Consider the following 1,153,433-nt stretch of genomic DNA (forward strand, 5'->3'; position numbering starts at 1 on the left):
TGCCAGGGAAGCTTACATCTTATTAACACAGCAGCTAGCCCAGCCGCAGGAAACTGGGAGAGGTCTGCCAAAACAATGAGACCACAGCAGAATTTAATTATTGATGTCAGTTAAGATTTTTAGTTATTTGTATGATTTTATGAAATTTTGTTCTTATACCAGATGGTTTTATTGTACATTGCCTTGATTTGCAATGGTAAAAAAGCAATTATTTATTTATTTATTTAGGCCTTTTATATACTGACATTAGTGTACAACATCGTACCGGTTTACATTGTAACTAAAAGGGAGTGGAAAGTACAAAAAACTGTTGGGGGGAGGGGGGTTAAACGAGAGAAACGATAGGCAGAAGAAATACAGAACAAAAGAGGAGTAACGGGAGAAGCATCTAACAGAGGTTATGCTAACATAGCAGATAAACTAATTACAAAAATGTGCGGAATTGATGGAGGAAGAGAAAGGGAGGGCTCAGGGGAGCAGAGGCAGGGAGGCTGAGGTCTCGTCAGGGTAGGCCTGTCTAAAGAGCTATGTCTTTAGTTTCTTCTTAAATTTGTTGGAGCAGGGTTCAAGCTGGAGCGAAGAGGGGAGAGAGTTCCTGTTACGGTATGTGGACCCTTAGTCCGGAACGAAGAATGGTACTCACCGAGGAACAGCCCCGATGAACTCGCCTCCGGAAGGTGGTATGGAGAATGGCTCTGCCACGAGGAGTTCCACGGAACAGCTAAGACCCCCGCAGGGGGCTGGATAGTCTTGGAGCGTCACGGCGTCCCCGAGGAGCGGTTACGAAAGACGGACCTACCAGTATGGGAGACCAGCAAGGTACAGTCCAGGGGTCCAAGCCAAAGGTCTGAAGCTGGCAGCTAGGCGTGGAGCCGAAGTCCAGTCAAGAGGTCCGGGGCCGGCGGCAAGGTGCAAAGTCAAACGTCCAGGCTGAAGATCCAGGGCAGGCAGCGAGCAGGAGAAATCCAAAATCAATCTGAAGTCAAGCCAGAAGTCAGGAACACAAGCCAAGGGTCCGGGGCAGGCAGCGAGCAGGAGAATCCAAAATCAATCCGAAGTCAAGCCAGAAGTCAGGAACACAAGCCAAGGGTCCGGGGCAGGCAGTGAGCAGGAGAATCCAAGATCAATCCGAAGTCAAGCCAGAAGTCAGGAACACAAGGGAAGCAAGGCAAGAAAACCACTAGACCTTGTTGCAAAGGCAACTTCCTGAACCCAGGGAGAGGTTTAAATCTCCCTGGTTGATGATGTCATCTTCCGGGGCCGGCCTGGCTTTCGCGCCGCTGTCCCTTTAAAGGGCGGAGCCTGCTGCGCTCTGTCCGATGCTGCCTGCAGGGACGCCGGAGAATTCGCGCCATGAGCCGTGCGTGGTCTGCCTCGTCGGGGGGGGGGGTCCCCGAGCCGGCGAACCGATCGAGGTAGGGGGGCCTGGCCACGGGCCACTGCTGCCAGGCACCACAACAGTTCCAGTGCTTGGGGCCAGCAATGGAAATGGAGCACTCCCGAGTGCAAGATAAGTGGGCCTTTTTGAGGGAAGGTACTTGAAGAGTTCCTGCTTTGTCTGTCCTGGTGGGCCGGTTGGAAAGTGTGAGGCAGAAAGGTTCATCTAGCCAGCTGGAGTTGTGACTATAAATGGTTTTGTGGATAATAGTGTTTTGAACAGGATATGTGAGGGGATGGAGGTCTTTGAGTATGGGTGTGATGTGGGCGCTTTTTCTAGTATTGGTGATGACCCTTGCTACTGCATTTTGGAACATTTGTAAAGGTTTATGGTAGAATAGGGGAGCCCAAGCAGGAGGGAGTTGCAGTAGTCGAACTTAGAAGAGAGGGTGGCCTGGATGACTGTCTGGAAATCCTGTTGGTGGAGTAAAGGTCGGAGTTTTTTTAAGACATTGAGTTTAAAAAAGCCCGCTTTAAGCGTTGAATTAATGTGCTTTTTTAGGCTAAGTTGCTGGTCTAGGAAAACCCCCAAGTCTCTTACACTTGTTTGCGAGCATAAGGAGCTAAAGGCTGGGTCTTTGGAGATGGTGTTTAGTTTGGGGGATTGCTGATGAGAAATGAGGATCATTTCCGTTTTGGACGTGTTCAGGGCCAGGTGAAGGTTGGTGAGCAAGTTGTTTATGGCTGCAAGGCATTTATCCCAATGCTTAAGGGCTTCAGATAATGAATTATGGATGGGGATGATGATTTGTACATCGTCCGCATAAAGATAGAACTTCAGGCCAAGAAGTTGGCAGAGGGGTGTAAGATATATATTGAATAATGTGGAGGAGCGTGAGGCACCTTGGGGGCCTCCTTGGGACAGGGGGTGGGGTGCAGATTCAGCGATTCCTATTTTGACGGCAAACTTTCTATTGGATAAGTAAGATTTAAACCAAAGGAGGACTAAACCTGAAATGCCTATTTCAGATAGCCGGGAGAGGAGGAGGTTATGGTTGATGGTGTCAAAGGCAGCTGAGAAGTCGAGCAGTGCCAAGAGGAAACAATTACCCTAATCCATGCCTCTGATGAGGTGATCGGAAAGGGTAAGGAGGAGAGTTTCGGTGTTGAGGTGCTTGCGAAATCCAAACTGGGATGGGTGCAAGATCTTGTTGTCTTCTAGGTAATCAGTAAGTTGGGAATTCACAATCCTTTCCTTAATTTTGGAGATGAGAGGGAGGTTTGAGATAGGATGGAAATTTGATGGGTCTTTGGGGTCCAGGGTGGGTTTTTTAAGGAGTGGTTTAATCACGGCTTGTTTAAGGGGGTCAGGGACAATGCCTGAGGAGAGAGAGGTATTAATGAGTTGACGTCATCATCGCTGTCTCCTCTCACGCTCCGGCCCGCCCACCGCTACTTAACATTTCTATAGCGCTACACGACATATGCGGTGCTGAACAAACAACAGAGCTTACAAAATAATCAGATGTACTGTATAGACTAACCAATTTAGCGAGGCATGGGCTTTCAAGACGCATCTGTCTCTAAAGCTCATGCCTCAATAAATTGGTTTGTCTACCAGGTGTCACTCCCCATTTGACATTGTTGCTACATCGAACTAACACAGCTATCCTTCTGATCATAATCAGATGTAACAAACATAACAACATAAGCATAAAATAAAGTTTGTTGGTCCCTTCTTGCTTGAACCCATTTGGTACACACTGCCTCTGAAACTGAGGTTTTAGGGGCAGGAAGGAATGAGGAACCAAAATGCAACAATATTCTGTGTTATGACCCTTTAACACAAAATGCACACCTTAAAACTCCAGCACACTTAGACCTGTGCGCCCAAAGTGAAAACTAAAGTTAAAACCAATATCTGCTAAAAGCGTCCCCTAATGGCTTCGAAAATAGCTGCAGCTCCAAAGCCAAAACACAAGGACCTTTCGGTCCCACGTGCAGGAGGCGGGCGGGAGCAACGTCACGGCGCAGGTTGTGGACGGGGGGGGTTAGACGGAGAGCGCCACCGTGGCGTCCTGCCGTCACCGGCGAGCGTCAACGTCACAAAAGGAACGGTGGGCGGGCCGGAGCGTGAGAGGAGACGGCGAGTAAGAGCTGCCTCCGTCACTAGAGGAGACAGCGGAGCGAGGCCAGAGCCTGAGCGGCCGCCGCCGGAGCCGGCAGGGCCCCGGGAACAACCGAGGCGAGACCCTCCCCCTCCCCACCCCGGCGCCACTTTTCCCACCTCTCCAACTCAGCCGTGACACACGGGACTCCCACGGAGCTCCGGCCCACCACCTTCTTCTATTCTCCGCGCCAGACCCGGCGGCCGCTTCTCCTCCCCTCCCCCTCCCCTCGGTGGTGGCGGCGGGGAGGGGGTGACGGTTTTCCTATTGGCGGGGAGCGCGCGCTTGCTTCCCCCCCCCCCCTCCCCCGCCAGTGGGAGACAGCAAGAAGACACAACAACAGTAGCAGCAGCAGCGGCGGCGGACGCCCACCCTCTCACGGGGGAAGGGGAACTGCTCGGCCCCGGCCGAGCTTTCCTCCTCCTCGGAGGAGGGTGGGGGACACCGCGGCGGCTGAGAGCCCCCCTGCTTTCTACCTCCCTGCCTGGTTGGGGCCCCGCTGCCTCCTCCTCGGCGGCTCCAACCTGCCGCTCTTTTCTTCTTCTCTTCCTCCTCGTACTTCCCCCCCCCCCTCCCTATCTCCACTCTCCCGCTACCCCCCCCCTTTATTCTGACCCTCAGCGGGCTCCCCTCCCTCCCCTTGTCCCGCCATGGCCCAGCAGCAGATGACGAGCTCGCAGAAGGCCCTGATGCTGGAGCTGAAGTCCCTGCAGGAGGAGCCTGTGGAGGGCTTCCGGATCACGCTGGTGGACGAGTCCGACCTATACAACTGGGAAGTGGCGATCTTCGGGCCACCCAACACCCTCTACGAGGGGGGTTACTTCAAGGTAAGGGAGGAGAAAGATCGGGGGGGGGACCTCTGGTTACGTGTCTGGCTGGAGATATTATATATATATATAGGATGATCTGGAGCGTGTGGTTGAAGCGTCACCGGCTACTTGACTTCCCAGAGACTTCTTTTAAAAATACTAAACACTTTTTTTTTTCTTTTGCACTTCTAGGAATATGCATGTAACCTGTTTGTGCGCTCTGATTCTGTATTTATGCTTTTGTCGTATGAGCTGTGGAGAGACGAAGTTGCTCTTGAGCTCTTTTCATTTGCTGTATCGGGGCTTCTCGTATGTTTTCATATAAAATAGAAATCGCGAGGAACGCTTTTCCAAGTCAGGATACTAAAAATGTTCAAAAGTACTCAGGAACCTAAAATATATTAAAATTAAAACTATGCAGTACTTTAAAACAAACGCAGAGACTTCAACACTTTTTTTTTTTGCTTTACCACTCCTTTTTTGAAAACAGTGAATCAGAGCACGGGTCGTATGTAAATTGGACAGTCTTGGGAAGCAGGAGGGTATTTTGGGGTCCTTATGTGCTGTTATATTCTATTTCTAAGTATATTTCGGCAGCATCTTCCTTGGTTCACTTTGCACTTACCCGATGAAGGGAGGACAGCTTGCCAAAGCTAGTTACAGATGTATTAGTTCAATAACTAGGTAGTGGCTCTAGTTAACGACTTTTTTTTAATCTTTCCTGAGATACTGATGTTTTTTATTGGAAAACCACTGTTCATTGTAAAAGGAAATATAGCTCGCTGCATGTGACACTACTGCAATCAGTACTCTTGTCACTTTTATGTTTTGCTTCATAATTGTTTTGAAGGCCTTGGCTTTCATAGTGTTGTGTTTTGAGGACACTAATGGATGCCTTTCCTTTTTTTCTTTTTGTTAGAAAGGCAAGTAAAATCTTGTGCTTACTGAACTGTTTTTCAGACTAAAGTGTGAGGAACGAACAGTTCCTGTCTATCATGACAGGTGTAGATGAAACATTTTAAGCTACTATTTTACATCTCTAGGAAGCAAGAGCCATATGTGGTATGGCGTTGCTATTCAAGAGATGTGTATATATCATACACAGAAGCTTTGTAATACTAATACTTAGCCAGTGATGTGGTAAATGGAGACTTAGGAAGGGTATTCCCAGCACCTGCTAACCAAGAATTAGGAGGTGAAATTCATGTATGAAATCTGTATCTTGGATATGCTAGCCCCAACTCCTTTTCAAGTATTCTGCGTTGGTCAGTGCCCATATAAAGAAAATATTTGGTGAGGCTTTTGAGTTGGATGTCTGAGATCTGCTGATGTGAAAAGGCAAGCAAAAGTAAGAGGATTCTTATTGCAGTTCATACAATATTTTCCTCTTTACCACTTCAACCTTTACTCTATAAGAATAATCCATTCCACTTAAGGTGAAAATTCTATTTTGTATCTAAAAAAACCCAAAACTAAAGGTACTTTCTTCTTTATAGGACCCAAGAATGTTTACCTTTTACTTGCTGCCAAGAAAGATGGAATTAAAACAAGGCGTCTTAATACTAGCAAGTATTGTTGCAGCAGTTGAGACATTGGTATAACTTCACTGATCATTTTCCTACTTCTGTAGCTTTTGAGACTGTACTTCACTTGGCCCGTCATATTTAGGTAGTGGTGATAAGGATTCTAGGCAGGTTGTATGAATATATTGGCAATTGGAGGGAGGTGGAGGTTTCTATATTACTGTGTACGTGAAATGCTTTTGTAATTGACTGAAATAAGCAGGTGTTAATGTGGTTGGTTAAGTTGAGCATAATCTGTTCCTTTTTGTGTAGCATACACTGGCCTACCTGCTTGACCTACATTCCATTTTTTTTCTTAGAAATGGCCTTACTTTAAAATAGGTATTATCCCTTTATTAGGTTATGATACTGAGTCATTTGTAGTTGAGTAATATTGTTGTGAAGGGAGTTAACACATAACTTGACATCACTTTTAAAATGTTAATCATGCAGGTCTGTGCTATGTATATTGGTACTCTACAGTGTTTTTGTTTTGTTTTTAATGGGTGTAGCATGAATGGCAGCTGAGGTCAGTCTATTATGTTTAGGAGTTCTGAGGGCCTTTTGCAGTAAGGGTGTTTGTGGTGAGTTGTCAAAGATTTTGGCAGCTGGGATTCAATGCCAAAAAGTGCAGAGTCATGCATCTGGGGTATGGTAATACAAAAGAACTGTATGTGATGGGGGGGGGGGTGAAAAATTGAAGTGCATGGACCAAGAGAAGAATCTGAAGATGGCGAAGCAATGTGATAAGGCAATAGCTAAAGCATAGTAATGACAGCAGAAAAAGACCAAATGGTCCATCTAGTCTACCCATGATGATGGTAGCTGCTGCTCCTTCCAGATTACCCCTAAGTGTTCTGTTAAGGGTAGTAACTGCTGCTCCGTGCAGGTTACTCCCATGCAGAAATATTATACTATTCCTTTCTTTAAGTCTTTAGGGATCTGCAGTGTTTGTCCTATTCTCTCTTGAATTCATTAACTGTTCTTGTCTTTACCACCTCTTGTGGGAGAGCATTCCAGGCATCCACCACCCTCTCTGTGAAGAAATATTTCCTGATATTGGTTCTTAATCAACCCCCCTTGGAGTTTCATATCATGACTTCTAGTTCTACTTTCTTTTCTAACTGAAAAGATTTGAAGTTTGTGCATCATTGGTACCTATCAGGTATCTGGAGGTCTGTATTAAATCTTCCCTGCACCTCTTCTCCAGGGTATACATATTTAGATCCTTCAGTCTCTCTATATAGGTTTTCTCAAACAGACCCCTCACCATTTTGATTGTCTTCCTCTAGACAGTTTCCATCTGGTCTCTATCCTTTTTGAGATAAATCTCCAGAACTGAACACAGTACTCCAGATGAGGTCTCACCAAGGTTTTGTACAAGAGCATTATTACTACTTCCTTCTTCCTGCTAGTAATACCTCTTTATGCAGCCCAGCATCTTTCTGGCTTTAGTTACTGCCATGGCAAACTGCTTTGCAACCTTCAGCTCATCAGGCACAATCACACCAAAGTCCCTCTTGTTGCACGATAATCTTTCACTCCCCATCACATACAGCTCTTTTGGATTTCTGCACTTCTTGGCATTGAATCGCAGCTGCCAAACCTTCAACCATTCTTCAATTTTTCTTAAATCACTTTTTGTTCTCTCTACTTCAGGCATGTCCACTCTTGCAGATCTTAGTATCATCTGCAAAAAGGCAAACCTTTTTCCTTCTAACCTCTCCGCAGTGTGTCTCATGAAGTTATTGAACAGAACTGATTCTTGAGGCACGCCACTTAACACCGTTCTCTCATCAAAGTGGGTTCCATTTACTATTATTCATTGTTTCCCGTCGGTCAACCAGTTAGTAATCCACTCCATCACCTTGGAGCCTAAGCTTCTCATTTTATTCATGAGCCTCCTATGTATTTCTGTATCAAAAGCTTTGTTGAAATCCAAGTAAACTACATTGAGTGCTTTTCCTTGATCCAGCTTTCTCATCACCCAATCAAATAGATTTGTATGACAGGACCTTTCCCTGGTGAATCCATGCTACCCGGGGGCCAACATCCCACCAGATCTTAAATAGTTAACTGTCTTTTCCTTCAGCAGAGTCTTCATTAACTTTTCCACCACTGAAGTGAGGCTAACCAGTCTGTAGTTTCCAGCCTCCTCTTTGCTGCTACTCTTGTGAAGCAGGATCACCACCGCTCTTCTCCAATCACTTGGCACCACTCCCATTTCCAGGGATCTGTTGAACAGGTCTTTCAGCAGACCTGCCAGCACATGAGAGAAACCTACAAAGGAGCACTACAACCCCCACCTTCTAAAGCTACACGACTCATCTCTACCAGAGACCGAGCTTTTTCCACAGCAGGTCCAGCCATCTGGAACAACCTACCTGCAGAACTCAGAATGGAACCGTGCCTACCAACATTTAAAAAAAACCTCAAAACTTGGCTCTTCTTACAAGCCTTCCCTGATCCTTCAAACTTTCACTAGACAACTACAACTACTCAGCATTGAATTTGGAACTTCGCCCCTTCAATATTCTCATCAGTTACTAGTCTCCTAGTATTTTAATTTAATACATTCTTAAGGTTTCTCTTTTTCCAGCTGAATTCAGCTTCCTAGTTCATGGTCCTTGTTATTATGTAACTTTCTTACTTTTCTGCTTTACCTCCACTAATTATAAAAAGTTGTTCCTTTGTTATGTTATGTTACACTGATCTACCCCTGTTCGATGTAAACCGACCTGATATGGTATTTAACCTTGAAGGTCGGTATAGAAAAATGTTAAATAAATAAATAAATAAATGTGAGCTCCCTTTGTATTCTGAAGAATTCTGGGTTTAATAGAGAAATAATCAGAATAAGGTGGCAATGCCCTTATGCAGGTCCTTGGTGAGGCCTCACTTGGAGAACTATGTTCAATTCTGGAGTCTGTATCTCAAAAGGGACAAAGTCAGGATGGAGGCGGTCCAGAGAAGAGCAATCAAAATGGTGTGAGGTCTGTTTTAAGAAGACCTATGAGGAGAGGCTGAAGGATCTGAATATGTATACCTTGGAAGAGAGGAGGTGCAGGGGTGTTGTGATACAGACCTTCAGTTTCCTGAAAAATGTGCATCATTTAAACCTAACAAACCTTTTCCACTGCAAAGAAATCAGTAGAACTAGGGGTCGCAAAATGAAACTCCAGAGAGGATGACTCAAAAGTTCCAGGAAATATTTCTTCACGGAGAGGGTGGTGAATGCTTGGAATGCCCTTCCAGAGGAGATGTTGAAGATGAACAGTGAAAGAATTCAAAGGGGTGTAAGAACACTGTGGATCCCTAAAGGTTAGAGGATGGAAATGAAGAAAAGAATGCATGGGGGTGGCTTGCTGGTACTACCGTTAACCCAGGGGTCAGGAACCTTTTTGGCTGAGAGCCATAAACGCCACATATTTTAAAATGTAATTCCATGAGAGCCATACAATATGTTTAAAACTAAATACAAGTAAATGTGTGCATTTTATGTAAGATCACACTTTTAAAGTACAATAAGTCTCTGAAAATATTACACCAGGCCTTAAGACACCAATACATCTCCTATTAGGAAAACGGACCAAGTCAGGCTGCTATAGAGTCCTACACAGAAACTACACGCCAGCAGAAAACCTCACCTGAATCACGTGCTGTCCCTCACCTAACATAGAATAAAGAGACCAAAACGCATAACAAAAAGCATGCAGACAAAAACTGAATTGGAAACTGCAACAAGCCAGAGTCTATGCAGTGTAACAAAGGAAAAAAGAAACATCACACATCCTTATAAAACAAATCAAGAAATATAAAATCAGCAGTAAAACTGTACTAACAAAAAGAACATATTTCGAAACAGCTGATGAGTGGAATATCCAATAATTAAAAACTCATATAAAACATTTCCAGATACCAACAAAATATTTCAAAATAGCAGACACAAAGATCCAGTAATGAAAAATAATAAGGATACAAAAATTTTTTTGCTCTGCATACCTGGGAACGTTTGATATCCAGGTGTCCTGAGATTGTTCTGAATTAGCAGGAGGTGGGGTGGTTTGCTTGGAACTTTCTCCTCTGTCACATACCAGCGCTCTCTCTCACACTGGCTCTCAATGACACACCTATACACACATGCTCTCAGTCACTCACATATACAAATGTTTTTTCTCTCTCACTTATATAGGCTCTTAATTACACATTTACACACATGCTGTCTATCTTTTCCCGCTTACACACACAGGCTTTCAATCACATAAATACATGCTGTCTTTTTCTCTCACACACAGACTCTCATTCACATGCTTACAAACATGTCCTCTCTTTCTCTCATTTACACACAGGCTCTCAATCACATACTCAATCACATACTCAATCACATACTCAATCACATACTCAATCACATACTCACATGCTCCATCACCTAAACCAGCTGTCAGACACAGACACACATGATCTCTCTCTTACTTATACACACAGGCTCTTAATCATACATACACATGATCTCTCTCACACACAAAGGATCTCAATCATACACACATACTCTTTCAAACAAACAGGTTTTCAATTACAAACTTACACATACAGGGTCCCAATGGTAAACTTACATTCATGCTCTCTCTCTCACAGGCAGGATCTCAATCACAGACATACTCTCTTTCACATATACAGGCTCTCAATCATTCACATACATGCAATCTCTCACACACACAGGATCTCAAACACACATGCTTGCTCGCTCATTCACTCTCTCTCTCTCCCCCTTCTCCCCCCCCCCCCCCGGGAACTCGCGGCAGCAGCAGCCACCTCCCAACGCTAACCTCCTTCATTTTCAGCCCTCGCGGAGGCGAAGGCGGAGTCCCATCGGCCGCGGTTGAAGATTTTCATTTTCCTCCGAGCCGTGCTGCAGTCTTCTTCCCGTTGGACACTAGCGTGCCTGCGCGGGTCTTCCCGCGCAGGCACCCGATGCTCTCCACTTCCTCTTCCGGGCCGCGGGAAGAAGAGAGCACTGGCGTGCTCTCTTCTTCCCGCGGCCCGGAAGAGGAAGTGGAGAGCATCGGGTGCCTGCGCAGGCACCCGATGACTCCAGCGCTGGCACCCGGCTGACACCCGATGACTCCCGCGCAGGCACCCGGATGACTCCAGTCGGCGTGCTCTCTTCTCCTCCCCCCCCCCGCGGCCCGGAAGAGGAAGTGGTGAGCATCGGGTGCCTGCGCGGAAGAAGAGACCACGCTAGTGTGGTCTCTTCTTCCCGCGCAGGCACCCGATGCTCTCCACTTCCTCTTCCGGGCCGCGGGGGGGGGGGGGGAGGAGAAGAGAGCACGCCGGTGCCGCTGACTCCAGCTGTCCTGCCGCGTTCCGCCCGGGCTGACAGCATTTTAAGCCCGGGCTGCGGAGGACCAGGGAGCAGCTGGGTCAGCGGGGAACCGCGAAGTATGGCGACACTTGTCTGCGAGCCAGATGCAGCCCTCAAAAGAGCCATATCTGGCTCGCGAGCCATGGGTTCCTGACCCCTGCGTTAACCAATAAGCCGTCACACTCTTGGATGCAACTCCATCATGGCTCTCCACTTCAGTGGCAGGAGAAAAGGGGAATTGGATTTGAACAGCAACCAATGAGGGCCCTCACTTTTACAGTCTGGGGAAACAAGTATGGAGGTAACTTGCTGATGTGCCAAGTCTGATACTTTAATGCAACTCCCATACTGCTCTCTGTTTCACGGCAAGGCTTAACGGGGAATTGGATTCAAACAATCAATGAGGAGTCCTGACTTTTACAGTGTGGGAAATCTACATGGTGCAGCAGATGCTACCATAAGTTTGGGCAGATTTGGTCCTCTTCTGCTGTCATTTCTGTTTCTATTAATTTCACAAAGTCCATAGCTACAGTACATAATTAAAGGAGCCAGTGTAATTAGCTTGTTAGGAAATTAAGTCATTAATGGGAAAGGTAATGTAAAAGATTTCTCATTTTGGAGACAAACCTAGCTAAGGTTTTGTTTCCATTCTCTCTCCACCTCCTCTCCCCAAAATCTTGTATGCCTTGTGCAAGTCAAATATTGTACTTCCTAATTATGGAAAATGTGTAATTCTCCTGCATCTGCTTTATTTTGCCCTTCCTACAGGTCGATACAGTACAGTGTGCCAAAAACACATGGCCACCCCCCCCCACCCCTGAAACTAATAGCACCCGCAACATGCAAATGCATGTTGATGGCCCTATTCCCACGCGATACAGAAAGTAACACCTGCCCAAAGGCTGATGTTAATTTCTGCTGGCACCGGGAAAGTGTACAGAAAAGCAGAAAAAAATGCTTTTCTGTACACCCTCTGACTTGATATCATAGCAATATTAAGTCGGAGGCCCCAAAATAAAAACATTTTTAAATTGGCCCGCAGGTTGGAAGACGGACGCTCAATTATGCCAGCGCCTGTTTTCCGAACCCGTGGGTGTCGGTGGATTTGAGAACCGACGCTGGTAAAATTGAGCGGCTGTCAAACCCGCTGACAGCCGCTGCTCCTGTCAAAAAGGAGGCGCTAGGGACATGCTAGAGTCCCTAGTGCCTCCTTTTACCGCAGGCCCTCATTTGCAAACTCAATCGCGCACCCAGGAGAGTGAGCGCTTGCCTCGGAGTGCCGGCCCTCTCGTGAATTTTACTGTATCGGCTCGCTAATTTGCTATGTTACTGACATACACATTCCTTGTATTAAAATGAGATTACCAGAATTGTAGTCTGCATTTGAATTTATTGGAAGTTAGGGTTTCAACTTGAATAAAAGGTTTCTCAATCTCCCTGACTTTTATACAGTTTTGCAGTCCCTTGTCCTTTAAAAAATAAATAAATAAAAATTGCTGTAATTCAGTTTCATGGTCTATGTCCACTATAAAAGCATTAAAGTGTATTGAGAACTGAGCCAAATTGTTAAATGGTGCTGCTCTCAAAGATCATATACCTAGGCTACAGTGATGGAGGATAAAGTTTTTAAAATTAACTTTAATTCATAAAGCACTCAGCAATGACCCTCCACCATATACAGTGGCTTGAAAAAGCATTTGACACTTTAAAAATTCAGATTTTTGTGGATTACAAATGACACACAGATTGTTGCAAACTACTTAAAGTAAATTTTTAGTCACAATTCATTATTTCTCTGTTTTTTGTAAAGTTAAAAACTGAAAAATGCTGCTTGCATAAGTATTTAACCCCTTCAGACTCTACTTGGTAGAACCACATTTTGCTACAATAAGTTTAAAATTTTTTTTTTTTGGGGGGGACGGGGACATTTCTACCAGCTTTGCACACTGGGTGTTATTTTTGCCTGCTCTTCCTAGCAGATTTGCTCCAGGTTCAGTTTGGTTGGATGATTCTTATGGACTGCAACTATGAAATAATGCTACAGATTCTTGATTGGATTGAGATCTGGACTTTGACTTGGCCATCGTAGAACATTCATATTTTTGTGGCTCAACCATGCCTGTGTTGCTTTTGGCCTTGTGCTTGGAAGCATTGTCCTGCTGAAAGGAGAACGTTCTCCCAAACTTTAGTTTTTTAGCAGACTGCAGCAGGTTGTCTTGCTGTATCTCCCTGTATGTTGCACCCCCCACAACATGATGCCTCCCCCCATACTTAACTTTTGGGATGGTGTTTGCTGCAGAATGGGCAGTTAGCTTTGCTCAATCAAGGAAAGAACGATCCTTTTTAATAAAATTTGTCCCACAAAAACAACTCAAAACATTTATTCAGACAGTATCAGTCTTGTAGTGTGCTTCTATATGCATCCACCATCTCCTGCTACACAATGGGCCTCAAGCGATACCAGAGCACTCAGTAGTCTTTCACTTGCGAGTGACTTAAATATGAATAGTTGAGATTGCAGGATCTGAAGAGGTTCTTATGGCCTGGATTGGCCACTGTTGGAAACAGGATGCTGGGCTTGATGGACCCTTGGTCTGACCCAGTATGGCATGTTCTTATGAATATATGACACTAAAGATAAGTGGATTTTTAAAAACCTGTTTCTATAAAAATAAATTAGGAAGAAATAGGCTGTGACAGGCAAGTGAATAAGAGTGCTTGAGGCCCACTGCATGGTGGGAGGTGGTGGATGTATATCATAGAAGCACAATACAAGACTCTGATGCCATGTTTGAATGAGTTTATTTTTGTGGGACAAATGTTTTATTGACAGAATCATTTTCTTAATTGAATAAGCTTTGAGTGGGAAGTTTCTGCTAGTAATTGTATGCAGTGTTAGGTTTGTGCCACACATAGCATCTTGAATTTTGGCCAAAAAGCTTCATTTTTGTCTCATCTGACTACAAAACCTTATCCTGCATTTTAGCTGGGTCACTCTTTGATGTGGTTTTTCTTCAGTAATGGCTTCTTTCTAGCCACCCTCCCTTGCAGGCCAGTTGTATGCAGAGCTCTTGATATGGTTGACTGGTGCACCTCCACTCCAGTCTCAGCCACTGAACTCTGAAGCTCCTTCAAGTGATTGTTGGCCTCTGTGGCTTCCCTCTCAAGTCTCTTTGCTCAGATGCTGAGTTTTGAGGGACAGCCTTGTCTAGGCAGTGACTGGGTTGTAGGATGCAGTTTCCATTTCCTCACAATTGATCCAACAGTGCTCACTAGGCTATCTAAGCACTTGTTTGTTTTTCCCATCTTGTGCATGTGTAACTTTTATCTTTAATTTCTTTAGAATGCCCTTTGGTCTTCATTTTCACAGCTTTGCTTCAGGTTCACAGTCTGACCAATGGTAATGGAATTATGGTGTCTTTTTATCCAGAAAAGCTGACCATTTTTAATGATTCACGGGTAGAGGCCAATTGTAAGCCAATTATTAGGGCAATGTCTTTTGTGTAAACTTGGATCTTCCACAGCACAGGGGTTGAATACTTGTGCAAGCAGCATTTTTCAGTTTTGCATTTTATTAAAAAAAAAAAAAAAAAAGCAGAAAAATAATGAATTGTGACTTTGAAAATGTACTTTAAGAGCATACTAGTTTGCAATAAACATACTTTCTGGAACTATCTGTATAAGTGTCATTTGTAATCCTCACAGCTGCTGATTTCTTAGGGGGTTGAATACTTTGGCAAGCCACTGTATCAATTTGCTACTGAAAATGTATAGACCAACCAGGGTTATAATGTCCATTGGCCACTGTTTCCTGGATGTACCTACAACACTGTCTATTCAGCTTGCAGAATTCTTAAGATGATTTTTGCAGTAGTGGGCCTCTAGCTGTGGGGAATTCCCTACCCGAACAGCACCAGAAAGAACCATGTTTCACAACTTTAAGGAAATTGTTGAACATTTCTTTAAATAAACTTTTAGACTATAATTTTGCCCTGAATGTAATCTGCTTTGACATGCCAAAAAGAATATAAATAAACAAAATATAAACTTGACTAAGCTTTGTTTTAGCTGTATTAGAATCATGTTGGGAGTCTGGTAACGTAGCATTGTTTACAGCACTGTTAAAAGTTGCAATCTCAACAGATTTTGTCCTTGTATTGAGTATTTTTTTGTGTGCCATGTATCTTTTAAGTCACCTAGAATGATGAATAGTATGGCTTAAAAATATTTTTATTAAAATACATGGAAACCTGATTTTTTAAATTCTTGAACGGTTAAATTTGAATTTTTTAAATGTAAACTGTGGCTTTTCTTTGTGGCATATGAACAAACCTAAATGATATATTTTTCTGTAGTAACAAGTATATTTCCTGGGCCTTTTTTTTTTTGGGTGTGTTAAAATGTCAAAGCAAAAGTCAGTATGATCAGCTTCTACTTTTCTGATGGATAGTTTTCTACTTGGGGGGGGGGGGGGCTTTATAGGATTGGAAAAGATTTGAATTTACCCATACTCTAGAGGATTTCAACATTTGTGTGAACTTTTTTAAATGATCAGTTTCAAAATATAAATTCAAGATAATCTTAAACAAGATCACACTGGGTTTTTTAGTACAGTGTTAGTATTTTTTTTCAGGATATTGTGTGCAGAAACAGTGGTATGACTTGCCAGTTCAAATCCCACAGTTCATAAATACAGTGAGTGAAAGGAAAAATGAGTGGTCAAACAGGTGACAAAGCAGGCATAGCATGTATGGGAGGAGCCATTCATTTACACAGTTAAGGTTCCAAAGCTAATGGAAGTGCCATTTTGAGGCTAGCATAGCACTGAAACTAGTGACATAAAGTAAAATGTTCACCAGTGAACTTTGCTTTAATTGTGCTGGTGTAAATGTAAGACTTTCCTTACTACTAAGATTGTAAAATCAACTGGATGTGTTTGTCTACAGATGTAAGGAGCTTACAATAAAACAGCAAACTTCAGTTTTAATTCCATAATTGTATATTCCCCATATGTAGCTTTTTAATAAAGTGGATTAATTTAGCTTTTTTCTTTTTTTCTTGGGATGGGCAATACACTGTATCCCACTATTTTATATACCATAATTCACATTTACAAATCACTTTGCCAATGTCTAAAAGCGATGAACAACCTTTACTATAAATATAGCATAAAACCAAAAAACCTAAAGCAGGAAGAATATAACTTTACCAAAATAACTCCTCTGCATGCAGAGCGCCCACTGCTGGGCATTGGGAGAACTTCATACACAGAACCAGCACTTGAGCTGAATGATCAGCTACTCATGTAATTATTGCCAATAGTCAGTCTTAAATTTTAACACTTTTTTTTCTTCAAAATTTTCTGATGCAATAAATATACTTAGACTAATTTTTTCTTCCAGTCAGATGTCCATAAATATTTACAGAACAACCTAACATAGTCCATTCTGAGTTGCTTTCTACCTTGGCTATACTTCCAATACCTAGCAGTGTGTGTGATTTGCACATTGTGGTTTTTGGTAGAACCTTTTTTTTTGTCATAAATATAGCATAAAACTAATACAATAAAAATGTAAATTGTTATAATTGCCAAACTGGTTTAAAAATCATTTTTATCAAATTTGGTGGCTAAGGTGAGGTTTTTTGTTTTTTTTTGTTCTGTTTCTCTTAGCTAGGTGTGCTTTACTTAAGAGTCTGATAAACCATCTGAGAGGAAGGGGCAGTTTCCTGGCAGATGGACTTGGATGATAAGGCAAATAATTGGCATCTATTTCAGACCCATTGCTTTGTTGTATAGCATTCATAGTTATAGCTTTTTGAGGTATGTATGGCCTCACATCCTCTAACCTGGAATACAATTTTTGTCTCCCTCCTAGTTTAACCTTATATTTTTAGTTCATCTTAGCTTGTGGTTTGTGTGTGGTCAGTATAAGTGATATGGTAATGTTATACTAACTTTTCTTAGTACTGTGAATTATGCAGTTAGTCCTAGCAAAATTGGTTCCAAATTGCTTTTGGTTAATACATTTTGCTAGAAGTAGAAATCAATAAAACTGTACAGAAAGGTTGGGATTGTAAAGTGAAAACAGAACAAAGCACTATTTTTGAAGAGAACATCAACAGACATTGAACACATTATCAGCTCTGCAATGCTTTTAGTTTGATGGGCTGTTTGGTCCCTGACCAGTGATTTTCCATCAGAGTGGTCAGTGTTTACTTTGATTTTTGTCTATTGTTGTGAGTTTGACTGGTTTTGCAAATTTTGACAAACCTACATTTTTCCATACTTCATAACATTGCAGTCACTTTTCTAACACAAGCAAGTGTCCCTCAAGGGGGTCCACACATCAAACCTATGGTGAGTGGTGATGTAACTGGTGTTCTATGCCAAATATTTTGTTAGGTTGTGCTATTCTTGTTCAGGTGGCTTCATTTACAAATACAGTATTAAAATTATATAGTGATACAAGGTATATTTTAATTGGTTGTCACTGTGATGTAAGAAATTATGCTGATTGTTATAGGTTCAGTTTTTCTTAACGTGGAATATAACACTTAAAAGTATTTAAAGTTCATGTTCTCAGCTTTTTTTTTTTTCCTGTGGTCAACTTTGTCATTCATTTCAACCAAGTGATTGTGGAGAAGGGAGCCAGTTTTACTTCTGCTCTGGGTATCCTGAGCACACAAAACCAAAATACTAAATTCTTACTTACTTATCCTACAGTGACAAAATTGAGACATGGTTTTTCTAGCTCTGGATTCTATAGATGTGAATACTGTTCTACTGTCAGGATGATTTTTGCCACAGAGCTCATGAGACCCTGCAGATATGTAGCCAGGAAACTGAGATAGCTCTTTTATTAAAGATTTTATATACTGTCGTTTGTGTTTACAAAGAATAAACTACATCAGATATAAATCAAGAAAATACATTATGAAGTAGAAAATTATACATTATTTGTCTTTAAAACAGCTAAGGTAGCTTAAGAAGGAAGTACATGTAACTGGAAAAGAGGGAACAAACATTCTGGTCTCATGATGTTAATGTCCTTTAACAAGTGACTACAGAGTCGCTGCAGTTGTACATCAGAAAACAAACTTCACCAATGAAACAAAGAATAACTCATCTATGGGACTGCCTTCTGCCAGCAGTGATTTCTCAGTAAAGACAAAAGTAATTTGATACACTTTAGACCCCCTGTAAATGGAGAACTGCTTTCTTTTTTGTTTTTTTTTTAAGAACTCTTTACACAATATCCAATGACAATGTACATGCAAATACACTATACAACAAATCTAGTTTCAGTATCAGTACAGCAACATTCAAGTATACAACTCCTATAAAGCATCATCCCTACCAGATATCTGGTGACTTTTCATTAGGAACATATATCTAATCTTTTTTTTTTTTCCAGCATTTAACCCCTCACTCCATTCATCCTACATTTACTCTCCCACCTTCCACACACAATGTATGCTTCCATCTATGCTTCTTACACAGCTATTAGATTGTAGTTTCTAAATTCCAACGGAAGATCTTATAAAAAGGCATTCCATCTTTTACACAAACTTGGTTTAAGCTCCTTTCAGACTTGATAATATGGATCATTGTGCACATAACTTTTCTGATTCCCTTGACTAGACTAAGATTGCCATTCAAGCTGGTAACAAGACTAGAGGTCAGAATGAAATAAAAGCAGAGCTATTGTTCAAATGCAGCTATTAACTAAAAGGAAGCAAATTCATACTCTGAGTCACATGACTGGCCATTTGGCATAAGGCACAATTTTCCAGAATGCTTTTGAAAGGCAAAAGCCTTCCACACATGAACAGTTCCCCTTTAGTTCATTTTGTCCACTGGGCACCATGGATGTGCTCTTTGTACAGCCCTGCAGAACTTCAGAAGTGGCTCTTTTTTCTTTTTTTTTTTTTTTTTGCCAAGACCCTCTAATATTACTGTAGATTTTGTCAGATACCTTATCAGTTCTGTTGAGCCAGCTCATGGTTTGTTTGTTTTTTTTCCCCTTAAATGTGGCTATGCCAGCAGGCCACCCAATTGACATTTTTTCTTATTTCAATAAATAAACAATAAATAGAGAAATTATTCGGGGAAAAGACAGGCACCGACCCAGGGTACTTAGAACTTTACAGTAGATTAGTCTATGAACTTTACACCACAATAAGCTTAACTATAAAACTATGTGTGATAAAACTATCCATGTAAGTACCTTGGTACAATTGGTCATGAACTACTTTGCTAAATAACTGTCTAATGATATATTGTAACCGATCCTTCGGCACCTGTTAGAATGTACTATAGTACACTTTCACCTACATTAAATATGTGCCTACATGTAAACCGTTGTGATGGTATTTAAACTTAGCAACGGTATAGAAAAGTTTTTAAATAAAATTTTTTTTAGAGATTGCTATCAAGAGAAGCTCTTAATTTCACCTTGTCTAGTCCCTTATGTCTAAACAAGTTAGCAACTTCAAGTTTTGACCATAACCAGGTTTGCCAAAAGTGTTCAGAATAAGCTCACTAATTTCCAACTGTAATATGCACAATGAAGTCCAAAACGGCTCAGATGTTAGTGGGTATGTGCCAAGCTGCCTTTGCCGGTGAACTGAAGTCCAGCTCCTGAAAGTGGTGTCTAAGGTATGATCTAAGGTCAAGGCAGCTGTACTGATAGCTAGGCTGCATTGAAGGGGCCCTCAATCTTTTTGGCGCCTTGATCTGAAGATAGGTTTGGGAGTTGAGAAAAATCATTCCCCACCTTGAACCAAGATCTGGAAGGAATTAATGACCTTGGTATAGCAGGAAGTGATCCTGTAGCTAGTACTTTCCTACAAGGTAGTGAGCTCCTGCTTCATACTAAGGATGTCTCTCCAGGGACAAGTACCTATGTGGGAGCATAAGAAGCTGCAAAGTGCATGCATACATATCCTTATGTATGTCGGGGAGGGGCATAGGTGTTCTGAGTTGGGCCAAAACTGGTGTGTAAGTCCGCGCTCTAAAAAGGCTGACCATGGTGTGCATCAGCTTGTTAGCCATGTACCTTTACTTCTGGCCCTGATGAGGAACAAGTCTGGATCTAGAGTTTTAGGGTGTTAAGCACAACATGATGCATCTGGGTCAAGTGGAGTGGGGGGCCTTGCAGCATGAATACAAGAATATATACAAGAATGTCGGTATATAAAAATTAAAAATAAAATAAATGAAGAACCAGAAGGAATTGGAAGACCTTGTTATGAACTGGGTAAACTAGTGGACTACTTGGGGGGGGAAGAGTGGTTTTTCCCCAGGTGAGAGCATTTCTTAAAATCCGCCTGCATATGAATGTGAACGCTGCTAAAGCCCTAGTCAGAATACACATGGGAGAGGTACTTTAAATGATATGCATGTCCTTGGCAAGCACAATTTAAAATTGCATCTCTCCGCTTGTGCAGTTATGCGCGATTATGGACGCACGCGTGTTTGTATTAAAATTACCCTATAAGTTTTGCCATACTGGGTCATACCAAAGATCCAGCATCCTGTTTCCAACAGTGGCCAATCAGGACACAAGAACTTGGAAGAATTCCTAAACTTAATATATTCCATGCTGCTTATCCCAGGAACAATCAGTGGATTTCCCTAAATCCATCTTAATGGCTTATAGACTTGTCCAAACTTTTGTTAAACCCAGCTACACTAACAACTTTACCACATCCTTTTGACAATGAATTCCAGAGTTTGTGTTGAGTAAAGGAGTATTTTCTCCTATTTGTCTTAAATGTATCACTTATTAACTTCATTGCATGTCCCCCTAGTCTTAGTTTTTTGAATGTGTAAACAGATGCACTCATTTTATAGACTGAAACAAATCATTTAATCTTTGCTATGACTCTGTCCTGTTTAGTGCATCTCTTATCCCCTCAATCATCTAATAATCCAACTGACTCCCTCACAGGCACTTTGCTTCAAATGTACCTGACAATTTTTATTATGAATTTGTCTTCAGCAAGCTTTTTAAATTCTCTTAATCTTCCTTGTCAATGCTTTGCATCTAACTTGCCAGTGTTTATGCTGTTTCCTGTTTTCATTTGGATTCCATATCCATTTTTATTTTTGAAAATGTTGGCTATAATAGCCTCTTGCCTTACCTTTAGACCATGCTGGCAGTCATTTGGCCTTCCTTCCATTTTTTTAAATGCATGGAATACATCCAGTCTGGGCTTCCAAGATAGTATTCTTGAAATGTGCCCATGCCTGATGTAAAAGGGTGTGTTTTTTTTTTTCAACCTTTGCAGTTACTGCTTTCAGTTTATCCTAATAGCTTTTTCTAATTTTTTCATACTTTTCCTTTTGAAAACTAAATCCTATCACAGATTTCCTTAAGTCACATTAGATCATTATAATTGCTTGCCAAGTGGATCCAACATTACTACATCTCACACCAATTCGTGTGTTCCATTAAGGATTAGCTCTCTCCCTTGTCCTTGTATCTCTTGCTTCATAAAGCAGTCATTTAATCTAAAAACTTTAGTTCCTTGGATGTCCTGGTGTGATTTACCCAGTCAATGCAAGGGTAATTGAAGTTGCTAATTTTGTTAGCTTCCCTAACTTCTGTTTGCATTTCATTATCTGTTCATTCTGCCCTGATGGCCGGTAATATACCACTGCTATTTTATTTCCCTTTGGAATTACAATCCTTATGGATTGAAACTCCCATAATGCATTTTGGTTCTTACAGAACCCAATGTTTGACTCTGTGCCATCTTTAAAATACAGCGTCGCACCTCCCCCAATTTGAATCATCCTATCATTGCAATATAGCTTATATCCTGGTTATCAGGGTGACCCACTGGGTCTCTGAGATTCCCAATTATATCAGTTTCAGGGCTATATATTCCAATTCTCCCACTTTATTTTTCAGACTTCTATCATTTGCATACAGACACTTCAAATTGTTTGTTTCCATTAATCTGTGTATTAGTTGACAGGGGTAATCGGGGATCTTTTTGCTCTGTCTGCTCTTTACTTAAGGTTGCTAGGTTACTTTCGCATTTAATGCAACCTCTCTATCAGAAATGCCCCAACATCCTTTTTTGTTAGTATCCTCTAAAGGTGCATTATTCCAAACCATGTGCTTGAGTGATTGTTGGCTTTCCCAGATTTTAGTTAAAAAAAAACAAACAACCGTTTTAAAGGTTAGTACCAGCAGCATGATTTCACTCTGGTTAAAGTGTTCCCCCAGTTTCTAACAAATCTAAAACCCTCTTTCCTGTATCATTCTCATCCATGCATTGAGACTTTGGAGCTCAGCCTGCCTCTGGGTCCTGCAAGTCGAACAGGGAGCTTTTCTAAGAATGCAACCCTGGAGATTCTGGATTTGTTTCCTACCTAAGAGCCTAAATTTATCCTCCCAGAACTTCCCTCCTGCACCTTATGTCAAACCTTATCTAGGAGGCGTGTGAAATGTTTCCTTCGAACCAGGCAGGCAAGTTACCAAATGATCCTCATGCCCACCAGCCACCCAGGTATCTACATTTTTTTTTTTTGTATAATATCTTTATTCATTTAGCAAAAAAATAAAAGTACAAGCCATTGTTTAGTCAATCACAGAATAATCCAACCATGAAAAGGGCTCAGATGTACATCCAAATCACAAATCAGCAAATGCAGACTTCCTCCCCCCCCCCCACCCCCACCCCAATATTTAGGAGCTGATCAGAACTATATAACCTGAATAATGGGAGCAACACAATGACTGATTGGACTAATCGCAATGCTATTTGTGGCTGAGCTAGTATGGCGTGAGGTAATTCTCCGTGTCACAGGAGACTTATCCTTAAGGGCGAGAGGCAGACTATTGATTGCCCCACACACTGAGGAATCGCTTACTGTTCTTCCCTCCAACACCTGAGCACCAAGTACAAAAATCCGTAATAGGCAGTGCTATTGTTTCCGTGTGCCACAAGGTCAATGTAGGAGTGTCCCCCAACCACCCATCTGGACAGTATACAGCGCCTAGCAATACAAAGACTGTTGGTCAGGAACACAATCTCTGTATTTGAGCAGCCATCCTTGGAGCATATCTCTCTAAAATACATGTAGTTGCTTTCGCTGGGATCCGGATTTGTATTTTATCAGATAACAAAACCCACAGGGCTCTCCACTACCCTCCACGCTCTTTAATATATACCTGTTACCACCCTGCCACCTCCTCTCCAACCTTGGTCTTAAGTTTTTCTTATATGCAGATAACGTCCAAATCCTCATCCCTATTCAAGAATCCCTCAACAAATCTCTTAAGTTTTGGGACACATGCCTTGCCTCCATTAACACCCTACTCTCTAACCTCCACCTTGCTTTAAACTCCTCCAAAACTGAACTCATCTAGATAAATCTCCCATTGACCTACAGATCCCTCTCCGACTACACAATTCGTCAAGACCGACAAGAGATGCATACAGGGGATCGCTACAGGTACCACCGTCCAAATCCACCAGACACTGCACACTAAGAGACCGGGCTTTCTCTACAGCCATTCCACCGTTATGGAACTCCATCCCGTCAAATCTAAGAACAGAACCATGCATCTCAACTTTCAAAAAAAGACTAAAGACCTGGATATTCACACAAGCTTTCCCGGACGCCAATTGATAGAACACCACCAAGCCACCCCTAATCTCCAACTATACCATGGTTAACTAATCTCCAACATGGTTAACTATTCTCCAACTCGGTTAACTAATCTCCAAATACACCATGGTCATCCTTATCTTCTATCGTTTACCTGTGTGAATTTTAATAACCTTTCCTTTCTCTTCCTTCTCAGCCAAGTTCTTATCACCCTGTTATATGTAACTGCCTTTTCAACACCATTGTTATAGTTATGTTTACTATGCACCCCTGTTTTATGTGAACCAGCACGATGTGACTGCTGTCTCGAATGCTGGTATATAAAAATCTGAAATAAATAAATAAATAAAAATAAGATTTTATAGTGCTTGGGAGGAACCAGGTATATTATATCATAAGTGCCTTATTGGATCAGACCAAGGGTCCTTTGAGTCCAGCATCTTATCTCCAGCAGTGGTCAATTCAGATCTCTAGGTAATAATCCAGCAGATGCCAAAGAGTAGACTTTTTTTTTTTGTTGCTCATTTCCAGAGATAAATGAGTTTACCTGGCTAATCATTTTTATAGACCTTTTTTTTTTCAAGGCAGTTCAAACCATTAATTCCTCATTCAGTCAGACCAGTCTAGACAAATGGATTATGAACACCAAACAGCAGATAAGAGATGGAATAACTAGTTTGGCATCAACCCTTATATGCATCCATGCTGACCTCAGCCTACCAGTATTCTACCTCCAGCAGATAGTAGGCAAGTGTCCCATGCTGTAGGCTAATCAGGAAATTGGATGCGATGAGGCTAGCTGTCCCTCCCTCAGCTGAGCAGTGTCTTAGAAGGAATTTGAAGAGTTAAAAAGGTAAAGGCAACTCCTAAAGTGTAAGCCATGGGCTCTACCTTTACTAGACTGTAACCAGGCTGCTGGTAGTAATGTTTAAAAAAAAAAAAAAAAAAAAAAAAAAAAACCAACCCAAATCCCCCGGCATTTAAACTAGATGAGGGAAAGCACAGACACTTGGGAATGCATGGTTCAGAATTATGTATCTTTTGAAGGATACTAACAGAACAGAGAAATTAGGGCAGTGGTTCTCAACCTTTCTAATGCCGTGACCCCGCAATACAGTTCCTCATGTTGCGGTGACCCCTCGCCCTGCCCTCGCCCCGCGAGGGTGGGGTAAGGGCGGGGCGAGGGTGGGGCTTTGGTCATATGGGGGCGGGGTTATGGATGGGGTTGGATTTTAGTGCATACTTATTTATTATGACATTTATAAACAGAACCACCATTCCTCATAAAACAAAATTAAACATAAAGCATCAGTTATAATAGTAAAACCATACTAATAAAAGAATATTTTAAAATTACTGATAAATAGAATTTCTATTAATTAAAATCATATACATTTTATAATTTCCCAAACACCAATAAAATATTTCAAAACAGCACATATATCAAATAACACACAATAATTAAAACTAATAAGGATTTTAAAAAGCCCCTGCTGTCCATACATGGGAGCTCTTGATTTCCAGTCACCCTGATATTGTTGAGGATTAGGAGGTTATCCTCTCTCTCTCACACATACTCACATGTCCATTCTCTCTCACACATACACTGTCACATACATACACATTCATGCTCTTATACCCACCATAACCTCTCACTCTCACAGACACTGATACACTGTCAGGGTGTAAGACACTCTCTCTCCCCCCCCCCCCCCCCCCCCACTCACACACACTCTTACTCCCCTGGATTTTCTCATACACACTCATGCTCTCACTCTTACTGGCTCCCTCACAACCTCAGAGCCTCTCAGATAAAACTCTATGCAGCAGAAATAATGCTGAATGTTGAGAATTGTGTTATGCAGACTAATCTGGAAAATGCACTAATTTCTACATGAGTCATAATGAATCAGTCCTCAGCTGCAGGCATCAATTGATTATCCTGGCTCCCTTAATGTTTGCCAAATACAGTTCATGTGTAACAGCAATCCTAATTCTCCACCAGATCAAGCTGATTTCACATCCCACTTCATACTTTGTCACCTCCAGCTGAGTCAAACAATTAATCTAATTACTGCCACGTGGCTATTGGGGAGGCGCTGATTGCTGCTATTGGCACTGAAGCCCATTCTGCTGCCTCCTTTGTGCAGGCCCCGTGGGTTTCCACTTCCATGTTGATCTCGTACATTGTGAGATCCGCCATAGAGAAAGTGCTACTCTTGCACATTCCCAAAGATTACATGTACCAATCAGTAAAAAGTAATTTATTTTTTCTTTTACATCTGCTTCCCTTTCTTATTTTTTTGCCATTGCCTTTTTTTCTATTTCTTTTCTCTCCACCTGTCGTCTTCCCTCAAACAGTCAGGTTCTCATTCTCACGTGCATTTCTCTCTCACACACATACACACACAGTCTCTCACTGGCACAGGCTGTCTGTCTCACACACAAGCTCTCTCACACCCCCACATGCTGCCTTGCTCAAGCACAGGCTCTCACTCTAACATGCTGTCTCTTTCACACACACAGGCTCTCACATGCTGTCTCTGCAAACACACACAGGCTCTCAACTCACTCACACATAATCTCTCAACTCATCTCATACTCGCACACACCTCTCTCTCACCTCTGGGCCTCTTCTTTACGGGTTGCCACAGGATGGGCTCTGTAGCGGCCCTAGTCTTCCCGGCCCCGCTGCTCCTCTTCTGCACGTGGCTGAAACACCTCTTCTACCCACGCGGCTGACGCGCCGCCTCCTTCCTGCCCGTGTGGCTCCGGCAACATTTGTCTTCCGGGGCAGGGCGGGCAGGAAGGAAGTAGGAGGAGCACCTGCAGTGGCTGATACACCTCCCTCCTGCCTGCGCGGCTCCAGCCACATACTTTACTGCGACGCGCTAGCTTTTTGGGCCATTTCTCTTCCAGTGGCGTAGCCAGAATTGATTTTTTGGGTGGGCACAAGGTTAACATGGGTGGGCTATAGGCATGCAGGTCTACTAGTTGTTTTTTTTACTGATAAATAATGCCAAATTATGCAGCATAGCATTCGCATCTACGCCTAAGTATGAGGTTTACTTAATGATACAAACATAATTCACGGTGATTTGTGGTACTTTAGCCTTCTTATTATTACGATTTTATACACGGCTCCTACCTGTCTATAAATTTTGAGAGAGAGGTTGTGTTGCTTATATTTAAATTGCTAACATCTCAAAATATAGATATATATTTTTACCTTTGTTGTCTGATCTTTGTATTTTTCTAATCAGTTGGTCCTGGTCTCTTTTTCCCATTTTTTCCCTTATAGCTCATTTCCTAATTCCTTTTCAGTGTCTTTCTTCTATTACTGTCTTCTTCCCTTCCACACACACACACACACATACACGCTTTCTCTCACAGACTCCCTCTCACACACTCAAGCTGTCACTCTCATATGCTCTCCCCCCCCCCCCCCCCAACAAGCTCACATTCTCTGCAGACACACATACAAGTTCTCACTTTCTCACCCCTCCCCAGGCTTATATTCTTATGCACACACAGACGCACATCCAGGCACCCATTCTCACCCACACACATAAACCCAGACTCCCATTCTCACCCACAAACCCATGCTCCCAGTCTCACCCACACATATTCAAGCTCCCATTCTCATCCATACATATACACATTTAAGGTCCTATTCTCACCCACACATACACACATTCAAGCACCCATTCTTATCCACATATTCAAGCTTCCATTCTCACCCACCCACACAAACCCAGGCTCTCATTCTCACCCATATATACACACATTCAAGCTCCCATTCTCACCCACATACACACCCAGGCTCCAGTTTTCACCCACACACACTCCCATTCTCATCCACACATACACATTCAAGCACGTGCACAGCTTCCGCTTTCTCCCCCAGAGCAGGAAGATCAGCTGCCTCTCCTGCTGCCACCGGACTCCTGCTATCGTCGGGCGGTATGGCCCACCGAACTTCCTGTCGGGGGGGGGGGGGGAGCGGAAGCGCAGCGCACAACGTATGCTTCCTCCCCCCCCCCCCCCCCCCCCCCCCCCCCAAGCAGGAAGATCGGCGGGCCATAGGGCCCGACGCCCGAAGATAGCAGGAGTCCGGTGGCAGCAGGAGAGGCAGCTGATCTTCCTGCTTTGGGGGAGAAAGCGGAAGCTGTGCGCGGCGCTTCCGCTTCCCCAAACAGGAAAATCGGCGGCCGTTTGGCCCGAAGATAGCAGGAGAACGGGTGGCAGCAGGAGAGGCAGCTGATCTTCCTGCATTGGGGGGAGGAAGCGGAAGCTGCGTGCGGTGCTTCCGCTCCCCCCCGAACAGGAAGACCGGTTGGCCATACGGCCGCAGCAGCGCTTCCCCATGTGTGCCGTGATGGCGCGCGAGGCGTGGGTTCTCTTGTTCGCTGTCGCGGGGATGGGATCCCGCGACAGCCTTGCAGTTCCGGTGCCAGTTGGGTGGGCACCTGCCCACCCGTTGCTACGCCACTGGTCTCTTCCCTTTTGGGGTTGGAGGAGGCAGGTCTCCAGCTTCACCCCGCCTCCCCGCAGCAGCCGCGGCGCCACGGACCGGCAAAAAACTCCAACGGCCCGGTACTGGTCCGCGGACCGGTGGTTGGGGACCTGCTTTAGGCGACCCCTGTGTTTTGGTCGTTCGACCCCCGCCGGGGTCGCGACCCACAGGTTGAGAACCGCTGAATTAGGGCATCCTGTAGAGAGGTTGCGTTAAATGCTAAAGCGAGCCAAGTATCTAAGCAAAGAGAAGACAGAGCAGAAAGACTTCAAATTACCCCTGTTAACTGGTAAGCAAGTTAATGCAAACAAAAAAAAACCCAAACAGCTTTGAAATGTCTTTGCTTTGGTCTTCACTGAGGAAGTTATAGGAGACCCATGCCAGAGGTTGATTCAGAGGAACCGAAACAAATCTGTTAACCTGAAAGACATAAAGGGCACGTTAACAAACTAAAAAATAGCAAATCATCTGAATCAGATGGTATATGTACCAGAGTTTGAAAACTGAAAAATATTGCAGTCCTATTGGTAATCTGTAAACTATCATTAAAATAGTCTATGGTATTTGAACACTGGAGGGTTGCCAATGCAATGTCAACTTTTAATAAGGGATCTGGGGGTAATCCAGGAAATTACAGATCAGTGAGTCTGACATCTGACAGGCAAAACAGTAGAAACTATCATAAGGAACAAAATTACTGAACACATAGATAAGCATAGTTTAATGGGACAAAGCCAACATGGATTTAGCCAAGGGATTTCTTGTCTCACCAGTCTGCTACATTTTTTTTTTTTTAAACGGCGTAAATGAGCATGTGTAGTTCATATAGTGCTTTCTGGAAATCCAGGTACACTTGATAAAGTCCCTCAGACTTAGGAAATCAAAAAGTCATGAAATAGGGGGCAGTGTCCTATTTTGGACTGGGAACTGTTAAAAGATAGAAAACAGAGTAAGGCTAAATGGTAAATGTTCTCAATGGAGAAAGGTGAATAGTAAGTGCCCCAAAGAGATTATATTTGCAGGTTAAGTTGAAAAGGGTTGTTAAGGCAGATCACTGTGGAATGAGGGAACTAGTTGGTTCGTAATGGTTATATGTGGCAAACTTGTCATTTCTTAAATAGTATTCGGAGTTTAAAGCTAGCATAAAATACTACTTCTCACAATTCTGCTATGGCATTTGAGAGCGCATGTTGCCTATTTTTTTTGGAGCATCTTCAAACGACCAGTTGCATATGGAGTGTTAATCTCTGTACCCTTGGCGCTTGTGACTCTTCTGCCATAGGAGAAGCCACATGATTGAGTTGTTGCCACATAATTGATAGCTCATCTGCATAATCAACAAACTCTGTAATTTTGACTTATCTGAAGAAACCTGATGGTGCCCTCAGGGCTGCTTCAAGGATATTTTATTTTAGTAAGCAAGACTGAGCTGTATTCTGATTTGGTTCTGCACAGCCAGCAAACTTTCATCATTAGGGCACTAGCTGGTTTAAACAGCAGTGTCCTGACACTGGATTAATATTGCTGCTGCTGCTTCCATCTACTGATGAAGAAATAAAATTGCCTACTTTCCCTGCTATCCTTGCTGTTGCTGCCTGAATTCCAACTGGGATGTATGTATTGCACTCTTAAAATTTTTTTTATTTTTGTTGCTTTCTCTTTAAATTATAATTTTATGAAGTATCTTTATCCTATGTCCCTTCTTAATCTTTTAATCTATATTATGATTTTAACATTGAATCTCTCACCCCAGCCAGTATGTCTCCTGTGATGCTGTGGTAAAGGCTGCAAAATTCTGACTTTGCTGCAGCCATGTCTGTTAAGTTTTTATTTAAGCAGTCAAACACAATATAGGGCAGGAAAAACCACACTGTCCACAAACTTATGAGTCAAGTTTTTTATACAAAAGATCCAGATGTATCCTGAGATATCCAGACTTAGAAGTGAAGTTGTAACTACAACCTTTCAAAGAAATCATGCAACAAATATGCTACCTTGTTAAACAAAATCAATACACTAAAAATACAATTCTCCACCTACTTAAAAGAACCTGAAGAAAATGTGGTCAAGGGAAATGGAACTCATTCAAACCAGTATCTAAATTTTGAAATAAACCAAATCACAAAAATGGAGCCTATTACCCACTCAGCAGACTCCCTGCAAGTGCCCTGAAAACAGTAAACGGCATAACTCTGATATTCACAGCCATAATAAACCACTCGCTAGCAGGTCTGTTCCCTGATAGGGCAAAACAAGCTGTGATTAAACCAACCCTAAAAAATAAAACTAACAATTGATGATTAGGACAATTACTGACCAATATCCAACCTGCCTTTCGTTGCTAAAGACCTAGAAAAAGCAGTGTTATCCCAATTAGAGAACCACCTAGAAGACAATATACTATACCCAAACCAGCTTTGATTCAGAAAAAAATCACCCTTCTCTCCCTAGCCAACCCTGTACTTACAGGGGTTTGACAAAAATGAATCATATATCCTGATACTAATTGATCTAACAGCAGCATTTGACACAGTTGCTCATACCCTGCTATGCCAGAAATTGGAAAAGATGAAATTGTCAACAAATGGTTCTTTTCTTCCCTAAGTGATAGGACATTAAGTCAAACTGGGCAATCAAGTTTGACACCTTCCCAATCAATACAGATGCCCCCCCAAGGTTCAGTCAGCACACTCGGGGCAACACTATTCAACATTTATTTACTGCCTATATGTGTACTACTATCAAATCTAGGAATCAACTTCTTCCTGTATGCAGATGACAAATACTTCTACATCCCCCTTCGATAAAACATATTGAAAAGTGTCAACATACATGAAGGCTGTACAAAAACTTTCTCAACTGAAGCTAACTCTAAACCCCCAAAAAACTGAAACGTGGTAAGGAGAGAGACCACGATAATCCAACCACCAACCTTAGACCTAGGAATTATAAATATCACCCCTCTTGGATCAAGTACAAGACCTAGGAATTCAGATCGATGAGAACTTCAATATAAAAAAGCATATAAGCAAATTTAATGTATACAGGATACTCCAAGCTAAGAATATTACACTGGCTGAAACTCTAATATTTTCAAACTTAGACTACTGCATCTCCCTATTACTAGGCCTACCCTCAGGACTGTTAAAACCCCTGCAGTTACTTTAAAATGCCTCTGCTAGACTCTTTCTAGGGACAAGGAAATCTTTTTTTTTTTTTTTTTTTTTCTCCCCATTTATACTTTATTCACACAATAGCAATATATAGTACCAATAACTACAAGTCAAAGGCGTACACTTCAATACTGTACCATAAACAGGTTCTCAGGTAAAACAATATATAAATCGAGGGACAAGAACATCTGACTACATCACCCCTTCGCTGATAGCACTACACTGGCTTCCTGTACAATCCAGAATTCATTATAAAGTAACTCTAATTTTCAATATCAGCAATATTAATCCATGCTTAAGAGTGACACTTCAACATTACACACTGCAAAACAAAGGACTTCTAATGGTGTCTTCTATTGGAACATACACCTAATGCGAATAAGAGACTGAATGTTCTCCTTAGCAGGCCCCAAGTTGTGGAACTTTCAGAGTCATTACGTCAACTTCAAGCATGAACCAAAAACATGGCGCCTTAGAAATGCATACAGTTAATGTAAAACACCAATATGCTGATATCTTCAACATCCATACTGGAGATAATGTTGGTGAAATGAACAATAAGCAATGAACGAAGTAAAGTAGATTGTTAGTAGAATTAGAACTTGTATTTGCAGTTGGGTTGATCTAGAAAATGTATGAATATTTATTTAAGGTTTTTATATACCGGCAATCATGAAAACATACCTTGCTGGTTTACATAAAACAGGTTTACATAAAAAAAAATCTAATATGAATTAGATTAGCTGTTGCCCTAGAACATGTATGGGTATGAACTAGAATATGTATTTGCTGTGATGTTGACCCAGACATGAATACAGTATGTAAATGCTGGCCATGAATATTAATGCTAACTTTTGTAAACCATTGTGATCCTTTGGAACATTATATAAAATGCTTAAATATACAAATACAACAGAACTAAGAATTTTAGGCAGCTAGCTAGATCCCCAGAAGACTTTGTGATGGATCAGAGCAGGCTCTAATGATTGATTATTGTATATAAGTTGAGTACAGGGTTTGCATAAAAGCATGATACTATCATGTCATTCTAGAGAGCTGGGATGGCCCTGCAGAACGTCTGGGGAGATCAGACTAAGACATCTGGTGTCTTAACACCTGGGAAGATCAAATGCTAAAAACTAGTACCAATACCAATGAGCTGATGAGTTAAGAAGACATTTGGTGTCTTTACAAATGGGGAGATCAGACTAGTATGGAAATACCTTCCTGGATAAAGTGCAAATTGAAACTCCTAACTTGCAGAGGGATATATATTTAAGGCATTGCATTTGTTTGTTTTAGTTGGATGATCTGAAAGGAACAGAGTAAATCAGCTGGTTCTTTTTAGGGTCCCCGAGCTTAGTGTCTCAGGTTTCCAAGGATACTATGTTATAGATGGAAGTGTCCTTTAATATTCTTTGCTTCCTATTTACCTGTATTGTACAGCTTACTGTATTCAATTTTGATATTACATATCTTTGATTTATGTATATATTTACAACTCCATCCCCAGATTATTTAAGGCAGATATCACAAAGAATAAAAAAAAACCTAAAGACATTTATTTTCTTTAGTGTTCAACTCACTTCTACATTATAAATTCCTCCATGCTTTTCCTCAGCACTTAATTAGCAGAAATCCAGCTTAAACCCCATGGCACTGTCTCCTATATTGATTTTTTCCTTTGTGTTTGTTTTATAATGTATTGTGTTAATTATGTAATTTAATTTGTAAACTGTTTTTTGACCGATGTATGTTGTAAAAGCAGTATATAAACATTTTTAAATAAAACATGTTAAGTAACTAAGATTTTTTTTGCTTTCAGATTTAGTGTTCTGTGACATAATGTAAAATATGGCCACTGCACACAACCACCAAAGCTATATTGGTCCCTACCAGATTGTAGCAGGAGACCAGGTCCATACCAGAGAAGCAGCAGGACTTGGAATGGCAATGGCGTCCTTACAGATAGGACTGAGGCCATGCAGGCCTTGGGCTGCGTCCTCTGCTGCTTGGGCCATTGTGTTGAGGGAGTAGGGGGTTTGAAGGGACTGCAGTATGTGGAGGGGAAGTAATGAAAGGTATTGTGGAGGAAGATGAGAGGATGTTGGGAATGGGAGATCCTGGAAGAGGGAGCAAGGTGATCTTAGGAATGGATGGAAGAGTAACTGAGGGGAGTATGAGAAGGTTGCAGTGCTAGGGGAGGAGGAGCCTGAGGGATTGTAAAGGGTTTGGAGGTGGGAGCATGACAAATGAGAAAGTGAGGGATGGAATGGGGAAGGTGAAGAGATTAGAGAGGGGGTGCAGGTAGTGATGAGATTGGAGGGGATAAGGGCTTTGGAAGGTCGGAGTGAGAGACTTGGTGTTAGAAGGAAGTGGATCTTCCCTCTCTCCTTTTTTTCTTTAGTCCAGGATACTCACTTTCCCCTTCCCCATTCTGTTTTTTGACCCCCCCCCCCCCTTCCTCTCCACCTTGAGATCCTTTCTCCATCCCTTTGAAATCTCCTTTTCCTACCCATCCCCTTTCTTCCCAGCACTGGTCACAAAGTTCATTTTTCCTCTCAAAAGAATCAGACAAATGTCAGACAACTTAATTGTCTGCTTTATAAAAATAAACATTTCATATGCAAAGTGCTATAATTGCCAGAAAGTTAGAAAAACCTAACATAAGAAATTGCCATACTGGGTCAGACCAAGGGTCCATCAAGCCCAGTATCCTGTTTCCAACAGAGGCCAAAACCAGGCCACAAGAACCTGGCAATTACCCAAACACTAAGAAGATCCCATGCTACTGATGCAATTAATAGCAGTGGCTATTCCCTAAGCAAATTCCCACAGAATTTGCTTTTGTCTTGGACTATTAAAAAATCTGCCACAGGAAGCTGGGGGCTGTGGTTATGCTTCACTGTGTAGTATTAAGTGTTTTGAAAGGCATTGGAGCTGGCTGTCTTAGGGCAATGTCAGTTTAAATATGTTCTAAGTAGGTTCTCTTGGTAAAGCTGCCTTTTAAAGGTCTTTCCTCTACAGTGTACCAGGCAGAGGGCTTTTTGTTGGGTGGCCCCCACATTGGTGGAACATGTTTCTAGTAAAGCTTTGTACATTAGATGACCTGCTGTGTCAGTGTAGAATTGAAAAAAAACTTACTATGGAGGGAAGCCTTTGGTAAAGATGGAGGTGCTTTTAAATTGGGGTATTCCCAGATCTATCATGGATGAGATTTTTTCTGGCTTGCTTTTAGACTTAGGAGCAGATCTGCTTGAGAGAATAAGTGCTTTGTTGAGTACATTATATTGTGTACTTGTTTTTTTTTTTAAGAACTTCTTAGATATTTTTGCACAAATATCTTGCCTGGCATGTGATACAGGAGAGAAGTTTAGTAAAACTTGTAAGTCCTGAGTTTTTCTGCTTCCTAACTTCTCGCTGAACCTTTAAAAGCAGATGTCATATTATTCTAAGGTGATGGGTTTCCAGAGGCTCAAGATTTGAGGTAGAAGCAAAAAAAGTCTTAAGCATAAATGGTTTCAGTTGGTTCAGAATGAGCATTTTTAAAATGTTAGTTTTTCTTCAACTGTTTTTGTATTCCAGGGAACAGAGCTGTTAGCAAGCATTAATTCAGTTTCACCTAGCATCTAATGGGTTCAGTTTAAGATCACAAATCTGTGCAAACTCTGTAAACCAATGAGATATTACTATGGTGGCTCCAGAATTACTAGGGAGCAATATAAACGAAACTTTAAAAAAATTGGTTTACCTTGTATTGATGAACTTTACATGGCTGCAAGTGGTAAAATGTTAACATTTGAAAAATATGAGGTGGTTGCTAGCTTCTTTAGATACTGTTTCAAGAATTCCTCAAAGGAAGAGTCAACCTTTATGTTAAGGAAACAGACTCTGGTAAGCTGGTACCAGTCCTTGAATTTGGTATTCTCGATGCATGGTCTCAAGTTTGTAACCATGGAAACTGTCCAGGGAGGGTGCTCTGTGTGCATCTGTAATGAAAAGTAAACTCTTAAGTGAGCTGCAAGAGGTTTTAACATTGTAGTGAGGTTACTCAGCTTATGTTCTGGGGTGGTGTCCTTCAGTGGTTATAATATGAACTGAAGAAACATTTTAAGATTGTGCATTTGTTTAAAGACAAAAACAAATGTAACACTAAAAAAATTTGGCTAAACAGCCGACTTACAGAAATTCTCAGCTTGTCTATTGAAGAAAGCTTTTCTAAAACCTGTTAGCTAATACCAGTGTGAGAGGTTTTGCCATTCATGATCTCCCCCCCCCCCCCCTTGCTTTGTATTTTTTTTTTTGTAGGAGAAATGCACAAACCTGGCAAGTCAACTTTCTCTCACCATCAAGCTTCACTTACATTCTCTTGTGGGGCAGTGTCTCCAAATGGGTTTATTTTGTGCATACCTGCACAGGAATGAACCTCATTCATAAGCTAGAGTATACTGGGAGTGATCTCAAATTCTCACTTTTAAATCCTTTAGTACTTGCATTGTGCCAAAGAACTGCCTTTAGGTGTTCATAAAGTGTAATCTGTATAGGCAGTGTATCAAGGTATGTTTAAAATTCTTCTTAATCAGGCCGGTGGCGCCCATTATAATTGGGTCTATTTCTATATCTTACTGCCACACTTTCTTGATCTCTAATTATATCTCTTGGTACTTACAGATCTTTGCTTTTTCCATTCAAGCCACAGAATAGTGGTTGGGTATAGACACCTCTATCAGCAATGATGTTCTCGTGTGTGTGTGTGTGTTTTTGTTTTGTTTTTTCCTCCTTCACAATATTCAGTTTTCTAGCATTGATCTTCTTGTCTGGACTAGAAATGTCCCAGGTGATCATAACTACTTTATTCTCTTCTATTCTGTTAAGGCTATGCTCCCAATGGTTTTTTGGTGCATCAGTGTGTTTACAGAGCTTCCAATGAATAAGCTTGTGCCTTTCTGTATACAGGTCATCTGACAGTCCATTACATTCAGCAATGAGATGTGTAACAGTTTCCATTTGTCAGTTTTACTATTGTTTTTCTGTGCTAGCAGTGAACTATCTTCATAGTCCATTGTGTGCTGTAATTCACTCTCTTTCTAGGTTTAAGTCCACCTCTCCTTAGCAGTTGCTCTGGTGGTTCTTGAAGTAGCTTTGTACTTCGCACTATATTTGTGTTTCTGCCAGTTATCCAGGCCCAGATTTAGGCCAAAGAGGTGCCTGCTTCTGCTTGACACAGAGCCATGTGCTGGCACAGTTTCAAAAGGGCACCACATAGCACTCTGCAGTTATCTCCTTGTTTGCTGGTCTGATTCTTTAGTTTTTTTTTTCTCTTGTATTGCACATTCTGTTGCTGCTTTCCTCTTGTGCACTGGTAGGTTCTCAGTCATTCCATCTATTTGCCAGAACTATTGTCCAAGCTTTTTAGACCATATTTACAAAGAGCTTGAAGTTGCTAGTGATATGTTTTTGTTGATCTCTGGTGAAATGTAAGTATCTGAGACCAAAGAATAGGAATGTTAGTTGTTCCAAGACTAGCATTGCTGCACTGAGTGTCCAGTTTCTGAGCTCGGTAACTCTTCAGAAAGGCTAGTACAGCACAATGGCATGTAATCAAGAGCTTGGCCCATATATGCAAAAGGTATTGCTTCAAAATGCCTTATTCCATTTTTAGTATATAGGTGCAGCAATACATAGTCCAGATAAGGATATAATTGTTTAACGTGAGATGAATAACAGAACTACTTTTGAACTCTGGTCTTGCAGATGGGAGCAAATTATCCCTATTGGTAATATTTTGAATAAATGGAAATAGGTACACAGACTTAAACTGAGGTCATCACTTGGTCCCATGGAGAAATTTGACTTTAAGGACGGGATAAAGTATTATATTCTGACAATTTTCACACGTCATTAAAGTTTAAGTAGTTGGGACAAAAGGGAATGCAGACGGTTCGCTTTTTTTGTTTTTTTTTCTACCTTTATCTGCTGTGGTTTTGCTCTGAAAAGAGAACAGGAGGATTTACTTAATTCTGCAGTGTGGCACACCCACATTTTTTTCTCCTCTGATTAGAAAGGTCCCAAACTTCTGCTGCAGGAGATGAGTGCATGGTAAAACTAGCCTTGGATGCCTTTACCCTAGACTGGAATTGAGGCCCTTCTGTACATGTATTCTAATTCCTCTGGTGGCACTTGCTAGAACTTTGAAGAGATCAGGGAACTAAGATTTCTCATCCTTATTTTCCTATTGGCCAAGACAGACTTAATTCCCACTCCTGTGGGAGATGCCCTTCAAGAATTCCTAAACTCATTTCAGATGGGGGCTGTTGCCCTCACAGCCTCTATGTTGAAAGAGTAGCCCTGTAGCACTTGAATCTGTATGAGGATCTCTCTCTCTTTCTGGCTTAGAAAGAAAGGATTCCATGAAGAAGCCCTATGAGTAAAAATGTAGGTTTCACTTTTAGTGTGAGAGGATCTAGGGCCTTTCTCCTGCTCCATATAAAAACTGCTAGATTATCTTCTACATCTTTCTGAATCTGGTTTGAAGACCAACTGTTAGGGTTCATCTCTATGCCATTGGCATTTATTGCCACCATGTAGAAGGTAAATTAGTCTCCGTACAGCCTTCAATTGTCAGTTTCGATAGGAAGCAAGTACTGCAAGAGCTTCCTGCTTTGTCATGGGACTTCAGTGTGGTACTGCCCTTGCTAATGAGAGCTCTCTGAGCCACTAGACTCTTGAGTTGAAATACCTGAACTGGAAGGTTGTAGCTTGGTGGGGGTCACTTCACCTCCAGGCCCTGCTGACATATAAACACATTTTGAAAAATTTGTTTGATTTACGTTCTGCTTTCTGGCACTTCAGAGCAGATTTTACTCAGGTTCTGTAGGTATTTCCCTATCCCCAGAGGGTTTACAGTTTTAAGATTATACCCAAGGTAATAGTGATTTGTCCAAGGTCAAGGAGTGGCAGTGGGATTTGAAACTTGGCTTCCCTGGTTCAAAGCCTGCTGAGTAGCAGCCTAGTGGTTAACACCATTTCCTGAGAGGAAGAATCAGATGTAGTTTTTTTTACTAGTCATCCTAATGTTTTTCCTAGGCCACTTGTCCACAAGAGTGGCTGGATTACAAAAGACTAATCACTAATATACCACTCAGTGCGGCTTGTCAATCACCAATTGGAAACCCAGTCCCTATTTAAACATCAACAATCATAAAGGGACACTCTTTCCTATTTACCCCGCTATTATTGAACGTGATGTCATTAGACCATCATAATAGGCATCATAGTAAGGTATGATTATACCGGAAATACTCAGCCTTATATTTAATCATAGGTCTAAACGCAGAAATTTTTTTTCTTGTTATGCGTGATCACACTACTTGTGTAAAATTCCCAATATTCAAAACTTCATCTTCTGAATATAAACTTATCTGTATGCCGCTGTTACGAAGATTCTTGTTGTCTTATTATCTTGTTATCTTGAGTCAAAACTCGCCAGCTCAGATGCCCGAAATATTAATGACATCGCACAATGTTTCGGACTAATGTTCAGTCCTTCTTCAAGGGCTAAAGTCTACATCACAAAAAAACAAAAGATTAGTCACTGCAGTCATGTTGTTTTCACACTTTATCAACCTCTTCTTGTACTCACTATTCGAATAGCATGGCAGCTCACGGCGTTTTTCTTCACATTCTTTTCCGGTTAGCTAGCACCGCCCAGGTTTAAATGTCCCGCGGAAATGACGTCAAATTCTACGTCATTTCATGCTTATAACGAATGCCATTCAATAGTGTTATTTAAGCCTGCAGGCATTACCGTATTCATTTTAAAGATCCACTGTTGCTCTCTAAGATTTAAGCGAAAGTTTGGATCTCTCCCGCGTGGACTAGCAGGCACTACATCCAAAACCCTCCATCTTAGTTGTTGAAAAGAATGTCCTTTATCCATACAGTGAAGAACCATAGGGGCTGCCACTTTTTCTGTGGAGATGCAGCTTTTGTGTTCTGTTAACCGCGTTCTTATCTGACGTTTTGTACGTCCAATATAGTACAATTCACATGGACAAATAATCAGGTATATTACGTTTGTGGATAAACAATTCGTAGATTGCCATAATTTATGTGTAATCCCAAACTTATCTAACCATGTTGTGCCTTCTATTGTTTGGGCACACATGGAACAGTGATTGCATTGCCAGTGACCTTGAAGTCCCGACATGATGCTGACATGTCGGGACTTCAAGGTCACTGGCAATGCAATCACTGTTCCATGTGTGCCCAAACAATAGAAGGCACAACATGGTTAGATAAGTTTGGGATTACACATAAATTATGGCAATCTACGAATTGTTTATCCACAAACGTAATATACCTGATTATTTGTCCATGTGAATTGTACTATATTGGACGTACAAAACGTCAGATAAGAACGCGGTTAACAGAACACAAAAGCTGCATCTCCACAGAAAAAGTGGCAGCCCCTATGGTTCTTCACTGTATGGATAAAGGACATTCTTTTCAACAACTAAGATGGAGGGTTTTGGATGTAGTGCCTGCTAGTCCACGCGGGGGAGATCCAAACTTTCGCTTAAATCTTAGAGAGCAACAGTGGATCTTTAAAATGAATACGGTAATGCCTGCAGGCTTAAATAACACTATTGAATGGCATTCGTTATAAGCATGAAATGACGTAGAATTTGACGTCATTTCCGCGGGACATTTAAACCTGGGCGGTGCTAGCTAACTGGAAAAGAATGTGAAGAAAAACGCCGTGAGCTGCCATGCTATTCGAATAGTGAGTACAAGAAGAGGTTGATAAAGTGTGAAAACAACATGACTGCAGTGACTAATCTTTTGTTTTTTTGTGATGTAGACTTTAGCCCTTGAAGAAGGACTGAACATTAGTCCGAAACATTGTGCGATGTCATTAATATTTCGGGCATCTGAGCTGGCGAGTTTTGACTCAAGATAACAAGATAATAAGACAACAAGAATCTTCGTAACAGCGGCATACAGATAAGTTTATATTCAGAAGATGAAGTTTTGAATATTGGGAATTTTACACAAGTAGTGTGATCACGCATAACAAAAAAAGAAAAAAAATTTCTGCGTTTAGACCTATGATTAAATATAAGGCTGAGTATTTCCGGTATAATCATACCTTACTATGATGCCTATTATGATGGTCTAATGACATCACGTTCAATAATAGCGGGGTAAATAGGAAAGAGTGTTCCTTTATGATTGTTGATGGTGGATTACAAAAGAGCCTTTACCTTTTATCTGGATCGGATTGAAGCCCTTAGTGACACAGCTTTATGTGGTGTTTGACTCCCCCGTCCCAAAAACAAAACAAAACTGTGTGGCTGCTGTTGCTCTTAAATTGGCTAGCAAACTGTATCTTCCTCTTATGCTCAGGCAGTCTCTAATCTGGTGGAATGTGTTGAGGCTCATAGTGTCAGCCATTGCAGCATTAGTATCCACCCGAAATCAGCCTCTGGAGATCTGCAGTGCTGCATTGTGAAGTTCTTGGCACACACAATCAAATGGCACTTATTACTTGGACAGGGACACCTGATATGAGAGTAAGTTTCGCCAGTCCTGGATAATCTCTTGAGGTGTAGAACCCATTTTTATCGCTTCAGCCTGTTTTGGTTTCCAGGCTGCCCTGTATTAAAAAAAAAACCAAAAAACAAAAAAAACCCAAACAATAAAATAGCTTGTGGTAAAATTTAGCCTGTTGGCACAGTTTGTGGGGTTTGTTTTTAAATATTTTGGGGCAGTGTATAACTGAGGATTTTTGCCATCCTTTTCCTCCCAAGGAAAGCAGAGATGCTTTCCTACAATAGATCCTTCAAGGGCAGCAGGATGTTGGGTCTCGCCAAATACTCCTCCTTCCCCCTCCTACACCCCCTTGGAGTTGGTTCTCAAGGTATGTCTTTTTTTTTTTTTTTTTTTTTTTTTGTATAGACTGAAAGCCCCCATGTAGAATGTGGTTCAGGCTGTACAGCCTAGTCTAGACATGTCCAAAGCTTCTAGAAGCTCTGAAGTAAAACTTCCTTGCTAGGCTCCATCTGATGCCTCCCATGTGAGGACAAACATCTGCTGTCCTCAGGACACCTGTTACAGGAAAGTGACTCTAACTGCCCATATTGTTGCACTATCTGGGAGTATCTCTTACCTATAGACTTTAAAGGTAAATTTCATGCATACTTTAAATAATTTATCCCATACCTTTTACTTTAAAAGGTGTAAATACACAGTTTATTTTGTGTTGGTAGTTCTGAGAGATTGCGCTTTAAAATTTAAGACATGTGCAAACTTCTTCCCCTTTCTTGCAGATAAAATTCATGTGTAAGGTGACCTGTATGCAGAAGGGCAGGCTTCTAAAAGCCCATTTCCACAGGTGTACAATAGAGAGGAGGGGCAGGGAGAGATGATACAGGCTTTTAAATACCTGCAGGGTATTTAATAATGCAGAAGAAGCAAGCCTTTTCCAATGGAAAGAAAGCTGTAGAACTAGGACATAATATGAAACTCCAAGGGGGTAGACTAGGAACAGCATCAGGAAATATTCTTTCGGAGAAAGGGTGGTGGATGTATGCAGCGACCTCTTGGAAGAGATAGTGAAGACGAGAACAGGAACGGAATTCAGAAAGGTGTGGGATAAATAACTAAAGGATGGAAATGAAGAAAAGCGGGAGCCTGTGTAGTTACTACCTTAAAAAAAAACAAAAACAAAACTTGCTGGGCAGACTGGGTGGACCATTTAGATCATAAAGAGCATAAGAATTGCCATACTGGGTCAGACCAAGGGTCCATCAAGCCCAGCGGCCAATCCAAGTTGCACGTACCCAACCATTAAATCTCAAGCTACTATTGCTCATTAATTAATAGTTTGTTTTTTTCCTCTAGGAACTTACCGGTATCCAAACCTTTTTTAAACCCAGTTACCCTAACTGCTGTCAGTTATTACGTTATGATATAAAGCACTATTTTGTCTGTGGAAATGGCTCTTAAAATTCTTCATATGTGCTTTAATTTAGAACATTTTAAATATGGAAGCAAGTATCTCTTTGCACTATTTAATAATTTACCATATTAGGACACTAAATATGTAGAGCAAACTTTCTACACCAGAGGTTCCTAAATCTTAGGGTCCCCCCAGCCAGTTTCAGTATATCCACAGTGAATATGCATGATATAAAATGTGCTTGCTGTGGAGGCAGTGCATGATCCCTTTCTTACATTAAAGGAATAAGGTAGTTTTTAAATTTGTGGTGTTGCAAGTAGTTTGTCAGTTTCCTGTGAAAATGCTTTGTGCTGCTTTCTGCTGGTAAATATTCCTAAGAGAAAATTACTTATTTTATCTGAAATTCTAAACTGATTTAAAGGATGGTATTTAAGGATCTGTGGCAGTTGTTTCAGCTATACTGTTTATAAATAACTTCTTGAAATAATAGAAGGTGGACTCTGTTTTTGTGTGTGGTTTTTGCAGTCTTGGCTTTTTCTCGGAATAGCTTTTTTGTTCCTTAGGTCTCTGAGGTATGATCTCATTACAGCTTGGCACAAATTCCTCGAATGCTGGAAAGTGATATGGCTGCCGGGTTCAGTTATTTCTTAAATATTTTTCCAATAAAATATATTGCCCTCTCTGAATCTTTAGGCACATTGCATTCACAAGCACCTATTAGTTTCAATAGGTCACTCTATCTGTCCATCCATAATCACTTATTTGTTGTGCTCAGCTTTAATGCATTAATTTGTATCAATTTTGGTATGATAACCTAATAGTAAAATGAGACAATTGTTTAGAGAGAATATGTAAAATGCTAAATAGACTATTCTATATGTGATCATATGACTATCTACTAGTTTTTGTAATATTGCTCCTCAAGGCTGCTTACCCAATGTAGTAATGCTCGCCCTTCCCATTAAACAGGGATTCTTGCCCACACCAGGTATTATACTGTGAGCTTAGTGCAGGAGCAACAAAAACATTAAACTATGCCTACTTCATAATATGCAAGAAGCATTCATATCAAATATTTTACTTCTATTCAGTATTGTTTCTGTGATGCAGCTTAAAAGGCAGTGTCAGAAGTAGAGGTCCAGATGAATGCAAGACAGGTAATTTGATCAGGTAAAGATAGAGAAGAGCACTTGTGCCAAAGCATTAAGATATGAATGTTGGTGTGCACAGATGGAAAAGTCTTGGGGGTCACTATTCCCATTGTAATATCAGACATATAGGACTGCTAGTCAGTGGTGTAAAGAAAAAGATGACATCTTTAAAACGGTATTCTTTGTTCTAAGTAATCACATTTTTGGTGGGCCAACGCCATACTCATTCTGCTTTCTAGAACTTTATTAACCAGAGTTAAATTGCTAAGCTGCAGTTTGTGTAATATCTAGTCTTTGTAAGGTAAATACAATGTTTTAAAGTGTTCTCACAGGACAAGCAGGATGGTAGTCCTCACACATGACTGGTAAAACATAAAAGGTAAACTACAAATGGGCAGAATTAGACTTGACTCTGAAACACAAACATGAATGAGTCTATTTAACTAACATCAAATACAACATATCAATATATAAATACCCAACCCTACATACATATCCCACATTCATACTAAACCACCCCTCATTGTAGAAAATAGTACAGATATTTGATCAAAAGTGTTATCTAGTGCATATAGATTAACCAATCAGATTCTTGTATGGGTTCAAAAATATGATATGCAAGACTGCAGGTTTATGGATACAATTGCAACACATGGTATTAGCCTAGCAAGATACATTTATAGTGTCTTAGTGCAACAGAAGCAAAAACAATGATGGTATATCATAACTTTTATAAATACAAAAATGTTGCTACTCTAATATACAAAATCTACATCAGTGATCAAGAGCTTTTATGATATTAATTAGCATATAGATGTTATATAATATCCCAAATTATAAGCAATCTATCATAAATGTTTACATGTTCTTCCTCTATGGAGACACTCCAGCATTCTTTTCCAATGAATACTCTGATCAATTACTTTGCCCTTATTACTCCAGACACTGGCTTGGCCTTTCCTTTCCCAGTTCAGCCACTACTGCTTTCTTTTTTTTCCAGTGGCTGAACAACTAGGAAAGGAAAGGTCAAGCCAGAGTCTGGAGTAATAGGGGTAAAGCAATTGATTGGAGTGTTCATTGGGAAAGGACGATGACGTGCAGGTTTTTGGGAAAGAAAAGGCTATACAGTAGTGATTGAACGATTTGGTAAAGTTGGAGTTTGGAGTGATCAGGACAAAGTAATTGATCAGAGTATTCATTGGAAAAGAATGCTGGAATGTCTCCATAGGGGAAGAACATGTACACATTCATGATTGCTTATAATTTGGGATATTATATAACAGATATGCTAAATTTTAATATCAGAAAAGCTCTTGATCACTGATGTAGATTTTGTATTTTAGTGTAGCAACACTTTTTTATATTTATAAAAGTTATGATATACCATCATTGGTTTTGCTTCTGTTGCACTATGACACTATAAATGTATCTTGCTAGGCTAATACCATGTGTTGCAATTGTATCCATAAACCTGCAGTCTTGCACATCATATTTTTGAACCCATACAAGAATCTGATTGGTTAATCTATATGCACTAGATAACACTTTTGATCAAATATCTGTACTATTTTCTACAATGAGGGGTGGTTTAGTATGAATGTGGGATATGTATGTTGGGTATTTATATAATGTTTGGTTGAATAAATATAGACTCTCTCATTCATGTTTGTGGTAACAAAACATGCCATAAACTTTAGCCTGCTTATGATATTAATATTTGTGGCTAACTTGCCTGAAAGTTGGAATCGGGGGTGATATCCCTGTTCTCCTCTGAAGCAGGTTCTGGCAGGGGAGAGGCTTGCTTCCTGGCTTTGGAGCTGACAGAGCAGGCAAGCTGTGCAGGAAAGAGGCCAGCTTCTGGCTCGGGTGCTTGCCAGCTGTCTGGGCTGGCTCTCACCCTTCCTTGTCTGTCACTCCTCCCTGCACCTGAGCCAGGGGCTCCTTTCTCTGATCACCTGGGCACACTTAGTCTTCTCCCTTCTCTATAGCATGGAGAGTTGGTTTCCCTCTGGGCTCCCCTTTTGCTTCCAGGGACACCTCAGCAAAGGTTCTCTCTGAGTTTTCTCCCAGGGTTTGTGCCTTCTTTACTGCAGGGAGTCTGTTGCTTGCCTCCCTGCTCCCTTTTGGTTTGTTCCTTTCTTTCTCTTTTTTCTTATCTTAGAGAAAATCTCCCCCCCCCCCCCCCCCCAAGCCACCCTATCTCAAATCTGAAAACTCCTTTAGCATTCGGGGGAACAAACACACAATACCCTGCATGTCCACTCTTTATTCATTAGGGGCCATTCAAAATCAGACTTTCGAGCCTTACCAGAAAGACTGTTATCCCAAGTATCCAAAAATCTTTTTTTTTTTCCCCACAGTGAAGAGGTGCGAGCAGCTAGCGATTCTTCTATAAACATCATAAGCATTGCACCACTGCCAAAATGGAGGACTTGTTTCCTGCTGAACCATCAAAATGGACCTCTTGCCCTGTGCCTATTTCTTTACAAAAAACCTATCCCCCATACCTCTTTATATACTTATGTAGGTCCATTCCAAACACCAATTCTGGGCTCAAAAGGATGTTACAACCCAGCAGGTCATAGATATGAAGCATGGTAAGAATAACTTGCCAGCTTTATTGCTATTCCGGTAGAATTTACATTTATAATTTAAAATACTATTTATTTTTTTGCCCTTTGATGCAAAAGTGTATTTAAAGCTATTTGGGTGGACAAATAGGCTGCCTTATTAGCTACTATATTTGCTCTAGCCAAATTTTTTTCTGTTTCTACAAATTGGCTTCCAAAGCTAAAACTTTCTTGTCCATGGCTCTCAGTCTCTGTATAATAAATGCTATATCACCTTGTGAAATGGCTTTTGTCATATACCAGGATAAGACCGGATCCCCTGTAAAATGTAGGCCATTATTGGCTACATTTTCGGACCATTGCTCTTTCAAATACTCCTGAAAAGACACATCTGTGGCCAGATAGTAAGGGAACCTCTAATAAATATTACAGGTCCTCCCTCCTAGACTTCTCGATGTAATTCATGTAGAAGCATGGTCAGATATTTTCCTTATTCCAGTCTCCTCTTTATTAGTAAATGCACACTGATGTTAAAATATCTATTCTGGGAAAATGTAGTGTGTGCCCTAGATAAATGGGTGAAATCTTTCTCCAACGAATGGAAAGACTTCCAAGGATCCATGAGGTGTAATTGAGAGTTCAAAAAGATACCCCTTTTGTCTCCAACTTTCTTTCCTTTTGTGGGATGGGATTTATCCAAAGCAGGATCCTCCACTATATTAAAATCTCCATCCATGATTGCCATGTCTTCTATACTTGGAACCAACTTTTGCATTAAATGAGTGAAAAAAGCATGTTCATATTAGGTGAATACACATTACAAAGAGCCACTGGCTTCCCATCTAATTCTTCCAATAAAATGACACAGGTCCTGCAGATCTTTAATTTCCTTTCCAATCTTCAAAGGGGAAATTTTATGGACTAGGGTCGCCACTCCTGACTTTGTATTAGCTGAAGCATAACTAATTTGCCCCACCCACCATTGTTTAAACTTCTGGTATTCTACATCATTAAGGTGGGTCTCTTGCAGAAATACTATATCTGCGGTCAATTTTTTCAAGGCAGTGAATAAATGCCACACATTGCATTTGCTTTTACCTATCAGGATCCCAGCATCCCATAACAAACAAAAAAAAAACCCCCTTCCATTTTAAACAGGCTCCTATCCAGATTTGCTATCATTTGTAAATGTAGAGCCACTCAAACACATTCATATCCCTTACAAATCACTATATACACTTGCTTCCCTCACCCACCAACTCCCCACCTCCCTTCCTATACATCATGTTGGTTAAGATCCTTAACCCCTCCCCTTCTGCCATCATCCACCTCCAAAACCGCTCCCAAAATACTTCCCAATACTGCTCGAAGTCTAGTAGATAATCCCCCACAAACCTAAAAAAATTTAAGAACTCCTATTGCCAAACATACCACCCAAAAGTCTGTTAGGGTCCAGTTCTCTTATGCCACTTATAGGCTGTGTTCCCGGTACAAAGCCATCCGTTTGTCTCCAGCAGAAACTGTACATCAGGTAAATCAGATACTATAAAAAGAAATTACATGTCCCTTGTTTGAAAATCCTGGCAAATGTTCCCAGTTCAAGGATTGCTTAATCCTTTTAAACTTCGTGGTGTACATCTGAGCTCATCAGCAGACTGTTCAAATGCTGCCTAGCTATTGTTATTGCCCAGCTTCTTCCAAGCTGTTTCTGGCTTTCTTCAGATTGTCAACCAGTTTCATAGCTTCCTCCACTGAATGCAGCGATCTTACTCCCTCAGGAAGGGTGACTCTGAGTTGAGCTGGATATAGTAATACGAAACTCAGGCCTAGTGCATGCAAATGGGAGCACACCGGGGAAAACTCCTTTCTCTGTGCTGAGTTTAATTGAATTGTCCTGGAAAACATTTTTTTTAATGATTATATACCAGTTTCTTCCTAGATCTTAATGCCTGCAGTATCTCCATCTTGTGTGCAAAATCAAGGACTCTAGCAATCACCACTCATGGCCTTGCCTGCTGTTCTTGCCGACCTCCTGGACGGTATGCACATTTGATGTGCTAGGGGCCTTGAGTCAGCGACAGGCCTTGTTTACTCACCAGCCAGGATTCAAGGAAAGAAGCCAGATTTTTATCTTCCAGTGAGTCTGGCAACCCAACAAAGCAGGGCAGTTCTCAAGTTCTAATCTTTCCTCCTGTCTGAGTATTGCCTCTTTCGCCACACAAGTCTTCCCCGACCGCAAGAATGGTGTCCTAACTATCTGAAACCCTCTGCTAGACTTCACCAAAGTGTTTTTCATATGTTGCCGTACAAGTATTTACTTCTTCCAACTTGTCCATGATCCTTTTTTTTTTTTTTTTTTTTTTTTTTTTTAACTCAAGGGCAGTGACCACGGCTATTCTCAGCTCTGTAATTGCTCTCATGTAGGGGCTAATGCAAAAAAAAAGGCGCAGAAAGCGGGTGCTGAAAGGCCATGCTATATTAGGGGGTCGCGTTAGCAAGGAGCTTGCGTGACCCTAGGGCCTCCTTGCTAATGCGATCCCATGGTTACCGGCGGTCTGCCGGTTGTGAACACCGAGTTTATCGGTGTCTGTTTTCATAATGCAGCAGGTCGGTTATGAAAACAGATGCTGAGCATATCGGCGTCTGTCTACTTAATGTGGGTGGCTGAGTTTTTTTTTTTTCTTTAAAACTTTTAAAAGAAGTACAGAAAAGCAGTTTTCTGCTTTTCTGTACTTTTCAGTGCGCTCAGGTATTAATGCCTGCTCCAGGCAGGAGTTAATAGCTGAGCGATAAATGTGCGGAGACCCACATTTATTTTGCATTTGGAGTGAATGAGTAATAGCCTCATTCACAAGCATTTGCATGTGATGAGCGCTATCCCATTCACTCCACGTGGGATGCACATTAAATAGGTGCTAATCCCCTAATTGCATTAGGGGGTGGATTAGCACCTATTTAACCTGTCAGACTGTGGGTTATATAGTGCGCTCGGCTGAGCGCACTGTATTGCATCAGCCCCATAGTGTGGTGGTATTTGTGGCCTGCTGTGCATCTGCCACTTTCCAGTTTCCAGTCTTGGATTTCTCCTTTCTCTTTACCTATTTTACCAGATGGGCCGACATGCCTTGATGGCCACTCTATCGTGATGCTGATCCCTTTAGGTCCTATTTGTGACCAAAATAAGGTCCAGGAAAGAGGATGAGGGTGGATTCACAGAAGAGGTGATCAGAGCAAAGTGGATCATATCCCACCTTGCTCAGTGCATCATGTGATCTCCTCTGGCCTAACTTATCTCCCTGTTCAGGGGTTTTGGCTAGTGATCCCATTGCCTTTAATCTGAAACTCTTGATGCTATCCTGTATGGTCAGCTATGTCTGGTGCTTTAGCTCGTAGGTCTGTCAGAGCTCTGCCATTGCTGCTGATTATTCTTCCAAGTATTGTTTGGGTGTTTCTACCCATTGTGCTTAATAGCCAAACATGGGCATGTTTCTGCAGATGAATTCTGTCCTTTGGATGCCAGTGGAATGAAGCTTTTCTGGGAGCTCTCAGGGCCCCAGTTGGTTTTTTAGTTGTCTTGCAACAATGAAGGAAACTATATGATCTTCATTTGAGGAGTTCTCTTGTTTAATTCTTTAGACTTTTTCCTGTATCCAGGAGGTTCTAGACTTACTGTCAGGGCTTCCTGATCCAAAACCCTGTTTGGTTTCTATGATGCAGAGAATGTTTCTTGCTGGCACTTGCATCACTCATCTGCCTTAGGCACTCCTGCTATGCATGGGGATTTTTTCTGTCATTTCTATGGCTTTCTCTTTCTAGAACCCAGCTCTTTTCCCACATTGACCCCTTTGTGGGTCAGCTGCCTCACAGGCAAAAGAAGAGAGGTGGTGCTTACAGCACAGTGCAGTTTCCTGCTTTGTTCTGCTTAGGTGAATCCCAAGCTATAGGCTGTCTATCTGTGAGGACTACCATCCTGCTTGTCCTCAGAGCAAGCAAATTTGCTTACCTGTAACAGGTGTTCTCTGAGGACAGCAGGTTGTTAGTCCTTATGAAACCCACCTGCCTCCCCTGGACGTTGGTTTCCATGTATTAGCTGTATCATGGACCGAGGAACTCTGCTTAGGGGGCAGGGTGATGACTACGGCTGCACATGCTCAGTAGGGCATGTTTCAAAGTTCTAGAATCTTTGAGATCAAAGTTCTGAATCCAGGCTCCACCTAAGTGTGAGGACACCTCAAAACACCTATTACAGGTAAGCAACTCTGCTTCATTCATCAAACATGTTTCTTTCCCAGAACCATTTTCACCTCCCCAAGAATGGTTTTGGGTTATCTTTGTTATATGAACTCCTGATCAGACTCATTGGGGGAAGAGGAGAAGGGCTGGCCAAGAGCAAAGAATCCTAAGAATGACTGCTAGAAATAACTTTAATGCATTTTGAGAGAGAGATTCATGAAGAAATGCTTCAGCATAGTCTTAAGTTATGGAGAAAATTAACTTCATTGTACACTTTAAAAATCTTGTTTAGCAATTTTGAAAAGATTTGGAAGGTTTTTTTGTTTTAATAGTTTGACGTTGATGCAGTCCTGTTTGAGAAAGTGAGGCTTCTTGGAACCTTAGTGATAGGTTTTTGTCTGCAGTCTTATATGGTTCCTGGTGACTACAGTGTGTGTTCTTTTTCTATATTTTTTTATTAAATATAGAAAGCTATAATTGAAATGGATGTTTTTCATTCCAGCATTACTTGCTTTGAATGTTGGGCAATATATAGTAAAGAAGTAGTTCACACAGTCTGGTCCAGAAATGATGCATCAAGTGCTGGAGCAGACAAGGGACCCCTCTAAGGTATCATCCCTACAAGCTGAGTGCATTGATATCACTGTTTTCATAAGGTGGCGAGACTACAGAAAATAGGTTACAAACCCAACAGAAGCAAAATACATTTTGAATACGTAACACTTCTCTCCCTCTGTGGGCTCACACTGGTTTTTTGAACTTTTACAAGTGAGTTTTATAATCAATCTTTGTGATAATTGCTTGGCATGTACTCCTCACATTCCAAGCTCTTGACATCCTCAGACAAAACTACACTAAACGCATTAAATTATATCTTCTCCCTAAGGAATGTATCAGCTCAAGGGTCCATAAATTGTGGGCTGTGGTCCAGATGCAGCTCTTGACTGAACTTCATCTGGCAGAAAGTATTATAGAAAGTATAACTTGCAGTAGTGATGACAAAAAGCTTAATCTGACTTGCAGTGGTGATGGGAGCACATTCCATAACTAATGCCAGCTAAAATACTTGAAGTCAAAAGTGCAATTGTCAGCAAGCATATGTCAGTGTGGCCAGAGCATGCTTGTGCAAGGCCACTACTGATTGGCTGTTACGCATTGTTGGTGTTAGTCCTGCTTGTACAGGTGGAAATGCTTGGAATGAAGACAGAAGCTGCAGTACAGTCAAAAGTACTCCTGGGGAGTTCTGTGCACAAAACTTTAAAAATTCTGCATACTCTATTTGTCAAAAATAATGTAAAATGTAACGTAGAAAATTTATTCATTTTTATATACAGATATTAGATCAAAGATGTCACATCAGTTTACAGAGAATGAAATAAGTGAAGAGGTTCTTATTTCTTACAGAGAAACATGGTAACCATATAAAACATGCATCTAACATGAGTAACTTGGTAAGGTGGAAACTATATAAAACATGAGTAACATTGGTGAATTGGACATGGTGGGCTATAAGTCACTGGGGGAAGACTTATTCAAAGATGCAGAGTTATAAATATTTTGAGCAGAATTCCCCTAAAAGTACACTGTAAAAATATCCCTTCTACCTCTTTCCGTACTCTTCTGGCAAGACCCCTTTCACTCTGCTCTCATAGGCCCCAACTCACTATCTCTCCTGTTCTCTCCTCAATCAGCCCCTTCCACTCCCAGAATTTGATTCCTCATGTAGCCCCTCTCACAGGTTCCCTCTCTATTGCGCACACACTGGTTCCCTCTGTCCCTCACACAGGCTACTTCTCTCAAGTACACATACATTCGTTTGCACATACACTCAATTTCTCTCTTTGGTGCGCACAGTACCATATTTATCTCTCACCCAGGCTTTCTTGCTTCTCCTGTCTTCTACTGTGAGCAGGATGGGCTCTGCTCATATCCCGAGGACCTTTCTCCAAATTTTGCACAAAATATACAAATTTTTGCAAATTCTGCAGTAGCACAGAATTCCCCCAGGAGTACATAAAGAATTTTCAGTTGCTGTAGAGATCAGTGCAGACCACAGGGAAGCAGACATAGTCAGTACAGAGCCATGGGTTCTGAAGGGCTGCCAAGTAAGGATGTGGTAGCTTCTGGAGCTTCCAAACGTGCAGCTGTTGTGGAGCTGAAGGGAGGGGACACAAACTTTGTCACATAAGGATGCGGGATTTAGAGATGCAGAGTGCAGAGGTCCTCATTATAACCTAAATACCAAGTCAGTCTATTTTCTACCTGTTAGGATCTCCATAGATTGCTTTGTTCATGCTACAAATCCTGCTATGTTGCAGGAGAGGAAGTTAAAAAGGATATGAGAGGGGAAGGGAGTAGAGGGAGCAAGAGTTCATGGGTGTGCAGGTGAGAATGCACCCCATCTTGCCATACAATCACCCTCTATCTTCCCCCCCCCCCCCTACACCTTTTTCTCCTAGGTGGCAGGTAATGGGGATAAAAGGCCAGGGGGCGAAGGTGTGTTTTACTTTTGGAAAAATGTAGTAAGTGTCAGTATCTGCCACACTACTGGGAACCCTGTCTTCCCAGGTCCCCAGCATTTCAAATGATTTGAAAGGGCCAGATGTGATCCCACATCCATCTTTCAAACCCTTCTCAACAAACAACTCGGAGGTAAGGTATGCTCTGGCGGCTCCCTCTTCCTCCTCAAACACCCCCCCCCCCCAAAAAAAAAAAAAAAGCTCAGCAAACTGAGGACAACCTCCCACAGTGACTTCAGATGTCCTATGTGGCCATTCCCTTGAAATTATTTAGGGACCCCTGTATCAGCTGATGTGTGGTATATATGAGACTTCAGCTTGTGAACACAAGTTTAGAGACCGACTCTTTCCCTAAAAGAGAAGCATCCTACAAACTTGATGGTGGTAGCAGTTTTCAAACCAGCTTTCTAGTGCTTCTGATGTCATTTTATATTCAATCCTTCCCAAACAAATTCCCGGTTTCCCCGAAAATAAGACATCCCCCGAAAATAAGACCTAGTAGAGGTTTTGCTGAATTGCTAAATATAAGACCTCCCCCGAAAGTAAGACCTAGCAAAGTTTTTATTTGGGAGCATGCCCGTGGCACAGAACACCAGAGCATGCAGCTGTGATTATTTTACCCTGCAGGATTCACAGTTAGTTGTCATCACAAACCAGCATAACCAGACAACTATTCAGAATATAATAAATGTTCATTTTTTTGTTCAACAATATATGTGAATTCTTCTTCATGGAAAAATAAGACATCCCCTGAAAACAAGGCCTAGTGCATCTTTGGTAGCAAAAATTAATATAAGACACTGTCTTATTTTCGGGGAAACACGGTAGTTAAGGGTAGATTAGTTTTAAAACAAAAACTGCGTTCAGACATAACGTAAGAGACACAAATCAAACTAAAATCAGTCTGCAGTCATGAGTGGTTCAGTTCAAAATGGTTTACAAAACTAGTTGTGCGGTGATCAGTAATCCTAGGTGTTGCGAACAGCTCCTGTACAGGTAGTTGCTTATGGCTCACAGTTGTGAGATGGAACCATTCTATTTCTTGGTTTATTTTTGTAACTGTTGAAATACTATGTCATTGTAAAATCTTTATAATTATAAGATGGAAAACGCATTTCTTTGGCTGCTGGAAGTATTGTCTTGAATGAACAGTACAATCTGTAGAATTTATAGAGCAGCACAGTGTGTTTACACATGAAATACCACATTATACCATGTATATGGATTTTCCAGTTTCTGATTTGTTATTTTACAAAAAATGCAGATATATAAAGAATTGTGACTTTGAAAACTTTTATTTTAAGAGCATACTGGTTTGCAATAAACATGCTGTCTGGAACAATCTGTGAAAGTGTCAGTTGTAATCCACACATCTACTGATTTTTAGGGGGCCAAATGGTTCTGCTAGTCTGTCTATACGCATATAGTGGCTTGCAAAAATATTCAACCCCCTAGCATGCATGTTTTATTTCATGCATATTTTATTGTGGATATCCTGAAAACCTGACTGGGTGTCCTCCAGGACAGGTTTTGGGAACAATCAATGACCTGCCCACTAGCTGTTGTCTGAACACTGCAGACACTCTGCATTAAGTTCAAATCAGTAGATGACACATGCTGTTTTGTTTTTTCTCAGTCTCCTCCCTTTCGATCTTGCTACATGGAGCACCCTCATTTTCACCAATGATGTAGCAAAACAGCTGCTTTTCCTGTGCTGTTGGGTAGGTTTTATAAGAGTCATTCCTTTTCATCACGTGGCTCACACTTTAACAGCTTCCAATATTTTACCTAGTTTATCCCTTGGTTCCCAGTTTCATGTAACCCTGTTCTATGTAAAGCTCTTTGCAACTTTTGTGTTTCACTGTAAAGCGATATGATATGTATTTTTCCACATGAATGTCGGTATATAAAAGTCATAAATAAAATAAATATAACTTGTCCACTATCAGAGCCCAGAACCAATTTTCTTGTCTTATTTTGTGGAGGTGTGGTGGTTGTGGTGTGTTTTTTTTGTTTTGTTTTTTTTAAGTTCTATTTCCGGGGAAACACATACTTTAATTCAGTTAAGAATGTGGGACATCTGCAGAATCACATTGGATCCTTTTTCAGGGTGGAGAAAGGAATGTTTCAAGCTGATGGTTTTTTAGAGCATTTTCTTCAAATTGAGGAAAAGCACCTATTAGTTACTCCATGGGTGTATTTTGCTGATGTTTGATAGAATCTTCAAACTTTGCCAAATGTCGTCAAAATTATCTGCAGAGCACTACCCTGATACCTGCAATGGATTAATTCACATTAGTGGGGTTATGCTTGATGCAAGGCAGCTCTGATGTAATGGCCAGTGAAACACATCCCACCTGCTGCAGTATGGCTGTGTGGCCAGCACCAGAAGCTTTTTCAAACCTTGCAGGTTGGCATTTATTGGCTGTGCTGTTCATGTGCATTAAGATCAGTGAAAGTAGCCTATGAGTTTTGAAAATATGGGGTGTAGCAAATGCTGTCAAACGTTTACCCAACGCTGCTAAATCCTTCAGCAGTGGGGAGGGGGTTAGTATGTTTTGGAGAGGAATTAAGGGGAGAATCATAGGAAGGGGAAATAGGAATAAATGCACATCACATGTGCTTTTCCACCCTTTTTCTTTTAGGGAATGCCAGGACCTAATCTGATAGGTTTATCATGTAAGTATAACATAACAAAGTGAAGTCAGATTGACAGGATTAAGAGTTAAGATTCCAGAGACTTCAGCAAAGTAGAAAACCCTGGAACAGCATCTCATCCAGTTATCTGATAAATACAAAAGTCAGTCTAGTTCTTTTCTTCTGCATCCTAATACCCCCCTCAAACATTGATTTAAAAAGCTGTTCAAGAAGCTATAATGGAATTTATCTTGTATGGGTACAAAAGACATTTTCTTCTAATTTAACTTTTTTTTGTTTTCACAATTTTTCCACTCATATTGCATGCTTTCACTTTGGGGTAGATTTTCAAAGGGTTGCGCATGTACGATACGCGCCCTACCCCTGCCTCCCTTTGCGCATGCAGAGCCTATCTTGCATAGGCTCGGCGGCACGCGCAAGCCCCGGGGCTTGCAAAAAGGGGCGGGGCCTGAGCCTCCAGGCACAGTGGCAATTTGCCGCTGTGCCCGGGATCGCGGGTTGGCTGTTAACTGGCATGCGTAAGTTACGCCTGCCGGGAGGCAGGAATAACTTCAACAAAGGTAAGGGGGGTTTCTAGGTAGGGCTGAGGGGAAGGTGTGGGGGTGGGGGGGGAGGGAACAGGCTGTGCGGCTCAGCGCACGCAAGTTGCACAGTTGTGCACCCCCTTGCACACACTGACCCTGGATTTTATAAAATCGGGCGTGGATTTGTTTGCGCCGGGTTGCGCGAACAAACCTGCGCCCGCGCGCAGGTTTTAAAATCTGCCCCTTTATGCAGTTAGATTCAGAAGGTCATGTACTAAGCTGTACTGTTCTGCAAACAGTTTTTTGAATTGTGCATGCTATTTTTCTATGAAGGTAAATGAGCCAGATAGCATGTGAAATTTCACCTATAGGTAATTTGGCAAAAAAACCACCCTAACTTTGAAGTTTTGCAAAACTTAGTCTGAAGTAAATTTCACATGTAGCTTATGCTAATAGTTTAATGAACTGCTTTGCACAATTTTGCATCATGATAGCAACTCACTGATTTGATTAAAATTTAGCACATGGAAAATGGCACTTTATTTGTGGAGAACTAAAACTGCAAAGATGTCTTTGTACACAATTTGATTAGGTATGCAATGTTACCCATACTTTCTAAATGGCAGTTTAGCACAAGAGATTTGGTTTAAAAAAAAAAAAAAAAAGCTTGGGTAGTGATAACTGCTTGGTCCCTGTTTAATACAAAAAAAAAATCCATTCGCCAAACAAGACTCGACCGGTGGCCAGAGAATGCGCCTTTTCAGTTGCAGCTCCTACTATTTGGAGTTCCCCTCCTGAAGCCTTTTGACACATGGACTGTTTGAAGACATTTAAGTCAACATTAAAAACATTTTGTTTCCAGTTGTTTTTTGTTCAGAGCTTAGGACAGTAATATTATGCAGTTGGTTTGACATGTTTTGTGATTAAAAATTTGTATTTTGTTCTTGCAATTTTTTTATGCATATTTTGTATATTGCCTAGGACTTTATGTAAGCAATATACAAAATAAAAAGGGGTGACTGATTTTTAGGGTGGCCAAAGCTAGAGGGATAAGGTGCATAGGGAAATAAAGCACATGAAAAGTATGAGTTTTTGAGATCTCACTTATGGTATCTAGAATGGAAAATACCTCACCTTTCAGAAAGGTAAACACTGGAGATGTTCAAGAAGAAGGTCTGTTAAGTCCTATGAGGTGAAACTTAAGAACCTAAATATGTATACCCTAGAGTAGTACAGGCCATACTCACATGCATAACATACTGCTCATTGCAGTTCATGGTGGTGGGGGGAAGCCCAGTACTCTTGTTAAGAATGACACAAGGGAAAGATAAGTACTCTGAATAGAAATTGCATAAATAGTAAACATCCCATACCAAAAACACCAATTTCTAGCACTCAAACAGTAACCACCTTACCTAAGAAAAGGCAACACTGAAAATTACACTAGGCCTTAAGACACCAATACACCTCCTATTAGGAAAATGGACCAAGCCAGGCTGCTATAGTCCTACACAGAAACTACACACAAGCAGAAAACCTCACCTCACTCACATCTACAGAATCTCACCTAACAAAAGAATAGACATAAAGCATAACTAGAAACATGCAGACAAAAACTGAACTGGAAACTGCAACAAGCCAGAGACTGTTGAAGGTAAAGAGCTGCAGGTTTCAGAAAAATGAGTGGGTAATAATGGTAGGTGAGTTTGTTAGAGTGCAAATTAATGTTCATGGGCAAAAAGGACCTCTAAATGGTTACTTACTGTAATGGGCTTTAGCATGCTCAATTGAAAAGCCAGGAGGTAAATTCTGGAATTTGCAGTTAGTGCTCTAAAAACACTCAATATACAATAGAGGTAAAGACAGAATGTGGGGAATTAAAGGAACTGAAAATTAAACCCTTAACTGTATACATTTCACAGAAGTGCAGCAAAGATTATGAAAGAATTTTCTGTTGATAAGCAGACTGAATTAGCCATTATATGTGGGTCATGTCATTGGGTGGCATCAAATGGACTCTTCTTTCCTGGCTAGTAGAGCTTTGAGCTTTACTGAACATGGGTGGGATTTTCTGCAAAGGCATTGCACCTGGTGGTCTTAGAACATATATGGCGGCAGCAAGCCATGTGGTCCTGCTGACTTGTCTCCATATTTGCCTTCAGTGGGGTCTGTTCTCAATGGGATCAGCCAACTCAACCACTGAGTCACAGGGGACATGAAGCAAGAGTTGCAGTGGTGGCTACATCCACCAGTTCTCCAAGAGGGAGTTCCTTTTTGAATGCTCCTCTATCAAGTAACACTGGTGATTGGATACTGTGACCAGAGGCTCACATAGGATTCTTTTGTACCCAGGGCACCTGTCTCAGTGTTTCAGATCAGATTATTGGAGTTAAGAGCATTAGAATACACTGTCAGTGTTCACACATTTTCAGGGGGAAAAATCCTGATTCAAATAGAACATGGCAACTTGGTTGTCTATGTCAGCAAACAGGTTATGGCCTCTCTGCCAGGAGGTGCCAAAAAATATGGGATTGGGTAGTCTAAGAATCAAGCTGTCCTACAAGCCACTTATTTTCCAGGGTTCTCAAACACATTGGCAGATTGAGTGCTTCATCCACATGTGACTTCTATAGCAGTAGTAGCTGACAAACTGAGTTCTGTGGTCTGCTGTCAGTGGATCTGTTTGCATCCAACAAAACAAGTCAATTTTGCTCAGTTTTACTGAGCAATCTGACTAGATTGGGATGCTTTTCTGCTTGACTGGGGAACAATCATGTACATTTCTCTGCCGATACGGTTGCTTGCCAGAAGTGTGCAGAAGCTTTTCCAGGTTCATGCTAGTCTGATCCTCATAGCACCAGTGTAGCCCAGATATATGGCTTGCATATCTAGCACAGCTCTCCATCAGTCCTCCCATACATCAGGGGACAAAACCTACATTAACTCAAAACAAAGGGATTCTTTATTATTCCAATCCCTAGAGAAACTGTAGGCATTAGTCTTGTCTAGAAAGATATAAACTAGAAGAATTATGCCTTCAAATGAAATAGATATTCCAAGTGGTGCCAAAGGAACACTTTGGACTCTTGTGAGCATAAGTATTTGCTACAGTACTTCACCTTTCTGATTCAGGTCTTGCCAAATCTTGTGTCCATCTTGGCGGCATACCATGTTATAGTTGACAGTAAACCAATTTCCACTTATCCACTGATATCTAGGTTCATGAAGGGCTGTGGCATATCAAACCTCCTGTGCAAAAACCACCAGTTCCCTGGAACGTGAATATTGTCCTTTCTCAACTCATGAAGCCTCCTTTTGAACTGTTGGGAATTGGCTTCACCTAAGTTCTTGACATGGGAAGTAGTGTTCCTGTTGCCATTACATCAGCTAGAATCTAACTCCAAGCTCTCATTCACTGTCCTCCATTCATGCAGTTCTTCCACAACTGTCGTCTGAAGGTTGTCTTAACATGATAGATTGATGGATCTGAAAAGCTATCTATATTCTTTCCAAGACCTCATGTGCATGAAGGAAAGAATCATACCTTGGACTGCAAAAGAGCTTTTGCTTATTTCAAGGAACTGTGACCACATCACTAATCCTCTCAGTTTGTCATACAATCCTAGCAGACTGGTTGTATCAGTTGCCAAGCATGCTCTTTAACTGGATAGCTGAGTTGATGCAACACTGCTACCCCTTAGCAGGATTGCATAATAGACTCTGAAAGCTGATCAGGTGAGAGCTATGATTTCTTCTGTTCAAGAAGTATCGTAGTCATTTGCAAAACTGCAACTTTATCAATTCACACCTTTACATCACATTGTCTCAACAATCTCTCAAACACAACTTGGGCAGGCAGTTTTACATAGTCTGTTTTTGCAGTAGCCCACTTTCCATGATGGAGTTCAGGTTGCACATAAGAACCTGCCATACTGGGTCAGAGGGTCTATTGAGCCCAGTATTCTGATAGCAATGGCCAATCCAAGTCACAGGAACCTGGCAAGATCCCATGCTACTGTTGTGCAGGGATGAGTAGTGGCTATTAAGTCTGCTTGGTTAATAAGTTTGACAACTTCTGAAATTTCTCCAAACTTTTTTTTAAACCCAGCTGCACAAACAACCTTAACCACATCCTCTAATTCCAGCACTTGTGTGAGTGAGAATTTTCCAGTTTTTATTTTGAATGTGCTATTTAGTAACTTCATGGAGTGCCTCCTAATCTTTGTATTTTTTTAAAGCATAAATAAGATTCGTTTACTTGTTCTATTGTACTTAAGATTTTATAGACCTTTATCATATCATTTCAGACAGATCTTCTGTAAACTGAACAGACCCAACCTCTTTATCATTTTCCATAAAGGAGCTGTTCCATTCCCTTTATCATTTTGGTCACCCTTCTCTGTGCCTTTTCCAATGCAACTATATCTTTTTTTTAAGATGTGGAGACCAGTACCACACACAGTACTCTTAAGTGCAGCCTCACCATGGAATGATAGAGGCATTACAACACTTGCAGTCTATTCTCCTTTCCTTTACGAATTCCTAACATTTTGCTCACTCAGTCTGCTGCAACCCTTAGCTTGGGACTCCCAACATGTAATGGCTAATTCAGTCTTTATCAATGGAAAAAGCAAGGTTGCTTACCATAAATTGTTTTCCTTAGGATGAATTATCCATGGAATATTTGCCTGCCTCCTCAGAGTACTTAGTCTACTTTAGAGCTAATTCTAGCTGAGGAGGCTCACGAGGCAACACCTGTATGGGGAATTCCTGTATATGCTCAGAGCACTACTAGCTTGGAGGCTAAAGAGGTTAGGACTCTTCAGTCTGTAGAAGACTGAGGGGAGATATGATAAAGGTCTGGAAAATCAATGGAGTGTAACAAACAACCAGTTCTTTCAGAGAGAACAAAGACTAGGGGACACACAATGAAATTAGGTGATACATTTAAAACTAATAATTTTTTTACTTGACACCTAATTAAACTCTGGAATTCATTGCCAGAGGATGTAGTGAAAGCTATTAGTGTAGCTACATTTTAAAAGTTTGGATAAGGTCCTGGAGGAAAAGTCCATAAAGTATTAAGATGGAATTGCAGAAATCCACTGTTTATCCCTGGGATATAAGCAGCATGGAATCTGTGTATCCCTTGGATCCTGCCAGGTACTTGACTGGATTGGCCACTGTTGAAAGAGAATAGTAGGCTTGGTGGACCCGTGGTCTGACCCAGTATGGTTAATCATATGTCCCTATGTACTTAGACGAGTCTGCTGCTGAATGATGTCATCCACATGAAATGGCTAATTTATTCTGATATCTAGAGAAAACACTTTCTGGTAAGCCAAGTTTTTTGAAATGGAGGAACCTAAGGAGCACATGGCAGCCACAGAATCTTATTTTTTTTTCTAGCAATATGGAAAGTGTTTACTATTTTCTACATTGTACATATTAAAGACAACTGTCTTGCAAAAAAACATTTGCTTAAATTTGGCCAAACAGGATTATGACTAGTTCTAGTTACAAGAATTTTTGTCTGTATTGTACATAACTTAAAAAAAAAAGCTTTAAAAACATTGGGCCGGATTTTAAAAGCCCTGCGTGCCTATTTTGCATAGGCCGCCGGTGCGCACATAGCCCTGGGATGCGCGCAAGTCCCAAGGCTTTGTAAAAGGGGCGGGGGAGCGTGTCAGGGGCATGGCGCCGGCCCAGGGGCATGGCCAAGGCCTCCAGACCAGCTCCCCGGGTCGGGTGATGGGGCGTGCAGATTTACACCTGCCTCGTGTAGGCACTCAACGCACAATTAAACTCTGGAATTTGTTGCCAGAAGATGTGGTTAGTGCAGTTAGTATAGCTGTGTTTAAAAAAGAATTGGATAAGTTCTTGAAAGTCCATTACCTGCTATTAATTAAGTTGACTTAGATAACCACTATTACTAGCAACGGTTATTAACATGGAATAGACTTAGTTTTTGGGTACTTGCCAGGTTCTTATGGCCTGGATTGGGCACTGTTGGAAACAGGATGCTGGGCTTGATGGACCCTTGGTCTGACCCAGTATGGCATGTTATCTGCCAATTTGATCCCCTCACTCTTTGTACCCCTTTCCAGATCATTTATAAATATAGTAAAAAGCACTGGTGCAAGTACAGATTCCTGAGGCACTCACTGTTTACCTTTTTCCACTGTAAAAACTGCCATTTAATTCTACTTTATTTCCTGTATTTTAACCAGTTTGCAATCCATAAAAGGACCACCTCCTATCCCATGACCTTTTTAGTTTTTAGAAGCCTGGGGGACTTTGTCAAATGTCTTCTGAAAATCCAAATACACCATATCTACTGGTTTGCCTCTAACAAAGTGTATGTTCATCCCTTCAAAAAAAAAAAGTAGCAGATTTGTGAGGCAAGACTTTCTTTGTTTAAATCCATGCTAGCTATGTTGCATTAAATCATGTCTGTTCTGCAATTTTCTTTAACATTTTCCACGATTTTTCCTGGCACTGAAGCCAGGCTCAGCAGTCTATAGTTTCCCAGGTCACCTCTGAAGCCCTTTTTATATATTGGGATTACATTAGCTGCCTTAGTCTTCAGGTACAATGGATAATTTTATTTATAAGTTACAAATTACTTGTAATGGGTCTGAAACTTCATTTTTGAGGTTTTAGAACTCTGGGGTGTGTATACCATCCAGTCCAGGTGATTTTCTACTCTTCAGCTTGTCAATCTGACCTACATCTTCCAGGTTCATTGTGATTTGGGTCAGTTCATCTGAATAATCACCCTTAAACTGTCTCAAGCAGGTATCTGCCCAACTTCCTCTTCAGTAAACACCAAAGCAAAGAATTCATTTAGTCTTTCCACGATGACTTTATCTTCCCTAAGTGCCCCTTAACCTCTCAATCATCTAATGGTCCAATCAACTCCGCAGGCTTTCTGCTTTGGATATATTAAAGTTTTTGAGTTTTTGCCTCTACAGCCAATTTCTTTTCAAATTGTCTTAGCCTGTCTTATCAATGTTTTACGTTTAACTTGCCAATGCTTATACTTTTTCCTATTTTCTTCAGATGGATCCTTCCAGTTTTTGAAGGAAGATCTTTTTAGCTAAAGTCTTTCATTTCACCTTTTAACCATACTGGCAATCGTTTGGCCTTCCATTCACCTTTCTTAATGTGTGGAATACATTGGGACTGTGCTTCTAAGATATTTTTTTTAAACAATGTCTATGCCTTTGTAGCTGTACCTTCCAGTTTTTTCTAACTTATTTTTCTCATTTTATCAGTTTCCCTTTTGAATGTTTAGTGCTACAGCCAATTGATTTTACATATTGTCCCCCTTCCAGTCACTATTTCAAATTTGATCATGTTATGACGGCTATTGCCAAGCAACTCCACCACTGTTACCTCTCTCACCAAATCCTGTGCTACACTAAGAATTAGATCTAAAATAGCTCTCCCTCTGTTCCTGAACCAGTTGCTCCATAAAGTTGTCATTTTATTCCATCCAGGAACTTTCTCTCTAGCATGTCCCAGTTAATTTGGGTAATTGAAATCTACCATTATTACTGTACTACCAATTTGGTTAGCTTCCCTAATTTCTCTTAGCACTTCATCTCTCATTTTGGCCAGATGGACGGCAGTATATTTCTATTGCTATATTGTTCCCCGCCACACATGGGATTTTTACCCATAAAAATTCTATTGTGCGTTTAGTCTCTTGAAGCACCACCTGCATCAAGTTGTTCCTATCATTGCAATATAACTTTTACCCTGGTATAGCACTATCCCATTGGTTATGCTCCTTCCACCATGTCTCTGAGCTGCTAGTTATGTCTCTCATTATTCACTGCTATACACTCTAACGCTCCCCATCTTACTGCTTAGACTTCTGGCATTGGCATGCAAACATTTCAAAGTTTGTGTTTTGTTTATATTAACAACCTGCTTTTCAGTTCACAGGGATAATTTGGAATCTTTTAGCTCAGGTGATTCTTTGCTTATAGGTACATGGACTACTTTTGCTTTTATTGGAACCTCTCTGTTGGGATGTCCTAATTCTCCTGTTTCATTAGTATCCTTAGAAGATACCTTCCTCTGAACCATGCGCTGCTGAGTGACTGTCTGCTTTCAACTTCTGGTTTTAAAAGCTCCGCTATCTCCTTTTTAAAGATTTGTGCCAGCAGCCTGGTTCTACCTTGTTTAAGGTGGAGCCTGTTCCTTTGGAAAAGATCCCCCCCCCCCCCCCCAAAAAAAAAAGGTTGCCTAGTTCTTACAAAACTGAATCCCTCTTCTACCGTCATCTCATCCACACATTGAGACTCTGGAGCTCTGCATGGAACAGGGAGCCTTTCAGAGAATGCTACCCTGGAGGTTCTGGATTTCAGCTTTCCAGCTCTGATCCTAAATTTGGCTTCCAAACCTCCCTCTCATCTTCATATGTTGGTGCCCACATGTACCACAACAGCCAGCTCCTCCCCAGTGCTGTCTAAAACTTTATCTAGGTGACACTTCTTTGCACCAGGCAAGCATGTTACCAGGCGATCCTCACGTCCACCAGCTACCCAGATATCTACATGCCTAATAACTGAATCTGACTGCTAACCTTACTCCTTTTTTTTTTTTTTTTTTCTCCTGGGCAGTAGCCCTGACACACACATTCTCGGTATGAGGACAATGCATTACCTGGAGAGCAGGTCCTTGCTATGGGATCACTTCCTGCTGCACTAGGTTGATGCTCTCCAACCAGGAGACATTCCTCCTCCAAGGCAGCACCAGGGCTGTCAGACTGAAGTTGGAATTTGGCTACTATGTCCCTGAAAGTCTAAACTATATACACCTCTGATGCCTCAGCTCCAATGTCTGCAGGCTAGGTTTGCCACTCTAGCCTCCAGACATTGGACTCCTTTGAGAGCCAGGAGCTCTTTGTACCAGGTGCACACATACGATCTCATGAGCGGGTAAAAAAATCATACAAGTGACATTATGAAAGACTGGAAGGCCCTGCTTTTTCTGTTGGACTGCTGCTGCTGCCTTAATTTTGTTGAGCTCCTCGTTAAGTTTAGATGGCTACTTGAGTAGGAATGTGTACAGTTTTAGAGTCCTTTAAATTTATTGGCATATTTGCTATTCTGGTAGTGACCTGCAACTGGATAATTAAACTTTTGATAAGGGCTGGGGCAGTCCTGTGTGTTAGATAAAAGGCTGATTTTTAATTTGAAAGTGTTCCTTGCCTATAAATCAAAGGAACTAAGGGAAGGGTGGAAAGGTGTGTGTGTGTGTGTGTGTGTCCACCTTTTGGCTTGCTATTTTATAACAAGCACATACTAAAGAATATACCCCAATAGTTTACCTCTCTCCAAAACCTTTTAAGTTCCAAGATTTCCCAAAGCAATATTTACCACAATCCTTTTCAGTTACCAGGAAAATGATCCTATCCTCTGTGCTCCCAGATAGGTGGATTCCTTAGGCTTTCAATTAGGTGAAGATAATTCCACACTTAACAAATGTTTATACTTTCAGCAACCATGGGCTCCTCTAAGCAGCTGCCTGAATATTTGAAAATAGAGAATTCTCTTACAAAGCAGGGGAAGGCTATCCAAAAGCTCTCTAAAAGTTTCTAGCAATCAATTTCATCTGTCAGAAACATTTGTTAAGGAATGGAAGTTACATGGAACTGTTGAGGTCAAGGCAACACCTGGAAGACCAAGAAAAATCTTATAGAATTGCCAGAAAACTGGTCAGATCTGCAAAATAGAGCCCACACACGATCTGCCAGAAAATTAAGCTGCTACATAAATAGCTGTCCACAATGAAGTGTTGCTTACAAATGTGAATGGTAGAGCTTTCAGAAGGAAACAGTTTCTGTGATTCCAGGACAAGTCATTGTCTAAAGTATGCAAAACAAAACCTTTTAAAAGCCTGAATCGTTTTGGAACAAAGTGCCTTGGACTGATGAAATTAAAATTTAACTGTTTTGGCTACTGTTTGGCAAGAAAAAAGTGTGAAACATTTGAAGAAAAGAACAGCTTGCCAATTGTTAAGCACAGTGGTGGATCCATTATGTGTTTAGGATTTATATTTTGCCTTTTGTGACTGATAGTCTGGTCAACCACTTACAGTAATCTGCTGTAAAGAATTGGGGTTGTGTGGCAGTCAGTTGCACATGAAATATTGTGGTGGAAGGAAGAGAAGCTTCAATTAAATATCTGCATATCCTAGAAACTAATGGCCCATGGTCACTGAAGGAAATTATTTGAAAAAAGGTTGATAATTCAGCAAGACAATGATCTGAAACATCTCCAAATCCATCTTTCCTGTAAGTATTTCATGGTTAAGGTTTTGGACTGGCTTTCAGTCCTCAGTATTGCATAATATTGAAAAACTGTGGGGAGATCTCAAAACATGTAGTGCATGCAAGGAGACCTAAGTATATTTCTGAGCTGGGAAAGTGGGAAAAAATTCCAAAATTGAGACTTTCTATTCTTAATTGGCTACAGGAAATGTTTAGAAGTTTCTTCTCAGGAGTGTCTAAACTTTTGCATGTGACTCATTCACTTTTATTTTGAATCTGGGAACAAATAATCTTGCAAACAGATTTATACATTAAAAATTGCAGAAAGTTGTCCTGTTTAGCTGGGTATGGCTACCCTATGAAATGCTAAAGAAATTAGGGCTGTTCAGTTTGGAGAAGAGACAACTGAAGGGTGATATGATAGTCTACAAAATCATGAAAGGACTTGAACAAGTTAATGTAAATCAGTTATTTACTCTCTCAGGTAATAGGACCAGGGGGCACTCCATGAAGTAAGCCAGTAGCTCATTTAAAGCAAATTGAAGAAAACTATGTGCTAAGTGAAAGAATTAAGCTCTAGAATTCATTGCCAGAGAATGTGGTTACAGCAGTTAGTGTAACTGGTTTTAAAAAAGGTATGGATAAGTCCCTAGAGGATAAATCCATAAACTGCTATGAGAGATCATAAGCTACTACTGCTTATTAATTATTATCTAATGTTTTGGTACTTGTGACTTGGATTGGCCACTGTTGGAAAAAGGATACTAGGCTTGATGGACCCTTGGTCTGACCCAGTATGGCATATCTTATGTAACTGAATACCACGTACCCGATGTCATTAGGGCACCGGGCTAAGAGGGACAGACCTTCACAGGCGCTGCCACGTGCAAAAGAAGTATGTCAAAGGGGCCTTCCCCTTTGGACAAGCTTGTGTAAATATGCTATTCAAAAGTAGAACTTTTGCAGCAGTATACAGTCGGTACACTCTTTCTGGACTTATTGGATAGTTTATCACCTTTGTCTTCCTTTGACTTTAGTATTGTAACGTGAATTCTCACAGGACAAGCAGGATGGTTGTCCTCACAAATGGGTGACATCAAGGATGGAGCCCAATCACGGAAAACTTCTGTCAAAGTTTCCAGAACTTTGACTGGCCCCTACTGGGCATGCCCAGCACGGCACTAACCCTGCAACCAGCAGGGGTCTCCCTTCAGTCTTCTTTTTTCCGCGCAGCAGTAGCCACGCGGTGAAAGAGCTCTTAACCATGTTCCTGACAGGAATATAGAATTTATTATTCTGAAGAAAATTTGCCCCTCAGGGGTCTCCCTTCGTTGAATTTTTTCGTCCGCGGAACTCAGGTAAGTTTTTTGCCGTTGTTTCATCGACTTTCGTCGACTTTGGCCCTCGGGGCCCGTTAGCAGTCGACAGTCCCGCGGCTAAATTTTTGGCCTTCTGCCATGGCATCGGGTTTCTGACGGTGCCCGGACTGTACCCGGACTATGTCTATCACAGACCCTCATGGAGTCTGTGTTTTATGCTTGGGTAGTGAGCATGATGTCCTGACTTGCACCAAATGTGCCTTAATGACACCAAAAGGTCGCAAAGCAAGAATGGAGAAGATGGGGCTCCTCTTCCATGTTCGCACCCCACCGCCATCGATTGCATCGACGTCATCGGAACCGGCACCGTCGAAGTCTTCCTACCATTGACAGCCCTCCGGTGACCGTCCGCCATCGACACCTTCTCGGCCATCGACTCCTGTCCCTTCCCCCGATCATCGAGGAGATAGGAAGGAGAAACATCGCCGGTGGCCCTTTGCCCTAACTATGTAAACGGGCAGCCACCCATTGCTCTTACCATGTGACAGGGGCCAACCAATGGCACCGGTAGCCCCTGTGACATAGTAAGGGCAAAGGGCCACCGGCGCAATTTTGATTACTGGCAGCCGACAGCCCAAGAGCAGGAGATTGCTCCCGGACCACCAGGGACTTTTGGCAAGTCTGGGGGGGGGTCAGGAGGGTGGGGGGTTGTAGTTATTAATTTTTTGATATTCGCTCCATAAGTCGCACAGACATTCCCCCCCCCTCCCCCCCCCACACTCTTAGGAGGGAAAAAAGTGCATCTTATGGAGCGAAAAATACAGTAACTTTTTTTATGAGAAAAGAACCTTCATACCACCCTGCAGTATTTGAATTTAAGATTAGTTCAGTGATTATACCTAGGGTCACTTATCGGTCCCAAATGTCCAAGTACTGATTTATCAAATGTTTGTAATTTCTATCACACACACATGCTTAACTTAATTTAAAAAGCAAAAAGGTATACTCCCTTTGGGTGATCCGACGAGGAAAGTGCTCTGCTTCCTTCAGACAATCCATCTAGAGGAGAGCCAGACATGCCATAATGTATTGTAATAGAGCTGCTTCAGGGCCTCTGAGCGTAGAGTCTTTATCGGGAATGACGGTTGCTATTTTTCTGTGAAGATGCATTTAAATCGCTACAAGAAAATCAAGATTGAGAGGTTCATTTGAAAAGGCTGTTTTACACAAAGGACAATGTTCATATTGCAACCGGGGAAAACTTATTCAAAAGCTGATTCTTAGGTCCGCCACTGGGTCATTATATTAAACCTGTGTTGTATGTTTATTTGTACATAATATCTATCTTCATAAGAAAAATAATTCTTTCTTAGGGCTTGAGTGAGTGAATGATGTATGCCGTGGGGATTTGATGAGGCACTGAAGATATCTTAGTAACAGCATCTACCGCCTGATTTTGAGGAATAACAGTATTATAGAGATTCTATATCTATCGTTGCTAGTATCCATTCTGGTTGGACAGTTAATGTATTCAAAAACTCTGACATGAGTAGTATCCTTAATAAATGATGGAGGGGAGGAGACTCAATTAGAACAAAGATGTATATACTGGTTGCAAACAATTTCCCCACAAGGTCTCAAAGTAATTGATTGGGGGTTTTTTCTAATTCATTAAGTAGCATGATGCCATAATAGCCTTGGGATCTACAACATTTAAATATGAATGATGGATACCCATCACATATGTATAAATGTCCAACACAGGTTTAGTATAATGACTCAGTGTGGTGTGCCTAAGATGCATCTGCTTTTGAGTAAGTTTTCTTCGTTGCAATATGAACATTGCCCTTTGTGTGAAACAGCCTTTTAAAATAAACCTTTCATTATAATCTTGATTTTCTTATAGTGATTTAAACGTATCTTCACAGGAAAATTAGCGACCTTCATTCCCGATAAAGAATCTATGTTCAGCGCCCCTGAAGCAGTTCTATTACATAACATGTCATGTCAGGCGCTTTCTAGTCGAATTGTCTGAAGGAAGCAGGGCATTTACCTCATGGGATCAGCCAAAGAGAGTATACCTTTTTGCTTTTTAAATTAAGTTAAGCATGAAAGTGTAATAAATTACAAAAAAATGTGGTTACTCACAATACTCAACATTATGCTTGGACATTTGGGACAGATAGGGGACCCTAGGCTGGTATAATCACGGAACTAATCTTAAGTTCAAATACCACAGGGTGGTATGATCCTCTTTTTAATATAATTTATGAAAAAAAGATATTGCATACAAGATATCAAAACATTATATGCATGTTTTCATTTGTATTAAGGAAACAATTTAGCCAGTAAGTACACTTAAATTGTGCAGATATGTGAATTATTCAAACATAGGAATATTTTGGGGGTCCAGTCTACAAAGGTTTTTTTGTGTGCCCAAAACCCTTAAACCAGGGTGTTGTATTTCAAATTATGTATAGGTACAAAGATGCATAATGTGAGAATTTACTCTCTTGAGTTAGTGTCATAAGGCAAATACATCACTGAGTAAATGATAGCAAGTAAGGACTAAAATGATCTGCCCAGTTAGTAATTTGAATGAGTTTGCAGGTGGTGTCAGTGCAGAATGTGAACTCTCCTTTTCTGGTTTTCAGCTCATGTTGGAGCTACTAGAACACCTTCCAGCCTTGTAGATCAGGTGTGGGCAATTTGGTCCTTGAGGGCTGCAAAACCAGTTGGGGTTTCAGGATATCTGTAACTACTCTGCCTGTTTTATGCAAATCTTTCATGGATATTCATTAGGGATATCCTGAAAACCCAACTGGTTTGCGGCCCTCGAAGACCAGTATTGTCCACCCCTGTTGTAGATACTGTATAAATGCCATTGGTAATCTATGAATGAAATTGGGGAGCTGATATCTGAGCCATGCAGTAAGTGTAGTGTTACAAGCAGTCTGGCTTATCCATTTGCTAAGATTTATGGTAATATATTGTGAGTAGCCAGTTAAATTACCTGCTCCATCTCAGCAGTTGCCTAATGAGGCTCAGCGATTTCTTCCTGGCAGCTTAATCATATTAAATCATTTAGAGGTTCTGAGCCACATGCCTAACAAGATGTTTCTGTATGTGTTGGTTTTAGATTTTGGTCATCCTCTAATTGCAGAGGTTTAATCTGCACTTCATAAGTCTTTAGTAATGTGAACTCCTCCTCCTAAAAGGTTATGATGTTGAACAGTTCTTTGCAGGTAGGAAGAAGTCTGGATTGGGGGTTACTATATTACATGACAAGCAAGAAAACATGTTGTGCTAGTTAGCTAATTCCCTCATGATGAAAACAAACATCACATGGTCAAAGTTTATGCACTTAGTCAATTGGTGACTTGATAGCCACTCCATCTATATCTTTTTCTTTCTAGGCATTAGTCCAAAATACAAAGGTGGTGATTTGCATGCTGGCCTAAATGGTGGTAAACCATTTTTTAAAAATATTTTACGAATGCTGATTATAAAGTAGTTCAGTGTAGTACAGGATTGTAGGTATAATGCACAGCACCATTATAAATGCTGGTTACCAGGCATGTACTAGCTTTTCAGAAAATGAAGAACAGCTTGAGTACCTTGTCAGTCTCTCTCTAAAACAAAGATTAGAGCAGCTTTTGAATACCATCTTTATTTTTTTTATAACTGCATACCATTCATTTTCTTCAGCATATAAGGCATAAAATATTTGAAATGGGAGCAACAGCAAGAGCACATCTGGACTGGGAGGTTTAGTTTTATTTAGCCTTCCTCTGTAGTACAGTGTGCTAGGTACTGTATTAATACTGGAGAAAACTTTTTGATAGCAAATAGGTCGTCCTGTGGTCACATCTAGAAAAGATAATAGTGGATGATGGGAGATAAAGATCCATTAGCCTGTTCAGTTTGTTTCTCTGCTCTGTAATGTATCCCACCTGTAGAAGCTTGACTGCTTTTAGGATGTTTCTTCCTCATTTTGGTTCTTTACACCCTGTGTAGACGAATATAGAATTTCCCATACTCTGTCAAATATCTAGCACCCCATTCCCTGGCCCCAGGTTCCTACCATCAAGTTGTGTAATCTTTACAGCTACCAAAATTAGTGAGGATGTTGCCTGAATATCTGGCTGGGTGGTATTCGGCTGCCATCATTTTGCTGGCATCAACATGATTGGTATGAGTTGTAGTTCTCTTTAATGCCAAGCCAGCTACTTCATAGCATGCAGTGTTCTTCCTTTTTCTGTCTGTGTGGTCTTTGAACCTAATACACATGTAAGGTGTCAAGAAAACATTCCTGGTATAAAAATCAAATTTGTATAATTTTGGTCACTTTGAAATGCAGATCTGGTCAAGGGTGTTATGAACAGTTTAGGGGGGACCATGTTGGGGCTTTTACATTCCTAGTGTTACTTTGGATTTGTATTCAATAATAGGAATATTTTAAAATCTGCTATAAATGTATTAAAGCCAACAATCCCAGAGAGCCATACTACTCTAAGCATCTAAGCCACTGATTTTATTGTGAGAACTTAATTTACACAGAACACGTTGGTCAGCTTATGTTCCTGGGAAAGTGCCGCAATATAATATACCAGATGTGGTCAAATGTTCTATATAAGCTGTGTAGGTTAATCTTCAAATATTTTTTTCACACAGATAAGCAGGCTGAATTAGCCATGCTGTCTGGGGATGTCTTCCAGGCAGGCCAGGGCAGTGCTTCACTAAGATGACAGAGCTTTGCTCTGCGTGAGGCTGTGCATCCTTTCACGCAAAGTGCCATTTTCCTCTGTCACCTGCTGTGTTGCAAGCTGCACATGGAGCTCTTCACTCCTCATCGTAGTTTTTTCTTCATCGAAATCTTTATTTTGATTCTGAACATACCTCTGCGGCCACCAGGATTCAAAATTTGCCGGTGTGGCAAAATGGTCTGCCATGGATGGGTATGACTGTTGTTTGCCTTGGCCTGGAGCACGACATGGCCAACTGCCGGACTGCAGCTGCATGTCCCCCCTGGGCTCAGCGGGAGCGTGCTGCTAAAATAGAGAGGCTCAAAGAAGGAAAATCTGGCTCTTATGCCCCCCATCTAGGAGTGCATGTTGGCCCACTCCTCCCCCAGGGCCCAGACTGGACCGACCAAAGCAGTCTGAGCCGCCTCCGTGGGACCCCCAGCACAGCCTTGAGGCTCTGGGGGTAAGAAACCCGACCCACAGTACCCACATACAGCACAAAGAGCGGCGGGAGATGTGCCGGCACGGGACAGCCAACGCACTCAGCTGAGGCATTGTGCCATCTGGATGTGTAGCCTGGGACTAAGCGCAAACAGCACGCCACGCATGCATCGGAGCCGCAGCATAAGAGAATCGGCTCATCGCAGCAAACCGAAGCATAGGGATACATCGACACGCCGCATCCACGGGTGCGCTGATGCAAGTACAACGCAGCTCGACGCAGGACACCTCGTCTTGCCTCTGGAATGGCTCCTCCAAAGAGTTGGCCCCACAGATAGATCCTCAAAGGGGGCATCCTCCCAGACTTGGGTCTGGTGTTTTCCGATGAACATGTGTTGGTCATAAGTTCCAGCTCTTCTCGATCCTCCGATCCAGTCTTCAGACCTGTCATCTGTTTCCAGGCATAGAAGAGACACCGCACCTATAAGAATCTCTCAAATGCCACAAACCATCCCCTTTGGCAGAGCGCATGCCAGCCCAGCCCCAAGGACCAGTCTCCGACATTCTCCTGGTGGCACTGCCACTCACATGGCCTTGTGGGGGGGGGGGGGAGAGGACACTAGCATCCCAAGCAATGTCCCAGTTCTCAAACATCCTATCCAAATTCCTCTCCTCGGTAGAGATCAAAACAATGTTATACCTTGTCTGCTTCCACAGGAGGCCTTTCCCAGGGGGAATTGCCTTCATCTCCAGGAGGAGATGTCGGCCCGGACCATCGATCCAGCAGTCCAGTCCTGGGTCACTCTCCTTCTCCACCTTCATCTCTGGGTTCTTTGGGGTACCCATAAGGGCAGCTGGAGCTGACACCCCCCCCCCCCCCCCCCCGAAGATCTCTCATACTCCAGGTTTGTGGAGAAGGTGGGACCAAACTAAACAGACATGGAAGGTACTAGACACCCCCCCCTCCCCCCTCCCCCGACAGAGGTCTTAGGAATCTTGAAGATCTTTGAGATGCCCGCTGCGCTGACAACTGCCATCGCTGCTGTTTTGGACGCATTGTTGACAAAGAACTGGGAGTCACCTTTCTCTGGGTTAGTGACCTCCAGGAAGTTGGACCTCAAATTCCCAATGAGGCCGCCTTCTTTCTACAGCACAGTACACTTACCCCACGTGTCCATGGAAGTAGAGTTGGCTATGAAGAGAGCCAAGAAATCATGTCTCCCTTCAACTATCCCTCCAGGGTGTGACTCAAAATATGACTGGCAGATGGGCATTCTAGGCGGCAATGCTGAATGCCAAAATTAAACATCAATTTTATATTACTCAATACTTAGTGCCTACATTCCCTTAAGCCCTTTGTTGCTACCACCTCACAACTGGACACAATGCCACAACAGTTTCATGACCTAGAGGAAGGTCCGCGACATCTCCTGTGTATGATCTATGAGGACTTTGAGACATTAGCTCACACCAAGGCAGGGGACATCACTGCTTGGAGGATGGGGTGGCTCAGAGCTAACACCATTCGTGAGGATGTCCATGAGAAATTGGTCAACCTCCTTTGTCTCCCAGATAATCTCTTATGGGATAAGCTCCATGAGTCTGTGGTGCAGTTGAAGGAGCAGAACACTGCAGTGCTGTCTCTAGCGTCCCCATCGGACTAGCCTGCATCGAAGTACTACCCAACATACAGGAAAACCTATTTTCAGCAGTGGCCTTTTCGGCCATATTCTGCATACTGCCTGCCTATCTCCCACCCCCCATCCCCAGCAAGGCTACAGCAACAGCCCGGTAGTCAGCAGAACCAGAGGCAACAATGTCTGCAATGGACCAACAACAATTCGAAGCCCCAACAGGGTTTTTAGAAACACAGGGACCACTTTCACTATGCATATTGGGGGGGGGAAGGATTTCCTACTTCTATGAATCTTGGGAAGCCATCACTTCTGACCGTTGGGTCCTCTTCATAGTCTAGGGCTACTCGCTTAAAATTAAAGATGGTGCCCTGGACTGGATGGTATGCATCCTAGTGTTCTGAAGGAACTAAAAAATGAAATTTCTGTTCTATTAGCTAAAATTTGTAACCTATCATTAAAATCATCCATTGTACCTGAAGACTGGAGGGTGGCCAATGTAACCCCAATATTTAAAAAAGGCTCCAGGGGCGATCCGGGTAACTATAGACCAGTGAGCCTGACTTCAGTGCCGGGGAAAAATAGTGAAAACTATTCTCAAGATCAAAATCGTAGAGCATATAGAAAGACATGGTTTAATGGAACTCAAGTCAACATGCATTTACCCAAGGGAAGTCTTGCCTAACACATCTGCTTCATTTTTTTTGAAGGGGTTAATAAACGTGGATAAAGGTGAAACCGGTAGATGTAGTGTATTTGGATTTTCAGAAGGCATTTGACAAACTCCCTCAGAGGCTTCTATGAAAACTAAAGTCATGGGATAGGAGGCGATGTCCTTTCGTGGATTACAAACTGGTTAAAAGACAGGAAACAGAGTAGGATTAAATGGTCAATTTTCTCAGTGGAAAAGGGTAAACTGTGGAGTGCCTCAGGGATCTGTACTTGGACCGATGCTTTTCAATATATATATGATCTGGAAAGGAATACGACGAGTGAGGTTATCAAATTTGCGGATGATACAAAATTATTCAGAGTAGTTAAATCACAAGCAGACTGTGATACATTACAGGAGGACCTTGCAAGACTGGAAGATTGGGCATCCAAATGGCAGATGATATTTAATGTGACAAGTGCAAGGTGTTGCATATAGGGAAAAAATAACCCTTGCTGTAGTTACACGATGTTAGGTTCCATATTAGGAGCTACCACCCAGGAAAAAGATCTAGGCATCATAATGGATAATACTTTAAAATCGTCGGCTCAGTGTGCTGCAGCAGTCAAAAAAGCAAATAGAATGTTAAGAATTATTAGGAAGGGAATGGTTAATAGAATGGAAAATGTCATAATGCCTCTGTATCGCTCCATGGTGAGACCGCACCTTGAATACTGTGTACAATTCTGGTCGCCGCATCTCAAAGATATAGTTGCGATGGCGAAGGTACAGAGAAGGGCAACCAAAATGATAAAGGGATGGAACAGCTCCACTATGAGGAAGGCTGAAGAGGTTAGGGGTGTTCAGCTTGGAGAAAGACGTCTGAGGCGGGATATGATAGAGGTCTTTAAGATCATGAGAGGTCTTGAACGAGTAGATGTGACTGTTATTTACACTTTCGAATAATAGGACTAGGGGGCATTCCATGAAGTTAGCATGTAGCACATTTAAGACTAAAGGAGAAAATTATTTTTCACTCAACGCACAAAGCTCTGGAATTTGTTGCCAGAGGATGTGGTTAGTGCAGTTAGTGTAGCTGGGTTCAAAAAGGTTTGGATAAGTTCTTGGAGGAGAAGTCCATTAATGGCTAATCAATTATGCTTAGGGAATAGCCACTGCTATTAATTGCATCAATAGCATGGGTTCTTCTTAGTGTTTGGGTAATTGCCAGGTTCTTGTGGCCTGGTTTGGCCTCTGTTGGAAACAGGATGCTGGGCTTGATGGACCCTTGGTCTTGACCCAGCATGGCAATTTCTTATGTTATGTTCTTATGCCCATTCTTCCCCACCAAGTGAGACAGCATCAATCCACTGTGTAGAATCAGAGCTGCTTGCAGGAAGACACTCTATCCGAATCCCCAAATCACAGCTGGGTCGGGGATTCTACTCCCAATACTTCCTCATTCCTAAGAAGTTGGGAGGACTGTGCCCCATCTTGGACCTCAGAGCCCTCAATAGGTTTCTTGTCAAAGAGAAATTCAAGATGACATCTCTCAAATCTGTCTTGCCCTTTCTTCAACCCAACGATTGGATGTGCTCGCTAGACTTCCTCATTGTGCTACCTATTTTCAGGTCAACAGTCACCATTACCCATACAAAGTTCTCCCCTTTTGTCTGCCCTGAGAGTCTTTACCAAGTGTCTGGCGGTAGCAGTGGCCCACTTCAGGAAATAGGGAATACAGTTATTTCTATACCATGATTGATTGCTGGTAGCACCCTAACCCAGCACTTTGCAGAACAAGCTGCTCACAAGGATTCAATGCCTAGGATTGGGATTAATAATAAACTAGGAGAAATCCAGCATTCCACCAATACAGAACCTCCAGGTCATCGGAGCCCATATCGGCACTACTCGAGATCAGGTGTTCCTACCAGTGGATAGGGCCCATGTGGTACTCACTCTAGCTCTGCAGATGAGGGACTCTGTTCACACATCTACCTGACAGCGCTTGACCTTGCTCGGTCACATGGCGGCCATCTACGTTGTGCCCCATATCTGTTTGTACATTAGTCGACTGCACAGGGCCTCTGGTCTCAGTGGACATAGTTCTCCCAACTGTCATCTCGCCGAATTGACTTCCCCCAGCATGAAATCTGGACTGGTGGCTCCACCCTGTGACCCTCTCATGGGTGTCGCTACGCCCCCTGGCTCATCAGCTGATTCTCACCAGACACCTTAACATGTTCATATGCAGGGACTCTGGTCCCGGTGGGAGAAGACCCAGCAGATAAACCTCCTGGAGCTCCAAGCAATTGGCAACGCATTATGCACGTTTGAAGGATTCCTGCGAGGACGAGTGTTCATAATCCACATGGACAATCAGGTCGCAAGGTTCTACATAAAGGAGGGTCAGGTTGCTGGATGTTGTGCAAGGAAGTGGGCAGAGGAACGCTCAATCATCCTACAGGCAACCTACCCGGGGTGGAGAACGCCGCTGCGGACAAGTTAAGCAGGATCTTCCACCCACACTAGTGGGAATTGCACCAAGATGTGACTGAGTCCATCTTCCAGATCTGGGGCCTCCCACACGCAGACCTCTTCGTGACAGAACAAAAAGGAGCAAGCATTTTACTAAATATACCCAAGCCGGATTCGCCTGGCATCTGACGCATTCCCCCCCCCCCCCCCCCCCCCCCGATACCGCTCATCTCAGACTGTACAGAAGTGCATGCTAGACTTAGCAGATCTCATCCTGATCACGCCAATGTGGCCCAAACCATGGTACGCCTATATTGTATGCGTCTCCACAGAGCTGCCCACTCTGCTGTTGCAGAACAGAGGCACTCTGCTTTACCTGTTGCATGCCTCCCTTCACCTCACGGTGTGGAGATTGAAAGGATGGTGTTAAGTCACCTTCGGCTACCCTAAGAGGCCTAGGATGTTCTAATATCTTAAGTTCTCCACCAGGCGCAGCTATCAAGGAAAGTGGCTGAGGTACACAACTTGGTTCGACACCAAGGGAATAGACCCCTTCTTGTGCTCCCTGAAATCAGGAGTATATCCACTCCCTATTTCAGTTGGGACTGGCCATGTCAGTGAGGGTTCACATCAGTGCGCTTGCGGCTTGTTGCCAGTTTCCAGCCATCCCCTGGTCTCACTTCATGAGGGGCATTCTATGTCTTCGACCCCTGTTCCACAAGCCACCGTCCTGTGGTATCTCAATATCATTTTGGAGCAGCTGCTGCCCTTTAAACCCTTGGAATCAACTCAGCCGATATACCTCTTGGAAGGGGCTATTCTTGGTTGCTTTAACCTCCGAAAGGAATCTGAGCTGCAGGTGCTTGACCACTGTTCGCCATACCTGGAATTCCATCATGACAAGGTGACCTTACGGACCCACCCTTCCTTTCTGCCCAAGGTAGTCTGATTTCCACATAAACCAGATCACCCTGCAGACCTTCTTACTGAAACCAAATAAGAATGAGGTGGAGAGGCCGCTACATATGCTGGACTGCAAGCGAACCTTGACGTACTATAAGTGGAGAACACAGTCCAAAACCAGAGCCTCGCAGCTGTTCATTTCCTTCAACCTGAATGCTCCGGGTCAGCCAGTTTCCAAGAGAACCCTCTCCACTTGGATTTCGCAATGCATTTAATACTGTTATGCCAAAAGATCAGAGAGACTAGTTCATCAAGCCAGAGTGATGGCAGCAGCTGTAGCCTGCCTAAGTGAGGTTCCGATCCAGGACCTTTGCAAGGCGGCCACAAGGTCCTCCCTGCATACGTTCATGGCTCATTACTGCATAGACCAGCAAGCTGCGCCAGATGCAGTGATGGGAAGAGCCATACTCCATTTCGTCACCAAATAGACTGTCCGCTGTCGTAAATGGGATTGAGCGCAGCTCGTCAGACTCAAAACATCTTGAAGCCGTCCAGCTATCTACGAGGACCTCTTATGACTGCACTCACCTTCAGCTGCGGACTCTCAGACAGCATAGTTAATTCAGTCTGCTTATCTGCAGGAAAAAGTTTGCTTACCGTAAATGGTGTTTTCCGTAGATAACAGGCCATACTGGCCTATCTGTCTCCCCAAAGAGTCTCCACCTTGCGCTTTGCGGATCTGCTTTGAAATGCACTGAGGAAGATGGCGCTGCGCAGGAAAGGACACGCAGCCTTACAGAGCAAAGCACTGTCAGTTTTAGTGAAGCTCTGCCCCGTCTGTCCTGGATGACATCCCCAGATAGCATGGCTAATTCATCCTGCTATCTTCGGAAACACAGTTTATGGTAAGCAAACTTGCTTTTTCTGCTGCTTTGGATTTCAGCTTTCTTAGAAACTAGAGCATATTAAGCTGAGATGATGGATTTTCTATTTGTGCTCCATTTTACCTTTAAAATACCAGCTTGGACCTGGGGAGCACCCTCAAGTTTTCTCTCCTCTCCCTCCATGAATTCCATGTTATTTCTTTGCCCTGCTGGTTGATGTACCTGGGTAATTTTGCACACTATTTTTTTAAGTCTGCGTATTTTGTTTGTCAAAGTAAGTGTCAGAGTATTTAAAATGAAATACACAATGAAAAAATGGAGAATTCTCACAGGACAAGCAGGATGGTAGTCCTCACATATGGGTGTGACATTAGGATGGAACACTTTTTTGTCAAAGTTTCTAGAACGTTGACTGGCACCACTGAGCATGCCCAGCATGATACCAACCCTGCATCCAGCAGGGGTCCCCCTCAGTCTTTTTTTTTTTTTTTTTTTCCTGCACAGCAGTAGCCTCGCAGATCTTGGAGCTCTGAGTTTACCTCACAAACTTTCCTCACAAATTAAACTTAAATTTGTACTTTTCCCTATCTGGGGGTCCCCCATCGACTGCTGACCATCATTGATGCCGGTAAGTTTCTTCCCTTCGTTTTTCGGTCTGTTCCCAGAGATTTTCTCTCACGGTGTTCGGTCATCGATGCGTGACAGTTTTATTTTTCAAAATCATGGCCACCAGGTGTCCGTAAGTGTCCCGAGTGCCCAAGAACTGTCCCAGTTCTTGGGCACTGTCCAGACCCGCACGACGTGTGTGTACTGTCTTGGACCTGTTCATGACATGCAACAGTGTACAAGCTGTTCACAAATGACTCCAAAAGGCTGGAGGGGCCCGTTTGGAGAAGATGGAACTCCTTTTCAAGGTTTCTCCATAGACTTCTTCTAAACCGGCATAGAGTCTATCCTTGAAGACTATCCTCTATCCTCCGTCGCCACCGAAACCTAAACGGCAAAAATCCACCAGTGATGTCTCCTCACCTTCCTCTTCCCGGTCCAAAGCATCGATGTTTTCAATGCCAGACAAACAGCGGACCATTTATCGAGAGAAGCATCGACAGTAGTCATCGAAGTGTCTCCTCCGATATAGGAATCGGAAAGCTATCTGCGACAGAGCCACCGACCAAAAATCCCCAAGATGAGGCCCTATCTCCGTCTGGACTCGGGGCATCGAGGCGTTCCCCCACCAGTATTGGTGCCAGGATCCGGAACTTCACCGCCTTCAGAGCCTCCACCCCCCCCCCCCCCCCCCATCCCCCATAAGCCGGCTTCTCAGGCAGAATTGGACAGGATTGTCCAAGAGGCGGTGCTTCAGGCTTTACGATCATTCCAGTCTCCACCAGCACCGATCCCCCATGCAGATGCCTGATCCCACGTCTGATGCTAGTTCCTCTTCTTGATAGACTGAAGAGGCTCTTCCTGCGGTTCCAGCTGTGCCACAGACACCAATGCCGATACCTTTATCCTCGGACGAGGAACCAGATCAGCCGATGCCTGGACCAACACCAGGACCATCGGGTGTCATACCATTGCACCGGCCTTCGAAAACATAGATGCCATCGATGCCCTCACCATCTTCAGTGCCTCCATCGATGCCATCTCTAGGTCCGGCTGGATTTGCACCTCCACACAAACTTCAAGGTCCTGGAGTGCTGGCGACCACCCTTACAATCCATGGGGAACTGACACTTCTCACCTTGATTCAGATGATCTTCCTTCACAACCTTCACCTCCAGATGAACGTCGATGTTCCTCACCTGAAGACTTGACCTTGCAAATTTCATTAAGGAAACGTCAGAGACAATTTGATTAGCAAACAGAAGAGGATGCCAGACATAAAATGCTTGAAGTGCTACAATTCGTAGATGCACCCAAGGAGGTCATGGCAATTCCTGTTCATGAAGTACTACTGGACCTTTTAAACCATAACTGGGAGCATCCTGGCTCAGTTCCTCCTATGAATAGGAAAGCTTATGCTATCTATTTGGTACAATCAGCCCCAGGTTTCCAAAAAGCTCAACTACCTCACCAGTCAGTAGTTGTGAAGTCTTCCTAAAAGAAATCTAAAAAGGCCAGACCTCATTACTCAGCACTTCCAGGTAAGGAACAGAAATCCTTAGACTCCTTCCGACGAAGGGTCTTCCATGGCTCAATGCTTATTGCTCACATTGCAGCATACCAGTTATATGACTCAGTACTCCAGAAATCTCTGGAAGAAGAGTACAAGAGTATTCTGAATCTTTACCTGATGAATACCAGGAAGGCCTTAACATCCTCCTCAAGGGTTTAGATGCTGGTAAGCATGAGATAAGAGCAGTCTATGATATCTTTGACACCACCTCCAGGGTTTCTGCAGCAGGTATCTGGGCACGACGGGCATGGCTTAAATCCTCTGACTTGCGGCAAGAGGTTCAGGATAGTCTCTCAGACCTGCCATGTACTGGTGACGACTTATTTGGTACCAAAATCCAAGAAACAGTTGCACAATTAAGACCACCATGACACCCTACGTCAACTGTCTGCTTTTCCTTCAGATTATCCTTCCACTACAAAGTGATCTTTCAGACGAGATCCTCGATGGTTTCAATATAAAACCAGAAGGTATTATCCACATCAATCTCGTCCTCGACAATCTAAACCTCCCCAAAGAGGACACTCATCAGACTAGAACACCAAAAACCCAACCTGCCCCGCAAACAGGGCCAGCTTTGGGTTTTTGACTCTCCTCTAGAGAGCAACAACCAATCTCTTCCTTCCCATGCCATTCCAGTGGGGGGCAGTTTGTTCCTCTTCTCCACTCTATGGCACACCATCACGACAGATCAGTGGGTACTCTGTAATAAGCTAAGGATACCATCTAAACTTTCTCACTGTACCACCAAACAGCTTATTCCCTCCTCTCACAAATCCAAACATTCACTCCCTGCTTCTCAAAGCGGAGCTCTTCACCCTTCTACAATCCAATGCTGTAGAACCAGTACCTCAACAGCATTGGGGTCAAGGATTCTACTCCCACTACTTCCTGATCCCAAAGAAATCAGGAGGCATTCGTCCTATTTTGGATTTGCGTGCCTTAAACAAATATCTCAAAAAGGAAAAGTTCAGAATGGTAACCTTAGGAACCATGCTCCCACTGATCCTGCTGATTCAAAGAACAAATTGGCTTTGCTCTCTGGACCTGCAGGAGGCTTACGCACACATAGATATATCCGCCTCATCACAAATACCTCAGATTCATAGTAGATCAGTCTCATTTTCAGTACCATGTACTACCATTCGGACTGGCATCAGCCCCAAGGGTTTTCACAAAATGCCTGGCAGTTGTAGCAGCCCATTTAAGGAAAAACAACGTCCACGTCTATCCATACCTGGACGATTGGCTTATAAGGGCTCTGATTCAAAGGGGAGCATCAGTCACTCCGTTACACAATCGATCTGCTCCAATCACTGGGGTTTCTTATCAACTACCCCAAATCCAATCTGACTCCATCTCAAAAAATCTTGTTCATTGGAGCAGATCTTGACACTCTCTCCCCAGGCAAAAGTGTTCCTCCCACAGACCAGGGCATGATTCTTATCCATCATGCAAGGTTCCTTCAATCTCGCCAGACCACTATGGCTCTTGACCTTACTGGGCCTCATGGTGTCTACAGTTCATGTAACTCCCATGGCCCACTTAGTCATGAGTGTCTCAATGGACTTTTAAAATCCCAATGGTCCCAGTCAAGTCAAAACATGTCTCACATTATCCACGTCACCAATCAGTTGCGTTTCTCCCTGAATTGCTGGATACAGGAGTCCAATCTCCTTCTAGGACTATCTTTTCAGCCTCCACAATCCCAAATTATACTAACCACAGATGCATCTACCCTGGGTTGGGTAGCTCACGTCCGCAACCTCCAGACCCAGGGTTTGTGGACCAAGGCGGAGTCTAAGCATCAGATAAATTTTCTAGAACTCCACGCAATTTGATGTTTCCTCTCTGCCTTTCAGAATTGCCTATCAATCAAAGTGGTCCTCATACGAACAGACAATCAGGTTCCAATGTGGTATCTAAACAAACAAGGGGGCACAGGATCTTATCTACTATGTCAGGAGACTGTGCAGATCTGGGCCTGGGCTCTCTCCCACTCCATATTGCTGAGGGAGACTTATCTAGCAGGCGTGGACAATGTAATGGCAGACAATCTCATCCGCACTTTTCATTCCCACGAATGGTCCCTGAACCCCACAGTAGCAGAACACATTTCACCAGTGGGGCCATCCGCAAGTAGACATCTTTGCATCAGTACACAACCGCAAAGTAACTTTCTACTCTCTCCACTGCAGCCACGAAGCTCCCCCACAGGATGCCTTAGCCCACTCACAGTCAATGGGTCTACTCTATGCTTACCCTCCACTTTCACTCATCAGCAAGACTCTCGTGAAGTTACGGCAGGACAAGGGAACAATGATTCTCATAGCCCCTCACTGGCCGCGTCAGGTCCAGTTTCCCATCCTTCGTGACCTATCAGTTCAACATCCCATTCGCCTGGGCACAGACCCAATGCTAATAACTTAGAACTACAGTCTACTGTCATCCCAACCTCCAATCACTATCCCTGACAGCTTGGATGTTAAAAAGCTTGACTTTGCAAGCTTTAAACCTATCTGACAGTGTTTCACAAGTCCTCGTAGCTTCACGAAAGCCTTCTACCAGAAGATCGTATCATGCAAGTTGGAAAAGATTTTCCTCGTGGTGTGAGACAAAGGAAATAGACCCCCTTTTCCTGTTCCCTAGAAAAATTCCTGGACTACCTTTGGCATCTTTCGGAATCTGGATTACAGACTTCCTCTATCACAAAGGTATAGACAACCACTCATAGCTCGCTTCATGAGGGGTTTACTACACCGTAAACCTCCCCAAGTCCTCCGGTTCCTACCTGGGACCTTAATGTTGTTCTAGCACAACTTATGAAGCCTCCCTTTGAGCCTTTGCATTCCTGCGAACTTCACCATCTCACTTGGAAGGTGATCTTTTTCATAGCTATTACATCCGCCCGCAGGGTTAGTGAGTTACATGCATTAGTCACATATGTACCTTACACTAGGTTCCTTCACAATCACGTTAGTGCTCCGTACTCTCCCTAAATTCCTGTCAAAGGTGGTCTCTGAGTTTCATTTAAATCGGTGTATAACTTTTCCAACCTTTTTTCCCACATCTCACAACCAGGTGAGTGAGCTCTACACTCCTTGGACTGAAAACACACTCTTGCTTTTTATTTAGATCGTACTGCAGCCCACAACACCCACCCAATTATTTATCTCTTTCGATAAAACCAAATTGGGTAACTCCGTAGGTAAGCAGACCATTTCCACCTGACTAGCAGATTGCATTTCCTCTTACTATCATCAAGCAGGTCTTCCTCTTCAAGACTGTGTTAAAGCACACTCTGTAAGAGCAATGGCAACGTCAGTGGCTCACTTCCGTTCCTCTTGCGGACATCTGTAGGGCTGCCACATGGAGCTCCCTCCATACCTTTGCAGCTCATTACTGTCTTGACAAAGCTGGTAGACAGGATTCCATCTTCAGCCAATCTGTCCTCCGTAACTTGTTTCCCATATAATATCCCAACTCCTTCCTGTGACCCAGGGAGATGATCAGGCTGCCCAATTCATCAAAACTACTTCAGTTGTGCCGCCTGCACGTCATTAGGTATTTTGGCCATCACGTTCGGGCATTCTGTAGCTTGCTAATCACCGACATGTGAGGACTACCATCCTTACCTGTAACAGGTGTTCTCACAGGACTGCAAGATGTTAGTCCTCATGGAACCTGCCCGCCACCCTGCGGAGTTGGGTCAGCTATGTTTTCTTTTATTTTTCGCTCAAAACTTTACTACAAATGAGACTGAAGGGGGACCCCTGCTGGATGCAGGGTTGGTATCATGCTGGGCATGCTCAGTGGTGCCAGTCAGTTCTAGAGACTTTGACAAGTGTTCCGTGATTGGGCCACCCAATGTGTCCCAATCACCCACATGTTCCTGATGTCACCCACATGTGAGGACTAACATCCTGCTGACTTGTGAGAATACCTGTTACAGGTAGGCAACTCTGCTTTCCCCCAAGAGTACACTCAGGCCGATGCAATATCTGTGTGTGTGTGTAAAAAAAAAAAAAAAGTGCATCCAAACCATGTGCATGTTTTTTGAACATTGGCACAATCATCTCTCCTGGGCGCTTGATGTAGTAGGCAAATGAGCTGACATGCTAAAAGGGACATGCAATGGATAACTTATGCATTCCTAGCACTTTGCATTGGGTGTCCAGGAGAGTAACTGTGTCCACAACAGCCTGGCCAGAGCTCACCCCCCCCCCCCCCCCCCCCCCCCCCCAAGACAGGGCTGTTCTCAATTGGTCCTTTCCACTGACACTTGTCAGTGTAAGGACTGATCCCCTTTCAGGACAGCCTTCTGAAAAGGGATTGGTCCTTTCACTGACATGAAAGTGAATGGACCAATCAGCAGTGAGTGAAGGCATGAACAAATTAATATTAACTACCCGACACTTAATGTTTGTTCACTCCATCAGTCGGGCAGAACTTAAGGATGCTGCTTTCTGTGGTTCTTCCCATTGTATCATGATACTAAGAGGAATTGCAGAAAGCAGGCTTTTAATGCCTACAAGGTGCAGGTGTTAAATTTGCTGCTTTAAAATGGGCGCCTTGGCTGTGGGGCAATTTTTAGTATTGCAGGGTAATAAGTGATAGCCTCATCTATATTAAATTTGCATGTGATGAGCACTGTTAGCTACGCTCTCAGACATGTTTTGGATGTGCTGGTCCCCATATTGCATCGGGCATAAGTCTAACGCATCCAACCACATGTTAAGCGGTACGCAGACCTGAGTGCCCAATATTGCATCAGCTTGTATAAGAGCACATCCTAAGGCTGGCCTTTCTGCTTTCTTGCCTGATCCCTTGCCCCCACCCCCAACTATTCCTTAGCTTCCTTCCCACCACTGTGGGCCTATACTGACACTGCTGTCTCCCTCTTGCTACAGGGGCCCAATGTAATGCCATAGTCTTCCTTTTGTTCGACCACTGACCCATGGTGCCAAACTCTGTGCAGATTCTACATTGTAGTTGTGGAGAACTCCCTAGGATTAAGGTCTGTTTTGCTGTCTGCTCTGAGATGACATGAGGCAGTTTATATAGGTCACACTCATTGTGCTCCATGTCTTCAGGGAATTACTACTGGAAAACTAAACTTTTGGGCACACTTTACCATATTTTTTGGTTTGGAAAAATTGGTATGAATGGAGAAGTAGTCTGATGGTTAGAGCAGCAGGCTGGGAACCAGGGAAGCCAGGATTCAAATCCTGTTGCTCCTCTTGACTTCATCCTTCATCACCTCTGGTACAAACTTACAGGCAAAGTAGGTTGAGCCTTCTGCACACTTTGTGCAGATAAAGCTTACTTCCTATGCAGGACAGAGTTTTACTTGCACAAAAATATATATTTAAAACTGAGTAACATCTGGTGCCCTTACATAATCTATATCTATCCAGTTAAATGGTGGCAGCTGCTGCCACTTACATCAGCCTGCCAGAGCACGATCTACCTGTTGGGGGACTCACACCTCAGTTAAAATGTGCATTAGGCCTATGCCAAATGCACATTTTACAGGCAACTCACTTTTTTAAACTCCCAGTGCATTTGCATAGCATTAGCTTATTGCATTGGGAGTTATTTTTTTTTTTTAATCTGAGCGTTAAAACCATGTGTTAAAATAAAGCACACTGTTTAACACTCAGCTTTCTGCATCAGTCTGTGGGATTGCATGCTCTCTGGGACAAATACCTAACCTGCATGTAATGTGCTTTGAAATAAACTGCATGCAGCACTTGTTTTTTTAAACAGATATTGTTTAAAAACTCAAACACTTATTTTATTTAAGTTTTTTTCTATACTGGTGTATGGACTTAACCTTCACATCTGTTTACAACAATCGTTTAAAAAATAAAACCATATCATACATAAAACAATAGCAAATAAAACTACAAAATTTCTTATAACGAATCTTGCAAATATCAAAACCTATTCCTATCAATCAATGCTTTAGTATGTTTGCGCAGTTGTTTTCACCATAGGCTTGCTTGAATAACCATGGTTTTTTTAGAGATTTTTTTCTCCACACGGTTGACACCACTGCCAAACCCACCCCGCCCTACACACACCTTTATCTCTGCCAAACATTCCCACACTACTGCCAAGCTCCCCAGCCTCCTCATGCACTCACTGCCAAATCCTCCCCCATACACATACACATACATACATATACATACATACATACATACATACATACACACACACACACTGCCACCACAACTTTGTCCCCATCGCCACATGGGGTGAGGAGATGGGGATAAAGTTGAGTGCACAAGGGCAAAAGTGTCCCTAGCTATACATACACAAACCCTCACAACCTCCCCCCTTACTACATACATGTTGTGCCTATATCCCTCTTGCACCCTCTTCCCCCCCCCCCCCCCCCCCCCCCCCCTTGGCATAAATTACCTGAGTCTAATAGTTAAAATCATTTGTATGCTTTAGAAAGTCAGATCTGCAAACATTACTGAATCTAGTTCTGTGGTATGCAGTATTTGTGTTCTGCTAATAACTATGGTACTTGTGAAAGATACTATGTTACTAGCATGGAAATTATAATTTGCCTTTTTGTCTTTAAATATGGGCAGTGAAATTATTTTTTCTTATTATCCCATCCATGTATCTTTTTCCTGATTAGAATGAATCTTACAGGGATGGGGTGTGTATTTGGTGTCCATGTTGGACACCAAATGTACACCCCATTCTCAACTCAAGAGATGAGAATTCTTTGTGCTACCTATTTTAGTAATGTAGGTACTTATCCAGTACTTATCTAAACAGAAACCACCAATTTATGGATGTTAACATTTTCAGAATAGCTGTTATAGAAGCAATTTCTTGTTCTCAAACGTTTATGCCTCATAAATCTGCTAGTATGTGTGTTGTTTTTTGGGTAATTTATAAATCTGAATAACTTGAAGGTAATTTCTAATTTGGCTAACTGGACATCCCACATTAAGTATGTCTGTTTTGTGGACCCTGTTCCTGTACCCATTTTGTGATGCAGATAGTTCATTAGAGATCAGCTTTAACTATAGGAAGCATGCTTAACAATTACATCCCTTTTGATAAGATTTGTATCTCGCTGAGGTTTTACCAAAGGTGGCATTAAGGAGACAAGTATGCCAAACTGACATGGCAGTTTTCTTTTCATTGTAGTCTGCAGTGTGTTGAATATTGCATTGTGAATGCTCCCTTGCTTCTTGGGATATGAATGCAATAACTCTGTCCTGTCAGGTTGGTCCAACTTCATAGAGAAGTAACTTGTAAATCTTTTTCATCTGCTGAATTCTCACCACAGACTCCCTCGAGTTTCTTTGCTATTTAATCGCACAAAGGTGACATGCCAAGTTTTATTTTCAAATGCAGCACTAAATGAAATGATTGGAGGTGGGAGTAATGCTTCTTTTCCTTGGAATTGAACTGATATTGCATAAAACTGATTTTGATTATATGCTGAACAAAATAGCATAAATAGTGTGTTTTGCAGGTTTTATTAAAGAACTAAATAAATCCCCTATTTTTCCTTATGCTTCCCTGGCATACAGGAAGAAAAACATTTCTCCTAGGACAAGCAGCATGGTAGTCCTCACACATGGGTGACATTGGATGGAGCCAGACATGGGAAAACTTGGGCATACTGAGCATGCTCAGTATGTCACTGTCCACACAGGGTTCCTCTTTAGTCTTGGGTTTTTCCACAGAGCTTTCGTCTCGTGGGTGTGGAGCTCTATTTTCATTGTAATTTTATCGTAACTTTGTTTTTCCCCAGTCGATTACAGACTTTCTGTGCCAGGGTGCCTCAGTAGGATGGTGTGGTAAGCTTTTCTCCTTTGCGGTCAATTCCCAGCTGTGTTGCTCCTCAGTGGCTGCCACTCATTGACCGCTTGCTGGCTTTTTATGGCATCCAGTGCCCATGGACCATGCCTATCATGGATCTGCATGAGGTCTGCATCCTTTGCCTGGGGGCATTGCATGACGTCCGGGTGTGTGTGTGTGTGTCATTTTTGCGATCAAATGCCTCCCCCCCCCCCCCCTCCCCAACAGGTTGTCATGCCTGTCTGGATAAGATGGAGAAACTTTTTGGGTCCAAAATATCTGATCCATTGGCTCCAGTGTCAGGGGTGTCCACGCCTAAAGGCTGCAGGGAGCCGATGGACACAGAACTCTGTGTCCACTCCTCCGCTGGGGGCCTCTCTCGAGGCCCTGGGGATAGGCCATCATCGGTGTCACACTCCAGGATGTCAGGATCATCTCCATCTTCCTCAGCCACAGGGAAAGACCAGGCCAAGCACAGAGGGAAGTCTTGCAAGCATCACCTCTGGTTGCTGTTACATGATGCTGGGCTTGGGTCAGCACCAGTAACTGCCATGATTAAAATTAGTTAAAATTTGTAACCTATAATTAAAATCATCCATTGTACCTGAAGACTGGAGGGTGGCCAGTGTAACCCCCAATATTTAAAAAAAAAAAAAAAAAAAAGGCTTCAGGGGTGATCCGGGTAACTAAAGACTAGTGAGCCTGACTTCAGTGCTAGGAAAAATAGTGGAAACTATTCTCAAGATCAAAATCGTAGCGCATATAGAAAGACATGGTTTAATGGAATATAGTCAACATGGATGTACGCAAGGGAAGTCTTGCCTAGCAAATCTGCTTCACTTTTTTGAAGGGGTTAATAAACATGTGGATAAAGGTGAACCAGTAGATGTAGTGTATTTGGATTTTCAGAAGGTGTTTGACAAAGTCCCTCATGAGAGGCTTCTACGAAAACTAAAAATTCATGGGCTAGGAGGCGATGTCCTTTTGTGGATTACAAACTGGTTAAAAGACAGGAAACAGAGTAGGATTAAATGGTCAATTTTCTCAGTGGAAGGGAGTGGGCAGTGGAGTGCCTCAGGGATCTGTATTTGGACCAGTGCTTTGCATATACATATATATATAAGCGAGAGAGCGCGAGACTGAGAGAGACTCTCCCTAGATAGGGATCGAGGTGACAGTCAGCGGAAAAGTCCTAACCGCTTCTGTCTTTCCTCATAGGGGAGCTGTTCCATTCCCCTGAACATTTTGGTAGCCCTTCTCTGTACCTTCTCCACCACAAAGATATCTTTTTTTGAGATGTGGCGACCAGAATTGTACACAGTATTCAAGGTGCGGTCTCACCATGGAGCGATACAGAGGCATTGACATTTTCCATTTTATTCACCATTCCCTTTCTAATTCCCAACATTGTTGAACCAATGATTTCAATATGTTATCCATTATGACACCTAGATCTTTCTTGGGTAGTAGCCCCTCATATGGAACCTAACATTGTGTAACTATGGCATGGGTTATTTTTCCCTATATGCATCACCTTGCACTTATCCACATTAAATTTCAACTGCCATTTTGATGCCCAATTTTCCAGTCTCACAAGATCTTCCTGCAATTTATCACAATCTGCTTGTGATTTAACTACTCTGAACAACTTTATCTGCAAATTTGATTACCTCCCTTGTTGTATTTCTTTCCAGATCATTTATAAATATATTGAAAAGTAAGGGTCCCAATACAGGTCCCTGAGGCACTCCACTGCCCACTTGGTCTTATATGATTTTTCCAATATATCCATTAAATTATCAGAGGATATTTGAAGTTGGTCCTGCTTTCTCTCCATCTTTAGAGGGCAAATAAAATATTTTAGAAATTGGCAGGATAGACAATTCCGAAAGTCCCAAAATATTAATTAGATGGCTTTTAAGAAGGTCCTTGAGTGCCATCCACCTGGTCCTTGGGAAGTTTAAGAACCTCAAATTCCATCCTTCTCGAAGTCTGAATTTCAGATTTAATCAGATTGCATTGCACTTCTTTGTTATCTCAGTCTCAATCTGGTTTACCATTTTCTACTGCCAAAATCTTATTTTCCATTCCCTGGACTTATTCATATTTTCCTTTACAACAGTAGTCAATTCATTTATAGCTTTATTCATAGTGATTAGTGCCTTCCATATTTCTTCCAGGGTGATTTTTGCTGGCATTTCTACAGGAACATTGACAATTACTTGTAGATCAGGTTCCTTACCTCCTAACTCCAAGGGATATCTCCCCCCTCGCTTCAAACACCGTTTTTCCTTGCTCTTGCCTGTGGAGACCTGGTATGAAGGGTTCTCTGAAATATTTGGCTGACCGCCTACACTTCTCAGGGCTAAAGAGGTCCTTGGCATCGCTTGTTCCAATGAAGCTTCCAAATGTTCTCTCCCCTCTCCTCCTGGGGGGGCCATATGGCAGGGAAGGGGTTGCTGGTGCCCCAGGGCTGAGGGATGTCTCCTCTTCCATAGCTTCCAGCGGCTGCTGTCTGCTGGGCTCGCTTGCGGCTCCTTATTCCAGTCCATGGTTTGACCATTTTTAACTTACAGAAGGCAGTCTTGGCCATGCTCTTTAATGCGAGGGACCATTGAAAATTTTTGAGTCTAGGATAACCCCATGACTTCAGTGCTGACAGTATTGGTATTAAAATCCCTTCCTGAGTTATCTGTAAACGTTCTGGGGAAGGTGTTTTTCCTACCCACAGGAGTCTAGTCTTGTCCACATTTAAGACTCTGTATAGCTCCCCATCTGCATAAATAAAATGATAGCTGTTTTGTTTCCTCCCTTTTAAATATGATCCAAAACATTTTGTTGAGGTTCGCTGAAATAATGCATAAAACCAACAGCTGTGGAGAAAACACACTTTTATTAAAATGCTACAAAATAATATAAGGTATATTTTGGAGAGAGAGGCAGCATGCAATGCAAAGCACAGAACACACACACTCTCAAGTGATACACAGTCTTATTTCATCCACCCCTAAACTAGATTACATAATTGCCCAAATTTCTATTGATTTTCTATTAAAAACAAATATTCTGAATGGTCATATGATGATTTGCTCTTGGCTTCCATGCTAATTATTTTCATCTCATATATACTTCAATTTATCTATGGCTTGCAATTAGATGGAATGTCAACTGGCCTCATGTCTGCTCAAAAATGTTCTATAACCTTGTAGTTTAGCATGTTTTATCTAACGTGTAGCATCTTTTGTCTAGGAAATGAGTATAAGGCTGAGGCTATAATGTTAGTACTTAAGAAAACTGCTTATGACTAAAAATAAATTTAGCACAACAAGAATGACTTTGTGTGGTGTCAGTTTCACTGCTGCTGCTTCTTCACCACTTTCCTAACTAGCCAAAATGGACATTAGTCGAGGCAAGAGCTAGACTGTATAGTCCATCAATAATTGACTTTTTTTTTTCTGAAACAGTATCAAACTCTGTCCATTTAAATACAGTGCTATTTTTATCACCATTACAAACAGGAAGAGAAATCAACATTGAGTAGTTAAGATTTTGTCCTCAAAATAGTCCACTAGTATATCACATGCAGTAGCATCATCCTGTGGTTTGCCTACTAACTATGGCAGCACTTGAAATGTGCAAGCATGTCATGATTTCTAGTTTTTCTTGTTTGGCATCAAAATTTGCACGTGGCCAAAAAACTAATAGCAGGACAGCTTTAAAAATAGTTGACTTTCTGCAGATGACTTTCTGCATGAACAGTGATGTTCATGCAGAAAGTCATCTGTTCAATTCCTATCAATTCTTCCATTTCTTGGGTAAGAAGGGAATGCTGTACAGGCAGTGTTCATAGTTTCTGGGGGAAGAGAATCCTGATTTGAACCCTGGCTTACCTCATTCAGTCTAAATACTAGGCAGCTATTCCTCCAATATTGGGATATGACTATGCAGTAGTAAGAATGTTTGTTCTCTGCTGCAGTATTTGGAAACAAGTGGCAAGTGTAGTGTTTGCCATGTAATTTAAAATTTTTCTCTCTTGTAAATAAAACATTAAAAATTCATCAAGGCAAAAAAAGTCAAACATATCACAATAAGACTCCATACAAGTTCTGTCAAGTAGCAGCCAAAAGCAAAATTTAAAATCTAAATCAAAGCATGCTTTGTATTTCAACCAATTTTTATCTGACAATGGCAAAATATTAAATATAAACTCTGAATCACAATACAAATAGTGATTAACACATCAAATTTTTTTTTTAAATCATGATATAAATTAGTCATGATCTAATGTATTGTCAATTTTACAATACTTAATTACAATTGGGCGATTTTCCATTGCAATTGCTACCAATAATCATAATTTATAGTAGTCTTTGTACAACAATTTAAAATGTTCCAATCAGCTTCTTGCCATTCCAGTGATCAAAATTTATATTTAAGTCATTTCTTTTCAGTATTTTATGTTTATCAGTTTTTTGAAGCTCCAGGGAGGAAGACTCAGAACCAATGTCAGGAAGTATTTCTTCACGGAGAGGGTGGTAGATGCCTGGAATGCCCTTCCGGAGGAAGTGGTGAAGACCAGAACTGTGAAGGACTTCAAAGGGGTGTGGGATAAACACTGTGGATCCATAAAGTCTAGAGGATGTGAATGAAGAGTGGGTGGCTCGCAGGAATGATGGTTACTACCTGGAGATAATACCCTTATTCAATAAACATACACACGGTTAATGCGACGCCAACATTGCTCTAAGCTTCAACGGCAAGAGGAAATGTGGAAAAAAGGATTTGCATTCATAAAAAAGCGGGGAGTAGCTTGCTTGTTTGGCGGTTACTACCCCAAACCAAATAAGCCTGATACTTCACTTTCAATGCATATCCAGCATAGCTTTCTACTTCAATGGCAGGGGGATAAAGAAAAGTGGATCTATATACAGACAACAACCAACAAGGACTGAATTACATAGTCTGGGTAAACAAGCATGGGTGTAGTTTTGCTTATTGCGGCGTTTACTACCCCTAACTAAGCTAGATATTTCACTTAGATGCAGTTCCAACACTGCTCTCTACATTAATGGTGGGGGTGGAAGGGAAATAGAACCAAAAGGTTACTAAGAGCCAAGAGTAACAAGTATATGAGGAAAAAAAAAAGTGTGAAACTTGCTGGGCAGACTGGATGGGCCGTTTGGTCTTCTGCCATCATTTCTATGTTTCAGTTCTATGTTAAGCTAAAATAAAATTTTATAATGAAACTCCCAATAGTTGGTTCATCTGACATCGACAGCATTTGCCATATAAATGGCTGCATCAAGGAATATCAGTTGACATCACATATTACTGAATTTTGTGAAATCTAAATACCGGTTATATCTGTGATTTCCATAGATTATAAAAAAGATTAAACATCTAGAACTTTAAAACCATTTATCAGAAATTTAACACACAGATCATGATCTTCTCTATCTTAAAAACTTAAACGTTTTCCCTCATCACTCACACTGTCCTCTAATAGCAATTTTTCATCATTTAATCCTACAAGTAGCAAAAGTGTGAACTATTGATATTCACATTTTCAAAAATCAACTATTGTAAATGCTAATATATAAAACGTCCAAATAGCTGCCTTCTCAGAACACATCTTTTCGTGGTGTCAAAATGCCTACTATTCCCTCTAATAGAGATTTAAAAATAGCGCCAGCATTTCAAGCTTATATACTATGCTGCAGAATATCCAACCAATTTCATCAGTGAATACAGAACTTATAACATTTAAACCAATTGGCATTGTGTATCTTACCATTTCATACAATCATTTAAAAAGCATAAATGACAACTCTAGCCTCAATTTCAGAAACAAAACTTATGATGTAAAACAAAAACATTTGCAGAGCTTTGGTACATAGCTTACATTCTACTCTTAATAAAATAAATGCCAATCTGGTTCTAAAGTATTGTGCCAGATTATCCGTTTTGTTCCCAACGTCTTTTCTCGTGATCTCTATAACTCTCTCTAGAATTCCTCACTGTTCCAGAACAAAGAATTGTAGAATACCCGAATGTTTTTTCAATATCTTCATGATATTAGACAGATGTGAATATTTAAATATGCCAATGACCATACTTACTGATTAAACACATTATTTTAGTATCCAATGGTAAAGGTCTTTGCAAATATAAACCTCTTTAAGCATTAAGAATATAGCAGTATAGATAACCACGTTCAGTCAAATTTAAAGTTAAAATCTTAGAATTGGCATTATCTACATCAGAATAGATTCTATGAAACTTTGAACTGATGCATAGTGTGTTCTTGTTTTTTGTTTTTTTTTAAGACTTTGGATATGCATTAGTATAATGTAAGAGCATTCCTATTGGTCATCTTTCTAAATACAGATGCCTTAATATGTCCAAAAATTGATAATTTCCACATTTTCCATCTAAAATTTAGTAGGATAGCGGTATCCCGGAATGTCTGTGACGTTATCCAGCTAACTCCAATGTTCAGAGTTCAGCTGGACCACTTATCAGATTAAAACTGTACCATAGAGCAGTCCTAAAGTTAGCTGGATAACTTTATCTGGCTATCTTTTATTCAGTAATGCGGCTGCACCATTAAATATCCAGCATGAGCCGATCAATGGTTGAATATTACCCCAATAGGTTTTCTCGTTTCTTGAGTTTAGTTTACAAAAGTTAAAATGATATCTTTCTGTAGTTTTTTAATGAAAAATTGCTTTTTGCTGATTTTAACAGATTGACAATAATAAAAGTGAATGTCAGGTGCAAACATTTGGATACCCTTCCAGTTGATTCATTACTACAGGACTTTTTTTTTTTTTTTAAGGCCTAAAAAGTTGGCTGACTTTTCAGATCTGCAAACAGAACCAACAGATGGGTGCAAACAACCTGCTGAAACGTTTAGCTGACTCTGGAATAGTTGTCTATAGGTATACAGTTCAGTGTTGCTTATATATAGACCCCTTCAATTTCCACTGTTAAGGAGTTTGAATTAGTCATTACATGTGGGTGATGTTATGCAGCGGCACCGAATGGACTTCTCTCCAAACTGTAGAGCTTTTAGTTCTACTGAGCATGTGCAGGAATTCCCAAGTGGGCATTGCATCATTAGCCTCTTCTTCAGTCATCTTTTTTTGTCTGAGCTAAAGCATGGATGTGTACTTAGTATCTCCATTTTTCTCTTCAAACTGTATATTTTCTTCAAAAATGTCCTGCCTCTTCTAGCTGTTTTGGCAGCCACACAAACAGCACTTTTTAGTGCTACCAAAAAAAGAAACAGCTGAGTTCATCTCCCTCATTGGCAGTCCACAAGTAAAAAGCAACCATGAGTGGTTTTAAGATTTTCCAGTGTGGAAAAATAGTCCCTCACAGATGGACAAGCTTTTCTATTTTGAGACCAAATCACGACCAAAAGAATTGTTCTGTACTCACAATGTTCCAAGGCGCTGCATAAATCTGAGGTATAGCAGTCATTTCTCTCATAGTGCTGTCTTCTGCCTCCTTAGGGGAGTTTTTGATTGGCTTTAACTAGTGGGGCTTTCCTGTCTGCAGAAGCCATGGGGTAAAATTCAACTGCCCAAAAAGCATCCACACACAAATGGCACCACTCTTGAGCTAGTGCCTCAATGTGCCAAAAAAAAAAAACAAGCATATGGGAACATTAGCTCCAATGCAATTCCCCATTGCTAGGCACAGATGTGGCGTGATGTGCACCCAGAATACCTATATTTTATTTAAAGACTTTTTAAGCCATTGGAATATTGCTCCATTGTGATAGCTCCATTGTATGTGTCTACCACTCTCTCTCCTTTTGCATTTGGAAGAGACTGGTGGGGCTTCTAGTGTCTCCTTAGCTGTATTGGCCAGTAGAGTTCTCTCCCATGTCTGCACTTTCTGCTCTTTGGGGATTGGTATGATGCACACTTTTTAATGTAGACATGTGCCTTGGTCTTGAAAAAATTGAAGAAATGCTGCCCTAACATCATATTAGGGATATTGATCCATGACAACAGGTTTTTGTTTCATTTATTCTATTTTTTTGATTTATATTCCACTTTTCACACATCTTTCAGCACTTCAGATTGGATTACATTCAGGTACTGTAGGTATTGTCGAGATAAGGGTGTACCAACACACCCTCGCGTTGTAACGCTGCCACCGCCACCACCACTACTTTGGTGAACATGCAAGGAACCATTAAGTTTCTATTCACATACCTTGAACATATAGGCCACATGCACCAAACTTGTCTTTTTTCACTAAAAAAATCTTCAGCTAGATTGCTGGGACAAAAATCTGAGACCAGCAGCTTCAAGAAGTGCCCAGACAGCAGTCAGAAAACGATTATTGCCAACCATCCCAAGTGTGAGTGAAGATCGTAATTTTGCTAACTGCAGCATCTGCATAGAGATGTTAGAGGGTCATAAGAAAAGATGATCACCTTAAATAGAAGTCCTGTTTCACTTACATGGTGCAGATGCCTTTGATGCACAAGGACATGGAATTGCACCAACTGCTGGAGGCGAGCTGTTGCCAAAGGAGAACAAAACTCTTGATACCTATGGCTAGGATCTCCTGTATGATTCATATCGGTACCTTCTGTTAGCCCCCTCCCCTGAATTAGGTCGCCCGAGACAGTGAATACGATTTCTTTACCATACTTTTCCTTGAACAGGTATTAATGTTGACATAAGGGAAAGATGATATGAGATACAAGAGATTTTTTTTTTTTTTACAATCTGCTCCATAGTACATCACAAACCTAGAGACAGCAAGAGCAGCAACTCTCTTGAGACAGTGGATTGGCACTTTCTAGCAGTACACTGGGTACCACAGCAGGTTGAGAGTGGCTGCTGTGAAGCAGCCCATCAAAATGATTTACTTGTAGGTATGCAGTATTTACAGCCATCTAATTCAGTTCAGTCGATTTAGTCTGATGGTAACTTTGCTGTAAATTAAGCAACACTTTGTGCCTGAAGAAGTTGCATGCTGGATCGGATCAAGGCGGGTACTGCTAGAAACAAAAGCAAACGTTTACTAAACCTTCTCAAAACCTTTAATCTCTGCACCACTTTAGGATTACATCCTAAGTATTTCACTTTTTGCTTTTTCATGGAGTCCTTGCTAGATGGTAGTTTGAATAAGATAAGGGAAATACTTGGGCTGCAATGCATTGGCTTTCTTTAATAATAAAAAAAAAAAAAAAAAAAAGTCCAGCTGCTTTGTTACTGCAAAATGAATACTGCCTGCCTTCTCTATAGAATCATGCCAGTTTATTTTATTTACAATAGGGTTGATTCGTAGTTCTGTGAATCCTTCAGACATTGCACTAGTAAGAACTTGCTCTGCAGGCCTTAAATTGTCCTGCTACTTGTATCCACTTTGAAAATAAATCTAAACTCTACATAGATTTTGAAAAATAGCAAGAATGGTGACTTGAAAACAGCTTTAGTTGAAGCTAGAATGTTAGCAGTAATTGCAAAAACTTGAGTGAGATTTTCTTTTTTAGTTTTCTTTTTATAAGAATTTAAAGATGGTTAATTTAAAACAGGCAGATGGGGAGAAGCTTTTTTTAAATCTAGCAACAGTACTAATTAAAGCTTGCTTTTGCTGCTTCATACCTTTTTCTGGTCATTAAATTGCAGTTTGCAAACCTAAAATAGCAAGTGTAATTGGCAAGCAAAATCACCTACTGCACCATTTCTCCTTAGGAAAAGCTACCAGTTTTGTTTGATTGGAGCAGTTAGATAAAAGGTGACCCTCACTTCTGATGCCTCTGGCAAAAGAGATTTTTGGACAAGCAAAAGTCCACATTACAGATCAGATCTCCACAGTAGCTGCTGTTTGACCCTGGCTGTTCTTTGTTTAGAGGAGAAGCTTGCTTTGTAGGTGGGTGGGGTGGGAGAGGAGGAAGGAGGGAGTAGTGGCCATGTGGTTCTGGAAGCCTTGTTCTCATTGGTCCCTGTGCTGCTGCTGTGCCCAGGGCCAATAGTTGTGATAGCAACCTGGTACTTGGTATTTCTGCAGTCCTACCGTGTTTCCTCGAAAATAAGACATCCCCCAAAAATAAGACCTAGTAGAGGTTTTGCCAAATTCTTAAATATAAGACCTCCCCCGAAAGTAAGACATCCCTTGTAAACAGGGGTGGATTGACCTATCGGGGGATCGGGCTTCCCCCGGTGGGCCGGTCAATCCTGTGACGTCATTTTTAAAAAAATTTTTTTAAATAAAGTTTCCAAGGTATTAGGGGCAGACGCGAGCAGTGGTATCCGGAGGGGAGCCGATGCCCCCGGGCGCAAGGAGGCTCATGCGGCCACTGAGCCTCCTTGCCCGAAGAAAAAGATCGCGTTCAAATGCACTGATGCTCTTTCTCCTTCCTGCCTGTTCGGCCCCCGGAAGTAAACGTTGCCGGAGCCGCATGGGCAGGAAGGAGAGAGCTTCAGCGCGTGCAGAAGAGGAGCCGCCGCGGGCTGCTGCGAATCCCAAGTCGCAGCGGCCCAAGAGGAAGAAGAGGCCCGGTAGCAGGGCTGAGGAAGAGGCCCGAGAAGTTCAGGGCCGCTGCAGAGCCCATCCTGCGGCGACCCGCGAAGAGGAGGCCCAGAGGTGAGAGAGAGGCTGAGGGTCTGTAGAGGGTGTGTGTGTGCGTGTATGAGATGAGTTGAGAGATTGTGTGTGGGAGTGAGGATCTGAATGTTTGCAGAGGCAGCATGAGAGAGCCTCTGTGTGTGAGAGCGTGTGACGGTGAGAGCCTGTGCTTGAGCAAGACAGCATGTGGGAGTGAGAGTGAGCCTGTGTGAGAGCGTCAGACAGCATGTGCCAGTGAGAGACAGTGTATGAATGATTGTATGAGACAGCATGTGACAGAGCCTGTGTGTGTGTGAGAGAAATGCATGTGAGAATGAGAACCTGACTGTGTTTGAGGGAAGAAGACGGAGAGAAAAGAAATACGGAAGAAAAAAGGACAATATAAAAGGAACTGGCAAAAAAATAAGAAAGGGAAGGTGGAAAAAAAAAGCCTGACACCAACTGATTAGAAAACTAACATCAGCCAGCAAAGGTAAAAAAAAAAAAATTAGTTTTTAGTGATTGGCACATGTACTCTTTGGGAATGTGCAAGAGTAGCACTTTCTCTATGAGGATCTCACAATGTACGAGATCAGCATGGAGAAAGTGGAAGCCCACAGGGCCTGCACAGAGGAGGCAGCAGAATGGGCTTCAGTGTCAGTAGCAGCAATCGGCGCCTCCCCAATAGCCATGTGGCAGCAGTGACGGTGGCATCAAGATTACTGACATCTGGGGATGGTGGAAGTACCAGTCGGGGGACCCCTTCCAAGCAGTGTGCAGAGGTTCAAAAGCAGCAGAGTCAGCCCAAGCTGACTACCATGAATGCTGCACACTCTTACCTCTCTCTGACAGCACACTGGTGAGGCATGGCTGAGGCAGGGGCAGCCAGCAGCTCAACGGTATTAGACATCCCCTGAAAACAAGGCCTACTGCATCTTTGGTAGCAAAAATTAATATAAGACACTGTCTTATTTTCGGGGAAACAGGGTATGTTAAGGTTTCTTAAGTAATGCAACATACACATCTTAGTCATGAGTAGGGAAGCCTAAGAAGTGAATTTGGTTGCATGAGCTCTTGCTATTAGAGAATAACAGCTGTTTAGTGCCATAGGGTAGGTATTGAATGCAAATGACCCCTTTTAATCTGGTTTTCTACAAAGCACTGACTTGAAATGAGACTGAAAAAAAAAAATTGGCATGGCATATTTCTTTTAATCAGACTTTACACACTGCTCCATTGCAAATGGGAGCCTTGGTAAATGTGCATTGACATATTTTGCAACTTGATAAATAGGCCCCCCTTTTGTGTATTAAACAAAACTATATATATGTTCAAATGTACAAAACTAGAACTCTGTTTAGTTTTTCTAGGACTATTAAAATCAAAGGAATCTTATAAGATAACTTGATGGCTGACTTGTTTCCTCCTTACTTGCTGAGTAGCCAAAATGTGTATTTCTTTAAATTGCCATCTAGAAACAAACCCCAAAGAGTTGGGGGGGGGGGGGGGCCCTTATTTGCTTTTGCCTGAGTTTTATTGAGAAATATTTGAGGCTTTTCTTTCAATTTTGCTGTTGAAGGGCCATCTCTGGCTTTGATTTGGAAGAGCTGCATCACCTGCATAGGCAGCTGCATTGCAGTGGGGGAAACATGAGGAATATGCATTTCTTCATTAAGACTTTTGTTAGAAATAAAGTTCTCATGTCAATAAAATAGTGAGCCACCATTGGGGAATCAAAGCAGCCCTTTGTAGCTGAAATCTTTCTCTTGTGAAGGAGGGGTGGTCTTTTGCGCATTCAGCTGTTCTTTCAAGTAGCATTTTTAAACTTTAACATGGGTATTTTACATGAAATTAGACTGAAAATTTGCTCATATGTGGGAGTTTATTGTAACCATGATAATTCAAAACAGAGAAATGGTACTAAGATTATAAAGTTCCTGATTTTAATGCCTGGATAATAGGTCGTTGTGCAATAATGGATTGTAGGTTTTAGCTTATATGGAAAGAACATTCAAAACAAGTCATCTTTTTCTGCCTGCTTTTTTTTTTTTCCCCACTCCAGAACTGTTAAAAGTAAACTTTCCTAGGTATTCCTACTAAAGAGCTGAACCCTGCAGGAGGCTCTGATAACCTCTGACCCTGTTTGGGCACACTATATTTTCCTTTTAAATGTAGAGTGAAGAATAAAATGAAACCAAAAAAATTGAAGTACTTGGATTTTAGCACATTATATAAAGATTATATAAACAGGAAGCAAGCAAAAATAGCATGGATCCTTAAAAAAAAAAAAAAAAAAAAAAAAAAAAAAGTGTGGCCACATTCCTAAAATGTTAACAGTGGCTCCTTACTGTAGGAATTGCCTGTGAGAAGTGAAATGAACTTTGTCTAGTGGGTGTGATACAGCAGAAGCAGCACTGAGATTCCCTTCTAATATGAAAGAGCCAATCTGAGTAAGTGACTATTACAGTAGTTTGCAAACAGAGTGAAAGAGGCTTCAGATATTGTCCTCTTCAAAAAGATTTCTGATGGGTGTGGTTTTTTGGTTTTTTTGTTTATGGGTTTTAGGATGCAACATAGTAAATAACAGGTAAAAAACAAAAATGGTCTAGTCTAGAGCTTTCCAAACCTGTCCTAAGGACACCATGGAGACAGTATATGCAAATTACTCATGCCATATTCATTGTGGATATCCTGAAAACACAACTGGCTATGGAGGTCCCTAGGACAGATTTGGGAAGCCATGATCCTGGGTCCCCAGCAGATGCTTTGGGTTGCTGCTCTGTGAAGATTACCTTGAGCAGAACAGCAGCTAAGCATTTGCATTGTTTCGGTAAGATTGGCTTCTGCTGGCCAAATAAACTCCAAATTATTGGTTATCATCCACTGTTGGATGTTTAAAGATTTTTCATTTTTCCTTAGTGCTTTTTTGAAAATTTGATGTGGTACGCAAGCAGTTGTGGGTTTTTGGGTTTTTTTTTAATTTCCCGAATGAATACAGAGCTTAAAATTGGAGCACTGTGCATTGTCCTAATTGTATCCCACCAAGTTGAAATTTAACACTACTGTAAAAGTTACTAGTTGAATGAGTTAGTGGTGAGTGATAGAGAATTTAAATAAGCTGCTTCAAAAATCCCTTGCCCAGTGACTGGGTTGTTGCCAGGCAAACCCAGGAGTAGGTGAATTGCCAGGCCCACTTCAGGAGAGGATAATGATTCTCATTTTACCAAGTTGAACATTTATTTATTTAAAGTTTTTCTATACCGGCATTCGTGATACGATCACATCATGCCGGTTTACAGGTAACAGGGGGTGTAAAACAGAACATTGAACAAGTGCATAGAACCGTAAAGTTACATTAAACAAGGTTTTTTCTAACTGGGAGAAGGAGAGTTAGATGAACAGAGCAGATTTAAGATTAATTATTTACATAATAATGTAGTGAACATGACTCTGAAAGGGTTAATTAGGTTTTGTTGTGCTAGAGGAGCATGGAACATTAATGGTTTTAGAAATGTTATGTCTCTATCTTACATAATTTTTCTTTGATAGAAATGGTGCCGCAGTGCAAGCTACCAAAACATTTGTAATTCATAATTTAAAAATGAATAAATAATAGAATTTGGGAGACTAAAGGTGGCATAGCATGATGTAAACGGATGTCATAGAATATTTTCATTTCTCCCAGGGCAAGCAGGATGGTAGCCCTCACTTAGGACTCCATCCCGATGTCACCCATATCACGGAATACTTTTGTCAAAGTTTCTAGAACTTTGGCATACTGAACATGCCCAGTATGCCACTAACCCTGCAGCCACCAGGGGTCCCCTTCAGTCTTTTTTTTTTTCTTCCCCCACTCAGCAGTTGCCTCACAGTTCTTTGGAGCTCTGAGAATTTCTCACGTTTTTTTCCTCACGGAACGTTTTTTCAATATTTTCTAAAAGTTTTAACACAGTCCCGGGGTCCCCCATCATGTACCGACCTCTGCTACTGTTCCGATAAGTTTACCACATTCTTGCGGTCAGTTCCCGGTGGTTCTAACCGGTGCCAGATGGCCACAGACCATGCGCTGCGCCCCCCCTTTTTTCAATGGTGACCGGGTTTCTGAAGTGCCCTGAGTGTCCGCGGACTATGTCCATAACGGACCCTCGTGACGTCTGCGTTTTATGCCTCTGGCCTTCCCACGACGTATAGTACTGCACTAGTTGTACTCAAATGACCCGGAAAGGCCGCCTGGAGAAGATGGAGCACTTGTTTGCCTCTAAGCGCTAGTCTCCATCGACTCCGGGTAAGGGTGCATCGACTCAGAAGATTTCCTCGTCTTCGACCACTTCTCCATCAACGTCTCAACAGGATTGAGACACAGGTGACAGTCATTCACCGGCTTCATCCCATTCAGAGACTTTAGCGTCCTCGTCCTCTGTGCCGGAGAAAGGCCGAGCCTCTCAAGAAGCATTGACACAGGCGTGAATCTTCATCCGGTGCTGGCATCAACCTCGACTAAGTCACTGCAGAAAAGTCCCAGGGAGAGGAGCCCCCATCCTTCTCTGGACCCGGGACCCTGAGGCGTTCCCCACCTACAATGGTGTCGGGTGCAGAGACTCCACAGATTCCTGTGGGCCCTCCGTTAGCACCTAGCCAGCCTCCAACCCCAGGTGCCGTGTTACCTACGCCAACCTTCCGGGAAGAATTGGACCAGATGGTCCAAGAGGGCAGTACTTCAAGCCCTTTGGGTCTTCCATTCACCACCGGCACCGGTTTCCATACCGACACCCGATCTGGTGCCTGTTACTTTGGCTCCGCTCCTCGAGCGCTTGGACACTCTGATCGGTGCACTTCCATTGGTGCCCATCCCTTTGGGTACTTGCCAGGTTCTTATGGCCTGGATTGGCCACTGTTGGAAACAGGATGCTGGGCTTGATGGACCCTTGGTCTGACCCAGTATGGCATTTTCTTATGTTCTTTGGGACCATCGGTGCTTCCCCAGCCATTGATGCCTCCTCCGGCATCTATTTCTGGTGTCTTCGGACGATGAAGATGTGGACTGTGGCTCCTCTCCACTACCACCAATTCCTGGACCGACGGGCTCCACCACCCTCTGTGCCACCACCACCGATCTCTATGCCTCGTCATCCTCCATCGGGACTTGGACTTCTGCCTCCAGGTGAAGGAGACCCTCCATATGACCCTTAGGGGGGGACAAATCCTCTGACTCACAAGATTCTGAAGACCTTTTTGTCAGAGCCTTCACCCCCAGAAGAGAGATGCCGCTCCCCTCCAGAGGACCTCGCCTTTGCTAGTTTTATCAAGGAGATATCTGAAGCAATTCCTTTCAAATTACAAAGGGGAGGAGGATGTCAGACATATATAAAATGCTGGAGGTGCTTCAATTCGTGGATGCCCTTAAAGAGGTAATGGCAATTCTGGTCCACGAAGTTCTCCTTGACCACTTACACCGAATCTGGGAGCACCCTGGGACTGTACCTCCAGTCAACAGGAAGACTGCCACATCCCTAGTTCAGGAAGCCTCAGGTTTTCAAGTCTCAAATATCCCCCCCCCCCCCTCCCCAATCCGTAGTGGTGGAATCTGCCCAGAAGAAGGCAAAGATCTCGACCTTTAGGCCGAAGAGTTTTCCAGGAATCCATGCTGATGGCCTATATAGCAGCGTACCAGCTATACATGACACAATACACCAGAAATCTCTGGAAGCAAGTCCAGGATTTCACAGAAACACTACCTAAAGAATTCCAGGAAGGATTATCCACCATCCTCCACTTGGGATTTGGAGCTGGAAAGCATGAAGTCAGGGCAGCATATGATGTTTTCGACACTGCTTTCAAGGTTTCAGTGGCCGGCATTAGCGCCAGGCGCTGGGCTTGGCTCAAAGCTTCAGACTTATGCCAGGAAGGTCAAGATAGGTTAGCAGACCTTCCCTGCACAGGGGACAAAATTCAAGAGGTAGTGGCACAACTCAAAGACCACCATGAAACCTTGTGCCAATTGTCCACTAGCTCCTCAGCCAAGAGGTTTCAGATAAGCCACGTAGGTACTACCCTCCTCCATCCCGTGCTAGACAACCAGACCTTCTCTCAGAGGCCAGCCTAGTAGTCAGCACAGATTCCCGAAAACTCAATCAGCCCTCCAGACTGGTCCAGCAGCAGGTTTTTGATTCCCATCTCGAGAGCAGCAGTCAACCCTTCCCCAACCTTTCTTCCTGTGGGAGGCCGCCTGTGCCACTTTGCCACCAAATGTCCCTCAATCACCACCAGCCAATGGGTCCTTTCTATAGCAGCCCACAGTTACCCTCTGAATTTCCTTACAATACCCTCACTCTCCACAGTGTCTGGCATGGAGTCTTCCTCGAGGCAGAGCTCTCTATCCTTCTGCAGTCCAAAGCCGTAGAACTGGTTCTCCAAATGCAGCGAGGAAAAGGGTTCTACTCTATTTTCTGATTCCAAACAAATCAGACAGCATATGTCCCATATTGGACCTCCGAGCCCTAAACAAATCTTTGTAAGGAAAAGTTCAGGATGGTTACCTTGGGCTCCATGCTCCCTCTACTAAAAAAGGGAGATTGGCTCTGCTCTCTAGATCTTCAGGAGTCTTATGACCATATAGCCATATCCCCCTCATAGAAAATCTCAGATTCATAGTAGGTCACAGACATTTCCAATAGTGCTGCTGTTCGGCCTGGCATCTGCACCCCGAGTATTCATGAAATGTCTGGCAGTCATGGCAGCTTACTTGAGACAACAGTATCCATGTCTACCCATATTTAGACAACTGGCTACTCAGGAGTCCATCCAGGGAAGGAGTGGTTCAATCTCTCCATCTTACCATACAACTACTACAGTCGTTGATTTCTCAAACTACCCCAAATCTCATCTGACATCCTCTCGTTCATCAGAGCAGATCTAAACACTATTCAAGCCAGAGCGTTCCTCCCAAAGGACTGAGCACGCATGCTCTCAACCTTGGCAAAAGCAGTAAGACTGACAACTTCAGCTCATCAATTGCTAACCTTGCTAGGGCACACGGCACCTACAGTTCACATTACCCCAATGGCTCGACTAGCTATGAGTGACACAATGGTCTTTAAAGTCCCAGTGGTCCCAATCAAACTAAAATCTGTCTGTGACCAGCCAGCTTCACTACTCACTAGCTTGGTGAATACAAGAGTCCAATCTCCTGATAGGACCTTCCAACCACCAAATCCTCAGATTACATTGACCACATGCCTTCAACCTAGGCTGGGGAGCCCATGTCAACCAATTACAAACCCAGGGAACCGGACCAAGGAAGCAAACCACCAGATAAATTTTCTGGAGCTCTGGGCAATATGGTATGCCCTATTCGCATTTCAGGATTGCCTATCCAACAAGGTAATCCTAATTAAAACACATCACTACCTGGTTGTCTCTCAACAAGCAAGGGGGCACAGGCTCTTACCTGCTATGCCAAGAGGCGGTGCAGATCTGCGCCCGGGCTCTCCCATTCCATGCTGCTGAGAGCAACCTACCTGGCAAGCATAAACAATGTGATGGCAGACGCTGGACCTTTCATCCTCACGAATGGGCCCTAGATCCCACTGTAGCGAACAATTTTCCACCAGTGGGGTTGCCTGCACATTGACCTCTTTTTGTGTCATTTCACAACCGCAAAATAGACATTCTACTCTCTCCACCACAGCCGCAAGACATCACAGATGGATGCCTTCGCCCACTCGTGGAGCACGGGTCTTCTTTAAACATACCCTCCAATTCCACTCATCAGCAAGACTCTCATGAAGTTACAAGACCCCGGGGCACAATGATCCTCATAGCACCTTACTTTCCGTGACAGGTTTGGTTTCCAGTACAACGCGACCTCTCAGTCCAGCAACCAATTTGACTGGGCATGGCACCAACTCTAATAAAGCAGAACAATGGACTGTTGCATCATCCGAACCTCCAGTCTCTGTCTCTGATGGCATGGATGTTGAAAGGTTGATTGTGCAATCCCTTAACCTTTCTAATGATGTGTCCCAGGTCCTCGTAGCTTCACAAAAGCCTTCTACTAAGAAGTCATTACCATTCAAAATGGAACAGATTCTCCTTGTGGTGTATGACAAAGGGAATAGATCCTTTTTCCTGCCCCACAACACTATTCCTAGACTACTTCTAGCACCTTTCGGAGTCTGGCCTACAAACTTTCTCCATCAGAGTACATGTAAGTGCTATAGCCGCTTACCATACAGGTAAGGGAGATGCCCCAATTTTGGTGCAATCCCTTGTAGGACGCTTTCTGAGAGGCTTGCTACAACTGAAGCCTCCACTGCGTCCCCCAATTGCAGCATGGGACCTCAGTGTTGTGCTAGCATGGCTCATGTGACCTCCGTTTGAGCTACTACACTCCTGCAAGCTCAGACATCTCACTTGGAAAGTGATCTTTCTAGTCGCTGTAACATCAGCTTGCAGAGTCAGTGAGCTACAGGCACTGGAAACATACCCATCTTAAACGAGATTTCTCCATGACCGTGTGGTGCTCTGCACTCGCCCTAAATTCTTGCCAAAGGTAGTATCTGATTTCCACTTAATCTATCCATAATACTACCCACCTTTTTTCAAAACCTCACTCACTCCCAGGTGAGCGGGCCCTGCATTCCTTGGACTGTAAGCATGCGCTCGCCTTTTATATAGACCGCACTACAGCCCATAGGAAGTCCACCCAACTTTCTCTTTCGATGAGTCCAAATTGGGAGTTGCGGTGGGCAAGCAGACCCTGTCCACCTGGCTGGCGGACTGCATTTCCTCCTGTTTCCAACAAGTAGGCCTTCTGCTAGAGGGACGCGTGAAAGCGCATTGTCAGAGCCATGGCAACGTCAGTAGCGCACCTTTGCTCTGTACCTATTGCTGATACCTATAGATCTGCGTCTTGGAACTCTCTCCATACCTTCGCAGCTCATTAATGTCTCAACAAGGCTGGCAGGCAAGACTGTATCTTTGGCCAGTCTGAACTGTGTAATTTGTTTCCAGTTTCATAATCCAACTCTTCCTGCCTACAGCCCACTGTGAAATTCAGGCTGCCCTCCATAAACAGCACCCCTGTTGTGCCTTTTGCACATTGTTGGGTGTTGCTTGGTTGACTCTATTTGTGCATCCTGTAGCTCACTATTCACCCATATGTGAGGACTACCATCCTGTTTGTCCTGGGAGAAAACTGAGTTGCTTACCTGTAACAAGTATTCTCCCAGGACAGCAGGATGTTAGTCCTCACGAAACCCACTCACCACCCTGCGGAGTTGGCTTAGCTTACATTTTATTTTATTTTTTCGCTTGTACTTTTTTTTGCTACAAACGAGACTGAAGGGGGACCCCTGGTGGCATGCTGGGCATGCTCAGTGTACCAGTCAAAGTTCTAGAAACTTTGACAAGTGTTCTGTGATAAGGCTCCATCCTGGTGATGTCACCCATATGTGAGGACTAACATTCTGCTGTCCTGGGAGAACCCCTGTTACATGTAAGTAACTCTACTTTTCCTCCTGCTTTGTGCTGGAACCTAATCAGAACCAGGCTGGGATCTTGTCCCCTGAGCTTTCTTTTGTAATTACCCAGGGATATTCTTTTTTTCCTTTTTAAGTAGTCACCAAGCATAGTTCTTGCTGCAAGAGTCCTAGGCCAAGGATCCTGCAATCATGTATCCTAAATCCAGCCATTGCATGTCACCTAAGTCTGTGAACTCTGCTTCTGATATATGGAACTCTTTCCCAGAGGAGTTGTGCCTAGCAGACAATTCAAAAACTTTCAAAACACTATTAAAAACATGCAAGCAGGCCTTCTAATAGGCTTTGGTATTTTTATATGCTTTTGTTGCTCGGCCCCTGTATGTCCTTGCTTTTCGTGGAAATTATGTATGCTTGACATTTTATGTATGTGTTTACTTTGTACATCCCACTTAGGCAACTGATAAATTTGAAAAAAGATGAAAAAAAAAAAAATCAAACCCAGGTCTCTGCATGGCAGTGCACAGTACCTACGGTAATTCACTGTTTAGGATTTGAATGTGATTAGTGTAACATTAGGAATCTGAATACTTTTGGCAGTTAATGTAGGTTTGGTATTGAGGATACTTAAATAAAATGTTTTATCTGATATAAATCTATATTAATAGGGAGGTGGCATGTGCTGACAATGTAGTGAGTTTTTCTTGTTTAAACAGGTTCTAGATTAAAAGCTATATTAAAAACTTCTATGGATCTTTTTAACTCTTTGCTTCATTTTGCTAAGAAATGTTTAGACTTGACTAGAAGTTTTTATTTTATGGTGGTGGTAGACTGTCATTAAGTGTATGAAGTTACTTGCAGTAATGTACCAATTTAGAGTGATTTCTTTCTTGATCTGTTAACTATCATGTTTGCTTCTAAATTAGAATGTCTTTTTACTATAGGATAATGGGTCATGGTAAAACTATTTTTAACTAGCAAATCAAGCAGATATGACCTAAGTTGTAGAAAAGCCTTGGAGAAAACCATGCAAGTGTCCATATAATGCACTGTCCTTTTTTTTTGTATTTGTAGGACCCCCTTCAAAAGTGTTAGGCTTCATTTTTATGTGCTTTGTGTGATAGAGGATGCACCCTAAGGAACCAGAAGTCCCTAAAGGAACTTAATGCTGAACCCTGTCGTCATACAGTTCAAAGTTCTAGTAACTCTGGTCCCGGATATATATATATATTATTTTAATTGTACTGCATTCCTCATGTTTTTCAACTTGGATGGAGGCAGACTCCTGAATGCTTTTGCTAGGGATATTCTCATGTTTTAAGACTTTTCCATTCTGGATGCAGCAGAACAGTTGTCAGGGTAAATCTCTAATTTGATTGAGAAGGGAAAAGCATTGTCCATTGTTTAATTTGTGAATGTTGTCTGAGTTAATAGCAACCCTACTGGTCTGGCAGCATTCATTGTTTGTGTTAGCAGCCATTGGGGATGGAGTACTCTACTTTTTGTAAGAACTAAGTTGATCTTCTCTCAGCAATCTGCATCCACAGGTAAAATCTTTTTTTCCAGCATGCTGTACTAGATGAAAGGCATAATTTTATGTGCAAATGGTATGTGAAGGAACCTAGTTTTGGCTGTTTTCCTTTGCTGATGGCATATAGTATCAGATATATAGTATAAATCAGTCTAAATTGCATATAAGCTGTAAAACTCCAGAAATGTTGCACTTATATACCTTCATTAAAAAAAATAAAAAAGCGAAAGTGTTAGTAAATGGCCCAGCATCAAACTGATGAATTTGGAATGTGGGCTGCAAGGGTCTAATTACAAAAACAACCCTTGTTCCAAATAGCCTTCTGAGCAAAAACATTCAATAAATGCAAAAATAGAACTTATACAGTCTGATAGAAGCCATGTATTTGTTAAAGCCACGGTTTATATTTTGAAGAATGTTCTATTGGAGGATTGCTTCAGTCACATCCTTGAAGAAATGCCTGACTTGAGAAATGCAGTTATACCAAGCCTCCTTAATAAACTGAGGAGAGCTGTAAACCCAGAGGGATCATTCGCAAGAGATTTAACATCCATTTGGAGCACAAAAAATGCCTTGCAATAAACTGACTACTGAATGTTAACATAACATGACAATATTTAGGTCAGAAGGACATGGGATAAACACTGCAGATCCCTAAAGGCTAGAAGTTGGCAATAAAATAGAGTGCATGGGGGTAACCTGCATAGAGCGGTAGATATTACCCTTTACAGGAGGCATAGAGATTACCCTTAACCAATTAGCCTTGATATTTTTGATACAACTGCGACATTGCGCTCAGCTTTGATTGAGGGGAGGGGAATTGGATTCAGACATCCAACACTGCCCCATCTTTTACATTCCGGGGTGCTGATGTGCAGACATTACGGTAAAAACACAGGACTGCTTCTATGATCAAATCCAAAAGCAAAGCACGTTCAAGCAGTATTGTCTGAATTATCAAGAAGGGTGCTAACCCCATAAACATGTTGCTAGCAGTAATTTTGTTATGGGTTTGATAATTGCTTGGTTTTGATTTATAAAAAAAAATGTCTAACATAACTTACCAGCAAGGAGTAGTAGTTACTACCAAAAGAAACTTGCTGGGCAAACTGGATGGATAATTTGGTCTTTTTCTGCCATCTTTACTGTTAGGTTCCCATATCCAATATTATATAACATATCCAATGTTATATGTAAACCGAAATGATTAGCAACATTGTTGCTAGAATTTCGGTATATAAAAAATGTTAAATAAATAAATGTTAAATAAATTTGAAACTAAGAAATTTTGGAATTTCATACCACTATGATAAATGTGTATTGGAAGGAATTTAATTTTTTTTAAAAAGTGTTGGTATTTCATGTTGTAAAACACTTTTTTTTTTTGCCTAGAAGGCTATGTGGAGCAAGTATGTGTGTGTGTATCTATTAGACCTAAGCAGCCCATTTTCCAAATTTATCTGTTTAATGTTTGGCTGTCTGAACATTTTTCACTTTTTTTTAATGGAGGATCTAAAAACGACAACATTTTGGAATAGTTTAATATGGTATTTAAATTGATTTATGTTGGTATAAATGGTGACTTGCAAAAGTTTTCAACCCCTAAAAAGTCAGCAGTTTTGTGTGGATTACTTTCCCTTATACAAGTAAAGATAATTGCCATTATAATAGGCACTCCTGGTCATAGACCTTCATTGCCTTATCAATCATTTGATATGCATATTTGTGCAAATAAGTTTTTAATGCATAAAACACATCTCGATGTTCTAGCGAAGTCCCATTCCCTGACACGATCCACGTTTTGAAACTGTTTCTGCATCAGGGGGGGGTCTTCAATCTGGTCATGTTGGTAATATGCCACACTTCTATGAAAATTAAAACTTGAAAGTTAATTTGCTGAAGGATGGATCAGTATTATTAGTCTTTTCTCACACACTCTTATCCATATAACACACACAGAAGCATCCTTTGACAGTTTTGGTTCGAAATTTAAATGAAGTGTCAACCAACCGGTAGCTTATATCATCCAGGAAATCACTAACTATATCAATTCAAGATTGTCAGGCTTATTTGTCAAATAACTTTAGGAAGTCATATATTCAAATCACAGTATACCATTCAATCTCTAAGTTTAATCCCCAAAAAACTACCATGTTAAGAAATATAAAACTGTTCTTGTAAGTTTAACCTCCTCTTGAGGATGCTCTAATTTGTTCTATAATACCCCAGGGCAAGTCTGCAAATGAATGATTATTATCCAAACAGTGCATAACCAGGGGAGCTTGTTCTTTTTTGGTTGCCACACAGCTGCAATGTGCGGTAAGTCGAGTACAGATCATCCTTAGTCCTACCTATGTAGACCTTCGAACAAGGACTTACAAGAAAATAAACCATAAAAGATTTACAGTCTGTGGATGCAGTTAGTGTGAAAATTCGACCAGATTGTGGGTCACTCCAACTAGTTCCTGTGATATGTTGAACAAAATAGTTGCCATTGGGCTGATGACCTCTAATTGACTCCTTTTGCGATTCTTCCGTTGTGGGGGAGATGTGTGCACAAGGTAATCTCTGAAGTTTTTGCCTCACATGTGTGATCATAGGTGGTGGTGGTGAGAACACTGGGTGTAAATACCTACCGTACCTGAATGAAATCCACTTTGAAGTGCTGAAAGTGCAAAAAGTGGAATTTAAATCTAAATAAAAATAAATGTTTGAAGTTTCCAATGTTTAAATATGATAGTTCTAATTTTTAAAGTGTTATGGGAGTATCTCAGCATACATATGATCCACTCTGTTTTTTGTTTGATCGCAAAGCAGCCTTTGCTCATCAGCTTTGTTTGCTTTTGTGTATACTTTCTTGATTGAAAAAGGGTAGCCTCTCACTGAGAGACAGGCATTTAGATCTCCTGTCTGTTTAATGAAATCTTTTTTGGGAGCAAATCAGTTTTATCTGTAAGAACTGTCCCACTGCTAGGTGAAGTCTAAGGTATAAAAGGGTTTGATTGTAAATGCTACCTTTAGCGTAAGGCTTACCCAGCAGCAGTTACTACCATAAGAATTTTGTTGGGCAGACTGGATGGAACATGTGGTCTTCTGCTATCATTACTATGTTAGATTCCCGTGTTTGAAACTAAAATTTGGAATTTCACACCACTATCATAAACGTTTTTGAAGGAATTTGATTTGTCAACTGCTTTCTGAAAATCCAGATATGTATCAACTGGTTCACCTTTATCCACATTTATTTACACCCTCAAATTATAGCCAGTTGGCATAGCAAGGCTTGCTTTGACTAAATCAATGTTGGCTTTGTCCCATTAAACTGTGCCTATCTGAATTAAATTTGTTCTTTTTGATAGTTTCTACCAATTTGCCTGGCATGGACATCAGATTCACTGGTCTGTAGTTTCCTGGATCATCCCTAGATTTCTTAAAAAAAAAATAAAAAAAATTGGCATTACATTGGCAACCCTCCAATCTAGTCTGCAGGTACCATAGACCAGTGGTTTTCAACCTTTTTTTCTGTCAGGACACACCTGACCAATGGTTCTTACATGCGTGACACACAACACATGATGGTCACAGGGCTAAATGTAGAAATATTCTCTATCTACAGGATCCAGTCTGACCTCCCAACAATGGCTACAGAACAGAACTAGGACATTCCCCATTCAATTTACCTTACAAAAAAGATATTTCTGGTGTCATCTCAGTAACAGCAACATAAACACTCTCTCCTACCAGGTGCAATAGCCCTCCTTATGAAAAAAACAGTAATTTACCACCAATGCATGTTCTATTGAGAAAACACAACAAATAAAATTGATACAAATGCCTACATGCTAGTAAAATACTTCACCTCGGTCACACACACAGAATCGACATTCACCAAGTACAGAAAGACCACAAATTACAAATATGGAAACCCAAAAAAGCCACTGCATTCTGTGCAAAACAGAAATATAGCACTTAACAGACTTCCAAAATCTGCAATAATGTACGCAAATTAATACGCACAAAGTTATACCTGCATTATGGAACTCAAGTAACAACCCTACTTATGAAAAGGCAGCACTGCAAAAATTATACCAGGCCCTAAACACAGATACACCTCCTATTAAGAAAACAGAACAAGCCAAGCTGCTATCGATCCCTACCAAGAAACTACAAGCTCGCAGAACACCTTTAGCTGGGTCACACATGCAGAACACAGACCCTCACTAAATACAGAATAAAATGAACATAAATTTAATGTTTTTGTTTTTGCATTGTTGCACTGCACACAGTTTGGCTTCTTGCTGTTTTCAGTTCGGTTTTTATCTCCACGTTTCTATTTATACATTCCTCGAAATATAAAATTCTAAAACTAGAATGTTTCAAAACTGATAAATGGAATAACATCCAATCATTCAAAATTATTAAAAATTCTCCAAACACCAATAAAATATTTCTAACAGCAGACACATCACATAACCAATAATTAAAATGGCAGTTAATCAAAGAAACTTAAAAAGCCACCTTTACTTACCCTGTTCAGTAACTCTCTCCTACTCCTTTCCCTTGTAGACCAATAGCACATACCAGAAGCAGCAAGGGCTGCTGAAGCTCTGTCCTCACGCTCTTTTTCCTAAGGGCCCATGACTAGTCTATCTCATACACACACACTTTCTCTTTCTCACACGCCAGTCATCTCCCTGACCAATGTTTCTCAAACACGTCACCTCCTTGACCAATTTTTCCCACACATAACAAGTCACCTCCCTGAACAATCTCACACCAGTCATGTCCCTGACCAATCTTTCTCTCACACATACCAGTGACTTTCCTGAGCAGTCTCTTGCTCTCATGTGTTCTCTCTTACTTACACACACATTCTCTCATACACTTAAACACATGCTGGCTCCTAGATCCAGAAAATTTGTCATGGTTTGGACTAATTTTCAGTTTAGATTTAAAAACTCCAGCTTTACAATTTACATCTTATTTTGAAGACATTAACAAAGCCATCTTTTTGAGCTGTTGGATTTTCTTACCTTATTTCATGACAAGTGTTTTTTCCTGGTGGCAGTATGTTCAGCATGAAGCATGAGAAAGCAGCAAACTTTTTCTTTATATTGGCTGCTCATTACTTTTTTCTAGTTTAAAGAACCATTCCTAGTGTCATAAAATGAATTAAATGTTTCCATCGATAAGCAGGCTGAATTAGCCCTGCTATTTGGGTGACGTCACCAGCGCACTTTAGCAGACATCTTCTCCAAGATTGAAAATGTTTGTTGTGCTGTGCCTGCATGGCACCTCCCCTGCACAGCGCATCATCACTCTCTTCAGTTTGTTTGTTTTTCCACACTCAAGCACAGACATTTTTTCTCCATTTCTCTCTTCAGGAATTTTTCTTCATGCTAGCGATTCCCAAACAGCACTTTTCAGTGCTAACGTGTCTTCATAAAAACCGGGCTTTAAGTATTGTCAGTGGCGGACACATTTTATTTATTTATTTATTTATTTATAACTTTTTTTATACCAAAGTTCAGGTAACAGAATTACTTATCACTCCGGTTTACATTATAACAAGTAGAAAACAATGACAACATATGTCTTACAATGAACAAGGGAGTGAACAACCTGGATAATATAACATAACTAGGAACAGTAGCAGTATGCACTATTAGAGTGAGACTAGCGCATGGGGAGGGAGGTTTGTTAATGGGGGGGGGGAGGGGGAAGGAAGATTGTTCGTGGAGGGGGGGAGGAGGGGGAAATTTCTTATTGATGAGTAAAAACATGAGCATAGGTTCTGGACGTCAACAGTATGAAAACAGTCTATGGGAGCTGTGGAAGACTAAGTTAAGGGAATGCTTGACACATCCTAGTGACTGTCGGAATCCATGGCAAGACATTTGCTGGTGATTGAATCCAGAAGTTCTAACAGTGGGAGCTCCTTTTCGGGATCAGGCCACAACCTAGTCCTCACCACAGATGGCCTCCATCCAGGGTTGGGGGGGGGGGGGGTGGGGGTTCATTTCCCTCATTACAAGACACAGGGTCAATGGTCACAAGTCAAGAGGGCATATCCAATAAATCTCTTGGAACTCAGATCCATGAGGCATGCTCTAAAAGCCTTTATCTATTACATGGTCATGCCCTCATGATTCACACAGACAATCAAGTTGTCATGTTTTATTTAAACAAGCAAGGTGGGTCAGGTTCCTGAATTCTTTGCAGGGAAGCAGTTTGGATCTGGGAGTGGGCTCTCAGCAACTCAGTACTGTTGAGGGAAACTTATTTGCCAGGGATAGCAAACAGATTCTGCTGAGATATTGTTTCATCCCCACAAATGGTTGCTCAACCACTCAGTAGCAAACCAGATTTTCCTGTGATGGGTCGACCTGGATAAACCTTTTTTGCAACAGAACAGAATCGAAAGGTTTGACAATTTTTTGCTCAGTACACCCAAGCCTTCTCAGGAACAAGCAGGATGCCTTCCAGATGTCACGGTCTCGAGGTTTCCTTCTTGCCTTTCCTCCAATTCCTCTAATCTCAAGGACAGTTTAATTGATTTAAGACCGGTCTCGCACGATACTCATAGCACCTCCATGGCCAAAACAACCGTGGTTCGCTTATCTAGTACAGTACTCCAAAAACAAACCCTTGGACCTCTGTCAAGACCCAAACCTATTAACTCAGGAGGGGGGGCACTCCTCTTCTTCACCCTCTTCCATCTTCCCTCCACCTGATGACCTGGATGTTGAATGTGAAATCTTACAAGGCTTAACTCTTACAGCTGATATACAACAGATTATAATAGCAGTGAGAGCCATCAACAAGAAGAAAGTACTCCTTCAAATGGAAGAGAGATGCCAAAAGGAGTTAAAACTCAGTTTCTCCATTTTCCTTGATACCTACAGAAATCCTCACTCACTTGCTTCAACTCTCCAAATCAGGCTTAGCTACTTCATCGGTAAGAGCACACCTCAGCGCTATAACGGCATATCATGACTTCTTGATAGTGTGAGGCTATCTTGTTTCATAAAAGGACTCCCTTTTTTTTTTTTTTAATCTTCATCCTCCAGTCCGGAAACACCCAGTTCCCTGGGATCTGAACGTATTCTTATCAACCTTAATGAAAGCTCCTTTTGAACCACTGCAGTCTGCTCGTTTGAAAAGTAGTATTCCTAGTAGTAACGTCAGCCCGAAGAGTACGTAAACTACAGGCCTTAGTTCATTTCTCACCTTACTATTTTGCCATTACAAGGTAGTGTTCCAGCTCATCCTAAGTTCCTTCCAAGGCAGTGTCAGCTTTTCATATTAATCAGGACAGTACACTTCTGATATTCTTTCCCAGGCCTCATGCCAACAGAGCATCTGTGCTCCATACGTTAGACTGCAAAAGAGCATTGGCCTACTATAAGCAAAGGACTCAGCCTCACTGCAAGTCTTCTCAATTGTTTGTATCATTTAACTCAAACTCTCACTAGGGGTGGCAGTTTCCCAAAGAACCATATCAAACTGGATCACAAACTGTATTCAATTCTGTCATACTTCAACACAGAGTCCCTTATCAGGTTCAGTTTCAGCATATCAGCTGCAAGCTAAGGCTGCTTCTGTAGCGCATCTGGAAATGTTCCCATAGAGGACATATCTAGAGCTGCCAGTTGGTCCTCAGTCCATATGTTTATTGCACACCACTGCCTGGACCATTTAGCAGCTGTGGATAGTGCACTGGAACAGGCAGTATTATCCAGTATGCTAGATCAGAAAATAATGTCCACTGTGGAGTTAAAAAAAAAAAAGGGGGGGGGGGGGGGAGTGAAATGTAAGGTATGTTATAACAGGTGAGAATAAACCATCACCTATATTCCATGCCTTTGTTTTTTTTTTTTTTTTCTTTATATGCTTGGGACTCCAACTAGGAGGGCTAATTCAGCCTGGTTATCAATTGGAAAAAGGCAAGTTTGCTTACCATAAACAGTGTTTTCTGTAGATAGCAGGATGAATTAGCCATGCATCCCTCTTTGGACATGTTTCCTGCTTCTATATAATAAGGCTGCTTCCTTCTAGCTTTTTTACTAACTGAAGAGTGACGTGCTATGCGAGGGAAGTTTTGTGTAGCACAACAAAACTTTTCAGTTGTGGAGAAGGTGTCCACTAGAGTGTGTTGTCGGTGACGTCACCCAAATAGCAAGGCTAATTCATCCTGCTATCTATGGAAATCGCCATTTACAGTAAGCAAACTTGCCTTTTTTTTTGTGTGGTAGTATTGGCTTCTTAATTCCTGGAGCCTAAATCTGTTAGAATTTTTTTTTGTTTATCTGGATATTAGGTGTCTAGAATTATAATTTGGAGAGGTTTTGTTCAGGGAATGCAAAGGTAAACTACTTTCTAAAGCATTTCCAGATGAATAAAAGTATTGTCTGTTTGAGGCTTACAAGTTGGGGTGATTTTTGGCATCAACTTTTTGAGCTTACTTGACAAGCTGTACCAACTTCAGGCAGAGTGGATATATCTTATGTAGATATTTGTGAGGCCATTTGGTAGGCTGTAACTTTTTTACTAAAACTTTCTTGTCTTTACATGTAGGTATTAGAGTTCAGAGTAATTCTGGGAGCTGTGTATAACCCACCTAAGTAGAGCACTGCTGAGGTGCATCCCTATGTGGTGCAGATTAGCAGAGATGCGATAGAGGAACTTCTTACCTGTTGATTCTTTGTTTCTTGCCAGTATGGACATATCCTCCCTGGTAAAGGCAAATTGTATGAATAGCTATGTACTTGGGATGTTCATAATGTAATAGGAGCATAAACTCTTAACACCAGCTTTCTTCTTTTTTTCCCCCCTTCATATTTTTAAGCCTACATTATTGCTGGGGGCAGTACCCTAACTAAGGGAGGAGGCACAGAAGGGATCCTGGGAGGGAGGAGCCATGGGAACTCTAAAAGAACTTACATTGGTTTTCCAAGCCAGCAAATGGTACCATACCTTACTTTGTCCAGACTAGAGTTAGTGCATGCCTCCATGTCATAAGAAACAGGCTAATCCAGTCCTGGTTTTACCCTATTACATGCAGGGATGTGTAGTTCTGATTTTCCCATTGATTTTACCTAAGAAAATCAGAACTACAATCCCTGCTGCAGTAAAGTAAAAACCAGGACAGGATTAGCCAATTTCTTATGTTGTGAAGTCAAGTTTCAACCATAGTCAGATCGGCAAGAAACTAAAGAATTATCAGATAACCTAAAAACGATGAGTTTCTCTTTGTCAACTGAGCAGCTTGTACCATATAGAAACAGTGGTGTGAATTGTTCTCTCTCCTACAACTTTAAGGGATCTGAATACATTTCTTCATGGTTCCTTTTGGTAGATAATATACTCCTTGTTTTTCACTCTTAATGAAACAGATTTCAGGGGAGGGGAGAGAATTTTCAAATGAGAAAATATGAATTTAGCAAAGCAGAGTATAAACTGTTGTGTAGCTGGTTATACCATGTTTTCCTTTTCTGCATTGCTTTTTATATATACAGAAATGTTGCCTGCTTTGCCACAATTAGATCCTTGTTGGGAGAACAGGATTGCAATTAAAATTTCAAAATGTAATTTTTATGACACTGCGGGTGTGGTACATAGAAAGTGTTGTAGAGAATAAAGTGCATGATAATTCTCTGCCATTCAGGCATTAAACAGCACATATTTAAACTTTTTTTTAAATTTTTGTTCTGCACAAATACGGAAGGACTATTTTAGACAACTTCAAAACAAACATTGAAATAGAATGCAAGAATGTAAATGGAAGAAATATGGTAAAATGGGGGAACAAGACTGTTTTAGATAGGTTAGAGATAGAAGGAAATACAAAAACGATATTGTGAGACTAAGGTGATGGGGAGGAATATGTAGAAGCTGATGAGGAAAAAGCAAAATAGCTTAACAAATATTTGTTCGGTGTTCTTGTGTAAGGACCAGGATCACACAAAACCAGCACAAATAAGATTGGAAGTGAAGTAAAGTTCAGTTGATTTTCAGAAAGCTGTTTGTGAAGAGCTAACAAAACTTAAAGTAGATAAGGCAATGGGTCCAGATGGGATATATTAGAGGGTACTAAGGGAACTTAGAGACGTTCTGGCCGCCATGCTGGCTGACCTTTTCCGTTGCTTCTTTAGAGTCTGGAGTAGTTCCAGAGAACTGGAGACAGGCGGATGTGGTTTCTATTCATAAAAGTGGAAGTGAAGAGGAGGCTGGGAACTACAGGCCAGTTAGTCTGACCTATGGGATGAGCAAATTAATAGAATTGCAGTGGAAACAGAGGGTAGTACAGTTTCTGGAATTCAATGGATTGCAAGATCTGAGGCAGCATTGTTTTACAAGAGGTAAGTCCTTGTCAGAGTAATCTGAATTTTTTGATTGGGTGACCAGAGAGTTGGATCAAGGGAGAGAGCTAGATATAGTGTACTTTGATTTTAGTAAGGCCTTTTGACACGGTTCCAAAGAAGCGGCTTATAAATTGAGTGCTCTTAATACAGACCCTAGAGTATCTGTGTTAGAAGCTGATTTGAGTGGGAGGTGATGTAAGGTAGTGGTAGTAAATAGTTCCTTTTCAGTATTTTTATCAATAAAACTGCAGAAGGATTGTCAAAGATGTCTTTTTTGCTGATACCAAAATCTGCAACAAGATAGACAGCCAGGAAGGTGTAGAAATGAGGGATCTAGTAAAGCTCAAGAAATCCATCTAGAGACTGAAAGCTAAGATTTAATGCTACAGATTGCAGTGTGTTGCATTTAGGCTGCAAAACCCAAGAGGCACAGTATAGAGGGTGGAATTCTAAGTACATAAGACTAGAATTTGGAGGTGATCATATTTGATCTTAAGTGGCCAAATTGGTGGATAATGCAACAGCAAAAGCCAGAAATATGCTTGGCTGCATAGGGAGAGGAATGGTCAGCAGAAAGTGATGATTGGACCCTGGTGAGACACTTGGAATATTGAGTGTGATTTTGCAGAGTGTACTTTCAAAAGAATATAAATCAGTTAGTTGGTCCAGAGGGTGGCTACTAAATAATCAGTTGTCTTAGTTATAAAGCATATGAGGATGGACTTAAAGATCTAAATATGTGTATCATAGAAGAAAGGCATGTTAGGGGAGATGTGACTTAATACCTTCAAGTTTCCATGTACAGGAGTCTGGCCTCTTCAAATCTTCTTTTTTTTTTTTATTTGAAGGGTCATGAAATCTAAATAAATGAGATGGTGAAAGGGGGTCAGAAGACTCCAGAGTAGTTAGGAAACTATTTCCTGAGAGAATAGTGGATGTATTGAATAGCTTCCTAGTGGAGGTGATAAGAGACAAAAGCAGTATCTGAATTCAAGAAAACATGAGACAGGGGATCTCTGAGGAAGTGGTGGGAATTGTAAAAATGAATTAGTTGGGTGGGCACACTGTCATGTCTTTGACATGAGTACAGGTTCCCCGTACTTGCCTTAATCCACTGTCCTTTTTAGCAGAATGTGTATACTCTAGGATATGGCTGAGACTAGCTCTAAAAATCGAAGAAAACATTGCTGCTTAAAATCAGTGAGCTGTTTTTGTTTGAAATCCTAACAATTGAAATATTTTCTGCCATTTCAGAAATTAGCTGTGGCTTTACCAGCTTAATTAGCAAATGAATGTTTCTTGAGTTTTTATTTTGCTAAATTTAATTATAGCAATTAAGTTTCCTATCTTCTGAGTTCTGAAATAGTTTGCTATTTGTAAGAATATTCTGTGGCACAGATGTAGAAGTAAACATCTGCATGCAGATTGTGGGAACTGAGCTGAGGAATACTGCAGCAGAAACTCTGGCAGCTGTGGTAGTAGTTTGGCTTATGTGTAGCTCTATAAATAAATCTACCTATGTTGCTTAGGGAAAAGGGAGGCTCCTATGAAAGAGGAGACTGCATGGAAATCTTTTTGTTTTTAGCTGATCATTTGACTAGTGGTCTCTTGGGGAGTAGGAGAAGAGAACTAAGGAAAGTACTCTAGCTTGTCTCCATGTAGATCCTGAATTGCTTATTAAAAACAAAAAAAAAGTGTAGAACTAGTTGTTGCTGGAGCTTTTAATACAACTCATGAGACACTTCAGTTTTTCTGTCATTACTGACTTTTTTGCTGTATTCTGCCTACTGCTCTCCTTCGTCACACAGGGAAGCAACATTTGAACAGCTAGTCTTAATACAGCATGGACATGAGTGGCCCATGCAGTTATATTAATGGTATGTAGCTTTGGTTGTTTTGACTGCCTAACCTATTGCCATTGCATGTTTGTTACAAAATGCTCATAATGATATGCTTACATTTGGGGGTGGGAGGAAAATCAGTTGAAAAGTTTGAACAGTGTTTTCAATTAAAAGTTAATTTACTAACATCTTGACACCTTGCTCTGTACACCAACTTGATTCTGCAGTTTCAAGAAATGCTGTTTACTCTAAAGCAAACAAGTGCATTGGGGAACCAAATAAATATCTACATCAAACTGTCGCAAAAAAGCATATTTAATTCCTGATGTCAAATTTTAAGTCTCAAACTAGTTGTGATACCAACTTTGTGCCGAGAACAAATTCTGTCTTGGACTCTTTCACTTTTGGACCCTTGTTCTCCACCAAAGCATGAGGTGTGACTTCAGCAAACAGAGCTCTTTGACTCTGGACAATGATATGGTTTCTACAAGATGTTGCAAAATATTTTTTTCTTTAGCCTGGTTGTTTTCTTGTTCTTTGTGCTTCCTACATAATCAGAACTGGCTCTTACTTGGACAGTAGCGCCCATGTCTGGGAACATTTAGCTTTTGCTCACCCTAAGGTTGCTGATGAGTGACAAATATGTAAGTACTAATGCCTGTAAGAAAGGAGTTTCAGCATTTAAACAGTGATTTTTGGTCACATTTTCAGCCTTTGTGTTGTGGGTGATAGTAAAAACTCTGAATACCATCAGCTAGTAAGAGAAAATCTTTAGTATTTTATTATGATATAATAGCACTGCTCCTATCAAATGCAGAGGAAACCTTTAACTCTGCTCTTCTGAGTTGTTAGCACTCTGTTAAATATGTTGCTGCTTCTAACTTACACACCAATGAGTTAGTTTGCATAACATTTTCCTAATTGGTTGTTGTTTTATCTAATATTCGCTAATAAAACTGAATTCTTGTAAATTGAGCCCAGATGGAGAATTGAAACTTAATGATGGCCTTTAACATACTCTTAAACATTTAGCATACATTTTAGCATTTCAAAGCCTTGGCTGTTTTCCTTGACTATTTTTACAAGTCTTATCAATGAAGTCTCAATTTGTGGACCCAAAAAGCACGAAGGAAGGCGATCTATAATAGCCGTCAGGATGAAAGAAAAGAAATAGATGCCTGTAGTCTTAAAACAATCCTTTATTGCAGTGGAGACACAAGGGTAGCCCGACTCTGCTAGTGGAGTTCTGCTATCGCGAATGCTTCAAGACGCAACATAAGAGATCATACAGCTCTTTATATGATCACACTATATTCTTAGTCGATATATAACTAATGAATTCAAGAAGATTATTGTAAGCCCCTGAGGCAGCCGTTTTGAAACGGCGAAACTCGGCCAGAGTCGGGCTACCCTTGTGTCTCCACTGCAATAAAGGATTGTTTTAAGACTACAGGCATCTATTTCTTTTCTTTCATCCTGACGTCTCAATTTGTGGGAAATTCTTTCTTCGCCACAACCAAACTAGTCTAGCTTCATAGAAAACCACCTGAAAGCACTCTTCCATCTAGAAACATAGAAATGACGGTAGAAGAAGACCAAACGGCCCATTCAGTCTGCCCAACGAGCTTCACACATTTTTTCTCATACTTATCTGTTTCTCTTAGCTCTTTGGTTCTATTTCCCTTCCACCCCCACCATTAATGTAGAGAGCAGTGATGGAGGTGCATCCAAGTGAAATATCAAGCTCAATTAGTTAGGGGTAGAAGGGGAAGTAACCGCTGCAATAAGCAAGCTACACCCATGCTTATTTGTTTTACCCAGACTATGTTATTCAGCCCTTATTGGTTGTTTTTCTTCTCCCCTGCCGTTGAAGCAGAGAGCTATGCTGGATATGCGTGAAGTATCAGTTTTTCTTCTCCCCTGCCGTTGAAGCAGAGAGCTATGCTGGATATGCGTGAAGTATCAGTTTTTCTTCTCCCCTGCCGTTGAAGCAGAGAGCTATGCTGGAAATGCATTGAAAGTGAAGTATCAGGCTTATTTGGTTTGGGGTAGTAACCGCCGTAACAAGCTAGCTACTCCCTGCTTTGTGAGTGCGAATCCTTTTTTCTTCTCCCCTGCCGTTGAAGCAGTGAGCTATGCTGGATATGCGTGAAGTATCAGTTTTTCTTCTCCCCTGCCGTTGAAGCAGAGAGCTATGCTGGATATGGGTTGAACGTGAAGTATCAGGCTTATTTGGTTTCGGGTAGTAACCGCCGTAACAAGCCAGCTACTCCCCGCTTTGTGAGTGCGAATCCTTTTTTCCACATTTCCTCTTGCTGTTGTAGCTTAGAGGATCTGAGCCATAAGTTAGAGATGATCTTTCTTAGCCTCTTAGTTAAGAGAATTTGAACAATAGAGCTGAATATGCAGAAGGCTCTTGCAGACTATTGGCCATGTGCTTGCTTGCAGTGTAATAATCCACAGAATTTTGCATGGGAAGGGAATCTATCTTGCCCAGTTGTGTAGAATACTCCCAGGTTTAAGGGGTGGTCCTGCTTCTGAGAGCCTGTGTGTGTGTGTGTTTTGGTTCTTTTAATTTAGTCCACTGTAATTCCCAAAAATCTTCCCACCCTGATATTGCATCTTCATGATCTTTCCCCATTTTTCCCAAGTCGGTAGTCTGGAAATCCAGGACCTTGACCTTTTGTATGATCTCTCCCTGCCTTGGCTCTGATCACTAGAGCTCAGATGACCACCCATCTGGGCATTATCATTTGTATTGTAACAGATTTAGGCAGCACTACAGAGTCACAAAGTCCTTCCTCCTTGGAGTCTACAATCTAGGTAAAACAGGATGCAAAATTAAAAAAAAAAAGACTAGAGTTAAGGCAACAAGGCAATGTGTTAAGACAGATAAGGTTAAATTGTGACAGGGCAACTTAATTGAGTATTAATATGAAGTTTAATATCTGGAAATATTTCTAGGAGAACACAGGTTTATCAGTTAATCAGCCTTTCTTAAATGGCATATCAGCCCATTTTGTCTAAGACCAAGAAATGCACTCCTCAGTCTCGAGTCCAGATTGACCTGTTTACATGAGCAAGAAGTGAGGTTTAAGTCTTACAATCAGCGAGTGGTAAGTAAGGGGGGAGGGCGGGGCCCTGAGGCATGCTTCTAGGAAGGCTGCTCTAAGCATTTGGTGCAGCCACGCAGAAGATGCAGAGACGAGATTTGGGGGAGGAAGGGCATAGAGAACAGTTAATGGATGAGCAGAAGTTAGGAAGAGGGTTATTTGGGGACACTTTCTCCATTTGTAAGTATCAGATCAGAATCCCCCCTCTCCCCCCCCCCCCAGGTTCCCATACTAACTAATAAATACAGTTTTTGCCTGCAAAAAGCCATTTAAGGGGAGTATGGATCTTTCTGTTTTTAACGGATTCCACAGATGGGACAATACTTGCTTTTATAGTGCTTCTGTGCATGTGCAGTAATGAGTATTCAGATAGAAGTACCTGCCCCCAAGATCTTAACATAAGTGGGTATCTGAGGCAATGGGAGATGATTAGCTCAGTTCACAAGGAGTGTGTCAGTAAGACGAGCAGGATATATCTGTCAGTATCCAGCAGACTAAAATCTTTCACTAGCAAGAAATGGTAGGCTGTCGGTATCCAGCAGACTAAAATCTTTCACTAGCAAGAAATGGTAGGCTGTCGGTATCCAGCAGACTAAAATCTTTCACTAGCAAGAAATGGTAGGCTTTGCCCCTGAAGCTTAGGATATAAACTTTAACTGGAGATTGTAACTTGAGGGAACTGTAACTGTTAGGGTTGGAGCTAGGGTCTTCACCACTCTCTCTCAAATCCAGGGCATCTCATGATTTTTCCACTCAGCTTTGTTCTGGCGACTAAAAATGAAGTGTATTTGGGAAAAATGGCTTGAGGCTTGCTTGAGATTTCCACGCTGCTGCTTTCTTCTTAAAGATTATACAGCAGAATAAATATTCCGTTGAACCAGTACTTCTCTTCATGTTCTTCTCATTTCAAATGTTGAAAATGTGTAGAACTGTGAGGCTTGTTTAGTTTTGGTGTGTTTCATGTTATGTCAAATGTCTTAGCGCAGGCGTGGGTGTTCAGGCTGTTTTTAGCCTTGTGAATTTGTGCCGAGTCATCGCTCGTGTACACTAGACCTGTTTATGGCTTGTAGCTGAACTGTAGGCAGGCATGTTGCTAAACAGTGCCCTCTGCTGGCTGAAGGCAGGCAGAACAAAACATGCAATTCTCTCACGGATAGGAAGTTCGGGACATCTGGATGACGGCTTCTCAGTTGCTGTTGATGAAAGCACCTTCTTTAAAACTTGGTATTTTTCCCATTCTTTTTTTTTTTTTTTTTTTAAAGAAATGCTACGCTTGAAATCAGTTTAATGCATGGTTGAAAGGATTTTTTGTCCTTTCCAGCCATGAAATATGTGAAATTACTTTTGGGTAATGTATACCTTAGGCATGCTGCAGTGATTGGCATATTGTAGTGTATTTTGTATACTGAGGTGCATGGGTTTGGCAGCAGTGCTTTAAGAATTGTGTAAGTAAAGTTAATTAGACTTGGATTTTTTGGTTTTGTTTTTTTTTTTTTTTTTTTGGAACAGGTATTCCTGTTTAGGTTCCTATTCACCTTGTAGGATTTATGATTAGCTTTTACTTTTACTTCGGTATACTCATTTTGAGAATCTAGGAAAATTTGCATAGTTTAGAGAAGAAGCTCATTCAACCAGGAAGTTCAAGATCACGAAACTCAGATTTTTAATTTCTAGCATTAAAGCTATGAAAATCCCACACATTTAATTTGGATTTGAAGTGACTACTATAAATGAACATTGTAAGGTCAGATGCAGTTTTTAAATGTGGTAATGCAATAAACCTGGCTTCTGAAACCTGAGACATCTGAAACCTAGATCGCCACCTATTGCATTACTGTTGTAAACAATTTCAAGTAGTAGGTTAAACAATTACTTAGGATGAATTTTTAAATTCTGAAGTAGCCCAGTGGTTAGAGCAGTGGGCTATGAACCAGGAGACCAGGGTTCAAGTCCCACTGATGCTCCTTGTGACCTTGGGCAAGTCACTTTACCCTCCATTGCCTCAGGTACAAACTTACTGGGGATAGGGAAATACCTCCAGTACCTGAATGTAATCTGCTTTGAAGCACTGAAAAAAGTGCAAAAAGCGGAATATAAATCTAAATAAATAAAAGATGCCCTGTTTGAACACACTGCCTTCTGCAGTGTCCATTTAAACTATCTTCACAGACTGGCAGTTCCCCTAGGTTTATTTTACCATCAATGCTGTTATTTTTTTAACAGCTTAAGTGAGTTATGGACAGAGAATGGGAGCCACTGTAGTAGTAAAAACATGAGTTTTTAGGTATGCTGGTTTTTAGGTATGCTGGTTAAATGTTTTTTTTCTCCTTAAGTTCTGGCAGAGCTGTTACTTTCCATGAAGTTCAGTAATCAACTAGCCAAATACAGTGGCTTACAAAAGTATCTGACCCCTTAAATCAGCAGATTTGTGTGGATTACAAATGACACTTAAACAGATTGTTCCAGATAAGTATGTTCATTGCAAACCAGTATGCACTTAAATTAAATTTTCAGTCACAATTTGCTTCTCTGTATTTTTTGGTAAAATAAAATTAAAACTGAAAAATGCTGCTTGCATAAGTATTCAACTCCTGTGCTGAGGAAGCTCAGTTTACACAGGTGAAAGATATTACCCTAACATAAGAACATGCTGGGTCAGACCAAGGGTCCATCAAGCCCAGCATCCTGTTTCAGACAGTGGCCAATCCAAGTCATAAACTGGCAAGTACCCAAACACTAAGTCTATTCCAAGTTACTGTTGCTAGTAATAGCAGTGGCTATTTTCTAAGTCAACTTAATAGTAGGTAATGGACTTCTCCTCCAAGAACTTATCCAATCCCTTTTTAAACACAGCTATACTAACTTCACCAATTTATATTTATTTATTTATTTTTATATACCGACATTCGATCTCAATTGAGATATCACACCGATTTACATTCAGGTACTGTAGGTATTTTTCTATCCCCAGAGGGCTTACAATCTAAGTGTGTACCTGAGGCAATGGAGGGTAAAGTGACTTGCCCAAGGTCACAAGGAGTGACAGCAGGACTTGAACCCTGGTCTCCTGGTTCATAGTCTACTGCTCTAACCACTAGGCTATTCCTCCTCCCTTATCCTCTGACAACAAATTCCAGAGTTTAATTGGGTTTATTATGATGAACAAAAACAGGATAAAATCAGTGGGGAAAAATGCCTTTCTCAGGGGATAAATGTCTGGGTTTATTTTGGTAGATATAAGCCAGGATAGTAAATATTTTATCCCAGGACAAGCAGGATGCTAGTCCTCACATATGGGTAACGTCATTGATGGAGCCCTAGGCGGGAAAACTTCTGTCAAAGTTTCTGTAAAGCTATGACTGGCACCCGGAGTGCCTACTGAGCATGCTATGATATTCTCTGCCACAGGTGGCTCTCTTCAGTCTTCGTTTTTCCACGCTGCTGTAGGCATGGCGGGATAGGAGCCGTTGAGATTTCTCTCAACACATTTCTGACTGAAAAGTCAAACTATTTTGATATTCTCTCTCGCAAGTCTCTCGAGGTACATTTTTTTACACCGGCTGGTGAGTACCTCTGTCTCAAATTTCCTTTTTTGTGGAAATATTTTCTCACATTTCCAATTCCTTTTCGGCTGATGTCGACGGGAAGCATGGCTACGGGTTTTAAAAAATGCCCGATTTGCAGCCACAAAATGTCTATCACCAATCCGCACGTCATGTGTGCTATGCCTCTGAGAAAAACATGAGATAAATTCTTGCCCGCAATGCGCCGAGATGACGCCGAAAAGTCGCAAGACTCGACTGGAGAAAATGGAACATCTGTTCCAATTGCAACTTATACCGTCTGCTTCGACGTCATCGAGATCATCTCCGGCCGGAACGACTCAGCGCCTTTTGCTTAAAAAACCCTGTCCGGGACCGTCAGGGGATCGTTCCTCACCGTCTGCGTCTTCAACAAAATCCATCGATTCCCAGAAGTCCAAGCATAAACATCGACATCGAAGGTCATCGACGTCCGAAACCGCGGCCCAGGAACCATCGATGGCGAAGCGGCCGCATACGGAGGAAACATTGGCGTCTGGGCCTAATCCTCCGTCCTCTATGCCAGATCCTCTGCAGGGCTCTGCACCGGATCCTACGCCTCAGCCTCCGCCATCGCTTACAACTGTTCTACCACAGACAGTTGTAATGCCGGAATTGTGTGAAGCTATCAGACAAGCGGTATTACAGGCTTTCAAGGAGCAGTGCGTACCGACGGGCTCGTCGATGCCGGCAACTCTACCGATGCCGGTGGGCTCACCGATGCCGGTGTCAATAATGACACCGACAAGAGACGCATCGATGTCGACACCAACTGCAACAGCTAAGTCGACATCGATACATGTGCACCCGCCATCGACTTCCTCGATGCTGACGGCCGGAGTACCATCGACAGTGATTCCATCTTCGAGGATCCCACTATCTGCATCTATGCCTATCGATATTCCATCGAGACAAACATCAAGGGAAGAGCCAGAAATACAAGATCTGGCTTCCTACCAACGTCTCATCCAAAATTATCAAAATGTCATTGACACTTTGCCAAGAAAAACAGCAGATGAAATACCTACCTCACGGCCTATCGATGACCCTTTACCAGGCCCATCAGGACTCCATTTTCAATCAAGAACCACCACAAAATCCCCTTATAGGGATGATGAAGAGGATTCTTGGGATGACCATGATACAGACACGTCTTCTGAGGACTTCATGTCAGACCCCTCTCCACCAGAACCGAGGAAAAAGTCCCCCCCAGCAGACCTATCATTTTCCAATTTTCTTCAGGATATGGCAGACACCATTCCTTTTAAGTTAACAGCTGAACAAGACACTAGGCAACATACCCTAAAAGTTCTGCGGTTTGTGGATCCCCGCAAGCAAGTTTTAGCCATCGCAATTCATGAGGTACTTTTAAACCTCCAGCATAGGATATGGGAGCATCCATCTACAGTGGCAGCAGTAAACAGATGGGTGGATTCCACCTATCTAGTGCAACCAGCACCTGGTTTTCAAAAGGCACAACTACCACACCACTCAGTGGTAGCTGAATCTGCCCAAAAAAAATCAAAGCGTTCACGCCCTCATTCCTCAACTCCACCTGGCAAGGATCACCGCTTCCTTGATTCCTTAGGAAGGAAAGTCTATCAGGCTGCAATTTTAAACTCCAGAATCTCTGCATACCAATTGTACATGACACAGTATCAGAGAGATTTATGGAAGCAGATGGAAGAACTTACAAATTCTTTTCCTGCACAGCTTCAAGAACAGGTACAGGCCATAATTAATAAAGGCCTAGAAGCAGGGAAGCATGAAGTGAGGGCGGCTTACGATAACTTTGACACTGCCTCCAGGACTGCAGCTGCAGTAATTACAGCTCGCAGGTATGCATGGCTAAAGGCATCTGATCTCAGGCCTGAGGTCCAAGAAAAATTGGTAGATCTACCATGTTTGGGAGATAATTTGTTTGGGGACAAAGTCCAAGAGGCAGTTCAACAACTAAAGGACCACACTGAGACATTACGTCAGCTGTCCCAGATGCCTCAAGATACTTCTGCTCAACCACAACGTCGCCTACCCCGGAGGGAACCTAGGCGTCCCTACTACAGGCCTCGTAGATACTACGCACAAGCTTCCAGAAGTAGATCTACTAGGCCTCAGCAGCAACGCTCCCAAGCAAGACAAACTAGAGCTACTCGCACGCAACCTCCACCTCAGTCAGGTCCAGCGGCGGGGTTTTGAGATCTCAACCAGAGAGCAAATTCAATCCTACAGCCCTCTACCGAATCTACCGGTAGGAGGAAGAGTATCCCAATTTCATACAAATTGGCTCAAGATTACATCAGACCCATGGGTACTTTCCATAGTGTCTCGGTTACCAACTAAATTTCCTCTCAATTCCACCAGAATCTCCACAGAGTTTCTTCCCACAACAGAATTCTCATCTAATTCAATTACAAACAGAATTATCCACCCTTCTGAGAACCAGGGCCGTTCAACCAGTACCCCGGTCTCAGCAGGGCAGAGGATTCTACTCTATTTCCTCATTCCAAAGAAATCAGGAGGCCTACGTCCCATCTTAGACCTCAGAAATCTCAACAAATTTCTGAAAAAAGAAAAGTTCAGGATGGTTTCTCTAGGCACCATGCTTCTACTTCTTCAAAAAGAGGATTGGCTTTGTTCTCTGGATCTTCAAGACGCTTACGCTCACATTCCAATATTCCCTCCTCATCGCAGATACCTTCGCTTCATGGTGGGTCATCAACATTACCAATACAAGGTACTGCCATTCGGACTAGCCTCTGCTCCCAGAGTATTCGCCAAATGTCTGGCAGTAATAGCAGCACACTTGCACAAAGAGAGTCCATGTCTTTCCATACCTAGACGACTGGCTTATCAGAAGTCAATCTCAGCAAGAAGCTCTGACTTCCCTCAACCGAACAATTGCTCTACTTCACTCCATGGGTTTTCTCATCAATTATCAAAAGTCCCATCTCACACAGTCTCACCTGCTTCAATTCATAGGAGCAGAATTGAACACCATACTCTCAAAGGCCGTTCTATCCAAAGATCGAGCAGAAACACTTTCCTTACTGGCAAACGCAATCCACTCAAAGGAACAAACAGCTCATCAGTTTCTAACCATACTAGGCCACATGGCCTCTACAGTTCATGTCACTCCTATGGCAAGACTTGCCATGAGAGTAACTCAATGGACACTGAGATCACAATGGATCCAAGCCATTCAACCACTACACTCCCCAATTCAAGTAACCCACCAGCTACGTTCATCTCTACTATGGTGGGCGAACAAGGACAATTTGTGCAAGGGCCTACCCTTCCAACAACCAGTCCCACAGATAACCTTAACTACAGATGCATACACCTTGGGTTGGGGAGCTCATATAGACACTCTCCAGACCCAAGGAACTTGGACAAAACTCAAAGCAACATTTCAAATCAATTTCCTGGAACTTCGAGCTATACGTTATGCTTTAAATGCATTCAAGGACTGCCTTTCACACAAGACTGTTCTAATCCAAACGGACAACACAGTAGCCATGTGGTATATCAACAAACAGGGAGGTACGGGCTCGTATCTCCTCTGTCAAGAAGCTGCACAGATTTGGGACTGGGCCCTGAAACACTCAATGTTCCTCCGGGCCAATTATCTGCCAGGCATTCACAATGTAGTGGCGGATCGCCTCAGTCGTCAGTTCCAACCACACGAATGGTCCCTGGATCCCTCAGTAGCGACCAGGATCTTTCAACGTTGGGGTCAACCGACAATAGACCTCTTTGCATCACACCTGAATCACAAAGTAGACAACTTCTGCTCGCTACACAAGCAGAATACCCAGCCAGCCAAGGACGCCTTTGCTCGCCCTTGGAACTCAGGCCTACTATATGCGTATCCTCCAATACCGCTCATAACCAAAACTTTAGTGAAGCTTCAACAGGACAAGGGGTCCATGATTCTCATAGCCCCATATTGGCCTTGACAGGTATGGTTTCCCACACTTCTAGACCTCTCAATCAGGGATCCAATTCGCCTGGGTGTAGATCCCACCCTCATAACTGAGGATCAGGGACAGTTGCGACATCCCAACCTTTAATCCCTTTCCCTGACAGCATGGATGCTGAAAGCTTGATCTTGCAACCACTCAATCTTTCATCCAACATATCTCAAGTGCTTATATCTTCACGTAAACCCTCCACACGAAGAAACTACGCTTCCAAATGGAAAAGGTTTACTTTGTGGTGTAGACAAAAAAGCATTGATCCTTTTTCTTGCCCCACGGTTTCTCTAGACTATCTATATCATCTTTCAGACTCTGGTCTTCAGACTTCATCTGTTAGAGTACACTTAAATGCAATTTCAGCTTACCATAACAAGCTGGGAGATGCACCTATTTCCACGCAGCCTCTCATCAATAGATTTGAGAGGTTTAACTCAACTCAAACCACCAATTCGGCTACCAGTCACACAATGGGACCTGAACCTGGTGTTAACAAGACTCATGTGTTCTCCCTTTGAACCCATAGATTCCTGTGATTTTAAATTTCTCACATGGAAGACTATCTTCCTCATAGCCATTACATCAGCTAGAAGGCTTAGTGAGTTACAGGGCACTTGTCACGTACGAACCCTACACTAAGTTCCTACACGACAGAGTGGTTCTCCATACACATCCAAAATTCCTCCCCAAGGTAGTCACGGAATTCCACTTGAACCAATTTATAGTTTTACCCACATTCTTTCCAAGGCCTCACTCTCACCCAGGAGAAACAGCCTTACACACCTTAGACTGTAAGCGTGCTTTAGCATTTTATATCAATCGCACAGCAGTCCACAGAAAATCCACTCAACGTTTTGTTTCTTATGATCCAAACAAACCAGGGAAAGCAGTGGGCAAGCAGACTCTATCCAATTGGCTAGCAGATTGCATACAGTTTTGCTATGAAAAAGCAGGCCTTCCTCTCCAAGGGCGAGTAAAGGCACATGCAGTAAGAGCGATGTCAACTTCAGTCGCACACTATCGTTCAGTGCCCACAATTGACATTTGTAAAGCAGCAACATGGAGTTCTCTTCACACCTTTGTAGCTCATTACTGTTTGGACAAATAAGGACGACAAGATTCAGCCTATGGACAATCTGTCTTAAAGAACTTGTTTCCAGTGTAATCCCAACTCCTTCTACATCCAACCTGCTGTGATCTTCGGCTGCATCATTTTCACCAACAATACATCCCTGTTGCTTCAATCCAAAATGACTCGGCCTGTAGCTTGCTAATCACCCAAATGTGAGGACTAGCATCCTGCTTGTCCTGGGATAAAGCAAAATTGCTTACCTTGTAATAGGTGTTATCCCAGGACAGCAGGATGTAGTCCTCACAGAACCCACCCGCCACCCCCGCGGAGTTGGGTATTTTACATTTTATTATTTTTGCTAAAGCTTAACGCTACATACGAGACTGAAGAGAGCCCCCTGTGGCAGAGAATATCATGGCATGCTGGGCATGCTCGGTAGGCACTCCGGGTGCCAGTCAAAGCTTTACAGAAACTTTGCCAGCAGTTTTTTCCGTGATAGGGCTCCATCAATGACGTCACCCATATGTGAGGACTACATCCTGCTGTCCTGGGATAATACCAGTTACAAGGTAAGCAATTTTGCTAAGCAGGTTCTCCCTCCCACTTAGTCAACAGTATGTCCCTTTCTCCCTGCCCCCAGCACATTGCAATAGCATTCCTCCTTACTGGTGCTGGATCTAGGCTCTTCCTCCCTTCTTTAGTTGCTTGCTTGCTTGCTGTGGCTCCTCTGCTCTCTGGCACTGCACTTCAGCTTTTGTGCAGGGTCAGGGAGCCTGCCAGAAAGTGGTTCCCACGTAGGGGGAGCCACTCCAAATGCAGCTTTGATAGTACCAGACAGGAGGCACTCTGGCTAGTTGGGAAAGGAAGGCAGGACTTGAAACCTCACATCAGTGTGGGGATGGGACTTTAATCTCAGCATGTGCTTTGGCCCGCACTGGTGGGGAGGTCTTATAGCACCGTATCCACAGCTCGGGAACTGCTCTTTAATCTGCCTAAAATTAGGGTGAAAATTGGCTTAAACAGATTGTCAACTTTTGGGGGGGAAAAATCCAGGAATTTATGGATGAAAATTGGTAAAAATTGAAAATGAAGGACTCCACGTATGTGGTGGTGATGCATTGTATTGGAGCATGTCTAGTTACACTTTTTTTGTTTTGTATACATTGCAGGTATATATTAAAAGAATGTGACTAGTCATGGCCTTAATAAAAGCATATTATAAGACAGAAAAATCAATTTTACTGTTAGCATTATCAGGTGTTAAACTTTTTCTGGCTTGCAAGACTACAGTCCTTGTGTGCTCTATCATAAAACAAGAGAATTTGGTAATTTCATGTACCTAACAATTTTAAATGGATACAGTCTGCCACATAGGTAATTGGAGCAAGGCTCAATTTAATGGACTTTCCTCTGTCTGCAGTGTGATTTGGCTGAAGTGACCTAGTGATAAGCCAAGAAAGCTGCTGGAAACAGGTTTAAGTTCCAGTAATATTTGACTTGACATAGCTTGCAGTTTGACAGTGATGAAGACAGTATTGAAAATCTAATTTGTTTCTGGTCCTGAATCTTTACTCCTTGCTTTCTTTTTTCATTGGTATGTGGTAGGAAATAAATAGCCCTGGTTTTGGGGAAAAGGAAAAAGGGGAAATTATCTTGCAGTAATTGGGTAAAAAATGAGTCCTCATGCAGTGAAACCAGACTGTCACATAGTAGTTTAAATGTATAAAAAAGTTGCTGGTTGTAAATAAACTTAAAGATTTGTTAAATATTTTCTTGGTTTTATCTGTTAATTTATATTATGCCTTTCGGCCACTTCAAAGCAAATTACATGTAGGTACCGTAAGTTATTGGGAAGTCTGTGATCCAGTTTGATTTTAAAGCTAGCTTGGAGCTCAGATGTAAACAGTTCATCATGTTTACTTTCTGCTGGAGTTGCTGATATGAGATTTGCTACTCAAGTTTGTCTTAATCAAAATGTTTCCTGTTTTTGGTCCAATCATGCAGTTGAGACTAATGTTCTGCAGTGTCAGAATTTGTCTTCCACTCAGAATTGCTCAAATAGCTCTCGTAATTCCTGCCAGAGTAGCACTGAAAAAAGCTTAAGGCTGCATGTGTCTTTCAATGATAAGAGCTCTGTGCTTTGCATGTATGTTTGAGAGAACCTGAAAAAGATGAAGATGGCACCAGATGGACAAGGAGTGAATGACTTTGAGGCGACAGACCAATGGGGATAAAATTGCTTCTTTATATAATGCTTTTGCACTAAGTATCTATATTGCAGTATTTCATTGAAGTTGCTTCCATGTATAGGAAATAAAGGTTTTATAGAGCAGGAGAGATGGAAGTCCAGTCCCTTGAGCCACAAATGAGTCTAGTTTTTAGGATATCCGCAATGTATATAATGGAGTCAGTGTGTATAATCTTTTTCCATTGGAATTGGCCATGCTGCATGGGTGTCGTCAGGTGGCATATTGCAGAGTTCTCTCTCAAATCAGCATGCATGAGTATTCCAGCATGAATGACCATTTCAGAACTCTTCAGTCTTTTATTCATCTGTGCTTTGCATGATCACAGGAAATTTCTATACCTTTTTACTTAACTGATTTTCCCTTCAAAACAAAAAATACCCAAATCCGAAGCACTTCATTACTATAGTGGCTCTGTGCCCTACAGCAGGCTTTAAATACTATGCCTACAGACACACACAATAGCTATTTCTGGCAGCCATAGCTGTTTCTATTTCTGCCTGGGCCCAGACCTTGACCAGGAAAACTGCAGGGACTTCAGCTGCATGTTCTCAAGAGTTTAGCGCCAGAGGGCTGAAAAAATAAACTGCCTATGGATGGAATGCTAGCAAGCATGTAATATATGATTGGGCAGTCACAGAGCACCAACGGGGACAAGTGCCATGGTTGAGTGTGCGCCTAGACCCACACACTAAAAAAATGCTGTATGGAGCATGCAGGTCCTACTACTGTGCATTTGGCACAAAATGCTTCCAAGCACCCTTCCTCCAGCCGTGGACTCAAAAGACAAAGCAGGTGCTGAAGAAAGCACACAGCACATTGAAGGTGCACAGTGCATCAACACATGTTGCATCAGCAATACACAGCACACTATCAGCATATGGAGCATTAGCGGTGCATGGCATATCACCAGCACACAGCGCATCATTAAAACAATCTCTAAGCCATCAACTCATGGTGCATCAGTCGACAGCACAGAGTGCCACTATAAAGAAGATATATGGGGCCAAGAAGTTAGATGGAATAGAAATCCAGGCGTGGATGCAGGGAATGATCCAAGTCCTATTCTATTAAACCTCCTTCCCAAACATATTCTTCACCCTTTGAAAGAGAACTCTTATACAGCAGGTTATGAGTAGCCATTCCACCACTCAGGATGCCTATGACTACGTACCCATCAAGTGTACCTATCTACCCTTACCCTGTCACTGTATCAAGGCCAATATTGGCAGCCAACATGTGATACCAAGGCTTCTGTCTGCAGACCACTTATCCAGTTACTTTCATCATATTCATCTCATTAGTTTAGATCTGGACCAGGTATTAGTATTGGAAGAGGACTCCCTGCTGGGGTTACCAGGATAGTGCTCACATCAAGCTGTGGAACACATTAGAGAGGGGGGTTTTCACTAATCTCTTGGTGGTGGATGCCTGGATCGCCCTTCCGGAGGAAGTGGTGAAGATCAAAACTGTGAAGGATTTCAAAGGGGTGTGGGAAACACTGTGGATCCATAAAGCCTGGAGGATGAGAATGAACAGAAGAGGGATGGAGGTGGCTTGCGGGAATAACTGCTAATACCTGGTGATTAATACCCTTATTCAATAAACATTCACATGGTTAATGAGACTCCAACATTGCTCTAGGCTTCAACGGCAAGAGGAAATGTGGAAAAGAGGATTTCATTCAGGCAGCAACCAACAAGGTAGCACAGTCTGGATAAACAAATAAGCATGGGAGTAGCTTGCTTATTGTGGCGGTTAATACTCCTAACAAATTAAGCCTGATAATTCACTTTGAATGTATATCCAGCGCAGCTCACTGCTTAACGGCAGGAGGAATGAAGAAATAGGATTTACATCCAGCCAACATCTAACAAGGCATTGATCTGAGCAGTATGAGTATACAAACATCGGGGTAACTTGTGCGATACAACGGTTACTACCCTCAAACATTAAGCCTTATACTTCACTTTGATACAGCCCCAACACTGCTCTCTGCATCAATGGCGGGGTGGAAGGAAATTAGAATCAAAAAGCTACCAATAAGGGCCCTGAACTCAGCGGTCGGAGTAACAGATAAGTATGAGAAAAATAAGTGTGAAAGCTTGCTGGGCAGACTGGATGGGTGTTTGGTCTTCTGCCGTCATTTCTATGTTTCTCTTCCTATATATACCATTGCCATCCTTTCTGCCGGCCTATCGAATTTGTCAGAAGGAAATACTAATTTGTCTTCAGGAAACCTGGTGGATCTGCCACTTCCACAAAGTCCACACCTGTTTCCCTGTTGCCTTTTCTGCCTTCAAACACTTCTCTGGGGAGTCCCCCAGCAGTTCCATGGGGCTACCATTGGAATCACCAGAATATACTTCGCCCCTGGAGGGCCTGACCTATTCCAGGTTTGTGGAAAAGTTGGGTGCTGTGCTGAAGTTAGAAGTCAGAAAAGAGTCGGATCCTTGAGCAGAGGAAATGGGTTTTCTCAAGATTCTGGGCATTCCTATGGGACCCTCAATTCTACCATCCCCCCTCCCTTCTACTGTACATAGTTAATTAAAAAAAAAATCCAGTTCATTCTGTAAAAGTCATGATAAGCATATTATATCTATAATACTATCTTATATAGCTATTATTTGTACTTAGCTAGTTATCCAATTAAGCTGTTATACTATATCAGGTCATCAAAAGGCTTGCCTTAGACCACGCGTTATATGTAATCCGATGTGATATGGCAAATCGAATGTCTGCATAGAAAAATAAATAAATGAGGTGCACCTAAAGAAATGGGAAACACCTATTCTGGATCCAGAATGGCTCAAAAAGTGGTCTTAAAATTTAAGTTGAAGAATTCTCCAGGTAGTAGACTGGTATAGCTATCCCACAGCTCAGTGGTGGTCGAGTTGGCAGAGTAGAAGAAAGTCTCCTTTAATGGTCTGCCAGGGAGAGACCAAAAGCTCCTTGACTTCAGGAGGAAAGTTGTCCAGAGAACGATGTTGACTGCTAAAATAGAAAAGCACCAATTCTACACTGTACAAAGTTTGAAGCCATATATATGCTCTGAGTCAGATGAATCACACTCTCTCCTATAAACCACTTCACGAATCAAGGAAGGTCTTAGACATTTCCTTCGCTTGATGTATGAAGTCTTCGACACCATGACTAAGAACCTCTGCAGCATCTATAGCTACAAGATGGATGGCATGGCTGAGAGCAGGCAACATCAGGGATAATGTGCATGATAAGCTTGCAGATCTTCTATGCTTGGGGGGTGACCTTTTTGGAGGTAAATTGAAAGAAATGGTGGCACAAATCAAGGAGCAGAACATGACAGTTTAATCCCTTTCATCTCAAAGTGAGCAAGGAGCTACTGACCACCTATCCTACCTACAATACAAAAGGCCTTACTATCCCCAGAAGTAATTCTGCTCTTACCAGCTCTGACTGGCTTATTACGAGTAAAGCCAACAGTAATCACAACACCCCCACAAAGGGGGTGCTCTGCAGCCTCCCTTAAAGTCAGCAAGGTTTTCAACTACACAATTGCAACTAATATCTGTCAGGGCAGAGTAACATTTTCCTCAGGCTTGGAAGATCACCACAGGCCAATGGGTCCTCAAAATAATCCAACAGAAATACTTTCTCAACTTCCAGTGCCAACCCTTCGTTGCCTCATTTGGCTTTACAACACAAATCGCAACCACCTGATTCTTCTAAACCAGGAGACGCAAAAACTGCTCAACCAAGGAGCAATACAATCCATTCCATCCCAAGAATGCAGCAAAGGATATAATATTCCATTACTTCCTTATTCCCTAAAAGACAGGAGATCTCTGACCCATTCTAGACATCCAGTCCCTAAACAACTATCGAAATTCAAGATGCCATCCCTGGGCACCATTTTACTCGTCATCCAGCCCAATAACTGGATGTGCTTTCTTGACCTGAAAGATGCATATGCTCACATACCAATTCACCCTTCCTGTTTGCATTTCCAAATGGGAGGACTTGTACTGGTACAAGGAGATTTCCAACCCAAAAGCAAAGGTCTCTCCTCTGCCCTCATGGTATGTTTTAGCAGTGGCTGTGATGCACCTCCATCGCAGCAGGATACGTCTTATTCCCTTACCTAAACAACTGGCTGATAGCGCCAGGTGAACAAACCCTTCAGTCTTACACCTAGCAAACAATTAGGTTTTCTAATCATTTACAAGAAATCCATCTTCCTCCCCTCACAACACACACACACAGGTCAGTCACACAGACTCAATCAAATCTAGAGCATATCTCCTCCTTTACGAATGAGCACTCAAATTTCATATAGCAGTGAATAGACGTCTGTGGCACAGACACCAGTTCAACATGTCCTAGTGTTCTTGGGTCACGTGGTAGTGGCTATTCATAATTCCTTTTAATGAAGCTGCATATGTCACAGTGGGGTCTCAAAAGTTGAGGGTCCCAATATCTTCAACCACTGTCAACCAAAATAAGATTGACGCAAGCCATGACCAAGAAATAAGATGGTGGCATATTAAAACACTGTGCTCCCTTGCATCCACACCAAGTAATTGACAAACGATGCTTCCATGAAAGGATGGGGAATGCACCTTCTGCAGTACAAGACTCAAGTCTTTGGAATCAGGAAGAACAAAACTACTATACAAATCTCCTAGAATTTGGACTATGTGAAATGCCCTCAATCTTCCAGCACCTCCTCCAAAGGATAGCCCTAATGAACCACAAAAACAAGTTCTACACAAACAAGCAGGGGGAGGTATGCAGTCACAAGCCCTCTGTGAAGAAGCCCTGACTATTTGGGAATGGGCCTCCTAAGCCAATGTTACTCTACAATGGCAGGGGAGAAAGTCTGCTACTTCACTTTCAATGCATATCCAGCATAAATCTCTGCTTCAACGACAGGGGGAATGAAGAAAAGTGGATCTATATACAGACAACCAACAAGGACTGAATTACATAGTCCGGGTAAACAAGCATGGGTGTAAGCTTGCTTATTGCGGCGGTTACTACCCCTAACTAATTAAGCTAGATATTTTCACTTAGATGCAGCTCCAACACTGCTCTCTACATTAACGGTGGGGGGGTGGAAGGGAAATAGAACCAAAAGGTTACTAAGAGCCAAGAGAAACAGATAAGTATGAGAGAAAAAAAAGTGCGAAGCTTGCTGGGCAGACTGGATGGGCTGTTTGGTCTTCTTCTGCCGTCATTTCTATGTTTCTACAAGCCACGTATCTACCAGTGATTGTAAACATGGGAAGTGGATTATCTTAGCAGAATATTCTATCCCAATCATTAGTGGACATGCTTTTCAGCCAGTGGGTTCAACCATGGATATATCTCTTCGCAACAGAACAGCAAAGTTTGCAAATTCTCTTCATTTGTCCATCTCCTTCCTAGAAGCTCAAGATGCTTTCCTGTTATGGGGGCAAGGGTCTACTGTAAGCATTTCCCCCCAATACCATTAATTCTCAGGATGATTTTGAAATGAATGAGATCAGGCCACAATGATTCTAATAGCTCCTGCATGGCCTGGACAGCCATGGTATGCATGTCTCATGTAGTACTCACACATCCCTCCACTGAGACTTGAGTGACCCCAGCTTGTTAAATAGGAAGGATGCTACAAACCTTTGCACTCCAATTTGAATGTAACTGCATGGATGTTGAATGTGTGACTATAGCGCATTGGAATCTTCCTGAACAAATCCAAGATGTCCTCTTCTTAGCATGAAAATAGTCTACCAGACGAAGCTATAGCCTCAAATGGTGTCACTACTCCAATTGGTGTGCCTGACACGCTTTAGACCCTTCTAAATGCAGCCTCTAAAATTACTTTCGTAGGTATATTACCTCTTAAATATGGGACTTGCAACCAATACACCAAAATGTATCTAAGTGCCATAGCAGCATACCATCATCAAAGAAGATGGAGTGTATTTCCATACATCCTTTAATTTCCATATTCATGCAAGGTCTTATTCATCTATGCCCTCTGCTAAAGCAGCCCCCTCCTACCCATTGTGGGACATAAACATAGTTCTGGCATCTCTGAACAACCTTTGAACCCTTGTGGTGTGCATCTTTAAAATTCCTCACCTGGAAAGTTCTCTTAATGGTGGTGACCTCTGCTCAAAGAATAAGTGAGATCCAGACCCTAGTACACTTTCCACCTTATCGCCAGTTCTTCCACGACAAGGGTTTTCTCCATCCCCACCCAAATTTCTTACCAAAGATCTCGTCACTACCAAAGTTCTTCCAAAGCCCCACAGTCATGAAAGGGGAGAAGTTGCTCCATACCTTAGATTGTAAACATGCCCTAACGTATTGCAAATGCATGGACACAAGCTCATTGCAAAAGTTTGCAACTATTCATTTCCTATGATCCCAAACAGACTGGGTTCACCTGTATTTAAGTGAACACTTTCTAATTGTGCAGTATAAATGTCATTATCCAATCAATCTACCAGATTGTCAGATCACCCCAAGTTTGAGCAACAGCTGCATTATTGGCACATTTAAATGTTGCAATTGAGGACATATGTTAAAGCAACTACCTGGTCATCAGTACATACCTTCGCGACGTGCTATTGTCTTGATACTACTGACAGCGCAGTGGGAACCATAGTCTCAAGTATTGCCCCATCCTCCTAGTTGGATGTCCACAGGGGAGCCCTGTTATAAGAGATTATATTCTCAGAAGAACCAAGAGATTTACTGCAAGGGGAACTGATTTTAAATAGCAGCCCTCAGCTTGAGACTCCCCATGGAGCATGGCTAAATCTGTCTGCTTATCAACAAAAAAGCAATTTTCTTTGCTTACTGTAATGGTGTTTTCCAAAGGATGAATTAGCCATGCAAACTGACCCACCCTCCTCCATGGACAGCATCCTCTATTATGAATTCAACTAGCTTTAACAACTGAACATAATTCTGGAACAATCTTTCACGCGGGAATACCCGCGCATGCTCAATACAAACTTTAACTGACTTGAGACAACTCTGCAACGTGCCACCTGATGAACATCACATATGGCTAATTCATCCTGCTATTTACGGAAACACTGTTTATGTTAAGTAAAATGTGCTTCTCTTTCTCATGCATATTTATTACAAATATCCTGAAGACCAGGCCTATTTGTGGTACTTGAGGACCAGCGTTGGCCTTCCCTGTTGTAGTGTGTGTAAGGTCAGGGGAAAGAAGTTGTTGGTACACTGCATGTGTGTTGTGAATGCTAGCTTTGGAATACTATTTATTTATTTTTAATATCTGTTTTGGTTGCAGGCTCACATCAAATTCCCCATCGACTATCCATATTCGCCTCCTACCTCAGATTCCTGACCAAAATGTGGCACCCGAATATCTATGAAGTAAGATGCTTTTCTGTTGATTAAAACTAAAGCAGATGTTTGTTTTTTATTTATTTTTATTTTTTTTATATACAGACATTCGATCTGAGATCACATCGGTTTACATTCAGGTACTGTAGGTATTTCCCTATCCCCAGAGGGTTTACAATCTAAGTTTGTACCTGAGGCAATGAAAGGTAAAGTGACTTGCCCAAGGTCACAAGGAGTAACAGCGGGACTTGAACCCTGGTTCCTGGTTCATAGCCTACTGTTCTAACCACTAGGCTATTCCTCCTAAGAACAGCAGCCAGCTGGATCTGTGAAAGCTGTCTTCCACAGTTGCAACACTGGTTAATGTGTAACATTAAACTTTCCCAGTAGGCTGGGTTTTTTACTCCTATTAACCACTAATCCAATCCAGGTAGGACAGTAAATAAACATAACTTTAAGTTGCAGGCTAGGTTAATGATTTTTTCAACACTAGACTCATTTAAAAGTATTAAATGAAAAGATGCTTTTTGTGTTACATTCAGTTGTACTGTATTGTACACAGGAGTTACTTATAAAAACTAAAAATAAAACCTGGAACCAAGAATTACTTTTTCACTTAGCACAAACACTACATTCTAATACATTTAGCTTTTATCCTTCCTATATGATTGATTAATTTTTGCAGCTTTACCATTTAGTTGAATAACACAGGGACTATGATTAAGACATGGATGCCTCAAAAGGTGTAAATGGACAAGACCTGCACTTTTCAGAGGAAAAAACTCTAGAACAAGGGATCTTGATATGAAGCTGAAGGAAGGTTGAATAGTTGCAAAGCCTTTCCTGGCAGAAAGGATGGTAGATTCATCTAAACCTGCTAGGATCAGAATTCCAAGAAAATATGGCATGAGTACAAAATCCTTGGCAGTTAGCTATGGCTTTACTCCTGTGTAATGCCCGGGCAGGTATAGTCTTAGAGAGGGACTAACGGGCACACATTCTGTTCACATTTTGAAAGACCTAATTCTCGCAAGGTGCAAGTTCAGTGTGTCCGGGTAGAGATTAATTTCTAGGCCCTTCTGTGTTTGGCTTTTAAACTGCCCCTTTAGTCCATTGTAAACAGCTGGAAGCTGGTCTGGTTTCCAACTCAACTTTACTGATAATTGACTAGATGGATGAAAAGTTCTTTAAAGCTCATGGATGTTAAAAGTCAAATTGATTTACAATTTGGATTCTGAATAAATTTGTGACCTTAAACTTCCAGCAAATGTCTTTAATAAAATAATAAAGGAACTGGCTTTATTCCTATTCCATGCCAGTTAGTGAATTTAATTATAGTTGATTTTTCCTATTGCTAAATGGTTAGAAATTTGATCCAAATTACTTAAAAGTCCCTGTTCTCATACCTCTCCAGCAGTATTCCCTGTTTCTAGCGTCTAGACTAATTAATCCAGAACCAGTGGGTTATGCACCTCTGCCAGCAGATGGAGACAAAGCAAAGCTGACAACACAGGAAATATACCCCTACAGTGAAGACAGCCAACCAGTATTCTGACTCCAACTGATGGACGTGCATCTCCCTACTGGGGATTGCTTTAAAGTTTAGGAATAAAGGAAATTAATTCTCCCCACTCTCCTGTGGTGATACTTTAAGGTCCCTCCGTCAGTTTAGAATTCTTGAGGTGATTTCCTGGTCCTTCAAATGAATGCCTTGGTCTGGTTGCTGGCTTTTTAGCTGGTGTGGACTTAGCTGTGGGGGGAAAAAAAATCTGAAAAGGCAAACGGGTACAGGAACAGAGCTCGGCGGTGAAGAGAGATACCCTCTCCCCCCTGCAACTGGAGGACCATGCTTATACTCAACTGGGATAAGCTGAGCTCAGGTAAAAAAAAAATAAATAAATTGAGAAGGGGAGTTGAGTAGGATTTCCCCCCCCCAGTCTCTGTGCTTGGTGAGCAATCTGACAGCCTTTCCACCCTTGCTGGTGTTTAGGATGGGGGGGGCAGTTTGGCGGGTTGACCAGCCCTTGGTGCTAGGCCCCGCTCCAAGGCTCGGCTGCTGCAGCACCTTCGCGTGCTTTTTGTATGCCGTACACTATGCTTTTCAGTTCTGTGTGCCCAACTGTTGACCTGGTTGAGCATAGCACTTGTTTTTAAGCCCTTTCCCTAAGCATCCTGTCAGAGCTCAAGTTGGGTGCTTTATTTCAGCACTGTTATGCACCTTATCTGATGATGCCTATAATGAAGAAACCTAGGCACCTTGCCCTATGTGTTGTCATATTTGGGCATCACATTCTTGACATTCCTTCTAACTTGGAGTGAAGGAGTAGCCTAGTGATTAGAGCCAGCAGGCTAAAACCCAGGGAATTCTGGGGTTCAAAGCACACTGTCACTCCTAAAAGTGGAATGTAAAAATCTAAATAAAATAAACTTGTCAGCGCTGTTGGAGGCTCAGGGGGGAATTGCCTCCCTCTGATTTACTAAGCCCAGGTCTTCCCAGCCTGGTGCAGGAATGGAGAAGAAAAGCTGCCAGGGTCACCTGATCCAGGGGCTCTCCTAACAGGTTTGTCAGCAGGGGAAGGTAGCTCAGTGGGCACAGGATGTCTGCCCCAGGCTTTGGCAGGATCCTTCAGCTTTTTCATGGCTGGAATTATTTCAAGGACTGCAGTCTTTTTTTCCCTTCAGGCACATTCCTTAGCCTGGTACTGTAGGTAAGCGTCTTACACCTGGAGCCGGTTTTTCCGATAGGGATCCAGATGGGCATGGATGATGAGACCAATCCTCACTCCCTGGTGGATGGGGAGATTCTTTCAGGATGGGAACCTTATAGAACTATGCTGCGATTCTTTCATAGAGATGAGTTACTGGATCTCATTTCCCAGACATTGAAGATGCTGGGAGTACCTGGGGCTGAATCCATGTCTAAGCCAAGGAAAAATTCCATTCTGGTTTCCTTGCATAAAGTCTCATGTTTCTTTCCTACTATGGAGGCTATTTTATAAGGTTTTATACACAGACATTCGTGTGGAATATCATGCCGGTTTACAATTAACAATTAAAGTTGGAGAAATTACAATGAACAGGGAGGGGGAAGGGGGAGAAGGCTAGAGGGAGAGTGGCAGAGGGAAAAGAGCTAGCAATGGAAATTTAGAGGAACAATTATATAAGAAGTGGAGAACATAGCTTCTATTAGAGATTACAAAAAACCGGAATGAGTAAAGTGCAAAACTTACATTATATACAGTCTTATGATTACAAAATAAAATGGATAAGTAAATGCACTCTTACACAATGTATTATCTTATGAGGTCACAGTGTTGGAATACTGGTGGGAAAGAGGGCATGGGGGCTGGGGGGGATAACAGGGATATAATGGGGAGTTAATGGCAGACTGAGGGAGTGAAAGGTGGGAGTTGGGCTAGGTTTGGTTCGAATCGGGGTAGGCCTGTTTGAAAAGCCATGTTTTGATTCCTTTTTTGAAGTTATGAAGGGAAGGCTCTAGATGAAGATTAGTGGGTAGAGAATTCCAGAGGGAAGGGCCAATGATGAAGGCCCTTTGCCTTGTGATGGCATGGTTAGCGGTTTTGAGTGTTAGGCAATGAAGGATACCTGCCAGGGAGGTTCTGGATGGGCGGTTGGATGTGCAGAAACGTGGCATTTCCTCAAGCCAGGTGTGGTTGTGTTTGTACAGCGTGTTGTGTAGAATGGTGAGGGTTTTGTATTGAATACAGCAGTGAATGGGCAGCCAGTGCAGGTCCTTTAGAAATGGGGTGATATGGTCCCTTCTACGTGTGTTATTTAAAATCCTGGCCATAGCGTTCTGCAAGATTTGTAGAGGTTTTATGGTGGATGCGGGAAGGCTCAGGAGAAGGGAATTGCAGTAATCCAGTTTAGATAGGAGGGGTGGTCTGAAGTACTAGGTGGAAGTCTTGAGCATGCAGGAGGGGTTTTGAGTTTTTTGAGAATGTTGAGTTTAAAGAAATCCCCTTTTAGGAGAGAATTGATGTGGGGTTTGAAATTTAGATGTTGGTCTAGGGTGACGCCTAGGTCTCTGAGTGCAGGGTGGTGTTACTAAGGAAGGTGTTGAGAGGTGGCTTGGGAAATAAGGTCATGTTGATTAGAGATTAAGAGGATTTCTGTTTTGAAGCGTTTAGTGTGAGCTGGAGGTTGGATAGCAGGGCGTTGATGGAGGCAAGGCAGGACTCCCAGAATTGCAGGGATTCGTTAAGGGATTTTTGTATGGAGATGAGGGTTTGGACATCGTCTGCATATAGGAGAAACTGCAGGCCAAGGTCCAAGAGGAGGTCTCAGAGGCAGGAGATAAATATTGAAAAGGGTGGAGGATAAAGAGGATCCTTGGGGGACACCTTGAATGAGGGGGATTTGTGAGGATTCACGGTTTTCAATTTTTACTACGTATTCTCTGTGGTTGAGATAGGAGGTAAACCATAGCAGGGGTGTGTCAGATGCCTATCTCTGCTAAGCGTGAGATCAGAAATTCGTGGTTGACAGTATCTAAGGCTGCTGAGATGTCTAAGAGGGCAAGTAGATATGATTTACCATGGTCCATACCTTTTGAGGATGGCGACTAGGACATTTTCAGTGTTTCTGGCTTTACAGAATCCAAATTGTGATGGATGTAGAATACAGTGGTCTTCTAGGAAGTCTGTGAGTTGTATATTAACTACCTTTTCCAATATTTTGGATATGAAAGGCAGGTTGGAGATTGGACCGTAGTTTGTTGGGTTGGAGGGGTCGAGGGTGGGTTTTTTGAGGAGGGGTTTAATGACTGTAAGTTTGAGAGGGTCTGGGACTTTTCTGAAGGAGAGTGAGCAGTTGATTGTCAGTTAGGGGTTTGGCAATGGCGGCGGGAATAGCCAGGAGAGCTTTTGTCAGAGGTGTGGGTAGCTGGTTTAATCTTTTTTAAAATGGATTCGATCTTCTTAGTGGTTGAGGTCGAAGGATGCGAAGGTAGCCTTGTTGGTGAGTGATGTGATAGGGGTGGGATTGGTAGGGAAGCATAGTAGTATACTGGTATCTTTAATGAGATGCCATAGAAGCAAATTTTAAGGGAGGACATGTTTTGGATGGACTGTACCCCCTGGATCTGGTTGTGAGAGAGAACAATTGTGTTTTCTGATGGTGGATGTGCTTGTCTGTGCCGTTACGAAGTGGTCATCCGTTCCCATTGAAGGATGCACAAGATAGGAGGATTGAGGCTATCCTTAAGCAGGCCTTGGAGGCAATGGCAATGACCTTGCAGATAGCTTCTTGTGAGCCCTTGGTGGTTCACTCTTGTTTTCTGCTCTCTCAGGAGGTCGATGAGTCTGGTGTAAATTCCAGGGCAGTGATGGAACCAGCAGCTATCTTTTTGGCAGATGCAGGCTGCAATTTTGGTCTGTACTTTGGCCAGCGGGGTGGCTTCGGTAGTTGCAGCTAGGTGTCAACTAATGGCCGAGAAATTGGCCAGCTAATTCAACCTTGAAATCTAACCTTATGAAGATTTCCTTTAAAGGCTTGCTCTTGTTTGGGAGTGAGCTGGAAAAAATGACCAATAAGTGGGATGAGTCTCCAGTTCCTCAAATTGCCAGAGGATACATAGAAATGACGGCAGAAAAAGACCAAACGGCCCATCTAGTCTGCCCAGCAAGTTCCCACACTTATTTTCCCATACTTTTCTGTTTCACTGACCACCACGTTTCAGGGCCCTTGTTGGTAATTGTTTGATTCGAATTTCCTGCCTCCCCCTGCCATTGATGCAGAGAGTAATGGTTAAGGGTAGTAATCGCTGTATCGAGGCAAGTTACCTCGATGCTTGTTTACTCCGACTGCACAGATCAATGCCTTGTTGGATGTTGTCTGAATGTAAATCCTCTTTTCCACATTTCTCCCCCTGCCATTGAAGCAGAGAGCAACACTGTATATGCATTCAAAGTGAAGTATCAGGCTTAATTGGTTTAGGGTAGTAACCGCCACAATAAGCAAGCTTACCCCATGCTTATTTGTTTACCCAGACTGTGTAGTTCAGTCGTTGTTGGTTGTCTGAATGCAAATCCTGTTTTCCACAATTCTCTTTGCTATTGAAGCAGAGAGCAATGTTGGGAGTTGCATTAACCATGTGAAGGCTTATTGAATAAGGGTAGTAATCACCAGGTAGTAGCCACCATTCCAGCAAAACCACTCCCCATGGCTCTTCTCCTCATTCCCATCCTCTAGCCTTTATGGATCCATAGTGTTTATCCCATGCCCCTTTGAAATACTCACAGTTTTTAGTCTTCACCCACTTCCTCCGGAAGGGCCATTCAGGAATCCACCACTCTCTCCATGAAGAAATACTTCCTGACATTGGTTCTGAGTCTTCCTCCCTGGAGTTTCGAATCGTGACCCCTAGTTCTACTGATTATTTTTTTTTTTTTTCCCAACGGAAAAGGTTTGACCATGGATCATTAAAACCTTTCAAGTATCTGAAAGTCTGTAATATATCACCCATGCCCCTCCTCTCCTCCAGGGTATACATATTTAGGTTCTTCAATCTCTCCTTATAAGTCATTTTATGAAGACCATCCACCTTTTTGGTCATCCTGTCTCTGTCCCTTTGGAGATACGGTCTCCAGACCTGAACACAGTAGTCCAGGTGAGGCCTCACCAAGGCCCTGTACAAGGGGATCATCACTTCCTTTCTCTTACTAGATATTCCTCTCTATGCAGCCCAGCATTTTTCTGGCTTTAGCTATCGCCTTGTCACTTTGTTTTGCTGAATTTAGATCGTTAAACACTATCATCCCAAGGTCTCTCCTGCTCTGTGCACATCAGCCCTTCACCCCCCATCAAATACAGTTTTCGGATTTCCACACCCCATATGCATGACTCTGCACTTCTTGGCATTGAATCTCAGCTGCCATATCTTCGACCACTCTTCCAGCTTCTTTAAATCCCGTCTCATTCTCTCCACTCCTTCTGGCGTGTCCACTCTGCATATCTTAGTATCATCCACAAAAAGACAAACCTTACCTTCTATCCCGTCCGCAATGTCGCTCACAAAGATATTGAACAAGGCCGGTCCCAACACTGATCCTTGCAAGTGCCACATTCCTTCAGCCAAAGAGATCATACTCAAGGGGCTGACTTTTTCAGTGCTACAGAGGAGCAGCCTTTCAGGGGATTCGACCTTTTGGGTAGATCTGTCATTTTGTCCCAGGCAGCCCAGAGAGGGAGCAGGCTCAGATAGTGGAGCACCCTGAGTCTCCCAATGAACAGTGTGCTGACAGACTTCCAGGAACAGGGGAGAGGTTGCGCCTCTTTTTTTTAAATTGGCGAAGGATTAAGATCACTACAGACGGGTGGGTTCTGGAGGTGATACCAGATGTCTGTGCACTGGAATTTCGCAGTGTTCCTCAAATGTGTTCATGGTGTCTCCCTGCAACTTTCTGTAGAAACAGGCAGTGGAGTGTACATTGTCCCAATTCCTCAGCCTGCAGGCTGTGGTTCCAATTCCCATGTCTCTAGAAAATGCAGGCAAATATTCACTTTTGTTGTGCCCAAGAATGAGGGCTCGTTTAGTCCCATCCTGGATCTCAAAGGAGTCAGCAGTCATTTTCGCATGGAAATCTTGAGCTCAGTGATAATGGCAGTACAATCAGGGAAGTTCCCATCCGACTAGAGCATCAACAATTTCATGGTTTTGGAGCGTCGTCATCAGTTTCGAGCACCTCCTTTTCCAAGGTTATGGTAGTGGTGGAGTTGAAAGAGAATGGGATCCTGGTACATCCGTACTTGGACGACTGGCTGGTTTCGGCCAAGAGTCTGGAAGAGAGCCTCTAGGTCTCTTGTAAGGTGCTCTCCTTGTTGGAGTTCGGTTGCTTTTGGCCAGGTTCACAACCCAATCTCTGGCCATTTCAGTTGCTAGAGTATCTTGGTGTTTGGTTCGACACAGGGCAGGGTGTTCCTGCCAGAGGACTGTATTCAGAAGCTGATGGCACAGATGTGTCTGCCACACACAATATGCCCAACAGTGTGGTCCTATGTGCAGGTACTTGGCTGATGGTGACTTTAGAGGTGGTGCCTTGGGCAAGAGTGCATATGCGTCCTCTTCAGAACCCTCTGCTGTCTCCTTGGAGCCCACATTCTCAAGACGATCTGATTCAGCTCCACCTGCTGATGGAAATTTGCACTCAACTGCAGTGATGGTTAATAGGGGATCATCCTAAGAAAGGGTTTTCCTTAAATTCACTGGACTGGCTAGTACTCACAACAGATGTAAGCCTCCAAGACTGAGGAGCTCACTGTAAAGAGCTGATAGTGCAGGGGTGCTGGAGTGCAGAAGAGTCATTCTGGAACATCAATCGGCTGGAAGCTCGGGCAGTCCACTTGGCATGCTTGGAGTTCAGAGACAGGTGGCAGGGACGAGCGGTCCAAATAATGTTGGACAATGCAACAGTGGCCTACATCAGTCGGCAGGGAAGAACCAAGAGCCAGCAAGTGTTGCAGGAAATAGACCAACTTACGGAATGGGTGGCGTCTGCTGTTTCTGGAGCTGCTGATGACTTTTTGCAGTATGAAGGATCCTTGATTCTTCAGTCATAGGAGAGATCTGAAGTCATTGGGCATAGACGCTCTTGTGCAGGAAGGATCGGAGGACAAGCTGCTGTATGTCTTTCCCCCATGGCCCATGTTGAGCAGGATGGTGCTTCTGGTGGCGCCAGACTGGCCCAGGAGACCATGGTAGGCGGATCTGCGAAGGCTCCTGGTAGACGCCCCCTCCGGTTTCCAGCATGCAGGGATCTGTTGCGGCAAGAGCCTGTTCTAAGATCTGACTCTATATTTTGTCTTAGGGTATGGCCCTTGAGAGGGCTTGCTTGCTGAAGCATGGATGTTCTACTGCAGTGAGTGCCACCTTGTTACAAGCTAGAAAGTTCTCTACTTCCTTACCCTATGTGCAAGTTTGGTGAGAGTTTGAGGCTTGGTGTTAAGATCAAGGGGGTTCTTCCTCGTTTGGCTCAAATCCTGCTCATTGTGGAATTTTTACAGGATGGTTTGAATAAAGGATTGGCCCTTAATTCTTTTAAGGTATAGGAAGCAGCTCTTGTCTGTTTCAGGGGTCATGTGAATGGTGAACTCTTGTTGGCTCATCCAGATGTGACCCATTTCTTGAAAGGAGTGAAACACCTTTCATCCTACCTTGCAGTTAGTGTCTGGATTTCTTAGCAGGCCCTACGTTTTGTCCAATGCGTAACCTTTCTTTGTGGTTACTGACCTTGAAAATGGTGTTTCTTGTGGCAATTTGTTCTGCATGTAGAAAATTTGAGCTGCAGGCCTTGTCTTGCTGGGAGCTATTCCTTCGAGTGACTCCAGGGACGATACAGCTGTCTACTGTTCCTTCCTTTTTTGCCAAAAGTGGTCTCAGATTTTCACTTGCATCAATCCATTTCCCTGCTGTCTCCAGATAGATGTGGAGGAATTTTGCCTGTTGTGGTCCTTGGATGTTGAGACACATCGTGAGGTATCTGGAAGCTTCTAAATCTCTCAGGAAGACTACCTGTTTTTCCTCAACAGTGGAGATAAACAAGGTGACCCGGCTTCACTGGCTACAATAGCTTGCTGGATTGAGGTAGTCACGACTGCCTATGTGGATGCTGAGCATATGTTGCCTAGTCCGGTTAGGGTTCATTCCACTAGGGCTCTGGCAGTGTCATAGATGGAGGTTAGATTATCTCCTGATGACATTTGCCGAGCTGTAACATGGTCCTCCTTACACACTTTTTCCAGGTATTATCGACTGGATATGCAGGCTTGGGAGGACACAGCCTTTGCACGAGTGGTTTTGACTGGACCGCGGGCAGCCTCCTGCCCTATTCAGGAGTAGCTTGGGTACATTCCACTGGCTCTGGATTCAATGTTGCGATGCTAAGAAATGAGAAAATACTATTTACCTGATAATTTCCTTTTCTTTAGGAAAGACAAATGAATCCAGCTTTCCCCTCCTTGGTGGCCAAATAATTGTGCTATGGTCCTCTTGCGTTACTATGTAGTCCAGGGGTTACTGATAGTTAATCCAGTCCCTAGACTAGTGTTAATACATTATTTGTATGAACTCAGTGTTTCCTGTTAACCAAGTACTGGAATGGTTATCTGGTGTTAAGTTTTTTTTAGTCTGTCCACAGTTCTCTTTTGCAGAGAATATTGGTGGGTTGATGTCACTGCAAGGGTATATGTACTGTGACATTAGCTTTGCTCCAAATCATCTGCTGGTAGAGGTGCATAACCCACTGGTCTGGATTCATCTGTCTGTCCTAAAGAAAAGGAAATTATCGAGTAGTAATTTCTCATTCTCCCTTCTCCTGGCAGTACAGTTGGCATATCTTACTGCCTCCCAAATGTCTCACCTGGGTTAGTAGTTAGAATACTCTTGAATAATATTCCATAAACTCCTTTCAGGTTATGGATGTGAATCCATTCCTCCTTGACCAACTGCTGTTCAGGACCTTTCTAGGTGAAAGCTACCTCTTCCTTTAGATGATAAAATCTGAGTCCCTGGGTCCTAGGACACTCCGTGAAAATAAGGAAAATGTGTATCCAAATAGGGAAACCAAACCGGCAAGAAGGATAGAAAAAACTTACTCCTTACAAATTAAGGTCTCCATAACCTGGACAAAATTAAGGGTAAGGCAGTCCTTCTCAAATTATTTATCCAGGTCTCTGTCCACAGAACACCAGGCCTTTTTCCAGCAAAAACAATCAGAAGTGGGGACAGCACAGATAGGCTATCCCTACAAAGGGTAACTCTGAAAAATCTAATTTAGAAACCACACACTAAGATAGTGGCAGGGGTTTATAAACTGTTAGAGCATACAATCTGAATCTCTCACATAGGGAAGCCAAAACCCATAACCACTGCTACTTACATCACTCTGCTCCCCTCCCAAGGTGTTTAGATTTATATTCTGCTTTTTGCACTTTTTTCAGCACTTCAAAGTTGGATTACTTTCAGGTACTATAGGTATTTCCCTATCCCCACAGGGCTTACAATCTAAGTTTGTACCTGAGGCAATTGAGGGTAATTTATTTATTTATTTAATGTCTCTTATATACCGATGTCCGTTTGCACATCGCATCGGTTCACAGTAAAACATGAACTTTATGGGCTGTCTCCAGATAGATGTGGAGGAATTTTGCCTGTTGTGGTCCTTGGATGTTGAGACACATCGTGAGGTATCTGGAAGCTTCTAAATCTCTCAGGAAGACTACCTGTTTTTCCTCAACAGTGGAGATAAACAAGGTGACCCGGCTTCACTGGCTACAATAGCTTGCTGGATTGAGGTAGTCACGACTGCCTATGTGGATGCTGAGCATATGTTGCCTAGTCCGGTTAGGGTTCATTCCACTAGGGCTCTGGCAGTGTCATAGATGGAGGTTAGATTATCTCCTGATGACATTTGCCGAGCTGTAACATGGTCCTCCTTACACACTTTTTCCAGGTATTATCGACTGGATATGCAGGCTTGGGAGGACACAGCCTTTGCACGAGTGGTTTTGACTGGACCGCGGGCAGCCTCCTGCCCTATTCAGGAGTAGCTTGGGTACATTCCACTGGCTCTGGATTCAATGTTGCGATGCTAAGAAATGAGAAAATACTATTTACCTGATAATTTAATAGTTGAATCCTTTAGGTTTACCACACCTGTTTCCCCAAATAAGGTCTATGGTATTCCAGCTGAAGGGGAAAATGGACAGACTAGAGGGGTCTCATAAAATTTGTCATCTTATTCCTATGTTTTTCAAAATTTGTGGCACGTGCATAGTTAACATAGGGGCCGATAAAGTACAGTGCACCAATGTCAGCTTTGCTTACTCTAAAATGTGTAAAATAATAATATTGGTGTGTGTGAAAAATAAAGGGTTTTTGCCAAACATTTTTTCTTCCTGCCCAAGAAGATACACCTGTCTTGGTATAGCTTCCCATTTTTGTTTAAGGCAATCTAAAGCTAGGGAATTCCACTTGCTTGTCTTCAGAGAAAACAAAGTTTGACCAGGTGTTCTCCAAAAGACACCAGTTCTGGAGTCTCACAGACCTCCCTTTCTCCTTCATGGAGGGATTCTCCCCCCAGTCAAAGCTGCAATATCAGAACTGAGAGAAGTAATGGGCCATGGAAGCATAGAAACATCTGTACACGTGTACTTAAGACCTTCAGCGGTTCAGTCTGTCAAGTGTGACTACATGACCCACTGGTGTGACTGAACTGTCTTCAGAAAATATTTCATAAGTAACAACTTTGTTTTTTCCTTTAATCATTTATAGAAAGTTTAGGATTAAGTTAAGTCTTGGCTTTTTTCATGCCTAGTAATTCTCCTTATCCACTGCTTAGGTAATCAGAATGCAAACATCTTATTCTGAGCTGTGGTCTGGAGTTTGGTTTTGAGCTCTAAAAATAGTATTTCTGTAATTGTAAAATGCCTTATGTCATCTGGTAGCCATTTCACTGGATTCTATCTGCAGTGTTTTTGAGTGATGCATGTCACTCAATTTTGTCTTGGTTTTTTGGCCTCTGTTTTTACAGCCCACCTATGGCACACGTTTGCTCATGTTAGTATTCTGTTCTTAGTTACATCCTGGGCTTTTATATTTTTTTGGACCTCTGACCTTAAATTATGGAATATTTTTAGGGTGGTTGAAAACATGCTATAAGTGGAGCTTTCACTTGTGATCTCCTTTTGCATGCCTGTTTCACTAACTTAACCTTAGAATTCAACTTTTGGTTTAATAACTTTCCAATTAATTTGAAGAATTTAAATCTTTCTTTGCGTTGTATGACTTAAATGTTTCTGTATGCTTCTTAAATAATATTGATTAAGAAAACATTAATAGTGTGTGGCCAGTAGGACTAGAGTAACTGTTTTTTGATGCGGGTTACCCTAATGCCCAGGAAATCCCTGAAGAGTGTCCAGGACATAAAACTGTCTCCAAGCCCCCAATATCATCCCTCCCCTTCAAGTTGTTGTGAGCCTGCATGGTCAATTCTTCTAGGGTTGATGGCCCCCCCTTTAACCCCAATACTTAAGGAGTTACATTGCCTACCGATCCTATACCGAATCCAATACAAAGCCCTGACCCTCATCCATAAAATACTCTACAATGAGAATATAGACTGGTTCAATGCTACTTTACACTTTCAGATGCCACAAAGGAGCTTACTTTCCTCAAACATTGGATATCTTCCAATCCCCTCCCCAAATTCAGCACACCTGAACTCAGTCTGGGAGCATGCACTATCTTTGGTGGGACCCATCTTATGGAACAACTTACAACTGAGCTAAGGATGGAACCCCTGATACAAACTTTTAAGAAAAAACTAAAGATGTGGCTTTTTCGAAAAGCATTCAGGTGAACATAACCAGGCCTACAACAATCACCATACCCCATACTAAATCTGCCATTCTCCCATAATGCATTCTGTTAAGAAATGCTACACTTCTCTTTGCCCAACAACTGACCACCCGGACGAAGTCTATATCACGCGACTAGACCTGTTTTGATCAACTCCTGTTTATAATGATGAAGTTAACGTGTTATCTTCCTTTCTCCCTAAGATTAATAGTCAATGTTTGTTATGCCAAATGATTCTACCTCTAACTCTACTTCCAGCTTAGCTCTCTTTATGTTCTATCATAAGAAACTCTGTTAAGATGCCTTTTGTAAGCAACTTTGTTTATTTTTTGTAAACCGATGTGATATAGTAGTTCGAATGTCAGTATATAAAAATAAATACCTCAGAGGTCTTACTCCTAGTCAGAGTACAATGGTTTTTGAGTCTCCGCTCTACAATAATTAATCAGCTTTTGTTTCATTTCAATTTGAAAACAAAAGAAAAATTGTCCAATATTTACATTGGGTGAGAAACCTGGTATGTCTAGTTGGTCTTCAGACCAAATATTTGTTAGGACACTAATAAACCTTGCAATAAACTTGTCTGCAACAGTGCTATTTGATAAAAGTTAGGGATGATAGGTGGGAGGTTTTAACTTGCTGGATCTGGATTAGAGTATCCCAGCTGCAGACTTGTTTATAAGTAGAGAGATTCTAGAGTCCCTTCAAGGGGCTCTCCTCAGACCACTAGAACCCATGAGAGGTTGCATATGTGCACTAGGTGCAAACAGCTCCAAGCCCTCAGAACGAGCCTGATCTCTGGAAGCTAGAGTAGCAGACCTGGAGAAACCATGGGAGACAAAGGTATATAGTCATGGGATAGGAAGCAATGTCCTTTCATGGATTACAAACTGGTTAAAAGACAGGAAACAGAGTAGGAATAAATGGTAAAATTACTCGGTGGAAAAGGGTAAACAGTGGAGTGCCTCAGGGATCTGTACTTGGACTGGTGCTTTTTACAATATATAATCAGATTTGCCAATACAAAATTATTCAGAGTAGTTAAATCACAAGCAGATTGTGATAAATTGCAGGAGGACCTTGCAAGACTGTGGAAGATTGGGTATCCAAATTGCTGATAAAATTTAATGTGGACAAGTGCAAGGAGATGCATGTAGGGAAAAATATCCCATGCTGTAGTTATACTACATTCTTTTTCACTCAACACATAATAAATCTCTGGAATTTGTTGCCAGAGGATGTGGTTAGTGCAATTAGTGTAGCTGCATTCAAAAAAAGTTTGATAATGGACTTTCCTCCAAGAACTTAACTGCTATTAATCAAGCTTACGTAGGGAATAGCCACTGCTATTAATTGCATCAGTAGTATGGGATCTTCTTAGTGTTTGGGTAATTGCCAGGTTCTTGTGGCCTGGTTTGGCCTCTGTTGGAAACAGGATGCTGGGCTTGCTAGACCCTTGGTCTGACCCAGCATGGCAATTTCTTATGTTAGATTCCAAAAGTAGGAGCTACTACCCAGGAAAAAGATCTAGGCGTCATAGTTGATACATTGAAAATGTTGGCTCAATGTGCTGCAGCAGTCAAAAAAACAATGTTAGGAATTAGGAAGGGATTGGTGAATAAAACAGAAAAAGTCAATTCTTCTGTATCGCTCCAATGTGAGACCACAACTTGAGTACTGTGTGTAATTTTGGTCACCGCATCTCAAAAAGATAGTTGCACTACAGAGAAGGGGGACCAAAATGATAAAGGGGGTGGAATGGCTCCCATATGAGGAAAGGCTAAAGAGATTAGGGTTGTTCAGCTTGGAGAAGACTGCTGAGGGAGGGGGATATGATAGGTCTACAAAATCATGAGGTCTAGAACTGATAAATGAGAATCAATTTACTCTTTCAGATAACGGGACTAGGGAATACTCCATGAAGTTAACAAGTAGCACATTTAAAACAAATTGGAGAAAATTCTTTTTCACTGAATGCACAAGTAAGCTCTGGAATTTGTTGCCAGAGGATGTGTTTACTGCAGTTAGTATAGCTGGGTTTAAAAAAGGTTTTGAAAAAGTCTTGGAGAAGTCCATTAACTGCTGTTTATCAAGTTGACTTAGGGAATAGCCACTGCTGTTACCGGCACCAGTAGCATTGGATCCACTTAGTATTTGGGTACTTGTTGGGTACTTACCAGGTACTTGTAACCTAGATTGGCCACTGTTGGAAATGGGATGCTGGGCTTGATGGACCCTTGGTCTGACCCAGTAGGGCAACTTCTTATGTTCTTCTATTCTAACAAAGCCAACACACCAAGGTATAAACTAGCTAATATTTCAGTATGGCACGTTACTTTAATGGCAGTCCTCAATTTGAAGCTTATATACTCTAGAGGTGTTAGAACTCATAATTGCTTTTATGTTATATTTATACATAAAGAAATTCAGTGCAGTTGTCCAGTGTGACCTGTATCTGAGCCATGATGGAGCAGCAATAATGCTTTGATCTTGCAAGTAATCTTCTGTAATACTTCAGAATGCCAACATTTTTCATTCATTTTAGACAAGCGACAATGAAGTCAGGATTTAACCTTATGGTTCATGCTTTTTGCTTGGGCAGGCCCAGTACTGTTGAGATTTTCATACAATCTGGCTTGGCCTCATACATACAAACTGTTTTAGAAGGGAAATTCTTGCAAACTACCTAATGACATACATGGCCTTTAATATATAGCTGCCAGTCTTTCTCTTTTGGGTTTCCAAGGACCTGAGTTCTGATGGGACTATTGTACCATGAGCTTTTGTATGGTAGGAATCCATCCCTCCCAAGGACTGTGAACTTTATGCATCTTTTGAATTCAGGAAACTTCCCCATTTTCTGCCAGAGCATTTACAGAGCTGTGCAAAAAATATTTCATACGCGACTAAACTTGCTGCTTAATGCCCCACAGAAGCTTGTATAATTTATTTTTGAACAAATATAGGAGTGTCAAAATGGGTGAATCATCAACAGGCACAAAGACCATAATGTGGTAGAAGACTTTATTCTCTCAATATAGTTATCAGGCAGACATCTTGTAGATAAATACAGTGGCAAAAGAGTTGTCATTGAACTATTGGTCCCCCAACACAGCCGTGTTTCGCACTGGCTGCATCAGGAGGGGACAGAACAAGAGATCAACGACTATCTTCATGCAGTTATAAGGCAAATCTTTGTAATTCAGGATACAAGGTTTCAAAGGAGCCGTGCAGGCACTTGATGAAACAAAGTTGCAATTGTCTTTAACAAGGGTCACTGTCCAGAGTGAGTGTCTGCCCAGCAGTTTCCTTTAGCTCAGCTGGAAGCAGGGCCAAGATCCAGCAAAAGGAGTACTCATTTACAACCACCTGGGAAGTTCTCCCTGCCTAACTTACACTGCGTTAAGTCTTTGGCCAGAGTTCATGCACTAGGATTTCATCTGGAACCCTGCAGTCATGGGCTCTAAATCCAGTCACTAAATGCTGCCATTGTGAGATGACTCTGGGAAAGGAAGGCCTGAGTCTGCATTGAACTACATCCCTCTGAACGGTAGTGCAGCTTGTACAATTTTACTGGAAACTGAGCTCCTGTATATCAAACCTGTTTCAGAATATCTCCCTTGAAGCTTTTTGACCTTTGGCATGGTTAGAGCAAAGGGCTGTAAACCAGGGAATCAGGGCTCAGATTCAGCTTCTTCCCCTGCTGGTTCTTGTGATCTTGGGTAAGTGATTCTCCCATTGCCTCGGGTACCCACTTACAGGCTGATACAGAAAAACGCGCGGAAGAGCAGGCGAGCACACAGGCTACTCTCTTGGGCGCACGATTCAGGAGGGTGGCCTATGAAAATTAGGGGCCCGCGGTAAAAGGAGGCTGTCAGCGGGTTTGACAGCCGACGCTCAAATTTTGCCGGCGTCTGTTCTCAAACCCGCTGACAGCCACGGGTTCGGAAAATGGACACCGGCAAAATTGAGCGTTTGTCTTCCGACCCGCAGGCCGATTTTTAACTTTTTTAATATCGCTATGATATTAAGTCGGGTGTACAGAAAAGCAGTTTTTTCTGCTTTTCTGTACACTTCCCTGGTGCCGGCCGAAATAAACGCCTACCTTTAGGTAGGCGCTAATTTCTGAAAGTAAAATGTGCGGCTTGGCTGCACATTTTACTTTCTGTGTCATGCGGGAATAACTAATAGGGCCATCAACATGCATTTGCATGTGTTTGACGCACTAGCTTTACCCCTTATTCAGTAAGGGGTAATAGTGCGTCGAAAACGCACGTCCAAACCTGGGCTAACAGTGCGCTCCACGGCCTTGAGCTTAAAAAAAAAAATGGAAAGACAGTCTAAAAGTGAAAAAAAAAAATCCTTTTCAGCTTATTACTATCTGAATCCATTGGAAAAGAAAATCACTTTCCTGAAATTGTTCTTGAGTGTTTTCATGGATTCACACAACTCATTCTTAGCTTTAGAATTGTTTGCTTAGTTCATTTTGACCCAGGGAAACCTCACTCAAGCGAGAACTAGTAGTAATTGGCTTGGGATCAAAATGTTTCTAAGTCCAATGATAACAAGGTTGGGAAACTTTTCACAGCTCTCATATGATCAAGTTGTATGAATTTCTGAAAATGCTACCTTCTAAAAACATTTGCCATTGGTACATTTTTCTTTGCTTTTCTGAACTGTATTATTGAGGGCTTTTAAACATCAACTCGACAATTAATAGCTTTTAACATGGATCTGTTTTGTAGAATGGAGACGTGTGCATCTCAATTCTTCACCCACCTGTCGATGATCCACAGAGTGGAGAGCTGCCATCGGAAAGGTGGAATCCCACACAGAATGTCAGGTAATGGTATAAGCAGAGTGTCTATGTACTTGTGGGGAGTAAAACCAGTTTACACTGACCCTGTTAGCTAACTAAAAGCACATAAATTAGGGCCAGTGACTTTAGACATAGTGGATCATCTATTCCCATACAAGGATTAAAATCCTACACCTAACACTGTGGACCATTAGAGTAGGTTATTGTTAGAAATTTTGGTCCTTTTAGTTATGGGCTAAATGTTGCAACTGTTAAATAATGTTTTATACTAATGTATTTGTATACAGGAACATGCATTCTCACAGGTTAAGCAGGATGGTAGTCCTCTCATATGGGTGACATCACAGGATGGAGCCCAATCACGGAACACTTTTGTCAAAGTTTCTAGAACTTTGACTGGCACCTACTGGGCATGCCACGGATGGCACTAAACCTGCAACCAGCAGGGGTCCCCCTTCAGTCTTCTTTTTTCCTCGCAGCAGTAGCCACGCAGCTTAAGGAGCTCCACAGAGATTCCTGACAGGAATTTTCCTCACGGAATTACTATACAACTTTCTACCCCACAGGGGTCCCCGCTTTCATTTTTACGTCTGCGGTGATCCGGTAAGTTTTTTACACGATTCCTGTTGAGTTTGGCCTTCACGGCCTACTGGCTGTCGACCGCACTGCAGCTAAATTTTTTCACAGGCCATGGCATCTGGGTTCCGTCGATGCCCGGACTGCACCCATACAGTGTCCATTACTGACCCTCACCGGGTATGTGTAATGTGTCTGGGTAGCGAGCATGATGTCCTTACTTGCACCAAATGTACCCTTATGACACCTAAAGGTTGCAAGGCTAGAATGGAGAAAATGGAATTCTTTCACTCAAAAACCCCAACGCCGTCCATAGCATCGACGTCGTCTGAACTGACAGTCTGCGTCGCACCAGCCAGAGTCCGACCAGCATCGACTCCACGGCCATCGACACCCTCTGTTCCCCCTCATGAAAAGGACAGAGGTGACATTCGAGAAGAGCATAGACATCGCAGGTCTCAGATCGTCGATACAGGCAAGGCCTTGATGTTGTCATAGTCTGAACTGCCATCGAAGAAAGCCCGTCCAGAAAAGGCACCGTCCCTATGTGGTTCAGGGTCACTAAGGCAACCTTCACCGGGACCGGTGATAGGAGCCGCGATTCCACCGCCAACGGTGGTCCCTCCGGCTATGCCTCCGCCTCCTCCGGCATCGGGACTCCATGCTCCAGGTCCCGATACTGGAGGAAGATGCAAGGCTTCAAGGTTCCATTGACACCGATACCGGTACCGATGCCTGAACCGGTAGCTGATCCCATTCCAGTAGCACTAGCACCGTTACTCACAAGAATGGAAGCGCTGATTGCTGCTTTTCCTCCGAGGGATCCAACGATTCCAATGGACCCGGTGCCTTACTCTCAGATTCCTTTCATCGGCAAACGAAGGAGAAACACTGTTCCTTCCGCCATCGGGAGTGCTTCCGATGCCTAGATCATTTGTTTCACCGATTGCGTCTTTGTTTCCTTCAGTGCCACCATCCCGTCCATCGATGCCTTCGGTGCCTCGCCTGAGACCTTCAGGTATACCAATTTTTCATCCCTCCAAGGACCCTGGGGTGCTGGAGATGATCCCTACGATACCTGGACTGACGATTCATCCCAGGATACCGATGACTTGCCATCGCCCCCCTCTCCTGCTGAAAGCAGGAAGCGTTCTTTGCCAGAGGACTTGTCCTTCATTAATTTTGTGAAGGAAGTGGTTCCTTTTCAACTTCAGACAGAACAAGATGATAGTCATCAGATGATGGAGCTTCTTCAATTTTTAGATGCTCCTAAAGAACTAACATCTATTCCCATCCATGATGTCCTCCTGGATCTTCTCAAAAGGAATTGGGAACATCCTGGTTCTGTGGCACCAGTCAATTGGAAAGCGGACACTCCATACCTAATCCAGTCAACTCCTGGTTTCCAGAAGTCCTAATTGAACCAACATTTCAGTGGTGGTTGAGTCAGCCCAAAAGAAAGCCCGAAGAGCCAAGCCTCATTCTTCCTATCCTCCAGGAAAGGAACAAAAATTCCTAGATGCTATAGGTAGTCATATCTTTCAAGTGGCTATGCTTATATCCTGCATCGCCTCTTATCAACTTTATATGACCCAGTACAACAGGGTCCTCTTTAAACAAATACAGGTCTTTGCTGAGTCCCTACCTCAACAGTCTCAAGACCAATTATATGCCCTAGCTCAAAAGGGTTTAGAAGCGGGCAAGCATGAGAAGATCTGCCTATGATTTTGACACCACTTCCAGGGTCTCAGCAACAGCCATTTCTGTAAGGCGATGGGCCTGGCTAAAGTCTGACCTACGGCCTGAGGTCCAGGATAGACACTCTGATTTGCCCTGCACTGGAGAATCTTTTTGGTGAGCAAATACACAAGACAGTAGCGCAACTCAAGGATCACCATGAGACTCTTCGCCAACTCTCCTTGCTATCTTCTGAATATCCTGCTAAGCAAACATTCAGAAAGGAGCCCAAGAAATCCTTTTACTGCCAAAGGAAATCTTATCCTCCTCCGTCCAAAGGTCGCTCTACTAAGCCTTATCAGAAAGGCCAGTTCAGGCAACCTCGCAGGCAAAAGCCGCAAACAACTCCTCAACCAGGTCCAGCATCTGGTTTTTGACTTTTTCCTAGAGAGCAGCATTCAGACTCCACTAAACCATGTACCAGTGGGAGGCCGATTGTGCCACTTCAGCCACATCTGGCACTGTCACCACAGACCAGTGGGTGCTCACCATAATAACTCAAGGTTATCATCTCAACTTTCTTGCCATTCCACCGGACTCCCCACCTTCACTGACATGGTGAACATCAGACCATTCACCACTCCTGGAACAGGAGATTTCCCTCCTCCAGTCCAGGCAATAGAACCAGTGCCCTACTTCCAACAGGCCCTCTGATTCTACTCTCTGTATTTTCTAATCCCATAAAAGCCAGGTGGTGTACGCCCGATACTAGATCTTCGGGCCTTAAACAAGTTACTCCAAAGAGAAAAGTTTAAGATGATGACCTTGGGTTCCCTCCTCCCCCTTCTACAAAGGGGAGACTGGCTTTGCTCTCTAGACCTCCAGGACACTTACACACATATTGCAATAACTCAGTCTCATCAGATTTCTGCGATTTCTCATAGGCCCAAAGCACTACCAATATTGAGTACTACCATTTGGCCTTCCCTCTGCTCCACGAGTCTTCACCTCGTAGTAGCAGTATTCTTCAGAACACAAGGTGTCCATGTCTAACTCTCTCGATGATTGGTTGATCAGGGCTCCCACACATCAAGCTGTTTTGACGTTCCCATCATTTCCAGTACGTTTGCGCCTTTGAAATGGGACTATGGACTATGTTTTTAAAGTCTCAAACTTATTTACCATACAGGGATAAGCCGCGGGTCATAATGCTGTAAAAACACAGATATGGCACATTTATAAATTCATTCTCACAAACGAGCTGGCTGGACCCCTGAAGGAGATTTCTCCGAAACCCTGCAGAGTCAGGCGACTCTACAGCGAGCATGAGAAGGAAGACCTGAAAGAGACCTTCAAATACTGTGTCAGTACGGGCAATTTATTACCGCATATGAAAAGGAAGACCTGAAAGGAATCTTTCAACATGGCATCAATACAGGTGATTTAACAAGCAAGCATAAGGAAGACTTGAAAGGGAACCGCAACTCGGCGGCATTCATTCCAGAGAAGTTTCATCTCTACCAACATTGAGTTAAGTACTTTATCAGTTTATTTGGGACTTTGTTTATATATTTCCAAAAGCAACCACAGCACAAAGAAGCTTTTCAGCTCTTGAGGGGTACCAGGTTAATATCTCGGACCCTGTGCTAGATGATGGTTGCTGAAAAAACAAGCATATTGTTTTCCATAGTCCATTATTTAGTGAGAAATCGATTCATATTTTTATTACCACAGCACACTAGGCTGACTATTTCAACATATTATCCACTATAACACCTGGATCTTTCCTTGGTGGTATCTAACATTGTGTAACTTCAGGAAAGGATATTTTTTTCCTATATGAATCACCTTGCACTTGTCCAATTTAAATTTCATCTGATATTTGGGTGCCTGGTCTTCCAGTCTCGCAAGGTCCTCCTTCGATTCATCACAGTCCACTTGAGATTTAAATATTCTGCATAATTTTGTCATCTGCAAGTTTGATCACCTCACTTATTGTACCCCTTTCCAGATCATTTATAAATATATTTAAAAAGCACCGGTCCAAGTACAGATCCTTGAGGCACTCGACTGTTTACCTTTTTCCACTGTGAAAACTGACCATTTAATCCTACTGTTTCCTGTCTTTTAACAAACTTGCAATCCACAAAAGGGCATCACCTCCTATCTCATGACTTAGTTTTCTTAGAAGCCTCTCATGCGGGACTTTGTCGAATGCCTTCTGAAAATCCAAATAGACCATATCTACCAGTTCACCTTTGTCTACATGTTTTACCCCTTCAAAAAAAAAAAAAAAGTTGATTTGTGAGACAGAAGAACATAAGAACATGCCATACTGGGTCAGACCAAGGGTCCATCAAGCCCAGCATCCTGTTTCCAACAGTGGCCAATCCAGGCCATAAGAACCTGGCAAGTACCCAAAAACGAAGTTTGTTCCATGTTACTGTTGCTAGTAATAGCAGTGGCTATTTTCTAAGTCAACTTAAATAACAGCAGGTGATGGACTTCTCCTCCAAGAACTTATCCAATCCTTTTTTAAACACAGCTACACTAACTGCACTAACCACATCCTCTGGCAACAAATTCCAGAGTTTAATTGTGCGTTGAGTGAAAAAGAACTTTCTCTGATTAGTTTTAAATGTGCCACATGCTAACTTCATGGAGCGCCCCCTAGTCCTTTTATTATCCGGAAGAGTAAATAACCAATTCACATTTACCCGTTCTAGACCTCTCATGACTTTAAACCCTCTACCTTATCCCCCCTCAACCATCTCTTCTCCAAGCTGAATAGTCCTAACCTCATTAGTCTTTTCTCATTGGGGAGCTGTTCCATTCCCTTTATCATTTTGGTTGCCGTTCTCTGTACCTTCTCCATCGCAATTATATCTTTTTTGAGATGCGGCGATCAGAATTGTATACAGTATTCAAGGTGTGGTCTCTCCATGGAGCGATACAGAGGCATTATGACATTTTCCATTTTATTCACCATTCCCTTTCTAATAATTCCCAACATTGTTTGCTTTTTTGACTGCCGCAGCACACTGAGCCGATGATTTCAATGTTATCCACTATGACGCCTAGATCTTTCTTGGGTGGTAGCTCCTAATATGAAACCTAACATTGTGTAACTATAGCATGGGTTATTTTTCCCTATATGCATCACCTTGCACTTATGCACATTAAATTTAATCTGCCATTTGGATGCCCAATTCTCCAGTCTCAGAAGGTCTTCCTGCAATTTATCACACTCCGCTTGTGATTTAACTATTCTGAATAATTTTGTATCATCTGCAAATTTGATTACCTCAATCGTCTTATTTCTTTCCAGATCAAGGAGGGTGGGGGGTTATTTGATTTAAAGGGTTGGGATTGGGGGTTGGTTTTTTTTAGGGTGGGGGTTCCCATAGAAATAGAAAGACAAAAGTTTTCTGATCTGAAGGGTAGGCAGTAGGCGGGGGGAGGGAGAATGAGGGGGGAGGTGAGTGTGAGGGGAGAGAGTTGGAGTGGGGACAGGGGAGGGAAGGGGGGGGGGGGAGTGACCAAGGGGGGGAGGAGGATGAGTGACTGAGGTAAATGAGCAAGGGGGGAGGGAGGGAAAAGAACCTGACTCTGCCACTGCAACGCGTGGCGGGGGTACCACTAGTAGGTATATAAAACACCCTGGTTACCGGAGGTATATTTTCTTCTGGGATTTTCAAAATTTCTTTAAGATTGCGTTTATACATATCTTTGGGAGATACAAAAGGTAGTTGGGGAAAGTTTATGAATCTCAAATTTTTCCCTTTAACAATATTTTCTAGATTTTCCACTTTCGCATTCAAATACATATTGGCTTTCATAATAGCTTCTTGCAAGTTCTTATTTGCTTCAAGGGTGTTCTTATTCTCCACAAATTGGTTAGACAGATTGCACAGAGTTTTCAATCACTTGAATGCGTTTTTCTTGTTGCTGTGATTCCAACACATACTGGTTAATTTGTCCAGAAAGAAATTGCCCCAGCTCCTCTAGAGCTCCCCACAAAGACTCCATTGTTAATTGAGCAGGTTTGGGCATTTGAAAAGTAAGTAATATCTTACTCTTAGGAGATATTTCCTGTCTGTCCATTTCTACTTCTCCTCGAGTTGTGTTGTCGGCGTCCTTGCCAGCTGATCACATAACGGCTCTGTCACGGGTTTCTTCCGAACACTGGTTCCCTGGTAGGCCTTGCTTGCTTCTCCAGCAAGACTGGTGACCTCCTCAGCATCCGGGTCCCTATTCGACGCTGGGTTCACCGGCGGTTCTCTTACAATCGGCGATAGCGAGATGTCTGAGCCCGGGGAGAAACTCAGCCCTTCCGCCATAGTTCCTCCCCCCAGTGGCTCCTCTGCCGATCTCAGCCCTCCTCGCAAGACATGCATGTCCATCGGTCCGGTCTGGGCGGGGTCCGGAGTGGCTCCAGTGGCACGCCGTGACGTCACGCGCGCCCATCTATGTGCTTTCATTGGCCGGAGTGCCCAAATCGGGCGCTCCGGCCAACGAAAGAACGCTTCACTCCGCTCGTGCCGGAGAGGGCACAGAACAGTGGGCTCTCACCTCACGCCGAGCCAGGAGAACCGGGACCTGCGCGGGTGGGGGGAGGAACGCTGCAAGCCGCTTCACAATTTGTCCGAGCCAGGAAGGAAGGAAGGATTTGGGTGGATGGAGCCCTAGCTGTTGTACTGCTGTTGCCGAGCCAGGAGAACCGGGACCTGCGAGGGGGGGACCGCTGTGAGCCGCTTTCGCCGCCGGCTGCCCCCTCCGGAGGGCGGCAGAGAAGGGAAGGGGCTGAAAAGCAACAAAAGGTAAGTTGGCACATGTCGAGCCGCTTCGGGAGGAGGGGATTTTCGGTTTTTAGGTTTTCCTGGGTTAAAGTTGGGATCCACTTCTGGTGCCTGTCATTTCAAATGTCATTTGAAATGACAGATACCAGCGCACCCAGGATACTGTATAGGCGCTGTATTAAGCGCCTATACAGTAAAATGGTTGCGCGGGCCTAATGCTTCGCCTAACGCTTTGCATACGCGACTTGCATTTGCAAGCAATTTAAATAGCGTATCGAGCGGTATGTGATCAGAACAGTGCGTGGGGCAAACGAGGGTGCGCCCGGCACTGCCGCACTCTTTCTAGCGCGGCCTTACTTTATCAACCCGTGTATGCAGCATATTCTGTCAAAGATAAAGTTCTCAATGAAAATCCGGATATGCTGCTTCAAGCATTTGCACTACATGGCCATCTTGAATCCCCTGGAGTCCTTTTTAAATATTGGGGTTACATTAGCCACCCTCCAGTCTTCAGGTACAATGGATGATTTTAATGATAGGTTACAAATTTTTACTAATAGGTCTGAAATTTCATTTTTGAGTTCCTTCAGAACCCTGGGGTGTATACCATCCAGTCCAGGTGATTTACTACTCTTTAGTTTGTCAATCAGGCCTACCACATCTTCTAGGTTCGCCGTGATTTGGTTCAGTCCATCTGAATCGTTACCCATGAAATCCTTCTCCAGTATGGGTATTTCCTCAACATCCTCTTCAGTAAACACCAAAGCAAAGAAATCATTTAATCTTTCTGCGATGGCCTTATCTTCTCTAAGTGCCACGCTATCATCTAACAGTCCAACTGACTCCCTCACAGGCTTTCTGCTTCGGATATATTTTTTAAAAGTTTTTACTGGGAGTTTTTGCCTTTATGGCCAACTTCTTTTCAAATTCTCTCTTAGCCTGTCTTATCAACGTCTTACATTTAACTTGCCAGTGCTTATGCATTATCCTATTTTCTTCTGTTGGATCCTTCTTCCAATTTTTGAATGAAGATCTTTTGGCTAAAATAGCCTCTTTTACCTCACCTTTTAACCATGCCAGTAATCATTTTGCCTTCCTTCCACCTTAATGCATGGAATATATCTGGTCTGTGCTTATAGGAGGATACTTTTAACAATGTCCATGCCTGTTGCACACTGTTTACCTTTGTAGCTGCCCCTATCAGTTTTTTCTAACTATTTTTCTCATTTTGTCAAAGTTTCCCTTTTGAAAATTTAGTGCTAGAGCCATGGATTTACATACTATCCCCCTTCCAATCATTAATTCAAATTTGATGATATGATTGCTTTTGCCAAGCAGCCCCACCACTGTTACCTATCTCATCAAATCCTGCACTCCATTGAGAATTAGATCTAAAATTGCTCCCTCTCTCTGTTCCTGAACCAGTAGCTCCATAAATTATTCCATCTAGGAACTTTATCTCTCTAGTATGCCCTGATGTTTCACTTACCCAGTAAATACTGGGGTGATGGGAGATTTCAATTACTGTATTACCAGTTTGGTTAGCTTCCCTAATTTCTTAGCATTTCACTGTCTCATCTTGACTAGGTGGACGGTAGTTATACTCCTATCACTATTGTCTTCCCCAACACACAAGGGATTTGTACCCATAAAGATTTGATTGTACATTCTCATGCAGGATCTTTATCCTGTTGGACTCTGTGCCATTCCGGACATAAAGTACACCAAGATGCTCCTCTGTCATTGCAATATAATTTGTACCCTGGTATAGCAATATCCCATTGGTTATCCTTTCCACCATGTCTCTGAGATGCCAATTAAGTCTGTCATTCACTGCTATACTCTAATTCTCTCATTTTACTACTTAGACCTCTGGCATTAGCATACAAACATTTCAAAGTGAGTGTTTTTTGTTTGTATTTACATTCTGCTTTTCAGTTGACAGGGATAAATTGGAATCTTTTAGCTCAGGTGAGTTTTTAATTATAGGAACTTGGACTACTTTTCTTATTATTGGAAACCTCTGTTGGGATGCCAGAACTCTAATGCTTCATTAGTATCCTTTGAAGATACCTCCCTCCGAACCATTCATTGCCGAGCGACTGTCTGCTTTCCCCTTAGAGCAGCTTTTAAACTAGAACAATCTCCTTTTTAAAGGTTAGTGCCAGCAGCCTGGTTCCACCCTGGACAAGGTGGTGCCCATCCCTTCAGGAAAGACTCCCTCTTACCCAAAAGGTTCCCCAGTTCCTTACAAAACTGAATCCCTCTTCTTTGCACCATCGTCTCATCCACGCTTCGAGACTCCAGAGCTCTGCTTGCCTCTGGTGACCTGCGCGTGGAACAGGGAGCATTTCAGAGAATGCTACCCTGGAGGTTCAGGATTTCAGCTTTCTACCTAAGAGCCTAAATTTGGCTTCCAGAATTTTCCTCCCACATTTTCCTATTATGTTGGTGCCCACATGTACCACGACAGCCAGCTCCTCCCCAACACTGTTTAAAATCCTATCTAGGTGATGTGTGATGTCTGCCACCTTTGCACCAGGTAGGCATGTTACCAGGTGGATCCTCACGCCCACCAGCCACCCAGCTGTCTAGATTCCTAATAGACTGACCATCTATTACTGCTGACCTAACCCTTCTCGCCCATCTTACATGTGTCACTCAATGTAAAAGACTGGGAGGTCCCCCTCTTGCTGCTGGACTGCTGGCTTCATCTTAAATTTGTTCAGTTCCTAGTTAAGTTTTAGGTTGCTATAGGTGTAGGATTGCATATGATTAGGGTCTTTTAAATGTATTTGTGTATTCACTATTTCTCACAGGACAAGCAGGATGGTTGTCCTCACAAATGGGTGACATCGAGGATGGAGCCCACCACGGAATACTTCTGTCAAAGTTTAAACAGAACTTTGACTGGCCCCTACTGGGCATGCCCAGCAAGGCACTGACCCTGCAGCCAGCAGGGGTCTCCCCTCTAGTCTTCTTTTTTCCGCGCAGCAGCTGCCACGCGGTGAAAGGAGCTCTTTTACACGTTCCTGACAGGAATTCGGTTTTTTTTCTTTCCGAAGAAAATTTGCCCCTCAGGGGTCTCCCTTCGACAAATTTTTGTCACCTTCGCGGAATCCGGTAAGTTTTTTGCCGTTTTTCATCGACTGCCGTCGATTTTGGCCCTCGAGGCCTGTTGGCACTTACCGATCCCGCGGCTAAATTTGGCCCTAGGCCATGGCAACGGGGTTCCGTCGTTGTCCGGATTGCACCCGGACTATGTCAATCACAGACCCCCATAGGGTCTGTGTTTTGTGTTTGGGAAGTGAGCATGATGTCCTGACTTGCACTAAATGTGCCCTAATGACACCTAAGGGTCGTAAAGCCAGGATGGAGAAGATGGGGCTCCTCTTCCATGCACCCACCCCAACACCATCAATAGCATCCACGTCATCGGAACCGGCACCGTCGAAGTTGCACCACCACCGTCAACCCTCCGGTGACCGTCCGCCACCGATGACTTCTCGGCTGTCGACTCCTGTCCCCTCCCCGGATGGGCGAGGTGATCGGAAGGACAAGCATCGCCATCGGCACAAGTCTCGGCCCGTCGAGGATCCACAGTCATCGACCTCTGAACAAGCCGAGCCACCGACTAAAAAGCCTCGGTCAGACCTGGCACCGTCCACGTCTCGTTCGCAGGCATCGAGGAAACCCTCACCCTCTCGGGGTGTGGGAGCCGTGATCCCACCGGTTACGGTGGTCCCTCCGGCTCTGCCTCAGCCTCCCTCTCCCGTCGAGCCGGGTATCCTTACCCCTGGTCTCCGGGCAGAACTGGACCGGCTGGTCCAGGAGGCCATCGAGAAAGCGATGCAAAGGTTCCAGCCTCCACCGGCACCGATTCCTGCACCGACTCCGCCACAGATTCCTGCACCGACTCCGCCACAGAGGAGGGAACCGACCACCGAGCCTCTAGTGGAAGCGCTGGCACCGCTACTGCATCGCATGGAGGCACTCATGCAGGCCCTTCCATCGGTGATTCCAGTAGCACCGACTACATCATCGTCTCCAGCAGGATTTTCATCAGCAGGAGAAACACCATTTCTGATTCCCCCGTCCGGGGTAGTCCCATCGGTGCCTTCGCATACCTCTCCACCGATTTATCCCTCGGCTCCATCGCTTCCAAGACCGGCACCGATTCCATCGGCGGCCCCGAAGCCCTCTATGCCGTTCCCAGTTCCGCTTGCAGCACCGATTCCATCCAGATTTCCATCGATGCCTTTGGATCCTCAACCAGGTCCTTCAGGGCTGCAAGCCCCACCTGACCCGTATGATACCTGGGGTGATGATACATCTTCTGATACAGATTTGCCATCCCCACCATCTCCTACAGAGAGTAGAAAACGATCTCCTCCTCCTGAGGATCTCTCCTTTATTAATTTTGTAAAGGAGATGTCAGAAATTGTACCTTTTCAGTTGCAATCTGAGACCGATGACAGGCACCAAATGATGGAACTGCTCCAATTTTTGGATGCCCCAAAAATCATCGCTTCCATCCCCATTCACCAGGTATTTCTGGATCTTTTAAAGAAAAACTGGGAATCTCCTTCATCTGTGTCACCAGTTAATAAGAAAGCTGACTCCACATACCTCGTCCAGTCCAGCACAGGATTTCAGAAGCCTCAACTGGATCATCGCTCTGTTGTAGTTGAGTCTGCGCAAAAGAAGGCCAAGCGCCTAAAACCACACTCTTCCACTCCCCCCTGTCAAGGACAATAAATTCCTGGATAGTGTGGGACGGAAAGTATATCATGGGGCTATGTGATATCTCACATAGCTTCATACCAACTTTACATGACTCAATACAACAGAGCCATCCTTAAGCAGATGCAGGACTATGCTGACACGTTACCGGACCAATACCAGCCACAGCTTCAAGCCCTTCTTCACAAAGGATTTGAGGCTGGGAAGCACGAGATCAGAACGGCCTACGATATCTTCGATGCTTCCACAAAGTCTCAGCTACTGCCATCCTCAGCCAGAAATTGGGCTTGGTTGAAGTATCCAAACCTTCGCCCAGAGGTCCAGGATAGTCTAGCCGATTTACCCTGCTTAGGGGACAATCTGTTTGGAGAACAGATTCAACAAATTGTGGCAGAATTGAAGGATCACCACGAGACGTTTGAAGCAACTTTCGTCTGTTCCATCTGAGGTATCCTCCAACCACCACCTAAGAAGGACTCTAAAAAGTCTTTCTTTCGGCCACGTCGTTACTATCCTCCGTCGGCTAGGCCTCGTCCGGCTCGATCCTCCAGCAGACCTCAGCCACGGACAGCCTAGGAAACAAAGACCTGCTGTAGCCCCGCCCCCTGGGCCTGCGGCGGGCCTTTGACTTCCCGGTACGGAGCACATGCCACATCCCGCTTCCCGACATTCCTGTGGGAGTCGCCTGTACCACTTTTTACAGCGTTGGATACAGATTACCTCAGATCAGTGGGTGTTGGCAATTATTCGCACAGGGTTACCCACCTCAACTTCATAACTCTTCCGGAAGACTCCCCGCCCTCTTCAAGCATGGAGTCTATCCAGCCATTTGACTCAATTACAACAGGAAGTATCCCTTCTTTTGCAATCAAATGCTATAGAACCTGTCCCTCCCTCTCAACGAGGCAAGGGATTCTACTCCAGATATTTCCTAATACCAAAGAAGTCAGGAGGGCTACGTCCCATTTTGGACCTTCGGGCCCTCAACAAGTACCTTCAAAAAGAAAAGTTCAAGATGGTAACCCTGGGCTCCTTGCTCCCTCTGTTGCAAAGGGGGGGATTGGCTGTGCTCTCTCGACCTCAAAGACGCTTATACCCACATTGCGGATAACACAATCCCATTGCAAGTATCTGCGTTTTCTGGTAGGCCGCAACCATTATCAATACCGGGTCCTACCTTTCGGTCTGGCGTCTGCTCCACGAGTCTTTACCAAATGTCTCGTCGTAGTAGCAGCATTCCTCAGGAAGGAAGGTATCCACGTCTACCCCTACCTGGACGATTGGCTAGTCAGGGCCTCCACCCCTCAGATGGCTCAATCCTCCCTAAATTTGACAATTCAGACACTCCTTTCCTTAGGGTTTCTTGTCAATTACGAGAAATCTTGCTTAGTCCCATCTCAAACCTTATCCTTCATTGGGGCAGACTTGGACACCTTACAGGCAAAGGCCTACCTTCCGCTTCAAAGGGTCCAAACTCTCATGTCCCTAGCTCGCCAGCTCCAGTCTCAGAACACTACCACAGCTCGCCAATTCCTCATCCTTCTAGGACACATGGCATCCTCGGTTCAAGTCACTCCCATGACCCGCCTAGCCATGAGAGTTACCCAATGGACTCTGCGACACCAATGGATTCAAGCTCTTCAGCCTCTGTCCTCCATAGTCACAGTTACACAAGCGCTACGCCTGTCTTTAACCTGGTGGACGACTCAAGTCAACCTCCTTCAGGGATTGCCTTTTCTCCTACCAGATCCACAAGTAACCCTAACCACCGACGCTTCCCACATCGGTTGGGGAGCCCATGTGAACGATTTCCAAACCCAAGGGTTATGGTCCCCAGAGGAAGCCGAACACCAGATAAATTTCTTGGAACTTCGAGCAATCCGCTACGCGCTCAAAACTTTCCAAGATCATCTATCGAATCAGATAATCTTAATCCAGACAGACAACCAAGTGGCCATGTGGTACATAAACAAACAGGGAGGCACAGGCTCCTTCCTTCTGTGTCAGGAAGCTGCGCAGATTTGGGCAGAAGCCCTCTCCCACTCCATGTACCTCAGGGCCACTTACCTGCCGGGAGTAGACAATGTGTTGGCAGACCAACTAAGCCATGTCTTCCAACCACACGAGTGGTCTCTCGATCCTCTGATAGCGACCTCTCTGTTTCACAAGTGGGGTTATCCCCACATAGACCTCTTTGCTTCTCCACAGAACCACAAAGTGGACACTTACTGCTCTCTCATTTGGAGCCAGCACTCTCGGCCGAGGGATGCCTTCTCCCTCAAGTGGACGACCGGTCTGCTCTATGCATTCCCTCCACTTCCTCTTCTGTCAAGGACTCTCGTGAAGCTTCGCCAGGACGGAGGAACCATGATCCTTATAGCACCCCACTGGCCACGCCAAGTGTGGTTTCCCATACTTCAGGATCTCTCCATCCGCAGGCACATCCCTCTGGGAACGGATCCGCATCTGCTCACTCAAAACGACGGATGCCTCCTCCATCCCAACCTCCAAGCCTTGTCCCTGATGGCATGGATGTTGAAAGGTTAGTCCTTCAGCCATTTAACCTTTCGGATTCGGTTTCTCGTGTCCTGATAGCTTCACGAAAGCCCTCCACCAGAAGATCCTATTCATATAAATGGAAAAGGTACACATCATGGTGCACGTCTCAGTCCCTTGATCCCCTTTCCTGTCCAATCTCTAAGTTCTTGGACTATTTATGGCATCTATCAGAATCCGGTCTTAAAACCTCTTCCATTAGGATGCATGTCAGTGCGGTAGCTGCCTTCCATAACGGTGTACAGGGTGTCCCTATTTCAGTACAACCCCTGGTAACACGTTTTCTTAAAGGCTTGCTCCATCTGAAGCCACCCTTACGTCCTCCGGCCCCATCTTGGGACCTTAATCTGGTTCTTGGTCGTCTAATGAAACCACCTTTCGAACCTCTGCACTCCTGTGACCTAAAGTATCTCACATGGAAAGTGTTATTCCTTTTGGCTATCACTTCAGCTCGCAGGGTTAGTGAGTTACAGGCCCTAGTTACCTATCCGCCTTACACTAAGCTCCTGCAGGACCGGGCGGTACTCCGCACTCACCCTAAATTTTTACCTAAGGTAGTTTCTGAGTTTCATATTAATCAATCCATCATACTACCTATCTTTTTTCCCAGGCCCCACTCCAACTCCGGGGAACAGACTCTGCATACCCTAGACTGTAAACGAGCTCTAGCATTTTATCTAGACCGTACAGTTACTTACAGGAAGAGCACTCAATTGTTTGTCTCTTTCCATCCTAACAAGTTAGGACAACCTGTGGGTAAGCAGGCTCTTTCCTCCTGGTTGGCGGACTGCATTTCTTTTTGCTATCAGCAAGCTGGCATTCCTTTTCAAGACCGTGTAAAAGCACACTCTGTGAGGGCCATGGCGACTTCGGTGGCACACCTTCGATCGGTGCCGCTTCCTGACATCTGTAAAGCTGCAACCTGGAGTTCTCTCCATACCTTTGCAGCCCACTATTGCTTGGACAAAGCTGGAAGACAGGACTCCATCTTCGGCCAATCTGTCTTGCGTAACCTTTTTCCAACATGATGTACCAACACCCTTCCACCTTCCTGGTAGGGTGCGGATGCCCTTACCAAATTCCACCCCAGTTGTTGTGCCTGTTGCACGTCATTGGGTGCATTTGGTGCAAGTCGGGACATCCTCAGCTCGGTACTCACCCATTTGTGAGGACAACCATCCTGCTTGTCCTGTGAGAAAGCAAATGTTGCTTACCTGATGTAACAGGTGTTCTCACAGGACAGCAGGATGTTAGTCCTCACGAAACCCGCCCGCCACCCTGCGGTGTTGGGTTCGTTTTGTTTTTACTTTTTAGGCACTGCCTGTAGCTTTGAAAATCAGACTGGAGGGAGACCCCTGCTGGCTGCAGGGTCAGTGCCTTGCTGGGCATGCCCAGTAGGGGCCAGTCAAAGTTCTGTTTAAACTTTGACAGAAGTTTTCCGTGGTGGGCTCCATCCTCGATGTCACCCATTTGTGAGGACTAACATCCTGCTGTCCTGTGAGAACACCTGTTACATCAGGTAAGCAACATTTGCTATATCTGGGAGTTACATACAAGGGAATGATTAAACTCTAAGGTGTGGGAATTGGAGTTTAAGTTAAAAGGCTGCTTTTTTTTTTTGTTTAAATGTGAAAGTGACACCTGTTTTATAAATTAAAGGATGAGTTAGGGGTGGGAGAGTTGGGAAATACAAACACACAAACTTCTGTTTATTGCCTGACTTTCTGACTACCTATTTAAAACAAAACACACAAACACACTAAATAATATACCCCAATAGTTTACTTCCCCCCCCAATACTTTGAAGTTTTAAAAATTTCTCCAAACAGTACTTACTGATTCTTTCTAGCCTCCAGAAAGGTGATCCTTTCCTCTCAGGTGGATCAAGGAGTCGGGGCATTTTGAAAGCAACAGATTTTTTTTGCTTGGACCAAGAGGAATCTGCAGTTGTTGGTTCTGCATATAGCAGAACAGGTGAATGTTCAAACGGATTATCTCAGTTGGAACGTGAAAGACCCTGGTGAATGAGAGTTGTCAGGAGTCTTACCTTCAAATAGTGCAAAGATGGGGGCTACATCAGATCTAATAGCCGGGCAGAAAAGAATGGTAAGAAGGTTCTATAGTCGGGGCAGAGAGGTAGGGAGCAAAGAGATAGATGCTCTGCAGTAGAGTTGGAAAGGATATGGGCTTCTGTTTTCCTGTCTTGGCCACTAATAGCGCAGGTGTTAAAGAAAATAGAAAGAGGGAGTGTTGGTGGTTCTAGTAGCTCCAGATTGGCCATGAAGACCATGGTATGCAGATCTAAAAACATTAATAGATTACCCTCTTTCTCCTAGGACAAACAGGATGGTAGTCTTCACGCAGGTGACATTAGATGGAGCCCGGCACGGAAAACTTATGTAAAAGTTTCTAAAACTTTGACTGGCACACTGAGCATGCTCAGCATGCCATTATCCGCATGGCCATGCAGGGTCCCCCTTGAGTCTTTTTTTCCCGCGGTGCTGTTGTCTCGTGACTTGTGGAGCTGTGCTCTGTTTTTCAGAGTTCTCTTTGGCTTTTTTGTGATTTTTTTTTCCCCCCTCATTTAGTTAGGGCAGTGCGGTAAGTAGTTTAGTTTTATTTATTTATTTAAAATATTTCTATCCCGTCTTAACAATATATAATTGACCAAAACGGTTTACAAAAGTGGTTAAAAATAAAATATAGTAAGATAAAATAAAAATTGCATAGATTTCACAACTTAAATCTCTGCATAAACATAAAATAAATGACTAAAAATCAAAAGAAACATAATAAAGGTTGGAGAAAAATACAGTTTACGTGTTTAAATCCCTATACTTCTCTAGCATCTTGATATATCATAGAACTAAAAACACTCCCTACTATGCTTTACAAAAATCAAGATCAGAGAAAACGAAGAAACAAAAAACCTAAAAGAGGGATTTACAAACATATAGGCCTTCACTAGTTGGCAGGATTTTTTTAATGGTCTGTAACTGCAAATGCTTCTTTGAAGAGAGATGTTTTTAATGACTTTTTGAATTCTTTGCTATTGGAGATTTGTCTCAAGGCATTTGGAAGAGGTCCATAATATGGGACCTGCTACAGAAAAAGCCCTTTCTCTCGTTATGTTCAATCTGGCTAGTCGTACTGTGGGAACTTCAAGCAGGTTCTTACTGATGGATGTAAGGTTTCTTGTTGGTTTATAGAGGTGCAAGGAGGTGCACAACCATATGGAATCCTGGTTGTTTAGGAGAGCATGTATTAATGATATATTTAATTCTGTATTTTATTTGGTAACCAGTGTAACTTATATAAGATAGGGTAGATATGTTGCTTCATTGGTGTACCGGTTAATATACGGGCTGCTGCGTTCTGAATCAGTTGCAGGGGTTTAATCGAAGAGTCAGGTAGACCTAAATATAGACCATTACAGTAGTCTAAACCAGAGAAAATTAGGGATTGGAGCACAGTTTGAAAGTCAGACAAATAGTAACGGCCGCAGCCATTTCAATACATGTAACTTAAAGAATGAGTTTTTAACAGTTTTGGAGATATGTTGAGTTAGTGATAAATGTATGTCCAATAGGATTCCTAAGTTACGAGCCACTTTTTTAATTAGAATCTTTTCTTTGCGGTTGGTTCTGGGGAATTTGGAGTTAGTGTCTGCCTTGCACAGACCACTAGCCAGCCCGAAGAATGGCTTCCTCCAGTTTCCGTCTGTCTCTAGTGCCTGCGGAGCACATCTCTGACTGATCCACGTGAAGTTTGTATTCTTTGCCTGGGGGCATTGTACGATGTCCAGGGTTGCTGGCTCTGCAACCAGATGACTGCTTCAGGCTTCCCTTCTATACATGGGGATTTCTTTTTCTTGGCATTCTTTGTAGAACCCAATTTTTCTCCAGCCTGGTGGGACAGCTGCCTCACAGGCAAAGGACAGAGGTAGTGTTCCAGCACTGTGTAGTTTATCACTTTGTCCTGCTCAGACAGCCTATAGCTTGGTATTCACCCATGTGTGAGGACTACCATCCTGCTTGTCCTAGGAGAAAGCAGAGTTGCCCACCGGTAACAGGTGTTCTCCTAGGACAGCAGGATGTTGGTCCTCATGAAAACCTCCCGCCTCCCCTAGGAGTTGGTTTCTATATCATGGACTGAAGGACTCTCCCTAGGGGGCAGTGTGATGACTACAGCTGCACATGCTCAGTAGGGCATGCTGAAAGCTCTAGAATCTGAGATCAAAGTTCAGTGCCGGGCTCCATCCGATGATGTCACCCATGTCTGAGGACTAACATCCTGCTGTCCTAGGAGAACACCTGTTACAGGTAAGCAACTCTTTTTCAGCATTTCTGTTTGTGGTCACTTATTTTTTTCAGGTTGGTTCTATGTGCATGACTTAAGTGAGCTGTTCTGCTCTGATGTAGTTCTGTTTTCTCTATAGGAAGTGTATTACTAAGTTGGATTTTTATCTTCCTTTCCAAATATGTAAGGCAGCTTATATATTTTTATTCAGATGCAAAAGGTCTCTGTTCCAAATAGGTACCAATCTAGATCGTAAACTGGGTCAACAGAAAATAGCTATTTGCCCAAGGTCAAAAGGAATATCAGTGGTATTTGAACACTGGTTTCCCTGATTCTCAGCCTATTGCAAATCACTACTGTTCCTTGTTGGGAAAAATTAGTAATGCTGTTCTAACTCCCAGTGTAATATTTGCATTGCTATCTTTTTATAGGCAGAGTTGTTGCTTTTTGAGTTCTGGGAGTTAGTGTTGTGTTTTGGTATGGCAGGTGGGGCCAGGTCTTCCATTGGAATAATCCTGTAAAACAAAAATACTAGCATACATAAAGGGCGGAGTTAAAGGCACACACATTTAGGTAAATCACAGCAGAAGAATGTGCGGCAATCAATTAAACTGGACAAAAGCACTATAAATGAAGCATAAACAATTTAATGAGTGCACACACCAATAGTGCACAAAATTTGAATACTAAGCGTAAAAACGTAGTTATACAAAGCCCCGACACGGCCGTGTTTCGCGTCAGGCTGCGTCAGGGGGATGAATTCCAAAGTTCTATGAAGACAAAATCCATACAGATATTGTACAGTGTGGCAGGCACAATGGTAACATTAGTAAAAGGTTAAAGATAAGGCACTGTAAAAAGCAACAAACAAACTAACAACAAAGCAGTCTGAGGCACAGAAATAATCTGATAACATGTAAGTGAACCCTATGTGGATGGGGAAGGGGGGAAGGAAAGGAAGGAGGGGATTGGGGAAGGGAGGGGGAGGAAGGGGAAGGGAAAGGAATAATGAAAAAAGAGAGGGGGAAGAAAGAAAGGGAAGAAAAGCAGGGCTAAAAAGGAGACACAAGAACAAGAAAAGGAAAGAAAAGAACAAAGACTGATCAAGAAAAGTGTTAGAACAAGCGCAAAATTTCTGTATAGTACCTTCAATGAAATAAGGGTGAAGCTCTGTTTGCAACGAGGATCGCTAAATGTCAGATACTAAAATAAAGAATAGGCACAGGAGCATTAAAGTATCATAGTGTTGCCAAAACTTCCAATATCTTATGAAATTGCACAGGCAGCAAGTTTACCTTCATATATATAGAGTCCCAAATTATTTTATCAGTGACAAGCGTCTGAAAAGTAAATTGAGTCCACCGGGGACATCGCGACAGGTTGTGGAAACTTCAAAGAATGGACCCGAAGGTCTCAAACACTACAACACAAAGTGAAAATGGATACGGCAGTAATTATACAAGCAGAGCCGAGTAATAAAAAACCACGGAATATTGTAAAAGTAAATTACCATATAATTCTACCAGGTAAAAGTGTGGGTTGGAGACAAGCTTCTCACACTGTGCCCGACATGATAGAAAGCTAAAAATAAACACGAGGGAAAATCAGCAAGAGCTTGTAAAGAAGATATCACAGCAAGGCAAGGAAAGGGTAAACTTACCAAGTTTACTTAAGGAGGTTGTCAATAGTGTAATCGCGATGTGGCTAGCTCTACCTTCCTCCCTACCACCACCCCCACCCCTTTTTCTGCTCTCATTTATTTTTATTTTATTTTTTATTTTCATTTCTATTAATATTTATTATATGTACATTTATTCCAAATAGTGCACACATTTCCTTACCAGTTATCTATTCAGTTCACTTGATTTGTCATTTACAGTTATTTCCAACTTGGTTTCACCGAGTTTTTGCAGTTATCAAATATCAGTCCTTTTGGCTAGTGTTCATCTCACACTATTTATTCATTTCACACACATGTCCTTTTTCTTCCCTGCCTTTCCCCTCCCCCCCCCCCCCCCCCCTTTGATTGTTTACATATGAATGAGAACTCGTTGGGGGATCCCCTGCTCCTCGGCAATCTGTCAATCTTGATCACATGACTATCTTCCCGCGCATGTTCTTTTTAGAGCTAGCCTTTTTAAACGCTCAATTTTTCAGCGTTTCCCTCTGGGACATCGCGATTACACTATTGACAACCTCCTTAAGTAAACTTGGTAAGTTTACCCTTTCCTTGCCTTGCTGTGATATCTTCTTTACAAGCTCTTGCTGATTTTCCCTCGTGTTTATTTTTTAGCTTTCTATCATGTCGGGCACAGTGTGAGAAGCTTGTCTCCAACCCACACTTTTACCTGGTAGAATTATATGGTAATTTACTTTTACAATATTCCGTGGTTTTTTTATTACTCGGCTCTCTTTGTATAATTACTGCTGTATCCATTTTCACTTTGTGTTGTAGTGTTTGAGACCTTCGGGTCCATTCTTTGAAGTTTCCACAACCTGTCGCGATGTCCCCGGTGGACTCAATTTACTTTTCAGACGCTTGTGGCTGATAAAATAATTTGGGACTCTATATATGAAGGTAAACTTGCTGCCTGTGCAATTTCATAAGATATTGGAAGTTTTGGCAACACTATGATACTTTAATGCTCCTGTGCCTATTCTTTATTTTAGTATCTGACATTTAGCGATCCTCGTTGCAAACAGAGCTTCACCCTTATTTCATTGAAGGTACTATACAGAAATTTTGCGCTTGTTCTAACACTTTTCTTGATCAGTCTTTGTTCTTTTCTTTCCTTTTCTCGTTCTTGTCTCCTTTTTAGCCCTGCTTTTCTTCCCCTTCTTTCTTTTCTTCCCCCCTCCCCCTCTCTTTTTTCATTATTCCTTTCCCTTCCCTCCCCTTCCCCCCTTCCCCATCCACATAGGGTTCACTTACATGTTATCAGATTATTTCTGTGCCTCAGACTGCTTTGTTGTTAGTTTGTTTGTTGCTTTTTACAGTGCCTTGTTTATCTTTAACCTTTTACTAATGTTACCATTGTGCCTGCCACACTGTACAATATCTGTATGGATTTTGTCTTCATAGAACTTTGGAATTCATCCGCCTGACACGAAACACGGCCGTGTCGGGGCTTTGTATAACTACGTTTTTACGCTTAGTATTCAAATTTTGTGCACTATTGGTGTGTGTACTCATTAAATTGTTTATGCTTCATTTATAGTGCTATTGTCCAGTTTAATTGATTGCCGCACATTCTTCTGCTGTGAAACAAAAATACTAAACATGATTGGACATAAGAGCATGCTTTCCCTTTGATCTGCATGTATTTCTAGGAAATTTTAGGGTAGTCCATTTTCAAAAGCCTATTTACCTATATAAATGGCTTGAAAACTGTTCATGTCCAGTTGTGTTTTCACTAGATTTTAGGAGGGATAGTGGTGGTGTCATGATAGTTAAATTATCAAAATCTTGGGGGGGGTGGCTTGTGGGCCTGAAAGTTAATTGGGAGGGGGTGCAGGCAAAGCCAAAGATTCACTAGGGTGCCTAATACCTTTCCACTGGCCCTAAGGACCTGTCGCCTGGGGAACAAGGTTCCAGTCTGAGGTAATTGGAGTTCAGGGGCCAAGATCCCAGTCCTGACTGGGTAGGTAGGAATATGTTTTTCCTCTATTTTAAGTTACACTGGCTATTCATAAAATATAGGATTGATTATAAAGTTCTTTGCCTAATACATAAATCCATCAACAGTGTTAACACAGAATGGTTAAATACATCCTTACAAATTTGTACCCCACAGAGAAATTTACGGTCTATTCACAATTTCATTGGTGAAATCAGCCCTTTTGACTAGTCAGAGAGCTGTGTCTCTCTAGCTGAGCCAGGTTTATGGAACTCTCTTCCTAGCAAATTGAGATTACAATCTAATTATCAGACTTTCTAAAAAGACTTAGATGTGGCTCTTTATAAAGGCCTTTGGAGACTATTCTAAGGGAGTGTTTTAAAGACTGTTAACATTGAGAGGCTAATATTTTTTACTGACGGTTCTTAATTTTTTCGTATGTTTTGCTTTTAATATTAGATTTTATTGTACATTGTATATGATTTTACTATTTTTATTGATTTCATTTGTTTTATTATATTGTATGGTTTTGGAGTTATTTTATTGAAAATGTAAACCAGTATGATTGATCACTGAATATCTGTATGCAAACTAATATAAATAAATAATTATTGCTTTTGATTCCTGGGCTTCATGGCCGCTTCCCATACAGACTGTTCCTTGGGCAGGAGGTCTCTATTAAAACACCGCAGCATGAGCTTTTCAGTGGTCTTAGCTGCCCAGGTAGAATTAACAGTATATCTGGCTTTGGAATCAGAGTTGGTGTTAAAGCTTTTCCAATGGCATAGGGACAAGTTCTAGAAGTCAAAAATTAGGACCTTCCCAAATGCAGCAGAGACCCTTCAAAGAAGTTACAGATTGGGGAGGGGGGGTTTCTTTGAAATATCTTTGTAAATGCATAATAGTATATCAGTGCTAGTTTTGCTTTAATGAACCCTCTGCCTCCCCCTCCCCCACAGCTTTCCCTTTTTTCTCTGTGATAAGGTTACATTTCTAGTCAAATTCTGGATAATGTGGTGCGTATTATCAGTTAAGTTTGCTACTTCTCTTATGTCTCCCTTTCTTTTTTTATATACAACGTTTTATTTTATTTTCGCTTATGTATTATGGTGTTACCTTTTCATGCCAAAAGCACACCTATATTATCAAACGTGTGGCACACCAGCCTCCATGGAGCAGTATGGACATGAAGATACAAGCACTAAAATCCATACCACATTTTAAAATGGGGAGAGGGCAAAGACACAATCCAGTAATGATATGCCAGCTCCCTCCTATAATACAAGTGCAGGAGAAGGGAGAAGTTGGTGTGGCATGGGTGTTGAGGTACTTTGAAAAGACTTTTCTTTGAAGCCATCATCACTGCACTGTGAAAATCACACTAAACAGACTTGTAAAAACTAATATAGGGATGCTGACATGAATGAACATGCTGAAATGCTAGAATGTAGGCCAAAAGTCAAAGTATCAGTTCAGTTTTATTCCTGCACTCTGGACTTAATTTACAAGAAATCACATGACTTTCAAGAATCCTAGCTCAATATATATGAAGTACAGTTAAATACCCTTATTAGGATGTTGTGTTAATGTGAATCAAATAAGAAAATGTTATGAAAACTAACAAACTGGCTTATTGGTGTATAAACTGTATTTAACCTATTGTGTAAACAATGCTCTCTGAGACTGCTTCTGAATTGCCTTGCTGGTAATCTCACGTTCTCCTGGAATATTCCAGTATTTTATCTAAAATAAGATCTTATGTTGCTGGTATTAAAGGGCGGATTTTAAAAGACCTGCTCGCGTAAATCCGCTCGGATTTACGCGAGCAGGGCCTTGCGCGCTGGCGCGCCTATTTTCCATAGGCCTGCCGGCGCGCGCAGAGCCCCGGGACTCGCGTAAGTCCCGGGGTTTTGTGTCGGGGGCGGGGCCGATCGTGGCATTTTGGGGGCGGGATGCGGCGTTTCAGGGGCGGGCCCGGGGGTGTGGTTTTGGCCCGGGGCGGTCCGGGGGCGTGGCCGCGCCCTCCGGAACCGCCCCCGGGTTGTGTCTCGGCGCGCCAGCGGATTTACGTCTCCCTCCGGGAGGCGTAAATCACTGGCCAAAGGTGGGGGGGGCGGTTTAGATAGGGCCGGGGGGGGTGGGTTAGGTAGAGGAAGGGAGGGGAGGGTGAGGGGAGGGCGAAAGAGTTCCCTCCGAGGCCGCTCCGATTTCGGATACGCGCGTATCTACTAAAATCCAGCGTACTTTTGTTTGCGATTGGTGCGCCAACAAAAGTACGCGAACGCGCATTTTCTTAAAATCTACCCCTAAGTGTTTTGATTAAACCACAACATGGAAAACCACCTTAGTTACCTTGGCTGTGGCATGCAGCTGCCAGAGCTCTTTCACTGCTGCTGCTCCAATATTCTGTCATATCCAGTTCTCTGTGCACACCTTCAGCATGGGGATAAGAGGCCTCCTATTAATTACCACACTCTGGGGCTCATGCTGTAACTAGGAAGAGGCCTATATGACTACACATTCACAGAAAAGGAATTCCAACAAGTTTGAGTCACCAGCGGTTGTCTTGTTGCTGTGAGCAGAACCCAGGTGATGGTCTAAATCTGAGCATCTGACATTTTGACACTTTGACTTTTCATGGCACCCTCGATTAAGTCTGAAGGCACACTGGATGGGAAATGCTAGTTATTCCTGGGTGAATTTTGTGCCCAAAACTTAAAATTCTGCAAACTTTTATATTGGTCAAAATAACACAACTTACATGACAGTCTTTAATTACATTTTAAATTAAAGATGCAGAATTTCCCAAGAAATTCCCCTCGTGCTCTCTACTTCCCTGGCCACTTTGCCCTCTCAGGACCCAACTCCTCCACTTGCCAGTATCTGTCCCCTCCTCCTCTAGGATCAGTCCCCTTCCACTCTATCGTCACTCCCAGAGTTTGACTCCATTCTCAATACTGCCCCTCACACACATGCTCCCTCTCGCTTGCATACACACCCACACAAGCTCCCTTTCTCTGTCACGCATACACTCTCACAGGTTACCAATGTTTTTCTCACACCCCTTCACACAGGCTCTCTCTCTCTCACACGCACAATCCCATCATACCGGCTAGTACCTTTTTCATCACACCAGCTCCCAGTGTCACATACATGCACACTCCTTCACAATCTCCTCATATAGGCTCCCTCTCTCTGGCACCCACACTCAAGCATCCTCCTGCTTATTCTCCTGGTCTTTCACACTTCCCTACTCTCTCACAACCTCCTGTTCACCCCCCCCCCTCCCGTACACACATTAACTCTCACTGGGCTTTCATCTTTGCTGTGAACTGCAATTCTGCACGGGGGGGGGGGAGTTCTGCACAAATTCTGCACTCCGCAGTAGTGCAGAATTCCCCCAGTACTAACTAGTGTATTAGATCTTCTCTTTTTTTTTTTTGTGAACTGAAGTTACAATTGATTTATTTTCCTTTTTGGATTTGTTTCATATCTTAATTGCTGATTTCCAATAAAGAAGTATTTTTTTGTAATTTAAAAATTAGCAAACTTTTTTAAAATTTTAATATTTATTGTCAAATGTCTGAAGTTCTACTTGCACAGAACCAGTTTTTTTTCTCTTCGTCAAATAAGGCAAAATATGCATTTTAGGTATTAAGTGCTATGTGGTAAAGAATTAGAGGTTTGGGCCTACAAGATAGGTAATCATCAGATGCTGAAATTTGTGAAGGCTCACGCTACTCTGGATACTTACAAGGCAACTAAATGAAAGATGGTAGTGCATTCTTTGACTAAGTATTCACTTTCACATGTAGGCATCTCCAAATAAGGGTTTTAGGCACAGGGTTCTCCAGGTCTTGATCATCCCTTCCTAGATGGAGACACTGGTAGTAGGTCCCTCGTGACGTGACATGTAGCAGAATAGTTGCAGACCTGAATGTTAGAATTGTGGATATGTGATTTTATTTCACAAGACTGCTGTGCAAGATGACTGGTATGATGCTAGATAGGATGCAAGGTCACTGTGAATGGAGGAAGGGGTTTCCCTATTCTGGGGAATCCCCAGCCAGTCAGGTGTGGAGGATATCTGCAATGAATATACATGAGAGATTTGCAGTGCTCATAGATATTCATTCTGAATATCCTGAACCTGATGGGCTGGTAGTGCCCCAGGACATGTTGGAGAACTACTGTTCTCAAGTTTATTGCTGTTTACCTCAGCAGTGATGCTATACCCAGGGGTCTGCAACTCTGCCTTGAGTGCCTCAATCCAGTAAGGTTTTCAGGATATTTTACAGTGAGATGCATTTGCATGCAAATGAATTTCATGAATATTAAGTGTGGGTATATTGAAAACCCGACTGGACTGTAGCAGTTGAAGACCAGAATTACTACCACTGTGCTAGACTTGCATGGTCCCACCTGATGTGAGACTTGCATAGTTATTAGATAAACCAATTCTTTCTCCATTCCTCTCCTGTCTTCTAGCCCCTACATTTTTGTTTTTCTCCTCCCTGCCTCTTCTGCATCATCCAGCCAGTTTTTCCACTTCCAGACCAACAGCAGAATATTGATTTTGATGTCATTAGTAATCAATATGTGCATAACTGAAAGAACTGAGCCAGGGACCAGCACTGAAGAATAGGTACTGAGACAGCCAATCTTGTCAGAGAATTTATAAGCCCTATGCACCTTCATAGGAAATTTAGTTAGAGATTTATAACCTGCATATTATGTTGCAATTCATGGCAGTTCACAAGTGTTACATAGTCAAAATGTAAAAAGTAGTACTGCAACAGATTTAATAAAGGATAAAAGAAAAATATAGCTAACAAGCATTTAGAAATGATAAAAGTTGAAGAACCATCATATTCCTTAAAAGCAAGTGAACTATGTCAATAAATTATTTGTGGCAGCATAGATCTGCAAAAATGAGCTTGTCCTAACATTATAGGACTTTACTTAACGGAAACGTGTCAGAAATTGCATTTTAGCTCATAGTTCATAAACATTTTATTTGGGAAGAAACTTTTAAAAAGATAAGCTTGCTAAATTTATAATTGGATAATTTAATTCACATTTTGACGTTCTGACAAGATAATTAGTCAGAGCTTATCCTTTAAGGTCAACTGGAGTCTGAATACATGAGTGGATTATTAGGGAAGAGTATGTCTTGGGGAAACTGGCAAATTTTGCATAAGAGGGGTATAACTATGAAGCAGTGCTAGTGTCTTCCTCTCAGTGGCTATCAGCACTGCCTCTGTAGAACTCCTGTTTTTTTGGCCAGGCTGAGCAGTTATTTGTTGGGAATTGAACTGTGGTCACATGTCTGGCTGCATATTACTGTACTACTGGGCCAGCCCAAAAGAATGGATCCACTTCTGTCTAGTGTAACACCTGCACCTACATTGGCACAATGAAAGGACATGCTGTGATCACTTATTATATTAGAAATTCTTAGTTAATGTAATGTGCTGATGCTATCTATATAATAGTACTTTTGAATACTGGTACTCTGAAGATGCAGGCATAATTTCATGAAATGTTAGAACTCACCTTTGTATTCTTCTTTCTAGGACTATACTGCTGAGTGTCATCTCCTTGCTTAATGAGCCCAACACCTTCTCTCCTGCCAATGTGGACGCTTCAGTAATGTTTAGAAAATGGAGGGACAGTAAAGGGAAAGACAAAGAATATGCTGAAATCATTAGGTAAACTGCATGAGATAAATGGAATGAGTGCTCAAAAATTGTAATGCATTTATCCAGCTCACCGACCATAGCAATTGGGTTTTCCCAAACAATTAAGTGCTAACAATGGCAATTCTGAACCCAACTGTTTGTTTTTCAGCAATATACCACTTTTTTTTTTTTTGTTCAGTGATCTGAATCAGCTATGTTTTTTAGACATCTTATGGGCATGCTAGGGGTCAGAAGTTCATGTGATGGTCCTCACTGTACTCTCAAAAGCCCAAGAACACAAAAACATAAATCATGGTTTGAACTCCCAAATTTCCTCATTGCCATGGTCCTTCAAGTCGCTTTATTCCCTTCGTACTCTTCACCCAATGGGATAACGAGTTTCTCTTCCCAAATATTGTTAGGTCACCTGCCTTAGAATATAGAGCCTAAATCCACCTCATAGGGATAAATGTTTTCAGGGAATGGGAAAGAGTAAAATCAGATTTTAATACAAGCCATTTTGTTTAAGTTTGATTTGCTTTATGGGAACATTGAAGAAAGATACTGAATAAAGAAACAGGGCATGAAGGGAGTATTTGCAGTATAGTACTTGGAGAGTGGAAAAAGGTAAGTAATGCCAGCATGGATATTATGCATATAAATATATTAGCAGCATTAAACTTTATCTACAATTATAACATGTTTACTTTTTATTTTGACATGTTAGTATTGGTATTTAACTGCTTATGGTGTTTGTAGTTACTGGATTTCCCTCAGATAAGCAGGCTGAATTAGCCATGCTGTCATGGGACGTCCCTCCGAGGCAGCTAGGCAGAGCCTCTCAAAGATGACGGAGCTTTGCTCTTTGTGTGGCTGCGTGTCCTTTCCCACACAGCTCAATTTTCTCCTCAGTCTCTTCTTTCTGTGCTGCAGGAAGAGCTTTTCTTCTCTCCTCAGAGAGCACCTTTGGGTTTAAAAGAAAAAATGCTGAGACCGACTGGCTTTAAATTCTGCCAGTGAGGTAAGATTGTCCGCCACCGGGCATAATTATTATTTATGCCTTGGCCCGCATCACAACCAGGTGGCATGCAGGGTCTAGGGCCGCATGTCCCCCTGGGCCCAGCACCCAGCTGCGAGAGGGAAACTTGGGATCTTATGCCCTCAGTTCAGAACACCTGTTGGCCCACTAGTCTCCAGGGCTCCATCTGGATCGCCCTAAAAAAAAATCCGCCTCCATGGGACTGCTGGACAAATGGGGTCAGGTGGACCAGCCTCCCTCAGCACTTAGACTGTGCAGGAACGCAGAGCATTGGGGAATGCGCCAACACAACCACAGAGGCAATTGGCATCATCTGGAGTTGAAGCCCTGACGCAGCCGGCTGACAGACCACGCTGTGCTTATGCACCATACATCATGAAGCGCTGTCGATGTGTTGAAGCGCAGGGAAGAGTTGCCGTTGGGATCGACGCACCATTGCCGAAAGTCATAGGTATCAACATGGGACAGCGCGTTGTGCACATTGACACAAATAAAACGTGTACAGGTAGCGGGATCCACCCACCTTCAGCCTCTTGACTGGGAAGTCCTCCCAGAAACCACCTTCAGCTATGGAACTGCAAGGGGCCTTCACCCCTGACTTAGTGGATCTCGTTTTTTCTGATGATGAAGCCGGCATCTGGCTATGTATTCATGGGCTCCTTGGAGCGTATCTACTTCGATTTGTCATCTGTCTCCAGACAGAGGTCAGTGGGGCAGTTGCAAGAGCCCCTCCGAAAGCAACACGCAAGGTCTTCCTCAATGGAATGGGTAAAAACCCGGCCCAGAGGTCCTGACTCAGACATCCTGCTTGATGCACTGCCACCAACAAATCTCCCAGCAGATGACTCTCCTTGTCCAGGTTGTGGGGCCTTGGCCACACAGGTGATGTCACAAATATCCAAGATCTTGACCCAATTCCTCTCCTCTGTGGAGGATCAAGGAAGCAGCAAGTTCACCCTATCCTACACAAAGATTCCCCCCCCCCCCCCCAGGCAAGACCACTTTTTCCTTCGCAAGGGGACATCAGTCCAGCTCCTGAGCAATCTCCACAACCTGACGTCTCCCTGCAGCTCTTGCCTCCGTCGCTAGGTTCCTCGACAGGGTACCCATGAGACCCACCAGAGAAACAGCCTGAGCCAGCCTCCCCTACAGAAGATCTCTCCTATTTGAAATTTCTGGAGAAGGTGGGCATTAGACTCAACATTGAAAAGCGAAAGGTGCCAGACCCTCACACTGAGGTCTTCGGGATCCTAAAGATCTTCAAAGCATTGGCCAAGCCAACCGTCTTGCATTCCCACACTGTGCTAGATGCAGTCATGATGAAGGCTTGGGAGTCCCCATCCCCATCCCCCCCCCCCCTTCTCGGGGCAAGCAACCTCACAGAAGACAGATCTCAAGTTCCAGATGAGTCCATCTCTGTTCTTCAGTGTGGTCCAACTCCATATGCCTCTGTAGTGATTGAGTGGGCCATGAAGAGGGTTAAAAAAAATGCCTTCATTTGAACCCCCCCATCCCCCCCAGGGCGCGACTGTAAATACCTGGATGACTTCGGCAGAAGAGCATTCCAGGCGAGTATGCTGAACGCGAAGATTCAGCAGCACCAATTCTATATTGCTCAGTATCTTTACGAGTGCCTTCAGTTGCTTAAGCCCCCCTTTACCACCACTGCACCGGATGAGGCCCCACCACAAGCTTCAAACCTGGAAGAGGGACTAAGGCACTTATTGCATACAGTATATGAGGCCTTTGAAACCTCTGCTCGGCAGATGGCGTGGCTTTGGGCCAGTGCCATTTGAGAGGATGTTCACAAGAAATTGGCAGACATCCCCTGTCTCCCAGACAGCCTCTTTGGAGACAAGCTGCATGAAACTGTTGGTCCATTAAAGGAGAACATAGTGATCTTGGTCCCTGGTGTCTCCCACTGAGCAATCCTTGGGCAAGAAAGTATTACCCATCATACAGAGACCTATTGCCAAAGATGGCTATACAGGCCATATTCATCATACCGTCCGCCGCCTTGTACACAAACCTGGCCACAGCCATCACAACCACAGCAAAGTTGTGCATGCAAAGGAACCAGACACAACAGTGGCCTGCCCCCGAATAATAACATGAAAACCCAGCAGGGTTTTTAGAGGTACCTGGGCCACTCTCACCGCTACAAGTAGGAGGGAGACTTTTCCATTTCTACCAGTCTTGGGGAAACAATCACCTCCAATCATGGGTACTCAATATTGTCAGAGAGGGGTATCCCCTGAACTTCAAGAACATGCCAAATCTCCCCCACAAAGTAAGGCCGCATCAGCCCATCTCAGAACTATCGCTGGCTACAAGAGGAGTCACCAAACTACTCCAACATTCTATCCAGTGAGTTCCCAGCACTCAGCTGAACCAGGGATTCTACTCCCATAGTTCCTCATTCCTAAAAAAATCAGGAGGATTCTGCCCAATCCTCGACTTAAAAGTTCTCAAATCCATGAAAAGGGAGAAGTTCAAGATGACATCTCAAGTCCATCCTTCCCTTTCTACAATCCAATGATTGGATGTGTTCACTGGACCTCAAGGATGCATACTCACATCCTCCTGGCGATACTTGTGTTTTCAGGTCAACAAACACCATTTCAGTACGAGGTGCTCCTTTTCGGTCTTTCATCTGTCTTGAGTCTTCATCAAGGTGCTTAGCGGTTAGCAGTGGCCACCTCAGGAAGCAAGGAATCCAGTTGTTCCCTTTACCCTGACGACTGGTTGATAGTGGCACCGCAACATGCAACTCTGAAGAGCAGCATACAGAGCGATGCCTGGAGGGACTTGACTTGGTTATCAATTACAAGAAGTCCAGTCTTCAGCCAATGCAGAACCTGCAGTTCATTGGGGCCTGTATAAGTACCCGCGCAGGGCAGAGCATTCCTTCCGGCAGACGGGGTCCACCTGCTGCACATCCTGGCCATTCAGTTTGATAGACTACTCCCACCTTGGCCCACCAGATCTTGACCCTGCTGAGCCACATGGCAGCAGCCTTCTATGATGTGCCGCATACCTGTTTGCACATACAGCGCCTGCAGTTGGGGCTGAAGGTGCAATGGACATAGTTCACATCTGCTGTCCCGGTGAGTAAATCTGACCTGAAACATGACTGGATTTAGACTGGTGGTTGCGCCCCACAACTCTTTCCAACCATGCATGACTTTGCACCCCCAGTTCATCAGCTGATCCTTACCACAGATGCCTCAAGCAAGGGGTGGGGAGCCCATTTGGATCAAATACAAACACAAGGACTCTGGTCCTGCTGGAAAAGAGACCAACAGATAAACTTCCTAGAGTTCTGAGTGATTGGAAATGCCATACTCAACTTCGAGGGATTCCTACAAGGGAGAATAGTCATGGTCCACACAGACAATCAGGTTGCACAATGTTCTACATAAACAAGGAAAAGAAGGGTCCAGTTCCTGGATGTTGTGCAGGGAAGCGGTGCACATCCTGGAATGAGTGGAGGAGCACTCCATTCCTACCCGGGGTGGAGAACTCCAGAACAGACAAACTAAGCAGGATCTTCCATCCACACAAATGGGAGCTTAGCCAGGACGTGTCAGAGGACCTCTTCCAGGCTTGGGGCCTCCCAGCAGACAGCAACTCGTGCAAGACGCGTTTCTCATATCATGGATCGGAGGGCTTCTTTGTTTAACCCCCCTGATCCCACTCATCTCGAACAATAGAGAAGTGTATCGCCGATGTTGCCAATCTAAACCTAATAGCTCCTGCTGGCCGAAACAACTGTGGTATGCCTATCTATTGCATCTCTCCATCAAACCACCTATTCCCTTTGGTCACAGTCAGAATCTTCTGATGCAGGACAGCAGCATTCTGCTCTACCCCATGCACTCCTCGCTGTATCTTACAGCGTGGAGGTTGAAAGGACAGTATTGAGTCACCTACACTTGCCTTTGGAGATCCAAGAGATTCTGGTGTCGTTCAGGAAATCTTCTACCAGAAGGAACTATCAGGGGCAAATGGCTTAGATACTCGGCTCGGTGGCGGCGACAAGAAGCATAACCCTTTTCCTGCCTCACTGGAACTCCTTTTCGAGTATCCCCATTTCTTTTATCAGGCAGGTCTGGCGACTGCTTTGGGTGAAGGGTCCATGTCAGTGCCATTGCAGCCTACCATCATCCCTACAATGGCCTAACATTCTCCAACCACCCACTAGTCTCCCGGTTCATGAAGGGCATTCTATGATTGTGACCACTGTTTCACAGACCACCGTTCCTTGGGATCTCAACCTAGTTCTGGGACAGCTGACGCTTCCACCCTTTGAACCTCTGGAGAGTAGTCATATGAATAGCTGTCGTGGAAAGTTCTGTTTTCGATCACTGTCCTCTGCAAGAAGGTGAGTTGCAGACTCTGGTTCCCTGTTCACCATACCTTGAATTTCATCATCAAGGTGACTTTAACGGATTGGCTTTCCACATCTAATCAAACCATTACGCTGCCGACCTTCTTTCCGAAGCCACACAAAACGAGGATGAGGCAGCTCCACAAGCTAGATTGCAAGCAAGCCTTGGTCTATTACAAGCATAGAATCACTCCGAATTTAGAACCGCACAGCTATTGTTTCCTTCAAAACCAAGTGCCCTGGGTCTGCTGGTCTCCAAAAGGACTCTCTCGACTTGGATTTCACAGTGAATTCAGTTCTTTTACAATAAAAGATCAGAGACCCTGACCAGTTCACCAAAGGCCTATTGGGTGAGAGCAATGGCAGCATCATTAGCTCAGTTAAATGAGGTTTCCAAAAATGGACATAGGCAAAGTTGCTGTGTGGTCCTTGCTCCATACTTTCACTTCCCGTTACTGTTTCAACCAGCAAGCCGCTGCAGATGTTTGTGATGGGCAGATCCATACTCCCAGTCAGGGACCACATAGACTGTCCACTATTCTGGACCAGGTTGGGTGCAGCACGTCATACTCAGCCTCAGGAACTGTGCTACGTAGACCATAAGAACATGCCATACTGGGTCAGACCAAGGGTCCATCAATCCAGGCCATAAAAACTTGGCAAGTACCCAAAAACTAAGTCTATTCCATGTTACTGTTGCTAGTAATAGCAGTGGCTATTTTCTAAGTCAACTTAATAGCAGGTAATGGACTTCTCCTTCAAGAACTTATCCAATCCTTTTTGTAAACACGGCTACACTAACTGCACTAACCACATCCTCTGGCAACAAATTCCAGAGTTTAATTATGCGTTGAGTGAAAAAACTTTCTCCGATTAGTTTAAATGTGCCACATGCTAACTTCATGGAGTGCCCCCTAGTCTTTCTATTATCTGAAAGAGTAAATAACCGATTCACATCTACCTGTTCTAGACCTCTCATGATTTTAAACACCTCTATCATATCCCCCCTCAGCCGTCTCTTCTCCAAGCTGAAAAGTCCTAACCTCTTTAGTCTTTCCTCATAGGGGAGCTGTTCCATTCCCCCTTATCATTTTGGTCGCCCTTCTCTGTACCTTCTCCATCGCAAACTATATCTTTTTGAGATCGGCAACCAGAATTGTACACAAGTATTCAAGGTGCAGTCTCACCATGGAGCGATACAGAGGCATTTTGACATTTTCCATTTTATTCACCATTCCCTTTCTAATTCCAACATAGTTTGCTTTTTGGACTGCTGCAGCACACTGAACAGACAATTTCAATGTGTTATCCACTATGACGCCTAGATCTCTTTCTTGGGTGGTAGCACCTAATATGGAACCTAACATTGTGTAACTATAACATGGGTTATTTTTCCCTATATGCATCACCTTGCACTTATCCACATTAAATTTCATCTGCCATTTCGATGCCTAATTTTCCAATCTCACAAGGTCTTCCTGCAATTTATCGCAATCTGATTGTGATTTAACTACTCTGACTTTGATAGTTACCCTTCATACTGCGCTCACAACCTTCAGCTAGGGACTCCCAGACAGCATGACTAATTCAGCCTGCTATATGCAGAGAAAAAAAGCAAGTTTGCTTACTGTAAACTGTTTTCCATAGATAGCAGGATGAATTAGCCATGCTGACCAGCCCACCTCCCTGACAGCCTCCCCTTCTCGCTTCATACACACTCTTTGGAATATACTGAGGAGAAAATGCAGCCACATGGGAAAGGACACGCAGCCATGCACAGAGCAAAGGTCTGTCATCTTTGAGAAGTTCCACCTAGCCACCCCGGAGGGACATCCCCCAGCATGGCTAATTCTGCCTGCTATCTATGTAAAACTTTTTGCTCTCCCTTTCCAAAAAAAAAAAAAAAGTCACATTCAGAGAGCACTATGTCTTTGGGGAGGATTTTTTTTTAATGAGGCAATACAGAATTCACTGTCTAAGGTAGTCACGTTTGTCTGCCAGCTGGAATATATCCTTAGGGGTGTAGTCCAGAATAACTGGGAAAACCGGCTAGGCAAATCCTAGTGTCATCTGCTCTGATGCTATGAAATAAGTAGAAGAAATGGCTGAAGCTATTCTTTCACATCTGTGGTTTTAAATGCTGGTAAGGAGATGTAATACATTTGGGAAACTTCTTTGGCATAGATTTCATCCTGATTATTAAAGTCTTCTGTACCAAATGGACATGACTCTGGGATATCATACTGGTCTTAGGACTTCCACTGTAATATGTTTTCTCAGTGGACAAACATAAGCAAAGCAGACCATACAAGTGGGTGATGTCATCCAGTGGTACCAACATAGAAAAATGCATAGCTATACTGAAGTCTTTGAGCAAGCACAGGAGTTCCTGCATTGCTGCCACTGCAAGATCTCTATCACTTTTCATCCACTTAGTGATCAAATGGAAATTTTCATGCTCTCTCCAAAAGTAGCCATCACACATCTTTTTCTCAGTTTTTTTCATTATACCTTCTAACCTTGTTCTTGTTTTTGTGCCAAAAAAATCCTATTTTTCACAGCATCGTTCTTTATAACTTCTTAGCAATGTCCTCTAAATCGCCAAGGGTTGGGAGAAGAGCCATTTTAAACTCTAAGTGCCAGCATAAGATGAGGGTTTGGGATCTCCACTATTTGTCTTCAGTGCTTTAGCCCAAATCATGATTCCAATTGTGGACCTAGTGGAAGGATGTCACCAAGAGGTAAAAAAAACAGAAATTGAAACTAAAATATAAGATCTCATCTGGCGAAAGCTTCTCAAAGCCCAATATTGGATTCTGGTGAGTCCAAGCAGGCTAGTACACGTTCTCTAGAAAATGGAAGTTTGTTTTTCCTTTTTTCTTTTTTTTTTTAATCAGAAATCGAAATAGGGTTTATGGCACACTCTATGCCATCCTCGAAATATTGACACAGTGACTAAATAGAGCTGCACTGAGGGCACAGTATTGTTACATAGTGCAGATTAGTGATTGCCATAGGAGACCATATCTATAGATGGACACCAGTTGTAGGAAATCACCATGCTTGGCAGCTGGCACCATCCAGCCATACTGAAAGCAGTATGGCGCTGAGACACAAACACCACACGGATGTTTTGGCACTGAAGATGATATAGATGCTATGCAAGTAGGCATCAAGTGCTTTAGACCCAGAAGGTTCTAAAGCTAAAAAGTCATCTTGGATTGATTCCAGAACCCAACAATTCATCTATAGTGGCTTAATCCACCCACAGTCTTTACCTTCTTTGCCAGCCCTTTATTCAAAGAACATAGGAAGAATTTGTGAAAAATTACATGCTCATTCCAAATCAACAATCTACATCATCTCAGTAACAGAGCATTTAGTCTGTTTCCAATCACTTACTTTCAAGGGCTTTTTCTGGAAAAGGCAACTTCAACATTCTCTACCTACAGAGTCACCTATCGTTTCTGATTTCAACAATTCAGATTTAGATTCGAAAAGTCTTTTGATTTAGCGGAACCATCTCTGTCTTTAAACAAGTAGCATTTCTCCTAAGGGTATGTCTTATCCCATATTCCTTCAAAAGATGTCTAAGAATCTTCCTTTTCATCTAGATGAAAGCTTTTATCAGTTGAATGCCAAGGGATATTCAAATGCATTTAGCCTCCCAAACAAATTGTCACTCTTCACAAGGCATTGCAAGATCTTTGGTCCAGAAATTGGCAAAACTTTGATTACGCTTCTAGTAGTAAGAACATTGATTTTAATGTCTGGTATAAAGTTGTCCAGGTCTCATCTAAGGTACAATTCCCTCATAATTCCTTAGTGGTAGTTTGTGATGAAGGCTAAAAAATCAAAAGCATTTTCTTCTGTAATCCCAGGGAAAAACAAAAATATTAGATGTGGTAGGGAGAAAAGTTTCTGCTGTATTCAAGTGATTCTAGCTTACCAACTGCAAATGGCTTATTTATAATATGGTACAAAAATCAAGAAACTCAGCTCTTTAAGTCAGGAAGATAAAACAGAATTTATCTCCCCCCCCCACCCCCCCCAAAACCTAGAAAAACTTTGACGTAACCTCCAACTATTATCTAAAGCTTTCACTGTTAAATCTTTAATCATGATTTTGGTTGAATATTTTAGTTTCTTGGACTTTGATATCACTGTTGAAGATTTACAGAGAGAGTTGTTTAATCGTACACTGGATGTTATAGAGAACTTCTAAGTTTTCATCTGCCATTATGAAGAGGTTTTGCTGTTTTTCATCTTATATAGACCCACGTCGTAAAGTTATAAGTGGAGATGTTTTTGAGGGTGTGTTTGGGTTTGAATTTATCAAGTTATATTAATGTCAGACTTTTCACTTTGAACTTTTTTGTTGTTGTTCTGGCTCAAAATGAATTTAAAGTAGCATTGCTAATGGAACAAACTGTTAGAATGAGCCTTTTTCACTCAAATTTTTATTAATGGTTGAGTTTTTTTTACATTATCCCAGGACAAGCAAGTTGCTAGTCCTCACAGATGGGTGACATCAGATGGAGCCCGGCATGGAATACTTTTGTCAGTTTCTAGAAACTTTGACTGGCACACTGAGCATGTCCAGTATGCCACTAACCCCGCAGCATACGGGGTCCCCCTTCTGTCTTTCTTCTTTCCCCGCGGTGCTGTCTTGCGGTTTCTGGAACTCTTCACAGTTTTTCCCCCAAGGAAGAAATTTACCCTTTTTTCAGTTTTTTCCCCCGCTTCGGGGTCCCCCTTATGAATAGGATCCTCTGGCATTTGGTAGGTACTTTTTTTGCATTGTTGCGGTTGGTTCCTGAGTGTCTACCCCCCCCCCCCCCCCCCCCGTGGCCACAGACCACGTGCCATCTTTTTTTTTTTTTCAATGGCAACCGGTTTTCGGAAGTGCCCCCAGTGTCCGTGGACTATGTCAATCACAGACCCGCACAACATTTGTGTCCTCCGCCTGAGGCCTTTCCACGATGTCAGTCTGTGTCCCAGCTGTGCTCAGATGACCCCCCCAAAGGCCGGCATGCCCACTTAGTCAAGATGAAGCACTTGTTCAGTTCCAGACAATCAGCTCCATCAACTCCAGTACCAGGTATGTCATGTTGCGGGGATCGGTCTGACTCTGCCTTCTCCCTCAGTGCCCCACCGCAATGAACATGGTGCAGGAGATTGCCTTTCGCCAGCATCTAGCCAGTCCAAGGCCTCAGTCTTCCTCGGCACCAGAAAAGGACCGGGCTGTGCACAGTGGGAAACACCGGCACAGACTATTATCATTGTCTGGTGCTGGCACCAATGCCGGAGGGGCAACGGCTCCGGCTGAACTCCACCAAAGCAGCCCTGAGGTGAGGAGGCCCCGTCCTCTAAAGCCAGAAGCCCAGGGCTTTCCCCACTGATCTTGGTGTCAGATACTGTGCCTCCGTGGACCCCCATGGAAGCTCCAGTTATGCCTTGCCTGCCTTCTCCTGTGTCTGTACTCCCTTCACCCGCATTTCAAGAGGAGTTGGACTGCATGGTCCAAGAGGCAGTGCTCAGGGCCTCCAGCAAGCACCAATGCCAACCCTCATATTGGTGCTGGAATCGACACCCTCGATGTCGGCGCCTTTGGAAAGGTTGGACGTGCTGCTCGGTGCCTTACCGACACAGCCAGCGCCCGGAGGTCCTCCGGTGCCCCGTCCGCCACCAGTTCCTCCCTCCGACACTATCCCGATTCTGGGCTCCTCTGAGGCGGAGGAGGATGTGACTACGCGCTTGCCACCATGGGCAGCGCCAACATTGCTGGAGCCCGTTCCTGAGCCATCAGGTGCCCCGGCTTCCATCAAAAGTCCTGTTGCCCTTGACGCTGGCGTGGCCATTATCAGGGCCCTCTGGCCATCAATGCCAGTGTCCCGTAACCTAGGGTTTGGACTCCCTCCTTGACTCAGTTTGGTGAGGAGGAGGCCCCTTATGATCCATGGAGCGATGCTTCCTCCGAGCTTTTTTCGGACACCTCAGACTATCGCTTTTGCTTCCGAATAAGAAACACTGCTCACCCCCAGAGGACTTTTTGCCAGTTTTGTTCGGACGATGGCAGAGGCCATTCCCTTCCAGCTATTGACAGAAGAGGATACCTACCATTAAATGTTGGAGGTCCTCCAATTCGTGGACGTTCCTAAGGAGGTGGTGGCTGTTCCGGTAGGTCCTCTTAGAGCTCCTCCTCCTGTTATGGGAGCACCCAGGCTCTGTAGCCTTGTTCAACCGGAAGATGGACACCATTTATTTGGTGCAACAGGCCCTAGGCTTCCAAAAAGCCAGCTCCCACACCAGTCTATAGTGGTGGAGTCTGCTCAGAAGAAGACCAAGAGGGCCAGCACTCATTCCTCCAGGGAAGGACCAAAGAGCCCCTTTGGAAGCAGGTCCAGGAGTTTGCTGAAGGTCTCCCCCAGCAGACCCAAGTAGGCTTAGAGTCCATTGTACAAAAAGGGTTTGAGGCTGGCAAGCATGAAGTGTGAGCCGCCTACAGCGTGTTTCAGACAGTGGCAAGGGTATCAGCAGCTGGTATTAGTGCCCGTCACTGGGCCTGGCTTAAGGCCTCCGACCTCCACCCTGAAGTCCAGGAAAAGCTGGCCAACCTCCCCTGTACAGGGGAAAACCTGTTTTGGGATAAGATCTGAGACACGGTGGCCCAGTTAAAAGATCATGAAACCCTATGTCAGTGTCTACCACCTCTGACCCCTCCTCAGGGACCCGCAGGGTGCCACGTAGGGACCCCAGGAAGGCTTTCTTTAGGCAATGGAGATACTATCCTCTGGCCTCAGTGCTCGACCGGCTCGAGCTGTCCTGAAGGGCCACTCCTGCCAACAGCAGGCACATCAGGCCCAGCCCAGGGCCATTTTTTGACTGGCACAGAGAGCAGCTGCCTAATCCCGGTGCCCACAGCTTCCAACCCTCTGGTTGGGGGCCACCTTTGCTTACTCGCTGGTCCCCCATTACCATCCACCGATGGGTGTAAAACATCGTGAAATGGGGCTACTGCCTGAATCTTCTCAGCATCCCATCAGACTCCCCTCCCTCTCAGGGATGGAGCACACATCGACCCTAGAGTTAGAACTCTAGGCCATGTTGCAGTCCAAAGCTATCAAATAGTTCCCCGTGCCCAACAAGGCCAAGAGTTCTACTCCAGGTATTTTCTCATTCCAAAGAGAACAGATGGCCTCCATCCCATCCTCGACCTCCGGGCCCTAACAGGTTCCTCCAGTGGGAGCAGTTCAAAATGGTTTCATTGGGCACCTTACTCCCACTTCATCAGATTGGCTGTGCTCTTTCGATTTGCAGGATGCCTATGCACACATCGCCATATTTCCGCCTCATCGGAAATACCTGCACTTCATGATAGGCAAGCGGCATTTCCGGTACAGTGTTCTTCCCTTCAGGCTTGTCTCTGCACCCCGAATCTTCACCCCGAATCTTCACCAAGTGCCTGGCGGTGGTGGGATCACACCTGCGCCACAAAGGAGTACATGTTCCCCTATCTAGACTGGCTCATCAGGAGTTCCTCAGGAGGGAGCCCTGCAGTCCCTGAACTTGCTGGTCAGGGGCCTCCAATTGCTAGGGTTTCTCATCAACTTTCCAAAATCTCAGCTGATGCCATCCCAGCAGCTCAGCTTCATCGGGGCGGACCTGGACACCACAGTGGCCAGAGCATTCCTCCCCAGCGATCACAGGACCACCCTGGTGGGTTTAGCCAGGGCAGTTCGCCACAGGCAGATGGCTTCGGCCCACCTGCTTTTGAGGTTGCTGGGTCACATGGTGTTATCAGTGCATGTCACCCTAATGGCCCGCCTGGCCATGAGGGTAACACAGTGAACCATGCGATCCTAATGGCACCAAGCCTCTCAGGAACTCTGCGCTAGTCCAGATCACAAAACTGCTTCTGCTCTCCCTCACCTGGTGGGCACAGGTGAGCAAGGGACTTCCCTTTCAGACCCCTCCTGCCCAGGTGATCCTCATCACAGATGCCTCCAGTGTCAGCTGGGGTGCCCATGTCAACTGCCTCCACACACAAGGGGTGTTGTCGAAGTCCGAAGCAAGATGCCAGATAAATTTCCTGGAACTCCGGGCGGTGCAGTATGCCCTCTATGCGTTCCAGGACTGCCTGTCCCACAAGGTCGTCGTCATACAGTCAGATGGCCAAGTGGCCATGTGGTATGTGAACAAACGGGGGCATTGGCTCCTATCTCTTCTGTCAGGAGGCAGTGTAGATTTGAGCCTGGGCCCTGTCACGGTCCATGATCCTGTGTGCTGTGTACCTGGCAGGGACAGAGAATGTGGTGGCGGACCACCTCAGTTGGTCGTTCCATCCTCACGAGTGGTCTCTCAACCCCTCCATGGCAGACAAGATATTCCGCAGGTGGGGGGGTCTGCTGGACATGGATCTCTTCGCATCCCCTCAGAATCACAAGGTGAGCCCCTTGTACTCCCTGTTCTGGGAGGACTGTGAACCAACCATGGATGCTTTCATCCAGTCCTGGAGGATGGGTCTCCTATAAGCGAATCCTCCGATTCCACTCATAGGCAAGACCCTCATGAAGCTCCAACATGACAGAGGCTCCATGATCCTGATAGCCCTGCATTGGCCGCAGCAGGTTTGATTTCCGATCCTGCGCGACCTATCGATCCAGGAGTCCATCTGGCTGGGCACCTCTCCCGACCTCATCACACAGGATCAGGGCAGGCTGTGCCACCCAAACCTCTGGTCACTGGCCCTCACGGCCTGGAGGTTGAAAGGCTAGTGTTAGTCCCTAGACCTTTCGGACCATGTCTTACAGGTCCTGGTAGCTTCTCGTAAGCCTTCCACACGGAAGTCCTACCAGTTGAAATGGAAGAGATTTTTGGTCTGGTGTGCAGAACAGGGTTTCGACCCTTTTACCTGTCTCACACCTCCGCTCCTGATTTACCTGTGGCATCTGTCGGGATTACAGACTACTTCGATCAGAGTTCACCTGAGTGCCATCAGCACCTACCACCGCGGAGTGGGTGACACTCCGATCTCGGTGCAGCCCTTAGTGGGGCGCTTCACGAGAGGCTTACTTCACTTGAAGCCTGTACTGTGTCCTGTTGTGGCCTGGGACTTCAACTTGTACTAGCATGGCTCATGCTGCCTCCATTTGAGCCTCTGCACTCCTGCGAGTTTAAACACCTCACCTGGAAGGTTCTCTTTCTGGTGGCAATTACGTCCACTTGCAGGGTCAGTGAGCTGCAGGCCCTAGTAACCTATCTGCCTTACACGAGGTTCTGCCATGACAGTGGTGCTGTGCACTCACCCTAAGTTCCTGCCTAAGGTGATGACTGATTTCCATCTGAATCAGTCCATCATGCTGCCCACCTTCTTCCTGAAGCCATACTACCACTGAGGTGAGCGGGCTCTGCGCATCTTGGACTGTAAGCGTGCTCTCGCTTTTTATCTGGAGCACACTGCGGCCCACCCAAATCTTAGTCGTCTTTGATAAAAAAAAAACAGACTTGGGGTTGTGGTGGGCAAGCAGACTCTGTCCAAATGGTTGGCGAACTGTATCGCTTTCTACTATGGGCAAGCAGATCGTACACTAGAAGGCCGAGTGACAGCACACTCCTTACGGGTGGCATCCGTAGCTCACTTCTGTGCAGTTCCAATTGCTGAAATCTGCAAGGCCGTGACGTGGCGTTCCCTCCACACATTCGCTGCCCATTACTGTCTGAATAAGGTTGGTCAACAAGATAGCGTCTTTGGCCAGTCTGTCATCCGCAACCTCAGTGTGAGAACCCAAATCTCCCTGTCTAGAGCCCCTTCTGTGGATTAGACTGCCCTGTTGCCAACAGCACCCCTTTTGTGCCTGTTGCACATTATTGTGTGTCTGGCCCAATGTATTCTGGGGGCAGCCTGCAGCTTGGTATTTGCCCATCTGTGAGGACTACCATCCTGCTTGTCCTGGGAGAAAGAGTTGCTTAACTGTAACAGGTGTTCTTCTAGGACAGTAGGATGTTAGTCCTCAGGGAACCCGCCCACCACCCCGTCAGAGTTGGGTTCGTCTGCGGTTCGTTCATTTTTTTTTTTTTTTGCTAGTCTTCCTGCTTTGATACAAGACTGAAGGGGGGGGGACCCTGCGTGGCTGCGGGGTTAGTGGCATACTGGGCATGCTCAGTGTGCCAGTCAAAGTTTCTAGAAACTTTGACAAAAGTATTCCTTGCCGAGCTCCATCTGATGTCACCCATCTGTAAGGACTAACATCCTACTGTCCTGGGAACACCTGTTACAGGTAATCAATTCTGCTTTAAGATTTTTGGTTGAATTTGATTAGTGAAAGCTTTAGTTAATAGTTGGATGTTATATTAAAGATTGTCTAGGTTTAAGGCATTGTTTTCTTTTCAGTTTATACTGTTGGGATAGCTGTTAAGCTAACCTGTATAATAAAGTGAAATTTTATTTAGTTTTCTTAAGTGTCTAGATCTTCAGCCATTGCCATAGAGATGAGATAGCTAACTTGATTAAAAGCATCATGATGAAGAGGATATACACAACAGAATAGCAGATTCACCATGCACTAGAGATCTATTTGGTGACAGTAGCAATGACTAAGCATGCTTCACAGGAAAGAAACCTTCAGTATGCCTTTAGAAAACCTTAACTAGATCAAAAAAAAATTCTACCTCATAAACCTGCTGTAGGCAATGTTCCTATGGATGGCACAAATTTCAGCCAGAACAGCTCTCTCAACCAGCTCAGGCTAGAAACAGGCTCCAGTAAAAGCAAGCACCCCAGTTGTCTTAAGACAACTCAAGGTTTTAGACTACCAGATGCTTCAGACCCTTTCCGTTGGGATGGGGGGAGGCTACAGTTTTTCTTACTGCAATGTTCACACACTACAGACCAATGTGTTTTGTCTATAGTAAAGTTGTTGCCTTATTTTTCAAATTCTCCCACCTTTTAACACCTTGCCATTATCACCATTTGCTCAACCAATATCAGTACTCAGAGGAAGCATGTTCCCTTTTGCAAGCTCAAGCAATAGAACAAGTCCCAAATATGCAAAGGAAAGAGGTTTTTACTCCAAATATTTCATTGTCCCCAAAAAGCAGGAGAGCTTTGTCCTATCCTAAGAATATAAGCCTTGCCATACTGGGTCAGACCAAAGGTCCATCAGGCCTAGTATCCTGTTTCTAACAGTGGCCCATCCAGGTCACAAAACCTAGCAGGTCACCTGGTAGGATCCCAAGGGGTAGATAGATTCCAAGCTGCGTAGTTTAAGTTCCTGAGGTCCAGGAGTGTTCACACCTCAAGAGAAAAATTCAAGATCTCAATAGCAGCTGTTCTCCTTCAGGAAGAAATTGGTTGTCCACCTTAGTTCTAAAGGCTACAAATCTTCATATCCCTATACTTCCTGCGAGAAGGGTGAATCTCATTTACAGTATAAAATCATTACCAGTATAGAGCCCTTCCTTTTGGTCTAGCCTCAAATCCCAGGGTCTTTACCCAGTGTCTGGTAGCATCGCATCTCAGGAAGAACATTCTAGTCTTTCCCTGTCTGGATGATTGGCTAATATCAGCAAATCTTGTACTACAATTCTTTGTTCTTGATATATAGAAGAAAAACTAGGTTTCATAATAAATTTTCAGACATTCCACTTAATTCCTTCTCAGTGCCTGGAATTCATTGCTACTAAAGTTTCCTGCAAGCAGGAAGAAGTTTCTTCTACTATAAAGGAAGTGCAGCTTATGAAAACAATTCAAACAATTTCAAGTCATAAGTCATGGCAAGGAATTTTATGAAGATATTAAGTCTCATGGTGGCCAGGCTGTACATTACATTTCTAACACAACTTCACATGAGGCAACCCCAGTGGCATCTTAGATCTTAGTGGAAACATCTTTTTGGATGCTTTATTCCTGCTTGTTCACAAAGAATACAAAATTTCTTACCTGTAATGGGTGTTCTCCATAGACAGCAGACAAACCAGCCATTCAGTCCCACCCTCCTCTCTTAAGTTGACGTTAGCTTGGCAAGGACTTGCTAGAGCTCACTTGGCGACAGCACAGGAATTCCTGAGCATATCAGGAAAGAGTTTTAATCTAGTTGAGCTTGAAGAGAGCATTTTTCTATATTGGTGCCATCTGATGACGTCACCCACTTGTGTGGCTAGCTTCTGCTGTCCATGGAGAAACACCCATTACATGTAAGCAATATTCCTTTATCATTGTTTGACTAATATCAATCTCAAAATGTCAGAAGGTGCTGGAAATGTTTTCCATTTTATTAACATGTTCCATACAGCAAATGTGTTCTACTTCAGTAGCAAGCAGGAGTTTGTTCCTCATCACTTTTATTTGGATCTAGTTTCTCTTTCCACTAAATATTTGGCTGCAGGTGTAAAGTCCATCAATATTTCTACATCTGACATCCATGGGAAGCTTTATAGCAGTTCTCTGAGAGGTGCTTATAAGCTAGCCCTTTGTTGTAATGCTTAGAATACTTGTAGTATTTTAGCATTTGAGGCCTGAAAGGTTTTAGATGTGTGATCAAGGCACTTGTGAGGGCACAAATGCTGCTATATGGTAATATTCGATATTTAAAAATTATTTTGCTGATTAAAATTTGCTCAGCCTCCCAAAGTATCCTAAGTTTTCCTGGACAACTAGGGCAGCAGTTATTCAGGAAGCTAAAAGTGAGGAAGAAAATATCTGGATGTCTGAAAAAAGTGGGGGCAACTATTAGATATTGCATGCATATTACGGAGGAACCTATCATGCTACAGTTCCCCATCTCACAATAACCTTGGGCATGGATGGATGACATTTAATTGTCATTCCTAGTAGTTAGGCAGCAGTAAGGGACATTGAGCACAAATATTGTAGACCATAAAATCAGTCAGTAGGTGAACAGCTGTTAGACACCAGTTTGTGATCTTCCTTTCTTTTGGCTCCTTTTGTATAGGAAACAGGTTTTGGCTACTAAGGCCGAAGCGGAAAAGGATGGCGTGAAGGTCCCCACCACACTGGCTGAGTACTGCATCAAAACTAAAGTGCCTTCCAATGACAACAGTTCAGACTTGCTTTACGACGACTTGTATGATGACGACATTGACGACGAAGACGAAGAGGAGGAAGACGCCGACTGTTACGATGATGACGATTCTGGGAATGAGGAGTCGTGACCTGCTGAGAGCGGGCCTTCCCCCCCCAACCCTTTCCCCCCTTCGCCCTCACCCTGTACTGCCCTGCGTACTCAGGCCGAAAAGGAGTAGCAGTAACCAAGCAACAGTCCAGCAAAAAAAAAAATATATATGGGGATAAAAACAGAAAACTGTTTGCTGCTGTCTCCTGTTGTGTGAGATTTCAGTTTGCTCCTTTTATTTTGTTTTTGTTTTTTTGTTTGTTTTTTTTACGGACCTCTGATGGAGCATGCCAGGAGGTTGGAGGGGGAACCCCTCTGCAGAATGATTAATTCTTTGCATTCTTTAACCCCTTCATCACTGTGTTATGATTCTTTGTTTTTGTGTCTTTTTGTTTTTTTTTTAAGAAATTCTCCCTTTCCACTTTTCTTTGCAAAAAAAAAAAAATTGCACAGCAAACTTTTTTTTCCTGAGTGTTTTAGAGCCGTTGATGGCCCGAACACGTATGTCTCACGACAGAATGTGTACTACAAGCATTTTGAAGCTGGAAGCCCTCATGGATGCTGGGTCGAGATCTCATAAGTGCAACGTTCAGTAGCAAAAAAATAAAGTAAAGCAGAACAAAAATTGCCAAGGTTTAGCTGATCCATTTACTATAACAGTGTGCTCATTTTTTTATTTTTAAAACTAGTGATGGTGAATGTTTTAGAAGGTTTTTGTTTTCCTTTAAGGTGTGGGGTGGAAAGTGGTAAGCTGTGTGTTAAGCTTAATGGAATGTGTTACTGGAAGGTACAGTATTCCTTTTTAAAACTTATATACATATATATCTATGCAAATAGATATATATCTATATATCTCTCTATATTTAGCTACAGTTGAGTCCCAGAGAGGCAATACATTCTTTTATTTAATGTTTGTAATGATTGTCAATTTGAGCCCTGAAATAAACGTTTGATACTTATACATCTTCTCCAGCTGAGCCCCTTTGGTTGGTTGCTTTTTTTTTTTTTAAGTTTAAAATTGGGTTAAAAAGAATTGCTATGTTACTGGTATGTTAGTGAAAACACATTTATTAATGTTTTAAGAATAACAAATGGAAGACCCATTATGTAAATTGTTAAAGGGCCTGGTTTCAAAATGTAGAAGATTGAATTTGTCAGTATTTAATTTCTGGTTAATAAAGCTGTTTTGGCTCGGATCAGCTTCTCTGCTGCAGGCAGGACATTCTGTCGAGTAGCAGCATGCATCTATAGAGGGTTGAGGTAAAAATCTTGCAGAACTTGACATTCGTTCCAAAAAGTCAAATGTAATTGTCTTCTCCTTGGCAAGTTTCTAATGCCTGTGTAACGTAGACAGGATCATCTCTTCTGTGGGTGGTTGTTGCATTAGGCCCCAGCCAATGTTAGTGTAACTAGCAGGTAGCGGATAAATGTATAGAACAGCTGGGGAAGGAAAGGGGCAGGAAAGAGGTTCTGTTTACACTGAGCTGTGGCTTTTAGATTCTTGTGTATAGAGTTGAAGAAGTTGGTACTTGGTTGGTTATAGGCACCAATGTTGGTCAGAAGATACGAGCTTGCTAAAGGAGAGCTCTTATACTCCAGATGCAAGATGGTGACTCTTTGTCTAGCTGTGTGGAAATGTCTGCCTGGCTGGGAAACAGCTTTTCAGGCTTGACTGGCTTCCTAGCTAGCTTACTTTGGGGATAAAAGCTGCCCTGCTACTCCATCTGTTGGGACTCTGTTTTGTACCCTAGCAACAAAGACCTAGACGGGTGAACGCTTTTCTTTTTGCTTTCCAGTTCTGTCTGCTCCAACCAGCACAATGTTGGCACTTCTCATGCCTTCTTAAGACACCACTCCTGTTGACTCTCACTTCCCCCTCCTCTCCCCTCCCCCACTACTTGCTGGTATAGTGGATTTAAATTTTCCTGCACAAGAGCACACTGAGTGGTAAGGCAGCAGTATTGACAGGCAATATTGATTGATCATTATTTGATTCTGTATGGATCTACTATTAGGAAACAAGGTGGTTAAAGTAGGGTTGGTGTTTTAAAGCTTTTAAATTTAAGAGATGAACTGCACAAGACAAGCAGTGTTCTTTCATATTTAGGAAAGTTAAACTGGCAAACTCAACCCAGTTCATTTAAATGTCACTAAATGATACTTTGGGGGGTTTTTTTGGTGTTTTGTTTTGTTTTTTTTTACCTCATCTGATTTGTTTTTAGCTTCTGAAATCATTGGTAGGTAAAGCTCTAGGTTCAGAATCTTCTAGGATGGCTGTCGATGCAGTTGCTTTAGGCAAAGTGCGTTTTTACATTGCAGCATCAACACACAAGTAGCTGATGGTGGGAGTCTGCAGTCCTTCAGCAGGCTGACAGTTAATGATTGCTCTGCTAAGTGGCTGTATCCAGATGCACTATGCGAAAGGTAGCTGGGGAAAAAATGGATGTAATGAGTTAAAATACCTTTTGTTGAAACTAAAAACATCTGTTCCAAATCTTGTAAAACTTTGCAAAAGGTGTTGCATTAAGAGCCCTGCAGGGCCCTGAGTCTCCACTGAAGTCAAATATTTCTGAGCTAAATTGTGCATTAGAAGACATGTCTAATGCTTAGGAGGCATATTCCTATTCCTAAATAGATGCCACACTACTGTTGTGTATAGCAGGCCCTGACATTGCTGCTCTGGGCTACTTTTCATACTTTCAAACTTGCAATGCAACCGCTGTTCTGAAGAATGGGTTCTGGCAGAAATGCAACTTTCAGTTTAACTGTGTGGGGCTGTATGCTTATAAATATATTTATATGCTCCCATTAGAAAATGAGTCTGTTTTTGATAAAAGGTTTTCCAGTGAGCACAAAATGGGATTAAAACTTCTATTTATTCTTTATTAGCAAAAGTGAAAAAATCCAGCCCTTGCTATATATAGAGAGATCAAACAGTTCTGTGTAACACTCCATGCATTAGCATGAAAATATCTTTGTTTATACATGAAATTGATCTTCAAACTTAAAGCCCATATCCATTCTAAGTGCTGTGCAGTATCAGATGAAACTATTATAGATGGCAGTAAGAAACGCCTGTCAAGCTCATGCACTATAAGTAAACAGTAAGAATGTTAAAACATAGTCAGCTGAGAGCATCTCTTAGTAGTACCAGGCACCTCAGTTGCATGCAAGAGAGATGTGAAATGTTTGGATCTGAAGTTGTCATTATTTTCAGCATATTTCAAAGGGGAAGCCATATTCTGTAGAACTATCCCTTTCTGCTCTGGGAATGAGGGATTTTCCCATTATAAAAACTTCCTGTATTTGGAACTTTGGATCTCTTACTTCCTCATACACACATTGGTGTTATAAGCTTAGCACATTTCCTGCAAAAAGTTACATAACTCAGTGTAAATACCCCCATCAGCAATGCTGCTACCTGGTCCATGGATAAATGAGGTTCCATTAATGAAAATAACTTATTCTGAAATTTGTGTCTTCAGACAGGAGTTCCAGATATGTAACTGACCCTTTAAGGCCACATTTTATCTTAAAGATCAGGAACATTTGGGGATGCCTGTTCAGTCTCTACTCAGTTTTTTTTTTTGGCAATGATTTTTCTTTAATTCTAGTGCAAGTTGTTGTAACCTGCAAAGTAAAAACAGAAGACCCATACATGAGCTGCAGCAATAAAATAGAGCAGCCTAAGGCTGAGATTTAAAAATCCCATAAGCCAGGAAAAATCAAGCTCCAAGCAGCAGGGGAGACTGGCAAGAGGAGCAGCCCAAGTGGGGGATAGGTTAACCCTGGGCTTGCAGTTTTGCTGATGAATTTCAGAACAAGGATACTGAATCTTTCAGGATACACTTCCCTCTTAATGACACTTTACTCTCCAGTGATGCATATTCTCAAGCTTGGTTGTGTTAAGGTACATTATCATGATCCTCCTAGGGAGAGGGGGCTATTTGATTTTTGTTCTATTCTGGTCTTATTTTTTTTTTTCCATAAGACCCATTTGCTATTAGCCAGACCGGCTTCCTCCTCCTAAAGTGTCATTGTTTCATTTCTTTCTGGTTACCCTTCTTGAACATAACATAACTGAAATACAAAAACAAAAAAAAAATTAAAGATTTTTGAAGAAAAGGATCATTTGATCTGTGTATTTTATTTCTTGTTCCAAATTTCTTCCCCCTCCAGCATTGCATTAAAACAAAGGTTTACATTTTGGTTTGAAACAGATTTGAAATGGAATTTACATTTTCTTTTCCAGAAACCAGTATGGTGCACTAGTGGCAATCTTCTTGATTTTCCTAGTGAAATTTCCAGATGTCACTTTTTCATGCTTTATTTTCCACAAAGCATTACCTGATGTTTGTGTTGCCTTCCCCCTTTTCCGTAGTCTTTTTTTATTGTCTTTATTGCACATCTGTCTATTAATGAAATGTGAAATAAAATATTCCTGTATTGCTAATTCTGTGCTTGACAATCCAGATGTATTTTTTTTCTAGGGTAAAGATGACTACAGAATGAATCACAAGTTCTGAGAAAGATGGCAGCCTGTATTTTTAAGTTTTACCCTCTTTCTAAGGCTTTGCTTCAAAGGATCCAAACTTTTTTCTCTTGAGAGGGGATTTCAGGCTTGTAAGCCAGCTCCAGTGTTTCTATCATGCTTGGTATTTGAAAGATCAGCATTTCAGCCCTTAAATGCTACTCGATCCTTATTGGCTGCAAGAATATTAGAATTCAGTCACCTGGCAGTTTTAGCATTTTATGCTTTGTATACAGTTGGCTGTCTAAAAAAAAAAAAAGAAAAAAAAAAGATACCCCACAATATGCATACTTGGTTACTGAAGGCCAAAATTTTCAAAACCTCATCCTCTATGTAAATGTAGCTTTCATACAGAGAGGGGAAGGGAGGTAGGCGTGTTTTAAAATGCCTCCTTTGTGATATGACTCTTAGAGGTTTTGCATCATGCTGCCAGCATGGCCAAGGATACTCCTGATGAGATTTTTCTCCTTCCCCCAACCCCAATATGAATAGCAGCAAAACACCCCATACTGCTTAGGGTTTTTCCTACCTGTACACATCCAACAATACATATAAAACATGTACTCAGTGCTAGCACCTATAACACAAGCATGTGCATATATATGTACATGTATACATACACAGTGGCTTGCAAAAGATTTGACACCCTCCCCCCAAACAAAAGTCAACATGTTTGTGTAGATCACAAATGAGACACATTGTTCCAGACAGCATATTTGTTGCAAACCAGTATGCTCTTAAAATACAATTTCAGTCTCAATTTATTATTTCTCTACATTTTTGGTAAAATCAAAACTGAAAAATGCTGCTTGTATAAATATTCAGTCTTTCAGACTAGTACTTGGTAGAACCACCTTTTGCTGCAATAACAGTTTTCTCTGAGGTAAGCTTCTACCAGCTTAATACACAGTTTGGTGATTTTTGCATGTTCTTCGTGACAGATTTTCTCCAGGTTGTTCAGGTTTTTTGGCTGATGCATTGCAATTTTCAAATAGTGCCACAGATTTTCGAATGGATTGGGATCTGGACTTTGACTTGGCCATTATAGAACATCTACCTTTTTGTTCAACAACTGCTGTGTTGCTTTGGCCTTGTGCTTAGGATCATTGGCCTGCTGAAAGGTGAACTTTCTCCCAAGTTTTTTTTAGCAGACTGAAGCAGTTGTCTTACAGTATCTCCTTGTATGTTGCACCATCCATCTGTCCTTCAATTTTTACAAGATGTCCAGTCCGTTGCTGAGGAAAAGCTTCTCCACAGCATGATGCTGTTACTGCCGTACCTTTGTTGTGATGGTAATTGCTGAGGAATGGGCGGTGTTAGGTTTGTGCCACACAGCATTTTGAATTTTGGCTAGAAAGCTCCATTTGTCTCATCTGACCACAAAACCTTATCCCACATTTTTAGATGGGTCACTGTGATGCTTTCTGGCAAACTCCAAACTTGCTTTGAGGTGGTATTTCTTTTAATAATGGCTTCTTTCTAGCCACCCTCCCATGCAGGCCAGTTGTATGCAGAGCACTTGATATGGTTGACTGGTGCACCTCCACTCCAGTCTCAGCCACTGAATGCTGAAGCTCCTTCAAGTGATTGTTGGCCTCTCTGTGGCTTCCCTCACAAGTATCTTCCTTGCTCTGATCCTAAGTGTTTTGAGGGATGGCCTTTTCTAGGCAGTGGGTGATATGATGCAGCTTCCATTTCCTCACAATTGAGCCAACAGTGCTCACTGGGATATCCAAGCACTTGGATATTATTTTGTAGCCTTTTCCTATCTTGGACATGTCTATACTTTTATCTTTAATTTCCTTAGAATGCCCTTTGGTCTTCATTTTCACAGCTTTGCTTCAGATTGTCTGACCAATAGTAATGGAATTAGGGGGTCTTTTATCCAAAAAAGCTGACCTTTTTTCATGATTCACAGTGTAAGCCAGTTAGGGCAATATCTTTCATTCGTGTAAACTTGGAGCTTCCACAGCACAGGGGTTGAATACTTATGCAAGCAGCATTTTTCAGATTTTATTTTACAAAAAATAGAGAAATAATGAATTGTAACTTTGAAAGTTTATTTTAAGAGCATACTAGTTTGCAATAAACATACTGTCTGAAGCAATCTGTGTCCTTTGTAATCCACACAAATCTAACTTTAGTGGGTTGACTACTTTTGCAAGCCACTGTTTATAAATGGGCTTTTACATCTGTCTTAGGTGCCTCCTTTCTTCTTTCTAAAGTTGTGAAAAAGGGTTCTTGCACTAGAGGAATGTTAATTACGTGAGGTGCTATGAAATCACACATCCTGGAAGTTGATATGCCTGCCATCTTCACCCTGTTGCACCAAGCACCTTATAAAAATATTCTGCTTAGGGAGAGCTATCAATTTGGGCTATAAGGTAGGAAACAAAGGGCAATGGCAGCATTGGGTTTGAATGAAACTAAATGCATTTTATAATGTGAAGGCTTTCTAAAATACATGTATGTGTACCAGTTAACGTGGAGTAGATGGCTCTGTGAACTGTATGAAATAACTCTCCAGAATAAGACATTTGAAAAGTTGCTTTCTTTATTGAGAATATTGCTTCCTTTAAACTGTAAATGTTGCTTGTATATTCTGTTGAAAAGTAAAATGCTATTTTAATGAGCTTATACTGAAAATTTCTCAAATTTCTGTGTTGCCTTCCTTTTACTCAAGGCAGTTTGACATAAATACACAATATGCAACTAATCATACACAAAATATATAAAAGATATGTTCAATGAAATCACCAGTAAAAAAATTATTCTCCATGTTAACTGAATTATGTATTGGTATTGCATAACATTTTGAAAGGTTTTATTTAAGTTCTTAGTTATGTTGATTAAAACCCAAGTAGATATCCTTCTAAATAAGTTTATAGCCCTTTTAAAATGGCATTTGGCGTAATAACATTTCCACTTAGTCAAGTCTTGGTTTTCTAACTCATTTTATTATATTGTGCACATTATTCTCAGTTTTTAAATAAGTCTAACATGATAGTGCATTGGTGTGGAAGGTAGGAAATGGTACTTCACTATAATTCCCATTAGAAATGGAGCTGGCAAGTATTTCATTGGCTGAAGTCAAGCCATTTTGTACTAGAGCAGCAAAGCAGGACAAAGGGGTGTCTGAGCAACTGTGCTTGTCAGCTGTTGAGACAAAGCCAAGAGCAGTGAACTGATCTGAGAGATGTGCAAGCAAAAATCATTTATTGTATTAATTGTTGGTTCTAAATATAAAAAAAAAACTTGCAGAGCAGAAAATATGACTCCAGAAAGCATTCCATGTTTAATAGTTAATTGTTTAATAAAACATTAATGGGGATTCAGCATGTTTAGTTTCGTGTTAAACTGATGTAATGGTTAGAACATTCAGCAACAATGGACTGAGTTTCTCTTCTTGTTCTCCCCACCACCACCAATTATGTGGTTAAATTGGTCACCACGGTTTTGGCATGTAGATTGGAGATGGTCACCAAAACTACTTCATAGGGACCAGATGGGTTTCATTAAAGGCTAACAAGGATTAGATAACATTTGGCACATTGTAAACCTGATTTAAAAGTATTAAAAATATGAAGTTGAAATTTGCTTCTCTGCAGAGTTTTTGATCAGGTGGAATGGCTACTTAGGTCCCAATTTCAGTTTTTAGTGTTTCAGTCAAATGGGTGTTATGTTTTTACATTTAGATCCCAGAGTGCAGGTAAGGATTAATGGTTCTGTTTTGTTTTTTTTTTGGGGGGGGGGGGGGGTTCCCCTAGGAAAGAATGTTCTCCCAGGGCAAGCAGGATGATAGTCCTCACATGGGTGACATCATTGATGGAGCCCTATCACGGAACACTTTTGTCAAAGTTTCTAGAACTTTGGCACACTGAGCATGCCCGGCATGCCACTAACCCTGCATCCAGCAGGGGTCCCCCTTCAGTCTTTTTTTTTTTTTTCTGTGCAGCAGTTGCCTCACGGTTCTTAAGAGTTCTGTGAGAATTTCTCACTTTATCTTCACTGAACTTTCCCTCAAATTTTTCAAAAATTTTTCACATCCCGGGGTCCCCCATCAACCGCCATCCTCCGATAACACTGGTAAGTTGTTTTTTTTACCACGTTCTTTGCAGTCTGTTCCCGGCGGTGCTTCCATCGGTGCCAGACGACCACCGACCACGCACTGCCCCTTTTTTCTCGAAATGGCGACCGGTTTTTGGAAGTGCCCCAGGTGTCCAAGGACTATGTCCATTACAGACCCTCATGACATCTGTGTCTTATGCTTGGGGCCTTCCCATGACGTCCAATGATGCACAGTTGTGCCCAAATGACCCCAAAAGGCCGCCGGGCCCACTTAGAAAAGATGGAACACCTGTTAAAATCTAAGCGCTCGTCTCAGTCTACTCCAGCCAAGAGTTAGTGGAGGCCGTTTGAAGCCATCTTCTTCATAGACTCCGTTGCCATCGATGTCTCAGCACCATCGAGACACCGGTGACCGGCTGTCAACGGCATCTTCTTGCTCAAGGGCATTGACATCCTCGTCCTCTGTGCCGGAGAAGGACCAGGCCGAGCATCGAGAAAAGCAGTCATCAACAGTCATGATCCTTTGACATCGACTGAGCTGCTGTCCAAGAAGTCCCAGGGAGAGGAGTCCCCATCCTCCTCTGGACCCAGGACACTGAGGTGTTCCCCCACCTGCACCAGTGCCTGGAGCTGAGACTCCACAAATTCCTGTGGACCCTCTGGCAATGCCTGTTCAGCCTCCACCCCCGACTGCTGTGTTGCCAACACCAGCTTTCTGGGAGGAATTGGACCGGATGGTCCAAGAGGCAATTCTTAAGGCACTTTGCGGATTCCAATTGCCACCGGCGCCAACTCCCATGCCAATGCCTGATCCGGGGCCTATCATACTGGCTCCACTCCTCGAGCACTTGGATGATCTGATCGGTGCACTTCCATCAGTGCCTGTTCTTTCCAGACCTGCAGCACCTCAGAGACCATGGATTCCTCCACCAGCATCGATCCAGATTCCTTTGTCTTCGGACGAGGAAGAGCCTCCACTAATGCTGGAGCAGATTCCAATACCATCAGTGCCACCACTGTCCTCGGTGCCGCCGCCTCCTGTTTCGGTGTCTCCATACTTTCCATCGGTGCCACCTCCAGATCCAGCTGGTTTTCGACCTTTGCCTCCATCTGAAGGCCCGCAGGGTGGAGGAGATCCAGCATACAGTCCTTGAGGTGATGATTCCTTTGACTTTCAGGCCTGTGAGGACCTTCTGTCAGAGCCCTTACTCCCAGAAGAATGCTGCCGCTCCCCTCCAGAAGACCTCACATTTGCCAACTTCATAAAAGATGGTCAAACCATCCCTTTTAAACTACAAACGGAGGAGGATGCCAGGCATAAAATGCTGGAGGTGCTTCAGTTCATGGATGTCCCCAAGGAGGTGATGGCAGTTCCAGTCCATGAAGTTCTCCTCTATCTGTTACACCATACCTGGGAACACCCTGGTACAGTTCCACCAGTAAACAGGAAGACTGATACCACGTACCTGGTTCAGTCTGCTCCAGGTTTTCAAAAAAGCCAGCTACCCCACTACTCTGTGGTGGTTGATTCCACCCAGAAGAAGGCTGAGATCCCTGCCTCATTCTTCTGCTGCTCCTGGCAAAGAGCAAAGGTCCTTGGACGCCTTCGGCCGAAGTGTTCCAGGGATCTATGCTTATGACACGTATATTAGCCTACCAGCTATACATGACGCAATACTCGAGGAATCTCTGGAAACAAGTCCAAGACTTCTCTGAGACCCTGCCAGAAGAATTTCAGGAGGGATAGACTATGATCCTCCAAAAAGGGCTTGATGCTGGAAAGCACGAGGTCAGGGCAGCGTGTGACATCTTCGAGACTGCCTCCAGAGTCTCAGCAGCGGGAATAAGTGCCAGATGCTGGACATGACTCAAATCTTCTGACTTACGCCAGGAAGTTCAGGACAGGTTGGCAGATCTTCCATGCACAGGAGACAATCTGTTCGGCGAGAAAATTCAGGAGACAGTGGCACAACTCAAAGATCACCATGAGACCTTGCGCCAGCTGTCCACTGTTCCCTCGGACTTCTCGTCTACTGCCAAGCGGCCATTTAGACAGGAACCTAGGAGATTATCCTATAAACCACATAGGTATTACCCTCCTCCGTCCCAGACTCATCCCACCAGACCCCCTCAAAGAGGTCAGGCTTGTCAGCACAGAACCCCCAAAGACCCAACCACCTCCTCAGACTGGTCCTGCCTCTGGGTTTTGACTCCCTTCTAGAGAGCAGCAGTCAAACCCCCTTCCAACCATCTTTCCTGTGGGAGGCCATCTGTACCACTTTGCCAACAAATTGCACACAATCACCACCAACCAATGGGTCCTTTCAATAGTGACCCACGGTTACCATCTAAATTTCCTTACATAACCACTGGACTCTCCACCACGTCCGGCCACATTCCACTTCTTGAGGCAGAACTCTCAATCCTCCTGTAGTCCAATGCCATGGAACCGGTTCCCCAACTGCAGCGAGGAAAAGGGTTCTACTCTATTTTCTAATTCCAAAAAAGTCGGGCGGCATACGACCTATACTGGACCTCCATGCCCTAAACAAACATCTCCACAGGGAAATGTTCAGGATGGTTACCTTGGGCACCATGCTCCCTCTCCTACAAAAGGGAGATTGGCTCTGCTCTCTAGATCTTCAAGGGGCATATGCCCATATAGCCATATCCTCTCCTCATTGAAAATACCTGAGATTCATAGTAGGTTACAGACATTTTCAATACAGGGTGCTGCCGTTCGGCCTAGCATCAGCACCCTGTGTTTTTACGAAATGCCTGGCAGTAGAAGCAGCTTTCCTAAGGCAGCGCAGTATCCATGTCTATCTGTATCTAGACTATTGCTCAGAGGTCCATCCAAGGAGGTAGTACTTCAATCCCTCAGTCTTACCATACACCTGCTACAGTCCTTGGGGTTTCTCATAAACTATCCCAAATCACATCTGACTCTATCATGCACCCTATCGATCATCAGAGCAGCTCTCAACACCATTCAAGCCAGAGAGTTCCTCCCAAAGGACCAAACTCGCACACTTTCAACCTTAGCCAAAGCAGTACAGACTTTCCACCCTACTACAGATAGCTGCTCACCTTGCTAGGACACATGGCTTCTACAGTTCACATTACCTTAATGGCTTGACTAGCCATGAGAGTAACACAATGGACTTTAAAGTCCCAGTGGTCCCCAATCACATTTGTCCCACATTGTCCATGTCACCAGCTAGCTTCGACTCTCACTAGCTTGGTGGATACAGGAGTGAAGATTGGACTACTTTTTCAACCTCCAGATCCTCAGATTACATTAACCACAGATGCTTCCAACCTGGGTTGGGGAGCCCATTTCAACAACCTACAAACCCAAGGAACCTGGACCACAGCAGAAGCAAACCACCAGGTACATTTTCTGGAGCTAAGGGGGATACGGTATGCCCTATTCGCTTTTCAGGATTGCCTATCCAACAAGGTAATCCTAATTCAAACAGACAACCAGGTAGTGATGTGGTACCTCAACAAGCGAGGCGGTGCAGGTCTGGGCCTGGGCTCTCTCCCATTTCATGATACTGAGCGCAACCTACCTGGCAGGTGTGGACAATGTGATGGCGGACAATCTCAGAAGGACCTTTCATCCCCACGATCCTACTGATCCCCCTAGATCCCAGTGTAGCGAACACAATTCTTCACCAGTGGGGTCGCCCACATATAGACCTCTTTGCATCAATTCACAACCACAAAGGAGACAATTCTACTCTCTACACCACAGCCGCAAGACACCTCCAAGGGATGACTTTGCCCACTAGTGGACAACGGGTCTTCTATACATATACCCTCCAATTCCGCTCATCAGCAAGACTCTCGAAGTTACGACAAGACCGGGGCACAATGATTCTCATAGCCCCATACTGGCCACAACAGGTTTGGTTTCCCATCCTATGCGACCTCTCAGTGCAGCAACCAATTCGCCTGGGCCCAGATCCAACTCTAATAACGCAGAGCGGGCTGTTGCGTCATCCAAACCTCCACTCCCTATCGCTGACTGCATGGATGTTGAAAGGTTGATTCTGCAATCACTTGAACTTTCTAACAATGTGTCCCAGGTCCTCGTAGCTTCACAGAAGCCTTCTACTAGGAAATCTTATCAATCCAAGTGGAAAATATTCTCCTTGTGGTGCCCAACAAAAGAAATAGATCCCTTTTCCTGCCCCACAACAAGGTTCCTGGACTACCTCTGGCACCTCTTGGAGTTTGGCCTACAAACTTCCTCCATCTAAGTGCCATAGCCGCTTACCACAAAAGGTATAGGAGATGCCCCGATTTTGGTGCAACCCCTGGTAGGGCGCTTTATGAGAAGCTTACTCCAGTTGAAGCCTCCACTGCGTCCCCCAATTGCGTCATAGGAACTCCATGTTGTGCTAGTACGGTTCATGTGACCTCCGTTCGAGCCCCTGCACACCTGCGACCTTAGACATCTCATTTAGAAAGTGATCTTTCTGGTTGCTATAACTTCAGATCACAGTCAGTGAGCTACAGGCACTGGTCACATACCCACCTTATACCAAATTTCTCTACAATTGTGTGGTACTCTGCACTCACCATAAATTTCTGCCAAAGGTAGTTTCTGATTTCCATTTAAATCGGTCCATAATACTTCCCAACTTTTTTCCAAAACCTCACTCACCCAGATGAGCGGGCACTGCATTCCTTGGACTACAAATGTGCATTAGCCTTCTATTTGGACCACACTGCAGCCCATAAGATGTTCACCCAACTTTTTATCTCCTTTGATAAAACCAAACTTGGCGTTCTGGTGGGCAAGCAGATCCTGTCCACCTGGCTGGCGGACTGTATTACCTTCTGCTACCAACAAGCAGGCCTTCTGCTGCAGTGACACGTAAAAGCACATTTAGTCAGGGCCATGGCAACGTCAGTGGCGCACCTCCGCTCTGTACCTATTGCCGACATCTGTAGCAGGCAGGATTCAGTCTTTGGCTGGTTTGTCCTACGTAATTTCTTTTCATTTAAAAGCCCAACTTCCTACCTACGACAAACTATGAAATTCAGGCTGCCCTCATAACCAGCAGCACCCCTGTTGTGCCTGTTGCATGTCATTGGGTGCTTTGGTTCACTCTATTTGTGCATCCTGTACCTCGCTACTAACCCATATGTGAGGACTACCATCCTGCTTGTCCTGGGAGAAAGTTGCTTACCTATAACAGGTGTTCTCCCAGGACAGCAGGATGTTGGTCCTTACGAAACCCATGCACCACCCCGCGGAGTTGGGTTCACTAGCATAGAAAATGATGGCAGGAGAAGACAAACAGCCCAACCAGTCTATCCAGCAAGCTCCCACACTTTTTTTTTTCCTCATACCCATCTGTTACTTTTGGCCCTTATTAGTAACTTTTTGTTTCCAGTTACCTTCCACCCCCGCCATTGATATAGAGAGCAATGCTGGAGCTGCATCTAAGTGAAGCATCTAGCTTAATTGGCCAGGGGTAGCAACCACCGCAACAAGCAAGCCACTCCTACGCCCATCCGTTTACCCAGCCTGTGCTAACCAGTCCTTGTTGGTTGTCTGAATAAAAATCCTCTTCTTTATTCCCCCCTGCCGTTGAAGCAGTGAGTTGTGCTGGATATGTATTCCAAGTGAAGTATCAGGCTTAATTGATTCGGGGTAGTAACCGCCGTAAATAGCAAGCTACACCCATAATTTGCATGTTGAGGGTGCTATTAGGTTCCGCGGGTTGGACGTGCGTTTTCCACCCCTTACTGAATAAGGGGTAAGGGAAAAAGCGCGTCCAAGGACAGGTTAACAGTGCGCTTCGTCAGCATGCACTGTACTGTATCGGCCTTTATGTAATTCAGACCTTGTTGGTTGTTGCCTGAATATAAATCCCCTTTTCCTCTTTCCCCCCTGCCGTTGAAGCAGAGAGCTATGCTGGATATGCATTGAAAGTGAAGTATCAGACTTATTTGGTTTGGGGTAGTAACTGCTGCAATAAGCAAATTACTCCCCTGCTTTTTTGTGAATGCAAATCCTTTTTTCCCACATTTCCTCTTGCCATTGAAGCATAGAGCAATGTTGAAGTCTCATTAACAGTGAGTATGTTTATTGAATAAGGGTATTTATCTCCAGGTAGTAGCTGTCATTCCCGCAAGCCACCCCCATGCCTCTCCTCTTCATTCATATCCTCTAGACTTTATGGATCTATAGTATTTATCCCACGCCCCTTTGAAATCCTTCAGTTTTGGTCTTCACTTCCTCCGGAAGGGCGTTCAAAGCATCCACCACCCTCTCTGAAGAAATACTTCCTGGCATTGGTTCTGAGTCTTCCTCCCTGGAGTTTCAAATCGTGACCCCTGTTTCTGCTGATTTTTTTTTCCAACAGAAAAGGTGTCATTGTCTTTAGATCATTAAAACCTTTCAAGTATCTGAAAGTCTGTATCAATCACCTCTGCTCCTCCTTTCCTCCAGGGTGTACAAATTTAGATTCTTCAATTTCTCATAAGTCATTCGATGAAGACCTCCAGGTTTTTGGTCGCCCTTCTCTGGACCGCCTCATCCTGTCTCTGTCCATTCGGAGATACGGTCTCCAGAACTGAGCACAGTACTCCAGGTGAGGCCTCACCAAGGACCTGTACAAGGGGATTATCACTTCCCTTTTCTTACTCGATATTCCTATCTCTATGCAGCCCAGCATTCTTCTGGCTTTAGCTATTGCCTTGTCACATTGTTTCGCCGACTTCAGATCGTTAGACACTATCACCCCAAGGTCTCTCTCCTGCTCCGTGCACATCAGCCCTTCACCCCCCATCGAATACAGTTCTTTTGGATTTCCACATCCCATATGCGTGACTCTGCACTTCTTGCCATTGAATCTCAGCTGCCATATCTTCAACCACTCTTCCAGCTTCCTTTAAATCCCGTCTCATTCTCTCCACTCCTTCCGGCGTGTCCACTCTGTTGCAGATCTTAGTGTCATCCACAAAAAGACAAACCTTACCTTCTATCCCGTCCGCAATGTCGCTCACAAAGATATTGAACAGGACCAGTCCTAACACCGATCCTTGTGGCACTCCGCTTAACACTGCTCTCTCTTCAGAGTAAGTTCCATAACGTTTTATTTTATTTTTCGTTTGCACTTTTTGCTTCAAACGAGACTGAAGGGGGGACCCCTGCTGGATGCAGGGTTAGTGGCATGCTCAGTGTGCCATTCAAAGTTCTAGAAACTGACAAGTGTTCCATGATAGGGCTCCATCGATGTCACCCATATGTCAGGCGTAACATCCTGCTGTCCTGGGAGAACACCTGTTACAGGTAAGCAACTCTGCTTTCTCTTTACTTTTTCTAGAGCCATTAGCTGCTAATGTGTTAATGAACTGAATGCTGGTTATAAATATTTTAAAAACTTATACAGCAGAAAAGATGGCTCTAGAAAGCATTCTATGTTAATATTAGAGTACTAATGGGGTTTCAGTGTGGTTAGTGTGATAGGCTGATGCAATGGTTAGAACATTGAACGGTGGACTGAATTCAGTTTCTTCTGCTCTTCCCCTCCCTCCATAACACTGCTGATTCACTATATGAATTATTTGAATAAGTTGCTCTCCGTAAATCACAACTTTCATTTATTATAATCAATACTCTACAATGCTTGCCTGTAATGTAATACTTCCCAATGCCTCCTAACCTGTAAGTGCTCTAACTTAACTAACTTTCATTATGTAATCTACCTTGACGTAGCTGAGAGGCTGTGAAAGGTGGAATAAAAATACTAAACTAAATTAAAATTTAATAACTTTCTTCACTGTCTTGGGTGGCCTTTAAGGCCAGAAAAGAGTATTAAGAATTATGAAATGTAGTGGTATTCCTTTGAATTGAAGGTGCTATCTAAATCCAGATTACATTTGTAATTCTGGTGCAGTGATTACATGGCTATGTATATTAATCATGGAATCTGTACCTTAGATTTTTGGTGTTCCTATGATTTTTGCCTTGTTTATGTTTTTGGTTTGTTTTTTGTTTTTTTTGGAACATCATGTGATAGCTGCTGGAACTGTTTTCAGTTCCTTGGAGATGTGGCCTAGTATATTCTGAGGGATAAAAATTGCTGCTACAAATCATAGATCTCAGGAAGAAAAACAGCTTCTGTTTTCTTTGTTTTCACATAACCTATAAGATCTGGGGTTTTCATAACATTTGGCATGCTGAAGAATCTCTAGGCATTAGCTTTTGGCTGTTATAGGAGATTTCATTGCTGAAGATGGAGACCAGACTAAGCTTATATTGGACCCATGTGGCTAGACAGGTGCTTGGTGATGCTATGATGAGACCTTTGTGACATAGTAGAAATATGTAGCTTAAAGTTAAAATTTAGCATCAACATTCAAATGTGTATATATCACCTGATGCATATGTAACCCCTCCTAGCTGAGGAATCCACAGACCACCCTCATTTCCAAGGATTTAAGACATTCAAACTTCCCATACGGTTCTCAAGTTTCTCTCTGAGTTCCAAGATTCCTTGGACAGGGGGAGAGGGAATTATTTTTCTCCAACACCCTGAGTGTTGACAGTATTTGCATATGGCAGTAATAATCATGCTGGAAGTTGTGGATTCCAATTTAACTATAGTGACAATTGATGGTAGAATAGTGAAAATGACTATTTACAACTCCTTATGCAATCCAATCCATTTACATGTTTAGCTCCTCAATAAATCTGTGACTTTGTGCAATGTTCAATGCATCTTTTCTTTCATTCCCCTACTTTGTACTGCTGTCCTGATTCTTGCCAATTTAAAGTAGTTTAGAAGTTCCCTACCCAAAGTTCAGGTTTCTCTAATCCAATTGAGATTTGCTTTAAAATCCCTTTCCTAGCATGTAGCAGATGGATTCAGGACCAATGGGTATAATGTGCTCCTGATAGCAGTTGGAGACTGAGTCAGATTTCAATCTGATGTCAGCACCAGTACATATACCCATGCAGGAAGCTCTGCTCTTCAGTATTTTCCATCTTCATAGCACTTTGGACTCTGTACACGCACAGCATTAAAGTATTCAAACCAAAGAGAGAGAATTCCAAACAAAGAAGAAATTTTACCTTTCCAGATGAGCCCTGCTCTCCTGCAGTGATACCTAAGGGTCCCTCCCCCAGTTGAGAATTCCTAAGGTGATTTCTGAGATCCCTCAGAGGTAGGCCTCAGTCTGGTAGCCGGTTCCCGGTGTGGACTTAGCCCCCAGCAACGGGAGCGGCTGAGAGGCAGCGGGTGCAATACAGAGTGCGGTGGTGAAGGTACTTCCCCCCCCCTTCCCGCAGCTGGAGACTGCCCGGAACAAAACCGGGAAACACAGAGACAAGGTAAGATAGAAAACGTTTTCTAAGTCTATGGTCTCCGAGGCTCGGATAGCCGCACAGATCGCCAGCTGGCGTCTGTACCATCGGGTTGATCAGCCCAGTCTGGGCTAGACCCCAATCGGACACGAGGGCCCTCCCACATGGAGACCCTCTGGGGTGGTCACCATCTTGCTTGCGTGATCGCCGCTCCGTCTGCCTAACTGAACCATGCGCACAGATGAGCCAGACGCACAAATTGCTTGTGCGCACAGCGGCACGTGCATAGGTGCCGTACGCGCACAAGTTAAGGCTGTGCGCAAAGTGGCGCGTGCATCTCAGTGAGCACGCATACCGGTCTACACGCACATCTTTGGCACACCCGGCGAGCATAACTAAGCCTCCCGGCGCGCACTTTAAACACACAGAGGTTTCAATGACCTACCCACACAAAACCATGGCACCACCAGCCAAGAAAACAAAGGCACAAGCTCTCTGCCCAGCCTGCCACATAAGAGCTGTGCAGCGCGAAGAGGCCACAGCCTTGTCTACAGTGCGAGGAGGCCCTGGGTGAACCTGGACAAGGCCCTCCCCAGCCAGTACAGGAATCCGGATCCACCGATAGTACCCTGGACCTCTCTATCCCCAGCATGACCCTCCCTCAAACGGGGGTCCCTGGGGAACACAGCAGTTTTCAATCTAGACCCAGGATCCTTCTCTTGGGTAGAATTCTTTAAGGGTCTACACACCTTTGTCCACACGCAACTGCCACCGATGACACAGACATATCCTCCACCAGAGGACCCTAGCCTCCCAGAGACGTGCCCCCCCCCCCCCCCCCCCCCCGGCCAAAAACCTCACCATAGGGGACACGGACACCTCGGACGAGAATCAAGACTCCCTGGAGGAAGGGGAAATCCCTCCAGGAACGGTCAGAAAGGGCACTACCATTCCAGTTGAGGGGAGGGGCGGCACTCAAGGATGCCCAGGACAGACATTAGGAATCCATCCTTAAACAGTCATTCAACATAGCCATGTCTCTGCAGATTGCGGCCTGCTGTGCCCTGGTGACACGTGCCTGCTTATCAATGACCAGGAACGCTACCTCGCCCGTCAAAGCACTAGAACCAGCAATATCCTTACTCACAGTTGCGACATCTGACCTGGTGCACACCTCAGCCAGGGGCATCTCATCCCTAGTGGCAGCCAGAAGGCAACTCTGGCTCTGAAGCTGGTCAGCCGACGTAATTTCCAAGACTAAACTCATGAGAATGCCCTTTAAAGGAGCCCTCCTGTTTGGAAGCAAGCTGGAGAAGTTAGCCAACAAATGGGGCGAATCTCTAGTACCTTGGCTACCAGAGGACAAGAACAAAAGAAGCCAACACCCCTCTCCCCGATTACCTAAGGGCAGAGGATCACAGCATTTTAGACACTACAAGAGTACATATCAAGCACCTCGCCCTACAGGCAGGGGCCAGTCCTTTCAGCACAAACACAACAAGAGGGGAGCCGGCTCTGGTGCAGGCCCCAGCTGCACCCCACAATGAGAACCAGCCAACCCATCCACAGGAAGAAGCCATAGGAGGCAGGTTTGCCCTATTCTACCAAAGATGGGTCGAGATAACGGACAAGTGGGTCCTAACCATCATTCGAGAGGGATACTATCTGGACTTCCACAACATTCCTCCGGACAAGTTTGTGAAATCTCCTTGCCATGCACCCTCCAAGAGGGCGGCAGTGGAAATCACACTGGCCAAATTGCTCACCCTAAGGCCATAACGCCGGTGCCCACGCAACAACAAAATACTGGGCACTATTCCATTTATTTTATCGTCCCCAAGAAAGAGGGAACGTTCCGGCCAATACTGGATCTCAAGTCTGTCGACCGCTACCTGAGGGTACCACGTTTCCGCATGGAAACCCTGCGCTCGGTCATAAGGGCAATACGGCCGGGAGAATTCCTTACATCCCTGGACCTGTCAGAAGCCTACCTGCACATCCCGGTCCATCACGAGCACCAGCACTTCCTATGCTTCACGATCCTGGACCACCACTACCAGTTCCGGGCGCTACCCTTCGGGCTAGCCACAGCCCCCCCCCCCCCCCCCCCCCCCCCCCCCCCACCGGGACATTCACCAAAATCATGGTTGTGGCGGCGACACTGAGGAAAGAAGGAATCCTCGTACATCCCAATCTGGACAATTAGCTGATCAGGGCAAAATCTCCAGAGGAAAGTCATCAGGCGACCACCGGAGTCAAGACTCTACTGGAGAACCTCGGGTGGGTCGTCAACACAAAAGCAAGAGCTGTCTGCAGCCCTCCCAATCTCTAGAATATCTGGGAGTCTGGTTTGTCACCAAACAAGACAAGGTAGTCCGTCCTCCTACAAGGAGAAAAAAAACTGATGAACCAATTGCGAAACCTGCTGGAAAGTCTCCGCCCCAAAGTATGGGACTACCTCCAAGTCCTCTGCCTCATGACATCAACCTTGGAAGTGGTCCCATGGGCAAGAGCTCACATGCATCTGCTACAGCGCTCCCTACTGTCACGATGGAACCAGATGTCCCAGGACTACTCCAGCTCCCAGAGGAAGTGTGGAACCAGCTCCAATGGTGACTTCAAGAAGACCGTCTAAGCAAGGGAGTAAGGCCAGCCCCACTGACCTGGATTTTGCTCACCACGGATGCAAGCCTATGAGGGTGGGGAGCCCACTGCCAGAAACTGACAGCCCAGGGGCAATGGGACAAGGAAGAGTTGGGGTGGAACATCAACAGACTGGAAGCCTGGGTGGTCAGACTAGCCTGCCTACGATTCAGTCACAGACTCCGGCGCAAATCTGTCAGTCATGTCAGACAACGCCACAACAGTTGCCTACATCAACCGCCAGGGAGGAACCAGAAGCCAACAGGTGTCCCTGGAAATAGATCCCCTAATGGCGTGGGCGGAAGCAAACCTACAAGGGATCTCAGCCACCCACATCGCGGGAAAAGACAAAGGTCACTGTGAACTCTCAGCAGAGAAAGTCTAGACCCAGGGGAATGGATGCTGTCGACCCACAGCCTTCCAGTTGATAGTAAACCGCTGGGGAACCCCAGCCATGGATCTCTTGGCAACCCAGTCTAACGCCCGAGTTCCCAACTTCTTCAGTCGCAGACGAGAACCACAATCCCAAGGGATTGATGCCCTCGTCCAGACTTGGCCACAGGAAGACCTGCTATATGCCTTACCCCCCATGGCCACTACTAGGCGGGATCATCTGCAAGATAGAACACCACAGGGGGCTAGTACCTCTAGTGGCCCCGGACTGGCCAAGAAGGCCGTGGTACGCAGACATGCGAAGACTCTTGACAGAGCCCTCTCCCCCTACCTCCACACAGGGATCTGCTCCAGCAAGACTCTATCCTCCACGAAGACCCAACTCAATTCTCTTACATTCTGGCCATTGAGAGGACATGCCTGAAGAAGAGCGAATACTCGAGGGTGGTGATTGACACCTTGCTCTGAGCACGCAAGTTCTCCACATTGCTAACCTATATATGAATATTCGAAGCCTGGTGCGAAGACCACGACGTTCTTCCGCGGACAGCCAAAATTCCCACGATCCTGGAATTCCTGCAGGATGGCTTACAGAAAGGGTTGTCCCTCAACTCCATCAAGGTTCAGGTGGCTGCATTGGCCTGCTTCAGAACCAAAGTGGAAGGCATTAGCCTAGCATCTCATCCAGATGTCTCCCGCTTCCTGAGAGGGGTCAAGCAGATTCGACCACCCTTAAGGTGGCCGGTACCCCTATGAAACTCAATCTAGTACTAGACTTACTAGCAGAAGCCTCCTTCAGACCTATCCACGGTCTGTCCCTACGACTCCTAACCTTGAAGACTGCATTTCTAGTGGCAATATGTTTGGCCCCTTGCATCTCCGAACTTCAAGCACTATCCTGTCGGGAACCTTTTCTCAGATTCACACCGGGATCCATACAGCTACGCACAGTCTCCTCCTTCCTTCCAAAGGTGGTTTCTCACTTCCATCTAAACCAAACCATCTCGCTGCCATCTCCAGGCGAGCAAAAAGGCTCTGAAGAATCTCGCCATCTTCGCCACCTTAACATCGGCAGACTCCTAGTCCGATACCTGGAAAGGTTGGAATCCATACGAAAGACAGACCACCTATTTGTCCTTCACAGCAGGAAGAAACAAGGGGAAGCGGCCTCGCGGGCAACCATAGTCCACTGGATCAAAGAAGTAATCAAGACGGCCTACGTAGAGGCAGGCAAGCCTCCACCGCTACAAGTCAAAGCCCATTCCACTAGAGCCCAGGCAGTGTTCTGGGCGGAAACCAAGATGCTGTCACCCACAGAGATCTGTCAGGTGGCGACATGGTCCTCCATTCACACCTTCTCCAGGTTCTACCGCCTGGATGTTCAAGCTCCGGAGGACACAGCATTCACAAGGGCAGTACTAAGTGGGCCACGGGCAGCCTCCCACCCGGTTCGGGAGTAGCTTTTGTACATCCCATTGGTCCTGAGTCCATCTGCTACACGCTAGGAAATGGAGAAATTACTTACCTGATAATTTCGTTTTCCTTAGTGTAGACAGATCGACTCAGTATCTCGCCCACAGCTGCCACAATACACGAAGACCTTGGGGACAATTCCTGAGAGCAAGATAAGCACGGGTAAGCCATGCTTCCCTTCAGCTAGGACACCCATAGTTACCAGGTGTTGGCATTTCTTGGTTGAGGGCACTGGTGGTCTCCAGCTATAGTCCAAGTCAACCAGTTCAAGTTAATCGTTTATCAAATTATTCAAGTTAAACAAAGTTAATCAAATTATCCAGGCACACATATATCCACAATTGCTTTTTGAGGAGAATACTGAAGAGCAGAGCTTCCTGCACGGGTATATGTACTGGTGCTGACGTCAGATTGAAATCTGACTCCGTCTCCAACTATACCCATTGGTCCTGAGTCAATCTGCCTACACTAAAGAAAACAAAATTATCAGATAAGTAATTTCTCCAATAAAATGAATAGAGCACTTAAATCCAAGTGCAGTCTCCTCTTTGCTATACAGGTGATCGCATAGAGGTTAAAACCAGATGGGTGCCACTGGTCTTCACTCAAGTCAAACTTCTCCCAAGAATGAAGATTGATTCTTTCATGAGTCAATGGGGTGTCTCAGGTGAGTCTCCTTATTTAGCCTTGTCAGCTTCGTGAATGTTACCCTACATATAAGTTTTAAAAAATAATTTACTTGTCCCTCCCGACGCAGCCTTCGGGCGAAACATGGGGTCCATGTCGGGGGACCCAAAAGAGAACTACCATGCTTGACACTTGAGCAACGGAGTCGCCATTTTAAAATAAAAGAAAAATTTGGTATTCTATGCACAATCTCTTAAGTTTGGACCTTTTAATTCTCCTGCATCTCCTTTGATGACTGATATTGAATATTTGGAGTGCATATTTTGGCTGAGTTTTTGTGATTTTGGATTTCTACCATTACTTTGGAAATGAACTACATGATAAATCTTTGAGTCATAAGTAGCAGCTAATATTAAACTTGCATAATGTGGCATACCAGAAATATAATCAAAGCAAGAGTGTGCTGCATAATCAAACTGAGGTCTGTAAGTTCATACATTTTTTTTTATATTGGTTAACACCAGTCCAGATTAACAGATTCCAAACTCTTGTATACAGTGAAACAAAAAGCATTCCTCTGTCCCCCAACACAGACGGTGTTTCGCATCAAGCTGCATTGGAGGAGCAAATTTACAATAAGGATGAAATGTCAAATTGTGTGCAAAACAGACCATAATATGGCAAATAGAGCAGAGAGATACATACCAGGTCAGTGATATATTAAGCATAAACAGTAAACTAGTCTGAAAGAAAATAACGCAAATTTAAAAAGTTTGGAATCTGTTAATCTGGACCGGTGTCAACTAATATAAAAAACAAATGTATGAACTTAGACCTCATAGTTTGTGCAGCACACTGTTGCTTTGATTATTCCATTTGGTGTGCTTTGCTTTTTGTTTCTACATCTATTGTGGTATATACCAGAAATATAAACCAGCTGTGCAAATGAGGGAACTACTCCATAATATATCGCATTAAGGAACTCATCTAGGAATATATCTTGTCACTATAAATCAAACTAATCAGTATTCAGTTTTTACACACATTCTATACACTTGGCAAAAAGCTGAGATCTTGCAATATTCTCATTTTAATCAGCATTAAGTGTAGATCTGCCCATATAAATTAAGGCCTAAAGAATAGGTCTATACTTGAGTAGGTCAGGTCTAAGCTACCTAATATCTGTGGTATCCATAAAGGGAGTCCAGATTGGGGTATAAAACTTATAAGCTGTCCATCCATTTGTGCCTGCTTATTGTGCTTTAGCAACAAACGCAAGGAGTAGAATCTGTATAAAAATGGACTTTATTGAATCTTGCCCGACTCTGGCCGAGTTTTGCTCAACGAGCTGCCTCAGGGGCTATTGCAAACAAGACACATACATATATATTTGAAACAACAAATAAACTGAAACAAAATGTTGTACAAATCATAATAAACAAATATAATAAAAAGACATACTATTATATAGACATAAATTGAATTGACTTCAAACATGCACACAAAAAATTGTCAATCACCTCCCCTCCAATTTTTAGATGTTTTTTTTAATGACACAGATCCTATAATCTTGAAAAGTATGACCCATTTGTACATTTCATCCCTTTATTTTGTTTTCTTCTCCTTTCTTCTCTTTTCTCCTTTGGTTTCTATTAGTTTTTAAGTTTATACACGTTTTTCTTTAATTCCAGTATACATTCATCTAATATCTTTGATACACATGATGGTAATTTGCTATATATCTTTTTAATTAATGTTTTAATTAATTAATCCCCTTAAGGTTTTATCAAGTTTTTTGTATGTATACACGTTCTTCCCTTTGTATTTTCTGTCCATTGTATGCCATTTGATATTTGTACACACACATACATTTGTTTTATTGAAATAATAGCATATAGATTTGTACACTTGTGTATGTGTGCATGTTTGAAGTCAATTCAATTTATGTCTATATAATAGTATGTCTGTTTTTATATTTGTTTATTATGATTTAATATGATTTATACAACATTGTATATTTCATTTTATTTGTTTCAAATATATATGTATGTGTGTCTTATTTGTTTGCAATAGCCCCTGAGGCAGCTCGTTGAGCGAATCTCAGCCAGAGTCGGGCAAGATTCAATAAAGTCCATTTTCCTAGCGTGTAGCAGATGGACTCAAAACAAATGGGTATAGTGTGCTCGTGCTAGAAGTTGGAGACGGATCTGACGTCAGCACGGGGTACATATACCCCCACAGGAAGTGCAGCAACTCAGTAATTTCCGTCTCCAAAGCAGTTTGGAGCTACCTAACACTCGCTGAGCGTTCTTCCAAATCTTAACGACTAAACTCTAAGAATCCTACCTGAAGATCGAGCCCCGCACTCCTGCGGTGATACCCTCGGGTCCCTCCCCCAGTTGAGTTTCCCGAGGTGATTTCCGTGGTCCCTCGGAGGTAAGAGCCTCAGTCCGGTGGCCGAATCGCGGCAGGGACCTAGCCCCCGAGTGAGAAGGGCTCAGACGCGGCATAGAGGCAGCCTCGGTCCCGATCCGTTCGCGGTGAGGACTTAGCCCCTGAGAGAGACGAGTTCGGGCGCGGCTTAGAGGCAGCAGGTGCACTTCCTCGAGCGTGGCGGTGAAGATAATCACACTCTCCCCCCGCAGCTGGAGACCGCCCGGGTCACAACCGGGAAGCACCGAGGATCAGGTAAGGTGACATCTTTGCTGGGTCTCCAGAGAACGAGGATTAGCGGGGTCAGCCTCCGTGGCAGCCCGCCATTTTGCCTGCCTGCTCGCTGTAGTTAGGCGCACGTTGTTACGCGCACATTGTTAGGCGCATGTCGTTACGCGCATGTGGTTCGGCGCGCGTAGTTAGGCGCACATTGATAGCGTTGCGCGCACGCCGATAGGCGCACCCTGCTAAGCGCATATTTATAGGCGCACATTTAAAGGTGCACGCTGATAGGCACAAGCTAACAGGCGCTCATTGATAGGTGCACAGCTTTCGCGCATTTACAGGGTGCATAGCGATAATATGCAATGGAGCGTATCAGAGCCCAGGCGTCCACAGAATTGGCGCCTCCAGAATCGGGCATACGAGCTCTAGGCCTCTGCTCAGCATGCCACCTCAGAGCCACACAGAGCGAGGAAGCAGACTCCCTATGTGCCCAATGTGAGGAGGCCTTGGGAGTCCCAGGTCAGGGCCGATCCCAGCCCAGATTAGTGGCCAGTTCCTCAGGGAACACCCCGGAACTAGCAGGCCGAAGTGAGCAGCCGGGGAACCCTAGAGACCTGGTGCCCCTGAGGCTAGACTCTGCTTCACTTTCCTGGGTGGAATTATTCAAGGGGATTCATGCCTTTGTCCAAATGCAGTCTGCTCCCCGAACGGACCCATACGTACCAGATGACCCTGCCCCTGGACCCTCCGGGCCTAGGCACGGCCACACGGAAGCCCCACCTATAGGGAGTCAGACTGCTCTGAGGAAGAAGGTGAGCTTCCCGAGCAGGGTGAACTTCCCTCGGGGATAGAGCCGTATCGAACCATGAGACGCTTCTTCCTCAAGGAGGATCTCCCAGACCTAGTCTCTCAATGCCTGTCTGAGTTGGCTATCCCGGGCCAGGGCACCCTAGGGGAACCTAGAATGAACCCCCTGCTAGAGGGCCTTCGTCAAACGGCTCACCATTTCCCCTCCTCCAGTCAGCGCAGCAGTTAATCGATCTGGAGTGGAATGCGCCGGAGGCCTCATTCAAAGGGGGTCGGGCCCTGTCCAGCATGTACCCCCTGGACCCGGCAACTAAGGAGCTGCTGGCGTGCCCCAAGGTAGACGCCATAGTCTGCGCAATTGTGAAGCGCACCATTCCAGTGGAGGGAGGGGTGGCCCTCAAGGATGTGCACGACCGGCGCCTGGACACCATTCTGAGACAAGCCTTTGAGGTGGCAGCCATGTCCCTACGAATCGCGACCTGCTGCACCGTGGTGACGCGTTCCTGTCTGTCACAAGCCAGGAACAATACCCCGGGAGAAGAAATGGAATCGGCTCTCTCGTTCCTCACTGATGCTGCCTCCGACTTAGTTCGTACGGCAGCCAAGGGAGTGTCATCCTCAGTGGCAGCAAGGAGACAGCTCTGGCTCTGAAATTGGTCTGCCGATTCCTCCTCCAAGGCACACCTCACAAGGATGCCTTTTAAGATCTCTCCTGTTCGGCAGTGACCTCGAACTTGGCTAATAAGTGGGGCGCCTCTCCATAACACCGTCTACCAGAAGACAGGTCAAGGAGGAACCAGCGCCCTCTTCCTAGGCCATCCAGAGGTAGAGGCTGTCAACGCTTCAACCCCTACAGGACCCGCTACCAAGCACCTCGTTCTCAGACCAGGAACCAGTCCCTTCGGATCAGGCACAACAAGAGGGGAACCGGCTCTGGTTCGGGTCCCAACTGCACCCCACAATGAGAATCAGCCGACCCATCTGGGGGACGAAGCCATAGGGGGCAGGCTAACCCTATTCTACCACAGATGGGTCGAGATTACTTCGGACCAGTGGGTCCTCGCCATCATACGAGAGGGGTATTACTTGGACTTCCTTCATCCCCCTCCGGACAAGTTTGTGGAATCTCCTTGTTCACCTCTCAAGAGGGTGGCACTGGAAGCTACCTTGCGTAGGCTCCTGTCCCTAAAAGCCATAATCCCAGTACCTGCATGGGAGATAAATTCTGGACATTATTCCATTTATTTCATCGTCCCCAAGAAGGGGGGCACCTTCAGACCTGTCCTGGACCTCAAGTCAGTCAACCGGCACTTAAGGGTCCCAAGATTTCGCATGGAAACTCTGCGATCAGTCCGAAGCGCAATACAGCCAGGGGAGTACCTCACATCCCTGGATCTATCAGAGGCCTACCTGCATATCCCAATCCATCGGGATCACCTACGCTACCTGTGCTTCAAAGTCCTGAACCAACACTTTCAGTTCCGGGCGTTACCCTTCGGGTTAGCCACCGCACCGCGAACCTTTACCAAGGTAATAGTGGTGGCGGCGGCGTCCCTCGGGAAGGAAGGAATTCTCGTCCATCCCTACCTAGACGATTGGCTGATCAGGGCAAGGTCACCGGAGGAGAGCCACCTGGCAACAAACAGTCATATCTCTTCTGGAAAGCCTAGGATGGGTAGTCAACATGAACAAGAGTTCCCTACAGCCTTCACAGTCGCTGGAGTACCTAGGAGTCCGATTCAACACCCAGGAAGACAGTCAGCCTAACCTCCAAGAGGAGATCAAAACTCCGGAATCGTTTGCAGCCCCTGCTGAGCACCTCCAGGCCCACAGCTTGGGATTATCTACAGGTCCTCTGCCTCATGGCATCCACTCTGGAGGTGATACCATGGGCATGGGCTCATGAGACCATTACAACACGCCCTCCTATCCCGGTGGAGCCCACGATCACAGAACTACACCATACACCAACCTCTACCAGCCAGAGTGTGCGGAATCAGCTACAGTGGTGGTTGCAGCCCGGCCACACGAGCCGGGGGTCAAAAATGTCCTCCCCAACCTGGACCCTGCTCACTACAGATGCCAGCCTGAATGGATGGGGAGCACACTGCAAAGAACTAACCGCCCAAGGGCAGTGGAGCAAAGAAGAGTCTGGGTGGAACATCAACCGACTAGAGGCACGGGCAGTCAGGCTAACCTGCCTGTGATTTGCCCACAGACTTCGAAACAGGGCGATCAGAGTGTCGGACAATGCCACCATGGTGGCATACATCAACCGACAGGGCGGAACCAGAAGCCGACAGGTATCCTTAGAAATAACCCCCCTGATGGCTTGGGCGGAGGCGAATCTCCAGGACATTGGAATTTCTAACGGGACCCGCCTTCAGACCCCTTCGAGGCCTGTCCCTCCATTTGTTAACCTTGAAGATGGTGTTCCTGCTGGCCGTATGCTCAGCACGCCGCATCTCAGACCTACAGGCGCTGTCCTGCCGTGATCATTTTCTCAGAATCACTCCAGAGGCTATCCATCTTCGCACGGTTCCTTCCTTCTTACCCAAAGTAGTCTCACACTTCCACCTCAACCAAACCATATCCTTGCCAACCACGGAAGGTTTGAAGAAGTCTGAAGAAGGTCGAATACTGCGCCATCTTGACATAGGCAGGCTGCTGACCAGATACCTGGAAATGTCAGAAGCGGTACGAAAGATGGACCACCTGTTCGTCCTTCACAGCAGGAAGAAGCAAGGGGAAGCGGCCTCACGGGCAACCATCACCCGCTGGATCAAAGAAGTTAAGGCGGCCTACGTAGAAGCGGGAAAACCACCACCTCTATGGGTCAAGGCTCACTCTACCAGAGCGCAGGCAGCCTCCTGGGCAGAAACTAGGATGCTGTCACCGGCAGAGATATGTAAAGCGGCAACGTGGTCCTCCCTCCATTCTACCATCTTCTCCAGATTCTACAGTCTGGACGTCCAGGCCAGGGAGGACACAGCATTTGCGAGGGCAGTCCTAAACGGACCTCGGGCAGCCTCCCACCCAGTCCAGGAATAGCTTTTGTACATCCCACTTGTTTTGAGTCCATCTGCTACATGCTAAGAAATGTGGAGATTACTTACCTGATCTCGTTTTCCTTAGTGTATGCAGATGGACTCAGCCTCCCGCCCGGCTGCCGGTATACATGGGGATTCACCGACTCACGGTAAGCCATGCTTTCTTATATAGGGCATCTACCCTGCCAGGTGTTGACGCCTTCTGGTTGAGAACACTGGCGGTCTCCAGCTACTATCAATCGGTCAGGGTAATCCTGTTCATTTAATTGATCGGTCAGTCACACATATATCCATAAAGCTTTTGCAAGGAAGATTACTGAGTTGCTGCACTTCCTGTGGGGGTATATGTACCCCGTGCTGATGTCAGATCCGTCTCCAACTGCTAGCACGAGCACACTATACCCACTTGTTTTGAGTCCATCTGCATACACTAAGGAAAACGAGATTATCAGGTAAGTAATCTCCACATTTTATACCAATTCTACTCCTTGCGTTTGCTATCAGCCATCTTGGATCGGTTGCCGGTTTGTTTTCTTGCTTATTGTGCTTTTACACGTATTTCTTAATTATTCCTTTATCCTCGCCCCTGCCAAGCCACAACTTGGCTCTTAGAACCTAAACTATGGCAGAATTTATCACTTGCTCTCGAAGTCTGAGAAAATATTCTTGTTTCCTTTTGAGCTTTGCTCCCTTCTCCTTCATCTGATGATACCTTATCTTTGAGATTTTTGTTCTACAGAAAAAACAACTTTCTGTTTAAACCTACTAAATATTTTGAATGTTTGTATTTTCTCCTTTACACTTTTTCTTCTAGAAAGTACATCTTTAGTTCCTTTGGTTTCTATGTATGATTATAATTTGGACCAGGCACCATTTTGTTGATCTGTTTTTGCAGGAAGCCATAATGCTTTTCTATTGATCCATGGTGTAACCACACCTTGAGTATTGTGTGCAGTTCTGGTTGCCCCATTTCAAAGGTGTAAAAAAAATTAGAAAGGGTACAGTAAAGGACAAACAAAACAGTAATGATGGCAGAAAGACCAAATGGTCTATCTAGTCTGTCCAGCAAGTTTCTTATAACTGCTGTTCCGTGCAGGTTACCCCCAAGCATTATGTTAAGGGTAGTAATATTAACAATCAAAATCTAGCAACTGTCAAACCCATAAAATTAGTTAGCAACACTTTTATGGTGTTGGCACCCTTCTTGATTATTCAGACAATGCTGCTTGAATGTACTTTGCTTTTGGACTTGGCCATAGAGGTAATCCTGTACTTTTCCCTAATGTCTGCGTATCAGGATCAAATTATAGAGGATGTAAAGCAGAGTTTGGAAGGCCTAAATAAAGTGAATTGCAGTAGTCTAAGACTGTTAAAGATAAGGCTTGTATAACAGAATGGAAATCTTCGGAATATAGAAGGGGTTTTAGGGTTTTTAATAAGTGTATTTTGTAGAAGGAACCTTTTGTTACTGTTGAGATGTTAGACATTGACAAGTTGGAGTCTAAGATTGATACCTAAGTTACATGCCTGTCTTGAAATGGGAATGATATTTTCAAAAGTAAATTTTGGGGGGGAGCACAAGAGGAGTTGGGAATGGTGGATATATGATTTCAGTTTTCGCAGCATTGTTTGTCTATTATGGGGATAGCCATGTATTTATTTATATATAGATTCATTAGGGATAGTGTGGTGTTCCAGGAGGTAGTGTAAGGCAGGATGAATTGCATATCAGCATATATTTTGAAATCAATGCCAAGACCGGAAAGTAGGTGGCAAAGTGGTAACAGATAAATGTTGAATAGCAGGGCAGACTCTTGGGGAACACCAGAGTTAGCGCAATACCAGTTGAAATACAGTGCCTGAGGTTAAACTGCTGACAACATTACGATTAGAAATGATTTGAACCATTGAAGAACAGTACCATTTAATGCCAGTGTGTTGGAGATTGGTGTAAAGAATTTTAAGGTATCAAATGCTGCAGAAATGTAGCTCTGAAAGATATTAAACAGAACTGGTCCCAAAACTGATCCTTGTGGCACTCTACTTAACACTGTGTTCTTTTTTCAGAGTAGATTCCATTTACCATTATACACTCTATTCTGTCAGCCAGTTTGTAGTGTACTCCACCACCTTGGCTCAGAGTCCCAAGCTTCTCATTGTATTCAAGAGCCTCCTATGTGGGACTATATCAAAAGCTTTGCTGAAGTCCAAGTAAATTACATTAAGTGCTCTTTTCTTGATCCAATTCTCTAGTCACCCAATCTAGAAAATCAATCAAATTTGTCTGACAGGACCTTTCCCTGCTGAAGCCACTCTGCCTTGGCTCCAGTAACCCACCAGATTGTACATAGAGTACTATCCTTTCCTTCAGCAGTGCCTCCATTAATTTTTCAACCACAGAGGTGAGGTAACCGGCTGTTAGTTTCCAGCTTCCTCTCTCCCCCCGCTCTTCTCCAGTCACTTGGCACCACTCCCATTTCTTGGGATCTATTGAACAGGTCTTTCAGCGAACCTGCCAGCACATCTTTGAGCTTCCTCCGTATCCTAGGATGTACCTCATCAGGCCCCATGACCTTGTCCATATCATTTCCTAGCTCTTCCCATAATTTCTCTTCTGTAAATGGAGTTTCATCTACCCCACCCCCATTTACGGTCTTCTCAACCAGCAATGGTCCTCCGGGCTCTTTAGTGAATACTGAACTGAAGCATTTGTTTAATATTTTAGCCATTTTTTGTGTGTCTCCACACATTGCTCCTTGCCACCTTTCAATTTCACTATACCACGTCGGGCTTCCCTTCTTTCTCTTATAACTGCAAAATATTTTGTAACTTTGCTTTACCTCTTTGACAATTCTTTCTTCTGCTTGACCTTTTGCTTTCCTGATTTTTCTTCATCTCCCTCAGTTTCACCAGGTATTCTGCCCTGTTTCTCTTTTTGGGTTTCTTTATACCTGAATGCTGTTCTTTTTAATTTTAGTATATAGTATTTTTTACATTTTAGCCTTTTTTTCCCCCCCCAGCCACCTCCTATAAGAACTAGAATGCTTTCTTTTTCTTTTATTTTTGTTTACTTTTCTAACTTAGATTTGTTGCTTTTTATAATAACTCCTTTTAATTTGGCCTACTATTCCACCCTCATCCATTTTCTTCCAATCTTCTAGTTCTTCCTTCAGAATGGAATGACTCACCTGAGAGAGGAAGCCATACCAGTTAGGGCTCTCTAGCTTGGAGATGAAATGGTTGAGAGGAAATGAGGCCTACAAAATCATGTGAGGTGAGACTGGTAAATAGCAAATGGTTATTTACTTTCAAATAGTAGTAGGACTAGGGGACTTGCCAAGAAGATGATAGCATGTTTTGTTTTCAATTGGTGCACAATTAGACTGGAATTTGTTGCCAGTGGATGTGATGAAAGCAATTAGTATAAATGAATTCATAAAGGGTTTGGACAAGTTCCTGGAGAAGTCTATAAATCATTATGAGCAAGAAGGATTGGATCTAATTTTTGGGATCCTGCCAAGTACCTGTGACATGGATTGACCACTGTCAGGAGACAGGATGCTGAGCTTTGATGGACCTTTGGTCTGACCCAGTCTGGCATTTATTATAGAAATGTGATGTCAGACGTATGGCCTATCTAGTCTTCCCATCTGCCCAACTAATTAAGCTTTACAATTCCCATCACTCCTTCAGATACCCCCTTTGTTTATTCCATGCTTTCTTCAATTCACATACTGTTTATGATGTTAGGGCTGTGACTAGAATTATGTGCACCCTAGGGCAGATAATCAGATTTATGCACTTCCATTTCATTCTGCTAAATCAGTCTAGTTGAGTCTACTGGTAGCTTATGTCCCCCTAGCAACAGATGAAGGTAGAGTACATAAAGTTCCTCCTACATTATTGCCACTATATAGAGATGGTAGAGCACTGAGAAGCCTGTATCTTTTTTGCCTCCAGCAGATGGTAGTATTTACTGGTGTAGCAGGATTTTGGCTTAACACTGACATTGCTTTGGTCAGGCCACTGGTTCTTCCAACAGAGTGAGCTCCCTGATTGAAAGGGTTCTGAGTCCCATAGGGGCCTTGGTTAAGCCACTGGGTGGTGGGTGGCAAATCTAGGACTTGAAGCTGTCTTAAAGGCAGCTTTTTTTATTAAGCTTTGGTTAGCAAGATGCCCATGATCTCCAAAGATTTTTGTTCTGTGGCCTGGGTATTAATTTGTCTGCCTTGGATTATTGCAATACCATTTTTTATCAATAAGCAGGCCTGAATTAGCCATGATGTCATCTGGCAGCACCAAACAGACCTCTCGGCTAGTAGAGTTTTTGGTGGTCTGAGCATGTGCAGGAATTCCCCCTTGCCCATTCTCATGCGCCAACTTTTTTCTTTTTGTCCAAGCACCAGCATGGAAGTAAATATCTACTCTTGTTTTTCTGTGAAAATGTTCATAACTTTTTTTTTAAATTGCCTTGCTGCTTCAGCAACTTCCAGACACTACTGTTCATTGCTACCCCATTTAAAAAAAAAATACATTCTAAAACTCACCCCTGTTTTCTGGCCTTAAGCCTTTTATTTTCTCTTATCTTTCTTAGCTGCCTTGGCAGCCCCTCTGCAGCAACTGTGCTGCCAAAAAAGAAATGGAAATAAAGAAGAAAAGAAATGACTTGTACCAGAGGGCTGCAGCTTCTGAGATGGCTTGGGAGCTCTGGCTTCCATGTTACTAAGGCAAGTGGCTGATCTCGCTCAAAGCTCCCCCTCCCCATGGCATTAGATTCCAGATCCATCTTGGCCTCTGAGTTGAGCAGGCTGTGAGAGCACAATGCACCTTCCAGTGCTTTGGGAAGTATGGTGCTGTGCACTCCAGCCCTGTTGACCAGGCACGCTTGCATGAAGTGCCGTAACAGCAGCAGACTCTAGGCACTTCTTGGCAGTTGGTGCATTTTGGCTTGCAGCGCTGTTGAGGCATGGCACCTAGCCACGTGCTGTCAGGCCCCAATCAATGAGTCAGCACCATTGATACTAGAGCAACTCAGCACTGTTCATGCAGGTGCTGTTGACACAGACATCCCCACTGGATAGGGACCTGTATACTAGGAGTGGGTCTAAGATGGATGTCCTCTAGATCTGTGCAAGCACCTTGGTTGCCTCTTCTGTGTTACAAGGGGAACTTCCCCTCTGTATCCACTAATTAAACATGTTCCAGTGAAAGGTGGTTATTTACTCCCAGAAGGGTGAGTACCAACCTTTCCACAGCCTTGACCCCAAGAGCCAGCCCATTTCAGAAGGTCATCTTCAGTATAAAATGTGGAGCATGACACCTTGTTCCTTTTTTTTTTTTTTTTTAACTGAAATTTTTCCCCTGGATGGAACCAAGGTCTCTATTCTGATCCCCCATCTGCCTCAAATGGGTATGTGGGAAGGAAACTAGATATCAAATATAAAGTATAGAAATCCTTGCAGTTTGGGATAGTAAAATTACCCTCATTGCAATTATAATAGAATCTGTGCTTAAGAGCAAAGCAAAATTTTCTATACTCAGATCAGGGAAGGATTCCCAATTACAAACAATTTCAGTAAAATAGTATTTCAAAGCTTGATGTTTAATGCACAGATATCTGCTCACCAATTCTACATGGTTCACTGAAGAGTGTATACAAAAGCTTAAAGCTTTTTCTTCCCATTGGAAAAGGTGGAACCATATACCCTCAACTACTCATAGATGCTGAAGAATGCATATCCCATCTTACTCGAGCACCTCCATTGAGTGATACAATGCTTGCAAGAATTAGGATTGGTGATCAATTTTCAGAAATCACACCTACAACCAACACAACAGTTACAGTTCATAGGAGCATGCCTGGACACTACATGCAACAGAGCATACCTACCAAGCGACAGAATATCATAATTCAGTCTTCTGTTACATACCTTGAACCATACTCAGACCTTCAGCGAGACAGGTTTTAGTAGTCCTCGGCCACATGGCAGCGGCAAATTTCATGGTTCCCAACACCAGGCTACACATGAGACGCCTGCAATAGGCTTGAAACGTCAATGGAAACAGCACTCTCTCAACCATTGACATAGAAGTTATCATTGACCACCGGAATGAGAGAAGACATAACCTGGTGGCTCCTAGACTCCACCCTATCCAAGGGAGCATTGTTCAGTTCCCCTCCTCACAACGCAGTCTTAACCACAGATGCGTCTCGCAAGGGCTGGGGTGCACACCTCGATTTATGAAACACAAGGGTTATGGACAATCTAGGAACAGAACCTGCAAATAAATTTATTGGAACTCAGAGCGATTCGCAATGCATTACGAGTGTTCCAAGACCACCTGAAAGGACGCAGGGTCATGATCTACACAGACAACCAAGTCGCAATGTTTTACATCAACAAACAAGGAGGGTCCAGTTCATGGTCCCTTTGCAAGGAGACCTTGACAATCTTTGAACATGCTCACCGAAATTGCATACATCTCCAGGCAACGTACCTACCAGGAGTTGCAAACACAAGAGTGGACAAGCTAAGCCGCATCTTTCATCCTCACGAATGGGCACTCAATACAGAAATAGCCCAAGACACATTCATGCAGTGGGGGACACCTTCAATAGATCTCTTTGCAACAGAGATCAATGCTCAAGTTCCCAAATTCTGCTCAATAAGACCAAGCCAATTAAGGATCGCGCAAGATGCCTTCCTCATTCCGTGGACGACAGGCCTCCTATACGCCTTTCCTCCCATACCACTCATAACAAAGACAATTCAAAGTGCATAGCAGACAAAGCTCAACTGATACTCATCGCCCCAGCCTGGCTGAGACAACCATGGTACAGTTTCCTTCTCCAACTATCTAGCATGGATCCAATTCGGTTACCGAATCACCAAGATCTTCTCTGCCAAGATCAAAGGACGCTCCTACATCCACTACACTCATCTCTCCACTTGACAGCGTGGAGATTGCGAGGCTCCTTCTAACAGAACAGGGAGTCTCCACTTCGGCACAATTAATTTTGTTAGAATCCAGGAAACTCAACGAGGAAGAATTATAGCTATAAATGGAAATGTTACTCTACCTGGTGTACATCCAAGGGTGTACCACCATTGGACTGCTCACCTGAATTGCTCATTGATTATCTTCATACACTATATACAGCTGGTCTAGCAACATCATCCATCAGAGTTCATCTCAGCGCCATAGAGGCATATCATAGACCAGTTAACAATATTCCTATATCCAATCATCCCTTACTATCTTGTTTCATTAAGGGGTTAACTCACCTTCGTCCTCTGCTCTCTAAGCCTCCAGTTCCATGGAACCTCAACATAATTCTGGAACAGCTCATGCTTTTCCCGTTCGAACCCATGGTCTCGGCACATATTAAATACCTCACGTGGAAGGTTGTGTTCCTGGTTGCAGTAACATCAGCACGAAGAGTCCGTGAATTGCAGGCCTTGGTCCATTATTCTCCATACTTGCAATTTCATCACCAGAAGGTAGTTCTCCGAACGCACCCATCCTTCCTACCAAAAGTGGTTTCTCAATTCTATCTCAATCAGACCATGGAATTACCAACCTTTTTCCCTAAACCTCACGCAAATGGTAGGGAAAAACTACTGCACACACTAGATTGTAAAAGAGCTTTAGCATACTACAAAGAAAGGACAAACTCGGACTCCCGTGTTTCTCAACTCTTTGTCTCTTTTGACCCAAAGGCACCTGGACTACCAGTGGCTAAACGCACCATCTGTGGATAGCACAGTGCATCAAATTCTGTTACAATAAACAAACTACAACTACATTCAGAGCCGAAAGCTCACCAAGTCGGAGCAGTAGCAGCCTCATTGGCACCCCTGAAGAATGTGCAGCCCATAGGCTTTTGTAAGGCAGCTTACATGGTCCTCGCTCCATACCTTCACATCTCACTACTGTCTTGATCAACAAGCAGCCACTGATGCGAAGATAGGGCATGCAATCCTGCAATCTCTATCCTCCTGTCCACGGTGAGTGCCACACTGTCAAAGATCACGTACAAACATATATCATAAACAACGTCATCGGGAGCTTGGGACTCGCATGGCTAATTTAGCCCTGCTATCGACGGGAAAAAGCAAGTTTGCTTACCATAAACGGTGTTTCCATAGATAGGATGAATTAGCCATGCTGACCCACCCTCCTCCCTGGCAGTCACCAAGTCTTCGACTACACTAAGGCTTAATCACAGACTGAGGAGATTCCGTTACTTTCCTGCGTGGGAACACAGCCACAGAGAGCAAAGCTCTGATCTCTGCTTTAGCAAGCTCCGCCTCCGGACCTGATTGACAGATCCCATGACAGCATGGCTAATTCATCCTGCTGTTTACAGAAACACCGTTTACGGTAAGCAAACTTGCTTTTCCAGTTGTGAAACCACCTGTTCCATGGGACCTAAACATGGTTCTGGCACAGCTAATGCATCTGCTATTTGAACCAATGGAGTCTATTTCTCAAGTTTCTAGAATGGGAAATGAACTCAGTCTTTTGTTCATTGTCTGCTTTATATGCAATTCTATAACAGGGTTATACTGTGCACACACTTAGTTTTCTGCCAAAAGTAACTTAAGCATTCCATCTTATTAAAGGCATTGTGTTACCTACATTCTTCCTTTGGCCATGTGCATATACTATATCTATTTGGATATGAGTATGTCGTCAAGTGTCCTACATGCTTTGGATAGACACATGGCTTCACAGAATAGCTCCCAATGTATAGAAGACACTGGTTTTAAAATTGACCAGTCATAATAGGCTTCATCATAGGAGCAAGATCGCTATATGACTCCGCCTTATTTTTAATCATCGGTCAATATTGATATAAAAAAATTTTTAGATTTTTTTTTTTCACATGCTTAGTGGACATGGGTCCATGTTTTGAATGATACTGTTCTTTGTCAAGTGCTTAATATCAGCATTGTAGTTGTAGTCTTTTAAATCTTAAGTCTTTAAACATGGCATTCACGCGTCTGTTTAATATTTGGAAAGGTGTGTTTGTAAGAATTGCCCAGTCAATATTGGGGTAATTGAAATCTGGTGCAAGAAAAATTGTATCACCACCAAAAATTCCACAAAAGTCTTTTATGCAAAATCAGGTGAAACAGTGTTGCAGTGACGGCAACTCCATGAATTAAAGGACACATACTTTAAAGCGATCCCCCGACACGGACCGTGTTTCGCTAGGCTGCATCGGGAGGGACCAGCATGTACATTAAAGTCTAAAATATAAACACAATAATATACAGTCATTTCACGGGGTGGTGAAAAATGGCCAAACAATTTTCTAAAACAAACTTACATACCTTCTCAAATGTACAATGGAGCGCAAGCGCCCTCGAAACTGACAGCCATTTAAAGCTAGGAAAAGGCGCGAAAGCTGACATTCTCGCGTGAGCTGTCAGAGTTGATTGCTGACACTCTCGCGAGAACTGTAAAGGAGGAATGCTGCAGCCAAGTTTGCGGGCTCAGTGAAACAAATGCCACTCAATATCCTTGTTTAAACCTTTAGGGTAAACTGTATCCAAAGTGAAGATCCATTTCTGTTCCCTCCGACCCAGCACCTCGGGGTAGTTACCCCCCCGAAGGGGACGGCAAACCACTTCGAGGACCGAGAAGGAGAGGTCCGAAATGGAGTGGCCGTGTTCCAACCAATGTGTGACCAGGGGTTGCTTTGAAGTGCAATAAAAGACTTTTGTGGAATTTTTGGTGGTGATACAATTTTTCTTGCACCAGTGTACTCTGTTACTTGCGTATGTGCAAGGCTTTTTTTGCTTCGGTCTTTTCTGGATACACATCAGCTTATTGAAGCGTTTGATGGCCACTATAAATGAGAATACCTTTAGCTACACGGAAGCAGCTGTGAATGCTGTTCTCACTGCTACGCCATTTTTTGAAGACTCAGTGACAAATATTGCACCTGTAATCTCTTGGACTGACCTTATAAATACTCAGAAACGTCTTACGCGTGCAGAACTGCACTCTGCCACTCTTATCGAGTACTGCCGTGTTCACCGGATTCCCAGGGGTCTCCGCATACAAAAGGAGCCCAGGCTTCATACCGAGAACTCAGCATTTATTACTCGTTGGAACCAGATATTGAACAAGTGTTCACTGGACTTAATGGTCCTAATCATTGAGTCCAACCGTGATCTTCTGGAACAACTAAAGGAAGAAGTGGATCAGAAAACTGCTATTCTGAAAAACGGTCTGTCCAGTGAACTCTTTGACGCACAACACACTGAGTTTCAAGAGAACCTTACCAAGTTCCGTTCGGATTTGAAAGCAGTTAAATTCAGCAAATTTATACGGGACGAAACTGACTACACGTCCGGCTACGTCTATAAATGGATGAACCAGAAACCGTCAAGGAAAGTTACCTTCGCCGAGGACTCATCCTCCTCAGGCGATTCTATGGCGGAGGACCAGCCTGCTCAGCGCAACCAGGGACTCCGGAGGCGCGGCAACCCCCCGCGAAATGCCACTTCAGCTTCTGCGACAGAGCCCAGCCGAGGTCAGGGACAGATACCACCTCAAGACACTATGGGTTCACATTCCTCTGTTGCATCTCGTTATTCCTCAATTGCGGCCACTTTTTTAGACTCGGGCCACCCGCCCCCGCGGGACACCCGGACTCGACCTCTGGGCACGAACAAACGTCAGCAATATACACAGAGACCGGCTCGGGTGACCCGGTCACAAACAGATCTATGGCAATAAATCGGCAGACAGTGTTTAATCTATCCTCACGCCCCCTATCCGCCTCAGAAACTCGTGTACTACATCAGGGACTCTCGTTTGTACCGACTATAAAGGGAGACATGTTTGACTTGTTTATACATTTACACCGGTTCTTTCGCCGGTTAAAACTTAGGCTCTTTTTTGCGGATTCACCACCTACAATGGACCTGTCTGTCGTTCACCCGAAATCAAGATGGTGTCCGCCGGGACCCGTTGATGTATCTTTAGGTGCTTTTGAGCGCCTGGTGTGTAGAGATGTTCGGTCTATCTGTGCTAAGAAATGTTATGCTAGATACAACCTGTCAAGGGAAGACTCCCAGGCTATAGAAACGCTTGCCAGAGACCCCACTATTGTCATTAAACCAGCCGACAAAGGGGGTGCGATTGTGATACAGAATCGTAAGGACTACCATGCCGAGGTCCTCCGTCAGCTCAATGATGTCTCCTATTATAAGTTATTAGCCACTGATCCGACTGAGTCTATCCAAGGCATTATCAAAATGACTGTTCAGGCGGCCTTTGACCAACATATGATCACTAGTAAGGAATACAAGTTCTTATTGACACCACACCCGGTCATGCCACTCTTTTATACCCTTCCAAAGATTCATAAGTCTTTGGAACAACCTCCGGGCCGCCCGATTGTCTCGGGCATAGGGTCTCTTCTGGAACCACTGTCACAATTTGTTGACGTGTTTTTGAAACCCTTTGTTCCCCTGATAAGATCCTATGTCCGTGACTCCGCACATCTAATTACTATCCTTGACCAATTGGAGATTCCACAGGAACCATTCTTTCTAGTGACCTTAGATGTAGTCTCCCTGTATTCCAATATCCCGCAAGATGAGGCACTGTCAGCTATTTTACAAATACTGGACACGCGCCCCTCGCCACACCGTATCTCGACATCCTTTTTGATTGAGCTCTGTGAGATTGCATTGACAAACAACTTTTTCCAATATCAAGAGTTGTTTTATCAGCAAATTAAAGGCACGGCTATGGGTGCCACAATGGCCCCTAGCCTGGCGTGTCTATTTATGGACAAATTTGAGCGAGATTTCTTATATCCTTCGGAATGGGCTGTCTTTATTTATGAATGGCGTCGGTACATAGATGACGTGTTCCTCATTTGGAAGGGTACTGATCTTCAATTTTATATGTTTTTAGACTGGCTCAATTCCCTCCATTCACACATTCAATTTAATTTTTGTCTACATGCCTTAGAAATTGCATTTTTGGATGTCCTGATATCGGTAGCTGGGGGCCGCTTCCATACCACGTTATTTAGAAAAAATACTGATCGCAATACCCTTCTTCAGTATCAGAGCTGTCATCCCAGACCCTTAAAAGATAATATCCCCACGGGACAGTTTTTGCGGCTCCGCCGCCTTTGTTCTTCTCGACAGGAATTTTTGACACAGGCACAGGGTCTTACGGCTCGCTTTCTGGAACGGGGTTACCCTCCTCGGGTGGTCAAAAAGGCTTTTAAGAGAGCTCTTTATACACATAGGGACTGGTTATTCCTTCCCCCTACCGAGTCGGATGAAGCTGTGAATAATTGCATTCTTCCTTTTTCCATTCTGGGGAACACTATCGCCACCATGATTCGCCGCCACTGGGGTTCACTGGCACTGTCGGAGCTATTGCAAAGTCCCCTGCGTTTCACTTTTCGCCGGGGCTCCAATCTTCGTGACAGGCTTGTGCACGCAGCCTCTTCTCAACACATTACCCACTCCACGGCTGACTCTTCTATGCTTGTTACCCATAGTCCGTGTGGACATTGTAGTATGTGTTGCCACACTGAATTATCCACAGGGTTCATTCACCCCTCCACGGGTCGGCTGTTTAAGATTCGCACCCCATCCGATTGTGTCACAAAAGGTGTAGTCTACGTCATCAAATGTCCCTGCTCTCTTCTGTATGTTGGGAAAACCACTCGGATGCTCAAGACCCGTATTATCGAGCATTGCTCGAACATCCGTCTGGGTAGATTAGACGAACCCCTGGTCACACATTGGTTGGAACACGGCCACTCCATTTCGGACCTCTCCTTCTCGGTCCTCGAAGTGGTTTGCCGTCCCCTTCGGGGGGGTAACTACCCCGAGGTGCTGGGTCGGAGGGAACAGAAATGGATCTTCACTTTGGATACAGTTTACCCTAAAGGTTTAAACAAGGATATTGAGTGGCATTTGTTTCACTGAGCCCGCAAACTTGGCTGCAGCATTCCTCCTTTACAGTTCTCGCGAGAGTGTCAGCAATCAACTCTGACAGCTCACGCGAGAATGTCAGCTTTCGCGCCTTTTCCTAGCTTTAAATGGCTGTCAGTTTCGAGGGCGCTTGCGCTCCATTGTACATTTGAGAAGGTATGTAAGTTTGTTTTAGAAAATTGTTTGGCCATTTTTCACCACCCCGTGAAATGACTGTATATTATTGTGTTTATATTTTAGACTTTAATGTACATGCTGGTCCCTCCCGATGCAGCCTAGTGAAACACGGTCCGTGTCGGGGGATCGCTTTAAAGTATGTGTCCTTTAATTCATGGAGTTGCCGTCACTGCAACACTGTTTCACCTGATTTTGCTTTGAAGTGCAATAAAAGACTTTTGTGGAATTTTTGGTGGTGATACAATTTTTCTTGCACCAGTGTACTCTGTTACTTGCGTATGTGCAAGGCTTTTTTTGCTTCGGTCTTTTCTGGATACACATCAGCTTATTGAAGCGTTTGATGGCCACTATAAATGAGAATACCTTTAGCTACACGGAAGCAGCTGTGAATGCTGTTCTCACTGCTACGCCATTTTTTGAAGACTCAGTGACAAATATTGCACCTGTAATCTCTTGGACTGACCTTATAAATACTCAGAAACGTCTTACGCGTGCAGAACTGCACTCTGCCACTCTTATCGAGTACTGCCGTGTTCACCGGATTCCCAGGGGTCTCCGCATACAAAAGGAGCCCAGGCTTCATACCGAGAACTCAGCATTTATTACTCGTTGGAACCAGATATTGAACAAGTGTTCACTGGACTTAATGGTCCTAATCATTGAGTCCAACCGTGATCTTCTGGAACAACTAAAGGAAGAAGTGGATCAGAAAACTGCTATTCTGAAAAACGGTCTGTCCAGTGAACTCTTTGACGCACAACACACTGAGTTTCAAGAGAACCTTACCAAGTTCCGTTCGGATTTGAAAGCAGTTAAATTCAGCAAATTTATACGGGACGAAACTGACTACACGTCCGGCTACGTCTATAAATGGATGAACCAGAAACCGTCAAGGAAAGTTACCTTCGCCGAGGACTCATCCTCCTCAGGCGATTCTATGGCGGAGGACCAGCCTGCTCAGCGCAACCAGGGACTCCGGAGGCGCGGCAACCCCCCGCGAAATGCCACTTCAGCTTCTGCGACAGAGCCCAGCCGAGGTCAGGGACAGATACCACCTCAAGACACTATGGGTTCACATTCCTCTGTTGCATCTCGTTATTCCTCAATTGCGGCCACTTTTTTAGACTCGGGCCACCCGCCCCCGCGGGACACCCGGACTCGACCTCTGGGCACGAACAAACGTCAGCAATATACACAGAGACCGGCTCGGGTGACCCGGTCACAAACAGATCTATGGCAATAAATCGGCAGACAGTGTTTAATCTATCCTCACGCCCCCTATCCGCCTCAGAAACTCGTGTACTACATCAGGGACTCTCGTTTGTACCGACTATAAAGGGAGACATGTTTGACTTGTTTATACATTTACACCGGTTCTTTCGCCGGTTAAAACTTAGGCTCTTTTTTGCGGATTCACCACCTACAATGGACCTGTCTGTCGTTCACCCGAAATCAAGATGGTGTCCGCCGGGACCCGTTGATGTATCTTTAGGTGCTTTTGAGCGCCTGGTGTGTAGAGATGTTCGGTCTATCTGTGCTAAGAAATGTTATGCTAGATACAACCTGTCAAGGGAAGACTCCCAGGCTATAGAAACGCTTGCCAGAGACCCCACTATTGTCATTAAACCAGCCGACAAAGGGGGTGCGATTGTGATACAGAATCGTAAGGACTACCATGCCGAGGTCCTCCGTCAGCTCAATGATGTCTCCTATTATAAGTTATTAGCCACTGATCCGACTGAGTCTATCCAAGGCATTATCAAAATGACTGTTCAGGCGGCCTTTGACCAACATATGATCACTAGTAAGGAATACAAGTTCTTATTGACACCACACCCGGTCATGCCACTCTTTTATACCCTTCCAAAGATTCATAAGTCTTTGGAACAACCTCCGGGCCGCCCGATTGTCTCGGGCATAGGGTCTCTTCTGGAACCACTGTCACAATTTGTTGACGTGTTTTTGAAACCCTTTGTTCCCCTGATAAGATCCTATGTCCGTGACTCCGCACATCTAATTACTATCCTTGACCAATTGGAGATTCCACAGGAACCATTCTTTCTAGTGACCTTAGATGTAGTCTCCCTGTATTCCAATATCCCGCAAGATGAGGCACTGTCAGCTATTTTACAAATACTGGACACGCGCCCCTCGCCACACCGTATCTCGACATCCTTTTTGATTGAGCTCTGTGAGATTGCATTGACAAACAACTTTTTCCAATATCAAGAGTTGTTTTATCAGCAAATTAAAGGCACGGCTATGGGTGCCACAATGGCCCCTAGCCTGGCGTGTCTATTTATGGACAAATTTGAGCGAGATTTCTTATATCCTTCGGAATGGGCTGTCTTTATTTATGAATGGCGTCGGTACATAGATGACGTGTTCCTCATTTGGAAGGGTACTGATCTTCAATTTTATATGTTTTTAGACTGGCTCAATTCCCTCCATTCACACATTCAATTTAATTTTTGTCTACATGCCTTAGAAATTGCATTTTTGGATGTCCTGATATCGGTAGCTGGGGGCCGCTTCCATACCACGTTATTTAGAAAAAATACTGATCGCAATACCCTTCTTCAGTATCAGAGCTGTCATCCCAGACCCTTAAAAGATAATATCCCCACGGGACAGTTTTTGCGGCTCCGCCGCCTTTGTTCTTCTCGACAGGAATTTTTGACACAGGCACAGGGTCTTACGGCTCGCTTTCTGGAACGGGGTTACCCTCCTCGGGTGGTCAAAAAGGCTTTTAAGAGAGCTCTTTATACACATAGGGACTGGTTATTCCTTCCCCCTACCGAGTCGGATGAAGCTGTGAATAATTGCATTCTTCCTTTTTCCATTCTGGGGAACACTATCGCCACCATGATTCGCCGCCACTGGGGTTCACTGGCACTGTCGGAGCTATTGCAAAGTCCCCTGCGTTTCACTTTTCGCCGGGGCTCCAATCTTCGTGACAGGCTTGTGCACGCAGCCTCTTCTCAACACATTACCCACTCCACGGCTGACTCTTCTATGCTTGTTACCCATAGTCCGTGTGGACATTGTAGTATGTGTTGCCACACTGAATTATCCACAGGGTTCATTCACCCCTCCACGGGTCGGCTGTTTAAGATTCGCACCCCATCCGATTGTGTCACAAAAGGTGTAGTCTACGTCATCAAATGTCCCTGCTCTCTTCTGTATGTTGGGAAAAACCACTCGGATGCTCAAGACCCGTATTATCGAGCATTGCTCGAACATCCGTCTGGGTAGATTAGACGAACCCCTGGTCACACATTGGTTGGAACACGGCCACTCCATTTCGGACCTCTCCTTCTCGGTCCTCGAAGTGGTTTGCCGTCCCCTTCGGGGGGGTAACTACCCCGAGGTGCTGGGTCGGAGGGAACAGAAATGGATCTTCACTTTGGATACAGTTTTACCCTAAAGGTTTAAACAAGGATATTGAGTGGCATTTGTTTCACTGAGCCCGCAAACTTGGCTGCAGCATTCCTCCTTTACAGTTCTCGCGAGAGTGTCAGCAATCAACTCTGACAGCTCACGCGAGAATGTCAGCTTTCGCGCCTTTTCCTAGCTTTAAATGGCTGTCAGTTTCGAGGGCGCTTGCGCTCCATTGTACATTTGAGAAGGTATGTAAGTTTGTTTTAGAAAATTGTTTGGCCATTTTTCACCACCCCGTGAAATGACTGTATATTATTGTGTTTATATTTTAGACTTTAATGTACATGCTGGTCCCTCCCGATGCAGCCTAGTGAAACACGGTCCGTGTCGGGGGATCGCTTTAAAGTATGTGTCCTTTAATTCATGGAGTTGCCGTCACTGCAACACTGTTTCACCTGATTTTGCTTTGAAGTGCAATAAAAGACTTTTGTGGAATTTTTGGTGGTGATACAATTTTTCTTGCACCAGTGTACTCTGTTACTTGCGTATGTGCAAGGCTTTTTTTGCTTCGGTCTTTTCTGGTAATTGAAATCTCCCATTATTACTGCACTACCAATCGGGTTAGCTTCCCTAATTTCTCTTAGCATTTCACTGTCTCTCACCATCTTGGCCAGGTGGATGGTATATACTCTTATCACTATACTCTTCCCCAACACACAAGGGATTTCTACCCATAAAGATTTGATTGTGCATTTAGTTTCATGCAGGATGTTTATCTTGTTGGACTCTGCCATCCCAGACATAAAGTGCCACACTGCCTCCTGCATGCTCCTTTCTGTCATTTTGATATAATTTGTACCCTGGTATAGCACTGTCTCATTGGTTATCCTCCTTCCACCATGTCTCTGAGATGCCAATTAAGTGAGTCATCAAAGTGTGTTTTGTTTATATTTTTGTTCTGCTTTTTAATAGGGACAAATTGGAATTTTTTAGATCAGCAGAGTTTTTAGTTACAGCTACTTGGACTACTTTTCTTAGTAAGGGAACCTTACTGTCGGGATGTCCTAATTCTAATGCATCATTAGTATCCTTTGAAGATACCTCCTTCTGAACCATGCAATGCTGAGCGACTGTCTGCTTTCCCCTTTGTTCTAGCCCCAGCTTTGGTTACTCTTCAGTTTTCCTGGGCCACATCAAGGTTTTCTCTCATATACTAATTCAAATGGGGAAAAATTGGTTCAAGCTTTGGGCAACTTCTTGAACCACTAACAATATAAGGAGTGAAAACTATTCACTGTTTGCTGTTTTCTCTCCTGAGCTTCCTTAGCATCCGCTTGTTTTTGTTAGTGGTCCATGAGCCCATCAGTGGCAGACCAAGGTTTGGATGGCGCTTACTCTCAGTAAGGCATAAACTTGTTTATCACTCTAGATATGAATGGGGTCCACTGGTTGGGCAATCTGACTCCTGAAAAGACCTCCTAGGGAGTTGTTTTCTGGGTCTGCAGATTCTCTAGGAGTATAGCCTCTGGATATTAGGTGGCATAGTTGAGGAGGACTAAAATATATATATTTCCACAAGTGAACCTCTCCAATGGTTCCACCAGGTATATAACAACTCTCTCTCTTGAACGAGGTCTCTGATAGGTAGTGAAACAAAGGGAGCTGCTCAAATCCTGTTGGGTTTTGTTAGCTGGCATGTAGGACAGGACCTGCAATTGTCCTGGAACTGTCTGTACAAGCCCAGCCCATAGAACTAAGCCAGGATTTTCTCCCAGGTCTTCTTTTCCTCAAGTGGAAAAAAGATCAATGTGAAGAAAATAGGAAAAAGCATAGCATTGGCAAATAAAATATAAATTTATTGATGTTTTGGAAATTTTTAAACTATAGATGGGGGGGAGGGTGGTGCCAAGTACTCTCAGTATGCCTTTCCCTCTGCACCCAGCGAAAGCATCTGAGTCTCATCATGGACAATACTTTGAAATCCTCGGCCCAGTGTAGGGTGGCAATAAAAAAAAAAAACCCAAAAAAAAAACAATGTTAGGAAAGACATGAAGAATAAGCAAATGGAAAGAACCATCAATTTGCACAAATGAGGTACAGAGACCTTCCTATCAAGTAAGCAAAGCAGAACTTAAAACCATTGGAACTTTGCTAAATAATCACGCGCTCTGCTATCCTCTATCCTCCAATGGATGACTTTTTAATTTATTTTTTTAAATTGCAGATAAAAATGAGTATTGGACAGCTTAATAAAGTGGCATACAATGGCGGTGATGCAATAAGACATGCACTAAAAACAGGTGCTGCTATTGAGGGTCTTGTTTCCCCCTACTGCTTGCACAGCCACATCCCCTGGGCACCTGATGCAATATTTAAATGAGGGCCTGCATAAAAAAAAAGTATGTGAGGGGAGAGTTGTGCATCCATAGCGTTCAATTGCATCGGGTGCCTGCAATTGCAACGGTCGCTCAATACAAACATAGAAACATCAGCATACAAACAAACATCAATACAAACATAGAAATGACAGCAGAAGACGACCAAATGGTACATCCAGTCTGCCCAGCAAGTTTCGCACTTTTTTTTCCCTCATACTTATGTTATTCCTGGCTCTTAGTAACCTCTTCTATTTCTCTTCCACCCCCACCATTAATGAGAGCAGTGTTGGAACTGCATCTAAGTGAAATATCTAGCCCAATTAGTTAGGGGTAGCAACCGCTGCAATAAGCAAGCCACACCCACGCCCACCCAGACTAAATAATTCAGTCCTTGTTGGTTGTTGTCTGTATATAGATCCACCTTTCTTCATTCCCCCTGCCATTGAAGGAGATAGCTATGCTGGATATGCATTGAAAGTGAAGTATTAGTCTTATTTGGTTTGGGGTAGTAGCCGCCATAACAAGCAAGCTACTACCTGCTTTTTTGTAAATGCAAATCCTTTTTTTCCACATTTCCTCTTGCCGTTGAAGCTTAGAGCAATGTTGGAGTCACATTAACTGTGTGTATGTTGATTGAATAAGGGTATTATCTCCAGGTAGTAGCCGTCATTCCTGTGAGCCACCCACTCTTCATTCACGTCCTCTAGACTTTATGGATCCACAGTGTTTATCCCACGTCCCTTTGAAGTCCTTCACAGTTCTGGTCTTCACCATTTCCTCTGGCAGGGCATTCCAGGCATCCACCAACCTCTCCGTGAAGAAATACTTCCTGACATTGGTTCTGAGTCTTCCTCACTGGAGCTTCAAATCGTGACCCCTGGTTCTGCTGATTTTTTTTTTCCGACAGAAAAGGTTTGTCGTTATCTTTGGATCATTAAAACCTTTCAAGTATCTGAAAGTCTGTATCATATCACAAGAGAGAGAGCCTTTTCAATTGCTTCACCTAAACTTTAGAACACCCTACTTAAATTCCTGAGAACCCAACACGATCTAAAAATATTCAAAAAGGACCTAAAAACACTAATGTTCCGCAAATTCTACACTGACCCTCAGACGTCTGATCATTCCAACTCTCAACTGAACTCTGTAATAAACCTCTTAATACATTCTCTTCACCCTGAACTGCATACCCTCCTCTTCCAACCTAATAATGCTCTCTGGACTTGATATGCTTATTTCTGATATTGTTCAAATTGTTTTTTATTGTTGCACAACTGCTAAGAAAATGTATAACGTTCACATTGTTTTTTCTGTTACACAACTGCTAAGAAAAATGTATATTTTTGTAAACAGTTATGATGGCTCTACCAAAAGACGGTATATAAAACTCATCAAATAAATAAATAAAATAAATATCACCTCTGCTCCTCCTTTCCTCCAGAGTGTACATATTTAGATTCTTCAATCTCTCCTCATAAGTCATTCAATGAAGACCCTCCACCTTTTTGGTCGCCCTTCTCTGGACCGCCTCCATCTTGTCTCTGTCTCTTTGGAGATACAGTCTCCAGAACTGAGCACAGTAATCCAGGTGAGGCCTCACCAAGGACCTGTACAAGGGGATAATCACAAGCGTCTCTCTTTATCCCGCTGCCTCAGGCAGATTTTTTTTTAATTTTTATTTTGCTGAGATTGCTGAAATGTTACATAAAGCGCCTCTTCGTATGGGCGTCTAAGTTGTGTATCCATAAATTTTGTTTTAATTGTCTAATTTATTTTTCAACACTATATGCTGTAAATTTAAGTGTCACCATGATACTAAGTAGGACGACACACAGAAGACTATCTTTATTTTGCATGAACCCTTACCTGCAAACTGACACTACTTCACCTCTGTGGCTGCAGTTAAATTTACCACGTCAAACAGTGTGCATTGGGTGTCCAGCAATTTCCTGCATGGGGGAGGGGTGGTAATAGCCTTATGTACATGAAATTTACATTTGATGAGAGCTATTAGCTCTCACCTATGCATTTATTTGGGCATGCATTTTGGATACACTAATCACCTTATTGCATCGGGTGCTAGCCTAGTGCAATCAAACACATGCCCAACCTCGCAAAGCCCTGTGCATCAGGCTGAATGCACTTTATTGCATTGGCTCCTAACCTATTTGTCCTTGTCTTCTAGGAGACTGCCAGACCCTTCTTCAATCCTACTATGGGGCTTGCTGTGTTTACAACATATGGCAGCAAATTCCACAGTTTAGTTAAACTGCTGACTAAGGAAATATTTTCTTGTTAGTCCTGAAACTGAACATATATACTTTTGTTAGATGTCCCCTGGCTCTAGTATTGATGGATAGGGTAAACAATTGCTTGCATGTGTCTTTTTTTTTTTTTTTTTTTTATTTTCCCTCATGAGCGCTTCGACCTTACTTATGTCTCCCCTCAGTCTTCTCTTTTCCAAGCTAAACAGCCTTAATTTTTTAGTCTTTCTTTGTATGGAGCTGCCTTAATCCTCTTACCATTCTGTTGTACTTCACTCCTGCCACATCCTGTTTGAGATACTCCACCCATAGTCATACCAGCCCCCTATCTAGAGGCTTGATAATGTCTTCAACTTTGTCATCAATGCCTGGATTTCAATTTTGCTAAGAAACTAAATTTGTCTTCCTAAACCTCTTTTCTTCTTCCTTTTGTCATTAGTACCACCATGTACCATGATGTCCAGTGCCACCTCTACACAGAATTATTTGGGGGTAATAGGACCAGGCATGATGAGCTTCAGTCTTATTTTACCACACATTCCATCACATCCACCCTCCACCGCATGGCCCCCTGGCTTTTTAAATTTGCTATAAAAGATGCAGTAGGAAAAACAAATCCTAAGGCCTTTCTGTGCAATTTAAATTCAAACTGACAAAAAAAAAATTGAAATGTGATAGCATCCTTCCATCTTCTATAGGGATAGGGGAGTAAAGTCTAGAGTCTATGAGAGATGCAATCTCATTATCAACCCTGCCCTCCAGTTCTGTACTACAGTCTGCCTCCACAGTGATTCTCCCAACCAGAATGTTTCCCCTTACAACTCATCATATGAAAAAAAAAAACCCCCCACATTCATATTCTGGTGTCACCTGGTACTAGCAGCACAATCACTTGCCACTGCCAGCCACTTTCTGAAGCAACACAAAACCCTGAAAAAAAGATATGCAGAATTTATCTAGCAACCCAGAACCAAAACAGTACAGTTCTAACTGAAAAGACAGCCCTGCATCTTACACCCAGGGCTGCATTTAGGATTTTTGGGCCCATACGCAAGACTAAAGAGTGGGGCAAGAGAGCCACCTCCACCAGAGATCGAAAGTTGCATTAGCATACGATCCTAAATGAAGCTGGAGCAAGCCCACTTATCAATAAGCTTTCAAAATGTGGTGCCCTAAGCAGTTGCCTAGGCCTAAATCCAAGCATGATTTATACCAGGTCCTAGAATGCCAATGCATGCCTGCTGGGGAAACAGAACAAACTGGAGTGCTATAGCTTGGATCCCTACATCGATACTTCATGCTAGAAGACTCCTCCACCTTGGTCATGCATGCAGAACATGGACAAACCTTCACCTAATATAAAATAAGGGACCACAAATTAGAAACAAACATGAAGACAAAAACTGAAATGAAAACCATAGAAGTCAAACTATCAGCAGTACAATATTGGAGAAAGAGAGAACTTGAAATGCCAGAATTCAAAGGGGCATGGGATAAACACTCTGGGTCTCTAAAAGCTAGAGGATGGAAATGAAGAAAAGGATGCATGGAGGTGACTTGCTGGTGTGGCGGTTACTTCCCTTAACCAATTCACCTTGATGCTTTTGATGCAACTGCAACACTGCTCTCCACTTCAACAGGAGGGGGCAAAGGGGAGTTGGATTCAGACAACAACCAATGAGGGCACTGATGTTTTCTGTCTGGGGAATTGATAAGCATGGTGATGATTTGTAGGGAGCAACAATTACTACCCTTAACAGAAGGGAAGGGATTATTACCCTTAACCAATAAACTTTGGTGCTTTTGATACAACTTGAGGAAGCGGAAACAGATGGCTGTGCCGCCGTGAAAGCAGGTTTTGAATTCTAATAGAACTGCCTTATGAGTTAAAGTCTCGCATGAATTTAAGTTTGGATTGGACAAGGAAGACTCCGACTTTGTGTGAAGAAAGTTCTATACCCCCTGAGGAAAAATCCGTGAAGGATTTGAAACGCGGCCACGTTGGGAATTGGAAAGGCTGTACAGATAAGTCGGGACATATGCAATTAATAAGTTGGTGAGAATTGCTTGCAAGGAGTATTGCATAGTTACAACTTAACTCTTTGAACGAACATGTTTATGAAATGGCAGATTTTTTAATTCACGCACATAAAATTTCACAGAAAAATACATTGGCTGGTGGAGGTCAGTTTATGATTACAATATAAACGATATCACCCGGTTGGGGATAAAAGTTGGTATGAAACTTTCCTCTTCAGCTAAAAATATTTTTTTGTTTTTACAAAAAAAGTTATAAAATATTTGCACTAGATACCCATTTGGGAGATTAAATTATTTTTTGAAAGCTCTAAAGTGGAGAAAGATCATTTTATGAGGTGATTTTGTGGTTCAATAGTATTTGATACAACTTTAACATAACTCTCTGCTTTGGTGGTGGGGAGGAGAAGAGGAATTAGATTCAGGTGAGAACACACTGGCCTATGTTGTGCACATGTTCCCTCAGTTTTTGCCTGATTCTCACCTCTGCTGGGATTCCAATGTGTGCCCTTGCAGTCACTACTGTGTCGGCTTATGAGAACCAAGCATGCAGTTATCTACCCTTCCCCCTTTTACTGTCTGTTATATTCCTATTATAAATAGCAATAATACTCGGGGTAATTATAGGTAAAAAGTGGTTATGTTTTCTCTTAGCTATAATAAGGTAATATATTTCTTTTAGCAATAATGAAATAGATTACAATAGAACATAATATAAAACACAAATGGTAATAGAGAGCATATAGATAGAGAGCTAAGCTGAGCTATGTACAATCGCTGGCAGTTTTACTTCCCTGAGCGATCTCTGAATCTGAATTGATTGTCCAGTCCAGCAGGCTCCCCGTCAAGTAGGCAGGTATAAGCAATCGTGCACACGAAAGAGGTCACTAGGCAGGTGAAGAGTTAACTGCACGGAAGTAGGAGTCTGGGTCAGTCCTGGGAAGGCCTTCCCAAATGAGCCTGTGGGTTCAGTTCCAGGGCTCAATTCCCACTTTGGTTTCCTGTCTTTTGTCTCAGTCCTTTATACAGACTGGGCGTATCATCCTTGTCCCAGCATTCTGCCCTTCGCATGCAAATTATTTTGCTCCTCTTTTTACCTTTCATTGGTGATTACACATAAGTGCACAACCTTGTCCATGAGAACCTTTTCCTCTTTCTCTTTTGCCTCCTTGTCTGTCTTTTAGATTCATTTCCTGGCATTGCCATGTTACCTTTTCCAGTATCATTCATAGTTTAATCTTTTTCCCAACTATGTATATGATTATAGAAGTATGGAAACGTGTTTTCACTCTCCTGCTTCTTTGTTCACAGTATTAGAAAGTATTTAAAAAGTGATGCAATGCATGTATTGCATAGTAGCCATTCCCTACATACTGTTTCACAGAGCTTACAAAAACAAACAGCAAATCAGCACTAATTACTGTGAACAAAGAAAAACTCACACCAGCTTCAAAGACATTGCCTTGCTGGGGGGCCGATGCAATAAAAGCGGTCGTAGGCAATATTTAAATTAGGGGGTCGTGTTAGCAAGGATGCGCTAAGGGTCGCTTGCGGCCCTTGCCGCATCCTTGCTAACGCGAATCCAAACGTTTTGTGTGACCTCCGTACGCCGGTTACGAAAACAGACACGATAAACCCGGCGTTGGTTTTCGTGAGTTTGCTGAAAACCACCGCCGATTTTATCGGCGTCTGTTTTCGTGACCGCCGTATGGCAGAAAGGGAAACCGACGCCGGAGGGATTGGTTGGGGCGGTGCCTGGTGGGGAGGGCCGCAGCACAGAAGTTGCCCGGGAAGAGCTGACGTGCGACTTCTGATCTCCCGCCTCCCCCCTCTCCCCTCACACAACTACGTCTTTTAAATTAAACGGAAAGCGGAAGGGAAGAGCGGCGGCGCGGTATTGGGGACCTCTCGTGGTGGGTGCTTGCCGGGACGGGTCCAATAGGTGTGGGCCGCTGCTGAGGTGAAGTGTGTGTGGGGCTGTGGGCGGTTTGGCAGGGAAAGTTCCGCTCCTCGCCCTGGATTCGGCTGCTCCATGGTTATGCATTAGACCTGAGAGAGTTGGGGTTTTTTTTTGGGGGGGGGGGGGGGGGTTGGTAGGGGGATTTGGTTCGGCATTGTTTTTTTAATCTGTGTCTGTTTTCCTTAGCAGCGGACAGCCACGAAAACAGACGCTGATAAACTCGGCGATGGTTTTCAGCGACCTCACGTTAAATTTGGCGTGTTTTTGTGATGGGCCTGTCGTCAAATCTTTTTTTTCTTTTATTTCTTTTATTTGTATTCTTTTTTTCAATGCGCACATCTATTAACGCCTGCTCCTGGCAGGCGTTAATAGATGAGTTAAATGTGCGTCTCCGACACACATTTTGCTTTTTGCATCGGGAGTGAATGCTTAATAGCCTCATTCACATGCATTTGCACCATGCTCAGCGCACCATATTGCATCGGCCCCAAAGTATTTAAGGCTTTTGTTCCTCTTTGTGATCAAGCATTCTTTAAATATAGATAATTGTCTTCCCTGCATCAAGCATTTTTAACCCTTTGGGCACTATACCTGTTTCTCTGAACTCTCTGCACTATATATGGCCCTGACTTTTGTGGTCTGGGGTACTGATACGCAGACATAAGTAAAAACAAAAGTACAGGACTGCTTCTAAGCCAAGTCCATAAGCAAAACACATCAGCAGTGTCTGAATTTTCAAGAAGGCTCATCACCCAGTAAAAATGTTTCTAGCGGTAAACTTTTATGGGTTATCATAACTTAGGAATAACTGCACACAGAAGCAGTTTTTATCCTTTGAGAAAGATGGGCGTAACCTGCGGCAAATACAAACGAAGAAGTGTGCTGGGCAGCCTGTATGGGCCATTTTGGGCCTTTTCTACCATCATTACTTTGTTACTACGCAATGTATTTTATCCTGTACTTTGCAAAAACACAAATATAAGGAATGCAAATTTCCCAAAGCTGACTAATGCCAATCTCTAAAAATTTAATTTTTCTTCTTTTTTTCTGGATATTTTTCTAATTGGATTGGTCCCAGTTTCTCTTTTCCACTTTCCTTGTGTTGGTCTTCTTCCAATTTATTTTCCAGGATTTCCTAACCATTTTTCATTTCTTCTCTTTTCTTCCTTCCTTTTCGACAGCTGTCTGATATTGATCTTTTCATCTTTTTATCAATTTCTCTTCTCTGCCTCTGTTTACTCAAACTGAGATTTTACCCCTCCTTCTTCCTTTCTTTTTTCCCTTGCAGTCTCCTTTCTTCACCTCTCACTTACCTACCTCCTTTCCATCTCTCACGCTCTCCTGCCTTAGCCCTCAGCTACAACCCTCTGACTTTCATTTCGTCATAAGCTCTGTTTCCATTATCACTCATCTACTCCTGGCATACAGTCCCTGTAACTTTTTTCCCTGCTACTGCCTTCCCATCTTCCCCCTTTACCTCTTCCTTGGTCCTATTTCCACGCTGTCTGCCTTCCACAATCCTGTCTCTTTATTACCTCTCACTCTCTTCCTAGCCCCTCCAGATTCTTCACACCGTCTCTCCATTTCTCCCTCCCATGTATTCTTTCTCTTTATCACTTCCTCCCACCCTCCTGCCTGCTCCTCTTCTCTCCTCCTTCCCTCCCTCTAAGCACTCTTTGTGAGACTCTTCCTCCCCCCTCCCCCTTTTCTGCACTGGCCTTGACTGGGCCTAGCCTAACAGTCACTGGAGCATAGATCCTTGCCCTTCTCCTAGTGCTGTGAATAAGCATTTTAGTAGTCAAAGCAGGAGATTATTTGTCCTTTACCCCCAGCACTGCCAGTGCTTCTCAAGCCCCTCAAGAACTCAAGACCAGTGATCACCCTCAGTCTACTCCCTCTTCTTTATTTGGATAGTGATGTGGCCACAGCACCCCCTTATCCTGCTCCTAATGGGCTGTGAGCCTTCCTCCCCAGTCCTTCTTCTCTTTCCCTGGTAGTCACCAACTCCACCTACCTCCATGCAATAAAAAAGAATAAGCCACCCATACTTATCATGTTTTCGTTTATTTCATTATTACGCTATTTAGCCACATTCCCACAATTTAACGTCCTTTGATATTTATAGTTTAGTCTACAACATTTTAGAATACACTGCCATTACTATTGTCTTTCTTCTTTATATATAACGGTTATCATTCTTTTACTATTTCATGATTGTACTTTCCTTGTTAAATGATTATAAACTGTTGTGAAGGTTCCCACGGCTATGACGGTATAGAAAAAAACAAATAAACCATAACCTTATCCTCCATAAGCGATTTACATTTGTTTGAAACAAATTCATAAAATGCAATAAATAATGCCATTTTTTTCCTTCATGGACTCTAAAATGAAGGAGCGGATCCATGAATTTGAACAAAAATGTTGGTATCAGTTGTTTGTTTCCCACTGAAGGCAATAGCACCTTTAAGGCTATGGCTAAAGACGGCTGCAGAAACAAACTGGCAGCCTGTGTGAGATGAGAGACTCCTACCCGCTGAAGCAGGGCAACTTAGCAAGGAGACCAGATACTGGATAAATCACAGCGAAGTATCTTATTAATTAGGCTATACCTGCCATCTGGATCAAGTGATGCTGATAGCTTCCCCTGAAAGATCTGAATATGTGCAAGAAACTCTCTATTTCCTCTCTAGTAGTTGGTCAAGAAGGATCTGTTTTTGAGAAGCTCTGACTTTTAATAAAGCTTTAGAAAAGGTGGCTTTGGCACTGGTAAAAAGCTGTTTCTGATCTCTGCTGCAGCAATCTCACACAGTGGGACAGACAGAGGCAATGGTGCTGCAGTGCTTGCTTTCTCTGTTCACTGGGGTAGGGTAGAAATAGAGCAGAGGTTGGAGCAGTGCTAATGATTTTTTTTTCCTTTAAGTGTCTGACATAGCATAGTATACTGTATTGGAGTGAGGTTACCAGAGACAGTGAATTAAAGAAGAGACTTGCCAAACTGCCAGCCTTTTTGCTTCTGTTTACAATGTATTTGTGTGTGGGTAAAAAGAATCAGCACTCCTCACATGTACAGTGTGTGTCAGGCATTTTTGTACACATGAGACTGGTACTGTGAGTAGTGGTATAGTATCAAATTAAATTCCTTTGTGATATCAAAACTGCCAATGGGAACTTCAAATTCCACCATGGCACTGAGAGGAAAGGACAAAGCATGTGCTGCAAAGCCAGCCCAGCAGTGTGAGAATAGCCAGTCCTGCCCCTAAACTGAAAAGGGACTTTATTTGAGATATAATATGGCAGGAGTGGGAGCCAGGTCAAGGCAGAAAAAACTGAAATTAAGAGAGCATGTCTGACCACCATCTGTTCTCTTTATTTTGGAGCAGAGGGAAAAGGTGACCAAGCCATTCAAGGCTAACATTAGCAGGGCATGGGCATGGATAGGGGCAATAGATGTGCAAGAGCTAAAACCAGCAGTCCATGCCTCTGTGGTTACTGCTTCTCAGACACTATTTTCAAAACATATGCTAAAGAATAATCTTGTTTAGGATTCCATGAATCAGAAATTGAAGAGTTAATAACTGAATATGTGGGAGGTTTACAAGTCATCTCTTAGCCTTCAGCGAGGTGATTGGGGAAATAGATGATAGAGAGGGCAGTGAGAGCAATCCCGTGTGAGAATAGGCAGTGTAGGTAGTAAGCATAAGTGATACCCTGAGCCTTTTTAGTCAGGGTCCATCCTCAATCTCAACTCTAGTGCCAGCATTGGGCCTCAAAGAGGTAGAGATGTAATTGGGCAAAATATGCCTGCCTTGGAGGCCCTTTAACCTGAGCGAGGACCTGTGTCTTGTGCAATATATTCACTACAGTAAGGACATCAGATAAGGACAGGGATGAGGCGCCTGACAAATGCTGATATGTGGCATTACCTGCAGAAACAGTACCTCCTAGCATCAATATTAAACTGATGTGATGTGTTAACGAACTTTGTTATAAAAAAAGCTTTAAATATCAAGGAAGTGTAGCAGTCCTAGTCTGAGGACCTTGTCTATCACTGTATTAGAGTTAGGGGACAGTGGACCTGAAGACATTGTAGTGTATAAGTAGGGACAGGTGCAACACTGCCAAAAGAAAGACAAGAAACTGCTTTGCCTGAACAAGCAATGATGTAGCCTAAAGGAACATAGTGCAGAAATATTAGATTTAGGTATAAGAAATTGCTTTGCCTAGATAAGTCTGAAAAGACATAGTTTAGAGGTAAGGAACCATATGTTACGTTGGTAAGCAATGAGGTAAAGAATGTATATATGACTTTTACTGTGTAGCTGCTTCAGGCCTATATTTCCTGATTGGGGTGGTGGTGAGTTGTAAAGAACAAAGAGGCTGATACAGTACAGTGCGCTCCGGTGAAGCGCACTGTTAACCCGCATTTGGACACGCGTTTTCGACGCACTAGCTTTACCCCTTATTCAGTAAGGGGTAATAGTGCGTCGAAAATGCGCGTCCAACCCCCCCTGAAACTAATAGCGCCCGCAACATGTAAATTCATATTGATGGCCCTATTAGTTATTCCCGCGCGATACAGAAAGTAAAATGTGCAGCCAAGCCACATATTTTACTTTCAGAAATTAACGCCTGCCGGGGCCAGGGAAGTGCACAGAAAAGCAGTAAAAACTGGCGTCCATTTTCCGAACCTATGGCTGTCAGCAGGTTTGAGAACCGACGCTGGCAAAATTGAGCAGCAGCCGTCAAACCCGCTGACAGCCGCCGCTCTTGTCCAAAAAGGAGGGGCTAGGGACGCGCTAGTGTCCCTAGCCCCTCCTTTTACCGTGGGCCCTAATTTGCATAGGCCACCCTCCTGAATCGCGCGCCGGGAAAGTGGGTGCTCGCCCGCTCTCCCGTGCGTTTTTCTGAATCAGCCTGAAAGAAAATAGGATTGCGCCTATACAAACCTTATCTGATTTAGAGAATACAAAGGAAAGCGAAGTGCGATGCAAAAGTGGAACAGATGAATGAAACCCTTGCACTGATTTGTACTCCACCCCTGAAGTCTTTTGTTTGCTGGGTCCTGCTCATAAGTGGCCTTATGCAATCAGAATTGTGCTTGTCAGACTATAATCTTTGTAGATATTGCATTATAACCACAGCTTTTAGCAGAATACATATATCTAGTTCACCGTGTGCTGTATAACATCAGCCAGTACTGGGAACGTGTTACAACCATTCAAAGTACAAGCCAGAGGAAAGAGGTTGAAAATGGGAAGACTTTTTCCTCAAGCTGGTCAAATAGCCTCTTCCATGAATTAGGTTGCAATTCCGCAGCCCCTTGCTATGCATCTGCAGTGCCAACCCATTTCGAAGAAATGGTGGGTTGCCCCCCTGCCTCTTGGCCTATAATCATTGTGGCGGGGCCCGAGGCAGCCAGGCTCTAAAGAGGCAATGAGGATAATCGTCAACTGATGGCCGTGGATGACCTGACCCTGCAGGTAGCAAAGAGCTTGGGCTCTAAGCATCTGCTGCACCTCTTATCCCCCATTTACAAAGTGCCCTCCAGGACTACATTTAGTAGGCAGGTCATCCTCGCCCTGTATAACCGGTGCTGTAGTCACATGCGGGCCCACGTAGCTAAGAGTAGTTTGCATTTTACCAGCGATACCTGGACCAGCACAAATGCCATGGACTCTTACCTCTCCCTGCTGGCACACTAATGGGACCTGGCTAAGGCAGGAGTTCTAGATGGGATCAAGATTAGGATGCGGGTGACGGATAGCTCTCGTGCAATATTCCATCAGCCATAAGAAAGGTGCTGGAGGGGTGGCAGCTCGACTGGAGAGGTGGGAATCTTCAGGCAGGTTTCTGTGTGACAGGCAGTGGGGAGGGGGAAAATCCTTCTCCTCTTCTCTGTCATGGGCAGAAAGAGTGAAGAGAAACTTCCTCCTAAATAAATTCACAAAAGTACTCAAAACTTTGAGATCTACCTCCTAACAACTGGGTGTGGTTTTCTCACTGCCTGACCTACTCAGCACAGGGTTGTACTCATTACTGGGCAATGATATAGGAACTAAAAAAGAAATCAGACCCTTCTTGTCCAATCCAAACCAGAAGTGGAAAACTAAATGAGGGGGTGATCACTTGCTTCTATGCAAGAAAGAAACTAGCATTGCAGCAAACTAGATGTGCAGTGATAAAATGGTACATTCCTCTCACCTACACGATTTGCTCCTCACTCTAGGCCAGGAGCACCAGGGGAGAACCCCCACGAGGTCTCTACATGTCTATCCTCAGCTTTCCTCCATGTTTCCAGGTCTTGGTCAGCTTTCCAGTCTGCACTGTGATTTCCTCTCTTGTTTTCCCCTCGGCTCCACCTTCTTATACTAAATTGCCGATAGGACCTCAGAGTACATGACCAGCAAATCTCATTACCCTTTTGACCGGATATTGGGTCAGAGATCTTCCACCTCCCACCATCTCATGCACCCTTCCATTTGAGGTCATGTCCTTCCAGAAAATATTCATGTTACACATACCAAAAGCCTCCATTTTTTTTCCTCTGTAATCCCTTTACTATTGGGCAGATTTTCAAAGGTTATGCGCGTAACCTGAGGAAATCTGCCCCTGCGCGTGCCGAGCCTATTTTGCATAGGCTCGGAGGTGCGCGCAAGCCCCGGCAAAAAGGGGCAGTTTGGGGGCGTGGCTAGGGGGCGTGGTGTCTGCTTGGAGCATGTTTGGGGGTATGGTGGCGGTCTGGGGGAGTGGCCAAGTGCCCCGACAGCAGACATTTGGCGCGTGCAAGTTAAGACTGCCCGGAGGCAGGCGTAACTTCCTGGATAAAGTTTAGGAGGGGGATTTAGGTAGGGCTAGGGGGGTGGGTTAGATAGGGGAAGGGAGGGGAAGGTGGGGGGAGGCGGAAGGAAAGTTCCCTCTGAGGCCGCTTCGATTTCAGAGCGGCCTCGGAGGGAACGGGCAGCGCGCAAATGTGCACCCCCTTGCGCGCCGACCCCGGATTTTAAAAGATACGTGCAGCTACGCGCGTATCTATTGAAATCTGGCGTACTTTTGTTTGCGCCTGGTGTGCGAACAGAAGTACGCGCTCGCGCTTTTTTAAAAATGTACCCCTATGAGTCCATGTTCCTCTGCCATTGCCTACCCCTGGGAAGATGAACACGCTCTGAAGGCTTTTCTTTAACTTTTAAACTAAGTTCTTCCTTACAACATCAAAAATCATTTTTAGCTTTCCCAGTTTTTTTCTGTTTACTTCTGTTAAATATTTTCCATCTTCTGTGAGCCAGCTGCCTAGATATTTATATTCTTAGATTTGTTCTAGCTTCTCTCCTTCAGTAAATACTTTCAAGCTGTTGGAATTCTTTTCACTGATTAACATCATTTTTGTATTCTTGGAGCTCCAGCTCATTGCTCAGATCTTGCAGGTTACACATAACTTACTTATCATGGATTTTCTTTCCCAGAAGCCATTAGGACTGTGCGATCAGCCTACTAAATCTTTCCTAGGAGGTGTGCTGACCTTATAAAATGACATGAATTTATCAACAATATTTATTTTACTGTTTTGTCTCATTTTCCATCCAAAACAACACAAAACATTAATGAAGTGGCAAATGTTCATTTCTGCAGATCTAGTTACCTAATGCTTTAACCTATGCACCCGGCTCTTTCGAATAGCTACCGGTGCATGCATTAGCTGTAGGCACAGGATAGTTGTGTATTATTTGACCCTAAAGAGTTTTTCTGCTGATCTAGAGACAGTTTACGTCTCATCTGGCTATGAACATAGGACTTCTTGAAGTGAGTGTTAAGTATAGTAGTGAAGTATGTGGATTTTAAGCTTAGTTTATATCCATCTTCTCGTATGTAAGAAAGCTTTCTGCCTAGGAGTGTGAATGCAAAGGTAACCCTTTTTTGGTGGGTTGGAAGTGTCCCAAAGGGCCATAAAGATATTTATAGGTGGGGCTTGTTTTCCCCTCTTTGCTTGTCCCAAGGTATAGATCTTTTCTATTTGGGGGGGGGGGGGGGAGGATGATCTTCAAGACCCAGGTGGTAACGTGAAATTCCAATTGTTTTGTGCTACTGTGCTGGCTATCGGTGGTAGTGGTGCAGGGAACAGACAGGATACAGATGGGGTGTTAAAATTAACTTTACTGTGATTGGTCAGAAATAAATAAAGGTCCCATCAAGTAGATAACTGTTACTTTACATCTCTACTCCTAATGGGTATTTACAGTGCAGACCCTTCTTCCTTTCCTCTGTGCAGGTGTCCTTAATACAAGGCCCTAAGCTCAAGCTTATCCCTCGGGGAGTAAAATAAGATATCCCAGTTGGGCAGGGAATTTCCGTTAGTCTCAAAAATTGTATGTGAGGGCCACATGCGTCCAGCTCATCACCATCCTGTGTCCCCAAGGGTGCAGATCCAGATGGGGGTCTGCAAAAGATCTTGCCTCTGCTCCTCGGACTCCTCCTAATGTGACCTCTCTTTGGGGAAAGGTCTGTTGCTGGAATAATAAGCTAATATAGCCCAGCAGCAACTGTGAGGAGAGCTGGCACTAAACCTCACAAACCAAATAAAGGAAAACACTTTCTAAGGCCCAAAACGTCCTCTGAGGTGAAACTTCACTGCAATCCCTCACTTGCAGGAGGAGGAGCTCACAGATTTTCCTACATCTGGTCTCTGGATCCAGGGCTTGTCCCTCACCAGACTAGAGCCGGACCTCACCATAGGCAGGACAAAAAATAAATTACCCAAACTCTCACTAAAGTCTTTTAACTACAAAATCTGGAGATAAGCAAGGGGATGCAGTACAGGAAACTCCTTTCAAATCAACCAAATAGCATCCATTCATAGTGGAAGTAGATGCCTCTGCTATCGGAGCCGAGGCTGTCTTGAGCCAGCACTCGTCCACAGGCAAATTAACTCCATGCTCCTATTTTATACAAGTTCACGCCCACGGAACAATGATACACAGTGCGCGATCGTGAACTATTGGCAGTGAAGTTAGCCCTTCAACAATGGCGCCCCTGGTTGGAAGAGATGCAGTATAAATTCACTATATTCATGGATTACAAGAACTTAGAACACCTCAAGGAGGCCCAGCTGCTAAATCCCCAGCAGGCCCGCTGGGCCCTATGCTTCGAGAGATTTGATTTTAATCTCTGTTTCCTCCCCGGTTCCAAAAATCAGTGAGCTGACATGCTGTCCCGTTCCTTCGAACCCGAAGACTTACCAGAAAATCCTAGCTATATTATTGATCCCGCCTGTATAACCTTAGCAGCGACCACTATTGCCCCAGTCAGGAAGACAGTAGTTCCTCATCGACTCCGTGAACGGGTCTTACAATGGGCCCATGATTTGAAACTAGCCAGCCAGCCATCCGGGCCGTGCCAGGACACTGGAGATGTTGCGACGCCACTACTGGTGGCCCACTATGGTCCAGGACTCTCTAACATATGTGGACTCCTGTCCCACCTGCGCACAACAAAAGCCGCCCACAGGAAAGCCCTGGGGGTTGTTACAACCACTCACTGGTCCAGTATTTCAACTGATTTCATCATGGATCTTCCTCCCTCACAAGGCAATATGGTAATTTGGGTCATAATCGACCACTTTTCAAAAATGGGGCACTTTATCCTGTTACCGGGCCTCCCGTCAGCCCTGGAACTTGCAAAGTTGTTTCTGAAAAATATCTTCCAACTTCATGGGCTCTCCAAGGAGATTGTCTCCGATCGGGGACCACAGTTTGCCGCCATGTCAGAATTCAATATTTAATTGTTATACCTCAGCCTACCATTCTCAAGCCAATGGGCAGGCCGAGAGGACAAATCAGACCTTGAAAGCGTTCCTACGCTCATACGTCAATGATCAACAAAATGATTGGTCAGATCTCCTCCCTTGGGCTAAGCTGTCTCATAACACTCATCTCGCAGCAGCCACCAATGTGTCTCCCTTCTCAGTCTTCGGAAGGCAGCCCCGTCTGCCTGTTCCTGTTACGGTTCCGTCTCCTGCAGCACAATCCATGGCTCAAACCATTCGCCAAGTATGGACTCAAGTAAGAGAATGTCTCTCGCAGGTTGCTGAATGGGCCAAGTGCACTTCAGATCTTCATCGAAGACCTGCTCCACTCTTCAGACCTGGCCAGAAAGTTTGGCTAAGTGCCCGCCATATTCGTCTCTGACTTCCATCCCATCAGCTGACCCCAAAATATATCTGTCCTTTCCCAGTCATCAGAAGAGTGGGGGCTGTTTCCTATCAGCTCCAGCTACCCCGGCCCATGGGCATCCATAACACTTTTCACGTGTCCCTCCTGAAGCCGCTTGTTTTGTCCTGGCCCTCTCGCAAAGACCCTCCAGCTCCACGCATCTTGGCAGAACCTGACACTTCTCTGCAGATAAGGGAAGTCCTAGATGTCTGATGACGTCTGGGTGTATGGGAGTATCTCCTCATCTGAGAGGGCTATGGGGCCGAGAAGAACTCATGGGATCCCTCTCAGAATATCCTTGACAATAATCTCCTGAAAACTTTCCATAGACTAAATCCTGAGAAACCCCAGCCGCGTAGGGGGAGGCCTAGAAGGGGTGGGGTACTGTTACGTGCCCTACCCGCGGTCGTCCCACCCGTGGGACTGCTCAGTTTTGGGGTCACCCAGTTGGTCCTGGTCCTGTCTCCCTTGCGGCTCTCGCAAGCCCGGCTAGGCCCCGGCGTTCCATGGCGGTGGTCACCGGGCCTTCACTCGCATGCCAGGCCTCACGCTGGGCCTCAGCGTCTCAACAGTCAGCCATGCCCCTACGCGCGTGCGGACCAGCTCAAGGGCGGGTCCTAGTTCCATGGCGCACCCTGATTGAAGGGATGTTAAAAGGAAGTTCCTGTCCTCACTTTCTTGCCTTGGCAATTGGGTCGGTTTGTTCCTGAGATTTCCCTTGCTCGTGTTCCTGCTTGCTTGTTCCTAGTCTCATTCCAGGATCCTTCTGTTCCAGTTCCATTCCTGCTTGTACCTGCTTCCCTGCCTGCTTGTTCCTGTCTTCGTTGTTCGTCTTCCTGGTCTTATCTCAGACTGCTTTCTGGTAAAGACCCTAGCTTGTTCCTGACTCGTCTGCCTGCCGCCTGCCAAAGACCCCAGCTTGTTCCTGACTCGTCTGCCTGCCGCCTGCCAAAGACCCCAGCTTGTTCCTGACTCATCTGCCTGCCTGCTGCCTGCCAAAGACCCCAGCTTGTTCTTGACCTTGTCTGACCTCTGGATCTTGACCCTTGCTTTGTTGACCACTCCTCGGACTGATTCCTGGACTTTGACCTTGCTCACCTGACCTTGCTTGATTCTGGCTCTGTTCCTAGCCTTGCCATCACCAACACTCTTCTGGTTCTCCTATGTCCAACCTGTTCCTAGCCTCGAACCTGATAGCGCTCTTCCTGCCTCTGTGGGCACGCCGCACTCTGATACTCCCAGGAGATCCTACGAGGCCCACCTCAGTCCCAGTGGCCCGGGTCCCTAAGGGCTCCTCCCGGGGGGGACCACGGGCTTCCAGTGGTGAAGATCAACACTGCCTCTGTTTCCTCTCATGCTCCGCCCCCTGTGGGTGGTCTCCGCACTACCACAGGCCAGGGGTCCACCCCTGAGCGCAACATTGTTAATATTTTTTAGCTTTTGTTTAAGAGAAATGTTCTTGGTTTTTCAATTCCAAGCTAACATCTCTGCTAATTATTCTGTTCAAAAGCATTGGTTGTTTGTATATGTAGCTTAATTAATTGTATTAGCATACAAAGCTAGTCTTTTCAAAAGGGCTGTTTACCAGTTAGGTGTGGAGCAGAGTGGATAGGACATCTACCACCCTATCCCAATTCCTGCTTTCTTTGAGGGCATGGGTTAGGTCTTTCTGAAACCTTGCTCAAATAAATTATGTGACCATGCAAGGGAGTTTTGGTAGCCTTTACAAAAATACAGGCATTTTCACATAAACATAAAAGATTTAACACAGTGTCAATTATTCAGTGCAATAACGACCGAATTTTAAATGCCCGGAGCACGTAAAAATCGGTACTTATGTGTGTGGCTGGACCCTGCATGCTCCGCACACATTTTCAAAAGGGCCAGCCACGCGGAGAGGGGACATGGTCTGGGCAGGGAGGGGTGGGATGGAGGCCAGTAGATACAGCGGCCATTAGCCGCTGTCCTGGGGAAGCCCGCATGTAGCTTACTTCTGCAAAAAAAAAAAAAAAAAGCTACTTGTAGTTAGTATAGGGGTTGGGGAGGAGAGGGGAAGGGGAAGGAAGATTAGACAGGGCGTTAGGGACCTGGGGAAGGCCCAATTTGTGTTGTCACGCGTCATTTATAACATGAGCTCGCATGTTATAAAATCAGCACGTCCATGTGTGTGCGTGCCAGGAATTGTGCGTATCTTTTAAAATCTACCCCAGAGTGTTTACTGAAGTACTTGGTGGCAAGTGATACCCTGACAAAAACAAAGTTCCTGTGTGCTACCCCCAGAACAAAAATCCTAGCTTTAGCCACCTCACTGGCTTACCTCATTGACTTGAGTGGGATTTATTTCAGCTCATCCAGAAAAATACATCAAGAAGGCAGAACATAAAACACGGAAAAATTAAGTGCTCTGTTCATCCCAAATCATTTGGGCAGCCATGCATTGAGTTAAATCACTGGGTCACAGGCACTTCATGCACGTCTTCTCTGCGGGATCTTTGGTTTGATGCTTTATGTATCTCTAGTATTTTTCATTTAGGTTATTTTCCAGAGGATGAACTGATAATCTGTGTGGGCAAAACTCCCTTATGCATTTTGTCTTTTACTAATTCTTCAATACCTCAGTATTTGGAGATCCTGGCTAGGGGACTGGCTCTCATGTTGCAAATCGCATGCGAGTCTCCTCTCCTTCTCACTGATTTTTATCAGGTGGATACAGTGAAAGCAGTATGCAGGTGAGCCAGGCTCACTGCAAGATCTGATCTCTCTTTGACATCTCTTTGCATCTCTCCCTAAGGGACATAAGAACATAAGAAGTTGCCAAACTGGGTCAGTCCATCAAATCCAGCATCCTGTTTCCAACAGTGGCCAATCCAGGTTATAAGAACCTGGCAATTACCCAAACATTAAGTAGATCCCATGCTACTGATGCCAGTAATAGCAGTGACTATTTCCTAAGTCGACTTGATTAATAACAGCTAATGGACTTCTTCTCCAGGAACTTATCCAAACCTTTTTTTAAACCTAGCTACACTAACTGCCATAACCACATCATTTGACAAATTCTAGAGCTGAACTGTGTGTTGAGTGAAAAAGAATTTTCTCTGATTTGTTTTCAATGTGCTACTTGCTAACTTTATGGAGTGCCCCATAGTTTATTTATTTATGCAGTTTTTATATACCGTTACCCGGAACACGAAGTTCCATCTTTATGGTTTACAATCAATTAAGAACAAAATAAAACAATAAAATCAGTTAAAAGATAAAATAGTAAAATTATTAAAAAACATAAAATTATCATTAATATAAATAAGAATATAAAAGAAAATCAATTGAAAGACTGCAGACAAATATCAATCTGAGTGTTACTTCCGTACGCTTGTGAAAAGCACCATGTTTTTAAGTCTTTCTTAAACTTCTTTAGATTGACCTGCAGTCTCAGTTCTAATGGCAAACTGTTCCAGAGTTTCGGACCCGCAACAGAAATAGCCCTTTCTCGTACTTCACTCAAATGTGCCAATCTAACAGTAGGTATCGTTAATAATCCTTTATTAGTTGATCTTAACTCCCGTTGAGGTACATGGAGCTTAATAGTCGCATTCAGCCAGTCTGTTTTTTCACCGTATATGATCTTGTGAATCATACAGAGGGTTTTGTGTTTAATTCTGTATTCCAATGGAAGCCAGTGTAATGATTTCAAGACTGGCGTAATGTGGTCATATTTTTTAGTATTGGTCAGTATCCTGGCTGCTACATTCTGAATTATCTGAAGGGGACATATCGTGGATTTTGGGAGTCCCAACATTGTAGAATTACAGTAATCAAGCCATGAAAACACCAGCATTTGTAAAACATACCTAAAATTGTATGTAGATAGCATAGGTTTCAAACCTTTTAAAAGCCTCAATTTATTAAAACAGTCCTTCTATTATCTGAAAGTGTAAATAATCAATTCATATTTACCCATTTTAGAACTCTCATGATTTTATCAAGGAGCTGTTCTACCCCCTTTATCATTTTGGTCACCCTGATCTATACCTTTTCCAGTGCATCTATATCTTTTTTGAGATGCGGCGACCAGAATTGTACACAGTATTCCAGGTGTGGTCTCACCATGGAGCGATACAGAGGCATTATGACATGTTCTGTTTTTTTCACCATTCCCTTCCTAATAATTCCTAACATTCTGTTTGCTTTTTTGACTGCTGCAGCACACAGAATCAACAATGTCAATGTATTATCCACTGTGATGCCCAGATCTTTTTCCTGGGTGGTAGCTCCTAATATGGAACCCATCATTGTGTAACTACAGCATGGGTTATTTTTCCCTATATGCATCATCTTGCACTTGTCCACATTAAATTTCATCTGCCATTTGGATGCCCAATTTTCCAGTCTCACAAGGTCCTCCTGCAATTGTTCAAAATCCACTTGTGAATTAACTACTTTGAATAATTTTATATCATCTGCAAATATGATTACCTCACTCATCATATTCTTTTCTAGATCATTTACAGATCCCTGAGGCACTCCACTGCCCATTTCCCTCCACTGAGAAAATTGTCCATTTAATCCTACTCTATTTCCTGTCTTTTGTAATTCACAAAAGGACACCGCCTCCTATCCCATGACTTTATTTTTCCTAGAAGCCTCTCATGAGGAACTTTGTCAGAAGCCTTCTGAAAATCCAAATACACTGCATCTACCAGTTCACCTTTATCCACATGTTTATTAACCCCTTCAAAAAAGTGAAGCAGATTTGTGAGGCAAGACTTGCCTTGGGTAAATCCATGCTGCCTGTGTCCCATTTAAACCATTTCTTTCTATATGTTCTGTGATTTTGTCTTGAAGGTACCATTACAGTCCCTGTACTAAAGATTTTCATTTTTGTGAGGAACTCAACCAATCCCCATATATACACTGTTTATTCCTAGTTTGCCTGCCCCCCCCCTATAAAAGATGTCTCTATATAGGCATAATGCATTTGATACAGAGTCCGTGTGTGTGTGTGTGTGAAAATCTCTATCAAGTGCAATGTTCTGCTTTATGGTGTTTGGAGCATGCATACTATATTAGAATGCATCCCTTAGACCCTTCCCTTTTCATTATCAGGACTCAAAGTATCGATTGGATCAGCACAATAAATTATGAAAATATTGACCAGAGCATTTCTCATCTCTTTAAAGAATAGGAAACATAGAACAGGATGCAGATAAGGACCATAAGGCTGTCTTTGTCTGCCCAGTTTCTTCCTTATCCAGTGCTATAAACCCCAACTGATCTCTGGCTTTTCTTTCATTACCTCACAGCTGGGGATCCTCTGTACTTATCTTTTCTGGAATTCCATTAACGTTTTTGCCTGTAACATCTCTGGGAGGCTGTTCCATGCAACCGCCAGCTTTTCCATATTTCTCCAGAGTCTACCTGCTTAAAGGCTCCTGTCACCACCTCTTCTGTAGTTTCCTTTTAAGTGTATGCTGCTTGCACATTATTTATAGCTTTAAGATATTTGAGGCGGCAATGGTCAAAACAACCTGGGTGCTTGCAAAGTCCTGTAGGAATAACGGGCCCAAAAAAATCTTTTAAAGAACTTCAGGATGCTAAGAAGGGGCGCAGAGAGAAATCCAGTGGATTCTGGGTCTATGACTGCCTGCCCTAAGAAAGAGCACTGTTTACCTTGCAGTAATTAAGAATTATGCTGCTGCAAATGTCTGCATCTGAAACATTTTACAGATAGGATGATAGTTGAACCAACCAGTGCCTGCATCCTCATGTACAGCTTCAATCTGGGCCATTAAAAAAAAAAAAAGACAATGTGTCTTGAACCAGTCATATTGCTGATCTTGCAGCCCTGCTGTTTGCATGGATTAAACTGAGAAATGCAAATTTGTGCCTTTTAAAAGATGAGAATAAAGAGGCCAACGCTCATCACTAGAGACCAGTGGGCTCCTATCATTGCACTTCAGCCTCACTTTGCTGGATTGGCGCTGTTCTTCTCTTAAAGACAGAAAGCTGACCTCCGTGCTGGCCACAATAAAAGTTTCTGGACTTTTGCTGGTTACAGCTAAGAAGACTGATCAGGATCTGATTTTCCAGAGAATCTTTATATTTGTAAGATGTGGACTGTTCAATGATTATTGATATTATTGTTATTAATAATAATGCTAGGATAGTTAAGTTGTCTTACCTTTGCAAACTGCATGTTTGTTAGTTTGAAATGCTAATGCCTTATTCATTTTCATATAGCACATGAATGTATATTTTTCTTATGGGTGATAATTGCTGAATGAGTAAAATTTCAATGTAACGCTGAGAGCCATTGCATTTAACATTCTAAATGTAATAAAATCCAATTAATTTTGAGAAATAAAAGGAGCTTTATAAACTCTGGTTTATTCTGAGAACTTAAACGGCTCAGAAATCTGGGGCAGAACTTTCCTGCAGTCCCTGAGTAATTTGCATCAATTCTCTAAGGAAAAGTATGTGCAGAATGATTTATTTACCTGTTTGAGTTTCTAGCCTGCCTTCCTCTGCAAACAACCAAACAAAAGGTTGCAAAACAATAAGATGCATTGGCAAAATGCAAACCATGGTGGGGTAGATAATTTAATTACCTGAGATCTGCCAAGCTTCGCAGGTTGCTTTTACCCACTGGGTTTGCTGCAATAATCTAAGCAAAACTATGCAGGAAGATTTGCTCTGATTATTGTGTCCCTCAAAAGAATAAACCACCTAGTCAGTATTTCATTTAGGTGGCATATATTATATATAAATATATATATATATATATATATATATATATATATAAATATATATATACACACACACACATACAGTAGTTTTGTGTTGGTTGGGCAGTCACATTGTCATGTCTGTCTGTCTGTGGCCACAAGATGGTGCCTGGAACAGTGGAAGGCACTGCATAAAGAGAATATGATTTGTCTGCAAAGCCCTTTCATAGACACACACATATATACACACACACGCACCCGCCTCCTACACGTTCACAAGCTCCCATACACACACAGTACTTCCGCTACAGACATACAGGCACATAAACAAAAACTCCCACATACACAGACTCACACATAAAAGGCTCTTCTCTTAATTTGTTAATATATTAAAGACTATTTATCTTTTCCACTTTTGTTTGTTTTTGAAAATGTACATCATTTGTGAACCAGACAACCCAATCAATGCTGGTACTTTTCGTTAATATACTCTGCTTGCAAAGCCCTGTAACTCAGGCTCCTAGACACAGGCACAAGCATGCACACACACAGAGATACACACAGATAGGAGCACATGCACACGCGATTCCCCCAAACACACATACACAGGACGTCTTCTTCAGCCGCTGCTGGATGGGGTTTGCTGAAGTCTTCTCCTTTGGCCGCTGTGAGATGGGAACCATGGTGGCTGCAGTCCTCTTCCTCTGGTGTCAGGCAGCCCTGATAGTGTGAGCCTGAGATCTGACGCATCGATTTTAAATCCCCGGCGCGTGCAAATACCGGGAGATGTGTGCGTGGCCGGGCTGTGCGCTTTTTCCAGGCAGCCCGGCCACGTGTGTATCTCCCGGTATGCACGGAAGGGCCGGGTTATTAAAAAGGGGGCGGGCTGGGGGAGGGCCGGGGCGAGGGCCGGTGCGCGGAACTTATGTCTGCTGGTGAGAGCAGGTAAGTTTCAAAACGAAAAATATTTAGGAGAGTTGGGGAGGTTAGGGGTTGAGGCAGAGAGAGAAAAAAGGGGGTAAGGGAACTGGGGAAGGCCCGATAGCGTCACTGCTCGCTTTTAAATAAAATCCCCCCCCCCCCTCTGTGCGTGCAAATGGGTATCGGATTTTATAACAGGTGCGTGGCGACGAACGCATATTATAACATGGGTGCATCCTATTTTTTTAAATTTACCTTTTTGTGGGTGCACGTGACCCACCCTTGACTGTTGAGAACTGAGAACTAATAAAAGACAGGAATAGAGAGTAAGACTAACGGGTCAGTTCTCTCAGTGGAGGACTGTAAATAATGCAGTGCCCCAGGGATCTGTACTGGAACTGGTGCTTCTTAATCTTCCTCTGCATCTAGTGTCAGTGTAGTTTTAAAGAGGTCCCTCCTGTGTGCTTTCTGTTAATTACTTGACAAAATAAAGCAAATATTCATCATTTTCACTTTTGCTCCATTTTAAAGTTTATAGCTGTGATGGATCACACAAGCTGAGCACCGCTGGGCAGTTTTCGCTAGCACTAAAGGAAAGAAAATAAAACCTAAAACTACCTACACAAATTTGTGTCTGCTTTTTGCACGAGTACATTTTTTAGGCACAGTAATGTGTGTGTAGTGTTGGATAGAGTGGCTTCCCCCGACCTACGCCTGCCCTGGGATCGCTGCCAGAGATGCGGGTAAGATTGTGCAAGTTGTTGAGCTGCACGCGTCCTTTTACCCCCATAGGGGGTGGGCAATAATCAAACAGCCATTTCTGCAACTAAAACAAAGCCTTCCCCCTGGAAATGGCTTTCATTATTGTCCTCGATAATCAGCAACAGGACACCCAGAACACCCCCCATCCCAACAGGACAACAAAAACCAAACCCGTCACAAAGGAAAACACTGGCCCTATCAACAAAATGAATCTTAAAAGAATATCTACAAAAGGAAACCAGATCAGTACTAAATAAACCATTATCCACAGCCAGCAACGCTCACCATCCTGCAGTCTGCATCCTCTCCAGCAGCACTGCGGAGGCAAGAAGTACCTGCAGCGATGGGAACCTGCTTCTTCCGCAGAAACTGTTTCCCTGCCAAAGAATGTGCTTCGTTTTGCAGATCCCAAATGAGGCACATTGTGGTATTCCCTGCCCTAATCCGCCCCAAGGAACAACTCTGCTCAATTTCAGGCAGCAGATCTAGGAGGGCAAATAGCTGGTTACCCCTATAAAAGACTTTTGAAAATCACCCTCTGAGTGCCTCTGTGATATCCCCTTTATCTGTCCTCTCCTCTAGGGTATGAAAGTTTAGGTTCCTGAGTCTCATCTCACAGGGTTTTGGGTGCAGACTCTCTGGCTTGCCTCTACTTGATGTGTTTTTGGAGGCATGGTTTCCAGATTTGGGTGCTATACTTCAGATGTGATATTACTATTTATTTTATTTATTTAAGACTTTATATATACCGAAGATCATGTACTGGTACATATCGCTTCAGTTTACATATAACCAGATTTGGAATTACCATAGATATGATGTACATAGAACAATAAACAATAATCAGAAATCAATAAACATTGAATGGAATGCATAGAACAATGAATAATAATAGTAATAAATAAAATACTAATAATGCATTGTATTATTCCTAGGTAAGAGAGAGGTTTTCCCTTATAAGCAATATCTCCAGAAAAACTATTCAACATTTCTGTGCCACCTAAGAGGTTGGAAAGGAGCTAAAAGTGGAAGGAGAGTAGTCTGAATTGGGTTATGAGATTCAGTTGTACCTCACCTCTGCCTATTGAGCTCAGGGATGCCAGCCATGAGTCATTTCCAAGCCCAGAGAGGACTGCATCCATAGCTGAGGGGCACACAGGGTGTGACCTCCCCAGCCTGTGTCTCCTGCAGGGAGCCCTCACCTGAGGTCCACCTTTGCTGGGAACTCATTCACTTGCATCAAGTGATGCCCTGTGAGGGCAGCTGATGGCTCCAGTCTCAGACCTTCCCCAAGGCTTCAGAAGAAGAGTGATGGACACTCAGTGGGTTGCCTCACTACCAAGCTTCCCTCCACAAGTGAAAGGGAGTGCATACTCCTCTATATATACCACCAGAAAGAGATAAGCAGGTAAGTTAGGGTGAGACAAATGCTACTGCATAGTTAAAGCCTCCTGAAACAGATGCACAGTTAACATAGAAAGACAAAGGAAGAAGGCTCTTAAAACTGAACTTAAACTTATTTCTGTCTGTCCAAAAAGAAAAGAGCATAAGGATTATGTTAATTAGAAGGCGGGAATAAACAAAACTTCTATCCTCTCTATATTCATTTACTAATGTTTTGTACATCTGAGAATAATAAATGTTCTTTAAAAGTTATCTGTTTACGATGACCACTTTCTGGGGAATAATATTGGAAAAGTAGTAGCAGTAACCATTTGAACAGCAATTTGCACGCCTGGCAATTCTGTTCTCCGAGTTTATTGCGACTCTTTAAGCCTGTTTCTTATTTCAAAGCCATTTCATTTAATAACATTTATTAATCGCCTAACACTAAAAGGCCTAGGCGATATACATAATATACATACATAATGATAAAAACGAAAACACAAATAACACAATCAAATGTGTAAGGTTTCATAGAAACCATATCAAGTTATCAAAAAATCTAAGATTAGAGACTTATCCCTACAAGGAGATTCACTGAGTAACATTCCTTATGGTAGATCCAACAGGGAGATTCAACAAACAACACTCCATGAGTTCACTTTAACATATTAAAGACATTCACATTGTGTTGTACAATATTAAATGCGCGAGTAAGCAAATAACTCTTAAATGAAATCTTAAATTTTTTAACATCTTGCAACGCACGGATTTCAAAAGGGATGAGGTTCCATTGGACTGGAGCCGCTATAGAAAAGGACATTTCTCTAGTATTAAAGAGTCGTGCCTGTCGAACTGAGGGGATCTCCAATAAGTTCAATTGTGAGGATCTTAGGGATCTAACGGGATTATAGATTCGTAAGAGCGCATTAAACCAGACGGTTGAATCAGAGGCATGCAGTTTAAACACTATCATAGGTATCTTAAATATTATGCGCTCATGAACAGGTAGCCAATTGAGTCTACATAACACAGGAGAAATCCTATCAAAGCGTTTAGAAGAAGAAACAACTCTAACTCCAACTTATCGACAGGATCGATAAGTTGGATCGAGTGAATTACAATCTTAGGTAAGCCAATATATAGGCTATTACAATAATCAATGTGTGGAAATATGGGTTTATATGCATAAATGGCTGTTCCACCATTGCCTGCGTTTTATGCATAAAATTCTCTCTGGAATCTGATTTGTAATGTCCTATGGGGAGGGGCTGGACAGAGTTTGCATTTCAGCACAGGGCTTGTCAATGCACGAAGCCTTGCATGCCCCAGGCTGAGCTTTCCTGCTGAAGTTGGTTCTGCTGCGGGATCAGGGCTGGGTCCACTCTATAGGACCAATGGCAGAGGTGAGGGGGAACATTGGGAGAAGGAAGATCTGGACTGAGGCAATGGGGAGTTTGATCTGCTCACACTTCTGATGACTTCTGAGAGGGAGGGTGGACAACACTCCCACCTCTAATTATTGAGGTGCACCAAGGGGAAACCCTCCCACTCTTGACTAAGGGTGTCCACATTTTAAATCCGGCCATGTTTATGAGCTGAAATAAGCATGCATTTGTAAGAAGGCAGAGAAATTAGAATTTTAACTAGTAGATCAGAAATTTCATTTTTTACTTCCTTCAGTACCCTAGGATGCATTCCATCTGGTCCAGGTGATTTGGTACTCTTTAGTTTGTCAATCTGGCCTACTACATCTTCCAGGTTCACAGTGATTTCGTTCAGTTCGTCTGACTCATCACCCCTAAAACCATCTCCGGAACAGGTATCTCCCTAACATCCTCATTAGTAAACATGGAAGCGAAGAATTAATTTAGTCTTTCTGCAATGGCCTTATCTTCCCTAAGATCCCCTTTAACCCCTCAGTCATCTAATGGTCCAACGGACTCCCTCACAGGTTTCTTGCTTTGGATATATTTTAAAAAGTGTTTATTATGAGTTTTTGTCTCTAAGGCCAACTTCATTTCAAATTCTCTCTTTGCCTGTCTTATCTTCACAATGCTTATGTTTTATCCTATTTTCTTCAGATGGATCCTTCTTCCTCAGCAAATTTTAAATAGAAATATGAATTTTAAGTGGGATACGTATGATTCTAATGCTTAGGAATACTGATTGTATTGACTGAAACAAGGTTTACCCCTGCTTTTTACCATGGCAATCATCACACTGGATGAAAGGTTATATCTTGCAATGTTAGATTCTAATTACAATGTGAAAAAGGATTAATTGTAGATAAAAGTGGAAGGAGAGTAGTCTGAATTGGGTTATGAGATTCAGTTGTACCTCACCTCTGCCATTGAGCTCAGGGATGCCAGCCATGAGTCATTTCCAAGCCCAGAGAGGACTGCATCCATAGCTGAGGGGCACACAGGGTGTGACCTCCCCAGCCTGTGTCTCCTGCAGGGAGCCCTCACCTGAGTCCACCTTTGCTGGGAACTCATTCACTTGCATCAAGTGATGCCCTGTGAGGGCAGCTGATGGCTCCAGTCTCAGACCTTCCCCAGGGCTTCAGAGGAAGAGTGATGGACACTCAGTGGGTTGCCTCAGCACCAAGCTTCCCTCCACAAACGGAAGGGAGTGCATACTCCTCTATATATAGCACCAGAATGAGATAAGCAGGTAACTTAGGGTGAGACAAATGCCACTGCATAGTTAAAGCCTCCTGAAACAGATGCACAGTTAACATAGAAAGACAAAGGAAGAAGGCTCTTACAACTTAACTTAAACTTATTTCTGTCTGTCCAAAAAGAAAAGAGCATAAGGATTATGTTAATTAGAAGGCGGGAATAAACAAAACTTCTATCCTCTCTGTATTCATTTACTAATGTTTTGTACATCAGAGAATCATAAATGTTCTTTAAAAGTTATCTGTTTACGATGACCACTTTCTGGGGAATAACATTGGAAAAGTAGTAGCAGTAACCATTTGAACAGCAATTTGCACGCCTGGCAATTCTGTACTCCGAGTTTATTGCGACTCTTTAAGCCTGTCTCTTATTTCAAAGCCATTTACACAGTGGAAATATGGGTTTATATGCGTAAATGGCTTGTTCCACCATTGCCTGGTGGAACAAGCCATTCTGTCTGGAATCTGATTTGTATATTCTATGGGGAGGGGCAGGGCGGAGTTTGCATTTCAGCACAGGGCTTGTCAATGCACGAAGCCTTGCATGCCCCAGGCTGAGCTTTCCTGCTGAAGTTGGTTCTACTGCGGGACCAGGGCTGGGTCCACTCTATAGGACCAATGGCAGAGGTGAGGGGGAACATTGGGAGAAGGAAGATCTGGACTGGGGCAATGGGGAGTTTGATCTGCTCACACTTCTGATGACTTCTGAGAGGGAGGGTGGACAACACTCCTACCTCTAATTATTGAGGTGCACCAAGGGGAAACCCTCCCACTCTTGACTAAGGGTGTCCACACTTTAAATCCGGCCATGTTTATGAGCTGAAATAAGCATGCATTTGTAAGAAGGTAGAGAAATTCGAATTTTAACTAGTAGATCAGAAATTTCATTTTTTAGTTCCTTCAGTACCCTAGGATGCATACCATCCGGTCCAGGTGATTTGGTACTCTTTAGTTTGTCAATCTGACCTACTACATCTTCCAGGTTCACAGTGATTTCGTTCAGTTGGTCTGACTCATCACCCCTGAAAACCATCTCCGGAACTGGTATCCCCCCAACATCCTCATTAGTAAACACGGAATCAAAGAATTCATTTAGTCTTTCTGCAATGGCCTTATCTTCCCTAAGAGCCCCTTTAACCCCTCAGTCAGCTAATGGTCCAACGGACTCCCTCACAGGTTTCTTGCTTCGGATATATTTTTAAAAGTTTTTATTACGAGTTTTTGCCTCTATGGCCAACTTAATTTCAAATTCTCTCTTTGCCTGTCTTATCAATGTTTTACACTTAACTTCACAATGTATCCTTCAGATGCATCTTTCTTCCTCAGCAAATTTTAAATAGAAATATGAATTTTAAGTGGAATATGTATGATTCTAATGCTTAGGAATACTGATTGTATTGACTGAAACACGGTTTACCCCTGCTTTTTACCTTGGCAATCATCACACTGGATGAAAGATTATATCTTGCAATGTCAGATTATAATTACAATGTGAAAAATGATTCATTGTATTTAAAAGTGGAGGGAGAGTAGTCTGAATTGGGTTATGAGATTCAGTTGTACATCACCTCTGCCATTGAGCTCAGGGATGCCAGCCATGAGTCATTTCCAAGCCCAGAGAGGACTGCATCCACAGCTGAGGGGCATGACCTCCCCAGCCTGTGTCTCCTGCAGGGAGCCCTCACCTGAGTCCACCTTTGCTGGGAACTCATTCACTTGCATCAAGTGAATGAGTTCCCAGCAAAGGTGTTTGTTACAAACTAAGACAATATGTTGAGTTATACAATCTGTTATGTTATAGTTACGATATGTTATTGTTAAGCTATACGTTATAACAAGTTGCTGTTACGATAGGTTAATTTATAACTCGTTCCTTATTTAATTGCCTCACTGTTCTATGTAACACTCCTTAGCAAATTTTTGTAGTTACATTGTAAACCGGTGTGATTTGTATTCTTACAGGAACTTTGGTATAGAAAAATTAAAAATAAATAAATAAATATAGTGCCCTGTGAGGGCAGCTGATGGCTCCAATCTCAGACCTTACCCAAGGCTTCAGAGGAAGAGTGATGGACACTCAGTGGGTTGCCTCAGCACCAAGCTTCCTTCCACGAGTGAAAGGTAATGTATACTCCTCTATATATACCACCAGAAAGAGATAAGCAGCTAACTTAGGGTGAGACAAAATATGTTTCCTAGTCTCTTAAAAATTAGCACTGAAAGACAAAAAAATAAAGGTTGAATATAAACTGAACATGAATTTTTTTCTCATTCATATTCCTAGGCAGAAAGCTTTCTTACATATGACAAGTTAACAAGTTTATTATAATATTTATTGATTACTGTAAATGTTTATTATAAAGTATATTTTCATTGCATATTTTCATTAACAAGTTTATTTAAAGTTTATTGATTATTGTAAATGTTTTTTGTAAAGCACTGTTGCATATGTTCTAGTTCGCACTGCTGCAATGTTTCTGTTATCTGTGAACCGATGTGAGGTTACTAAACAAATGTCGGTATATAAAAAAACTGCAAATAAATAAATAAATAAAAATATGAGAAAATGAATATAAATAAAACTGATAATCTGCATATATTGCATTTATTATACTTATTACCTCTGAGACTTCTAGTGCAGACTTTCTTTATCAGAAGAAAACGTCTTTAGAATCCAATGTACTAAGAATTTTCTGCCATCCTGTGTCTGTGATTAATACACTTGCAAGTACATTTTAAAAGGAGCGCACGTGCGCCCAAAAATGTGAGTATTGGGCATACGAGCAGAAATATGCTCAGTTTCAATGTAACACCGCCCCTCCCCCAACTCACCCTGTGTTGAAAGTGCCCCTCTTACAGTGGGAGAGTCTCTCTCTCTCTCCACCTCGTCAAGACCATCTGCCTCCTTATTCTTAATGTATGCATGTACTTCCTGGCTTCTTAAAATTCATGTTGCTCGTGTGTTTAGGGCTGTTTTTGTGCAAGCAACACTTTTTAAAATCTACCATTTAGGGGGCAATAATCAAACTTGTATGCATTAGTTCAAACTCTGCAGTTAGGGATGTGCAGGAGAAAAAATATTGTTTTGTTTCAAAATTATAAGAACATAAAATTTGCTATAACGAGTCAGACCAAAGCACCATCAAGCCCACTATCCTGTTTCCAACAGTGGCCAAGCCAGGTTAAAAGTACCTGGCAGGATTCCAAGGGGTAGATAAGATTCCAAGCTGCTTATCCCAAGAATAAGCAGTGGATTTCTGCAACTTTACCTTAATAATTGTTAATGGACCTTTCCTCCAGGAACTTGTCCATAATGTTTTTTTAAACGCAGCTAAACTAATAGCTTTCACCACATCCTCTGGCAATGAATTCCAGAGCTTAATTATGGTTTGAGTTAACAATATTTTCTCTTACTTGTTTTAAATGTATTACCCAGTAACTTCACTGTGTGTCCCTTGGCCTTTGTACTGTTTGAAAGAGTAAATAACTGATTAACGTTTACTCGTTCCATTCCACTCATTATTTTATAGACCTCTTTCATATCTCCCCTCAGCCATCTCTTCTCCCAGCTGAAGAGTCCTAACCTCTTTAGTCTTTCCTCATAGGGGAGCTGTTCCATCCCCTTTATCATTTTGTTCACCCTTCTGTGTACCATTTTTAATTCTGCCAGGGCTGATGCTAGCTTTTATGCTGCCCTGTGTGATCAATTACTGTGCTGCCCCCCTCCTCCCACCCCAGCTTCCACATCATTCAGTTTCTGTCCAGCACCCATCAAAAAAATTATTTTTGAAAACTGATACCTCCCCCACAAACAGAACCCATGGTCAAAGTTAGGCCTTTCACGCGCGCACACCCACACACACACACACACACACACACACACACACACACACACCCTCTACAGATGCACACACACACACACGCACCCTCTACAGATGCACACACACACACACCCTCTACAGATGCACACACACACTATTCAATTATGCATTTATAACAGATTTTACATGAAAAAAGAACATTCAAAAGTACTGTCTTCAGAGGCAAAATATCACTTACAACATGCATATTATATTTACATGCACTGCTGTGGTGCCAACCAGAAAATCTTGCAAAAAAACCCCACTTGGAACCCATATGGAATTACATTTTTTGTAATGTGTGCTGGGTGTGAGCTTGACCCTCAGAAAGCCATGAATAAATGGAATTACCATTATAATATAAGAACATAAGATATGCCATACTGGGTCAGACCAAGGGTCCCTCAAGCCCAGCATCCTGTTTCCAACAGAGGCCAATCCAGGCCACAAGAACCTGGCAAGTACCCAAAAACTAAGTCTATTCCACGTTACTGTTGCTAGTAATAGCAGTGGCTGTCAACCTAATTAATAGCAGGTAATGGACTTCTCCTCCAAGAACTTATCCAATCCTTTTTTAAACACAGCTATATTAACTGCACTAACCACATCCTCTGGCAACAAATTCCAGTGTTTAATTGTGCGTTGAGTGAAAAAGAACTTTCTCCAATTAGTTTTAAATGTGCCACATGCTAACTTCATGGAGTGCCCCCTAGTCTTTCTAATATCTGAAAGAGTAAATAACCGATTCACATCTACCCGTTCTAGACCTCTCATGATTTTAAACACCTCTATCATATCCCCCCTCAGCCATCTCTTCTCCAAGCTGAAATGTCCTAACCTCTTTAGTCTTTCCTCATAGGGGAGCTGTTCCATTCCCCTTATCATTTTAGTCGTCCTTCTCTGTACCAGAATTGTACACCGTATTCAAGGTGCGGTCTTACCATTGAGCGATACAGAGGCATTATGACATTTTCTGTTTTATTCACCATTCCCTTTCTAATAATTCCCAACATTCGGTTTGCTTTTTTGACTGCCGCAGCACACTGAACCGACGATTTCAATGTGTTATCCACTATGACGCCTAGATCTCTTTCTTGGGTTGTAGCACCTAATATGGAACCTAATATTATGTAACTATAGCATGGGTTATTTTTCCCTGATGCATCACCTTGCACTTATCCACATTAAATTTCATCTGCCATTTCGATGCCCAATTTTTCAGTCTCACAAGGTCTTCCTGCAATTTATCACAATCTGCTTGTGATTTAACTACTCTGAACAATTTTGTATCATCTGCAAATTTGATTACCTCACTCGACATATTTCCTTCCAGATCATTTATAAATATATTGAAAAGTAAGGGTCCTAATACAGATCCCTGAGGCACTCCACTGACCACTCCCTTCCCCTGAGAAAATTGTCCATTTAATCCTACTCTCTGTTTCCTGTCTTTTAGCCAGTTTGTAATCCACGAAAGGACATCACCACTTTTCCCATGACTTTTTACTTTTCCTAGAAGCCTCTCATGAGGAACTTTGTCAAACGCCTTCTGAAAATCCAAGTACACTACATCTACCGGTTCACCTTTATCCACATGTTTATTAACTCCTTCAAAAATGTGAAGCAGATTTGTGAGGCAAGACATGCCTTGGGTAAAGCCATGCTGACTTTGTTCCATTAAACCATGTCTTTTATATGTTCTGTGATTTTGATGTTTAGAACACTTTCCACTATTTTTCCTGCCACTGAAGTCAGGCTAACCGTTCTCTGTAGTTTCCCGGATCACCCCTGGAACCCTTTTTAAATATTGGGGTTACATTAGCTATCCTCCAGTCTTCAGGTACAATGGATGATTTTAATGATAGGTTACAAATTTTTACTAATAGGTCTGAAATTTCATTTTTTTAGTTCCTTCAGAACCCTGGGGTGTATACCATCCGGTCCAGGTGATTTACTAATCTTGTTTGTCAATCAGGCCTACCACATCTTCTAGGTTCATCGTGATTTGGTTCAGTCCATCTGAATCATTACCCATGAAAACCATCTCAAGTACTTCCCATAAACAAATCAATCCTAACTGCCAGCACTCAAACAGTAACAATCTTATCTTTGAAAAGGTGTAAAGCTGCACATATTACATCAGGCCCTAGAACATAAGATATGCCATACTTTGTCAGACCAAGGGTCCATCAAGCCCAGTATCCTGTTTCCAACAGTGGCCAATTCAAGTCAAAAGTTCCTGGCAAGTACTCAAACATTAAGTAAATCACAAGTTACTATTGCTTTTTAATTACCGTAATAGTAGTTTATGGATTTTTCCTCTAGGAACATATCCAAACCTTTTTTATTTATTTATTTCGTGATTTTTTATATACCGCGGCACGTTAATAACATCACCTCGGTTTACAATAAACAATAAATCAGCAACAAGCTTTACAGTCAATAAGAATTCAGGTGTACATAAAAAATATCAATTAAGAATAAATTAAGAACCAATTTAAAAATTTTAAACCCAGTTACACTAACTACTGTAACCACATCCTCTGGCAATGAATTCCAGAGTGAAAAATAATCCATAATATATCGGGCTTGGTAGTGTGTCCGTCAGTGTTCGCGCATGTTCTCCAGCCTGCCGATAGATGGCGCAGGCAGCTCTCTGGTCGCATTGGAGGCTCAAACACGTCATGCAGCGGCCATGTCACAACACCAGCTACAAGAGGTATTCCTGGGGGAATTCAGCGCTACTGCGGAATGCAGATTTTGCGCAGAATTCCTACTTCCCACAGATTTCCTCCCTCACCTCGCCGATTTCCTCCCTTACTGGAAGACTATTCAAAACTGGAAGGATAGCGGCCATCACGGGACAGGCAAAAATTGCAGAGGAGACCCTGGCATGCTGCAAACGGAGTGTGTCCCATGGCACATGCTCCATTCACGGAGAAGATGAAGGCCCACCATGCTGTTCGCGGCGAAAATGGAAGGCCCTCGTGTTCCGCGATCGGTGCGCCCGGGCCTTCATCTTCGCCGTGAACGGAGCGTGGGCCGCGGGATGCGCTCCGTTCGCGGCATGCCGAGGTCTCCGATGCTATTTTCTGCTCAAGGTGTTAAGCATATAAGTGTACGTCTAAGTTTAGATGCCCCATAGAGCAAGTCTAAGCTTAGCTGGGTAGACTTATTTGGTGAAGTCGCATATTTATGTGTAAGTTCAGTGGCCTCACCATGCTGCTGAATATACATTGTAACTTAGCCGGATAAGTTTTGTCTGGCCAGCTTACTTAAATGGCCAACTTTGAATATTGACCTCTGGAAGTCTCAACTGGGTATAAACTTAGAAACTTTGAGAAGTAATTTGCAAAGTAATTTAAGTATGCAGATTAAAAGCTTTGTTTATGTCTTCTGTTATGTAAGCAATCTTTCTGACAAGGACTGTGAATGAAAGAAAGTAAATTCATGTTCAGTTTAGATTCATCATTTTTTCTGTCATCTTTCAGTGATAATTCTCAAGTGATTGCAAAACCTATTTTGGCTCACCCTGAGCCAACTGCTTACCTCTCTATGGTGGTATATATAGAAGAATTCACACCCTGTATAATTGTGGAGGGAAGCTTGGTGCTGAGGCAACCCACTGAGTGTCCATTACTCTTCTACTTGAAGCCTTGGGGAAGGTCTGAGACTGGAGCCATCAGCTACCCTCACAGGGCATCACTTGATGCAAGTGAATGAGTTCCCAGCAAAGTTGGACTCAGGTGAGGGCTCCCTGCAGGAGACACAGGCTGGGGAGGTCACACCCTGTGTGCCCCTCAGCTGTGGATGCAGTCCTCTCTGGGCTTGGAAATGACTCATGGCTGGCATCCCTGAGCTCAATGGCAGAGGTGAGGTACAACTGAATCTCATAACCCAATTCAGACTACTCTCCCTCCACTTTTAGTATTCAATAGTTTTCCTGGAGATGTTTCATACAAGGAAAAATGTTTCTCTAGCATTTAAATATCACAATCAACATTGCTGAGATCTCATTTTGAGTAGGGCACAGATCTGGAGGCCATACCTCCAAAAAGATATAGAAAGAGTAGAGGCAGTTCAGGGAAGGGCTACTAAAATACTACAGATGAGATGAGATTTTAGGACCAAAAATTGCTGTCAGAAAATACATTACACCTCCTATCTGACATCAAGGCTGTGTGGCTTTAGACATATTTACCTCACTAGTAAGGGGCAATTTTAGGATCTCCTTTCATTTACAGCTATTAAACTTCATAACTTCAGAATCTTTGATTGCATCCATTGTGTTACAGGGGCTCAAATGTATGTCCATCATCTATCCCACTTTAGACACCCACTCCACATATGCTGGACCCAAACATCCTTTCCATTTCCTAACTATTACAATTTTTGCTTCCAAAAGCAATTTTTATGGGTTACCATAAGGCTTGGGGATAAGTGCATGGTGTATTTGGCTCTTTCCTGCCATCATTTCTAAGCTTAAGAGTGATTGTTATGCTTTCCATACTGGCCACATTCTGAGTCTCTTCTCCTTTTTTCATTAGGATAGACCTACTGGCAACACGAGCAGAACATTATGGTCTCAGCCTGGGAATTTGGAATGTTCCATGGATTCACTCCCAACAGGGCTACAATAATTGGTGATCTATAATTTTTAATTGTACATTATCTAGTATAAATTATCTGTACTGAGTAGGAGTATATATTGATTAATTTCAGTTTTACAGTGCTTTTCATACATTCATTCGTCACTTGCATTTTGCTCTCTCCTGAAAATATTATTTATTTCACTCACTATCTCACCTTTCCCACAGAATCAAAGACCTTTGGATGCATATATACACATTTAAACAATTTCTATTACAAGAAATGTCTGTACAAGACTGGGGAGTTACAGAACCTTTCTTTTGTACCAGGATGAAGATATTGTGATAAATCCTGAGGCTAAGGGTGGCATTATTGTGATAAAGAGACACCTGGCATACAACAATTGAGGTGAACTGAGTACAAAAATAAATCTAAAAGTTCAACCTCAAATACTTACATAAAAGTAGCAATGTATAATATCAATGTATCAAAAAGTTTTATTATATCTTAACTTTAAATTAAGAGTTAATAACCATGACTGCAAGGTTGTTTGTGGGTATGAGTTGAGCTCATTGGTATGCTTGGTGTGCTAAGGTGGATTGTTGGTTAGGGTCATAGATGGTCAGTTTTGGTTATTAACACTTAAAGTTAAGTTATAATAAAACATTTTGATAAATTGATATTATGTATTGTAACTTTTATGTAAGCATTTGGGGTTGAATTTTTAGATATATCAAGGTTTGACCTCAATTATCAGAATCATCCTGTTTGGAAAAGGCTTGAATCCTCATTGGTGTAGGCCAAGCTGGGAGCTTTCTAACAGAGAAGAAATGTATTTATTTTAATGTCAAATTCTCCAGGATACTAGTATTGAAACTATAACCCCAAATCCACCAATCACTGCAACCCCTGGCATTTACAATTATTCTTTTTTTGATGAGGTCTCTTTTGGAATTACTTTTTTTCCTGTGGTTTACGTTTTCAAGACTTTTTATTTCAGAGGTTCTGTCATATGTAAGAGATTCTTCTGTGTTAGAAAGTTTGCCTTTGTTCTTGGGAATAGCTTTTGAATTGCTTCTTGTCACTTTAGAAATTGAAGCTTTATATGCTAATATTCTGCACTAGTTGATCCTCTCTCATCCCCCAACCTTTCGCCTCATCCCTTTGCTCAGTCTGCTCCAGGTTCACCCTCTCCCCTCCTGTCCCTGAATGACTGGGAGGTGCTTGATTAGGAAGCAGGGTAACTTTTTTTTTCTCTCTCTCTGCTATGCCTGCTCCAGGTTTCCCCCCTCCCCTCTTGTTCTCTGCAGGTCACCTGGGAGAGAAACAGGATCAGGAAGCAGAGGGCCACTTTGCTGAGATTCAGCACAGGTAGCAGGCAGCTAATCTTCAACTATTTATTTATTTTATTTACTTATTTGCTTTTATATACCGACATTTGATCAAGATATCACTTCGGTTTACATGAAACTGAAAGGGCAAATAAGACATGGGCTGCTTACTTTTATAGAATAACTTAGAAACTTAACATGGAACTCATTTTTTTTTAAATTAATAATTTTATTAACTTTCAATATAACAAAGCTATTACAATAGCAATATGAATACAGAATAAATCCCCAATTCCCCCCTCCCTCCCCCACCCTCCTCAGTGTAGTGGAGCTCTAGTCGCTCTGCTACAGAATCCCCCAGGATAAATGATGATTTCTTACTCACATACCAAAATAATCTCATACCCCATATAATTGTATGTAAAAAGAAAGACAAGGTACTTTGAAGGCACATTAAAATACAAAAGGTAAGGATCCACTCCCACCCCAGTTGTCAAGGATCAGCTAATCTCTTAATCTAACAACAGATTACATTTGAGAAATATATTCCACAAACGGTTTCCATGATGCAAAAAAGGAGGACATTCTCCCGTATTTAGTAGCTGTTAAGGAGGCCAAACGGTAATATAAATGTAATTTATCTATGACCTCCGACAGCTGCGGTACCTGTTCTGTTTTCCACTTTGCTGCTATCAAAGTACGAGCAGCTATAAAAGTATGAGAACAGAAGCGCTGCTGGTTTTTATGAAGGGTATCTGGGAACACATGCAGCAGTGCCGTTATGGCGGAAACCTGAACAGGCACACGGAACAGGTCACTCAGCCAGGCAAAGAGGAGTTCCCAAAGGGTTTGGATTTTCGGACAGGCCCACCAGATATGGAAATAAGTACCTCTACTTCCACAGTTGCGCCAACAGGAATCCGAGGCAGTCGGATATATCCTATGGATTTTATCTGGGGTGAGGTACCATCTGTATATCATTTTATAACAATTTTCTACATGGAACTCATTTTTACAAAGTGCCATAGTTACCTGATGGCTTGAGGACTTAAACATGATAACTTAGTTGAAATTAAACAAACATTATAACTTAATTTCTTTAACTTTAAGTTTAACCTAAATTAACAGAAAGGTGCAAATATGAATTAATAGAGAAACTGAGGAAATTACTGAGACATTTGTAAATAACATCGAGGGTGAGAGACCATCTGGATATAATGGGCTTGATGATGTTGTTTCTGTCTGCGAATATTAGTTTGGATTCATGTGGCGGGTAGATGGAAATCCAGTGGTTGTCGGTGGGGTAGGGCTAGGTCTCTGGAGGGAAGGCTTTCTGGAAGAGCCATGACTTGAGATGATTTTTGAAGGTTTGAGACGAGGGTTCGGTTCTGAGTTGTGGTGGAAGAGAGTTCCATAGGGTGGGTCCAGCTACTGATAGGGCGCGTTTCCTGAGGAAGCCTGGATTTGGTGGACCGGAGACTCCTTTGGGGGGTGTAGAGGTGGAGGGATGTGTTTAGCCAGACCATCTTGTCATTGTTCAGTTTTTTGTGGATAAGTGTTAAGGTTTTGTATTGAATTCTGTAGTTGATAGGTAGCCAGTGTAGGTCCTTGAGAATGGGTGAGATGTGGTCGGATCTTTTGCTGTTTGTGAGGGATTTTGTGGCAGCGTTTTGTAGTAACTGCATTGGTCTGAGGGTGAAAGCTGGAAGGCTGAGGAGAGTGTTGCAGTAGTCGAGCTTGGAGAAGAGTAGAGACTGGAGGATGGTTAGATAATCTTGGGAGTGGAGAAGCGGTTTGAGTCATTTTAGGATTTGTAGTTTGAAGAATCCGTCTTTTATCACTGAGTTGATGTGTTGTTTGAGGCTCAGTTCGTTGTCAAGTACTACGCCTAGGTTTTTTACTGAGAGGGTGAGTTGGGTCTCCGTGTGGGTTGGTGCGGAGTCGAGGGAGAGAGGTGTGGTGTGGTTGTTTGTTAGATACAAGGTTTCGGTCTTGTTTTGGTTGAGAGAGAGAGACAGTTGTGAGAGTAGCTGAGTTATTTTAGCTAGATGTTTGTCCCAGATTTTTAGTGTGGTTTCGAGGATTTTATTCAGGGGGTGTACGATTTGTAGGTCATCCGCATAGACATAGTATGAGAGGTCTGATTCTGACAGGAACTTGCAGAGGGGAAGGAGATATATGTTGAAGAGAGTGGATGAAAGGGATGAGCCTTGTGGGATGCTGTGTGGGAGGGGTATTTGGGAGGATTCTGTTATATTTATTCTTATTTTGAATGTTCTGTCTGTGAGATATGATTTGAACCATTTAAGTGTGGTGTCGCATAGTCCGATTTCTTTCAGTCTGTTTAATAGTGTTTCGTGGTTGATGGTGTCAAATGCGGAGGAGGGTGTTGATTATTTGTTTAAAACCAATTGCAGACATAGTGTTGAGGAGGAGCTCACAGGTTGGAGAGAGTGTCGTGTCTAGGTGGAGATTGAAGTTTCCTGGGATGATTGCAGGTATGTCCATGTTAATGTTGTTAGATATGGCTTCAATTAATGGAGATAGGTTGTGTTGGAGTAGCCGGGGGGGGGGGGGGGGGCGGTTAGAAGAGGATTTGAATAGGCTTGTTTTGAAGGGGGGGGGGAGGTCGAGCAGTTGGGTTGAGAATTTGAATTTTTTTAGTCCTAGGAAAAGCAGACCACCGCCTTTTCTTTTTGGTCTGGGTATGGAATAGATGTTGTCTATTGCTTTGGGGAGTTGGTTGAGGAGAACAGCATCAGTGCTTTTGAGCCAAGATTCAGTGATACAGAGAACATCTGGTCGATTGTCTAATAATAGGTCATGGAGGATGGGAATTTTCTTGGTGATGGAATGGGCATTGATTAAGAATAGGATGAGGACACTGAGGGCAGACCAGGGGGCATTGGGGTTAATGGGGATAGAGGTGAGCAGTCTAACTAACCTGCTGACCCCAGATTTCTAGCAGTAGGCACAGTCCTAGTGTGCCTATTGACAAATCCAGGCCTACCTTCACTCTTGGCTCTAGGAGGTGCTATGCCAAAACCAGTTGCTGTAGGAGACACTCCTAGCAATGTTACAAGCTCTTTTGGTACCTTTTGCTTACGCAGGAGGCCTACAATTGTGCAAGCTTTGCCAATAGAAAGCAGCTTTGATTCTAGCTGTGGTCACTAAATAGCTGGAGTTATTGGCTGAATGAAACAGAATATGCAGATCATTCAAACATTCCAGTATGTAAGTCCTATGAAGACTACAGTTACCAAGGACTCTGTATCTGACCCTATACCCAAGGGGGTGGGGGACACCTCCTGCGGAGACAGTGCCTAGAGGGACTGCAGCTCTCTGACCCTTGGGAGGCACTAGATCCAACTGAAGACCTTGCAGATACCTTCCCTCTACACTTGTCTCCAGAGGGAGTTTACTTGAGTACCAGCCACATTGAGGGTCATGCCTGAACTTGCATCTGAAGGAGATGCTCCAACAACTGCCAAACCTGTTCCTGATCCAGACCCAGTTCTGGCTCAGCCTGCTACTGAAAACATGAACAAGTCTGTGAATATCTTATAGAGGAGCCTAAGAAAGAGTGGAGTGCCATAAACAGGACTGGTTTTCAGGATATCTATAGCCTGCATGCAAATCTATGTCCATTGTATGCAAATATAACTCATGCACATTTGTTGCAGATATAGCAGAGTTGCTTACCTGTAACAGGTGTTATCCCAGGACAGCAGGATATAGTCCTCACCTATGGGTGACATCATTGATGGAGCCCTATCACGCAAAACTTCTGTCAACGTTTCTAGAAACTTTTGACTGGCACACTGAGCCCACTGAGCATGCCCAGCATGCCATGATCCCTGCAGCCAGAGGGGTCTCCCTTCAGACTTGTTTGTAGCAATAAGTGCAAGCGAAAAAATAAAACAATAAAATGGCAATGGACCCAACTCCACGGGGTGGGTTTCATGAGGACTAAATCCTGCTGTCCTGGGATAACACCTGTTACAGGTAAGCAAGTCTGCTTTATCCCAGGACAAGCAGTATGATAGTCCTCGCGTGTGGGTGGTTAGCAAGCTATAGGCTGGCTCATCCTGTAATAGGTCAATGGCACATAACCCGTGCAACAGGCACAACTGAGGTGCCATTGATTAAGATGAGGCAGCCTGAATCACAGCAGGCGGTTGTGGAAGGAGTTGGGCATTACACTGGAAATAGGTTTTGCAAGACAGATTGTCCAAAGGCAGAGTCTTGTCTTCTTTCTTTATCCAAGCAGTAATGAGCTGCAAATGGATGCAGAGAACTCCAAGTTGCAGCTTTACAGATGTCTGCGATAGGTACAGAACAGTAGTGTGCTATGGATGTTGACATAGCCCTGAGTGCGCTTTTACTCGCCCCTGGAGAGAAAGGCCTGCTTTTTCATAGCAGAATGCGATACAGTCTGCGAGCCAGATGGAGAGAGTTTGTTTGCAACTCCTGGTTTGTTTTTATCAAAAGAAACAAAGAGTTGGGTGGACTTCCTATGGACTGTAGTACGGTCTAGGTAAAAAGCAAGTGCACGTTTACAGTCCAAGGTGTGCAAAATTCTCTTGCCCTGGTGACAGTGAGGCCTTGGAAAGAAAGTGGGTAAGACAATGGATTGGTTAAGGTGAAAATCTGTTACCACTTTAGGCAGAAATTTGGGATGAGTGCAGAGAACCATTCGGTCATGCAGGAACCTTGTGTAGGGGGAGTATGTGACAAGGGCTTGTAACTCACTGACTCTCCTAGCAGATGTAATGGCTACTAGGAAAAGGGCTTTCCATGTAAGAAATTTTACATCACAGGACTGCAAAGGCTCAAACTGAGATCGCATGAGCATTGCAAGAACTACTATAGAGATGTGAATCGGAACCAGAATCTGTTCAGATTTCAGTTCCGATTCACATCTCTATAGATGTGAATCGGAACCAGAATCGGTTCGGATTTCAGTTCCGATTCACATCTCTACGCCGGGTTACGGTCCCATTCCATAACCGGTGGTCAAATGGGAGGCTTAAGTTGAAGTAAGCCCCTCATAAATTGACTCACTAGGGGTTGTGCTGTTATTGGGGCATCCCCTATACCCTTGTGATGTACCACAATGGCACTTAGATGTACACACACAGAAGCAATCTGGAGACTAGAATCTGAGAGGTGGCATAGTCTAATAGAGATGGAGTGGGACAGGAGAAAGGGTTGATACCTTTTTGAGTGCATCAGTTGGTAAATCTAGTCCACTTGGAACAGTAAGATTTACATGTGGAGGGCTTTTGTGAAGCTACGAGAATCTGAGAGACTTGAGTTGAAAGACTGAGCGGTCATACGATCAAGCTTTCAACATCGAAGCTATCAAGGCAAGGCTTTGTAGGTTCAGATGGCATAACCTGCCTTGGTTTATATTATTTATTTTATTTATTTATTTAAAACTTTTCTATACTGACATTCAAGGGAATATCACATGGGTTTACATTAAACGAGGGTAACCAATAACTTTGGAAAAAAGAAAAAGAAGTTACAATTAACATAAGGAAGCTAAATTGGGGAGAGAGGGCTAGCGTAGCAGAGTCAGGAAACCGGAGAGGAATGGTTACAGCAAAGAGGATTAACACATTATTTAACAAGATAAGATGATATGAAAAATAAATGTATTTATTTATTTATTTTTAACTTTTATATACCACTGTTCCTGTATAGGATACATATCGCACCGGTTTATGTACAGTATTTACAGATAAGAACCAAATTTACAATATGTACAGTATGTTCAAAATGAGGAAATTGAGGGGCAATTACTTGGGTGAATTCCAGGAGGAGGGTGTATAGTTAAGGGATAGAAAGGGTGTGGGGGGGGGATCTAGGGGGCTATGGAAGGAACTGTGCGTTGGATGGTGTGGGGGTTAAGGGAAGGCTTGTGAAAAAAGCCAAGTTTTTAGGTTTTTTAAAGGTTTGTGCCCAGTGTTCTTGGCACAGGTGTGGGGGCATGGAATTCCAAATAGTTGGTCCAGCGTTGGACAAGGCCCTTTTTTTTTTTATGTTTACCAATTTTTATTGGTTTTGCACAAAAATACAGAACAAAGAGGGTTGTTCCTGAGCCCTCCAAAGGTTAGTCAAACCAACAAACAGATACAACTTTTCTCCCCCCCCCCCCAAATTCCCCCCACCCCTTCCCCCCCAACCCATCCCCCCTGAAATACCGTATAGTCCATAATATTGAAGACAGACGGAGTGGCCGGGCAACTTGTCTGGATCCATAAGCAAGTCCGAGGAGGAGGCGGCAGTCCCCACTCAGTCATTCAGCGCAAGGCTACGCGCCCGAGGAGGAAGTCGCTGAAGATAGGGATTCCAAATACTGGAGAATAGGTGGCGCCGCCGCAGTGAACCCCGAGCCGCCATACTCTCCATGGTCATCATGGCGTGTAGTTGATTCCTCCACCCCCAAAAAGATGGGGGCTCCGGGGAACGCCAAATCAACAAAATAGTTTTTTTCCCCACCAAACTAGCTTTTTGTAATAAAAGGCGCGCACCAGGATCTCGAACTCTGATGGGGGAAATGCAACCAAACAAAAACCACATGGGCGAAAAGGGCAGAGCCACGTCCAATAAATCTGCCAGATAGTCTGCTATTTTACGCCAAAATTTGCGGACCGGCGGGCACGACCAAAAGGCGTGGGACAGCGTGCCCACCGTCCCAGGACAGCGAACACAGGAAGATGAAGCAGCTACGGCTGAGTTATACGCCATCTGGGGAGAAATGTATGCCCGACTTAAAAATTTAAATTGCATTTCCCTAAAGTACATATTAGCTGAGATCCTGGCGATGCGCCGGAAACAGTTGCGTAAAATCAGGCTTGTAAGACAAAAATCCCCATCCCTATTCCACCTCTCTACGAGATAGGAACAAACATCCATCCGGAGCCGGTTCTGCAAAAATTTATAATAACTAGATAAGGAAGGAGCCCTAGACTGCTCAAAGTGAAAAAGGCTGTCTAGTGTAGTAAACAGGGAAAGCTCCTTAGTCGCCGCCGGCAAAGTATTCACATAGTGGCGGACTTGCAAGTATGGGAACATATGGGGAGCCCTTAAATGGTACAAGTCTCGAAAAGCCGCGAACTCCATGAATTCCCCTTCACGAGTCCACAGATGTCCCACGTGTGTAATGTCTTTGGCCACCCATTCCTTAAACATAACGGACTGAGACCCCGCAGGGAACTCAACATTCCCCCTGAGGGGTAAAAAGTAAGCACATGTTGAGGGGACCTGTAAAAGCCGGGTAGTACGCCGCCAAGTAAGCCGAAGAGGCTTAACCAATGCAGCCTGGGACACAATGGCGGGAAGGCGACTGGAACCCGCCTGCAGCACATAGGCCGGGGCCAGAGGATGCAAAAGAGCTTGGTCCACTGATAGAGATGTATAATGGGAGGTCTCCATCAGCCAATTACGTATAAGCCTCAAATTGCAGGCTAAGCTATAACGACCAAGATCAGGCACCCCTAAACCACCCATCCCCCAAGGATTTTGTAGCCACCGTAAAGGAAGTCTAGATTTCCCGCCCCTCCATAAGAACTTACGCAGGGAGCGCTCCAAGGCAGCCAAATCCTTACGTTTCAAGAACAGAGGTACGTTCTGCAGGAGGTAAAGCCATTTTGGCAAGATGGTCATTTTGAAAAGCGAAACACGCCCCGCAACCGAAAGGGGGAGAGACCCCCAGGTTTTCAGAGTGTTTTGGGTCTGATGAAGCAAACGGGGTACATTGGCTTGATATAAGTGTTCCGGATTCCCAGGCAAATGAACCCCTAAATAACGGAGATCGTCACCTGCCCACTGTAAGGGGAAGGGGCCTACCCAGGTGTCCCTCAGGGTGCAAGGGAATGCCAATACCAAGGATTTGGACCTATTAAGTCGCAGCCCAGAAAACTTCCCAAAGTCCTGAATCAAACTCAGCAAGGGGGGTAGGGACGAATGAGGGTTAGTGATAAAGACTAAAAGGTCATCGGCAAAGGCAACTTGCTTAAAAATGTCATCGCCCATGCGAACACCTCGAATCTCTCGAGACCCATTAATAGCAAGTAACAGAGGCTCTAACTGTAAAAGGAATAGGAGAGGGGAAAGAGGGCAGCCCTGTCGTGTACCCCTGCCCACCGGGAAGGGGTCTGATTGTGCCCCATTAGCCACTATACAAGCCGTCGGATTACTGTAAAGTAGTTGAATAGCCTGTAGAAAGAAACCTCCAAAACCCAATCGTCGCAAGACATAAAACAAGTAGTCCCACTCCACCCTATCAAACGCTTTTTCAGCGTCAAAACTAATAGTCAAGTAGGAGTGGGACATCCATTGGCTCATTGTCATAGCACTCAAGATTTTCCGAATATTATTGAGCGCATAACGGTGGCGGACAAACCCCGCCTGATGCTCCCCCACCAGAACCGGAAGGAAACCAGCCAATCTGTCCGCCAAGATTTTTGCCAACAGCTTGTGATCATAATTAAGTAAAGAAATCGGACGGTAAGATTCCGGTAGGAGGGGGTCCTTACCAGCCTTCGGGATCAAGGTGATATGGGCCAAATTCGCATGAGCCGGGAAAGTTCCCTGAGCCACCAAAGCGGAGAACAGCAAAGACATCGGCTTGGCCACCTGATCCGTCAACAATTTAAAGAACTCCGCCGTGAACCCATCCGGTCCCGGGGCTTTAAAATTTTTTGAACTTCTAATAGCCAGCCGTATCTCCGCCTCTGAGATGGGAGCGTTGAGCCTAGTACATTGATCCCGGGTCAGGCTAGGAAGGGACACTTGATCACAAAACCGCTGGCAAGCGTCCTGATTCCACCCCTCCGAGGTATATAGGGAAGAATAAAAATCACGAAAACCCTTCAGTATAGAGGGCGTGTCTCTGACCACTGCAGTTGGAGATTTACGCAGCGCAGGGATAAATCTACTGACCCCCGAGGACTTAATAAGGTTAGACATCATTCGCCCTGTCTTGTTACTGTACTGATAGAGTTTAAATTTATAGTAAAGAAGGCTTTTCTTTGCCCTCTGATGTAGAAGGGAATTAAGAGCATGCTGCTTAGACAGATAGGTCGCTCTCGTCTCCTCGGATTGGGCACGAATCAACCGACTTCTAGCCAGGCGCACCTGGGCATTAAGAGTCAGAATACGTTGATTAAGGGTTTTCCGGTGGTGAGATACATAAGAGATGATTTCACCCCGCATCACTGCTTTGGCCGCACTCCAAAATAACACTGGGTTAGACTCGTGAAGCGAGTTATTGGCCGTATAGTCTTTCCATTTTGTTAAGAGAAACTCTGTAAATTTCTCGTCTTGGGCAAGAAAGTAGGGGTATCGCCAAATTTTGGGGGAGGTGAAAGGAGATTGAAATCCCATATCAACCCACACGGGGGCATGGTCCGAGATCACAATACTCTCGATACCCGCCTCGACAACCCTATGAAAGGCGTGGGTGCTCACCAGAAAGTAATCTATGCGTGAGAAGGAAGAATGCGCCCTGGAAAGGTGTGTAAAATCACGCTCAGTGGGGTGCAGGTCCCGCCAAACGTCCATTAAATGGAGGCTAGATTCCAGCAGCGCAGGGCCCCTACCAACTCCCGCTTCCCGCCGACGACTCTGAGAAGCATCCAATTGAGGATCCCTAATGGTGTTAAAATCCCCCCCAATAATTAGAATATCAGACAAATATGGAATTAAATGGGCGTACAAACTACGATAGAACCCAGGATCATAAGTGTTGGGGGCATACAAATTACAAAGTACTACCGTTTGATTATAAAGTTCGGTCACCAAAATCAAGTAGCGTCCCTGGGGATCTTTTATTTCCTTGTTTATGACAATGGGGAATTGCTTACGAAAAAGAATCGCCACGCCCGCGGATTTAGATGTGGCGGAGGCGTACTTCACCTCCCCCACCCACATGCGTCTAAGTTTTTCGTGTTCCTCGTCCGTAAGGTGGGTCTCTTGTAAAAAGGCCACCGCCAGCGACTGTTTCTTCAAATGAGAAAGTACTTTGGTGCGTTTAATAGGAGAGTGAAGGCCGCACACATTCCACGAGATAAATCTAGTGGAGGTACTCATACCACAGAATAGAACACAAGATGTCACAATCGGTCAAAGTAATAGGGGCGGTAGAGGCCCTCCCAGTCGGGGCCACCACCGCCAACCACACCGTTCTCCTGGATCCAGCTAAACCACAGTAGGTACACCTAACGCCCAACCCCTCCGCCCGTCGAAACTGAAATATTATCCGGCAGGTCACCCTCCCCCCCTCCCCAACACCCCAATTCCCCACCTTAACCCTCCCCTTCCCCACACTCCTCCCCTGAGTTCCCCCCCCTCCCATTCTCCCAATGCCCTCCCCCCCCCCACTCTCCCATATCCAATCCCCTACTGATGTCTCCTGCTAAGGAAGACATGAGGATCCCGTATTGATGAGTCCGGGAACCCACTCTTACATAAAATAATATGCAATCATACAAACCAGTAATACACCACAAAAGAGAACTGGCATATACAAGAAGCAGGCATGGAAAACCAAACACAACCACCCAGCGGTATTACATTGGTACCAGAGGTGATAAAACAGTGTGTTGTCAAAACATTAAAGTACGTAAAATAGGAAAAAAAATGAGTACAAGATACAGTCTCCCCCACAGCGCTGCGTCCTCAACAAAAGGAGGAGCACGACTACCAACAATGGTAAAAGGAGCACACATGAGTACAATAAACTGTCACCCCCACAAAACCCAGACCAAAGCGCCGCATCCTCAACAAAAGGAGGGACACGGCTACCAACAATGGTAAAAAAGGGTCCAAGGAGGAACTATATTAAAGAAAATAAAATAAGAGTTTAACTAAAAAGAAAATAAAACCCTCTTGTCCAAATGGGCCGCTACGGGCTGCAAAAGCGCCCTTAGTAAAGAGAAAAAAAACAAATGTCCAACCACACCCCAGCAGGAGAGCTGGGTCGGAGAAAAAAAACCCCAGACCTGCCAACTCGAGCAAAAAAAAGAGAAAAAAACATAACGGGCCAAAAAGCCCTCTGACAAGCCTGCAGACCTACTATGCAGTCCCATCGGCGCGGTATTAATCAGAGCTGGAGTAGTCCACATCAAATCCAGTAGTCCATCGTGGAGTCAAAGGCCCAGGAGCTCCAAAACAAAAACCCTGGGGGGCAGCCCTCCGCTCCCAGCAAAGCAGGCAAAGCATGAAGAACTCTGCTTCTCGATCGCCACTTGCCAAGGCGAGTTACTTATTCAGAGTGTCCAGAAATGCCTGCGCCAGCTCCGGGGTCTCGAACAAGGGTGTTTTGTCCGCGTGCCAAATTCTCAGACGTGCAGGGAACATCAAGGAAAATTTTATCCCCTTACGGTGTAAGGCCGTACAGATAGGAGCAAAACCACGCCGGGCAGCAGAGACGGATGCTGAAAAATCCTGGAACACCCTAATTTGGGTACCTTGATACTTTAAATCCGGCTTATTACGCGTGGCCCTCCAAATTTCGGACTTGTGCGCCGAGTTTAAAATTTTGGCGATCACCAGTCTAGGCCGCCCTGAGCTCGAGTTTTGCGCCCCAAGCCTATGGGCCCGTTCAATAACCAACGATCCCTTCAAATGTGGCAAATCCAGGACATCAGGTAGCCAGTCCGACAACAACTGGCATAGGGATCTCTCCTCGACATCCTCCTTAAAACCCAAGAATCGAAGGTTGTCCCGCCGCGCTCGATTCTCGAGTTCGTCAACCTTGAACTGCAGGGCCTTAATATCTTTGTCTCGAGCGGCCATGAGGGTGGCGCACGCGGCTGCCCCATCTTCTAATCCTGAAATCCGCGATTCTGCCTGGTCAAGCCGGGGTGGAAGGGTCGCTAAATGTTCCCTTACCTCCCCCAACTGAGATGTAATTTGGGACCACCGCTCGTCTAGCGCTTCACGAATCGCCTCCTTTATATCCGCGATCGTTAATGCCGGGGGGGAGGGGATGAGCTCACCATCGCCGACGGCCGCCATTTTGGAGTCGGGTGCTTTAGGTCTCTCTTTGTCCTTTTTCCCGCTCTTGACGGACATCACCACCCCCGATCTTTGCACCGATCGAGTGCCCAACATGCACTCTGTCCGGAGGTAAGGTCAGAATCAAATTCGCCGAGGGAAACGCGGTATGATGTGCCTCGATGGGCAGAGTGGGTCCCGGAGCCTAGAGAAACACGTCTCACCGGCTCAGCTCATCACGTGATCCCCCAAGGCCCTTTTTTTTAGTAGCTATGTGATGGGTGAGATTTGGGGGAGGGATGTAGATGGTTCCTTTATGGGCAGTTCTCGTGGGTCTATTTGAAATGTGATAGTGTAGGGCGTTATCTAGCATACGATGTTTTGGGTATGCAGGGTTTTATGGATGATCGTAAGAGTCTTGTGAAGGATTCTGGAGTGTATTGAGAGCCAGTGGAGATCCCTGAGTATGGGAGTTATGTGGTCTCTTCTGCAGGAGTTGGGGAGAATTCTGGCCGCCTCGTTTTGGAGCGGCTTGATCGAGGAGGTGGGGAGGCGTAGGAGGAGGGTGTTGCAATAGTTTATTTTTGTGAAGAGTAGGGCCTGGAGGACTGTGCGGAAGTCATAGGGGTGTAGAAGTGGTCTTAATTTTTTTAGAATGTGGAGTTTGTGAAAACATTCTTTAGTGATGGAATTAATGAATTTTTTTAGGTTTAGATTATTGTCTAAGCTAAGGTGACTCCCAAGTCTCTAACATGTTGGACCGTAGTTGCTAGAGATATGGGGAGAGGATGATTATGGTGGTCTGGGGTGATGAAGAGGAGTTCTGTTTTGGATGTGTTGAGGGCCAGGTTAAGATTTGTGAGGAGGAGGTTGAGGAGAGTCAGCTATCCCAAATCTTGAGGGATTTGGGGAGAGATTCTGTGACCGGGATGATGATTTGTACATCGTCTGCATAGATATAATGAGTAAGGCCTAGGTCAGCGAGGAGTTTGCAGAGGGGGAGAAGGTAGATATTGAATAGTGTAGGAGAGAGGGATCAGCCTTGGGGGACTCCTCGAGTAAGGTTGATAGGGTTAGATTCTTTGTTGGAAATGGTTTTGAGTTATGAGGGTGGACACTGTGCCCAGGCAAATCTGTTCTCTGATTGAGAGGTCTAGAAGTATAGGGAACTATACTTGTCGAGGCCAGTATGGGGCAATGAGGATCATTGACCTTCTGTCCTGTTGTAGCTTCACGAGAGTCTTGGCTATAAGCGGAATCGGAGGATATGCGTATAGAAGCCCTGTGTTCCAGGGGCGAGCAAAGGCATCCCTGGGGAACATTTGTCGACGGCAGTGGAGGGAGCAGAACCTTTCCACATTGTGGCTCATTTTGGCACAAAGAGGTTGATGGTTGTGCGACCCCAGTGTTGAAAGATTTTGCTCACTACACAGGGATCTAGAGACCATTCATGGGGATGGAAACATCGACTGAGATTGTCTGCTAGGACATTTTGTATGCCTGCTAGATAAGTGGCCCTAATATGCATGGAGTGCGCTAGGGCCCAGACCTAAATCTGTACTGCTTCTTGACACAGCAGATAGGAGCCTGTGCCTCCCTGTTTATTTATGTACCACATTGCTACTGTGTTGTCCGTCTGTAACAGTCTTATGTAAGAGGCAGTCTTTGAAGACATAAAGGGCATATCTTATCGCTCGAAGTTCTAAAAAGTTGATTTGATATTTTCTTTCAAGTGGAGTCCATGTACCTTGAGTCTGAATGTTGTTGACGGGAGCTCCCCATCCCAAGTTGGATACATCTGTGGTTAAAGTTATTTGAGTCGTCGGCTGTTGGAACGGTAACCTGGTCCATAAAGCCGGTTGGCTTGTCCACCATTGACATGAGAGACATAACTGGTTGGTGACCCATGCTAGGGACGACAGTGGCTGAACAGCTTGAAGCCACTGAGACTTTACGGTCCATTGAGTCCTTCTCATGGCTAACTTTGCCATAGGGATCAGGTGGACTGTAGATGACCTGTGGCCCAGAAGTGTAAGGAATTGATGGGCAGGGGCGAAGTTGCAATTGCTCAGGGAGTTTGCAAGATTCGCTTGGGAGAAAAGCTTTTGTGACTGTGGTGTTGAGGTCTGCTCCGATGAAGGTGAGGAGTTGAGACGGGTTCAAATGTGATTTCTGATAGTTGATTAGAAATCACAGGGATATGGTGCTTCTCATGGCAGCGAGAGCTCCTTGTTTGGATGGATTCCTGATGAGCCAGTCGTCTAGGTAGGGAAAAACATGAATGCTGTTTTTTTCTGAGATGTGCAGCCACAACTGCCAGGCATTTTGTGAACATGCGAGGTGCTAAGGCCAGTCCAAATGGAAGGACTCTGTACTGGAAATGTCTTGTTCCCACTACGAATCTTAGATACTTTTGATGTTGTGGGGAGATGGGAATGTGAGCAAAGGCTTCTTGAAGTTCCAAAGAACAGAGCCACTCTCCTTGTTGCAATAAGGGAAGAATGATCCCTAGGGAGACCAGCTGGAATTTTTCTTTTTGAAGAAATTTTTTGAGATTGCGGAGATCTAGGATGGGGTGGAGACCACTTGTTTTCTTTGGAATTAGGAAATAGCGGGAGCAGAACCCTCTGCCGTGTTGAGACTGGGGAACGGTTTCGATAGCCCTGGTAGTCAGCAGAGTGGAGAGTTCTGACTGCAGCTGAGATGTTATCACGCTGTGTGACTAAAGAGAAATGGGTGGGGAATCCGGGGGTAACGTTTGGGATTTTAGATGGTAGCCCCTGTTCAATATGGCTAACACCCACTGATCTGTGGTGATGAGATTCCATTGGTGTTTGAAGTAATGGATTCTACCTCCTACCGGCAAGTTGGGATCAGGGTTGTTGAAGAGGCTGCTGCTCTCTGGTATTTCTTTCAAAAACCAGATGCTGGTCCTGGTCGTGGGGGTGGCTAGGTTTTTGCCTGTTTTAGTTGACGTGGTCGTCTCTGAGGTTGATGGAAAGGGCATGTTGAAGAAGTAAGTGGATAGTACCTACGAGGCCGATAGAAATGCTTTCTGGTATCACATCTTGGGGGTTTCCGTGCTGAGGATGGCTGGTCCGATGGCAACCTGGAGAGCTGGTGGAGTGTCTCATGATGATCTTTAAGTAGAGAGACAGTGGCTTGGATCTTTTCTATGAAGAGATTATCTCCAGTGCATGGGAGATCCACCAGCCTTTCTTGGACTTCTAATCTGAGTTCCGAGGCCTTCAGCCAAGCCCACCTCTGTGCACTAATTCCAGCAGCTGATAGACAGGCAGATGTTTCAAAAGAGCCATATGCAGCCCATACCTCATGTTTGCCTGACTCCAGCCCTTTGTCAATAAGAGCGTTGAGTGACACTTGCTGTTGCTGAGGGAGAGTATCCGCTATGTCCTGAATTTGTTTCCACAAGTTCCTTTGATATTGCATCATATATAACTGATATGCCGCAATACAGGATACAAGCATGGATCCTTTGAACACTTTCCTCCCTCCATCCAGAAATTTTTGTTCTTTTCCTGGAGGAGCAGATGAATGTGGTTTCTGCTTCCTTGCTTTTTTCTGAGCTGATTCAACAACAAATGAATGATGTGGCAATTGTGGTTTTTGAAAACCTGGTGTATGTTGGACCAGGTATGTTGTGTCTGTTCTCCTATTATCAGCTGGCACAGAACAGGGATGCTCCCATAGGTGATGCTGAAGTTCTAGGAGTACTTCATGAATGGGTATCACCATGACCTCTTTTGGTGCATCTACAAACTGGAGGTCTTCAAGGGTTTTATGTCTAGTATCTTCTTCAGCAAGTAATTCAAAAGGAATGGTATTTGCCATTTCCTTTATGAAGTGTTGAAAGGAAAGGTCCTCTGGTGGGGACTTCCTTCTTTCTTCTGGTGGAGAAGGTTTAGATGCAAGGTCATCCATATCAGTATCAACATCCTCCCAAGGACTGTGTTGTGGCTGGAAATGGGATCCAGAAGGATCTAAAGAGTCCTTTGGAAGAACTCTTTTTCATCGATGCAGATTTTGATGGTTGTTTTGGAATCTGCTTTGGTATCGATGGAGACAGAAAAGGCATCGACAGGGAACCGAAAGGCATCAATGGGAACCAATGATAGGCATCACCCGAGGACCAGGCTGTAAAGGCATTGATGGACCAGGGAATGGCATCGATGGAATACGGGACTTTTGTAAGCCCGATGGCCTTGGTAACGGATCAGAGTCTTCGTCTTCGCCCTCAGATGAGCCTGGAATGGGTATTGCTGGAGTCATCGGTAGATGTTTTAGTATAGATGGCATTGAGGGAGGCATCGGAAGACCTGTCGATGGCATCTGCGCAGGTGTTGGGAAGGCACCGATTAAGGCGTCGAGTCTTGTGAGAAGAGGGGCAAACATCAATGGCTTCGGTGACTGTGCCGATGGTTGCATCGGTGTCGGTTGAAATTTCTGTAAGGCTTCGATGACTGCCTGTCGAATCATGGAAGTCACTTCTTCCCTGGAGACTGGGACCACTGTCACAGGAGAAGGTAAGACTGGCGCTACTGGCACTTCCACAGTAGAATATGGTGGCACAGTCTCTGACACCGATGCCGGTGGAGAGCACCTCGGTGTCTATCGGCTTGATGTCCTTCGAATCCGATGCGGACACTGATTCTCCCACTGGAACGGAGTTGATGGCATCGTTTCTCTTGATGGTCTTTGCTGGATATCGAAGAGGACGCTATGGAATACAATTTGTAACAGCTGTTTCTTGTCATAAAAAAAACTTTAATGGCAGAGTTGGTATTTCTGGTCCTTGAATGTGATTTTTAGGATATCCCAGGACAAGCAGGATGAAAGTCCTCACATATGGGTGACATCATCGATGGAGCCCTATCACAGAAAACTTCTGTCAAAGTTTCTAGAAACTTTTGACTGGCACACTAAGCCCACTGAGCATGCCCAGCAAGCCATGATCCCTACAACCACAGAGATCTCCCTTCAGTCACCGACCCCATCCAGATCGGATGGGGTCGGTGACTTTTTCTTTCCTCGATGTTTTCAAAAGAGGAAGGAATTTTCTTTGGTGACGACACAGATGATGATAATAATGGAGTAATCTTTTTGAAAAGTTCCTCCATTTTATCCAGTCGGGCACACCTGCCCTTCGGTGTCATCTGGGCACAGGTGGAACATGGCGTACATCATGGCCTGATCCCAGGCAGAGAACACAGATGTCATGTGGATCTGTAATCGACATTGTCCGGGGACAATTAGGACATCTTTTGAATCCCATGGCCATTATAAAAATTTTTAGGCCAGGGAACGGTCGGTGGCCCACGGATACTGAAGTAAAGTATTCAGAATCGACGGAAAAAGACTCCAAAGAGTACTCACTGAACTGGATGTCGAAGGGAGATCCGAGAAGGGAATTTTCTGACAGAAAATATTATTACTCCGTGAGGAAAACATTGTGAGAAAAACTCACAGAGCTCCTTCAACGCGAGGCTAAAAGCAGCGCGGAAAAAAAGAGACTGAAGGGAGATCTCTGTGGTTGTAGGGATCATGGCTTGCTGGGCATGCTCAGTGGGCTTAGTGTGCCAGTCAAAAGTTTCTAGAAACTTTGACAGAAGTTTTCTGTGATAGGGCTCCATCGATGATGTCACCCATATGTGAGGACTTTCATCCTGCTTGTCCTGGGATATCCTAAAAATCACATTCAAGGACCAGAAATACCAACTCTGCCATTAAAGTTTTTTTTATGACAAGAAACAGCTGTTACAAATTGTATTAGATATTCCATTTGTTTATCTGATATATAGAAACAGTTCCTTATCCAAAAGTATTAAAATACCTTATGTTAACAATCTTTTTACAGAAGAGTACGCAACTCCACTCCTAGAGTGCCACAAACAGATCTGGCTTTCACAATATGTCTCATGCATTTTCACTGAAGATATCTGCAAAGGCTAGAGGCAGTACATGCTCAGTATCTCATGCATATTCATTATGGATATACTGAAAACCAGATGTGTTTGTGGCACTCCAGTACTAGGATTGCCTACCCTTGCTTTACAATTACATTACTATTTGAATACTCAGCATAAAAGATTATTTTATCGCAGTCCTATACATGTCCGGCAGTGGAGTGTAAATGTCTGAACAGTCTCTCTTTGAAGTGGTCCCAACTATGTGGTCCAAAGTCTGGTCTCAGGATTAACATGAATGCAGTCCTGTAGCACTAATGACTTTGACAGCACACCAAGAAGCTGCATGCAGTCTTCCAATCCTTTAAGATCTTCATGGACCTTTCTGGCCCTCCATGTCAAATACATAAGATCCAAAAGTAGACAATGTGATTAGATACACCTGGGCCCACTGCTATAGAATTGGCAAATTAGAAGTTGTTTTCTTCTTCACAGCATAGCTAATGTGGCAAGGAAATGGGTGCCAGACACACCTGGTTGACCATAATGTGCTTCTTGGTTGGATATAATGTCTGTCAAGGCCACAGAACAGAGGCAGACAACTGTTGTCCTGGAGTACCACAAACAGATTGCACAGGGGACTGGCTGAGCTATTATGAGTTTTTGAAGTCGAGGAAAGCAAGCTTGGTTTGGCCAGAAAAGGGTCATTAGAATATTTCCCTTTTTTCATCGAAACTTGAGGATTGTTTTAGCAATTATCAGACTTAGGGGAAATACATATTTTAGGCCTTTCAACTAAGAGCTTGCAAATGCATCCAATGCTATGGCGTTGGGATCTGGTCTCTTCAAACAATTGAGAACATTTGTGGTGCCAAGGAGCCACAAACAGATCCACTTGAGAAAGTCCCCATTGTTGGAAAATGTTTCAAAGGGTCTTGGGTGCAGAGACCACTTGTATGATTGAAAGCGATGACTCAGAATCTCCTATAATGTTAGTTCTTCCAGGAATATATTTCAGGCATAGAGACGTACATTTCTCTTTGATATCCAAGTCCATTACTTTAGGGCTTCCTAACACAATGTTCAAGATCCTATGTCTCATTTTTTGTTTATATAACACAGTTACAATATTGTCTGTATGTATCGGTAGTACTTTCTTATTTATGAAGGGTTCAAAAGCTACAAGTACTTTAAAAATTACTTTAATTTCTAAGATCTTTATGTGAAACTTGATCATTTTTGGTCCATATGCCATGACAACAAAATGCACTTAGGTGCACTCCCCAGACCTGATTGGATGCATCCGTTAAGTTTTCCTGAATCTGAGGGGGCGGAAGAAATGTCCTGATAGGAGACTGAGTTGGTGATTCCACCAATATGGAAAGTTCAAAAGATGGGAGAAATTGGTACCCTGTAAGAACAGTGGTTGAGAATGCTGGTTCTAATGTTTTAGATAACATTGTGGTTTTCTCATGAGCAGCAGTGCAAAAGGAGTTGCATGGACTGTGGATGCCATGTAACCAAGCAGTTCTATGAATCTTCTAGCTGACACTGTTTTCAGGTTGCAAAATGAACATATTATCTTCACTAACCTGAGTACACAACCTTTCTCCTACGAATATCAGGTGATGAGATAGTGTTAGATGGGATTTGTCATAGTTGAAGACAAATCTTAGTGAGAGGATAGTGTGAATTGTGAGAGCTGCAGAGATACAAGCCAATCGTCCGAGTATGAAAATTACTAAGATACTGTTTTTTCTTAAATGAGCTGCTAGCAGTGTTAGACATTTCATGAAGACTCTGAGGGCTACTAAAAAGTCAAATGGTAGGATTTTGGATTGGTAATGGCTGACTATTGTGACCTTGATATATTTCCAGTGGATGGATAGGAAAATGTATATATGCATTTTTTAGGTTTAATGATGTCAACCAATCATTCATTTCTAGAGGGGGAAGGTTTTGGCTAGTAAGTTCATTTTGAACTTCTCTCTGGAGATATTTAATTTTCTTAAATCCAGGATAGGGCAAGGGCCATCTAATTTTTTGGGGAATATGGAAGTATTTTGAATAAAATGCCTTATCCTTCTCTATCATATGTGATGCAAGAAGAGATGGTAGCTCATCTTAATATGAGCAACTTCTCTGGAGACCCAATATGATGAGTGGGGAAAAATAGGTGGAAGAGTTTCAAAATGCAAGCTGTAGCCTTTGAAAATGATGTTGAGAACCAACAGTCCATCAACATAACTGTTGAGTTCTCAAAATTAGTGAAAGAAAAAATGAACTTGGTGTTTGCTTCTGCGATGACTGTTGTACAGATTGGTTTGAGGTCTTTTCCTTCTACAGTAGTGTTGGTGCTGTTGAGGCTAAAAGGTTTTGAAAACATTGCCTTTGGTATGAATAAGGCATATAGCCATATACAATATTTGAGGCTAGAAGAACTGTTTTCTGAAAGATTGGGGGAGCTATCTTCTTTGAAAGACTACTGGATCTGTAGAAGCTGAAGTTAGAGTCTGCAATGTTGAGCACTGTTCTTTGGTATTATTGACCTTGTCTCAAAAGACTGTCTCCTATACAAGGAGTGTCTGCTAATTTGTTAAGCACATCCTCTCTTAGGCCAAAGCCTAAGTCAAGCCAATCTTCTGGCAGCTATAGCAACAGCTAACGTTCTAAAGGAAATAGAGTTATCAGATATTATGAGATGTTTCTAGCACGTGAGAATAAAACTTTTCTTGAAAATCAGCTGGACACGAAAGAGTCATCTAAGTTCTTTTGCAAGTGTTGGATTCTAGTTAAATTCCTAGTGCAGTGATGCATTATGGCTGGCAAGACTGAGGCTATACGGAAGAGCTTAATATCCCTTTATATACTGCAGTGATGACTTAAGGCAGTATATCACATAAAGTGGGCTAAAGAGCAAAGAGCTGTAAACATATACTAGATAAACCCAGATATAACTAGATATTTTCTCTTAAAAGATTGTCATATTGCACCAAATAAGGCTTTAGCAAGCTATTATTCATTGGTTGTTTTAATAATCATGATAATAGGTATGAAACTTATCATATTTGTTAGTTCTCTGAAATTGACCATGTATGGAACAAAAGCAGAAGTACATTTTATCTATATAAGAATTAATTTTAGCTGTGTAGATCAGAATTGTTCCTACTTTTTGGCAATTCTCCATATATACACATACAGGGAATAAAAGAGGAATTTAGTAACTACAGCAGTTTTTGGGTGAGACTTATTTTTCAGTCTAATTAAGAAGTGAATGGGACCTTAGAATTTCTGATTATTTGAAATCTGACACTGTACAATTATTACATCATCTGGAACTGATGTGCAGACTGCTGCTTTGTAGGATGGCTGCTTGATTAAATTTGTCTCACATTGACTTAGGAGTCTGCATTTCTTTTCTGGAAGATTACTGGAGTAGATCTTAGATTTTGTTTTTAGCCGTATGCAGCACTGACTCAACCACTATGGAATCATAAGGCAGTTGCACTTTATCATGACCCAGGGAATCCTTTAAGGAACATTTTTCTGGCTACTTGCATTGAAAAATGAGGAGTGACCCACATCTTAAATGGGAGGTCCTGAAGAGCCTTGGGCAATAGAACAGACATGGTTGTTTCTGTGTTTTGATATGTTAGGACCTCTGGAAAGTCCTCAAATGTTTCAATGTCATTTTGCAATTCAGATGAGTTAGACCTCCCAATTTTTTTATGAATGATGGCTAGGAAAGATTATACAGTGGCTTATCACTTCTTACAGTCTTAGGATATGGTTCTAAAGGCAACCCTGGAGATTCCAGAAGTGTATGTTCTGAAAAGGAACCATAAGAATCTAAGCCTGAGAGACTTTATCTGAGAAAAAAAGTTTTTTTTTTAATCTTCTATAGGTTTCTGAAGTGGGAGAATTGAAAATTGAGTCCATATGCTGAAAAAGCCTCTCAAGTATAAAAAGATAAACATGTATAGGCAGTGGCATGTAAGATTCTAGCACCAAAACCAATGGTGCTAGAATCTGACACTTGTTTCAGCATTGATGCAGTCTGCAACAATGCACTCGGTGCCAGCAGGTTCCATGCCAAGCAGCTAGGTGCTGGGAAGCCCAAAGTTTATGGCATAAAGATCATCAGGGCTGCTTTACATGTTCTTCTAGGCAGCGCCAAAGATTTCTTCATTAATTTATGTTAGTCAGACTTCTAGACCAAAGGTTGGCTAGCTTGCACTGATGAGAGTGAGAGAGTAATCTCTGCTTCTTCACTTGCGTGACTCTGACCTCTAATTGCAGGTTCTGGTCTGCCTGGCAGAAAGGTTTTTTTCCTTTCAGGTGGAGAAGCCTAATACAGAAGTTCAAATTGACAGTAATTGATGGCTCATGGTGATATCCTTTCACAGGCTGTGCAGTTCTTAATGTCATGAGATAATCCCAAAGGGCTGTGATAGCCATATTGTAGCCACATTTGGAGCAGAATTTGAATGGTTGCTTGCTTGATATGACTCATTTTTTTGGAGTAGACTCAAAAGAAAAAAAAGGCAGCAGCTGTATAACCAGGACAAAAAGAGAACAAAAGACAATGAGATAAAGGATAGGGAAAAAAAAAAAGGAACAAAGTTGAAAAACTTCATAGGCAGCACAGAAAGTACAAAACAGGTCCGACAGCAATAGCAGAAGAAAATGACTAAGGAAGAGACTTGTGTGCAAATTCCTGGTCATGCTCAGGAGTGTTCTTTCTGAGCTCTGAGAAGGCATATCCATGCTGGTGTCAACAATGAGGTCACCCACTTGCGTGGCTGAATTTCATTGTGCTTGTCCACAGAGAAATTTCATAAATATTCATTGGGAAGATCATGAAAACCAGACCTGTTGAGTGACACAAAGGCCAGAATTACGAGCCACTGCATTAGACACAGACACAAAATATAATGGCAGTTGGTTAAGTGCTTTTTAACCTGCTCATTTCTCAATCCTGCTGCAGTACTAGAGACCCTACGTGAGATTGGCTTTGTTTTGGTTTATGCATAATTAAAAAGCTGGTATGCTTCTCTCCTACTTTTTTGAATGTAGCATGAGTGATTGGGGTAGGGTATCTAAGGGATCACCTTGGGCTTTATATCCCTAGATGTAGTCCACATTCTCTGCAGGGCAAGTACCTTGCCATTCCTTCTTTAAAAGATGCTTGCCTGGTTTCTATACAGACAAGGGCAAGAGGATTTATTGGTCACAAATTGTGGAAGAAAATGCCTTTGGAGACCAGAAATTATCTCCGATAATGGAAGGAAAATTTTGGCTTTTTAAAATGGCTTTTACATAATAATACAGTTTTTAGTTGGTACTGCGATATTATTGATGCAATTTGTGAGTTGTTGTTCCTTGCTCATGGGTTTTGTTTAATATCTAGTGTGTCATAAATGTACGTAAATCAAAATACTAGTTTTATCTCCACTACCTTTGCAGTACTCTGTCACCACCCATTCTGTGAAGGAATACCTTTACACATTAGTCCTGAGAGTAATGTGTGAATGTATGCTTTGTTCTAGATCTTCCTTTCCACCAAAAAGAGCTTGCCTCTTGTACAATTATTTATACTTTTGAGGTATTTTAATGTCTGTTTCATGGCTGCTCCTTTTTCAACTTGAGGACATACATAGTAGAGAAGTAACCTAATGGCTAGAGCAGTGGGCTGTGAACCAGGAAAATGAGGGTTCAAACCCCATTGCCACTCCTTGTGACCTTGGGCAAGTCACTTTACCCTCTATTGCCTCAGGATCAAACAGATTGTGAGAGCCTTCTGGGGACAGGGAAATACCTCCAGTATCTGAATGTAATCCACTTTAAATTGCCAAAAGCCAGAATATAAACAAGCATAGTTGAAGGTCAAAGTCTCACTTTACAAGGCTTGTGGTACACAACGCTGAAGCAGTTGAGCAGCCCTCCTCTGAACTGCCACTACACTGTCTATAATCCTTTTGGAGAGGTCTCCAGAATTCAATACAGACTTCCAGAGAAGAGTTATCAATGATTTGGGCAGGTATTAGTACTTTCTTGTTTTCTCTGCCTCTGCACGACACTGTTCCATGGTTCTCCCCAGTGCCTGGCAAACTTGATATATTTAGATTATCATCCTCTGATCCCTTTCATTTACTGATTAGCAATACCTCACTCCCCCATCATGAAGCCCTTATTTTGGCAATTTGCATAAAAACGGAACAAATCATTAAGACATTGCAATAGACTCCTCCTTTCATGTTGACTGGCTAACTGAACACTTTCACATTGCAATCCTATTATCTAGGGAAAGTATGCAGACACGATTGCTTGAGTTGGGGCATGAGACTGACTGTTTCACCAATTAGGAAGCTAGATGTGTACCTTGTCCGCAGACATTTTGGTTAATGGCTCAAAATCTTGAGATGAGCACGGTAAGTTTAAAAAAAACAAACTGGCAGTACAGCTGTATGAAGCTCCCAAGAGGAGGCTAGGTTAAGTAATATAAAATGGCTGCAAGGTTTTGGTACAGTCTTGGATATAATTAAGGAGAGGTAGCAAGCTTATTAGCATAGGCTACAGGATAACTTGACTATACTTTTCAACTAAGGAACATCAAGACCAACATCTAAGCACTACATCAGAAGATCAGTTTAGCCATGGTTGAGAAAATCCTAACTCCAGTATACAGACCAGTTCAACGCTTCAGACTAGTCTTGAAAGTGTAAAAAGAGGCGGCATTCTTTTGCTCCCAACTGGTCAAAATTTCAATAGAATTATATTACCACTGCCAAACCGATAAGGAGACTATTTAATCCATAGTTATAAATGCACAAAAGCACGATTATTGCAAGTTGTGAAATCTGCTATTTTAGCACTGCAGTCAGATTTCACCCAACATAAAAGATAACACAATAATAATATTCACACAGGAACACTGCCGGTTTGGTGCAGCAAACAGGGCCCAGGAGCATAGAAACCAACCATACTGCTACAATCATACTAGAGCACACTTGGAAGGCAGCACACGTGCTATTGGCCATGAGTAAGATGCAATGATAGACAACAGTCTTTAACCTCTCAGAAATTTATTAGGTGGTGTAAGGGCTAAAAAGAAATGAACTGTTCTAAAACATTTGCCAGGGACTGGTGCAGGGCGTTAAGAACAGAGGTTTGTTGGTTTCTTAATCTCCCATAGCAGAGTCTGTTTTGTATTTTGGTTTTGTAAATGCGGTCATTGATCATTCCCATTCTATCAGCATGGTTATCACAGACAAGAGGGAAAGGGACAGGAAGAGCTACAAGACCCTATGTATAATTTTATTTAGACAACTGTTATACAGTTCCAGCTTCTGATGACATCAGCTTAGTTTTTCTTCATCTTCTTTGTCTTCTCCTCCAAAAGAAAGAACAACACACATCATACAGTCTAAGGTCTCTTGCTATAGAAAACAAAAAAAAGGAGTTATGCTGTATTTAAAAAGAAGAGTTAAAATAATTCAAAAATATAAGTGACGTCTCTGCTTTGTGAACACATTAACAAAGTGATCATCTACTTCTGTACATTCCCAGAGGTGTTTCCTCGCAGGAAAGGGAGGGAGAGAGGTGCTTTAGGTGCACTGGGGAGAAAAGAACATCTACAATTTGAAAAGAAAACAATTACAAAAGAGTCATCGTGATTCGTTCATTTTTCCTCTCAGACTTGCCACATGAATCTGAACTAAAGGCTGTGTTTAAATAGAAGGGCTCTGGAAATCAAAAACGGCACAGTTTTTTTCCTTTTCAGCTTATATAAAATAAAAAAAAAATATTATGCAATGCCATGGATGTTAAGTTCCTCTACAAAGAAAAAAAAAAAGGGGAGCTTCAAAATGCAGAAACCACATTTAGGCTCTATTACATTTACAAATACATACATAAATATATTACATACAACAGCAAACCAAAAATGAAGCGGGCAATAACCACACAATAGGATGTGTCTGCAGTGTTCTCCCCGCACAGCTGTTTTCTTCCATAAAGATTCGTCTGATAAACGGTGGCTTCCAGGAATGGGCATCTGCAGTCTCTTCCGCCATTGTTTTAGCTTCTTTTCCCCCCTTTGTTTAAATCTTCTCTTGTCTTTATGCTGGAGGTTTTAATTTGTCCAGTAGGCAGAGCTGGCGTAGGCGGTTTTGGTGGCCTGAGACTTCTGCTGAAGGGTGTTTGGCTGACTGCGCTGTGCAGACCCTCCCTGGAAAGAGAAGATTAAACAAGGGGCAAAATTAATGAAAATAAAGACCTTCTACGTTTATTTGCTGCAATTTCAGGATAGTAGCTAATGATATTTTCTCAGTAAAAATGTGCTCACAGTGCCCTTCTAGCCACTCTGCTTCCCACTCTTAAGGCAGTAATTCTCTAAAGTCACCTTATTTTAACCGTTTTCTTGGTAAATATTCATCTGCTCGTTCCATATTACCTTAACACTTTTTTTCTCGGAGTATAAATCCTTCCTTGCAGCTCACAGCCCTGTGTTCAAGGCTTTTACTCACTTCTTTCACAAATCCTTATACTTTTTAGCCTTTACTTTGTTTTTACAATGCTTCATTTAACTATCATGCCCTCAGAAATCATTCATCCCACAAACCTGTACCTCTCTCCTCTACCATTTCATTTAATTTGGGCCACTCCACCACTCCTGCTCTCACTTGATCTACCTTGGATTAGGAGTTAAATTTCTTGCACTAAGGAAACATGAGGTAAGCCAGGGCACCTCTCTATATTGGGCAGTAATAACCAATGCCTTCAGCAGTATGGGATTTCCATGTAACATATAAAGACAAAAGGATCCATCCAGTTTGCCCAGAAAGTTGCTTATGGTAGTAACTGCCACTTTGTTCAGGTTATCCACATCCCTTTTGTTAAGGATAGTAACTATTGCTCAGTAAAGGTTATCCCCTGCAGAACTGTTATATCCAAAGTTAACATAGCTAACTTCATTTCTTCAGTTCCATCCTCTACCCTCTAAGGATTTGCAGAGTTTGCCCCATGCCATGTTCTTGACTTCACCACCTCTTCAGGGAGTGCATTCCAAACATCGATCACCCTCTCTGTGAAGAAATATTCCCTGATATTGGTGCAGAGTTGTTCCTCTTGTCTGTATTATATCTTTCAGCATCGTCTCATAGGACTTCCGATACAGACTACACACCATTTTGGTCACCGTCCTCTGGACCACTTCCATTCTGTCTCTATTCGATTTGAGATACAGCCTCCAGAATCAAACACAGTATTCCAGGTGAGCCCTCGCCAAAGAGTTGTACAAAGGCATTATCACCTTTTTACTTTTACCTTTTTCCTCTCTCTATGCAGTCGCGCAGCCCTTTGGCTTTAGCTACAGACTTGCCACACTGATTTGCTGCCTTCGGGTTGCCAGATACCATAATCAAGGTCCCTCTCCCTGGTCCATGCACATTAGTCTTTTACCTCCCATCAGATACATCTCTTTTGGATAACTGCACCCCAAAAGCACAAATTTTCACTTCTTGGCATTGAATCCCAGCTGCCAAAACTTCGACCAAGCTTTCTTAAAATTTCTCTTCATTCTCTCCTCTCCTTCAGGACACGTCCACTCTACTGAAGATTTTTGGTGGTAGCAGCAGACCTGCCGGCATATCCTTGATCTCCCTTAATATCCTGGGATTTACCTCATCCAGCCCCATCGCCTTGTCCACTTTCAATTTTCCTATTTCTTCTCATCTATTCTCTTCTTTAAATGGGGTTGTAACTCCCATCCATTCTCTTTTCAACGATCCTTCTCCAGGGTTTTCTTTTGTTACCACTGAACTGAAGTAGTTAATATTTCTGCTATTTCTTTAGCGTTCATCTGTGTTCTTTGTATCCTTTTGATTTTACTATACCACTTTGGGCCTTCCTCCTTTCTCAGAAATATCTGAAAAATATGATGTCACCTTGCTTTACTTTTTGGCAACCCATTCTTCTGCTTGACCTTTTGCTTTCCTAATTTCTTTCTTCGTCTCCCTCAGCTTCACCAGATATTCTTTGCTGTGTTCCTCTTTTTGGAATCCTTTGCAATTCTTGAACGTTGTTATTTTTGCCTTTATTACTTCAGCCACCTCCTTTGGGAACCAAATTGGTTTCTTTATCCTCCATTTTTGTTCATTTTTCTTACATAAAGATTTATTGCCTTTGAAATAGTTCATTTTTAATTTGGCTCACTGTTGTTCTACCTCACCTATTTTCTCCCAGTCTTCTAATTCTTTCTCAAGGTGTGTCCCCATTTTACCAAAGTCTGTAATTTTGAAATCCAAAACTTGGATGTCTGAGTCTCTCCTCTCCATCCTGGCTGCTATATTGAACCATATTGTCTGATGATCACTGGTGCTCATGTGAGCAAGCACCTGGACATTAGAGATATTATCCGCATTTGTGGGTATGTATTACTCCTCCCTCATGGGTTCCCATTGTCATTTGTTTGAACAGAGACCCTTGAAGGGCGCCACAATTTCTGGCAGATTTACAGTAAATTTCCAATGAGCAACACTTCTCCCCTTCTTTCCCATGTTTTGGATATTGTGGACCAGATCTCTGTCTAATTCTTCTGTTTGAGTTGGAGGCCTGTAGACCACTCCAGTGTAAATGGAAGCACCATTTTCTTTTAAAATTTTTTTTTAAAAGGACAGCCCATAGTGCTTCTTCCCTACTCCATGCTCCTTCCATTTCAGTTGCTTGGATATTGTTTGTGACATAAAAAGCAACTCCTTCCCCTTTTCTGTCCTTCCTTAATTTATAATAAAAGGCTAGCAAAAGATTCTTAAGATTTCAACCTAAGCAAACACAGATTAGCCAAACTATCAGCAAGAAAAACAATATTTTGGCAAATGAAAATAAAATTAAACTCCAGAGACTTATCCGCGTAACAAGATCAGATTGCTGTATACATTTCAGCAAAGCATAGGGGCAATAAGGAAGACGCACACATTTTTATGCGCAACACTTCTTTCTGCATCAGAATGAAAATTTGCACACAAGTCTGAGTTAAACAGTGAGCTCTGCAGAGTGTACCTTATTTAGGGTCCTTTGTTTTCAGTTGAAACTAATTTCTACACATAAATTCCCAGATTTTTCCAAAAGTGACAAATGGTTTAAACTGATTTTCACCCTAATTTTAGGTTAATTAAAAAGCAGCTCCAGAGCTGCTGATGCAGCGTCTCAAGGCCTCCAGCAGCTGCTGAAACACCTGCAGCATTTCAAGTCTTACCCCCCACCCCCCCAGCATTTGAAAGGGGCTACAGCCCACCAAAGTACTTCCTGTCAGGCTCCCTTGCCCCATAAAATAAAATGCAGTGATGATAGTCCTCACATGTGGGTGAAAAGCAAGCTACAGGCTGACATATTTAATTTGGACCAACAGCGTACATCTTTGTGCAACAGGCACACCAACTGGTGTACTGTTGGGAAAAATGAGGCAGCCTGAAAATCACAGCAGATGGATGTGGAAGGAGTTGGGATTATACTGGAAATAAGTTCTTCAAGACGGATTGGCCAAAGGCAGAATCTTGACGTCCTTCCTTGTCCAGGCAGTAATGTGCTGCAAATATGTGAAGAGAGCTCCATGTTGCAGCTTTACAGATTTCAGCAATCGTTACTGAACGACAGTGCGCTACTGATGTTGACATGGCTCTTACTGAGTGCACCTTCACTCGTCCCTGGAGGGGAAGGCCTTCACTCGTCCCTGGAGGGGAAGGCCTGCTTTTTCATAGCAGAATTCAATACAGTCTGCTAGCTAATTGGAGAGAGTTTGTTTGCCCCCTGCAACTCCTGGTTTGTTTTTATTGAAAGAAACAAAGAGTTGTCTGGATTTCCTATGGACTGCAGTGCGGGCTAGGTAAAATGCAAGTGCACGTTTACAGTCCAAGGTGTGTAAAACCCTCTTGCCCTGGTGAGAGTGAAGCCTTGGGAAAACTGTTGGCAAGACTATAGACTGATTCAAATGATAATCAGTAACCACCTTGGGAAGGAATTTAGGGTGAGTACGGAGGACCACTTGGTCATGTAGGAACCTTATATAGGGTGAGTATGTGACAAGTGCTTGTAACTCACTAACCCTTCGAGCAGATGTAATGGCTACTAGGAAGAGAACTTTCCATGTAAGAAATTTAACATCGCAGGAGTGCAAAGGCTCAAACGGGGAGTGCATGAGCCTTGTAAGTACTACATTTAGGTCCCATTCAGTGACTGGTGGCCTTAGAGGGGGCTTAAGTTGTAATAAGCCCCTCATGAACCTACTCACAACGGGTTGCGCTGTTACCGGGGTATCCCCAACTCCTTTGTGATACACTGAGATGGCACTCCGGTGTACCCTCACTGAAGAAATCTGGAGACCAGAATCTGAAAGATGCCAAAGATAGTCTTAATAGAGATGGAGTAGGGAAGGAAAAAGGTCAATACCTTTTTGAGTGCACTATATGGTAAATCTATTCCACTTAGAACGATAGGATTTTCGTGTGGAAAGCTTTCGTGAGGCTACAAGCACTTGAGACACATCAGTTGAAAGGCTGAGCGGTTGCAGGATCAAGCTTTCAACATCCAGGCTGTGAGGGACAGGGTCTGAAGGTTCAGATGGCGTAACATGCCTTGGTTCTGAGTTATGAGAGTGGGCACTGTGCCCAGGCGAATAGGTTGTCTGATCAAGAGGTCGAGAAGCATGGGAAACCATACTTTTCGAGGCCAATACGGGGCTATGAGTATCACTGACCCTTTTGTCCTGTTGTAGCTTCACAAGGGTTTTAGCTATCAGCGGTATCGGGGGATATGTGTATAAGAAGCCTGTGTTTCAGGGGTGAGCGAAGGCATTCATGGCTAACTTGTTTGGTTGTCTGTGCAGGGAGAAGAATCTGTCCACTTTGTGATTCAGTTCGGATGCAAAGATGTCTATTGTTGATTGACCCTAGGGTTGGAAGATTCTGGTCGTTACCACAGGATCCAGAGACCACTTGTGGGGATGGAACTGTTGGCTGAGGCGATCTGCTACCTCGTTCCTCATGCCTGCCAGATAAGTGGCCTGTAAATACATGGAGTGTGCAAGGGCCCAGTCCCAGATCTGCGTGGCTTCTTGGCAGAGGAGATAAGAGCCTGTGCCGCTCTGCTTGTTCAAGTACCACATTGCAACTGTGTTGTCTGTTTGTATGAGAACAGTCTTGTATGAAAGCCAGCCTTGAACGCATACAGAGCATAACACATAGCTCGAAGCTCTAGGAAGTTGATCTGAAACGTTGCTTCGAGCTGTGTCCAAGTACCTTGAATTTGAAGATTGTTCACATGAGCTCCCCAACCCAAGGTGGATGTGTCTGTGGTCAAGGTTATCTGTGGAACTGGTTGCTGAAAAGGTAGACCTGTTAGCAAGTTGACTTTGTTCATCCACCAGAGAAGCGATAAACTTAACTGGTGGGTTACTTGAATCTGGGATGATAGTGCTTGAATGGTTTGGAGCCATTGAGATTTCAAAGTCCATTGAGTTATTCTCATGGCCAGCCTGGCCATAGGAGTGACGTGGACCGTGGAAGCCATGTGTCCCAGCAACTTTAAGAATTGATGGGCTGAGGCTGTTTTCCTTGTGCGCAGAGATACAGCTAGTCTGGAGAATGTGTCTGTGCGGTCGTTATGCAGGAAGGCCTTTGCCATTGTGGTGTCCAAATCTGCTCTGATGAAAGTCAGGAGGTGAGATGGAGTCAGGTGGGATTTTTGGTAGTTGATGAGAAATCCCAGAGTGTAGCAGATTGATAGTGAGCTTGAGGTAAGGCAAGTCATGTATACTTTTCTTGCATAGATGGACCGCAGCCACTGCTAGACACTTTGTAAATACACGGGGTGCCGAGGCAAGTCCGAAAGGCAGGACCCCCGTACTGAAAGTGTTGATGTCCCACTAGGAAACGCAGGTACTTGCAGTGATGTGGGGATATTGGAATGTGAACGAAAGCATCTTGAAGATCCAGAGAACAGAGCCAATCTCCTTTTTGCAGAAGGAGAAACATGGTGCCCAAGGACACCATCCTGAATTTTTCTTTTTGAAGAAATTTGTTGAGATTGCGGAGGTCTAGGATGGGACGGAGGCCTCCTGATTTCTTTGGAATGAGATAATAGCGGGAGAAGAACCCTCTGCCCTGCTGTGCTCGGGGAATAGGTTCCACGGCCCTGGCGACAGAAGGGTGGACAGTTCACACTCTGTGGATGCAAGAAGATCACACAGGTCTAGAAGACCTGTGTGATCTTCTTGCATCCACAGAGTATTGGGTGGTAAGTCCAGGGGTACCATGAGGAAGTTTAGATGGTATCCCTTGGTTATGATGGATATAACCCCATTGGTCTGTGGTTATGTTGAGCCAGTTGGTCATGAAGAGGTGAATTCGACCTCCTACTGGAAAATCTGGTTTTGGATTTATGGAGAGACTGCTGTTCTCTGGATATGCCTCAAAATCCAGAGGCCTGGCCTGTTTGCGGTGGTTGCTGAGGCCTGGATGTCTTGGGCTATTGAGGATGTTGATTACCAAGTTGTGCTCAGATGACTCCGAAGGGTAGGCGGGCTCGCCTCAACAAGATGGAGACTCTGTTCAAAATCAAGTTGACTCCATCAACGTCCAACCAATCGTCACCTGCAGGACCATCGAAGTTAGTCATCAAACCTCACCGGGAGCACCAGGGCAGCGGTGACTGTCTGTCACCGACTCCATCTTAGGCATCCACATCATCTACCTCTGTGCTGGGGAAAGACCGGACCGAGCATCAAGGGAAGCACCGACGCAAGTAAACTCCCGGTGCCGGCACCGACCCCGCATCAGCCTCGATGGCTATCGAGCCATTTGTCTGAGGACCCCAAAATGGGAATGGGGGATTTCAGAGGCTTTGCAGGTTGCTTTGGCATTGGTGGCTTGGGTTGTGTTGGAAGGGCACCGATGAGTGCATCCAGCCTGGTTAGCAATGGTGCAAATATTGATGGCTCTGGTGTCGGTGCTGGTATGGGGGCTGGCATCGATGGTTGTAGGTCTCGGAGAGCATTGAGCACTGCCTGGCAGATGAAACCGTCCAGTTCCTTCCTGAAAGCTGCTGTAGATATAGAAGCTACAGGGGCTGGCAGGCTAGGCGCTACTGGCACCTCCACAGGGACTTGTGGAGGCTCAGTACCTGGCACCAATATCTGTGGGATCACCTTGGTTTTTTGGGTGGAGAGGGTGTTAGAGACTCCTCTATCCGTGTCTTCTTCGCAAGTGGCTCTATTTGTTTTAAATGTACAACTTAGAAACTTCAGTGCATGTCCATTAGTCTTTGTACTTTTTGAAAGAGCAAACTACTGACTTGTGTTTACTCATGCCATTCCACTCATTTTATAAACCTCTATCATATCTTCCCCTCAACCGACTTCTCCAGGCTGAAGAGTCCTATCCTCTTTAGCCTTTCCTCATAGGGGAATCGTTCCATCCCCTTTATCAATTTGGTTGTCCTTCTCTATACTTTTTCTAATTCTGCTACAACTTTTTTTTGAGATGTGGTGAGACACAGAGGCATTATGATATTCTGTTTTATTCTCCATTCCTTTCCTAATAATTCCTAACATTCTATATGCTTTATTGGCTGCTGCCGCACACTGAGCAGAAGATTTCAACATATTATCCATGTTGTTACCTATATCCTTTTCCTGGGTGGTGACTTTCAAGGCTTGCATTGTATATCTATATTTTAGATTGTTCTCCCCTATGTGCATCATGTTGCACTTGTCCATATTAAATGTCATCTGTCATTTGCATGACCAGTCTTCCCAGTGTTCTAAGGTTCTCCTGCAATTCCTCACAATCCTCTTGTGAATTAACTTTGAATAAATGTTGTCATCTGCAAATCTGATCACCTCACTGTTCCCATTTCCAGGTCATTTCTAAATAAGTTAACACGTAGTTTTCCCAGAACAGATCCCGAGGGCACTCCACTATTCACCTTTCTCCATAAAGAAAATTGATCATTTAGACCTACTCTCTGCTTTCTCTCTTTTAACCTGTTACAAATCCACAAAAAGACATTGCCTCCTATCCCAAGACCTTTTAATTTCCTTAGAAGTCTCTCATGAGGGACCTTGTCAAATGCTTTTTGGAAATCCAGATATATCAACTGGCTCATCTTTATCCACACATTTGTTTACGCCTTCAAAAAAAGTAGCAATTTGGTAAGGCAAGATTTCTCTTGGCTAAACTCATGATGGCTTTGTCCCATTAAACCAGTAATTTTGATTTTTATGATAGTTTCTACCATTTTGCCCAGCAGCCCAGTCTTTCCCTATATAGATTTTAGGCTGCATAAAGACTTGTGTCTATTGGGTTTTCTTTTTTATTTAGCTCATGTCTTGATTGGTAGCTCATGGAGCACTACATTCAGGTACAGTAAGTATTTCCCTATTTACTAAATGTTTTCTCCCATTGGTTGTCTATGGAAATAATGCGTAGTAAACAGGGCCCTAAGTTTGTACCTGAGGCAATGGAGGGTGAAATGACTTGCCCAAAGTCACAAGGAGCATCAGAGGCATTTGAAACCTGGCTTCCCCGATTCTCCAGTCCTTGCTCTAACCATAAGGCTGCTCCTCCACTCCTTTCTTTACCAATGAATCAATCTGGCTGGCCAAACACTCCTCATCTTGCTTCTGCTAACTGCCTATTGACTTGTAAAAGCAACCTGTTTATTCTCACTACTGCTTGAAACAATGCATCAACAAAGTATGTTTTGCTTTAATACTGAAAATGATTCATTCTTATGTTCCATAATTCTACCTGATCAATTCACTTGTGTTTTTGAACGTGCAAGAGCAAGGGGAACTGGAGATATAAGCATTTTCTTTTATTTCTGTAGCCTTATTAAAAAAAAAAAAGGCTCATGGAATGGTTAGCAGATTGCAAATAAACAGCTTATGATTCTTTGATTCTTTCAATAAAAACTGAATATTACTGCTGATCAAAAGCATGATTAAAACCAGGTGTTCTAGTTATAAAACATAACCCAACCAGACCAAAGAATCATAATAGACTGCTCACCTGTCCATCCTGCTGAAGGTGGTGATGCAGCATCTGGGAATGAGGCTGTTGATGTGCCGGCAGGATATGAAGGAAAGGAGCTGGTGCATAGCCGGCGGCAGCACCAGGGTTCAACGGTCCAGCTGATCCAAGAGCGGACGGCAGGGTGAAAGGGGGTGGTGTAGCAGCATGGAATCCCTGCTTGTCAAATGTCTGAACGGGAAGCAAAGGCAGGGCAGATATTTTCATTAGTTCTTGTGCATAGTCAAATGTAGATCTTCTCTCTTTCTCTCAGGCCAGGTCAAATTCAAATAATCTTTAATTCACACTTTTTTCTGTAAATTGTATTTTTGCTCAGCAGTTTCCATCTGCTTCTTTGGGCTTCCAGCTCAAACAAATAAAGCCTCTATTGGGCAGTGGCACGAGTCTTAATTTTCAACTGACCAGGGTCCTTTCTCCTAGTTTTATAGCCTTCCCTAACTCAGCTACTGCTGAGAGTCTTTGGCCAGAACCCAGTTTGTGTGCACCTTAGTTCCAGTCAGGAGGAATTTCCAGTGAATAATGGCTGAGACTCCCCCTCCCCTCCCCAGAGGTTGCAAATGCTGCTTCAGGAGCTGACCTATACCCCATATAGATGTGGATGCTGGGGGGTGGGTTGGCCTGCTCACCAGCCTCTTCTTTCGGTCACTTTTCCCCATTCATCCCACCCCTATGTGGATGGCTTGCAGTCTGTCTGGGTGTGGTGTGATGGGATGGGATGGGATGGGATGGAGGACTGCTGAACAGTCATGGCATGGTTAGGCAGGGTTGACTACATCCAAGGGCACACAGTAAGAATTGTGTTTAAAACTGATTGAACAAGGAATATCAAGTACCGTATTTTTCTCTCCATAAGACGCACTTTTTTCCCCCAAAAGTGGGGGGGGGGGGGGGGGGGGGGAAATGTATGTGCATCTTATGGAGCGAATAGTAAAAAAAAAAATAAAAAAAATCTAACAAACCCCCCCACCCTCCTGACTCCCCCAAGACCTGCCGACTTAATTTACTACAACCCCCCACCCTCCTGACCCCCCCAAGACCTGCCGACTTAATTTACTACAACCCCCCACCCTCCTGACCCCCCCCAAGACCTGCCAAACGTCCCTGGTGGTCCAGCGGGGGTCCGGGAACGATCTCCTGGGCGTGGGCCGTCGGCTGCCAGTAAACAAAATGGCGCCGACGGCCCTTTGCCCTCACTATGTCACTGGGACCGACCGCTGCTATTGGTCGATCTCAGTGACATAGTGAGGGCAAAGGGCCGTCGGCGCCATTTTGTTTACTGGCAGCCGACGGCCGAAGCCCAGGAGATCGTTCCCGGACCGCTCCTGGACCCCAGCTGGACTACCAGGGACGTTTGGCAGGTCTTGGGGGAGTCAGGAGGGTGGGGGGTTGTAGTAAATTAAGTCGGCAGGTCTTGGGGGGGGGGTCAGGAGGGTGGGGGTTGTAGTAAATTAAGTCGGCAGGTCTTGGGGGAGTCAGGAGGGTGGGGGGTTGTAGTAAATTAAGTCGGCAGGTCTTGGGGGGGGTCAGGAGGGTGGGGGTTGTAGTAAATTAAGTCGGCAGGTCTTGGGGGAGTCAGGAGGGTGGGGGGTTGTAGTAAATTAAGTCGACAGGTCTTGTGGGGAGTCAGGAGGGTGGGGGGTTGTAGTAAATTAAGTCGACAGGTCTTGGGGGAGTCAGGAGGGTGGGGGGTTGTAGTAAATTAAGTCGACAGGTCTTGGGGGAGTCAGGAGGGTGGGGGGTTGTAGTAAATTAAGTCGGCAGGTCTTGGGGGGGGTCAGGAGGGTGGGGGTTGTAGTAAATTAAGTCGGCAGGTCTTGGGGAGGTCAGGAGGGTGGGGGTTGTAGTAAATTAAGTCGGCAGGTCTTGGGGGGGGTCAGGAGGGTGCGGGTTGTAGTAAATTAAATCGGCAGGTCTTGGGGTGGTCAGGAGGGTGGGGGGGTTGTAGTAAATTAAGTCGGCAGATCTTGGGGGGGTCAGGAGGGTGGGGTTGTTAATTTAAAGGGTTGGGATGGGGTTTTATTTGGGGGGGAGGGGTTCCCAGAGAAAGAAAAGTTTTCTGATCTGGGGAGTGGACCGAAATGGCCCTCCCCAGACCCGAAAACAAAATGGGGAGAAAAAAACAAACTATGCACTCCCCTAATTTGTTCCATAAGACGCCCAGACGCAGAGCCGGTTTAGCACAAATTTTTTTTTTTTTATTTTCCCCCTCTGAATCCTAGGTGCGTCTTATAGTCAGGTGCGTCTTATGGAGCGAAAAATACGGTAACTGGTCTTCCTGCCACTACATTACATGGGTGGGTCAGAACTGACAAGTTTCCTGACACGTTTTCAGTTCTGACAGCCGGGACTGGCCTGCTCGCTACCCAAAATTATGTTGCATATTCATAAGTAACTCCTGCTCTTTTACGGACCAGGAAGTTGGCGCACTGCAGAGAAATTTTGCCTGGTAATTAAGGATTGAATTGCAAGATAACTTGAGGGGAGAAGCTTAGACAGGCCATTGTCTTAGACAGTACAATGAGTAAAAAAGGGAGGGGGTGGCGGCTTCAACAGCCAACCCTGCGACAACCTGATGCTTGAGTGTTTTTATGAAATGAAATTCAGCAGGCGAGTGCATGCTCATTTGGGAAATGAGATGGCATATTGTTTGTATTCATTGATTGATTTTTTTTTTTTTAAATGATCTATGCTGCGGCCATATAATGATCTATGCTGCGGCCATATAAATGAATGGCAGTGTGATATCGAGTTTCTTTTATAGGTCCAGTTGGGAATTGAGGGAAATGGAGAGGGGAGGGAATGGGTAATATATGGGCTTGGAGAGGAGACAAGTTGTATCTGTCACGATTGCGTAACAAGCTTGGCTGGCCTGGGAATCTAACCTGGATCTTCTGTAAGGCAGTACACTTACTACTGCTGAGCTACTGGACCAGCCCAGTACATTGTCTGTAAGGGCTGATAAAGATGTGATTCCAAAGACTGAAGGGTTTTATTTTGTGTGTGTGTGTGTGTGTGTGTGTGTGTGTGGGGGGGGGGGGGGGTGTTGTTGTATCACATCGCAATGGCTGAACTGGATGAACAAAAGTTCCTCTGCCAAAGAAGAGATGGAAGCTTCTACTTCAATAACTTCTCACGTCAATTGGGACCACTGCTATAGTATTCACTCCATCCAAACATGTCTGTAATGTGTCAGTTTCATTGCCCCAATGGGTGGCATATCTGATCCCAAATATTTGGGTTTTTTTCTCTCCTTGTCATGCCTCCTCCTAATTTACTTACAGAAGCATGGAATACGTCTGTCTACATAAATTCCTCCAAATTTCCCTCACTAATTAAAATAGAATCATATAGCCATCCCAATTCATAATTGGTCCTCCAGACCCTAGCACCCTAAGCCCTGAACTGAAAATAGATTCCACTACCTACAATCAATTCAGACCAAATCACAATTATCCCCTATCTTTAACTGGATGTAAACAACCACGTTTTCACCAGCTTTCTAAATTTAAGGTAGTTTAACTCACTGTTTATCCACAGGGATACCATTCTAAATTCCCAAGGTGGAGCAGCTAAAAGCAGTTTATGCATTACTGAAAGCTGGACTAATTCCAGAGAAGGTGGATAGCAATAAGTGTGATGATGAGGGCTAATGCCCTCAAGTACTGAGATCCTATTTCATACAGGCAATCTAAACATGGTTACTAAAAACCTAAACTTCAATCTGAAGTGGACTGGCGACCAACACAACCCTTCCAGGACTGGCGTGATAAAGTTCCATCTTTTCTTGCCTGTCAATAGTTGGGCTGCCGTATTCTGGGCCAATGGTAAGCATTTCCAATTTGTCATAGATACCCCCACATACAGAGAGGAACCAAGGAATGGATTAAAGTTACCATATCCCGTTGAGTCAAAAAGGGCATTAACTGCCAAATGGAAAGCAGAAGAAAAAAAAAAAAAGGAGGATTTCACTATAGCAAAAATCTCTTATGTATGGTTAGCTTATCAAACTGCTCCCTCCAATCAAAAAGTGGGCACACATTGCTGTCCACTGCCTCCCTCTGATCCTCCTCAATACAGGCAGTCATCTACACATTGTCTGCAAAAAAGTAACAGTCAATGTGAGAAAGCTAACAGGAGGCCAGAGGAGCCAGATAAACATTGAAAAACAATGGTGATAATAGGGATGTGAATCGTTTTTTGACGATTTAAAATATCGTCCGATATATTTTAAATCGTCAAAAATCGTTAGGGCCACGATACAATACCAATTCCCCCGATTTATCGTCAAAAAATCGTAAATCGGGGGAAGGGGGAGGGCAGGAAAACCGGCACACTAAAACACCCTAAAACCCACCCCCGACCCTTTAAATTAAATCCCCCACCCTCCCGAACCCCCCCCAAATGCCAGCGGCACACTAAAACACAGCAACTAAAACCCCCTAAAACCCACCCCGACCCTTTAAATTAAATCCCCCCCCAAATGCCTTAAATTACCTGGGGGTCCGTAGCGGCGATCCATAGCTTAAATTACCTCCGTAGCGGCGGTCTGTGGCTAAATCGGGGGAAGGGGGAGAGCAGGAAAACCGGCACACTAAGTGTAGTCTTCAGCCGGCGCCATTTTGCAAAATGGCCACCGCAAAATGGCCACCGCAAAATGGCGGCGGCCATAGACCAAAACGATTCGACGCAGGAGGTCGTTCCGGACCCCCGCTGGACTTTTGGCAAGTCTTGTGGGGGTCAGGAGGCCCCCCCCAAGCTGGCCAAAAGTTCCTGGGGGTCCAGCAGGGGTCAAGGAGCGATTTCCTGCCGCGAATCGTTTTCCGTACGGAAAATGGCGCCGGCAGGCGATCGACTGCAGGAGGTCGTTCAGCGGGGGTCAGGAACCCTCGCTGAACGACCTCCTGCAGTCGATCTCCTGCCGGCGCCATTTTCCGTACGGAAAACGATTCGCGGCAGGAAATCGCTCCTTGACCCCCGCTGGACCCCCAGGAACTTTTGGCCAGCTTGGGGGGGCCTCCTGACCCCCACAAGACTTGCCAAAAGTCCAGCGGGGGTCCGGAACGACCTCCTGCGTCGAATCGTTTTGGTCTATGGCCGCCGCCATTTTGCGGCGGCCATTTTGCAAAATGGCGTCAGCTGAAGACTACACTTAGTGTGCCGGTTTTCCTGCTCTCCCCCTTCCCCCGATTTAGCCACAGACCGCCGCTACGGAGGTAATTTAAGCTATGGATCGCCGCTACGGACCCCCAGGTAATTTAAGGCATTTGGGGGGGGATTTAATTTAAAGGGTCGGCAACAATACGATTCCCTCCCCCTCCCAGCCGAAATCGATCGTTAAGACGATCGAGGACACGATTCACATCTCTAGGTGATAACACCAACTCTTGAGGTACACCACACCAAAGCTGGTGAGAGAGAATATTCAGAATTCCAATATACTTTATAGCAATGGTTGGTCAAAAAGGAAGAGAAAAGGGCCAAATAACTATCTCTAATACCCAAGCACACCAGCTGAGCTAGAAGAATATCAAGGCTCACAATGAAAAACTGCCATTACATCATGCACGACAAGGAAATCAAATCCCTTATCAGCCTGGAGGCTCAGCAATAAACATTCAGTTTTAGGTTTCTTCTAGACTCCGACTTGATGGAACAACTGAATCTCATCAGCGATGCTTTGGATCTGGACAAGGACTACTTTTTCCAATAACTTTTATAAGATATGATAAATTTGATACCAGTCAGTAATACCAAGAGTTATTTCGGGTAAAGGTTGTGTTTTTTCCAGAGTGGCCAAACTGCGACTTCTTTAAGAACATCAGGAGTTTTCCTAACTGCAATTGAGTATTGACAATTGAACCCAGCCTTGGTAACAAACCCAACTCCTCTGTTTTTAACAATTTGTAAGAATCGGATCAAGCTCGCTAGGATTTTAGATTCTTGTAACCTAATTTTGCAATCAACAAATTGGGCATAAAAGATTCTTCATCAAGGTTGAAGGCACGACCTTTCAAGTAGATGCTTAGATATGAAATCAAATTTTTAACTAACTGGAAAATTTTCTGAGGCTTATTATCAGCTCTGTTCAATCACTCAGCAACATTTTTTTAAGTTTAGCTTTTTTTTTTCACTAATTCTTTATACCATTTAATTTCACCTTAGAAAGCCTCAAAATTACCAATAATAATCTCAAAACACTTAACTTGTTTCTCTAACCGCTGCCTGGATAGTACCATGTAACTTTCTTAACAGGGTTCATCCAAACAGACCTCAAAATAGTAATCTGATCTGTTACCACCTGCAGTTGGGTATTCCAGTCATCAATATGTTCTACAAGTGCTCCTACTAATAGACAGCTGGAAAAGATTATTAAAGATGGGAAGTCAACATCCTTCTAATTTCTAACTTCAAATTTTTGTTTTCTAATAGGATGATTTTTTTTTTTTACCTGCCAAACAAAATGTTACCATACAATGATTAATCCAGAATAACTGTACAGAGGAAACAGACTTTATATACAAATCCTACATTTGAAGTAAAATTTAGCTCCAAGTAATGGCCTGCATTATGTGTGGGAAAATCTATCAAACTTGATCTCAAGTCTGACAAGAAGCCCCATTCTAGTCCACTCCTAGGGGAATTAGTGAGGAGATTAAAATCTCCTATCATCAGCACATCTCTGGACAAAGTTAAGAGATCATTTTACCAAGTTCATCCAATAATTAATCATGTGAGGGTAGGTGGTAGGTAAGCAATAAGCTAATCTTGCTATTCCCTAAAAATTTGACTAATAATCAGACAGTGACTCAACCACAACTGCCTAGGCCTGAACTTCCAAAGATTGATGATAAATAATGGCTACTCTTCCCCCTTATCTTAACATCCTCGCTTTCTGAGCAAAAATGAATGAATACAAAGACAATTCTCAGGAATACACTTTTGTGAGCTTGTGATTATTCCGTGGGTGCTCCAGCAATAATGTTACAAGGGTTCATATTAAGCATGGGTGTAGCTTGCTTGTTACGGTGGCTACTACCCCGAATCAATTAAGCATGATACTTGACTTGGAATAAGTATCCAGCGCAGCTCACTGCTTCAGCAAGAGAGGGAATTAAGTCAAGAGGATTTTTATTCAGACAACCAACAATGGCTGAATTGCACATGCAGGGTAAACAAACGGGAGTAGCTTGCTTATTACGGCGGTTACTACCCCAAACCAATTAGCTAGATACTTCACTTAGAAGCAGGTCAAGCACTGCTGTCTGCATCGATGGTGGGGGTGGAAGGGAATTGGAACCAAAAAGTTACCAATAAGGGCCCTGACCTCAGCGGTCAGAGTAACAGATTATGAAAACAAATAGGTGTGAAAGCTTGCTGGGCAGAATGGATGGGCCGTTTGGTCTTCTTTTGCCGTCACTTCTATGTTTCTATATTGATGGTTAAACATCAATTATTATTCAGCGGAGAAGCTAAAAAAGGGAAAACCCACCAGGTAAATGGAAATGAAGGCTCATTGTAATCTAAAAAAGGCAGATTCTAATTGAACTGGAAGCCCAAAAAGAAACCAGAGAAATAACTAAGGCACCAAACAAGTCATCTAGGATTTTTATTTTATTTTACAAGATTTATATTCCACTCATTCCATGGTTCAAAGCGGATTTCAAAAGGACATACCTAATAAAAGCCAAACAATTAAATAGTTCAAAGGGAAAATCTCTCTCAAAACAGCAGAATTAGGAAAAATGCCCAGGGTGAGTTTTAAAATAGGAAGTTAATTTGCAAGTGTTCATGGCACAGAACAATTTCTTTCTTTTATACCAGAGTCCATCAAGCAAAGGTAAAAGCCTCCAAACATAAGTCATATGAATAACAAGTGACTGCATAGCAGATGATATTTACTAGAAAAGGAAAATTATCTGCATTTCATTGGGGTCAGCAGGCTATAACCCCAAGAAAGCTAATCTTAAGAGACCAAAGGAAATTTGACAAATTAATGAGCTGCTAAAATTTAAGCAAATTAAGTCAAGATATAGCAATATTTGTTAGATTATTACCTTTTCACCCTTTATAGTTTTTGTATGTTTAATGTTGACCTATCCCCTGGCAAAAGTAAAACATCAATGAGGAGGTCCATATTCAGAAGCATTTAGCTAGATAATTCACAAATTATTCAGCTAAATAAATATGTGCGCACTTATTCGGCTACATGTTAACTGGATATATTTTCAGCTAAAATTTATAGCCTTATAACTTATGAGCAATCTAGGAATGTTTCAGGGAAAAGTTACGTTAGCTGGATAAGATATTCAGAGTCAACCAGTTAACTTATCCTTTAAGTCTGGTCATATCAAAGAGCTGTCTTAAAATTAGCTGGTTAAAGTTATCTGGCTAACTTTAAGATCGCCAGCTATGTTCTCCAGTGTGACTGCCATTATCGAATATACCTCCAAAGTTAGCTGGCTAAGTTTATCCGGCTAACTTTGCTATCCAGACAGTGACTGAATATGTATCCCATTATTTCCGCTCAGGTGCCCTTTCCCTGCTGAGACTTTCATGGCCTTGAGATACTCTGCATATATCTTCCACTGTAAGTTTATTATTACAATTGTTACTGTTATTATGAAAATGACTGGAACAGCTTATCAGCGGAGGCCAGTACTTTAACAAGATTGAAATAAGTTTGGGACAAATACAAAGGGCAGTGGCAGGAACAGGGTTGAGAGACTGGGTAAGAGACATAGGAGGAGAGCTGGAGCAAGTAAGGGAATTTAGGCATTCATTTACCTAGAGTGGTAGAAAACCAGAAAGGAAGACAAATGGGCAGGCTGGATGAGCTAATTTGTAACAATATTAGCTCCTGGAGAGCCTTTTTCTACATCTTTCTATCCTTTCCTGTGATCAAGTAAGCTGCGCATGGGCTCAGTTAATGAATCTGATGCAAACTTGTAATAGCACCTTTGAAATTTATGTCCATAATTACATGGGAGCTAAATTCCTACCTGAAGTGTTCTACCTTGTTCGTGAAGCTGCAGTAATTCAATAAGATGTGTACTTGCTGCAGGAAACCCATCTCACTAATGTGGATCTCATGAAATTGAGAAGGGCTGAGTTATAAATGTCTACTTTTCCTTGTATAGCACAGATATAGCTATTAAGTAAAATACATTCTAAGTCAATAAAACACAAAGGTAAGGACAGCAGATTGCAGATTTGGAGGGAGAGGACTAGAGATGTTCCTTTTACTTTGGGTAATCTTTCTGCTCTGAATAAAGGACAGGAGCATTTTCTTATGCAGTTTTTTACTTGCTGGGGTCTCGACACCCTATCTGGACTCATGCGCAGACAAAACAGATCAAGCATTTAGAAATGAATCTGTGGCTCTAACATTTTAAACTCTTAATTTAGTGAAAATGCTTTCTGCTGGATTTGGTCCTTATTCTTGCCACCTGCTTGGGTTACACTTACTTTTTTCATATGTACAGTATATGTGCTAGCACTGACCTTTTCCAGGCATCATTGGTTAGATCATGTCCTTGTTTCAATCCTCTCCCTTTCCCTTCAGGCTTGACTCCTCCTTTAAAATGCATGGATGCCAAATAATCTGTTTCAACACATGGCCCTGGGGTTGGGGGATTTTGCACGACACTGAAGAATATTTTTGTGGAATGCTTTTAAATTACTTATCCGAGGTAACACTGTTTACCTTTTGCTTCAGTCAGGAAATGCCCTTCAGGCACAAAACCATTCCCACTGAGGAAGATGGCCTTTATAGGTGACCACAAAAATACCATCAACAGATACTACCTATAAAGTAGATGTTATGGTGCCAATAATTGCATTGAAAAGCAAAATAAATACACCTGTGTATATAATATTTATAAAGATTTATTTTAACAATGAAAATTTTATCAAAAATTCATTAAAATTGTTAATAAACAACACCATACAAGACAATATACATTATTCAAGGTGATATCAGATAAAAACATGAAATAAAAATATTTGAAAATTTGGGGGAGTGTTGAATCAATTGTTTTGATATACTGTTTTTGTATATGTATTTAACATTTGTATGTGAAATATTTGTTATGTATTGTATTATATTGGGTATGGATGTGATGAGTGAATGATTTATATGAATAATGTATATTGTCTTGTATGGTGTTGTATGAATTTTTGATAAAATTTTTATTGTTAAAATAAATCTTCATAAATACTATATACACAGGTGTGTTTATATTGCTTATCACTGTATTTACCTGTGTTTGTAACTCTTGATGTATGTATATTTGGCCAATAATTGCATGTCATAGGACCTCATAACTGTGTAAACGCACCTGTATTGTAAATTTCACACCCTAGTTCAATCATAGATCAGTCTGTAGTTATTTTTTTCTTTTTTTTAATTTGCGTATAATTTTTTTTTTCAAAAACACACTATTAATTTCTTCAAATAACTGTACAGACTAGAGATAGATTATCTTAATCTTGATAAAGAAAACTTGAAAGCTTCTCCAGAAAATGGGGACGTTTTTTATGAAAATAGAAGCTAAAAGCAATACAAAAAAAAAAAAGACAGATGGATATCATAGAACTGGTCAAGGATAATTTGGGAGCTCTGGCAATATCCCCACCTCGGATTTGTTAAGGCTTTTGAGAATTCTTTTGACTGTACAGTTTGGACTCTCCAATATCCATGACCTCTACACAAGATCTCTTGGCTGAGGCTATTCTTTCAACATGGTCCCTAGAAGCATCTGGAATGCTGAATGCCCTCAGTTATTCAAAAAATGGCCATGGAAGCTATTAAGCTGCTGCCAGTGATAAGGTTTATGGACTGGATTCCATGAGGCCAGATGGCAGGCTATTCTTCTAAACACCTTCTGAGAAGCTCTTCATTTCATTACTCTGAGTGATAAAGACCTTAAAAAATAGGTCATCCTATTGCCTAATAATCTGGTCAACAATGATTCTAAGATCCAGTCTAACAGCTAACAGTATGGAATTGGTTATATTGACTGTTTTGAGTGTGAACCAGGCAGGGCTCATGAAGAATAGGAAGGCATACAACCAAGCAAGCTGAACACTACACCACTTCAACTGTGTCAGTCTATTTCAATGCCACTGTGACTTCTCTTGCCTGATACAGAGATGGTGTTAGACTAATGATACATTTGATTTTGTTTGTTACCACAGATTTAGTTTTAGAATGTTTTGTAAATTACTATTTCAAGAAGCAGGCAAGTGTGAAAAGGACAAATTTAGGGATGTTTGTTGTACAATTAACAGAATTGCCCAGATTTGTTCGTGCTTAGCCTTGAACAGATAGTCAGAGATTGCCTGTATGGGCTTTATGTAATATGATGCGGGTTTCTTAATGCACAGGTTAAAACAAACATTTAATTCATGGTATGATAAAGCAACTGGAGTTAAAATAGTGCGCTGATTGGAAAATGGGCACACAAACAGGAGTTAAAATGTGCACTCAGCACAGGCAGATTGCACATTTTAACTTGCTAGGATCAAGGGGATCTGGCCAGACATGATTTTATGCACACAAAATTCTTTTAGCACAGAAAGCTTTTTTGGTGCACATAAAGTATATTTATGTGCAGAAAACATGCTTTGTGTGTGTAAAGCACGTTTTCTGTGCATAAATTTCAACTACAGGTCCTTACGCAGGAATTCTGGTTTCTGCTCATAAACCGAGTTAAGTCAATGCACCTCTCTGCATTACAGGGTAATAGTTAATGCATTCATCTGCATAGGATTTCCATGGGAGGGCGCCAAACAGAACACAGTTTCTCACACACACTTTTTGTGTGCAAAACTCTTTGCTGCGTAAGAAGTAACGACTGCACACAAAAAATGTGCGAACAACTGCAAGTAAACCGTGCGCTCTACTTATCGCATCTTATTACATCAGGCTCCATGTTAGCTCCCACAAGCATGCAAATGTATTGTATGCAGATATTTTGCTATATGTCTCCAATACTCTGCTTTCCAGACCGTATTTATTGTTATTAACTTTATCTGTATTACATTTTCAAGCATTACATACACAATATTTTATCAATGTACAATGGATAATTGGAGACCACACTGGTGAAGGTAAAGTGGACAGTGGGTATTCCAGGGCTTGATGTTAGGGGTAATTATTTTCAATAAAATATTACTACAATTCAGATAGCCTTGAAAGAAAAATGTGCTCATTGGCAAATGACTAAAATCGAACTCAGGGCAGATATACTGGGAGAAGTGGAGAAACGAAAAGGGACTTGAAATACTTGAAAAAATGGTCATGCATTTGGCAGCTGTGCTCAAGTGCAAAAAAGTGTAAAATCGTGTATCTGGGGAACAAAAATCTATTAGCCACTCAATTAGAACAAGAACTGTTTACTGCCAAACAGGACTTAAGAGTAATCATTTTGTATGACCTGAAGGTCAGTAAATGTAATAAAGGAACAGGGAAAGCTCATTTAAATTTTAATTTTTGTATGTATCTATGTTGTATATTATTTGCTTCAGTTGTATAGGATTTTTCATGTATGAGAGGTTTGTGTCCTGTAAACTCTACTGCCGTACCTCACCTACATCATTTCTTGTAGGCACGTAAAAAATTAATACATATAAATAAACAGTACGGTTGGTACATAAAAAGTTATCAATGGCAGGAAAAAGGAGGTAATATTGCCTTTATATAGGTCATTAATGAGATCCCAGCTCAAGTACTATGTTTATTTCTGGAGGTCGTACTTTCATAAGAACACTGATAGGATGGAAGCAGTGAAGACTACCAAAATTCAAGACTTACAACACAAATCCTACATAAAGTTCAAGAACTCATAATATACTCACCGGAAGAGAAGGAAAAGGAAGGATATGATAGAAATATTCAAATATTTGCAGGTTTAAATAAAATACATGGTAGCAACATCTTCCATTAAAACAAAATTCAAGGACAATGAGTCATAATTTGAAACTGGAGGGAATATGAGGAAATGTTTCTTTACTAGGAGGGTGGCAGATGCCCGAAACAGCCTACCAGCAGAGGTAATAGTAACCAAAACGATGCCTGGGCCAGATACAGAGAGCAGTGGTAAGAGCAAGGATAGGGTAAAAATGTGAGCTTTGTATAGAAACTTATATGCTCATGTACATTAGAAGGCCAAAAAGAGGAGATGACAAAGCAGAATTGTACCAATTGGAGGCATATCTGTTTAAGTTCTCAAGACGAGGCAAGGTCAATCAGCATGCAGCTATTCTCAAATATATGCAAGAGGAGGTAGAAAGTTCCTAGCACGAGCAGCAGGCTAACTTGGCTCCTTTCCCAGCTAAGGACAAAAGTAGAAGGCATGATCGCCTGTAGGCAGTCACACTTGTAAGGCTGACAGTTGGGAGATAACCTTAGAGTAGTACAGGAAGAAGCAATCAGGAAGATGGGGTGGGACAAATGGTCCTTAACTGATAACTGATATCTACTATGTTAATAAAAGTGCAATCTCTATACTAAATTTTATCCAATTGTGTGATAGGTTCAGTTCACCAGGTGCCTAATATATCTGAGCTCTATGTATTAACTTTCAAGTCTTTCTAGGAACAGATTAAGAGTGATTTAACTATCTTTATTTAGTCACAAATATAGTTAAAATTCCCACCAATTAGTAAAGAACTAACAAAGAAGTAACATCTGAGAGCATGACTGTAAAAAAAACCCCCCCAAAAAACCCCCTATGGAAAGCATTATTTGGGGCATACAGGTCACATAATTCCAAAGGATAACCACAGAGTGTTTCTCAACAATAAGATATCTGCTCTTGGGGGTCTTTTACAGTCTTGATCTCTTTAAAATGTTTTGTTTTCCTTATTAAAATAGCCATCACAGCCCTATGTTTCCAGAGGAAGTACAAAATATATCAGCCACCCACTGACATCTCAGCTTTAAATGTTCCACCTCACTCAGCTTAGTCTCTTTAAAGCATCGCTATAATACTCCTGGGTGAATTCTGCGCAAAAAAATTTAAAATTCTGAACACAAAATAACTTAAAATTCTGCAAAATTCTGTATACTTTATATTGGTCAAAATAGCACAATATACATTACAGTCTAAGTAATTAATTTAAAATGTAATACAGAAAAAGTTATTACTTAAAGATGCAGAATTTTAAATATTTTGAGCAGAATTTCCCTAAAAGTTCACTGTAAGTGTGTCCTTTCCACTCTCTCTCCCTACTCCCCTGGCCACTTTACCCTCTCAGGCCCCAATTCCTCCCCCTGCCAGTATCTCTCTCCTCCCTATCGAGGCTTAACCCCTTCCACTATCTCCACTCCCAGAGTCTGAACCCTCTCTCTCAGTACTGCCCCTCACACAGGCTCCTTCTGTTCCTCTCGCAGACACAGGCATGCCTCTCTCTCTAGTGCACATACACACCCCCTCATATAGGGTCCCTCTCTCTTGCACACTCAGACATCCCCTTCTCTCTCACTCATAAACCCACACACAGGCTACCTATGTCTCCCTCTCTCTCACACACACCCCTTCATACAGGCTCTCTCACAATCCCTTCACACAGACTCCCTCTCCCTTTTTCACACACACCAGCTCCCAGTCTCTCACACATATACACACCATCACAATCTCATCACATAGGCTCCCTCTCTGGCACCCATATCTATACACCCTCACACAAGCTCTCTCCCCCCCAGGCCTGCAGTCTTACACACCCACACCCCTGTATATACACTCACTCTCAGGGGGGCCTGCTACATCTTCGTCAGGGCCTTCATCTTTGCTGTGAGAAGGACGAGCTCTGCTCGCGGCACGCCAGGGCCTCCTCCATCACCAAATTCAGCATAGAAATTGGCAATTCTGCATTGGGGGGGGGGAGGGGGAGGAATTCTGTGCAAATTCTGCGCTCTGCAGTAGCGCAGAATTCCCCCAGGACTACTGTATTAATCGTGTGTCTTAAGTACTGAAGGATTTTAAATATCTTCACCACAAAGCCAATGCCTGAGCCGTTCCAGGTGGCACATTTCATTGAGTTACTCATAACAGCAGAAGTCACTTATGTAAGCTGAAAAGAAAAAGATTTAAAATTAAGCCCCCAACAACCCTGCCAATAGTGAAAAACATAAGATGAAAAAAAGACACGAACGATAATGTATTCCATAGAAGTAGTTTCCTTTTAGCCATCCATAACCACCCCATATGTCAAAACAAATTCCTGTCTTTAATTTCCACCCACCAAAACAATTTAATCCCTCCAAAACCAACACTAACCCACTAAAGACTCAAAGTATCAGTCACCAACAGTGGCATCCCTCTCCTGAGAACATAAAGCAATTTGGCTATCACCACTTGTGGCCGATTAGAGTCAGAATGCCTTAAGTCTAATCTATGAGCACTCTCAAGCCTCAGTGGTCCATGTTTATCAGAGAAGGCAAGCTCCTTGCACAGCCATCTTTACAAAACCTCCCAGAGAGTTTTCTACAATGGATTCTAGAAATCCCCCAAAGTGAAGTTTATTCCATCTGGAACAATTCTCTAAAGCCTCAACTTTATCCATCAACGTAGTTTCTCTGTCAGCTCTGATTCCAGTTTACGCATGTGGTTTTTTGTACCCAAGATTCTATGCTCAGCTTCCTGAAGTTGTTTGGTAATATCAGTTAGTTGCACACTCAAGGTGTCCAATTTCTGGTAGATTTTATTGAATTTTCCTTCCAAAGCTGTCACCACAGCCATGGTGACTTCGCTGACTTGAGATCTGCCTACTCCGGAGATGAGGGCTTCTTCTCCCTGTGTCGGTCAATTTGCTGTCCACAGTCTTGCCCTTCTCTTAGTCCTTCTCGCATGGATTTATTTGACATCATGGCAGGCAAGAAAAATCTGGCTCACAAACAGATGATCAAACACCAAAACAACAAAAAAGATTGAAAAAGGTGGTAAGTCACTTGAATAAGTGCTGTTTTTTGGTTTTTTTTGTCTGAGAGGGGATGCCTACAGAGTGACCAAAAGCGGTCTCTTCACTCTCAGAGCACATCACGTGACTCCTCGTTGTATGATCTTTAATACCCAACAGTCTGTGTTTATCAAAGATCATAGTGTACTGAAGTGTTGAAGCCTTCCCTCCACTGAAAGACGGTTTAAATATAACTGGAAAGCCTTTTGGATTTTGTAAACAAAAAGTAGGGTTAGGTTTTGGCTGTGTTTGTTGGAGAGTTTTGGTTTGTGCTGTTTCCCTAGCACGCAGTCTGCTCTGTTGCTGCTATGGGTGAGGTCATTGAGGAAATAAATAAATAAACCAGACAGCTTGGTATCGTGTTCTTGAATAGTAGTACTGCTTTCTGCAGTGTTGAAGTTTATCCTTCCTACCTGTAGATAGCTGCTCAACTGTAGCTGCTGACAGGGTAAGGAGAGTGGAGCAGCGATCTTTAATAAGCTCTACTGTTTCTTTCACCATCTCCAAAAAGATTATCTGCTCTGCATGAGACATCAGCAAGTTTCTTGTGAACATCTTCATGAGCAGCAGCCTAGTAGTTGGAACAGCAGGCTAGAAACCACTCCATGTGACCTTGGACACGTCACTTCACCTTCCGTTGCTTAAAGTCAAATTTAGATTGTAAGCCCTTTGGGGAAAGGGAAAAACCTACAGTACCTAAATGTAATTTGCTTCGAAGTGTCAAAGAGCAGAATATAAAATAAATAAAAGAATAAATACCTGTAGCCATGATAGCCTTCTGGTGTCAAAGGCAAGTGCAGACATTCTGGAGGAAGTATCATATGTATCATCACCTGTTTGAAATAGATGTTTTCCACATTCCTTAGCTTCTTGCTGTACAGGAGTGAAACAAACTTTGGAAGCCCCTGGGCGAGATCCAGCTTAACCTAGATGTTAACAGAGCTGACTGGAAAACCTTTTTGCTAAATGTCCAGTAGCTTTGCATCTTTTCCGAAAGAGGTACTAGAATGCATTTCGGACCTCTCTGCTTTTTTCAAGGCTGATTCCACCACTACTAATTTATGGGATGTTGTACCATTTGAAGACCAGGTCAAGACTGAACTTTGTATTTGAGATCCAGATTTCTTACTACTAATAATGTAGCCAAGGGTGTCTGCCACATTCTGACTTGGAGTTCTTGTAGTACTCTATGAACAGGAAAAGCCCCTGCTTTGGGGCTTAAATATAGTTTGGTATACCGAACAGATCCTCTTTCAGTTTTGCCTTCTCCTGTGAAAAATACGTTTTTGGACAAAGTTGGATATAAAATATCCTCTGGCGAGATGGACTTTTGGGAGGCTGTGGAGAGGGGTCCAATGAAACATAAGTGGATTCTTCATCATCAGAATAGTGTGACAGAGAACTGTATGATGATTGGGATCCTTCTTAAGAATCAGGCAAAACTATAGGTGGTTCTTTTGAGATTGTCCTTTCTTTGGACAAAGGTGAACATTGAGACTTAATACGTGACTTAGTTTGCAGGATTTCTTGCCTTGCTTGATATGGTGGAATAGTGGATTGAGTTTCAGATTTTGAAGTCATGAACTCCAAAATGGAAGGCAGCTCTAACTGTGATGGAAGCGGTAAAGAACCAGATAAAGGTCCTGTTTGGAAGGAGGAATCCCAGTAGATGAGAACTATAAGAGGCATGGACTATTTAATAGAAAGGAATTCACAATAAACTGGCTTTTTTAGTTGATTGGCTCTGATATTTATATCTTGGTGCCAAAAAGTTGATGGCGTTGACAAAGAAAGGATAACTTTGCCTGTTGATGGCTTATGGTGGGGACACATTTTTAAAGCTGGATTTATTATCCAACCATAATGAAGAGAGCTGAAGTCAGATCAAACCCAATTTTGGAAATATTAAGTAACAATAAGTATTTTTATTAGGAAGTTGTGATTAGAAAAGAAGAATATTTTGAGAAAGGAAGAAATATTCGAAAAAGAAAATGCAAGGAAGAAATTTGGCAAGTGGCTGAAGCAGAGCATGCAAAAAAATGTCTTTATCCTAGCAGAAGCAAAAAAGGCAGAAGAGACTGGTGAGGTAGAGACTCTGCAGAACATCTGAAAGTCTCATAAAAAAACAAAACTTCTCACTGGCTGACTTCACTCACTTGAGTGGCTGATTTGTCCAGCTTGCCCATGGAGGGATTTTAAGCTATAAAAGAATGTCCCCCTGGATGTTCTGCTTTATTAAGTGTCAATAATAGGCCTTAATGTGTCTGTTGAGATGAATGTTGCACTGAGACACTTGTTACCCTAGTAAGGTCTTCTTTTCCTTGCAATCCTTGAACTGACAAGCAGGTGGCAGCATAATTCCTGCTGTATTTTGCAGTTTCTTTGCAGATAAAAATGAGACTTGGAATGCATACTTCCCCAGTTTCCACAAAATTGTATATTATAATATTCTGTATTGTTATTGGTTAGGAAACTTGTGCCTTAGGCTTTCATTAGTTGTATAATACCAGCCCCAGAGTGACCCAGCCCAGTGGGGCTGGGAGTGCAAAGGAACTAGATCTGTGCTAAGGTCCTTGTGGGGATAGCCAGTCTTGAAATTCCCCAGGCACTGCCTAAATACAATGAAAAGTGTCTAGTTAGAATTACTTGTTTATTTCTACTTATTATTCACTGTTCCCCATAAATAATATATAATATATATAAAACATCAAATATACTAAATCTTATATCAACACAAACATATCACAGAGTTAACAATCAGACCATAATTACACATATAACAGAAACCTGTTGCTGTTTTGAATTACACTTTTTTTTTCTGTTCACTGTTCTTGCTATTTTTTAAGAAACTCTTTAATTTATTAGATCTGTCCTGGACCATTTGATGAACTGAATATGTTTTGTATTTGGTCTCTAGGTGCATTTTAGGGAACTGTTTGACCCTTGGATTGTGTAGGGTCTCAATGCCCTAGAAACCACCTGGGGATAACTTGCAGGTGGGGTACTTACCCAAAGCCAAACGGGAACCTAGTTGGTGGGTAGGAGATTGCCAGTGTAGGGGCACATTTACAGATGGGCTTGGGCAGTGTTTGGCAGGACCCTCTCTATATGTCCGCTGGGTTAACCTTAAATGGATGTTAGGGGTAGCAATAACCCAATGTATGATACTTGGTTTGGACCACAAATGTAGATAAGTGCATTCTATGCAAGTATTAATATGAAGCAGCAGTGGTAGATCCTCCAGATACCAGCATGCCTGGAGCTGTCAGATCTCGGTATACATAGAGCTTTAGTGCACTCACTGGCAATGAAATATTAGACCTCAGCAAAGTTGGCTCATATGGGTCTCACACTACACTTCTGAACCTCAGACTAATGTCCCACAGAGATGACCACACATCATGACTAACCTCGATTCACCTATAATGAATCACCTCCATTGCCAAAACAGAGGGAAAGATGAAAGGCAAAACTGCTTAATATCCTTTCAGGTGTGACAGGATATTAGCACATCCTGGGGAGAAGTTACTTGCGCTTACAGAAGGCACGCCTATGTATCATGGAAATCAATGAAGAAAAGGATTCCCATTAAATGTGATAGTGTACTTGAATAATAGGTTACCAATTCTGTGTTATGAATTCTCTTTTATAAGGTAAAGTGCTAAAGGCCTCACTGTAGCATGCAAAGGCTCATGTGACCCATCAGTGAGATGCCAATGCATCTACTTCCTTTGAAGATAAATACAACCATGCTATTGTACAAATCTCTCATCAAAAGCATGCAACAGGACTTCCAGCTTTCAAAGCTACCAAAATGGACTACAGATGGGTCCATTTAATTATCTTTCACTTTGTAGGCCATAGTCATTGGAAAAAGGCAATATTATAAAACACTCTGCTTAAAGCTACTACGATTTTACAGAACCAAACTGGTAAAAATCCCAGATATAGCAACCTACTGGAGCTAACACTCTGATAGGCCTCAACTCAATTCTGAGAGGCCTCTACACAAAACTCCTTTCTGCTTCTTCAGCATGGTTCCAAGTCTCTGCTTACCTGAGTTTTGTTATAAACCGTGCCACTGATATCAGGCACTCCTGTGTTACTTGAGGAAACTGAAACACCTATAACAGAAATGACAAAAAGGAGGCAATTAATTCTCATCATCACTGCTTTGTTCCTGTTTGTTCAAAGCCTGATTTCATACTAAAGGCTCTTCTAAATCACTTCACAATATAAGGATTCTGCTCACAGCACAAGACCGCTGCAGTTTCCTTTCCTGAGCTTTTTACTGAAGCCTATTTGAGTTGGAGGTCTATCTGCTGCTTCTCAGACACTGTCCCTGACTGCTCCTTTGTCCCTGATTTCTGAGAGAAAGTTAAGATAGCCAGTTCAGCTGATGAGCTGTCTTCTAGGAGCAATGAGGAACGCTCCTCACTGTATCCAGTCTCACCAGTTCAGGAGTGCTGTGGGTTTGGGGGAAGAGAAGAGTATTAAAATATCAGTGTTTTCAGAGTAGATTATTTCATATCTAAACAATACCTCAGTCATAATGGCAGTTACAAAGAAAAACTTAAAATTAAAATGTCTTAATCCACAAAGTATTAAGCAGTGATGGGCCAGTCTGCTTTAGTACTTTGCATTTTCTTTGGTCTATTCGAATCTTTTAGATGTTTCCTTTGTCAGAGCATTTCATTTAGTGGAGACCCGTGCTAGCGCCTTCTCTGTTGCAGGTCCGACTCCCTGGAACTCACTTGCTGAACATTCAAGAACTGAGCTGAGTTTATCCACTTAAAAATTAAATTAAATAGCTAAAAACCCTATTGTTTACTCAGGCCTTATAAATGCAGGAGCTAATATGTTCTCTGTCATTAACTCTCGAGTCCTGAACACAGGAGTTGACATGACTTTTTGCCTTTCGTAGTCTGAGGCTTTAGGTGTCATTTGATCAAAAATGGTGAGTAAAGGCACTGGTGCATTTTGTCATGTGTGTGATTTTTCTGGAATTTTTAAAAAATTATCCTCCACATAGAATTTTAGATATTGCAAGATATAAATGTATAAATAAATAGCAGCCTTAATAATGTTATGCCTTTATTATAACTGCAAGTTGCCTGGATCTGTTTTAGTGAACGAGTCTCGTAAATATGCAGAAATAAATTGGTGATGAAATAACTGTCCTGCAGAGCAGCACATGACAACTATATTATGGCAATATTTGTACAATTTCAAGTTTAAAAACAATTAGCATTCATTATTTTAAATGGATAGTTGCATGAATGTTTTGTTTTTAAGTTTCTGTTTCTGGTATTTGTTTTTGGTTAGATTTGTAGCTTTTCACATCTGATCAAATTTGTTACACTATTATGACAAGCAATCTAGCTATCGCCATGTGCTTCAGTAGGTTCAGTCTTTTGCTGCCAAACATGGTACGATGAAAAGTAATAACTAAAGCAACATGAACTTCCCACATTTCCCCCCAGTGTACTAAGCAATGAAGTGTGTTAGAAAAGTTACATCCAACTCCTCATGCCTCATGGCATCTGGTATTATACCTAAATAAGTAATCACTAATTACTATTAATACTATGCAAGCTTGAACTGGTAAACGACATCAAATGTGCTCAAACTAGGCATAGAGCTTTTTTCAGGTGGCACCCACTTTGTGCAATGTCTTACTTAAAAAGTATTTGTCTTCTTAATGAGTATCTTTCCTTGAGGAATGGCTGTAAAACTGGCAACAGAACAGTAGAGAAGCTTAATAGTGAGGCTGAATCCTCTTTAGGTAATATGCCAGAGCTCTCTTATAGTCCTGGAAAGAAGGTAAGGTAGCACAATAGCTTGATTAACATGAAACATCACTTTTGGAAGGAATTTTGAGGTGGGTCTGTAGAAAGCAGAGTTGCTTACCTGTAACAGATGTTCTCCAAGGACAGCAGGATGTTAGTGCTCACACATGGGTGCAATCATCGGATGGAGCCCCGGTCTCGAACCTTGATCTCAAAGATTCTAGAACTTTCAAACATGCAAGTGCAGCCGTAGTCATCATCCCGCCCCCTAGGCAGAGTTCCTCAGTCCATGATACAGCTAATACATGGAGACACCAACTCCCAGGGGAGGCGGGTGGGTTTCGTGAGGACTAACATCCTGCTGTCCTCAGAGAAAGCAAAATTGCTTACCTTGTAATAGGTGTTATCCCAGGACAGCAGGATGTAGTCCTCACATATGGGTGACGTCATCTACGGAGCCCTTAAGCGGGAAAAACTTCTGGCAAGTTTCTAGAAGCTTTTAACTGGCTGCCTGAGGCTACTGAGCATGCCCGGCATGCCATGATATTCCCTGCCACAGGGGTCTCACTCCAGTCTTGTATGTAGCAATAAGCATAAGCAAAGTAAAATAGTAAAAGTCTGAGGCCCAACTCCGCGGGGTGGCGGGTGGGTTCCGTGAGGACTACATCCTGCTGTCCTGGGATAACACCTATTACAAGGTAAGCAATTTTGCTTTATCCCAGGACAAGCAGGATGCTAGTCCTCACATATGGGTGATTAGCAAGCTAGAGGCTGAGTCATTGTCCGTGCAGGTAGCAGTGATGCTTTGTTGAGGAAATGATGCAGCCGAAGTTCACAGCAGGTTGGCTGTAGAAGGAGTTGGGATTAAACTGGAAACAAGTTCTTTAAGACAGATTGTCCATAGGCTGAATCCTGTCGTCCTTCCTTGTCTAAACAGTAGTGAGCTGCAAAGGTGTGGAGAGAAGTCCATGTTGCTGCTTTACAAATGTCAATGATTGGTACTGAACGAAAATGCGCTACTGAAGTTGACATTGCTCTTACTGAATGTGCCTTTACTCGCCCTTGGAGAGGAAGGCCTGCTTTTGTATAGCAAAATTGTATGCAGTCTGCTAACCAATTGGATAGAGTATGCTTTCCCACTGCTTTACCTGGCTTATTTGGGTCATAAGAGACGAAAAGCTGATTGGATTTTCTGAGGGACGTAGTGCGATTCAAGTAATAGGACAATGCACGTTTACAGTCCAAAGTGTGTAAAGCTCTTTCGCCTTGATGAGAGTGAGGCTTTGGAAAGAATGTGGGTAGAACTATAGTTTGATTTAAGTGGAATTCCGTAACTACCTTGGGAAGGAATTTTGGATGTGTTCGGAGAACCACTCTGTCATGGAGAAACTTTGTATAAGGTTCATATGTGACAAGTGCTTGTAATTCACTAACCCTCCTAGCTGATGTAATGGCTATGAGGAAAATAGTTTTCCATGTAAGAAATTTAAGTTCACAGGTATCTATGGGTTCGAAGGGAGAACGCATTAATCCTGTTAAGACCAGATTCATGTCCCATTGCGCAGCTGGGGGCCGAATTGGTGGTTTAAGTTGAGTTAGACCTCTCATGAATCTACTGACGAGAGGTTGTGTTGAAATTGGTGCATCTCCTATCTTGTTATGATAAGCTGAGATTGCACTTAAATGTACTCTGATTGACGATGTCTGAAGACCAGAGTCTGAAAGATAGTATAGATAATCTAGTAGAGTAGCTGTGGGGCAAGTGAAAGGATCTATATTGTTTTGCTTGCACCAGGAAGTAAATCGTTTCCACTTGAAAGAATAATTCCTTCTTGTGGAAGGTTTGCGGGAAGCTATAAGCACCTGAGAAACATTAGTTGAGAGGTTAAGTGATTGTAAGATCAAGCTTTCAACATCCATGCTGTCAAGGATAGGGATTGAAGGTTGGGATGGCGCAACCGGCCCTGATCCTGAGTGATGAGAGTGGGAGCTACTCCCAGGCGTATTGGATTCTTGATTGACAGGTCTAGCAGTGTGGGAAACCATACTTGTCGAGGCCAATATGGGGCTATGAGTATCATGGACCCTTTGTCCTGTTGTAGCTTCACCAGCGTCTTGGTGATAAGCGGTATTGGAGGATATGCATACAGTAGGCCTGAGTTCCAAGGGCGAGCAAAGGCGTCCTTGGCTGGTTGGTGCTTCTGGTTGTGTCGAGAACAGAAGCTGTCCACCTTGTGGTTCAGATGCGATGCAAAGAGGTCTATTGTTGGTTGTCCCCAACGTTGGAATATGTTGGTCGCAACAGAGGGATTTAGAGACCATTCGTGTGGTTGGAACTGGCGACTGAGTCGGTCTGCTAGTACATTGTGAATCCCTGCTAGATAAGTGGCCTGTAGGAACATTGAGTGGTTCAAGGCCCAGTCCCAAATTTGTGCCGCTTCCTGACAAAGGAGATACGAGCCCGTACCTCCCTGTTTGTTGATGTACCACATGGCTACAGTGTTGTCTGTTTGGATTAGCACAGTCTTGTGTGAAAGGCAGTCCTTGAACGCATGCAGCGCATAACGTATAGCTCGAAGTTCCAGAAAATTGATTTGGTAAGTGGCCTCGAGTTTTGTCCAAGTCCCTTGCGTTTGGAAAGAGTTCACATGAGCTCCCCATCCCAAGGTGGATGCATCTGTAGTTACTGTTATCTGAGGGATCGGTTTTTGGAAGGGCAGGCCCTTGCGCAAATTGTCCTTGAGTGTCCACCATCGTAGCGATGAGCGCAGCTGGTGGGTTACTTGGATGCGAGAGTGAAGTGGTTGAATGGCTTGGATCCATTGTGATCGAAGAGTCCATTGGGTTAGTCGCATGGCAAGTCTTGCCATAGGAGTGACGTGAACCGTTGACGCCATGTGGCCTAGTAAGATTAGAAACTGATGAGCTGTTGCTTGCGGTTGTATGGACATGGAGTACGCCAACCGGGACAGTGTTTGAGCACGATCTTCTGGAAGAAAAGCTTGTGCAAGGTTTGTGTCTAGTTCTGCTCCTATGTACTGTAGCAGATGAGACGGTTGAAGGTGGGATTTTTGATAGTTTATTAGAAAACCCAACCTGTGAAGCAACTGTATTGTGTAACGGAGAGACGTTAGCGCTCCTTGATGCGACTGGCTTTTTATTAGCCAATCGTCTAGGTAAGGGAAGACATGAACACCTTGTTTGTGTAAATGTCCTGCTATTACTGCTAGACATTTTGTGAATACTCTGGGAGCTGAGGCGAGGCCGAATGGTAGGACTCTGTATTGAAAATGCTGGTGTCCCACCTTGAATCTTAGGTACTTGCGATGAGGTGGGAATATAGGTATATGAGTATAAGCATCTTGAAGATCCAGAGAACAAAGCCAATCCCCCTTTTGTATGAGAGGAAGCATGGTGCCTAATGATACCATCCTGAATTTTTCTTTTCTTAGAAATTTGTTGAGATTTCTGAGATCTAGAATGGGACGAAGTCCTCCTGTTTTCTTTGGAATGAGGAAATATCGGGAATAGAATCCTCTTCCCTTCTGGGAGTGTGGCACGTGTTCCACAGCCTTTGCTTTCAGAAGAGTAGATAATTCCATTTGTAATTGAGGAATGTGTTCGAGGAATGTGTTGAGGAATGTGTGTGAGGAATGTGTTCGAGATAGGAGTTTTGTGGAGGAAACTCCTGCGGGGAAGTTGTGAAGTCCAGATGGTAACCTTGTTGGACTATGGATAAGACCCATTGATCTGTGGTGATGTTTTCCCATTCGTTGTAAAATTGGGAAATCCTTCCCCCTACTGGTAACTGTGGAAAGGGGTGTGGTTGGCTCCGTTCTCTGGTACTGCTTTCAAAAGCCAGAGGTGGAAGCAGTTTGGGGCGGAGGCTGAGGTCTTGCCGCTCTTTGCTGTCTTTGTTGAGGCCGTTGTTGAGGCCTTGTAGAGCGTGGTCTAGAAGCCTGAGGGTAATATCTCCTCGGCCTGTAGAAAGGTCGTCTTGTATCCCTACGCGGAGGCTTGCGGGCAGGATGAGTTGCAGGATCATGGGACAAAGTGGAGAGCTGCTTTAAAGTTTCAGAGTGCTCTCTAAGCTGTGCCACGGCGTCTTGTACCTTTGTTCCAAACAAGTTGTCACCTTGGCAAGGCAAGTCTACCAGCTTATCCTGGATTTCTGGACGTAAGTCCGAAGCCTTCAACCAGGCCCATCTACGGGCACTGATACCAGATGCTGCCGTTCTTGAGGAAGTCTCAAAGGCATCATACGCCGCTCGCACCTCATGTTTGCCCGCATCCAGTCCCTTCTGCACAATCTGTTGTGCTGCCTCTTGGTGTTGTTGAGGGAGAGATGGGAGAAATTCCTCTATCTGCTTCCACAGATTTCTTTGATGCTGTGTCATATATAGTTGGTACGCAGCAATTTTGCCATTTAGCATCGCTCCCTGGTAAATTTTTCGCCCCATCAGGTCCAGGAATCTGTTATCTTTCCCTGGAGGGATAGAGGCGTGCGTCCTAGATCTGCGTGACTTTTTCTGCGCAGATTCTACAACTAATGAGTTGTGTGGCAGTTGTGGTTTCTCGAACCCTGGGGCTGCTTGGACTAAATATGTAGAGTCCACTCTACGATTTACTCCAGGTGTTGTACACGGGTGCTCCCAAATCCTTTGCTGAAGTTGCAGCAGCACTTCATGCACTGGGATAGCCAAGTTATGTTTTGGGGGATCTACAAACTGTAGTATCTCCAGTGTCTGCTGCCTTTCATCCTTCTCTGCTTGAAGTTGAAAGGGGATGGATTCTGACATTTCCTGCACGAAGGAAGCAAAGGATAAATCCTCAGGAGGGGATTGCTTCTTGGCCTGAGGCGGAGTACCTTCAGATAAAAAATCCTCCGAAGAGTGCTCTGACTGTGTATCAGACCATGAATCTGTTGGGACCTGGTGTGAACGATGGTCTAGCTTTGGAGATGGTGCCATCCCAGACGGTCCTTGTAGAGGATCTTGAGTGTCCGGCTCACCCTCACTGGTATCACTCTGTCCCTCAGGCTGTGCAGGCAAGGAAGCTAATAGATCCTGGTATCTTTTTGTTAGCAGTGCATGCAGTCTTCTGTCAGAAGAAACTTCTGTAGCCTGCAGGGATGTATGTTTAGATTTCCCTGATGCCTTTTTCCCTTGTCCTGGAGTTTTGGACGGGGCTAGGGTGTACCGAGGTGCTACCTGTGCAGCAGTAGGCAGTGCTGTAGTCAGGAAGGAGAACATAGAAATTGGAATCAAGGAGGAGATAGGCCTAGGGGCCATTGCGGACACCGATTCCATCGATGGATCTGACAGCTGTATCGATGATGAAGCTGCAGAGATCATCGGAGTAGCAGGTATCGCTGAAGAGCAGCTGGCCGCATCCATCGGCACAGAAAGTGCTGTTTGCGGAGATGCTGCAGTCGTCCTCGGCATCGAGATCAATGATGGCACCGGTAGTGGCATCGATATCGACGATGGCACCGGCATCGAGGAGGGCATCGACTCGATAGTCGGCATCGATTGAGTCATCGGCATCGGCCCGATGGCCGGCATCGACTGAGAAGTCGGCATCGACCCGGAGGTCGGCATCGGCCCTAGGGTCGGCATCGGCGATGTCGCCGGCATGTTTTCCTTGAGGGCATCGGTGACAATTTTCTTAATTAACGCCGTTAAATCTGTCACGGAAGTCGATGGAATCGATTCCTCTGTCGGTGCTGCGGAGGTCGATGACAATTTCCGCTGCTTAGATACCGGTTCCTCCGGCGGTGGTAACGGAGGGATGGAATGATGTCTGCGGTGTTTGTGCTTTGTACGCACCTCAGAAACAGATTTTGACGATGCCACTGACGGTGTTGGCGATGAAGCGTCTCCTGAACCCTCTGGAATTCTCGTCTTGAGAAGTATCTTCTTCGATAAACCTACCGGTGAAGATTTTGTCGATGACGAGGGCGACGGCGATGGCCGGATTTGAAAAATCTGGGCCATTTTTTCCTGGCGAAGTTTCCTACCCTTCACCGTCATTTCTTGACACTGGGCACAGGAGGCGATGTCATGGTCTCCTCCCAGGCAGCGGACGCAGTCGACGTGCGGGTCCGTGATTGACATAGTCCGGTTGCAGGCCGGACATTTTTTGAATCCGGAAGTTTTTTCCGTCGACATCCGTCGATGATTCCGGATTCCTTTTTCACAAAAAATTATGTGATGTTTGTCACCAGCCGGTGACAAACCGAGTAAGACCCGAAAGGGGTAAAAATTTGTAATTTAAGTTTGTCGTTGTGAGGTAACTCACAGGGCTCCTGGAAGCCGCGATGCGGATAGCAGCGCGGAAAAAAGAAGACTGGAGTGAGACCCCTGTGGCAGGGAATATCATGGCATGCCGGGCATGCTCAGTAGCCTCAGGCAGCCAGTTAAAAGCTTCTAGAAACTTGCCAGAAGTTTTTCCCGCTTAAGGGCTCCGTAGATGACGTCACCCATATGTGAGGACTAGCATCCTGCTTGTCCTGGGATAACACCTGTTACAGGTAAGCAACTCTGCCTTCTCTGAGGACAAGCAGGATGGAGATTTCCAGATGATACGAACAGTAAAAACTGCTACCCTAATGCTGTACTTAATTTACTCACATACTAGCTGTTAAGCCCGTAACAAAGGGCTACATTAACATTTTTTTTTCAGTCCATTTCCTTACCCCTCATTCTCCCCTCCCTCCCCTCATTCTCCCTCACCCTCTAGTCTCCCACCCCCCACTCCTCCCCCTCTAGTCTCCCTCCCCTCACTCTCTCCTCCCACCCCCCACTCCTCCCCCTCTCCTTCCCCCTCACTCTCTCCTCCCTCCCCCCTCCCCTCAGTCACTCCCCCTCCGGATGGCACAGACGGAAGATCTCCGGAGGAGGTCCCTTCCTCCCCCGCGCACGCGCCGCCGCCGCTACTGCTCATCACTGCCGCTACTGCTACTGCTCCTTGCCGCGCCATTTTTGTTACTGGCAAGTTCTGACCGACGTGCTGCCCGCGCATGCGCGGTAGAGTTGCTCTCTACTGCGCATTTGTGGCATGTCGGTCAAGCTTCATCTATCTAGTAGATAGCAAATGGGAAACATGATATAATAGGAGGGAAGAGTATAGGGCTTAAAACTGCATATATTAATGCAAATTCTGCTAGAAAAAAGGGCATTCATACAAAGGTATTAAACATATGTGTATCCGATGGATTTTTTATAACTGAATCCTGGTGCAGATGGGCTGTTATTGAATCAGATGTGGCCTGATGGTTACTCTTATATTGGGTGAATCCAGAAAAGGAAAAGCAAAGGGAGGAGTACTAAATGTTTTACAGGAGAAGTTTAAAGTGCAGTCAGCTAGTTCTGTCCTTACCCCCAGGTACTGAGGGAATGGTTGTTATGCTAGAAAAGCCAATTATCTGCGTAATGGCCCTGTGGTGGCTCAGGGAAAGTAGCAGGGATCTCTGCGTTGTAAAGCTGCAGGTTCGACTCCTGCTTTCATCCAGGAGGAAGGAAATCAAAAAAAAGCAGGCACTAGTAGACTTTTCTTCTGCCGTATAGCTAAGAGAAACAGATAAGAATGAGAGAAAAAATGTGTGAGGCTTGCTGGGCAGACTGGATGGGCCATTCGGTCTTCTTCTGCCGTCATTTCTATGTTTCTATGTTTCTAATTTATCATTCTCTGCATATATTAAGATTTAAAACTATGCAATTAGTTCAGGTTCTTTACCTCAGATGAACTACTCTTATTTAATAATTTTGGGTGATTTCAACCTTAATGATGATAATTTAGGAACAGGGTATACAAATAAATTTATGACTGCAATGTCAGTGACAGAATTACAGCCAAATAATTGCAACTGCCACCCACAAAATGGGGTATACATAGATCTTTTATATTGCTAAGAACAAGGGAACAATATAATCCATTTGCAGACTTTGCCATAGTCAGATTATTATTTGATAACATGTACATTAGAATGGCATAATGCACAAAGTGAAGTTGATCCAACATTTTTGGATGAAGATAGATACCAGGATATAGAGTCTATCAAAAGTTTAGTTGAATGCTGGAATACCTCACTCACAGATATTTTTAATAGCACAGCCCCACTCTGTGGTTTACACGAGATTGAGATTGATTGCGTATCATTGGTGTAAGCTTAAAAAGGAATCTGATAAAATATTGTTTAATGAGCTCTGCAGGGCCTACAAGGTTAATTTACAAAATTATTAGAAACAGCTCTTATGCACACGGTTATGCAAATCTCACTAAACCATCTAAGGGAGCTATTTTATATAGTGAAAAAAATGTGAGGCACCAAGTAATCAGGTCAATGAGTAAGTAGATTTTGAGGAACTAGCAGATTAATATTTACCTTAGAAAGCAAGGTATTAAATTTGCTTTCAAACTAGTGTTAGACCTGAATTGGCATTACATTGCATTAAAATCTACTTACTGGTACCGTTTCTTAGATCCGTGCCCATTTTGGCTAGTTCATACAATTCAAACTGTTGTATTTACCACTTTCACCAATTGCCCATATGCATCACTTATGGAAGGATGTATGCCTGCTTCTTTGAAAGAGGCTGTAATTCATCCAAATCAAAAAACATTTTACATGGAAAATTGGACGGTTGTCAGAAATGTCAGATACAGGCAATCTGCTATCTTTAGTGAAAATAATTGAAAAGTGGGTTTTAATTCAATAGAATTAATATTTGGAGGAGCATTCTATTTTGTATTTCCAGTAATTTGGTTTCAGAAATGGAAAAGGTACAGAAAATAGTTTAGCATTATCAGTAGATCGGTGATGTTCTTTTACAGATAATAAGTCAACAGCATTGATAAAGGGGATGGTATTGCTCCCTGTGAGGAAAGGCTAAAGAGGTTAGGGCTGTTCAGCTTGGAGAAGAGATGGCTGAGGGGGATATGATAGAGGTCTATAAAATCATGAGAGGTCTAAAACAGGTAAATGTGAATTGATTATTTACTCTTTTGGATAATAAAAGGACTGGGGAGCACTCCATGAAGTTAGCAAGTAGCACATTTAAAACTAATCAGAGAAAATTATTTTTCATTTAATGCACAATTAAGCTCTGGAATTTGTTGCCAGAGGATGTGGTTAGGGCAGTTAGTGTAACTGGATTTAAAAAAGGTTTGGATAAGTTCTTGGAGGAGAAATTCATTAACTGCTATTAATCATGCTGACTTAGGGAATAACCACTGCTATTACTGGCATCAGTAGCATGGGATCTACTTAATGTTTTGGGTACTTGCCAGGTACTTGTAGCCTGGATTGGCCACTGTTGGAAACAGGATGCAATGGGACCAGATGGGATACATCTGAGGGTATTCTTTTATTTATTTAATTATTTAAAAGTGATCCTGCTCCTGGCCTTTCCACATTGAACACCAAACAAATATTTAAGCAAGTTTGCTTTTTCCTCATCAGGTTCTACATATTCTTTCACTTTGCCTCGGTTTCTCAAAATACCACTTTTGCACTTCCTATCACTAACACCACCACTTTTGCACTTCCTATCACTAACATGAATACAAGACTTTAACTATTCATTTTATTATTATTATTTATTTATTTATTTTTATCTTATTTATTTATTTTATTTATGATTGACTCACAATTTATTTATTGTGGCTATAGGCTTGCTGTTGTTCCTTAATTCCAATTGTTTCTAAAATGTTCAATGGTTTATATGCACTGTTTATTGTATCGCCTCCTAGCGAAAGTTAAGTTCTTTGTAAACCGGTGTGATCTATATCCTTTATAGGAATATCGGTATATAAAAATTCTAAATAAATAAATAAATAAATAAATAAATAAACACCTAAAAAGCTTCTCATCCCATTTTACCATATTTGCTACTTTTCTTTCATTTGCAGTTTTGCATTTCTAACTACTATCCCATTTTCTCTTAACTTTCCCAGATACCGTCACCTGTCTTCCTCTTTCTGCGATCTCTTTTAGTTTATGAACACTAACTTTTTTTTGTTAACGTTTCAGCAACTTTTTAGAAAATCACAGCAGCCTCTTTATCCTCTATTTTCCTTATATTTCCTTTTCGTTTTGCTCACTGCTCTTTTACTTCTCCTAGATTTTCCTATCCAGCTAACGACTCTTTGAGGTATTCCCCAATTTTAACAAAGTTAGATTTTCTGAGGATCTGGACCCTCACCTGGGAATGCACCTTCCTCTCCCACATTCTAATGGTGGTCACTAGATCCCAGATGTTTGTCTACCAGAAGATTAGAAACATTGTCCCCCTTACTTGATGATGAAGTGTTATTGTACAGCGTTCCTTGAATTAATAAAATGAAAATATAAAATAATAAAAACAAAACATTGTCCCTATTGGTAAGCACCAAGTCCAGTATCACACTCTCCTGTTTGTTGATTGATAATTATTTATTCTTTCACATACAACTACGGGGCACTCCATGAAACTAAGTGGTTGCAGATTTAAAACATTTTCAAAAGTACTTTTTTTAGCCCGTACACAAATTAAGCTATGGAATTTGTTGTCAGAGGACACAGTTAAGGTTAGTAGCATAATTAAGTTTAAGAAACATTTGGAAAATGTTAGACCATGGAGACTTCACATGACTTATCCACAGCAGATGCCCTCAGCCCCAGGAAACAGACATCATGCTGCACTGGAGGGAGATGGCAGATGAGGACCTGTTGCCAAAGCGGGAATCCCTGGCGGTCACCTATGATGATGTCACATGCCCTCCCCTACTTAAGGGCAACCTTGACCGGTATTCCCTGCCTTGGCAACAGGTCTCCTGGGAAGATTGCACCTCAGCATGTGTTGCTCTCTTTCCTTCTCCTGCCCTGCTAAGTTGGTTCTGCTCCTTGTGTCTGGTTCTTGTCTCATTCCTGGACCTCCCTCCTGTGCCCACCGTCCTTCTGGGATCTGCCTCCTCTTGACTCCGCTCTGGCCTTCGCCCGGCTCTGGATTCTGCTTGCTCGCCGCCTGCCTTGATCTTGAACTGTCAGCTTGGTTCTGTCTGCCCCAACTTTGGTTCCTCTTCTGGATTCTGTTTGCTTGCCTGTTGCTCTGACTCTGGATTGCTTCCTGGACTCCGCCTCTTGCCACCCACCCCGACCAGTGCCTGGATCTCCTCTCCTGCTGTGTTCTGGGACCTGCCTAAGTCCTGCTGGCCATTTGCACCAAGGGCTCAACCTGTGGAAACGACGGTTGGAATAGGTGAAATGTCAGTTGGACCTTCTGCCTGTGGTCAGGGTCACCACATGGGCCCACCCATGCAGCACATTTTCCTTGCCTCGCCACACAGGGATCCACATAGTCATCAACAAGTCTGAAAGGGCTTCCGGAGCAGCCGGAGGGCCGCCTCCCTAATCAACAAGTTTCTAAAGGGCATGCCCATTAATAGTTATTATCTAGGAAGACTTAGGGATTGCTACTTCTTACTTCTGAGAGTGAGTGATATGAAATGGATCTTCCCAACATCTTCGGAGACAAGATGCTGGGGTGAATACACCATTGGTCTGACCCTGTATGGCATTTCTTATCCTTTGGAATTAAAAGATTGAATAATTTTGTTCTCTCTCATTCCCTGAAGATGTGTCATTTTTGGCCTAACTAATAACGGGGGAAGAAAGAGCAAGAGGACTAGAATTTTATTGACCATTATATAATTAAGAGTTGCATTCTTCCCCCATTTCCAAACCATCTGAGCAGGAATCTGTCATGACATTTCCATTTTTATTTTTCAGAAGACATCTGTTTTGCTTCTTCCAGATACAATGCTGGAATTCTCTGAAGACAGGAGAGGAAAAGACTTCCTTACAGAATCCACCTTAGTCGTGTATATCTGAAGAATTATCCCCTGGAGCAAGGCATATCACTCCAAGCCTTTTGAATAATGCTCTCCAGGGAAGGAAGTGACTTATTCCTTAGGCAAACACTGGATCATCTGCCAGAGGGATGAAATACTGCTAAAGTATTAGGGTGACCTCATCAAGTAATTCTCTGAATTCTTGGTTACAATACAGGCAGATAACTCCAGTTCTCCAATATCATACACCAGAATGAAAAGTGTGATCTATTATAGTAAAGCAAAAATGAAACTGAATTGACCTGCATGCTAACTTAGGGGCCTAGTTACCAAAACATGAAAGCGTGTAAATGCACAGAGTTATTAAATAAGCCCCAGTGCATCAATGCATATCAATTCCTTTTTGTAAAAAGACCCCTTAGAGATCAGCATTCAATAGCGCCGACTTGGCTACCTTTGGTCAAGCATGAAAGTTTACCTGATATCTTTGCAATTCTAATACTTATTCATTGTTATGAGTGCACAAAGCCACAATTAAAGCTATCAGTAGTTCTGAAAAAGTCTAAGCATTAGACACAGCTCATTAAGAACATTTTATATCAGTTCCAAAGCTTTGATCCAAAAGATGGTATAATAGATGTGATGGAATCAAATTTTTTTTTCTTTTAAATGTGGCCTTCCTGATGCTTGGACTTTTTCGCAATTTCAGGGAGCTATTTTGGAATCCTAGCACTTTGTGAACAGATGCATCCTTCTTTTAACTGAATTCATTGCCTCTTGCTTCAGGGCAAGTGCCATGTCCTTGTCTTTCCTCTTCTATATGTCTGAAAATGTTTTTGCCCCAAAACGGAATTTGTTTCCTTACTGCTGAGAGCTACAGCTCAAATCTATCAGTACTTAGCCAAAATGAGCTTAAAATGTAAAGGCAAGATATTAAATATAACTAAATATAGCAATGCAAACTAGAGTTCTAACCCCAATACCCTTCTTCACTACCTTTCCCAGGTCCAGTACCAGCAGATTTGCTTTGTGCTTGAGATGACCCACTGTAGCCTCCTTTGCTGTAATCTCCAGCTGCAGTCCCCTGCGTTAAGTCGTCATAACCTGCCAGGGTGTGAAGACAGGAAAAACACAATTTAGGACAGCTCAGCAAAGAAGTCAGAACAAATCTAAGGATAAAGTGTATGTATGGGTGTACTGCACAGACCATCTTACCTGCTCCATAACCATGTTGTCCATAACCACCTGCCTGCTGAAAGGGAGTGGAAGCTGTGCTCAAGTTTACCCCATGCTGTTTAGCTGATGCTGGCGGTACCTGGGGATAAACATGAGAATATGTTCTAACAATGAGAAACCTTCAAGCAGCACATCATAACTATTTCCTCTTCAGAGAGGCTCCCATACACTCTCTTATGTGCTAAAGACACCTGTAAAGAAAAACACTGTCACTTCTTTTCAGTTGTGAAGCTCACAGAAGGAAAAAAGTGTAGTCTGATGTTAATCTACCATTAAACACATCCTATCATCTGATTGGGTGAACGTTGTAAGAAATTTTCAAGTGAGATGAATAAAAAGATTGTGAAAACTTTAGCTGATAAATACTTAGCTATGACAATTCTAGTTTTTAATAAAGAAAACTGGACATTATCAAAGGAACAAATCCAAAAAAATAATACACATAATACAATGACACAGGAAAATAAACAGATATAACAATATGCTACCTTAGCTACGATAATTAATGGAATGTCAGCCATGCAGGTAAGAACAGGGTGAAAAAGTCAGGACAAAATTCTTGCCTTCTCTATTTTAAAGTATATATCCAATACAGTTACCCTTAGTCACAACAATGTAATAGAGGGCTAGGGATCTGAAGAATGTATTTCAAGTGCCTCTCCAGTGATTGAACTCCATGCATAAACCAAGAAGTTTGGTTCCCTGTGTCTGCCTTCACATCCATTCCCTTAACTGCATAAAATCAAGTAATTGCCTACAGAAGTGAATCAGAAAGCTTGGGACGATTCTTTCTTGAAGAGACATTATTGTACAATGACCATCCTCTACTGCCTGTTGATGTTGGCTGTTGATCATCCTGAGATCAGATCTCTGCTGCAATGAGATCACCAGAAGGCCATTGAAATAGATTTACAAGTCATGAAAAACTGATTCTACCGCTGCTCTGAAGTTCTACTCTATATTTGTAACATAAGAACATAAGAAAATGCCATACTGGGTCAGACCAAGGGTCCATCAAGCCCAGCATCCTGTTTCCAACAGTGGCCAATCCAGGACATAAGAACCTGGTGTACCCAAAACTAAGTCTATTCCATGTACATGGAGGAGGTCACATTACCATCTGTGTGGCTCACTTACAGTGATGCACAAAACTGAGATAGCGCTTTCGTCTAAGCTGAAAAAGATTTCCTCACTTGTGGTGTGAGACCATGGAAAGATCTAAATGTGATTTAATTTTCCTTGGCCGAGATGTAATCATAGTGGCAAGCAGCTCCATAGCTGCAGTCCAGAGGAACTGAAACATAGAATATCGTGAACTACAATCCAATGTCAGAACCCTGCTGCCTGAAAGCATTAATCTAAAGGTATGTGTGCTAGAAGGAAAAATGAAGGTTGGTATTACGTAGCTTTACTCACTGCTCAAGACATACTCTCTGTGGAAAGAATGGAATAAAGAAAGGGTTCTCACAAAAACAGTTTTCTGTGGCCTCAAAGTGCAACTACCAATTCACCCAACCTAAAATTCCCTGACACACAGAACATAAGAAATGCCATGCTGGGTCAGATCAAGAGTCCACTGAACCCAGCATCTTGTCTCCAACAATAGCCTGTCTGGATCTCAAGGAAGTACCCAGCAGATCCATTTTTTGCTGCCCACTCCCAGGCATAAGCAGTAGCCTTCTGCAAGTCTATTTAATAACTGTTTATGGACTTTTCTTCTAAGAACTTATCCAAACCCCTTTTAAACTATGCTAAATGCCTTGAGCATCTCCTCTGGGAACAAATTCCATAGCTTAATTGTGTATTGAAAGAAAATATATTCTTTCTCCAAACTGTTTGAAATCTGTTATCAGCTAGTTTTATGGAAAGTCCCCTAGTCCTTGGGCTATTTGAAAGAGTAAATCATTTTCTATTTTCCTGTTTCACTCTACTCTTGATGTGATATACCTCTGTCATATTCCCTTTCACTTGTCTCTTATCAAAGCTGAAGAGCTTTTACCTATTTAGACTTTATTCATAAGGGAGTATTTCCATTCACTTTAGCATTTTTGTTACTCTTCTCTGGACCTTTTATAGTTCTGTTATATCTTTTTTTGAAACACGATGCCCAAAACTACACAAAATACTCAAGGTGCTCCATAGAGCTAGAGAGAGATGTTATGATATTCTGGGATAGCTACTGAAAGTTATCTGGCTAACTTACAAGTGATATTCAGCAGCATGCCTAGGCTGCTGAATATCCCTGTAAAAGTTGCTAGTTAGCTGGTTAAGTTTTATCTGGCTAACTTTAGACCTGCTATTGAAGAAGTCTAACTCATCTTGTAAACTTAACCGGATCAAACAGAATATTGGCAAGTTCATCGGATAAGAAGCTTTTCCCCGATCTGCCCACCACTTATCCAGCAAATATTCAGCTGCTGCCACATAGGTGGATTAGTTGCTACTTATCCAGCTAAATAGTGCTGAATATTAGCCTCTTTCAGCTCTGATCTCCATTCCTTCCTGAATAATATGCAACATTCTGTTTGCTTCCCCTCTCCACCCAATGCACAGAATTATTTATTTGCCATTTATAACTCGCCTTTTCACCATGGTGTTCAAGGCGGTGCATAATAAAGTCACAATAAAATCTACAAAAGAGAAAAAAACAGCATTAAGAAATATTTAAAAATCAACACTAAAATAGTAACTGGACCATAAACGTGAAATTAATTTTAAATAAATACAGAATAAACAACAAAGTAAACAACCACCCTGTAAACAGACCTTTATTGAAATAAGATTAGGAGACTCTCCTCTCCCCCAGAAGGAGAGGAACAGCAGAACATACCTCTTCTGCAGTCAAAAGGAGGAGGAGGTTTGTTGCTCTGCTCTCTTCATGCTGTCCATGGGCGGGGAAGGGGGCTGGAGTAGGTGAAGTGCTTTAGGAGAGGAAGTACATGGGGCTCTGCCTGGTGAAGCTGCCACTGCTCTCCTGCTCCTTTTCCTACTGTCGGGATCTTACCAACCAGCACTGTCTAACTTTCCTCCTGTTGACTTCTTGCCTAGCTATTTCTATGGCGCCAAACAGTTTAAAAACAAAAGAATAGTAGCAACGACTGGACAGGGAATCAGCAGGTGATGGCAACCCGCAAGGCCCAGAGGGCAGTGGTGTTATCTAGGAGCTGGCAGGTATTTTTGTGGCCACAGAAAAAGCCATTGCTCAAAGTGGTCAAATTTGAGAATTGCTGCAGTCTTTGGGACATGGACCACATTTCCAGATCTTTTTAGGAAAAATAAAGAGCTTTCTGAGTGCACGCACTGTTCCTGCATTACTGAGCCATACAGTGTGCCCCAGTTTGGTAATTAAGTTGAGCTCAACTCCAGAAGAGGAGTAGGGAAGGTTTGCGTGACAAATAAACTGCTGTCTTCACAGAACACCCGGTTACAGGTAAGCAACTTCACTCTGAAGACAAGCAGTTTCACCAAAGCTATACAAATGGGACTTCCTAGCTGAGGATTGTAAACAAAAAAATGGCAGAGCAGCAAAGTTTTGGGGGGATTAGAATGTCTTATTTTCATTTTAACAGAAAGACAATTCTAACATAACACAGTAAATGACAGCAGATAAAGTCCAAAACGGTCCATCTAGTCTGCCCAGCAAGTTTTTTTTAGGGTAGTAGTAACTGCCGCTCCGTGCAGGTTATCCCCAAGCAGAAAAGTTACCCCATTCCTTCATTTCCATTCTCTAGCCAGCAGGGAGCCTCTGTGTGAGCCCTCTTAAACTCCATCACTGTTATTGTCTTCACCACCTTTTCTGGGAGGGCATTCCATGCATCCATCACCCTTTCAATGAAGAAATATTTCCTGACATTGTTCCTGAGTCTTTCCCCTTGGAGTTTCATATCATGATTCCTAGATTTACAATATTCTTTCCATTGTAAAATGAGAAATTATTACTTACCTGATAATTTCCTTTTCTTTAGTGAAGACAGGTTAATCCACACCAGTGGGTTAAGCACCTCTACCAGTAGATGGAGACAGAGCAAAGCTGACATCACAGTATATATACCCCTGTACTGACATCAGCCCACCAGTATTCTCTGCAAAAACCAACTATGGACAGACTAACAATATTTGTTTATAACTATCAACAGACACCCACTCAAGCAGTCAGATAACAGGGAACACTGAGCTCTGACAAAGAGTGTAGCATCACTAATCTAGGGATTGAAAACTGATACTTATCAGTCATCCCCAGATACTCAGCCACTCAGGACAATAGAACCACAGACTGGCAGCCAAAGGCAGGAAGGTGGATTATCCTGTTTTCACTAAAGAAAAGAAAATTATCAGGTAAGTAGTAATTTCTCATTTCTTAGCACTTGCACAGGTTAATCTACACTAGTGGGATGTACCACAGCTACTTCGGAATAGGGTCTAACCCATACCACATGCTCAAAGACTACATCCTCCTGGATCTGCACATCCAGGCAGCAATACCTGGAAAGGTATATAATGGAGGATCATGTCACAGCTTGGCAAAACTAGACGAGAGACAATAATCGAAGCTCTGCTCATGACACTGCTCAAGCCCTAGTGGAATGAGCCCGAACCCATCTAGGTAATGGCTGCTCAGTATTGACATACACAACTGTGATAATTTCTTTAATCCAGCAGGCTATGGTAGCCCGTAATGCCAACTCACCCTGTTTACTGTTACCGTGGAGAAGAAACATGTGGTCAATGTTCTTGAGAGGTTTAGAAACCTCCAATTACCTTATCAGATGCCTCTTGACATCCAAAGTCCATAACAGAGGATATTTGTTAATCTCGCTCTCTCTTCCTGTCCAGCATTGGCTGGGAACTTGAATGATCCAAGCAAAAGTCTGAGACCACTTTTGGTAAAAAGATGGAATAGTTACTTATCAAAAAAACAAGAGAACATAAGTGTTCTGCTCACCTATTTATCTATCTATCCTTGTATACTGTATTATGAATGAATCTTTTATTTCAAAATCATATATAAAATTTCAGCTATATCAAACTTTTCTTCTGTTTAGATTGACACACCTATACCTCACTCGTACTATTAAATATCCCTTGCTTATACTATCCCATCCCACTGAATATACTGATTTATTCAAAATCAAACTACACCCCTTATTCATACAATCCCGCCCCAGTAAAAATGTACGTTTTTAACTTTTTATTTTAACATAAAAATCTTAAAAAAACAATTGTTATTACAGAATACCTTCTTATTTTAAAAGACATCTTGAGATCACGTGATGTGGTGGACTCGGTAGGACGCCATCCTCCGAGCTCCGGATATCCCCCTGCCACATCTTGCACCATCCTGCCTACTTTCTGCTTTTTTGGGCAGTTTTCCACATTGCAACGGTCGGTGGGTCAGCTGCCAGCCACTTAACTAATACACATTTCTTAGCCATAAGACACACCTTGGCCAGCAAAACCACATTATCAACATTCAGACTGTGATCTCCAACATCATTATTAAGCAAACAGAAAGAGCATGACCATTGAATATCAGTCCCAAGGAGTTGAGATAAGAACCTTTGAATAGAAGTCCAAAATGTCTGAATATAAGGGCACTCCCACAGACAGTGAATGAGAGAAGCAACTGGGTGGGAACATTTAAGACACACCGCAGATTCCACCAGTCCCATGCAAGCTGCTCGCGCTGGAGAGTAAACAATCCGGTGAAAGATTCGCTGCTGCATCTCCCGAAGACCCACATTGTTCGTTATAAGATTGATGGACGCATATGACTGTTTAAGCATCCTCACCTCCAGCTCCTCCCGACAATCCTGTGACCATTTAGGAAGTAAGTGTTGGTAAATCGTGTAGACCTGTATCACTTGGGAAAAAGCATAGAGGCACGAAAGGGAACCCTTACGGGATTTGAAACAAGTGAGGAGAGCAGAATAATGGTCATTCGTGAGCGTCCCTGCTGTCCCCTGCACCAAAGCATTCACCAGAGCTCGTACAGACCCATACAATAAGAAGTGCTGGGGTTTGAAATCAAATAGGGCTATGCATTCATCAAAGGTATAGCAGGCTCCCGTTGTCGGGTCAATCAGTTCTCCCAGTAACCACTGTGAGCTCAACGTAAAAGAATGTTGGACAGGTAGAAGGGATTGAGCTACAGCCGACCCCGCTCGCACTGGGTAGTGAGGGGAGACTGCCAAAGACAGCCCCAACATCTTGCGAAGAATACCCCATACCTTTCGCACAGTGTGACACAATATAAAACGCATTGGTAAACGTTGAAACTTATCTGTGGAAAGGTGAAGAACCACCCCAGGAGTCAGCGGATAGCACATCATACGTATCATGACAGGATCGGTGTATTCAGCAGTCTCGAACAACCAGTCCCCCAGAAAACGCCAATTCGCAGCCAGGGAATAAAAATAAAAGTTTGGGAGTCCATATCCGCCCTCAACTGTGGGTCCCATCAAAGTGGACATGGACAGGCGCGCCCTTTTATCCTGCCACAAAAACTTACGCAACTCTCTATAGAGGCCACGTCTATCCCGGGCAAGGAGTAGAAAGGGCAACATCAACAATTTATACAATAACTGGGGTGCCAGTACCATCTTGATAATGGCAATACGACCTTGTAGGGATAAGGGCAAAGCCTTCCAACTCCTCAGTTTATGGACCATTTTCTGAATCGTGGGTGGAACATTAAGCGCATACCATTGTCTGGGGTCTGGGTGAATAATGATCCCCAAATATTTGATCGTGGACGCAGCCCACTTAACCGGAAACCGATCCCAAGTGGACTTTAATTTACCTGACAGGTCTAGTGCCTCCGTCTTATCCAGGTTTAACTTAAAACCCGATAGTCCTTGATATTCCTGGAAAATAGCTAATGCAGCCGGAAGAGCTGCCTTCGCTTTAGACAGCAAAAGCAATATATCGTCTGCAAATAGCAGGGTAAGATAGGACTGTTGTCGCAAAGGGATTCCAGTAACCAAAGGATCAGCCTTCAGCATGCATATGAGGGGTTCAACCGTTAAAATAAACAAAAGAGGGGATAAGGGACACCCTTGACGGGTACCCCTTTGTAACGAAAATTCCCCCGAAAGGTCCCCATTCACTAATATCCTCGCCGTGGGGTTGGAATACAAAAGATTGATATAGTCAAAAATCCTGCCCACGATCCCCACTTTAGCCAAGACACGGCGTAGAAAGGGCCAAGCCACCCGATCAAACGCCTTTTCGGCATCACATGTGACCAATAACGGGTCGGCTACCAGTCCCTTAGAGCAAAGCTCCAGTGCGGCTAGAACTTTATGAATATTTACTGTAGACCGTCTCCCCATCACAAAGCCCACCTGATCTGGGGAAATCAATAAAGGCATGAGATGTTTCAACCTATTGGCCAGGACTTTAGCATAAATCTTAATGTCCAAATTGAGTAACGAGATGGGCCTGTAAGACGAAGGTAGCAGTGGATCTCTACCCGCCTTTGGGAGGACGACAATAGTAGCCGCTCTCATAGTAGGAGGCATTTCCTGTCGGTCAGTCATTGTTTCATACACTAGTTGCAACACCGGGGCCACCTCTTCCTGCAACCCCTTATAGAACGTAGAGGTCATGCCATCAGGGCCAGGGGCCTTGTTTGGGAGCATTTGGATTGCCTCCTGAACCTCGGCCACGGTGATCGGCCGTTGCAGGGTCAGAGTTTGCGCCTCCGAGAGACAGGGCATGTTAGTCCGCTGTAAAAAAACATTTATATCCTCATCCTGGACCTGGTCCGCCGCATAGAGCGACTGATAGTAATCAGAAAATACGGCTGCTATATCCTTGGATTGAGTTTGGATATCCCCCTGTTTATTACGTATATTCGCAATATGTTTAGAAGCGTCCTGCGCCTTTAACAAGCGCGCCATTAGCTTGCCCGCCTTATTACCATACCTATAGAAATTGAATTGTCTGTGGCGAAGCATATGAGCTGCCCTAGTGTGCAATAATTCATTAAGTGCAACCTGAGTCTCCCGGAACTGGGAAGTCAACTTGGGGTCCGTCTTGGAATAGAGCCCCCGTTTCAGAGTCCGTAGTTTTTTTTCAAGGGTTATAATCTCTTTGTCTCGCTGCTTTTTACGATAACTAACATAACTAATTATGTCACCCCGTAAAACAGATTTAGCAGTCTCCCACAAAAGGATCGGTTGGTCCATATGCTGCTGATTATAGGAGAGGAACTCCTGCCATTTCCTTTTTAAAAAAAACAGTGAAAGCAGGATCAGTGGCCAATGAAGCCGGCAACCGCCACTGCGTTGGGGCTGTGCCACCCCCTATAGAAAAGACCCCAGACACAGGACAGTGATCCGAAATCACCAATGCCTCAATAGATGACCTCGTGAATCTCGAGAAAAGGGATTCGGATACAAGTAAATAATCTATCCGTGACTTAGTAGGGTGGGCCTTAGCTATGTGCGTAAAATCGCGCTCTCCAGGATTAAGTACTCGCCACAAGTCCACCAGATCTAAGTGACGGCATAGAAACCGGGGCCCCTTCCGTTCGCTCGCTCGCAGGCCCCCCCTACAAGGCATTCTGTCCAATTCAGGGTCCATGACAAAATTAAAGTCCCCGCCTAATATCATTGGACAATCTCCTAATTTACTGAGGAGAGACAAAAGGCGAGTATAGAAAGAGTGATCATACGCATTGGGAGCGTAAATGGATGCCAATAAGACTTTGGTGCCCATGAGAAACCCCTTCACAATCACATAGCGCCCCTGTGGATCCACCACCGACTCCACCAATTGGAAAGAGACAGACTTATGGAACATTATGGCTACACCCCTACTCTTGGATGACCCCGAGGCATAGTAGAGCTGTGAAACCCACTTTTTTTTGAGTTTAAGAATCTCAGTGGGGAGCATGTGAGTCTCCTGTAAGAATACAATTTTTGCCTGCAGCTTGGTTAATCGAGCAAAAACCTTTTCCCGCTTAACAGGAGTTCCCATACCCGCCACGTTCCACGTGACCATATTTAGCACCATCTGACCCCAGAAGAGAGATACACGTGGTCAACTGGTCCATGGGTTCTGAAAATTAAAGGGCCCCGGCCATGCCCCAAGCTGCCGTACCACATCTTTACACAGAGCACTTTACCAATCATACCCCCATACCAGAGATTCCCCCCGAACCGTTTCCAAACCCTCCCCCCACCCCCCAGAAGACCCCTTGAACAAACCCCAAACCAGGTCACCGGACGACCAACGTGTTTCCCCATACCCCATTACCAACGTTACTACCCCAGAGGGGTTAGAGATCACGGGGATGAACCACATGTGTTCGGCTATCCCCCCGCCCCCCACAAACCAATAACCTTACAGTAGTTAGTTGATGCACCACCCGGTCCACAATCGCTACAGCATAGCATAACGATTACAATGCTCCCTTGTACAAAAAACATCATATAGCAAAATATATAAACAATGATACAGGGAGTACACTAACAGAAAACAGCATTAACCATAAGGAAGCACTGGAGCGTACTGCAGCTTGTGCTCCGTAGTGCCCACATAGAACCAGCACTTGGAATACAGGCGCTCCTATTAGGCGAGGATAAACAATGTAGAGTCCCGCTCCGATTCACATGAAAATCACTTTGGTGAAGAAGATGCACCACCAGGGAGATCCCGCACAAAGGCGCGAGCCTCCACCGCCGAGTCAAAAAACTTTAGTTGGCCTTGGTGGTTAATCCGGAGCCGGGCAGGAAACATGAGGGCAAACCGCACACCCTTGTTGATCAACTCTGTGCAAACCTCGTGAAAAGCTTTCCGCTGTGAGGAGACTCTAGGCGAAAAATCTTGAAACATAAGAATCTTAGAGGATTCATAGAAAAACTCCCGCGCTCTTCGGTACTGCTGTAAGACCAAAGTACGATGAGCAAAGTGTAGGAATCGGGCAATAATGACGCGGGGTCTCCGTGCCGCATCCCCCTCCGTCCTCCGACCCAGCCGATGCGCCCGTTCAAACAACCCCCCGGAGGGAGAGGCCAAGGAAGGCACCAAACCGAGCAGCCACGCTTCCAAAACTCGAGGGAGCTCAGCTTCCGGTAGGGACTCCGGGAATCCCACAAAACGGACATTATTCCGCCGAGATCGATTTTCGAGCTCGTCGATTTTCTCTTCGTTTGCTCGCGCTTGTTTAGTGAGCTCCTCTACGCGTCTCTCCAAAGCCCCCACGTCGTCCTCCACGAGGCTCACCCGGCCTTCAAGGCGCTCCGTGCGGGCATCAAACTCGGTCAACGATGCCCGGACATCCGCTATTTGGTCCGACAGCTGGTGAAGACGGACATCTAGTGCTTGTACCACCGCTTGTGAGATCTTTTCTTCCAGCGATTCACCCGCAGGATCGAAATCTGGGTCAGGAGCGGCAGCCATTTTGCTCTCGGGGGCCTTCAATTTCTCCTTCTCTTTTCTAAGAGATCGGGTCGCCATGCGAGGCCCCGGGAGAGATAAGTGGAACGCAAAGCACAGAAAAGCTTCTAGTGGAGGAAAACTGCCCAAAAAAGCAGAAAGTAGGCAGGATGGTGCAAGATGTGGCAGGGGGATATCCGGAGCTCTGAGGATGGCGTCCTACCGAGTCCACCACATCACGTGATCTCAAGATGTCTTTTAAAATAAGAAGGTATTCTGTAATAACAATTGTTTTTTTAAGATTTTTATGTTAAAATAAAAAGTTAAAAACGTATATTTTTACTGGGGCGGGATTGTATGAATAAGGGGTGTAGTTTGATTTTGAATAAATCAATATATTCAGTGGGATGGGATAGTATAAGCAAGGGATATTTAATAGTACGAGTGAGGTACAGGTGTGTCAATCTAAACAGAAGAAAAGTTTGATATAGCTGAAATTTTATATATGATTTTGAAATAAAAGATTCATTCATGATACAGTATACAAGGATAGATAGATAAATAGGTGAGCAGAACACTTATGTTCTCTTGTTTTTTTTGATAAGTAAATATTATTTGACAAGGGATTATCGGTATTGGTATTTTGTGGATATAAAAAGATGGAATAGACCAAAGCCTGACCGTCCCTGGAGACATCCACAGGAATGGACCCCACCGAAGAGCCTGCAGCACAAAATTTCACACACAGAACAAATTGCCATAACTCAGTAATCTCAAAGAAAGGTGACATAGTGGCTGAAAAGTGAAAGTTGTCCAAAAGTTCTAGAACCAGATTAAGGTTCCATAAGAGCACCGGCGACTGTAAGGGAGAATGAAGATGCTTCACTTCCTTTAAAAACCAGACCACATCCGAATGGGCTGACAAGGGTCTACCATTCACCTGACCCTGGAACTGGGCATGATCTGCCACCTATGCCTTCAAGGAGTTAAGGGCAAAGCCCTTAAGGAACCCATCCTGTAAGAATTGCAAAATGAGCAGAATCTTCATCAAATGAGGAAGCATGCCTCATTCCTCACATCAAGCCTCACACACACTCCAAACATTAACGTAAGCTAAAGAAATGGAAAGCTTCCATGCTTGAAGCAAGGTGAAAAACACAGTAGAGGAAAATTCACGCTTCAGCAACTGAGCCCTTTCAAGGACCATACTGAAAGACAAAATCAAGCTGGATCTTGTGAAGAACAGGTCCCTGTCATAGCAGGTCCCTGTGGATCATAAACCGGAAGGAGAGTACACGAGGAACCTCCACAATTGTGTATACCATGGTCTCCCAGGCCAACCTGGAGCCACCAGAAGCACCAATCCACAGTGTCTTTTGATCTTTCAAATCACTTTGCTCAACATGAGCCATGGGGAAAAAGCATACAGAAGCTTGCCTTCCGGCCACTCCTGCCTTCGCATGTGCGATATCACCAAATGTTTAAAAACAGTAGACCCCAGAGGGCCACTTGAGCTGGCCCACCTCATCTGACATCTCCCAGTTTCTCAATCTAGACTCTGCCTGCTGAGAAAATTGGCTCTTACATTGCCCTTTCTAGTCATGTGGAAGGCAGAGATCTCCTGAAGATATACCTCTGCCCAGTCCCTGAGCTGAACTATGTCCTGCAACATTGCTTGCCTTTAGCGCTTCCTTGGCAATTGACACAAACCACCGTCATCGTATAGGCTGACCTTACTCGGTCCACTTGACCCTGCAAATGGTCAATGAACCACAAGCATGCCAGACGAATGGCACACACTTCCAGCCAAGTGATGCTCCAGAGAGTCCTCTGCCCTGCAGAGTCTCTTATTATCAACTCCTGACAGTGAGCTTCTTAACCCCGGAGGCTCGCATCCATTTTGTGTATCAGCTAGTCCAGGGTCTGTAGGGAATGCCCTTCCTTAGATCATCCACTTTCAACCACTACTGCAGTTGCATGCTGACTTATAACGGTAACTGAAGCTGCATCGAGTAGTCCTGAGGACACATATGCATCCTTGCCCATGGAACCACCTCTACAGTGGCTGTTATCAAAACTAGCAGCTGTAGGTAAGACCATACTGTCGGGAAGAATACCTCTGTCAATAGCCACACCTGCATCAGCAGTTTCTGAATGTGGCCTTCCGGCAGGAACATTCTGTCTTGCTTTGTGTTGAAAATGAACACCGAGATAGGTCAACGTCTGAGATGGCTGTAGACTACTCTTGGCCAGGAAATCACCTTACATGAGGCCTGAAGATTCTCTTCCAAGCTCTTGGCCCGAATTAACCAAGCTAAGTATGGAGAACCAAAATGCCATCCTCTCTCAACCCTGCCGCTATCACCACCTTGACCTTGGAAAAGGTTCTGGGTGTGGTGGCTAGACCGAAAGGTAGCACTCAAAAACCGATAATGCTTCCCCAAAACGGTGAACTGTGGAAAATAGTTGATGCTCTAGTTGAATGGGCATATGTAGATACGCCTCTGACAGATGTAGAAATCTCCTATCGTCAATATCACCATATGGAATTGAGTCACTTGCCAATGATGATTGACCCCCTTTTTTGGTCCAGGAATGATGAATTAAATAGAATAACGGCATCAGTTCAGGAGCCTTAACAAACTCCACTGCCTCTTCTGTGGAGAGATGCAGAGATACCCATTAAGATGTCCCCCTAGGGACACAGAGAAGGCTGCAGAGCACAGCCTTTCCTTTTTACTCCAGAACTCACTGGACTGACATGAACTTCACCCCCTTCCGAATAAAGTAAAACATTTTGTGAGAAAAATAAAAAGGTTGAACAATAAAGTAGTGTAATAAAATATATAGTTTCCCACAAATGGACACTACTCTATGACATTAATCTGAATGCTCGGGTTTATGATGCTAGCTCATGGAAGGCAAGAGCCTGTGGATTACATTATTTTGAACACATTTTAATCTGATACTATTTCCAAAAATTTGCTCCTACAATATTTTATAGTTGATTTTATGTATTATTGTACATATATATGTACTATTGTTAGCCGGCAATGGTCTTTCTCCAATGTCTTCCCTTGATGAAAACTGAACCAAAGTATTTGTTTAATATTTCTGCTATTTCTTCATCTTTCTCCACAGTTTGCTCCTTGTCTCCTTTCAATCTTACAATGCCACGTCTGGTCTTCCTCCTTTCTCCAATATATCCGAAAAATGTTTTGTCACCATGCTCTGCCTCTTTGGCGATCTTTTCTTCCACTCGAGCTTTCACAATCCTGATATTTTTCCTCATTTCTTTCAGCTTCACCAGATATTCTTCCCTGTAATCCTCTAAATTCCTTTGCACTTTATGAATGTCCATCTCATATCTATTTTCTCATTCACATTATCGGTTTCCTTTTTCTCTTACTTTTTTTTACATAAAGATTTGTCTTTGTTAAGTTCCTTTTAACTACAGACTATAACTAAAGAGTGCCCAAAACTGCTGTTGCATCAGGAATCAGAATCTAAATAGTTATTTATTTACACATTCTTATATTGCCCAGAATTCAATAATTGTTCAATGCAGGATTACAACCAGGGGCCGGCTGCAGGAACATATCGGCCCTGGGGATTTTTTCAAAACCGCCCATGGGGTAACAGAAGTACTCATGAACTTTCCTCGCAGCACATGTATCAACAGCTCCCAAAAGCATGCCAAGTTAATTTTGGAACCCAACAGAATTGAGCCAAAATATCTCCAAAATAAATGTCTTGTGAGGTAAAAAAATATCACTTACAACATTATATTTGTATGGAGTGCTGTAAAACCCTGCAAAAAAGTAAAAAAAGACCCTTGGAATTGATATTAGGTCTATTGTAATGTGTGTTGGGTATGAGCTTGGCCCTCAGAAAGCCACATGTAAACTGGATTACAATTTCAGTATAGTAAATTTTCCTATCAAAACTGCGATAACTACTAGCACTCAAACACTAACAACCTTATTTATGAAAAGGCAACACTGCGATAATTACACCAGACCCTAAAAAGCCAATACACCTATTAGGAAAACAGAAAAGGCCAAGCTGCTACAGATCCCTACACAGAACCTACACTAGCAGAATACATCAACTCAGTCACACATGCAAAATACAAAAAGCTGCTCACAAAAATTCAGAAAAGTAACCATAAAGTATTAATATAAACATGCAGACAAAAACTGAACTGTTAACCGTAACAATGCAGTGCAACAATGGAAAAACAGAAATTAAAATTCCTCAGAAAACATCAAAATCAGGTCAATATAAATGATCAATAGAAGAAAAACCATACTAATAAAAAGAATATTTCAAAACAGCTGACAAACAGATCTAATAAACGAAAACTCATACAAATTTTCCAAAGACCAATAAAATATTTCAAACACCATCCAATACTTAAAAAGGATAAAAAATCCCCAGCTGTTCATACCTGGAATCTTTTGATTTCCAGATGCCCTGAGATTGTCGTGGATTAGCAAGGGAGAGGTAAGGGGTTGTTCCTCATAATTTCTCTCTCTCATATATACACTCATGCTCAATCATAGAACATGTTCTCACAGACACAGACATGCTCTCTCAGACACACACACACACACAATCTCACAGATACACATGCACAGACATGCTGTCTCAAGACATGCTCTCACACATACATGCACAAACACATGCCCTTTCACCCATACACACACACAAACACTCTCATTCATTCACTTCCTCCCCCTCCGTAGTAGTACAGCAGCAGCCTCCTCTTTCAGCCCCCAGGGCAGAGGGACTCCATTTTTCTTGAGGCTAAGGGGGCTGATGCTGCTCTGTTTCCTGGTGGGGTGGGGGGAGGTGGAGCTGTTGCTTTTCCTCCAGCGCTTTTGCCTCTTCCTGCGACAGCCTGGGGAATGCGCTTGCGTAGAGACAGAAGCGGCAGCACTATTGCTGCTGGATCTTGGACCGCTGCATGAACTTGGGGCCAATGCTGCCTCTTCCTGCAATGGCCAGCGCTCTTCTGTTTCCTGTGTGGCCTCTCTTTTCTGCCCACGTGGACCCACCACTTCCTCTTCTGGGCCACACGGACAGGAAGAAGGAGAAGTCATGCCGTCGCCGCCCCAAGACTGGTGGTGCATCGGCCCCGCACGCAGGTCCTCTTCAGCAGTCCTGCAGCTCTCTCTTCACGCCGCGGCAGGATGGGCTCTGTCACGGCTCGCAGGTCCTCTTTCAGGCACAGCAGAATGAGATGTGATGCAGCCCACAGACCTCACTTCAAGTGCAGCTACATTCAGGCTGCAGCAGCCCTTCTCATTTTCTTTGGTGGGAATGATTATTTAAAAAAAGAAAAAAACCAAACATGATGGGAGCACAACTGGCCCACTAGGGAAGCCCAATCCCCCCAATAGGCCAATCCGCCCCTGATTACAATAAATATCATCCATAATTAAAAGGACAAAATAGTACATAAATCAACAAAAGGCAAATTAATTATGAGTGACAAAGTCATGGCTTTCAGTTTTTTCTAAAAAAAATATTCACTTTCTTAATGGGTCGTAAATATGTTGACTAAACTCCATGTCTCAACTTTTTAATAGAGATCGACTTTAGATGGGCCACCAAATAGGCATGGCCCTAACATGGGCCTTGACATGCCCCTCTATGGTCAAATATGCTTTGATATAAGGATGCAATCTTCTATCCAATTAGATAAGATTCTCTGAAACAATTTTTTTAGGCTTGTATGGGCAAAGAGAACAAAAAGCTGGGCGGACTTTCTAAGGTTTTAGTCCTCCCCAGATGTCTTACAATCAAAAGTGTGTAAAGCTTGCTCACCTTTATTGGCATATCACATTGGGAAAAATGTTAGAACAACTGACTGATTAAGGTGGTAGTCACAACTTTAGGCAGAAAGTTAGGGTGCATGTGTAGTGCCATGTTGTTGTGGCAGAACTTAGTGTAAAGTAGATAAGTTACTAGGGCCTGAAGCACTCTGACAGTGTGAACTGAAGTTATTGCCACCAAAAGAGCAAATAGGGATGTGCATTCGTTTTGGACGAATTAGACAATTTCAATGAAATTGTCTAATTTGTCCTCGTTCGGAGGACCTGAAAAACAATCGTAATTTTTCCAAAGTTTCGGGGAAAAAAATCATTTTTCGGGTTAGTGCGCATAAATGGGAGTTAGTGCGCGCTAAGTTTAAAATGTTAGTGTGCACTAACACGAAAATCGGGGGCCCCCCCCCCCCCCCAAAAAAAAGCCCGAACTGCGGGAAAAACGAAATTTCCTGTGGCGGGCCGAAAACGAAGCCCGAACCGAATGTACTTACTGCTGCACATCTCTAAAGAGCAATCTTTCAGACCAGATAATTTAGTCCATAAGAGTTCAGAGGCGCAAAGAGGGCTTTCATCTGATAAATTAAAGTCACATTGAGGTTCCTGCATCTGTACACAAATGTGCCACTGTATCTAAGCCAACAACTGACCCAAGTCTCAGCAGATTGAAGCAGTGCTAGATACAGAATACTGGAAACAAAGGGAGGGAGAGCTTCACACACACATTTCCTTGACATTTCCACAACATCCTTCCAACACTAATAATCCATTCGTATTAGCTCTCTCCCATTGAACATCATGACAGTTGACTTTAGACCTCACCAAGACAGTCCCAGCGACTTTACAAACTGTTCCTCCAAGTTCTTTGTATATAAATTGTATTCTCCCTGTTCATTGTAAGTTATTATCCAAGTTGCACTCACCCTGTTCTATGTAAGACATTATTCTTTATATTGTCATTGTTAATTGTTGAAATGTGAACCGAAGTGATTAGTAACTTTGTTACCTGAACTGCGGTATATAAAACTGTTAAATAAAATAAATAAATAAATAATTCTGGCACTCAGAATATTGTAGCTCACACCAGTACAGCTCAGCTCAACATTAGGCTCATATAAGATAAGCACAAGTAAACCATCTGATTGTGGCTATATATCAAACAATTCAGCTGAACAAGCCACTGTTCAAAAATAAACAAACCACAACAGATTCCAGACCACTTCTTGGCCTTCGGATCTGCTCCAAAAAAATGAGGAAAAAAAGGATAAGGCGGATGTGTAGAAGTCCTGAGATCCAGTCAGAAGGCAAAAAACAGGGGCTCTGGTGGAAAGGCGTGGATTGCACCATGCATAGAAAGGTAGCACCTGCCACAACATTACGTGCTAGCAGTGTTAAGATAATGGGTCCAGCTGCACATGTGCCAGGGATTCAATTGTGGGACTGCAGAACAGATGATACTATAACGAAACCTCCAGCGTGACCATAAACATAGATCATACATGATCATTTTGAGAAAAGAAAGAAATCTGTATCTGGCTCAAGTCAGGTTGGAGCTTTAAGAGGAATAGTTCAGGAAAAAAAAAGATCATACAGGCCAAACCTTCATGTAAAGAGATTTTATAAAATATTAAAATAACTGCATATTATATAGAACATTTTCCTCTTGTCACAAGTTTGTTTTTACATATTTACATATACAGTAAATGGCAGCAAAAAAAAAAAAAAAGACCATATGGCCCAGTCTGCCCACACGTTTCAATGTAAAAATCTTTTGTATCATTCAGATGTGCAGGGCCAAGAAACTTGCAGTGAATATTCATGCTAAGGAACGCTGTAACGTCTCACCAACCAACTTCCAAAGGTGGAATTCTTTACTTACAAACATGGTAGGTCCATACTGGAATGCACTTGGTACGCCTGGCACACCAGCATAATACGGTAACCCAGTGTAGCTGTATCCTGGGGGGAGTGCAGGGTTCAGGAAAGGTTGCTGAGCTGTGTGATGGGCTTGAGGTTGGTTCTGCTGAGGCTGGGCAAGAGTGGTAGCAGGGGCAGGAGAAGCAGAATCCCCACGGCCAAACTTAGCTACATCACCTGCAACAAGCACAAAACTACAAGTCATGATCCATGAAGAATTGCATTCTACTCGGGTGAAATGCAAGACCAAAGGCTGATGTTTTTTGTATGGAATTCTTTTATCTTTGAAGTTCTTACAGTAAATGCTGCTTTTCAGGCTTCTGCCACAAGAGTACAGCTTAAAAAGTCCAATACTGTAAATATCAAACCAGAAGCGAGCTCACAATAAGGGCACACCTTGGATTTTTTTTTCTTCTTCTTGGAATAGGTTTGACAGCATTGGAAAGTGATGCTCTTTATTCAGCAGGGGGAAACCCCTCTGCTAAACATGACAAGACAATAAGAAAGCACCTTGTCTCTATTGTAAAACTGACATCTCTCAAAGGGAAAGGAGGTTCCCAGTTTCAAAGTACATTCAATGTCTGAGCTCTGCTGAGACTACAATTAAGGTCTTTCATCTTATATTTTTAATATAACTTTCTCATCTTCTAACAACTTTTAGCACATTTTCAAAAGCTAGAATCTCTGTCCTTAGTTGCTACATGACTTCAGAGATGATTTTTCAGGTCATTTGTTCAGATTGCCAGCATGGTCATTTTATTTAGTAAAAGTATTGCACAGTTCCCAGACAACCATGTGTATATAACTGACATCTTTTGTTGATATCTACTGTAGCCTGCTGCAACTTTCATTAGAGCCTCGGAAGATCAAACATGAAAACCATCATTGCAGGCATTAAATCCAAAATACGCTCCTCCCCCTCCAAAATAAGCAAAACTAAAAAAAATGTTTATTTTCGTGATAAAAGCTAATACATTTCTAGGAGAGTCAAACAACCCTTGACAAAGCAGAAAATTATAAACTTATTTTTGGACCAGTAGATTCTTCCTGTACTTCTGGGATTCCAGCTCATTGGAATAGTATTTTATCTGCAGTACCATGGGTCTATATTTATTATTTATTTTGATTTAATATTCTACTTTATGAAATCCACTCATACCTGGTTACAAATTATCAATCTTTCAGTTCAAATACATAATATGCTCTCTGTCCAGTCCCAAAAGAAACTCCAAAATTCCATGTAAAACCCAACCTACAAGACCTAAGGAATAACACCTAATCTCTCATTTAATCTCTCATCAATAACCTGCCAGTAAATACCAACCCCAACTTGTCAAATGGAAAACACCTGCACATATAACCATGTTTTCATTTTCTACAACAAACAAATCTCTAACTGAATTTCCTGCAGAACCTAATTTTATAATGCCAGCGCTGTATAAACAAATGCTGTGGTAACCTCCATGTAACTATTCTGGCTGTTAGGAGACCCCCCACCCTCTCACCAGCAGAGGTCCTCACAGTTCCACATCTTCTCCCCCTTTAGCTACCTCCTTAATGGTCCCATGACTCAGCAAGGCCAGCTCTATTTAGCCCTGCCTCTCCATAACTTTGTGTCTCTTCGTGTCATCTCATAGTAACATAGTAATGACGGCAGAAAAAGACCAAACTGATCTATCTAGTTTGCCCAGCAAGCTTCTCAAGGTAATAACTGCACCTCCATGCAGGTTACCCCCACATTTCTGATAAGGAAAAAAAAAATAAAACAGCCTGGTTTCTGCTTTATCTATTGTCTGACCCTGTATAGGTCACCTCTCAGCCAAAAGGGCTGAGAATCAGGCAGGACCAGAGAGAGCCATGGAAACACCCCTCTATCCTGCCTCCTTGCATTGGCCCACCTTGTCTTGCCACTGCATGGACCCCGTGGCTTTCTTGTTTTGCTTTGTGGCCTCATCCGCCTTCCTGCCTTGTCCTGTGGCCTCCTCAGCCTTCTTGCCCTGCCTTGTGGCCTTTGGGCCTCCTAGTCTTGCTCTACCTTGTCTTATCTTGTATGTACCTTGCATTGCATTAGTTCCCTGTCTGCCTGTGTTTGTATATTCCTTCTTCTGCTCAGTCCTCCCTGTGGGCCTTCAGTGCCAGCCATTGTCTCCCATGTTTGCCTCACCTCCAGTTCCAGTCCTTGCTGCATGTTCCAGTCTCTGTTTCCAGTCCCAGGCTTTGCCTCCTGTGTCAGTCTCTTGCTCCCAACCTGGCTTCCCTGTGCTGCCTCGCTTTGCCTTCCCTGTCAGCTTCTCATGGACTAATTTTGTTGCTGACTCAGACTGTTTCTGATCTTGACTTCATCTGTTCACTATCTGCCTTGACCTCCTGTTTGGACCCTGAGTTCATCTAATTGCTGCCTAGCTTGACCTCCTGCGTGAACACTGGTTTTGTCAGAATGCTGCCTGCCCAGACCTCTGACAGCCATGAACTGCTTTTGAAAAGCCCTGCTGGCCACCAGAACCTGCAGGCTCAACCAAAGGGGGAGGTGGCTATCCAATTTTGCCCAAGAGTCTGGCCTGCTGCTGTTGGGGAAATCCCCCATTCAGCTGATTCCCCAACAGAGAGCATAGCAATAGTCTAATCTGCTCATCGTTAGGGCATGAATTACAGTTGCCAACTCTGCCTGTAGTAAATGAAGCCACAATTACCTTATTTTCATCAAGCAGTTAAAAGTGGATTGAACTGCTGCAGAAATCTAAGGTTTCATAATAAGCTCAATGTCCTACACCACTAATAAGAATACAATTAATCCATTTTCTACTTCTCCTACCTATCCATAACGCTAGCCAAGTCATCATAGTGACAATCCACAACCAGGTGTGCACCCTTAGCCCAACAAATAGGTGCAAGGCTTTGAAAGCTGCCTCTGCAGCTTTCCTAGTGCAGGCCAATCCATGAAACAGAAGTTGGGCTCAAGATTTCAATGTATTTCATGCATATCAGCCCTTAATTTCTATTTAACAAAAGTAAATACAGTGTTTCTTTCTAAAATATCAGAATACTTTACACTACAAAATATTAAAGTGTTAATCTCCTAGAAATTTCACTGTACAAGGAAATGTACAAGAAAGCAGAGTTGCTTACCTGTAACAGGTGTTCTCACAGGACAAGCATGATGGTAGTCCTCACATATGGGTGACATCATCAGGATGGAGCCCAATCACGGAACACTTTTGTCAAAGTTTCTAGAACTTTGACTGGCACCTAACTGGGCATGCCCAGCAATGCACTGACCCTGCATCCAGCAGGGGTCCCCCTTCGGTCTTCTTTTTTCCGCGCAGCAGTAGCCACGTGGGTTAAGGAGGTGACCTCATTCAGTTGTCTGGTATCAACACCATTGTGTTGATGACACCTAAATCTGTTTACCTACCTTAGATACCGTGGACTCTGTGAACATGGAGAGTCTCAGACAGTCTCTGCCATCTTTTCATGGATGTCTTTCAATCATCTCAAACGCTTCACCCTAACAACTATGTTTAATTATTTTCACTTTTATTCTGCTTTACTTTTGTCCATCACAGTGCCCAGTATCACCATTCATATTTTCACATGGGGCCGGATTTTAAAGGCCCTGTGCGTGTAAATCCGGCCGGATTTACGCGCGCAGGGCACTCGTGCGCCGGCGCGCCTATTTTGCATAGGCCGCTGGCGCGCGCACAGCCCCGGGAAGCGCGCAAGTCCCGGGGCTTCGTAAAAGGGGCGGGGGAGGGGGCGTGTCCGGGGTCAGGGGGCGGTTCGGGGCAGGACCGGGGGCATGGTCGAGGCCTCCGGACCAGCCCCCGGGTCGGGTGATGGCGCGCCAGCAGCCTGCTGGCGCGCGCAGATTTACGCCTATTAAAAGCAGGCGTAAATCTGCCAACAAAGGTGGGGGGGGGGTTTTAGATCGGGCCAGAGGGGTGGGTGGAAAGAAAGTTCCCTCCGGGGCCGCTCCGATTTTGGAGCGGCCTCGGAGGGAACAGGCAGTGCGCATCGGGCTCGGCATGCGCAAGTTGCACAAATGTGCACCCCCTTGCGCGCGCCAATCCCGGATTTTATAAGATACGCACGGCTACGCGCGTATCTTATAAAATCTAGCGTACTTTTGTTCGCGCCTGGTGCGCGAACAAAATTATAAAATCTACCCCATGGTGTTTATCTTGGGACCAAATCTGACTCCTTCCTTTGCCTTCACCACACACACATACATCCCCCTTAATATATCTGGTTGCTTTATCAATTAGAGCTAATATCTGTATTTTCCTGTTTCCCTCCAGAGCCAAAACCTTAATTCATTCCCTAATTATTTTTCAACTATTACTACAATATCTGCCTCATGCCTCCCCAAACTGTCATGTTTTCCAGTTGCTCACCCATTAAATGTATGCTCTTTCTCCTTTCTCTCCAGGTCTTACAGTCTTCTGCCCCTTCATGCATATTCAGATATAAGTCATCATGAGAGCTTTCTTCCACTTTTGGTACAGGATTCTGTCCTCTCAGCCAATTTGTCCCTCCAAACATCTAACTTTACCCTATCCATGAAACTTCCTCTTCTTTCCCTTGCAACACATGAGTATCTTCTCTCTCCACTTTTAAAACATACTATTAATCTCCTTATAACACAGTTGACCCTCTCCCACCACAGTATGTACACAGCAACATTACTGTGTTATTCTGCATTCACAAATGTGTGCTTCTTCCCACTTTGACAGTATTCACTTCAAGACAAAGAAAGTAAAATTGCTAGTCTGTAATTGGTTTTCTCCAAGGACTGCAGAATAATCAGATGCATGTGTGTGTGATATCTAATAGTGCCAACTGAGTGCATCTCCTAGAGTTTTCTGGAAAAGCCTGAAAAGACTTTTCTAGGCATATAGCAATTCTATGTATCTGCTGCTTCAAGGAGCCCCCTCTGTCTTATATAATAGCTTATACCAGGGGTGGGCAAACAGCCCGCAGGCCAGAACCGGACCATTTCTCTGGTCCACCTACATCAATGCAATTATTGTCGTCAGCCAGTCCACCCACTGATGCTCTGGCTCAATGTCATCAGTGAGTGTTTTTTCCACTGATTTTCTCCCATTTTTTTTGTTTGTTATAATAAACACAAATTCCCAGGAAAACAAAATAAGCAGCTTTCTACTTATACTTGGTTTATCCGTCTTGCTACAAGTGATGCAGATAGCGGCACAGCGCACATCTTTGACTATAGGTCTTGAAGTTCTTTGTAAACTGGATGGGGCTGTATTGGAGTCTTGATATACTTTAGGATGCCAGGAAATCTGATGCTACCTGATTTTCCTTCAATTTAAATAGTATGGAATCTGCCATTTTCTGTATGAAGAATAAGAAGTTCTCTCTAGGTGTGTTACTTCTAGGTATCTTTGGATGTGGATCCAGAGATAGCGCTGGGGAGTCTGGAAGTGAGAATTCAGAACAAGAGCTATAACAAAATTGGTAATGATGATTAGACTGTATCCAAAATCTAGAAAGGCAACCCAGTCTTCTGGATGTGAAGATGAGGAAGACTATCGTTGATTCTTCTTCTGGGGGTCTTTGAATAGATATGACAAAAGACTGAGAATCCAATCACTATGTTGATCTTTCTAACACAGGTGATATTGTTCTAGATGGGTCTTGAGCATCGACATCTAACAATAAAGCCCATCCGCAGCTTCTTTAGAAAGGCATGGCTACTCTTGTTTGGTGAAATTATTATTGCAGATGTATCAGATTACAGAACCAAAATGGAGAGAGAATCCATTTTTATCACTGACACCAAAGCGGTCAGTGCCAAGGTTCCTCTGCACTGGAGTGGTCAGTACTGACAAGGTCCTCTGTGCTTATATTAGTGTTGATTCCTTGTTCCAAACTTGGCATAGAAAGCTTCTGTGCTGATGCTTGGAATCCTTACATAAGATTTGCCATATTGAGTCAGACCAAAGGTCCATCAAGCCCAATATCCTGTTTCCAACAGTGACCAAGCCAAGTCACAATTACCAGGCAGGATCCCGTAAGGTTGATAAATTCCATGCTGTTTATCCCAGGGATAAGCAGTGGTCTTCCCCAAGTCCATCTTTATAACAGTTTATGGACTTTTCTTCCAGGAATTTATCCAAACCTTTTTTAAACCCAGCTACACTATTATCTTTTAGCACATCTTATGGCAACCAATTCCAGAGTATAATTATGCGTTGAGTAAAACATTTCTCCTATTTGTCTTAAATGTATTACCTAGTAACTTCATTGCACGTCCCCTAGTCTTTGCATTTTTTGAAAGGGGAAACCAAACAATTGATTTGTGTTTACCTGTTCTACGCCACTCATTGTTTTATAGACCTCTATCGTATCTTCCTTAAACTAAAGAGCCCTAATCTCTTTAGTCTTTCCTCTTAGGTGAATCATTTCAACCCCTTTACCATATTGGTCACCCTTTGCTGTACCTTTTTTACTTGTTACATCTTTTTTGAGCTACAGTGACCAGAAATGCACACAATATTTGAGGTGTGGTCTCACCATAAGAACATAAGAAAATGCCATACTGGGTCAGACCAAGGGTCCATCAAGCCCTGCATCCTGCTTCCAACAGTGGCCAATCCAGGCTACAAGTACCTGGCAAGTACCCAAAAAGTAAGTCTATTCCATGTTACCATTGCTAATGGCAGTGGCTATTCTCAGAAATGTTTGTTAAGCAATTTTACTTTTTCCCCCCATCTTCCTCCCCTTCACCTCTAATAATACCACTTTTTCACTTTCTTCTGTCACTGCATTTAGAACAGTGTTTAAAAGATTGCTTACCCAACTTAAGGGTCTCCGACTGAAGAAAGGATACAGAAAAATACCTTTTGTTGAGACTCAAAAGAAATGAAAGTATTCTAAGCATGCACAGGAATACTTAAAGAAAACTGAAAACAAGCGAAAATTGAACAAAATCTTGAAAATGTGGACTGGTAGAAGAAAGGAAAGCTATGGCCTTTCGCAGCAGCAGAAGAAAATGGACTGATGTACAGAATTCCTGCACATGAGCATGTCCATATTGGAGCCATTAGATGTTCCCTCACTTGTGTGGCTAAATTATGTCCTGCTTGTCCACGGAAAATGAGGGAGCCACTGAGGCTGCTGCTGGGATGAGGGTGGGTGGCTGAGAGCACTGCCGAGGCTGCTGCTTCTGGGGTGGGTGCTAGGTTGAAATGTGCTCTGGCTTTGACTTTGAGCCAGGGTTTGCTTGGTTTGAGGGTTGTGAGCTGTAGATTCTGAAGAATCCAGGCTAGCCCTCAGTGATTCAAAAGGGATGTTAGGATGCCAGGAACTCATTCCTGTCATCTGGAAGAGAGAGGCCAAGAGACAGTGCAGGATCCTGGTGGAAGATCCATGAGCTCAAACTATTGTGTATAGATATTATCTGATGTGAAGGAGTGAAGTCTTGTTTAATCTTGTAAGTGGAAGTCGTCTCACATGTGTGCTGTGTTTGTTCAAGGAAGAAGATTACTGTGTATATTGATCTGGATTGGAACTAAGATTTTCCCCTGCTATGTTTGTAGCATTAATCTAAGTTACCTTTTTTGTTATGCCTGAAGAAATGCCTGTGTTAAAGCCGTACCTGCAAATAAACCAGCATTGAGACTTGTTATTGCAGGAATTTCTAATTTAACAGTAAAAGAGAGTGCTGCTGGAGTGGGGAGAAGGGGGTTGGAAGGTTAGAGAAATGCTGAGGCTACTGCTAGTATGGGTAGGTGGTTGAGACAGGCACTTCTTCTGTAGTATTGTTTCCATAGTTTTGCCTACTAATAACATTAAACTAACAGGTTTGCAGTTGGCTGCCTTCTCCCCATACTCGTTTTTGTCTAGTGGGATTGCATTTGCTCTCTTCCAGTCACTCAGAACCTCCCCCATCTTTAAGGATAAGTTAAATAGTGCTGTGCAGTTTGCTATAGGCACATTCTGGAGCTCATTTATTATCCTGGGGTATAAAATATAGAGTCCTATGGCCTTAGTTTGTTTTAACAATTACTTCAAGTATCTCCTCTAATTTGAATTATTTCACTTTTATTAATAGCACGTCCCCACCTTCGATCTATCCTTCTGTGAACAAGCAAGAGACTGTATTTAAATTTTCTGCTTTTCGCCAGTTCTTCTCTTCAAACCCCACTTTGTCTTGTTAGCTTTTCTATTCTCAGTTTGTTTTTGGTCTCTCCCTCGTTCTTGTGAATACTCATATTTACTTATTTGCAGCACACAGTTCTTTGAGAATCCTGCACACATCGTCAATGGCCTAAAGCTGGCACCAACCTGAGTATGGGTTGCTAGCGAGGCCTCCATCTCTGCCAGTCAGGGCTGCAGGAGCAGGGAATGTAATTCCATAGTAATCCTGAAAATTAAAATGTTCGCCATTTATTAAACAGTATTAAAAAAAACCAGTTCAACTGAAACCACGTGACTGCTTATCCCATGGGAATATTGATTCTTAACAGCCTTTGGTGCTGCCTTGAGAACAATCTCCTCCTGAAACTTCCCAAGGTGCAAGAATCCTACATTTCCCACTGAATTCAGGTACATTTTTCCAAATTTCTCACTGAATTCTACATCAGACTAAGTGTAGAAATGTATCTGATTTGAATGAGGTGTTCTCTCTACACTGGAATTTAGCCATTATACCAGAATTAGCTTTTTCTACAAAAAGCAGCATGAGTTCCTTATGCTCTAATTATTTTGTGATATTTTATGTTAAAACTCAACCACAAATTTTCCTAGGAGATACAAAATGTGGTGACAATTTGTGACTTATCAATATAGCTTACCCTAGAACACTCCAGGAATTATATAGAAGTTTATTAATTTATTCCAAAGCTAACAACTTAAAATTGAACATTTAAAATTGAACATTTAAAATTTGTGAAGATTAAGGTTTTATTTGCGATATCTACATCTGAAACGCTCTTTAGTGCATTATGGGAGTTTTATGGAAAAACCCTGCACTGAATAGTTTGCCACAGACTGAGAGCAGACGTTTCCTTAGATCTCTGCAGAAAAGTACAGTTAAATATAATGAAGGGGAAAGTTGCCGTGCACCTGTATTGCTGGTATGCAAACTGAGCTCTGCCCCTCTCCCTCGCTGTACTGTCTAGCTCCAAACACTTCTCTCTGTATGGAACTTGAGCTCCACTCCCTCTCTGTATTGTCCAATCCACTCTCTACTACCATATATGGAAATTAAGCTCTGCCCCCTCTGGTTGTATTTTCCAGCTCTGCCCCTCTCTCTCTTTCTAAATTGTCAATCCACTCTCTGCTTCCACACATTACCCCCGAGATCAGCACACACCTTCTACTACCACACTTCTCAATTACGTACTTCCTACACGTCACACTATTTTCCTGTCCTTGCACAGGCTTTTATCACCAGTATCAACTATTATAGCATATCACAACGGCAAGAAGCAGATTATGAAAAGGACACCTGCAAACACACAACGTTCACCGATCTGCCAAAAAGAGTCTAATGCAAGCTGTATTTGGTGTACAAAAATTCCTTAAGTCATGAGAATTTTAAATGATCACTGTTTCACATAAGCACCATCATTTCAATAATACTGTGTTGGGCTATTACATTTCAAAAAGGACTCTACCCATATACTCATGAGCCAATCACTAAATTCAGCATACAATGGTGTACAAAAGTAATATACACAATTATATATCACAGTATAATTCATAAAAAATGTAGAAATTGTTTCTGTTGGTGAGCTAAACTCAAAAGCAAACAATGAGTTGTGGGAAGTTTAAAAGGCTCACTTACCAATTAAACTTCTTACCAGAAATTAATGGAATATAATTAGGGATCTTAGTTTTCAGTTTTTATTTTATTTTTACCATGTATTTATCAATGTTTATTATAACAAGAACAAAAAAAAGGAGAAAACAAGGGTAAAAATGACTCAATTTTACAGGTAAAGCAAAATTGCTTACCTTGTAATAGGTGTTATCCCAGGACAGCAGGATGTAGTCCTCACATATGGGTGACGTCATTCACGGAGCCCTAATGCGGGAAAACGTCTGGCAAAGTTTCTAGAAGCTTTTAACTGGCAGCCTGGGGCTACTGAGCAAGCCCGGCATGCCATGATATTCCCTGCCACAGGGGTCTCACTTCAGTCTGGTATGTAGCAATAAGCGTTAGCAAAGTAAAATAGTAAAAGTCTGAGGCCCAACTCCGCGGGGTGGCGGGTGGGTTCTGTGAGGACTACATCCTGCTGTCCTGGGATAACACCTATTACAAGGTAAGCAATTTTGCTTTATCCCAGGACAAGCAGGATGCTAGTCCTCACATATGGGTGATTAGCAAGCTAGAGGCTGAGGCATTGTCCATGCAGGTAGCAGTGGTGCTTTGTTGAGGAAATGATGCAGCCGAAGATCACAGCAGGTTGGTTGTAGAAGGAGTTGGGATTAAACTGGAAACAAGTTCTTTAAGACAGATTGTCCATAGGCTGAATCTTGTCGTCCTTGCTTGTCCAAACAGTAATGAGCTGCAAAGGTGTGAAGAGAACTCCATGTTGCTGCTTTACAGATGTTAATGATTGGCACTGAACGAAAATGTGCTACTGAAGTTGACATTGCTCTTACTGAATGTGCCTTTACTCGCCTTTGGAGAGGAAGACCTGCTTTTTCATAGCAAAACTGTATGCAATCTGCTAACCAATTGGATAGAGTATGCTTTCCCACTGCTTTACCTGGCTTATTTGGATCATAAGAGACAAAAAGTTGATTGGATTTTCTCAGGGACGTAGTGCGATGCAAATAAAAAGACAATGCACGTTTACAGTCCAAAGTGTGTAAAGCTCTTTCTCCTTGGTGAGAGTGAGGCCTTGGAAAGAATGTGGGTAGAACTATGGTTTGATTTAAGTGGAACTCCGTAACTACCTTAGGAAGGAATTTTGGGTGTGTACGGAGAACCACTTTGTCATGGAGAAACTTTGTATAAGGTTCATACGTGACAAGTGCTTGTAACTCATTAACCCTTCTAGCTGATGTAATGGCTATAAGGAAGATAGTCTTCCATGTGAGAAATTTAAGATCACAGGAATCTATGGGTTCGAAAGGAGAACGCATTAATCCTGTTAAAACCAAATTCAGAGCCCATTCTGTGACTGGAGGCCGAATTGGTGGTTTAAGGTGAGTTAGACCTCTCATAAACCTACTGACGACAGGTTGTGTGGATATAGGTGCATCTCCTATCTTGTTATGATAAGCTGAGATTGCGCTCAAATGTACTTTGATTGATGAAGTCTGAAGATCAGAGTATGAAAGATGGTACAAATAGTCTAGAAGAGAAATCGTGGGGCAAGTGAAGGGATTAATATTGTTTTGCTTGCACCAGAAAGTGAATAGTTTCCATTTGAAAGAATAATTCTTTCTTGTGGAAGGTTTGCGTGAAGCTATGAGTACTTGAGAAACATTGGTTGAAAGATTGAGTGGTTGTAGGATTAAGCTTTCAACATCCATGCAGTCAGGGATAGGGATTGAAGGTTGGGATGGCGCAACCGACCCTGATCCTGAGTTATGAGATTGGGAGCTACTCCCAGGAGTATTGGATCCTTGACTGAAAGGTCTAGCAGTGTGGGAAACCATACTTGACGAGGCCAATATGGGGCTATGAGAATCATGGACCCTTTGTCCTGTTGTAGCTTCACCAGCATCTTGGTGATAAGCGGTATTGGAGGATATGCATATAGTAGGCCTGAGTTCCAAGGGCGAGCAAAAGCGTCCTTGGCTGGCTGGCTCTTCTGTTTGTGTAGGGAACAGAAGTTGTCCACTTTGTGATTCAGATGCGACGCAAAGAGGTCTGTTGTTGGTTGTCCCCAACATTGGAATATCTTGGTCGCTATCAAGGGATTCAGGGACCACTCGTGTGGTTGGAACTGGCGACTGAGTCGGTCTGCTAGTATATTTTGAATTCCTGCTAGATAAGTAGCCTGTAGGAACATTGAGTGATTCAAGGCCCAGTCCCAAATTTGTGCAGCTTCTTGACAAAGGAGATACGAGCCCTTACCTCCCTGTTTGTTGATGTACCACATGGCTACCGTATTGTCTGTTTGGATCAGCACAGTTTTGTGTGAAAGGCAGTCCTTGAACGCATGCAGTGCATAACGTATAGCTCGAAGTTCCAGAAAATTGATTTGATATGTGGCTTCGAGTTTCGTCCAAGTTCCTTGAGTTTGAAGAGAGTTTATGTGAGCTCCCCACCCCAAGGTGGATGCATCTGTAGTTAATGTTATCTGAGGGACCGGTTTTTGGAAGGGTAGGCCCTTGCGTAAATTGTCCTTGATTGTCCACCATTGTAGCGAGGAGCGTAGTTGGTGGGTTACTTGGATTTGATAATGTAGTGGTTGAATGGCTTGGATCCATTGTGATCGAAGAGTCCATTGGGTTAATCTCATGGCAAGTCTCGCCATAGGAGTGACATGAACCGTTGAAGCCATGTGGCCTAGTAAGATTAGAAACTGGTGAGCTGTCGTTTGTTGTTGTATGGAAATTGAGTACGCCAACCGGGACAGAGTGATTGCACGATCTTCTGGAAGAAAAGCCTGTGCAATGTTTGTGTTTAATTCTGCTCCTATGAATTGGAGTAGATAAGAAGGGTTCAGGTGGGATTTTTGATAATTGATGAGGAATCCCAGCTTGTGAAGTAACTTTATTGTGTAATGCAGAGAGTTTACTGCTCCTTGCTGTGATTGACTTTTGATTAGCCAATCGTCGAGATAAGGAAAAACATGAACACCTTGTTTGTGCAAATGACCCGCTATCACTGCCAGGCATTTGGTGAATACTCTGGGAGCTGAAGCCAGGCCGAATGGTAACACTCTGTATTGGAAATGCTCATGTCCTACTGTGAATCGCAGATACTTGCGATGAGGCGGGAATATAGGAATGTGTGTGTATGCATCTTGAAGATCCAGAGAACAAAGCCAATCTCCCTTTTGTATTAGTGGAAGCATGGTGCCTAGCGAAACCATCCTGAATTTTTCTTTCTTTAGGAATTTGTTGAGATTTCTGAGATCTAGAATGGGACGTAGGCCTCCGGTTTTCTTTGGAATTAGGAAATACCGGGAATAGAATCCTCTTCCCTTCTGAGCGTGTGGTACGTGTTCCACAGCTTTTGCCTTCAGAAGAGCAGATAATTCTGTTTGTAACTGAGGTATGTGATTGAGATGGGAGAGTTTTGTGGTGGAAACTCCTGAGGGAGAGATAAGAAGTCTAGGCGGTAGCCTTGATGAACTATAGACAGGACCCAATGATCGGTTGTAATGTTTTCCCATTCTTTGTAGAAATGGGAAATTCTCCCTCCAACTGGTAAGTTGGGATAAGGATTGGGTAATTGGCTTTGTGCTCTGAAATGTATTTCAAAAGCCCGAGGTGGAACCTGTTTGAGGAGGCAGCTGTGGCCTTGCAGACCGTTGTTGTCTCTGTTGCGGTCTTTGTTGAGACCTTGGAGGTCTTGACCTAGAGGCCAGAGGATAGTATCTCTTTGGTCGGTAGAAGGGGCGTTTAGCCTCTCTACGTGGTGGTCTGCGAGTTGTATGAGTTGCAGTGTCATGAGGTAACACTGAAAGTTGTTTCAAGGTTTCCGAATGTTCTCGAAGCGGGGCGACTGCATCCTGCACCTTGGTGCCAAACAAATTATCCCCCTGACAAGGAAGGTCTACCAATTTGTCCTGGACTTCAGGGCGTAAATCTGAAGCCTTTAGCCAGGCCCACCGTCTTGCACTGATGCCAGATGCTGTTCTAGATGATGTTTCGAAAGCATCATAGGCTGCCCTTACCTCATGCTTTCCTGCATCTAACCCCTTTTGGATGATCTGCTCTGCTGCCTCCTGTTGTTGCTGAGGCAGAGATGGTAGAAACTCTTCAATTTGTTTCCAGAGATTCCTCTGGTGCTGCGTCATGTAGAGCTGATATGCAGCAATTTTTGAGTTGAGCATGGCTCCCTGGTAGATTTTTCTGCCCATTAAATCTAAAAATATACTGTCCTTTCCTGGAGGGATTGAGGCATGAGTCCTGGATCTGCGGGATTTTTTCTGAGCAGATTCTACAACCAGGGAATTGTGAGGGAGTTGAGGTTTCTCGAATCCTGGGGCTGCCTGAATGAGATAAGTATAGTCTACTCTCCTGTTTACAGCAGGGGTTGTACATGGGTGTTCCCATATCCTCTGCTGAAGCTGTAATAGCACTTCATGCACTGGAATGGCTAGATTGTGCTTAGGAGGATCCACAAACTGTAAAATTTCAAGCGTCTGCTGCCTCTCATCCTTTTCAGCTTGGAGTTGGAAGGGTATGGACTCTGACATTTCCTGAATAAAAGAGGAAAATGAAAGGTCCTCTGGAGGTGACTGTTTTTTAGCTTGAGGTGGAGACGTGTCAGACAAGAAATCCTCTGAGGAATGCTCAGATTCTGTGTCTGACCAAGTATCTGAAGTAGGAAGACGATACTGAGGAGGTTCCGGCCTCTGAGGTGGAGGTACCCCTGAAGGTCCTTGTAATGGATCTTGAGGATCCGGTGAATACTCTCTGTCCTCTTCTTCTTGACCAGGTGCTATTGGCAATGAGGCCAGGAGGTCTTGATACCTCTTAGTGAGGATGCTATGCAACTGTGCTTCAGATGTGGAATTGTCTGGAGCAGTTAAGGAAGAGTGTTTAAATTTCCCCGATGACTTTTGAGTTGAAGGTGTCCTTCTTGGCACAGGTACTTTAGACGGTGCCATTGTGTAGAGAGACATTGATTGTGAACTAGGTGGATTCGATGAAGTATTGAAAGTGAACATTGATATTGGAATCATCGATGAAATTGGCCTAGGAGTCATCGTGGGCATCGGAATTTGTGAAGGAACCGATGTCATCGATGGTGCGTGTAGGGAGAATGGAACTGTCATCGAAGAAGTCATCAGCGGAATCGATGAAGTCAACGCTGGCATCGGCGTTTATGCCGGCATCGAGTGAAGTATCGGCATTATCGGTGGAGTCGCTGGCATTGGCTGTGAAGCCGGTATCGAAGGTTCAGACATCGGCGATACTGCTGGCATCGACACGGTGGTCGGCATCGGCGATGACGCCGGAATATGATGCTGCAGGGCATCGGTGACTATCTGTTTAATTAAAGCAGTCAAGTCGGTAATTGGAGGTGATACTTGCTGCGATGTCGATTGTAGCGATTCCGGAACTGATGGCACCGAAGCGAATGAAATCTTTTGCTTCTTAGGGATCGGTTCCTCCGGCGGCGGAAGCGGTGGAATGGATCGATGCAGTCTGTGTTTATGCTTAGAACGTGGCTCAGACACTGACCTTGTCGATGAAGCGGAGGGTGTTGGAGAGGAGGCATCCCCCGAACCCTCCGGAAGTCTTTTCTTGATCAGTATCTTCTTTGTTATGCCTACCGGCGAAGATTTTGTGGAAGTCGACGGTGAAGGCCCTGATTGAATCTGGAAAATTTGTGCCTTTTTTCTTGGTGGAGTTTTCTGCCTTTTACCGTCATTTCTTGGCATTTTGAGCAGGCAGTGATGTCATGGTCTCCGCCAAGGCACCGAACGCATTCAGTATGCGGGTCCGTTATGGACATCGTTCGGTTGCAGGCCGGGCACTTTTTGAAGCCTGAAGTCTTTTCAGTCGACATCCGTCGATGGAAAGTTGGTATTTTCTTTAGTGAAAATATGTTACTTGTCACCAGCCGGTGACAAAGCGAATGAGACCCGTAATGGGCAAATTTGACACTAATTTTTTGTCAAGTTGTGAGGAGAACCTCACAAGGCTCCTGTGAACCGCGATGTAGTTAGCAGCGCGGAAAAAAGAAGACTGAAGTGAGACCCCTGTGGCAGGGAATATCATGGCATGCCGGGCATGCTCAGTAGCCCCAGGCTGCCAGTTAAAAGCTTCTAGAAACTTTGCCAGAAGTTTTCCCGCATTAGGGCTCCATGAATGACGTCACCCATATGTGAGGACTAGCATCCTGCTTGTCCTGGGATAAATATATTTTTGCTTTTGCTGTAACAAACTGATAAAATTCCTGAGAAAAATAAAATAACTAATAAATCAATATAAATATAATTCAATATAAAAAAGCCAATTCATATGGCAATCCATTAACAGTCTCCAGTAGCCTAAGAAAAGGACATAGCACGGACTGTAACAACTACTGCCATTCCATATTGCTATTATTACATTGGCTTCAGTTTTCGCAGTACTTAGAATGCCATTTTTTTGCTGCTGATATTCAAATTTTAGCACTTACGGGAATCCAAATTTATATTTGAGAGCTGTCTCATGATGGTTGATGGCTAGGCATCTGAAGCTTAAAGCAGACAAGACAGAAGCTCCTTAGCTTAACTGCCAGGGAGAGGGCTTTTAGTTGAGTCAGAAATTTTAGGGGTATTCAGCTGACAGAAATAGTGACTAGCTTGGTGGTTTTTAGATCATAAGCTTATTATGGCTCTCCAGATTGCTCCCATAGTGAAGAGAGCTTTTTATTGCCTGAGATAGATCAGGCAGTTGCGACCTTGTCTAAGAGAGATTTAGAAATGGTAGCCCATGCATTATATGCTGAATAGAATATTATAATTTCCTCCAGAATGGTTTGATGGTGATTTCTTTAAAACAATTTCAGCTGCTTCAAAACACAGCTGCGAGGTTAATTATTCGTGCTAATTAACATGGTCATGTTTTGCCTATTCTGTGAGAACTTAATTATTTATCTATCAATGCCAGAGTTAGATTTAAGATTGTTTTAGCTTTTACTTGTGAACACTGGGGACGATCTAAAATATCTGGCAGATGTTTTGGTAAAATAAGACCCTAGGCAGGTATTGTTGACAGCTCCTAGTTATTATGGGACACTGCTATGGAATGGGTTACCTTTGGCGATGAGAACAGAATTGAATTTCAGGAGGTTTTGGAAGTTGGCTAAGTCATGGCTTTTTGCCTTTTCTTCAGGTAACTGAGTTGTAAGAGCTGGCAATGGGAGAAGTGATCTCTGCCAGAGAAGAGGAGTCCCAGAGACGAAAGGGAGGCCAAGTAGAGTGTGTGTGAGTTGACAGCCAGTGTGTGACAGACAGCAAGTGAATGAGAGCTTGTGTGTGAAAGAGAGACAGGCAGCCTGTGAGAGCTTGTGTGTGACACAGGATGTAAGATTGAGAGCCTATGTATGTGTGACAGCATGCATGAGAGCCTGTGTGTGAGTGAGACAGTATTGTAAGAGAGAGCCAGTATGTATGAGAGAGAGAGCATTTGAAAGTGAGAGCCCTGTGGGTGAGAGAGAGCCTGTGAGACTGGGGAGCCTGTGTGTGTTAGAGAGCATGTGAGTGAGAGAGAAAGCTTGTGAGAATGAAAGCCTGAGTGTGTATTTGAAGAAGGAAGGGAAGACGACAGATGGCGAAAGAAAAAAAAAAAAGAGACCCAGTAAAAGCAACTGGAAAAAGACTGAGAAAGGAAACATGAAAAAAAAGGCTGCGACCAACGAATTAAATGTTTGTATATGAGAGAGAGGAGAAGGTTTGTGTGTTCCCTCCTCTCCTGTCCCCATCCCCACCTCCTCTCCGCTAATCCAGGACAACCTCAGGGTGACCAGAAATTAAAAGTTCCCAGGTATGGAAAGGGGAACATTTTTTTCCTTATTAGTTTTAATTATTGGGTGCCATTTGATATGTTTGCTATTTTGAAATATTTAATTGATTTTTGAGATGTTTAAAGTTGTTTTTATCATTATTAGATGCTCTTTTCATCATCTGTTTTGAAATATTGTTTTTTTATTAGTATGGTTTACTATTATGATGGATTTATATTTCTTGATTTTGTTTTATGAGGAATGGTGGTGTTTCTGTTTTTGCATTATTCTACTACATATGAGTCTGGCTGGGAGGTCTTGGGGAGGAGGGGGAGAGGGTGAGGGCTGGGGAACAAGCTTGCTTGAGACTGAGAGGGGAGAGGGAGCAAGATTGCTGGGGACCAAGGGAGCAAGAATGAATGCTGGGCCTGGAAGAGTAGGAGAATGAGATTGCTATTGCTTCTGTTTTTCTGAGATGGGAAGTGGGAAAATGTGATTTTCTCTGCCATTTTTGGGACATATGCATTTGAATACGTCTATATATTTACAGTTCAGGGAAATTGCATTTGTTTTTATTTCTCTGGTGTTTCACTGCAGGCAGAGTCTGGCTTTTTGGGGTTTCCAGTTCAGCTTTTGTTTCCATATTTCTCTTTCTAATTTGTTGTCAATATTCTGCATTTTGTGAGGGGACAGGCAGTCTGCTGTAAGAATGTGTGCAGGTGTGGAAAAAAGGACGTGTGTGTATGTGTGTGTGTGTGTGTCTGTGTGTGCATGTGTCTGTGTGTGTGTCTGTGTGTGTGTGTAGAGGGAGAGAGCCAGTGTGCCACTGAGTGAACATATATCATTGTGTTTCAGTGAACGAATGTCTTGTGAGAGAAGAAAATTGGTTCACCCTCTTCCTCCCCTACTAATCCAGAACTATCTCAGGATGACTGGAAATCAAAATGTTCCCAGGCATGGATGGCAGAGGAATTTTTTCATCCTTATTTTAATTACTGGGTAGTATTTGATGTCTGCTCTTTTGAAATATTTTGTTATGTTTGGTAAAGCAAATGTTGCTTACCTGTAACAGGTGTTCTGACAGGACAGCAGGATGTTAGTCCTCACATATGGGTGACATCATAGATGGAGCCCAATCATGGAAAACTTTTGTCAAAGTTTCTAGAACTTTGACTGGCCCCTACTGGGCATGCCCAGCATGGCACCAACCCTTGCAGCCAGCAGGGGTCCCCCTTCAGTCTTGTTTAAAAAGCTACAGGAAGTGCCGAAAAATAAAATAAGAAACGGAACGAACCCAACACCACGGGGTGGTGGGCGGGTTTCGTGAGGACTAACATCCTACTGTCCTGTGAGAACACCTGTTACAGGTAAGTAACATTTGCTTTCTCACAGGACAAGCAGGATGGTAGTCCTCGCATATGTGTGAATACTGAGCTGAGGATGTCCGAGTATGCACCAAATGTATCCAACGGCGTGCAACAGGCACAACAACTGGGGTGGAATTTGGTAGAGGGCATCCTGAACCCTACCGGGCAGGCGGATGGGTGTTGGTACGTCAGGTTGTGAATAGGTTACCCAGGACAGATTGGCCGAAGATGGGATCTTGTCTTCCGGCCTTGTCCAAGCAACAGTGGGCTGTAAAAGTATGGAGAGAACTCCAGGTGGCAGCCCTGCAAATGTCAGGAAGTGGCACAGAGCGTAGGTGTGCTACTGAAGTCGCCATGGCCCTCACAGAGTGTGCTTTAACACGGTCTTGAAGTGGAATGCCTGCTTGCTGATAGCAAAAGGATATGCAGTCCGCTAACGAGGAGGAGAGAGTCTGTTTACCCACAGGCTGCCCCAATTTGATGGAATGGAAAGAGAAAAAATTGAGTGCTTTACCTGTGGGCAGCTGTACGGTCTAGGTAGAATGCTAGAGCCCGTTTACAGTCAAGGGTATGCAGAGCCTGCTCTCCTGGATTGGAATGGGGCCTGGGAAAAAAGGTAGGTAGTATAATGGATTGATTGAGATGAAACTCTGATACTACCTTAGGCAAGAACTTAGGGTGAGTGCGAAGTACTGCCCAGTACTGCAGAAGTTTAGTGTAAGGCGGATAGATAACTAGGGCCTGTAACTCACTAACTCTGTGAGCCGAAGTGATTGCCAAAAGGAAAATCACTTTCCATATGAGATAGCGAAGTTCACAGGATTGGAGAGGCTTGAATGGTGGTTTCATGAGCCGACCCAAAACCAGGTTCAGGTCCCAAGAAGGGGCCGGAAGACGCAATGGAGGCTTGAGGTGCAGCAAGCCCTTAGAAAACGTGTTACAAGGGGTTGTACTGACATGGGAACATCCCCGACACCTTTATGGAAGGCGGCCACCGCACTAACATGCATTCTGATGGAGGAAGTTTTTAGACCTGACTCGTGCCAAGAGATAGTCCAGAAACTTCGTGATTGGACAGGTAAAAGGGTCAAGGGATTGAGAAGAGCACCATGACTGAAACCTGTTCCATTTGTAAGAATAAGATTTTCTTGTGGAAGGCTTCCGTGAAGCAATCAGGACACGGGAAACTAATTCAGAAAGATTAAGTGGTTGAAGGATTAACCTTTCAACATCCATGCTGTCAGGGACAAGGCTTGACGATTGGGATGGCGCAGGCACCCGTTGTTTTGCATAATCAGAAGCAAGTCCTTTCCCAAGGGAATGTGTCTGCGAATGGAGAGATCCTGAAGTATTGGAAACCACACTTGGCGTGGCCAGTGAGGTGCTATCAGGAATCATGGTTCCCTTGTCCTGACGTAACTTCACGAGAGTCTTTGAGACAAGTGGAAGTGGAGGGAATGCCCATGAGAGGGAGAATGCATCTCTTGGCTGATAGTGTTGGCTACTGAGTGAGAGAGCAGAAGTTCTCTACTTTGCGGTTTTGAGATGATGCAAAGAGGTCTAATTTGAGGGTAACCCCATTGTTGGAAGATCGGGTTCGCTATTGAGGGTTTGAGAGACCACTCATGTGGTTGAAAGGTGCGACTCAGCTTGTCTGCCAACACATTATCCACTCCCGGCAAGTAGGTGGCCCTGAGGTACATCAAGTGGGAGAGGGCCTCCCCCCATATCTGTGCAGCTTCCTGACACAGGAGGTAGGAGCCCATGCCTCCCTGTTTGTTGATGTACCACATGGCCACCTGGTTGTCCGTCTGAATCAGGATGACTTGGTTGGAGAGGCGATCCTAAAATACTCAGAGCATATCTGATTGCTCGAAGCTCCAGGAAATTGATTTGGAGTTTGGCTTCCTCTGGAGACCAAGTTCCTTGTGCCTGCAGATTGGCCACATAGGCTCCCCAGCCGAGGTTGGAAGCATCGGTGGTGAGAGTTATTTCAGGGTCTGCAGCCTGGAAGGGCAAGCCTTGGAGGAGATTGATCTGATTTTTTGAATCAGGCGAGAGACTGACGGAGTGAGTCGGTGACGTGGACAATAGTCGACAGGGGCTGAATGCATTGAGTCCATTGTGACCTTAGAGTCCACTGCATGACTCTCATGGCCAAGCGGGCCATTGGGGTGAGCTGAACTGAGGACGCCATGTGTCCCAGTAGGCATGCAGTCGTGTAGCGCTGAGACTGCAGCTGGTGTGTGAGAGAGATGAGAGCTCGAGCTCATTGTCGAGGTAGAAAAGCTTTTGCCTGTAAGGTGACCAAGTCTGCCCCTATGAATGATAAGGTTTGAGATGGGACTAAGTAGGATTTGTCGTAGTTGACGAGAAATCCTAGCGAAATCAGAGTGTGTAAGGTAAGATGTAGGGACGACAGAGCAGTTTGCTGAGTGGGAGCCCTGATCAACCAATCGTCTAGATAGGGGTAGACGTGAACACCTTGAGTCCTGAGGATGGCTGCAGCTACTACGAAACATTTTGTGAAGACTCGTGGTGCAGACGTGAGGCCGAATGGAAGCACTTGGTACTGATAGTGCTTGGGGCCTACTAGAAATCTCGGGTATTTGCGATAAGATGGAGTTATCGCAATATGAGTGTATGCGTCCTGGAGGTCTAGAGAGCAGAGCCAGTCTCCTCTTTGTAGAAGAGGAAAAAGAGAACCTAAGGTTACCATTTTGAACTTTTCTCAATGGAGGTACTTGTTGAGGGCACATAGATCCAGAATTGGATGAACGCCTCCCGATTTTTGGGGGATTAGGAACTACCGGGAATAGAATCCTAGGCCGTGCTGAGAGTAGGGTACTGGTTCTATTGCCCTGGACTGGAGAAGGAGGGAGACCTCCTGTTCCAGAAAGATGGAGTGATCAGATGTTCTCCACATCGATAGAGGTGGGGAGTCCGGTGGGATGGAGAGAAAGTTGAGATGATAACCTTGAGCGATTATCGCTAGGACCCACTGGTCTGAGGTGATTGAGTGCCACCTGTTGTTGAAATGGCACAATTGACCTCCCACTGGTATGTGAGGCAGTGGAAGCTGGCTGCTGCTCTCTATGCAGGAGTCAAAAACCTGAAGCAGGGCCTGGCTGAGGAGCTGCTTGCGGCTTTTGTTTTCATATCTGACAAGACTGGGCTTTTTGAAATGGTCTCGTACTGCTAGTTCTAGCCGGTGGCGGGTAGGACTTTTTCGGATGGAAGAAGGACTTCTTAGTGTCTTTTCGGAAAGGCTGTTTTGAGGAGTACTCAGAAGGCATCAGAGAGTGCTGTCTCAGGGTCTCATGATGGTCCTTGAGTTCCGCCACCGTTCGTTGAATCTGCTCGCCGAACAGATTGTCTCCTATACAGGGCAGGTCTGATAATGTGTCTTGCATTTCAGGGCGAAGGTCCGAAGACCTGAGCCAGGCCCATCTTCTTGCCGAGATAGCAACTGCAGATACCCTGGTAGCAGTGTCAAAGATATCGTAAGATGATCTTATCTCATGCTTGCCCTGCCTCAAAACCTTTGTTTACTAGGGTTTGCAGCTGATCTTGAAATTGCTGAGGCAGGGAGTCTGTCAAGTCTTGTATCTGCTTAAATAAGACCCTGTTATATTGGGTCATATAGAGCTGATAAGAGGCGATTCGGGAGATGAGCATTGAGCCCTGGAAGACCCGGCGACCAATGGCATCTAGAAATATTAGCTCCTTGCGTGGGGGAAAGGAAGAGTGGGGTTTTGATCTCTTTGCCCTCTTTTGGGCAGATTCTACAACCACAGATTGGTGATCCAATTGAGGTTTTTGAAAACCTGGGGTTGACTGTACCAAATAAGTGGTGTCAGCCTTCCTGTTGACTGGAGCAACAGAGCCAGGGTGTTCCCAGTTCTTTTTGAGGAGATCCAGAAGAACTTGGTGAATAGGGATGGAGGTTATTTCCTTGGGAGCATCTAGGAATTGCAACAGCTCCATCATTTGATGCCTGTCATCTTGTTCAGTCTGTAATTGGAAGGGAACCAATTCAGACATCTCCTTCACAAAATTTATGAAGGATAGGTCCTCTAGAGGAGAACGCTTTCTGCTTTCAGTAGGAGAAGGTGGTGAAGGCAGGTCATCGGTGTCTTGTGAAGAATCATCAGTCCAGGTATCATAGGGATCAGCACCTTCCTCTCTAGGAGCCAGAGGGGGACAGGACAGTGGAATCCCTGAAGGTCCTGGTCTAGGCTCCGAAGGAATCAAAGGAATAATTGTAGGCACCAATGAAGGCATCGAAGGCACCGGTAAAGGCATCGATGAATGGATGGGTGGCGCTGACGGACGCATCGGCATCGATGAACATATCGGCATCAATGGCTGAGACATCGGTAGGACTCCTGATGGAGGGATGCAGAACGGTGTTTCTCCTCCCGATGACAAGGTAAGCGGAGAGGGCACCGGAGCCATTGGTGGCCCGGGATCCATTGGTGGAAAAGCGGCAATGAGCGCTTCCATCCTCGAGAGCAGCGGTGCCAACCCTGCCAGAATTGGGTCAGTGGTCGGTTCCACGATCGGTACCAGTGTCGGTGCCGGAGGAACTTGGAGTCGATGCATCGCCTTGTTGATTTCCTCCTGAACCAGCCGGTCCAGTTCTTCTCGGAGACCTGGAGCAAGCAGCCCCGGCTCCGGAACAGAAGGAGGCAGAGGCATAGCCGGAGGGACCACTGTTAAAGGCGAAGTCGTGGCTCCTGTGTTGCCAGCTGATGATCAGGAGCCACGACTCGGTGACCCGGTCGCCGAAAAGATCGGTGCCTTTTCTGGACAGGGTTTCTTCAACGGCGGCTCGGACAATAGCGAGGTCAATGATTTTGCTCCCTTGATGGTTCGAGATTTCCGATGTCGGTGGCGATGTTTCTTTCTGCGATCCCCTCAGTCCTGAGGGGAAGTAGAGGTGGTTGAAGGCTAAGAAGTTGTCTATGCCAGACAGTCACCGGTCGGTGGTCGATACTGGCGCGAAGTTGACGGTGCCGGTTCTGACAACGTTGATGCAATAGACGGCGTCGGGGTTTGAGCACGGAAGAGAAGTTCCATCTTCTCCACTCTGGCCTTTCGACCTTTTGGTGTCATTAGGGCACATTTGGTGCAGGTCAGGACATCGTGCTCACATCCGAGACAAATTACACAGACCATATGAGGGTCTGTTATGGACATGGTGCGATTGCAGTCCGGGCACCGATGGAACCCCGACGCCATGGCCATGAAAAATTTGAGCCGTGGTACGGTCGACAGCCAGTAGGCCACGAGGGCCAAACTCGACGGGAATCGACCGAAAACTTACCGGAGTACCACGGCTTGAAAAATTTGAAGGAGGGACCCCTGTGGGGTAAGAAAGGTTGTAGTAATTCCGTGAGGAAAATTCCTGTCAGGAATCTCTGTGGAGCTCCCTAACTGCATGGCTACTGCTGCGCGGAAAAAAGAAGACTGAAGGGGGACCCCTGCTGGCTGCAGGGCTGGTGCCATGCTGGGCATGCCCAGTAGGAGCCAGTCAAAGTTCTAGAAACTTTGACAAAAGTGTCCTGTGATTGGGCTCCATCCTATGATTTCACCCATATGTGATGACTACCATCCTGCTTGTCCTGTGAGAAATGTTGACACCCTTTTTAAACACAACTATGCCAACTGCTTTCACTACATCAGCTGGCAACACATTTTACAGTGCATTTGTGTGCTGGGTGAAAAAATATTTTCTCCCATTTGTTTGAAAAGTGCTACTTATTAGCTTCATGGAGTGTTTGCAGATGTTTGTACTGTCTGAAAGGCTGAATAACCATTCTCTATTTCCCCTTCAAGATTTTATGGACCTGGGAGCAGTTTTAAATAAATCGTTAGACTGCCCTGTGATATATTCTGACATAGTTGACAGGGGCTTTGGAAAAAAGGTTTATAATCGCCTTTATAAGCCAGATGTAATGAGTGTTATTTTTTCATAATAAAATTTAAAATTTCTGTATTTGTTTAAAATATTTGGTAAACCAGTTTAAAATCGGTAAAGGGTTTTAAAAGCACTATATATTAAATTAGTGCTCATTTTTTTATCCATGTTAGAAAAGGTGGATTTTATCTCTCATTCATTGGCCAGTCAGTGAGTGGACAACCAAAGGGGCTGAACACACACAAGTTTGAAACTTGAGTGCAGTAACTCCAATCATCAGGACTTCAACCCTGGCTACTGTCCATTTGTGCATCCTTCATAAGCACTCATAATTCAGTTATTTTTCATAGTTAAAAAAATATAAAATAAAACTAAATCTTACACTCATTCACCTCACTCACTATGTTTGGATCAAACATACTGGCTTGGAGTTTCTAAAGACCACTGTTAGTAAATTTAAATATCAGTGGATAGTGGAGGCCTGCTGGGTTGGGGAATGAAGCTAAAATCACAAAAATACTGTATGTGCATACATTGCCATTGAGTCCATCGTGATCCCATTCTATATTTCTAAACTTGTCTAATTATATTTTAGGAGTTTTAGATGGTTCCGTTTAGTTAAAAGTACATTTCCTGGCATTTTCACAGTCACATGACCAGTGACCAGCCAGTAATGAATGTATGATACTGTAAAATTTGGTTCGGTGTGCCACAAGGATCAAGCAAACTTGAAAGTATGTCCAAATATAAAAAAGGTTGAGAAGCTCTGATCTATTATATGCCACTACTAGTGCCTCCTTTTTCTGATGGCATATGCAACATAAGTTGCATAAGTTGCATATGCCGTTTTAAGCATACACGTTGTCTTGCTGATATACACTAAACACAAAAGTAATGCCCACTACTTAGTCACAAAAATTATAACATTACATATTACTTCAAACAAAGAAAAATATTTTAGTGAGGAAAGAGGGGTTTCATATATATAGTTATTAACAGTACCTACCAGGTTACTATTAACCAACCTCCAGCCTCCTATTAATTTAAAATCAGTGTAGTGTCTCAACAAATGTGGTACTCCATCAAAAACAATACATCAAAGCTGTAGTCTTGCCAGACACAAGATTGATTTGAGAAGAAGCTTTATAAAAAATGTGGCTATTTGGCCATGTTTGTACAAGTGAATTGTGAAGAAGCCTGACGAAAGTATGTGATCTATTTGGCTGTGTCGGGTCCCCTGAAGAAGGAAAGTTATTCCGAAACGCAGCTACGTTGGGAGCAAAATTAATCGGCTAAGTAGACCTATTTCTACCAAGTTTGTATTATACTTATGATGAAAAGTTTACATTACACTTATTCAAGACTACGTTTTGATGTATTGCTTTTGCTGGAGTACCAAGTTTGTTGAGACACTACACTGATTTTTTAATTAATAGGAGGCTGGAGGTTGGTTAATGGTAACCTGGTAGGTACTGTTAATAACTATATATATGAAACCACCTCTTTCCTCACTCAAATGTGTTTCTTTGTTTGAAGTAATATGTAGTGTTCTCATAATTTTTGTGAATAAGTAGTGGGTATTATTTTTGTGTTATAGTTGATTTAATTTTCTCTCACTACGTGGATTTTTGCACTTTTTTAGATATACACTAAACAGCAGGGACATCATAAAGCATATCTGACATCTTCTGTGGTGGCATGTGAAGTGTTGGCAAATTCTGAATAGCCTACGATCTGGCAGCATTAGCTCTTGTCCTTAAAAGATTTTATCACAAATACTGCAATGCCTGTACATAGAAGGTCCTGCTGGCCACTGTAATCTCTCTTATTCTGTGAAATATAGGCTGAATGCACTATCATGTCCCTGAGATTTCTTGCCCTAGTCATGGCAAAAATTGGTAAATTCCAACACTATTTAGCCAAACCAGAAACCTTTCGAGATCTTCTATTTTGCCACCCCATAACATCGGTATATCGTCGATGAATCATTTCCATAAATGAATATTAGCTTTAAAGCACAGAGCAACAGTTGGTCTGTATGCTACCATATTCCTCATATACAAACGTGCTAAAAGCAAGCATTAAGAGACATTGGCAAGGCCTGATTCTGGAACACTGGGTGCACAGTTTACCAATTTTTGTCATGACTAGGGCAAGAAATCTCAGTGACATGGTAGTGCATTCAGCCTATATTTCAAAGAATAAAAGAACACAACAGCCCACCAGCAGGACATTATGCATGTGGGTACTGCAATATTTGTGATAAAATATTTCAAGAACAAGAGTTAATATTGCCACATTGTAGACCATTCAGAATTTGCCAGCACCTCACATGTATCATAGAAGGTGTCATATATGCAATCTGGTGTCCCTGTGGTTTAGTGTATATCGGTAAGAAACACGTATGCTTAAAACACGAGTACAGGAACACTTAAGTTGCACATGCCATCACAAAACAGAGGCACCAGTAGTGGCACACTGGATGGAGTTATCACATACAATAGATGAAGAGCGAGTAGCAAGTTTAGAACTACAATGTCCAGCAAGAGAAGGTGATTTTGATATAAGGTTACTCTGGCTAAATTAATTCAACCGGTGATAACGCAGAAGCCCAGTGACGCCAACAAAAAGTTTGAGTGCGATTGGTCCCATAACTATTTAAAAGCTAATGTAAGTATACAGACACCAATGATCCAAACAAGATAGCGGCTATATAAATGAAAGAACATTGATACACAGTAAGTTAAAAATTACTTTTTTCTCTGCACCAGAAAGGAAATTTGCTATAAAGTGTGTTGCTTTTTCCTAAGCTCTCTCTAGCCCCTAACACACACAATATGTCAAAACGCTGGCAGTGTCGGGCACTGGGAACATAACAGAACATCTCGAAAAGAAGATGAGTGGAGGCATCTCCTCTATTAAAGATAAGTTTTCTAACTTGGTCCTGTCAATACAATTTCAAGATCAAGAAAGTACGATGGAAAATAGGAATGGACAATGGTTAGATTTCTATGAAATGTTTTATCTGCATAAGTAGAAAAACAGATTTTATTTGCATACAAAAAACAAAAAACCCCAAAGTATTAAAGAAAATTTTATATTATAACGGCACACAAGTTAATTTATGGTTGCAGCCTAAAGAATGGCGAGCACCTAGCTTGATGTGGTCAGACATCAGAGATAGCCAAACAGGCTTTAATTTCCCATACTGGTTTGTGTAGTAATAAACAAAAATAAACGATGGCTCTTACTTTTGGATCTATGATTAGATTAAGGGATGAGTTAATCAGCAAAATAATGAATTAATACCTTCCTATTTATAATTATCCTTTACTCCTACTATGATAATGCAATATTTCTACTTTGATATTGAATGCACTACTTTTTTCACTTATAGATGTTAGATGCAAACTGTATACTGCTGCACCTTTTAGTCACAGTCAGAAATGTTAATTGCAGAGCATGTGAGAACCTGAACATTAGACTGGATGAATACTAAGCAACCCAGTCTCATTTCAATTCCAGCTATACTCTCAGGCAGAGAAACAGACCATTTCTTTAGGACTGGATCACAGAAGAGGTTCTAAGTATGTCAAGTTTGCAAGTGCTCTGTAAAAGGTTATAGATGCTACAAGCAATTTTCTCTTGTGGTACAATAGCATCTCACATTAGTTATGACTGACAGAACCACTGCAATCAGCAAGAAAAGGCTATGGAGACAAACCTCAATTTACTGAGCTAAATGCTCACGTCACCCAATTTAGTTATGAAAGCTGCTAACTTACAAATTGCTCTGAAGCCTTTAAGGAAAGGAATTTGATTCTATATACTACCTTTCCCACAAACAGAATCCTTAAATATTTCACAAGCAAACAGGAGTTACAGACAGCACAAAGAGCACATGATTTCTTCTTCATATCATAAGAGGCTGTAATCAGATTTAAACCCAAGAACAGATTTCACACCATTGTGCACTAATCCTCGCTCAATTCTCCAAGGTTCCTGATAACATGTTTTAGCATGCTCTTAGCAGCTTCTGCAAGGATGTTTTCATGCCACTAGTTTACAGACTAGATGGACTATTTGGGGCAGACTAGATGGACCATTTTGGTCTTTTTCTCCCATCATTACTATGTTACTTGTAATGCATTACAAAGCATTAAAGCAGTGAAGTTTCCTAACCAGACGTACCTCCCCTCCTCAAAAGAGAAATTAAAATATCTCTTCTCATCCCAAAAGCGACTTCTCTGTTTCTTTCCTGTTCAGCATTTTTCTTTTCTTGGTTAATCCAAATAAAGTTTCATACCTGCAGTTGTACTGACTAATCAGCAGTATCCCTGCTGTTTAGGCAATCAAAAATAATATTCCATAACGCAGCAAAGGTACAGATCTGAATCAGTAAAATCACAGATGTGCACTGATGTCTATATTTAAATTAGATCCTCAAAATGATTCTTTATAAGTATTTCTTTTTTAAACAAGTTCATGAATGAATTGGCAGTATTACTTAATCAGAAAAGTAGATCATTGTATGGCTCATCCAAATTTTGTTTACATAAATGTCAGTTACTTTAAATGAACTAAAAAAATGGATAAGTTATAAGGCCAGATCTGGTAAATGCAGTTTTAGTCATTTCTCTTCAAAAAGTAAGCCATTTCTATATTTTTTTTTTTTACAAGTCTATACTGTTCTGCAGATGACTTTCTCTTACTCAAAGCTAAAGTGTGAATGCACTGCTACTTACCATTGGCAGCCTGGACTGAAGCATCTGGAGATCATCGTAGCCATAAATCTGCTTGAAGACAGAGAGAAACAGAAGACCACAATGCCATTATAAAATACTTCTCAGTGACATTTCATGATGCAAAAATTAGTAACCAAGTCTGAAGATGTACCAAATCTAACACATACACATCCTGACAGAGTCTGAAAAGCAACAATCAAAAAACGATTTACACTTAAACTCCTCTAGCTTTGATTTATTTCATTTTACATTTTTAAGAAAAAGCCATGTTTTATATTCACTGCCCACATCAACAGTCTCTAGAGAGCAGCTAGTTCACACTACTGGGACATCCTATAATATGAATGTTACTTTATTACGATCCCTTTGAAGTCTGGAGCCATGTCTGGTTTTCTGGGTGACTAAAATATGCAAGTTAGCCTGATTTGTTTTAGACCAAATGTATGCAAATATAATGGGATGAATATACACAATGGAAATAATTAAAATTCTACTGGTTTAAGACTATTGAGTACCAATCACTGCTACCAATCTCTTTATTCATCTGTGCTCCGTTCTGTAGCCAAACTGTAGAGAACCCAAGTGGTAACAGTGTTCATGGGAACTGCTGCCCTAAAAAAACGTCCCAGAAGGGAGAGCAGCAACTATTCAGGGAGGCCAAAAGCTCTTTAATTAAGAGAAAACACCAAGGTCTAGAAGTCGTCAGGCTCATTCTGCATTGAATGCATGGAAACAAAGGTTAAATCAAAACAAAAAAAATATGAAGGTGACAACTTTTTATGAAGCTCCCTTTTCTCGGGTCGAGAGTGCTGAAATCAAGAAATGTATTAAATGAATCCAACAAAAGGTGTCACTTTACATACTTTTTGTATTTATTTGCTAACCTTTATTTCCTGACAAATTCTGGGAAGAAAGAACAAGCAGAACATTTAAATATGGGATTTTTTTAAAGCACCTGTACCTGCAAATTGCTTTAGGCCCCCCCTTTAGGGAAAAGGCAGTATAGAAAACCGAAAAGAAATAAACAGAGAATAGAATCTTACAAGAGGATGATCAGGCTGAAAGTGGTAGCACAATATGGCTTTCTGGTGGTGTCTGTATTCATATTACAAATGCTCAGCTTTCAATGGTTGGTACGGCAGTCTTTTAAAATGCAAATTACTATATAAAAAATAGTCTCAAATTTGCAAAAGAAAAAAGACATATATTCCATAAATCAGGCCAGCTGTAAGCAAGACATGCAGAACCAAAGCAAGTTCATTTTTATCTGCTGCCCTTCAAACGCTATGAATTAGCATTATGGGGAAAAGGCAAGTAAAAATCTATGCTTTGAATTTGCTTACTGAAGGGTGAGAAGGAAGGTCACATTTATTTTGAGTCCTCTCGTTTCCATGATTAGGTGGATTTCTTATTTTTTGGCACACCTCTTGCCTTATTTATTCCTTCCCTTTCTGGGGAGACAAACAATCAACACCATCTGGTTTTAAAACCCCAGCACCCTGTAAGCCTCAGTTCAGCACAATGATATCCTGGTGCACTAAGAAGCAGGAAACAATGGTGCTGGCTCTCAGGTGGCATTGCTGGTACTCCGACTATGGTATTAGAAGCCCCTCTACTACTGCTGCAGTCACTTGTATCGCAGAATATATTCCAAGGCACTTGTGAAGGAGCAGTGATGTAAGCTGTGAAGCCTTTGGATAAATTCCAAACTTGTATATCTTTAGATGGCAAATTGATAAGATGATGGCAGTTAACCTGAAATAATTTGTCATCTATCAACATTTTCACTCCGAGGTACGTCAGATATTTCTCAGCCCATTTGAAGGGGAAATTTTCTTATAAAGCATCAACCTCTAATTTTTTCTTTTTAAATTCATCTTTTATCAGGTCAAAGAAATAAGACATACATGTGAGCAAACTGGTAACAACCAGGAGGTGAATGCAAGAAAAACTTTACAACATTGGTTATAATCAAAATATAATGACCTAAAGTTTTCAAAATAACCCCTCCCAAAGCATAGGTTTCAACCTATGAAAACAAAAACATTCACACCTCATGCACTCTGACATTCTCACGCAGTCACACGCAGCGCTCATCAGCAACCGAGCTGAGCAAGCCAAATAAAAGAAGAGAGCAAAAGAAGGCAATTAGAAAGTTATATAACGCTTGAAACACCTTGTGCCAACAGAGAAAATAACCTTGTAATGCTCTAAATGTCTTATAAGATGTCAGCTCCCTTCTCCAAAAAGATTCCATGCGCACAGTACTTTCCATTCCATCTCTGCATTTCTTACACTACGAGGAGCAAAACAAAGAATCTGCCACTCTGAACATAGCAGCCAAGAGGGAAATTGATTTCTCCTTTAAAATCAGTATTCCCTCAGTATTGGGCAGAGGTTCCTGGACTAATGCAAATAATAGTAGTAACAAAAGGTACCCCGCTATGCACACAAGCCTAGAACAAATGCGTCAGCGTACCCTCCATTAATTTTTATAGTGCCCTCTGGAGATGTGTAAAGCTTCTGCAATTGTTTAACACAATTCTTCCCTATACCCATCCATTCTAGCATCTTAAACTCCCAGCGAACACTATCAAATGCTTTTTTTTTTAGCATCAATTGCAAGCAAAATCAAAGGCAATTTTTTTTGTTCTGCCTCTCAGATAAGGTTAAGTAACCTAACATTATCAGAGGTCTGCCTCACAGGGAAAAATATTCACTGACCCTCATGCACCAAACTGGGTACCAAACATAATAATCGATTTGCTAATAATTTTGCTATGAGCAAAATCAATATTAGCAGCGATATGGGTCTATAAGATCCACACAATATCCTGCCTTTACCTTCCCTGAGTATTTCCATAACACTTACCAATTTCATACAGGGTGGAAAATCCCTCCTCAACTAACAATGAATTAAAGAGCATCTTTACTAGCAATCCCCCCCACACCAGCCAATTTTTTTTTAATAGAATCTAGAGGTGAACCCATTCAATGCTGTGGACTTAATAGATTTTTATGCTTTAATTACCATTATGATTTCTACCTTTGCAACCTCCATATCCAGTTTATTTTGTTCCTCCATTGAAAGAACCAGTAAGATAATGTTATCTAAATATGTATCGATATCAGTTTTTTCTGCAGCAGATTCAACAGCATATAACTCCTGGTAGAACAGATTTTACATTTTCAAAGAGCATATTCAGGGTAATTTTCAAAGGAAAATGTAAATATACTATCATAGCAATTTTCAAAAGCCCATTTACCCACGTTAAGTGCACTTAATGCGGGTAAAACCTGTTGACAATTCAATAGCATATATTGTAGCCTTTTTGATCTTTACTCTGCAATGTCTGGTTTTGTCATCTTGTTTATCTACTTAAAAGGAAGAAACATTCTATTGGCTGTACTCCTTTGTTCACAGAACGTCTGTTTGGTTAATCATAAAAGATAATTTAGGTTGTCTACTTGTAGGTCTTTTAAGTTTTGCCTTTTTAGTTTCCAATTTGATCAACATTGATTTTGAGGCTATTCGCTTTTGCTGCTCCTCAAGCCTATTAATACTCTGGTATACCGATTTTTCCCCTTTTTCTTCCTTTCGTTGCAAACCACAATATCAATTTAACTGAGGACTGCCTTCAAGCAATCCCACCTCACCGGCATCAATGAACAAAGATACATATTCATCAATTGGACCTTCAGTTTTTGTACAAATCGGCTTATCCTTCAAAAAACGTATTCAGCCTCCAATATTTCTTCCCTTGCAGTGTTCTTATTCCTAAGAAGTCACCTCAAATAGAAGCATGATTTGACCATGTGATATTTATTTCCACCAAGGTTATGTCCTGCACTAGTCTCATATTTAATAGCATTAAGTCTAACTGCAAACAGTTGTTAAATGTGTAAGATAAATATATAGTTTTTTTTCTGTGAAGGTTTTTTGTATTTGCCAGGCAATCCAAAAATTGACAGTTTTTTGTTTGTACAGAGCTGTGTATGTCAAGTACTGCTATAGAAACGTTAAGCAGTAGTAAAACTCAGCTCTGTGGATTCCACGACTCCCCCCAATCCCAAAGGAATTATCCAACTTTGGTGAAATTGTTAAATTGAAATCTCCTTCCAAGATCAAGGGACCCAAGACTGCTCTGATATTACATCAAAAAGCTTCCCTGGTTCTGGGTAGGGGTTAAGGAGGAGGTACAGAAGATTTGCTTTGGGGAGAGATCTACAAACAAGTAGTCAATATGGATAAGTTGGTAATTAGGAGTTGGTAGGGGAGAGGGGTTGTTGGAGATGTATATATGTGGGTGGGAAAGGGTGGTTGAGGGGATTATTTATTTATTATACTTACTATATTGCCCATAAAAATTTTAAGCGAGCAATTTACAATAAAAACATTCATAAAATCATAGCAAACTACAAAAAACAAGAACATACAATCCTGTTACATGTCGAACTCTTCTGTTGGAAAGCCATTCCATAAATAAATGATGTGACTTGAGCCCTGCAGAACTTTTTCTAGAACTTAATAATTAGACTACTCAGAAATGTATTTTAGGCAAAGTAATTTTAAGGAGGGAGGGTTCTTTTGTTTTATTCTGTGTTTTAGTGAAGGCGGACTGAGTGAGTCTCAGGCCGCCATATATAACTTGGGCACGAGCGGCAGGGAGCATAGGAAGGGTGAGGAAGAGGGGGGGGGGGGAGATCAAGATGACCAATGGCAGCGACAGCAATTCAAATTGCTGCGATGCTATTGGTCAGCATGCAAGCAAAGAGTCAGCGTTGGGGAGAGCAAAGGCAGTTGGGTATTGGCGGTGAAGCAAGTGGCAATTGACTGCTTTTTCTCCGTTGAAAATACCTAGCTGCCTTTTTTCGTTTTTTTCATCATTTTTCCAGGCGGCGGGAATTACTGTTCCTACGGGAATCAGGAGAGGCAGACAAGACAGCGTCCCCTTCCGTCAGGGAGGCCTCTGTCTGGCCTAAGGCATCCGTGGCGCGTGAAGGGCAGATGCTGTTGCTGACCGGCCCCCCGGGGAAAACCGTGGTAAGTTCGTGCCGGACCGGCGCGTTTACGATCGCAGGGGCTCCTCCGGGGGCCGGCCCCTTCCCATTCCAGTTCGGAGCCCCCTCCGGGCACCCCCTCCCCCGTCGTAGACTCGGGAGAGAGTGGGCCCAAGCCGGACAAATCCCCCCCCCCCTCTCCTTGGCACAGGCTGACGAAAGCCATACTTCTCAGAAGCCTAGGGAGCCGATGCCCCCAGGGGTCCCAGCCTCCCTCAGCCATGCGCAAATTTTTCTGGCCGTTACCTCTGTGGATAGTGCCCTCGCAGCTTCGGAGCCGCTTGCCTCTGTTTCCAGCAAGCAGCCTAAGAGGCGCGCGCCCTCAGCATCTTCCCCGTGCATGCCGGGTGTCCTCAAGCTTTGGACCGGTCGAGGGAGGAGCCGTGTCCACAGGGGCGGGGCCATGCCCTTTTTCAGCAGGTTACAGCGCCCCCGAGGTTCTGTTTCCCCAGAGGGCCAGCGAATACTACAGTGTCATAGCAGAGTAGGAGGGAAGGGCAAGCAGCCTGCCCAGAGGCAGGTCAGAGGAGTGATAGAATCCCGGGCTTCTGGGTTGGGGGAGAGTACTGTCCCCTCCCCTCCCCCCCACCTAGCCTTGGTATGGAGCTTGGTGCTCCCACTGCTGCCCTTATAGTTGACATCTTAGGACACCTCGCAAGTTCAAAATTTAGTAATTATTTCGGTGCAGCAAGGAGGGGAGGGGAGGGAGAAGAGGGTATCGAGGGTTGGCAACCTGCTCAGGGCGACCCCCTTGGCGAGGATGTTTTTCCTGGGAGGGAGTGGTCGAGGGATGATTTCAGGAAGGGTGACAGGGCTAGTGGTTCCCAGGGCCAGGGTTTTTCAGAGTAGTATGGCGGTTCCATTAGGGAGCGTGCGAAGGCTGGGGTTGCAGGTATGTTTACAGGTGTGGATGATGGCAAGGTCCCAGGGCCGTTCAGACAGGAAGCTTGGCGGGAGCAAGAATTCTCAGAGCGAAAGGAAGGATTGAAGCATGAAAGGATGGCGATGAGGGAGATTTCCGCGGAACGCTGGAGCAGCGGTGCATCAGGAGTCCCTGAAAGTAGCGCATCGAGCGTCGGAAAAGGTATGATGGAAAAAGGGGAAGCATGAATTGGCAGAGGGCATATTAAGAGGAAGAAGAGGTCTCGCACTAGCAGTAGTTCGAGTTCGTCTTCTTCTTCTACGAGTTCGAGTGATCAAGGGTTGAGTTTGCGCACGGCTCTGGAGGAAGGTCCGAGGCACGATACGGGGCATCCGGCTTTGGCTTTGACAGAATTATGGGAAGAGGTGCCCAAGCATTTAGTGAAGCGTATTATAAAACGTAAATTTGTAAACATTTTTAAATTGTTATCAGGTAGAAGAGGCGGAAGGAAGGCTAGTAAGAAAGCCAAAAAGAAGAATAAGAGGGAAGAGGGTGTACCAAAAATCTCCAAGAACATAGTCAATTGGGTTCATGGTTTTTTTATGTTTGGCAAGTGTAGTCAGTCATTTCGATCCCACGCAGTACGGTGCTTTGTCATATGCTGACAGCATTTTAGGAGGATTTTTAAGGATTACGAAGGCTGGGCTTGGCTCAATTATGATGAGAAGTTCCGGGACAAAATGGCTGGGAATAAATTTATGTCTTGGGGATCGCAAGACATTCATCTGTGGTTAACACAGATGACAAATAAGGGTGTAAGCACTAGTAGAAGTGTGGGAGCAGGTGGCGGTGTTAGCGTTAGTGCACCGGGTTCTGCAGTCAGAGGTAACAAGGGCTCTTCCTTTCGAGGTCCAGGAAGTTTTCGAAAGATCGAGCAAGGTGTTAAAAATATTGGAAGTAGATCAGACCTCTGCTGGAGGTTTAACAAGCTACGTGCTTGTTTCCCGAATGCAAATTCAGGCATGCCTCTGCCGCATGCGGAGGCGTGCATTCAGCCCTTAAATGCCCCCAAGGACAGGGTGCAGTCGTTACCAAGGATGCTAAGTTATGAAGTATTGTATCAGAAAGCGGAGACTCCTATTCTGCTCGAAGCATTAGTAGAGGGTTTAAGGTCTTATCCGGATTCAGCAGTAGTTTCTTTGTTGACCGAGGGGTTTACTTTTGGTTTTATTATCCCATACGAAGGACCAGGATGTGGTGGGAGGATAAGGAATTCAAGATCAGTTTACAGGCTGGCAGATGTAGCGTGCGAGAAGTTAAAGGCTGAAATTCAATTAGGGAGAGTGGTAGGGCTGTTTGCCGTTCGGCTGTTTAATAGGATGCACTTATCGCCATTGGCGGTTATCCCTAAAAAGGCATCGGGTAAGTTTTGGTTGATTCTTAATTTGTCATATCCTGAGGGATCATCTGTTAATGACTTTATCCCCAGGAACGAGTGTACGGTGAAATATGCTTCTTTTGATGAAGCCATCGCTTTAGTACGCAGAGCAGGGCCTGGTGCTTTGTTAGCCAAGGTGGACATTGAATCTGCCTTCAAGTTATTACCTATTCATCCTTCATGTTTCTCTTTATTGGGGTTTTATTTTGAGGAGGGTTACTTTGTTGATAGATGTCTCCCAATGGGTTGCTCGATTTCGTGCGCTCTATTTGAGGCCTTCAGCACCTTCATTCACTGGGCTACGATGCAGTATAATGATTGTGAGGATTCTTTACATTACTTAGATGATTTTTTGTTCGTGGGGCCTAGCGAGTCCGGTGTTTGTCTGAGTCAGTTAAATGGTTTCTTAGAGGTGGCTAAGTCTTTCGGAGTGCCCATTGTGCATGACAAAACTGAAGGGCCCGTCACTAAATTGACATTTTTAGGAATTGAATTGGATTCTGTAGAAATGGTGTCGAGGTTACCGTACGAGAAGGTACTCCAGTTGAAGGAATTGGTTAGGTTGGTCCGAGGATAAGTGAAAGTGACTTTGAAGCAGATGCAATCTTTGATAGACTCACTTAACTTTGCATGTCTGGTAATACCGATGGGTCGGGCGTTTATTCGTAGACTGTCAGCTAGAACAGTGGGAGTCAGAGCAGGGCATCATTTCATTCGGGTGACGCAAACAGTAAGGAATGAGTTAGAGGTATGGGAGGGTTTCTTAAATTCTTTTAATGGAGTTTGTATGATGCAGGATGAAGAGATTTCGAATGAGGACTTGGACTTGCATTCTGAAGCTGCTGGGGTGACCGGTTTCGGCATATATTTTAGGGGACAATGATGTGCAGAGTGGTGGCCTGAGCAGTGGGTGTATGATGGGTTAACAAAGAACATCACATTCCTGGAACTTTTCCCGATCATAGTGGCTTTGACCATTTGGGGTACAGAGTTGGCCAATAAGAAAGTAGTGTGGTGGTGCGATAACTTAGGGATTGTTCAAGTAGTGAACAAACAGGCTGCAAAGTGCCCTAGAGTGTCGGTCTTGTTGAGGGAGATGGTTATTTTATGTTTAAGATGGAATGTAACCATATGAGCAAGACATGTTCCGGGGAACTTGAACCTGATTGTGGATGCTCTCTCGTTTCAAGTGGGATTTCTTCAGGGCAGAGGCACCACAGGCGAGTTCGCAGGGAAAGAATTTCCCAGAATATCTTTGGCAATTCGGCACGATGAAATGTGGAACTTGATCCGCCAATCCCTGGCACCAGCGACATGGAAATCTTACATGGCGGGCAGAGGAGTGGTGTCTCGTTTCTTTGATATCTTTGGGATGGAATTGGGCGGGGGGGGGGGGGAGGTGCGGGAAGGTGATGTAGTCCAGTTTATTTCATGGGCAAAAGGGGCAGGTTATTCATTAACATCGGTCCGGTGTCATTTAGTGGGATTTGCGTTTTTTCAGAAACTTGGGGGTTGGCGAAATCCCACTGGCAGTTCCTGAACAACCAAAATAGCAAATGGTAGACAAAGGAAGCAGACGTCTGTAGAGAAATTTGGGAAACACCTCGTCTCAACTTTAATGCCTTCCCAAGGTGATCAGAGACTCCTTTCAACCTGATCCTGGCAGGGGATTAAAGATGGGAGGCAAGATAATGGAGAAGTAATACGAGACTTGAAAGTGCTGTGAGTTTCTCTCTAGTTACAACTCAGGGTACACCATGTAGTTTACTTAGGCTGAATTACCTCTGTAAGAAAAGGTGTTATGACTGGTTCATTTTATTTTTATATTATATCTCTTCTGGGAGGCATGGGTGGGGTTGATGTATAGCAGATTTGCAGTGATTTTGGAAGAGGAGATGGATGAAGGGTGGCTCATTCCTCCAAGGAGTAGAAGTCTACTGTGAGCTAGTAAACAGGGATTATGGGGTTAGGGGTTTATCAAATGGGTAGATGGGAATAGGATGGAAGGATGGAGAGGGGAAGGGCGAGGAAAGGGAAGAGAGTTGTTATCCTCAGCAGGTTTACCATTATGGGGATTTCTGGGTGGGATAGATCAGTAAGGAAAAGATGGGTTCTTAGGAATAAGTTGTGGAGCATGAGGGTAAAGAGTGTTGAGGTACCATGATTTCTATTAAATTTGTTTCATTCAATGTTAAAAGGTTGAATACCTCTTACAAACGTCAGCTTTTATATAGGGAAATGGTACAGCTTCAAGCAACTGTTGCATTTATACAGGAGACGCATTTGAGGAAAAGAGACAAACGCCTCTTATCTTCTAAGTATTTTTCACATCAGTGTTTTGCTTATAATTCTCCTGGGCATAGGTACAATGGGGTGGGAATACTTATCGCTAGCAATGCATTAGTTCAGATTTTGGCAGTTAAAAGAGATGAGGGGGAGGTTCATTATAGTGCATGCAGATATTTATAATAGAAGGTTTATCCTAGTTAATGTATATTGCCCAAATGTGGCACAGAGATTAACGTTGGATGAGATTAATAAACAACTAGGGCAATTTGTGAGTGGGAGTTTAATATCCCTGGACTCTCCTCTTTGGATAGTTATCAGGAGGTGCTGGTGTATCAGAAAGAGACAGATTATTGCTTAAGAAGTTAATGGAAAATTGGCATTTAATTGATATATGGCACTTAATGCATCCTTCTAATAGGAATTACTATTTTTACTCTTGCCCGCACGCCTCTTATTCGAGAATCAACTTTTTTTGTAATAGATAATGAGATGGTTTCTGGATCTATTAGGTCAGATATTGAATGCATACCTTGGTCAGATCACGCACAAATATGGTGGGAAGTGATTGTTAAAGACATGGAAAATGTGTGTCATTTCTGGAAACTGAATGATTGTCTTATAAAAAAATAAAGCATATAGTAACAGAATTCAGACGTGTATAGAAGATTAGATTATAAGTAATGCTATTGAGGGAATGTCTTCCATAACATTGTGGGAATGTGAAAAGCAGTGACCTGTGGGTTTTTGATTAGTCTGGATACCTATCATAAAAAATAGCAAGAGAGAAACTCATATTACTACAGGAACACTAAATGATCTGGACAAGAGACAAAGGGCAGCCGGGTTCAACAGGAGTGGGAAAATTGGATAATATTCAGCATAAAAAGATTAGATGCAGACAAGATCGCTTTCCACTTAGACCAAATCAAACAAATATATTAGGAATTTGGAGATAAGGCTGGGAAAGTATTGGCTAGTAGATTGAAGGATAAAAGAATTCAATCTCAAATTGCTCGTATCAAAGACAAAGGGAGTCATTTACAGCTGGAGAATGTGGCTATAAAATCTAGGTTTGTACAATTTTATGAAGATCTATACTCTGTGGAGACTAAGGGATCTAGGGAAGAACTTAATTGGAGGTAATGGATCTACCAAAGATATTTGAGGATGCTAGGTTAGATCTCGGGAGACCTATTTCTGCATTAGAAGTTAGGGAGGCGGGGGGGGGGGGGGGGGGGGGGGAAATCGCACACGCAGCGAATTGAGCAGGAAACCGTGATGGCATCAGATGAATTGGACCTGCCATCGCGCAACAAACTATGACAGTAGTTCCTGGACCTGAAAAACGACATGAGACAGAATAAGCAGGAGCTTCTTGATTCCATATCTGAGGTGAGAGAAGAGCTGGCCTCCCTCGGCAGGCGTATTGATGAGATTGATACGTGTTGATAGCCATGCTACAACATAAATGCTCTAGTTTCACAGCAAAAACAGCTGCGCAGTGATCATCCACTTATAGAAGAAAAATTAGAGGACCTAGAAAATCGTTCTAGGTGGAACAACTTGCGCATTATAGAAGTACCCGAGCCCCCTGAATATTCGGACGCCACCGTGGTGGCGCTTAAAATCTGTAATCAGCTACTCTACAATAGAGAAGATGGAGGAGCCAGAAATGATGGCCCCGCCACCATGATCAGAATTGAGAGCGTGCATCGCGCTATAGGACCACAATGCAATAACAAAGCCAGAAATATAGTCATATGCCTTCATAGCTTTGCACAAAAAACAGCAATGTATGAAGCAGCACGGAAAGAGATGGCTGGCTCTGGGAGGATCTAGCACCTATCACACTCCACAAGCGTTTTGATTTGAGAGAGGTCACCCGATCACTATGCGACAAGCAGCTCAGATACAGATGGGTCTTCCCATTTGGGTTGCAGTTTGTGATCAAAAGCACCACTTTCAAAATAAAGACAGTTGCCAAAGCACAAGATGCATTTAAACAGGCAGATATAGCTATTGATTTCCCTGTCCCTCAGGCTGCTACAAATGCACCTAAGATGGACTCGCACCAAAGATGGCAGTGCAATGGCAAAGGAGGTCGATGCCTAAGACGACACTCTGAGGGTTCGGACTCAGCAATGTCCGATCAGGGTTGATCAGTATATTAACTCTTTGAGACAGATTTAATTCTGGTTTTACAAAATTGCTAGACACAGTTCACTGTATCAGAACTAGGTGCTGAATTCACTGTTGCAGAAGTATTGTTCTTTTTAAGATTTTATTCCTGTTGATTAGTACAGGATACTAATATTTTAAGCTGTATACTTTTGCATTGCAATTAACATTAACTTTGTTGGTTTGGCGCTACTGGGGGAAGGAGCACTTATTGCCCCATCTTGATCTAGAAGCATGACTAAAGGTCTTAACACAAGGAGAAAGAGACAGCAACTATATAATGACTTGAAGGTGTATAAGACTACCATAGTCTTTTTACAAGAGACGCATTTAAGGAAACGTTATGAACGATTATCTCCCAACATTTTCTCTCAAAAATTTTTGGCCGCTAGTACAGTTAGCGCAAAATATGTTGGAGTGGCTATTTTACTTTCCAGTTCCTTTATTTGCGAAAGCTTTTTTCACTTTGCAGACCCACAAGGCTGCTTCCTAATAGTGAAAATTAGAGTCGGGATAGATATATATACATTAGTCAACTTGCATGCCCCTAATAGTAAACAGGGACCTTTTTTTCCAAAATCTTAGTGATGTACTCACATATCATGCCGAAGGTGCTTTAATAATAGGGGGTGATTTTAATCTTACACTAAGCCCTCGGATAGATAACTCTAAACAGTAGGTAATGTCCTTGACAGGAGCCAGGAAGGAACTATGTTTTTTTGTATCAAATTGGAGTTTGATTGATGCATGGAGGCATCGATATCCAACCTCTCAAGTTTACACTTTTTTTTTTTCCACTCCTCATAATTCCTACTCACAAATTGACTTCATCCTTGTAGATAAAACGCTATTAAACTGAGTGCTGGGAGCAGACGTTGGTAACATTTCTTGGTCCGATCATGCACAGGTCTGGTTAGACTGGTTATTAGTAGATAATGACACTGGCTTAAAGTGTTGGCATGAAAAAGCAAATGTTGCTTACCTGATGTAACAGGTGTTCTCACAGGACAGCAGGATGTTAGTCCTCACAAATGGGTGACATCGAGGATGGAGCCCAACCACGGAAAACTTCTGTCAAAGTTTCAGGAGCTTTGACTGGCCCCTACTGGGCATGCCCAGCACGGCACTAACCCTGCAGCCAGCAGGGGTCTCCCTTCAGTCTTGTTTCAAAGCTACAGGCAGTGCCGAAAATAAAATAAAAACTAACCCAACACCGCGGGGTGGCGGGCGGGTTTCGTGAGGACTAACATCCTGCTGTCCTGTGAGAACACCTGTTACATCAGGTAAGCAACATTTGCTTTCTCACAGGACAAGCAGGATGGTTGTCCTCACAAATGGGTGAGTACCGAGCTGAGGATGTCCGGACATGCACCAAATGTACCCCACGGCATGCAACAGGCACAACAACTGGGGTGAAATATGGTAGAGGACATCCGCACCCTACCGGGAGGTGGAAGGGTGTTGGTACATCATGCTGGAAAAAGGTTACGCAAGACAGACTGGCCGAAGATGGAATCCTGTCTTCCAGCTTTGTCCAAGCAATAATGGGCTGCGAATGTATGGAGGGAACTCCAGGTGGCAGCCTTGCAGATGTCAGGAAGCGGCACCGATCGAAGGTGTGCTACTGAAGTCGCCATGGCCCTCACAGAGTGTGCTTTGACACGGTCTTGGAAAGGAATGCCAGCTTGCTGATAGCAAAAGGAGATGCAGTCTGCCAACCAGGAGGAAAGAGCCTGCTTACCCACAGGTTGACCTAACTTGTTAGGATGGAAAGAGACGAATAATTGAGTGCTCTTCCTGTGGGCAACTGTACGGTCTAGATAAAAAGCTAGAGCACGTTTACAGTCAAGGGTATGCAGAGTCTGTTCCCCGGAGTTGGAGTGGGGCCTGGGAAAGAAGATAGGTAGTATAATGGATTGATTAATATGAAACTCCGAAACTACCTTAGGTAAGAATTTAGGGTGAGTGCGGAGTACCGCCCGGTCCTGCAGGAGTTTAGTGTAAGGTGGATAGGTAACTAGGGCCTGTAATTCACTAACCCTGCGAGCTGAAGTGATAGCCAAAAGGAATAACACTTTCCATGTGAGATATTTTAGGTCACAGGAGTGAAGAGGTTCGAAAGGAGGTTTCATAAGGCGACCAAGAACCAGATTAAGGTCCCAAGATGGGGCCGGAGGGCGTAAAGGTGGCTTCAAATGGAGCAAGCCTTTAAGAAAGCATGTTACAAGGGGTTGTACTGAAATAGGGACACCCCCGATACCTTTATGGAAGGCGGCTACCGCACTGACATGCATTCTAATGGAAGAGGTCTGTAGACCTGATTCTGATAAATGCCAGAGATAGTCCAAGAAATTGGAAATTGGACAGGAAAGGGGATCAAGGGACTATGATGTATACCTTTTCCATTTGTATGAATAAGATTTTCTTGTGGAAGGCTTTCGTGAAGCGATCAGGACACGAGAAACTGAATCCGAAAGGTTAAATGGCTGAAGGACTAACCTTTCAACATCCATGCCGTCAGGGACAAGGCTTGGAGGTTGGGATGGAGGAGGCATCCCTCGTTTTGAGTGATCAGATGCGGGTCCTTTCCCAGAGGAATGTGCCTGCGGATGGAGAGATCCTGAAGTATGGGAAACCACACTTGGCGTGGCCAGTGCGGTGCTATCAGGATCATAGTTCCTCTGTCCTGACGTAGCTTCACGAGAGTCTTCGATAGAAGAGGAAGTGGAGGGAATGCATAAAGCAGGCCGGTTGTCCACGTGAGGGAGAATGCATCCCTGGGTCGAGAGTGCTGGCTCCGAATGAGAGAGCAGTAATTGTCCACTTTGTGGTTCTGAGGGGACGCAAAGAGGTCTATGTGGGGATAACCCCATTTCTGGAAAAGAGAGGTCGCTACCAAGGGATTGAGTGACCACTCGTGTGGTTGGAAGACACGGCTTAGCTGGTCTGCCAATACATTGTCTGCTCCCGGCAAGTAGGTGGCCCTGAGGTACATGGAGCAGGAGAGGGCTTCTGCCCAAATCTGCGCAGCTTCCTGACACAGAAGAAAGGAACCTGTGCCTCCCTGCTTGTTTATGTACCACATGGCAACCTGGTTGTCCGTCTGAATCAAGATGACATGGGTCGATAGGCAATCTTGAAAAGTCCTGAGAGCATACCGTATTGCTCGAAGTTCCAGGAAGTTTATCTGGTGTTTGGCTTCCTCTGGAGACCAGAATCCTTGGGTTTGTAAATTGTTTACATGGGCTCCCCAACCGACGTTGGAAGCATCAGTTGTGAGAATTAATTGAGGATCTGGTAGGTGAAAAGGCAAGCCCCATAGGAGGTTGGATTGATTTGTCCACCAGGCAAGAGACAGACGGAGTGCATCGGTGATGCGAACAATGGAGGACAGAGGCTGAACAGCTTGGGTCCATTGTGATCTCAGAGTCCATTGCATGACTCTCATGGCCAGGCGGGCCATGGGAGTCACATGAACTGAGGAGGCCATGTCTCCCAGGAGAATGAGGAATTGGTGAGCTGTTGCTGTGTGTTGAGACTGCAACTGGCAAGCTAGAGACACGAGGATTTGGACTCGTTGATAAGGAAGGAAGGCTTTTGCCTGTAAGGTGTCCAAGTCTGCCCCAATGAAGGATAAGGTCTGAGATGGGACTAAGCAGGATTTCTCGTAATTGACAAGAAACCCTAGAGAAAGCAGAGTTCGAATTGTCAGGGTCAGGGAGGACCGAGCGAATTGCTGGGTTGGGGCCCTGATTAACCAATCGTCCAGGTAGGGGTAGACGTGGACACCTTCCTTCCTGAGAAAAGCTGCAACCACCACGAGGCATTTGGTAAAAACTCGTGGTGCGGATGCCAGGCCGAAAGGGAGCACTCTGTATTGATAGTGATTTCGGCCTACTAAAAAACGGAGGTATTTGCGATGAGGTTGAGTGATCGCAATGTGAGTATAGGCGTCTTTTAGGTCTAGAGAGCATAGCCAGTCCCCTCTTTGCAGCAGAGGGAGAAGCGATCCCAGGGTTACCATCTTGAACTTCTCTCTGTAAAGGTATTTGTTGAGAGCCCATAGGTCCAGGATTGGTCGAAGACCTCCTGACTTTTTTGGGATCAGAAAGTACCTGGAATAGAACCTTAGTCCTTGTTATCAGGGAGGAACGGGTTCTATAGCGTTTGACTGGAGGAGAAGGGAAACTTCCTGCTCTAGAAGAACGGAGTGATTGGTGAGTCTCCACGCCTGTAGGGGTGGAGAGTCCGAAGGAAGAGTCAGGAAGTTGAGGTGGTAACCCTGTGCAATTATCGCTATCACCCATTGATCTGTGGTGATGTGATGCCATTTTTCTAGAAGTGGCTTAACCGACCCCCTACTGGTATGGTAGGAAGAGGGATGTGGCATCTGCTCTCTAACTGAAAGTCAAAAACCCGAGGCAGGGCCAGGTTGTGAAGCTGCTGCGGGCTTTTGTTTGCGAGACTGGCGAGGCTGAGATTTATGATAAGGCCTCGCAGACCTAGACTTGGCTAGTGGGGATAATACTTCCGTGGACGGAAGAATGACTTTTTTGGGTCCTTCTTAAACGGCTGTTTAGAAGGTAAGTCAGAAGGAATGGATGAGAGCTGTTTAAGTGTCTCATGATGATCCTTTAATTCAGAGACAATTTGCTGAATTTGCTCACCAAACAAATTGTCTCCGAGACAGGGCAAGTCAGAGAGCCTGTCCTGAACTTCCGGGCGAAGGTCAGACGACTTAAGCCAGGCCCAGCGTCTGGCGGAGATGGCCGTAGCAGAAAGTCTAGTGGAAGCATCAAAAACGTCATAAGCTGTTCTTATCTCATGCTTCCCAGCTTCAAACCCTTTATTTAGGAGGGATTGAAGTTGTGGCTGGAACTGTTCTGGTAAGGCATCTGAGTACTCCTGTATCTGTTTAAGGATGACCCTATTGTATTGGGTCATATATAGCTGATAAGAGGCTATTCTGGAAATCAGCATGGCTCCTTGGTATACTTTCCTACCTATACTATCTAGGAATTTATTTTCCTTAGTAGGAGGTATGGAAGAATATGGCTTTATTCTTTTAGCTTTCTTTTGAGCTGATTCTACCACAACAGAGTGGTGGTCTAGCTGTGGTTTCTGAAAGCCAGGTGCTGACTGTACAAGATAGGTAGAGTCAGCTTTTTTGTTTACTGGAGCAACAGATCCAGGAGATTCCCAATTCTTTTTTAGAAGGTCCAGAAAAACCTGATGAATTGGAATAGAGGTGATGACTTTAGGGGCATCCAAGAATTGGAGCAACTCCATCATCTGGTGCCTATCATCTTGCTCCGATTGAAGCTGAAAAGGGACCAACTCCGACATTTCCTTCACAAAATTTACGAAAGAGAGGTCCTCAGGGGGAGAACGCTTTCTACTTTCCGCAGGAGAGGGTGGTGAAGGCAAATCATCGGTGTCTGTAGAGGTATCATCACCCCAGGTGTCATAGGGATCAGGTTGCTGACCTGTAGGACCTTGAGGGGGCTGAATACCTGAGGGCCCCGGTTGAGGCTCCGAGAAACTCGAAGGAATTACCGGGGGCATCGAGAATGTCCTTGATGGAATCAGTGCCGGCATCGGTGTCGGCATCGAAGGAATCGGTGCCGTCATCGGTGGAGCTGATGTGCGTATCGCCCCCGAGGAATGTATCGGTGGCGAGGGACGACACGGCACCGATGGAACTACCCCCGAAGGGGGAATTCGGTACGGTGTTTCTCCACCTGATGAAAAAGCTGTCGGTGACCCGGGTCTTGCCGGTGGAAGGGCAGCCATGAGCGCTTCCATCCGGGCAAGCAGCGGTGCGCCAGTGCCGCTGGAATCGGGTCGGTGACCGGTTCCACTCTCGGTGCCGGAGGAGTCTGGAACCGTAGCATCGCTTTGTCGATGGCCTCCTGGACCAGCCAGTCCAGTTCTACCCGGAGACCTGGGGTAACAAGACCTGGCTCAACGGGAGAGGGAGGCTGAGGCTGAGCCGGAGGGACCACCGTCGCCGGTGGAATCGCGGCTCCCAAACCCCGAAGGGGTGAGGGTTGCCTCAGTGTCTGCGAGACAGAAGTGGACGGTGCCACTTCTGGTCGAGACTTCTTCGAAGGAGGCTCGGACAGTACTGAGGTCGATGACTTCGATTCCTCGACGGTCCGAGACCTATGACGTCGATGGCGATGTTTCTCTTTCCGATCCCCTCGATCTTCGGGGGAAGGGACAGGAGTCGATGGCCGTGAAGTCGTCGATGGCGGACGGTCACCGGGAGGCTGTCGATGATGATGAGACTTCGACGGTGCCGGTTCCGATGACGTCGATGCAATCGATGGCGTCGGAGTGTGAGCATGGAAAAGGAGTCCCATCTTCTCCATTCTGGCTTTGCGACCTTTTGGTGTCATTAGGGCACATTTGGTGCAAGTCAGGACATCATGCTCATTCCCTAAATACAAAACACAGACTCTATGTGGGTCTGTGATGGACATAGTACGTGTACAGTCCGGGCACCGACGGAACCCCGACGCCATGGCCGTGTGCCAAAAATTTAGCTGCGGGATGGTCGACTGCCAACAGGCCTCGAGGGCTGAACTCGACGGTAGCCGACCAAAACTTATGGCAAAAACTTACTGAAGTCCCGCGGAGGAAAATTTGAAGAAGGGAAACCCCTGAGGGGCAAATTTTTCTTCAAGAATTAATTTAAAGAATTCCTGTCAGGAATGTGGTAAGAGCTCCTTAACCGCGTGGCTACTGCTACGCGGAAAAAAGAAGACTGAAGGGAGACCCCTGCTGGCTGCAGGGTTAGTGCCGTGCTGGGCATGCCCAGTAGGGGCCAGTCAAAGTTCCTGAAACTTTGACAGAAGTTTTCCGTGGTTGGGCTCCATCCTCGATGTCACCCATTTGTGAGGACAACCATCCTGCTTGTCCTGTGAGAATGAACATTTGCTTCAGGATAAATATTTCTATAATTCTCTTGAGGAGAAGCTTAAAGAATATTTTCAATTTAATTCTGATGTGGGACAGACACCGGGAATAGTGTGGGAATGCTCTAAAGCAGTGGCGAGAGGCCTGTTTATACCTTATGCAGCAACGTGTAAGAGAGATCATGATCTTAAAAAGAATCAATTGGATATCGAAATTACGCAATTATCCAGATTACATATGCAATCTCCTATTTTGATAGCTAATCGATTACGGATCGCTAGATCGGAACTCCAGGCCCTTGACAATGCTTTAATTGCCCATCGGCTCAATGTACTTAATCATACTATGAAGGGGGGAATAAGGCAAGTCAACAATTAGCGCAGAAACAAAGAACGCCAGGCCCAGAACACAACTGTCAAAATTAAAACTGTGCAGGGAGACTGTGTCTGGAGTACTTCAGCCATAGCAGATTTTATTTATTATTTATTTTGAACTTTTTTATACCGACCTTCATGTTGAAGTAAACATATCAAATCTGTGTACATGGAACAACAAAATTGCACAAGGCATTACATAAATCAATGCTGCACAAGGCATTACATAGAACAAGAGGTTACATAGAACTGGGAGAACAGGGCGAACTGACAGAGAATTTGCAACAGCAAACGTGAGAATTAACAATTGATAAAGGATATATATGATCAGTAATAGCAGATAGTGCTATTAGACTCCCTATCTTTACCACATCTCGCCCAGGATCAACAAATGCTTCTTGAGAGCCCTATAACTACACCAGAAGTGCTGAACACCATTAAAGATTTAAAGGCAGGAAAAGCTCCTGGGTAAGATGGCTTTACTAGTGTTTATAAGCGTTGATCCCTCATTTTGGTCTCCCCCTTAACTGAGATGCTTAATTTTCTGAGAGAGGGAGGCTCCTTGGCCGTTAATTCCAATGTGGCGGGGATTACAGTCAGGTCAATACAGTAAAGTGCGGCCGCGGTTACCCTACTTCTAACCCGCTTTCTACTCACAATTTGGCCGCGTTAGTCCAACCTGCGATTCACTAGCCCTTTTAACCCATCCTTACTGCCTCTTTAAATCAACGGGAAACCCCTTCCGCCCGCGGCATGTATATGAGATGTAAACTATCGGATTAGCTATTCCCTCCCATACAGTAACGCCTGCCCCGATTATCGCTTTTTAAACCTGCAGTTTTGCCGCGCGTTTAACCTGCTAACTTACGGCCTACCCTTACCCCTGCGTTAGAGGCAGGGATAAGGGTAGGCGGCAAACTTTCCCCCAGCCCTCGCTCACCTGCCCTGGCCGGTGAGCGAAAAAGGGGCAGCCCAGTCCTCTCTACCCTCCTCCCTCCTCCTCCCGAAGCAACAAAAGCAAAAAATGAGAAAAGCGACATGTGAAGTGTAACTTACTTTTCTTGCAGCCCTCCTCCGGAGACGCACCGCGGCTCCCCTGCCTCCTGGAACAAAAGACAGCCGGCGGCAAAAGACAGCACGGGCCGCTGCCTCCTGGAACAAAAGACAGCCGGCGGCGAAAGACAGCACGGGCCCTCTGACACGATCGCTCCAGCTGCGGCCACTTCTCCTGCGTGCATTCAGCCTGTGCGTGCAATTTGGCCGCTCAAGGCGTGACGTCACTACGTTTGGCGTCACGGCGTGTGACGTCGGCGTTCGCTGATGCACTGCCTTGAGCGCCGGCGAAGGTGAATGAATGCAATTTGGGCGCTCAAGGCAGTGCATCAGCGAACACCGACGTCACACGCCGTGACGCCAAACGTAGTGACGTCACGCCTTGAGCGGCCAAATTGCACGCACAGGCTGAATGCACGCAGGAGAATTGGCCGCAGCTGGAGCGATCGTGTCAGAGGGCCCGTGCTGTCTTTCGCCGCCGGCTGTCTTTTGTTCCAGGAGGCAGGGGAGCCGCGGTGCGTCTCCGGAGGAGGGCTGCAAGAAAAGTAAGTTACACTTCACATGTCGCTTTTCCCCCTTTTCGCTTTCGTTGCTTCGGGAGGAGGGTAGAGAGGACTGGCAATCCCGACAGGTACCACTTCCTGGTACCTGTCATTTCAAATGTCAGCGCACCCAGGTTACTGTATAGGCGCTGTATAGCGCTCTATAAAGTAAAATGGATTGCGCGGGCCTAACCCTTCTCAGACACTTCTTAGACGCGGATTGCATTTGCAAGTTATTTAAATACAGTATCGAGCGGTAGGTGAGCCGAACTGTGCGTGCGGCAAACGCGGGTGCGCCCGGCACAAACGCAGCTCTTCCTACCGCTCCTTACTGTATTGGCCCGAGTATTAGCAAAACCTGGCCAAGACCCATCTCTATGTGGCTCTTATAGGTTTATCTTCTTAGTAAATCTTGATTTCAAAATTTTGGCTAGAGGGTTAGCAGGAAGATTAAACACTATTCTACCAGACATAGTTCACAATGATCAATTGGCCTTTGACCCAATTTGCTCTGCAGCGGATATCCGTAAAATTACAGATCTCCTTTGGTGGGTATGGGAAAACAAAATACCAACGATATCGCTTTCTGTAGACGCAGAGAACGTTTTTGATATGGTTCACTGGCCCTTTTTGTTTAAAACATTGCATAAGATGGAGTTTGGCCTTTTTCTCACCTGGTTACAGAAGTTATATGACTCCCCGCAGGCAGGAGTAAAAGTCAATGGAGGGTATGGTGAATGTTTCCCTATTGAGAGAGGTACCAGACAGGGATGCCCATTGTTGCCCCTGTGATTCGCATTATTCTTAGAACCCTTTAAAACTAGAGTATGCAGCTCCGATCAAATCTTGGGGGTAAAAATAGGGAGGTAAGCAGTATAAACACTCTCTCTTTGCTGATGATATCCTTTTTACTGTCACTAGTCCTAATGCTTCACTACACAGGGTTACCTTGGAACTGTTCTGGATTCAAAGTTAATTTTGATAAGTCAGAGATTTTGATCATCAATCTAGACATTACTATTATTTATTTATTTATTTTTATATACCGGTGTTCGATTTTACATATCACATCGGTTTACATTTAAACAAAATTTGCAGGAACCCATGCGTTACTTTTGTCAAATACATTAAACATTTAAATATGGAGATTGTTAACAAGGGATATAAAAGAACATGGGGAATGGCTAACACTACGGGATGCACGAAGGGGTGCACAAAGTTGGGCTAAACACTCTAAAATATCTAGGTGTTAATATCAGTCCCAAGGTGGGAGAGTTATTCACGCTAAATTATGCCCCCTTGATAAAATGGGTGGATAAAGATTTAGGTAGATAGGACAGAGAACCTTTTTCATGGTTAGGCCGAATTACAGTCATTAAAATGAACGTCCTACCTAGATTTCTGTATTTCTTTATTACTATCCCCATTTATTTGTCGGCATCACTACTGAGGGCATGGCAGAAGAAGATTTTCGACTTTATTTGACGGCAGAGACCCCCAAGAGTGTCTCGTCAAATATTGTATCTAACAAAAGAAAGGAGCGGTCTAGGAGTATCCAATCTGCACTAGTACTTTGCTGCTGCTCAACTGCGAGCAATCCTAGATTTTCATAGGAGTTCGATTACAAAGCAATGGATAGCCTTGAGCAAGCAATGATAGGGGAACACCCTTTGTCAGCTTAACCCTGGCAGCCTCGTGCTACATGGTGCCAGATGCGCTGCTAGCCTTTCACATTAAAGACCACAATGAGAGTTTGGTCACAGTGGCAAGCTAAATTAGTAGAGAATAGTCTTATTATTATCTCACTCGCCTCTACAATACCTCTTTCCCTGTTGATTTACATTCTAGGGCTTTTATGGAATGGAAGGCTAGAAGTATAACTAAAGTGGAACATATCTCTTTACAGGGCAAACCATCTTATGATTTGCTGAGAACACAACACCCCTGTTGGGATGCAGGTATATTAGAATATGGTTAGGTGCGACATTTTAGTCTTTTTCAGTGGAGATCCCATGCCTTGAGTCCCTCTAAATCGTTATTTGAATATTATTGTAGTCAAATTGACAGAATTAGAGAGTTGATTTCTAAGACTTATGCCCTTTTAAATCAAAGAGGCACTGTTAAACCCCCATACATGCAAACATGGGAAACAGATTTAGGGATTCCTATAAGTGAAGGAGGCTGGGATCTTATTTATTTAAGGTTTTTCTATACAGACCTTCGTTGTTGGACATCATATCGGTTTACAGGCAACATGGAGTCAGCAACAGAGCTGTTGGTTATGTTGGTTACAGTGTAACCAACATAACTTTTACAGAGTAACTATAATAACAGTTTAACAGAAACAGCTAGGCAGATTATATTTGTTAAGAGCAGCAGTAGCAGGTTAATAATGTGACCAGTAGGGGTTGCTACATAATAAAATGTATATAAATATCTAAATTGAATAGTATAATTAATGTAATAATATAATTGGGTGTATGGATTTAGCTAAGTGTTCGGACAAGCTCTATATCGGTCCATATCCAGGAAAATTGTTACAAATTACTATATCGTTGGCACCTAACCCCAGTTAAGCTGCACTGTATCTCCTCCTCCTCCTCCTCTTTAAAATGCTGGCATAATTGTGGGAAATTGGGTACTTATTTAATTATCTGGTGGGGATGCAGTAGAATACCATCATTTTGGAACAACTTGACTACATGGCTTTCAGAGATTCTGGATTGGAGATTGGACTGGATGCCCTAAGCATGTTACTGCTGGAGCTTATTGAAAAGTCAGCAACGTTCTTGTCTATAGGTGTTCACCGCAGCTAGATGTGAACTCGCTCTGTTCTGGAAACGCACAGAACCCCTGGTAATCCAAGCAGTAGTCCAAAGATTACACTTCTATTGCCATATGGCGCATTTGATGGCCCTTCGACATGATACCCTCCTCTTATATCACAAATTTGGGATCGTTTTTTAAAGTGGCAACAGCAACAGGGGTCTTAGCATTTATAAAATACTTCTGCGTGTAATGTTTTGCCTCACTATCACTGTCATACTTATTTATTTATTTATTTATTTCTTTTGTATACCGACATTCGATCGAAATATCACATCGGTTTCCAGATAACAGGTTGAATAGGGCGAGAACTGCCCTATTTTACATTGTAACAAGATAATTAATTAAACAATTAATACAAGAAACATTGTAACAGCTGAATATACTTAAATGTGGGAATAGAGAAATGGCCTATAGCCTATATACAAAATGTACAATATGATTTGGTTACGAGTAGAGGGGGGACAGGGAGGAGGGAGTGCAGGGAGGGGGAGAGGGAGGGAAAGGAGGGGGGAGGGGAGGTGAAGGGGGGGAGGGGGGGTTATGCGTTAGTGCAGGGTAGTAGTCAAGCGGAGAGGCTTTCAAGAACATGTATTTTAGGATGTTGGGGTTCAGGAGGGAAGGCTTTTAAGAACAGCCATGTTTTGAGCTGTTTTTTAAAGGCTTGGGGTGAGGGTTCGTTTCTGAGAAGTGTGGGGAGGGAGTTCCACAGGATAGGGCCAGCAGTTGAAATGGCTCGTTTGCGTGTTGCATTGAGGTGAGCATTTTTGAGATTTGGGATGGAGAGGAGACCTGAGTTGGAGGATCTGAGAGTTCTTTGTGTGATATATGGTTGGATGGTGTTGTTTAGCCAGACCATTTTGTTGTTGTTTATTTTTTTGTGTATAAGGGTGAGTGTTTTATACTGGATTCTTTGTGTGATGGGCAGCCAGTGGAGGTCTTTGAGAGTGGGAGTGATGTGTGAGGATTTACTGTGGTTGGTGATGATTCTGGCGGCGGCGTTTTGTAGGACTTGGAGAGGCTTGATGTGGATTTCCGGAAGTCCAAGGAGGAGGGAGTTGCAGTAGTCGAGTTTTGAGAAAATAATTGATTGCAGTACTGTGCGGAAATCATGCGGATGGAGGAGAGGTTTGAGTTTTTTTAGTGTTTGAAGTTTGAAACATAATTGGACATAATTGGACATAATTAGGAAACAGGGTCAGTCTATCTACTACTGCTGCCTAACTTGCTCTTGTGTTGGTTGACCTTTATTTATTTATGGAGACCATGGTAATCATCAGTTTTTATAATGATAGTCATATAGGATATGCATAAACGATCCTAGCTGTCTATGTGGGGTAACTTCACTCCATCTATATCGGTGCTGTTCTGCTAAGTGGGAGGGTTTGGGATTGATAATTGAAAATTGTGGATGTTTCTTCATTTTGATTACTGATATGTTTTAATGTTCTTCATAATAATACATCCAATAAAAGGTTAATTACAAAAAACAAAAAAAAAAGGTTACGGAGGCAATTAAAGACCTAAATTTGGGCAAAGCTCTCAGCATTGATGGATTCACTCCTTTGTTTTATAAAAGTATGTTGACATCTTGGCGGATCCATTGGTTCAGATAATCAATATTATTAGAGAAGGGGGTCAATTACTTCCCTCAGATAATGTGACTGGGATTATGATTTTACCCAAACTTGGAAAGGATCATATATTATGTAGTTCCTACAGACCAATATCATTAATCAATATAGATCTTAAATTGTTAGCTAAGATTTTGGATCAGAGACTACATGGGGCATCATTAATGAAGATCAGCTGGTTTCATGCCAGGGAGAACGACAGTGGATAATATCGCAAAATCTTGGATCTGAAACATATGACCTAAGTGGAACGTACACTTTTAGCAGTTGATGCTGAGAAGGCCTTTGACAGGGTTTACTGGCTGTTCTTATTTATGGTTATGGAAAAGATAGGGTTGGGAAGACATTTCTTGCAATGGGTGAGGGAGCTATACAGGAATCCTGAAGCTTGTTTAAAAATCAGAGGATATACAAGAAATTTTCCAGTAAAAAAAGCCCATGGAATGACAAAGCAGTGTAATTACTGCATAAGGGCAAGAATCAGGGACAGCAGTATTCTGCTAATTCTGCATGGCTTTAATGTGGAAGGGTGAGGGAAGAAGAGGAGCAACATCTAGGTCAACTCTATGTAGCTAAACTGTTTAAAAAGAATCAGACTATTTAAAACAAACTTTTTAGAAAAAAGGCTAACCTTGTACACAATTGGTATATAAATATGTATGTATGAAGAATTCCAATACTTCAGAAATAATCACCTCTAGGTTGGGAAAATCTGATGAGCAATCATGCTTGACCTGACAACTTCCTTCAAAGGAAGAAAGTTATTGCCAACAGGCAGGTAAAACTGAGGTGCAGAAGAACAAAGATTTCACCAAGAAGCTAAACAGAGAGAGATGGATTCACATTCACTAATGTCTGGTGTTCTCATGGATTAGCAGTTCACTGTTCCTAACCACTATACTACCCTCATTTAGGGATTCCAGCAGAAGCACTGGAAAAAAGCCAAATGCTCATCAACACTTTAAAGATACCGCACACAACTTGCCATCTACAAAAACACGATAGCGAACACCAAACGCGACTACTACAGCAAAAAGATAAATAACTCCTCAAATAACTCAAATGCATTATTCAACATTGTCAGAAATCTCATCGAAGAAAACAGTAACACCACTACACCCAAATCAAACAACCTAAGCCAAGACCTAGCCATATTCTTTAAAAACAAAATAAGCAAAATAACAGGAAACTTCCAAAACACGACATCTACAGAAGACAAACTCGAAACAAACTCTATAACCCCCTGGTCAGACTTTCAGCCCATTTCAAACATAGAAGCTGAAACAATGATAAGGAAAATCAACCCTGCACGTCACGACCTTGATACAATACCAACATGCAATCTGAAAGAAATGGCTCACATCATCGCACCAACAATCGCTGCCATCATCAACAAATCACTCGAAGAAGGCGAGCTGCCAACTGAACTAAAAACTGCAACTATCACTCCTATACTAAAAAAGAAGAACCTAGATCCTGCAGATCTAAACAACTACAGGCCCATCTCAAACCTCCCCTTACTCGCAAAGATGACCAAGAAAGCAGCACTTACACAACTCAATGAACACCTAGAGAGCAACAATATTCTCCACGCCGCTCAACATGGATTCAAGAGAAACCGTAGTACGGAAACCCTTCTTATCAACCTATCAAACAAAATAATAAGGGGGTTCGACAACAACCTAAGCCATATCCTAATCCTACTCGATCTTTCTGCGCATTTGATACCGTGGACCATATATGCCTACTGTCAAGACTATAGCCAGCATTGGTCTCTCCGACAAAACCCTCAACTGGTTCAAATTGTTCCTAAAAGACAGATTCTTCAAGGTTACCATTAACAACAAATCTTCAAATCCCCTTCCTCTCGAAACAGGCGTACCACAAGGGTCCGCACTCTCAGCCAAGCTCTTTAACATCTATCTACTCCCACTCTGTCACCTCTTGTCAACCCTCGGAGTAACATTTTATATGTACGCCGATGACATCCAACTCCTCATCCCAGTAACGTCCACAATAGAAGAGGCACTGAGCACTGCAGCCAAACACCTAATCACTATCAGAGACATGCTGAACCACCTAAAGTTGTGCCTCAACATGAATACAACGGAATGCATACTCATAGGAAGAAACAACTCAGCACAATCCTCCCCACCACTCTCATTAAAAATAGATAAACATCCAACTGAAAAACTCAACAAAGGACCTCGGCATCTGGATCGACAACGAACTCAACTTAAAAAAGAACATCGCAATCAAAACCAAAGAAGGCTTTCACAAACTCCACATTCTCAAACACCTAAAACCGCTACTCCACCAACATGATTTCCGAACAGTTCTACAATCCCTCATCTTCAACAGCCTTGATTACTGCAACTCCCTCCTGATGGGCCTACCTAAAACCTCTGCAACTATTACAAAACGCCGCAGCAAGAATATTAACCGGAAAAAAGAAATCAGATCACATCACCCCTGTCCTAAAAACTCTTCACTGGCTCCCAATTGAGCAAAGAATCAAATTCAAAACTCTAACATTAGTTCACAGAGCAATACATAAAGCCAACAACACTACACTCAAGGACATAACCCAACTACACAAACCTCAACGACTGACCAGGACTGGCAATAAACTACACCTAGAAATACCCTCACTTCCTCTAGCGAAACTCACCAACTCTAGGAACAGAGCGTTCTCCATAGCAGGACCAAATTTATGGAACTCCATACCACAACACGTAAGTTCAATTTGCGACATCAAATCCTTCAGAAAGAACTAAAAACTTGGTTATTCAGCCAAACGTTCAGAGACAGCGTGGGCTAAGCAACGCACATCTATCTTGAACCATTACACGTCCCCGGTCCCACTCTTTAGACTTACCTTCCTCGCACCCCCCTTTCCATTCCCACCCCTCCCCTCGATCTTCCTTTCACCTTCCCCCTTCTAATCAACTTAAGTCATGACCCGCCCCACCCACTTTGCTCTGATCTCCTATTTCAGCCCCTATCTTTCCGATCCTATCATTCCGTTCCTATATCAGACCCATTCAATCCGATCTCCTATTACAGCCCCATTCAGTTCAATCAATCAGCTGTTTAGCACTTGCTCTGTTAATTTGATTTATTCGTACTATCAAGAAATGTTATTATAGTTCTATTAAGTAATTTCATATGCATATACAAATTCAGTTTGTAATGTTACACAATGTTCTAAGGTTAACTGTATGTATTATGTTGTTCTCATGTAAACCGGAGTGAAGGCAGAATGCTATACTTCGGTATATAAAAGATCCAAAATAAATAAATAAATGATCAAAAGGTACATTACCAGGAAATCAAGCAATAATTCTTGATTATGAATATAGTTCTTAACTACCTTAAAACTCAGAAGCAGTTGACAGTTATCTCCTGTAAATTACTAATTCTCCAAAAGGTACAGCTACAAAAAATCAGAAGGAAAATGCATAAGCACTGCTCTCCATGGGCAATGCCATATAAAGAGAATATGAAATTGCTTACTGGATAGGCAGGCAGGAGTCCTCCAGGTCCCACAATGTACTGATTATGCAACAAAGGTGGAACGCCTTGAGGAAGGTTGGGGGGAGCTTTTCCTGTGGAGTAAAAACCATAATTTAAAAAGCAACAAAAGCTTTAAAGAAAAGTTATGTCACTAATCCTTAATCTGATGAAATGAACATGTTTGAAAATTACATAAAATTCTACACAAAAACAGAAGATTGCAAAAACTAAAATTAGATAAAAGAAAACCACTGATGTATCTGAGCAGAGATGACAGCTTTCCAAGATGACCAAATGTTTAAAAGGTGCACATTTTCAAGGCCATCATGATTCCTTCCTCAATGGATCTCGCAAATCCACACAGAAATATTCTATGTGTAAATCTCCATCTGTTGATTAGTTCACCATGACATTTTGGTGGCAGCAGATGCAGGAGTATTGGGACTTTACTTTCCTAAAGTAGATAACTACTCAGGTATTTCCCATGGGGCGACATGGAAGAAGCAGAGAGAAACCTGAGAAACCAGAGTTGCTTACCTGTAACAGGTGTTCTCACAGGACAGCAAGATGTTAGTCCTCACATATGGGTGACATCATCAGGATGGAGCCCAATCATGGAATACTTTTGTCAAAGTTTCTAGAACTTTGACTGGCACCTACTGGGCATGCCCAGCAATGCACTGACCTTGCATACAGCAGGGGTCCCCCTTCAGTCTCGTCTTATAGTAAAAAGTACATGCGAAAAATAAAATAAGAAAATGTAAACGAACCCAACTCCACAGGGTGGTGAGCGGGTTTCGTGAAGACTAACATCATGCTGTCCTGTGAGAACACTTGTTACAGGTAAGCAACTCTGCTTTCTCACAGAACAAGCAGGATGGTAGTCCTCACATATGGGCGAGTACCGAGCTGAGGATGCCCGAGCAATGCACCAAATGCACCCAAAGACGTGCAACAGGTACAACAACAGGGTTGGAAATTTGGTTAGGAGGGCATCCTGAACGGGTCGGTGGAAGGATGTTGGGAAGTTAAACTGAAAACAAGTTGCGTAGAACAGACTGGCCAAAGATGGAATCTTGTCTGCCAGCTTTATCTAAGCAATAATGTGCTGCAAATGTTTGGAGAGAATTCCAGGTAGCAGCCTTACAAATATCAGCAAGCGGCACCGAACAGAGGTGCGCTACTGATGTCGCCATGGGCCTGACAGAGTGTGCTTTTACACAGTCTTGCAGTGGAATGCCTGTCTGCTGATAGCAAAAAGAAATTCAGTCCGCTAACCAGGAGGAGAGGGTCTGCTTTCCCCACAGGATTTCCTAATTTGATGGAATCGAAAGACACAAACAATTGAGTGGATTTCCTGTGGACCAACGTGTGGTCTAGATAGAAGGCTAGAGCACGTTTGCAGTCCAAAGAATGCAGAGCCTGTTCTCCTGGGTTTGCATGGGGTTCTCCTGGGATAAAAGGTAGGTAGGATAATAGATTGGTTAATATGAAATTCCGACACTACCTTCGGTAAAAATTTAGGGTGAGTGCGGAGCACTACCCTGTCATGCAGAATTTTAGTGTAAGGCGGGTAGGTAACTAATGTCTGCAATTCACTAACTCTGCAAGCGGACCTGATAGCAAGAAGGAAAACTACTTTCCACGTAAGATAACGGAGATCACAGGAGTGGAGAGGCTCAAACGGAGGTTTCAAGAGCCGTCCTAAAACTACGTTAAGGTCCCAAGCAGAGGCTGGAGGGCACAGTGGAGGTTTTAAGTGGAGCAAGCCTCTCATAAAGCGCGTTACTAAGGGTTGTGTGAAAATAGGAACATCCCCTACGCCTTTATGAAACGCGGCTACCGCACTGTATGCACCCTGATGGAGGAAGTTTTTAGGCCTGCCTCCAACAGATGCCAGAGATAGTCCAGAAACTTCACTGTGGAACAAGTGAAGGGGTCTAAGGACAGAGGTGCACCATACTGTAAACCTCTTCCATTTGGAGCAGTAAGACCTTATTGTGGAAGGCTTTCGTGAAGCTACCAGGACTCGGAAAGGTTAAGAGGTTGGAGTATTAACCTTTCAACATCCAGGCAGTCAGAGATAGGGCCTGGAGGTTGGGATGGCGCAGGCATCTGTTATTCTGAGTTCTCAGAAGCGGATCCTTCCCCAGAGGAATGCGGCAGCATACTAATAAATCCTGGAGGATTAGAAACCACACCTGGCATGGCCAGTGAGGAGCTATCAGAATCATTATGTCCTTGTCCTTCTGTAATTTCACGAGAGTCTTCGATATGAGTGGAAGTGGAGGGTATGCATAGAGGAGACCGGTGGTCCACGAGAGGGTGAAAGCATCTCTCGGTTGTGAGTGGTGGCTGCGAGTAAGGAAGCAGAAGTTTTCTACTTTGCGGTTGTGAACTGACGCAGAGGTCTATGTGAGGATAATCCCAATGTTGGAAGATTGTGTCCGCTATTGTGGGGTTGAGAGACCACTAGTGCAGAAGAAACGTGTGGCTCAACTTGTCCGCCAACACATTGTCCACGCCCGGCAAGTAGGTGGCTGTGAGGTACACTGAGTGGGAAAGGGCCCACTCTCATATCTGTGCAGCTTCCTGATACAGGAGGTAGGAGCCCATTCCCCCTTGCTTGATGATGTACCACATAGCCACCTGGTTGTCTGTTTGAATCAGGATGGTCTTGTTTGAGAGGCAATACTGAAGGACCCTGAGGGCATATCTGATTGCTCGAAGCTCTAGGAAATTTATCTGGTGTTTGGCTTCCTCTGGAGACCAGGTTCCCTGGGTCTGCAGGTCGTCTACATGAGCACCCCATCCTAGGTTAGACGCGTCTGTTGTCAAGGTAATTTGAGGTTCTATAGCCTGAAATGGAAGGCCTTGAGTTAGATTGGAGTGTTGCATCCGCAAATTTGATAACCTCACTCGTCGTATTCCTTTCCAGATCATTTATATATATATATTGAAAAAGTACAGATCCCTGAGGCACTCCACTGTTTACCCTTTTCCACTGAGAAAATTGACCATTTAATCCTACTCTCTGGTTCCTGTCTTTTAAGCAGTTTTGTAATCTACGAAAGGACATCACCTCCTATCCCATGACTTTTTAGTTTTCTTAGAAGCCTCTCATAAGGGACTTTGTCAAATATCTTCTGAAAATCCAAATACACTACATCTACCGGGTCACCTTTATCCACATGTTTATTAACCCCTTCAAAAAAATGAAGCAGATACTTGTTTAGTGCACGAAGGTCCAGGATTGGACGAACGCCACCTGACTTTTTGGGATGAGGAAATACCGGGAATAGAATCCCTGCCCCCCGTTGGGAGAGAGGCACTGGTTCTATTGCCTGGGACTGGAGGAGGGTTGATACCTCCTGTTCCAGAAAGAGAGTGTGGTCAGATGATCCCAATGTCAGCAGAGGTGGGGAGTCCAACGGTACAGGCAGGAAGTTGAGGTGGTAGACCTGAGTGACTACTGCAAGTACCCACTGATCGGAGGTGATTGTATGCCAAGTGTTGGTGAAATGGCACAACTGACCACCGACTGGTACTGATGGAAAAGGAGGTTGGCCTATGCTCTCCAAGAAGGAGTCAAAACCCTGACGCTGGTCCTGGCTGAGGAGCAGGTTGGGTCTTCTGAGGTCAGGATTGCCTGGACTGACCTTTTTGATAAAGCTTAGAGGGGCAACCTCGGGAAGCTGGAGGATAATACCTTCTTGGTTTATAGGCCGGTTGCTTAGAGTCTCGCCTGAATGTCCTCTTGGAGGTGGACGAGAACTCAGCAGGCACTGAAGAAAGTTGACGCAGGGTTTCATGGTGATCCTTGAGCTGCGCCACAGTATCCTGAATTTTGTCTCCGAAGAGATTATCCCCAGCACATGACAGGTCAGCCTTCCTGTCCTGTACCTCTGGTCTGAGGTCGGAGGATTTCAACCCCCACCTTCTTGCACTAATCCCCACGCGGACACTCTAGAGGCAGTGTCAAATATGTTGTACGCAGCGTGTACCTCATGCTTACCAGCATCCAGGCCTTTCTGAGCTAGAGGATTAAGGTCATCCTGGAATTGGTCAGGTAAAGATTCAGAGAAATCTTGTATCTTCTTATACTGGGTCATGTACAATTGGTAGGAATCTTGAATCTGTTATACTGGGTCATGTACAACTGGTAGGAAGCAATGCGAGATATAAGCATTGAACCATGAAAAACCCGTCTTCCAAAAGCATCTAGGGATTTCTGTTCCTTTCCTGGAGGAATAGAAGAATGAGATTTGGAACGTCTTGCCTTTTTCTGGGCTGATTCCACAACCACAGAGTGATGATCCAGTTGTGATCTTTGGAACCCAGGAGCTGACTGCACAAGATAGGTGGCATCTGTCTTATGGTTGATAGGTGGAACTGAACCTGGATGCTCTCAATTCCTCTTTAGCAGGACAATTAGGATTTCATGAATGGGAATTGACATGATTTCCTTAGGAGCATCAAGAAACTGAGTACTTCCAGCATCTTGTGCCTTGAATCTTCTTCTGTCTGAAGCTGAAATGGAATTGTTTCAGACATTTCTTTAATGAAGTTAATAAAGGACAGATCCTCTGGAGGAGAATGCCTTCTCTCTTCAGGGGGAGAGGGCTCAGAAGGCAGATCATCCGTATCCTGGGAAGAATCATCAGTCCAAGGATCATAAGGTTGATCACCAGCTCCCTGAGGATCTTCAGAAGGAAGAAAAGGTGTTAATCCCGAAGGACAAGGCCTAGGCATTGATGGTATCAGAGGTGGCACCGACGGCATCAATGGTGGCGGTGGCACCGATGGAACCGGCGACATCGATGGATGAGTCAGTGGCAGAATTCCAGACAGCGGTATGGGTATCTGTGTTTCTTCATCTTCTGATGACACAGGGGTTGGCATTGAAGGAAGAGGACATACCGGTGTTCTCGGTTCCAGCGGTGGAAGTGCACCGAACAACGCGTCCAATCTACCCAATAGTGGTGCGAGCGCCATGAGAATTGGATCGGTGACTGGCTTGGGCACCGGTATCGGCATCGATGAAGGCTGGAAGCCTTGCAGTGCTTTACCGATGGCTTCTTGGATTATCCGATCCAATTCCTCGCGGAAGCCTGGGGCAGGGAACCCCGGCACCGGAGTAGGAGGCAGCACTGGCATAGCCGGAGGGTCCATCGGTGAAAGTGGATCATTGGCTCCCAGCACCGATGAAGGTGGGGAACGCCTCGGTGACCCAGTAACAGAGGAGGATGGGGCCTTCTCTGGACGGGATTTCTTTGTCGGTGGCTCTGTCGACGCCAAGGACTTGCCAGGTTCGGCGGACTGAGCCTTCCAGATGCCGGTGTCGACGCTTTTCACGATATTCTCCTCGGTCAGGTTCTTGAGGTGAAGAGGAGGAAGTAGACACCTTCAGAGTAGTCTATGCCGGTCGGACAGCACCGGTGTCCCATTGCTGACGGGAGGTTGATGGCACCGGCTCAGACGAAGTTGAAGCGGTCAATGGAGTCAGGAGTTTTGAATGAAAAAGAAACTCCATCTTCTCCAAACGGGCTTTACGGCTCTTCAGCGTCATTTGGGCACATTTGGTGCAAGTTAGCATATCATGGTCGGACCCCACGCACAAAACACAAACTCTATGTAGGTCTGTGATGGACATTGTCCGAGGACAATCAGGGCACCGACGAAAACTTTAGCCGCGGTGCGGTCGATGGCCAGTAGGCCTTGAAGGAAAAGCTTGATGGGAATAGACCGAAAAGAAGGGAAAAACCTTACCTTTCGACCGCGGAGTATAGATATCGATAGGGGGACCCCTATAGGGTAGATTTTTTTGAAATTTTTTTTAAAGAAGTTCCGTGAGGAAAATTCCTGTCAGGAATCTCAAGAAAGCTCCTTAACCCGTGAGGCTACTGTTGCGCGGAAAAAGAAGAGACTGAAGGGGGACCCCTGCTGGATGCTGAGTCAGTGCATTGCTGGGCATGCCCAGTAGGTGCCAGTCAAAGTTCTAGAAACTTTGACAAAAGTGTTCCATGATTGGGCTCCTTCCTGATGTCACCCATATGTGAGGACTACCATCCTGCTTGTCCTGTGAGAAAGAATATTCCTGCTGACATGAGCTTCTTTGTTTGCAGGTAGAGAAAGAGAAGGGGAACAAAGGAAAGCTGCATCACCAGCTACGGCCGCCAAGAAGGTACAGCTGGTGTTAAGAGCAGGAGAAGCAGAGGGACACTTTGTGAATGAGCACAGAAGCCCCTGCCCAGAACAGTCACTATTGGAAATAAAGAAATTCCTTATACTTCATCCCAGCAAATTCCTTCAAAACTGGAAGCTCCATGTTGATTGATTTCTAAACTGCCAGGTTGGAGCCCCATGTTCTTACCACTTTTATAAAAAGGGACATTTGCCCTTCTCCAGTCCTGTGGAGCCACTTCTATCTTAAAAGATCTATTGAACAGGTCACTCAGTAGACCCGTTATAATTTCGCAGACCTCCGTTAAAATCCTAAGATGTATCCTCTCTGACCTCATGCCTTTGAGCACTTTCAGTTTTTCTAGCTCCATACTCTCTAAAAAGGTGTAGCATCTACCCTAGGGATTCTCAAACCGGTCTCGGGGACCCCACCAGTCAGTCATGTTTTCAGGATTTCCACAATGAATATGCTTGAGAAATTTGCATACCATGGACCAGATGGTCCAAGAGGCAGTACTTCAGGCACTTCAGGGATTCCAATCTCCACCGGCACAGGCTCTCATGCCAACGCCTGAACCAATGCCCACCATGCTGGCTCCGCTTCTCGATTGCCTAGATGCCTTAATTGGTGCATTGCCATCGGTGCCTGCTCCTTCCATGCCATCGGCTCCTCTGAGACCGACACCGATGCCTATTCCATTGTCCTCTGATGAGGAACAAAATTTACCGATGCCAGAGCCAGTTCCAGGGCCATTGGGTCTGTTGCCTCCCAGACGTCCTTCGAAAGCACAGATTCCATTGATGCCATCACAGTCTTCCTTGTCCGCATCGTTGCCTCCAACTTTCCCATTGGTACCACCACCATATCCGGCTGGATTTGGACCCGTACCTCCATCTGAAGAGCCACATGGTACTGGAGATACACCATATGACCCCCTTGGGTGATGATTCTTCCGACACTCAGGACTCGGACGAACTCCTATCAGAGCCTTCATCCCCAGAAGAATGCCGCTGCTCCCCTCCTGAAGACCTCACAGTTGCAAACTTCATTAAGGAGATGTCTGAAACCATTCCTTTTAAACTGCAAATGGAGGAGGATGGCAGGCATAAGATGCTTGAGGTGACGCTTTTCTGTGGAATTGCGTTCGACATTTGCAATATGCCAGAGCTCGATTGCAATCTAATGTGTGTAACAACTTTTCATCATGTGCATGAGGCTTTGGAAAGAAAGTCATGAGAACTACTGATTTGTTGAGGTGAAAAGTAGAAACTACTTTTGGTAAAAAATGTTGTGTGTCCTGAGAAAGCACAGTTGCTTACCTGTAACAGGTGTTCTCCTAGGACAGCAGGATGTTAGTCCTCACATGTGGGTGACATCATCCGTTGGAGCCCGGCACGAAAAACTTTTGTCAAAGTTTCTAGAACCTTTGGCCAGCAGACTGAGCATGCCCAGCCTGCCACTATCCGTGCATCTATGCGATGTCCCCCTTCAATCTCATAACATAACAAAAGAAACTAGCAAAAAAAAAACAAAACAAAAAAACAACAAACCGAAGGTGAACCCAACATCGTGGGGAGGTGGGCGGGATTCCTGAGGACTAACATCCTGCTGTCCTAGGAGATCATCTGTTACAGGTAAGCAACTGCGCTTTCTCCTAGGACAAGCAGGATGGTAGTCCTCACATGTGGGTGAGTACAGAGCTCCAGATACCCCATTCCAGAAGAGACCAACAGCAGCCGAACAAGGTACCAACGGGCACAATACAACTGCAGCTCTGTGGGAAAAACAGGGGCGGTCTGGCCCCACAAGGAGCACAAGTAGAGAGTTGGGTTCAGGCTTGGAACAGGTTGCACAGGACGGACTGACCCAAAGCACTATCCTGACGGCTATCCCTGTAAAGAGAGTAGTGAGCTGTAAACGTGTGAAGAGAACTCCCGGTTGTAGCTTGGTAAATCTCTGCGACGGGGGCTGCATTCAAATTAGCCACAGACACTGCCATGGCACACACAGAGTGAGCCTTCACCCTGCTGGCTAGCTAAAGGCCTGCTCGCACATAGCAGAAGGCAATGCAATCCACCAGCCAGTTTGATAGGGTTTGTTTACCCACTGCTGCACCCAGCCTGTTAGGGTCAAAAGACACGAAGAGCTGGGTGGACTGATTGGAGTCTCTAGACCTTGGGATGCCTGCTGCCACTGGGACAGCAAGGCCCACTGAGGGCTCCTCATGCGGAGGCGGGCTAAGGGAGTCACAAAGACAGAGGCTGCCATGTGGACCAGCAGGCGGAGTAGGAGACAGGTTGACCCCTCCTGCTGTTGCGGATGAGGGTGGCCAGTGAGGCGAGGGCAATCGCCCGGTCCTTGGGCAGGAAAGCTTTCGCTTGTGCCATGTCCAACCTGGCACCTATGAAGTCTAGCTGTATGGATGGAGGTGCGACTTGGGGAAGTTGAAAACGAACCCCACAGTCTGCAGGGTCTGAACCGTCAAGGCCAGAGCTTGCAAGGCTCCAGAGTGGGAGTCTCTCCTGATGAGCCAGTCGTCCAGGTTTGGGAACAAGTGAACCGAGTGACACCTGAGGTAGGCAGTCTCTAACCCCAAGCATTTGGTGAAGACGCAGGGGGGGGGGGGGGGGGGGCTGATGCCAGCCCAAAAGGCAGCATTTTGTATTGAAAATGTGCATTCCCCACCACAAAGGGTAGTAACTGCCGCTCCATGCAGGTTATCCCCATGTTTCTCTTAAGGGTAGTAACTGCCGCTATCCATGATCCTGTTACTTCTTGTTTGTTGATATAAAATATTGCTATTTGATTGGCTGAATCATGTGTTTTCCTTTGCCCTGAGTTCCAGTAAGCTGATCTGCAATTGCCTTTCCTAAGCTGACTAGACACCTTGTGTCTTGAATTGTCCAGTGTGGGCTCTACAACCAATAGTGGAGGCATCTGGTTGGAGGACTGCTCCGTACCGTAATCACCAACGTATCTCGTTTCATTTCTGGGGTTATGATTACTTTGGTCAGAAATGGTTGTAGGAGCTGATTCCCACTGAAGGTGATGCAATGGGACATTGTCCACGTTGTTTTCAATAATGTTTTTGTAATTTTGCAGAGCACTGTGGACTGTCTGGAGCGAGGATCGCTCTTGGCTGTGTGGTAACTATTAAAGCTCCAATAAACTGAATTAGTGGTATGGGTTTTAGAAAGGATTTTTTGAAGTTGATGAGAAAACCTAGGGATTGAAGCAAGTGTATTGTTATTTGTTATCTAGGTAAGGGAATATTCAAAATCCTTGACAGCATAGGTGGGAACTACCATGCAAGAAATTTTGTGAAGACTCGGGGGTCAGATGAGAGTCCAAATGGAAGAACCATGTATTGGTAATAGTGATTTCCCACCTTGAAGCAAAGGTATCTCCATCAAGAAGAGTGTATGGGAGGATGTGGTGTTTAAGCATCTTTAAGATCTAGTGTGCACATCCAGTTGTTGAATTGAATGAATGGTGGAATTGTACTCAAATCATAATGAACTTTTCTTGACAAATATAATGATTGAGATTCCGAAGATCTAAGATGGGCCGGGGTCCTCTCTCCAGACTGCTTTGGGATTAAGTAGAATTGGGAGTAAAACCTCTGGTTATTAAGGAAAATCTGTACTTGGCCTTAATGGGCTCTGCAACCGATTCCACTGACCTGCACAGAGTGGGTGATCACTCTTGGGCTGTCCAATTCTAGTCATGTCAATGCAATGAATTTGCAGGACTTACTTCTACTACAGGAGGAAGAAGAATGGATTTTTGGAAGTAGATGTGCCCTGTTTTTCAGTCCTTAAGCTTGCTGTCTTAGCTGCTCTTGACCGTTAGGCTCTCGGTGACATTTTCACACATGCTTGGCAGATGGATTGATTGTAGTCCAGATCTAAGCAGATACAGCAGTGGTCAAGCCCATGTGGACATTATCTGCCTACATGAGGATGATCTGAAGCCATTGGTTATCTTTTTTTTGAGGCAATGAGGAAAACAATGTGGAGAGGTGTTCTAAATCGGAATTCCCTTTCCCCTTGCCTTTGTTTTTTTGTTATTAGCCGCATTGGAAAGTGCTGTTATGGGTCACATGAAGCAAGAGATTTGCTAAGATGACGACTTATCTCACAGAGAATCAGACTAGTCATCCATGCAAAGCAAGGACAAAAAACAGACTGAGAAGACTGAGGCAATGCCCAAGCAGGAATTCCTGCATATGCTCAGTAGAGCTCAAAGCTCTAGTAGCTTAGAGAGATAGATCTATTCAGTACCATCTGATGGCATCATCCTTCTTATTGACAGAAAAACTCTGCTCTTCACCTTAACAAGCTTCGTGCCTAGAAACTGTGTGTTGATTTGTTACTAGGGATAATTTTTGGAAATGTATTGCAAAAACAAGGCTGTGCAGAAATGAAATGACATGGCATACATCACTTTTAGAGCTTTTGTAGGAGATGCTTGATATTAGACAATCATGGAGATATGGAAACATGAGCAAATTCTCTCCTCTTAGTTTTGCCGTTATGGCTGATAAACAATTAGTGAAGACCCCTGGTGCTGCTGCTAGCCCGAGGGGGAGGACCTTAAATTGGTAATGGTTATTGTGTAGGGTGAAACAGATATTTTCTGTGATGCCTATTGATCACTATGAGAGCATAAGTGTCCTTTAGGTCTAAAGAAGTCAACCAGTTGTACTGTTGAAGTAATGGCAAAATGGTATTTAAGGTGTGCATCTTGAACTTTTCTCTCTTTAAGTAGATATTGAGAACTCAAGAGATCAAAAATGGGGCAAAGGACTCCCGATTTCCTTGCAATCAAGAAATATCAGGAGTAAAACCCCTGTTCTCACTGACTGGCTGGTACTGGTTGAATTGTTTGGGAATTCTGGCAGCACACCTCTGAGGCAGTTGCTAACCTTGTCTTTGCGTTTGCATACTCTTGCCCTGGGCCTTGATGGCTGCTGTTGATTCTGCTGTTGGAGCTGTTGCAGCACTATAGACCTTTGTCTGTAGTAGTTAAAAAGGCTATAATGTCTTCATTGAAAATAGTAATAGGGTCTGCGGTATAAATCCTGGTGATATTTTCTTTGCTAAAAGGTATCCATTTGTGATGCCAAAAGTGACTGCAAAGTATTACTTTGGGTCTTGATGGTCTCTATTATATCAATTTTCTCTCCAAACAGCCTATCACCATTGCATGGGGTGTCTGCTAGTTTGTTATGAATGCCTTCTCTTAATCCAGAAGCCCAGAACCATGCCAGTCTGCAAGCTACGTCTCTTGCTGCAACCCTTGAAAAGGTACCAAAAGTATCATATGTCAAGCGCATCAAATAGCATGCTAAATCTTCTGTGTTTCTCAATATCTCTAAACAATTTTAGTTCCTCTTCCAGTAGGTTTTGGGCAATAATTTTCAGCTGTCACAGACTGCTTGTCAGGTATTGAATCATTTGTATCTGATGTCCTTCATAAACTCTTTTGCCAATGTTATCTAGAATTTTTGAATCCTTGGCTCAGTGGTGTATTGGAAAATATCTTATTTTTGGCATTTTTCATGGCTGTCTCTGATGAGTGAGTGATGCTGTAACTAGACTCTCATACTCTGGACATCTCTGAGTCTAGTACTGTGTCATAGTCTTCGCCACTGATGTAATCAAATAAGGGGTTTACTATATTTTTCATTTGGACTTGCAGACACGCATGGTGCACAGGGACAGCTTTATACTGCTTAGGAATTTGCAGGCACTCAGACTCCTTGTAATTCAGTTGTGGTATCTGATCTCATGGAGGTTGAGGGCTAATGCTACTGACATCATCTGTATGAAGGAAGAGAAGGTCATATTCTCAGATGGTGAAAGGTTAGAAGGTAGATCTGGTAAATCATCTGAATCTCCTGATACATAGGAGTGACTCGAAATGAAGTCTAAGAAAGATGTGGAGAACGTATGCCTCTGTTTGAAGATGTTGCAATTGGTTCTTCCCTCTTGACATCTTCACCCTGAGGTAGAGGTGGACACCTTGCTTCTAATTCTTTCTTCAATTTGTCCAATGTTGTATTTTTATGATATTTTCCTTATTTGGTTGTTTTTTGGATGGACTTTACAAAGTCCATCCAAAACTTTTGTACGAATGAGTGACAGCCTGGGTAATTAAGGAGAGGTAACCACAGTGCCTTCATTTCTGTGGTTGGTAAAGCATGCAAGCTCTAGCAATGGTGGTGAGGATGAAGAATCTGTTAGGTATTTGTTTGTTAGATTTTTTTTCCTTTGTGGTTCAGCGTTGAATGTTTTCGGTGTTGACACAGAGGTTCCAGGATTTGACTGTGTCGATACGGTTGATGTCTGTACTGAGGAGCTGGCACCATGGGTCTTCTGTGCCATGTTATCCTTCAGCACCGTGGTGGCTGGCACGGATATCGAGCCTGAAGAATTTGGTGTGCTTTGTACCAGTGTGTGGCATAGATTTCTGCTCTCTGTGCTTCAGTGCTGGTGACCTTGTTGGAGACCACTCTCCAAGGAAATCTACAATGCTTATGTTCTTTCAAATTGTCATGCTGTGCTGAGCCTACTAGCGCATATTGGAACTTGAAGTCTCTATAAATAACGATGACCCTCAGGGTCATTGTCACAGGGGCCCAAACAGTGGATTCAATGGTCATGCTGATCCGCTATTGCAATCTTATGATGGCTTTTTTTTTTTTTGTTTGTGAAATACAATATGAAAAGACTCCTGCCCTTCTAGACAATGATGTTGATGTTGGCATTGCCATTTTCGGTTTCAAATCTGGTTAAGGAATGGAATTCTGTTCAGCTTTTCTAATGTGGTTAATGAGATGAAAACAGACTGAGGGAGGTCACATGGCGATGCTAACGCAGAAGTCCCATGCATAACCAGAACGGAATCTAAAACTTTCTGGGCTAGAAGAGAAAACTGACAGAAACGTCACCGGATGACATCACCCATCTTGTGTTGCTGTATGTGATGCTTGTCCATAGAGAACTTATGGTGAGAGCATAGAACCACTCTTGTGAAAGAAATGCAGGCATGTTGAATACAAAACAAAAGCGTTTAATTCACTTACTCTTCATGCTGAAGTGACAACAAGAAACAATACTTTCTAAGTGAGAAATGTCAAATCCAATGACTTGAGAAGTTCGAAAGGAGTTGAGCAAGGATCACATTACAGTCCCAAGACACTGGAGGTTTACTGAGCAGAGGCTTGGAACACCACAGGCCTCTTATGAACTTTGATACTAATGGGTAGGGAGAGATCAAAACCGCTTCCATATGCTACAATGGCATTTAGATGAACTTTAACTGAAGATGAAAGATATTGAAGCAAGGCCCTTGGGCCACAGAAGGAACTAGCTAGTCCCACACCAATTTAAGACCTTTTTCCATTTAAATCTGTAGAACCTCCTGGTAGAAGGCTTTCTAACTGAAATCAGTAAGAACTTCACTTCTTTAGGAAGTAGGGTGTGGATTACTACACGTTCAACATCCATGCCACCAAGGCCAGTGATTGCAGGCTTGTATGGTAGAACCTACTGCCTTCCTATATGATGGGAATTGGAGAGCTCTTCAAAGAAATTGGAGGTTAAGCTGATAACGGACAAGATATAGATACCACACTTGATAGGGCCTTGCTGGTTGCCAGAGATAGGAGAATCAATCTTGACTTGTTCTGAATGACCACCTGGACAGTCCTGGCAATGAGAGGAATTGTCAAGTATGCATAGACTACTCCAGTGTTGTTGCTTAGAACAGTATTCCCCAACCTTTTCATGTCCAAGGCACACCTACATCAACAAAAATGTTTCATAGCATGCCATCCTCCACAGAGCAGGCAGTGCTGACATGCAGAGGACTCCTATGGCTAGAAGAGGAACTAGGGAAGCATTGAAAGCCCCACCAGTCTCTCTTTCAAATTTCAAACAAAGGGAGAGGGGGCAAAGACACACATGAGCTCCATTTCTGCTCAGAGCAAATCATTACTTTTATCCTTTGTTGTATATTTATGTTTTACTTTTATTGTAATTTGATTTCATGTATTTTTATCTTTTTTTTTAGCCGTATTAATTTAATATTTTTTTACTATGTTTTTATTTTAGCACTGATTTCATTGTACACAGTTAGGATTGTCTTACAGATTGACGGTATAAAAAAGTGACAAATAAATCATGATGGACTAACTCCCTGTACACACAAGTGCAGGAGAAAGGAGAAGTTGGTATGGTGCGGGCAGCCAGCTTAGTTAGTTACCTTGGCTGCCTCAAGCAGTAGCCAGAGCTCCTCCACCAGCACTACTCCCAACTCTCAGAGTGAATTACATCCACTGCTCAGTGCACACTCACCATGTCTTATTCAGCTTGGGGATGAGACAGAGGCTGGAAGGACCCAAAGATGAGGACGTTCTGTATGCAATATGCTTGCTGCACAAAGCGGGACTCATATCTATTAATTATCACACACTGGGGCTTATGCTGTAGCTAGAAAGAGGCAGCATACATAATTACACGTTCTTGCAAAGAAGTTTCTAAAAGTTTAAGAGCCACCACTGGTGTATCTTGCTGCTGCCAGGTGCCAAGAGCAGAGCTCAAGTGTAGGCTTGGATATGAGCATCAGATAATGGTGACTTTTCCATGGCACACGATCAGTCTGAAGGCATACTGGTTGGGAAACACTGGCTTAGAGGAATGGAGCAGAACCACTTGACCTTTGCTGTTCTTTGAGATGAACAGATCAATCACTAGCATTCCTCAAAGAATGAGCAACTCACCCGTGACTCTTTGATCCAAGAGCTACTCATGTGGAGCTAGCACTCTGATTAGGCTGAATCCCTCGCGACCGGATCAGGTTAGGCTTGGGAAATTGATCAGGACCCCCAGAATTTGGAGAAGTTGATTAGTTGTTTTTCAGAAGACAGACATGTTGCCAACCAATCACTCCGATAATGGAATATATAGATGTGCAGCCACAACTGCAAGGCATTTTGTGAACAATTTTGGGGCTGTTGAGGCAGTGAAAGGAAGTACCTTGTACTGGTAGTGCATGTCCTTCTCATCACAAACCTGAGGAACATTCAGTAAGAGGGGCCAATGGGGAAGCGTGCATAAGTGATTTTCATATCCAGAACACACATCCAATCCTACTGGTTGATTGAAGGCAAAAATAGTTTGGAGGGAGTTCAGACTGAATCTCTCCTGAACCAACAGTTTTGTTCACCCCCTTGCAAGCCCAGAATAGATCCCAATCCCCCTGATTTCTTGGGGATCAGAAAAATCCCTGACTACACTCCCAGGAAAGGACAAGCTCTATTACCTTTTATTGTAGTAGTTATTACCTCTAGCTATAACTGGGTAGATTTTATTTTATTTATTTAAAAACTTTTTTATACCGGCATTCGTAGGACACATCATGTCAGTTTACAAAAAACTGAGAATTGAGAGAGATTGGAGCTCACTAGACTACACAGAAATGCGGGGACTCCTGAACATGTTCTGTAAGAACAGTCTTTGAGCTCTGAGAGCTGGGGCCATATCAGTGCCATCGGATGACATTTATTGTATTGTGAATTGCCTTGATTCTTTCAGAAATGTAGTATATTAAGCCTACACAAATAAATACAATGATTCTTTACAGAGAAACTCTATTCAAATGAGACTGAGGAAAAATTCTTTATGATCCAGCCAAGAAATCAGTAGCAGAAAAAAAAAAAAGAAACAGGGATTTGTCATTAGCACAGCTATGGAAACTGATTTATCTAGTTACAGAGTTTTTAGGACAAATGGTTTAAAGTTTAACTCCCTGACTGGAAAAAATGAGACTTTTTATTGAGATGTATGCTGTCTGCTTCAGAAGCATAATGCACTCATAACCCTGCATTACAGAAAGATGCACAGATGTTAAGGCCTCTTCTGCTCAACACCAACACAGTCATTTTCAAATTACGCCTGATGGATTTTTTTCTTATTGAATCTCTAGGGCATGAGTTATCACTGTATGATTCCAGCATACCACAGAACTATATATTTTGCATGCTCACATAAGAGACACCATGTCACCTCTATGCTGTTTTGTACCTGAAGATACTAAAGGAGTTGCTCGCGTGGTAGCAGCTGGCATGGACACACTGGCAACGTTGAGACCAAGGCTGTTTGTATTGTTCATACTGCTTGTCATGCTGACTGACGAGGTGCTGATTATAGTCGAAGTTGAAGCAGTAGAAAAGGTTGTCACAGGCGTGTTCTCAACACTAGTGTGCTAGAGACAAAACAAAAGCAACTCAGTATTGAAGTGTGCCTAGCACTCATTAGGAAAGTAACAAGACACCACAACAATCTCAATTTGCCACACAATCTGCCAGCTCAATTTAAAACAGTGTCCTCCTCCATATACCGTATTTTTCGCTCCATAAGACGCACTTTTTTTCCCCCCAAAGTGGGGGGAAAATGTATGTGCGTCTTATGGAGCGAATATAAAAAAACCCCCAAAAAACTAAAAATCTAACAAAATCCCCCCACCCTCCTGACTCCCCCAAGACCTGCCAAAAGTTCCTGGTGGTCCAGCGGGGGTCCAGGAGCGATTCGGGAGCGATCTCCTGGGCTTGGGCCGTCGGCTGCCAGTAATCAAAATGGCGCCGACGGCCCTTTGCCCTTACTATGTCACTGGGGCTACTGCTGCCATTGGTCAGCTCCAGTGACATAGTAAGGGCAAAGGGCCGTCGGCGCCATTTTGTTTACTGGCAGCCGACGGCCCAAGCCCAGGAGATCGCTCCCGGACCGCTCCTGGACCCCCGCTGGACCACCAGGGACTTTTGGTAGGTCTTGGAGGTGGGTCAGGAGGGTGGGGGGTTGTTAATTAATTTAAAGGGTTGGGATGGGGGTTTTTTTGGGGGGGAGGGGTGTTCCCAGAGAAAGAAAAGTTTTCTGATCTGGGGAGTGGACCGAAATGGTCCTCCCCAGACCCGAAAACAAAATGGGGAGAAAAAATAAGTTATGCACTCCCCTAATTTGCTCCATAAGACATACAGACGCCCGGGGACAGAGCCGGTTTAGCACAACATTTTTTTTTCTTTTTTAATTTTCCCCCTCTGAATCCTAGGTGCGTCTTATGGTCAGGTGCGTCTTATGGAGCGAAAAATACGGGTAAATGAGATCTCTGCTTGCATGTGCCCACCTTCTCACTTCCAGTTTATATTGGTTCAGTTCACTAATTAAAATCACTTGCTTTTCCAAGTCAGCAAATTCAGAGAACATGGAATGTAAAGTTCAAGATATGTTCTTTTCTGAATCACAGAAGATAGTCTAATTATAGTTTAATGATTCTGTGTATAGACAGACCACATCCTGATGTTTTCCATTTTCAATGGGCAATGACAGCATGTTTAATATTGTGCAAATCTTTGCCAGAAAGCTAAGCAACATGAACCAGATGCATAAGCCACCTGAAACTTTTCGTGAGTGGCTTCTACTACATGAGGGCCATGAAGGAAAGAGAATGTTTAATACTTTATTTATTTAGACGTTTTATATACCGTTGTTCCAAAAGAAGATCACAATCGTTTACAATATCAGCAGTCATATTCTTGGTCAACGATCACATACTGTGTGTCTTCACATTCTAGGTCAACACCACAGTAAATACATATTCTAGGACATCACAATAGCTACTATATAATCTAGTTCATATTCATACATTTTCTAGGTTGACACAACAGTAAATACAAATGCTAATTCTACTAACAATACACTTTACATCGTTCATTAGTTATTGCTCGCTCCACTAACATTCTCTCTGGTACTGGTGTTAAAGTTATCAGCATATTGATATTTTACGTTAAATCGTATGCATTTCTAAAGAGCCATGTTTTCAGTTCACACTTGAAACTCTTTCTTTCTATTATCTGATGTAATGACTCTGGAAGCGAGTTCCATAATTTGGGGCCTGCTATGGAAAACAGTCTCTTATTTGTGTTAGGTGTGTTTTCAGAGTAGAATTACTTGATTTAAAAGTTCTTTCATTTGTAAAGAGGACTTTCAAATAAATTCTTATAACCCAGGTAAGTGGCATTCAGTGACTGTCCAGCATTTTTGGCTGTTTTGCTTAAAATGTAAGCATGCAGCATATACATTATGAGCATGCTACATCAGTGGGCTCTTTACTGAAATCACAAGAACAGGATATGAATGACAACATCCATGTCTGGTCTGCATAAGATCTACAGCAACAAAAAATTTTCAAACAAGGAAAATAGCAAATATGATTCCACATAATACATTACACCCCAGGTCAGTCAGTATTACTTTAGAATCACTAATTCCACTGACTGCTCATTGCAATGCTTTACCCATTTTTTGTTCACGTTCTAGCAGGGCTGGCTTTAGGATAAATGGCACCCTGAGTAAAAAAATATGGGGCCTCCCCAGGGTTTCTCTTTGCTTGTGGTGGGATGATGTCTGCTGTGGCCCTGCTGCCACGGGATGGGTGTCGAGGGCGCCCTGGGCAACTGTTAGCTCTGTGTTCTATACCAACAGAAACTGGGACTTGAGAAAATATTCCAACAGGGGACAGACTAGAAAAATTCCACACTATGGAGAACTATCATTTTAAAGCACAACCATATTGTTATCTATATTAAAATCTAATTTGAAAGGTGAAAACTGGACTTACTACTGCATGTGAAGTGCTTGAAGACAATGCTGAGGTAGAGGAAAGGCTGCTGTTCTGGTGATTAGATAATGTACTGCAAAAACAAAGAGTATGAGAGATAAAGAACCACCATTTTAAGAAGTCTGTCAAAATACAGTCCACTTTCAATATAACCAATGCTGCTGTGGTATACTGTTCAGGATACCATGATTCACAGCTCTGAGATTTAAATAATTTTCTGTATTGCATAGTCCTGACAGCCATATTGAGAGTGAGGAAAACAGGATTCTTTTCAGATTCAGACTGTCTTTATTGAATCAACAAAACAATTATCTAAAGATAATGATGTACATAAGTTTTCAAGCAAGGGAAGTAGAATGCCCTGTTGGTTGATGGAGGCCAGCCAAGCTCTGCCCTCAACTCCTACTGCAAATTTCTTACTTTATACTTATCATTCTTTCTTACACACATTCTTCGCATAACTCATACAGCATAATTATTTATGCCAAAACTAACAAATAAAAAGCTTGATGGTAGAAACCCAGACATAATGGTAAAGGAGAAAACCACAAAAACAGCATTACTAATATAAATGGCAGTACTAAGTGACTATTCTATACTAGGCATGAAGGAAGAGAAGATTCATCAAGTGCCAAGAGATGTAATCAGAGACCAAGAAAATGTGGCCTAAAGATACAGAAACAGTCCCACTCATTTTGCACCACTCGCCTGATTAAAAAGTACTTCCAAGCTCTTCTCTATATATTACACTGAACAAGCTTCAGAAAGAAGCTATTTTGCACAATATTAGAAATATTAAGAAGAGCACTAGCAGTAAATTTGAGAGATTGTGATAAAGCAGAGTTGCTTACCTGTAACAGGCGTTCTCCTACGACAGCAGGATTAGACCTCACATATTGGTGAAATCATCAGATGGAGCTCAGCACGGAAAAGTTCTGTCAAAGTTTCCAGAAATTTAACTTGGTACACTGAGCATGCCCACTATGCCTTATACCACGCGTCCATGCGGGGTCTGTCTTCAGTCTCATAACACAGAATTACAATAAAACAAAAAATAGGAGAAACAACTCCACAGAGTGGTGGGCAGGTTTCGTGAGGACTAAAATTCTGCTGTCCTAGGAGAGCACCTGTTACAGGTAAGCAACTCTGCTGTTTCCTAGGACAAACAGGATGGTAGTCCTCACACATGGGTGAATCCCTAGCTACAGTCTGCTCCCCAACACAAAAGGGACCAATAGACACCAACCAGGTGCTGTTGGAAACAGAGGGGGAGACAGCCTGAACCCAAACAATGGACCCTAGGCAAGAAGAGTTGGGTTCTGCACCTCAAAGAAATTCCTGAGGACAGACTGGCTGAACCTACTTCTCATTTCAGCCATCCATATCCAGTTAATGGGAAGCGAATGTGTGGAGAGAACTCCACATTGCAGCCTTCCAGATCTCCTCCATGGGAACTGCTCACAAGTGGGCTATCGATGCTGCCATGGCCCAGACAGAATGAGCCTTGACATGACCCCAAGATGCAGTCCCATCTAGGCATAACAGCAGGAGATGCAATCTGCTAGACAACTGGATAGTGTCTGTTTGGCAGCATCAACTCCCAACCTATTCCTGTCAAAAGAAATGAAAAGTTGGGGGGACTGTCTATGGGCTTCTGTCCACTCCAGATAGAAGGCTAAGGCTCTCTTGCAATCCACACTGTGCAGTGCTCATTCGCCTTGGTGCGAATGGGGCCTGGGAAAGAATGTTGGCAGGACAATTGACTGGTTAAGATGGAAATCCGTCACCACCTTAGGCAGGAACTCAGGGTGCATATGTAGAACCACCTTGTCATGAAAAAACTTAGTGTAAAGTGGATAAGTCACTAAGGCCTGGAGCTCGCTGACCTTGAGCGCTGAAGTGGCTGCCACCAAAAATATGACCTCCCAGGTCAGGTACTTCAGGTCACAGGAGCACAGCGGCTCAAAGGGAGCTTTCATCAGCTGAGCGAGCACCACATTGAGGTCGCAAGACACAGCGGAAGGCCTTAGGGGAGGCTTCAATTGAACCAGGTCCCGAAATTATAGGCTGTACAGAGATGGGCATACCATCAACAACATGGTGGTATAAGCCAACTACACTCAGATGAACTCTAACAGAGTTGGTTTTTAAGCCAGCCTCCGACAGGTTAGAAGGTAAAGCAAAATGCTTACCTTGTAATAGGTGTTATCCCAGGACAGCAGGATGTAGTCCTCACATATGGGTGATGACACTGACGGACCCTATCACGGAAAACTTTGTCAAAGTTTCTAGAAACTTTTGACTGGCATCCTGAGCCCACTGAGCATGCCCGGCATGCCATGATCCCTTGAGCCACAGGGGTCTCCCTTCAGTCTCGTTTGTAGCAATAAGCTTTAGCCAAAAATAAAATAATAAAACGTATCTGACCCAACTCCGCAGGGTGGCGGGTGGGTTTCGTGAGGACTACATCCTGCTGTCCTGGGATAACACCTATTACAAGGTAAGCAATTTTGCTTTATCCCAGGACAAGCAGGATGCTAGTCCTCACATATGGGTGATGCAAGTTACAGGCTGAGCCATCCTTGATTTGGACCAACAGCGTACAACTTGTGCAACAGGCTCAACAACTGGTGTACTGTTAGGAGAAATGAGGCAGCCTGAAATCACAGAAGGTTGGATGTGGAAGGAGTTGGGATCATACTGGAAACAAGTTCTTTAAGACAGATTGTCCGTAGGCTGAATCCTGTCTTCCTTCCTTATCCAGGCAGTAGTGAGCTGCAAAGGTGTGAAGAGAACTCCATGTTGTGGCTTTACATATGTCAGCTATTGGCACTGAACGATAGTGTGCTACTGAGGTTGACATTGCTCTTACTGAGTGCGCCTTTACTCGCCCTTGGAGAGGAAGACCTGCTTTTTCATAACAGAATTCTATACAATCTGCAAGCCAGTTAGAGTTTGTTTGCCCACAGCTTTTCCAGGTTTGTTTTTATCAAAAGATACAAAGAGCTGGGTGGATTTCCTATGGGTTGCAGTGCGATCTAAGTAATATGTGAGCGCACGTTTACAGTCCAAGGTGTGTAAAGCGCCCTCTCCTTGGTGAGAGTGCGGTTTTGGGAAGAAAGTAGGCAAGATGATGGATTGATTCAAGTGGAATTCCGTAACTACCTTGGGGAGAAATTTTGGGTGTGTATGGAGTACCACTAGGTCATGCAGGAATTTTGCGTAGGGTTAGTATGTGACAAGTGCTTGTAACTCGCTAACCCTTCTAGCAGATGTGATGGCTATTAAGAATATCGTCTTCCGGAGGAAGTGACGTCACCCGAGGCGAATGGCAGGGTAAGCTCCGGGCTCCGTGTAGCTACGGGGGAAAATAGAGTTTAAAATTAGCGAAACGGCTCAAAAAGAAACCCTGAAGTGCTCCCATATCTCGGAGTGAAGAATGGCAACTCGGTGCAAAATTATAGATTTATCCGAGTTCTCCTACGGGAGCTCTGCCGCGAGCACGTCGGAGCTGCTGACTGCAGGGGAAGACAATATGGTGGACGGAGCTGCGCGGAGTGCAGGGCAAACACCGGAGACCAGCGATGGCAGTAAATCAGAGGGGAATGACATTAAAACCTGGCTGCAGGAGGCCAAAAAGGAAATTATTCAAACGCTGAAGGCGGAAATCAAAGAGAGTATGGGGGCGCTGAGGACAGAGGTAGAGGAAATCGGCGAGAGGCTCCACGTGGTGGAGCAGGGAGCAGATGAACAGGCCTCAACCATCCTGCAGCATTCTAAGGAACTACAGCTGCTACATCAAGCTAACATCGATCTGCTTAATAAAGTGGAAGATTTGGAAAATAGGCAGCGGAGATGCAACATCCGCATTCGCGGAATTCCAGAGCAGGAAGGGACAACTGATTATGTAGAGCTGGTGCAGGACATTTGCAAAGCGATACTCAGCACTGACGCCCAGAAACCCTATGAACAGACCATAGCCATTGATAGAGCACACCGAATCTTAGGTAAGCCTGCCAATAATAAACCTAGAGACATAATAGCCAGCCTGCATACCTTTACAGTAAAAGAATTAATAATGGCTAAGGCACGCACGCTCAGACTGATAAAATGGAGTGGGGCGGTGATCCAGATATACAATGATCTGTCGGCAGTAACCCTGCAGAAGCGCAGGGAAATGAAAAATGTCACTGAAACCCTGCGGGCTGAAAACGTGCGCTATAGATGGCTATATCCATTTGGTATATTGTTTACTGTAAGCGGAGACACCTGTGTGGCTAAGCAACCGGACGACGCGGAGAAGTTCCTGAGAAGGCATGGAATAGAGATAAAAGGATTTGATGCAGGCATCCAAGCTGTAAGAAGTGGACCGGGGCCCCCGTTGGCAGCGTGTGGGAAAAGGAGGAAGACGCTTACGCAGACAAGATGGAACCAACGTGGGCCAAGGGGCCCCGGAGGACTGAGACATGATGGGAGCCTGAGGAGCTCTGGATGTGTGCACCTTTATAGGGCAGGAGAACATTGACGCGGGTGGTCAAAGAAGAGACAATCTGATGCAAAGTTTTGCAATATAAAGTGGGGGGGGGGGGGGGGGGGGGGGGGGGGGATTGCAAGTGGATGATATGTATGTGCTGGATGTAAAGTTGGAGGGGGGTGGGGTCCGAGGGGGGTAGTTTCTGAATTGGCAAATATATGCTATATATAGTTATTAAGTTGTTTGGTAAACGCTACACGGGCTGACGTTAATCCTCCTTTATGTTGTGGGTGAGGCTGAGTACCTCACTACGAATGGTTAGGGGTGGGGGGAGGGGAGGGGGGGACATAGGGGTGTGTACATGGCAAACTTTTCTAAGAAAATAGGGAGAGCAAGACACGGTGCGGAGGAAACATTAGATGGGAAGCTATTCCAAGGCCTGTTATTATTGAGCAAGTATGGCTGAAATATGTTTGGTATCCCTAAACGTTAAAGGTCTGAACCATCCAAGGAAACGCCAACTACTATTTAAGGATGCGAAGGCCCAGAAGGCTTCCATTTACTTTGTACAGGAAACTCATTTGCTACGGAAAGATGAGAAATTAATCCGAGATAAGGAGTTCCCTAATATTCTTCTAGCATCCAATGGGGAAAGGAAAAAAAACGGGGTGGGGGGGGCCATCTTGTTCGCTAAGCACCTGAGAGTAGAAATTTTGGAGAGCAAAAAAGACCGACAAGGTAGATACTTAGCAGTAGTGGCTAAACTTGATAATTTTCTGGTTACATTGATTAATGTGTACGCCCCCAATCAAAATCAAGGGGCTTTTTTTTACCCAGTTAGAGCAAGAACTAGGGGGGTTCATTCAAGGTGCCCTATTGATGGGCGGTGATTTTAATACTATTTTGAATCCACATATGGACCACAGTAAATGGCCTGGAGGGGGGAGCAAGGAGCATAGGGAACGGCTGAGGTTGCTCATGGACCATTGGGGACTGGTGGACATCTGGCGACAGCAGCACCCTAGGGATAGGGATTACTCCTTTTCCAGAGTACACGGGACCTATTCACGAATAGACATGTGGTTGGGGAGTAAGCCCTGGTGTATTGGTTGTTCTGAGACCATGGTCGGACCATGCAAATACTCAGGGCACCTTTCGATTGGTGAAGGAGGAACTGGGGACTCAATACTGGAAACTGAATAACAGCCTACTAGCAGACACCCATGTTTGCAAAGCCTTAACCCGAGATATTCAAGAGTATTTTGAATTTAATAACAATGGAGAGGTTTCATCCAAGACTGTGTGGGACTGTTTTAAGGCTGTAGTACGGGGAAATTAATTGCTCAGGCAGCGGCTAAACATAGAGAAACTAGAAAAGTCAAGGAGGAACTGCTCATAGATATTGAGAGATTGGAAAGGAAGCATAAACAGCATGGTGGGTGGCGCACACTAAGAGATTTAAATTAAAAAAAGAAATGAACTACGGGCCCTCCTAGATGGGGAAATACTCGATAAGCTAGATAGGAACAGTTTCTAGAAGGAAATAAACCAGGTAGGTGGTTGGCGAGACAATTAAAACAACAAATCGCCCAGAGTAATATATTTAAAATTAAAGACGCACAAGGCAACTATATACTGGATAACAAGGGCATCCGGAACAGGTTTAAGCAATTCTATACTGAATTATACTCGACAGGGCCCCAGAACCCGTCCAAACAGATTAAGGCATACTTACAGGAGATTCAGATGCCAGCCTTAACAGAGGCACAAGTCCGGATCTTGGATATGCGTATCACTAGGGGGGAGATAGCGGATGCTATAACAAGCCTTAAACCCTATAAGGCACCAGGCCTAGATGGATTTACAGGCCTTTTCTATAAGAAATTTAAGGATCTTTTGGTCCCACGCTTACAGGAGGTCTATAATGATATGCTTACTACTACCACAGTACCGGCTTCAATGGAGCTAGCAGGCATAACGGTGATACCTAAGCCGGGGAAGGATAAGACTGTGTGTAGCTCTTATAGACCTATATCCTTACTCAATGAGGATTTGAAGATATTAGCCAAAATATTAGCCCTTAGGTTGAATATGGTGATACCTAAGTTAATACATCCGGATCAAGCGGGGTTCTTCCCGGGTAGACAGGCTGGTGATAATATTAGGAAAGTGGTTAACTTAATATGGACAGCGAGAATGCAAAATAGCCCTTCTGTGTTAATTGGGGTGGATGCTGAAAAAGCATTCGACAGAGTAAACTGGAACTTCCTGTTCAGAGTATTAAGAAAGGTGGGAATGGGAGACAATTTTCGGACGTGGATTGCAGCCATGTACTTGTCCCCTAAGGCATGTATTAAAATCAATGGCGCATATTAAAATGGCGCATGTATTAAAATGGCGCATGTATTAAAATGGCGCATGTATTAAAATCAATGGCGTCGCGCGCCGGGCGTCGCGTGCACGAAGGAGCGCAACAAAGGGGCCTGCCCCTTTGTTTCGCCCCTTCGTGTCGACCCTCGCTCATCCCGAGCAGCATCCTCTCATACCTCCCAACCTGTACCCAGCAACGTGACCCAGCAACGTGACTAAAGCCAAGAGGACCCAGCCTGGAGCCACCGCACCTGTCATCTCGAAAACAAGAAAACGCCCCAAGAGAATCCACGCTCACGAAAGACAGGACATAGACCGCTCCTCCAGATAAATCCTCCAACACACTTTACCTTCACCTCAAGCGTATAATACGTAAGTGTGTCTCCTTCAAATGACTGTCTCGGGGAAATTACTTTACAGTATCCGCATCTCATAACCTACTCTACCTAATTGCCTACCCTCCCTGTACTATTGCATTTCTCTGTTCACTTGCATTCATCAGCTTACCTGCATTCATCTGTTTCCAGTGCACTCATCTGTTCAATAGCATTCATCTGTTTCCAGTGCACTCATCTGTTCAATTGCATTCATCTGTTTCCAGTGCACTCATCTGTTCAAATGCATTTAACTGTTCTATTGCATTCAACTGTTCTATTGCATTCAACTGTTCTATTGCATTCAACTGTTCTATTGCATTCAACTGTTCTATTGCATTCATCTGTTCTATTGCATTCATCTGTTCCATTGCATTTATCTCTTCACTTGCACCCAGCTGCTGTCAACTGCATTAATCTGCCAAACTGCATCTCTTTAACTACTTGCAATCATCTGTTCTCAATTGCACTAATCTATTCAATAGCATTACTGTGCCCTCATCGCACAACCTGTCTCTCTCCCCAACACACATCTACTTGCCCCCCATCCAATAATGCCTCCACACGACTACCTCTGTCCCCCCAATTACCTATTCAGATACCCCTCAAAGCTATCCCTCCCCCCCTACAGCCAACACAACACTCAAAAAAGGCGTCTAACCCCCATCCCCATATCTCCTAACTCTCAAGCCCTCACCCTCTCCCTCATTTCTCTCCTTCTCATTAACGCCCAATCCCTGAAGCAAAAAACTCACCTCCTCCACGATACTTTAACTGACTCCAAACCAGAAATTTTTGCAGTAACTGAAACCTGGTTTAAACCCTGTGACACCCCCCTCATTAACCAACTCCCTACTGAAACCTATGACATTTTCTCTATTCCCCGCAAAAAGAAAAGAGGAGGGGGCCTACTCCTCATAGCTAAAAGAGAATTCAAGCTCACCCCACAAACCTGCAATATTCCCAATCAATACGAAGTAGGCTTTTTCAAATCGCAATCTCTACAAATCTGCCTAATCTATACCCCTCCTGGTCTACTAGAAAAAGACCCCTCCCCCCTCATCGAATTCCTCACCGTCTCTCTCTCCCCCCGACATCCCCACGATAATCCTTGGCGATTTTAACCTCCATGTCGATTCCACTCCACAATCCCCACCATGCGAAGCCTTCATCTCATCCTTAGACGCAATGGGCCTCACCCAACTTATCCACTCCCCAACCCACAAAGCCGGTCATACCCTCGACCTTATTTTCACCAACTCACTCATCAACGTCATCCACCCCCCCACATGCCTCCCTGTCCCCTGGTCTGACCACTCCATTATCAATACAACCCTCTCTCTACAAACCCCATCCATCTCCTCTCCCCCTCAGCCTAAATCCTTCCAACTTCGTAAAACCTGCCCCCTAGACACCCTAGCAACGGCTTGCTCCAACATCCCAAATCACATTGACCTGGAGTCAGCAGATAGTGCCATATCCTCCTGGACAGAAACTACCCAAAAAATCGCCAACAACCTATGCCCAATCATTCGAAAAACAATCACACAAACCAAAGCATCCAAAAAACCCTGGTACACCCATACGCTCAAAACCCAAAAAATCCAGCTTAGAGCAGCTGAAAGACACTGGCGCAAACACCCCTCTCCTGCCACAAAAACCACCTATTACCAACTCATGCACACATATAGAAACGCCATTCAAACAACCAAAAAAGAATATTATGCTAAAAAAATTCACCACCTCCAATTCAACCCAAAGGCACTATTCACCCTAGTCTCAAACCTCACCAAACCCAACATGTCTACACCCCAAGTCCCCTCCACACAGACCCGATGCAATGAAATTGCCCTCTTCTTTAAGAACAAAATATCCAACATCACTGCCAAGTTCACCCCTAATACCAAAAACTCCCCTAACACCAACAGCATAACCCCCCCCACCCCACACACAGCCACCATCCTCCCTTCGTTTGAACCCTCCTCAACTCTAGAAATAGAGAACATCTTAAAAAAGATGAGACCTTCCTCCCATCCCTCGGAAACCATCCCAACTAAACTTCTCCTCGCTATTCCTAAAACAATAGCCACCACACTCTCCAAAATCGTGAACTGCTCCCTAGAACACGGCCTGGTCCCTAACTCACTGAAACAAGCTGTGGTCAAACCCATTCTAAAAAAACCCTCCCTTGATCCCTCCAATCTATCTAACCTCCGTCCTATCTCCAATCTCCCTTTCCTCTCCAAAGTCATTGAGAAACTAGTAAACTCCCGTCTCTCTGAATACCTAGAACAATCCAATATACTCCTACCAACACAATACGGTTTCCGAAAACACCTTAGTACGGAATCCCTACTCCTCTCCCTTACAGATACAATCATCAAAGGAATGGATGCCGGTAACTCCTACCTCATTGCCATGCTAGATATTTCCGCCGCTTTCGACACCGTAAATCACAACATTCTCATCAACACCCTTATCAGTATAGGAATTTCAGGTACTGCTCTTTCTTGGATAAAGTCCTTCCTCCAAAACCGTACCTACACAGTCCTCACAGACAATTTTACATCCCCTCCTGTTAATCTCGACTGTGGCGTTCCCCAAGGATCCTCCCTCTCTTCCACCTTATTTAATATTTACATGCTCCCCCTTACAAACCTCCTCTCCAACCTTGGTATCACACATTTCATCTATGCGGATGATGTGCAAATCCTCATCCCTTTCAAAAACTCTGTTCTCCCTGCTATCCAAAACTGGAACACCATTCTCGCCTCAATAAACCAGCTCCTCACTGACATGCACCTAGCCCTCAATCCGCAAAAAACTGAGCTCCTCCTCGTCTCCTCTAGACATGCAGCCACACCCACTCTCTCCACCCTACATTCCTCCAACCTTCTCTCTGACACAAGAAACCTGGGTGTTATACTTGATAACCAACTAACCTTCAAACCATATATCAAATCTATCCTTAGCAGCTGCTATTTCAAACTACAAACCCTCAAAAAACTCAAACCCCTTCTCTACTTTTCCGATTTCCGTACAGTACTCCAATCCATAATTTTTTCAAAGATTGACTACTGTAATGCTCTCCTACTTGGACTCCCTTCTACCCACATCAAACCTCTACAACTCCTCCAAAACGCTACTGCTCGCATCCTCACCAATGTCAATAAGAGAGACCACATCACTCCCACCCTCATTGATCTCCACTGGCTTCCCATTCACTCACGAATTATTTACAAGACCCTCACCCTCATCCACAAAAGTATTACTAATGAACACTACAACTGGCTAAACCCACCCTTCCTCCCTCGTACCTCCACAAGACCCACCCGTGCTTCCCTCCGTGGAACCCTTATCCCTCCCTCCATAAAATCCACTAGACTCATCTCCACCACCAATAGAGCCCTTTCCCTTGCAGGCCCCTCCCTCTGGAACTCTATGCCTCTTGACCTACGTACCGAAACCTCCACACCTACTTTCAAAAAGAAACTCAAAACCTGGCTTTTCCTCCAAGCATACCCCCTTTCCTCATTAGCTCCACCAACTAACATGCTAGCCCAACCCTCATCTCTCTCCAACATCCCCCGTTCAGGTCCTACACCCAATACCCTCCCCTTCTAATGATTCATACAATTTTGTATATAACAAGTGTACATATTTCTCCCTCGAATCCCAATTCATATCTTATCCCCCTGTGTCTGTTTACACCCTCCCCCTGCCCCCCCAATTGTCTCGACTACCCCCCTCCATCCCTCCCTTTAGTTATTTAGTTATTTATTCTGTTACTGCGTTTATGTTATACACCGTTCTCTGTAAAGGCTACGCCTATATATCTTTTGTTGTAAGTTACTTGTAAACCGGCACGATGTGCAAACGGTTGCCGGTATATAAAATTAAATAAATAAATAAATAAAATATTCTCCCATCTTTGCTTTGGGACGGGGTACGAGACAGGGATGCCCCTTATCACCTTTGTTATTCGCGCTATTCATGGAACCTTTTGCCGCTAGGGTTCGGCAAAATAAGGATATTAAGGGCATTGTAAGTGGGGAAGACCAATATAAGATTTCGTTATTTGCAGATGACGTCTTATTCTCTATCGCACACCCACAGGTGACCATGCCAATTTTGGTACAGGAATTGGAGCACTTTAGCGCTATTTCGGGATTTAAGGTCAATATGACAAAAACGGAGATTTTGAACCTTACACTTACGGAAGACCAGAGACTTAGAATTCAAGATCACTTCCCATTCAAATGGTCCACAAAGGGGTTGAAATATCTTGATATTACGCTCCATGCAGATTGGAAACAATTGTTTTCTCTAAACTATATGCCATTGATGTCAAAAACAGCTAAAGATCTAGAGATATGGTGCCCCTATAGGTTATCTTGGCTGGGGAGAGTGGCGACAGTTAAAATGAACGTGCTGCCGCGGTGGCTTTATTTGTTTCAGACGTTGCTAATAGAGGTACCAACTAAATTCCTGAGGAGGCTACATGCTAAGATATTTCACTTCATCTGGCGGAGGAGACCACCTCGTATCACTAGACAGGTTTTGTATAAACCTAGGGAGGAAGGGGGTCTGGCGGTACCCTAACTTTGGCCGGTAATGTCAAGCCGCCCAATTACGGGTCATTCCGGAATGGATGGGGGGCAAGGAACTGAAGCTATGGGCAAGGATTGAACAAGACAATGGCGGGGGGTACCTTTAACACACAGAATATGGGGGATGCCCAGGAAATCAAGGTTTCAGGAGGTGATTAATCCCTTTACGCAGGTAACTTTGCAACTCTGGCAGAAAAATAGAGCTCGTTTAACAGGATCCTGTTTGATTACACCTTTGCTACCTATTGGCTTATATAAAAATAATTACTGGGTACCATGTGAGGGGGGTCCAGCTGATCGATGGGGAAGGTGGGGGATTTGGCAATATGGACAATTGCTAAAGGACAAGCAAATTCTACCTTTTCGAGACTTACAAAGACAATATGACCTCCCCGACACAGAGAACTATTATTATTTACAATTGCGGCACTGTTTGCGGGATTTGTCCCACGCAGGCGATGTGTTTCGGAAGAAGACGAACTTTGAGGCCATGTGTTGTACTCCAACGGGAACGAAGGGTGCTATCTCTAATATATATATTTGATTAGCAGAAGTGGATACCCCGGAGGCCCGATATCGGCGAGAATGGGACAAGGAGTTAAAACTACAGTGGACTAATACACAATGGAAGCAATGTTTTGGTTTTTTAGTCCAGAACTCTATTTCTGCAAATATATTGGAGACCAATTATAAAGTTTTGACCCGATGGTACCTGACACCTGTTAAATTACATAAAATGTATCCTACTCAAAGAGCAAGCTGCTGGAGGCAATGTGGTCAAGATGGTTCTTTCCTCCACATCTGGTGGTCTTGCCCTAAAATTGTACCATTTTGGCAACAAATACAAAATATGATCTACCAGATGGTAGATGGTAGATCATATCTCTGTGGCAATGAAGCCAGAGGTGTATTTGTTATCTGCCTACCCGGACGCGTGGAACGTGAGGACCAGGATTTTAATTCATCAAGTGCTCTGTGCGGCGCGGCAGGAGGTTGCGGCACATTGGAGATCGACATGGGTGCCGACAGTGCTTACGGTCTCGTACAGGCTCTGGCAGATGCACTATTGGCACTATCTTCGGGCCCAGCAACTCGACAAGATAGAGAAACATGTTGCAATTTGGGAACCTTACCTGCGATGGTATAAGGACTTGTAAGACTATGGGACCATTGTGAAATGGGTCTGACACCCCTCTGCCAGATAATGGGGAACATTATATTGGAGACTTCAGGGGAAGGGAGACATGGTACCCAGGGGGACATGTTGTGAGAATAGGAGGGGGATGAACAGGCGGAACAGTAATGTAGATCCGCACTACATAACTAGAGTTACTAGGAAACAAGGGAGGGAGGGAGGGGGAAGTGTAAGGGGGTAGGGTTGAAAAGGGGGGGGGGGGGGTGGAATGGGGGTAAAAGAAAATGGAGGCATTTATGGATTGAGTTTAAAAGTTAATGTAAGTTGTTTATATGTTGGATTGATGATTTCTGTAACTGGATTGTATGTACGGACAGTGCCAATAAAAATTTAAAATTAAAAAAAAAAAAAGAATATAGTCTTCCAATTAAGAAATTTATCATCACAGGAATCCATGGGTTCAAAAGGAGAACGCATGAGCCTCGATAATACTACATTAAGGTCCCATTCTGTGACTGGTGGTCGGTGTGGAGGTTTAAGTTGAATTAAACCTCTCATAAACCTACTAACGAGGGGTTGCACTGATATCGGTGCATCCCCGACGGTATTGTGATAAGCTGAGATTGCACTTAAGTGTACCCTTACAGATGAGGTCTGGAGACCAGAGTCTAAGAGGTGCTACAGATAGTCTAATAAAGATGTAGTGCAGCAAAAAGGGTCAATACCGTTTTGTGTGCACCACATGGTAAACCTTTTCCACTTAGCACGATAGTTCTTTCGTGTGGAGGGTTTGCGTGAAGCTACAAGCACTTGAGAGACATTAGTTGAAAGATTGAGAGGTTGCAGAATCAAGCTTTCAACATCCATGCTGTGAGGGATAGGGATTGAAGGTTGGGATGACGCAACCTGCCCTGATCCTGAGTTATGAGAGTGGGTGCTGTGCCCAGGCGAATTGGGTCTCTGATCGAGAGATTGAGGAGTATTGGAAACCATACTTGTTGAAGCCAATATGGGGCTATGAGTATCATGGACCCTTTGTCCTGTTGTAGCTTCACTACAGTCTTGGGTATTAGCGGTATCGGGGGATACGCGTATAGAAGGCCTGAATTCCAGTGGCGAGCAAAGGCGGCCCTGGGTAAGCGGCTTCTCTGCTTGTGCAGGGAGCAAAAGTTGTCCACTTTGTAATTCAGTTGTGATGCAAAGAGGTCTACTGTTGGTTGACCCCAACGTTGAAATATCCTGGCCGCTACTACGGGATCCAGGGACCACTCGTGAGGTTGGAACTGATGACTGAGGCGGTCCGCCACTATGTTGTGAATGCCTGCTAGATAAGTGGCCCGGAGAAACATTGAGTGCATTAGGGCCCAGCTCCAAATTTGTGCTGCTTCTTTACAAAGGAGATACGAGCCCGTACCTCCCTGTTTGTTTATGCACCACATGGCTACTGTGTTTTCTGTTTGTATCAGAACAGTCTTGTGGGAAAGGCACGCATGCAGCGCATAACGTATACCTCGAAGCTCTAGGAAATTTATCTGAAATGTGGCTTCGAGTTTTGTCCAAGTACCTTGAGTCTGCAGATGTCCAATGTGTGCTCCCCACCCGAAGGTGAATGCATCTGTAGTTAATGTCACTTGTGGAATCTATTGTTGGAAAGGTAGACCTGTGAGCAAGTTGTCTTCATTCGTCCACCATAGGAGCGAGGACCGTAGTTGTTGAGTTACTTGAACTGGATAAGACAGTGGTTGAATGGCTTGTATCCACTGCCTTCTGAGTGTCCACTGAGTGACTCTCATGGCTAATCTGGCCATAGGAGTGACGTGAACTGTGGAGGCCATGTGACCCAAAAGAGTGAGACATTGATGAGCTGTCACCTGCGTCCGTGCGCGTAGAGAGCCTTCTAACGAGGCGAGTGTCTGTGCACGGTCATTTGGGAGGAAAGCTTTTGACGTTATGGTGTTTAATTCTGCTCCGATGAATTGCAACAGGTGAGATGGACTGAATTACATAGTCTGGGTAAACAAATAAGCATGGGTGTAGCTTGCTTATTGTGGCAGTTACTACTCCTAACTAATTAAGCTAGATATTTCACTTAGATGCAGCTCCAACACTTCTCTCTACATTAATGGTGGGGGTGGAAGGGAAATAGAACCAAAGGTTACTAAGAGCCAAGAGTAACAGATAAGTATGATGAAAAAAAAAAGTGTGAAGCTTGCTGGGCAGACTGGATGGGCCGTTTGGTCTTCTTCTGCCATCATTTCTATGTTTCTATGTGGGATTTCTGGTAGTTGATTAGGAATCCCAACGAATGGAGTAGATTTATCGTGAGCTTGAGAGAATTGAGAGCTCCTTGTTTTGTTTGGCTTCTGATGAGCCAGTCGTTTAGATAAGGAAAAACGTGCATGCCTTTCCTTGTGCAAGTGGGCAGCTGCCACTGCCAGGCACTTTGTGAACACTCGAGGTGCTGAGGCAAGACCGAATGGTAGCACCCTGTACTGGAAATGTTGATGTCTCACTAAGAAACGCAGATATTATTTTATTTATTTATTTAATTTTATATACCGACAACCGTTTGCACATCGTGCCGGTTATATCTGCGATGAGGATGAGATATCTGCGATGAGATCTGCAGATGAGATATCTGCGATGAGGATGAGATATCTGCGATGAGGAGGGAATATTGGAATGTGAGCGTAAGCATCTTGAAGATCCAGAGAACAGAGCCAATCTCCTTTTCGAAGTAGAGGTAACATGGTGCCCAATGACACCATCCTGAATTTTTCCTTTTGTAGGTATTTGTTGAGCTTCCGGAGGTCCAATATGGGACGAAGACCTCCCGTTTTCTTTGGAATGAGGAAATAACAGGAGTAGAATCCTCTGCCCTGCTGAGGTCGGGGAACTGGTTCCATGGCCCTGGCTCTCAGAAGGGTGGATAATTCTTTTTGTAAGAGTTTGAATTGATTTTTCACTGTCCAAGACGAGGTGGGTGGAGTATCGTTTGGTACAGTGAGGAAGTCCAGGTGGTACCCTTGAGATGTTATCGAGAGTACCTGTTGGGCTGTAGTGATGTGCGACCAATTGTGATGGAAGAAAGTGATCCGACCACCTACTGGCAAATTTGGGGTCGGATTGGTAGGTAGGCTTCTGTTCTCTGGTGAGATTTCAAAATCCTGAAGCCGGGCCTGTTTGCGGAGGGGGTTGAGCTCTAGGTGCTCTTGGTTGTCAGGTATGCGATCTTTGTGCAGGCCTTGATGACCTTCCACGGGTAGCAGGAGGATAGTATCTCCGTGGTCTATGATATGGCCTTTTTGAATCTTTCCTTGGAAGTCTTTGTGTGGATGTTTGGGACTCTAGTGGAGCAGAGAAAAGTTGACATAATGTTTCCAAATGTTCCTTCAGCTGGGAGACTGCTTCACGTATTTTATCTCCAAAGAGATTATCTCCTGCACAAGGAAGATCAGCAAGCTTCTCTTGCACTTCTGGTCTCAGGTCGGAGGCCTTGAGCCAGGCCCATTTGTGGGCATTTATGCCTGTGGCAGACATTCTAGATGAAGTCTCGAAGCTGTCATAAGCTGCTCTAACTTCATGTTTCCCAGCTTCTAGGCCCTTATAGATAATGCTGTTGAAGGAATCTTTAAATTGTTGGGGAAGAGATTCCGATAACTCCTGAATTTGTTTCCACAGATTACGCTGATATTGTGTCATATAGAGTTGGTAGGACGCAATTCTGGATACTAGCATTGATCCTTGAAACATTTTTCTGCCAATGGTGTCCAAAAACATGTGATCTTTCCCAGGAGGATTCGATGAATGAGGTTTAATTCTTTTAGACCTCTTTTGAGCTGATTCTACTACTACTGATTGGTGAGGTAGTTGAGTTTTCTGGAAGCCAGGAATATGCTGGACTAGATAGGTAACATCAGTCCGTTTATTTACAGGAGGTATGGTGCAGGGATGCTCCCATAGCCTGTGTTGCAAGTCTACTAGAACTTCATGAACTGGTATTGCCAGGACTTCCTTAGGTGGATCCACAAACTGTAATACTTCCAGAGTATTCTGTCTAGTATCTTCTTCGGATACTAGCTGAAAAGGGATAGTATCAGCCATGTCTTTGATGAAATTAGAGAAAGAGAGGTCCTCTGGAGGGGATTTCCTTCTTTCCTCTGGAGGAGAAGGATCTGAGAGGACTTCCTCCGAGGAAGAGTCAGTATTTGGATCATCCCAAGTGTCCGATGAACGTGGATGAGGAGGAGTCTATGGAAGAGGAAAGGATGGCATCGAGGATTTCACAGGTAGTCTCGATGGAAATAGTGGAGAAAACGATGGCCGTGAACGAGAGATTCCCGATGGACCTGGAGTAGGTTCAGGCATTGGTACTTCTTGTTATTTCTTCTTCTTCCATCGGTCTTGGCGTCGGGGCATCGGGTGGTTGCACCGGAATGGCGATGAGAGTGTCCAACTTCGCTAATATTGGTGCCAAGGACATATCCGGCACCGGCATTGGTGAAGGCATCTGTGTCGGAGAGGGTAATGGTGTCTGTGGATGAACCAGAACTGGCGATGGACTCTATGACGGTATCGGAATCGACACCGGTTCCACTCCTGTCACAGGTGTCGGCAATGGAGCTGGCATCGAAGGTCGAACCGTCATCTGTGCTGGCACTGAAGGCATGTCACGGAGTGTGTCTCGAACTGCCTGGCGGATATAACCATCCAGTTTCGCCCTCATAGCTGGTGAAACCAGAACAGCTATGGGGGGAGGCAGTGAAGGCGATACCGGTATCTCCACAGGTCCCTATGGAGGTACGGTTCCCAGCACTGATATCGGTGGGGATCGCCTATCGGTGGGGATCGCCTAGGAGTCGAAGGCCTCGAAGGACACAGAGACTCCTCTCTCCAAGGTTTCTTCGGAGTTGGTTCGATAATTGTCGAGGGAACTCCAGTTATCTGGTCCAATTCCGGATCCTGAGGCCTCCGGTGTCGATGACGGTGTTTCTGTCTATGTTCGACGCCTTTTTCGATGGTAGATACAGACTTTATCAATAACCGTGAAGGGGTCGGTGTAGGCCGATCACCTGCTTCATCTGGCAGACGTCTAGTTTTTAGGACGATTTTTCTAATCGCTCCAGCCGGAGACGATTGTCGAAGTTGAAGTCGAAGGCATCAGTTGAAAATGGAACAGATGTTCCATTTTTTCCATGTGTGCTCATCTGCCTTTCGGTGTCATCTCGACGTATCTCGGGCACGTCGAAACATCATGACTCTCGCCAAGACAGAGTACACACTCAATGTGTGGGTCCGTTATGGACATAGTGCGGGAGCAATTCGGGCACTTTTAAAAACCGGTAGCCATAACGAAGACTGGACAGCTGTCGACGACCTTATGACTCGGTTTAACAATAACGGAACCGACCGGAAAAAATTTTAAACACTCACCGACTGTGGAAAAAGGGAACCCCTACGGCGGGATAAGTTTTTTCCGAAATTTCTAAACTTTTTTTGTAGTGAATATTCACCACATAGGGCTCCTATAACCATGAGGCTAACAGCAGCGTGGAAAAAAGAAGACTGAAGGGATACCCCTGTGGCTCGAGGGATCATGGCATGCTGGGCATGCTCAGTGGGCTCAGGATGCCAGTCAAAAGTTTCTAGAAACTTTGAAAAAGTTTTCCGTGATAGGGCTCTGTCAGTGATGTCACCCATATGTGAGAACTAGCATCCTGCTTGTCCTGGGATAATATTTTTTACAGAGGTAGTGGATGTATGGAACAGCCTCCATATGGGGGTGGTGGAGACAAGGACAGTTATCCTGAATTCAAGAAAGCATGGGATAAAACAGAGGATCTATGAAGGAGTGGTAGAGATTATAAAGATGAATAGTTAGTGTGGATACGGAGCTTAAAACTGTATGGAATTTCTCTGCTGTCATGTTTCTAGAATCTCCACAAATCCCTATCTACTGTATTTTGACATCCCCAACAGCTACCCTCCTTCACTCTTTTCCTCCCCTCCTTGCCCCATCAGTAGACCAAGGATGGGGAGAGAATGCCAGCCTCCTTCTGACCCCAAGCATTAAACCCTTATACCTATAACATTCAGCCTTAGATCCTGTCCCTTAACCTCAGATCCCCACTAGCCAGCTTTGGATCCCGACCTACCTCAGAGCCTCATAACCAGCCAAGGCTCAGACCCACAACCCCCAGATTCAAACCCCTATCCCCTAGCTTTGCCCCCACCCCCCCTAGCCAGCCTTGGACCCTCCCAGCCTGCCTCAAACACCGAACCCCCATTTTAGAACCCATCTCCTAGCCTTGGATCCCCACCCAGCCAGCCTCAGATTTCCAGCCTTGAGATCACCACAATCAGTCTTGGACCTCCTAGCTCCAAGCCTTAAATCCCTTTCCAACCAGTCTTGTACCCTCCTGCACGCCTCTGATCCCCCCCCCCCCCCGGCAAGTCAGTCCTAGACATCCTCCTAGACCCCAGCCTTGAAATCCCAGCCTTGGGACCCCCAGTTAGCTTTGGAGCTTTGCCTCACACCCACAACCCCCAGCCTTGGACCCGACAGTCAGCCTCAAACCCCTAGCCCTCAGCAACTTATCCTGTACCTTCCTGGACGCACTCCTGAAAGCATGGCAGAGTTCTGTGAGCTTGAACTGTGCAGTCTATGCTTGTATTCTCGTGCTAAATCTCACAAGATTCAGCATGAAATTAAAAGCACCAACACATCTCAAACTTGTGAGTTTGAGCCTTGCAGATGTCTGTAGTCTCACGCAGAGAACCTGAAGTTGGTTCCTACACTGGAACTTAAGTTTCATATCATGTGCTAGGGATGTGCATTCGTTACACCTGCTTCAGTGAGTACGTACGTACCTCGCCAATTTTCTAGTACACGCGGGGAAACAGTATGCATGTATCTCATTATTAAAAATGCATGCATGCTCTCTGTTTCCTGCATGTACTAGAAAATTGTCAAGGTACATGAGTACAGCAGAGTTGCTTACCTGTAACAGGTGTTCTCCCAGGACAGCAGAATGTTATTCCTCACATATGGGTGACATCATCAGGATGGAGCCCTATCACTGAACACTTTTGTCAAAGTTTCTAGAACTTTTGACTGGCAGTTTTGTGAGGACTGACATCTTGCTGTCCTGGGAGAACACCTGTTACAGGTAAGTAACTCTTTCTCCCAGGACAAGCAGGATGGTAGTCCTCACATATGGGTGAATAGCGAGCTTCAGAATGCCCGAGCAAGTGAACCACAACGTGCAACAGGCACAACGACAAGGGTGGTTTTGGGAATGAGGGCAGCCTGAGTTTCACAGTGGGTCACAGGAAGGAAGTTGGGTTATTAAACTGGAAATAAATTACGCAGGACAAACTGGCCAAAGATGGAATCCTGTTTGCCAGCCTTGTCGAGACAATACTGAGCTGCAAAGGTGTGGAGAGAGCTCCATGTGGCAGCTCTGCAGATGTCAGCAAGAGGTACAGAACGGAGGTGCACTACTGACGTTGCCATGGCTCTTACTGAATGCGCTTTCACATGGCCCTGTAGCAGAAGGTAATACAGTCTTCCAGCCAGGTGGACAAGGTCTGCTTGCCACCGGAACTCCCAGCTTGAGCTTATCGAAACAGACAAAAAGTTGGGTGGACTTCCTATGGGCTGCAGTGCAGTCCAAATAAAATGCGAGGCTACGTTTACAGTCCAAGGAATGCAGGGCCCGCTCACCTGGGTGGGAGTGAGGTTTTGGAAAAAATGTGGGTAGTATTATGAATTGATTTAAGTGGAAATCAGACACTACCTTTGGCAAAAATTTAGGGTGAGTGTGGAGTACCACACGATTGTGGAGAAATTTTGTGTAAGGTGGGTAAGTTACCAGCGCCTGTAGCTCACTGACTCTGCGAGCCGATATCAAAGCAAGTAGGAAGAGCACTTTCCAAGTGAGATAAAGTAGCTCGCAGGAGTGCAGGGACTTGAACGGAGGTCACATGAGCCGTGCTAGCACAACATTGAGGTCCCATGCCGAAATTGGATGACGCAGTGGAAGTTTCAATTGTAGCAAGGCTCTCAAAGCGCCCTACAAGGGGTTGGGCCGAGATTGGGGCATCTCTTATTCCTTTGTGGTAAGCGGCTATGGCGCTGACATGCACTCAGATGGAGGAAATTTGTACGCCAGACTCAGAGAGGTACTAGAGGTAGTCCAGAAACCTTGGTGTGGGGCAGGAAAAGGGATCTACTTCCTTTGTTGTGCACCACAAGGAAAACATTTTCCATTTGGAACGATAAGATTTCCTAGTAGAAGGCTTTCGTGAAGCTACGAGGACCTGGGACACATTGTCGGAAAGGTTAAGGGATTATAGTATCAACCTTTGAACATCCATGCTGTCAAAGACAGAGAACATCCATGCTGTCAAAGACAGAGTTGGATCTGTGCCCAGGCGAATTGGTTGCTGGATTGAGAGGTTGCGTAGGATGGGAAACCAAACCTGTCGCGGCCAGTGAGGGGCTATGAGGATCATTGTGCCCCGGTCCTGCCATAAGTTCACAGGAGTCTTGCTGATGAGTGGAAGTGGAGGGTAGGCATTTAGAAGACCCTTTGTCCACGAGTGGGTGAAGGCATCCCTCAGTGGTGTCTTGCGGCATGCGGTGCAGAGTAGAAGTTTTCTACTTTGCAGTTGTGAATTGACGCAAAGAGGTCTACGTGCGGGCGGCCCCACTGGTGGAAAATTTGGTTCGCCACAGTGGGATCTAGGGACCATTCGTGGGAATGAAAGGTCCGGCTGAGATTGTCCGCCATCACATTGTCCACGCCCGCCAAGTAGGTTGCCCTCAGTAGCATGGAATGGGAGAAAGCCCAGGCCCAGATCTGCGCTGCCTCCTGGCAGAGCAGGTAAGAGCATGTGCCCCCTTGCTTGTTGAGGTACCATATCGCTACCTGGTTGTCTGTTTGAATTAGGATTACCTTGTTGGATAGGCAATCATGGAAAGCAAATAGGGCATATCGTATTGCTCTGAGCTCCAGAAAATTTATCTGGTGCTTTGATTCCGCCATGGTCCAGGTTCCCTGGGTTTGCTGTTGTTGACATGGGCTCCCCAACCGAGGTTGGAGGCATCTGTTGCAGTGTAATCTGAGGTTCTGGAGATTAAAAGGGTAGTCCTATTTGAAGACTGGACTCTTGTATCCACCGAGCTAGTGAGAGACTAAGTTGGCTGGTGACATGGACAATGTGGGCATATGTTGATAAGATTAGGACCACTGGGCCTTTAAAGTCCATTGTGTTATTCTCATGGCTAGATGAGCCATTGGGGTAACGCAGACCATGGACGCCATGTGACCTAGTAAGGTTAGTAGATGACGAGCTGTGGTGGTTCGGCGAGTCTGTAATTGCTTTGGCCAAGGTTGATCATGTGCGTGCTTGGTCCTTTGGAAGGAACGCTTTGGCTTGTTATGGTGTTTAAGTCCACTCTGATGAAGGAGAGGGTACGTGATGGAGTCAGATTTGACTTGGGATAGTTTATGAAAAACCCCAAGGATTGTAGTAGCTGTATTTATTTATTTATTTATAACTTTTTTTTATACCGAATTTCAAGTAACAGGATTACTTATCATTCCGGTTTACATTACAACAGTAGAAACATACTGACAAAAATATGTCTTACAATGAACAAGGATGTGAACAACTTGGAGAACATAACTGGGAAGAGAAAAATGTGAACATAACTGGGAAGAGAGCAATGTTAGCAATTACAGCGATTGGATAGGGTAAGGTTACAATAGGAGGGAATTAAGTAATGGAGGGAGGGGAAGAGCTACTGTGGGTGGGAGAATATAAGCTTAGGTCAAGGGTTGTGAAAGTCTGAGGCAGACTGTGGAAAGTCCGTGGCAGTCTGTGGAGGCTATAGTCTGTGGCAGTCTGTGGAGGCTATAATCTGTGATGGTTGGTGGAGGCTGTGGATGGCTCAAGAAAATTGTGGGTAGGCTTGAACGAATAGCCATGTCTTGAGTCTCTTCTTGAACCTGGTAGGGCAGTGAATCAGCCTGAGCTCGGGAGGAAGCAAGTTCCACTGTTTGGGGCCTGCAGCAGATAGAGCTCTTTTCCTTAAGGATGATTTAATGGGAGGAGCGTGTAGAGTGCCTTTTAGTGCTAATCTTATAGGGCGAGTTGAAGTGTGAAGTTGAAGAGGAATTTTAAGGTCCAGTGGAGTGTTGTTAAAAATAGCTTTGTGGGTGATTGATAAAAGTTTGTATAGTATTCTGAATTTGACTGGGAGCCAGTGGAGCTTCTTTAGGATCGGTGTTATGTGGTCTCTTTTGTTGGATTTTGTGAAACACCTTGCTGTTGCGTTCTGTAAAAGTTGAAGAGGCTTTAGGGTGTTGATGGGAAGGCCGTGAAGCAAAGAGTTACAATAATCGATTTTCGAGAAAATGATTGATTGTAACACTGATCTGAAATCGTGGAAATGGAGGAGTGGGTCGAAGCCTTTTTAGAACTTGGAGATTGTAGTAGCACTCTTTTACTGTGGTGTTGATGAAACCTGAGTAATTTAGTTGGTTATCCATGACGACTCCAAGATTTCTGACTCGAGGGGAGAAAACTGGGAGCTGTGAAGAGTGAGAATTGAATAGTGGAAGGTTACCGTCTTGAGTGATCAGGAGAAACTCTGTCTTGTCGGCGTTGAGTATTAAATTCAGGTTTGTCAGGAGGTTATTAATGGAGAGAAGGCAGGAGTTCCAAAAAAGTATGGTTTTGTGCAGAGACTCAGTGATCGGAATAAGGATTTGGACGTCATCTGCATATAAGAAATGGATTAAATTTAGATCAGATAGAAGATGACAAAGTGGGAGGAGATAGATGTTGAATAAAGTGGGGGATAGCGATGAACCTTGAGGGACCCCTAATGTGGAGCTGAACGGTAGTGATTCCTTGTTGTTGGTCTTGACTTTATAGTTTCTGTTCTGGAGGAAAGATTTGAACCAGTTTAGGGCTTTGTTTTTGATGCCGATCTCGGATAGTCTTTCGATGAGACAGTCACGATTGACCGTGTCAAAGGCGGCCGAGAGGTCGAGGAGGATGAGTAGGCAGGGCTGTTTGATTTCAAGATTCATGAGGATGTTGTCTGACAGAGATAGAAGAAGAGTTTTGGTACTACGGGATTTTCGAAAGCCAAATTGTGCTGGGGAGAGGATATTGTTATTGTCAAGGAATTCAGAGAGTTGTTTGTTGACTATTCTCTCCAGGATTTTAGCAATGAGCGGAAGATTGGCAATCAGGCGAAAGTTGGCTGGGTTATCTGTAGAGAGATTAGGTTTTTTCAATAAGGGTTTTAAGATGGCAAGATGGGACCAGGCCCTGAGATAGAGAGGGGTTGATGATCTGGGTGATAGGTTTAGCGACGTCTTTGGTGCTTGCTAGAAGAAGGTTCGCTGGGATCGCATCAAGTGGATGAGAGGATGGCTTGAGCTTTCTTAGAAGGTTTTCTATCTCTAGGGGGGATGTGAGATCGAAATCCTCTAAGCATGTCGTTAGTCATGAGGAGGATGAGGGAGCTTGGGAATTACTAGAGCTGAATGACCAAGCTGAAGGGCATGGCTGGTGCTGAGTAGGAACAGTGTTAACTGTACGGGAAGCAAGTAAGTTGATTATTTTGTTTTTGAAGTATGTGGCAAGTTCGGAGGCTTTTGACTCAGCTTTGTCATCTGGAATAGTTGAGGTTGGTGGTTTGGTCAGTGATGAGACTAGGGAGAAGAGAGCTTTTGGGTCGTAGAAGAAGTGATTGATTTTTTGAGAATAGAAGTCTCTTTTTGTCTGAAGAATGACGATCCAGTATTTATGCATGAGCGATTTAAAGGCCGAGAGGTTAGAAGAAGAGGGGTTCCTTCGCCAATTCTGTTCCTTTTTTCTAAGTTCACATTTCAGGTTGGATAATTGTGGGGTGAACCAAGGGTTTTTTTTAATCATTCTTGGCATTGATGACTGGTTATAAGAGGGCAGGTTGTGTCTGCCACTTTGTTGGTGATTTTTAGCCAAGAGGAAAGGGCAGAGTCAGCGTCTGAAGGGTCGATTTCTGTTTCGGTTAACTCCGAAGCTAGGTGAGAGATGAGGGTTTCCTGGTTACATAACTTTCTGAGTTGGAGTGTGGATTTCTATTTTACCGAAGGGGTTGAATGTTGGTTTTGAAGGGAGGTAGTGATAAGTTTGTGGTCTGACCAAGGAATTGGCAAACAATTGATATGTGAAGCTAGATTAAGGCCTTGGTTGATGAAGATGAGATCCAGTGTGTGTCCTGCTTTGTGGGTGGGTTTGTTGATGAGCTGTGTGAATCCCATGCAGTGGAGGGAGTTGAGGAAGGATTCACAGTTAGATGAGCGAGGAGTGGTGTCCACATGAAGATTGAAATCTCCTAACAGAATGGATGGCATGTCAATGTTGATGTGTTTTACAATGGGTTCTATTAATGGAGACGGGTCTGAGTCGAGACGACCAGGGGGGGCATAGATAAGGCCTATTTGTAAATTGGGGGATTTGAAGACTGAGAATTCCAGGGAATGTGAGGAGACAGATGAATGGAGCGACAGACCAAGATTTTTGTTGGCAGCGAGAAGCAGGCCGCCTCCTCTTTTTTTCGGTCTTGGGATGGAGAATATGTCGAAGGATTGTAATGGGAGTTGATTGAGGAGGACTGAGTCTTCGGGTTTTAGCCATGTTTCTGTGATGGCGCACAGGTCTGGCTGTTCTTCCATGAGGTAGTCATATAAAAGGTGGGTTTTTTTTTTGTGAATGACTGAGCATTCAGAAGAGTTAGGGAGAATAGGGTAAGACCCAGGAGTTGATTGAGAGGTGAGAGCATGATGGGGATGAGTCTTTTTTGTTGTTGCTGTTGTTGGGTGGTTGAGAAGCCGGGTTTTGTTGCTGTATGTCTCCTACGGTGGTGTATGGTGGGAATGGCTGAGAGGAGCATGCCTGTTGATGCGTGGGCCTTTAAATGGCGTGAGAGACAATGTGAAGGATGCTGGAAATCTACCTTGATAGGAGTAAAGTTGTAAAAGTATTGCAGAGACCGGTCCGGTCGGGTCTGGGGGCTGTACGAAGGGGCGTACAAAGGGGCAAGCCCCTTTGTTGCACGACGCCGGAAGAGCTGGCCCCAATTTGAAGGGCTTTTACCTTTTTTTTGATTGCTTTCATCAGTTCCTTTTTATTTTTTTCTTTCGGTCCCTGACTTTTGGCTTCTGATTTGTTGAAGCCGCGTGTGGGAGGGCCGGCTGGGGTCCCACGTGGTCTGACGGTCTGTACAGTGGTCTGACCACGTCAGACCACGTAGTCTGACGTGGTCTGTACAGTGGTCTCACTGTACAGTGAGATGGAGGGATTGAAGTACTACCTCCTTGGATGGACCTTTGAGTAGCAATCGTCTACATAAAGATAGACGTGGATGCTGCGTTGTCGTAGGTAAGCTGCTACTACTGAGAGGCATTTCGTAAACACGCGGGGTGCTGACGCTAGGCCGAATGGTAGCACTCTGTATTGGAAATGCCAGTGACCGACTAAGAATCTGAGATATTTGCGATGTGGAAGGGTTATGGCTAAATGGGCATATGCCTTCAGAAGATCTAGAGAGCAGAGCCAGTTTCCCTTTTGTAGGAGAGGGAGCATGGTGCCCAAGGTTACCATCCTGAACTTTCCCTTGCGGAGATGTTTGTTTAGGGCACGAAGATCCAATATAGGATGAATGCTGCCTGACTTTTTTGGAATTAGAAAATATTGGAAGTAGAACCCTTTTCCATGCTGCAGTCGGGGAACTGGTTCTACGGCATTGGACTGCAGGAGGATTGACAGTTCCTCCTTGAGAGGTGGAGAATGGTCGGTTAAACTCCACACCAGACTAGGTGGAAAGTCTGGTGGTAGCGTGAGGAAGTTTAGATGGTAACTGTGGGCAACCACTGAAAGGACCCATTGGTCCATTGTGATTGTGTGCCATATGTTGGCAAAGTGGCACAAGCGGCCTCCCATAGGAAATACTGTTGGAGGCGGGGGTTGACTCTTGCTCTTTAGAAAGGAGTCAAAAACCCGATGCAGGACCAGGTCTGTGGGGCTGGTTGGGCTTTTGGAGGCCTGTGCTGAAGAGGTTGACCTTTTTGATAGGGTCTGGTTGGTTGAGTCCGGGATGGAGGAGGGTAATACCTACGGGTTTTATATGTTTACCTCCTGGGATCCCTTCTGAACTGTCTTTTGGTAGTAGACGAAAAGTCAGAGGGAACAGTAGATAGTTGGCGCAATGTCTCATAATGGTCTTTGAGTTGCACAACTGCTTCCTGGATCTTCTCTCCAAACAAGTTGTCCCCTGTGCAGGGAAGGTCTGCTAACCTGTCCTGAACTTCTTGACGCAAGTCTGAGGATTTCAATCATGCCTATCGTCTGGCACTTATGTCTGCTGCTGACACAGTTTGAGGCAGTCTCAAAGATATTATAGGCAGCTCTGACTTCGTGTTTTCCAGCATCAAGGCCCTTCTGGAGGATGGAATTCAATCCCTCTTGAAACTCCTCTGGCAGGGATTCGGAGAAACCTGTATATCCAGACCTGTAAATAGCCTGTATATCCAGACCTGTAAATAGCCTGTTACAGTTTTAATGTTTCTTTTTCATTGTCTCCTGCACTATGTATATTCCTCCCTGCTTCCCCTCCCTGTTGATTGTAATTTCAGCCTTTCAGTTACAATGTGAACCGGTATGATGTATGCTTACTAATGCCGGTATATAAAAGTTTTTAAATAAAATAAATAATAAATAAATAAATCTTGAACCTGCTTCCAAAGTTTTCTAGAGTACTGTGTCATGAATAGCTGGTAGGCTGCTATACATGCCATCAACATAGAACCCTGGAACACCCTGCACCCAAAGGTGTCCAAGGATTTCTGCTCCTTGCCAGGAGGGACAGAAGAATGAGACCCAGGACCTCTTATCTTTCTTTTGAGCGGATTCGACCACTACAGAGTGGTGAGGGAGCTGGCTTTTCTGGAATCCTGAAGCTGACTGAACCAGGTAGGTAGCATCAGTTTTCCTGTTCACCGGTGGAACTGTACTTGGGTGCTCCCAGGTACGATGTAGCAGGTCAAGCAGAACTTCGTGGACTGGAATTGCCATCATTTCCTTGGGAGCATCCACGAACTGGAGAACTTCCAGCATCCTGTGTCTGGCATCCTCTTCAGTTTGCAGTTTAAAGGGGATGGTTTCTGACATTTCCTTTATAAAACTGGCAAATGAGAGGTCCTCTAGAAGAGAGCAATGTCTTTCTTCCAGAGGTGAAGGCTCCGATAGGATGTCCTCAGAATCCTGGAAGTCAGATGAATCATCACCCCAGGGATCGTTTGGCTGGTCTCCTCCACCCTGTGGTTCTTCCGATGGAGGGAGAAGTCCTAATCTAGCCAGATCAATTGGCGGCACAGATGGAATCGGTGGAGGCACTGAAATAGACAGAGGCGGCACCGAGGCCGGTGGAGGCACCAATGGTATCGATGTTTTCGATGGGCGTCGGGGTGGTAATATACCCGATGGCCCTGGAATCGGGTCCGGCATTGACGGATCACGATCTTCATCGTCCGATGATAGAGGAATCAGGGTCGATGTCGGTGGAGGAACCAATGGGCTCGAAGGCATTATCGGTCCGGAAGGCACAGGCATAGATGTAAGTGCTCAGATAAGGGTGTCTAGTCTTTCGAGTAGCGGAGCCAGCATTGTAGGTACCGGTCAGGTCTCGGCATAGGAGTCTGTGCCGGTGGCAACTGAAATCCTCAAAGCACTTGGAGGACTGCCTCTTGGACCATCTGGTCCAATTCCTCCCGGAAAGCTGGTGTGGGTAACACAGCTGCCGGGGTTGGAGGCTCCATGGGCACCGCCGGAGGGTCCACAGTAATATGTGGAATCTCGGCTCCCGGCACAGTTGCCAGTGGGGAATGCCTTGGTGTCCCGGGTCCAGAGGAGGATGGGGGCCCCTCTCCCCGGGACTTTTTGGTCGGTGGTTCCATCGATGTCGAGGGCTTGTCTGTGCCCATTCCAGAAGATGGGTCTCGTCGATGTCAATGACTGTGTTTTTCTTGGTGCTTGGCCCGGTCCTTCTCTGGCACAGAGGACGAAGATGTGGAGGCCTTTGAGCGAGATTATGCCAGTGACAGCCATTCACCAGTGTCCCGATGCTGAGACGTCGATGGAGATGGGGTCGATGACTACAATGGCTTCCGGCTCGGTGCACTTTTGGCCGGCGTAGAGGGGAACGAGCGCTTAGTTTTGAAAAGGTGTTCCATTTTCTCTAAGCGGGCCCAGTGGCCTTTTGGTGCCATTTGGGCATAACTGGTACACAGTTGGACGTCATGGGAAGGCCCCCAAGCATAAGACGCAGACGTTATGAGGGTCCATAATGGACATAGTCCTCAGACACTTGGGGCACTTCTGAAAACCGGTCACCATTTTTTGAAAAATAAAAGCGGCGCGCGGTCGTTGGACATCTGGCACCGATAGGAGCAACGTCGGGAACCGACTGCAAAGAACGAGGTAAATAAACTTACCGGCTTAAGCGGCGGTCGACGGTCGATGGGGGACCCCGGGATGGGGAAAACGTTTTGAAGAAAATTCCGAGAGGAAAAAGTTGTGAGAAATTCTCACAGAGTTCCTGAGAACCTCGAGGCAACTGCTGCGTGCAAAAAGAGACTGAAGGGGGACCCCTGGCTGGATGCAGGGTTGGTGGCATGCTGGGCATGCTCAGTGTGCCAGTCAAAGACCTAGAAACTTTGACAAAAGGGTTCCGTGATAGGGCTCCATCCTGCTGATGTCACCCATATGTGAGGACTACCATCCTGCTTGTCCTGGGAGAACTGCCGAAATCAATGTGATGAATGCACATCCTTATGTGCTTTAAATAAATTCTTGTTAGATATAATTTAGAGTTGCTGGCACTTTCATTTTTATCAAATTTCTGTGCCTTGAGCTTGGATGGTGCTTGATTAGCAGCACTGCTTTCCTGCTGTGTTGTTTGTGAACGTGACAATTCGTGACTGAATTTTTAATTGTAACTTAAATATGGACAAACAGAACAATAGAAGAGAAATAATACTAATAATGCAATGTGTTCTATTATTTCTTAGTCTTCTGTTCTTGGCTCTGGTGATCTTGGGTCTTTGGAAATGACCAACTCTGCGGGCTCACAGATCCTTGAGCAGCTGAAATCTCCAGGTTGGGGGCCAGTTTACAGCACAGAGTACTCAACAAAGCAGTAGCAATGCAAGCACCACCAGTTCCTCGGACATCAAATCCACCAACACCCAATCATCTGTTCTCAGATGGTTTGGTACGTAACTCTAGGTTTACTTGTGGCAATTTTTGCTTTCCTAGAGAATTTATATCTATTAAAAATACCTGTGGAACATTTTAGAAAATAAGCATTAATACATTACAGATAGCATTATGTATCAATACGCTGAAATCCATCTATGCCCCTAGGGAACACATCCTGAGGTCACAACTAATTGGCAGAGCAGTTTATCTCCATCTGATGGCACCGAAATATGTTATAGCCTCACTGAGATTTCAGCTGACACACTTGAACAAACAGTAATAAAATGTTAAATTTTGATTAGAAGAATCTAGAAACCTAGCCACGGTAAGATCTTTCCTATCCCTGAGTTTAGCTAAAGTTTATGTTAAAATCAAAGAGTCCATAACCTTAAGCTAAAACTTAAGCAAAAAATGATCAGATGAGCCCACTGGATCTATCCTAAGATCATTAATTACATGTCTAGATGCAGCATTAATACATAAAAACGTCAAGAATATTTTGACATGCGTTGGTTTGTCTACTAATTGTGCAAACCCATGCAAATGCATAGCATAAAAAAAAATACATAGCCGGAACCCATATCAATAACATCAGCCTTAATAATAAAATCTACAATGAAGAAGATCCAAAGGAATATTTCATTTTCCTTAGAAGCATAACAAAAAACAAACAAAAACAAAAAGAAAAGAAAAGAATCCCCATTTAATAAATACCCATGTCAAACACATTGTATACCATGGTTGAATTATTTATAGCTGCTGAATTTTATTGTCAATAATAACTGCAACACCTTCATCTTTCTGGTTCAAAAGAGACTGCAAGTAAATTTTATAAGCAATGGACACAGATGTGAAAATATCACTGTATCACTTCTGTACAGCCATGTTTCACAATGCAAAATATACCAATATTGTGATCAACAAGATCCATTATCATCCACCTTTTTGATCTCAGAATATGAGTATTTATAAGGCACTTTCATTTTGGAGGGTTGGGAGGCTTTGCTGAGAATTGAGGTTTATTACAAAAAGAACAAAACAGGAGAAAATCAGGAGAAATCATAACTGAAAATCACTGACAGGGCAAGATAACTATTTTAATTTCTTTTCCCAGCATCTCCATTGTTTTCTCCCTTCTCTCTCATCATCTCTTCTCAAACCTCTTCCCAGCATTTCCCTTCTCTCCTTCCCTACTCTTACATCCCTCATCCATCTTTTCCCAGCATTTCCTTTTTTTTTCATTGGTCCTAGCAGTGTCCTCCTCCCAGAAAGACACAGTTCCCCATGCCTCCTCCTCTCAGTAGCGGCTCCAGTGGCAACTTTACCCTTTCTCCCCAATGGCAAATCTAGAACTCCCTCCAGGCCAGTTCCATTGCTTATTCTGGGATCTTCTCCCAGGAACAGCAGTAGCAACTCTGGTCTCCCTCCACTGGAAGCCCCGGCTTTGGTGGTATATTCAGTCTCCCTGCTCCACCTGCAACTTCCTTCTTCCTCCTGCAGTGTGGACATGCGGTCATGACTGCAGCATGTATGGGTATGCTGCTCCTGTACTTTATTCAATCTATAAGTGAAAATGGTATTACTCTACAACATGAAGGATCCTAAATATCCACTACAGAAACCTGGCCAAACTCCAGCTTTGACACAGAACAAATTGGCAAGTTGACCAGAAAAGAGGAATGAGGTTACATCTCCTGGATTTGTAAGACTCTGTATTTTCCCCTCTGAACGATAACTTTCAGGAAAATCAGAGGAAAAAGCACCCTCATAGAGGATTAGTATAAAAACCCACTCCAAAACAGCAATAACCTCAAATGGTCAGAATGTGACTCAGCACTCCAACAGTACTTGAAGACAGTTTCTTAGTGGAGTTTAGCAAGTAAGCAAAACATGAAAGGGAAGACCCCCTTGTCTTCACCTCCTTCAGAGGTCAAGGCCACCAACTGGGCCAGGTCAGCTTTTACCATTGCCAGACCAGAAGTGATGTCACAATAAGTGGATTTTTTTTAAAGATACTGCTTGAGCTAAGTCCCCTCCAGCAAGGGTCCTGCTATAGGTTCAAAACATCCAGAAATTAGTGAAAGGCAATGAAAAATGTCCCTCTGAAAAGAGGCAGAGCCAAGAAAAAGCCCCAGATTGGCTTTTACCTCTGTTGGACCCTAGAGAAGTCATCTTAATTTTTTCTTCTCTCTGAAGTACAATCCTTGCTTCTCTCCTGCAGAGGAATAGGTTTGACCACACAGGCCTGTAAAAGGGAAGAGATTTCTGACCTAAGTTGGTCCTGTTGGAAACAGGGCCTCGATGCCCTTTTAGGCAGGCAAGTTGGAGGGATTTTCAAAAGGCATGAGTTGTAGTTGTCTCACAATCCAGCTGTCAGGTTACCAGATTTATTTGAGAAAAAAAAAACAAACAACCAACCAAACAAAAAGCCTTCAGCTTCCTCTCTATGGGGAGATAATCTAGTGCACAGCTGGAAGGCTGGATATCTTCTCTGGATGCTATCCACAATATGTATTTATTATTTACATCAAGAGTTTACTTATTGTAAACGGGGCTCTCCGTAGATAGCAGGATAAATTAGCCATGACATGTAGTGACATCATCCAACAGTGAACAGATCCATCTTTCTAGCTCAGTAAAACTTTTACTATTGACCATGCACAGGAGATCCTCTAGGCACATTGCCTCATGAGCCCCTTAGTTGATCACAGAGCTTAACTTAGCTAGGTAGTCAACTCTCCAGGGTCACAGGTGTATACCTGAAAGTAGTAAGCCACGATGGCACTAAGATACACTTTCACTGATGACATCCTCAGACCTGAAGAGGAGAGGGAATATAGGCGAACGGGTCAGATGACTCCATCTGACACCAAGACAAGAAACACTTCCATTTAAATCATACATTCTTCTATAGGATGGTGTCTTGACTGAGATCACAATGTCCTCAACCTCTTTGGAAAGTGGACAGTGACAACACTATTGAAACATTCAACATCCATGCAGTCAAGGATGAGGAAGGGGAGGTTAGCTGACAGATGACTCCTCTTGAGGTTAATAGTGCTAGATTGGTTCCCAGAGGGACTGGAGGGCTGATTAACAATTTGATGAGAGAAACCATGCCAGTCTGGCCATGCTGGGGTGATGAGGATAAGAATTGCCTAATCTTTGAGCACCTTCTGAATTGTCCTTGTCACTAGTGGAAGTGGTCGAAATGCATACAGAAAAACATCCAAAAGAGATCTTAATTTGCTTCAAGGAAGCATCTTTTTTGGCCTTCTTGTTGCTTTCCAGTGCAAACAAGTTGATGGATGGTCACCCCCATAAGTGGTACAACCTGTTTGCCACGCCTTGATCTACAGACTAGTTGGAATCTGTGCAGAGATGATCCATCATTATGCTGGAAGGTAGGTTGCCTGCAGAAAGGCCCCATGACCGAGGGCTCATTCCCAAATTCTTTGAGACTCTCAAAGAGTCCAGGATCCTGTGCCTTTTTGTTTGTTTACTCAGAATAACGCTACTTGATTGTCAGTTTGGATGAAAATTCTCTTTCCCTGAAGCAGGTGAGAACACTCTTGAGGTATGCTGGATGACTCACAACTCTAAGAGGTGGATATGAAGCAGATGTTCCATTACCAATTATGTTGTCTGAATTCAAGAAGAAACTATAATTGCTCACCACCCTCTGGTGGATGCATCCTTAACTAATATCACTTGATGAGGTAAGGCTCGAAGAGGAGACCCTATTCCCAGAACCAAGGGGGTCCAGCCACCAATGAAGGGATGTCATCATCTCAGAGTTACTACTGTGGAACGAGACCAGGTTGATTCAGCCGATCCAACTGAAAATGGAGGCCCCACTTAAGAGCCCTCACATTCAGACGAGTCAGAGATCGCTTGCCAGAGGATAACCAGAATTGTCCATTCTGAGACATCTTGCTGTTGCAAGTTCTGGACCTGCTGCTCGAATGCAAATTGATCTTTCCGAAGGAGGATGCTTTCTCTTCTAGCATCTAAGCCCCGATAAGCTTCGATTTTGGGATGAGGTTTTGATTTGGAGAATGACTAACAAGTCTAAGGAGAAGGATTTGAATAGTCTTCCTCAAAGAGTCCTAACACCCTTGCTTGAAAAGGTACTATCAGTAACTAGTCATTCAGGTAAGGGAAAATGCATATTTCCCGGCAATAAGACCTCTCATACTCCTGCCACCAAGCATTTCACTCCTAGATGCCGAAGAGTGTAAGCGGCAACTCATCCAGTTGGTGTACGAGTCCTTTGATACAGTGGCAAGATTCTCTGCAATGGGCAGTAGGGCATGCTGGGAGGCCTGACTGAAGGCTAGCAATCTATGGGAAGACATATAAAGAAGCTGGCCACATCCTGGTGTTGGGGTGACCATCTTTGGGGACAAGGTTAGAGAAACTGTCACCTCAGTTAAGGAAAAATATGTGGCCATCCATCCCCTGTCAGCAGGGATCAAGCAGCCACTCTCTTCCAGGTGGCCTTACTTTGCTTTGCTCAGTCCTCCTTTAGTATCAAACGGTTTTTATTATTATTATACAATCAACACAGCCAAAATGTAGAACCAAAAAGTTGGTCTGGAGAGGTGGTACACTGTCCTCCACACAGACCATGCAATAACAACTGCTCCACAGCGGTCAACCAACAACACCCCTTCCCCCCCCCCCCCCCAACCCTCCCACCCTCCCCCCCATGAAGGTGAAATGTCCAAAGGCAGAGTCCATGCACGTAGATTCCTGTGATACGTCCAGAGGCCATGTTGAATCTTCAAGAGGTGGATTCCACTGCAACCTCAGCAATCATTGATAACCAAACTTCGTGACTGGGGAGATAGTGATTGCAAATATGGGTCCCAAATCAGTAAAAATCGCCGGCGGGAGCGAGGATCCACCCGGGAGCCCAATTCCTCCATGCGCAACAAGTGATGCAAATGGTTGCGCCAAGTCCAAAATGAGGGGGGACTCGGATCCCGCCAGTACAATAAAATAACCTTCTTCCCCACCAAGCAAGCTTTATGTATAAAATAACGGGGACCCTGCTTCAAGGAAATGCGTGGGAAATGGCCAAAAAGGAACAGCAGTGGCGTTATAGGCAGATTAACCCCCAAAAAGTCCATTAAATAAGATGCGACCCGTCCCCAGAATCGGCGGACTTTAGGACACGCCCAAAAAGAATGAGAGAGATGCCCAACTGCTCCATGACATTTACCGCAAATTGCACTCTGGACCAAGCCGGAGCGATGAGCCAATTGGGTAGAAATATAAACCCTTCGCAGAAACTTATAATGCATCTCTCGGTAATACATATTAATAGTAATGTGATTGATTCGTCCAAAGCTTGCCTTTAATATGGGGATTGTAAGAGCAAATATCCCATCCCTATTCCAGCGTTCAAGCAATAATGCATATGGCTCAATTCTCGTGACACCTTTTAAAGTCTTGTAATACTGGGATAGCTTGGGGGCCCTCTGGACGTTAAACCTCAAAACCTTATCTAAGGAGGTAAGAACCTCCACCGGGCCAGGGTCCATCGGTAAGGACTGAAAATAATGCTTAAGTTGGAGGTATGGGAAAACATGAGAAGCATTCAACCCAAACCTAGAGCGCAGGTCAGAAAATAAAAGCAACTGACCATCATCATTTATAACCTGTCCCAGGTGAGTAAGATCCTGTGCCCGCCAGTCTTGGAACCCCTTGGTCTGGGAGCCTGGGAGAAAGGCACCATTCCCCTGGATAGGCAACAGGGGCACACACAACCGAGGCGTCCATAGCAGCTTGGTGACCAGCCGCCACGTAGCTCGAATCGGGGTAACAACTGAAGAATGAAGTAACACGGAAGGGAGTTCCCGGGCGGGAGCTTGAACAACATAAGAAAGAGCAAAAGGCACCACCAAGGCCGACTCCGCTGTTATGTGAACAGAGGAGGATTGATGTAACATCCAATCCCGTAGAATACGGAGATTGCATGCCAGATTGTAGAGTCGCAAGTCCGGGACTCCCAATCCCCCCTCTCCCCAGCGCTCTCGAAGATCCACCAACGAAATACGCGCTTTACCTCCCCTCCATAAAAAAACCCGTAGGGCTTTGTCAATGGATCGAAGATCCTGACGACTAAGCAAAAGAGGCAAGTTTTGCAAAAGAAATAGCCATTTTGGTAAGAGCACCATCTTAAATAAATTGAGACGGCCACACAGAGAGAGAGGCAAGGCATGCCAAGTGCGGAGTTTATCCAGAGTCACTTGAAGTAAAGGCTTAACATTAGCCACGTAAAGACCAGTAAGAGGGGAAGTAAGGATCACCCCCAAATAGCGGAGGGAGCCATCAGCCCATTTTAATGGAAAATCACCCTGCCAGCTCTCTCTAAGGGTAGCCGGAAAGGCTAATGCCTCAGACTTAGTCGGATTAAGGCGAAGGCCCGCAAAACTGCCAAACTCAGCAAGAAGCTGCATTAATGGAGGTAAAGAGCGCTGGGGTCTAGACAAAAAGAGCATCACATCATCAGCAAAGGCAACATATTTAAAAATTTCATGGTGCATGCGTATACCCCGTATCAGCCCCATATCGAGAATTGACAGTAATAAAGGCTCTAACTGTAACAGAAAAAGCAAGGGTGACAAGGGGCACCCTTGTCTGGTACCACGGGTTATAGAAAACACTTCTGAGTGAACATTATTGGCTACGATAACAGCAGTGGGTGCATGATATAATAAGCGAAGGGCATCTAGGAACCAGCCATCAAATCCCAACCTCTACAGAATATAGAAGAGTCAGTCCTCCTTTAAGAGATGCCCTTTCTGCCAATTTCAGAGATACTACCCTACACATTTGCTATTGCAACAGCAACTTCCAACTCAAGGATGCCTGCGTAAGATGTCAGCCTAAAACACTCAGTCTCAGTCCAAGCTAGGACCTAGTTTTTGATGAGTCCTATTTCTCAGGACCTGACCCCTCCAGTAGTTACTGCCGCCAAGCATTTCATGAAAATCCTCGGGGCCACCAACAAAACGAAGGGCAGAACCTTGTATTGGTATTGTGAATTCTCCACGGTGAATCTGAGTATTTCCAATGGGAAGGATAGATAGAGATGTGAGCATACACATCTTTTGGATCCAGAATACATATCCAGTTTCCTGTTCGGGGATGGTGTGGAGGATATATTCATCTTGAACTTCTCTCCACAACTCCTCCAAGTTTAGTATTCATAAATCAATCCCCATGATTTCTTAGAGATAAGAAAATGACGGGAATAGAATCCTTTGCCACATTCGTCAGGAGAGACTGGTTATTATTGCACACTGGCTAAAAAATAAACTTCACCTCAAAGATAAAGTTAGGTCAAGTGAGATGGATCTGGATTGAAGGCTGAATGTTGGTGAAGCACTAGAAGCTTGACAGAAGCACAAATGGTAACAAGATTCCACAGTTTTGTGGATACAACATTCCTTGGAGATCTTCCTCCACTCGTGGAAGAACAGATGAATCCTTCCCCCTACTGGAGGGGTCAGGTCCTGAGAAATAGGACTCATCAAAACTAGGTCCTAGCTTGGACTGAGACTGCTGAGTTGTTTTTAGGCTGACGTCTTACGCAGGCATACTGAGTTGGAAGTTGCTGTTTCATAGCAAATGTGTAGGGTAGTGTCTCTGAAATTGGCAGAAAGGGCATCTCTTAAAGGAGGACTGAGAAAAGCAAAGTAAGGCCACCTGGAAGAGAAAGGCTGCTTGATCCTGCTGTCGGGATGGATGGCCGCATATTTTTCCATAACCGAGGTGACAGTTTCTCTAACCTTGTCCCCAAAGATTGTCACCCCAACACAGGATGTTGACCAGCTTCTCATATATGTCTTCCCTTAGATTGCTAGCCTTCAGCCAGGCCTCCCAGCATGCCCTACTGCCCCATTGCAGAGAATCTTGTCACTGTATCAAAAGACTCGTACACCAACTGGATGAGTTGCCGCTTACACTCTTCGGCATCTAGGAGTGCTAGGTATATATCTTGCATTCTATGTCCAGGGACTTCATAATGGGTTTCAGCTTTTTGATGCAGTCATGTAAGTATTGACCATATAAAGTTGGGCATTCAGCATCGAGCTCTGGAAGACTTTTTTCCCCAAAGTTGTCCCGCAACCTGGAGTCCTTATCTGGTAGTGCGTTAGAAGATATCAGCGTCATTTTAGCCCGCTTCAAAGCTGACTCCACCCCTACTGATTGGTGGGACAATTGGACTAAACCAAAACCAGGAGACTGCTACACTCTGTATTTGATATTCAGCTTCCTGGTTACCAGGGGCAGAAGGCCAGATTATCTCACATTCTTACTTGCAGGTTCCATAAAATCTGATGAACTGGGATCATTACTTATTCAGAGGGAGTTTCCAATATCCTAAGTAGGGTAAAGACTTCCTTACAGGATTCATTATGCTTCCAGATGTTGACTGATTACCTTACCCAATTTTTCAAAGAGTATGAGAGGTCTTCTGGCAGAGAGGAATGCTTCAGCAAGTCAGGAAAGGGTCTGAAATAATCTCTGTAAACTTCTCTTCTGACCCGAATGGTGGAGGGATGCTAACCTATGACACCAATAAATAAGATGGTGATTGGGGACAGAGACCTTGGTCATCTTGGAGAGACAGCTTCCAGGGAAGGTCTCAGTTGGCTGTGCCTTGCATTTCATCTTCTGAATATTGGCTGGACTCCTCCAGCGAGAAGGATAGTCTGCCCGACAGAGGTTTGTGCTAGCTTCCTCCACTGGAATTTTCTGATAGGTGTTTCCATGGCATGGAAACAGGAGGGACTCCCACTTGAGGGAACAAATCCACTTGAGGATGAAGGGTGTCCTCATCACTGGCTGCTAGAGGTAAAGAGTCTTCACCAGTTCTGTGATCCACAGATTGATGTGTCCTTGGGCTGGAGTTGGAGAAGAGACATCCTCTTCTGAGACTAGTATAGGGTCACCCCCTTGAGAAGCATGTACCGGACTTCAGGTAGGGACCTCTTCTTGGCTGAACCAGCTTTACGGATGCATGGAGACCAAAGGCACGATAGAACAGATGGGTTCTGGTGTTTCCAGATATAGTGGAAGGGTCCAGGCTGGATGCTCTGGGCAGACAACACTAATGGAGCTTTAGAGGATCTGGGATCTGGAAACAGGAGGAAGGTCAGTGATAAAGGTGCAAAAAAACAAGGAGGGCACTTGTCAAGAATCCTCATCGGGGCCTATTGGAACTGGCATTGGCTGTTCCACAGACATCTGCATCTATGTAATTGAGAACTTCTGCATCAACAGCACCAATGATTTCCACATCGCTGGGGCCAAATCGCACTTCTTTGGCACCAACAAACCCTAAGAAGGAGACTAGGCTCAGAAGTGTGCTCTGGAGCATGTTAGCTCTGTGTCCAGCACTTTCATGCCTAGCTCAATCCTGCAGCCATGGCGGATCTGGGGTCTGGCACCGTAGGTGGGGGCGAGCCCTGCCAGAGATGTCTTTGCTCAACTTGGCAAGGAGGGAGCCAGAGGAGGCACTCCATTTCTTAACTAGCCTGTAGAGCTCCTCTGTCTTTCTGGAATCTAGAAGACATCCACTCACCATCATAGCAACTGGTGTTGTGATTAGGCCAGAGGCACTTGTAGCAGATGTTTGTGGCCATCAGTGACAGACCTCTTAGAACCAGAGTCTTAGAGAGTTTTTAAAGCCACTAGGTGTTGCCTTCCTGAACCCAATCTCTCAACTTTTATCTTTTTTGTAGCACTGAAAAGTGCTGTTGAGGGGCTGCTGACTGTCAGGCCAATACAGTAAAGTGCGGCCGCGGTTACCCTGCTTCTAACCCGCTTTCTACTCACAATTTGGCCGCGTTAGTCCAACCTGCGATTCACTATCCCTTTTAACACCCATCCTTACCGCTTCTTTAAATCAACGGGTAACCCTTTCCACCCGCGGCATGTATATGAGATGTAAACGATCGGATTAGCTATTCCCCTCCCATTCAGTAACATGCGCCCCGACTATCGCCCTTTTTAAACTGCAGTTTAGCCACGTCTTTAACCTGCTAATTACCGCCTACCCTTACCCCTGCTTTTAGAGGCAGAGGTAAGGGTAGACGGCAAAACTTTCCCCCAGCCCCCGCTCACCTGCCCTGGCCGCGACCCTGGGTGCCGGTCTCTGGGGCAACCCCAGTCCTCTCTCGCCCTCCTCCCGAAGCAACTTTAACCAAAAGGAAAACCTAAAATCCCCTCCTCCTGAAGCAAGGCGCAGGGCGAAAAGCGACTCGACATGTAAAGTATTGTGAATAAGTGTAACCAAAGTTAACTTACTTTTTCTTTCTTTCAACCCTCTCTGCCCTCCTCCGGAGGCGCGCACCGCGGCTCCCCTTTCTCCCGGGGGCAGCTGGCGGCAAAAGCGGCTTCCAGCGGCCCCCGCTGGCGAAGTCGGATGAACACACGTCCGTAGTGCATGGGCGCTCAAGCCAGCGAAAGCACATGAACGGGCGCGCGCGACGTCACGGTGTACGTTCATACGCTTCGCTGGCTTGAGCGCCCAAATTGACGGGCCCCCAAGTCAGCAAAAGTGTATGAACGTACCCGTTTTTAGGTTTTCTTTTGGTTAAAGTTGGGATCCACTTCCTGGTACCTGTCATTTCAAATGTCATTTGAAATGACATTTGAAATGACAGGTACCAGCGCACCCAGGATACTGTATAGGTGCTGTATAGCACCTATACAGTAAAATGGATTGCGCTTCATGGACGCGCGTTGGACGCGGCTTGCATTTGCATGCCATTTAATAGAGTATCGAGCGGTATGTGATCTGAACTGTGCGTGCGGCAAACGTGGGTGCGCCCAGCCCTAACGCACCTCTTTCTACCTTACTGTATCGGCCCGACAGTGAGGTAAAAAAGGAAAAGTAGAAAAAGAAAAGGATTCTCACAACAAAAAAAATAAAAGATTGAGGGGGCTCACGAGGCAGCACATGCGCAGAAACTCCGGCACATACTCAGTAGAACTTTACTGAGCTAGAGAGATGGGGGTCCATTTGGCACCATCAACTGACATCGTCACATGTCATGGCTAATTCAGCCCTGCTTGTTGATGAAGAATGAGAAACTTATTCACTATTATTCCTGCTCTTATTATTTTTCTCTTTCTTTACTGTTCATTCTTGGCTTTCTTTATTGCACTTTCCCTCTGTTTCTTACCTGTTGAGCTGTGACAGATCGCTAGTCTGAGGCAGTGTGGACAGCACTGCTGTTGCTGTGTGCTGTGGTGCTGAAGCAGAAGTGAAGAGGTGGTGGACACGGCGGTGGGCTGAGACCTACACTGGATACTGAAGGAGATGTTTCGGTCTTTGATGCCGGCACTGATGAAGTAGCTGCAACAGGTCAAAATGCTATCAAAAGACATTCAATATACTTGAAAAGTTGAAATTAGAGAGGATGGTTTACACAATTATATCACACAGTTGGAAAAGGGAAAAATCTCAATGTGGGGTAAAAAAATCAAACACTTAAAAGAAAAAAAAAAAAGAAGGGAAAGGAAAATTTCTAGAACAAGTCATGGTCAGAATCCTGAAAAGAGAAGACTTAGAAGTAAGAATTACATCTTCAAAGAGCAGTGGATAGAAAAACAGTGCTGGAATTCAAGGAGATCTAGGTCAAATACATGGCTAAGTTGAAAGGAAGCAAGGTAGGAAAGAAAATCAGCCAAAATGCATTTCTGGATGCAGACATGTTCTACAGCATTTTTATTCTCAGCATTGTTTTAACAATTTTTGTATCTTGTGATGTTAATTATAGGTTGGGGCATTATATACATCTTGTATATAATGCCCCATACTGTATACCCATACTGTTTGAAATACCAAAATATTAACCTTTGTGCTGGTACAGATACTTTGTTTTAGGAACAAATAGGAATAGAGGTGAGGGTCAAAGCTGGGGCAGCCGAAGCCAGAAAAACCTGTGCTAGGTTGTACTAAACATGCAGTGTCCCAGATGGGTACTTGGCTCACCTACTCTTGTCTCTGATAGACCTAACATTGGTGAAAACTTCTTGCAAACGCACACAATTGTACTAACTTTTCTCCTACTTTATTTATGAAATTAATGCCAATACAAGCATGTAACAGCAGTATAATAGACAAATATTTTCATATGGTATACCATTCAACGCTTATGCTATGTTTACACAAAATAAACAAGGATTTTTTTTAAAATACTGTTGCATTATTGAAAAAAGTAAGTTTGCTTACCGTAAATGGTGTTTCCGTAGATAGCAGGATGAATTAGCCATGCTGTCATGGGAACTGTCCAGCGGGGCCCAGGAGGCGGAGCTTCTGAGTAGAATACAGAGCTTTGCTCTGTGCGGCTGCGCGTACCTTCCCGCGCAGAAAAACAGTCTCTCCTCAGTCTGTGATTTAGCAGTTCATGATATAAGTTGCTGACTATCCAGGGAGGTGGGTGGGTCAGCATGGCTAATTCATCCCATCTACGGAAACACCGTTTATGGTAAGCAAGCTTTCTTTTTCCCGTTGATAGCAGGGCTGAATTAGCCATGCTGTCATGGGAGTCCTACGCTCCTGATCACGACGTTATATAGTTAAGAAGTCATTCTGCGTGATCTAAAATTGTGGATAGTCAGTCACAAGCTCAGGTTGACATGGTTTGCAAAAAGACTCGTCCGAGTTTACCATAGTCAGATATCTGTTGATCCAGACAGTAGTGAGATGTGAACGTATGTACTGAAAACCAGGTGCCTTGCAAATGTCTATGGGCGCCACATGTTGTAGGTGTGCCAAGGAAGTCGATACTGCCCTCACTTGGTGTGCATTAGGGTTGCGAAGACAAGGTTAGGTTATTTTTTGAGTAACAGAATTGAATGCATTGGGATATCCAGCTGGATATGGACCGTTTTGCTACCGGTAGACCGGGAGTGTTCAGGTTGAAAGAGACAAATAATTGGGACGCTTGTGACTCTGAATGCGTTCTTCTTTTATTAATATGCCAATGCTCTTTTGCAGTCCAATGTATGTAGTACTTGTTCCCTATCATTATGAGGAGGCTTGGGAAAGAATGTTGGTAATTGATGGACTGGTTTAAGTGTAATTGGGTGACCACTTTTGGAGGAAAGAAGGATGCGTGCGAAGTACTACCTTGTTATGATAGGGCTGTAGTGCACTAACGCTTGTAGTTCACTGACTCTGCGTGCTGACGTTAAGGCAATAAGAAATACTACCTTCCAAGTAAGATATTTGATATGCGCTGAGTCCATTGGTTCAAATGATGCTACCATCAGTTATTTGAGTACTAAATTAAGATTTCCACAGCACCAGCGGCTTGGAAACCGGAGGCTGTAGGTGAATCAGGCCTTTTAGAAAACGGGAAATACAGGGTTGGACAGAGATGGGCTGTCCTCTATACAGGCGGTGATAGGCCGCTATCACACTGAGATAGACGAAGTTGCAAGCCCGTGATGTATAAAGAGTGAAGATAGTCCAATAGTCTTTCTGGTGAGCAGTCTAATGGATGGATTCCTTTAGCAGAGCACCAGGACGAATACCTCTTCCATTTGAAGCCATAGTTTTGTCGGGTTAATGGCTTCCTTGAGGCGAGAAGTATAGTTTGCGCGGATATTGAGATTCCTTGTTCTGTCAAGAGGAGCCGCTCAATCTCCACGCAGTCAAGTGTAGCGATTTGTGCATGGGATGGAGCAAAGTTCCTTGTTCCTGTGTCAAGAGATCTGTGCGGTCTAGTAGCAATATTGGATCTGCTATTGATAGATGCAGAAGGTGGGTGTACCACGGTTGACATGGCCACGCCGGCGCTATCAAAATTAATTGAGCTGCGTCTCTTATGCATTTTTGGAATGTTCTTGTAATGAGAGGTATTGGAGGGAACGCATACATGAGAGGTTCTGTCTATGGTAGGAGGAACGCATCCTGTGTCGTTCGATAAGCACTGGTCAATACAGAACAAAAGCGAGGGACTCTCGCATTGAGTTTCTGTCGCAAAAAGGTCGATCGGTTTCCCCCAGTGTTTGAAAAGAGCATCCGCAGCTTGTTGGTTGAGTATCCACTCATGAGGGTAGAATATGTGACTCAGATGGTCGGCTTGAGTGTTGATGGTCCCCAGTAGATACGTTGCTTGAAGGTGTATTGAGTGATGTGACGCATGTTCCAGGATTTGCAGTTTCCTTGCAGAGGAACCAGAACCGGAACCCTCCTTGCTTGTTGATGTAGAACATCGCCACTTGATTGTCGGTGTAGACCATGACTCGCCGACCTCTTAAGTGCGGAAGGAATGTTTGGAGAGCGTTCTTTATCACTCTGAGTTCGAGTAGATTGATTTGCAGGTTCTGTTCCTCTGGGGACCAGAGGCCTTGCGTTTGCAGATGGTCCAAATGAGCTCCCCAGCCTTTGCGAGATGCATCGGTGGTGAGAACTATGTTGTGGGGGGGGGGGGGGGGGGGGGGGGGGGTGTAGTGAACAATGCTCCCTTCTTGAGCGTTGGTTCCTTGAGCCACCACGCTATATCTTCCAGCATGAACTGAGTCAGCATTGACTGAGTCACTCGTGACGTTAAGGCCTGTGAGTGCTGTTTCCATTGTGGCTTGAGTCCCCATTGTAGTCGACGCATGTGTAGTTGTGTGTTTGGAACAGTATGAATGGCTGCTGCCATGTGACCAAAGATGATAAATACCTGTCGCTTTGAAGGTTGTTTGAACAATTGGATGGAGTGGAAGAGTCGTCGCATCTCTATTCTCCGATCCTTTGGCAGGAAAGCTCTGGTGTGGATTGTATCCAGACGCGCCCCAATGAAGTGCAGAGATTGCTTCAGAATCAGATTGGATTTTTGGTAGTTGACTACGATTCCCAAACAGTGTAGACAGTGTAATGTCTGGTGAAGGTAGTCATTGAGAATCTGTGGTGCGGATGCCACTATGAGCCAGTCGTCCAGGTAAGGAAAGATTTTGATGCCCATCTGACGTAGATGTGCCACCACCACTGCCATACACTTGGTGAAAACCCTGGGTGCTGCTGAGAGGCCAAAGGGTAGTACTCTGTATTGGAAATGCTATTCTCGAAACTGGAAAGATAGGTACCGCCAAGAGGAGTGGTGGATAGGAATATGGGTGTAAGCATCTTTCATATCTATCAAGCACATCCAGTCCTTGGGTTGAAGAAGTGGTAAGATGGTTTTGAGGGACACCAATTTGAACTTCTCTTTGACTAGGTGTGTGTTCAACTCTCGTATATCCAAAATTGGTCGCTGCCCACCTGTTTTCTTGGGAATCAGGAAATACAGTGAATAGAATCCCTTGTTTCGAGCATGTATGGGAATTCGTTGGATCGCTCTTTGTTGGAGTAGGGATGAAATTTCCTGTGCCAATTGAGTTTGTTGACATGGAACTCGGTTGGGCATTAGGTGGGGTAGATTGGGTTTGTTGTGGAAACTAAGTTGGTATCCCTGTCTTATGATTTCTAGAACTCATAGGTCTGTAGTTATCTTCTCCCAGCATGGTAGGCATAATGTGATCCTCCCTGGTGGGTGTAGTGGTAGTGATTAGTATGATGCGGTTGTATTAAAAAGATGGGGTCGCTTCCTGTCGCCGGTTGAGGCTGCTGTGCCTGAATTCTTTGTGGTCTTACTCTACCCCCTTCTTGCTTGAAGAGGTTTGAGGTGCTGCCCTTTGCGTGGGTTGTAAGGAGCAGGGCGAAACTGCTGATATTGCTATCGGGGCGACGGTGATATTGTTGTCTGCGGTTGGCAGAGTAATATCTATGTTGTGCAGCGAAGGATGATGTTTGAGTCAACGATTGGACAGCCACTGCCTGGTTATTCAGGTTTGCAACCGTTTCTTGAAAATTTTCCCTGAAAAGATTTCGCCTCTGCAGAATAATTCGCCAGCCGTTCATGAAGGAGTTCCTCGATGGCAGCTGGAGTGAAAGCAAGGCCATTTTGTCGGGCGGCAATGGCCAAGGCGGGATGTGCGAGTCGATGACTCGAATGACTCGTACACTGTTCGGAGAAGGTGTCAAATGCCTTCTTCTAGGTCCTTGTATCTGTTGAGTTAGGGATGGCGACTCTGGAGTGGGCCAGTGCTGCTTTAAAGTGTTTGCAGATTTTCGTATAGATATTGGACCAGGTAGAATTGGATGTTGACTGATCCGGAGGACAGCATAGACGATTGATACGAACTTTTCCCAAAATCATCCAGGATTCGTTGGTCCTTTCCTGGAGGTGCCAACACGTGCATTTTAAGACCTTTGGCTCACTGCATTGCAGATTCCACAACCAACGAAGAGTGGTGGCAGTTGTGGCATAGAATAGATTTGTGACTTAGAATAGAATTGGGACTTCTGCATTCTAAATTGAGGTTGGTCTTTTTTTTTTAGACCAGTGGAATAGTGTAGGGTGTTTCCCATGATTTTTCCAGGACTGAATCCAATAACCTTGTGAGATGGTAGTGAGGCGGTTCAGCTTGGTACATCTAATATCCTGAGTAGTCCGAGCGTTCCCCTCGAGGGTCCTGTAGGTTTTGGACCTGTAGATTGAGAACTCTCCCCATCTTATCCAGGAATTTTGGATAAGAGAGGTCTTCTGGTGGTGAGTATGGTTCAGGTGTATCCCTCCAGTGGATCTGATGGGTACCCCGTTGATGATGAGGGAGAGGAATCAGAGTCCAATCCTGGCCGGTGATTGGGCCTTGCTTGGTACCATGGGCGTTTGATGGGATGGAACTGGTGGAGAGGGGTTCCTCGGTTGTTCTGGCAATGAGGGTGGGTGGTGCACTACCCGTGGGAGATGAAGGAAGTTGAAACGTAGATTGTAGCGTTTCAAAGAGTCCCGACAGGGCCATTGACAGTTGGAAATACGCCTCTCAGGTTGCGTCGGCATCTGCGGTTTCCCTGTATCGCTGATTGAGGCGGCGAAGGATCTCCCCCTTCCCAACTCAGTCTTCCTTTTCTTTCAGACTGGTTGTTGGGGGTGACGTTTCATCCAACCCGTGTCGATTTTGGTGAATCATGGTTGGATGTCCGTCGTGGGGAAGAGGAGGAGGAGGACGTAATTCTGACGTACTCTTCCTCAGATTATGGTGTCGATTGATGGTGAATCTCTCTTCTTGGGGAGATGAATTGGTCTGAGAGGCATGAACCAGAAAGCTCCTTGCCCATATGGTGTGGGGTAAAACCCACTCCCTTTCCTGGGGATGGAGAAGATTGCGGGTTGCTATCAACCGACTTCGTCCGGCGCTTTCCATGCCATTTTCCACATTCCGAGTGGGCCTCACTTCTGGAGATCTGAGTCGAGACGTGTGGTGATGGCCTTTTCAGTTGCATGGGATTATGCGCCTCGAATTACAGTGCAGATGCTGGTTGAATCTGCCTAGAGACTGTATGCGTCGACAGACGCATATAACGTCAATGGTTTTGAGTGCGTCGATGTAGACACTTCATGCGTCGGTTTTGACAAAGCTTGCGCCATATCCAATGTCTGATGTGTCGATCCCGACGCTTTCTGTCTTGCCATCGACGCCTTCTGCGTCGACAGACTCCCCTTGCGCCGCCATTGACGCGCCTTGCGTCTGCTTCGACTTTTTGTGCATCAATATTGAGTGTTTCGACGCATGCATCGTCGACCGTTCTAAGTGCGCCGATCCCGGCACCAGTGAAGGCTTGTGTCTTGATTTCTTCTCAGTCTCATGTTGCAGAAGCGTTGACGTCGACAACACCCCTGCGGAGGTATTCGACGCAGGTCTATACGAGTCGCCCACTCCGTGCGTTTTAGACTCTTAGTTGTGGCCGCTACAGGTTATGCTCTGTTGAGTTGTGGCTATCACTGCCATGACTCGGCCTCCTCCGATGGATCCCCAAGTCCTGGAGGTGGAGGGTTCTACGGATGCCGCCCTCCTTACCTTTGGGGTCCTGTGCTTCGTGGGACCCGGCGACGAGTGAGCCTCTGAAAGTGGGGAATACGACCCCGATTGCGTCCTTCGGAGGGCTTCGATCTTTTGGGCCCTCTGATGCCTGGGCTCTTGGCGACATCCTGCTACAGTGTTTACATGTGGCCTGTTGGTGATTGGGCCCGAGGCATCGATAGCAGCGATCATGTCCATCGGTGATAGACATGATTTTGCCGCAATCGCAGGGTTTAAACCCCAAAGGCTGCGGACCTGGTTTTTTGGACATGATTTCTTCTGTTTTTTTGTACAGCTTGAGGAGAACGAAGCCCCGCGTGTGATCCCACGCGCAGAAAAAACAGACTAAAGAGAGACTGGTTTCTGCGCGGGAAGGCACGCACAGCTGCACAGAACAAAGCTCTGTATTCTACCCAGAAGCTGTGCCTCCTGGGACCTGATGGACAGTTCCCATGACAGCATGGCTAATTCAGTCCTGCTATCCATGGGAAATGTATTTTATTATACTTAATATACCGCCTGTAAAACAATTTTACCCAACCGGTTTACAATAAAAACAATCAGAAAATCATAGCAAAATATGTCTTGAACTTTTCTGTTGGAAAGGCATTCCATAAATAAATATGATTTGATCTCTTCAAAACTACTTACAGAACCTACAATAATTAAACTGCTCAGTTACCCAAACACTGGAAAATACTGAGTAATTCAGCCAGGACTTGAAAGGCTCTTGCACTTCACTCGCTAACACACCTCAGATTCACAGGTAGTGAAAAACCAAGCAAACCAAATCTTGAGTCTTATACTTACCATTTACAGTTTGTTGTGCTCGGACTCCATTAGGTCCATTCTATAAATAAAACATGTACAGACAATGAAAAGTATTAAACCTCTGGAATGCATCTGGATCGTAAGGAAGGGAACCAAGGGGTAACTAGCAGCACAGTGCTGAGTACTCTGGAGACCCAGGTAATGCTACCTTGTTTCACAAACCATGGAACCTTAAGTAACCAATCTTGCTGCTGTGCTCAAAATTAGTCATGATCTCCATGGGGCAGGGTTTCAGAATGCTATATGAGCTGATCTGGATTTTGGATTAAATTACTCGCCTTTCCAAAGCCATTTGCAAAGCAAGTTACAATAAAGGATGAAAGTATGGAGTTAAAAAACCCATGGAAAGTACTGCTCCACAGGCTAGGAGTTAGAGTAAAACCTCAGAGCATAGGTTTTCTACTCTGAAGGTCAACTGAGACTAGGCATGTCACAGCATTACTGGGAAATGTTAAAGATAAAAAATTATTACAGTGACACTAACTAACCAGTTGAAAAATTCCATGGACATAGCTGCATATGATTGAAAGCCACACAACATGATTCTTGGTCACTGAATGAGACAAAAATAAGTGGAAGTTTCATATTATTTCTCTCCTTCATCACCATCCCTCCCCCCAAAAAAATCTCTGTTTTGTCCTCTTACCCCACTGCTACACGCATCTCCATAAGGCAGTTATAACATTCATTCAAACTCCTGACAAATTAAATGCTCTCAGAAGTATTTTAAAGTTCAAACATCTGCTCAGTAATAATGTTTGATTGCTTTCTGAGGCCACATGGTAGTTCTTATAGGCCAGAGATTCCCAATCTTTGAGCCAATGTGACCCCATTTAGCACTTGAAAATTTGCATGACCCCAGTGGGTGACCAAAACAAATTATCAGGGGCGTGATCTCCCTCCAACCATCACTCCACTCCCAGCATCCCCAAATTCCAGCTGATCCCCTCGCTCTAATCAGTCCTTACTCTGGACCTCAACCCCTTTCAGAAGACCTCCTCTCTTTATCCTTCTCCCCTCTTTCAACTTCTGCCCCTCCACGGATCCCCTCTCACCTCCCTAGCCTGCCTCCATTTCTCAACCCCTCCAACCCTTTTCACATCTCCTAGCTGAATTCATTTCACCCCAGGCCCTTCTTATAACCCCCAACATCCTCTGTCATTCCCACTCTCTCATTCCATCTCCCATTTCCTCCTCGCTCTCATCCCCTCTCAGCCTCTCCTCCAGCCCTTCTCTCACATGACCTAGTCAATCTACTTACATACTCCCTATCTCCCCCTCCACAAGCAATCCCTCTCCAGGTGATCCATCTCTCAAGCCATTTCTGCATCTTATTCTTCCCTTCAAAGAGACCCTTTTCCAAACATTGCCCTGGCCAGGGTCAGTGTGGCAACATTTTCCTTTGAGCCTTGGCCCACAGGTGGGTGCAACTGGTGGGAAGAGAGGGGCAGGCTGATGACAGGGTCAATGTTTTTCTCTTGGATAAATTCAGTGGTTGGTGAGGAGAGAAGAGCAGTGGAAATCTCCACCAGCCATGCACACTCCACCCTCCCTTCCCCTCATGGCTAGTCCAAAAGCCAATGATGATCTGCAAGCGGCAGCAGCATTAAGAAAGTCGGTGCAAGCTCACAGGCTCTGCAGCAGCCCCAATCCCTCCTTATTCAGGGCTTCCTATTACCACAGAAACCTCATGTGAGAGCAGGGCTATTTTATAGGCTGTGAGTGCATGCTGGCTCATAGGCCCCATGCTGCATTTCACTACTAATGCTGTTGTTGGTGCCTGAAGAGCCTGACATTTGAGGCACTTATGACCCCAGATGAAGGTTTTGTGACCCCATATGGGGTGCCGACCCATTGTTTGGGAAGCTCTGTTATAGACAAAGTACAAGTAACCAATATCCCAAGTTACAATCTCAAGGTCTTACTTAAACTGAATAAAAACAGATTCCCAAAGAAATATCCTAAATAAACACCTTTCCTTTCGGTAGAGACTAAAACAATACCCAACGCTACCAAAGGCAGGGAAACAAAACAGGTTCTGAGTCAACACGCAGAAAGAAAGTATCTCAGAGTGTGCGTTTCAATCACCAAAGCATGTGAGGTTTCTGGAAATCACTCACAGTAAGCGTGCTGGGCACGGCTTCTGCCGTTGGCATGGAGCTTTGGTATGCTATCCTGCTGTGCACAGAAGTCTGGTCGTAAGAGGAAGAGGTGGTGGATGATGTGGTTACTGAGTTGGTGCTCTGGGATGCGCTTGTCAGGCTGGAGGATGTGATAACTGAAGCAGTGTAGGCTGGCTCCTGCACAGCACTGGAAATTGTCAGAGAGGTATTCAAGGGTTCACTAAAAGCAAGAAGAAAGCAAGCATGTATTTAAAGTGCTATGTGCATGCTGGGCGCCAAGTGGCTGACCTGTATTGGATTAGGTCGCATTGGAAGCGGATATCATGTGCATCAATGTATCTAAAAACAAGCAGTTTAATTTTGAAAGTTGTTTTTTTTTTTTTTGTTTTGTTTTTTTAGAAGGTTCCACAATTTTGCTGCAGCAGGGTATCAGATCTATTAAGTACCCATATTCATCCCCTAGGGAATACAACTTTTAAACTATATAAAGGTTACTGAAAACAATTAAGTGCACATAAGGAGGTACATATTCATATGCCAGCAAGCGGACAAGTTATCTGGCTAAAGTTAGCCGGATAACTTATCTCTGAAATTCAATAGGATATATAAAATGTGATGCTATATCATATAATGTTTTATTAATTATGGGGTGCACCTCATATTTTATACATTGTACTTTGGATGTTATTTAATAAAAGCAGATTGTAATAAACTTTTGATAAGTTGTATAAAAATGATTTGGATCATATATTAGACCTCTATTTATGTATTCTATTGTACTGTATTGTATAGGTTTCAGAGGGAGATATACTTTTTGTATTTATCTTTTTAGTTATCTGGCCAGATAACTTGCTTCTTAACCGGATATCTTCAAATGTTTTACATCAACTCACTAACTACTTATCTGAAAATGCCATCCTTCACCCAATCCAACAAGGACTTCGCAAAGGCCATAGCACAGAAACACTACTCCTGTCCTCATTTGACACACTAATAAGAGGCTTCAATGCAAACACTGATTATAGTCTCATGCTTGACATCTCAGCTGCCTTTGATACACTAGACCACCAAATTCTCCTCTATCAGCTTGAATCCATTGGTATAGCAGACACTGTTTTGAATTGGTTCCATTCCTACCTATTGAATCACCGTCATCAGATCAATATCGGTCCCTGCTCATCTGACTGGTACATCCCTCTTCAGGTGTTCCACAAGGTTCTTCATTATCAGCCATTCTGTTTAACATCTATCTAATACTTCTGTGTCACCAATTCAAGATTTATGCTGATGACATTCAGTTTTTTGTGTCGTATTCCTCATCTTCTATTACACTTGCTACAGTATGCCTCTACATTAAAACTATCAACTCATGGCTATCCCACAATCAACTGAAATCAAATACTTCTAAAACAGAAATCCCCCATCTCTCCTCTATCCCCCACTCTACTTGTAGCCCTCCTTCGCAACTATAGACTATGTGTCTATCCCCATTGTTTCAAAAGCACGAAACCTTAGGGTAATCATAGACAAGTCTCACCATGTCTACTCATATTTCTACCAGTGTCAAAAATTCCTTCTTTAAACTTCAGATGTTGAAACATCTCTGCCCTCTTCTTTTTGCTGACGATTTTCAAACTGTCTTACAATCTCTCATTTTCTCTGGTCTAGACTACTGCAATGCCCTTTATCTTGGTCTTCATGATAATGCACTTCGTCTGTTACAATTAATTCAAACACTGCTGTGCATTTCCTAACTGGCCCTTCTCCGAAAGAACATATCACTCCAATCCTTTACTCATTACATTGGTTACCAGTCCACTACGGCATTCAATTTAAAGTCCTGTCTATCTTATACAATCTAATACATAATGATTCCTCAACTTGGCTTTGCTCTTTACTCTGCATTTACCAACCCAGCAGGCAGTTACAGTCTCTACACAAAAACCTCCTAGAAATTCCATCAGTACACTTCGCAAGGCTAGACATCACTAGAAGACACGCTTTCTCAGTAGTGAGAAACTCCATCTCAGATCACTTAAGGCAGCTAACTTCACACAAGGAATTTAAAAATAATGTAAAGACCTATCTATTTTCATTGGCATTCAGATCTCTCTCTAAGTCTCAGTAGGCTGTTTCAGGTTTTGCTACATTTCACATAACTTCACTTATATTTGCCAGGCTCCAGACCTTACCTATGCCCTTTTATTTTTTATACATTTTATATTCTTACAAGCCGTTAAGCCCGTTAAAACGGGCTACATCCCTCTGTCTCTCACCTCCCCCTCATTCTCTCTCCCCTTACTCTCCCCCACCCACTCCTCTCCACCCTCCCTCTCCTCTCACTCAGTCCCTCCCTCCCTTTCTCCCCCCTCTCCCTCACTCCCTCCCACTCAGATCCCCCTCTCCCTCCCTCCCACTCACTCAGTCCCCCCTCTCCCTCCCTCCCACTCAGTCCCCCCTCTCCCTCCCTCCCACTCAGTCCCCCCCTCTCCCTCCCTCCCACTCAGTCCCTCCCTTCACCCGCCTCCATTTCCTTCCGATGCCGTACTCGCGACTCCTCGCAGCCCACACCCACCTCCATTTCCTCCCGGCGCCGTAAGCGCGACTTCCCGCAACCCTCACCCGGCTCCATTAACTCCTCCCGCTCCTGCCGGCAGATCTCGGGGGGGTGTGTCACTCCCGCGCGCGCGGCAGTGACCCCCCTCCCCCCCCCCCGAGATCTGCCGGCAGATCTGGGGAGGAGAAGTAGCGGCACCGCGCGCGCGCGGCGCCACTGCTTCTCCTCCCGCTCCTGCGGCCCCACCGCCATTTTTTTTTCTGACCGACGTCCTTGCCCGCACATGCGCAGTAGAGCTGTGCTCTACTGCGCATTTGCGGGCCGTCGGTCACAGGCCATTTATAAGGTAGATTGTTTTATGTTATGTCTTATGCTTATTTATTATGTATATTATACATTTTAAACCATTTTGACCAACATTTGTTGTAAAAGTGGTATATAAACCCTTTAAAATAAAATAAATATCTGGTTAAATAGCACTGTCAAAAACAAAGTAAAGGGGCCTGTAGCCTGATGCTCTCCTTCCTTCCCCCAATGTTTATATATGGCCCTTAATCTCCTCCCAAATTTAACAAAAATGTTCCAAGGACCATAGGTTTGATCCCTGCAGCAATGTCTATTAATACGACATTGTGCTGTCACGGGAGCTTCCCACCTACCTGCAGTTCTAATATCCCCCAATCTTTCAGGATTGATAAAGTGGGATATAAATATAACTTAAGTACAGAAACCATGCTCAAAGTAGGAATAGTTTGATGACTGCAGCTTAAGCTTGAAAATTAGGATTCCTAAATTCCAGTCCCTGCTCTGCTCCTATTACTTTATAAAATTTGCTCAGTTTATCAAAGTAACATGCTAAATGACAGCAGATAAAGACCAATAGGCCCATCCAGTCTGTTCAGACAGACACACACTCTGGTTTTCTACCACTTGGGTAGATGAGCACACATAAATTCCCATTTCTCCAAACAGTTCCCCACCCCATGTACAGGGAATGATCACTACATCCAAATTTTCCCTTCCCATGTAGACAGCAACACAGTCTTCATGTCTCAGTGCCAGATCCAGTATAACCTCCCATCAAGTAGGCTCTTCTACTAGTTGCCTAATCAGACGCCCCTTGCAGGGCATTGAGGAAAGCTCCATTTATAGCTGATATTGCAGTAGATAGGCTCCAGCCCACATCTGGTAGACTGAAGTCTCCATTAAGCAGAACCTCTCTTGCATGCCATCCTGTTGATGCTTCTTATATCGGAATTCAACTCTTTTTCCCACAAGGCAAATCAATTCAGCTTTTCCCTGCTTAACCATTGTTTCAATGGTTAAGCAAATGCTGCTTACCTGTAACAGGTGTTCTTACAGGACAGCAGGATGTTAGTCCTCACATATGGGTGACATCATCAGGATGGAGCCCAATCACGGAAAACTTCTGAAAGTTTCCAGAACTTTGACTGGCCCCTACTGGGCATGCCCAGCATGGCACTAACCCTGCAGCCAGCAGTGGTCCCCCTTCAGTCTTATTTGAAAGCTACAGGCAGTGCCAAAAAATAAAACAACAAAACGTTACGAACCCAACACCGCGGGGTGGCGGGCGGGTTTCGTGAGGACTAACATCCTGCTGTCCTGTGAGAACACATGTTACAGGTAAGCAACATTTGCTTTCTCACAGGACAAGCAGGATGGTAGTCCTCACATATGGGTGAGTACCGAGCTGAGGATGTCCGAACATGCACGAAATGTACCCAATGGCGTGCAACAGGCACAACAACTGGGGTGGAATTTGGTAGAGGGCATCCTGAACCCCACCGGGCAGGCGGAAGGATGTTGGTACGTCACGTTGGAAATAGGTTACCCAGGACAGATTGGCTGAAGATGGAATCCTCTCTTCCGGCTTTGTCCAAACAATAGTGGGCTGCGAAAGTGTGGAGAGAACTCCAGATGGCAGCCCTGCAAATATCAGGAAGCTGCACCGATTGTAGGTGTGCTACTGAAGTCGCCATGGCCCTCACAGAGTGTGCTTTAACACGGTCTTGAAAAGGAATGCTTGCTTGCTGGTAGCAAAGAGATATGCAGTCTGCCAACCAGGAGGAGAGAGTCTGCTTACCCACAGGTTGCCCTAATTTGTTAGGATGGAAAGAGACGAATAACTGAGTGCTCTTCCTGTAGGCAACTGTACGGTCTAGGTAGAACGCTAGAGCCCGTTTACAGTCAAGGGTATGTAGAGCCTGTTCCCCTGGGTTGAAGTGGGGCCTGGGAAAGAAAATAGGTAGTATGATGGATTGATTAATATGAAACTCCGAAACTACCTTAGGCAAAAACTTAGGGTGAGTGCGGAGTACCGCCCGGTCCTGCAGGAGTTTAGTGTAAGGCGGACAGGTAACTAGGGCCTGTAACTCACTAACCCTGCGAGCTGAAGTGATAGCCAAAAGGAAAATCACTTTCCATGTAAGATATTTTAGGTCACAGGAGTGAAGAGGTTTGAATGATGGTTTCATGAGCCGCCCGAGAACCAGATTAAGGTCCCAAGAAGGGGCCGGAGGACGTAAAGGTAGCTTGATATGGAGCAAGCTTTTAAGAAAACGTGTTACGAGGGGTTGTACCGATATAGGGACATCCCCGACACCTTTATGGAAGGCGGCTACCGCACTGACATGCATTTTGATGGAAGAGGTCTTTAGCCCTGATTCTGATAAGTGCCAGAGATAGTCCAAAAACCTTGGGATTGGACAGGAAAAAGGATCAAGGGATTGCGAAGAACACCATGATGTATACCGTTTCCATTTATAGGAATAAGACTTTCTTGTGGAAGGCTTCCGTGAAGCAATCAGGACATGAGAAACGGAATCTGAAAGGTTAAGTGGTTGAAGGATTAACCTTTCAACATCCATGCCGTCAGGGACAAGGCCTGAAGATTGGGATGGCGTAAACATTCGTCGTTCTGAGTGATCAGAAGCGGGTGCGTTCCCAAGGGAATGTGCCTGCGGATGGAGAGATCCTGGAGTATGGGAAACCACACTTGGCGTGGCCAGTGAGGTGCTATCAGGATCATGGTTCTTTTGTCCTGACGGAGCTTCACGAGAGTCTTCGAGAGAAGAGGAAGTGGAGGGAATGCATAAAGCAGACCAGCTGCCCAGGAGAGGGAGAATGCATCTCTGGGCTGAGAGCGCTTGCTGCGAATAAGGGAGCAGTAATTGTCCACCTTGCGGTTCTGAGGGGACGCAAAGAGGTCTATATGGGGATGACCCCATTGCTGGAAGAGAGAGGTCGCTACGGAGGGATTGAGAGACCACTCGTGCGGTTGGAAGACACGTCTCAGTTTGTCTGCCAAGACATTGTGCACTCCCGGCAAATAGGTGGCCCTGAGGTACATCGAGTGGGAGAGTGCTTCCGCCCAAATCTGTGCAGCTTCCTGACACAGAAGGAAAGAGCTTGTGCCTCTCTGCTTGTTGATGTACCACATGGCCACCTGGTTGTCCGTCTGAATCAGGATGACGTGATTTGATAGGCAATCCCGAAAAGCTCTGAGAGCATAGCGCATCGCTCGAAGCTCCAGGAAATTTACCTGGTGTTTGGCTTCCTCTGGAGACCAAAATCCTTGTGACTGCAGATCGTTCACATGAGCTCCCCAGCCGAGGTTGGAAGCATCGGTGGTGAGAATGAGTTGAGGATCTGGCAGGTGAAAAGGCAGTCCCTGGAGGAGATTGTTCTGATCTTTCCACCAGGTGAGAGACAGACTGAGTGCGTCGGTGATGTGCACAATGGTTGACAGAGGCTGAGTCGCTTGAATCCATTGTGACCTCAGAGTCCAATGCATGACTCTCATGGCCAGGCGGGCCATTGGTGTGAGATGGACTGAGGACGCCATGTGTCCAAGGAGGACAAGGAATTGTCGAGCTGTTGCTGTATACTGAGACTGCAACTGATGAGCGAGGGATACGAGGGTTTGCACTCGTTGTTGAGGTAGAAAGGCTTTTGCCTGTAAGGTGTCCAAGTCTGCCCCAATGAACGATAAGGTTTGAGATGGGACTAAATAGGATTTCTCATAATTGACGAGAAATCCTAGAGAAATTAGAGTGTGTAGGGTCAAATCCAGGGACGATCGAGCGGCTTGCTGGGTTGGGGCCCAGATTAACCAGTCGTCTAGATAGGGGTAGACGTGAACACCTTCTTTCCTGAGAAAGGCTGCGACAACCACGAGACATTTGGTAAAGACTCGTGGTGCCGATGCTAGGCCGAATGGAAGCACTCGGTATTGATAGTGCTTTGGGCCTACTAAAAACCTGAGATATCTGTGATGAGCTGGAGCTATTGCAATGTGGGTGTACGCGTCCTGGAGGTCCAGAGAGCAGAGCCAGTCTCCTCTTTGTAGAAGAGGTAGAAGCGAGCCCAAGGTTACCATCTTGAACTTTTCCCGCTGGAGGTACTTGTTGAGGGCACGTAGGTCCAGAATTGGACGAAGCCCCCCGGATTTTTTGGGAATCAAAAAGTACCGGGAATAGAACCCTAGGCCTTGTTGTGAAAGAGGGACGGGTTCTATTGCTCTTAACTGGAGAAGAAGGGAAACCTCCTGCTCCAGAGGGACAGAGTGGTCGGTTACTCTCCACGCTTGTAGAGGTGGTGATTCCGGTGGAAGAGCAAGAAAGTTCAGGTGGTAACTCTGAGCAATGATTGCTAGCACCCATTGGTCGGTTGTGATTGATTGCCACATGCCATGAAAGTGGCACAATCGACCTCCCACTGGTATGGCTGGCAGAGGAATCAGGCTGCTGCTCTCCAAGGGAACGTCAAAAACCTGAAGCAGGCCCCGGCTGGGGAGCTGCTTGTGGCTTTTGCTTCTGGGACTGAGATTTCTGATAAGGCCTCGTAACTCGGGACCTTGTTGGTGGAGGATAGTACTTCCTTGGGCGGAAGAATGACTTCTTAGAGTCCTTCTTGAAGGGCTGTCTAGAAGGGAAGTCAGAATGTATCGATGAGAGCTGTTTGAGGGTCTCATGATGGTCCTTTAATTCAGCCACTATTTGCTGAATCTGTTCACCGAACAGATTATCTCCTATACAGGGCAGGTCAGAGAGCCTGTCTTGTACTTCTGGGCGAAGTTCAGAAGACTTGAGCCAGGCCCAGCGTCTTGCCGAAATGGCAGTTGCAGACACTCTAGTGGAGGTGTCGAAGATATCGTAAGCTGTTCTTATCTCATGCTTTCCTCCTTCAAACCCCTTGTTGACAAGGGTTTGAAGATGTTCTTGAAATTGGTCAGGCAGAGTTTCAGAGAAGTCCTGTATTTGCTTGAAAATGATCCTGTTGTATTGGGTCATGTACAGCTGGTAAGAAGCAATACTGGAGATGAGCATGGCCCCTTGGAACACTCGTCGACCAATATTGTCTAGGAACTTGTGTTCCTTGACAAGAGGGTAGAGGAGTGAGGCTTCGTCCTTTTTGCTTTCTTTTGAGCTGATTCTACCACAACTGAGTGGTGGTCGAGCTGAGATTTTTGAAAGCCAGGGGCTGACTGTACCAAATAAGTAGTGTCAGCCTTTCTGTGTACTGGCGCAATGGATCCAGGGTTTTCCCAGTTCTTTTTGAGGAGGTCAAGAAGAACTTGATGAATGGGAATAGAAGTGATCACTTTCTGGTGCCTATCATCTTGCTCCGTCTGAAGCTGGAAAGGGACCAATTCTGACATTTCCTTCACAAAATTAATGAAAGAGAGGTCCTCTGGAGGAGAACGCTTTCTACTTTCAGTAGGAGAGGGAGGTGAAGGTAAGTCATCGGTGTCTGTGGAAGTATCATCACCCCAGGTGTCATAAGGATCAGTAGGCTGACCTGTAGGATGAGAAGGGGGTTGGATACCTGAAGGGCCCAGCTGAGGCTCCGAGAAAATCGAAGGAATCACCGGGGGCACTGTGGACGCCCTGGGGGCATCTGTGCCGGCATCGAAGGCATCGATAGAGCCGATGAGCGTATTGCTCCCGATGAATGAATCGGTGGTGAGGGACGACTTGGCATCGATGGCTGAGGCAATACCCCCGAAGGAGGAATGCGAAACGGTGTTTCTCCTCCCGATTAAGCTGTCATTGGGGAGCGCACCGGGGCCATCGGAGACCCGGGAATTACCGGTGGAAGGGCAGTCATGAGCGCCTCCATCCGGGATAGCAGCGGTGCCAGCGCTGCTGGAATCGGGTCGGTGACCGGTTCCACTCTGGGTGCCGGAGGGACCTGGAGTCGTTGCATCGCCTTGTCGATGGCCTCCTGGACCAGCCGGTCCAGTTCTTCCCGGAGACCTGGGGCAATCAGCTCCGGCTCCGTGATGGAAGAAGGAGGCTGAGGCACAGTCGGAAGGACCACCTTTACAGGCGGAATCGCGACTCCCAAACCCCGATCAGGTGAGAGTGGCCTCGATGTCCCGGTCGCAGGAGTGGTTGGTGCTGTTCCTGGATGGGGCTTCTTCGATGGTGGCTCGGACGGTGGCGAGGTCCATGATTTCGCTCCCTCGAGGGTCCGAGACTTACGATGCTGATGGCGATGTTTCTCCCTTCGATCCCCTCGATCTTGAGGGGGAGAATCGGGAGTCGATGGCCGTGAAGACGTCGATGGCGGGCGGTTACCGGACGGTTGTCGATGGTGGTGTGACTTCGACGGTGCCGGTTCCAATGACGTCGATGCGATGGACGGCGTTGGGGTGTGAGCACGGAAAAGGAGTCCCATCTTCTCCATTCTGGCTTGCAACCTTTTGGTGTCATGAGGGCACATTTGGTACAAGTCAGGACACCATGCTCACGGCCTAAACACATTTCACAGACTCTATGAGGGTCTGTGATAGACATGCTGCGAGTACAGTCCGGGCACCGACGAAACCCCGACGCCATGGCCATAGAAAAAATCGAGCCGCAGTACGGTCAACGGCTAGTAGGCCGCGAGAGTCAAACTCGACGGTAATCAACGAAAAACGGTGAAAAACTTACCAGAGTACCGCGGCCTGAGAAAAGTTAGAGGAGGAACCCCTGTGGGGCAAAATAATTTTAAATAAGTCCGTGAGGAAAATTCCTGTCAGGAATCAGTTCAGAGCTCCTAAACCGTGAGGCTACTGCTGCACGGAAAAAAGAAGACTGAAGGGGGACCCCTGCTGGCTGCAGGGTTAGTGCCATGCTGGGCATGCCCAGTAAGGGCCAGTCAAAGTTCTGGAAACTTTAACAGAAGTTTTCCGTGATTGGGCTCCATCCTGATGATGTCACCCATATGTGAGGACGACCATCCTGCTTGTCCTGTGAGAAATATTGTATCCCTAATATAAAAAAGCACCTTCCCTCTCCCACCATTCACCATCCTTTTCTGCACTCTCTCTCTTCTGACGAGCTTAAAGCCTGGGATGATCACCTGTCAATCGTGGTTTTCATGACAAGACAGTGATTGCCTTTATTTCCAAATCTGCTTCCACCGTGATCGCCTCCAGATCTGTAATTTTGTTAAGACTATGAGCACTAGCATACATGGGTTCCCAAGCCAAAGCTCCTCCTCTTTTTCCTCTCATTTTTCCATTTACTACTTTGACAGCTCTCTCTCCTACTTTTGCTTCTTTTTTTCTGCATGTAATCTGAATTATTATGGGTTTGACTTTGAAGGCTGTCATGTATCTGCACCTTCTCTCAATCTCAATTACTTTAAATGCTGGTCTAAGTTGGTCTTGAGTTGAAGGATAAAATGCAGTTGCTTAACTGTAACAAGTGCTCTCCTAGGACAGCAGGATGTTGGTCCTCACAGATGGGTGACATCAGTTGGAGCCAAGCTCAGAAAACATTTGTCAAAGTTTCTAGAAGCTTTGACTGGCACACTGAGCATGCCCAGCATGCAGCCATCCGCACATCCACGGGAAGTCCCCTTCAGTCTCGTAACATAGCAAAATACGAGTGAAAAATTAAAACAACAAAACGCAAGAGAACCCAACTCAGCAGAGTGGCGGGCAGGTTTCCTGAGGACTAACCATCCTGCTGTCCTAGAAGAACACCTGCTACAGGTAAGCAACTGCATTTTCTCCTAGGACAAGCAGGATGGTAGTCCTCACAGATGGGTGAATACCAAGCTCCAGGCTGCTCCCAGCAACAACCAAGACCAACAGGTACTGAACAAGGTGCCAATGGGCACAAAGCAACTGAGATACTGATGGATGGTAGGGAGACAGCCTGGTCTCAACCAGAGAGCCCCTAGGTAGGAAGAGTTGGGTTTAAGTCTGGAAGGACAGACTGGCCAAATTTACAGTCTTGTTGACCATCCTTGTCCAAGCAGTAATGGGCAGCGAACATGTTCAGGGAGCTCCATATCGCAGCTCTGCAGATTTTGGCAATGGGGACTGCCCGTAAGTGGGCCACAGATGCAGCCATAGTCCTCACAGAGTGAGCTTTAACTTGGCCTTCCACCTGAAGGCCCAATTGCATCTCATTCTGCTATGCACAATCTGCTAGATAGCTGGATAAGGTCTGTTTACCCACAGTGACCCCTAGTCTGTTCTTACTGAAAGATATGTATAGCTGGATTGTCCATCTGAGTGTTCTGCTGAGTGTTCTAAATAGAAGACAGATCTCTCTTGCAATCCAAAGTATACAAGGCCCATTTCCCTTGATGGGAATGGCGCCTCGGAAAAAAGGTGGGTAACATGATTAAGATGAAAATCAGTCACGACCTTAGGCAGGAACTTGGAATGTGTATGCAGAACCACGCCATCATGAAAGAACTTCGGGTAAGGTGGGTACTTCAACAGGGCCTGAAGCTCACTTACCCTATGAACCGAAGTAAATGTCACCAGAAACAGAACCTTCCAGGTGAGGAATTTTAGCGCACAGGTGCACATAGGCTCAAAAGGAGGATGCATGAGCCGTGCCAGCATAACGTTGAGATCCCAGGAAACCATGGGGGCCCATTGAGGTGGCTTTAGCTGCAGCAGGCCCCACATAAAGCAACCTACTATAGGCTGAACTAAGATGAATGTACCAGCAACACCCCGATGGTAAGCACTAATTGCGCTCACATGGACTCTGAGGTGGTTTTTAAGCCCGGCCTTGGAAAGGTGCCACAAGTAATCCAAGAATCTAGGAAGCAGGCATGTAAATGGAACTAATCCTTGCCCCTCACACCACACCAAGAATCTCTTCCATTTCAACTTGTAAGTCTTCCTAATGGAAGGCTTCCTGGAAGCTACCAGCACATGGGTAAAATTTTCTGAGAGATCCAGGGGCTGAAGGGCTAGGTGCTCAACATCCAGGCTGTCAAAGCTAACACCCAGAGGTTTGGGTGGCACAGAGCACCCTGATTCTGTGTTATCAGATCCAGGGCAGTCCCCAGGCTGATGGGATCCCTGATAAGACAGATCCTGAAGGAGAGGAAACCAGACCTGTCTGGGCCAGCAAGGCACCACTAGGATCATGGTCCCCTGGTTCTGCTGCAGCTTCAGGAGAGTTTTCATGAGAAGCGGAAGAGATGGGTATGTGTACAAGAGATCCATGCCCCAATGAAGGGTGAAGGTGTTGGAGGGTGGACGACCATCCGTCCTGAATATCTTGCAGTTGGAATGGGGAGGTGAAAAGATCCATATACGGAGTTTCCTATAGGCAGAAGATCCGGGCTGCCACTTTCGGGTCCAGTGACCACTCGTGCGGTTGAAAAGAGCTGCTTATTTGGTCTCTCAGCATGTTCAGCATTCTGGGAAGGTACATTGCTCGCAGAGACATCCCTTGCGACAGAGCCCAGGACCATATTTGCACAGCCTCTTGGCAGAGAGGAAACGACCCTGTGTGTCCTTGCTTGTTGATGTACCACATCGCAACCTGATTGTCCGTTCAGATCAGGACCACTTTGTGGGACAAGCGGTCTCGGAATGCCCAAAGCATGTAACGAATTGCCTCAAGCTCCAAGAAGTTTATCTGACATAGAGCTTCTCGAGCGATCCACTGACCCTGCGTGTGGAGGTTGTCCACATGGGTCCCCCCCAGCTCTGGGGAGAGGCATCGGTGGTAAGCACTATTTGAGGCAGGGCAGCCTGTAAGGGGATCCCCCGCTCCAGACTGTAGAGATTCTCCCACCAGGATAGAGAGACTATCAGAGGTTGTGTGATGGAGACACGGGCCTCTAGGTCCTGGGTTGCCTGCTGCCATTGAGCCCGTAACGCTCATTGTGCTCTGCGCATGCAGAGACAGGCTAATGAGGTAACATGAACGGAGGCTGCCATCTAGCCCATCAAGCAAAACATTAGGCGGGCACTTACGCACTGACTGTTACGTATCAAGGTTGCCAGGGGGGATAGGGCGAGGGCCGGATCGCGAGGTAAGAATGCTTTTGCCTGAGCCATGTCCAGCCTGGCTCCTATAAAGTCCAGCTAGGAAGAAAGAGAGAGGTGGGATTTTGGATAGTTGATAACAAACCCCAGAGACTGCAGTGCCCTCTTTGTCAGGGTCAAAGCATCCAGCACTCCCTGCTTGGGAATCGATTTTGACCAGCCAGTCGTCTAGTTAAGGAAAGACGTGCACCGCACGGCATCTGAGGTGCATGGCATTTGGTGAAGACGCGAGGGGCTGAGGCCAAACCAAATGGCAGCGTTCTATTCTGGTAGTGAGCCTTCCCTATCACAAAGTGAAGATACTTCCTGTCTCTGGGGAAGATGGTGATGTGGGCATTGGCATCCTTGAGGTCAAGGGAGCAGAGCCATTCCCCCTTTATGAGTAGGTGGATCAGAGTACCCAGAGAGACCATTTTGAACTTCTCCCTTCGGAGGAATTTTCCCGACTACTTTTTCGCTGGGGCCTGTTTGGGGGCCAGCTGGGGTCTAGGAGGGCCCCTGGAAGCACTACGAGGCATGCGAGACCGGGAGGCAGGGGGATAATACTTCCACTGCTTATAGTAGGACCTCCTAGAATTTGATCGAGAAGGTTTCCTTAAGGAGGACGGCGGGTCTTAAGCACTGGCGGATAGCTGTTAAAGAGTTTCATGGTGATCCTTCAACTGCGGTACCGCATCCCTGACCTTGTCCCCAAAAGATTCTCTCCTGTACAGGGGAGGTCAGCCAACTTCTCCTGGATCTCTGGCCATAGGGCGGAAGCACAGAGCCAGGCCAACCTACGGGCACCGATGCCCACAGTGGCCACCCTGGCAGCGGTCTTGAAGACATCATAGGTGGATCTCACCTCATGTTTTCCCGCTTCCAGACTTTGTTGCATGATAGCGGAGAATGACTCCTGCTGCTGTTGCGGTAGGTGCTCCGCAAGTTCTTGAACCTGCTTCCGTAGATTATGATTGCATTGAGTCATGTACAATTGATAAGAGGCTATGCAGGCAATAAGCAAGGCGCCCTAAAATACCTTCCTACCCAAGGCATCTAGCTCCCTATGCTCTCACCTCGGAAGGGCTGAGGCAGGGGTGTGAGTGTGTTTGGCTCTTTTAGAGAGCAGACTCCACTACCACAGATTGGTGAGAGAGATGGTGTCTCTCGAAGCCCAAGGCCTGTTGCCTTCCTATTTACTGGGGAGATGGGTATCGGGTGTTCCCACATCTGGAGAAGGTGGTCCTTAAAAGTATCGTGGATGGGAACAGCCACTATCTCCTTCGGGGCATCGACGAATTGGAGATTTCCAACATTTATGCCGCATATCCTCCTTTGTAAGAAGCTAGAAGGGGATGGCCTTGGCCATGGTCCGTACAAACCCATGAAGGAGAGGTCCTCTGGGGAGACAGACGCCTTTCCTCTGGAAGCAAAGGTTCCGAGAGAGGATCGTCAGATACCTTGAAGGAAGACTCAGAAGATTCATCTCCACATGGATCACATGGGCCCTTTTCCTCGCTGAGATCCCCGTGGGGCCTATGCGGGTGAGACCTGCACAAATCCCCGGACCTAGGCACAGAGGACCTCGAGGGAACCGAAGGTACCAAAGGAATTAATGACCCCGGCGGTAGCTGGGGCACTGGGGATCTTGGGAGGCCAGATGTCCTGGACAAAGGCTCGGGGGGAACTGAGGCCTCGGAACCGCTGCACCGGACGGTCGGTGTGCATCTTCCTCTTCGGAAGACCCAATAATGGGAATCGCTCCTGAGGGGGGCATCATGGCCGCTGGGGAACAGAGGGTCCCTTGGGCACCGGTTGCGTCAGGAGGGCTCCAAGCAGAACATCCAGACACTCGAGCAGGGGTGCCAAAAATAGATGGCGTGGGCTCCAGCACCAGTATCTAGGCCAGGGGCAGTTCAATGCTCCATGAGGCTTGGAGTATCGCACTCTGCATCCTGTGGTCCAACTCCTCCTGGAAAACCTGTGAGAACAGGATTGATGGAGGGGGACGAGGCGTCACGGGCGCTTCCTCTGAGCCCCAAGGAGGCACGGTGCCCAGTAGCGTTATAGGTGGAGAATGCCTGGGACTCCTGGGCCTATCAGAGAATGGGGCCTCCTCACCACGGGGTTGCTTCGGTGGCAGCACGATAGCCACCGGTGCCGCACAGGGACTGGTGCCATGCATCGATGGCGACTGGTGTCTGTGTTTCCAGAATCTCCCACAATGCTCTGCCCGGTCTTTCCCCGGTGCCGAGGATGCTGAGGATCCCCACCTTGAAAGTGGAGAGGCCATGGAAGAGTAGTCACTGTCCCCATGCTACCTGGGTGATGCTGTTGGGGATGTAGAGAGGGAAGCATATCGAGCAGTTCCCCTTCACCCTGGGGTGTCAATAATTCTGATGCCGGTGAGGGTGAAGCAGACTTTTTTGGGGCCAAACAATTTCTCCATTTTATCAAGACGCGCACAACAGCTCTTGGGGGTCATCTGGTCGCATGGTTGACACCCTCAGACATTGTGTGATGCCCCCAGGCAGAGGATACAAACCTCATGCGGATCCATGATGGACATGGTCCACAGGCACTGGGGGCACCGGCGAAAACCAGATAACGCCATAAAAAAAGAACAACCGGCAAGCAGTCAATGACCTGGGGTCCACTGAAAAGTGACGAACCGGGAATAGACTGCAGATAAGGTAGAAAAGTTAACCTCCCATGCCGAGAAAGGGACACCATATGGAGAAGGGAGACCCGGGGTTTGGACAGAGGAAGGACAGAAACAAAAATCAGAAAAATTACACTTGTGAAGCTGAGCTCCAAAACTGCGAGGCAAGTGCACCACGGAAAAAAAAAAAAAAAAAAGAGACTAAAGGGGACCTTGCATGGACGTGCGGATAGCGGCATGCTCAGTGCGCCAGTCAAAGCTTCTAGAAACTTTGACAAAAGTTTTCCGTGCTGGGCTCCATCTGATGATGTCACCCATCTGTGATGACTACCATCCTGTTTGTCCTAGAAGGACCATAGTGCCCTTCCAAGAGGGAGGTAAACCATCCCATTTGTAAGGATCCTTAACCCAGGAACATCCCCAATCACCAATGTACCCAAAAGCACCTTTCTTGCACCAAAGTTTTAGCTATGCGTTAAAATTCCTTGTGAGGATACTCGCGTGTTCTCCCTTTTTGTAAGCATGTAGTACACCTAAGATGGTCAAGATTTTGCTATCCAACTAACACCCTTTCCAAGCTCCTTAAATTTCTCTTAAATATTTAATAACTGATTATTTGCCAAGTCTCTTGTACCAAAGTGCACAATGACATCCAGGTCACTGGTCTTTTGCATTTGTTTTATTTCTGGATTTTCTAGCCATCCCTGCCAGCTGAGGCACCTGGAAAACAAATGGACTTTTTCTTTATATTAAGTTCCGATCTCTTATTCACCATGGAATATCTTGGCACAAAGTTTTACATTTTCTTTTCAGTGCCTCTGCCACTTATTGTACGGTCCCGAGTACAGCTTTCTTATTTACTTTAATCTCTGCTTCAGATCCTCACAGAGATTGCTTTGGTACCATCGGTGTTTTATTACTTTTTAGAGAAGCTGGACATAGCAGAAATATGAAATCCACAGTCTCTGCAAGAGTCAACAGTAAGAGACTCTTCTCCTTTTTGAAGGCTTCTGTGCTGGTGGTACCAAATAAAAGAACTCAGGAACGCTCTAGCAAACTAGACCCTAGATTCATCAAAATGCTATAATTTTCGCATGGATAACGTCCTCGATAAGAAAAGGGGCGTGGCTATAATTTTAGAATTTCCGCACCATGCGCTGTTAGCACTTTGCATAGATAGTTTAACGCAATGTGTGTTAAAGATTTTGCACCCCACGATACTTGTACTTTGCTACTTGCAAAGTGCTCACACAGGCATTTCCTTAGTTTTTGAGAGACAGACTCTTTATAAGGCCCTTCATATTAGTCAACCATTTATATCACTATAGGAGGGCCAGTAAGTAACTCGAGCTGAGGTTTTGGTGGTTGTGTAGGGTTTTGGGGCCAGTTTTACAAGCAGAGTGAGCTGTACAAACAGCACAGTAGACCTCAGTGAAGATTTGACGTCATTTGGAGTGAGGAAAGTCAGACTAAGATGAGATTATTTCAATGTTCTCTCGCTCTAGCTTGTTAGCACCCTGGTAGAGAGTCCATCAAGCTAGGACGAGAGAACATTGTAGAAATCTCATCTTTGTGTGACTTTCCTCACTCCAAATGATGTCAAATCTTCACAGAGGTCTACTGTGCTGTTCAACTGGCCCCAAAACCCTACACAACCACCAAAACCTCACCTTGAGTCACTAGCTGGCCCTCCTACAGCAGTATAAATAGTTGACTACTATGTGTGCCACCCCAGAGGCTCTCTCTCTACTCCATTCCACTCCCTTCTCCCCATGCCCAAAAAGGAATTTGCAATATTTAGTGCAAATTGTGTTATGGCTGTTTCGGGTGTATCACACAGCTTAATGCCAGGAAAAATGGTGTATTTATTTCTGGCGTTAAAAGTGTGCGATAGCATAACGCACGCTATTGCACAGAGCAATAATGCCTCATTTTAGTTAATCCTGCCCAAACCCCTCCCTATCCCAACCCTCTGAATAAATCTGACAAGTTTGCATTCGCGCCGTGATAACTATCGCGTGCGTTATGGCAGGCATTAATGCCATAACACACTTTGATGAATGACCGTGTAACACAATTATCCATTTGGTAATTTCTCTCAATCATCTGAGTGCATACAGGGCAATGTCTAAGCCTTTCTGAATACCACAGATCCATAGAAGCTGCACTGTACTATTTCCACACATCCTTCATGTACATTTATGCCAGTTATAGGAAACGTTTAAGCCAGGTAAAAATGGATAAATCCATTGCAAATTCTTCTGAAAGTGTAGCGTAAAGATTCCAGGAAAGAAAACATGTTTTTCAGACTTAATACCTTATGGGTTTTGAATACAAGCTGCTAGGTGCCAGACTGGTGTTTTCATTGCTGGAAGCTGATTCAAACTCTGGTAGGGAGGGTTCTGATCCAAACTCCATGGCTCCAAACTGTACATTTAACCCTGTAATGTCAGCTGATCCAGGCATCTCCACTGCAGAGGCAGGAATCTGTAAATAAAATAGCAATCCTTGATGTATATAAAGCATGCAGAGCTTGGATGCCAGAGAGTACAAATACTAAACACAAGCCTTAAAGTGGTTTGATATCAAATATGACCACTCCAAGCTTATGATCAAAACAGAGTTACAAGGCAGTGAGAAGAGCTAGAGGAATGCTGAAGTACACAGGGAGAGAAGTACTACCTATAGATAATGTCATTGTACAAATCATTGACAAGACCTCATTTGGAGAACTGTGTGCAATTTCAGAAGCCACCTCTCCAAACGGAAATAGATAGTAGTAGAAGTCGGTCAGAGTGTAGAGTGATGGAATAATTGATTCTTGTGTTTGTTGCATTGACACTGCAAATACTGAAAATGACTGTTTAATTACGAAAAGGACTGAAGACTTAAAGTTTCTATATTTTCTCAGTGGTATACTGGAGAGTGACAAGAACTGCTGAGGATCTAAATAGCATGCAATATGGTATCTTCATTCAGAAGAAAATGCAGAGACAGTGTCAGAGGTAAAAATACTCCAGATAGACATTTGTTGCTAAGTGTTATAAAACAGCTATGATTATAGCCATGACTGTATGTGGCCAGCATCATATAACCTGGCTCTTCTTATAAGATGTTGTACATGAAGTCCTTTCATGAGAGAAAAGATTGGAACATAATTCCAATCAGAAAAAGACACTTGCACTCAACTACATTTTCAAGGCACTGAGAAATTATATAAGGCACTGTTAAAATTGCATCATCAGAAATAAAGAAAAGATTGAAGAAAGAAGACATCTTCGCATCCTGTCTCCTCACTTACCCTAATTTAATCCATCAGGATGATTTGGAGTAAGTGTCAATTCAGAGATGAAAGTTGAGAATTTAGAACTGCACCACATTACCACTATTTTACCCAAGACGATATTATGAGAGAAGCTACTTATACAGGATACATTATGTAAACTGTAATTAATAATAAGATAAGGCTTGTTTACTTGTCATCTGTTATTAAGTTTAATATATTATGTATGCAATGTCCAAATCAATTAATTTCTAAATTTTCATAATCAGAATAAATCTATATTTTCATATACAAAGTTAGAAGTGGCTTCTTTTATTATTATATTTTCCACTTCAAGAGGACTACCAAATGGTGCAGAACCTGCCCCATTAGCCCTATGGAATGAGATTTAAGGACCTAAATAGGTATACCCTAGCAGAAAGGAGATATACGCATACTCATATACCATAAAGGAAGTTATAAAACAAGAGATAATATCAGGAATCAAGGGAATAAGCTGAATGGCAACCTAAGGAAATTCTGCCAAAAGGATAGTGGATACATGTAAAGCAAAATTGCTTACCTTGTAATAGGTGTTATCCCAGGACAGCAGGATGTAGTCCTCACATATGGGTGACGTCACCGAACGGAGCCCAGGCGGGAAAACTTTCTGTCAAAGTTTCTAGAAACTTTTGACTGGCCCAGTGAGGCCACTGAGCATGCCCAGCATTCTATGATATTCTCTGCCACAGGTATCTCTCTTCAGTTTAGTATGTAGCAAAAGCATTAGCAAAAAATAAGAATAAAAATATAAGGCCCAACTCCACGGGGTGGCGGGTGGGTTCTGTGAGGACTACATCCTGCTGTCCTGGGATAACACCTATTACAAGGTAAGCAATTTTGCTTTATCCCAGGACAAGCAGGATGCTAGTCCTCACATATGGGTGATTAGCAAGCTAGAGGCTGAGTCATTGTGTAGTGGAATGTTGTTGTTGAAAATGAAGCAGCTGAAGATCACAGCAGTTTGGTTGTAGAAGGAGTTGGAATTATACTGGAAACAAGTTCTTTAAGACAGATTGTCCATAAGCTGAATCTTGTCTTCCTTGCTTGTCCAAACAGTAATGAGCTGCAAAAGTGTGAAGTGAACTCCATGTTGCTGCTTTACATATGTCAAGTATTGGCACTGAACGATAGTGTGCAACTGAAGTTGACATTGCTCTTACTGCATGTGCTTTTACTCGCCCTTGGAGAGGAAGGCCTGCTTGTTCGTAACAAAACTGTATACAATCTGCTAGCCAATTGGATAGAGTATGTTTACCCACTGCTTTACCTGGTTTGTTTGGGTCATAGGAAACAAAGAGTTGATTGGATTTCCTGTGGACTGCAGTGCGGTTTAAGTAGAAAGACAGAGTACGCTTGCAATCTAAGGTGTGTAAGGCTCTTTCTCCTTGGTGAGAGTGAGGCCTTGGAAAGAATGTGGGTAAAACTATAGATTGGTTTAAGTGGAATTCCGTAACTACCATAGGGAGGAATTTAGGATGAGTACGGAGAACCACTCTGTCATGTAAGAACTTAGTGTAAGGTTCATATGTGACAAGTGCTTGTAACTCACTAAACCCTTCTAGCTGATGTAATGGCTATGAGGAAGATAGTTTTCCATGTAAGAAATTTTAGATCACTGGAATCTATGGGTTCAAAAGGAGAACGCATGAGTTTAGTTAGAACCAAATTTAGATCCCATGGTGTGACCGGGTGTCTAATTGGTGGTTTAAGGTGAATTAAACCTCTCATAAACCTGCTGACAAGAGGTTGTGTAGAGATAGGTGCATCTGCTATCTGATTATGGTAAGCTGAAATTGCACTTAAATGTACTCTTACAGATGAAGTCTGTAGACCAGATTCTGAAAGATGGTACAAGTAGTCTAGTAAAGACTTTGTAGGGCAAGTGAAAGGATTGATGTCGTTTTGCCTGCACCACAAAGTGTATCTCTTCCATTTGGAAGCATAGTTCTTCCTTGTGGAAGGTTTACGTGAAGCTATAAGAACTTGGGATATGTTGGATGAGAGATTGAGTGGTTGTAAAATCAAGCTTTCAACATCCAAGCTGTCAGTGATAGGGATTGAAGGTTGGGATGTCTCAACCGACCCTGATCCTGAGTTATGAGAGTGGGAGCTACTCCCAGACGAATTGGATCCCTGACTGAGAGGTCTAGAAGTGTGGGAAACTATACTTGTCGAGGCCAATATGGGGCTATGAGAATCATGGTCCCCTTGTCCTGTTGTAGCTTCACTAGAGTTTTGGTTATGAGTGGTATCGGAGGATATGCATATAACAGGCCTGAGTTCCAAGGGCGAGCAAATGCGTCCTTGGATGGCCTGTTGTTCAGGTTGTATAGGAAACAGTAGTGGTCCACTTTGTGATTCAGATGTGATGCAAAGAGGTCTACTGTTGGTTGTCCTCAACGTCGAAATATCCTGGTCACTATTGTGGGATCCAGGGACCATTCGTGTGGTTGGAATTGACGACTGAGTCTGTCCGCCACTACATTGTGAATGCCTGCTAGGTAAGTGGCCTTGAGAAACATGGAGTTGTTCAAGGCCCAACCCCATATCTGAGCTGCCTCTTGACAAAGGAGGTACGAGCCTGTCCCTCCCTGTTTGTTGATGTACCACATGGCTACCGTGTTTTCTGTTTGGATCAGCACAGTCTTGTTTGTAAGGCAGTCCTTGAAGGCATGCAGAGCATAACGTATAGCTCGAAGTTCCAGGAAATTGATTTGAAATGTTGCTTCGAGCTTTGTCCATGTTCCTTGTGTTTGGAGATTCCCTATGTGAGCTCCCCAACCCAAGGTGGATGCATCTGTAGTCAGAGTTATTTGTGGAACTGGTTGTTGAAAGGGTAGGCCCTTGCACAAATTGTCCTTGTTCACCCACCACAGTAGAGAAGAATGTAGTTGGTGGGTTACTTGAATTGGAGAATAAAGCGGTTGAATGGCTTGGATCCATTGTGATCTTAAAGTCCATTGAGTTACCCTCATGGCCAGTCTTGCCATAGGAGTGACATGAACTGTGGATGCTATGTGGCCTAGTAATGTTAGAAACTGATGAGCTGTTGCTTGTTTCTTGGAGTGAATCGAGTTTGCCAGTAGAGACAGTGTGTTTGCTCGATCCTCTGGTAGAAATGCCTTTAAGAGGTTGGTGTTCAAATCCGCTCCAATGAATTGTAGGAGATGGTTTGGAGTTAGATGTGATTTTGGATAGTTGATGAGAAATCCCATGGAGTGCAGTAGAGCAATAGTTTGGTTGAGAGACTGTATTGCTCCTTTTTGAGATTGGCTTCTGATGAGCCAATCGTCCAGATATGGGAAAACATGTACACCTTCTTTGTGTAGGTGTGCTGTTATTACTGCCAGGCATTTGGTGAAGACTCTGGGAGCAGAAGCTAGTCCGAATGGCAGTACTCTGTATTGGTAATGTTGAAGGCCCACCATGAAGCACAGATACTTGCGATGAGGAGGGTATATTGGTATATGGGCGTAAGCATCTTGAAGATCCAGAGAACAGAGCCAATCTCCTACTTGAAGAAGTGGGAGCATTGTGCTTAGAGAAACCATCCTGAACCTTTCTTTCTTTAGACATTTGTTGAGATTTCTGAGGTCGAGGATGGGACGTAGGCCTCCAGTTTTCTTTGGAATGAGGAAATATCTGGAGTAGAATCCTCTGCCCTGCTGAGACCTGGGCACTGGTTGAATGGCCCTGGCTGTCAGGAGGGTGGATAATTCTATTTGTAATTGAATTATTTGGGAATTTTGTTGTGGATAGGAAGTTGGTGGGAATTCTGGAGGAATTGAGAGAAAATTTAGTTTGTATCCTTGAGCTACAATGGAAAGTACCCATTGGTCTGTTGTTATCTTTTCCCAATTTGAGTGGAAATAGGAAATTCTTCCTCCCACTGGTATGTGTTGTTTGGGGTTTAGGAGGGTGGGTCTGATCTCTGGATTTGTGTTCAAAAACCCGTAGCTGGACCAGTCTGTGGTGGAGGCTGGGTACAAGTTGTTCTTGGTTGCCTGGCCTGAGAGCGCTGGGTATGCCTAGAAGGTCTAGCCCTAGTAGGTTGATTGTAGTACCTTCTTGGTCTGTAGTATGGTCGTCTAGGTTCTCTATGAGGAAAACGTCTAGGGGCCTGAGTTGTTGGTTCTTGAGGTAATTGTGACAGCTGTCTTAAGGTCTCCGTGTGATCCTTAAGTTGTTGGACAGCATCCTGTACTTTTTCCCCAAACAAATTATCTCCACAGCATGGCAGATCTACAAGCTTGTCTTGCACTTCAGGTCTGAGATCTGATGCCTTCAACCAGGCCCATCTTCATGCTGTAATGCCAGCTGCTGCTGTTCTTGAGGCTGTGTCAAACTTGTCATAAGCAGCCCTTACCTCATGTTTCCCAGCCTCCAGGCCTTTGGCAATGATGGTTTGCGCAGATTCTTGGAATTGTTCTGGGAGAGAATTTGTGAAGTGTTCCATTTGCTTCCAGAGATCCCTTTGATACTGTGTCATATACAGTTGATAGGCAGAGATTCTGGAAGATAGAAGTGCACCTTGGTACACTTTTCTGCCCAGGGAGTCTAGAAAGCGATGATCCTTCCCTGGAGGAGCTGAAGAATGTGGACGTACCCTTTTAGATTTTTTCTGGGCAGATTCTACTACCACAGATTGATGTGGTAACTGTGCCTTTTGAAAGCCTGGTGCCTGCTGCACTAGGTAGGTAGTGTCTACACGTTTGTTAACTGCTGGAACCGTGCATGGGTGTTCCCACACTCGTTGTTGTAGGTCCAACAGGACTTCGTGGATAGGGATTGCCAGAACCTGTTTTGGTGGGTCCACAAACTGTAGCACCTCTAGGGTATGTTGTCTTGAATCCTCTTCTGATGACAGCTTGAATGGTATTGTATCTGCCATATCTTGGACAAAACTGGAAAAGGATAAGTCCTCTGGCGGGGATCTTTTCCTTACTTCAGGAGGTGAGGGTTCGGACATGAACTCCTCAGAAGAAGTGTTTGATCTTTGGTCATCCCAAGAATCTTCTTCATCCGGTTCCTGATATGGAGTTCTTGGGGTTTTCCTTAAATTAGTGGACACACCTGATGGTCCAGGTAAAGGATCATCGATGGAAATCATTGGAGGAATATTTTCTATGGTCTTCTGAGGAGTTATGTCGACAACTTTTTGATATTTTTGTAAAAGGCGTTGAAAAAGTGCTAACTCCTGAGGGTCAGTATCATCTGGAACTGTTGTCATCGAGGAAATAACCGGTGGTCTCGATGTCGTTGTCGAGGGTGGTCCCGCCGGTGTCGATACCGGTATCATTGAAGTTATCGGTATCGATGAAAAGGATGGTATTTGGGCATATATTGACGTCGATGACGTAATGATCTTTGGTGTCGACGTCGAATCCCCCTGTGCCTGAGTCAAGAATGACCCCGGCATCGGCAAGTTTGCCGGCATCGATGTAGAAATCATCGGCATCGACAATGAAGTCGGTACTGCAAGTTGTTCCTTCAAAGCCTGTGAAATCGCTTGTCGGATTAAATCCGACAATTCCAGCCGCGCAACCGTTGAGCTCAGAGCGGTTGAGGGCGGTGGCGTAGGCTGAAGCACAAGTTCCTGAGATGTACCTTGTATTGGATCAGGTGCCGGCAATGGAGTCGAGGTAGGCCGAGGCGTTGAAAACTCCGACATCTCCTGATGTCTAGGCCGCTTCGCTGTCGAGGGTTCCTGGGAAGCCGGGTCGGACAACGAGGGGCTTCGATGCCGGTATCGATGTTTCGACTTTGATTTTTCAGTCGATTTTGTCGACATCGAGGACAAGGAAGGGGACGAATGATCCCCCGACGGTCCCGGGCGAGGTTTTTTTTAAGGACTATGCGCTTAGTCGCTCCAGCCGGAGACGACTTCGACGACTGTGATGGAGAAGGTATAAGTTGCAGGCTGAATAAATGCTCCATTTTTTCGAGCCTGGTTTTTCGGGTTTTTGGCGTCATCTCCGCGCATTGTGGACAGTTGTGCACATCATGTTTTTCGCCCAGACACATCACACATTCGGTGTGTGGGTCTGTAAGTGACATTTTTCTTGTGCAAACAGGGCATTTTTTAAACCCTGTGGACATTGTGAATCGACGGCATTCGATTCGACTGAGGAGAATTTTAAGTCTCCAAAAACAGAAAATTTTAGGCTGGGTTACTTACCGGCCGGGAAGAAAAAACCCCGAGAGATTTTCTGTGACAGATAATATCAAGTCAAGACTATTAAGTCGAGTAAATAGTTGAGAAAACACTCAACGGCTCCGGACCCGCGATGCTAACTGCAGCGCGGAAAAACGAAGACTGAAGAGAGACACCTGTGGCAGAGAATATCATAGCATGCTGGGCATGCTCAGTGGCCTCACTGGGCCAGTCAAAAGTTTCTAGAAACTTTGACAGAAAGTTTTCCCGCCTGGTCTCCGTTCGGTGACGTCACCCATATGTGAGGACTAGCATCTTGCTTGTCCTGGGATAACAGCCTCTCTGAGGAGAAAGTAGGGGCAAAAATGGTATCAGCATTTTTTTTTAAAGTACAGAATAAACACAGAGGATCTTTAGATGTGATGTGGTGATACCTTCAGCACCAATCAGGGCCTGGCAGGAGATGGTGGCTGCATCTTGAGTCCTAGTCAAGGCCTCAAGAGAACAGAAAGAAGGCTGCAGCAGCAGGTGGGGGAAGAAACAGAGAAAGCTATGTGGGGAGGGGGTAATGGGGAAGAAGAAGAAAGTGAGGGGTAGGGATAGGAGGAAAAAGATACTGTACCTGGGTGAGGTGGAAGAGTGGAGGAGAAAGCTGCATGGAAATGGGGTGGGAAATTTGCACTCCACAGGGAAGAAATACACTCACTATATACTCTATCCTCCTCCTCCTCCCCCTCCCAAAATTTTTTTTTGAGGAAAGAGGGGACAGGGAAGGCAGTGGTGGCTGGAATACATAAGTACATTTCACTTCTGGTGAACAAATCCTAGAGGAATTTTTCAAACCATGTGTTTCTGGCATTTCCTGCAGTGCTCACCTGTGACTGAGCAAGACAATATTTTCAGGGGCTACTTCCACTGCTGATCAAATCAAGCAGTAGGTATGATCATGAGCAGTGGTGAGTTCCTCCCTGCCTTTAGAAACCTTTGCAGCAGTGCCAAATTCAGGAGCTAGCAACTTCAAAGGACACGTGGCATCCTAAAACACTAATAAAGCTGCTCTACTTCTAACCATCACTTCTATTTGAGGACTATCTTTTTTCATTTCATGCAGTCATACTTTAACAGCCATCAGAAAGGTGACATTTTTCCATACTTGTAAGCACCAAAATATAACAGTTTTTAACCATATGTTCAGAAAACTCAGAAAATCATGTTTCCACACAGATCAATCAGTTATGTGCTTGGAACAGACCACATCACTGTCTTCTGAACTTAAAATAAAACCACAGTCTGTATCTTCCATAAGCAGAATTCATTAGAACAACCTGGGCATATTTTGGAATGCATTTTTTTTTTTTGCTGTCACTGCTGCTTAGATCCTACATTTGCTGAGCACAGCTTTGGTTGAGTTACCCACCTTAGAAGCTGGGGGAATTCTCCGCTTCTGCGGTTTAATCTGCTTCTGCGTTTGCTGGAGAGCTGCCGCCTGGTTATCCACAGACATGCTGGGGAGCTGCAACAGTTTGCCAACAGCCGAAGAACTGTCCACTGGTGATGGTTCTCGGAGCTTTACCTGGGAAGAGAAGGACTCCAGTCCAGGAGGTGGAACAGGAAGCGGCTGTGGTGTGTGCTGTTGGCGTTGAGTCAACTGGCTCAGAACTGGGGAGGGCTCGGGTTGAGATTTAAAGTCTGGGTGGCATTTAGGAAGAGATACAAGTATACGTTCAGTCATACACACTGCTCTAGGACTGCCACCTCCACACCCAAAACCATGCCCAAAAGGCAGCAACACTAACTAGATTCCCCAAATGTTAATTTGCTTTCCTGGTGTCTACATATCATTGTTTTAGAGTTCACTGGCAATATCTGCTCAGTTAACTGCTTAAAAGCCACATGTTTTTTTTCCAAATTTGTTACAACAAAGTGGAAACAGACCACAAAGCTCTGGATGTGCTCTTATTTGATGGATGTCATATAATTAACTGACTAACTAATTGATTACATATACAATGTACTTAAAATGTTTAAAAACAATATGTCACACAATGTTACCTTAAAAAAATTGTAGAGTAGAAACATGTAGGTCAATATTCAAAAGGTTTGTCCAGCTAGCTCCAGAAGTTGGATGGACAAACCCAGAGTTAATCCTCACTCTGCCAACTGGAGAAATTTTAGTTGGTAAATCATTATTCAGCTAAAATTTAATTGGATTAAAAACAAAAGGGAGGCAGTGAAAGGGAGGGGGGTGCATTTTTGGAGAATAGCCAAAATTTACCTGGCAAGTGCTGATATTCAGCGCTAGCCATATAAACGTACCTAGCTAGCGTTGGTCAGAAAAACTAATGTCCCAAAGCTAGCCAGGTAAGTTAAAAAACAAACCAAACCACCTAACAGGCAAGAGTAGCATGAGCTGAGGAATCCCCCTTCCCTGACGAGAATTTAAAAACAGCACAGCCCAAGCACCCCAATTCCAACATAAAACCAAATTAGGCTGCTGCTATCCACCCCAACCCCTGCCACACATCTGTCAGTGAATGGACCAATCATATGTCTTGTCAGCTGGCGTGAGGTGAATAAATCAATACTTATTTGCCAGTAGCTGTCAAAGCTATGGCATTAAGTACTCAATCCAGGAGGAGGAAGTAAGAGCCTTGCCTTCTCCCGCTGGGCTTACTTGGAACTTTTGAGGGCTTGGGGGGGGGGGGGGGGGGAGGGTGTGAGCATTTGCAGCCTAACTAGGTCTAAAAGTAAGGAATTGGGGGGGGGGGGGGGGGGATGGGGGTCGGGCCATGCTACTTTTACATCTTCTTGAGAAATGGGATGGAGAGCCGTTCGGCCTGCTAGGTATTTTGCTATATTCAGTAAGCCAGTGAACTACAAAGTTATTCACATAATTTTATCTGGATAACTTCAGTGAGTTATATTTCATGGAACACTTATCTGGATAAGTTCCTTGGAGTATTCAGCTAAAAGGTATCCTGGTAACTTTACCCAGATAACTTTCCTGTTCGCCATCTTATTGAATATTGACCTCATGTTAAGGAAATAGTGGCAACTGCTGTGTGAATCATACATGTCAAGTCATGCACACCGTTAAAAATCCAAACTGGCTTAGTCAATATGCTCAGAGCACTGATGAAAATCCCAGTTTAGAGACAGATAGTGGTAAAATAATTTCTCTGCTTTTACTGTTAAGATAGGTGTGCTGATGTGTGTTCCTCAAGCTATTCGATTGCACAATACTTATAGACTATAACCCTGTTCAGTGTTTTTGTTACTTTGTAGTTAGTGTGCCAGAGTTTAAAACATATTTTGAAATGCCAGTGCAACTTTTAAAAAAAATGTTACTGAGAAGCCAGTTCAGTGGCAGTGATGTGTGCTACCGTTCAAAAGACCTGGATTCCATTCCTAGGTCAGATTTTCCATTTCTTGGGTTAGCCAGGGCTCAGGATGCTGCAAAGGAAGCATTCATAGCTTTGGGGCAACTAGGGGTCCTAGTCATCATGCAATACCAAGACCTACTGGCCAGAAACTGAGCCTAGATTATAGAGTTTCAAAAAAATCCCTGGCAGAAGACTGAGCTAAATTATTTGAAAACAGTTATAAAAATGGGAAGGTAGGGGAGGAGAAAACACAAGTAGTTGCAAAAGAAGGCTCATGGTGTCAGTCTGTGATGTTTGGATTCAAATGAGCTGGAAACCCAAAGGAGCAGGTGGATACTGCTGGGACAAAAAAAAAAAAAAAAAGGAAAAATGTGGTTCTTACCTGCTATTTTTCTTTCCTTGAGTCTTACCAGACCAGTCCAGATGCACGAATTTGCCTCCCTACCAGCAGATGGAAATGTAGAATAACTAGATCACTATCACCACCCCATATAGAGTCTCACGCAGCATGCAGCTCTTCAATTTTCCTATATCAAAACCAAAAAATAAACCTATTCTCTCCCCTAAATGGGCAAGGGAGTTAACAGACACCGACTGTCATTGGTTCACCACCAACTGAGGGATTAAAACCTAAAAACCAAAAACACTGAACGTGCAATAATTCAGATGAAAGCTTTCTTTAGATGAGCAGGCAGAAGGAAAAACTGGGTGGATTCCTGGGCTGGTCTGGTAGGTCTCAAGCAAAGAAAATGAGCAGGCAAGACCAAATTTTCCTTCCTTTTCATTGCAATCTGGCCTGAATATTCAAGGATTAATGCTTAGCAAAAAAAAATGCAAGAAGGATCAGGTTGCTACCTTGCATATTTCCTCTGATAGAATCGCATGATATTTCACCCAAGAAACTGCTTGTGCTCTGGCTGATAATTCTGAGCTCCTTCAGAACCACAAGTCCTCTGGAGACATAGATAGAGCCTATTGCCTCCTTAAGCCACTGGACTACTGTCGCCTTCGATGCAGCTTCGTCTTTCTTCTGGGCATTGAAAAAAATGATCTGACTTTCTGAGATCATTTGTGATATTTAAGTATTTTAGTAGAATTCTATGTAGATCAGGAGGTGAAGCTCCCTACTACTCTCTGCCATCTCGAAAGTTGGCAGACAAACTACTTGACTCCCATGAAATGGCAACACTGCTTTGGGCAAAGGTGACAGTATTGTACGAATTGACAATCCTGTGCCTGAAAAGCTCAGAAACAGCTCTCTGTATGATAGGTCAGCAATTCAGATATGCACTTTGCTGAACAAATCTCCACTAGAGATCTCCACATGAGATACTTGATTAAAGTACCCTCATGGCTTCAGATAGAACACATAAGGCCTAAGGTCCCATGTTGGCACAATTGCTCTCTCTGGAGGATGAAGATGCTTTGCTCCTCTCAAGAAGCATAAAATATCTGGATGAGAGGTTAAGGACACTCCCTAAACCAGGCCTCTAACAGGAAATTGCTGTCACCTGAAATCATGAGGGAATTCAATCTTAAGACCTTTTGAAGTCTATTTTGCAAAAAAGAGCAGATCAATGGAACTAGAACACTGAAGGGGGATCTCCTCTTTCAGAACACATCTCGAAGATCCTTCATACTCTGACATAGGCCAGTGAGGTCAACCTCTTCAATTCCTGCAGCAGGGTGGTTATTATGTTTGAGTACTCTCTCTTTCTCAGCCTTTTGCTCTCAATAGCTAGGCCATAAGACAAAATGGAGACAGCTTGTCTATCCAAACCAGTACCTGGAGTAACATTTCACCCACTTTGAGGAAGCTTCAGGGTATCCCTGACTTTGAGTTTCACGAGATCTATGTACCAAGGTTGACTTGCCAATCAAACTACCAGGACTACTAATCCCCAATGAACCCTGATTCTCTGTAGCAGACCATGAAGCAACCATGATTGAGATAAGGCACCTAATCCTGAGGAGCCTGGCTTCCTTCGACTGAAAACGCTCATGAACTTTAGAGGTTTTCCTCACCTATGTGCACTTAGCGTGAAGGCAAATCATGCTTGCTCCCACTCCTCTGGGAGTAGTGTATCACATATTTTCCATTCCTACAATGTGGGCTGCCAAGAGAGCCTACAGATACCTCTCTGAGCACAAGAGCAAGAGACCCACATCTCCAGGGCTACCTGAAGGCTTCTGGCATTTGTCAATTCACATACTCCACAGCAGTGGCATTGTTGAAAAAATTTGTATCCCCCTCTGTGAATCATTTGCAAGAGCACTTGGAAGGATTTTCTTACGGCTCTTGCTTCCAAGCAGTTGAGTAACATCCTGCCTCTATGCTTCCAATTACCCTGACCCATAGCATTCCAATGTGCTAGTCATCTGTTCAAACTGGCATCTGTCACAGTTATCCAGGTGGAAGATTCTAACTCTACTCCCCTTGCCAGGTTCTGCTCAGGTAGTCACCAAGTCAGGCTGGCTCTGGTTACAACTTGTAGCAGCAGCCTCACCTTGTAATCCTGACGCTAAGTTATCCAACAAGAGAGGAGAGACCTGGGCATTTGAGCCCATGGCACCAAATCCAAGGCTGTCGCCATGGCACCAGGACCAGCAAATAATTGCAGGCTCTGGTAGCCTGCATTGCCACCAGTTTCCGAATTTAAGTGCAGAACTTGATCATTTCCACCATCATGAAGAATTTCCCCTTCTAAATATCAAAGAGGGCACTCAGATATTCCAAGTCTGGGACAATACCAGCTTGCTTTGGCAAAATTTATCACCCATCCAAGCTCAAGGAGATGGATCTCCCAGGTGGTAGACACTTGCTTCTTCCTCTAACGATTCTGCACATATTGAACACTTGTCAAGATAGGGGTGAACTAAACCTTCTTTGCAAATAGCTGCAGCCACCAACACCATTATCTTGGAGAAAGTCCATTGAGCTATGGCTAAAAAAAAAATAAGTGCCCATACTGGAATCATCCCCTCCTCCCACCAAGAGGGCAAACCTCAGGAACTTCCAATAACCTGGACAAAATTGAATGTGTAAACGAATCTCTATGAGTTCGTAGAAAGTGAGGTCCATGCAAAAATGGGGTACTCAAAGTCATACAGCCTCCATAGGACCCACACCGGGTCTCCCAACACAGGTCAAACAAAGAGGAAGTAACATTTCCTGTGGCGGCTTACTGCACTCAGATGGGGACATCATCCATGTAGTTGGAATAATTTCCCAGGTACTCCCTACAAGGTCTGAATCCAGCTAGTGTCAAGACCTCCCCAGCCCCACCTCCTCCTTGGATGCTTCAGGAAAGTGTGCTGATTCTTTCTTCCTTTTCCTTATTTTGAAAAGTTTTGTGCATAGGACAAACCAGGAAGCATTGCATGCCTAGCTCAGTCAACCTGGCATCTTCCTGGCTCACCCTTACCTTAATTTTATATATTTTTAAAGGGATAGGGGTTAGGGTGGAGAGGTAGGGAACTGGGAGCTAGACTCCTCTGGCTATCCTCTCGCAGACCAAAGGCAATCAGGAGCCATCAATGTTCATGTTCCACCCTACTCAAAAATGGAGAACAAAGCCCATCCCTCCCAGGAGCAATTTCTCTCCTTCCACATCTGCACAGGCATGTCTACATCTACTGGAGACAGAGAAATACTGAAGAGTTGTAAGCTGCATGAGACCCAATAAGGAATGTCAGCAATCTAGTTGTTCCCTGTCTCCAACTGCTGGTGGAGAGGCAAAACAGACATGTCTGGACTAGTCTGGTGGGATCAAAATGAAAAGAATGTTACAATAAATGAACAAGGTAATCACTTAACGTAGGAGACTGTGCTTTTGGAATCATTCAATTTTTTTAACTTTTATTTTTACTGTACACTTATGAAAAACCAGCCATGGAATACAGCATCTAATTGCTAAGAACAGAAACTGAAAAGCCAGATAGATATGATGACTACAGACATAAGAAGATTATAATTCACAGTTAGAATTCCCAAATGCAGTCCTATAAATAGGAATAAGGCAGAGTTGCTTACTTGTAACAAGTATTATCTGAGGACAGCAGGATATCAGTCCTCACATATTGGTAACATCATGTAATGGAGCCCAGCATTGAAAAACTATGTAAAAGTTTCCAGAACTTTAACTGAGCCTATTGAGCATGCCATTATACCACACGTCCATGCAGGGTTCTTTCAGTCTTTTTAGCAAAGAATGAAAAATAAAGTTGGAGAAACCAACTCCACAGGGATGTGGGTGGCTTTTGTCAGGACTGACATCATACTGTCCTCAGAGAACACCTGTTGCAAGTAAGCAACTCTGCTTTCTCCAAGGACAAGCACGATGGCAATCTTCATAATGGTAATCCTTAGCTACAGGCTGTCCCTCAACGAAAAAAGGGTAAAAACAAAACAGTGCCAACGGGATCAAGTACAGTGTTTTTGTTGGTAACAAGCCCTTTTTATATTTTACTCCTATCCTGTGAGAGACAGAATGGAACAAAACCAATGAGCCCTAGGTGGGAAGGGATTGGGGGTCCACACCTTAAATTATGAAGAACAGATTGGCCAAATCTACTGTTGTGTCAGCCATCCCTATCCAGAAAGTAATGAGATGTGAATGAATGGAGAGTACTCTGTATTGCAGCCTTGCAGATCTCCTCCATGGGGCTAAGTGTAGGTGGGCCACTGACACTGCCATGGCTCAGACAGAATGAGCCTGGACATGGTTCACCAGATTCAATCCTGCCTAGGCATAACAGAAGGAAATGCAAGCTGCTAGCCAATTTGAAATAGTCTGTCTGGCAATGGTGATCCCCAACTTGATTACATCAAAAGAAACAAAAATCTGCATGGACATTCTATGGGCTTCAGAACACTTCAAGTAGAAGGAGTAGTTCCTCTTACAGTCCCAACCTGTGCAGGGCTTGTTCACCTTATAGAAACATAGAAATGACGGCAGAAGAAGACCAAACGGCCCATCCAGTCTGCCCAGCAAGCTTCGCACTTTTTTTTTTCTCATACTTATCTGTTACTCTTGGCTCTTAGTAACCTTTTGGTTCTATTTCCCTTCCACCCACACCATTAATACAGAGAGCAGTGTTGGAACTGCATCTAAGTGAAATATCTAGCTTAATTAGTTAGGGGTAGTAACCGCCGCAATAAGCAAGCTAAAACCCATGCTTTTTTGTTTACCCAGACTATGTAATTCAGTCCTTGTTGGTTGTTGTCTGTATATAGATCCACTTTTCTTCATTCCCCCTGTAATTGAAGCAGAGAGTTATGCTGGATATGCGTGAAGTATCAGCCTTTCTCCCCTGCCGTTGAAGCAGAGAGCTATGCTGCTGAAAGTGAAGTATCAGGCTTATTTGGTTTGGGGTAGCAACCGCCGTAACAAGCAAGCTACTCCCCGATTTTTTGTGAATGCAAATCCTTTTTTCCACATTTCCTCGTGCTGTTGAAGCTTAGAGCAATGTTGGATTCGCATTAACCGTGTGTATGTTTATTGAATAAGGGTATTATCTCCAGGCAGTAGCCGTCATTCCCGCGAGCCACCCACTCTTCATTCACATCCTCTAGACTTTATGGATCCACAATGTTTATCCCACGCCCCTTTGAAGTCCTTCACAGTTCTGATCTTCACTACTTCCTCCGGAAGGGCATTCCAGGCATCCACTACCCTCTCCGTGAAGAAATATTTCCTCACATTGGTTCTGAGTCTTCCTCCCTGGAGCTTCAACTCGTGACCCCTGGTTCTGCTGATTTTTTTCTGACGGAAAAGGTTTGTCGTTGTCTTTGGATCATTAAAACCTTTCAAGTATCTGAATGTCTGTATCATATCACCTCTGCTCCTCCTTTCCTCCAGGATGTACATATTTAGATTCTTCAATCTCTCCTCATAAGTCATTCGATGAAGACCATCCACCTTTCTGGTCGCCCTTCTCTGGACGCCTCCATCTTGTCTCTGTCTCTTTGGAGATACGGTCTCCAGAACTGAACACAGTACTCCAGGTGAGGCTTCACCAAGGACCTGTACAAGGGGATAATTACTTCCCTTTTCTTACTCAATATTCCTCTCTCTATGCAGCCCAGCATTCTTCTGGCTTTAGCTATCGCCTTGTCACATTGTTTCGCCGACTTCAGATCATTAGACACTATCACCCCAAGGTCTCTCTCCTGCTCCGTGCACATCAGCCTCCCCCCCCCCCATCGACTACAGTTCATTCGGATTTCCACTCCCCATATGCATGACTCTGCACTTCTTGGCATTGAATCTCAGCTGCCATATCTTTGACCACTCTTCCAGCTTCCTTAAATCCCGTCTCATTCTCTGCACTCCTTCCGGCGTGTCCACTCTGTTGCAGAACTTAGTGTCGTCCTCAAAAAGACAAACCTTACCTTCTATCCAGTCCGCAATGTCGCTCACAAAGATATTGAACAGGACCGGTCCCAACACCGATCCTTGCGGTACACCGCTCTCTCTTCAGAGAGAGTTCCATTTATCATCACACATTGTCTTCTGTCTGTCAACCAGTTTGCAATCCAGGCCACCACCTCGGCACTCACTCCTAAGCTTCTCATTTTATTCACCAGTCTCCTGTGTGGGACCGTATCAAAAGCTTTGCTGAAATCCAAGTAGATGACATCGAGAGCTCTTCCTTGATCCAATTCCTTGGTTACCCAGTCAAAAAAGTCAATCAGATTTGTCTGACAGGACCTTCCCCTGGTGAATCCATGCTGCCTCTGGTCCAGCAAGTCTCCCGACTGTAGATATTTCACTATTCTCTCTTTCAACAGTGACTCCATTACTTTTCCCACCACCGAAGTGAGGCTAACCGGTCTGTAGTTACCAGCCTCTTCTCTGTTCCCACTCTTGTGAGGCGGGACCACCACCGCTCTTCTCCAATCACTCGGCACCACTCCCGTTTCTAGGGATCTATTGAACAGGTCGCACAGCCTGGGAAAAAATGTTGGTAGGACAATTTACTGGTTAAGATCGAAATCTGCCACCACTTTAGACAAGAACTTAGGATGGGTGTGTGCAGGACTACCCTATCATTGAAAAACGTAGCATAAGGTGGATAAGTTACTACAGCCTGAATTTTCACTGACTCTGCGCGAAGTGACCATCACCAAAAATACGATCTTCCAGATCAGGTACTTCAAGTCACAGGAGAGCAGTAGCTCAAAAGGGAGCTTTCATCAGCTGGGCCAAAACCACACTGAGGTTCTATGATATAGCTAGGGGTCTATGGGGAGGCTTCAAGTGAAGCAGACCCCACATAAACCATACAACTAATGGCTGTACAGAGATGGGCTTACCTTCTACATAGTGATGATATGCATCAATTGCACTAAAGTGGACCCTAACAGAGTTTGTCTTGAGACCAGTGTCCAATAAATGTAGAAGGTATTCAAACAGTTTTTGTATGTAGCAGGAGAAAGGATCTAGGGTCTTTTGCTCACACCACATGGCAAATACTCCACTTCAGTCTATAGGGTTTCCTAGTGGAGTCCTTTCTTGAAGCTAAAAGCACAACACACATCCTTAGACAATACAAGGGGTTGCAGATTCAAGCTCAAAATCTAAGCTGTGAGCATTAGGGACCAGAGGTTGGAATGGCACAACCTGCCCTGATTCTAAGTTATGAGGGCAAGGAAAAACAGAGTCTGATTGGTTCCCTGACTAACATCTCCCACAAGAATGGAAACCAAATCTGTCTTCGCAAAAAGAAGGCTATGAAAATCATGGTCTTCCTTAATTTCAACAAAGTCTTTGCTACTGTAATGTATAGAGGAATGAGGTATTTGCTTTGCAGTCTGGATCACAAACACACTAAGAAAATGACACCTGACTACAGCTTATGTGAAAGTATGAAAAGCTATAGTTTTCTGTATAATATATGCACAAACCAAATGCTTATAAGAATGTCTGGGGAAGAAATAAATTATAATACAGTACCAGAGACCCTAGGTCTTTTCTCTCATTTCAGTTCTAGTCAGAAGTCCCTAAGATCCCATCTCGTATCCATATATTATGTCCTTGGCTGGCGCATGCTCAGAACAATTTTCTTTGTTCTAACTCCTGAAGTTTTGCCAAAATAACTAAGGAAAATCTACTGTGTGTGTCGCAGGACCACTCTGAAAATGAAGGATTTCTTATGGTTTGTACACTTCCTGTAATTTCCATTTTGTACATCATCATGTAAAATAACATTCCAGACAACAAACAAAATACTGTTAGATCACTATAAAAAGGTCCTGTAAATACTGTGTGCAATTCATATTATGTCTATAATCTACTTCTTAATAGATTAGTTTTACCAAAACTAATCTGGGTATATGCCAGATCTTTTTTTGATTCAAATTTTGCAAAACCTCCTTGTGCTGCCAGTCAAAGTCAAGATTTAACTCTGAATCTGCTACCTGGCTTTAAGTAAATTATGTTCTCATACTTTTAATTAAGCCTTTTCTCCATTTTGTGGGTGACCTTGAAGCTTGTAGACTTCAACTTAGGAAAAGGGAGGGAAAGAAGACATGGAGGAAAAGGGGGGGCTACCTAACAGCCCAAAAACCTGTACTTTCTTTAAGCAATACTGTGTCGCTGCGTTCTTACTGTTAAAGCAAGCTACGTGCCGACTTGTACATAACTATTTTCTTTCTCATATGGGACTAAATTAACTATTTATTTTTGTCTTACTAACTAATACAGCTACTAGCAGAATTACAAACAGATAAACCACTGGTGTCCCCCTGCAGCAGCAGATCTAGTTTGTGACCCCCCCTTGATCCAAGGACTTTTCGTGTGATTGAAAGGACCGACTCAGTCTGTTCACTAAAATGTTCTCCACACTGGCCAGGTAAGTGGCCCTGAGAAATGGCCCAGCCCCACAACTGGATGGCCTCCTGACACAGAAGGTATGAGCTCATACATTCCTGCTTGTTGACGTAGTACATCACCGCTTGGTTGTCCATCTGGACAAAGATGACTGTTGGCCAGCTGATCTCTGAAAACCCATAGAGCATACCGAATCACCTGGAGCTCTAGGAATTACATGTGCTGTAACTTTTCCTGAGTGGACCTAGAGCCCTAGATTCAGAGCCTATCTATATGAGCACCCCAACCCAAGTTGGATGCATCCATCATGAGGACAATTTGGAACGGAGAAATTTGGAAGGGAATTCCTCAGACCAGATTGGAATTGTGCTGCCATCAAGACAGAGAATCCCTGAGCAGATGAGTAATCCAAATGCCATCCTAGGTATCTTGATTGGCCTGCAGCCACTGAGACCACAAAGTCCATTGGGGGAGTTACATGCAGTGTTGATGCTTTGAGGTCCAACAACATCAACATGTGTCAGGTTAATGTCTAACTCATCTGGATCTCCTCCACTACAATTATCAAAATGACCGACTTTTTGCTGCAGAATGAAGGCTTTTGCCTGAGTTATGACTAGCAGAGCTCTGATAAACTCCAACTAAAGTGATGGGCTGAGGTGAGACTTGGAGTTACTAGAATTCATCACCAACACCCAGATGGTCATGAACTTAAATTCCTTGGCCCCTGCCCAAAACATGCTCTTGACCAGCCAATTGCTCAAATAAGTAAACACATGAATCCTCAGCTTGGATAGGTGCGCCACCACCACTGGTAGGCATTTTGTGAGGACAGGTGGAGCAGAGGCTAGCCCAAACAGCAGAACGTGATACTGGAGGTGCTGGTTTCCTACCACAAATCTGAGATATTTCCTGTGACCTGGAAACATCTCTGTGTGAGTATGGGCATCCTTTAGATCAAGAGAGCAAAGTCAGTCCCTTTTTTGCAGAAAAGGGATCAAGATGCCCAGGGAAACCATCTTGATCTTTTCTCTTTTGGTTAATTTGTTCAAGGCCCTTATTTCTAGAATGATATGGAGTCCCCCTATTTTCTCTGGAATCAGGAAATACTTGGGAGTAGAATCTCCACTCTGTTTGCTTTTGTGGAACAGGCTCAAATGCTTTGGCCAGCAAGAGGGAGGACAGTTCATGAAGAAGCAAATCCTGGTGCAGTGACTAACTCCAAGATGGGATGATTTGGCTGGAAACCCAATAGATTTAGTTTATACCCTTCTTGCTGCTTTGAATGGGCACAAGGAGCTTGCTGTGGCCAAGAGAGGATAATTCCTCCTCATGCAAAAAACATGTCTTATCCTTCCTGGCCTTGGGTACTTCCTGGATGAGGAGGCCAGGTCTGGAATGGTTGCGGAGAGCTGTTGGAGTGTTGTACAGTAATCTCAGATCTGTGCCACCGCATCCTTTACTATCTCCAAAGAGATTCTTTCCAGTGCACAGCACACTAGCAAGCCTATCCTGCACCGAGACAGGAGGCCCACAGCCAGGTGAGTCTGCATATCCCAATCCCTTATCTCGATGCCACTTTGATAACATCATAGGTTGAATGGACCCAGTGTTTTCCACACTCCAGCCCCTCATTCATCAGTGACTGGAGGATTTCCTGCTGCTCAGCTACCTCCTGCACCTGCTTCAGGCTGTTCTGCAGGTACTGGTTCATGAAAAGATAGTAGACCATTATGCAAGTGAACATAGCACCCTGAAAAACCTCTCCCCCAATAGTATCCATGGCCCTAGAATCTCTCCCTGGGGGTACAGAGGAGTGGGTTCTAGTCCTCTTGGCCTTTTTGAGACTGGATTTGACAACCTTAACCAACACTTGTCGAATCAGGCTGCCTTTTGGATGAGGTACACTTTGTCCACCTTGTTGTCTGAGTAAGTGTGAGGGGGTTCTCCCATATCCTCAACAGTACATCCATCAGGATCTTGTGAATTGGGACTATCAAGCTCCTTAGCAGGCTCTACATACTGCATGATGTGCAGCATCTTGTTTCTGGACTCTCTCCATTTACAAAGTAAATGGAATGGACTTAGCCATTTCCCATATGAAGCCTGCAAAGGAGGGGTCTTCCAAAGGGGACTTCCTCCTGACTGGTGGAAGAGAAGAGTCAGAGGGGAAAGCCGTAGACATATCCCCCCCAAGAGGCATCCCTAGAGTCATAAATGTACACATAGCCAGACTCACTACATTCCACAGAAGACACACTGAGGGCTAAAGGCCACAATCAGTGAGTCAGGGACCGATGCAACTGGCCATCTGGGTCTGGATCTTGAAAACTCCTGATGTGCTGGGAAAGCTTCCTCCCCTGAGGAACTAGAAATCAACAAGCCGGCAGGCCCCAATCTAGATACCCCTCTGGGCAACAGAATCAATGCAGTACCAGCAAGCACTTGCAGGGAGTTGAACAGCGGCTCCAAGAGTTTCGATGCCGTCCTCTATATTCTTGATGCCTCGGTACCTGGGTCTTGCATAGACATTTCCACAACCTGCCGGATCTGTTTCTCCAATTCCTCTTCAAAGATTGCCCATGCCAACACCGATTGGGAGATAGGAAGAGTGGCCAGATCCTCTTCGAAAGCAAGAGGAGGATCGATAGCTGACACCAGGACTGTTGGAGACTGTCGTGCGTTCCCGGCTAGAGGATAAGCTCTCCTCAGCATGGGGCTACTTAGGGAAGGTTCTTGGCTGGTGCCAGACTATCAGAGACCGACGCTGATGCTTCTTCGGCTTCCCTCAATGCTCGGTATGGGACTTCCTCCATACCAAGGTTGAAGAGGCAAAACCCTGATGCCTTCTTCGATTTGGAGGTCTGCGACAATAGTTGGTCTCTGGGTTCCCTATTGCCATCAGTAATGAGGGAATCGATGCCCCCCCGCCAATGCTGATGGCTCTCCTGCCACCAGTACAGCTCCAGGGTCCTTCAGTGTCTATGCATCAGATGCCAATGGATCAGTCTTCCAGTACCCAGATGTTCCAAGAGAAAAAACTGGGACCAGTGTCCTTTTGGGGTCATTTCACTACACTTGTGCCACCCTGGACATCATGCTATGATTTCAAGCAAAAAATACAACTATCATGGGGTTCGTAATAGACATGGTTCTACCGCATCGAAGACACCACTGGAACTCGCTAGACATGTTGGATCAAACTCAATGGCTGTGGAGGATCAGCGGCTTGTGGGCATGAAGATCCCTCCACCCGGGGAATGCCAGCAAATGGAAAATTAGGAAAAACACAGAAAAACCTTACCTCGGGAACTAAGAGGAATGAGACCATGGTATCCCGCACCAGAAACCAGAAAAAACAAGCAAAAGCTTGTGACCTACAGGCTCTATCGTAAAAGAGACTGAAGGGACCCCACCTGAACAGGTGGTATAATGGCATACTGTAAGCATGCTCAGTAGGTTCAGTTAAAGTTCTGGAAACTTTTACATAGTTTTTCCATGACAGGTTTCATTGGATAACGTCACCCATATATAAGGTCTGCCACCCTGCTTGTCCTCAGAGAAAAGGAATATTCAAGATTTCAGCATAGAACTATCTTACTTCATATATGATACACCACACAATTTTAACAAGTAAAAAATTTGTCAATTGGTGCTCTGATCAAACACTGACATATTAAACCGATTCAAAGCACTCTCAGCGCTACCAAACATTATGCCAACGGTCATTTGAATTACCTGGAATTCATTATACATATATCTTGTGTAGATTTTTAAGGCAGAGCTGCACTAATGGGAAAGCACCAGGTTAAAAAATATATTAGAAAAAGGAAGACATTCTTACAAAACAGTCTTCAAAATGACAGTCATCGGTGTTCATTTACCATTAACAAAGAAAAAGGCATGGCAATCCCCTTTCAAGCTCAAAATGTAAGCATATTCTAAAGCATACTATAGCATTGATAATTATGATTAAAAGAAATGGTTTACAGTCAGAAAATTACAGCCTTAACCAAACGCATGAATGTCATTTTAACTTGAACCTACACTCTTTTGAGCTAGAACAGTTGATACCTTACCAAAACAGGTTAGTTATTTGCACATCAGTTTATTATATCAAGTCTGAAAATTGAACATCTTGCATTCTCAAAGTTAGAAAAAAAAATCAGAAGTAAGAGAGCAGTTTTATAAGTTTTGATGCCAGGTGTTGCAAAAAGGATATGTGCCACAAACAGAAGTCATGCTAAATCTTTCACATTTATACCTGAATCATGGAAAAATGGGGTCAAAAGGGGTCTCTGTCCATCCTCTTGTTTCCAAGCCTGATCTACACTAATTTCATGTGCATAATACCAACTCAGATCAATCATGACTCCCTGTGGACACAGACCCTCATATTGTCAACAACGGTAAATCACAAATTGTGCGCAGATCAGGATCTGCTAGGATGCACTAAAATACACGACTTTGAAGATAATACTTTTTATAATCAGAAAGTTAAGAAGAGGGCAACATGACAGTCCAAAACATTAATAAAAGCTACTGTGCTTCTAAACACCATTTCTATTTGAGGACTACCTTTTTGATTTCATGACATTATACATGAGCAATAGAGGTGTGCATTTGTTTGAAACAATGGGTAAAATGCAACAAATGAGAACATTTTTGTTTCCCCAAAACAAATGGAGGGTGCTCACAAATTTAATAAAAATTTTAGCTTCATTTATGTTACCCATTCAAGTCCAGAGCCTACTGAAAAGTGCTGCATTGACACCTGTAAGTATAGCAACCAAGACATTCCTGAGTGAGGCAGTAGTGAGGATAGAGCTGATGTGTGAGAAGAGGAAAAGTAGAGAAGGAGAACCAATCAAAGTGAAGCTGCCCTGCACCTGACGATACACTTTGGGAGTTTTGCTACTGCTTCACAGCCTCACTGCCATACCCCAGACTACACCAGAGCTTTCCAAACTTTTCACATTGGTGGCACACGTTTTAGACAAACATAATTTCACGACACTGTAATTCAGTCTACTAGTAAACCAGAGGTTAAAGGTTAAACAAACGAAACGTATTTTGACAATTTATCTATGTTTCCTTAAATATACACATAAATAAAATGTTTTACGACACAACCTATCTCATGAAAACCTTTCATTTATATTAAAAATATATAATATTCCAAGCGCTATTTTCCAAAAAAAACAAGCCCAAGCATGTCTGTCCCCCACACACTCATCTCTCTCCTCCTCCAGAACATGTCTGTCCCCAACACACTCATCTCTCCCCCCCCCTCCAGAACATGTCTGTCCCCCACACTCATGTACCTCTTCTTTTTGATTGTTGCCAGTTAAGTGCTTCACTCCCTTCAGGGTTCAAGCCTGCCGTGGTGCATAACACCTTCCATGATCACCAGACACTTGCTTGCAGCCAATACTCCTCATGGCCAGGCCTCATCGGCAGCAGCAGCCAATGACAGGGACAGCTGGGCTCAAGTCCCACCCACCAAGCCCAAATAAACCCCACGATTGACAGCAAAAATCGTCCAATAATAAGCAACCCACAAACTGAAAAAAAAAGCCCAAACTCGCATCGGAGTTGATGGTGCGGCGCTCGACACACCTGCACGCTGCAGGCGACACACTAACGTGTCGTGATGCACAGTTTGGAAAGCTCTGCTCTACACATTAAGTGTCTTCCTGCAACTCTGCCTTGCTGCTATTCCCCTTATGATATAAGCTGGGGGCTTGCTCTCACTCTGTAATAATTGCCATGCCTCAATGCTACACCTGGGGTCTTGCAACTACTCAGCCTTGCTGCCTGTAATGGCTTGAGTATTAGTTGAATTAGTCCCTGCGCAAAAGTCATTTCCTCCTCAGAAATATAAGGTAGAACTTAGCTTTATTTCATTTAGAAACCAGTTAAGGTGACCACAAGGAGACCTACATTTCCCAGTTTCCCTTGCACCGGTCGCCGCATCTCAAAAAAGATAGTTGCAATGGAGAAGGTACAGAGAAGGGCGACCAAAATGATAAAGGGAATGGAACAGCTCCCCTATGAGGAAAGACTAAAGAGGTTAGGACTATTCAGCTTGGAGAAGAGGCGGCTGAGGGGGGATATGATAGAGGTGTTTAAAATCATGAAAGGTCTAGAATGGGTAAATGTGAATCGATTTACTCTTTCAGATAATAGGACTAGGGGGGCACTCCATGAAGTTAGCATATGGCACATTTAAAACTAATCAGAGAAAGTTCTTTTTCATTTAACGCACAATTAAACTCTGGAATTTGTTGCCAGGTGATGTGGTTAGTGCAATTAGTGTAGAAAAGGATTGGAGAAGTTCTTGGAGAAGTTCATTACCTGCTATTATTAGAAAATAGCCACTGCTATTACTAGCATGGGATAGACTTTGTTTTGCGGTACTTGCCAGGTTCTTATGGCCTGGGCTGGGTACTGTTGGAAACAGGATGCTGGGCTTGATGGTCTGACCCAGTATGGCATGTTCTTATGATCTTAGGCTCCCAAGAAAGAATAAGCAGGAGAGGCATCAGTTACAATGTCTCAGCAAAATCACCCTAGTTGGCTGCCAGCTCCCACAAAACAGGGAAAAAAACCACCCAGACAGGAAAAGCCAGAGAGAAGATCCAGGACTGAGAGGAAGCACCCAGTTCAGAGATCAATGAAAGGGAAGAGGACAGAGAGGCAGAAGAACTATGCCTAGGGATATCTTTATCCTAAAGTTAAGTCACCCCTAAGATTATCTTTCTCTACCTCTCATCTCTTCAGTAGTATCTTGTAAGAAAAGGGCCAAGGGTGCTTGCTTAGAGTCTATAGTACTGTTGTGGGGGGTTAGTTAGAGTTGCTATATTTATTATTGAACAAGGAGCTCTGTCTTCTGAATGCTGACATTTATTTGTATGAAGCTTAACTGAACTAAGCAGAAATTACCAATAAATGAGAAATGTGAGAGTGGTTAACAGTACCTGGTAGCTAGGAGCTGTGTGAAAACGTTTAGAGTGTCATTAAAGCCTAGGAAGTAAAATCAGTAGATGTTTAGATACCTTGCAGCTATCATCACTGTTTCTGTAAAACTTAAAAGCACTGCAAAGTCCTGTTCTTTTAACTGGAATTAATTAGTAGCTGATCAAAGGTCAACAGGTGTGACAGGAAAAAGTGTAGCACTGTAAACTTTAAGTAAATGGAGATGTTACATCTGAAAGAGAATCACTGAGATTAAGATAGCCTTGGAAGTGAAATTGATAACCTTGAGATATCGTACCCCAACTGTGAGCTCTACTAGGGAACTTTGTAAAAGGGTTCTTGGTACTAAATAATTAAAGCTGTTGAGAATTATTTATTTATTTATTTATTACAATTACAATTAAGGCTAAGGAGCTGGCCTGGGGAGTCTGGCTATTACCAACAATCATTCCAATGATTGTTTTAATTCGCTCAGGTAACTCACAAAGGAAGGGTGGAAGAAGTGTTTAAACCTAAGCGTCTGGGCAAATACTTGTTGAAAAGACGTGGAGCAGCATGAATGGAATGGTATACTGATATGTACGTCTAAGAGAAATCTTTTTGAGGACGTACAGGTAAAAGCTATCTATTGAGTGTCTTTTGAAGATTATAAATATAAAAAAATTTCTTTGATGAAAATTTATTGAAAATCATGTTAATTTGATTTTATTAAACTTTATAGATGAGATCCTTTCAGAAATATGTGATGAGCATGAACAGATGAACAGTAGGAGATTCGTTTATTTATCTCCTGAGGAAGCCTGTGGGCGAAACATGTTGAGAGAATAAGAAAGAATAAAAGAAGAATTAAAGAATCTGTTTTCTAAATGAGTGATAATTTATGATAAATGGGATTTTCTCTGCTTATTTAATAAATTGTATTTCATATTCATAATATATTGTAAGAAAGGAAGTTTTGGCATGTAACTCAATCTGAGAGGATTGGGACAGTTTTTATGAAGATAGTAGAAGAATGTAAGAGTATGTATGATGTATGAATGGAGGGAGAATTTTTAGATGCATATTTTTGTGGGTAATATGTTAAATATTTAAAGATTGTTGTAATATTTTTTCTATGCAATAAAGAATAAGAAAATATATGTCACTTTGTATGGTTTTGAGTTGATAGTTGTGTGATATATAATTTAAGTAGCCAAAATAATTATACCATTGTGGGGGGGGGCATTGACCCCGAAACGAAACTTACCAGAAACGCCAAAAACCCTGACTAGGGACACTATGGGAAGGCACAGAGAGGGATCCAGCAATGGATTGAAGGAAAAACCGCAAGAGCAAAGGTTTTCCACAAGGCAAAAAACAGCCAACATGAGCTCAATCATACCTCGAGGCTTACAGCTCCATGCAAAAAAAATAAATAAATAAAAAGAGACTGAAGAGGGACCTCGCTGGGATGTATGGTATAGGGCATGCTCGATGTGCCTAATAAAAGTTCTAGAAACTTTGATATAAGTTTTCCGCATCGGGGCTCCATCTGATAATGTTATCCATATGTGAGGACTACCATCTTGCTTGTCCTAATGTTTTTCCACCATTGTAAGCACCAAAATCTGATCACTCTCAACCATAATGTCCAGAAAACTCAGAAAATCATATTTCCACATGAAGCAATCAGTTATGTGCTTGGAATAGACAACATCATTGTTTTCTGGATTTAAAATAAAGTAACTATCAATCTCTCTGTGCCAGTGTTTCCCAACCAGTTAGCAAACCTGTTCAGGTGTGCCACAGAAAAGTCAACATTGCCTGATGCTCAAGCCCAGACCAGTGCTCAAGTCATTCACTCAGCACTTTGACAGCCACCACTGGTGTCTCTTGTTTCTGCAAACATGCAGGAGCTCTGAACACATGCATATTCACGTATTGCTCTCCTTGCCAGCTACTGCACAATGCCAGAGTGTGAGATTAATGGGAAGCATTATATATATCACCAAGTCCAAAAGTGGTGAAGAGTCAGGATTAAGGGAGGGTCGACAATGTGCCAGGGTTAGACAGCCAAGAGTGGCAGGAGTAGGAATGATGTATAAGTGTTCTGGATGTGAGTGGTTGACGTGGAAGTGGTTATTAGGAGATGAGTGAAGTGTGTGTGAGTGTGCATTGGGAAGACCCACTCCCATTTTCCACCCTCTCTCCCCTGCCCTGTGAGCATGCAGATGTGTGCACTCTCTCTCTCTCTTCCCCACTGCACTCCCCATTTCCCCTATCCGCCCCATGTGTGTGTAAGTATGTGTGTAGGAGAGATGTGTGTGTGTTTTATGGAAAGGTGAGTGAGGGGGTGTGTGTTGGAGGATGAACTCTTTCCCCCATGCAATCTCCAGAGACTCCCCCCCTTCCCCATGCGGTTTTTTTTAAATAACTGTTTAATAGTTTTCTTGACACACAAAAGTATTAACATTATGCTTTCATTTATATAAACATAGAACAGGCATACAAAGTAGGTCACAGATAGAAAAGATCTTCACAAGGTACATATATAGCTCCAAATCGAAGTGATAAATAATAAAACCTTTTGACTTTGTCAACACTAGCCCAACAAAGAAAGAGGAGCGGCAGCTCAGGCAACAGAACGGCTGGTGGAGGTATCCCAGGCCCCACTACAGAAAAGAAACAAACCAAAAAAAGCAAAGAGAGGCACAACTGCAGAAGAGCTGGTGAGGTTTCCCAGGCCTCACCAACGCAAGATAAAGTGCAGATGCGTCGTGGCAATGGAAAATCTGTGGTGCAGGAAAATCATCTCAGAACCCAAGTTTGAGAGGAGAGAGGGAGAGAGTAAGGAGGAGTAGGGGGGCTGAGGGAGGGGAGCAGTGAGAGGCAGGGCAGCTGGAGGAGAGGGACAGTGGCAGAGTAGGGGAGGGTGGCAGAAAGAAGGGGAGGGGTTCTGCAGGAAGGAGAATGCAAGTTCTGCCTCCACAACACATACACCACAACCACCTCCTCCCTCTCCAACCACAACTATCACCACCTCCTCCCCACCACAACCACCATCATCTCCACCACCTCCCCCCCCCCCACATCCCATCTTCCATGCCTACTGCAACTCCTTTGCCTCCCCCTACTCACACCAGCCTTTTCCCCCCCCCCCCCCACAACCTCCACTTCTCCCCTCTCCCACACCAACATCCACACTCCCTCCCAAACTCAACCTTATACACCAACTCTACACACACAAATACACATTGGTGAGTTGAAGGAGAGCATTTTTCCCCACTCTACTCATCCCATACCATTCCCTCCCCTACACACAACCCCAACCTCAACCTCACAACACATACAGTCCTGCCCACCAAGAGGAGAATGTGCAAGGGAGGAAGAAGGAATGTGCAAGGGAGAAGTGCACAGGTTCTGCCCATACCCCAAGTCATTCACCTACAAACCTTGACCCCATCATAACCAGTCACCCTCAGTCATTCCAGACAGCCCCCAAATCACATACACTTCCAATCACCCTCAGACACCCCACTAGTCACTCTCTGATCCTCCCCCACACAGGTGTAGACACCCCCAGCCACCTTCAATTATTCCCTGACACACACATGCAAGTTACTCTCATCAACTCCATAACACATACACTCAACCTTCCCCTCACCACACACACATGAGATGGGGGGGGGGGGGAGGGAGAGTGTGAAGTGGAGAGTACACACACATGTATACCATTGTAACTCATCTCTAATACCACTCTCACCAACCCCATAATACTCTCTACCTGAAGAGAGAGAGAGAGGGACAGTGAAACAGTTTTCCCTATTTATGAAAATCCAACTCTCTCAGAGAGTACTTTTTCATCAGCATTTAAGGATTGGAGAGATAAAAGGCTTAGCTTTTATAGCTCAACTTTGGGATGACATTGGGTTCCTCACTTTTCAGGCTTGCCTTATTGGGTCAGACCAAGGAGTTCCACATTTCTCCTGAATCACTTGCTTTATTTACAATTAAGACATGTTTTGGGGGGCCAGTTTGACCTGACCAAACCTTTAAGAGGTTTGAATGGTTTGGAGGACTTTTTAAGTGTCCCAGGTGCATCTGCTAAAGATTTAGCAGTTGTGTACTTGGGGATTCTCACTGATAAATATAGTAAGGCCATGACACAACCTATTATTGATGCTTAGAATGAAGACCTAGGTCTTGAGTTAGTCTCAAAGAATTGGAAAATTATCTGGAACTTTGTTAATTATATTCCAAATTGTGCTAAGACTGGAGCTCATGATTAAGTTGTTACACAGAACTTAACCTAAGTTTTACTCAAAATGTTATCCTGGATCCTTGCTGAATAGCGACCTAAAGATATTGGCGAAAGTCCTGGCTGATAGACTTGCACTCTTGATGCCCCAATTAATTACAGAACAACAGGTGGGGTTTGTTAAAGGCCGCTCTGCTACAGGGCATGTTGTTCAGTTGCTATCCGCAATGAGATTAAGCCAATATCATGATATACCTGCGCTAGCTATTGGCTTCGACAGTGAGAAGGCCTTCGATAGAGTTGCATGGCAGTATGTTTTCTGTCCTAGCACGTTATGGTGTGTCGGGGGAATTTGTACAGTATTTAGAACTTTTGTATCACTGCCCACAATCCTGTATCATGACTAATGGTGCGTTGTCAGACCCCGTCGACATTAGACAAGGGGTACGCCAGGGCTGCCCTCTGTCCCCCCTCCTGTACATCTTAACTATTGACCCTCTATTACGTAAAATACTGTCTCACCCTAACATTCATGGATTTGTTAAAAACGGCCAGACTTTTAGGGTGGCGGCTTTCGCTGATGACGTTATGGTGTACCTGACCAATCCCCAGATTTCCCTGCCGCATCTCCTACAAGTTCAGGAACAGTTTGGCATATTTGCTGGTCTCAAAATCAATAGGGACAAATCGGAAGTACTGGATGTTGGGGGGGCGTTACGCTTGAGCTGGATGGGACAGTTCCCGTTAAAGTGGGCGCCTGGGGCCCTTAAGTATTTGGGTATTATTATCCCTACTGATTTGGACTCTATTTATCACTTAAACATCCACCCAAAACTGCAGTCTACGATTGATACTTTCAACAAATGGAAAACATTACCTTTATCATTAAAGGGCAGAATGTGTCTCTATCAAATGGTGATTGTGCCAAAATGGCTATATACCCTTCAAATGTTACCGATTCGCCTTTCCACACCAGATTTAATCAGATTGGAACGTGCTCTTATTACATTCTTTTGGGGGGGGGGGAAAGAGCTCGCATACCACTAAGAGTGCTTTATCTTCCCCAACGGAAAGGAGGAATGGGATGTCCTAATTTAAGACAATATAATTTAGCCTGTAATTTGCGATATGTCCGGGATTGGATTTTTGGCTCTTCTTACTACCTCCCCAACACAGTTCTGCGGTCATGGTACGAAGTGTCGTCTTTAAACTTTTTAATCCATGCAAAAGCACAGGAGGTTTCACCTCATCTCAAAACCCACCTTTTAATAAGCACATGTAGGTCCACGTGGACGGCCCTTTGTAAAATGACCTCTCAAACTCTAGGAATTACACCATTTTTAATTATCTACAATAATGGGTACTTCCTTCCTGGTATTGGAGACACCCCCTTCCGACGTTGGAACCAGGAAGGCTTAAAATTTCTCTTCCAGCTGTCAGATCCCCTTACTGGGATTTTATATAGCTTTGCAGATCTCCAACGGCAATTCCCTATCCCGCGTACAGATTTTTATGCCTTCTTGCAAATTCGGCACTTTATGCAATCCTGTAAGGCACACTGGAACAATACTGCTACCACCGCGGCCTTACAAGAAATTCTTAACACCGGGCCGCATAGACGGCCCAAGATCTCTAGTTTCTATAAATTTCTGGTTCCACCGCAGAGAGACTGTTATTTACAATCTCTTTATCAGAAATGGTCGGTCTGGAGTGAGTTCACCCTCGAGTATGATGTCTTTTTGCAATGTTTTGTCTCCATCGCGGACATATCCATCAATGAAGACATACGGGAGACCCAATATAAGTTTTTATGGCAGGGCTATATTACCCCTATTCAGGCTTTTAAGTCCAAACTCTGTGACTCCCCTATGTGCAAAAAATGTGATGTTCTCCCAGGAACATACTTTCACGTTTTTTGGTCATGCCCAGCGGTTCAAACTTTTTGACTGGAGATTCAGTCTTTCTGCACGCGCATTTGGCACTGCCCGTTACCTTTGACACCTGACCTTTGGTTATTTGGGATTCTGGGAAGAGCTGTTCTTTCCGGACCCCGCCGAAAACCATTGCACGCCTTCTTGATCAAGGTGGCCCTTATTGGGAAAAAAACGATACTTATTAACTGGCTAGAGAGCTCTGCCCCATCGTGGGATACCTGGTTTAAAATGCTCCTCAGACTCTGTACTCACGAACTGTATGCTTACAATCATCAATACTCTGCTAAACAGGCAGACACTGAGCGAATTTGGACACCTTTTCAGAATTATTTACAACCAAAAACTGGGTAGTTCTCAATGCCTGGCTATCGGGCTCCAGGTACGTGGGATTAGTAATGTTTCGGAACTAACACCCATGGGGAGGGGGGGAGGGGGGGAATCGGAGGGGACGACGACTGGAGGATGGAATTGGGTGATGGTAAGGGGTGAGGGAATAATTGTAGGATAATGTGTTATCAACAGTATTTAGCGGTTACCTATGAATACCAGAGTTGTAAATCCTGGTACATAGCATATGGATGTCACTTGATGTACTGATTACCTTTTGTCTCATACTGTATTGTCTGTTAAGTTAACTTACGATGCTGTTGGAAGTTATGGTTATGTATGTTAAACAAAACCCAATAAACAGAATTCACAAAAAAAAAAAAAAAAAAAGTTATCCTGGAACCAATATTGATTTCTGAAGAGGTTGCAAAGAGATAGGCACCCAAATTCACCTGAGGTGGCACTGCCCTGAAGTGTGCCACTTTTGGTCACAAGTTGCACAAGAAGTCATTGACATCCTAAGTATTCTCATGTATGTGACCTCGGAGTTAGGCCTCTTCTTGGTTCCATTAAAACAGAGTATTGGCTGGGCAGTTTTTATTACCTGTTAGGTTCACAATCGCAGCCTAGAAATCTAGTCTGAGCACTGAATACTGGCACGCTCAAGTACGAGATGTAGCTGATATAGAGAAGTTAAGGTATGATATTAAAGGTGAAAATTCTAAATGTACCACTATTTGGGTTTCCCTATTTTACACATTATGGTTTAGTTCAGATGCTTATCAGATGGCACTGCAAGTATCTCTCTGTTCAATACAGTTCAATTCAACTTATAAGTTCTTTACTTATTCTTGCTATGAACTTGTTCCCTGTACGAGATAAAATATAATAAGGAAAAACACTGAAATCTATGCAATCCTTAAATATGTAGATTACCACTATGTCAAAGTGGTAGAAAATAAGTATAATGGTGTGTGATCCTTTCTTGTGATAACAAATAAAATGTGCTGTACTGTATAGATAATTAAAACTAGGACCTGGGTCATGCTGACCTGTTAACTAGTCATGATCTAAGACATCTAAAGATGTGATGTTGAAGCAAAATGCAGAAGCAAAATTGTTATTGGTCAATCTGAAATATTTTTGCTAAACTATGATATTGTAGAAATAAAGAGTATATAAGCCTGATTGTATATATTGGATTTTAGAAGCATATGCTGAGTGTGCGCTTCTCATATAATATGACATTAATAAATGTGGTTACCTTGTACTGCTTAAGACTTGTCTGTTTTTATTGTGGAGCAAGTTAAGAGGGAAGAACTTTATTCTCCACGGTGCGACCTAGGAAACTCCTCCAACCTTTTCTGTACTGGCATTGCTGCTGCAATGAGGACATTGGCACTACTCTCTCACTGCCTTTAGTCCCCCTCCCCCCTGCACAGACATGAATCAATGATTACCCGGAGTCCCTAACATTTTTTATTATATAGAGATACATATACAAGCGTGTGTGTGGGTGCGCATATCTCCCCACTTGCTTAAAACTATTTCTGTTGGATTGCTACCACAGCTTTCTTCCTAGATAGCTATGTCTGTCAATTTCAAAACCACTGGAATGCTACTCCATTGTCAAGGCAGAATTTACCTTTCAATTATCCCTAGGCATGGGGGCCTCTTTGAACATGCAGTGCAATCAGTGGACAGCTCCTCTTTCATCTTGGACTCATCTCTGTTTTAAATTTACATGGCGCCCTTTGGACAGAAGACATTCCTAGACAAGCACCTACTCTGCCTAATGGGTCCACATGTGCATCCATTTCTCCCTTTGTTTTAAAATTTGAAAGAGACTATTGGGCTTTCAATATTTCCCTAGCCTTTCTTTGGGTCATGTGAATCTTATCAGTGTCCACAATGCCTGCTCCGCAGAGGCTGGTGTACCATACAATATTTGTATTAATGCAGATGTGCCTTGGACTTGTAAACACTACTCTGTGCTTTATAAGCAAAACTTATTAATATCCTGTGCATGTGCTACAATTATTTTTTTTTATTTTGCTGTGACTGCTATTCAAGTATTACATTTGCAGTTCCTTTTCAACCTTTACTCAAAGTTTCAACTCCCTATGGTCTAATTAAGTATCTTACACCCAACTTATTATGGTATATGTGCTGCAGTAAGTGCTATTGTGCCTAACTGAAGGACAAATTAATGTACATCTTTTATGGGTCATTTCTAGGAAGCATGTAGTTTCAAAATTACAAAATCATGTCGAACTATATAAACAGAAAAGAATAATGTTCAAACTAACTCATCCAGAAGGGCAGCTGTGTTAGTCTATAACAGCAAAAACAACAAGAGGCTGGTAGCATAGACTAACAAATTGAGTCATAAGCTTTTGATGACAAGAGTCCACTTGAAAACTGATGTCGCTAAAATCTATCTATAAAGGGACACCAGCCTCTATGCCATTTTTGCAGTGATTAATGCTATATAGAATGCAATGCATAGAAAAAAGTGTAAAAGCTAAAAAGGCCAGTATGGAGCATTAAAAACACATCTAATTAAACAGAGAAAGATAAGGCAACACAGATGCCACAATGTAGCCAAAATAGAAGTTATAAAAAAAAATATATATATATTTCTGTCACCTTTACATGGATTCAAGCACTCAATAAGATCAAAAACCCTAGTTATAAAACTTACAGATGCAGTTACAGCCATAGAATTACCAACACATTAAACCAGTTTATACAATGTTTTTCCAAACCCGTTTCATGTGTGCCAGACCAAAAAGGTTAAGTAGGCAGAAACCCCCCCCCCCCCCCAAACACTAAAGAGATCCCACCCCTTCATACAATCCCCAGCCAATTAATTAACTTTGTTGAATTTATAATCTGCATGCTGCAAAACACTCTAAGCAAGGGACAACAAATTAAAGTAAAATTGTAAACTTACAAAACAAATTATAAAAAATACAAAGATAAATCAGACAAAATATAACAAAAATACAATAAAACAAATAACACATTAAACCCAATAAAAACTAACTTCAGGTTTAGCAAACTTACTGCCTTGATTCACTAAGTCTTTTCTCCCATTCTGTGTCTATGAGAAAATATCTTGATGAATCAGGCCCTTAGATGTGAAGCTAAATAAAGAGTGAACAACCCCATTTAATACAACAGGCTGTAAAAATAACCAGAGAAAAATCATATTTCTTCAAAACCTATATTTAAAAAAATTGTTTTCAAGAATTTGCACAAACTCAAGTAATCCTGGGTACCACTTTGAAGGAAGACTGTTCCAAAGTCTTGGGCCAATGCATAGAAAAGCACAATCAGGTGTACGCTACAGTCGGGCTTCTTTCAGTGAAAGAATTGTCAAAAGGGTATTTGGGAAAGAGCATAACCTAAGATCTGAACAATATATACTGCTTTTTAAATAATTTGCTCATTTACCATGAATTAAAATTTTTTTTTACAGTGAATTCACTGATTAACAGGTAACTAAATGCTATTGTTTCAAAACAGGGACTCTAAACTACATATCCATGATAACACGGGCAGCCGTATTCTGAATAAATATCTTTTTGAAACCAATAAATAGGTTGTTATAACAATTTAAGTAGGTTAAAATAAAAGCCCAGTTTAAGGGGACAGCCTTCACTTTGTCAGAAATAGTCTAGCTTGTTTAATCAAATGAAAATACATGAAGAAAATACTATAAACTGAATCTGTGGGATCAAAGGAAGTTTGTCATCCATTAAGACCCCTAGATCCTTAACCTGATTTTGACCAGAAGTGCTAATTGTTAATTCCAAATCCAGGACGACGGCCTGGCCCTAAAATCCTACCAGATCCTCTAGTGCAGCGCTTCTCAACCGGTGTGTCGCCAAGCAGCAGCAGGTGTGTTGCGTGCTACCGGTCTTCTGCTGCTCTTCCCCCCTTATTCCTTCACCGAGCGAGAGGCAGGCTATCTTCCATTGCCGCTGTTGCCGAAGCTGCATGTTCAAGCCCGGTTGGGAACAGCAGCAGTGTTAGTGGAGGCTGGCAACTGAGGCTGGCCTTTTCTTCTTCCCGCACCTGCCCCCCCCCACCCTGGCCCGGAACAGGAAGTGATGTGCAGTGGGGTGCGCGGGAAGAAGAAAGAGCCATGCTGCATGAAAAAGTAGCGGCGGCAGTAGCGTGGGCCCAGAGCAAAATCAGGAGCAGCCAGAAATCGGCACAGGAGACAACAGAATTAGCCTCCCGTGGCTGATGGGATTCTTCTTTCTTGGCCTGCTGCAGCTACCATTTGTGCTCGGAGGGGGGAGGGGGGCAGGAAATGAGAGAGAGCCAGCCAGCCTGTCTGTAAGTGAGAGAATGATGTGTGATTGAGATTGTGCATGTGTAACTGTGACTGAGAGCATCTATGTAAAGTGTGTGTGAGAGAGAGCATGTGTGTGATTGAGAGAAACTGGTCAGAGAGGTAATGTGTGTATATAGGAGAGACAATGGAAGTGACTGGTCAGGGAGATGACTGGAGTGTGTGTGAGAGAGAGAAAGTGATTGCGGGAATGAGAATCCTGTGCATGTGAGAGCTAGCATAGGAGTGAGAAAAATGGGTGCGTGAGAGACAGCATGGGAGTGAGAAGCCTGTATATGTAAGACAGAGCATGGGAGTGCAAAGCCTGTGTGTGTGCATGAGAGAGAGAGACTGTTCGGGGAAGGTGACGTGTGCATGGGCGTGTGTGTGTGTGTGTGTGTGTGTGTAAGAGAAAGATTGGTTGGGAAATGATTGGTGTGTGAAAGAAACTGGTCATGGGGGTGTAACTGGTATGTGTGTGTGTGAGACACAGAGAGATTGGTCATGGACACTAAGGAAGAGGACCATGAGTACAGCGCTTCAGCCACTGCTGCTTCTGGTGTGTGCTACTGCCGGCATGGAAGAGGAGTAGGAGAGCTGCTGGAGGGGGTTAGTAAAGGTGGCTTTTAAAGTTTATTTTTCTTGATTGACTGCCATTTTAATTACTGAATATTATGTGATGTGTCTGCTGTTTTGAAATATTTTATTGGTGTTTGGAGAATTTTAAATCATTTTTATGAGTTTTTAATTTCTGGATATTATTCTGTTCATAGTTGCTGTGAAACATTTATTCTGCTTATTAGTATAGTTATACAATTATTTCTGTTTTAGGATCTATAGCTGCTTGCTAGTTCTGTTTTCCTAATAGGAGGTATATTGGTGTTTAGGACTTGATTTAATATTTGTAGTGTTGCCTTTCCATAGGTAGGGTTGTTACTGTTTGAGTGCATTCCATAATACAAGGGTAACTGTGCACGGATTAGTTTGTGCACATTACTGCAGATCCTGGGAGTATGTTAGGTCGGTTCTGTGTATGTGACCGAGGTGAGGTATTTTACTGTATCAGTCTTATTTGTTGTATTTTCTAAAGTAGGGCTATTGAGCCTGGTAGTTGGAGTTTGTGCTGCTGTTACTGAGATGACACTAGAACCAGAATATATTTTTTGTAAGGTGAGTTGTACGGGGAATGTCATAATTCTGCTTTACATCCATAATTGTGGGTCAGGGGGATTCCTGTGGATGCAAACTGTACTTCTATATTTAGCCCTATGATTGTCATGTGTTCAATGTGTCACGCAAGTGAGAACCATCTGTCAGGTGTGTCCCGACAGAAAAAAGGTTGAGAACCACTGCTCTAGTGAATATGAAAATTGAACTATAACAAATTCAGAGACAAAGGGATCTATTGGAAGAATACAAACAAGCAAATTCAAATGTTTTACATAAAATCTTGCCTGGCCATAAATCTGTTTTAGAAAAAATGATAGTAAAGTATATTTAACAATTGTCAGATAAGGAATGGTGCAGAACAAGGACTACCTCTTCCAAGGATTGCAAGGCATGCCCTGGGGTCGCGAGAAGTGAGTCAAAATCTTTCAATAAGCACTCTGAAGTGCATTAGGGCATACAGAAAAAGATGAGATTTAAAAAAATTATTTTGCTGTTAAAATATTTTCATCTCAGCTTGTAGATTTGTATTACTGTTTGAGTGTCAGCTGAAATCTCAGTGAGGCTATAAAATATTTCGTTGCCATCAGATGGAGATAAACTGCTCTGCCAGTTAGTTGTGACCTCAGGATGTGTTCCCTAGGGGCATAGATGGATTTCAGCGTATTGATACATAATGCTATCTGTAATGTATTAATGCTTATTTTCTAAAATGATCCACAGGTGTTTTCAATAGATATAAACTCTCTAGGAAAGCAAAACTGTCACGAGTAAACCTAGAGTTACTTACCAAACTGGCTGAGAACAGATGATTGCGTGTTGGTGGGTTTGATGTCCCAGGAGGTGGTGGTGCTTGCGTTGCTGCTGCTTTGTTGAGTATTCTGTATCGTTAACTGGCCCAAACCTGGAGATTTCAGCTGCTCAAGGATCTGTGAACCCGCAGAGTTGGTCATTTTCAAGGACCCAAGATCACCAAAGCCAGAGCCAAGAACAGAAGACTAAGAAATAACAGAACACATTGCATTATTAGAACAAAAGAAGAGAAAGAATACTATTTGTCTGTATTTAAGTTACAATAAAAAATGCAGTCAAATCGTTGCACTCACAGACAACATAGCAGGAAAACAGTACTGCTAATCAAGCACCATCTAAACTCAAGGCACAGAAATTTGAGAAACGTGAAAGTGCCAGCAACTCCATATTATATCTAACAAGAATTTATTTAAAGAACATAATCCAAAGTTTAAGTTCCAGCATAGCACTCTTATTCAGGAATAGAACTAATAAATCTCCATTCACATAAAATATGTATTCATTCAGCTTGGAGAAGAGACGGCTGAGGGGGGATATGATAGAGGTCTTTAAGATCATGAGAGGTCTTGAACGAGTAGATATGAATCGTTTATTTACACTTTTGGATAATAGAAGGACTAGGGGGCATTCCATGAAGTTAGCAATTAGCACATTTAAGACTAATTGGAGAAAATTCTTTTTCACTCAACGCACAATTAAGCTCTGGAATTTGTTGGGTTAGTGTAGCTGGGTTCAAAAAAGGATTGGATAAGTTCTTGGAGGAGAAGTCCATTAACTGCTATTAATCAAGTTTACTTAGGGAATAGCCATTGCTATTAATTGCATCAGTAGCATGGGATGATCTTGGTGTTTGGGTAATTGCCAGGCTCTTGTGGCCTGGTTTGGCCTCTGTTAGAAACAGGATGCTGGGCTTGATGGACCCTTGGTCTGACCCAGCATGGCAATTTCTTATGTTCTTATTTATATTTATTAGATATCAAACTTCCTAAAACTGAATGACTTCCAAAATCAAATATACAATAGTTAAAAATCATTAAAAATCAACACATAGTCAACCCACATAGATTTCAGCAATAGACAGACATTAAGGGGTAGATTTCAATACGTGCGCATACATGTCCATGTGCTCACGCTTCCTGACACACGCATATGAACACGCCGATTTTATAACATGTGCATGCATGTTATAAAATCGTGTGGCCGCAATAGGCGCTCGCAAGGGGGGGGGGGGGGGGGTTAGACTTATACAAACTGCACAGCGACGCAATCCAGGCTTCCTTAACCTTCTGCCTAACCTTCCTTTCCCTTCCACTCTCAACCTAACCTACCTGGGCATAAATCTTTTATTTTATTACTTGCTGCTACTCCGGAGAAGTAATTTATGTGTGCTGGCCAGCTGCTGGTGCATGCTTCCCCAGGACAACAGCTAATAGCCGCTGTCCCGGCTGGCCTCTGTACCGCCCTGCCCAGAACACGCCCAGCACTTATTCGCGTACCGCAGTTTATACGCGTGTCTGGGCCTCTTTGAAAATTCGCCCGGAGCGCATAAGGCCCAGGATTTATGCGCACAGGGGTTTTAAAATGAACCCTTAAATTAGTTAAGTAACATTTAAATTGCAACCACAAGAGCCACATTGTTTTAGAAAATTGTGCAAGTTGATTTTTCAATCAACTACTGGTTCTCATCACTTTCACAAGAGCATTTGGCAAACTTGGAATGGCACAAAAAAATGCGTGTGTGTGTAAAACATATGTAGCTCTAACCAGTAACGGTAGAGTGAACAGCAAAACATTACTAGATTTATACAATTTTATGTTGTCCTGCAAACATTGGTAGCCAGTACCAAAAAATCAGTGCAAGTACTGAAGATAGGGTTTTAAAAGTGATCCTTTAGGCCACAGGAAGCCAGTGTAATTGCTTGAGATCAGGAGTCACATGATCTGAAAGTTTGAGGCCCAACAACTGTGCCCCTGTGCTTTGAATATACTATAGCTTAAGTAGTTTTTATCTAAACTGGCAAAAAGGGCATTACAGTATCCTAAGCATTCTAGGATACCAAATCCTTGCTTGTTGTACATCATATTAAACTTTGTTTGTATATGTCATTTATAAATGATACATTTTTTAAAAATCTTAGCGCAAGTGGAGTTTAAACTACCAAAAAGCCATCTTGACAAGGTTATTGAAATGCATCTGCATCAATAACTCCAGAGACAACCCCAAAATCTTCACATCCGATTTTACCTGCAATTGATGAACATCAAAGGACAGGGAGGAAGGAGCAAAATCCATATTTAAGATGAAGGATGGGCAAAAATTGCCCTACCCATGTATTTTAGTGAAAAATGACATCCCAGTCAAATGTAAAGCCATCTTTCCCTTGGCAAATCCCTCCTCTTGATCTGCTATCAAATGCACCAGGTCCTGGGATCTATTCTTTGCACATGAGGACCTGCTGGATTCTTTTGTAACCCCTCCTGTAAACTGCCCATGTTGCCGCTGATATTAATTGCTGCAATAGTTTCAATGCTTTTGCATTCCAAGCTCCCATAGATCTCAAAGTATTTCTAGTCCCTGCTCATCTGCTTCTAGGTCCAATTTCCTGAAAAGTGGATAACTTGTCAGCGATATTATTTTGAATACTGGTGACATTTTGTCCATGCCATGATGTTAAGCTGTGGGCACTGCAAGACAAACACTCAGCAGTACTGAACTTTGTGACATTTACTGGACTGACAATTAACCTGCATTACAAGTTTTTCGCACCAGATTATAAAACTTTCCTATCCTAGAAATTTAAGTTCCAGATGCAAAGTGCTACAATAATCAGGAAGTCCTCAAGAAAGGTGATGTTTCTAGTGACACCCATATGGTTCCACTGATCTGGCCATGGTGCCACACATCACACTCTGTGACAATATATGTCATAACCTATGCCTCCTGAGGCATCTAATAAGACATCCAGATTGTGGCTTGAAACAGATGGAGTCTGTCTTACAGATGTGCCACTGTAATGCCTAAGAAACACTTACCATAAGGGTCTATTCTTTTCTAATTTCACATATAATTGGGATGTGATAATGTACCTGAAGGATACCAGCTGTAGCAGTGGACAACCTGCACAAGAAAACATGTCCCATTGGTAGTATCTGGCATGCAAAGTTAAGGCTACCCAATCAGTAACTGCATGAAAGTCAATGTGGCTTTTCTGGATTAAAAGGCTATCCAGTTCAATTTGCAGAGTTTTGCCAGTTTGGGTTCAGGTAACTGACACACCATTTGTCTTGCGTCTATTTCTATTCCTAGTCATCAGTCCTTCTGTTTTTTGTTCTTTGCTAATGGAATGCTGAGACCTTTGGCAACTAGCTATCCCTTCAACATTTGGGCACAGGCCCAGATTGTGCCGGGGCAACAAATGGGAAATTCTCCAAGTAGTGAACAATGTTCTTAAATATCGTCACCACAGTGGTAACCCAATGGATAAAGGTGCTAAATATCTTGAACCTGGCACAAAAATTGCACACTCCACTGTCATACATTTGTTGAAATAGAATTGCTGAACTGGAAACCCAGGAGTGGGACGTAGGCCAGGTGAATGGAAAAAATTCTGAAAGTTGACTCAGTGTCTGCCTTAGTCATGAGTATATTGTGCCTGCAGTCCCTAACTAATGCTACTGTGCTGTCAAGAGAACGTACTGAAAGGAACATTCCTGTCATGACAGATCATTGACAGATGTACCGAGAGAGTGGGATACATTCTGGATTGGCCAGAATTTGCCCAATTCTCTCTCTTGGGGTGGGTGGGTGGGGGGAACATTCTCTTAAAAGGGAGCTCAGAGAAAGGTCCTGCTATCACAGTCTGAAATTGATCTTGTCGATTTTTCTGTTTAATTATATCACTGAAGCATGGTGTTAGCTGCATAGGTTTGAATATTCATTCCCTGTACGTACCCGGATCAGTCCAGACAGTGGGTTGTTTCTCCCTTCCAGCAGATGGAGTCAGAGAAAAGCTTGAAGGGTGCTCTCTTATAGCCTGGAGCGCCCTCTGCGTCCCTCCAGTATTTCTCGGATTCCAGCAGATGAAGGTTGCAGAACATGCGGTTCCCCATTTCAGCTACAGCAGGATAGAAGTTTAGATTTCTCTCTCTCATTCCTTCTTAAATTCTTTCACTGTCTGGATGGATCAAGTTTAAAAAAAAAGAAAGAAAAAAATGGCTTCTCAGTCACTTCCAAACTTGCAGGCAGAACTGGTAGCAGTATTACCTGGCATTTTTCAGAGTAGACTTGGTAAGTTTTTGTACTTTTTCCTTCTCAGGCTTCTCTGACTTCCAGGGATGAATGTTGGTGGTCCAAGCTCTCCCCCCTCACGACGGCATGCTGCCCTGAGACACCACCTTCCTCGGGGCAGCGCTAGCAGAGAGGAGACATTCCTCTTTTTTTTTTTTTTTTTACAAAAAGCAAAGCCAAGTCATTTGTTTCTGAGTGGAGGTTCTCTTCCCTGCTCCTGCCAGGCTCTGGGGGTGTTTCTCATTTATTATCAGACTTTCCCTTCCCCATGCCGCGCTCAGCGCGATGTGCTGCCTGCGGGGAGCCCAGGACACGGCTCTCTTGCGAAGGCATTTCTTCAAGGTGCCTCCCCGGCGGGGAGGGTCCCTCGAGGCCAGCTGGACATTTGACTTTGCGCTCCCAGACGCGACTGTTCACTGGGGGGGGGGAGCCCTGATCCCATCTAGCACAGGAACGGCGGCCATTTTGTTTTCAGAGCCAGGCACTCCTAGGCAGCCAAATGAGGATTCAGTCGGTTTTTCTCCTTCCCCACAGGTTTTAACTCTGGTTAACTCCCCCCCGGGCCAGGGGGCAACGCTAGGGGACCTTCCTGCCATTCCTCACTCGGGACCCCCCAGCCTTTTTTCAGCGGATTTTGTGCTTCATTTGCACAATGCTTATTTGGCCAGTTTGGAACAGCACCAGGATGCATCTTCAGGCCCCCCTCCTCCTATGGTGATTAGATTGACAGATCCTCTGCAGTTCCTCAGAGGTCCACTGCATCTCCTCAGGGATCCTCCCGAGTCAGGATGGTCCCCTATCCGGATCCTTCTCCTTAGGGTGCTCTGGGACCGGACCAGGACCAAGATGATCTCGCTTCTCACATGCACATGGAAGGGGATGAGCCTAAGGTCTTACGCCTGTTTCAGAGGGATGAACTTGATCCTCTCATCCATGTCCTAGCAGAGCTGGATATGGAAGCTCCACAGGATCCACCTGGCACCAGTATGGGGGCCATGAAAGGGGACCCTGTCCTTGTTGGAATGTGTCCATTTCATTCTATGCTCCTTCAATTGCAATCCAGAGTCTAGTCTGAGAGTAGGAAGGGCTATGGACAAGCTCTCTCCTCTCCCATAGGAATTCCTAGAACTCCTCAAAGTCCTCAAGGTAGATGCGTCAGTAAAGGCTGTCACAAGAAGGACTACCATCCCAGTCAAGGGTGGAGCCGCCCTCCGAGACCTCCAGGATCGGAAGCTCGAAGTCTACTTCAAAAGGATTTTTGAGGTATCAGCCTTGGGGGTAAGCGCCACAGTGTGTAGCTCTTTAATGTAGCACGCAGGTCTCAGATGGTTCCAACAGCTGCTCAGTGCTCAAGACCTGTCACAAGAGGAAGCGCAACAGGCGGAACGCCTAGAGGCGGTAATAGCTTATGGAGCGGATGCGCTATATGACTTGCTCCGCATCCTGGCCAGATCAATGGTACCAGCAGTCTCTGCCAGGCGTCTCCTCTGGCTCCGTAATTGGTCGGCTGATTCTTCATCTAAGACTCAACTGGGATCTCTCCCCTTCAAAGGCAAATTACTGTTCGGTGAGGTTCTTGAACAACTCTTCAAATCCCTGGAAGAGAACAAGGTGCATAAGCTGCTGGAGGATCGTCCTTGGACCTCCAGGACGTTCAATTCTACTAGAAGCCAATTCCGGGGTCAGCGCCATTTTCGACAGTCAAGACTGGCCTCTCAAAGACCTCCTTCCTCACGGTCGCAGTCCTGGTCTCATTCCTTTCATGGTCGAAGACCAGCTCGAGACAGCCTCCATCAGGGGGCCTCTTCCAAGTCTTCCCATTGAAGAATTGCCGGCACACTCTTTGACCCCCAGGATAGGAGGACAACTCTCCCTCTTCTATGAGGAGTGGGTCAAAATTACCTCAAACTGATGGGTTCTGAATATTCTACAGCACGGCTACGCTTTAGAATTTGCTCGACCCCTAAGGGACAGGTTTCTTTTCTCTCCCTAAGGCCCAATGAAGAAACATGCACTACGTCATATGCTCGACCGGCTCCTGGACTTAGGAGCCATCCTCCCGGTGCCCCCGAAGGAGCAAGGGTTCGGCCATTATTCTGTCTACTTCGTCGTCCCCAAAAAGGAAGACTCCTTCCGTCCAATCCTGGATCTCAAGATGGTCAACAGGGCCCTCAGGATCCCACATTTCAGGATGGAGACGTTACGCTTTGTAATAGTGGCGGTACACAGCGGAGAATTCCTAGCCTCCTTGGACTTGACGAAGGCTTATCTCCACATCTCCATCCTCAAGGAACATCAACGCTTCCTTCACTTCAAAATCCTCGGTCAACACTTTCAATTTCAGGCCCTACTCTTCGGCCTAGCGACCGCTCCCCGCACCTTCACCAAGGTCATGGTGGTGGTGGCAGCAGCCCTACGGAGGGAGGGGATTCTAGTCCAACCCTACCTGGATGACTAGCTCATTCGAGCGAAGTCCTTGGACCTTTGCCAGCGGGCAATCGACAGAGACTTGCAGTTTCTACACTCTCTCGGATGGGTTGCCAATTTTGCCAAGAGCAGCCATATTCCCTCTCAGACGCTCGACATCTTAGGAGCAAGGTTCAATACCAATTTGGGCAAAGTCTTCCTGCATCAGGATAGTCCTCGGTCACTTATCTCTCAGGTACAGCACTTCCGTTGCCTCTCACTCCCCACAGCATGAGTCTATCTCCAGGTCCTGGGCTCAATGGCTTCAACTATAGATTTGGTTCCTTGGGCCTTTGTGCATATGCGTCCTTTGCAGAGGGTGTTACTCTCCCGCTGGAAGCCAGTGTCTCAGGAGTTCCAAGCACTCCTTCCGCTGCCGGAAGTTGCCATGGACAGCCTGAGCTGGTGGCTCAGTCTGGATCACTTGCTGCAAGAAGTGGACTTGGAGATCCCACAGTGAGTGATCATCACCATGGATGCCAGCCTCTCCGGATGGGGAGCTGTGTGGCAAACGCAGTCGGCACAGGGACGATGGACGTCAGTGCAAGTGACATGGCCGATCAATCGTCTCAAAACCAGAGCGGTTCATCTTACTTTGAAGCATTTCTTCCCCCTAGTTCATCGCCAAGCCGCAAGGATACTCTCCGACAACGCCACTAGTGTAGCGTACATCAACTGTCAAGGAGGAACAAAGAGCCACTATGTTTCCTGGGAGACGGATGTGGCGGCGTCCCACGTAGCAAGAGTGGACAATGTCCAAGCGGATTTCTTAAGCCGTCAACACACAGATCCTGGAGAGTGGGAACTCTCCGAGAAAGCAGTGGCTCTCCTCTTCACCTGGTGGGGGACTCCCCATCTGGATCTGATGGCCACTCAAAAGAACACAAAGGCTCCTCGCTTCTTCAGTCACAGAAGGGAGCACGGCGCGGAAGGAGTGGATGCCCTAATCCTCCCATGGCCACGAAACCTCCTACTTTACGTGTTCCTGCTATGGCCCCTGGTGGCAAAGGTGCTTCGAAGAATAGAGATTCACCAAGGTCCTGTAATTCTAGTGGCACCGGAATGGCCACGAAGACTGTGGTTTGCAGACCTAGTCAACCTTGCGGTGGACTGACCTCTCCGTCTGGGACATCTTCCCAACCTTCTGCGTCAGGGTCCTGTATTTTTCGACCGGGCAGATCGCTTCTGTCTTGTGGCTTGGCTTTTGAGAAGCGCAGGTTGAGGAGACGGGGCTACCCGGAGGATGTTATTTTGACCCTCCTGAAGGCTAGGAAGACTTCCACTTCCACCTCCTACGTGTGGGTGTGGAAAGTCTTTGAGGCCTGGTGTGAATCCACAGGTGTATCTCTACGTCGTGCTTCAGTAGTCCAGATACTATTCCTTCTTACAGCAAGGCCTGGAGAAGGGGTTGGCATACAATTCCCTGAGGGTTCAGGTGGCAGCTCTTGGTTCCCTTGTCAGTCACCTGGATGGAGCTCCTCTTTCTTCACATCCTGATATAGTCCGGTTTCTAGGTAGTCCTCCTTTTGAGCCACTGAGAAGAGCCTCTCTCAAAGACCTCACTCTGAAGACAGTTTTCCTGGTGTCCATCTGTTCTGCCCGCCGGATCTCAGAGCTTCAAGCTTTGTCGTGCAGGGAGCCTTACCTCCGTTTCACAGATTCGGGAGTATCCTTGAGCATAGTTCCATCTTTCCTGCCAAAGGTGGAACTACCATTCTTCCCTGACGAGGATCCTAGAGAACTTAGACGGTTCGATATCAAGCACATCCTAATTCAATATCTGGAGGTTACGAATGAATTCCGCCTATCGGACCATATCTTTGTCCTGTGGATTGGACCCAAAAGGGGGAATAAGGCTTTTAAAACCACAGTTGCTTGCTGGTTAAAGGAAGCAATCTCCTCAGCGTACATTGGTGCTGGTCGGCCACCTCCAGAGGGCATCAAGGCTCATTCACTCCGTGTTCAAGCAACTTCCTGGGCAGAAAGCCAGGCAGTCTCGCCGCAGGAGATATGCAGAGCAGCTACCTGGAAATCGTTGCACACCTTTGCAAGTCACTATCGCTTAAATCTCCAATCACCGGGTTTGGCTCCTTTGGCGCTCAAGTCATTCGAGCAGGGCTATCCGGGGCCCACCCTACGTAGGGAAGCTTTGGTACATCCCACTGTCTGGACTGATCCGTGTACGTACAGGGAAAAGAAAATTATTCCTTACCTTCTAATTTTCATTCCTGTAGTACCACGGATCAGTCCAGACGCCCACTCTAAGAGTACATATGGGTTTTGGGATCATCTACACAGTACTTTTGAATATCAGCTTGAATGATTAACAGTATGAGGACTGTTCATGTATTGCCAATGGTTCCTTTTGCAAGTTTGTTCTCCCTACAATTTCTAATCAAAACATTCTTGTACACAGTTACAGTTTGAGGTTGGTTTACTTGATCCATTCCATGGTTTCTTCTTGCTTTGATACACTCAATACTGAAGGGACGCAGAGGGCGCTCCAAGCTATAAGAGAGCACCCTTCAAGCTTTCCTCTAACTCCATCTGCTGGAAGGGAGACACAACCCACTGTCTGGACTGATCCGCGGTACTACGGGAACGAAAATTAGCAGATAAGGAATAATTTTCTTTTCACTTATTGTCCCCCTCACATGTGACTTTAGGATCCCTCAAACCCCTCACACAAGCCTGGGCCTCTTGCTGCTTAGGATGCCACTTGAGCCATGGCTCCATCATGCCAGTGCACACAGGAGAAAGGACACAGCCTAATACGCTATTTATTTTGTCCTTGCGGCTTTCTGGTCTGCCTCTTGGAGCACTTTGTAGCAGGGTGATTTGCAGTGCAGAAGAAGTAGGCATGCTTGAAATGGCAGATACAAAAGAACATGTATTGCTATTATACCACCAATATACTTCCTGACTGAATATTTTGGTTCCTTGGTACTGTATGCATTATTCTGCTGAAAATGCTGACCCTGTCTGCCTCCCTTATAGCAATTTGGACCACTTTATTCATGAGCTATGTTTGTTATGCGTTTTAACACAGGCAAGCATCTTGGATCCCCCACGTCGTGTGGATTCTCTTCCATATTGTCCCTGAAGTGCTCATTATAACTGAGCCATGACCATCCATCATACTGGTGATAAGCCTCAAGTATCATGCCTATATACACCATCATGGGGCATACAGAGTGTGCTCATATGCACAAAACCGCTCGCATCCAGTCAACAATGTTTCACAGTAAGCAGTTATTTTTTTCCAAACATCCCATCTTGCATTTTATTCTTTTCTTTCTGCTAGCTATGTTTCTATGCCACCCTTTAGGAGCCTGAAAATAACCACATATTTACATTTCACATCCTCTCTCTTCAATGCCTTGGGAATACTCTCCCAGAGCCAGGTCTTGCTATTCAATGCTGGAATGCCTCCATCTGGTCCCCTGTATACTGCCATTGTATAAGCTATCAGAGACTGAGTCAGAGTCACTGGAGAATCCACTAACACTTGATCCCAAATCTGTCCTTCAATTCTTTTATGAGCTTTGCACCTATGACTGTTTGGATATTTGCAGATGTTATATATAATAGTCCCATTATTGCCCTCACTATTGACCCCACTAGCTAAGGTGCACCTACAATTTGCCAGATTCTCACGTAATGTAGATTGTGAAGCCATGCTGTCCATTCTAGCACTATTCTGTAAATCTTTCGACACCTGGTCTGATACTCCTCTTATTATGCTTTCCCTGTATGTACCAGGATCAGTCCAGATGGTAGGTTATGTCCCCCGTCCAGCAGATGGAGTCAGACAAAGCTTCGGAGGGTGCTACCTTATAAGCCACTACACCCTCTGCTGCTCTTCAGTATCTTTCTGACTCCAGAAGATAGGAGCAGGGGAATCTTTGATTCTCCAGTACATTGTCAGTGTACTTGTTTCCTTTCTAATTTTCTCTGTGAAGCTTCTTGATGGATCGAGCTCTCTAGTTTAAAAAAACCAAAAAAACAAAACAAAAACCGAGAGACCTTTTGGTTTCAGGCTTGCAGACAGAGTGGTCCTTTCTCTCTCTCTCTCTGTTTGTCTGTCCTTCCTGCCTCCCTCCCACTCCGGTATGGAGTAAGTGTATTTGTTGGCATTTTCTCCGCAGGTTAGTTCTGAATTATAAACATCAGGGGGTGCATGTTGGAGGTTTTCAACCTCTTCTCTCCCCCCCCCCCCGCGCATTCCCCGGGGCTGCCAGCCACAGAGAGGTCACATTCCTCTGCGGCGCTTTTCAGAAGTGAGCAGGAGCCCCTTGGGTCGGTGGATTTAGGCAGCGGAGGTCGTTCTTTTCCACTCCCCGTGGCAATACTTGCCTCTTTCCTCGTGGCTGCCCCCCTCATCCTGATCATGCCGAGGGCCTTCCGATGCTCGGCGTGTGGAGAGCCCAGGTCACAGCTCTCCCGCGAGGGGATATGCACGAGGTGCCTCCCTGGGGGGGGGCACCTCGCAGCCGGCGGGAAACTCAGCTCCGCGAGGCCAGGCGCGATCTCATCGACAGAGGCAGGCCCCTATCCCGCTTAGCGTGGGAACGGCGGCCATTTTGGAGGAGGAGCCGGTGGGCCCGGCCCCGATACCTCATACGACAGACGACATCGGGGCATTGTTTCCTCCTGTTCTAACACCGGTTTCTCTCCTGGAGCCCGGCATGCCCGCGGGGGATCCTGAGTTTCTGCCTCCTTCAGGCCCGCCCCCGTTTTCGACAGATTTTGTGCTTCTAATGCACAATGCCTATCTGGCCAGGATGTCACAACCTTCGGATCCTCTCCCTGAACCCCCACCGCCCAAGGTCCCTCGGATGGCTGATCCTCCGCCTGGGGGAGCCTCTCAGGAAGTAGGTGCCCCGGGGTGGGGGGCCCTCTCGGTTGCGCTTGCTCCTCCCCCCTGCAGGGGGGGTAGATCAGGTGCCAGACCCGTCCTTGGACGACCCCCAGGGTCCACTGCTAGCTTCGCAAATGGAAGGGGACAATCCCAGAGTGTTACAAATTTTCCAAAGGGACGAGTTGGACACTCTTATCCCCCACATCCTACAGGAACTGGATATTGAACCACCGCCAGATCCACCTGGTCCCACTCCGTCAGGGAAGAAGGGGGATCCCGTCTTGGCGGGGCTCCGTCTCCGGCCAGGTCTTTTCCGACTCATCCTACCTTTCTCCATCTCTTAGCCAGGGAATGGGATTCACCCGAAGCCTCCCTCACGGTCAGCAGGGCGATGACAAACTGTATCCTCTACCAGAGGATTTCCTAGAACTGCTTAAAGTTCCGAAAGTGGACTCCGCGGTGTTGGCAGTCACGAAGCGAACCACGATTCCGGTTACAAGAGGCACAGCGCTCCAGAACCTACAAGACAGGAAGCTAGAGGTCTACCTCAAGCGAGTACTCGAGGTCTCCGTGCTGGGGGTCTGGGCAACCATCTGTAGCTCGCTGGCACAAAGAGCGGGACTCCGCTGGGTACAGCAGCTCCTCACCTCACAAGAACTCCCTCCTGAGGAGGCTTGTCAGGTGGATCGTTTGGAGGCAGTAATTGCCTATGGGGCAGATGCACTTTATGTCCTCCTCCGAGTGCTGGCCCGGTCCATGGTAGCGGTGGTCTCGGCTTGGCGTCTCCTCTGGCTCCGCAACTGGTCAGCGGACTCTTCTTCCAAGACATAGTTGGGATCCCTGCCCTTCAAAGGGAAATTCCTATTTGGGGACGATCTGGACCAGATCATCAAATCCCTCGGCGAAAACACGGTACATAGGCTCCCAGAAGATTGGCCGCGGACTACCAGATCGTTCAATACCTCCAGAAGCCAGTTCCGCAGTCAACGCTGCTTCCGCACCTCCAGACAGACGACACCTAGGACGCCCTCTTCTCGCTCTCAGTCTTGGGCCCATTCCTTTCGAGGCTGCAGGCCAGCGAGGGACGGGATGGCACAAGCTGCCTCTTCCAAGCCCCCACAATGATGTCAGACTGGCCCACTCCCCGACACCCAGGATAGGGGGCCGGATTTCTCTCTTCTACAAGGAGTGGGCACGAATCATGTCGGATCAGTGAGTCCTTGATATTCTAAGGCATGGCTACGCAATGGATTTTGCTCGACCCCCAAGAGAGAGATTTCTCTTCTCTCCCTGCGGGTCAGTCCAAAAGCAGGCCATTGTACAGCAGACCCTCGACAGACTCCTGGCTTTGAGGGCAATCATCCCAGTGCCTCCCACGGAGCTGGGCTCGGGACATTATTCAGTCTACTTTGTGGTCCCAAGAAGGAGGGTTCTTTCTGACCAATTCTGGACCTCAAGCTGGTCAACAAGTCGCTCAAGGTCCCGCACTTCTGCGCTCTGTGATTGCAGCGGTTCATCAGGGGGAATTCCTTGCCTCTCTGGACCTGATGGAAGCTTATCTTCACATCCCCATCTGCAAGGCGTATCACCATTTCCTGCGCTTCAAGATCTTAGGACTGCATTTTCAGTTCCAGGTGCTACCCTTCGGTCTGGTGACCGCCCCCCGCACATTCATGAAGGTCATGACTGTGGTGGCTGCAGCTCTCCTCAAGGAGGGAATTCTGGTTCACCCATATCTGGACAACTGGCTCATTCGAGCGAAGTTCTTGCTCCAGGGTCAGCAGGCAGTCACCAGAGTGGTTCAGCTCTTACAATCCCTTGGCTGGGTTATCAACTACACCAAGAGCAGACTTACTCCGTCACAGTCACTGGACTTCCTGGGGGCACGGTTCGACACAGCGACAGGCAAGGTCTTCCTCAGGCCGGATCGCGCCCAGGCGCTCTCGGCACAGGTCCAACACTTCACTTGCCTCTCGTTTCCCACGGCTCCAGATCCTGGGATCCATGGCTTCCACGATCAACCTCGTACCCTGGGCCTTTGCGCATATGCGGCTGCTACAAAGAGCGTTATTCTCCCGTTGGAAACCAGTATCGCAAGAGTTTCAAGTCATCCTCCCACTCCCGCAACCCGCTAAAGATAGCCTGCAGTGGTGGCTCGACCCACTTCACCTGGCACAGGGAATGTCCTTGGACATCCTGGACTGGGTGGTGGTAACCACGGATGCCAGTCTCTCCAGCTGGGGAGCAGTCTGCCAATCGAGCTCGATCCAGGGACAGTGGACAAGGGCTCAATCCACGTGGCCAATCAATCGTTTGGAAACCAGAGCAGTTCGCCTGGCGCTGAGAAGTTTCCTCCCTCTCATCCATCATCGGGCGGTCAGAATCCTCTCGGAAAACGCCACTACGGTAGCGTACATCAATCTTCAGGGAGGAACGAGAAGTCGCCATGTCTCCCTGAAAATGGACAAGCTGCTGGCCTGGGCGGAGATTCACCTCTCCAGGCTGGCGGCCTCTCACATCGCAGGAGTAGACAACGTACAGGCGGACTTCCTTAGCCGACAACATCTCGATCCGGGGGTGTGGGAGCTCTCTGAGGAGATGATGCAGCTCCTCATTCAGTGTTGGGGGACCCCTCACTGGGATCTCATGGCCACCTCCCACAACGCAAAAGCGGCATATATCGGAGCTGGACGACAATCCCCGTTGGGCATCCGAGCCCAGTCTCTGAGGTCTCAAGCAACATCCTGGGCAGAGAGCCAGTCCGTCTCTACACAGGCGATTTGCCGGGCGGCCACCTAGAAATCGTTGCACACCTTTAGTAGACACTATCGCTTGCACCTTCCGTCGCCCTCCTTTGGTTCCATGGGCGACAGGGTCCTTCGAGCAGGTCTATCCAGGGCCCACCAGAAGTAGGGAAGCTTTGGTGCATCCCACCGTCTGGGACTGATCCTGGTACATACAGGGAAATGAAAATTATTCCTTACCTGCTAATTTTCGATCCTGTAGTACCATGGATCAGTCCAGGCGCCCTCCCTAAGTATGGCTGGGATAATTATTTGGGATCTACTGCTCGACTTCCTTACTTGGTGTATCTCTTATCCGATCTCTGCAGTTGTTTCTTTCTTATGGGAACATTTTCTTTCTCTTTCTGCAAGTTTTTGCAGTTTGCAACTGTTGTAGCATGCCTTTCGGCATCAGGTTCTACATGTTCCGTTTGCACTGTTTGACGTTACCAGTGTTTTGATAGACTTGATCCATCCTTCTCTGTGTCTCTTGCTTTAATATTCTCATTACTGAAGAGCAGTAGAGGGTGTAGTGGCTTATAAGGTAGCACCCTCCGAAGCTTTGTCTGACTCCATCTGCTGGACGGGGGGACATAACCCACCATCTGCACTGATCCATGGTACTACAGGAACGAAAATTAGCAGGTAAGGAATAATTTTCATATTTCCTGGGAGAACTAGGTCTTGCATGCCTATGGCACTGGAGGTGCCCAGTCCTCTACTGCCACTTCCTGCACGTGCCATGGTAGGAAGCCTTCCTGCTACAAGCCAGCAGGTGTTAGGGCCAGATAGAAATGGGGATGTCTGGGGCATCCCCTGTTATCTTTCCACCCCTTGCTTGTAGTCCGGTGTAAGGAAATCAAGAATTATCTCCCCTTGGTGCACCCTATGAGGACAGGTCTCTCTCCCCATTCTGCTGGCAGCCAGGGTCATGCAGGATATGAACTGGTCAATGGAACTTGGGGGAAGTTAAGACCCAGGGGACATCATGCCTATTACATAAGAACATAAGATATGCCATATTGAGTCAGACCAAGGGTCCATCAAGCCCAGTATTCTGTCTCCAACAGCGGCCAATCCAAGTAACAAATACCTGGCAAGTACCCAAACATTAAACAGATCCCATGTTAATAATGCAGGCAACAAGCAGGGGCTAATCCCTATTGATTAATAGCAGTTTATGGACTTCTCCCTCCAAGAACGATCCAAACCTTTTTAGAACTCAGTAACACTAACTACTGTAACCACATCCTCTGGCAATGAATTCCAGAGCTTATCTATGCGCTGACTGAAAAATAATTCTTCGATTTTTTTTAAATGAGGTACTTGCTAACTTCATGGCATGCCCCCTGGTCCTTCTATTATCTGAGAGAATAAATATTTAATTTACATTAATTTGTTCAAGTCCTTTCATGATTTTGAAGATTATCATATTCCCCCTCAGTTGTCTCTTCTCCAAATTTAACAGCCCTAACTTCTTTAGCCTTTTCTCATGGGCCTGCCATTCCATGCCCCTTAATTTTGGTCACCCTTCTCTGCACATTCTCCAGTGCAGCTATATCCTTTTTGAGATGCGGTGACCAGATGCACACAGTATTCAAGGTGCGGTCTCACCATGGAGTGAGGTATTATAACATCCTCTGTTTTATTTTCCAGTCCCTTCTTAATAATTCCTAACATTGTTTGCTTTTTTGATCGCCACAACACACTGGGCCAACAATTTCAATGTATTATCAACTATGAAACCTAGATCTCTTTGCTGGGTGGTAAACTCCTAAGAATGAACCTAACATTGTGTAACTACAACAAGGGTTATTGTCCACTTTAAATTTCATCTGCCATTTGGAAGCCCAATCTTCCAGTCTCGCAATATCCTCCTGCAATTCATCACAATCCACTTGAGATTTAACTACTCTGCATAATTTTGTGTCATCTGCAAATTTGATTACTTCACTTGTTGTACCCCTTTCCAGATAATTTATAAATATATTGAAAAGCCCCAGTCCAAGTACAGATCCCTGAGGCACTCCACCGGTTATCTTTTTCCACCAGGAAAACTGATCATTTAATCCTACTTTGTTTCTTTTAACCAACTTGAAATCCACAAAAAAAATATCACCTCCTATCCTCTAATGCAGGCCCTTGTCTAATGCCCTCTGAAAATCCAAATACACCACATCTACCTATTCATTTTTGTCCATGTTTATTCACCCCTTCAAAAATATGTAAGATATTTATGATGCAAGACTTCCCTTGGGTAAATCCATGCTGGCTGTGTCTAATCAAACCATGTCTATCTAAATGTTTCGTGATTTTATTCTTTATAACAGTTACCACGATTTTTCCTGGCACGGAAGTCAGGCTCACCAGTCTTTAATTTCCCAGATCACCCCGGATTCCTTTTTAAATATTGGAGTTACATTAGCCATCTTCCAAATTTTTACTAATAGGTCTGAAATTTCATTTTTTAGTTCCTTCAGAACCCTGGGGTGTATACCATCCAGTTCAGGTGATTTACTCCTCTTCAGTTTGTCAATCAGGCCTACCTTATCTTCCAGGTTCACCGTGATTTGGTTCAGTTGATCTGAATCATCACCCATGGAAATCTGCTTGTGACTTAACTACTCTGAATAATTTTGTGACATCTGCAAATTTGATCTCACTTGTCATACCCCTTTCCAGATCATTTATAAATATATTAAAAAGTATTGGTCCAAGTACAGATCCCTGAGGCACTCTACATTTTACCTTTTTCCACTTTGAAAACAGACCATTTAATCCTACTCTTTGTTTTTAACCAGTTTGCAAGCCACAAAAGGGCATCTTCTCCTATCCCATGACTTTTTAGCTTTCTTAAAAGTCTCTCATGAGGGACTTTGTCAAATGCCTTCTGAAAATCTAAATAAACCACATCTACCTGTTTGCCTTTATCCATGTTTATTCACCCCTTCAAAAAAAAAAAAAAAAAAAAAAGATCCATGCTGTTTACCTATATGTTCTGTGATTTTGTTCTTTATAATAGTTTCCTGGCATTGAAGTCAAGCTCACTGGTCTATAGTTTCCCGGATCACCTCTGGAGTCCTTTTTATAAACTGGGATTACATTGGCCACCTTCAGTCTTCAGGTACAATGTGTCGTCATTGCTCGCTTGCTAGATTTTTCACAGAAAATGGAAATTAGGTAGGCTTTAAGAGCAGGGAAGCAACTGTCTCATGGAGGTAAAAAGATCCTGCCCTTTCAAGACTATTTGGTGAAGTTGTTAGCCAAGCGGTAAGAATTCGCACCTCTCTGCTCCAAACGTTTCTCTTTGGGTATCCGGTCAGTCTTATTGTGCCTGGCCAAGCTCTGGATTCAGCATGCCACTGGAGTCTGCTGGTTTACATATATTTCATACAGAGCTATATTGCAAGAAGAGCTGAGCTGACAGGATATGTAGGATGGACAGAGCTATGTTTTCAGCGGACTGCCGTTGCTTTGGTGTTGGAGTAGCTGGACTTTACCAGGAGAACTACGATCTGATGTGTGCTGTTTTTGTTTTTCTTCTCTCCTTTCTTTTCTCTTGCTGACAGTGGATGCAACAGAGCGAGACTGAGATGTTCATCTTCACTGAGGAAGAGTGTGTAGTCCCAGGTCTGATGCCCTCCCTTCCTTTGACTTTTTCTTGATTTGGTTTCTTATATATTTTCATGTTCCCTCTGCTAAAGTTTAGTGGTTCACTTGGCCTTTAGTCCTTATGGATCTGTGCTTCAATGACTGACATATGTTGCTGGGGAACTGAGTGGGGTCTTCACGTTTCTTTCAGGGTTAGGGAAGAGGACTGCGTTTCTGATGGGTATGAATGGGAGTACTGGGATTTTCTTCTTTCTGTATTTAATGGGAGTGGGAAGGGGTTGAAGACAGACTTTGGGTTAGAATATGGTTTTCAGGTGGTAGCTATCTTGGCCGGAGTTGGGGGGTGGGGAAAGGTCTCTGGGTGAGAAGAATGAGGGTAAGACAGTAGTGAATGTTGGTATACACGATGGGGATTCAGGGTTGGTATTTAGAAGCCTGTCAATATTGGGAGGTATGGATGGGTATGGACTCATGCTGCGGGGGCCTACACCGACAAAAGAACTATAATATTATTCTTTGTATTTTGTGGCTCAATGGGGCAAGACATGATTGGTGCTGAGGTGAAAATTATGTCATGGAACGTTTGTGGTGTGGGTTCAGTGATAAGTGTTCTAAGATTCTTGCGTTTTTGAAGAAAAAGCAGGTTGATGTGATTAAGCTGTAAGAGACTCATTTGGATGACACTGAACATCAAAAACTGAAGAAAAGGTGGGTTGGGGATGTTAGTTTTGCCTCTGCAGATTCTAGATCTGCTGGGGTGGCTAATTTAATGCACAAGAACCTTCCCTTGACAATACAGAAAGAAATCAAAGATCCTTGTGAGCGTTATGTGATTTTAGTTGCTGAACTATGCCATAAACCTTTAATTTTGTGTGTTTATGTTCCTAATACCTACGACCATGGGGCTTTTTTTGAGAATTTACATAAGTTATTATGTCTCTATTTAGATGAAGGGCTAGTGGTGGATGGAGACTTTAATTTAGTTCAGGATCCTGCCCTGGATAAATCGAACTCAGCTGTAGGGGACAGGGTTCGATTAGGAAAGGGTATTCACTTTTTGGAGATGAGGTTGAATGTAGTGGATTCTTGGCGTCTTCATCCTTTTGAAAAAGGATTTTACTCATTGTCCAGAGCTCATTCCACTTACTCTAGTATTGACTACCTTTTGGTCTTTGAGTATTTTTTCTCAAGTAACAGGTACAGGTATTGAAGATGTTGCAATATCTGATCATGCCCCTATATGGTTAAAATTGGTTAGGGGGAATGGTATGCGGGATAATTATTCCTGGAGATTTCCATTTTTTTTTTTCACAGAACCTCAATTTTAGAATTATCTCAAAATGAGGTGGCTCGATTTTGAGTGACATAATAGCGAACATAAAGATGATCCAATATTATTTTGGTATATGGCCAAAACTCCTTCATGGAAATATTACTGCATATGTGGCTAAGTGGAAGGACGACATTGATAAGCACCTATTTTGTTTGGAAAGCCAGCTTAGTAAGATTAAGAAAAAGTTGACTGTCACCAATTCATAGGAGAATAGGGAGGAATATTTGGCAGTTCGGGTGGCTCTAAATTCTCTAATCCATCAAAGAACCCGGAAAAGTATCACTTATAAGTTAAAATTATATTAGTTTAGCAACAAAATGGGGAAATTACTGACCGATTTAATAAGAGCAAATTCAGCTTCGCATTATAAAGCTTCATTTAAATAGCAGTCAGGGGTGGTGGTTAATTCTAATAGAGAGTTAAAATCCTTGATTATTAATTTTTTTTCTTTTATTTATTTATTCTACAAGAAACTGTACACTTCGGAGGGCTGTGATATGGAGAAATGCAATAACTTTTTAAGACCGGACTAACCTGCCCAAGTTAATGGAAGAGATCAGTTGCCTGCCCCTCTAAATGCTGTGTACCAGTCTTTGATGGAGTGGGGAGAATATCCGAAGGATGTTAATTTAGCACAAATTACAGTTCTACCAAAGGCAGGGAAAGATCCAAATTCTCCATCCTCCTACTGCTCTATTTCCTATTGAATTTGGACAAAAAAGTGTTAGCAAAAATTTTGGCCGACTGAATTGGCACAAGTAGGTTTTGTTCAGAGGTATTGACTAATGTACAATGTCTGATAGCAGCAAAGGGGAAGTGCAGACAGCTCCCTTTTTTGGTAGCTAGTTTTGATGCTGAAAAGGCATTTGATAGGGTCCAGTGGAGCAATTTATTTTACCTTTTGATCCATATGGGTTTCACAGGGATGTTCTCTCAGGCAGTGTGGCGCTATTATGGCCAATGGAGTTCAATCTGATTTATTTCCTATTGGGAGAGGTACCAGCAAAGTTGCCCCCTCTCTCCCTTGTTATTTCTGTTATCCTTAGAGCCATTTTTATGTGCAGTGCAAATGTCAGAAGACATATTGGGAATTAAGATGAGGGTTTAGATATTTAAATATGTAGCATTTTATATTTCTTTCTTATAGAAACTTAGAAATGACGGCAGAAAAGAGTCTGCCCAACAAGCTTGTGGTAGCATCAAATGTATCAAGCTTATTGGTTAAGGGTAATAACAGCTGCATCAGCAAGCACTCGATCATAATTGTTGCTTTGAGCCCTCATGACCCTATTTAAACAAGTTGGTGCTTTCTCAGGTTTAAAGCTCAACATGGACAAGTCAGAAGCCTTTGCTTTCCCAGACTTGGCATGATTTCAGTGGCAGGGTGTGTTTCCTTTAAAATGGGCATCGGGTCTCAGATCTTTAGGTCTTGTGGGATCCTTTGACCTGGGAGAGTTATACGATTTCAATATTACACAGCTTTTAAATCACACTAAAGAGAAATTTCAAGCATGGCAGAATTTGTCTATTTTTTGGGGGGAGGATTAACCTTTTAAAAAAGTTAATTTTCCCCAAGTGGCTTTATGTCCTTCAGAATCTTCCACTTTGCTTGAGGCAGAAAAAATTGAGAGCTTTGGCCTCCTCTGTTATTTTTTCTTTGGCAGAGTAGGAAGGCCCGCATTCCACTGCATTGTTTAAAGTCCAATTGGTCTAAGGGAGGTCAGGGGCTTCCTGATCTAGAGTTTTACAATCTGGCATGTTTGCTGAGAATTTTTCAGACCTGGTTGTATGGTAAGTACTTTTAAGTCCATTTAATAGGGGGAAAAGTATTGGTGGCTCTGCTGAACCTGAGGTATAATCTCCACACTTCTTATAGCAAATTGCCAAAGGGATGGTCCAAGTGTTTTTTTTTTTATCTCGCCATTTAAATGGACATGGATACAGTTAATGAAAATTTTTAAGAGTTCTGGTCACTCACAATTTTTGCCAATACAGGGGGATTTAGATTTTCGTCATGGAAATGGTACTGTAGATTTTCAAAGATGGAGGGCAAGGGGCATATTGCAGGTATAGCATGTTATGGATGGGAACAGTAAGATCTTGTCTTTTCAAGAGCTGAAACAGCAGTGCAATTTGAGCAACAGTAGCTATTTTTCTTATGTCCAACTGAGGTACTATGTAACTTCCTTACCAGCAGAGGATTTGAACTCCACTTTTCTTGGATTCTGTAGATGATCTCTTTAAACCAGAGGTGCTGCAGAAAAAGTCAGTCTAGAATCCTTAAGGGGTTACAAAAATGTGTATCAGAGTCCAGTTTGGAAATCCCGGTGACTAGATGGCTAAAGGACTGTGAGTTTGACATCAAATAGCAGTCTGTGAAAGCTTGCTTTGCACATGTTAAAATTCTTTCCTCTACTATGCACATTAGAGAAAGCAAAATTGCTTCCCTTGTAATAGGTGTTATCCCAGGACAGCAGGATGTAGTCCTCATATATGGGTGACATCATTGATGGAGCCCTATTGCGGAAAACTTTCTGTCAAAGTTTCTAGAAATTTTTGACTGGCCCTGTGAGGCCATGATATTCTCTGCCACAAGGGTCTCTCTTCAGTCTCGTATGTAGCAATAAGCTTTAGCAAAAAATAAAATAATAAAACGTATCAGACCCAACTCCGTGGGGTGGCAGGTGGGTTTTGTGAGGACTACATCTTGCTGTCCTGGGATAACACCTATTTCAAGGTAAGCAATTTTGCTTTATCCCAGGACAAGCAGGATGCTAGTCCTCACATATGGGAGATTAGCAAGCTAGAGGCAAAGTCATTTTGTAGAGAAGCAACAGTGAAGTATTGTTGTTGAAAATGAGGTAGCCGAAGATCACAGCAGATTGGATGTAGAAGGAGTTGGGATTAAACTGGAAACACGTTCCTTAAGACAGATTGTCCATAAGCTGAATCTTGTCATCCTTGTTTGTCCAAACAGTAATGAGCTGCAAAGGTGTGAAGAGAACTTCAAGGATTGGCACTGAACGATAGTGTGCTACTGAGGTTGACATTGCTCTTACTGAATGCGCCTTTACTTGCCCTTGGAGAGGAAGGCCTGCTTTTTCATAGCAAAACTGTATGCAATCTGCTAGCCAATTGGATAGAGTATGTTTACCCACTGCTTTTCCCGGTTTGTTTGGAAATCCACTCAAAGAGTTGAGTGGATTTCCTGTGGACTGCAGTGTGGTCTAAGTAAAAGGCTAACACACGCTTACAGTCCAAAGTATGTAAGGCCCGTTTCTCCTTGGTGAGAATGAGGCCTTGGGAAGAATGTGGGCAAAACTATGGATTGGTTCAAGTGGAATTCCGTAACTACTTTGGGAAGGAATTTTGGATGTGTATGGAGAACCACTCTGTCATGTAGGAATTTTGTATAGGGTGATTACGTGACAAGTGCTTGTAACTCACTAATCCTTCTAGCCGATGTAATGGCTATAAGGAAGATAGTCTTCCATGTGAGAAATTTAAGATCACAGGAATTCATGGGTTCAAAAGGAGAATGCATGAGTCTTGTTAAGACCAAATTCAGGTCCCATTCTGTGACTGGTGGCCGAATTGGTGGTTTAAGGGAGAGCGGTTTTAAGTGGTGTACCGCAAGGATCGGTGTTGGGACTGGTCCTGTTCAATATCTTTGTGAGCGACATTGCGGACGGGATAGAAGGCAAGGTTTGTCTTTTCGCGGATGACACTAAGATCTGCAACAGAGTGGACACGCCGGAAGGAGTGGAGAGAATGAGACGGGATCTAAGGAAACTGGAAGAGTGGTCGAAGATATGGCAGCTGAGATTCAATGCCAAGAAGTGCAAAGTCATGCATATGGGGAGTGGAAACCCGAATGAACTGTATTCGATGAGGGGGGAAAGGCTGATGTGCACGAAGCAGGAGAGGGACCTTGGGGTGATAGTGTCTAATGATATGAAGTCTGCGAAACAATGCGACAAGGCTATAGCAAAAGCCAGAAGAATGCTGGGCTGCATAGAGAGAGGAATATCGAGTAAGAAAAGGGAAGTGATTATTCCCTTGTACAGGTCCTTGGTGAGGCCTCACCTGGAGTACTGTGTTCAGTTCTGGAGACCGTATCTACAAAAAGACAAAGACAAGATGGAAGCGGTACAGAGAAGGGCGACCAGGAAGGTGGAGGATCTTCATCGGATGACGTACGAGGAGAGATTGAAGAATCTAAATATGTACACCCTGGAGGAAAGGAGGAGCAGAGGCGATATGATACAGACTTTCAGATACTTGAAAGGTTTTAATGATCCAAAGACAACGACAAACCTTTTCCGTAGGAAAAAAATCAGCAGAACCAGGGGTCACGATTTGAAGCTCCAGGGAGGAAGATTCAGAACCAATGTTAGGAAGTATTTCTTCACGGAGAGGGTGGTGGATGCCTGGAATGCCCTTCCGGAGGATGTGGTGAAGACCAGAACTGTGAAGGACTTCAAAGGGGCGTGGGATAATCACTGTGGATCCATAAAGTCAAGAGGCCGCCAATGAAGAGTGGGTGACTCACCAGAATGATGGCTACTGCCTGGAGACAATACCCTTATTCAATAAACGTACACATGCTTACTGTGACTCCAACATCGTTCTAGCTTCAACAGCAAGAGGAAATGTGGAATAAAGGATCTGCACTCACAAAGGAGGGAGTAGCTGGCTTGTTACGGCGGTTACTACCCCAAACCAAATAAGCCTGTTACTTCTATTTCTATGCATATACAGCATAGTTCTCTGCTTCAACGGCAGGGGAGAAGAAAAAACTGATACTTCACGCATATCCAGCATAGCTCCCTGCTTCAATGGCAGGGGAGAAGAAAAAAGAGTTCACACTCACAAAGCGGGGAGTAGCTGGCTTGTTACGGCGGTTACTACCCCAAACCAAATGTGCCTGATACTTCACTTTCGATGCATATCCAGCATGGCTCTCTGCTTCAACAGCATGGGAGAAGAATAAACTGATACCTCAAGCATATCCAGCATAGCTCCCTGCTTCAACGGCAGGGGAGAAGATAAACAACCAATAAGGGCTGTATAACATAGTCTGAGTAAAACAAATAAGCATGGGTGTAGCTTGCTTATTGCGGCGGTTACTACCCCTACTACCCCTAACTTATCAGCTAGATATTCACTTGGATGCAGCTCCATCACTGCTTTCTACATTAATGGTGGGGGTGGAAAGGAAATAGAACCAAGAGCTAAGAGAAACAGATAAGTATGAGAGAAAAAAGTGTGTGAAGCTTGCTGGGCAGACTGGATGGGCCATTTGGTCTTCTTCTGCCGTCATTTCTATGTTTCTATGTTTCTATTTTTCTATAAGGTGAATTAAACCTCTCATAAATCTACTGACAAGAGGATGTATAGATATTGGTGCATCTCCCATCTTATGGTAAGCAGAGATTGCACTTAAATGTTCTCTTACAGATGATGTCTGGAGACCAGAATCTGAAAGATGGCATAAGTAGTCTAATAGAGAATTTTTGGGGCAGGAGAAAGTGTCAATGTTCTTTTGCATGCACCACAAAGTGAACCTTTTCCATTTCGAAGAATAGTTCTTTCGTGTTGAAGGTTTACGTGAAGCTATAAGCACTTGAGAGACAATGGTTGAAAGATTGAGCGGTTGTAAGATCAAACTTTCAAAATCCATGCTGTCAGGGATAGGGATTGAAGGTTGGGATGCGCAACCGACCCTGATCCTGAGTTATGAGAGTGGGAGCTACACCCAGGCGAATTGGATCTCTGATTGAGAGGTCTAGGGAGTATGGGAAACCATACTTGTCGAGGCCAATACGAGGCTATGAGTATCACGGACCCTTTGCCCTGTTGTAGCTTCACTAGAGTTTTGGTTATGAGCAGTATTGGAGGATACGCATATAGAAGGCCTGAGTTCCAAGGGCGAGCAAAGGCGTCCTTGGCTGGCTGGTGTTTCTGTCTGTGCAGAGCGCAGAATTTGTCCACTTTGTGATTCAGGTGTGACGCAAAGAGGTCTATTGTCGGTTGCCCCCAACGTTGAAATATCCTGGTTGCTACTAAGGGATCCAGGGATCATTCGTGTGGTTGGAACTGGCGACTGAGTCGATCTGCCACTACGTTGTGAATGCCTGCCAGATAAGTGGCCCGTAAAAACAGTGAGTGTGAAAAGGGCCCAGTCCCAAATCCGTGCAGCTTCTTGACAAAGGAGATACGAGCCCGTACCTCCTTGTTTGTTGATGTACCAAATGGCTACTGTGCTGTCCATTTGGATTAGAACAGTCTTGTGTATAAGGCAGTCCTTGAACGCATGCAGCGCATAACATATAGCTCGAAGTTCCAGGAAATTGATTTGAAATGTTGCTTCGAGTTTTGTCCAAGTACCCTGGGTTTGGAGATTGTTGATGTGAGCTCCCCAACCTTTGGTGGATGCATCTGTAGTTAAGGTTATCTGTGGGACTGGTTGTTGGAAGGGTAGACCCTTGCGCAAGTTATCCTTGTTCGCCCACCAAAGTAGAGATGAACGCAGTTGGTGGGTTACTTGAATTGGAGAATATAGTGGTTGAATGGCTTGGATCCATTGTGATCTTAATGTCCATTGGGTTACTCTCATGGTGAGCCGTGCCATAGGAGTGACATGTACTGCGAAGGCCATGTGACCTAGTAAGGTTAGAAACTGATGAGCTGTTGCTTGTTGACTTGAGTGAATCGAGTTTGCCAGTAGGGAAAGTGTTTCTGCTCGATCCTTGGGTAGAAAAGCTTTTGAGAGGATGGTGTTCAATTCTGCTCCTATGAATTGAAGCAGGTGAGATGGAGTGAGATGGGACTTTTGATAATTGATGAGAAAGCCCATGGATTGAAGCAGAGTAATTGTTCGACTGAGAGAATCCAGAGCTCCTTGTTGAGATTGACTTCTGATGAGCCAGTCTTCTAGATAGGGGAAGACGAGAACACTTTCATTGTGCAAGTATGCTGCTATTACTGCCAGACATTTTGTGAAAACTCTGGGAACTGAGGCAAGTCCGAATGGTAGTACTCTGTACTGGAAATGTTGATGACCCACCATGAAACGCAGATACTTTTGGTGAGGAGGGAATATTGGAATGTGAGCGTAAGCGTCTTGTAGATCCAAAGAACAAAGCCAGTCTCCTGTTTGAAGAAGTGGAAGCATGGTGCCTAGCGAAACCATCCTGAACTTTTCTTTCTTCAGAAATTTGTTGAGTTTTCTGAGGGCAAGGATGGGACGTAGGCCTCCTGTTTTCTTTGGAATGAGGAAATAACGGGAGTAGAATCCTCTGCCCTGCTGAGTCCGGGGCACCGGCTCTACAGCCCTGACTCTCAGAAGAGTGGATAATTCTACTTGCAATTGGATTATGTGATTTTCGGTTAGAGGAAGAGGGCTCGGAGGAGAATCTCTTGGAATTGAGATGAAATTGAGTTGGTAACCTCGAGATATTATTGCGAGTACCCATTGGTCTGTTGTTATTTGTAACAAATGGTTGTAAAAGGAGGATACTCGGCCTCTTACCGGAAGCTCTGGATGAGGATTGGAGAGATGGCTTTGGTCTCTGGGAAGAACCTCAAAAGCCTGCAGCCGGTCCCATCTGTGGTGGAGGTTGAGGCCTAGCTGCCCTAGGCTGTCTGGATTGAGCTCTTTGCTGCGGCCTAGTAGTTCTGCCTCGTGATGTTGGAGGGCAATAACGCCTCTGTCTATAGAAAGGTCATCTAGGTTCCTTTCTGGGAGGCTGACGAGATGACTGGGCAGCAGAATCCTGTGGAATTGATGAAAGTTGGCGCAGGGTTTCTGTATGTTCTTTTAAAAGTGCAACGGCATCTTGCACTTTCGAACCAAAAAGGTTATCACCCAGACATAGTAAGTCAACTAATTTTTCTTGGACTTCAGGCCTGAGGTCCGAGGCTTTAAGCCATGCCCATCCCAGAAGCCACTACTCTGGAGGCTGTTTCAAATCTGTCATAAGCAGCTTGGACTTCATGCTTGCCAGCTTCAAGTCCTTTGTGAATAATTGCTTGGGCTGCTTCCTGATATTGTTGTAGTAATGATGTGGGGTAAAGTCTTGCATCAGTTTCCACAGATTTCTTTGATACTGAGTCATGTATAATTGATAAGATGAAATCCTGGTATTTAACATGGCTCCTTGGTAAATCTTTCTTCCCAGAGAATCTAAGAATCTATGATCTTTTCCTGGGGGAGTGGAGGAATGCGGCCTTATTCTTTTTTATTTCTTTTGCGCTGATTCCACAACCACTGATTGGTGTGGAAGCTGTGACTTTTGGTTGCCAGGAACAGACTGAACCAAATAAGTAGTGTCCATTCTTTTATTAACAGCAGGTACTGAGCATGGGTGCTCCCAAAGTCGATGCTGTAAGTCCAGGAGGACTTGATAGAAACATAGAAATGACGGCAGAAGAAGACCAAACGGCCCATCCAGTCTGCCCAGCAAGCTTCACACTTCTTTTTTCTCATACTTATCTGTTTCTCTTGGCTCTTAGTAACCTTTGGTTCTATTTCCCTTCCACCCCCACCATTAATGTAGAGAGCAGTGATGGAGCTGCATCCAAGTGAAATATCAAGCTTGATTAGTTAGGGGTAGTAACCGCCGCAATAAGCAAGCTACACCCATGCTTATTTGTTTTACCCAGACTATGTTATTCAGCCCTTATTGGTTGTTTTTCTTCTCCCCTGCTGTTGAAGCAGAGAGCTATGCTGGATATGCGTGAAGTATCAGTTTTTCTTCTCCCCTGCCGTTGAAGCAGAGAGCTATGCTGGATATGCGTGAAATATCAGTTTTTCTTCTCCCCTGCCGTTGAAGCAGAGAGCTATGCTGGATATGCGTGAAGTATCAGTTTTTCTTCTCCCCTGCCGTTGAAGCAGAGAGCTATGCTGGATATGCGTGAAGTATCAGTTTTTCTTCTCCCCTGCCGTTGAAGCAGAGAGCTATGCTGGATATACATTGAAAGTGAAGTATCAGGCTTATTTGGTTTGGGGAAGTAACCGCCGTAACAAGCCAGCTACTCCCCGCTTTGTGAGTGCAAATCCTTTTTTCCACATTTCCTCTTGCCGTTGAAGCTTAGAGCGATGTTGGAGTCGCAGTAACCGTGTGTATGTTTATTGAATAAGGGTATTATCTCCAGGCAGTAGCCGTCATTCTGGCGAGCCACCCACTCTTCATTAACGTCCTCTTGACTTTATGGATTCACAGTGTTTATCCCACACCCCTTTGAAGTCCTTCACAGTTCTGGTCTTCACCACTTCCTCCGGAAGGGCATTCCAGGCATCCACCACCCTCTCCGTGAAGAAATACTTCCTGACATTGGTTCTGAGTCTTCCTCTCTGGAGCTTTCCTACGGAAAAAGGTTTGTCGTTGTCTTTGGAGCATTAAAACCTTTCAAGTATCTGAAAGTCTGTATCATATCACCTCTGCTCCTCCTTTCCTCCAGGGTGTACATATTTAGATTCTTCAATCTCTCCTCATAAGTCATTCGATGAAGACCTTCCACCTTTTTGGTCGCCCTTCTCTAGACCGCCTCCATCTTGTCTCTGTCTCTTTGGAGATACGGTCTCCAGAACTGAACACAGTACTCCAGGTGAGGCCTCACCAAGGACCTGTACAAGGGGATAATCACTTCCCTTTTCTTACTTGATATTCCTCTCTCTATGCAGCCCAGCATTCTTCTGGCTTAACTATCACCTTGTCACATTGTTTCGATGACTTCAGATCATTAGACACCATCACCCCAAGGTCTCTCTCCTGCTCCGTGCATAGCAGCCTTTCTCCCCCCCATTGAATACAGTTCATTCGGATTTCCACTCCCCATATGCATGACTCTGCACTTCTTGGCATTGAATCTCAGCTGCCATATCTTCAACCACTCTTCCAGCTTCCTTAAATCCCGTCTCATTCTCGCCACTCCTTCCGGCGTGTCCACTGTTGCAGATTTTAGTGTCATCCGCAAAAAGACAAACCTTACCTTCTATCCCTTCCGCAATGTCGCTCACAAAGATATTGAAAAGGACCGGTCCTAGCACTGATCCTTGCGGTACAACGCTTAAAACCGCTCTCTCTTCAGAGAGAGTTCCATTTACCATCACACATTGTCTTCTGTCCGTCAACCAGTTTGCAATCCAGGCCACCACCTCGGCACTCACTCCCAAGCTTCTCATTTTATTCACCAGTCTCCTGTGCGGGACCTTGTCAAAAGCTTTGCCGAAATCCAAGTAGATGACATCGAGTGCTCTTCCTCGATCCAATTCCTTGGTTACCCAGTCAAAAAAGTCAATCAGATTTGTCTGACAGGATCTTCCAATGGTGAATCCATGCTGCCTCTGGTCCAGCAATTCTCCCGACTGTAGATAGTTCACTATTCTCTCATTCAACAGTTGGCTACTACTTGTTTTGGAGGATCCACAAATTGGAGAACCTCCAATGTTTGTTGCCTGGAATACTCCTCTGTCACCAATGTGAAGGGAACGGTATCCGCCACATCCTGGACAAAATTTGTAAATGATAAATCCTCCGGTGGAGATTTTTTCCTTTGGTCTGGTGGTGAAGGATCCGACAAAGTCTTCAGAGGAAGTGTCTGTATGTCCCTCATCCCAAGTATCATACTGATCATCTTGATGAGGAGATATGGGCAAGGATCTTGGTGGACGAGGAACTCCTGATGGACCTGGTTGCGTGTCATCGAAGGGAATCTATCCCGGAACCTCTTCTTGTGGTATAGATGGAAGAGCACCGACTACTTCATCGAATCTTTTCATGAGAAGTTGGTACAGCGCAAGTTCAGGATGTCCTGGAGCCCCAGGTAAAATCGGCATCGAGTCTGGTATAGACGGAATCGCCGCTGGCATCGATGGTCGTCTCGGCATCGACTTGGGTAGCGGTGTCGACATCAGCATCTACGGTGTTGTCGGCATCTGTGCAGTCACCGGTATCGGTGCGGGCACCGACTTCGGTGTAATCACCGGCATTGGTGAAGGCACCGGCAAAGGCGCCGGAATCTACGCCTGTTCTTTTAAGGCCTGAAGAACCGCTTGTCTGATAAAATCTGACAATTCCTGTGTAACAACTGGTGCAGGCAGAGCAGCTGTATGCGGTGGCGGTATAGGTGTCAAAGGAATCTCCACAGGGCCCTGTGGAGGTTCGACTACTGGTATGTCTTCATGGGGTAAAGGCCCCGGCATCAAAGGTACCGGTGTTTCCTGAGTCCTTGGCCTTTTCGCGGTCGGTTCCTCCGGGGAAAGAAGCTCCGTAGGCGTCGATGTATGTCGATGTCGGTGTTTTGAGCGGTGTTCCATCACTGACTTCGTCGATGCTATCGATGACGTCAGCAATGGATGGTCCCCCGACCCTTCCGGACGACGTTTTTTCAAAATTATTCTTTTTGAAACTCCAGCCAGAGAAGATTAGTCGAGGTAGAGGGAGATGGCAAAAGTTGCAGATGGAATAGATGCTCCATCTTCTCTTGGCGGGCTTTTCGTCCCTTTGGAGTCATTTCTGCACATTTAGTGCAGGTTGTGACATGTTTTTCCCCCAAACATAGAACACACTTGAGGTATGGGTCTGTAATGGACATTGTCTGATTACAGATGGGACACTTTTTAAATCCTGTAGCCATTTTAATGTCGACAGCCGTCGATGAGAAGGAAGTGTGAGAGAAAAAAATTTTTACTCAGAGAGTAAAAACGAGACAAGATTACTCACCAGCCAGTGGAAACCTGAGAGAGAGATCCTATGTGGGAGAATATATATGAGAAAATATTACTTTTAGTCAGCAAAACACGGAGAAATTCTCACAAGGCTCCTGCTCCGCGATGCCTACAGCAGCACGGAAAAACAAAGACTGAAGAGAGACCCCTGTGGCAGAGAATATCATGGCATACTGGGCATGCTCAGTGGCCTCACAGGGCCAGTCAAAGGTTTCTAGAAACTTTGACAGAAAGTTTTCCGCAATAGGGCTCCATCAATGATGTCATCCATATGTGAGGACTAGTATCCTTCTTGTCCTTCAATAATTACAATACAAGTTTTTGAGGAGAGCATTTATTTCCCAAGTTCAAATGCATAAAGTAGGCATCTCCAATACGGCACTCTTTATGTGCTGTAATGTGGCAGCAGGTACGCTCTCGCATGTCTTTTGGTTTTGACCAGCTGTTCTGGTCAGAAATCAGTAATTATGTATTGGATGTGACTGGCTATATGATTCTGGTCACATATGAAGCGCTTTTATTTGAACAATTTCCTTCTTTTCTTTTTAAAATACAGGGAGGGACAATTTGTCCAAAAGGCACACATTCTGGGTAAGAAGCTCATACTCTTAAATTGGAGGGGGGACACAGCGCTTTCCTTTTGGCAGTAGCATAATTTATTACATGATATGATGCAGACGGAGAACATGACCTCTACCAGTTCCTTCAAGTGCCACATTTATTTCTAGCTATCTGGGAAAAATATGTTCAAACTTTGGTACCTAGAGTTAGAAGTTTAATTCTTAATAGGGAAGGGTGATTGCTTCTAGGTTGCAATCATAAAAGTTAGTCTAAAGGAGTTCAGGAATTGTGATGGGAAGGGTTTATTAAATAGGGGCAGTTACTTACTAGTTTTAGGATGGGGCTTTGCAGGATGGGTTGCTGATAATCTCATTTTGTAGGCCCACTTTGAGCTCTATGAATACTACAGTTACCACATACGTACCTGATAGGTTTATCAGAAAACAGTGTATGTTCAAAGGATAATGTGTTACTCGTATTGTGTTGCAGAGGTGAGGGGGGGAGGGATAAAAGGGGATATATTGTTTTAATGCTGATTTGTGTTTGTGATGCTGTCTTTGAGGTGCATAAGATACAAAGAAGTCCTCAAGATACAGTGCATTTGTTGTGTTCAGCCAATAAACGTTGAAACGGAGGAGTTGGATTGACATTTTATATAGTTTTTCGCTTAACTCTCTTTGAGAAACATTTTATTGCCAACACACAACTACATTATTTTTTCCCCCAACCAACTGTTGCTGTGTCATTTCTTCATTTTAAAAAGAGAAACAGAAGTCAATGAAGTTATCTGAAGTTCTTCAGCTTTAAAATTTTCTGATTGCATAATCAACTAAAAATATAGTGATCAGTTACAGCTGACTCCCATTGGCTGGTGCCCTCTGTTGCATGGATTGCACATTAAAGGATTTTGATGCACTCTTGCATGATATTCTTACAAATCATGATGCTCGATTTTTCTCAACTATTTACAGTCTAATCAATCCCATAGTTTCATTTTGCTGGTTGAAGAATCTGTTATTACTTAGCTTGAACTGTAAGCTTACCAGATTGGGAGGAGAATACGAGTTGACCGTACTAGAGTTCCCACTTCCAGATGTCATCTGAGAGCTGTGCTGGGAATTTGTGAAGACAAGAGCCTGGCCAAAGTTCTGCTGTTGGGGAGATTCAAACGTGCTGGATTCCATTTCAGGACTTGATGGTGATTTCTGAAGCAATGCTACAAGATCAATGCTAAAGAAAAAAAAAAGATAAATAAATGGAAGTACAAGAGAAATCAATAGTATTACTAGAAAATAAAAGTGTCCCTGGAAAAATTACAATGCAGCAAAGCAGCAATGAAGCCTCACTAAGAGGTACTCTAGCAACCAGAGCATTTTAAAATCTTACTGTTAGAAAACAGAGCCAGAGTCATTTTGTTGACAAAGCAGTATTTCATCCTCAGTGACCCAAAAGCTTAGCAGGCTAAAACCAGTAACGTTCTCTTTTCCAACTGTACAGCGGTGGCGTAACCAGAACTGAATTTTTGGGGGGCCCAAGGTTAACATGGATGGGAAGTAGGCATGCAGGTCTAGGCCCTAATAGTTGTAGTCTTAATGATAAATGCCTTAGAATGCACCTGAGAATAGATTTCTTAGTAGTCTGCAACAGCTATAAGAACATGCCATACTGGGTCAGACCAAGGGTCCATCAAGCCCAGCATCCTGTTTCCAACAGAGGCCAAACCAGGCCATAAGAACCTGCAAGTACCCAAAAACTAAGTCTATTCCATGCCACTGTTGCTAGTGATAGCAGTGGCTATTTTCTAAGTCAACTTAATTAATAGCAGGTAATGGACTTCTCCTCCAAGAACTTATCCAATCCTTTTTTAAACACAGCTACACTAACTGCACTAACCACATCCTCTGGCAACAAATTCCAGAGTTTAATTGTGTGTTGAGTGAAAAAGAACTTTCTCTGATTAGGCTTAAATGCGCTACTTGCTAACTTCATGGAGTGCCCCCTAGTCTTTCTATTATCTAAAAGACTAAATAACTGATTCACATCTACCCGTTCTAGACCTTTCATGAGTTTAAACACCTCTATCATATCACCCCCCCCCCCCACCCTCAGCCGTATCTTCTCCAAGCTGAAAAGTCCAAACCTCTTTAGTCTTTCCTCATAGGGGAGCTGTTCCATTCTCCTTATCATTTTGGTAGCCCTTCTCTGTACCTTCTCCATCGCAAATTATATCTTTTTTGAGATGCGGCGACCAGAATTGTACACAGTATTCAAGGTGCGGTCTCACCATGGAGCGATACAGAGGCATTATTACATTTTCTGTTTTATTCACCATTCCCTTTCTAATAATTCCCAACATTCTGTTTGCTTTTTTGACTGCCGCAGCACACTGAACCGACGATTTCAATGTGTTATCCACTATGACGCCTAGATCTCTTTCTTGGGTTGTAGCACCTAATATGGAACCCAACATTGTGTAATTATAGCATGGGTTATTTTTCCCTGTATGCATTACCTTGCACTTATCCACATTAAATTTCATCTGCCATTTGGATGCCCAATTTTCCAGTCTCACAAGGTCTTCCTGCAATTTATCACAATCTGCTTGTGATTTAACTACTCTGAACAATTTTGTGTCATCTGCAAATTTGATAATCTCACTCGTTGTAATTCTTTCCAGATCATTTATAAATATATTGAAAAGTAAGGGTCCTTCCACTGAGAAAATTGTCCATTTAATCCTACTCTCTGTTTCCTGTCTTTTAGCCAGTTTGCAATCCATGACAGGACATCGCCACCTATCCCATGACTTTTTACTTTTCCTAGAAGCCTCTCATGAGGAACTTTGTCAAACGTCTTCTGAAAATCCAAGTATACTATATCTACCGGTTCACCTTTATCCACATGTTTATTAACTCCTTCAAAAAAGTGAAGCAGATTTGTGAGGCAAGACTTGCCCTGGGTAAAGCCATGCTGACTTTGTTCCATTAAACCATGTCTTTCTATATGTTCTGTGATTTTGATGTTTAGAACACTTTCCACTATTTTTCCTGCCACTGAAGTCAAGCTAACCGGTCTGTAGTTTCCCGGATCGCCCCTGGAGCCCTTTTTAAATATTGGGGTTACATTTGCTATCCTCCAGTCTTCAGGTACAATGGATGATTTTAATGATAAGTTACAAATTTTTACTAATAGGTCTGAAATTTCATTTTTTAGTTCCTTCAGAACTCTGGGGTGTGTACCATCCGGTCCAGGTGATTTACTACTCTTCAGTTTGTCAATCAGGCCTACCACATCTTCTAGGTTCACCGTGATTTGATTCAGTCCATCTGAATCATTACCCATGAAAACCTTCTCCATTACGGGTACCTCCCCAACATCCTCTTCAGTAAACACCGAAGCAAAGAAATAATTTAATCTTTTCGCGATAGCCTTATCTTCTTTAAGTGCCCCTTTAACCCCTCGATCATCTAACGGTCCAACTGACTCCCTCACAGGCTTTCTGCTTCGGATATATTTTAAAAAGTTTTTACTGTGAGTTTTTGCCTCTACAGCCAACTTCTTTTCAAATTCTCTCTTAGCCTGTCTTATCAATGTCTTACATTTAACTTGCCAACATTTATGCTTTATCTTATTTTCTTCTGTTGGATCCTTCTTCCAATTTTTGAATGAAGATCTTTAGGCTAAAATAGCTTCTTTCACCTCCCCTTTTAACCATGCCGGTAATCGTTTTGCCTTCTTTCCACTTTCTTAATGTGTGGAATACATCTGGACTGTGCTTCTAGAATGGTTTTTTTTTTTTTTTTAACAATGACCACGCCTCCTGGACATTTTTTACTTTTGTATCTGCTCCTTTCAGTTTTTTTCTAACAAGTTTTCTCATTTTATCAAAGTTTCCCTTTTGAAAGTTTAGCACGAAAGCCTTGGATCTGCACACTGTTCCTCTTCCAGTCATTAAAACAAATTTGATCATATTATGATCATTATTGCCATGCGGCCCCACCACCATTACCTCTCTCACCAAGTCCTGTGCTCCACTGAGAATTAGATCTAAAATTGCTCCCTCTCTCGTCGGTTCCTGAACCAATTGCTCCATAAAGCTATCATTTATTCCATCCAGGAAAGTTGTCTCTCTAGCGTGACCCGATGATACATTTACCCAGTCAATATTGGGGTAATTGAAGTCTTCAAACCATCCAAACCACGAAGCAAACCTTGCACATCAGCAAGTACCAACAGTCAATGGTGCAAGAATACAACTTTGAAGATCCACCAGTATTCAAAAATGCAATTTAATTGTAATTTTTTGCACAATATATAATTTATAATCGGCAACTCCACATGAATCAAAGAGTCATTTGTATAAGTCCCCCGACACGGTCCCGTGTTTCGCTATTGCTGCATCGGGAGGGACCATCATTATAATTAAATCTTTCAGATCAAAGACTACTTAGACTTCTGACATTAGCATACAAACATTTCAAAGTTTGTTTTTTGTTTGTATTTTCATTCTGCTTTTTAATTGATAGGGATAAGTTAGAATTTTTTTAGCTCAGGTGAGTTTTTAGTTACAGGCACTTGGACTACTTTTCTAATTATTGGAACCTCACTGTCGGGATGCCCTAATTCTATTGCATCATTAGTATCCTTTAAAGATAACTCTCTCCGAACCATGCGCTGCTGAGCGACTGTCGGCTTTCCCCTTTGTTCTAGTTTAAAAGCTGTTCTATCTCCTTTTTAAAGGTTAGCGCCAGCAGTCTGGTTCCACCCTGGTTAAGGTGGAGCCCATCCCTTCGGAAGAGAGTCCCCCTTCCCCAAAAGGTTCCCCAGTTCCTAACAAAACTGAATCCCTCTTCCTTGCACCATCATCTCATCCACACATTGAGACTCCGGAGCTCTGCCTGCCTCTGGTGACCTGCGTGTGGAACAGGGAGCATTTCAGAGAATGCTACCCTGGAGGTTCTGGATTTAAGCTTTCTACCTACCGTAAGAGCCTAAATTTGGCTTCCAGAACCTCCCTCCCACATTTTCTTATGTCGTTGGTGCCCACATGTACCATGACAGCTGGCTCCTCCCCAGCACTGTCTAAAATCCTATCTAGGTGACGCGTGATGTCCGCCACCTTCGCACCAGGTAGGCATGTTACCAGGCGATCCTCACGCCCACCAGCCACCCAGCTATCTACATTCCTAATAATCGAATCACCAACTATTACGGCCGACCTAACCCTTCCCTCCTGGGCAGTAGGCCTTGGGGAGATATCCTCGGTGCGAAAGGACAATGCATCACCTGGAGAGCAGGTCCTTGCTACAGGATCCTTTCCTGCTGCACCTGGTTGGTGCTCTCCCATCATGAGACCTTCTTCCTCCAAGGCAGCAGCAGGGCTGCCAGTCTGAAGTTGGGACTTGACTACTATGTCCCTGAAGTAGTCATCTATATACCTCTCTGTCTGCCTCAGCTCCTCCAGGTCTGCCACTCTAGCCTCCAGAGATCGGACTCGTTCTCTGAGAGAAAGGAGCTCTTTGCATTGCATGCACATGTACAACTTCTCACCGGTGGTAAAAAATCATACATGTGACACGATGCAAAAGACTGGGAAGCCCCCCTCTTGCTGCTGGACTGCTGCCTTCATCTCAATTTTGCTCAGTTCCCAGTTAAGTTTTAGGTTGCTATGGGAATAGGAATGTGTCTAATGTCCTTTAAATGTATTAGTGAATTCACTATGTGTCTGGTAGTGGCCTACCGGGGTCTGATCAAATTCTCAATAAAGTTTTTGTTGATTTTTTTTTTTTTTTGTGAAAGTGGCACCTGCCTATAAATTAAGGGATGAGCTAGGGGTGGGTGGGAGGGTTGGGAAATACAAACAGTCTAACTTCAGTTAGTCAGCCTGAGTGACTCACTGCTCTCTTGATTAACAAATGTTGGTCCCTATTCAAACCCAATCACACTACCTCAACACCTTTCCAAGGTGAATAACTGAGCTGAACTATTCAACTTTTTTACTTAGGTATACACTGCTCCTAGCTTATTTCTAGCTTCTGGCTACTTTTTGGGTTGTTTTTTTTGTGGGTTTTTTTTTTTCTTCAATACAAACACTCAGTATTAAATACAAACACTCAGTTCTTTAAAAGTCTGGAGAACACTCAGTTCTGCAGACTTTAAAAAATAAACACACTACCTACTGCTACCTTATTGACTGACTAAAAATACAAACAGTCTAACTTGTTTATTCACTGCCTACCTACTGCTGCCTTATTGACTATTTAAAAATACAAACAGTCTAACTTGTTTATTCACACTGCCTTTCTGACTATTAAAGGCACAAACACACAAACACGCTAAATAATATTCCCAAATAGTTAACTTTGCCCCAATACTTTTTAAAAAGAATGTCCCAAGCAAAAACTTACTGATTCCTTTTAGCCACCAGCAAGGTGATCCTCTCCTCTCAGTGTTCTCAACACCTTTCCAAGGTGAGTAACTGAACTGAACTTTTCAACCTTTTTACTTAGGTATACACTGCTCCTAGCTTATTTCTAGCTTCTGGCTATTTTTTTTTTTAATATACAAACACTAACTTCTGCTTCCCAGCTACCTTACAGACTATTCAAAATAAACACACTAACTACTGCTTACTAGCTGCCTTACTGACTATTTAAAAATACAAACAGTCTAACTTCTGTTTATTAAAAGCACAGACACACTAAATAATATTCCCAAATAATTAACTTTGCCCCAATGCTTTTAAAAAATACAATGTCCCAAGCAAAAACTTACTGATTCCTTTCAGCCACCAGCAAGGTGATCCTCTTCTCTCAGTGCTCCCACTGGATTGTCCCTTCGCAGGGTTTGTGAGGGTGATGGTAGAAGCATCCCGTTTCAGTTGTTAACAGAGGAGGATGAAGGCACAAAATGCTTGAGATCCTCCAATTCATGGAGCCTCCTAAGGAGATCATGGTGGTCCCAGTACATGAGATCCTTATGGAGCTGCTGCTGAGGATATTAGAGCATACCTTCAACAATGCCTCCCATTAATAAGAAGGTGGACGGGGTCTACCTCATTCAGAAGGCTTCTGAATTCGATAAGCATCAGCTGCTCCACCAGTCAGTGGTGGTCGAATCCACTCTCAAGAGGGCCAAGCATTCTCAAACTCATTCCTCTGCGCCACCAGGGAAGGACCACAGAGCAATGGATGCTTTTGGGAGGAAAGTGCTTCAAGGTGCCATGCTTATTGCCTGCATTGCTGTCTACCAGCTCTATACGAGCCAGTTCTCATGGACATCTGGAAGCAGGTGCAGGAGATGGCCGAGCAGCTGCCTCAACAGCAGCAAGACACCTTTATGTCGCTGGTGCATAAGGGCCTGAAGTGCAGCGAACATAAGGTCCGAGCGACCTAAGATGTTTTTGAGATGGCATCAAGTGTCTCTGCAGCAGGAATCAGAGCCCGCAGAATGGCACAGCTGAAGGCCTCGGATCTCTGACTGAAGGTACAGAAACGACTCGCCAATGTGCCGTGTACTATTTATTTATTTATTTATTTATTTATTAAGGCTTTTATATACCGACTTTCTTGATACAAATCAAATCAACTCGGTTTACAATGAACTAAGCAGAATATAAAATTAACCAATCAACAAGAGATACGGAGCATACAGTTACATTATAACAAGGAAGCCTTAACTTGGAGTAGGAAAATAAAGAAGGGGTGAACGGAGCAATAAATATATAAAGTGAAATAAAACAGAATAAATACTAAGGAGACTCTCTTCGGAAATAAAGTGAGAAGCAGTGGTGCAACTCTGGGACCACCATGAAACCCTCCAACAACCCTCTGCCAGCACTCCAGACCCATCCTCCTCTTCTAGGAGGCCGGAGAGACAAGGACAAAGGAATTCTCTCTTTCACCAAAGAAAATACTTTCCTCCGCCCCCTCACGCCCATCAACACCATCAGGGCTCCTGCAGCCGCCCCAGGCAGCAGAGAGCCCCCAAGCCCCAGCTGGCATATCAGTCAATTTCCAGGGATGGGGTTTTGACTGGGTCACAGGAAGCACAGGCCAGTCGCCTGTACCCGGGACATTGGACACTCCAGTCGGAGGCAGGCTGCAGTTCTTTGTGAACCAGTGGCCCAGTATAACCTCGGGCTAGTGGGTTCTCTCCATCATCCATCAAGGGTAGCAACTGAACCTAATGGGTGCCCTGCCAAATTGCCCTTTGTGCCCGTTTTGAGGGCTGGTAACACATCAGGAGGTACTGCTAGTGGAGCTCTCCTCCCTCTTAATGGCCAAGGCGGTTGAGCCCATACCACCAGGCAAAAAGGGTGGGGATTCTACTCCAAGTATTTCCTGATTACAAAGAGAACAGAAGGACTTTGTCCTATCCTAGACCTAAGTGCTTGAACAAGTTTAAAAAAAAAAAGTTCAAGATGGTTTGCCTGGACACCTTGATCCACCTTTTACAAAAAGGGGACTGGCTACGCTCCCTCAATCTAAAGGATGCACACACTCACATCAAGATCTTCCCTGGTCACAAGAAGTATTTCAGCTTTGTGGTGGGAAAACAACACTTCCAGTACTGGGTGTTACCATCTGGGCTAATGTTAGACCGAGTCTTCACAAAATGCTTGGCTCTGGGGGTGGTGGTGCACCTCCGCAGGCTGGAGGTTCATGTTTTCCCTTATCTGGACGACTGCTTATAAAGAGCACATCTCAGGTAGGGGCCGCCAGGTCCATGTGCTTGACCATTCAGGTGTTAGAGTCACTAGAATTCATTCTCAAATACCCAAAGTCCCATCTCAGCCAATCACTTCAATTGGAGTTCATAGCAGCCCTGCTAGACACAGCTCAGGCCCAAGGCTTTTTTGCCTCGTCTAAGGTCCATCAACTTGATGACCATTGCAGCAGAGATTCAGCAGAACCAACAGGTGTCAGCCTGGCACGTTGAGGCTGTTGGGCCACATGGCCGCAACCGTTCATGTCATCCCCCCTTGGCACATTTACACTTGCGCAGAGCCCAATGGTCCTTGAGGTCACAGTGGCGCCAAGTCAGTCAGAACCTCCAGGATTGCATCCGAGTCGCCCCATCTCTCTGGGAATCATTGACGTGGTGGCAGTTACTTTCAAATCTGGAACAGGAGTTCGCCTTTTGAAGTTCCCCTACCCAAATTGTCCTAACCACAGACAATTTGGGTAGGAGAACTCATGTAGATGTTCTCAGCACCCAGGGCCTCTAGTCTGCTCAGGAACACTCTTGTCAAATCAACTTCCTGGAGCTACAGGCAATCAGGTACGTATTATGAGCTTTCAGAGATTGGCTGTCCAACAAAGTTGTCCTGATCCAAACAGACAATCAGGTAGCTATGTGATTGACAACAAGCAGGGAGACACGGGATCATACCTCCTCATGAAGTGGTCCAGATATGGTTGTAGGCCTTGTCCCATGTACCTGGCTGGGAGGGAGAACATGATAGCAGACAGACTGAGTCAAGCCTTCAGACACCACGAGTGGTCCCTGGACCAGGGGATAGCGAATCAGTTATTCTGCCTCTGGGGGAGCCCAGAAATAGATCTATTCGCATCCCCTTGCAACAGGAAGGCACCTCTATTCTGCTCCCTGTACAGGTCAGACAGCAAACCAGCCTCAGGCGCCCTTGCCTGTCATTGGGTCAAGGGTTTTCTGTACGCGTATCCTCCAATTCTCTTAGTAGGAAAGACTCCCGAAGCTTCACAAGGAGAAGGGGATTATGATCCTAATAGCCCCTTATTTGCCAAGACAAGTCTGGTTTCCACTCCTATGGGAACTGTCTATCTGAAGACCGATCAGTCTGGGGACTTCCCTAGATCTCATCACCCAAGATCGAGGCACGTTGTGGCATTCCAACCTCCAGGCCCTGTTGCTCACAGCCTGCATGTTAAGAGGTTAATTCAGCAACCGCTCAATCTCCCAAAGGATGTGTGTTACCGGTGGCATCTAGAAAACCATCCACTAGAAAGTCATATGGACTGAAGTGGAGAAGGTTTTCCGTATGGTGTGAGCAGAAGGCCCTATGTTCTCTGTCCCTTAATCACTTGTAGTTCCTCTACTCGTAGGGCGGTAAAGGATACAATCTCTCCATTTTTAGCTGCTCTAACTTTTGTCAGCGGGCTACATGCTATACTACCTGAAAAAGGAAGCAATTTGACCCCTCTTGAAGAAACCAAATTTAGAGCCAACAGATTTGGCTAATTACAGCCAGTATCCTCACTGCCATTTGTGACTAAAATAGTTTAATCTGCTTTGCTGAAGTAGCTTTCAGATTTTGTGGATGAGCATCATATTTTGCATCAATTTCAATTCAGCTTTAGAAAGTCTATAAGACAAATTCTTCTGCTCTGTCCTTGATTCATTAAGGCGAGGCTTAGATAGCAGTCATAGTTACATCTTGGTCATGCCAGATATCACTTCTGCATTTATAATAACTGATCATAGGATCCTTCTTTACTGTCTCAGGAGAGAACAGGATCTCAGGCTTAGTCTTGAAATGGTTTCAATCATACCTCTATGGAGAATGCAACAAGTTATCGGTGATATTTCTTCAGAGTGGTATCCTGTTCAGATGGGAATTCCACAGGGGTAAGCTCTTTCAGCATTATTTAGCATCTATTTGGCTCCTATCTGCAAGCTGGCTTCTATGAAGGCTTCTGTCTGTATGCTGATGCTTTACAGTTTTATATCCCTGGCTCTAAATGATGGCATGAGATTACTACCCTATCACTGTGGATATCTTCCCATAAAGAGTTGGCTCACTCACTAAACTAGCATTAAACGTGGCTAAGACCGAAGGGAGACAACTGCTATACCACTTACTGTAAAGATCAGAGATGCTGAGATCAAAATTCTCCCTTACTTCAAAATTCTGGGGATGCTGATTGATATTAAACTTTGAGTCTTAAAATCAAGGTGGTGGTTAAAGCCAGCCTTTATAAACTAAGGGGGTAATTTTCAAAGGAGTTACGCGCATAAATGTAACTACTATTGTAGCAATTTTCAAAAGCCATTTACTCACGTAAAGTGCACTTATGCGAATAAATCCTATGGACGATTCAATGGCATATATTGTAGCAATTTTCAAAAGCCCACTTACTCGAGTAAAGTGCATTTACATGCGTAAAACCCAGATTTACGCATGTAAATGCTTTTTAAAATCTGGCCCTAAATGTATTACATTGTATTAAGTCAATGTTGGATCCTACAGATTTTCATACAATGGTGCAAGCCATGATTTTCCCAACCATCAATTATTACAATGTGACTTATCTTGGTTTGCCTCTCACTACCAAAGTACTCCAGTTACTGCAGAATGCAGCTGCATGGCTGATATCTGACTGCAATATTTCATCTCACATCTCTTTTAACACAATGCAGAAGGAACAGAAAATTAAGTTTGTCGATTTGCAAATGATACTAAGATCTGTAAAAGAGTGGACATGCCTGAAGGAATAAAGCAAATGAAAAATGATTTATGATTTAAGAAATCTTGAAGAGTGGTCAAAGATTTGGCAACTGGGATTCAATTCCAAAAAGTGCAGAGTGATGCATCTGGGGTGCAGTAATCCAAAGGAACTGTTATGTGATGGGGGTGAAAGACTGATGTGGATGGACCAAGAGAGGGATCTTTAGGTAAAAGTGTCTGGTGATCCAAAGATGGAGAAGCAATGAGACAAAACAATAGCTAAAGCCAGAAAAATGCTGGGCTGCATAGAGAGGAATAACCAGTAATAAAAAGGAGGTGATGATGCCCTTATATACAGGGCCTTGGTGAAGCCTCACCTGGAGTACTTTGTTCAGTTCTGGAGCCCGTATCTCAAAAAGGATAGACATGGTATGGAGGCAGTTCAAGAAGAGGGACCAAAATGATGTAGGTTCTGTATCTAAAGATCTATAAAGAGAGGCTGAAAGATCTGAATATGTATACCCTGGAAGAGAGGAAGTGCAGAGGAGATATGATACAAACCTTGATACCTAAAAGGTTTTAATGATGCACAAAATCTGAACCTTTTCCATTGGAAAGAAAACAATAGAACTAGGATTCACGAAATGAAATTCCAAGGGGATGACTTAGAACTGTCAGGAAATATTTCTTCATGGAGAGAGTAGTGGATGCCTGCAATGCCCTTCTAGAGAAGGTGATGAAGATGAAAACAGAAATTCAAAAGGGCATGGAATAAACATTGTGGATATTTAAAGGCTAGAGGATGAAATAAGAAAAGCCGGGGGGGGGGGGGGGGGGGGTTTAACTTTCTGGTGCAGTGGATACTACCCTTAGCAGAAGGCATGAAGATTATACCCTTAATCAATATGCCTTGATACTTTCAATACAACTGCAACATTGCTACCCGCTTAGACGGCAGGGGGGCAAAGAGGAATTGAATTCAGACGAGAATCAAGGACCCCGACTTCTATGATCTGGGATACTGATATGCAGACATAAGGAAAAAGCACAGGACTGCTTCTACGGCCAAGTCCTAAAGGAAATGAAAAAGCGTGCATGATGGTAACTTGCTGGTATGGCAGTTACTACCTTTAGCAGAAGGCATAGAGATAACTAACCTTAACCAATAAGCTTTGATGTCCAAGTCCATAAGTAAAGCACATCAAGCAGCACTGTCTGAATTTTTAAGAAAGCTCAGCATCCAGTAAAAAATGTTGCTAGTTGCAATTTTTATGCTCTTATCATAAGATTTGGGGATAACTGCACAGAGCAGCAGTTACTAGCCTCAAGAGAAACATAGGAATAACCTGCACAGAGTGGCAGTTACTACCTTAAGAATATTGCTGGGCAGACTGGATGGATCATTTGGTCCTTTTCTGCCATCATTTTTATGTTTCTATGTTGTACTGACAAACTTCTGGTGCTAGATTTGCACCTTAGACTAATGCCTTATTCCGGATATACAATCCTGGGAGATCATTACACTCCTCTCAAAGAGTCTTACTAGACATATCATCAGTGTGCCATGCCAGACTCGCTGATACAAGGGAGCATGCTTTTTCGATTGTCGCACCAACTCTCCAGAATACTTCACCGCAAGAACTGCAGTTGACAGACTATCATAAGACCTTTAAAAAAAATGGCAAAATCATTTTGGTTTTTTATGACTGGCATTTTTATAGGTCTGTCTTCATGAGCTAGCTTATGCACCTAGTTAATAGACTTGTAAAAGTGTTTGCCTTCTAATTTGTATTTACAGCTTTTTAATCAGGCTGAGGAAGTTTGTTTTGTTTCCTTTGTTCATTTAATATTGGTTATGCATATTGATTCTGTGCACTGCCTAAGATACATTTAAAAAAATACATTAAAAAAATGAAGGATATAAAAAAAAGTTCTCCACTTTCCATACCCAGGAACCTTTGATTTCCAGATGGCCTAAGCCTGTCATGGAATAGCAGGGGGAGAGGCAGGAGGCTGTTACTCAAACTTTCTCCTCTCTGCCCGAGACAGTCACAGGAACATGCTCTCGCACTCACACACAGTTTCCACATACGTGCTCAAGCACACACCTTCTCTCTCTCCTCCTCGCATACCCCCCCACTCCCCATCACAGGCTCTTACATTCATCCCCCTCTCTCCTTCACTCACAAACACAACCTCCCCTCACTCACTCCCATAGGCGCTCTCTCTCACATACACACTCACACATTCTCAGGTCCTTTCCTTTCTTCTTGGGCTCTCCAGAGACAGGCCCTGTCATATTTATGGGCTGGATTCCCCCTGGTGAAGTGTGGGAACCTCGCCAGCTTCTCATTAAATTTTAGTGGTTAGTTTGCTTGCATACTCGAAGTGAGGCAGCTGGGAAGGGGGTACGTGATGCCACTCCTATAATTTTGCTGCCTGAACAACTGACCTTGATGTTGTCCACAGACAAGAAAGAACTGAGGGGACTCTGCGCGATAGTGGCTGGATGGGAAAATTTAGTGTATGCCTGTGGAAAGCCTTTAAGGTTTTACAATATTCTCTAGGAAATGTTCTGCATCAGTGCCAGCACATGACATCACCCGTTTGTGTGGCTAATTAATCTACTTGTTTATACAGAAATAATAGTTTGTAAAAAAGATGGAAATTAAACATACAGTAAATTGAACTAACCTAATATTATTTCACTCATTTGAGAGTCATGTCCCTCTAACAGGTCAGCACAGAATTTCTTCTTACTGACATGTATTTACAGTAGAACACCTGAACTCATATTTGCAGGTTAGTACAGAATCATATAAATGGTCACTGCACCACAGTTCCTGAGCAATAAATTCACAAAGATGTACCAATTTCAAAAATAAGTTTTTAAATTTAAGATGTTATCCTAGCATTCATTGGTTAACAATTGCCACGAATTTGCATCACAAATTTCATCCGTTTCAGATGGGCAAGGATGTCAAATTAAACCATAGCCTACATCACCCAGTCAAATACCAGTGTTTGTCATTTTTCCCAATATGGTAGTTACCAAGATTAAAGAGGTAGGGCTTACAGAATTTAAACACAAAACCTTTCAGTGCACACAGGAAAAGAACTCTGGAAACACTGCAAAGGATCTGGAATTTCATTACGACAGAGGGAGTGCATATGAGCACAAGCCTTACCTCTGTCCAGGAGTGATATGATTCTCAACAGGAACTGAAGAGGAAGTGAAGACTTTTGTTTCAGAGAGCTAAAAGAAAATATATGAACATTTTAGGCAGCAACATTATAGCAAACCATCAAAATTTTGTTAAAGCTCCTGTTTAAAGCATGCTACCGCCAACAGAGCAGTAGCTCTTTTGCAAAAACAAAAGGAAGAGGGAATTGGAACGTCCAAGGAGCCTCAAGCCCTATATGCAAGAGTCATTGGGGTGAGCAAAGCTGGAGCTAAGAGACAAAATAAAAATCAGGCCTTTGGCTTTGGATTCCTCAGGCTCATGTGGCATTACCTTTCCAAGGAACAAGAGATAGAATAAGAGCAGTGGCATCTACACAACAGGTTTATCTGGGAATAAATTCAGTAACCAAAATATTCCGCTGTAGAATGACATCTGTTAAGCAAAAATTGCCAAAATAGTCCAGAGAGGAATAAAGCATGGAATCACCAAAATGCAAAAAAATACCTCAGCTATTTTACCAAGACTGTAAATGTATCTAAGGCATTGATACAACTGAAATGTATCTGAAAGGCATGGGCTTAGTGTCCCAAGTGCTCAGTGGTGCACAGGCACCACCAACTTTAAAACTGGGTGTGCTGTGCACCACCAACTGCATGCACATTCAGGAGAGCGGCGCCGAGAAGAGGGAGGCCTAGGAGGCCACTGGCGGACCCCAACTCACCAGCGGCTGAGAAGAGGAAAAGGTCCACGAGGATGCCAGTTGACCCAATTTTGCTGGCGGCCAAAGAAAGAAAAGACCTGGGAGGCTGTCGGCGGCCAAGAAGGGGAGCAGGCCCGTTCTCCCATTTAAGTGAGCTGACCTTCAAACCATGTGCAGCCAGTACATACTCTATGCTGATCTTGTGCATTATAACATCAGCATAGAGAAAGTGCTAGCCCCATGATTTTTGAATAGCGCGGGGCAGGCACACGAGGAGCAGTGGGAAAACAGGTTCCTTCCTCTTCTCAGCTGCCGATGGGCTCCCAGGGCTGCTCTTCTTCTCAGCCGCAGGTGGTCTTCTGGACCTGATGGAGAGCCTGCCTGGGTCTTTGTGGTATGTGAGTGAAAGGGAATCTGCTTGGGTTTGATGTGTGTGTGTGTATGAATGGTAGCCTGCCTGGGTGTGCGGGTGTGTGTAGTGTAAATGGTAATCGATCTGGGGATGTGTGTGTGTTTGTGAATGGGGGCCTGCTTAGGGGGGATGAGAATGGGAGCCTGCCTTAAAGCGTCTGTGTGTGTGTGTGCATGAGAGAGGATGTGGATGGGAGAGCCTGTATGTGTATGTGAGAGAGAGCAAGTGGGAGTGAGAGCCTTGCGTGGGTGCGAGGGAGTGTATGGGTGTGTGGCAGTGTGAGCCTGCATGTGAGAAAGAGCATGTGAGAGCTTGTGTGTTTGTGTGGTAATATGAAGCTATGTAAAATAATGTGTCTCTATGGGGGGGAACGAGAGTCTGCATGTGTGAGACTAAAAGCCTGTGTGCGTGTGTATGAGAAAATGGCAGCTTGCATGTGAGAGTGAGAGCCTGGGTGCATATCTTTGTATGGCAGTGGGAACCTGTGTGTCTGTGTATGAAAGAGCATGTAAGAGTGAGAGCCTGTGTGGGTCTGAGGGGGAATGGGAGCCTGTGTGTGAGACAGCATGTGAGTGTGTAAGCCTGTGGGATTAGGAACATACGTGTAAGAGCATATGAATGTGAGCCTATGTATGTATGGGAGAAGGAGCCTGAGTGTGAATGAGAGCATGTAGAGAGAGTTTGCATGTGTGCATGGGAATAGGTGCTTGCATGTGAGAGCGAAAGCCTTCATGTGAGAGAGCATGCAAGAATAGGATCCTGTATGAGAGAAAGCTTGTGTGTGAGAGCACACATGTAAGAAAGCCTGTGTGTATGGAGGAAGGAAAGAAGACAGGAGGTGAAGAAAGAATAAAAAAAGACCCTGAAAAAGGAATTTAAAAAAGACCGATAAAGGGGAAAAGAGACTGGGATCAACTGATTAGAAAAATAAAAATCAGACAGGAGTGTAGCTAAGAAGCCGAGCTGAGCAGACACTCCTTAACCCTGTTCCCTCAGGATCGCCCGCTTTTATATATCTTTCTGCAGTTTTTTGTTTGTTTGCTTTTGGGTTTTTTTTTTTTTTGTTTTTTTTTTACCATAGCCACTACCTCAATTTTGAGCATTTACTACTGCTTATCTGGCTGCACCTGTTGTTGGCTGTTCCTAGCAGTTGAATATCTACATTGTTGGCAATCAGATCACGCAGAGGCACAGATCGCATGGTGGGCCCAGGAGGACAAAATGGCGCCCGACCCTGAACCATGGAAGGCCTAACGGAAGCTGTACTGAAAGACTAACCCTGCACAGTGTCGGCAGCGATTACAGATCACCTCCAAAAGGTTCAAGTCTTTTCAAGGAATTGCCAACAAGGTGTACAGCTATCATACTTCTCTGGCTGAGAAGTGAGAGACCAGGAAGATCGCCTCATCTCTCTTAGCACTATGGTCAATAATCTCACCCGGAACCTTATCGAGTGTGCGCATCATCTCAGTGCAGGAGAGCCAGATGACAACAGACCAAGGCAAGTGATAGTGAAATACCTAAATTACACTGATAAAGCCAAGATATTGGCTGCCTTTTGTAAAACTTCAGACCTAAAACATGGCACCTCTAAGCTACTTCTTTTCCCGGACTTTTCTGTGAGGGTGCAGGCAGCCCCGGTGTATATTTTTGCCCTATTGTACTCAGCTATTCCAGCATGGAGTGCAATTCTCTCTGCAGTTTCCAGCACATCTATAAATTGACGTGTTGATTTTTCTGGGCCTAGCGTTTGTGACCAGATGGCTTTCTGGGCTGGGAGCGGCCAACTAGTGATGCTGGCTGTGTTATGCCTTCTCAGTGCATGGACAACGGCTCTGATACTATTTGAACTGGTAGCCTGCACCGGATTGCAGATTCTTTTCTTTATACCTTTTGAATGTGCCACCATAGTGGTCTGATCCTAACCCATAGTGGATACAATTTCAGTTAAATCTGTAGGCTGTCTGGTCTTAAATGGCTGCTTACTTTCGTTATCAAGGGAGCGGAGGCAGTTCTTTTTTTGTCTCTCTTGCAATTATAGCGGAGGTTTTTTCCTTTTCCATTTTTCATCGTGGCGATCCCAGGAGAATTGTGGGGGGCGACACTGCTGGTTCAACGCGGAGAGCAGGAACTCAGCATTGGGCTTTTGTGGGGTGGTTTCTACAAGGATTCAGAGTTTAATAGGGTTTACTATGGAATTTGAGAGGGGTTTGGTCTGGGGGGGGGGGGGGGATGACTGGGCATTTTGTGTTTTGGCGTGTGAGTGTGAATGATTGTGTGTATGGATGGTTTGCCAAGGCTGCTTGTCTATTTGGATACACTATGCATCAGATGAGTATTGTATTTTCTCAACTCTGTTAAAGCTTGTCTTCTCTCATTAATTACATTTGGCCAGGCCAACGTTTGTTATATAGGAGGGAGCCTGGGCTGAGGGGCTCGCCTCTGTTCTCTTTTTTTTTCTTTCGCTTGTTTGGTTCTAGAACTTCCTTTTCCGATGACTACGGTCTTATTATGTTCTCTTAATGTAGATGGACTTCATTCACCAATCAAGCAAAAGAAAATCTTAACAGATCTCAAGAAGCAGGGGGCATCCATAGTTGTGTTTCTTGTTTTAAAAAAAACCAATTTGGACGATGAAGAACATGCTAAATTACGGAGAGATTGGGTGGGGCAGTGTTTTTTCTCCTCCTCCTCCACTAGGTAGAGAGGGGTTGCTGTATTATTTCACAAGGCCATTCCGTTTATGCTTGAGAAACAGGTTTCTGATCCTGAGGGCAGGTTTCTTTTTCTAGCGGGTTCCTTGTATGGTAAGAAAATTGTTCTCGTTAACGTGTAAGCTCCTAACCGCTACTCCCACCAATTTTTCACTTCTCTGGTGGCAAATTATTGTGCTGGGAGGGGTATGTTTTTATTCTGGGAGGTAATTTTAACATCATGGATAACTCTCAGGAGGACTGTTGATCTACCAAGTCCCCCAAGAAGTCGCAGGCTAACACAGATATTGATTGGTTTTTTTTAACTCAATAACTGAGGGTTCCTGATAGTTGGAATACTCTCCATCTCCATGATAAAGAGAGCACAGTTGCTTACCTGTAACAGGTGTTCTCCTAGGACAGCAGGATATTAGTCCTCACATGTGGGTGACATCATCCGATGGAGCCTGGCATGGAAAACTTGCTCAGCCTGCTGCTATCCATGCGTCCACGCAAGGTCCCCCTACAGTCTCGTAATATAGCAAAATACGAGCGGGAAAAATAATGTAACAAACCAAACCAAAGGTGAACCCAACATCATGGGGAGGCGGGCGGGATTCTTGAGGCTGGCACACAGTTGATGACTGACGTTCACCATGGTGCAGGTGTCTGGAATCGACTGCCAATAACGAAGGCAAAAGCCAAGGGTACCTACTGAATGGAAGGACCAAACGCAGAAAAAACCCCAAAAAGACAAAAAACACTTTTGAGGATTTGGAGCTCCACCAACTGTGAAACTACTGCACCATGGAAAAGAAGAGACTGAAGGGGGACCTTGCATGGACGCACAGATAGCAGCAGGCTGAGCAATTTTGACAAAAGTTTTCTGTGCCGGGCTCCATCAGATGATGTCACCCACATGTGAGGACTACCATCCTGTTTGTCCTAGGACAGTGGTTCTCAACCCTGTCCTGGGGACCCCCCCAGCCAGTCGGGTTTTCAGGATATCCACAATGAATATGCATGAGAGAAATTTGCATACACGGCCTCCATAACATGCACATTTTCTCTCATGCATATTCATTGTGGATATCCTGAAAACCCGACTGGCTGGGGGGGTCCCCAGGACAGGGTTGAGAACCACTGTCCTAGGAGAATACTCTTTCTATTCTCAAGCTCACAATGTATACTCAAGAACTGATTACATTCTGGTATGAGAGTCCTGTTTCTCTCAGTTGCGTAAACGTGAAATGAATGACTTCACTTTTTCTGGTCGCTCTAACTGCATGTACTCTAATGTTTGCTGATGAGGGGAAGATCCAGCCCCCTTGGAAAATGTCCCCCTTGCTTTACCACGATAAATAATTTGTCAAATTCTTGTGCATCAAATGGGAGGAGTACAAAGAATTGAATCTCTCGCAGGAAGTATCAGCCACCATTTTTTGGAATGAAGCTAAGGCTGTGCTCAGGGGCCACATCTTGGCCTACCAGGTTCAGAAGCGGCATTTGACTGCACGAAAGGAATTTGAATTGTCCAAACAAGTGACCCTTCTCAAGCGTATCCATATCAGTCGCATGACTCCAGTTAATCGGCGACAACTGGTCGTGGCTCCAAGGGAGCTGGATGCATTCCTGGATCTCAAGGCTTGACAAAATTTGCAATATTATAAATATAAATTATTTCAGTGGGGTAATAAGTTGGGTAAGTTGTTGGCGTGTCCACTGCGGAATGTGGGGCCAAAAACATTTGTTCCACGATTGCGTTTTAGTGGTTCAGATCATGTTGGCATGGAGACTGTTCTTAAAGTTTTTCAGGGATTTTTTCAGAATCTTTACATTAGTGTGCCATCCAACCTGGCAAACCATCAAAAGTTCTTCCAGGGGATAGCTTTTCCCCAGACTATCCTCCAAGGACAAATCTAAGTTAGAGGAACCTGTTTCATTGGGGGAGATTCAACCGGTGGTAAAAAGGCTTAAACTAGGTAAGGCCCCAGGCCCGGATGGTTTCTGTCCTGAATTTTTTAAAATTTTAGGACCACGGATTTTTGAGCCTCTCCAGGAACTGTATGGGGAGATTTTGTGCAAGGGCAAAATAGGCTCTGAGAACAACTTAGCAACAATTATCCTTCTTTTAAAACCATATAGAGACCCTTTGGAGCCAGGGTCTTATCGACTCATTTCCCTTTTGAATCACAATGTTAAAGTTCTCTCAGCTGTGCTTGCCACTCGGGTTAATAAAGTTATTCATACTATAGTGGCCAAGGACCAGACGGGATTTCCCACAGGCATTCCTTGGCCAACATGCTCAAAATTTGATATCGTTAAATGGTCGTACAGAGTATGATGGAATGCTGGTGAGTTTGGACGCTGAGAAAGCATTTGACCGGGTGGAATGGTCTCATATCTGGTGGGCGTTGGAACAGTTCAATCAGTTTATCCACTGGGTGGAAGCTTTATACGCCTCCCCAAGAGCTCAGATTGTGGTTAATGGAGTGCAGTCCCTGCCCTTTTGCTTAGAGAGGCTTGCATCAGGGCTGCCCTCTCTCTCCATTGCTTTATGTACTGGCAATAGAACATCTTGCTCTTCTACTTCGATGGCTGGTTTCCTTTCGGGGTCTACCCGTGGGTAGGAAAGAGGTTAAGGTGAGCATGTTTGCTGATGTTATGCTTCTCTTCCTAGATAATCCACAGGACTGTCTGATGGACATCATGGGAACTATTAACCTCTTTGGTTTTCTTTTTCTTTGAAAATTAATTATGATAAATCTACTGCATTCCCCCTTCTCACCGATTTACTGTCTCATTGGGTTGGGACTTTCCCTCTCAGGTGGAGTGGGGAGGGGTATGAAATATCTGGGTATTCATATAGCTCATACTGTTCGCAGATTGTATTTGAGGAACGTGGGAGCTGTCTTGGGGAAAGTTCAAATTCTACTTGAACGGTGGCATTCATTCACATTATCTTTGATGGGCCATTGCGCTGTTGTAAAAAATGATCATACTCCCCAAGATACTTTACTCCCTTCAAATGCTCCCAATCTGTTTAAAGCAATCTGATGTGCTTCAATTCAAATCCATTATTTCTGCTTTTTTATGGCGGGGAAGACGGCCAAGGCTTAGATTGGATGTCCTCATGCAGGAGAAAAACAAATAGCAGTTTGGCTGTTCTGGACCTGCGCCAATATATGTTGCTTGCTTGCCTTATGCGCTATATACAGGATTAGGCCTCATCACAAATTTGACCCAAAGGGGTTACTGGACAAGTGGGCTATCCCTTAGCATGGGGGATGTTCCTGCTTCACCTCCCTAAGCCTGCCCTTCGCAATTTACACCTACACTCAGTCTGGCTGGGAGCATTTCAGAACGCATGAAAATGCTAGAGGGCAATCACACAAAGCTCTACCTCTGTTTCTTCCCTTCTACCTCTAACTGGCAATAAAGATTTCCCTGAGGGTCTCACTTTTCTGTTTCACACCTGGAAGGAGTTAGGTTTTTCTTGCCTTGGGCACCTAGTGGATCCAGATACACAAACCCTGTGGTCTTTTCAACAGCTCCAAGAGCAATGGGACATTCCTGGGAATAATAATGTTTTTGCTTATCGGTAAGCCAGGCATTATGCCATGGAGGTCTGTCAAAGAAATACTAAGCTACTTGCATTTTTGGATAAGGAAACATTTTTTGAAACCACTCCTCACTTTAATAAACTTGGAATATGGGCACATGTTCTGTCCCAGTACCAGTACTCACCGCATCTGGATTCACTGGCCAAGCATTGGAGCAGGGACTTGCAAATAGAGATTGAAATGACAGATATTGGTAGAGCATTTATTATGCTTTATCGCTGTATGTTCCCTGCCAGCCTACGAGAGATTCAATTTAAACTCATTCACTGTTGACATTTATCTAGAGATAAAGCTGGTGAGATTACATTTGTGGACATCTGATGAATGTATGAAGTGCTCGCATACGCGGGGAGATTTGTATCATGTTTACTAAATGCCCGAAATTTCAGCCTTTCTGGAGCAAAGTATGCTTAGTTATAGAGCATGTCTTGGATAGCCTGATTACATAGTCTGGCGGCCTCAATTACCTATATCTGAGGAGATGGGTGGAGGTCAGAGGTTTGTGGTAATCTCTAACGCTAGCAAAGAAAGGGCTACTATCTACTTGGAATGCTGCCCTAGCTTCAGCCTTTCAGGACTGGTGCCAATTGGTTCAATCATTGGTTCAATTTGCAACTTTAGAAGCTTTAAGAAAGAAAGAGCTTAGACTCAAGCGCAGTGTTCTGTATTTGAAAAACTATTTTGCATTATGGGAGAGAATCTCTAAATGGAAGTCTAATTAGTGGATCCCCTGTTGTGTGTGTGTCATGGATGAGTGAGGGGGCGGATGAGTGAGGGGGCGGATGAGTGAGGGGGCGGATGAGTGAGGGGGCGGATTAATGGAAAATGTTGAAGTGACATATTGCACTTGCTGTCAAAGCTTTCTGCTTTGACATCTTTGTTATTGCTAGGATTTATATCTGCACTGCTGTATTGGTTCAATCACATATCGCATTGCATTGCACTGCTGTATCGGTTCAATCACATCGCATTGCATTGCACTGCTGTATCGGTTCAATCACATCACATTGCACTGCTGTATCGGTTCAATCACATCGCATTGCACTGCTGTATCGGTTCAATCATATCGCATTGCTTTGCACTGCTGTATCGGTTCAATCATATCGCATTGCTTTGCACTGCTGTATCGGTTCAATCATATTGCATTGCACTGCTGTATCGGTTCAATCATATTGCATCGCATTGCACTGCTGTATCGGTTCAATCATATTGCATTGCATTGCTGTATTGGTTCAATCATATTGCATTGCATTGCTGTATTGGTTCAATCATATTGCATTGCATTGCTGTATTGGTTCAATCATACTGCTTCAATAAATATGTTTAAAAAAAAAAAGAAAAATAAGATCAAAGGTAAAAAAAATTATATTTTGCCTTTCAGCCATTGGAATATGCCATCTTTGGGAATGTGCATTTCTTATATATTTGTATTTTTGCTTTCTCTTCAGTATTCCAGATTTCAGAGAGTCTAGTTTTGCTGCATATTTCTGTTTCTAATTTATAGTCCCTTATTCTGTATTAGGTAACGGTCTGTATATGATGTGCATGTGTGACAGAGATGCAGTATTTTCACTAGCATGTAGTTTCTCTGTAGGGATTTGTAGCAGTGTGGCTTGTTCTGTTTGCCCAGTAGGTGGTGTATTAATTAGAGATGTGAATCGTGTACCAGATCGACTTAATGATCAGATTCGGCTGGGGGGGAAAATCTGATCGTTAAGATATGTGAATTGGAATCGTTTCCGATTCCAATTCACATCGCTAATTTTTTTTTTTTTTAGGAAGGCCCACGCCGCTTAAAAAAAAAACAAACCCACCCGACCCTTTAAATCGACCCCACCCTCCCGACCTCCCCAAAACCTTTTAAAATTACCTGGTGGTCCAGGGGGGCCTCGGGGAGAGATCCAGGGGGGCCTCGAGGAGAGGAGAGATCCAGGGGGGCCTCGGGGAGAGATTTCCCGTTCCCAGGCATCAGCTGTTCTAAAAAAAAAAATGGCGCCGATGCCCCTTTGCCCTTACCACGTGACAGGGTATCCGTGCCATTGGCCGGCCCCTGTCACATGGTAGGAGCACTGGATGGCCGGCGCCATCTTTAAAGATGGCGCCGGCCATCTTTACTCATCAGCCCCTATTATAGAGTATAGTATAAAATATATATATATATAGTATAAAATATAGTATAAAAACTCAACAAGTCACATCCAGCACTTAGCTATTTTAACTGCGTACAAAATATTTAATAAAACAATAATTCAGGACAGATACTTAAGATGAGGGCTTGGTAACTGTTACATTAAGAGCCTATGGCAATGCAAGAGTCCATTATTAAGAAGGTCCCCAAACAATTGTTCAAAGTATTAAAACAGTGTGTCATTTCAGATACATTTCAATTGTATCATTGCCTTAAATGCATTTACAGTATTCGTAGAATATCAGAGGAGGTTTTTTTTTGCATTTTGGTGATTTGTTAATAAAAATATTATGGCTTATTGGAAACCTTATACTGTTGCTTACAATATAGACCAGATTGGGCAAATAATCCCAAGGATCCTCAATATGGATCCTATTAATGACCCTATTAATCCCTTCCCCCCTCACCTTGTCCCTTATTTTCATTACAATCTCATCTTGCACACAGCAATGGCAGCATACATGCTGCACAATATGAAGTAGATGAGTCTACTCTCATGACTTGAAAACAATCAAGATCAGAATGTATCCATGAATGTGTAGTCTGTACATGTCCAATTAAAAGTTAATAGGGCTTGTGAGATGTGCTAGGCCATTTGGCGCAGTTGTAATTGCTCATTTCAGTCTGGTGGTTCAGTTTCAGACCAGAAACCCTATCTTCAAAAAGGGACAAGTGCTTTTCGAGGAAGTACATATGACAATCCTGGAATGTGGGGTGGGCATGGCAGTCAGTGTTTCACTGTACGTATAATCACCTCAACAACCACATGTCAAATACCCTACATTGATATGTCATTTGCAATCAAATACCAGCTGGAAAGGAATAAAAAACTGTTCAGCTTCACTCCACTGACCACTAACTCAGCACAAAAACAGTTCTCATACAGTGAAGCATACCACCTGTAGCAGCTATTATTACAAGAATGTAAAAGCTGAAATCAAACAACAACTACGCTTTCAATGATCAGCCCCAAGTTTTGGGAGAAAATTTACAAACTTAGCTGAACACCAATATGCTTTAAAAGCTAAATGTACTTAACAGTAAACAGGACCAGTTAGGGGAAGCAGGAGGAGTGAAAGCATTATCGTCTTTCAAGTTCATTCATACTACATGTGCTGCAATCCAGTAGTGCAAGACAAGTGATGGGCAGTTTTTGCAATTCTAAAATCACTTTTTAATTGTAAATTCAGATTTTAACTACAGCACTCTGAAATATCTGAAAAGCCTTCACATTCTTCAGAGCACACCAGAAAAATGCCTCCAGTCTTATGTAAAAAGACTCGCTGCAAACCCAGCCAAAGTAAGCAGTTACTAGCATGCCAGCTAGTATGAATTGCAACAAGCTATAAACAAGCATATGATTGGAGAATCAGCAAGGACTACAGCATCTGTCATCCTGTGTGACATGTGCAGCAGCTGAAGCGTGTGGTGTTACACAGCAACCGGGAACATTTCTTGGAAGTAATGAGATACAATTTTCTTGTGAGAAAGTGCCTGGTTTTACAAACTAACCATAAAAACCGTATTAATAGGAATAAAAAAAAAACAAAACAAAAACCTCACATGATTTTATTGAAAACCAAGTCCAGGACAGAATGTTCTATCTGGTTTCATATTAATGAGAATTTCCCACAACTTCATGTTCAAACACAGCCTCCATGTTAATTGCAGAAAGTCACATGCCGGGGCACTTCCTTAGTGTGCCCATCTGCAATGAGACAGAGCAATAATACTCTGAATGCTTTTCCCCAGGGTTCTTAAAACTCAGAGCTTTGGCGCTTGTTCTTTCAAAATATGCCCTAACCTTCTATCCCCTTCAGGAAGAATCAGCATAGAGCACACAAACCAGAACATGCACAAGAAAACCTATATGGAAAAAAGCAGAGCACTAAATACACAATAGCAGACTAACACAAAATATAACAACTCAAACCTATTCAGTGAAAAAGAGCACCTTCTTAGTTTACAAAGAGTACAATAACTATTTTCCAAAATACTGAAGGCTGCAAAAAGTAAAAGGAGAAGAAAATATTGCAATCACCAAATTTAGGTAATAACTCCATTAACATTAGTTCCACAGAGACAGAAATGATCACATTTTAAAAATCTCGCCAAAATAACCACACATTTTTACATCAAATTTTCCATCTTCATACATATAAAGGCAGATTTTATAAATCTGTGCACGTGCGAACAAGAGTACGTGGGATTTCAATAGATACGCGCGTAGCCGCTCGTATCCATTAAAATCTGGGGTCGGCGCGCGCAAGGCTGCCCAAAATCGGCAGCCTGCACGCACCGAGCCACGAAGCCTGCCTCCGTTCCCTCTGAGGCCACTCTGAAATCGGAGCGGCCTCGAAGGGAACTTTCCTTCGCCCTCCCCCATCTAACCCCCCCCCATCTAAACCTCCCCCTACCTCTATCCTGAAAGTTACGCCTGCTTCCAGCAGGCGTAACTTTGCACACGGCGGGCCGGCTGCCGCGCTCCATGTTCCGGTCCGGGGGCCGCTGTCACGCCCCTGGGCCGGAACCACGCCCCCGAAATGCCACGTCACTCCGGACACGCCCCCAAAACGCCGTGTCACTCCCGGTACGCCCCTCCATGCGCGTCCCGGGGCTTGCGCGCGCAGGGGGGTTTGGGGTAGGTTTTCGGGGGTACGCCCGTACCCCTTTGAAAATCTACCCCAAAATATTTATCATCTTCATATTCAATAAATATTTACCATCACCTTTAAAACATTCTAGCAGGAGACAAAATTGAAACTTCCACATTAATTTTACTTAAATTATTTACTAAGAATACAATCCATCAAGCCCAGCATCTGGTCTCCAACATGGGCCAATCCAGGTCACTTGAAAGTAGTATCCAATAGATCCTAACCAGGAGATCCATTCTGTGTAGCTCAATCACAGCCGGAAATAATGTTCTCCATTTGCATGCCTGCTAAGGAAAATGCAGAGGGATTTGGTAGGTCTCTTTTCTCATAACCTTCCACAGATATCGAGGTTCTAAGAAGAGCAAAAGGATTCCTGGAAAATGTGTCAACAAAGCTGCCACCAGAGTTACTAATTCTGTCACCATCCAGACAGATATCCTGACCTACAGCGAGGAACCAGTTCAGAGTGAAAGATGTCTAGATGTCGACGCCCTCAGGAAACAGGTAGCTGAACTGAGAGATGAAGTGGCGAGGCTTAGAAGTATCCGTGATGAGGACTTCATCAATGAAATGTTTCAAGCATCTAAAATGGATAACTCCAGCAAAGAGGAAGCAGAAACAGGACCATAAAATGACAGCTGAACACATTACCAAAGCCAGTAGAATCCTCACCCTGATCCCACCTTTGTTCAGGCTGGAGAACCAGTATTCAGTCCTGGAAGTAAAGAAACCATCTCAGGATAGAGGAGGAACCTAAGCTCATGAGCCCCAAAAGTGCAGGATCAGCAGCCATTGTGACTATGAAGACAAGGGTAGTGGTGGTTGCTGACTCTTCGGAAAGGCACAAAGGCATCCAACTGTTGACAAGATGTGCCTTCTGCCCTGTGCCAAGATCAGAGATATCGAGGAGAGATTGCTGAGAATCATCAAGCCTACCGACTATTACTGATACTGTTCATCCATTGTTGGCAGGAATGATACTGCTCTGTATTCTTTGGAACATATTAAAAGTGACTTCATGGCTCTGGGAGAGAGGTTGAAACAGATAGGTATGCAGTGGCATTAGCCTCAATTCTCCTAGTCAAGGAAAAACATCAAGGGAAATAAGCTTGTTGTCTGGAAGTAGAAGAATGGTTGTGTGGCTAGTGTTGAGAGCTTTTGGCTTTCTGGACCATGAGATAAAGTTTCAATGACTGCAGAAGAGACTGGCAAACCTACTGAGAAGGGCTTTAAACTAGGATCATTGGAGATGGGTGAAAAAACCCCAAGGTAAATAAAACATTAAACACTTGTATACAAATAGGAAAAAAAAGAGTAACATCTGGAAAGCTATGAATACTAATGTCCATAATATGGGAAATAAAGTGCCAGATCTAGAGGCAGACAGAAGATGCTGGCTTGGATGAAGTGGCTGTCACAGAGATATGGTACATGGAAAACCACAATTAGGATATAGTTATTCAGGGCTATAATCTATTTAGGAAGAATAGGGTAGGAAGGAAGAGAAGTGGCACTATATATACAAATACTAAAGCAACAAAACTACAAGGCTTACAAGATAAAGAGGTGGCACTGTGGGTTAACCTGGAAAGAGGGAATTGAACATTCTCCTATACTTGTGTGATGTACTAACCTCTCCAGGCAGAAGAAATAGAGATTTAATGAAGGATATTCACAAAGTTGTGATAAAAGGAAGGTGCTTAAGGTGATTTCAATATGCTGGATATTGACTAGGACATTCTGGCTGCAATGTCTCAAAGCAGGCAGAGCCTAGATTTTCTGCAGGGAGAACTGTTCTGTCAACTAGTAACGGAATTCACAGGAAGGAGTAATACAGGACTTACGGGCCGATACAGTAAAAGTCGCGGGCGAGCGCACAGGCCACTCTCCTGTGCGCGTGATTTAGTATCGGCCTGCGTGCAAATGAGGGCCCGCGGTAAAAAGAGACGCTAGGGACACTCTTTTTTGACAGGAGTGGTGGCTGTCAGTGAGTTTGACAGCTGATGCTCAATTTTGCTGGGGTCGGTTCTCAAACCTGCTGACAGCCACGGGTTTGGAAACCGGACGCCGGCAAAATTGAGCGTCTGGTTTTCAACTCGCGAGCCAAATTTGGGTTTTTTTGTTTTTTGTTTTAATTATTTTTAGCTTTTGGGACCTCCGACTTAATATCACCAAGATATTAAGTTGGAGGGTGTACAGAAAAGCAGTTTGTACTGCTTTTCTGTGCACTTTCCCGGTGCCGGCAGAAATTAACGCCTTGGCTGCACATTTTACTTACCGAATCGTGCGGGAATAACTAATAGGGCCATCAACATGCATTTGCATGTTGCGGGCACTATTAGTTTCGGGGGGGGGGAGGGGGGTGTTGGACACGCGTTTTCGACACACTATTACCCCATACTGAATAAGGGGTAAAGCTAGCGCGTTGAAAATGCGCGTCCAAACGCGGAGCGCACTGTACTGTATCGGCCTGTTTGTGCTTACCACTGGGGTCAGTATTTATGTTGCAGTGGATGATCATTTGGGCAGTGATCACCAGATAGTGTGGCTCACTATTAGAGTACCGGCAATAATGGTTTATTCAAAGGCAAGTGTCCTAGACTTCAGGTAAAACTAACTGTTAAAATGGGGGAGTACCTCAAGGAGTCATTAACTGGATGGGAGAACAGAAGAGCACTGGGCAAAACCTAAAGTAGATATTGTGAAGGCAACTAATATTTTTGTTAAAGTAAATAAAGGAAGAAGCTGCATGGTTTTCTAAAGAAGTCGTTGAAAAGGTAAGAATAAACAGGATAACATTCATAAACTACAAGAGATCACAGAAAGAGGAAGATAAAACTAGAAAAATAGTTGAGAGCGAAGATGCTAATGGAAAAAACAGCACATACAGTAAACTGCAGATAAAAATGTTAATTTTTTAAATATATGTTAGTGATAGGAGGAAGTACAAAAATGGCATTATGAGACTAAGAGGTGCAAGGGAGAAATGTGTAAAGGCTAAGGAAAAAGTGGAATTGCTTAAATATTTCTATTCAGTGTTAACTGACAAAAAGCCCGGAGTAGGCTCACAGAAAACAGACACAAATAAGACTGAAAGTGAGGTAAAAATTTTCAGAAACGTGTGTTTCTGAGGAGCTAGTTAAACTTAAAATAAAGTGATGGGACAAGATTGGCTACCTGAGGAATTTAAGGGAATTTAGGGACATTCTGGTAGTTTTCTTCTTTATGTTTTTATTTTTTAAAGAGTCGGGAGTAGACACAGGTGGATGTGGTTCCCTCATCACAAGAACAGAAGTAAGGAGAAGCCTGGGGCACTACAGGCTGGTTAGTCTGACTTCTGTTGAGTAAATTAATGGAACTGCTGCTAAAACAGAAGTTCGTGCAGTTTCAGGAATCCAATAGATTACAAGATCCGAGACAGCATGGTTTTACCAGAAATAGCAGCACATTAAAGAGTGGACTGAAGCAAAGATGCTGCATTACTGTGTGGTATCATAAATGTGCGTGATAATCAATCACTGGGTAAAATATTATGTTGGTAAGTTTAGATAATCTAGCACACAAATATAATAACTTTCTCAGATGAGGTTAAAAAACCTGCACAATAATATTTTTGTATACATTTAAGTTGCATATAAAAATGTCCATAATTCTCATGTCAGAGGGGTCAGAGTATATCCAAAATGACTCAGAACTAGAATTCCACAGTTGTATGTGCACTTCACTTTCTTTTACACTGCTTGCTGAAAGTCAAAGACCAAGAAAGACTGCAACTGGGATCGAATCTCGTTTTCTATAAATTATCATTTGAAGTCCAGTATATACTAATACCAGACATAGCTCTAGTTAGATTAATCTAATCAATTTCTTCGGAATTCTAGAGAGATTACTCAGGCAAGAGCACCAGATGAAGTGTACTTGGATTTCAGTAAGGCCTTTGACAATTATCTGTTGAGTGGGAGGCAACAAAAGATGGTGGTAAATGGAGCCCACTCCAAAGAGAGACATTACTAGGTGGGCTGCCGTAAGGATCAGTCCTTGAGCAGGTTTTTTTTCAACATTTTCATATGTGATATTATATAAGGACCGTTAAGAAAACTACCTTTTTGCAGATGATGTAAAAAAGAAAGGTATATACAAAATATTATGATCCAATAGGAGCACAGTAAAGTGGTATGCAATTGAGATTGGCATTTGGACATTATCTATATAAAGAAGGGTTTTCCCAAACCTGACCTGGGGACCCCACAGTCAATTGGGTCTTCAGGATATCCACAATGAATATGCATAAGAAATTTGCATGACCATGGAGACCCGGTATTTGCAAATTTATCTCATGCATATTTATTGTGGATATCCTGAATACCTGTGGGGTCCTTAGGACAGGTTTGGGAAGCTCTGATATAAGTAATTTTTGATAGTGTGAATGTATGGATGTGTAAGTGTGGATTTACATTATTTTAATTTCTATAGTTAATAAAAGATGGTGATAGAATGTTTTTAGTTTTTGTTTTTTTTTGTTTGTTTTGGTTTTTGTTTTTTTTTTAAATTGGTCAGAGTTTCATCTAAGTGCTTCCTTTCTGCTTAGAGCAGTGTATATTTAAGCATACTGATTTTTCACTCATTTTTAATAGTGATTAGTTAAGAAATGAATTAATTTTTTTTGTTTAAAGTGATATATTGCTCAGAGAGATATTATGCTGTTGTAATTTGTCACATACTACTTTACTCTTTTTGCAAATGATACCAAGATCTGCTGGGAAGATATGGAAGATATGGAATATATGAGGAGAGATTTAGCAAAGCTTCAGGAATGGTCTACCATCTGGCAGCTAAGATTAAATGATAAAGACTTACAGAATTATGAATTTGGGCTGGAAAAACCCAAGAGAGGCACAGGCTAGGGAGTGAAATTTTCTAAGCAGAAAACAGGATCTGGGGCAACTATCCGATGATCTCAAGATGGACAAACAGAAAGAAGCTTGGGTACACAGGAAGAGGCATGGTCAGCAGAAGAAAGGAAGTGATAGTGCCCCTGTGTAAGTTCCTGGTGAGACCTCATTTGGAATAGTGTACAATTCTGGAGACCCTATTTTTGAAAGAATATAAATGGGATGGAGTTGGTCAGAGGGTGGCCACTAAAATGGTCAGTGGTCTTTGTTGTAAAGCATATATGGACAGTCAACGATCTAAACATGTATGTGTAGAGAAAGGAGAAAAGTCCAAAGTGGGATGATGACATTGAAAGTTGACAAAGATCAATGGAGAGAGATGAAGAAATATTAAACAAATAATTCAGATCTGTATTCACTAAAGACGACCCTGGAGAAGAACCATTGCTGTTTGATAAGACTGTAGATGAGGGTAGAGTAAACGAAACTCCGTTTACAGAAGAGAAAGTATGGGAAGAGCTAGGAAAAATGAAAGTGGACAAGGCAATGGGGTTGGATGAGGTACATCCCAGGACACTGAGGGAGCTCGAAGATGTTCTGGCAGGTCTGCTGAAAGATCTGTTTAATAGATCCCTGGAAAAGGGAGTGGTACCACAAGCATGGATAAGAGCGGTAGTGGTCCTGCTTCACAAGAGTGGGAGCAGAAAGGAGGCTGGAAACTACAGGCCAGTTAACCTCACCTCGGTGGTGGGAAAATTAATGGAGACTCTACTGAAGGAAAGGATAGTGAACCATCTACAATCCACGGGGTTGTTGGACCCAAGGTAGCATGGATTCACCAGGGGAAGGTCCTGTCTGATAAATCTTAGTTTGACTGGGTGACTAGAAAATTGTATCAGGGAAGAACACTCGATGTGATTTACTTGGATTTCAGCAATGCTTTTCATACAGTCCCACTTAGACTCAAGAGCTTGAGAGTCGGTGCCAAGGTAGTGGCATGGACTGCAAACTAGTTGACAGGAGACAGCATGTAATGGTCGAGGATTGTCTTATGGGGCTGTAGTGCAGTACGTTTACCGGTTGGCGACTGAAGTGTCTTTATGAAGTTTGACGGCGACATTTTGTGCCTCAATATCTGTCGGACACCGTTGTGTCTTTTTGTGCGCTGTGAAATAGATCGTGATTGAGTATCGGATCAGCCGGGAGTCGGAATGGATTCTGATTAATTAAGGTTTGGGGTCTGAAGTTATTTGAAATCAGAGGGTAATGGTAAATATTGTTCAATGGGAGTTTCCGGACATGCATGGGACAGTGCTGAATTAAATGCTCGGTTTTGAAAGAACATTTTTTGCGACAAGTCAAGAAGTGGTTACAGATTCCCCTGAGGAAACCCTAGCCGGTTGAAACAAGAAACCTTGTCAACAATAATTAATTGATGGGATGGATTCATGATACAAAGAAGTGAAGAGAATTATATATAGAGGGTGAGCATGTAATCATTTTATGGGTAGAGTGTTTTTAGGGAGTGTGTATGATGTGTGAATGTGGACATAATTGTTATTATTGGGGTATTGGGTGTAGGTATGTCTGGGTAAAAATTGCCTTGCCCACTTTCAGCTCCTTAATGACATGGAGAACTAACTCTGATATCTCCCTATTTAGAGAATCTTTCTGACTTTGTTGTACTTGGAGAATCTTTAAATCCCTCAGATACTGTTCCATGTCATTTTTGCCAATGTCTTGTCTGGTGGCGTATAACTCCCTGTAAAATTGGGAGAACCTGGTCCGGATTTCCACGCTATCTGATAAAAGTTTCCCCTGTCTACCCTTAATTTTAAATATCTGATTTTGAGTGCACCTTTTTTTTTTTTAATTTTCTAGCAAGAATTTTACTGGCCCTATTCCCTCCCTCAAAGTACTCTTGTTTTACTCAATCCAATTGGAACACAATATTTTCCATGTCCAGCTCCTTTAATTCATCCCTAAGTTTATTCAACTGAATCCCTATCCGGGTGTCCACTTGCCTTTTATGTCTAAGCTCTAACCCTGCTATACTAGTCAGGATTTTTGACCTACGGTCTTCCTTAACTTTCTTCAAGTACGAGGCCCTTGCTATGAGTTTGCCTCTGGCAACTGCTTTGAAACAATTCCAAAGTACACCTTTTGATACCTCCCCATTGTCATTTTCCTCCAAGTATTCTTCCATTTCCCGGACTAAATTTGAACAATAGGTATCATCGTCCAGAATGCTTTCATTCAATCGCCAGGTTCTCTGCCCCAGGGGGCCCCCCAAGCCGGCCAAGGTTGGACCAAGTAATCTCATTTATCCCTGAGTCAGACACTTTGTTAACCAGAGACTTATCAACTAAGAGAAAATCGAGTCGAGAATAGACATTATGCGCTTTTGAGAAGGTGTAATTTCTCTCTGTGGGATGGTACAGACGCCAGACATCAAGAAGATCACAATCAGCCATAAAGAGCCTTCAAAGTCCTCCTGCTCATCTTAATAGGCCCTCCTGCACTTCCACTGTTGTCCAGAAGTGGGTAATTTGTAATATTGAAATCCCCTGCTAGTATAAGGAAACCATCCTTATACTAGCAGAATTGCTAGTATAAGGATGGTTTCAGAATGGAAAATAATTTCTAAAAATAGGTCCCCTGATTTGTGTTAGGTGCATATATGTTTGCTAATGTGTACACATCTTTTCCCAGTTTAAATTTCACCAACAGATATCTTCCTTCCTCATCTCGAATTACAGAACAGACCTCCACCACCACATTTTGTGAGAAAAGTATCCCCACCTCCGTATATATGGATGATTTGGAGGCGGATGCGAAAAATTGTATTGGGAACTGGTGTGATGTCATCAGTCTCTCATGTTGTTTTCTTAGGTGAGTTTATTGACACAGGAGAATATACGCCTTTGCCCTGACCGCATCCTGTAGCAATTTCATACATTTAACATGTGTGTTTAAACCTTTAACATTCCATGACAAGATTTTTAAGGAACCCATCTTATCATTTGCAGCCCCTTCCCCCCATCCATAGAGCCCTGGTACCATCCTGTATTACCATTTTGTCACCTATCAGGATAACTTTAGGAATCTGTGGCCTGTTTCCTATAGTAGGTTGACCAAGAAGATGTATGGATATAGCATCCAGCCTTTCCTGCTTTGTTATTCTCCCCCCCCCCCCCCCTCTCCAACCCTCAGTCTACTATATTCTCCACTTCTTAGAGGAATGACGAAACCGGTGTACCCTCGGCCCAGTAAGAGTCCCAGCCCCTTTAGCATAACAACAAACTTTCCCTCTCTGCATACAGCTTAATATAAATCAGATAAACAATATAAACTTTACCGCAATGAACCATAATTTCATGCCAAACTAGTGATTTTCAGTCTTTAAGTCTGGAGTTTGCTAGCTTCAATAGAGCCAGCTTTTTTTCTTGAACCATCAAGAACTCAGCTCAGCCTCCCATTAAGGCCTCAGGTCTCACTGTCCCGTTGTATATTGCCTTTGTCTGATTGCCTGCGTAGTCCTTCCTCCGTGAGTGACCCTCTGCCAACGAGTGCTGGGATCCTTATGCAATGAGACACTGGAGGTGCGTGTTTTTGCAGTAAGGCCCCACCTGTAGGCCTGCCGCCCTCATAATTGTCCTCGCTTCTTCCACGGTACGCACTCTTGATGATATTCCATTAATCGTGAAATGTAATCCGAACGGGAACAACCACTTATATTTATGGTTCCCGAATCTCAACGCCTGTACCTCCTCTCGGAAGTCTCTCCATTTTTTTGATCATTACCAGGGAGAGATCCTGAAACATTTTGATTCTGTGACCATGCCATTGTATATCGCATAATTGCCATGCTTGAGTCATGATTCGTTCCTTCACTGCATACTCGTGGAAGCAAACCACGATATCACGGGGTTGCCATTCCGCGATTTGGTTACAGCTCTGTGTGCCCTTGCCAATTTTATTATAGCTGGTTCCTCCAATGTCAGAACTCAATATCTGGCTGCAAATATCCAGGACTACCTTTTGCCAATCTGTGTACGCTGGTTCTTCTGGACCCCCCCTCATACGCAGGTTCTCCCTTCTGGAGTGGTTTGTCCTCGACCCAGTCCCTCAGCTTGTTGTTCTCATCATTTAGATTTTGGAGTTCCTGCTGAAATCACTCAGTCACTGTGTCCTGCTCCTCCTGATGGCTTTCAAGTGCTTCCACGCAGTTACCCAGCTCTGTGTATTTAGCTCTCAATTCTGAGACTACATTTTTAAATTCCTACTTTAGTTGGCCTATATCTGCATGCAGGTCCCCAAACCATTTTTTAAAGTCCTCCCTGGAGAGAGAGTCCCCCGCTCTAGATTCGTTCAAGCATGGCGCCGTGTCTCCCGCTGCCGGGGTGTCTGAAAACGCGCCATTTTCTTGATCTGTCCCCTCCTCCATTTCCCCAGGACTTTTCGGCGCTGTAAATTCGTATGAGAATTGTTTTGAAGTCCGGTATTTTTTTTCTCACTGACATCTTCAAGCTAAGAGGTCTCGGCGGCAGCGATTGCGATGCTTTTTTTTCGCGGTTTGCATTGCAGAGAGCAATTTTTAGGGTGATCGGGGCCGGAGCTCCTTTCTCAGACCGCCATCAGCCTGCATGACTTCACTTCCTCTCTCATCAGTCCCTGTTTGAAGCAAAACTGGATGTCATCAGCAAACATGTGAGACTCAATGTTGAAAGACTGGAGCAGTTCACAGATAGAACAGTTACAGATGTTGAAAAGGATTGGGAAAAGCAGTGAACCCTGGGGCACTCCACAAGGGAATTGTTGATCCATGGGACAGACGATGATTAGTTGGTCAGGAATACGTATGTCTCAAGTGTTGTAGCAGGAGTAGGTGATTAAAGTCAAATGCAGTTGAAAATCTAACAGGACCAGGATCCAATATTTACAGCTTTATTCCTAACATTCTATTTGCTTTTTTGACTGTTGTTGCAGGTTGAGCTGAGAATTTTAGCTTGCTGTTCACAGTAATACCAAGGTCTTTTTCCTGGGCGATAACTCTCACTTGAACTCAGCATCAAGTAGATATAGTTAAGATTTTTTTCCCTCATGTACATCACTTACCATTTGTCTCCATCAAATTGGACCTGCCACTTAAGACACCTAGCTCCCCAATCTTGCAAAGCCTTCCTGCAATGGCTCACAATATGCTTGTGTTTTAATTACTTTCAATCATTTTGCGTCATCTGCAAATTTGTTCAGATTATTAACTACTCCCTTTTCCAGATCATTAATGAATAGGCTTACCACTGGTACCAAAGGACATTCCACTATTTTCTCTCTCTCCATTGGTAAAAACTGACTATTCACTCCTATTCTTTGGTTTAAAAGATAGGAAACAGTTACCAGTCTACAATAGATCATTTCTTTGTAATTTCCTGAGGAGTCTCATATAAGGGACTTTGTCAATGCTTTCTGAAAATTAGCACACACTATATTCAATTGGCCAAACCTTATTAACTTGTTTATTTACACTTTCAACAAATTCTAACACACTGTAAAATACTCAAGGATTTGTGACCTGTTTTACTTTACATAGTAAAATAGTTTGGCTGCCATGTTAGTCGACTTGAATGTTAACAAAAAAATAAAATATATATATAAAAAGCCATACGTTTTTATTGGACCAACTCAATGTTTCCCAACTTTTTCAAGCCCAAGGCACACTTATATTAATAAAAATATTGTGTGGCATACCAACCTCCATGGGCCTAGCAATGCAGACATGGAGAGGAATCATTTGGTCAAAAGAAGAGCTAGAGAAGCACTGAAAGCCCCACCAGTCTCTTCCAAATTTTAAATCAAAAGGAGAAAGGGGTGGAGATACACCTGAACCCATCACAATTGACCAATTCCTTTCATATGCAAGGGCAGAAAAAGAGAAAAGTCAGTGCGATGCAGGCAGTCAGTTCAGTCATTTTGGCAGCCACACCTCCTTCCTCTGCTGCTGTACCCAAAAGTCAGAATGAGTCACATCCAGTGCTCAGTGCACACACTGTCTCATTCAGCCTGGGGATAAGATAAAGACTGTAAGGAATCAAAGGCAGAAGCTATAAGGGGAAGATAAAGAGATGCTGTGTACACTGTGCATGCTGCACAAAGTGGGGCCTGGCTATCTATGCTCTGCATGTTGCCCATTGATTAACATATTCCAGTGCTGTGCTGTAGCAAGAAAGAGGTATGAATGATTACACATATTCTCAGAAAGGAGCCCCTACATGTTAAGAACCACTGCTGGTGTCTCTTGGATTCATAGGGGAACCAGAGTAACTGAGGGGTTTGTGAGGGGTTAGGAAAACCAGTGTATGGAGATTTCTCATACTTTCCAGGACCTGAAATAGCAAGTCCTGGAACAGATGAAAAGAAACCCTCAGGGAGGTGACCATGATGCATATTTGAACTTTAGAGAACAGTACAGGATTTTCCACCTTAATACTATTGCTCCCAATGGTCTCAATAATGAGATTGACTGGTACTCTTTGACTGACAAGTGTCTGGAATAAAAGGAAGTGAGATAATAGTTTGATGACATCATGTCCTGTGGAATACCATACTGGCATATTGAGTGGAAACTGCATGTAGACTTCTCAGTTTCTTTGGCAGTATGAGAGGGGTAAGGTATCTGTATACAATTTTATTTTTTTATTTTTAGAATTAAGAAATGACCATACCCTGATCAAGGACATCAGTGTTTGAAACAAGGACCTGTGTCAGGCTGTGAAGGCAAATTAAATATCTATGAAGGGTTTTCATACACTAATATTCAGGTTTGTTCCGAGTGCAAAAACAAAAAGATAAGTATTAGCATTTGAAAATTCAGAAGAATAACTGAATGTTATGTCAATTCCTATTTACAATTTCTGTTTGGACATTTTTAATTGCAAAAAAAATTCTTTAAAAAAAACAGTATAACCCGTTGGAACGCTTAGTGACCCATGATTATATATAAGGCAGAGAGTCAACACATGTAAAAGCATTTTATCAATAAAGCCTATTATGGTGGTCACAACTGATTAATACACGTGGCCCTAAATGGTATTGCCAATAAGCAATGCTCTGATCTGTCACCCCACTCCCCTAACTCTCCCAAACCTGTGAACACTGCCTCCACAGCTTCCCCAACCCTAGCTGATTTGGAGCGTAAGACCCCTGACTTGGAAATCAAACCAAGTACTTCTATATAACAAGGCACAGAGCTGAGACTGATGCACCAGACCAGCCCCCAACCATCTTTTCAAGTATCTCTAACAATGCATGCACCATTGGTTGAAATCCCCTGGCCTGATACAAATAAAGCAGAATAAGAAAAGTCATGCAGTTGTCCTCACTTCCTGCTAGCAGTTAAAAAAAAAAAATATATATATATATATATATATATATATATTCAATTTACTAAATCCAGACTACAGTTCACCAAATTTACAAGAGTTTAATGAATCATTCTCATTGAATTATATTATGAACTTTAAGAAAGTCAGGTCTTACAGGAAAGTTGCATTATCTACTCACACTTTACTAGGACACTAAGGAGCAACACTAATCTGGATTAAAAATTATTACTGGTACGCATTTTCCTGAATCCTTAAACACATACAAGGCAAATGGGATCCTGAAAAGTACGCAGAGGAAAGCAGAAACAATTACACTCTGACTGCTCTTCAGAACATCTTGTCTTTGTGTAATATGAAGAGACAACAAACCAATGTAGAACAGTAAGTCTTAGAAAGTCCCTGTGTAAAAAACAACTTATATCATACTGTCTTCATAGTTTATCAAAAGACTTCATATTCATAATTTATTTAGCAAAAACATGTTTTTACCATTATTATGTCATAATCAACATCTTAATACTCTCAATCTACACCAACTCTTATATTTGAAACAGAACATCCAACTCATTCACCACACATCCCTACTCTTCATGTTGCAACACATCCCTCACATGCACCTCACATCAAAAAACAACCTCTAATTAATATCAATCTCTAATTATCACTTCAATACCATGATTTTTCAAAACTTCACTGTTAAAAAGCAAGGAAGCATCATTCCAAAATACTTTTAAATTTCCTCATAAGTATGAGGAAATTTCTTCTGTTCACTTTTAACGGGTAAGATAAGGTCAGCGTATTGACTTAACTTATATTGTTTCAATCGGGTATTCAATATCCAACCAGCATATTCAAAAATCCATCAGATTCTACCAGACATTAAAAAAGATTGATGTTATTGTTGATAATGCTGCAGATAGAGGGTGGATAACAGATAAAGAAAGAATTTTTTTTTAAGGTAACATTCCGGATATGCCCAGTGTTTTACTGCTTACCAAAAATACATAAAAGATTGGTTAAACCACCAGGGAGACCAATTATATCCTCCCACGGATCACTGTTGAAACCACTTTCCACTTTTGTAGATTTTTATTTTTTTTTAACGAGATTTTGTTTTTCAATTACCATCTTATATTAGAGATTATGAACATATTATTACAGTGTTAGAGCAGTTGGAGACTCCAATTCCAAATTTATTGATGACCACTATTGATGTAGCTTCTCTCTACACCAATATCCCCCAGGATAAGGCTATTGAGATTGCATGTTTTTTCTGGAGAAAAGAGCTGAACCAGTTTGTATGCCCACTACTTTTCTAGTGGACTTAAATCATCATTGCTATGAAAAAATTTTTAGTTTTGATCTGTCGTTTTTCCAACAGATTATGGGCCGATACAGTAAAAGTCGCGGGAAAGCTGGCGAGCGCCCGCTCTCCCGACGGGCGCACAGGCCAGTGTCCTGGGCGCACAATTCAGTATCGGCCCTTATGCAAATGAGGGCCTGCAGTAAAAGGAGGCGATAGGGACACTAGTGTGTCCCTAGCGCCTCCCATATAACTTTCTGCCATATAACTTTCAAAAAGAAACTAAAGACTTGGTTTTTCACACAAGCATTCCCAGAGAACTAAAAGCCGGAAGAAAACAATATCTGTATAGTCTTTGACCCACCATCCCCTTCTGTACATAAGTTTGAATAGTTCGTTATTGCAATTTCTCTAGTAAGCCCCTCTAAGTTCCTTTATACTCCTTCATGTTATGTTAATTGTTTCAATGTAGGCAGCCCAAGAGGCGACAGTTTTACTTCCTTGTAAACCGGTGAGATATGTAACAATCCTATATTTTTAAATGAAGGACAGTTACCCTGGATGGGTTAAATACGGAAGCTGAATGGAGCACCTTTTTTGAGTCCTGAGTGACATCTCCTTGACAGAAAGATGTTTTCCCATAGACTTGTACAATTCGGCAGATCCGTTGATTTAGGATAGTGATTGATTGGGTCTTTAAGCTTGGAAAACTTATATAGGGACACAAAGTAGCTGTACTTATTAAGCAATTAGTTAAAGAGTCTTTGGGAATATTTCTTCACTTCAGATGCTGATATAGTCCATCGAGGACTTAAGCATGTCACGTTTCCCTGGGTTTAGTGAGGCTTCTGTCTAGTCCGCATTTCTTATGGAAGCTCCAAAGACGGTAAACAGATCTGACAGCAAGGTTTTCTGAGATGGTTTTCTATCACATCCGTACCCCTATGCAGTTTGGTTTTAGGAGAAGTGTGTGTTATGTAATGAAGCTTTTGCAAAGGTCTTCTTTCAGGTCTGGAGGGTATTTATTTATTTATTTATTTATTGGTTTTTATATACCGGAAGTTCCTGTATACAATACATATCACTCCGGTTCACATTTAACAGAGATAACTATCGCCGGGAAGGCAGTTTACATGGAACATGGTTTACATATCAAATATAATATAATGAACAGAAGAACTATAATACAGTATAATATATTATATTAAGAAACAACTAAGATCAACTTAGATAACAACTTGGAACAAAACTGACTCAATGTGAGCATTGCATTATTGTGGTAAGACAAGGCTGGATTTAAACAGGGGAATAGGAAACAAATGCCCTGCGCAGTGACATCTGAGATATGCGCCCTGCTACTGGACAAAGGGCATTTAAATCTGTGCTTTTTTAGTTTAGCGTTTAAAGCGTATGATATCGGTATGTTATGCTGAATAGGCGGTTGGGCAGGATTGGTGAGTAATCTTTTATTTACATTAAGATTGTTTTAAATGTTTGAAGTGCACTTTTCATAATACATTTCTTTTTAGAACAAGTTATAACTACCCTGATGCAGGCACGGCTGTGCCGAAATGCTGCAGCGTCAGGTGATAATGCAGTAACAGTTTCTAGGCTGATGGCCTGGATGGAAAGATGAGAGATAATATAGCAACATTGGTTCTAATGTGATTATCTGGATGGAATGATACTTCGTGGAGATAATGCAGCAACCTCAGACTTCAATTTGACGGGTTGGATGGAATTACACTATGATTCGATAAGATCTGGATTACCATTCGTCTGGAGGTTAAAAAGGTGACATTAAAAGAAGAGGAATTTAACAATGTTTTTTTCAAAGCACCTTTATAAAAAAAGTTTTCTTACCTGATGGATTTTTTAATATGCTGGAGGGATACTGAATACCCAATTGGAACAATATAAGCTAAGTCAATACGCTGAACTTATCTTACCCGTTAAAAGTGAACAAAAAGTCTCATATGAGGAAATTTAAAAGTATTTTGCAATGATGCTTCCTTGCTTTTTTTTTTTTTTTTTTTTAATAGTGAAGTTTTGAAAAATCATGGTATTGCAGTGATAATTAGAGACTGATATTAATCAGAGGTTGTTTGATGTGAGGTGCATGTGAGCAAATGTGAGGGATGTGTTGAAACATGAAGAGTAGGGATGTATGGTGAATGATTTGGATGTTCTGTTTTAACTATAAGAGTTAGTGTAGATTTGAGAGTATTAAGATATTGATTGTGAAATTAATAGTGGCAAAAAATGTTTTGTGCTAAATAAATTATGAAGATGAAAAGTTTTTTGATAAACCAATGTAGAACAGTAAATTTTGAAAGACCCTGTGTAAAAATACAATACTGTCTTCATAGTTTGTTGTCTCTTGACATTAGATACAACAGTGGTAGCAGCCCTTTAGCTTGTAGTGGTGAGTTTGTGTAAGATGAAACATTTCAAAGGTACACATGTAACACTCCCCTTACAATAACCCTTCTCAGCCATAAATAAAAAAACAAAACAAAACACTTTTTACCTTGCTTAGAATACCAAACAATGACAGAAAATGGATTGGTTTTGGTTCATGCAGCCTGTTAGATGGTATTTGTGACCTCATTACTAACATGGCACATCCAGCAAGCACAAAGTTTGTGATTTTTTTTTCTTGTTAATATGATTGCTCCCAGAAAATATGAGCGAGGAGAAGATGGAGCTTGAACAATTTCAGAAGTAATAGTTGCCATAAGTATTTCCGAGACACTCAATAGGCCATAGAAGGTACAGTTTTACTTTAGGAAGCAACTGGTAATGCAAGACTGCATTGCTTAAAAAATAACTACTTCAATTCTTATATTTCAGTTTTAGCATCACCCACATCCCCCAGTCAGTTTTCCAGGTACTAAAAATTATTTTGTGCCCAAACTTCCATCATGTTCTTTGCAAAACATTGATATTTAAAATGGACAATTGGTGCTACTTCTCATAAATTTGAAACTAATGTGAATTCAACTCTTTTATACTTAGGTCAGCCTGGGTCCAAAATATGCACATGTGCTCTCCTACAAAATGAATATGTAACTGTACTTTTTTTGCTCTATATCAGCAGATACAAAGGTTAAAAAAAAATGAAACCCCTACCCAGTCAGATGCACTTACATCTTCATTCCAATCTTCAGCCGTCCACTCTTCTACTGAGTTTCTCCATGCACCTATTGTATAACATCGGAAAGGAGATGAAAGAGAAGAAAAGCTCTTATGTGCTGCCACCAAAGTTTTACCTACTGGGTGACAGCTCCACTACATATTTTCTTTCAAGCCTAAAGAACTCAATCTCTAAGTTTTGCACCAAAAAAATTTAAAATTAATATATTACAAAAGTCATATATGTACCAGTGTTGGCATTCTATAATAATTCTGTTTTATACATATACACACACACACACAAACAATACACTCCTAATAGAGTAGGACAAAAGCACTTAGGAAGTCAACCACTATGCGAATTACAGACTAGTGTTACTACAAATCTTTATTCAAATGTGTACAAACAAGTCCAAATACTGTGTCGAAGTTCTAACAATGAGACCCTAATTAAGCCTAATACAAAGTTGCTCTAATGTTCCATAGAGAAAATTAGCAAATTAGAAACAAAGCCTCACATTATTGACATCAAGAAACATATTGCTTTATGACTATACAATAATGAATCTAACCACATGAGATGATACATTTTGAATACAGTTTAACAATCCCAGATGTAAAAATACAAAACTACATAGACTGTTAGTCGAACTTATGCATAGGTAGGCTAATTGTATAATATCTAATGATGTACAGACTCTTTGGTGACTGCAAGTTGGATACTACTTTCAGAAGCTCAAAATAAAGCAACAAAGGATTGTTATATGTTATAATATTAATTCATAGTGTACTAACAAAACAAATGCTAAAGGAAGGTGTTCCTGGTAGGTATGTTGTTATAAAATCCCGACAAGGCACTTGTTTCGCCAACCTGGCTTCCTCAGGGGGAAAACCCTGATGATTTGGACACCCACAAAAAATGCTTATCAAGCTCCTCCCTTTTAATCACAGCAGGGGGAGCTGCAGATGTAACTAGGTCTAGAATGCCTATTGGCTTAATAAACCAGTTAAAGCTGAGTATGTCATGGATCAAGTATGCAAATTATTCTTGAAATACCAGCTGCACTGTGCTTGCTGGAGGTTTATTTCCAGATTGTGAATCACTTTGTCTATGTAGAAAAAAATATATTTCAATGGCAAAGATAACAGCGCCGAGATTTCCCGCGTTGCTTTCGCTCACACGCTCGAGAGAGGTATCCTCTATGTTAGTTTCAAACGTACTTACCCAAACGCCTTCTTCCTGAGATATCCTAGCTCACAAGGAACTGAAAACGATATATTTATCTCTACAGAGCGAGATACACACCATAGATAGGAGGATGAATTAGCCATTACATGTGGGTGACATCATCTGGCGGCACCAAACAGACTTCTCTTTAAGATAGCAGAGATTTGAGCTCTACTTAGTATGTGGGGGAATTCTCACTTGGGTGTTTGCCTCATGAGACATCCTCAGTCAGTACCAGAGCTAAATATAGCTAAATAGTTAGTTTTCCAAGGAGGTGGGAGCTTATTCCATGGCTAATTCATCCTATCTATGGAAAACATCATTTATAGTAAGTAAACTAGCTTTTCCATTGATAAGCAGGCTGAATTAGCTATTACATGTGGGGAGTCCAAGCTAAAGGATGCAGTGGCTTGTTTACTTAGTAAACAACCCAGTCCCCACCATGGAGAGTGGACTACAGTGAAAACAGGTTATGCAAAACTGCCTGTCCAAATTTACAATCAGTCTGAGAATTATCCAGACAGTAGTGGGACATGAAGTCATTAACTGAAGATAAAGTCACAGCTTTGCAGATGTTCTCAATGGGCACCTCATGAAGGTGAGCAACAGAGGCAGCCAAAGCTCTTACTTGATAAGTTTTAACCAAGTCTGTGAGCTGTAATCCTGCTAAGTGATAACAGTGTCATATGCACTCAGTCAACCAATAAAGTTTGCTTGACAGTCATAGTTCCCAGGCATTGGTTTGATGATGTGACAGAGTCCTTCTTTTGCAGTACACCAAAGCCCGTTTGCAGTCTAAAGTGTGAAGAGCTTTTTCACTGTCATGAGCATGCAGCCTTGCGTAAAATGTAGGCAGAACAATGGATTGATGTAGAAGGAAGAGACAACCTTTGGAAGAAACCTGTGATGACCTCAGAGAATCTACCTGTTGTAAAAAAAACTGTAGATATGGAGGACAGTAAACAAGAGCCTGAAATTCACTAACTTTTCTAGCAGAAATGATGGCAGCTAGAAAAGTTACCTTCCAAGTCAAAAAAACTTTAGTGAAGCCAATTCTAGAAGCACAAAAGGAGGCTTCATTAACTGGGAAACAACCACACTGAGTTCCCTCAGTATAGGTGATTTTTGAACTGGGGGTTTGACACACAACAGTCCTTTCATGAATCAAGCTGTCCAAGCACATGAGTGGATATATGCTTTCTGTCTACCATAACGTGGTAAGCTGCTGAGGTGCACTCGTACTGAAGACGTGACAAGACCTGAGTTTGAAAGGTGAATAAAATATTGTAGTAGATGCTGAGACTGACAGGAGAAAGGGTGGTATGCCTTCTGCAGACACCACCTGGAATATCTATTCCACTTGAAGGCACAGTTTCGCCTAGTTGATAGTTTTCTAGATGAGATTAAGATATTGACAACCTCTATAGGTAGGTAAAGATCCAAAATCAGAGCATTCAACCTACAGGCTGTTAAGTTGAGGGCAATGAGGTTGGGATGAAAACGAGACCTATCTTCAGTTAACAGCATCAGGTCTGATTCCAGCAGAATAGAAGGACTGCTGGAAAGTTACACAGTAACATAGAAATGACGGTAAGGAAAAAAAAACCCCATATGGTCTATCCAGAATGCCCAGCAAGTTTCCTATGGTAACTGCTGCTCCATGCAGGTTACCCTCAAGCCTTATGATATGGGTGATAATATTAACATTCTAAACCAAGCATTGTCAAACCCATAATAAAATTACTATCAACATTTCTACAAGGTAAGCAGGCTACTGGATAATTCAGACAATGCTACTTGAATGTGCTTTGCTTTAGGTCTTGCCCATAGAAGCAGTCCTGCTCTCTCTCTCACATTCTCATCCGTAGAGCACGTAGAATCACCTGAATCATGTAAAGTCATTGGCTCTGAAAGGGTTTCAAAGATCTGCAGAAAATCTAGTAGTTCAGAACAGAGGTCTTTGTCTTTACTAATATAAACCGCCAAGGTACAGCTTCTATGAATACTGAGTAAAAAAGGTCTTTCAAAAGGTAAGTATGGTTAGGTGGCTCCAGAAGAAGATCAGAAAGTATGCCCATAGAATCTTTGTGTGATCCCAGTGGAAGAGGATCACTGTACCAAGAGTGTAATGAAGATGAGGGTCACGCCATAGGCTCCTTCGGCAGGAGTGTAGGTGGTGCCAAGCAGACATTCGTTTCCAATCTGGATAACTCTATTGCAATGGAGTGGGAAGAAGCAGCAGCGTGAGAATGGGCTCCAAGAACGTGTGCAGTCCTATGGGTGACAGACTCTGCTAAGTGGAATTGCCACAGCCAGGTTCTAAAGGACAGGCTGAAGTGAATCACCAGACTGCTTGGACAATGTGGAAAAGAAATTTTTCACCAAAATTGTAATCTGATCCACTCTGGGCAGTGGTATATATCAACAAGGATTGGTTCCTGAGATTGGTCCTATGAATGGTCTGATGTGAGCAGGAGCACAGAACATACAGAATCTTTTCTCTCTAAATGGTACCCTTCTACTGTATATAACTGCACTGGTAGAGCAGCTTCTAGAACTGGCATCTTAGCAGAATGCTTAGAGGATTTTAATGCTTAGATGATTGCTAGTCCAATGGTCCAATGAGGAATTTTGGAGTATTGCGTTGATGCTGTACCAATGGATGTACAAGCTGCATCACCGCTGTACTGTATGCCTCAATGTGTTGAATAAAACACATCAAGCAATTGAAAAGCAGAGGCTGTGGAATGCATTGTAATAGTGTGGTGCTTTGTCTTTGATGTATCATGAATAGTGTGCGCCAAGCTAGAATTCAGCAATGCTGTCTGCATCAAGTGATCCATCAGCGAATGCCTCTATGTTTCATGTTCCAAATGCTTCAATGCACTATGCATTGAATATGTTGGTACATTGTGCATCAAGTGAGATGATGCACAGGGCCTCAACTTTTTCAAAGGTCCATGCGTTAAGTGTTGATGAATCTTGTATCAAAAACTTCAAGGCAGACTGCATCATATACTTCAGTGTAGCTTGCACTCATGGTGCCAGCGCAGCACTCCAAGTGTTTATGCTTCCTTGATGCAGGCTCCAGAACTCAGCCCCACAGCTTCAGTCTGTGCCGACGGGAGAGACAGATGAGCTACTGCTCTGACCTTTCCCTAGCAAGCTAGACAAAGCTGCACTGTAGGAGGAGGATCTGCTGCAACTCCTTAGAGATTTATGCAGCTCATCAAATCTGTGTGCAATGGAGCACTGTGAGCATGAGAACATCTGTCCACAGGCATAACAATTCTGCTGGTCATGCTCCAGGCCACAGCAGGTGTAGCAAAGCTCATGGCTTTCGGTAACTTTACCACAAATGCACTATTTGAAACCACTGATGATTGGCTCTTTCTTTTGCAACATCTTGAGAAGGCAAGGTCTCTTGGAGGAGAACACACTGATAACGTTTTTCCTCGTTTTTTTGGTTAGCACTTAAAAGAGCTTTTGTGGGGCTTTTGAGGAAGTAAGGCAACAAAAATTGAAGAGAACTTAGAAAAGAAAAGTAAGAATTTTGAATTTAGAGAACCCCCCAACGAGAGCAGAGTACATGTCTGTGCCTTAGCTCGAACAAAAAATGACTGAGGAGACTCATGGGGGAAACTTCCATGCGGGAATTCCCGCACATGGTCAGTAGAGCTCAAAGCTCTATCATCTTAGAGAGACAAGTCTGTTCAGTGTCCCTGGATGATGTTACCCACATGTAATGGGTAATTCAGCCTGTTTATCAACAGAACAAAATCCTAAGTCTGTAGAGTTTCCTAGCTTCCATTTACAGTGCTGCGCAGATTACTACATGGGTGTATTCCAGGCAGTAGGTTAAGTTATTTTTTAGTAAACAGAAAATATTAACATAATGAGCTTCTGACAGTCAGTGAAGTCTTCAGCAATGAAATCTAAAAATAGACTCCAGGTCTAAGAGAACTTAATCTTTAACATTATTTACTAGTAAATTTAGTGGCTGCGGATAATGTATTCACAGCACTGGGAACTAAAATCCTCCAGTTGCCTAAGTATTTGGAACCCTGGCTTTCCCAGTTCTCAGTCTGCTGCTCTAACTACTAGGTTACACCTTCATTCTATGCTAAGAATAAAATCTTTATTAAAGTGCCCATGGTGATAAGATTTAAAGCCGGTACTGAATTTTTATTTTTATAGTTAGGGATATTGGATTCTATCGTGCAACTCAATTAACATCATACGCTTGTCGGAAAAAAATCTTCAAACCAAAAGTGATCTTTTCTACATTTCACTAATACAACTTCAGCTACATATTGATCAGTGTTTTGATCCCAGGCAGGACTATCTTTAAAATTAGTGTTATACACTACAGTGCTACCTAGATCAGCATTTCCCAACTGATGTGTCATGACAATCGTCTGTTTCTCTTTCCCCAACAGTTGGCCTGCAGGATACCTCCCACCAGCAGGGGGAGTCAGAGAACAGCACTTATTTGCTGCTGCTTCTGTTTTCCCCTCTGCCAGCTCTCCTCTCCTCTGCAACTGAAATGGTATGGGGGACTCTGTAGTCTCAAGTCCTTCTGGTCCCTTGCCGTTCTGATTAAAGAGGGAAACAGGCTGGAAGAAGCAGTTGAATTTGCTAGTAAACTGGGGGTGTTGGGGGAGAGGGAAAGGAAGGGAAGGGAAGGAAACAGTACTGATGCCAAGGAGGGAAGAATGGTTGGTGGAGAGTTTATTGGGGAGGGGTGGAAGGAGATGATAGGAAACGGAAGGTGATGGAGATGGTGATGATTCCAGCAGGGTGGAGGGAGAGAGAGGGGGGAAGGTGATAATACTAGAGGGTGAGGGGCAAGAAAAGGAAACAGAAGGTGATGGTGCTGGGGGTGAGGGAAGGGAGGAGAAAATGGTGATACCAGAAGTGGTGGGAAGAGAGAGGGAAGGGAAGAGAAGAGGTGTTATTGCTAAGGATGGTGGAGAGAAGATAAGGATTGCAATGGAGTGAAGAGAGAAGGAAGAGAAGGGAAAAGCTGGTGATGATTTGCGTGGGTGGGAAATGGGGGAAAGGAAAGAGAAAAGGTGATGCGGCGGCAGGGGGGTAAGTGAAGGGAAGGTGATGATGCCAATGATACCAGAGGTTGGGGAGGGGGGGGGGAGAACAGAGAAAAATGCCCGGGGGGTAGCCAAAGGAAATGTGTTCGTATGCCATGATGAAGTCAGCCCAATGCCAGATGTGCCACAACACAAAAAAGGTTGTGAAACACCGCCCTAGATACTACTAGTCATATTAGGTTTATGCAGATCAATAGGTTCACATCTCACTGATACTTCTTTGTAATTTTGGGCAAGTCACTTCATCCTCCATTGCCTCTGTAAGCCTTTTGGGGACATGGCAATAACTACAGTATCTGAATGTAATCCACTTTAAAATATCACAAAAGGCAGAATATAAATACAATTTTTAGTTTAAGTTTTAGATGCCATTGAAGGATGCATTGCATATAAATGAGGAGTCAAATTAAACCAGGTACAGATCTGTCAAAAAATTATTTTATCTAAATCCAAAGGGAAGCCAAGGCAATGTTCCAAACACAAGCAAAAAAACTAACACTTGGTAACACTCTATGGTAACACTCTATGGTAACACTCTATATTTATTTCCTGCCTTATCTTCTTTCCAGCTTGTTGCAAGCTTCCAAGTTCTCTTTCCCTGTTGATTGTAACTTTTGACTTATTCCTACCTATTGTTTTCTATCGTTTTCTTGAATTGTTACTCCAGTTATTCCCTTGTTAAATGTAAACCGATCTGATATGGTTATTTACTATGAAGGTCGGTATAAAAACCTGTTAAATAAATAAATAAACTTATTCCTACCTATTGACTTATTCCTACCTATTGTTATTCATACCTAAACTTATTCATACCTAAACTTATTCCTACCTATTGACTTATTCCTACCTATTGTTTTCTATCGTTTTCTTGAATTGTTACTCCAGTTATACCCTTGTTAAATGTAAACCGATCCGATATGGTTATTTACTATGAAGGTCGGTATAAAAAACTGTTAAATAAATAAATAAATAAATAAATAAAAGGAACAGCTTTAAAAAAAAAACAAAAAACAAAAACATCGGCCAAATTGCAGTGTCAGTATTGTATATATCTTAAATGAATTAGTATCATATAGTCAGTTGATTGCCATTAGACATGCATATTCATCTTTAAATGTAAATGTTAACATGCTCCCTGAATTACAAAATGCAACACACAAAATTACAATAGTCATCACCATGCCCTCCCCCCCAGACAAGCAGGAAACCAGAACATAAGAGATTGCCATGCTGGGTCAGACCAAGGGTCCATCAAGCCCAGCATCCTGTTTCCAACAGAGGCCAAACCAGGCCACAAGAACCTGGCAATTACCCAAACACCAAGAAGATCCCATGCTACTGATGCAATTAATAGCAGAGGCTATTCCCTAAGTAAACTTGATTAACAGCAGTTAATGGACTTCTCCTCCAAGAACTTATCCAAACCTTTTTTGAATCCAGCTACACTAACTGCACTAACCACATCCTCTGGTAACAAATTCCAGAGCTTAATTGTGCATTGAGTGAAAAAAAAAACTTTCTCCGATTAGTCTTAAATGTGCTACTTGCTAACTTCATGGAATGCCCCCCTACACCTTCTATTATCCGAAAGTGTAAATAACTGATTCACATCTATTTATTTATTTATTTATTTATTTATTTAAAGTCTCTTCTATACCGATGTCCGTTCGCACATCGTATCGGTTCACAAAAAACAAGAACTTTTGGGCGGAGCCCTTACATATAACCGAGAAATACACTAAACAGGGGGAGTGTTCTACTCGTTCAAGACCTCTCATGATCTTAAAGACCTCTATCATATCCCCCCCCCTCAGCCGTCTCTTCTCCAAGCTGAACAGGCCTAATCTCTTCAGCCTTTCCTCATAGGGGAGCTGTTCCATCCCCTTTATCATTTTGGTTGCCCTTCTCTGTACCTTTCCATCGCAACTATATCTTTTTTGAATTACAGCGACCAGAATTGTACACAGTATTCAAGGTGCGGTCTCACCATGGAGCGATACAGAGGCATTATGACATTTTCTGTTTTATTAACCATTCCCTTCCTAATAATTCCTAACATCTGTTTGCTTTTTTGACTGCTGCAGCTGACGATTTTAAAGTTTTATCACTATGATGCCTAGATCTTTTTCCTGGGTGGTAGCTTCTAATATGGAACCTAACATCGTGTAACTACAGCAAGGGTTATTTTTCCCTACATGCAACACCTTGCACTTGTCCACAATAAATTTCATCTGTCATTTGGATGCCCAATCTCCGAATAATTTTGTATCGTTCGCAAATTTGATAACCTCACTCGTCGTATTCCTTTTCAGATCATTTATATATATACTAGCCGTTAAGCCCGTAACAATGGGCTACATTAAAAAAAATTTTTCGGTCCATTTTCTTCCCCCCCCCCCCTCATTGTCCCCTCACCAGGCAGTCCTCACATCCACCAGCCACCCTGCTATCTACATTTCTAATAACTGAATCACCAACTATGATGGCCAGCCTAACTCTTCCCTCCTGGGCAATAGTCCTGGGAGACTTGTCCTCATTGCAAGAGAACAATACATCACTTGGAGAGCAGGTCCTTGCTACAGGATCACTTCCTGCTACACCAGGGTGTTGTTCTCCAACTGGGAAACCTTTCTGATCCAAGGCAGCACTGGAGCTGCCCGATTGGATTTGGGGCTTGGCTACCATGTCCCTGAAGGTCTCATCAATGTACCTCTCTGTCTGCCTCAGCTCCTCCAAGTCTGCCACTCTAGCCTCCAGAGATAAGACTCGTTCCCTGAGTGCCAGGAGCTCTTTGCACCGAGTGCACACATACAATCTCTCACTAGCAGGTAAAAAATCATACATGTGACACTCCATGCAAAACACTGGAAAGCCCCCCTCTTGCTGCTGGACTGCTGCCTTCATCTTAATTTTGTTGAGCTCCTAGTTAAGTTTAGGATACTAAGGGAGTTGGAATTAGAGTACTTTGAATTTACAGGTGAATTTACTAATTAATTAGCTAGTGTCCTACAAGGGGATGATTAAACTTTCAATAAGGGCTGGTGCAATAGTATGATTTAGATAAGAACCTGATTGATATATGAGAAACTGTCTCCTGCCTAAAAATCAAGGGTTCAGTGGGTGGGAAAGACAGACACTAGAATTAACTACTTCTGGCTTGCTTATTATCTCAGACACACACAGACTCTAAAGAATATATCCCACTATTTCACCTTTCTCCAAACTTTTTAAGCCCAAAGATTTCCCAAAGCCATACTTACCAATCTTCTTTAACCACCATTAAATTGATGTTCACTCAAAGAATTGAAGTGTTTGAGATTCCTCTCCCAGGGGATGCTGAGAGCAGTATGCAGATGAGCCTTCTGGTCCTCTTTTACTGCAAAGGGTATGGGGCCTCTGGAAGCTGGGGCTGTGGAGTTCAATCCCTGGATCGCTTGCTGTGACCTTTGGAGTACTTTCCCGGGGGATGCTGGGAGCAGTATGCAGATGAGCCTTCCGGTCCTCTTCTACTTTCAGGATATCCACAATGAATAAGCATGAAAGACATTTGCATGCAACTCTCATTGTGATGAACCTGAAAACCTGACTCTCTAGGGGTTGATGCAATAAAGCGCGTCCAGTCTAGCGCACAGGTTTACACGCTGTTGAATATGTGTTTTGGACGTGCTAGACTAGCGTCTGATGCAGAAGGAGATTAGCGCATTCAAAACACGCATCCCAACAAACAAACCCAATAGTGCTCATCAGATGTTAACTGCATACAGATGAGGACATTGGCTAGTACCACCGATGCAGTAAAGTGCTGGGTGCCCAATGCACACTTTTTAACATGGAAAATTTAACTCCAGCCTTAGAGGTGGGGTGAAGTCAGCTTGTAGTCAAGGGCTCATGAAAAACATTGAAAAGTAGGTTCTCTGGGTTGTGGTAAGTGAGTCCTCCCCTTAGTATCATCGTGACACTCATTTATTGCTTTTGGTGGAGAAAAATAATTGTATATTTTCACTTGATAAAAAAAACAAAACCCTTTTCTTATCACCACACAATTTGGACATTCATAGCAAGGATCATCTAATATTTTGCTGAGGTTGCTGAAGTGAATTAAGAGAAAAAAGCAAGATCAAAACAGACATTCATATTGAGCGCCCGTTGCAATTGGGCACCCAACGCGGCGGTTACTACCCTAAACCAATTAAGCCTGATACTTCACTTTGAATACATATACAGCGTTGCTCTCTGCTTCAACGGTAGGGGGAAAAGTGGAAGAGGATTTACATTCAGACAACATCCAATAAGGCATTAATCTGTGCAGTCTGGTTAAACAAGAGTCAGGGTAACTTGCTTGATGCGGCGATTACTACCCTTAACCATTATGCCTTATTTATTTATTTATTTATTGATAATATTTTATATACCGCCGCTCATCAAAGATATCACGTCGGTGTACAGTGAACAAGAACTTATGCCGGAGCGTTATACATTTAACAAGGTTCACCTTTGATGCAATTCCAACATTACTCTCTACATCAATGGCAGGGGGTGGCAGGAAATTCGAATCAAACAGTTACCAATAAAAGCCCTGAACTTGGTGGTCAGTGAAACAGATAAGTATGGGAAAATAAGTGTGGGGAGCTTGATGGGCAGACTGGATGGGCCGTTTGGTCTTTTTCTGCCGTCATTTCTGTTTCTATATGTTTCTATAAACTATTGAGCGCTATGTACGCTGAATTCTCCGTTAATTTGCCCTTTTTAACGCTGCCTCTCATTGAAATATTGCATCTAGCATCCAGGGGATGTCGCTGCATGTGCATTAGGAAAATGGGTGCTCAATACAAGAGCCCATTTTCAGCGCGCGTCTTATTGTATTGGCCCCTAGGTATATCCCTATGACTAAGCTGAAAAGCCCTGGTTTAGTGGTTAGAGCAGCTAGTTGAGAAGCAGGGAAACCATGGTTTGCATCCTGTTACTCCCTCTGATGTTTTTTGTGACCCTAGGCATGTCATTTCAGCCTACATTGCCTCAAATACAAAGTTAGATAATAAGCCTCCTCGAGAAGAAACTATCAACAGACCAAGACTGTAATTCACCTTAAGCTCAGATTTTGAAAGGCAAGTAATGAAATCTAAAATCTAAAGCCAAACTTTTAAGATGTGCCCAAGTTGAAATTGAAACAGTCAGTATGTAGATTAATACATTTCACTACAATACTTTGGAGATTTCTGATGTGCTGAGTTTTTCTCTTACAAGTATCTCTGCTGAGAATGTCAACAAGGATACTTATGAATGTTAATTGCGTTGGTGGTATTTTAGGAATGTGCATCCCTATCCACTGAGAATGGAATTGAGACCACCACTTTATTTCTCAAATAAAATGGATTTCAGAGGGTAATGACTAGGGATGGGGAAAACCTAGGCATTAAGTCACCCAGGAACCTACAAATTCAGTGCCTGGGATTGGGAGAAGTGGTGGCAGGCTGCAGAAGTGAAGAAGTAGGGCACAAAGTTTGGAAGGGAGAAAAAGTTGGGAGGGTAAGGAGAGAGTAAAAAATGTCAAAAGAAAAAGCAGCAAAAAGTTAGATAAATTAAAAAAAAGTTTAAAAAAACACAAAGCAAGCTATGAACATTTTTCTCTCTAGTTCATAAGATTTGTGGCTGGTGCTTATGTTTTCTAAAAATAAATTTCTAACCCTGCTAATGACTTTTGGTAGCTACTTATTTAATTGAACTGCTAATCTAGGAGATGATCTCAAAATCCTGACACTGAAGGCTACAAAGAGGTCTAGATTTTAGAACAGCCAAAAAGCAAAATTGCTTACCTTGTAATAGGTGTTATCCCAGTTCAGCAGGATGTAGTCCTCACATATGGGTGACGTCAGTAACGGAGCCCTAGTGCGGGAAAAACTTCTGTCAAAGTTTCCAGAAACTTTTGACTGGCCGTGTGAGGCCACTGAGCATGCCCAGCATGCCATGATATTCTCTGCCACAGGGGTCTCACTCTAGTCTCGTATGTAGCAATAAGCTTCAGCAAAAAATAAAATAATAAAAGGTATGAGGCCCAACTCCACGGGGTGGCGGGTGGGTTTCGTGAGGACTACATCCTGCTGTCCTGGGATAACAACTATTTCAAGGTAAGCAATTTTGCTTTATCCCAGGACAAGCAGGATGCTAGTCCTCACATATGGGTGATTAGCAAGCTAGAGGCTGAGTCATTTTGTAGTGAAGTAATACTGAAGCATTGTCGTTGAAAATGAATCAGCCGAAGATTACAGCAGGTTGGATGTGGAAGGAGTTGGGATTAAACTGGAAACAAGTTCTTTAAGACAGATTGTCCATAGGCTGAATCTTGTCTACCTTCTTTGTCCAAACAGTAATGAGCTACAAAGGTGTGAAGAGAACTCCATGTTGCTGCTTTACAAATGTCAAGGATTGGCACTGAGCGATAGTGTGCTACTGATGTTGACATTGCGCTTACTGAATGTGCCTTCACTCGCCCTTGGAGACGAAGGCCTGCTTTTTCATAGCAAAACTGTATGCAATCTGCCAGCCAGTTGGAGAGAGTATGTTTACCTGCTGCTTTACCCGGTTTGTTTGGATCACAGGAAACAAATAGTTGATTGGATTTCCTGTGGATTGCAGTGCAGTCTAAGTAATATGCTAGCGCACGCTTACAGTCCAAAGTATGTAAAGCCCGTTCCCCTTGGTGAGAATGAGGCCTTGGAAAGAATGTGAGTAGAACTATGGATTGGTTCAAGTGGAATTCCATAACTACCTTGGGAAGGAATTTTGGATGTGTACGGAGAACCACTCTGTAATGTAGGAATTTGGTATAGGGTGGGTATGTGACAAGTGCTTGTAACTCACTAACCCTTCTAGCTGATGTAATGGCTATGAGGAAGATAGTCTTCCAGGTGAGAAATTTAAGATCACAGGAATCTATGGGTTCGAAAGGGGAACGCATAAGTCTTGTCAATACCAAATTCAGATCCCATTCTGTGACTGGAGGTCAAATTGGTGGTTTGAGTTGAGTTAAGCCTCTCATACACCTGCTGACAAGAGGCTGTGTGGAGATTGGTGCATCTGCTATCTTGTTATGGTAAGCAGAAATTGCACTTAAATGTACCCTTATAGATGAAGTCTGGAGACCAGATTCTGAAAGATGGTATAAGTAGTCTAGAAGAGAAGTTGTGGGGCAGGTGAAGGGATCAATATCCGTTTGTTTGCACCACAAAGTGGTTCCATCTGGAAGCGTAGTTCTTTCGTGTGGAAGGTTTACATGAAGCTATAAGCACTTGAGAGATATGGGTTGAAAGATTGAGTGGTTGTAAGATCAAGCTTTCAACATCCATGCTGTCAGGGTTAGGGATTGGAGGTTGGGATGGCGCAACCGACCCTGATCCTGAGTTATGAGAGTGGGAGCTATTCCTAGGCGAATGGGATCCCTGACTGAGAGGTCTAGAAGTGTGGGAAACCATACTTGTCGAGGCCAATATGGGGCTATGAGTATCATGGACCCCTTGTCCTGTTGTAGCTTCACTAGAGTTTTGGTTATGAGCGATATTAGAGGATACGCGTATAGTAGGCCTGAGTTCCAGGGGCGAGCAAAGGCGTCCCTGGCTGGCTGATTCTTCTGTTTGTGTAGAGAGCAGAATTTGTCCACTTTCTGATTCAGGTGCGATGCAAAGAGGTCTATTGTTGGTTGTCCCCAACGTTGAAAGATACTGGTCGCTACTGAGGGATCCAGGGACCATTCGTGTGGTTGGAACTGACGACTGAGTCGATCCGCCACTACGTTGTGGATGCCTGCTAGATAAGTGGCCCGGAGAAACATTGAATGATTCAGGGCCCAGTTTCAAATCTGAGCGGCTTCTTGACAAAGGAGATACGAGCCCGTACCTCCCTATTTGTTGATGTACCACATGGCAACTGTGTTGTCTGTTTGTATGAGAACAGCCTTGTCAGAAAGGCAATCCTTGAATGCATGTAGTGCATAACGTATAGCTCGAAGCTCTAGGAAATTGATTTGAAATGTTGCTTCGAGCTTTGTCCAAGTTCCTTGAGTTTGGAGATTGTCTATGTGAGCGCCCCAATCGAAGGTGGATGCATCTGTAGTTGGTTATCTGACGGACTGTTTGTTGGAAGGGTAGGCCCTTGCGCAAATTGTCCTTGTTCGCCCACCAAAGCAGAGAGGAATGCAGCTGGTGGGTTACTTAAATTGTAGAATGCAGTGGTTGAATGGCTTGGATCCACTGTAATCTTAAAGTCCATTGGGTAACTCTCATGGCGAGCCTTGCCATAGGAGTGACGAACTGTGGAGGCCATGTGTCCTAGCAAGGTTAGAAACTGATGAGCTGTTGATTGTTTCTGTGAGTGAATTGAGTTTGCCAGTAAAGAAAGCGTTTCTGCTCGATCTTCGGGTAGAAAAGCCCTTGAGAGGATGGTGTTCAATTCTGCTCCTTTGAATTGAAGCAGGTGTGACTGTGTGAGATGGGACTTTTGATAACTGATGAGAAAACCCATGGAGTGAAGTAGAGCAATTGTTCGGTTGAGGGAAGTTATTGCTCCTTTTTGAGATTGACTTCTGATGAGCCAGTCGTCTAGATATGGGAAGACATGGACACTTTCCTTGTATAAGTATGCTGCTATTACTGCCAGATATTTTGTGAATACTCTGGGAGCAGAGGCAAGTCCGAATGACAGTACCCTGTATTGGAAATGTTGATGGCCTACCATGAAGCGCAGATATTTGTGATGAGGAGGGAATATTGGAATGTGAGTGTAAGCGTCTTGAAGATCCATAGAACAAAGCCAATCCCCTTTCTGAAGAAGTGGAAGCATGGTGCCCAGAGAAACCATCCTGAACTTTTCTTTTTTGAGAAATTTGTTGAGATTTCTGAGATCTAGGATGGGACGTAGGCCTCCTGTTTTCTTTGGAATGAGGAAATAACGGGAGTAGAATTCTCTGCCCTGCTGAGACCGAGGCACCTGTTCTACAGCCCTGGATTTCAGAAGGGTGGATAATTCTATTTGTAGTTGAAGCATGTGATGTTTGCTGAGAGGAACCTGAGTTGGAGGAAATTCTGTGGGAATTGAGAGGAAATTGAGTTGGTATCCTCGAGATATTATGGACAGAACTCATTGATCCATTGTTATTATCCAATTGTTGTAAAATTTGGATAATCTGCCTCCTACTGGGGGTTCTGGTCGAGGATTTATGGAAAGGCTGAGTTCCCTGGATATAGTTTCAAAAGCCCGCCACAGGACCTGTTTGTGTAGCAGGTTGGGGCCTAGGTGCTCTCTGCTGACGAGGCTGTGTTCTTTGTTGGGTTCTGGATTGTCGAGGCCTAGTTGCAGGAGGATAAAATCTTTTCTGACGATAATTTTTTTTTTTAATTATTTTAACAGTTTTTTATACCGACCTTCATAGTAAATAACCATATCGGATCGGTTTACATTTAACACGGGTATAACTGGAATAACAATTCAGGTAAACGAAAGATAACAATAGGTAGGAATAGGTCAAAGTTACAATCAACAGGGAAAGAGAACTTGGAGGCTTGCGACAAGCTGGAAAGAAGATAAGGCAGGAAATAAGTATAAAGTGTTACCATAGAGCGTACGGGTTAAAAGCTTAAAAGGTGCTTTAACCTGGAAGTGTCAGAGTCCATTGTTCGTGAGTATAAATGCCAGACCGGGTTAGAGTGAAGGACAACTAGTGATTGTCTGGTGGATCGGTGAAGGCTTGGTGAAAGAGCCAGGTTTTAAGTCTTTTTCTAAAAGTTAAAAGGCATGGCTCCAATCTGAGATTTGTTGATAATAGGGTCTTCTTACGTCCCTCCTTTGAGTTCTGTAGGTGGCATGTGTAGTGGGGTCCTGAGGGAGGGAGGATAGCAATTGTCCCCTGTACAGGGGAGGTCCACCAATTTATCTTGGACCTCTGGCCTAAGGTCTGAGGCCTTAAGCCAGGCCCAGCTCCTGGCACTTATGCCTGAAGCTGCAACTCTTGATGCTGTTTCGAAAGAATCGTATGCAGCTCTTACCTCGTGTTTACCAGCATCAAAAGCTTTATTTATGAGATTTTATGCAGGTTCTCTATATTCTTGTGGAAGAGATGGGATAAAGTCCTCCATTTGCTTCCAGAGGTTTCTCTGGTATTGGGTGATGTATAATTGATAGGATGCTATCTTTGAATTAAGCATTGCACCCTGAAACACCTTGCGGCCTAGAGAATCTAGAAATCTGTTGTCCTTTCCAGGAGGATTGGAAGAGTGAACTCTTGTCCTCTTAGCCTTTTTCTGTGCAGATTCTACAGCTACTGAAGTATGTGGTAATTGTGATTTTTGATAGCCAGGTGTGGCTTGAACTAAGTATGTTGAGTCCATCCTTTTGTTGACTGAGGGAACAGAACAGGGATGTTCCCACAGTCAGTGTTGAAGCTGTAGGAGGACATCATGTATAGGTATTGCCATGATTTGTTTAGGAGGGTCGAAAAATTGTAGCACCTCAAGTGTTTGATGGCGAAGATGCTGTTCTGACTAACTCCGATGTGAACCAAACAAACTACCTCCCTTATTCAGTTCCACCTTTCTCGTCCTCCAATCCCCTTTGCCCCCCCTTTCTGTCCTATCCCTCCTCTGCCCTTCTACACCCCCTAAATTCCTCCTTGCCACCCCTTAAATACTTTATATTTAAGAGAACAACCATTGAATTGATAAAATATTGCCGGTCTTTTATAGTACCATCTTAGTACTACATAAGTTGATTGTAACTGTACATATTTTTCAACTGTATATAGTTTCTCTATTTGTTTTATTTTCTCAATCTTTACTGCCTTTCCCATCTCCTCCCTGTCTCCCCCCCTCCCCTCTCCCCCTTCCTCTTCTCACCTTCTTCCCCCTCCCCTCCCTTGTTTTATTGTAATATTCCTCCTTTCTGTTCACTGTAAACCGGCATGATGTGCTTCACAATGTCAGTAAATAAAAGTTCATAAATAAATAAATAAATAAATAAATAATAAAAGGGATAGAGTCAGCCATGTCTTGTACAAAAGCAGAGAAGGTAAGATCCTCTGGCGTGGATTGTTTCCTAGGGTGTGGTGGGAAGGATCAGACATGAAGGTTTCAGAAGTATCTGATGCAGTATCACTCCATGTGTCATAGTCTGGAGTGTCTTCCCAGTTGTTGGTGGAGGAGGCAATCCAGAGGGCCCTGGTAGGGGTTCCTGAGGAGAAGAGTCCTCTTCCTGTGGATTTGAAGGCAAAGAGTCCAGTAAATCCTGGTATTTCTTTTGTATTACTGAATACAATGCTGCTTCAGATGAAACTGGGGCTCCAGTAGGAAGCGGCATCGTCTGCGTTGTGTGTGGCATCGATGGTATCAAGGACTTCAATGTTTTTATCGATGGTATCGTCGATATCCCAGTCCTTCTATATGACAGCGCAGTAGTAGCAATAGGCATCGATATTTGAACCAAGGCTGTAGTTAGCATCGATGTAATCTCCGAAGAGAGAGGAGGCATCGACATTGATATCGAAGGAATGTTTGATGTTCGTTGCATCGATGATTCTTGCGGCATCGGGGAGGGTCCTGGCTTCAGGAAGGTTCCCGGCATCGGCAGTATATCGGTCATCGGCGCTGGTTGTACCGGCATCAGTGATGTCATAGGTAAGGGAGACGTCACCGGCATCGGCGATGTTGCCGGCATCGGTGTAGTCACCGGTAGGTGCTCTTTTATGGCCTGCAATACCGCTTCCTTGATAAATGATGTCAAGTCTTGCGGTATCGGGGAAGCAATCAGCACCGGTGGAGGCGGAGACATCACTACCTGCGGTGTAACCGATTCTACTGCGGTAGGCACAGTTGGCATCGAGGTGTCCTTGTGCTTAGGCCGTTTTTCGCTCGGTTCCTCGTGGGAAGATACGGACGGTGATGCCGAGGCATGCTGATGATGGTGTTTATGTCGAGGCCTTACCTCCGTAGCCGAACGTATCGATGCCGATGGTGTGGGCGAGGATCTGTCTCCCGAACCGTCCGGTCAGCGTTTTTTTTTAGTAAAACGTTTTTGGGAGCTCCTACCGGTGATGACTTCGATGAAGTCGATGGTGAAGGAATCAACTGTAGACGGAAAAGTTGTTCTATTTTTTCCTGTCGCAATTTTCATCCCTTGGGTGTCGTCTCTTGGCATTGCTGGCAAGAGGAGATGTCGTGTTTTTCACCCAAGCAGCGTACGCATTCTAGATGTGGATCTGTAATCGACATTGTGCGATTACAAGTCGGGCATTTTTTGAATCCCGACATCATGGTGTCACCGACTGCCGTCGATGACTGAGAAAATTCGAAAAAGTGTTGTTAAAATTAAACGCTAGATTACCTCACTAGCCGGTGAAGAATAGAAACGAGTGAGATCCCGTGAGGGAGAGATTATGAAAAAATGACTTTTTTAAGTCAAAAACAGAGAGTAATCTCAGAGGGCTCCGGTAACCGTGATGCTGACAGCAGCGCGGAAAAACGAAGACTAGAGTGAGACCCCTGTGGCAGAGAATATCATGGCATGCTGGGCATGCTCAGTGGCCTCACAGGGCCAGTCAAAAGTTTCTGGAAACTTTGACAGAAGTTTTTCCCGCACTAGGGCTCCGTTACTGACGTCATCCATATGTGAGGACTAGCATCCTGCTGGTCCTGGGATAAAAATTGATCACAGATTTTATGAACAGTCACTGCAGACAGCCTGGAAATCAAACCCATTTGTGACTCAAGGATCAAAGAGTTTGAGACATAGTTTAGAAATATCACCAGAAGGATGCTCACTGACTCATTCAAAACATTCCAAGTCCTACTCTCATATTCTACATTTGATTCACAATGGCAAGCTGTTGTAGGTGCAATTTGTGCATTTACGTAAATTTTGATAGTGGTCAAGTATGAATGTGTGTGTACTGGTCCAAACATGAACATTATGCTTTTAATTGCATTTTGAAACTCAGAAACAAACAAAAAAAAAAATTACTGATCGTTAACAAAGGGAACAATACAAAAAAAAATGTTTTTTAAAATCTGGGGTTTGTGAGTTCTCTGTGTCCTATGTTTACAAATATCCCTAAACATTTTTTTGTTCATAGTTAATGTTTTGGTACCATCATTTCTGATTTGGTAACACGTTCTGACACATAGGGGCAGATTTTAAAACAAACCTGCGCGCGCAGCCTACATTTGTGCGCACTACCCGGCGTGCACAAATGTACGCCCGATTTTATAACATGCGCATGCAGCTGCACGCATGTTATAAAATCCAGGGTCAGCGCACACAAGGGGGTACACACTAGTGCACTTTGCGCACGCTGAGCTCTAGGGGAGCCCCAATCGCTTTCCCCGTTCCCTCCACTCCCCCCCACCTTCCCCTCCCTTCCCCTATCTAACCTGCCCACCCCCCCAGCCCTACCTAAATCCCCCCCCTACCTTTATTTTGTTATTTACGCCTAACTTGCGCATGTCAGCCGGCTGCCAGCATGCGATACCCTGGCACAGCTGCTGTGCTGGAGGCCTCGGTCCCACCCCCGCCCCTTTCACAAAGCCCCGGGACATAAGCGCGTCCCAGGGCTTGCACTCATCGCTGGGCCTATGTAAAATAGGCTCGGCGCACGTAACCCTTTTAAAATCCGCCCCATAATATGCATCTATTGAAACTCAGGGATCACAATTACAATGAGGGTCTGACTTCTCAAGGAACAAGACATCAAGCAAAAAAACTGGAGTTGTATACTGAAGGCCTCAAGTTACTCACAGTAAGCACACCAATCACAAAGTATTGATTTAATTGCTCATCATGCCTGTATATGTCCCTAACTTCTTGTAGAGCAAGAAAGAATGAATGAAGCAGACAAAAAACCTGCAAGAAAACAGTTTTCTCCTATCTGATTTGACTGTCAGATGACATTGTTCATAGTACTGAGGATGGGATCCTTACTATATGATCTACAAGCAAGCTACATATGTGCTAGGATCTCACTACAAACTATTCCACCTGGTCACATTATTGCAAGAGAAAACATGTATGTCATAATAGCTGTTACAATGCAATTGTTCCAAGTATTCTTACCAGTGCCATCATCCCCATCATTCTGACTTGCTTCCCAAACCTCTGTTTTCACCCCAAAGCCATCTGTGGCAGCAGATTCTGTGTAGTCTGCTGGGTTAAAGGTACTATAAGTGAAAAAAAACATGGAAGTCAATGGGTGAGACTGGCTATAACTACTGGAAATGTCACTTCACAAACTAGGAGCTATTTTCTCCAAAGTTCAATGAAGATACAACCCCACAACTTCTGTTTCCATTTATGATAGTCTGGGAGAGTTGCAGAGACTAACTTCTTCCTTGATGAGGGGAGAACTGTCCTCACAGCTACAGTACAACAGCATTATATATAGGTGGAACTGAAAGGTGCACACAAACCAGGGTGTAATTGGAGCTGTATGACCACTTAGGTACAGAGGCAAGAGGATAGAATCCGTGAGAAACTCATTTGTAAGCATAGAGTAAGGCCCAGTTCACAGCAAGAACAGTAGCCATACACCAAAATGGAAAGGTAGGTGTGTGGGGGGGGGGGGGGGGAATTTGGTGCTTTTTTTCCACTTGCTTTTCTTTGGTGGCACCCCACAAATTTTTACTGACTAAAAAAAGTTAGCGATCAAATGCACATTTTTTCTCCAATGACTGCAAGTTTTCCCACAGATAGTTCAAGTATTAAAACTGAAGTCGTTTGGTTGCCTCTATGACCTGCAATTATATCCCAACACTTGATATTGGTATTCTTACCTTGTACATGAGACAGTAAGCAATAAGAGGGTCTCATGAGCATAGGGAGCAAATCTTTGATGGCAGGACCCTACAAAGTTCTCTACATAAGCACTATTAGCATTAAACATATCACATCTTGTTTTCTCTCTCCCTTCTCATATAATGCTGTGTACATTAACAGTACTTTATACATTTTAACTTAAGTCCTTATCATAGTACAAAAAAAGCAGACTTAAACAAGCAGGTCAATCATCACAAAACAAGCAAGCAAAAATGAATTGACAAGATACATTTTTACATGTTGTAAATAATTTTTCTACCATTCACAAGTTTCCATAAACTCATCCTTTCTAAAAAAAAAAAAAAAAAAAAAAATTCTGGAAAATTGAAGGTTTTCACTAGCCTAGTAAATGTGAGATTCTATGGGATCTGACAGGAGATGCCACAGAATAAAATAAATTGATTCCCCGTATCCTAAACAGCCACAGGGACAAAAGGCCTTGCTCACGAAAAGGTCAATTTTAAAACCCACGCATGGGCATCCATATGCGCATGGTACCCAGTGCACGCACATGGACGCGCCGATTTTATAACGTTATAAAGAGAAAAAACATAAGTTAGGGAGAGGGAAAGTTAGAGGGGATAATTATACATTTCTTACTAATTCTTCTCCCTATGGGCTTCCAAAACTGAAGGGAAGAATTTATATTAAAGTGACCAAATAGTAGGTTAATATCTGTAAATCCAACCTCATTCTCCAATTCATGATTGATGTTAATATTTAAAGCACATGTATTGTAAGTAAGGTAACAAAAGCAGATCACTACGAACAAATTAAGTTTTCCTCCACAGTGGCACAAAAGATCCCAACCACCACAGATGTTAAAGCAGCAATATCATGTAGCTCCAGCAAACATTGAAATCTTTTACCTTTCACAGCATGCTTCCCCTTTGATCAATCGACTTCATTCAATGTTGTTAATATTTAAGAAAAAAAGGAAGAAATAGATTTATCATCTTTTAAGTTATTTATAAATGTATTCATAGTCTACAAATGTTAATTTACGTCTTTCTAGTTAGGGTTTAAAACCTTCTAAATTACAGCCAGGTCAAGCACAAAGCCAGTGTCACTAGCCAGCTTGTCAATGTTTTCCTTCTTTCACCTCCTCCATCATGTGCTGTCTTTCCTTGAAGAAGTAATGCCACAACCCAAGCATAAACCTTCCTATCCAGTTCTCATCAATTCCTCTGAGACTGGAGCTCAGAAACCCAAAACAAGAGCAGTATTGAAGGGCCAAGACTTCCAGAATTCCTTGAGGCTCTCTTGAATTTATTCCTTTGCTGCCATGGATAGAGCGCTCACCACTGAGACACGAGAGTTACTGGAGGTGAACTGGTGATGCTAATTCTCCTGTGCTTGGTATGGAGTTCCTAGATGATGTGCTGCCTGAAGTGCCACATCTCCTCCTTCAGTGTTCAGTGGGTAGTGCTGCATTTTCTCACCCTCTGCCATGTATTCCAGGAGAATCACTCAGCAGCCCGCTAGCAGTCTGCATATTCTGCTACTTACACCCCCAGCACCACTCAAGAAGTAAACAGATAACAAAAAACACTGCCTGTATAAGCCGGGCTACATTTCCCCCCTGAATAGTCCAGTTACAACCCTAGTACCCCCCCCCCCCCCCCAAAGACTTTTCTGAAATTAGATTTTCTTTCTGAGAATAATGAACTGCTTCAACATTGGATAATAAAATAAAGGCTTGAAAGAGCTGAGGGCAATTCAATTTGCTTTCCTGCACTGGTTTTCACACAATCTAAATTGAAGGAATAAGTTGTGCAACAGTTTGTTCCATTTATGGGAAGCTGGGCTTCAGGGTTGCATTTCATCCTTGTATTGGTTATTCATAACAAATATGGGGAAAACAAAGGAGCCAGAGAATGAAAAAGAATGACAATTTACTTTAAGGCTAATTTTGCACCAGGACCAACAGAGTGATAAAAAAGCCAGAATGGTGCCCCTGTGACAAGTGGGAAAATGATTCCTTGGAACAAGGAGATAAAACAATGCTTACGGATAAGTACCGATTCTTCATAAAAATGGTTTACTGAGGTATTGCTGCTTTAAGCATCAGTTACAACACTATTTTACATGTAGGTCATAAATAATTATCCAAATGCTTTAAAATCATCATAAAGTAAAATGCTGAGAAGTAACACAGAGTGTGAAGTTAAGGAACAACAAACATTATAAGTGGTCATTTACTGGCAGCTAGAAATAAGAGCTGAATACAATGTCAAGGGCCCTGAACTTCACCAGGACTTTAACACACAATATATGATAATTAATGACCTGTACCTGTCCTCCTAAGATATTTTCATTGACTTAGAATGGTGGGTCACATGACCTGTCATGAACCACCCTAAGCAGCTTTAGAAGCTTAGAGATCTAGAACTTAAAATGTAGTCTATTATATGCACGTGAGCGCTCTAACATAAGTCACTTGTGATGTACAGGGAAACCCACTGCAGCACTGGGAAGCTACTGGACCAAACACTCTCCAAGAACCATGGGTATCTCAAACCCAGAACATGCAAAGTACTATTACAAGAAAGTAGTCTGAAGGTTAATCAGTACTAAGGCAATGTGCATGTTATAAAAATGCAGAAATAGTGAAGCACCTCAGTGCACCTGACAGACCAGCTCTTGAACCTCAGGCACTAGAATGTTAAGAAAACGGACAGAAATTTTCCAAGGCTGCACAAATCCCATGTGAAAGGCGCATACGAATGACATCTGCATCTGAATTGCCTCTCAAGGCACACATGCAGCTGTTTTCTCAGGAGCTGAGCGAATGTGCTCAGACTGGAAATCCTGATAACTAGTTTAAAGGAACTGGGCGGGGGGGGGGGGGGAGAATGACATGGAGAAATAAACAATTTAAACTAAATAACTATGGGCCTAATTCATTAAGGCTTTCACCCATAGCCACAGAAGGGGAGAAATACCCCAATAAATCAGGCCCTAAGAAACCAAAGTGACTCCTTTACTGACAAAAGAACAGAGGAAAGCAACAAGTCTGGCAGCCAACTGCTAGGCTGAGACCTGAGCTCTAGAACTCAGCTTGGAAAGGTGCTCAGGGCAACACGTGACAGGTCATGCGGCTCTTCAATACGAAGCCATGCAAAATATCTCCAGAGAAAGGACTGTTCGTTTGTTCAGAATACCCATGTCATTGCTTTGAACTATCAAAGTGCTCAAAAATGCACAAACTGTCAATGAAAAATGCACAGAAGAAAAGGTGAAGTTTGAGTCAGGACTTGAAGAGGCAAAGAATGAAAGCTGAGACATGAAGAGAATGCAGTCAGAGGAAGCCATAAAAAGTATTTGTTCACATGATGGGGGAAAGTAGAAGAGGGGGAGTGAGGTGAAAGTGTTTTTTATTTTTAAAAAGGTCTTTTTTTTTTTTTAAACTAGGCTGAAAAATGCCTAAAGATTGGGTAATATAATTCTGTGCAGCAATGTAGGGAAGAGGAAATCAGTATTTGACAAAATGCTGATGACATACTTGAACACTGAAAAATCATAAAGGGGAAAAAAAAAAAAAAGTCAGAATGAAATGTTGATAGTAGGGGCCAGAATTAATATTCATAACAGAGTCAAGTCAGTCATGGAGATATAACACACTCAAAAGACCAGTCAAGGTCAAGGATAATGAAGTAACAGACAAGTCTGAAACCAAAATCAAGACAAAATAGAGTTCCAGTTTAGAGAGGCCTTACCCCATCCCTTGTGCTGAAAACCTTCCTGCTCCACGACCTCTACTTCGTCCACCAAATCCTAGGGAGCAAGACCATGTGGGTTAGTGCAAAGAACACATTCTATGCTGCGTGTGCCATTTTCCCAGAACAGTACTTATGTGGGGGAAGAAGTGTTTTTCACAAGCAACATTCACTGGTTAAGACAAGAAACTTATAGCAGAAATATACATTTATCAATGGAGAGACATCAAAAAGAAACAACCAAAACCTATCTGACGATGTTTGTTGGTGAAGTGATTTTGTATCGGGCTGAGGTCTGGATATGGGTGGGGAACTGGGTTATTTTATTCATACCCACCTAGTGAATATTTAATGTAGAACTGTATATTAAATATACTAAATAAACAAATTTGGAAGACTCAATGTTAGTTTATGCTTTTAGTAGACAAAGGTCTACTATAACCATCACAGATGGCACTACTTGTACAGTAAGTATAAGGACAAAACAGAGCAGAAAAAAAATTACCTTAATATATCTGCTTTCCCTTCTACTCTATTGCCAAATTGACTGGCAAGGCAAATTTATGACTGATATTATCCAGACATGGTACAAGGATTATAGCTGTGTGCTTCTACATGCCTGCAGTTTTAAGGGTTCTTAAAGAGTAATCTAAGGCCACCATCACCAATATTATTTCTATAGACATCTTCAACTTACCTCTGCCACGTCCACGCCTTCCACGGTCTGTGGGTCTGTCCCCTGGACCATTATCCACTCCATTCTCCTCTGCTCTAACTTTAGTGAAGAAAAAACTTTTTTTTTTAAGTAATCTGTATATTATATTTCATGGAAAATATAATGCAAATCTGTATACAATATAGTATTTCTCCAACAATTTGTCCCAATTGTGAACCTATGGCACAGAAATATCCTAAATAATCCCCATCTCTAATTCTGGTGACATCCAAGAAGCACAATCCCAATATCCCACTTGTCAGTACAACAAATCCAGATGTTTGGACTGAAGCTCAGAAAGGTTCCCCACTATCAAAATAATGATTTAACCAGTATCTCGTTATAGGGGTGACAAACAAAAATTCATGCTGTGGAATATCTCATCGGTCCTGTAATGCAACATTGTTTGCAGAAAAGGGCATTACCTTAAAAAACTGCACATTGTAAATAAAGTGTGTGTCACAACTGGGTCGGCAAGGCCGTTTAAACTTTTTTTTTTATTAATATTTTATAAAATGTACAAGAAAATAATTTTGCATGGAAAAGCACAATATAACCAACATAAATAAGGAAAAAGAGAAAACCTCTAAACCAAACATTTAAATTGTTAAGTGTTAATATAATCCACAGAGGATCCAATTACTATAAGAAGAAATACAACTTAAGGAAATAAAGTCAGGGTGAAAAATCTCAACATTGATTAAATAGCATCACAATCAAATTATCCGGGGTAGAGATTGGTTTATCGCAGAGCAACATAAAAAGCTAACAGGATTTTCATTTAAAATACCCACTTACAGGGGTATTTTAAATAAAAAGAAGCACCAATCTGCAAGACCCATCGTCTCTAAAACAAAAAAAGCCTGCTTCTGAATCTCTCTAGATAAATCATAGTAACATAGAGGCCAATGCAATACAGTGGGGGATTAGCGCCTATTTAACGCACATCTGATGCAGAGTGAATGAGTTAGCGCTCATCACATGCAAATGCATGTGAATGAGGATATTACTCATTCACTCCAAATGCAAAAAAAATAAATGTGCATCTCAGATGCACATTTATCGCTCAGGTATTAACGCCTGCCTGGAGCAGGGGTTAATAGTTGAACTCACTGAAAAAAAGTACAGAAAAGCAGAAAACTGCTTTTCTGTACTTTTTTTTTTAAGTTAAAAAAAAAAGAAAAAACCCCATCTGCCGGCTGCTTTGAAGACCGATGCCGATATGGTCTGCATCTATTTTCATAACCGGCCGGCTGCAGTAATATAGAAACATAGAAACATAGAAATGACGGCAGAAGAAGACCAAATGGCCCATCTAGTCTGCCCAGCAAGCTTCACACACATTTTCTCTCATACTTATCTGTTTCTCCTAGCTCTTGGTTCTATTTCCCTTCCACCCCCACCCTTAATGTAGAGAGCAGTGATGGAGCTGCATCCAAGTGAAACATCTAGCCCGATCCGTCAGGGGCAGTAGCCGCCGCAACAAGCAAGCTGCACCCATGCTCATTTGTTTTACCCAGACTATGTTATTAGCCCTTATTGGTTGTTTTTCTTCTCCCCTGCCGTTGAAGCAGGGAGCTATGCTGGATATGCGTGACGTATAAGTCTTCTCCCATGCCGCTGAAGCAGAGAGCCATGCTGGATGTGCATCGAAAGTGAAGTACCAGGCACATTTGGTTTGGGGTAGTAACCGCCATAACAAGCCAGCTACTCCCCGCTTTGCGAGTGCGAACCCTCTTTTCTTCTCCCCTGCCGTTGAAGCAGAGAGCTCTGCTGGATGTGTGAAGTATCAGTTTTTCTTCCCCCCTGCCGTTGAATCAGAGAACTTTGCTGTATATGCATTGAAAGTGAAGTATCAGGCTTATTTGATTTGGGGTAGTAACCGCCGTAACAAGCCAGCTACTCCCCTCTTTGTGAGTGTGAATCCTTTTTTCCACATTTCCTCTTGCTGTTGAAGCTTAGAGCGATGTTGGAGTCACCGTAAGCCTGTGTATGTTTATTTAATAAGGGTATTGACTCCAGGCAGTAGCCATCATTCTGGCGAGTCACCCACTCTTCATTGGCAGCCTCTTGACTTTATGGATACACAGTGTTTATCCCGCGCCCCTTTGGAGTCCTTCACAGTTCTGGTCTTCACCACATCCTCCGGAAGGGCATTCCAGGCATCCACCACCCTCTCCGTGAAGAAATACTTCCTGACATTGGTTCTGAATCTTCCTCCCTGGAGCTTCAAATCGTGACCCCTGGTTCTGCTGATTTTTTTCCTTCGGAAAAGGTTTGTCATTGTCTTTTGATCATTAACACCTTTCAAGTATCTGAAAGTCTGTATCATATCACCTCTGCTCCTCCTTTCCTCCAGGGTGTACATATTTAGATTCTTCAATCTCTCCTCGTACGTCATCCGATGAAGATCCTCCACCTTCCTGGTCGCCCTTCTCTGTACCGCCTCCATCTTGTCTTTGTCTTTTTGAAGGTACAGTCTCCAGAACTGAACACAGTACTCCAGGTGAGGCCTCACCAAGGACCTGTACAAGGGAATAATCACTTCCCTTTTCTTACTTGATATTCCTCTCTCTATGCAGCCCAGCATTCTTCTGGCTTTAGCTATCGCCTTGTCGCATTGTTTCGCCGACTTCAGATCATTAGACACCATCACCCCAAGGTCCCTCTCCTGCTCCGTGCACATCAGCCTTTCCCCCCCCATCGAATACAGTTCATTCGGATTTCCACTCCCCATATGCATGACTTTGCACTTCTTGGCATTGAATCTCAGCTGCCATATCTTCGACCACTCTTCCAGTTTCCTTAGATCCCGTCTCATTCTCTCCACTCCTTCCGGCGTGTCCACTCTGTTGCAGATCTTAGTGTCATCCGCAAAAAGACAAACCTTACCTTCTATCCCGTCCGCAATGTCGCTCACAAAGATATTGAACAGGACCGGTCCCAACACCGATCCTTGCGGTACACCACTTAAAACCGCTCTCTCTTCAGAGAAGGTTCCATTTACCATCACACGTTGTCTTCTGTCCGTCAACCAATTTGCAATCCAGGTCACCACCTCGGCACTCACTCCCAAGCTTCTCGTTTTATTCACCAGTCTCCTGTGCGGAACCGTATCAAAAGCTTTGCTGAAATCCAAGTATATGATATCGAGTGCTCTTCCTCTATCCAATTCCTTGGTTACCCAGTCAAAAAAGTCAATCAGATTTGTCTGACAGGATCTTCCTCTGGTGAATCCATGCTGCCTCTGGTCCATCAATTCTCCGGACTGTATATAGTTCACTATTCTCTCTTTCAACAGTGACTCCAACACTGATAAAGTCGGCGTCGCTTTTCATAATCGGCTGACTGCAGTTATGAAAACTGACGCTGAGTTTATCGGCATCAGTGATCATAACCGGCAGACCGTCGGTAACTGCAGAGTCGCATTAGCAAGGAGACACTAAGGTCGGGCTAGAGACCCTAGAGCCTCCTTGCTAGCGTGACCTCCTGATTTGTTTCTTAGCGCCATGTGTGAGCTAAGAAAGCGGGCGCTGAAAAGTCAGCGCCCGCTTTTTGCAAATTTTATTGCATCAGCCCATAGTAATGACAGCAGAAAAAGACCAAATGGTCCATCCAGTCTGCCCAGCAAGCTTTTTATGGTAGTATCTGCTGCGCCGTGCAGTTATCCCCAAGTCTTATGATAACCCATTAAAAATGTACTACTAAGAACATTTTTACTGCGTGATGAGCTTTCTTGCAAATTCAGACAGTGCTGCTTGACGTGCTTCGCTAATGGACTTTATCACAGAAGCAATCCTGTATTTTTTCCCCTTATAAGAACATAAGAACATGCCATACTGGGTCAGACCAAGGGTCCATCAAGCCCAGCATCCTGTTTCCTACAGTGGCCAATCCAGGCCATAAGAACCTGGCAAGTACCCAAAAACTAAGTCTATTCCATGTAACCATTGCTAATGGCAGTGGCTATTCTCTAAGTGAACTTAATAGCAGGTAATGAACTTTTCCTCCAAGAACTTATCCAATCCTTTTTTAAACACAGCTATACTAACTGCACGAACCACATTCTCTGGCAACAAATTCCAGAGTTTAATTGTGCGTTGAGTAAAAAAGAACTTTCTCCGATTAGTTTTAAATGTGCCCCATGCTAACTTCATGGAGTGCCCCCTAGTCTTTCTACTATCTGAAAGAGTAAATAACCGATTCACATCTACCCATTCTAGACCTCTCATGATTTTAAACACCTCTATCATATCCCCCCCTCAGTCGTCTCTTCTCCAAGCTGAAAAGTCCTAACCTCTTAGTCTTTCCTCATAGGGGAGTTGTTCCATTCCCCTTATCATTTTGGTAGCCCTTCTCTGTACCTTCTCCATCGCAATTATATCTTTTTTGAGATGCGGCGACCAGAATTGTACACAGTATTCAAGGTGCGGTCTCACCATGGAGCGATACAGAGGCATTATGACATTTTCCGTTTTATTCACCATTCCTTTTCTAATAATTCCCAACATTCTGTTTGCTTTTTTGACTGCCGCAGCACACTGCACCGACGATTTCAATGTGTTATCCACTATGACACTGTCTTCGTATCAGTACCTCAGACTTTAAAAGTCAGGACCCTTGTTGGTTGTCATCTGAATCCAATTCCTCTTTCTCCCCTCCCAAACTGCCATCAAAGCAGAGAGCAATGTTCCAATTGCGTCAAAAGCATCAAGGTTTATTGGTTAAGTGTAGTAATCCCATGCCTTCTGTTAAGGATAGTAATTGCTACTTCATGCAGGTTACACCCCCCTGCTTATCAGTTCCCCAAATCGTAAAAGTCAGAGCTCTCGTTGGTTGTCTGAATCCAATTCCCCTTTTCCCCACTGTCACTGAAGAGGGAAGTGGAAAGCAGTGCTGCAGTTGCATCAAAAGCATCAAGGCTTACTGGTTAAGGGTAGTAACTGCCGCACTAGCAAATTACCCCCATGCACCCTTTTCTTTATTTGCATCCTCGAGCCTTTAAGGATCCACAGTATTTATCCCATGTCCCTTTGAATTCTTTGGCTGTTTTAGTCTTCAACTCCTCCTCCGGAAGGGCATTCCAGGAATCCACCACTCTCTCTATGAAGAAATATTTTCTGATGGGTCTGAGTCATCTCCCCTGGAGTTTCATAACCATTAGTTCTACTGACTTCTTTCCATCAGAAAAGGTTCAAAATTGTGCATAATTAGATACCTGAAAGGTTTTAAAGGTCTGTATCTTATCTCCCCTGCACCTCCTCTCTTCCACGGTATACATACTTAGATCCTTCAGCTTCTCTTCATAAGTCTTCCGATACAGACTCCACACCATTTTGGTCGCTCTTCTCTGAAATGCCTTCATCCTGTGTCTATCCTTTTTGAAATAGGGGCTCCAGAACTGAACACAGTGCTCCAGGTGAGGCCTCAACAAGAACAAGGGCATTATCACCTTTTTCTTACTGGTTATTCTTCTCTCTTTCCAGCCTAGCGTTCTTCTGGATTTAGCTATTGCCTTATCACATTGTTTTGCCATCTTCAGATCACCAGACACTATCACTATATGCTCCCTCTCTTGGTCCATGCACATCAGTTTTTCATCCCCTATCACATACAGCTCTTTTGTATTACCAAACTACAGATGCATGACTCCCCACTTCTTGGCACTGAATCCCAGCTGCCAAATTTTCGACCACTCTTCAAGCTTTCTTAAATCACTATTCATTCTCTCCACTCCTTCAGGCATTTCTATTCTTTTGCAGATCTTAATATCATCCGCAAATAGGAAAAAACTTTACCTTCTATCCTTTTTTTTAAATTAATTTTTATTGCCGTTAACAAATAATCACAATGGTTATAACCAGTAACAAGATAATAAACGACAAAGTGAGAAATTATTCATTACATTTCGTTCCATCACCCCCCTTCCCCCGTTCATGATATGCAAATAGAATGTAGAATGTTAATAAAGGTTGAAAGGTTGAGGTGTTTGCTTTGCATTTGGTGAATGTCATTCTCCATTCGTATCCTCGGGAAAGGTAAGCTGTCTCCAGATCAAGTAAAGCTCCCAGACAGTTATATTGAGAGAGTTTGTGGTGTTTAATAGCAGTTAAGCAATAAAGTGTGCAGATCTTGTCTAGTCGATGCAAAATCATGGAGAGTGGGTGGCGCAGGTCGTTTCCAGGACACAGCAATGTCCATCTTGGTGGCGGTGCAGAATTGGTATATAAAAGTTTGCTCTGATGTAGAAAAGGTGTCTTCTAACAGGTTCAGGAGCACTGTAGAAATTGTTAGTTGACATGGGACATGAAGAATATGCTGTATGGTATCAGCAACAGCTTGCCACAGAGGTCGAATAAGAGGGCAATCCCACCACATGTGTAGATATGAGCCAGGTTGTGAGCACTGTCGCCAGCATTGTTTCAGAGAGGTACAAAATGTGTGTAAGCGCATAGGCATTAAGTGCCATCGATAAAGTAATTTATAGTTCGCTTCCATGATCCACGTGGAAATCGAGCCATGTGAAATTCTAGTAAAGACTCCGGACCATTCCTTGTCTGAGAGACAGCGATTGAGATCTTGCTCCCACGCCTGTATGTGATGAGGTTTAGAAGGTATACGGGAGTTCAGAATTTTATAAATTTTGGAAATGAGGCCTCGAGGCAAATGGGGAGATGAGCAGTATCCTTCAAAGAAAGATCCATCTGTCGCCAGAAGGCCACTTCTCTTCACTTGTGTGACAAAATGACTAAATCAGTCATGTAGGAGAGAAAATCAGCATTAGACAGGTTATACAGAGAACTCAACGCTGTAAATGAGACAAGTGTCCCCAGAGAAGTGAGATGTGAGAATTGGGTGATGCCACTTTCTTTCCAGCGGGGAAAAGCATGGATAGGGAGGCATGGTGGGAATGAGACATTGTGAAACAGCGCAGTCCGTGCAAAGTAAGTTGCATTGTCGACCAGCCTATGTTTCCATGCTGACCAAATGTTCAGAGTGTGCCTAGTTGTTGGTGCTGTGTGTGGGCATGGACGCCATGTGGATTGGGGTTGCCAAGGCATCGCTTGTAATGGCATATCGGAGAGCCATTTTTGTTCCATCTGAGCCCATTCTTTGATGTCAGATGTGCTGTGCTAATCTATTAGGGGCTGAAGCTGGGCAGCAGCATAGTACCACATTAGATTGGGCAGACCTAATCCCCCATTTTCTTTAGCTTGGTATAAAACAGTTCTGGCTACTCTGGGTGGGTGGTGCCTCCATAGGAAACAAAGAAGTTTCCGTTGCCAAGTTTTGAAAGTAGTATTGAATATGGCTATGGGTAGGGTCTGAAACAAGTATAGAAATCTGGGTAAAATATTCATTTTAAGAGTAGACAACCGACCCAGCCAGGAAAGTGGAAGTCGGTCCCATATACTGAGGTCACGATCTATGTTTTGGAGGAGGGGGGAGTAGTTAAGTTGATAAAGGTCAGATAATTGTTTGCCTATATTAACTCCCAGAAATTTGAGTTTAGAGGAGGCCCATTTAAAGAGATGACGATTCTTCAAATCGGTCTCCATCTGTGATGGGCATGGGATATTAAGGATTTCCGATTTGTCCCAGTTAATTTTGAAACCGGAGACCGCACTGAACTGGGCAAGTTCAGATTCTATCTCCGGTAGGGAGCTTCAGGGCTCCCCAGTGTAAGCATAATGTCGTCGGCAAACAGAGACATTTTGCATGTTTGTGGACCTAAGCTGAAGCCGTAGATAGAAGAATTAGTCCCTATTCGATTAGCTAGTGGTTCTAGGAAGATAGCGAAACGTAGGGGAGAGAGTGGGCAACCCTGCCTAGTACCACGTTGGACGGTAAAAGGATCAGAATATCTGCCATTTATTTTTAGGCAGGCTGTGGGAGAGGTGTAGAGGACTCGCAGCCAATGTAGAAAGGAACCTCCACAATTCATAGCTTCCAGGGTCTGAAACAGAAAAGGCCAATGGACCATGTCGAAGGCCTTTTCTGCATCTATGGCCAGAAGTAACGTGGGCATAGGTTTAGTGGTCCCCCATAGGATGTTAATAATTTTACACACATTATCGCTTGCCATGCAACCTGAAATAAATCCAGCCTGATCTAAATGTATAATTTGAGCTATAAAACAGTTCAGTCTATCTGCTAGTATTTTAGCTAGGATTTTTAAATCGAGATTAATCAGGGAAATAGGTCGGTAAGATGCACATAATGCGGGGTCATGACCCGGTTTAGCAATAATAGTAATGCTAGCCATGTTGGAAGAAGGGAGAAGCGTGCCCCCTTCGCAGAGGTAGTTAAAATGTTTTTGTAGATGGGATACCAGATGGGGACCAAAGGTTTTGTAAAATTTGGTGGTAAGGCCATCGGGGCCTGGGGCCTTACCTATTTTTAGATTTTTTATGGCGCCCAAAATCTCGGGGGTAGAGATGGCCGCATCTAGAATATCCCGCATATTTTGTGTTAGGCGAGGGAGAGGGATTGATTGGAGATACACCTCAATAGCTGTCTGAGGTATGTGTGCCTCAGCCGCATACAGATTTTGCTAGAATTTGAGAAATTGTTGCATAATGGTGGAGTTGGAAGACTCAATTTGGCTCTTGTCATTTTTGATTTTGAGAATATGATTCTGAAACATAACTTTCTTTAACTTGTGGGCTAGGAGTTTGCCGGCTTTATTTCCCCCCTCAAAGTGTAGTTGGCGGGTTAGGGAAAGGGAGTGTGAAATATTGTCCGACTCTAAACTATGAAGGTCTTCTCTAGCCCGGGTGAGGGCAGTGAGTAGTTTAGGTGATGTGCTTTGCATATGTTGGTGTGAGAGTAGTGCAATTTGATCTCACAGCTTCCCCCTGCTTTTTCAGGTAAGAGGAACGGGAAATAAAATAGTCCCTAATATAAGCTTTAAAACACTCCCACACCACAATCGGAGACTGAACAGACTCTGCATTGGTTTGAAAAAAAAAGTCAGAAATAACTTTAATTAAATCCTTGGTGTATTGAAGGTCATGGAGGAGAGAGTCAATAAGTCTCCAGAATCGGCAGCCCTGGTCTATATTAAATAAACAAATATCAATCAGAATGGGGGCATGGTCGGACCAGGCGATGATACCTATTTCAGCTTTCTGTATCGTATGATATAGAGATTTATCCATCAAATAGTCGATCCTGGAGTATGAATCATGAGCTGCTGAACAGGAAGAGTAGAAACTTGATCGCGGGTATTTGGTTCTCCAAGTGTCTACTAAATGGAAATCTGACATGAGGATCTTTAATGCACGTGAATGGGAGAAAGCTGTCGTTGAGTGGCCTTTGGAGGTGCCTAGTGTTGGTGAAAGCACGACATTGAAATTCCCTCCTAGGATGAGCTGACCCGAGTGATGTTGGAGTAAGAGCTGGTGTATTTCTTTAAAAAAATGTAGCTTGGTCCCTATTTGGAGCATATATATTAAGCAGAGTATACTCAGTCTCATGGATCTTGTCATGCAATAGTAAATATCTACCCCTAGGGTCTGGCTTATATAAAGTGCATTCCACTACTAAGCTAGCGGCAAAGAAGATTCTCACACCAGTGTATTTAGCCAGTTTATTATTGGCAGAGTAGTATTGTGGGGTGAATTTAGAGGATTTCATAAGTGACTCATATTTCCGTGAGAGATGAGTTTCCTGGAGAAAGATTATCTCAGGATTAAGTATATTAAGTTCTCGAAAGAGAAGAGAACGTTTCTGAGGAGAATTCAACCCCTTAGTATTAATAGAAACAATTCTCAATTTAGCCATTATGGTAAGTGTTCAAGGGTGGGGAGAGAAAGCATCCACAATCTAGTACACCGCCAGCCTTCGAAACAGCATTCAAAAATGATATACAACAGTGCAAACATCAGAACATGAAAGGGGTGAGCAAAGATATTCGACAGCGACCAACGCTTGCCCCTAAGACCAGGAAAATTTAATATTAGCTTACCAACGAGGACAATGCGGATGTAATTAAGATATATGTGAATTAGCATATCATGAAACCCCTGAGGACTGATGTCACCCTCACACATACAGTACAGGCCAGCTATTTCCTCCTTGCAGGCTCTCTCCATCTATTCCCTGGGGGGGGGGGGGGGGGGTGAGGTATCAACGGGTAGAGACGGCTCCCCCATCCCAGTCCCCAGCCCTCACAGAATAAAGGTGGGTCCAGTAGGGACCTGTATGTGATATCAGAGTATTGAGACAAAAAAAAAAATCAAGCAGAATCAGAGATTATAAAAGTCAAACCAGAAGGACATACACTTGTTGAGCTTGGTATGGAGCTTGTACTTGTAGCCCGATGGATAGTGCTCAAGTGGAGACTTGGCTGTGGGTGGATCCTCCAGATTGCCTGCGGAGCCTTCCTGATTGTTTCCTACCCTTTGCCAGGCTGGGCAGTGAGTAGTAGTGGACGGCATTCTGTGTTCTCTGGCTGGGGGCTGAGCACTAGTGTAGCCGCGCGAAGCAAGGACATGATGGCGTCAGGAGACATGATTTTATGGGTGATTCCATCCAGAATAACTGACAGTCCAAACGGGTGAAGCCAGCGATATTTTGTGTTGTTGCTTCAGAGAAAAGTAGTGGCTTCCCGTAGAGCTTGCCTATTTTGTAGCATTGCAGCAGATAGGTCAGGAAACTCAGATATATCTTGCCCATTCCATTTCCAGCTGGGTTTTGATCTGGCTGCCTGCGCTACTTGTTCCTTTGTTGCATAGTCTGAGAAGCAGACTATGATATCGCAGCTGCAATTAGGCAAAGGAGATCTTAGAGCTCTATGTGCCCTGTCGAATTTTATATCTGGGGCATTATAATCAGACTTTGAATTAGGCTCAGAGCAAGTTTAGACAAAACTCCCTAACCAGCCCGTGGCAGTCTTCTGGAGACAGACTCAGAAAAGCCGCAAAATCTCAAATTTCCTCGGCGGGCCCGATTTTCAAGGTCTGCGATTTTAGTGTGCAGTTGTTGGGTGTCTGAATGGAGCGAGGCACAGAGTGATTTATTTTCTTTAGCGAGCTCTGCATGGCCGTCCATGCGGGTATCTAATTCGTTGACCCGGAAGCCCAAGGAACTGATCTCTTCTCTTATCTCCTCAACATGCGCCATTAGCTCCTGATGGTAAGTTTTTATGTCTGTCCGAATGTTTGCAAACCACTCCCTAAACTCATCGCGAGTGGGGTGATTGGACATTGTAGGGTATGCTGATTCAGCTGCCGGTGGGTTTTTGTCAGGGCTTGGAGTCCGCGATCGGGCACCATCTTGGGATGCCGACTCAACGGCTTCCAGACCTTCAATCGCTCGGCGGCCCATCCCCTGTGAATCCATGCTGCCTCAGATTGTAGGTAGTTCACTATCCTTTCCTTCTGCAGAGACTTCATTAATTTTCTCACCACTAAGGCGAGGCTAACCAGCATGCAGTTTCCAGCCTCCTCTCTATCACTCATGGATCAAGGAATCTATTAAGCAGGTCCTTCAGCAGATCCACCAACACATCTCAAACTTCCCTCAGTATCCTTGGATGTACCTCGTCCTGCCCCATGGCCTTGTCCTCTTTCAGTTTGCCTAGCTCTTCCAATACATTCTCTTCTGTAAACAGAGTTTCACCTCCACATCTACAGTCTTGACAACTAGCAACAGTCCTTCTCCAGGGTCTTCTTTAGTCTCTCGCCATACATTGCTTCTGGTTACCTTTAAATTTCACTATACCACTTTAGACCTCCCTTTTTTCTCTGATATAGCTGGAAAATGTTTTATCACCTCACTTTACCTCTTTGGCAATTGCCTTTTCCCCATCGATAGCAGGGCTGAATTAGCCATGCTGTTGATGGGTCTATCAAGGCCCAGGAGGCAGAGCTTTGCTCTGCGGCTGCGTGTGTGTTCCCGCTCAGGAAGACAGATTCTCCTCAGTCTGTCTTTTCCTCGTGCAGGATCGCACGCGGAGCACCTCGTCTCCTCAGACAAGTTCAAAGTTAGAAAATTTCTTTTAATAAATAAATAAATACAGCAGAGAGATGCCATGACCATCAGGGTTCAAACCCTGTTCGTGAGGAAAAATAATGTCCGTGACGGACAGGCATTCCCAATGTTATGTGTGTCTGGGCCCAGCCCACAAACAAGACGGCTGTTCCCATTGTAGCAAAATGTCACCGAGAGCCCGACTGCAGCGGGCTGAAAAAATGGAACGACTTCGAGTCACCATTGGCTCATATGCCCCCCTTCTAAGGCACATTCATCGCCGGGGCCTGTACCCAGGCAGATCGTGCCGGGTAAACGGGCGGCCTCGGTGGGCCCATCTATGGGACACAGGCCGATACATAAAGAAAAATGCCACAGACATGACTGACCCTCGCCTCCAGCAAGGGAACAGTCAGGTAGGAGTCATACAGACCGAACAGACCACAGGTCAACCTCAGACTCCGCGAAATTACCAAGTTTAGCGCTGCTGAAGCAGCAGGCGCAAGAGCCTCGGCCATCGGCCCAACAAGCGTCGAAACATGCGTCGCAATCGGCATCAGCAATATCGACATCGACGCACTCTTATTCGACGCTGACGATTCCGGCGCCGACTGAAGCAAATTTCAGCGACGCCAACGCAACTAGAGCCAAAACGAATCCTTGCGATGCAGACGCACTCAACGCTGGAGCACCCGAAGCAGTTGCATCATATGCCCGACTCGACACATTCGACACAAAGGTCGATGCATAAACATCAAAAATCGATGCATAGATCATCTCGGTCACCACAAACTTCGCTACCGCACAAGTATCTGATAAGTCCTCATCCACAAGAAGAGCAGATAGTGGAACTATCACCACCACATCCTAGACCTTCCTCTACACTTTCATCAATACATTCACATAGGGATACCGATAAACCCTATAAAAGAAAATATAAAAAAAAAACACAACACAACGTTAGTGAGGGAAATCGTTCACCTACCTCAAAAGAATTTCCTACTCTTAGACATCCGTCTCATCCAGACAAAGATTCCAAAAGAAAGAGACACTCTCCAACAATATCAAGGAAGGGGTGGAGCGAGAAAGCATCACCGTCTGCCTCATCCTCCTCCATTCGAGTGTATTCAGATCTGTCCTCGGTATCCAGGGAAAGGAACCTATCTGAACCTTGACAACTTCCAGTACCTGAGGATGAAGGTTTACCAGACATTCCTCCACCTCTCCCTAACTTACCAGGATTACCTGACTTAACACAGCAGGCAATGGCACAGATTTCTTCTGCCCTCACAGGTTTATTTGCCTCTGTACAATCAAGTTTACAAATACCACAGGCGCCATCCCACAATTTGGAGTCACTGTCTGCGCCACCAAGCTTACCTCCAGTACTGCCTCAACTCCCACCTATGTCTCCACCAAGACATTCTTCTCCACCTCCACAACCGCAACCTCAGGATCCCACGAAACCATTCTCACATCCTACCTCTCCTGATACTTCCACCGGATATCCATCTGACCCCGCAGGGAAGCCACAGGAACCATACTCCCCCCCAGAGGACCTTTCCTACCCCAAGTTCCTCGATAAAGTGGGAACTTTAAGTCTAGACACCCAAAAGGTCCCAGACTCTAGAACGGAGACTTTAGGGATCCTTAAGATCTTTGATCTCCCTTCTGAACCCACTTCATTACCATCACATCAAGTTCTGGATTCTCTGTTGGAAAAATCTTGGGAGACTCCTTTCTCAATTCCTCCAGTATCAAGAAAAATCGATCTAAAATTCAAAATGAGACACAAAATTTTATTCACCATCACAATTGCCACACGCCTCTATAGTGGTGGAGTTGGCACTACAGAGGGCAAAAAGGACAAAAACACACTCCAGCGCTCCCCCAGGGAGAGATCATAAATATTTGGATGACTTCACTAAGAAATATTTCCAGTCCGCAATGTTAACAGCTAGAATAAATCAACTCAATTCTACATAGTCCAATAGATATATATATGAGTGTGTACAGCAATTAAAGCTTCTATTTCCATCAGGGGAAACCACACCAAACCTGCCCCAAGCACTGCAAGATATGGAGGAGGCTATACGACACCTCCTCAGAACGATTTACGAGTCTTTTGAGACAAATTCTAGATCTGCAACGGCCTTCGCAGCCCATAGAATAGAATAGAGTGGATGGTGCCCCATCCTGGATCTCAGGGAGTTGAACAAACACCTTCTACGGGAAAAGTTCAAGATGGTATCTCTCAAGTCGATCCTACCACTTCTACAACTCAACGACTGGCTGTATTCCCTGGATCTGAAGGATGCTTACACTCATATCCCAATGCATCCAGCACCTTGGCAATACCTCTGTTATGGTTAGTGAGGTTTGGGTGGACCCTTGGACACTGTGGCAGCTGATCACGCCCACAGGGGGAAGTCCCATGAGGGGCCACAGGTCAGGCTCAGCTCTGGACACACAAACAGATAGTTCTTTATTTAGACAGTTTGAGAAAACACCAGAGGTGGCAGTAGTGAGTAGATGTTGTGGCCTGGCTGGGCTAGTATTCCCCAGGGCGCTGGAACAGCAGTTTCTCCGGTAGCAGTGCTGTAGTGAAGAGAACTGAGAAAGTGAGTACAATAGAACATTCACAGAGTCCCAAATATGGAGAAACCCCGAGATAGGGAGAGCTGGCCCTCGCGGAGCAAGTACCTGGTTCCAGGGAGACAGCTCTGAGGAGTAGATGGTAATAGTACTCACTGATGGTGTCTGTAGCGAATTCTTCCAAGTAGAAGAGGAGATAGATGCAGGCAGCGAGTCGGGGAACATGGGCCCTCGAGGAGCGAGTACCAGTTACCTGATAACGACCTGAAAGAAGCAATGAGGCCCCCGAGGAGCAGGTACCCCCTTAGCAGAAAGAGTCCAATAGGAGCTGGAAAGCAGGAGTAGCTGGGTACAGAGAGCGAATCCCATCCGTAAGATCACCCTTGCTAACTCAACGGCTAGCAATAAACAGTTGGCTTAAATATCCAGGCAGTGTGATGTCATCACAGGGGGACGCCCCTGAGGAACACGCCAATGAGGAAATAAGAATGAGGGCCGCGCAGTGCGCGCGCCCTAAGGTAGCATGGCAGGAGGCAGCGCCCAAGCCGGTCCAGGGACGCCAGAGAGGACGGCAGACAGACGCCGCGGCAGCCAAGCACCCATGAGGAGCAGGAGGAGTCGCAAGAAAGGAAAGGTAGGCGGAGTGAAGCCGTCGGGCAGCGACGGTCGCAACACTCTGCTTCCAATGCAATGGCAAACGCTACCAATACAAAGTCCTTCCTTTCGGATTATCAGCAGCTCCCAGAGTTTTCACAAAATGAATGGTAGTGGTGGTGGCCCACTTAAGAAAAAAGGGAAATCAAAGTATTTCCTTATCTGGACGACTGGCTCATAGTCGCATCAGACTCACAGGTACTACAGACTCATCTCGAGCAAACTATAGAATGCCTCCAGGACTTAGGCCTCGTCATAAATTACGAAAAATCCAAACTCACTCCCTCTCAAACTCTTCAATTCATAGGAGCACAACTAATTACCACCAGGAACAGAGCATTCCTTCCAAAAGAAAGAAAACTTCTTTTGCAAACGCTTCTATCCCAACTACTAGCTACCCCAAAACCATCAGCTCGTCTAGTACTCACTGTTCTGGGACACATGGCAGCGGCCATTCACACAGTCCCAAACACCCGCCTTCACATGCGCAGACTACAGTGGGGACTGAAATTCCAGTGGTCTCAACATCGTCAGCCTCTCTCTCATATCCTATCCCTGACGACAGAAATGAAAAATAATTTAACGTCATGGCTACAAAAAAGGACCCTCACCAAGGGTGCATTGTTCTCAAACCCCTCACACAATGCAGTACTCACAACGGATGCATCACACAAAGGATGGGGAGCTCACACAGACCAGCTAGACACACAAGGCCAATGGTCCCCAAGGGAGTGGACCTACCAGATCAACTTATTGGAACTCAGGACAATACAGAACACCCTCAAAACATTCGCCCCATATCTGAGAGGGAAGAGAGTAATGGTCTACACAGACAACCAAGTAGCGATGTACTACATAAACAAACAAGGAGGGTCAGGTTCTTGGAACCTATGCAAAGAATCGCTTCTTATACTGGAGTGGGCACACAGCAATTCGATCCAGTTACAAGCGAGATATCTCCCGGGCATCGCCAACACTCAAGCAGACAAACTCAGCAGGATTTTTCACCCACATGAGTGGGAACTAAATCAACAGATAATGGACAACATTTTCGACAAATGGGGGGTACCACACATGGATCTTTTCGCTACCGAACACAACAGGAAAGTGCAGCAGTTCTGCTCAATCCTGCCCAGTCCTCTACGAGAATCGTAAGATGCCTTTCTTATCCCATGGAGCGAAGGCCTCCTGTATGCTTTTCCTCCAATTCCGCTTATCTCCTGCACAATTCAAAAGTGCATTCAAGATGCAGCAGATCTTATACTCATAGCACCAGGGTGGCCATGACAACCCTGGTACACACATCTGCTCACTCTGTCAATCATGACTCCGATCCTACTAGGAGAATGCAACGATCTACTGTCTCAAGAGAACGGTGCGTTACTACATCCGATGCACACCTCGTTACATCTCACTGCTTGGAGATTGAAAGGGTATTGTTAAATGAACAAGGAATCTCGTCTCACGTACAAGACATCATATTGGTAGCCAGAAAACCTTCAAAGAGAAAAAGTTACCTAGCAAAATGGAAACGTTACTCTACATGGTGTAACACTCACCACCTTAACCCTGCAGACTGCTCTCCAGAATTTCTACTGGACTACCTGCATACGCTCTATAGCTCAGGTCTTGCTACCACATCTATACGGGTTCACCTGGGTGCCATAGTGGCTTTCCACAAACCACATCAAGATAAGTCAATATCTTCCCATCCATTGGTAACGAAGTTCATCAAAGGCCTCACTTACAGCCGCCTATCACCAAACCACCAGTAGCATGGGACCTCAATATTGTTTTAGAACAATTGATGCAGTTTCCATTTGAACTACTAGAAACAGCGCACCCAAAATACCTAACTTGGAAAGTGTTTTTTCTGGTGGCAGTTACTTCAGCCCGAAGGGTTAGTTAACTACAAACTTTAGTTCACGATACACCATATTTGCAGTTTTACAAGCAGAAAGTAGTGCTCAGAACTCATCCTTCCTTTCTTCCAAAGGTGGTTTCGGCGTTTCATTTAAACCAAGCAATTGAACTTCCAACGTTCTTTCCAAAACCACACCACGACAGGGAAAAACTGCTTCACATGTTAGACTGTAAAAGAGTACTAGCTTATTATAAGAATAGGACGCAATCAGAGTCCAGATCTTCCCAGCTCTCTCTCTCATTTAACCCTAATGCGCCGGGAATTCCAGTATCAAAGCGCACCATATCGAGCTGGATTACACAATGTATTCTTTACTGTTACCAAAAGAAGGACACTGTGCTACCTACAAAACTGATTGCCCACTTGAGAAACGTTCCTCTTCTGGATATTTGCAAAGCGGCCACATGGTCATCTCTGCATACCTTCACTTCTCATTACTGTCTCGATCATCAAGCGGTTGCAGACGCCAAAATCGGTCAAGCACTCTTACAAACTTGTATTAATCCATAACCAACACTTGACTGCCCACATTAAGTCACGCCCTATTCTGAAGGCTTAATAAACAATCTGTGGCGTGACGAGGACTCCCTCGTCAGGGCTAACTCAGCCCTGCTATCGACGGGAAAAGCAAGTTTGCTTACTATAAATGGTATTTCTGTAGATAGCAGGATGAATTAGCCATGCGGCCCCTCCCTCCTCCCTGGACAGTCAAGATTACACAAACATCTATGCTTAATTACTGACTGAGGAGAATCTGTCTTCCTGCACGGGAACACACGTGCAGCCACAGAGTAAAGCTCTGCATTAAGCTTTGGTAAAGCTCCGCCTCCTGGGCCTTGATAGTCCCATCAACAGCATGGCTAATTCATCCTGCTATCTACGGAAACACCGTTAACTGTAAGCAAACTTGTTTTTCTGCTTGACCTTTTGCTTTCCTGATTTTTCTTTGTCTCCCTCAGTTTCACCAGGTATTCTTCATAGTGTTTCTTTTTGGAATCCTTCATACTTCTTGATCGCTGTTCTTTTTGCCTGTATTTTTTCAGCCACCTCCTTTGAGAGGTTTCTTTTTCCTCTTACTTTTGTTTACTTTTATAATATATAAATTTGTTGCCTTTGTAATAGCTTCTTTTAATTTGGCACACTTCCACCTCACCCATTATCTCCCAGTCTTCCAGTTCTTCATCCACGAATTTCCGCATATTGACGAAGTCAGTATTTTTGAAATTCAAAACTCAGGTCTTCATGTGACGACTTTGCATCTTATTTGTGATATTAAACCATACTGTCTGATAATCATTGTTGCTCGGTGGGCACATACCTGGTCATTAGAGACATTTTCCCTATTTGTGAGCACTAGATCGAGTATAACACTTTCCCTCATGGGTTCCATTACCATTTGTTTGAACAAAGCCCCTTGAAGGGCATCCACTCTCTCTCTACTTCTTGCAGAAGAGATACTCCAATTCACATTCAGGAGATTAAAATCTCCAAGCAACACATATCCCTTCTTTTCCATCTTTTGGATGTCTTCAACCAGATCTCTCTCTCCAGTTCTTCTGTATGAGTCAGAGGTCTGTAGACCATACCAATGTAAATGGAAGCTCCATTTTTTTTTCTATTTATTTATTTATTTATTTATTTTTTAAGGGCAGCCCATAATGCTTCTTCCCTATGCCACATCCCTTGCATGTCAGTTGCTTTGATATTGTTTTTCAAAAAGCAATTCACAAGAATATATAAGACTTCAGTTAAAGAAATTTGACCATCATATAAAAGGATACTTTTGGCACTCACTTTGAATTGAGTGCCAACAGCGTCCTTTTATATGATGATCATATTTCTTTAACTGAAGTCTTCTATTTTCTTGTGGTGAATTGCTTTTTGATATACTATTATATTTACCAGAGTAGGTTCTTCTTTTTGATATTGTTTTTGACAGAGCTATTCCTCTCTCTTTTCTGTCCTCTGCCTCCTTATCAAGTTATAACCAGGGATGGCCATATCGCAATCATGAGACTCAGTTAACCATGACTCTGTAACAGCAACTATGTCCACGTCCACTTCCACCATTAAGGCCTGCAGATCTGGGATTTTACTGCCCAGACTATGAGTTTTTGTGGTCACAGCTTTCCAACTTTTCTGCCTTTTATGTTATTTTGAGCTGATTGATTTTGTTGTTTTCTCAATTCCTGTATTGCTTGGGTATGACATGGCAATTTCATTGGCTACTTCTTTCCACCCCCATCCTCTAGTTTAAATGCTTGATAATGTAGGCTCTGAATTACTCGCTTAGCATTCTCTTCTGGCAAAGAACAAAATGTAGACCTTCCTTTACAGTATAACCTTTTACTGTTCCATAAATAGCCTTAGCCTCCAATGTAACCAAAACCACTTGCTTTGTACCATGGTTTGTGCCAGACATTGAAGTTATCTATATAGTAGAGCCTTTCAGGAATTCGGAAAGATACTAATAATGGAATTATAAAACAACTTCTCTGCACCTGATGCCAAAGCAAAATTAACAACCAGGGTCAAATAGTATGATGCTTGATTCTCTCTCAATCAGAAAGGAGAAATCCAAGCTATCCAATGTTCAGGCACAGCCAAGTCCTCTGCTGGAGCTTCAGCTTTCCAGAATAGGAAATAAAAATTGCTATAAATCAGTAGAATAGATTCAGTGGAGTCACCAAGGAAACCTTTTGGAATCCTTAAAGTTTTCTTCTGTACCATGTTTTCCAAATTCTCAACCTTCTTATGCAACTGCTGATTTTCTTTAATATAATTTCCAAGCTCTTCAACTTTCTTACAATTACTCTCCACTTCTTCCATCTTATCCCGACACTGTTTGTACTGATTTTCATCTCTCCTCTACTTTTTAATTCATCAATCTGCCCCACAAATTGAAAAATCTGTCCTGATAATTTTTTTCCCATAGCAGAAATAGTTTTGCAGGATTCATCCAGAGTAATTATAGGAACTTTCTCAAGCTCAAAAGTTCCAGGAAAATTCAAACTTGAACCCATATTTGAAGAAATAGGCTTACAAATGTTGATTTGTACTTCAGCTTCTCCAAGTCCCTGATTAACAGCCCACACAGCCATCCCTGGATCTTGTGATCTCTCGCAGCAGTGATCTTCCTCTATTGTTTAGCTGGCTTCAAGCCACACTGTTCCACCTTAAATCTCCTGGCCAGAATTATCAAACTGTGCAACAGCACCCAAAGGGTCGGGTCCACTCTGGCAACAATCCAACAAAAGATTTCACAAGGAGGCTTCCCGTCTAGGCAAACTGTCCAAAGAGAGTCCCTGGGAGGGGCAGGGGGCAGAAACCTGAGTCAATGCTGCAACTAAGGAGCACATAGGACTAACAGCTGGTGGTACCACGGGTCTTGGTGGAACAACCTGGGCTCTGGCCTTCCTCTTCTTTCTTCTATACCAGGTACGAAAAAGACACTTCAAAATAAAAAAAATGGAAACAGCATGTGGGAGAGATGCAGTGACCCAGATCTAACATGCCACCATCTTAGAATGAAACATTTGGTTTTTTACAAAAAGTTGATGGGAGAAAGCCATTTTTCAAAACACAGATTCTTAAAGCAACCCCCCAAATCTTCATATTCTGCTTGTGAGAAAAGTTCTCAGAAAATACTACCATAATAAATATTTAACCCTATAAAAAGATATTTAGATAAAGAAAACACTATCTTTGATCCTATACAGTCATTTAAAAAAGTTTTAATAAACAGATCATTTATTTTATTTTTAAAACATTTATATTCCATTTATATCAAAATATGTATTAAATGGATTACAAAAGACACTGACAATTAAACACAGCCATACAACAGAACAATAAGTAACAACAAAAGCTGAACAAATAAAATAAAATAAAATAAAAATCATGTATGTCTTTCAAAGTAATTTAAGAGAAACAGAGAAGATGGGGAAAATAAGCAGTGGGGAAGAAGTTCTGGGGCCAGCCCAATGGCATTGCTTTGCAACGTCATGCACAAGGTCCTCAGTTTGAATCCTAAGTCAGATAGTCTGCTCCCCAGAGTGGCTAGAACACTGATGCTACCGAGCTAGCCTTCAATACCCTCAGGCAAAGAGAGGGAGGGAATCAAGGACAATGCTTAAAGGTGATACCTAGTGGCCATTTTATTTTATTCGGATTTTTTAATATTCTGCTTTTCAACACTTCAAGGCTCCAGAAAGAAACTTGGTATGTGGCCCTGACCCCAAACCATTGCTGCAATGACCATCCTAAATACACTGGTGGGAGATATAAAATGGGTCAAAAGAATCCCAGAGTAATTGCAAATAAAGGCTTATGGCACCAGATCCCAGCCCCAGTTCTGAGCTAGAAGTATTATTTATTTATTGGTTTTTTTCAGGCACTTCAAAGTGGATTACATTCAGGTATTGTAGGTACACAGGAACAGGAGGAAACCTCCAGGTTAATCTCCCTTAGCAAATAGCCAGAACTGTGGATTTTTTGAGATCACGATACCATCCAAAGCCCTATAGGAAAACACAAAATAAAAGCACCACCAGACCTCCATACCATAAGAACAGAATCGTCACATATTGATATAGTCAGTGAAGGAATGAAAACCAATGGAAACAACTGGCGATATTACTTTACTATGGTTTGTTCTATTATATACCAAGATGATTTTAGCTTTCCAGCATGCCATGGAGACAAGACAGATAGGCACTGCCACTGGAATGTGGCAGTGGGCTAAGTTACAGCACTGGGCTGAGAACCTGGGAAGCCAGGGTTCAAATCCTGCTGATGCTCCTTCTGGTTTTTGGCAAGTCACTTCACTCTCTGTTGCCTCAGGTACTAACTTAGAGGCAGATTAAATACTGTGTGCTCAGGCTAGTGCATAGGTTTTGGAAGCAGGTCTATAACCCCTTAGGCAATAAGGGGATTAGTGCATCCAAAATGTACGTCCAAACTAGTGAGTAGCTAATAGCGCTCTTCACATGTAAATGCCATGTTGATGAGACTATTAGCTATTCCCCCTTATGTAAAAAATAAATGTGCGCCCGATGTGCACATTTTTACTCTCAAAAATTAACACCAGCCCTGGAGCTGGCATTAAATCTTGAGAAGCCCCAAAAATTAACAGTGAAGCAGAAAATACTGCTTTTCTGTAGTTCCTCCGACTTAATATCATGGCGATATTAAGTCAGAGGAACTGAAAAAAGGAGTAAGATTTAAAAAAAAAAAAAAAGTCTTGCCAGTAGTCAGGTTAGGAAAACAGACGCTCCATTAACGAGTGTCCATTTTCCTAATCCGTGGCTCTACACAGGTTAGGAAAACGGACACTCCTAAAACTGAGCGTCCATTTTCCAAACCCACTTCTCCTGGGCACTCGATGCCGAGGAAGCACTAGAGATACAATACACCCTAGCACCTCCTTTTTAACACAGCGGTTTATATATTAAAAAAAAAAAAAAACCTTTAGAAAAAGTTTAAAAACCTGGCTATTTAAACAAGCTTTCCAAAAAGAGAAGGGAGAATAGAAGCCAGGGATGAGCAAAGCACGAACAATTAAACAACCATACACACTGCAGAAATGCACTAAATGTGTAGTTTTTAATATATAGCGCACCATCACTAATGGATAAGTTACATTTGTGAAATTAATTCTGTACTTAAAACTGAGAAGGAAAGACATGGACATGATTAATCACATTTAACAACAAACATTGATAACAAACTATGTTACTGAACCTTATGGCACCTATGTAAATGAACAAATCATAGGATCATTACTTTTTGTGCCTTACTGTAAACCGTTGTGACTGTCCCCACCAAACGACGGTATAGAAAAGACTAAGAACAAATAAATAAATAAATAAATAAATAAATTTGCCTACTGCATCGTGCATCCAAGAGAGGAGGATGAGCACGCATTAGAAAAGCAGGCGGCTCAATCAGGAGTGCCTGTTTTTCACGCATCAATATTGCATCAGCCTGTTAGACTGTAAGCCTTCTAGGTCTGAAGACAGAGAAATACCTACAGTACCTGAATGTACTCTTGAGCAACCAATGAAAAGGTGTGAGCTAAATCTAAATAAAAATAAGGAAATGATCACCTCACAACATAAAAAATTAGAGATTGACCAAACAATAGAACTAAATAGACAACCTTTAATTCTATAAATTTAAAAATACAACTGCTCCTCTGAGAAGCCCCTCTTTTAATAAAGACCACCCATACTTAGTATATACTATTGCACTCTAAGCCAAACTTTTATCTCCATCAAAAATAATCATACAATTTTAGCATAGCTTTTGATTATCTCATGTAGAAGGTATCAACAGAACCCAAGGTCTCCTGTGATTCTGTGACCTGGGAAGGGTTACAAAATCTGCTCGCGAAATAGAATTGGCTGGTCTTCAGGTCAAGGAGACAGTGGCTGGCCAGTAAGCTTCTAACCAAGACTATTGCAAGGGGTGGGGGCAAGGAGGTTGACAGCCTGAAGAACCAGACTGCCCTTTTAAGTCAGCCCTGAGCACGCAAGCATGCAAACCCAAAAGGGGAGGGCTGAAAGCAACCCTGGTTCTGGGTACCCTTTACTCCAGCAATTGTCTGACCCTGCTGACCCTGATATTGGTGGGCTAGAGCTCTGCAGAGGGAGCTAATCTACCTGCAGAGAATTGGGGAAGCAGTAGCATTGTTACATTCCCAGGTATTATGGGCCGGGTTACGCCCACCCAGGAACAATTTGGCCATAAGGTAGTCGCACCCTGTTCACCCAGATGTTTCAAGTTCTAGCCAGCAGAGCGCTCTCTGCTAGCATGCTGTCTCTCAAGCATAAGGCTGGGTCTGAACAGGGCTAAGCTGAACTATACTGAACTGTGCTGGATATCTCCTCTGATTGCCTAGTAAAGAAAATCACATTTTTGACTACTGAGAAATTACTGCTTACCTGATAATTTCCTTTTCCTTAAGGTGGATTCAGGAAAGTGGGTTATGCACCTCTACCAGTAGATGGAGACAGAGCAAACTGGCATCACAGTATATACAGCCCTGCAGTGACATCAGCCTCCCAGTATTCTCTTAAAAAGCAACTGTGGACAGACAGCCATTTTTGTGCTCAACAAGAAACACTGAACTCAGGCAGGAACATATGCATACTAGACTAGGGACTGGATGAATACTTACTGGTAATCCCCTGAACCATGTAGCCACACAGGACCATCACACAATCGTTCGGCAGCCAAGGGTGGAAAGCTGAGTCCATCTAACCACCTTAAGGAAAAGGAAATTATTAGGTAAGCAGTAATTTCTCATTTCCTAGCATTTGGATAGATGGATTCAGGACCAGTGGGATGTACCGAAGCTATTCCTGAATAGAGTGGGAGGCTGCTCTCGGTCCAATCAACACCACATGTGCAAAGGCTGCGTCCTCCCGGGCCTGCACATCCAGACGATAATACCTGGAAAAGGTGTGTAAGGAGGACATTGCAGCTCGGCAAATGTAAAAAATGTCAGTGGTACACAACAATCTACCACCCATGGCACTGCCTGAGCCCTAGTGGAATGAGCCCACCCTGAGTAGGCAACGGCTTTTCAGCAGCCACATACACGGCTGTGACCACCTCCTTAATCCAAATGAGCTATTGTAGCCCACGAAGCTGGTTCACTCCGTCTTCCTCTGCCATGAAGGACAAACAAGCGATCTGTCTTTCAGAAAGGTTTAGAAACCTCCAGATACCTCACAACATGTCTCTTGACATCCAAGGGACGCAACAGGCGATATTCTTCTGCATCTTTCCTTATCCAAGGATGGAAAGAAAATGGATTTATTCAAGTGAAAATCGGAGACCACTTTAGGCAAGAGTGAAGGAACAGAACGCAGCTGTATCGCTCCTGGAGTCACCCGAAGCAACAGCTCCTGAGAAAACAAGCCCTGCAGCTTGAAAATTTGACACGTAGAACAAACTGCCACCAGAAACACTGTTTTCAAGATCAGTAACTACAAGGAAAGGCTACACAGCAGTTGAAATGTAGGGCCCACCAAGAAATCCAACACCAGGTTAAGATTCCACAAAGGAACCGGTAACCGCAAAGGAGGATGAAGATGTTTCACTCCCCCTCAAGAAATGGGCCACATCAGGATGAGCAGCTACCTGTACCTTCAAGGAATTAAGGGTCACCCTTTTATTTAACCCATCCTGCAAAAATGCCAAAATGAGTGGGATCTTAACTGAACGAGGAAAAACACCTTGATCTTGACACCTAGCCTCAAAACTCACCAAACCCGCACATAAGCTAAGGAAGTGGAGAACTTTCGATCTCGTAGCAAGGTGGCAATCACTGCAGGAGAATATGTATGCTTCAACAAGCGAGCCCTCTCAAGGCCCATACCATAAGACAAAACAGAGTTGGATCTTCTTGAAGGACAGGCCCCTACTGTAACAGATGCCTATGCGGAGGAAGACAAATGGAGGTTTCTACCAGGAGTCTTCGCAGATCTGCATACAATGGTCTTCTGGGCCAATCCAGTGCCACTAGGAGCACAATCACCCTGTGGCCTTCGATTCTTTGAACAAGTCTGCCCAACATAGGCCATGGGGGAAAGGCATACAGCACCTTGTCTTCCAGCCAGACCTGCACAAAAGCATTGATATCCAAGGACTTCAGATCTCACCTGCGACTGAAGAATCAAGGAACTTTCGCATTGCAAGAAGTCGCCAACAGATCTAAAAATTTTTATATATATATATGCGTCCAAAAACTAGGCGTCCAAGAACTAGGTGTCTCAACTTAAGTGCACACAAACTTATACTCAATTTGTGCGCAGAGGATAAACGTGCATCCAAGCCAGATGCCGCTTAACCTGGATGTCCAAGCAGACGCTCAACTAAGCGTCCAAAACCCGGACACATACCAAGATGCACCACTGAACCAACGTCCTATAGAGGGCAGCCGAATTGGAAAAGCCTGCTCAACCCATCAGACTGCCCTCCATCTCTGGACCTCCCTTGGGGCGGAACGAACGTCTGAACTGCACACTGAGCTCAGAGACCAGGGAAGGGGGGATCCCTGACAACTCTCCTTCACTGTCTCTTTAAGGATTTTTTTTTTTTAAACTTACCTGAGCTCAGTCCTTCCCAGCTGAATACAGAGATTGTCTCTGGCTGCAAGGGGAGAGGGCATGTTCCGTCACCGCCACGCTTAGCCTCCTGCATCCGCTGCCTTTAAGCTGTACAATCAGCTAAGTCCATGCTGTCTGAAAACCCAGCTACTGGACCAAGGCACACATCTGAGGAACCACAGAAATCACCTCAGGAATTCTCAACTGGGGAAGGGACCATTTGGTATCACTGCAGGAGAGAAGGGCAATCAATTTTTTTTTTTTTTAATTCTTCTTCTAAAATCTGAAGCAATCTTAGTAGGGAGATGCATGTCCACCATCTGCTGGAGAAGGAGAATTACTGGCAGGCTGATATCACAGTATATAAAGCCCTGGAGTGACATCAGTTTACTCTGTCTCCATTTGCTGGTACAGGTGCATTACCCACTGGTCCCAAATCCATCTATCCACATGCTAGGAAACTTGGTTTTTCTCCTGCAGTTTAAGTCAGGGAACAAGTGTTATATTTTGACCTCTGTTTTCTTTCATTAAACATCAGTGAAAAGCATAGCTTTTGCACTTTATTAGACCCCAGTACTTTCATGCTTCTAACTACCCTACCTATTTACCACGAATCCCTCTTCCTACATAGATCAGACCTGCAATAGGAGTTGTGTGGCAGTGCATTGGCTGCATCCTTCTCTGCCAGCCAAGGTCAGACACAGTGCTTGAACTACAGAGCAGTACTGGTGTCTTGCACAATTCAAAGCAGCGGTCAGGCTCCATGCAGCAAGAAGAGGATGTGGTCTGAGATACTGCTATTCACCTCCTCCTACTTCTAGCCCAATTAGCATAGGAGGGGGAAGATAGGGGACATGTGAAAGAGGAACTGAGGAATGGAAGGTATCCGTTAAAGAGAGGATCGAGTGTGTATGTGTTGGCACTTGAGATGAGGGGGATGAGGGAAAAAAAGGGAGAAAAAAAGGACAGAGTGGAAAAAGGAAGGAAAATGGACTGGATGAGGAGCAGGGCTGGAGCCAGGGAATTAACCTCTCTCAGAGCCCACTATGGATTCTTCACTTCATCCCAGAACCTCCCTCCACTTCTGAGACTCTCTCTTCCTTTCCTCTTCCACATCGATACTTGAAAGTCCCTACCCATAAAACTTCCAAAACAAAATGTACCATGTACCGTGACTATTGAATCCAATAAGCACCTAGATATTTAGCCAGGTTAGCCTTAACTTCGCAGTAGAACTCGCACTTCTTTATTTATTCGTTGTATTTTATTCCCCAGTTACTTGCTCCTAGTTTATCTCCCTGTTCGATGTAACCGCATTCTTACATGTTATAATGTAAACCGAATTGATATGTAACATTGCTACATGAATTTTGGTATATAAAAATGTTAAATAAATAAATAAATAAATAAATAGATAAAATAAAATTATACAGAGACAAAGCAAGGTTAGAGAACTATTTTATCATGAAAAATAAAATGATTTAATATTCAAATGTATGCAAATATGTCACAGAAATGCTGCAGAGTTTGAGAAACTTACAGAATTCATCCCGGAATTGCTGCAAGAAATTAGGGGCTATAGATAATGATACAGAAGTGCTACCCCCAATTTCCAGCAATTCTGTGCAGATTTCTGCAAAATTGCAGAAACTGGCTACCACTCCTTCCTTCCTCTGGCTTTGTTTTTCTTTATCTCCCTCCAACACCTGCTAACTCCTGCCAAGTTGCCAGTTCTGGCTCTACTGCTGCCAGTCTCTTTCACTGCTTCTCCTCTCAAGTGCAGAATTGCTACTAACTTTGAATGCAGGTGGCACTGTGAGCTGCTTGAACTGTTTAGTCCTCCCAGCACTGTTGCTCCTTACTTCCCCGCACCCCCCCTCCCCCGCCCCCTTAGCCATCTTGTTTCCTGTACAGACTTGTACTTATACTGAGGAAGTTTCAGCAGTCAGTTGCCAGAACTTAGTCCTACTTTCCAGTCCTCACTCTGGCTCTGCTCCTGTATCCAGAAGACTTCATTATCTTCAACTTCTGTATTCAGTGCTCCTGCTTTCCTTTCTGGGTTCCTGGTTCATTCCTGCTCCTTACCCTATTTCAGATCTCTGATTCCCTATTTTGGGAGCTTCCCTCTGTTTTCATGCCTCGCCAGCCACCAGCAACTAAAGGCTCAACCAGAAAGGAAGACAGCTGGTCTGGATTTGACTTTCCTGAGATTAGGCCGTTCATTTCTGGGGCAACCCACAGACAACAACAGTCATAGGAGGACTGTGAATCCAGCTGGGTAGCCAACATTTCCAAGATTGTCTGCATGAGTTGTGGAGGCGAAGGTGTGGATATTCTTCATATAATTGTGGACAATGTTAGCATGAACAGGGGGAGAGACCTATAGGACTGGGCTGGAAGCAATCTTATTTTTCTAGCCTTAAGGCATTTCTTGAGGTTGGAGGCAGGATTCTGAGCCAGTGCGGCAGGAGGTAGGCTACTTACCTGGATCTCTCTGAAGATATCCAGATAAGTAGCTAGTTTCACAGCTACACATGCCAGATAACTTTAAGCCTACACTGAAGCAGGCTTAAAGTTATCTGGCTAAACTAGCCAGATATACCCAATATCCAGCTAAGTTAGCCAGATAAGTCAACCCCTCCCCAGAATGCTTTTTTATTTGCCTAAATTATAGCCAGATAAGTAGTTATTCAGCTATAATTTAGCCAGATAAGTGGCTGAAAACCATATTAGCTATTTATAGACGGATAACGTTTGAGTTATCTGTCTAAATGGATTTTGAGTATGGACCACAGGATTTCTAGGCTGAGAAAGGAATTTCAGCATCGGTGACAGTAAAGTTGTCAGGGCCAGTATTGGCAGTGCCAAGGTGGAAAAAGCTGATGGTGCCAGGATAGGATATGTTAACTGCACTGATGGCACTGCACCAAAGATGGACAGAGCTGACAGTATTTGCACTAACTTTTGTACTGTGTTTTCTGTGAGAATTCCTCGAGCTTCTCAGCATTAAAGAAGACTTTTTTGCCTCCTTTTAGCATCAATGTTCAACAGCCAGCGAGTTTCAGCTTTGATGACAAAGATGCCGGCTTCTTTTGCTTAAGTGCTGTCCCCTCTTCTAATGAAGAAGATAACTGGAACTTCAATTTGAGATCTCTGTAGGAAACAGCCCATGGGGACATCCATCCAAACGCTGCACAGTTTGTAAGAGTGTGAAAATCCTAAGTAGCATAGCAGAGCACATAAAAATTGAGGCTTGACATCTGGTTACATTTGGTATAAAGCTCAAATAGCCTTTCACCTCGATATAACAAAAGAAAATTTAAAAAGCACAAAAATGAAAAAAGGACTGCCTAATCTAATCAAAATTGTTTTTTTTGAGGAGATTAGAACAAAAAGAAAATAAAGAATGGGAAACAAAACACTGGGGAAAAATGCAGTGATGCAGCAGAGAAGGGAGAAGGCAGAAGTCCGTTCACTTCAGCTAAAGAAAATTGACTGAAGAGGCTTGCATGTCAGTGGTGATGCAGGAACATCCATGCATGCTCAGTAAGACTTCTAGGTTTTTCTGATCTCTAAGAGAGCATGTTCTGCATCAGCATTATCCAGTGATGTCACCACTTGTCCTTATTGCTCCTCAAAGGAAACAATTATCACAAACAAAAAGCAAAATTCAAAGACCCTCCCATGACTAGTGAGGCACTCAAAGAAGCTGGTTCAAAGACCTTGAGCAGATGCTGTGTGAAGTGCAGTAGTTCCACAATGCCTGTGTCCCTATCAGCCAGTATCAAAGCAAGAAGCAAACAAGAGAAAAGAGCAAGACTTACATTCTCTGCCGCGGCTACTGCCTCTCCCTCGCCGGCTGGAGACCCCACGCCCACGGCTCACTTCTCGGTCTCCTTTCTTTTCTCTGTTCTCTTTATTTTCTGAACCCTCTTTCCCAGGAGCTTTCTTCTTTCCTCCTACAGTCTCCCATGAAGTCTAATTAATCAGATGGAAGGAAAAGAAGCATTTTAGACCCAGAAAGATAGTAAGCAGAAAAAACTCAATATCAAAGAAAACAACCAACCCCATTATTCAGCTCTTTGGTAAAAGTTTTACTGATCTAGAGAAATTGGTCTGTTCAACGCCATTGGATCACATCACCCTTGTGTCATAGTTAATTCAGCTCTGCTTGTTGACAGATAAAAATGTATGACTAGATGCTAAAAAAAACATGAACGCCTTAAAAACTTGTGGAAAGCCAGAAAACAGCAAAAAACCTAGTCTCCTGGCAATAACAAACTGATCCACAAAGTATGCTGAGGGCATCAGCTTTAATCAATGCATTCAAATCAGGGCCCATCATATTCATCAATATTTTCTGCCTTAGGCAGAAAAAGCAAAGTTGCTTATCTATAACACATTTTCTCTGAAGAGAACAGTTCAGTTATATAATCATGCCATGCACTGAATGGGACAGTTTCTTCCAGATCTTTCTGGAAAGGGCAATGCCCTCCACTGCTCATTCATGGCACTTTCAGCTCTTGCAGGAGCTGGGTGAATCCCCCCTCAGTTCTATAGAAAAGCTTTGACTGTGGGGAAAATTCTGAAAGAGAGGAGGGAGAAATTGAGCGACTGGTGAACTACTCTCTTCAGAGAACACCTATTACAGATAAGCAACTTTGCTTTATCTAAAGACATGCAAGTCACAGATTCACACTCCTAGCTAACCTGTAGTGCTTTTTTTTCATGGGCCATTTAGAGGAATTCCCAATAAGTATAATCTGTAGCCTTCCTTTATGATCCAAAGAATCCTACTGTCTAATGTTTCAACAGGACCAGTGGCTTACAAAAAAAACCACTTAACCACCTTCCTCTACAGGGAGGTCTTCTGGAACAGAAACGGATCCAGACTCTCTCCTCTGGATCCAGTCAAAACCTCGTCCAGCATTTTGACTGGGTGGAAGTGTGGGGCTTTCAGCTTCTATGGGCACAATGGCATGGCCTAGAGCTCTGTTGTTACCTGGGACAATTAGATCCTGGGAAACATTTCTTTTGGGGAGAATATCTTCTTCTGAAGGGTTCCACTATGAAATCTGAGTTGTGAAGAACGATTCAAAGGTAGCATCACTGTCATGAATTCTACCACTTTTCTGACCATCTCCAAAGAGATTTCCAAAAGGCACATCTATAAACCTTCTCTACAATTATTCATGGAAGCCTGAAGCCCACAGCTAATAGAATCTACAGGTGTCAACAGCTTATGTAGGGCCTCTCAGTGCTGTTTCAAAAGAATCATAGTGTCCACTACTGGAGCTAATGCTACACTCAACACGATTAGTGTAAACACGACAAGTGCAAGTTATGAAGCTTCATAACACTGTGTTTAGCAAAGTGGAGTTGCCATATTTGAAAATAAACAAACATATCTTATGAATCTTGACCAACAAGAGTTTACTTGCACTTGTCGTGTTTACACTCAAAAGAATCATAGGCCATATGGGCTATATGCTTTTCACACTTCTCATTAGCATTCTACCTAATTTGCTTGAGGGAGAAAGTCATTGAATTTCTGGACCCCTTCCAGGAATATGTGCAAGCACTGAATCTTGTAGATCTAGAGCTGGTGCAAGTTTGGCACCCTAGGCGAACCTGCAGTCATGCACCTCCCACTTCCTCCAGATTATCTAATGGTGGCAAGTCCAGCCGTGTTCTCCCCTCCTACCAGCGACAGTGGCTCCAGCACAGGACCCCTTCTAGGTCTTGCGCTGGTGGGATTTTGCCACTCCCAAACTTTTGGAACTCTAGGAGACTAGCTGGTTTGCCTAATGGAAGCACCAGCCCTTTGTAGATCTGGTATGAAGCTATGCTTCTTGGATCCTTCAACTGCTCAGGTACAACAGTTTGTGTCTACTTTCTTAACAAAGAGTGCGAGAGAGAGAGAGAGTGTGAGAGAGAGAGTGAATGAGTGTGAGAGAGAATATGAGTGTGAGAGAGAATATGAGTGTGAGAGAGAATATGAGTGTGAGAGAGAATGAGTGTGAGAGAGAATGAGTGTGAGAGAGACTGTGTGTGTGAAAGAGACTGTGTGAGAGAGACTGTGTGAGAGAGACTGTGTGAGAGAGACTGTGTGAGAGAGACTGTGTGAGAGAGACTGTGTGAGAGAGACTGTGTCTGTCTGTGTCTGTGTCTTCTCCCAATTCTCTTCCATACATCCTGGAAGCAGCGCAGGATTTTGGCATAGGCATGTACCTAGAACGCCAAATTCCGAAGGCTGTCAAAAATTGGGACTCCTCCCCATTGTTCTCTGATTTCTGGGGGGTGCAACCACCCATCCACAATTCTCTGCCTATGGGTACCATAATCTTAAATCTGGCCCTGCCCGAAAGGGATTATGGACAGGCTTGCATCAATTCCTTAAGCGTATCCAGGTATTTGAAGAAGCCAAGAGGGTGCACATTGGACTCATCCTCACCCTGCAACTCAAAAGGAATAATTTTAGCCATTCTCTGCACAAAATCAGAGCAAGTGAAGACCTGTTTCTGACCAGAGGAGGAGAGGGCCCTAATGAGACTATAGTTTAAAATTCTTCAGAACAGTACTTCTCAGAGATATCCAGGACTCCAGGCTCTTCATGATGCTCAGAAAACATTGGTAGAATTAATGTCTGGGACTGCACTGACTAGAGCCATGGGCCTCCATGCCCTCAAACTCAGTTCTTTGGGCTTCTGAATCAAGTAGAGTCCAAGAAGAAGCTGCTTCCCATTTCAAATCCATATGACTTTAGCTCCACACAAACAGCACAAAGCTGGGCTTGGGGCACTGGAAGAAAGATCACTCAAAGCATCTAGAGATGTCAGGGAGATTGACGTTGGGAATTCAACATGCCTAGTACCTCAAGCAAATCAGTAATTTTCCTGTCCAAATCTATCTTGAGAGTCGATGACAACATTAGAATCAGTCTCATAGGCAACTGAACATCCTCTGGGCTCTCTACGGAGATTGCTGCTGAAGGTTTCAAGCTGGACTTCTGGAGCCTGTTGTGGCATTTTTTGTACCTGGGAAATAGAGCACACCTCCAAAATCAACCATTTTAGATGGTGGAGAACCTCTTGCATCTTCTGACTTTGAGCAATTAGAAGATATGTATCAAAGATTCAATGCCTCTGCATGAGGCTCAATGCCAAAGTCCTTCAGCTCCTTGCTTAAGCACTCCAAACCCTTGTGTCAGCACCAACCAGGAAAACGAAATTTCTTAGCTCCTGGGCCTATCCTCAAATCAAGAAATAGAATAGAGATTGAGGGCCTTGTTAACACAATTTGGCCACCAGAAGTTGGGTGCAGCTACATAATCCTTATATCAAGAGTCTGATGCCAGGTTTGAGGAGTTAAACTCCAGCCCACCTGTAATGCTTACAGCCTGTCTTTCCAGGCCTGAACCACTCTAGGTGACATCTTCATGCAGATATCACAGCAAGAGACATTCGTGACCTTCTCCCTAGCATTTACAGCAAAACTCTGTGATGATCTGTATAACATCTTCTGTTTGCATGTCAGATAAAACTTGAAGCTGCTGGCCTTCTTGAGGATATGAGGAAGAAAACTTATAAAGCAAAATCAAATAATTTCTCCTCCCACAAAAGACAGTTTGAAGAGATGAAAAAAATGTGGCTGAGCTGAATAAAAAAATGAAGGCAAGTTCAGCAGATCTGATGAAACTGCCAAAAGACATAGCTAGATCAATCTTGGTGGGACTGGGGTGTTTGGGTAATTGCGATCTTCTTAGTGTTTGGGTAATTGCCCACAGCCATGCTATTCTGCGGATGCAAATTACCGCTGCAGAGGCCCTTGCTGCCATTTCGAGAACATTGTAGGTCGCACAGATCTTGTGTTTTCCACACTCCAGGCCTTTATGCACCAGTGACTGGAGGGAGACCTGCTGCTGCTGAGGCAGCTGTTTAGCTACCTCATGAACATCGGCTCATGTAGAGCTGGTAGAAGGCAATGCGTGGAATAATCATGGCTGCCTGGAAGACTTTCCTCCTAAAAGCTCTTTTTGATTACTGTACCCCAGATGCATGACTCTGCACTTCTTGGCATTGAATACCAGCTGCCAAGTATTCAATCACACTTTAAGCTTTCTTAAATCACTTTTCATTCTCTCTACTCCTTTCGGAGTGTCTGCTTTGTTGCAGATCTTAGGATTATCCGCAAACAGAAAAACTTTACCTTCTATTCCTTCCGCAATGTCACTCAAAGATACTGAATAGAACTGGTCCCAACACTGATCCTTGTGGCACTCCGCTTAACACCATTCTCTGTTCAGAATAGGTTCCATTTACCATTACACACTGTCTTCTACCCATCAACCAGTTTGTAACCCACACTACCACTTGGCGCTCTCTCCCAAGCTTCTCACTTTATTCATATATACTTTGCAATGGTAAGTATTAGAATTAAGTCACTGCAATTGATTTTTCCATTATAAAATGGCCTATTTTAGATTGACTAACACTGCAGCAAAAGCAGAGAGAATGAATTTTGCCACATTATTCAACCGATTTTTACAACTTTGTGTCCATAATAGTTCAGAAGCTTTTGTTTGTGCAAGATGAAAAAATCCAAATATCCCTAAGCAAATACATCACTAAATTCAGACCACATATTTCCTTATACAGGAGAATTTTATTGTCACTTAATGTCTCTATGCAACTGCTAACATTGCTCAGGATTAACTCCTTGGTCACTCAAAGGGTCCTGCCAAGCGCTGCAAAGGTTTCACCTGCACCTGAGCATGCAGTCTTATATTGGTAACCTCCCACCCATCAACTGGGTTCCCAGATGCCACGAAGCAAGTACCCTGCCCCACCAATTATTCCTTGGTGTTGACTAGAGATGGCGTGATGCTACAAAATCGAGGGTTCAAACAGATTCCAGAATTAACAGCTGCAGACCAAACAAAAATACTGAAAATACACAGCTACACATTTCTGTGGATCACTAATCAGTTTCAGACCCAGGACTAACAAATTAAATAGTTTATTAAGAAAGAGAAATAGTAAACAAGAAAAATTCAATCTTCAAAATAGGCAGGGGAAAGAAACAGGATTTATACTATGAATACTACATATTTACGATTTACATTAACTAGCCAGAGAAGCTCTGATAACAGTCTATCCATAGGAAACTGTTGAGATGTGGAACAGAATCTCAACACAGATCTGATTGGCTGTGCTTTTCAATCAAGACTAAAGTTGTTCTTGCACTTTTCTTGTCAGCTCCTCTCAGGCTAAGCCTATGTAACCTATGTAACCCACTTGGAATGCAGGATACTTGCTCCCTAACTAAAAACATTGCATGTCAGTAATAATCTCAGAATGTTACATGATTACAACTTTCTGTAGATAACTGAAGAAACATCAGTTCACGCCTTATTTTGAATCAAGGCTACATGATTAACCCTTTCAGTCTTGGTTGCCAGAAACTGTAGTATGCTGTAGGGGTCAGGATGTTACCTGCTTATTAGTTTAAGAGCGAATAAGAGAAATAAGTTCTCACTGAGACACAACAAAGATCCCAGCAAAAAAACAATCCAATCACAATGTACACATAGATCCCCATTTTGCCACACCCACATTCACCCAGACAAAAACATTGTATAAACTGGTAAATGGGAATAGCTCTAACATTTTGTTGCAAGAACCTGCATGTGTCATGAAGGTAAAACATTCATGAGCCTTTCTAGGATACCAACGTCAAGAAGCTTACACATCTTCAGTCTGTCACAAAGGGCCACAGTACAAAACGCATGTATACCTTCCTTCCCATGTGATTTGACATAGGAAGGGAGAGATACTGGGTATGAACTAAATAGAGAACCTTGTATGCCCATCTACGCAAGAAGATGGAGAACCAAGGATAATATGACAAATAGTCCTGGATAAAGAGCAACACCTTACAAGCAAGCGCTTTGATAGGATGCTGGGGTATAAGTGGGCTACAGAAAGTCTACATCCTCTTAAACACTCACATTTTGTGTCAGTGTTAGTCTTGCATACATTTAAATGAGGATTCTTTTTCCCCACTCAACACTCCATGCTCCATGTCTTTTAGGGTCAAAAATGTTATACTGGGGGACAAAACAGTTAAAAATAAACAAAATTGAAATCCAACAACTATATGTCTCCACCCCACTGTGTTAGTACTTTGTGGAAGTATCTTTGGCAGTATTTACAGCTGTGAGTCTGCTGGGATAGGTTTCCACCAGCTTCGCACATGTAGATTTGTCAATATTAAACCATCTTTTGTACAAAACTAAGCTCTGTTAAGTTCCTAAGAGAGTGTTTATGGTCAGCAATCTTCAAGTCATGTCACAGATTTTCAACCTGGTTGAGGTCATGGCTCTGACTGGGCCACTCCAGGACATTTACTTTTTTGTTCCTTAGCAACTCCAGTGTAGCTGTGGCTGTGTCTTTCAGGTCATTGCCACAGTGAAATCTGAATTCCTGTCTCAGTTTCAGCTTTCTTGCAGAAGCCAGCAGGTTTTCCTCAAAAAAAAAAACCTCTGTACTTTTCTCCATTTATTGTCCCTTCTAACCTGACAAGTGTCCCAGTCCCTGCTGATAAATATCCCCATAACATGATGCTGCCACTGTAGGGATAATGGTCTCAGTGCTAGGAAAAATAGTGGAAAGTGTTCTAAATATCAGAATCATAGAACATATAGAAAGACATGGTTTAATGGAACAAAGTCAGCATGGCTTTACCCAAGGCACGTCTTGCCTCACAAATCTGCTTTACTTTTTTGAAGGAGTTAATAAACATGTGGATAAAAGTGAACTGGTAGATGTAGTATATTTGGATTTTCAGAAGGCATTTGACAAAGTTCCTCATGAGAGGATTCTTGGAAAAGTAAAGTCATGGGATTGGAGGCGATGTCCTTTCGTGGATTACAAACTGGCTAAAAGATAGGAAACAGAGAGTAGGATTAAATGGACAATTTTCTCAGTGGAAGAGAGTGGGCTGTAGAGTGCCTCAGGGATTTGTATTGGGACCCGTACTTTTCAATATATTTATAAATGATCTGGAAAGGAATAAGACGAGTGAGGTAATCAAATTTGCAGATGATACAAAATTATTCAGAGTAGTTAAATCACAAGTAGATTGTGATATTGCAGGAAGACCTTGTGAGACTGGAAAATTGGGCATCCAAATGGCAGATGAAATTTAATGTGGATAAGTGCAAGGTGATGCATATAGGGAAAAATAACCCATGCTATAGTTACACAATGTTAGGTTCCATATTAGGAGCCACCGCCCAAGAAAGAGATCTAGGCGTCATAGTGGATAACACATTGAAATAGTCTGTTCAGTGTGCTGCGGCAGTCAAAAAAAAAGCTAACAATGTTGGGAATTATTAGAAAGGGAATGGTGAATAAAACGGAAAATGTCATAATGCCTCTGTATCGCTCCATGGTGAGACCGCACCTTGAATACTGTGTACAATTCTCGTCGCTGCATCTCAAAAAAGATACAGTTGCAATGGAGAAGGTACAGAGAAGAGCGGCGAAAATGATAAAGGGGATTGAACAGCTCCCTTATGAGGAAAGACTAAAGAGGTCAGGACTGTTCAGCTTGGAGAAGAGACAGCTGAGGGGGGATATGATAGAGGTGTTTAAAAGAACTAAATGTGAATCTGTTATTTACTCTTTCAGATAATAGAAGGACTAGGGGGCACACCATGAAGGTAACATGTGGCACATTTAAAACTAATCTGAGAAAGTTCTTTTTCACTCAATGCATTCTCCTTTTCTTTCCTAACCAATTACCTTTAGAGTCTATTTTCCTCTTTATTTCTCCTTTTTATTAGCACACTTCAAAGAGGTTTGTCCCTTCAAAGGGGAAAAATTAGTTGATTCAAAACCTGGTTATAGGGGTACAACTAAACAAAGTGTTACCTAAATAGCAGCTCAGATTGAGTAAAAGTTAAGACAAGAGGTAGGAGGAGTGATATTTCCATGAGTCCAATCCAGCAAAGGTTATGCTGATGGGCTGGACTTTGAAGGGGAAGGGGAATTAGGGATGCATTTAGCAATTAATTTGAAGGTTTTGCCAGAGAATTACTAGTATGCCATATAACGGCAATGCAATTTTACTTGGTAAGAAGTGTAACGGTGCGGGTTGATGAGAAGGTGGTGCTTATTAAATCTTCAGCTATTATTGTAACCATCCTAGTATGGCAACTATGATCAACTTCATGTGTGCCTCTAAATGTGAAAGATTTAAACTCTGTCAAATGAATCAAGCTTCAAAGAAAAATTTCCGGACGGAAAGCAGCAGTAATTCTTCTCCAAGAGACACACTTCAAACAGTCAAGAGAATTCTCACTCAAATCTAAAATTATATGAAGGTCATATTTTATCTTGGTTGAGGTCAAATGAAGGACAGCAGAAGTCCTTTATGGCTAAAAACTTCACTTTTCAACTGGTAAAGTCTGTTAGATATGAGTGTGGCTACTAAAAAAAAAAGTGTGATTTTCACTGTAAAGCATATGGGAACAGACAAAGATCTAAACAAGTTTACCTTAGAGGAAAAGCAGAATAGAGGAGCTAGGAGAGAAAAATTTAAATATCAATGCACAGGAGATGGGTCTCTTTCAACAAAAAGACTCTGAATGGAAGGATAATGGGATGAGGGTAAAAGGGGGTAGACTCAGAAAGAATGGTTGATATATGGAACATTCTCCCAGTGGAGGTGGTAAAGAGGAAGACATTATTTGAATTCCAGAAAGTATGGGACAAAAGCAGAGGGGATTTCTGAAGAACTGGGAAGAATTGTAGAGATGAGCAACTGCATAGGCAGGCAGACTAGATAGGACATATGTTCTCTTTCTGATGTCATGTTTCTAGGCTATGTAATAATAAAGAGGGTAATCAGTAATCAGCAGCTGACACTGGCCTTAGTTTATGCCTCTAAAGAATGAGCTAGAGTTTATAAATAAATACTTGTTAACTGTTTTCCTTTTCAGAGGGATATATCATGACTGGAGAGGACTTCAATCTTGTCCTTAATCCAACAGCAGACAAAACAAGTGATTTCCCCAAGCAACTGGTTAAAAAAAAAAAAAAAAAAAAAGCTACAAGGTTTGGTCACTACCTGGAGAAGTGGGGGCTTGATTGATAAATGTCCATCCACATGGTTAGGAATTCAGATTTTAATCCTCACATCACAACATACAATCCAGATCTTATTCTTGGGAGCAAAAACATGATTCCTGCAGTGAGAAGGGCCTAGATTGGACGCACATGATCCAACCATGTACTGGTTTTTATTACTTGTGATGCAAGTCAAATACCACAGGTTTCTAATAAAATGGGTTTGATGATTCTCACGAATTCAAAAAAATGCAGAATCCATCAAAAACTCACAGAGAATATTTGGAGTTAAGCAGAGTTGTTTACCTCTAACAGGTGTTCTCCCAGGACAGCAGGATGTTAGTCCTCGCACATGAGTGACATCATCAGATGGAGCCTAGTACAGAAAAACTTGTCAAAGTTTCCAGAACTTTGACTTGGCATACTGAACATGCCCCATACCACACATCTACGCGGGTTCCTCTTCATTCTTATAACATAGAATTAGATTGAAAATAGCAAAAAGGAGTAACCCAATTCCCAGAGTGGAAGAGGGGTTTCGTAAGGACTAACATCCTTTTGTCCTCTGAGAACACCTATTACAGGTAAGGAACTCTTTCTCCTAGACAAGCAGGATGGGAGTCCTCACACATGGGTGAATCCCCAGCTACAGGCTGCTCCCAACAGAAAATGGACTAAGAAACAAACCAGGTGTCAATGGGCACAACAACCGTGCTGTTGGGAACAGAGGAGAAGACAGCCTGAACCTAAACAATGGGCCCTAAGCAGGGAGAGTTGGGTTCTACAACTCAAACTGGTTCCGGACGACAGACTGACCAAACTTGTCACGTGGGCCATCCCTTTCCAAACAGTAATGTGATGCAAATGTGTGTAGAGAACTCCACGTCGCAGCCTTGAGGATCTCCTCCATGGTAATTGCTTGCAAGTGAGCCACCGATGCTGCCATGGCTCTGACAGAATGATCAAGCAGCTGCAGGATTAACCTTTTAACATCCAGGCTCTAAGTGACAGAGCCTGGAGGTTGGGATGCCTCAGCCTGCCTTGATCTTGCATGATGAGATCTGGGGAAGTCTCCAAGCTGATCGGTTTCCAGATGCACAACTCTTGCAGAAGAGGAAATCAGACCTGTTTCGGCCAATAAGGGGCTATGAGGATCATAGTCCCTCTGTCCTTGCGAAGCTTCAAGAGCCTCTTCTCCAGCAAAGGAATTGGAGGATACGCATACAGAAGACCCTTGCCCCAATGATGGGCAAGGGTGTCAAAGTCTGGTTTGCTGTGTGTCCTTGTACAGGGAGCAGAACCAAGTTACCTTCCTGTTCCAGGGGGGACATGAACAGATCTACATCTGAACTTCCCCAGAGGTGGAAGATCCGATTCGCTACCTCCTGGTTCAGGGACCACTCATGAGGTCTGAAGGCACGACTCAGTCTGTCCGCCACCTCATTCTCCATACCTGCCAGATACGTTGCCCTAAGCACCATCCCTTGGGACAAGGCCCTTGACCAAATCTAGATCACTTATTTATTTATTTTTAATTTTTCTATACCAAAATTCCTGTATGAGATACAAATCAATCCGGTTTACAAATAACGGCAACTCGCCCAGGGCTTGGGTGGCCGGTGGCTTTTTACATTAAACTCTTGAACAGGGCTTAATTACATTAAACTGATGAACACGGCTTAATTACGGTTTAAATTAAATTAAACAGTTGATTCCAGTAAAAACATTAGAAACATTAAAAAAACATTAAAGCAATTAAACAAGGCTTAAATTACATTAAACAGTTAACCACTTCTCGAACAGGAGATATTATCCCGTACCTCCCTGCTTGTTGACATGTCACATCGCTACCTGGTTTTCTGTTTGGATCAGACAACTCTGCTGGACAGCCGATCTCTGGCCCACTCAGGAAAACTGGCAACAGTTTTCCTGAGTGGACCAGAGGCCCTGGGTGTGGAGCCCTTCTACATGAGCTCCCCAGCCCAAGGTGAATGCATCTGTGCTTAGGACAATTTGTGTAAGAGGACCCCAGAAGGAGATCCCCTGTTACCGACTGGACAATACTCTCAACCAGGACAGAATCCCAGAGAGACAGGTGGGGGTGACCCGGATGCAAGCCTGGAGGCTCTGCATGGCCTGGTGCCACTGCAACCTCAGGGTCCATTGGGCTCAGCGCATGTGTAAACGTGCAAAGGGAATTACATGGACTATTGCAGCCATGTGGCCCAACAACCTCAACATGTGCCGCACTGACACCCGCTGGCTCTCCTGAATCTCTGCCACTGTGTACTCCAGGGTGACGGCCTGTGAATGAGGCAGGAAGGCTTTTGCCTGAGCTGTGTCCAGCAGGGTTCCTATGAAGTCCAATTGAGGTGACAGACTGAGATAAACCTTCATGTAGTTGATGAACTCTAGTGACTCCAATACAGAATGGTCAAGCTCAAGGACCGAATAGCCCCTGCCTGAAATGTGCTCCTGACCAGCCAATCATCCAAACATTCACTCCAAGTCTGCGGAGGTGCACCCCCACCACCATGGCCAAACATTTTGTGAAGACACGTGGGGCTGACGCTAGCCTAAATGGCAACACTCTGTACTGGAAGTACAGCATGGCAATCTCTTATGTTCTTATACTTCCTGTGACTTGGGAAGAAAATCTTAACATAGGTGTATGCGTTCTTTAGATTGAAGGAGCAGAACCAGTCCCCATTCCATAGAAGGGGGATCAAGGTTCCCAGGGAAACCATCTTGAACTTTTTTTTTTTTTTAGAAATTTTTTCAAGGCCCTTAATTCTAGGATGGGATGAGTCCTCCTGTTCTCTTTGGATCAGGAAATACCTGGAGTAGAATCTCCACCCTCTCTGCCTTGGTGCAACAGGCTCAACAGCCTTGAATGTTAAGAGGGCAGAGAGCTCCGCAAGCAGTACTGGCCCCCAAAACAGGCACAGAGGACAATTTGGCATAATACCCAATAGGTTTAATTGGTACCACTGACGGACAATGGACAGAACCCACTAGTCTGAAGTTATTCTGGGCCACTGGTTCATGAAGAACCATAGCCTGCCCCCAACAGGAGGATCCAGCATCTTAGCTACAGTTAACTGGCTTATACTCCCTCCGATCCAGTCAAAACCCTGTCCCAGGAGTTGACTGAGGTACCGGCTGGGGTTTGGGAGCTCTCTGATGCCTGGGATAGCCACGCGAGCTCACATGCTGCTGATGGGAGTGAGAGGGCAGAGGATAGTATTTTCTCTGGTGATAGAAAGACTTCCTCTACTTCTGCCTCGCCAACCTCCTGGATGAAGAGGATGGGTCCAGAATGCCGGCAGAGAGCTGTTGGAGGGTCTCATTGTGGTCCCACAACTGGGCCACCACGTCCATCAGTCTATCTCCAAAGAGATTCTCCCCAGTACTCAGGAGGTCAGCAAGCCGTTCCTGAAACTCTGAATAAATATCAGAGGCCCACAGCCATGCTATTCTGCGGATGCAAATTACCGCTGCAGAGGCCCTTGCTGCCATTTCGAAAACATTGTAGGTCGCACAGATCTTGTGTTTTCCACACTCCAGGCCTTTATGCACCAGTGACTGGAGGGAAACCTGCTGCTGCTGAGGCAGCTGTTTAGCTACCTCATGAACATCGGCTCATGTAGAGCTGGTAGAAGGCAATGCGTGGAATAATCATGGCTGCCTGGAAGACTTTCCTCCTAAAAGCGTTTAATGCCCAGTGGTCCTTCTCTGGGGACCCCGAGGAATGGGTCCGAAAACGCTTGGCCCTCTTGAGGGCAGATTCAATGACCACCAACTAGTAAGGCAGCTGACGCTTATCAAATCCAGTAGCTTTCTGGACAAGGTAGACACCATCCACCTTCCTGTTAACGAGAGGTACTGTGAGGGTGAGCTCTCATATGCTCAACAGCAGCTCCTTAAGGATATCGTGCCCTGATACTGCCACGATTTCCTTAGGAGGCTACACAAAACTGGAGGATCTCCACCATCTTTTGCCGAGCAACTTCCTCCATCAATAACAGAATGGAATGGCTTCTGCCATTGCCCACACAAAACCTGTGAAGGATAACTCCTCTGGCGGGGGACCTCCTTCACTCTTCTGGAGAAGATGGTTCTGAGAGGAGACCCTCCGAGCCCTCAGAGGACAACTCCACAGTATCATCCCTCCAGGGGTCATAGGGACCCTCGTCACTAATCTACAGGGTTTGGGCCCTAGGTGTCTGGCCTTCGTCCAGAGGCGCAGTCACCAACAAATCCGGTGAAGGACATGGCAAAGCTAGACAGGGGGAAGCAGGCCAAATCTCTGCCGACCCAGGCGGAGATTCCTCCTTGGAGGAACTGGCAACAACTATACCGGTCGTCTGTGCTACAGGACCGATGGCCTGCATTGCCGGCTCCACCGCCAGCTGGATGCACCACTCCAGCTCCTCCTTAAAAGTTACTGAAGCCAACACAGACTGGGAGGAAGGAGGGAAGGCCAGATCTTCCTCAGATCCCTGATTTTTGTTTAAGCACATTTTACTTTAAAAGATGAAGAGGTTTCCCAACTTCACACATTGGAGCTGCAGATAAATGCCATCCAACACTTCACTATCTCAGTGCTACCTCTGGATATTAATCTGCTCTTTGAGCACCTTGCTTTTTATATTCCTTCCATATTTAGGCACTAATTAAAAATGATTTTTTTGATTGTCAATAACCAGAAATTAAAAAAAAAAAACAAAAACAGTTTTACAAAAGGAAAGGTATTAATACAATCCATCTAGTATCATAAAATTGTGTAATTCAAGTGATCAAATGTATGTATCTAAGCACATATTTCTACTCATATACCAGGTTTTGTGAAGGAATCTTACTGAATAAACTTTCCATCATCTTCACCTTTATTTTTTCTGTTTTTAATTTTTGCATATAAAAAACCCCCAATACTTAGCTTGACGTGCAAGGCATCAGTGAAGTAAAGGCCATAAAAAGCTTCAAACAGCTAGAAACTAAAAGAAGAAGATTGTCCAGCTACGCCAAGCTACCAGGACAGATTATCCATTGTTCATAGAAGTTATCCAGTTGCCCAACATAGCACTGTGACAGTGTTTCAGCATCATCATTACCTGCTTCAGTGGCCAAAGTTAGCTATCACTAAACACATAGGGGCCAATGTAATAAGCTGCACAAAACCTGCCTATGGGTTTTTGCACAGGTTATTACTCAAGGTTTTCCACGCTTACATTATGTAATAATGCAATTAGTGCAGAAAAACATGTGCACAAACCTGCACAAAAACACATGGCTGCTTTTGTGCAAGTGCATGCAAATGGCATGTAAAGGAGGCAATTATCTATTCACAGGCTATGCAGGGAGCCGTGCCAGCAGGGAAATTGGCAAGTGCAGTCTTTTTTTAATTTTTTTTTTTTTTTTTTTACCTGGGTCAGGGAGGCTCTTTTACTCCATTGCTGGCAATAGTGCTCCTTAGCTTTATTTAGCTATTTTAAACTCCCTTCATTTCCTGAATAGTTTTCTGATGCCAAGTTGTGTGTGTCTGTGCAGCTTATCCTCGCTGGGCACTCAGAGCTTGCCGATTGCAATCACTCCTACTACTTGGCGGCTTTTGGTCCCGGTCATGCTGCAGCTCCAGGTGATGTCTGTGCTAATGGCTGTAGATCCCAGAGATTGTCGGTCCATCCATCCCCGCTCTCTCCCAGCAAGGCTGATCCATGCCGAGCAGCCCTGAGTGAGGAAAAGGCTGCATAGACACACAACCACACTAATGCCAGCAATGGAGTAAACAGGCCAGTAGGAGATGAAAATTTTTTTTAACAGTAATAACTTGCAATCATTAGAAATGAGTCTAGCATTTTCCATGAGCACCTATTTTAGTGCCCATTTTACCACAGCTTTCTGCAGCAGTGTACCTAATACCCATGCCAGCAGATACTGGCACGGGTATTAGGTACACTACGCGGTTTTTTTCTTGTATCTCATTTGCATGCCATCCCCTTATTACATCTCATGGAGGAGCCTGCTTTTCCCACATGCATTAAAAAAAAATATATATATATGCACAGGAAAAGAGCACCGATTTCAGTGCAGGTCTTATTACATCGGCCCCCATAAAAAGCATACTAATAAATCTGAAGTATATTAAAAACACAAAAACATTTTAAAGCACTTGGAAAAAAGGACAGTATGATACTTACTCATATGACATGGAACAGTTTCCGGTGCGGTGGTGCAGAACTATCTGAATTCAAGAAAGCATGGGATAAATACAGGGATTTCTGAGGGAGTGATGGGAATAGAGTAGCTAAATTAGTTTATGTTTATTAAAATTTCTGAATCGCTTTGTGCAAAAGCTCTAAGCGATTTACATAAAAACATATATACCAAATAAAACTGGCATAAGACAAAGTCAAAATTTGACAAAAACAATAAATTGGCAGAATGTAAAATCCTAAAAAACTGTTAAACTATGCCCAATTATTCGCCACAGTAACATAGCATAAGAATAGAAACTCATACCGCACAGAGCAATTGAAACTGTATACAGGTTCTACTAGATAAACACTTGATTCACTAGGTATACATACTGGGCAGGCTAGATAGGCCATCCAGTCTTTTTGCCTTCACATTTCCATGACAAACCAACCTCAGCTTCAATTCATTTAAAATGACTGCAAGGGATCAACTATTTTATATATAAATAACTGAAAGTGACAAGTAACCAACGACAAACCATACAAAACTAAATTCTGATTGGTTGAAACTTAGCCTGATGACAAAGGTTTTCACATGCCTGTCACAATATATCTATAAATACATTCAAAAACATTCTGAAAAGCAATCAAAAACAGACCATTCTAATTTTTTTTTTTAAGACCCCTGGAGCTACAATACCCACTTAAAATCTATTGTTGTCTTTGGGAATTGATGAGAGTTTCTCTCTTTGGGTCTTTTACAGGGCTGAAATTGAATTTGGATAAACTGGAAGACCTGGTGACACAATCAGCAATTATACATTTATATGGAACAGAGTTTTCTCCCAAATGGGTATTTGGATGTAATGCTTTCTACTGAAAATGGACAAGACCATGGGGCTGGATGAGGTACATCCCAAGATACTACAAGAACTCAGATGTCCAGGTGGGTCCATTGAAAGACCTGTTCAATAGATCCCTGGAAATGGGAGTGATGCCAGAGATTGGAGAAGAGAGATTGTGGCCCACTTCACAAGAGTGGCAGCAGAGAAGAAGCTGGAATTTATAGGCTGGTTAGCTTCACCTCGGTGGTGGGAAAATTAATGGAGACTCTGCTGAAAGAAAGGACAGTGAACTAAATGCAATCAGGTGGCTTGCTGGATCCGAGGTAGCATGATTTCAACCGGGGGAAGGTCCTGTCAGACAAATGATTGATTTTTTTGATTGTGTGACTAGAGAATTAGATCAAGGAAGAGCACTCAATGTGATATACATGGATTTCAATAAAACTTTTGATACGGTCCCACATAGGAGGCTTGTGAATAAAATTAGAAGCTTGGGAGTGGGCGCCAAGGTGGTGGAGTGGATTACAAATTGGTCGACTGACAGGAGACAGAGTGTAATGGTAAATGACAACTACTCTGAAGAGATTACGGTGTTGAGTAGAGTGCCGTGATGATTGGGTTTGGAACCAACTCTATTCAATACCTTTGTGAGCAATATTGAAGAATGGATAAAAGGCAAAGTCTGTCTATTTGTGGATGATACCAAGATCTACAACAGAACTGCAAAATGCAAAAAAGCAAAGCAAGAGTGTGCGATAGAATCCTCTTTGCTAGTATCCTAAGGTGCAAAACAGATGAGGAAGCTGACACGCAAAGGCGGTCCCCGTTATCTCTGGCTCTACATAGACAGAGAATGCTGCCTGCCAGCACCTAAGGTGCTTGGAGGAGTAGGCGACCCCCGCCTTACAGGACTGTGCATGAAGCGCTCCACTGTTGCACTAACTCCTAACAGAGTGACGACGGTGACCCCAGTATCACTGGGGTTCCGACTACGGCCATCGCTGCTGGTAGGCAAAATTATCCCCATGGTACCCACGGTACCTGACAATGCTCCAAGAGGATAATTGCAGCCCTTGAATTGGGGTTGTGAATGGCTCATTGCCCTTTCCATTAGATAACGGCGGAAAGGAAGTCCATGGTAAACTATGCCCATGGTGCCCTGCAGCACCCAACCACATCCACTGGTGCTCACAGTTGCAATGATGCCCCTGGTGCCAATAGTGCCCTTAATGCTCACCAGTGATGATCACATCAATGGCACCAACAGCACTTGACTGCACCACAGGCACCCTGCATGCGTGATAGCATGCAGCACCATCAATGGCGCCCCCAAGCACCTGCAGATGACAGGCAGGTAGCACCCATGGTGTACATTGCGCCCGAATGTGCCGATGACTCAGAAGTGAAAATGTCCAAGAATCAACGGCACCGATGGAGACCAGTGCCTGAAAGCATCAATAGTCCGGTGGTACCAATGACATCCACGGTGCCCAAAAACGGATGCCCTGTGGCACAGACATGCTACCAGATGTCCCATGGAACCAACACACCGACTCATTGCCCAAAGGAACAGATGACAGCCAGCATCCGCTCAGTTCAGCTAAGTGCCAAAGGGCGTTGATGCTTTGAGCTTGATGGTGTCCATGCCAGTGCCTATGGATGACATTAGTCTAGATAGCAACTCTGGCACTTGGCAGCACAGATGGTGCTCAAAGCCCCACAGGGTCACAGATGCCTCACGAATCCAGCACATTTAATGCTGTAAGGTGGCTCCGGGCACCCAATAGTCTTATGCCATCGAAGACACATCGATGCCCCTCGGTGTCCCTCCCAGACACCATCAAGGGGGCTCGACGGTGCCCCCAATACCTGTTAGACTTGAGGATACCAGAACATGGTGCACCTTGGATGCCTTGGTGCTCTAGGGTGTCTCGAGTTGATGGAGACCATGGCACTTGAGCACACCGTGGCTGCCCCAGACCCGAAGCTCCTGTCAGCTGAGGACCTCCATGGCACTTGAGGGCTATTGGGACCCTCATGCCCCAGCTATTGACAGCATCAAGGATGACCAGGCACTTGATGGCGATCCCCGTGTCCCCTGGCGGCGATTGTGCTGAACATCGCCAAGAGCAGTCATGAATGGCATCACTTGAAACATCCCCGATAGCCTCCATGGCACTCGCAGGCGGCCCTGATGGCATTGAGGGTGACCATGGCACTTAATGGAAGTCCTTGTCCCTGACGTGGCCCATGACATTCGATGATGCTTGGGTCGATGTCTTTGCTCTGATGCATCGAAAACCCCTGACACACAATGGCATCTATGGGGCCCGCCGGTGCTCTCCAACACCTATGGCATGGAAAGCTCAGCCAGAGAATAGACAGTGTGCATGGTGCTCAATAACGATGGCCCTTACAACATTGAGGGCAGTCACGCACTTCGATGGCATAGAGGGTGACCATAGCACTCAGTGGCAGTCCTGATCCCTGACACGGTCCTGACATCGATGTTAGACCATCTGTGCACTGGGCATGGCATCGAAGGTGCAGCAGCAACGCTGCTTACCCAGGCTCCTGCTCACCCTCTCTCACAATAAGACTGTACTGCTATCACTGGCAAGCAAGAGGGGAGAATACATCATTCAGGGACTCTGCCTGGGGAGATTAGTCCCATAGAATGTGGAAAGGATGAGCTCTCCCCCCTCCTCCCACAGGAATGTACGGTCCTGGATCCCTTCACTGTCCTCACCTCCATCAATACCAATCAGTGAAATGACATGAAACGGCTGCCTGGGTAGAACTCAGGCGAGTCCCCAGGTTCAGTGGCCTACACGGATCACCCATGGACTGCATTCGGTCAGTATCAAACAAAGGAACCAAAAACAGACAGAAAGGAAAGGACATAAACTAAACTGCAGATGAGGTATTTATTTATTAAGGATTAGAACTAGACTCTGCCAGGCTGCACAGTGACTAAGGCCAGTCATACAGATGGCAGAAAGTTGAAAGGTAGAGAAAAAATAAAAATACTGAAAGGAAACAAAAGAAAAACAGCTGGAGCTCCAGAAAAAAAAATCACAACAAAAATTGAGGCAAGAGCAAAGCTGAATACTGAGACCACACAGCTACCGTGACCACATGGCTCTATGGAGAAAAAAAAAAGAGAGACTGAGGGACTCTGCCTAGAGGGTAGGGTGATAACTATAGCTGCACATGCTCAGCATGGCATGTTTGAAAGCGCTAGAATCTTTGAGACCTAAGTTCCGGGTCACCCATGAGAGAGGACTGCTATCCTGCTTGTCTGCAGAGAGGGGTGACCAACTGCCTGGTTTTCAACCGGACAGCCCAGTTTTGCATCTTGTTGTACAGTGTTGGGTTACAAGGGTAACCGGACACTCTAAAAGCTGGTCAGGCAAGGCCAGGGGCCAATCAGTGGTGGCAGCCTGGCAGCGCTCCAATCATCTGCCTGTTTTCGGGGCTCAGTTTGTCTCTCCTCCTCCTCTACCTCTCCCATAGCTGTGTTGGGACTTGTTGCTACTTTGCGCTGTCCTCCTAAGAGTCACAGAGGAAGAGGAGAGTCGAACCGAGAACCAAAGACAGGCAGGCAGAATATGCCTAAGAAAAAAATCAACGCTCGATTCGAAAAGAAAAAAAAAAAGGAGGGGTAGCTGCGGCCGGCTGGCTCCCCAGCCTCCCACCCCCCCCCAAGTGTCCGGTCCTGCTCCATGAAAAAGCTGGCAACTGCAGAAAAAAACAACTCTTTTTATTAGGAAATCTTGTTTGATAATGAACAGGACCCTCCCTCCTATTAGTCATGGAGAAATGCACTTCATAAACAGAAGCAGCTGGAAAATCTGCACAGAAGTTTCTGGAAATTTGGGAGACTTACATACAAAAGCTATCCTCAGGGCTAGGAGTAAGGTGATTTATCATCCTTAGTCTCAAATTTCCATTGTTGATCCTTCAGAGTAGTAATTTGATATTAGTTTTTATGGTAATCTGAGTGGGTGGGAAAAGAGCTAAGAAGGGTGGGGTGGGTCAGAGGGTGAAAATGTAAAAATATTTACAATGTAAATTTGTTTTCTTGCTTGGCATAAATAAGGAACAATGTGTGCTAGACTTTGTTTCAAATTTTCTTGAATTTTAAAAAATCCATCATAATTCTCATGTAAAAAATCTGTTGAAATCCCACCTCCCTCCCCCTGACTCTTTCTAGAGGGCTTCTCCAAAACAGAAAAATTCAAGACCTGTAAAATATATTGTTAAATCTACCAAAGTCCTATAGGAGAAGCCTCCATATATATGCATTGTAAATTGCATAATGTTCTGTACACAAACAAGTACTGATTGTTTAATCTTAACAATGGCATTTTTAAGTGGAATACTGTAGCTCCCAAGGGTCGTTAAAAAAACGAATTTCAATAGCCTTTTTTGATGCACTTGGAATGGTTTTGAATGTTTTCAGATATGTCACAGGTATGTGAACACCATCATCGAATGGGCTAAGTTTCAGCCAATCAGAATTTAGTTTGTGTCTGATTTTTCATTGGTTGCCTGTGACTTCCAGTTAATTATATATAAAATGGTTGAGCCCTTGCAGCCATTTTGAATGAAATGAGCCTGCAGTCCATTTGACATATTAGTGTCATAGTATCCTTTTTCCAAGTTTTTTTATTTTATTTTTTTTTTATACTCCAGATTTATTTGTATACTCTAAGTTTTTAGTGATGTCTAATATTGACCGATGAAGCAAGCCATGATGCTGCTGAAATACTGTTACAGTGCCATGTCGGGCAATTGGATAACTTCTATGAACAGTGGGTAACTTTTACAAGTGGCTTGGAGTAGATGGCCAAGCTTATTTTGGTTCCTTACCATTTGACAGATTCTTATAGCATTTGCTTTACCTGTACCTTGGACATCAAGCTAAGAACTGAGGGTTTTTTATTTGCAAAATTTAAAAACAAAAGAAAAAAAATCAGTAAGATTCCTTCACAAAATCCCAGAATATGATTAAAAATGTGTGCTTAAAGTCATTCATCTTGATCAATTAGTGATTTGCACAATTTTATGATACCAGATGGACAGTATTAATTGACAACACCTTTACTGTTGTGAAATCTTAGGCGATACCAGAACAGAGGCTCTGTAATCCAGTAATCTCTCCTTTATTGTATGGAATCAAGTTGGAAATAGATTTTACATGTCAATTCCAAAGCAAAAAAGCAAACAAAAACCCTCTCTATAAACGTGTATTTTAAAGGAAAAAAGGCCTCTAATATTAGATCTCTAGATCTTAAAGCAATCTCCATCTTTTACCTAAAAACTTATGGAAAGATTCCAAAACAAGTGAATTTAAATAGCAACAGTCTGTTCTTACAGTGTCAGAATTTCCTTCCAGCAGTATGTTGATGGCTCTGTTTACATCCCCATTGCAATCGTGTAGGGCCACTATACACTCATCCTGGTTCTTTCCTGTCACTTCCATAAGCTGCCAATAAAAATTATTAAAAATGAAGCAAAACTTACAATCACATTTAAAAAAACATTCAAACCATATATGTGCATTTAATAACCATCATATAAAGATCTGAGTAACCATTAATAAAGTGTCTAATTTAGTTTACATTCTTGACTGCCATTCTCTTTGGCATCAAAGCTATTTCCAAAACACATACAATAAATTACAATAAATATAATACTAAAAATACAATTCATTAAATGCAGCTAAGCAAAATTATATAAATGTATTTGTATCATGACAGACAGTAAAAGTACTGTCCTGGGCATTTTTGGAACATATGAAGCCAAGATGGTAGCCACCAAGGTGATTGCCTTGCTTTTCCAGGAGGTACTACCCTATTCCACTTGACATCAAGGGGCCAACATTAGAATATACCCACCGACTATAGATCACGCCTGAAGTGGTGAATAAAAGGGGATTGCCTCTTTAGGAGATCCTTTACAAATGACCAGGAAGGCTTAGGAGCATCTGTGGGAGTAATTAGTGTGGGATCAGCTGGAGATAGGGCGATTGTGATTTTGGTCACAATCTCTTGCAAAGGGTAGACCCTTTGCAAGAGAGGGGACTGAGAAAGGGTTCTATTTTGTTATGTTTTGCTATAAAGTTTGGTAATGATGTACTAAATAAATACATTTTTATACTTTGTGAATTTCATCATATTTGATATTAGAGTTCTTGATGTTGAAGCCGCTTTGGATCCTTTTTGAAGAAAGGAGACGTATAAATGTGAAATGAAATGAAAAGAAAAATGAAAATGTCCTGCTACTTGCCCAATAGGTCTCTATGCAGGCTGCAAAGTATCACCACAAAATAAAATTTTAGCTACATCACAAAAAATACCAACCCACCAACTCCTGCCCTTGATCCATAAAACGTCCTCTTCCTCCCAGCCATCCTACTTTGCAACCCCAATTTAATTTTAACCCTGCCCCACTGCCCCTCCCAATTCTTTCAGTAAAAAAGCTCCATCCAGCCACCCCTTACTATCCCAGAACTGCTCAGGCCAAAATCTTAAACACTTGCTGCAACAACCAAGCTTCACATTTTATTTTTTGAAAACTTCCCATAATCCATTCTTAAATTAAACTCTAAAGGGACTGTATTCTACAGCATAGGGCCATATCAAGAGAAAACCTTTTAATTGTTTTAGGGTTTTTTTGTGTAAACTAGCTGAGCCTCAAGAAAGAAAGGTACCATTAGGAGGGCCTGCTGAGATAATCATCATTTCTCGGAAAACCATGCCTCAGATGGAATTCTTGAGAACAATATCTTCAGAGGTGGCTTCCCTGGAATATTTAATATATTTTTTAAAAGTTATCTTGTCACCTATAATGATGTCTGGATTAATTATTGGACATGGCGAAGGAGTGAGGTTTAAAAGACATGACTATTTGTAATTAACTGATGATTCTCCTGCAGCAGCTGAAGGAATAACAGACAAGTGACCAAATCAACTTCAAGAAGCAACAGAGGGACTTTCTGGTCCTGGGATCAGATGAGCAAAAAGTGCAATTGAGACTTTGCAGTCATCACATTGGAAACTATAAGGAAAGTTATTTTGTCGCAAGAAAAGACTGCGGTCTTTCAAGATCAGAATTTTTTAGCATCTATCTGAGCTTGAATCCAAAAGTTCTAAGCAAATACAAAGTTTGAAGGTCCATACTAAAAGATGACTGCTCTTGAAGGGAGAGATTCCTAGGCTGAAAATCGGAAGAATATGGTAAAGGTTAAAAACTTGAGATTTCTAAATTTTCCAAAAAGTTCAGGGATTAAATGCTCCCTTAATGAAATATTTAAAATTCCTAAAGACGCTATGCCTCCTAATGTTAAAATATTTTATTTTCCATCTACAGCTTGGGATGAACAAAAAGCTTCCATGTCTGAAAAAGTATAGTATAGTTTAAATCTCACACAGGAACTTGAGCAAATCAAGGATATGGTGACTGGGAATTCATGTTGGTCTCCCTTTTCACTGAGCCAGACAAAAATTGGATTCTTAAGCTGTGTTTCTAAAATAAGAGTGCCTTATTTTGTGGACAAAATATTTTTGTATTTCTTGAAATTTCACATTCAATTCTGGCAAGACAGAAAATATGTATTGCCATGGGGGCAGAGTCAAGATGGCAGCAGCATATTAACTGCCAGAGTATTTCAAGCTCCAAGCCTATTGATTGGGTTCCCTCTCAACAACATATGGGCAAACATAAAAGTCAACTGCAGAGGCATTGTTAGGTACTTGAAAGATTCTGGGCACAAACAATTGAGGCATGGGCCCTTATAGCCTTCCCTCGAGATTTTGATAATTAAATTCAACAGTCATGATCATCCCGCCCCCTTCCCCCTCTCGAATGATCCTGCTGGCCTTATAGAGACAAGTTTTAAAATTAGCACTAACCACATTGGAGGAGCCAAGATATTACACTGTACTGGCTCATTCTTACATGATCAGTGAGGTGCTGCCAGTTTCTTACGAAGGGTGAAGCACTCCTCGTTTTCAAAAAATTTAACCCCCCTACTATTTCTTTCCATAAAACAAATTTAAAATCCAATCATGGGATTCTTAGCAGATAACTGTTGAAAGCTAGTCAAAGAAACATGATGGCAGAAAGACCATTTGGCCCATCCAGTCTGCTCATCCGTTCAATTAATTTAGCATTATAATTCTCATCACTTCCTTAGAGGTCCCCTGTATTTATCCCATACTTTCTTGAATTCAGATTTTTGTCTCCACCACCTCCACTGAGAGGCTGTTCCACACATCCGCCATCCTCTGTATAAACAAAAAAATCTCTTAAGATTACTCCTGAGTTTACCCCCCTTTCATCCTCATCTCATGACCCCCTCATTTTAGAGCCTCTTTTCCATGGAAAAAGGCTCACCTCCTGTGCATGGAAACCTTTGAGATGTTTGAATGTCTCTATCATACCTCCCCTATCTTGCCTTTCCTCTAGGGTATACATGTTTATATCTTTAAGTCTTTCCTCATATGCTTTAGAATGAAGACCATGGATCATTTTAGTAGTCAACGTCTGGACCGACTCCAGTTTATATCCTTTTGATATAACTGTACACAGTATTCCAAAATGAGGTCTCACCAGGGACCTATACAGGGGGCAATATCACATATGTATTAAGTTAGTCCAATGAAAACCTACAACTGGTTTATTGTTGCCAATTCTATAAAGGCAGTCTGAAACCTTTTATTGGAATCAGGAGGTAGAATCCCTACCCTCGACCTCTCTGGCCTTTAAGAGGGAGAAGAACTTTGAAAAAAAAAGCACCTCCTGATGATCTATGAACTGCCAACATGGGCTTGGGGGGGGGGGCGATTTGGAGGATAACCCAACAGATTCAATTTATACCTTCTGCAGATTTTGCAGAGGTCTGAAATTACACTAGGTCACCAGTTGGCATAGAACCACAGTCTGCCTCCAACTTGGGGGGGGGGGGAGGGGGGAGGTGTCTCCCAACAAAGGTACTGAGCCAGTGGCTACGCGCTCTCTGATCCAGTCAAAACTCCATCCCTGGAGTTGACTACGACACCAGTTGTGGCTTAAGGGCCCTATGTTGCCTGAGGCAGCTACAGGAAGCCTGATGCTGTCGGGAGTGAGTCGGCAGAGGATAGTGTCTCCTTGAGCAGAAGGACTTTCTTGACCCTAATGTCAGAGCCCTCCTAGATGAGAAGGCCAGGTCTTGGTTGCTGGCGGAGATCTGCTGGAGTATCACACAATGATCACTGATCTGTGCCACTGCATCCTTCACAAAATATCTGAATAGTTTCTCTCCTGTGCATGGCGTGTCAGCATGTCACTCCTGCACCTTCAGATGGAGATACAAGGCCCGCAGCCAGGCAAGTCTGCAGGCACTAATCCCTGCAACGGAGACTCTTGATACTGCCTCAAAAACATCGTAGATCAATCAGACCCCATGTTTTCCACATTCTAGATCCTTTAGCACGCACCAGTGAGGAAGGATATTGTGCTACTGTTGAGGAAGCTACTCAGCTACATCTTGTACCTGCTTCGGGATGTTCCACATGTATTGGCTCATGAAGAGCTGATAGGCTGCTTTGTGGGCAATGAGCATAGCTCCCTGAAATACCTTCCTCCCAAGAGTTTCCATGGCCCTCAGGGGGCAAAGAAGAATGGATCCAAAAGTGCTTGGCCTTCTTGAAAGCAGATTTGACCACAACTGATTGATGCAGAAGCTGGTGCTTTCTGAATCCAGGAACCTTCTGTACGAGGTACACCATGTTGACCATCTTACTGACAAGCGCCACCAAAAGGGTGTTCCTCCCACATCCTCATCAGTAACTCCATAAGGATCTTGTGCAGTGGGACTGCCACAATCTCCTTAGGGGCTCCACGTACTGGAGAATATCCAGCATCTTATTTATTTATTTATTTATTTTATTTAAAAGGTTTTATATACCGACATTCATCAATGATATCACATCGGTTCACAGCGTAACATAAAATCTTGTGCCGGGTATCCTTCTCAGTCTGCAAATTAAATGGGATGACCTCTGCCACCAACCGGACAAACACTGCAAAGGAGAGGTCTTCTGGAGGAGACTTCTTTCTGCTGGTCGGAGGAGATGGGTGGGAAGGGCAGGCCATTCTATGCCTTGTCTTCTGAAGACTCTGAGGAGCCTCCCCCCAGGAGTAAAGGGGGTCCTCCTCACTATCATCAACAGGGGATGGATTCCATGGAACTCGAAGCTCAGCCAGCAGTATGAGAACTGGAACAACTGGCCAGTGGGCTGAAATCCCCCGAAGCATTCCCTGTTTTAGGGGGAGCTGCTTCTTCTCAGCAGCCACCGTACCAGTGGGTGATGAGGCTGATGTTTAGCCAGGCATTGATGCCGCAGTGGATGCCCATAGCTGTGACGGTACCAGTGCCATTGGTGCTCAAACCCTAAGGCCCTGCAGAACCTTCAACATGGCGAACTTCACTCGTTTCTCCAGCTCCTCCTCAAAGATCCCTGTTGCCATCACTGACTAGGAGCCAGATCCTCTTCAGAACAGAGAGGAGCATCGGTGGCTGACATCTGGACCACTGGAGGCCATGGCAAACCCCTGGGAATTGTGGAGGATGAGCAGTCTTCAACAAGGATCTTCTCGACAAAAGCCAGAGTATCCCCATGCCTGGCACTGTGCATGGATAGGGACCGATGCCAATGCTTCTTCAACTTCTCTCGATGCTCAGCACAGTCCTTCCCCGGTGCCAAGGTCAAAGAGGAGGAACCCAATCCAGTCTTTGACCTGGAAGAGCCAGACTATAGCCCTTCCCCAGAGTCCCTGACAGTCAGATGCCAACGCAGCCAATGGCCCCACCGACGTCGATGGCTTAGAGGTCATCTGTTCTACTCTGAGGTCCCTCAAAGTTGGTGGATTGGTCTTCCGGTGCCCCAAGAGTTGTTCCAAAGTCTTTTTGGGGTCATCTGGGCACATCTGCAGAAATCCCGAACATCATGCAATGCCCCAAGCAGAAGACACCTATTATGGGGATCCGTGATAGACATGGTCCTTACGCACTGAGGGCACCACTGGAATCCTGTGGACATAGAAATGTGAAATAAAGGGATGCAAGATCAAAATGTATGACAGTGGTCATCGATAGCCAGCAGGCACCAAATGCACTGCCATCCTGGGGATATGAAAGCGAAAGCAGATATGCCAAAAAGCCGACCTGTGGACAATACAAAGGGGAACCACAGGACCCCACTTTGACAAGGTGCAAATCCTGCCAGTGAAAACTTCCGAAAAGTGAGAAAAAGATGAAAAAAAAGAAAGTAAGAGGCTCAGACTGTGAACCACCACACTCCGCAGAAAGAGTAAGACTGAAGGGACCCCACGTGGACACTAGGGATAATGCATGCTCAGAGAGGCTCAGTCAAAGTTCTAGAAACTTTGACATAAGTATTCTGTGCCAAGCCTCATCGGACGATATCCCTTATGTGAGGCCTGCTATCCTTCTTGTCCTTGGAGAACTGTTGAAAGCTAGTCACATATGTATTAAGTTAGTCCAATAAAAAGGGATCACCTAAAACTGATTTGTTGTTGCCAATTCTACATTGGCAGAGTCTGAAACCTTTTACGGCATCAGTATATAAATCTTCTAAAAAATAATGTACATAAGCTTTTGAAACTATAGAATTCCATTCTTCTGATGTCACATTAAAGATATTATGCTTATCTAAAGAAGGGACTTGTATGATCTCAATAGCTCATATCACATTTTTGGATAATACTTACTACTGATTCAATAAAAATTCTCAGCATGCAGAGAAAGCAAAATCGCTCACCTGTAACAGGTGGTCTCCACAGGCAGCAGGACAAATCAGCCATGTATGTGGGTGACTACATCTAAACTCACTGAGACAGATAGGTCTCTCAGAACTCAGAAAGAACAAGATGGCCTTTCTGAGCATCTGTGGGTGTTTATGTGCAGCCATTGCCATCAGAGTCTCCTCAGTTTTTGTAGCAAGCTGACGTTAAACTCTAAGGAGAGGCGGATGGAATTGTGTGGCTGATTTCTCCTGCAGTCTCAGCTATGGCAAACACCTATTACAGATAAGCAACTTTGCTGCCTCCATGGACAAGTAGGAACATAAGTTCATAAGAAGTTGCCATACTGGGTGAGACCGAGGGTCCATCAACATCCTGTTTCAAACAGTGGCCAATCCATATTACAAGTATCTGGCAAGTACCCAAACATTAAGTAGATCCCATGCTACTAATTCCAGTAATAGCAGTGGCTACTCCCTAAGTCAACTTGATTAATACGGTAGCAGTTAACTGACTTCTCCTCCAGGAACTTATTCAAACTTTTTTTAAACCTAGCTACACCAGCTGCCCCAACCACATCCTCTGGCAACAAATTCCAGAGCTTAATTGTGTGTTGAGTGAAAAAGCAGAGTTGCTTACCTGTAACAGTACCTGTAACAGGTGTTCTCCCAGGACAGCAGGATGTAGTCCTCACATCATTAGGCGGAGCCCTATTACGGAATACACTGAGCATGCCCAGCATGTCATGATCCCTGTGTCCACAGGGTTCTCCCTTCAGTTTCGTTTGTAGCAAAAAAGTGTGAGCGAAAAATAAAACAACAAAATGTAAGCGGACCCAAATCCACGGGGTAGCAGGTGGGTTTCGTGAGGACTACATCCTGCTGTCCTGGGAGAACACCTGTTACAGGTAAGCAACTCTGCTTTCTCCTAGGACAAGCAGGATGGTAGTCCTCACATATGGGTGATTAGCAAGCTATAAGCTGACTCATATTACAACAGGCCAATAGCAGACAACTCGTGCGACAGGCACAATAACTGGGGTGCTATTGACAATGATGAGGCAGCCTGAAATCACAGCAAGTGGTTGTGGAAGGAGTTGGACATTATACTGGAAAAAAAAATTTCAAGACAGATTGTCCAAAGGCAGAGACTTGATGGCCTTCCTTATCTAAACAGTAGTGGGCTGCGAATATGTGAAGAGAGCTCCATGTCGTAGCCTAGCAGATGTCAGCAATTGGTACTGAACAATAGTGTGCTGACGTTGCCATGGTCCTTACAAAATGTGCCTTCACTCACCCCTGGAGAGGAAGGCCTGCTTCCTCATAGCAGAATTCGATACAGTCTGCTAAGCCAGTTGGAGAGAGTTTGTTTGCTCACTGCAACTCCCAGCTTGTTTTTGACAAAAGAAACAGAGTTGGGTGGATTTCCTATGGACTGCAGTGTGGTCTAGATAGAATGCAATTGCACGCTTACAGTCCAAGATGTGCAAAAACCTCTCGCCCTGGTGAGAGTGAGGCCTTGGGAAAAGAGTGGGCAGACTATAGACTGAGTAAGGGGAGAGACTGTGTCCACCTTAGGAAGAAATTTAGGGTGAGTACAGAGGACCACTGTCACGGAGGAACCTAGTGTAAAATATTATACAAGAATGTCGGTATATAAGAATTCAAAAAAAATAAATAAATAGGGTGAGAATGCAACAAGGGCTTGTAATTCACTGACCCTTTTAGCAGATGTAATGGCTACAAGGAAAAGAATTTTCTAGGTTAGAATTTTTAATATCATAGGAAGGCAAAGGCTCAAATGGGGAACGCATGAGCCTTATGAGCACTACATTTAGGTCCCATTCCGTAACCGGTGATCGTAGAGGAGGCTTAAGTTGTAGAAAGCCCATGATAAGCCGACTCATAAGGGGTTGAGCCATTATCAGGGCATCCCCTACTGCCTGGTGGTAAGCTGAAATGGCACAGAGATGTACCTGTGCAGAGGATGTCTGGAACCAGAATCCGAAAGGTACCCTATATAGCCTAATAGTGAGGGAGTGGGGCAGGAAAAAGGGGCCAATACCTTTTTGTGTACACCATTTGGTAAATTCTGTCTATTTCGAATGGTAAGATATACGTATGGAAGGTTTTCGTGAAGCTACAAGTACCTGAAAAACATTAGTGAAAAGATTTGAAGGTTCAGATGGTATAAATTGCAGTGATTTTGTGTATGAGATTGAGCTGTGGACAGGCGAATTGGTTCCTGGATTAATAGGTTGAGAAGTATGGGGAAGCATACTTGTCGAAGCCAGAACGGGGGTATGAGAATCATTAAACCCCTGTCCTGCTGCATCTTCACGAGAGTTTTCTGGCTATGAGCGGTATCGGAGGAGACGTATATAGGAGGCCTTTGTTCCAGGGGCGAGCAAAGGCGTCCATGGCTAACACGTGTCGTTGCCTGTGTAGGGAACAGAATCTGTCCACTTTATGGTTCAATTCGAATGCAAAGAAGTTGATGGTTGGTTGACCTCAGCACTAGAAGATTTTGCTCGCTACACATGGGTTCAGAGACCACTCGTAGGGATGGAGACATCGATTGAGATGGTTTGCTAGTACGTTCAGTATGCCTCTAAGGTAAGTGGCCCGGAGATGCATGGAGTGTGCAAGGGCCCATGTCCAGATCTGCGCGGCTTGCTAGTAGAGCTGATAAGAGCCGGTGCGTCCCTGCTTGTTCGAGTACCACATTGCCACTATGTTGTCTCACTGTATCCACACAGTTTTGGGTGAGAGGCAGTGTTTGAAGGCATAAAGGGCATAATTGTTGCATCCAGTCGCAGACGGCTGCGACCGCTCTCTGCCTTACCTCCTTTCTTCCCTTTTCCTCCTCCTTGGGCAAGATGGCTGCTTCCGGTCCAAGTGCCTCGGCATCTCCAGCTCAGCATGGGCGTCCCAATCCGCCATGCTCATTCCTGTGGCCTCCTAGGGGGCGCGCGCGCACACATCTCCTAGGCTCAAATATACGTCATGGCGGGAACCTCAGGGGGGCGTCCCCACCGCATGACGTCAATACCTCCAGGTATTTAAAGCCTCCGCTACGCTTCTACCTTTGAGTTAGCAAAGACTCCGGTTTAGCTACTCTGGCTGCTCTAAGCTCCATGCTTAGACGCTGCTCTACTCTCCAGGGCCTCGCTCCGTTTAGAAGCTCTAGGCACCCGCTCCTCGGGGATCTCTCGCTTCCATCCACCCTTTGGGGCCTTTACTAATTAGACAACCGCTCCTCAGGGTTGTCTCTCTCTCATTTCATTTCAGGATCACCAGACTATCAGGTACTCGCTCCTCGAGGGCCTACCAGTCTAAGTATCCTGCACCACGGACCTCCAGTCCCACCATCTTCACTACCAGGAAGACGCTTGCACTACGTTCCAGTGAGTATCTTTATGATAATGCAAAAAGAATTCTACACAAAAAAAATAAACAAATTTCAACATAACCCAAGAATGTTATTCAATATCGTATATGGCCTAACCAAATCCGCCAATGAACAGAAAACACCAAACTCCAAACTATCAAGCAATGACCTTGCAGACTTCTTTAATGAAAAAAATAAAAAACCTCATAAACAACAACCTCAACAACAAAATGCAAGACCCAAAATTTCTAATCAAACATCAAGCTGGCCCAACTTTGACCCAGCATCATCACTGGAACTCCAAAACATCATCAAAAAAATGAACCCAGCCAAGCACCCCATCGATAGCATACCCATACAGACGATCAAAGCAATTGAACCATAAATAACCAAAACATTAACAGAGATAGTGAACCTATCACTCACAGAATGAATCTACCTCAACATCCTAAAATCAGCAATTATCAAACCCATCCTAAAAAAGACCAACCTTGGTCCTGAAAACCCACTAAACTACCGTCCAATATCAAATTTACCATTCTTTGCCAAAATCATTGAAAAAATTGTCCAATCACAACTCAGTTACCACCTAGAAAGGAACAACATCCTACATCCCACGCAATTCGGCTTCAGGAAAGAACTAAACACCGAATCCTTACTCCTATCATTAAATGACACCGTCCTCAAAGATTTCGATAATGGCCACAGCTACATTCTAATCCTACTAGACTTGTCAGCAGCCTTTGACACAGCAAACCATTCAATTCTGATTGACCACCTCGCCGAAATCGGATGAAAGGAAAAAAACACTGCAATGGTTCTCATCATATCTATCTCAAAGGACATATCAGGTTTCAATCAACACCCTATCAAAGAAAATAAACCTTGACACAGGAGTTCCACAAGGATCTGCACTTTCTGCAACGCTATTCAACATTTATCTTCTCCCAATATGCCACTTCCTCGCAAACCTTAAACTGAATCACTTCATATATGCTGATGACATCCAAATACTTATCCCAATACACAACTCTCTAGAAGACAACTACAAGAAAACAGCCAACTACCTCACAAAAATAAAACAATTGCTAAACATAAGACTCATCCTAAACATTGATAAGACCGAAATAATCATGATGGACACAAAAAACAATTCTACGCACATGCCACCGCTCAACATATTGAATCATAACATAGCAATCTCGCCTGTCAACCACGCACGCAACCTTGGAGTCATAATTGATAAGGAACTATCCTACAAGAACCACATATCCGCAAAAATCAAAGACGGATATCACAAACTCCTAACATTACGACACTTAAAACCATTCCTGTCTGAGATCACGTGAGGTAGCAAAAGGGATAGATGTAGGTTTTCCTGCTCCATGCTTCATCTACCGTGCTAATCTTACCATTGAACCAAAAATATTTTTTTCTGTGGAACGGCTAATCTCCTGGGACTACATCCACCAGGGCCATGACGAGAACAGGTAATTCGCAAAGATATGGACAAAGAGAGATAAAACTCAGGGCCTTGATCCGCCATCTTCACCCGAGACTGCGCCGCCCGCAACATCCGCTTCCCAGCCGGATCTTGAGATCATAAAAGCGGCGGTGGCAGCAGCACTTGGCCCCGAATTAAAAACGATTGCGGATAAGCTTTCTGAAATTGCCCAAACCCTTGGCGGCTATGAGACCCAATTCGTGGAGATGGAAGGTAGGGTCTCAGAAATACAAGATGGCTTGACAACGGCACAGCGGGCTATAGAGGTTCTGCAGGCCTCAATGGCGCAAGAAACACAGCGCGTCGAGGACCTGGAGAACTGTTCACGCCGTTCGTCTCCGGGAGGCCTATGAGTCTAATATTCGATTAAAGATCAGGATCTCTCGGCCTTGCTGGAAACCTGGCTGCAGGAGCAGCTGGAGCTCCCCGCCACACACGGATCGTTGCAAGTTGAGCGAGCCCTAGGCAGGACAACGCCGCGCGTCCCCGACCCGTGATTGCTAAGCTGCATAATTACCCCCATAAAATGGATAATCTGCGGGCACTGAGGGGAGGCCAAACACTTACCCATGCCAGTCACAAAATTCTCCTCTTCCAGGATTTTTCAGCGGCTGTCGCGGCGCAGCGTCAAGCCATGGCGCCTCACTGCTCCCAATTGATAAATCAGGGCTTCCGCGCTACACTATTATACCCAGCTCGACTACCACGGGAGTAAAGTGGTTGGATACCCCAGCGGAGGCCCAGGCATTTGTGCGGGAACATGCTCGCCAGGAGCCGGCTGCATCGAACTGAATCTGTTCACGCTGCATCATTTTGCATCTGGAATATCCTATTAGGATCGGGTTCCTAGTCTTCAAACATCAGGATCGGAACGGCCTGTTGGCCAGAGGCTTAGTCCCGGACTGGACACGGAAATCTCTCCAGTTTTGAGTATATCGGCATACAGCCTATGTTCCTGCTTTTAAGCTACATGTTTGAGTGCTTACTCAGACTGGGACTTCTACTAATCGTATTATTTTTATTTTTTTTCTCCCTTGATACTGGAACTCCGTAGGTGGGGGGGGGGGGGGGTCTTTTCTTTTTTCTTTTTCTTCAGTTTACCTCGTTGGACGCTGGTCCCCTGAGTTTGAGACAGCATTACCGCCTGGGCGTTATCTTTTTGTACAGTCTATTGTGGACTCGGGTACTATGTTGAGTCGTCACACTTCTCCCAACACTTTTTACTATATATTCGAGATGATCATAGAGATTTTTTTTTGTTCTAAAATTCCTATTTCCCTTGTTCCCAATGTCAGTTTGTTTTATTGGCAGAGCGTGGGCAGTTGCATAGTTGGTATTACACTGCTTCGGCTCATCTTGTTATTCTCGGCTTATATTCCCATAACCCAGTTCCCAGGTTAAGCTGTAACTCTGTTGTCCCAGGGGAAGCAGCTTGACATACTGTGGGGCAGGCCTAGAGGGGGGTGGGACCGGCATCCCCTTCACTTGTCAACCATAACATTTTTTGGGGGGTTACTTTGACGTCATGTCGCTTAATGGCCCCTAGGGGCCTGAGTACTTGCTTGGGTGGAGGGGCTGCTGAACCTCCTTTCACCCTGCATTATTCTTTGGTTTTGCCACTTCCCTAAAGTTTCTGGAACCTCACAGAGACTTCAATTGCAGTTGTGGGGTTTATTTATTTATTTTTATCCTTCTCTATTCTATTTTTTTTTTCTTCTCTTTCTCCTTGTCCAGGTGGCAGTGGGATTTTTTTACTCCACTCTATTCTTTTTTTCTAAACTTATTTTTATTCTTTTCCTCTTCTTTTCTTCCCTTTTTTTTCTCAGTCCGAGACTGATGCCCCATATTTGTGTTGTGGTTGTGTGTTAATTACTAAGCTTCTCCTCAGATTTGTGTTTCACTTTAGCCAACTGGAGTACCCTGGGAAACTGGTGCCTCGGGTCATCAGGGATTATGAGGACCTTAACTGACTGCAGCAGTGGTCGCTCCCTTGCATGAGAGCAGTTAGCCTCTGCTTATTCATCATCCCAGGTCTCCTTGTGGGGCACTGCATTTTTGTATGTGTAGCACTGGTTCTTAATGATAGATGTTGTTCCTGGTTTCTATTATATTTTCAGCCTCTTTAGGCTTCATCATGGTTCTAAGAGGATCAGGGTTGGATGGGGAATGGGGCGGGGGTGGACCTCTTACTCTTCCTTTCTCTAGGAGATACGGGAGCATGATCTCACGGTTGTTTCACAACTGAGAGGTGTAATACTAAGGGGTCAGAGTTTGGGGCAGGTGGGAGGGAGAACGGGATTAGGGAAAGGGATTAAGGGGGAAGGGGGTAGAGGGAAATACTGGATTCCTGATTGTTTTGAATATTCTCAAATTTGCATCCATGTCATTTCTCTGAACAGTTCGTTAGCCAAGGATTTCGTTTCTCGAGCATGGGTCCCGGCTGGGAGGGCTCAGACAAACTAGGGTGAAAAATCTGCTTTGTATATCCTTGATTTTAGTCACAACCTAATCAGACGCGGATAGCATCATGGAACGTATGTGGCATTTATTCCCCCATCAAAAGATCTAAAATATTAACCCAATTACGGCGTCTGGAGATGGACGTGGCCTTCCTTCAAGAGACCCATTTATCTGATTCCGAACATGCTAAATTGTGTAAACATTGGGTGGGTAGTCTTTATTATGCCTCCGCTAATTCTCGTTCGGGAGTGGCGATATTATTTCATAAGAACTTACCTATTCAGGTTTGTAGAGAAATTAAGGACCCTAATGGTCATTTTCTTATCCTGATCACAGAACTCTATATTCAGACTGTGGTGTTCTGCAATCTTTACGCTCCTAACACTTATTCTTCCACTTTCTTTCAATTTCTCTATCAACATCTGCTCCCTTTTATTGAAGACATGATCATTGTAGGAGGTGATTTCAACACCGTTAAAGACCCTCTATTAGATGCCTCTCAAAATAGATGGCGAGAAACCGGCTTGGGAAAGGGTCCCTCATTTCTGGAGAGTGCCCTACACTTGGTCGAAAACTGGTGTACTTTGAACCCTGGAGTAAAAGAGTTCATCCACCTCTCCCGAGCGCACGCCAACTATTCTTGTATTGATTTTTTCCTCACTAGTCGTCAAGCGTTTTCACGGGTGTCTGAGGCTGGTATCGAGAATATTGTGATTTCTAACCATGCCCCAGTGTGGATAGACATGGCTTTTCAGTCCCCTTCTCATTCTGCTAAGATCTGGCGTTTCCCATATTATTTAATTGAGGATAGGAATTTTCAAAAGTATTTAGATGAACGATGGTCTGACTACAACAAACTGAATCAAGACCATAGAGATCAACCCACGCTTTTCTGGTATACGGCCAAGGCGGTTTTGAGGGGAGATGACACTTCTTATACTGCTCACTGCCAAGCCACTCAACAAAAGGGTTTTGCAGCTCACCACTCAACTGAAGAAAGCTAAGGCGCAGCTTCTTCAGGCAAACACGGGCCCGGCGAGAGACACGCTCTCCCTCCAATGTGCTTTAAACACATTGTTGCACCAGAGAGAACAAAACAGTCTCTTATACTATAAACTTCGATTATACCAATACAGTAATAAGGCGGGTAAATTGATGTCTCAGTTGATTAGATCCCCGCGTGTGTCCCGCTTTATAGTGGGACTGCGGAATGAATCAGAACACATTGAGACGCATACCAAATCTATTCTGCGTATTTTCCGAACTATTACAGTAAATTATACCGGAGTGAGGGGGGGGGGGGGAACGGAGGCTGCCAGCGCTCACTTTTGTGATTCTTTATCCTTGCCTCACCTCACAGTGGAGCAACAGACCACTTTGAATTCTCCTATCACGGTGGAGGAGATTAAATTGGCAATTCATAAGTCTCAACATCTGAAAGCCCCGGGCCCGGTTGGCTACCCTGCCGAATTTTATAAATGCTTACTTGATAAGATTGCCTCCCCGCTGATGTCTTTCTTTTCTGATTTAGTGGCTAGGGGAAGCTTTCCCACGCAGATGAATCACGCTCATATTACACTTATACCTAAGATAAGTAAGGACTCCCTTGCTCCTGATTCTTATCGCCCAATTTCACTCATTAATTTTGACCATAAGCTGCTGGCGAAAACCTTGGCGGATCGCCTTGCTATTTTCCTACCATCTCTGGTGGGAACACACCAAGTTGGTTTTGTACGAAAACAGTACGTCCTCTCTAACATTCGTCGGGTGCTTGTGGCGATGGAGATGTGCCGCTCCACTCATACTCCGTATCTTGCTATAAGCTTTGATGCAGAAAAAGCTTTTGACCGGGTGGAGTGGCACTATCTGTTTTATATTCTGCGGCGGATGGGTTATATCTAAACCATTTCTGTCTGTTCTGCTGAAAGGTCTGTGCCAACGCTGGGGGACCCAACTCCACCACCTGGACTGCCGCTGGGGTCCACACCCTCCTGGAGGACCCAACTCCATCTCGTCGACTGCCGCTGGGGTCCACAGTTCCAGCAAAGAGACTTGAAAAGGTTTGCAACACACTAAGAAGACACTGGAAATTCACAGAAAATGATGTTGCATTTAGCAAGCTGTTAATTATCAACAGTTGAAGTCTTAAGACACTGAATTGGCAAATTGACATATAAAGAATCAACAATAAGATCGCGTCCTCTTCACTAAATACAGTCCAATGTATCAACGCAAGAATAGTTATGAACAATATTTTTCCCTGAGGAAGCCTGGACAGTGAAACAGAGAGAATACAGGATATTCTCTCTGTCTTTAACGGTGTTGAAATCACCTCCTACAGTGATCATGTCTTCAATAAAAGGGAGCAGATGTTGATAGAGAATTGCCTTCCAAACTTTATTTTGTACATATTGTAAATTTGTCATATATCATATATCGTTAAACAATTGTTAATACTCTTTGTTGTATCCATACCTCTTCTGGTACCTGACTCTGCTTCTCTAGCCCTTTCTCCCCAGTTTAGTTTCCTTACGTTATTTGTAATTTCTATATTCCAAAGTTAATGGTTACCCCTGTTTAATGTAAACAGATGTGATATTCCCATGAAGGTCGGTATAGAAAAGTTTTAAATAAATAAATAAATAAATAAATATAGCAAAAGTAGAACACAGACTACAGAAACATCATTGGAACAACAGTCCTGTGAAACAATTACAAAGTATCATTTCTTGTGGACTGTGATTCAATTGTACCCCTTTTTAATGAAGATATCTTCCATGCGACTCATTTGCAATTCACAAAGTACCTTTCTTGAAGTCCATCTCTATTACAACTGTGTCATTGTTTCACTACAAGCACTTTGTATATATTTTGACAATGTTTTATGTCGATATCTATACATGTTATAAATGCATAACACTACAGAAAGTTTAGAAGCGGTGTGAATAAGAAATGATTGACTAGAGTAATTGATAAATATATGTGTGTGTTATTGTGTCAATTTTATTTTTTGAATTATTTTTTGAATAGTTTTGATATTCTTTGCCACCGAGTAATAAAGCTTGCAACATTAAGCATCTTTCAAATCAATTAAAACATTACTGGTGTTACTTACCCTATTTTAGGATTCTCTGATGGGTATAGCATTTTAGGCCCCTACATATTTTTATTATAGTTAAAGTCTAGATCCAATATACTAGATTTATACACACATATACACACACACATTCAATGGAGGCAGAGAGAAGAGTGCTAAAGATGACCTTGTAGCCCTGGCTTGATGGACTTTTACTTATCCAAGTTGAAAGCACTCGATTTATGATTGAAAAAGATATGATTTATTGGGCTTAAAGCACAAAAATGTTGTTTAGAATTTCTGCAGGAGTTGTTCTTTGTTTATAGAACAAAGCTCTTCTGCTGTCCAATGCATAAAGAACCTGCTTGCCCAAACTGATGTGTAGTCTAGGGAAAACAGACTGACGTAGTTTCTTTGGAAAATTGTCTACATCCAAATGTTGCTGGCTTCCTGACAGATCAAAAAAGATCATGTCCTTCCCTGTTTGTTGATATAGAACATAGCTACTTGGTTGTCTGTTTGGATTAAGCCTTTGTTCTTCAGTCAGAGAATGAATCCCTTGAGAGCATTATATATGGCTCTCAATTCTAACCAATTCCAATGATGTAATTTTTCTTTAGCCAACAGGTTGCTTGATCCCAACCTTATTTGGAAGCATCCATGATTGTTTACTGATAGAAACAGTTTAAAAACTGACCTCTGAGAAGGATGGAGGATTTAATCACCATTTGAGAGAATATATAAGAGTAGTAATATTTGTACATTGCAAGATACTGGTTGGAGATGCTGGTTCCACTGAAATTTAAGATACTATTAAGCTGGCCTCATGGCAAGACATATAAAAGGGGATATATGAACTGTTGCTGCCAGGTGTCCTAAGATCTGAATTAAATGATAGGCCACAACTCCTTTTTGTTCAGAAAGTGACTATTTTGTCACCAAGACTATTGCTCTGTGAACAGGAAGGAAACTTTTCCCCTGTATTGTATCGAGATGGTCTTCCTATGAAGTCTATCACATGATGATTTTATGCTGGATTTTGGCAAACTGATGATGAATCTAGGAACTGAAGAAGTCATTCTGTGAGGAGTGGAAGAAAAAATTTGTAAAAAAGTGTTCAGTCTGGGTGGGTATTGCTATATTTTAATCTCGAACATTGCATTGCTTATAGATCTGGTACCTGAGTGAGTGGTATATAATAAATAAATAGATAAATAAATAAAATATGAACCAATCTAGGTAAGCAAACTCAAATGCATTGTGAAGTCTTAGATGACCAGTGACTATTGCAAGACATTTTGAGAAAAGACTTGGAGCGGCTGAGACACCAAAAGGGAGAACTTGATTTCTGAAAATCATTCTACATGGTAAAACTGAGAAATTTCATAAATTTTTTGTTAACTGGAATTTGCATGTACACATCCTTGAGATCTAAGGTCATCAATCAATTGACTTCCAGTTGAGGAAGGATGATGCTTACAGAGTTCGTCTTGAACTTTTCCTTTTCCAGATTCTTGTTGAAGCTCATGAGGTTCAGGATAAAGCGAAGATCTCCTGTCATTTCTAGAATGAGAAAATACTTGGAGAAGAAATCCATGTTCCTTTCCTGTATTGTAACATGCTCCACTACACTAACTAGGAGTAGGATTCTTGTTGCAAAAATGAAATTTGATCTTTCATCATCACCAAAATCCTCAGGCCTGCATTTTTCTGTGGAAATGAGGATAGAAGAGTGGATTATTCAGCAAGAACAAATTGTTCCGATGACATGGGTCAGATCATATTCTGACTGAATTTCAGTTGAGAGGCCCAAGAAAAATTGAACTGATATTAAGGAAACAAAAATGGTTTACCCTAAAGAAAACAAATAACCCCAGAAAATTTGCTGGAATTTTAGGCCCGACTCTTCATTTATTCAAATAATTTGTGGGATAGTGAAACATTGAAAGCAAAGTATATACTAGGTTTTCTATTTGTGGATGGTACTAAGATCTGCAACAGCATAGACACGCCTGAAGGAGCAGAGAGAATGAAAAGAAATTTAAGGAAGCCTGGTCAAGGATTTGGCAGCTGGGATTCAATACCAAGAAGTGCAGAATCATGCATCTGGGGTGCAGTAATACAAAAGAACTGTATATGATGGGGGGTGAAAGACTAATGTGCATGGACTGGGAGAAGAACCTTGGGGTGGTAGTGTCTGCCGATCTGAAGGCGGCAAGTCAATATGACAAGGTGATAGCTAAAGACAGAAGAATAGTGGAATGCATAGAGCGAGGAATAAACAGTAAGAAAAAGGAGGTAGTAATGCCCTTATACAGGTCTTTGGTGAGGCCTCACCTGAAGTAATGTGTTCAATACTGGAGCCTATATCTCAAAAAGGATAGAGACAGGATGGAGACAGTCCAAAGCAGGGCGACCAAAATGTTGTGGTGTTTGTATATGAAGACTTATGAGGAGATTCTGAAGGATCTAAATATGTACACCCAAAAAGAGAGGAGATGGGGGGGGGGGGGGGGGGGGCGGGGGGAATATGAAACCGACCTTCAGATACTTGAAAGGATTTAATGATGCATAAGCTTTGAATCTTTTCTGTTGAAAAGGAAGCAGTAGAACCAGGGGTCATAAGATGAAAATCCAGGGGAGAGGAAGACTTAGAACCAACATAAGGAAATATATTTTCACAAAGAGGGTGGTGGCTGTCTAGAATGACCATTTGAAAGAGGTGGTGAAGGTGAAAACAGTAAACAAATTCAAAAGGGCATGAGATAAACAGTGAAGATCTCTAAAGGCTTGAGGATAATGAAAACAAGGGTGCATGGGGCTAACCTGTTCAGAGCAGCAGTTAGTACCCTTAATCAGAAGGCATGGGGGATTAGTACCCTTAAGCAATTAACCTTGAAGATTTTGACACACCTGCAACATCGATCTCTGCTTTGACGGCAGGGGAAAAAAAAAAAAAAAAAGAGTATTGGATTCCGAAAACAGCCCACAGTGCCCCCCCCCCCCCCCCCCCACACACACACACTGAGGTACTGATATGCTGACATTGTGAATAAACCTTCTACGGCCAAGTACAAAAGCAAAGAATGCTCAAGCAGCCTAGTCTGAATTATCAGGAAGGTTGCTCACCACACAAAATGTTGCAGTAATTTTAATCGGTTTTACAGTTGCTTGTTTTTTCTTGTATTACTATCCTTAACATAAGGCATATAGGTAACCTGCACTGAATAGCAGTTACTATCCCTCACAAACACATAGGGATAATCTGCACGGAGTTGCTGTTACTGGCCTTGGTGGACCCTTGGGGGTAACCTGCACAGAATGGCAGTTGCTGCCATGAGAAGCTTGCTGGGCAGACTGGATGGACCATTTGGTCTTTTTCTGCCAACAGTGCTATGTTATGTTACAATGTTACTAGCACCATAAATAAGACAGCCCCTTATTTCTCAAGAGGTTAGGAGTCTTAAAAGGCAGTAGGAATGTGCACTGGTTTTAAAACAAATTTTAATCCAAACTGGACATTTTTGTTTTGCCCTGATAAGAGAACCAAAGTAATAAACATGTGCTGCGTTAACACTCAAGTGAATGCAACCAAACATTATCATTAAATAATTGAAAGCAACTCATTGAAGTATAAAAAAGGTCCTTTTAATCAGGGATAGGTCCAAAATGCAATTCTCGAAAAACAGAGACTGAATTAGATGACTTTTTCAGTCTCTGTTTTTCAAGGATTGCATTTTGAACCTATCCCAACATATATATATATATATATATCATATATATCATATATCATATATCATATATATGATATATATATATCATATATCATATATATCCCAACATATATATATATATATATATATATAAAACATATATATCCCAACATATATATATATATATATATATATAAACATATATATCCCAACATACATATATATATATAAAACATATATATCCCAACATATATATATATCATATATATCCCAACATATATATATATCTATATATATATATATATATATATATATAACATATATATCCCAACATTGGCTTCTCATCCAATCTTTTAAAGATAGCACTCAATGACTCTAAAATTCTTTTATATATTCTGCCATTTTTCAATCTCCCTGTTACAATGACACAGATGCCCTTCAATGCTTCATGAGATATATGTACATCTATTCAGGGTTCTATCCTGTGTTATCTTGTTATACATTCTCCTGTTGTATTTACTATCGTTAATTTTAAATTGTATTCTTCATACATCGTTCTATGTAACATGTTGTTTCTGTATGTAAACCGGAGTGAAGGCAACTCTGCTATACCTCGGTATATAAAAAAATGCTAAATAAATAAATAAATAAATCCCTGATTAAAAGGACCTTTTTTATACTTCAATGAGTTGCTTTCAATTATTTAAGGATAATGTTTGTCTGCATCCCCTTGAATGTTAACGCAGCACTTGTTTATTACTTTGGTTCTCTTATTGATGGGATTTCTGCCCATCGGTCCGCTTTCCTTTTGTTGTTTTGCCCTGAAACAAATGCACAATCCTCCCTAAAATCCCCCAAATTTTTAGGTTACAGAAAATATCACTAGCAAATTTCAAAACAAATTCTTGATCATGCTGAGTATAAGTAGTAGCCAGATTTTTAGCAAAGCAGTTGGACTAAGCAAGGAATAGGCCAAGATAGTTATTTCACATTAAGACACTTACGTCTCAAGGTCATGTATCTGTAGATATGGATTTTCCTGTTGACTTTTGTAACCAGATTTTATTTTTTATTTATTTATTTATTTATTTAATTTTATATACCGGCAACCGTTTGCACATCGTGCCGGTTTACAGATAACTTACAAACAAAGATATGTAGGCAGAGCCTTTACAAGGAACAGTGTTTAAAACATAGCTCAGAAACAGAGCAAAACTAGCAAACTTGTGGAAAGAGGGGTAGGGGTGGTCGAGACAGGGGAGGGGGCGGGGGGGGAGGGTGGGTGGGTGAAAAACAGGTACAAAAGGAGTAATATGTACAGGTACAAAAGGAGTAATATGTACAGGGGTCGAGAGATTATTGACGTATACATAGGTTATATTATTGACATCTATATACATTGGCAAATTGACATAGATCAATCTATATACATTGGCAAATTGACATAGATAAGAACATAAGAAAATGCCATACTGGGTCAGACCAAGGGTCCATCAAGCCCAGCATCAAGCATAGCATCCTGTTTCCAACAGTGGAATAAGATTGCTGGGATAGCTAAAGATTTAGAAGAACAAGCTAAGCAAAAGTGGGGGTACCTCTACAAGTATTGGATCCTCAGAAACTGAATGATACAAGTGAATTACCTGAAATATATTTTTCCAGGATTGTTATTGATCTGTGTTCAGAGTTCTTTGAGCTATTGGTCTTGTTTTCTTCCTCTAAATCATGGTGGGCTAGCTGATTTAATTTAAAGATTAAATTTGACATATTATGAATTCAACTTATTTATTTAGGCATTTTTATATACCGACATCCGTTTGCACATCGTATCGGTTTACATAGAACAAAAACAGTGTCGCCATAACGACAGGCAGAGCCTTTACAGGGAACAAAAAACTATAGCAAGAGGCTAAATATGGGATAACTCGATATAATATCTTCGAAATACAGATTAACTCGGTACAGAGTTATTGAGGGGATATCACAGGGCAGGGGTTTAGCAAGAAGAGAAGAGTTAAGTTTAGTTGTTTAAAGGAAACGCTAGAAAACAAGGACAGGAAAATTGTATATACAGGACAGTCTGTATATACAGGTCAATATTTCCGATATTGACCTGTCTATATAAATATTTTCAATATTTACAATATATAACTTCAAAAGTAGCTAATATCAATATAGTGTGGTACAATATTCTGCATTCATTCATTCACATTGTCGGGAGGTGTTTTCTTTGGGTGGAGAGTGGACAATAGCATGAGCATGAGACTGGTGACATTGTTATAGATGGGGGCGGGTGGGATTAAAGAAAGCAGGGTGGGGACCAATTGCAAGTAGTCCAAGGAGGGCCAAAGGGAAGGTGGGGGTAAATGAACACAGTGTGTAAATACAATGTAATCAAGATGTGGTACACTGGGGAGCGCACCAAAGCTGCGTGGCTTGTTGGCGCTCCCGGACCCTGATGGGTCTAGTGCTGGTATGCCCGAGGAGGCAAAGAGGGGGACGAGGAACGCAGGTAGAGGAGGTTTTTCGGTCATCGCTTTAGATTCAGAGGGGCTCAGGCCTCACTTTGCTATTAAGGGCACTTCGGTGGACGCATGAAGGGGCGCACTAAGGGGCCTGCCTTACTTATGTCCTCTTTTTTTGGATCAAGGGGCCAAGACTGAATTGAGTAGGCTAATTAGTATTGTGTGTCTGCTTGCCTGTCAGAAGAAATTTTTCCTTATTTGTTAAAATAAAATTAATTCACCAATTGTATTAAAAAAATTAAAAAACCTTTGGATCTTTCAATAATGGATTACTATACACCTTTTTCAATTCTTTTGTATTTTGGAAAATTATATATTTTTTGAGAATTATATATTCAACCTTTAGATTTTATGCAAGAAAATTAATTGTTGGATCCTTTCAATCTGGATTCCAGGCCAGTATCACACTGAAACCAATTGCCACTCCAGTCTTGCACAAGTGCGTTGAAAGCTTACCTATAGCTGCTTGGAGGCATGGAGCAGAACTTCTCAACATTTATGTTACCTTCTGAGGTGAACAGATCAATCACCAGCTTTTTTCCAGAGTCTGACGTCATCCACAATCCCTTAAGCCAGGAACCATTTGTGTGGTTGTAACACTCTGCTAAACATTGTCCGTCGACATTTTCTGGATTCCTGAAAGGTAGTCGCTTAATGTGGCAGAATGCACCCCTTCAGAGCCTCCAGATTTATTCACTAGCAACAGATTTCTTTCATCCTGAGGGTAGTAAGATATGGTGGGATAAAGACAAGAGTTGGTCTATTTGTTTTTAAGGCCCCACATGTGCACAAATCAGAAAAACCACATGCATCACAGCAGCCATGTGAACGAGGACGACAGGACCAACCTTGCTGCAGCTTGGTCCTGATGATGGAGAGACCTTACCAAACCCCTCAGCAATGCTTTCTCCTGAACATGGTTTATAGATGCCTGGGTAAACTGAGTTCTCTGAGCCAAAACCTGGTTTGACTTGACAAAGTTGACCAGGAAATCCAGGGACTTGAGGAACCACAGGATCTTCTTAAAGGACTAATTCCTAACAAGGATACATCCACCACTGGCTAATCATTCAAATATGAGAACATGCAGATTCTCTGCTGGCAAAGCTGTGCTGTTACTACTGAAATGCTTTTGGTGAATACCCTTGGGGCCACAGAGAGGAAGAAGGAAAGCATATTGTATTGGTAGCATGTCCCCTTCACCACATACCTGGAGGAACTTCTGATGAGCACGGTGAATGGGGATATGTGCATAAGCTTACTTCATATCCAAAGCACCCATCCAATCCCTCAGTTGAAAGAAGGAATCATCTGGAAGGGAGTTCATCTTGAACTTCTGCTTCAACAACTTGTTCAGTCTCTGCAGTCCAATCTAGGTCTTAGACCTCCACCTACTTGATCCTTCTAAGGGAGAGGATCAAGAAATACTTGGAATAGAATCCCTGGCCTTAATCCTGAGAAGGGATAGGATCAATTGCCTTCTGTTGAAGGGGTGACTCCACTTCCAGTTACAGTTGAGTCAACTAAGAATGGTCAGAGCTGAAGACTGAAGTTCACAGTATGAGAAGCACAAGAGAAGCTTACATAGTAGCCATAACTCCACAATTTTCAGGACTCAAGTCTTTGGATACACAAAGTCATTACGAGAGGAAGGATTGAACTCTTTCCCTCACTGGGGGGAGGCGGATCTCAAACTAATCATAAACTGGTCACACGGTTTGGCTTTATCAATCTTGGGTAAGCTGCTACTGAAGAATTGGAGAAGCTCGTAGATACAGATAAGAGCAGAAAGGGCATCTTTGGAAGAATGGGTGCTTGTAGGGAAAGTATTGACATCAGGTGGGGGTTGGCTGGTTCATAGTCACAGCTTATAGCAATTGTAAAGTAGACCAAATTTTTTTTTTTTTAAATTATTCAGAGCAGTCCCTTAAACTTTATTACCGAATAAATAATTCCCTCTGCAAAACGATCAGTCATCTTCTTAGAAGCCCTTCACTTACAGCCATGTGAGCTGTCAGACTCCTTTACAGAAGTCCTGACTGTAGTACCAAAAGCTTCGTAAGCAAAATAGATGAGGTGCTTCTCATATTTCTCATGTCCTCCACTGCTTATTGAAAGTCCACTTGCTCTGCACCTGTTGTGCATCCATGCAGATACTGCACAATGTAGAATTGGTGAGCACAATCCTGGAAAACCTTTTTCCCCCAAGGCTGTCCAATGCCTTTGGGTCCTTCCTAAGCAGTTTGCTGAAAGGATCACAAGTATGCTTAGTACATTTTAGTGCTGCTTCTACTATTAGCATGTAATGTGGAATTTAGATGATCCCAAAACCTAGAGAAGCTTAGACCATGCTTTTTAAATCCAGCTTATGGGCCACTGGTAGGCACAATGACTGTGTCTGCCACATCCCCATCTGGAGGTACTGCAGAAGCTTGTGAACCAGTACAGCCGCAGCATGCACTAAAGGTAAGGAACAAAATAAGCTTGAAGATATCTGTTAAGAACATAAGAAATTGCCATGCTGGGTCAGACCAAGGGTCCATCAAGCCCAGCATCCTTTTTCCAACAGAAGCCAAACCAGGCCACAAGAACCTGGCAATTACCCAAATACCAAGAAGATCCCATGCAATTAATAACAGTGGCTATTCCCTAAGTAAACTTGATAAATAGCAGTTAATGGACTTCTCCTCCAAGAACTTATCCAAACCTTTTTTGAACCCAGCTACACTAACTGCACTAACCACATTTTCTGGCAACAAATTCCAGAGAACCTGGGAATGTATACCACTAAAGAGAGAAGACTGCTCCGGCAGTTCTGTTACATTCTCACTCTGCTATACACCTGGGTTGAGCAACTTGTGCCATTAACCCCTGTCACTGGGTGAACTGTTGGATGAGTTGTTCCTGTAAATTTTGAATGATTTTCTGGAACTGCTGCTGGCCTTCCCAACAGAACATGTATCAGCTGCTCCATGTTCTTTGCTCCTCCACTACGCAAGCCGCAAGCTTGGTGTATCTCCGGGATATGAGAAAAGAAAACAAACAAAAAAACCCAAAAACTTTTCTAGCCTGTCCAGCCATTACTAGCTGCTTCAGGCGGGGCTAGCCCCCCTTGGTCTGCTATAACCTGTTCTCAGGCAGTACCTGCAGCCAGTTCCAAGGAAAAACAGAAAATTGTTATTTTGTCTCTGTGGGTTCCTGCCTGTGCTTCCTGTTTAAAACAGGGATTCTACTACTGCCACCATTTGTGGTACCAAGCATGGCACTGATGGACATTCTTTGCTAGTTTATCCAAGAATCTGGAGTTGCAGAAAGGCTCTGGAAAAATATGGTGAGACAGGTTTAAGGTTTATTAATTTTTCTATACCGTCATATCAGTAAAACCATCATAACTGTGTACAATGCATCCAAAGCATGAAAATACAATAAAAAGACAGTCAATAAATTCAAAACTAAATATAACAGAAGCATCGTAATAGTTAAAACATAATATAATTATAATCAATAATTTAAAAAAATAAAATCAATGAAATAGATAAAGTGACATCAGTGCTTGGTTAAGGCTAAGTCAGGTAGGGATCTGAAGGAATCTTCATAGAATCATCCTCCTCTCCCAACCACAAAGGAACACTCTGCCACAAACCCAAAAAGAAATGAAGATGACTGAGGAGGAGACTGCTGTTCTGAGGGGCAAATAGCTGGTTAGAATGGACAGAGTCCACTTCATCCCTTTCCGATTCATCAAATGAGGAGAAACCACCCACCTTGTGAGGAGGACTTACTACTATTTCCAGAAGCTCTTGTGGAGAGGCACACACAGGTGTGGGACCTTGGGCAGACCCATTATGTGGGAAAAATTCCTCTATCTTGGACAGGAGAGGTTCCAATTTCCCTCAGAGGATAGCAGGATGTTAGTCCTCACACATAGGTGACATCATCAGATGGAGTCCCGATGTGTAAAACATGTCAAAGTTTCTAGAACTCTGACTAGATGCACTGAGCATTCCCTATACCACACGTCTACGCAAGGTCCCTCTTCAGTCTTGTAACAAAGAAATATGATTAAAATAAAAAATAGGAGAAATCTAACTCCGTGGGTGGTGGGCAGGTTTTGTGTGTACTAACTTCCTGCTACCTTCAGGGAACATTTGTTACAGGTGTTCTCTGATTTCTCCAAAGACAAGGAGGATGGTAGTCTTCCACATGGGTGAATACCTAGCTACGGGCTGCTCCAAAACACAAAAGGGGACCAACAGACGCCTAACCAGGTGCCAAAGGGCACAATATCGATACAGTTGGTAACAGAGGTGGGGATAGTCTGAACCCAAACAATGGGCCCTAGGTTGGGAGAGTAGGGTTCTACACCTCAAACAAGTTCTGAAGGTCAGACTGGCCAAACCTACTGCTGTGTCGGCTATCCCTATCCAAAGAGTAATGTGATGTGAATTTGTGGAGAGAACTCCAAGTCTTGCAGATCTCCTCCACAGGAACTGTTCTCAAGTGGGCCACCGATGCTGCCATGGCTCTGACACAATGAGCCTTGACATGACCCCCAAAATGCAGTCCCACCTGGGAATAACAGAATGAGATGCAATCTGCAAGCCAACCGGATATTGTCTGTTTGGCAAAGGCAATGCCCAATCTTATTCTTATCAAAAGAAAAAAAAATTGGGTGAATAATCTATGGGCTTCTGTCCGCTCCAGACAGAAGGCTAAGGCTCACTTGCAGTCTAAACTGTGCAGTGCTCATTCGCCTTGGTGCAAATGGGGCCTGGGAAAGAACATTAGCAGGACGACTGACTGGTTAAGATGGAAATCTGTCACCACCTTAGGCAGGAAGTTAGGGTGCATATGCAAGACCACCCTGTCATGAAAAAATGTAGTACAAGGTGGATAAGTCACTAAGGCCTGGAACTCGTTGACTCTGCATGCTGAAGTGACCACCACCAAAAATATGACCTTCCAGGTCAGGTCAGATCATAGGTGCGAAATGGCTCAAAAGAAGAATTCATCAACTGAGCTATCATCACACTGAGGTCCCAGGGCACAGCGGGAAGCCCTTAGGGGAGGCTTCAACTGAAGCAGGACCCACATGAGGCGTACAACTATAGGCTGTACAGAGATGGGTGTATCATCTACACCATGGTGGTATGCGTCAATGGCACTCAAATTCTAAAAGAGTTGATTTTCAAGCCAAGCTCCAATAGGTGTGGAAGATAATCAAGCAGATTTTATGTGGGGCAGGAGAATAGATCTAGGGTCTTCTGCTCACACCACACAGAAAACCTCTTCCACTTCAGATCGTAAGACTTTCTAGTGGAAGACTTGCTAGAAGCCACCAGGACCCAAGACATCTTCTGTAAGATCAAGGGGCAGCAGAATTAACCTCTAAACATCCAGATTGTGAGCGACAGGGCCTGGAGGTTGGGACACCACAGCCTGCTCTGATCTTGTGTGATGAGATCTGGGGAAGTCCCCAGACTGATCGGTTTCCAGATGGACAACTCTCGCAGGAGTGGAAACCAGACCTGTCTTGGCCAATGAGGATCTATGAGGATCATAGTCATCCTGTCCTGCAAAGCTTCAAGACAGTCTTCAATGGAAGTGGAGGATATGCGTAAAGGAGGCCTGTTCTCCAGTGAAGGGTAAAGGCATCTGTGGCTGGTTGGCTGTTTGACCTGGTCAGGGAGCAGTACCGGGGAACTTTCCTGTTGTAGGGGGGAGGTAAATAGATCCATGTCTGGGGTCCCCCAGAGGCAGAAGATCTGATCCACCACCTCCTGCTTCAGGGACTATTCGTGGGGTCTGAATGTTCGGCTCAGCCTGTCCGCCAGGGCGTTCTCTGCACCAGCTTGGTGCAGCATTCCCTGAGCCAGCACCCAGGCCCAGATCTGCACTGTCTCCTGACAGGGGAGGAAGGATCTGGTGATCCCCTGCTTGTTGATATACCACATAGCTATTTGATTGTCAGTCCAGATGAGGACAATCCTGTTTGGCTAGCCGATCCTGGAAGGCCGACAGAGCATACCGGATCACCCTCAGCTCCAAGAAGTTGATCTGACACAGAACTTCTTGGGTGGTCCAAAGGCCCTGGGTGTGGTCTTCCAGGTGGGCCCCCCAACCTAGGTGGGCGCATCTGTGGTAAGCACAATTTGGGTGGGTGGAGCCTAAAAGGGAATGCCCTGCTCAGATTGGAAGCAGTTCTCCACCAAGACAGGGAAGCCCTGAGAGAGGGGGAGACTTGGATGCGAACTTGGAGGCCTTGGATGGCCTGGCTCCTCTGGGATCACAGGGACCACTGGGCCCGGCGCATATGTAGACAGGCAAAAGGGGTGACATGGACAGTCACGGCCATGTGCCCCAGAAGCTGCAGCATACACCACGCCGACATCATCCGGCACTGCTGGACTTCCTCTGCCAGGGACATCAGCAGGCCTGTCCTGTCGCAGGGAAGAAAAGACTTTGCCTGAGTCACATCTAACAGGGCTTCTATGAAATCCACCCATGACAACAGCTGGAGGTCGGACTTCGGGTAATTGATCAGGAACCCAAGGGACTCCAGAAACTGAATGGTCCGGCAAATTGACTGCAAAGCTCCTGTCTGGGTGCTACTTTTGACCAGCCAGTAGTCCAGGTATGGAAAAACCTGGATCCCTTGCCAGCGGAGATAGAACCCGACCACGGCCAGACACTTTGTGAAGACTCAAGGTGCAGAGGCCAGGCCAAACGGTAGAACACAGTATTGAAAATGCCAACGATCCACCACAAAGCAGAGATACTTCCTGTGACCTGGGAAAATTCCGATGTGGGTGTAGGCATCTTGTAGGTCAAGGGAGCAAAGCTAGTCCCCTCTTTGCAGGAGGAGAATCAGGGTGCCCAGGGATACCATCTTAAATTTTTCTCTTTTGAGAAATCAGTTCAAGACTCACAGATCGAGGAAGGGACGGAGGCCTCCTGTTCTCTTTGGAATCAAGAAGTAATGGGAGTAAAAGCCATGACCCTACTAGTCCCGAGAATGGGCTTCACAGCCATGGCCATTAAAAGGACTGACAGCTTTGCGAGGAGCAGCTCTGGATGCGCATGGGATCCCAATGCGGACATGGGGACAAATCCAGCAGCACCACTATGAAGTTCAGCCTGTACCCGTGATTTATTTATGATTTTTTGTATGCCGACATTCAATAAGAGATATCACATCAGTTTACAATAAGGTACAGAAAGTATTTCCCTATCCCCTAAAAGGGCTTACAATCTAAAATTATTGTACTTGAGGCCAAGTGATTACAAAAATAAAAAACAATCATAATCAAAAATTGTTAATTGAGAAAAAGGTATAACAAGGAGCATATTAAACAAAAAGAGACAACCAATTACAAAGATGTAAAAAGAACATGTACTACGGATTATATGAAGGGATGGATGATAGCTCTGACCTATTGGTCCGAAGTCACAGATGGCCATCGGTCCACAAAAAAATGGAGATGGCCGCCAACCGGTGGGCCTTCTGGTCTTGGCTGAAACCCCTGGCTTGTGCTCCCTCACGGCCAAGCAAAACCCTGTAGCGGGGCTAGCCTGGGACGTTTGCTAAGTCTTGGTGCCCCGCTGTTGCCAGTACCTGCTCCTAGAACTGACCTGCTGTGGACTGGAGTGAGGCGCAGGAGGATAGTACTTTCTCGGCCTGTAGAAAGGCCTTTTCAGCCCCGGTCAAGAGCACTGAGTGGAGAGGATTACCTTGCTGGTGGCTAGAAAGAATCAGTAAATACCGCTTGGAGACATTTTTTAAAACTTAAAAGTATAGGGGAGAACTAAATTACTGGGGTATATTGTTTACTGTGTTCATGTGTTTTGTTTTAAATAGGTAATCAGAAAGTCAGGCAAACAGAAGTCTGTGTGTTTGTATTAAAAAAAAAATAAAATAAAATAAAGTTGCCAGAAGAAAGAAATAGGCATACAATCTTCCTAGCCTAAGTAAAAAGTTTGAAAGAAAGTTCAGTTATTCATCTTGGAAAGGTGTTAGATAAGTGTGATTGATTTGATTAGGTATTAACATTTGTTCATCAGAACAGCAATGAGTCACTCAGGACAACTAACTGTAGTGTATATCTCCAAAGGTATAGTTTTGTACTAATTTATCTTAGAAGCACAAAATATATTGCAGGAGAAGAGCTCAGTAAAACATAATCCAGTGGGAGTACTGAGAGGAGAGGATTACCTTGCTGGTGGCTGGAAGGAATCAATAAGTACTTCTTGGAGAAATTTTTTAAAACTTAAAAGTATAGGGGAGAACTAAATTACTGGGGTATATTGTTTAGTGTGTTCATGTGTTTTGTTTTAAATACATAGTCAAAAAGTCAGGCAACAAACAGAACTTTGTGTGTTTGTATTTCCTAACCCACCCACTCCTAGCTCATCCTTTAAATTATAGGAAAGTGTCACTTTCACACTTAAAATAAAAACAAAAAAATTTAAAAAAAATCAGCCTTTTAAAGTCTGAAATTCCCCATACCTTATCCAAAGTTTGAACATTCTCTTGTAGGTTACTACCAGATGCTTAGTAAATACACTAACACATTTAAAGGACCCTAATTGTACACAATCCTACATCCACAACAAGCTAAAACTTAACTAGGAACTGAACAAATTTAAGATGAAGGCAGCAATCCAGCAGCAAGATTGGGGACTCCCATTCTTTTGCATCAAGTGTCACATATATGATTTTTTACCCACTGGTGAGAAGTTATACATGTGCATGCGATGCAATGAGTTTCTGTCTCTCAGAGAACGAGTTTGATCTCTGGAGGCTAAAGTGGCAGACCTGGAGGAGCTGAGGCAGACAGAGAGGTATATAGATGAGACCTCCATGGACATAGCAGCCAATTCCCAACTCTGGTCTGGCATCCCTGGTGCTGCCTTGGAGGAGGAAGGTTCCATGATCAGAGAGCATCAACCTGGAGCAGCAAGAAATGATCCTGTAGCAAAGACCTGCACTCCAGGTGGTGCACATTGTCCTCTTGCACCGAGGATGTCTCTCCTAGGGCTTCTGCCAAGGAGGAAAGACTCAGGTTAGCTGTCATAGTTGGTAATTCAATTATTAGGAATGTAGATAGCTGGGTGGCTGGTGGGCGTGAGAATTGCCTGGTAACATGACTACCTTGTATGAAAGTGGCGGGCTTCACTCATCACCTAGATAGGATTTTAGACAATGCTGGGGAGGAGCCGGCTCTCATGGTACATGTGGGCACAAACATAGGAAAATGTGGGAGGGAAGTTCTGGAAGCCAAACTTAGGCTCTTAGGTAAAAAGCTGAAATCCAGAACCTCCAGGGTAGCATTCTCTGAAATGCTCCCTGTTCCAAGCACAGGTCCCCAGAGACAGGCAAAGCTCCAGAGTCTCAATACATGGATGAGACGATGGTACAAGGAAGAGGGATTCAGTTTTGTTAGGAACTGGGGAACCTTTTGGGGAAGGGGGAGTCTCTTTCAAAGGGTTGGGCTCCACCTTAACCAGGGTGGATCCAGGCTGCTGGCGCTAACCTTTAAAAAGGAGACAGAGCAGCTTTTAAACTAGAACAAAAGGGAAAGCAGACAGTCGCTCAGCAGTGCATGGTTCAGAGGGAGGTACTTCAAAGGATACTAATGAAGCATTAGAGTTAGGGGATCCCAACAGAGAAGTTCTATTAATAACAAAAGTAGTCCAAGTGCCTGTAATTAAAAACTCACCTGAGTTAAAAGATTCCAATTTACCCCTGACAACTGAAAAGCAGGATGTTACTACAAACAAAAAAAAACACACTTTGAAATGTTTGTATGCTAATGCCAGAAGTCTAAGTAGTAAGATGGTAGAATTAGAATATATAGCAGTGAATGACATAGAATTAATTGGCATATCAAACATGGTGGAAAGAGAATAACCAATGGGATAGTGCTATACCGGGGAACACATTATATTGCAATGACAGAGGAGCATCTTGGTGGCTGAGTGGCACTTTATGTCTAGGATGGCATAGAGTCCACAGGATAAAGATCCTGCATGAGACTAAATATACAATCAAATCTTTATGGGTAGAAATCCCTTGTATGTTGGGGAAGAGAATAGTGATAGGAGTATACTACCATCCACCTGCCAAAATGGTGAGACGGACAGTGAAATGCTAAGAGAAATTAGGGAAGCTAACCAGACTGGTAGTGCAGTAATAATGGGAAACTTCAATTACCCCAATATTGACTGGGTAAGTGAAACATCAGGGCATGTTAGATAAAGTTCCTGGATGGAACAATTGCTTCAGGAACTGTTGAGAGAGGGAGCAATTTTAGATCTAATTCTCAATGGAGCACAGGGTTTGGTGAGAGAGGTAATGGTGATGGGGCTGCTTGGCAATAGCGATCATAATATGATCAAATTTGAATTGACTGGAACAGCGACAATATGTAAATCCACAGCTCCAGTGCTCAACTTTCAAAAGGGAAATTGATAAAATGAGAAAAATAGTTAGAAAAAAACTGAAAGGTGCAGCTACAAAGGTAAAAAGTGTGCAACAGGCATGGACATTGTTAAAAAATAAATAAAACCATCCTAGAAGCACAGACCAGATGTATTCCATGATTTAAGAAAGGTGGAAGGAAGACAAAACGATAACCGGCATGGTTAAAATGGGAGGTGAAAGACTATTTTAGCCAAAAGATCTTCATTCAAAAATTGGAAGTAGGATCCCTCAGAAGAAAACAGGATAAAGCATAAGCAATGGCAAGTTAAATTGCCATTGCACTTGTTCTCAAGGTTTCTCAAGTTCGCCTGTTTTTGCTCCTGCGCTTTCCTCTCTTTCCTATTGGTTTGATTGTATCCCCTCCCCTCTCCCCTGTTTTTTGTAATTTTCCGCTCTTTAGTTCAATGTAAACTGATATGTCTTTACTAATATCGGTATAGAAGACTCTTTAAATAAATAAATAAAACATTGAAAAGAATATTACCATAGAGGCAAAAACTCACAATAAAAACTTTTAAAAATATATCCGAAGCAGAAAGCATGCAAGGGAGTCGGTTGGACCGTTGGATGATCAAGGGTTTAAAGGGGAACTTAGAGAAGATAAAGCCATCATGGAAAGATTAAATGATTTCCTTGCTTCAGTGTTTACTGAAGAGGATTTTGGAGAAACACCTGTTCCGGAGAAGGTTTTCATGGGTGATGATTCAGATGAAATGAACCAAATCACGGTAAACCTGGAAGATGTGGTAGGCCTGACTGACAAACTGAAGAGTAGTAAATCGCCTGGACCAGATGGTATACACCCCAGGGTTCTGAAAGAACTAAAAAATGAAATTTCAGAATTAGTAAAAACTTGTAACCTATCATTAAAATCATCTGATGTACCTGAAGACTGGAAGATGGCCAGTGTAACCCCTATATTTAAAAAGGGATCCAGGGATGATCCAGGAAACTGTAGACCAGTGAGCCTGACTTCAGTGCCAGGAAAAATCATGGAAATTGTTAGAGAATAAAATCACAAAACATTTAGATAGACATGGTTTGATGGGACACAGCCAACATGATTTACCCAAGGGAAGTCTTGCCTTCAAATCTCCTACATTTTTTTGAAGGTTGCAAATAAACATGTGAGCAAAGGTGAACCAGTAGATGTAGTATATTTGTATTTCCAGAAGGCATTCGACAAAGTCCTGCATAAGAGGTTTCTTAGAAAAGTAGTCACAGGAAAGGAGGCGATGTCTTTTTGTGGATTGCAAGTTGGTTAAAAGAAAGGAAACAGAGAGTATGATTAAATGGTTAGTTTTCACAGTGGAAAAAGGTAAACAGTGGAGTGCCTCAGGGATCTGTACTTGGACCAATGCTTTTTAATATATTTATAAATGATTTAGAAAGGAGTACAAGTGAGGTGATCAAATCTGCGAATACCACAAAATTTTGCAGAGAAGTTAAATCTCCAGCGGATTAAGATGAATTGCAGGAGGACCGTGTGAGACTGGAATACTGGGCTTCCAAATGGCAGATGAAGTTTAATGTGGACAAGTGCAAAGTGATGCATATAGGGAAAAATAACCCTTGCTGTAGTTACACAATGTTAGGTTCTATCTTAGGAGTTACCACCCAGGAAAGAGATCTAACCTTCTTAGTGGATAATACATTGAAATAGTCAGCCCAGTGTGCTGTGGCGATCAAAAAAAGCAAACAGAATGTTAGGAATTATTAGGAAGGGAATGGAAAATAAAACAGAGGATGTCAAAATGCCTCTGTATCGCTCCATGGTGAGACCGTATCTTGAATACTGTGTGTAATTCTGGTCACCGTATCTCAAAAAGGATATAGCTGCACTGGAGAAAGTGCAGAGAAGGGTGACCAAAATGATATGGGGCATGGAGCGACTGGTCTATGAGGAAAGGCTAAAGAAGGTACGGCTGTTCAGTTTGGAGAAGAAATGGCTGAGGGGGGATATGATAGAATTCATTGCCAGGGGATGTGGATTCAGCAGTGTTACTGGGTTTAAAAAAAGGTTTTGGGGGGGCGTGGCTAACGCAGCCAATGGAAGCAGACGCATAGCTCTTGAGCTCCGCTCCCCCACGAGCCCGCCGCCCACTAAAAAGGCAGCGAACCGGGTAGATTTTTTTTACAATTACTCGGGAGATTTGCCCTCAGTGTCAGCATACCCTTTTTTGATGGCTTCCAAGTGCAAAACGGCCGATCTTCGGCAATTTTCTTACAATAAGCTACCGCCGGATCCGGAGCAAGATGGCGCCTCTGACGGCGATTTCAGCGCGGGGGACAGTGAAGAGGCCGAGGAGACACGCGCGGCGACGCCCGCATCGGCAGATAATTTCCTCACACGAACAGAGGTACGGCAATGGTTTATGGACCTCAGAAAAGACATGAAACAGCATAAACAGGAAATTATGGCGTCTATAGCAGATTTAAAAGAAGATTTGGCAGCCCTGGGGACCAGGGTAGATGACGTGGAGACCCGGGTTGATTCTCATGGTGAGGCCCTCAACTCGCTACAAACTCAGGGTACCCACTATCAATCTGATATTTTAGAGCTGCAGGAGAAAATTGAAGATCTGGAAAATAGAAACAGGAGGGCTAATCTTCGTATAAGGGGCGTACCTGAAACTCCTGAATTCTCTGACGCAGCGCTTGTTGCTACCCAAATTTGCCAGCATTTGATTCTTGGAGGCCTGGATGGCACAGCTACCTCACAGGCCGACCTCCCGGAGGTGCGCTTGGAGCGTGCGCACCGTGCGCTGGGCCAGCGCAGGGACCAGAAGCCCCGAGACTTAGTCATCTGCTTCCATAGCTTTCTGATCAAGGAGAGGGTGTATGCTGCTTCTCGCTCCCAGAAGGAAATACAGTGGAATAACCTGCCCATCTCCGTATATCAAGATCTCGCGCCCGCTACACTTCAGAAGAGGTATGCCTTGCGCTCCAAGGATATAAAGTATCGCTGGACCTTCCCCTTTGGACTGCTTTTTCAAGCTCAAGGAGTTACTTATAAGGTTAAAACATTGGCAGACGCAGCAGAGGCCTTTCCAAAAGCGCAAATTCAAGCCTCTTTTCAGGTTCCCAAGATGGCGGCAGATAAGGGGGGAAAAAGACTGAGGAGGCAGTCGGATGTTTGTCGCTCCCCACAGAAGGATCAAGGGTGATCTCTTCTTTGGACCAGTTTATTCTACGCTTGCAGGCCTAACTTTCATGTTGCTGCTTTATAACAGATGTGTGGACTTGGTTCTGTTCACGGATTGACTTTCTTCCAGAGACTTTTTTGATACACTGCGCTGAGTGTGTGGTTTCATTTGGCACACTATAGTTTTGGTATGCATGCGGGTTTATTGTTCAGGTTTCTGTTTTTTGCTTGCATTAGGAGGCGGGCTGGGGGGAGGGAGGGTTTTGGGGGTTGGTGACTGCTGTATATCGGGTGGCCATGGTTCCCATTTTCTGTGTATCCCTGGGGCGGATGATGGGATACAGTGTAACTACGGGGACACACACAGGGGCATTTGTTCTCTCTCTTCTATTCTGGGTGGTGAAGGATTGGGTAGGGATGCATCCTCTTTTTCTTTGGTATGTGCAGTGGGTTGGGGAAATCTCATTATTTTTATTGGCTCGCTGTTTCCATATGACTAATGGCTACTAAGATTCTCTCACTTAATGTGAAAGGGCTAAACACCCCTCGAAAGCGCTCGTTACTTGCTAGGGAGCTCCAGCGTCAGAAGGTAGGAGTAGCTTTCCTGCAGGAGACTCATGTGCGCAAGCATCATGAAAGGCTGTTGACGTTTCCCAACTTTTCCACTGCCTGTTGGGCAGCTAGCTCTAAGGATCGCAAGTATGTGGGAGTGGGGATACTGATTTCTAATACCTGTGTGCATGAAGTCCTGCTTACCATTATCGACCCTCAGGGCAGGTATATTTTTCTACAGATTAGGGTGGGTACCAGTGTTATATCTCTCCTTAACGTTTATTTTCCTAGTACTGGTCAAGTGGCGTTTTTAAGCACACTTGACCATCTTTTACAACAACATTTAGATGGGGACCTTGTCTTGGGCGGCGACTTCAACGCCACATTGTTTCCTAAGTTGGACCATAGTACTGGTGTGGGGCCAGCCACTAGATTTCGAACCAGATGGTGTCGCTTCTTGAACAAATGGTGCGTTGTTGATATTTGGCGGCAACGCTATCCTCATTCTAGGTCCTACACCTTTTACTCTAATCCACATGGCAGCTATACAAGAATCGACTATTTATTTGTTTCGGTGCAAGCTCAGGCCCGAGTGCACCAGACGGGGATAGACCCCCATCACTTGGTCTGATCATGCTCCCATATGGATTGAGGTAGCCCTTCAAGATTTAGACCCCGGGTACAGGCCATGGCGACTTAACGAGAGTCTCCTTAAAGATCAGGGGTTTCTTGCTAAAATGGAATCCCATCTGCAACATTACTTCCAGGAGAATGCTATTGAGGGTACTAGTCCACTGATTCTCTGGGAGTGTTCTAAGGCTGTTATGAGGGGACACTTTTTGTCTCAGGCTGCCCATTGTAATAAAACTAGGGCCCTTTCCAGGCTTACTTTACTGGCTGACCTGGAAGCCTCGACTAAACAACATATTGCCACCTCCTCCCAATCAATCTATCACCGCATATTACAAATTAAGAGTCAACTTTGCTCTCTGGACGACGAGGCTATCAGTCGTCGTCTCCTTTTATTAAAGCAACAGTTTTTTGAAGGGGGTAACAAGGCGGGGCGCTACCTTGCACATAGGCTGCGCGCAGCTCGGGCCAAGACAACAATTGAGAAAATAGATTTAGGGACAGGGCCGCCCACTACAACCTCGGAGGGTATCCGGCAAGCTTTTACTAAATTCTATGCCCAGTTGTATGCCCCTGACGGCACAGTGACTGATGCTGCTATTGATGACTATCTCCATTCGGTCAAGTTGCCCACTCTTACGGACTCCCAGAGGGAGTATTTATACAAACCCATTGACCGGGACGAGGTCCTCCAGGCTATCAAACACTTAAAGCCAGGCAAGGCCCCAGGCCTCAACGGATTCACGGGCACTTACTATCGCAAATTTGCGCATATATTGGTGGGTCCCTTAACGGACTCCTTTAACTCTCTACTACAAGGTGCCACCCTCGGTAGTGACTCCAATACAGCAGGTATAACAGTGCTTCCCAAGCCGGGTCGCAATCCCACTAAATGCAGCTCTTACAGACCTATTTCGCTAATTAACATAGATCTCAAATTATTGGCCAGAGTTTTAGCTGTACGGCTTAATGGGGTCTTGCCTGGCTTAGTGCACAACGACCAAGTGGGTTTCGTGCCAGGCCGCCTAGCGGCGGACAATGTTAGGAGGATCGTGGACATCATTGATTTGGTGCACATTCATCGACAGCCGGCGGTCCTCCTTTCACTCGATGCCGAGAAGGCTTTTGACTTGGTTCACTGGCCCTTCTTATTTAAAACATTGCAGCACATGGCATTTGGCTCCTCATTTATGTCTTGGCTGGCGAAATTGTACGATCACCCCTCTGCTCGGATTAAGGCAAATGGGGGTTATGGTAAATCCTTTTCCATTCAATGGGGAACTAGACAGGGGTGCCCACTGTCCCCTCTCTTGTTCGCTCTGTTCCTGGAGCCTTTTACAACGACAGTTCGGGAATCCAGGGACATTGTGGGGGTGCAGAAGGGCGGTCGTCATTTCAAAATCTCCCTTTTTCGGATGATGTGATGTTCACCCTTACTGATCAGGAAACATCACTTAGGGGTGTTATGACAGAGTTGGGTCGGTTCACAGCAGTCTCCGGCATGAAAGTGAACTATGACAAATCAGAACTTCTTAATCTAACCCTATTACCTTCAGAGGTACACCTGATAGAACAGTCATTTCCTTTTAAATGGGCCAAGCCTGCGCTGAAATTTTTGGGAGTTCGTTTGGGATCTTCCACCAGTCAGTTATTCTCCCTGAATTATGATCCTCTCGTAAAAAACATACTAAAAGTTTTACATAGATGGCAGAACCAAATGCATTCCTGGTTGGCCGCCTGGCTGTCATTAAGATGAATGTTCTTCCCAGATTTCTATACTTTTTTACAACTCTTCCCATCTACTTACCCAACAGTGTACTCAAACAATGGCAACGAATTTTGTGTAGCTATATTTGGCGCAAACGTCCCCCAAGGGTGGCGAGGACCACGTTGTATCGACCAAAACTCCGGGGGGGTGTTAACTTACTGAATTTATTATGGTATTACTCAGCTGCACAATTGCGAGCTCTGGTTGCTCTACATCGCACTAGCGACATACCACAGTGGGTGCATTTAGAACAGTCGCTTCTAGGGGATTTTCCCATCTCTGCGCTGCCCTGGCAACCTAAAGTAACATGGGGACCACTCCTTTATCTTCCATTTGCACTCCGCACGACCCGTCGTGTTTGGCACACTTGGAAGCCCACGCTTGTGGGTCCTGAGAAATACACTATAATGACCCATATGCGCTCTAACACGGTATATTCTACTCAGGATAACTCTGCAGCCTTGACCCAGTGGGCCTCTAGGGGCATTGTTCGTCTGGTACATGTCCAACAACAAGGGTCTCTTATGACCCGCGATCAGCTTTGCTCTACGTATACTTTGCATGAGATAGACTTTTTACATTATGCTAAGCTGTACTATTCTGTCCAACGGGGACTTCGTGGGAGTGACTTAAAATTAAAGAGTACCCTCTTTGAAACCTATTGCAAGAATGCGTCCACCATACGGGGTGTTATCTCTAAAGTGTATAGCATTCTTAATGGAGTGGCAAGGGATCCCCCCCCCGACATCGTGGTTTGTGGGATCGGGACTTTCAGTGTCAGTTGGATGATCAGGACTGGGACGCTATATATACTATTGCTCATAAATGCTCAGTGTCGGTGGGTTTACAGGAAAACTGTTATAAACTTATATATAGGTGGCATTATACCCCGGTCCAATTACATAAATATCGTCCATCCCTATCAGACTGTTGTTGGAGGGGGTGTGGGACTACAGGCACATATCATCTCTGGTGGGAATGCCAGAAGGTTGTTCTAGTCTGGCGAGAGGTGTTTGATTGGTTGTCCACATTTGTTCCGGATCTGATAGCAGCTGAGCCTTGGCATGTGCTCTTAGGCCTCCCAGTTCCCGGACACAATAAACACATCCAGAGGTTTTTGACACATGTTTTTATTGCAGCTCGATCTGAAATTGCACTACAATGGAAAGGGGCCGCCATGCCGAGCTTGGCTAAAATACAACATAGGTTATACACATTTATCAACTCAGTAGACTTACTGCTGTTCTTAGAGATCGCATGGGTATTTTTGAGAAAATATGGGTACATTACGTTCAATGGCTCGGCTCTCAGGCATCTCCATCTCCCCCTGTCCCTTGCCCTTGAACATCATTGTGGCCCCATGGTGTTTACTGGTGTTTCTTGGCCTCTTGTATTTCCGTGTGTTTTCTTATGTAACTAAGTGATCATTTAGTATGGAGTACCCAACACTGGATATACCGAGGAACCTTTCCTCTACCCGCTGTCCTAATTACCCTTGATCTTCTCTACTCTTTCTACTTTTACTTTCCCTCTTTTGCCCAACTATATCTCTATGTTCCGATGTGTGTGGGAGGGTGGGGGGTGGGTATTGGGGATGGGATATACTTATACACTGTATAAAATTGGTCAATTGGGGATTCGTTTCCTTGTGCGTGGAAAGCCACGATTTCATTATTATTCGGGTTCTGATACATGTTCAGAGATTTTGTTCTGTTTTTCTACTGTATTGTAGCTTTGATTGACAATAAAACTTTTATATACAAAAAAAAAAAAAAAAGGTTTGGATAAGTTCCTAGAGGTTAAATCCATAAACTGCTATTATGGTAATTAATAAGCAATAGTAACTTGTGATCCATCTAATATTTGGTTACTTGCCATGTACATGTGACTTGGATTGGCCACTGTTGGAAACAGGATACTGGGCTTGATGGACTCTTGGACCGAAGCAGTATGGCATTTCTTATGCTATGTTCTCGAGAACCTCTTGGAAGAGGATGGGGAAGCAGACATGCCAGCCAACAGATGCTTAAGGGTCTCATGGTGATCCTTCAGTTGTGCAACCGCATCCTTCACCTTGTCACCGAAAAGGTTATTATTTGGCTCTGACACCCTACACTTCTGTGCCCAATAGGTCACCGAAGGATTGCAGGGTGCCAGCAACAGCAAAGTCGGGAGAATGCCGAGGAGGGCATAAAGCTGATCCAATAATGGTTCCAACCTGGGCAATACCAGCATTAGTGCAGGCACAGACATCAGCAAAGATCCTGGCATAGGTGAAGACACCAGCCTCAGTGAAGGCACCGGAAACAAGGAAGACACTGGCATCGATGGCAGGTGCTCCAGCTCCCTGTCATGCAAAGCACTCCCACTGCCAGGCGCACCCTACGTTCAAGCTCCGCCTAGAAAGCCTCCAATAAAAGGGCAGGCGGGGAGGGGAGGGGAGGGGTGAGGCTAGCTTCTCCTTGGGACCCAGAGGAGGGTCTGTGCCAGGCACCAGTATTAGTGTGGGCATCCTCAGGCCACCAGACGTGAGGGGGAATGAGGCCTCCTCTTGTCGTGGCCACTTCAGTGGCAAGGCAACAAGCACAGAGGGCAATCCAAGTCCCGCACCGCGTGAGGACGGAGACAGATGGCAGTGCTTCCAAGTTCTCCCACAGTGCTCGGCGCAGTCTTTTCCTGGCGCAGAGGACAAAGATGATGATCTAGAGGTCCAGAACTTAGAAGAAACCAACAGGGGACCATCTCTGGCTCCCTCGTCACACAAAAGCAACAGAGGAGACGACACCGCAGGAACGAGGAGGAGCAGTTCCCCCACCAGTCCTTGGGCGTCAATGCCGGAGTGGGAAGATAGGACTTCCCCAATCCAAAAAACTTCTCCATCTTTTCCAGCTGGGCACGGAGGTCCTTTGGGGTCACCTGAGCACACAAATCGCAGTCCCAAACATAATGCAATGCCCCCAGGCACAGGATGCACACTTATTTCAATTTTTTATTTTTTTTTTTATTTAAAACAGTTTTAGCCCACCCTTCCCACATTCAGGGCAGGTTTCAATAAAACATTCATAGTTTTTTAAAAACAGAAGTTCAGAGTGTCCCATACAATTCTCATTGAATAATAAGTAATCAAAAAATATTGGACATGAAATTAATCATTAAATGCAAGCTTAAATAAAAAGGTTTTAAGTGCTTTTTTAAAAAAATCTATGGTTTCTCAATTCATTTGGCAATGAATTCCAGAAAATTGGACCTGCTATTGATAGTGCTCTTTTCCTTGTTTTCATTAAGATGTGCTATTTTAGGGGAGGGAATATCTAACAGGTTCTAGTTTGCTGAGCATAATGATCTCACTGGGGAGTGTATTTTCCTGATGGTGTTTATCCATGGGAATTGTACATTATTGATAAGGGAGTGAATAATTGTGGCAAGTTTATATTGAATTTGGAATGTTATTGGTTGTCAGTGAAGCTGCAGTAATACTGGGGTAATGTACTCATGAATAGGGGCAAGATTTAATAAAGTCATATTTTACCGATTCAACTCCTTGTGTTTGTTGCTGAAAAACAGTACGGAAATCAGTGGAGTCAAGAAATGGTTTAAGGAGACGTAATAACTTCAATTTGTGATATGATGTCTGAATCAAACTTAATTTCATCATAGTCTGTATTGATCAATTTGAATACCGAGATTTTGTACGGTTTTTGTCACTTGAATACATTGACCATTGAGAGTAAGATCAGAGGAGCCATTACATGTGGATCCATTAAGGACATAGTCCAGGGGCACTGATGGAAGCCTGAGGCCACCATGAGGCACACAGAAGACTGCAAGGACACGAAGACCAGCAGACACCAAGGGAGAGGAAAAGAAAAAAAAACCTCAATGATCGAAAAAACAGACGGGGAACTGGAGGGAGACCTAGCACAGGAAGAAAGTGAAAAAATACACTGTGGAGAGTGTCCTGCAAAAAAGAGCATGAGCTCCAGACCCACGACACAGTAGCTCTGCAGAAAAGAAGAGACTGAAGAGACAACCTGCATGGATAGTGGCAAGCTGGGCATGCTCAGTGTGCTAGTCAAAGTTTCTAAAAACTTCGACAGAAGATTTCCATGCCGAGCTACATCTGATGATGTCCTGCTTGTCCTATGATAAAGAAGCTAGTCCCACAAGGCTACAGATGGGACAGCAGGAATGGAAATGTGTGCTAGTTAGACCCAGATCATAAGTCCCCAAAGCTCAGTCTTCAAGGCCTGCAGTCCAGTCAGGTTTTCAAGATTTCCACAATAAAAGAGTAGGTGTTCTATTTGCATGCACTGCCGCCACTGTATGCAAACAGATCTTATGCATATTCATTGTGGAAATCTTGAAAACCTGACTGGGTTGGGGCCTTCAAGAATTGAGTTTGGTGACCCCTGGCCAAATTATGTTGGAAAATCTATAGCTGGCTATGAATAAGCTGGAATTTTCTATGACTACTAGAACATTTGAGACTGATCTGAAATTAAGAGTCAGAAGCCAGAAAGTCAGTACGTAATTTGAAGCCACAGGATATCATAGTTAAAGTGGAAGATCTGCTGGCCAGGGTAGAGAGTTTGCAGGCCATCACTGCTATATTGATTAAAGACGATGCAATTAGTTTTCCTAAACTGTCCAATAAACCATCTAAGGACATTTTTAGGCGGTATTTGATACAAGCTTTAAAGTTCTTTGAGGAAGCTATTCCACTAATATCTAAAATCTATTATCTTTCTATAGCTATGTGCAAAAGGGCTGGAGAGGGAGGATAAGGTAAGGCCTCCAATATGAATTTAAAAAATATATTAAAATGATTAGAAGGATAATATATTAACTCTAAACAAACTCTGATGTGACATTCACTTTGGATGGAGGCTGGTTCCTGAAAAGGAACTTTGCTAACAGAGATAGGAAAATTAGGTTCTTACCTTTGCTAATTTTCGTTCCTGTAGTACCATGGATCAGTCCAGACAGCTGGGTTATGCCTCCCCTCCAGCAGATGGAGTCAGAGAGAAAACTGAAAGCACCCCCTAGATATACTGGTGTGCCACCTGCTATCCTTCAGTATATGTGATATCAAAGCAGAAGTAAGAATCCAACCATCGCAAATGCCATCCCCACAAAATTTCCAAAACTTAACTGAGTGCATTGCAACGTAGAGGCCAGATCAAACAGTAACCTCCATGAAAACAGACAAACAAATAGAACACCAAAGTGGTACAGTCAACATGCAACAATAGACAATTGTACAGCGAAAAAATGCTTCATCTGTGGTGTAGTCACCAACTGTAATGGAAAAGATAATAATGGAACACGAGCGGACTCCCAGAAAGAAGTGGGCGGGCGTCTGGACTGATCCATGGTACTACAGGAACGAAAATTAGCAAAGGTAAGAACCTAATTTTCCTTTCCCTGTACGTACCAGGATCAGTCCAGACAGCTGGGATGTACCCAAGCCGCCTCAACTGGGGTGGGACCCTGAGAGTCCCGCTCGAATCACGCTGCTACCAAACGACCGAGAGGACGGAACCCCTGACATCCAGGCGATAATGCCTGGCAAACGTATGCCAAGATTTCCAAGTGGCCGCCCTACATATCTCCAGGGAAGAGACCAATCGATTCTCTGCCCACGAAGTCACCTGAGCACGCAACGAATGAGCCTTAAGCCCATCCGGAACAGGCTTACCGCAGCCAATGTATGTGGATGCAATGGCCCCCTTCAACCATCGGGCAATCGTAGTCTTAGACGCCTGAAGACCCTTCTTGGGCCCATTCCACAACACGAAGAGATGAGCCGACTTTCGAAAATCATTGGTAACCTCCAACTAGCGCAGGAGAACTCGCCGGACGTCCAGACGCCGCAAGTCCTTACCTTGGGGAGACTGCAATTCCTCCGCCGAAAAGGAGGGTAGCTCAACCGTCTGGTTGACATGAAACGCCGAGACCACCTTAGGTAGAAAAGACGGCACGGTTCGTAAGGAAACCCCCGAATCAGAAATACGCAAGAACGGTTCTCTGCAATAAAGAGCCTGTAGCTCCGACACTCTCCGAGCCGAGGAAATAGCCACAAGAAAAACCGTCTTGAGGGTCAGATCCTTCAACGAAGCCGACTGAATAGGCTCAAACGAAGCCACACACAAGCCTCGGAGTACCAAATTCAAGTTCCAGGAAGGACAGGGAAGCCTAAGAGGAGGACGCAAGTTTCTGACACCTCGTAAGAACCGAGCTACATCTGGATGACACGCAAGGGAAAACCCTTCCAGCCGACCTCCCAAGCATCCCAGGGCCGCAACCTGGACACGAAGCGAATTATACGCCAAAACCTTTGTCAGGCCCTCCTGTAAGAACATGAGGATCTGAGGAACGGTCGAACGCTTAGGCGTGATACCCAAACCGGAGCACCAATGATGGAAAACCTTCCAAACTCTAGCATAAGCAAGCGTAGTAGAAGACCGACGCGCTCGAAGCAGGGTAGACACCACCGCATCCGAATAACCTCTCTTCCTTAACTGCTTCCGCTCATAAGCCAAGCCGCCAGACAAAAGTGATCCGCCAGCTCGAAAACTACCGGACCCTGACGCAGGAGATTGGGCAGATGACCTAGTCGTTGAGGACCGTCCACCGCCAGGTTGACGAGATCCGCGAACCACGGAAGACGCGGCCATTCCGGAGCCACGAGAATCACCGGACCCTGATGGGACTCTATGCGTCGTAACACTTTCCCCACCAGGGGCCACGGTGGGAACACGTACAGAAGGATGTGACGGGGCCACGGAAGTACCAGCGCATCCACTCCTTCCGACGCGTGCTCCCTTCTTCGACTGAAGAAACGCGCCGCCTTCGCATGTGTCCGAGTCGCCATGAGATCCAAGTGCGGAGTCCCCCACCTCCGAGTGATGAGACACATTGCCTCCGACGAAAGCTCCCAGTCTCCTGGATCCAGATGTTGTCGGCTGAGGTAGTCCGCTTGAACGTGGTCTACGCCGGCAATGTGGGAGGCCGCTAGGCGCGACACATGACGTTCCGCCCAGGCCATCAACAACACCGCCTCTGTTGCTACCGCACGACTTTTTGTGCCTCCTTGTCGATTTATTTATGCCACTGTGGTCGCGTTGTCCGACAAAATACGTACCGATCGGCCGCTTACCATGGGAAGGAGGCGACGCAAGGCCAGACGTACCGCCCTGATCTCCAAGCGGTTGATGGACCAAGTGGACTGGCGCGCTGACCAGGTGCCCTGAACAGCTCGGGATTGGCAGCTGGTAAGACTGGCATCCGTCGTCACCACCAACCAAGAAGAGGGTTCCAGGTTCACGCCTTGGAGCAGGTTGTCCGGATTGTGCCACCAGGAGAGACTGGAGCGGGCCTCCTCCAGTAAAGGGAGTTCCAGACCGTAATCCTCTGATCTGGGATCCCAACGAGAGAGCAGTGATCTCTGTAAGGGCCGCATATGCGCAAAGGCCCATTGCACCATCTCCATTGTAGATACCATATGACCAATGAGCTGTAAATAATCCCACACCGTGGGAGTCGTGAGAGCCAGCAGGCGCCGCACCAGTGCCATGAGATTGAGCCTGCGTTGATGAGGAAGAAAAACCTTGCCCACCAAGGTATCGAATCGCGCGCCCAAAAACTCCAGATGTTGGGTCGGCTCGAGTCCGCTCTTCGCGAAGTTGACTACCCAACCCAACGACTGAAGTTGACGCACTACCAGGGAAACTGCCCGTTTGCAATCCGCATGCGACTTCGCCCGGATGAGCCAATCGTCGAGATAAGGGTGCACGAGTACTCCCTGCCGACGAAGAGAAGCCGCGACCACGACGAGCACCTTGGTGAACCCTCGCGACGCGGTGGCCAGGCCGAAAGGGAGGGCACAAAACTGAAAGTGGGACCCTAGCACCAAGAAGCGTAGGTATCGTTGATGATGCTCTCGGATACCAATGTGGAGATAAGCCTCCGTCAAGACCAAAAAAGCCAAATATTCTCCCTTGTGGACGGCCGCAACAACAGACCGTAGCGTCTCCATCCGAAAGCGAGGCACTCGTAAGGCCTTGTTTACTCACTTGAGATCCAGGATCGGACGGAAGGTGCCCTCCTTTTTGGGAACCAGAAAATAAATGGAATACCGACCCGTGCGAAGCTGGTCCGGCGGGACCGGGGTCACCGCCCCCAGAGCCTGTAGGTGATCGAGCGTCTGCACTATAGCCAGCCTCTTGTCCACCGGACCGCACGGCGACACCATAAAGAGATCCCGGAGGGGACGTACAAAATCCAACTCGTAGCCGTACCGGACCACGTCGAGGACCCATTGATCCGAAGTTATTTTGACCCATTCCTCCCAAAACCGGGACAGCCGACCTCCGCTAACGGGAACGGAGGAATGGGCCTGCGCACCTTCATTGCGCCGGCTTAATGGCAGCGAAACTTTGTGAGGAGCCTCCACGTTGAGGCCTCCTGCCCCGAAAGGAAGGAGAACAGGACTGGGTTCTCGTTGCCTGTTGTCTCTGGGGAAAGGCACCACCTCTTCCCGCACGGAAACGCCTTTGACCCCGAAAACGAGCCCTAGCATTCCCAAACGCCCGCGATGGACGCGGCTTATCCTCCGGCAACTTATATACTTTGTTGTCTCTCAGGTCCTTAATAAGTTGATCCAGCTCCTCTCCAAAAAGCAACTTGCCCTTAAAGGGGAAGGAACCTAATCTTGCCTTAGAGGTGGCATCCGCCGACCAACGACGGAGCCACAGAAACCTCCGAGCTGAAACAGCCGAGGACATTATGCGAGCTGAAGTACGCAACAAATCATATAAGGCATCCGCTGTATAAGCGACCGCGGCTTCCACGCAATTGGCCTGCTCAGCCTCACCCGGAGGAAGCTCCTGCGTGGTCAGCAACTGCTGGACCCATCGCAGGTTGGCCCTCTGAACGAGGCCGCTGCACGCCGCCGCCCGGACACCTAGGGCCGCCACCTCAAAAATACGCTTCAGCAAGATCTCCAGCTTACGGTCCTGGAGATCTTTCAAGGCTATACCACCCGTAACAGGGATAGTCGTATGTCTAACCACAGCTGTGACAGCCGAGTCCACCGACGGTGTCTTTAGTAGTTCCAAGGAGTCCTTGGGCAAGGGATATAGCTTTTCCATAGCCCGAGTGACCCTCAGGGAAACTCTGGCAGTTCCCACTCCTTTGAAACAATCTGTAAAACCTTGTGATGGAATGGAAAAGTCTGAGGGGGGGCCCGAAGCCCTGCCATAGCAATATCCCCCGTAGAAGTATCAGCGTCCTGGGGGGGCGCCGTTAGCTCAAGCTCCTGCAGGACATGGAGAATAAGGGAGCTTAACTCCTCCTTGCCGAATAAACGCAGCACCTGGGGGTCATCCCCTTCCACGGGCATCTGGTCGTCCGTCGCCAGCAAATCTGAAGGCTCCTGGGGAGCCAGAACCGGTTCCGCAACCCCTGTGCCCTCAGCCCCCCCCCCCCCCCGCGGGCGGGGAACACTGGCTCCGGAGGACCCTACGCCCAGCGGTTTCCCCTGGGGCAAGGCAGGTTTAGGGACCTTGGGGGGAGAAGGGACCGCTGCCTCCCAACCAGCTTCAGTCTGCAAAAAAGCTTTGTGCATTAAAGCACAAAATCGGAGAAAAAAGGCACCGACCTTTTTAAATTCTTCCTAATGGATCCCGAGGGAGGAGGGGCTGGAGGGCTCCCCAAATCGGCCGGGGACTGCGGATTTTGCTCGCTAGGGGAGGGGAGGTTTCCTCCTCCGATGCCTCCGAGTCTGTCTGCCGCGTGGCCAAGATGGCCGCCGCACTCCTCCCCGAGGGAGGAGGGGCCGGAGAACGGCTGCTAGAAGCGCTGCGATGCCGCGGCAAAGAAGGCAGCAAGGCATCGCTGCGGGCAGCGCTCGGCCCCCGGGAGGGTCCCTCGTCCCCGGGGCAACATCGGGGACAGAGGCCCTACCGGGAGAGTCGCGCCCCCGTTCCTGCACAGGCCACACAGGCCGAAGATCGCGGCATCGCGGTAAGAAAATGGAGCCCCGATGAAAAAAGGCGCCAAAAAACGAGGTGAGTAAACCCCTCACCGGCTCAGCGCGCTGGGTGACTGAGCCACCCCCTCCGGGGTCCGTAGAGGCTCTGGCAGGCCGGGGTGAAAAAGAAAAAACCCACTGCCTGTTTCCAACAGGACTGAAGTGGCTCAATTACTTTAAAAAGGGAACAGTTTTTGTTTTTTTTTTTCTTTTTGGACACCCCCTTCAGGGTTGGGACCCCTGGAATTGGGGGGAGGGTGACCGGCCCACCGGTAAGCTCTCCCCCAGCCTCAAGGACCGTCTAACCCGGGAACCTTCACAGGGCAGTGCCCTATGTGCCTGCCCCACTCTGAGCTCAAACCCGCGCTGCGCTCACACAAAACACCAACACGAACATACAGTGCAGAGAGAAGAAGAAACCAAATGATCTTGTCCCTCTATTATTGTTTTTCTTATTATTATTATTATTTTTTTTTTTTCCCAGTACGAACAAACTGACCAGGCCAGGACCGCAGGTTATGCCTCTCAATCTGCTGGAGTCAGAGAATATACTGAAGGATCGCAGGTGGCACACCAGTATATCTAGGGGGTGCTTTCAGTTTTCTCTCTGACTCCATCTGCTGGAGGGGAGGCATAACCCAGCTGTCTGGACTGATCCTGGTACGTACAGGGAATTTGTGTTTTTTCGGTATTGCATATATATTTTCTCTGGTGGTGAAAATGTAAGATGTAAAATTTCTGGAGATGCGCGAGTTACTGCCATTGAGGCTGTCTTTAAACTGAAATTTCCTTGTATTTGATCCTTTATCAACAGTTGCCATATATTTTTCTGCATCCCCAACAATTAAAATCCTGATTGGTCAATTAATAGTTAGTGGCTAATCCAATTAATCCCTCATATCTCCTTAGCTATTTAAGAGTAACTGCTCACTTATAAGTATATTAATGGTTATCTGATATAGAGATCTTCTGCCTTTGTGTGTGTGTTTTTTTTTGTTTTAGTGTTTATTATAATATATGCAATTGGTCTGCATCCCCCACCTTGAGGGCTAGAATATAATGCATTAATGGTCAGTATTTATTTTCCCTAGCCAACACTCCTTGTGACCTTGGGCAGGTCTCTATCTTCCATTGCCTCAGGTATGAACTTAGGGGCCTATTTACTAACGGGTCGACACAGTAAGGCAGAGTTAGAAAGAGTGCGGCAATGCCGGGCGCACCCTCGTTTGCCGCACGCACAGTTCTGATCACATACCGCTCGATACTCTAAATTGCTTGCAAATGCAAGCCGCGTCTGCAAAGCGCTAGGCGAAGCGTTAGGCCCGTCCAACCCATTTTACTGTATAGGCGCTTTATATAGCGCCTATACAGTATCCTGGGTGCGCTGGTACCTGTCATTTCAAATGTCAGGCACCAGGAAGTAGATCCCAACTTTTAATCCATGAAAACCTAAAAACCGAAAATCCCCTCCTCCCGAAGCAACTCGACATGTGCCAACTTACCTTTTGTTGCTTTTCAGCCCCTTCCCTTCTCTGCCGCCCTCCGGAGGGGGCAGCCGGCAGCGAAAACGGCTCGCAGCGGGTCGTCCCCCCCGCGCAGATCCCGGTTCTCCTGGCTCGGCCCTCATCAAATTGTGAAGTCAGGTGAGAGCCCACTGTTCTGTGCTTTTCAGCCCCTTCCCTTCTCTGCCGCCCTCCGGAGGGGGCAGTCAGCGGCGAAAGCAGCTTGCAGCATTCCCCTCCGCGCAGGTCCCGGTTCTCCTGGCTCGGCCCTCATCAAATTGTGAAGTCAGGTGAGAGCCGACTGTTCTGTGCCCTCTCCAGTCACGGTGCGAGCGGAGCGAAGCAAAGCGTACTTTCATTGGCCTGAGCACCCGTCAATTTGGGCGCTCCAGCCAATGAAAGCACATAGACGGGCGCGCGTGACATCACAGCGTGCGTCACACACGCCCATCTATGTGCTTTCATTGGCTGAGCGCCCGGTAATTTGGGCGCACATGGACGGGCGCGCGTGATGTCATGGCGTGCGTCACGCGCGCCCGCACGTCTATGTGCTTTCATTGGCTGGAGCGCCCAAATTGACGGGCGCTCAGGCCAATGAAAGTACGCTTCGCTCCGCTCGCGCCGTGACTAGAGAGGGCACAGAACAGTGGGCTCTCACCTGACTTCACAATTTGATGAGGGCCGAGCCAGGAGAACCGGGACCTGCGTGGGGGGGGAACGCTGCAAGCCGCTTTCACCGCCGGCTCCCCCCTCCGGAGGGCGGCAGAGAAGGGAAGGGGCTGAAAAGCACAGAACAGTGGGCTCTCATCTGCCTTCACAATTTGATGAGGGCCGAGCCAGGAGAACCAGGACCTGCGCGAGGGGGGAACGCTGCAAGCCGCTTTCACCGCCGGCTGCCCCCTCCGGAGGGCGGCAGAGAAGGGAAGGGGCTGAAAAGCACAGAACAGTGGGCTCTCATCTGCCTTCACAATTTGATGAGGGCCGAGCCAGGAGAACCAGGACCTGCGCGAGGGGGGAACGCTGCAAGCCGCTTTCACCGCCGGCTGCCCCCTCCGGAGGGCGGCAGAGAAGGGAAGGGGCTGAAAAGCAACAAAAAGTAAGAAAGCAACAAAAAGTAATGTCGAGTCGCTAGGGGAGGAGGGGATTTTAGGATTTTAGAGGTTTCCTTTTGGGGGAAAGTTTGCAGTCTACCATTACCCCTGCCTCTAACGCAGGGGTAAGGGTAGGCGCTAAGTTAGCAGGTTAAACGCGCGGCTAAACTGTAGGTTAAAAAGGCGATAGTCGGGGCGCGCGTTACTGAATGGGGGGGAATAGCTAATTCGATCGTTTACATTTAATATACTTGCCGCGTGCGGAAGGAGTTACCCGGTGATTTAAAGAGGCAGTAAGAATCGGTTAAAGGGGATTGTGTATCGCAGGAAGGGCTAACGCGGCCGGAAAGTGAGTAGAAAGCGGGTTAGGAGCGGGGTAACCGCGGCCCCACTTTACTGTATTGACCTGTAAATGTTTTCTCCCATTCTGTGTCTATGGGAAAAATGCTTAGTAAATGACCCCCCCCCCCCTTAGATTGTAAACCCTCTGGGGATAGGGCAATACTTATAGTACCTGAATATAATCTGCTCTGAAGTAATCAAACAAAAATTAATTATAAATGGAAAATTAAAAAAAAAAAATAGTATAGCCAAACAGCAAAATGTAGCTCAGATAGTAGCTCAGTTTTCCACTAGGTACCAGACACATTTCTAAGCTGCAAAGGAAAAGATACCTGTCAGTTAACTACCTTTCTCGGTGATAATCTAAAAGTTTGGGTGGGTATCTAGTTGAGAATACATCTACTCCTGCTAGTAGATAAGTGTGTTCTTTTCTTTATTCTTGGCTCTGGGAAAATAAGGGTCCACTGTATCGTTGAGAACTGCTTAGGCATTTTCAGAGACCAGACTGGTTTTTCTCTTTTTTTTTTATTTAAATGAATTGATTCTGGTTTGTCATTTTGTGACTTTTCATAATGCAAAAGACAATGATTTTTGTGTTAGAACTTTTTTTCTTTTCATATATAACTGGGCTCTGTTATGTCTTTTCAAGATAGTTTTGAAATCACAATAAAAAACAAGAAGCACCAGTGATGGCCACAGGAAGGTACTAGGAACAAACAAAGGAAGCAGTAATATCATGGACTAACAGCTAGGAAAAAGCAAATGTTGCTTACCTATAACAGGTGTTCTCACAGGACAGCAGGATGTTAGTCCTCACATATGGGAGACATCCACAGATATGGGGTTACTGTCAATTCCTTCCAACAAAGAAATTCACAAAACATCCACTAGGAACCAGGCTGCTTCTATAATAGGTCCTAATTTATGGAACTCTCTTCCATCTTCTCTAAGAACTGACCTCTCTACATCTTCCTTTAGAAAAAGCCTTAAAACGTGGCTTTTTTTTTTTTAAAGCTTTCCCCCAACAAATTTAATGTTTAACATCTCCATTCTATAAGTTCCTTTTTCTTTAGGTACATAGTATGTTTTTTTAGAACATTAGGTTCCTGTTTATATAGGTTTGATAGTTTAATCTATGTTTTTTAATTTGATATTTAATGTTTTAACTGTTTTACTGGATTCTGTCTTCAAAAATGTATTTGATGACAATTTTGTTCTGTGTAAACCGATGTGAATTGTAATGTCGGTATAGAAAAACAAACAAACAAATAAATAAATAAATCACAGGATGGAGCCCAATCACAGAACACTTTTGTCAAAGTTTCTAGAACTTTGACTGGCACCTACTGGGCATGACCAGGATGGCACTAACCCTGCAACCAGCAGGGGTCCCCTTCAGTCTTGTTTAAAGCTATAGTAAGTGCCAGAAAATAAAATAAGAAAACGTAACGAACCCAACACCACGGAGTGGCGGGAGGGTTTTGTGAGGACTAACATCCTGCTGTCCTGTGAGAACACTTGTTACAGGTAAGCAACATTTGCTTTCTCACAGGACAAGCAGGATGGTAGTCCTCACATATGGGTGAGTACCGAGCTGAGGATGTCAGAGTATGCACCAAATGTACCCAAAGACGTGCAACAGGCACAACAACTGGGGTGGAATTTGGTAGAGGGCATCCTGAACCCTAACGGGCAGGCAGAAGGATGTTGGTACATCAAGTTGCAAAAAGGTTGCGCAAGACAGATTGGCCGAAGATGGAATCTTGTCTTCCAGCCTTATCCAAATAATAATGGGCTGTAAAGGTATGGAGAGAACTCCAGGTAGCAGCCCTACAAATATTAGGAATCGGCACATAGTGTAGGTGCGGTACTGAAGTTGCCATGGCCCAGACAGAGTGTACTTTAACACGGTCTTGAAGTGGAATGCCTGCTTGCTGATAGCAAAAAGATATGCAGTCCGCTAACCAGGAGGAGAGGGTCTGCTTACCCACAGGTTGCCCTAATTTGATGGAATGGAAAGAGACAAACAACTGAGTGCTTTTCCTGTGGGTAGCTGTACGGTCTAGGTCTAGGTAGAATGCTAGAGCCCGTTTACAGTCAAGGGTATGCAGAGCCTGTTCTCCTGGATTGGAATGGAGCCTGGGAAAGAAGGTAGGTAGTATAATGGATTGATTAAGATGAAACTCCGATACTACCTTAGGCAAGAACTTAGGGTGAGTGCAGAGTACTGCCCGGTCCTGCAGAAGTTTAGTCTAAGGCGAATAGGTAACTAGGGCCTGTAACTCATTAACTCTGTGTGCGGATGTGATCGCCAAAAGAAAAATCACTTTCCAGGTGAGATAACGAGGATCACAGAATTGGAGAGGCTCGAATGGTGGCTTCATGAGCCGACCCAAAACTAGATTGAAGTCCCAAGAAGGGGCCGGAGGGCGCAAAGAAGACTTGAGGTGGAGCAAGCCCTTTAGAAATCGTGTTACAAGGGGTTGTACTGAAATAGGAACATCCCCAACACCTTTATGGAAAGCAGCTACCGCACTGACATGCATTCTGATGGAAGAAGTTTTAAGACCTGATTCTGACAAGTGCCAGAGAAAGTCCAAAAACTTTGTGGTGGAACAGGTAAAGGGATCAAGTGATTGAACAGAACACAATGATTTAAATCTGTTCCATTTGTAAAGGTAAGATTTTCTCGTGGAAGGCTTTCGTGAAGCAATGAGGACACAGGAAACTGGCTCCGAAAGGTTGAGTGGCTGAAGAATCAACCTTTCAACATCCAGGCCATCAGGGATAAGGCCTGAAGATTGGGGTGGCGCAAGCACCCATCGTTCTGAGTGATCAGAAGCAGGTCCGTTCCCAAGGGAATGTGCCTGCGAATGGAGAGGTCCTGAAGAATCGGAGGAACCATGATCCTGATAGCACCTCACTGGCCACGCCAAGTGAGGTGCTATCAGGATCAGATCATGGTTCCCTTCTCCTGACGTAGCTTCACAAGAGTATTTGAGAGAAGCGGAAGTGCGAGGAAGGCATATAAGAGACCAGTTGCCTATGAGAGGGAGAATGCATCTCTTGGTTGTGAGTGTTGGCTGCGAGCGAGAGAGCAAAAGTTCTCTACTTTGCGGTTTTGAGGTGACGCAAAGAGGTCTACATGAGGATAACCCCAACTTTGGAATATTGATTTCGCTACTGTGGGGTTGACAGACTACTCGTGCGGCTGAAAGGTGCGACTCAGCTCGTCTGCCAACACATTCTCCACTCCAGGCAAGTAGGTAGCCTTGAGGTACATCGAGTGGGAGAGGGCCTCCGCCCATATCTGTGCCGCTTCCTGACACAGTAGGTAGGAGCCCGTCCCTCCCTGTTTGTTGATGTACCACATGGCCACCTGGTTGTCCGTCTGCATCAGGATGACCTGCTTGGAGAGGTGACCCTGAGAGCATATCTGATTGCTCGTAGCTCCAGGAAATTGATTTGGTGTTTGGCTTCCTCTGGAGACCAAGCTCTTGGGTCTACAAATTGGTGACATGTGCTCCCTAGCCGAGGTTGGAAGCATCGGTGGTGATAATTATTTGAGGGTCTGGAGCCTGGAAGGGTAAGCCTTGGAGGAGATTGATCTGATTTTTCCATCAGGCTAGAGACTGACGAAGTGGGTCGGAGATGTGGACAATGGTCGACAATGGTTGGAAGGATTGAGTCCACTGTGACCTTAGAGTCCACTGCATGACTCTCATGGCCAAATGGGCCATTGGAATAACCTGTACTGAGAACGCCATGTGTTCCAGCAGGATGAGGAAGTGACGTGCAGTCGAGCGGTGCTGACTGTAGCTGGTGTGCGAGAGAAATGAGAGTGAAAGCTCGCTGTTGAGGCAGAAATGCCTTTGCTTGAAAGGTGTCCAAGTCTGCCCCTATGAAGGACAAAGTTTGAGATGGGACTAAGCAGGATTTCATGTAGTTGACTAGAAATCCTAGCAAAACCAGAGTGTATAAGGTGAGATGTAGGGACAACAGAGCAGCCTGCTGAGTGGGAGCCCTGATCAACCAATCGTCGAGATAGGGGTAGACGTGAACACCTTGAGCCCTGAGGAAGGCTGCTACTACTACGAGACACTTGGTGAAGACTCGTGGTGCAGATGCCAGGCCGAACGGTAGCACTCGGTACTGATAGTGCTTGGGGCCTACCAGAAATCTGCGATGAGATGGAGTTATCTCAATGTGTGTGTACGCGTCCTGGTGGTCAAGAGAGCAGAGCCAGTCTCCTCTTTGCAGAAGAGGAAGGAAGGAACCCAAGGTTACCATCTTGAACTTTTCTCGCTGGAGGTCCTTTTTGAGGGCACGTAGGTCCAGAATTGGACGAACGCCGTCTGATTTTTTGGGGATTAGAAAGTACCGGAAATAGAATCCTAGGCCTTGTTGGGAGTAGGGCACTGGTTCTTTTGCACTGGACTGGAGGAGGAGGGAAGCCTCCTGTTCCAGGAGTGGTGAGTGGTCAGATGTTCCCCACATCAGCCGAGGTGGGGAATCCAGTGGGATGGAGAGAAAGTTCAGGTGATAACTTTGAGAGATTATGGTAAGGACCCACTGGTCTGAGGTGATTGTGCCATTTCAACAACAGATGGCACACAATCGACCGCCCACTGGTATCTGAGGCAGTGGAAGCTGGCTGCTGCTCTCTATGCAAGAGTCAAAAGCCGGAAAGAGGGCCCGGCTGAAGAGCTGGTTGCGGCTTTTGTTTCAGAGGTTGACGAGACTAGACCTTCTGGAAAGGTCTCGTGGAAAGGTGGTAGATAGGTGGTGGGTAGGACTTCTTTGGACGGAAGAATGACTTTTTAGTGTCCTTCCTGAATGGCTGTTTGGAGGAATACTCAGAAGGCATCAGAGAGTTGGCGAAGGGTCTTCATGATGCTCTTTGAGTTCAGACATCGTCCGCTGGATCTGTTCGCCAAACAGATTGTCTCCTATACAAGGCAGATCGGACAATCTGTCTTGTACTTCAGGGCACAAGTCCGAAGACTTAAGCCAAGCCCATCTTCTTGCAGAAATGGCAGCTGCAGATACCCTGGAAGTGGTGTCGAAGATATCGTAAGAGGATCTTATTTCATGCTTCCCTGCTTCAAAACCCTTGTGTACCAGGGTTTGAAGCTATTCCTGGAATTGCTGAGGCAGGGATTCTGCAAAGTCCTGTATCTGTTTGAATAAGACCCTATTATACTGGGTCATATACAGCTGTTAAGAGGCAATCCGAGAAATGAGCATTGATCCCTGGAAGACATGCCAGCCAATGGCATCCAGGAATTTCTGTTCCTTACCTGGGGGGAAGGAAGAGTGGGGTTTTGAGCGTCGTGCCCTCTTTTGGGCAGACTCTACTATCACGGATTGGTGATCCAGCTGAGGTTTCTGGAACCCTGGGGCTGACTGGACCAAGTAAGTGGTATCTGCCTTTCGGATGACTGGAGCTACTGAACCAGGGTGTTCCCAGTTCTTTTTGAGAAGATCCAAAAGAACCTGATGAATAGGGATGGAGATTATTTCCTTGGAGCATCCAGAAATTGTAACAGCTCCATCATTTGGTGCCTATCATCTGTAATTGGAAGGGAACCAACTCAGACATTTCCTTCACAAAATTTATGAAGGACAAGTCCTCTGGAGGAGAACGCTTCCTGCTTTCCATAGGAGAAGGAGGAGATGGTAAATCATCGGTGTCTTGAGATGAATCGTCAGTCCAGGTGTCATAAGGAGCAGCACCTGTCCCTCTAGGAACCGGAGAAGGATGGGACGATGGTATTCCTGAAGGTCCTGGTCTAGGCTCTGAAGGCATCAAGGGAAGTACTGGAGGCACCGATGAAGGCATCGAGGGCAGCAATGGATGGATCGGTAGTGCCGATGGCCGAATCGGCATCGATGGCTGAGGTATCAGCAGGACTCCCGATGGAGGAATACGGAACGGTGTTTCTTCTCCCGATGAAAGAGTAAGTGGAGAAGGCACCAGATTCACCGGTGACCCAGGATCCATCGGTGGAAAAGCGGCTATAAGCACTTCCATCTTTGAGAGCAGCGGTGCCAATGCTTCTGGAATGGGATCGGTGGTCGGTTCCACAATCTGCGCCAGTGTCGGAGGAACTTGGAACCTGTGCATCGCCTTATCGATGGCCTCCTGAACCATCCGGTCAGGCTCTTCATGGAGACCTGGAGCAAGCAGCCCCGGCTCCGGAAGGGAAGAAGGAGGCAGAGGCACAACCGGAGGGACCACTGTTAAAGGCTGAGTCGCGGCTCCCGATACCTGTCCAGGTGAGTTGCCTCAGTGACCCGATCCCAGAAAGGGTCGATGCCTTTTCTGGACGGGGTTTCTTCGATAGCAGCTCAGACGATGGCGAAGTCGACGATTTTCCTTCCTCGATGGTCTGAGGCTTTCGGTGTCGATGCCGATGTTTCTCTCTACGATCCCTCGATCTTGAGGAGGAGTACCGGGCACAGACAGAACCCCGACGCAATGGCTTTTGAAAAAATTGAGCCACGGTGTGGTCGACGGCCAGTAGGCCGCGAGAGCCAAACTAGATGGAAATCGACCGGAACCACATAAAAACTTACCGGAGTACCGCGGAAGCAAAAATTCAAAAGGGGGACCCCCTGTGGGGTATGAAAGTTTGTAGTAATTTTGTGAGGAAAATTCCTGTCAGGAATCTCTGTGGAGCTCCTTAAACCACTTGGCTACTGCTGCGCGGAAAAAAGAAGACTGAAGGGGGACCCCTGCTGATTGCAGGGTTCGTGCCATCCTGGGCATGCCCAGTAGGAGCCAGTCAAAGTTCTAGAAACTTTGACAAAAGTGTTCCGTGTATGGGCTCCATCCTGTGATGTCACCCATATGTGAGGACTACCATCCTGCTTGTCCTGTGAGAATGACAATTACTAACATAGTTTCTTCCAAACATGTCACAGTTTGCAAAATTCACAAGAAACTTGTTATGGAAATAACAGTAAGAACAAATGTAATGACAAGGCAAGGATAAAAGTTCACTATGAACAATGGTATCTGTAGCTCACTTGTTTAACTTTATCTTCAAAGTCTGCATCATTCTGGTCATAAATCATCTGAGCGAGGCGAATCTGTTCAGCTGTTGCCTGAAAAAAACAAGATAGACAGTTTTAATGACCACAATGTGAAAAAGTACATGCAGGTTAAGATAAATAAGCAAATAAAGATACTACCACTTTTTAGTTAGGACATGCCCTGAAAACCATGTCAAGTTACTTCCACCCTCTAAAAGACCGAGAGCAGCTGATAAGCAAAATATCTGAATCATTCAAAACAATTTTTCCATCACAACTAAAAGAATAAAAAGACAGATTAATAACCCTGCCATCACATTACTCCCTTACATCTGCCAGCTTTTAATATTTTCACTACCTCTTATGATAAACCACAAGCATCATCATAATTTGACCAGTTATCCAATGAACAAAGTCAGAAATGAATAGAGATGTGATTCGGCCGAACCTTTTGGTTCGGCCCAAGTTAATCGGCCCACCGCGGGAAATTTCGTTTTGGGCCGATTTTTTTTCGGCTGTCCAGATCCGGAAAAAAAAACCAAAACAAAAAAACACCCCAACCCTTCAGATTTAATTAATAAGAATCCCCCACCCTCCCGACACCCCCAAAACTTGCCTAAAGTCCCTGGTAGTCCAGCTGGGGTCCCGGGAGTGATCTCCCGCTCTCGGGCCATCAGCTGCCAGTAAACAAAATGGCGCCGGTGGCCCTTTGCCCTTACCATGTGACAGGTGCTATCGATGCCATTGGCCGGCCTCTGTCACATGGTAGGAGCAATAGATGGCCGGCACCATCTTAAAAAATGTCACAGGCCATCCATTGCTCCTACCATGTGACAGGGGCTGGCCAATGGCACCGATTGCCTTTACCATGTGACAGGGGCTAAGGGCCATCGGCACCATTTTGATTAGTAGCAGTAGACGACCCGAGAGGGGGAGATCGCTCTCAGGACCCCACTGGACCACTAGGGACTTTAGGCAAGTTTGTGGGGGGGGGGGGGGGGTTGGGGGTGGGTTTGGGTTTTGTTTTGCTTTTTTATGTGGGTTTTCCTATCGTTTCGGGGACCCCTCCCCCAAACTGCGATGAAATAGGAAATAGCGTCTATATTTCCTATTTCATCACACACGAATGCACATCCCTAGAAATGAACCACCACCATGAAATACAAATGCAGTTCAATTTATCCTTCAGTGGTTCGTACAAATCTAATCCTGTCTTATGGTATCCAAGATGCTAAGACTATGTGGAAAGGATTATCAGCATAGTCCATGTAATTTTTAAATTTAATCCATTTGCAGCAACAGTACTTTAATTTTCACTCATGAGGACCACTCACTTGCATTTCCATAGTAAATGGCTGTTTCTGCTTTAAAAAGCTCAGATATAAACAATTTAAAAACTACCAAAGGGAAATACAAGAGTTAGGTAAAAAAAATAAACAAAAACAAAAAAAAAGAAATTCTTCTAAAATTAAATATTACAATTTAATTACTACAAAAGTTTGTCTTTCCTTTGATACAAGTCAAGTCATGCAACAATTAGTACTGCTAAATGGGAAAATTTCATACTTAATATATTGCATCATGCAGAAATGCTTCAACATAAAGTTAGGATTCTATAGCAAGTCCAGTGCTCTATAATATAAAATGACACCAAACAAACAAAAAGGGAAAAGAAGCTGGACAAAATTACTCAGTCCAGTCAGCCCAAGTAGCAATACAAGTTCATTCCCTAAGCCAACTGAAAAAAAACCCTACTTGCATAGGAAACGGAAGAATAAACTGACAAAGCAAGAGTATATATATATATATATATATATATATATATATATATATATATATAGCTTGTGGCGCAGTGTGCTGATACCTGTTGATATGGCAATTATCAGTTCTTGTTTATCCCTTCTTGGTCCAGATCCGCTCCTTTCTTCCACATCACCAAATATATCACTCACATACTTCTCCATTAACTCAGCTTACTTCTTTCATTCACACAACTAGACATTACATCTCATTCTTTCATTCACACAACTAGACGTTACATCTCATTCTCAAATCAAATCAGCACTCAAAGAACATGGACTGTTAACCTAGAGCAGTGAAGGCGAACTCTAGTCCTCAAGTGCTACAAACAGTCCAGGTTTTCAGGATATCTACAATGAATATGCTTGAGAAAGATTTGCATGCACTGCCTCCATTGTATGCACATCTATTTCATGTATATTCATTGTGGATATCCTGAAAACTTGGCCTATTTGTGGCACTCGAGGACTGGGGTTCGCTCACTGACCTGGAAGGTTGGGGGCTCCTCTCCCCCATTTTTGTTAAAGGACACCCATATACTTAAACAATATACTGAACACTTCTGTATGTCCCCACTTTTAAGACAAGAAGTAAGCCCAACACTTCAGTCTGGCCTAATGATATGCTCCATTTCCACCCAAGAAACACGGATAATTATCTTCATATTTGTAGGTTAATGGCAATCAGTTAACAAGGTTTATGGAATAGCTGCATAGTTGAGGAAAATATGAGCAATTATTTAAGGAATATGCATCTACCTAATATTTCATGGGAGGAGCAGAATAGACAGAGATTACAAGTTTTGAGGTTTTTCAGGCAACTTAATCTTTAAAAGCTGTGGAAAATCCCCTAAGGGAAAATATTGTGGGATTTCCCTTAGTCTAGTTTTATAACTTCTATCTGAATAAATTCAAAAGCTTTAAAAGAAAAATTTGTAATCACTAATAAGTAGGCAATATTATCTGATCATACATGGACAGATCTAACAGGTCACTAACAGCAACACAGAATATGAGAGCTCGGAGTGGCACAGAAGACATTCACACCTCATAAATGATCTTAAGATAGTGATAACAAGCAACAGACAAATCAGCTGTCAGTATATCATACTCCAAGTGAATGCTATCAAACCTCTTTTCAGCATCATTGAGCACTGCAGATTGTTGTTTATCCTGAGCAGTCTAAATCAAATTCAGTAGTCTGTTGCTTGCTGCTTGTCTCAGGTATAAAACCCATCAGGTCCTCATGTATTAAACAAGGTGCTAAAATACCAAGGCTAGTGGCCATGACTTTTATCAGTATTTATCAGCAAAATAGGTTGACATAATACATACACAGACTAGATGCACAAAATGTGCGTCCAGAAAATCGCTTAGCAATACACACCCAACAAGAGACACGGATCTAGATGTACAAGGAGGTGAGTAGGCACACACCGATAACACACACACACGCTACGAAGTAACAGCTGCGGCCTACCATGCCACCAAAAGACTGCTCAACCCGCCATGCCTGAGTTCCCCAGAGATGTGAGCGGGAGGAGCTGAATGCCAAGGAGGAAGACCCACAGGAAGAATCCTCACTAAAACATTTCCTTTTTTTTTTTATTCTGGTGGATTCCTTCCTAAAAACTCTTAGAGAATCTAAGGGAATAAATTATTTCCTACTCAGCATCTAGGCTATAAGGACCAGAAAATAGTTGTTGGGAAGAAAAAAAAAAATCTATCTTGGTTCTGTGCAATCAGAATTTACTTAAAATATTACCTGCACTAATTCAATATTCAAGACGGTGTACAAAGTAACAGTCATAAAAAGCATAACCTAAAAACAATGAGATATTTCACGGTCTGTCATCTTTTAAGTAGGTGATCAATTAAATTACATATACAGGCTCCTAGAAGTCCCCTTACATATCATAAACCTTCTAAGAAGCTATTACAGCTACGGTAGTTACGACAGCGGGTAAGCAGTAATGCAACCCTAGACTGAATGCACTCTAGCTGGGGCATTAAATGTTTCCCTAAATAGAAACATTTTAAGTTACTTCTTGAAAGAGTGCATGCATGTGATTAGACATTGTAATTCCCTCCTGGAACAAAACATAGATCCTGCAACTGAGAAGGCTCTACCCAGAGTCACAGAAAAATAGGCTAAATGAGGGGAGGGGACATCCAGTAGGACACAACAAATAGACCCAAGAACCTATGGAGAGTTATAAATATGTAGCATGGCCCAAACCCAAGGAGAGATTGTGTTACTCAGGAGTTTGTGGATCGTAACCACCTTATATTTAATCCACCACTACACTGGTAGCCAGTGGAGAGAACAGAGGTGATGTGGTTTCAAACTAGAGCCAGTGAGATTGCATATAGCACAATTTTGAACAATCTGCAGAGTTCTTGATACATTTGCCAGCAACTCAATGTAAATCAAATTACAGTAATACAGGCTTGCTAGAACTAATGTGTGTACTCCTGTTCAGAAATCACAAAGACTAACTAGAAGTTTTAAACTACACAATATACACAAATTAAAGAAAGCTGTTTTTAATACAGTCTTGACTTGGATCTGTAATGAATAATGATTAATCAGATTCAAGCATGATGCCCAAGTTTCTTAGCTGAGTCGCTATGGGCAACTCAAAGCCTTCAAAAGCTGAAAGAGAAGGGACTGTCACTAGATGGAAAACTATTCAAATTTTTAACTTCTGTCTTTAAAAGAGCATGGGATACATTCAGAGTATCCCTAGTGGCTAAAGGATAGAAATGAAGAAACCAAGTAACTTGTGTTAAACTTAAGATGTAACATTTGTGCTTGGATTTAACCTACACAGAGCAGCAGTTACTACATCCTTAAGAGAAGTTATGGGGCGTAACTTGCACACAGAAGCATTTATTACTCTAATCAACTCTGCAGTCATTTACTATGTTACTGTGTCATTTACTATGTTCTCAACATTGAGGGCCAACTTGTTATGAAATAGCCACCTTTTGACTGCTGATAAACAGATGGACACCATGCTGAAAGTTATGGAGCACATTGATATTGCCTGGACAAAAAGAGTGTATGCCATCTGCACACAACCTGTAACATTTATTTATTTATTTATTTTTGGTTTTTATATACCGGTCTTCTTGCATTAGATGCAAATCAAATCGGTTTACATTGAACAATTAAAACTTGCTTGAAAAGCATTACATGTAACAAAGAACATCAAAAACATGAAAACCTGTTGGAACAATAATAAAACACAGAGTTTGAATTGTTCATCTTTACCAGATGCCTTACAGGAAAACAAAAAATGGATTAAAAAATTAAAATTAAATAACATATGGAAGTAACGAGAGAAAATAGAGCAAGGGAGCACTGAGTGAAAATTATGAGAGAGGAAGAGGAGAGGGAGCACTGAGTGAAAATTATGAGAGAGGAAGAGGAGAGGAGAGGGAGGGGGAAAAAAAGAACAGAGGGACCAGAAAGGTGGTTAAAAAAAGGAAGGATTAGAGGGAGGAAATTATAAAAAGAAAAAGAAACAAAAATCGAATTTGCCATGGTAAATCTACAGTAAGAAATCAGGGAAATGCTAGATTAAATAGATAAGTTTTCAGATTTTTCTTGAAGGATTGATGGCAGGGATCCTGTCTAAGGTCTGGAGGAAGTGAATTCCAATGAGGGGGAGCTGCCGTGGAAAAAGCTCTGTTACTTAGTGGATTTTTGGCTTGAGGGACAAAAAGGGAGCCTTGATAAGCTTTTCTTATTGGTCTTTTTGATTTGTTGGTGCGAAACTGAATAGTAAGATCAATTGGGGCTAAATTGTTTAAGGATTTATGTATAATGGTCATGGCTTTGTAGAGAACTCTGTATTTAATCGGAAGCCAGTGAAGCTTGAAGAGAATGGGTGTAATGTGGTCTCTCTTATTTGCGTTGGTCAGTATCCTGGCTGCTGAGTTCAGTAACAACTGTAGAGGCTTGGTGGAGTTGGCTGGAAGACCAAGTAGCAAAGCGTTACCATAGTCCACTTTGGAGAGTATGATTGATTGAAGGACAAGGCGGAAATCGTGTGAATGCAAAAGGGGTTTTAGTCTTTTCAGAACTTGTAATTTGAAAAAGCATTCTTTAATTGTGTTATTTACAAAACTTTTGAGGTTCAGGTGAGTGTCCAAAAGCACGCCTAGATCTCTTACATGGGAAGTGTTTTTGATGTTGTCCAGGATTGTTGCAGGAGGATTAGGATTAGAGGTCATATCTTTTTGTGTTTGATCAATTATAAAGTTAGATATCTCTCTAGGAATGAAGTTGTCATCCTGGGAGATGAGGAGGTATTCCGTTTTTTGCTTGTTGATGACCAGGTTGAGTTTGGTGAGGAGTGAGCTGATTTCCTGAAAGCAATATTCCCAGAAAATTAAAGTATTTTGAAGGGATTTCTTTATAGGGATGAGAATTTGTATGTCATCTGCATATACAAAATGTTTGATTTTCAGTTTAGATAGCAGGAAGCAGAGGGGTAGAAGATAAACCTGAGATTAACCCATACATAGGTGTCATATAGATGTTAAACATCTATATGCAAGGCCAATTCTTGGCAGATACCCGATAACTCAGAAAAGCCAATTCTCACTTGGTAAGAACAACCTGTGAAATCTTAATATCAGCCAGCCGAGCCAACAGAATCAAATCCATGCATTGAGGGGTTTTCCAAGATGGCAACATGACTGGCTGCATCAACGCTGCTCTGAATTTCCTCTTTTCCTTTGCTGGTTGAATCGGTATGCCTCCCAAACAAAAAGGCAAAGTTAGGGCTTACCCTTTGGAGCCCTCTCTGCCTTCTAGACAGCGCTTTATTTCCAAATTCGCAGTGACATCATCTTTGGAAGAGGGCAATATCCCCATGCTGGGCCGGACAGATGGGAGTCTTCCCCAGTTGGGGAGGAGGTTTCTCTGAGCCTTCTTGACATTTGGCTGCCACTGGTTCAGCATGCTCAGGACCCAGATATAGCAGAGGCACCGGGAGTGAATGCCGTGTTGCATTCTGCTTCGGAGGGAGTGTCCAGGTCCTCTTTGGTTGCAAATGAGGGGACTTCTCCCCTGGAGAATGTTTGCCGATTACCTGATTCTCTACACATAGGTGAAGCTCACACTGGTGAATCTGGAGTTTGTACTATTTCTCCAGTGATGGCTGTCCCTGATAGTTACTTTGGAGAGTCTTTGGGACTTGATAGCGACCATGTGCCAGGCTTGTGCTGTGTGTTCCTTAAAGGTGGATTCTGTTTCCTCTTGTCTGAATCTATATGCTTCTACCTGCGAAGCATCCCAATCTCAAATGTCTTCTAGATTTTCTTCTCTTGAACAAAAGGTTTCTAGTATTGAGAATCTTCAATCTTCCCTCATACAAGAAAGGAATACTCTACAGCATAGACTTGACGACTGGAGAATAAGTCTCGCCAACTTAACTTGAGAGTCATTAATTTTCCCAAGGTTGTGGGTGAGCTTCCCAGGATGGCTCTTCGGCGTTATCTCCTTCAAAATTTGAAAATTCCCGAGGAAACAATTCCTGCCTTAAATAAAGTTTATTTTATTTTATCTGGGAGCACTCAATCTCGGGATGTGAACCTGGATTTAACGGCTTTTCTTGAGTCTTCCAATCTTGAAGTTGTTGGAAGATCTCCTCTTGTGGTTACTTTTTCCTCTGAATCAGCCTTGAGTTTTATTATGAAGAATTACTTTAAGAATTCTGCTATTTCCTTTATGGGTTTAGCTGACAGGGTTTTTATTGAATATTCCTTTGCTTCCCAGATATTAGGAGGAAGGTTTAGCCTTTCGTAAAGATGTACTAGCACTTGGAGCAACATTTATGTTAGGGTTGCAAACAAGTTTTATATCTTTTTTGTTCCTAAACAGCTTCAGGCCTTTATTAATTCCAGAAAGCCCTTAACTTCAAGTCCCTTAGACTCTTCGTGAACGCCTACTTGATTCATGATATTTGAAGTCATGTAATGCCTTTTCCATATATTTTTTCTCCTGTTTCCCCCCCCCCCCCCCCCCCCTCCTTTCGATGATGGATAATTTTAAATACAAATTTTCCTTGTTATAATATATTATACATGTCCTTTGGTTTATTTCTGGTATTTCTATACAAAAAATAGTTTGTCATTTTTGTTAAAATAAAGAATTTAAAAAAAAGAATCAAATCCTTGCTTATAATCATCTAGTCTGCTGGTTAGTAATAGTGTTTCAATATTAAAGGACTAAAGAAAGCAGAATTAGTACTGATCTATTAAAAATTTCTCAATAAGCTCTGTTTCAAATTGGTGCTCTCAATCTTCATCAGAAAGGGTACAGATTAAATGGGATAACTGCTGAAACATAAGGGATCAAAAAATGTATTGTATTTTAAAGAGTCAGCCAAATTGATGCCCTCTTCAAATTCACAGGCACAGATCCTTCTGAAAGGATATCCAAATTTGCTCCGGCCAATAAGGAGCTACAAATATATTTTTATGAGTTCTTCTGAGTTTTAAGGGCTTTGCAACCAAAGTCATTGAAAGATATGCATACAGAAGACATGCCAATGAAGACAGAAGGCATTTGTCCCTCTCCTGAAACAGAAGTTTGGGATTTTTCCTATTTGACTGCTCAAGAAAACTGAACATTTTGGGCCACATCAGTTGAATTGCAGATTCCTCCCTTACTTCTAGTACCTGTCAGGATTACATACATGCAAATATCCATCCCAGCTTGAAAAAAAACCTTCATTATTTACTGATAACATTTGTAATTTCAAATCAGTCTCTAAATTTCTCCTTTTACGGAACATTTCTCCTTTTACGGAACATTTATTTAAAAGATCATAAGAAACCAACTAGCAGATTTTCTAGAGTGAGATGGTCTCCAAGACCTACCCTCCGATCTAGGTTTGACAGGAATTTATTAATGAGACAACAAAAGCTGCATGGTTTGATTCCTGAGCTTCTGATCCTCCACTGGATGGTAGAAATCCCATTACTTTAATGAAGATTCCACAGTTTTATTTGTAAAAAAAAAAAAAAAAAAGTATCTATCCCATGGGCAGATCATGAATATTGATATTTTCTGTCAAAGAGGAAATTCCAATTTTGTTTAAATTATGTGAGTTGTACTGTTAGAATGACTTTGCAAAGGATAAGTTTAAAGTTTTTGGGAAAATGCTTGTACTGAGGACAAGCTGGATGTGAAATTACAGAGTATGCAGTGGACTAATGGAACATTACTGTTAGATTTATGATGCTGCTGCTCCAACTAATATATTTGAAAAAAACACAGCAAATATGCTTTATGGTTTACTAAAAAATTAGCAGAACAAAACCTGATTAGAAAAGCTGAACATAAATGGCGTAAATGTAAATCTCCGCAGAACAAGCATGCCTATTATACATGTCTAATCACAAATTCTATAAAATAAGCCCCTGGAAATGTTCTCTGTAGTTAAAAGTTTGACTGAAGTGCAAAAAGGAGTATGAGAAAGCTCCATCAAGAGAATTTAGCACTACCCTTTCAGAGTAAAATTTTGAAGGTACAAAATTCATTGAATATTACATCCAAGCCTAATATACTTACTGAGTTCCAGTAGTTATGATGTACAGATCATTTGGTCCAAGCTCCATTCATTAACTCCTCAAATTTTAGGAGAAACCTTACTTAACATAAGTCAACTCATAGCTGTCTAGACCCTTGTCCACTTTGGGTTATTAAAAACCCTTGTTGGGAGAGTAAACACTTCTTTATTGAGATGTAGTAACTAAATCTTTCAAGAAAGCAATTGTAAGGCCAATAGCATAGGATCATTCAGTCTTGGTCTCTGCTGTTTTGAACTATCATACAATTTCAAATCTATGTTCAGTCAGTAAAGTTTTGGAGAAATGGGTTTTAACCCAACTTGATTTCCTGGAAGAGAATTGTTTATTAGACAAGGAATAAATTGGTTTCAAAAAGGATTATTGGACTGAAACCTTGCTGCTTTCTTTATAGATGTCTGCTGTAAATTAGAATTCTGTAAGACAGGGATTTTGGTGCAGTTGGACATTTCCTCTACATTTGACACCATCTGTTATGAAATTTTGCTTTCAACATTGCAGTGGATAAGTATTGGTGGAAGAGTATTGGCATGGTTCTGCTCTTTTCTGCAAGTCAAAAGTAAGCCAGTACAACTGAATAACAACCCCCTTACGACTGGTTTAAGAGTTTTGCAGGGGGTCTCTTGTCTGCTGTTCTCCAATATTTATATGCAGCCTTTGGGAAAAATTTTGTCATCTCTTGACTTGTCATAAAATATATTTCTAGCACGAGGACTGGTGAATTCCCATATGAAGCCTTTAATAGATCCATTTTACTTGTGAAGGATTGCTTGAGTACAAATGGTATATTTCTTAATTGTGATAAGACCACTGTTCTTTGGCTTAGGAAGAAAAAAAACTATCATCTCAGTTAATATGCTTTCTTGTGGATTTACAGATACTTTATCTAGTGAAGTTAGACATAAGAACATGCCATACTGGGTCAGACCAAGGGTCCATCAAGCCCAGCATCCTATTTCCAACAGTGGCCAATCCAGGCCATAAGAACCTGGCAAGTACCCAAAAACTGTCTATTCCATGTTAATGTTGTTAGTAAGAGCAGTGGTTATTTTCTACATCAACTTAGTTAATAGCAGGTAATGGACTTCTCTCCTCCAAGAACTTATCCAATCCATTTTTAAACACAGCTATACTAACTGCACTAACCACATCCTCTGGCAACAAATTCCAGAGTTTAACTGTGCATTGAGTAAAAAAGAACTTTCTCTGATTAGTTTTAAATGTGCCACATACTAACTTCATGGAGTGCCCCCTAGTCTTTCTATTATCCAAAAGAGTAAATAACAGATTCACATTTACCCGTTCTAGACCTCTCATGATTTTAAACACCTCTATCATATCCCCCCCTCAGTCGTTTCTTCTCCAAACTGAAAAGTCCTAACCTGTTTAGTCTTTCCTCATAGGGGAGCTGTTCCATTCCCCTTATCATTTTGGTAGCCCTTCTCTGTACCTTCTCCAATGCAATTATATCTTTTTAAAGATGTGGCGACCAGAATTGTACACAGTATTCAAGGTGCGGTCTCACCATGGAGCGATACAGAGGCATTATGACATTTTCCGTTTTATTCACCATTCCCTTTCTAATAATTCCCAACATTCTGTTGCTTTTTTGACTGCCGCAGCACACTGAACCAACAATTTCAATGTGTTATCCACTATGCCGCCTAGATCTCTTTCTTGGGTTGTAGCACCTAATATGGAACCTTGTGTAACTATAGCATGGGTTATTTTTCCCATGTTCTCTTTATTCTAACCTCTTGCTTAAATCACAAGTAAAATAGGTTGCAAGGATTGCCTTTTATAAATTATGTATGCTTAAATCATTACGTGCAATTTTGTCAACAGAAGATTTCAGAACTATGGGGCAGGCAATTATGTTCAATAATCTTGATTATTATAACTTGTTATATTTGAGAATGCCTAACTATTTGCTTCGAATGTGTTGCAATTAATTCAAAATGCATCTGTTCGCATTTTGTTTGGTTTGCACTGGGGTGCAAGTTTATCCCTGTATTTGAAGAATCTTCATTGGCTTCCAATTTCTGCCCATATTAAGTTTAAGATTTTTAACTCTTGTACATAAATAAGTATATTCCAAAAGTTTATGTTTGAAAGATAAGATAAGCTGGTATGATCAGTCTTGTGTTTTACATTCCTCATTGCAATGACCCTTTCCATCAATATATATCGTTTGTAAGAAACAAAACGTAAAGTCATTAATTGCTGCTTTTGAGTTGTGGAATTCTTTGCCTCTCAAACTCCACAATGTACAAGATTATTTAAATTTTCAGAAGTAACTGAAAGCAATGTTATTTGTACAGGTATATTCTGATCAATCTGTAAGCACATGAAAGTGATGAGTCTGCAATGGTTTGAAGTGCGTTGTCTTAATTTTTATTAATGTTTTATATGTTTTAGTATTTTATTATGTATGTTTTTATGTAATCCCTGTTCAACATTGTGGAGATAGCGGAATATAAGATGATAATAAACTATGTTAACCTTATTGGTCTATTTACATCAGAATTTAAATAAAGGATACCCTAGTGTGTTGGTCCTCCTTGATTTAACTGCCGCCTTTGACAGAAATGCAACTCAGCTTTTTTTTTTTTTTTTTATTTGTAACAAGTACTCTCAGAGGACAGATGGCATTCCTCACACATGGGTGATATTTGATGGAGCTCAGCCAGGAAAAAACTTATATCATGTCAAAGTTTCTAGAACAGTGATGGCTAACCTATGACACGCGTGTCAGAGGTGACACGCCGAGTCGTTTTGGCTGACACGCGCAGCGTTTCGAGGACTATCAGGAATTTTTTTTTTTTTTTTTTTTAATCGGCTGCGCCGAGCCTTTTCTTTTTCAGCTGCGCCGAGCCTTTAAATGTGTTTTTTAGTTTCCCCCTACCCTCCCACCAATGCCCCCGGGCGCAGGGAGGCTCATGCGTTGCAGCGATGAGGCTCAAGACAACGCGCTGATGCTCCTCCTTCCTGCCTGTGCGGCCCGGAAGTAAACATTGCCGGAGCCGCGTGGGCAGGAAGGAGGAAGCGAATCAGCGCGTGCAGAAGAGGAGGAGCCGCGGGTCGCTGCGAATCCCAAGTCGCAGCGGCCCAAGAAGAGGAAGAGGCCCGGTAGCAGGGCTGCCGCGGCCCGAGAAGATCAGGGCCGCCGCAGAGCCCATCCTGCGGCGACCCGCGAAGAGGAGACCCAGAGGTGAGAGAGAGGCTGAGGGCCCGTAGAGTGCGTGTATGAGGTGAGTTGAGAGAGAGGACCTGAATGTTTGCAGAGACAGCATGTGAGAGCCTGTGTGTGTGTGAGAGAGAGAGAGAGAGAGAGCATGTGCCAGTGAGAGCCTGTGTGTATGAATGATTTATGAGAGAGAGCATGTGCCAGTGAGAGCCTGTGTGTATGAATGATTGTATGAGAGAGAGCATGTGCCAGTGAGAGCCTGTGTGTATGAATGATTGTATGAGAGAGAGCATGTGCCAGTGAGAGCCTGTGTGTATGAATGATTGTATGAGAGAGAGCATGTGCCAGTGAGAGCCTGTGTATATGAATGATTGTATGAGAGAGAGCATGTGCCAGTGAGAGCCTGTGTATATGAATGATTGTATGAGAGAGCATGTGCCAGTGAGAACCTGTGTGTATGAATGATTGTATGAGAGAGAGCATGTGCCAGTGAGAGCCTGTGTATATGAATGATTGTATGAGAGAGAGCATGTGCCAGTGAGAGCCTGTGTGTGTGAGAAAGAGAAATGCATGTGAGAATGAGAACCTGACTGTGTGTTTGAGGGAAGAAGATGGAGAAAAAAGAAACAGAAAAAAAGACAATATAAAAGGAATTGGCAAAAAAATAAGAAAGGGAAGGTGAAAAAAAAGCCTGTGACCAACCAATTAGAAAACTAAGATCAGACAGCAAAGGCAAAAAAAAAAAAAAAAAGTACTTTTTAGTGATTGGCACATGTACTCTTTGGGAATGTGCAAGAATAGCACTTTCTCAACGGATCTCACAATGTACGAGATCAGCATGGAGAAAGTGGAAGCCCACGGGGCCTGCACAGAGGAGGCAGCAGAATGGACTTCAGTGTCAGTAGCAGCAATCGGCACCTCCGCAATAGCCACGCGGCATCAGTGACAGTGGCAGCAGAGGAATGAGAGAGGTTCTGAGGTTGCTGGCAAAAGAAAGAGAGGGGGGGGGTCTACCTTTAGTGTGTGAATGTGTATGAATGGGACTCTGCCTGGGGGTGTATGTGTGTGAATGCATGGGTGCCTGCCTGGGGGTCTGTGTGTGTGAGAATGAATGTGTGCATGCCTGGGAGATGGGGAGGGAGTGTTGTGAACATGAATGGGAGCCAATAAAAGAAACCGACTGACAGATGAAGTTTGTAACGCTTGCTTGGACTTGAAGTGTACGAAATACCAACCTTCAATTGAAGATTTAGCCAATGAAATTCAGCAACAAAAAAGTCACTAAGCAGGTAAGGTAAAGAATTATTTGTTTTTGCTTTATTAATAAATACAGTATATATATTAAAATTATAACTTTGTTGATTAGAGCTACAAATATCACAAAATTATGGATTTTTCTAGAAGTGACACACCACCCGAGTTATGCTCGATTTTTTTATGAATTTTGACACACTGAGCTCAAAAGGTTGGCCATCACTATTCTAGAACGTTGACTGAGCCTCACTGAACATGCCCACACGTGCCATTCCATCCACATGGAGGCTCCTCAATCTTGCATTTTAGCAAAAAAAACAAAAAACAAAAACACAAAAACATCAGAAACCAATTCCAAAAGGAGCCTGACATGTTTCATGAGGACTAACATCCTGCTGTTCATGGAGCACACCTGTTACAGATAAGCAATTCTACTTTTTCCAATGACAAGCAAGATGGCAGTCCTCACACTTTTTTTATTTTTATTTTTATTTTTAATTTTTATATACTGGTGTTCCTGTATGACATACAAATCACATCGGTTTACAGTGAAACATTGAAATAAAGCAAAAGAGCTTCGCACGCAGGTGGTACATGGAACAAGGAACACAAACTGGGATAAGGGAGACTATTCTAGTTAAGTTATGGATGGTCCTGAAAACCGATAAACAGCTAAAAACAATCAACAAATAAACAGATAACTATAACAAGTAGTCAGTACAAAGAATGGGGAGAAGGGCCAATTACAACTTGTAAGAGTAAACAGAGATCTGCAGCGTAGAATACTAGTAGGGTATATCGTGCCCAGAACAATCTTAAATGAATCGGACATTGCGGAAATATGGAAAAAACGAGCAGGCAGGATGTGAAGCGAAGGTCTTAGGTTCCTGGATAAGCTTGGCAGAAAGGCCAAGAAAAAGAATAAGGGCTTATGTTCCTGGATAAGCTTGGCAGAACAGCCAAGTTTTGAGTTTCTTTCTGAAAGTCGAGTGGCAAGGTTCTTGTCGGATGTCTGGCAGGAGCGCGTTCCACTGTGTCGGGCCTGCTGTAGATAGGGCACGTTTCCTTAGGAAAACGTGCCCTATCTACATAGCGAATCTAGCTACAGGCTGCCAACGAAAAAAGGGGAAACAAGTGGCAGTTACACACACAACAATATTTTTGTTTGCAGCAAGCTTTTTCCATTTATAATTAATCTATGAGGGGCAGCCTTGAACAAAAACAATGGGTCCTAGGAGAGAATGGAGTTTGATTCTATTCCTCAAACAAATTCTGCAGGGCAGCTTGGCCAAAGCTACTGTTGCGTTGGCCATTCCTACCCAAACAGTAGTGAGATGTGAATGTGTGGAGAGAACGCCTCATTGCAATGTTATAGATCTCCTCCATAGGTGAGCCACCAATACTGCTATGGCTCGGACAGAGTGAACCTTGATATGGCCCTCCTGGGCACAACAGGAGGAGATACAATCTGCTAGCCAATTTGATAAAGTCTTTTTGGCAAAGGCTCTCCCTAATTTGTTGGTATCAAAAGAAACAAAAAAGCTGGGTAGAATTTCTATGGGATTCAGTCTGTTCCAGCAGAAGGCCAAGACTCTCTTCAGTTCAAATTGTGCAGTACTCGTTCACCTTGGTGGACATATGCCCTAGGAAATAATGTTGGAAGGAAGGATGAATGACTGGTTAAGATGGAATTCCACCACCACTTTAGGTAAGAACTTTGGATGTGTGCATAAGACAATCCCATCATGATAAAACCCGGTATAAGGTGGATAAGTTACTAGACCTGAAGCCCACAGATTAATCGTTGAAGTGACCAGCACCAAAAATCTGATCTTCCAGGTCAGACACTTTGAGCACAGTGACTCAAAGAGAGCATTCATTAGCTAGGACAGAACTACAATGAGGTCCCAACACATAGCAGGAGGCCTGATGGGAGGCTTCACATGAAACAGGCCCTGCATAAACTAAACTACTCAAGGTTATACAGAGATTGGTTTATACGCAATGATGGTAGGTGCCAACTGCGCTAAGATAAACTTTTACATATTTGATCTTAAGACCAAAATCAGATATAGAAAGTAATCCAGCAGTTTTTGTATGGAGGAGGAGAAAGGATCTAGGGTCTTATTCTCACACCACAAACTAAACCTCCTCCTCTTAAACACAAAGGACTTTCAAGTGGAATCCTTTCTTGAAGCCCAAAGAACATGAGATATCATTTAATAGATCTGGGGGTTGCAGGCAGTGAGTGCCAGGGACCCTACATATTGGGATAGTGTAACCTGCCCTGCTCCTGAGTAATGAGAGCTTCGGAAACTTCCAGTCTGATTGGTTCCCTGATGGATCTCTCTCTGAAACATGGGAACCAGATACATCTTAGCCAAAAAGGAGTTATGAGCATCAAAGTTCCTCAGTCTTCTATGAGCTTCAACAGAGTCTTTGCAACTAGCGAAATCTGAGGATACACATACAGAAGACACTTGCCCCAATCTAAAGTAAAGGCAGACAAGGACAGTTTGCTCTGCTCCCCTCCTTCTTGAACACAACAGTGGGACCACCATGGGTGTGCCTCACTGGCAGAATATCTCATTTGCCACCCTCCCAGTTCGGGGGCCATTCATGAGGCTCTGCCTGCCAAGACATTCTCCATGCCAACAAAGTATGCGGCCTTGATAATCATCCCTTGGAGATGAAGTGTGCCTAGTGGCTAAAGCAGAAGGCTGTGAATCAAGGAAACCAGGGTTTAAATTCTACTGCCACTCCTTTTTACGTCAACAAATAACTTCACCCTCCATTGCCTCAGGTACAAAGATTGTAAGCCCTCTGGGGACATGAAAATGACTACAGTACCTGAATGTAATCCACTTTGAAGGGCCTTAAAAGCTGGAATATAAATAATTATTGGTTTGATGGACTAGCCCCACATCTGAACAGCCTCCTGCCACAGGAGGTACAATCCCGTAACTCCCTGCTTCTTTTTGTAGTCCATTTGAACCAGGATGACCTTTGTTGAATTACCTATCTCTGAAAGCCTTTACAGCATACTGGATCACCCTTAGCTCTAGGAAGTTTTTTCTGATAACTACTTCAGAGAAGACCAAAGATCCTGGGTATAAAGTCCCTCTACATAAGCTTCCCAGGCCAGGATAGACATATCTGTTGTAAGTACAATTTGGATCGGAAAATTTTAGAAAGGGGTGCCCCTAACCAGATTGGAAAGCCATTGAGCGGTTGTGTGACATGAATGCTCTCCCATAGGTCCTAATTGGCCTGCCACTGTGACCTGAGCATTCATTAGGTTCTTCTCATATGGAGGCATGCTATGAGATTGACATGTATAGTTGATGTCTGTTGACTCATCCGGATATCTTCTGCAGGAGACATCAGGGTGACAGCCATTTGTTGCAGAAGGAAAGCTTTTTCTTGAGTCCTGTCTAGCAGAGCTCTGATAAATTCCAGTTGAGGCAACAGGCTCAGATGGGAATTGAGATAGTAAATAATGAATTCTAGTAACTAACACCTGGATGGTCACATATGCATCGATTCTGCTGCTCCCGCTGGAGATGTGTTCTTCAGTCAGTCATGCACATAAGGATACATGATCACCCCTTGCTTACCACAGCAAGATATTTGGTGACGACACATGGAGCTGATATTAGGCTCAAAAGGCAACACATGATACTGGAGGTGACAGCATCCCAAGACAAATCAGATAATTCCTGTGACCAGGGAATCTCTCTATGTGGGTGTGAGCATCCTTCAGATCAAGAGAGCATAGCCAGTCCCTATTTTGTAGAAAGGAGGTTCAGGTGCCCAGGGAAACCATCTTATTTATTTATTTAACAGCTTTTAATATGCCGGTGTTCGTGCGGGCACATCACGCCGGTTTACAATGAACTTGAGAAAGGAGGAAAATTACAAAAAACAGGGTGCGGGGGAGGGAGCAGGCGAGAAAAGGTGGGCGGGAGTGAGGGGTATAGATAGAGGAGGAAGGGATAACAGCTGAGAAAGTAGAAAAGCGTAACCATAATTGTAGTGGAGGAATTTACAGGAGGAGGTATTTACAGCAGAAGGACTGCAGAAGTGTGATAATTTAGGGAGGGTTATACATTAACACTTATTTACATTAAACATTCTATAAGTTGTAACTTATTTACAGCAGTGGGAGAATACAATTAACTTACGTCAAGGCAATTTAAGGTGGCATGATGATGAGGGGTGTGCAGGGATTGCGGTGGGAGGGTGGAGTTTATTGAAAGAGAACTTTTCTCTTTCAATAAACTTGTTCAAGGCCCTTAGTCTAGGATGGGACAGAGTCCTTTTTTTCTTCGGAATCAGGAGTACTCTGAGTAGAATCCACTCCCTCTTCTTACCTATGAAGAAATGGGCTCAACCGCATTGGCCTGTAAGAAGCAGAAGAGCTCCTTTTATAGAAGTGCCTGTTGAGGCAAGTTACCTCAAATGGGGTCCAATGGTTGATTTGGCAAGATACCCAATATATTTAATCTGTACCTTCTGAAAGTGCTGAGGATCCATGTATCTGGAGTTACACTGGGCTACTGGTTTATGTAAAACACAGCCTTCCTCCAAAGGGAAGGTCCTCCAGCACATGTCCTGGGATGCAGACTATGCTCTCCGCAATCCAATCAAAACCCTGTGCTAGGGGAGTGCTGCCTGTCTGGAAATCAGCCGTCTGGAGAGGGCAGGACACCCAAGGGTGTCCTGCCCTCTCCACATCAAAGGGCTACTGGGACCATAAAAGGATAGCAACAGCTGCACCTTGATGGGGAGTACTGCTTGTCTGGATGTCTGCTCCGCTGACCGGGGTTTTCCTCTCCACATCATCAAATGGTTGCTGGGACCATTAAAGGTCAGTGCGTGCCCCTTATTTTTTTAGCCAGTAATTTTCTTCTGGAAATGATATGAAGGTAGGCTTCGGTGAGATCCAGGGACGCTAGGAATTCCCCTGTCCAAATCTTTCAGGAATCTGAAGGTCTGTATCATATCTCCCCTGCACCTCCTCTCTTCCAGGGTATACATATTCAAATCCTTCAACCTCTCCTCATAAGTCTAATGCTGACCCCTCATCATTTTGGTCGCTCTTTTTTGGACTGCCTCTACCCTGTCTTTATCCTTTGAGATACGGGCACCAATATGGAACACAGTACTCCAGGTGAGGCCTCACAAGGACATGTTCAAGGGCATTATCACCTCTTTTTTCATAGTCTTCATGCAGCCCAGCATTCTTCTGGCTTTAGCTATCACCTTGTCATATTACTTCGCCGCTTTCAGATCATTAGACACTATCACACCAAGGTCCTTCTCCCAGTCCGTGCACATTATTTATTATTATTATTATTTATTTCTTTTGTATACCGACATTCGATCGAGATATCACATCGGTTTCCAGGTAACAGGTTGAATAGGGCAAGATCTGCCCTATTTTACATTTAACAAGATAATTAATTAAACTACTGAAATAAAAAACATTGTAACATATGAATACAAATGAATGTGAGTATAAATTTGTAGCATATATCCTATATACAATATATACAGTATGACTTGGTTACGATTAGATCTGGTGTCAGAGGCTATGGAGAGAGAGGGAGGGAGTGGGAATGGGGTAGGAAAAGGAGGGGGTGGTTGTGAGGGGGGGTGTTATGCGTTAGTGCATGTTAGGAGTCAAGTGGAGTTAGTCTTTCGCCACTCATCACATACAGCTCTTTTGGATTGCTGCACCCCAGATTCATGACTCTGCATTTCTTGGCATTGAATCCCAGCTGCCAAATCTTCGACCACTTTTCAAGCCTTAACACTTTTCATTCTCTCTACTCCTTCAGGCATGTCCACTCTGTTGCAGTTATTAGTAGCATCCGCAAATAGACAAACTTTACCTTCTCTCCCTTCCACCAGCTACTCACAAAGATATTGAACAGAACTGGTCCCAAAACCAATCCCTGTGGCACTCCACTTAACACTGTTCTTTCTTCAGAGTTGGTTCCATTTACCATTAAACACTGTCTCCTGTCAGTCAACCTGTTTGCAATCCACGCTACTACCTTGGCACCCACTCCCAAGCTTCTCATTTTGTTCATGAGTCTCCTATGTGGGACCGTACCAAAAGCTTTACTAAAATCCAAGTACATCACATCCAGTGTTCTTCTCTGATCCAATTCTCTAGTTGCTCAATCAAAAAAACAGTCAGATTTGTCTGACAGGACTTTCCCCTGGTGAATCCATGCTGCCTCAAATCGAGCAACCACCAGACTGTAGATAGTTCACTCTCCTTTCCTTCAGCAGATTCTCCATTAATTTTCCCACCACTAAGGAAAGGCTAGCCGGCCTGTAGTTTTCAGCCTCCTCTCTGCTCCCACTCATGTGAAGCAGGACCACCACCGCTCTTCTCCAATCTTGCGGCACCACTCCCGTTAATAGGGATCTAACCGAACAGGTCCTTCAGCAGACCCACCAGCACATCTCTGACCGCCCTCAGCTAAATAATGTTAGAGAAAGGGCTATTTCCATCACCGGGCCCCAACTGTGGAACTTTCTACCACAGGAATTAAGGATGGAATCAGACATTCAAATATTTTTAAAAAGCATTAAAACATGGCTATTCAAACAAGCCTTCCAAGAGTTTTAACCTAATGATTATATACCCTCTGTGATATAAATATTTAGTTGATTGTATTATCTCTGCTCTTACTGTTCTGCTTCTTTCCCTGTTTAAATTTTATGATGAATTAGTTTACTATTTTATTTGTTATTAGTCTATTATGAAACTTTGTATCTTCTTCTTTTCATTTTGGAAATGCAAATATTTTTAAATGAATATTTGTTAACTAATGTAAACCGATTTGATATGTTCTCATGAAACAAACATCGGTATATCAAAATAAATAAATAAAAATATCCTGGTATGTACCTCATCCGGCCCCATGGCTTTGTCCACTTTCAGTTTTCCTAGCTCTTACCATACATTCTTCTCTTCTGTAAATGAAGTTTCGTCTACACCACCCTCATTCCACAGTCTTGTCAGCTAGCAACAATCCTTCTCCAGGGTCTTCTTTAGTGAACAGCGAACTGAAGTATTTGTTTAATATTTCGGCCAATTCTTAGTCTCTCTCCACACATTGAACTTTGTCACTTTTCAATTTCACTATACAACATCGGACTTTTCCCCTTTCTCTGATATATCAGAAAAATGTTTTGTCACCTCTTTGGCAATTCTTTCTTCCGCCTGACTTTTTGCTTTCTTGATTTTTTGTCTCCCTCCATGTCACCAGATATTTTTCCCTGTGTTCCTCTTTTGGGATCCTTTATATTTCTTGAACGCTGCTTTTTTTGCCTTAATTTTAATCAGCCAAACCCTTTGAAAACCAGATCAGTTTCTTATTTCTTTTACTTTTCTAACATATAGATTTATTGCTTTTGTAATTTCTCCTTTTAGTTTGGCCCACTGTTGTTCCACCTCTCTCATTTTCTCCCAGTCTTCTAGTTCTACCTCAAGGTACATCCCCCACTTCGACAAAGGCGTATTTTTGAAATTCAAAACTCTGGTCTGTGTGTGACCTCTCTGAATCCTATGTGCGATATCAAACGTTACCGTTTGATGATCACTGGTGCTCAGGTAGGCAACCCACCTGGACATTAAAGACATTATCCCTGTTAGAGAGCACTAGGTCGAGTATATCTCCCTCCCTCATGGGTTTCGTTACCATTTGTTTGAACAGAGCCCTTGAAGGGCATCCACTATTTCTCTGCTTCTAGTAGATTCCACATAAGGGATTCTCCAGTCTACGTCCAGCAGATTAAAATCTCCATCAACGCAGATGCGAAGGAAAAAGTTTATTTCATTATGCCCAAAAGTTCTTGCACTAGGGGGAACCTATGTTCTAAGGTACCCCTGTAGGTGCATAATAAAACTTTCGGGGAATACTTATGTGTTCTTCAGTCCGGAACAACTTCAAGCCTTCCTAGAGGCACGAGAGCAGAACCCGCAGCCTATAGAGCAGGATCCAGTAAATGAATCTGATGTTTAAACCCAGCCTTACTTCTAAATATGTTTCTTATGTTCTCCTCTGTATTCTCTTCCTCCCAAGTTGCCTACGAAGTGTAGAGATTGGAAGATTTTTGTCATGTTTCAAACAGACTTAATTTCATTTAAGAATTTCATGTATAGAACAAATTCTTATATCTCTTGTGATTCTATGCAAAGTTACTTTGTATTTTTTTTGAATGCTGATAAAGAAAAAAAAAATCTCCATCAACACTTCTCCCTTTCTTTCCCACCTTTTGGATGTCTTCAACCAGATCTCTGTCTAGTTCTTCCTTTTGAGACAGAGGCCTGTAAATCACTGCAGTAAAAATGGATGCACCATCTTTTTTTCTTTTTTTTTTAAGATGGTCCATAAAGCTTCTTCTCTACCCCACATTCCTTGCAGTTCAGTTGCTTGGACATTGTTTTTGACATAAGGAGCTACTCCTCCTTTTCTGTCCTCTCTGTCCTTCCTTAACAAGTTATAGCCCGGTATGAATGTATCCCAATCATGAGACTCAGTGAGCTGGATCTGTGTAACTGCAACTATGTCCAAGTCCGCTTCCACCTTTAAGGCCTGCAGATCTGGCATTTTATTGCCCAGACTACGAGCATTTGTGGTCATACCTTTCCAACTCTTCTCCCAGGACTGTTGCTCTTCTTAGTCATCTTTTCTGCTATTTTTAGCTGATTGACTTTGTTGCTTTATTCTCCCAATCCCTTTATTGCTTGGGAGTGACATGGCAATTTCATTGGCCACCTCCTGCCTTCTAGTTTAAATGCCTTAAAGTATATGCTCTGAATTTCTCACTTAGCATCCTCTTTCCAGCCAAAAACAAATGTAGCCCATCCTTAAAGTATAACCTTTTACTGTTCCATAAACGGCCCCATCCACCAATTTAACCAAAACCACTTGATTTACACCATGCTTTGAGCCAAACGTGAAATTATCTATATGGCAGAACCTTTTCTTCCCCTTTCCATAAACAGGTAATATTTCTTAAAAGGCAATGATCTTTCCCAAGGGATTTATCTTCGTCCTTAGGTTTTGAAAATCTTTCTGTACTGAAAGATCCCATGTCTAGCAAGGTCATTGGTCCCCAGATGGATGATAACATTGATACTGGAGCCTCTACTTTCTTCTGTAATTGTGTTGACTATCTGGTTGGCATTTCTAATAGCTGAGGATCCTGGAAGGAATTTAACTGTTGTGTCACCATCAAAATTATTACCCAAATTGGTTCCTCTCATGACTGAGTCTCCCTGCAGAAGGTGGCTTCATTTTATGACCTTTGATAATATTTAAGGGTTTCTGGATACACAGGATGACTACATCCCTTTCAGATATCACCTCATTTTCTATTCCTGGAACTTCTTCCTTATCCAATGCAGAAAAGGTATTATGTAAGAATAATGGTAGGAAGAGTGGGTGTCTTCATCACAGGCCTTATTCTGCAAGAGCCCACTATAATCCATTTATTCCTGGGTTTCTTAATCCTGGATGTCAGACTTCTCTGTAGGAGTAGGATTGGATATTCAAGATGCTGCTCAGTTAGGGAAATTGGGTGTCATAGTCACGTCTTGTTCTACCAGAGCCTACTATAAACCATTTATTCATGGGTTCTGAATCCTCAGTGGGAGCCAGGGAAGATAAATCTGTATGCTGCCAGGGAGGGGAGGTTTTCTGAAACTTGAGCAATTCTTCTTTCAGATGTGTCAACTGCTTTAAAGCAGAGCATCCCACCACTGCCACCATATATAGAACTGCGGGAGCAGTCCTCAGCTTGCTGGAGAACAGAGCAGTTTGGACTCCAGCTATTCTTGCACAAAATGTATTTATGGGGAAAATGAACTAAAAGAACCCGCTTACCTCAACAGTACTTGAAACAAAAATACAATAGGTCAATCATTTAGGTATGAGCTGCCTTCTCCTTCCCCAGAGCCTATCTGTCCTTCCTTGGGCCTAAGCTATATTTCCCTGTTTAAGGAAGTGCCCTTTAACTAGGATCCCTTTCCTTAAGGTGGACCAGGACCAGATACCTAAAGCCTGTTACTTAAGGTGTTCTGGAGGTTTCTCTTATACACTCTTTAACATAACACTTAACAGAAGGCTTACGAGTAGTCTTCACAGAACGGCAGTTGACACTACATTGAACACATGGTTTGCTATGCAAACTAGATGGACTATTTTGTTTTTTTTATCTGCCGTCATTCACTATGTTGCTATATGAAGTCTGTCTCCATGGGCTTTAGAACAAATATCAATTACAGCAGCCACCCTCTGGTGCAAATACAATCAGTTTATAGTCTTTTGAAGATGCAGTCTCCACAACTGTACACAACATTCCAAATGAAGTCTCACCAGGGACTTATACAGGGGAAATATCACCTCCATTTTTCTGCTGACTATTCCTCTCCCTATATACCCAAACATCTTTCTGGATTTTGCCATCTTATCCACTTATTTGGCCATCTTAAGATAATCAGATAAAAGTCACCCCCAGATCCCGGTCTTCCTTCGTGCTTAAAAGAATTTCACTCCCTATACTGTACCTCTCCCTTGGGTTTTCACAGCTTAAATGCACAATTCTGCATTTTTTAGCATTAAATCTTAGACCATTCCTCAAGTGTTCTTAGATCCTCTCTCATGTTTTCCACACCTTCCTGGCTGTCTACTCTGTTGCAGATTTTGGTATTATCTGTAACAAAAAAAAAAAAAAAAAAAAGCAAATCTTTCCCAATAACCGTTCTGCAATGTTACTCAAAAAAAGTTGAAAAGCACTGGTCCAAGAACAGATGCCTTTGGTACACCCCTAATAACATCCCTCTCCTTGAAGTGAACTCCATTTATCACTATCTTTTGTCATCTCCTACTCAACCAATCATTCCCTTAACGGCCCATACCAAGAGCACTCTATAAGTCACCTATTTAGAACCATATTAAAGGCTCTTATCTGTGTCCTTCACCAACTCCAGACTTTGTGCTTTCCATTTTGCTGTGCCTGGAACAGACTTCCTGAATCAAGGTAAAGAATGGGCAAAGTTGGTTAATCTGGAAAGAAGGAAGGAACATCTGTTTAAATTGATATAATATACAGACCTCCAATACAGACAGAAGAAATGAATAGAGATTTAATAGAGAATATTCACAAAATTGTTTTGAAAGGTGAGGTACTACTGCTAGGAAATTTAAATCTGCCGGATGTTGATTGGGACATCCCGGCTGCGGTGTCTTCCAGAAACAAGGAGCTTCTGTATTCTCTACAAAGCGCACTGTTTTGTCAACTAGTAATGTAACCTATACAGGAGGGGGTGATACTGGACCTGGTGCTTACCAATGGGGATAATATCTCTGATGTTGTAATAAATCATTCAGGATCCAGTGATCTCTGGATGCTGTGGTTCATTATCAGAGCACGAAACATGAAGGTTCATTCAAAGGAGAGGGTCTTATGACTTCAGGAAAACTAACTTTGTTAAAATGGAGAAGTGCCTCAAGAAGTTGTTAGCAGAATGGAAAAATCAAAGGAAAGTAGAAAATTAGTGGGCAAAACTAAAAGGAGATACCATAACAGCAACTAATCTTAAGAAACTAAATAAAGGAACGAGAAACAAGATGCCACTATCGTTAAAAGGAGATACCATAACAGCAACTAATCTTAAGAAACTAAATAAAGGAACGAGAAACAAGATGCCACTATCGTTTTCTAAAAAGTAGCTAAAAAGGTAAGGGAGAAAAGGTTAGCAATCATTAGCTACAAGAGATCGCAAGAAGAGGAAGACATGCAACATTATCTGGAAAACAAGCTGGAAGGGTAGACAGGAATGGAAAAATTAAAATGGAAGAAAAAAACCGCAAATACAGAAAAAAGGGGGACAAAACATTTTTTATGGAGTGTTAAAGAAGTACAAAAGTAGCATTGTGAGACAGACATGAAGGGGAGAAATATATGGAAGATGAGGAAAAAGCAAAATTGCTTAAAAAATATTTGTTTGATGTTCACTAAAAGAGAGTCAGGAACAAGACCACAAAATAAATACAAATAAGATTGGAAGCAAGGTAAACCTCAATCATTTTCAAAAAAGTGTGCTCATACAAAGCTAACTAAAAGTAGGCAAGATAGGATAGGATACATCTACGGGAACTTAGCTGACCTTTTTAATTCTTCTTTAGAATTGGGAGGAGTTCCAGAGGACTGAATACGGTCTGATGTGGCTCCTATTCATAAAAGTGGAAGTAAGGAGAAGGCTGGGAACTACAGGCCAGTCAGTCCAACCTCTATGGTGAGTAAATTAATGGAATCACTGTTAAAACAGAGGATAATGCAGTTTCTGGAATGCAATTGTTTGCTCTCCAGGTGATGCATTGTCCTCTCGCACCCAGAATGTATCTCCCAGGACTACTGCCCAGGAGCGAAGAGTTAGGTCTGTCGTCATTGTTGGTGATTCGATTATTAGGAATGTAGACAGCTGGGTGGCTGGTGGGCGTGAGGATTGCCTGGTAACATGCCTACCTGGTGCGAAGGTGGCGGACCTCATGTGTCACCTAGATAGAATTTTAGACAGTGCTGGGGAGGAGCTGGCTATCGTGGTACATATGGGCACCAACAACATAGGAAAATGTGGGAGGGAAGTTCTGGAAGCCAAATTTAGGCTCTCAGGTAGAAAGCTTAAATCCAGAACCTCCAGGGTAGCATTCTCTGAAATGCTCCCTGTTCCACACACAGGTCACCAGAGGCAGGCAGAGCTCCGGAACCTCAATGTGTGGATGAGACGATGGTGCAAGGAAGAGGGATTCAGTTTTTTAAGGAACTGGGGCACCTTTTGGGGAAGGAGGAGTCTTTTCCAAAGGGATGGGCTCCACCTTAAACAGGGTGGAATCAGGTTGCTGGCGCTAACCTTTAAAAAGGAGATAGAGCAGCTTTTAAACTAGAACTAAGGGGAAAGCCGACAGTCACTCAGAGGGAGATATCTTTAAAGGATACTAATGACGCATTAGAATTAGGGCATCCCAAAAGTATGGTTCCCTTAATAAGAAAAGTAATCCAAGTGCCTGTAATTAAAAACTCACCTGAGCTAAAAGATTCCAATTTATCCCTATCAATTAAAAAGCAGAATGAAAATACAAACAGTGGAGGAGTAGCCTAGTGGTTAGAGCAGTGGGCTATGAACCAGGAGACGAGGGTTCAAGTCCCACTGTCGCTCCTTGTGACCTTGGGCAAGTCACTTTACCCTCCATTGCCTCAGGTACAAACTTAAGATTATAAGCCCTATGGGGATATGGGGATAGGGAAATACCTATAGTACCTGAATGTAATCCACTTTGAAGCGCTGAAAAAGTGCAAAAAGCGGAATATAAATATAAATAAACAAAAAACACACTTTGAAATGTTTGCATGTCAGAAGTCTAAGAAGTAAGATGGGAGAATTAGAATGTATAGCAGTAAATGATGACATAGACTTAATTGGCATCTCAGAGACATGGTAGAAGGAGGATAACCAATGGGACAGTGCTATATAGGGGTACAAATTATATTGTAATGCCAGAAAGAAGAATCTGGGAGGCGGGGTGGTGCTTTATGTTCGGAATGCCATAGAGTCCAACAGGATAAAAATCCTGCATGAGACTAAATGTACAATCAAATCTTTATGGGTAGAAATCCCTTGTGTGTTGGGGAAGAGAATAGTGATGGGAGCATACTACCGTCCACCTTGCCAAGATGATGAAACGGACAGTGAAATGCTAAGAGAAATTAGGGACGCTAACCAAATTGTAATAATAATGGGAGATTTCAATTACCCAAAGTACAAATAATGCAGATAAATGTTCAATCCTAACAGAATACTCCAAACAGCGTATTACGGTTAAGAAGTTTTTATATTTCAATTGGCAACTCCACAGTTTTAAACGAACACCAGCTTAATGGCGTCCCCCGACACGGTCCCGTGTTTCGCCGCGGGCTGCATCGGGGGGGATCGCCATACAGGAATTCACACAAGAACTGTAAAACAAACAAATTAACAAAAGTCAGGATAATGGAGGGACTTACAGCCAACCTACATACAATGCAAAAATTATATGATACAGAGAACTATAATATAACATACCTGGCAACAGCATTCAAATAGTAACAGGGAGCGCAATGCCCTTCATAGTTGACAGGTATTTAAAGGAGACAATGGCGCCAAAACCTGCAGGAGAACCAACCACGTGAGTCCAAGGACTCCGTTCATTGGTTCCCAACCACTTGACATTGTTTCCCTGTACACCAGCATCCCTCAAACCGCTGCCCTCCGAGTTATTGAACAAGTTCTGAACTCCAGAACGGGCCCTCAACGCATTCCTACCTCTTTCCTAATGTCTTTAGCCTCCCTGGCACTCACAAGGAACTTTTTCCGCTTTGATGAATCTTTTTATCTCCAGATTAAAGGGACGGCCATGGGAGCAACTATGGCCCCGAGTTTGGCCTGTCTCTATGTAGCGGAGTTTGAGAATTCCTTTGTGTATCCCGCTGAAGGGTTCCAGCATGTTGTTTTGTGGCTCCGTTACATAGACGACATTTTTTTACTGTGGGCAGGCACGGAGGTACAACTCTTCCTGTTTCTTGACTATCTTAACGCTAGCGATTTGAATCTCCAGTTTAACTTTTGTTTAGACCGGTCACAGATTGCCTTCTTAGATGTCCTAGTCTCGGTGACTGATGGCCGTTTTTCGACCACCATTTACCGGAAAGAGACGGACCGGAACACTCTTTTATCCTTTCAGAGTTGTCACCCTAGTACACTGCGTAAAAACATCCCGACTGGGCAATTTTTTCGCCTTCGTAGATTGTGCACCTCTGACAGGGAGTTTTTGGACAAGGCCTATGACATGTCTTCCCGTTTTCTATCAAGGGGGTACCCCCAGTCTGTGGTTAAAAAGGCTATGAAGCGTGCTCTGTATTCTAACCGGGACCTATTACTTACCTCTGCCCGACATTCTGCACCCGAGGTCACCAATTGTATTTTACCTTTTTCCACTCTCAGTCGGCCCATCACTGCCATGATCAGGCGACATTGGGAAGCTTTATCCCTTAACACGTTGTTCCCTGGTCCCCTCCGGTTCACTTTCCGTCGGGGAAAAAATTTACGAGATAAACTCGTCCACACGGACCTCCCAGTACCGCCTGACTCTGTCAGTGATCCGGGCCATTATGCTTGCGGCCGGTGTGCCGTATGTGCCTATACTTGTGTCATTACTCACTTTTCACATCCCATTTCAGGTAGAAGATTTCAATTGCGTTCTCATTCCGACTGTACCACGACAGGTGTCATTTACATTATTTGCCCCTGCTCTTTACTGTACGTTGGGAAGACCTCCCGTATGGTTAAAACTCGCATCATAGAGCATTGCTCTAACATACGGCTACAGCGTGAAAAAGAACCCTTGGTTGAGCATTGGATTCAGAAGTCACATTCCCTTTCAGATTTAACATATTTTGTGATTGAGGTCGTTTCTCGGCCTTTACGGGGGGGCAACTATGCTGAACTATTGGGCAGGATTGAGCAGCGTTGGATTTTCTTATTGGATACTGTACACCCTAAGGGTTTGAATCGCGATATCGAATGGTTCCTATTCACTTAGACACACTAGCAGGGTTGGCTGGTCTCTGTACTGCTGGGGTGCACTGCAGGGTTGGGAACCAATGAACGGAGTCCTTGGACTCACGTGGTTGGTTCTCCTGCAGGTTTTGGCGCCATTGTCTCCTTTAAATACCTGTCAACTATGAAGGGCATTGCGCTCCCTGTTACTATTTGAATGCTGTTGCCAGGTATGTTATATTATAGTTCTCTGTATCATATAATTTTTGCATTGTATGTAGGTTGGCTGTAAGTCCCTCCATTATCCTGACTTTTGTTAATTTGTTTGTTTTACAGTTCTTGTGTGAATTCCTGTATGGCGATCCCCCCAGATGCAGCCCGCGGCGAAACACGGGACCGTGTCGGGGGACGCCATTAAGCTGGTGTTCGTTTAAAACTGTGGAGTTGCCAATTGAAATATAAAAACTTCTTAACCGTAATACGCTGTTTGGAGTATTCTGTTAGGATTGAACATTTATCTGCATTATTTGTACTTTGCGAAATTGCCTGAAGTGCAGATCTCGCCCATCCGTGGTTTCTTGGTCTTAGATTTCAATTACCCCAATATTGACTGGATAAATGTATCATCGCTACATGCTAGAGAGATAAAGGTTCCTGGATAGAATAAATGACAGTTTTATGGAGCAACTGGTTATGGAACCAATGAGAGAGGGAGAAATTTTAGATCTAATTCTTAGTGGAGCACAGGATTTGCTGAAAGAGTTAATGGTGGTGGGGCTGCTTGGCAATAGTGATAAGAACATAAGAACATAAGAAGTTGCCATGCTGGGTCAGACCAAGGGTCCATCAAGCCCAACATCCTGTCTCCAACAGAGGCCAAACCAGGCCACAAGAACCCGGCAATTATCCAAACACCAAGAAGATCCCATGCTACTGAAGCAATTAATAGCAGTGGCTATTCCCTAAGTAAACTTGATTAATATGATCAAATTTGAATTAATGAAGGGAAGATGGACAGTAAGTAAATCTACCGCTCTAGAGCTAAAAACTTGCAAAAGGGAAACTTTGATGAAATGAGAAAATAGTTAGAAAAAACCAAAAGGAGCAGCTTCAAAGGTAAAAACTGTGCAAGAGGCATGGACATTTTTTTAAAAAATACAGTCCTAGAAGCACAGTCCAGATGTATTCCACACATTAAGAAAAGTGGAAGGAAGGCAAAACAATTACCGGCATGGTTAAAAGGTGAGGTGAAAGAGGCTATTTTAGCCAAAACATCTTCATTCAAAAATTGGAAGAAGGTTCCAACAGAAGAAAATAGGATAAAGCATAAGTGCTGGCAAGTTAAATGTAAGACATTGATAAGACAGGCTAAGAGAATTTGAAAAGAAGTTGGCCTTAGAGTCAAAAGCTCACAGTAAAAACTTTTTAAAATACATCCGAAGCAGAAAGTCTGAGGAGGAGTCAGTTGGACCATTAGATGATCGAGGGGTTGAAGGGGCACTTAGAGAAGATAAAGTGTTTACGGAAAGATTAAACGATTTATTTTCTTCGGTGTTTACTGAAGAGGATGTTGAGGAGGTACCCATTCCGAAGAAGGTTTTCATGGGTAACTATTCAGATGAACTGAAAAATAATCATGGTGAACCTATAAGATGTGATAGGTCTGACTGACAAACTGAAGAATAGCAAATCATCTGGACGAGATGGTAAGCACCCCAAAGTCAGCTCAGTGTGCTGGGGAAGTCAAAAAAGCAAACAATGTAAGGAATTATTAGGAAGTGAATTGTGAATAAAACGGAGGATGTCATAATGCCTCTGAATCACTCTATGGTGAAACCGCACCTTGAATACTGTGTACAATTCTGGTCACCGCATCTCAAGAAAGATATAGTTGCGATGGAGAAGGTATAGAGAAGAGTGACCAAAATGATAAAGGGGATGGAACTGCTTCCCTATGAGGAAAGATTAAAGAGGTTAGAGCTGTTCAGCTTGGAGAAGAGATGGCTGAAGGGGGATATGATAGAGGGTTTTAAAAACATGAGAGGTCTAGAACTGGTAAATGTGAATCTGTTACTTACTCTTTCAGATAATAGAAGGACTAGGGGGCACTCCATGAAGTTAGCATGTAGCACATTTAAAACTAATCGCAGAAAATTCTTTTCACTCAACGCACAATTAAACTGTGGAATTTGTTGCCAGGGGATGTGGTTAGTGCAGTTAGTGTAGCTGGGTTTAAAAAAGGTTTGGATAAGTTCTTGGAGGAGAAGTCCATTACCTGCTATCAATCAAGTTGACTTAGAAAATAGCCACTGCTATTATTAGCATCAGTAGCGTGGGATATACTTTGTTTTTGGGTACTTGCAGCCTGGATTGGCCACTGTTGGAAACAGGATGTTGGGCTTGATGGACCCTTGGTCTGACCCACTGTGGCAATTTTGTATGTTCTTAAGATCCGAAGCAGATCTTATCAGAAAAATCTGATCAATTTCTTTCACTGGGTGACCAGAAAGTTGGATCAAGGGAAAGCACTAGAGAACTTGCATTTCAGTAAGGCCTTTGATACAGTTGTATATAAGGAGACTTATAAATAAATTGTGCACTCACGGGATGGGATCTAGAGTGAAACTGGTTGGGTGGGAGGAGACAAACGGTAGTAGTAAGTGGAGTTTACTCTGAGGAGAGGGGATATTACTAGTGGGTGTGCCTCTGGACGACATAGCTAAAAGGAGTGTCAAGAAAGATTTGTCTTTTTGACAATGATACCAAAATCTGCAATAGAGTAGACAGCAAGGAAGACATGGAAAAGCTGAGGAGGGATCTAGCGAATCTCAGGGAATGGTCTTAGGTCTGGCAGCTAAAGTTTAAATGAAAAAAAAAAAAAAAAAAAGCAGAGCAATGCATTTATGATGCAAAAACCCAAGGGAGAGGTTAGTGCAGTTAGTATAGGTTTGGATAAGTTCTTGGAGGAAAAGTCCATTAACAGCTATTAATCAATTATACTTAGGGAATAGCCACTGCTATTAATTGCATCAGTAGCATTGGATCTTCTTGGTGTTTGGGTAATTGCCAGGTTCTTGTGGTCTGGTTTGGCCTCTTTTGGAAACAGGATGCTGGGCTTGATGGACCCTTGGTCTGACCCAGCATGGCAATTTCTTATGTTCTTACAGTATTGGAGGTGAAATTCTCCTAAGCATGAAAGAAGAGCAGGATCTGGGGGTTATTATATCTAATGATTTCAAGGTGGCCAAAATGTGAATAAAGCAACGGCAAGAAAGATGCTTGGCTACATAGTGAGAAGAATGGTTAACAGAAAAAGAGAGAGGTGATATTGCATTTGTCCAAGTCCCTGATGGGACCTAATTTGGAATACTATGTACAATTCTGGAGACCGCACCTTCAAAAGGATATAAACTGTCCAGAGGGTGGCTACTTCGTTCTAAAGCATATGGGGCCAGACTAAGGTCTAAGCATGTATACCCTAGAGCAGTGGTTCTCAACAGGTGTGTCGGGACCCACTAGTGTGTCGTGAGGTCCTGGGAGGTGTGTCGCAGGGCCAGCTGTCTCCTTATCAGCCTGGGTAGGAGTTGGTTGACTTCACTTATATTGGCCCGATGTGAGGCTACTCTCACTTCCTTCTCTTCTTTCTGGCCCAGTGGTACGCTGTTTCCTCTTTCACCCAGTTCAGAGTGAGACATTGCCAACTCCTGCTGTTCTGGGCCCTGATGAGACAAAGTTTATCTTCCCATGCTGAGTCTGGGATTGATGCTGCTGATGATCTCTTCACCCTGTGGAGGGTGGGGGAAAGGAGATTGGAAATTCTGGGCAGATAGAAGTGGAAGTGGGGGATGCTGAGCAGGAAGGGATGAGAAACAGGGGGGTTGGGACAGTCAAGCAGGGGAGAGAGGGAGCACAGGGAAGAGGATGGGGGGGGTGTTTGAGAATGCTGGGCAGGGATGTGAGTGTGAATGGATGATTGAAAGGGAGTAATTGGGAGAAGTGAAGGTTGATGGAGACATGAAGGGAAAGTGTCAAGGGGTACAAGAACCATAATATGTCAGTTTGGGGAATGTTCATTTCTTCTCTCTTTGTACTTTGCTTAGTGTAGGAGAAGATGTACTTCTGTTTCTAGTTCTCCAGTTTTGCACTGCATGCAGAAAGGCTTTTAAAGGTTTCCATTCCAGTTTTTGTCTCCACATTTGTAATTTGTGGTCTTTTATTCTGTAATTGGTGAAGGTTGGAACTATATGTGTGAGTGAGGTATTTTATTAGTAGGTAGGGATTTGTATCAGTCTTATTTGTTGCATTTTCTCATTCTCAATAGGACATGTACTGGTGGTGCACTGCTGCCTTTTCATAGGTAGGGATATTGCCATCTGAGATTTTGGAGGTAGTATTGCTATGGTTTGGCAGGTATGCTACACATGTGCTGGGTTTTTTTAGGTTTTGCATTTTACAATGGGCCTGGTAGTAAGGGAGTTTGTGTTTCTATTACTGAGATAGTACCAGAATCAGAATATATTTTTTATATGGATGAGTTGTATAGGGAAATCTTCTCTGCATCCATTGTTTAGGGATCGGGGGGGGGGGGGGGGGGGGGGGGGGGGGGGAGGCGGAGTTCCTATAGATACAGCATTATATGTTTACATTTAGCCCCATAATGGTCAAGTATTCAGTGTGTCATGTATGTAAGCATTATCTGTCAGATGTGTCCCAACAGAAAAAAGGTTGAGAACCACTGCCCTAGAGGAAAGGTGAGATACAGAAGATATGACAGAGATTTAAATATCTCAAAGATTTCCATGCACAGGAGACAAACCTCTTTCAATAGAAAGGAGGCTCTAGAATGAAGGGTCATGTGATGTGGTTGAAAGGGAGTGGACTCAGGAATAACCTTAAGAAATCTTTCTATACAACGAGGGTAGTGGATGCATGCAATGGCCTCCCAATGGAATGGTGGAGACAAAACTGTTTTTGAATTCAAGAAAGCATGGAATAAATACAGGGGGGGGATCTCTGAGGCATGTCGGAATTTGTAAAGCTCAATTAGTTGGGTGGATGGGAAACTAGACAGTCCATATAGTCTTTTTCTGCAGTCATGTTTCTATATTTCTATAAGCAAATCTAGTTTAAAAACTCACCTTTTTGAAATCCTAAATCCAAAGCTCTTCCTTCCAATAAATACATTTCCCATAGATTTGTTTTCATGTATGTTTGTCTTGACAAGAAAAAGCTCCATAGAGAAAGGACTCCCTTGTACAGCACCATGTCTAATAGCACTTTAGAATTGCTAAATAATAGCAGTAATATAATATGCAGAATTGGTAAAAAAAAAATTATTAAAATGTTTCAGTGCGCCTTCAAAACAAAGGATTTTGCTTGGGTTTAATTAAGGAAAATACTCTTACAAGTTAACCCAGACCGCTATAGTTTCCAAGTCAAGCAAATAGAATGACTACATCAGCCAATCTGTTTTGAAGGAAAGCACTATATCAGTAAAAAAAAAAAAGAAAATTAAAAAAAAAAAAAAGACAGGAGTCAAGTGGCACCTTATAGAAATCATGAGCTTTCTAGGACTGAGTCCACTTCGTCAGATATACTAAGTGTTGTACAAGAGATGGGCAAAATATACAGAACAGAGAGAAAGCATTGGATTAGACAGGACAGGGTGTGGAGAGTGTTACCGTAATAGCATTATAGTATAGACTACTGACACCTGAGGTAATTGAACACACAGAATGATCTGATAAGTTAAGTTCATAGGCGTCGATGCAATAACATTTGCAGAAAGCGGGCACTGACTTTACAGCGCCCGCTTTCTTAGCGCATGGCTAGCGCAACCTTAGCGCCTCCTTGCTAACGCGACCACGTGGTTACAGGCGGTCTGCCGGTTATGAACACCAATGCTGATAAACTCGGCGTCTGTTTTCATTACTGCAGCCGGCAGGTTATGAAAACCAACGCAGAGCATATCGGCGGTCTTCAAAGCAGCCAGCAGAATTTTGGGGGGGGGGGGGGGTTTAACTTTATTTTTTAAAGTATAGAAAAGCAGTTTTTTCTGCTTTTCTGTACTTTTTTTCAGTGTGCTCAGCTATTAACGCCTGCTCCAGGCAGGCAATAAATGTGCGTATGAGACGCACATTTATTTTTTTGCATTTGGAGTGAATGAGTGATAGCCTCATACGTATACATTTGCATGTGGTGAGCACTAACTCATTCACTCCGCGGACGCGCATTAAATAGGCACTAATCCCCCATTGCATTAGGGGATGGATTAGCGCCTATTTAACCCACGTCCGATAGCGGGTTAAACAGTGCGCTCGGCTGAGCACACAGTATTGCATCGGCCCCATAGATAGTTATAGTGAGTCATTAAGCCATTGTTTCTGTTCAGACCTTGGGTGATTGTGTTAAAAAAATAAATAAATAAAAAACTTAAGAAAAGTAACCTATCCAGCCTCCTACTTACCACATCAGGTCATACAACAGATATCCCAAACCCGCCCCACATTATCAATTTGTCAAACCATACACTCAACCAGGCAGAGGAAGTTGCTTTTCACAGGGACTCTCCTTCTGCCCCACCAAATCCACACAGATAATACAATTCTGTGGTGATCAGGAATCCTATTTCCACTGACTCAAGGAATATTTCTATACCAACCAACAAACCAACACAGCCACACACAGAAGATGACGCTGACACTCTCTCCATCCACTCAGAATATCAAAAACAAACTCCCAACGGACACCCTCAGATGGCAGTTACACTGGACTCGATTTTTTACACTGATTGCTTCTAACGACATGTTCAATCTGAGATAATCAAACATCTGTTAGCCCACAACCTTAGCCACAGAGAACGGGAAGACATCCATAGCCTCCGAAACAATCCGGACATCATAATCAAAGAAGGTGACAAAAGCGGAGCCATGGTTGTCATGAATAGACTGGACTACACACAAGAAGCAAAGATACAACTCTCCAACACCACATTTTACAGGCCCTTGCCCTCCGACCCCACTGTAGAATACCAGAAGAAACTACAGAATCTCCTGAAGGGATTCCCCATTGCCAACAGATTTACCGCGACACACCCCAGGAACCACAACCAGCTACTTTCTCCCTATTTATTTATGCCTTTTATCTCAAATCTAAACAGTTTTCATTATTAATACAAATCACATACAATAAAAATAATTAAAATATATTAAAAACAATTTTGACAACACCATTTTATATTAAAAATACAAAAGTACATACACAAATTCAAAAGCATCTTGTCCCCCACCTTTTTTTTTATTTATTTATTTTTTTTAAATACCACCTAACCTATGCCATACAAAAAACACCTCCCTCACACTGTTTTAATAAAATTTTATTTTTTAAATGCCTCCCTAAAAAGCCAAGTTTTTAATGCTTTTAAAAATAATTTCAGATCCCTCAGTAATTGCATTTCTTCTGGCATTAAATTCCAGAGTAACAGTCCTTCTATTTAAACGAATCTGCCTAGTTGAAGGTATTACCAAAAAACTCTTATTCGCTGATCGTAACTCTGAGGCACATATACCAGTAATCTTGTTCCCAACCAATCATCTACATTAATTTTATGAACCATCATCAAAATCTTATAACAAATTCTATATTCAACTGGTAAGCAATGAAGATAGAATAAAGCAAGCATAATATGTTCATACCTTCCTACCTCCAACACCACCCTAGCAGCCGAGTTCTGGAGCAGTTAAAAAGGCTTGATCAAATTTTTAGGGAGGCCCGGAAGAAGGTATATTACAATAGTCCATATTACTAAAAATCAATGTCTGTATTACCCAAAATACACAAACCGGGGAACCCTGGACGCCTTGTTGACTCCAGCATAAACACCCTCACAGTAGCGCTTCCTGGTTAGCGAGGAGGTTGGGAAGCAGCAGAACACTATTCCTCAACATTGCCTTGCAGCCTAGGTTAAGGAGAGCCTGAACTAGCCTCGTGGAATTCCAGCCCGGGGTAAGGAGAGCTTGAACTAGCCCCGGTGAATTTCTTCTCAAGCGCTTCCTAGTTAGCGACGTCATCATGGAGGGACATGCTGCAGATTTAAAAGCCGGCCCCCCTTTCCACTTCCTTGAGGTCGAGAAGCAGAACACTATTCCTCAACATTGCCTTGCAGCCCAGGGTAAGGAGAGCTTGAACTAGCCCCGGTGAATTTCTTCTCAAGTGCTTCCTGGTTTGCGACGTCATCGGGGAGGGACCCGCTGCAGATTTAAAAACCTGCCCCTTCTGCGGCGAGCAGACGACGCCGGCACGCGGCTTTGTTGAAACATCGCAACATTGGAGATTCTTCCTTAGTACTGAGAGTAAATAATTTGTATATTTTTCAAGATCTCGGCCTCCATCTAGGAGATTAGCAGCAAATTTCAAGGGAAAGTAAAAAACCTATCTGCTGGTTTTGAAACTGCTTAAATGCCCCATACAAAACGTAAGGCAAAGATAAGGGTGATGGCTTCTTCCTCACCCTTGTCAACGCCTACGCAAATGCAGATCCCAGCTTTTTTTGCTTTATCATCTGGAAATATACCAAGAGACCAGGTTGCAGAAGGAGTCGATATGGAGCGGATTTTGGACTCTCAGGCCGAAACAGCTTTGAATCCTGGGGCACCAAGCCTCCCTCCTCCATCATGTAGTATACCATCAGACTTTTTAAAACTAGGATTAGCTTTAGAAGGTCCGGAAGAGGGAACCATGTCTACTGAGGGGCAACTGGTTTCAAGAGAAGATATAGAGGCTTAAAGAAACCTTTGGATGAACCTAAAGAAATTACTTTGAATTCACTATGGACTGCAATAAAGTCTCTGGAAACTGTGATTATTAATTTGACTAGAGTTACAGTAGATTCAAATAAATGTTTTGATAATATTGAATTATCTCTTGGTAAGAAACAACAAAATATTGAACAAATTGAGACTAAATTGGTTAAATTAGAGAATTGGCAGCAAAAATTTGCTAAAGCAGAGATATTACCGTACATGAAAAAAAGTTTGAAGGGATAGAGAACATGCTGAAATATTTAAATTTAAGAGTACTTAATTTCCCAAGACATGGGTTAATCTCTGTCTATGATATGTTTAAAGAATACTTAGTGCAAATATTAAAAATGCCAGAAAAATCATTACCTGTTTTATCAAAAATTTACATCTTACCAAAATATAAAATTGATAAGAATAAAATAACGGAAGATCAGATAAATATCTCAGAAATAATTGAATCTTCAGTAGAGACAGTAATCTCAGCTAGGAATGATTTGCATATATCGTTTACCTTTGCATCAGACAGAGAAAGTGTATTGAGGCTTTTTATGAAGAATTGTCATGCTCTGTGCCATGGTGAAAAAATACACATATATCCTGATTTTTGCAGAATGACACAGGATAGGAGAAGAAAATTTTTAGATTTGAGAGCAGAAGTTGAGTCCAAGGGTGGGAAAATGTTATTGAAGTATCCATGTAAGTGTGAAATCTTAAATAACAATCAAAAGTATATTTTCTTTGAAGTGTCACAACTTCGTACTTTTCTTGATTCTCAATCCCCTAAATTTGAAGACATGGTGCCTAGTGCAAAGTAGAGTTAACTAGATGATATCCTTGTGTTTCAATTGTAAAGGAGGTATCTCTTTATTGTCATTAAACCGCTCTTTTTTCTCTTCTTTAACTGCTAATCTCTTAGTTATTTCCTAATATTTCAGATGCTATGTTACGTTAATAATTGCCTTTGGAATGTAAATAATTATTTAATGGTAATGGAACATCTGTTTGTTTAAAGATTGTTATTGGTTATTGAATAAGCATAAATAAAAAATTTAAAAAAACAAACAAACCCCACCCTCACAGTAGGAATATCTGGCTACATGGACTCCATCTTCAGTCCCTATGTCACCAGCACCCCCAGCTACCTTCGCGACACCACAGATTTTCTCAGAAAACTCCACTCTTTTGGCCACCTCCCAGCCAACACCATTCTGTCAACTATGAATGTTGAATCCCTTTATACCAAAATCCCCACAGAGACAGATTACAAGCCATCTTCCCAGATGCCTCCACAGCTGATCTGGCCAGCAAACAGTCATTTTGTCCTTACACACAATTACTTCAGATTTGAAGAGGACCTGTATCTGCAAGTCGACGGCACTGCCATGAGTACTCACATGGCTCCACAGTACACCAACATTTTCATAGCAAATTTAGAACAATGTTTCCTCAACTCCTACACCCAGAAGCCACTCCTCTATCTAGGATACATTGATGACATCATCATCATCTGAACTCATGAACTAGAAGCCCTTAAAGAATTCCACCAAGAATTCAAACTGCACTCCACCATCAGAGTCTAGAACAATCCACTCAGCAAGTCCACTTTCTGGACACCACTGTCCAAATATATGTAGAACACGTAAGAACCACATTATACCAAAAACCTACCGATTGCCATAGATACCTACATGCCTCCAGCTTCCACCCACCCCCTACCACCAGTAGCCAAGCCATACGGTACAATCGCATCTGTTCTGACCCCTCAGACAGGGACTCCCATCTGGAGAAATTACAATAGACATTCTTGGAATTACAGTATCTACCCAATGAGGTAAGGAAACAAATCAACAGAGCCAAATACCCAGGAACAATCTACTATAGAATCAACCCCAAAATGAAAATAAAAGAACACCTCTGGTTGTTACCTTTAGCTCCCACTTGAAACCACTGAAACATATAGTCAATGAATTGCAACCCATCCTGGATAATGAAAACACCCTCTCACAGGCTGTTTGTGGCAAACCTATCCTGGCTTATCAGCAACCACAAACTACAACAATGACACCACCTCAGGAAACCGACCCTGCTAGAAACCCAGGTGTCTGCTCTGTCCACATATTAACCCAAACACCATCACAGGACCCAACATCAACCACAACATCCGGGGCTCATTCACCTACTCTTCTTCTAATGTAAATCTGACATTATAAATGGCAGCATTCAGAAACCAGTAGGAGAACATTTCAACCTTCCAGGATACTCTCTACCTGACCTTAAGGTTGCCATACTCCTACAGAGAAACTTCAAAGAGCATTCCAGAGTGAAACTGCTGAATTGGAACTCATTAAAAAAAACTTATCACCCAAAGTCTGAACAGAGACAATGGCTTCATGATTCACTACATCTATCTATCTATGATCTAACTGTTATCAGTTCATTGTCAGTTCATACTTATCTCAGTTGTCAGTAGGCTATACTATAATGCTATTAACATTCTCTCCGCACCATTTCTTGACTAATCCCATGCCTTCTCTCTATTCTATATATATTTTACCCATCTCTTGTAGATCACTTCACTTATGCATCTGACGAAGCTGACTCTGTCCTAGAAAGCTAATGCTTTAATAAATTAGTCTATAAAGTGTCACTCGATATTCCTGTCTTTTTTTGCTACACCAGACTAACATGGGTATCCCTATGAAGATTTTTCACTATATCAATAAAGTGATTACACAGAAATCAAATACAACAATTTTATTTAACTTTCCAAGATACTTACAGGAGTTATTTGATAACATTGATCTAATTCAGCTAGCTGAAGGATCAATGTCACATACCTGCACTTGTTTCTGTGGTTGTGTCTGTGCAGCTGGAATCTGCATTTTGTCCCGAGTGCCCCGGGAACGATCAGTGCCCACTGAAGTCATCATATACAGTATATACAAAACAATGTATGTACAAAATAGAAAATCTGCAAAAGAAAAACACACTTTTAAGCATTAAAACAATTTGTGAGAATTATTCCACAGAAACAGTAGATATCAAATAAGGATCATAAAGGCCCATCTCACTTTCCCAAAATATCTCCTGTTGTAATGCTTTAAATCTCAGTTCATGTCTGGTTTTCAGTTAGTCTTCCTAATTAAGGATTCTTTGCACTTAGCCCATGCTTTCTTAAATGTCAGTTTTACCTCCACCAGTTCCGAAGAAATATTTTCTAATGTTACTCCTAAATCTGCCTTTGAACTCCATATTATAACTTCTATTTGAATCCATCTGTCATATCCCCTCTCCCCCTCTAACATATTCAGGTCCTTAAGTCTCATCTCATAGGATTTTTGGTGCAAATCCTACTTAACTTTCATAACCTCTCTCTGCTATGTCCATACTGTTTCAGAGATAGAACTTCCAGAACCAAGTACACTGTTACAGATGTGAGCTCACTAGTAACCTGTATAGAGGCATCATTATCTACTTTTTCATACCAATTATGTAATGTCCTATGTACCCTAGCATTCTTCTGGCTCTGGTCCCTGCCTTTTCGCACTGTTTTACTACCAGGATGTTATCAGGTATGATCACCCCAAAGTCTCTCTCCTCGTGGAGACTGAGATGGTGCACATCAGCATTTCAACCCCCATCACATACTGCTCACTTTGATTTCTGCACACACAATGCAGGAGACCATACTACTTTGTACTGAAACATACCTGCCAAACATTTGGCTAATGCTTGGAGGAGTAGCCCAACGGTTAGACCAGCAGGCTATGAATCAGGGAAACAAGGGTTCAAATCCCACTTCCCCTTCTTGTGACCTTGGGGAAGTCACTTTACCCTCTTCTGCCTCAGGAACAAACTTAAGCGTAGATGTATCTTCACAGGAAGGCTCCCACTATCACCAGAAGGGGACACACACCACAATACTGGGACCCCTCCCCCGAAAAACTATCCCAGCTCTATGGTGCATTCCTTTGACTCATGGTCAAACAGCACTAGACAAAAGAACATTGTCCCTTTAATGCAATGGCAGCCCCAACCTCAAGGGACCACCATCACCTTAAAGGACCAGCAAAAAAAAAAAAGCATACAGTTCAAGAAAAGGTTCTGGGTCCCCATCCATCCAGAGTACTTAAATAAAAAAAAAGTAAGTGGTTCTAGCCCTCGTCCATAACCCCCACAAAGTGGCTAAAAAAAAAAAAAAAAAAGTGATTCCGGGCCCCACCATGCCCCCTCATCCCCCAAAGTGCTCAAATAAAAATAAATGCTTCTGGGCCCCTTCCTTGCACCCCCAAGAACCCCCCAAGCCTTTAAAATCCAGAACAGTCCCCTGGTGACCGAGGCAAGGTCCGAGGATCGGACCTAAGACACTTTAGGGAAGGTGGGGAGAAACCGGAACCACTTTTAAAAAAAATTTTCAAGCACTTTTGGGGGGGGGGGGGTCATTGCACAGGCACATTAATCTATATACAGTTTTTCGGTTTTGTTTTGGTTTTTTTTACTTTTGGGTTACAAGTGAATTTCAAATAAATTGGTTGCAACTGTTCTTGGATATAATCACTGGTTCAATTTCTCAAATCATTTTTTGAACATTTCAATTGCTTTTCTTCACCCAGTAAAATTTCCCAAACATACCGAACTTAAGTATGCTTCTCTTGCCACTTAAATTGTGAATAAAATTACACTCATCTTTCAAAAATGTTGCTATAAGCCAGAATCTTAAAAGCAATCATCCTCGTCTTGCAAAATATTACAAAGGTCCTAGACCCTGACATGAAGCCATGTTTTGGTGTTCCTGCAACAAGGGAGTTTCAAGATGTTATGGTCTCATAAAACACCGAATATGGTCCTCAATGCATTGAGTGACACCCTCACAACCCCCCTGATGCAGGAGCACTGAAACATGGTTTCACATCAGAGCCTGAGACCTTTGTAATATTTTGCAAGAGAAGGCTGATCTCTTATAAGATTCTGGAGTATTTAAAAGATAGAATTTTACTTACTATTTAACTGCAAGAGGAACAAATAAGTACTGTATGTTTGGGAAGTGTTACTCACTGGGTGAAGAAAGGCAACTTAAATTTTCCAAAAAATCAATTAAGTGAAATTAGACAATGATTATATCCAAGAACTCTGTTGAAGCAGGTGAATTTATTTGAAGTTTGCTTAGAACCTGCAGCCTCTAATAGTCAGGGCGGGGTACAATAAGAACACATAATAAAAAGTATGAACAAATCAAAAATAAGATCACAATCATATGTAACATAAGACAAAACAAGGACTCAGGCAGGCTTATGACATGCAAAGCCTAACCTTGTGGGATAGTTCAAGGTTGTTTGAGGAAAATTGCACTGGAGAAGGTACAGAGAAGGGTGACTAAAATGATAAAGGGGATGGAACTGCTCCCCTATGAGGAAAGACTAAAGAGGTTAGGGCTGGTCAACTTGGAGAAGAGACAGCTGAGGGGTATATGATAGAGGTCTTTAAAATCATGAGAGGTCTAGAACGGGTAGATGTGAATCAGTTATTTACTCTTTCGGATAATAGAAAGACTAGGGGGCACTCCATGAAGAAAGAAAATAGCACATTTAAAACTAATCTAAGAACATTATTTTTCACTCAACGCACAATTAAGCTCTGGAATTTGTTGCCATAGGATGTGGTTAGTGCAGTCAGTATAGCTGGGTTTAAAAAAGGTTTGGATAATTTCTTGGAGAAGTCCATTTACTGCTAATTAATCAAGTTGACTTAGGGTATAGCCACTGCTGTTACTGGCATCAGTAGCATGGGAACTATTTAGTGTTTGGGTACTTGCAGCCTAGTTTGGCCACTGTTGGAAACAAGATGCTGGGCTTGATGGACCTTTGGTCTGACCCAGTATGGCGATTTCTTACGTTATGTTCATTAGGTCGGCTGTTCAGGCAGCAAGTCTTTGAAGGCAGCTGAGAAAGGAAACATTTTTAAGGCTTTCCTGAACTCTTTTGGAGTCTCAATATTCTGTAGGTATAGGGGCAAGATGTTCCAGAGAGTGGGGCCAGCAATTGAAAAGGCCTTTTTTCTACTAGAATCAAGTCTGGCATGCCTTGGAGAGGGAATTTACAGGTACTGCTGGCTAGAGGATCAGCAGGAACGACGGGGCGTGTACAACTTTAAAGTGGTATTCATCAATGGAGAAGTGATGATGTGGCGCAGGCTATGGATAATTGAAATTGTTTTGATTTGTATCTGCCATGTGACAGGGAGCCAATGTAGTTGAAACATTGAAGTTATGTGATCATGGAGTTTTGAACTGGTAAGGAGACCAGCAGCAGAATCTGGGTAATTTGAAGAGCCCTGATGATGCATTGTTGCAGACCAGTATATACCGAAAGTCAGAAATCTAAGGAGGAGAAGCAAAACGATTTAAGAAAGTTCTGAACTTTGGTAGGATTAGAAAGGCAAGTTTGCTTACCGTAAACAGTGTTTCCGTACATAGTAGATGAATTCGCCATGCTGTCTGGGTACGTCTTCCGTGCCACTAGGTGGTGGAGCTCTCTAAGATTAGTGAAGTCTTTCAGCTAGGTGCTCCCTCTTGTATCTTCCCACGCTTGCCCGAGGCTCCTCAGTCATTATCAATGCAAGTAAGTATGCCATGTCAGAACTGTCCGGGGAGGCGGGCGGGTCAGCATGGCTAATTCATCTGCTATCTATGGAAAACGGTAAGCAAACTTGCTTTTTTCACGTAGATAAGCAGCTGAATTAGCCATGCTGTCTGGGAGTCCCCAGCTGTCGTATTGAGTATATTGATGTGGGCATGGTCTGTTTATTTTGCTCAATATGGGAAGTATAGGCGGACAGTTCCTATGAAGGCATTTTATGTGTGGAACATGTGCTCTTCTGCAGTATAGTCCGCCCCATGTGTGCATCATCCGCAGTTTGTTTGTCCATACAGTAATGGGATGTGAAAGTATGCAGTGATGACCACATTGCCACTTTACAGATGCCTATGAGAGGCACTTCATGGAGGTGTGCAACTGAAGCAACCATCGCACGCACTTGATGCGCTTTTGGAGTCACAGATAGCTGTTCTGAACGCTTTTGATAGCAGAATTGTATACAGTTGGATATCCAGGAAGATAAAGTTCTTTGTCACTGGACGGCCTGGCGCGTTCGGGTTGAAAGAAAGGAAGAGTTGAGGGTCTGTTGAGCGAATGCATGCACTTTTTGTAGTAGGCAAGTGCATGCTTACAATCTAGAGTATGGAGTTTCCACTCGTCATTTGCATGAGGTTTTGGATGAAAGGTAGGTAAGGTGATGGTTTGGTTAATATGAAAACTGGAAATTACCTTTGGTAGAAAATTGGGGTGTATGCGCAATGTCACTTTGTCATGGAGGAATTGTAGATAAGGCAGGTAATGAACTAAGGTTTGAAGCTCACTAACTCGCCTTGTTGATGTGAGGGCCGTTAAGAAGAGTACTTTCCATGAAAGGTATCGTAGGTGACAAGTGTCCAATGGTGGTAGCACCAGTTGTTCGAGGATTATGTTAATATCCCATGGCACTGGCGGTTTCTTTATTGGTGGACGTAAACGTAATACCCCTTTCATGAATCTGGATACGAGAGAATGACATATGGGTTCCCCGTTTAGGGGAGTATGGTAAGCTGCTATAGCACTTAAATGCACTCGGAGTGAGGCCGTGGCTAGGCCTTCACTGTAGAGAAGATGGAGGTAGGTCAGAAGGTGTTCTGGTGGGCAGGTGAGTGGGTCCATGCCCATCATTGAGCACCAGGAAGCATAGCGTGACCACTTTCTATGGTAGTTGAGTCTGGTCGATGGTTTTCTCGAGGACACTAGTATGTCTTGAAGAGAAAGAGGAATGTTTAAGTTCCGGTACATAAGCCTTTCAATCTCCATGCCGTGAGGTGTAGGGAGGAGTGAAGAGGATGAAGTAATGATCCATTGTCCTGGGTAAGTAGCTGAGGGCTGTTGCCCAGGGGAATTGGGTTGTGTATTGATAGCTGTATGAAGTAGCTGTACCATTGTTGTCTTGGTCATGCTGGCACGATTAGAATCAGATCCGCCTGGTCGTCGATGCATCTCTGAATCATGCGAGAGATAAGTGGTATCAGAGGGAATGCATACAGCAGATTGTGAGACCAGCTTATGAGGAATGCGTCTTGAGCTAGTCTGAGTGGGCTCGGGTAAACAGAGCAAATGTTCTCCACTTTCCTGTTGCGTTCAGTCGCAAAGAGATCGATGGAAGGAAAGCCCAAATTGGAGAATATGTGATGCGCAACCTCTTGATGTAGTTCCCATTCGTGGGGGTGAAATATTCTGCTGAGTTGTCTGTTCTGGAATTGCTGATTCCGGGCAAGTAAGTTGCTTGGAGAGAGATGAATCTGTGGTGAGCCCACTCCAGTATCCGGAATGTTTCCCTGCAGAGGTTCCAAGAACTTCCTTCCTTGTTTATGTAGAACATTGTGACACTGTTTTTCCCTGTAGGGATTTTTTGAAGGTTCGAAGGGTGTTTCTGACCACTCTGAGTTATAGAAGATTTATGTGTAGTGTGCATTCCTTTGTGGACCATAGTACTTGAGTTTAAAGATGGTCTAGGTGAGCTCCCCATCCATTGGGAGAGGTGTCTGTGGTGAGTATTATCTGATGTCGAGGAGGGTCATAGAGGTGAACCCGTCAGTAATGTCGATGGGAGTAGCCACCATTGCAGGTCTCGTTTCATGCTGATGGTTAGGGTGATGGGAGTAGACAATGGATGGAGAAACTGGGTCCACTTTTTCTAACCGTTCTTCACAATTTATCATTTTATTGTTACACTAAGAAGTAAGATTTTCCAAATCCAGTACTCTTTGTTGGAAATTAGATGTAGATCGAGTCAGATTTATGATTGCAAGCTCTAAAGACTTAATCACAGACCATAAAGTTTCTAAAATAATTACCGATGATTTTGGTAGAAGAATTACATTAAATTCAGGCTTAAGGTCCCCCAAACCCCCACAGCTTGGTCCTCACTCCTCAAACCATCTTTAGATGGAATACTTAATGTTCCAGAACCCTCTTCCATCGAGAGAGGTAGTGAACTAAGGCCTGTAGCTTGCTGATACGCCTTGCGGAGGTGAAAGCGATCAAGAATAGCACGTTCCAGGAGAGGAACCTGAGATGACAAGTGTCCAATGGTTCAAATGGTGGAAGCATGAGTTGTTCCAAAACAATGTTTATGTCCCACGGTACTGGAGGCTTCTGAACCGGGGGCCAGAGATGCAGGACTCCTTTCATAAATCTGGAGACGAATGGTGACAAGAGATAGGTTCCTCGTTGAGAAGAATGTGGTAAGCCCTATGGCACTGAGGTGAACTTTAACAGAGGCCATGGCGAGCCCTTCCTGGTAAAGAAGATGGAGATAATCCAGGAGGCATTCTGGTGGGCAGATTTTCTAGAGGAGACCAGAATATCCTGAAGATGAGGAAAAATGTTCAGGTGTTGAAATACGAGCCTTTCAATCTCCACGCAGTGAGATTCAGAGGAGAGGCCGAATGGGAGAACCTTGTACTGGAAGTGTCGGCCGTCCGCGATGAAACAGAGGAATCACCAGAATGTAGGGTTCATTGGAATGTGAGTATACGTATCCTTCAGATCCAGTTAGCACATCCAATCTCTGGGTCAAAGAAAGGGAAGGATAGATTTGAGGGATGTCATCTTGAATTTTTCCCTCTGTAGGTGTCTGTTGAGAGAGTGTAGGTCCAGGATAAGCCGGAGGCCACCGGACTTCTTGGGAATGAGGAAGTACTGAGAAAAGAAACCCTGTTGGAGCTGCGAGGGGGGCAGCTTCCGAATGCACCATTATTGAAGAAGTGGTTTATCTCCTGGATTAGTGCAGTTAGTGTAGCTGTGTTTAAAAAAGGTTTGGATAAATTCTTGGAGGAGAAGTCCATTAACGGCTATTAATCAAGTTTACTTAGGGAATAGCCACTGCTATTAATTGCATCAGTGGTATGGGATTCTTCTTAGTGTTTGGGTAATTGCCAGGTTCTTGTGGCCTAGTTTGGCCTCTGTTGGAAACAGGATGCTGGGCTTGATGGACCCTTGGTCTGACCCAGCATGGCAATTTCTTATGTTCTTATTTAATGTTTAGGTACTTGCCATGTACTTGTGACTTGGAGTGGCCACGACTGGAAGACAGGATATCGGGCTTGATGGACCTTTGATCTGACCCAGTATGGCATATCTTATGTTCTTAACTGGAGCAGGAAGGTGGAAAAATTTGGCATAAAGCACTGAGAGAAAAGATCAGAAGAGAGTACTATAGGAGACTGAAGATAATTGAAAATGCCTTAACAGCACATAATAATATACAAGCTATTAATCAGTTTGCAATCCCTGCACTATCATACAGTTTTGGAACAGCAGACTGGCCATATAAATAGTTTGAAGAATTGGATGTAAAAACAACAAAGCTCCTCCATGCCCATCAGATAAACTGAGATTGTACATCCCTAGAGCTGAAGGTGGTATGGGTCTTATTGAAACTGATTATACATATGTAGCTACCATAATAGGCCTTCAAGCATACTTAAAGCCATCAACAGACCTAAATGCTCAAATAGTGCTGAAGTATGAAAGCAAGCATATATCAGTCTTTGTTCTTAATCTTAGACAATAGTTCTAGTAAAAAGAGGAAATATGACTGAAAACCCAGCACATGAAGAAAGATACAGAATTATCAAAAAAAAAGAAGAGGAAAAAAACTCTTTAAAGAATTAGCACAGCAAATAAGGAAAGAACTGGCCAAAGCACAAATATGATGAGAATTACAGACAGCCACTTCAGAAAATACACAATGATCAAGATTTGAATCGGCAGTGGTTAAGAAGGTTTATTCATACTTATAGATGAGAGACTGATAATTGCAGCATAAAATAATGGACTAGGGACAAGATAGCTCACAGCCAGCAAAGAAAAGAATGCAAAAACAGACAAATGCAGATTCTGAAAAATAGAACTGGAAATGGTTACACATCTCATCGCTAGAGGTGACATGCTAATGTCAGAAGGCAAATATATAGAAAGGTACAAGGTGGCATGACATTCATTGGAAACTGTGTAACCATCATAATACCCATGTACAAAAAAAAGCACTGGGAGCACAACCATAATAGAAGAGAATGAATACGTTGTGATCACCTGGCATATTCCTATTCCAACTGAAAGGCATATCAATGCTAGAAACCCAGATATTATGGCAAAGGAGAAAACACAAGAACTGCATTGTTGATAGATGTGTCAGTACCCAGCGACTATTCTGTGGATCATATGGAGAAAGCAAAGATCCTTAAGTACCAAGAAATGCAATCAGAGACCATGAAAATGTTGCAGGTAGATACAGAAATAGTCCCAGTTATAATGGGTACCATTGGCCTGATTAAGAAGAATTTCTAAGTCATGTTTATATGTTGCTATAAAGATTAAAACCCTATGAATTCCAGATGCAGGCTCTCTTTAGCACACTGCAAGTAAGCAGGAAGGGCATTAAGCACTAAAGTTGAGAGATTGGAGATCATTCCTAACATACTCTGGCTGTCAAAGGTATGAGCAAAACAAACCCATTTGGAGACACTGCCCCAAGAGTCCCTCAAGGTCTCCCTCTATCTGACTCAGCTCCTCCATATCTGCCACTTTAGCATCTAAAACATTAGACTTGTTTTCTGAGTGCCAGGTGCTATTTGTGCCAGGTATATGCAAAAAAAACCTCACCAGCAAGTAGATAATCATGCTTTATGGCATCCAGTACAAAAGATTAGCTAGCCCCGTCTCACTGTTGGTCTTCTGTCTGCATCATAATGTTGATTTGTACAAGTTATTTTAAAACATTTAACAAGTGAGTATGCAGAGTTAAATTTAGGTGAGTTTTATATTAGCTTATCACTGACCTGCGCAATAAGATTAAAAATTAGTTAAGTTACTAAAATGAGGGTTAATTATACATTGTTGAAAATACATAGTTGGTTTTTATAGTAAAAAATCTTTCCTCCTAATTGGGATAACAGCTTAAATATAAAAAAAGAAAATCTGTCTTGGGGGCGGGGGGGGGGGGGGGGAAATCAAACATCACTGATTACCTGTCCAAGAACCAGCTCACATCTTCTCAGTGCAAAACACCTAGAATCAATTCAAACTTGTAAACTACTTCCCCAGAAGACACAAATATATCCTGGCTTAAATTCAAACCTCAAACCCTGCCCCACCCCTCACAATATTAGCTTTCAGACCCATAAACCAACCTCTCCCCTGATTTTAAAAATTAAACTCAATTATTAACTCCACCATCACTCCCTCCCAGAACAATCCTGTAAGAACACATAATTGGACACAGGGAGAACAATTTTCAATAGCCATACACATGGTTCCAGGCTCTTCCTCCCTACCCCTGGAGCTCCCTGCAACTGTTTCTTTGATGAGATTTGAGCACTAACCAATAGAGTCATCCAAGAGAGCTGTGCTCATGCATAACAGAAGCTCCTGATGCTGCCCCCAAAATTGCAGCAGTCTAGGTGATCGCCTACTATGCCTAACAGAACTGCCCTTGCTCAGAAGAGCATTCTTCTTCAAAACCAAGATGACCTGTCAGAGGTAACCTCAAGACTGCTCAGACTCACTCATTAAAAACAAATGACGACATCTGAGCTGGCATTGTTCCAATAGGATGACCACCTATTGGCACAAAAAGTCAGTTCTTGGGGCTGCAAAGTCAATCAGCTCTGAGGGACTAGAAACGTTTTCCCCTCTGAATCCATTTGAGTCAAACTTGGTCCGCTCAGCGGTGAGCCACACTCTTGGCATCGAAGCACTCAGCAGTGAAAGGGAGGCAACAATAGGCAGATCACTCAACACTCCTAGTGGGGTTGAGCTCATCTAGATCTTCTGATGAGCACTCTTTATGCACAAAGCAACTGCCTCTAATTCTCCTTCAAAATTCTTCCCTAAAAATTGCAGAACATCAGGTGGACTGACCTTCTCTGAAGTCTTTTGAGAGATGCCAAAAGTTTGAAATCAGACCTCAAGAGGCCATTGCAATGATTGCCCTGGATAGGATGTGGCAGAGCTAACCATTAGGCGCAGCCATTTTGAGGGTTGGAGCACTGCCTCCAAAATCCCCCAGCAATTGTCAAAGCATATTGCCACCAATGTTTCAGTTCCTTTGGCCAATTCTTGGTGCCGTGAGCCCCTCTTTTCTACACCAGAGCACTCAACTTGTTGCAAGCTAAGACAATAAGAATGCTCTCATTCCGAGATCTCTCTTGGCTTTGACACCTGAGGGTTTGATGCTTCCTTCTGCACTTCTATACCACCAGCAGCGTGCAGCTCCATGGTTTTACTGCTTCAGTGCCATTTCAGTGGACCCAATCTTCTTCAATTCTTCAAGACAAGACAGTAGTTTTATCTTGCAAATCTTGATTGCCTCTAGTGACATCCTTGAATAGATGTTGCAAAGAGTTGAAACAAGATCCTTGCTCAAACATTTGTAGGACTTGTAATGATCCATGATAGGCATCTTCTGTTTGTACTTGGGGAAAAACGTGAAGCTGCTGGCCTTCTTCTCAGACACCTTGAAAAACTGAGGCAAAAATCAAGACAGTCAATTTTTACTCAGATGACAACACAAGAAGAAAAAAATAAAGTCATGATCAGGAAATCTAACAGAGGTTATGGGCTAAGCGGTCCCAGTGAGAGATTGATGAAGAAGAAAGTGCATGGAAAATCTTAACTAGGGAACTAGCAGGGGCACAAAACAAGTGGAGGCACACTAAAGAAAAGATAATAGAAAGTCAAAGTAGCAGAATAAAAGGAAAGAACACTCCTTACTTTCACCATACTTAAATCTTGAGTTCACATAAATAGCCTATTTGACTTTAGTAATCTTCACCATGAGCCAGGCAGTTGGTCAATAAATCATGACTAAGCCAACAAGCTCTGTATTACTTCCTCCTCCCCATTGTGTTACTAAGGTACCCTACTATAAAACTTAGAACGCACAAACAAAAGTCCCACAGCACTGTGAAAGACAGACATTACAAAACACAGTATCACCTGAAGTCAAACTATAGCTCCTGGAACAGCAAACCAGTTTCAAATGCCATGTTTCCATTTAGAGATGTACATGATAAGCAGCAAATCTCTAAGCCCAAAGGCATCAAATGCCTTCACATTCCCTAAAATTTCCATATAAAGAATGGCTTGCTGTAGCAATACAGTCTCACAGACATCCTTCCCTGATAGGCATTTACAACAGGAAATTGGAAATTAGCTTTTATACAGACCAACATTAACTGAAACAGTAATGCTATGGACAGTCACCTTAAATTTGTAAATCAAAGTAAGATTGAAAAAAAAAAGTGAAAAAAATGCCAAGTACTACTATCATCTGGGACCATCTCCCTTCAGAGATAAAAGGAAATTAAATTTACCTAATAGCCAAGCTCTACACCAGGGATAGGCAACATTGCCACAAGTCAGTGGGGTTTTCAATACTTGCACGCAGGGGATGCATATTCAGTGTGAACATCTTGAAAATCTGACTGGTGTGCAGCACTTGAGGACTGGAGTTGCCTACCCCTGCTCTAAACAATCTGGGAAGCAATTAAGCAAATCTCTCCTCCTTTCCACCCTCAGATTTGCAAGATATATTTGTCCACTTAGATTATAACTTTGTAAGGCAGGGAACAGCTTTGCATACTGTATCCATTTATTAAGCAGACAAATTCAGAATAATGATTTTCAGGACCATGAGAAAGCATGCTCAACATCTCACAGCATTCCCACACTTACCATTCTGCCACAGTCTCTAGCACAACACCACAACCAGAAGTACAATTTATGTAATTGTACACTACATAAAAATTACTTCAGGGCGAGTAGCAGGTGTGGGAGGCTGGAGACAAGTGAAACCAGAACAAGGCACACCATGAGAGGGTGTCATTTTTTTTCCTTTAGACATCCTTAAGCTCTTTCACCAGAGAGATTAAAAAAGGGTGGCATAATTTAGTTGGCAGGTGAAAATCAAAATAAGGATTGTTTTATTGCATTACACCTTCATCGCTTCTTGGCTAAAACCCCATTGTAGGGCCTGAGTTATGACCTGAAGATCATCCTCTCTTAGCCTTTTGGCCAAGACTGAGATACTCTACAGTACAGGGATTAAATGTCCTGCCACCTGACCCCATTGGGGACATGATGTTATGACCATTGCCAAAGCACGAGAATTAAACCTACTCTTAAAAATATTTAAAAACAAAAAAAAAACAAAACAGCTGAAGGAAGGAGATTATATAAAACAGGAGTTCAACCATAATAAAGAGGAGCTAATTTTTTTTTACCCCAAACTAGTGTGAAACTAAGAAATAAAATACATTAGGATAAAAAAAAAAAAAGACAGCTAAGCATAAATGCAAAACTACTAAAGACAACAGGCAAATTGTTTGATGAATTAAGCTGTTACCACTGCTTTTTTATTTAGCATGTACAAAACTATCTGCGCAATTTGAAAAAAACCACCCAGTATCAAAGATCAAAACAATATACACAATTTTTTTGTTGTTAAACAGACTTCAAAAATTGCACCACAACAGCTGAAATGCTGCAGGGATAAAATTTTATTTCAGCACAGCATTCGTTTCAAGATATCAAGTAGACTGTTATTGATTATGTGCCTTTTAATATCCACGGAGGTGACCGATTGAAAAGACTTTCTTTTAAAGAACAAATGTGGATTTTCAAATTTAATTCAGTATCACCCAGTGGGTTAAATTAAGCTGTTGATTGGCATTATTTAGGATAATATGCCTCTCTTCTGATTGGTTCTGTTGATGGTGTAATTTTTTTTTTTTTTTTTTTTTAAATCTGTGGTCCATTGTTTTGTTTCCATTGCAAATGGAAAGATCTTCCTCAAAATGGCGAGTACCCCTGATAAGGAGTCTAATGCTGTAGCTCTCGAAACACTGCAGTGTCGGGTGACTGGTCTGGAATACGCTTCACCTTCAGTTTCTTGATTAAAAGATAAGTTCTTTATATTTTTTTGAACTTTTGAAAAGAAATACAGTTTCAGCCATTTAAAACAGTGATAAGGAACAAAAGAAAAGGCCATCTGAATTTTGGCAAACAATTTTTCTTTGTACTGTAAAAAAAAAAAATATATATAAGCAGAGACCATCAATGGCAGTGTTTCCCCACAGTATTTCAGCTGTGATGCAAATTTTAAGGTCTCTAACAACATTTTTTATATGTTTAGATCTTTGGTACTGCATTGTTGTTTCAAATTGGGTATATATTTACAACCTACATTTGTGACTTCAGTGGTACTTACAAAACTATTGGGGTACATAATTATTAATATGGTTACAATAACCCTGCCCACAGAGCTCAAAATCTAAGTTACAACACAATGAGGTTAAGTGACTTCTCAAAATCACAGTCATTGGGAAAACAGATAGAACACATTGGCATCTACAAATTCAAAGTTATATGCTGTAAATCGGAGCATACTTTAAGACTGTGCCACCTTATAGGACCTTAATCAATCAAACATTAACAGGAAGAAATCCCTAGCTAGAGCAAGCTAGAGAGAAAAGAAAAGGCAGGTATGCCTAATTAAGCTCAAAGTCAAAGCTGGATTGGCTCAAACTACTACACAAAAGGAGTCAAAATATTTCTTGGCTTTAACCACCATGTCACAATGCCAGCCCACACCTCTTCACAGCATTCTACAAACACTACAGTCAAACAGAATTAAACCCCATACAGAGGATTAAGCATTTCAGGGGAAATCCTTTTTCAGCCAGCCACACCCCCAACAAATATAAAACTTCTAACAAATATGCTGTGCTGGTATGTCTTAATGCAACTGTGCAAGAACTAAGCCAGAATTTTTTTTTAAATCAACCTATGCAAGTGCCAATATTAAAATGGTTCCTAATAACCATGAATAGTTTGCTTTCTATTCTAAAGCCATTTCATAATTTGATCACCAGTGTACAGTGGCTGTCATTTTAACAGACTTCCAGGATTTCAAAAACCCAAATTAACCTAAAACTCAATCCAATTTTGAAAAATGCTATACAAAACCAGGAGGCAGAGGGTACTTCTCCATGGGTGCTTTCCTATTTATTTCACTGTTGTCCTGTTTCCACAGTAGCTTTTTTGTTTTTGTTACTAATACTGTTAATGCTTTACTTTACATAGTTTCTGTGCTTGCTGTTATACTGTCAATTGGTGGCCAGCCTGCACATTCACAGCTCCAGCAACTGACTCTTCAGGGGTTAACTTCTGACTGAAGCAGAGGTGCCTGGGAGTTTCTTGCCTGGTCGGTTATTTTTCCAGTCTTCTCTGGTCAGTACTAGTCAGGCATATATGAATCAGCAGCTATCCTGGCCAGCCCTACGTAATTTTCATTTTACCAGCCCTTTTTTCTGAGAAACAAATTACACAGGCCGCTGTAATCTTCAGTTTATGCATAGTAAGACTGTGCTATTTGAAGCAGCAGCCTCCTTTATCTGCGAGTAAGGACAGAGTTAAGCTAACTGTGGAAGCTGTGCATAGGAAACAAAGGGCAGAAAAAAAGAAATCTATCACCCCTTCCCCCTCTCCTATTCATATTTATTTTGTGTTTTGTCTTTGATTATTGTTTTACTGATGTTTGAATAGATGCTCAGATCCATTTAGAATGGGTAACCATAATTAAGCAGAACAAAAAAACTTCAAGAAATACAATTCCAGGTAAGGCACTTGTTTTCCTGCAGTGACTTATAAGCAGAATGGGTTTGAAAATTAAGCAGAATTGTGACAAATTTGTATGGAGTAGCTAAGTATTATATTAAAGAAAACCATTTAATAAACATTTTTTGTAAGTTTTATTTGCTCACATACAAAACAAAGCTGCAAATAGTAGACCATGTTTAAATATACTTATTTCTCAAACCACGAAACTGCTGAAAATAACCGTGGACCTGAACTATGTTGTGTAAATCTTATTCTAATAAACAGACCAACAGCAGAGGTACTGCATCTTGCCACTGGCTTCAACTGTAGGCCAGCGGAAAAGCCTGCTACCCCGCTCTCTAACTCTCCTGCGCTTTGGAACAGCTACAGCTTTCCATGACTGGAGCTGGCATGACAAGAATTCCTGGAACCGCAGCAGATACCATCAGGACATACTCTAAAAATAATCACGAGAGGTTAGCAGGTCAATTTCACATTCTTGGAGGAAATAAGTACTTGAATCATTCTCTTCCTCCAAGAATGAATTTGTTTTGGGGGGGGGGGGGGGGGGGGGGGAGAAGGGGGAGGGGAAACATCCAGATTTGCATCAAATATATAAAGGGCCAAACATTCATTTTTTAAATTCCCATCTTGCTTCCTATGGGAAGGTGCTACTTTTGAAAAGATTACACAGTCTGCCAAACCTAAAACTATTGCAAGAGCACATCAGTTTACAGTAGGACCTTTCCTATCTTACCTTCACATGGCACTACACAAATATGAAATAGTCATGCAGGCCATAGCAGGAACTTTGACACCAAAATAAGAAAACTGAATATAATTCTTTAAGAAAGCACTCAAACACAAGGTCAGCTCAAGGTTTCTAAATTACATTTTTAGTTCTATCAAATACATTTAGTGGCTCTATGTAACTTACACCACTAACGACAGGGACAACTAACTGCAAGCCCAGATCTGGTTTTACAGATTAAAAAAAAAAAACCTTGGGTTATCACAAACTTGTGATCAAATAACTCCAATGTATATATATTATGAATTTCTTTCAAAACAGACTTTTCCTGGGGCACCTTATTTATGGCATTTAGGCACTTTACATACCACGTCTGACATGAAACCAACTCAGAACTTGATTTGCTGAAAGATATCCATTCATTTCAAAACGATTACAGTCGGCTCGAGAAAATCCAACATAAGAACATAAGAAATTGCCATGCTGGATCAGACCAAGGATCCATCAAGCCCAGCATCTTCTGTTTCCAACAAAAGCCAAACCAGGCCACAAGAACCTGGCAATTACCCAAACTCCAAGTTCATCCCATGCTACTGATGCAATTAATAGCAGTGGCTATTCCCTAAGTAAACTTAATTTATAGCAGTTAATGGACTTCTCTCCTCCAAGAACTTATCCAAACCTTTTTTGAACCCAGCTTCAGTAACTGCACTAACCACATCCTCTGGCAACAAATTCCAGAGCTTAATTGTGCGCCAAGTGAAAAAGAATTTTCTCCGATTAGTCTTAAATGTGCTACTTGTTAACTTCATGGAATGCCCCCAGTCCTATTATCTGAAAGTGTAAATAACAGATTCACATCTACTCGTTCAAGGCTTCTCATGATCTTAAAGACCTCTATCCCCCCTCAGCCGTCTCTTCTCCAAGCTGAACAGCCCTAATCTCTTCAGCCTTTCCTCATAGGGGAGCTGTTCCATCCCCTTTATCATTTTGGTTGCCCAATATTATAAATGAGCTGGAGCTTGTATGTGACTAAAAGGTGGTATGCAGCACTTCAATTTTAGTGGTCAATTGGTATAAAATTATGAAACAAATTCACAGGCCAATTGAATTAGAATTAATTTTTTCATTTATTTTAATGGAACACTTATTAAATCTCCAAGATATTGACAAATTATATTGATTTATTTTCACATTTTTGAAACAAAATTTAGAACAGTACATACAAGAAAACAAGGGTGGACACAGGAGAGAGTTTGGCTGCACAGTCAACCACCCAATAGAGTGTTTCTCCAAGGACAGCAGCATATCAGCCCTCCCAGATGGGCAGCACCCCCATGGAGCCTGGATCATTGTAATGATGGCATTGCTTCTAGAGATTTTATCATTCTCTGCTGAACATGTACAGGTCATCCCGCTTCATAGCATTGCACGAGGCCTCCCTCAGTTCAGTATTTAGTTACATAAGTAGAAGCCAACTCCTAGGGGAGGCAGGTGGATTCTGTGAGGACTGAGATCCTGTTATAAAGTAAGCAACTTTTGTTTTCTCCAAGGACAAAGTGGATATTCTGTCCTCAAAGATGGGGAATCCCTAGCTACAGATTGCCCTCAATAAAAAGAAAAAAAAAAAAAAAAAGAGGGAAAGCAAAAAGTGCAAATTGGCAAAAATATATTTTGTGGCAAGAAGCCATTTTCATCTCTTTGCAGGGGGTTTTTTGGGGGGGGTTTTTAATGCAATCTGGAAGAGTATGAAGTTGATTCTAAATCTCAAAGACCTCTCAGGACAGAATGACCAAACTTACTATTTTATCTGGAGACCCTAAACATACAGTAATGGGATGAAAACATGTGGAAGGAACAAATTTCTTTCATGGAGGCTCATCTCAGGTCGGCTAGAGCCTTGACATGCCTTTCCAGAGTCAAGCAGGCCTGGAGACACTGCTGAAGGAAAGAATAGTGAGCTATCTATAAATCGGGTGGGTTGCTGGACGTGAGGCAGCATGGATTCACCAGGGGAAGATCCTGCAGACAAATCTGATTGATTTTTTTGATTGGGTAACTAGAGAACTGGATCGAGGAAGAGCACTTGACGTGATCTTCTTGGATGTCAGCAAAACTTTTAATATAGGAGACTTGTGAATAAAATGAAAAGCTTGGGAGTGAGCATCAAGGTGGTGGTGTGAATTGCAAACTGGATGACTGATAGACAACTTGTAATGGTAAATGGAACCTTCTCTGAAGAGAGAATCGTGTTAAATGGAGTACGACAGGGATCGGTGTTGGAACCAGTTCTGTTCAATATCTTTGTAAACAACATTGCGGAAGGGACAGAAGGTAAAGTTTGTCTATCTGCAGCTCATACTAAGATCTGCACGAGAGTAGGCACGCCTGATGGAGTAGAGAGAATGAAAAGGTTTGTTGTTTTTTTTTAATTCTTTATTTTCAATTTTTGAAAATAACCCAAGAAAAACTCTTGTACAGTAAATTTGATGTCTTAAAAGAAAAATAACATTCAAGTAGTAAATGAATACATACATATAACTATGAGATTGTTATTAAGACATCTAAATTATAAGATAATAAGGAGGTGGATAATGAGCGTCTACAATAAGAAAATTTACTATACACATTAAATTTTAACTGTGCTGATTAGTGCTGAGAACCAATTTCCTGTCTTACACCGATTCTATTGTGGTTACTTGGGGGGGGGGGGTAGGGGTGCTACTAAAAGCTTTCTTAATTGCAAAATAGGCTCGGTGCACGCAGGAGTAGGTTTTCAGGGGTTACACGCGTATCCCTTTGAAAATCTACCCCATAGCTTATACAAGCCTTACACAGATATTTCATTATGAATCGGGCTCCCAACTTAATTACATCTGATCTCATTAACAGAAATTCTTTTCGACGATGTTGCGTAGTTTTTACCACATCCGGAAAAACCCAAATAGGGTGGCCATAAAATTTAACTTGTCTATTTCTGAAGAATAATCGCAATACGTGGTTTCGTTCTGATAGAAAAGCAAAAGAAATAAGTAATGGTTTTCTTTGGTCAATCTCTACATCAAGAGACATCTCTAATATATTTGTTAAATTTAAGGAAAAATTTTGCTCCTCCATCTGATTAAACTACTGAAAATAAAAAGCTTTAACAATAACCAGTAATGCCGATTCAGGAATTCTTAGGACTTGTTGCATATAAGTCTTAAATAAATTCAAAGGAGAAATAGATCCGATTACAGGAAAATTAAGTATTCTCAAGTTGGCTGTCGGGGATCGATTGCTGGTGAGTTAGAAATCTCACCTCTCAATCGGCCTTTCCTCTTGGTATGAGGCATTGATAACAGGGGAAACAGTCAATTAAAAGACAAAAGAGGGCCTTTCCTCCCTTGTACTTAACCAGATCTGATCAGTTACAATCAATTTTAAACCACCTCCCTGTCTTGAAAAGTTATTTAAGAAAGCTTGAAGAGTGGTTGAAGACTTGGCAGCTGGGATTCAATAACAAAGCATGCATGATCTTGCATCTGGGATGCAATAATCCAAAAGAGCCCCCCCCACCTTCCCCTCCCTTCCCCTACCTAACCTGCCCCCCAGCCCTATCTACCCCCACCTTAACCTTTGTTTAATAAGTTGCACTTGCCTCTGGGCAGGCGTAGGTTGCGAGCACCAGCCAAGTGCCGGCGCGTAATCCCCCGGCACGGCCGCTGTGCCAGAGGCCTCAGTCCCGCCCTGCCCCTTTCACAAAGCCCCGGGACATAAGCGCGTCACCGGGCCTTTGAAAATCTGGCCTTTTGTAAATACTCTGAGTGCTGATGTTAGACCAAAGGGCAGTACACAATACTGGAGGAGGTGTTTTCCTATTAGAAATTTTAGATACTTCTTATGGTTTAAATCTTCTCTATTGTAAGTGTAAGCATCCTTTATTATCCAGGGAACATAGACAGTCTCCTTGAAGGGAAGAAATTAAGGTGCCCCAGAAACCATCTTGAATTTTCTTCATGAGGAATTTGTTCAATCCCCTTAGGTCTAAGATGGGACAAGAACAAGAAATACTCAAATAAAATCTCCGCTCATTCCACCGGTGGAATGGGTTTAACCAATTTGGTCTCTTAAGAAGGAGGAGAATTCCTTGCGTAGTAGACCCTGATGTTGAAAGGTGTAAGGATATCCTCTCGGTGAGCAATTTGGTGGGATTTCCACCAAATACATACGACACTTAGAATCCAGCTGTCCAATGTTATTCTGGTCCAGCAGTTTACATAAAATCTCAGCTTTCCCCTACAGACAGGTCTTCCAGCATGGACCCTGAAACACAGACTATGAATTCATGGATCCAGTCAAAACCCCATCCTAGGTTTTAACTGTGGAGCTGATTGTGACTTAGGAGTCCTCTGCTGTCTTGGATTAGAGGCCCCAGTTGTCAGGAGCAAGGGAGTAGAGGATAAAATCTCTTCAGAAGACAGAAATTTCTCCTCAGCTCTCTGCTCAAATGCCTCCTTGTAGAGCTGGACGATGGGTCAGATGTATCTGCAGAGAATATTTGCATTGAACAGTGGTCTTTAATTTGAGCCACCTTTACACTGACCTTCTCTGAAGAGATTCTCTACCTAGCATGGCATATCAGCAAGCCTGTCTTGCATAGCTGACATGAGATTCTACGGCCACCAATTCCTATGGCAGAGGCTCTTAAATGCCATCTCGAAAACTTAATAAGTCAATCGGAATAAGGATTCTCTGCACACTTTACTCATATCCACTACTGATAGTACATTGTCAAACTCCTCTTGATAGAGAAATTCTGACAATCCTTGACATTTTTCAGAATGTTATGCAAAAACTGGCCCATAAAGAGCTGATAGGATGCTATATAGGAAGTGAGCATAGCATTCTGATAAACTTTTTTCCCAAGAATGGAAGCGTGCAGGAATACTTCCCAGGGGGAACAGAGGAGCAAGTCCTGGACTTCTTGGGAGCTGAGTCAATAACAGATTGAGGAAGTTATTTCTTGCCAAATCCTAAGGCCTTCTGGGCAATGTACATCGAATCTGTTTTCCTGTTAACAAGGGGTACGGGGGGGGGGGGGCGGTCTCCCACATTCTCATCTGTACATTCTTGAGGTTATCATGGACAGGCACTGTCACAACATCAGTTGAGGAATCAAGAAATTGGAGGATGTCCAACATTTTAGCCCTGGGCTCTTCCTCTAATTGAAAATGAATATTCTTAGAAATGCTCTTAATAAAGTTGGTGAAAGAGGTCTTTCTTTTTTGTAGTGGAACAAGAAGTGAGAGAAGACTTGTTGACTCCTCCCAATTTATTTATATCACACTATTCCAGCAGGAGAGTTCAAAGTGTTTTATAGGAGATTAGGCTAAGTATAGATGCAGCACACAAGTAAAACAGTTTTATAATATATAGCAACAATTATTACTATTAATCATTTCTAAAGCACTACTACACACATTCAGCATTGTACAGACATTAGTTATACATAAGACAATACCTGTCTTTCCAACAACAATTAGATAAAATACATAAGCAAAATAGTCAAATTCAGTGTGAAAGTGAGTAGTGCAGAGTCATGAAGATGTGATTCTGTGGTCTGGCAAGGTCATGCTATAAATGGTTCCTCCAGATTGTACTGCTGGTGATTCAGTAAGTAGCAATTATACAAGGGAGTTATTTACAGAGTTTCAACAGAGTTCATAATTCATAGGTGAGGTACAGGTTACTGGTGTGGGCTAAACGTGGCTTTAAAGAGCCAGGTTCTCACCAATTTCTTGAAGTATAGGAGATCTGGAGGAAGTTTGAGGTAAAGTGAAGAGTTCCACAAGATTAGGACAGATGATATAAAGGTTCGTTTTCTGGTGCTCGCTTTGCAAGACGGCATCAATAGATGAGCTTGAGTCATAAGTGCAGGGAGCAGGAGTGAGTTTAAGAGGTGAGACTCTTACTGAAGCAGGTTAGCACATGGCCTTTGAGAGTTCTGTAGGCTAGGGTCAAGATTTAGAACTTAGTGTGAAAGAGCATTGGGAGTCACTGGAGGGTTTTTAGAACTAAAATAATTTGTTCAAATTTGTTTACCTTCAGAATTATTCAGGTTCTGAATGAGTTGTAGATAACAGGCTGTTAAGGATCCCAAACAATTCAGATACTGAAAAGCACATACTTTGGCAAGGATCTGATGTGGCCACATTTCTTCATTCACACCTGCTTCAGGGGTATTATAAACTTCACTTGAAAATAAGTTGTGGTAAGTACCACATATTTTCAAGAGGCTCCCTTCTTAATGTTAATGCTTGGCTAACTGCGATCATAAAACATCTGGCATTTGGACATACATTTTTGTGTTGCAGAAATAAGGTTCTATGAGAGGAAAGGCATGTTATATATGATTTGTGTTATCGGTAATGCATGAGAAGTTTCAGGATTGCAACAGCTGCAACTGTAGAGACCACTGATCTCAAAGAAAATTGAATAAGGTCATAAAGTGCATCAGCAAGAAAAGTGACTTCCGATTCTAATCTGGCTACCTCACAACTTTCCGGGAGCTGATGCACCCTGTGCAAAACTGCACAAGCCACATAGCCTCCACAAAAGGAGATCAGAACAGTTAAAGGTGAAGACCTGCTTCAAGAGTCCCTCACTCTTCCTATCCTGAATGTCCTTTAGAGTAGTGCGTCCTTCTACCAGAATAGCTGTTTTGCGAGTCACAGCCAAAAGGGTATTCAGCATCAGAAAAAGACTGTCTCAGACGACCGATGGAAGCAGACAGAGCTTGTTCATAGTCTTCCCAACCCCTTTTTTTTGGGAACTTCCAGTCTACCAGAAGGTGTCCAACGCCCTTATTTAGGGGGAAAGACTTTAGACAGCTTGCGGACCTCTCTGGAGAATAGGATCCCCTACAGGAATCTCCACATCTTTGGAAACAGATTCATAGGGACAAAATCACTTAGAAGGCAAGAACGGCAATCTCATCCTTGTGAAATAAGTGGATAATGGAAGAGCCCTCTCCCTCGGAGAATAACTCCCCTTCCTCTAAAGAACAGAAAGGACCATCTGTCTCTGGCTACTTCTCTGCCCAGAATTCAGGGGAGACCTTGAAGAGGCTAAGCGCCTCTCAATTTCAGGCACTTAGCCACAAACTTCCAGAGGAGAAAGGCCAGTGAGAAGACCCTGGTCCCCAGCCTCCAGAGCCCCTTCACCCACCAGACCTCTGTATAACCCAGAAGGCCTGGTGCAAAAAACAGAAAAACCTTCCAGCAAAAAATCCTTCTGTAAGGGGAGAGTGCCCTGAGGACCTCTTAACTGTTTCCCCCTCCAGGGAGAATACTAGAGAACCAGAATCAGCAAAAACAGCATCTCTCATAGGCGAAAATGGCCCACACACAATGCAAAATGGTAGCAATTTAAACTGCAGCACAGGTCTCCACAGGCAAGGAGGAAGAAGAACCTGCACCTGCCAACAATGCCAACTTGATTGTGGGTACTTAGAAACTGAGTCAGCTGTTTTCTCCCTGGAAGCTCTAGACCCCATCACATGTAAGATAAAAGGAGCCAGCCATGCCACTCAAATGCCAGTTCCCACACTAATGACCTCACTTTGGCATGTTCCAAAGAACCACAGATTTCTGGAGTTTAGACGTATCCACAAACTGTAGGAGGGACCACGGCTATTGGAAAAAACTGACTGTCCATCCCAACTCTTTCAGAAACTGAACTACCCTCCGGATGTCTACTGTACTTTCCTGCAATTACTTTACACAAATCAGTCAGTTGTCCACATGATGCACCAAAATGTTTTCCTTGCAAAGTGCCACCATCACCTTCAAAAGGATCCTTGGAGCAGTGGCTAGTCCAAAGGGAATGGTCTGAATCAGAAAATGGCCCCCGCCCTCAGCACCACAAAATGAAGCAAAATGATCTCTCATTATCTATAATATATCGGGCTTGGTGTCCGTCCGTGCTTGCGCATGTTCCACAGCCCGCAGATAGATGGCGCTATAATGCTGTCCGTCAGTGCTCATGAGGCCAAGAGGTACTGCACAACATTCCTCCCTCAAACCGCAAGGACAGCGCGCCCTTCACGGCGAAAAGGGAAGGCCCCTGTGTGCCGCAATCAGTGCACCCGGCCCTTCATCTTCGCTGCGAACGGAGCCTGTGCCGCGGGACGCACTCCATTCGCAGCATGCCAGGCTCTCCGCTATTTCATGATCAAGCCAAAAATGGAAGGCCCCCGTGTGCCTCGAACGCCGCGCCGGGACTTCCTCTTCGCCGTGGACGGCGCACAGGGCCTTCACCTTTGCTGCCAACAGCACCGGCAACGCCCGCGGCATGCCTGTGACAGAGGAGGGTGTGAAAGAGAGCATGGGGGGTGCCGGTGACAGACAATGTGTGTATGCGAGAGAGATGGGTCACAGAGAGCATGGTTGGTAAGAGGGGGTGGGGAGGGGTCTGAGACAGCATGGGAATTAAGAGAGGGTGGGGGGACGCTTGGCTGTCTGTTTCAGAAACAGGGAGCCTACATGAGGGGAGGGGGATGCCGGTGAGAGAGAATGTGTGTGTGAGAGAGGAGAGGGGAATTTCGTTTTTCCTTTTCACCTAGTGCTTCCATACAAGAGCATATGTGCCAATAAAAAGGCTCGCCGCCCAGGCATAGAATGGGTACAGTGGCTAGTTGGTATATGACGGTAAATGTCCATAAGTCGCAGCAAGGTTAGGCTTCTCCCTTCAGAGCAAATTCAGAATGGGATGAAGAGCTCCATCCTTCTTGAGAAGCACAAAGTAATTGGAATAAAGGTCTAGATGCCATTGCTCCCTCAGCATCTTTAAGTCAAGAATTCAAAGCGTCGCTATGACATATTGCTTCCTAGCAGAATGACAAGGAGAAATCATAAAAGTAGCGGAAACAGGACAGGAGAGTTCCAGGGCATACCATCTTGTATGATCTCCAACGCTTGCCTATCTGACGTAATCTGCTCCCATCTCTGATATAAAAAAAAAATAAAAAATTTACAGACAGCCCACTATCTCTGGAAACAGAAACTAGGCCCCCAAACACTCAATGAATAGCTTGGGAGGAACCTGAACCAGAGGATCCTTCCTTACCCGCTCTTTTGTTTGAATGAAAAGGACTGAAACTTGCCAAAGGTACAGGATCTCCGAGTGCCAATATTTCTGTCTTGCTTGAAACTCCTGGAGTCCCGAAATTTATTCTGGGCTGGCAAAGAATGCATTGACCCTTTTGACCTGTCTTCTAGGAGCCTTGTACTTTAGCCTCCCTCCAAGCCTTTGCCATCTTTTCATGCTCCTCACCGATGAAAGTTGATGCTCAAAGGGAAACTTTGTTAAGATGAACTTATATATTGAGCCTGCTGATAAATTATACAACCAAAGCAGTCTCCTAGCCACCACTATGGATGCTATACCCCTGGCCATCGCGCATGGCTAGGGGAGGAGGAGAGAAACTGAGGGGAAGGGACACTGAAAGTGAAGGGGTGTGAGAGGAGTAGACAGACTGTGTGGATGAGATGGATTGGGAAAGCAGACATGGGCTGTGAGAACGAAGTCTGTAGAAACAGAGGGAGGATGTGACCTGCGACAAGATAAGGAGCTAGCTTAGGTGTGAGTGTGAGATGTGCCACCCAGTATTTGCTTCAATTGAGCGGGGGATTGTGGGGGTACCATTCCTCCTTGTGGAGGATTAGCCTAGTGGTTAGAGCAGTGGGCTATGAACCAGGAGACAAGGGTTTGAGTCACACTGTTGCTCCTTGTGACCCTGGGCAAGTCACTTTACCCTCCATTGCCTCAGGTACAAACTTAGATTGTAAGCCCTCTGGGGATAGGGAAATACCTACAGTACCTGAATGTAATCCACTTTGAAGTGCTGAAAAAAGTGCAAAAAGTGGAATATAAATCTAAATAAAGAAAGAAAAAGAATAAAATTGCTGAACATATAGATAAACATAGTTTAATGAGACAAAGCCAACATGGATTTAGCCAAGGGAAGTCTTTCCTCACCAATGTGCTACAGTTTTTTGAAGTTGTAAGCAAACATGGATTAAGGTGAGCCAGTTGATATAGTGTATCTGGATTTCAAGAAAGCATTTAAAAGTCCCTCACAAGAGACTTCTTAGGAAATTAAAAAGTCATGGGATAGGGAGCAGTGTCTTAAGATAGAAAACAGAGCAGGACTAAATGGTAAATTTTCTAAATGGAGAAAGGTGAATAGTGGAGTGCCCCAGGATCTGTTCTGGGCCCACTGCTTTTTACAATTTATAAATGTCCTAGAAATGGGAACAATGAGTTAGGTCAGAGATTCCCATAAAATTTGCATGCTATATAGGCAGTTCACGCAAATTAACCTCATGTATATTCACTGTAGATATCCTAAAAACCCGACTGGCTGGGAGTCCTCCAAGATAGGTTTGGAAACCTCTAAGTAATCAAATTTGCCGATGACACAAAATTATTCAAAGTTGTTAAATCACAAGAGGATTGTGAGAAATTGCAAGAGGACCTTGCAAAATTGGGAGACTGGGCATGCAAATGGCAAATGAAATTTAATGTGGACAAGTGCAAAGGGTTGCACTTAGGAGCAACCCAAATATAGCTAAACAATGCAAGGTTCCACATTAGGAACCTTGCATTGCGTAGATCCATTCAGAAAAAGGATCTAGGTGTCATCATTGATAACATGTTGAAATCTGCTCGATGTGCAGTAGCAGCAGAAAAAAAAGCAAATAGAATGTTAGGCATTATCAGCAAAGGAATGGAAAATAAAACAGAGAATATCATATTGCCTCTATCGCTCCATGGTGCAACCTCAACCTGAATATTGTGTGTTCTGAAAACCGCATCTTACATAATATATAACAGAATTAGAAAAGGGTACAAGGAAAGGCAACCAAAATGACAGAGGGGATGGAACGATTCCCCTATGAGGAAAGGCTCTTCAGCTTGGAAAATAGGGGAGATATAATAGAGGGCTATTAAAAAAAAAGTAAACATGAATCGGTTTCCTCTTTCAGAAAGTACAAAGACTTGGGGATGCACAATGAAGTTACCAAGTTGTACATTTAAAACCAATAATAGAAAATATTTTTTTTACTCAAGGCATAATTAAGCTCTGGAATTTGTTGCCAGAGGATGTGGTAAAATTTGTTAGTGCAGTTGCATTTAAAAAAAAAAAAAAAAAAAAGGTTTGGACAAGTCCCTGGAAGAAAAGTTGATAAACCATTATTAAGGTAGAATTGCAGAAATCCACTGCTTATCCCTGGGATCAGCGGCATGGAATCTATCTACCCCTTACGATCCTGCCGGGTGCTTGTGACCTGGACTGGCAACTGTTGCAAACAGGATACTGGGCTTGATGGACCTTTGGGTCTGACTCAATATGGCAATCTTATGTTCTTATGTATGTTTTAGTTCTTCACTTTCCACTCCTGGAATTCTGAGCCAAAAAGATCATCATCCAATTTCCTCCCTGGCCCACTTTTTACTCTGCACTTCTGCTAACCATGAAGGAGCTGGCTATGCCTTTGCTAACCCTGGGTCTACATCCTGTCCCATAGAGAACTCACGAGAAATGAAAGCCCAAGCCAAGGAGGAGGAAGCATCAGCAGCTGTAGTAGTAGGTAAAGCCTCTTTAAAGGCCACTGTTGAAAGAGGATCCACTGAAACGTCCAATCACTCATAGCCTTTGGGGCTGAGTGAAGGGGTTCCTCTCCTTCCCTCCCCCACATTCCCAATATGGCTACCATTCCACATGCAAAAACTGGGAAACAGTAGCAGCAGACTGCCTGGCCGAATCCGCCATCTCAGTCCCCCTGGGAGAGGCCTTTTCACTGCTGCGTGTACGCTCCCCGATCCTTGCCACACAGTTTTGAAGTTCCCCCTGTTTGCAGCTTCTTCAGGTTACAAGCAGTGCAGAATGCAGTTTTCTTCCCACACTCTGCCAAGTCCGCCATTCTCTCTCTCACAGTCCCAAATGCAACAAAGCACAGCCACGGAATGTAAAAAGTAAGCGAATTACCCAAGCTGAATGCACACCTCCCGGACAGCCAAAGTCTGGTGTCCTGGCTGGTTCTCCTCGCTGCTGCTTTGTTTTTGTTTTTTTCTACTTTATTGTCCCTGGTACCAAAAGACCTTAAAGACTCAGACCCCCCAAATAAGGGAGGGAGAGGCAGAAAAGCTGAAGCTGCCTGGCCCAACCTGTGTTCCACTGAAGGGAGCACAAGGCTTTCACTTCAGTGAGGTGCCCTTTTTATTTTATTCCAATATTTAGATTCTGCTCAACTGAGGGAGGGAGTGCTAGTCTTTCACCTCAGCAGTCATCTGTAATCTTCCTTTTCAGCTCTCCAGGCAGTCCACAACATGGGATTCTTGCCTACCATCTGCTGGAGACAGAGAATACTTCACTTTTAACGCACATCCATCTCTGCTTCAACGGCAGGGGAGAAAGTCGGTTACTTCACTTTCAATGCATATCCAGCATAGCTCTCTGCTTCAACAGCAGGGGAGAAAGTCGGTTACTTCACTTTCAATGTATAGCTCTCTGCTTCAACGGCAGGGGAGAAAGTCTGATACTTCACTTTCAAAGCATAGCCAGCATAGCTCTCTGCTTCAACGGCAGGGGAGAAAGTCTGTTACTTCACTTTCAACACATAGCTCGCTGCTTCAACGGCAGGGGAGAAAGTCTGATACTTCACTTTCAACACATATCCAGCATAGCTCTCTGCTTCAACGGCAGGGGCAATGTAGAAAAGAGGATCTATATATAGACAACATCCAACAAGGACTGAATTACATAGTCGAGTAAACAAAAGCTTGGGTGTGGCTTGCTTATTGAGGTGGTTACTACCCCTAACTAAGCTACATATTCAATTAGATGCAGTTCCAACACTGCTCTCTACATTAATGGTGGGGTGGAAGGGAAATAGAACTAAAAGGTACTAAGAGCCAAGCGTAACAAGTAAGAGGGAAAAAGAAGTGCATAGCTTGCTGGGCAGACTGCATGGGCCGTTTGGTCTTCTTCTGCCGTCATTTCTATAATACTGGAGGCAGATGTCACAGATGCTTATAAAGGGTGACATCAGCAATCCGTTGCTCTCTATTCGTTTGCAGGTCAGGAAGCATAACCTATTCATCTAAACTGATCTGACTAGATGAAGAGGAAGTAGATTTGCACCTTCCATGCCAATGCCTTGCTTCTGACAAGAGTCTGTGTTTATTTTACAAGTATGCTATGTGTCTGGGCAGGGGAGGAGGGGTTACTAAAAGGAAAAGGAAATGTGCTTTACCCAATAATTTTCTCCTGCTTCCAAAAACATCACCTACCCTGCAATCTCCCTTTCTTTACTGATTATTAATATACTCCTGTGCAGTCTATAAAGAACAGAGATACAGGGGCAGATTTTACCAATAAGCAGAATAGGCAATCACTTGTTTTACATCAGCTGCAGCTCCACACCAGCTGTTGCCATGCCTAAAGGCAGGCAGGTGTATAAATATACCACTGCAAAGACAGTATTCCTAATCTTTTACCAGCCCAAGCCCCTACTCATTTTTTTAAGAAAGCAATGCAATTAAGTTTATGAAAGATGTCAAAGTAAGAATAGTTGAAGCCTTGACAATTAGCACTGCCACTCACAAGCTGCAAACACAACCACTATATCAATTCAGTCATTTTTCTGTGCATGATACTATGAGTCCAATATATGCATGCGTACGTTTTCTGCTAGAAGGAAGCACATTCAATTCTCATAGACATCCCCATTTAGCAAAACCATCAATAGCAGGCTGCTGGAAACAATTTGTCAGTCAAATTCACAGAGTATGGTTCAATTACAATCCGGCTCTCCTATTAATAGAGCTATAAATTCCAACTCATTACCTAAAACACATAACAGTTATTTACTAGTTTACTTGCAGTGCAATATTTCAAACTGATTTCTTTCTACACAGCATTGAGTCATCTGTTTGTATGTCCTGCGGATACTCCTTATTCCAACAAATTGTTATTTTAACACTGGATTTTACAGAAGCAACCTTTTGACTTTTTAGACACTGTTATTTTTCTCCCTCTTCACGCTATGAAAAAATAAATAAATATATTATTTATTTATATATATATATATATATATATATACATACATACACACACACACACACACACACACCCCCGCAAGGAGAGATTCAATACCAATATGCAAATTCAGCAGCAAATTCCATGAGAAACTATCAGCCTCATCTATAATACAAGTTAATTCCCCAAGGACCTTAAAACACAGACGTTCTTCAACCAGACTTCTAAACCATCTTAGATCTGGTATGTACAACACAACACACTTATGCATTCATCTGCAGAAGCAAAGTATTTCCTGGATTGCTTACAGTAACCTGACACACCAAGCCACCCCAAGTGATTGCGCAAACCCTGCATACCAGGACACAGCAAGAGCTCAGTGTAAAATCTGATCACTATCCAAGGTTAGAATACAAAAAAAGGTTCAAGCTACAGCATGCAATTTGTAAATATATATATATTTTAAAGTCTTGCCACTTTATATGTAGTCCCCCCAACCCAATAAAAAAAAACAGAAGAGCATGGTACTTAACTGGAGCTGTCTAGTGTGTGAACGGGTCTGTGAGCATGCAGGCTTAAAAATGAAAATGTAAACTCCTCCTTGGTGAGCACAATACCAATTTATTACAGGTGTGCAGGACAAAACATTTTGTATAGTGTTTGGGGCAAATTTCCAAGCTTAAATTTTTCCCCAATTTATTTTATAGTTTTGGGTTTTTTAGGTTTCAGAAATACTGTGCTCTATTTCCAAATAGTGCAAACTAAAACCAATAGCTGGAAAAACACAAAATTTCGATGTCATTGACAGTCTATGTCGTTTCAAACGAATGCACATCCCTACAATTTATACTATATGCCACAGCTACATATTTGGTTTAGGATGAAAAGAGACCAGAAGTCTGCAAACATGCAAATTAAGAATTCTTCAAATAATTTTAAATACTTGGTTTTAAATTGGAGTCTGAACTAGAAAGACAAACTGTATGGCTTTAACCCTGATACACCTCAGCTTCAGAAAGATTTTCTACATACTTTTTTTTTTTTTTAACCAGTTCTATAGTATTTTTATTGGAAAAGTTCAGAGTTAAGAAGATTAAAGTTTCCTTGACATGGATTAATTTCTTTTATTAAGAAGCATAAGTTAATTTTCAATGTATTTTCAGCAGCAAAAAATTAGTGACTTGGAATTTAAAAGTTTAAGAAATCCACCTCACGAAGCCGGCACAAACATGAGAAATACTTCAGTAGCAAATGCACACAGCACTTTTCCAAATAATAGTTTAATAGTTATCATACTTTACAAAAATGACAAGTGGGGGAAGAAGCAGGAAAGGCATTCCATTATTCCAACAAAAAAAAAAATATTATAATAAATGTACTCAACAAGAAAACTACAAATGCTGATAAACTGTTCCATGGAAGGAGACAGAGAAAATACTTCTATACCAAGAGGATGACAGATGCCTGGAATAACCTACCAGCGGAGGTGATGGAGGGCAATACCAACAGAAATTTAAGCACACTTGTTACAGATACATAAGATATATTTTATTGGGTGGAGGATGGGAGGGAGGGGTTGAAGGGGTACAAGGAACCTGGGCATTGGTTTAAGTATGAGCATACAATTTCACATCTACCCAGAGTGGTAGAGGACCAGAGGGACAAGCTTGTACACAGAGACATAAAACACAACAGCCCATCTAGTTTTCACAACTTACTTCTGCAACTTGCGATGCCACAGTCCCCAGTTGACTCTAGCTTTCTCGCATTTCTTTACAATTTAGAACCATAAGAAAGACAGGAAGAATGGGACAGATAAGGACCATTAAAGCGCATCTATTTTACTCAGTTCCATTCTTGCTGCATTATCAGAGCACAGTTGATCTACCTTTCCCCTCATTTCTTTACAGCTAGGAATCCTCTGCTTATCCCATGCTTTCTTCATTTCCTTTACAGTTTGTCTCCACCACCTCCACTGGGAGGCTATTCCATGCAGCCATCACCCTCTTTGTGAAGAAACATTTTCTGAAGTTACTCTTCAGTCTCATATATAATGAAGGCTTCTATAATTGACTTTCCATTGAAAAATGTTTGCTTCTTGTGCACTGTTTGGGCTTTTGGTATATTTGAATGTGCATCATATCCCTCCCCCTCATCTCTAGGATGTACACACTTAGGTCTTTAAGGGTAGATTTTGAAAGCAGCGCGCACGCAACCATGTGGGCGCAGTTCCCGGGATTTTCATAAAATACACACAGTGACGCAATAGGAACTTCCCTCTTCCCCACCCCCTAAACCTATCCTACCTTTCCCTAAATTTTTTATTACTTACTACTCCTCCGGAGCAGAAGCAGGTTACGTCTGCTGGCCGGCTGCCACACGCACCTCCCCAGAACAGCAGCAGCTAATGGCCGCTAACCCAGCCAGCATCCGTCCCATCCCATCCAGACCACGCCCCCTCCATCCCACCCCTTTTTCAGGGCCCAGCACTTGTGTGCATACCGGGGTTTACGCGAGTGGCTGAGCTCGTTATAAAATGCGTGCTGTGCATGCAAGACCTGGGTTTTATGGGCGTAGGCCTTTGAAAATTTGGCCTTTAATTTCAGAAAGCATTTGGTTACAAAATCCTTCACCATTGTGATAGGGCCAGCTCTAAGGTGGATGGTTCCCTGGGAGAGGAATTCACGATAGGGTGCATTCAGGTTTTCTGTCCCCAATCTAAACAGTTTTCTCTCCTAGGGAAGGGCCCGTTGCATGGGCTTCCAATTTTTTTTGTGGGTGGGGAGGAAGGTTTCTTCTGGGGCTGTCATTCTTGGCATTCAGTTCGGTCTTCAGGTGCTTGTGCCACTGGACAACAGCTGCACTTGGCTGCAGTGAGCAGGAAAGAATATGAAGGGGATCTGACTGCAGTCTATCACCTGCAACTCATGGTGACACTTGACCACTAGAATCCAAGTCCAGAGATTTAACTCCAATGGCAGCACTGAGATATGAGGGTAAAGATCTGGAGAATCTGAACAGTGAATGCATGTTGCCTCACCAGACCCGCACAGCAGAGGAGGAGGAATGGTCAGCACTAGAGGGCATTTGCAAGTTGCTTCCCAAGGTGAAGTGTCCATCCCCAGTTCAACTACTGTGTGGAGGATCGTCTCGTTGTGACAGCAGGTAAACCAGTGATTTTGGATGACCTCATCTCTGCCCTGGCTAGAGTGACTGATTCAATCTCACAATTTTACATTCCAGGCCTCCTATAAGTTTCAGAAACAAGAGGTTAGGCTGGACTCTTGCCATTCAGTTAAGATAATGAACTTAACACAACCTTAAGTCTACTTTGATTAAAGAGAATTTGTTCTTCAAGAGCAGAGTTTAAATCCTAAAGAATGGAACAAGAATGCTTAATTTTTCCAAACTGAGATTTTTATTGCCTTATGAGACATTAAAGACATTTTGAAAATGGCTCCACACCAGATTCCACCATTAACTAGGGTATACTATCTGGTTTTATTTATTTATTTAAAATCTTTTCTATACCGTCGCTAAGTTATATACCATCGCAACGGTTTACAAATAGGCACATAGACTAAGGTAAGTAAATGTAGGATATCTTACATTCTAACAGGTGCCAATAAAGTTCGGTTACAATTTCATAAATAAAATCATTATTTGAGTAATGCTGGTCAAGTCCAGGTATATTATTGCGTTACTATCGCTTTGAAATATTACTTCTTAAAAGTAGGATTGATTAAATTCATTCTCATCTGCATTACCTTGTACTTTCATTCTCTACCCTCCACACTCTTTAGTGAAGGCTTTTTTAAAGAGCCATGTTTTTAGATTTTTCTTAAACGTTTTGAGATTATTCTGTAATCTGAGTTCGGGTGGCATCGTGTTCCATAGTATGGAAAGAGGTGGCAGAAAAAGAAGGGAATTTTCAGCCACTGGTTTCAGTGGATAGTTTGGACATATCTACCGTGCTTGAGTCATCCCAGGTGGTGGTCAGACTAGGAACACAGATTGTGACCTTTGCTCTAAAATTAGGAAACTTAGTTTAATTTATAAAATAGGTGTTCTCTGTTTTTTTGACAAAGTATGGTAAATGTTTTCCCTGATCTGTCATGCACAATTCAGGAAAAAGGAAGAAATGTCTACAACTCAGAGCCAATTTAGTGCTTGGCATTAGAGGGGAATTTTAAGAAAAAAGTAAGCATCAAAATTGAATTTCAAGGGAATTAATGTATTTTTTTATTTTATACATTTAAAGAAATTAAAATTTCTGATAAAGCACCGAAGTGAAGCCATTTGATGTCCCTAGTCAATATATACAACAATGGACTAATTTGAAAATTGCTCATGTTTGCTTTAATAGTTCTTTCGACAGTAGGGTGGGGTTTTTCTCTTATATGCCATAGATCATCCTTTTAGGAAACCAGTACTTAAAATGTTTGGGGTTTTTCTGCTTTTCTTTCCCCTCTTATACTAGTTTTTTCCTATCAACATTTTTGGTCTTTTGCTATTAATTGCATTATTCTGCTATTAAATTTTCATAAAATAAAAAAAATATCAATTTATACAGGACTGCTTAAGACAACATTAGCAAGATTACCAATGGTACAGAAAGCAGCAGCCAGAGTCTTGATTGGCATTACTTTTCAGATAACATTCAAAATATTGGGTCTTGTTTTCTATTCCCTTCACAATTTCAGCCCAACATATCTCAAGGAAAAAAAATTGTCCTTTGTTAATTTATTGAGATCTAAGGCCAGGGCTCTCTCACAAATTGCCCCTAAACTTTGAAATGTGATCCCAAAGGACATAAAAGAATCTGGAAACTATTATATCTGTTCTTCAAATTTATGCTTAAAGCCTGGTTATTTAACTTTTGTCTAGCAAATGTATAGGAGGATCCCTCTCTCTTGAAAACTTGGTGCAAGAGTTGATTTTAGCATTTATGAGTTTTTGGGGTTGTTGGGGTTTTTTTTAAGTGGATACTGCTATTTTTGAGCTACAAAGTTTTGTTTTGTGTGTTAAGCTGTTATATGTTAACCATGAATATTATACTGAACTGTGTTATTCATATAGGGACCCCAAAATCTGCCCCTTAGTATCAGTGGATGCCACTGGGCAGTGTTGCCAGGTTGGGTTATTTCTACAAATGGTCATATAAAAAAATCCTCAAATTTGGGTGGTGATTCAAGAATTTAAATTATACTTGCCACTATAGGGTGGCCTGGTAGGTTAACCAGAGATTTATGGATTTTTGGGAGGACATAAATGTGGGCACTACCAGGAACTTCTCTAGGAGAAAATCTGCTTCTTTAAGGGTGAGAAAATGACAGTATAATTGCAGACTGGATTAAACCAGAGATCTGAAGAGACAAATGTGCTATTGGATTCTCTAATAGAGGCCTGCAGTTCTGCATCTAAGATAGTTGCCAGGTGACTACAGTGATATATATGGGGTTTAAATTATTTTCTGTATTTTGCTGTATGCTTTCAGTCCTCAAACTGATGCCACAGTGCCTTTAACAGTATCTCTGTTGCATCCGTCGCTGCTCGACGCCCTCACTCCACCATCTTTACCTCTGTGGCGACTCCCTTCGGGTCTGATGGACGGCTGGCTGCCACGGCGTCTCCATGCCGTCTCCCTCCGGCATACCCGGACCGGCTCAACGCTGCAACTCCGCCATCTTGTCCTGATGCCTAGGGCGCTCGTCCCGACTCTTGTACCAGCAAGGGCACGAACCTCAGGGGCGTCCCCCTGAGATGACGTCATCTGCTTCCAATTTTTAAAGGTCTGTGATAACGCTAACAAATCTAGTTAGCATGGGGATTGCTTCGGCTACACTTCCCAAGCTACTCTGCCTCCTCGGACTTACCAGAGGTACCCACTCCTCGGAGGCCTCACTCTTTATTTCAGATTACAGATAGGAACCGGTACTCGCTACTCGAGGGCCCATGATCCTGAACACTCTGAAGATTCTCTACTGCCTGGAAGCTATCATTGCTACAAACAAATGTGAGTTACCACCGCTCTCTCAGAGCTTTCCCTGGAACCAGGTACTCGCTCCTTGAGGGCCTAATCCTTTCCAGCTCCTGAGCTTACTTGAGACCTTACGTGAGTTTTGTCATCTAGTTCTATTCTTGAACTCTGCCTACTCACTTTCTACAGTTTCTCAACAGCTCAGCCATCCTGGGATCGTTGTTCCAGTATCTGAGGGACTACAGCCCTGCCGGGCATATCAGCTCACTACTGCCACCTCTGGTGGTTTCTAATAACTTGTTTAATAAAAGAACTAATGTGTGTCAGTCTCCATACTCCAGCCTAGTCGGTGGTCCCTCTCGGGGTATCCTCCCAAGAGCGTGGTCATCTGCCATCGGCCCAGGGATCCACCACCTACTACTATATCAGATTCATTACAGATTGCTACTCCTTAGCAAGACAATATCTGAGACACTACAAGATTGCTGACTCCTCCCTCGCAGGAGCCCACTACACAGAGCCTTCTCTATAGATTGCTCCTCCTATCTGACTGCTCCTCCCACTTAGCATCTTCGCTATACAGATTGCTAACCTGAGCAGCAGATCCTAAACAGATTGCTAACTCCCTAGCAAATCACCAACAGATTGCTAACTCCTCACGCAGAACCTTAACAGATTGCTAACTCCATAGTCTAACTCACAAAAATCTCTAAGATATGTCTTGCATTTTTCGGTCTCCAGCTGATTGTGTTTTACCCTATGCCTCGTGGACTTTGCCTCTTTTTTTAGATAACAGATTTTACTGCAAATGTACTGCCCTGGCTTACCTGTTTAGGCACTTATTTTGAAATATCCTTTGGGCCAGGTCAGTTGCCGTTCACCACGGAATACATTTAAATATCCAGGTTCTTGTTAGTTCTCTTTAGTTAACCAAGTGGTGTTATTTTAACAGAATGCCCTTCTCTACAATTGTCCATTAGAACCTGCTGTAAATTGAGTGATTCCTTTAATTGGTATGAGCTAGTTTGTCGTCATCTCCAATGCTATATTAGCTACTGTTCTGTTTACGTTAACATTTCTAATATATTTTTTTTATTTTGAACCTGTATTATGGGTCCCTCCTGAAATAGCCCCATCGGTAAAATATGGCCATGCTGGAGGACTGTACTGTCCACCATATTGAAAACTGACCTCTGTTGGTAAAGGTTGCAAGTTGGTCAGAGCTTACTGTAGTAACCATAAAAGAAGTAGACTCTATAATATCAAGAGTACTTTATCCATATTAGATTCATGCCCTTTTTATACAGTAAGGAATTTGAAATACAGCCTATCAGGCTATTGAAAGAATAATGAATTGTTCTTTAACTGAAGGTGATGTACCTGCTGAGCTATAAAAAAAAAAAAAAAAAGCAACTAAGACCCTTACAAAAAGATCAGAATCTACCAGTGAATGATGTAATGAATTATAGATTGGTATCCGATTTACCAACATTATCAAAGATATTAAGAAAAATTATTGAAGCAATTGGATGATTTAGCAGAAAGTACAGGGATTAAAACTTTTAAACCAGCACGCAGATGCACATGTGCACGCATTCGTCAGCCCATACCCAAGGACGCGGCCATTGTATAACATAAGTGTGTATATGTGCGCATATTATAAAATAGGCTGACCAGGTGCACATGTGCACACAATTTTAAGTGGATGCACACCCATATGTGCAAATTCCACTTCTACTGCATAACAGGGGAGATTTTAATAGAAATGTGCACCAATGCCATTAACAGTTTTCCCAGTTCATTCCTAGTTCACACAAATAAGGGATAGGACTTCCAGAGCTCCCTAGTTTATCAGCCTCCCTTCTCCCCTGTTAGCCCTGACCTTTAAAATCTCGCTGATCTACCTAGAATTAATTTTACAACTTGCCAGTCATCTACGCAGCAGGTGACCCTGGTGCGTACCTGTGTAAGTATTTCCGTACTATGAAATCCAGGATCATCCATGCTCCACCCAGACCACACCTTTTTTTTTTTTTTAAAGAACTTTTCATTTGTGCGCATAGCATTAAGTACACATGTACTCTGGCAGCTTTTAAAATCCACTTGATGCGTGCATCTCCCAGTTTTGGCATGCGCCATGCTTTTAAAATTCACCTTTTAATGAATACCAATTCAGATTCAGAAAAGATCCCAACACTAAGTTATTTTCACTAATGGATTTGATGCTGGTAAATTTGGAAAATGGACATTCTGGTTTGTTAGTTCAACTGGATATTTAAAGTACTTTGATTCAGTGAGACATAACACTTTGATTACATATTTACAATCTATGGAGATTGCAGGAAAAGTCTTAATGTGGTTTGTATCTTTTTTTTATCCAATAGATTCCAGCGGGTACAGATTGAGAATCAATTTTCCTCTTGGCGATTCCCGTCAATAAGGCTCCCGCAGGGATCAGCATTGTCGGCTGTACTTTTTAATTGTATCTAGCACCTTTGGGTCAAGTACTATATGATTTGGGGATTTTATATTTTATGTACACTGATATACATCTGTACATTCAGAGTGATGTAAATGGTATGGCTCCTGAAGGAAAACTAGCTCATTGACAGGAAGCACTGCTTGCTGCCAATGAGCTGGTTTTAAATATTTTAAAAACTAAGCTCCTTTGGGTAGGAAAACCTCCCCTAACAGCGGAAACAGCTGTAAAAGCTGGAAGTGAAAGTCTGCCTGCCTATCTTGTCTGAGACAAACATAGAAACATAAAAATAATAGCAGAAAAGGACCAAACAGTCCACCCAGTCTGCCCAGCAAGCTTATGCCAGTATCTGTGCACTGTGCAGGTTACCCCAGTGCTTATCGGTTTACCAAACCACAAAAGCAGGGAGCAATGTTGGAGCTGCATCAAAAGTATTAAGGGTAGTAAGTGCAGCATCATCAAGTTACACCCATGTTTATTTGTTCCCCAAACAGTAAAAGTCGGGCCCTCGTTGGTTGCTGACTGAATCCAATTCCCCTTTTCTCACTGCAGTTGAAATCAGAGAGCAATGGAGGAGTTATATTAGCAGTATCAAGGCTTAATTGTTAAGAGTTGCAGCTGCCACACCAGCAGGTTACCCCCATGCACTCTTTTCTTTATTTTCATCCTCTAGCCTTCAGGAATCCACAGTGTTTATCCCATGCCCCTTTGAATGCCTTCACTGTTTTCGTCTTCACCACCTCCACCGAAGAGCATTCCAGGCATTCAGCACCCTCTCCATGAAGAAATATTTCCTCACACTGGTTCTGAGTCGTCCTCCCTACAGTTTCATTTCATGACCCCGCCTCCCCCAACCCGCCCCCCTCCTCCCTCTCCACCTACCCTGCACCCTCCCAGCCTGCAATGACTACCCTCGACTATACTTCTCCCAAAGAAGTAGAAACCATCCTCAAAAAACTCAAACCTGCCTCCCACCCCAATGACACCATCCCCCCTAAAGCACTATTAGCCGTCCCTAACTCCATAGCACAAGCCGTAACAGACATCATTAACTGCTCACTCTCCCATGGGGGTGTCCCTGACATACTCAAACATGCGGTAGTCAAACCTCTCCTCAAGAAGCCCTCCCTAGACCCGAAAGACCCTTACAATTTCTGCCCTCTCTCAAACCTCCCATTTATTGCCAAGCTTATTGAAAGAGTTGTTAATACACAACTTATGGACTATCTTGAAAACAACTCGATCCTCCACGTCTCGCAATTCGGCCTTCAGAAACATTTCAACACTGATTCACTACTTCTCACCCTATCTGACCATCTCCTGAGAGGAATGGACCAAGGTCACGGCTACCTCCTCGCCCTCCTTGATATCTCTGCCATAATCACCTCCTTACCCGTCTAGAAAGCATTGGCATCTCAGGCCTAGCCCTTGCCTGGTTCAAATCCTACCTCTCGAACAGAAAGTTCTGTTAAAATTGGTAATGCCTTATCCATCCCCCATCCCCTACAACAAGGAGTCCCACAAGGTTCATCACTCTCATCCACACTTTTCAACATCTACCTCACCCCACTCTGCCAGCTTCTCTCTGAACTCAAACTAAAGTTCTATCTATATGCAGATGATGTCCAGATCATCATACCTATTTACAACTCTATCTCTGACGCCCTGAGGCACTGGGAAAACTGCCTTGCGGCCATCAACTCTCTACTCACCAACCTCCACCTTGCACTCAACACCAACAAAACTGAACTTCTACTTATTTCCCCCCCCCCCCTGTCTAAATGACCCCAGTCTCATCACCACAGCCCAAACCTTCGTAAAGGACCTTGAAGTTCTCCTTGATCAACAACTCAGCATGAAGAAATACGTCAGCTCCATACTTAAAGAAGGTTTCTTCAAACTCAATGTCCTAAAAAAACTTAAACCATTACTATACACCCAAGATTTCTGCACAGTGATCCAAGCCACTATCTCCTCTAAATTGGACTACTGTAACTCACTCTTCCTAGGGTTCCCCTACTCCACAATAAAACCCCTACAAATGTTACAAAATGTGACTGCTAGAATCATCTCAAATACCCATAAATCTGAACACATCACCCCTATCCTTAAAGACTTACACTGGCTCCCTATCCCCTCCCGAATTCACTACAAAACCCTGACCACTGTACATAAATCCATTCATGCTCACAATTCCAACTGGCTAGACATTCCTTTTAAGACTCATCAGTCTACCTGGCCCACCAGAACTGCCAACAAAGGCACTCTACTAGTACCCTCCCTTAAAACAGCCCACCTCTCCTCCACACGCGACCATACCCTCTCAATTGCTGGCCTTTCACTCTGGAACTCCCTCCCTCCCTCCAAAAACTTATGCCTTGAACCATGCACCATCAAATTTAAAAAGAAGTTAAAAACATGGTTATTTAAACAAGCCTATCCGGATTAGTATAGCATCGTAGGAGGGCGGTCGAGGGCTATCTCCCTTATAGACTATCCTATATTCCTTATATTAAGGAGCTTTTATGTTCGCCTGTTGTTAAGCTTCATTTCTACACTGCTCTTGTGTTATCCCCCTCCCAGTTCTTTCTCCCTGTTAATATGTACTTTAAAACCTGCTGTTCAAATGTGAACCAGTATGATGCCCCTATTAATACCAGTATATAAAAGTCTCTAAATAAATAAATAGATAAATAAATATTTATTTATTTAACAGTTTTTTTATACCGACCTTCATAGTAAATAACCATATCGGATCGGTTTACAGTTTAACAAAGGGAAAACTAGAGTAATAATTCAAGTAAACGAAAGATAACAATAGGTAGGAATAAGTCAAAGTTACAATCAACAGGGGGAGAGAACTTGGAAGCTTACAACAAGCTGGAAAGAAGAAAGGCCGGTAAAGTGTTGTTACCATAGAATGAACAAATTAAAAAAAAAAACCCAAAAACAAAACCTTAAACAGTGCTTAAATAGATAGATAGATAGATCTTAAATAGATAGATAGATAACATTTCTTTCCAATGGAAAAGGTTTGACGATTGTGCATCATTAAAACCTTTCAGGTATTTGAAGGTCTGTATCATATCTCCCCTGCACCTCCTCTCTTCCAGGCTATACATAGTCAGGATACATATTCAGTATCACTTCTCCCCTCGTGGGTTCCATCACCATTTGTCTAAGCAGAACACATTGAAGGGTATCCACAATCTCTCTACTTCTTATAGGTTCAGCAATAAGAATATTACAGTCCATATCCGGTAGATTAAAATCTCCGATGAGCAACACTTTACCCTCTGTCCAATTGTTCTGTCTAGTTTGGAGGCCTGTAGACCACACCAGTTTAAATGGAACTGCCACCTTTTTCCAAGACATCCCACAGCTCTACTTTTTCCCCACACTCCCTACATTTCTGTTACCAGGATATTGTTTTTGACATAAAAAGCTATTTTTCCCCCTTTTCTGTATTTTCTAGCCTTAAACAGGTTATAGCCTGAGATGGCCATACCCTGTTCATGAGGCTCAGTGAACTAAATTGCAATAATATCCAAGTCTGCCTCCACCTTTAGGGCCTTCAAATTTGGAAATTTTTTGCTCAGACTACAAGCATTTATACATATAGGGGTAGATTTTAAAAAGGTGTGCTGATGACATCATCCAGCCAGCCCTATAAAGAGCCGAGACTGAGAACCCTCCAGTGCCTCAGCAATAGGTCGACTTCATTGGAGATGTGCTTTGCCTCTGTATTCCTGAGTCCTGGTTCCTGCTTCGCTGTGTGTCCTGTTCCTGGTTCCGTAGCAGTCTGATTTGTCTTCTGAGTTCTTGTCTTCATGATCAGTCTTCCCTCAGTCTGTCTGCAGCATCTCGTCTTGCTCCTGTGGTCCTTCGTCCTCCCTCCTCCAATTTGCTCCTTGTCCTATCGGTCTGAACGTCTGGCTTTGACTTCGGATTGGATCTCGACACTGCTTGACCTCCGCCTGCTTACTATAACTGCTTAAACTCAGCCTGCCCTGACCATTGCCTGAACCACGACACTGAGTGAACTCCACCTGCCACTGACCTCAGCCTGTCCCAACCACTGCTCATATCGATTCTGCTTCTTCACTGTGCTAGCCTGCAATATCTTCTAAGCGACAGATCATCACCTCCAGAGGCCTGTGTCAGCTCCAGTGCCCAAGGGCTTAACCTAAGAGGAACGTGAGCTGGTACTGGTGAAGCTCCAGTTGGCACTCTGCTCCAGCCAGCTCCGCCTAACCGAAGGTGGGGACCTGCAGGGCGCGCCAACTCCACCTCGGTCCAAGAGTCGCCTCTGCAACAGAGATAAAGACTCCGTGCCAGAAGGCAGTTTTGAAATACTACCAGATCAGAAAGCTTCAGCACCTGATGGTAGCCCCAGAAAATTTCTGTCATGCATTTAAAGTTTTCAAAAAATGAACTGGACATTTATATTGTCTAGTTTCTACCATAATTGAACTGCATAAAACATTCAAAAACCAGACTAGTTGGCTGAAATAGGAAAGTTGGCAATCCTAACCTTGAGATGCTATTGAGCAGAAATGGTCAAGACTCAAGACAGTTATATGTTGTGATTTTAAGAGAAGCTTTTGGCAACTTAAAATTGAAGTTACACACACAAATGAACAAGGAAAATTACCAAATATTAAAGATGTTTACATGAAAAAGCAAAATTGCTTACCTTGTAATAGGTGTTATCCCAGGACAGCAGGATGTAGTCCTCACATATGGGTGACATCGGTAATGGAGCCCTATACGGAAAAACTTCTGTCAAAGTTTCTAGAAACTTTTGACTGGCACTGTGTGCCTACTGAGCATGCCCAGCATGCCATGATATTCCTGGCCACAGGAGTCTCCCTTCAGTCTCATTTGTAGCAATGAGCGGCAGCCAAAAATAAATTAATAAAACGTATCAGACCCAACTCCACGGGGTGGCGGGTGGGTTTCATGAGGACTACATCCTGCTGTCCTGGGATAACACTTTTTACAAAGTAAGCAATTTTGCTTTATCCCAGGACAAGCAGGATGATAGTCCTCACATATGGATGATTAGCAAGCTATAGGCTGAGTCTTCTTTGTACTGGACCAACAGCGTACAAGTTGTGCAATGGGCACAACAACTGGCATACTGTTAGAAAAAAGGAGGCAGCCTGAAATCACGAAAAATTGGATGTGGAAGGAGTTGGGATTATGCTGGAAACAAGTTTTTTTACGACAGATTGTCCATAGGCTGAATCTTGTCATCCTTCCTTGTCGAGACAGTAGTGGGCCGCAAAGGTATGAAGAGAACTCCATGTTGCGGCTTTACATATGTCAAGGATTGGCACTGAACGATAGTGTGCTACTGAAGCTGACATTGCCCTTACTGAATGCGCCTTTACTCGACCTTGAGAGGAAGGCCTGCTTTTTCATAGCAAAACTGTATGCAATCTGCTAGCCAATTGGATAAAGTCTGTTTACCCACTGCTTTGCCTGGTTTGTTTGGATCGTAAGATACAAAGAGTTGAGTGAATTTCCTGTGGACTGCAGTTCGGTTTATATAGAATGAGAGTGCACGTTTACAGTCCAAAGTATGTAAGGCTGTTTCTCCTGGATGGGAATGAGGCCTTGGAAAGAATGTGGGTAAAACTATGGATTGGTTTAAGTGGAATTCCGTGACTACTTTGGGAAGGAATTTTGGATGTGTACGTAGAACCACTCTGTCATGTAGGAACTTTGTATAGGGTGAGTACGTGACAAGTGCTTGCAACTCACTAACTCTTCTAGCCGATGTAATGGCTATGAGAAAAATAGTTTTCCATGTGAGGAATTTGAGATCGCAGGAATCTATGGGTTCAAAAGGAGAACGCATGAGTCTTGTTAAAACCAGGTTTAGGACCCATTCTGTGACTGGTGGCCGAATTGGTGGTTTTATGCTGTCAGGGATAGGGATTGAAGGTTGGGGTGGCGCAGCCGACCCTGATCCTGAGTTATGAGAGTAGGAGCTACTCCCAAGCGAATTGGTTCCTTGATCGCGAGGTGGAGAAGCGTGGGGAACCATACCTGTCGAGGCCAATACGGGGCTATGAGTATCATGGACCCCTTGTCTTGTTGTAGCTTCACTAGAGTTTTGGTTATGAGCGGTATCGGAGGATATGAGTATAGTAGGCCTGAGTTCCAAGGGCGAGCAAAGGCATCCTTGGCTGGCTGGGTCTTCTGTCTGTGTAGAGAACAGAATTTGTCCACTTTGTGATTGAGATGTGACGCTAAGACGTCTATTGTCGGTTGGCCCCAACGTTGGAATATCCTGGTCGCTATCAAGGGATCCAGGGACCACTCGTGTGGTTGGAAATGACGGCTGAGTCGATCCGCCACTATGTTGTGAATGCCTGCCAGATAAGTGGCCCGGAGAAACATTAAGTGTGTTAAGCCCAGTCCCAAATCTGTGCAGCTTCCTGATATACGATGTTGGGTTCCATATTAGGTGCTACAACCCAAGAAAGAGATCTAGGTGTCATAGTGGATAACACATTGAAATCGTCGGTTCAGTGTGCTGCGGCAGTCAAAAAAGCAAACAGAATGTTGGGAATTATTAGAAAAGGAATGATGAATAAAACGGAAAATGTCATAATGCCTCTGTATCGCTCCATGGTGAGACCGCACCTTGAATACTGTGTACAATTCTGGTCGCCGCATCTCAAAAAAGATATAATTGCGATGGAGAAGGTACAGAGAAGGGCTACCAAAATGATAAGGGGAATGGAACAACTCCCCTATGAGGAAAGACTAAAGAGGTTAGGACTTTTCAGCTTGGAGAAGAGACGACTGAGAGGGGGATATGATAGAGGTGTTTAAAATCATGAGAGGTCTAGAACGGGTAGATGTGAATCGGTTATTTACTCTTTCGGATAGTAGAAGGACTAGGGGACACTCCATGAAGTTAGCATGGGGCACATTTAAAACTAATCGGAGAAAGTTCTTTTTTACTCAACGCACAATTAAACTCTGGAATTTGTTGCCAGAGAATGTGGTTCGTGCAGTTAGTATAGCTGTGTTTAAAAAAGGATTGGATAAGTTCTTGGAGGAGAAGTCCATTACCTGCTATTAAGTTCACTTAGAGAATAGCCACTGCCATTAGCAATGGTTACATGGAATAGACTTAGTTTTTGGGTACTTGCCAGGTTCTTATGGCCTGGATTGGCCACTGTTGGAAACAGGATGCTGGGCTTGATGGACCCTTGGTCTGACCCAGTATGGCATTTTCTTATGTTCTTATATAGGAGATACAAGCCTGTACCTCCCTGTTTGTTGATGTACCACATGGCAACTGTGTTGTCCGTTTGTATGAGGACAGTCTTGTGTGAAAGGCAGCCTTTGAACGCATGCAAAACATAACGTATAGCTCGAAGCTCTAAGAAGTTTATCTGAAAAGTTGCTTCGAGTTTCGTCCAAGTACCTTGAGTCTGCAGATGGCCAATGTGTGCTCCCCAACCTGAGGTGGATGCATCTGTAGTCAATGTTACTTGCACAATTGGTTGTTGAAAGGTTAGGCCCTTGAGCAAGTTGTCCATATTTGTCCACCAGAGGAGTGAGGAGTGAAGTTTGTGAGTTACTCGGATAGGACAAGACATTGGCTGAATGGCTTGTATCCACTGACTTTTGAGCGTCCATTGAGTGAGTCTCCTAGCCAATTTGGCCATAGGAGTGACGTGTGGGCTGTGGAGGCCATGTGACTCAAGAGAGTGAGACATTGATGCGCTGTTATTTGTGTGCACGCCTGAAGAGAGCTGGCCAAGGAGGCTAGTGTCTGTGCAAGAAGGCTTTTGCTGTTATGGTATTTAAGTCTGCTCCGATGAACTGAAAGTTGTGAGATGGTGTGAGGTGGGATTTCTGGTAGTTGATGAGGAATCCCAAGGAATGGAGAAGATTCACTGTGAGCTGGAGAGAATTGAGAGCTCCTTGATGTGTTTGACGCCTGATGAGCCAATCATCTAGATAGGGAAACACGTGCACGCCTTGCTTGTGCAGATGAGCCGATGCCATTGCTAGACACTTTGTGAATACTCGAGGTGCTGAGGCAAGGCCGAATGGTAGTACCCTGTATTGGAAATGTTGAGTACCCACTAGGAATCGTAGATATTTGCGATGAGGCGGAAATATGGGAATGTGAGCATAAGCGTCTTGAAGATCCAGAGAACAGAGCCAATCTCCCTTTTGAAGTAGAGGTAACATGGTTCCTAGAGAAACCATCCTGAATTTTTCTTTTCTGAGAAATTTGATGAGATTTCTGAGGTCTAGTATGGGACGTAGGCCTCCTGTTTTCTTTGGAATGAGGAAATAGCGGGAGTAGAATCCTCTGCCCTGCTGATGCCGGGGAACTGGTTCCACGGCCCTGGCGCTCAGAAGGGCGGATAATTCTGTTTGTAGAATTGTGGATTGGTCTTTTATTAACCAAAACGAAGTGGAAGGATTGTCGTTTGGTATGGTTAGAAAATCCAAGTGGTACCCCTGAGATGTGATGGAAAGTACCGACTGGTCTATGGTTATGAGTTCCCAATTGTGATGGAAGAATGTGATCCGACCACCCACTGGTATGTGTTGTGCCGGATTGGGAGAGTGGCTGCTGTTCCCTGGAATCACTTCAAAACCCCGATGTGGACGCTGTCTGTGAAGGGGGTTGAGGTCTGGATGTCCTGGATTGTCTAAGGTTGTGAGCGTTGAGGGGGCCTAGATGAACAGCCACATCTAGGAGGAGGATAATATCTTCGTGGCCTGTAATAAGGACGCTTAGATTCCTTCCGTGGAAGTCTCTTTGATGATTGAGACTCTTGAGGTATAGCTGACAATTGTTTTAGTGTTTCGGAGTGTTCCTTCAACAGAGAAACTGCTTCCTTAACTTTATCACCAAATAGGTTCTCCCCCACACAAGGAAGATCTGCTAGTTTATCTTGTATCTCTGGCCTTAGGTCAGACGCCTTAAGCCAGGCCCATCGTCGAGCATTAATTCTAGTGGCCAACATCCTGCATGCAGTTTCAAATGAGTCGTACGCTGCACGAACCTCATGCTTGCCTGCTTCAAGGCCTTTATGAATAATAGTCGAGAAGGGCTCCTGAAGTTGCTGTGGGAGATTCTCCGAGAGTTCCTGGATCTGTTTCCATAGGATATGCTGGTATTGAGTCATATATAATTGGTATGCAGCAATCCTGGATACCAACATAGAACCTTGAAACATTTTCCTACCAAGGTTGTCCAAGAACCTATTATCTTTACCTGGTGGGGTTGAGGAATGAGTTTTTACTCTTTTCGACTTTTTCTGTGCCGACTCAACTACCACTGAATGGTGAGGTAATTGAGTCTTTTGAAACCCCGGGATGTGCTGGACCAAGTATGTTGTGTCCACTCTTTTGTTGACCGGGGGTATGGAGCAGGGATGTTCCCATAACCTGTGCAATAACTCTACCAGGACTTCGTGGACTGGAACTGCCAAAACTTCCTTGGGTGGGTCCACAAAATGTAGTACTTCTAATGTCTTGTCTGGAATCATCCTCAGTATGTAATTGAAAAGGGATGGTGTCTGCCATCTCTTTAACAAAGTTGGAGAATGAAAGGTCCTCTGGAGGAGAACATCCTCTCTCTTCTGGAGGTGATGGTTCAGAGAGAACTTCCTCTGAGGATGTGTCCGTATCTGTATCCTGCCAATCCGGTGTATGAGGATGAGGTGGAGTAGAAGGTGCGTACTCCTTTGATCTGGATGGGTGTTCCAATGGTTTAGATGGAAGCAATGGTGAAATTGGTGGATGAGGCCGTGGAACCCCTGATGGACTGGGAATTGGCTCTGAAGGTGGAAGATCCTTCGGGATATCCTCTTCAGAGGGTGGTGGCATCTTTGGTTCTTGAGTTATTACTGGAATGGCACCGATAATAGTGTATAATTTTGCCAAAATCGGTGCTAAGAGAGACAAATCAGGTATTGGCATCGAGGGCGATGGCAGGATTGGTATCGACGATGGTACCGGCAAGGTAATGGGTTCCGGCATCGATGGAATCGTCGATGGTGTCGGCAAGGGTATGGGTACCGGCATCGGTGGAATCGGTGATGACGGTATTGGCAGGTTCATGGGAACCGGAGTCGACGGCATCGGTGTCGATGGTTTGGGCGATGGCTGAGTTGGCATCGCACTGAGGAGTGCATCCTTTACTGCCTGGTGAACATATTCGTCCAGTTCCGCCCGCATAGCTGGTGAGACCAGAGCAGGTATGGGGGGAGGCAGTGAGGGCGATTCCAGTACTTCCCCAGGGCCCTGAGGAAGTATGGTTCCCGGCACCGATGGCAGTGGGTATCGCCATGGTTTAGAAGGCCTCGGTGATGTTTCGGTCCTGCGAGGTTTCTTAGATAGCGACCCAGGAACCCTCGATGGATCACCGGGTATCGAGTCGATGTCCGGGTCGTGCGGCCTCCGATGCCAATGCCGACGTTTCTGTTTACTTTCGGCGGTCTTCTCGATGATTGATACCGACCTGAAAGACGATGTGGATGGGGTTGGCGATGCCCTATCCCCTGCCTCATCGGGTGTTTGCTTTTTTAGTACGACCTTGCGAATTGCTCCAGCCGGAGACGATTGGGTGGATGTTGAAGTCGAAGGCATCAGTTGTAAGTGGAACAAGTGTTCCATCTTCTCCATCCAGAGTTTCCTCCCTTTCGGCGTCATTTCAGCACATTTTACGAAAGTTAATACATCGTGCTTCTCTCCCAGACACAACACACATTCTAAGTGTGTGATGGACATATTCCGGCAACAGATCAGGCATTTTTTGAAACCCGAGGCCATAATTAAGTCGGACAGCCGTCAACGACTTGAAGCAAAACGGCACGGAACTAGCAAAAAGGGGGTAGAAAAACTTACCGCGATGTTTAGTCGGGAGACCCCTGCAGTTTTAAAGCTTTTCCTAAGTTTTCTTTAAACTTTTTTATGAGGTAAATTTTACCTCACAGGACTAATACCCGCGAGGCTAATGGCTCCGCGGAAAAAAGAAGACTGAAGGGAGACCCCTGTGGCCAGGAATATCAATGCATGCTGGGCATGCTCAGTAGGCACACAGTGCCAGTCAAATGTTTCTAGAAACTTTGACAGAAGTTTTTCCGTATAGGGCTCCATTACCGATGTCACCCATATGTGAAGACTATCCTGCTTGTCCTGGGATAAAGTCTGATATTCTCCAATGAAGAAACATTTTCAGCTGTATTAACATTTGTATAACTATAATAAGAAGTTATTTTCAAGTATTTTAAAACACCAACAGTTGCTTGTGAATGAGGTAAAAATAAGAATATAAACAAGGAATCAATTTTGTTTTAACTAGAAACAATTATCCAAAACTGACTTTGCTCTTGCTAACATTATTTCTCTAAAAAACCATGAAAAGATCTCCAAATCAGCTACTGCATTTAAGCCTGCCACAAAATTATTTAAGGCAAGTCACTTTAAATTCATTTAGGCAAGACAACAGAATAGCATGGATTTGTGAATCACAATATATGTACTCAACCCGGACAATTACACCAGGTGTGAAACAGCAACCCAAGCTTATTACAATTGTGTTATAAAGCAGGGGAATGGCCTCTGCTATTACTAGCATCAGTAGCATGGGATCTTCTTGGTGTTTGGTTCTTGTGGCCTGGTTTGGCCTTTGTTGGAAACAGGATGCTGGGCTTGATGGACCCTTGGTCTGACCCAGCATGGCAATTTCTTATGTTCTACAAGCACCAAAACAAAGAATGCTTGCATTTAAAAAAAAAAAAAAAAAAAAGAGACCAATATATTTATTAGTTGATTGACAGTAGGACTAAGCTGCAGGGGTAAGTGAAGTTGGAGCTACCTTAAAAAACTACCTTGTAGAAATAAACATCTGTTTGACAGTGTGCTATGCTGCAGTGATATAGACCAAAATGACAAGATTTTCTCCATTCACTTTATAAAAATTTTAAAACAAAATGTTCCACAGCTACATTTCCTTTTCAAGGATGCATCAGATGAATGCTGTTCTTAATACATTTAGCAGTGACTCAGATATAGATCTCTCTGGATTGTACGTTATTCCCCATTATAAAGCTTTTCAAATGAAGCAAAGGAAAAGGCAGAAACCAACTGGAGTTTATGGCAATGCATCAGGAAGTGAATTGGGTAGACCAGATAAGAATATGACAGCTGCAAAGCTTATGTTTCAAATGCTCAAAGAAATCAAGAAAACTCATTTAAAAGTTCCTGTACAGAAACAGTACTAAATAATTCACAGCATGAACATATCTTGCCTATTTCTAAGATCCTTCATTTTCAGTTTAAACAAATTTTTCACCCATAAATTCTTGGATTTTTCCCAAAGGTGACAATCTGTTTAAACTGATTTTTACCCTAATTTTTACCCTAATTTTAGACTGATTAAAGAGCAGTGCCAGAGCTGCAAATGCAGCATTTCAAGGCCTTCTGTGACTGCAGACAAACGCAAATACTGCATTTCAAGTCCCGCCCCTGACTAGCAGAAGCACTCACCCTCCAGTGTCGCCAATGCAGTGTAAGAATTTCCACTTCCCAAACTAGGCAAAGTGCCTGCTGCCCTGTGCCGCCAATGCAGCTGAAATAGACCATCCACCCCTCTGGAAGCACTTCCCGGCTGGCTCCCTGGCCCCGCACAAAAGTAAAAGTGCAGTGCTGCAGAGTCAGAGAGCCACAGTAAGCATACTGCGGAAGGAAGGAGGAAGAGCCTGGACCCACAATTGATAAGGATGAATACTGTTGCAGTGGAAGGGAGAGAGATTCTAAGGGAAGCATGAAGAGAAATGGGCATGCAAGGCAGAGGATTTGGATAGAGAGAGATGCTGCTGACTTAATGGATGAGAGAATCGGTTTAATACTGTTTCACTGTTTTGGCTTCTGTCCACCAAAATAAACTCCAAATTTTACCCAGAAAAACGAGGGTCCCCCCCCCCCCCAACTGATTTTCTCTTGTTATAATAAACCCTGATAAGTTCCAAGGAAAAATTAAAATAAATAAATAAAACACCAAAAATGAAAATTCCTACCTATTTCTTGTCTCCATAGATCCTTCAAGTTTTAGGACAAAAGGGAAAAAAAGACCTCACACAATACATACAGTACCCAAATATAATCTGCTTTGAAGTGCCTGAAAAGTGGAATATAAATCAAATAAATTGTTTGTTATCAGACTTATTATGGCCATGCATGTAGTTCATTCTATAGTCACATATCACATGCAGCAAGCAGCCCGATGCTTATATTGGGTTCTAATGGGGGTCACAGCAGCAGCCCACAATGAACTGCTATGGTTAAGTAGGATGAGTTTTAAAACTTCTAAAGCAATTATCTTTACAAATCTGAAATATAACAATTACAGAAGGTATACACCCACCAAGAACATACAGATATGGCAATGGCATTCTTGTAGACCTGGTAGTATTTACCCAACCAGCATAAAACTCAGCAATTGCAACCATCACACCACACCCTCAGAATCACACCAAAGCACTACATTCTACCTCCTGTCATTTTGCCCGTGACACAAGCTTACAGACAGACAGACACAAGTTTCCATAAGGCATTTTTGCTACACTTTGTACAAGTCGCCTAAAAATGGACAAAAGTGGGTAGGGAGTGCGTCCACTTAAAAAATGCCCTGCAACAGAAGAGATGTCAAAACTAGAACTTAGGCTGTCAGACAACAGAATGGCACTATGTAATGATGTCGATACAGACAATGGTCATTCTAAGGCTAAAAAATGCATCCTACTTATTATGACTTAAAACATACATTGTTTATTTTTGCTCCATTGCCCAGGACTACTTTAAAAAAAAAACAAAAAAAAAAAACCCACTCTCTCTCCATGCAATCACATTCACCTACTTATTTCCCAAGGCAATTATTTAGATCAGGGGTCAGGAACCTTTTTGGCTGAGAGAGCCATAAACGCCACATATTTTAAAATGTAATTCCATGAGAGCCATACAATATGTTTAAAACTAAATACAAGTAAATGTGTGCATTTTATGTAAGATCACACTTTTAAAGTACAATAAGTCTCTGAAAATATTACACCAGGCCTTAAGACACCAATACATCTCCTATTAGGAAAACGGACCAAGTCAGGCTGCTATAGAGTCCTACACAGAAACTACACGCCAGCAGAAAACCTCACCTGAATCACGTGCTGTCCCTCACCTAACATAGAATAAAGAGACCAAAACGCATAACAAGAAGCATGCAGACAAAAACTGAATTGGAAACTGCAACAAGCCAGAGTCTCTGCATGCAGTGTAACAAAGGAAAAAAGAAACATCACACATCCTTATAAAACAAATCAAGAAATATAAAATCATCAGCAGTAAAACTGTACTAACAAAAAGAACATATTTCGAAACAGCTGATGAGTGGAATATCCAATAATTAAAAACTCATAAAACATTTCCAGATACCAACAAAATATTTCAAAATAGCAGACACAAAGATCCAGTAATGAAAAATAATAAGGATACAAAATTTTTTTTGCTCTGCATACCTGGGAACGTTTGATATCCAGGTGTCCTGAGATTGTTCTGAATTAGCAGGAGGTGGGGTGGTTTGCTTGGAACTTTCTCCTCTCTCAGTCACATACCAGCGCTCTCTCTCACACTGGCTCTCAATGACACACCTATACACACATGCTCTCAGTCACTCACATATACAAATGTTTTTTCTCTCTCACTTATATAGGCTCTTAATTACACATTTACACACATGCTGTCTATCTTTTCACGCTTACACACACACACAGGCTTTCAATCACATAAATACATGCTGTCTTTTTCTCTCACACACAGACTCTCATTCACATGCTTACAAACATGTCCTCTCTTTCTCTCATTTACACACAGGCTCTCAATCACATACTCACATGCTCCCTCACCTAAATCAGCTCTCAATCACACAGACACACATGGTCTCTCTCTCTCATTTAAACACAGGCTCTCAATCACATACTCACATGCTCCCTCACCTAAATCAGCTCTCAATCACACAGACACACATGGTCTCTCTCTCTCATTTAAACACAGGCTCTCAATCACATACTCACATGCTCCATCACCTAAACCAGCTGTCAATCAGACACAGACACACATGATCTCTCTCTTACTTATACACACAGGCTCTTAATCATACATACACATGATCTCTCTCACACACAAAGGATCTCAATCATACACACATACTCTTTCAAACAAACAGGTTTTCAATTACAAACTTACACATACAGGGTCCCAATGGTAAACTTACATTCATGCTCTCTCTCTCACAGGCAGGATCTCAATCACAGACATACTCTCTTTCACATATACAGGCTCTCAATTATTCACATACATGCAATCTCTCACTCACACACACAGGATCTCAAACACACATGCTTGCTCCCTCATTCACTCTCTCCCCCCCCCCCCCCCCCCCCCCGGGAACTCGCGGCAGCAGCAGCCACCTCCCAACGCTAACCTCCTTCATTTTCAGCCCTCGCGGAGGCGAAGGCGGAGTCCCATCGGCCGCGGTTGAAGATTTTCATTTTCCTCCGAGCCGCGCTGCAGTCTTCTTCCCGTCGGACACTAGCGTGCCTGCGCGGGTCTTCCCGCGCAGGCACCCGATGCTCTCCACTTCCTCTTCCGGGCCGCGGGAAGAAGAGAGCACCGGCTGCTCTCTTCTTCCCGCGGCCCGGAAGAGGAAGTGGAGAGCATCGGGTGCCTGCGCGGGAAGACCCGCGCAGGCACCCGATGACTCCAGCGCTGGCACCCGGCTGACACCCGATGACTCCCGCGCAGGCACCCGGATGACTCCAGTCGGCGTGCTCTCTTCTCCTCCCCCCCCCCCCGCGGCCCGGAAGAGGAAGTGGTGAGCATCGGGTGCCTGCGCGGAAGAAGAGACCACGCTAGTGTGGTCTCTTCTTCCCGCGCAGGCACCCGATGCTCTCCACTTCCTCTTCCGGGCCGCGGGGGGGAGGAGAAGAGAGCACGCCGGTGCCGCTGACTCCAGGTGTCCTGCCGCGTTCCGCCCGGGCTGACAGCATTTTAAGCCCGGGCGGCGGAGGACCGGGGAGCAGCTGGGTCAGCGGGGAACCGCGAAGTATGGCGACACTTGTCTGCGAGCCAGATGCAGCCCTCAAAAGAGCCATATCTGGCTCGCGAGCCATGGGTTCCCGACCCCTGATTTAGATAGTAGTTCTCATCCCAGTCCTAGGGACACACACCCAGTCTGATTTTCAGGATATAGACAATGAATATGCATAAGATAAATTTGCATTCAATGGAGGCAGTGCATGCAAATCATATACCTATTTCGATATATTGAAAACCTGAGTGTGTCACGAGAATTGTGTTAAGTACCATTGCTCTAAGAGTAGCATCCTAAATACTCTTCAACCATTTCTCATCCAAGTAAACAGGAAATACACTTCACTTTAAACAGATATTAAGACAATTATAAATTCATATGAAACTTGTGCAAATTGCCAGGTTTGAAACCCCGAAGACTAACACTACTGCTCACAAGTTTCATACCTGTGCTGATCCAACACCTCTTTGCATCTCTTAACCATAGAAACATAGAAATGATGGCAGAAAAGGACCAAATGATCCACCCAGTCTGCCCAGCAAGCTTATGTTTATGCCAGTATCTGCTGCACTGTATAGGTTACCCCCATGCTCATCAGTTTACCAGACCATAAAAGTCAGGGCCCTCAGATGCTGATGGAATCCAATTTCCCTTAACCTGTGCCTTGAAAGCAGAGAGTAATGTTGGAATTACATCAAAAGTATCAGGATTAGTTACCGCATCATCAAGTTACCCCCACGTTTATTTGTTCTCCAAACCATAAAAGTCAGATCCCTCGTGGGTTGCTGTCTAAATCCAACTCCCCTTTTCCCACTGCTGATGAAGCAGATAGCAATGATGGAGTTGCATTAACCAGCCAGTTACCCCCATGCATTCTTCTTTATTTTCATCCTACACAAGTCCATCACCATCATCCATAAATCCATCCACTCACAAGCCCCTCTCAACCTCCAAATCCCACTCACACTATACACGTCATCCAGACCCATATCAGGGAAGCCTACAAAGGATCACCGACTGTCCCCCCAACTAAATCTACTCACCATATTGCTCTCAGAGACCGGGCCTTTTCTACAGTGGGCCCCTCTCTTTGGAATACCTTACCACCGGATCTTAGACTTGAACCTTGCTTATTAACTTTCAGAAAAAGGCTTAAGACTTGGCTATTTAAACAAGCCTTTCCCGAGTCTAATATCCATAGAGAGACCTTACTGCACAATGTACATAATATCTACAAAGAGACATTACAGCACAATGTAAATAATTCACCTCTGTAAAGACTATTATTCTTGTCTCCTTCTTCCCCCAGTTCCAACAACCCTGTTATATTGTAACTTTTTGCTTCCTCTGCACTTGTTAATAGAACAAAGTTATTGCACCCCCTGTTATTTGTAAACCGGCATGATATGATTGTATCATGAATGCCAGTATAGAAAAGCTTTAAATAAATAAATAAAAATAAATAAATAAAATCCTCTAGCCTTTAGGAATCCAGTGTATTTATCCCATTCCCCTTTGAATTCATTCACTATTTTCGTCTTCACCACCTCATCAGGAAGGGCATTCCAGGCATTCACCACCCTCTCTGTGAAGAAATATTTCTTCACATTGGTTCTAAGTCGCCCTCTCTGGAGTTTCATTTCATGACCCCTAGTTCTATTGATTTCTTTCCAACGGAAAGGTTTGACGATTGTGCATCATTAAAACCTTTCAGGTATCTGAAGGCCTATATCATATCTCCCCTGCACCTTCTCTCTTCCAGGGTATACATATTCAGATCCTTCAGCCACTCCTCATAAGTCTTCCAAGGATGACCCCACACATTTTAGTCACTACTTTGGACCACCTCTATCCTGTCTTTATCCTTTTTGAGATACAGGCACCAGTACTGAATGCAGTACTCCAGGTGAGGCTCCACCAAGGACCTGTACAAGGGGATTATCACCTCTTTTTTTCTTACTGGTTATTCCTCTATCTATGCAGCCCAGTATTCTCCTGGCTTTAGACATCGCCTTGTCACATTGCTTTGTCACCTTCATATCATCAGACACTATCACACCAAGGTCCCTTTCCTGGCTCGTGTGCATTAGTCTTAAATCGTCCATCATATACAGCTCTTTTGGACTGCTTCACCCCAGATGCATGACTCTGCACTTTTGGCATTCAATCCCAGTTGCCAAGTCTTCGACCACTCTTCAAGCTTTCTTAAATCACTTTTCATTCTCTACTCCTTCAGGCATGTCCACTCTGTTGCAGATATTAGTAGCATCCATAAATAGACAAACTTTACCTTCTCTCCCTTCCACCAGCTACTCACAAAGATATTGAACAGAACTGGTCCCAAAACCAATCCCTGTGGCACTCCACTTAACACTGTTCTTTCTTCAGAGTTGGTTCCATTTACCATTACATGTGTCTCCTGTCAGTCAACCTGTTTGCAATTCACGCTATTACCTTGGCACCCACTCCCAAGCTTTTCATTTTGTTCATGAGTCTCCTATGTGGGACCGTACCAAAAGCTTTACTAAAATCCAAGTAAATCACATCGAGCGCATTTCCCCAATCCAATTCTCTAGTCACCCTATCAAAAAAATCTGATTTATCTGACAGAACCTTTCCCTGGTGTATCCATAGTTCCTCTGGTCGAGCAATCCACCGGATTATAGATAATTCACTATCCTTTCCTTCAGCAGAGTCTCCATTAATTTTCCCACCACCAAAGTGAGGCTAACTGACCTGTAGTTTCCAGCCTCATCTCTGCTCCCATTCTTGTGAAGCAGGACTACCACTGCTCTTCTCCAATCTTACGACACTACTCCCGTTTCCAGGGATCTATTGAACAGGTCCTTCAGTAGACCTGCCAGCACATCTCTAAGCTCCTTCAGTATCCTGGGATATACCTCATCCAGCTCCATAGCCTTGTTCACTTTCAGTTTTCTTAGCTCTTCCCACACATTCTCTTATGTAAATGGAGTTTTGTCTACTTCACCTCCATCCACTGTCTTGTGAACTAGAAACAGTCCTTCTCCAGAGTCTTCTTTAGTGAACATCTAACTGAAGTATTTAATACTTCTGCCATTTCTTCGTCTCTCCACACATTGATCTTTGTCACCTTTCAATTTCACTATACCACTTCAGACCTTCCTCTGATATATCTGAAAAATGTTTTGTCACCTCGCTTTACCTCCGACAATCCTCTCTTCTGCCTGACTTTTTGCTTTCTTATTTTTCTTAGTCTCCCTTACTTTTACCAGATATTCTTCCCTGTGTTCCTCTTTTTGGGATCCTTTATATTTCTTGAACACTGTTCTTTATGCCTTTATTTTATCAGCCACCTCTTGAGAACCAGATCAGTTTCTTCTCTTACTTTTGTTTATTTTTCTAACATAGATTTCTTTCCTTTGTAATTGCTCCTTTTAGTTTGGCCACTGTTGTTCCACCTCTCTCATTTTCTCCCAGTCTTCTAAGTTCTACCTCCAAGTATGTCCCCATTTTGACAAAGTCCATATTTTTTTAAAATTCTAAACTCGGGTCTGTGTGAGAATTCTCTGTATCCTATTTGCAATATCAAGCCATACCATTTGTTGATCACTGGTGCTAAGGTGGGCACCCACCCAGACATTTGAGACATTACCCCTGTTAGTGAGCACTCGGTAAATTATAACTCCCTCCCTCATGGGTTCTATTACCATTTGTTTGGACAGAGCTTCTTGTAGGGCATCCACTCTCTCTCTACTTCTGGTAGATTCCGCAGAAGGGATTCTCCAGTCTACATTTGGCAGATTAAAATCTCCGACAATCATCACTTCTCCCTTCTTTTCCACTTTTTGGATGTCTTCGACCATATCTCTGGCTTCCCGTCAAATTCAGAATACTCTTCAAAGTGCTCTCATCAATCCACAAGGCACTACATAACATTGCCCCACTCGAGCTCAAAATACCTCTCCAACTCCACACCTCCACTAGACCAGTGAGACAAGCCTACAGAAACAACCTTCAGATTCCACCGATGAAGACAGCATTAAGCAAAAGAGCCTTCTCTACAGCCGGTCCCAAACTCTGGAACGCTCTCCCGTCAGACCTCAGATCAGTGCAATGCCCTACTACATTTAAAAAAAGACTAAAGACCTGGTTATTCAACCAAGCTTTCTCATAATCATCAATCTGCGGAACTTTACCTGCCAAGGATCCCTTCTTTGGTAACCAGTAGAGAACTATATTAATCATCTCTAGTTCTCTCTAGTACCCCCAAAGAACTATCAGGTCATCTATGAATCCTTGGCAGTCTAAAAATCAAATACCCAGCCTTATACCTATCACCTATTTCCTTAGCCAACATTTGGCTCCGTAGCATTTACGTTATGTTATTAACCCCATATATCTGTATCCAAGTTCCTGCTACCTGTTCATTGTAAGACATTAACTTGTCAATGTTTCTGTTTAGAATGTAAACCGAATTGATCAGTAACTCTGTTATTGGAAAGTCGGTATATAAAAGTGCTAAATAAATAAATAAATAGTCATAAGAACATAAGAAATTGCCATGCTGGGTCAGACCAAGGGTCCATCAAGCCCAGCATCCTGTTTCCAACAGAGGCCAAACCAGGCCACAAGAACCTGGCAAGTACCCAAACACCAAGAAGATCCCATGCTACTGATGCAATTAATAGCAGTGGCTATTCCCTAAGTAAACTTGATGAATAGCAGTTAATGGACTACTCCTCCAAGAACTTATCCAAATCTTTTTTGAACCCAGCTACACTAACTGCACTAACCACATCCTCTGGCAACAAATTCAAGAGCTTTATTGTGCGTTGAGTGAAAAAGAATTTTCTCCAATTAGTCTTAAAATGTGCTACTTGCTAACTTCATGGAATGCCCCCTAGTCCTATTATCCGAAAATGTAAATAACCGAATCACATCTACTCATAAGAACATAAGAAAATGCCATACTGGGTCAGACCAAGGGTTCATCAAGCCCAGCATCCTGCTTCCAACAGTGGCCAATCCAGGCCACAAGAACCTGGCAAGTACCCAAAACCTAAGTCTATTCCATGTTACCATTGCTAATAGCAGTGGCTATTCTCTAGGTGAACTCAATAGCAGGTAATGGACTTCTCCTCCAAGAACTTATCCAATCCTTTTTTAAACACAGCTATACTAACTGCACTAACCACATCCTCTGGCAACAAATTCCAGAGTTTAATTGTGCGTTGAGTGAAAAAGAACTTTCTCCAATTAGTTTTAAAAGTGCTACTTGCTAACTTCATGGAGTGCCCCCTAGTCTTTCTACTATCCGAAAGAGTAAATAACCGATTCACATCTACCTGTTCTAGACCTCTCATGATTTTAAACACCTCTATCATATCCCCCCTCAGTCGTCTCTTCTCCAAGCTGAAAAGTCCTAACCTCTTTAGTCTTTCCTCATAGGGGAGCTGTTCCATTCCCCTGATCATTTTTGTAGCCCTTCTCTGTACCTTCTCCATCGCAATTATATCTTTTTTGAGATGCGGCGACCAGAATTGTACACAGTATTCAAGGTGCGGTCTCACCATCGTTCAAGACCTCTCATGATCTTAAAGACCTCTATCATATCCCCCCCTCAGCCGTGTCTTCTCCAAGCTGAACAGCCCCAGCCTTTTCTCATAGGGGAGCTATTCCATCCCCTTTATCATTTTGGTTGCCCTTCTGAGTCCTTCCATTTGAGTTGGAGGCCTATAAACCATTCCAGTAAAAATGGATGCACCATCATTTTTTAGGATGGCCCATAATGTTTCTTCTCTACCCCACATTCCTTGCAGTTCAGTTGCTTAGATATTGTTTTTGACATAAAGAGCTACTCCTCCTTTTCTGTCCTCTCTTCTTTCTTAAGATATAGCCCTTTAAGGCGTATCCCAATAATGAGAATCCATGAACCATGTCTCCATAACAGCAACAATGTCCAAGTCCACCTCCATCATTAGGTCTGGGATTTTAATGCCCAAACTACGAGCATTTGTGGTCATAGCTCTCCAATTTTTCTTCCTTGATTTGTAGCACTTAGTCACTTTTCTGCTTTTTTGAGAAAATTGATTATTTTCTCCTCCCACTTCTTGTATTGCTTGGGGATCACATGTTCAATTTCATTGGCCATCTCCTGCTACCCTCATTCTTTAGTTTAAATATCCGAAAATATATGATCTGAATTTCTTACTTAGTATCCTCCTTTCGGCTACAGACAAATGTAGGCCATCCTTACCACATAGCCTTTTACTGCTCCATACACAGCCCCAGCCTCCAGTGTATTCAAAACCACTTTATGTACACCAGATTTTGAGCCAAGAAAGCAAAATTGCTTACCTTATAATAGGTGTTATCCCAGGACAGCAGGACGTAGTCCTCACATATGGGTGACGTCACTGACGGAGCCCTAGTGCGGGAAAACTTTCTGTCAAAGTTTCTAGAAACTTTTGACTGGCCCTGAGAGGCCACTGAGCATGCCCAGCATGCCATGATATTCTCTGCCAAAGGGGTCTCTCTTCAGTCTCGTATGTAGCAATATGCTTTAGCAAAAATAAAATAATAAAAGGTATAAAACCCAACTCCGCGGTGTGGCGGGTGGGTTTCGTGAGGACTACATCCTGCTCTCCTGGGATAACACCTATTACAAGGTAAGCAATTTTGCTTTATCCCAGGACAAACAGAATGCTAGTCCTCACATATGGGTGATTAGCAAGCTATAGGCTGATTCATTCTGAATGTAGGCAGCATTGAAGTATTGTTGTAGAAAATGAATCAGCCGAAGATCACAGCAGATTGGATGTAGAAGGAGTTAGGATTAAACTGGAAGCAAGTTCTTTAAGACAGATTGTCCATAGGCTGAATCTTGTTGTCCCTGCTTGTCCAAACAGTAATGAGCTGCAAAGGTGTGAAGAGAACTCCATGTTGCTGCTTTACATATGTCAAGGATTGGCACTGAATGATAGTGTGCTACTGAGGTTGACATTGCCTTTACTCGCCCTTGGAGAGGAAGGCCTGCTTTTTCATAGCAAAACTGTATACAATCTGCTAACCAGTTGGATAGAGTATGTTTACCCACTGCTTTACCTGGTTTGTTTGGATCATAAGAAACAAATAGTTGAGTAGATTTCCTGTGGACTGTAGTGCGGTTTATGTAAAATGCTAGTGCACGCTTACAGTCCAGGGTGTGTAAGGCTGTTTCTCCTTGATGGGAATGAGGCCTTGGAAAGAATGGGGGTAAAACTATGGATTGGTTTAAGTGGAATTCCGTAACTACTTTGGGAAGGAATTTTGGATGTGTACGGAGAACCACTGTCATATAGAAATTTTGTATAGGGTGAATATGTGACAAGTGCTTGTAACTCACTAATCCTTCCAGCTGATGTAATGGCTATGAGGAAGATAGTCTTCCATGTGAGAAATTTAAGATCACAGGAATCTATTGGTTCAAAAGGAGAACGCATGAGCCTTGTTAAGACTAGATTCAGGTCCCATTCTATGACTGGTGGTCAAATTGGTGGTTTTAAGTGTGTTAAATCTCTCATAAATCTAGTGATGAGAGGTTGCATGGAAATTGGTGCATCTCCCATCTTGTTATGGTAAGATGAGATTGCACTTAAATGTACCCTTACAGATGAAGTCTGGAGACCAGAATCTGAAAGATGGTATAAGTAATCTAGTAGAGAAGTTGTGGAGCAGGAGAAAGGATCAATACTCTTTTGCCTGCACCACAAAGTAAACCTTCTCCATTTCGAAGAATAGTTCTTACGTGTTGAAGGTTTATGTGAAGCTAGAAGCACTTGAGATACATTGGTGGAAAGATTGAGTGGTTGTAAGATCAAGCTTTCAACATCCATTCTGTCAGGGATAGGGATTGAAGGTTGGGATGGCGCAACCGACCCTGATCCTGAGTTATGCGAGTGGGAGCTACTCCCAGGCGAATGGGATCCCTGATCGAGAGGTCTAGAAGTGTGGGAAACCATACCTGTCGAGGCCAATATGGGGCTATGAGTATCATGGACCCCTTGTCCTGTTGCAGCTTCACTAGAGTTTTAGTTATGAGTATCTGAGGATACGCGTATAGTAGGCCTGAGTTCCAAGGACGAGCGAAGGCGTCCTTGGCTGACTGGTTTTTCTGTTTGTGTAGAGAACAGAAGCTGTCCACTGTGATTCAGGTGTGACACAAAAGAGGTCTATTGTTGGTTGACCCCACCGTTGAAAAATCCTGGTCGCTACTGAGGGATCCAGGGACCATTCGTGTGGGTGGAATTGACGACTGAGTCGATCCGCTAGTACATTTTGAATGCCTGCCAGATAAGTGGCCCGGAGAAACATTGAGTGTGTTAGGGCCCAGGCCCAAATCTGTGCAGCTTTTTGACAAAGGAGATACGAGCCCGTACCTCCCTGTTTGTTGATGTACCACATGGCTACTGTGCTGTCCGTTTGGAGCAGAACAGACTTGTGTGAAAGGCAGTCCTTGAACGCATGCAGCGCATAACGTATAGCTCGAAGCTCTAGGAAATTTGTTTGAAAAGTTGCTTCGAGCTTTGTCCAAGTACCTTGGGTTTGGAGATTGTCCATGTGAGCTCCCCAACCCAAGGTGGATGCATCTGTAATTAAAGTGATCTGTGGGACTGGTTGCTGAAAAGGTAGGCCTTTGCGCAAGTTGTCCATGTTTGCCCACCAAAGTAGAGATCATCTTAGTTGGTGGGTCACTTGAATTGGATAATGAAGCGGTTGAATGGCTTGGATCCATTGTGATCTTAGAGTCCATTGAGTAACCCTCAGGCAAGCCGTGCCATAGGAGTGACGAACTGAGGAGGCCATGTGGCCTAGTAAGGTTAGAAATTGATGAGCTGTCACTTGTTTCTGTGAGTAAATGGATTTTGCCAGGAGTGAAAGTGTCTTTGCCCGATCTACGGGTAGAAAGGCTCTCGAAAGGATAGTATTCAAGTCTGCACCTATGAAATGAAGTAGGTGAGACGGAGTGAGATGGGATTTTTGATAGTTGATGAGAAAACCCATGGAGTGAAGTAGAGAAATCGTTCGACTGAGAGAAGTGAGAGCTCCTTGTTGAAATTGACTTCTGATGAGCCAGTCGTCTAGATATGGAAAAACATGGACACTTTGTTTGTGCAAGTGTCCTGCTATTACTGCCAGTCATTTTGTGAATACTCTGGGGGTAGAGGCTAGGCCGAATGGCAGAACTCTGTACTGGAAATGTTGATGGCCCACCATGAAGCGCAGGTACTTGCGATAAGGAGGGAATATTGGAATGTGAGCGTAAGCGTCTTGAAGATCCAGAGAACAAAGCCAGTCTCCTGTTTGAAGAATTGGAAGCATGGTGCCTAGAGAAACCATCCTGAATTTTTCCTTCTTCAGAAATTTGTTGTGATTTCTGAGGTCTAGGATGGGACTCAGGCCTCCGGTTTTCTTTGGAATGAGGAAATAATAGGAGTAGAATCCTCTGCCCTGCTGAGTCCAGGGCACTAGCTGTACAGCCCTGGCTCTCAGAAGGATGGATAATTTTGCTTGTAGATGAATTAGCTGAGAATGTTGTTGTAGGAAGAAACTCGGTGGAGATTCTGGTGGCATCGAGAGACCAGGGAGAGTACCCATTGGTCTGATGTTATTTTAACCAATGTTTGTGAAAATAGGATACTCTTCCTCCTACTGGCAGGTCTGGTCGAGGATTCAGGAGATAGACTTGTTCTCTGACCTGTATTTCAAAAACCCGCAGCAGGGCCTGTCTGTGGAGGGGGTTGCGGACGAGTCGCTCTTGGCTGTCTAGCTTGGGATCGCTGTTGCGGTCTGGTTGACCTACCCCTAGAGGCTTGAGGGTAGTATCTCCTTGGCCTGTAGTATGGGCGTCTGGTTTCCCTCCTGGGTTGACGACGAGGAGGTTGTGTAGAGGGATCTTGTGGAACTTGAGACAACTGTCGTAAGCTGTTGTACTGCCTCTTGGACCTTTTCGCCAAACAAGTTGTCCCACACACACGGCAAGTCAACAAGTTTATCTTGGACCTCAGGCATGTGGTCCGAGGCCTTGAGCCATACCCATCTACGAGCGGTGATTCCAGCAGCTGCTGTCCTGGAAGCCGTCTCATAACTGTCGTAGGCCGCCCTCACCCCTACTGTAGACAATAGACTACTGGGTGAACAGACTATGCAAAACTACTTGTCCAAATTTACTGTCACTCAGATTGTCCAGACGGTAACAGAACACAAAAGTGTGTACAGACAACCATGTTATAGCTTTGCAGATGTTTTGAAAGGTACAGCTTGCAGATGAGCCACTGATACAGCCATGGCTCTAACTTGATGAGCCTTGATGGTGTCTAATCTGTAGTCCTAGCATGTGTTACATTTCCTGCTCGCTGGATGGCCCTGTGAGCACCTTCACTCACCCTGAATACTGCCAGTCTCAAGTGGCTGGAAGCTCTGGTGCACAGCAGATGCTGCCAGAGTCACTGTCTCCGAATGCCCTTTAATGGGTCTGCGGCAAGAAAAGCCTGCAGAACCCTTGAATGGCATCACAGCTTCTGCCCTATAAAGGGGCTTCTCAAATGTTTCAGCCTTGCCTCAGCAAAGGTCGCCTGGTTCCAAGTCTTAAGCCTTGCTCCATTCCATGGCTTCAGCCTTGCTTTTGTCAAATCTTCTGCTTCAGCCACAGCTTGTCTTCAATCTCTGTCTTGCTTTGCCATAGCCTCTTGGACTGTTTTAGCCTGACCCATGCCAAGACTCATTTGCCCACTGTTGGTGCAAGCCTTAGGGCCCTGCCCCCGAGGTTGCGTCAATTGTGCCATGCCAAGGGGGCTCACGTCGTTCACAACAGCATATAGTAATGTGTGATGCAATCTGCTAGCCAGCTGGACAGTGTATGTTTGGCCACTGCTATGTCCAGTCTGTTAGGATCACAACAGACGAATAGTTGTGAAGCCTGATGATGTGGTTGAGTCCTTTTATAGCAAGCTAAAGGCTCTTTTACAGTTTAAAGTATAAAAGGTTCTCACTTTCATGTGCTTATAAGCCTCCAGAAGAATGTAGGTAACCCAATGACTTAACATGGAAAACGGATACTACTTTTGGTAGAAATTTCAGGTGGGTACGGAGCACCACCTTATTGTGGAAGATCTGCATGTAAGGCAGATAACAAGCTAAAGCCTGAAGTTCACTGACTCTCCCCATAACATTCTTTGTACTAAGACCACCACTTTCCACGTTAGAAACTTGAAAGGACTCCTCCAATGGTTCAAACAGCAGCTTCCTCAATTGTGCCAGAACCACATTTAAGTCCGATGGAACAGATGGTTTCACAACTGGGGTTTAGTTTGTCATAAGCTTTCACGAACTTGGAAACTGATAGTGGAGACTTGCTTGCCTTTGATTTGAGCACAGCATGTGGCTATGACACAGAAATGTATACTTACTGATGAGGAGCTAAGTTCTGAAGCAGAGCAAATAGCACAGTAACTCTTTAGGTTCACATGCAAATTGATCTAAGGAATTGTGTTGGCACCATGTGGGGAACCTTTTTTCTAAAGCCCATAAGCTCTTCTAGTTGACGAGTTTCTAACAGACATAATTAAGAACATAAGAACATAAGAAATTGCCATGCTGGGTCAGACCAAGGGTCCATCAAGCCCAGCATCCTGTTTCCAACAGAGGCCAAACCAGGCCAACCTCCTTGAATAAGGACAATTTGGCAATCAATAACCACTCAACACTCAAGCCATAAAGTTGAAGGGAAGGTACAAATGAAATAGATATCCCTCTTCTTCAATTATAAAGGATCGATCTAAAAGAGAGCAGAGGACTGCTAGACAGTTGTACTACGTATGCAAACCAAACTTGTCTGGGCATTGCTAGAGCTGTAAGGATCAGATGGGTCCAGTCTTTGAGCAACTTTGCACCCTTCTGACTCTGTGGAATTGTTGGTAAAGTGTTCATGAGACCTGCATTCCAAACTAGCAGAAAAGCATCCTGAGTAGATCTGAGTTCAGTGGGAAGAATGGAGCAAAACTTTTCCCATTCTTTGTTTTGCTCCATTCGTTGCAAATAGGTCGATTGCGGAAAGTCTCCACAGACTAAAATCTGTTGGCTGTTGACTGCTACAGACACTATATTTGTGTATTCAAAAAGCTACTAAGATAATCTGCTAAAGGATTGGAGAGACCTGGAAGACAGGGTTGCACGCAGGACAGTTTGATATTTGCATGCCCATTCTCATATCTTTATCGTTTCTTGGTAAAGAGTCCATGACCCTGTGCCTCCTTGCTTGTTGTCAAAGAACATGGCTATGTGGTTGTCATGAAGGAAGCAAGTGAAAATTGTTAGCGCATATCTCTTACCACCCTGGAAAGCAATCTAAGGATCATACTGGATAATACATTGAAGTTGTCGGCCCAGTATGCTGTGGCGATCAAAAAAGCAAAACAGAATGTTAGGAATTATTAAGGGGGGGAATGGAAAATAAACAGAGGATGTCATAATGCCTCTGTATCGCTCCATGGCGAGATTGCACCTTGAATACTGTGTGCAGTTCTGATAACCACATCTCAAAAAGGATATAACTGCACTGGAGAAAGTGCAGAGAAGGGCAACTAAAACGATAAATGGCATGGAACGGCTGCCCTATGAGGAAAGGCTAAAGAAGTTAAGGCTGTTTAGTTTGGAGAAGAGACAACTGAGGGGGGGATATGATAGAAGTCTACAAAATCATGAAAGGATTTGAACAAGTTAATGTAAATCGATTACTTACGCTCTCAGAAAATAGAAGGACCAGGGGACACTCCATGAAGTTAGCAAGTAGCTCATTTAAAACAAATCGAAGACAATTATTTTTCACTCAGCCCACAGTTAAGCTCTGGAATTCGTTGCCAGAGGATGTGATTACAACAGTTAGTGTAATTGGGTTTAAAAAAAGGTTTGGATAAGTTCCTAGAGGATAAATCCATAAACCGCTATGACTGTAATTAATAAGCAAGAGTAGCTTATGATCTATCTAATGTTTGGGTACTTGTGACTTGGACTGGCCACTGTTGAAAACAGGATACTGGGCTTGATGGACCTGTGGTCTGACCCAGTATGGCATATCTTATCACATCCACGTGTAAGTTAATTATTGTTCGACTCATCCACATGTAAGGTTATTATTTAAGGTCTCTTCTTCAGCCTCTTGCAAGGCATCTGTATAATTAGGAATATCTTCTAATATCATGTTATTCATAGTTCTTACATGTTTTTCTTATACTTATTTGTTATTTAAAAAGTTTCTTCGCTATATGTAATGCCACCATGCAAGTTTAACCTGTTATTTAAAAGTTTCTTGTTATATGTAATGCTACCTTGCAAGTTTAATTTGTTCTCTGTAAACCGATTTGATTTGCATACAATGTAAGAAGATCGGTATATAAAAAACAAAAAATAAATAAATAAATATCTATCTTATGTTCTTATGATCACACTCAGTTCTAGAAGCATTATTTGAAATAGTCTATAAATGGCCAAGTTCCTTGAGTTTGAAATCAGCCTATGTGGGCCCCCTCCCCCAACCCTTTTAGAGGCAACTATTGCCAACGCTACTTGGCTAGGAAGTAAATAGAGAGGTGCTTCTTTCTGAAGGATGAAAAGGTTCTAGCCACCAGTGCAATTCCTATTTTTTTCGAAATCTATGCTTTGACTGTTAAGGGTTGATTAAGTTAGTCCCATTAGGAACAAAGGCCCCACAGTAGGCGCGTTATAATTGAGAAGGTAGGTTAGTGAAACCACGTGAATTTATTTTTATATTCCGCTTTTTGGAATTGCTGCCATGTGGCCCAGAGCAACCAGCACTTCCCTGGCCGATGATAATCTGAATACAAGGGACCTGAGAGAGAGTGTTCACCTAATCTGTCGGAAGAAATGCTCTCTCTTGTAGAGAATCTATATAAGCTTCAATGAATTTGATTTTCTAGGAGGGAATTAGAGTTAATTTCTCAAGATGTACCAGAAACTCTAACTGCAGCAGTTGTATTGATTTTTGCAGAGAGGGCAGTTAACCTTAGTGGGAGTTTGCCATCACAAGCCAGACTCTGATGCCCTGTCACCGCAAATATGCTGCTACCACAGACAGGTACTTGAAGACCTTTGATGCTGCTGAAAGGCTAAAAGAGTATTTTGTACTGATAATGGGAAGAGTCCACCAAAAAGTGCAGGTAATGCCAGTGCGAGGATGAATGGGAACATGAGTATAAGCATTCTTTATAGATCCAGAGTGCACATCAACTCCGTCCTCTGGATAGTAAAGAGAATTGTGTGGAGGGAATTCATTTTGAATTTCTTCCAGAGTATGGCAGTCAATCAAATCAAATAAATTCATGATGGATCTCAGTCCCAGGGATTTCTTGTGGATAAGGAAGCATCAGGCGTAGAACCCCCTTGTCATGGTGATATGGAGGAACTGGTTCTTTCACCTACTGTTTGAGGAGCGACTGCACCTCCAGACTGAAGGCCGAGTGATGAGGAAGCATGGGAAGCTGGGAGAAATGCAAGTGGTATCCAGCCTCCACAATCTTGAGAATTCTGTGATCTTTAGTGATCTTGCGCCACTCCTCCAGGTAGTGCTGAATTCTGCTGCCCCCAGAGATGATAGTTGCTAGGTTTGGTAAGTGGTCAAAAAATTGGTCCAAGCTTCGGCTGGACTTGCTGTGTTGGTTTTAGTCGATGGCATTCATGCTGTCAAGTACAAGTCAGAATTTCTTGCTGTTACGGAAGTAGAGGCAGGATCAGGTATCGCTAGAATTGCCGGAAAAGGTGTCTCTGGAAAGACAGTCTTTTAAAAGCAAAGTAGGTGCACCTTGCAGAAGACTGTTTCTGTTCCATGGAGAGGGACTTGATCACCACTTGCTGTTCCTTAATTTGAGCGATTTCTCTGAAAAGATGATCACCTACACAGGAAAAGCCCACCGACTTTTCCTGTGTACATCACTGCATAGGCTACTGGTTCTTAAACAAGCCATGTGGAATGCTGCAATGGAGACTGATAAGAAGCGCACCGCGCTACTGAACACCTCAGACTGATCAAAGATGGTGGTATACGCACTCTTCAGCATCCAGGAGTAGCTGAGGGTATGCAATTCCACCTTCACCAGCAGGAAAAAAAGGTTTCCGTTTTTGTATACAATCTTGTAAGTATTAAACCATGGAGAATTGGGTAGTGGAAATTCATGCATTAAGCATGGAGCTTTTAACACCTTTTTACCGCAATTGTCCAGTAATCTGAGATCCTTCCTTAGAGAAATATTCAAGTATATCCTTGCTTTCTTTGCTCTTTTAAGAATTAATTCTATCACAACTGCTTGATAGGGTAATTACACTATTCCAAACCCTGGGGATTTTATATTCTATATTTGAAGTCCAGTTTCCTTGTAACTGGGGCACAGGAAATAGGATTTTCCCATATTCTCATTTGTAATACTTGCAGGATATCATGGATTGGGATGGTTGCTGATTCTGCCAGTGTTTCCAGAATTAGGAAAAGACCAAAGACATTTGTGCAAGGATTTTCATCCTTACACACGAACTCAAAGCGTTTTTCCCAACTTGAGTAGGAAAGGTCCTCTGGTGGAGACAAGTATTCTAGAGGCTCTGGCAGGGGATCAGAAAGCATCCCCGTTGATCCTTCTTCAGAGTCTAAAGATAAGGGAATACTATTCCAGGACCCCAATAATGAAGGCAACTGAGGGGTCATCTTGGAGGAATATACTCCTGGTTCTCATCCTCTGACTGGCTATACTCCGCTGCAAGTGAATGCCATGGGCTAAAGCCACCTCACAGGTTTTTGATGGAGTATCTGTACATACTGGGAATATTAGGATGACTTCTCATGGGAGTAAATCTGATATCCTGGAAAGGAGAGGTTAGAAGTTACTCTTTTTTTCCCACCACTAAAGAGATAAAGAAATCCTTTATTAACTCCTCTACTTGCTTGAAGTGATAATGTGCCTTCTTGTCTAGGTGAGGGTGGTGCCTCCGGGCTCTGCAAAATTTGAGTTGGAGGCCAATTAAATGAAAGATATCAGACAGCAAATGGGATCTGGTGTCTACAGAAGTAGCCCTTGTTCCATTAATTTTGTTGGTTTAAGAGCTCTAGTAAATGATAGAGGTAGGGGTATCATAACCTCTTCTGCCCCTTTCAAAACTCTTGGCAGGCAAGCATACAACTGCATTGGAAGCATTGCAGTATGATGCATCCATAATAGAGCGGCTTGTTCTGATGCCAAAGGTTGCATGGGGGAAGTGCATCAATAGAGCGGAGACCCATCATTTTTTTGAAGCTAGCTGCATTGGTGGCTCTGGAGTAGTGCCTCTTCTTCGATGCAGTCCACTTATGTTTATTTGATTTGAGGATTCAGCCTGTTCTGCCGAAGAGGGAGAAATTTTGAAAGAGCTCCAGTTCAACTCTATTGCTAGGGAGGCAGCTTCTCCAAGACTTATACAGTTCCTCCATTTTCCAGGCCCTCGACTTTTGGGAATGTGGGGACATCAGACCTGAAGCTTAACAGTTGGCTTGGTCATAGTCCGGTCCAGGCAGCAGTAGCACATGTCATGGCCATCTGTGACAGTCATTTTCCTACCACTAATACAGTCCCTTAAAGCCAGTCACAGTGGCTTTCTTCTTGCTGGTCATCCTGAAGAAAAAAAAATTTTTTTTTTAAAGTAGCACTGAAAAGTGCTATTTGTGAGCTGCTGAGGCAGCAAGGCAACTTAACAGAAAAAAAAATATTAAAAATTTAGAGAAGGATAAACATGTGCTAGTGCTTGGACAAATAAAAACACTGAGGTCTCACGAGACAACGCCTGTGTGAAAATTCCTGCACACGCTCAGCTAAGAGATGGGTCCGTTCGGTGCCACTGGATGGTATCACCCACATGTCATGGCTAATTCAGCCCTACTTGTCAGAGATAATAAATTTTGCTCATTTTAATTGTCAACTGAATTACCAAAAACACATTTTGGTATTTTTCAACTCTGTTCTACAATTTATTTATTTATTTATTTATGATAATGTAGATGCAAGGACAGTGAAATGCCTTTTTGAATAGTAGGGGCCAAGCCAACCAAGCTCCACCTCACTCTCTTTCCCACCCCCTTCCTTCTCTTCTCCTGTCCCACCCCCTCACTCTTCATCCTCCTCCCCAGCTGATCATCAGTGGCAGGAGAGCAGCAGTTCCTCAGGCCTTGTCCTCCTACTCCTCTGCCCAACTGCTGCTTTGAACCAAACAGCTGTGGAGTCCAATGCAGTTCAAATTAGCAATCAAGTCCAGAGCTACAACGATGGAAGACGCAGCATGTTGCACTGCTACTTCTCCTCCTCCTGTCTGCCCAACTTGGCCCTGAATCTCCTGCAGTGATTCTACAAAAGAGCCAGGTCGGGCCATGCTCTCTGTGGCCCATCCCACTCAGACACCTATGAGTTGATAGTTAAAAGTCATTAAACATTTAAAGTTCGGATTTGCATTTAATTTCTAAAATGATAAAAGTGATTAAATCTTTAGAAAGCTCTTTCTACTTAATCATTCCCACCATTATGAATCTAGAGACATTATATGCCAGGCCTTCCCAAACCTAAGTAACTCCACAGCCAGTCAGGTTTTCAAGATATCCAAAATGAATATGCATATGATAAATTTGCATACATTGCAGACCCAGTAGATGCTAATTTATCTCATGGGAAGTCCTGGCATAATGTTTATATTGGGACAAGCATTGCTGCACCATTTATTTTGATTCATAATGGTGGGACAGGACAGCTTTGAGTTCTGCCTTGAAATTTATAATCTACATATTACTCAGGGAAAACAAGTACAGAAGAGAAGGCCATAATAAAAGGTGCACACCTTTTACTGAAAAAAAAAGTGTATCAAAAATATATTGGGGAGTAAGAACAGGGCAGTGGAAGAGCCTAGCAAAAATAAGAGAAAGCCAATGGAGTCAAAAGCATGCAAGTCAAGCAATCTACATATTTGTTTATTTAGATTTTTATATTCCACTTTTCGGCACTTCAAAGTGTACATCAAAGCAGATTATATTTAGGTACTATGGGTATTTCCCTATCCTCACAAGGTTTACAATCTAATTTTGTACCTGAGGCAACAGAGGGTAAAGTGACTTGCCCAAGGTCACAAGGAACGGCAGCGGGATTTGAATTCTGGTTTCCCTGGGTTGTAGCCTGCTACTCTAACCACTAGGCTGCTCCTCTACATACTGCTGCTTCAAAAAGGAAAATAACCCTTACAACTATCAAATAAGTAATCTCTAGGCCCCAAACACCAGTGCGCAACCTGTATATTTCCCATAAATCACAAATACTTGAAAAATATTGTTAAACCATTTTCCTCAATCAAGGACTTCACCAACACAGAGAACAAAAAATATAAAGTCATTTGCAGGGAAGCTAAAAGTTAAGATTACAGAAAATAATCTTTCCAGTTAATTTTTTTTTTTTTTTTAAAGTTTGCAATAGAAGGTTTAATCCTTGAGCTATTTTGTTCAACAGTGCATTAATCCTCCATATTCAATAGCATTTAATCTCTGCCAAAAGGCTGACAAGGGACCATTCTCAACTCAAAGCTCAAAATTCCATGTTGGACAGTATATATGATCTTAGCCAAAATAATGTCAATTAATATATGAAATCAAGACTGCCTGTTTATCATCTTACTCATTCATATATACTCATTCCTTGAGTAATTTTTTTTTTTTTTAAATCTGCTTCTGCACAGATTAAAATAATGAAAGTCAGGATGTACCTCTTTCCTGAGGGAATATTATCCATCAATAGCATGGTCTTGGTCTAATAACTGACAAACTATTCAGTGACAACAGTTCAAAATGGTGGGCTTTGTATTCCATCTCCATTGTGCAGTAATAAGTATATAACAAGTCATTTAAGACCAGCAAAATAAGAAGATACATTTTTTAGTGCTATCAAGAAGCCTACACAAACAGGATTAATGTTAGATTACTTTACTGTGAAGCAATTATTCAATCCCATCAACATTTAGAAGATCAGTCAGCATTAACAGCCTACATAGTGAGGTGCCCCATCTGATCTAAGATCAAATATGGTCATGGCACTTACAGTCAGAAATCAGAACGCTACAATTTTGCTGAGCAGAATAAAATAAAGTCAAAATTTCCAACTGCAAAACTCTGGTTTCAGCACCTGGTTTCTTCACATCTATTTTATAACAACCAGCTCCTTCTAGCAGCAAATATTTAAATAGTGAAGTGCTTCTTGGGTCTCCTCTCTCCCCCCCCCCCATTCTCAGCTCCAATTTCTTTTCTAAAAGGAGCAGCTGCTTGCACACTCAGCCTGACCTCAAGCACATAAACCAACAGCCCCGAGACTATTGCCTTTATTTGGCTCCTTACTAAAAACATTCTAAGTAAGCTAATCAGGGCTAACTGGGATCTATTTATTTACACGTGAAAAACCAATGCAGGCCAGCAGAAAACTGAGGTTGGGGCGGGAGGAGAGGGAGGAATACAACAGAACCAGTATCCAGTGTTTTTCCTCTACGTCCAAGATAACTCGTGTGTGCCAAGAACACGCAGCAACCAAAACAGAGCTACTCAACATCTGCTCTGCTTTACATTTCCTTTAGGGGGAAAAAAAAAAAAGTACTTGCTCCAAAAAGGAGACAACAGTTTAAGGTTTGACTGTCAAAAACCTAAAAACTACAACAAACCAAACAAATCTCAGACAGCTTTTTACTGTTTTCCTGTTTTGACAACATAACACCAAATAAGTCTAAAATAAAATTATCGCACCAAGCAGAAAAACTGGATCTAGTGTAATAGAGAACAGTTGAAAAAAATTCCAGTTGGTACATCTAGTCTGTCCAGTTATTCCTATCAACACAGCAAAGATATCTCAGCTGTAAGTCATGTAAGATAAAATCAAGTTTGCTTACCTTAGATAGCACAATGAATTAACCACGATCTGTGGGTGACATCATCAGGTGGCACTGAATGGTACTGCCTCTCCAAGCTAGTACACCTTTCAGCTCTATTGAGCATGTTATGGGAGTTCCCATGCAAGCGTTGCCTCAGTCAGTTCCAAAGCGAGGACAAGGATAGTCTGCTGTCCGAGGAGAAGGGTGGGCTCTCATGGCTAAGTCATCCTGCTATCTATAGGAAACACTGTTTATGGTAAGCACAGTTGCTCCCCCCCATTGATAAGCAGAGATGAATTAGCCACGATCTGCGAGGAATCCTAATCTGAGGGTTGCAGCATAGTGTTTTGTGTTAGCAATCCAGACTCCACCTTGGAAAGCAGAATATTTACATATCAAGTGGTGCAATACTGGCTGTCCTACTGCACTATCTGTGCAGGCCAAGGCATCTAGGCAGTAGTGGGAAGTAATGTAAGGTATGAACAGAAAACCAGGCAGCCACTTTACAAATATCTTCAATTAGAACCTGTTACTCTTATCTGGTTAGTTCTGATTGGATTATTGAGACCAAGTCCAGCTGCTGCATAAAACAGTGTTGAATGCAACTCGTAGTCCAATTGGAAAGTGTTCTCTTGGCTATATTTGTGCACAATCTGTTGGAATCGTATGAAACAAACAGTTGTGACATTGTATATGATTTTTTAAGTAAGATAGAGCTTTTATGCAGTCCAAAGTATGAAATGTTCTCACTCATGCATGATGTTTTGGAAAGAAAATAGGAAGAACTATTGATTGATGTAAGTGGCATGTAGGTACCACTTTTGGCAAGAATTTGGAATGCGTTCTGAGTACAACTTTATCATGGCTGAATTGCATTATAAAGGTGGATAATGAACCAGTGCTTGCAACTCACCGACTCTGAGTAGAAGTAACTCCCACTAAAAAGTGGACCTTCCAAGGTTTAGTATTTCAGAGATACAGTTTCTAAACACTCGAGCAAAGTTTGCATAAGATGTGCGAGGACTACATTGATATCCCAAGGAACCAATAGTTTCTAAACTAGTGGGTGCAGTTGCAAGAGACAGATGATGAATTTTAAGACCAAAGGATACATGGAAATGCGAAGTCCATATTCTGAACAATAAGCTACAATCACGCTGAGAAACACATGCACCGATGAGACAGCAAATCCAACTTGTAAAAAATGGTGAAGATAGGACACGAGATGTATCAATTCATAGTTAAACGGGTCCAGTTTGTGGGCCATACACCAATCTGTGTAACATTTCCACTTGAAGGAATACCTGTGCTTGGTTGATGGCTTCTTTGCTGAGTGGAGTACATTTTGAATTGCTTCTGGAATAGACCATTTTGCTAGGATAGAGTGCTCATCATCCATGCTGTCAGACAGAGCTGGGTGTAGAAGAGAGTCTTCTTCCTAGAATAGAAGGATTGTCTCCCAGATGAATGGGAGGTCTGGTGGAAAGCTGAGCTAGATAGGCATACCATAATTGTCTTGGCCACGCTGGTATGATTGGAATCATCATGGCCTGATCTCTCAGTTTCTGGACAGTCTTCTCTATGACTGGTATCTGTGGCTTGGTTCTGTATTTGCTCAGTGCCATATATTTAGGGTTTCTTGGCAGAGGAGCCACAATCCCGTTCTTTCTTGTTTGTTGATGGAGAACATTGCTTCTTGATTGTTTAGATCATTGTCACATCCTCAGAGGAAAACACAACGCACAGTGCATTGCGTATCGCTCCAAGTTCAGTAAGTTAATTTGTAAACTTTGTTCTTGAAATGACCACACTCGTGTTTTGAAGTTGCCAGTGTGGGCTTCCAAGCCCATGGTAGATGCATCTGTGACTAGTATCACACTCAATAGATTCTGGTTGAAGGAGAGTTCCTTCCTGCAGTCTGGATGCTTGTAACCACCGACTTCTCTCTTCTAATCTCCAGAGTGAGAATAATCTTTGCATGAAGTGGTTGAAGGAGCTGGTTCCACTGAACCCTCAATCCCCATTGGAGGCAAAGCATATGCAAGAATCTTAAACAGGACTATTGGGCCGATACAGTAAAGTGAGCTCCAGTGGAGCGCACTGTTAGCCCGCGTTTGGCAGCGCGTTTGACGCACTATTTTTACCCCTTATACAGTAAGTGGTAAAAGCGGGTCGAAAATGCGTGACCAACCCCCCCCCCCCGAAACTAATAGCGCCGGCAACATGCAAATGCATGTTGATGGGCCTATTAGTTATTCCCACGTGATTCAGAAAGTAAAATGTGCAGTCAAGCTACACATTTTACTCTCAAAAATTAACTCCTGCCAAAGGCAGGCATTAATTTCAGCCGGCACTGAGGAAGTGAACAGAAAAGCAGAAAAAACTACTTTTCTGTACACCCTCCGACTTAATATCATAGCGATATTAAGTCGGAGGCCCCAAAAATTTAAAAAAAAATTTAAAAATCTGCCCGCGGCCTGCGGGTTGGAAGACGGACGCTCAATTTAGCCAGCGTGTTTTCCGAACCCGTGGCTGTCAGCGGGTTCAAGAACCAACGCTGGTAAAATTGAGCATCGGCTGTCAAACCCGCTGACAGCCGCCACTTCTGTCATTTACATAAAGTCTGTGATTTACATAAATTTATTTACTGGAGTGTGGCCTGGGCGCATGCCGGGAGAGCGGACACTCGCCCGCTCTCCCGCAAAGTTTTCTGTATCGGCCCGTATGTGAATCACTACTGCTAGGTCCCCTAAGAATATGGGAATGCAGTGGGCTGCTGCAGACGTTGAATTCAACAGCGCATTAGAAATTGTACTATTATTCTGACCGAAGGAAGGAATACTCTCTCTTGTATGTTATCTATAATGACTCCAAAGAAATGGAATTTGTGGAGTTGGTGCCAGAATTGATTTTTCAAAATTGATCATTAATCCGAGGGATTGAAGGCAGTTTACTGATGACTGAGATGGGACTGGAGGATCTCTTTTGATGGGGCTACCAACAGCCAGTCATCCAGATAAGGAAATACTCAAATTCCTTGACGGCATAAATGAGCCACTACCACTGCAAGTTATTTTGTGAACACTCAGACAGTTGAAAATGCAAACAGAAAAACTTAGTAGTGGTAGTGACGTGTGCCCACTTTGAAACAAAGGAAATGCCAAAAAGGAAGAGTGTATTATGTGTGTATAAGCATCCTTGAAATCCAGAAAGCACATCCAATTGTCTTGTTGAATTGAATGGAAGGATCGTACTCAGAGAAGTCAATTTTAATTTGATTGAGATTCTGGAGATCTTGGATGAGCTGGAAAACCTTCAGTCTTCTTGGGAATTAAGAAGTATTGGGAGTAAAACTCCCAACTGTGAAGGGAGGAAGCACTTCCTGAATTGCATTTTGCAGCATGAGCTGTGTACCTCATGTTGCAGAAACAGAAGGTGAGTGGGGTCGGACAGCGACACTGAAACATGCAAGGTTAATGGTTGACATGTGAAATAAAAATAGTACAACAGGGCTACCATTAACAAGACCCATTGGTCCTCTGATATTTGGTTCCAAACTGGTTGGAAACAGCTGGATTCTGCCCCCCCCCCCCCCACCCCCCACTTGATGGTTCAATATCAAGCCTTGAACAATCAAAAACGTTGACCTGGTTTTGCCCGTTATTGCTGTGGTTTTTGCTGACGACACTGTCATCTTGTTGAAGCCAGCTGAAATTGCTGATGATGCATCTGCAAAAGGTGGAAGTCTTTGCTGCTAAGACCTGCATGACTTTCAAGTAGTATAGTCATTTATAAGACAGGAAAGACTTCCTGTTAGATAGGTGCTGATCAACTGAAGCAGATAGCAACTGAATGGCTACATTTTGTTCCTTGATCTGGAATACAGTTTCTCGCAGCTTTACTACGAAAAGGTTGTCACCTAGAAATGGTAGGGCAGCTAGTTTTTTGTGTTCATCTTCCCTTATACTGCTGGCCCTGAGCCAAGCCATGGGATGTGTCTCAATGGACACAGATGTTCGTATTGTGGTATCAAAGGGTTCATATACTGAATGAACAAGGTACCAGATTGCTTCTTCCAAATCAAAAGCAGAGCAGGGGAAATTTGTTCACTTGTTTCTGAGCAAATGAAAGGTTTTAAATATTGAATAGTCATAAATGTATTAAATAAACCATGTAAAATTCAACACAGTGAACCACGCCATACTTTTAGATCGTCTCACGGACATTGGTATCACTGGTACAGCACACAGATGGTTCAAGTCCTTCCTTAATAATCCACCGCTGGGCCATCACAATGGAACACCCTTCCCTCCAATCTCCAGCAAGAACACTGCCTGCTCACCTTCAAAAAAAAAAAAAAACTTAAAACCTGGCTATTCGAACAGGCTTTTCCAGAACATCACTATCCTTCCACCAACTCTGGAATGCCCTCTCGTCATGCACTAGATCTCGTCACCCACCCGACAGATCCTCTCCCAGAAAACCTTGGATTTAGATCCTCCCCCAGAAAACCCTGGATTTCCTCCCAGGCGGGGCGGTTAGTCATTCCTTCATCCTACCCATCTCAAACCACTTATATCTGGACTTAGATCTACTGCACTAATTGATCCCAGACCTTATAACTTGTCCTTCTACTTTATTTCATCAATCTGCATTCATGTTGGATGCAGGTTTCTCCTCCTTTGTCCTAATAAGACAAAGGTCCTCAATTGCTCGCATCCTTTATCAATTGTTAATTCTCCCATTTGCCGTTGCAATTATCCGTTCAATTATCCGTTCAGTTCGCCCGTTTTTTCCCAGTTCTATGTAACTTCCTGCTTTTGTTCTATGTAATGCCCTGTGCAACACTGTTCTATGTAATGCCCTGGGCTCTTCTGTTACATGTACACCGATTTGATATGTTCTCTTTCAACATGAAGATTGGTATAAAAAAGTTCTAAATAAATAAATAAATAAATAAATAAATAAAATTGGTGTTGTGCAATTCTTGCTGCGAGCATGGTGTCCTTGAAATCCTTCTCAAAAAGTCTTTCAGTATATGGTGATCTTTTCCTGGAGTGTTGGAATGAAGGTGGGCTTTCTTGGCTGACTCCATGACCACAGAGTTATGTGCACTACTCCATAACCTGGTAATTTCTTAAGAACTAGTTTTCAGGGAGCTACAATGACAGAGTAAGAAGTTTCCCACATCTTCATGAGGACAATACTACATGTGTTGGCAGAGGAGATGTTTCTGCCAGAATGTCTAGAATTTTTAATAATCCCATGATCTCTGCTCTGGGGCCTGGCTTATGAACTTCTACTTTGAGTGCTATATCCATTTTTTCCACAAATTTTGAGTATGTTAAATCCTCCGGTGGACACATTTGATCCAGCATCCCAACAGGTGAATCAGAAGGGGTGTCAATGGAGCTGCCAGGAAGGGAACTCCCCTGGAGAGTAAACACTGGACCAAGAGGATTGTGGAGAGGGCTGACAATCCTAGAGGGAACTGAACTGGTGGAAATATTTCACTGAAGGTAGATCTTCTGTACCCTGAAGATGACAATGTTAGTAATGGCGGTGCTCCTAGCATTACTTTGAGGCGAAAAATAATTGGACAGGCTGATGGAAAAAAGTCAGCCATTCCACTTCCAATACAAAAGAAGAAAAAACCCTGTAGTATGTTCCATAGCCTGTTCAGATTTCTGGGCTGATGTCAGTTGTGAGGCATTTTCTTCAGATGCTAGAACAGATTCATGTACAGTTACTGGTGGAGGATTGGATGTAATAGAAGGATAGAGCAAATGGGATCTGAAGACTATAAGCAGAGACCTTGGATCAGTTGAGAGACAGATAAGACTCTGGTATTAAGAGTTGTAGCCTGGCTTCTGCTAGCGAAGAGCCATAAGCTACATATATAGTTGCTTAGGCTTTTGAGATTTCCTGTACATAATGTTCTCCTGGGTAGACTGGTAGAACTGGAAAAGATTGTTCTCCCTCTTGTGACCTCTTAGAGGCTGTAGAATGAGGTGCTAAAAAGGAGAGAGGTTTGGACTATCATTTGAATTGATATGGAGCATTTCCAGTTGTGTGCCGATTCAGCGGCAACTTGCATCGATGTGTATGTCAAGGTTGAACTTCAAAGTGTTGAGTGCTTTACTATAAGGTGTGTCAATTTTGAATGGACATGCGTCGAAGCAATCTGATACATAAGGTTCTTTAAATTGCTTCAATGTCTCATGCTTTGGTTGCTTCAGGTCATCTCACTTTGAATTCTTCGATGTACCCTGCATCAAGTACACCAATGCACTTTCTGTCACGCAGCAGTCTGATGCAGGGCATTTCAATAGTTTGTGTCAATTGCTTCAATGGTCACTGCATCTTTGACCTTTTCACGATGCTGCTGCAATGATTTTGGGTTTTTGGATTTTTTTTAGACAGCATTGTGGTTAACTGCACCAAGTGCATTGAGGAGTCTTGTTGCTTTGCCTTGGAATATACTCCGACCAATTCCATGGATTTTGACTATTTTGGGCTCGTGGCTTGCAGTCTGGGTCTTCCTAGTGAGAGGAAATTGTTCCAGAGGATCTGCTTCAGCTACTCTTTGAGGAAGAGAAGAAGCGATGACTCCTAGAAGCTGAACTGCTTTTACTCCTGGTCCTATCTTGGTTACTCTGGAGTGTTGAGATCTCGGAGACATCCAATTACACACTGGTCAGTTTGGCTGGTCATAGACAGGACCCAGGCAAAGGTAGCATATTTCGTGGCCATCAGTAATTTTTTTTTTCTGAGTTCTTTCTCCTTTTTTTTTTGGTAAGTAAAAACACCAAAACGTGCTGCTGTGGGTCGCTGGAATCAGCGAGACAGAAAAGATAGACTAAGGAGAAAAGTGTTTTGAAAGACAAACCATTCATGTGGAGCTTGTACAAAAAAAAAAAAAAAAAAGAAAGAAATTAGACTGAGGCAACACCCACATGGGAACATGGGCACATCTCAGTAGAGCTCAAAGCTCTATTAGCTTGGAGAGAGAGTTCCATTCAGTGCTGCCTGATGACATTACCCAAAGATCATGGCTAATTCAGCCCTGCTTACTGACAGAAAACATCTCTTATCCAGGACAATTTTATATTCATTTGTATTCTACCATCTTGTACAAATGAGCACACAAATATATCACCTTAGTTCACACCCAGCATTCTCCTCATGACAAACGAAAAAGCTTCATAATAACCACAACAGCTACCAGTGCTCACATAATACAAAATAACCTCCTCTACTTCAGCCATAAGACTTTCTAGTGGAAGGCTGTCTAGAAGCCACCAGGACCAGAGATATCCTCTGAGAGATAGAGTGGTTGCAGTATTAACATCTCAACATCCAGACTGTGAGCAACAGGGCCTGGAGATTGGGATGCTGCAACCTGCCTAGATCTTGTATGATGAGATCTGGGGAAGTTGCCAGACTGGTCTCTAGATGGACAACGCCCATTAACATATTTTTTAAAATAAATTTAATGAGGGGAAGGTGGTAGTTTCATATATATGCTATTTTTAGGTACCATCCCGGTTACCAAGACAGTATTGTTTTTATAATCATAAGCACACCACCTCGCTGTGAATATATGTGAATAGTGCCACCAATAAAAAAAACTCTTATTTTATTTATATCATAGAAAAAAAGTTGTACTACTGCCAACAATTGTCTGCCACCTTTAAAAGACTTGTTGAGCACTGCTGTATTAAGGATGCGGTCCGAAACTTGGCCATGTAGGAAACAATATGCAGCTAAGTAGAATTTAATTTAAAACATTTTTGGACTAAAACGTTTTTCATTACGGTGCAATCAAATATGGCGAGATGTGGACATAGCAACATTCTGCAATTTAAATTTTGGCGTTGGTACAAGTTTTTTCTATGATATAAAATAAGAAAAATATTTTTGATTGGTGGCACTATTCCCATATATTCATATAAAGTGGTGGTGTGTTTATGATTATAAAAGCGATACTATCTTGGTAACTGGGATGGTACCTAAAAATAGCATATATATAATATATATATAAATGAAACCACCACCTTCCTCTCAAATTTTTTTTTAAAAACCATTAAAAAATTTTTAAATAAAAAAATGAGTAGATTGTTCCCACCATTAATTCAGAGGGAGTAGGTTTTTGTTCATGGGGGGGGGGGGGTTGTTTAATTAAAGCACAGTCTCTAAACCCTAGACCATTCTTCCAATTTATTTTTTTAAGAGACACTTACCTATCTCCCCACCCCAGGTATATTTACTTTGTTTCACATTTTTACCATCATCCTCAAACAGTGATACTGCCTTCTAGCTTTTCCACATCACCACTTGAAGAGAACAGGTCTAAGCCTACTAATCACTTTTCCTTCATCAGAAAGGACCCCATTGACCATTACATTTTTTTACATTAGGATTTTCACTAATTCCTATGAACAGACTATTTGAAAATGTTAATATTTGCCAAAACAAAAACAGAACATTTATATATTACTAGGTTATAAGGGCTCGACCTTCAACCATACACTTAACGCATGTATATAACTTTACCGTGTTTCTAGCTAACCCAACCTAGTCCCCCAGCATAATTTTGCTTATAAAACACTTTTAGCCAATGCTGAATTAAATTCAAACAAAAATACAAAGTATTAATTTACTGAAAACAGGTAGGTTTTCACAGAAATCTGAATTTAAAAAAAAATGTTTTAAAAAAGACCACTAGTCAGAAAAAGCAAGGAAAAACAAATGGTAAAACCAGAAAGTAAGAGCACAACAAAGTAAGGAAGAAAAAGGACAGGCAGTGCAAAAGATAATGGGCTAGACAAGAAATTGAGTAGAGATGTGGTTTGGCGCAAGCAGCAGAAAAACAAGATTTACAATTGTGACCGGGAATGAAATACAGGAGAAAGAATATACAAAAAGAGTAAAGCATAGAATGAGAGACTATTGGGAAACAGATGTGCAGTATAGTTTAAAATTTAAAATTTCTGAATTTCCAGATTTAAAATAAATAGCTTAGATCAGAATAAACTATTGCTGTAGATGGTGATATTAAGGAAGACCAGCCAAGCGAAAGCAAAATTGCTTTATGTATAAACAGGATTCTGCATTGACAGGAGGATGAATTTGCCGTGACATGTGTGTAACTTTATACGATGGCACTGAACAGACCCACCTCTCAATGCTCAGTAAGTGTCTTAGAATTCATAGAGGTAGTGAGCTGGGTGTCATCAACATATGGTAAGAAAAGTCAAATAAAAATTAGAACTAGTGCAAAGGTATTTAAGCAGAGTCTGGAAGGATACCAACCAAAATAAATGTAAGAGGAGGAGGTAAGGTTAATTCCTGAAAACCCAAAATAGGACAGTGAGGCCTAAAAAAGTAAAAGCAGAGAAAAAGTTAACTAGTATAGAGTCCTCAAAGCAGTAATAACCATTAAGAAGTCCTTATCAGAAAGGAGAGCAGTTTCAGTCAATTAGGTAGAGAGTTGAAAAGATCAAAATAAAGTGGTGGTGACAAATAAGCCTAGGAAAGAGATCAGACCAAACCAGAGTAAAGGACTTGTAGCTTGCAGGAAAGGAGGAAAGAATTTTAAGAAATAGTTTATTTAAAGACAGAAAGGAAAGTAAAGTATCAACAGTGAGAGAAAATATGAAATCAAAAAAATTAATCAGTGAATGGATAGGGTTAAATAAAGAGTCAAAAGTAAGGAAGGAGACAGAGAAAAGCCTGAAAATGTATGAAAAAGAGCAAAAGGAATAAACAAAATTTAAGTATGAATAGAAAACTAGAAGCAAATGAGTTCAACTATACGGTGAAAATTAAGGTAAGGAAACCAAATGACAAAACAAAAATTCTAGGAGGTTTGAGAAAGAAGAGAATGGTGCAGGACAGCTCTTTAGAATAAGATGAATTAGAGAAGAGTAACTAGACACTAAACATAAAAGCAGTATAAAACAAGCAGTGTTTTGTTCAGAAATGAAAATCAGAACAAGATTGTTTTTCCAGGAGTGCCGATTTCTATTAAAGGAAATGTACGCTCTCTTTAGAGTGAGGTGTACCCCATGTGTGAAGACAATTAGGAAGCATGCTCTGTAGCTATGTCGGCTAGCAAAGAAGAGAAGAGAACAAGAAACAGCCAAACATCAGGAAGAAGTAATGAAGACTGCGAGCGCCGAGCCACGCAGCCGACCTCCATTCCCTCCGCCTCCCCCCACCTTCCCCTCCAGCCCTATCTACCTTTATTCCAGAAGTTACGCCTGCTCGAGGCAGGTGTAACGCGCGGGCCGGCACACCATGTTCCGGTCCGGGGGCTGGTCCGGAGGCCGTGGCCACACCCCCCGCAATGCCCCCCGGGCCGGAACTACGTCCGTGGCCCCGCCCCCAGAAGATGCGTCGCCGTGACACGCCCCTGACGCCCTCCAGGAAAGCCCCAGGACTTACGCACGCCGCTGAGCCTATGCAAGATAGGCTTGGCGCGTGCAGGGGGTGTTTGAGGTAGGTTTTTGGGGGTTATGCGCGTAACCCTTTGAAAATCTACCCCAATATTTATTTATTTATTTCGAATTTTTCTATACCGACATTCTTGAACAAAGATATCAAATCATATCGGTTTACAATTGAACATAACTGTCGCGGCTATGGCGTTACATCGAACATAGAACATTGAGCAATAAACAATAAACATAGAACAGGTCAACAGTTCAACAATAATATATAGTGAAATGCTTCATCATAGAGTAACATAATATATATAAATAGGGGAACAACAACTGGGGCGACTGTATGCGTAATATCAAAATACGTTTAATGAAGTGTCATTGTGCAGCTGCATAGTGGATAAGGCGTGGTGGTAGCATAGGGCATAAGGTAGCTATGAGAGTAAGACTGAGTGGTGGAGGGAAGGAGGAGTATGTAGGCAGGAAGGGAGTGAGGCATTAGAACAAGATTAACGGGATATGATGTGGGAGTAAAGGGTGATCAAGTCTCCTAAGATCCTTGAGGGTCGGGTGACTCCTTAAAGAGTATGGTACGGAAGAGATGGGTGCTCAAGTGTCTCCTTAAAGTCCTGATATGTCTTAATATGTTAGCAAACAGTGAAGGTAAACCAAAAAAGTCTGTACCGAGGAGATTAAGAGCCACAGTACAGTACAACTGAAAGAAGGGTACAAATAAAAGACAAAGTAATTTAAAAAGCAATGAAGTCAGGAGATTGGTATAACAAAACCAAAATACCCCAGATAAAGGGAGGGACAGACAGCCAAAAAAAAAAAATGCATATAAAAAAGCCATGAACAAGAAGGATAGACAAAGTATATCCCCCTCACTGCTATGATCATAAGAGTAAACCTTACCACTAAGTAGAACTGGAGAACTCTGCATACCAGTTCCTAAACAAGAGGGAGCTGCTGCTGCTGCTACTGCAGGAGCTTGGAGGAGCAACCTGAAAAAGGCTCCTGCCACTGAGCCACTGCTGCTGCTACCCAGGGTGCACCCGTCACCAGCCAACTGCTGCCATAGGCCAGGTATGTTCTCCTGAGGTCAGGTCACTTAAGAGAGGTGACCACTCTTCCTTCAGCCTTGGGCAGTCCCCTGCTTGCAGGCCATGCCGAAAATTAAGTGCTATTATAGACTCTACTGGAGAGAGAGGAAAAGTCAGAGGTGGAGCGAGAAGAAGCTAGGAGGGAGGTAAAAGGGGAAACAGGCTGGAGGAAAGAAGGGAAGGGAAGAAAAAAATAAACAGAATGAGAAAAACAAGCCTGGCACATCAGATGCAAAGGAAGTATGGCATGCAGGGGAGGGGAGTGGCAGGATGCTGTCAACATTTTAACTGTTGCTAGCAGATTTTTCATGAAATTCTTGAATGTACTTGTATCACTTGATCCACGACAGATTTTGCATTTTTTGAAACCTAAGACATTAGATAAATGTGTATTCAATAACAGACTGCAAAGGACAACACGTTGCTAGGCTGACAGTTGAATGGAACCAATCTTGCCTTCATTGGATTTTGCCAGTGTATTTTTCTTGTAATTATTTTGATTGTAGCAATGAATGGATTGCTTTCCTCGTTCCATTACTTTTCTTTATGCTCGTTTCCTCTTTTCTATTTTAATGCTCTTCTCTTTTGCCTTTTAGCTCTTTCTTACCAACAACCTTGCACTCAACGTCAAAATGTGCTTTCTGGAACCCTCATTCTTTAGTTAAGACTTTTTTTGTATGTACATATACACCTCAAATCTATCTAACCTTTACATCAGATATGCACAAATCTCGGTATCAACTTCCTATATACAGCACTAGACCTCCAACTGCTAAGAACTACACTGCTAACCCATCTTAGTACAACATCTTCGTACTATACATATTGTCACTAGACCTGCATCCCACTGCCATATATCTCCCAAATCCCAACCCATCTTGCATCCAATGCTGATTCCAGCATCCCAAAGCTATACACTTCTCCAACCCCTCCCTACATCCATGTGATTCACAGCCTATTCAACCCCCATCCCAACACCCTAATGCTACATACACCTCCAACTCCCAGCCCAGTCTCCCAGTGATTCATATTCATCCATTCCCATCCCAGCCTCACATTACCCTACTCCACCATCACATGCTGATGCTACAGTACTATCCTACTCACCATCACATCCAGGGTCAATAAACTCCTTCAATTTCCATCTCAGTCCTACATTATAGGGATTCTAAAATTCCTTCAGTACTTTACCAGAAATAAAATGCACTCACCATGCAATCCCTCTCCCCACCAGTCCAAATCCCTCCTCTCCAAAAAATAAATGTATTTTGAGGGAGGGCGGGCAGAAGTAGAAACACAGAGTATATTTCTTCAATACAGCGCTCTTTCCTTCTCCAGCCTATCTATCCTCATGTCTCCCCCAATTCCCTGCAGCTCTCTCTCCTTCCATTAGCCCTCTCACTCCCTCTTCTACCTCCACTCCTGGACCACAATCAGGGCCCAAGATGCTACCACCACCTCCTCTGGCCATCTCACTAGCCAAGAAAATGTACCCACCCCAGGCAATCAGCCTACTACATCTTCAGAACACCAGGAATAGATCACTAAAATCCCCACCACAGCTCTACCTCCAAGTGTACACATACCTATGATACCTATTCCAAACACCACATTCAGTTGTCATAAACACAACCTACAAACATCACATACAACAGTAAATATATATCATAAGGCCCAATTAGTCAGTCAAAATTGCTTCTCTTTGCAATGCCATAGACCCTAGATGATCTATGGCATTCCCTACACTTCTTTTCACATAAAGATTCTATGTGCCTATTTGAATTCTTTTTTTTTTCTTCTTTTCTTTCCATTGGGAAGCTATTCCATGCATCTACTACCTATTCTGAGAAGAAATCTCAACATAGCAAAAATGGTGAAACAGGCCAAGCACAAGAGGAATACTAAGATTTATAAGGAGAGGCATATTTAGTAGAAAAAAGGAAGTAATGTCTCACCTGGCAAATTTTCACCAGTTTTGGAGGCTAGGCTGCACCTCCAAAAAGATATAGACAAAATAGAAGCTATGCAGAAATAAAATGCTTAAATGATGCAACATATGCATCAAAATCTCTAAGATGAGGTCATGAGATGAGGCTCAAAGAGGGCAGACTTATGAATCGACATTAAAACAATATTAGCAAATATCACCACTAATAGGCGATACACAAATATCTCACCTCCAACCTTCCCCCATTGTACAATGCTCTCTTGGATCCAAAATGCATGACTCTGCACTCTTTTGCACTGAAGCTTAAACGGCCAAGCACCAGACCATTCATAAAAACATTAAGAATTGCCATACTGGGTCAGAAAGAGGGTTCATCAAGCCCAGTATCCTGTTTCCAACAGTGGCTAATGCAGATCACAAGTACCTGGTAAGATCCCAAAAAGTATTAAGTCACCTACTGCAAGAGTTCTAGGCAGCAAACAGAAAAGGTTTAAACATTTATAGTTCCAAAAAAACAAAACACTCAAACAATAAAAATCACCAGAAGACATCACTAGAATACTACATCAAATATAGCCTCACTCATAAATGCCTGCTGGAATAAACAAGACTTTAACATTGACCTGAAGGTCTTAGTACAGTTGGTCAGATGTAGACTTTCAGGCAAAAAGCTCCAAAAAAAATTTGGAATAGCCACTGAAAAGGTTTTCTCCCTCATCTCAGCAAGACATACCTGCCACTCAGAGGGGATATCAAGCAACACACACCGCGATGACTATAATGATCATGTCGAATTATAGATGTGCAACATCACATTCATCTAGAGAAATGCTCCTGAGCTCAACATTTTATGCACCAGCGCAGCAGTTTTGTACTAGATTCGCCAGTAAACTAACAACCAATGTAACTCACATAAAACAGGAGTTAATACTTTCACAAACCGCACTCAGAAATCAACCGAGCCACTGAGTTCTGCAGAATCTGTAATGCTATCAAAGCAACAGCTGGCAACCCTCAATAGATACATTTTAGATAATCCAGAATTGGTAGAATACCCATACTACTGACCTAAATTCATATAGGCCCAAAAACAATCTTAATCCATGAAATTAAAAAAAAAAAAAGTTTTACCACTCCTTTAATATACTCTTGAAATGTTAGATTAACAATCACAAAACACCCAAGCTTCTGTCATGGGACAACACCAGCAGCTCAATATCAAGGAGACAAGACGAAGGCAGCACAGAATGTCATGGTCACGGGGACCTCAAGTATTGATGACATAAAGCCCCTTACCCTTTAAGAATAGACCAATACTGACTGTTAAATTATTCCCATTACTGAGCAATAGGATGCAGTCAGAAGCCTCAGAAATGAGATTTGGCATGACACCCATAAATACACAAATACTTTGCCAGAGGGACCATGGTTACTTTTCCTCTACATTACAGGTCACCAGCTAGAAGATAGCGACCCAAAACAAAGGTTTTTGTGAGCTTTTAAATTGTTTTGATTTGCCAGAACAGAGAAACAATAAGCTTTTAATGGGGATAGGGAAATACCTACAGTACCTGAATGTAATCCATTTCGAAGCGCTGAAAAAAGATAAAAAGTGCAAAAAGCGTAATATAAATCTAAATAAATAAATTTATAAGTTAGTTCTTAATATTTATTTATTTATTTTATTTAATGCTTTTTATATACCGGCATTCGTAGGACACATCATGTCGGTTTACAAGTAACTGTGAAAGGAAATTACAATGAACGCTGATAGCAGTTTAACTAGATAACATAAGAAAGTACATATTTAAAAGATGAGTAACGAGCAAGGAAAATTATGTTGTACATATTGGATATTTAACTTATCCGAAAATTAAATTAAATAAACTTAAGTGAAAAAACTTATGAAACTTAAAATACAATCTTAGGTAGATATTTGAAAAAAGATGATATTATGTTCACATGACGGCCAGGGTTAAGGAGGGGGGGGGGGGGCTGGGAAGGAAAAATAGAGGGGGGGGTGAGGGAAGGGGGCGGGGATGAGAGTGGGGCAAGGGGATAATAGAGGAAGACATTAATAGTACAACTGCAATGTATTTAATAATAAAGACATTAATTAATGTATTAACTGCAATGTATTTAATAATAAAGACATTAATAATACAACTGCAATGTAGCAAGATAAGCTAGACACAATGACTGGACTTAAAGCCAGCTATGTATAAACACTAAAACGGTAACTTTCAAACCAGCACGCACACATGGTTGCAGCAATTTTAACACATGCACACATGCTATAAAATCGGCTACCCGCGCTCCCAAGTGCCGAACTGCGCAAATGGGGGGTGGGAGGGATTTTTACAACACGCATGTGGCTACGCGATAGGCCCTAATTTCAGTTCCCTCCCAGTCCGCTCCTTTATTGGGAGGAAACCTCCTAAACCCCCCCCCCCCCCATCTAGCCTGTCTCTTTTACCCTATCCGCCCCGACCCCTTAAATCCTGCTAACTACCCTAGCTTTTTTTTTTTGTTTTGTTTTTTTAAAACTTATCCGCTCTCCTGAGCGGAAGCAGGTTGCATGGGCCAGTACGATCCTGGTGTGCGCTTCAGCAGGACAGTGCCTAATGGCGCTGTTCCAGCCCACCCACGCCCCACTTCCGACCCGCCCCTTTTTCTATCATCCTTTCTTCTATGCGTACCGGGAGATACGTGCATGGCCACAGGCATTTGAAGATCCGCATGGCGCACGCATCTCCCGGCTTTCACGCATGTAGAGCTTTTAAAATTTAGCCTTAAATGTATAAGCAAGATATATATGCATAAACATTAAGCATAAGCAAATGTAAACATTTCAGTTTATAAGTGTGTAAGTCTATAAACAAACATCTCACTCTATAAGCTATTAAGCAGATAAAAGTATAAATACAATGTGAATTGTGAGCTCAGGACTGTTCTTATCTCTGCTGCCTCAGGGGATAGCAGTCTAGGACCTGGCATTAACCTGTATAGATGAGTTAACTATATTTTTCTTTCTGTATCTATTTTAGAAAAGAGACAATCAAGTTTACTCAAAGAATATATGAGCAATTTACTCATATAATAAAAACACTTTTACTGAATATTACTTTGTTTTGAGTTTCTCTGTCTTTATAAATAATTATTGCTATCACTAATACATTAACTCTTAGAAGCAATGATGTGTTACATTTATATGACATGGGGTCCTAGGGAGAGAGAGAGAGAGAGAGAGAATGATCTATAAGGGTCCTCCTTATTAATGATTCTTTCATCCAGTACTACCTGACAGAGTATTAACCCAAGACAAGAACTAATTCTAGACCTTTGCAACACAATAAATACAATTTTATCTAGCTCCTAAGAATTTTGGATGGTGTCTAAATTTTCTAAATATTTTTGTATCCATGTCCTAAGGGATCCTTTGCGGGCCATGTAAACTCATTTTCATGAGTTAATAAGAAACATTTGTATTTTCACAGAGCAGTCTAAGAACTGTTAAGACAGTGGATACGCATGATGGTGAAAGACTGAGATGTGATCTCAGCTTGAGGAATTAAACACTGGATTTCATTTCCAGAGGATGTGTAACAGAGGTTAGCATAGTTGGGTTTAAAAAAGGTTTGAACAAATTCCTGGAGGAAAAGTCCATAAACCATTAACCAGGTAAACTTGGGAAAAGCCACTACTTATAACTTTGTAACCATTTTTTTTTCAATGTTTATACTTTGGAGTTTTTCTCTTTTGCTTTGTCTTTTTTAGATTGTATCTTCATTTTTCTTGCATTCTTCATCTTATTTTTATCTCCCCTCTAACCTATCCTTTGCATGGGCAGGATGACGCCTCGGGTAGCTGAAGTTCTTGTCAGGCCTGGGTCCATCACAGTGGAACAGAACTGCTTCCTACCCAGGCGAGTGATAAGATGCCAGTTTTATTTATGTTTGACCCACTCTACCACTGTAGCTCAGAGACAGTCACAGGTCAGAACCCTGGAATTTCACACCCCTGCAACACTCCATGGAGCCCCTTCTTTCCTCACATTAAATTCCTCTTACTACTATCCTTTGTCTTTCACTCAACCAGATGTAATCCAGTGCACTACTTTAAGACCCACCCCCACACTGCTCAGTTTTTTTTATGTGCCTCCTATATGGGACAATATCAAAAGCTTTGCTGAAATCCAAGTAAATCACATCCAATGCATGTTCCTGAGCCAATTCTCTAGTTAACCAATTTTTGTTTAAGTTTTCCTCTGGTAAAAAAAAAACATGCCTTAGACACTGCAATTATTGGATTAAAAATATTTTCCTATCTTATTCTTTTAGTTGTGTGTCCATTAATTTACCACCATAGAGTTCAGACCAACCTCCTCATTACCACTCATGAAGATGGAAAAGATCTCCAAAAAGTGATTAAACAGAACCATCACCAGAGCTGCCAAAACCTCTCTTAGCTCCCTTATGTCCTAGGATATATCCCATTCAGCCCCATAGTTTTGCCTATGTTCTGTTTTCCTAATTCCATGGAAACTCTCCCTTCTCTAAATGGTTTGGCATCTACTTCACTGCCATATACACCCCTACCACCTATTAGTGGTCCTTCTCAAGAGGACTGTGAGAAATTGCAAGAGGACCTTGCAAAACTGAGAGACTGGGCATGCAAATGGAAAATTAAATTGAATATGGCTAAATGCAAATTGATGCACTTAGGGAAGAGTTACCCAAATTATAACTACACACTGCAAGGTTCCACATGAGGAGTCACCATCCAGGAAAAAGCTCTAGGCATCACTGTTGATAAGACATTGAAGTCTTCTGCTCACTGTGCAGCAGCAGCCAAGAAGGCAAACAGAATGCTAAGCATAATTAGGAAAGGAATGGAGAATAAAACAGAGTACCATAATGCCTCTGTATCGTTCCATCGAGCAACCTCATCTTGAGTATTGTGTTCAGTTCTGGTCACCACATCTCAAAAAAGTATAGAATTGGAAAAGGTACAGAAAAGGGCAATCAAAATTATAAAGGGAATGGAATGATTCCCCTATGACAAAAGGAAAAAGAGGTAAGGACTCTTCAGCTTGGAGAAAAGACAGCTATGGGGAGATATGATAGAGGTCTATAAAATAATGAGTGGAGTAGAATGAATAAACATGACTCAATTGTCTACTCTCAAAAAGTACAAAGACTAACAATGAAGTTACTAGGCTGTACATTTAAAACCAATAAAGAGAAAATATGTTTTTAATCAATGTACAATTAAGCTCTGGAATTTGTTGCCAGAGGATGTGGTGAAAGCCATTAACGTAGCTGTATTTAAAAGAGGTTTAGACAAGTTCCTGGAGGAAAAGTTCATAAACCACTATTAAGGTGGGATAAGCAGCATGGAATCTATCTACTCTTTGGGATCCTGCCAGGTACTTGTGACCTGGATTGGCTACTGTTGGAAACAGGATACTGAGCTCGATAAACCTTTTGTGTGACCCAATATGGCAACCTTATGCTCTCCAATTCCTTCTTTGTTGTACAATGGACAAAAGTATTTCATTGGTTCTGCTTTTTTCTTGTCACCATTCACACATTCCTCCTTTTTAGCTCTTAACCTTTACAATTCCACCGCAGAACTTCCTTTCAATGACCAACCTAGACAAAAACTAGTCCTACATAAAATGTACATCTAGAATCTAAAATGTACATCTAGAATCCCAGCCAAATCCTAGATGTCATTAAAAACAAATATTATGGGATCTGCCAGGTACTTGCAACCTGGATGCTGAGCTCGATGGACCTTGATCTGACCAAACATGGCAGTTCTAAACACATACAGGACTAGGCCTTTATCAATGCCATGTATCCCTGCAACCCTCAACACTGCTCTCCATCTCACTCTTAGACACCTCTCCAAGTTTATCCACATATACAAATTTGTATGACTGTTGACAGCATATTGCTTGTACATACATTAAAGAGCACTGGTGAGAGCACCAATTCTTATATATACCCTACTGCCAGCTGATATCACCTCTAACCCCATTTCTTCCTGCCAATGTTATATAAAACTACTCCCATTCCAATCCCACATCTTTTTATTTATTTGGATCATATCTTATCAAACTGAGTTACTACATTCAGGCACTGTAGGTATGTCCTTGTCCCTAGAGGGCTTACAATCTAAGTTTGTACTTGCAGTAACAAGAATGAAGTGACTTGCCTAAGGTCACAGGAAGCATCAACAGGACTTGAACTCGGACTTCTCTGATTCTCAGCAAGCTATTCTAACCACTAGGATATTCCTCCTCTCCTTGTGATATAAGTTGGTCTATACTCAAACTATGCTCTATAACCCAACCCCCACCTTGGTCAAATAATTCAATAATATGTAATCACCATCTATGTAGTCCAACTCCAACCCTTCTTTCTGGAGTTTTACACAACTCCCACCACAGCAACCTCAGTGCCATATAATCCTGCATGCCAGCTCTGCATTTGGTGCCATATATGCCCCAAACTCCAATTTGGCATACAGATTATATATGTATATAATACACACAAAGCTCCATTCACTCCAGCCAAACCTCAAATCTCTTGACACTAAAAAAAACATCCAACTCAGATTGTGACCTCTCATTCTGATACTATACACATGCAGTCCCCCAACACAGTATCCCAGGGTTATGCGCACCTACATCACCACCCTACATTTAAGATTGCCACCTCACCCTATGTCAGCCAGTCTGACCCTGTCCTGATCTGGCCCCATCACGCGTATGCAATTGTAATTCTGACTACCTATAGGAAAACAATGGGAAACTTCGAACAACGAATCTATAGATAGAATGAGGCAAACCATGACAGGATCAGCCAGTTCGGTTGCCCTGGAGAGAGAGCCTGCAATCCTAACCACAGCCAAGTATCATTTATTATACACCTCCAATCCCATTTCTACATTTCCATCCTATCTATGCGCGCCTCCTATTCCCACGCCAGCCCGCATCCTGATGTCATAAAACCATCAGCCCACAGCCCCCATCAAAGTGCTGCGCTACTCCCCTCCATCCCCCAGCTCGAGCACGCTGGCATGACAGACAGAGACAGGGCTATGGGCGACTGTCCGACAACTATGGAAGGTGAAAGTAGGATACAAATCATCTCTTCTCCCAACTCTTGAGAGCAAGGAGAGAGACACTGAAGCTGGACACGGACACCCAAGCCGGTCAGAGACACAAGGGCAGCCAGAGGAAAAGAGACGGCGGTGGGGCAGAGGAGGGAAAAAGGGAGGGAGGGGGGGGGGGGGCGAAAGAGAGCGTCCAGTTCAAACACCACACACACGGAAAGCCGTTGGGGCCAGCACGAGCCATTCACTTCGGCTAACCACCCCCTCCTCGCGCGATCCTCCCTCGCAACCCATTAACAAAGACAGAAAATTAAAACAAACAAACAAACAAAAACCCTCCCCCAAAAATTCAACGGCGCACGCACCACCAGCCCCGCTACCTGCAAATGTGCTCACAAAGCGGCCGCCGTCACGTGACCGCCGCGACCTGGCCGCGCAACGTCTTAACAGCCCGTGACGTCAGAAGGCCAGGCAAGACCGAGGAGGCGGTGCCGAGGGAAGCGTACATAGAAACTTCTCCTCCTCTTTCCCAATTCTACCCCCACCCCTTCCGAGACTTCTCTCTCTAGTCTAATTGGAAAATAAAAAGAAACGGATTAAATTATTCTTCAGTTTAGCAGTGTATTGAAAGATCACGAGAAATGCTGTGTGTTGTTTTATTTTTTTTTCCTATATATAGTTGAGCTTGCAAACTGTTTCTGTTCGCCGTTACGTCATATCCGGTCGGAGGTACTAGCCACTTCCCTATCCAAAGAGGTGGGGGATGGGCTTTTGGCGTGGACTGGCGGGCGCTTTCGCTCTGTGAGGCTGGCGCTGGAATTTCGACGCGTTTGTTTGGGGCGGGGAGGTGAAAGGGGTTTGAGGCTGAGTGACGTGTGACGTCATTTGTAGTCCCTAGAGGAGGCGTGCGCGGGGTGCGGGGAGAGCAGCACTTGGGTTTGTTTTGGTTTTTCTAAAGCTGTCAGAAGGAGCAGGAGCCTGCAGCCAGATAGAACTATAAAGCCAAACCAGGATGCTGGCGCAAAACAGGAATAATGCTGACTGTCTTCTTTTTCTTTTCGTTGGCTGGTGTGGATAGAGCAACTTTAATTTTACATTTAGGTGATTAAGCCTGACAGTTACTTCAGAATTTGCAAAATGTATAGCTGTGATTTTTGCCATCGTATTTGTGAGTTGAGCATTAAATCATTGTACAGTTGTGAGCATATATTTTGGGCGTCTCTGGTTTCATTCAGAAACTAACACAACCTGTTCATGGTACAAAGTTAAACACTAGCTGTTCATGTAATTCCTTGAGAATTGCTTGCGAGATCGGTCCCTCCCGAAGCAGTCTCCGCAACACGGCCCGTGTCGAGGGACCTTGAACTCGATTAACCAAACAAAATCTCACTTCTGTTGAAACTGTTAAATATCTTATTTGTGCACAGCTTAAAACTGCTTGGACATTTAAGTCTTTTGCAAAGTCTCTTTATGCATTTAGCAAAGCATTTGCAAAGTCTCTTTATGATTTAGCTTTCCATCATCTAATCCTATACAAATGTTAAACATAATTTTCTGGAAATTTTAATTTGTAATTACTATTTATTTACACTTTTTTACAGCTTCAACATAAGAAAACAGGGACTATGACACGTGCCGCTTCAGTCAATACTTTGTAACACCTCCTTTGGCAGAAATAGCTGGCTACAAGAAATGCTTGGAAGCTGTTAAGTGTCTTTCTGTTCTTGCTTTTTTGATTTTTTTCTCACTCTAACTTGAACTCTTATAGCGCAGACATATTCTTAGGTCTCTTTGCATGTACTGAATATTTGAGATCTCCCCCCAGATTTTCAATAACATTCAATTCCTCTGAACTCGGGCAGGCCAATCCACACCAGTGGTTTATGCACTCCTACCCTCAGATGGAGATGGAGTAAAGCTGACTTGCGTACATCACTGACATATAGCCCTGCCCCAACATCAGCCCACCAGTATTCTCCATCTCCAGCAGATGGTGGGGATTGCTTGTGGTAAAAAAAATAAAATAAATAATATATATAGATAGATAATAGAAGACTAGAAGAAGATTCTGATGCACTGCTTTAGCTCCTGCGGTGACACCCATTTGGTCCCTCCTTCAGTTGAGCACTTTAAGTGTGGAAGCCTGACCAGTCATAGACTTAAAAAAAAAAAAAACATGGAAAAGAGGACAAGGGAGTACTTGGTGGTAAAGGCTTGTGTCCTGTCCCCCCCATAGTGGTGACCTGATTGGGTTCTCAGCCAGTAGACTGATCTCAGATACAAAAAAAAAAAAAGAGTAAAGAAATTTTTTTCCTTACCAGGTCCTCCTTCCTTCAGCATTTTGCCTTTGCATCTCATCCCCTTTTCCCTCTCACTTCTTTGGGGAGTTAGTGTAGAGTGGAAGCGGCTTGGAATTAGCAGGTTGAGCAGCTTTTGGCTAGGCTGCTCAGGCTCAGTTCAATCAGCCGCATGTTAGGCCGCAGAGGCAGTTTTTTTCCCCATATGCTTAGGCATATGTACAGATTCTTGCTGCATGGCAGCATCCTGACATGAGTGTACACTTGCACAGGTACTTGTGTATGTAAGGCTGCAGCCTAGATTTGAGCGTGTATTTGCGTGGATACATGTGAGCGCTGTTGGACTGCGCGTAGGAGGCCATTTAGAGCCGAGTGCAAGAAAACTATGGTGCCAGGGACAAAAAAGTCTAAGCACCTTGCTATCTGTGACATTTGCCATATAAGGGCAATCCAGCCATCGATCTCTCTATGCCTGTGTCAGCGCTGTATAGATGCTCAAGGCGATTTAGCTACTATAGATTTTGCCGACATTGGGACATCCCCTCAGCCTATGATGGCTCCAAAGGAGTGGGGCGGGAGACCCCTCTTCCCCTTATTCCTGATGGCAGACGCATCCCAGAGAGAGGGGTTGCAGAGTGCCAGCTTTGGGCCTATGGGACCCAGTATTGATCCATCCTCCTTCTCCTGGGTGGAATTTTTCCAGGGCCTGCAGGCTTTTCTGCAGGAGTGCCCAGCAGAGGTGAAACAACCTACTAAGAAGGGATCATGTGCTCAGGTCTCCCACTTGTCAGCCACTACGAGAAAATGCCACAGGGAGGCTATCTCTGGAGATGTTCAAGGGGATGTGACTCATGACACATCGGATGAATCCGATGGGGACTTGGTTTTCTTCCCTCTAGGAGAGGGAGAAATTCCACCTGATTTGGAGCCACATCGGACTCTACTCCAATTTTTTTTTCATGAAGATGAGTTGATGAGTCTGACGCAGACGCTGAAGACACTCATCGTGGATGGGGGTGACACTATGGGCTTACAAAAGAAAGATCCCATATTGGTCACTTTACACAAAGCATCCTGTTTCTTTCCCCTGCTGGATCCAATTCAAGAGTCAAGTTTTAAAGGAGAGTGCACTTTAGCAGGTTTGTACCCCTTGGATCCAAAGGCTAGGGAACAGTTGTGATTTCCAAAGGTGGTTGTCTTGTTATATGCTGTTTCCAAGTGAACCAACATCCCGGTGGAAGGAGGGACAGCTCTAAAAGATGCTCACGATAGGAGGATTGAGGCTATCCTTAAACAGGCCTTTGAGACCATGGCAATGAATTTACAAATTGCTTCTTGCTGCTGCCTGTTGGCTTGGGCTGGTTTGTGTCTCTCTGAAGAGACGCAAGGAGTGGAGTCCAATGGCAGATCAGCGATGGAACCAGGAGCCGCACTCTTGGCTGATGCGGGCTGTGACTTACTGCAGATGGCCGCTAGAGGGGTGGTTTCCATGCTAGTGGCTAGGCACTAGTTGTGGCTATGAAATTGGTCGGCAGTCACTATTTCCAAGTCCAGTCTCACAAGGTTACCCTTTAAAGGTTCATTTTTATTCAGAAGTGAGTTGGAGAAGATGGCGAATAGCTGGGGCAAATCTAAGGTTCCTCGATTACTGGAGGACAAGAAGGCGGCATCACATCCTTTTGGGGCAAAGGGCCACTCCAGGGATTCTCGTCTGTTTCTTCCTTACAGAGGAGCAGCTACTCAAAGGTCTCGTCCCTTTGAAAGATCTCAGTCCTTTCAGCCTAAGAAGCCTCCTAAGGATGCGGGCTCCAGGGCTGGAGCATCTCTATCTTCACAATGAAGGTGTGGGGGCTCACCTACTGGATCAGGAGATAGGGCATCTATCTTGCTTTTATCAAAGGTAGGCTCAGATTACGATGGACCAGTGGGTCCTGGAAGTGGTAAGGGACAGCTATGCTCTGGAATGTCTCCAAATTCCTCTGGATGCATTTATGTTCTCTCCATGCAACTCTCTACAGAAGAGAGTGGCAGTGGAGACTATGTTAAGGAGGCTGTTGGATTTGAAAGCCATAATTCCTGTTCCCAGATCACAAGAAAATATGAGGTGCTATTCCATTTATTTTGTCGTTCCCAAAAAGGAAGAGGGGTCCTTTCAGCCCATCCTGGATCTGAAGGGAGTCAAGCAACATTTGCGTGTGACTCATTTCAGAATGGAATCTCTATATTCCGTAATTGCAGTAAAAAAAGGAGAATTTCTCATGTTTCTGGATCTGACGAAGGCCTATTTACATATTCCCATTTGCCAGGAAAATTGTTTCCTATGCTGCACTGTTCTGGGACGTCATTATCAATTTCAGGTCCTACCCTTCGAGCTGGTTGCTGTGCCCAGGACCTTCTCCAAGATTATGGTGGTGGTGGTGGTAGCAGCGTTTCTGCACAAGGAGGGCATTCTGGTCCATCCGTATCTGGAAAACTGGGCCAAAAGTGCAGATGAGAGTCGCTTGGCATCTCGCAAGGTGATCTGCTTGCTTCAGGAGTTAGGCTGGGTGTTGAATATGGCCAAGAGCAGTTTACATAAAGAGAATAAGTGTAGAGCAACTTATTGGTCCACACAGATATCTTATTAGTAGTTAAATTTGTTCCAAATGGCAACTCCAATGTTATCAGGTATACATTTAAATCTTGAACGGGTCCCCTGACATGGATCCCGTTTTTCGCCGCAAGGCTGCGTCGGGAGGGACAACAAATAAAGGTAACAAATCTGTAAATTAAATACAAGAAAGTGTTTCTTTAGAAAAGTGAGACCATACAAAAATTTGTAAAAGTATATACAATATATTAAGCATAACGTACCTATATCCATGGTCATTCAGGTTTACAGGGAGCACATAGGTAGAGAGAACAAAGTGGACTTTAAACGCTGTAAAAATGGCGTGAAAACTGCCAACCAATCAATGTAGAGGAGAAAGTAGCCAATCAGCTCATAGCAAAGAGACTCAAGTAAAGTAACTCCATTCGATCTCATTGTTCAGGCCATTCGGGGACAAGCAGTTCAAAGTATTTATACATTTCTGCTCTTTCCAGATAAGAATTTTAGAAAAATTATCCTCAATGGGGAGAGGTGGTAACACGTCGATAATAACAATTCGTAAGTCTAAGGAGGTGTGAGACTGTGATAGCCAATGGTCAACCAGCAGGGCATTCTCACGTTGGTTTTTAATATTTGAGCGATGTTCTATTATGCGTGTTTTAACCATACATGTAGTTTTGCCAACATACAGTTTTTGACAGGGGCAAATAATCACATAAATTACATCCATGGCAGTGAGATATAAGAATTAGATCAACTATTGGGGATCTGATAGGTACTTATGACATGGACTGGCTACTGTCAGAGACAGAGTGCTGGGTTCAATGAACCTTGGACTGCCCCAGCATGGCACTTATGTTGTTATGTTCTTAACCAGTAGAGACTCTAGGGGGCTTTCGTCAGGCTGGAAACTTCCCTCTGAAACTGTTACTGGTATACTTTTGGGATACACCCTGCACGTCTAAGGATGGTGGCCTTAACCTCCACAAGTGGCTCTTCCATTTGGATTTGTGGCCTAGAAAGCAGCTTGACTGCTGTCTATCAGCAAATTGACCAAATAAGTCCATCCTGCTAGCTATACAGTTCATTCAGAGTTCACTAGGAAATAGTCTGGATCCTCTTCTGAAGCTGTCTTTGCTATCTTGGAAGCCAAAGGGTTAGGCCGGGCTGTCGCAGTTTGCTCAGCTTGTGCTATTGTCATGATTCCAGCTGCTAGGCAGCCTTCCCGGCAGCAGAGGTCATGGTGCAGCCATGCTCGGTTCTGTCCTAGCCATCTCCTTGATGATCTCATAATGTAGCAATTCAGCCCTATTTAACCCAGTCTATTCCACAACTTGGGGCCTCTTCATCAAGTCACCTTAGCTCCTTGCATTGGTCCACCTTGCTTACCTCGTTTCTCCATGGCCACTCTGGCCTTCTTGCTCCTGCTTTGCCTAGTAACCTTCCAGCCTTGCTCTGTGGCTTGCTTGCTTGTTTATTTATTTATTTGTGGTGCTTGTAACCCGCATCCTTCTCACAATGTTTGGTGTGGTTAACAGTTTTTATATTCATAATACATATAACAGTACAACAATATAATCAATGCTTAAAATATTCTAAACCAATACCTAAATTATTTACTAAATGCAATAATATAATAGAATGCCTTAACCTGTTTTCTATGTAATTTAATATTAGATATTACTTGCAGGTAAAGGACCTTCCAGCCCCACCTTGCAGCCTCCTCAGTCTTCATGCCCTCCTTTGTGGTCTTTGGGCCTTTAGGTTCACCTAGCCCTGTCTTGTGGCCTGCTTAGGTCTGTAGGGAGATATTCCATGTTTTACCACTGAAAGCACCAAATATGAATCATAATAGCCAAGAAATGTGCAGACCAAAGTACTGACAGGCCAAGACTCTGTCTCAGTGGAAAAAGAAGAGACCTTGCCCAGATGAGAACTTTACACTGAAAGATACTTTATCAAGGTCTGCCTGTTTGCATGCTCCTGTGTACATAACAAAGGCAGAGTGCAGCAGCTGTTACGAGCGCGCGCGGGCGCGGTCGTCGTAAGCGGGTGGTGGTGAGCCCTTGGGCCACGGCAGGACTCAAGGAGGAGCCCCAAGCCCCACCGTGGGAGGTGAGCTGAGCAGGCATGGTGAGCCAGGCAGGCAGAAACAGAAGCAGGGAGTCCGACCCTCAGCCGGACCTGCATGCCCATGGTAGCCAACATGGGGAAGTTGACTAATGAACGGTCCTCCGACCGTTCCCGGCCCTTTCGGACCTGCCGCAGGGAACGGCAATGGGCAGCCGGCCGGACAGAGGCGAGGGCAGACAGAGTCCTTAAACAGAAGACATCAGACGGGGCAGAAGCAAGACGGAGACATCAGGACAAGGGCTGAAGCGAGACACAGGAAAGATCCAGGCGAGCAGGAACTCCGATGCTGGGATACTCACATCCGAAGCCCCCTCGGCTGGCAGAAGCTCAAGAGCCCGTGGGACGAATCCCTCCTGTTGGCCACCCCAGGGCCCAACAGGACAGAAGGCTCAGGAACCAGACGAGGACGTAGGTCAAGGCAGAGACAGGAAGACATCCGGGCAAGGGCTGAAGCAGTTACTGTAGACAAGGCTGGACGGAAACATTGCACTGTCCATCAGGGCGCCCTACACAGCCCAGGAAGGCTGGTCGCGGACCACGCTGAGAAGGAGGGTGCGGGGAAGACCCAGGCGAACAGGAACTCCGATGCTGGGATACTCACATCCGAAGTCCTTACGGCTGGCAGGAACAGGAGCATACATCTAGGCAGGGACACAGGACAGGAACCCATCAAGGCATAGGCGAAACCGGGGGACCTGGATCAGCAAGGTTACAGACGACTGTAGAGCCCGATCCAAAGGCCATTTGCAAGTGAACAGAAAGTCCTTAAGTACTGGAGGTAGAAGGCAACTCCCTGGGAGGAGCTTGCCAGGACCGCCCACTGCTGGTCCTATAAGTCAGGTGGAGAGCTGCGGGCCAGCCCCTAGGAAAGGGCGTCGCCAAACAGGAAGTCCAAACGCTGGCATGCAAGCCACAGGCACAGCTAGGCCTCTCAGGCCCTGGAGCAAGTCCCGGATGGAACACAGGCGAGGCCCAGGCTTCAGAGCGGCCTCCAGAGGAAGGTAAGAGACCTCCTGTAGCGCAGCAGCAGGGGGGATCGCAACAGCAGCTAAGCTCATAAGCAGGAGTCATGGACCAGCCAAGGAGGTCCAGAGGTCAGAAGGACCCCCACCCTTGGAAAAAGGGGGGCAGTCTGAAATGGAAAAAAACACTGACTCTGGCACACAGCTTGGCATTCAGATGTGGCAGTACTCTTCCCCAAGAAATAGGAATGGAGAAAAAGACCTGCAACATGGCAGGGCCCCCCTGAAGAAATGTGGAGGGGGCGGGGGAAAGACCTGTAATGCGGCAAAGACCCTCCACCTACCCCATGATTATGCATGAGCTTATGCATATTTATCAGCTGGAAAGTATAAGACAGGGGGGCAAATAGAGAGAAGGAGGAAACCAGAAAAGTGACCCTGAAACCAGAGAAGGGACCCCTGAAAGAAAAGGGGAGCGAAAGGGGAGTCCAAAGCAGACCAGCACTCACTGCTATCAAAGAGGGAGAAAACTAGGTATGGCCAGGAGACCGGGGAGAGATAGCCCAGCAAGAGGAGATGCCCTGCTCAGGTTTGGAGAGGGACATGGAGTCTGAGAGGGTGAGGGGCGAGAACAAGCTCCAGATAGCTTGGCAAGTACCAGAACCAGAAGCAAGTCTCCTACCCGGACCACTGCCAGCACCAAACCCAGAAGGCAAGTCTCCTTCCAGACACACATTCTCCAGACCTCCAGCCAGCGTCTGCTTCAGAGGTGAACAGAGTGATATCGCCTGAAGTTGGGACCAGGAGTAAGTAAGTTAGCCATAAGAATTAATATATTAAGCAGGCTAAGGTTTATGGCATGTTTGTAACCACCCATGGTACAGAACTTTCTTTAGGGTAAACTGGTGCTTAGTGGCCAAGATCTTAGACAGGAATTGTTATCATCTTCTAACTGCTAAGTCCTGCCAAATCTAATAAATAAAAGTCTATTTCTGAGGAGAACACATTGTCTTTTTCCTGACTTAGGATCATGAAGTAAGGTGGGAGGGCAACTGGAAGTGTCCTGTAACAGACAGGTCCCTGCACCCCTAAACTTGCTTACAGGCCTTCTTGCCTGTTTCCCTTGTTTTGTGTTAGGATATTGCTGTACTTCAGTTCCATGTTTTATGTCTTTATGTTCCTTGTTTAGCTCCTGTGGTCCAGTCCTAGTCTTGTCCACTCCTTGTTGCCTTGTTTCTAGTTATAGTCCTGTCTTCAGTCCTAGGTCTTGCCTCCAACCCTGCCTGTCTCCAGTCCTGCCTGCCTTCAAGACCCACCATGTCGTCTGCCCCAGGCCTTGTCTCCAGCTGCAGCTCTTGCCTCCAGCCTGCCTGCCTCCAAGACCCACCATGTCTCCAATTCCAGCCCTTGTCTCCAGCCCTGCCTGCCTCCAAGATCCACCGTGTCTTCTGCTCCAGGCCTTGTCTCCAGTTCCAGCTAACTCTTGCCAGCCACCAGAACCTGAGGGCTCAACTCGAGGGGGAGGTGGCTAGTCTAGACAGAAGATCCAATCCGGCCTTGCCTCAGAGTCTGACGCTGCTCCTGTTGGGGGAAATCCCAGATTCAGCCAACCTAACCATGACAGCTATCTGCATTAACAAAGTTTATTACTGGTTAAGATGCTCTTATAGCACTTGCTACTGGGCCCACTGGGCCTATACAACAGTCTGCAGCTACTGCTGTCCCTCTATGAGGGCCTGGAGTAAGCACTCCATGCTGGTTCAGCAAGTCCCCAGGTATAACAGACACCTCTCTGCAACCAAGGCCTACAGCACTTCCAGAACAACAGGAAAATAAAAAACTTCCTTTAAAAAAAATCTTTGCCTGTCCAGCTCTGATTCACTATTTCCTCTCTTATATGGGCATGGCTAGGCCCTTTAGCCTGATGGGTTCAACTCTTGGGGCTGCAGCTACAGCCAGGCCCAGAAGCCAGAAAGTGATAGCATGGTTCCTTGGTCTCTCATGGCTTAGACTAGAAATCCCAGCTCAGCTATCATATATGATAGTGTGGAGCAATCCTTGGCTTCAGGGAGGTGTACTGGAAGACAGACAAATCAACTGGCATCTGGTTTTCAACAGAAGGGCACTTTTGTTCTTTATATAAATAGACAGCAAAAGCCTGCTTACCTCAGCAATGCTACATTAAAGTCAAGCATTCATATAATCAGGGTTCTGGCATAGTTCCTGGAGCTGTCTCCTCCCCTTCTGGGCTCATTTGCGCCTTTCTTGAACCTGGGCTTTTATTTCCTTCCTATAGGAAACACCCTGTGGTCTAGATTCCCACTCTGGGTATTTAAGGTGGACTGGGCTAGATAGCTGGTCCCAGTTGTTTAAGGTGTTCTAAGGTTCTAGTGTATACTTCTGTTCACAGGGACCCTTGTATGGCAATGGTAATTTTATTTAATAACAAAAGAGAATCCACCTTACTGGAAATTATATTTTTCTTTATATTTTTCTTTTTTTTCATATTTTGTAATCATACTATACTGCAGGGCCTGTCTTCAAATGAAAAGAAATGCACCAAACAAAGAATGACTACATTTATACTGATTATACACACATGACAGCTGCAGTATATATCACCCAGTAAGGATCAATGAGAGCTGTCAGTCCCTGTTATTGATTAATATGTTTCACCTGAAGCAGTGTCATGTGCACTCAGACGACATACAACTATTATTGATTTCCAGGATCCACAGAAGTTTCTCCCATTAGTTATAAAAGGAAAAAATTACTCTATTGTAGATTTTTATATCAAATTATTTTAATACTGAAATTATAAATGCACCTCAGAGTAACATAGTAAATGATGGTAGGTAAAGACCAATTGGTCTATCCATTCTGCCTAGTTGTTGTCCTCTCTGGTTCTCTACCACTCAAGTACATAAGCATATAAATTCCCATACTTAAAAGAACACCAGCTCTTCCCCATATCTTCCACCTGATCCCTTTAGCATGCTCTCACTACTGCCCCCTATCTCTGTCCCAAGCATGCCAACATTCTACCACAGTGCTAATCTTTACCTGTCAAGGACAATGAAGGGCTGGAGCCCTAGCAACAGAGCTAATTAGCAATTCAGGAGCAAGCAGGGCCAAGGGTCATAAGAAATTAAGAAGAGTATGGTAGCCACTCTCCCAAGTGAACCAGATTGGGCAAAGCCAGATTAAAAGAGGTTGTTGGGAACTAGAAAGTTGTTCACAGCTACTAGAAGGCTACTCAAGCACTCTAGTCCCAGCTCCAGGTTCAAGTTCCTGTTTCATATTCCAGTTCCTGTTTCAAGTCCCCTGATCTAGCACTTGTATGCTGGGCTGCCTCTCCCTTAAACATCCCAATTCCTATCATACCAGCATAGGTAGAGAAACTAACATCACCACCATCACTCCAGGACCTGTCTTAAGAACATAAGAATATGCCATACTGGGTCAGACCAAGGGTCCATCAAGCCCAGCATCCTGTTTCCAACAGTGGCCAATCCAGGCCATAAGAACCTGGCAAATACCCAAAAACTAAGTCTATTCCATGCCACTGTTGCTAGTATTAGCAGTGGCTATTTTCTAAGTCAACTTAATTAATAGCAGGTAATGACTTCTCCTCCAAGAACTTATCCAATCCTTTTTAAACACAGCTATACTAACTGCACTAACCACATCCTCTGGCAACAAATTCCAGAGTTTAATTGTGCGTTGAGTGAAAAATAACTTTCTCCGATTAGTTTTAAAAGTGCCACATGCTAACTTCATGGAGTGCCCCCTAGTCTTTCTACTATCCGAGAGAGTAAATAACCGATTCACATCTACCTGTTCTAGACCACTCATGATTTTAAACACCTCTATCATATCCCCCCTCAGCTGTCTCTTCTCCAAGCTGAACAGTCCTAACCTCTTTAGTCTCAAGTAGTGATAGTTCAGATCCTGAATTTTTCCCATAAAATTGAAATTCTTCAAGCTTACAAGAAGACTACTGATCTTAGCTATGAAGGGCATACGATTTTCATCTTTCAAGATTATGCTGCAGATGTTTCCGCTAAACAGAAATGTTTCTAACTGTTTGCACTCTGCTCACCAAGAAAAACATTCCTCTTGCTCTGCAGTATCTGGCTAAACTTTAAGTTAGGCATCAGGAATCCGCTCTCATCTCTGAGACTGTGGACACTGCTATGACCTTTCTTCAGAATTTGGATGCTTGACTTTATTTACCCAGGGATTTTTGATGCCTTCATTATATCAGGGTTTTGTAACAAGGACATAAATATGATTATGGATCTGATCAAGTCTGTCAAAAAAAATACAAAGGAGCCCCCAGATGGCTCTAAGCCAACCAGTTAGGCCAAACATCAATAAAGATCAAATGAAGTTTATAGACTACATAATCTGTAAAGAGAGCACACATCAATTTCTAAATCCACTCAATTTTTTATCTTTTTTTTTCTGCAGCAATGAAAACTGTTGTAGACAGTTGGTTTGTCTTTAGTAGCAGAGGGTCAACAAAAAGTCTGATTTCTCTTCTATTCATATTTTTTTTACAAAAAAACAAAGCAGGGAGCATGCTCCCATAAATTGTTAAAAGTGTTTATTTTTAAACTATACATGATAAAGAATAATGTACATACAGAGATTACAAAAACTGCTTATGGAATTCTAGTATCACTGTTATTTCAAAATACATCTCAAGTCACTTCAAACATCTACAACGGTTTTCATTTCTGCAGAAAAAAAAAAAGATACAAAACTGAGCTGTTTTAGAAAATGATGTGTGCTCTCTTTTACAGATTATGCAGTCGATAAGCTTCATTTGATCTTTATCAACATTTAAAATAACTAGTTGGCTTAGAGACATCTGGGGGTCCTTTGCATTTTTTTTTTTTGACAGGCTTAATCAGATCCATAATCATATTTATGTCCTCACTACAAAACCCCAATATCTCCATTTTATACTTCGCCACTATTAATACGCTTTGACGTGCTCGAGACAGTCTAGTAAAATGGTTCTTAGTTTCTGCCTTTTCACGTGCCAGCACCATTTCAGACACTCGTGATATTTTCGCCCTGGTATTTCCAAGATACACGCATCACAGTCATCATGTAGGACCCCTTGCATATTTTTTATTTTGCTTCTGCAAAGGCTTTTTCTTCCTGTAATAAGCCTGCTCTATTTGGATTTGTAAGCATTTCTCTTCTTGAACTGTGAAACAAAAACATAATAATAATTAAAACTAAGAATGCTTATGTTGCTGGTTTAATGTTTGAGCTGCCTTTTTTTTTTTTGTAATTAAAAGTTTTTATTGAACAGACAGTGAATCAAATGTAATACATAACATACCATGAAACATAATAGAAAGTGTACATGGATTTATAAATATAGATTCACATTCTGAAAATGAAATAAAACATTGATTTTATACCTTTAAACCTACCCGCCCCCCCCCTCCCCCTAAAGCCTCTTATATATTGCAAGTATAGCTCAATAAACCGAAAAGAACAGTTGGGAGCCTTCATTAACATTTGAAATCAAGGTATAGCCTAATTCTATTGAGATAGATCAGGGAAGAACCATAGAAGGCGGCCTACACTGCAGGGGTAGAGGCCACTTGTGTAGATTTCCAGATCCGATATGCCTGCCATGTTTTTTCAAATTTAGACATGTTGTGCTGCTTAAAAGCTGTAATATGAGAGAATAAAAATATTTTATCCACTCTTTGTTGTATGGTTACTTTTGTTGGAACTATTGGTGATTTCCATACCCGTGCTAGTTTGCATCTACTAGCTGTCAGAATAATATGTGCCATACGATCCTGATCTACTGAGACCCCTGGGAACCTGACACCCAGTAAAACATGCAGTGGATGAAAGACATTTAGCCCTGGGATCATTGCCTGCAACCATTGATATATCTAGAATCATCCTCCCCACAGATCCGCCAACATTTATCTGAAATGTGTTGTGCAAATTTATGAAGTTGAATGGGGCATACATACCACTGATATACCAACTTATAAGCATTTTCAATGAGAGAGGAAGCAATGTACCCCCTACCTAAGCTCCGAAAGATAGACTTCCAGAGTGCGGGTGTCCAGTCAAACAGTAGTTCATTTTCCCAAGCTTTCTGAAAGGCAGAAATGACCTCCATTTGAGGTGTTAAAAGCCGATAGGTCATGGAGAGAACTTGCTTAGAACTGCTAGCCTTATGACAAATTTTTTCAAAGTCATATTAAGTGGCACCATGAGTAGATTGGCCCTTGCAAAATGGACTAACTGTACACAAGAATAGGCTGCAGATGCTGCAGATCTGGAAAAGCCCACAGTTTGTGGTCCCCATATGTGTTCCCAGGTTTTGATCCCCCTCTGCCTCCACACCAAAAATGCCACACTCTGATATCCTGGGGGGAACGCCTTGTTTGTATATAAACTGGTGCTGGCATGGTAGTCCTGTCCCCCTACTAACCGTGGCCTGAGTTGATGCCATAATGTCAATGAAAGGAGGGAAGATGGTGGAAGAAGTTCGTTAGGATTAACCAGCCATGTACCTTTGGGCTGCCATAATAAACTGCGCAGTGGGACCTGTCCTAGCCATGTTTGTGTGTGTTGGACCCATTGTTTAGGTTGCCTCGTAATATGCCAATCCACCAGATTTTTAAGTTGGGCTTCCCAATAGTATCTGGAGATTTCTGGGACATGAAGCCCCCCTCTGGACTTAGGGAGAAATAAAACTTGCCGAGATACCCTGGGTCATTGCCCGGCCCAAATAAAGACCATACATTTCTTCTGCCATTGTTTTAAAAGGTTTGGAGGGACCAGGATCGGAAGTGTCTGAAATAAATATAAAAGTTTGTGAGTATGGTCATTTTAAAGACTGCCATACGGCCCAGCCAGGATATATGATATCTACTCCATTCTTCCAAGGCTTTGTTAAGTTTGTGCCATAAGGGTGTGTAGTTTATGGAGAGCAAATCCTGGGTAGCACTCAGATAAACACCCAGATATTTAATCTGGGAATGCGCCCATTTAAATTTAAACAACCCTTGTAAGTGGGTAACCTCATGGGGTGGGATACTGATATTCAAGATCTCAGATTTGTCCCAGTTGACCCGAAAGCCTGAGACATGGCTGAAAGTCTCCATTTCATTTGTCATATGCCTAAGGGAGGTCTCAGGGTAAGTAAGTGTTAGAAAAATATCATCGGCATACATAGAAAGTTTAGAAGACATCCCTCCCAGGATGAACCCTGTAACCTCAGCATTCCGACGAATGTTAACCGCAAAGGGTTCAAGAAAAAGGGCAAAAAGCAGTAGGGATAGCGGGCATCCCTATCTTGTCCCTCTTCCAACTATGAACATAGGGGAGTACCCACCATTAATTTTGAGACACGCCTTGGGAGTGCTATAGAGCTGCCGAAGCCATTCAAGATAAGGGTCCCCAAAACCAATTTTCTCCATAGTATGAAATAGATATGGCCAGTGTACCATATCGAATGCTTTTTCAGCATCTAGGGAAAGGGCTATAGCAGGGATCTTATGTTTCTTTGCATACCAAAGAATATCTATTATCTTATGGACATTATCTGCTGTGGTTCGGCCAGGAATAAATCCCACTTGGTCTGAGTGAATCAATTGTGCAATGAAACAATTCAAGCGATTGGCTAGGATCTTTGCCAGCAGCTTAACATCAATATTCAGAAGAGAAATGGGGCGGTAGGATCCACAAAGTGTCGGATCCCTACCGGGTTTTGGCAAAATGGTAATCCCTGCCGAATTGGCCTGGGATGAAAGGGTGGTCCCCATCCGTAATGAATTAAAACATTTTTGAAATACCAGCGCTAATGCCTAGGCAAAGCTTTTGTAAAACTTTGGAGTATAACCATCGATGCCCGGAGATTTACCAGGTTTTAATGATTTGATAGCATCATGGATTTCCCCCAGGGTAATATCTTTGTCCAGAAATTGCCGTTGAAAGGTAGTCAATTCTGGGAGTGGTGTATCAGAAAGGTAGTCTATAATATCCCTATCTTGAATGTTCGAATCTCCACTATACAGCTTGGTATAAAACTGGAGAAATTGTTGTCTAATAGATGTGTTGTCAGTCAGGAGTTGTCCCTCTGTATTTTTTATTTTAGGGTTAGTAGCTAGCACTTGTCAACGCTTATGCAGTTGCGCTCAATGCTTCCTGGCCTTATTCCCCCCTTCAAAACATTGCTGCTGAGCCAATTCTAACTGATGAGCTATGCGCACCGCATCATGCAACGCAATTTTATCCCGAGTTTCCTGTATTCCCCTCAGCAATAAAGGATTAGAAAGGTCGCGCATGTGAGCTAGTTCAAGCTGCCATAGTGTGGTAATTAAGTGTAGCCTAACCTTTTCCCTCTGTTTATTAACATAAGTGGCTCTGGCAATAAAGGAACCTCGCAGAACACTCTTCAAGCATTCCCAAATAGTCCCCGGGTTCAGCTCCCCAGTGTCATTAAGTCGGAGGTATTCCTGTACTTCCTGATGTATCTGTTTTTGAAACATACTGTCCTCTAATAAGGAGTCATTAAGTCTCCAATATCTCTGGCCAGTATCATCATTTTTTAATTGTAATTGAAACCAAACCAGGGCATGGTCGGGCCAAACAATGGGTTCAATATCTGCCTTCTGTACCATATTGATCCTAGTTTTATCTATGAAGAACATGTCGAGGCGGGAATAAGAATTGTGTAGGTGGGAATAAAAGGAATAACACTTAGAGGAGGGAAAACGTGATCTCCAGCCATCTATCCCAGCTATCAGTGTAATTATTTTTTTGAGAGCCTTTCTGGTCACTGAAGAATCTGAACTAATTCCAGTAGAGTTGTCAATATATGGGTTGAGGGTAACATTAAAATCCCCTCCTAAAATTACGCTCCCCTCTGCCTTATCAGCTAAGACAGTGTAGAGGTTGGTATAGAAGGCCTCCTTGTGAGAGGTTGGGCCATAGACGGCACAGAGTGTCAAACATTTCCCCCCCTAACTTCACAGTTAACAGAAGATAGCAGCCCTGAGAAAATTCAATAATTCAAACTGCAAATCTTTGTGAATTAAAATACCCACCCCAGAATATTTACTATCTTTTGTCGCAGCCACCCAAAATTGCTGCGGATATTTATCAGATTTCATAAGACTCTCATATCTCTTCCGGAGATGTGTCTCCTGTAAGTAAATCACATCTGCCTTTAAACGCCCCATTTCCTGAAAGAATAATCTTTGTTTGTGGCCTGAGTTTAAACCTTTCACATTAAGAGAAACAAATTTAACCATGGCCATTATAACCAGAACTAAACCCCCTCCAAATCTCAGGAATCCAGAAAATTAAGTCCCTCCGATGCTGTTGCGCCCCTAGAGAACCCCATCTCTGAACCAAAAAGCATGGTCATCCCTGGACCCCCTGACAGGAAAGCTGTACTGATAAATAACAAAACTTCGAGAGCTCCTTAGCATGAAACCTTGCAGATATACAATAAGGCAGAATACCCATTCCCCTCCCACCCCTCTGCAACCCCTGGGAAAGATTCCATCGTTCCCAGTTTCTATTGGAGGAAGAACCCATACTGGTATGGAGAGCCGGTCTACCCCCAGGGCATTCTGGAGCTAGTCATCAATATAAAAAAACAAAAAAACAACAACATGTACCTAAGAGTACTTATAGGTTCAAACTAATCAACATGGATGCAGTAAGTATGGGGATCGTGACATGACCAACCGTCACTTACGCCACACAGTAGGAAGGCAGTCAAAAGCTCCGCGAGGAAGCCCCCTCATAGAAGTAAGTCAAGTTTGAGCGGAGACTTGTGTACTGTCGCTGGTATTCCGGCGTAGTCTGCAGTCGCCCTTGTTGACTCGCTGCCACCGCGGCATCTCCGATCTGATTCCCGCCAGGATAGTAGTGCTGGGGGCAGGAATCTCCACGGAAAGGCCCACCTCTTTCATAGCATGCGCTGCTTCCTCATGTGTGCGGACAGTATGCGATTTCCCATCGATCTGAAACCACAGTCCAAATGGAAACAGCCATCTATAGAGGGTTTGCGCAGCCACCAATGCCACCATGATGGGTTTAAAAGCCGAACGTTTGTGCAGGGTGACAGTGGCAAGATCTGCATAGATGGCGATGTTGTTCTCTTCCCAACTCCATAACCGCTTTTGTCGTGCCGCCGTCGCGATCCGCTCTTTGTAAGCATATGAATGGAAGCAGGCTATGATGTCTTGGGGCTTGTTCCCAAGTATGGGACCCAGAGATCTGTGCGCTCTTTCAATTTGTGGAGTAGTTTGGAGATCTACTTTGTCTGAAGATGTTCCATTCAATATCATGGTGCAGATCCTTTGAACCACCAAGGTGCAATTTGTTACGGTCCCGGTCGCAACCCGGCCCTTACCAACTTGGTCCCGTTCTGTCTCCGAGAGCCTGCGGCCTGCTTCGCGGCATCCCCACGGGGGGGACGCCGCCGAGAAACCCTTCCTGGATGCCGTCTCCTTAGGCGCGTGCGCGCAGGAGCCACGCTTATGAAGGCCTTATCCCGCCACTGAAGGCTCCGCCTTACCCCTGACGTCAGACGCTGCGGCCTATGTAAGGCAGCCGTGGAGCCTAGAACTTTGCCTTGCAACGGGGTTCCTTGCGGTTCCCAGTTGCTCCGAGCCCCGGAGCGTGCTATTGCGTTAGCAGTTCTGTTCCTGCCTAAGACTCGTTACGCTTTTGTGTTCAAGTCCTGTCTTTGCTTTTGCTTGGTTCCAGGAACCTGTCCTGCTTCAGTTCCAGCTTGGTTCCAGTACCTGTCCTGCTTCAGTGCCTGCCTGGTTCCAGTAACTTGTCCTGCCTCAGTTCCAGCTTGGTTCCAGTACCTGTCCTGCTTCAGTTCCAGTTTGGTTCCAGTAACCTGTCCCGCTTCAGTTCCAGCTTGGTTCCAGTAACCTGTCCTGCTTCTGTTCCTGCCTGATTCCAGATCCCTGCCCGCCTGCTTCAGCTCCAGCCTCTGTGATCTCCTAAGTCCCAGCGGCCGGGCTCCTAGGGGCTCCTCCTGGGGGAGCTCCGGCTTCCAGGGTGAATCCCCTAAGTCCCAAGCAGCTGGGCTCCTACGGGCTCCTCCCGGGGGAGTACCAGCTTCCTGGATGAAGCTCACCGTCCATCGCCTGCCTGGTATCGGCCTCCCGGTCTGCCCTCAAGCAGAGACTATAGTCCAGCTCTCTCCAGTCTCCCACAGGCCGGCCCAAGGGTCCACTAAAACAGCTTTTCCACAACAGATTGCAAGGCCATGGACTCGGCCGAGGTACCAGGACCCCAGGATCTTCCTGGGTTGGCTCTGCAGCTACAACAGCAACAGCAATACCTGGATGTCCTGGCCAGTTCCGTTGGGCAACTGGCCGCCCGAATGGATGCCAGCGAAACTCGTCCTTCGGCTGCTGTGGACGCAGCCTCATCTGTGACTCAGCTGCCGGCACCCTCCCACTACGCTGGAGATAATAGGACCTGCAGAGGGTTCCTAAACCAATGTTTTGTACGCTTCTCCCTGTTGCCTCGACAGTTCCCCACGGACTCCATTAAAGTAGCGTACATCCTCTCCTTGCTTGATGGGAAGGCCCTGGTGTGGGCCTCTCCCCTTTGGGAGATTAATGACTCCTCCCTGGAGGACTTGCAGCAGTTTGTCTCCAACTTTCGTCAAGCCTTTGACAAACCGGCCTGCCAGGCCTCGGCTACCTCTGACTTGCTACAGCTTCGCCAAGGATCCCGTTCACTGGCGGACTACGCAATGGACTTTAGAACTCTTGCTCAGGAAGTAGGCTGGCAAGACGGCAGCCTCAAGGCGATCTTCTTGGAAGGTTTGTCTGGGCGCATCAAAGACGAGATCGCCGCCTGGGATCTCCCAGAAGATCTTAATGTGCTCATCGACATGGCTGCTCGGATCGACCGCCGCCTGCAACAGCAAGCCCGAGAGGTACGCACAATGAGGCACAGTCCTGCCCATGGTTCCTCACGTCCACCGCCTCTTCCGAGGCCTGCCCGTCCTGATGTTCCCGCCTCTGAACCTATGCAGTTGGGACGTGCCCCGCTCTCCACAGAGGAGAGACAACGTCGCCGCTCAATGGGCCTGTGCCTATATTGCGGGCAGAAAGGCCACTTTCTGGCTCGCTGCCAGGAGCGTGCGGAAAACTCCAGAACCTAGGAGGTCGGGAGGAGCTCCTCCTAGGTTGTGCTACAGCTCCTCAAAGCACTATACCTATTACCTTGGAATTTCCTGGAGGGTCTTTGGAAACCCTCGCCTTCCTGGATTCCGGAGCCGGGGGTAATTTTATCCAGCAAGACTTGGTCTCTCAGCTGCGGATCCCGCCGCAGAAACAAGAGGTTCCGCTTCGAATTACCTCCATTCAGGGAACGCTCCTTCCAGGTCGTATTGTGACATCCACGGTGCCCATCACTGTCCGCACCGGGGCGAGCCACTCGGAGGAGATAGCCTTTCTGGTCCTAGAAAAGGCTGTCCACCCCGTAGTGCTAGGGCTGCTGTGGCTCCAAAAGCACTCACCTATAATCCAGTGGGATTCTCTGCAGATCACCAAGTGGAGTCCCTATTGCCTCGCTCACTGTATGAAGGTACCCAAGCCTCCAGCACTCCTGCTTCTGCACTCTGCCCTGGGACCTCCAGCTCCTTATGAGGACTTTACCGACATCTTCTTGAAGACTAAAGCAGAGATTTAGTCTTCTAAATCTCTGCAGCACCGTCCATACGACTGTGCTATTGACTTGCTGCCCGGAACCATGCCTCCTCGAGGTAGGGTGTATCCCTTGTCCTTGCCCGAGACTCGGGCAATGTCCGAATATATTACAGAGAACCTGGCAAAAGGGTTCATTCGCCCATCAAAATCGCCCGCTAGGGCGGGCTTCTTTTTTGTTAGCAAGAAAGATGGTTCCCTGAGGCCCTGTATCGACTACCGAGGACTCAACGTGATTATGAAGCAGGACCGCTACTCACTCCCACTAATCCCGGAGCTACTTGATAGGCTCCAAGGCATGAGAGTCTTCACCAAACTGGACCTATGCGGGGCCAACAATTTGGTTAGAATCCGCCCCGGAGACGAATGGAAGACCGCGTTTAACACCAGGGATGGGCATTACGAGTATCTCGTAATGCCCTTCGGCCTTTGTAATGCCCTGGCGGTCTTCCAGCAGTTGATGAACGAGGTGCTATGGGATCTACTCAACACCTGTGTGATCGTCTACCTTGACGACATCCTGATTTACTCCCGTGACCTGCCTACGCATTGCCAGCATGTCTGCCAGGTGCTCCAAATACTCAGGGAGCACAGCCTATATGCTAAACTCGAGAAATGCAGTTTTGAAAAAACTTCCCTGCCGTTCCTGGGTTATATTGTCTCGGCAGACAGCTTCCAGATGGACCCGGAGAAAGTCACTGCAATCAGGAACTGGCCACAGCCGAGGGGCCTCAAGGCATTACAACGCTTCCTCGGCTTTGCTAACTTCTATAGACACTTTATCCCTGGGTACTCTCATTGTGGCTCTCCCTTCCTAGCAGTTTATGGGAAACAGCTGCGGCCACCCTTGCCTTCTTCCAAACCTAGTGCGCTGCCTGCAGTGCAGCTTTCCGCCCACCAGTTACTTGTTCTATGGAAGTCCATCCAAAGGAAGATGCAAGAAGCTGCCCGGTCTGCCAAAAAATGGGCAGACAACCATTACCAGCCAGCGCCAGTCTACCTTCCTGGAGACCGCGTTTGGCTGAGTACAAAGAATCTGCAACTTCGGATTCCTTCCCGCAGACTCGCCCCCAAATTCTGTGGACCATTCCGTATTGCCGAGCATGTAGGGGCTGTTTCCTATCGCTTGTGCTTACCCTCCTCGATGCATGTGCACAACGTCTTCCATGTGTCACTCTTGAAGCCTCTCATTCTTTCCAGGTACCATCCCCGGGCTCCTGATTCTCCAGATCCTTCTGTGCCAGGAGATACCACCTATCAAGTCCGGGAGGTCCTCGACGTAAGATTCCATCAACGCCGGTGGGAGTATCTAATTGCCTGGGAAAGCTGTGGACCTGAAGATAACACATGGGAGCCTGCCCGCAACATTCTTGATGAGGAGTTGTTGAAGACATTCCATCAAGATCACCCAGGTAAACCTGGGCCTGCTAAGAGGGGGTGTAAGAGGGGAGGTACTGTTACGGTCCCGGTCGCAACCCGGCCCTTACCTCCTTGGTCCCGTTCCGTCTCCGAGAGCCTGCGGCCTGCTTCACGGCGTCCCCATGGGGGGGACGCCGCCGAGAAACCCTTCCTGGACGCTGTCTCCTTAGGCGCGCATGCAGGAGCCGCACTTATGAAGGCCTTTTCCCGCCACTGAAGGCTCCACCTTACCCCTGACATCAGATGCTGCGGCCTATGTAAGGCCGCCGTGGAGCCCAGAACTTTGCCTTGCAACGGGGTTCCTTGCGGTTCCCAGTTGCTCTGAGCCCCGGAGCGTGCTATTGCGTGAGCAGCTCCGTTCCTGCCTAAGACTTGCTACTCTTTTGTGTCCAAGTCCTGTCTTTGCTTTTGCTTGGTTCCAGTAACCAGTAACCTGTCCTGCTTCAGTTCCAGCTTGGTTCCAGTACCTGTCCTGCTTCAGTGCCTGCCTGGTTCCAGTAACTTGTCCTGCCTCAGTTCCAGCTTGGTTCCAGTACCTGTCCTGCTTCAGTTCCAGTTCCAGTTTGGTTCCAGTAACCTGTCCCGCTTCAGTTCCAGCTTGGTTCCAGGAACCTGTCCCGCTTCAGTTCCAGCTTGGTTCCAGTACCTGTCCTGCTTCAGTTCCTGCTTGGTTCTAGTAACCTGTCCCGCTTCAGTTCTTGCTTGGTTCCAGTAACCTGTCCCGCTTCAGTTCCAGCTTGGTTCCAGTAACCTGTCCTGCTTCAATTCCAGTTTGGATCCAGTACCTGTCCTGCTTCTGTTCCTGCCTGATTCCGGATCCCTGCCTGCCCGCTCCAGCTCCAGCTACCGTGATCTCCTAAGTCCCAGCGGCCGGGCTCCTACGGGCTCCTCCCGGGGGAGCACCAGCTTCCTGGGTGAAGCTCACCGTCCATCGCCAGCCTGGTATCGGCCTCCCGGTCTGCCCTCAAGCAGAGACTATAGTCCATCTCTCTCCAGTCTCCCGCAGGCCGGCCCAAGGGTCCACTAAAATAGCTTTTCCACAACACAATTAGCATATTCATCTTTTTCGGGTATACTTTTAAATCTTAGATTGCAGCGCCTGGATCTGTTTTCTAAATCTTCAATCTTATCTGCAAGCTCTGCTTGTACAGAATGCAGGCTTGTGAGAGATTTTTGTTGCTGTTTCCATTTTTCTTCGTGTTCCACGTGCAGGTCCCCAGAGGCAGAGAGAGCTCCAGAGTCTCAATGCGTGGATGAGACGATGGTGCAGGGAAGAGGGATTCAGCTTTGTAAGGAACTGTGGAGACATTTCCGAAAGGATGGGCTCTACCTTAACCAGAATGGAACCAAGCTGCTGGCACTAACTTTCAAAAAGGAGATAGAGCAGCTTTTAAACTAGAACAAGGGGGAAAGCCAACAGTCACTCAGCAGTGCATGGTTCGGAGAAATGTATCCCTGAAGAATACTAATGAAACAGGAGAGTTAGGACATCCCAACAGAGAGGTTCCATTAAATGCAAACATAGTTCATATGCCTATATGTAAAAAATCACCAAAGCTAATGAGTTCCAAATTATCCCAAACAACTGAAAAGCAGGTTGTTAAAACAAGCAAAAACCACACTTTGAAATGTCTGTATGCCAATGCCAGAAGTCTAAGAAGTAAGATGGGAGAATTAGTGTGTATAGCAGCAAATGATGAGATTGACATGATTGGCATCACAGAGACTTGGTGGAAGGAGGATAACCAATGGGACAGTGCTATATCAGGGTACAAATTATATTGCAATGATAGGGCGGATCAACTTGGTGGGGGTGTGGCAATATATGTCCGGGAGGGTATAGAGTCCAACAGGATAAAGATCATACAAGAGACTAAATGCTCAGTAGAATCTATATGGGTAGAAATCCCATGTGTGTTGGGTAAGAGTATGGTGATAGGAGTATACTACCGTCCACCTGGACAAAATGGTCAGACAGATGATGAAATGCTACGAGAAATCAGGGAAGCAAACCAATTTGGCAGTGCAATAATAATGGGAGATTTCAATTACCCCAATATTGACTGGGTAAATGTAACATCAGGACTTGCTAGAGACATAAAGTTCCTGGATGTAATAAATGATTGCTTCATGGAGCAATTTGTTCAGGAACCAACAAGAGAGGGAGCTATTTTAGATTTAATTCTTAGTGGAACGCAAGATTTGGTGAGAGAAGTAACGGTGGTGAGGCCACTTGGCAACAGTGATCATAACATGATCAAATTTAAACTAATAACTGGAAGGGGGACAATAAGTAAATCTGCAGCTCTAACACTAAATTTTAAAAAGGGAAACTTTGATAAAATCAGGAAAATAGTTAGAAAAAAACTGAAAGGTGCAGCTGCAAAGGTTAAAAGTGTTCAACAGGCATGGGCATTGTTTAATAATACAATCCTAGAGGTGCAGTCTATATATATTCCGCGTATTAAGAAAGGTGGAAGGAAGGCAAAACGATTATCGTCATGGTTAAAAGGTGAGGTGAAAGAGGCTATTTTATCCAAAAAAACATCCTTCAAAAATTGGAAGAAGGATCCATCTGAAGAAAATAGGATAAAACATAAGCATTGTCAAGCTAAGTGTAAAACATTGATAAGACAGGCAAAGAGAATTTGAAATGAAATTGGCCATAGAGGCAAAAACTCATAATAAAAACTTTTTAAAATATATCCAAAGCAAGAAACCTGTGAGGGAGTCGGTTGGACCATTAGATGACCGAGGGGTTAAAGGGGCTCTTAGGGAAGATAAGGCCGTTGCAGAAAGACTAAATTAATTCTTTGTCTCCGTGTTTACTAATAAGGATGTTGGGGAGATACCAGTTCCGTAGATGGTTTTCAGGGGTGATGAGTCAGACGAACTGAACGAAATCACTGTGAATCTGGAAGATGTAGTAGGCCAGATTGACAAACTAAAGAGTAGCAAATCACCTGGACCGGATGGTATGCATCCTAGGGTTCTGAAGGAACTAAAAAATGAAATTTCTGATCTATTAGTCAAAATTTGTAACCTATCATTAAAATCATCCATTGTACCTGAAGACTGGAGGGTGGCCAATGTAACCCCAATATTTAAAAAAGGCTCAAGGGGCGATCCGGGTAACTATAGACCAGTGAGCCTGACTTCAGTGCCGGGAAAAATAGTGGAAACTATTCTCAAGATCAAAATCGTAGAGCATATAGAAAGACATGATTTAATGAAACATAGTCAACATGGATTTACCCAAGGGAAGTCTTGCCTAACAAATCTGCTTCATTTTTTTGAAGGGGTTAATAAACATGTGGATAAAGGTGAACCGGTAGATGTAGTGTATTTGGATTTTCAGAAGGCGTTTGACAAAGTCCCTCATGAGAGGCTTCTACGAAAACTAACAAGTCATGGGATAGGAGGCGATGTCCTTTCGTGGATTACAAGCTGGTTAAAAGACAGGAAACAGAGAGTAGGATTAAATGGTCAATTTTCTCAGTGGAAAAGGGTAAACAGTGGAGTGCCTCAGGGATCTGTACTTGGACCGGTGCTTTTCAATATATATATAAATGATCTGGAAAGAAATACGATGAGTGAGGTTATTAAATTTGCGGATGATACAAAATTATTCAGAGTAGTTAAATCACAAGCAGACTGTGATACATTGGGGAGGACCTTGCAAGACTGGAAGATTGGGCATCCAAATGGCAGATGAAATTTAATGTGGACAAGTGCAAGGTGTTGCATATAGGGAAAAATAACCATTGCTGTAGTTAAACGATGTTAGGTTCCATATTAGGAGCTACCACCCAAGAAAAAGATCTATGCATCATAGTAGATAATACTTTAAAATCGTCGGCTCAGTGTGCTGCAAGCAGTCAAAAAAGCAAGCAGAATGTTAGGAATTATTAGGAAGGGAATGGTTAATAGAACGGAAAATGTCATAATGCCTCTATATCGCTCCATGGTGAGACCACACCTTGAATACTGTGTACAATTCTGGTCGCCGCATCTCAAAAAAGATATAGTTGTGATGGAGAAGGTACAAAGAAGGGCAACCAAAATGATAAAGGGGATGGAACAGCTTCCCTATGAGGAAAGGCTAAAGAGGTTAGGGCTGTTCAGCTTGGAGAAGAGATGGCTGAGGGGGGATAGAGGTCTTTAAGATCATGAGAGGTCTTGAACGAGTAGATTTGACTCGGTTATTTTCACGTTCAAATAATAGAAGGACTAGGGGGCATTCCATGAAGTTAGCAAGTAGCACATTTAAGACTAATCAGAGAAAATTCTTTTTCACTCAACGCACAATAAAGCACTGGAATTTGTTGCCAGAAGATGTGGTTAGTGCAGTTAGTGTAGCTGGGTTCAAAAAAGGTTTGGATAAGTTCTTGCATCAGTAGCATGGGATCTTCTTAGTGTTTGGGTAATTGCCAGGTTATTGTGGCCTGGTTTTGGCCTCTGTTGGAAACAGGATGCTGGGCTTGATGGACCCTTGGTCTGACCCAGCATGGCAATTTCTTATGTTCCTTCAACCGGATATCTGCTTCATCAAGCCGCTGACCCAGCTCCACATGATCATCACGCGTTTCTTATAAGGTGGCTGCAATTTCAGTTTTGAACTTTTTAATGTCCTGTCGAAGCTCCAGGAACCAGGAGCAAATTTCAGAGTGGGAGGGAGGCTCTGCCTCCATGCTCCGTGAGTCACTGACTTCTGCCCTGGGCTCTGCCATGCTGTCCTGCTCCACTCCGGGTCTGTCTCGTCTCCTCCTTTGGAGTATGAGAACTTTTTAAAGTCCATGGGCTTTTTTTTTTGCTGGCCATGCTCCCCAAGCATTCTACTGCCATTTGCGATTTGAGCCGCCAAAAACCGCTTTTTCCCTGCTAATTCACCGAAAATAGCCCCGGGAGGCGAGGAGCCCCAATTCAGCCGACCGGCATGGGAAGTGACGTCACTTCCTCCCATTGAGCTGCCTTTCTGAGGTTGAGCTGTCAGTATTCTCATCGTATTTTTTTAAATGTTTTTTTTAATAAAAACTTCTGATTAATATTACAAAGAGAGGCAGTTGTTGGTTAATGTCAGTGTAATATTTTCTAAAAAAATTTAACTCACATCTTTCTTGAAAGAAAATCCATCTTTCCTTGTAGCTTCTGTACACTGTTTAGTCGAGCGCAAGCAGCTGACCTCAGTGTCAAGTATCAAATTCCTTACAAGCCAGACTAGCTCAAAAGGTTTTATTAAGCATATATTTATATCACCTTTAATTAGAAAAAAAACTGCTGATGGGGCATCTGCAACTAGCAAGGATTATATGTTGCCAAAATAAAATAACTGCATTGGCCCCCTTCTTCCAAAACATGCTCCTACTTATCTTTCACTTCATCAGGGTTTGAAAGCCAGGTCTGGACGTGCTATAACAAGAGAATATCTTTTTCCAGGAGATAAGACAGAAAAGGGGAGGAAGCTGGGGACTACATCCCCCCATCATGCCTCAGTCCTGGAATTTCATCAGCCGACAAGCTAGGGCAAGTTAGAACTGGGAGGGGAAGAATGGGAGAAGTCTATTTCCAATGGATTTCATCATAAGTCTATTGCATTAATTCACAGCCTGGGCAGACAGCTACAGAATATCTCAAACTGTATGTGTATTCAAAAGTTTGCTGTACTTTTTTAAACATCTAAAAAAAGCTGAGGGGAGTTAGAAAAAAACTGAGAAGAGTCAGATGAAGAGATTATTTGTTAAAGTTTCAGCTACACAAACACAAACAAGGTTTACAAGCCTCTCAGGAATCCAGAGAGTATGATAAAAAGCTCCTGCTGGAAGTGATACATGGAAGCTTGTGGCCTCTAGGAAGTGAAAAGGGAGTTAGAAGGCAAGAAAAAAAATGAATCAAGTTTCTGATTTTTTTGTTACATTCCTTGATGATAAAATCTATGTATGCTGTTAGTTTTCAACAATACATTATATATGTATTTTGGAAAAGTAATTATAAAAAATTGGTAGAAGTCAGGATTTGTACAAGCAACCAAGCCATACATTTTTTTTTTTTAAAGTAAGCCATCATAATAGCCCCCCTTTCTTTCCCCAATATGTGATGCACGAACACTTATGCTCTGCCAAAGAAAAACATCTTAACTGACTTCTTTACACTAAGATAAAAGGCATTACATTCATTTCTGTCCCTGACTGTAAATAACGGTGACAATGTGAGGGGGTTGATGCATAAACAATTCAAAGATTTTAGTCAGTGAAACACCAAAGCATGCAGGAATGTCTGTAGAATTTAAAATACACGGCTTCCACATATTCTGAAGTACACCATCTGTAGAAAAAGGGGATTTTTAGATGGTAAAACAAGAAAGTATGCAGGGAAGACACCAGAATTTGAATATTCTTTTTTGCATGGCTAGTAATAAGGTGAAGCTCTGAATTCTGTTCTGCACCCAAAAAAATGTGATGGTTCGCCTGGAACATGGTATTTTTCCCCTTTAAATATCCTGTTAAGAAATGTATTATTCAAATTATCATTATTACCCAACAAAAACTGCATTGTCGATATTTCTGGTGATGTCATCCAAGCTGTCAGCCCCTTTTAGCCATGATATCATCCATGATGGCTGCCCCATGGCCAAAAAAAGGGGCATGGCTTGGGCGGAGCTAGGATGAATGTCAAAGGGGCAGGGTTTAACAGAAGTGAATACTGATTGGCTGAGGGGCAGGGCTTAAGCCATAAGTGGGCATGGTCATTGACATTTATGAGGCCCTAAAACTATTATCACTTTATATTGCTGCTCTTTTTTTTTTTTTTTTTGTTTGATTGGAATTGTTCCTGTTCAGTCAAGATTTATCATGAGACTTACTTGTACTCGCTCAAGTTAGTCATCGCTTTTCAGTGCAGTCCCCTTGCATTGAATTACTTTGATTTAAGAGATTTTTAAAATTGTCTTTATTCTCCTTCCAAGGGTAGACTTAATATTCTAGTTGTCTTCAAAATGTCTCCTGCAGCACTTACAGCTCCCTATTATTTAGTGGCTGTAGGCTGCAAAACAAGAAAGAAAGGAAAGAAGGGAGAGAAAAAAGGAAGGAAAAGAACCCTGTGCTGATTTTTTTTTCTATTTGAACATTTTATGGAAAGTGTCTCCTTTCTTTTCGATTTTCTGGTTCATTATGGGGTAGATTTTCAAAGGGTTACGCGCGTAACCCACGAAAACCTATCCCCGCGCGCGCCGAGCCTATTTTGCATAGGCTCAGTGGCGCACGCAAGCCCTGGGACGTGCGTAGGGCTTTAAAAAATGGGCGGTCCGGGGGCATGGCCGGGGGCGTGGTGGCGGTTCGGGGGCAGGGCTGGGGGTGTAACAGCAATTCGGGGGAGGGCCACAGCTGCCTGTGCCAGGGGATGGCGAGCTGGCGCGGGGCAGGTGTAACTCAATGAAATAAGGTATGCAGGGGATATGGGTAGGGCTGGGGGGTGGGTTAGATAGGGGAAGGGAGGGAAAGGTGGGGGGTACAAAAAAAAATTCCCTCCAAGGCCGCTCCGATTTTGGAGCGGCCTTGGAGGGAACGGGGAAAGCCATCGGGCCTCCCCTAGGGCTCAGCGCATGCAAGGTGCACAAGTGCGCACCCCCTTGCGCGCACTGACCCTGGATTTTATAACATGCATGCGGCAGCGTGCGCATGTTATAAAATCGGGTGTACATTTGTGCGCGCCGGGTAACGCGCACAAATGTACCCCACGTGCATAATATTAAAAATCTGCCCCTGTGTGTAGTCCTTTATCTGACTGATGGGATGTTATCAGTATTTTGAGCAAATGCTGTAGATATGTTATGCTTACATTCTGCTGTTTACCTGCTATTTTATACTTTTCTGATTATTTTACTTATATTCTGAGGTCTCATTACCACCACCTTCATCATGTTGTACATATTTTCATTTGTTTGATTTTATTAAGAGAATTTGCTAGATCAATTTCTAATTCTAGGACAAATTTTTAAAGTCCTACATGTGGCAAATCTGGGAGATACATACATGACTGGGATACACGTGGACTGTGCGGATTTTAAGAGGCTCGCAAGCCACCCATATATCTCCCGGTACGCGCATCGGAAAGGATTTCACAAAAAGGGGCGGGCCGGGATGGCACCATTAAGCCCGAGTCATGCATAAGTGCGTGCCAGCATCCAATGAGCGCATAAGTTGCTGCTGCTGCTGCTATGGACTGCGGGTAAGTAGTAAAATAAAAAAATCGAGGGTAGTCAACGGGGTTTTAGGGGTATGGGCTAATAAGGTAAAAGGGAAGCAGGTTAGGTAGGGAGTTTAGGAAGTCCACTCCTTTACAGGGTCGAACTGGGAGGAAATAGGCCCTAATGTGTCACCACACTCATCTATTAAAATCCCACTTACATGCACAAGACGGCATTCGCACGTGCATGTGTCTACTGGGAGCGGATTTTATAACGTGCGCATGTTATAAAATCGGTGCATTCTACAATGTTTTATTATGACTCATTTTTTGCCTATGGTATACCTTCTCCTTCTGTGGTGCTATGTATGTTGACTTTGCTATGAATGTCTACCAGTTATCATGTTTGTAGGTTTGAGATTCTGTTATTGTTTTATATACAATAAACCTTTAAATTATTAAAAAAAAAAAAACAAAACGGTGCATGTGCACTCACTGGCAAACATGCGCACGACTCTAAAAATCTACCTTTCTTTTTTCATCTTTTATCCATTTGCTGCTTTTCATCACTTTTGATGGATCAACCTTTCTATATAAGACCTCACGTTTTTATTTTTATTTTTTTGTTTAAATATGCTGTTTGCATTTCTCAAGGCTTCTTGATAGCTTTTATTGTTAACTCCTATTGGCTGCTAACATGGAGAGGAAAGTTCCTGTTGACTAATTTTGTTTTTATAAGTACTGATAACTTTTGCTTCTAAAGGAAGGAAGTGTTCTTTGATTTGGAGACATATGTTTGGAGGTTTAGGCTGGGAGGCCTCCAAACTGCTTTAATATCCTATTCTGCTATTTTGTTTCCTTTGAGTAGTCATGCTTAGTTCTTTGAGATGCGCCACTTGGAATGTCTAGGGATTGGATCAGTCATGAAAAGATTCAAGATTCTCCCACATCGAGACGTCACAGTATTAAAACACTGATGCAGGAGACAAAATTAACAGATGACGAACACTTTAAGCTAAAAAGTATTTAGCTTCTCCTGGAGCTCATTCAGCAGGAGTGGCCATCTTAATTGGTAAAGGAGTACCTTTCCAATATACTATTGTTGTTCAGAAGAAAGATATATAGAGTTCCTTGAACAATAAGAATACTCCTGTTGTATTTTTGCAACAAATTGTGCGTAATATTTATTCCCATAAAATTTTTCAACATACCTCTCAGCTTTTTACACACTCATTGTTACTTTTGGGGGTGATCTCAACTGTGTTCATGACTCTTCTTTAGATAAATCTGTGCCTTCCAAGATGCCTCAAGGTGGAAAACTAAAAGGTGTCTCATATTTGTGCAACTTGCTAGATTTAATTGACTCCTCACCTACTTTGCATGCTCTAGAAAGATTTCAGAGTCCATGGCACTCTATAATGACTAGATTATTACGCTCTTCCCCTCTCTTTGATAAGGTATCTGAGGTGCAAATAAGTTCAGTGGCAACTACTGATCACTTCCTAATATGGTTAAGGCTTGAAGGTTTAAAGGATGCTTCAGCTAAAGGCAGCTGGTGCTTTCCCTCTCATCTTTTTTGAAACCAAGACTTCAAAATCTAGGAATTTGTTCATTTATTGCTGTCACCAACAAAACCCATCTTTATTTTGGAAAACAGCCAAGGTGGCTCTTCGAGGGCAAATTATAGCATATACTTCCCATAAACACAAAATGAGCCCTCTTTGTCTACTCCAAGTGCAACAGCTCTCGTTTTGTCCTGAATGACAGGAGGGAAGGATCTGGATTAGGAAGCAGAGTAGCTCTTCTTTGATCTATGTCTGCTCCAGGCACACCTCTCCCCTCCTACCTGAATGTAAAGGGTCTGTATCAGTAAACAGGGTTATCTGCTGAATGAGATTCAACACAGCGAGCCTGCCGCCCTCCCCCCAGGTTTTTGCCTTCCTAAGCACAGGCCTAAGGAGAAATTGCTACTTACTTGATAATTTCCTTTTCTTTAATAAGAATAGGTGGATCCAAAACCAGCAGGTTATGCACCTCTACCAGCAGATGGGGACACAGCACAGCTGACATCATGGTATATATACCCCTGCACAGACATCAGCCCACCAGTATTCTCTGCAAAAGCCAACTGTGGATAAACTAACAAAAACTTGATTATTAACAGACCACTCGAGCACTGAGCTCAGACAAGGAGTGTAATAACCCTAGTCTAGGAACTGGATTGTCACCAGTAATCACTGGATCACATAGGAGGACAATAGCACAAACATCCTGTAGCCAAGGGCGTGAAAGGTGGAACCACCTACCCTTATTAAAGAAAAGGAAATTATCAGGTAAGTAATAATTTCTCCTCTTTTAGAATTCGGATAGGAGCATCCAGAACCAGTGGGATGTACCAAAGCTACTCCTGAACAGGGTGGGAGGGTGCCTGTGGTCCGATGAATACTACACGTGTGAAGGCTGCATCCTCCTGGGCCTGCACATCCAGGTGATAATGCCTGGAAAAGGTATGTAAGGAGGACCCACCAGGAAATCCAAAATCAGATTAAGACTCCACAAAGGTACTGGCAACTGCGGGGGAGGATGAAAATGCTTCATCCCTTTTAAGAAACAAGCCACATCTGGATGAGCCGACAAGGGTTCACCTTTCACCTGACCTCAGAAACAGGCAAAAGCCACCACTTGTACCTTCAGTTAATTAAGGGCCAACCCTTTTCGTAGCTCATCCTGCAAAAGTTCCAAAATGAGCGGGATCTTAACCAGAGGAAAATACTTTGATCCTCATACTAAACCTCAAACACTCGCCAAACCCACACATAGGCTAAGGAAGTGGAGAATTTTCTCACTCGTAGCAAGGTTGCAATCACACAGTGAAATATCCCCGCTTCAGCATCCTAGCCCTTTCAAGGGCCATACAGCAAGACAAAATAGAGTCAGATCTTCGTGAACAACAGGCCCCTGCCATAGCAGATCCCTGTGAATTGGTAATCGGATAGGAGGGTCCACCAGGAGCTTTTGCAAATCTGCATATCATAGTCTCCTGGGCCAATCTGGTGCCACGAGAAGCACCATCCCCATGTGTCTCTCGATCCTCCGAATAATTCTGCCCAACATGGACCATGAGGGAAAAGCATATAGGAGTTTGCACACTGGCCACTCCTGCATGAGGGCATCAATGCCCAAGGCCTTTTGATCTTTCCTGTGACTGAAGAAGCGAGGAATCTTCACATTGTGAGATGTCACCGGCAAGTCTAGAAACGGTAGGCTCTTGTGGTCCACTATGAACTGGAATGCCTTGACTGACAATTCCCATTCTCCTGGGTCCAGACTGTCTGTTGAGAAAAGAGACTCTTACGTTTTCTTTTTCTGCAATGTGGGAGGCTGAGATCTCCTAAAGAGGCACTTCCGCCATTCGATGAGTTGGGCTATTTCCCACAACACTTGCCAGCTTTTGGTTCCTCCCTGGCAATTGATGTAAGCCACTGTCATTTCATTGTCTGAAATTATCCAGACTGCGCGACCCTGCAATTGGTCAATGAATCATAAGCAAGCCAACTGGATGGCCTGGGCTTCCAACTAATTGATGTTCCAGAGAGACACTTCTGTATGCTAATGCCCTTGCGCCGTCAACTCCTGACAATGGGCCCCCCAATCCAGGAGGCTCACATCTGTTGCGAGTAACTAGGCAGTCCGGCAATCATAGTGAAACCCCCTTCTTAGATGGTCTTCCCCCAACCACCACTGCAGCTGTAGGCTGATCTCCACCATCAGGTAAAGCTGTAACGAATAGTTTTGAGACTGTGGGCTCCAAAAACCAGCAGTGTGTGCTGAAGAGGGTGAATATGTGCCCTTGCCACAGAACCACCTCTAGGGTGGCCACTAACAAACCGAACACCTGTAGATATGACCACGTTGTTCGGTGTATTGTTTCTGTTAATAGTCACATCTGCACCATCAGCTTCTGAATGCGGCTCTCCAGCAGGAACACTCTGCCTCACTTTGTGTCGAAAGGAGCACTGAGATACTCCAGTGTCTGGAATGGTTGTAGATTGCTCTTGGCCAAGTTCACCACTCATCCTAGTTCCTGTAGCAAGGAGATCACCTTGCATGAGACTCAAAGGCTCTGTTTCAGACTTTTGGCCTGAATTAGCCAATCGTCTAAGTACAGGTGAACCAGAATGTCATCCTCTCAACACTGCTACAACCACCAAACTAATTTTGGAAAAGGTTCTGGATGCAGTGGCCAACCCAAATCGCAGCACTCAAAATTGATATCATCACCCCATAACAGCGAAACACAGAAACCATTGATGCTCCAGATGGATGGGAAATGAAGGTACGCCTCTAACAAAACCAGGGACATCAGAAACTCCCCTGACTGTACTGCCATTATCACCAGCATAAGGTTTCCATGCGAAAATGAGTTACATGCAAATGATGGTTGACTCCCTCTGAAATGCTCCCTGTTCCGCATGCAGGTCCCCAGAAGCAGGCACAGCTCCGGAGTCTCAATGTGTGGATGAGATGAAGGTTCAGGGAAGAGGGATTCAGTTTTCTAAGGAACTGGACAACCTTTTAGGGAAGGGGAGACTTTTCCAAAAGGACAGGCTCCACCTTAACCAGAATGGAACCAGGGTCTTGGCACTAACTTTTAAAAAGGAGATAGAGCAGCTTTTAAACTAGAACAAGGGGGAAAGCAATCACTCAGCAGTGCATGGTTCAGAGGAATGTATCTTTGAAGGATACTTATGAAACAGGAGAGTTAGGGCATCCCAGCAAAGAGGTTCCAATAAATGCAAAAGCAGTCCATCTGCCTATACGTAAAGAATCACCGCAGCTAAAGAATTCCAAATTATCCCTATCAACTGAAAAGAAGGTTTTTAATACAAACAAAAAACACACTTTGAAATGTCTGTATGCCAAAGCCAGAAGTCTAAGAAGTAAAATAGGAGTTAGAGTGTATAGCAGTGAATGATGAGATAGACAAAACTGGCATCAAGAGACCTGGTGGAAGGCAGATAACCAATGGGACAGTTCTATATCAGGGTACAAATTATATTGCAATGATAGGGAGGATCAATTTGGTGGGGGGTGTAGCACTTTATGTCCAGGAGGGTATAGAGTCCAACAGGATAAAGATCATACAAGAGTCTAAATGTTCAGTAGAACCTATATGGGTAGAAATCCCATGTGTGTTGGGTAAGAGTATAGTGATAGGAGTATACTACCGTCCACCTGGACAAAATGGTCAGACAGATGATGAAATGCTAAGAGAAATCAGGGAAGCAAACCAATTTGGCAGTGCAATAATAATGGGAGATTTCAATTACCCCAATATTGACTGGGTAAATGTAACATCAGGACATGCTTATTCCATCCATGAAGCAGTCGATTATTCCATCCAGGACATTCCTGGATGGAATAATCGACTGCTTCATAGAGCAATTGGTTCAGGAATCAACGAAAGAGGGACCTATTTTAGATGTAATTCTTAGTGGAACGCAGGATTTGGTGAGAGAGGTAACAGTGGTGGCGCCACTTGGCAATACTGACCATAATCAAATCTGAACTAATGACTGGAAGGGGGACAATATGTAACACTAAATTTTCAAAAGGGAAACTTTGATAAAATGAGGAAAATAAAAAAAACCTGAAAGGTGCAGTTGCAAAGGTTAAAAGTATACAACAGTTGTGGACATTGTTTAAAAATACAATCTTAGAAGCACAGTCCAGATGTATTCTATGCATTAAGAAAGGTGGAAGGAAGACAAAACAATTACCAGCATGGATAAAAGGTGAGGTGAAAGAGGCTATTTTAGCAAAAGAAAATCCTTCAAAAACTGGAAGAAGAATCCATCTGAAGAAAATAGGAAAAAGCATAAGCATTGTCAAGTTAAATGTAAAACATTGTAAGGCAGGCTAAGAGAATTTGAAATGAAGTTGGCCATAGAGGCAAAAACTCATAATAAAAACGTTTTAAAATATATCCGAAGCAAGAAACCTGTGAGGGAATCGGTTGGACCCTTAGGGAAGATCAGGCCATTGCAGAAAACCAAAAATGAATTCTTTGCTTCTGTGATTACTAATAAGGATGTTGGGGAGATACCGGTTCCAGAGATAGTTTTCAAGGGTGATGAGACAGGTGAACTGAACCAAATATCCTTGAATGTGGAAGATGTAGTAGGCCAGATTGACAAACTAAAGAGTAGCAAATCACCTGGGCCAGATGCTAGGCACCCCAAGGTTCTGAAGGAATTAAAAAATTAAATTTCAGATCTATTCATTCAAATTTGTAATCTATCATTAAAATCATCCATTGTACCTGAAGACTGGAGGGTGGCCAATGTAACCCCAATATTTAAAAAAGGGATCCAGGGGCAATCCAGGAAACTAGACCAGTGAGCCTGACTTCAGTGCCAGGAAAAATAGTGGAAACTATTCTAAAGATAAAAATCACAGAGCATATAGAAAGACATGGTTTAATGGAACACAGCATGGATTTTACCCAAGGCAAGTCTTGCCTCACAAATATGCTTCATTTGTTTGAAGGGGTTAATAAACATGTGGATAAAGGTAAACCAGTAGATGTAGTGTATTTGGATTTTCAGAAGGCATTTGACAAAGTTCCTCATGAGAGGCTTCTAAGAAAAGTAAGTCGTCATGGGATAGGTGGCAGTGTCCTTTCGTGGATGACAAACTGGTTAAAAGACAGGAAATAGAGAGTAGGATTAAATGGTCAATTTTCTCAGTGGAAAAGGGTAAACAGTGGAGTGCCTCAGGGATCTGTACTTGGAATGGTGCTTTTCAATATATTTATAAATGATCTTGAAAGGAATACGAGTGAGGTAATCAAATTTGCAGATGATACAAAATTTATCAGAGTAGTTAAATAACAAATGGATTGTGATAAATTGCAGGAGGACTTTTTGAGACTGAAGATTGGGCAACCAAATGGCATATGAAATTTAATGTGAACAAGAGCAAGGTGATGCACATAGGGAAAGATAATCAATGCTGTAGTTACACAATGTTAAGTTCCATATTAGGAGCTACCACCCAGGAAAAAGATCTAGGCGTCATAGTGGATAATACAAAGCACAATTAAGCTCTGGAATTTGTTGCCAGATGATGTAGTTAGTTCAGTTATTGTACCTGGGTTTAAAAAAGGTTTGGATAAATTATTGGAGAAGTCCCTTAACTGCTATTAATCAAGTTGTCTTAGAGAACAGCCACTGCTATTACTGGCATCAGTAGCTTGGGATCTTCTTAGTGTTTGTGTACTTGCCAGGTACTTGTAGCCTGGATTGGCCACTGTTGGAAACAGGATGCTGGGCTTGATGGTCTACCCAGTATGGCAATTTCTTATGTTCTTATCCAACTAAGAAAGGGGCATGCTGAAACAGGATTCCAGCCAGTACTGCCACATTAATATAACAAAACCAACTGAAAAGGATATTGTAGAATTAAATAAATTAGGTTATGGTATAGCACATTAGGTTAACGGATAATCTGCAGGCAGTTTTTGCTACCTTTCCCCTCTAATGGCAAAAGGAGGGGGAACAATATCCTGCAGGCAGTCAAACTTGTATGGCTAACAGCTGGAGGATATCTTTAACTAGGTCAGTGTAGGCAGCCAGGAAGTCTGGGTAGGCCAAATAGTATATTTTTACATCATTTATGTTAGGACCTAAATGCTGCAGGCTGTTGAAGGCACCATATAAATATTATAAAACCATGTGTTAGTCTGCCAACTATGTCCTCATAAAAGTGTCATATACAAACTGTGTTAGATAACCAACTTTGAAAGAACAGCAAGTGCAATATAGGACCTTCATAAAATAAGCACTACTGGTCACCCAACCTTCATTGCTTTCTATATAATCATTGATCCAAATATTATATATTTGTATTTTTTTCAAAATAATGCAATTAAAATTAGTCAATTACCTTAGGAATGTTTTTTTTTTCAGCTTAGTTAAGTAAACTTATTATCCATGAAATATTACATCCCAAATGTCCCATGGGCCATGATTCAAAAGTCACATTTTCATCAGGGGATTTGTTTCTTCAAAGATAGGCTACAAAAGAGAACTTTCCTAGCAATTGGATAGATGGATTCTGGACCAGTGGGTTATGCACCTTTATCAGCTGATGGATACACAGCAAACTGATTTCACAGTATATATAGTCCTGCTATGATATCAGCCTGCCAGCATTCTCAGTCTCCAGCAGATGGTGGTCTTGCATTTCCCTACTGGGAATTGCTTCAAAACTTTGAAGAGAATTAATATGAGCATTGAGTTGCCCCACTCTAAATGGTCCCTCCCCCAGTTGAGAATTCCTGAGGTGATTTCTGTGGGCCGTCAGATGAGTGCCTTGGTCCGGTAGCTGGTTCTTCAGCCAGCATGTCGTAGCTGATTTAAGTAGCTGAAAGGCAGCGGGTGCAGGAAGTAAAGCATGGAGATGATGCTATATGCCCTCTCCCCCCCTGCAGCTGGAAACAGTCTCTGTACTCAGCCAGGAAAGGCTGAGCTCAGGTAAGTTAAAAAAACAAAAGAGTCAGACAGAGGGGTTGTTATAGGACTTCCTCCAGTCTCTGTGCTCAGCGCACCATTCCGACATTCATTCCTGCTCTCGTGGGGGTTAAGGGGCATGGGCAGCCTGGCAGGTTGAACAGCCCAGGTGGGCTAGGCCCTGCAGTCAGGCTTCTTTCTGTGCGCCGTCATAGGCTGTGGCAGCGTTTCTGCATGCTTTTTTTCTACGTGTTTGGCTGCCCTCTGCAGGACCAGCGTGTGCAAGTGTGTCTGGCTGTTGTCTGAATTGTGCATCCAGTTTCTTTTAGATGTGCTGCCTGTGCACACATTCTGGAATATATTGGTTGTGCGTCCAGGATTGGCACAGTGACAGTGTACTTAGTTTTGTGGCTCTTAGCCTTGGGATGCCTAAATTCTGTGCACTAAGTTTTTTAGCATGAATTTAGCTGGATGCATATCCTCAGTAGCCTGTTAAGTGTACTGACGGACTAATGGCTCCTGTGGCTAAGAAACCTAAGCGTCTTTCCCTCTGTGCTGCCTGTCATATTCAGGCATCTCAGCCTGGAGTGCCCTCTAACTTGTGCCAGCACCGATTAGAGGCTCAGGGAGAATTATCTTCCTCTGATTTTACTAAGCCTGGTTCTTTCCAGCCTGATGGCCTGGTTAAGGATATGTCAGAAGGGATGCCTGACCTTGGAACTCCCTTGACTGGTTCCTCAGCAGAGGACAGCAGCTCAGTGGGTGCTGCATAAGTGTCTTCTGGTTTTGGCATGGATCCTTTTGCCTTTTTTTGGGTAGAATTTTTTCAAGAATTGCAATCTTTTCGCCAGGCACAGTCCTCAGCCTCGTCCAATCTTGTAAGGTCAGCTTTTCAGGCAGTGGCCTCCCCCTCTTCCCTTTCTACTGTCAAATGCCGAAGTAAACCTCGACTGACTGCAGGTGCTCCCGATAGGAATCCGGATGGCACTGATGAGACAAATCCTGACTCTCTGAAGGATGGGGAAATTCCTCTGGGATTGGAACCGTATAGGACTATGTTGTGGTTCTTTCATAGAGATGAACTGCCAGTCCTCATTTCCCAGACGCTGAAGATGCTGGGAGTACCTGGGGCAGATTCCATGTCAGAGTAAAAGAAAAGTCCAATTTTGGGGGGGGTTTTTTGCATAAAGCCTCTTGTTTTTTTCCCCGTTATGGAGGCCATTCTAGAATTGACTGATTTTGAATGGGACGCCCTGGAAGCAAATTTCAAAGGGGGTTGGATTTTGGAAGGATTGTACCCCCTGGATCAGGTGGCGAAAGAACATGTTCATTTTCTAAAAGTAGTTGCGCTTGTCTATGCAGTCTCTAAATGAACTATCCCCATGGAGGGAGGAGCAGCCTTGAAGGATGTGCATGATAGGATTGAGGCCATCCTTAAGTAAACATTTGAAGCAGTGGCAATGACCTTGCAGATAGCTTCTTCTTGTTCCCTGGTGGCTCACTCGTTTGCTTCACTCCAGGGCAGTTATGGAACCCACTGCTGCCTTTTTAGCAGATGGGTGCTGCGATTTTGGCCAGAGGAGAGGCTTCAGTAATAGCAGAAAGGTGTCAGTTTTGTCTGAGAAATTGGTCGGCCAATGCAACTTCCAAAGCTAATCTTATAAAATTGCCTTTTAAAGGCTCGCTCTTGTTTGTGAGCGAGTTGGAGAAACTGGCCAGTAAATAGGGTGAAATCCCCGGTTCCTCGTTTGCTGGATGATAAGAAGCCTTTCTGCAACCTCCAAAAAGTCAAGGAAACCCCTTGATATGTGGTTTGTGTGCAGTTGCTATCAATGGATCAGCCACTCATTTTAGCTGGCCCATTAAGATAGCTCCCGTGTTTTATTCTTTAGTTTTATTAACAAACAATTTTATTTTCTTTTTCTTTTTTCTTTTTCAATTTTTGCAAATCTTCTTTAAAACTGCGTGCTTCTGTTCTCCCGATGTGCGGTACGACCCACCATTCTCTTATTAATGTCTTTTATAAAGAATTAACTTATCTTTTAGGTGCTAAATTGCTGCCGCTATTTATGGGTCAGACTCCGCTTGCCCGACATTGGCCATGTTTCAGCAGAAATCTGCCTGCTTCAGGAGCCACGGGAAAAATTTGTTATCTCCGTACCGCGGATCCTCCGTCAGAAAGCACTTGAATACTTCTAGAATATTTTAAAAAGCTGTTAAGTCCAATCCTCATCATATATGGCCATCAATATCCCACTACTCAAGTTTAAAGTACTTACTATATTCGCGTATCAAATCCTCAACGTGAGCGGCGCCTTCATGTTTAAATCCTGCGTCTCTCTCTATTCCTCCATTTATATAGCTCTTCCAAACCACTTGCTGGACCAATCACATTGTCTCCCTTGGGTGCTAGCACCCTAGGGTGCCCTGCAATCATTCTGAATAGTGACATCACCAATTGTTTCTTCTTTTTTATTTTTCCTTTTTTATTTGATGTATACTGCATATGAACCTCTCTGCGTATATGTTTTTTTTCTGTGCTCCTAAAGTGTTTCCAGACTTAAATTAATATATTCGATATATGTAAAATGTACTTTATTTATTTTAAGGCTCGATCGTTCCAATCAGGGAAAATGTTCTTTTCGTCGGACCTGATGGGGACCTACTAGAAACCTGCTTTTGCAAGATGCCATCTCTCTCCCTTGATGGAGATCCTGGAGGTGATACGAGAGGGATATGGCACTAGAGCTTCGCAGTGTTCCTCGGGTTGTATTTATGGCATCTCCCTACCACTTCCCGCAGAAGAAGCAGGCAGTGGAGTATAGACTGTCAAGGCTTAATCTGAGGGCGGTGTTCCAGTACCCACATCAATAAAATACAGGTTGATACTCCATTTATTTGTTGTGCCCAAGAAGGAGGGCTCTTTTCGTCCCATCCTGGATCTCAAAGGGGTCAACCGTCAGTTGCAGGTGACTCATTTTCTCATGGAAACATTGTGCTCAGTGATAATGGCCATGCAGTCGGGGGAATTTCTGACCTCCTTGGATCTGTCCAAGGCATACCTCCGTATTTCGCAGTGTTGGGGTGCCATTATCAGTTTCAGGCATTGCCTTTTGGTCTGGCCACCACTCCCAGAACTTTTTCCAAGATGGAGGTGGAAACAGAATTGAGAAACGATGGGATCCTGGAACACCCATATTTGGATGATTGGCTGATTCAGTCCAAGTCTCTGGAAAAGAGCCACCTGAGATCTCCCTGTTTCAGAGCGCGGTTAGGTGGTGAAACATAAGAAATTGCCATACTGGGTCAGACCAAGGATCCATCAAGCCCAGCATCCTGTTTCCAACAGTGGCCAATACAGACTACAAGTACCTGGGCAAGTACTCAAAAGCTAAGTATACCCCATCCTACTGATGCTAGTACTTATGCAAACCTTTTTTTTTTTAATTATTTTCTTTATTGAAGGTTTTACAAATTGTAAGCATAACAGTGAGGTCTAATCAGTTTGCAATAACCACATTCTTCCCCTCCCCCCCAGCAGGGACCTGAAAAACTTTGTTTTCTCAAGGCTTCATGGGCTTCCAAATAGAGTCTTGGTATGTATATTTAGTATATACAGCGATAAGATCTTTCTTGGCTTACAGGAGGGTCTTCCAGAATTTATGCCATATAGCAAAATACTTGTTCCGCGGCTCCAGAGGCTGAGATCTAGCGGTCATATATTCATATTGCATCAGGTGAATGAGGCGGGCGTGCCAGTGTTCAGCTCGTGGTCCTTCATCTTTAATCCACAATGTCATAATCACTTGTATGGCAACAATTAACGCCTTTTTTAAGAACAGCTGGTCCTGCGCCGATAGTCCAGCGAGAGAACATAAGAACAAAAGAAAATGCCATACTGGGTCAGACCAAGAGTCCATCAAGCCCAGCATCCTGCTTCCAACAGTGGCCAATCCAGGCCACAAGAACCTGGCAAGTACCCAAAAACTAAGTCTATTCCATGTTACCGTTGCTAATGGCAGTGACTATTCTCTAGGTGAACTTAATAGCAGGTAATGGACTTCTCCTCCAAGAACTTATTCCAATCCTTTTTTAAACAGAGCTATATTAACTGCACTAACCACATCCTCTGGCAACAAATACCAGAGTTTAATTGTGCATTGAGTAAAAAAGAACTTTCTCCGATTAGTTTTAAATGTGCCCCATGCTAACTTCATGGAGTGCCCCCTAGTCTTTCTACCATCCGAAAGAGTAAATAACCGATTCACATCTACCCGTTCTAGACCTCTCATGATTTTAAACACCTCTATCATACCCCCCCTCAGTCGTCTCTTCTCCAAGCTGAAAAGTCCTAACCTCTTTAGTCTTTCCTCATAGGGGAGTTGTTCCATTCCCCTTATCATTTTGGTAGCCCTTCTCTGTACCTTCTCCATCGCAATTATATCTTTTTTGAGATGCGGCGACCAGAATTGTACACAGTATTCAAGGTGCGGTCTCACCATGGAGCGATACAGAGGCATTATGACATTTTCCGTTTTATTCACCATTCCCTTTCTAATAATTCCCAACATTCTGTTTGCTTTTTTGACTGCCGCAGCACACTGAACCGACGATTTCAATGTGTTATCCACTATTATTTATTTATTTAATTAAAGTCTCTTCTATACCGATAGCCGTTTGCACATAGTATCGGTTTACATAAAACAAATAACTTTTGGGCGAGGCCCTTACAAATAACAATCGCATGACAAGTAACAAACGAAATATAAGGGGGAAAAGTGTGTTAAAATATATATATGTTTTAAGACTCGTAACTAAATATGGGGGTATCATATGCATTTACATTAACAGGAACTATAAATAATGCTGAGGAGCATAACAATGAATACGACAACTATAATACAATGTACAGGAGCCAGCGTTCTTAAGGCGTTCTTAATCATTTTCGAAGGAGGAGGTAAAGGCCAGGGATGGGGGCAGACTTAAGAGGTGGTAGTATGCAGGGGTCGGGTGGCACACGGGAGGGAGAGCAGAAATAAGAGGAAAGGGGGAACTACAGCATCGAAGGGATTCATGGGGGGTAAAAGATCTATGACACCTAGATCTCTTTCTTGGGTTGTAGCACCTAATATGGAACCCAACATTGTGTAATTATAGCATGGGTTATTTTTCCCTATATGCATCACCTTGCACTTATCCACATTAAACTTCATCTGCCATTTGGATGCCCAATTTTCCAGTCTCACAAGGTCTTCCTGCAATTTATCACAATCTGCTTGTGATTTAACTACTCTGAACAATTTTGTGTCATCTGCAAATTTGATTATCTCACTCATCGTATTTCTTTCCAGATCATTTATAAATATATTGAAAAGTAAGGGTCCCAATACAGATCCCTGAGGCACTCCACTGCCCACTCCCTTCCACTGAGAAAATTGTCCATTTAATCCTACTCTCTGTTTCCTGTCTTTTAGCCAGTTTGCAATCCACGACAGGACATCGCCACCTATCCCATGACTTTTTACTTTTCCTAGAAGCCTCTCATGAGGAACTTTGTCAAACGCCTTCTGAAAATCCAGATACACTACATCTACTGGCTCACCTTTATCCATGTTTATTAACCTCTTCAAAAAAAAGACTTGCCTTGGGTAAATCCATGTTGTGTTCCATTAAGCAATGTCTTTCTATATGCTCTGTGATTTTGATCTTTAGAATAGTTTCCAATATTTTTCCTGGCACTGAAGTCAGGCTCACTGGGTCTATAGTTTCCTGGATCACCCCCCTGAAGCCCTTTTTAAATATTGGGGTTACATTGGCCACCCTCCAGTCTTCAGGTACAATGGATGATTATAAATTGTGGAAGTGGGTCTTGAATGTTGATTCTCCTTGTGTCAAAATACAGAAGTAGGTCTCTGTGGAGGTTGCTGTTTGCCTTAGCCGAGTTCTATCCTTTTTCCTGGTCTTGCTTGTTGTTGCCCTTGCTCAGATGGCTGTTGGGAGTTACTGAAATATTATAGGTCACTGTCTGTAATAGGAATAAGATGTATCTCCTTTATGAATAATTGTAAGGGTATCTGTAAGGTTCATTCTTGTATCTTTGTGATGAAGAGCTAGTTGTGCTGTGGAGAAACTGAAGCACTGTATTTTGATTGCTTCCAGTCTGTGACCTTTTCACCAAATAAAATTTTCACCTGTACATCATGTATCATTTTTCATGTACGTTTTCTTTCAGATTAGAAGCTCTGAGCCATGCTAGTCTTCTTGCTGATATGTCTGAGTTTGAAATTCTTGAAGTAGTATTGAAGGAGTCATGTGTTGTGTACAATCCTGTTTCTGCCATTACTTCATTTTTTTTTTTTTTATTGCTCTCTCCATATTCAGGGATTCGTGTGGAAGTTACTTTTGCATATCCCAGACAGCTTTGCATTCTATATTTATGATTTTAGCTACTGGTGCAATGGAGTATGGTATTTTCCACATTTGTCTATTTTTATTTTTAACTTTTAATTGTTATAAGTAAAACCCAGTAACAATAGCACAGTATGTTTCCTTTTACATACTATGCAAATGACAAAAAAATGGCCAAAATAAAAAGTCATCCTTATACTTCCCACCTCCCCCGTTTAACTTCTGAAAACACAATCTTTCTCAACAAATCCTAAGGAAAAAAATTAGGAATAAGATTGATGAGAAATGGTATTAGTACCTAAATTCACAAAGGCAAAGAATCTAAATGTATGTCATTTAAAATGAGACTATGGGCTTGTCTGTACTTTTAATAAAGCTTTATGCAGTGGTACTGCTTTGACCTGTTTGGGTGGGTGAATGAATTTCTGAACGCCTGTTAATTCTTTTTGCATTTTCCTCCTTGAGTTTGAAGGATACGGCATCAAACATCTAAGTGGCATGAATGTCCTCTGACTTACCTACCTTTTTGAAAATTACCTATTTGAAGCTCTTCAATAAACTTAATTTTACCACTGACAATCAGTAATTGACTTTGCTGGACACTGCTAGTATTTTCACTCATAGGTTGTATCTTCTGGTGGCACAGAACTTAATAGTTCTGGAGAGGAGTCGACATGTGGATCTATTGTTAGAGCATCCGGGTCAATGTTTTGAAGAATATGAACGTTGTAAATTAACAGTATTTCTATGAATTCAGATGACAATTTGTTTCCTGTCATGATGTTTCAAAACATGATGGTGGGAGTTTTGATCTCAAAATGTTTTAACTTTTCTAGAAATGGATGTCACTGTGAAGTCTTCTTTTGGTTTTTCCTTCATATAAGCTTTCATGAAATCTGTCCAAACCTTTGGACAAAGGAATTCCAATAAAGGTGGTAAAGGCAGCATTGGCTGCTTGCTACTTGTGGCGTGTTCAACTTCTTCCAGTAATAGAGGCGATCTAAAACTACATGATGAACGCTTATCTAGTCTGTCTCTGTGCAAAATTGCCTTTTCAGAGTTATTCCCTGTTTAGGTTCAGACTTATTAGCATCACAATGTTTCTGTGTTGGCATTGATGCCGTAATGTCGCTACACTGATGCTTCAGCACCAGTTTTTGCGTCTGTTCTTTTGTATTGGTATATATTGGCACCAAAGTATCTGCAGCATATTTTCTTGGCACTACATACGCAAAGGATTCTTCGATTCTTTATTTATTGCTTCTAAAATCATAAACAAATAATATAGCCAGTTACCATATCATATTTTATACAAAAAGGAAAAACAATCCCATATCAGTATCTGTTTCCTCAATCAGTCACTTATATTAGGCAAATACAAAGTAAAATCTTTATATTTCTTTGAGCGTAATTTTAAGGTTAAATGTACAAGGCAAACATTATCTAGGACCCTTACTTTAATATTTACTACCGGATTTATACCTCTAAAAGGGCTTTGAGATCTTCAGAATTTGTAAATATATAGTTTTTCCCTTCTAATTTTACGATACATGGATATTTAAGCACAATTACCCCTTTTTTAAGTGATAAAAATTTCTCTCCTTAACTGGTTTTTTTTTTTTAGCAAGATCTGGAAATATCCATATTTTATCCCCATAGTATATTTCAGAACAATTACGAAAGAATGATCTCATCACATTATCTTTATCTGTAATGAATGCAAATTGGACCAACAAGGTTCCACGTATTTTAACCACTAATTCATCTTGAGACTTCTGCAAAAGGTCAGATAACTCCAGTGATTCATCTTGAGGTTCTTTTTGAACCAATTGTTCTTTTTCACCTTTTCTCACCTCTTTACCCAATTGATCTAATTTACTTCCCCTATCTCCTGATCCTAAATAAAAAGCCTTAACAATAACAGGTAAACAATTATCTGGAATCTTCAAAACCTGTTTTAATTTCTAAATAACTCAGTTGGTTCTAGCTTTTTAATAATAGGGACATTATTAACCCTTAAATTCAAGGATCTAATCGAGTTTTCAATGTTTTCTATTCTTTTATTAATTTCCTGTTCAGTATTTATTTGATAAGATTGTATTTTCTCTATTTGTGAGACCCGGTTATCTATCTTTACTATTTCTTTCCTCTGTTCTTCCACTTTTGTAGAGTTCTGAACAGATGAATTTGTGGTTTTTATTACCTCTTTTGTCAATTTATTAATTGATAAATCTAATTTAACCAAGTAATTCCACACATTCTCCAGCGTTGTATTGGCAGGTTTTTCCAGTATCTTATCTGTTTTGATTATTATATCAACGTTATCTTGTTCCCTATTATTAGGGTTATTTAACCTTGGGGTACTAGTTCCTTTAAGGGAAACATCTACATTCTCAATTATACTCAGATGTAAAAGTTTTTGTTCTTCTTTCTTAGATGTATTCGTATCAAGTTCTTTTTGATTCTCATCATGTAATAAATCTGGAGATCTCTATATCCCTTCGAGCTCAAATTCTGGTTTCACAGGGGATATTCCCCCTTCACTACCAGGTGGTGGTGGTGTTACCGGTGCCCCTGGACTTAAAGATGTTTCCTCGATCAGAGGAAGGGGACTCCGCTCAGCTACCTCTTCCTCAGCGATCTGTCCTATTGGGGTATAACTTGGAGAGTCCAACTACTCAGACACAGTCCTTTGACCTAATTCCACAGCACTCACTCCAACTGAAGGCTTGAGTTTAGCCTTCCTTTTGGTGTGGGGCATATTATCAAGGTAAATCAAACAGGAAATAACCGGTCAGTGAATTGTGTCCAAGAGATAATGCAATTATAATAGAGATTTTACTTTGAGGAGGCTCTTAGGAGACAATAAACATTATATTAAGGAGAATTTCATACCTGGAACTCTGTTCAAAGAAGATTCATTATATCAGTTCAGTTCTTTATGAATATAAAAAACACCCCCCCCCCCCCCCCGAAAAAACCGCTAGTCCAGCTAAGTCCGGCGAAGCCCGGCGAAGCCCGGCTAAGCCCGCTATACCCAGTGCCCCTTAAGCGTGCGCAGCTTTAGCGATGCGCCGGCTCTGCTGTGCGCCGCACGAAACTCACTTTTTATTCACCTTCCGGGACCCGCCTCCAATAGCCGTGCCCAGCGTGAGGAAAACAGCTGCTGGTGTCAATCACTATCGGGGCATCTTTCCTCACCCCCGGTATGCAGCTCCTCAGGTAAAGTTTCTTCTTTCTCCTTCTGGCCTCCATACGCAAAGGATTCTATACTATGTTTTGGCACCAATGGGTCCAATCTGCACTTCTTTGATGAATCTGTTTAATGTCATCAGTGCCACTTTTTTGTGATGGATTGAAGCTCTTTTTGCACAATGTTCTGATGAAATCGAAAGCTATTATTTGAGTGCGAGGTCACAAAATGCAAGGATTCACAGTTACATTCTGCTACAGGGGCCACAATTTGTCATATCATGGTTTGATCCAATATAAATACTACCATAAGAAATTTGCTACGCAGACTGGATGGGCCATCTGGTCCTTTTCTGCCATCATTACTATGTTACTAAGTTACATCTGAGGCAAATGTGTAGATCTGAAATCAATATTTTGTGCCTATGTTTTTCACAAGCCTTGAAAGAACTTTTGCCCTTTTTCTGTATCTTATCAGTCATTTCCAAGGCTGTTTTTTTTTTCCCTATGTTTGGTAGTGACACATTAGAGAGATTGATTGTTGAGCTGTTCAGGAAACGGACAAAAACAGTATGAGGAGAGGGCACAAAGCAGCTTAAGTGCAGCAACTCAACTTCTACGCATGCTCAGAAAGTAAAATTAAAACTTTGAGCTGTGAGAGACACACAGCCCAACTCCATGCTGGATGGCATCACCCATACTGCGTGGCTGAATTGTGATGCTTGCCCATGGAGAACCTTTGAAACTGCAGTGCTCCAAAACAGACATAGAAATCAGGACTTTAACCATTGCCACCTCAGCCTTCCTCAGACTTCACCAACTCTTGACGTAAGTAATAAAACTAGAGGAAGAGAGAAAAAGAGCAAAGAAACACACACTCCCCCCTTTATCAGACAAGTTTCAAGTTTGTTTTTATTGATTTCTTTCTTCAAATATACAGTGTCATCACACACTTGCACTTTTAAAAAATAAGAAAATGAGTCCCAAAAGCAGGACTTTATGGATAAAGAAATACTTTTTAGTTTAATGACGAGTAGTCCTCACAACACGTAATTTCAATGTGTAATTTAATTGACACAAAGAGTACCTTTCACACATACGCGCGCACACACACACACACAAGCACGCACACACACTATTAGCTCCCAGGCTTTCACAGAAAACCTGGGGACCAGCACTCACTAATAAATGATTCCTACCTTAAGATAAAGTAGGGATGTCCAAATAGTAGTTATACAGGAATTCAGGGGTCAGGAAGGGATGCAAGAGGGGTTAACATTAATTATAATACAAAGGAAGGTTTACAAAAAAAAAAAAAAAAACAACAAAAACAAACTTCATATAAGAATTAAGGATGTAAAAGCTACATGTATTGAAAATATGGACAGAAAGCCAGATGTTGATCAGACAAGACATCTCTGGAAATGAAAAATAATTACACTGATGGAAAAAGAAACCCAAGGCAGAAAGAATAGCTAAGATCTGCATTTGTAAAAGATTAAGCATTAGCTCCACAGGCCAGCGTAGTTCCCATGGAGGCCGGAAGGGAGCGGGCCACCTGCTACGAACAGCTTCGTTCCAGACGAGTCATAGCAGTGAGTGTAAACAGCGTTCGGGAAGAAGTCAATGTCAGAGAAGTAGTTCCTCCACGTTTCATCATGATTCTGTTCAGAAAATAAAAACGAATACACATTTAAAAAGTGTCTCTCTCTCTAATCGCTATCTATATAAGCTCTCTCTACTGATACCAATATTGATATCTACAGGCAGCAAGCCCATGAGGTTACTCAAAATAGCATCAGAGAGGTAGGTACGAGTATACCAAACGTACAGGTATATACACACATTAATCGGGCAAAATGATCAAATACTGTATTGAGATCCTGTGATAGTGGTTCTTGAAATCCTGCTCGTCAGGAGCACAAACTACGTGGTAGGGAACAGTCGTTGGGTAGAGCAGGAAACCAAAGCTGGTGGTGTTGAAATTATGCAGAAGAAGTGTAGAGAATCTTTTCATACCACCATATACCCTTGGAAATTAAAAAATGTCCTTATAAAAGCAAGCACCTCCATATTAGGGGGTATTGCCCAGGAATCTCAGTGCCCTCAGCACTGTAATCACTGTGAAACCGTTTCTAACCAAAGCCTTGTAAGGTGTCAGAAGGCAGCGCAAAGAGCAGCACCCACAGCGAGCTCCAAAATGGAGAAAGGAAGGGATCCCAGACATTATACAAGCGTGACACCTGCTGATCAAACCTGAGGAGTGCAGACCAGATTCCAGACAGAGCTGTGCTATGGTTGCACTACACCAAGAGAACAGGGATGGCAGTTTTGATTTTGTAACCCTCAAATACTAAAAGTGGACTGAAAAAAAAGATAAGTTATTTAAGGATGCTGATGAATTTAAGGGAAAGACATATAAAAAGTAGCTTGAGCCAGTCTACTGCAAGCAGGTGTGTCTGCTCTTTGACCAGAGAAATGTGACTGCACTCTTACTTTGCATGAAGCAACTGAATATGTCAGTAAGGTGCTACCCAATATCCAAGCCTAAAACATGGGGGAAACGTCTGGGCTGCATGGATAAAATTCTCTCTTCCAGATAAAGCACTCAATGTGGGTTCATATGAGCTGGTCAAGCCCCAGAGCTCCATCTCAATACTCACCAGCCAGCCCTTCCCGGTTGTCAATTTTAAAATGTCTCCTCCTAGCTTAGATTTCTGTCCATAACAGGCTGGATCCTCTAAAAATTTATGGGTTCTTATGTCATAAAACAACAAGGAGCCCTGTCCCGTGCCCACGGTTATAATGTGTTCGTAGAAACTTACGGACCGAATTCCTATAAGAGAGAAAGAACATAAACATTTTAAAATCAATATTAAAATGTTATCTTATTTTATATGTTCAATCTGTTGATTTATTTTACCTTATTTATTTATTTTTCTAGACCGACATTCGATATGGTATATCAGTTTTGTTAGGAACTGGGGAACCTTTTGGGGAAGGGGGGAGTCTCTTCCGAAGGGATGGGCTCCACCTTAACCAGGGTGGAACCAGACTGCTGGCACTAACCTTTAAAAAGGAGATAGAGCAGCTTTTAAACTAGAACAAAGGGGAAAGCCGACAGTCGCTCAGCAGCGCATGGTTCGGAGAGAGGTATCTTTAAAGGATACTAATGATGCATTAGAATTAGGGCATTCCGACAGTGAGGTTCCAATAATTAGAAAAGTAGTCCAAGTGCCTGTAACTAAAAACTCACCTGAGCTAAAAAATTCTAACTTATCCCTATCAATTAAAAAGCAGAATAAAAATACAAACAAAAAACAAACTTTGAAATGTTTGTATGCTAATGCCAGAAGTCTAAGAAGTAAGATGGGAGAATTAGAATGTATAGCAGTGAATGATGACATAGACTTAATTGGCATCTCAGAGACATGGTGGAAAGAGGATAACCAATGGGACAGTGCTATACCGGAGTACAAATTATATCGCAATGACAGAGAGGAGCAGTCGGGAGGAGGTGTGGCGCTTTATGTCCGGGATGGCATAGAGTCCAACAGGATAAACATCCTGCATGAGACTAAATACAAAATTGAATCTTTATGGGTAGAAATCCCTTGTGTGTCAGGGAAGACTACAGTGATAGGGGTATACTACCGTCTACCTCAGAGCTTTCCAAACTGTGTGTCGGGACACGTTAGTGTGTCGCCTGCAGTTTGCAGGTGTGTCGCGCAAGCCCGGTCAACTCTGATGCGAGTTTGGGCTTTTTTTTTCCTAGAGATTCACTTTTTTTTTTCAGTTTATGGGTTGCTTATTATTGGGTGATTTTTGCTGTCAATCGCGTTTTTTTGGGGGGCTTGGTGGGTGGAACGAGCCCAGCCATCCTTGCATTGGCTGCTGCTGCCGATGAGGCCTGGCCATGAGGAGTACTGACTGCAAGCAGCAGTGTCTGGTGATCATGGAAGGGAGTGAAGCACTTAACTGGCAACAATCAAAAAGACGAGGTACATGAGTGTGGGGGCCAGACATGTGCTGGGGGGAGAGAGATGAGTGAGTGGGGGGCAAACGTGCTGGGGGGAGGAGAGAGATGAGGGTGTGGGGGACAGACAATTTGTTTTATTATTGTTTCTCATAAATTATAACAATAACATGAATCTTGGAATATATATTTTTAATATAAATTTAAGGTTTTCATGAGATAGGTTGTGTCGTGAAACATTTTATTTATGTATATATTTAAGGAAACATACATAAATTGTCGAAATATGTTTTGTTCGTTTAACCTTTAACCTCTGGTTTACTAGTAGACTGAATTACCGTGTCGTGAAATTATGTTTGTCTAAAAAGTGTGTCACCAACATGAAAAGTTTGGAAAGCTCTGGTCTACCTGGTCAAGATGATGAGATGGACAGTGAAATGCTAAGAGAAATTAGGGAAGCTAACCAAATTGGTAGTGCAGTAATAATGGGAGACTTCAATTACCCCAATATAGACTGGGTAAATGTATCATCGGGTCACGCTAGAGAGATAACGTTTCTGGATGGAATAAATGATAGCTTTATGGAGCAATTGGTTCAGGAACCGACGAGAGAGGGAGCAATTTTAGATCTAATTCTCAGTGGAGCACAGGACTTGGTGAGAGAGGTAACGGTGGTGGGGCCGCTTGGCAATAGTGATCATAATATGATCAAATTTGATTTAATGACTGGAAAAGGAACAGTGTGCAAATCCAAGGCTCTCGTGCTAAACTTTCAAAAGGGAAACTTTGATAAACTGAGAAAAATTGTTAGAAAAAAACGGAAAGGAGCAGCTACAAAAGTAGAAAATGTCCAAGAGGCGTGGTCATTGTTAAAAAATACCGTTCTAGAAGCACAGTCCAGATGTATTCCACACATTAAGAAAGGCGGAAAGAAGGCAAAACGATTACCGGCATGGTTAAAAGGGGAGGTGAAAGCAGCTATTTTAGCCAAAAGATCTTCATTCAAAAATTGGAAGAAGGATCCAACAGAAGAAAATAGGATAAAGCATAAACATTAGCAAGTTAAATGTAAGACATTGATAAGACAGGCTAAGAGAGAATTTGAAAAGAAGTTGGCTGAGGAGGCAAAAACTCACAGTAAAAACTTTTTAAAATATATCCGAAGCAGAAAGCCTGTGAGGGAGTCAGTTGGATCGTTAGACCGTTAGATGATCGAGGGGTTAAAGGGGCACTTAGAGAAGATAAGGCCATCGCGGAAAGATTAAATGATTTCTTTGCTTCGGTGTTTACTGAAGAGGTACCCGTAATGGAGAAGGTTTTCATGGGTAATGATTCAGATGGACTGAATCAAATCACGGTGAACCTAGAAGATGTGGTAGGCCTGATTGACAAACTGAAGAGTAGTAAATCACCTGGACCGGATGGTATACACCCCAGAGTTCTGAAGGAACTAAAAAATGAAATTTCAGACCTATTAGTAAAAATTTGTAACTTATCATTAAAATCATCCATTGTACCTGAAGACTGGAGGATAGCAAATGTAACCCCAATATTTAAAAAGGGCTCCAGGGGCGATCCGGGAAACTACAGACCGGTTAGCCTGACTTCAGTGCCAGGAAAAATAGTGGAAAGTGTTCTAAACATCAAAATCACAGAACATATAGAAAGACATGGTTTAATGGAACAAAGTCAGCATGGCTTTACCCAGGGCAAGTCTTGCCTCACAAATCTGCTTCACTTTTTTGAAGGAGTTAATAAACATGTGGATAAAGGTGAACCAGTAGATATAGTATACTTGGATTTTCAGAAGGCGTTTGACAAAGTTCCTCATGAAAGGCTTCTAGGAAAAGTAAAAAGTCATGGGATAGGTGGCGATGGCCTTTCGTGGATTGCAAACTGGCTAAAAGACAGGAAACAGAGAGTAGGATTAAATGGGCAATTTTCTCAGTGGAAGGGAGTGGACAGTGGAGTGCCTCAGGGATCTGTATTGGGACCCTTACTGTTCAATATATTTATAAATGATCTGGAAAGAAATATGACGAGTGAGATAATCAAATTTGCAGATGACACAAAATTGTTCAGAGTAGTTAAATCACAAGCAGATTGTGATAAATTGCAGGAAGACCTTGTGAGACTGGAAAATTGGGCATCCAAATGGCAGATGAAATTTAATGTGGATAAGTGCAAGGTGATGCATATAGGGAAAAATAACCCATGCTATAATTACACGATGTTGGGTTCCATATTAGGTGCTACAACCCAAGAAAGAGATCTAGGTGTCATAGTGGATAACACACTGAAATCGTCAGTGCAGTGTGCTGCGGCAGTCCAAAAAGCAAACAGAATGTTGGGAATTATTAGAAAAGGAATGGTGAATAAAACGGAAAATGTCATAATGCCTCTGTATCGCTCCATGGTGAGACCGCACCTTGAATACTGTGTACAATTCTGGTTGCCGCATCTCAAAAAAGATATAATTGCGATGGAGAAGGTACAGAGAAGGGCTACCAAAATGATAAGGGGAATGGAACAACTCCCCTATGAGGAAAGACTAAAGAGGTTAGGACTTTTCAGCTTGGAGAAGAGACGACTGAGGGGGGATATGATAGAGGTGTTTAAAATCATGAGAGGTCTAGAACTGGTAGATGTGAATCGGTTATTTACTCTTTCGGATAGTAGAAAGACTAGGGGGCACTCCATGAAGTTAGCATGGGGCACATTTAAAACTAATCGGAGAAAGTTCTTTTTTACTCAACGCACAATTAAACTCTGGAATTTGTTGCCAGAGAATGTGGTTAGTGCAGTTAGTATAGCTGTGTTTAAAAAAGGATTGGATAAGTTCTTGGAGGAGAAGTCCATTACCTGCTATTAAGTTCACTTAGAGAATAGCCACTGCCATTAGCAATGGTTACATGGAATAGACTTAGTGTTTGGGTACTTGCCAGGTTCTTATGGCCTGGATTGGCCACTGTTGGAAACAGGATGCTGGGCTTGATGGACCCTTGGTCTGACCCAGTATGTCATTTTCTTATGTTCTTATAACAGAATGTCTAAGGCTGGCCTTAATGACAAGATACAGTATAACATATTAAATTGAGAACCTAGCTAACTATCTACAGCAGGTTAACTGATAGTATAATAAAATAACATGGTTGTTAACTTATTACAGAATATATTCAGGTTTAGGTTAATTATGTACAAAGGCTGGACTGGGAAAAGGGGGGGGGGGGCCGTGGAGGGATTATTTATCTGGGGGAATGCTTTCCGGAAGAGCCAGGTTTTGAGGTTCTTTCAGAAGGTGGGTGTGGAGGGGTCAGTCCTGAGGGCAGGTGGAAGGTTGTTCCAGAGGTGAGGGCCCGCCACGGATGCAGCACGTTCTCTAGTGGAGATTCTATGCGTTTCTTTGGTGGGGGGAATGTGGAGTAGGCATGTGTTGGATGAGTGGAGATTTCTGGTGGGATTGCAGGGGGTCAGTGGTCCTTGTAGCCAGCTGGATTGCTTTATGTACGAGCATGAGTGTTTTGTATTGGGATCTGAAGGAGATGGGCAGCCAGTGGAGTTGTTTTGAGTGCGGGCGTGATGTGGTCTGACTTTTTATTTGTTAGTGACCGCGCGGCGGCATTTTGTAGGAGCTGGAGGGGCTTGAGGGTGGACGCTGGGAGGCCGGTTAAGAAGGCATTGCAATAGTCAATCTTGGCGAACAGGATGTTTGTTCTCTGCTTGAAATGGTTCCCATAATATAAGAGGAACATAAAACTTTTCATATAAATAAAGTTACGGTACGGGCACAATCTACGCAATCTGATACATACAATGTGTAACAATGAAGGCTTTTTCCCAGCTGACATTCAGGTTACTTGCAACCAGCTAGACCTGTTTGCCAACTGAATTTTTAGTAGACAAATGTGTCACCAAGTGATTAATAATGGCAAGCAGAGCTATATACTTTTACAATAAGCTGGCTTTGTTTTGTAAGATCCAAGTTAAAAAGAACTTGTGGCTATTTAGATTATACAAAAATGTGGTTTTAAGAGGGGAGGGTGCAAGGTGTGAACTAAATAGGGGTGCTTGCATAGCCTTCTACACAAGAGGGCACTGGTCAAAGGACAAAGACACCAAAAACCATCAAACAAGGCGTACTATCTTCCGAGCAGTCCCACACTATAGCTGGCAGCAGGGATGTATCCTTGGCAGACTTGGCGAATGCATACTATGTTACTATGACTGATAGAGGCCAGTCCCCCAAGACTGAATCACAGGACCGTGAACGAGGGGTTTCCATGTCCTGCCCAGAAGACCCTGCGGGGTGGGGGGGAGTAGGCACTTCGCAGAGACTATCTACTCTGATCTTGAGCTGCACACAATCTCTGCAGAATTAAAAGCAGCATTTAAAGCTGGAGCCTTTCAAATCTGCAGAAGGAACCCCCATCTTTCCAGAAAATTGGACTGGACAGTGCAGAAGGAATGAAGAAAAACTACTGGCCTGCACACATGCAGTTACTCTGCTTGGGAAACCAGGTTCTGATGCTGAAAAGGGAAAAAAAACCCTCCCCCCCTTGTATTATTAGACCCTTACCCTCTTGTCAAAACCAAAAAGCATGACAAATAACATTACCCAATTTTCCTTCAGGGTCAGTAGCAATCTGACAGCTTATTTTATTATGATAGGACGTGCATTAGTTCAGCTATGTCTGTCACCCAGAGCGGAACAGCTCGGCTGCTCTACAGGGACTCAGAATGAAAGAAAAGCAGAAGTGTTAAACGGGGGACTATTCTCTAGCGTGGAACAAATACCCTCCCAGGAGCAAAACATAATGGAAAAAAATATACTAGCTGGTTCCTTCTTAAGGATCACTGGATGCTACCAAATCAATGTTAACCTTATCCAAATGTATTCAGAGGTGGGGAGGTGAAGACAAGCTCTGGCTCCCAGTATAGCCAGTTAGCCCCATGTCTCCCCCCTCCAGTGCTCTCCTAACACTACCATAGGAAACAGCTTCCAAGCTTATTAGCTGTAATATGAGAACTTGTGCTATACAATTATAGATGAATATATATATTTTTTTTTTTTGTTAGATACTTTTCTTTTAATTGGGGACACAGACGTACCCAGCAGCTCTTAGAGGGGAGATTCATTCCCTGTTCCTCCTTCCCAGAAATAAGGATTCACAATCACCCCAGCTAATAATTAAGAACATAAGAAAAAGCCATACTGGGTCAGACCAAGGGTCCATCAAGCCCAGCATCTTGTTTCCAACAGTGGCCAATCCAGGCCATAAGAACCTGGCAATTACCCCAAAACTAGTCTATTCCATGTTACCACTGCTAATGACAGTGGCTATTCTCTAAGGGGCGGCTATTCTCTAAGGGCCGGCACGCCTATTTTGCATAGGCCGCCGTCGCGCACAGAGCCCCTGGACGCGCGTAAGTCCTTCCTGTCGGGGGCGTGGCGGGATGACGCGGCATTTAGGGGGCGGGGGGTGGCATTTCGGGGGAGGCGACGTGGGCGTGGTTTCGGCCCAGGGAGCATAGGGCTCCCAGGGTTCCTCTCTTCGGCCAGCCACCAGCTTGTCCTTGCCGCCTCCCGGCCGGGGCCACTGCTGCAACCATCTTCAGCAATCCATCCTCTGGCTCCGACCGGCCCAAGGGTCCACGAATCCAACAGATTGCAAGGCCATGGACCCGGCGGACCTCGCCGGCCTTAAGGCTATTCCGGGCATAGCCCAGAAGCTTCAGCAACAACAGTCCTGCCTCGATACCCTGATGTCCACCGTCCAACGCCTGGCGGATCGAGTTGAAGGGGTCTCCGCGGCTCGCCCTGCCGCATCCTCATCGCAAGCTCACACAGGCTCCCCAGTCCCAGGACAGATGCCATCCCCGCCGCGGTATGCTGGGGATCCGAAGACGTGTCGGGGATTCCTCAATCAATGTTATATCCGCTTTGACCTTCTGCCCGCACAGTTCCCGACAGACCGGGTCAAGACGACCTACATTATTTCTCTCCTCGACGGGAGACCTCTTGCTTGGGCCTCTTCCCTTTGGGAACGACAAGACTCCCGCCTGAATACTCTCGTACAGTTCGTCAAGGCCTTCCGGAGGATTTTTGACGAACCCTCCCGCGCTTCTACGGCTGCCTCGGAACTCCTCCAGCTGAGACAAGGCAATCGCCCCCTAGAGGAATACGCGATGGAGTTCCAGACCCTTGCCACCGAATTGGCATGGGGGGAGGACAGTCTCCATGGGATATTCTTGGAGGGACTCTCTCCACGACTCCAGGACGAACTCGCTGCCCGAGACCTTCCAGACGATCTCCAAGAGCTCGTAGAACTGGCCGGGCGAGTGGACCGACGCATCCAGCGCCGCTTCCGGGAGCGAAGGACCATCCAGGGGCAGGCTGCTCGCCAAATCACACCACCTCGGGTCCGAGCCCCACACCTGCGGCAGCTGCCCTCCCGCCTGAAGAACCCATGTAATTGGGTTGGGGTCCGCTATCCGCCGAGGAACGGAGGCGTCGCCGCTCGCAGGGGTTATGTCTCTACTGCGGTGGTAAGGGACACTTCCTGGCTCGCTGTACAGAGCGTCCGGGAAACGGCCGAACCTAGAATCGAGTGGGTAGTTGATTCTAGGCAGTACCTCTTCGAACTCCCCATGTACTGTCCCAGCGAGACTATGTCTTCCGGGTGGAGGTTTCGATACCCTGGCGCTGATTGACTCCGGGTCCGGGGGGAATTTTATCCTCCGAGATCTAGTACAACAACTGCAACTTAAAGTAGTGCCGCAAGAACCACCTTTGCGGGTATCATCTATCCAAGGGGTCCCTCTCCCAGGGACCATTACCACTCGTACACAACTACTCCAGCTTCAGGTCGGACTTCTTCATAAAGAAGAGATCTCTTTTCTCATCCTGGAGAGGTCTATTCATCCACTTGTTCTAGGACTACCCTGGCTAAGGAAGCATTCTCCAGTAATCGACTGGTCCTCGCTCCAGATCACATCGTGGGGGCCAGGCTGCGCCCGTCATTGTCTTCCTGCTCGCCCGCTGCAGACACTCCCGCTTCTGGCTACTCCCCTCACGGTGCCACCACAATACCAGACATTCCAAGATGTCTTTTCTAAAGAGAAGGCAGAGTTACTCCCCGAGCATCGTCCTTTTGATTGTGCCATCGACTTGCTACCTGACACCACGCCCCCTCGTGGGAGAGTATACCCTCTGTCCTTACCGGAGACCAAGGCCATGTCCGCCTACATTAAAGAGAACCTGGACCGAGGGTTTATAAGACCATCCAACTCTCCGGCTGGAGCCGGCTTCTTCTTTGTGGCCAAAAAGGATGGGTCTCTTCGGCCCTGTATTGATTACCGGGGCCTGAACCAGATTACCCGACGAGATCGCTATCCTTTGCCTCTGATTCCGGAGCTCCTGGATCGCCTACAAGGAGCTCGCGTCTTTACCAAGCTGGACCTTAGAGGGGCGTACAACCTCGTGCGAATCCGACCGGGCGACGAGTGGAAGACCGCCTTAACACCAGGGACGGTCATTATGAGTACCTCGTCATGCCTTTCGGTCTCTGCAACGCTCCAGCGGTATTCCAAAACTTGATGAATGAGGTCCTCCGCGATCTCCTGTACACCTCAGTCGTCTACCTCGACGACGTATTAATCTATTCCCGGAACCTTGAGGAACATCGGCAACATGTGCGCCAGGTTTTGCTTAAGCTAAGAGAAAACCGATTATATGCTAAGCTGGAGAAATGCCAGTTTGAGTCGTCGTCGTTGCCCTTCCTGGGTTACATAGTCTCCTCCACCGGCTTTCGTATGGACCCCGATAAGGTCGCCGCTATCCAGAACTGGCCGCAACCTGTGGGAGTAAAGGCGCTCCAGCGGTTCCTAGGGTTCGCTAACTTTTACCGCCACTTTATCCCGCGGTACTCCGCCTTAGTGGCGCCATTAACGGCGCTCACACGCAAGGGAGCTGATGCACGAAATTGGCCGTCAACTGCCGTACAGGCCTTCCAGGATCTCAAAGAGGCTTTCCTTCAGGACACCTGCCTCCGACACCCGGACCCCTCGCGCCCATTCATCGTGGAGGTGGATGCTTCCAATATAGCCGTGGGGGCTGTCCTGTCTCAGGTCTCTAAGGACGGCAAACTTCGGCCATGCTCCTACTTCTCTCGGAAGTTTTCCCCTGCCGAGAAGAACTACGGCATCGGGGACAAGGAGCTATTGGCCGTTAAGCTGGCCTTTGAAGCATGGCGTCAGTGGTTGGAGGGGGCCCAAAATCCCATTGTGGTTTACACGGACCACAAGAACTTATAATACTTGTCCCATGCGCAAAGGCTCAACCCCAGACAGGCACGCTGGTCCCTCTTTTTTAGTCGGTTCGACTTCGCCCTTCGGTACCGACCGGCGGCCAAGAATGCCAGGGCAGATGCCCTCTCACGCACGACGGAGATTGAGGATGTCGCCGAAACCCCGCAATATATTTTGGATCCAGCTAAGGTCCAACTGGCAGCCACCAAACTCGCCCCTGCAGGGAGGACGGTAGTTCCGGTCCGTGCAAGAAGGAAGGTCCTAGCATGGGCACACGACTCCCTGACGGCTGGTCATCCCGGGGTCGCCCGAACTCTTCAATTGCTGACGGAGTTCTATTGGTGGCCACGGGTAAAGGAGGACGTTCGGCTATACGTACAATCCTGTCCTACATGTGCGCAGCAGAAGCCCCCGCCTGGTCGCCCCTGGGGGTTTCTCCAGCCACTTCCTGTACCCTCGGAGCCTTGGACCCACATCTCCACAGACTTCATCGTAGAGCTACCCCCGTCTCAAGGGAAGACGGTGGTTTGGGTCACTATTGACCGCTTCTCGAAGATGGCCCATTTTGTACCACTCGCCAAGTTGCCTACGGCCCCTGAGTTGGCTGAACTATTCGTCCAGCATATCTTCCGGCTGCATGGGTTGCCTCAACATATTGCCTCGGACCGAGGGCCTCAGTTCACGGCAAAATACTGGCGGGCGCTCTGCAGGAAATTTGGGGTTCAGCTCGATCTAACCACGGCATTTCACCCCCAGGGCAACGGCCAGGTTGAACGCACGAATCGTACGCTGAGGGCGTTCCTCCGTGCTTTTGTAGGTGAGCAGCAGGACAACTGGGTCACCCTCCTTCCCTGGGCCGAGTTCTCCTACAATCGCCATCGTCACTCCGCCACCCTGCAGTCCCCGTTCCAGTTGGTCTACGGGAAGGCTAATCAAATACACAACCTTTGGCAAGCCACTCAAGAGAAACTTCACCGTACCGCCGCCCGGTTCAAGGCTTACGCGGATAAGTCTCGGCGGCCCGCCCCAGTGTTTCTGCCTGGATCTAAGGTATGGCTGAGTACCAAGAACATCCAGCTTCGGACTCCCTCTATGAGGCTAGCACCTCGCTACATCGGACCCTTCTGGGTAGCCGAATGTGTTGGCGCGGTGTCCTACCGCTTACGTCTTCCATCTACCCTTCGGATACACGACGTCTTCCATGTTTCTCTCCTCAAGCCGGTGGTCCTCTCTCGCTTTCGACCTCTGCCTCCGGAGCCTTCCGAGGTTGCTTCTGATCCTGGGACCACGTACACGGTGAAAGAGGTCTTGGACGTTCGGTTCCGTCGTCATCACTGGGAGTATCTTCTCTCTTGGGAAGGATACGGTCCTGAGGAGAACTCGTGGGAGCCCTCCGCCCACATTCTGGATAAGGATCTCCTTCGTCAATTTCATATGGCACATCCGGATAAGCCGCGGCCCCCCGGGAGGGGGCGTAGGAGGGGGTGTACTGTTGCGATTCCGGGTCGCCCCCGGAATCGCCACCCACCTTGTCGGGAGTCCGCGCGGGTCCCGCGCTCCCCGGGCCTCCAGGGACCTCGGCTGCCGCAGGCCCGGCGTCTCCCCACCTCGCCCGGGCCTGCAGCTACTTCTGCTCCTGCCTCTTCGCCGCGCCGGAGCAGCCGGCGTCTCGCGGCGGTAGGCCCCGCCCCCTAGACGCACGCGCGCGCGTCTCAGCCCAGAATTTAAAGGGGCCAGCGCGGGAACCTTCGGGGACGCCTCCTGATGACATCAGACGCTGCAGGGTACTTAAGCCCTGCAGCTGGACTAGGACTTTGCCTTGCAATGAGGTTCCCAGGTTTTCCTGTATCTAGTTGCTGCGTTCCTGCTTCCTTGTCTCCTGCTTGGCTCCTGACCCCGGATTGGCTTGCGTTGATTCTTGGCTTCTGACCCCGGACTGGCTTACGGTAATTCTCTGGCTTCTGACCCCGGACCGGCTTACGTTGACTCTCTGGCTTCTGACCCCGGACCGGCTTACGTTGATTCTCTGGCTTCTGATCTTGGACTGGCTTACGGTGATCCTTAGGTTCCCGACTCTGGACTGGCGAGCGACGACTCTTCGGCACTCAACCTTGGACTTCTTCTGACCAGGCCCCCGCGGGCCCTCCTAAGTCCCAGTGGCCGGGTTCCTACGGGCTCCTCCTGGGGGGACTCCGGCTTCCAGGGTGAATCTCCTAAGTCCCAGCGGCCGAACTCCTACGAGCTCCTCTCGGGGGAGGATCGGCTTCCAGGGCGAAGATCTTCTCACCACAGTGCCAGCGCCACCATCTCCTGCTTCCTCGCCAAAGCCCTTGGTCGCATAGGGCTCCCAGGGTTCCACCTTCGGCCAGCCACCAGCTTGTCCTTGCCGCCTCCCGGCCGGGGCCACTGCTGCAACCATCTTCAGCAATCCATCCTCTGGCTCCGACCAGCCCAAGGGTCCACGAATCCAACACAAGGCGCGCTATAGAGGATTCCATCTGCATCATATGATGCAAATTATTTCGCCACGCCCAATAAGAAGGCCTAGTAGGCTCCCTCCAATAGAGAAGTATTGTCTTCTTAGCGGCTAGGCACGCCTTTTGTATAAACAGACGAACTCCCAGAGCTTTCACCTTCAAATGCGAAATGCAGCCAAAAAGTAGCCAATAATAGGAGAAAGGAATAGGGAACTCCAGCACGGACTCCAGATACTGCACCACTTTCTGCCAAAATAGTTTGACCTGCGGGCAAGCCCAAAATGCATGGGATAACGAACCCCCCGCTGAGCCACAACGCAAACATTGAGGCGAAGGCGCTATTTTACAATAAAACGCCTCTTGGGCGGCCACATAGCTGCGGCAGAGAAATTTATACTGCATTTCGCGGTAATACATGTTGGTTGAGAGCTTCGGGATTCGTCGAAAACACATATTAAGAATAGCAGCATTTAATTTTACCTTGTTATTTGTAACTGCTTCCTTCTACACAAATAGGTTATTGAATTGTTCACTGTACACCCCTGTTATATGTAAACCGGCATGATGTGTTTGCAACATGAATGCCGGTATATAAAAATTTTAAATAAATAAATAAATAAATACAAATATCCCATCCCTATTCCATCTTTCCACCAATATAGCGCTGTTATCTTTTATCCGTAAGTGCTTAATCAATCGATAATGCTGAGACAATGACGTAGGCTTTGCCTGCTCTAATAGTAAGTGTGTTTTAATCTTCTCGAGGGAGGCCGCCTGGTCCCCCCCGTGTGATAAAGAAGCTATATAGTGTTTAAGTTGTAAATATGGGAACACCTCCTTAGTTGAAACTCCATATGTGTCCTGTAATTCTTTCAAAGAGAAGAGTGTACCTTCTGTCTTCACCACATGCCCCACATAGGTTATTCCCAGCTTGCCCCACCTTTGAAAGGGAGCCGTATTTAAGCCCGGGAGAAAATCCGGATTTCCTTGAACAGGTAACAACAAGGGGTTCACCCTGTCTACCTTTAGCAAGCGCATAAATTTAACCCAGGTTTGGCGAAGAGGCTTAACCAGCACACTAGAAACTAAGTAAGTATTTAAGCTTGCGGGAGATGCTTGTAACACAGACATCAGACCATACGGGTGTGCCCAGGCCTGATCCACCTGTATATGTGAATATGTGGACGTACCCAATATCCAGTCTTTAATTAATCGTAGATTCCCTGCCAAATTATATGATGCAAGATCTGGGACTCCCAATCCTCCCTTCCCCCAGGGGCCGCGCAGCCACTCCAGTGGAATGCGGGCCTTCCCCCCCCCCCCCCCTCCAATAAAAGCGCCTCTGTAACTTGTCCAACTGAGTCAATTCCGCCCGACGCAGAATAATAGGCAAATTTTGAAACAGGTAAAGCCACTTAGGCAAAATCACCATCTTAAACAACTGCACTCTTCCTCCTAGTGAAAGGGGAAGGTCCGTCCAAGCTTTCAGCCTTTCACGGGTATGCTGCAACAATGGAGGCACATTTAATGTATACAGCTTCGTGAGGTCCCGGGGAATGTAGATACCGAGGTATTTAAAAGAGTCCATCGCCCATTGCAGAGGAAAATCTCCCACCCACTCCTGTTGTAATGATACCTCGCCGGCCAAGGCCTTAGATTTGCTCATATTCAGCCGCAAACCGGAGAATGTCCAAATGTCCGGATAAGTTGTAAAAGCCACCGCAAGGACTCGCGTGGATCCGTTAAAAAAACCAACATGTCATCAGCAAACGCTGCATACTTAAAAAGAGACGATTTAAAACGTACCCCTCTTACCTCTTTAGTGAGCTGTATAGCTACCAATAACGGCTCTAATTGCATTATGAACAATAACGGGGACAGCGGACATCCCTGTCGCTTGCCTCGAGAGACCGAAAATACTTCCGATTGTGACCCATTCGCCAAAATGATCGCTTCCGGGCTTGAATATAATAACTGTATTGCGTGGACAAATAAGCCTTCAAATCCCATCAATTTCAGCACATGAAATAGATAAGGCCACTCCACCCTCAAAGGCATTTTCTGCGTCAAAGCTTATCGCCAAAAAGGGTGTTTCTGAGCATTGACACATGGACATAGCTGCCAATATTTTCCGAATATTAGCAAGGGTGTAACGTTTCCGCACAAATCCTACTTGATCTTCTCCAATCAAGGAGGGAATCACATTTGCCAACTTATCTGCCATGACCTTTGCAAAAATCTTATGATCGAAATTTAACAATGAGATTGGCCTATAGGATTCAGGATCAAACTGGTCTTTTCCAGGTTTAGGAATAAGAGTAATATGAGCGCGATTTTCATTGTTTGGGAAAGAACCCGTTTCCAACATGGCAACGAATGCGCGTGTCAGCGGTCCAGTTACCTGTTCTATCAAACATTTATAAAATTCTGCCCCATAGCCATCCGGTCCCGGTGTCTTGAACTTTTTCGCTTGCTGAATTGCCCCTCGTACTTCATCCTCTGATATATTCCTATTTTAAAAAGTTTTTTGCTCCAATGTTAACTGCGGGAGCTGAAATTGAGAACAAAATTTTTCACAAGCCTCCTTACTCCAACCCTCAGCCGTATACAGATCACTAAAAAAATCCCGAAAACGCTGCAGTATATCTTTGCGTTCTGTAAGTAAGGGCCCTGCGCGTGATCGTATAGCAGGTATGTGCTGCGATCCCCGTGCTGACTTCACGAGATTAGCCATTAACCGCCCAGTTTTATTACTGTGCTGATACAGCTTATATTGATAAAACAGAATACTTTTACGTGCTATTTGATGTAATAAGTTATTTAACTCTCCCTGAACTGTGTGATAGTATGCTCTGTTCTCTGCTGTATTATGGCGTAGTAAACGAGTGCGTGCCTGTTTAAGCTGCGCAGTCAAGGACAGGAGCTTATGTGCCATGGCTTTTTTCCTGTGCGACATATAAGAGATGATATCCCCTCTTAATACTGCCTTAGCAGTATACCAGTAAAGAACTGGAGAAGAGGCCTGCTTCTCATTAAATTCTGCATAATCTGCCCAACTTTTTAGCAGAAGCTCTCGGAATTTCTCATCTGCTTCCAAAAAAAAGGGGAATTTCCAATGATTAGAATTTGGAGAAAGGGGATTTAATTCTACCTCTAACTTCACCAGTGCATGATCCGAGATCACAATGTCAACTATCTCAATGCCTCGAATCTTCGCACACCCGTGCACACTTGTCAGAAAATAATCAATCCTGGTTAAAGTCCCATGCGCTCTCGAGACGTGGGTGAAGTCTTTTTCACCAGGATGAAAGACTCTCCATGTATCCATCAACTGTAAAGAGGATTCTAAAAATGATGGGCCTCGACCTAGATCCAGTCGTTGCTTTAGTGGCGGGGACCTATCCAAGATTGGATCCCGGACTGTGTTAAAATCTCCGCCTACTATCAGAAAATCCCCCAAATAAGGGATCAAGTGCTTATGCAAATCTTTGTAAAAGCTAGGCGTATAGTTGTTGTGCGCATAAACATTACAAAAAATTACTTTTGTATTCGCAATTTCAACTATCAAAATGAGGTACCTTCCCAACGGATCCTTAATTTCATTACATAAAGTATATGCTAATGAGCACTGAAGAAGAATGGCCACCCCTGCCGACTTTGTTGAAGCCGACGCATAATAAATGTCTCCCCCCAGAGACGTCCCAATTTAGCGTGTTCCAAATCCGTCAGATGCGTCTCTTGCAAGAAAGCCACTTGAGCCTTCCGTCTTTTCAACAAAGATAAGATCTTTCTCCTCTTAACAGGCAAATTAATTCCACAGACATTCCATGTTATTACATTAGTGACTGAATTAGAGACTTACTGAGAGTTTAAACACTATGAAAAACCAGCATTTTAATATACCACAGTGGAGACCCTCCCAGCCAAGATCTCCAACTGTCTGCCAAAGGATTCCCAAATCCCTCGCCCACCTGGCCTCTATTAACAAAACCAAATCACCAAAGATGACAAAGAGAACAGCCCCCTTAAAACCCCTTCTCCTCCCCTTTCCCACCCCCCCCCCATTCCCATTTACATCGGCCCTACTGATCTTAACTAAGATCAAGATCACTGACCTCTAAACCACCCCCCTACCCCACCTCTGGACCCCATCCACCCCTCCTTAAACTACCGAAGAAGTCCCTCAAGAATCACTTTTTGGTGTTTTTTCAACTGAGCAGCGACTGCTACTCCAACCCAGCCTAGACAGAAGAGGCAGCCCTCCGCTATAAATCATTCTTAGTACCACACATTGCCCCCCCCCCCCCCCAGTCCTGCTGCGGCACGAAATATGAAACGGCTTGCTTTTTACACAGCACACACTATGTTCCAAACAATCCCCTCTCCCCAGAACCCGCGGGGTTCCCCATAATAAACTATCTCCCTAGGAGTCCCTGGACCCAAAGCCCTATTCCCTTGTAACTGCGCAATCGGACCCCAAAAAACCTACTAGGCTAGGAAGGTTCTTACTCTTACTCAGCCTGAACTCATTACCATGTGCAAGGGTTTCCTCCTTCTCCCCAACCCCCCACTGCCTCGATCTGCGCAAAATGTGTGCAACCATAATCCTTTAATTTAACTGAACAACAATTAAAGAAACTGCACCAACAATGTGTTAAAAGAGCATATCCCCACCGGTCCCTGCAAGATGTTCCCAACCCTTATACATAACCCTGTATCAGCCTTTTCAATACATATTCAACTCAACCGCACCCGTTCTTTCCACTTCCCCACCCCCCTCCCTCTGCCTATCACGAGGCCTATTCACTATACACACTGACAGAACTTTAACTATTATATAAGTATAAGTCCCAACTTCCCCCAGTCCGGTTACGCTACCAGTTGTGCTCAGTAACCAAGTCCTCCACCAATCTTGTAACGGAGAAAATCTCTAGTCCCACGCAGTGCTGCTTTAATTGCTCCGGCCATGAACCACGTGTTCAATTAACACTAATTGATGCTCAGTCCAATTAATCCACTGCCGCCGGTGTTCCCTTCTCCGCCAGTAGCAGACGCGCCTCCTCAGCCGTATCACACCACTTCACCCCCGAATTCAGGACCACTCTTAATCTCGCCGGATACACCAAGGTAGCTCGAACTCCCTGCGAAATGAGCTGTGTGCAAACCGGCGCTATTAGCCTTTGCTGCGCAGACACCGCCGCGGAGAAATCTTGTAAGACCATGATCTTTGAATTTTCGAAGGTAAGCTCTTTCTTTCCCCGAGCCGCCTGCAGTATTTCTTGCTTGTGGGCATAATTTAAAATTTTAGCGATTACAACCCGGGGCCTTGTCGTGTTTGAATTCCTCTGGCCCAACCGGTGCGCCCTCTAAATATGCAGCCGGCCATGCGTTGTCGAAATCCCCAAGTCCTTTTCTAACCAGGCCTCCAACTTCGGGGCCAACGCTCTTTCATCAATAGACTCTGGCAGTCCAATGAACCGCAGGTTCGACCTTCGCGATCTATTTTCCAGGTCTTCCAGCCGCGCTGCCTGAGTTGCCACAATAGTTTTCAGGTCTCCGAGTTCAGATTGGGCCACGTGGAGGCCATCTTGCGTTTCAGAAACGCAGGACTCGATCTCCTCAAATCTGTTTTCAAATTTCCCCAGATTAGCGGACAGCTCTGTAATTTTAGAGGAGAGATTTTGCAACTCTGGTGCCAACGCTTCCAGCACTGCACATTTTATATCTGCAATGGGTGCCACCGGAGGGTTAGAGTTCTCACCAGCTGAGGCCATGTCAGGAGAGGAAGCAGGCTTCAGTTTCTCTTTTCCCTTGTCTTTATCCTTGCGGATCACTCGACTTGACATACCAGCAAAGTTGCACTCAGTGCACTCTGCGAAATTGGGACTTTTATGCGCCAATCCGAGGTTGGATGGGGTCCGATTTAGAGGCCTGGCACGGAGAGAGAAGGAATCACATCTTCTCCCTACAATGCCCCCTAGTGATCTCCCCCGGATTTTATAAGATACGCGTGTATCTTATAAAATCCAGCGTACTTTTGTTCGTGCCTGCTGCGCGAACAAAAGTATTTAAAATTTGCCCCTAAGTGAACTTAATAGCAGGTAATGGACTTCTCCTCCAAGAACTTATCCAATCCTTTTTTAAACACAGCTATACTAACTGCACTAACCACATCCTCTGGCAACAAATTCCAGAGTTTAATTGTGCGTTGAGTAAAAAAGAGCTTTCTCCGATTAGTTTTAAATGTGCCCCATGCTAACTTCATGGAGTGCCCCCTGGTCTTTCTACTATCTGAAAGAGTAAATAACAGATTCACATCTACCCGTTCTAGACCTCTCATGATTTTAAACACCTCTATCATATCCCCCCTCAGCCGTCTCTTCTCCAAGCTGAACAGCCCTAACCTCTTTAGTCCTTCCCCATAGGGGAGCTGTTCCATTCCCCTTATTTTGGTAGCCCTTCTCTGTACCTTCTCCATCGCAATTATATCTTTTTTGAGATGCGGCGACCAGAATTTTACACAGTATTCAAGGTGCGGTCTCACCATGGAGCGATACAGAGGCATTATGACATTTTCTGTTTTATTCACCATTCCCTTTCTAATAATTCCCAACATTCTATTTGCTTTTTTGACTGCCACAGCACACTGAACCGACGATTTCAATGTGTTATCCACTATGACGCCTAGATCTCTTTCTTGGGTTGTAGGACCTAATATGGAACCCAACATTGTATAATTATAGCATGGTTATTTTTCCCTATATGCATCACCTTGCACGTATCCACATTAAATTTCATCTGCCATTTGGATGCCCAATTTTCCAGTCTCACAACGTCTTCCTGCAATTTATCACAATCTGCTTGTGATTTAACTACTCTGAACAATTTTGTGTCATCTGCAAATTTGATTATCTCACTCGTCGTATTTCTTTGCAGATCATTTATAAATATATTGAAAAGTAAAGGTCCCAATACAGATCCCTGAGGCACTCCACTGTCCACTCCCTTCCACTGAGAAAATTGTCCATTTAATCCTACTCTGTTTCCTGTCTTTTAGCCAGTTTGCAATCCACGAAAGGACATCGCCACCTACACCATGACTTTTTACTTTTCCTAGAAGCCTCTCATGAGGAACTTTGTCAAACGCCTTCTGAAAATCCAAGTACACTACATCTACCGGTTCACCTTTATCCATGTTTATTAACTCCTTCAAAAAAGTGAAGCAGATTTGTGAGGCAAGACTTGCCTTGGGTAAAGCCATGCTGACTTTGTTCCATTAAACCATGTCTTTCTATATGTTCTGTGATTTTGATGTTTATAACACTTTCCACTATTTTTCCTGCCACTGAAGTCAGGCTATCCGGTTTGTAGTTTCCCAGATTGCCCCTGGAGCCCTTTTTAATTACTGGGGTTACATTTGCTATCCTCTAGTCTTCAGGTACAATGGATGATTTTAATGATAGGTTACAAATTTTTACTAATAGGTCTGAAATTTCATTTTGAGTTCCTTCAGAACTCTGGGGTGTATACCATCCGGTCCAGGTGATTTACTACTCTTCAGTTTGTCAATCAGGTCTACCACATCTTCTAGGTTCACTATGATTTCATTCAGTCCATCTGAATCATTACCCATGAAAACCTTCTCCATTACAGGTACCTCCCCAACATCCTCTTCAGTAAACACCGAAGCAAAGAAATCATTTAATCTTTCTGCGATGGCCTTATCTTCTCTAAGTGCCCCTTTAACCCCTCGATCATCTAACGGTCCAACTGACTTCCTCACAGGCTTTCTGCTTCAGATATATTAAAAAAGTTTTTACTGTGAGTTTTTGCCTCCTCAGCCAACTTCTTTTCAAATTCTCTCTTAGCCTGTCTTATCAATGTCTTACATTTAACTTGCCAACGTTTATGCTTTATCCTATTTTCTTCTGTTGGATCCTTCTTCCAATTTTTGAATGAAGATCTTTTGGCTAAAATAGCTTCTTTCACCTCCCCTTTTAACCATGCCGGTAATTGCTTTGCCTTCTTTCCACCTTTCTTAATGTGTGGAATACATCTGGACTGTGCTTCCAGAATGGTTTGTTTTTTTTTTAACAATTACCACACCTCTTGGACATTTTTTACTTTTGTAGCTGCTCCTTTCAGTTTTTTTCTAACAATTTTTCTCATTTTATCAAAGAGCCTTGGATTTGCACACTGTTCCTCTTCTAGTCATTAAATCAAATTTGATCATATTATGATCACTATTGCCAAGCGGCCCTACCACCGTTACCTCTCTCACGAAGTCCTGTGCTCCACACAATTATATCTAAAATTGCTCCCTCTCTCATTGGTTCCTGAACCAATTGCTCCATAAAGCTATCATTTATTCCATCCAGGAACGTTATCTCTCTAGCATGTCCCGATGATACATTTACCCAGTCAATATTGGGGTAATTGAAGTCTCCCATTATTACTGCACTACTAATTTGCTTCCCTAATTTCTCTTAGCATTTCACTGTCCGTCTCACCATCTTGACCAGGTGGACGGCAGTATACTCCTATCACTATAGTCTTCCGACACACAAGGGATTTCTACCCATAAAGATTCAATTTTGTATTTAGTCTCATGCAGGATGTTTATCCTGTTGGACTTTATGCCATCCCGGACATAAAGCACCACACCTCCTCCCGGGTGCTCCTCTCTGTCATTGCGATATAATTTGTACCCCGGAATAGCACTGTCCCCATTGATTATCCTCTTTCCACCATGTCTCTGAGATGCCAATTAAGTCTATGTCATCATTCACTGCTATACATTCTAATTCTCCCATCTTACTTCTTAGACTTCTGGCATTAGCATACAAACATTTCAAAGTTTGTTTTTTGTTTGTATTTTCATTCTGCTTTTTAATTGATAGGGATAAGTTAGAATTTTTTTAGCTCAGGTGAGTTTTTAGTTACAGGCACTTGGACTATTTTTCTAATTATTGGAACCTCACTGTAGGGATGCCCTAATTCTAATGCATCATTAATATCCTTTGAAGATACCTCTCTCCGAACCATGCGCTGCTGAGCGACTGTCGGCTTTCCCCTTTGTTCTAGTTTAAAAGCTGCACTCTCTCCTTTTTAAAGGTTAGTGCCAGCAGTCTGGTTCCACCCTGGTTAAGGTGGAGCCCATCCCTTCGGTAGAGACTCCCCCTTCCCCAAAAGGTTCCCCAGTTCCTAACAAAACTGAATCCCTCTTCCTTGTACCATCGTCTCATCCATGCATTGAGACTCTGGAGCTCTGCCTGCCTCTGGTGACCTGCACGTGGAACAGGGAGAGTTTCAGAGAATGCTACCCTGGAGGTTCTGGATTTAAGCTTTCTACCTAAGAGCCTAAATTTGGCTTCCAGAACTCCCTCCCACATTTTCCTATGTCGTTGGTGCCCACATGTACCACAACAGCCGGCTCCTCCCCAACACTGTCTAAAATCCTATCTAGTTGACGCTTGAGGTCCGCCACCTTCGCACCAGGTACGCATGTTACCAGGCGATCCTCACGCCCACCAGCCACCCAGCTATCTACATTCCTAATAATCGAATCACCAACTATGACTGCCGACCTAACCCTTCCCTCCTGGGCAGTAGGCCTTGGGGAGATATCCTCAGTGCGAAAGGACAATGCATCACCTGGAGAGCAGGTCCTTGCTACAGGATCCTTTCCTGCTGCACCTGGTTGATGCTCTCCCATCATGAGACCTTCTTCCTCCAAGGCAGCACCAGGGCTGCCAGTCTGAAGTTGGGACTTGACTATGTCCCTGAAGGTCTCATCTATATGGACTTGTCCAAACCTATTTTAAACCCAATGATTATACTAGCTTTGATGACATCCTCAAGTAACAAATTCCACAGCTTAATTATGTTTTAAATGAAGAAATGCTTTCTTAACTTTATTTTAAATCTGCTACCAGTTAGTTTCAAGGAGTGTCCCCTGAGTTTTACTATTATTTGAAAGGATAAATAATCTTTCCCTATTCACCTGCTCAACCCTACTCATGATTTTATAAACAGAAGAGCCATAACCTGTTTAACTTTGTCATATGGGAGACGTTCCATCCCCTTTATCATTTTTGTTGCCCTTCTCTGTACTTTTCCTAGTTTTGCTGTATTTATTTATTTATTTATTTATAGATGGGATAACCAGAGCTGCAAACAATCAAGGCATAGACACATCATGGATTCACACAAAGTTATGATATTCTCAGGTCTGTTTCTAATCCTTTCCAAATAATTCCCAACATTCTAATTGCTTTTTTGACTGCTGATGCACACTAGGCTAAGAATTTCAATGTATGATCCACAAAAACACCAAGGTCATTTTGAGTAGAAACTCCTAATAAAGAACCAGCATTGTGTAAATACAGTTAGAAAGTCTTTTCATCTGGCCACATTAAATTCCATCTGCCATTTAGATGCCAGTTCCCTGGCTTTTGAAGAAATTTGATCACTTCACACATTGGTCCCTTTTCTAGATCATTAATGAATAAGTTAAACACCAGTTCCAGTATAAATCTCTGGGGCATTCCAATATCCAAATCTAAATAAGTTTAACTCTCTCCATTGTGAAAACTGACCATTTTGGTCCTACTCTGATTCCCATCCTATAATTAGTCACCAACCCATAGTAGAATATTGCTTCCTATCCCATAACTTAATTTCCTGAGCAGTCTAGAGGGACTGTAATATCACCTGAAAATTTCGATATGCTAATTTGACCAACTTGCCTTGAAAGACTTTGCTAAATCCATGCTGGTTCTTTCCCATTCAATGTTTAATCAAAAGTCCAGTAATTTTGTTCTTAACAATAGCATCCATCATGTTACCCAACACCAATATCAACTGACATTATTTTCCTGATCACATTAGCTATTCTCTAGTAGCTGATTTGAATGATACATTATAGATTACTAGTACCAGGTCTGCAAGTTCATATTTGAGTTCATTCAGAACTATGGTCCTGGTGATTTGCGACCATTTATCTTGTCAATTTGCCAGGTGATTGACTGAATAAATTATACTGCTTATCCTAGGGAAAAAAAATTAGAACATCTAGGCCACCAGCATCAAAAAGCAGTTCAGTGGAGGTGAGGTTGTGATCAATTGCCAAACAAGCAGAAATAATGAAAAATAAAGAAAATACTTAAATAAGCAAACCAGTAAAATAGAGCAAAATAAGTAAGTTCTGACTAAAAAGGAGTCAGCACCAAGTGCTAAAAAGCTAGGCATTCCCCTCCCCCACAAAAACCAAAACCAAAACAGATGAAGTTTTAAAATGACAGCAGTGGTAGCAAGTGTCCTGTGAAACATCCTCTTTCTCTAATGCAGTAAATGATTAAAGCTGAAGAGCTAGTCTCAGACCGATATATTAAATTAGTCCCATAAAACGTCTCACCTACAACTTGTTTGTAGACCCTTATTGCTACATATGCATGTAAACTAAAATGGTAACCACAAAATTTTGCTGTAGAAGAGTGCCCTATAATAAGCCACACTCATCTTCAGAGAATCTTTATCTATTTTTTACTGCAAATGTAATCTTATTATGAGGTGCCATTTTGGCTGTAGAGGTTTTCATAAGGCAAGCCACGGTGCTAGAACAAACAGGGAATATCACAGCTACAATTACAATACTACCTAAAAAGACCAATCACGATACAGCTCCCAGTGAATCCTAGTAAGCAGCAAAAGAACATTTGGACCTGATCCATAATGCAGCGTTTAGCCAACATAAGGGGAAAGGATGTGATGAGAAACAAGAAGTTGGAAAAGAAGCGAGGCCTTGCAGGGGAAGATAAAAACCAACCCTTACCACTGCCTTTTTCTCTGGAAGAGACAGATTTAACATTATGAGGTGGCTGCCTTGGATCCAGGAAGGAGACGTGGGCCTGAGACCCCACCGCATACACAGACCATTCCTGACCATAGGCCAGACACACATTCTCTCTGCAGTATGGCAGCTTGGTGGAAAGCAGCTGAAAATGAGAAAAAAAAAAAAACCCTGTTAACTTCAACACCAGAAAAGTTTATATTATATTATTTAAAAGGTTTGTTACCTGCCCTTCAAAAGTTCAGGGGGGTACAGTAAAGACATCTGTTTAACAGTATGGTTACATACATGAATAAATGACTTAGCCAATATCAGAGAACATAAAACTAAAACAAACTGTTATATGTTTTTAGTACACCACAGTAAATGCCTTTTGGAATAAAGTTTTAAGGGCCTTTTTGAAATATTTTGCTTCTCTGACGGTCAGGCCTATTCCGTGAGTTCCACGCACGTGTTTCATTGAGGAAGACAAGTTTTGGAGATGGGACATCCAAAAGTACTTGATGAGAAGATCTGAGAGAATGATCAGGTGAATCAAATTGTCACAAATCCAGGTGGTGGAAAGGAAAATTAGTTCTTACCTGTTAATTTTCATTCCTGTAGTACCACGGATCAGTCCAGACAGTGGGTTGAGCCTCCTTTCCAGCAGGTGGAGACAGACTAAAACTTGAAGGATGCCCTCTATCAGGACAGAGCCTATCCTCTAACCCAGAGCTTTCCAAAGTGTGTGTCGCGACACTTTAGTGTGTCGCCTGAGGTGTGCCAGTGTGTCGCGCAAGCCCGGTGCACGTGACACACCGGCAAGTGGGAACCAATGCAGCCACCGGTGGACCTCATCCCACTGGCGGCTGAGCAGTGAAGTTTCGCTGGGCTGTGTGCCGGAGACACACAGCATGAAGATCTGTGAGCCGTGGTGGAGCTTACGGCACCATGGCTCGAAGAAAAAGGTCACGCAGGTGCTCCTCCTCCTTCCTGCCCACGCGGCCCCGGAAGAAAAATGTTGCCGGAGCCGCACGGGCAGGAAGGAGGTGGAGCATCAGCCAAGTGCAGAAGAAGAGCAGCGGGCTGAGAGGAGGAGGCCCGGTAGCAGGGTCCCCACCGTGGATCGGCCCGCGAAGAAGAGAGACGCCGCTGCCGCGGATCGGCCCACGAAGAAGAGAGACGCCGCTGCCGCGGATCGGCCCGCGATGAAGAGGGACGCCGCTGCCGCGGATCGGCCCGCGAAGAAGAGGGACGCCGCTGCCGCAGAGCGGCCCGCGAAGATCAGGGCCGCTGCAGAGCCCATCCTGCAGCGACCCGTGAAGAGGAGCCCAGAGGTAAGAGAGAGGCTGAGGGCCCGTAGAGTGCGTGTATGAGATGAGTTGAGAGATTGTGTGCATGTATGAGATGAGTTGAGAGACTGTGTGTGGGAGTGAGGACCTGAATGTTTGCAGAGACAGCATGTGAGAGCCTATGTGTGTGTGAGAGAGACAGCATGTACCAGTGAGAGCCTGTGTGTATGAATGATTGTATGAGAGAGAGCATGTGACAGTGAGAGTCTGTGCTTGAGCAAGTCAGACAGCATGTGCAAGAGAGAGACTGTTTATGAATGATTGTATGAGAGAGAGCATGTGAGAGCCTGTGTGTGTGTGTGTGTGTGAGAAAGAAAGCATGTGAGAATGAGAACCTGACTGTATGTTTGAGGGAAGAAGATAGATGGAGAGAAAAGAAATAGAAAAAAAAGACAATATGAAAGGAATTGGCAAAAAAAATAAGAAAGGAAAGGTGGAACAAAAAAGCCTGTGACCAACTGATAAAAAACTAAGATCAGACAGCAAAGGTAAAAAAAAAAAAAATTACTTTTTACTGATTGGCACATGTAATTTTTGGTAATGTGCAAAAGTAGCATTTTCTCTATGCAGATCTCACAATGTACGAGATCAACATGGAGGAAGTGGAAACCCACGGGGCCTACACAGAGAAGGCAACAGAATGGGCTTCAGTGCCAATAGCAGCAATCAGCGCCTCCCAAATACCCATGCGGCATCAGTGACAGTGGCAGCAGAGGAATGAGAGAGGCTCTTGAGGTTGCTGGCAAAAGAAAGAGAGGTGGTCTGCCTTTAGTGAGCATGTGAATGAATGGGAGTCTGCCTGGGGGTGTATGTGTGTGAATGCATGGGTGCCTGCCTGAGGGTGTGTCTGTGTATGAGAATGTATGGGTGTCTTCCTGGGGTTTGTATGTGTGAGAATAGGTGCCTGCCTGTGTGAGAATGAATTGGTGCCTGCCTGGGGGTCTGTTTGTGTGAGAATGAATGTGTGCATGCCTGGGGGATTGTGAGGGAGTGGTGTGAAAATGAATGGGAGCCTGCCTGGGGGTCAGTTTCAGTGTGTGAGAATGACTGGGAGCTTGCCTGGGTGTGTGTGTTTGTGTGAGAGTGATTGGGAACTTGCCTGGGTGTGTGTGTTTGTGTGTATGTGAGGGAGCCAGAGAGAGTGAGAGCATGAGTGTGTATGAGAAAATCCAGGGGAGTAAGAGTTTGTGTGGGGGGTGTGTGTGGAGGGGGAGAGAGTGTCTTAGAGCCTGAGAGTGTGTCAGTGTCTGCGAGAGCGAGAAGTTATGGTGGGTATAAGAGCATGAATATGTATGTATGTGACAGTGTATGTGTGAGAGAGAATGGACATGTGAGTATGTGTGAGAGAGAGAGGATAACCTCCTAATCCTTGACAATATCAGGGTGACTGGAAATCAAGAGCTCCCACGTATGAACAGCAGGGGCTTTTTAAAATCCTTATTAGTTTTAATTATTGGGTGTTATTTGATATATGTGCCGTTTTTAAATATTTTATTGGTATTTGGGAAATTGTAAAAAATGTATATGATTTTAATTAATAGAAAGTCTATTTATCAGTAGTTTTAAAATATTCTTTTATTAGTATAGTTTTACTATTATAACTGATGCTTTATGTTTCTTGATTTTATTTGTTTTATGAGGAATGGTGGTTCTGTTTTTCCATTGTTAATACACAGAGTCTGGCTTCTTGGGGTTTCCATGTCGGTTTTTGTCAAATTTGTGCTCCTTTATTCTGTATTTGGTGAGGGTCTGTCTCTGCTCTGTGTGTGTGACCATGATGAGAGATTCTACTAGCATAGGGATCTATAGCAATCGGGTTTGTTTTGTTTCCTCAGTAGGTGGTGTATTGGTATTCTAGGACCCAGGGTAATATTTACCCTTGCTTATTCACAGGTAGGGTTATTGTTGTTTGAGTCCTTGGTGTTATTACTGTTATGTTACGATGGGATTGCAGTATAGATTTTGAGTGTCTTTTTTGCGAGGTTTTGTGTTAGTTCACAATGTGCCTGGCAGTGGAAGGTGTTTGTGCTGCTGTTACTGTGAGGTGACACCAGAATTTGAAAATATCTTTTAGTATGATGAGCTGTAAGGGAAACATCCAAGCTCCATTGTTTGGGGGAATTTCAGTGGATGCACAGAGTTACAGAACTGGAGGTGCAGGATTTATATTGACATTCTGTCCCTTCCTATAAATTCCAGTCTTCACTCTCATAGCCATATAGAATTAGTTGAATGAGGCTATCAAATAATTATATAGTGTGAAACTGGCCAGCTTTTTAAAATTACGCAGAAGACCCTTTGGACTTTCTTATTAACACCAAATATTCAAAATCTGTGTTCATCCCATCAAGCTCATATATCTCATTAAAGAGGTAAATTGAATAACACAATAACTTTGTTTTATTATTGTTATTCATAAATTAGAACAATAACATTAAGCTTTGAATATTATATATTTTTAATATAAATGAGAGGTTTTCACAAGATAGGTTGTGTCGTGAAACATTTTATTATGTATATATTTAAGGAAACGTACATAAATTGTCGAAATACATTTAGTTCGTTTAACCTGTAACCTCTGGTTTGCTAGTAAACTGAATTACTGTGTCCCGAAATTATGTTTGTCTAAAAAGTGTGTCACCAACATGAAAAGTTTGGAAAGCTCTGCTCTAACCCTTCAGTATAACGTTTGTCAAAGCAAAAAACAAGAAACCCAAGAATAGGATCAAGCAAGTAACTATAAAGCTCAACGGAGCAAATATAGAATAATGTAGAAAAACATAATATAATATACCTATACGCTCTTGCATCGACTTGGTATTAGAAAATGACCAAGGCTTCCGGTGTAATTGCTCCGTGATCTTGCACAAAGAAAAGCTAGGAAAATCTGCAGACCTGCAAGAAAACAAGCTTCGAAAGGACAGAAGACAGACAGGGAAGGGCGTCTGGACTGATCCGTGGTACTACAGGAACGAAAATTAACAGGTAAGAACTAATTTTCCTTTCCTGTACGTACCCGGATCAGTCCAGACAGTGGGATGTACCAAAGCTTCCCTAAACTGGGTGGGCCCGAGACAGTCCCGCTCGAAGCACTTGCCGCCCAAAGGAACCGAACACCGGAGCGTGTATATCCAGACGGTAGTGCCGAGCAAAAATATGCAGAGACGTCCAAGTGGCGGCCCTGCAAATCTCCTGCGGGGAGACAGATTGATTCTCCGCCCAAGAAGTAGCCTGAGAACGCAGAGAATGGGCCTTCAGACCCTCAGGAAGCGGACGACCTTGACAAAGATACGCCGAGGAAATGGCTTCCTTCAACCACCGCGCAATCGTGGTCTTAGAAGCCTGTTTACCCCGGTTGGGACCACGCCAAAGGACGAAGAGATGGTCCGATACCCGGAAGTCATTGGTGACCTGGAGATAGTGAAGCAAGACTCGTTTACATCTAGCCGACGGAGGTCGCCACCAGCCGTACCCGCAATCTCCTCCGGAGAGAACGCTGGGAGTTCGACCGACTGGTTGACATGAAAAGCCGAGACAACCTTAGGCAAGAAGGAAGGAAGCGTCCTGAGAGAAACCCCGGAATCCGAGAAACGCAAGAAGGGCTCCCGACAGGACAGCGCCTGAAGCTCGGAAATGCGGCGAGCAGAGGAAATAGAGACCAGAAAGACAGCTTTGAGAGTAAGATCCTTGAGCGTAGCGTGGCGAAGAGGCTCAAAGGGAGCCGCACAGAGAGCATGAAGGACCAGGTTGAGACTCCATGACGGACACATGGCCCGAGAGGGGGGGGGGGGGCGGAGGTGTCTGACGCCCCTCAGGAAACGAATCACGTCTGGGTAAGCCGCTAAGGCATGACCGTCCACCCGACCCAGGAGAGAGCCGAGCGCAGAGACTTGAACGCGTAGAGAACTGAAGGAGAGGCCCTTAGAGAGACCCTTCTGAAGAAAAGAAAGAACCAAAGGGATTGAGGCGGAGCGCGCTGGGACCCCCGCCTCCGTACACGTGGACTCAAAAACCTTCCAGATGCGCACATAGGCCAGAGAAGTCGACTGCTTCCGGGCTCGCAGTAAGGTAGAGATGACCTCCTCCTTATAACCTTTGCGCCTCAGGCGACACCGTTCAAAAGCCAGGCCGCTAGACAGAAGCGATCGGTCTGGTCGAAAAATACAGGACCCTGCCGGAGGAGACGAGGAAGATGACCGAGGCGCAGGGGCCCGTCCACCGCTAGATTGATGAGATCCGTGAACCAAGGCTTTTGCGGCCACTCAGGAGCGACGAGAATCATCGGACCCCGGTGGAGCTCGATTCTCCCGAGGATTTTCCCCACCAGAGACCACGGGGGAAACACGTACAGAAAGACGTCCGCTGGCCAAGGCAAAGCCAGAACATCCACACCCTCTGCGCCGTGCTCCCTCCAGCGGCTGAAGAACAGCGGCAAACAGAGTCGCCATGAAATCGAGGTGAGGGGGACCCCACCTATCCACTATCAGAGCCATGGCCGCGTCCGAGAGTTCCCACTCTCCCGGATTGAGCGACTGCCGGTTGAGGAAGTCGGCTTGAACATAGTCTTTGCCTGCGATGTGAGAAGCCGCAAGGCACTGTAGGTGACGCTCCGCCCAAGCGAGGAGACGGCTGGCTTCTAAAGCTACCAGGGGACTGTGAGTGCCCCCTTGGCGATTGATGTAGGCGACTGTGGTGGAGTTGTCGGACAGGACTCGTACCGCCTTGCCGCGGACCAGGGGAAGGAACTCCTGAATAGCCAGGTGGACCGCCAAGGTTTCCAGTCGATTGATGTGCCAGCGTGACTGAGTCTGCGACCATGTTCCCTGGGTGGACTGAGAAAGGCAGACCGCACCCCAGCCCAACAGGCTGGCGTCCGTGGTCACTATCATCCACTGTGGAGCTTGAAGAGGCATCCCTTGCAGAAGATGAGGAAGAGACAGCCACCACTGTAATTCGTCGGCAGTAGAATCCAAGAACGGAAGGACTACGTGGAACTGCTCCGACACTGGCTGCCAACGGGACAGCAAAGCTTTCTGCAACGGACACATATGAGCAAAGGCCCAGGGGACAAGGTCGATGGTAGAAGCCATGGATCCCAGGACTTGGAGATAATCCCAGGCTGTAGGAGAAGGTAGCGCAATCAGATTCCGGACCTGATCGATCAGCTTGAGGGCACGCGCCCGTGGCAAGAAAACCTTGCCTACTCGGGTGTCGAAGTGAGCTCCCAGAAATTCCAACTCCTGGGAGGGCTGAAGCTTGCTCTTGGAAAAGTTCACTATCCACCCGAGGGAGGCAAGGAGCTCCAGGACGCGATCCACCACCCGCTGGCAAGAGGTCTCCGACTTGGCCCGAATGAGCCAATCGTCCAGATAGGGATGGACGAGAATCCCCTCCCGGCGCAAGGCCGCCGCTACCACTACCATGACCTTCGTGAAGGTGCGAGGAGCGGTCACGAGGCCGAAGGGGAGAGCTCAAAACTGGAAGTCCTGGTTGAGAATGTAGAATCGGAGATACTTCTGGTAGTCGCGGTGAATGGGAATATGAAAATATGTTTCTGCGAGATCGAGGGAAGCAAGGAACTCTCCGGGACGGACCGTCGCAATGACCGCCCGCAGGGTTTCCATGCGGAAGTGGGGGATCTTGAGGGCCCGATGACCCTCTTGAGGTCCAGGATGGGGCGGAAGGACCTGTCCTTTTTGGGCATGGTGAAGTAAATAGAATACTGGCCGGCGCCAAGCTCCCTCTCCAGGACTGGGACCACCGCCCCCAGATCCAGAAGCTTGGAGAGAGTCTGGACCACCGCGTCCCTCTTGGCCCGTCCGCAAGGCGAAAAAAAGAAAGAGATCCGGCAGTTCCCTGACGAGCTCAAAAGCGTACCCATCTTTGATAATGTCGAGGACTCACTGATCCGACGTGATCTTGACCCATTCCTCGAAGAACAGGGAGAGGCAGCCACCGAGGTAAGGGACCAAGGAATAGGTCAGCTGAATTTCATTGCGTGGCAGGTTTGGTGGTGGCACGCACGGGCTGGCCCTCGCGAAAGGGCCGCCTGCCACGAAAGGACTGCGACCAGGACTGAGCACGAGCAGACCCCCCTCGCAGAACCGCCCCGCCCCCGAGAAGCGAAGCGACGCTGGCCCCTGAAGCGAGAGCGGGAGGACGCGAAGGATCGGAAGGACTTAGGGCGGTCCTCTGGAAGCTTATGGATCTTGTTGCAGCCAAGGAGTCCATAAGCTTCTCGAGATCCTCACCAAAGAGCATCTTACCTTTGAAGGGCAGCATGCCCAGCCGAGTCTTCGAGGACTGATCAGCCGACCAGTGGCGTAGCCAAAGGATCCTCCGGGCAGCGACTGCCGAAACCATCGCCTTCGCCTGCACACGGACCAGATCGTAGAGGGTGTCCGATACGTAGGCGGTTACCGCCTCCAGACGTTCAGCTTGTTCTGCCTCACCTGGCAGAAGATCCCGGGAGCAGAGTAACTGTTGAACCCACTGAAGGCCCACCCGCATCATGAGGCTGCTACAGCAAGACGCTCGGACCCCGAGGGCCAGAACGTCGAAGATGCGCTTCAGGTGAGCCTCCAACTTACGATCTTGTGGATCCTTCAAAGCCGTGGAACCTTCCACCGGGATCGTGGTGTGCTTGGCCACCGCAGAGACATAGGAATCTACCGAGGGATATCGCAGCAGCTCCAAGCCCTCTTCCAGGAGGGGACAGAGCTTATCCATCGTACGCCCCACCCGGAGTGAACCCTCAGGAGCCTCCCATTCCCGAAGGATAAGGAGCTTGAGTATGGGGTGGAAGGGAAAGGCCGAGGCCGGAGCCCCCCCCAGAACCGGGTTCATATCCTTAGGGAGCAAGGCCATGAGATTATCCACAGAGGGACTTTCCAGACCCAGCTCCTGCAACACAAAGGGAAGGAGGGGCTCTAATTCCTCCTTACGAAAAAGACGAAGGGCTCTGGGGTCATCCCCCTCAAGTGGGGGGGGCATCTGCCGAATCCGAGGAAGCAGCGGGGTCTGAGGACCCGGGAGACACCGGGGGGGAGGAAGGGGGGGCACCCCGGGACCACCCGCACCCGAACTGGTCCCTTGGGCTCCGCAGCCGGTCCAGCGGTCAACGGCGCTGAGCGAGGGATTTTTGGTGAGGGGGGGGCTTTCGTCCTGCTCATGCAAGTTGGCTAAGTAAGATTTGTGTATGAGGAGGACGAAATCCGCTGAAAAAGGGACCCTGGATTTGCCGGGGGGGAGGGGAGGGGGGGCGAGGGAAGATCAGGACCACCCTCCTGGGAACCCGCGGGGGCCAAATCGAGGGTTAAATCAAAAAAATCTGGCCCCCCAGCCCCAGGGAGCACTGAAATCGGCCCCGATGAAAAATCCAAGATGGCGGCCGTTCCCGGGCTCTGCCGACCCGGGAAAGGCCTGGCCATGCCGGGAGGAGTGGAGCCCCGGGCTAAATTTGCTTGTCCTGCCGAGGAGGGACCTTCCCCACCCGGCAGGCAAGCATTGCAGAGGCCCTGACGCGAAAAACACGAAGAAGGCAGCCCACAAGAAAGGCAGGCCGGGACATAGCTAAGCCAGGCTGAAGAAAAAAAAGCTGAAAAAAAAAAGCTTGATTGACAGCCTGCACAGCAGGAGAGAGCAGGAGGGAAACCTGCTGCCTTCTGCTTGTCTGGCTGCCGGTTCTAGGCCTACTCTGACCAGAAAAAAAAAAAGCTGGTCAACTGCTGCCAATAAGTTAGAGGCAGGTGAGTACCTGCAACTTATTTAAAGTTTGAAACTGTTTTTTTGTTTTTTACTGATCGCAGCAGCGGGTTCAAAACCCTCTCGGCAGCCAGATGGGGGGAACGAGGCCCAGAGAGTGTCTGTCCCCACACCTGGAAGCGTCCATGGACTCAGGCTATGCAGGGAACCCCCTCCTGCAAAAGGGGCAAAGCCCCCCCTGAGCCGGGCAAGAGCTGGGAGACAGCACCATCTCCCACACAGAAACAGGAAAAATCACTAAAAAAGCGGCAAAATTCCCTTCTAGTTTTTGTTTTTTTTTGACAAGAAATACTTGCTTGAGCCTAGCAAAAGAAAGAAGAAAAAGGCTGACTAGCCTACAGCAGAGAACCAAAGGGGAGATGCTGCACCTGCTGGAGACAGACGAATACTGAAGGGTTAGAGGATAGGCTCTGTCCTGATAGAGGGCATCCTTCAAGTTTTAGTCTGTCTCCACCTGCTGGAAAGGAGGCTCAACCCACTGTCTGGACTGATCCGGGTACGTACAGGAACTATTGTTTAGTAGAGAATGAATGACAGCCAATTTGTATTGTATTCAATAAGTGATAGGGAGCCAGTCCCGGGGTGATTCAATTCCATATAGGAGTGTTATTTAAGAGACGTGCCGCAGAATTTTGTATTTGAAGAGGACAGGCAGTGCAAGCTGTGAGACCAGTGAGTAGAGAATTACAATAGTCTAGACCAAAGAAAAGATAAGATGGAAGAACTGTGTGAAAATTAAGAGACGCCAACAAAAGCTTGAAGTGACGAAATAGATGCAGTTTAAAAAAAGGAGATTGGACAAGTGCTTTAATGTGATCATGCACTGATAGAGATGGGTCAATGAAAACACCAAAGTTCCATACTGCTTTTGAAAGTTATTCTATCTGGGGGAGTGGGAGTGGGGAGTGGGAAATCAAAAAAGCAGGATCATTTATTTCCCTTTTAATAATGTTCAAGGCAAGTTTGTTGTGTTGCTGCCAAGCGAGAATAAAAGAAAGGCAAAGTGAAATAAGTTGTTCTATAAAAGGACCATAGGATGACAGGGGAAAAAAATGAATTGTATGCCACCTGCATGAAGTTTATAATGTATCCCAAGGCTTGCAAGTAAGCAAGAGGGAGGAGTCAGGTAGATGCTGATTAAAGTTCGCTCACAACACAGACAATACAGGAGTTTAGGAGTAGATACCTGAAACAATAGCAATGCTTTGGAATGATTAGTGAGGTAAGAGGTGAAGTGGGAAAGAACTGTACCAATCACCACTATGCCGAGAAAGGAGAATAGAGCAATCAACCCTGTCAAACGCAGAGGAGATATCAAGAAGAATGAGCGCACAAGACGTACTGCTTTCAAACCCATGCTACACTGTGCCAAAACTAGAAAGGACATTTCAGTGTTGTGACGTTTCCAGAAACCGGACTGATATTGATCCAACACAGAGCACGAGTCAATGAAATTAATGATTTGCTATAATAAAATGTTTTCCAGAATCTTGGCTAAGTATGAGTGAGAAGAGACGGGACAATACTTTGATAGTTGTGTGGGATGAACTTTTTTTTTTTTAAAGATGTCTTTTAGAGCGCCAGTGGAGATGGAGGCATTTACAAACCGGGTAACAAAACAGTGTGTTTTGGCTTTTATAAAAGTTTAATTACAGCTGTAGAACCGGAGGGTTGAGAGGATGTGTGGAACAGTTTAATTTATCAATAATGAGATTGGTATGTTTCTGATACTATATCGGACTTTGCCTATCTTACGCCATCAAAGTAATGATTCGGAAGGTTGTTAAATGGTGTGCTAATAGACGCAACTTTTTCAGAAAAGTTGCAAGTGTCACCTAGGTTGAGCCCTGGTTTGGGAGAAGGAGAAGCACTAGAGGTGGAACTTGATTGGGTTAATGATTTGTTTTATAGAGTTAAAAAGTTCTCTGGGGTTAATGAAAGAGGCAGATACTTTATTGTAAATATAGTTTATTTTTGTTTGGTTTTTTTTTTACTTTGGCAATAGAAGGTTGAAAGCAGAGAATGACAATCAAAATATTTCTATATTGCATGCTTAAAGGGCAACTTCATCTCTCGGTGCTCCTTTCAATTACTGAAGCAGCTGGAAGGCTTCTATAGGTTACTACGCAACCAGGGACTGCACAACAAATTAAATGACAACTGGTAAAAAGTACTACTGTGTCAGCTCAGGTCTTTGGGATGGTCCCAATCAAGAGTCACACCACCCCAAATTGATGCACTGCACCAAGAATAACCTGCATCTGACAAAGTGGACTGTCTTTAAAAATTCAGGCCTCAAATTGATCTATAAGGTGCCATCTGCCTCTTGTCATTTCTGTTTTATTAAGGATCTCTAGAAAGCGGATTCCCACTGCAGAACTTTGTGATGTAATTAATATGAAGAATATGCTCATGTTTTCATCTTCACTAGAAACTGTTTTGTATTTTATTACTCCAAGATTCAATCTAGAGATAGATTTCAGGGTCAGTTCCACCCAATTATATGGGGGATAGTTACCTGGATTTACAAAGAAAAAACTGAATTCTTGCTATTCTGTGCAGAGATTAAAAACGTACACAGCCAACAATTAGTACTGATTTTCAATGTTATTCTTCACAAGCAACTCCAAGGTATTTCTTGAGAGCATCACATTTAACAATCATATTAACCAGTGTAGAATTAGTTCATGCGGTGTAAGCATTTCTTCTTCAGACTGACAGTTTGATACTGACTAATAAGGATACTCCAAGCCCGAGGGGTACCCAGGAGTCCTCAAAGGATTTCCAAACTAATTACTAATTACTTAAATATGAATTGATAAATGGGTATTACTGCTTGCTGCAGTTCCTTTGAATTAATATGAAGTGAACTTCTTTCAAATATAGCAATTTTGCTGAATTACTCATCAGAGTAAAACTCAGTTCATTTCTTGCCACAGTAGAAGGTATCATGGAGGTTTAATAGTAAAAGAAAGTTTTGCTTACCATAAACAGTGTTTTCCCGTATATAGCAGGATGAATTAGCCATGATCCATAGGGTGACATTATCTGGCGGCACATTGTGGATTTGTCTCGCAAGTCAATTAAAGTTTTGATGACCTGAGCATGCATGGGACTTCCCACGCAAACAACCAGTCTATAAAAGTCTGAACTCTTCAGTCTATAGCTAACCTAGCTGAATTCCTGGGATAAGTTGCTGTCCAGGGAGGAGGGCAGGATTTGCATTGCTAATTCACCCTCCTATCTACAGAACACACCATATACAGTAAGCAAAACTTTTTTTTTCTGTCGATATGCAGGCTGAATTAGCCATTCTCCTTGGAGAGTCCCAAGCTGAGGGTTGCTGCAAAATAAGTTACATTTGCATCAGTTCTTGCTTTTTTTTTTTTTCCTGCAACTCGAGCTACCCCGTGGGCAAGCAACTGGGAGGATGCAGCATGGTTCAGGACTGTGGTTCCCACCGCACTGTCTCCTGATGCTGCCGAGTCAAGACAGTAGGGGGACATGAATTTATGTATCAATGAGTACAATCAATATTTAGAGAAAATACAAAAGGACCATCATACTAAGCATTCCTGGTCATTGAAACCTTCATTGCTTTTTATTTAATCTGTCCAAAGTTCAAGAATTTTTTTTTGCAAATAAAATGAAATGCAACAAAACTTGTGTCCTTTATGGTCTGAGAATTCCAGCAGTCCCAACACGCGCTGTGTTTCGAGGTAAAACCTCTGCATCAGGGGATTATCTAAAGTCACACCAGTACTTCTTATATGCAAAAAAGTTATTAAAAGAATTTCTTGAACTTTGGACAGATGATTAAATAAAAAGCAATGAAGGTTTCAATGACCAGGAGTGCTTAGTATGATGGTCCTTATGTATTTTCTCTAAATATTGATTGTAATTTTCGGCACATGTTTGCAATAAATACTTGGTGACTCTCTCGTATATTGTATGTATCGATGACCAAGTTGCTTTATCTCAAACAGGTTCATTGTTTAAATGTGCCAAGGATGTTGTCATTGCTTGCACCTGATGCACTCTTACTGGGTCTGTAAGACTGAGCGATTTTGCAGCATAACGATGCTTTATGCAAGCCATGATCTAATTAGAAAGCATTTGCTTAAGTACCGGTGATCCCAGTCTGTTTAGATTGTAGGAAATAAATAGCTGTAAAGTCTCTCTCTGAGACTAAACGCTTCTTTTATAATATGCTAGAGCTCTTTTTGCAATCTAGGGCATGCAGCATTTTTTCTCTTTCATGCTTGTGTGGTTTTGGGCAGAAAATAGGTAGAGAGATGGAATGGTGATACTACTTTTGGCAAGAACTTTCGATGTGGACATAGTGAAATTATCATGGAAGAACTGGAGATAAGGTGGAAAATGTACCAGAGCCTGCATTTCACTTATCCTCTGAGTCAAGGAGACTGCCAGTAAGAACAAGACTTTCCAGGTGAGAAACCTCAACAATGCCGACTCCAATGGTTCAAAGGGAGTTGTCAGACGATAGAACTATATTTATGTCCCATGGAACAGGGATCAAAGGTAAAGAAACCCATGCATATTAATGGATATGGGGAGATCGATGCTCCGTCTTCACGGTGATTGTATGCTGCTATGGCACTGAGAATCATTCTAACCGACACGGTAGCGAGTCCAATGTTGGAGTAAATGTCGGGGCTTGCATGTATAGGGGTCTACAGCATTGTGCGCACACCAACTGAAGTAACGCTGCCATTTAAATCTGTAGTTCCACCTGGTAGACTGTTTCCTTGACAAGACATCTTGAATCTGTTCAGGGAAATTCCATTGCGCTAAGGTCATGCGTTCAACATCCATGCAGTCAGATTTAGAATGGAGTGTAGGGGATGAAGGAGACATCCCTCTTCCTGTGTTAAGCAGTTCTGGGTCACTCCCGGGTTTCTGTGGAGAAGAGTGAGAGTACTGGACAAGATAGGCATACCATGACTATCTGGGTCATGCCGGGGCTATAAGAATCATCCTCGCCTGATCTCGCATGCATTTCTAAACTGTTCTGGGGATCAACGGTATTTGAGGAAACGCTTAGAGCAGACCCTTGCTCCATGGCAACAGGAACACATCTGGAGCTTCTCTGTGAGGAGTGGGTCAGTTGGAACAGAATTTGTGTAACTTCCTCTTTTGCTCTATCCAGGGGTGGACGTGAAGTATTGTTCCATAGTTCTTCAGGGGGATCAGATGGCAGCCCTATGGAACTATTGGGGTCTCCCCTGGGGAGGCATCTGAAGGTAGAAAAGGCAGCAGGGAGGCAGGTGGTGAAAGTTCCCCTGGACTTAGAGGAAGTGGCAGATCCTCTGGTAAGTAACTGTCAGAAGACAACAAAGATAGAGGAGGGAGCAGTGACACTCCTGGCATTTTCTCTTTGGGCAGAAGAGTCAGGTAGACCAGCGGAAAAGGTGATGGGATTAGAGAAATTAGTGGAAAAAAACCCTATTTCCATATTTTCTCCCCAGCCTGATGTGAGCATTTCCCAGGTGATGGCTGCGGAATGTCTTCTTTAGGCACCAAAACCTGATCCTGATCCAACCCCAGAACTGAAATTGGTATTACAGAAGTGACTGGGCCTGGGGTTTGCAAATGGAAACCTTCCTGCCATATGGTGGAAACTAACATGGGTCATGAGACCATGGCTGGAAGAGGGTAGAGAGGTAGTCCTGATGGATATGTAGCTATTGGCATCGTGGGTGGTGGAATGGCTGCCCTTATGTCCTGTGCCAAATCCCTGTCAGAGAGAAGAACTTGCTCGGGATGAAGGTCTTAGGGAGCAAGACTCTGATCCCTCTCTGCTCTGGTCTTGGGAGTTTTGTCAACGTTTTGCTCCGTGGGTTTCCTTAGACAGTTGCTCTTGCACAGTGTGTGCCAATGGAACTCCGTGTACTGACGATGCATTGTGCCTGGATGAGGAGCTGTGTGTTGGTCATGTGCCGTGAGCCGTACCTGCACTGTGTACTGCTGAGGCACCGTGCTTTAATGACGTGATGTGAGTCGCTGCACCGTGTGTGGTTATTATGCCATGCTTCTTTGGTGTACCATGTGTCGACATGCTGTGTGATTTTTTTTCTTTGCTGCTTGTTTTTTTTTTCTGAGCTCCCGGGCTTGTAGAAGGGTACTTAAAAGGTTTTTTGCACCAATATTTCTGAAGATGACCCTTTGGTATTTATGCTATGTTTCTTAGAATCTGGCTGTGGAATAGGTAAAACATTATGTTTTTCACCACTGGTGCTTTAAGCACTGCCCGAAGTGGTTCCTGAAGGCTGATGGATGTCTGTTTGCAGACAGGCTATATTTTCAACCCTCTGGCGTTGAGCCTTTGGAGACATATGGCCGCAGTCCCGACAATTTGATTGGTCATGATCTGGGCCCAAGCAGATATAACAAGCAGCATGGCCATCTGTAATGGACATTATATATCCGCAGGCACGATATTAAAAATCTGCTATAGGGCACGAAGCCATCTTAGCACTGAAAAGTGTTTTTTTTTGGGGGGGGGGGGGGGTGGTTTAGAAAAAGATTGAGAATTCAGAGAAGTAGAGAGACAGGATCTCCTGCATCCATGTGAAGTGCGGATGAAAGAAAAGACTGAACAGATTTCTGGAACGTCGTTTGCGCGGGAAGTCCAGTGAATGCCCAGTACATCAAAACTGACTTCACAGACAACTTTCCAATGTACTGTCAGAAGAAGTCGTCCTATGAAGCATGGTTATTTCAGCCTGCTTATCGACAAAAAATAGCTTATCTTTACTACAACATCTGTGAGAGGACTGTAAGAAGAGATGCCAAAGTACCTTTGTCAAAGTGTGCTCTGCTCTCCAAAGGTGAAAATAACCATCCAGGGACACAGCACCCAACTCCTACAACGAGACAATCAAAAGTGTTTCAACAATTTGCACAGCCCCCAATCTTCTGCAGTAGCTCAGAAGATAGATTCTGCCGCAAAAGTTAGAAAATTGTGGCAGTTCTGCAGCACATTTGAATATATTTGAATCATTCTGCACAATAAAAATAAGATTAATTTTCTAAACTTGCTTTGTTTCTGTATAATTTATTTTTCTCTTTTGTAAGTTTTATGGGTGGGGGATTTCAGTTATTGATATGGGAAAGAAGAGGAGATCCCAGAAATGGGGAAAAAGATATCCGGGAGGGAAGCAAAAGGGAGGAAAGATCAGGGATAAGAAGAAGTTCTGGGATCTTGAGTGGGGAAATTCATCCCTCCCTCAGCTTCAACCCCACTTATTTGCATCTCCAGGGTTCTCCCCATCCCCAACCCTCAGTCCTCATCCCCTCTCTCATGAGGTCCCCTCTCTCACCTCCCTTTCTGGGGCACCCTCTCAATATATGCACACATTTACTCACTCACCCCACCCCCAAGTCCATTTTTCACCAACCCCCTCCCCCCCAATCCACCAACCTCACTTTCTTTTACCTCCTCTTTCACACACTCTACTTGTCACCCGCAATCTCTTTTAGGTCTATTGATGCCACTTTCCCAACCTCCTTCATTGCCCCTGTGTCGATCGGGCTGGCAAGAAAAAGTGGAAATTAAAGTGCACGAGGCTATGTTCTCTTCCTCTGATGCCTGGGGCCTGACTGCTGCTGTGAACCATTCAGGACAGTATAAAGCCATGTGTTCAAAGCAGCAGTCCTGCCCTGGTTGGCAAAGAAACAGGAACCGGCCCGAGTTGCTGCAGCTCTCTGCCTGCCATCCATTCAGTGCAAGAGGCAGCAGAAACAGGATTGAAGCCTGGTCTCCTTGCCTACTTGCTTTGAGCGGTTCCCCCTGCAGTTACTCAGGACCACTGGAAGCAGCCATAGGCACATATTCCCTCATATGGAAAATATTCAACTGGTTCATATAGATCAGGGATGGTCAACCTTTCATGTACCAAGAGCCAAGAAATCGGAATGCACAATACTAAAGAACTTCAAGATTTGAAAAGAAAAATGAGGGGGGAGATGGGGTACCTCTCTCAAGCTGCCCACTCTGTTCCTGCCAGTTTCTCTCTCAATCCCATCTGCTCCCAGCAGTATCTCAATCCTCCAACCCTGTCCCCACCCATCTCTCTCAATCGCATCCTGTTCCCAGTACTCTCTCTCAAACCCTCCACCTGTCTCACAAGTCTTTCAATCCTCCCATCCTTTCCTCACCAGTGTTTCTGAATTCCCCCACCCTTTCCCACCATCTCTCTCTCAATCCCATCCTGGACCCCCCCCCCCCCCCCCCCCCCAATTGCTCAATCCTCCTATAGTTTTCTGTTTTCCCACCCATGCTCTGATCAATGTCTGTCTGTCTCTCTTGGCCCCATCAGTCTCTCAATCCCCCACCCTGCCTCTACCAGTGTCTCTCTCAGCAACTATGACAGGGATGTAGTGGTTCCCAACATTAACTCTCCCTCTCCACTACTTGTGCTACTCTGCTCCCTCTCTCTCTCCTCACCCTCTGCCCACGACCAATATCTCCCCCTGGCCCCACTCCATCTTGCTCTCTCCGACACTCCCCTCCAGTGTCCTCTACGGCTGTCTCGCATACATGCTCTATTACCACTTCTAGTTCTCTCACCATCATTCACTCCTTTTAAAGTTAGCCCCCAAGAAGCATTCACCTCCTCTTGCACTGCTCTCTCTCCTTTGACCCACGCGTCTCTCTCAAATCCTTCCCTATCCAATTGCTAGTTCTAGCTCTATCATCCTTCCATTCCCATCACACACTAGCATCAATTCTCTCCCCTGCCCCACCCCCCCCTTTCTGGCCGTCACCCTCCCTCTCCATCCCCTCTTAGCTCTCTCACCCTTCCTTCAACCTTCACTACCCTTGACTGTCTTTCATCCTCACTCTCCCTTTCCTTTCACCCCCCCCTCCTCTCCACTGTGACACCATTTGTATTTTTGCACCCTCCTCACAATCACCAATAGCGTTCTTGCACACATACTCTCTTCCTGTCACAACCCTCTCTGCCGTCTTTCCCTGTCCTTTTGAAACCATTCTATCCCTGGCTCTCTCATCACCCCTCCACTCCCCCCCCCCCCCCATGACTCGTAAAAGTCTATGCTGGCCCTCTCACCCTCTGTTTTCCACATCCCAGCCCTGGGCTTTAGGGAGGAATACGGTGCCAAGAGTCCAATTTGCATTGCTGACATTAAAGAGATAGAAGGGAAACAATATTCACCTTCCACCACCATCTTCCTCTTGTGCTGTCCCCTCAACATGAATCCCTTTTCATGTAATTACCCTCAAACATTCATCCACTTTTGCACCATTTTTCCTTTAAGCATCCACACCCCTCTCCTCCCCCATCATGCACTGCTCCCCAAAGTATTCATTACCTACATTCAACCACATCTCTATTCCCCCCTTTCACAATTCACTCTTTCCCTTGCCACAAATTATTCTGGCCTGACTGGACCTCTGGATGACTTCGTCCTCTCTTCTGTTGTCTTGGAAGCATAGTGAGCTGTGTACCCGCCAATCTCTCCCTCCAGAGAGGGGAGCCCTCTATCCCAGGCAGCAGGTGGGGTGAGCATAGGTGTGGAGGAGTTGAACAAGATGGTGAGGATTGGAGCAGAAAGCTGACTGCTGTCCTGCCAGCTCCAGCCTCACCCCCTCTCTGCTTTCCCCTTCCTGTTCTTCACTGCTGCTGACTGCAGAAAAGGAGTGAGAAGTAGAGCAGGGATGAGCAAAAAGAACCCTCTGAACCCTGCTGCAGCTCCTTTTTTCAGTATCTGTAGCAACAAACAGCACTGAGGACAGGACGGATATGGGGAGCTGGAACAGCAAGGCTCTCTTCTGATTTATTTTACTCTATTGTGTGCTTTCTGCTCCATCCTTCCCCTCCTGTCCTCTGCAGTACTACTCAGATGCTATGTGGCCAGGGGGGCAAAAGCCACAGACTGGCCAACCCTGCAAACATAGCTGCTCTCAGGGAAATTAAAGGGGTAGTATGTCATGAATTTCAAATATGACAATATGGTAATAGCTTTTTTTTTTTTTAAAGATCTTTTTATTGATGAAGACAGACAATATATTTCCCTATACAACCTACCATCCAGCATAACAAATGGAGAAATGTATGCCTACCTTTTAATTTCCCTTCCTTTAGTCCTGCTACACCAGTCCAAGCAAGTGGGTTACTACTCCCTTCCAGGAGATGGAGGTAGAGTTCTAAGACTTTCTGACATCACCTCTATTTACATGCTGTGCACAATTAAAGCTGGTATTCCCATGACAAACCAGAGAATGCATTATAAAATCATGGCACCCATGGAAAACATGAAAAAGCAAGAAGATCCTCTGTTAAAAATGCATCTTTCTACCTAAAGTGAATGGAAATTTACAAATCTTAAAATGTACAGTAAATATTTGTAAACAAATCTTACAGAAATCCTCTCCAATAACTTCACATATTCATACTTAAACCCAGGTGTAAGATATTCTTCACAATCATTAGGCCCTTAACTTCTTGGGAAGGCTCTGGACTGGTACAGCAGGACTAAAGGAAAAGAAATTAACAGGCAAGTATAAATTTCTCCTTCCTTTTAATCCTGCTACACAAGCCCAGACAACTGAAGTACCAAAGCCCAACTAATCTAGGAGGGTGGAGGTTAGAGCCACTCTGAAAATGGCATCCTCTTTAGCATAAACATGCAAACTATAATGCTTAGTAAAAGTGCTTAGGTATCTAAGAAGAACTCAAACATCCAATAACCTCAAAAGCTTGTTTTTTGCCCCAACACTCTTCCCTTGAAAAGACTGGAAGAAATGCAGTCTAATTTAGGTGAAAACTAGAAACCACTTTCAGCAAGAATGGCGGCACTGTACAAATAGTTACTGAATGAGGGGGGATATGATAGAGGTCTTTAAGATCATGAGAGGTCTTGAATAAGTATATATGAATCTGTTATTTACCCTGTCTGATAATAGAAGGACTAGGGGGCATTCCATGAAGTTAGCAAGTAGCACACTTAAGACTAATCGGAGAAAATGTTTTTTCACTCAACACACAATTAAGCTCTGGAATTTGTTGCCAGAGGATGTGGTTAGTGCAGTTAGTATAGCTGGATTCAAAAAAAGGTTTGGAGAAGTTCCTGGAGAAGTCCATTAACTGTTATTAATCAAATTTACCTCATCACCTCAATTCGCAAGTAAACGTTAAATCTTTTAAAAAAGAACTTAAAGCCTGGCTACTCTCACAGTCCTACAATGGTTGCTCACCTAATGACAACAGAACATAAATCTTTGATTTCATCCTCTGTACGTTCCATTCTACGTGAGCAATCCCCCTCCTACGACGACCGCCCTGACTCACAGAAACCTTCTCGCTTTTGTTACGGTTTCAACCATCCCCCTACAAGATTTTTTATACAATCATATTTTCTAATATTTAATGTATTTATTGACCATTACTAAGTTATTGTTCCGATTCAATTTTTTACTGTTATACTGTTATGGATTTAAATGTAACTGGTTTGTTATTATGTAAACCGGAGTGAAGGCAATGTCTGCTATACCTCGGTATATAAACGAATGCTAAATAAATAAATAAAATAAATAAATTTACTTAGGGAATAGCAATTATTAATTGAATCAGTAGCATGGGATCTTCTTGGTGTTTGGGTAATTGCCAGGTTCTTGTGGCCTGGTTTGGCCTCTGTTGGAAATAGGATGCTGGGCTTGATGGACCCTTGGTCTGACCCAGTATGGCAATTTCTTATGTTCTTATGAATCAAGAGGTAAAAATCAGAGGATCTCTACAGGAGAGAGCCTGAAGCTTAGAAATGTGTCCTGCTAAATAAATAGCAACTAGAAAAACTGCCTTTAAAGAAAGGTCCTTTAAAGAAGCGTATTTTAAAGATTCAGAGTTGCTACTGCAATACCAAATTAAGATTCCATTGAGGAACCACTGATCTAAGGGATGTATTCTCTTAACCCCATGAAGGATTCGTGCAGTATCCGGATGGGCTGGATCCGAGACCCCCTGTACACTTCTATAATATGAAACTGCAGCTACCTGAATCTTCAGCAAATTTAGGGCCAAATATTTATCCAAATCTTAATGATTAAAGATTAAAATGTTTGAAATATCTGATAGCCCGGGCAATATTAACCATTCCTTGCAATACACAAAACAAAAAAACAAACACCAAGGGCAACATAAGGTACGGAAGAAGAATTCTTTCACAATTTTAAATAGAGTAGAAATTAAAGAGGAAGAATAACCTTTTCTATGCAATCTTGATCTCTTAAAGGCCAAGCTATAAGACAGCATAGAGACTAATCCTCCACGTTAAATGGCCCTTGAACTAGAAGACAATTTCCTTAGAATTGTAGTGGTTGATTTATCTCAGAGCCACAGACCAATCCAGTACCACTAGAATTTCTCGAGCTTTTTCCATCTCTACTTTTCTTAAAGTCCGACCTATGCGTGGCAATGGTGGGAATACAAACATTAACCCATACCTGAACTATCCCTTCGTTCTTTGTAAATGAAGAATTGATAAACTTTGGCGCATTTGCGAGTTGCCATAAGATCCATCTTAGAAGTGCCCCAGCAATCCAATATCTTCTCAAAAGCCTACTGAATGAGTTCCTATTCACTTGGATCCAACCTAGGTCCGAAAAATCAGCTTGAGCATTTTTCAGACTCACGATGAGCATTGCTGAAATTTGTAGGAGCTTTTTCTCTATCCGTGAAAACAGATGGTGTCTCTTCAAATAGCTTTTGGTTCAGAGTCTCTCTCTGCTTGTTCACTACAACCACAGTTACTTATTTGTCATGAAGAACTCTCGCTGATTTTTCCTTTACTAAAGGCAGAAAATGAATTAAGACTAACCAAATTGCCCTCTCTCAGACTGGCTGATAGACCTCTTCAAAAGAGCTGTTAATTCTGTCAAAATGCTCCTCTAATTCTATTAAAGGATCTGCAGGCTGAGTAGACATAACCACAACAGTTTCCTTAGACAATTTTGCTTCTTTGATGGCTGCTGAAATAAAAACGGATTCTCCTTAACACCAATACTTTGGACTAATGAAGAAATCTGAAAAATTCTGGTGTCAGTTTATTCCTAGAATGGATTCCTGGCGTTTGTATTTAATCTATATTTAAAACTCCTGGTGCCAAAACCAGAGGCTCTATATTAACTTTTTTAGCAAACTAAGATGTGCCTGCAGTAACACGGCCCAAATTTAGCATGGCGGCTGTATATATTAAAGGCAGTCTCAGAACTTCCAAGGCAAGAAGTGTGGGACAAACCAGTGCTCAAAGTAGAGGACGGTGTAGTGACTTTGGCAGAAACTGGTAACTTTTAATCTCCATTTTCTCCTGGTACGGGAGACATGCAGCGCAAAGCACGCAATTTCAACTTGAAGGTCACTTGCAACTGCAGGCTACATACCGGTAGTTCCATTCTGTCATGCCTTTAATACAAAGATTTCTTTCTCATTTAAAGAGTCTGAAAATTAAGTGGGCAAACCCCTCAGCCCCAGACCAGTGGGCAGACAAATCAATAAAGCAGAGTTGCTTACCTGTAACAGGTGTTGTAGGATAGCAGGATGTTAGTCCTCACACATGGGTGACATCAGATGGAGCCTGGCATGGAAAACTTATGTCAAAGTTTCTGGAACTTTGAGCATACTGAGCATGCCCAGCATGCTCTATTCCATGCATCTTCAGTCTCAAAGAATTACAATAAAAATTTTTAAAAATAGGAGAAACCCAACTCCGCAGGGTGGCAGACAGATTTCGTGAGGACTAACATCCTGCTGTCCTAGGAGAACACCTGTTACAGGTTAGCAACTGTATTTTCTCCTAGGTCAAGCAGGATGGTAGTCCTCACACATGGGTAAATCCCTAGCTACAGGCTGCTCCCAACACAAAAGGGGACCAATAAGCACCAATCAGGTGCCAATGGGCACAACCACAGTGCTGTTGGTAACAGAGGGGGAGACAGCCTGAACCCAAACAATGGGCCCTAGGCAGAGAGAGTTGCGTTCTACACAGCAAAGAGATTCCAAAGGACAGACTGGCTGAACCTACTGTCATGTCGGCCATCCCTATCCAGACAGTAGTGAGATGCAAATGTGTGGAGAGAACTCCATGTCGCAGCCTTGCAGATCTCCTCCACAGGAACTGCTTGCAAGTGGGCCACCAACGTTGTCATGGCTCTGACAGAATGAGCCTTGACATGACCCCCAAGATGAAATCCCACCTGGACATAACAGGAAATGCAGTCTGATAGCCAACTGGTTAATGTGTTTGCCAACAGCAACTCCCAATCTATTCCTATCAAAAGAAATGAAAAATTGGGTGGACTGTCTATGAGCTTCTGTTTGTTCCAGATAGAAAGCTACGGCTCTCTTGCAATCCAAACTGTGCAGGGCTCGTTTGCCTTGGCATGAATGCAGCCTGGGAAAGAATGTTGGGAGAACAATGGACTGGTTAATATGGAAGTTCGTCAACACCTTACGCTGGAATTTAGGGTGCATACATAAGACCACCCTACCATGATAAGACTTAGTATAATGTTGATAAGTCACTAAGGCATAGAGCTCGCTGACCCTGCTTGCTGAAGTGACCAAAAATATGACCTTCCAGGTCAGGTACTTCAGGTCACAGGAGTGCAGCAGTTCAAAACGAGCTTTCATCAGCTGAGCTAACACCACACTGAATTCCCAAGACACAGCAGGAGCCCTTAGGGGAGGCTTCAATTGAAGCAGGCCCCACATAAAGTGTACAAATATATGCTGAACTGAGATGGGATTACCATCTACGCCTTTGTGATATGTGCCAACTGCACTGAAATGAACACTAACGAAGTTAGTTTTCAAGCCAGACTCCAATAGGTGTAGAAGGTAGTTCAAGCAGTTTTTGCGTGGGGCAGGAGAACGGATCTAGGGCCTTCTGCTCATGCCCCACAGAAAACATCCTCCACTTCAGTCCATAAAAAAAAACTTTCTAGTGGAAAGCTTTCTGGAAGCCACCAGGATCAGAGACATCTCCAGAAAGATTGAGCAGCTGCAGGATTAACCTCATCATCCAGGCTGTGAGCAACAGGTCCTGGAGGATGCGATGCCACAGCCTGGCCTGATCTTGCGTGATGGGATCTGGGAAAGTCCCAAGAATAATCTGTTTCTTAATGGACAACACCTGAAGGAGTGGAAACCAAATTTGTCCTAGCCAATGAGGGGCTAAGAGGATCATAGTCCCTCAGTCCTCGCAAAGCTTCAAGAGAATCTTCGTAACTAGAGGAATCTGAGGATATGTGGACAGAAGACCCCTGCCCCAATGTCAGGCAAAGGCATCCGAGGATGGTTTGCAGTCTGGCCTGTACAGGGAGAACTGAGCTACGTTCTTGTTGCAGGGGGACGCAAACAAGTCCACATTTGGACTTCCCCAGAGGACAAAGATCCAGTTTCCTACCCCCTGATCCAGATTCCACTCGCGAAGACTGAAGGAACAACTCAGTTTGTCATCATCACATTCTCTGTTCCAGCCAGATACATGGCCCTGAGTACCATCCCCTAGGACAGGGCCCAAGACCAGATCTGGAACACTTCCCAGCACAGCAGGTATGACCCTGTGCCTCCCTGCTTGTTGACATACCACATAGCAACTTGGTTGTCTGTATCAGGACAATTTTGCTGGACAGCTGATCTCTGTGCTTCCTGGGTGGACCATAAGCCCTGAGTGTGGAACCCCTCTACATGAGCTCCCTACCCCAAGATGGACGCATTTATGGTTAGGACAATTTGGGTAGGGGGATTTTGGAAAGATTCCCCGTTCCAAATTCGAGAAAGCCTGCCACCAGGACAAAGAGTCCCGGAGAAAGTGGGTGACTTGGATGCAAGCCTGGAAGTTTGGCATGGCCTGGCACCACTGCACTCTCAGTGTCCACTGGGCTCTGCCCATGTGTAAGTGTGCCAAGAGAGTAACATGGACAGTTGCAACCATGTGGCCCAACAGCCTTAACCTGTGCCAAGCTGAAACCTGCTGGCTCTGTTGAATCACCACCGCTATTGATGCCAAGGTGACTGCCCTGGACCGCACAGGAAGACTTTTGCCTGAACCGTCTCTAGCAGGACTCCTATGAAATCCAATCAAGGTGACTGGCTGAGATGGGACTTTAGGTAGTTGATGACGAACCCTAGTGACTACAACACCTGAATGGTCAAGCACAAGGCCTAGTCAGCCCCTACCTGAGAGGTGCTCTTGATTAGCCAATCGTCCAAGTACAGAAAAACATGTACTACCAGTCTGTGAAGGTGTGCCCCCACCACAGCCAGACATTTTGTGAAGACACGTAGGGCCGATGCTAGCCCAAACAGCAACACTGTACTGGAAATGCTGTTTTCCCCACCACAAATCTGAGATATTTCCTGGGACCTGGGAAGATCTTTGTGTGTATATGCGTCCTTTAAATCAAGGGAGCATAGCCAGACCCCTTTTTACAGGAGGGTTATCAGGGTGCCCAGGGAAACCATCTTGAACTTCTCTTTTTTGAGAAATCTGTTCAAAGTCCTTAGATCTAGGATGGGACAGAGTCCCCTGTTCTCTTTGGAATCAGGAAGTACCAGGAGTAGAATCTCTACCCTCTTTACACTGGTGGGACAAGCTTGACCGCTCTGGCTGTTAAAGAGAGCGGAGAGTTTTGATGTAGTACCTCCTAATGTGCTACTGGCCTCCAAAACAGGCACAGGGAGCAATTTTGCAGTACTCCCAATAGGTTTAATTGGTACCCTTGGTGGATGATGGACAAGACCCACTGGTCTAAGGTTATACTGGGCCAGTGATCCGCAAAGAACCATAGCCTGCAGCGTCTCAGGTATAGGTGGCTGGCTTATACTCCCTACAATCCAGTCAAAATCCCATCCAAGGATTTGGATGGGGAGCCGGCTGGAGCATGGGAGCACTCTATTGCTGGGACTGCCTTGTGATCTCACTCTCTGAACGGGAGCAAGGGGGCCGGAGGATAGTACTTCCTTTGGCGGTAGAAAGACTTCCTCTGACCCTGCATCGCAGACCTCCTGGCTGAGGAGGGAGGGTCTGAAGTGCTGGCAGAGAGCTGATTGAGGATCTCATGGCGATCCAGTGTCCCTCTCCCCATCTCCAAACAGATATTTCTCCTGTGCACAGCAGGTCAGTGAGTCTTTTCTGTACCACCAATCGGAGATCAGAGGCCCACAGCCATGCCATTCTGCGGGCACCCATTCCCGCTGCTGTCTCAAAAACATTGTAGGTTGAACGAACCTTGTATTTTCCACACTCCAGGCCTTGATGCACCAGTGATAAGAAGGGGTCTTGCTGCTGCTGAGGCAGCCACTTCCAGAGGTTGCGAGAATATTGGGTCATGTACAGCTGGGTAAGAGCAATACGGGCAATTAGAATGGCCTCTTGAAACACTTTCTATGACCCTTGCCTGGGGGTCCGAAAGTGCGTAGCCTTCTTGAGAGCTGATTTGACCACTTCCGATTGCTGTGAAAGCTGGTGTGAGTGCCGGCACCGGTGCTGCAATACCCACTGCACCACCAACTGGACCCTGCACTCCAGCTCCTCCTCAAAAGTTCCGAGCAACTTGTAGGCTGCAAACTGTGCTGTGGACCCTGGGATGAAGAAGGCTGGCAACCCCCATCCATCCTCCATTCCCCCATCCTAACCCCATCCAGAGGAATAGGACAACCAAAGCAGCAAGTAGGCAGACAGCTACAGCCCGTCAAGATTTGCTAAAGAAAATACCAAATCTTCCAGAGGGCCCACTCAAGTATCCCCTTCTTCAACCACAAAAGATAAGGCTCTCAAGTACTTTCAAATTTCTCCAAGGCATCATGCTTAAGAGCAGTTAATTTCTCAATAGAAAAAGGTAAAATTCAACTGTTAAATATAGTGCTGGCAACCTTGGGAGTAGGGGTCACTTCCAGGCAGCAGCCAAATCGGCTCCAGGAAGGGGACAGTCTGCATCAACAGGTGAAAAGTGAGGTGCTGGCCACTGAAGCATCTAGGGTACAGCCAAAGCAGATGTTGAGCTGCTACTGCTACACTCTTCCCCCACCCCTTCCCCAGCGTAATCACTCTATCAGCAGGAGGAAAGCCGTTACAATGCATACCTGTGACTGCATATTTCTTCTGCTGGCTTTACTATAAAATCTGAGTCATGCGTGACCTTGTAGTCTTGTAGGCCAGACCTGTGCAGTCAAACTTCATAGTATAGCCAGCAGAGCAGGAAGCAGATAAAAAGAATTGATGCTGCTTTCCTCCTGCTGGTTGGAAGGTGACTCCTGTAGTCTGGTGTGATATAGGAAGGATCACACAGGAGAGCAGGAAGAAAGAAACAAAGCAGGGAGAAGGAGGAAGAGAATAGGGAGATAAAATAAACTAAGGCTGGGGGGAGAAAATAATGAAATGGGGGGAGTGGGCACAGAAACTGGGGGACGAGTGAAAGGGGAATTGGAGAGGTGAAATGGTGAGCAAAGGGTCTTCAGAGAGTGAGAGTGAACAAGGGAGAGGGCAAGGTGGTAAGAACGGAGGAGTGAGGTGAGCAAGAGGGGCAGGGGATGTGAGACAGCGAACAAAGGACTGGATGGGTGAGTGATTAAAACAAAGTATTTAAGAGAGAGAGAGAAAATAACAGAAGAACAAACCAGATATGGTGCAACCCTTCATCATCTGATCCAGACTGAAAGATCAGCAACCGGCAGGTCTACACATCCATCACATTAAATGTAAGTGAAAAAACTTGAGCTTTTTAAAATCATATTAAAAATTATTAAGTTTTGGGATATGTACCCAGCCTGCCCAAATAATATTTAAGGTAGTTTACAGTCTTTTTTTTGTTTCAGAAATCAGATACAATAAGTCCCTGCCTCAGAGAGCTTACAATGTAAGTGGGTATGTGAGGCAACAGGGTAATGTGACTAGCCCAAAGTCACAAAACATTTCAGTGGGGGAAATGGGATTCAGACCTTTGTTTCCCTGATTTTCGGCCCACTGCTCTAACCCCTACGCCGCTCTTGTTTAAACTGGTTTATACATAATATGAATGTTGAATTTTAGGAGAGATTATGTTTATTCAGTTTAAATGTTGGGAGGGAAGATCTAGCAACCTGTACTCATGATCTTTTAAGTATCTAGCAATGCCTCTGCCTTGCAGTGACTGTGCTTGACCAGAAGCCATGCACCAGAGAATCTTCCAGAACGCTGCAGTCATAGGCCTTAAATCCAGCCACTAGGTGTTAACCTTAAGCAATGGCTATGACCGACTGGTCCCGCACTCCCTCCCCCCTCCCCCAGGAGGTCTGTGAATGCTGCATTTCCTGAGCTGGAACTGAAACCCAGGACCCTCCTCATGGAAGCGTACAGCGCTGCCACAGGGCCACCCAGAACAAATCAGAGCAATAAACCTTCCTCCAGATTTACCATCCTTCATGATCAGACGACGACTTAGGCCGTACAATTCTGGTGCGGAACCTTTCCTAAACTTAACACTTCCTCCCAGAGGAAGGAGATGGACGGGCAAACCCAGGAAAACATCTCCTGTTAACCTTTCAGATATGGAGCAGATTGCATCCATCATATCATAAACATTCAAGAGTAGCTCAAATATGTCTCAGCAAGACATTTGTGAACGCTTAAATTGGTTCAGGCCAAGCATCAGCTTTGCCTTGTGTTCTTCTCAAACACTGCACAGTCTGCAGAGGGTGGAGTTTAAATATTTCCAGAACAAGCCTGAGACTTCTTTAGACAACTTACTTTTTTAAACTTAACCCAGAATGGTAGCTCTAATCTTCAGTTCTCAAACACAAGAATTCCGTTGTATTGCTGAACCTAACATTGTTATTTCATAGAGCTCGCGCTGCTCTCCTCAGCACCTGCTGCTCTGCTGGGACACTTCGGAGCAGCGGTCACTCTGCCCATGGTTGCAAAGGAGCTTCCCTTTGGATTGCAGTAGAGTCACACGCTGAAGAGCCAGGAACCCCAGCTGCCACAGTGCCCAGAACAGGGAAGCAATGATATGCCGAGAGACACTTACTCTTTATAGCGTGCAGCCCACAGAGGGAACTATGAAGCTGAGCAGTTCTGAAAGAAGCAAACTGCTTGCCCCAGCACCCCATCGTAAGAATCGACTAAGTTGCATGTGAAACCCTATCATGGAAACAGGGCAGCTGCATGCACAGGGCTACGTCAGTGTCAAACTGGTCAATGCCTTCACTTTTTCCTTAAACAAGACCCAAATATTATGAAAAGAACAGTGATGGCTAAAAGAGGGGACAACACAGCATAATAGGGGTAATATACCTCAGATAACTGATTTTATAGGACAACTGCACTATTATACAGGACACCACCAAAACCCACAGAGAATTCAGAAATAGCCACCTTTAGCCCAGCCCGTTAAAGAAACAAGTTAGAAGACATTTTTACTCACCTTGTTCTTGTTGTTGAATGCCAGGGCTCGGACTTTGCAGTTGTCGGGATTGGTGTTCTCCTTAGGAATATCCTTCAGGGCGGTATGCGTGATGTGAGAATAGACGGGGACTCTGGCAATGCTGTGTCTGGTGTCAGTTTTACTCAGCACGTCTTCTGTCACCTCCCAAAGACCCATTGAGCCATCTCGTGATCCTAAACGCAAACCACGTGCCCCAATTCCATTAGGTCCAATACATTTTCTGTTCAAAACAGTACCACGGCGCCAGCACCTAACCCCGTTACACGTTTCCAGCTGCTCTGCTCAACTCCCATGCTATAGCTTGATAAAATGAATGGCACTCTCTGCTGGACAGGAGGCTCAACCCACTGTCTGGACTGATCCGGGTACGTTCAGGGAACCAGGATTATAAAGCCAATTTTCAGTCTGCAACAGCAGCTGTGAGAGACACTTGCACAGATGCTGTGGAGCTGCTGTTATATGCTCTAAACAGTTCAAGCAGGAACCGGGATCCAGAGTTTTTCCTGCTCACAACAGCAGCAGTAAACTGCAGGAAACTCCACAGCAAAGCTTCATGGATGGCTGGGCTCCATCACCGAGGAGGAGTGGTCACTCCCTCCCCAGCCGAGGGAGATGAGACTGGGTCCCACCTACACCAGTGCCTCCATATCTCCAAGCAAGACAGCAGTGCTGATGTCAAATGGTTTCAGAAGATACCAAGGAAGCTCTCCATCAGAACAAAAAAAAACAAACCAAACACACACCGAGCTAAAATGAATAGAAAGGCTCATCACCGTCCACGTGAATTCTGTTCCATCTGAAATACACTGCCAGAAACTAGTGCAAGCTCAGCTGATCAGCAGCAGGTGGCTGCTGCTGAGTGCCAGACTTCAGGAGCAGCTAAAAAGCTGACTGTGCAGAGAGTCAAGATTAGGACAGCTGCACCTATAAGCCCAAGACCAGTACTAGCAGGCCCCGAGCTGATGAACTGCATCAAAATTGGAAACGGACCTCGCAGAGGGAGGCGGGAGTTGAACTTCAATTTCAGAGACCAGCCCGGGAGCCCAAAGGGCAGGGATTTCATAAGCCAAATTGTGTGCTTCTTTGCATGACGATTGGGGCACTCTGCTTTTTTTCACTTTTATCTTAATTATTCAGTTAAACAATAGGTTGTTATATATTGTTTTATCATTTACTTAATAGCTCAATTTGTTCAATATAGTTACATTTATACAGTTAAATAAAACCAACATTATTGGTCCTGCTACTGTTACAATTGTCACCTGAAATTTCAGTTCAGCTCAATCCCAAAATCCTAGGACTGTAAAATGATATGGAATCCCAGGTCTTGATTCACTACATGACACCCAGACTCATTTCTAGCCATAGCGCCCTACTTTTGTTGCCACATCAGCCTATCATTAATTGCCTTAAGGTCACCTGTAAACCTGTGTGCTGAGAACAGCACACAGGTTTAGTTAACGTGGAAAAATTAGGGGGACTTGGATTTTGTCCTCTATCTAGGATGTGCCTTATTTTTTAGAAACTTTCTCCTCTACGAGGTGTACTAAGATGGCTCCATAATCACTGCCACCCTTTTAACACACATCCTCAAATAATCCAAAACAATGTCAGTCAAGCTGTGAGACCTCCAGGGTCTGCATCTGTACTAAAATGTTTAACTTAGGCCAGATGTAATCATCCTTCATTTCTTTATAGTGCCAAATGCCTGAAAGATGTTTGGTACAGAATAAGAAGCTATTTAGACATGCACTGCACTTCTAGAGAGAGTGGTATTAAAACTAATCTGCAAATACATTCCTTTCTTGTTAATTTTGAATCCATTTTAAAAACTTTGCAGGTTTAAAATAAGGATGAATCTGAATTAAATGGATCAGAGCTTCCTTTCAGTGACAGCTGCCAAGGTACTGTCACTGAAAGGGACTGGCAGATATTTTAAACACCACTGAAATTAAGTATCATCTAATGCAGTAGAAATGCAAAGTCTAACCAAGGGCATTGTCGCCTGGAGGCAACGGGGAGGCTGTAAGCAATTTATGTATTTAACCATCTCATCAGCCCATGAGTTCCAGTACGCTTCTCACGTAAACAGCTGCTGGATTTTGCACGTGAATGAGTGGCAGGAACTTTTCGTGTTCCAGAGGTATTGCTCACTTTCACATGAGCTGTATTCTTCATGCCACTCTTATAATTCTCCTTTCAAAGGGTTTCGTTACACGTCCCCGTCATCTCGCCCCTTCTCCCAGCCAATGCAGGTCACTGTTACAAACGTCACAAAACTTAAGACAGCCTTACCAGAAACAGCCATGGTGTCACTAATCCAAGCGATAGAAAAGATCCAGTCTTTATGGCCATCCTGACAAAAACAGAGAGAGAAAACAAAAAGTTAATCCTTATCGAGAACACACAGTCATAGTAATGTGCTCATGGGAAGAACCAGATATACAAGTCTGCAGTGTAAAGAGAGAATGCAACATACAGCTGTTTTATACCCGCAAGAAAGCAGAATGTTCTAGCATGCCAAGTTTAAATTTCATTTGTTACAACACTGCTAAAAGATACGACCAAAGCAAATATATTTAAGTTGCTCAAAGGATTTTGTATGATTTTTTTGAGCTATCATCCACAGCAGAAAATTCTGAATTTCTATACTATATAAGCAATAGGAATTGAATATTAGCCTTATAGCAAAATAATATAAGTTGACTTACCAGTGACTCAGTGAAATTAGAATGAGCAAAGTTGCAGACTGATGGCTTTTTTTGCCCACAGGAGGGTCTCTTCTAGAAGCTCAAGAGTCAAGGCTATGCTATCAAAGTCTAGAAGCTTGCAATGCACTTACAAGTGAAATTCATGGATATCGAATATATGCAGAACCCCAAAATGGAGAAATTACTTACCTGATAATTTCGTTTTCCTTAGTGTAGGCAGATGGACTCAGGACCAATGGGTATAGTGTACTCCTGATAGCAGTTGGAGACTGATCAGATTTCAATCTGACGTCAGTCCAAGTACATATACCCCTGCAGGACGTGCAGCTCTTCAGTATTCTCCTCGAAAAGCAATTGTGGATATATGCGTGACTGAATAACTTGTATAACTTGATTAACTTTATAACTTGATTAACTTGAACTGGTTGAATTGGTTATAGCTGGAGACTGCCAGTGCCCTCAACAGAGAAACGTCGACACCCGGTAGGATGGGTGTCCTAATTGGAGGAAAAGCTTGGCTTCCCGTGAATAACTCGCTCTCGGGGATGTCGCCTGAGGATTCCATGAATGACGGCAGCCGTAGGTGGGGATACTTAGTCCATCTGTCTACACTAAGGAAAATGAAATTATCAGGTAAGTAATTTCTCCATTTCCTAGCGTGTAGATGGACTCAGGATCAATGGGATTTATAAAAGTTACTCCCGAACCGGGTGGGAGGCTGCCCGTGGCCCACTTAGTACTGCCCTTGCAAATGCTGTGTCCTCTCGAACCTGAACATCCAGGCGGTAGAACCTGGAGAAGGTGTGGATGGAGGACCATGTCGCCACCCGACAGATCTCGGCGGGTGACAGCATCTTGGTTTCCGCCCAGGACACTGCCTGGGCTCTAGTGGAATGGACCTTGACTTGTAAAGGCAACGGCTTGCCTGCTCCTTCCTACATAGGCCACCTTGATAACTTCTTTGATCCAACGGGCTATGGTTGCTTGCGAGGCTGCTTCCCCTTGCTTCTTCCCACTGTGAAGGACGAATAGATGGTCCGTCTTTCGTACGGATTCCGACCTTTCCAGTTATCGGACCAGCAGTCTGCAGACGTTGAGGTGGCGCAGACAGCGAAATTCTTCCAAATTCTAATGCTCATCTGGCGATGGTAGCGAGATGGTTTGGTTGAGAAGGAAGTGAGAAACCACTTTGGGGAGGAAGGAAGGGACTGTGCGTAACTGGATGGTTCCCAGAGTGAGTCTGAGGAACGGCTTCCGGCAGGACAGTGCTTGTAGCTCGGAGTTTCGACGGGCCGAACAGACTGCCACCAGGAAGGCTGTTTTCAATGTTAATAGTCTGAGGGACAGGCCGCGGAGAGGTCTGAAGGAGACTCCTGCTAAGAAGTCTAGGACCAGGTTGAGGTTCCATAGAGGCACCGGCCACTTTAGGGGTGGTCGGATCTGCTTGACTCCTTTCAGGAAGCGGGCGACATCCAGGTGAGAGGCTAGGCTACAGTCTTCACTCTTGGTTCTGTAGCATGACAATGCAGCCACCTGTACCTTGATGGAGTTGAGAGACAATCCCTTCTGTAGGCCGTTCTGCAGGAATTCCAAAATCGCGGGGATTTTGACTAAGCGTGGGATGATGTCACGGTCCTCACACCAGGCTTCGAATACTCTCCAAATCCTAATGTATGTTAGGGATGTGGAGAACTTGCGTGCTCGGAGTAGGGTGTCAATTACTGCCCCCGAGTATCCGCTATTCTTCAGGTGAGTCCTCTCAATTGCCAGGCCGTAAGAGAGAATCGAGCTGGGTCCTCGTGGAGGATCGGCCCTTGTTGGAGCAGATCCCTGTGTGGCGGTAGAGGGAGAGGGCTCCCTGTCAGTAGCCTTGGCATGTCTGCGTACCACGGCCTTCTTGGCCAGTCCGGGACCACTAAAGTACTGGTCCCCCTGTGGGGCCATGGTGGGAAGGCGTATAATAGAGTTTCCTGTGGCCAGGTCTGTACCAGGGCATCAATTCCCTGGGACTGAGGTTCCCGTCTGCGGCTGAAGAAGCTGGGCACTTGGTCGTTGGACCGGTTTGCCAGGAAGTCCATGGTTGGTGTTCCAACAGCTTACTATCAAATGGAATGCTGTGGTCGACAGTCTCCATTCTCCTGGGTCTAGACTTTCTCTGCTGAGGTAATCTGCAGCGACGTTGTCTTTCCCCGCGATGTGGATGGCCGAGATCTCTCGAAGGTTCGCTTCTGCCCATGACATTAGGGGGTCTATTTCCAGAGACACCTGTTGGCTTCTGGTTCCTCCCTGATGGTTATTGTAGGCCACTGTTGTGGCGTTGTCCGACATGACTGACTGATTTGTCTCGGAGTCTGTGACCGAACCGTAAGCAGGCTAGTCTGACTGCCCGTGCTTCTAGGCGATTGATATTACATCCAGACTCTTCCTTGTTCCATTGTCCCTGGGCGGTTAGCTCCTGGCAGTGTGCTCCCCATCCTCGTAGGCTGGCGTCCGTGGTGAGCAGGATCCAGGTCGGTGAGGATAGCCTCACTCCCTGGCTCAGATGGCCTTCTTGTAGCCACCATCGTAGTTGTGTCCAAACTTTGTCTGGGAGCTGTAGACGAACAGTGTAGTTCTGGGCCAGCGGGTTCCATCGTGATAGTAGGGAGCGCTGTAGGGGTCTCATGTGTGCTCTTGCCCATGGCACTACTTCCAGTGTGGATGTCATGAGGCAGAGGACTTGGAGGTAGCCCCATGCTGTACGAGGATTCCTTCCTTTCTCAGTGTTGCTGCCACTACCACTATGATTTTGGTGAATGTCTGGGGTGCTGTGGCTAACCCGAATGATAGTGCCCGGAACTAGTAGTGATGATCCAGGATCGTGAAGCGAAGAAAACGCTGAGGCTCTTGATGGACCGGAATGTGTAGGTAGGCTTCCGACAGATCCAGGGATGTAAGGAATTCTCCCGTTTGTATCGCCCTTATGACCGAGCGAAGGGTTTCCATGCGGAAGCGAGGAATCTTCAGGTGGCGGTTGACCGACTTGAGGTCCAGGATGGACCGGAACGTCCCTTCTTTCTTGGGAACGATAAAATAGATGGAATAGTGTCCAGTATTTATTTGTTGTGAAGGCACCGGTGTTATAGCCTCTAAGGCGAGTAATCTGGTCGGTGTGGCTTCCACTGCCATCCTCTTGGAGGGGTCGAGGCAGGGGGATTCCACAAACTTGTCCGGAGGGATGTGGTGAAAATCCAGATAATATCCCTCTTGAATGATGGCTAGGACCCACTTGTCCGAAGTTATTGCGACCCATCTTTGGTAGAATAGGGCAAGTCTGCCCCCTATGGCTTCTTCCCTTGGACGGGTCGGCTGATTTTCATTGTGGGGTGCGGCTGGGACCTGGGTCCGAGCCGGCTCCCCTTTTGGGGTGCTTGTTCCAAAAGGACTGGCTCCTGCCTGCGGGGTGAGCCACTTGATATGTGCTTCTGTATGGGTTGAAGCGCTGTGATCCTCTGCCCCTGGAGGTCTGGGGGAAGGATCGCTGGTTTCTCTTATTCCTGTCCTCCGGTAGCCACAGCAGTGGGGATTCACCCCATTTGTTGGCTAGCTTTTCTAGTTCGCTTCCGAACAGCAGGGTTCCCTTGAAGGGCACCCTTGTGAGTCTCGTTTTGGACGATGCGTCGGTCGAACAGCTTCGGAGCCAGAGTTGTCTTCTTGCCGACACGGCTGATGACATGCCTCTAGCCGCGGTGTGCACCAGATCAGAAGCAGCATCCTTGAGGAATGATACTGCTGGTTCCAGGGCTTCCCTGGGAATGTTGTTCCTGGTCTGTGATAAGCAGGCGCGTGTCACCACAGCACAGCAGGCCGCGATCTGTAGAGACATAGCGGAGACATCAAAAGACTGTTTGAGGATGGCTTCCAGACATCTGTCTTGGGCATCCTTGAGTGCTGCTCCTCCCTTGACAGGGATAGTAGTGTGCTTCGAGACCGCGCAGACCATGGCATCCACTTTCGGACATGCCAGGAGATCTTTGGCAGCGGGGTCCAGAGGGTACATGGCTGCCAGGGCACGCCCCCCATTTGAATGTGGTCTCCGGGGCTTCCCATTCCAGGTCGATTAGCTGCTGGACGGCTTGTAACAGTGGGAAATGACTGGAGGTCTGACAAGAGTCCCTCTAGGAGGGGATTCGTCTTAGGTTCCCCTGAGGCACTTGTGCCTGGGATAGCAAACTCTTTCAAGCTGGGAGCTCGTCCTTGGTGAATAAATGCCTCATAGTTTGGTGAGGTTCAGTCCCTGGGGGGAGTTCCCCTTCTTCCAGGGGTTCTGAATCCTCATCTGAGTTGTCCGTGTCCCCGAAGGTGGGGCTTCTGGGTGGTGGAGGCACTTCTCTGGGCATAGAGGGTCCCAGGATGTTGAGGTCCTCTGGCGGAGGCTGTGGCCGTGTTATCGGAGGCCCCGGCTGCATGTGGACGAAGGTATGCAGGCCTTTGAAGAATTCCACCCAGGAGATAGATGCTGGGTCTAAATTAAGAGGCCTGTTGTCCCTGGGGAGCCCTGCTTGAGGGAGGCTCCCGCTGGGGGATGTGAGGTCCGGCGTACTGTTTGAGAAGCTGGATCCCGGCACTGGCTGGGGAGGGCCATGGGCTGAATCCCCCAGTGCCTCCTCGTACTGTATACACAGGGCCATGGCCTCCTCACGCTGTGCAGCTCTGATGTGGCATGCTGGGCAAAGGCCCTGAGCCTTGAGCTTCTTCTCTGGTGGTGCCATGGTTTGTGCTTGTAAAATATAGGGACCGGGTGGCTTAGTTATGCGTTCCGGTGCGTCAAAGTTGTGCGCGTAGGTTTGGTACACGGGCTGTTGTGTGCACAGACCAAACTTATGCACCCGGGACAGTAAGCATGTGGCTATGCGCAATCCTTGTGCGTACGGCACTTGGGCGTGTGATGATGTGCACACAAGATATTTGTGCGCACGGGTCGGGATGGCGGACAGGGCTGCGAACAGGTCAAGATGGAGACAGCAACCATGCGGACAATATGGCGACCACCTCGGAGGGTCTCCACGTGGGAGGACCCTCGGATCTGACCGGGGCCTAGCCCTGCTAGGGCTGATCAACCCGGTAGCACTGGCTCCGGCTGGCGACCTGTGCGACTCTTCTTGTGCGAGCGTGCATAGAGTCCCAAACTGCTACGGAGACAGAAAAAAACTGAAGAGCTGCACTTCCTGCAGGGGTATATGTACTAGAACTGACGTCAGATTGAAATCTGATCCGTCTCCAACTGCTATCAGGAGTACACTATACCCATTGGTCCTGAGTTCATCTGCTACACACTAGGAAAACTGAATTAATACTGTTCTAGTGTGTGGGATAGTGTCCGCATCTGCTAGGAGACTGAGAGATACTGGAGAGCTGAGGTCACTGCAGGGGTATATCTAGGGTGAAGTCAACTTTGAAATCTGACTCAGTCTCCCATTTGCTAGCAGAAGAGCACATAACCCACTGGTACTAAGTCCATCTGGCTACACGCTAGGAAATAAGTTTATTTATTTATTTAAAAGCTTTTCTACACCGTCATTTGTAGTCACATCACAAAGGTGTACAATATGTTTAAATCTGTTTGACATTCACATATTCAAATACAAAATAAGTATTTTCTAATGTTGCCCCATCAGCTGTCAATATTCTTTGGTCTTCCAACAGCCCTTTGGCACAGTTTTCCAAACAAGAATAACTTTGGAAAAGAAAACAAATGTATTCTAACTTCTCTGACCTAGACCTAGTTGCATACCTGTGATAGGTGTACTCTGCAGACAGCAGAAGTCACCAGGTAGAGACCACAAATTCCAGAGCTTTCTAGAGAAATCCTAGAGCTTTGTGTGGCAGTTCAGACACAGCTGTGAGGACACAACATGCTTCAACTGTGTAATTAAACTAATGAGTTCAACTAGAGAAACAGATAAGTATGAGAAAAAAAAGTGTGAAGCTTGCTGGGCAGACTGGATGGGCCGTTTGGTCTTCTTCTGCCGTCATTTCTATGTTTCTATGTAACGAGAAGAGGAAGAGGGAGTGTTTGTATGACTGATGAACTGCTGTCCCCAGAGAAAAACCAATTACAAGCAAGCAACTTCATTTTTTCTGCAGACAAACAGTTCACAAGTGTCACACATATGGGATTCCATAGCTAAGGAAAGTCTTCAAAGAACGAGAGGAAACAGCAAACCTGTCAACAGGAAAGAATGAGATTTTTGGCAAGTTAGAATAAAAAAAAAACACTCAAAAAAACAAAAAAAAAAATTCAAACAGGCTCCAAGGGAACTAAAGTTGGGCTTTAACTGTCAAAATGATTGTGAAGAATGGTCTGTCCAAACCTGTCATTATGTAGAATCATTATCCAAACAGTAATGGGATGTGAGAATGTGTGGAGTGAACACCATGTGGCACCTTACATATCTTTTCAATGGAGCTTGACCTGAGATGAGCCACCAATAGAGCCATGGCTCTGACATTTATTTATTTAAATTCTTTTCTATACCGACGTTCATGGAACAAGTCATATCGCATCGGTTTACATCAAACGAAGGTTTACATCAGAACGAGGTAATTTACATCAAACAGAGATGGATTAACCAAAAAATCAGTTAAAGATGAGGAACGAAGAATGTAGAGGTTATGACTAGGATTAGAAATACAAGAAATTGAAAAAATCAACACGATACATTAGCATTCGCTATATTGTCTGCCGAATAACATAACAGTGTTTCCATTGACATTTGCGGGGTGTCAATTAGCTATAAATAAGGTTAGGAATCTAATGACATTTATTTATTTATTTATTTATTTTTAGTTTTTATATACCAATCTTCTTGCATTAGATACAAATCAAACCGGTGAACAAAGAACATGTCAAAAAAGGTGATACAAGGAACCATGAATGTAAAAATGAAAAACTTAGGGTAACATAGTCAGATAGTTAACTGAACAGTTTAAAAACAATTAGAAATTACATATTGATAAAGGTCACAATAAGTGAAACAATCCAATACGTTGTGCAAAGGATCCTTAGGAAGTGGGCAGTAAGGATCCTTAGGAAGTGGGCATTTGTGGTGTTAGGGAAAGGCTAGAGAGAACAGCCAGGTCTTAAGTTTTTTCTTAAAGGTCAGTGGGCAGCTCTCCTGGTGGAGGTCGGAGGGGGGGCATGTCGTTCCACTGAGATGGTCCGGCTATAGAGAAGGCCCGTTTGTTAGTGTGGGAGTGCATGGCGGATTTGGTGGGGGGGGAGGGGGAGGGTTTGTTTATAGGCCTCTCTACCCGGGCTATTTAAGGTGTGGAATCAGAATGGGAATTTTAGCATGAGCGAGTGTTGATTGTGGATGGTTTTCTGTATGATCATTAGGGACTTATAAATGATTCTGAAGCTTATGGTGAGCCAATGTAAACTCTTTAAGTATGGGTGTGATGTGGTCACCTCTTTTGGAGTTTGTTAGGATTCTAGCAGCGGCATTCTGGAGCATATGTAGGGGTATTGTGGTGCTTGCAGGGAGGCCCAGACGGAGGGAGTTGCAATAGTCAATTTTTGAGAACACGGTAGCTTGGAGGACCGTCCGGAAGTCACAAAAGTGGAGGAGAGGTCTGATCTTTTTCAGTATTTGTAGTTTATAGAAGCATTAGTGTAGCTGGGTTCAAAAAAGGTTTGGATAAGTTCTTGGAGGAGAAGTCCATTACCTGCTATTAAGTTCACTTAGAGAATAGCCACTGCCATTAGCAATGGTTACATGGAATAGACTTAGTTTTTGGGTACTTGCCAGGTTCTTATAGCCTGGATTGGCCACTGTTGGAAACAGGATGCTGGGCTTGATGGACCCTTGGTCTGACCCAGCATGGCAATTTCTTATGTTCTTATTCTTTGGTCATGTTGCTAACGAATTTCTTTAAGTTCAGGTGGTTATCCAGGGTGATGTCTAGATCTCTCACATGGGCAACTGTGGCCGTTGTAGGGCTGGTTAGGGGAAGAGTATTCGGGTTAGAGGAGATGAGGAGGAGTTCTGGTCTTGGAGGTGTTGAGGACTAGGTTGAGGCTAGTTAGTAGGAGGTTGATGGCGTGAAGGCAGCTGTCCCAGAACTTGAGGGTTTTTGATATGGATTCTGTTATGGGAATAAGTATCTGCACATCGTCTGCATAAATGAAGTGAGTTAGATTGAGGTTTGAGAGGAGCTGGCAGAGGGGTAGGAGATAGATATTGAAGAGGGTGGGGGAGAGGGATGAGCCTTGGGGTACTCCAAGGGAGGAGCTGATAGGAGGGGATTCTTTGTTGTTTATTCTGACTTGGTAGTATCTGTTGCTGAGGAAGGACTCGAACCATCTGAAGACTGTACCAGTGATACCAATGTCTGCAAGGCGGTTGAGGAGAATGGAGTGGTTTATAGTGTCGAACGCCGAGGAAATATCGAGTAGCACCAGTAGGTAAGGTTGTCCCTTATCTATTTCCATGAGAAGGTTGTCTGTGAGGGAAATTAGGAGGGATTCTGTGTTTAGTGATTTGCGGAATCTGAACTGGGCGGGAAAGAGTATCTTGTGGTTTTCTAGAAATTCAGAGAGTTGTGTGTTGACTAGTCTCTCCATGAGTTTAGCGATGAATGGCAGATTGGAAATGGGGCGGAAGTTCGAGGGGGTCTCCTGGGTCGAGGTTGGGTTTCTTCAATAGAGGTTTAAGAGAGGCTAGTTTCAACGTGTCAGGTACTATTCCTTAGGACAAGGAGCAGTTGATAATTTCTGCCAGGGATTTGGAGATGGAAGTAGGAATGGTGAGTAGCAGTTTTGAGGGGATGGGGGTCAGAGGGATGGGACGAGTGTTTCATTTTTTTTGAGGATGGATTCGATTTCGAGGGATGTGGTTAGTTCGAAGGACTCAAAGTTGGCCTTTGGGTTGACGGAGGTGGAGTAAGGCGGTGGGGGCGGGTGGTTGGAGGAGATGATGGGGGCTAAGAGGTTAGCGATTTTTTTCTGGAAGTAAGTAGCCAGTTCATTTGACTTAAGTTTGGGCCTGGTTGTCGGGGATGGATGGGGGGGAGGATTTGGTAAGTACTGAGACGTAAGAGCACAATGCCTTAGCATCGTAGAAATAATTGTGGATTTTTCTGGTGTAGTAGTCTCTTTTTGCCCAGAGTATGGTGGATCTGTAGGCGGACTGTGAGCTGGGGGAGGGGACTTTGCGCCATCTATGTTCCTTGTGTCTGAGCTCGTTTTTTTAGTTCGGGCGAGAACTAGGGTTTTTTATTCTTAAGGTCTGGGTCTCTTTCTTTAGATGTTAGTGGGCAAACTTTATTGGCTACAGAGTTTGTAATGTTGAGCCAGGAAGAGATGGCCGAGTCTGTGTTCGAAAGGTCTAGGTTGGGTAATTCATCTGTGAGGTGTGATCTGAAGTCACCCATGGAGCAGGGTTTCCTAAAGTGGATGGTGGTTTTTGGGAGCGGCGGGGGTCGGGTTTTTTTCCGACCATAAAGTTGGTGGTGATCAAAGTGTGGTCCAACCAGGGGACTGGGGTACAGATGGGGGGAGTCGTGTGGGAGATGCATAAGTTTGTGAAAATAAGATCGAGAGTATGGCCAGCTTTGTGGGTAGGGCTGTTAATGATTTGCTTAAATCCCATGGCCTTAAAGGAAGTCAGTATAGCTTCGCAGTTGGGGGAAAGAGGTGTAGAATCCACATGTAGGTTGAAGTCCCCCAATATGATAGCAGGAGAGTCTATAATCAATGTGTTTGGCGATGATTTCTATGAGTGGGGAGGCATCTGATTCTAGGAGCCCGGGGGGGGGGGGGGGGGGGGGGGGAAGTAGATTAGACAGATTTGTAGTTGGTTTGATTTAAATAGTCAAATTTCGAGTTTGGTTATGGTCTTAATCGTCTGGGGGATCAGTCTTAGCTCTTTTTTGGCGACTAATAGTAAGCCGCCTCCTCTTTTTTTTGGTCTAGGAAGTGAGAATACGTCATAGATATGTAGAAGTAATTGGTTGGTTAAAGGTATGGTTGGTTAAAGGTATATCTGTGTGTTTAAGCCAGGTTTCTGTAATTGCACACGTCTGGCTTTGAATCAAGTAAGTAGTCATCAAGGATGTGGGGTTTTTTTGTAAGGGATTGAGCACTGAAAAGCGTAATAGAAAGAAGTGAGAGTCCCAGGAGTTGGGTGAAGGGGGTGGTCATGATGTGTATCAGGGATCTGTTCTGGAGGAGTAGGGAGGGGGATGGTGGTTTTCTCAGGTTGTGATAGAGATGCTAGATGGTGGGGATGGGGAAGGTTTGCATCTTCGCTTGATGGTCTTGGGATGGAGAGGTGGAGCTAGGGGTGAAGAGGAGTGGCTGAGGGGGTTGCATTCGGAGAAGGTATTAGGGAGACCCAGGGGGCAGGGGTCGCAGCGCACTTCAGTGGTCGCACCACTGAAGTGGTGCGACCACTGGTCTCCCTTAAGTTCTGTGTCAACATGTTATAATGTATTCCGCCCCTGAGGCGACAGTTCAGTTCCTTGTAAACCGGTGCGATATGTATTGTATACAGGAACATCAATATAGAAAAAAAAAAAAATAAATAAATAAATAAATAAGGGGCAGGCCCCTTTAGTCTCGCTCCTTCATGCGCGCGATGCCGGAGGTGAGGGCCCTAATTTAAAGGGCTTGAGCTCAGTCGGTCGAGCGAGGAAGTGACATTTGCGCCGTGCCTGGCCTTGGGTAGGCCTTCCAATCTCAGGGGCGTGGTCTGGGGCAGGTCTGGAGGCCAAGCAGGACCCCGGGTCTCTCGTTCGGGTGCAGCGCTACACGAGGGGGCTCTTACCCCGATGGGAGAGGCGCCAATCGCGCGAGCCCAGCGGTGTCCCACAGCCCAGCACAAGCCATTCTGAGGTCAAACCTGCTTGGGAATAAGCAAAGGATATGCAATCTGCTATCCAATTAGATTTAGTTGAGCAAACAACTGGGTAGGCTTTTAGATCTTTAGTCTACTCCAGCGAGGTGAAGTTTTTCTTGCGATCTGAAGTGTGAAGGGTGCTCTTTATTGGCCCTGAGAAGCACAAATGACCCATTAATTTGTAAGTAGACACTACCTGAAGCAGAAACTTAAGAGTCATGTGGAGCACCACATGAGCATTCAGGTATATAAATTACTAAAGTATGGAGTTTTCTGACTCTGAGCCAATGTGATTGCCACCAAAGGTAAGATTTTCCAGGTCAAGTACTTCAGCCCGCAGGTGCTCAGAGGCTCAAGAGTTTCATCAGTTAGTTGAAGACCACAGCAAGGTACCATAACAGCAGGATGCATGATGGGAGACTTCAAATGAAGCCAACCAGGGTAAAGCCTTACAATTAAAGGTTGTATAGAAACTGGTCTTCCTTCTACACAGTGGTGGTATGCACCAGTTGCATGAGGAGTTGATTTGGAGTCCAAAGACTGATACATGTAGAAGATACTCACACAGCCTGTGTGTGAAGCAGGAAAAAGATCTAGAGTCTTGCCCTCGTATCAGAGAGAACACTAGGCCAACAAATTCAAACTGGCTTTGCATACATTGGAGGCTAGGGTCATGTATGGAGCAGTAAAAGGCTGTATGGTAAGGATGGCCTACAATTGTCTGTAGCAGGAAGAAGGATACTAAGTGAGAAATTCAGATCGTATATTAGACATCATTTAAACTAAAGAATGGGGGTGGCAGGAGATGGCCAATGAAACTGACATGCCACCCCCAAGCAATACAGGAAGTGGGAAGAGAAAATAAAATTAATCAGATCAGAAAAGCAAAAAGGATGATGAGGAAGTGCAATAAGTCAAGGGAGAAAAACTGGAAAGCTGTGACTACAAATGCTTGTAGTTTGGGCAATAAAAATCCAGACCTGCAGGCCCTAATGGTGGAGGCGGACTTGGACATTGTTGTTGTTACGGAGACATGGTTCACGGATTCTCATGATTGTGATACAGCCATACCGGGCTATAACTTAAGGAAGGACAGAGAGAAAAGATAAGGAAAGGAGTAGCTCTTTATGTCAAAAACAATATCCAAGCAACTGAACTGCAAGGAATGTGGGGTAGAGAAGCAGCATTATGGGCCATCCTAAAAAAAGATGGTGCATCCATTTTTACTAGAGTGGGCCTCAGACTCAAACGGAAGAACTAGACAGAGATCTAGTTGAAGACATCCAAAAGGTGGGAAGGGAGAAGTGTTGATTGCTGATGATTTTAATCTACCAGACAGGCTGGAGAATCCCTTCTGTAAAATCTACCAGAAACAGAAAGCTAGTGGATGCCCTGCAAGGGGCTCTATTCAAATAAATGGTAATGGAACCCACGAGGGAGGGAGTAATACTTGATTTAGTGCTCACTAATGGAGATAATGTCTCTAATGTCCCAGTGGGTGCCCACTTCAGCACCAGTGATCACCAAACAGTATGGTTTGATATCGCAAATAGGATACAGAGAAGTCACATGAAGACCCGAATTTTGAATTTCAAAAATATAGACTGTTGAAATGGGGATGTACCTGGAGGTAGAACTAGAACACTGGAAGAAAATGAGAGGTGGAACAACAGTGTGCCAAACTAAAAGAAGCAATTACAAAGGCAACAAATCTATATTGTGGCTGAAAAAAATAAAAGCCTAAAGAACAGCATTCAAGAAATATAAAAGATCCCAAAAAGAGGAACACAAGGAAGACTATCTGGTGAAAGTGAGGGAGACAAAAAGTAATCAAGATATCAAAAAGTCAAGCAGAAGAAAGGATTGCCAAAGTAAAGCGAGGTGACAAAACATTTTTCAGATACGTCAGAGAAAGGTCCGAAGTAGCATAGTGAAATTCAAAGGTAACAAGGATCAATGTGTGGAGAAAGACGAAGAAATGGCAGAAATATTAAACAAGTACTTCAGTTCGGTGTTCACTAAAGAAGAACCAGGAGAAGGACTGTCACTAGTTAAGACTGTGGATGGGGGTGGAGTAGACAAAACTATTTACAGAAGAGAATGCATGAGAAGAGCTAGGAAAGCTGAACACGGACAAAGCCATAAGGCCTGATGAGGTTCATCCCAGGATACTGAGGGAGTTCAAAGATGTGCTGGCAGGTCCACTGCATGACCTGTTCAACAGATCCCCCTCCCCCCCCCCACAAGAGTGGGGGGGGGGAGGGGGAAGAGGAGGCTGGAAATGACAGGCCAGTTAGCCTCACCTCGGTGGTGGGAAAATAGAGAGGCTGCTAAAGGAAAAGATAGTGAACTATCTACAATCAGGAGGATTGCTGGACCTGAGGCAGCATGGATTCACCAGGGGAAGGTCCTGTCAGACAAATCTGATTGATTTTATAGATTGGGTGACTAAAGAATTGGATTGAGGAAGAGCACGCAATGTGATCTACTTGGATTTCAGCAAAGTTTTTGATGCGGTCCTACATAGGCGGCTTGTGAATAAAATGAGAAGCTTGGAAGTGACCATCAACATGGTGGCCTGGATTACAAACTGGTTGATGGATAGAAGACAACATGTAATGGTAAATAGAACCTATTCTGAAGAGAGAATGGTGTTAAGCGAAGTGCCACAAGGCTCAGTGTTAGGACCAGACCTGTTCAATACCTTTGAGAGTGACATTGCAGAAGGGAAAAAGTAAAGTTGGTCTACTTGCAGATGATACTAAGCTATGTCTATGCCTCCAAGTTTAATTTCCCTGTTAAATGTAACTTTGCTTTTTCACGTTCAACCTTTTGTTTTGGTTACTGTTCTTGGTTCAGTTCCCCTATTCGATGTGAACCGACCTGATATGGTCTCTACCATGAAGGTCGGTATAGAAAAGTGTTAAATAAATAAATAAATAAATGTAACAGAGTGGACAGGCCAAAAGGAGTAGAGAGAATGAGACATGATTTAAGGAAGCTCTAACAGTGGTCAAAGTTATGGAAGCTGGGATTCAATGCCAAGAAGTGCAGTCATGGCTTTGTGATAATCCAAAAGAGCTGTATGCGATGGGGGGTGAAGGGCTGTTCATGGAGCAAGAGAGGGACCTTGGGGTGATCTGAAGACAGTGAAACAATGTGACAAGGCGATAGCTAAAGCCAGAAGAATGCTGGGCTGCATAGAGAAAGGAATAGGCAGTAAGAAAAAAAAAAAAAGTGATAATGCCCTTGTGCAGGTCCTTGGTGAGGCCTCACCTGGAGCACTGTATTCAGTTTTGGAGACCATGTCTCAAAAGGGACAGAGACAGGATGGAGGCAGTCCAAAGAAGGGCGACAAAAATGGTGAGGGGTCTCCAAACGACTTATAAGGATAGATTGAAGGACCTAAATATTATACCCTGGAGAAGAGGATGTGCAGGGGAGATTGATACAGACCTTCAGATACCTGAAAAGTTTTAATGATGCACAAACATCAAACCTTTTCAATTGGAAAGGAATCAGTAGAACTATGGGTCACAAAATCAAACTCCAGGGAGGAGACTCAGAACCAATGTCAGGAAATATTTCTTCACAGAGAGGATGGTGGATGCCTGGAATGCCCTTCCAGAGGAGATGAAGACAAAACAGTGAAAGATTTCAAAAGGGCATGGGATAAACACTGTGGATCTCTAAAGGCTAGAGAATGGAAATGGGGGGGGGGGGGGGGGAAGAGTGCAGAGGGGGCAACTTGCTGGTGTGGCGGTTACTACTCTTAACCAATAAACCTTCATACTGTTGATGAAATTCCATTATTGCTCTCTGCTTTAAAGGCAAGAAGCAACAGGGAATTGAAGTCAGACAGCAACCAACAAGGGCTGGGCAGACTGGATGGACCATTTGGTTCTTTTTGCCATCATTTCTCTGTTTCAAATAACTACGATGCCCAGATTGCAAACTCTTTAAAAAAAACAGGAAATGAAATAGATTAAATGGTCAGTTTTCACTGTGGAAAAAGGTAAACAGTGGAGTGCCTCAGGGATCTGTACTTGGACCGGTGCTTTTTAAATATTTATAAATGATCTGGAAAGAGGTACGATGAGCAAGGTGATCAAATTTGCAGATAAATCACAAGCGGATTGTGATAAATTGCAAGAGGACTTTGCAAGAATGAACGACAGGGCTTCCAAACGGGCTGGGTTTAAAAAAGGTTTGAATAAGTTCCTGGAGATGAAGACCATAAACTGCTATCAATCAATAGGAATTAGCCACTACTTTTTGCCGGCATTAACACCAAGGGACCTATATAATGTTTGGCTACTTGCTAGGTACTTGTAACCTGGATTGGCCACTGTTGGAGACAGGATACTGGGCTTGATGGACCCTTGGTATGATCTAGTATGGCATATCTTATGTTATCTCCATTTGACCTTTTAATGGATTCCTTTCTAGAAGAATGACACAAAGAACTACTTTCATCTCAACATCCAAGAAGCAAGAGTGAAGGACTGAAGGCTGGGATGAGAATTCCTGCTTCTGAAATATTGAAGTTGGGAGAAAAAAATAAAAGCAAGTTTGCTTACTGTAAACGGTGTTTCTGCAGATAGCAGGATGAATTAGCCATGCTGTCATGGGAGCTGTCCTTCCCCAAGCAGAGGTTAGAGTTTTGTCCTCTGCGGCTGCGTGTGAGTTCCCGCGCCAGAAAGTAACAGATTCTCCTCAGTCTGTAATTAAGCTTATGGGTAGCTGAATAGAAGGTTGACTAATTCATCCTGCTATCTACAGAAACACCGTTTACGGTAAGCAAACTTGCTTTTTCCCCATTGATAGCAGGGTTGAATTAACCATGCTGTCATGGGAATCCCAAGCTCCCGATCATGCTTTCTTATTTGTATTGTTGGCGATGCGTGATCCAGGTACGGTGGTAGTCGAGCTGGTCATGTAGTTATTGATTTTAGAACTGCTTGGCCTAGTTTGGCGTCATTCATTGCCTGTTGGTCTCTAGGCAGTAGTGGGACGTGAAAGTGTGTAAAGAGGACCATGTAGCCGCTTTGCAAATGTCCATGGGTTGAACCTGTCGCAGAAGTGCAATCGAGGCAGCTACTGCCCTAACCTGATGAGCGTTTGGAGGGGAAGTTAGTGGAAAGTTTTGCTTTTCATAGCAGAACTGAATGCATTGTGCAATCCAGCTGGAAATCGTCCTCTGATACCAGCAGTCCTGGTGCATTTGGATTGAAAGAAACAAATAACTGAAGAACAGTTATCAGATTGTGTTTTCTTTATAGTAGGCTAATGCTCGCTTGCAGTCCAATGTGTGTAGTAAGCATTCCCTGTCATTGCAATGTGGCTTAGGAAAATATGTTGGTAGCTCTATCGATTGGTTTAAATGGAACTTTGACACTACCTTTGGCAGAAAGGCAGGATGAGTGCGGAGCACCGCCTTGTGGTGGTAAAACTGTAGATATGGGGGAAGTGAACCAACGCCTGTAGTTCGCTAACCCTGTGAGCTGATGTTACTGCTAATAGGTAGACCACTTTCCATGTGAGGTACTTTATGTGAGCTGAGTCCATTGGTTCAAATTGAGACTGCATGAGTTCAGGTTCCACGGAACCGGTGGCTTAGAGATTGAAGGTCAAAGATGTGATTGACCTTTAAGAAATCGAGATAGCAAAGGATGTGTAGAAATTGAGTGACCACTATGCGGTCTGTGATACGCTGCTATGGCACTAAGGTGTACTCTGATTGAGGATGTTGCTAAACCAGACGAATAGAGCGTATGAAGATAATCCAGAAGTGATTCTGGTGAACAGTCTATTGGCTGAATTCCCCTGGACGTGCACCAGGCGGAGTAACGCTTCCATTTAAAACTAATTTCTGTAACCTGTTTGCATATGATGTCCTGGGGGGGGGGGGGGGGAAGAAAGGGGATACTGTTCCAACCAGCAGGTTCTTGTTTGTTCCTGATATTTTCATATGTGTCCCATCCAGCTTGAAGAAACACTGCAGGAGGGATACTTACATGCTATACCATGTGTACTATTATGGAGCAAATGTAAAAATTTGACAGCTTGGTTTGTTATCTTTTTGGAATGTTTATCGTCAATAAAAACAAATAAAAACACCCCTGTAATTTCTTCTAGTTGACAGTTTTCTAGACTCCAATATAACACCTTGGGCTGCAACAGATTCCCTGTTCCGTCAGGAGGAACCACTCAATCTCCACGCTGTTAAATGAAGTGACAAATGTAGAGGGTGGAGAAGGGTTCCCCCTTGCTGTAGGAGAAGATCTGGTCGATTCGGTAAGCGTATCGGGTCCTCGACTGAGAGTTTCAACAGGTAACTGTACCATGATTGTCCGGGCCAAGCTGGAGCTACTAGTATGAGTTGAGCTGAGTCCGCAATACATTGCTGTATTGTCTTTGTTATGAGAGGAATGAGTGGAAAAGCGTACATCAAACTTTCTGCCCAAGGGATAAGAAAAGCGTCCTGTGCTATTCTTCTCTGGCTGGGCCATACTGAGCAGAAGTGAGGCACCTGCGAGTTTGTCTCTGTAGCAAAGAGATCCATGGTTGGAATTCCCCATTTGTCGAATATGTCCTGAGCTACTTGTTGGATGAGAGAACATTCATGGGGATGAAATATTTGGCTCCACCTGTCCACCCGGGTGTTGACTACTCCCGGAAGGTATGTTGCTTGCAGTTAAATCTAATGTCGGTGTGCGTGATGGAAGATTTGAAGGGTTTCCTTGCAGAGGGACCATGAACCGGACCCTCCTTGTTTGTTTATGTAAATGGCCACTTGGTTGTATGTGTAGATCATTACTCTTCAGCCCTGGAGGTGATGCTGAAATGCTTGCAAGGAGTTTCGGATTGCTCCGATTTCTAGTAAGTTTATCTGTAAACTATGTTCTTGTGGAGACCATAGCCCTTGTGTTTCCAAGCGATCTAGATGTGCTCACCAGCCTTTGCGAGAGGTGTCGGTGGTAAGCACTGCGTTGTGTGGGGGAAGATTGAACAACGCCTCTTTGGATAGTGTGGATTTGTTGAGCCACCATCTACATCTCTTGCCATGTAAGACATGAGAGTGTGAGACGTGTGGTTAACTGTTGCGAGTGTTTCCACTGACGTTTTAATCCCCACTGCAGACGGCGCATGTGTAATCTGGTGTTGGGAACCGTAAAGATGGCCCATGCCATATGCCCCAAAACTGTGAGAATTTGATAAGAAAGGTCTGTACATAGTTGAGGGAGCATAGAAGTCTCTGCATATCTTGTTTCCTGTCTTCTGGTAGTAATGCCCTGCACCTTATGGTGTCCAATGGAGCTCCTATGAACTGCAGAATTTGTGATGGCTGGAATGTAGACTTCTGAAAATTTATGACTAGCCCCAACTTGACCATTCGATCACTTGTTGAAGATGATTGATGAGTAGTGTGGGGGTTGATGCTACTAGAAGCCAATCGTCCAGGTACGGAAAAATTTGCATGCCCCGTTGACGAAGGTATGCCATCACCACCATCATGCACTTTGTGAAAACTCTGGAGGCTGCCAATAGGCCATAAGGAAAAACCTTGTATCGGAAGCAAAGGTAGCGCCACGAGGATGGATGGATAGGAATGTGTGTATAGGCATCTTTCAAATCTATTGAGCACATCTAATCGTTGCGTTGAAGGAATGGTAGAATGGATTTGAGGGATACCATTTTGAATTTCTCCTTGACGAGGCATTTGTTGAGCTGGCGGAGATCCAGGATCAGTCGAAGGCCACCGGGTTTCTTGAGAATGAGGAAATAAGGTGAACAGAAGCCTTTGTTTTGGGCTTCTTGGGAAACATGACAGATTGCTCCTTGATGTTTGAGTCATAGGACCTCTTGTTCGAGTTGGGGATGAGTCATTCTTACTGTTTGAACAGACAGGTGAGGAAGCAAGGGTCTGGTTGTGAATTGAAGCTGGTAGCCCTGTTTCACAATGTCCAAACCCAGCGATCTGATGTTATCTCCCCCCATGCTTGAAAGCAAGCTGTGATCCTTCCCAGGGGCGCTTGAAGTGGTGGTGGCAGCAGAATATTTTAAAAGACTGTGTGGTTTTTGCGTTTGTGCTGCTTGCTGGCCTTCTTTTTTTTGTAATTTTCTTTTTATTAAAGCATTAATAAGAACCAAATATATAAATAAAAATACACAGAATAATGCACTGCAAACCTTACAGGACTGACAAAACTGTGAACCACTTTACCAGTGCTGATGTCCCTACTAACAGTTGTATATTTGTATCTACCTACATATGTGAATATATAGAAAACAACAATCAGGTATGAATACAGAAAAACATCAATTGGAGCCGGCATGATAAGACCTAGCTATTGGTTTCTGTTCTCTATCTCACATGTCAGTCTGCAACTTATATGAGAAGAATATTGCCTTCTTTCCCCTTCCCACCCTATTTCCCCTTCCACCCCCCCCCCCCACACCTTCCCAAGCCTGTGGTCAATCCTGATAGTGTGACCATCTCTGGTAGGCCTGCCAAATGTCATTAAATCGGGATATTCTGTCTCTCCGGATTGCTGTGAGATATTCCATATGATGTGTCCATTTAAGTCTCTGAAGAACCTCTGACCAAGTCGGCGCTCTGTCCTCCTTCCATCATCTCGCAATTTCGCCTCTCACCGCATGAGCCACCGCTCTAAGGAAAAGTTGTTGTGGCAAAGTCACATTATCCACTGGGGCATGAAGTAGAGCCCCTTGCATAGTCCAGGTCATTTTAATATGAAGGGAATCATTACACCATTTCTCCACTTGTCCCCATAACCGTTGAATTGCAGGATATAGCCACCACATGTGTTTAAAGTCCCCCTCCATCCCACACTTTTTCCAGCATAGAGCATCTTTTTTGAGCCTCATTTTACATAATTTAAATGGAGTATAATACCATTGAAACAAAACTTTATAATTCTGTTCCACCATCTGTGCCGATATAGAACTGTGGCTCACCTCATAGAAACATACGTCCCATTCCCTATCCGTCCAAGAGATCCCCATATCTTTTTCCCATGCTACCATATGTCCCAGTGGATGTGGTAGTATTCCATTCAGTAAAATGTATAATTTTGATATTGCACCATTTACAGACTGTGCTGTCTCACAATAACCTTCCAGCAAGTTTTTCCCTTTAATCAGATCCACTCTCGCAGCTTTAGATAATATAAAATGCTTAACCTGAAGGTAAGCATAATGATCTTTGCTGTTAAGGGCGTATTTAGTTTTTAAAACCTCAAATGGCAGAACCCCCTCTGTTTGCCAGAATTGTCCCATGGTATATAACCCCTTGCTCTCCCATTCCTGGAACACCTTTCGTTCTGCACCCGCAGGAAAGTCTGCACAACCCCGTATAGATGTGGAGTGTAAGAATCTACGATCCCCTACGAGAGCTTTTTTCCAAGCTCTCCATATAGTAAAGGTGGTGGCCGTGCACAGAGAAAAACTATCCAAAGTCAGCTGTCATAGCTCCCCCGTCCAAAACAACTGTGGTATCTTTACTCCCTTGGCCATAGCATGCTCTATATGTACCCACTGTTTAACATTAACATAATTGTGAAAATCAATAATAGTATTATGCTGCATTGCAGCTAAAAGCTTAGTGAGATTGGGTACCCCAAGCCTCCATCTATTTTGCTTTGATAGAGCACTGCCCGTGCCACTCTCGGCGGTCTTCGTTTCCAAATGAACAAAATTATCTTAGATTGTAAGCCCTTCAAATATTTAGATGGGATGAGACAGGGAAGGTTTTGGAAGAAATACGCTAATCTTGGTAAAAAGGTCATTTTTATAGCAGCTATCCGGCCAAGCCAGGATAATATTAATCTATTCCAAGTATGTAGATCTCTTTCCAATTTCTTAAATAAAGGAAGATAGTTATGGCAGAATATATCTCCATATTCAGCTCCAATTTGAACCCCTAAATATTTCACTGTCTGCCTAGCCCATTGAAAAGGAAAAAGTTCCTGTAAATGCAAAATTTGGCTGGCAGATAATGAAATAGGAAGTAGCTCCGACTTGGTTTGGTTTACTTTAAAACCAGATACTAACCCAAACCTGTCTAATTCCTCTAATAGCCTATGCAGTGACTGTTCTGGTCGTGACAATGTGAATAAGACATCATCTGCATATAAAGATATCTTGTACATCTGTTCTCCAATCCTAATTTATTTATTTATTTTTTAGATTTTTATATACCGGTGTTCCTGTATTAAAATACAGATCACGTCGGTTTACATTGAAACATAAAAATTATGCCCTGAATTTCCTCTGTCTGCCGGATTTTCTCCACCATCGGTTCTAAACAGAGGGCAAACAATAATGGAGATAGCGGACACCCTGTCTTGTGCCCCATTGGACTTGAAAATTATCCGAATAACCCCCATTAATCTTAATACAAGCTGCAGGGGCTGTGTACAGTTCCCGTACCCACCTTAAAAAACCCCCTCCCAACCCCATCTTTTCCATTACTTTAAACAAGAAGGGCCAATGTACTCTATCAAATGCTTTTTCAGCATCTACCCCAAATAACACGGATGAAACTGTATTCTTTTTTGCATGATATATGATGTTAATAACCTTTCGGACATTATCCCCCGCCATCCGTCCCGGCATAAATCTGGCTTCATCATCATGAATTAGGGAGGTTATAACTACCTTTAATCTGTTGGCCAGAAATTTAGCCAGCAGCTTTAGGTCTACATTTATAAGGGATATCGGCTGATAGGAACTACATTGGCTTGGGTCTTTTCCCGGCTTCGGGAGAATCGTAATACCTGCAACATTCGCTGCAGCGGTTAAGTGTCCTTCAACTCCCAAACTGTTAAACATCCGCATCAACGGTCCCACCAGTTCATCCTTAAATTTCTTATAAAAAAAGTGGGGTATACCCGTCGAGTCCAGGGGCTTTCCCCGGCTTCAACTCCATAATAGCCGCTAATACTTCTGCAGCTGATATGGGTTGCCCCACCCCCTCTGTTAAAGCGGTGTCCAAACAAGGTAATTGAATTCCCTGTAGATAATTATGAATATCTTCTTCCGTGGCCCTGTCCTCCCTAGCATATAGATCAGCAAAAAAATGATTAAATTGTTCTCGAATCCCAGCCCTGTCTACTATCATAGATCCATCTGGTGCTTTGATTTTAGTAATCTGTGATTGGGTTGTACGGGCTTTTAAACTATGGGCTAACAGCTTCCCAGCTCTGTTCCCATGTTCATAATAGACTGGTTTGGTCAAGTCCAATTGATGAGCCAGCTCTTTGGCCTCTAACATTTTAATTCTATATCTTATGTCTATTATTTCCTTTAGTAAAACTTTCATTGGGGTCTGTTTATGGGCACTCTCTATTGTACTCAGTTTGTCTCTTAACTCCTTGCTTTGTTCCTCTTTCTCTCTCTTTATATATGAAGGAGTTGCTATAAGCCTCCCTCTGATGACCGCTTTTAAACACTCCCAAAGTATAACGGGTAAGGTTGCATTATCATCATTTATGGTGAAATATTCCCTTATAGCCGTCCATATTTGAGTTTCCACCTTCTTATCCTTTATCAAGGAATCGTTCAGTTTCCAAAACAGACGTCCACTCACCCCCTGTAGATGGTCAAATTCCCACCATATAGGTGCATGATCCGACCAATCTATAGTACCAATACCTACAAGACCTAGTATTACTTGCAAGTGATTTATCAATAAGAAAATAGTCTATTCTGGTGTAAGTATCATGGGCCATTGAGTAAAAGGAATAATCCCTGCCTCCAGGATTTCTTTCCCGCCAGATATCCAATAATTGCCACTTAATAATAAAGCTCTTCAGGGCCTTCCGATCTGCTTTGGACTGTTGAACTTTTCCTTTAGAACAATCTAATAAGGGGTTGCTTACCATGTTAAAGTCGTCCCCCATGATTTCTTTTCCGCTCAAACATTTTAGGAGTTGAGCATCAATCCAGTGCAGCACCTCCCTTTGAAGCGTGTTTGGGTTATAGATATTTACCAAATTGAATAGTATTTTATTGATATAAAGTGACACTATAATGAACCTCCCTTCTGCATCTCGGTGCACCTCTTCAATTTGTACCATTAAATCTCTGGATATCAATATCCCCACTCCGGCGTATTTAGAAGTAGGCGTGCTTGCCGCTAGTAAAATATGGGCGTACTGCTGATTACTCAATAATCTTTCATGTTTCTTCTGAAGATGTGTTTCTTGTATAAAGATTATGGAAACTTTCATAGATATGGCTTCCTTAAACGTCTGTTTACGTTTTAATGGTGTGATTAAGCCCTTTACATTGATAGACATCACCTTAATAGACTGCATAACCAGAAAATCTCCCCCCCAACCCTCCGAAACTCCCAAGAGACAGTACCACCCCCCATAAATCTACCCACGCTTGCCAAGCCCCCTTCATGGTCACAGGCATGTTCCCCGCTTCGAAACCTCCCTCCTCTGCCCTTTCTCCCCCCCCTCCTTTTAGTAAAACCATATAGCTTCCCCTGTCCCCCATCCTCCCCCCTGTACCCCCAGCTACTGAGGGGAGCTTAGTTCTGAGATGGACCACACATCCCCCTCCCCCCATCCAATTTCAACCATACATAAAACTTATAACCGGTGTCTATCCAGAACTCTGACACACATCAGTAAACAGTAAACAGTTAAAGCAATACAACTTGAGAACCAAAGCAGCAATGTAGCCCCAACACACGCAACTTGGACTTAACCTCCGTTCCTTTGACTGCGGAGAAATCAAGCACCTGACGATAGGGGCCAAGCCTTCAATCCACCCCCTCTCGTGCAGCACTGGAAGCTGTTTCGGATGATTTGCGGTGTAAATGGGAGCCCGATTTCCCCACTCGTTGCCACCTCGGGCGCTCATTCACTTCACTTTTCTGAGTGGAGGTCTCATGTGCTGGGATAGGGAGCCCTGCTTCTGCCAACACCGCTCCGATTTCTGCTGTTGATTTAATTCGATGTGTGATGCCTCCCGCTGTAAAGGTAAGGCCTCTCGGGTATAACCATCTGTATCTAATACTCTCTCTTCGAAGAAGGGTTGTTACAGGTCTGAGTTCTCTTCGCTGTTGCAGGGTAGCAGCAGCCAAATCTTGATACAAGGTGATGGCATTTCCTTCCCAGGTTATAGTACCCATCCGTCTTGCCTGTTGCATGATTTGTTCCTTCAGACGGAAACTATGTCTTGAGGCACATTGGTTCTTGGAGCGCGAAGCACTCTGTGTGCCCCGTCTAGCACTATATCATGGTCCTGTGTAGCAGAAACATCCGTCCCCGCATTAAGCACAACCGTGCATATCTTGCGAACCACCATGTCTACATCCTCATATACATCTGACTCTGGGACGCCTCGTATTCGAATATTCGATCTCCTTGATCTATTTTCCATATCCTCGAGTTTCAGCAAAATCTCAGCATTAGCGTTCTGTAAAGTGGTGATATCAGTTTTAAGGCGGGAGGACTCCAGTACTTGTTCCTCCACGATATTTTCCACTTCCTCAACACGGCGGCCATATTCCCCCAACTCTGAGCGGAGTTCCTCTACAGCAGCCTGCAAATCAGTTTTTAAAGATTTAATATCTTTTTGTATCTCGTGGAACCACATCTGAAAATCTTCTTTGGTAAGTTCCTCCGACGACCGAATCTTATCGATGTCTGTTGTTCCGCTACCGCCTTTATTATGCAGCTCTCCCGCATCCGCCATGTTCTCTTCCCCCATTTCTGCCGTTTCTCGCAGGGCCGCGAATCGCGATCCCCCCGCTTCGTATGAGAATGCTTTTAAATTAATAGATTTTTTCTTGGCGGTCATCCTGTATTCTTTAGTGATCTCAAGTCGCTCTTTTAGTCCTTAAATTCACATTGATGGCACAGATTTAGAAAGGATTAGAAAAAGGATGGGGGGAGCTAGCGCCTTAAGCGACCAGATTGCAGGGATGACGCCACTTCCCCCTGCTTGCTGGCCTTCTGCCTGTTAAGTTCTAGGTTTACCTCTTCTGTTTAACTGCTGTTGTTGTTGTCGTCGTTGATACGGCTGGTAAGTCGTAGGTCTGTAGGATTGATAAGACCGGTATGGTCGGCATGAGTATTGAAGATGGCGTGAGGATCCGAAATAACGCAGAGAGGTCGAGTAGTGAGAGGGGCCGGTCAGAGATTATACTGCTACCGCCTGATCTTTTAGCTTTGTGACTGCCTCTTGAAAACGGTCTCCGAAAAGGTTATCTGCAAAGGAGACTGAATTGAATGAGGAGGAAACTTTGCAGGGTCTGAAGATGGTTCCCTCGTGGGTTGTGGTGTTCCCGGAGAACTTGAGGAAGATGCCTGAGGTAAAGAGAATGTTGACTGAAGGGATTCAAAAAATCCAGATTTATTTATTTAAAAACTTTTATATACCGTCGTTTAGTGATATACCATCACAACGGTTTACAAATAGGCACATAAATAAGTTCAGAATGGATTTAATTTTAACCAGAGGGTGCCGCAGTTGTTCGGATACATGAGTCAATATTATAAGCTATATGTAAAGTGTAATAAAATTCCCTTTATGGGCTAACTGTAGATGCGGTATACTGTAATTCTTTAACTTAATAGTTAAGTGTGATAAAATAAAAAATAAAACTCACATATGTTCTCAGGTGACAATAAAGGGAGAAGGCATCTAATGATAGCGCTTCGGATAGCTGAGAAAATGCTTTTTGTGCCTGTGGTGGCAATGGAGGGTGATTAGGTTTGTATGTTGCTACCGCTAAGCCCAGTGTGTCTGACTCGCGATTTACCAGATGTTTGTCGTTTGGTCTGTCTTGTCTCATGACTTTCTTCCCCTTTGGATCAAGGTCTGGAGGTTGGTATTGTACGGAAAGTGGTCATGAAATGGATGATCTGTCCGTGAGGATGCAGACGAGGATAACCGTCTGTCCGTGAGGATGCAGACTGTGATAACTAGCTCCTCAGAAGAGGAGCTAGTTATCACAGTTCTTTTCGTACCTGATGAACTGGAACGGTGTGAGCGATGTGGGCTAGCCAGTCCACTTCATCTGGATGCTTGTTACGGTCGGTATGGTGATGACAGCTGACACTTTGGGTAGTATATAGTGTGTCCTCATCCATTTAGGTTGAGGCTTCAATGCCATAGTCTGATCCTTCTGAGTGGTAGAAGTGTCGTGACAGCGATGATGCTGTATGCTGAGACTGTGAAGGTGGCGAGCCTTGTACAGCCCGATGCATCAAGTAATGCTTTGAATGTTTCCTTTTTTGCGCCGAGTGCATCGTCTGCGGCATTGAGTGCGTCAATCGAGGCGTCGAGTGTGTCAACTCAGATGCCGAATGGTTCAACCTAGGTTCCATATGCATGGACTTTGTGGAGTGTGTTGGCTTCGGCGTCGACTGCGCTGTCAGACACGAAGTGTGCCAGCTTCAGTGGTTAATGCTTCAGTGTTGAGGATGTTGACTTCGGCACCGGATGCGCCAGTTTTGGTTGGTGGTGCATCAGTAACAGCGTCGACGCTGGTACCCTCGGCGCCAAACTCGACAACCTCGAAGTAGAAGGCCTCGGCATCAGCGCATGAGTCGTGTTATCTCCACCCTGCACCGAGAATGCTGGATGCGCCTCACATCCCGTTATTGATCCCTTCTCATGGGGCTTTTTTAGTTTACCCGAGGATCTCACCTCCTCTCCAGGCCTGGAGAGTCTGGGTTCTAGTGAGGCCGCTCAGTCGATGGGGCTTGTTTCTTGATGGGCCCTGGCGATGAGTGTGCCCCCCCATCCTTTTTTAGGCTTTCAATTTTCTGGGCCCGTTGTCTTTGGGCTCTCAGCGACATTCGTCCACAATGTGTACACTCGCCTTGATTGTGGTTGGATCCTAGGCAACGGTAACAAATCATGTCCATCCGTAATAGACATGATTTTCCCCACAATTACAGGGTTTGAAACCCAACAGTCTGATCTATTTTTTTTTTACATGTTTCTCTTCAAAACAAAAAACGCTGAGGAGAAAGGAAGCTCCGTGTGCGATCCCATGCGCAGAAAAAAACAGACTGAGGAGAATGTTACTTTCTGGAGCAGGAACTCACGGGCAGCCGCAGAGGACAAAAGTCTAACCACTGCTTGGGGAAGCTCCGCTTCCTGGGACCTGAAGGACAGCTCCCATGACAGCATGGCTAATTCAGCCCAGCTATCAACGGGAAAAACTTGATAGGTTTTTTGACAGATATGAACTGAGGAATTGGAAGCCAAATCTGTCTCAGCCATGATGGAGCTATAAGAATCGTAATTCCCTGGTCTCTTCTGAGTTTTAAGGAGGTCTTTGCCATTTAAGTATGGAATATGCAGACAAGTCTTTCCTTTCAATAAAGGGAGAAGGCATCTAATGATAGATTGTTTTCTGACCTTTTTCTGGAACAGAATGCTGGCACTTTTTTGTTCTGAACTATTGCATACAGATCTAGCTCAGGCGTTCCCCATGGGGACAACAGGCTATTTGCCACTCTGACACAAGGGACTACTTGTGAGGGTCCATTTGGCAACTCAGTCTGTCTGCCAGAATATACATTCTTGCCAGATATGCAGCTCTTAGGAATGTCTCTATTGAAAGGGTCCCGAATATTACTTGACAGCTTCCCAACACTAGAAGAGAAAATAAGTTTTTCCCTATTTGCTCACGTGGCTGCCCGTATTGCCACATGGTTATGTCTGTCTGTCCTAGAATACTTTAATTAGCCACCTGATTTCTGAAAGGATTGCCCTTCGGCTTCAGAAAGTTAAAATGTAGTCTGTTCCTCGGGATCAGGGGCAGAGTGTGAAACCCATTCGAATGGGTTCCCAAGCCTATATGCATCTGAGATTTAAACAACTGAAAGATGACCAATTTGAAAAGTTATGCTCTTGATTATACTGGAATGGAATAGCCAGTAGAGAGGGGGATCCTTGAACGTTTCTGGTACATTGATGCATATATGAAGGCCAAGCAGCCTGATTCCCTGTGACTAAGGACTACTGGGCATACTGCATATCTAGATGTGCCATGGTAAGTGCATGCACTGTTGAGCCCACCATGATGCTGACATGTTCTAGGCTGATGTCTGCCTCATTCCCCCTCACTGAAGTCACTGTCAGATTCTTCTGGCAGGGAGAAAACCAAATAGACCAAAGTCAGGTTTAGCAGAGGCCCTATGAATTCCAACTGGGGTATTGGGCTTCTGTTTGGACTATGATTTAGGGACCTCTGTTTTCAGTTTTTATTTTTCCTGGAAATTTCAATGTTTAAAAAAAAAAAAAAAAAAAAGAGAACCCATTGATTTTGCACTTGTTATAAAGTAATTTTTCCATTGATTTTTTTTTTTTTTTTGTTATAATGCTGAAATTCCCAGGAAAAATATATAAACAAGAACAAAGGTCCATACTTATGATAAACCCTAGTATTTCAGCAGCCAGACTGGGCTTAGCAGGAATCTTTCTGCCTGAGAGCTAATTTGATCGGCCAATTATTTGTGGGGCTCTAGACAGGCCAAAAGCCAGATGCAATACTGGAGGATGAAAGGAAATAATTTTGTGGACAAATTTATTCCATTTAATTAACTCTGAATGTGCTGATCTCTATTCTATAATCATCGCCCCATTTGTTTACACTTTAACAATACATTCAGCATCTCTTTTCTTGCATAACTTGTACATCTTCTCTACCTGTACTTCCTAAATAAACTTGTTTAATAAGATTTTGTTCCCTTACCCTTTCCTCTACACAAAGGCTTTGTAAACCTTCCTCTAAAGTTGAGCAGGTCACAACACACAAACAATGTCACCTTGAGGGGGCCAACCTGAATGCACATTGGCAGTGATCCTGGTTTCCTTTTAGGAATCAGCATCAGTCCCGTCGCATCACTACCAGCAGCTGAAGGGAATCAACTGACGCTGGAGGATCCAAGGCCTGATGGACCTTCACTCTTCCTCAAAAATATTCAATACCAACACTGAATGGAAGGCAAGAGAAGTGGCCACATCCTCTTCAAAGCTGAGAAAAGCACTGTTGGAGGTCTGAGCTTTCTGGGGGGGATGAGCCCTCCTCACCATGGGACTGTTTTGAGGGAGAAGAGAGCAGGGATATTCTGGACTGGCCCTGAGCCCGGCCTCAGGCACCAACTGAGATCAACGCTGATGCTTCTTTGGCTTCCCTCGCTGCCAATGAAGCAGAACCTCTTGTCTTTGAGTGGGAAGAACCAGACAATGGCTCGTCTTTGGGTTCCCCAAAGGCCACATTGAGAACTGATTTTTTCCTCAGATGTCAATGACACTAAATCCACCAATGCAGCTCAGAGGTCTCTCGATGTGTAGACCTCTGATGCCGGTGGATCAACCTTCTGTGCCTAGAATGTTTTTCTATCAGTTCCAAATGGGACAGATGGTCCTTCTGGGTCATGGTCGCAGATCCACTGACATTGCATGTTGCCCCCAGGCACACACCATAGTCCTGCTGCACTAGGGGCACTGCTGGCATCTGCTAGACATGTTCAACCGAAAAAGAACCAAAGTAAAATCAAAGTATGCTGGCGGTGGATTGATACCTGGTGGGCACTGATAGCATATTGCCGCAGAACCAAGATGAAACTTACAAAAAAATGCTCAAAAAACCTATTTGGGAACTAGTGGAAAAAAAGACTACCACAGGGTCCCTCAATGAACGATCCTGCAGCAGAAAAACCTCAAAAGCCTAGCTGGAGGACAGAGGCCAAAAAAAATAAATACATTTAGCGACCTTTGGGTTCTACTGATAAGTAAAAGACTGAGGGGCCCCGACAGACAAATGGCATAATGGCATGCAAATTTAGTGAGGTAGAGTCAAAGTTCTAGAAACAACTTAAGTTTTCTGGGACAGGCTCCATCAGATGACATCTCCCCCGTGTGAGGACTGCCATCCTATTCGTCTTCTGAGAACTTTGATCCTCCCCTGTGCAGCTCCATCAAGACAAAAAAAAATTCACTATTTTCCAAATATCTGCTTTTATGACAATTATTTGGGTTTAGAAATTTTTTATTTTTTTTTAAGTTCTGTTCACCCTCCTGTGGAACAAAATGAATTTGGTTGAATCTAGCCCTATCAGTTTTACTGCTGCCTTTCTAGTGATATTGTATAATACTTCCAGTGTATCAGAATGTATAGCTAACTAGGGTCTCCCCAACAGAAAGCATCATCACGGGGAACAGTAGGGCGAGGTATCCCAAGCAATTTCAAGAGAAAACCTTTCTGCCTTGAAAGCCCTGCCAGTCACTAAACTGAAAAAGATGGAAAGAGACCATTTTCCCTCAGTTTAACACCAGCACAACTTGTGGGGACTCCTAGCGTTTGCAATAAGGATAAGATACAGAATTAACAGCTGCAGTCAGATGTATTTGCTTATCACATCGCCATTAAAGACGTGATTCCGAATTCCTCCCACTTCTTTCTTGTTGCATTTATCTGTTTTTGCCCTTGATAAAAAAAAGAGTCAGCAAGTACCAAGCACACACTGCAGATTTCTGAAATGACAGCTGTTGAATCAAAGTATCTAGTCATTGATGCTGAAGTCTGGTCTACCACAGCATGTGTTCAAGCACGGAAGAACTGCAAAACGGAGGTAAAAATGAAGATGTGAAGAACTGAAACCAACTTACATCTCCCACACACACTGGATCAAGTGTGGGCAAGCGATAAATAGCAAGGCTGTTTGGATTGTCTCCTCCAGTGGCCAATAGCGTCCGTGAGGGGTTCAACTCAATGGCATGAATGCCACAGCCTTGTTGGTTTGCAATAGCGGGCTCTCGATCTTTCAGAATAGGAATCTTCGTTATCTGACTAGTCTCAATGTCTACAACAAACAGCTGAAAGAGAAGATGAAAGCAAGAGTTTTAGACCAAGTTCAGCAAAATGATTTCAATTTTAACCACATTTCTAAACAATTTATGTGCACGGAAATAAAAATTAAAAAACAAAAAAAGAGATACATTTTTATTGGACTAATTTAGTACGTTTCTTGACTAGCTTTCAAGAGTTAAATCTCCCTTCCTTAGATCCGAACGGAAGCCTGTCAAGAAATGTCTTGCGGTAGGATCATGGGAAAAAAAAAAAAATAGTATGGCCTTATACAGTATACATATATTTTTTTACTCATTAACTTTTATTTCTGTCTATTCAAATGGATTAACACAGCAACCATACTACTTTTATCTGAGCACAAAATTAATTTCCTGCACAGCCCTCCTCTATGGGGACTACAGTGAGATCTATGACTCCGGGACACACTGTGATGAAAGATACTGACACACGCCTTGTATTTCTGCATAGCCTCCTCTATGGAGACCACACTGTGAGATCTGTTATCCCAAGACTCACTATTTTATTGTAAATTGTAGGAAATGGCGATTATTGATTTGATTTAACTGTTACATCTCATTTTACTGATAGTATCCCAAATCAACAACTAGATTAGACATAGCCTGCAGGCATACTGTGGACACTCGGATCCTTGTCTTAACATAATAAATTACAGTAGATATCTGGCCCTCACTGCTAAACTTGTGTGGGCAATCAGAAGGGGGGGGGGGAGGAGGGGGAAAGAAGGGCAAAATAAAACAAAAAAAAAAAAGGAAATGCTCTTATGAGTACTATGATGGATTGGTTTAATCAACAGGTCCAAGACATGTGCAAAAGTTGTTATATGTTCTACTTAGATGATTCTGACTAATAAATATGAAAATAAAAAAATAAAAAAAGCTTTGACCATTTGTGGGATATTGCACCTTATCCAAAAATCAGTTTTTCCCTTCTTCCTCAATTCTCTACAATCTGCTTCATTTTTTTTTTTTTTTGAAGGGATTAATAAACATGTGGATAAAGGTGAACAGATGCAGTGTATTTGGATAATCAGAAGGCGTTTGACAAAGTCTCTCACGAGAGGCTTCTAAGAAAACTAAAAAGTCATGGATAGGAGGCGATGTCCTTTCGTGGATTACAAACTGGTTAAAAGACAGGAAACAGAGAGTAGGATTATATGGTCAATTTTCTCAGTGGAGTGCCTCAGGGATCTGTACTTGGACCGGTGCTTTTCAATATATTTATAAAATGATCTGGAAAGCAATATGACAAGGGAGGTAACCAAATTTGCAAAAGATACAAAATTATTCAGAGTAGTTAATGCACAAGCAGATTGTGATAAATTGCAGGAAGACCTTGCAAGACTGGAAGACTGGGCATCCAAATGGCAGATGAAATTTAATGTGGACAAGTGCAAGGTGTTGCATATAGGGAAAAATAACCCATGCTGTAGTTACACGATGTTAGGTTCCATATTAGGAGTTACCAACCAGAAAAAAGATCTAGGAGTCATTGTGGATAATACTTTAAAATCATCGGTTCAGTGTGCTGCAGCAGTCAAAAAAGCAAACAGAATGTTAGGAATTATTAGGAAGCGAATGGTTAATAAAACGGAAAATGTCATAATGCCTCTATCGCTTCATGCTGAGGCTGCACCTTGAGTACTGTGAACAGTTCTGGTTACCACATCTCAAAAATATATAGTTGCGATGGAGAAGATACAGAGAAGGGTGACCAAAATGATAAAGGGGATGGAACTGCTCCCCTATGAGGAAAGGCTAAAGAGGTTAGGGCTGTTTAGCTTGGAGAAGAGATGGCTGAGGGGGGATATGATAGAGATGTAGAACAGATAGATGTGAATCGGTTATTTACTCTTTCGTATAATAGAAGGACTAGGGGATATATTCTAACAGAGAAGGAGAAGCATGCATGACTATGCATGTTCTCAAAGAGGAACTTTTGCACGTTTATGAGGCACTGCTGGTATCTGTTTTTGCTACGAGGTGCTGAGAGCAGAACACAGGTTCTGGTCTAGATCTGAGCATCAGGCAGTAGTGACTTCATCATACCTGATTAAGTCTGTTGGCACAATGGTTGGGAAACCCTGGGCTAGGGGATACTCCATGAAACTAACAAGTAGCACATTTAAAACAAATAAGTAAAAGTAAGTTTTTAACTAAACACTCAATCAAGGTATGGAATCTGTTGCCAGAGAACATGATTAAGGCATCTAGTATAGCAGGGTTTAAAAGGGGCTTGGACAATTTCCTGAAAGTCCATAAACCATTAGCCAAAGGGACCTAGAGAAAGCCAGAACTTATCCTTGGGAGTGAGCAACAAGGAATGGATCTTCTGTTTAGGTTCTATAGGGTAATTGTGTCTCAGATTGGCCACTGTTGGAGACATGATACTGGACTCAAAAGATCTTTGGTCTGACCCAGCATTGCACATCTTCTGTTTTTATAAAAAATATAAACAATTTTTTTAAAAGTTAAGAACTGTAGCATGATAGAAAAAATTTCTGAAAGGTTTCTTCCAAAAAACACAATTAAACATTGTTGAGATAGGCAGCTCTGTTAAAACTATGGAGTTCATTTAGCAGTGGGCATCTATCATGTATTCAAAAACATTGGCAGTAGCTTTTCCAGTGTTCAATTTAGTCCAGTTACTTTTATCTATTTATTATGGATGTTTTTATGGAAAACATATAAAAACATTGATAAGCCATCTATTTACTATTGATAAGCTGTTTACTTCACTGAGCGTTCTCATTTTATCCATTGTACTCCAGTGATTTCTGAAGTGAAGTGACTATTTTCATCTTTGATCCTATAATCCTGAATTCCTTTGCCAGAAAAATGTCAAAGGCTGATGTAACAAGTGCACCACCCTTTCTTAAATTACTAAATATTATTCAAGAACTTTATGGCATCATTAATTAATAGTTCTCTATTATGCCACAAGATTGAGTGAAGGCTACAAGGGGTGAAGGAGCAAGCCTTCTTCCTGGATTAGCAGTGCTGGGTTGTTCCCCAGGCTTTGTGGGGGACTTACTGAAAGTTGTACGAGATATGCATACCCCGCTGGGGCTACTAAGATCATCCTGGCATGGTTTTGCATACATTTCAGCAATGTTTTGGCTATTAGTGAAATTGGGGCGGGGGGGAATGTAGAGTAGCCAGAGTACGTCTTTTGTAATACGCTGAAGCCCTTTTACAATCTAGGGTATGTAGCACTTTTTCCCTTTTGCGTTTTTGTTTCAAGTAGAAAGAAGGTGATGTTATGGCTCAAATGAAATGGTGATACCACTTTTGGTAAGAACCTGGGATGTGGACGTAGAGAAACTGTCGTGGAAGAACTGGAGATAAGGTGAAAAATGCACCAGAGTCTTAATTCCACTTATCCTATAAGCCAATGTGACCACTACTAAAAACAATACTTTCCAGGTGAGAAACTTCAACGATGTCAACTCCAATGGTTCGAAAGGAGATGCCATTAGAACAGTCAGGACTAAGCTCATATCTCATGGAACAGGGGGCCACTTTAGTGGTGGCTATAGGTGAAGGAGACCATGCATGAAGTGTGATATTAATGGATGTATGAACAAGGGTACTCCATCGTCACGGTGAAATGCTGCTATGGCATTGAGATGTATCATAACAGACGTGGTAGCCAGTCCAGAGTTGGAGAGGTAGTGCAGATATTAGAGCAATTGTCAGAACTAGCATGTAAAGGAAAATTAGTTTCTTACCTGATAATTTTCGTTCCTGTAGTACCAAGGATCAGTCCAGGACACCTGGGTTGTGACTCCGCACCAGTAGATGGAGACAGACTAAAACTTGTGGGCGGAGCCATATATGCCCCTGTGTCAGTCACAGCCCCTCAGTCATACGGAATGTCAAAGTAGAACACAACCAGAGAACTAAACTAGCTACAAACCGCTAATAGAACGGGGAAAGAAATACCCCTCCTGGAAACGGACTCTCCAATCGAGAGAGCCAAACAAGCGGAACAGAGTAATTCAGAACAAAGAGCGGACTCTCCATTACTTCAGCGCAGCACTGCGGGCGGGATCCTGGACTGATCCTTGGTACTACAGGAACGAAAATTATCAGGTAAGAAACTAATTTTCCTTTCCCTGTACGTACCAGGATCAGTCCAGGACACCTGGGATGTACCAGAGCAACCTACTGAGGGTGGGAAGCAGAGAGTCCCGCTCGGAGTACCCTCTCTCCAACCCTCCGGATTCGGTAGCCCGGACATCCAACCGGCAATGCCTGATAAAGGCATGCAAAGACTTCCAGGCAGCCGCCCTGCAAATCTCTTGAGGCGACACCTGAGAAGCTTCCGCCCAAGACGCTGCTTGAGATCGAGTCGAGTGAGCCCGCAGCCCCACGGGAAGAGGTTTTCCCCCGCACCAAGTACGCCGAACTGATGGCCTCCTTGAGCCAACGAGCGATCGTTGTGCGGGACGCTGCAGCTCCTTTCTTTGGTCCAGAGAACAGGACAAACAGATGATCTGTGACCCGAAACGGATTAGTGACCTCCAGATATCGGAGAAGGGATCTCCGTACGTCAAGCTTCCGTAACTCCCTCTCTTCTGGAACAGAGGACTCTCTGCACGCAAAAGCGGGCAACTCCACCGATTGATTTACGTGAGACGACGAGACCACTTTCGGAAGAAAGGAAGGAACCGTCCATAAGGAAACCCCCGAATCAGAGATACGCAAGGAAGTTACAGGACAGGGCCTGTAACTCGGAAACACGCCGTGCCGAGGCAATCGCCACCAAGAATGCCGTTTTTAAAGTGAGATCCTTAAGAGTTGCGCGTTTCAAGGGCTCAAACGGCGCCGTGCATAGAGCGGAGAGAACCCAATTGAGGTTCCAAGCCGGACAAGGAAGACGTAACGGGGGGCGAAGGTGCTTAGCACCCCGAAGGAAACGAGCAATATCCGGGTGAAGCGCCAGAGACGTACCACGGACCTTACCTCGCAAACACCCCAGCGCCGCCACTTGGACCCGTAGGGAACTGCATGCCAGACCTTTGGCCAGACCCGCCTGGAGGAACGCCAGAACATCAGAGACGGAAGCCGAAGTGGGGTCCACCCCACGCTGCACGCACCAGTTCTCAAAGACCACCCAGACACGGACGTAGGCCAAGGACGTCGACTGCTTCCTGGAACGCAGTAGCGTGGCCACCACCGCATCTGAATAACCTTTTCTCTTCAGTCGATTCCTCTCAAAAGCCATGCCGCGAGACAGAAGTGATCCGCATCCTCCAAACAGACGGGGCCCTGATGGAGCAGGGCCGCCCTTCCCTGGAACCGAAGGGGTGCCGCTACTGCCAGTTGTACGAGGTCTGCGAACCACGGCCGGCGAGGCCACTCCGGTGCCACCAAGATCAAGTTGGCCGGATGTAACTCTATGCGCCGTAGAATCTTGCCGATCATCGGCCACGGGGGAAACACGTAGAGCAGCACATCCGTCGGCCAGGGAAGCACCAACGCATCGACGCCTTCTGCCCCCCGCTCTCGACGTCGACTGTAAAATCGCGGGGCCTTCGCGTTGTGCCACGTGGCCATCAGATCCATGTGGGGCACACCCCACGTTTCGCAAATGAGAAGAAACGCTTCGTCCCCCAGCTCCCACTCTCCGGGATCCAGACGATGACGGCTGAGATAGTCCGCCTGCACGTTGTCGACTCCCGCAGTGTGAGACGCAGCGAGGTTGCTGAGATGCACGTTGTCGACTCCCGCAATGTGAGACGCTGCGAGGTTGCTGAGATGTTGCTCCGACCAGGCCATCAAGCGCTGAGCTTCTTCCGCCACCTGGGGGCTCCTGGTCCCGCCCTGGCGGTTGATGTAGGCCACGGTGGTCGCATTGTCCGATAGCACTCGGACTGCCTTTCCCCGCAGCAACGGTAGGAAGGCTTGCAGGGCCAGATGGACCGCTCTGGTCTCTAGGCGATTGATAGACCACTGGGCTTGCAACGCTGACCATAGGCCTTGGACCGAGCTCCGCAGGCAGACCGCTCCCCAACCGGAAAGGCTGGCATCCGTGGTCACCACTGTCCAATTGGGCACCCGAAGAGAGACTCCAGAGGACAGACGACTGGGATCCAGCCACCAGAGCAGGCTGGACCTCGCGTGGCCCGCTAGAGGAAGCGGTAGATGGAATCCCTCCGAGACCGGCTTCCAGCGGGATAGTAAGGATGACTGTAAAGGTCGCAGATGAGCGAATGCCCAGGGAAGCAGCGCCAGCGTTGAAGCCATAGGCCCTAGGACCGTAAGGTAGTCGCAGACCGCGGTTGGCGGAGAGACAATAAGCGCCGTACTTGGGCTTGCAGTTTGCACACCCGGTCGTGCGATAGGAACACCGTGCCCTGCTTCGTGTCGAAAACAGCTCCCAGATATTCCAAGGTCTGCGTGGGTGTCAGATGACTCTTGCTGAAGTTGACCACCCATCCTAGGGACTGCAGAAGAAGTAGGACCCTGGCCACTACCACCTGACACTGATCCTCGGACTGCGCCCAAACCAACCAGTCGTCCAGGCACGGATGGACCAGGAGACCTTCCCGGCGCAGCTGCGCCGCCACCACGACCATTACCTTCGGGAATGTACGGGGGGCCGTCGCGAGCCCAAACGGGAGTGCTCGAACTGAAAATGCCATCCTAGAATGCAGAACCGGAGAAAGCGTTGGAACGACGGCAGACTGCCTATGAGAAGATACGCCTCCGAGAGGTCCAGGGAGGCTAGGAACTCGCCGGGCCGTACCACGGCGATGACTGAACGAATCGTCTCCAGTTCGAAGTGAGGAACGCGAAAACAGCGGTTTACCCCTTAGAGATCCAAAATTGGTCCGGACGTGCCGTCTTTCTTTGGGACGATGAAGTAAATGGAGTAACGCCCCTCGTGTTGGCTGACCGGGCCGGGGGAAATAGCACCCAAGCTTTCCAAGCGTTGGATGGTGTCTAGCACCGCCGCCTTCTTTTTGGGGCCTTGCAGGGTGAGACAAGGAACTTGTCCACTGGGGTACGAGCCAAATCTAACGCGTAGCCGTGTCTTATCACATTGAGGACCCACCGGTCCGACGTTACACCGGCCCAGCTCCCGTAAAAATGACAGCAACCGCGCCCCGACGTTGGGGACGGCGAGCTGAGGCCGCGGTGGGAGGTGGGCCGACCAGCTTTCATTGCGAAGACTTGGCCCCTGTGATCGCCTTGTCTTCCGAAACGCTTCCCCCGAAAGGAACTGCCGCTGCCACTGCGGGGTACGGAAGGAGGAAGACCTATACGATTGTCGGAGGCGCCTCGCTGGAGACAGAGTAAGACTGAGGGGCTGTGACTGACACAGGGGCATATATGGCTCCGCCCACAAGTTTTAGTCTGTCTCCATCTACTGGTGCGGAGTCACAACCCAGGTGTCCTGGACTGATCCTGGTACGTACAGGGAAAGGGGTTTATAGCATGTGTGGCGCACCAACCTGAGTAACGATGCCATTTAAAGCTGTAGTTGCATCTGGTAGACTGTGTCCTTGCTGACAGGACATCTTGAATCTGTTTGGGGAGATTCCATTGTAGTAAGGTCATGCGTTCAACATCCATGCATTCAGATTTACAGTGAAGTGTCGTGCATAAAGGAGACTTCCCTCTTTTTGAATCAGCAATTCCGGGTTGCTCCCTAGATTTTGTGGAGGATAGTGTGAACACTGTACTAGATAGGCATACCACGGTTGTCTGGGCTATGCCAGGGCTATTAAGATCATCCTTGCTTGAAAGTGCATGCATTTCTGAACTGTTATGGAGTTTAATGGTATTGGAGGGAATGCATAGACCAGACCTTTGGGCTCCATGACAACAGGAATGCATCCGGAGCTTCTCAGTAAGGAGTTGGTCAGATAAAGCAGAAATTGTGTACCTTCCTGGTATGCTCTGTTGCTCAGGTTGGTCCCTGCACTGAAACAGTACATCAGCCACCAACTACAATAGGGACCATTCATATTCTACATAGGCAGTCTGCCTCTACGATGGCAATTCCTTGCAAATATGCTGCATGTAAAGTAATGGTGTCTGTTGCCCACTCCCATTTGGTTATAGCTTCCTCACAGAGCGCATGCAATCCTGTACCTCCCTGCCTGTTCATGTAGAACACTGCTACTTGGTTGTCCTAATGGATTATTAGGGAGGATCCACGAAGAAGATGCTGGAAGGCATTGAGAGCATTGTGCATGGCTCGGAGTTCTACTAGATTTGAGTGTGCTTGCTTTTCCTGATTCCATAGGCCTTGTGTTTTGAAGTGGAGAAGGTAAGCCTGAAGAGGCGTCTTAAAATTAGCTGGTGCGGAAAAGATGTAAAGGAGCACTGTCGAGTAGTATACATAGTTGTAGCTACCACTCAATTTCCTGAGCCATTGGCTTTGTCAATCTTGTTTTGTTCAACAAAGGAAGAAGACACTGGTACCACTGACTCTGGAGTTCCCACTGTAACCAAAACATGTGTAGTCTGGTTAGGGAGACTACATGAAGGGAAACTGCCATATGCCCGCATAGGACTAGGACATATCGAAATTGAGGTTTTCCTGTGGCACACAAGTTTGTGCATTGCATATCAAAGTTTACGGGCTCAGTTGTGAGGGAGATTCGAGCTGGTACTGATGGAATCTATCCGCCCCAATAAACCATATTTGTTTTGAAGGGGTGGGGGGCGGGGGGAGTACTGACTTTTCATAATTGATGAGAAACCCCAACTTCTCCACACATAGTATAGGCTGCTCCCTGTGAGACCAAAGGGTTGGTTTGTTTGCTGCTACCATTAGCCAGTCATCCAGGTAGGGGGATTATTCATATCCTTGAGCAAAAGAGGTGTGCCACAGCCATTGCTAAACAATTTGTGAAGACTCTTGGGGCAGAGGAGACTCCTAATGGGAGGACCTTGTATTGATAGTGGAAGTGAGCCACTCGGGAAACAGAAGTAACGCCAGGAGGAGGAGTGGATTGGAATGTGAGGATATGTATCTTTCAGATTGAGGGAACGCATCCAGGTCGATTGGGTTGGATGAAGGGCAAATTGGTATTTAGGGAAGTCATCTTGAAATTTCTCCTGACAGATGTTTAAGGATAGGAGGTCCAGAATTGGTTGGAGAACTGTTTTCTTGGGGATGAGGAAGTAGTGGGAATAAAAACCCCTGTTGTAATCCTGAGTTGGGATGCTTTGCATGCCTCCTGGGCAATTAATGTGCACATCTCCTGCTTGAGGAGAGTTAGAAGGTTGGGAATGGTTGGCTGTGACATGGAAGTGCAGCAACTTGGGCTGGTGTACAAAATTTAGATAATAGCTCTGTTGAATTATTTTGAGAAACTCATTGGTCCATGGTGATCTACCCGCAGGCTTGTTGACAATGCTGGATTCCATCCCCAACAGAGATTTGTTATTGTGGAATAGTTAAAAACCCTGTTGAGGTTTCCTGGAAGGATGCGAATGTGGCTTATGCGCACAAGCTGTGGGGGTTTCTGCCAGCTTTGTTGGTAGTAAACTGGTTGGTCGGGTTAGAAAGAGTGGAAGTTTTTCCTGGGCATTTGTACTGTTGGTAGAATTGCCATCCGGATGGTCCCTGATCACTTTGTGACGATAGCGATTAAATTGCTAAGTTCTGCTCCTTAAGCTAAACACAGTATCCTTTAACTTGTCGCGGAAGAGATCATCTGAGAATGGCAGATCAGCCAGCTTTTCATTGACATCTTCCCTGGACCTTATCCACATTCTTCTAGCACCAATTGATACTGCAGAGATTCTAGAAGTGGTGTCAAATACCTCATATACTGAGCAATGAATATGTTGAAGATCTTCAAGGTCAAGAAGAGGCTGAGGTGTGACAGGCTTGTCAGCTTCCAAACATACATATGGCTTTAGAGTTTGCACGCAATCGTATTGCACTATATAGAACTTGTGTTCTCTCTTAGCCGCCAACATGATTCCTTGGAAGATCTTCTTCCCAAAGTCATTTAGGAGTTTGTGATCTCTCCCAGGTGGTGCATACAAATGTAGTCTTATCTTCTTTGCCTTTTTCATTGCAGACTTGGCTACAACTAAGTTGTGAGGGAGTTGTATCTGCCCAGTTCTTGGGGAGTTTTTTTTAGTTTAAATGTTTAAGTCTACTTTTTAGCCATGGTGGATCCTGAATAAGGAATCTCCCATTTTTTCAGGAGGAGAGTGTCTAATACCTTATGGGATGGTAAAATGGAGGGTTCTGCTGAAATATCCAAAATCTTTAGCAGACCCATTACTTCTACTCTTAGATCCGGCTCCTTCCTAAGTTCTAATTTTAGAACAGAGCCCAAATTCTTCACAAACCTGAAACAGGTTAGGTCTTCTGGAGGTGAAGTATGTTCTGGTGGTTCATCAGGGGAATCAGATGGCAGCCCCACAAAACTATTGGGGGACTCTCCTAGGGAGATGTCTAAAGATAAAGGCAGTGGGGAGGCAGGTGGTAAATGCTCCCCCGGACTTGGAGGAAGTGGCAGATCCTCAGGAAAGTAACTGTCAGAAAAAGAGGAAGAGGTAGAACTCCTGGCATTATCTTCTCTTTAAGTGGAAGAATCGGATAGGCCAGCGGAAAAGGTGACGGAAATTGAGAAAATTAGTATAAAAACCCTCACTATTTCTGTAATTTGTTCAACAGCCTGATATGAATGCTTACCAGGTGATGGCGACAGAACATTTTCCTCAGGCACAAAACTTTATCTGTAACTCCAGAAGTGAAAATCAGTATGACAGAAGAAATTGGGTCTAGGATTTGCAGCCGGCAGCTATGCTGCTCCATGGCGGACACTAATATGGGTTGTGGCACTGTGGCTAAAAGAGGGTAGAAAGGTAGCCCTGGGGGCTGGTGTCATCAGCGGACAGGATGGCTACTTAACCTCGAGCTCCCTCTTTCACAAAGCTAACATATGCCCCAAATTACACTCACATTCATTTGTATTCATATGTATTCATATGTTACAATGTTATTACTTCAATAGTTTAATTAATTGTTATCTTGTTAAATGTAAAATAGGGCAGATCTCGCCCTATTCAACTTGTTACCTGGAAACCGATGTGATATCTCGATCGAATGTCGGTATACAAAAGAAATAAATAAATAATAAATAAACAAACATCTGAATGCATCATCGTACATCCACCCTAAAAGAGGCTGCCTTTTTGTACAGGACGGTCTCCCTATCTCATAAAGATGACTTCCAAAAAGAAGGGGCCCGATTTCAAGCAGTATTCTTACACAAAAGCCATGCTGGATGTGGAAGAACATGGCGGGTCGGCAGAGGTAGAGATGGCAGACGCTGCCGACAAAGATAGACAAGGCTGCAGGTCATACAATATTATCACAGCCAGACATACCACTGCGGGAGAAATTTTGCCAATGGTTTGGGGAAATAAGAAAAGAAATGAAAGATAATAAGCCCTAATTGATTGAAATATCAGACTTGAGAGAGGAAATGGCAGACAGACCAGAGAGTCGACAAATGTGACACCCGGCTAGATACCCAAGCAGACAAAATAAATAGGTTACAAAACCTATGCGATAAGCTACAACTGTGGGACATCAACTAACAATCAAAGCTGGAGGACCTAGAAACAGAAGAGTCCAGGAACTGCCATGCGGTAGTAAAACAGCTCTGCTTATTTTTTCTGGAGCAGGATAATTCAAATGGAACTTTGAGTGATTTACCATCCATTGAACTCGAGCGAGCACATCGATCGCTGGTGGAGAGGGTTGGTAATAGGCCCCATGTCATCATTGCATGTTTCCTCCACTTCCCGGTTAAGCAGAGGGTGATTGCGATAGCCCAGCGCCAGCAATCTTGGATTTGGAAATCCCATTCTATCTCAGTGTTTGACAACTTATCTCCAATTTCCATCAAGAAAAGCCTGGAATTCCAAGAGATAACTTCAATCCTATGGAAGGAAGGCTTCAAGTACAGTTGGCTGTTCCCCTTCGGGATAGCCATTAAGATCCGGGGCACCATATCCAAAGCCAACAAGATCATTGAGGCAGCGGCCATTTTGAAGTCAGCAGGGTCACGGTCAAGATGATGGCTTCTTCTATTGTCCAGTCTACATCAGCGCGTGAAGAGACCCCACGTTGGAAAAGAATGGGGAAAGGTGGAAGGTGGCTGCGACAGCACTCGGGAGATCCCATACTGGTTAAAGACTCTGGCCTTGACTGAACTTTGACAATTCAGTTCTTTCCAAAAAAGTCTGTTTCGGACCAAATACTGGCTGGGTGGAGGGACAGTTTGTTTGCACATATGAATGATTACCCATTATATGGATGGTTTGACTGTGTGGGGGGTGGACATTTGCAATTATTAATATGGGATGGGGGCTTGAGGGAGGTTGGCTTAGTGCTCTGTGTAGCTTACCAGTTCCATCTGCGATGGCAGTTCTGCTACATTGCAGTAGCGGATGGATCTGGGGTGGGAGGGGGGCGATTATTATGGTTAATTTTGTTGATATTATTTGCCTCGATATTATCTTTTTATGTTTTATTTACAAGTACTTTGGGTAAGATGGTCCTACAAAAGGTGAAGGAATGAGTGTACGGCCAAGAGTGGCAGGCTTCTGCCTGGGGGGGGGGGGGGGCGCGATTATTTCATCTTAATCTGTTTGAGCCTTCTCCCCAGACAGTACATAAGTCTGTGATACACATAGCACATGATGGCTCATATTAGGATATTATCCATGAATGTAAAGGGGCTGAATTCTCACCGCAAGAGACAATTCCTAAGATCTGAGAGTCAATTCCTAACATCTGAGAGTCAAGTGCAGTTAGTGTAGCTGGGTTCAAAAAAGGTTTGGATAAGTTCTTGGAGAAGAAGTCCATTAATGGCTATTAATCAATTATACTTAGGGAATAGCCACTGCTATTAATTGCATCAGTAGCATGGGTTCTTCTTAGTGTTTGGGTAATTGCCAGGTTCTTGTGGCCTGGTTTGGCCTCTGTTGGAAAAAGGATGCTGGGCTTGATGGACCCTTGGTCTGACCCAGCATGGCAATTTCTTATGTTCTTAAGATTCTGGGACCTCTGTGGTGCTATTGCAGGAAACGTCTAAAATGTCGCCATGAACATGTTATAGCATGGTCCATGTTCTCTTCCTGTTTTTTTGCGCCAGCATCAAAGGAGACAAAACACTCAGGGGTGGGCATTTTATTCCTGAAGTCCTTTGATTGTTCCATTAGTGGCTCAGTGGTTGACTTAAAAGGTAGATTTTTTACTGGTGAAATCTGTGATGGGGGAGAAGTGTATACTGTATTGAATGTTTATGCTCCCAATGTAGAGCAGGGTCCCTTTTTTGATAGCTTATCCCAGTTACTTGAAAAGGAGGGGGGAATGGATACCTCATAATAGCAGGAGATTTTAATATGACTATCTCCCTCCCCCCAAAATTAGATAATTCGGGAGGTGAAGGTTTAGGGGCCAATCCACATCACAAATGTCTGAAATCTCTTATGAAACGATGGGATTTGATTGACATCTGGAGGCAGCGGTCCCCTGATATCAGGAACTATTCATTCTACTCAAACCCTCACAACTCATATTCGATAGATCTCTTTCTAGTAGATACAATCATGGTTGGTAGGATTACGGGTGTGGAGATAGGCTCCATCACTTGGACTGACCATGCTCCTATATGGTTGGATTTTTTGTGCAGGGGAGCAGTCTCAGGGAGCCGCTTCTGGAATCTTGATATGCTTTTAGATGATGACTTGTGTTCAGCTGGAAGATAACATCTCTGATTACATAGACAGACATGAGTGGCTGGGGTAAATCCCACCTTATTGTGGGATTGCCTTAAATCAGTAGTGCGTGGACAATTAATTTCCAGAGCGTCTTATGTGAAAAAAGAAACTATACAAGAATCAGACATTACAAGCAGAAATAACACAATTAGCAGTCCAATACAAAAAAGCCCTTTCAAAATCAATATTTTTACAATTACAAAGGGCAATGGCTGCTTTGTAATCATTGGAGATGGATAGAATTGCGCTACAGCTCAGCTTGGTAAAGCAAGAAAAATTTGAATGGGGTAATAGGTCTGGCCGACTGCTAGCTCACCAATTTAAAAAAGCGCATCTCACAAAATCAGATTATGGGGATAAATGATAAAGACGGCTCCCTACTGACATCACCTATTGATATTAGGAAGAGGTTCCAACATTTTTATGGGGACTTGTACAGTGCAGATCCCTCCATTTCCACTGCTCAGATTAGATCCTTTCTGTCCCATACTGATCTTCAGAGTCTTACTGAGGAAGAGAAAAGAAGTTTTGATCAGGAAATCTCAATCTTTGAAATACAACAAGTAATCAAAGATCTTAAGGCAAATAAGACTCCAGGTCTAGATGGTTACACGCCTCAATTTTATAAGAAATTCTCTACATTTATAATCAATCCATTAAGGGCAATGTTTAATTCATTAAGGGAGGGTAACCCTTTACTTCAGGGTGCAAATACAGCGGGAATTTCTATATTAGGCAAAGCTGGGAGAGACTTGTCCTTATGCGGGTCATATCGTCCTCTCTCTTTAATTAATGTAGATCTCAAAATCTTGGCTAAATTTTTGACTACCTGTTTGAACAGAGTAATGGCTCGATTAGTTCATCCAGATCAGGCAGGATTCATCCGGAGTAGGATGGCTAACGTGTGCAAAATTATTGATCTTATCTGGTGGGTGAAGAAAAAGAATTCCAGCGGTATTTTTATCTGTGGACCCTGAGAAAGCTTTCAATTTAGTGCAATGGCCCTTCCTGTTCAACATTTTAGAGAAGATTTGGCTCTTTCTTTAACTGGTTAAAATAGCTGTCTAATGCCCCAACGGCAAGGGTAAAGGTTAATGGTTTTTATTCAGACCCTTTTGAGATCCAATGAGGAACTCGGCAGGGCTGCCCCCCTGCTCTTTGCTTTATTTTTAGAATGATTCGCTACGTGGATACGTAACTCTTCTATACTACGGGGGTGGCAGTGGGAGGGGTTGATTACAAAATTTCCCTTTTTGCGGATGACATCCTGTTTATGTTGTTCTCTCCAGAACAGTCGCTGGCAGGGGCAGTGAATATTTTGCAGGAGTTTAGCAAAGTATCTGGATTTAAACTACATGTAGAGAAGTCTGAGCTGTTGAATATCTCCACCTCTGCTAATTATCTTCCTCGGTTGAAAGCAGCTTTTCATTTCAGGTGGGCACCTCAGAAGATAAATATTTAGGGGTTCATAGTAATAATTTTGATGACCTTTTGAAACTTAAGTACAAACCCCTCCTTAACAAAATCTTCCATGATTTAGACACATGATCAGGGTTATCCCTCACCTGTATAGAAGCAATTCTGCCTAGCAAGATGAATGTATTACAAAAAATGTGATACTTGTGTAAATCCCTACCTATATACCTATCTTCAGCTGTGTTAAAGCAGTGGCAACAGCGATTTTTTGCATTTATCTGGAAGCATAGGCATCCTAAAGTCACCAGGAATATCATGTACAAGCCCAAATTAAAGGGGGATTTAGGGGTACCACTTCTCGATTGGTACTATGTGGCAGCGCAACTTGATTGGAGTAAAAAGGGAGAACAAAAGCCCTGGGTGATATTGATATTGGAACAAGCCCTGGTTGGTAAAATGCCCTTTTGGGCGATGCCTTGGCAGCCACAGGAGACCTGGCATCCCACATTATGCTTGCCCCCTGCTACGGCTACCTCTCTGAGATTGGGGCATCATTGGCGTGCACAATTGGTGGGTTCTCCCAGATATTTTTTTTTAGCTCTGCAATTCAGCATAATGTTTCCTTTCCAGCGGGGGTGGGGGATGCTCTCATTCTTTTCTTGGGCAGGGAAAGGGCTTACTCAGTTAGGTCAGCTCTGGGAATCAGGCACCTTTCTAGCCTTCCCTATCCTCAAGGATAGGTTTCAGCTATCCTTGTCCGATGTGTTCCCATATCTCCAAATTATCTCTGGGTAGGACAATTCGAACATTGGCGTAATCAGGCCAAGAGAATGAAGGGCCTGATCTCCTGTTTATATAGGTATTTTAATACAGATCTGGTGGACAAATCAACATTTGTCAAAACATGGAAGAAGGACCTGATTCGCACCCTGACAGAGGACCAATGGAACAGTATTTTTTTATAACACTATGAAGTGCTCCTTTTCGGCTGTACTGAGAATAAAAGTATTGTTGCGATGGCATCTCTCACCCGTAAGGATTCATAAGGCCTATCCCCATAGGGATAATTTATGCTGGAAAGGGTGCAGGAAGAGGGGCATCTTTTTTCACATGAGGTGGGAGTGCCCTAAAATCACTCTGTTTTGGGGGGTGATATCTACAGTTATTTCAGAAATTTTGTTAGAGTCTGTGATATGTACCCCTGAATGTGATTTACTCAATTTAAATAGGTCTCTCTCTCTCTCTATATATATATATATATATATATCTATCTATCTATAAAGATATATCTATATTTATTTATTTTTTTTAATTAGCGGCTCATTGGAAATCCAGTATTCAAAAGAGTCAGTTCTTCTGCGAATGGAGAAGATATCGGCTCACAGCGTTTAAGAATCATACCATGTCTAGTTTCCAGAGGATATGGGGCCCATTTATTTCCTGGTTGAAATGTCTTCAGGAGCCTGGTTGGTCCCCAAGCTATATCTGAGTAATTACAGGCTGGAACTTCTTGAAGGTAACACCCAATCTGCTCTCAGCCCTATGAGCTTTTGGGGGGGGGGGGGGGGGGAACAGACGGACTTCATTGTGTGCAGTTTGGTACTGCTATGTAATATGTTGCTTAGATCACCTTTCCCTATGGGGGTGGGGGGGAAGGTTGCAGCATGATCATATGTTCAGATGAGTAAGCTTCAGGTTTGTACTATACTGAGTCCAAAAAAAAAGATACTGAACCTTTGTGGGATTGGGTAATGTTTATTGTATCTTTTTTTTTTTTGTATTGTTCTTTGTGTCTTCTTGCAAAGGAAAATTAGTTCTTACCTGTTAATTTTCGTTCCTGTAGTACCACGGATCAGTCCAGACTGTGGGTTGAGCCTCCTTTCCAGCAGGTGGAGACAGACTAAAACTTGAAGGATATCCTATGTGAGGACAGAGCCTATGCTATAACCCTTCAGTATAACGAATGTCAAAGCAGAAAATAACAAAACCAGAGTAGGATCAAGCAAGCAACCATAAAGCTCAATAGAGCAACTGTAGAACAATGAACAAAACATGTTATGCCTAACTGCTCTTGCATATACTTGGTACTTGGGACAACGAAGGCTTCCGGTGTATTTGCTCAGTATTGTTGCACAAAATGACGTCTTAAAAAGAACTGCAACCTGCAAGAACAAGCTTCGAGAGGACAGAAAGAGAGACAAATGGGGAAGGGCGTCTGGACTGATCCGTGGTACTACAGGAACGAAAATTAACAGGTAAGAACTAATTTTCCTTTTCCTGTACGTACCCGGATCAGTCCAGACTGTGGGATGTACCAAAGCTCCCCTAAACCAGGTGGGATCGAGACAGTCCCGCTCGAAGCACTGGTAGACCAAAAGAACCAAAGAGCGGAGCTCGCACAGCCAGGCGGTAGTGTCGATCAAAAGTAGGTAAGGACGTCCAAATGGCAGCACTGCAAATCTCCTACGGAGAGAACAATTGAATGTTCGCCCAGGAAGTAGCTCGAGAACGTAGTGAATGAGTCGTTAGACCCTCGGGAACCGCCCAAGCATGACAAAGATAAGCCGAGGAGATTGCTGCCTTCAACCAGCGCGCTATAGCAGACTCAGAAGCCGGCTTACCCCGATTGGACCCACTCAAGAGGACAAAGGATGGACCGAAACATGAAGGCCATTGGGAACCAGGAGGTAGCGATGTAGAACTCGTAAGGCATTAAGGTAACAAAGATAGTCACTAGTCGCAGGGGAAATACGGGGAGTTCCGCCGACTGGTGGACATGGAGGTTAGAAGAACCTGCACCAAGAAGGAAGGGCCCGTACGAGAGATACCCCGGAGTCGGAAGAACGCAAAGAGGTTCCTGACCGGACAGCGCTTGGATCTCCGAACTCAGACGAGCAGAGGAGATAGAGACCAGAAGCCAGTCTTAAGCGGAAGAGCCTTCAAGGTAGCGCGACGGAGAGGTTCGAACAGAGCCGCAGAGGGGGCCTGAAAGAACCAGATGAAAAACTCTATGACGGGCAAGCGGCGGCGAAGGCAGACGGAGATGTTTGATGCCCAGAAGCAGAAAATCGCAGCCGGGTGTGACCGCTCAGAGGCGACCTTCCACCCGACCCAGGAGAGAGCCGAGAGGGAAGACTTAAACGTGCCGAGAACGAGAGGAAAGATCCTCGGAGAGACTGTCTTGGAAAAGAAAAGACTAACGAGATCAGGACGGAGTACGCTGAGAAACCCGACTCCACACAAACAGCCTCAAACACGTTCCAGATACGCATGTAGTCCAGAGAAGTCTACTGTTTCCGGGCCCGCAGCCAGGCGGAGAAGACCTCCTCCTAATAGCACTTGCGCCGGAGACGTCATCGTTCAAAGGCCAGGCCGCTAAACAAGCGTGATCGGCCTGGACGAAAAATACAGGTCCCTGACTAGGGAGCCGAGGAAGATGGCGAAGCCGCAGAGGAACGTCCGTCACCATGAGAAAAAAAATCCACGAACCACGGCCTACGCGGCCACTCGGGGACTAGCAGAAGCACGGGACCCAGATGGAGTTCTATTCGCCTGAGAACTTTCCCGACCAGAGACCACACACGTAGAGAAGGACGCCCACCGGTCAAGGGAGAGACAGAACATCCACGCCCGCCGAGCCATGGTCCCTCCAGTGGAAGAACCAAGTTGCCATGGTATTGCAAAGAGTCGCCAAGAGGCCCAGGTGGGAGGGGACCACCTGGCGATGCGAAAATCCATGGCTGCTTCAAAAAGTGTCCACCTCCCGGGAGTGAGCAACTGACGACTGAGAAATCAGCCTGAACATTCCCCTGCCCAAGGAGTGGGAGACCGCCGGGCACTGTAGATGATGTCGCTCGGCCCAGGCGAAGAGAAGGCTGGTGTCCAGGGCCACCAGCAGACTGCAGGCGCCTCCTGGGCGACGGATGGAAGCCACGGCAGTGGAGTTGTCAGACAAGACTCGTATCGCCTCGCTGCAGATGAGGGGAAGAAACTCTAGAAGAGCGAGAAACATCGCCCGAGCCTCCAACCGCTTGAAGTGCCAGGAAGACGGAGCCGCTGGCCAGATCCCCTGGGCATACTGGGAGAGGCAGACCACACCCCAGCCCGAGACACAGGTGTCTGCGGTTACTATCGCCCACTGAGGGACTTGGAGAGGCAGTCCCGGTAGCAAATGAGGGAGGGGAAGCTACCACAGCAAAGCGGCGACGGTAGAGCCCAAACAACGGAAGGAGTGTGAAACTGTGTCGCCACTGGCTGCCAATGGGACAGCAAAGTTGTCTGGAACTGTCGCATATGAGGAAAAACCCAAGGGACTAGGTCGACGGTAAGGGCCAAGGAGCCCGAGATCTGCAGGCAGGCACAAGCCATCGGAGAAGGCAGCAAGAGCAGACAAACTGGCCGAACAACTGGAGGACCCGCGCGTGAGGCAAAAAGACCTCACCTACCTGGGTGAGGAAGTGGGCTCCCAGGTACTCTAACTCCGGGAAGGGCTGAAGATTGCTCTTAGAGAAATTTAGTATCCACCCCAAAGACGCAAGAAGAGCTAGCACGTGATACACCGACCGCCGGCAAAGAACCTCCGCCTTGGCCCTGACGCGCCAGACATCTAGATAAGAGTAGACAAGGAGTCCTGCCTGGCGGAGAGCTGCTGCCATCAACACCCAGACATTGGTGAAGATGCAAGGTGCCGTCGCGAAACCAAAGGGAAGCGCCCGGAACTCGAAGTCCCGGTGGAGGACGCGAATGCGAAGAGACTATGGCAGCCACGATGAAACGGAAAATGGAATATGCCACTGTGAAAAACAAGGGGGACGAGGAATGCCCCGGGGCAAGACGGCACGAGTATGCTCACAGGGTGCCCATGCGGAGAAGTGGGACCTTGAGAGCCCGGTTGACTCGTGAGGTCTAAGATTGAACGAAGAAAATAGGATAATGGCCTGCGGCAAGTACGCAGTCTGGAACCGGGGCCTCTGCGCCCAGTCACAGGAGCTTGGCGGGGGTTTGCTCCACCGTGTGTCGCAGGGACCGACCGCATGGGGAAACAGAAAAAGATCCCGACAAACTCAAGGAAAGCGAAGACATACCCGTATCTGAGAACTTCGAGGACCCACTGGTCCGACAGGATCTGAACCCAGTCCGCGGAGAACAGGGAAAGGCGACCGCCCCAGAAGGGGACCGAAGAATGAGGCAAGGAAACTCCAGAGAGTGTGTGCAGGCGGAAGGATTGAGAGCGTGGGCTAACCCTCGCGAAAGGGATGGCGCCCACAAGAATGCTGCGACAAAAACTGCGATCAAGAAGGAACAAACCCCCTGAGGAGTCACCGTGCCCGCCTGGGGTATACCGCCTCTGGCCCTGAAAGCGTGGACGAGAGGGTATAAAGGACCGGGATGGGTTCGGATGGGCCACCGGGAGCTGATGGCCCTTACTTTCCCCTAAGGAATCCCTAGATTCTCAAGGTCCTGGACAAGGAACAGCTTACCTTTGAACGGCAACGTACCCCACCGGGCTGTGAAGGCCGGAGTGGTCGACCAGAGGCGCAGCTAGAGGAGCCGTGTGGCGGACATCGCCGAGGCAATCGCCTTTGGCTGGAGGCGGAGAAGGGTCGAATGCAAAGCCTCTGGCCACGGGAGGTCCCGGGCACAGAGGAAAATTGACGTTGACCCCATCTGAGACCTGACAGCAGCAGGAAACTGCAGCAAATAGTGGAACACACCCCTGGCGCTAGAACATCAAAGTGCGCTTCACATGAGCCTCGAGCAGGCGTACCGGGGCCGGGAAAACCCTTCTGAAACGTGACCGCATAAGTAGTCCACGGAGGGATTATTGGGGGGTTTTTTTAAACGAAGCATGCTACCAGGAGGGGGAGCTTGTTCAGGGCATGGCCTGGCCGGGGAGCCTCCCAATGCCTCAGGTGCAACTGTTTGGGCGTGGGAGGAAGGGGAAGGTGCTTGCCGAAAACCTGAATCCCGGCAGGACCGGGGCACCAGGAGTGGAAGGGTAGCTTACGCAGCTGGATTTGATGATAGGATCCGGGAGTACCGGATCCGCCGGGGGGTCAGGGAGGGGGGCACCTCCGGGACCACCCGCGCCCCAAGGGACCCCGGGGGCTCCTTAGCCGGTCGAACTGTCAACGGCATGGAGTGGGGAAATGTTATTTTATTATTTACTTTTTTTTTTTTTTTTTTTATATTGTTTTGTCCCGGGGGGGGGGGGGGGGGGTCAAGGGGGGACCTTCCACCTCCTCCTGCATGCTCACTAAAGGGGATTTACGCAAGAGGGAAAATGCACATAAAAAACGAGCCCAAAATATCCCGGGTGGGGGAGGGGAAGGGGGAGGCGAGGGGGTGACAAAAAACCCTTCCTGGGGGCTCAAATCGGGGGGTAGCTGCAAAAAAAATAAAATAAAATAAAATCAGCCCCCCAGCCCCAGGGAGCTCCGAAAATGGAGCTGATAAAAATCCAAAATGGCCACCGTTCCCGGGCTTCCCGACCCGGGAACGGCCTGGCCAAGCTCTGGGGACTCGATCCCCTTGCTAAATTTGCCTTCCCTGCCGAGGAGGGACTTTCCCCACCCGGCAGAGAGGCATAGAAGAAGCCCCCCTCGCAAAAAACTCTACGGGGGCTGGCAGAGAAGAGGCAGGCTGCCTGCCGCGGCAAAGAGAGAGCCACTCTGAAGAAAAAAAGGCTGCAGAGAAAATGTTTGATTGACAGCCTGGAGGCCAGGAGTGAAGCAGGGGGGAATCCTGCTGACTCCTGCCTGTCTGGTAGAGATGTGAATCGGAACTGATATCGGATCCGATTCTGGTTCCGATTCACATCTCTACGTGTCTGGCTGACAGTTCAAGCCTCCTGAGACCAGAAAAAGAAAAAAAAATACTGGTCTACTGCTGCAAATAAGCTGAAGGTAGGGGAATACCTGCAACTTATAAAAGTGAAAATTCCTCTTCTAAATATTTATTCACTTTTTTTTTTTTTTAAACTGAGCGCAGCAGTCAGGTTCTAAACCCTCTTGGCAGCCGGTGGATGGGGGGGGGGGGGGGGGGGGGGGGAAGAGACCCGGAGAGACTCTGTCCCCACACCTGAAAGTGGGATGGACTCCAGCTATGCAGCACACAAGGGCAAAGCCCCCCCCCTGAGACCGGCAAGAGTCGGGAGACGGAACAGTCTCCCACAGAAGAAAAGAAAAATTTTCTAAAGAAAAAGTTCCTTTACTGCAACGGAAAGTAAGAATAAGTACTTGCTTGATCCGTGAGGAAAGAAGAAAGGCTGACTAGCCTAAAGCAGAGAACGAAGGGTGAGCTGCTGCACCTGCTGGAGACAAGACGAATACTGAAGGGTTACAGCATAGGCTCTGTCCTCACATAGGATATCCTTCAAGTTTTAGTCTGTCTCCACCTGCTGGAAAGGAGGCTCAACCCACAGTCTGGACTGATCCGGGTACGTATAGGAACATATAATTTACAAAAAAAAAAAAAAAAAAGGTAGCCCTAATGGATGCATAGGTATGGGCATCTTGGGTAGTGGAGTATGGCTTCTCTTAAGATAAGGGAGGAGGAGTAGCCTAGTGGTTAGAGCAGTGGACTATGAACCAGGAGACCAGGGTTCAAGTCCTGCTGTCACTCCTTGTGACCTTGGGCAAGTCACTTTACCCTCCATTGCCTCAGGTACAAAACTTAGATTGTAAGCCCTCTGGGGATAGGGAAATACCTACCTTACCTGAATGTAAACTGGTATATAAAAAATAAATAAATAAAATAATGTCCCTCAACAAATCCCTGTCTGAGATGGATGGAGGCCTTAGGGAGTGAGATTTGAATCTCTACTCTGCTGTCTGATTTGTGATGTTTTGCTCCGTGGGTTTCTTGGCGTTGAAGATGCATTGTGCCTGGAAGAGGAGCTGTGTGCCACCAGTGATGCACCGCAAGTCTATGCCCCGTGCGATGATGCAGCACGAGCAGATGGGCCATGTGCCTACACTCCATGCTCGGATGCTGTGCAGTGCACGTAAACTGCACAAGATTTCTTTGATAAGTCATGTGCAAACAATGCGCCGAGCAGCGATGCGCCGTCTGATCTCTTCTTTGGCACCTGCTTTTTTTTTTTATGGGCTTTCGGAAGGATGCTTAGTTAAGGCCCTTTGTACTGACACAGCGTTTCTTAGAATCTGGCTGTGAAGTAGGTGAAACGTCCAACGAAAAAGTACCTGTAGGTGGAGGAACATCTGTTCATAGTCAGGCTATTTTTTTCTGTTCTCTGGCATTGAGCTCTTGTGGCTGTAAACCCAGCAATTTGGTTGGTCATGATGTGGTGCCCAAGCAGATGTAAGAAGCAGCATGACCATCCGTTATGGACATATGACCACAAGCACAATATTTGAAGCCTGCTGTAGGGCATTAAGCCATTGTAGCACTGAAAACTGCTTTTTTTTTTTTTTTTTTTTTTTTTTTTAAAGTTCAGTGAAGTAGAGAGACAATCTCCTGCGTCCATGTGAAGCGCAGATGGAGAAAAAAAAAAAAAAGACTGAAGAGTTCTGGAAGTTGTTTGCACAGAAGGTCCTGGGCATGCTCAGTACATATAAAACTATCTTGAGAGACAACTCCACAACATGTCCCCCAGTGTCATCATCCATGGAGCATGGCTAATTGAGCCTGCTTATCAACAGAAAAAGTTTCTGATATGTCACAGAACCCCAAGATTCTAGATTACATCTATATAAAATTCTACATTCATCAATATTGAGAAAGAAAAAAAAAATGACCAAACAAGTCACTCACTGTATTGCATTTTGTTCCACACACCACTTGCCGATGATTGAGCCATTGGGATGCAAAAACTTTATTAAGGGTCCCAAGATGGAATTCGCGCTCTTTCATGAGGCTGGGAAGTTTCTGGGCAGCATATCCACACAACAAGCGGCGGTAGCTGGAATCTTCCTGAACCTTGAGCTCTCTGCCTTTTAAGTAGTACACCAAAGACCTCTTCACGGGAGGAAGCCGCTTCCTTTTGTGTGCAAAGTGATCCCAGCCAAGCTGCAAAACAAAAAAAGAGAAAGCCATGGACATCACTGTTATGGGCTGCTGGAGAAAATACAGCCACTAATTGCTGCCATTGTGTGATCACTAGGATTCCCTCCCCCCAGGACTGTGAATGCTACATCCACAGCATCCTCAGCCAGTACCTCCCGAGATGTATTTTAAGGGAACACAACACTAATGCCCAAGCAGAAAGAAGCAAAGGGAAATGGCACTGGGGGCACAATCTGCTCTGGCTACAACTAGTCCTGGGGGGAATTCTGCGCTACTGTGGAGCACAGAATTCCCCCCTGCGCACAAAATAGCAGAGGAGACCCCAGCATGCCGCGAACAGAGCGTTTGAAGACGAAGGCCCCCCGTGTGCCACGAATGGAGTGTGCTCCGCTCACGGCAAAGATAAAGGTCCCGGTGAGAGAGCGTGTGTGTGTGTGTGTGTGAGAGAGGAAAGGGAGAGGGATGTGGGGGAGGGGGTGAGAGAGCGGGGGGGGGGGGGGGGGATGCTTGAGTGTGGATTTCAGAGAGAGGGAGCCTATATGAGGAGATTGTGAAAGAGTATGTATGTGTGAGACAGAGCCTGTGTGAAGGGCTGCATAAGAGAGACATAGGTAGCCTGTGGGAGGATGTATGTGTGAAAGAGAAAGGGAGCTTGTGTGGGTGTGTATGCAAGAGAGAGGGCCCTGTATATATGAGAGAAAGAGAGAGACTGAGGGTGTGTGTATGTGTACTAGAGGGAGCATGTGTGTGTGAGAGAGGGAGGGACAGAGGGAGCCTGTGTGAGGGGCAGTACTGAGAACTGGGTCAAACTCTGGGACTGTCGATAGAGTGGAAGGGGTTGAGCCTTGAGGTGGAGGGGAGAGATACTGGCAGGTGGAGGAACTGGGGCCTGAGATGGCAAAGTGACCAGGGGAGTAGGGACAGCGAGTGGAAGGGACACTCTTACAGTTAATTTCTAGGGAAATTCTGCATCTGTAAGTAATAACTTTTCTCTGTATTAGTCTTTAATTACATTTTAAATTGTCATTTAATTTTGTTATTTTGACCAATATAAAATTTGCAGAATTAAGTTTTTGTGCACAGACTTTTACATTTTTTTGCACAGAATTCCCTCAGGAGTAAGCAACTGACACAGGAAAAGTTAAGGCTGAAAAGGAGGACAATGGTTGTCTGCTGAGAAAACAAATAGCCTGCTAAATGGAGAACACCAGTACTGTTCTGTATTGCTACTAACTGATCACCAAAAGTTTTATAACTTCCACCATTTTGTAGAATCTAAAAAAGACTGGATTGGCTAACTGGACTGCCAACATCTTACAATGCGCACAGGGATGGGTATTAGAAAAGAAAACACAATCAACAATGGTTAATTTAGGGCCTTACCTGTTAATTTGCTTTACTTGAGTCCTGTCAGATCTGTTCAGACAAGTAGGATTTGTCCTCCTTACCTGCAGATGGCAGTACAGAACAACTCTTTGCACTGGCCTACATAGTCAGGTACAATAGCAGAAGCCGTGAGAAGCCTCTTGCCAAGGAAGAGAGATGTAGGGGAAATATTATACAGACCTTCAGATATTTGAAAGGTTTTAATGATGCACAAACTTAAAACCTTTTCCAGTGAAAAGAAATCAATAGAACTAGGCCTCACAAAATGAAACTCCAGCAGGGATGACTCAGAACACAAGAAAATATTTCTTCATGGAGAGGTGGTGGATACGAAAACACTCAAAGAATTCAAAGTGGCATGGGATAAACACTGTGGCTCCCTAAAGGCTAGAGAATGGAAATGAAGAAAAGAGGGTGGCGGTTACTACCCTTAGAAGCCTTGATACTTTTGATGCAACTGCAACATTGCTCTCTGCTTCAAGAGCAGAGGGAAAGGGAAAGTTGGATTCCGGCAACAACCAATGACAGCCCCGACCGTTACAGACTGGGGAACTGTTAAGCATGCAGATAGCCTGCACGGAGCAGCAAATACTACCTTAACAGAAGGCAAGGACTTACTGCTCTTATCCAATAAGCCTTGATGCTTTTGACACAACTACATCACTCTCCTCTCTGATGGCGGGTGGGGGGAATGGGGGATGTGGAAGAAGACTAGGAAGAGGACCACTAACACAGGCCCTCACTTTTACGGTCTGAAGTACTGATACGCAGACACGTGAAAAAGTATAAGACTGCTTTCTACAGCCAATTCCATAAGCAAAACATCAGCAATGTCTGAATTTTCAAGAAGGCTCAACGAATAACTGCACAGAGTGACAGTTGCTACCCTTAAGAGAAACATGGGGTAACCTGTACGGCGTGGCAGCTTGCTAGGCAGACTGGATGGACCATTTTGTCCTTTTCCACTTTCATTACTATTGAGCTCCCCTGGAATCTTAAAAAAAAAACCCAATGCATTCCTTAGCAATGGCAAAAGAAAATGAGAATTGAGCCTTCCCTGTTCTTTCCTCAGGCTCAACTCCTGTCTGGAAATCAAATGTATATATTATATACTGTATAAAATATAATACATATAACGGGGAAGGCTCAATTCTCATTTTCTATGTTTTTTGGGGTTTGTTTCCAACTAATTCCCTTTCCATCTTCAGGTGAGCTCTAGACTAGTTTGATAGGACTCAAGGAAAGTTAATTAGCAAGTAAGGACCTAATTTAACCTTCCTCATTGCCCTATCAGAGCAGTTACCTAAGCAGTAAGTATCCCAGGTCGAGGGAGGCTAGGGCTCCTTTTAGAACCCCTGTTCTACAGCCATGTCCTGCCTTGCTTGCAAGTCTAGTCTGTAGTGCTTGGCAAATGAATGCAATGGATATCAATTTGCTACCTTATAGTTATCCATTTATGCCACCAGCATATATGTTCCACCCAGTACACCACCTGTGCCCTCATGGAACATATTTTTAGTCCTCCTGGGACCAGTTTCCCTTTAAGTATATACAGTGAAGCTATTGCCTCCTTAATCCAGTAAGCAATGGATGCCTTCAACGATGCTGTGTCTTTCCTGGCACCTCCAAACACGAAGAGTCTGCTTGACCTGCGGATGGGATTTGTGGCTTTAGATATCGAAGTAGCACTCTCCATAAATCCAGTCACCGCAGACCTCTTTTTTTGCCAATGCATTCTGACTTCCTGAAGCTGGGAAAGAGACTACATGGTTCAGATGGAACACAGACACTACATTTGGTAAGAAGATTAGTCCAGTGCCAATCACCACTTTTCCCCTTGAGAAAAATCAAGTAGGGAAACCCAGCAGGATAGTGCTTGAAGCTCAAAGATCCTTCTTACTGAACAGATTGCTACCAGTAAGACAGTCTTCATGGTAAGGTCTTATCAAGGCTCTCCTCAAGGCTCATATGAGCCTTCACAACATAGTTCAGGTCCCCCATAAGTATAAGATGGCCACATATGCTTCACTCCCCTAAAGAAGCACACCACATCCAGATGTGAAGCTAGGGAACTCCCTCTGATCTGTCATCTACAACATGATATGGCTGCTGCTTGCACCATCAACAAATTCAGGGCTAGCACTCAGTCTAGGCCATCTTGGAGAAATTGCAGAATTGTAGCTAGTTTTACACAGTGCCACTTGCCTCAGTCTACACCTTCTTTTGAAGATTTTCCAAATCCTGGAATGCACTATGGAGGTGGCCTTTTTCCTTGCCTTAAGAAAAGTTGCTATTACCTGCTGTGAACATCCTCTTAAGAGCCAAGCCACAAGACAGAATGGTGCAGGCTCTTCCATGATTAAGGGCATTGGTGCAATAGCACCCCTTGTTTTGAGTAATTCTGAGATGCTCTCCTTCCTTGAGACTGATCTGGTCTTTGTTCCAAGGGCTACTTGCCTAATCTGAGGCTACTAAAATAACTCTCCCAGAATAACCTGCAATTTGTTTGATTACTCTTCCTATCATTGGCCATGGTGGGAATACATATAGGAGACAATCCTGAATTTCTTGTGAGTCGCCATTAGATCTCACTGGGGGCATCCCTTTCTGTCCACTATTTGGTTGAAGGCTTCCCCTGGCTAACTCCCATTCTCCCGTTGTCAGCTCCTGCTATATGTGCTGCCGAGAGATCTTGGAGAGTTGCTTCTGCCCATTCTATAATGGATCCGCTTCCTTTGCTATTTGACGGCTCCCGGTTGCTTCCCTATTACCATAGGCCGTAGCACAGTCAGAATATTCTGGTTGTCTTCCCCTTTATCTTTGGGATTAATTCTTTCAGTGCTAATCTGATGGCACTGGTTTCCAGGCAGTTTATTGGCCATTTTGCTTCTCTCTGGGTCCATGCACCCTGTGCTACCTTACCCTCACAGTGTGCCCCCATCGTGTCTGTTACCATGGTCCAATCTGGATGTTCTCAGCTGAACCCTATTTCCAAATTGACTTTGTCAAACCATCACTTCAAGCTCCTCCTGGTCTATCATATAAGCAGCATCTCAAACCCAGATTTTACATTGACATGAGCCCTTACCCATAGTACCACCTCTATAATGGCTGCCATAGATTCTAATATTTGCAAATATGTCCGGACCCGTGGGGCTTTTGAGTCTCTCAGGCTCCTTACTTGCAATTAAAGTTTGCTGATCCTCTAAGATATCAAGCACTCTGCCTATTTTTCTATCAAATCTTGTCCCTAGATATAGCAGCAATTAAGAAGGCTGCAGTTGATGCAGCCTTGTTGACTACTCAACTTAGGCCTTTCAGTACCTAATTCTCCAAGATGCCTGGAAATTTTCTTGGAAGGATTCAGCCAATTAGCCAGTTGTCTAGGTATGGACACACCCAAAGACTTGCCCTGCAGAGGAAGGCTGCCATTACCACAATTACCTTTGTGAACATACATAGTGCTGTTGCTAACCTAAATGACCGAGCCTTGAATTGGTAATGATTTCCTAAAACTGCAAAACACAGGAATCTCTGGTGATTTAGAAGTACGCGTCAGCTAGATCCAAGGAAGACATAAAATGATGGCAGAAGACCAAACGGCCCATCCAGTCTGCCCAGCAAGCTTTCACACTTATTTTTCTCATACTTATCTATTACTGCTGAGGTCAGGGCACTTATTGGTAACTTTTTTTTCCAATATTTCTTTATTGGTTTTTTCATATATAATAAACTCGTATAGTCCATATAAAGTTAGTGTCAAACAAAAAGAATAACCATTGTACAAACAGTCCAGACTTCTTGCAGTTACAACAAAAGCAGTATAAACAAGATACATTCCCTAGGTCATATATAATAATCCACTTTGAAATACAGTATACACCCTTCCATTATCTTCCCCCTAAGCCCCCATCCCCCCCCATCTTTGGGTTCAAGACTTAATGCATTAGTCGGTTTACTCAGTAGCTAGGACAGTTTTCTAAAAACGTCAGTGTATCTCATTTGTAATAGAGACTTAAAGGAGTCTTTCTGAGCCAATGGAAATAACACCCAATACTTCATCCAGATCTTCTCCCATGCTTGGAGAGCTTTCTTCGATGTATCCTTCGCTGTCAAGTATTCAAACCTCATTAAATTGTTCATCCTGTTGCACCACTGGGCTTTCACCAGTCGGTCAGTTGACATCCAATTAGCCATTATCGTTTGTAGACCAACCAGTAGTGCTTTCCGCAAAAAGGAGAAGTCGGTAGTTTCCATATTGTCTAGGTCCTTGCCTGGAAGTCCAAAAAGACCCATTTGAGAATCTCTGGGGATCATTGTGTCCAAGATGGTACTGAGTTCGGTATGGACTTCTTGCCAGAAAAGACTAATCTGATCACATTCTCATAAAGAATGGTAGAGTGTACCTTCTTTGGTGCCGCACTTAATACAAATAGCAGATGCACATAATTTCGCTGCATGCATCCTCACTCTTGACATGTACATACAGTGTAGCACTTTATACCGTACTTCCCTCAATATGACATTGTCAGTGATCCGGTTGCTGTCCTGCAAAATTAACTTGATGTCATCCAATGAAAGAGTCAGGTTTGCCTGCTTTTCCCATTTACATTGAGTAGTTTGCAATGCGCTTTGATTCTCAAGTCCCCTGAGAATTCTGGAGAAGATGCTGCTGGAGTTGGAATTCCGTCCCATGGTAAAAAAGAACTGTTTGAGACCTTGAAGTTTAGGAAAGTCCTCCGTCATGATGGTTAAAGAGGATATATAATGTCGAATCTGTAAGTACCCATAAAAATCATGAGAGTCCAGATCAAAGCGTGCTCTAAGATCCTGAAAGTTGTGCAGGATGCCAGTCTGAGGATCTAAACAGTGCGGTAGACAGTCCAGCCCTTGGGCTGACCATTTATGAAATATGGCTGAAGTCATTCCACTGGGAAATTGTGGGTTCCCCACAAAGGATAAATAAGGGGTAAGTGTACCTTTCATATTGAACTTCACTCTACATAAGTAACACCATGCACCTCTCCCCGAAAGCAGTAGGATGCTTTGTTTAAACCTTCCCGGGATCTCCGATCCAGTAATCTGTAATAGGTTCTGAGGTCTATATGGAAATAGCCAATCGTTAATAAAAGCAGTTGGGGAGTATATGCTAGTGCCTTTAACCCAGTCATAAATGTGTAGTAGCAAACAAGCCAAATTGTAATCTCTCCAATTCGGACAGGCTAAACCCCCTTGAAGCTTAGACAACATCAAAGTAGCCATTGGAAGGTGCGCTTTATGTGGCCCCCATATAAACCTCCGAACCGCTCTATGAATGCGGTTTATCTCCTGTTTAGTAAGCCATAGAGGTAATTGTTGTAGTACGTATATCCATTTTGGTAATTCCATCATTTTAACCAAAAATATTTTCCCAGTAATCGATAAGGGGAGCGTTGCCGAGGTCTTAAGTTTTCTTTCCATGTTCTGGTACAAGGGGTCCATGTTAGCCTTATGTAACAAGTGCACATCCTTAGTTAATCTGACACTTCCAGGTTAAAGCACTTTTAAGCTTTTAACCCGTACGCTCTATGGTAACCCTTATATTTATTTCCTGCCTTATCTTCTTTCCAGCTTGTTGCAAGCTTCCAAGTTCTCCTTCCCTGTTGATTGTAACTTTGACTTATTCCTACCTATCGTTTTCTTTCGTTTACTTGAATTGTTACTCCAGTTATACCCTTGTTAAATGTAAACCGATCCGATATGGTTATTTACTATGAAGGTCGGTATAAAAAACTGTTAAATAAATAAATAATCTAATCCCAAGATAACGCATATCCTTTGCTACCCATTTTAGTGCTCTGGCCACAACCTCCACACTCTGCTGCCTGCAAAGATAGGCTGACCAATTCAAACGCCTTCTTTAACAGGGACTCTACTTTTCTGTCCTCTGGGTCTTTCAATGATGAACGTCCCTTCCACTGCGATAGTCATTTTTTTGTATGACTGCCGTCACCATTGCATCCACCTTTGGTATTCAGAAGTGGTGTTCTCTCTCAGCCTGTACCAGGTTCAACCCTTTCATTGCCTTTTACTCCTTCCTGCTTAGTCAGGGTAATCCCACTCACCCTCAATTTTATCTTGGATAGCAGGGTGTATAGAGAAGGCCCTGGCTGACTTCTTTATTCCTGCTAGAATAGGATCTCCTTTGGGATTTCTTGATTTTGAAGAAGCTATGTGATGTAACTTCTGTTGATGCTTGACTGATAAACTTGGCGATTATAAATGCATTGCTTTGGCACCATGTGTTGTTGGAGCGTCCCTAATCAATATATGCTCCGTAGGAGCGTCATGGGATAGGCTTCATGCCGTATCTACTCTGTGCGCCATAGCTCCGTGCGTTGAAGCTGTTCCCTGCGCCGAAGGTGCTCCGTGCTTCGCAGATGCTCCGTGCCGCATATGACGCGTCGAGGATGCTTCATGACTGCGATGCGCCGTAGACACGCCATATCCGTGGTTCGTTCTTGAAGTGTCGTGATGCAATTTCGATGCAGACGGCGCAGTTTTCGAAAAAGTACTCTTCGGTACTTTGCGCGTGGCTCACCCACCGGATCCCCGGCTTTTGGACGAGGCTCTGAGGGGGTGTGAGACCCTGGCCTTAATTGTTTCTCGGGTTGTTCAAGTCCTGCTGGTCCCAGCGGGGACGCCGTCTTCTGGTGTATCTTACCCGATCTCGCCGGTCCCGGCACGGAATGGATGGAGGATGGTGGGGCCGAAAATTCAATGCGGAGCCTTTCCATCTTCGCGGCCCGGTGCCACTGGGCCCTCAGCGACATCATGCCACAGTCCCGGCACGATTTTTGATCGTGATCGGGGCCTAGGCAAATGTAGCAATAATTATGTCCATCCATGATGGACATAATTTTGCCACATTGACAATATTTAAATCTAGATGGCTTCGGAGCCATCTGAGATGTGAATTCTGGAGAAAAACGCGAAAAAAATAGTCAAAAAATATCCAGTCAGAGAAAAAATTTACTAAGAGAAAAACCCCGCGTGCGAATGGCTCGCAGAAAAAAAGAAACTGAAGAGGTGAGAGAACCGCACGGGAAGACGACCGCGCAGACGCACAGAGTTCAAAACTCTGTGATTAACTAAGAGAAACTCCGCCTACCCGGGATCGCGGCGCTTCCCATACAGCATGGCTAATTCAGCCCTGCTATAGACAGGAAACACTTAGGACATATGGCCCAACCCATTAATAAAAATTGCAGAGCATGGTGGGGGGGCAATTTTCAGAGCCATTCATCTGGGAAAGTTGGCCTGACAGTTGCCCTTCTCTGCCTGGCTAGAAGTGAGAGTTTCCTATAGCATGTATATTTTCAGATAAGCTAAAGAGGCATTCCCGGAAGAGTGAACAGCTTGCATACTTTACATTTTTAAAATTGATGTGTGCTCTTTTTCTCCTGCATAAACAGCAGATGCAAAATATGCTGGCACCTCATGTCCTTGTGAACATGGGCAAGTCACTTCACCCTCCACTGCCTCAGGCACACACTTGCAGGCTGATGCAGAAAGGTGTGTTCAGTTGAATGCAGCTTTCTGTGCATATCTTCCGGCAAAACTTACTGCTGATGCACAGAAAACATGTTTCCAAATGGGAGTACTGATTAGTGCACTTGCATGGAAATACCATGCTAATGAGGGCATTAACCCATTATGTCCCAAATATTTTAAGAAGCTATCCTATAAATAAGACACTAACTCTGGCAACTCAGGTAAGAGATCTTGGTGTCCAAATCAACGAAAATTTAACTATGAAGACCCATATCAGCAAACTGATAAAATCTGGTTTCCACAAACTAAGAATCCAGAGCCAACTGAAACCTCTTCTAAGCACAGCTGACTTCAGAACCATTTTACAATCTCTAATATTCTCAAACTCAGCCTCTGCAATTCTCTATTTCTAGGACTTCTGGCTAGTCACCTTAAACCACTACAATGGCTAAAACACACTGCAGCCAGACTACTGACCGGAAAAAGAAAAATTTGACTACATCACCCAACCCTGATTGTACAGGTAGCCAATGCAGTGCTGACAAGAATAATCTACAAAGTACTGACAATAATATACAACATGAATCCAAACAATGATGTGATGGTAATATCAGTCAAACCACATATTCCCACACAAGCGCTTAGATCTCAGAACAAAGGCCTGCTAGAAAGCCCAACCATAAAAAATTCTCATCTAATACAAATGAGAGAGACAGAGCAGGCCCAATGCTATGGAACTCAATGCTAGAGTATCTACAAATAACTGACACTAAGAAATTTAAGAATGAACTGAAAACTTGGCTATTCGATAATGCCTACTCTGAGTGTTATAACCAATTCCCCTTCACTCTGATAACTATGTCCTACACTCTACCCCTCCCTCTCACCCCCCATATCGATTACAAATGCATCCCATGTCCAACCCTGATGTACACCCTTAGACTTGGAATGCTTACCTTGAATGTTTACCTGTATGTAAGCCTACCTTAGTATCTCACCCTTTGTAAGTGTTAAATCTGTAAAATGTTGTCATCTAGTAATTCTCACATGGAACGGTATATAAAACACTCAAATATGCAGCCGTGACCACCTCCTTATCCAATGAGCTATGGTGGTCTATGAAGCTGGAGCACCCTGCTTATTCCCGCCATGGAGAAAAGACTCAGACACCTCCAGATACTGCACGACAAGACGCTTAACATACAAGGAGCACAAAAGGCAAAACTCCTCCGCATCCTTTACCTTATCCATAAGAACATAAGAACATGCCATACTGGGTCAGACCAAGGGTCCATCAAGCCCAGCATCCTGTTTCCATCAGTGGCCAATCCAGGCCATAAGAACCTGGCAAGTTCCCAAAAACTAAGGATAGTAAGGAGATGGACTCATTCAAATGAAAGTCTGAGACTACCTTGGGCAAGAAGGATGGAACAGTACACAGCTGCAATGCTCCCAGAGTCACCCGAAGAAATGGCTCCCAGCAAGACAAGGCTTGCAGCTCAGAAATCCAACGCACAGAACTTAGCCACCAGGAACACAGCTTCAAGGTCAACAGCCATAAGGAAAGGCTATGCAGTGGTCTGAACACAGGGCCCACCAAAACGTCCAGCACCAAATTAAGACTCCACAATGGAACAAGCAACCTCAAGGGAGGCCTAGGGTGCTTCACTCCCTTAAAAGGGGGCCACATCAGGATGAGACGACAAAAACACCATTCACCAGGCCCCTGAAACTCACAATAGCTGCAACCTGCACCTTCAAGGAATTAAGGGCCAAGCTTTTATTCAATCCATCCTGCAAAAAAATCCAGAACGAGAAGGATCTTAACTGAACAAGCAAGAACAACCCACTCCTCATTCCAAGCCTAAAAAAAAACCTTTCCAAACCTGCATATAAGCCAAGGAAGTGGAGAACTTGCGAGCACAGAGTAAAGTGGCAATCACTGCAGAGGAATAACCACGTTTTAACAGGCGAGCCCACTCAAGGGCCAAACCGTAAAGCAGAATAGAGTCTGATCTTCATGAAGATGTGGTCACTGTTATAGCAGATCCATGTGTGGCAGAAGACAAAGGGGGCCCTCCAAATCCACATTCCACGGATGTCTGGGCCAGTCCGGCACCACCAGGAATACTAGCCCCCTTCTATCTTGCAAATTATCCTGCCTAGCAAGGTCCATGGAGGAAAGGCATAAAGCAATCTTTCAGCCAGACCTGTACGAGAGCATCTATTCCCAGGGACCACGGATCTCTACTGTGACTGTAGAATCGAGGAACTTGTGCATGTCGAGAAGTCGCCAGCAGGTCTAGGAATAGAAGGCCCCAGCGAACCACAATCAACTGAAACGCCATGGCTGGCAACACCCATTCTCCTGGGTCCAGACTCTCCCTGCTGAGAAAGTCCGCTCTTACGTTATCTTTTCCTGCAATGTGAGAGGTCAAGATCTGCAGACTTCCACCCATTCCATCAGCTGGTCTATTTAAGAACATAAGAAATTGCCATGCCTGGGCAGACCAAGGGTCCATCAAGCCCAGCATCCTGTTTCCAACAGAGACCAAACCAGGCCACAAGAACCTGGCAATTACCCAAACACTAAGAAGATCCCATGCCACTGATGCAATTAATAGCAGTGGCTATTCCCTAAGTAAATTTGATTAATAGCCGTTAATGGACTTCTCCTCCAAGAACTTATCCAAACCTTTTTTGAACCCAGCTACACTAACCGCACTAACCTCTGGCAACAAATTCTAGAGCTTTGTGCGTTGACTGAAAAAGAATTTTCTCCGATTAGTCTTAAATGTGCTACTTGCTAACTTCATGAAATGGCCCCTAGTCCTGTTATTCAAAAGTGTAAATAACCAATTCACATCTATTTGTTCAAGACCTCTCATGATCTTAAAGACCTGCAAACGTTGCTGGCTCTTGGTTCCTCCCTGGCAATTGATATAGGCCACCATTACCACGTTGCCAGACATCACACAAACCACTTGATTCCACAGCCTGTGGCTGAACTGCAAGCATGCCAGCCGTAGCATCCGGGCCTCCAGGCAACTGATGTTCCAGTGGGACTCTTCGGCATGCCAGCATCCCTGGGCGTTGACTCAAAACAGTGAGTCCCCCCCAACTATGGAGACTTGCATTTGTCATGAGTACCAACCAAACTGAAGAGGATCCTCCTGCAACCACCAGAGGTGGGAGCAGACTTCCATTGGCAAGTGAAGCCAAACCGCATTATCCTGAGACTGTGGGTTCCAACAAGATAGCAGAGAGCTAAAGAGGACACATAAGTGCCCTTGCCCATATCGCCACTTCCAGGGTAGCTGCCATTCCGCTGAGTACCTGTAGGTAAGATCACACCGTCTGGCATATGGTGTTCATCAACTGACGTACTTGAGACATCAATCTCTGCATCTGAACTTCTGGTAAGAAAGCTCTGTCCTGTCCCATGTCGAACCGGACCCCCAACGACTGGGATGGTGGAAGATTGAACCTGGCCAAGAGCACCACCCATCAGAGCTCCTGCAATAAGATCACCTTGTGTGTCACCAGGCGGCTCTCTTCCTGAGACTTGGCTTGAATCAGCCAGTTATCCAAATACAGGTGCACCAGGATTCCTTCTTTTCACAAGGCCGCCACTACTACCACCATAACCTTGGAAAATATTCTGGGAGCAGTGGCTAGACTAAAAGGCAGGACCCAAAACTGATAAGCACCCCAACATGGCAAAATTTAGAAAGCATTGGTGTTCCAATTGGATGGGAATACGAAGGTAAGCCTCTAATAGGTCCAAGGAGGTCAGAAGTTCCCAACTGCAACACTATTATCACAACACGTAAGGTTTCCATTTGAAAATGAGTCACCTTCAAGCGACGGTTGACCCTCTTGAGATCCAGGATGGGACAAAAGGAGCCCTCCTTCTTGGACACAACAAAATAAATGGAATATCGCCCCATACTTTCTTGAGACATGGACACCAAAACCACAGCCCTCAGTCTGAGGAATCTGAAGTGTGAACTCCACTGCCTGCTTCTTCTGCCAGGAGTGGCAAGGGGACACCATGAACGTGTCCCAAGGAATAGTGGAAATTCCAGTGCATAGTCTTTGCGTACCACCTCCAAGACCCACTGGTCTGTGATCTCGACCCACCTCCAATAAAAGAAAGACGTCCCCCTATTTTCTGTTCTGGGAGGTGGGTCAGCAAACCACCTGAGCCCACTCCTCTCTTGGGCTGTCAGGGATGAAAGGACAGAGACCTACCAAAAGGCCAAGTCCGCTGAAAGGTTGTCCCTCTGTAGGGTCGAAAAAGCCTGGAACCCTGGAAATGACCCCTTACACCAAAGAAGTGCTGTAACTGTTTCTTATCCTCCGACAACCAAGGCACCGGATACTCACCCCACTTACTGGCCAGTTTCTCCAACACACTCCCAAACAAGAGCAAGCCTTTAAAGGGCATCTTGATAAGGTTGGCTTTGGAAGCCGAGTCAGCTGACCAATTTCACAACCAGAGTTGATGCCTGGCCACTATCACCGAAGTCACTCCTCTGGCCAAGGTCTGAACCAAATCATTGCCTGTGTCTGCTAAAAAGGCAGCAGGCGGCTCAATAACCTCTCTGGAATTCCATCCAGACTCATTAATCTCCTGAGAGAGAAGCAGATAAGATCTCACCACTAGGGCGCAACAGGAGGCAATCTATAAATTCAATCGCCACTGCCTCAAAGGCTTGCTTAAGAACAGCCTCAATCCTTATGTACATCCTTCAAGGCCGCTCCTCCCTCAATGGGGGATAGTCGTCCGCTTAGTCACAGCACATACCAAAGCATCCACTTTGGGAAAACACAAACGCTCTTACACAGCCAGATCCAGGGGGTACAATGTCCGACCCCCTTTAAAATTTGCCTCTGGGGTGTTCCATTCCAGATCAATCAATTCCTGAATGGCATCTATCCCAGGGAAAAAAAAAAAAAAACACAAGAGGTTTTACATAAGGAGACCAAAATGGGATTCTTCCTTAGCTCTGATATAGCATTCGAACCAGGAACACTCAGCTGTTTCAAGATCTGGGAAGTCAGGCGCGGCAGTTCATCTCTATAAAAGAACCGCAACATGGTTCGATACAGTTCCAGCCCTGGAGGAATTTCTCAATCTTCCAGGGAATCAGGATCGCTCTCATCATCAGTGCTATCCAGATTTCTGTTGGGAATACCCGCAGGAAGCTGAGGAGAGCTGCGGCGATTAAGCATAGGAGGGAGGAGCCACTGGCTGAGGGTCTGACCTGGACAGGAATGGGGGAAGCGAAGGACTGCGCCTGAAGAAAAGCTTGTAAGCCTTGAAAATATTCCAAAGAAAAAGCAGCTGGGGTCCAGACCAAGCCCAGAAGGAACTGGAGCTGGTCCCACAGAACTTCCCTTGCCAATGGAGGAGCCAGTCAAGGGAGAACCAAGATCTGGCGTCCCCCCAGTCAAGGCTGTGACCAACCCATTATCAGAATGGGAAGAGCCAGGTTTAGCAAAATCCAAGGAAGACAACTCTCCCTGAGCGTCTGCGCAGCAATGACACAGGTTAGAGGCCAGGTCATGCTGAGAAGCCCTAATATGATAGGCAACACAAATAGGAAGACACTTAGGCTTCTTGCTTACTGGCGCCATCTACAGAGTAAACATGCGTTGGAAAACGGCTCGCGCTTAAAAATGAAATGCACCCTCAAAAAAAATAAATAAGCAGCTAGAAGACAGCACGGCAAGGCGCACACTCAAAAAACTGCATACACCAAAGGCCTATAGAGGGAGCAGAACACACCAACAGCATGCGAAAACTGCCACTGCAGCCTACCACATGGTATGCAAGAAAAAAAGCCTAAGTGTGGGGCCTAGCCCACAGGGGGCTGCTCAACCCACCAGGCTGCCAAGGTCCCCAAGTCCAATGTAAGCAAGAATAAACATCGGTATGGCTCACTAAGAATGGAGACCGGAGGAAGCCCCGACACCCCTCTGTGTCTGATTCAGGATAAAACTTTTTTTTTTTTTTTTTTAAACCTTACCTGAGCTCAGCGCTTACCAGCCGAGTACAAAGACGGTCTCTGACAGCTGGGAGGAGAGGACATCTGCCGTCACCGCTGAGCTTGGCCTCCTGCACCTGCTGGCCTTTAGGCTGAACTAGCAGTTAATTCCATGCTGGGAAACCCAGCTACCGGACCAAGGCACATCTCTGAGGGACAACGGAAATCACCTCAGGAATTCTCAACTGGGGGAGGGACCTTTAGGTATCACCGCAGGAGAGTGGGGCTTTCTATTTCTTAATTTAGAATGTCATATTTATCCTTCCAAAAGCTTGAAGCAATCCCCATGGGGAGATGCATGTCCACCATCTGCTGGAGATGGAGAATACTGGCAGGCTGGGGTCACTGCAGGGCTGTATATACTGTGACGCTGGCTTGCTCTGTCGCCATCTGCCGGCAGGGGAGCATAATCCACCGGCCCTGAGTCCATCTGTCTACACACTAGGAAATAACTGATTTATCCATCTGACAGCACAAAGCAGCCACCAGAGCCTGAGGTGATGTGAAAGCATTTCAAAAATGGCTAAAAACCTTTCTTTTTAACTTAGCTTTTAATTAAATCGTGTGTTTTTAGTGTTGTAGTATGACGACTTGTTATTTTATATATATCGACTATTTTATGAATGTTATTTTGTAATCCTCCCCCAAAACATATGGAGGTAGGAGAATATAAAACTACGTAAAATACAAACCGTCAGTTATAAGAACAAGGTTAACTTCTAAAAAGTATTCCTCGGAGAGCTTATCGGAGGGTAAGAGGAATTTTTGCTACATATTAGACATTAACTGTTCAGTTTTTTAATGGGAGAACATTTTGTATGATGTGAATGTGTTATTTGTTTTAATTATGTACTGAATAAATTAAACATTGTTATTGGGTACTTCCTATGGTTGTGCTGTGACATTACTCATTCACCATGGCATTCCAAAAAGGAAATGTCCTCTTCATCCAGGCAGGCCAGTCCACACAAGTTTCGCACTCCTGGCAGGCCTACATCCACAAGAAAGTATGCATGCCCACCATATGCTGGAGACCGAGAATACTGGCAGGCTGATGTCTATGCAGGACTATACAGGGGTGGCAACACGAATCATTGACTTCCTTCTCCATCTGCTGGTTGGAGTGAAAGAAGAGGAGACTTTGACTGAAGGATTGTTGCTGGTTTTAAAACTGTCCACAGTTTAGCTTTGCAGAATTTACCAGCAGGCTGATGTCAGCACAGAAGTATATGAGGGGTGACATCAGCAAGCTCTTAACCTGTCCATCTGCTGGTAGGAGTGCATACCCCACTTGTGTGGACTAGCCTGCCTGTCCTAGAGGAAATTATCAGGTGATAAGCAATTTCACCATTTTGACATTCTTACAGAAGTGTTTCCAGAAGGACTTGGCCCTGAATTCTTACAGATTGCAGCAATTTCTTGCAATAACAAAAAATGAAGGGGACATTTATATCGTGTCCCAAGGAGGTGCCATGTTTTTCAACAAGAAGTTACATGCCTTAATCCTACATTGAGGCTGATATTATGGAATTTTGTAGTGAGTACGTTACCAAGCCCTCCTTATGAACCGTTAGAACAAGTGACTCAGAAGGACTTGACATTGAAAACTGCATTTACCTCAGCAGAGGATGTGGTTAGTGCAGTTAGTATAGCTGGGTTCAAAAAAGGTTTGGATAAATTCTTGGATGAGAAGTCCATTAACTGCTATTAATCAAGTTTACTTAGGGAATAGCCACTGCTATTAATTGCATCAGTAGCATGGGATCTTCTTGGTGTTTGGGTAATTGCCAGGTTCTTATGGCCTGGATTGGCCAGTGTTGGAAACAGGATACTGGGCTTGATGGACCCTTGGTCTGACCCAGCATGGCAATTTCTTATGTTCTTACATTTTGGAGTTGCAATCTTTGTCATGCAAGTGGTTCAGTAAGGATCTGTAATGCTGAGACCTATTCCATCCTGCTTACAAAAGGTGGCTTTAGCATTCCATTTAAATCAGAGTATTATATTACTATCTTCTGATGAGGACTGCAATCTTTACAGTTCTTAGATGTCAGGAGATGTGTAAGAATATTTAAACATGGCATGCATTTCGGAACTGATAGATTTTGTGGTGTTCAGTGGCACACGCAATGGGGCGACTGCCTCAAATGTGACCATCTTGAGATGGATTAAGAAAGCCATAGCTTCTACATATTTACAACAGGGGCAGCAAATACCGGAGAGCAACAGAGCCTATTTGACTAAAGCCCAGTTTTCATCGTGGACGGAGATAGCCACAGTAAATCCAGTTGATATTAGTAAAGTGACAACTCTTAGTCAGGCCTATCCTGTAAAGTGCGGCCGCGTTTACCCTGCTCCTAAGCCGTTTTTAACTTCGTTTTCGGCCGCGTTAGCCCTTCCTGCGATCCCGAATCCCTTTAACCTACTCCTACCGCGTCCTAAATTCCCCGGGCAACCCCTTCCGCCCGCGGCATGCATATTGCATGCAAACGAGCGAATTAGCGCGATATTGCATGCAAACGAGCAAATTAGCTATTCACCTGCAATCCTGTAACCCGCGCCCCGACTATCGCTAGTTTTCCCTGCCGTTTTGTCGCGCGTTTAACCTGCAAACTTACCGCCTACCCTGACCCAGGCGGTAGAGGCATGGGTAAGGGTAGGTGGAAAGCTTTCCCCCAGCCCCCGCTTGCCTGCCCCGGCCGCGATCATGGGTGCCGGTCTCCGTGGCAGCCCCAGTCCTCTCCCCTGCTCCCGAAGCCAAAAAAAAAAAAAAAAGCGTAAAAAACGTGCAGCCCCCCTCCGATGTCCGGACCGGGGCTGCCACGGAGACTACAACGGCAAAGCGACTTTTGGTTTTTTTTTTTTTGCTTCGCCGCTGTCAGTGTGCCCCCTCCTCTCGGAGCATGGCGCGAAAAGCAGCCTTGCTCCGGGAGGAGGGGGAGCACACTGACAGCGTCGAAGCAACACGAAGACAGCGTCGAAGCAACGGCAAAAAAAAAAACCAAAAGCAATTTTGGTTTGTTTTTTTTTTCAAAGCGACAATTTTTTTTTTTCCAAAAGCGACTTACTTTTGGGATCTGTCAAGATCCCAAAAGTAAGTCGCTTTTGGACGCCTGCCAACTTACTTTTCTGAAGCCATCATCAGGAACCCCTGCGATCGTAGCTCCTCCCGACGAAGACAAAGATGGCCGCCTGCACGGTGAAAGCGTGCAATTGGCCGCTGAAGACGTGACGTCACGATGTCACGTCTTCAGCGGCCAATTGCACGCTTTCCCCGTGCAGGCAGCCATCTTTGTCTTCGTCGGGAGGAGCTACGATCGCAGGGGTTCCTGATGATGGCTTCAGAAAAGTCAGTTGGCAGGCGTCCAAAAGCGACTTACTTTTGGGATCTTGACAGATCCCAAAAGTAAGTCGCATTTGGAAAAAAAAAAAATTGTCGCTTTGAAAAAAAAAAAAAACCAAAATTGCTTTTGGTTTTTTTTTGCCGTTGCTTCGCCGCTGTCTTCGTGTTGCTTCGCCGCTGTCTTCGTGTTGCTTCGCCGCTGTCAGTGTGCTCCCCCTCCTCCCGGAGCAAGGCTGCTTTTCGCGCCATGCTCCGAGAGGAGGGGGCACACTGACAGCGGCGAAGTTAAAAAACCAAAAGCAAGAAGTAAGTCGCTTCCCCGCTTCACTCTTCCCTCCACCCGGAGCAGGGCGCGAAAAGCAGCCTTGCTCCGGGAAGCGGGAAGAGTGAAGCGGGGAAGCGACTTACTTTTTGCTTTTGGTTTTTTCGCTTCCTGGTATCTGTCATTTCAAATGACATTTGAAATGACAGATACCAGCATGGCCGTGAAGCCTTAGGCCCGCGCACCCAGGATACTGTATAGGCGCTCTATCCAGTATCCTGGGTTGTGCGGGCCTAAGGCTTTTCGGACGCGGCTTACATTTACATATAATTAGGGTTCAGGATCGAGCAGTAGGTGAGCTGCACTGTGCGGGCGGTAACCGCGGGTGCCGTAGGCACTAACGCAGCTCTTCCTACTGCTCGGTACTGGATTGGCCTGAGTGTCTGGCAACCTGAAGATGGCGAAGCAATGTGACAAGGTGATAGCTAAAGCCAGAAGAATGCTGGGCTGCATAGAGAGGAATAACCAGTAAGGAAAAGGAGGTGATAAAGCCCTTGTACAGGTCCTTGGTGAGGCCTCACCTGGAGTACTGCGTTAAATACTGTTGCCCGTATCTCAAAAAGCATAAAGTCAAGATAGAGCGACCAAAATGGTTTGGGGGTCAGTATCAGAAAACCTATGAAGAGACTGAAGGATCTGAATATGTATACCCTGGAAGAGAGGAGATTTTAATGATGCACAATCGTCAAAACTTTTCCGTCAGAAATTAATAGAACTAGGGGGCTCACAAAATGATACTCCAGGGAGGACGTCTCAGAAACGTCAGAAAATATTTCTTCATGGAGAGGGTGGTGGATGCCTGGCATGCCCTTCCTGAAGAGGTGGAGAAAACAGTGAAAATTCAAAGGGGCACAGGATAAATACTGTGGATCCCTAAAGGCTAAAAGGACAGAAATGAAGAAAAGAGTGCACAGGGGTAGCTTACTGGTGAGGCGGTTACTGCCCTTAACCAATAAGTCTTGATATTGTTGATGCAACTCCATCATTGCTCTCTGCTTCAACGGCAAGGGGAAAAGGGAAATTAAATTCATACAGCAACCAACCAGGGCCCTGACTTTTACAGTATGGGAAATTGATAAGCATGGGGACACAGTGCAGCAGATACTACCATAAGCTTTCTGGGCAGACTGGATGGACCATTTGGTCCTTTTCTGCCATCATTTCACTGTTTCTATATTTCTAAAATACTTATCCGGCTAAGTAGTGGTGACCAGCAGCAGATAACTGTATAAGTATTAATTTATGTGTCTATCTGGTGGCTGTTCCTACTACCAGATAGATGGATGACTCAGTAAATACCTGGGTAAGTGGCAGCGGTGGCTGCTACCACTTAACCCAGATAGCCTATCAAGGATGCCTCTACCCTTTCCCTAGTTAAAATGTGCATTGTTTACATCTGTTCTTCAGGCCTGGAAATGGGTGAGAGCTAAATACGGGATATCTCCAAAGGTTTCAATATTTTTGCCACTTTGAAAGAATGGGGCATTTTCACCGGGAATAGATCATGTTTTTCTTAAGTGGGAGAACATTGGTCTTCGGACAATTGGTCAACTGTTACAATCTTGATAGGGGAATCTTACGTTTCAAACACTGAAAGACAAATATCACTTGGACAATGAGGACTTTTATGCCTATTTGCAAATATGTCACTATACTGAATCTTTATTACATAGTAACAAGGAGGTTTTTAAAGCAGAAAAATCTGAAGGGACAGTTATTAAACTTGCATCTCAGTCTGGGCTACCTTCTAAGTTATATAAGGGTATAATGGGATATTGGACAGTAGATCCCCTCTCATCCGTAACAGCAAAATGGGTAGAAGATCTGGTAATTGATCTGGAAGAAGATATTAGATTTTCTTTGACTAGGCTGAGAAAACTAAAAGAAAGTGCTAATCTTCGGAAAACAATTTGAGGTAGTGCGAAGACTTTACTTTTCACCACTGCGAGCATTTAAGGCCAGTATTACCCAGGACAGTACTTGTCTGAAATGCGGGACACTGAAAAGCACTTTTTTTCATTATTTTTAGACATGCGCGAGCATTCACATTTTTTTGAATTCGGATTTTCAACATATCTCTACTTGGGCTGGAAGCAAAGTGCCTCTGGACACATCCTTAGGCTTACTGGATATTTTTTATGATTATGGGCTGTCTGATAATTATTTGTTACTATATATGTGCAAAGCCTGGTGTATAATTTAAAAATTTATATTGGTACAACGGATTAGTAGAGATGCAACAATCCTGGAGGAATGGCGTATACAAATGCATAGCTTATTACTTATGGAAAAATTATGTCTCCAAGAAAAATTGTAGGAGACAAAAAACATTTCTTCAGATTTGGAAGCCATACCTAGACACTATCTTGAAGAATTCACAACCTAACTGAAAATTCAATATCAGTATCATAATAGTCTCAATTGGGTATGTTGGGGAAGAAGGAGGGAAGGGGATAATAAGAAGATACTATTTTCTAAAGATTGGGGGGGAACTTTTCAATACCAAAATATTTGTATTGCACATGATTATTGGTAAGTTTTGCCTTAGTTTTTATTGTATTTTTCTGAAAACAAACAGATTTTTCATAAAATGTGTGCTGAACCGAATGCACATATTTTATAGTTATTATGCTATTAACTCCCAATGCATTAGCATATCATTAGCTTACTGCAATCAGAAGCTGAAAACAATCTTGGCCTTAAAAATATGAGCACGAGATTATTGCATTGGCCTGTTTGCTTGTAAACCCTCTGGAGCAGGGAACCCCTACTGTGCCTGAATGTAACTCACCTTGAGCTACTAATGAAAAGTTGAGAGCTAAATAAGAATAAATACAGGTGACTTGATGCCTGTATTCATTTTTAAAATGAATGTGTTTAGCTTCTTTTTAAAAATATGCATATAATTCATTAAAAGCACTTGTGTGGTTTGTGGCTATTTGAAAACTGCCCACTTTGTGAGCCATTTTAAGAGGAAATACACTAGGAAAAACCCAAATTATTCTGTTGAAAAGGAGTCTTTTCATAGCTGGTATAATCCTACCTACACTTGTGTCAAATCTAACCCTAGACATTAAGAGGAAGTACAGTATCAACCATACAAACTCAATCATAAAACAAAATTTAAAAAAAAAACGAGGGTAAAAGTGCAAATATTGTTGAAAGCCACTATATCCCAACATCCAAGCAACTACCACCTACTTACAGACCTGTACACCGCCTGGCGCACCAAGGCAGGACACTCCACGTTTGCAGTCATTTCGGTGCATCAAGAGCAATTAATGGCCTGGACACTTCTTGTCCAAGAGGATGGAAAGACGGCGAAAAAAAAATAATACCAAAAAAAAAAAAGGCCTGAAAATTGCACGGTGGGGGAGAGGACCCTTGCTGATCAAATGCCCCGCGGTTCACCGGTCCGAACCTCAGACTTCCCTAAGGCAGAGTCAGTTAATGCAGGAAGTTCCAAGGCTTGAATGAAAACACGTGTACGCGGCCCGCGGAGAAAAATAAAGTGGGAAAGCCGTTACAGAGGCAGGAGCCCCCGGAGATTTCCCCCGAGATGAGGCATCTTTTGAGATCACCTCTTGTGATGTCAACTGAGGCCGGGGTGGGGGGGGGGGGGCCATGTGCGCTGAACCAGAAAGCGCCAGGCAGGACCGGCTTCTGACAGCTATCTGTCACCAGCCTGGGTATTTGGGAGTTGTTTACCAAGCTGTCTGTTCTCTGTCAGCCTGTCCGTATCTGTGTGTTTGGGGGGGGGGGGGGGGGGGGGGGGGGATGTCGGATTATTTTTGTCGGGCCTGGACTGCTTAATATCCTCTAGGGAAACGGGACTAGTCGGGGGGGGAGAGAAGAAAGCTTTTATAAAGTAATCCTGCCCGCACCCCTGAGCATTACCGCCAGGCCGTTCAGTGTCACTATTAGAAAGGCGCAGGATCCTTCCTTTAAAGGGCACGCAAGTCCATAATTTTTTTTTACTCCATTCGAAACGTTGCACCCACGGGAGCTTAAAAAAGTACCCTCTTTCCCCACCCCTTAAATGTTACCAGACCCGGTGCAGCTCATCTCCGGCACGAACTCAGAGTAGGGAAGATCTCCAGCAACCCCTTTTCCTCAATGCGGACTACAACCCCAGCACCCGGGAGTAGGCAGGGCCCGCACAGCATGGAGATGTACGGAGAGATCCGAAGCCGCCGGTGCAAAACAAAAGCCCGCGCCGGCGGGGAAAACAGCTGCCGGCGCCCAATAAGGCGGATCCCCTTTACCTGATCTGCCTGCGGCCCTACGGCTGGCCCCGGCGCTTTCCTCTTCCTGCTAACTGTTTTCCTCGCCATAGTCGGAGACGCAGAGGCCCCGAACCCACATGGATGGGGGGAAGGACGCCGTATAGTGCATATAACGGGAGAAAGTCCAACCGGGAAGCCGAGGTGGCGGTGCCGACACCGCGTTGTGGCGAGAGAGGATGGCAGCCTCCGGTAGTGGGGACGAGCAGGAACACCGACGACCCCGTCGAGGGTCAAAGCCTGCGATGCAAACAAGCGTAGCGTAGGAGTGTGGCGGAAGAAACCCCGCCTTCACGTTTCACGTCCCATAACCTTGGTGACGCCCCCACGGGACGCAATGACGCGCGTTCCCTGCGTCGTTTCCTGGCAACCCTCCCTTTCGAGACGCGCACTCCTGCAGCTTCTACGCCAATGCCGGGCAGGTTTGGAAGGTTCTCTGCCCTATCCTCTGGTTACTATATTCCTTGACCTACCGCGAAGGGAACAGGGTGATATTTGAAAATCGCGGATTTCGGGATAAGAAGACGGAAAAATGCGGCCGGCAGAACTTTCTTTTGCTAGCGTGAGAGCGTTGAGGTGGGGAATGGAAAAGGCGTAACCTCCCTACCTCTGTTGTGGTCTGATAACGCAGTTTCCATAGTAACGGAGCGGCCCGCCCAGCGACGGTGGTCACGTGGGAGCTGAAAACGCCGCGAAATTCGTGGTTGATTTTGATGCTGGTGTCATGGCAGGAGAAAGCATTAATATTTAGATTACCAAGGAAACTCCTCTTAGCACAGATATTTTAGAATATTATGAAAAAATGTGCGAATGCACAGTAGCCAGGGTTGAAGCCTTGACGACTGGCGCTACTGCTCACAAGTTTCAGACTTGTACTAGTTTACCCACCCCCTTGGGTCAGTAGAAAGAGAACTGGTGAACATGACAGGCAAATACTGAGAAAGACTGGCAGTCTGATGCCATATGCTGAGCGTTAAAAAAAAAAGTGTGCACTGGTTTCCATTGTACCTTTTTAATGCTCATGTTAAATTTTTTTAAACTCCTGATGCAGTAAGCTAATGTTCTGAAAATTAATCTGGAGTTAAAAAATGAGCAAAAACTAAAATGTGTGTTTGGCATTGGCTGAACCCATTTTTTAACTCAGAAAAGTGGGGGAGAACTCGGATAGGGAGAGACATAGCATCACTCTTCTGGTTAACCATGTGTGCTCATGAAAGTTTTGAAAGAGAACAAGAAAAAGAAAGCTGGGGAAAAAGTATTAAACTTAACAAATCAGTTACTTTCAGGCCGATTCAATAAAGTCCGTGGGAGAGCCGATGCTCCGAGGTGAGCGCCCTCTTCCGATGCGCACCCAGGCACCTCTCCTGGATTTATTTATTTATTTATTTATTTATTTAAAGGCTTTTATATACCGGAGTTCATGCACTTGTGCATACCACTTCGGTTTACACAGAACAAGGAACAGAAAATTACATCAAACAGATTGAACAATTAAACAAATATACAATTATATTTTTTACATATATATATATATATATATATATATATAAATATATATATATATATTTATATATTTAAATAAAGAATCGCGCATCCATATATAATTATAATATAATTATATATGTATATATAATATATATATATATATATATATGTATATATAATATACATATATATATAATTATATATGGATGCGCGATTCTTTATTTAAATTAGGGACCGTGCTAAAAGGAGGCGCTAGGAACACTAGCACGTCCCTAGCGCCTCATTGGCGGAAGTGGCGGCTGTCAGCGGGTCTGACAGCTGACGCTTAATTTTACCAGCATCAGTTGTCGAACCCGCTGACAGCCACGGGTTCGGAAAACGGATGCCGGCAAAGTTGAGTGTCTGTTTTCCAAACCCGCGGGCCATGGGCAGATTTTTTTTTTATTTTTGGGGCCTCCGACTTAATATTGCTATGATATTAAGCCGGAGGGTGTACAGAAAAGCAGTTTTTTCTGTTTTTCTGTACACTTGCCCGGGCCGTCTGAAACGCCACACATTTTACTTTCTGTATTGCGGGTCATTAACTAATAGGCTCATCAATATAAATTTGCATGTGATGAGCGCTATTAGTTGTGGGGGGGGGGGGGGGGGGTTGGCCACACGTTTTCCACGCGCTATTTTTACCCCTTACAGCATAAGGGGTAATAATAGCATGTCAAAAACGCACGGCCAAACTGGCTAAACGGTGCGCTCAGCCGAGTGCACCATTCTGTATCGGCCTGTTTGTAAGAACTGATTGATAGTTGTGGGGCAGGAGAGATAACTGGAAGATTACAGCTAGTTATCTGTGTCAAATTGTAAACTGCGCGGGTAGTATCAATGAATACTATGGTAAAACTTCCCTCCTTTTCCAATACTTGTCATGCAAGGATTAAAAAAAAATCTCAATTTCATCCATATAAAATTAGTCTACTTTAATTACTTGCATTGAAAGATACAATTTGCTGCAGCTGGGCATCTGTCCTTTATTCTTGAAAACTGGCAGCCACTGCTGCTATTTACCCAGACAAGTACTGATCTATCCTGCTATGTGGTAGCAGCAAGCTTTTGTCACTTATCTGGATATCTGATGTGGGTTACCACTAGTTAGCTGGATAAATACTTATTCTCTGCAAGTAAAAATCCTTGCGTTGGCCATTAGTTTTACGTGCAAAAAATGCACATAGAATAGGAGGTAAAACTGCATGGCACTCACAGCACATCTTATTGCATCAGCCTGTGGGAATGGGAGACAATAATACACATGAAAAATTGTCCTTTCAGTCAGGGATGGTTTTGCCATTAGGCAGGGTGAGGCCACTACCTCAAGCGGCAACATTTTGGAAGGGGTACAAGTGTCCCCCCAAAACATTCCTGCTGTGGCTGCCTAAGCCTGCATCAAGACCTGAGACAGTGGTGGTGCATTTTCAATGACGTGCCCTTGGAGTTCCAACTCCCTACCTCCCATGGGCAGGAAGAAAACTGCAGTGGTACTGAATATAACATGTCTTTGGGGTTTCCACTCCTCACAGAAAGAAGAACTCCACAGAAGACAGGAGGAAGGGGGTGGCGTGAGAGGGAAGGGGAGATAAGTTGAGCTGAGTGAAAGAAATGAGAGAGGGGTGAGGTGAAGGGAGGGAGAGAAGGGAAGAGGAGTGAGGGAAGGGAATGGGGAAGGGGATGTGTGAGGGAGGGAAAGGGAAGGGGTTATGAGTGAGAGATAAAAGTGCCAGTAGAAGCACCAAGTGGCTGCCTAGAGCACCACAGTTATGGGGGCAGCATAGCAGTGGCAGAATTGCATTGATTATGACTCCTTGTTCTTCCTGCCCGCGCAGACCTGGGATAAGAAGTTGTGTCATGTGGACCTGCATTAGTGGGAAGAAGGAGGTGCAATCACTGTGGCCAGAAGGGGCAGGAGCTGCAACAACCCATGTGGCCAGAAGAAAGGATCAGGGGCAATATTTGCCAACACTCAGAAAAGAGGAGCAGTTTCATCTGCATAGGCTGAAGATGGAAACTGCTGCTGCTTGTACATTCCGGAAGGGGAGAAGATGTGTGTGTAAGCAGGAGAGATTGTGTGTGTGAGAATGAACATATGTGTGTTAGTGTGTGTATATATGAGAGAGAAGACCCTTCTCCCATGACAATCTCAGGGTAACTGAAAATCAAAAGTTCCCAAATCTGGAGAGCAGGAAACTACACACTAGTAGAATATCTCAGATTGGTCACACGTGCAAAATACAGCCAGACCCTCACCAAATACAGAATAAAGACACCATAAAGTATAAATAGAAACAACAACTGAACTAGAACCCACAACAAGCCAGACTTACAGTGCAAGGCTAGAAAAACAGAAACATCACCATTCTTCATAAAACATCAAACAATACAATCATGAAATATAAAACAGCTGAATATAAAAAATCTGAATATTTCAAAACAGCTGAAATATAGAACGTTCAATAATTAAACTCATAAAAAAAATTTAAAGTTCACAAAAATCAATAAAATATTTCAAGAGTTGACACATCAAATAACAACCAATAATTAAAACTAATAAGGACAAAATAATTTCTGTGTAATAAATAAAAATAAAGCAGGGCAAGACAACCCATACCATAAAGAAACTAATATAAATGTTTACCCATAACATCTCAGATCTCAATTAATAGACCACAAAAATTATGAGGGAAGAAGTAAAATATGAGGAAATCAAGGAAATGTTGTCTGGTCCGCAAGGCTCGTGTCCCGGCCCTTACCTCAGGGGTCTTTTCCAGCTAGCAGTGAAGCGGAGTCGGATCCTGGGTGTCTCCGCGGGGGAGACGCCATTGCTGGCCAGCCTCTAGGTGCGCGCGCGCAGCTGCCCTGCACCTTTCTAGACAGTTTCCCGCCCGAGGATGGCTCCGCCCCCAGTCTGACGTCAGACGCCGCGGCCTACTTAGGGTCTCCGCGAACGCCTGATTAGGGCCTTGCAACAGGGTTCCTTCGGTCCCCCGTTGCCTCAAGCCCCGGAGTTCGCTAGCACTCTAGCCACTCCGTCCTTGCCTGCCTGCCTGCCATGCCGGTACTTGTCTTGCTCTCTTGCACCGGCTTCTTCCTTTCCAGCCTGTCTACAGCCCGAGTCTGGTTCCTGCCTGCTTATAGCCCAAGCCTGGTTCCAGCCTGCCTACAGCCCGAGCCTGGTTCCAGCCCGTCTACAGCCCGAGTCTGGTTCCAGCCTGCTTCAGCCCAAGCCTGGTTCCTGCATGCCTATAGCCCGATCCTGGTTCCTGCCTGCCTACAGACCGATCCTGGTGCCTGCCTGCCTACAGCTAGAGCCTGGTCCCAGCCTGCCTACAGCTCAAGCCTGGTTCCTGCCAGCTTCAGCTAAGCCTGGTTCCTGTCTGCCTACGAACCGAGCCTGGTTCCGGCCAGCTTCAGTCAAGCCTAGTACCTGCCTGCTTCCGCTCCACCGACCGCCGTACCTGTCCAAGGTCCAACTTCGAGCTTCGCCTAAGTCCCAGCGGTCGGGCCCCTACGGGCTCCTCCCGGGGGGGCTCCGACTTCCAGGGTGAATCTCCTAAGTCCCAGTAGCTGGGCTCCTAAGGGCTCCTCCCGGGGAAGTACCAGCTTCCTGGGTGAAGCTAACACCGCCTGCCAGCCAGAGATCTGCCTCCTGGCCTGTCTAGTTGAGACCAGTGAAGTCCTTCCCAAGTCTCCTGCAGGCCGGCCCAAGGGTCCACTAGTCTTATAGTTCAGAACAGATTGCAAGGCCATGGACTCGGCAGACGCCCCAGAGTCCCAGGATCGTTCTGGGCTACGCCAACAATTGCAACAACAACAGTAACTGGACGTACTTGCCGGCTCCCTAGGGCAACTGGCTGCCAGAATGGACGCATTGGATGCCCCATCCCAGCATGTGGTGGACTCAAGTCCTTCCTTGCCCGCCACCTCGATGACCCAACTGCCGGCACCCTCGCGCTATGCCGGAGACACTAGGACTTGTCGAGGATTTTTAAATCGGTGCTTCATCCGCTTCTCCCTATTGCCCCGCCAGTTCCCCAACGATTCAGTCAAAGTGGCATACATCCTGTCTCTGCTCAACGGGAGGGCCCTGGTTTGGGCCTCTCCCCTTTGGGAGAACAATGACCCGGCCTTGAATGATCTGCAATGATTCATCCTTATCTTCAAGCAGGCATTCGATGAACCTACCCACTGGGCTACTGCCACCTCGGACCTCTTGCAGCTGCGTCAAGGGACCCGCTCCCTAGCTGAGTATGCCATGGAATTTAGGACCCTCGCCCAGGAGGTGGGGTGGCAAGATGGTAGCCTCAGGACAATCTTTTTGGAAGGTCTCGCCGGGGGAATTAAGGATGAGATCACGGTCCGAGAGATCCCAGAAGACCTCAGTGCCCTGATAGAGATCGACCGTCGCCTGCAGCAAAAGGCACAGGAATCCCGCCAGAGGAGACCCAGTCCGCCACGTGCTTCACCACGACTGCCTCCGCCACAGAGGGTCCCTCGTCCTGAGGTTCCCACTTCTGAGCCCATGCAATTGGGTCGTGCTCCTCTCTCCAAGGAGGAGAAACAGCGACGACGCTCGCTAGGCTTATGCCTATATTGTGGCCAGAAGGATCACTTTTTGGCATGTTGCCAATAGTGGGCGGAAAACGCCAAAGCCTAGGAGGTCGAGAGGAGCTCCTCCTAGGCTGTGCAACTGCTCCTCATTGCACCTTGCCAGTTGTCCTAGAATATCCAGGGGGGTCTCTGGAGACTTCTGCCTTCCTGGAATCTGGCGTGGAAGGTAATCTGATTCATGAGCAACTAGTTACACAGTTGGGGATTCCTACCGTGGAACAAGAGGTCCCCTTGCAGATCACCTTCATTCAAGGTACGCGCTTACCTGGGCGAAACCTGGCCTCCACTGTCCTGCTGACGGTCCGCACAGGGGCGATCCATGAGGAAGAGATAGCCTTCTTAGTGCTGGAGAAGGCTGTCCACCCCCTGGTGCTTGGACTACCCTGGCTCCAACGACACTCTCCTACCATCCAGTGGTCTACTATGCAGATCACCAACTGGAGTCCCTTCTGTATGAAACTGCCTAGACCGCCCACCCGCCTGCTCTCGCATGCTGCACCTGGTCCACCCACTCCCTGTGAGGGATTCACAGATGTCTTATCCAAGATCGGAACAGAGACTCCACCGCAGCATCGCCCGCATGATTGCTCCATCGATCTCCCGCCGGACACGACCCCCCCCCGGGGTCATGTGTACCCCTTGTCTTTGTCGGAAACCAAGGCTATGTCGGAATACATAGTTGAGAACCCAGCCAAGAACGTCCATGTCGAGGCCCTGCCTCGACCTTCGGAGCCCGAGGAATCTTCGGGAGTTCTCCGATCCATCTTGGATCCCCAGAAGGTCGGTCTAGCCTCCACGACGGTGCACCCTGAACAGAAGACAGTGGTCCCTCGGTGCTCTCACCGGGCAGTCTTGTCCTGGGCTCACGAGTCCCTCACCGGAGGCCACGCCGGTCGAGCGGCCACTCTGGATCTTGTCAACCGATTTTATTGGTGGCCTCTGGTTAAACATATGGTGCGCCTCTTTGTGGACTCCTGCCCTGTCTGTACGCTACAGAAACAAAGACAGGCAAACCCTGAGGGCTCCTCCAGCTGTTGCCCATCCCGGTGGAACCGTGGATGCACATTTCCACGGACTTCATTGTAGACCTTCCTACGTCTATGGGAAACTCGGTCGTATGGGTCACCGTCAACCGTTTTTCCAAAATGGCCCATTTTGTTCCTCTGCCAGCCCTGCCATCTGCTCCAGGACTTGCTAAACTCTTCACCCAGCACATATTCAGGCTTCACGGGCTCCCCCAAGATATTGTATCTGATCGAGGCCCGCAATTTACTGCCCGCTACTGGAGAGCCCTATGTAAACATTGTCACGTTCAGCTCAGCCAGTCCTCCGCATTTCATCCACAGAGCAACGGGCAAACAGAGCGCACGAATCGCACCCTCAGGACATTCCTACGTTCATTCATGAACGAGAGACAGGACAATTGGTCCGAGTTGCTCCCATGGGCGGTGTTCTCCTACAACAACCGTACCCACTCTGCCACTGGAAGCTCGCCCTTCCTGTTGGTTTATGGGAAGCAACTCCGGCCTCCCCTGCCTTCACCAGATCCTAGCACCTTGCCCGCCGTACAACTCTCTGCTCGTCAGCTACGGTCCTTATGGATATTGATCCAGACGAAATTGAAGAAAGCCACTCATGCTGCCAAAGTATGGGCTGATAAGCATCGCCAGCCAGCTCCAGTCTTTTTACCCGGGGACCGGGTATGGTTGAGTACCAAAAATCTGCAGCTCCGGACCTCGTCTCGCAGACTTTCCCCACAGTTCTGTGGACTCTTCCAAGTAGCCGAGCGCATAGGAGCCGTCTCCTACAGGCTGCGCCTGCCCTCCTCCATGCGTATTCATAACGTTTTTCACGTTTCTCGCTTAAAGCCTCTTGTTCTCTCCAGATACCACCCGAAGGCTCCAGATATGCCAGACCCTTCGGTGCCAGGAGATGTCACTTACCAGGTCCGAGAGATCCTCGACGTCCGGTTTAATCAGCGTCGATGGGAATACTTAATCTCCTGGGAGAACTGTGGCCCTGAGGAGAATACCTGGGAGCCAGCCCACAACATCTTGGACAAGGACCTGATTAAGACTTTTCACCAGGACCACCCAGGTAAACCCGGGCCTGCTAAGAGGGGACGTAAGAGGGGAGGTACTGTTGCGGTCTAGTCCGCGAGGCTCGCGTCCCGGCCCTTACCTCGGGGGTCTTTTCCAGCTAGCAGTGAAGTGGAGTCGGATCCTGGGCGTCTCCGCGGGGGAGACGCCATTGCTGGCCAGCCACTAGGCGTGCACGCGCGGTTGCCCCGCACCTTTCTAGACAGTTTCCCGCCCGAGGATGGCTCCGCCCCCAGTCTGACGTCAGATGCCGCGGCCTACTTAGGGTCTCCGCGGACGCCTGATCAGGGCCTTGCAACAGGGTTCCTTCAGTCCCCCGTTGCCTCAAGCCCCGGAGTTCGCTAGCGCTCTAGCCACTCCGTCCTTGCCTGCCTGCCGTGCCAGTACTTGTCTTGCTCTCTTGTACCGGCTTCTTCCTCTCCAGCCTGTCTACAGCTCGAGTCTGGTTCCTGCCTGCTTATAGCCCAAGCCTGGTTCCTGTCTGCCTACAGCCCGAGCCTGGTTCCAGCCTGCCTACAGCCCGAGCCTGGTTCCAGCCCGTCTACAGCCCGAGTCTGGTTCCAGCCTGCCTTCAGCCCAAGCCTGGTTCCTGCATGCCTACAGCCCAAGCCTGGTTCCTGCCTGCCTACAGACCGATCCTGGTCCCAGCCTTCCTACAGCTCCTGCCTGCCTACAGCCCGAGCCTGGTCCCAGCCTGCCTACAGCTCGAGCCTGGTTCCTGCCAGCTTCAGCCAAGCCTGGTTCCTGTCTGCCTACGACCCAAGCCTGGTTCCGGCCAGCTTCAGTCAAGCCCAGTACCTGCCTGCTTCTGCTCCACCGGCCGCCGTACCTGTCCAAGGTCCAACTCCGAGCTTCGCCTAAGTCCCAGCGGTCGGGCCCCTACGGGCTCCTCCCGGGGGGGTCTCCGACTTCAAGGGTTAATCTCCTAAGTCCCAGTAGCTGGGCTCCTAAGGGCTCCTCCCGGGGGATATGATAGAGGTCTTTAAGATCATGAGAGGTCTTGAACGAGTAGATGTGACTTGGTTATTTACACTTTTGAATAATAGAAGGACTAGGGGGCATTCCATGAAGTTAGCAAGTAACACTAAAGCCCTAGAAGCCCTAGAGCACTGGGAAAACTGCCTTGCAGCCATCAACTCCCTCCTCACTAACCTTCACCTTGCTCTCAACGCTAACAAAACAGAACTCCTACTCATCTCCTCGCAACCCCCCCCCTCCCCCCCCCCCGGTCTAATGACCCCAAACTCAACCTTCTCACAACACAACCATCCGTTAGGGACCTCGGAGTTCTTTTCGATCATGAACTAAGCATGAAACCTTACATCAACTCTATTCTCAAAGCAGGTTTCTTCAAACTTAACGTTCTTAAAAAACTCAGACCCCTACTATACACCCAAGATCTCCGCACAGTGATCCAAGCCACCCTCACCTCCAAGCTAGATTACTGCAATGCACTCCTCCTAGGGCTCCCAATGTCTACGATAAAACCTCTCCAAATGTTGCAAAATGCTACAGCAAGACTCATCACTAACACACGTAAACACGAACACATTACCCCTATCCTCAAGGATCTACATTGGCTCCCCATCCTCTCCCGTATACACTACAAAACCCTGACCATAGTACACAAGTCTATCCACACCCAGAATTCCAACTGGCTTGACCTTCCTTTCAATGCCCCCCAGTCCACTTGAGCTACCAGATCAGCCAGCAAAGGCACCCTACATAGAAACATAGAAATGACGGCAGAAGAAGACCAAATGGCCCATCCAGTCTGCCCAGCAAGCTTCACACATTTTTTCTCTCATACTTATCTATTTCTCTTAGCTCTTGGTTCTATTTCCCTTCCTCCCCCACCATTAATGTAGAGAGCAGTGATGGAGCTGCATCCAAGTGAAATATCTAGCTTGATTAGTTAGGGGTAGTAGGGGTAGTAACCGCCGCAATAAGCAAGCTACACCCATGCTCATTTGTTTTTTCCCAGACTATGTTATACAGCCCTTATTGGTTGTTTTTCTTCTCCCCTGCCGTTGAAGCAGAGAGCTATGCTGGATATGCATCGAAAGTGAAGTATCAGGCACATTTGGTTTGGGGTAGTAACCGCCGTAACAAGCCAGCTACTCCCCGCTTTGTGAGTGCGAACCCTTTTTTTTCTTCTCCCCTGCCGTTGAAGCGGAGAGCTCTGCTGGATGTGTGAAGTATCAGTTTTTCTTCTCCCCTGCCGTTGAAGCAGAGAACTATGCTGGATATGCATTGAAAGTGAAGTATCAGGCTTATTTGGTTTGGGGTAGTAACCGCCGTAACAAGCCAGCTACTCCCGTCTTTGTGAGTGCAAATCCTTTTTTCCACATTTCCTCTTGCTGTTGAAGCTTAGAGCGATGTTGGAGTCACAGTAACATGTGTATGTTTATTGAATAAAGGTATTGTCTCCAGGCAGTAGCCATCATTCTGGCGAGTCACCCACACTTCATTGGCGGCCTCTTGACTTTATGGATCCACAGTGTTTATCCCACGCCCCTTTGAAGTCCTTCACAGTTCTGGTCTTCATGTACCTTCCCTGAAAACAGCTCATCTTTCCTCAACCCCTCAACCCGCAACCGCGCCCTCTCTATTGCTGGTCCGGGTCTCTGGAACTCCCTACCCGTCCACATGCGCCTTGAACCATGTATGATCAAATTTAAAAAGAAACTAAAAACACTACTGTTCAACCAAGTTTATTCAGAATAGTACTCCATTCTCGCCATCTCGCACACCACCTCTTGGTGACCTCCCTTTCCTTATATTAAGGAGCTAATTATATTGTAAATTGTTACTTGCTCTTGTTACTTGTTCTTGTTAAACTATTTTTCTATTCTGCCCTTGGTTAACCCCCCGCCCAGTTCTCCCTCCCTGTTGATATGTACTTTCAAGCCTTTTTTGTTATTATGTGAACCGGTATGATGTCCCCACTAATACCGGTATATAAAAGTTTCTAAATAAATAAATAAATAAATAACACATTTAAGACTAATCGGAGATTTTGATTGCTAGATGGCTAAAAAATGCCATTTCTTCGGCTTATTTATTGCAGGGTAGAATGGTGCCTGAAATGATTAAGACCCATTCAGCATGGGCACAAGCTTCATCATGGGCTGAAAGATGCTAAGTAAGTCCAGTGGAGATTTGTAAAGCAGCCACATGGACTTCTTTGAGGATAATTGCAAGGCATTATAGGTTGGATCTTCTTGGTAGATAAGATATCATGTTTGGATCTTGTTATGCTCAGGCTTGTGGACCCTTGGCTGACGAGAGGGTGGTATACCTTTCGGAGGGTCCGTAGGCTCTCTCGTCGGGTGGCGAGGCAGAACAGGAGGCAGGACCAGCTGACCCTTGGCACTGGAGGCTGAGGCGAACACGGAGGCGATGAAGAGGCGAGATGAGGTGCTGTGTCTTCACCACTGGTGGTCTGCGGTCCCCCCGGGAGGAGCCCGTAGGGACCCGACCGCTGGGACTTAGGTGGACCTAAGGAGGTCAGGGTAACGGTACAAGGGCCAACTGGAGCTTCGCCCTGGTAGCCCATGATCCCCCCAGGAGGAGCCTATAGGGACCTGGGCCGCTGGGACTTAGGCGGGCCCTTGGAGACGGTAGTCTTGAAGAGGTCCTAGGTCGAGTGCCAGAGGGTCGTCGCTCACCAGTCCGAAGTCATACGCCAATCTGAAGTCAGGAACCAGAGAATCACCATAAGCCAATCCGAAGTCAGGAACCAGAGAATCACCGAAAGCCAATCCGAAATCACGAACCAGGAAGACGAAGCAGGAACCAGAAGCCAAGCTCGAGGAACTCACCGAAGCAAGCAGACTGGACAAAGCTCACAGGAGACGTTGCCAAGTCACTGGATGAGCAGAGGAAGCTGCCTTTTATACTTCCTCTGCTCTGGCTGGTAGAGAACCGGTGAGGGCATTTAAAGGGATGGGTCCCTTTAATTCTGTGGAGGGGGCATGGCCTAGTGCTAAAGCATGGCGGCGGCCATTTTGGATTTCCCCCGCGGAGGAGAGACGCCGCTGGGGGGAAGCAGGGCGGCTTCCCCTGCAACAGGCAGCGCCGGAGGCTGCCCGGGCGCGATGGCCCGAGTTGGAGCCCTCCCCCGGGGCTCCTGCGGCGCCGTGAATCAGGTAGGGGGCCGCAGTAGTGGGGCGCCACGGCCGCGGAGCACAACAGATCTTCAGTCTTAAAGGCAGGATTGTTATCCACCCACCCTTAGATAGGCTTTGGTATTTCCCATAGGTTCGGAACTGGTGGTGCAGAAAGTAGAGGAAGGAGAAATTATGTCTTACCTGTTAATTTCATTTCCTTTACTTCTGCTACACCAGTCCAGAACCCCTCCCATCATAAATAAAAGGATAAAAGTTTGGACAAATTTTCATATTTACTGGATGTTGCATATGGACTTGGCTTCCTTCAAGAAATAATTTTATTTAAAATGTTTTGTTGTTATATTAACCTCAGCTTGTTAGGCTGTGGCACTGCAAGATATATATTTGCACACTCCAGCTAGTTCCCTGGGGATGTTATGGAGGCAATATTCACAACACCTGGGGGGGAGGGGGGGGAGGGAGTCCCAGGCTTTACACAATAGTGACACCTAGTGACCAGACTTAGGTTTCTGGAGGGAGCTCTGGTGCTTGGTGCTTGGCCCGTGTGGCTGCAGTGATTGAGCTAAATGATTTGGGAGGGCATATGAAGTAGGAGCAAAATCCCTGGGCAATTGTAAATGGTACCAGCTCCCAGCCCCTGTTCCAACCGAGCTAGAAGCCCAAAGCAGCAGGAGGGAACTGCCAGGCCCAAAGCAGAAAACCATATTTCACTTGACTGTAAAAGAAGGGAAGTCCGAGGCTTGTTCCGAAGTGTGTTGACTATTCACAAGAGTTGAGAAACATGTGTTGGGTTATGAAATGACTGGCACAGATGGGCAACTTCCTGAATGAGAACACAAGTAATGTTCCATTGCTCTAACCAGATGGTGAACAGCCTGCAAAAGTGACATGGTAATACGAGACCCAGCAGCAAGAGACCGGGATCTGTTCTGTAAATAACTGCATCAACAAGCAGGGAAGCTGTTGATAACATTTTGAAACATCAGACAGCAAGACAGAAGCGTCAGCGCTAGACAAACTTCAGAATGTTGGCTATTGCTATTGCTGTCTCTGCTTTGTTTTTCCTGTTGTTTCTTCCTAAAATTAAGTTGTTTTAGATGGTCAAAAAAAATTCATTGACCCTGTTGGTTGGAAAACAAGGAGGACAGACCTGAGAGAATCTGAAGAATGACCAGTTGATTTATTTACATTTAGGAGATAAAGGTGGGAAAGGATAAAAAATGTAAAAAATCAAAACCATTACCAAAAAGTAATTGAAAGAAATAATAAAAATCACGTGATTGATTAATGTTCGTTATGTGATATACTAGTGCACTGCTTTTTATTGGATGCATTTTTTTGTACAATATTTCAAAGCAATCTGAATTCACATTGAAAAAAAAAAAAGTGAATCTGGTACATTTACCCAGTCAATATTGGGGTAATTGAAATCTCCCATTATTACTGCACTACCAATTTGGTTAGCTTCCCTAATTTCTCTTAGCATTTCACTGTCAGTCTCACCAGCTTGATCAGGTGGACAGTAGTATACTCCTATCACTATCGTCTTCCCCAACACACAAGGGATTTCTACCCATAAAGATTTGATTGTGCATTTAGTCTCATGCAGGATGTTTATCCTGTTGGACTCTATGCCATCCCGGACATAAAGCGCCACACCACCTCCCGGGTACACATCTCTGTCATTGCGATATTATTTGTACCCCGGTATAGCACTGTCCCATTGGTTATGGTTATCCTCCTTCCACCATGTCTCTGAGATGCCAATTAAGTCTATGTCATCATTCACTGCTATACATTCTAATTCTCCCATCTTACTTTTTAGATTTCTGGCATTAGCATGCAAACAATTCAAAGTTTGGTTTTTGTTTGTATTTTCTTTCTGCTTTTTAATTGATAAGGATAAGTTAGAATTTTTTAGCTCAGGTGAGTTTTTAGTTACAGGCACTTGGACTACTTTTCTTATTATTGGAACCTCACTGTTGGGATGCCCTAATTCTAATGCATCATTAGTATCCTTTGAAGATACCTCCCTCCGAACCATGCGCTGCTGAGCAACTGTCGGCTTTCCCCTTTGTTCTAGTTTAAAAGCTGCTCTATCTCCTTTTTAAAGGTTAGTGCCAGCAGTCTGGTTCCACCCTGGTTAAGGTGGAGCCCATCCCTTCGGAAGAGACTCCCCTTTCCCCAAAAGGTTCCCCAGTTCCTTACAAAACTGAATCCCTCTTCCTTGCACCATCGTCTCATCCACACCTTGAGACTCCGGAGCTCTGCCTGTCTCTGGGGACCTATGCATTGAACAGGGAGCATTTCAGAGAAAGCTACCCTGGAGGTTCTGGATTTAAGCTTTCTACATAAGAACCTAAATTTGGCTTCCAGAACCTCCCTCCCACATTTTCCTATGTCATTGGTGCCCATATGTACCACAACAGCCGGCTCCTCCCCAGCAATGTCTAAAATCCTATCTAAGTAACGTGTGAGGTCCGCCACCTTCGCACCAGGTAGGCATGTTACCAGACGATCCTCATGCCCACCAGCCACCCAGCTGTCTACATTCCTAATCGAATCACCAACTATGACGGCCGACTTAACCCTTCCCTCCTGGGCAGTAGGCCTTGGAGACACATCCTTGGTGCGAAAGGACAGTGCACCACCTAGAGAGCAGGTCCTTGCTGCAGGATCCTTTCCTGCTGCACCAGGTTGATGCTCTCCGATCATGAGACCTTCTTCCTCCAAGGCAGCATCAGGGCTGCCAATCTGAAGTTGGGACTTGGCTACTATGTCCCTGAAGGTTTCATGTATATACCTCTCTGTCTGCCTCAGCTCCTCCAGGTCTGCCACTCTAGCCTCCAGAGATCGGACTCATTCTCTGAGAGACAGGAGCTCTTTGCATCGCATGCACATGTACAATTTCTCGCCAGCAGGTAAAAAATCATACATGTGACACTTGATGCAAAAGACTGGGAAGCCACCTCTTGCTGCTGGACTGCTGCCTTCATCTCAAATTTGTTCAGTTCCTAGTTAAATTTTAGGTTGCTATGGGAATAGGAATGTGTCTAATTAAGGTCCTTTAAATGTATTAGTGAATTCACTATGATCAAACTCTCAATAAGATGTTTTGGTTTTTTTTGTGAAAGTGGCACCTGCCTATAAATTAAAGGATGAGCTAGGGGTGGGTGGGCGAGGAGTGGGAAGGTTGGGAAATACAAACAGTCTAACTTCAGTTAGTCAGCCAGAGTGACTCACTGCTCTCTTGATTAACAAATGTTTATTTATTTTATTTATTTAACACTTTTTTATACCGACCTTCATAGTAAAAACCATATCGGATCGGTTTACAAAGAACAAGGGGATAACAGACAATAACTGAGGTGATTAACAATAGAGGTGAACTTTTAACAATTAACAATTGTTACAATTAACAATTGTTACAATTAACAAATGTTGGTACCTAATCAAACCAAATCACATTACCTTAACACCTTTCCAAGGTGAGTGCTGAATTTTCCAACCTTTTTACTTAGGTATACACTGCTCCTAGCTTATTTCTAGCTTCTGGCTACTTTTTTTTTTTTAATATACAAATACTCTAACTTCTGCTGCCTTACAGACTATTAAAAAATAAACACACTAACTACTGCTTATTAGCTGCCTTACTGACTGACTATTTAAAAATACAGTCTAACTTCAGTTTATTCCCTGCCTTACTGACTATTAAAAGCACAAACACACAAACAGAATAAATAATATTCCCAAAGAAAATTTCCCAAGCAAAAACTTACTGATTCCTTTCAGGCACCATCAAGATGATCTTCTCCTCTGAGTTCTCCCACTTTTAAAAAAGAAATTTCCCAAGCAAAAACTTACTGATTCCTTTCAGCCATCAGCAAGGTGATCCTCTCCTGATGTCGTCAAGGCTTGGTTACTTGATCTGGAGGTTTTAACATTCCATGGGATGCTCCATGTAATTTTATCAGTATCCTGCAAAGCAATGCATTGAGGCCTGGCAGCATAGGTAGGCCTAGGCCCAAGCAATGGGTCAGAGGTCAGTTTTGAGATATGGTCATCCATGCTGCACAAGTACAAGGGAGTGACCTTGAGCAGCAGTACCAAAACAAGCATAGCAAGTGGCCTCCCATTAAAGAATACACATGTGATTGTAGAGTTCTTGGATAGCAGGTATAACCACCACTGAGTGTCTGCTATAGCATCCACAATGTGAAAAAAATGATGCACAAGAAACCTGAAGGCAGTGATCTTTCCGATAACGTTTTAGACATACTAGACAAGTTTTCTAAGTACCCAAGTGTAAATGGTAAAATATCAGCTTGTTCTGTTTAGTGGTTTGGTTTGTCTCCTGATGCTAGGACACAGACAGACAGACTTTGGACACAATCTCTACAGAAGGTGTTCTTGCTTTACTTTGTACAAGAATACCTACTTCTTCCAGAGATGAAACTTGAGTTTTTAAGAGAGAACCAGGAAATTGTTCATGCTCTGAAGACCAGCAATTCATCTATAGCCACAGTTAGGTCATGTGACTGCCCATGACGAGCTTTTTAATGAAGACAAAGAGGTCAGTATTGAAAGCAGTTTGCCCGTGCTCACTGTACTGTGTGCAACAACCTGTGCGAGTAGGCAGATGGTGGTGATAGTCTGGGAACGACACCTAGTGGCAAATGCTGTGATCCTTGTATGCTTTCTGCCTTTTAAGGGGCAATGTGCAAATAGCCCAGCGAGGTGCAAACTATGGGGCCCTTGTAACGTGCAAACTTTCTGCACATTTTCAAAGACCAACTTGGAAATTAGCAAGTGCAAAGCATCTCCATACCCTGGACCTGTGGGCAGGCAGGGCAGGGCAGTATAGCGCAGGCACATTTGACAATCAAATGTATTCACGCTTTTTTCTTCCCTGCCCTGCACATGCCCACAGGAATACTTCATTTTCCTACAGCTAAACGTGTGCGCACTATGGGAGCACATTTGAGAAGCGCAGTCCTTCCTAGGTAAATGCTTCAGAAAACTGCCCTAAAAAATATAAGAATAATTGTAGGAGTCTGAGTAAAGTTGTCTGTGTTTGTGTGTACTGTACCTGTGACTTTGATTTGTGCAATAACTTTTTTTTTTTTGTCAGATTCGAGAGCCACGGTATTCCTCTGCAGATGTAAACGTTGTCTGCAGATTACAAACCTGTATCTTTGTTACGATCATGGACTCTTGGGCCGGCTGAGACAGTGGATGGTTTGCTGCGGAGGCGGGAGGTGGCATGGAAGAGACTCGGATGAGACTTCACCACTTGAAGTCCGAGGACACCCAGGAGGAGCCCATAGGGACCCGGACCTCTTGGACTTAGGTGGGATCCTATGCGACCAAGGATCCAGATTGTGGCTGACGAGATGGACGAAGGATGGCTGGGCCCTGGTGGCTGAAGAGTCTTCACCCTCGGAAGCCCGCAGCTCCCCCGGGAGGAGCCCGTGAGAGCCCGAGCCGCTGGGACTTAGGAGAATCCTCTAGGCCAGCCAGTACCGGATACCTGAGATGATGAAGAAGTCGAAGTCGGAGTCCAAGAGCGAAGCCGGGTCTGAAGCCAGGAGTCAGAGATCCAAACCAAAGCCAGGGACGAAAGCAGAAGATGGAGTCGTGGGACGGGACTGGGTCAGAAGCCAGAGATCAGAAGACAATACCAAGCCAGGAACGGAAGCAGGAGATGAAGTCGTGGGACAGAGCCGGGTCGGAGTCCAGAAGTCAGATGTCAATACCAAAGCCAAGGGCGAAAGCGGAAGAAAAGTCAGGAGACAAAGCCTGGTCGGAATCCAGAAGACAGAGAAAGCAATTCGGGGACTACAGCAGCAACTTGAGACTCAGAAGACTGAGGAACCTCGTTGCAAGGTACCGAGGGTACAGTTCAGGCCAGCTGCAGGGTTTAAATAACCCTGCAGTGTCTGATGTCATCCAGGGGACCCTTGCGCGCACGCCTAGGGGCGGGGCCAGCGACGAGAGGACGATGGCATCTCCCTCACGGGGAGAACGCCGCGGCAGGAGCCCGATCAAGCCCCGTTGGCCGGGGAGTCCCTCCAGAGGTCCGGGCCTGCCCTGGGAGTGAGCACGGCCCGGGATCGTAACAGTAACCCCCCCCCCTCCTACGCCCCCTCCCTGGGGGCCTGGGTGATCTACATGGAACTGATGAAGGAGCGCTTGTCCAGGATATTAGAAGATGGCTCCCAGGAATTCTCCTCTGGACCGTACCCCTCCCTTGAGAGGAGGTATTCCCACCGGCGGTGGTGGAATCGGACATCCAGGACATCTTTTACGGTGTAGATGACATCAGAGTCGGCAGCAGCAGTGACGGGCTCAGGAGGCTTGGCATGAAATGCTGAGAGAACCACCGGTTTGAGCAGGGACACGTGGAACATGTTGTGGATCCTCAGGGTGGAAGGCAGACACAACCGGTAGGAGACTGCCTCTACTCGCTCGACTACCGCAAAAGGACCGATGTATCTGGGGGCCAGGCGCATAGAGGGAGTCCGTAAGTGGATGTTTCTGGTGCTCAACCATACCTTCTGCCCCAGAAGGAAGGCCGGAGCAGGCCGCCATGACTTGTCTGCATGTTTCTTTGCCTTGACTGCCGCCAGGCGGAGTTTCTCCTGGGTGGTTCGCCATAGATGGCGCAACTGTCGTGCTGTACATTGAACTGCAGGGGATGGTACCGTCAAAGGCAGTGGCAGAGGAGGCCTCGGGATCTTCCCGTAGACCAACTGGAACGGGGACTGGTTGGTCGCAGAGTGCTTGTGGCGGTTATAGGAGAACTCTGCCCAGGGTAGCAAGGTGACCCAGTCATCTTGTAGATCTCCGATGAAGGCCCGGAGGAAGGTCTTTAAAGTTCTGTTGGTTCGTTTGGCCTGACCGTTGGCCTGAGGGTGGAAGGTGGTTGTCAGGTCTAGTTGCACCCCGAACTTCTTGCAGAGGGACCTCCAATACTTGGCTGTAAACTGAGGACCACGGTCAGAGGTAATGTGTGAAAGAAGTCCATGCAGTAGGAAGATGTGCTGTGTGAAGAGGCCGGCCAACTCTGGAGCTGAAGGCAGTTTGGCGAGAGGCACAAAGTGGGCCATTTTCGAGAAACGGTCGACCGTGACCCAGATCACAGTCTTCCCCTCGGAAACCGGCAAGTACACAATAAAATCTGTGGACAGGTGAGTCCAGGGCTCAGTGGGAATGGGTATTGGCTGCAGGAGCCCCCAGGGGCGTCTGTGTAGAGGTTTCTGCCAGGCACAGGTAGGACACGACTGGACATAGTGTTGTACGTCTTTCTTGACCTGTAGCCACCAATAGAACTCAGAAGTTCTAGGGTCCTGACCATTCCTGGGTACCCGGCGGTCAGAGAATCATGGGCCCACGCTAAGACTTTCCTGCGGGAATGAGAGGGCACCACAGTCTTACCTGCGGGAGCCACCTTGGACGCAGCCAGCAGGACTTTGGCTGGATCCAAAATGTACTGAGGTGGGTTGGCGATATCTTCTGTCTCTGTCATGCGGGAGAGGGCGTCCACTCGAACGTTCTTCGAGACTGGTCGGTAGCAAAGGAGAAAATTAAACCGGCTGAAGAAGAGCGACCAGCGCGCCTGCTGAGGATTAAGGTGCCGGGCGCGACACAAATACTCCAAGTTTTTGTGGTTTGTGTAAACGATTACTGGGTGTTGGGCCCCTCCAACCACTGTCGCCACTCCTCAAACGCAAGTTTGATGGCCAACAGTTCCTTATCCCCTATGCCGTACTTCCTCTCAGCGGGGGAGAACTTGCAAGAGTAGTAGGAACACGGCAGGGGCTTACCTCCATACAGCTGGCTTAGAATGGCCCCGACTGCTATGTCGGAGGCGTCTACCTCCACAATAAATTGGCATTGAGGGTCGGGGTGGCGGAGGCAGGTGTCCTGGAGGGAAAGCTTCTTTCAATTCTTGGAAGGCTCATAGGGCTATCGATGGCCAGTGCTTACGGTCGGCGCCCTTTCTGTTAAGGGCCGTCAGAGGAGCTACCATCTGGGAGATGTGTGGGATAAATTGCCGGTAAAAGTTGGCAAACCCCAGGAACCGCTGGAGTGCCTTTACTCCCAGCGGTTGCGGCCAATCCTTGATCGCCGCGACCTTCTCCGGGTCCATAAGGAAGCTGGTGGAGGATACAATGTACCCAAGGAAGGGTAACGACTCCTGCTCGAAGAGACATTTTTTGAACTTCGTGTAGAGTCGGTTGTCCCGTAGTTTCTGTAGGACTCCTCGAATGTCTTGGCGGTGCGTCTCCAAGTCCTTGGAGTAGATGAGCATATCGTCGAGGTAAACGATTATGGAGAAATGTAGCATGTCCCTGAGAACCTTGTTCATGAGGTTTTGGAAAACCGCCGGGGCATTGCAGAGACCGAAGGGCATGACTAGGTATTCATAATGGCCATCCCTTGTGTCTATTTATTTATTTATTTATTTGTTCGTTCGTTTTTATATACCGAAGTTTAGCTAGAGGCCTTCACTCCGGTTTACATTTGAAACAACAAAATACATGTGTAGAAACCATATGAAAGTCATTGCAGTAAACTGGTAGAACCAAGATTTACATCTAACGAGATGATTGGTAATACAACATTTAGGATATAATGAGATATAGCGAGATAAAACAATATAACGAGATATAACACTATAACAAGATAGTTGGTAATTCACCATTTAGGATAATTAAGAGCAGGGGACAGGTTATGACTCTGGTTGTGACAGTGGATGCGAATGGATTGGCGTTAGCAGGTTTTCTAGTAGAATATTGGGAGTATCATTATATGGTTTAAATAACCATAATAGTATGGTTTAGTGATATGTATATAAGTTTGAAATGTCCATAAGGGTATGGGGTGTTGGTTGTGATGGGTAGTTTAGCCGATCCCGTCTTTGAAGGTTTGTCTGAAGAGCCAGGTCTTGAGTTCTTTTTTAAAAGTTTTAGTGTTATTTTGTAATCTTAGATGCTCTGGTAGTGAGATCCAGAGATGAGGGCCTGCTATGGAGATGGCTCTGTTTCTTACAGTACTATGTTTGGCAGTTGAAATTGTTGGAATGTTGAGTTTTAATTTGTTTGTTGTTCTCGTATTACGTTGAGAGACGTGTCTCTGAATGATGTTATTTAGTCCTGTGTTTTCCATGTTGTGAATTTGACTGTGTATAATGGTCAGAGTTTTATATTCAATTCTCCTATCCACGGGTAACCAGTGTAGTTCTTTTAGGACTGGGGTGATGTGGTCGGATCTTTTGTGATCTGTGAGGATTCTGGCTGATGCATTCTGTAGTAGTTGGAGTGGTCGAATGGTAGATTTGGGTAGGCCTATCAGTAGTGAGTTGCAATAGTTGAAACTGGTGAATATGAGTGATTGAAGAATGGTTCTGAATTCAGGTTGGTACAGTAGGGTTTTAGGTGTTTGAGGATTAATAGCTTGTGGAAGCCTTCTTTGATTTTCAGGGAGATGTGTTTTTTGAAGTTAAGCTCTGGGTCTATTTATTTATTTTATTTATTTAACATTTTTATATACCGGGATTCATACAAGATATTGCATATCGTCTCGGTTTACATTGAAACTGAAAACTGAAAACAAGCATGAGAACATGCTAATTACATAGAACATTATGTAACCATAATGTTCTATGTAATTATAATTGTCTAACCATATTCCAAGATTTTTCACGTTGTCCTGTAATTTGATGTGTGAGTTGGTGATTTGTATGGTGTGGTTCATGTTGATCCTGGATTGTTTTTTCTCGAGTAGTATACACTCCGTTTTTTCCATATTTAGACATAGTTTCATGTGGTTTAGTATATTTCTGATTTTGTCGAGGTATGTGGCTGAAGTTTTCATTGCATTTTTGATTGTGTTAGTTACGGGTATGATTAGTTGGATGTCGTCGGCATACATGTAGTATGTTATGCCGAGACTTGTTAGTAGCTTGCAGAGGGGTATTAGGTATATATTGAACAAGGTGGCAGATAGTGCTGATCCTTGGGGTAGTCCAGTTTCAAGGGGTATGGCATCAGAGCACTGGTTGTTAATGTTTACTTTGAAGTATCTGTTTTTAAGGAATGATGTGAACCAGTCAAGAGTTTTGCCGGATAGACCGATGTCGGATCTGTTGAATACGGTTTTCCATTCGTCGCCCGGATGAATCCTTACTAGGTTGTACGCCCCTCGGAGATCCAGTTTTGTGAACAACTTGGCCCCTTGTAGCCTGTCCAGAAGTTCTGGGATCAAAGGCAACAGGTACCGATCCCACCAGGTAATGCTGTTCAAGCCACGGTAGTCTATGCAGGGTCGGAGGGACCTGTCCTTCTTTGCCACAAAGAAGAAGCCTGCGCCAGCCGGGGTCTTAGATGGTCGAATGGACCCTCGATCCAGGTTCTCCCGGATATATGCAGACACGGCTTGCGTCTTGGGAAGGGACAACAGGTAAACCCGTCCTCATGGCGGCGTGGTACCCGGGAGTAAGTTGATGGCACAGTCGAAAGGGCGGTGTTCCGGAAGGATCTCGGCTCTCTCCTTGGAGAAGACATTGCTGTAGTCCTGATAGTGGGGCAGCAACGCCAATGACGTCGTCAGGAGAGGTATCTGTGGTCGCGGAACAGCTGTCAATTTATTTATTTATTTATGTTTGTTTGTTTATTTGTTGATTTTTATATACCGACATTCGTGGGAAACATCATGCCGGTTTACATTGTAACTGTTTAACAAAAGATCGAAATACAATTAACAGGAGGGGGGAGAGGGAGCAGTGAGGAAAGAGGAGAGAGGACAGTAGTGGGAAAGGATAGGGAAGGAGAAAAAATGATAGGAACAAAATAGGATATATACATGGTAAAAATAACAAAATAGGTTATATACATGGTAAAATCAAGTGACGATAGATATACATGAAATATAGAGGGGTACATGATCATGATATTAATGGTGAAAAGATGTGATATACAATATACAGGCGAAACAATATGAGTACATATGATACAGAGGGGATATCTGATATTAGATAATATGAAAGATGGTTATACATGAACTTGAAAAAACATGTTATTAAAATAGGTGAAGATACAGAATGTATGAAGACGGATACATATAGGACGCTGAAATTGACAGAGTGCACCGGAGGCGCAAGGGAGGATTTGGTGCAACAACTGGGATCCGGGGAAAATAGGCTGGGGGAAGTAGGGGGGGAGAGACAGGGGGGGAGGGGAACATTGAAGAGGTGGATTAGACTTATAGACTTGTGTAAATTCTACGCAGGATAGGGGAACGGAGAAGGCAGGAAGAGGTGCTGGGAGGAGGGGTGTGTATGAGGTCTAAGTGATGCGGTTTAAGTTATGTTTGGTCTTGGGAGGTGCTGGGAGGTGCTGGGAGGAAGGGTATGTATGAGGTCTAAGAGTCGAAGCATGAAGGCCCCCAGGATGCCACCTAGAGGGTTTCCCAACAGATTATGGGAGAGTGCTTCCGCAGCCAAGGTAGCCAAGCCAGGATGATCGGGTGCATAGACTTCTCCAGGATGAGGAATGTAATCTCCTCTACATGCAAGATACCAGTGCATAGCGTGAGAGGCCTGGTACGAGTATCGATGGTCCCTGGAAGAAGTTTCCCTTGAATAGAGGACACACAGAGCGGAGGTCATTGGAGTTGAACTGAAATCTGGAGTTGCTGGGCCAAGTCCTTGAGAATAAAGTTTCCCCCAGCTCCTGAATCAATCAAGGCCAGCGTCTCGAACTCTCCTTCAGGAAGGAGTAAGGTCACCGGAACGGTGCACGGGGAGGCAGATGTGGTGTGACCTAGGGTTAGCTTCCCGACTGTCCCTAGGTCCGAGCGTTTCCCGGACGCTCGTTACAGCGGGCAAGGAAATGGCCCTTGCCCCCGCAATACAGGCACAGGCCCAGGAAGCGTCGTCTCCTCCTTTCTTCTGGAGAGATGGGCCCCTGGCCCACCTGCATGGGTTCGGGATCTTGCGCCCCCGAAGAGGCAGAAGGGGAATGGCCGCTTCGGGAAGGTGTGGTTCTGGAGCTCCCAGGTCTGTGAATGGACTTCCTCTCCTGGAACCGGCATTGGATACGACGGTCCACGCGGCCTGCCAGATCAATGAGGTCGTTTAAGTCATCTGGGAGATCTCTGGCCACCAATTCGTCCTGAAGTTTTGGGGAGAGGCTTTCCAAGAAGATACCATGCAGGCTATCACTCCCCCAGTTCAATTCAGCGTCAAAAGTCTGGAAGTCTACAGCGTGTTCAGCCAGAGGCCGGTTACTCTGACGCAGCTGGAGCAGTTCAGATGCGGCCATACATCTGCGGGAGGACTCATTGAAGACTCGCCTAAAGGTGGTGACGAATTGTACCAGATTGTCCAGACGAGAGTCCTGACGCTCCCAGAGGTTGGAGGCTCACGCCAAGGGTCTCCCATCCAGCAGGGAGATAATGAAGCTTGTCTTGACCCGGTCTGTCGGAAACTGAAGCGGAAGGAGGTTGAATCGAATATAACACTGGTTCAGGAACCCTCGGCAAAGCTTCGCTTCACCTGAAAACCGCGAAGGTGCTGGCATCTGTATGGGTGCTGTAGGCCCGGAATTCATCCCAGCTCCGGGTACCGAGGGACTGGCAGCTGTGGCTCCACCAACCCGCTCGGCCAGTCCCTGCACCGTCACCATTAGGGTGTCGAGGCAGGTCTGCTGCTGTTGCAGCCTCTGGGCAATACCCGGGATGGCTTTCAAGCCTGCAAGGTCCGCCGGGTCCATGGCCTTGCAAACTGTTACGATCGTGGACCCTTGGGCCGGCTGAGACAGTGGATGGTATGTTGTGGAGGACCACAGCAAGCGTCACAGCCGGGAGGTGGCATGGAAGAGACTCGGATGAGGCTTCACCACTGGAAGTCCGAGGTCCCCCCAGGAAGAGCCCGTAGGGACCCGGACCTCTTGGACTTAGGTGGGATCCTATGCGACCAAGGATCCGGGTTGCGGCCGAAGAGATGGACGAAGGACGACTGGGCCCTGGTGGCTGAAGAGTCTTCACCCTCGGAAGCCCGTGGCTCCCCCGGGAGGAGCCCGTGAGAGCCCGAGCCGCTGGGACTTAGGAGAATCCTCTAGGCCAGCCAGTACCGGATACCTGAGATGATGAAGAAGCGAAGTCGGAGTCCAAGAGCGAAGCCGGGTCTGAAGCCAGGAGTCAGAGATCCAAACCAAAGCCAGGGACAAAAGCAGAAGACGGAGTCGTGGGATGGGACCGGGTCGGAAGCCAGAGATCAGAAGGCAATACCAAGCCAGCAACAGAAGCCGGAGACGAAGTCGTGGGAAGGAGCCGAGTCGGAGTCCAGAAGTCAGATGTCAATACCAAAGCCAACGGCGAAAGCGGAAGAGAAGTCAGGAAACAAAGCCAGGTCGGAATCCAGAAGACAGAGAAGGCAATCCGGAGACTACAGCAGCAACTTGAGACTCAGAAGACTGAGGAACCTCATTGCAAGGCAAGGTTCTAGGCCAGCTGCAGGGTTTAAATAACCCTGCAGCATCTGTCGTCATCCAGAGGGTTTGGCCTATTCTCCCGCGCTGGCCCCTTTAAATCCAGAGCCCCCTGCGCGTGTGCGCACCTAGGGGGCGGGGCCAGCGACGAGAGAACGACGGCGTCTCCCTCGTGGGGAGAACGCCGCGGCAGGAGCCTGGCCAGGCCGCGTCGGCTAGGGTGTCCCTCCAGAGGTCCGGGCCAGCCTCGGGGTGAGTGCAGGTCCCGGGGTATGGCCCGGGACCGTAACAATCTTGGATGTTCAGAAAGGAATTTAGGTGGTAAGTGCTGTGCACTGCCCTGTGGAAGGAGCCCGGGTTGATTCTCGGGTCAGGTCTTCTGCTCCCCAGGTGCGGAGGGAGTCCTGACCATTGCTTAAAGGCCCAGCGGCCAGTTGCAGGTTTCTGGTCCACAGCTGTCAGCAGCTGTGTTGGTAGAGGATCGTAAAACAGGGGAATAAATCCGTGGGTGGTTGTGAATGGAGACTCCTAGTGCTATATCCCAGCCCTGGTTCTGACTGAGCTGGAAGTACAAAGGAGCAGGAGGCAGCTGCCGGGTCAAACAAAGGAATTTAAGTTGAGGGAGGCTGAAAAAACAAATTCACAAGACCGTTCATGGAATTACAGACCAATGAAAGACTTAGACTTGCTATGGGTAGCTCCTCCCCCACACATACTTTCACCACTTGCCGCCGGTTACTTTCTCCCCAGATGCTGTGGGTTGGGAGAAATGTGGGCGAAGGTTCTGCGGGGTGACTGTTTCAAATTATTTGATGATCTCAGGGAGGAATTCTCGTCTCCTCTCCTATTCCTTTTTGGTACCTCCGGCTCCATAGTGATATCTTTCATATTACAGAGGCCTAGAATGTTTTACGGAGTGAAAACCGCCTGGAAAAAAATGATTTCAGGCGGTTTCCAAGTAAGCTGCTTTCTCAGTTTTATGGCCGTATGACACCGAGACCAGTGCAATGATAGCTGAGAAATGGGTGTTGCGAACGCGCCCTGCGGGTCCTGAGGAGGGACACAGAGGCGTGATCGCCTGCTCCTGGGAGATAGTGAGCCCTTGGCCCCCGGGGTGACTCAGGGAGGAGCCCAAGACACACCCCGACGGAGGTGAGCGAGTACAGGCATGGGCGAAGCAGGAACACAGGAACTGGGATGAGGCAGGGGCAGCCCTCCGCTGAACCAACATGCACCAGTGAGACCCAGCAACGCAATGCTGGTCTTGAGAGTAGCCCTTCGGCTACTTGGTAGCCCACCGGACCCGTCGTGAGGGGGCGACGAGTGCATGAGGTCAGATGGAGGCAGAGGGCTGGAAACGAAGAAACAAGGATCCAGCACAGAAGACGCTGGACCATAGGGAGACATAGAATGAGACTGTATACTTAGAGAGTTCGGACTAAGGACTCAGATGAAGACTTGAAGATTCAGAAGACTCAGGAAACTTGGAAGACTCGAGGAAGTGTCAGAGTACTTGGAGAAGACGAGGATTCCTTGAACTAGAATGAGACGAGGGCTCCTGGAACTTGGACGAGACAACTCTTGGAACATGGACGAGATGAGGGCTCCTGGAACTAGGACGAGATGAGACTCTAGGAGCTTGGATGAGACGAGCCTCGGGAGACTTGGACGAAATGAAACTCTGGAGACTTGGACGAGATGAGGGCTCCTGGAACAGGACGAGACGAGACTCTAGGAGCATGGAAGAGGTGAGAGTAAAAATTTGTAACCTATCATTAAAATCATCCATTGTACCTGAAGACTGGAGGGTGGCCAATGTAACCCCAATATTTAAGAAAGGCACCAGGGGTGATCCGGGTAACTATAGACCAGTGAGCCTGACTTCAGACCAGGAAAAATAATGGAAACTATTCTCAAGATCAAAATCGTAGAGCATATAGAAAGACATGGCTTAATGGAACACAGTCAAAATGGATTTACCCAAGGGAAGTCTTGCCTAACAAATCTGCTTCATTTTTTTGAAGGGGTTAATAAACATGTGGATAAAGGTGAACCGGTAGATGTAATGTATATGGATTTTCAGAAGGCGTTTGACAAAGTCCCTCATGAGAGGCTTCTAAGAAAACTAAAAAGCCATGGGATAGGAGGCGATGTCCTTTCGTGGATTTTAACTGGTTAAAAGGCAGGAAACAGTGAGTAGGATTAAATGGTCAATTTTCTCAGTGGAAAAGGGTAAACAGTGGAGTGCCTCAGGGATCTGTACTTGGACCGGTGCTTTTCAATATATATATAAATGATCTGGAAAGGATTACGATGAGTGAGGTTATCAAATTTGCAGATGATACAAAATTATTCAGAGTAGTTAAATCACAAGCGGATTGTGATATTACAGGAGGACCTTGCAAGACTGGAAGATTGGGCATCCAAATGGCAGATGAAATTTAATGTGGACAAGTGCAAGGTGTGGCATTTAGGGAAAAATAACCCTTGCTGTAGTTACACGATGTTAGTTTCTATATTAGGAACTACCACCCAGGAAAAAGATCTAGGCATCATAGTGGATAATACTTTAAAATTGTCAGCTCAGTGTGCTGCAGCAGTCAAAAAAGCAAACAGAATGTTAGGAATTATTAGGAAGGGAATGGGTAATAAAACGGAAAATGTCATAATGCCTCTATATCGCTCCATGGTGAGACCGCACCTTGAATATTGTGTACAATTCTGGTCTCCGCATCTCAAAAAAGATATAGTTGCAATGGAGAAGTTACAGAGAAGGGCAACCAAAATGATAAAGGGGATGGAACAGCTCCCCTATGAGGAAAGGCTGAAGAGGTTAGGGCTGTTCAGCTTGGAGAAGAGACGGCTGAGGGGGGATATGATAGAGGTCTTTAAGATCATGAGAGGTCTTGAACGAGTAGATGTGAATTGGTTATTTACACTTTCAAATAATAGAAGGACTAGGGGGCATTCCATGAAGTTAGCAAGTAACAAATTTAAGACTAATCGGAGAAAATTCTTTTTCACTCAATGCACAATAAAGCTCTGGAATTTGTTGCCAGAGGATGTGGTTAATGCAGTTAGTGTAGCTGGGTTCAAAAAAGGTTTGGATAAGTTCTTGGAGGAGAAGTCCATTAACAGCTATTAATCAAGTTTACTTAGGGAATAGCCACTGCTATTAATTGCATCAGTGGCATGGGATCTTCTTAGTGTTTGGGTAATTGCCAGGTTCTTGTGGCCTGGTTTGGCCTCTGTTGGAAACAGGATGCTGGACTTGATGGACCCTTGGTCTGACCCAGCATGGCAATTTCTTATGTTCTTATGTTCTTATGAGACTCTTGGAACATGGAAGAGATGAGACACTTGGAACTTGGAAGAGACGAGGCTCTGGGAACTTGGAAGAGACAAGACTCTTGGAACATGGAAGGCACTGTCCCTCAGGGCGCCCTACACAGCCCAACGTGGACTGGTCTTGGACCACCCTGTGGATCACGTGGAGAGCCGGACACGCACAGGATGGAGAAAGGATCCGGACAGCGCTTGAAAAGAGGTCCAGCTGGAAGTGGACTCCAGTCACCCGAAGACGGACACCGAATGAGACGGATTTACTCCTAAAAAGGTCAGGTGGAGACGAAGTCCAGTGGACGGCAAGGCTGCTTATGGATTCATCAGGAACTGGACTGGAACAAAGAACATCGGCTACACAGGAGATTGGTACCTCTGGACACGAGGACATCTGGACATCTAGGACATCTGGACATCTAGGACTTCTGGATACGGACAAGGAACACCAGGGCTTCTGGAAGAAGAACCCGAGGACTGGAACATACCACGAAGAAGGTCCGATGAGGGATGAGACCCGGAACATCAGACGGAGACACTAGGAACAAGAAGAACATGGAACATGAAGCCATCAGGTCAGGAGCAGACCATGGAAAACCTTGACCGGAGAAGAGGAGACATGGACGATCATGGAATCCAATTCGAAGGCCCTGAGGAATTGAAGCAGGGCCTTTATATAGGGCTGGTCCAGGAAGTGCTGTGAAGACATCATCCGGTGGGGCTGTGGAGTGCTTCCTGCTACTGGCCCTTTAAAAGAGGAGAAGAGGCACGTGCCCGCGCCTAGAGGGACCCCAGAAGAAGGAGGAAGAAGCTGAGGCCTGTGGCGGCGTCCTGCCGCATGAAGGGGAGAGGGCAGGCCAGAGGGGCTTCCTGCCGCGAAGAGGAGTCATGATAAGGGCGGCTTCCTGCCCCGAAGAGGAGAAGAAGATGACAGCGGCTCCATGCCACAGGAGGGAATCCCGGTGGGGACTTCCCCGCTTGCCGAGGGTGGAGTCAGCAGCGTGGCTCCCTGCCGCGAAGGAAGAGAGCGGCAGCAGCGATGGCAAGGCCGTGAAGATAGAAGGAGGTGTGGCTCGGGGGCGGCCCAGGCCGCGAAGAAAGACAGCAGTGTCGGGCTGTCGAGGCCGTGATGATGGCGGTAGGTGGAGGGCCTGTCCGCGGGATGGGGTCCACGGACAGGATCGTAACAATGGGATTCTGATTTTTCTTTAATACTGGATGTGAACGATTGGCATGCTCTTTGGAGTTCGATTCATAAGCTTGTTCTCTGTATCAAATCTACAGAATTAATGTTTGTTACTTCACAGGTGTCATAGGTGTCAGTAATTCCAGCCCTTTTTGTTGGCGGGGGTGTGGTATAGCTGCCTCTTACATAGTAACATATTAATGACGGCAGAAAAAGACCAAAATGGTCCATCTAGTCTGCCCAGTAAACTTCCCAAGGTAGTAACTGCTGCTCCATGCAGGTTACCCCCATGTTTCTCTTAAGGGTAGTAACTGCCGCTCCGTGTTGGTTACCCCCATGTTTCTCTTAAGGGTAGTAACTGCCGCTCCATGTTGGTTACCCCCATGTTTCTGTTAAGGGTAGTAACTACTGCCCGTGCAGGATACCCCTGTGTTTCTGTTAAGGGTAGTAACCGCCGCTCCGTGCAGGATACCCCCATGTTTCTGTTAAGGGTAGTAACCGCCGCTCTGTGCAGGTTACCCCCATGTTTCTCTTAAGGATAGTAACTGCTGCCCGTGCAGGTTACCCCCATGTTTCTCTTAAGGATAGTAACTGCTGCCCGTGCAGGTTACCCCCATGTTTCTCTTAAGGGTAGTAACTGCTGCCCGTGCAGGTTACCCCATGTTTCTCTTAAGGGTAGTAACTGTCGCTCCGTGCCGGTAACATTTTTTTATTTATTCCCATCCTCTGGCCTTTTAGGGATCCACATATATGCTGGGAATGTTCTTTGCTGAGAGGGTTTAGGACAGAAGTGCACCAAGAAGCACAGGTTGTGATTGGTCGCTGCTTCTTTCTTTATCCTCAGTTGTGTCTTTTGGGGAGATGGGGGGGGGGGGGGGGCCTCGCCTGGTTCACTTAAGGGACTGGGCTTTAATTTTTTTACATGCAGCTCAAATAACTATTCTTTTCTTCTGGAAGTTGCCTCTGATTAGGGATACCTGGAGAACAGTAGTGGCAGAGACGGCATCAATGGAGAAGATTATCTATCTGTAAGAGAGCCACCTGGAAGATTACGAGCAGCTCGGGTCCTTATTCGTTATGGTGGAGGAATCATCCATAGATGAAATTTTTATTCACTGCCTCTTACACTTTATGGGGCGGATTTTCAGAGCCCTGCTCGCCTAAATCCGCCTAAATCCGGGCGGATTTAGGCGAGCAGGGCCCTGCGCGCCGGTGCGCCTATGTTCAATAGGCCTACCGGCGTGCGCAGACCCCGGGACTCGCGTAAGTCCCGGGGTTTTCCGAGGGAGGCGTGTCGGGGGCGTGTCGAGGGGGCGGGCCCGATCCGCGCGGCGTTTTCAGGGCGGGCCATAGCGTTTCGGGGCGGGCCCGGGGGCGTGGTTACGGCCCGGGGCAGTCCGGGGGCGTGGCTGCGCCCTCCGGACCCGCCCCAAGGTTGCGTCCCGGCGTGCTAGCGGCCCGCTGGCGCGCAGGGATTTACGTCTCCCTCCGGGAGGCGTAAATCCCCCGACAAAGGTAAGGGGGGGGTGTAGACAAGGCCGGGCGGGTGGGTTAGGTAGGGGAAGGGAGGGGAAGGTGAGGGGAGCGGCCTCGGAGGGAACGGAGGTAGGCTGCGCGGCTCGGCGCGCGCCGGCTATATGGAATCGATAGCCTTGCGCGCGCCGATCCCGGATTTTAGCGGATACTCGCGGCTACGCGCGTATCTACTAAAATCCAGCGTACTTTTGTTGGCGCCTGATGCGCCAACAAAAGTACGCCAAATCGCGCTATTTGAAAATCTACCCCTATATGTTTATGGTTTCCCAGGTACATGTATAAATGCTTCTTCTGGTAAAGCATGGAATTTTTTCCCTCTCTGATGACTTATGCATGACGCTGTAAGACTCATTCCTGTTTTGTTTCCACTGTTTCAAAACAACAAAAAGTTATATATAAAAAAAAAGGCTGTTAATTTTAGCTCTTATAAACATATGTAATTAGATACTCTGTCTAATTTTTTGGCTGTGTATATGTGTTTGTATATGGTTGCAGCATTCATTGTAACAAAAAGACACAGTAAATGTCAATAGATAAGGATCAATATGCCCACCCACTCTGCCCAGCTGCTTCCATCTACACTGCTCTAGAGAATGATATATCCACGCTGTCAGTTTTCCAGGCTTCACCGCCCATTGGATATCATTTCTTATCTAAGTCAATTGTGTTGGCTTCTTTCTGTGGTCCTCTATTGTTCTGGATGGAGGAGCATCAAGTACCATTCTTAAACCAATACCCAGCCTGCCTCCACCACCTCTTGTCTTTTGTCCACTCTCTCGTCCCCCATCTCCATCTGTCCCAAGCAGGCATGCTTCAGTTCTAGCACTGGTTTGGTTTCTACCACCTCTGTTGGCAGACTATGTCAAGCATCTATCACCCTCTCAATAAAGAAATAATTTCCTCATAATTATTCTGAGACCTCCTCTCTCCAGCTTCAGGTCATTGCCCCCTATCCTTGAATTACTTTTTCTTCTACTTTTATTGAATCCTGCTAAATATTTCTTCATCTCCCACTTTTTCTTCTTTCCTTCCATCTGTACACATGGAGTATGTTAACCCTCTCAAGAGTTAGTGTCCCCAAATGAGTTAGTTTTGGCTATAACAGGATGGGAATTAAGCTCACTCCTAGAGAATGACCAGGGCTAGTGCTCTTCTTAATGCTTATGTTATTCCAAAGAGGGCTTCCTTCTGGAGCTCATAGGGTACAGTATATTCAGGCGGCATATTACGATGCATTTGAAAGTCCTTTTTAACCAGGCCTAAACCTGTCCACAGGAGCTCCTCTTTCTCCTGTTTCTTGAAGGATGCGCGCCATGGAAGGACAGTTTCCAGCCCAGCCGTTTCACCTGGGTCAGTCTCTGTTTACCTGCGGTAATGGAGTGACCCCATTTTCCCCCTTGCAGTATGTGCAGGAACAAGCTAGAAGCCTGGTCTATCTTACATCCCACAGAGGACGAGAGCTCTGTGGCCAGGACCTTGCAGAGCAGGGGAGAGGCCTAAGGGCAGGACCAGCTGGGAAGCATAAGAATGTAAGCCCATCTGTGTTCAGGAGGTCCCCCCCTGCCACGGCTCCACCTCCTGTAAATCTATCCTGACCAGACCAGAGGCAGTGAGTGTACATGTCCAGAGGGGAGGCAGTCTACAACCCTGTGTGAGTAACTGAATACCGCTAAGGTAGCAGTCCAGTGCTGTGCCGTGTTGTTTGCTAAATAAAGTGAAAATTGCATTTAAAAAGGCTGGAGTGTTTGTGGCTTTGTGCCTCCGGCCTGGGAAACACCGTTCAGTTTCCCACACCCGTGTAAATGGCTTTGAAAATTGCCCCTCTGTAAGTTCATCGATTGATTATCTCCCCCAAGACTTCGCATTAATTCAACGCTCAAACAACAAATCTTTAAATACTGCAATAAATTCTAGTAATGATTACATTCCTAAATTTTATTATGGTTTCCAGATCTTAAATTCTCACAACTGTATTTCCTGGAGCCCCCCTCCCCATGAAATTGAACCTCTGGGCACAACTGAGATGCTTCAGCGGGCATTGGGGCACTCCTCCTGCCTGCACAATGCTGGCATTACAGGCAAGTGTGTTCAAAGCTCATAGCCTGGTTGGGCTGATCTCAGGCATTGTAAGATCAGCACAGACAAACAGCTCCCAAAGTTTGAAAATGCTCACTCAGAATGGCAGTATTGTTTGACAAAGCTTTTACTGGAGTAGAGCTCTGGATATTTCTGGCTAAATGTGTACCCTGGTAGTTTCTCCATGTCACTGTAAGCTCACACAATGCTATACATGAGCTCTAACCATTAGGGAGCTGTAGGTGTACATTAAAAAAACAAGAAATACAATCTAGTAATTTCAGAACTGAATGTAAAGATGACTCCTGGAACAGCCACCATGGGAACACAACACAAACAAATAATATACAATGTGAATCTCTTCCCCTAACAGCTTACAGTCCAAGTGACACTGATAATTATTGGAAGCCCACTGGGGATAGGGAAAATACCTACAGAACCTGAATGTAATCTGCTTTGAAGTGCCAAAAAGCAGAATAAAAATAAAACGAATTTTGAAAAAACATTAATTTACAATCATAAGAAGAGCCTTCACAAGGGACATTATACTGCGACCCACTGTTAATTATAAAATGGTATAGACCAGTATCCCCTGCTGTTCAGTGGGAATACTGGTACAATCTATCAAAAGACCCCCAGCTGAGAAGTTTCTAGTGTGTCAGAGTCTTAAGTGAGTATCTGATGAGAACATGAAACACAACACCTCTTACTATTTATACTGCTCATATTACCATATTCTAGTCATCCTGTGCAAAAGACTTTAATGGATTGGCCAGGTGTGTTCTGTAGGTGCTGTACCAGTAGATGGCAGCTTTCCCCAGTGAGAGAAGAGGGGTTCTAGGCTGGAAATAGAAAAAAATATGTGTGCGGAAGCATCTCTTCCAATGATGATATTATGGATAAAACAACTCCCCTGAAGAGTGAGGTGAGCTCCAGAGAGGATGTGACACCTAAAATCTGCAGAGGCCTCTTTGCTTGAAGGTATAGCTGCATCAGCCTGAGTCAGTGGTGTGGGGTGGGTTTCTGCATTTGCACCAATGGACAATGGTTAACTCATCAGTGAGAGAGGCGAGTTTAAGAAGCATGGGAATTTTGTATTGAAGCTGAATAGTCATTGGCCAAGTGTTACCATTCAGTCAAAATATATCAACTGTAAAGGTATCTTCATAGATGATGCCAAGTTGGCCTCTAAGGGATAAGGTTGCTGCAGTTTCGTCCTCTTAACCCTAGACATATTTTTGCTTATCTACCTATTTGCTTTGCTAATGGGGAAGAAGAGTAAATTTCAGTTTGGGTGCTCGCTCCCAACTCAGCCCCTTCTTTTCAGCAATCAGTTTGACAGTTTGTAGTCCCTTATATGTTGGCGCTACAGAGAATGTTGTTAACTGGGGCAATGCCTCCAGTTACTGAAAGAGTGGAGGGAGCTTCTCTTTAGCCTGAGGCGTCACTTTGCCCCGACAAGCCTGGGAGTCCCCCATTACCAGGAAGAAATAGTTTGGCTGATGGGGAAGTGTGATCACAAGAAGATATTTGTTTTGGCAAGATTTCTTTGTTTGCAGACTCTGTTTTGGTAGCTGTAGAGGTAACCAAGGTGTTGTCATCTACTATTTCGAAGTCCGGTGTTAGGTTGGATGGGCAGAGCCTGATTTACTAAGGCATTTCTCCCATTCTGGGTCTATTGGAAAAATGCTTAGTAAATGAGGCCTTAAGCTTATACCTGAGGCAATGAAGGCTAAACTGATTTGCCCAAGTTCACAAGGAGCAGCAGTGGGATTTGAACTCTAGTTTGTCGCCTGCTGCTATATCCACTAAGCTACTCCTCCACGCCCATGTTTTGAGGTGACAATCGTTTTGGACAAGCAGTTCTGTGTAGGCTGTTAACCCTGTAGTCTGCAATGCAACCCCCAGGTTAGGATACTCCACACATTATGGCTAATTCATACCTGCTTTACATAGAGAGCAAGTAGCATCCCTGTAAACAGGATTCTCCAAAGACAGCAAGGAGAATCAGCCATACTTATTACTCATTCACCTCCCTAGAGGCTTGATTGCCTTGCTAAAGCTTAAAATCTGGAAGAGACTGGAGGATTCATGAGGTAGCATGCAAGTGCGGGAATTCCCACACATGCTCAGTAAGACATACTGAGCTCTGAGAGCTGGGTCCTTGTTGGCGCCATAGGATGAGCTCACCCACGCTTTACTGCTGATTCATCCTGCTGTCTACAGAGAATGTTGTTTACATGTAACCTTTCTCTTTCTCCTGAGGCTGTTTCCCATCACTTCTGCATGTTGTGATTCTGGTTGCTGTGCAGCCTCCTTGCCACCAGAGTTCCTCCGTGAGCTCTCTCCCCTGGCTGTCTCCAGCCTTCCTTGCCTGCCTGCCTGCCTGCACTACGCCATACTCCAGTACTTAACCCTGCCTCTGTGCTTCAGCATTGAGCTCCTTTTGGCGCCCTGTTCTAGCCACCCATTTCTTGCCTTGCTCTGTGGCCTACGGGCCTTTGGGTTTCCTGCTTGTCTTGCTCTGTGGCCTGTAGGCCTTCTGGTTCCCTCCTTGCCTAGCGGCCTATCCGAGACCTTCTTGACCCCTTGCCCAGCCTGAGACTTCTTGGTCTTCCCCTTGAGCTAGGCCTTTTGCCCTGTTCTCTAGCCCCTGCCTTTTCCTTGGGGTTTCTCTTGCCTTGCTGCCTTCGGGCATTCTGTGTTTTATGTTCAGTGTAGTCCTTGTCCTGGTTTGTCCTGTCTTGTCATAATCTGTCTCCCTTGTTCCATTCCCTTCCTCCAGTACCTCACTTACCCACATCCAGTACCATGCTTACCTGCATTCTGTTCCTGTATTCTGGTTACACCCATACCTGCACCCAGTTCCAGTGCTCTAGCTCCACGTTTATCCGCACCTTCTTCCACGCATAGCCACGCTATATTCTGGTGTTCCTGAAGTTCAATCTTACCTCCATGCACCTCAGTCCGTTCCAGAGACTCAGCCCACTCTGCACCTCGCTCCAGAGACTCTGCCCAGCCTCACTGGATCACTCGCACTTGCTCTAGTCCTTCCGTCCCATGCCTCTCCTGATGGTGGTGTTCACTTCACCTGGCTACCGCCCAAATTCATAACACTGTGCTTGTTTATTCTTCATGTCTGGTCTTTTTTTTATAATTATATTTTTATTCATTTTCAATAGATTACAAAAGAACATTAAGGAAAACATAATATAAAGAACAAGAAGATAAACCTGTCCACAACAATAATAAAACTCACAAAATATCTGTATATTCCCAGTAGAAATAATCAAGGGGGAGAACTAAAAAAAAGAATTAATCTAACAAATGGGAAAAAAAAATTAACAAAGAGGAGAGGAGTCAGTATACTAAATATAGGCCATGTTGACATCCTCAAAGCTAAGCAGAAGCAACACATGCAGCATCTTTATCTGCTTAAGTCTCCAGATGCAATGGGTCTGTGAAAACACATTTTTTTGCCTGAAAAGTAATGAAACATCAGCTCCTTCTCCTCCTCCAGAACTCCGGAGCAGCCTGGGAGGCTTGTTTGTCAGCTGCCCCTCTCCACCGTGAGTCACAGAAGTGACGTTATCAGCTTGCGCCCTGCTGGAACTTCATATCTATTTTTTATGCTTTTGATATGATTATTATATGCATTTGTATTTATATTTTAATTGCTGTGACATTTGTGGGAAAGTGTGCACTAAAAAAATATATTGTGTTTTATGGAGGTGAAAAGGGATAAGAAGCTGAATGATGTAAGCATGATACAGCTCAAAATGGAAATATCTTTCTGCAACTGATCCAGACCCAAATATCTGGGAGACATGGAGGAGTAGCTTTGTGGTTAGAACCATGAGCTGTGAACTAGGAAAACCAGCGTTCCAATCCTGCTGCAATACCTTATCACCTTGGGCAAGTCACTTCAACCTACATTGTCTCTGGGAATAGGGAGATACCTTCAGTACTGGAATGTAATCCACTTTGAAGTGTCATGAAAGGCAGAATATCAATTAAATAAAAAACAAAATTCCAGATTTCATTCTGCTCAGAAGGAAAAAAAACCCTGTCTGGGATAATCTCGACAACCTTACCTGGTAAAGTGCAAAGCATGATTTTTCTGGTCCCCATGAAGAAATCTTTGAGGAATTCTGTGTTCTTTACTCAGATCAATACTATGCAAGAGGGGCAGATTTAGTCTTAATAAATGAAATGCCCAAAGTCTGTTTTGCCCTGTGTTTTTGTTATGATTAAACTTGTTAGATGTTTGGGGCCAGGCATAACAGCCACGAGAGAGAACAGCCCACTGACACCGGGCAGTGATCAGCAACTGCATGCACAGAAGACCCTTGTCTACACTGGCAGTAGTCAACATTCATATTCTCATAAATTTGTAGGACATTTTACAATAAAACTTTGTGCATATTGAACAAAGAAAGAAAATGGAGATGTTAAACAGATGTTAATTTAATATGGACAAATGCAAGGAGATGCGTTTAGGGAAAAATACATTATGTTAGATTCCAGGAAAAAGATCTAGGTGTCATAGTGGATAATACATTGAAATCGTCGGTTCAGTGTGCTGTGGCAGTCAAAAAAGCAAACAGAATGTTAGGAATTATTAGGAAGGGAATGGTGAATAAAACGGAGAATGTCATAATGCCTCTATCGCTCCATGGTGAGACCGTATCTTGAATACTATATGTAATTATGGTTGCAGCATCTCAAAATAAAATATTTACTCTTTCAGATATCATGGATGTGAAGTGTGCGGGGAAACTTTAATTTGTAGGCCACACTCCCTACTTGGCAGAGCACGGGGAAAAGCCCCAAAAACCGAGGGGCAAACTTGAGCGATGGCATGCAGAGTCTTAGATTTCGTGTGCTAAGCCAAACCAATTCCCCGGGTCTGAGCTAGGGTGCAGGACAGTACTTCTTATGCGCCTGCTCTTGCACTGGGCGGCTGCTTGTTTCAGAAAGTGGTGAGTTGTTTGCCAGAGATTGAGTAGTTTGCGGCTCATTATATTGGCAGCTGGACAGGCTACAGAGGTAGACACTGGCAGGGGCATGGGGGGGAGTGACGGCCGAAGATGACATGGAATGAGGAAGCTACAAAAAAACTATAATCCCAAAAAAGATCTTCTGGACACAACCACAAATTACAAAAATGAGGATCCTAAGTATCCTATTGTCTAAGGTTTGTCATTTAGGCAGTACACAGTATGTGATTTGCTGAATCATATTCCCTCTGTTTTTATTCAAACTTGTTGATTTTTTCATTTTATTTTAATATTTGAATGAAATGAAAACGAGTAATCTTTGTTGGCTTTTCAAGAGCGTCTCTTGAAAAGCGTCTCTTTTCAAGAGCGCCACTTTCATTTTTAGCTGAGGAGCTGAGAGAGTCTTACTTAAATGATTGCGCAGGCATTAATTTGTTCGCTTTCACTAGCTCTCCATTCTCCTCTAATGCCCGACACCGCTCTCAATTGGCATGTAATGCTCGCTTAAAGGCTCGCTTGATAGTACGAAATAGGTAACCCCTCTGAGAAAACCTGTCTCTCATACTATCTGCTTCAATAATAAATTCCTCCTTTGAGGACCATACCTGCCAGAGACGAAGAAACTGACCCATTGGGATATTCTCTTTCAGATTTGTAGGATGATGTCTAATTTGTCTATGGAATGATAATAAAGGTTTTCTATCTGTTGATTTATGCTAAATAGTAGTTTGTAATTTTGCTTCATGTTTGTATATAATCATATCCAAAAAGGCTATTTTTTTTGTTGATTTTTGCAAAAGGAAAATTGAAGATTACCATCCTGCAAATTTAGCCAATCTTCAAACTCTAAAAGATGTTCAAACATAGAGGTCAAGATGAAAAAAATATCATCTATAAATCTGACCCATAACTTTATGTGTTGCCAGAATGGGGATGTTTAGACATGTGCTTCTTCAAATTTGGATATGTAAAGGCAAGCTACCGACAAGACCATTGTGGCTCCCATCGTTGTGCCTTTAATCTGATAAAATAAGGTGTTCTGAAACTGAAAAAAATTTTTTGTTAAAGCTATAGCTGTTAAATAAATCTCAAATTGTTGATGACTGGTGGACAAGTCAATATTTAGTAATGACTGATGATCTGTATAGTTGCTGTTTGTGGAATATTTGTGTATAGTGCTGCTATATCTGCTGTTACTAGCCAGTGAGATCTGTCACAGTCTGTGAATGCTTATAATTTATGAATGAGGTGGGTAGAATCCCTAATATACAAGCTATGTAAAAGAACCAGTGGGTTCAGGAACAAGTCCATGTATTTGGATAGTGGCTCCAGCAATGATCTGATACCCAATACTATAGGTCTTCCGGGAGGATCTTATAAAAAGGATATATGGGAGACACTTCCCTGATCAGTGATCCTCCTAACATCCTCAGCTGTGTCTGGGAAAAGAAGTCATCTGGGAGGATGGTCAATACTGGAACACAGTGGTCATCTCAAGTGATCGTTGGGTTGGTGCTTGATCTGTGCCAATGGTTTTTCTGTCTCACTTAGCTATATACTGTTTCCACAGAACTAAATCTTGGCTAACTGCCAAGGACTTCTGAGTTTTCTTATCATACCAGCTGCAGATGTTTTGTTTATTTATTTAGACAATTTATATTCTGCTGATCAACAAATCACATCAGATTACTTCATCATACACATAAGCAAAGGTACAAAATAGACAGGACATCCATTCTAAGACATGAATACAGGAGAACAAAAAACACAAAAGGTATCACATAGTCAGGCCGATACAGTACAGTGCGCTCCGACGGAGCGCACTGTTAGCCTGCTCTTGGAAGCGCGTTTTCCCCTTACCCCTTATTCAGTAAGGGGAGGAAAATGCGCGTCCAACCCGCGGCACCTAATAGCGCCCTCAACATGCAAATGCATGTTGAGGGCCCTATTAGGTATGCGCACGGGATACAGAAAGTAAAATGTGCAGCCAAGCCGCACATTTTACTTTCAGAAATTAGCGCCGACCTTTCCATCTCTTGGCTATCTGCTCCTCGGAGGGCCTTCCCACAGATTTCTGACAGCCTCGCTGCCCAAGGTTTCTCCGGATCTACTATAGACTTTGTTGCTGTGACTACTACCCTGTGGTTTCCTGTGTATATCTACGTGGGAACTCTCTCTCCGGTGTACCACACTTTGCGGACCACTGCCGTGACATCAGAGGAGGAACCTCGCTGGTGTACCCCACTCTGCGGACCACAACCGTGACCTCCCACCGAGGGACCCTCTTATTTCACCTCTACGAACCCAGTGTACTTTAGTGTTATGGTTTCGAGGTGTTTGAGTGGATTCCTTTGTACTGTGGAAGATGACCACACCCACAGGGAGGAGCCCTGTGGGGAGCCATAGTACCGGGCCACACTCAGGACGCACAAACACAGAGTTTTGTCTTTATTGTACAGCTGATGTGTACCACCAGAGGTGGCAGTAGTGAGGTGATCCAGAGGAGCAGTCTAGCGACCCTCGGCAGAGGGAACCCATCTCACCAAGATGGTATAGGGATTTCCAGGTGTAGGTTTCCCAGCACGGCAGAGCTGTAGATGAGACAGACTGAGAGTTAGATTACTCACTAGATGGTAGCTGTAAGGTTGATGATTCCACCAGGCAGAAGTAGATGGTAACAGGCAGCGATGCAGGGAGAGCAGGCCCTTGAGGAGCGAGTACCTGATCCCAGTAAGGCACCTGAAAGAAAGCAAAGGGCCCCCGAGGAGCAGGTGCCCAGGTTAGATGAATACCCCAAAGGGCAGAGAGAGCTTCCAGCGGCAGCACGGAAGCGGCAAAGTAGCTTAGTCCGGACGAGTCCAATCCTTGGTAACTCAACGAGCTAACAAACAAGCATAGGCTAAATACACGAATGGCGTGACGTCACTCGAGGGGGACGCCCCTGAGGTTCTTGCCATGACGTGGATAAAGACGTGGGTGGCATGCGCATGCGCACACAAGGAGGCCCTTAGGAGAAATACGGCGTGAGGCTTTGCCATATCCATTCTGGGGACGCTGGAGAATGTGGCTTGCAGACACAGCGGTAGCCATCTTCCCAAGGCTAGTGGGGAGAGCTCAGAAAAAGGTGAGGCACAAGGGTCGAAGCCATCTGAGACCGACAGACGCAACATTTAGTGACTGTACTTCTACAGATACCCCCGCTCCTTGGTTGGTGCTGCAGCTACTGCCTACTCCAGTTCCCGAGCTGAGCCTGACGCCAACACCTGCACTGCTGCTCTGCGGCCCGCCTCCAGGGGTCACCCTCTCTCTCACTCTACTTGCTGCTGTATCCCATCCCGCAGCCGAGACTCCGCCTACCGATGGTGATGCTCAGTGGGGCTCCTCCCCTGGGCGGTTCCACCTCTCGCCTCAGTCAGAGGGTTCACAAGCTTACAAATCCTAACACTATGCTGCCTATATGTTGAAAACTAGAGAGAACAGATGATTTTTTAATAATCTTCTGAAGTGAAACAAGTCAGCCTCTGCTTTAATCTCATCAGGTAGTTCATTCCACAACACTGGGGCAGCTGAACTGAACATTCTATTCCTGCCAAGAAGTGCAGAGGCCTGCATCTGGGGTGCAGCAATCCAAAAGAGCTGAATGAGATGTGCATGGACCAGGAGAGAGATCTTGGGGTGATAGTGTCTGGAGATCTGAAGATGGTGAAACAATGTCAGAAGGCGATAGCTAAAGCCAGAAGGATGCTGGGCTGCATAGAGAGAGAAATAACCAGTAAAAAAACAGGAGGTGATGATGCCCTTGTACAGGTCCTTGGTAGGATTGCCAACTATCCAGTTTTGGACCGGACAGCCAGGTTTTCAGGCATTCTGTATGGCGTCCAGTCAGAAGTACTGACCGGACACTAAATGTCCGCTTTTGCAGGTGGATCCTTCCTTTTCCCACAGCCTCTTAGTAAGAGGAAGAGAAAGGCAGGTTGAAGCCTATTGGAGGAGAGCTGTGCCTTATCCCTGCCTCCTTTCCCATGCTGTGATTGGAGACCATAGGGAGAGGAGGTGGTGCACAGCACAGTCCTCAGCTCCCAGTGGTTCTGCAGATCCATAGATACACTGTTTAGGAAGTTCACTGGTAGGATCTAAAATGTATGCAAATGAGGGGGTACCATTCCCCCAACCCCATCCCCCAGTCCTCAAGTGTCCAGTTCTGGTCTATAGAAAAGTTGGCAACTCTAGTCCTTGGTGAAGCCTCATGTGGAGAACTGTGTTCAGTTCTGGAGTCTGTATCTGAAGGGGGATAAAGACAGGATGGAGGCGGTCCAGAGAAAAGCGACCAAAATGGTGTGGGGATCTATGAGGAGAGGCTGAAGGATCTGAATATGTATTCCCTGGAGGAGAGGAGGTGCAGGGGAGATATGATACAGACCTTCAGCTACCTGAAAGGTTTTAATGATGCACAATTGTCAAACTTTTTCTGTTGGAAATAAATCAGTAGAATTAGAATTAGGAGATCACTAAATGAAACTCCAGGGAGGATGACTCAGAACCAACGTCAGGAAATATTTCTTCACGGAGAGGGTGGTGGATGCCTGGAATGCCCTTCCGGAGGAGTTGGTGAAGATGAACAGTGAAAGAATTCAAAGGGACATGGGATAAACACTGTGGGTCCCTAAAGGCTGAAGGATGGGAATGAAGAAAAGAGTGCATGGGGATAACTTGCTGTTGCGGATTACTACCCTTAACCAATAAGCCTTCATACTGTTAATACAACTTTTTTTATCAGTGCTCTCTGAATCAATGGCAGGGTAAAAGGGGATTGGGATTCAGATAGCAACCAATGAGGACCCCGAATTTTATGGTCTAGAGAAACAAATAAGCATGGGGGTAAGTTAACATAAGAACATAAGATATGCCATACTGGGTCAGACCAAGGGTCCATCAAGCCTAGCATCCTGTTTCCAACAGTGGCCAATCCAGGCCATAAGAACCTGGCAAATACCCAAAAATTAGATAGATCAAAAGCTACTATTGATTATTAATTACTGTCATAGCAGTTTATGGATTTATTCTCTAGGAACTTATCCAAACCTTTTCTAAAACCCAGTAACACTAACTTCTGTAACCACATTCTCTGGCAATGAATTCCAGAGCTTAACTATGCACTGAGTGAAAAATAATTTTCTTCGATTTGTTTTAAATGAGCTACTTGCTAACTTCATTGAGTGCTCCCTGGTCCTTCTATTATCTGAGAGAGTAAATAACTGATTTACATTAACTTGTTCAAGTCCTTTCATGATTTTGTAGACTTCTGTCATATCCCCCCTCAGTTGTCTCTTCTCCAAACTGAACAGCCCTATCTTCTTTAGCCTTTCCTCATAGGGCAGCCATTCCATGCCCCTTATCATTTTAGTAGCCCTTCTCTGCACTTTCTCCAGTGAAGCTATATCCTTTTAGAGATGCGGTGACCAGAATTGCACACAGTATTCAAGGTGCGGTCTCACCATGGAGCGATACAGAGGCATTATGACATCCTCCTTTTTATTTTTCCATTCCCTTCTTAATAATTCCTAACATTCTGTTTGCTTTTTTGATCGCCACAGCACACTGGGCCGACGATTTCAATGTATTATCCACTGTGACGCCTAGATCTCTTTCCTGGGTGGTAGCTCCTAAGACAGAACCTAACATTGTGTAACTACAGCAAGGGTTATTTTTCCCTATATGCATCACTTTGCACTTGTGCTTGTTAGATTTCATCTGCCATTTGGAAGCTCAATCTTCCAGTCTTGCTAGGTCCTTCAGCAATTCATCACAATCCATTTGAGATTTAACTACTCTGCATAATTTTGTCTCATCCGCAAATTTGATCACCTCACTCATCGTACCCCTTTCCAAGTCATTTATAAATATACTAGCCGTTAAGCCCGTAATAACGGGTTGCATTCATTTTTTTTTCCAGTCCATTTTCGAACACAGCACCCTTCTATGCTTTTTCTCCCTCATTCCCCCTTCCCTCCCCTCAGTCTTACTCACCCTCTGTCTCCCACTGCCTCCCTCCCCTTACTCTCACCTCCCTCCCCTCACTCAGTCACTCCCCACCCTCTCTCTCATCCCCTCCAATCCCCTCTCACCTCATCCACAACCCCTTCCCTCTCCCTCAGCCCTCCCCCACTCCCTCTTTTTCTCTGCTCCACAACTTCTTACCCTTCCACTTACTCACATCCCTCTGTCTCTCATTCTCCCCCCTCACCTCCCCTCACTCTCACCCTCACCTCCCTTCACTCTCCCCTACCTCCCCTTCCTCCCCTCTCCCTCTCCCCCTCACCTCCCCTCACTCTCACCTCCTACCTCCCCTCCCTTCCCTCACTCTCACTTCCTACCTCCCTCCCCTCACTCTCACCTCCTACCTCCCCTCACTCTTCCTCCCTCCCTCACCACCGGGTTCACTGCTCCTTGCTGCCGCCGCCGCTACTGCTTGCAGCCTCTACTGCGCCTCGCCGCCGCTGCCATGTTTTCAAAGAGCTGACGCTCTGCTCTGACTGACGTGCTCACCCGCACATGCGCAGTAGAGCTGCTCTCTACTGCGCATTTGCGGCACGTCGGTCAAGCCTCATTTATCTAGTAGATTACAGACAAAAAGAAGCCTAGCACTGAGGGGTGACTGACTCTCCTCCCTCTCAGAGAGATAGCCACAGGTCCACCCTAATTCCTGGTTAGTAGTGCAAGCAGAGCACTGTCTAGCACCTGTCTCCTCTTCAGCCTCTGTGGTGCCCTGTGTTTTTCAATAGGTGATAGAGGACTGGGCCTAGGGTGGGGGGGAATAGAAGGGATGAGAGAGAGTCAGGGTGGGGAGTGCATGAGAACCAAGTGGGAGTTGCTGGGGGGAGGGGGTATAAGTTGCTGTAAGGGCTGGGGGTGTCTTTTCCTGGAAAGATCGGCCATGGCAGGGTGGGAATGCAGTGCTCCTTCTAAAAATGTCTCTGCCTTTCTCGGGTCCTGGTGGCGGCAAGCTGCAGCAGGCAGACTGAAGGGAGGAGAGAGAGAAGAGGGAGATGCAGCAGGCGGGGAAGGGGGATGGGGAAGAAGGGGGAAATAGATGGCTAGGGGGGGAGCAGGGTGAGGTTGTGCCTCTGAGTCACTGCAATTACAAAAGCAATGTCCCGGAGCGACGCATGGGTACTTCCGCTATCTTTTCACATGACAGCTTAGCAGCAGACCAGTCGCTGAGACTTAAGAAGCATTGTTCACTTCTGTAGGCTCGAGGCACATGCTCGCCTTTCAAGGGCATGGCATATTGCAAGGGGAAGTGATATGACAGATGGAAAGCAAGAGTAAATAATAACTCAAACAAAACATGTCTCATCCCCAGTATGATCCAAAGTCCCTATTTCTTTCTGTGAAAAAAAAACTAAACAAACAACTGATGTCTTCAGCTCACAATCATTTTCTTTTTTTTTTTTTCTCAGTAGCTTCCTTCGTGTTTTGGCTTCAGGCCAGCATCCTTCATACGCAGCCACTCAGACTTTTCCAACCATTTTAAACCTTCCCCTAGGCTCCCTTATTCCCCCTCCCCCATCTAGCTCATTCATTTTTGGTCAAACCATGGCTTCTTCCTGACTCTGGTACATGCGGACCCTGAGCCTGGCCAGTAGCTTATCCTTGTTGAACAAAGCCTCCTTTCCTTGCTGCTGAAGGCTGGGAACGTGGCCTCCATCACATCCTCAGCCTCTGCCATCCTGAGGAAGAGGATCTGGAGTTAAAAAAAAAATCAAATGTGTCTTCTGCACTGAAGATTTATTTTCAAGTTAGCTTTAGTTTTTGTTTTTTTAATTCAAAGCAATGCCTGTGGACTCATCCACATGATTCATTGACATTCCCTACCCTTCAGCACTGCCAAGAAAGGTCAATTTTTCAAAATAAAAGGAGATTTTCAGTGCTCTACATCACACCCATTCTCTCCTCGCCAAGCCTTGCACACAGCAATATATACGAATATCTAGGAATAGGTGAAGGTGCAACACCCCAGCATAAAACACTGAGAGAAAAGATCAGCAAACAGTACTGCAGGAAACTGAAATTAATACTGAAATGTGCTTATACAGCATGAAACAGGATAGACAAGCCATAGGATTTTTCACTCCCTCCATTGTTCATGAAGCTGCAGTCTGAAGGTTGCTCTGATCCCACTGCACGCCTTGTACTTGTTCATTTCAATCAACACAAGGGACATTTCAATTGAGTCCAACCAACTTGTTTAACTGACATAGACATACAACATGACATTACAGAATTTCACCAGAAAAAGGAGGGGGGGGGGGTTTATTCTATTCCACACTCATACATAAAATGTTTGAGGTGGGTATACATGCATAATGTTAAAAAACAATACAAACAATAAAACTAATTAAAAAAAAACAAAAACCTGCACCGTTCGTCCGAATATTGAATAGTAAAATTAACTCCATGATCACATTCCACTCTAAATCCCAAAATTGTGAAATCCCGGGTGAACAGGTGGGTCTTTAATGCTTGCTTGAATGATTTAAAGCATGTTAGCATGCAATTGTTCAGGAAAGGATTTCCAGCACTAGGGGCCTCTGTACCGCAAAGGCCCTTTTCCTTGTGATGCCCAAATGAGCCAGCTTCAGGGATGGCACCTCCAGTAGATTTTTTACTCGCTGTACGTAGACATCGTGATGGCCTATAGAGTTGCAGAACAGTGTTCATACATGATGAATTAATGGCTATGTAGATGGTGTCGACGAGAGCCTTTTGGCTTCCTGGACCACGTGATGATGTTCCTAGGACTGCTGAGCAGAGATTAGGGCGTCCACCTCGTATCGGGGCGTTGTGCTCTAGCCTGCACCCTTCTCTGTCAGCGTGAATAAATGTTTTGGGTTTTTTTTTTTATGATTTATCAAATCCCATAAGCCCGGCACCATAATGACAGTGCACTTCACCATCCAACTCAGGCATTCTGAGCTCAATAGCTAAGATTCACCATCGGCCTGGAAGCTGTGAATGCCCGGAGAAGTGCTCCAGGGTGTGGGGGAGGCAGGAGGTGGTTCCAGGAAAGAAAATGGCTGGGCTCAGGGAGGGCAGAGCAGGGAAGTAATCCAAGCCACAGATTGAAAGGTGAGTTGAGGCTGCCAATGAAGGGAAACTTACCATGGCTGATGAGAGGCTGGGATCAGTGAAGAGATGGGTGAACTAAGCCTGCAGAAGAGGGCAGCCGGCTACGGAGGGGTGAGGAAAAACCTGCAAGGGAGTGGAGAGATGGGAAGAGGAACCGGGAGAGTGAACAGAGAAGGGCAGGTCAGTGGGAAATGGGGTGCAGTGCAGGCTAAGGGAATGTAGAGAGTAGAGCTGGAAGAGGGGTATTAAACCACCTCCCCTCCAAATATAAAACTCAACGCATGCCCATGCAGGAAGGAGAGAAAGAAGAGTAAGGAGGAGGGGGAAAGATGGGGAGAGGAGATCAGGAGAATGAGAGGTTGAGAGAGAGAGTGACGGTAACAGGTGAGGGTAGGGGAAGAGACTGATGTGGCAGGGGGAGGGGAATGGAGCAGGAGGAAATAAACTGGTGGGGATGAGCTGTGGTTGGGGAGAAAGACTGGCGGGACGTTTTAGTCTTCCCTGGCTTTTGTTTTGGCCATACGAGTCTTCCCCGTGTCCACATTACCCGCTCCTCTCTGGACATTTAAAGACAGGCCGGTCAGGCACATTCACAACCCGCCGTGTTCTCTTTTTTTGATGGGGGGGGGGGGGGGTGCTGTAATTTGTGTTGAGTTCGGCATTCCCTTTCATTTTCAAGATTTGTCTCTTATGGCTGGCGTGGGGGAGGAGAGGATCGCTGTAGCAGTTATCCATACGGGTTGGCAGGGAGGAGTGGAAGCTGAATTCCATGCTGGCAAAAAAAAAAAAAAAGAAAAGTGAGGAACAGAGGCTGAAACAGGTGGAAAAGCTCCCAGCAGCACTGTGTGTGGAGCAGCTGCTGGGGATTTCTCTCTCTGGTTATTGTCTCCAAATGGATTCGTCCTGAGCACACCAGGGTATACTGAATATGATCTCAGTCTCTCAGATTTACTTCTTACTACTTGCATTGTGCCAAAGAGAGCTTCCTTCTGGAGTCTATAGGGTATAATGGGTACAGTCAACATATCAGGCTGCACTTGGAAGCTCTTTTTAATCAAGCCAAGGGCACCCCATACAATTAGGATTATTTCTATATTTTTCTGCCACATTTTCTTAGACTGTGATTGCATTGCTTGTTGCTTGGCGCTGGACACTTGAATTAGCAATGCTAGTCTTGGGTTTTTGAACTTCACCACAATGTCTGCTTTTTCATTTGCTAACCTTTTATTTCTATGGTTTTCTTGAACCAAGCTTTTTTATTAGCTGGCATGGGAATGTCCTTGGCGATTGCAGCTCATTCTCTGCAATTGTCTGCGTCCTGATCCCACTGCTTTTTTCTACTACAACCATATTATAGCATTTACAGAGTTTCCAGTGGATAAACTGTACCACGTTATTCTGTGTACAGACCTTATCACACCGAACTCTACGATGTGTAGCCATTTCCAGTTCTATGCAACAGAATCTATATTTGTCTGGGCTGCTGGGTTTTTTTTTTTCTCTATGCTTGCTGTGACTGATTACTGACTGATGGAGTAACCCAAGATTGTTCATTGAAATGGTTTATTCCAGCACGTCTGTGTGGGGAGTGTCACTGGTTTGGTCTTTTGAGCTTGCTCCAGTTTTGGAGAGACCCTGAAAAGAAGTTTGCACTCTGGAAGGTATGAACAGCTTACAGCACTAGTGGATCCCAGCTCCCTGTAGAGCAATTGTGAACTCCAGGGAAGTCAGACCAA

The 1,153,433-nt window shown here is 43.9% G+C and overlaps 3 protein-coding genes and 2 non-coding genes across 6 annotated transcripts; 1 reads left to right on the plus strand and 4 right to left on the minus strand.

Moving 5' to 3' along the window:
* Positions 1-3,487: 3,487 nt before the first annotated feature.
* LOC115078299 (ubiquitin-conjugating enzyme E2 R2-like) lies at positions 3,488-216,562 on the plus strand. Its single transcript, XM_029581162.1, is given in 6 exon segments — positions 3,488-4,372; positions 144,637-144,676; positions 144,679-144,722; positions 162,816-162,913; positions 190,733-190,867; positions 209,220-216,562. Coding segments are annotated over 6 exon segments (714 nt in total). The 5' UTR covers positions 3,488-4,195; the 3' UTR covers positions 209,440-216,562.
* Positions 216,563-321,621: 105,059 nt separating this feature from the next.
* On the minus strand, positions 321,622-918,830 carry UBAP2 (ubiquitin associated protein 2). Its single transcript, XM_029581175.1, is given in 30 exon segments — positions 321,622-322,783; positions 331,620-331,811; positions 351,657-351,724; positions 366,218-366,325; positions 366,437-366,536; positions 384,551-384,765; positions 392,896-392,974; positions 414,220-414,267; positions 442,914-443,005; positions 459,189-459,369; positions 461,779-461,851; positions 503,271-503,346; positions 503,349-503,391; positions 506,363-506,393; positions 510,795-510,838; positions 512,940-513,162; positions 530,779-530,948; positions 539,358-539,629; positions 569,936-570,143; positions 602,640-602,826; positions 616,213-616,280; positions 645,213-645,265; positions 665,622-665,725; positions 670,100-670,157; positions 670,797-670,874; positions 700,904-701,057; positions 722,635-722,745; positions 782,315-782,392; positions 823,429-823,562; positions 918,709-918,830. Coding segments are annotated over 29 exon segments (3,303 nt in total). The 5' UTR covers positions 823,522-823,562; positions 918,709-918,830; the 3' UTR covers positions 321,622-322,687.
* Positions 539,130-539,212, minus strand: LOC115082819. Its single transcript, XR_003854308.1, has one exon. It is a non-coding gene; the product is annotated as a small nucleolar RNA SNORD121A (small nucleolar RNA).
* On the minus strand, positions 558,764-558,846 carry LOC115082818. The gene has a single exon (XR_003854307.1). It is a non-coding gene; the product is annotated as a small nucleolar RNA SNORD121A (small nucleolar RNA).
* Positions 918,831-967,654: 48,824 nt separating the features above from the next.
* Positions 967,655-1,104,127, minus strand: DCAF12 (DDB1 and CUL4 associated factor 12). 2 transcript variants are annotated; one of them, XM_029581189.1, is made up of 9 exons: positions 1,103,548-1,104,127; positions 1,080,394-1,080,648; positions 1,056,208-1,056,414; positions 1,025,238-1,025,298; positions 1,022,922-1,023,115; positions 1,009,297-1,009,362; positions 993,363-993,525; positions 969,433-969,605; positions 967,655-968,433 (listed from the first exon to the last, which is right to left on the minus strand). In XM_029581189.1, the coding sequence occupies exons 1-9, from the start codon at positions 1,103,614-1,103,616 to the stop codon at positions 968,275-968,277; spliced, it is 1,347 nt and encodes a 448-aa protein (XP_029437049.1). In that variant the 5' UTR covers positions 1,103,617-1,104,127; the 3' UTR covers positions 967,655-968,274. The 2 variants fall into 2 exon arrangements, with proteins under 2 accessions (XP_029437049.1, XP_029437057.1); XM_029581197.1 differs by lacking the exon at positions 1,103,548-1,104,127 and adding an exon at positions 1,102,492-1,102,598.
* Positions 1,104,128-1,153,433: the final 49,306 nt, after the last annotated feature.

The sequence above is a fragment of the Rhinatrema bivittatum genome, chromosome 1 (assembly GCF_901001135.1).
Source record: "Rhinatrema bivittatum chromosome 1, aRhiBiv1.1, whole genome shotgun sequence".
NCBI lineage: Eukaryota > Metazoa > Chordata > Amphibia > Gymnophiona > Rhinatrematidae > Rhinatrema > Rhinatrema bivittatum.

Bases quoted from the DNA above. Each gene is read 5' to 3' on its own strand.
- DCAF12 (XM_029581189.1), bottom strand. From the start codon at position 1,103,616: ATGGCGAGGAAAACAGTTAGCAGGAAGAGGAAAGCGCCGGGGCCAGCC. The intron at 1,023,116-1,025,237 runs GTAAGGCTGTCT...GTTTGCGTTTAG, and splicing joins TGACACCATGGCTGTTTCTG to GATCACGAGATGGCTCAATG. The intron at 969,606-993,362 runs GTAAGGGTTGGT...TCTCTCTTATAG, and splicing joins TTCCAGAGAAAAAGGCAGTG to GAATTCGGTCCGTAAGTTTC.